Raw genomic sequence first — 1,135,000 nt, 5'->3', positions numbered from 1 at the left:
TTCAAGGAACCAGCAAGGTACTGTAATCATATTAACAAAGCAGCCAGAAACTATAACCAAACACCTCATTTAAGAAGAATTCTGAGTCTTCAGTTAACCTGATTTATGGGATTATGCATGCAGTTATTTGATAAGTATTGAAAATACTACCACTTCACACTGAAGGCTTCCTTGATCTATCTTTTTGTGCTTGTGTCATAGTTTTATCCTGTTTAAAGCTTAAAAAATACTGCTTCTGACCATTCTAAAGACTTAAAGTAAAATTGCAACTTTCCTGAGTTTTTTCTTTTATCCTCTAAAAGTCAGATCTCTTTATTTTAGTAGTTCCCTTATCACTCACATTTTTGTACTATGAATGATTTTCATTTGGATTTCACAGACTCAGATTTTTGATTCAAGGAAGAGTTATCTTTTCTCTCTTTTTTTTTTTTAACCTACAATAAGAAGAAAGGTCTCCTTATTTGCTAAGGTTACAGTGTTAGTTTAATTTTCATAGGAGCAGCAGAATATTTTGAAGTGAGTAACGTTTACCAAGTCATTAGTTTTATGCAAACTAGGAAAGAAGATGAAAGCAAAAAAATTATCAATTATTTATAGATTGTTAAAATGTATCCTCATGCACTGCTACTGTATAGAAATGACAGTTAGCCAAACTTACCTTCTATAATTAATAATGCATATATTATGCTCTTTGGGCAACTAATCACCAATTCTACAAATTTGTTTGACACTGCTAAAAATACCTCAAAAATGCACGGGTTAAAATAGGAAAAGCAGAACAATGTTCTCCCGTTAAGGAATGGCCAGCTTGAACAGGCTTTCAGCTACAGTTAAGACTCATGCTGCCCTTCCAGTTGAGAAAATGGTGGTCTACCAAAGCGCTTGACAACCTGATTGGCACATGTGAAATTTAAATTCAAAGGCTCCTAACGGAAAAGGTCTTCCAAACTGGCGGTTTGACTGATACACTGAAAGCAACCCACCGCATTTATCACCCTCTGCCTCGACTCGAAACTTCAGAAAATGGTAACAGCAGTGCTCCTTATGTCCAAGCTACTGGCCAGGCAGGCGCAGATCAGCAGGCCACACTGCGCAACCTGTTTCTTTGGCGGTACAGATTTGGAAACGGCAGATATAGCTCACGAGGGGCAGCCGCTCCATTCGCACCTATCAAAACAACAGGCAAGGCTGCCACGCTTTCAACTAGAGGAGCAGAGCGGGCGAGAGGCAGCACCACCGTGGGTGTGAAGGGATGCTGTTCTGCATCCCGACAAGATGGGGTGAAGGTAGTCCAGTGTTTGCGGCCAGGTGGCTCCTTCAGTCCAACCTGTTTTTCTCCTCTGTGTCTTAAGAAGGGCCTCTTAAGCATTGTTTTCCCTTTGTTTTTCATTCTTTTTTTTTTTTTTTTAATTTTTTTTTTCCCCTTTATTTTTCCCCTTTGGAAATTTGATCTCACAATATGACTAGTAGTGTTAGGTGTCTCACTAAAATGTCACTTATTGCCATCCCTTTTTTTTGTGGGCTCCTAAAAGCATCTTTGTGGTAGATGTGGTGGAATTCAGTCACTTAGATGCTGACAGCTGACCACATCAAGAGTTACCCTGTTGTATTCATGTTATCCTCCAACTGCTCCAAGACCTGAGGAGCTTCTGGGATGCTTCATGCAGTGTCTCAGGTGCTGTAAAGCATATTAAACGACACTAGATGCATGGTATTTTAGTAAATATATTTACCTGGTGTAGCTGAGCATTTATTATTTTACCTAGAGGCTGTATCTGCACACTTGCAATCTAGCTTACTAGCTTTTGCTGTCAGGGGCGGGTCATGTTCAATCCCCAACACTGTGTTCCACTACCAAAGGGTTGGGTAAGGGTCATGAGGAATTTGGGTGCACATAGGGAATGTTGTCCCAGCACATCTCAACAAAAAATCATTATGGAAATATTTTGACGTATAACTACAGATCTTTTGATGTATAGGGTACAGCTGCTACCATGGCTGATGGCTTATCTTGGATATGAACCAGCTCCATGCTGAAAACACCAGGTAAATAATCATTTCGCGTTGACTTAGCTTTGTTCCACTGATTTTGCTGCGCTATTATTTTCAGTAGAAGATGCCCTTTACAAAACTGAATGGTTCCTACACTATGTTAAGCCCTGGTAAGGGTTTGTTAAAAGCTTTAATCACTGGCTACCTGTTACTACATAGAATACAGAAAAGCCCCCCATAATCACATCGGACAGTACAGAAAAAGAATTATTTTATTTTTGTTATAAGCATGCTATTTGTAATAACTCATGGGCATTCTTGGATGTATAAATATCAAGGCTTTGCCAAATATTTTAACTATCCCTCCATGGCAAATTGTCTTTAAATACTGGCAGGTTTTTTTCTTTTTAACATTTACTTGTGGACCAAAAACACTTGCAGTCTATTGCCCCTGGCCTTCTGTGAGAATGTTAGTTAGCAATGCTCATAAAAACTCAATTCATCAATGTGAACATAATTTGCTATGAACAGAAAGCTCACAAAAGGGTGAATTTGTCAGATAGACAGGTGGCCTGAGATCTCTCCCTGATACTGAACGATATGAATAATAGATTCTGGTAAATGTATGCCAAGACTTGAGCTGTAAACACAGCTGCCTCCATTCCCTTCCAGAATAACAGCTTCGAGAACGAAAGCACAGGAACCACAGTTCCACCTGAGGACTAAGCCTGTGCACGTACACACACACAAACACACACACAAATGCAATTTACTTGCAGGCTCACAAAGAAAATGAGCCCCAGAGAAAGGACATAGCTGTTTCCAGCTCCTTTTGCAGACCCTTGCAATGAACGGATTTTTAACATGTGTAGAGAGCAGAAGGAGAGAATAATAGAAAACATTTAAAATATATTTTAAAATGTATTCAGTCACAGAAATAAATTTTTCTGTGATCCAAAGGGAAAAAAAAACAAACCCTCAGCTGGCTTTTGTAGGTAAAGAACCCAGACATAAGACCCAAAAAGCAAAAAACATCATAGTGTCACAGCTGAACATGAAAATAAAATTACAGAGCTTTTTTGCTTTGATACTACTCCCCAAAATTAGTTAACTGTAATGATCCAAGATAGACTGCACAAAGGTTTTTGGTGTGGGCTTTTTTTTGTTGTTGCAGGCTATTTATATTTATTTATATTGCATTTGGTTGTAGCTGGGTTTTTTTAGGCTTAAATCATTAATTATTGTCCACAGACTACGTTAGAAAGATGGTATATGCGCAAAAATGACCTTTAGGCTTTTCTACTGAGCAGCTTCTGCTGTATGGTTGCACAACTTAACTTTAGAGTAGGCAGAAGTCTGTTCCAGGCAATCCAAATGACCAGCAGTACAAAATGGTCGCTGTAATGTCTGGAGACCAGTGGGAAGGACTTAATCCCCAGTCAGGCCTTCTAGGACAGCGTCAAATGGGTAGGAGAAAAAGGACCATGGTATAGTGCCTTTACATTGCTAAAAAAGAAACCAAACCAAGTCTTAAAATGGAACCCACTGGGGCCAGCCACATTCATTTTGAAAGCACATTAACAGTGTAGTACAAATGCTCTGGTGCAGTTGACTTTAAAAGGCAAATGTGTAATGTATTGAAGGAGAGAATGGCTGTCTGAAGTGCTTGTTTTGGGCTATCAAACATTTTTATTTCTGAAGTTCTAGCTGAGGACTCAGCTCTATTCTTTGCATGGTCAGGATTTAATATATTTCCCCCCTTATAGGTATAAAACAAAGGACTTTTCCCACACTAGAATGCCTTATTTTAGGGATAAGGCAGGCTCCTTATTTGATCCTTCCCTGGCAGTCATAGCGAAGGAAATGAACTTGGAATTATATCATCTGAAGTTCATACATGTTTGTTAATATTTGTTATTTAGGAAGGATGCTTTCTGTAATGAGTTGGCTAAGGTGAGAGACATGTAGCAGTGAATACAGAACCAACACATTCAAAAGCTCCCAAAATGTGACCGCATATGAGATATTAAAGGCAAAATGGAAGTTCTGAACAAATGAAATCACTGTCAGAATAATAAAAGAGAAATGAGCTATGATCTAATCTGTTTTCTAGCAGTGTCACAGAGGAGCTATAATAAAAGCTATTTGCAAAGTTCAGAATCATTTCCCATGCAAAGCCATCCACACACACACTATATGACTTTGGACAAATGGAGGGGGTCTTGGCATTGCCAAAAAGTTGTATGTGGATAGTTTACTATTAGTTTTAAGTTTGTGCACCTAAATTTCCCAGTTGGCTGCAATTTAAGCTCCCTCCCTCTTTGAGATGGCACATGAGCTTGTGCACCTGGCTTTCCCCCTCTATTATTGGTATATCGTCTTCAGCCCTTTCCAATTACAAACTGCAAGTATAAAGGACAAACAGAAAAAGAATAAAGTCACATCATAGGATGCTTATCTAACCTGCTTTTGCACCATGCATGCGATAAATGAGAGCACAGCAAAAGATATATTGTGTCCTCATTGGAAATGCTTGTTCTGTTCTTCTCCTTGGAACAATTCATGAAGTACAATCCCAATTACTGTGCAGCTCTATTTCTGTGGCATTGGCTCTGCAAGCAGTGTGTGAGGAAGAGACATGCAAAAGGGACCCAAGGATGGATGAAGTGAGCATATAAATGCCTGTTTCCTCTCTTCACAAGGAGTATATGGCAAACGATAAAATAATGATGAAGGTATACCTAGAGTTATGCACAGAGGTAATGAAGCAGCTGCCCTGTATACTCCTCGTTTTAAAACACGTAAAAGCACCTTAAGGCTGTTCAAAATACTGATCGTTTCCCTGTGTTATTTGTTGCATTTTAAAATAAATCTATGTTGGACAGCTGGAAATAGGACTGAACCAAAGGGAAGAGAACATGGACCAGAGATGAGCTGACCTTTCTCTAGGTTGTGGAAAAAACGTATGAAAAGGTGGAAAATGGCATCATCCACTGATAACCACACAAGTGGAATAACAGCAACTGAGCTCTATATAGATATTTCTCTTTTTGATTCAGCGTCTTTTACTGTAAGTAGATTGAGGCACAGCAGAGGGAGGAAAATAAAGAGAAATAATGATTTCGTCAGTACGGCATCCACCCATTTAAAACTTGTGGATATCTGTAGTGGAGATTGAAGAGGAGCATGGGCCCCATGTGTACCTATAAAGGGCCCCTGTCCATCAAAGGGACTGGTGACACAGAGATCTCTACTACTGTGGAAAGGAATTAGTTAACATCAATGGGAAAAGCAGCAATGACAATGGGAAGTAGGACCTCCCTGGCTCCCTAGAGCCTGATGGCATTGCTGGGAGGTTTTCCTCTAAATGTTTTGGTATGTGCTTATAAGTTATCACCTGTTCAGGATCATGTCTATTGGAAATGGAGTTTGATATGGTCATTCATCATGAAGATGTGGTGATGAGCAGTAATAAATGAACTCCTGAACTTCATAAGGGTGGGCTCTGTCCTCTATGAGAGAGACTCTTTCAGACCTGCCTGTGTTGCTCAGCAAAGAGCCTTGCAAAAAGACACCTAGGATTCATGTACACAACCATTATGCAAGTCTCAAAATGCAAAAGTAGGCAAACCACTAATCTGCACCCAGATCTCTTGCTTGTCGTTACACAAATCTCTCCCTGAAACTCCCAATTCCAACTGCACCCACCTTTCTTGCCTCACTTTCCTCTTTGCTTGTCAGTCTTTTACTTTCCATCAAATATCTCATGCCCTCAAGTAAAAAAGAAAAAAGAATAAAAAAAAATAATTACAGAGTGAAGGATTTATTCAGTAGCAAAAAAGCCATCATCTGGCATCTGAGTAACGTGAAGAATCTTAATTCTTTTTCATTTTACTGGACATGGGAGTTACTATGCAACTTGATAAAATAATTCTTTTGATGCAAAAGCACAACCATACAGCCAGTGTGAGTAACCAACAAAACCCAAAGAAGTCAGCTAAATATAGATACATTGCCTCTATGTGGGAAGGCCTAATGTGTGGAGAAGACAAATATTGAGCTCTCTGTCTGGTGAAAGACAGTATTGCTGTATTAATAGAGATGACTGGCTATGGTAAAATGAAATGTGAGAGCTCATCCAGTCGTGCTATTGCATGGTGGACTTCAAAGGGTGATTTTGTTAATTTCTGACATACTGAACATGAAAGCTAAATGGACAGCTTGAATATAGGAGTGTAATCCAGCCCCACTACCCACCCTACTATAATGATGGTGTTATTTTGTGTATGCATTTAAAAAAATCAGAGAATGCATGGAAATTGCAAGGCATTTTTCAAATGTTTCAGTTTCTATTTAACTTATGACAGAGTTTAAGGTCAGGCTGTTTTAGAAAATAGCTGTGCACCTAAGAAGGTCTATTCTGAAAAAGAAAGTTGATTTGTGTTATCTAGCTTTGACGTTATTGAAATCCATCCCTATCTATACTTCCAGAACTCTAGTCCCAACAGTACTTGAATACAAAATATGATTTGTATTTATTTTAATTAATTAATCTTCATAATTCTGTCTAGTCTTTCTTTCTGATATAGCTTCTTATTTTCACCTCCATGCATCTGCATGATTCCCTAATTTTTTCTTATTATTGTACCACCATCAAAAATAACATTAGTCAGGTAAGCTTGCCACGTCATTTCTGCATGTGATACAGCTAACCCTTCTGTTTCCATTGGAAGTACATTACCGGTACAGTAAATGTGTTTATGACGGAAAGAGTAGTATATAATGAACATCATTTTATGAGCAAGTAGATGCATGATTATTTATGACAACGAACATACTACATAGATCACAGAGTGCAAACTGATCAAGAAATAGGATGCATACATAGATTTTCTGATCTTTTGCATGTTCCCAGAAGTAACAATAAAACTACATGGCTCTACAAGTAAGAAAGTCACAGGAGAATCCCCATGCATAGAGGAGTCCTTTGGTGACTTAAAACTGCCACACTGATTCTTCTGAAGTTATGACTTGGAGCCAGCTCAGCTAGACCTCAGCTTTTAGTCCACAAACTCACAAGATGTGCCACTGTATCCAAGGTCCAATTAGGAACAAACATCCAGTAGAGTGTCAACAAAAAACATAAAAAAGCAAATATACTGCTTTCTTTTTTTTTCTTTCTTTTTTGTTTTTTTTAATTGGGAGAAGAAAATTCCAGGATATTAAAAATTGTGCAGTATATTGGCATCTATGGCTGAATAACACACACACGCACAAAATCTGGTATGGGGAATGAATTAAAGAATATGAAAGGCCAAGATTCCTCCCAAGGATATTTAACCAACCTCCTGGAAAACACACTTTGATTGCAACTGTAGAAGAAGCAGGCTGGTGCACCAGGGGAACACTGTGTAGCAGCCTCACGCTGGACAGGCTATGCATTCTCCTAACACGCAATATAGCTCTCAGTAAAGCCACTAAGTTTTATTGAGGCAACACAGTCCTACATTATTTCTTCAGCATGTTGTCTTCAAGTGAACACCTCCTTTACCTCCTGATGGAGGAAAATATGTTAGAGGCACACATCTAGGGTAAGAGAGTCTGTGGTCACAAACTAGAAAAGAACTGCCTCTCTCAGGTCACAATCCCTGAAATTACTCCTACACGACTTGGAGGTTTGAGATAGCCTTAGCCTTATCTGAATGTTTTTTGGTCTTGTTTTGTTGTTTTTCTTTTTAAAGGAAAACGTATAACCATTATGTATACACACACGTATATATATTACAGTAGATGACAACAATAAAAGACTACAAAGGAAAAAAACATATTTCTTTAATAAATATGCAGTTTAATTCCTCATATGAAAAATCCCAACCAAGACCTAAACTAAAATACCACTCCTCCTTCCCCCAGCAGTTTGACAAATTTGAAGAAACTTTCCAAAGGACCCCAGGCTGCTTTCTATGTCTAGTAGAGAAATCTGCTAGACATAGAAAGCCACTATGTCTATAACTCCACTTGAACTATTGCACAAAACGTGGAGATGGCCCTTTCTTCCGTGAAACGTTCTGGGCCACAAGCTGGATGTGTCAGGAATATAGCAGATGGGGAAAATGTATACAAGTGTATTAATTTTGTGGCCCAGATTTATGCGGAACACATATTTGCACAGAATTTATATAGGATTTTAAATCTTGTTTTAACCCTTACTAGACAGGTGTGAAGCTTGGAAACAGCGTGAAAGTATAGCAAAAAGTATTGGTGAGGCAGAGGGGGGGAATGGGACTGAGAGGACTGCTGCTGTAACTGCTTGCTTTGGTATCTGATTTACACAAGTTAATCTGCATGCCTCAGTTTACTCTCTGTGAAATAGTTATACTAATACTAATATCTCACACTGCCTTTGCACAGCTCTGTTAATTAGCTCATAATTAATTAGGTTCTTAAAGCTTCCTGGTTGAAAGCAGAACTGGGTAAATAAAGCTAAAAGAGAGCCTGCATCTTCACAAATATTCAGGTGAGCATTTTTATTCACTCAAATTCTCCCAAAGACAAAAGGGCTGTGCATGCCAGTGTGGAGAAGTATTCTGAGAACATTCACACCAGATGTGTGCTCATGACCATCCTGAAAAGCTCTTTTCATTGTTTGCACAATGATTTGTCAATGAGTTATAACTGTTCATGAATTATTTCCCAAAGCAAAAACTAAATTCCCTCATGGCTGTACAGGCTGGTCTGTACAAACTTTTCAAACTGCTTTAGCTATAGCTGTTTAGAAATTACTTCAGCTACTTTGGTGTGACATCCTGCTGCATTTGGAGATGCACCTGATTTACAATAAGGTGACACAATGCATTTTTAGTTGTCGACTGAGAAACTTTAATAAGGATCTCATTTTATTATTCCTTTTTCATGAGGTTTACTGGGTAAACTTAGAGATGGCGTGTGTGCTGGCAGCAGCGTGGCAGCCCCAGCTGGGCTGGCTGCACAGGCGTCACAGGCTGCCGGCGCAGCTGGGCTCTGCCGTGGCATGGCAGGGCCACGGGGAGGTAACACAGCTCCTGCAGGACTCTGGAATGGCACTGACAGGCAGCCGTGGGAAAATTCACTCAGAGAGTAGCTCTGCGACAAGGTTTTCTGTCTGAGGAAGCCTGGGGTAGGAGTAAGCCCCTGAAGGATTGTTTTGTTGTTGTTGAATAGATCAAGCTTTTTAAAAAGGTAAACCACCCAGGTTTTACACTGTTTACTAATGGTGGGTGTTATAGTGCTCATTTTTGTTCTGCTCCTGGCAACCGTGATGGGAATCCCATCCTCAGAGAGGTGCTCAGAGATCTTCAGCATGCACTGAGAGAGATTCGGGATCTTCAGTAGAAGTGCATCCTGCAGCCTGACTTGACCCAAGTCTGTAAATACATACAGAGCCATGAACAGCAGAGGAACCAGGAAGGAAATGCTCTCCCAGATTCTGCTGGAGACATAAGTCTCTCTTTGGGCTTCCTTCCCAGGTTCTGCCTTGCTCCTGGGCTTAGGTGGTTATATCCTTCTCTTCATGACACAGTAGCACCAACATCTCAACCCACCCATTACTTTCCAGCAAGGAAGATGCTCATTCACTCCAGTGTTAATATATAATCTAGTCTTTAAAGGGACTTGAGTATCAATTTAATACTATTATAAAGTAAATACTTATAACAAATATTGTATGCACATACTAACTATTACAAAGCATTCTGATGTGCTCTGACCTCAGGCAGCTTTTGTATTAAAATTGAGGCAATTCTAGAATGAGCTCCTGGCTTATCTTTAGAACTGCAGTTTATCCAAATAAACTGTATATTGATACATGTTGAGGACAGGTAGGATTTGCAGATATAAATAATTTAATGAGCCTGGTCCTAACTGATTATTCTGTGTGCAAATCTACCCTTATGTTGCTATGCATGCTCATATCATGTACCTTTTTGTTCAAGCCATCATAGCCAGAGAAGGATAAAAACTGTAAATCATCCCTTAAATTTAGCTCATCCTCAGAGCATCATGGGATTTAATGACTGATACAGAGTGGAAGTGACAGACAGGAAAGCCCTGTTAACCCAGAGGTCCAGAAGATATGCTGAAACATTTTCAAAGAATTCATCATGCCTGTTATCATAAAAGTGGCTCAGTTCATTAAGTGAATAATTTCCAGTGAATTTTTAGCTCAAATTCCATGTAAATAATGCATAAAAGGAGAACAGTCTAAATTCTCCATTAAAATATTCTCTGCAGTAAATTTGACAAGCTTCAGAAAAAAAACACACCAGCCCTAAAAAAAAACCAAACCAAAACCCAAAATTGTATCAACTGAAAAGCCTGCAGTTATGTAGTACCTTGTTCAATAACTCAGGAGAGCATACAGTGTGCTATCTGCAGGATAGCTTTTTTTTTTTTTCTCCAGATGTCTCTTTTTCCTTCCAGAAGTTGCAGAGCATTGGACAAGCAGTAACAGATGATGAACACATGCATAACTACAAATGGGCAAGCTGATTGTTTTCAGAATTGGTATAAACATTTGCTCTTGGATTGAGATTTAGCCCATAGCAAATCTTTACATTCTCGTTATAAACCTCTGACAAAAAGAGCTTCTAATGAAAATGCTGACAGTGTGAAAACATGGTTATGGTCAGGAAAACAAATGGATAAAAAGTGGTATTTTGTAGTTCCATATGTATACTTCATCAGGGAAGTCTTTGCTAAGTTTACATTTCAAAGCAAAAGCTTGATGATAGCTGCTTCTCCTACCCTTTCTATTTAGGGCCACCAAACCTACTGCTATTACTTCTATCTCCTACACTGCCATTTAAAAAAAAACAAACCCAAACAAACCAACATAACACAGGCTGGGATATGAGCTTCTCTGAGAGCTAAGTGAGAGAGCCAACAGCTGGATTTTTGTAGCATCTCGTTTTGATGATATAGATACTAGCACAGCTCAACAGCCCCAGTCAGGACATGGCCTCACTGCAGTAGGGTGTTATGGACTGGAAAAAAAGGGAGAAAAAGCACATGTGGAGAAGACAATTGCATTGTATCTGTTTGCAGTGGGGGCCTGGCAGGAGGAAGAAAAGGAGGAGAAGAAAAAGCTCAGCAGGGCAGGAGACATGGGACAGGCACTCTGGGAATGATTTCCCAAAGGTTGCTGCTACTTCTTGGGAGGTAGAAAAAGAGGTCCTGCCCCTCTTCTGCCTGAAAGCGGGATATTTGGAAGACTACAGTATTTCTTCTAAACTTAGGCTAGACATTCTTTTGGCCTGTTGTGATGGAATTGCCAATGTGGGGAACAAGGATGATAACAGTTGGGGAGTATTTCAGCCCTGCATTATGAGAAAAAAGGGCAAAAAGAAAAGATAGTTTACTACAACTAAAATGTGTATGGAATTGATGGTTATAATAGAGGACAAGGGAAGGCAACACAACGGCAACCTCCTTTGAGCAGCTAAACCAACCCCCCCAGCACAGTGCCAGCATCCTTGTTGGCCATTCCATGGTCCAAAGGGCAGCCTGTGGGTGGAGACAAGTGTATATAAAGCCTATTGAATTTTTTTATTCATCAAAGCATAATCAAAGTGTAGATCAGTAAGTGATATTGGGCAGAAATGTGGGTTTACAGGCACAGACCATCTGAATGTTTTTTTGGACAAGCCGTTGAATTAGGTGCTATCTGACAGAGCATATATGTTTTTCTTCAATACAATCAGGGCTTACTAGGCTTGCTTTAAGATAGCAACTATGGAATAGAAGAAAAAGATAAGACAACATAAGATATAAAAAGAAAAAAAAACACCCTAACCCAAGTTCTCAAGAACCACGAATGTCAAACAAACATGGGACTGACAACCAGTAGGAAACCAGGCAAAGTGGTGGTGCAATAGGGTATGTAGGGCAGTAAAATCTGGCATTCCTGTTTATGGGCAGGGGGGGAAGCAGGGTCACCTTTCCTTGACTGATGTGTCCTGTACAGTTCTAAAGCTCATTATTGTGAGAAAGACACTGAAAAATTATCAAGATACTCATACAATGCAAAAACCTAAAACTAAGTTAAAAAAGGGACAACTTTTAATAACACGCTAAAAGCAACAATGTTCATAGTGAGATAAAAAGGGGCTTGGTTAAATGATGACCAAGGATGCCAGAGGAATGGCAGTGAACTACTAACACCTGGAGCCAGCAAGAATTTTATTAATGAATGACTTCAGTGTGACCCAAGTTCTACTGCAAGGAGTCAGAGGAAATATCCAGTACAATGAAGAGGATATTGGAAGTAATACTTTTGCATAAAACAAATTAAAAATGTAGCTGAATTTCATGAAGACCTGATAGCAGGGTTGTCTGTGGCACTGGAAAATCCTCATGCTGCCACAGACAGAAAACAAACACACTGTTCAGAAAGACTTCACTAGCTTGTGGTATAATGAGCACAGAATTATATCATTGCAACAATATACACCCGCTGAATTTGACTCCACTTGAAAAGCTGAGAGCTCTTAAGTTGCTACATTGAAAACAATTTAATTGAACCTAGCTAATTAGAATATAACAAGTAGTTAAAAATTATGCAATGCTTTAAAAATCTTTTAATTAATTTGAAATTCTGATGACAAATTAGTAACTGTACATCAGTAACTTCCTGTGCTTGACTCAATACATAATAAAAAACCCCAAAACATATATTTTGTCAATACGGGCATTTTGAGAAAACATACACAAATTGAAAATAATAATGTAGAGTAAGGAATAATTAATTAATTCAAGCTTCAAGATAAGATCACTGTGTCCTTCTGACCCTACATGTTAATCAGTTGATTGATTAATTGCTATAATCATAATAATTATAGGGTGTAAATCTAAATACATTTAGCGGTAGTTTACATTTAGAATAAAAATGTCTTTTATGTCTGTTTATCTTCATAATTTCTTGAAGCCTAGTCATACTTTTTGTTTGCCATAAATAAACCTGAGGCATTTTCAGATGCTATCTTTGTGATGAGGTAGGTTTATACTTCATCCATCTGATCAGCAATATTTTTTTGTGTGGCCTTCACCTCCTGTCTAATGAAAAATATGTTCCTAGATGAGAAACAATTATGAGCAGTAACCAATACAACTTCATCTAAAGCTCATCTTAAATGAAAGACAAGTGGACATACCAATAAGACTATTGTATAGTTATAAACTGCCTTTAACCAGGAGAGTTTTACATATTGAATCCCTTACTACATAAACTCAGTCTGAAGTGAAATGGTGAAGCAAATCAGAATCAGACAAAAATATTAAAGAAAACAGCCCAAGAAAAATCAAAAATGCTTCTGCTGATTTCTAATTCATAGGCAATGCAGAAGACCTTGACATCTACATAATTTTTTAATTTGTTCTTTCTTGTTCAACCTAGTAATGTTTTATGATTGCACCAAAAGAAAGGTATAGGTCCTTTCAGCTCAACTGGAAAAGCTAAAATTCATTTTTCTATTAAAAAGTACATGAAAAGAAGAGACAAGGGTTACACAGTTAAATATGTTAAACATTGTTAAAAGACACTATTAGTCTAGATTTTAGGTAACTAAGGTCTCACTAAATCAGCAATGAGCAGCTTCAGCTTCAGCTGTGACAGGTAGAAGTTGTAGTTGTTTGTAAGCCACGTCCCACAGATAAAAACTCCTGTTTCTAACATTGCCAACTTGGTTAACAATTCCTACATGATTGATCCTGACTCCTACTTAGATTGTAATTCCTTTCTGTTTCTCCTGAAGTGAAAAGTGGCCTGAAATGGGATTTTCATTTCCTTTCATTTAAGCTGAGAAAGCACAGCAAAACACCTTGTTGAACCAAGGATGACATTTCTTTCTTTTTTCAACATTTAAAAAAGAATTGTCTTAATTGTCTTAATTAATTTTGCCATTGCAAAACATTAGGAAATACTAAATACGTGTGTGCCTTAGATTCGTTAAAAGAAAAGAATGACTGTCTGCTAAAATACCAACCTTAACTCCAAATTTCATGACCGTATTCAGTTGCGAAGTGCTAGAAAATTTGGTTTCTTTGTTTACAGAATTTGTATCCATATACTGCTTTGCAACTCTCATTTTGCAGTGATATTTGTTAAATAAATAATGCTAGATTAAGAATTATAGTATAAATATTTTAAGGAGCCACTGAAGCATCCTTACAAAAACCAAACCAAAACAAAACCTCTAACCAGGCAAATTCCAAGTGAATGAACTTTTATGGCCTTCAAAGGGTTACTTGACCTTCTACATTTGCAGCTTGCTTGACTCAAAGTTACAGCATTGGAGGAGATAACAGTGAAACTGTACTATAAAGATAAATTACTATCATGAATATTAAGCAACAAGGATATAATAAACATGACTACTTACATGATTCTGATTTATTGATACTGATTTGCTAGTAAATTATCACACAAAGCACTCGTTGTAGTTGTTCAGAAACATGTGCAAAATAAAGCTTGGTGGACACTTCCTAAGACCTTGACATCTGTCACTGAATTCATACTTGGAGATTCTTGAGGTCTATTTTTCTGGTATGTGATACAGAGGTGCATTTACTTTTCCTTTCCACAGTTTTACATATTTATTTCTAATTTTTGACTGCCTGGCTTCTTTAAACTCCATTTTTTAGCCACGCACAGTTTTTAAAACTACTATCATGGAGGTTCAGCTCTGGCACAGTGGAACCAATCCAGCTGCAAAACCTCCTAGAGGCTGTTCATGCTTGTTTTGTTAAATAGTGCTCACTCTGAGTCAAGAGGTTTCATTACTGTATTTATGAACCTCTTGGCACCAGGAGTTGGTATTTCCTAGTGCTAAGCATTAATGCATTTTGTATCATTCTTTAGCATCGGGAACTCTAGATCACTGGTGCTGAGAGGTTAAAGACGGTAAAATAAACCAGGTATTTATTTCAAGATAGAAATCTTTAGTGTACGTGTGCATGCGTGATCTGTGTGTGTCTGTACAGTCTGAGCAACTAACAGATAGCAGAGGTAGAAAACAGGCTACCACAGTCACTACCTAGTAAGAATGCAGGTTTTAAGGGATCTCAGTCTTAACAACTTCCTGCCTATATGCTGCATCAGATATTTGTTATCCAAATGGATGGAAAGCATCCTATCTGAACAGGATTATTATTCTTCAGATTTAAAACCTGCTTTGTGCTTATGTGGCTTATATCATTTAATGGCATGGTTTGTTATGTCAAATTTAAGATTATTTTTCAAGATTTCTGAGGCAGAATCTACTTCATTTTGTCTGTCATAAGCCTAAAGCATGTTCCAGAAGGACCACTTTTTTGAGGCAGTGATTCACAAATACCATCTGAACTAAAGGATAGCTACTGCTTCAAAGCAAAACCACAGATTTTGGATCAAATTCTATTAACATCCCCTAAAGTGGTTACTCCCATCATGGTTCAATATTTCTCTGTGGAGGATATCCACACAGAAGGCTAAAGTTTCTTTTTTAAAAATGTTAATACACTTTAGCTTGCAAGCAGGAATATAGCCTCATCAGGTGCCCTGATCTGTGGTTTAAATTAAAAAAAAAAACAATGACCTCAGCTGCAGAGAGTGTAAGTTAGTTCTGGCTGCATGTGAACATGCAGATGCAAATCAAACACAGGACAAGGAAAAGGCTATTCTAGAAGTGGCACTTGATAGCCCAAGGCTGGAGCTGCAGAAGCACATATAAGCCTGCCTGCCAGGCAACCCTCCCTGCTTCTCCTGTTTTGTTTTTGTCTGAAAAGGAAAATAAAAACAAAAAAAAGAAAAAAATAGAAGAAAAAAAGGAAAAAGAAAAGAAAAGGAAATGGAATAAGAGAAAAGGTAAACAGGAAAAGGAAAAGGAACTGGAAAAAAAGAACAGGAAAAAGAAAAACAATGGGAAAAAAGGAAAAGAAGAAAATGGAAAAGAAGAAGAAGAAAGAAACAGAAGAAGGAAAAGGAGAAAAGAAAAAGGAAAATGAAAAGGAAAAAAAGAAGTTGCAGCTTGTGCACTCCCTGTATTTGCCCCCTTTATGAGTAAGCACTTTGTGTAGGTACCAGGGCAATTTCCTCCCTCTCCCTTTACTTTCATTGTCACCTGTAGGAGCGTGGGGAGAAGATAATACAGTGCAATTTAGGTTGGGTGTTAGTCCTGGTCATTGCTCACTCCCGCTTCTCTATATGTGCAGCTATTGCCCTTTACATGACACTGGAACAATACTAGCTTGGAAAATATTTCCCTTGATTGCCAGGGCTGTCCTGAAAATGAGGTACAAACACCAAGTATTTCAGATGAACTTTAGCAGATCTCCAGTTCTCAGTCACGTTTTAGGTTTCTAAAACCTTTGAGGGCTGTACCTCTCTGATTGCTTCAGATCTTAAGTTTTGTGTGAGTGATTAATACACCATTTGATTTTCTAACCATTTAAGCAAACCTAGTTGAATAGGGTTTGTGCCTGGCTTGCACTCTTTTTTTTTTTTTTCCCCACTGCAACTCTATCACTCAAAAGTGCTTAACAGCAAATGAGTCAGACCATGAGCTGTCAGTGAATTAGATTGCGCTCCTGATCTTAGCAAGATTATCTGTGTGATATACTACCTTCCCAGGCAATTAAAGCATTAACGTTTTGGCCAAAATGTAACAGTAGTCAAACGGGTTAACAGGCTAATGAATTTTATATAGAAGGGAGTCAAAGGGAGCAGTTTGACTCTGCAGGAAGCCAGTAAATTGCATTTTATTTTAAAACGGTGGGCATTTCAAATTTAATACCTGTGCAACAAGGAGAAGGCAGCAGATAGCAGAAATATTTCAGCATGCAAGGAAACATCCTTAAAAGTAAAATTTTTGTTCGTTGAGCTTCTTGTGCAATAGCTTGTCTTGAGGCTACACACTCCCTCACACCCGTTTAGGAGGAGGATGTATAGCACTACTCATTTCTTCCATTCCCACACTATGTCTTATTTTACTTGACTTCCCTTCTCAGCTGTTATCTGGTTCAGCTGGTGTAGTGCAGCTGCTAAAGATGCTTTTCTGCAGCCACATTACCCAGTTTTCCAGCACTACTTTTTCACAATTTATGTCCATCAAGAGACGTTATGAGTCCTATTAACTTTGAACTCTGCCCAGCCTTGGTAAGAGCACAAACGGAGTAGAGGGGATTCCCCTCCCTCAATGCTCTTTTTGATGCAGCCCAGGGCATGGTTGGCTTTGTGGGCTGCAAGTGCACATGGCCAGCTCACACTGAACTTCTCAACTAACACACCCAAGTCCTCAGCACTGCTTTCAATCCATTCTCTGCCCTGTCTGTATTTGTTCTTGGGATTTCACCAACCCATGTACAGGACCTTGCAGTTGAATGGGAACCTCAGAGTTCCACCCTGACAAGTCTGTGCCTGATTTGAACCTGTGACTTAACTTCTCTTTGAAATTCTGTGAAATTCAGTGAGCGTTCTGTAGATACTGCTATTGTTATTATTCCATTTATATTATTGTATTTTATCATGCCCTTGAGCAGCATAGCATTTTCTTTTTCCAGCCCCGTATGTGTGATATTAAACTGTGAGGGTGTTTTTTTGACCATTCATGACTTTTTTTCTGTGCCTGCCTGCCTTTGTGGAATTTTTAGAACATGTAATTTCTTGTTTCTTTCTCCATGAGAGTTTCAGACCGTTTCTAGAACATTTCCAGAAAAAAGAGAGCTGTTGTAACTCCTTTCACTACCTATTACTGCTCTCAGGTGTTAAAGGTAAGGATAAACTAGGGTCAGTATTACTTAATTTTACTTCTACCTGATTTTTGTTCAAAGGTTTGTCATAGTCCTAAGTATAAATGCTAAAATTGTGGCTTTTTAGCTCAATTAATTCTTTGTTATCAGGAGTCTTTTCTGAAGATGCAAAGAGTACATAGACATAGTAATATGTACTCTTTTCGTCATTATGAAAGCATATTTTATAAAACTGCAAGGTAGTGGCACATATTAAGACATATTTTATGACTGGATTTACCTGATAGAACTTGAGGACCTGCACAGTTGCACAAATTGGCAGAGAAATTTCCAAACGAAGGACCTGATGTTAGGAGCACTCACACAGTATGGTAGCAGCACACTGGTGCTGGAGAGCCCAGTGAGAGGTAATAGTTTCTTGAAGGACTTGTATAAGTGAAACCAGCTTAAATTTAGCAGGGGCCAAAGCTGCTTGAAGTATTTAGGATGCATAAATGTACTCCATAAAGTTAGTGCTTACTCTGAAGTAGTCCAGGTCCTCAAATAGTGTACTAGTCCAGGTCTTCAAATATCTACATGATGAGGACCAGAGAAAACTCAGTTGTCATCTTTTTTTCACCATGATATTGTCATGCTATTCTTTGCTATTTCTGATCATCAATCAGGGATACGTGGTGTTACTTTCATTACTCTTATTTGGGAAGCTAACAAGTTTTAGATAGAAGGTGTATGGAGAGATGAAGACAGCACAGCACTGCATGTGATGACTTCCTGCATTGCCTTCTCTTCTTCTTGAGAGTTCTTTTCCCTCCCTTCCTTGTCTTCTCTTCACCACTCCCCACACCCCTTCCCATCTCTTTCATTTTTGCACCTCTGAAATTATCTAACTGGGGCATTGAACATGAACATGAACTGGCAGTGTGCGGTCGCAGCCCAGAAAGCCAACCGTATCCTGGGCTCCATCAAAAGGAGAGTGACCAGCAGGTCGAAGGAGGTGATCCTGCCCTTCTACTCTGCTCTCGTGAGACCTCACTTGGAGTATTGTGTGCAGTTCTGGTGTCCTCAACATAAAAAGGACATGGAACTGTTGGAACAAGTCCAGAGGAGGGCCACGAGGATGATCAGGGGACTGGAGCACCTCCCGTATGAAGATAGGTTGAGAAAGTTGGGACTGTTCAGCCTGGAGAAGTCTGCATGGAGATCTCATAGCAGCCTTCCAGTATCTCAAGGGGGCCTACAAGGATGCTGGAGAGGGACTCTTCACTGGGGACTGTAGTGATAGGACAAGGGGTAACGAGTTAAAACTTAAACAGGGGAAGTTTAGCTTGGATATAAGAAAGAAGTTCTTTACTGTGAGGGTGGTGAGGCACTGGAATGGGTTGCCCAAGGAGGTTGTGAATGCTCCATCCCTGGCGGTGTTCAAGGCCAGGTTGGACAGAGCCTTGGGTGTCATGGTTTACTGTGAGGTGTCCCTGCCCATGGCAGGGGTGTTGGAACTAGATGATCTTAAGGTCCTTTCCGACCCAAACTATTCTATGATTCTATGATTATAGGCTGCTTCTCCTCCTGTTATTACTTTCCCTGGGTGGAAGCTTCAGTCACAAGCCCAGTAAAATATTTTTCCTCTTGAACCTGGAGTGACAATTCTCACTTTGTCAAGAGCTCAGGATAAACTTCATGGAAAGTTCCTCTACCCCCTGCCTCCCTCAAGCACTCCAGGTTACAGAGATCTTGTCACAGTCACTAAAGAGCTCCTTCTCTCTCTTTTTCCTCCTCTTTTCTGCCCAGTATTGTTGCTTGGATTTCTCAGTTTCCCTTTCACCATTCTCTCCTGCTTGTTTTTCTACAAGTTTCTTTTATTCTAACCCACATATGAACTCTTAAGTTGGTTTCCTTCTTGCTTCTGCCCTTTCTTTCCTGCACAAACTGATTCTCTTAAAAACAGATGAAATTTAAATAACACAAATATACTATTTTCCATGCCCCAAAAGTAAGTGGAAGAGGAGCAAATCCATGCCTTTTAGTATTTGCAAGTTTTTGATTGCACACTCTGTCAACCCACAGCTGGCGTAAAGCTAACAGAGAGTTAACAGATCCTCAGTGATTGATCTGACTATCAGTTACAAATATAAACAGCTTTTTTTCAAATTGAAGTGAACCACACAATGTTTCCCAGACATTTTCACCAAGCATTCAATGACTCCTCCAGCTTTGCATAGACATTAATGCTCTGAGCACCTGTGTCCCATCGCAGGTAAGAGTGCAGAAAAAAAAATATTAGCCTTGCTAGTGATTGTGTAATTGAGGACAAGTCACGGTTTTGACATAATTCTGCCTAATGAGTGCTATTTGCAAGTCCTGGCTTCAAAGTACTATGCTGAACCTATCATGTACAGCTAAGTTCTTGAAAAAGGTTCTCACTGAGCAGATCACTGCAGATTTGTATCCAATAATTTATTGTGCAAGCATTAAACCATTCATATCACAAACACCTGTGCAAGCCAGTTGGCCTAGTCAATTCTTGTTTAACATTTAATTATGAATATAATTAGCATGAGTTAAGAGACAGGCCAGGCATCCGCAATAAAATTCCCACTGTGCTAAAAAAAATTATAACTATAATAACAAAAAAAACTAAGCCAGGGAAGAATACATCTCTCCTGTGCAAACTTTTACATGACAGCAAAATCCAAGTAGAAATTATTTTAAAACTTTTTCATTTTCTTTGATGATAACTGTAAAGCCTCCACCATGTTTATAAACCCAAATTATACATCTTTTTCTGTTCCTTTAATATTAAGGCAATTTTCACACTGGTAGAACCCTTTCACTGAGGTTCCTCAGATTCTTTTCCTTTCCTCAAAAAGGTAAATTAACTGATTCAACTGATTTCACTGGGACGTTGTGTTAAGCAAGGTTCACAAGGCAGAAAAAAAAATGGTTAAAATACTATTTCAGTGCACATCTATGAGTTTTATGAAGTTCCCTTTGTAGCCCAACATTTGTAGCCCGACAGAATTGTGTCCTAGCAGAACCTAGAATCAGGCTCCCTATGGACAGGTAGAACCTGGGCATCCTTCATAGAGCAAAGCCCCACAGAGGAACTAAATCGTCATGTGCAGATTTTCTTTTCATTTCCTTTTCAACAACTTAATTAAAACTTTCTAAAAAGAAAAATAACAAAACAACCCTAGGAAGAGATGTTTTACTCACTAATTTTCTTTCCAATGGCCTTTCTTTCTTAACATGTTGGGCTATTTTTCACCTCAAAAGAAAAAACTCTGTTCATAGACATGTCCTCCAATTTTTTTTTTTTTTTTTTCATAAAACAGTTGCTTCCAAACCTGGAAAGATCTATTTTGAAATGCTGTGGAGCAGAAAGAGTTTGCAACTGTGAAGGGAAGGTCATTGAAAGAGAACTAGGAGGTTACTGGGGCATATTGTTCCTTGACACCTCCTGGGACCAGGAAAACTGGAATGAACCTCTTTAGTTACCAGTTTGCTTCTAGTACAAATATGACAGCCTCCATATACATGTTCAGTGGAGTTCTTCTTTACTAATGGCTCAAATATGAGTGGAGACTGTACTATGTAATAGGGTAGCTTACAGCTGGGAATGTTATGGCTAAAGTATATTTGTAGCCAGGTTGTACTTGTTCTACTTTTCTTGTGGAATATAGTTATTCAGTTTAAACTCTCATCTATTTTATTTTATTTTTTTCTTATTGGTTTCACTAAGGAGGAGCATAGGATCACCCTTTGCCTGTATTTTGTTAACATCCACAGATTAGAAGCCTTCGCTTCTAGCCTCTGGAAGCCATATATCATCTAAACATCTCTTCTAAAAATGTGAGGTTTTTTCTTCCCATTACAATATCAGTTAATAATTCTAGAATCAGAATTTCACACAACTTTTCAGATAAGGTTTCAAAAAGCTGGATTTAACAGTACTCCGTTTCCACTGAAAATACCTAGTACTACTTCTTGAATTTCTATTGTTATTTTTAGTGTTGTTTTTCCTGGAAGAATACATGCATCTACAGATACACCGTAACATATTAATATATTTATATGGATAAATATATCTGAGATTATGCTACCCACAAAATCACTCTTTTTTTTTTTTTTTGAAATATGTTAGAGAGTTGTACCTCTGCTTTTGAATACTACTTGTTTCCACACATTTTTTGTTCTGTTCACATTACTTAATGGATTTCTACTGCTTTCTGATATTTAGATTTGGTCAAAAAGGTACTAATTACAATTTATTATGTGAGATATATTGTAGTGACCTTGGACTTGTTTACAAATCAAAATGTTCACATGAAATCAAGACTTTCTGATGCCATGCCAACCCCCAGAACTTCCTTGGACAAGTAAATGGAGGATAGGAAAGCAATTTCAATAGGAGGCTCGCCAACTGTGAATCTGAAGGCAGTTTGATTAGGACTCGAAGCCTACAGATTGAGATTATGACAGAAATTTGCATAATGCCAGAGACTGATAAGATTTGGTTTCTCAGGAACCTATTACATGATGATGTTAAGAGACTGTCATGGATTTCTTACAGTGCAATATGCTGACTTGTCTTTCCAAGACAAGTTGGCCTTGAGCCTTGTTCTTTGTAAGCCTTGAGTGAGGTTTCTTTAGAAGTCTTTTGAAAATCTCTTTAGACATCTTTTGTAACTTTCCACCAAGATGATACAAGGATGTTATGACTGTCAGAATAAATGAATGTATTTACTTCCTTTCTGTTTCCCAGCTACTATTTTCATAACACTGCATAGTAGTTCAGAGCAGGTCCTCGCTAAGCTATGTTTTCAACCAGTGTGGCTCTGTTCTTCAAGCGTGATTATGTATTGATGACTAGATTTATTTCCTCCTGACACAGTTTTTTGGGGTGGTTTTCTTTTCCCCTGATTTTCGTGCAGACAGCTTCTGTTCAAACCCTTCAAAAGTTGCATTGTTCAGTGCAAAATTTTCTATGGCCTGCTGAAGACCAAAGCCTGATCACTGCCCAGATAGATGTGAATTTCTGCAACATGTTGTCTCAAGCCACACAGGCAGCAAGTTCTTGGGGGACCTCTCTGAAGCAGGACTAGAGGCTAGGCTCCGAGAAAACCTATATTACTGATGCCATACATCCGGGAGATAAAGACAACTGACCAACATGGAAAGGACTGACAACTACTGATGGCACTAAATTTGTGGGTATAAACAAAGTCTGTCATTCTTATGAAAGAAGAGTTTATTGATCTGCTGTGTTATCATCATAGATTTTGTCAGACAAGACCCGTAAAGACCAGTACCTTATACCAGCAAAACTGTAATAATTTTTTTAGTCTAATATCTTTCAATAACCTAAAAAGTTATAAAGCTCTATCATATGTAAGATGCTAAAAAAACATTTTCAGTTCCCATGTAGTAGGGCAGCAAGTAACATTTTAGGATTGATAGAAAAGAGATTATAAATTCTGCTTAGCATGCACCAGGAGATCCTAAATGATATATTGAAAGAATATGTGTGAAATCATTTGAAAAAAGTGTTAACGGTCTATCAGAGCAATAAAAAAAAAAAGTCCAGATCTTGATAAAAAAAACCCAAATGATATGGGAATCTAACGTGGACCTTAGCTAGTGTCTATGTACCACTGTAATTCTGAAAAAGCTTATTCAGCTGTCATCTGTCTCTGAGGGTGTATGTTAATTAGATGATGCTCTTGTGGCCCTCAAAGAACTTTAGATGCCTATGGCTTTACTTCTCCCTATGCAGAGGAATGTTTATTTTTCTGGCAGAGCTGAAAAGCTTGTGCTCTAGAAATGGGGGATTACTTTGCCTAAGTGTCTGGTCAGGCTTGACCATTGGGGGGACTGCCAGGACCTAAGCCATACACGCTAACTAGATCTGGTACTCGACATACACTGCTCCTTCTCTAGGGACTTGGTGGCTGATGTGGATTCCATGTTTTCTGTTTCTTATGCTGAGGCCTGTAGTATCTCATATAAGGCTGTGGATTCCACCTGAATGCCCACAAGACAGATTTTCCAACTTTATGTTTTTATCAATCTCACTTCTGTATTCATCTGCTTTAAGTGGGAAACCCATGGCAGTAACAGATACCTTCATTCAGAAAACTGTCTGCAAAACAATTATAATTCTGGAAAAATTTTCTATTTAGAGTATATATGTGTATATGTGTGCATTTAAAAAAATAAATCATTTATCTACAGTATTTATATGACACATATTACATTCATATTAGAGATAACTGAAACAAAGGCATAATCACTAGACCTCATTGAAAAAATCTTTCCAATGTAGTAATCTTTCCAACCTGCGGCAGAGAAAATCAAAGACCTGAACTCAAGCCTTCCAAACCAGAGACAGATGTTACAGTTTTGGGAACAGGGTGGAATTTTCCTTTGTGGAATATCAGTGGGGATTTTTTGTAGCTGTAGTTAGACAGATGCATTGTCTGTAGAAATTCATAGTCTATACAGCTTTCTGCAGCTGAAAAAATCTGGAAGGACCAGTCTGTATTTGAATATTCCCTATTTTGTGGATATCAGCCATAATTGCACTGAAGACTGTAGTAGATGTCCTGGTTTTAGCTGTAACAGTTATTTTCCTTCCTAGTAGCTGATACAGTGCTGTGTTTTGGCTTTAGTCTGAGAACACTGCTGATAACCATTAAACCATTGGTTTATTTGTAGCTAAGTAGTGCTTACTCTGATTGACTTTTCTGTCTCTTACTCTCTGCCACTGAGGAGGGGCAGGGAAAGCCAGGAGGAAGCAGAGACAGGACACCTGACCCAAACTGGCCAAAGGGGTATTCTATATCACAGTACTTCATGCCCAGGATATAAACTGCGGGGAGTTGCCTGGAAGGAACTGGTCACGGCCTGGGTCAGGCTGGGCATTGGTCATTGGGTGGTGAACAATTGTATTGTGCATCATATTCTTTAGTTTTATATTCCTTTTTAGTTTTATATTCTCTCCCCTTGTTATTTCCCATATCATTATTGTTACTAGTAGTAGTAGCTTTATATTCACGTATTAAACTGTTCTTTTCTCAACTCGTGGGGTTTATATTCTTTCAATTCTCCTCTTCATCCCACCCAGAGGGGGGAATAGAGGAGGGTGGGTGAGAGCAGCTGCATGGTTCTGAGTTACCAGCTGGGCTTAAACCATGACAGTAGAACAATTTCTTTTTTTTTCTATGCCTTCTGTCTGAGGCCTTTCAAGAAATCTAATTCAATTAAAACAAAAATTTATAATCAACTAACAGATTTAACTTCTAATATTTCTTAACAGATTTTGGGTGTAGATTTTTTTGTTTCAGTGGCTGAAGTTTTGGCATAAGTTTGTATGGCCATGGGGGTTGAATGGCAGTTAAATAAATTGATTAAGTGCTTCAGTTATTGGCACTTCTACCACCTTACTCACATGAAGCACAATCTTACTTGCAGACAATCTGTTGAACCACGTCTGTTGATCTTTCAGAAAATCAATAGAACTATTTGCGGTGCTAAGTAATTTAAGTGTGGCTGAACCTGACTTCATAGCAGCATTTGGGCCCAATTTAGAAGTGCATATTTCATCCAAAATACCACAAAATGGCTTGCCAGTAATATAATACACAAAGCCCTTGAAAAATACTGCTTCCCAAATCCTAAAGAAACAAAATAAGTATTAGGTCAGAGGTCTTGTGGCCTATCCATTTATTCCATTATAAATTCTCTGATATAAGCTATATGAGCAGTAATTATCCAGCTTCAGATTGGCAAACAGAATTCTGAGATTCTAGAATGCCCTGAATTATCTTCTAATATTCTAGTCATATCTAAATTGTTCTAATATTATGTCCATATGCAAAGTTATTGAAGGTGGAGAGCAAGCACTTTGCCTAATACACAGTACTGTAAAATTTTGTTTCCATGAACATAATAAAGGTGTGAATTAAAATGGCATTGTCTAGGAAAAGTAATACTAATGTTGCTATAGAATTTTTCTCATAACTTTTAAAATGACATCAACATAAGGAGTCCATGGCACCTCCTGGGTACCCATTCCTCCTGAAACTTGCAGCTAAATGACTAAATCCCAAAGAAATATTATTGGTAACTTGTTACTACCTACTACAGAAAAGTTTTTAGACCACTTTATCTTATTTACCAAATGTATTACTCTGATTAAGGGATGTTCAGTGCTGGACAAAGGATATAATCATCATGGCAGTGTGGGATTGTGTCCTAATTACTTTTTTCCTAGCCATCATCAGGTTGGTTTATTTATGGCATTATTAAACATTCCTAACTGTACTGCCCTCCCATGCCCTGCATGCTAATAATTCCCTTTTTTGAGGACAGACGTACAGCAGCCTATTTTTCTCATCATCCTGAAGAAATTTTCTAGCAGCTCACTGCTGACCAGGCAGAGGAGCTAGCACAAAGTGGCCAACAAATCAGCTGCAATGGAAATGATATTGAAGAAAAGAGAGTTTTTATTTTGCCTCAGGACTATTAAGAGAGCTCCACAAAACCTGAAAACACCCAATTGTTCTTTATAGACTTTTTTTTAAAGTAGAGTTGGCAAGAATACAGATTTGTAGATACTGTGGCAGTAAAGGCCAAATAAAGAGAAGATTGATTGGAAATCGTAGATTAATTTAGACAGTTGGATTAGGTAGAAATCACCCTGATGTGCAGTAAAGCAAGCAACAAGAATTAGGGTTTTGAAATAGTGTGAACCATGTTTTAAGAGTGCTAGCATTCCTTCCTAGGAATAAACTGTCTTAAAATCCCTCTATAAATGACTGTTCATTAGCTTATCAATGTGCATAATGGCTCTCAAAATCATAAGAATTAATAATAATTCAAATAGGAAAAAAGGGACATTAATTTCTCATTCATGAATATTAACATTTTAGTAGACAGTCTCTTCCTGACAATCTTTCAAACTCTTAATTTTCAAGTCTGTTGTTACTGTTTACCTGTTATTTGTACTATCAAAAACCTCTCCACTGGGCCACCAAAGGTTTTTCAAATCACGCTGACTTGGACATTAGTAGAGAAGGTGAGAGCAGAAGACAACACCAAGTATGGGATCATGGTGCCCTGATAACATTCTTCAGAATACAATCATGTTTGCTCAGCCAAAGCATTCACCAAAGAGCAATGGAAATTTATGGAAAGGGCAATGAAAATAAGGGAAGGAGGACTATATTTAGCCCCAGAAGACCAGTATGATGGTAGATTATCCGGAAGAGAAAGTGACAATGGCAGAAGGTAGGTACTAAACATTCAACTGCAGAATAAGGTGCATAAGAAGAGACATGAATGGCATGCTATGCTGTGCCCCATGAACTGTCTGCATCCACTTAAGGCACTGTGTCCTGCTCTTTCCAACAGGACATAGCAGGTGGATGGAGAACCACCCAAAGGGCATGTTCAAGTTCTGGTGCTTCAATAAGCATCTTATTGCAGTGCATCACAGGAACTGAAGGTGAACATTTAAGAAATCCTTTGCAGTTTTTCACCTTTTAGCACTGCTGGGGTTCCACAATCAGAACTAGAGAGTTGATGTTCTCCACCTAGTTTCCTTTGAAAGAAGAAGAAAGTGAGCTACCAAGAGTAAACTTTCATGTAATGCATTTCTTTACCTTGTGCATTTAATAACACTGCATCTTTAAATAACCCAGAAGGGAAAGATCTTGTGAGATGTGTTTAACCTCGTTATATGTGATGCTCGGTCTGGAAAAGCTTTAGTTGAACTAAAGGCTCTTATGAATATAGAATCAAAGTGAGCTGTACATTAAGAGTTTCGTATTCTCTGACAGCTGCGCATGTGCACACACATCTCTCAGTAACAGTAATGGCAAATATGCATGCCCGTCATTCAGAAAACAGATCTCTAAGTACTTTATTTGGTTTGTTTTCTTCCTAGAGATTTTTCTATTTTGGATCTTTAATTAATCTCCTACTAGGCTTTTTCACTTTAAGCTATCCTTCTTCTTCCCCCCCCCCCCCCCCCCCGCCTCCTTTTTCCAAAAGAAGTAAACCCCCAAATCACTCTTTTTTAGTAAAGCTTTTCCAAGCTGATAATTTTACAGAATACACCTACGTATATTAAATACAGAGACAGTTTACAGCACACAAAACTCAGAGACATGTAACAGAATAAATGCCTTGGACTTTGAAAATGCTTCTGATGCTTGCCAACTTAAAAAAAAAAAAAGCAAAGATAGATATGAAAATAAGAACATGAATGTTTTTGCATTCTTTTTGTGATCACTGTAAGGCAAGAGTCTGCAAACTTGTGGAACAAAACACATACATTTCATTCTGATTAGTATAAAGACAGCAACTTCTAACATGATTCACAATTAGTCTCTCTCATGTTTGGGGATATATGGATTATCAGCCTAGCACATTTTGAATGCATACACATTTTAATTCCTTTCCTAAACCATTTTAGATGCTACCATTAAATCGCATATACAAAATTTATAGATCACTAATTTGGTATTTTTTTACTGCTTAAATAACTAAAAGCTGCCTGAGATAAAAGGCAGTTAAAACCAATAAAAAGACAGGATTGTGAATAACGGAAGGTGAGTCAGAACTGAGATGCCTCTGTTCTATTTTTAAGTTTATTATTATTTTTATATAATAGGCTATTTCACTAGCATCTACTGTATCTGATGTACTTACTTATCGCCTCCACAAACTGTTCAAAGAAGCAATATGGGAACAGCGGCTCAGGCAGCTCTCTGAAAAACATCTTGAGTGCTCCGGTGACAACGTGGATGTCCTCCCACTGGCTGTCGTCCAAATTCAGCTTCTCTTCTGGGAAAACACGAGGAGAAATGGAACAACTGGTTTTAATGAAACAATTACAAGACACTAATTATTATGTTAATGTTTGCCTACTATCATCAGCAACCGTTAACAGCCTTCTGCACCTAGAGGTTTGGTGCTGTGCATGTTTTTTTTTTCCCTTTTTTTTTTTTTTTGTAGGAAGAGAACATTTTCAATGGAATACCATCTGTAGGAATGCAGCTAACAAAAAACAAGAGACACAAAGAGACAGTACCATTGACACAGTATGTCAGATACATTTATTCCCATAATGCATCAGTATGAAAATTAGCATCACAGCTCAACATGATTCAAAGCTATTGGTTTTGAGGCCGAGGGGCTAAGAGTTGCCAACGATGGACGGCTCAAGGGACCGGCCTAAAGGCCTTGCTGAGCCAACAGGAGACATATGCTAAACATGGCAATAGAAAATGAGTTATTGCTTTACATGTGTTAGCCTTGCTATGTACAAGGGAATAATGGGTAACGCTTTTCTCCTTTTTTGCCTGAATGTAATGTCAGTAAGGAATAGAGTACTGTGAGAGAAAGGATATTAATTCCTTCTTACTGCTTTAAATATATTTTGTTTGGTTTTCATCTCTGGGAGGAAGATTTGCCCAGCAACAATATTAGACAGACCCCTGTTGGCCTACCTAGGCTATGCAAAGCTGTCAAAAATGATAACGCACTAAAGACAAACCACAAGTGCTTACAAAACTGTTTTGCAAACAAAAAAGCATTTTCTTTTGAAGCTTGACTGAGCTAAAGAATTTAAATATAAAAGAAACTAAATCCTAAAATAGAGTTTCTAATAAAAATAAAACAAGATTGGATGATTATTGTATTTCTTTTCGTTTTGTTTTTTTCTTTTTAATTCTGGTGGTGTGATACTGTTAGAATATAATAAACAGTGAGATCATAATCCATATAAAACTCTAGGAAAGTACAAATCCTTATTAGTCCAAGCCAACATGGCACACACTTTCTCCAAGTTCTGTTGCTCCAGAACTGGAGTTTGCTTTTTTCGCATGTGCTATGAATCTCTTTTTAAGAAAATTTCAGTGTGAATGCAACTTGGGGAGCAATTATAAAAACTACTGAAAAAAAATAATTTGAAGCAACATGATCCTGTAATGTTTCACTAAATGTCACTGAAATTTCACGTTTACCAATTCAGTTTGCTTCAAGAACAGCACCTTTACGGAAATGTTGTTAAACAAAATGGTAAAAGTATTTGAGACACATGGACACCCACAACTCCTGATAGTTGGTACTTTAATGCAATAGTTTTCTCACTATGGAGTTTAATTTTGGACAGAAAATCTTATTCACAATGAAGTCATCTTTAAATTTTTATGTAATAAATATTATGAAATGCTTTTAAATTTCTGGATTCAGGAAATGTATACTAATAAAGGATTGCACCCAATTTCTTAACTTGGAGTAATGTGAGACAAAGCTGCAACAAAGGCAGACTTGTGCATATCAGTTAGCTGTCTTTCTTGCTTCTTTGGTTTCAAGCTTCTTCTTTTTTTTTTTTATTGAATTACCTCAATCATAAAAATAATGATTTGATCTCAAATGAGTTACCAGAGGGGATCTTCTTTAGACTCTAAGATCATATTTGATTGATCGTATTTCAACAATTAGCCTTTTATTTTGCCACACGCTATTGAACTAGATCGACAGCATCTTAGCAGGACAGCTTTAAACAGTCAACTGTTAACAATAGCATCAAAAAGAGAGACCTGATGGGGTTTACTGTCACTTTAAAGAACAGGGTGGGTTTTCACATTGTTGAAATCTGTCAGATATTTTGAAATGTCCCTCTCACTATGGTGCCACACCCCCTGTGTGCCCTTATAATAAAATTGGTTTTACTCCTGATTAAATCATTTTCTCCCTACCCACTACCATACTTCTCATAATGGACCTGTGTGCTCTACAGCTGGTGTTCTTCCCATGGTACCAATTCTTACTTTATCTTTTAAGCACTTCGCTGCTAAGATCTCATGCAGAGTGCTTATGTTTTGTTAAGAGCTTCATTCTTAGAGAAATAGCTTAACACATGTTCTAAAAATGTTGTACAACTTATTGCTTAAAACACATTTAGAAAATGTATAAGTACTGTAGCTTTGGCACAGAACTTTAAGTAGAAACCTTAAAAAAACCCAACTTGTTTTTTCCATGCATTTGTCTTAAATGTCTAAAGTGGAATGCTTGACTTCCAAGGCTTTATAGAGACTTATCTTACCAGATTTTTGCACCATTTCCAGCTCTTCAAGGAAACGTGTTAGGAATGTATCATCGTGAAAGCAAAGGGTGTCAATTTTCCCTCTAGCAATAAGAGAGATTTTAAAAATGTTTGCTAGAAGGAACAAATGCCAAGAAAAAAAAAATTAAAAAGAAAATAGAAGTACATTCAGTTAAGAGTCATGTTTGGTTCCCACTGGTTGGAATTGCTCACATACCATGGCGATAGGGCCATAAACAAACACACACATGCATTTCAGGCTAGGTTTAAGGGGAGGACCTGACTTTTTGGCTTTACACAGACATATTTTTTTATTGGGGTGTTTTGCTTACATAAAGATTAAGTCCCAAATCTGGTATTTAAACTTGACAGTCAAGGACTGCTTTCAGTCACGAGATACTGTATCTGGGAAGATGCTGAAAATCTCACAGTCCTAAAAATTTGCTTTAACTTGTCAGTAGTGTTTGATTAGCTCAACCATCACTGCCAGTTGATATCATATATCTTAGATACAGACACAAAATATGCCCAGAAAATCCCATGAAATTTATGCTAATACTCGAGCTGATAATGTAAAGACCACATTAAGAAAAAAAGAAAAATAAAATAGTGCTGACACTTGTCAAAGTTATTAATTAAAAAAATCAATATACAATACATTTGTGAAGGGAATGTGTGTGCTATTATTCTTAGCAAATCAGTCTTTTCAGCAATATGCATTTTTAGTGGTACTCACAATGTCTGCAATAGAATGAAAGAGGAGTTCAGCTTTGGTTTAAGCATACCATCATAAAGTTTATCCTTGTTCAAAAAGGAATGGAAAGATCAGAGAAAGACAAAAAAAAAAAAAAAAAGCAAAGAAAATATGAAAATTGACTTAGGCAGTACAGAGAACTCAGTTTTGAAGGAAAATGGATGCTGTTCCTCTAAGCACATGCCCTGCCTGTTGTGTAGACTAATCTCTAGGAACAAAATAGAGTCATTTGAGAGCACTCCTTGTTCAATTTTCTTCTAAGATAATTTATACAAGTACTTTCCCAGTTATAAACTGTCTTTTGCCCATGCTACCATTAAATCCCAGAGCACCACGTTCAGAAATCCTACTTCACTTTGGCTATTATATATTTCTGCATCCTCTGAGTGACCCTAAATAACATGGAAAACAATTCTTGCAAACACAACTAAAACTGGGTCTGCTATGGAGATTGTGCCCTCAAAAAGCTGTCTAAAGACCTCGGTGAGATGTGTCTTTGATGCCTTGAAAACTTTCAGGGATGTGGCTGCTTCTCTGGGCAACCTGTGCCAGTGCCTCACCACCCTCACAGAGAATTTCTTTCTACTATGCAATCCAAATGTCCTCTGTTTCAGCTTAAAGCCAAATGTAATTTGTACACTAAAAGGTATGTGTGTTCGATAGAAGTACCTCCATTTCAAAAGCCACACCTTCTCTCATCACTAGAGCAGAGATATCGCAGCCCTCCTGGGGCAAACAGATCCTTTCAAAGTGGTCATACTCAATTGAGAGCAGTAACAGAGCACAGACATGTCTGGAGACATGACAGCAATGGGATGCTGTGAGGTGGTGAAGGCTTTTGCTCATCATATGACACGGAGCTTACCCCTTGGCAATGCGGCACATGATGTTTAGCTTTCTCCACTGCCAGCAAATCCTGTCCTGACGTTGCGTTTTATATACACACTCCAAAAAGCATGCAATACCTTGAACTGTACAGCAGAAGCCTCAACCCGTGTAAATCTATAGTTTACTCATTCAGTCAGATTTTTGTGAGTTCTCTCCTAGCTAAACAATTATTCTTCCTCTCTCCCTTGCTAAGTTTGAAGGTCCACTGTCCTGCCTGCACAGTCCTTCACTTCCAAGAGTGTTTAAACAAAAAAAAGAAGTCAGATTAGCAAGTCATTAAATTTCATCTACAATGTATTTCTAAGTAGCTTCTGCTTAATCCATTCAATGTTACCATTGATGAATTATAAAGGATGTAACAGCAAAAGAAAGGTTGCATGCATTACCCCTTTACTAGAGGAACACATCATGCCATTTTAACAGATATTTTAAAACATGATGTTATAATGCCTGAGCATTTCTTCATTACTCAAATGCCCGTTTCCATGTAGCCTAGGCACAAATTACTTCAGAACTGGTACATCATGAAAGCATACAGAGTAGTTCAAAGGTTTAGAAATGTGGTCAGCTAGTGATGGCATTGCATTGGGAAATTTCTATGCTATTAGTTGTTGTTTGAAATTGGAAGCATAAACGTATATAATGGTACTGAAAGAAGAATACTTTTGGTAGCCTGAAATGGGTATCATCACTAAGATACTCATAATTGTCCACTGCCAATACCTGCGACAGGGTTAAATGACAGCAATATTAGTTTTGACTTGACACATTCTATCTTTTGGATTTGAAGCAATAATTACTGTAATTAGAATTACAAGTGCTTTTAAAATTCATTAAAGTTAGCTGAATCAACTGTTCTGTATGGAAAAAAGAGTGATTTTAAATATAGAATATTTCCCTTCAAAGTGCAGACGAAAGCTCCCTAAGAATAAATAAACTAGCTGTCTACAGATCAACATACTTCTGTAAGACTCACTCAGAGATGACTTGCTAAGAGTAGGAGCAGGTATATGTAGCCTGAGCATCTGAAACCTGCAGCACCAAGTCATTCCTTTGGGCTCAAAGAAATACTCAGATACCCCAAAGGGTTTAAAGAAAGGGGTAAGGGAAGAGGATGCAGGAATTCCTACCCAGCTTGTACCTGCCTGTGGTTTTGGAAGTTTCTCAGCCTCAGTTGAGGGCTTGGGAGATCTGCAACTAATAGAAATCAAATTGCTATGCTGAGTGAAAATTAAATTTGTCATACACTGATAAGATTCAGTCCTCTATCAAATTCTCTCTACTTAATTGTTGAAAAATAACTTCAGTTTCTTCCTAATAGTTAAAAAACATCTTGTTTTGTTTTGTTGTTTTTTTCTTTTTCTTTTTATTCTTCCCTCTTTACTCTGAAATAGACTAATGACCTTCTCATTTCTGTGTGCAAGCTAATGGATTTTATTCCATTTTCTAGGTGGATGTTAGTATTTTTGTTTCATATACCCAAGACTGCAGAACACAAACATCAAATACTTGCCTAGATCAGGAAATTGATTTTCATAATACATCTTAATATTCAAAGGCAAATGTCCATTCTGAATTCTACTTTTAGCTTGATCTTCCTCACGTAGCCATATGTTGTGTATACATACATAAGTCAAGGTAAATATTTCCCTTCCAACCTCAAATCTGTTATTATAATTTTTTATTGTGTAATTGCTCTCCAGTAAGCTTCTCTGCAATCTAATTTTAGAGGATTTTTCTTTTTTTAACTTTTGCCCATTTTTCTGATAAAATCCAGGTCTTTTATCAGAATTTTGTGTATCTGTGTCCACAAATTTATATTTTAAACAAATTGAAAGTTCTCAAGATACAATAGAGAGGATTCAAGCAATGAGTCTCTGTCCCATTTTCATAGTTCAAAAATATGTTCAGATTCATACTGTCTTAATTGTACTACTAACTCAGAATGCTTTAGGATTCTGTCATGTAGCTTTTCTGTTCTTCCCCTTCTAGCTGTTTCTAGCACTGCTTCTATTTCCATTCTTGTCAAAAGCCTTTTCATAGTCCAAAAATCTGTACACAATGTTTTGTAATATTTGGCAGACTTATCTGAAACCTAATTCACCGCCTTCTTGTGATTCATGGGTCATAAATTATTTCATATGTAATGTACTCCAAAGGGTGAAAAACTCTTTGTATTAAATTTCAACCAGACACTTTAAGGAAAATAAAAATGAAAGAAAAAAAATAAATTTTGAGACTCTCTGAATAGATCTGACCTCAATATATGGTCTAGCATGCTGTCTCCCACGAATGGTATCACAGTATCCTTTAGAAAATATGAGATTTCAACATGGTATAAGTGAAAATACTCCTGCCATAACGTGGGCTTGCTGTGGACAGCTTTGAAAGAATGGAGAAATACAAAATGTGTAGCACTGGATCAGACTGCTGATGCATTAAAACAGTCCTGTCTCCAGTGATTGATAAACTGAACGGGTCTCACCAAAACAATTCAAAAACCAAGAATACCACCCAATATTTACTTACTGCACATAGCCAAATTTGTTATTGGGAGTGACCCCAATAACAATAAGCTTGTGCCTCAGTGAGTGAGTTTCAATAATCAAAGGAAATAATTAACAAAACAAAAAAGGTCATTATGACTTCCTCTATGTAAATTACTTCCAAATGTAAATAGATCAAAGCTTAAGCTAAAATTAAGCAATTCCCCTACTCCACTTGCAATACAGAAAAGGAACATGCATATAGGAATTGTTTACAGTTGTAATGTTTATCAATATTAGTTTATAGTTTTATTAGAAAAATAGAAACTTAAACAATTTTCTACATATAATTCATATATTCAGTATATTTTTAACCCTATTTATTTTGATGAGACTGTTTACAAGAATAAAGATTACCCATACATGTAAATCTCTGTTCTCACACACCAGTTTGTAGAATATCCAGAGAACAAATTCTGTATTATTTTTTAATTATTATTATTTAATGAAAGGGCTCTTTGAAATACACCAGCTGAAAGAAGTATTCTTACATGAAATCAGGTATATACAAGCTCTGTCAAGGACAAAATATTTTATTTTATATGGAATTTATCTTTTGGTTCACTAAAGTCAAAATACTTCTGTTCATCAGAACTTTTATAAAGGACTGTTTCATAATATGAATCCATTTGGATTATCTGACCAAAGATAAGACTTCAATGGACTTACTATATCATTCACCACTGTAGCAGTGCCACAAAAGGGAATTACAATTAATTGGATTATGTTGGTCTCCACCCGCTGATTGTAGAAGAGAAAGTCTGAAACTATAACTATTTCAAACGGACCATATCTCTCATCAACCATGGGATTTGGGTTTTAATTTACCAATAAAGCTTAATTTCTTCTCTATATTCTCTTCTGGTTAGGAGGAGGTCATTTAGACACTTTATTCAAGTTTTCAAAAAGAAAGGACAGTTAAATAATTTCAAACTAGCATTTTAATATTTGCACCTTGATTTAGTCATTACTTAATTTTTCTATTAGTAATAAAGTGAGTTGCTTTGGAAAACACAGGCCAGAGAACCTAGGCCTGTGTTTGGGTCATAAGGATAACTCATGTTCCATCTCCCTTGGTTCAGTTCACAAAATTTTGGCTAAAATTGTTACCTAACATGATAATTTGCTATCAGCTATATGATCTGTGACACTATACAGAACAACAAATATCACCTCATGTCATGTAGATTCCTGCACAGGCACAAGGCAGTAAGTTTCAACAGACATGTCCCACATTAAATGTAGGCTCGTCTGTATTGAAAGTTACACTATGAAAGGCAAATGTGCAATTATAGATTTGATACATCCAAATAAATCATCAGCTTGGTAACTCATATTCTACAATGCAGATTAAATAATCCATTTTAATTAATGTGACTAGGATGCTAAACCCAACAATAATACTATTCTTATTCTAATATATATATGTTTTTGCTGATGGTTCTGTCTAAAAACTGTTAGGATTTTTCTTCACTAGCCTTACTGGAAGGTTATTTCAGTTATTTCAATGCCTAATTCATTCTAGTTACCAGACTAAAAAATTAAACTTTATACACTTTTAAAATAATTATTAATATCAGTAATGCTTCTTTGATTTTTTTTTTCAAACTTTCGCATTAACTCTAAGAAATAAAGTCCTCAGTCAACTTACTTCAAAACCATGTTGCTTAATTCTGATTTGCATTACTTTTTGCTAATATCTGAAGCTCTAATTCCATTCCCTAGATATTAGCGGGACTAGCTATGCTGTTAAAGATAGGAATGCTTCTAAGTGCTTACTGAATCAGGGCATATGAGATGATAATTGTGTGTTTAAAACAAAACTTTAAACAGGAGGGGATTATATAAGTCGCTAAACCAAATATATCTTCAAGTGCACTAAAGGACTTCCAAAGGTTAAAGAAATGTCTTTTGCAAATATTAGTGCTAATAATAACATGAATTTTCAAATATTTTTATGCATTTTGAGAATCACATGAACAGGTAAGATTTTTGGTAAGCACTCTTTTTTTCACACAAATTCCTTAACTTCAGATCTGCGTCTGCTATGAAGACATACCGGCTGAGAATCAGATGCTGGTGTATGCCCTGATCCAGGCATGGGTTAGCCTGCATATTTTAGCTTCTGTTGCATAGTGCCTGCCTTGAAATTTTTGTGACAATGAAAATAGCTTTTGTTTCAGAAATATGAGGCTTTTGAAAATATGGAAGCCCTAACTCTATGATTAAACCTGTGTTCATGAAATACGTGTAATTGCCTGACTGGTGGAATTAAGAGCTGAGTACACAGAAACATTTGAGACCTTGCCTAGGTCTTTTTAACCAAAAGACTAACATTTCAAGGTCAGTGTGGGCTTGAAAAAAGCCCAACTCCATCTACCCTGCCATGTGCAATTCCACATGTGCAGATATACCTTCTCTTACCGAGCAACAGAACATGCATAAATACTACAGGGCACATGTAAACACGCTTGGTAAAGTTTATGGCTCCTCCTTGACAAAGAAGGTGTGTAATGAAATACGGGTGACTCAGTGGCATGATGTTTTCCATTTCCCACACACGCCTTGCTGTCTTAAATGGAAGGAGAAGACACAGCCTCTCACGCATCCATCAAATTGTCTCCAACATTACACCTTTTCCTTCACTTCACATGCACACCCATGTTTTGCATTTTCCCTTGCTCTGATATGACCTAATGCAGATTTGCCTCATTAACTAAATATTTGTACCTACCTTTCCTTTTTGTAAGGTTTATCTAGATGTGCGTTCTAGTTGTAATATTTCCAATTCCTCTTATTGCACCTAAACTTACAGACATATATTTCAAGAGAGAAAACATATGCTTTGAAACAAATTTTAAACTTTACAGCATGTGGATTTTTCCTATTCTTCAAATTAGTCCTGTGAATGGACTTGCAATAACAGGAGGATTTCAACATAAAATATGAGATATATTTCTTGTGGGAGGGACCTGAATGTATTAAAATATTGATTAATGTTTCAAGTAAATGGAGATTTATACTTCTTTTTGGATACAGAGTTTTATAAAAAGTTTCAAGGCAATGCACAGCAGAGCAGTTGACAAGAAAGATAGCATCTGCTTTCCTGGCTATTCAAGCTAAAGTTTTTTATTCTAAATGCAAGCAATGTTTCCGAAGTTAACATAATTAACTCATGACAATCCTGAAACATCATAATATAAGATACAGATGGAAGTTCAAAGCTTTAAGAATGTCATGTAACTGCAAGAGGATTATCATATTTTAACTGCACACATCTGAACACCAATTAAAACAGGTGTTTTTATTTCAAACACTTTTGTGCACTGTGACATTACCAGGAGGGTTTTTTACGTATTAGTCTACTTGGAAGCATATATTGCTTGAAAAATGTGATATGCAATAATAATGAACTTATGAGATAAAATAGTAACACTCCGTACTGCTTCCTGAAACAATAAAAGACCAGTAGTTTAATTAGTTAGTAATTTCCGTGTGACTATTTGACAGATTCTTCTAATTGTTAAGCTCCCACTAACTATTGCTTTACATAATTAATTATATTCAAACACGAACAACAAAGACATGTGGGCCAGTTGCCCTTTTGACAATGTTTTTCGCAAACTGATTTGCTTACCAAAAATATTTTTAGAACTAAAAGATACTAGTCTTAAGTGGAAATACACATCAAAATGTTAAAGCAGCTCTGCATTTTACCATGGTTTTGAGAAAAAAATTTGGATTGTTTAACATATCATTTATGCTGCATGCATTATAGCTCAAGTCTTCTAGCAGAGATCTTTCATATTAATTTAGCATTGCATAAAATTCATAGTAACAAGTCCAAGGGTCAAGCATCATTCATCATTAGTTGAAGTGACATTTGCAACCCTTCGTATAGCAGCTGCTTGAAAGGGTAAAAAAGGTATTCTTTGGAAGAATGGGGGTAGTACACAATCCTCTCTCTATCTGCAGAAGGGAAAACAAGGTGCCACTATGTCAGCATGGTAATGGGCTTAAATTTGGTGATGTCATTCTTCCCTAACCCCCATGAGTCACAAGGCACAAGGCAGCTGCATTCCTGAACTTAGTAGTTCGGGTGGAGATAAGTAATAACTAGATGTAAATGAATTACATTACTGTGGTTGTGAACATAGCTCTGTGCATCCAAATTATTATTTATATCAGGATCCTATCTTGGTTTTGAGGGTATTCTACTTGTTAACAAGGCAGCCCTTGTTCTCATGGCATCCTCCAGGCATAATAGTTTCTGGGAAGCCAAATAAGATCACTTTTGAAACTGCAAGACAGCATTCCAAGATTTTGCAGCAGAACACATTGGCCAAATTAGGACTTCTGAAGGCTGTTAACTAACAATTCTTTTTTTCCTTTGTGGCACGTCTTCACTATTATAAAACATTAGATCAGAATGGGAAATGCGAGCAATTAAAATGAAAATGTAATCATCTGCAAGAAAAGATAAATTTGTATTAAATGGCTAATACTTCACAGTCTTTTTGATATTACAAGTACTTTTAAAGAAAATATATATTTTATGTCACAGTAATTTTTATTATGTGAAACATGTGATCTCTTTGGAATTATGCATATTTTTTAAATCACAGTCATTAAAACAGCATGCAACACAAACTAGTTAAATTCTGGAGCTTTGCTAATATTTGCCAATTTTCCTCAACTTTGTTATTGTACCTGAAACATATTTAATTAATTCATGTCATTAATTATCTTCTAATATTTAAAGCACTGTGATGATTACTAGCCTAGACTAGGACTTCTTTTTGAAAAAGTCTGATGATTTTTACAAGGGAAACCAATGCTTTCTAAGAGTAATTTAGAAGAGCATGAAAAATGTTCAAGGACATTGCTTATTTCACACTGCAATTCTATGACCCACTATAAATTAAGCTCCCAGTCAAAACACTTTTCCCAATGAGAAGTTACTTTTCCATATTCTACATATGTGTTATGGAGAAGAGGGGGCACCAGTCTCTTCTTGCACTGAGTCAAAATACAGTGATGCAGGTATTTCATGGTGAAATCTCATAATAGCACTGGGCCCTCACATTCACAGTTTCAGACTGATTCAAAAAAAAATTTGCAGACCATGTCAGCCACATATTACATTATCTGGAGTATAAGATGGTCATTCATCAGCTAGCAATCCATCCCCAAATCAGACAAAAAAGCATTTTTGCAAAAGAACAGTGCTATTGGTCCATCACCCTTATGCTCTCTCAATTTCCCATGGATTTCAATAGCTGTGCAGACATTAAACGCGTATGTAAAGATGTTGTAGATACCAGAAAGGCAGAATGGCTGTAAAAGGAATAGAACAGCAGAGGCAAGATGACTGGCAGATAGGGTTGCCACATCCCCTTTAAAGAGACTGCTCCTTTTCCACACCTTATGTCTCTTGTACCATAAAAATATGCATAGATGTATGTGGGAGCATCATAGCAGATTTCTTGGGATGCGTGCCATGCATCTGAGCTTCGAAGCTGGCTCAACGTTGTCACCATTAAGTCGCAGTGTACACAGCAACACTTCAATCTAATTTCAATTAGGGAAAAGTTGCACAGAAACTTCTTTAAGTACACATGACCCTACACATAAATACAAATCTAATTCAGTATCATCAGTGTCTTTAAAGTGAACATTGATACCACCAACGAGAGGAAAGAATTTAAAGTGAGACAACACTTGATGACATTACTTCCATCTACAAACTCTGTCTGTGTTAACTAGTACATCAGCGGTTAGTAAAACAGTGGGATTCATCTGTGAAGAAATGGAGTGAAAAGAAGTAATGACAGGAAATTTTCATTACAAGCAGTTTTTATGTGTCATAAAATAGAATATTGCATCAGCATGCAACAAAATACTACCTGGTAAATGAATAAAAGCCTAATGTACTTACAAATTACTGATACCAAGAGTGTTAACAGGTTGCAACTGACAGAATTAGCTAAAACCACTTCTTATACCAAGGACACATAATCTAACTATGCCTCTGTCCTAAACTCAGACAAATCTGTATGCAAAGGGAATTCCAGTGTCATTAAGCAGGATCAGCTAAATATACATGTTTTTGTGTGGATACGCAGGATGTACAGTCACTGCATTTGGAGTTCCATTTTCTTTTGTTTGTCAGGTCTTTCATTTAGACACAATGGAACAGTGTGGCAAGTTAGGGCTTTAATTCTTGAAAACCATTTTTTTTTAATTCAAAACTTAGGTTTCCCTAACATGCAGATTAATTGAGGGAGATGTAAATGTGCCCTTTAAGCACAGAACAAAACACCCCACCCCCACCCAACAACCCCCAAATCTGCAGAAGACCAAGAGTAAAAGTAATCCTAAAAGTGTTAAAGACTCCTTGCACACTATCAGTCTCTGGTGACTGGGGAGTTTTTGCAGTCTTTCAAATCTTCTTTCAATCACAAGATGCCTTAAAGGGACAGAAGGTCTTAAAATGTTCTATCTCCACAGTTGAGAAAGCTACACAGAACAGGGAGGGAGCGGGGAGTCAAGCCACAACACAAAAAGCATTAATGTAAAGAACAGTGGGGTCTCTTCCTAATTTGGCTTTCTCTACAGGTGGTCTGCAGCTGCATCCAAACAGGTTACACTACCGCTTTCCCATGGGCATTACAACAAAGTAGGATCTGTATTCACAAGAACACATTTATTAGCATGGGCTGATTCAGGTCTAAAAATAAGAAAAAAGCATTTTTCAGAATAGCCTGAGGTAACTTTCTGCACCAGCAGAAGACAGTAGCACTCTTGTTTCACTGGCTGTGCGTGATGATAAAGGATATCAGAAACCTACTTCATGTGACTCACTGAGGCCCACAGCCAGCATCCAATTGATTCATTTTATTTGTATTAGTTTGTTCTCCATCAACTACACAACAGACTAGGCCAGATCAATAAGCAATATTCTGTTCTCTATTGGCTTGGGGGTAATTCACACTGGGCCCTGCAGCTGCTATATCTGACTTTATAGTTCTGCATATCATCATGGAAACAACAGGGCTCAGAGACCACTCAGTGTGGGAAGAAACAAGAAAAGATTGCAAAGGCAAGGTGAGATAGTGGCTTTTAAGCTCTTACACCTGCAGGAGGATGCATGAGTTGTTCGTGCTGCAGCTGGGTAGCTGCAAAGGCTGCATGCTGTGCTTCTGGTATTCTTCCAAGGGATGCAGAAGTTATTTCATATTGTGCCTGAGCAGTTATAAAGTGAGTAAGACACCAGCACACATGCATAGATGCCTCTTTTTTTTTTCCATTTCATTCACACTACCTTGGGTGGTGAAATCTCCTAACTAGATGCCTCCAAATACCTTTGACTCCCAAGCATCTTTGACTTCCTCTTTTTTTTTTCCTTTTGTTTTAATTTTTAAGTCTTCTTCTTCTTGCAAGTAGTGGACAGTAGAAAATAAAAGAGCTTTAACCCAAAACTATCCCACACCACTTCTTCCATACAAGACATACTGACTTTAAGAGTAAAACAGCTGTCATTACCCCTGCATGAATGAAGACCAACACAGGACGTATTGTAACATCTCTTTTCCCATAAAACTTGTGAATCCTCTCTCTGTCCTGGGTCTTGGGTTTCTTGAGCTGCTGTACTGTGCCTTACCCAAAGTACAGAGCTAGCTTTTTAGTGTCTCTGATAATGTTGCCTTCTCTATACAAGATGATAGAAAAACACCCTGTCTATCAGGGTGGATGTAAGGGGTGGCAGGATTCATCTCAGTGTGTTCTTCCTATCAAATACACTTGACAAACTTTAGTGAAAAGTCTTCTCTACTTCCTACTAACAGATGTTTCCAATTTTTTCTCTCTCAGCACTTTAAACCACCATCTTTAGTTTTCATGTCTAAGAGACATTATTATAGGATACATCATAATGATATACTGTACATTCATATACAGTATCCCATACAATGACTAGTTGATTTATAATTCAGATCCAATAAAGGGAAAAATTGATTTAACTGATGACTAGTGAAATACTAAATGCATTACAATGTTTGAAAAGAACATCCTTTTCTTGCAATGCTAGTGACATAGTAAAATTAAATATGGATATAAGATAATGCCCATTATTATTAGGCAAATGGAATCAAAGGGAGCAGTAAGAAAGGCAATCTCTATGGATCAAGGAATGCCTAAACTTCCTCTTCAAGTGTACAAAGTCATAAACACACATGGAAAAATTTTACAAATAATAAACTCATACTATCTTGAATTACAGTATAAAGTTAGTTTTCCATCAACTGGTCTTAGTGTATTAGGACTTTCAGTAGTGCTGTTACATTTGAGTACTATATTGGGGATATCTGTGAATTTAAGGGGTCATAAGCCTTTAGCTTTTTAAGCTCTGTGTTAAATGTTTATTTTCTCATTATCCATAAACCCCTATAGCAGTGCAAAGGCACACTACAGCCCCGAATCCAGGAAACTCATACTCCCTCAAATGCCCTATGTCTCATCCTTTCTTACTTCTGACTTCCTCCTTCACCCCACAAAATTCCTACCAAGGTCCATCCCCATAGCTCACCCCTTCCCAAACATCCTGCTCTTCCAGAATAGTCACACAACTACGACTGAGGTGTTGCATCCATTAATTTCCATCTATTGCTCAAAGAACTTTACAACTGCTCCACTTTCCTCAAAAACTGCTGTGCAGCTGTGTGGGCAGTGAGCCTGGCAGGGTGGTGGTGGGTGACAGCATCAGCAGGTGGGGAGCACAAAACCAAGGTGCCAGTGAACTTCCTTGTTGTTTCAAAGAGCTCTTCAATGTATTTTATGTTTCCAGACACGAAACAAAGCCAGGTAGAAGTACCTGGGTTTTAAACTTTCTTCCCTTGAGCATTGGCTACCAGTCAGTCGTTTCAACATTTGCAAACATCTTTGTTCTTCCAGATGGGTAAATTGCTTCTAATACAAAATAGCTTCTGTTCAGAAGGTTGCTCATACAGAATTAGATTGATGGTCAAGTTTTTTTAATCTTGGTGCAGTAGTTCTTTCTGTAGGAACATGAGCATTTTGCTTCTGGAGAAGCATCATCAGAAAACAGTTGCTCTGGAGCTGGAGCCAATAGTGTTTATTATAGCAAAAAATCATATAGTCGTTAAAACAATAACAATACCCAAATATTGGTACTAAGCTATACCTCATTTTATTTATGTATCAGTAGTATTTTCAAAGAATTTAGTAATCTCTGACATTTTAGAGAAAAGTTATTATTTTCTCTAAAAATCCTTGGGTATTTTAACCTGTATTATTGAATTCAAGGAAATATTAATTAGCTCATGGAAACGCACCAGCGGAATCTGGGGGGCAGCTAATTTGTGCTTAAACATCTACATTTGCATGTGCAAAACTGGATAATTATGCTCCTAGCTGCCCATTCATTTTTACAGATGGGTGCACCCACACATTTTTGTGGGATAATTTTTGGAAGCTTATAGAAATATAGTCCTTAAAGATTTTAATAAGGTTGGCAAAACATACTTCCTTTGCATAAAATTATGTAGTTCCCAAGTCTAAAATTACTTTGATTTAAAAAATGAAAATTGGCAAGGGATTAATCCATAATATGGTCTAATTACTTTTTTTCTTTAAAATAAATGGTCAAGATCTTAACTCAAAATAGTGGTTACTGTTCATGAACTGAAACTAAGAAATAGAACTGAATACTGAATTTTATTAGGTGTCTTAATATGTGTTTAGCTAATAGAATCCTCTTACCTTTGGCTGAATAACAGGTATAAGCATTATGAAAGCATATTTAGTTTATACGTTTGAAGCATAAAGCTCTACTAATTATAATTTTATGAGACTGAAATGCAAACTAGCCAAAGCCTGGAAATAAAAAGTAGAACTGACTTGCTGTCATTAAGTTGCAAAGACACATACATTCATAAACACACAGACTCAAACAAATAAAGGGAGAGAAATACAGTCAGACACAGAGGATGTTGAAAGTAGATAATTAACACATATTTTGGCCCTTACAGATGGTATTAAACTTTGCATTGTTTAAACTACTGAAAGTTTATTTCTTATTTATCAAAGTGGATTCAGTAATGTTCAAATGATATTTGCTGGGTTGTAATACATAGGGCTTGCTAAACATTACCCAATAAAAAGAACAGGTTTTCAGCTAAGATTGAATTTTCCCTGTCATGTTTGGTAGGAAAAAAGAATATTAAAGCAAGGATACTTCTTTTGGTGCTCTGGTATTTTATTATTTCTTTGTTTGCAGAGGTTACTTACTCTTAGTAAGTAAATATCACTGTGCATTTCTCTTTGTCCTTCATCAATCAAAATCGGTCAATATAAGACTAGTGCAACTAGATCAAAACTCCAGGCTGTGTAGTCATATTACCACTCACATTATTACTAAAAACACATCTATATTCCAAACTGGGATACCATAACCCCTTTGTCATTTTCCAATAAAAAAGACCATACCAAATAGGCAGAGCACACCGTAATTAGCAGCTGGCAGAGAAAGCTGTAAATCTGTATGGGTTCTGAACGATTTGCTTACATTGTTGCTTTGTTGACAAATGATGCTGTACATGTTAATGTTCCTGAAATGTCCCCATTGCACCTGACGTGCCAATAAATGCCAGCCAGCTGTATGAATTATGGAAATAAGATTTTTGTTTATGAAGGTATCCCAGACATTTATTTTACTGCATGCCTCTTGACAGATTTAATGTCTGGAGTTACATTGAGAAGATATTTGCTACCTGACATAATGGATAATGGAAACTTTAAAGGCTTTTTTTTAATGATGAGACTAATATATTTTTTTAATTTTACCTTGTGGCTACACATTTACTCTCCATATAAAACTTTCACATTTTAGATGAAACGATACTAAATTGTTCCTAATGTACAATGAGTTGGATGAAACCCGTGTTGCAGTATATGAGAACACAGAGAAAAAGTATATCAAAGAGCTACTAAAGCAAGAGCACTACATGCAAGTTTATCTATTTTCTTAGGTTATTTTATCTCCTGTGTACAATTGCTAGTATATCATTAGTGTACAAAGGTAGCTGTTAAGACCTAGGCATTTCAAAGTATCATAAAAATCTTTCAACAGATGTATGTAAAGCAGACTCTATAAACCATTCATTTAATATGCTAAGGCAAGACACAGAGAACATAGAAACATGTACATCTACCAACTATATTTAACTATGCTTAACTGGATTCAGAACCGAATAATCTGTCACTGAAGTCTGAATATTTAAAAACAAGGTGTATGTTCTTAAATAGGAGGCACACACACACAAACCCCTTTGAAGTATTAAGGACATAAAAACTCTATTTCAACTCTGCTTTTAGCAAGCATCCTTATTCTGGCTGAGGAAAATGATATCGGGCATCCCATCTCTGAAACATAAACTCTGATAAGGCTCATCTAGAGATAGTTTTGAAGCTCACTCTTGGGTTTCCTCCAAAGTGCACTCCGTGTCTGCTGAACTCACTGCAGCAAGCACCCCAAAGCTCTCCCAACGTTGGAGTGGGCAGCAGGTGCTGGGTCGTGGGAATCCCAGCATTGCATTTCCCCTGCCCAGCAAGCAGGGAACCTGATTCCCTCTCCAAAGTGGAAAAATTTACCCTGGCAGAAAAGCCTGTACCATGCAAGCTCTTCAATTCTTCCTCTATTAGCACATGTTAGTGTATTGTCAAGAGGAACAATAGCAACCCCACAAACTATTTATTCCATCAAGAACAATTTATTGTCTTTTGTAAGCTCTTTTCCAGCTTCAGAAGCTCAAGAGAGAAAAATCTGCTGGCTCTTTAAAACTTCAAATGTTGGGGACTATTTGTAGTCATCATATAAATGGGGGTGGTAACCAAATAACCAAATTCATTTTGTAACCGCAAATCATTCCTATTAAAATACTCCCTTCTGACCCCACCTCAAAAGAAGAATAAGAATAATAAGAAAAAAGGAGTCCAGATGGTTAAAATTATTTTTAAGCAAATATTTAGTGGTTACAGTTGAATTCTTCTGGCGCACATTCTCCACTACAAAAATGACACCCCACAATCACTGTGTTAACCATTTTCCAATTTGCCAGCCAAATGAATGCCTCAGAGAACACACACACACACGTTATGGAAGTATTATCAGAAATACTATATTAAAGCTGTTTTGCAGTGTGGGCATGAAGGAAGTCTGTTTTACACTCTGTGGTAGAATTTTGTCTCCAGGTATAACATGCAACTCTTGCACAGACAATTGGATTTTCTAAAGCATTCCCTTTCTTAAAGCAGAACTATATATCAGCACATTTCTTTACTGTCAGTGACACTGAAAACTCTAATTGGGGAGCGGGGGGAAAGGGGGAAAAGGCTTGTAATCATACATTCACAGTAACTGCCATCTCCACATTTTGCACAGTTTAGAAGTGCTTCACTAAAACACATTCTTTCATTTCCCGTATCCTAATTTAGCCTGTACAAGAAGAAGCTTAGGGAACTCCCTTTGTAGCTCTGACAGTTGCTTTAATTCTCCCATTTTTTTTTTTCACAGGCTCATTCACACATTGACCCACGCTACTTGGATATTACACATTGATATTATATCCTTGCATTTTCAACAGATTTACCAACCACCACCACTGTATGCATGCCCCTATGTGCAGCCAGTCCATGTCACAGAGCAGACTGGTTGGAGGCTGATGAGTAACAAAAGCAAGAGTAGTGGCACTAGTACAGGGCTGACTGTGGTGATGGATGGCCAGGAAAGGTGTCCCCCTGTACAGCTCCTGCAAACTGGTTCCTCCAGTCTGGCATTCCAGGAGGCTTACCAGATGGAGAAACCTTCTCCGCAGCAGAACTGCAAGCTGTGCTTCCTGGGAAACTAGAGGCTGTAACCCTTTCCCTCTTCCTCCACATACCCTGTTGCTTCCAGATTTCTTTCTATGCCTACGTATAAACAACCACGTCAAAATCTTCCTTCTCAGAGACACACACACTTAACTTGATTCTAATACTTTTTCCAGCAAATTAACCCCAGCTACCTTAACACTGCATATGTAGCTTTGGCAATAGAAGTTAACTCATTCTAGATCATGTGATTTACATGGAACGGATGCATGCATCGTGGCTGCTCAGATTTTTAAGCAGAAGAGAAGTCTGTTGTAAGGTTGCAGTTCTTGGATATCATGGTGCTTGCATGGTCAGACTTATGAGTAGTTTTGTACAGACATTACAGTTGGTTATCTAGTGATCTTTTTCTACAGTTAATGAGACAGTGCTAATAAAAACTCTGATAGAAAAAACAATTTAAAGCTAACAAAGGTTTATTTTGGTAGAGGCTAAGTCCTGAATTATATGTTTCTTAAATGAAAGGAAATACATGCCTCTATATGTATGTGCATATGCACACGTGTTTTACATTGGTGTGACTTCTCTGATCTCAGTGTTTTACATCAGAATACCAAAAGGTAAATCTGACCCATACCATAGAGTCTCCAAAGGGCTAACGCTCATTATTTTTGTTACAAATGCCTATATTTTGCTCAGTGGAAGATTAAAGCTAATGTATAGCAGAAGAGCAATGTAAGGAATCCCACAGTAAGCCTCCATCCTCCTTTCGGTACCTACACAGTGGGTAGTGCAAGAACTCAGTCTCCACGATCCATTCTCTCTTTCATGGGCATGGAATTCATTGACAGTAATGGGAAGGAAATTACAGTAGTCTCACATGTCTCTAACAAGGGATCACTGTGTGGAAAAATGTGACTTGTCAAGAGCTACTTTCTTTATATTGTTTCATGAGAAAATGTATTATAAAGAATAGCTGAAACCTAAAAACTTTGCATTCCTTTTTCAGTATTAAATCAAACCAGATATTGGTAAAAGGTGTAATTTTGAGACATACCAAAAGGTGATTATATTCTTACTGACTGAGATCAGTGGTTGGCACAAAATATATGTTCCATTTCAAATATATTGTCCCATAAATATTTGCATTTTCCCTCTCCAGATCACTATTTCAGTCTGCTTACGACCAAGAAACTAAACCCACAAATATCAAATAAAGGAAAGATCTAATTAAAGGCTAAATTTAGTCACTTTGGGCAAAAAACTACTCAAGTATTCCTGCTCTTTCCTTATTCAGGTAGAAATTCACTACATAGAAAGACTGAATACTTAGATCAAGCCTGGGTCATTTGTATTTGTGTATGACAGAATAACATAGGTATTCTGTAAACTTTCATAAGAGTGCACGCCCCTTTGAGGAGCTGAGCAAAGTGCTCTGGACCTTGCTGTGGTGAAATTAAAGCAAAGCAAACCCATGTCACAACAGAGAACTGCTGCTACTGAACACCCTGTTAAAACACCCCGTTAAATGTCAGTGGGGAATGGAAGGAGCACTAGTCACCAGGGACAGGCATTGGTTGCATTGCACTTTAGGACCGAGGAAGATGTCTGTCTCTGTGCAAGGCAGGTCTGCAAGCAACCTCCAGCATGGGCACTGCTCTGCTATTATCTTGTTATAGAAAACATTACCTGCCTAGCTCACTGTTACTTATGTTCTGCATTGAAGAGTGGCACGTTGATTAATTACTACTCTAAAGTGCTTATAAAGCATCAGTCCAAGGCAGGTTTACTAGATTGGGGCCTCCCATGATTTATTACTTAAGGAGAAAAGCAAAGGCCATTTGTAAAGGAGCATTTTCTTCAGGGGGTGAGGGGTTGGGAAAGAGAGAGGGGGAAAAAATAAAGTAAAAAAAAAAATTTAAATTACCTATCTTCTGCTGTCTCAAATTAAAGTGTCTGACCCTGAAGAGTAAAGCTAAAGACTCTATTCCTCTGAAACTTATGCAATAACCCCCCCCCCCAAAAAACCCAAACCAGCAGCGTTTTACTCTACTTTTTACAGGACACCCTGCAAACGTTAAGAAAAGCAACATCCTGAATCAACTGGTAAGAAAGATCTGAAATTATTTCTTTTGCTGATATAGGGAGCTGATCAGAGAACTTTAAAATAATTAGGGCATTTCTGCTTTAATACTTTTTGCTTTTTCAATGTTCTTATTGGAAAGGCAGAAGAAAAAGCAATGCACAAACACACTGACACACAAAACATATTCACAGGAAAAATTCATTTGGTTTTGATTTGTCTCTTGCTATTTTGCCCTTTTATTTTTCTCCAGTAGTAAACTGGCACTTTGGGTTTACTGCACTTCACTTACTAAAGCCTCCTAACGGTACACAGTTCAGGAATGTGCAAGAAAAAGATTCCCATATGACAGAGATCCTTTGATATTGTTACTTCAACTGGAACTTTGAAATACAGTAGCTGGTTTTGTGTGTAATATATGACAATTTTTCCCCAAGTCTTATAAACTTAAATTTACTTAACTGCTGTCACTGATGTGATTCACAGAGAAAGCATGAAGAGACTAAGAGAGAAATAGCTAACATGTTAGTCTTATTTGATGGTACAGGATTATATAGTACAGTAATTAGAGCAGTCTGTATAAGAACCCTACAGAAATATTGGTATCAAAGAAAGAAAAGAAGATAATGTCAAATACTCCCAATAATTTAGCACAATTTCAATACAATATTATGCAGGTTTTCTAACAAAATTTATTTCTGTGTAGTAGCTAAACTTACCAAAAGCATGAGAGAAAAAGGAGGTAGAAGTTTGTTCTGGTAGGTAACAACATGACAACTTCCACTGGATTGTGTGTGACCTTGCACCCAAGGAGCTCACACTCATTACCGTATATTCTGCAATAATCTAACATAATACTACACAAACATTACTTTACATCATCATGCTGAATCACAGCATTATGACTTCAAGAAGCAGTGTTATAGAGGGTGGCTACCTTTCTTCTGGAAAAAAAATTTATTACATGGTCAATAACCTTTAAAAAAAAAAAAAAAAGAGAAACACTTTTTCTACTGGCAAGAAGACCTGGTAGGTAAACCTAAAACCTACATCTCAGCAGAGCTTTAAAGTGTGAGGGCCTCAAAGGTGGTGATAGAAATGGCAAGTGGGATTGTTAATTCTATTAGAAGACATGAAGATTTCACCTGGGGAAAACAAAGGTGGTTTGAGGATTTCTTCCATGCTTTGCCACTGACAGTCTGTGCAGTCCCAGCTGCTTGTTTGTGGTCATCTTCAAAGGAGATTAAGGAAAGCTCTGGAAGCAGACTAGAGAAGGACACCAAACATGCACAGGTGGGATCCAAATCTCCTGTCTGCTAGTGCATTGTCCTGTCCCAGCCAGGACCATATACAGCAACCATTCACCTAAAATCTGAATGTGAGCATAGCATTTGCAGGTCTACCATGTGCATCAGGAGGTATTGATGCCACAGCGCTGAAAGTAAGGATTTCCTCCAGAACATGCTGAAATGCCTTGTCCTTAGCTTATGTGCTTTTCTCAGAAAAAAGGAATTACCTCTTGCCTCTCTATAGTGTAGCTTACCTATATGTAAAATGAAGACAGTGCTTGCCCTCTAGGGCTATAGAGATTTTTCGTTAAACAAAAGGTTCTTACCCTTAATCAGACATCTCTCACTTGATAAGTCCATGGGAAATCCTTCTGTTCAGGAACAAACTTGACACCATGACAAATGAATCAGCTTCCTAATCATTTTGCCTTTGGAAACTATTTTCTTTGGGAATAGGTATTTATGAAGTACTAATATTAAAAAAAAGCAAACAACACCCCCCCCCCCCCCAAAAAAAAAAAAAAACATAAAAACCCACAACAAACAAACAACCAAAACAAACAAACAAAAAACTAAAAAAAACTTTAACCACAAATCTCCATGTTTTTATCACTGCTGATGTTCCTCCTTCACATTAAATATTTCCTGCAATTTTATTCTACTGGGGATTCTGCCTTGGGGGATTAGTTGCATATTTTGTCTATTTTACAGAATATTGCAAACTGCAAAGTGTTCAGTTCTAGTATGGGGGTAAGGATGTGTGACAGAAGATGGGATAGGTGTGTGGAAACTATGGGATGAGTATGGGGCAGGCCTTCATCACATTTCATCTCTGAACCCCAACTCCTTCCTTCTGTAGATGCAGCAGTGTGTGAGAGGAGGAACCCCATCACTGTGGGTTTAGTCTCCTGCCACAAAGAACTAAGCATTGATCTTGCCAGATACTGAACACCTTCTGTACGTACAAGGACTTTAACATGACTTAAGAAGCTCAGAAATATTAAGGTGGCATTGAGAATCACACAGGATCAACATCTGTTTTAAAGCCAGTGGCTTACTTTTAAATGGGAGTTGGTAAAGACAGGCAAGAGATTTTTAAAAAGTAAAATCTCAGTAATTTCACCAAAATATTATCTATTTGTGGAACAAACAGGTGCTGAGCCAGTTAATTCTTAGAGTATCTAAATTCCACCTTCCTTTCCCACTCACAGAATCTGCTTTAAAGAAAAATGCCAAACTAATATAGGAATTATAGTTCTTACAGTATCTTCTGCCAGACTAAGAAGGTACAGAGAATATCCTGAGAAATTTGATTCTTAGGAAAATATTAAGTCCAGTTTTGACAGTTAAGTGTCCACAAAATTAAGAGAAATATCCAAAGATTTGGCATCTGACTTGAACGAATTTTGAATTCTGGCCCTCAGACAGAAAGCAGCGGTATGCATGTGAAATATGCTTTTTTTCCTCCTTAGCAAAATGTACCAGTGGACCAAATAGAGACAGAAGAGATTTCAAATATAGCACACTCTTTTTCACTGATGGGTACTCTTGGATACATTTTCTGTTCTAGCACCAACCTGTGGGAGGTGATCTGAGGCTGGTGTTTGAAGTCAAATGAAATTGGGCCAAGTTTATTCATTTTCCAAATCGTGATCTCTGAAATGTCCTCTCATTCCTATTCCTCCTGTACCATCATTCTTCTTGGGTTTTGGCTCTTCCCCAGCCCTGCTTCCCCCACCTCTCCCAGTGTGCTCCTGAACACAAGGCTTGCACCATGATGGCTTCCCCAGGGAAACCTGGCTGATGGGACTGAAATACAAGCTAAGCACAGGAATATCTTAAGTATTTTACTCTTCAGAAGCACCAGAGACCCTGGAATAATTACAAAACCTCCTGGGTACACCCGTGCCCTGCTCAGCTCCTCCTCCTCCATGACTTTGTGGTGTACACAACTGGGCAGAACTTTCTCACTCCTCAACATGATTTTCCTACATCTAATGATGGCAAGACCCTTCTGATACACCCTTTTCAGCCCCATCCTGTATTGTTTTCTTCCTCTGCTCCATCACATTTGCCATTTGCCTTCCCAGTTCCCATGTAGGCTCTATTGTTCTTTAGTAAGGGGATGGTTAATCATGAGGCAATTACATTTAACAGTCTCAGTCAGTTGTTTGGATGGCTTCAGCACAGTGAACGACAAGATGTTGCCTTCCATGCTCAATGCCTCTTAAAAAATGCTTTGCACTGCCCTACCCTCTCATTTTGACTTGATGGTTGCACTTCACTGTCCCCTGAATGGCATATACACAACTGAAGCTGTGTTATAAACTGGGTCACTGAACTGATCTAGGTTAAAAATATCCCAGATATTCTTTAATGAAGTGTCAACAACTATTCTCAGGCTGAAGAGCGACTCAAATACCTCCAAATAATCTTGCTTACATATGCAAAAAAGTATGCCTTAATCTATAATGTATTTATAATATAGAGTTCAACATTTGACCTGAGCGTATCCCACTCTGTCACACAGACAAAGGAAATAAAAATGTGTTGCTGTAATTTCCTTGACATCAAAAAAACCCAACCAAACAAGAAACCTCGCACATATATGTCTAGGTCAATATATATGATAATGTAAAACAATGAGTTAGAGTTTTCATGGCCATGTTGAAACTCATCTTCTTAGTTCTAAAACTGCAGCACATAAATGTGATTTTTTTAATATAGCTGTCAAAATTTAATAAATTAATACATCCTTAAAACTTAATTGATTAAAAATTCTACTGACTTTCTATAGAGTTTGGAATAAGAAGTCTTCACAGCAAAGCTATGAACACTTCTTAAGAAAAACAACATAATGATGATTATTATTTGTTTTTATTGGTGGTGGTAGTTTTATACTGTATTGTTATTATTAAAAGTGGTAGTATCACCATATGGATTATTATAACCACAGTAGTGACAAGATGCCCTAATAAGATCCATGCCTATTGTGGCATGCATTATAAAAGCACATAGTGAGAGTTAGAAAAAGTTTATAATCTAACCACTTAAGGCATACAAAAGGTGCAGTAATAAACAGAGGTACAGTGATGATCTAACACAAGAGCCCAAAGAGTAAACCAGTGTTAAGCCTCAGATATCCAGAGTTAGCATCTCTTTAAACACAGACTTGTTTGTCTATACAAATATATATGTATTAACATATGTAATAACACATTATCCAGTTTGAAGATTGTATACCTGGGTTAAAAAGAAAAAGGGAAAACCTTTGTTTTGGTTGTTTTCCTTAGATAAAGGATATATTAATCAAAACTGGACAGCTAAAAGTGATACAACACAGAACAAACTACGACTGAGCTTTGCTGGTGACTAACTTCAGTCAAAGCAATGTGCAAACCACAACACATTAAAAAAAAATAAATTCATAGAATAACTGTTTGTAGGATCTGATCACAACTCCAGCAAGCAATGGCAATGTATTTCCTACTGGGATATGGAGAGCAAATAAAAAACTTGGTGGTATTCCAGCTGACAAAGACTCTGGTTAAAAAAAAAGCAGACAATATGCATTTTGTAGCACAGAGACATTACTTTCAGCTCTTATAACTAATCGTTACGTATCACAGTTCTGAAAGCCTCTTATGTTTTTCGTATTTTATAACAGTTAACTATGAAACAAGAAAGAATAGTAACTTATTTTTTATTTTTCTTGTACTTAGATTTTAATTTTTATTATAATATAAATGCTTTCTATAATTGGCATTATGTACTTTTTCTTACATTTACTTTTTAGGTGCCTTACAGACGGTTTAATTGGTGGGGCTGCAATAATTACTGTTTTAAAATGAAAATATTTTTTGATTTGTTCATATTTAAATAGTCCAGATATTTCAGCCTCATTTACAGATGTGAACATGCCCAAAATATTTCAGCAGCTTAAGCCTGTTTTCTGTATTGCATTTAAACAGTCAAATTTTGAGAGCTGCTTTTTGTCTGAAAGTTATTTAAAGTCCCATCTTGTCATTAAGTTGGACTGTGAGAAATCTAAAGTTCAGGTTCGCACATGCCAGTTAATAATTTTAAATTCTAGAACAGAAGAATTAAAAATTAAGACTTACATTGCCTAGAAAAAAAAACAACAGTTATTTTTTAATAAATGGAAAATAACTTAGTCCAAAGTGGAACTGTGAGATTTTTAGCAAATAAGTTATTGCTATAGAATTCAGTCCAAATTTGTAAAAAATACACAAAATGACATATAGCTGCAAGATCACATTGCTGTAAAGATAAACTGTGAGCTCTGCACAGCTATTGCTACCAAACGTTGCTTATCAGAGCTTTAAATTCTCCTCCCAAATTTGAATAGACTACAGAGCTAACAGTGTTACTGAGGAGCAGCATCAAAATATGTGACTCCTGGGTCTAAAAACCACAGTTACTTTAGCTTCTCCTAGGAACTGAGGTATTTTTTAAAAAGTTGAATACAGTAAGTAAATAAATAAATACATTATCTACCTTCATGACCTTTCTTTTCTTGAAAACAAACAGCGTTCATCATTTGTAATTTGACTTTCCATAAAAGTAACAGTTCATAAAAATCTGTGAAATTACTACCGGGACAAACAAATTAAACAATGACAATGTAATAAAATGAAACTGCTGTTGTACTCCTATAGTAGAAGAACTACTTCTTCGCTGGGACTAATACATCTTGCAGAAAACAATTTTAAATAATGTAGAACATATGGATTCGGTTTTTATTATTCTTCTAAAAGAAGACAATTATATTTATGTGATAAACTGTTCAGTGTTAGTAGCATAATGTTTATATTACTGGCCACTTAAATAGTCTTTGGCATAGTTTTATAAGGAACAGAAGCCTCCAGATCTTTTGAAATCCATCTTACAAAGTAAGTCCTGTCTGTTACTGGAATGCAATGGTTGTGCGTAGTATTCTTGCTGGAAAAAATATACTGCAGGTAATCTCATTGTTAAGCTGCATGCTTGAAAAACTTTCTGATGTTTTAGTTACAATTTATGTGGCATTTTAGGGTTTTCCAATGAAAAGTATGACAGCTTTATAGCTGTCAGGAAATAAGAGGGGGAAAAAAAAAAGCAACTTCCAATTTTAAGTTTTTGGAAATTAATGATCATGATGTGCTGTTTTCTATAGTAAACCTTTCCAAGGTGTTTTTTCTTAATCTCCTTACTTTTATAAGCAGCTAGCTTCTGAACTCTCTTATTTTGCTGGGAGATTATATTTAAAGAAAGAGTTTCAGGTAGTTTTCAAGGAGCTATTTTTTGTCTCCATTTTATTCCAGATAATTTTCAAGAGGATTACATAGAAACCATAGAAGTATTTATCTCATTATCTTCCACTCCTTCTGAGGCAAAATTGCATGCATTTGAAATAGGAATGTGTTACCAAACAAGTTTTTTCTGTTGCTGCTGTGTACAAAAGTTTTTATTGTAAACATTGCTAGCAGCAGCCTTTCTGCTTTGCTGAGATTCTGCTATCCTCTTGTGTCATTCAGATAACATGATCATTTGGAAAAATTATGCAGGGTGAGGAAATGCACCTATTCATGTTAATCAAAAATGAAAGAAGGGGAAAAGAAATAGTATCAGTTTGGGGAATGTTACTGTCCTTATTTTTCACCCCTGAAATACAAGTTTAGTGTTTTAAATTCTCCACTTCTCTGTTGCTTTAAAAGTTGGGGTTGCTAACAAAAGATAAAGAGTGTAACCTATTGGAAGTGAAATCTGCATGTTCAGTTAATTTGGGATTTATTAACCCAGTAACTAGACTTGCAACAGTTCTAAAATCATTTTGACTGAAGACTTGAGAACCGTACAAGAGGATGGCTACCCCCACCCCCATCCTTAAAAGAAAACCTGTGCCTGCTGCTTCCAATTTAGTGCAATCATGCCTCTTACTGGCCAATACAAGATGCAGCATTAGCTGTCACATGCAAATGAGTATTCATGGAGACTTTCAGATGTGAAATAAAGAATAAAGACATGCATTCTGTGAATAATTGTTTTCTGTTATAAAACTGGATCCAAAAGGAAGTGCCATATCACCCAGAGTCTATAGCCTTTTTATGGTTACAATCTGCTGTTGAAGCCAGATATTAGAAATGAAGTGTGGATGGAGGACTCCAGTTTCCCGTGCTGTCAATCTTTCACAGTACTACATTTGCTTAACAAGATATAATCCAACCCATATTTGTGTTTCTTGCTATCTCACTTTCTCTTCCAACTGGGACTTTTAAATGCATAGGGATGCATAATAAAGCTGTCCACTTTCTATTAGCTTTTCTTATACAAAGCCTGACCTAAATTCTTTGTTTTCAGCAGCACAGATACACAAAATTACACAGCAGTAAGAGTTTTACTGCAAACATGAAGTCTTTCAAATCTCTCTAATATCACTCACCAAGATGAGAAAGAATACCTTAAACATTTAAGGCCTATTTGGACACAGGGTGAGGAAAACAAACCAAAACCAAACCCCAATAAGAACAAAACAAAAAGAACCCAGCAAGTTGTATGCAGATACGTGCACAGATTTGTGGAACTGTGAATAGCTGAGCTGAATTCAGACACACACACCTATTTGTTGAGACTGCAGCCATAAAGTCTGATAGAAACCAGCCATCAATTTGTATTTATATTAAATCATGGCATTATGTGTCCCTATCTTCTGCTCAAAGAACCGCAAAAGCTTGGTCCAATAGTACGAAGAAAGTAAGCAGATGCATGAATTGCAGCACCTTCGTGGTGAACTGGAATAGACAAACTGTAGGAAGTAATTTGGTAAATTCAAACTTGGCCAAGATGGAACCAGAGGTGGATAAAACTGGTTAGCTGTCAGGAAGAACAAATGCTGAGAATAAATGCTGCCTTCACTGTGAGGTGCAGGCATGTATGGAGGTTCAGCAATGGGGAAATAACTTCTTGTAGGTAACTCAGTGGCTTGGTTTATGTTTAAACTGAAAACTAACGAATTGCAGCTCAGTAAGAGCTTCTCAGCAGGCAGGATGAGGCCCTGCAGGAATCCCAGAGGTAGTCAGAGGGCTGGGAGGCATTACATTCTTCCCTTATTCTAACATAAATAATTCTTTTTTGCTCTGTTTACTACATACCTTTACTCTTCAAGAGCAATCTCTTGAAACACAGGCACACACATGAAAACGCACTGAAGAAACTAATCACTGATATCATTACAACTGATACAATTACAGAGGCTTAAAACTGCAAGGGGGAATTTGAAAATGTTTCACTCCAGTCCTGTAAGGGAGAATGCCTGCCTACAGGGGCTGAGCACAGTGACCATCCCATGACTGTCTGCTTGTTCCTGTAAACCACAGTGACAGGAACACAACTGGTTCTTTGTAGCTTCTAGTTTGTATTGTGTCTCCTAAGGGATCTGAAAAGAGGAGGACCCTAGAGATATGGCGAAGGATTTCAAACAAAAAGATTTGGTTTGTATTCCTGAATCATCACAAACTTCCTTAGGCATGTTACCCAGCTCCTCATTTTCCTACTTACCAAATTTAGTTAGTAATATTTTGATATCTCACAGAGATGTTATCACAAGCCCTCCAACATACATAGCTGCTCATATATTATATCGATTTAGTAATTCTCAAAAGCGACTACAAAATACTCAGTGCAGACATATAGCTCCATGGGGCTTAGTGGGCAAAACACAGTGCATGATGATGCATCCCTACAACCACAGGAATAAAACCCAGGACCTCATTCACATGTAAAACATACTTGTAGCTCCTCAAGGACTAGATCCTTTTACTCTGTAGTCCCAGAACAGAGGAATTCAAAGCAGCTTATTTGTAGATCTGCTGCCCACTGCGCAGGAGCCCCTGCACTGAGATTTATCACAGGGGAAACCCACATTTAAGATCTAATTTGGCTTTGCATTATTCTGAGCCCAAAAATTCACTTTTTGGAGGGTGACAACAACCTTATCTGCAGTCTCTGTAACCAGTAGGGACTTGGCAAATGGAGTTTGGTGAAATAGCACAGCACACTGCATAGGAGATGACTATAAATCAACAGATTTTGGCTCTGTTTCTGACTCTGTCACTGATTTACCATGGAAACTTGGGCAAATCTTTTACTCTCCTTATCCTCCATTTTATGTACCCATAATGTAAAGATAATGATGCTGCTTTGCAAGCTCTTTTGATATCTTGATATGTTAAATGCTAAGTGCATTGCATCAACATTAACATCACCCAACTGAGAGGATGCTGTATAGCACTATCCTGGCTGTCCCTAGAAAACAGATTGGTGTGGAGAAAGTGTGCATTTGTTAAGCAGCTTAGACACTGCTCATTCCCATAATACTTCCAGAGCACACAGGAACAAGGTCTGACCTACTAAAACAAAAATGCCATAAGGAGAAAATTGCTAATGTGACCTATTATCGTATTTCCAGTCCAGGAAAACTTCAGGATTGATAGGGATTATCAGTGTTTGTGTGCGTGGTTATTATACTCAGCCACAACCTCACTGCTCACAACTTGTGGTGGAGACCACTTCCATTAGTATGCATTAATCACCATTTTATACACTTCAATTCAGCTATCACTGAAGAGATATTTAGTAGCTACACTTAGTTATATCCTATCACATGTTCTATGTGACTCAATTTTAGAATCAGTTAATTTAAATTACATTCTAGCTCTTGTATTTACAGGACCGTGGTATGTTACAATGTATGTTTTTCACATGCTGCCTAACATGCTTTGTTATTTCACACTTCAATGTTCAATGTTTCTGCTCAAATATGTATCACAACATACACAGTAAAAAGAGTTATGAAAATTTTATTATTAATGCATGCTTTTTTCTCTGCTGGAGATAGAACTTTGTTGTGCATGCTATAAAATGTTAAATATTAGAATTATTTAAAGTTAATAGGATGCCAAAGAAAATGACTAATAATACATTATACAATTAGATGCCTTTCATATGAGTGAATCCATTAACAAAATAAAATACATTCAAACAGAAGAGTTCTGATTTGCAATTTTTAGCAAGAATTGCCCATGTGTAAAGCTTAATTATTTATTCTTTTTTTTCTTTTTCTTTTTTTAACTGCTGGATACATCAGTTTGCAATTATTTGCATTATGTTTGAATGCTTTGTCATGTGGCTCCGATTCAAAAATACATATCTCTAAGTTTCTTTAGCATCTTCATTTATGCAAAGCATTAAACATGGAAAAAACAAAAGTAAGTTTCTTTCCATGGATTCAGAAGGACAGCTGATGGTGTCGCAGTCCCTTGGTATTGCTTTTTCAGCTGGTTTGGGTGTCTTTGTTATCACTCTTTAGCCCAGATGTTCTCATGTAGTTTCACATCTCTAGTTTGCCTTCCCAAGTTCACCCTTGTTTCTCAGTAGGATCAATTTCATCCTGTCCCAGCCATATAGAACTCAAATCCAGCATCATGAAGCTTTACCTGAAATTATTCAGATGCTGTAGCATATTGGTTTTCTGAGCACTGGCTACTACTTCTTTTGAAACTAGCTATCTTGTCTCCTCAGCTGATGTCAACATTATCCCTGAAAAAAACACTGAGCAAGCAGCTAACTTTTCTTACACCAAAAATAGCTTTTTCCAACAAAGTAATAATATTGCTATTTTTCTCCTGTATTTTCCTTTTCTTTTTACATTGATGATCTGTCTCTAGAAAAGCATCCAACATCAGCTAAAGAAAGTTCTACAGTGAGCAAGTAATCTCCTCACATCCATCTTCTCTTCACTGCTGCTCTACGTAATTAAGTCATTTTCAATCTTCTGTATCATAAGCACATAATGTTGGTTGATGGAAATGTGTTTTGAAATCCCTGTTTGTTTGGGTTTTAATTATCTGATTATATCGGGGGAAGGAAATAATAAAAAAAATCTCTTTATTATACTACAATAGGTAAAAATCCAGCAATAGTGCTCCAACATTTTTATTATTTATTTTTTTTTTAGGGATTTTTTTCCACCTTTTAATAGTCTACAAGGTCCAGTCCTTACAGCTCATGGTATTTAAAAGTGTGATGAAACAATTGTATCCACTTCTGGTAATGTAATTTTTAAACCAATTTCAAGTTAAAGATGCCTCTGCTTATAATCTACACTCAGCTTGCGAGAGATAAGGAATGCTGTGTTTCGCTTCTGCTGAGGTTTATATTAGAATTTTGGCATAACCTAACTCCAGGCCACTGTCACCCCAAAAATACCTCATGCCCATATGTGCCCTAGTGTCAGCCGACGGAGAAACTCCTGAATGAGCCAAGTCTTCTACATTATGTCAGCTGGTAATAAGGGAAAAAGAAAAATTGTGCAATTGGAACATGGAAAAGGATTATAAACTAGCAGATTTTGCTGCATGATGGACATTGCATGTGAAGTAGAAGGACAAAAATGTTTTGAAATATATGTGCTGTAATATTCAATTCTCCACATCCTGATTATGTCAAAATCGTACCATAGTTATGCTGTATAAATAAAAATAGAAGTTAAATGAAGAAGAGACAATGTGTTCAAATTAGAACCACGGATTCATAGGTTGATTTCAAAAGGCATGGTTCTCACAACTCCCCCTGAGCTGTTTGCCTATGAGAAGGGTTTTGATTAGGCTCAGATGATTATAGTAGAGTTTGGAAACAGGACCTTTGATCCCAAGAGATCTGAACAATCCCTGTTTTACTGAGAACAGGCATACCACGGACTGAATAGTGTTAATGTTGAGAGGAGAGCTGAAAACTCAAGTGAGAGCTGTGCTACATTCTCACTTTTAAGATTCTGGTACCATGCATAACCTTGAAATTAAAATACAGTGTGACTACCTCTCTAAGTATTTAAATTAATATGTTTAATAATCCCAACAAAATAAGTATAAAGTATAAATTAAGACTTAGAAAAGAAGGAGAAAGAAATGTCTTTCTATATTTATGTATGTAGCATGTATTTGTTCAGGACAATGGGGTAAAACTATTTTCAACATCAAGATTTCATAAAGCTTATTTTAAATTTTTTTTTTTTCCTCACTAAATGCATATATAATATTTTTAATACACCTATTAAGGGAAAAAAACAATAGTGTAGCCAAGAAAAATTATTAATTCGCCTAATTATAGGCATCTAATGCTTCTTAAATGCTCTAAGACATCTCACTCAGCTTCTGGCACTCAATTTCCAAAGGCACAAATCCACTATATACCCCTCTACTAGACCTGCCAGCATCATGAGGATGATTCGGATACTCAGCATCCACCCAAATGGCACTAAATACTAATTCAGTTAACTGCATCCAGATGAAAATGTCCAAAGAAGAAAATGCTTTTCAGAAAAGTGATAATTTGCTCATACAAAAAAAAAAAATCAAAGATTTTTTTACAATAATATTAAAAAAAAAAGAAAACTAAAATAGTCAGGAATATTCCATTTTAAGTCCATATGGTTCGTTAAAAAAATATGTTATGAGTGACTTAAAATTTTTTTAAGAATGTTAATTTATTTTCAGAAGGAATATATTTCTAAGAAAATTGTATCCACAAATGAGTAAACTCAAAGTTTCCAGCCATCACAGAAGATGATGGGTTTCTCCTTTCTGCTAGATTATCTTACTTTTATGTTTTCGAGTTTGATGCCCAGTAATGTCCCAGTTTGGTCCCCAGCACTCTTTACCTCCCATTAAAATAACCAATCGAGTTCAACAGTTAAATGCATTACCAAAGCCTCCCCCAACCAAAACTGCTCACTACTGACAGCAGTGGTACCTGCCACAGCATTTAGGGTTTTCCCAGTTCTCAGTGTGCAGAAGACCACAAATACCATGATAAAACTTTATTCTACAGTGTGGTAACTTCCTATCCCATGCCACTCTGCGTAATATTATGTAATGTATAATGTCGTATAAGTGGATGTACATCACCCTTTTTGTTGCAGACCCTATTGCAAGTTCATATTTGTCAGCTAATATTACATACAAACCACGGAATTACAGACATTGACCACAGGGGAAAAAACAGTCCAGACATTAGGCTACACCATGATCTTATAAGATATTGAGCACAACCAACTAGCATCAGCTATGCAGCTTAGTTCTCTAGGGTATCCATCTCCTTGCAGTACAAGATCATCCCACATAAAGTATCTGTGACACTTAGTTTATCTATAAATAAGCCTGGCAAGCTCCAGCTCCTGGAGATTATTCCATCATCCTAAAATTCCTAGGTACAAAGTTTCCCTGTTAATACTTTTAACAAACTACTTGATAAATTATTTCCTTTCCTTGTTATTTTGGAGCTCTGTGGAATGGCATTTCCTGTAGCATTACTATTAGAACAACAAACCCAAACAAAGAGTCACCCATGACAACGATAAGCATCCCCCAAAAAAGGCAATCTCTTGCTACAGCATACACAACTACAGTCCTTCTCAGCTCCTAAATAACACTCCTTGAGGGGTTATCAAGAAGCTTTTCAGCTTCTTGAAGTGTTACTAAGGAAAAAACTATTGTAACGCAAATAGTGCTGTGGTTAGAAGAGAAATAAAAGACACGTTTTAAATGCTTGATCATACAATACATGCCATAAAATCAATGCTATGCTTGTGGCTGACCACACGAACCTAGTTTGCTACCTCTTCTGCCCCATTCTACCAAATTATTCATTGCACCATTGAAAAGAAAAACATGGCAATACCATTGGTAAGAGAAATTGTACTGTGTCTAGAGATACAGATTGGACAAATTAGACTTAATTCTGATTATCTTTCTCTTTTTTTTTTTCTTCCCTTCACACTGAAAAAGAGTTATATTAGAAAAACATTAATATTCTAGCTCTAGCACCCCTTTTTTTATATGATTCACATTATTTATAAAACAATTCAAAGCACTGGTTGTAAAAATTAGTATTTTTATCAAGTTTCATCACCTGACTTACATTTATATATTACTCTTTGGGGTACTATGCTTCCCTACCTTTTCCTCTGGAAAGAGAAAGGCAAGATGTGGAAACCACACCTTCTTTTGAATGATTATTTTTATTATTTTAAGATACAGAACAACATTATCATTATTATTATATTATAATATCTTAATATCATTATTAATAATAATAATGGTAATGATGTTCTGTATCTTAGAATACACATTCAGGCAGAGAGGAAAAAGGAAGAACTTATATCAGTAACATGCGCATATTTGATTCACCAGCTACTGTGGCCTCAGTTAAAGTATTCTGTTGTCAGAGTTTTAAAGCTTGGAAAAAATAAAAATAAACAAACAAAACAAAACAAAAAAGAAAAGAAAGCAAAACAAACCAATGAAGCAGAAAAAAAACAAACCCAACAACAAAACATAGGAATTCTTGGCTACAGCTTAGAATACGCAGGTCTTAACCCAGAAACAAGCTGTCTTATAATTATTTCTGGAAATTGCTTCAGTCCATTTTATTTTCTGTGCTTGCCTGAGAAGTGTGAAAAAGAAAGAAAAAACTATTTTTGACTCAAGGCTTTTAAGATATTTTGGTTCTTAGTTAGCAACTAACCCAGTTTTAGCCTGGTATTTCCAACATGAGCTGGTTTCTCAGTGAGACTGGTTACATGAGTAACAGCTGGCAGAAGTGAAGAAGGCTTTGCTGTCTGGGCCATACTTGATCACATGGAGAATGTGACCAAGGCTGGAGGTTGGCTTTAAGGTTAGATCTCAATCAAAATACATTCATGTGTTTCTAAGCATATTTGCCTGAAAAATCTGATCAGTAACCTCCAAAAACCTCCAAAAATGAACAAGGATACAATGGGACATTGCAGTAATGCATATGAACAAGAAATCAAGGACCTGCAAATAAAAAGCAAAGTGAGGTCAAGAGAGAATCAATCCCTCTTCCACAACTCCTTCTTTTCCCAGTGATCCTTACTGCAATTTTAAAATAAAGCCCACAATGATCCTGTTGGACCTTCATGTTTGTAGCTGTTCTTGGAAAGCTGGCAGCTGACAGAGATCTGCTCTCCTCTTTCCACAGAGCCTTCAGAGCCTTTGTTAACAGCAAGACCAGAGTTTCTGGCTTCCTTTGAAATGGACGTATTAGGTCAATGGAAATACTTGGGTATTTTCAAATGGGGAGTTTTGTTTGTTGTTCCACCACGCCACACCCCTCCCTTTTTCTTAGTATAAAGAAATAAAACCATAAAAAGGAGCTGCTTCTCATTCTTTTCCCCCCTTCCAATTCCTCCTCACTTGCCCCCCTTTCCCCCTTTTTTTTTTTTTTTCCTTCTAAATGCTTGCTTCAAAACCACCCAGCCCATTTGTGTTGACCTGGTGACTCTTTTTCAAAGGCAGTTTCAGTCTTGTGTCAGCTTCACAGGCTCTGCCCTCCATGACAGAGCTGGCCGGGAAACCACTCTGGTTCCTGGTAGCTGAGGCTCAGACATATGGTCCCAGTAATATAATCAGGAATACTGAAACAAGGAAGAAAAAAAAAAAAAAAGGCAAACACAACACACACACCACCCCCACCCCCCAGATTTGTTCCTTTTTTTCTTATAGTTCATTGATAAAGAACATGTCAGTATAGTGAAGAATCCTGCTGGTTAAAGGTATCATCCTTAAGTAATCATATGGTCTGGGCTCTTACTTGTCAATTAGATTAATCCAAGCCATTTTAGAACAATAAATATAGGTACAGATGGAATATAAACATATTGAAGATTACTGGTTTTGATGGTTGATGTTTATTTAATCAAAAATAAAGTTGCAATGAGGATTTTGCCGGCATTTGAAAAAGACAGAAAAAGTAAATCAGAATATTTCAAAGGAAAGAAAAAAAAAATAATAAAAAAAACCCAAGCCACCATACCACAACCTCCAAAAAATCCCATGGCTAATAAAAAGGCAGTGGTTTTACTTAAAATGCCACCTATGAACTACCTTTAGAGAGGGGATACGGCACCTATAAACTCAAAACACTAGGTATGTTGAAATCCATAAAATTTCCAATTACTGCTTCAGAATTTATTGTGCACATATGGAAAATAATACTTTTAAGAGAGAAAGGGGTTTGTGCCTGGTGCTGTCAATACTGTGAAGGATGGGGTGATTATAAAGCAAATTAACAATACTTTTAAATGTGCATTCACTTATCTTTCCAATTAAATCCTTGTTAAACAACCGCACAGACCATAATGGTGCTTCTGCAAAGCACTGATCAAGACAGTTTTATTGTAATTTTTACTCTGTAACAATTAATCAAGTAGGCATTTTCTTTATTATTAAATTATTTAGTTAATAAATATTTGAAATCAGTTCACATATTTGCGGTTTAAATTTCAATTTTAATTTTTCTTAACCTGAATTATATTCCAGTATATTGTTATAGGAGAAATAACAGAAATACTTTAATTCTTTTTGCCAAAATATTTTTTATTAACTCCAAGTAACATCAGGGTAAGATTAAATTCACTTTTCGCCCTAATGTAGTCACCAATTCAGATATCTTTTCCATGTTCCACAAGAAATGTACATCTCTGCAGCAACAAAATATTTAGCCTTCTTAAAAAGTCATATTTCTCCCTATCCCCCAGCAACCCTCTCTGCCCTTTTACTACATAAGTATAGTAACCAAGCACATAAAACCACAGTAATTGACCTTTGGACTGTACGTGGTGTTTGTTTAATGCACAAGGTATTTCAAACAAAATAACGGATGCAAAGGTCATCTGTACAGCAAATACCAAGCATTTTGCAAACAAAGCATTGGCTATAAAGACAATTAGGAACTCTTGTATTATGTATGAGACAACACTTACTGAATGAGCCGATAAGTATTAAAATTTGTATTTCTATGGTTAGTTTCCCTGAACATATATGCATTAGGACAGATTACTAGTGTTTCAGCAACGTGTTATGAACCCTTTATAATTAATTTAGTACCCACAAAAACTGCTTGTTTGACAGTCATAAAAATTGAATGCCTTTCCAGATACCCAGCAGATTAACACAGGAGGCACAAAGAAAACCTCTACCTCCTTACCCAGGTATCTCTGGTCTTCAAGCACAGAAAGGAATAGAGGATTGCTGCGACAGATGCATGCAAGCAAGACAAGGAACCTGCCAAGTTTAGTACAATTCCTTACCCCATTATATCACAGTGCACATCAACACAACAGCACACAAATTTACACTCATAAACTAACATCCTTGTGGATGAAGAGACTTCCCTTTTCTTGCTTTTCTTTCTCAAGCACTTTTTGCTTCAGTGTTGGCATATTTTATCAGATCAGAAACTATCTCCTGAAAAGTGTCTTCCACCTGTCTCCATTTTCATACAGTGGTACCTTAGCAGCCCTGAGCAGCCCCCACCTGTGACTCTCCCCACCCCTTCCCATGGGCCTGGGGCTTTAGGCCAAAACAACTGATCATTTCAGTAGCATTCTTAAACCCTAGCTAGCACATTTTACATGGCTTAACAAACCCATTTACAGTACTTTATCCTTTTTCCTACAGGTGTGAATGTCAAGTATATCCTTGTAAATATGTGCAAATAAAATAAAATAATAAATGTATTACTGGACCTTGTTTCAAACCAACAAAATTCCTCCAGATTTTTCATAAAATCCCTAACGAATTTTTTTTGTTTGTTTTTTTTTAAGATTGCAACTATTAGATTTAACCAGTAATACAAAAAGCATAAGAGGAATAGACATTTCTGTCTAATGTCTCAGGCTATAATAGAAGCCTTTACCATAGGTTCGTAGGCTGAAATACTGAATTACTTGGAATTTAGTTTCTAAAACCAAAATTCTTTCAGTGCTTGAAGACTAAGAAAAGTATGAATTTCCTGATATCAGTTTGATCTAAACAGCTCCTACTGCTTTTATTCAGTGATTTGAAAAATGATGACTTAGAGTTTCAAAAGTGCCGAGAGATGTTATAGCCTGGTCCTCTTATGATCAAATGATCTTTTCAGCTCTTAATGGGAAAATAAATCACAGATAAAAGATAATCTTGTTGCACAGAAGCAAAAAGGTGTGATATCAATAGACTTTTACAGAAAAAGAAAACTCCATGAAAGGAATAAAATAAATAAGGTAGTTTGTTCTGCTGATGCTTGTGGTGTCAAGGTCAAAGCCCTCTTCAGGAGATGCCTAGCTCAAGAAATAAGAATGAAACACAAAAGTGTATTCAGAGAATTTAAAAAGATACAAAGAGTGAGTTTTTATTATAAACTTATCCTTATCCCCAAAAATCCAGGATTTCAAGGGTCTTTTTAGATTTTTACTATTCTGATTTCTTCCTTAATGATAAAGCTGTCAAATCTTCATTTGTTTTTCTTTCATATTCACCAGTTCTCTCTTGTTTCATTTTTGATGCTGCAGATGACATTAACAGTATAGGAAAAGGAGCCAAATAAAGCTTTGCTATATTATAATTAATGATTATTCTAATTAAAAATACTTTAATATGGCAAGCAGCCTAGAGTGTTTTCTGTGATCTTTAATTTTCAATGTGATACATATTATTTATAGCCTATAAATGTAGGTGTAACACAATGGCAAAGCAAGCAGGAAGAAAGAGCCCATTAAGTATTTGGCCTGTATAAGAACTGATTGCATTGTCAATCTCTACAGTGCAAATAGGCTTTTTCAGAACATTCTTTTTGCATTTATAATTAAATTAAACTTTAACTAAAATAATAATAAAAAACTCGATGGGAAAATCATATGTAGAAATACTGCTTTCCCACGGTTAACTACAGAAAAATAAAGGTACAGGGATTGAGCCAATAATAATTACCAAAAGTGATGTATCGTGAGTGCATTATTAAGCATAATACCACTACAGAGCTTCAGAGGCCTGCTAAATAAGCAGTTTAGGAGCACATAGTAGTTTTCCTAGTAATATTTGTGACTTCATGAAACAGCCAGAAGCTGCTGCTGTCCACAACATCCAATTGACAGGGGATGTCAGGCTCTTAGGGATATTGTGTGGAAACTATTATTGTCCTTCCAAAGACATGTTATAAACACAATAAATTTTCTTATCCCCACATTCCCAAAAATTTTTAATAAAAGAAATGGTTTTTGCAGGTACACTGTGACTAAGTGGGCTCTTTCCTGCTTGCAGAAACCCAGCAGAAAGAAAGGACGTTATTGAAACATCTGAAACAGTGGCCTGTTATCTTATAAGCATTCTTTGTGTCTGTGTTACTTCTTGAATATTCTGATTAAAAATTACTGGATTATTCTTTGGGGACTGAAATGCTAGACTCTTCCATTTTCCCTCATTTTGTGTTAGTACCATCCTTGAGGACTGCAAAGTGGCATTAGGGTTTACAGGAGTTGAACCTTGGCATTTCTTCATGCATTTGCAAAGGCCTAAGGAAAGTACAGGCTAGATATTTTCACTGCTGGTATATTAAAGGACATATAAGGGGTGCTCAGGTGGATAGTAACACTTCCCATTGAAAATCTATTTCATTATGATAAAAATGCAAAAGTACCTTAGTTGTATCTATAAAGACTAACATAAGAAACAGTAATTATCACAACTGATAAGAAGATAAAATAGTTCTCTAGGGATACTAGTTTTCATTGAATTTTCTTTTGTCCCTCAACAGCAGATTTCTTGCACATGCCACTGTCAGAGTGGCTTTCATGTACCACTGACTTCACTTTTATATATTAATGGTAAAGTGGTATAAACCAGCAGAAAAATATGCCTGGTACCTCTGTGCTGCAAAACGCCAGCTTAGACTTCTGTCTAACTTTACAGCATCAGCCCATCTGTTTTAGGTGAAAACTTAAGTAATGTTAACCTAAAGTATGTTAACCTTTGGATGCCATGAGACATGATAGACAGGGCCATTATTTTTATGGCACATTTTTTTTCCTGAGCAAAGATCCTAGGCAGTAAAGAAGGATAGAAAATCCTGGTATTGCCCCTCTGTCTCCAAACAAAATACAGTGCACGGTCTTTTGAAAAGCAACACAGGCAGCATTATCAGCACACAAATACCCAGCAACTATAAATCTAAGTGAAGCCCAGTAGTGAGTCAAAACCATGAGGCTGATTGATAAACAATGATTTATTCAGTTTCACAGAGTTTGCTGGAATCAATACTGATTTCTCATAAACCACATTTAGTCCTCCAGTTTCAGCTAAAAAGAAGTCTAATCTAGAGCAGCTGAGGCGGTGGCAAACACCTACTGCTCCCCTGAAACTTTCTCTAAAGATGTAAATGGAGGCTTGAAGGTGAGAATATTTTTATGTCCTGCATGTTTCAATTTAATGAGAACTTTTAAGTCAAAAGTCTTTGTTTATGTATAGTACAAAACTAACTGAGGAAATTGTTCTCCAACAGCTATCATCTCCAAGAAACCATGTACAAGACACAATATTTAGCAGTTCTGTAATAGTCTCCAGGTAACTTTAAAAGAGTTAACAAAAAGTAGGAGAAAATATTACTAGAGCTTCATATTTATACTTCATTAATTCAAGAGTCTTTAATGCAGCTTAAGAGTTGGGATTTTTCCTAATTTCTGTGAAGCTTAATTTTATTTTCTCATTAAATAGTACCCGGAGGTTCAATATCATCGATATTTGCTGAATTATTAAATCTGGAGATACTTAGTTTTTGCCAAGAGTAGTAAACTATTCAAATATGTGACTGCATTTGTAATTTATTCTAACTAGCCATATCAGCTTCCACACCTGTAACAGTATCTATTGATCAATGTTAGATTCATTTAGGCCACAAATGTGAAAAATGTTCTTTTGTAAATGTGGAAATACTTTCAGGAAATATGTACAAGTTGGTTCTAATTCTGGTTCTCAGGTCCCCAAACTGTTAGTCTTTCAATTTCTCATTTTCTGGGGTAAAATCTTTGCCCTTTGAAATCAGTGGTAAATTCTCCACTGGCTTTCACAGAGGCAGTACTCTACTTTTAGTATTTCCTTTTCAGTTCTTCTCAGCACCTTTTTCTCTTTTGCTGGTTTCCTTTGGATCCCTGCTCTACTTTTGGTTTTGTTTACTTTTCAACATCCAAACAATCTGTTATTTTTCCTCTTTTAATCTTTTTTCCCCCTTCACTTTTATTCTTTGGTTTCCACATATGGGTTAGTTTGTTTCTCAATTCCTGTTTAACTACTATTTTTCTCTGCTTATTCTGCTCTTTTTCTTCTCTCATAGCTGACATTTCCCTCTGTGCAATATCTTTCTACCTTCCCTTTTCTCTCTTTTTGAAAACATGGCTCATCATTCTATGCCACTAATGTATAGCAGATTCTGAAATACTGTCATCTGAGACAGTTAAGTACTAAACAAAACATTACCAGGGTGGAGGAATCACTTACCCTGATTGACAACAAATCGTAACTTCTGTATTGTTGCCAGATTGCCGCTAACTCTGTATATTCCATCAACATCTAGACCTGAAAGAGAAACACGTATTTCATTTTAGATCATATTAGTATTTTTCTTTATGCGTCTGTCAGGGAGCCAGAAGAGCTCTAACAAGTCTAAAGAAGAGTAAGGTAGTGAATGACTGAAAAATAATCCACCTGACAGCAACTGAAGTGCCTCCTGCCTGATTAAAACAACAATGAAAAATAAAAGTGGTAGATTAAGTTAAGTGAATACAAAACACATAACTATAATTATCTTGTAATTCTGTCAGCAGAATACAGTTCTGCAAGGGATTTTGAGTGTGGCAGGAAAGGAAGAGTGAATTAGCTCTCATGCTCATGGAGGAGGGCTGTTTGGGATACACACGGTGCAATGCTAGCTCTGCATAAATGTGGCATGTTTATATTAATAGTGATGGGGAAATTTCTCAGTCTGTGGCCTGGGTTTTCCAGACATGAATTTCTGAGGCTGTGACCTTTCTGAAAGTAAAGCAGTGAGATGCCTACTCTGAAATCATGATTTGCACAAGACTACACACAACTACCATTTCTCTGCTTTATTCTTCATAGCGGATCAGACAAGTTTGAAGATGAAATTAAATATCCCAAATAGCATATGCCCTGGAGTACATTTCTTCATTAATATAGGCCATTCTTTTCAAGGACAACCTGACAGTCTTGTTTCTCCCTGCATATCTACTCAAGGTTTATCTTCTAGGTGAAACTAGATGTCATACTCCTTTTTGTGACATATTATCTCCTACAGCAAGCTCTGCTGATATGACTGTTTAAAATAGCACTTCTAGCCCTGCTTGCATAGATGTAGCATTTTGAAGCACATGGGAACTGCTCTCCTTTTTCAGCAGAATAAGCTGTTGTGCAACAATAACTGAATCTTCATGCTTAAAAATTGAAAACACTAAACTGTACTTTGTCATTTCACATTTAAGACTTGAAAGTACATAAGAAGCTAAGAGAATCTACTCAAAACAAGTTTTTTTTAAAGCTACTCATCATTTGGACTACAAGTTTTAATTAGTTATTGGCAAGCTATCTTAAAAAAAAACCTTTCTCTTGGAAAATGTTAATTTGTCAAACCCAAAAAATTTTCAGGAAATATTTCATGACAGTGTATCTAGGGAGATTTCTTTTCATGATTTGGGGTGAGGAAAAGGTAAATCTGAAACTATAGGAAAGAATGAAAACAAGTCTAAAAGCCCAGAAGGCCTGTTGTAATAACAAATAGGAAGAAGCTGAGTTTCAAGTCCTTGTTTCAAGGATACTTGCATCATGCTTTGGCAAACAAATGGCATAGCCAGTGGACTTGACTGTTTGGAGGTATGCCTCACTATGTTGAAACATTTTAAAAGATTTACTTTTCTTTTTGATACAGACTGAAATCAAATAAAGTTTTTCTTTTTTTTTTTTTTTGCATGTTTGCTTTCTCTCTACAAAAAATACAGTTCTTATGTCTTTTCTCTAGGAACACCTTGATCTGGTTTATGTTAAATAATCTATTTTAAAGATGAATAATAATCCCATATTATGCACTGGTTATCTATGTCTTTTATTAGACGATTTTCTACTCTACACCTGTGAGTGTCCTGCAACATAATACTGAGAGTGATGATTCATTTCATTAAGATCCCCTTTGGTTACAGAAGGATAAGGAAAAATTTTATATGAGAGAAATCAAAAAGGATTTGGTAATCAGAAAAAATTGGAATTTATCCATCTATGGATATATAACATATGAGCAAATGGAAATTACTAAAATGTTTAAGTAAGTAATGCAATTCTATCTTAAATCTGAAGAGTCTCATTCTGTTTTAGAAATGAGAGACCGAGAGCACAAGAGTAATTCCCAGCCTAGGAATGTGGTACTCTCATGGTAAGGAATTAAGAATTGCATCATGTAAATTGAAGTCTAAACCAGAAAGTAAAGAGGAAAAATCAAACAAAAAAGGCCCCGAACAGAATGTTAGCTTTGTTTGGATCTAACTCAATTCAGTTATTAACCTTTTTGGATATATGGAAGTGAAAGCAATACATGTCACTTTTGGTGAAATAACTATGTCTCACATTACTAATAGATTTGGAACCTGCATAAATTATCCAGATCAGATTAAAAATGACAAATTTGTAGATGCTGCATCTTGCAAAATGATCTGGAGTATACAAGTTCATTATTATTGTTATAAATTTCCTTTGATCCAGAGATGAGGTCTGGTTAGCATTTCTTTTGTGTACTCTGCAATATGGCAGAGAAGAAAAAAAGAAATCATCCAAGAATATCAAGTTAATTATAGTGTTCACGTGCCATCAACTTTCTGCTCCAAGAGCTTTAAAAGTAAAGCCAAACCAAACCAATGCAAACTGGTGGATTTGGACATCCTTTTCATGATCACATAATCTTAGATGGATTGTTAACAACTTGTTTTGGAAATCCAATGTGGTGCAAAAGAGAAAGAGAGAGAAATATGTCGTTATAGTTCTAATATAATGATTCTATGAACAATTTTCAAAGCAAATTCACTTTTAAGGACCTCTATCAAGAATAAAAACTTCACTGAACTACTGTCATTGTTTATTTGTGACAGGCTATAAATACTGAAGGAACAAGATGAAATAAAAGCCTTACAGATTTTCCTATCTGGTGCTGGCATTTAAGTATAATAGCAAAGAACATTTCAGAAAAAATATTCATTGCGATAAAGTCCAACCCCTGTTCAGTAAAGGTGGAGTTTCTTGTATTTCAGAGTGGGTTTTACTAAGAAAGAATTACTGGATTTTGGCCTAGAGGAGAACAAGGATTTTATTTGCTTTATACCCCAGTTTCCAGCTGTGGTCCTGTTTGTTTTAATGAGGAACCGGAGAACCAGGATGGACCCACAATCAGAAATGATAGCTAAAAGCATGATAATCACTTCGGTATTTCCAGCTTAAATTTTGTAATGATATGAAAAAACATAGGATAGGGCCTTACTCAAGAATGCAGAAGATTAGCTGCCAAATTATAGGTAAATTTTAACTATTTTAATTTAAAATATTCTGCAGGTACTCCTAATGAGAAAGTTAAAAGGCAACTGAACTCAGGCTTAATTGAGAATCATGGACAATAACGAACATTATATCCACTCTCTGTAACTGCACAGATGTTAGAAGAATACCTATTTAAGAACATTTCTTGCACTCTTGCTTCTAGACAAAATGGAAATAATTTTGAATGCAGGTCAGTATCAGCTCCAGTAGCAGTTGGAGCTGGAACCAGGTATTGCAGAAAAACATTGAAAACACACACAAAAAAAACCAAAACCAAACAACTAGACTTTGATATTGGTTGAAATAGTCCTGATGCTTTTTGAACTGTTTTGAATTAAATTTTCTCATTAACTGTTTTCTGTTGCGCAGAACAAATCCCTCTTCCAAATCACATTGCATTCTGCCTAAGCTTAATCTATATTTGACTATCATAAAACTGAATATAAAAGAAAATTCTCCATATGGGGGTGGGGGTGGGTGGGGGGGTGGGGGTGGGGGTATGGTGTGAAGGAATTTCTCTCTCTGTTTTTTTAACAAGATTTAGAATTTGAAACATATAATTTTAAATGGTACTAGGTAACTTTCTGTATAGAAACCCATGAAACTTTCACAATTAATGTATCCTGAAATAGGTGTGGTCCCCAGGCCTGGTAGAGTTTTGTAAATGAAACCATTGTGCTGGATTCAACAACAAAGTGAAGTACAAACTTGAAGAAAGGCGTTTTTTAGTTAGCCCTTTCATTTAAAATCAGTTATGTACAGGACAAAACTATTGTGTTTCAAAGGAGCCTATTATGCCTTCCCATAAACAGAAAGATCATACGTTTTAAAACTAAAGTATCATTATGTAATCAAGATGTTGTATTATAAACTATTTTGTGGGCTCAGATGCCCAGGGCTATCTTTACAAATATTTAAGAGGTCATTATCAGGGTATGTTCTCCCTAAAACTATAATTTTTTCCTCGTGTTTTCATATGCATTTTACCATAAATTTCTGATTTATAAACAATTTTGTTTTAAAGTTTACTAAAGGCACAAATGTGAGGCATGAGGCCATTTAAAGAAGCAGAAATGCTTGAATGCAGCAGATACACCAATGTCAAGATAATATATCTGATGAGAAAACCACCAAAACCAATGTGTAACAAAAAGAATGTTTCACTGAAGAATCAATATTTTTATGTCAGTAGAAGGAAAATCATGGAGAGTAACAAAGAATAAACCTGATATATTTAAATTTGGCATTAAAAATACTGTATCTGGATAGGGTTGAAAATGTAACCCAAGTTTCAGGTGAGTGTGGGAGCAGAAAAAAATGTGTTCGTTTGATACCATGGAAATCACAGGTAAAAATGCTGAGAACAATGAAACAAGTTTGAGTTACACCACAGAGAAAAAATAAACATGGGGACGTTAACAGCAAACGAGACATGAATGCAAAGTGTATGATGCAGAGGTGGTGTGAGTTGAAGATACGTGAACCAAGCAAACCTTGATCAGCTCAGGTTGAAATGACCATCAGTTCCATTTGAACATAAAACCGCACTTGGTGTGGTTTTCAGTGTCGCTGGTGTCTCTGTCCTGCTTTCTGGTAGGCATTGTGTGAGATTAGGCATGCCTTTAAGCTCACAGAGGCCAGAATTTGACACTAGGATTTTCTCTACCTTGCTGGAACAAAACTGCCACTTCAGTCATCAGAATTACCCACTTTTTGTACTCCCCCCATGAAAGGCTCACACTTGCAAGGTTCAAACCATCATCCCAGCTAACATCTGATATGAAAACTGGTCCATCTCCAGTCCAGAGAACCTACTCCTCTAGCATGGAAGTGGGTGCTATACAAATGTCACGTTAGAGAGTTCTACCAGAACAAGAAGAATAAACAAACTTAGGAGACCAAAGAGTAGATGATATTGGAAGTCAATCTGAATGACAAAAAAATAATCACTGATGTAAAAATAATGTTTTTTCACTTATTGGTGATGTTTGTCTTTCATTTTCAAACAAAATATAATTACTTGGAAGCCACTAAAGCTGGAAACAGTGTCAGTGGTGTTGGAAAAGCAGTAAGAGAGATGCACTTGGAGACTGGCTAGACTGACCTTAGTCCCAGACAGTTTACTTAAATAATGAATTCAGGACTCTATGAACAAATAACTCATAGCAAAATAAAATTAATCCCAACCAACATGGTTTCATGGAAATTTGGGCCTCGTCTGGAAAACTTGTTGCATTTTTTATAAGACTGGATTTTTGACAGGTCTGGTTGATAAAGGCAGTAGTGTTGAAGTAGTATATTTGGGGTTCCATGAGGCTTTTTGACTTAGTACTGCATGATATTTTGATTAAAACACTTCATTTTATGGAATTAAAAAGGCATATATTACATGGATTAAAAAGTGGCTCAAAGACAGACCTCAAAACGTCATAGTTAATGGGAAATATCAGTTAACAAGGTCATAACTGGCAAAGCTCTGAAAAGTGAAGCTTTCAGTGACTTCTAGTATCATTATCAGATAGGTGGAGAGTAAGGAAAAAAATCTGTGTTGGAAATTAAGCAGACCAAAGATCAGGCAGATATTAAAAAATGATAAGAACAGATAAAGTTATAGAATGTCTGAGTTGCTACCTTAAATGTTTACAATGTGATGAAATAAGTTGCTATATGGAGAAACATAGGGTGGATCCAACATCCCAGAGTGCAGGTTACAAAGGACCTGAAGTTTATTTTATATAATTATCTGAACATGATCTCTCAGTTCAGTGCTATAGCAAATGGGACTAATGTGATCCCTTGAATTATAGAAAGAGGAGTATCAAACAAAAACAGGGAAGAGATTGTATCTTTTCATGTACTACAAATAAGATATCCTGTAGAACATTGTACTTGGTATCCTAGCAAATGAAACATAAAATACATGCTTCATTGCTTCATATTAAAGAGATGATGGAGAGATACCCTCTTCATTGGTACTTTTCTCATAATTTTCAGGTACTGGACTTGTGATCAGCACTGCCCAGCTGCAGGACCTGTGACAGACAAGCCTGAATTCGACGTAACATGAACAAGATTTTCTTCATTCTATTAGTAGTAGAAATCCATCATTCCATCAGAATTTAGTAAAGACAGAGACAGTGGAGGAAAGAATGGAGAAGGGAAATTGTACTAGTTCTTAACAGGCTAAGAAAGAATCCTATAGGAGGTGTTTGACATGAGATTTGTGAATCTCTGGGAAATTAACTAAGAAGAAACAATTCTGTGTTTGACTGCAATAATATCAAGAAGATGAGGACATTCCTACATAAAAAGAGAATCTCATTTTTTCTTATAGTAATAACTTCAAGATGCAATGAAAGGAGAAAAGCTTGACTAAGATCTTATTGTTTTCAAGACCCTATAGTAATTGTTTAATGCAAGCAATTACAGCACTGAATATGAGCATTACGTACTAAGTAACAAGTGAATATGATGGATGTTATACTTTATTATGTTTCATATCACTTGATGGTAGAATTTCCACTTGGATATTTATATAAAAATAAGGGTAGCAACAGTACAAAGCAAGTGCAATTTAAACTTGCACACAGTTCACTGCTATGCAAGGTTTCTTTTTAATCCCTAAATCAAGCCTGCTATGCCTTCATCTTCTCTATTGTGTTGCACTGTCTGACATTCAAGCAGTTTATGGTTTAAAAGCCCCAGGAACAACAAGACTTACTCAGAAGGCTCCCTGTAACATAAAACAAAACTGGGCTTTGAAGCTATTTGTTTTGAATAAAACCATCGAACATGCAGTCTGTTCACTGTAATTTTGCCGTTATCTCCAATATATGCTTTTGCCATTCTGACAGTCCTACTTATTGCAGCTAAACAAAGTGACCTCATTGCTTTCCACTGTATTTTCTTTTAAACATTGGCTGGGATGACTGAGATTCAGGAATGTGGGAAAATGGATTCCCAAGCCACGTCCATCCCCTTTAATTCTGAGCTGTAATTTTTGGCTTGGCTTGAATCACAGTCATCACATTTCAGTCTGAATCTCCCTGTAAAGTGATCTTTCTTAAACATTTCTTTCACTCATCATGGGATCAGAAACAAAGCCATTCTAGTCTTTCAGCGAAACACTTACAAAAATCTTTTTACAGCGACTCACAAGAGCTAAATTTCCTTTATGAAAAAGAGGAGGTTTTCATTGCCTGATTGTCCTCTTTGTGAATCTTGTCATCTGTATGCCATGAGCTACAGCTATTTTAATCTGTTTTTGTTTGCAATCCATTTGGTGTCCGCCCAAGAAAATGCAGGTGATTCTAATTATCTTACTGCTGAAGATGTGGAAAAATCTCAATTGTGCTATGGAGAATTACACACTTAAAACCTTCCCTCTATTATTTATAACAGCTTATTAATGAAAAAGATTACATGAATACATTTACCACCTGATTCATCTTTGTTCACTTTTTAAATCAACAAGGTTTATGTTAAAGGGGAAAAATCCCTACCAAATACAGACCTCAAGTACACTCATCAGATCACTGGTTTCAATAAAATGGCAGTTTACAAAGAAATAAAAATTATCTTGCGTCATGCAACACAGTATAATATCTGAAATTACCAAAGGTTTGGAAATAGCCATTCTCTCTCTGTAATATATCAGTATTTAATTTTGTAATTTTTTTTTTCTATTTTGTTTGCTTTATTTTCTCTTTTGATACCCCTTTCACCACTCCTATTTGCTCTCATTTGCTGCAGTAACTGATTCTCATGTATGCATTAGTAGATTCATTCTGATCAATGTTTAATGTATCTGAAATAAAATAAGATTTCTATGGTTCTTTGCTGCTTTACCAAACATCCTTTTTTTTTTTTTTTTTTTCCTGCTTGACCTAAAAGTCTTTCAGGTGTTTTAGGAATCTCTTTTGGGACATAATCAGCTTCATGTCTCCAGAGATGTGCAGCTTCCAACTTTTACCTGCCTGGCATTGCGGCCATAAGATACTATGGTGACTCACAGAAGGGAATTTCAGGTAAAGAGATTTAAGTCATTTGCAGGAAAATCAATGGATATTAAATACTAGCACTGATTTTTTTTCTGCTAGGTAGAGCTCCCAACAGGCAGTTTACCACCTTCCATCTGTTACCACTTCTATTATTCTGCACCATGCAATAGATACTGGGATAGTCTAGATAATGCAGTTTATTTCTGGGAGGATAAAAGCCTGAATAAAGGTTATCATTTTAGGAGAAGCTGACGATAGAAAAACTCATCCACTGTGTGACATGATCAGAAAAACTGGGGATGTAATGTGGAGGATGGGGGAGAAGAGAGCCAAGGTATTTCGTGTGTTCAAGAAGTATATACTGCATTGCCATTTCTTATATCCCAGCTGTGCCTGTTAACTTCTGGAAACATGTAGAGCTCAGCAATTAAGCATACTTGACTGCTATTTACAGCAATGTGCATTATAAGACATTTTCTGTCACACATTAAGTTCTGAAAGAGTTAAGTAACATGAAAAATACAGGCTCAAGATTATATCTGTCATGGATGGAAATACTACATTTATGCCTCATTGTAATCCATTCATTGGTTTATGGACCCTGAGCCCTCCAGGGAGTGTCACAACTCCACATGATACTGCTGAGAGCTGTATTTTGCTTTGGATTTCTGATTTAGCTGAAAGAAGTTTAAAAACACATGTAGCCTGACAACTCCCTGTTGGCTATACAACTGAGGAGGGTCAAGAGCATAAACTATTCCAGCAAAAGCCAGCTGTAACTTATGTTCACTAAACTGGCTGAAGATCTGCCTGTTACAGACAGTAGCATACAAGAAATTTATGCATTTTGCTAAATCCTCCCACTTTGGTTAAATTGTGCTTCATTTGGGAATCCACCATCAACAACATCATGTCTGTGGTTTTTTGAGCAACATCAGAACGCTATAGGAAATTGCACTTTGGGGGGTCTAACTCTCCTATTAGAACTATATAGGACTTTCAGTCAGGTCCACTGGCATCAGTAGGAACTGATGGTTAAAAGCTAAGGGACAGATGCAATTCTCCAAGCATCCCTTATTCCCAATGATGATTTTAAAGAGAATTTAGTGCACAGTAGGGACAAGTATTTTCGCATCTTTGACAATAGTGAGAGATTAAATTAGATCTCAGTAACGTAACCTCCCCATTCTGACTAGTACTGCTGTTTATCGGACTTTTAACAGTTGGAAGTGTAAGAACCATACATTTGGGCACACATAATCTTCAGTCAAAATGGGTAAAGAATTTGCATTTTCTGGACTGTACTGCCCTTGTTTGGCAAATATATTTATTTACTTTTAATGATAGTGACTGGGATAGGAAATTTGGGGTGGAAAAAAGGATATATAGGGTGAAAATTGAAAGTCACAAGACTGCTTCTTTCATAACTTCTTGGCTTTTTAGTGATAGCTGAGGAGTCCAGACAGGCTCAATACTCTTCCCTTTAACAGATCAATTTTTAACTGGACATCTTGAAGCTATGTTCTGTTCAAGCTTAGCTGTTTCAAGGTTATCTATCTCTCCTGTCTTCAGGAACTGTCTGTCCTAACTGTCTGTGGGCACTTCTTACAGCTGTCGATCATTGCTGGGGAGTGAATCCAAATGCAGAGTTCAGGCTGTCATGGGAAGTTGGTAACAGTCTTCATTTATTCATATTGTAAGCATCTATCTTAGTATTTGCTTTTTATCTTTAAGTGTGAGAAAACATTTAAAAGTTAGATTCTTTAATCTAAGGCACTTTATCAGACACCATGGGTGTTACAGTCCATGCCTGCATGGAAAACTCAGAGGCTCTCTTGGAAGATAAGTATACATATGGCTATCTAACATCAACTTACTGAATTCTTTGCATTTCATATCTGTCTAACATATAAATGTGATATAATACAAAGGTGTGTGCATATGTACATATATGTAGATATTTACTTTAATAATATCTTTCCCAGAATACACTGCACACTTTTAAAGACGAAATAAAGATTAAAATAATGAGATTCTACTGAATACTCTTACCTTATTTTGTTTGATAAACCTGTAGTCTAATAAGTGAGCAAAATTTTGTTGTTTTTGAAAAGTCATATTTAGTGTTATGAAGCACTGACATTAAGTGGCACTAAGTGAAAAACCCCAGAAACATTAATTTTAATATTACACAAACCTATGGTGCTTAGGTATTTTTCTACTTTTCTTTTTTTTCCCCCCACATCTTAACTGTAGGACTCTTCAGCTAAAACCACGATTTTTCCTGTTATTCACACTACATTACCCATCCCCGAACAGGTTCAGGTAATTTGAAACCATTTTTTCTGCTTCTATTTAATTTGGACAAAATTTGAACCATCAGCAAAGCCACATTAGGCAAAAAATGCAGTCAAAATATCTACACAAATCATAAAAATCTTGAACTGTGGCAAATCCCAAATAACCAAGGAGACTAACACATACTTCATTACTTTGACAGAAGCAACTCCATAGTTTTCATTTTATGGTTTGACAGGCATACCATGGTATACTATATTAAAATAGCATATACACATACCATTGTGTATGAATGGCTGAGGAACTCCTAAAAAAAAGATGTTTTAAGTGTATCTTGGAACAGTACAATTTACTCTCTCCTTTGAAATAGCAAAAAAGAACCAAATTAACCCAATCCCCGCAATGAAATACAAATAATATAACTGAAACATAACTAAGACACGCAAGAAATACAGAATAATAAAAAAATACTGACTTATGAGAAGAAAGATGTTGGTAATCAAATACACAAAGCTGTCGGTAATCAAATACACTGGATAGCTGCTGGCTGAATTTTGGTTGAAATAAAGGAATAGATATGAGTATCATTTGATATATTCATGCAAGCTAATTATTTCAAAATTTGAAGCTACAGAAAGAATTTTGATTTGAATCATTTTCTTTGTATCTTAATGCTGACTGTGACATGGAATGATGTAAGAAAGGCAGAAATCCAATCTCATCCCTTTTACTAGGGTTCACACAGACCCTCTGGTATTTTTGAAGTCTTGGAAAGGCAAAGTTGGCATACAGTGTTTTCCATCTATAATCTCCTTCTTTGGTGAAAATTCTAGTAATTATTAATGACATTTACTATAGAGACATCCAAGAGAGCCGCAACTTTCTAAAAGAAACTGCTCCTGTAAGCTGTGTTCTGTATGTTTTTAACGTATGACATATCAGAATACAAAAATGCAGCTGAAATAGGGGTGATAAAAGAAACCATTGTGAACAATTTTTAGTGTGCAAATTCAGATACTTTTCAAACAGCAATCTATCATGACTGTTTGCAAAGCATCAAAAAAGATTGTGCCTTTGTGCAGTGATGGTCGAAATGTTCCTGTGCACAAAGCACTGTTACTGGATCAGTGCTACATATGACCAGAGAGTGACCACTGCTGTGAGGATAGTCTTGCAGGTCATGGGTCAGGGCATTAAATAAAGCATTTTGTGAGCTCCTCTGTTTAAGTGGTACAGTAGGAAAAAAAGAATGACTAAAGAGCACCCTTCCAGCATCTTCCACATTCCTGTTTGGATTCAAGTCTGGCTTCAAGTTTAGCTGGGCTTGAGAATTGGAATGTTTTCATTTTCAGTGGTTCGAGTAGATGCTAGGTTGTTCAAAGTTAAGGTTATAGGCTAAATTACTGCAGTCTTCTTTAGAAGAGGATGTATCTTATCCTTCTATAAAGGTTTGTTAAAAATATGTAGCACCTGATAATTTAACACCAAATGAGTGGCTGCTAAATTTCCCCTCTCTGTCTCTCACACACACACAAATCTACACACAGAGGAATGCTTCTTGACTGCCAAGCTATGCGCCAAGATTTTGTTCACTTTAATCTCAATCTTATGAGTTAGAAAACTATGAAACAAATTTTCTACCAAGTATGCTGACAGATTTTTAGTTCTAGTGGCTCCACAGGGCATCACTAAAGTACACTGAAAAACTTTTTCTTATTAAAGGTATCTGAGCTGATCCATTTTCCATTTCAGTCAATATGAGCAGTATCACCATGAAAAACTCAACACTTGTTAACTGATACCATACACTCATGAAAATTATTTCATTTCAAGGAAACAAAAAGTTGTGACACCTTCAACCCCATTGTGTGGTTACTGCTGGCACAGTAATTGGTGGCAGCTACTTTGGAGTGTTATGTCACATAATACCGTACCAGTTCAGGACGGACAAATTTAAAGGTATGGTTTAAAATATTGGGGGAAATTTTTCCTGGGAAGATGGAGGCAAGGGGCATGGAATATTTGTTTCCCAAGAATTTCGGTTATTTGAAATGCATAATCTCTGATACCAAAAAGAAAATAAAAAAATAAAAAGGTGTATGAAAGAATCATGAAGAGAAAGCTGGATCAGGACAGCTGGAGTTGCTCAGGATCCAAGTGATATGGTTGTGTTCTCTTATGAAATAAAATGACCACATTTTGCTCTCATTTACATTCCTCCCAAACCAGGGAACATTGTTTGTCTGCGTGAAGACAAAAAGAAGTTGGTTTGCTATATAATTACATCCATGATCCGTGAGGATCCTGATTGTAATAAAACAATATGCTAAGTGAATATATAACTGGAGATCTTTAAAAGACTTGTTAATTCCTTGGGGGTTTATCATGCTGTAGTCAATTTAGGGACAATTCAGTTACTAGATTGCTAGCAATATTGGTTTCATAAACTCGGGGGAATAAAATGAGCTAAAAAATCTCTTAAAGAAGCGAAACCCTTAACACAAAGCCTCCTTTTTAAGCTGCCCTCTTACTTTGCACTCTGCCTTGCTCCTGAAGCTTTCTGTTGGTACAATTTCTCTCACTTAGGTATCAATCCCATTAGACTGCTATATTATATGGTTAAAACATTGATGTAACACAAGCTGCTACAGCAAATAATTGAAGTAATAAAATACAACTGCAGTTATTTGTTCTCTTGAATTGCAGGCAAAAAAAAGGAGACAGGGTTTTTTAAACTGACCCTATAGTGTTGCATACAAACAGCAAAACTTTTTATAATGTGTTTTATTGCTGTAAAACTTTTTTGGAAAGAAAATATAGTGTAGTTGTAGTTTGTTTTTTGCTTTTTTTCACAGGAAAAGCAGTTAGTCTGCATTATGGAATTACACCTTCATAATTTTATTTAAAAAACTTTTTTTTTCTTTTGAAGCAACAGGGATGTTGAAAGAATCTGAAAGTATAGCTACCCCTTCCCCCCCCCCCCCCCCCCCCCCCCGAGAAACTTGATGGATTTAATTTATTCTGTGTGCATGTGTGTCTGTGTGTGAACATCTCCTCTAGGCTGAGACTCATTTTGTCAAGTGCTAGCCCAAAGTGTTTTTCTATTAATGGCTAAACTGCAAGGTCTGACTAAATGGGATTTGCAGTGGAAGTACTGCCAGCTCCTTGTCTGCGATGGCATGTGTGCTGTACTAGGGCATAACGCCTCACATACCCGGTTTATTCAGGAGGAAAAGAGAGGACTTCTGTGTCTATCTTTTTATCTTTTTCATAGCTAGGAGCTGGATACCCTCACATGTGAGCTTCCCTGAATCTGACTCTGACCAGGGGGTATGTCAGGACCTTCATTTTCTCTTTGGCACAGAGTAAGCAACAGAGACAGTCAGCTGGCTTTAAATTTCTCTAGACTTTTTGTTTCAGTGTGTACAAATGTCACTGCTTGATTTACAAAGTATATTAACATTATTTTAGTATGTACAAAATGTTGTTCGATTCTTTTTTATTTCATACATTAAGTGGTTTATTTTATTTATTAAGCCTATTGAAAAAGATTTTATTGAAAATTCTGAAGACAAAATGGCTTGTTTCCTTCTACATGTTCACTAATAGATATATTATACAATGCTAGAAAAAAGGCAAAAGGCCAAACTCATCTCTGGTGTAATTCCAGTAAAAACAATAAAATTACACAAGGCATGAATTTGTCCCAGGCATTGTAAATGTTACTCTGGTGCACACTGAGTGTCTGCTTGTTGTTACTGGCAAGGCTTAAAATACAAATTCCCCTTTTTTTCATAGAAATACGTATATTTCTCTGGAACAGATTAATCAATGAAGCAGGTATCAGGTAACTATGACAAACTCATCAACTGGTTAAAATGCCTGCCTTTTTTGTGGCTTTTTCTTCTTTTAACTAGCTTACTGTCCCTGCTTCCAAATTATTTAAATATATATTTATTCTCTCTTTTGTGCATTGTCATTGAAAGACCTTTTTTTTTCCCCCTGCTGTTGTCTCCATTTCTCTAATTTGTCTTGTATGTCCTTCCATGATGCTTCCTGTTGATACCTCTCAATATTTTTTCTAACTCAGAATGTGGCTTTCTAGCAGACATAGAGGCCCCAGACTGAATACCCTTCTGAGCCAATTCTGACTTGGACCTTGCACAATGCTATTAACTGGCTCTTAGTCTAAGAAAGGTGGCTATAGCGGGATTGCCTGAGCCTGAAGACAGAAATGGTTGAGGAAATATTGTCAGTATGTTTGCACTACGTTCAACCACTTTTAATTTTTACTCAAAAAAGTAAAATAAAAAAAAAGGCCCAAACAATTTTAAATCACAAACTTGCAAGGGCAATGCAATATTGCATTCATCTGTACATTTTAGTTTATCCTTGTTAGCCACTTTAAAGTAAACACAGTTCAATGCCCTTGGAAACAGTTTTCTTCAGCCCACTAGACTTCCCTGGAAAAAGGCTTTATCTTCTGAACTGCTGGATATTTGTGTGTGCATGTAATTTTTTTCCTATCAGCCTGTCGTCCCCCCCCCTTTTTTTTTTTTCATATAAAAGTTGGGAGCAGAAGCTTCCTTGGAACAAGACAGAATCATAAAAGACTTCAGGAATCTCATCACAAGCTAAACAGTACAAATTGCACATTCTTCATGGAAGTAGTAGCTTTTAGTGCGTGCCTGGATCCAAGCATAATAGATTAGCCCAAAGTGGGAAAGAATGAACAGTACAAAATTAGCAGAACTGGGAGCTCAGATCATTTCATGGAGCAATATGATCTCTGTACTTTCAGGGTACTGAATTTTAAAGCCGCTGGAAACAGTATGTAAAATTATATCAGAGTAAGCAAGGAAGCATGTGTAGGCCTGGGAGAAGGGAATAAGAAGTTTGAAAAATACCTTTTCAGAGGAAAATAAGTGCTGAAAATCAGTGAATGAGCTTGTAGGAAACAAACTGCTATTCATGAGCAATTTCTTGCTCTGAAGATAGAAATATGCTAAAAGATACAGCAGAGAAAAAAACAAATAAAATACATTTCAGAGGTTGTTCAGAGGCCAAGTGCTGCTGGAGAATAATCCTGCACTCAGACAGAAATATAAAACTGCACAGGATTGGTCGGTCTTCTGAGGTTTCCCTTCTCAAGGAAACCTTGCCAGAATCCTTTATACCACTGGCTGACGGGTTTGGTTTAATCGTGCTGGGAAGTAGCCCAGGAACACTGTACATTTAATGGAAGCTTAAAGATGGTGGTGAGCATACTCTGGCAGATGTACCTTGTACTTTCTGACTGCCTTCTTCAGGTCCTCAGGAATAGGCATTAATTATTTTTGAGAACAAAGACATAAAAAAAAGATGCTGAAGTTAAATACACCCTGGAGGAGCAAGTCACTGAATACAAATCTAATAATATGGAGTCTTACAATACGTATAGGAATATAAGCTGATAGAGGTCGCATATTGTGGTTATTAGTACATACCTTAGCTGCAGAAGCCTCACTTCCTCTGCCATCCTCACTCTGCTCCTATAATCTAACTACACTATATCAGACAGTGATCCTAGCATGGGAGTCATCAGCTTTAGGGAACATTTGGGATTAATTTTTTTCAATTCTTCTGCAGTGTTCTGTTCCATTAGAAAGTGAGATAGCATTAAACTGTTTTAAAAACTCATTTTTTTCCTAGCTATATAAATATATCTACAATACTTTATAATTTTAAAACTCATTTCCTCTTTGCTTAACTCCTTGAGATAAGTGAACTCTCTCTTATGTAAACTTTCTACCAGAATACTGACTACCTTTTAAGCAATATATGATTTAGAAGGCAATGAAATATCACTTTCTTATTTTTCTCCTTTTTTTTTTTTAATAAATATGTTTTAAAGTGCATTTTGCTGCACTTTAGCTTTTAGATTAAGAGATAAAACTGATGAAAGGGACATAATCTCCTGTCACAGAGCAGCATGGCTATTGGGAGGTGAGTTAGTTTAAAATACCATTTTTAACTTAATTTCTCTTCATCAAGATGACTGTAGTTCTTTACTACATCCCATAAGGTACTTTATCCTTGCACATAAAGACATTTTCTTCCTTAAACACTGACTATCGTGTGGTATGAGACAGTATCTGTGCATGTCTGCAATGATATTATATATAACTAAATCACAGCTACGGACGTTAAAGCCAAACTGAGTCTTGATTTTAGGTCCTTTAGGGTGTCAAACTTTGGATACCTATAAGAAATCTGACTTTCAGAGAGCAAGTGTTTAAAACTTCTTTTGAAACCATGTCTTCTTAAAACTGCACAGCCAGCCTTTAAAGTTCCTAATGGTCACTTCTGAAGTCTTGCTGGTGTACCCACTCCTACCCCAGCGGATCAGAGCCCCAAACCAAGAGCCCTAAGCTCAGGGTTTTTTTGTTGTTGCTTTTATTTAACATGATTTGTTCACTGGGGATCAGAGTAATGAAACCCAGTAAATAATACATTGGGCAAACAGAGAAGATAACAAAAGGAAATAGTTAAGGTACTGTAATAATTTTAGCCATTCTTTTTTCAGGTCACTATAATCTGCCCAAAGATAACTAATTGTTCAAAGTAAACATTCCACTCCGACCGCAAAAGGAATCCATTACACAAACATATAATTCACAGTCATTTTTAGTGGGCTGTAAACAGTTTGGAATGAGCATAAAATGGGACAAAAATCAAAGTGAGCATTTAGAAATGAAAAAGTGTTTGCTACAAAAGGTCAGTCCCTTTACTTGGCAAACTATGTAGAAAAGCCTGGGAAAATGTTGAACACACAAGCAGTAAGGGAATTTTAAAGCCAACAACCTCCCTGTTTCTTTAAACAGACATCGGAACCTATAACTGGATCCTGTCAAACAAACGACAGCAAAAAAACATAACAGCTGCTAAGAAGTAAAGTTGAAAGATAAAGTTTTCTAAGTTAAGAACCTTCTCAGAAGTGGACTAGAGGCCTTTCTTAAATCTTTAAGCAAGGTTATGGATCCCAGGGTGGCTTTTAGGCATTGAATCAAGTATGTAATTTTGTGTATCATTCCTGTCAGAGCATCCTGTGCTCCAAGAAAAGCAACAGAAAACAATGTTTGCAATGTCCAGTTTAGAATGGAAATGGTACCTGTAATCATCAGCTTTTCTGCCTGCATTGTCATTTTTCAAGTAATTTCGGCTGATTTGAGATCACTAACTTAGATTTGGGAATGGAGGGAGAAAATGAAGGATGTTTCAAAAGAGAAATGAAAGTTAAATTATATTTCCCTGGAGCATTAGTACTGCATTTCTTTACAAAACCTAAACTATACTGGATACCCTCAGCAGGTTTAGGATACTGACTGCTGAGGGTGTTCATTTACGCTGTCATTAGACACACAGACAAATGATCATCCCTAGAAAACATAAGACTATTTTCACGCGATAAAACATTACTATGAGAAGTACTGGATGGCATTTTGTTTAGACGCAATGCAGACTGATATTTTGGAGTTTGTTTTTTTGTTTGCTTGTTTTGGGTTTGTTTATTTGTTTTGGGTTTTTTTGGTTGGGTTTTGTTTCTGTTTAGGGTTTGGGTTTGGTTTTGGTTTTTTTTCTGGTTTTTTTTTTAATGCATTCTACTCATGCCTTTCACATTTTTAAAACAAAACAAAACAAAACAAAACAAAAAAGGCAAAAAACAGCCAAAACTTTTAAAGGGTCATGTATAACAAAATAAATAAGCGATTTGTGAAATGACTGGAAATAATATCTTGCCTAGAAACATCAAAAATCTTGCAATGGACCCCACCCTTGGCAGGATTGCACAGCATGTGAGTTATAGTATCTGGGAGGATTGTCCCAGGCTTTCCTTGTTGCACTTTTCAGCTTAGGGTTGGCACTACCTATCAGATGCTTTCTGGGGAGAAGAAAAAACATGGAATAGAGATGAAAAAAGTCAGGTCAGCATACAGCCCCAGAAAAGCCTGAAGTACATCCAAGGTAGGTGTTGATAGCAAAGTAAAGCACTACAAAGAAAAAACAGATACACTCTTCCATGAAAAACTTTCCCTCCAACTCCCTAAGAACATAGAAAGTGAAGAAATACTAGAACTCATTGAGCAGACATTGTACTCCTTCAATCTGATCATTGCATGGTACAGAATTATTCTCTTATCCTCACAGGGGCCCATCGTAGGACTTTTTTTTTGCTATTTAGGACATTGCATTAGATACAAAGGGTACAATGTTCTTTGCTTATATACTATTGATTCCAGTGGCACATGTCTGTCTGTATAGCTGTGTAGGACAAGAAGTTGATTAAAACGTATGAATGAATAAATAATACAGGAAGAAAAAAAAAACAACCTTTTTTGTTTCTTTGGTTTTTGGTGTTTTTTTTTTAAAAGTGACAGTTGCCTTGCAACTTTACAAGAATAAACATATTTTTTATTGACTCTATTAAAATCCACTATCAGCTCTGCAAGATGGCTGAGTAAATGTAGAATTTGATTAATAAGAATTCTCCTTCCCAGTCCTATAACTGAAAATACCAAAACAGGCTGAAAAAACGGAATTTGCTCTTTAACAAGTGAATCCTTGTTGGATAGATAAATATGCATTATGGTGTAAGAATTTTTAGACCAAGCCTTATAAAGCACCCCTGTCCTGAAACGGTGAATAAGCAACCAGTAGCCTAGAGGATAAATGAACAAAATCTGATTTAAGTTACAGCAAAACAACTTCAGAATAATTCCTCTGATTTCAATGTAGATATTAATTTAAAAATAGTGTAACTAAACAGGAAATCTTGCCAACAGTTAATAACAACATCTACATTTTTAACCTGTGGGAGAATGTTACTTCAGTTGACTATTATATGCAACCTTATCTACACAGGAAAATGTACTAATTAATATGGTTTATTCAGATTACTGCTAGACTTTTTTATGCACAGTGACAATGCTTTAAAAATCAGAAAAACAAATACAAAATCCATAGGTAAATAATTGAAACCATGAGGTGATAAATAAGAACATAACCATTCAGCAAAAATGGAATGTTCTGTAAGTAACATTTAGGGTTATTTCTCCTAAGGTATTTTTTTTATAATAATCCTATAACTTATATGAAGCACACAAGTAACATTTTTGGTTACAGTATGTAGCTGATATATTTTCTAAATCAGAAAAAAAGCTTTTCTACAACAGCCAATATGCCAGCTGTACTGAGTATCTAGGCCATCTTACTAAGACTATGAAAGTAAACATACAGTTTTCATTAAATGTGCCTTTTCCATAATTGGTACATAAGTATTTCCCATGACTGTGCAGTTGAGTATCTTGGCTGGAGGCATATCTGGCCATTAGGAGGAGGGCTTCAGATCTGTTGAGTCTCAGCCATGCCGGGAGACTTGGCACCTCCACATACTGCTTCCTAATACCAGCCCTGGTATAAAATGTCATCAGAAGCTTGCATAAACATTGGACTTAGCTTCACATAAATTACTGCTGTCCTGAGATACTTTATGCCAGAACTTAGTAAAAACAACACTTTGAGTAAATAAAATGTGAGTAAACGCAAGTATCTTAATCCAAGAAAATGATAATAGAAAAAACTATGCAGCAAATATAAACTCATAAATACAGTGATAAAATGAAATTTTTATCTCTGCCACATGATTAGCTTTTATTTATATATTACACTAACTAAAAAGGGTAGACATCTCTAAGTCACAGCAAGTTTGAAGGAAACACCACAACAATAATGCAATACTCCAAAGGATGAACTCCTTTGAAGAAGCAGTGATAATTTCAGTTTTTTTTCCATGAACATTTTTCTGATAATCACACAGACAATATACATTTAATTAGATGTCTTTGATTTTTCCATTACTGTTCAGCAGTGCAGAGACCTCTGGCCACAATTCTCCTAGAGGATTGGTCAGATATATCTGTGAAATATCTAGTGCATCTTTTGGAGAACCTGTGCTAAGATCAGAACCGAACAGTCAATTAGACATATTCTGCATGGCATGTGTTTTTTATAATCTAATCTCTGCTTTTCCTTTTCATGTTCTGAACTTCTCCTTGCAATTTCTCCTCTATTAATAGTCACTTCACATGTTTCTCCCCTTTGTCTCTCTTTATCCAGACTCCAGCTTTTCTCCAGAAAACCAATGCTACTATCTCCCCCTACTGAAAGAACTCCAGTTTGTTAGTCTTTGACTTCCTGCCAATCGTTCTGGGAATAATAATATCCAAGTGTTCTCTTTGCTGTATAATTAAAGCATGAATTTCCCAGAGTTTGAAACTCCAGGGTAGTTTTATTGCACCTTTCACTATAAAACCAGGTAACAATGATGGAATAAAAATAGCTTTTTCTTTTGTGGTTGACGGTCTAAGCATCTTTTTATTCTTCATTGTTTCCCTTGTTCTGAGACTCCAGTATATGGCAGTGACAATGGGTTCACCCAGCCTTATTCTGAAAATAAATTTTCTATCTTTTGCAAGATATATGTTTCCCCAGATCCCTGGAACAAGTTGTAAACTTGTAACAGATGGTGATGAAGCCACACATTTTTATACAATACATTTTAAGATTCTGCATCTACCGCATGTACCTTCCAAAGAAAATGACCTTCAGTGAGAGAAGATACACTCTGCAGAAAAGAAATCAAGCAACAGTGTTAAGTACATCTTTTCGATACTATGTAAATCCTTCTTATTAATCAAAGCTTTTAATGAGGGTGAATATTCATTCCAATGTTCCTACAATATGATAGATTTTTAAAATAACTGTAAAAATTAGATACCTGCATGTATTAAAAAAATATGGTCATACTAGAATATTTATTTTGGATGAATACAATTCAGGACTTAGGAAAAAGTATTGGCATTATACTAAGCAAAGACTTCAGAGTGAACGTTACTGACATTTTATTGATGTTTAGCATTTTCTTAACCAGAGAATGGCTAAACCAACCACATGTCAAGCAAACTATATGGAAGAGTCAGCATGAATGGATTATGTTGGCTTTTATGAAGAAAATGAACTTACAGAATGTGAGATTGTTCAGTTCGTAACTATATTATAAACTCAAGTGCATGCCTATCATGGCAATTAGAGCAGAGTTAAAACGTTAAAGTTCTGATCACTAGGAGAGAAAAAAGTTAGTGTTAAATATTAAGGTACTTACCTCTTCTTTCAACAGTTTTTATACACAGTCTTACAAACTGGGGGACTGTAGATTTCTCATGTTCACAAACCAAGTGCAAATGGGAGCCAAAAATTTGATCTACATTTGGGAAAAAAAGAGGAAAATACATTAAGGCATATTATTAGTAGTGGGGTTTTTCACCCTTCTGAGCTTGCACATTAATTAAAAGCTCAACTCTCAAAGACGGACAGACAAATTTGGAAACAAGCCCTTTTCAAGTCCTGCTGGTCATTAGCTTCTGCCACAGAACCAAATGTCTCAGGATCTGCTGCTGGTAGCACTTGGATACTGCCTCCTGTGTTCTAATTTCAATTTCTATTTACACATTGGCCTTGATCTTTCTAAAGTCTGAAGGTCTCTGAAGTTTGCTTTGACCCACCATAAAATGTGAAGGCCATACTAGGTGTACAGTTCTGTATCTTGTTGAATCCAAAATCCCACATGATAAGAACTGTTGGTCCAACCTTGAAACTCATATGTCGGGTAGCCTTCTTTTCTATGCATACAGAGATTCTCTCTTCCCATAGAGTACTGTAGGGGTGCAAGTGCCTCAACACTTTGCAACATTAGGACGTAGTACAAATTCATCTCATCTTTGCAGAAGTTTTTTTTAATCACTAAAGTAACCATTTAAAAAAATAGTCTAGGTAACTTTTGATGAGGATTGCATCTTACACCAAGTTTAACTTGTGATTTGTATTGTTTCTTTGATGAATAATCAGTTAATTACATAACGTTACCATTTAGATTTATGATTTCAAAGTTTTGATCAACTTTGAATGTTGATCTTAAAACATATTTATATAAGCAGGTTAAACTTTTCAGATTACTAATTAGCTTCCTTATTTCCACTCTATATGTTTGAAAAATTATGAAACGAGCAATCAGTAACGGGGATGTCGTCAGCTAGAATCAAAATGAATCAAACAGATGAGAGAAACTGCTCAATAGGAGTCAATTAAATGCTGAAACAATAGGAGTGTACTATCATCATTTATCCAAAGAGACAGTCTCCATATAGCATTTCAACAGAGTACCACAGTTTGGAAATTGACCTAGAGGTTTTGAAAATAATTGTATAGATAGCTGAAGGGTTCTAGCACACACCTGGATTCCTCACAGTGAGCCCAACAAGCCTACAACGTCCATGGCACAGGATATTTCCTTCATAGTCAGCCCTACCGTCTTCCACCATAAGCAGCTTGACTGCTGCCTCCTCCAAGAAGCACACCTTTTTCTCACTAACAGGCAGAAAACTATTTGTTTATTTTCTTCTTTACAAAGAGTTTTCTTTTTCCTTTGTTAATCACTACCATTTCTTATTAAGCTTAGATTTCAAGGACAACTTGATTGCGTTTTCTTTCACAGAGTCACATAATAATAGAAGTGGGAAGGAACCACCGGAGGTCATCTAGTCTAACCTCCATCCTCAAGCAGAATCACCTAGATTACATTCCTCAGGATTGTTTCACCAGAGTAGGGAACAATCAGAGAAAGAAGGTAGGGCGCATGGGATGGTTTGAACTTCTTATCAGAAGTTCAAAAAGATGTACCAGGGAATTTATTCCAGCATCTCCCAGTGCATGTGATCTACATTCTGGTAGAGTACATTAAAGCCTCTATTTAAGTTAGTTGGAGTTTCAGCTGCAGAAGGGATGAAGAGCTGGGTTCACAGAACTACACTGAAGAAGGTTGTGTGCATGTGTGGCGTTAAGCATTAGCGAACAGTCTGTTACATGTTTTGGGGTTATGTTTCTGACAAAGCACAGTCTGGTTACATTTTCTTCAGAAAACATTTATAGCTGCCTTCAGTGGTAATTATATATACAGAGATTTATGATTAAAATGTACTAGCTCTTCCTCTTTTGACATCTTAATTGTTTTTTTTTTAAATTTTAGCAAAGACCTGTCAAATTCTTTGCATAATATGGAATGTTTTCCAATGTAAATTACATTAAAAAGAATAAAAATGCATCTTATTTGGTGGACAAAGACACTTGTAAAAGATTTCAGAAGCAAAACAGGCAAAGAGCTACATTGTGTAGATGGCAGTACATGAATAACCAAAACAAAATTAATGTATGCATCTTCAGCAGGTTTTCTTCCCTGTTATAACCAACTTCTTAGGACTATTTTGCAGTTACTTTTTCAATCTCCTGTGTCAATGCAGGTTACTTGGTATTTGTGTGAGGAAATAGTGCAACTGTTTTGCAATTCTCACCTAGTTCATGACTTCTTTTCTGGTGTAGATTCTGCATCTTCAGTAAAATGTTTAACCTCATTTTACATACTTTTTAATACATGGGTGTAGTCACATCCTGTATCCTGCAGTTAAGCTTTAAAATGCGTATTCTTTAGAAGACTGGCACTCAGGATTTTTGTCTTGGGCAGCAAGAGGGAGAGGGAGAGGGCAGCAAATCAGCATTAACAGTTGTTGGCCATCATGTATATTTATAACTACATGAATCCATGAGACACCCAAATATTCTGAATTCTGGATACTCCTAAACCTCAAATTCCATGAGACTATTGTTTTTTTGCTGTACCTGTTGCTGTATGTAAGTATGGGAATGGCAGTAGTTACACTGCCATATTTGCAATCTTAGAGATCAGAGATATAGCTGATGAAAACTCAGCTGAAACTTGTTTATACATTAATTTGAAAATAAGAAATTATAAGAATTGCAAATTATTAACTTTTGTAAACTAGATTATTGTGTAACTAAGATTAAAATGTTTTCTTGTTCTTTTATAGTTGTGTCTATATATATTTAAAAACTAGTTTAAGGAGAACCTATCCAGTTTGTTTTTTTTTTTAATCTAAAAATAAGAACTGCTTCCAAAGGGATAAAAGAAGCAAAAAAGCCTTTGTTTGATTTATTTGTGATAGGACCCTTCAAAACTTCATTTTTTATTACTTGAAAAAAAAAGGATGTACACAACACTCCTAACCTCCTGTTATGACAGTTTATGTTTCTTATCCAGCTTATTTAACTCAAATGCCTGGGAAATAGACACAATTACCACCTTATGGAATGCTACTTAACTTTAAATGCTCCCTTCTGAATAGAAATCCACTTTATCTTCTCAGAGTTATTCCAATTTCTCAGGAATTATTTCCTCTATAGGCTTCTGAAATGCTCTTGTTTCATCATTTAAAAATTTGAACTAACAATTGTTCAGAAATATCTTTTATTAGAACAAAGGCAATTCTCATACAGTGGATTCTGTTCATAAGAGCATGTACAAAAGAGCTGCATACTATGCCCATATACAGCTTTAATCATTCACTCTTTCAGCTGTTATCAATTTAAAACCAATGAAACTCCCACACTGAGTCCATTTGAGCAGTCAATTTTAATATCTTGGGGCATCTGTAGTTATTCTGAATTGGCTGCAAAAGCAGAACTAACAAGTTAAGCTCTAACCATAAGTCTACATCAGGCTGGTAAACCATACATCAAATACAGACAGCTAGTCAATAGTGTAGTATGAAAAACCAACAAGCATTTTTAAGAAGAGCAATATATTCATAATATGTTAGGTGGTATGGTTTACATTAGACATCCCTGATATCTGTGTATTAAACTTTCTGTTTAAGAATGAGGGGTGTGTTACAGCTTTGCACGTGGATATGAGACACCAGAAGAGGAGGGAATGGACATTTGCAACTTGTATAATATAAGATGATGATTACAACTGCAATGTATTGCTCATTCTGGTGAGCTCCAAGTTTTCCCTGAGCCTGACAGAGCTACTTTTTTGAGTAGCTCTCGCAGGCTGCAGCAAAGCCACTAATTCTGAGCTGCAGAAATCTTGTCTGTGGGAGACAATACTTCTGGAAAAGAAACAATTAAAATAAAATCACTAAAGCCACATCCTTACCAAGAATGTCATTGTTAAATTTTTTTTGGTGCACATGGATAAGATGTGGCCACACTTGGAAGGAGCTCATACTTGAGTGTTTTTTCTTAAAAAAAAATGAGAAGGACATGGCTAATATTCCCATTTCTTGTGTAGAAGCTCAGATTCTGATGTGAGAGGAGAAGTTATAATGGCGTAATGTCCAAGTTTTTAGAAATGTGAATGATATCTATGTAATTCAGTGTCTTCCAGGAACAAAATTAACTCTGCTAGATCTGGATTTGAACTGCTGGACTACCAGAGCTTTGTAGCAGTGTGTAAGTTTTTTGATTTCTTTGTATCTGTTTGAATGTTAAGAGGGAAAAGGGGAAAGAGAACAAAAAAACACAAAATAAGAGGAATTAACAGAAGGAGGTATACAACAGTAGTCACCACAGCAGTGAATTTTCTGGAAGGTCAAGAGTTGTAGTTGGAAAGAGTCATATTCTGAAAGGCAACTTCTAGCTGCCCAACCTGTATTCAGACATACTAAGTCAGACATTAAAACAATGCTGGTTCCAGACTGGGGCTCCAAATATTGCCACAATGCTTTTACAATAAATGGGCCAGGTCCTCAGATGACTGAAGATGGCGAGGTTGTCAATGGAGATCCTCTGATTTATGCTATCTGGGAGTCTTGCCAGTCCTTTTAACTTGGAGATTTACTATACATAGTTGATCTGTGGTAGTCATTAATTAAAAAAAAAAAATTACATTTGTGAACAGTTACTATTAAGTGTCATGTGAGCTGCCAGATTTGTTTCACATTCTCAGAAAAAAGGAACATAGAGAATACTTACAGACACCGGTCTCTTTTATGAAATGATGGTGTTTTGCTGTGGACAATAGCTCATTTGAATTCAAAGAGAGTGAGTCTGCTGGTTTTAAACCACGGCAACTCCTCAAAACAGGTCTCCAGAAATGAGATATTTTACGATTATCTGAGTTATTTCTGACCATCATGTCAAAGGAAAAAATCCATTTGTCCTGTTGTTGGTCATCCATAATGTTTGGGAAATGTACTTCCAAATATCCAGGGAGTGGCCAAAGAAAGAAACACCTTTGTAATCCACTGTCTATGCAAGACAAAACAAATATTTCCTAATTTTCCATAAGTTATTACGAGCACTAACTCACTTGCTAAATGCCTTCATAACCCACAAAAATTACAGAATACACTGAAGGTAGGTCTTGATCTACTCTTTTGGACTTCAATGTACTGGAGGAAAGGGATGCCATCCAGAGGGACCTAGACAGGCTGAAGAGATGGGCCTGTGCAAACCTCATGAAGTTCAACAAAGCAAAATGCAAGGCCTACACCTGGGTTGGGGCAATCCCAGACACAAATACAAGTTAGGCAGAGAAGAGATTCAGAGCAGCCGTGTGGAGAAAGACTTGTGGATGTTGGTAAATGAGAAACTGAACATAAGCTGGCAGTGTGTGCTTGCGGCACAGAAAAACAACCACATACTGGGCTGCATCAAAAACAGTGTGACCAGCAGGTCGAGGCAGAGTAGACTCTGCTCTTGTGAGACCCCACCTGGAGTATTGTGTGCATTTCTGGTATTCTCAACATAAGAAGGACATGCACCTTTTGGAGCAAGTCCAGAGGAGGGCCACAAGGATGATAAAGGGACTGGATCACCTCCCACATGAAGGCAGGCTGACACAGTTGGGGCTGTTCAGCCTGGAGAAGCCTGGGTGGAGACCCCGGTATCTGAAGGGGGCCTACAGGGATGCTGGAGAGGGACTCTTTCATTAGGGATTATAGTGATAGGACAAAAGGTAATGGGTTTAAACTTCAACAAAGGAAGTTCATGTTAGATATAAGGAAGAAGTTCTTTAATGTGAGGGTGGTGAGGCACCGGAACAGGCTGCCAAAAAGAAGTGGTAAATGCTTCCTCCCTGGTAGTGTTCAAGGCCAGGTTGGACAGGGCCTTGAGCAAGCTAGTGTACTGGGAGGTGTCCCTGCCCAGCAAAGGGGGGTTGGAGCTGTATGATCTTAAGGTCCTTTCCAACTCTAACCATTCTATGATTCTATGACTCCTTATGGGCATTACACTCATTACACTGAACTACTCCAAGGTCCTCTGAAACTTATGAGACAGTAAAGACATTTTCCCTTGTCTGGAATCAACATGGTTGGTGATCTCTGTGCTGCTGTCTGCACAGGCACCAACATATGCTGAGCCTCATTCTATAGGCTATCAAGCCAAATCACAGCTAGTTCCTTGCACTAGCAATTGAGTGGCTTGTATTTTAACCTTGGAACAGTTGTAACCATTCCAACTTTTATGCTTTTTTGGGGTTTTCCTTAAATTAACTTACAAAATAAACCCAGTGAAGTTCCTTCAGTGTTTAGCTTTTGGGAAAATAAAAAAATAAAAAAATCCACCGCCAAAAAATCTAGATTAATTTCTTGCCAGCTGCATAGTTGCATTTTCCTTTTTTCCCACAGTGTCATTTTTGTTGTTACTCATGGTTTTTTACCATTTACTGAAAGTGTATTTTGTGATAGTCTACTACCGACACAACCACCATAGCTTTATAATCACATTTTCACAAAAGTAATTTTTCTTTTGATTGTGAACTAGGAAGGCTCAGAAATCAGGAAGTTAGCAGGCCAATATCAAGTTGAAGGTTGGCAAGTCATTTTGGGTAATATTATATCATGACAAAGCTTAAACACAAAGATCAAAGTTCAATTATAGACTATAAAGTAGTTTTAAAAGAGAAGATTTATATATTATTTTTCTAGCTTATTAGTGCAGATTCTGTAAATTCTGAGGATGTTTCAATCCCAAGGAACTGAGGAACCCTGCCCTAGCATATAAATTTGAACGCAGTTATTCTCAAAATAATACTATTAAATGGCAGACATGGAACTGCTTCTCATTTAATATTTATGGGTTTGCACGCATGTGTATATATATGAATTTAACTCTTCATATAGACACATAACACAAAAATAGTGTATTATACATCATCTCAGAAATGGTTCAAAATGTTTCTAGACCAAAAATATTTTGTTTAAGCATGAGTGTGATGGAATGAAAAGGACTGATGATCTTCATTAGAGCTCTCACAGGAGCATGAAAAAACCCAGTTACCAGCTCATCACAATGAATGGAGTCAATGTTCTCTTCCCATTCTGGCTTCTTTTATGCAGAGGATGGGACAGCAAATGGGACAGCAATGACAAAAATAACTTTTTGTCATGTAAAGCATCAGCATGTCTTCATTTTTGGATCAGCATGTAACTAACATTTACACGCTGGTCTGCTACATTCTCTTGTTTGATTGCTATCCTCTTACTTCTTATTCTTCTCATTTACCAACTACCTACTTTATTTACTACATTCTACATAAAAAAAGTTTTGTAAAGAGTTAAATAGCAATCATGTAATTTCTAGATTTTATGATAACAGTGTTGGCAGAACAAAGTACCCCAGGAGATCAAACTGCTATTTAATTTTGAAGCCTGTATTCCCAAATTTGGTTAATGTGGAGAAATGTGTTGAGTCTTCTGGCCAAGTGTGTACACATCAGTGACTAACAGACCACAGAACTGTGTTTAAGTGAACTTCCCACCTTAAAATGTATTTACCCATGACTATAATTTATGTGTTAAATTTATTGGAGTTTTGATTCCAATGTGACATACAATGCAAAAAATCAATATAGATTTGAGAGTTTTATAGTGCCCCTGGCAAATATGAATAGCACTTGATGAAAAATGAAGGTTTCACGGCACCTACAGTACCACTACATTGGAGTAATTAACACCTCACGCTTCACCGATATTTATATCAATTCTTCACTGGCACACAGAACAGCTCTTTGTCAAAAATTTGGTACGAAGATATCCTGCAAGGCTTTAGATGCACTTTTATTACAAGCCCATATTTTAAGGGATTTACAATTCTGACAGAAGTATTTCCCTATGGGAATAAAGTTAGGATGCATGTTCTCAGAGTTGGAGGAATTTTTTCTTGTAAAAATGGTTAACATTTTTTCCCTTAAGGAAGGAGCAAATAAATAGTTTCAAGAGGTTTCTGCAACTATTTACATCATCTTTAGGAAAAAAAAAAAATAGATGCATCTTATAATACAGAATTTGACAAGCTTTTCATCTTTAAGGTAGATGGTTGCATCTTGTGATTTAAAAATATTCTAAGGGGAGCCTAAAAATTAACATTTAAAATTGGTCTCTGTATAAGTACTGTAACTGCATTTTCATAACATTTTAATGGATTAAGGGACAAACTCTGGTGAAGACAATGAAGGAACCTTATCACATAGACTTACTGGAGGTTGGAACTGAGCCTTGCTAAAGAATCCTGCCTCATTTGCATGGCCAGAACCTAAACCTAATGAAACTTCATGGTAGATAACTAACATGTTTTCTTCATGGCGACATTAGTTTGGTAATAAAACCGTGCCAGGTACTGATTCTGAATTACTGTGTCACAAATCGTATACCTTCATTATCTATGGAAGAGTATCCCAGGTAGAACCAAGCTATGTTTATTAATCAAGAACTTAATGCAACTGCAGCCAAAACCAAATTCATGTGTCTTTCCTAGACAGATATATTAGAGGCTGGAATTGAGTTATGCTAATTAATATGTGTTTGTTAAAAAGGATCACATGTGATCCCTATGTAGCACTGCAGGAGATTCATCAGCCACACTTTGTTAAACTAAAAATACAATCCTTAAATCCAGAAATTAAAAGACTATAAATTACTCTTCTATTACTGTAATAACTGAAACAAACTAACATGATGCATTCAAATCCTACCCTCAACCCAAGAGTACTTCAAAGAGGCAAAGCCCTCAAACCTGTTGAAATGAGATACTCTGAATGTGTAAAAACAGATCCTGAAAGCTTGTTGTGTGAGTGTGCACACCTCACACACATTATTTATGTATAATAACTTTCTTTTTTTTTTAAGTTTCTGTGGCAGTTAGAAACAGAAGCTCATAATCAAGGCACAAAATGATTTAATATAATGAAGACGCACTTACACTAAGTATCATTGCACTGAACATTTCTGCAGATATCTAAAACATAAGAACTTAATTCCTAAAATCTTCTCCTCTTCAGACATGGGCCCAGCTGGTGTTTAACTCCTGTGACTGCTTTAGATTTTGCTGGCTGGGGTCAATCTCTTGGCTCAGCACAGACAAGTTTAACATACACTAGCAACACCCCTTGCCTTTTTTGACCCACCACTGGAAAACTCACACTCCAGAGACTGACAGGGGCTGCTGGCAAAATGCTTCTTTCTAGTCAATTTGCATGTGCAGTTGTGGGTTTCACACATAATAATTTGGGAGTGTGTAAATTTTTAAGGCATTATTCTGGACAATGTTTGAAAACATGGCTTTGCTTCATTATTAGTGGTCAGAATGCTACTGCCTTCAAGTCAACTACCAGCTTCTTAGCAAAACACTTCTTGGATAAACTAACAAACAAATTTCATCAAAGAAGCAATTTTTTAAGGGTGTGTGAAATTGATGGCTGACTGACTTAGCAAGAAATTGTAGTAGGAAAAGAATAACAGATTCAGGGCATTTATTATTCACTGGCACGTATTTTAAATTGATCAAAATGTATTTTGTAGGAGTGTTAGAAAAATAATGAGAGAAGACAGCAGAAAGTATTTCAGTCTACCTTAGAAAACAAATCAGTCAGCACAGCATCTGAAGTTCCTATTTCAGGTTTTAAAATATAAAACTATATCAACATTCTTTTCTCAAGAAATTAAGTTGTGCAGAATGTGATTTGCAATGTGCATGATGAGTGCCTGTGTTAAATGGAGGGGATTTTACCACGTTGCACATCAAAACAGAAAAATTGAAGCAGCAGTCTGATAGCACAAAGACAGATGTAAACATACACTAATTTACAGTTCAGTAGTGCAAGCTGCATGAGCTACACTAAGAAAACAATATCTAAGATGCATTTGTCCAATGCACCTACTCATTTAACAGAGAATGAAAAATTATTTTGTGATTTTTTTTCTTTTTACTATGAAAAGGTCATAAAACCAACACACCTTTAATAAGTCCCTTTTCTTGCAATGTTTTCAAGGAGGGCCTTCGGGAGATGAACTTCTTTAATCTGCTTTTAACTCGGTTTCTGTCATTTGTGTCAGAGGCACTGTAGCTCAGCCTGAAAACTAAAGGAATCAAAAAGAAGCATTCAGTGAAATTGTATTTTAAAACTAATAGCAGTTTGCTCAAATATCCTTAAAAAGTAGTGGCCATAGCCACCCTAGTAAAATCATGCAGTAGGTCAGCAGTGTAGAAGTTTGGATAGTGCAAAACATCTGGTTAATACTTTTGTGAATAAACATGATGACTTCATTCTGCTGGTTAGTCACAGAGTTATATTATTTGTTGCCTGTAAGTATTTGGATGGCGACCAGTTTACTCATGAAATGATCACTAATCCCACAAGTTTTACATGGATGATTTTTCAACTAAAACTCTGGACTCAGCGTGCTATGCCCTATTAGGTATATACTACTTGTTATGAAAAAGGGTGGATGGTTCACCACTAGTGGAGGACTGAATTCTCTTGCCAAGACAGATTAAGCATTATATATATATTTAATGCAGCTATAGAAAATATGGCTATGTGCCATGAAATGTGTGCGAGGTGCATTAATTTATGGGGAAAAATGTATTCCCGTCTTAAAGATTATATTTTAAATACTTAGGCATTTATGAAACTGAGAAACATTTGGACCTCAATTTATTCCTGCTCTGTGTCAAGAAGACATAGAACCGAGCTGCACAAAATCCCCTGGAGAAAGTTTCAAAGGTATAAATTTAACTTTTTCTCTGCTCAGGTGCTTGCAGGGCACTGTCATAGCTACCAAAATAGGCAGTATTAGTGTGAAAGAGAAATCAACATGCTCCAGAAGCAGCAGCAATGTCATGGGAAGACCTTCTTCAAAGATTTCCTTGGACAGTCAGATTTTTAAAGTCTGATAACAATTCACTTGGGCCTCACCACCCTTGAATAACCCTTGTCCTGTGTGCGCTTGAGCTTTCACGCTTGCCCATTCCCTCAAATGCTGAGTAGGAGAATAGGGAACCAGAGCTCTCCTGCTTTCCCTGGCAAGGGCCTCCAGCTGACAGAGGGGCTTTTGCTTCCTGTGGAAAATAATAGCTTTCCATCTTCTCTTGAAAATCAACAAATCAATCAATCAATCCACCAAAACACAGCATTGTCCACAAGTTAAACTTGCAGGAATTGGTCAGTCCATTGTCTCTTCAACAGAATTTCTAAACAGTACCCTGGATAATTTAGCTGCAGTTACAGAGATGTTTCCTAATCTCCACATCCAGACCGAATCTTGCCTATAATGCAGTGATCTTCATATAGAGGATCCAAGGGTAGAGAGATAGCTAAAATAAAATTATGATCAATGTTATTGGGTCATTTTGTAGCAAGAAGTTATAAACAGAACCAGAATGTTTAAACATGCACAATTATAAAACAATGGCAAGCTAGAACAACTGGTTAAACAACAGTAACAACCCTGGAATATTGTGGTTTGCATTAGAAATCTGATTTTAACAGCCAAACTTCTGAAATAGTTTACGTTTTGCTGTTGTCAAGGGAGAAAAACTTGCCAAATTTTTCAAGTAAATAGAACATAGCCAATTAAGGAAAGCAATATTTAAACACATGCCTATGATGATCAGAGCATAGTTTGCTTCTGATTTCACTACTGATTTTAACAGAAGAGTGCTTCATTTTCCCACAGCACTAAAATGACCCCACACATACTTCCACAAACTAGTAATCACACAGGACAAATAAAATGACACTTTATTGGAAAATACATAGCTTGGTACAGTAATCCATCACTTATGAAAAATAGAATTCACATTTTTTAATGGTAGCATTCTTGGAGTGATGTATCATAATATAAAGATTAGCATTCAATTGATGGTTGGTGCTTTTTTAACATTATAGTGGAGGACTTTTTGTTTGAAATTGAGTAGTCCTTGGCAGGGACAAGCTGAAATTCCAAGTTTACTTGGATGCGCTATAAAAAGAACAACAAATGGATGTTTCTAATTCTGCATCTTAATGGTATTTTGAAACAGTGAATTGTGTTGAGTTTGGGGACTCACTTGTTGCTTATGGTCATTTTGTCCATAGTGATTCGTATTTGCGTTTGCTTTTTCCCAACTTAGAGTGAAGCTTCCTCAGTATAAAGCATAGAATAGCTAGGGTTGGAAAGAACCTTAAGATCATCTAGTTCCAACAAACCTGCCATGGGTAGGGACACCTCACACTAAACCATGTCACCCAAGGCTTCATCCAACCTGGCCTTGAACACCGCCAGGGATGGAGCATTCACAGCCACACTGGGCAACTCATTCCAGTGCCTCACCACCCTCACAGTAAAGAATTTTTTCCTTATATCCAATCTAAACTTCCCCTGTTTAAGTTTGAACCCGTTACCTCTTGTCCTATCACCACAGTCCCTAATGAAGAGTCCCTCCACAGCATCCCTATAGGCCCTCTTCAAAAACTGGAAGGCTGCTATGAGGTCTCCATGCAGCTCTCTCTTCTCCAGGCTGAACAGCCCCAACTTCCTCAGCCTATCTTCATACGGGAGGTGCTCCAGTCCCCTGATCATCCTCGTGGCCCTTCTCTGGACTTGTTCCAATAGTTCCATGTCCTTTTCATGTTGAGGAGACCAGAACTGCACACAATACTCCAAGTGAGGTCTCACAAGAGCAGAGTAGAGGGCAGGAGTGAAAATATCTTTTAAGCCACTTAATGTGCCTGCCACATTTTCCATTTTGCAGGACTCTGACGCATTTTTGCCCACTTGAACTACATGCTTAGCTCTGATTATACACCAGATTTGTGAAGATATTCTAACTGGAGTGAATGTGGTCATACAGTGAATGGTAAGATCCCTCTGTTTAGAATGATGTATTAACCCAGCTGGAAGTTTTATACCTGAAACAGCTATTATGGTGTTAAAACTACATCTAGAGGTAGGAATAATTATTGTTATGGACACTTTTGTATGCTCCATGTTGAGTTGTATAACACATAGTTAAAAACAGCAGCAAAGTTAATTTCAATGAATTTCTTATTTTATTCTATTAAGCATGTGTGAGTCACCAGAGGGAAACTCCAAGGATGCCAGAAATTCAAGGGTTTAGATAGCATGTTCCAAAACCAACCTTCGCCAGAAATATTCTTGTTGGGATCTCACTTAGAAATACTTCTTCTCTTGCCAAACCATTCTTCTCGTGATAACCCCACATTAAAATGATTTTGCTATTATATTTGGAAATACAAAGAGGACCAAATGTTGCTTCCAAATAATAATTAAAAAGTAGTTATAAAACTCAAACCAAATAATTTATATCTTTGTAGTACCTTCCCTTTTAAATTTCAGGTTCTCACTTCAGCCATAAGAATCATCCATGAAAGAGAGCTGGCAAAAGTTAAACAACATAAAAAAGTGGAAAGTGGTTCCATACAGATGTTATACAGGCTACTTAAGGACCTCAGTATAAAATAATAGGAAATAAAATCTACTGCTTTTTCTACTGTATGTTCCCTGGTATACACTGGATAGATGTGCCATGTGATTCCTTGTACTAAATAACCCCATACTCTTGATTTCTAAAGCTACACACACTGACATATTCACATTAATGTTTCAAGATCAACATAGACAAGAAAGATAATTCCCCTCCCTTTGCGCAGACTTCATTTAAGTACTTCTTATGTTGCTTCTGAGACAGAAAAAGGAAACACATGCTTGCTCTGGGTGGGTCCAGGGTTTTTTATAGTACATGTATAGGAGAACCCAACAGAGTCCAATATTATGCTAAATTTCTTCTGCAAGTGCAAGTGGTTGCAAGGACACTTCAATCCAACACCAAAAATGTAACCTGAATACTGGTTGACTTCCATGTTTAGCTGGAAATAAAGTTGGACCCTGATATCCAGAAAAGCATTTATAGTGACTTTGGTCACTTTATGATATATCTATTTTTCCCACAGGTGGGAGAGGTATGAAGGGACAAATGAAAAAAAAGACAAGACCTTTTCCTCAGATAATTTACTCTAGAAATAAGACATATGAAATGACAACAGTTTATCACATTAGAGAAGTGCAATAGAGATTGAGTAAAAAAAAAAAAAAAAAGAATGTATAAACACATCTTTGGCCCTTCATGTTGGATAGCACTGAAACAGCATCAGCTGAATTAGGAAGGATAATTATAAACTAAATTCTCTGGGGGGAAAAAAAAGAGAAACACGAAGTAAAGAAAACTGACCTGTCTTTTTTTTGGACCCTTATACTTAGTTGCATCAATACTTAGTCATTGATGCAACTCTAACCTTAATATTCCTCATAACATATAAATACAAGAGTATCATGTAAAATGACAAAATAGAGTCTGTACAAGAGTTTTTACACAAGAAGACAGGTGGAAAGAAAGAATTATGCATTACCTCCAAATCACAGAGTTCTGCAGAAATAATACCATCAGAGTCAAAGTTTTGAGATGTACACACGAAGAATTACTTGCTGCAATTTAGTGCACTAAATTGTATATATAATGCAATGAGAGTAAACATAATTTAAGCAGAAATAAACAGTAGCTAACATATTTACAAGGTGAAGTTACAAAAGCCTTCCTTTAGAGTTTTGCCCTGGCCACAACCAGAAGAACCAGACAATGCCCTAATCTAATCTTTTCAGGGCAAAGATCAAAATTTTTATGAGATGCCTTTTGGTAAATTTAGTCAAGTATGCAGACAATATATTTCTAGAAGACTGTTTTTCCTGGTTGTGATGTTCTGCACAGAACCTGAGTGATTCAGAAAACAAAATATTTTCATATGTTTGAAACAGCTCCATATTTTATTGGCAAGATTTTGTAACTCCATGTAACACGATCTCACATTTCTTCCAATGACTTTTATTTCACTCTGAATTTACAAAACATTTATACATAATTCAAATGGTTTACCTATGATTGCTTCCTGCCAGGTACACTATACCTGAAGACTTCAAACATGTTGAAAACATCGGTTTTATGAAGAACTACTCATTAATGACTTTCTGAACTGTGACAATGGGTATTGACAGTGCTTGTCAGACTAAAGCACTATTGATTGTTTCACATCATGTGTATTGCAAAACCAATTTCTTCCAAGTACCTCTTCCTAACTGAAATATTATTATTATGATGCTTATCTGTATATTAGAGCATCCCAAATTATCCTATGCAATACATTTGGATAGAAAGGGCTCATACAGAATGAAAAGCAGCCCTGGGAGTGGATAAGGAATTAAGAAATTTGAAGAGCCTTACATTCATACTTCCTCTTTCATCAGCTTTCTTCTGCAGGAAAAAAAAAAACAAACCAAAAAAACAAAAAACAAACAGCAAACCACAACTCATCTGAACCACACAATTTTTTTTCATCTTCTGGAGGACCTTAAAATTTCAGGAAGTTCTGGAGATAACTTTTAGTATAAAAGTAACACCCATAAACTGAGACTTAATAATTCTTTTCCCAAGGAATACTGAAATTGACAAGCTTGACCATTCAAAATACAGAATACACTGATCAAAATCCTAGCTTAACTTTCTTAAAATACACATGAACAGATCCATGGGCTTAACTGTGATCTCTGATTCATTAAGCTAACAATTTTCTGAAGTGCTTTACAGCTTCATATCCAGAGTCTTTAACAGCATCTTGCAGGACTGAAACAAATCTAAGACGGTAATAGGGGAGGTAGAAGTAGGTCCTATGACTTTTTTATAATGAAAGTGCCAGTCTAAAAGCAGTTCTATCACATATGTGTGAAAATATTAATTTAAAGGTATTAATTAGATAATTAATTAGTTTCAAGTAATGGGAATGCTTAATTGCTGAGAGTCTCATCCCTCTGAAGAAATATATCTTAACATGAAGAAGCATATGACTATGCCTATGTTACAGGAAACACTGTAATTTAAGAATATGTAATGACTCATGACTTTAAGTTTTATTGGATTTCATTGGAACTTGAAATTCAGCATTTATTCAGATATTTTTGGCCTGCAGCAGATGTAAGACTACCACTAGTTCTTTAAGGAGCAGCATGCATTGTTGCCTGCATAAATAGTAAGTTTTTCAACATGCACCAAAGTTTTGAGACTGACACCACCAAGTCCCTGCCCCCTTTTTCTTTCATGCTCTGAGATGGAGTCAATAAAGTCTGCTCATGAAGAATAAAGAATTCACTTCATCTGCTTTATTTAGATAATGACTTTTGTCAGTCATCCTATTTTATATCTTAGTGCAATTCTTCGGCAGGTTACATAAGTTATCCCCGCACTATAATTACTATATGCTTTTTGTTAAAGAGTACAATGAGAGGCTGTTTACAAGAACTATAAAAATGACTGGCAGGTGAAGTGGAGAAATCAGGCATTACCCCTAATCCATATGTTTATGATAAACTTTAAAATTACAGATTTTCTAGCTACAGAGCACAGATCCAAGGACTGCAGCATCAGGTAAGAGAATGGGTATCGTTAGCCAGAGATCCCAGGAAGATTTTGTTTGCATAAGCACCAAAGGGCCTGAGGTCATTCAGGTTTATGGTCTTAAACCAGATATTTGTCACAGCAAGTATATCTACATTTACAAATGTTTGGGCAGCAAGCTCAGAAATAAACAACAGGAAAAAGAAAACAGTGATTATATAGCACAAATAACTTGTCTGTAATATGACAGCCTAACAACTTAAGTGCTTGGTAGTGTCATTACACTTCATGAAATTGGTGGGCATTAGCAGTAAAGATTCAATAAAATGACTATATAATTCATATTTTGCATCATGCTGTTATGCATATAAACTTTTTAAAAATTTTGTCCCCCACTCATAAGAAACGGAAATAAATGAATAGTATGTTAAACACCACTACATGCTCACATTGTGAAACAAACTGGCACTCCCCACACAGATTTTGTTAGTGGTATCTACACCATAAATATTTAGAAAAGTAAAGCAATATTTCTAAGTATGTATTGGATTTATAAAGGAAGATCATACTAAACTAATCTGAAATATTTCTTTAATAAAATAAACGGTCTTCTTTAGAAAAAGGAAATGTAAGAGACAAAATCTATTTGGACTTCAGTTGTGCATTTGATATGATGCCAAATGGGAAATTGTTATCCAAACTAGAGTTGATGTAGAGAATTAAAACAATAATTGTGAAGTGACTAAATAAGGTGTTAAAATGACCTTTATTTAAAGGAAAACTACTGCATTGAAGGAAAGTTACCAGTGCAACTGGTGGAACTGACCTTTGTGCTTTCATTAATGTCTTCAACAGAAGAAGTAGGAGCATTCCAAAACTATCTGTTGGTGAATCAAGTCTGGGAAGCATCATCAATTTGACAAGAATAGGGATATGAGACAAAATCTCAGTAACATTGAGATCGGAATCTAGAGAAGCCAGAACTCCTAGTACTCAATGCATGGTTAAGGAAGGATTAATGCAGAATATTTTTTTCTTATGAGTGTGCAGCCTTGGACACTCATGTGTGAGGTGGAAATTCACACCAGGTGCAGGCAGCAGCCGTGAGAAGAACCAGGAGAATGTGGCTGCTGAGCTTTCAAAAGCAGATGGGGAGCTTAGCACATGTGGCCAGTTAGAAAATGGCTGAGAAAGGCTGTGATTGTTCTCTATGAATTTGTTGGTGGGAGTGGGAAAAGGAGCAGGAGAGGAGAAGAGGACAGCAGGGAGGGAGAAGAGCATTTTAAACTGCAGAACAATGTTGGCACAAGAATAAATGAGTATAAACTGGCCATAATATGAAGTTCTAAAGCACCCTTTCAAAGAAGTCGTGGTGGCAAATAAAACTGAAAGAACTTAAGGTGAAGCTTAATAAATTTGTGAAAGAGGATACAAAACAAGTTACCTTGTGACAGGAGGGAAGGGACTAGATCAGCCAGGGCACCCTAAGCCTTTCTTTCCACATTTTTTTTGGCATTGTCACAAGATTAGAAATGTTATTATACACACTTAACTTGACTACAAAAACCACAATGCCAGAAATCAATGAATTCGTTTTATTCACACAGTACGACCAGTTTATGTTCATCTAATGTAAACCATGTGGGACTTGGATGAAATCTGCTGCAGTACACAAAGTCAGACTATTCAGGCTCTAGGAAGAGAGAGTACAGCATGCTTAGGAAGGGGAAACTGGTCTCTCCTAGCTCGTGTCAGGGATTAGGACTCGACAGTCTCTTTGCAAATACTAGCTGCTGTTCTTTATCTACCCTGTACTGAGAGTGATTTTGTATGAACACAGATCACTGAGGACTCACTCATCTCATCTCAAGCCTCCTTCAGCAGCTGCTTTCTATAAATTTTCAGGTAAAGAGTGATCTAATTACAGATGATTATGGACAAAAAAAGGAGCATGATGGAGATGCTTTTTGAATTTGGTGTACTGCTCTTTAGAGAGGCTTGCTAAAATTCCCAGGAGAATTTTACACACAAGAGTGGAAGGGTAGTCCTTGACCTCTGCTATCTGGGTGACTCACTGTTGCCCTATTCCACTGTTTTCAGCCATAGAGTATCATTCGCTCATATAAAACACAGTAGTTATTGAGAAAAAAAAAAACTGCAATATTTGAATTAATGACTTTTGGAGTTGATGTATATACTATAAAAATATTTAAGCAGACTTCCCCAAAAGAAAAAAACATGCAACTAAAGGTTGAGGAAGATAGTGCAAGATTCCTAATAGTGTTGAACAAGTAATGTACAACAAATAATGCATTCGGTATTTTTTAGAATATGGAGTTCTGGTTGGGTTTTTTTTTTCCCCTTCTGTTGTGGAATATATGTAAATAAATTTCAAGTCTTTAAGCTTACCTTCTGAATGAGTTACTCTAAAAAAAACCTTTTCAACCTTTTCCAGATAATATGAATAGTCATCACTTACACTAAATGCTCTGGCAAAAAGACAAGAAAATCATATGGTTCCTTTTTCTACCAGGAGAACCAGGTAGACTGTTATGCCAAAAGGAAACCCTTTGAGTGGCTGGATATTGCCAGCCATGTGTGCACTTTTAACTTGAAAACCAACATGTAATTCTGCCTTATGTTTTGAAAAATGAGCTAGTTATCTGTAGAGAACAAGGGAGACTTGGCATTGCTGTATTTATATCATCCTTCTTTAGAGTCATAAAATTATTCACATATTTAAATTTAGACATGTCTTTGGATACCTGTTGAAACTTTTATTTGGATCCATTCTTATTGTACCTTTCCAGGAAGAATATTATACCAAAAAATTATTTTTAACGAAACTTACTAATTATATTTTTTACTTCTAAATTTAAAAATTAAATTATATTAAAATTAATTTACATTTCTATTGAACTTATTTTCCAGTTCTATTCATAACCTTATATTTTCTGACCCATAATGAACTCCTAAGGCTCCTCATACAATTAATGATAGAATTAATTCATAGTGCTTATGAAAAGCAACGTTAAAATTGTTTCTTTCCAATGAGAAATAATAGTGACATATATTTACTGCTTTGAAATAGAAGTAACAACATATTTTTCTCTTGCATACAGCAAATTTAATACTTTCCAGTGAATGTAGATGAGATAGTTTATGGAGAAAGGCACACCCTTTATCTTTTAAGTGATCAAGAAATATTTAGCCAAAACTCTGAAATCCATTTGCTGTACTCTCTTGATATGTCAACTCTACTTTATCAAATTATCTTTACCTCAATTAAATCATTAGAGTAAGTATAACAGACCAAAAGATTGCCCATGAGCTCGTTTTAAAAAAGAATATGTAGATGTATTTAAGAATTTTTATTTAAAGTGAAGCTCTGATTAGAATCCCCAACATCCCTATTCACATAAACATAAACCTTAGACAAAGTGACTTTGACCTCCATCAACTTCATTTTATGATCTATGGAAATTATTTCTATTTGTTAAAACACAATTGATTTTCAAACTTTTCAAGAGTTGCAGCTTTTTCTTACAAGGTAATATGAGAGTTGCACTGTGAGGACACAAGAAAGACTTCCACTAAAGGTGCTTTTGGATTTGCATAAAATCAACATCAAACCACAAAGCAGATCAAAAGGAGGCTATAGTTTTTGTGTGAGCCTAACCTATAGAGGCTGTTAGTGGAAGAAGGTGCCTTGTGAGATATGCTACAGGCCAGCCTCTTGAGCTGAGACAATGCAATTAACAGGAGGAAAAAGAAAGCCCAGAATGAAGCTCCTGATGTATTTAGTCATGTAAATTTGAATGCTTACCTGAAAGCTCTGATTCCAGCGTGTTTAAGTGAGGTGTGGGCTTTTTTAGCATTGGCTTTATGAGAAGTTGGTCTTCTAATAAAGATCAAGTCATACAGTTTGGTTGTGTAACAGCAGATAGAAACTGTATGTTGCCCTCTCTCTTCCTTGCACTACCAAGTGTAGCTTTGGTCAAGGTGCAAGGTGGTCTAGGAACTGTGCTTCTGGCTTTCTGCAGCACCCACCCATCCTCTCTCTAGTTGGTGGTGGCTCTTTCTCATCACACAGGCAGCATGACGGCAAGATCTGGGTCAGTACATTCAAGACATGAGTATGAAGAGAACACAAAAAGGTGATCAGCTGAATGCATGAGTAACTGGGACCCCACAAATGAGCATGTCCTACACTGCTGGTGCAACAAGTTTGCTGCAGCAGTAGCTGGGACCCCAAGTCCACGTTTGGAGGGGAAAATATCCAGAGACACTGCAGAGCATGTGGTGACATTTAGTACTTCATCCAATCTCCAGAACAGCTGCACTGGGACAAACTGCCTGAGCAGGCAAATAATTACAATATATAATGATCTTTTCATGAGGTAAATTTAGGCCAGTCATCACGAGAACATTGAGACACTTCAGTCAGCTCCATGTGGTGCACTGACTCTGTTTGGCCAGCCATGGTGAAAATTCACACAAAATATTAAAAAGATGCAATAGAAAGCTGGTTTAGCTTTTAAATTAATGTTCCGGCTGACAAACTGCACAGGGGCTTAACCTACTTTAGAACATATTTAATAGTATAATTTAGTCTCTAAAAAGAAAAACAAAATAACTAATGATAGACAAATTCAGAGGTTGAATCTAGTTCAGATAAACATTCAAAAGTTCAGATGTTTAACCAAACCTTATCTTGTCCTTGAAAAGTCTCAACTGAAGTGCTCTATCAAATATAAGCAAAGCCCAGAAGACTGTAGAAACTTTTCCTTACAGAAGGAAAACTATTACCAGGAACCAGCACCTAATTGCAGCATTCATGCGTTAAGCAGTTAAGCATCAAAGCAAAAGCAAAATGTGTGAAGAAAACTGCTTCATGGAATGTTAAGAAAAATGCTTCATGAAATCTAACACAAGGAAAAGAAAATAATATTAAGGGGAAAGATAATACAAATGCAATTAGACTATCAACCAATAAAACTTAATTTATGTTTGATAGTTGAAATCTTCTGAGCTTAGAGAGAATAAGGAAAGCGGAGAGCAGAGAACTCTCCTTTTGAAGTCCTGCTGTCCAGACCCTGGATGACGATTATCATCTGAGTATTATGACTATTCTGTTGCAGAATTAGAAAGCTTTATTTTTATGAATGACCTGGATATTGAACAAAACCAGCTACGGATAAATTCTAAATAAACAATTGTTTCAAAAAGGTGAATTCTGCTAAATTATTTTTTTTCTGGACAAAACCCCATAAAATAAAAGATACATTTTCAAAAAACATTTTCATTGTGGGTTATTAATAACAGAAAGTATAGCTTTAATGGATCCTCTCCATTCTCACATTCACCAATTACAAATAATTTTTAAGTATACCCAATGAAAAGACTGCTGTGTTTGAGTGGTACTGTTTTGCATTCAGTAGGCACTATCTGCTACAGTTCCGCAGATTAAAGCAAAATTCAGACAAATGATTCAGCAAACCAGCAGGATGCTTCAGGATCCTTTCATTTTCTTTCCCTTTCTCCATGGCACCATTTTGACTCCTTTCTGCTTAAGCCTGTTCCTCACCTTTTCTTCTGTCTCCATCCCTCAAGTCACTTGAGCAATTAACAGAAAAGTTTACTTTTCTCATAAGTGAATTCCAAATTCGCTTTTCCAAATTTGGATGCCCCAAATCTGAAACCTAGCAAAAGATTTTATAATCAAGACTTCAGCTTTCAGTTCAGGAATTACTAATGTATAATTTATGCTAAAAGCAAAGTTTCAACAATAAATCAAGTATTTCACTGTTTACAATTGTGCCTTAATATCAGTACTACCCTTGATTCATCATACTGAGTGATCTTCAGATAAGATTGTATAAGAATTCAGATATTACAGTGCTATGATTTCATTATTTCTCTTAATTTTTAGTGCTGTCTTTTGTTTTTCATTCAAACACATCACTGAAATACCACCATATGAAGAAAGGAAGGAGCATCATAGTACCCTAAAATAACTATCTATAATCTTACACAGACGACAGATACCACACATATGTTTTCATATGTAATATGAATGTATTTTTTCCCACAGAAACATATACAAAACTTATTTTTGCAGGAACAAAACTTCTTGTCTTCTTAGAAACTATAGCAATGAGATAAATATTTTGATTTAAGTGAAATATATGTACAGTCTGAAAGACAGTAAAAGTGTAATCTTGAAATCATCACCTGCACTACTTAATTTTTAATCAACTTTCTGGTCCTTCCAGGCATCTTTTCCTAAGAGAAAACCTGGGTGTTGTTCAGAAGCCAGTTTACTCCACAGACTGCTCTCAAAAGGTATTATGGACAAGACAACACCAGGTTTATTTGCCTCTGTTTTACTCTGTCCTTTAATTCTTATCCCAGAAGGCACGTTACCTCCAAGCAAAATATTAGATACATATTAGACATTTTCACCACAATGTTTTAAAAGTGCCAGGCTAGTGGGATGCATATAATTGTCAGTTTATATCAGACATGGTAATTTCAGCTAAGCCTTTTTCTCTCCAAGTTTTGGGCTTTTGGTTGTTTGTTGTTGGTTTGTTTCTCTTTGTTTTTTTTTGGGGGGGGGTGATTTTTTTTTTTAATGTATTGACACTGCAGTATTTTAATTTCTTTTAATTTCATTTCATTAAAATGCGCTGTTTGAAAAGAGTTGCTCAGTTTTATAAGAATATTACTTTTCATTTTAAATTGAACGCCTTAAAAAATTAGTTACAAAGCCATTACCACATGTAGGAACAAACTTTATATGCAATAAAAAAAGCTTAAGTCAGGCTTACTCTTTGGTTTTCACAGAGGATGCATTTGTTGCAAAGGTTTAAAGGACAGCAGGATCTACATGTTCCTGTTGTATACTTTTTACCTTTAAAAAAAAAGGGCCATGAAACAGATGAATACACAGTATCAGGCCAGCCATTTCCATATGGAAGAATGAATTCCACTTCCCATGGCTGTGGGAAGACCTTTCCTTGAATATCCAGGTGCAAGAAATATGGACTGAAACTGGGGCAGATTCAGAAAAGGCTTATTTGGGACAATCAGGAAAAAGAGAAGCAGCTTAACATGGGAAAGACAACTGCAAGTTTTGGCTGGCTTAATCTACCAAATCAAGCAGAAGAAGGAGTAAGACTGCTGTCTGTAACTCTGTTTGGGGTGGTAGACCTGAAACAGAAAAGAACTGCTGAAAATAAAATGCTAGCTAAACGCTGACACAAGCACCCGTATGTACCACAAGCACATTTAGGCTGAAAATCAGAATGCTTTCAGCTTTGAAAACTTTGGAACACTCTTTCAGCCTGAGCTGAGGGGTAAACACATTACTACTGAATTTCATTAATTATGGAAGGAATCAAATGGGGTAGTTGTTTTCAAGAACTGGGGAATTGATTCAATGCTGCGAAAAGTCTGTCTGAGGCAGATAATGCTATGTTACACTTTTCAATAACAGTAAGGCAAATGAATTCCTCTTGGGTGAATCCTGGACATGCTTAAGACAATGGCCAATGGAATTAATTAAATGGAGCCAAATATCCTTGGTGGTGAGGGGTAATGCGCATATGTCATAGTGTTCTCTTCAACATCAATATTTAAAGCCAGCTAGTTGGAAACTTTTACTTAATTGATAAACAATGCAGCATTTAACCCTTCCATGGTTTTCAACCCTGTGACTTTCACAGGCATGACCTTTTTATCTGCACATCAGTAGGCAGCCGGTGGAATAAATAAGTGATCCTACAAAGAACATTCCCTTTTCAAGCACTAATACACTTTGTCCAGGAGACTGTGCCATACTTTCATTCATTAAATTGGTCTTTCAATATTTGGGTTTGAAGGTTGTGATTTAAATTAAATACATTGTCTAACCTGGAAGGTACAAACATTTAAATAATTTTGCCATGGGGAAAAAGTTGAGTCTGGGCAGTAGGTATTCCTATCTAAAGACTGATTTGTGGTCTCTCTAATTGGGCTTAATTTAGAATTTTATAACCTAAAAACCTCCTTATTTCTGTTACAATCCTCCCAAAGTGCCAAAAGGATTGCATCTGGATTAGTTGTAAATAGTATCGAAACCTCAGAATTTAGTGTAGTGTGAGAATCATTTTTCCTGTCTACAAACTTGAAATTGTGATAGTCATTTCAATAAATACAGCAAGAGGCTTCAGACTTAAGCTCACAGGAGTGGCGGAAATCTGGTCTCTCTCTTCATATCCAAAGAACAGATCTCAGAAAATCCTTCTCACTTGCTCTGATTCTGACCTCTTTCCAAAGGCAGTGAAAATGCCTGTGTCTATTTAGGTGTTAGCAGTTGTCAGCCTATATTCTTTCACTGTGGAGAAATACAAAAATGAAGATATACTGACAATGCAAGTGATAGAGCGTCAAGCAGATGTAACTGTCTGCATTATCTATTGCTTTAAACTACAGAAATGAAGACATTCTGTACAACATACAAAAACCTTTAGTTTTACTTTCTAATGCAGACAAAGATCTACTTAGTAAGGAGATTGCACCAAACTATCAGATATGTTGGATATTTGGGCTTAAAAGTGATAAAAGTCAGAATATATTTTCCTCATGACAACAGTCGACCTTACTTTTAGTATGTGGGAAGGGGCATAACATCTTAACTCCAATAATATCCAAAATACTTGATTTCTTTGTAATTGCTTTTTCTGATGCAAGGGTATGTTTGAAAAAACAACTGCATGTTTTCCCCAGAAGCAGTTTTCTTAAACACTATGTCAGTATGTGTAATTCAGTGGGAAAAAACTTAAAGTAATCATAACTATCCAGTCTCTACTTCACTCCATATCAAGTTTATCTGGAATGTGCGTGTAGGAGTTTATTTTAAGAAAAATATATAGCATCTCACTTCTTTGGAACAAAGAAGAAATATGGATTTGTAACTCTTTTTTTCTTTGAACTTAAGTCCTTCAACAGTGTTTTGGACAAACCTAAGGAGATTTTAAGGCAGACATTTTGTGTTATAACACTCCCATGGGTCATATGTATGATCATCTTTACTAAAGCTCCTTTCAGTCCCAGTTGCATAAATATGCATTTTATTTCACTAATCTTGAAACAACAGGAATAAAGTTTACCCAGGTCTTTTATACCTCAGAGAACAAAACAAATATTGCAAATCTTTCAAGAGAAAGGATATACAAAAGGGCTTAAGGTGAATGTTTCAAAGCAAATACTCTAAACGATGTGCAAATTATTTCAGCACTTGAACATGATTTATAAAAAGGGATTAGTCCACTGAAACAAGAACCCAGTTTAAACTGTTGCATTTCAAAGTCAAAGATGAGAAACATTTGCTGGAAAAGGCAGAAGAAACCAGATAGTAATCTGTAGTGGGGATTTCTGATTGATTTTCTTTAACTAATTCGGCCTTACATTAGCTATCATTGTCATTCATACTTAACTGTGGTGGGCAGTGTAATATACCTTCTTTTATGATATAATTATCCATAAAAATGAAGAATGCAGTAGTGATAATTGAGTAATAATGAGGAAATTAATAACTCAGTGACTATCTCCCTATTTACTAGTATGCTCCATAAATGAGCATAAGGAATGTGAAACAATTAAAGATTATCTAAGCTCAAACAGATAGCTTTTCCAGAGAGCTGTGTGTCAGAAAGCAGACCAATAAGTCACAGGTCACATCTATAAAAATACATTATATTATATTGTAATATTCCCACATACTCTTCATATAATGGGTAAAAGCTACTCTTAAGTACTATAAAAATGATCACTTTTATGTAATTGTAAAGATTAATAAGTGAGTTAACTTCTCATGGTTCTATAATGATACTGCTGTTCAAATAGGTAAAGGAAAATTTAATGATCTTGCTCAGATATGATTAATATCTAACTTTTTCCTGACTAAAATTCTGGACTTGGTTCAATAAAAATGAATTAAGTGAACATGCACTGATTTCCCTGCCAAATGTTTATATGGAAGTTGGTTATGCCCAATTTAAAAATATGTTTTTTCAACACAAATAGTAAACTCTGGAAGGATTTTGGAAAGTGAAGTAGAAATAAAACAAAGAATTAAGGAAACATTATATTATAATTGATGGAAACAGGATACTCAAACTCAGGAAAAATGCCTTTTTTTTTTTTTTTTTTTGAGAACTAGTCACAGCCAGTTGGAATTTTGGGTGCAACATAATCTCCTATTATCAGTGGAAGTAAGACAATTTGTGAATCTGGGATGTTTTGTTCCCAAAATACCAATATTATTGTTTCTTTGTTGCTGAATTGGTATTTTCCTAATCTTGAAGAAAACGACCTACCTATAGTAAACGTTCCAGAGAAACATTAAAGTAAAACTATATAAAAAAATAAGTTTAGTCCCTATAATCCAAATGAATGCTGCCATCCTCCATAAGCAGTGTGTTGCATTTTCTTTTTGTGAGCTTTTTTCGGTATCTGAAGCTGACTGCGTTCCTGTTAGTGCAATATAAATAAATGCCGCAAACACACAAGCTGCAGTGACAAAATTAACATTGCAGTAGAAAAATGCATATTTGCATAGAGTTTTAATTTTCTTTCTGTTTTAATTGTTAGAACTGGTAATGCTGCACTAAATTACATTACTGCTTTATATTTCTTGGTTTTATTAAAAGTAATAAAACTGACCTATACATAATGTTAACATTTTAATATAATAATACTCTCTAAACAGCATCCATCTGGCTTTGAACTTCACATCTACACTAGAATAAGTGGGCTGGGAAAGGGAAAGAATTCAGACCTCAACAGAGATAACAAAGAAATGGAGTGCTTTCCCACTTCTGCTGCTCTAATTAGCCTCATATCAATGAAGTAACCCTAGATGGGTGAAGAACTTTGTTAGCTTTCTCAGAATCTGGCCCTCAAAAAGTTTGTCTGAGCCAGTAAATGCTCTTGTCACACCCCAAGATATGGTCTCCCAAACTTCCAGCCTTTTCGCTTGTTAGGAAGAAACAGAGAAAATATAGGCTCCTCTCTCTGCACTGCCTGTAATTAGGGGTCCTTTTTCTAGGATCTCTAAGTGATGCTTTCAACAAATTAAGTTCTGACTTTTTTTTTCTTCCTGCTACTTAAGCAGCTGAAGCTGCACAAATACATGTGTTAGTGCCCTGGTAACCACCCCTTCCCTCTGCAGATAAACAATAGCATCAGCGTTTGCCACAAAAAAAAATACAGTTGTGTGTGGGGACAATCTTTAAACCCTCGAGCAAGCCCTCAGCAGAAGCTTGATCCAAGGAAGGAGCAAGAATCACATGGAGCCAAAAAGAGTTAAAGCTCCACTAAATTCTCCATTTCTTCTATCGCATCCACTGAGAGACCAAATTGGGTTTCTACTGCTGTTCCAGCACTACTACATTGTACAGTCTTAATTATCTAACAAAATGCATTCAGAGATGATTTGGGATGTTTCAGTAATTACTTAGGAATATTTACATGCCATGCTTATTCTAGGTTCAAAATTCAGCCTTCTGGGATAAGGAAAAGTGAGTGAAATGATAAAGGCAACTTTGGGCAATTTTAAAGTACAAACACAGTCCTTGACTAAATAATAGGGATGGGATGCTTGACTTAAACTGTACCTTTTAAGAAGCCACAGCAAATTTCAGAGCCCAGATAACTTTGTTGCAAATACCTCTGAAGGCAACTCAAAATTATGATCCAGAGGTTATTATTTTTTTCCTGATTAAAATGATGCAAGGAGGCATATTCCCAGACACTGCTCTGCAGCCATTTCAGGGGAAGAGTGTGAGGGCTGTGGCATCCTAGAGCAACGCATCGCCTTTTGAGACTTAAAAAAAGAGCATCATTGCCTGTTGGAAGTGCAAGAAGAATTTAGGTAAGAAAAATATCATTATTTGAGTTGGCTTGTGGTGAGGATGCCAGGGCTAAGACCCTGATCCTAGTGAAGAGTGGAAAGGAATCCCAAGCCTGGTGTTTAATATGCATGACATGTCTGCTTTGCTGTCAACTTTTCCTTCCACCCCTGCTTTTGTCTGATTTTTCCACCTGTTGCAACTTGTCCTCATTCAGGCTGAGAGCTGGAATTGTCTTACTTTGTTGTCACATTGTGTCTGGCACAATGGTGCCTGGATGTCCAACTGCTCTTATCAAGACACTAAAGTGATCATGAATTACAATAATACCACAAAGCCCATAAGACTTCCTTTTTCACACACACATACAGATATATATATTTATTCTTTTTCAATCTTGATGCTGTAGTTGTGGCACCTCAAGCCAGAATTCAAATATGGGAGAGATCTTCCAGGATCTGTCACAGGATTTCATGATTAACCACTGGGTTTTAAGTAAAATGTTTTTGAAGATAAGAAAACTATGCAAGTAGAAACAATAAAAATAACGCAATTCAATCTTATCAATGCAGGCAGTTCCAGCTTTTATGTGACAAACAAGGAGATCAAATTGCATTTATCTAATATCACAGATTTTTTAAATGTCTAAAATATTTCATTATTTTGCTTTGGCAACCTAAAGCTGAGGAACAGATTACTGTTCCCACTACATAAGGAAATAACTGACAACAATTAGTATTTATTCTTGTTGCTTTTGTAATAAAAATAGAATTCCATCACTTTCAAGGAAACCTAAAATATTAATAAGAATGTGATAAACTGAGTAAATGTGACGCCATAAGGAAATGATGGAGAACAGGTTGGAAATATAGTGCTTTGGGAATGGATTGCATTATCAAGCTTGTGATTGTGCATTTTGACAAGAGCAGCCCTCAGATTGATACAGTAGCCAAAGGGCACTCTTCCTACTGTGAAGCCGTTTATTTCTATCCAGAAAAGGGGGAGTAGAATGGGAATTGATCCCGTCTGACAATCGATAGTGACTCCAGCCCCAGCTCTTCCACAAGAGGTCACTCCTGAGTGACAGAATTCTCAGATGATGGCCAAAATGCAAAATATGAAGCAACCATGAACAGAAAATGAAATGCTGAGCTTAGTGGAGAGTGTGGAGTTGGTTTGCTTGCCTGCAATTTGCTTGACTGTTCTGACAGATCCTGTTGTCCATAGCCACAGTAAGATCTCTTGGGTTTTGGAAAGCTGAATGATTTCTGGGAACTGTGCAACGCACAGACCCTTTCCCTACCTTCCATGCACCTTGAGAGCATCTCTACTTTCAGTCTAACCCTGGTGTTTGATTTCATGCAGTAAAAAATTAACATGGCAGACCACCTACCAGAAGACCCAATTATAATTTGTATTAATTTGGAGGGGTTTTGGCAATGTTAGAAGAAAAAAGCCCCAAAACCTACAGTCTGAATGACAATTAAATTACTTGGAATTCTGAAGTCTGCCACTAATTTTAAAAATTACCAATTTAGAACAACAGTTCTCTGTATAAGGAGCAGTGCTACAAGACAGTTTCCTTGCACCAATTGTGTATATCTTCTAATGCGGGAGGTTCCTAAGGTGAAAAACATGTTCTTTCTGACCCAGCATTAGCTGCATAAATTAAGTCAGTGAGATAGTTGGCATCATAAAAAAAAAGAAGTAATCTCTTTCCATGTATTTGAGAGCAGGATCAGGTTTTTATTTGTTTTGGTAATGTTCCCCAAGGCTATCCTTGGTTTCCTCTTCACTCAAGAAAACTTGAATTAGAACATGAGTTGCAACCAAACTGGATGAGAAGCCACTGAAAAGCTGCATGACCAAGACCATGAACACTCTGTGAACTTTGGAAATTAGCCTGGCAGTTTAAGCCCAATTTTCAATGAAATCAGTGTCTACAGCTCAAAAAAACATAATAGAGAGTTATCATTTGTCTTTGTAGTGTAAGCAGAAGCAATTAGGATTAAACATAAAACCCAGATTACTGCTACTAAATCTCTAGGGGCAGTCTTCCTAATTTTAAATTAAAGAGCAAATTACTGGAATACTTAGGTTAGAATATACCTGTCCTTTATATACTTATGCTGCTAAAACCTCCTAGTTACATAGCAATAACAATTCTAAAACTGGACATTTTTTGCAGCCCTTAAAATGTAGAAAATTTAAATACAAATGAGTCTGAACTGTCTGAATATGCCACTAAAGATTGTTGGGGGGTTGGCCTGCTAACACATCACTTGCTTGTTTTCTGTGTTAAACTGGAGAGTTTTGAGCCATCTTTAAAAAAATCTCCTTTGTTTGGATTTGGCAGTGGCAGTAGTCAATAATACAAGAGCACTATAAAATTATAAAATTGTTAAACTTTGTAAGAACTTTCTAAACACACTTGCAGATATTTCACGTATCTTCTCTGTGCTCTGCAGTCAAACTGGACAATGAAACGACCACCTGTTAACTGCTAACAATGTGTCATTACCAGTTCTCATGCCTTTTTAAAGCAATTTTGGCTCTAGCTGCGGATAATTCTGGCTACGATACTTGTGTGAACATTAAGGGCACAGAAAGCCAAAGGCAGAAAACTGACAATACAGTTTGTGCTTAGACTACTAATAAGTAAGTGAATAATATGATTTTTCTAATTCCACATAATTGCTTGATCTCAAGGGGCCAAAAAAAGAAGTTCTGAATACATATTTTAGAAGCAATCCAATATACAGTATTTAAATGCAAGCTTCGATTCAGTGAGATTTCACAGCAGATATTTTCACATTTTTTAAGAGTTTAAATAGCCTTTAACAAAACAGAGGTTATTCAGGATTCTCTAAGGTTTGAAAAGAAATGTAGGCTAAGTTTCTTCCCCTGTTCATACCCACTTTTTTCGTTTTGTCTGACAAATTATTATTTAAAGATATGTGTGAAGTATAAATAAATAAATAAAAATTCCCCACATGTGGAGACAGTTTATGGGCATTTTGCTATTAGCTACAATAAGAGGAGAGTCAGACCCTCAAAACTTACCATGCTCTCAGTCTTATTTTCCTTCCTCTGAGAAATGCCATGTAACACACAGTACAAAGATATTGGGACAATTTTTCACAAGCTACATTCAGGCTACTTTATATTTTATAACAGAAGGAAAAATCTTTTAAAAACTCAGATCTCCAAGATAATAAGAAAACAACAGCAACAATAAAAATCTTTGGTCTGCAAAAAGAGACTATTTAATGAATATCTGTATTTGTGTGTACAGGCACATGCATGTGTGTGCATATATTTATGATTGTGTGGATAATTCTAATTAAAAATAATGACGTTGTGTCTTTTTAATGCAATATCAAAGGCTTTGATCCTGCACTGAAGCACATGCAGGCAAATTCTTACACAGCACTTTGGTAACTATAGGTATCTCATACTAGCATGCAAGTCTAAAGCTGTTCACAAAGCAGAATGTGAATCTCCTGCCAAATGAAGAAGAAAAACAAAAGCTTCAAATGAGAGGGCAAAATTAAAAAAATGCTGAATGAGTGATTCCGGGTGACCACTAGCTTCTGTGTCTACTGCCCACAAAATCATGAGCATCTCAGCACACACTGGAAAAGGAAAGTCTCAGTGGAGTAAAGCACATCCCTGCTGGTTTTAGATCACTTTCTTTTCTAATCACACTGATAAAAATCAACCTTGATCCCTGGGATTTACCTTCTATAAAATTATAGATATATCACTGATTGTCAGTTATAGAGGATATAACAGGTCTTTCAGAATTTCCATGTATAAATATACAACAGACAAAATTACTCTGGCAATTTGAGCTATTTTACTAAAATGGAAACAAAGTAACTGCAACAGACCATTAACATAGGACTCATGTTGCCAATTTTTAAAAATAAATCATTTAAATAAATGTTTTTGCTCCTAAACAAATTTATTTTGCTTAGGAGAGAATGTCAACCTTTAAAAGTGTGGAGCTAGTAGCTATCTTTACTTAAATGCAAGTTACGTATATCAGCACAGAACACATTGAGCTTTAAAATTCCCAGTGATCTTCCTTACATTCTTTATGTAATAAAAATTATCTCACCCTGTAATGGCATAGTTATTTAAAAAGGAAAGAAAAAAAGAGAAAAAAATCAGAAAAGAAAAAAGCCTTACTTAAAGATTTTCTGTGTTCAGGCTTTGGTTCTTTGGATTCAGTGTCTAAGCTATTCAGTAATTCGATGCTGGAGGATCTTCTGAGTTTGAACTCCAAATTTCTCGATGTACAACTCCGTTCTTTTGGCTGGGAAAAGAGTATATGTGTATATATGTGTGCATGATTTTAATAAAATTATTATTTGTAAGACTGATGCAAGAAATTACAGAATGCCAGTACAGAATCAGAAACTAACAGACACACACAGAGCAAGTGATGCAGGGAGTATATAATTTAAGGAAAATGTAATGAAAAATTTGTCATATGACAGGGCTTTTATGGCCCTGACAGAATGGTCCTAATTTCTGAGATAAATTCCCATTTAAGCGAGGAAAACAAAAGGCCTAATTCTTTAGGCTTTAGAGACTAAAATTATTTCCACATTGCAAGCTACTTCCAAATGTTTGCAAAGAGAAAGGTTGCTTAAATTGCCTTTCTGGTTTAGATAGTTAACAGTAAATGTTCTAGCAAACCCAACTGTTCCAAATATCTTTACAAATTCAGGGTTGAATTCTGCTGGTCTAAGCTTAGGAAAGAGGGGGACACTTCTCTTGCTCTAATTCACTGCTATACAAAACGACAATTAGGGATTATTAAGGGAGAAAAGATGAAAAAATAAAAGAAAAAAAGGAGATGATACTTGGCTAATATCACATCTTTTCCTACAATGTTTGGTCAGGTGAGATTTAGCTGTCCTAACACCTGGAAATCTGCAAGTCTTTAAACAATCATTCAGAGTTTTAAAACTGAAATAAATGATATGTATGAAATGGTCACCGAGTACTTCATGGTGGCATACTGTCCTGCACACACAGGAAGGGCCAGCTTTCACCAGAGCAAGCCCTGCTTTCTGGTACCTTAACCACTTACAAGTTGTGCCCCACCAGCACACATTCTGTGGTTCACTGCACATTCAGAGCTGCTGAGGACATTGTATTACTTTAATTTCAGTGAAAAAATTAAGTCTATTAGATGTTTAGCTGAAAAGTGGGGCGGTGGGGGGAGAGTATTGTAAGTCTCCATGGCAAACTCCACCCCAGAATCTTCGGTAGGATACCAATATCCTCACGCACCCAATGAAATGCACAATATGAAGACATACATCATCAGATCAAACTTTCCTTGGCTGATTACAGCCTCAGGGTAATATAATGTTTGTAGCTCTTTAAGGAAACAGTAGCTGTGCTCGGATTAACCCTTTCAAAGAGGCTGCCTCTGCCTGCTCTGCCAAATTCATTGCAGCAAAACCTCTGGAAAGAAATGCAAGAAATGGGGATATTTTTCTCTCGCTAGATTCTGCAGTGAACAAGGAAAGTCAGTACCCTCTAAAAACACACGTTCTTGGATCAGGCAGGGATAGGAGGAAGGCATTTGGAATTTGTACTGAGAGTGGCAAAAAAGAAAGAAAAAGCTACAGCTGAATCTGGTTTAGTAATTAAAAACTGTTTTAATAAAATGCAGCCCTGCTTACTTCTAGTAAAAAACCCTCAGCCTTCCTGGGAGAATAACAGCAATCAGTTACAAAAGAATATTATTTGCTAGTGTTATTCTTCTGAATAAGTAATACAAAAATTCATAAAAGGCTCAAATGTATTAATAGTTCTATTGAAGATTATATACTGTAGGCTGCATAAACAGAAAATGCAAAAATTCATTTGTTAAGGGTTTGTGTGCTTTTACAACCCTCAGCAAACCAATGTCCTTGTTATTTCAGAAATAAATGTAGCGTTCCATTTCAAGGCAAGAATCAAGTGACATTTTTTGTTCAACAACCTTGTTTATATGACATTTTTTAGTAGATTTGCATACATATTTTTATATCCTTCAGAAAAAGGAACATCTAGCTAGCTGCTGACTGCCTAAAACCTGTAGAGATGCCTAAGCAAATGAATTTGAAATTGCTACATCTTAATTAATAAAGGTAACAGCCAAAACAAATACATACCAATCTGTCAATTGCATTTTTGATAGCGTGGAACCAATCCAGTATGAGAAAGTCGATATCTGACTGGAGGAGAAACTCATTTCCTGACACTGTCGTGATCTGGAGAGGGCATGGGACACATAGGTAAGAAAAACACATACTGGACAGAATATTTTCTTCTATTTTCTCTCCTACGCAACCAAATGCTGTTCCTTTGTACCCAGAATTATCTGCTGGAGTGCTGAGCTACTGAGGAGTTTCGAACCTCTGTCTGAAAACTGTTCTGAGTATGTCACAACAAATGAGATATTGTCTCAGCAGTGCAACCCCCAAACACAAATAGTGCAAAAGTAACAGTAATGTGACGAAAGTTAAAAAAAGCCAGGAAACTCAGCTTTACAAGGCACAGCTCAAATATAAATCAAAGCACCCTGAAAAAAAAGCAATATGAGAATTAATTCCTGTTATTTTCAGTTTCCCTTTCCATTTTGGTAATATTATTTTTATATCTGGTACCTGCATTTATATTTTTATATCTGGTACCTCAAATTTACACATTTATTATATAACTGTAATTCCAGAGTCCACTTTTAATAAAATTAATGATGTCACTCTTTCTTACATTAAATAATAATAATAAAATACCTTCAAAGATGGCTGTACCAGAGTAATTAGAGGCCCATTTATCACAAAAAAAAAATCCCCAGGTGCCTGAATGTGAGTCGATTTGCATTTTTGACCCACTCACTGGGAATATTTATCAAAAGCATATTCAATCCCATGACAATGCTGTTTCACTGCCTAACAATATTTTGTAGAAATATGCATGCACGTATTTTGTTGATCTGAACTTCTGCAAACCATGTTGATAGTAATATTACATCATTTTTATATATATATATATATATATATATATATATACACACACATATATACACCAGAGCAGATCTCCAGGTATTTTACACAGCAGGTGAAAACAACCATTTTACAGACGTCAAAACTGAGGCACAGAACTATGAAGTGTTTTGCCCCAGGATTGTTCAGCTTGTGCTTGAAGCATGATTCAGGGCACAGCAGTTCTGTGTGTTTGCAGATGAGTGAATGAAGGGTTACATTTTGCAAGGGGCAGAAGCTTGTCCTGCCCACAGTCCAAACCAGCTCAGCTCCTGCCAGCTCTGGAACCAGTTTTGTCTTATTTTTTGTTGTTAAGAATTGCCTGGGCATAACTCAATAGCATCTGCATGTGGGAATTGTATATTGAATTTCAGTGTTTTGAGGATGTAGGTTTAATCTGCTTACCGGAACATGGTATTATTCAGGACCAAAAACTTTTCAGGTATTTTTTTGAGAATGGCTGAACACAGTGAACAACAGATATTATTTTCTGACCAAAGTGAGAGGAAAAGCAGAGCAAAGCCTTTGAGACCTGGCACAGCCTATTTATGTAAATCCATTAACCTGAAGTGCTACTGCTTCACTGCATCTGCCCTATGTCAAGAGTTTTTCTATAGCATAAAAGAAAAAACAGCTCCTCACTAGCCTGGGTACTTCACACTTCTTTCTTAAAACTGAAATACAACCAGGAATTAAAAAAAAAAAAAAAGGACAAAAGAACTTAATGTTTTCTTAATTGTTCTATAACCTTCCATTTACTGAGGAACTGCTTGTAAGGAAGGTTTCTAAAGTCATCAGCATTAAGGAAAACCCCATCAGTGCAGCTCTAGCAGAGACATCCTGTGAGAGTGCTGCAGAGAATGTGGGAATGGTCCCCGGTGCAGGCTCAGAGGCTGCCTGGCTGCAGATGTTCATCCCGTCCCATCCACACCCGCTAAGAGCAGACCTCCAGCCACTTCATTGTTCCCCATGTGCACAGGAGAGTTATTTATTGGGGAAATTTTAATTCCCTTATTAGTCCACAATCATATGTTAATCCCTATTCATACACTCACTGTTCCCTTTATGAAAAGAAAAAATTAGTCAAAATTCAACTGAAGGTGAGCAGTTGAAAGAGCTGACCTCTAGTTCTCACAGCTCACATGGCAAAATTTGGATTCAAAATGTATTACATTATATCACAATTTATTAATGTATACATGCAGATATGAATTAGACTAAACACAGGCAACAATTCAATCTAATGCCTCTCTCCCAGTATAAACAAATCATTATTAAAATTATAAAATAGAATAACATTTTCAAAGTAAAAGCAGCATATATAATTAGATTTACTGTATTTTGAAGGCTTAAAATGGACACAATATAGTTCAGTCTTCCGTTCAGTAAATTCAGGCTTTATTAAAAAACAAGTATTCAGCACTGCATAAACATTTGTAGTGTATGATATGCAAAAGAGATACTCCATTACTAACAAGACCAAAGCAAAATACATGTTGAAAATTTCTTTGTCTGAATGTGTTATTTTGATAATCATATATTATCAGTGTTTTATGAGCAAATCTGTAAAAACAGATCATAGAATGGAAGGAAGAGAATTAATTTAAAATATAGTTTCTGTAAGATATAGTTCAAGTCCTTTTTCTTTCTTTCCTCAGACTAATCTTCAGTGTTACTAGACAGTTTCAAGAAGACTGCTACTGCTCTCTACAGTTTAAATGCATCCACTCCTTAATTACAGTCAGTAATTGACTTTGTTCTGCTCCATTCCAGTCATTCACAGGAATGCAGTTCCAAAGGCTTTGGCTGCTAAATCCCATTTAATGTGCAGGTTTCCTATCCCACTTTTATATATTACCTCCTTAGGATTTCTGATAAATGGTTCTTGGAATGGATTGCTAAACCATATTTGCACTTTGAACAATCGAATTTTCAACACCCTTGGGAAAAGACATCAGTAAAGAATGCTAGCTTTGACTAAACCTTGTGATTGAACAATTTATGATCACAGCCTTAAATGATGTATAACTAACAACAAGCGTAAATTGTTCAATATTAAGGCATGCTAACACACCATCCCTGTATCAGGAACTGCTGAAATAAAGAGGGACTGGAGAAACAAATGGAAGACAAATCTCGGGGAAAAAAAATAGGAAAAGGAAATTATGTGTTCTAGATAGAGCTGCCAGCCTCCACTGTGCCATGTACTTCACTTATTTACTGAATTCCCTGTCTTTGTCATAATTTTTGCAAAGGCTACATTATGGAATTGGCATTACCTTACCAAGCAGTATTATGGTGTTTCTATTGGCAATAAATACCCTCAAAGAATGACAGCTGACAATGACTCTCTTATTTGCAAAGGGTGTGGCCCTCAGGTTGCTTACAGAAGAGCCAGGATGCCTGGTTTCTCTTTTTCTTGTTATAGCACTTTGGAAAAATCACTTCAAAGGCTGAATCCATTCACATGCTAGTTTTACAAAGAACAGTAGTACAGTCCTGCTGTTAAACACTGATCCTCTGAAAATATTGGCTCACTGCAGGTAAATGTGTGTTAAATTCAATACACTGCTGGGCTGCCAACAAAGTGTGGGAAGGGGGGCAGGTGTGAAACACTTTTTATGATATTCTACTTGTGGCTTATTAAGGTTTTCTCTTGTCACCTTATAAAGCTGCAAATGGGGAGTTGAGCTTCTTTTGCATGTTACCATAATGACATACCAAGGTTGTGTTCAACAAAATCCTATGTTATTAAACAAAAAAGATGCCTATATAATTCCAGGAAATACCAGACACTGTATCTAATTAATACCACTGCCATTTTATAATACATGAATATAACTTGGATTCTATCCAGGATCAGCAGTTCTTAAAAATCCTGCAAATCGTATATTTTTCCAGTGCTAGGTTGTGCTCTGGGACATGCTAGTGTGCCATGCTACTGTGCCATACATGCCTGTGTACATCCAGGACTTCCAAACCTTTACACGTCTTCTGGATCACCTCTGTCTCAGCGATTTTTCCCTTTCACAGTATAACTACACCTACAGAAAACATGAGATAAATGCTAGAAAAGTGCCATGGGATAAGCTCAGCATCTTTTGCCCATTGTCTTCCTGCAAACTCTGGTCTAGGGACTACTGCACTTCTGTGAAAAAGAAATACTTCATGGCATCCCTCTAGTTCTTTACCAATATACATAATTTTTTACATTTAATTCCACTGCAGATCAAGGATGGAGGCAATTTTAAGAATGCTAGTGATAGGCACCCACTCTATGGAGTTATGGAAAAGAGCAATAAATTCACACAGCAAAATGAAAATACAGAACCGTGTTATTGATTCACTCCAAAGTGTACTCATGCATCTCTGGTGGCTATAACTGTTATTTGCAGTGATGTACTATTTTCAGACAATGCCAAGAACAAACCTTCATACAGGAAGTAAAGAATCCTATATGGAAGAAGAAATGCAGCAAAAAAACGTTCACAGTCTGTACCCAGCAGCAAGCTAAAGGAAACAGAGTGAAGAGCTCAGGAAGCGTATGGCTCACATATAGTTCACGTATGGCCACCAAGAAACCACTACACAGTTCTTATTTCAATCAAATACTGTCAAAAGATATTGTTCAACTCCCTCTGAATGTGGGACATGCGGAAAAAAATCCAGGACTATAGGGATGAAGCTTCCTATAACCTCCCACGGTGGTTCCACATTGGATTATTGACACTTCTGGACCTTGGAAACCCCACCAGATGCTAATCCGATGCAGAATCCAGTGTAGAAAACCTAAATTTTGATGTCACCTGGGGCTCCCACAGCTTGTGGTGAACACTAAGTGATTTAAACTTGGATTGACAGATACCTGTGCGTGCAGAAATTCAGTCAAATGTGTTCTTCTTGTTACACTGTGCACTGGGATTGCTGACCTTGATATGTGTAGGAAAAAAGAAAATGCGAGTCTCTGAAGCATTTCTAGCTGAAAAACTAACACTCTTCCCTCTTTGCGCTGCTCCCTTTATCTCACCTTGCTTGCTTAAAATTTTTATTTTATTTTTGATCATGGTATTCATCCTGTTTCCCCATAGTAAAGAGGAATCTAGGCTTTCCCTTCTATTTTCTTGCAATAGTTTTGCAGGGTGGGATCAAACCACTCAGCATATTTAACACAGGACAAACCAGTCTCTACTCACATGGCAGCCAACTGGGATGGGACAGGAAAAATGGGAAATGAGTCAAAAATAATGGAGGAAAATAAAGAAAGAAGAGTGGGAATATTCTCTCTTTTTCTAAATATTCTTTTTTAAAAAAAAAGAAAAGTTATCATTAGAATATAATATAGCTTGAGAATAAACACATAAAACAGATACTCATGTGTCCACACCACAGTAGAAGTAGAATTAATTGAAGTTGGGAGACACTATGCTCCTTAGTGGTTTAATTAACTGGATTTGAATTAAACAGAAACAGGGATATGTGCATTTTCAAAAACATGTCAAAAGTCTAACTGCATTTCTGGAACTTGATCTTACATTCTTTCTCACAGATAATCCAGTCTCTTGGCCATGTTTATGCTGAATGAGTGAGCAGCAGAAAGAATAAATAAAATATATCTCTGTGCTGTACTGTAATGAGCTGAGTCTAATATTCAAAAATGCAAATAAAAGGATCAGTATTGAGCTGCATTATGTTCATACTGCATCTCATATCCATTATATGATTCAGCCTATCAAAGAGAGGTAGTCATGGTTATGCTGATAGTTAAATTACTTAAAGAACTAAGATGTTTATAACTACCACAGAAATTTCATTATCAAGCAGATTGTCTGTCTCATATTACAGTCTGGCTTTACCGATCTAGCAGTCCTTTGGATGTCGAGCAAAGTTAACATTGAAGTGATGGGGAAATATCAGCTTGAAAGAAAAGGTCTTCAACCAATCTTTCAAAAAAATGATATTTGCTAAAAAATTTTGTGAGAAAGTATCTGCCTTGTGTTCCCAATGTTGCTAGATATTAAGTAAATATATGCTGATCGCAAAAAAGTTGCTTTGGCAACTCTCTTATTAAAATGCATTTGTAACCCCCATCTGTCATGAAAGTTTTGAAAAGTTTGTTTACTTTGGATAGCCGCCTTATCCAGGGTTACCCCAGCATACAATGATAGCAGTCTTCAGAAGTTGTGTGAGGAACAAGCCACTGGGGATCCATTTTTGTTTTAATTGGCACACACAAACACTTTTCTGGTCTGTCAAAAAGATCAAGCTAATATGCATGGCGGGTGTTACATTCTCAGCTTTTGGGAGTAGTAAAGCTCCCTTTATTTAAGTAATTTAAATGATAGACTGCAAAAACTTTGCAAGTCAGAAAAATGTTTTATACTTTCTTTGGGAATATTTGTTTTAAGCAACAGAAAATGTTCTACATATCTAAAGATGTTGAACCTTATGTTATAATTGCCCTGTTTCTTCTGACTCTGTAAAAATTGCTGTGAAAACCAAGAATTGCAAAGAGGCAACAAACAGATCCTGTGTTTTCACAACTTCTGCAACATTAGCAACTGTAAGACCAATTGCTGCCACATGTTTATAAGATATGTCTTAAATTGTGTTGCTTTGTGGTATGACCCACTTGCACATTATTCTCGGAAACTTTCTGGGGTCATTGTTTCAAAGCAACCTGCTTATATGTAATAAGTTGCTTTTTAATGAAATAAATATAGCATTCAAGGTGCACACATAAATGTCTCTGAAGTAGTTTCAACAGTACAAAGTCTGTGGTCAAACTTCCAAGAAAAAAACAACTTCTTAAATAAAACTAAGGATTAAAGCCAATTAAAGCCAATTAAGCCCCGAGAGACCAAAATTTCTTCTTGGATTTGAAGAGGAGCTCAGGCTGGAGGTCCACAGAGCCTCCCTGGAGGGGAGAAGGTCCAGGACTCCGCCAGGGGTACTAGGACACATTCACTCATTTCAAGGAACAGCTTTTTATTCTCCCTTTTTGACTCATCAGTACAGGTCTTACTTCTTGTTGCCCTTGGAGATGTGTGAAAAGAAAGCACATACTGTTTGAGCAAAGAGGAAGGTAAGAAAAAGCAAGTACTCTCTGCTAAACAACCAAAGAGTGTACTGGGAGGAAGTATTTCCTGCTGATCTGCTGCACGGATGTTATGCCCTATGCAGGACACAGTTGGACTACTTGAAATAGAGGAGTTTCCTTCAGAAGGCAAAGAGCAAAAAGGAAAATGTGAGATAAGCAGCAGGTGACCATCTTGGATGTCAGAAACCTGATGCAGCCTCCCATGTACCTGATGGCTATCCTACTCTGCTCCTGATCCACAAATGCACTTCCCTTGCAATGGGAATGGGATGGATGACTGCCAGCCATCAAGCCAAAGTCAGGGGAGATGCAAGCCACCAGACTTAGAGAGTGAAAAAAAAGTACCTCCAAAATTGGCTCAAAGCAGAAGAGCAAGAGGTAATAATTGCGACACAACTCACTTGTGTCTGTGCATAGTGGGAAGTAGGGGAATAGACAGTTGCACATTTTTTCCACAGATGAGGACTAAAGGCAATGTATGAATACCTACTGCAAGCTATGTTTTTCCTTGGGGTAATATTTTACTGTTATTGCCTTTGCAATCTGAAGCTATATATATTACAGAGCCACACACTGAGAAATTGGCAATGGTTTCTTAAAGAAGTCCCGCCTTTCTTAGTTTTACCAGCTGGACAATACCTAGTGATGAATGGTCCTCCTGTCCAATTTTATATGCATGTTATAACACTTTAAGATAAATGTGAGTAAGACTCAACATGATAAGTCCTTATAACAAACAAAAATACCAAAGGGAGAATGAATGCTTTACTTTCCGTACAAGCAAAGACATACATTTAAAATATATATGTGCTACGTGTAAAGATTTCATTTCATTGACTCTTATTTTAGGCAGAAATTTATTCATCAGTAGCAAAGCATTTTACAGCTACATTATTTGCAGGCAGAAGCCAGTATTGGCTTTTAGTATTCGTGTACTGAAACATATCTCCTATTATTAAGTGCTGAGATTGCACAATAAGAAAAAAGAGATGTTGCTGTAAGTACCTTTATACATATAGTAACGTATTTGGCCATGATTATAAGTGTTTATAAAACATTCTAGAATCGTTCCTTGTCTACTTGCACTAATGACAACACCTGTTAACTTTAGAGCTACACAGACTTATTTGCATTGAATTCAGGTTTTTGCATACTGTACATCACTTTTTGAAACAATTAGATGTTTATAGAGAAATATAGCTAAAAGAAGAACAGCAGCTTGAATGCCTGCCAGCCCAAATCAATACTAATCCTGGTTTGTGTGAAAAGTGGAAATCTGCTGAATTATAATACTGACATAAATTCAACTCGCAGTTGAACAAAGGTATACCTGCAAATCCTCTGACAGCAGTTGTTACTTGTGGGGATTGATACCCGCTGTTGAATAAAGCATCTCTTAGAGATGAAACAGCACTACTGAATGGGATTTCTTGTCGTTGTATTTCCCATTTTCTTTTAATTTGGATATTTTAGTTTTCTTCTGGTGGCTCAGAAGCTGTCTGTGTACTGAGCATGTAGAATGCAAGGTCATTTTCCAGAATAACTGTTTACCTTATCAGCTTACCAAAAGCCAATACAACAACACAAGAATCCTACTGCTAGAGATCAAAAAAAAATATCTCTGCAGTAGAGGGTTTTGTGGCCTGGAGCAAGGAGGCAGGAGTTCCCTTTCTATAAAAAAAAAAAAAAAATCTACTGAACGGTAAGTGTAATATCCTGCTGCTATATGACCATGACAGGTATTGTTTAATAATAATGTACAACTTCAAAGTTGGTCCATGATCTGAACATATACTCTGCCAGCTGTGTCAAGTTCCTAAGTGTTGCAGGCAGGAAAATATAATGGTTCTTATCTCCCATTGCATGCAGGGAGCAAACAATGCCTAACATCTTTGGTTTGCCTCTTTCCATCTTTATTTGTATGTAAATATTAGGAAAGCTAAACAGGATGAAAAATGTTTTGAATAAGACTATTACATCCATTTAAGAAAACAAACATTTCCAAGTACAGCAACATTTCTATTTAAAAAATATTTAATGTTTTAATAAAAAACAATGTTGTTGGGATTTAGGACAAAGATATATTTTTGTCAATAAAACTTTATTTTCTAAGGAGTCACAACCTTGTTAAAAAACTTACATGAGTGATACCATACACACAGAAGAATATGGACATTTCAAATACAGTTCCTAAAAGGGCAATGGACTAAAAACCTTTCTTAAGCAACTGTAGGTACTTTTTCATTTGAGGATGAAGTTATTTGATGTAATAAACAACATCATAGTATAGATAGTCTGGAGGAAGTGTTTTATTCAAATAATAACATCTTTTATTTTTTTAAATTAGAAATACCTATAATCAGTACAAACTTGGAACTTTGTCTCCAGATACTCATGATAGTTTCAAACTAGTTTTCAAGGGTTGAAGGACCCTTGGATTTTACTTTAGACATTCTGGAACTTCATTGATAGCACTGGAAATGCACTGGCCTTCAAATTTATCTGCTGCTCGACATAGCAGTGTAATAATGACAGAAGGCTAATCCAAATATTATTTTAAAAATATCATGTAATGAAAATATCAAATTATCTTTTCACAATAGGTGTCTAAGGGGAGCTTTTCTAGGGAAGGAGAATATAGCTCAGAACTAAATGAATTTCTTACGCTAACTGAACTTAGCTAGCAGATATGGGGTGAAAAACTACTGAAATATTTGACTTTGCAGCTCACAGACCAGACAACCTACTTTGATCAATTTTGCAGTGTACTGTTTTTTAAAAAAATACAGTGAAATCAGAAAAAAAAAACCCAAAAAACAAAAAAACTTGTACATCTTCTCAAGATCTTTGCATTTCTGGTTTGCACTGGGATATACCAAGTACCAAAATTGAAAAGTGAATATGTTATTTTAAGCATAAAGATAGTTTTTACAAGTATATGATTTTATTTTTTTTATAATGTAGGCTTTTCTCATGTATTAGAACATGATGCACACTTTGACATCTGTCAGTCAAGCTTCTGGTTATCACACTGGAGGGATGCGCCACAATGTGATGTGGCATGCAGAAAAATTGAAAAACTCAATTTTTCCAAAATAAAAATCATATCTTCTGGTTTTAAATAGAAAGAATGATTGCAAAATATCTGCCCATCAAGACTGTAAAGATTGAGGTTGGATAATCAATAACGTTTGTGGTTGTATTACCCACTGATAACAAGTAATTTCTTGCTATTCGTGAGGGGAATTGGGAAGTGGGTTCAGGGAATTTGGCAGGCTCTCTCTGCCTTTTCTAATATGTTGTGTCTGAAAGCCTGATATTCTTTTCTATTGCAAGCTTTGGGATGATGCAGTATAGGCAAATGCAGGTTTGGTGTGACAGCTCATTCAGGAACTTAGGGATCTAAATATAAGAGAAGCTAAAAATACGCAAAATTATCAAGCACAGGAATGGCTGAGTCTTCGGATTTTGAGTCCCCCATCCCATAATCATAAGACTGCATTTATCTGGAGCCCTGCAACACCATGATTGTTGCTCCACTTCTTGTCACTAATAAATGTACAGTACACATGACAGGGAAATAAATAGATTATTTTAAAACATATTATGGCCTCCTTGTCCAATAATGTCATCATTGGGCATTAATTCAAGTACTGTGGGTGTTCCAGAAGACTTGCTCTTATACAGCAATGCAAACTACAGAAATAGAAGGGCTGTTACCAGAGCATCTCCATGCAGACTCCTGACCCATATGTTCTTTGCCTTTTCTGCCATGTTGGTAGAGATACCATGTACACTATCAATCTCGTCTAATACAATGGCATATGACAACTTCACAGCAATAACATACACTTTAAAACTATAAGGCAAAATGGAAAGTCTTTAGGAAACTGAATTTTCAGACTCCAGTTTCTAAAAGTGTTAGGTTACCCTGTATTATTATCTCACCCACAACCTTATCCTTGCACTGTTATCCTGCTACTAAAATAATAAGGAATGTTATCAGATTCTTAATTCTGACAAGGGAAACTGAGAAATTACTTCGCAGTGATTTGAGGCACTAGCTCATTACACCAGAGCTGGAAAAGCTGATTCTCTCTCTACTAATCCTATCTATGAGCAAAAGCACGAGAGTTTGAACTATAAACAGAACCAATTACATTAACATTTCCCAACCCTTTCAAGAATAAGAGTAGAAGCTTTGTTTGTTTTGCAAAACCATGATCTGCTATGCTAATAAGTCTAAAATTTGATTAAAAGAAAAACATTCAAAGCAGAACCTGGTGGTACAGCTTCTTATGTGCTTTTCTTTCATCTCCTGGAACATGGTAGACCTGATTCAGCAAGGTACTTCATTAAGCAATATGCAAGTTTCAGAATATGAGTATTTGCACTGTTTTCAGTCACAAGAGGGAAATGAGAAAATCAGTCAAAACAAATATAACAGAAAATTTGTATTTATTCACAGAATAAATATTTCAAGGGACAAAAGATATTTTAGTGATAGTAAGAACTGCATGTAAGTTAACAGCAGAACTAGAAAGAACACACATAATCCTAACAGCAAAAGAAAGCTATACCTTCCAGCCCAACTAAGAGAAGATAATACCTTATCAAGGAATTAGAGGTGAAAGAAATCCCAAACCCAAAATCCCCAAAACCATCACCACCTCTCAGTTCATTCCCTATCAGAAGCAAACCCAAACTAGGGACCTTTTCTATCTACTTAAGACCACAGTATCAGAAAAAAGATAAAGGTTGTCGTTTTAAAAAATCTTTGGCTATACCAGTCAAAACACAGCTAATTCACCTTGAAAAAATGAGAAAAAAATAATAAATATGTGAGAAATTATGCATAGTTTTCAGCTAAACTCTGTCTTCAATTGCCAACAATCCCCATAACTCACTCCTTTCTTTCTAACAGATAAACTGATTCTCTATCACAGCCAAGCTCATAATGTCTAAGATTGACTAGAAGTAACTCAGAAGATGACCTTACAAAGAAGTAAGCCATAAATTTGATACTGCCAGAAATAAAAATTAAAAGAAAAATTGCTAAGAGTTTTAAGTGTTTAGAAATTCAATTATACTATTTAATCTCTTATTGAAATGCAAACACACAGGCTGAAAGCACAAAAATGCACCATATCTGAACAAACTAGTGAGAAATACTAAAATAGGTGAATATTTATCAAACTCTCACTTAACAAAGAAACAGCATTGATATCCATATTATTTGGGAATGCTGCTTTTATCGAAGGAAAGAACAGGATCTCAGTTTCACGCTTAACTCTGAACGATAACTCATTCCCACTTTTCACTGCTTTTGCTTGATGACAGGTCATTCACCTCATTACTGTCATGCGTTACAAAAATTAGCATCCAAGAAAGTGAATCTAGATCAGTTCCTATGTTCAAACTTGCTCATTTGCTAATACACTCTATTTCCTACTAGAAACCCGTCTACTGCATCACAGGACCAACTTCACAGCCGACACGAGCAAGAGAGGAGGAGAACCTTGTGAATTTTCCCAATATATCAGACTTACAGAAACACCTGTGCTAAATAACTTTGTGCTGAGCTACTGTGAAAAGCTGCAGTGTTAAACAGCAATCGCAGTTTCTGATTTGTCAGTGAGCTGGTTACTTTTCTTCTAGTCCTCTGAGCTGTCGCAGAAAGCGTGAATTGTACCCATTTTAATCTTATTGCCTTTCTCTTTATTTACATTGCTAAAGTAATAAATTTCATTATTTATTTTATATTAATACAATATAAATTGAGCAGTGCCTGATAAAGTTGAAAAAAAAATCTCTTTTTTAATAAATAAATGCCTTTCATTTCCAAATTGAAGCTGTTAATTCGATGACTATTATAAGATGATGACAGGGCTTTAGGAAAATCTTCAAAGACATTCAATTTGATACAGGTTTAAAAGTCTTATTTATCTTTTTTTTTAAAGATCCCAAATGCTGTATGTAAGGATAAAAATACAGTAAAATTAAATAAACTTAGAACTTTGCTCCGAGTCCATATCTTATTAATGATTGCATCATTTATGAGAGAAAAAAGCTCTGATTTCCATTTTTCAAGGAAACAGTGCCCTTAAATCTACACAAGCACTTGAAAAAAGATGCATTTGCGTGTATATAGAGCTCATTATAGGCTTTAAGTGGGTTAATGAGTAAATGGAAAACTTGTTCAACAAATTATTGATTCTGGTAGTGAAGATTAGTGAGACAGTAAAGGTATTGCAAGCAGGTAGGGAAAGTTGTAATTAGGTTTATCCAGGGACAATCTTTGCCCTTCCCAGAGTGGAAAATAGCAGTAGCCCTAGGTCAAAACACTTGCACAAACCTTCTGACCTGGGGAGAAGAAACTGGTAAGAACACGTGCTGTCACTAATGGCAACATCACCACTATCAAAAATTACTCACCATTTATATCTTTACCCCTTTACATGTGTTTCCTAGCTACGCAAACCACTCTGCAGTTCTTAAGCAGTGGCATTGCATGAAAAGACCAGGAAAGCGAGAGCTGTTGCTGATGATGATTCATCTGTAGAAATGTCTACATCAGTACAAGTGGAGACTGAAGATATGTTTAGATGCTACACTCAAGCAGGAGTGAACCTAAAGCAGCATGATTAGCCAAACTTTTTGAAACTGGAGGTAAAGAAAGTTGTTGAAAATTTACTGCTCAGGCTTCAGGCAGGAGAGCACAGCTCATGGTATTTAAATGAAGCTCCCACAACATTTCGTGGCAACATGATATTTTATGGCAGCAAGTGCAAAACACAGCAGCAGCACCACTGTAAACTTTAAAATGTTTCAAAGAATATCAAGCACCAACTGCGCTGCCAATATAGCTTAAGTACAATGTAAAGAGCTAAAATTATGCAAGCAACCGTTTCTCATATGAGTAGTCCCAATGATTTCAGACAAGGGTGATATCCGCTATGAAGACTTGCAGAAGAAGATGCTCCAAAATTATAAAAAAAAATTACTTTCCAGTGCAAAGAAAGTAACAACACCCAGACTCATGTTTAGGTAGGTTTGTCTGTGCTCTTGCAATTCCCATTTCCTACCTACATGAACTGTGTTTCAAATCTGTAATTCATATAAAGTTAGAATTTCAGTGTTTTTCTTTCACTAAAAAGCCTATTGTGAATATTGAAGCCCCAGGACAACTCCCCCAGCCAGGTAATTTAAACTGCAGAAAAGATAGGCAGATACATTATTTTCAACAAGGTCCCAAGGTGGCTTTCAATTAAGAAGAACAATTGACTGATGTTTCTCTCTTTGTTGCCAGAAAGCTCTATTTAGTATTTCTAGAGATTTTTCTCCATTCTACCCAACATGTGGGCTCAGTGTCAAGCTGTGAGTTTGTAAATCTTTTTCAGCACTTACCAGAGCTCAACATGAATTACAGTATTGCCAAATCTGCTCCATGCAGGTTTTTTTTTACACTAGAAGAAAATGTATGATTTTATGGTCAAAAAGAAACATCTACATACTTGCAATGAAAATGAAGTCAGTCATGATTGAACCCCAGAAAAAAATTATTTCACCCTAATCCTGCTTCTTTACTGTCTTCAAACTTTGGAAACTTTTGAGCTGTTGAGATTTACATGGTGTGCATTGTTTCTCTCTGTATGATATTCAACTATATCAGCTAAGATTTTACTAATTAAGACTTTATTAACTAAGTTTTTATGAACTTAATGCATTTTTGAAAAATTCCTGCTACTTTTGTGGATGATTCACCTTAATTATGTGTTAAGCTTAAGTAAAATATCTTTCTTTTTGTTGACGAACAATTAGCACAGGAGATAAATCAGCCCTTTTGTTGAGGGCTAATAAACTTTGTGCATGTGTGTGTGTGTGTGTGACTTAATACCATTATAATAATATTATATGGCAGGCAAAAATATAATGAAAATGATAATTTGCCAAAAAGATTTAAAAAACACTGAGGTGTTACCTATCAAAAGTTCTCCTTCTGTCTATGATACAGCACAGATTGCAATCGTGACAGTAAATCTGGTGCTATTGTTAATGCCATGGCACTTTGGTTTTTGGCTTGCTTCAGTCCAATCTGTGACATGCTTGTGAATATCTTTCTTCTGTTCTGTCTGTATGGCATATGGATTTCTGGGATACAACGTCAGACCTATCCACATAACAAGTGTTCAGAGCACCTTATCATTTTAAAAAGCCAATTACTCAAAAAGACAAATGTGAAATGTTTCACATTTAATGATGAGCAAATCTGCAAAACAAATGCAATTTTGCTTCATTTGAAAAAGTTTAGTTTAACTGTAAATATTGCAATGGAGTCCCTAGCAATACACACCATGGGTAGGGACAGGCTCATTTTATGCATATTGTACATCATCACTGTCACTTAAATCTGCAAGATTTTCCATACTAAGTTGTTTTAAATAAATAGGAAAAAAATGAGATACAAAAGACTGAAATATATGCTTCTGAATAGACTGTAAAAATGCCACTGTTAACACTAAGCATTGGACACTTAAAAAAAAAATATTTTGAAAGTCTCACCCAAAAAAACGAAAACTGCATATGTCTACAGAGGTAAAGGTCAGTAATGAAACAATTAACAGCAAAAATACCAATCCATTTTTTAGAAATATTTGTCAATATATAAAGAATGTTTTGTACTGCACATAAGTGCTCAATTAATCCTGGATTACTGGCCGTATGTCATATTCCCAAACTAAAATTATGTCATCTGAAGAATTTAAATACACACAGGTTCAAAGCAAGATTTTGTAAGGACTTCAGGATTTCAGGAATTGCTACTTTCTGGTGCAGTAGTAATAGAGCTTATGCTTGAATAAGATTCTTAAGATTATACAAAATATATGTTGTACTACCAAAGTCAAAATACAGTGCAGTGGAATATTTTTTTTCTAAATATAAGTTATAGGTATATGTTTATGCCTACATGTCTGCAAAATATATAGGCACACATATACTAGCCACTGCTATAGACAATGTAATAATTGTCAGTTATCTAAATTGTAATTGCTGAGCACCAAAGAAGAAATTAAAATGGTTATTGCTGATGTAGGAGAAGGCTAGGAGAATAGTGATATTAGTAGGACTACTTGACAGAGAAAGGCAAATGGATTTATGTACAATATTTAAAATACATGGGAAACATATAAACGGATTTTAATATTGAAGATTTTTGTGACTGATTTGATTTTTAAAATCCTTTCACTAAACTGAGAACACCGGTAACAAAATACTATAGAATACAGGAAACTGAATGCAGCTGGCACTGGCAATTTTAGAAGAAACTAATCTTGATATTTATAACATCATGTAGCAAGCAGAACACTTTTACCAGGCTGGGAATATTGAAATGTAAAAAATGTTTACCTTTCAGTTATTGTGATTTAGCTCTACTGCACAAGAAAAACATATCAGAAATCAGTTGTTGCAAGGCAAATATTAAAAAAGTTTATTATGATACAGAGACATTGAGATACCTTTTCTAAACTGCCTGTGAACATCTTGTATTTTATATTAAATTTTTGTAATCCAGCTCAGTTACCTAATATAAACAGCTGAAAAATCAGTTCATAAATTATATTTAGAAAGACAGAAAATATGCTGAGCTATAATCTTAGATAAGATCCTTGTTTTAAGCACATTCTTTCTATTATTTTTTTTAATGTCCAAACACTTTCAATGTTGGGTTTGATATACTTACCTGTAGAATGCCAGTTATAATGAACTAATAACTAATGCATAAAAAGAGGGTATTTCACCCTAAATCCTGGAAACAGCTGTAATAATAATTGCCTAAATATATTTTTTTTTGCTTTTGCTGCACAATAATAAGCATAAGTGTACATCTAAACCTGTGAGAGAATGCAATTCAACTCACAATTTTATTATGGCATTTAATTTCTACAATTTTGGGTCATAAGGGTAAAATAAACATTCATAAAATGTAATAGACCAAATCATAAATTAAGCCATGCAATGTATTTAACTCCAAGTAATTTGCATCAGAGGATGCTTTTTACCAGTATCTTTAATGTTCAAGAGTAATGAAGACAGAGGAATATATGATTTTAAAATGTAGAACTTTAATGCAGAGATTTTAATTGGCAGAGGCAGTGCAAACGTTTAGCCTGCTTTTATAGTATGTGTTTTGTTTTTTTGCTTCTCCCTTGCACACCCACTCACCAACTTTAGCATTGCGCTGCAGATTTGAATGAAGTGGAAAGCTCAATGGGTAATTGTCAAAATAATTTCGTTTCTCCCACTTTCACACAAGAACCAAATAAAGCCAGGAGAGTCTCCCGCTTTTCACAAACACCCAGAAATCGGCAGCATTCCACCTGGAGCTACAGAACAGCGCAACTGAATCCCCCAGCTCACATCTCCTTTTTTAGTTCCAGAAAAACACCTTGAAAGCAAGCACATTTCTCTTGAGTTTCGGGTTCTGATTTCAAAATTGCCCACCACCTACCTCATGAAAAAATCTGTTTATGCACGTTCTCTCACTCCCAGTATTACAGAAAAGAGATGTCAGTAATAATCAAGTGAGGGTGCTGAATTAAAATCTGAAATTGCTAACAAACCGATCTGTACAAAAGTGGCAGTGTTAGATTTCCAGACTGGGGGTTGTGTGACAGAACAAGGAGCTTAGAAGAAAACAGCTCTCCACTCCAGTACGTTCACCCTGTTAATCTCACATGTGCTTTGCCACAGATTTCTTGCCATTTTATTTTTAACCTCTGCTACCTTGTGGGAAGTAGGCTATTCTGAGGATGCTTGCAGGCAATGCTCTGATTTTACAGATGAATGTAAAGCACTGTTAAATAAGAGCTTTAAGAAGGACTTGTTCTATTTACTTTGAGCTTAATCTGAAGTGGTTTAATCAATCACAGCTAGTACATATCTTCTTAAAAATTTTTCTAAAAGAGGATGGGAAATAATAACCATCAGGTAGGAAATCGTTGCAACAGATGCTGGTTCCCATGATCCCATTTACACTTTTAATATCACTAATGAAAATCTATCTGGGCAATACCTGTGTCAGTGAGGTGTCAGGAGGTCATTTGGCAAGAGAGAATAGTAAGGAGTCAGATCAGCATTTTGAAAATAGCTCACTTCTTTTCCTTTTTGTGTGTGTGTGTGTGTGTGTGTGTGTAAGGCTTGTTTTTTGTTTTTTTTTGTGGAGGGATTTTTTTTTTTTTTTTTTTTTGCACCTGTTATTCTAAAATTTCTTTCAGTTACATTTCAAAACACTACAGTTGGGATCTCCTTGCCAACCTGAGATGGCATAAGCCTGGGTAACAGAACAAAATGTGAGAAGGTCCTTCTGTCTTTAACGCCTGTTCACCAATGAATCAGCCTCCAATTAATCTGTTTCTTCAGTAGGAGTTTAATAAAAGTCAAGCACACACATGTTCAGTCTTGTTTAGTATTAAAGCTGTGTTAACATTATCTGCCTAGCCAGGTCAAAAATCTTATATAATTAAATGCCAGAAACCATTTCAGAATGTTAAGGGCTTTACAATTTTCTGTAAGTAATTGATTATGCAAGGCAAGGTAGTTTAAATTTAAAAAAGGATAGTGTTGAGTGTGATGTCACTTTTGATTACATATTTCAGAAAAGTTTGCTTCATGGCCAAACTACCCATAAAAACTAACTTATTAGATTTGCTATTTTGAATTCTTGTGAACCAGGGAAGAAAAAAAAAAACAGTCAGTCAGCAACCTAGACTTCCTTTCCACATCATGTCACACGAACTGAGTGGATCGTGCACATCCCAAATTTCTACTGTTAGTCAAGCTATCCGCTATACTTGCAGAGTAGGCTTTGCCCTACTCAGCTGTGCCTCTAACTTGGCTAACTTGGTTGTTTTAATACTAGGTGTTGTGTTATATTATATTATTCCCTGGGGGAATTGAGATGGGGAATGAAACCCATCAGGCCATACAAAGAGTTAATAACCACAGGCTTGAGTCAGAACAATACCTATAATTCTGTGTAGGCAACCATCAGGCTTTGTTTGGAAATACGTGAGGAAAGTCTGATCTCCAAATAAATACTAGCTCTCTATATTAATTTAAAGTTCAGCTTTTCACCACTCAAATATGGCTATAATTTCTGATTAACAAAAAAATTTGTGAGAGAAATTAAAACATGAAAAAATATATTAAATCACAAAAACATTGTTATGAAAGGATGGATCACGTCTACAACTGCTTATAAAATCAACTGTTCATATTCCAGATAATTACACTGAAGACACCATTTACAAAGAAGTTTAAGGGCAAATTAGTTCTTGCTGCCACCAAATGTTCAGCAGAAGATGTGGTTTCAAGCACCATGCTGTATCCTCAGTCCCCTCCCAGAAGAGAGAGGTTCTTGTAGCTTTCCCTTTGTCCATCTCCCTTTGAAAGCTCCCTTTTTATTCCCTTCCCAGGGCTAAAAACCAGATGTGCTGCAGACCTCTCCACACACAACTCTTCTCCATCCTCCCCAAGACCAATTAAACAGTGGCATGTTCTAATGACATAACGCAATGCATAACATATAAAACAATGAATAAAACCATGGAGCCCCAGCATCCAGGTTTCTCAGCCTGTGCCAATAACAACATTCAAAGGAGGAATTAGAACAGAATAAAAATTCAAGGAAGGTCTTAGATCAAGATACCATCATTCTCAGGTGTCAGGACAAAGAGGAAGAAGAAAAGTTGAGAATGTATACTTAAGCAGATTAGCTCATAGCATTAAAATAAAGCATCTTCACAAGTTTTAAAGCACAGTAAAAGTACCAAAAAAAAGAAGTAGAAAAAAGAATCTGAAGGACATGAGAGAAGGGGAAACCAAAAAAGAAGGTATTAAAAATAAAGCTACAGGAAACTCGGGATGCTTATAGCAAAGGAGGACAGCCAGCTTTGGATAAACAAAGACAATTTTCAAAGTGGCACAGTAAAAATAGGTCAGGACTACATATAAGTAGAAAATTAGTATGATGGAAATTATTTAACAAGGCCTTATACTGTACTCTATATGATGCCATGATCATTAATCTTGTGAATGGGTACTATTGTTAGTAGAAGCAAAGCAATGTGCAAAAAGTCAAATCAATATGGCAAGAGTAGACCAACATATGAGCAGAAAAAAAGACAATCAAAACCAACAGTGCTTTTAGTATAGTTATCCTATAAAATAAAACGGATCAATATACAGGTAAAGGAACAAGCAATATAGTCATAGCAGATCGAAATAAAGGCAGGTATCAATTTAACAAAAATATATATATGTCTCAGATCATCCTGCCAAGAGGGTTGTACTGGCTGAATAATGTACAGAAAAACAGCACTGCACCAATAAAACAAACAATAACATTAAAAGATCAGACAAGAACAAAAATAAAGGGAAGCAGCTCTACAATCTCTTTTAGTCTGGCAAGCTCGCATTCAGTGACTTTAAAAAATACAAGTTTCTGCTACTTTTTATTAAAAACGTGATTAGACTAATAATTTTCAGTTCCCATGACATGGACATCTGGTAGCTGTGGCTAATAGAAAAAAGGCAGATGTCAGAGAACTTTAATTATGACCTCAAATGACTCTTAATATTCTGTTATTTGGTTTGTACTAACAGAAAATGAAGTATGGCAGTTTTGAGATGTGAGCAAATGAGACTATCAGACATGCGGGTTTTATGCTAAGCTTTATTCATAAGTACACCAAAAACCAGTTTCTCTGTACTTATATTGGCCACTGATAAAACCTTTTCTTTGAAGTTTCCAGATTAAAAGCACATTTTATTTTTTTCTATTCCTACATTTTTCTGTACTCATTTAATTGCATAGACTAAACCATTTTCCAGTTTGTTTTTGAAGTAGTTAAATTTCACATGAAAAGTTTGTAAGTAAACCAGTTGTTTTTCAACAGAAAATCATTAAGATATAAAATAACCAGTATAACAAAAATACATTAATTGGATGTTGTGTCTGGTATCTGCTTGACACAAGGACATCTGGAGATCTGGGCAGTGCATTTGCTGTGGTGGTATGTGAACTTTACTTTAGGATTAGAACAAAAATGGCAGCCTCATAAATGTCTACACCATCCTTCAGAGAATAACAGGCAACCTCCAAAACTAGAGTAATGAAAAGCGTGGTTACAAAGCACATTTTGAGGAGAGGGAAAGAAACTGTCTCTTTTGGACTGTAACTCTGAGAAAGCATATTTTTTTCTTATTCAAGGCTGTGTTAAAAATCTAGCTGATCTTTTGCACAGCAATACGCTTGTGAGTATAACTGTTACCCACATACATGGGGAAAATGGGGGTGGGGGTGTAAGGCTGTGGCATGATGTCACGTGGTGGCATGGCCAAGTCATACGGGAAATCCGGGGCTGTCACCACCTCTTAGGGCCTGCATGTCTCACCCCTTCAGTGCCTCCTCTGATTAAATTGTAACAAATTCCTATCACAGATGCTATCAGTGTGATGTAATTCCTTAATTCTATGGACCCCAGATGCTGGAGGGGTGAGCTGTTCCTCTGCAGAGCCACAGTGCTCAGTTTGGTACCCATCAGCACATGGCGACAGAGGGGTGAGCTCTGAATTAAATGAGTTGACCCATCCGCAGACAGTGGCAGTGCAAGATATAAATAAGGCACGTGATGCCTCGCAGGCCTGAGCTCTGACAGCAGATCTTTGCACAGACTCTTCCAGGGTCTCAGTTAGCAGCCACTGCTGCCTAAATTATTTCCTGACAAGACCCAATCACCAGCATGAAAAAGATATATATGTTAAGGATCGCATCTCCACTGAGGAAAGCTGTGGCATGGCATAACAGCATAAACGTTTCTCTGCAGTTGTACCTCACCCGAGTATCACGCGGGTATGAACCAACAAAGGTAACATATTTCACTATAGTTAATTATCCCATTTTATCCCAAGAAACTAGGATTTAGGCTGTAATCTGTGAGGAAATCTGCTGTTCTAGCCTTCAATCCTCCCCTCAGCCTGGTGATTATCAACTACATTTTTGTACAGGAGGGAATTAGTGCCACATACTGCCTAAGCAGCTTTGAAGTCAAAAAAGGCCCAGACCTGTAATAACTTTTGTGCCATGTTATTGATTGAGGGGGGAAGCAGGGTGACTGCAGTTGCTGGAGTTTCTGCAGGGTTTCCATGCCTTCCTTCCCCCCTGCCCCTCTGCAGCCGGTCCAGCCATGCTGTGAACCCTGCCATTATCTCCATTATCTTTTGGCAGGGGACTCCAGGTACCTTCCAATGCAGGCTGCACCTTGGACTAGAGGTAACAAGCTGGAATTACAATGTAACCTGACTTTCCCATCTAGCGATAATCGATGCAGCTTTAGAATTTGATAATAAGGAGCCTTTTCAGAAAATAATCATGTTTGTAAACACAAAACAGAGGTAATTTTTTTTCCTGAGACTGCATGAACAACTATTCCAGCAGCATTTATACCTAATTTGATTATTAAACATTGTATTTCCAGTTTTAGAGACATATACGCACATGCACGTGCACACACACGTGTTAGCACAATGCATGTCAGAATACCCAGACAAGTTTTTTTGCTGGGAGCGGTAAAGTGAACTGAGAGGAGGGGGAGTTGGGAGGAAGAAAGAAAGAAAGGAGGGGGAAAACAGAAATTAAAAAAAAAAAAGGAAAAAAAAAGGGGGGGGGGGGGGGCTTAGAAAAAGACCTATCTGGAGGAGCCATGCATTTATTCAAAAGCATTTCAATCTGCATGCACATCTTCATCACTTCAGTGATAATTAAATCTGGGAATCACAGGTGATGTCCTCGCACAGTCTCTTTGCTGGGTTCCCACCGGGCCAATGAAGCAGGGCTCCCTGTGAGGCCTGTTAGCACAGATCAGGTGGTAATGTGGAGGGACAGATGAGCTTTAGCTGACAGATGGCAGGATGACCTGGAAAACCTGCCCCCTTTTCTGGGATCAGGCAGCAGCTGACAGGTATTATTTCATAAAATAACGTCTAAAAGGAATCGCCAGGGTCTTCGCATTAATCTGTGGCTGCAACCAGCCATGTAACGTTTATGTCAGAACAAATCTGTCTCTATGCAGGAGAAGGAAAGTGGTTTTTGATGAAGTTGTTCATAAATTTTAATATAATATGCCTGATGGTGTCAGATATAGTCTCATATCTCTTTTATATTTAAAAGCTCTAGTGAAACATAGAAATATTCAATCTCCAACAAGCTACTTTTAAATAACTAAAAAGTTAACCAAGGATACCTTACTGCTTTTCCCCATTTTCAGTAAAGAATTTGCATGTGTAATCTCCATGTTTTTAAATGAAAACATCTCAATTGCATGAAATCCTTTTTGTAATTGGTACTAAACAAAGGCACCACTAAAGCTTCAGCAAAGTTGGTTTATAAAAACAAAGAAAAACTGATGCAGGGAAATAAAGAAGCAACCTTACATGAAGCTGCTTTTAGCAAAGACTCAAAAACACCTTAAAACTCAGTTGTTGGTTTTTTTTTAAAAAAAACTTGAGCTATGCCTGCTTTGAGTGAAGCATTGCATTAAAATCTCCTCTCCAGATGCTTGACATTTGAAAGTTTAGGCACAGATGAATATTTGGGGAATTGAAACACCTGGATTGGGTCTGGGCTTGCCAGCCCTCTGAGTCATTTTGCAAACTGGAGAGAAAGAAAGGTCGTGCTTCCCACCTCTTTCCTTCCTTGATTCAGCACCAGCTAGTTCAGCTACGCTCTGATAAATTCAAGACTCAGTAATCAGCATTAATATGCAAGCAAGTATCAATCCAAAACCTGTTAATGAAAATTATTACACTGTTATATTCATCTGAATCTTATATGAGCTACTGAGGGGCATATACCAACAATATGCATGTCTCACTGTCTTTGCCGTGCCACCTTAAAGACCCCTTGTTCACTTTTTTCTCTTTTGTCATCTTTTAGTTGTAGAGAATCACCTGCTTAAATATCTCTAAGGGTACTAGTAAAAAAGAAAAACAACATACATAACAGATGCACGAGTGAACCTCGGGATGAATGTATTATGGATACAGAGCCATCATCACACACCTCATAATCACTTTTTCACCTGCCCATCTGGTGCAGACCTGTGGCTTGTTAGTAATACACTCAGATACAGTAAAATGTGTTTATCTAAAAAGAACAATTAAACAGAAACTCAAACGGTGCAGTTAGCGTGATTTGCAAAGAAAAATTTGATGGAGGAAAACAGACACAGCATGTTGATTTTTGGAAAGATATGCACCATACTTCCATGTTTGAAAAAGGGAAAAATGACAAGTCTCTAACAGAAGTCAAAACTGCAATGCCTTTTTTTATAAAAAAGGTCCTAAAGTGGGAACTTTAAGTATAACAACTTCAATTTATTCACCAAGCAAGCCTAGAAAAGATAAAGGCAATACAAGCTTCGCCTTCAGAGCATTATAAACAGGTCTACATTCTGATCCAGAGAAATCTTCAGCCTCAAGAGCTTTATTCACCATCTTAAACTCTCTATTAAGAGTGTGGTAATGATTTCACGATATTGACAATTTTCCAATGGAAACCAGGCTGTTGTTTCATTGCAATCAGAAGATTAAGACTTCTAATCATCTGTCAAATCGACTTAAAATCTAATAATTTTAAGAATTTAAGAGAAAGAAAGGTAGGAAATATTATCACAGTATTGCCAATTCCCTTTTGTTTCTCTTGGTAGTTTTCCAATGTGAATTGCCTTCCGGCAGCTAAATCTATTAAGTTTCTTGGATTCCTGGTTACTATGGATGTCTGAACACTCAAATTCTCATTTACCTTTCAGGCACTGGAAGTATGGCAATACATGGTTTATCAGAAGAAACCTGCTTTCCTCAAGATACACAGTGAATTGAAGCCATAATTTTCATTGTTACGGATGACAATTAGTTATCTGGGTCTACTTCAGCTAAAGAAGAGAAGCTTATTTCCCTACACTATTCATCTTGGTGTACCTGACCTAAAACCAGAAACCAAAATGAGTAGTCACAGAATCTGTAATAGTATTTGTGTAACGGTCCTTGAGCTTACTTAACTGCAAGTCGTGGTTTAAGTACAGCTGGTAACTCAGAATCCCACAGCCACATGTATTATCATTGAGGTGTTATCAACATTGTTCTCAGACTAAAGTCGAAAAGACGGCACTGCACCAGCTACTAAGAAGGAGAAAAATAACTGTTACAGCTGATCCCGGGACACTGCATCAGGCACAAATATCGCTCTTGTGCATGAAAATATTCAGAAGATTGTCCTTCCTTTCACTTTATCTATGAAATAAATATCAGCTGCACAGGAAAAAAGTACCCAGAGAGCTGTTTTTTACCACTTTGTTTGTAAGCGTCAGATAGTTTTCCGAGGCTTGAATTAATATGAAACTTTACGGGGAAAAAAATACTTGCATTAAGATACAATTTTTCATATGATAAAGAAAATTAAATTTGAATGCAATTAATTTCACCTTGCTTAGTTTTAAAGATTCCTCACATGTCAATGCACAGATGTTGCACCCCCTACATACTGGTAGCTCATTGTTTCTACAGATATTTTTTAATCGCCTCCTCACTGATAACGTGAATTGCAATACGTGTGTTTTAACGAAACTATTTTTATGCTAAAGTATGAACTGACTTATGAACAAGGTTTTAGTTTAACGTAAAATGAACAAGTAGAAAGAAAATAGAATGCCCATGTTACACTGTCAAGATAGATGCAGGGTCTCTAAATTCCATTAATTAATTTTTTTCTCACAGAAATTTTGTTATTATTAATAGAGATACTCAGTGAAAAACTCTGCATATATGTAAGACATAGATATAGAAATGCAAATCAATATTTGCATAAGGACCTTTATACTCCCTGAGCCAAAACTGGTTTGTTTGATTAGCTGAGCAAGTCTGCTGTATTAATTGGCTCTGGCTGTCATAATTGAAAGAACAATAGGGTGTTTCTCAGGTCTGCTACTGATTTTTGAGCACGCCCCAGATTTGAAGGTATCATAAAAGCACACAGTTGATTTTATATCAAAACAAAAATAATACCAGAGTTCAGGCTCATGATTTCTACAGGGGAAAACTCAACGGAAATCCATTCTTCAGCGGCATGAGAATCATGCCAAATCCTACTTAGATATGGATAATTTGTAGTAATCAGACATTCCAAGCCCTTGCTGGAAAAATGTGTTGCAGAAAGTATATATACCCTTTTTCAAAACTCCAAAGACATTTTGATTACTGATAAGTTCATTAAGAGACTTGATTGCTTTTATATAAAAAAATCCCTAAACTGTTTGATGTCTAATGCTTAAATTCAGAACCTAAATCCCAGTCTATAATCCACTCTAGCTCTTTCCAGTGTATACCTAGATCATACAAAGAATTCACACTCCTCGTATTCAGTGGTGCATATTGCCCCATCTGCACATTTTATTCAGCTAAAAGATGCTATGACTTGATCCACCAAACTTTTCTGAAGTACAGAGGACAACAATTCCCACCATCAGTCTTTTGTTACTTTTCTTAATCCCTTCAGCAGATTTTACTCAGTAAGTATGCAATTTATGCTCTAAGTAGAAAAAAGAGAGATGTGATCCTTTCCAGTGACAGCTGTATTTCTTAAGGAATTTCAAGCAAAACTTGATTTTGTCTAAAATAATACATACAAAGTGTGTTAAATTATTAACAAGCAGTAAAAGATGATTGATGGTTTGCCGAAATTAAACCAGCTGCATCTGGCAGTGGCCAACACATAGTTAACCTGAAAAAATGTTAAATTTGTTTTAATTACAGAGTATTGATCAAAAAATTGAATCCCTATGGTTTAAACTACCATTTAATTGTATAAACTAATAACTGACCTCCTTTCTCTTCCTCTCACATAATATTTTAAGACAAAAAGTGAGGAAAATCCCAGCCAAATAACATTGTGAGGGTGTAGAAGATAACTGATACATTAACCAAAGACATATTTTCCTTTTATATCAGAAAACACCTATCTCAAACCTTGCAGAAATTAACAGAAATTCACCTACATGCTATTCAGAAGTGAACACTGGAAGTGGTCTTGTCCAATCTTCAACTTCAAGCTGAAGTATTGCCAATGCTAGATCAGGTCTCCGGTGGTTTTGCCTAGTCAAGTCATGAAAACCAAGGGCAGATATTCTCCAACCACTTGAGGTCCCTATTCTGGTGTTGTATTCTTACTAAAATAGTTCCTTGATGTCCTCTGAGCCTCTCAAGATGCAATCTCTGGCAACTGCTTAATCTGCCACTACTGAAAAGGACATTGAGCTGTCTTCACAAATGTCCTTGGTCTGCTCTTCATAAGGTTGTTCAAGCACATTATCTTTCACTTTTCTCTTTTGGGGCTTGTGCACTAAGTGTCTGGTTGCTTCTTTTGAACCTTCTCCCATTTCTCTATGCCCCACTTGACTGGGGAGCCTAACCTGGGCAGCACACACTTGGGTTGGCTTCACCATCCTGTGTAGGGGGGATAATAACCTTCCATTCTCTTCCTCATCTAGCTCCATATGTGGTGTGCTGGTTTTCTCAGCATGAGCACACCATGAGCTCATATTTAACCTCCATTATCTGGGATTCCCAGGTCATTCTCAATAAACGTGTTCCTCCTCCAGTTAAATTACAGTGATTGTTTCCTACACCTGTATGCTTACGATCTTCCATTGCTGCAGCATGGTACTGAACCTTATTAGATCACAACAGTGCTACTCTGGCCATTCATGGTCACAGGGTTTCTAGATTTGTAGTGATACAGGGCTACAATATTCTGTTTCTTAGACAGACAAAGGATATTTCTGTCAGAACAAGGTTTGTTTCCTTAAATTTTACTTTCCATATGCTCAGGATAGTTATTTATTTTGCCTCTGGTACTGAGATGGCCAACAATGCAGTGCTATTTCATTTAATGGAAAAAGAGAAGTACAAGGTATGAAAACCTGATTCTAAAAATGAACGAAACAGATGGGGTGTGCAATTGTAACTTAGTCCATTTGCATGTGTTTGTTGGTTTGTTTTTTTTGTTGTTTCCTCTTCTTTTCTCTTTTTTTTTTTTTCAGTTCTAGTAGATTTATCTACGTCAAAAGGTCTGCTTACAGCAGAAAGGAAAACCAATTCTTCCAGCTTTAGCGCAGGAAAGTGCATAGCTGTTAAGGAAAAGGAGAGATTATGCACATAACATCCTCACCTCCTACATTTGGCAGCTCCCTCTGCTTGGAAGCTGTCACCCAAGGCATCCAGCCCAGGGTGTTTTAGTCCTCAATATCCTCCTTGCACAGTCTCCCACTTCCTGGAGATGAACCAACACTTTGTGTTTGACTTCCCCCACCAGATTCAGTGTGTATTATACTATTGATTTCCTCATCAGCCTAGCTGGCAATATCAGAGACAGCTTATTCAAGTTGAAACCTCCCGAGACCTGTATTATCACTGTATTTAAACCATAAAGTGAGTAGTAAGAAGATAAAGAAAAAAGAAAGCATACGAGGGCTCAACAGAACAGGTTAAAGAGACATCTCCTGACTACAGTCTCTGTACACAAGACAGAAAAGGACTGGTTTTCTCAGCATCCCTTAATTGATGCATGATGGCCTGCAGGAAGAAACAACAGGTTATTCCATATTCTGGATAATTTTATACAAGCACCCAGGAAAACTGGAAAAATTGAAGAGGCAAGCCAATGTGTTTTCTCAAATTTCTACATAAACACCTTTTTGTTTAATATTTAACTTAATATTTGACTTTGCATTCACAGGATTATAAATTCAGTACGTAAATAATGAAAACAATGTGCAATAGGGTTTGGGATGTGTTTGGGTCCTTGATCCATATTTCAGGTAGTTAAAAATCTCTTTACCCTACTGAAAACTTCAGAAAAAATCTCCAAGTTTCTTTTATAGATTGTCAGTGCACATCTCACCCTAACCAATGACTCTATGGTCAGTGTACAGAAGGGTTCAAGATGCATATGGTTTGGTCTTTAACCAGTAACTCTTTACAAATCCTGGTGACAGTAGACAACAGAGAAGAAAGTTTCTTGCACCTATCTCACACTGCATTTTCTCTGTTTTTTTGTGTGTAGAGAAATATGGAAAAAGCTGTCCATGCCTATCCATCACTTTTTTGAGTTTTCCCACATGAGTACTCAATATTTTCAAGTGCCAATAGCCTTTTCTATCTCTGCAGTTCCCTCCAAGCATTAGACAGAATCACAAAAAATATTTTTCACTGATTGATCGTAGTAAAATGGCTGTTGAAGAACATGTGTGAGAAGAGTAAAGAGCATCACACCACCCTCTCAAGGCCCTTGGAGGGTGCCTTGAGCACTGTAAATTAAAAAGAAGAGGAAAAATAACCCTGCATGACTATTACTATAGTCATTTCATCCAAACAGTGCTGAATATCTATATCTTCCTTTCTTTTCTTCTAATTTTGACTTTTCAAACTTTTTTTTTTTTTAGGATGATTGACAGTTAATGGGCTTATTGTTGGGAAGATTATTTTAAAGGACAGGTGGGAGGTATGACAACTTTATTTTGGTTAAATCTGGATCTCTTGATTTCCTTTTGCAAGCACAGAACAAACTGACAAAGCAGAAAACTAAATGAAAACAAAAAAGACAGCAGCCAGCGGGCTGTTCTGGGTCCTGTGGGATTTTCCAAGTTGCTGAAAGCTGTCACCACAGCCTGAAGTATCAAGTGTGAGGCACATGTGGTTGTTAGTTGTTAAATTTAGTGCCACTAAGGGCTACTCCTAAAAAAACCCAAACAAAACCAACCTACCACTGTCGAAAGCAGTCAACATCTAAAGCAAATATTAGTGAGTGATTTCCTCTGTGAAGAAAACGTGAAGTACTAAGATGTTTTCTATCCTAAGTATGAAACAAAGGATATGTCATGAAAAACAAGATATTTGAAAGACTCACAAACTAGTATCTATGTCCAGCAGAAATCACAGGGCATTTTTGAAGGGTACTTGAGTGCTAGCTTATTGCATAATACTTGCTCCTGCTGCCTCTTGCTTCATCTGATAATGTGCATTAAAATTTGTCTATAACACGCTGCATGTTTTCTGAATATTAATTTTACATTCAGCAATATCTATCATGACTGAGGATGTGGTTTGGGTTGCTGGTGTCACATCAGTAAAGATGAGAGAGAAAATAATCCACACAATATTATCTCGATTACTACAAGGAGGTTGAAAGTTCCATCTCAGGATCTTTGGCTCACACATTGAAAATATTACACATATTTATTCCCGTGAGTCCAAGAAGCTGGATATTTGAGGAAAAGTTCTGAATATGCAGAGAGAGGTGTTGAGAGTTTTACTGAAACTGAAATCCTCTCTAGGTGCTTGCATGAGAGCAGAAGGAAGAGCAAAAGCAATAAACCTGATAAGGTGGGATGCGCTGAGGACTGTGTGTGAGAAGGGAGAGAATAATCCCTGTCCAGGGTCAGTGTCTGTAAATCAAAGTGTAAGTACACAACACATATGTCCCCACCACCAGGACCTAGCGGTAGTGCCAGCTGCACAATGGAGGCACTCAGGAAGGCTAGGATTCCTCAAGCATCTGCTGGTGCCGTTAAGAATGAGAAGTAAATCCACACTGGCATTACTTGAGATTTATATTTCCCCATTAACCCCAGCAACAACTGACAAGTTATTTTTGCTCATTTGCCACACAAGTAACCACTGAGTGGCATATGAATGGGAGCCAGATGAGAAACTAACTATATGTAGAAAAATCAGGATTAGGACAAATTAATAGAAACCAGTAAGTGACCAAGACAAAAGAATATAGATGGGAGGAAGGCTGAAGAAAATGTATTCAGACTTCTCTTAAACTGCTGCTATAATAAGAGGGCATGTTATTTTTTTCTATAATATCTAAGTTTGTGTCCAAACTTAGCAGAAAACAGCTGCCTATTTTACTAGCATATTTGTCATTATGTTGAAAACTACATTAAAGTTAGGTAGCCAACACCACTTATGACTGATGAACAAGAGCTCCATTCACATAGTGCCAGGTAAATAAAGCATGAGGGCATCATCCTTCTACACAGAGCATTGCAGGTATACCTCTTGTTCTCCTGATCTCCTCATAAGCTCCCTCTGTCCATGAAATGCTCAGAAGGGCATGCTGGGACTGATACCTTTATTTCCTCCATTACAGAAATTAGATTACAAATACCTCTACATGAAATGATAAAGAGAGTGATGAAGAGGGACTCAAGTCACTTGGTTTTGGTGTAATGCTGTCCATAAAAAAAAAAAGAAAAAAAAAAACAAAATTCTTCAAATACAAATAACATTTATTTTAGTACTAATAGTCCTTCTGACATGATCATGCTAAATCCAAAGCATAGGAGGGTTCCTGTGTCTGTCTTGTGCTCATCTACACATGCTACATATGGATCTCCCAGCAATTGTGTCTTACAGTTTAAGCAACACCTAAGTGTCATATCTCTGTGATGCTTATATCTAGGTCACACTGGTTTCTTTATGCATCATGAGCTAGGGTTTCATAATCACTTTTGCAGTTCAAGTCTGTAAACAAAAATCTGTCTTTTGGGTTCCTGGTCTTCACTCCTCCTTTCCCCTGGCATGCCACTGTCTGTTCTTTTGGGTTTTTTGTAATGAAGAATGAAAGGACTTTGAAACTTTTTACCATATTTAAGAGCTTACACCTCTCTGTTTCATGGTACATGAAATCTTTTTCTGGGAATACTGATACAGACACCTATTATTTTTACTAAAAAAAACCCAAACGAACAAAAAAAAAACCCAAAACACACCTCCATTTCAGGTTGCATGAAGGATGCAAGCAGTGTAAGGTAGGAATCATTAATAGAGATGCCTGTCAAGAATAGTCACAAAATATTTTTTGATATAACATTCACTGAACAGATACCGAATTACATTTTTAAATTATAGAAGAATATTCCCTTGATTAAAATCAATACAACATGTTATTTCTAGCTTGTTCTTTATAAAATCTGAGTAAATGGATTAGTTCTGTAAAGAATTCAAGTTATGCAAAGTTTCTTACCACTTTTGCAGCCTGTGTAAGCCAAAGCCTCTGTATGTACTGTACTTTCAAGCTATACATAAGTACAGACATTAATGCTTGTGATACTCATTTTCTTCTTCCATCCGAATAGGAGAAGAGAAGGTTATAAAATCATAGTACTGTCATAGTAAGAATCGGTTGCTTCCACTTTGCTTATAGGGTTTTTTTCTTCTTGTGTGGAGGACATTGGTTAGAGATGCTCATCTACAAGCATCATGAAGTCTGTATGTTTTACTTAAATGTTTTAGAGAAACCCTTGGACAAGAGCACAATCAACAAAGCTGCTGCTCAGACTTTTTTTGATCTGTTATTGTCTGACCTGATCTAGGTCTCCTGGGCAAAGATCAAGCATCAGATACACCATTTGCCATGATATGAACATGACAGAAAGGGTACTGTACTACACCTTGCCATACACCAAAGCAGAACCTGTGACATAATCGGACTACAGTGTCTGAACTTTTGGCAGTAGGAATTATAAGGAGGCACTGGTCACAGTTTTCTGCCTTTCAGCATTATTCAGAACTAATGATTTTGACCCCTGGATGCATATGATTTTTAAGTCAACTTGCCAAAATTAAACTTTTCCCTATTTCTGTTCGTAAGGTACTACATAACTCCTCTATGTTTCAGCACAATGTCACTGTAGCAATTTGGATACAAAATAAAGAACATGCTGTAAAAATACATCATTTTCACTTTATTTTAAGGCTTTTCCCAAAACATCTAGGAGCAGAAATTAGATGAAACACTCAGCTTCAATAGCAACAAGTTGATGCTGGTGAATTAACTAAAGTAGTCTGATGATGCCAGTGATTATATTAATCCACTTGACTGCAAGCAGGGTTCTTCATTTCTTGAATGAGATGAAGATACGACTGGATACTCATCTATTGCAGGTTTAGCAAATAAAAGTAACTGTAGAGAAAAACTGGCCCTTGGAAAGCTCTGTTTAAGACAGATCTTAGATTAATTGCCTCAGACATTCACCTTGCATCAGATTTCTAATAAGGATTGCATCGTCATACTCCAGTTGTACCCTTATCAAACATTTTGTGTGTTTTTAGCCAAGAAGCTAAAAGTTAGAGAAACTTAGATGGAATTTCATGTTTCACTTCTACATGTGAAATTCTTGGTTGGATAAACTAGAGGATTCCATTCCAAATTTCTGAGATCTAGAGAAAAGTACTTTAAACATATATACAAATATAGAAACAAAAATCAATAACCTATGTGAAACCTTGACTCAAGGAACAGACATTTCCACAAAGCTGCTAAAAGAGTAGATATCAAGAAGATGGATCAAGCAAATTAAAATGACATGTTACTGTAATTCAGTATTACCAGGAAACATTACAGAACTTATCTTAGAAATAAATTGTTTAAATGACAATAATAGTACTTTCAATCATAGTTAAATCAGTATTGTTTCTGGATAACCTTATTAATAGAAAAATTTCACACAGATGAAGAGTTTGTTCAATGCTAATAGCAAGACTTTTGATGTTTATGTTCTTCTTGCTACAAAGCTCCAAGTATTTAAAACTTATTTCTTGCTTAATGAAATAGGATTGTCTAATTTAGTTAAAAGACTCAGAGAAGGAAATTAAAAGGTGGGTATTTTAAGGGCCTATCTTATAAGGCTGATGATGTAATTGAGAAAGGAATGGAAAGGATCATATCTGGATATGAAAGAGACTAGTTCTTCATGTATATTCTTCCCCTTAGGGCTCTGATTAAAGAAAAAGTCTACTAACCTTGCAATAAACTTATTATTTGATTGCCATAAAAAGATAATAAAAAAGAAAGTTTTTAAAATTAGTCACAGGCTATAGATCCTAAAGGATCTAAACATATTTAATCACAAATACAATTTTAGCCAATGGTAATACCAAATAAATTAACTAACACATCTTCTATTGAATCGCTGAATAGCTGCTGGATTGAGACAATCACAAAGTGATTGATCATGTGACCAAAATGTAGGATAGAATTTGTTTCTACATGCCTAAAGCAGAAGCATTAAGGCAGATCCTGTAAGGAACAGGTACATAACAAATATGAACCTCCATCTTCAGAATATAGAGCTACCCAACCAACAATGGACTTCTGATCATACTTACTGAAATTATTTTATGTACATATGTTTTTCATTTGAAATGAAAATAATTTAGTAATGAGTAATTTAATAATATAATTATTTACACTCAGAAGTCATGCAGAAAATTTAAAAATATTTTAAAATCTTAGTTTCAGTGAAGAAGAATACTATGGAAAAATAGTCAGTAAATGTGCTAATATACATGTGGTGGTTTTTTTTTATCTTCTGGCTCACCTGGTTGACTTAACTGAAGTATGTACTTTTATATCACACTGTGATAATCAGAATCTAAAGAAATAGGATCATAGCTACTACACACATCAATTAATTAATTATTTTTTCCTCATTATCTCTTCTGTGCATAACCCTGGTTTTGGCTTAAAGTTTTTAAAGAATACTACTTTTCACTGGCCAAGTAAAATTTAGGTTTTAGTACTAAAATCAGTTAAAAACACCTTTCTAACTTAAAAACTGAGATTTTTTTTCTTAATATTGTAACACAGAAAAGTGTCCACAATAAAGGACATTTAAAATGTATAATGCATATTTGTTTATAGAGCTATTTTTCTTATATTTTTTTCTTAGTATCCAGGAAGAAGAAATAACCTAAATGATGAAACAATGGTGTATTCTTTTCCAAAACTGTAAGCATATTATTGCAAGCATTACTTAAATTAAAACTATACTGGATTTAAGTAATCCAGACCTAACATATATACAAAAAATCATCGTTCACTGTCGCTGCATCCATGGGTGCCAGATGCTGAGCAGGTTACCCACAAGAGGACACACTAATTTAGAGATCACTTTGAATCCCACTGGATAGTGTAAACTGCAAGTAGTGTTGCAGTAACAAAGCAGATAGTTATTTGTATGGAGGGTGGGATTAACAAGGAGAACCTGCTAAATTGCTCCAGCATATAACCAGTAACAACAGTCATTTCAGCATGCAAATCAATAAAATAACAGGGGCACCTGTACATTATCATTACTTTCGGGTTTATGTTCTATTACTCTGATTTTACAAACGGAACAACGCATGCACCAAGACATATCCTTACTACGTTTGGGGTTTATTCACCTTTCACTCTTCATTGACCTCTGCTTGCCTATGGTTGAACACACAAACAATTTTACTAACAAATGCCTACAGTATCTTCCAACTAGATTGGTTATACCAATAATTTTGCCAAAAAAAGAAAATAATAAAATCAATAGGTTAGAAACGGAGGCACGTAACAAAAGATGGTCAGATGTTGAGAAGAGATTCATAATATGCCATACAATTTCCGTATCCATGCATGCTTATTGGTTTGTGTAATCCATAGTCTGTGATAAACCTTCAAATAGTTTAAATTATTCTATATGTAGATTAAATTGTATGTATCACATAATTTACTCCTTTTGTATAGATGATAAACTGTAAAACATTTAATAACATATATGGGAAGTAAGCCAAGTCTGACTGGCATAGAAACCCTGGAGACTGGTGAATAATATATAAAACTATTTCTTCTCTGTGAGTAGCATGTGTCCTGGCTTATTGAGTCCTGTGGATATATATCACTTTTAGGAATTCACTTTGTCAATCAAACTTAAAAATCCTTCCTAAAGTTTCCCCTAGCTTTTTAGAAAAAGACCCCAATAAGATAAAACCTTCCAAGTCTGGAATGAAACCTCTTCTTACATCTCCTTGGGGGGAATCAAAGGCTGACAGTCGGAATGTGCAGCATGGAACAATCACAATATGGAAATCCTGCCAAAGTGTTTAAAAACATAAAAATAACAGATAAATAAATAAATGGAGTCTGTGTCTAATGCAGTAACTTGGCACCAAGTCAATTTTAACCTTTCAACTTTTTTAATTTATGCAACAAGGGATTCTGAAAGTATCACAGATAAATTATTTTTATTCAAGGAGAGAAAAAATGGAAGAATTTGGGTTTCAGGTAGATATTTTTTACTAATCACTGCTTATTAAAAGCACTGTGAGATCAGAAACCTTTAATGACTACTGGTGAATACAAGGTTGGAATGAAAAAGAAATGAACAATGTAACTCTGTTTTGAAGCTAAAGTAAAATACAGCCAAACAGAGGTACTGAAAACTTTCATGATAATTCCTGGTTTCCTGAACACAAAAGACTAACAAGGAAGTAAAGGCCATTAAGCCCATGTTCCTAAAAAGATGGAGAAGACCACAAATGATAACAAATATATTAACCTTCCCTGTTTACTTTTTTTTTTTCCTGGCAGCTCTTTAAATAATTGCATTATTTTTCTTTTAAACCAAGAAAAAAGAAAAAAGATATGGAAGAGCAGTGGCCAAACCCAAACTCAGACGGCTTCCAGTGGAACACCCTGCTACTATGCGTTTATGAAAACATTGTGCAGGATAAAGCAACAATGGGAATCTGCAAAACATCACAGCGATACTACAAGAATCTGGGGACTCCAAAGAGCCATTTAGAGGAGCACAGGTAATTTTTAAAAAATTGTATTTTTGACTAGAAAAATCTCTAGCACAGATACTGCCATATTAACGTAACATAAGCAGCCTAACACATCTCTGTTAGGACATTTTTCACCTCAAAGTTATTTTTCCTAATTTACTCATGTTTTTTCAAATAACTGCAGTCTCCTAAGGAACACTGGGGCCCCTGTTATGCAGAAAGTCTCTTGTACCAGGGCCACGCTGCAGAGGAGAGGTCTAACAGGAGCAAGAACAGACTTGATATAGAGTGGGGATGCGGAGCATACCCAGCATCCCCAGCACTGTCCATTGCCAAGTGACAGTGAATATCTGAAAAAGAGAGCTTTGGAAAAAAAAGAAGAAACACATTCCCTATGGTTTTCTGAGTCAAAGAAAACAACAGACATTCTTTTTTTTTTAGCTATCTTACAAGTGAAGGAGGAATTAGTCTTTGAATTTCATTTCTGAGAAAAAAATAGGGCACATTAAGAAAGATACAAAATCTGAAAACACTAAGTAGAGCACCCCATTTGTCTAGAATAAGCAGAATTAGTGACATAAATTCACTCTTGGCATTGGAAATTTTAAAAGAAAAAGACTGAGCCAAAGAAAATGAAAGAAAAGGAAAGGAATGGCAAATTCAAAATCTTCCAAATGTAAATCAACATCTCAACAAGAGCATGCATGCTGTCCATCCAGCAGCAAATAGAGCAGTAGTTAAAAAGGCCAATTAGTCTGAACAAGCATGTGCGGAATGATCAAGGGAGGTGCGTGAGGTATGAAATATCAGATATAGAGGGGAATGGAAAGATTATAAGATGGTTGAGAGTGTAAAAAAATGATAAGAAAAGCAAAGGTGGAGAATAAAACAAGGATTGAACAAGATTATAAAGATAAATAAAATGACATTTTACAAGAATATATAGTCCAAGAGGTCAGCAAGGAAGACAGAAGGTTCTCTAAGAGATGGTATGGGTTATTTACTGACAGCAGAGGTAGAAACTGATTAAAAAAAAAAAAAAATAGAAATTCTTTGCCTCACTGTTCACAAAGCAAGCTGGGGCAACACAGCAGAAACAGGCACACTGCACATTTCCCAGGGGATGAAAAAGACACACTGAAGGAAATTAAATCACTGTAGAATAGGTGATTGCCTATAGTTTAACAATGCTCTGGACAGACAGGGCTCTGAAGGCTGCTGTTTATAGAGAAAATCTTTATTACAATATACTTAAAAGCCTGCTTTGAAAGCAACAATCACATCAAAACACAGGGCCAAATTTTGGCCCCATACTTGTGAGCAGTTCCCTGTGGATGAAGGGGAGCTACCTGAATGCACAAGGGCAGAGATAAATTAATGATAGGAAGCCATTTAAATGTACTAATCCACTGCCTTTGAAATCAAATCAGGTACTAGCAAAATTAGCTATGATAGATATCAGAAAAGTCCCAACAACAGACAAGCAAATTTATCATCAGCAACCTAAGTGAATCTGAAGTCCAAATCACACCCCTCTTACTCTTGCAAATAATCCTATTAATTTAAATTTAATTATTCACAGCAATAAGGCAAGTAAGGAATAAAATTTTCTTTTCTTCATCACATTTAATAACCTAATTTAATTCTTCCCTCATGCATTAAAAAGAAAAAAAAAAAAATCTTAAGAAGGACACAAACACAGAAGGCTTGGTTGTGGGCCCAGAGCTCTGTACTTCCTCACCAGGGCCAGAGCTGCCGGCTCTGGTCGTGGAAAAAGGACAACTTGCAAAATTCTGAAGTCTAAAGTATTTCATTTTATAAATCAGTTAAGGAGCTAAGTGAAATAATGCCATTGTTTATCGCATCACTAACAAACCTAAGTGCTTAAAGGCAAGGAAATTAATATTAAGGACATTCATAAATCTCACAGAAAACATATATTATACCAATTTACAGCAGATGAGAATCTGGCCCTTTACTCTTATTCCATATAAAATATATGCATGTTGTCTTATTGAACAGAGTAGTCTTAATTCTGACCTAAAAATAAACCTTATCCTGTATCAGTGCAATTTCATATGCACAAATCTTTCAGAAGGAATTTCAATTAAGTTAACATTATGTATTCACCCATTACTGGCACACAGTGATTGGTCTCTGACAGAAGGGAATGGACATATACACTTTTAATGTACTGCAAATGAGCAACGCTATATATTTCTCTATTATTCTTCACAAATAAATAATGTTTTTAAATGTAAGTGATTTTAACTGTCACTTGGTTAATCCATTAACTGTTGTTTCCAAATAGCAATATCCTTTAGAATAACACAGTTTTTGGACAAAGAAACAAATATATTGAAAATCCCAAGTGACCAATGGTCAGATTTAAGGGTATGGTGTTTACATAAATTAAGCATGTTTTATGCTTGATCAGAATATAACTTTAACTGTGTTCCAACAAAAATGGATTATGTAATTATCTATTCCTTTTTTTAAAATTACTTCACATCTTTAAATGGTATGATAGATAAGTTTCATAGAACTCATACATGATTTATGAGTTATATTTTATTTTATTAATAAAATGGTTTGCAAGAGCTTAATCTCTCAAAATTTAATACAATGATGCGTATGCTTTAAATTAAGTCCGCGATTTGTTACACCCTGGTGCAAAAACTCATCTAGTAGGACCATGGTCACATTAATGTTTCGGACAAAAATAAATTATATGTTATATACCACATACACACACACACACACACACACACACACACACATATACACAGAGTAAGGTTTGTGTACGCTCACTATATTTCTGTAAATCTTTTGTATATGACATTCCCTTTTCTGCGATTAACAGATGGCATACCCTTTACTGCAATTGACCACAATTTGGTTGTTTACTAAATATTTTTTGAAATTATAGATTTTTGAGGATCACTGTCTTGATTTAGAATAGATTAAATATTTAGAAAGGCAAGTCATGCTGTGATTATTATAAGCAACTGTTATTTTCTCTGTGCATGAACATCATCCTTATCATTACATATTAGATATCTTTTAATATATAGTAATACAGTTAATATTAATTCAGTATGAAGTTAATTAAATAATTAATTAATTTAATCATCATCACACTGTTAGCTAAAATTCCATACAACTGTTTATTTTAAATAAATCCAGTTTAATTCAGGGGCTTGCTCAGAAAAAATATTTTTCTCTCCCCGCCCTGAATATATGCATCCTTTAAAAAAATTCAACAGCATTGTACAATTAAAAATAAAGGCAAATTCAGTTTAAATATGTCTCTTTTTACTAACTAGTATATTAAATGTGGCTTTTAATTATTGGTTTCAGTTATTTTTGAAGATTTTTGTATTTAGATGGCACACACATTTTCAATCATGTCTTAATTACTTTTAAAAATGCTGCACTGGCTTAGGGACAAGACAGATAACTTGTTAAGCATTTGAAATTTCTGAGCTGTTTTCTCAGTTCTGGCAGTCAATACCCAAGTCCAGATTGTAACCTCCTTTCTGCCTCCAAAGCCTGCCTTGGCTGCGTGTCCAGTGAGGGATTATGGATTTAGCAAGGAAGGTAAGTGTGACTACAAGCATTGGCTCACCATCTGCTCCCCAGCAGAGTTTGGGCCAACCTGCATAGCCTGCAGCAAGACCAGGGCACTGTTCTCAAGCCAGCCCTTTCCAACCTGGCTCAAGAAACACATCACATTCAGTCAGATGATTAGGTCTAAGTAGTCCATATGTAACAGAATATTTTTCCTAAATACCAAAATGAAAACAAAATGAATGCCATTTTTTTAATTCTCCTTACTCAATACATCAAGTTTTACACAAATAAATACTCTCTTAAGGTTTATGCAAATTATAGAAAAATAAAACTATGCATTATTTAGCAGTTCTCCTATTTCAAGATCTAACAGACTTTATTCACAGCATGTTTTTCCCTAGTTTATATTGGCCTTCTTTTCTGATTCTAGTTTTTAATTCATCTTTTTAAATTATTCCTTTTTAAATCATTATCTTATGTGACTTCATAGATTTTCATGTATTAATCTATTATTAATTTTTTTTTACTATAGCTAATCTTAAATTGTTTAAATCTCTTTAAAGTGTAAACACTTGAACATGGACAGTTTTTAAAAATGTGATGCTCTTTAACATTTTTGAGCATTTCTATTTGTAGCTTGTAACCTTATTCAAAAAGTTCTTGCTAAATATGTTCTCTTCTATTATAGGTACTTTTGACAGAATTATCAAATACCACATGTGACAGGCAGTAGTACTGGTTAAGGGAAGAGAAAAAAAAAACCCCACAAACAAACAACACATATTGAGAGGGGGATACATTTTGTGCTACTGAAAAATATGTTTGTATTTTGCATTAAAATCTGACATCTGCTTGGTGAATATAAATCTAGATTAATACCCCTCCTTTTACTCATTCAGCTTTCTTTATGCTGATTCAGGTTGAGATTTTTTTATTTTTGTGAACAGCTACAAAGAATGCTGTTAAAACTAACATTTTACTTCCTCTAGTACAATACCGAACATGAAAATAAGCTCAACAAACATTTTGCCCTTTTTACTTAAACTGTTGTCTGCCCGACTGCTGAATGCACATAGAAAACAATCTAAAATTGTATAACCCATAATAGAGTATATTAAATTACAACATTGGTCAGTAATGGAAACTTATTCCCAGATATGAATTATTTACAGCCCATTTAAGTAATCCATATTCAGGTGTGGCAATGAAAAAAAAAAAGTGCAACATAAATCTTTAATGTTGACCGGTTGAGAGAGCAGAGCTGAGGATTACAGACATTTTAAAGGGAAGAAGAACAAAAAGAAAAAAAAAACCTGAACGAATTGATATAGCCTGCTCAGTGGCTTACTGCACCAGTGTGCTAATAAATTGACGGATGGCATGTCAGGGGTATGAGTTGAAATCCCAGCATTTCTAACTATGGTGGGATCTAATATCCAGTGTACCAAAATAAAGAGTTTCTGGACCTTGATGTCACAGGACGTAGCCTGTGCTTCATTTACTATATATGTTGTAGGCTCCTGGCATATGTTATGGCTACAGAAAAATCAACACTTTCTCCGTTACCCCCCTAATTGCATTAACAATTTTTCAAAGCCACTCACAATGTATATTCATTTCCCTACAAACTATCATTTTATTTTCTTATAGTTTGTATTTATTTTATTGCTTAGCCATCACAGTCTAATGTAAACCTATACAGCTATCACACAGCTCACTGTCCCAGTTTCCTTCCATAGATACTGAGCGTTCCTCACAAAAAGCAAGAATTAAAAACACAAATACTGGGAAATGTTGCCAGGTAGTTTTGTTGTTGCTAGTGGTGTTTCCTAAACAAACAGATCAGGTGCTCCTTCAAATAAACGTAGCAAAAGATCATGATGGGGAAAAGCTCTCACAATTGCAATTTCTTTTGTTTCCTGAAGCAGTACCTATATTAATTCATCTTACAAAGATCATTGCTCAAGAACTAAATTTTGCATACATTAGAAAGCAGAATTAGTATCGCACTGTGTACAACGTTCCAGGCTAACTTCTCTCCAAGCAACCATTAAAGGTCATGTTTTGACGACTGAATGGCATGTCGGCACCTTGGTTCCCTAGAGAGGCATTCCCCAGGTACATGCAAAAGGTTATTAAATTACCTTCCAAGCAACACTATCTCCTCGGATGAAAATAATTACAGGCTTTTAGAGGCATCAGAATGCTTTCTATTTTTTTAAATAAGATGAAGATGCAGTACCTAATGACCATTTTTGTGTGTGACTCATAGAGCCTGTCAGTGGTGACAGGACAAATGAGCATAATGGCATAGCTTAAAGGGGAAAGGTTCATTTTAAATAGTGACAAATAATATTTAAATGGCATTGTTGGAGACCCATCATGCTTGTAAAATGTAGTTTGTATCTCTTCTTCATCCTTTAATTTCATCACTGTCAAATGGTATTAGCTGTTAATATGCAACATCAGGTGCAGATATAATTTTTAACTATTAAATGTGCCTATAACTAAACAATGCATCTTGATTGTTCATATATTTTGTGATAGAATAAATAACATATTTTATAATTCACAATTTGCTCTGCCAAATTGTTTTGCTGTACTGTGGGGATCTATACTAAAGGAGAATGGGGGAGAAAGAATGGTTTAAAATATGATACCTCAAAGAAATTTCTTCTTCGCAACACACTGAAATGGAAATTACTTTCTTTTTAGACTAATGTAATTCTCAGGTTTGAAGAGCCATGGGCAAGATCGTGAGATACAGTAAATTGGTCAAAGCAGACCTGGGCAAACCAATACAGGCATACATATACTGTATACACTTCAATAAAAGCAGCTGACAAACTTAGTCACCCTTACAATTTGGCCCTAATAGAAAATGTGAGCCTGAATCCTCCCGGTGCTCTTGAGGTGGCTTAGGGCACAAACAGAAAATGTTTATTTTAAAATCCTGAGCAACAATCATTAAGCAATATACTCCAGACATGAATTTTACAGCACAAATGCAACCACATGACTTGGAAAAGTTATTCAAAAGTCAATCCTGTACTTGCTGAAATGACTCAAGTGAATATAAAGTCACAACACCACAGGTAATAAAATGACACTAGAACACACTTGGCTGTGAAATCACAACTTCTGGAAGTCAAACTTTCAGAAAAAAGCTTTGAATTTTTAAGTATTTTTTCACAGCTTCATCATGTTTATTGCTATATTATTTTCAGATCACTTATGCCAAAAATGTAGACAGTTTAGGTACCTTTGAGTTGTTAAAAGTTATAGCCAATTTTCTGAAAAATTATACCAGCTAAAAACACAACATTAAATATTTACCCTGTTGGATGTTAAAAAACGCTTACAATGAAAAATGTTCACATATTGACTATTCAAAATGGCCTTCACTTTGAAATTGTGAAATGGAAGGGATTGCAGATGTACAAGAATAAATATAAAAACAAATGAGTTGACTTGAAGTGTTGCCGGCTTTCATAAACATGCTACTGCAATAACATGTGACATTAATATTTAATTACAAAAGCACTGCTGCAAAATCTTTGAAATTAATGTTTTGCAAAATTAACATTCAGTGCACAGAAGCAAAGTCGTTCCAGGCGCGACTGTGATTAACAATGCCATTCACTTTACATATTATATTAATATATTATTCAAGCTAAGAATTAACACCTCCTAATTTAAATAAGGTGCTACATATCATGATGAGCTAAAATGCTTTTTCTTAAAATGGCCCATCTGATTTTAAGCAATCTGTGTTTATCATTTAATATTTTGTTATTGAATACTGTTCTCTGTAAAAAAACTCCTTGTACTTTAATTTCAAGATGAAGAGATCTCATTAAACTAGTGCCATAAGATTCATGGATTACTGAGCCAGTGGAGATGTATTTTCTTTGCTGGTCTACCTGGTATTACTCCTTTATTGCCAGGCATCAGTTTTCTTATTCCCCACCTGGAATGCCTCTACTTTCCCTGATGTCTACCAAAACCCGAGCATTTTCCTTCCTAAACTATTGGATGGATCTATAACTGCTCTCAAGGATTATAAATTCTTTTACTGCTACGTTGATTTACGTCAGCTGATGATATATCTCATATTGCCAACATTATCACATTGCTAGTACATTCTGGGGATGGCGATTTCTTGCTACTCTACATTCTGTGCTGTTTCTCATGTGTTGTAGGAGGGTAAAGACGAACCAAGGGCTCAGGGGAGGTGGAGAGTCTAACGTTCTGCCTATCTCACATAGAGCTTTCTCACCCTCCAGATCTACCTTTTCAGCATACAGGAATTCAGACTTATGTTGAATTCTCTGTGTTTCGAACTGCAGAGACATGTAACTTCTGGTGGGATGCAGCTAAGTGATCAGGCCTGGAGGACTCTAAATGGGTTGACTTATTCTCCAGCAGGTCAGACAAACCAGCTATTTTTATTTGAGGGAAATACTGATGAGACAGATGGATACATCACTTTCGTTTAATTTCATTTGTCATCTTTAATCTATTGTAATAATTTGGTTTTCTTATTTTTAAAGCAGTGAAGAAATATATTTTTACGTTATTACTCACATAACCATCTTTTAAAGACTGGCAGCCTTGTAATAAGCAAAAGTTCATGATCTATTGCCTTATATCGATAGTTACTAATTCATTGTCTATAATTTCACTTTCATTAATTACAGAGATCAGTTGCAACACACAAGGATCAAGAACTACTTGCTGAAAATTATGTCTGTACAACTTAAACATCTGCATTTAGCTATCAAACCTCCTTTATTGTTAGATGAAACCCATGAGCCTACATATCTTCTCTTCAAAATTATCCTACAAAACAAACTACTCCTTCTCAAGAAACAAAAAAAACTGACAAAAAACAGTGAAGGAGGTCAAATCTATTATTTATATGTTCTAAGAGTTTAAGTGGTAGATGAAACTGATGTTGATAAGAGTAGAATTGTCGGGAGTTGTCAAAAATCTGTGCAAAATGGTCAAGTATGAGATAGGGAATTCAGACGTACATGAGAAAAAAAAAAAAGTTAATGGAAAACCTAAAACTATACAGGACAGTCCTTTGTTTGCCAGTATCTTTAATAATTTGTGCTACTACTTTGCTAAATAGAGGCAAAAGAGGAGCAAAATTACTTCCTGACTCTACATGAGTCTTCGGCTCTGCAATCTTTTTCTACCTGGACCCAAACAAACTGCCTTCTCCAGAAGGGAGAGACAGAAAAATTGGTCCACTGATTTTGTCCATAGATCCTGGTGCTAAAATGATCCCTCCCTGTTTTGTGACAATGACATGAAACCTATATCCCGCATCGTTTGTTTTACAGAAAATTAGAATGAAAAAAATTACAAGATATTGTCTTTATGACAGTGCAATACATTTAAAAAAAAAAAAAGGATACTCTGGATTTTTCATTATTGTTGAATTATCTAAAATTGAGAAGACACTTAAATATGAAAAACCATAGTCTACCTTGCTAAAAATCACTTTCTTGCTAAGTACCCCATTATCAGACTTGAGCAGCTGTGCACATGAAAGATCTGAGTAAATGCTACATACCATCCGCTGATAGGCCTACATTTTAATATTTTAACTAATGAAATCCACTCTGTTTACAACAGAAAATAATGATTCATCTAGTGTTTTTAAATATTTTTCTGAAGTCATCTTTCTTAAAGGCCTGCTTTAATATTGGACTAAAAACACAAAAAAAAAAAGAAAAAAAAAGGAAACAGAAGTAAGTGGGGGAGTGAAGTTTCTTGGAGAATTTATTTGTGACTACCTCTCTGAAATCCTCTCATCCCATACCTACAATAAATTTATTATAATAAAATACTGTAGGAATCAATTAGAAGCAGAGAGCCTTTAGAAACTGTGCATACAATATCCAAGTTTATGGTAGAATCTCCTTCTATTTGAATAAAACATGACATTTCAAAATAAATTAAGAGAAAACAAAGGAAGTAAGTATAGGATTATCTCACAACTTTCTTGAAAAATACTATTTCTTCTGTGCAGTGAATATTTTCAGTGTCAAAGCTCAGCATTAAAATATGAATATATCATATTCAGTTAACATCTGATAAAGTGCACATGTACATATTCACACAAGCACAGAGAATCCTTGGAACTGTTACATTTTAGTTAGAGAAGCTGAGGAATAGTCATTAACTCGTTAGAATGATCTTTCCGTAGCCAGTCTTCACAGCTTCAGGAAGCAATGGAATAAATGCAAGAGCTGAGAAGAAAGGTGATTACAACTCAGGAATCAAGTCTCCCACACCATTCATGCTCACTGAACTCCAGAGTCTGACTTGTCTTTGCTTTCCTAGAAACTGAGATCTAATTAGACTGTTTTTTTGTATTTTTCTTAAAGACTACACCAGTCTGCTCCCCTTTATTCCAGTTTTATCTTCACAAGCAACTCAGAAACACTTAGGTAATGGGTTGAAATGTTGATCTGCACAATAATCAACACATAAAGAAGAGAGTATTTTACTGTGCATTAGCTGGTTTAGTCAAAAATCAAGTTCCAATTCTTAACTAATAAAGGTTCCAGAAAGTGCACTGAAAAGTTGCAGAATGATCCCTGCAGGTCCTGAAACGCATGGATCTTTAAATACAGACAGTCCATCCTAGAGCTGTGTCTTTCAAGAGCTATGCAGAGCAGCAAGAATGTTTCTATGATTTTCAGCAGACGCAATGCTATGAAAAGACATTTTTTATTTCAGGCCCTGTGCAAGCCTATTTAAACACAGTTTTGTTGCAATTGCTCCCATAGCCCTACCACTGCCAGACAGTAGTTTGCTTGCTCAGCTCTAAAACGCCCAGCACACATTGTAGGAGCACAGACAGGCTTTGCAGAACTAAGTTCTGATCACCTTATAGAGAAATGTATACTTTACCTATATTTTCTCACATTTTGATCTCCCTCCTCCCATTTTTATACTGCCTCTAGCTTAGCTGTACTAAGCTCAATTTCCCTGCAGCAGATATGATAAAGAAAAATATTTGTGCAACCAGTATACAACACACAGAGCTCTCGCTTCTCCTTTCCTAGAAAGCTGCAATAAGAAAATGAACAACAACAACAACAAAAAGTAGTAGGAAACAGCATTTCTTGCCCTCCAGCTTTTTCTCATGAAATCTCCTTCACAGCAGGTCCAACAATGAACTAAAGAAGCTACAGCCTCTTCTGGGCAGTTCCCAGATTTTGTGTCTTCACTAAATATAAAGAAATTTGCACTATGTGGAGATCCAGGCACTTTTAATTCCTGAGATTTCACCTTAGAATTAACTTTATTCCTATTCAGTGGTGTTAAGTCCTTACCTGCTGAATTAAGAACCTTATATTTGATCCTTATAAATGGTATTTATAAGATAAGCCTCTTGAAATTCATGGTTTTTTGAAGTGGAAGAGGAAATAAAAAATTGGGCTTGTTCAGGTAAGAGTCACCATTGTTCCTTCTGTCTTTAACTTAGTACTGTCTTATGAAAATACTGCTTCTGCAGCAGACCACTGTCACTACAGGAACAGTGGAAGTTTAGCTAAGTTCTTGCTAATATATAGCAAAAACATTGTATTGCAAAGTTACATATTTTTTAATGAAAGAAGGCTTACCCCATTAATAATGTGATGATGACTCAGTCTGTCTTTCACTCACTATACTGGTGGATTTCCTGGATGGATTGGCTTAAGTGGACCTGCCCCCTTTTTCATACCAGCATAAAATCATAGAATTTAACCTAAGGTACTGAAAATTTTTTAAACCTATAGGCTTTATTTTAGACATCTAAAGTTACTGAATGCCAACACTGCAGCAAACAAAAATAGAAGAAGCATTTATTGAGAAATAGAACAAGTCATGTTACCTTTCCATTTTGTAGGATTCAGCAATAAAGAAACAAAGAAATCTCATACTGTCCACAGATGTTATAAATATTGAAATGTAATAACTACTATAATACAAAGAAAGAACCAAACAAAAAATAAAACCAGAAATATCCTTATACCTGGGGGGTGGAGGGCGTCTGAAGGCTGCAAAAGTAATATTCAGAGGAGTGTATGTTATTGATAACTAAAATAATGGCCTCTCTGGTTTTGTATGTTTCATGATGTAACCTGTGATTTCTGCCAAGCACTTATAACAGTTCTCATCACAACATGAACTGATAGTGTGATATGTTAACATCACCACTAATGTACGCCAGCATTACACTTTTCTTTCTTCAGCTAGACAGCTTTCCTTCAGGCCATCAGACACTGAAGGTCTGTATAAAAATGTATTTCTTCAAAGCAAGCAAATCCCCATGAATTTTAGCAAAAGTAAACCAATTCTACATAAAAATGGTTTACTGATTCTTAATTTTTTACTTGAAAGTGGGTCGACATGGCAAAGTTCAGACCTGATTCTAGATTTTTAAATTGCTTAAAACCCAGCAATGTCTACATTTGCTGTCTTTTTCAGACATATCTAAAAATAACACTCAGCCAAAAAAAGGAGATAAAAACTAAGAATCTTAATATCCTGTTTTGCCATTTTTCTTTATTCTTTTCTAATATCAAATAACCTAATAATACAACATATAATAAATATTTAAGAGGAAACAGCAATGAATCTGCATTGTGCCTTCTAAAGTCTCTTCTTGAAAGGCTGATTACTCACAAATTGTAATGGGTCTATTATACAAAATTTATTTTTCCTTCATGATGTGATTCTTTAGCCTTAATATTGACTTGTTTCCATCTGATTACAATAGAATATGTACAGGAACAAAAGTAGATGGGACCAGATGGAGCTACAAAAATATTCTCTCCTTTTAGATTCACAAACACACGTCAGGCCCCAGAAGCATAAAATTGTCTTAAGACATGTTCAGTAGTACTCATTACCAACCTAATAAAAATAATTCTAATGAATGGATATATTGCGAAAGCTTTATGCAATGGGGCAAAGCAGCTTTCACCTAAAAAAACCCCAAACCAAACAAACAATAAAAAACAAACAAACAAAAAAAACAAACTACCAAACAGCACAGCACCGCTGTTCCTATCTGACAACCTCTCTCTCCCATGCTCCTTGCAGTGACCCCTTACTTTCCTCAAGTAAAGCCAAGCCCCAACGTGCACAACAAAGTTTCTATCATTTCTCTGCTGCTTCTCTGGGGAACAAAAAACAAAACTCAGAAATTATAGAACTTCCCCCATTCAAATTCCCTTTTTACTAAGGCTTTGAAATTTTTAAGTTACCAGGGTTTACTTTCCACCTGAGACTGAAACATGGATGGTTAAATGCCACCAGAGGCACTTGGCTTCCTACCTGGCATACTACCCAAGAAAGGCTAAGAGTTTCTTCTGCAAGAACGGCTACTAAATCCTTATGCTTTTTCTTGTTTGCCTCCTCAGACATCCTTTTTCCCTTCCCAAGCAGTCAATTCCTTTGATAGAGTGTCTATAAAAGCATTAATACACAAAATGAAGGTAACTGTTTACTGTATTTCCAAAGCATGGTTATAGAGCAACACATCAGTTAAGAATACTTTATACATGTAAAAGCAGAAATGCCATCATCATCCGCTATTGAAACAAGCAAGAAAACCCCATTTGCAACATGCACCTCTACTCCCAAATCATATTCAGAAAGAGTTAAAATATCAAATAAAATTATAAAGGCACCAATGATATTTTTATAACAGAGCTATTGCTAGTAAGCTGTATTTTAGAGAAACATTGCACATTTTGATGACTGTCAAAATTTACATAACTTACTCTACATGAATTAACTATGAGGTATAAAATGCAACTTTGCCTAAATAAACCCTCAGCAACTGTAAAGCAGTATTTCAAGCACCACTAGAATAACACCAGACTGAAAGATTAAGCAAAAAAAAATGAATATTGAAGTGGTCTCCCCAATATTTAGTCATTGTTGTGAAATAAATTAAACAGAGAAGATAATTTTTAGAAATACAGACAGTAATTCTAGTTGCTATAGTACTTTTTATTTATATTTTTAATGGGGTTTTGTCAATTTAGTGTCTACGATCGAAACTCTGACATATTAGGGTAATGAACTGGGTCTGGGAATTACCAGAAAACACATAAATACTAGAATTTCTTGAAAACATGAAGTGTTAAGAGAAACAAATTCCAGTCTTTAACATCTGTCCTACAGATTCTTACCATTTATCTTCTGATCAGAATTTCGAATGGTGCCAAAAAAAATCATGAAGTCAAAAGGACTTGGTGGGGGGAATCTTTGTTTCTCTCTAAAAGCCTAAAAGTTATACTCAACTGCAGCACAAAGAGTAAAGAGGTTGTTATTCATATTAACTACATTTACATTCCTATCGCAACATCCAGAGAGCTAATAGTGGGGTTATTAACATAACAAACGTAAATGTTCTATATAAATAATACTGTTTCAGGCCAGCAACCGCTCATCTGACAGCATTTAGGCACAGGCTCAACATCTGTTTATGAACACTTTGCCTAATGATATCATCAGATATCATTAAGTGCGGCAGAATACAGCACAGAGGCAGGTGCAGCTGCCTTCAGTACCCATCACAGAGGAAGAAAAGAGCTGCATTCCCGATCCGAAAACCCATCATTAGGACAATTTTCTTCGACAAACCAGCCCTGTGATTTCAATCTGTATATCACCTGTAATTGTAGTTTTTAGCAAGAAGCTGATTCTATACATTTAGCAACGAATCACGTTGATGGCCTGAATACTGGAAACACATTTGTGCTACCAGCTGCGGCAGCTTTTTTTAGAGCCTGTGTTAACAAAATACTGCTAACAAGGCAATGCTTGGAGTGCAGCTTTGTTTCTCTTTCTTGTTCATAGTGTTTAGATGTGCATAATTATGGAGATTAGCAATTGATTGCTTCTCAATAATAATTGATTATTGGTCACTGAACCTTCCCCAAAGCACTTCACTAAAGGTGAGGACAGGTGATAAGTTCATTCTTAGCAGATCCAGGAAACAGAAAGGAAAGGTCCAAAAGAACCTTCGATTTGTACATCAGTTTCCATAATAAACAGACCAAAGGAATAATAGAATATCCCAAAGCCTCGTTTGCCCAGAGGCAAATTGTAGAGATCATAGCAAGCCTGCAGAATTCTCCCTGTGGACTATGTAAGAAACATACATCATTTTTATATATGTCAGGTGTTCTTTGATTTGAAAATATTTCTACCCATTTAATTTATCTTTTTCAGTCAGTTTTCTTAAATTGTACAATTTAAGGCTTATATCAAAGAATCAATATCACTTCTGACTACCCCTAAAATGAAACAAACTGACAAAATAATGCAAATCTCTTTAGGAGGAATGTACAAATATTGAAGCATCTACTGTCACTGACTTCAGAATTGCTTTACCCTTTTGATCTGCTTTATATCCATCAAAATTTTGGTCTGTAGTGACTGACTTGATGCAACGTAACATAATGTTGGGAATATAACACGGTGCCACAGCTAAAATTTAAAGGCGAATGCTCTTATTTTTGGCTTAATCACCCACTGTCAATTTGGACAGCAAATATCCAATTTAAATTTATTGGAGTGCATGGAAGCCACTGAGACAATAAAGTATTTGCAGCATTTGTAAAATGGTAAACATAATTTCTTGTTGGCTAGTCAAAAGTATTTTGAATAGTTGAGACCAGTTTTTCCAACCCTTTTATATTTACAGAAAATAATTGTAAACCTGACATATCATACCATCTATCTTTAAATAAGTATATATTTTTAATGCAGAATTTTACAAGGGCATGCCTCCTCTATGGCAGCGAACTTTACAACCTGATTCATGAAAAGTGCAGCTTGTTTAAAGTTAGCCTGCTCCATTTCTAGAAGATTTTTATGCCAAAATGGGAAACAGATTTCACAACTATGTTTCAAAAGGAAAATGCCCAAGATAGAGGGCTGAGGTTTAAGCTAGAGGAAACGCAGGGACCAGGATCAGTTCTCACTTTCTACTCAAAGAAGTATCTCTCACAATGAATGCACTCACTTTTAAGAGTGAGTGCATTCAGCCTTTGTGTTGCTTTCCTCAAAAGCAGCACATGGTCGTGAATACCCAAACTACACATCACATGCATGATCCAATCCAGCACCAAGACAGGAAGGGCTATTTGGTGCTTACACCCAAACACATTTTACCAGCTCCTCATGTGGACCTGAAAGAGCAGAGATGGTGTTCAGACCAAAATATTTTACATGTCAGCAGGTATTTTATGAATGCAGGGATTACTCCATCGGAGACAAAAATCTTTGAATCATGGATGTAGCGCATCTCTGCACTCACTTTACAGAAGGGGCTTTCTTTTTAAAGCAGCTTTAATTCAACCTCTGTTTGTGCACACAATTAGATGAGGAGATAATTTCCAAGCACAATGACTTGCAGGTGCAAATAGTGATATAGATAACAAACTATCTGATCTGTGGGCACAGATAGATAGTTAGACATCTAGAATCCTTATGTGCAGCCATAAATAATTGCACCCTCAATTATTTATACAAATAAAGAGAGAAGGCCAGCTGGGGGAGGGGGTGCGAATGGGGGGAACAAGAAATAAAAAGGCAAAGCAAAACTACTAGAGGCAGAACAGGTTACTTTGGTGCTAAGTCCCAAAATTTTTAAAAAACATAGGCAACATTAAGATTTCACAATACTGCCCCTCTTATGTCGAATACAGATCTTTTATAGTAGTTTAAATGCAAGGCCTTTTTGAATTTAAGATTGCTGTGGGATTTGCGTTGCACCAGATGAACTGATACAGTTGCTCTTGTGCAAAATGAAGGTAGGAACCAGAAAAATAAACAGTGAATTGCTTCAGTGCATTCGATGGCTGTTTGAAAATAGTTCCTCCTACATTTTACATTGGTTTCTAATGTGCCTGTTAAATGAGCTCATGGATGCAACTATAGAGATGCCTGACACTTTTCCTCCTCCAAAAACATCCTGAAAACAGCTCATTAGAAAAATACAAAGGCCAAACAATTTTCTATAAAAATGGAAAGAATCTTCACCACAGAACACTCGTGCTATACATGTGCAAGTAACTTTAAATATTATATAAACTATACTATCATACATGTTATAGATATATATGAAAGCTATTGTAAACATTATGAAGTTTGGAAAGCAAATGATTTTAGTTTGCATAATTAGTGATCATTATCAATTCCCCACATGCATATATATGTTTCAGTGATCTTTCATCACATGAACACATACAGACATTTTCCATAGGCTCCTGCCTCATTCAGAGAACAAATTATTGGTTTGATGCAAAACTATCCAGTGTTTCATTTTATCTTTAATACTCTCTCCTTAATTAGACCAAAGTTTTTAGGTCCTAGTCAGAATGATAAAGGTATTTGCATGTTTTCCTTCAGCATTCACAGAGCAGAACTTGAGTATTTATGTTCTTAATTCATTTTACAAGTCCCACCAGATATAAGAGGGTGTCATTATTTCAATTGAATTCTCCACAATGGGAAACTTCATGAAAAAAAAGATTAAGATCAGAAGTATCTATGAATTTAGTAAACCTACTACTACTAGAAGCTGTTTGGTTTTAGTGTTTATTTTTTCTTCAGAATAGTGTTAGGTGGTACTTTATTGGATCTGACCCTCATTGATTTCAGTTAGAGGGTCCAGCCACCAGAAGTTGTGCTGTGGCTTCCTGGGGTCTCAGGTCAGACATCTAGGCAATGAAGAGCACACTGTTAGTGATAAACAGTAAAGACAAAAGTAGGAATTGTAGATGGAAAGTGTTGATTTGAGTGCTGTGAGAAAGGCCTGCCTCTGCTCTCTTTTCCATATCCCAAATTGCTTTCTGTCATGCAGTCCCCTTACAAATTCCTTGTACAGTCTCAGAATATAGAAGAAACAGTCAAATCCCTGATTTAGCTCAAAGACTCTTTTCTGTTTAAGGAAGGATCTAGGAGTTATCTGAATAAAGCAGAGCATGATCTGATATTTCGTAAATTCAAGTGCCTTATGCAAACAACAATGACATTCTAAAATACTGGGTTTGCGTCTTATTTTCTACCGGTTTTATTATAGTAAAAACCCCAAACCCAGAGATGCTATATTGACACAACACAAAGATTTCTCCTGTTCACATGATCTCCCTCCACAGCCAAAAGAGCCAGGACCATTTCTCCCCTTGCCCTTCCCAAGTTCTCTGCTCATATATGCCAGCAGCTATTCCCAGCTCTTCTCTCTTAATTTGCCTCTGCGTACATGTCAACTGTTAGGTCCAGCATTACTAATCAGGTTAGCGAAGAAAAAAAAACAACAAAACCTTCAATATTTACACACTCAAAACAACATCTTACTGCTGAGGAACAAAAGTATATAACTGTGTATATGAACTTCTTCCATGGGTTACTTAGGGGCTAAGAGGCTGCATGAAACCACTCTTCTGGTTCCCCCTTCTTTTCTTTTTAGCCATATATCCCTTAATCCTTTTTCTTCTCCCTTATCTTCTACATCTTTTCTCTTTTCTTTCTGCTAATCAGCTTCCCTGTGTCCTTTCCCCAAACTTCACATTTATCCCCGTAATAAAGGATTTAAAAAACAAAATAGCAGAAGTACACAGCTAAGAAAACTGATGTATTTAATGTACAAGTTTTTCCTTTGTCTTCCTGTACATGTATAGCTCTCTTCAGATGGCGATTACTCAGGGCAGATAAAGGCCCTGGGCTCTAGATGCATATCTTGGAAGTGCCTGGCATATTTTATCTGTTACTATTGGATAAAAAAACACATAGCAATAATAGTTGCTTGGGTTTATTTCCCATGTTATGCATGCAACTCTTGATTGTGTGATGTGTTGCTATCCACATAGTAATAATAGTTGTTTGGGTTTATTTCCCATGTTATGCATGCAACTCTTGATTGTGTGATGTGTTGCTATCCACATAGTAATAATAGTTGTTTGGGTTTATTTCCCATGTTATGCATGCAACTCTTGATTGTGTGATGTGTTGCTATGACAAAAGGTTCTCCCCTATGCGACAAAATTTGGGTTTGATAGCTACTGCAATGGTTGGAGAAGACCATCGATTTTAATAATTTAAAAAGCTTACCTTTTTTAATTGATAGGTTATTGTACATAATTTTAAGGCAGTCCACTTAAAAATATTACATACCATTTACAACATTTGCCACCTGCTCCTTATGCTTTACAATATTGATGCATCATAGCAAAGAATGTGTGCTACACCCATTTTCAGAGTTACTGGTGAACTTTAATCTTTCATTTTACTTTAAGAACAGATTGGAAAAATATAGCCCAGTTACTAGACATTCTTTTGTTTAACCTCTTTACACAAAATCAAAAGTTTTATTTCTTTGTCTTCTAAGAGAAGGCTGGTCTCAGAGGAAAAATATAGTGTAATATGTCAAAAACACTCAAGAAGAGTATCTGATTTGTATGTAGCTCTTAAATGTTATATTGTTTAAAAGAAAAAAAAAATTACTCAAAAACCTATTACAGACTAACACAATAGTACAGCCTTGAGGAGGGTCTGATAATAACAATTGTAAACAGTGAATCTTCACTCAAGATTACATCCATGGCTCAAATTCAGAGGAACTGCAATCTAGAACTATATCTTGGAGTTTTCTTTTGCAATGAAGAGGATAAACTGCTTTTATTTTTCAAGACAAGCATCTGTGCTTTTGGTAAGAGTTTAGAAAATTTGAAACAACATTAACCCATAAAGCAATATCTGCCCAAATGCACAAAGGAGCTGAAAAAATAGTCTTAAATGATGCCACCAATATACCCCATCCAGTGCCCAGTGATAAGCAATTTAGACAACTATTAAGAAATATTTAATTGCAATGTTATTATCCTTTCACTTTTCACATTGTTCAGAACAACTTCAAAAGAAGTTGAAGAATCTCAGACCTGTAGATCTCCTAGGTCTGCTACACCATTCTTGGCAGATTAGGCATTATTTCTGGAAGAAATCATGTCCTTTTACTGCTACAACCTCGTGTAGCGCTGCAGTCTACCAAAAGTCCAGTCTCTCTCTCTCTCTCTCTTTGCATCCCAAACAGAGCACTAAAATCACACCTGCTCTGGCTGTGCCTCAAGACTGCTTTCTCTGGCTCAAGTGATGGCTCCTTTTTCTTTTCTATGGCTACCTATTAATGGAGGCAGCATGATGTCAGGCACAGGTCATTAGATCTGTTTACATTAGCTTTGCTCTTGGCCACAAACACTGAAATTTCCTTTCCTCAAAGGACAGGATTCTTGCACTGCAGTGTAAACCTGCTGCTATTATAATTCCTGGACATGCCAATGGTGGCTCAGGTGAGTTCCAGGGACAGAAGAGCTGGGCTGCCTATCAGGGATCACCTGTCCACCAGAGGACATTTCCCAGTCCACTACAAGTAAATCCCTTTTTGGTTCTCCAAATACCAAGGTTTTCCTTCTGGAAAACAAGTAATGTTTCCCCCTAATCATCTTGATTTTAGTCCTGATATTGTTAGAGGCAACTTGAAATAGTAAAAGAAATGAGAAAAAACAAGATCTTAACCTTGAATATTTCAAACTTCAAGTGGTTTTAAAACCATAGTTGAGTCAAATATGGATTTCCATAGGAGCTGTTAATTATTTATAGTCATATACACAATACGGGGGTGTCATCACACTTAGGAGTCCTGCTGTAACAGATCTGACAAGATACACCATGGTTTTCCAGAACAGGAATTCATTTTCAGGGCTTCATAGGAATTCAAGCTTTTAATAATCAACATTTCTGGACTTTCTGTTTCCTTAGGTAGACATGGAAACAAAAGAACAAATACAGTTGGATTAAAATGAAGGAAAGTGATGTTAATTAGAATTTGTACATTAACATAATATTTTTCCCATTATTTTTCAAAGTAATATTTCTCACAAGAAGCAATACATTGTCAATACAAATTCTCAATAGGAATAGGGCTTAATACCATGCAATTGGCTTTTTATCAAATTCTGCTGGAGCAACTTCTCTGCCATCTGAGCAGGTTTTTTGCTAAATGCCACTGAAGTGGCGTCACTTCAAAACAACACTAGAGAAGGTTTTGTTTGGTTTTGTCCTTTGTTTTTAGCACGCAAGTAACTTCAGCAAAAAGCACTGCTGCTTGAAAATAATATCAATGGAATGTGGTGCCTAGGAATTACCATGGTCAGATAGTGAGAGGTTCATGAAGTATTCTTTTTTTTTTCTGATTTAAAAATGTCATGTGTTTGAGACCAACATTCATGTAATAATGTGAAGTACTCAATAATAAAAAACTACCATATGTCATGCAACCCTGCCTACACTGTTTGGAAACCAGTTAATACTTTTTTATTTACTTCTTTATACATGAAGGGAGGAGGAGAAGGATGTAACTATCAAGTTCTTTCTCTTAGTTTTTGAGAAACTTTAGGTTGGTGTAATAATCAAACACTACAATATTTATTCATGAGTACATTTGAAAATACCTACAGACTTCAATGGCTATATCATGTACATGAAGGGCCTTCAAATACAGTTTCCTCCCTTGTTTCCTTTGTGTACATTGATGCACTCTTAGTTTGAGATAACCATACTTAATTGTATATAAATTAAATTTCCCATCACTTAGCCATTAAATGTCAAATACTGGACAAATCTGTAAAGTTAAAAGACATTATGACACCTATGCTATGCTACTCAAAATTATCCACCTGGGAGGAGCCTGCTCTGTGGAGAACAGATTAAAGATGGCATTTTCATCTTTTACTGAGAATTTCTCACACTTTATCAATTCAACACTAATATTAGCAGCATACTAAATATGTTTCTTTCATTTAGTAGTAAAATTGAGTCTACAGAAGACAATACAAAACCTTGAAACCAGTGAAAAATAATGTCAAAATGAAGGCTCAGAACAATTAATTGCCAAAAAGAAAGAAATATTAATACATGCATTTTTGGTTTATATTGATCATGTTCTGAAATAAGCTTACTTTAATAGATAAAGCAAATGAAGGATTTTGTAAATTTATAAACAGATACTAAAGCTTTTGCAAAATTTAATGGCAAGATGTGTTAGCTATTGTTTCCACTTCTAATATACATGTGTAAAGCATTTACTACTATACTGCTTTATAAACAGCACAAGATGGAAGTATCTGAACACTTAGGTTGTCACCTTAAAACAAACTGTCACACATTTTTCTTCACACATTTGAAACCCAACTTATCAACCTTAACAAGTGTTGTTATCAAAAGAATTTTTGTGCCTTTGTTCTTTCCCTTTTGCAAGTAAATTACACTTTTAGGATTTATTAAGACAAGAAACAATTTTTGAATAGCAGGTCAAAACTCTCTATGGAAAAATTCTCATTACTTTCTAGCCTGAAGCAGTATTTACCACTGCAACTTATCCATCTTTTTCCTGTTTTTTATATATCTATATTTCCAGAATCTTGTTTCTGTGCCTAATGCTATAACATTGCAGCAGTTTGTTCAAAGCAACACTCTTATTTTTGCTCTTAGCTGGTGCTATACAAACCCTGATCAATTATTGAAGTGTAAGCCCTGAAGTAACACAGCCATTACTGCAGCAGGCAGATAAAAATGGAACACTTTTAGATACAGTATAGAGTTTCAGCAAACAAACCAACAAGTTAAACTACCTTGTCTTTCACTTTGTTTGATGTACTAATATTTCCTGCATGTTCAAAAGTCTTTCTTTTAAAACAAAGTTACTGAAATGTTACGGCTGCTTGTTTGTGAGAGTACCTAGGCTTAAACATTTGCATGAAACAGCCCTGAGATATAGAAAAGGCAGTATTGATGTAGTACAAATCTAATACAGAAGCCGCTATCAGTAGTGCCATAAGAGCCACAGTTTTTTATGAACTGTTTGGTATTTTCAGTTTGCCAAACAGCAGAGTCCGCATATTGCAGTGACATTAAAAATGATGCTGGGAGGTATCTTAAACAACCAACATCACTGTCAAAAGTATTCATTTAAGAAAAAAAAAAAATCAAGTTAGAGGTGTTGGAAATTTCTCATGAAAATTAACTGCTAATCATGCCAATTACTTTGGACTTTTCTCCCTCTGCAGCTCACTCCTCTATCACAAAGGAGTGCCCAAGATGTAATTTTTTGTTAAAATGCTTTCTTATTTAATTATACAGAGTCTATTTGATAGCAACTCCAGTTCAAGACTATAACTATTCATCTTCTGATGGTGCTGCATGTGCATCTGCACACAAGATATAATGTTTTTCAGTTTAAATATCTATTCTGGGTTTTAAGGACTAAACGATAGTGAAGATGGCTGGAAACGTTCCAGGTTTTCCCATATAAACTGCTTAGCAAAACCAAAAATTATTACTCATGCTACAGGACTAATAATGTTTGACATTTGCATTTTATCACTTATGATATCAAAAGCGGGAAGAACTTGTCCCAGGAAGTTTGGGGGAAACTATAAAAGCTCAGTTTCAGAAATGATTTTTTTTTTAAAAGATTGAATATTTTTTCCTCAGTTCTCAGCTGTTCTTTTTTCTAGTTCTGAGAGAAAAGCAGGCCACTCGGCTTGCAAACACCATAAGTGAGCAGCTTATGAAAAATGAGCTCATGAATACATAAGTATGTCATCACATCCCACTTGAAGAGATTTGATAACTGGACATGGTAGCCATGAGTAAGAAAAGCTATATACACACTAAGGTGTTTTCCTAGGTTTGGACAAAAAAACAAAAGAAATATTTTGAAGAGGTGCTCATGTTTGGGTGTTTTGTTTGTTTTATTTGTTTTGATTTGGTTTGGGTTTTGGTTGGGTGTTTGTTTTTTACTGGCAAGAGTGTATCACATTTGTACCTGTGAGAATATTCACAAATATTTTTACCAACCTTGATAGCATTGCTTGCTCACATACGTATATAATATGCATAGTGCCACATAAGCAGAAATCATATCATCTCCTCAAATATATGAACTTCCCAAAATTTACCCTAGCTTTGAAAACATGACAAAGAAGGAACTGTTCTTTCTCAGCTACAAAGAAAATAAAGCTGCTCGTGCTATCTGCAAATCATACAAACCCGATGCTGCTCTGATCCCATTAGAGGCACTCCAGCCATAGGAAATAACTAGGTAGGAAATCCATCATTACCCAGATGTTCAGAGATGAACTTTCCACATAATTTTTTTTCTCATTTCTGGACATGGGATGAACCCGAACCCGTCAAATGTGAGACAGACAGTACAAGTGCATGTACGCATGGGCATGCATCCATATAGATCACATAGAGAGTACAATTTCAAGAGAAACCCTACAGACTTCTTTTTAAGCCACATTTATAGGCAATTACTAACCATGTCAAACTGTCTCTTTTCACCCTTCATTTCAACATATCTTATTTCAAAAAATGGAAATCAAAATGAAAGTAAACAACTTATGTATCTTCCATTTTCTTTTTATAACCTCTAGATTTGAGCCTGGTAATGTATTCAAGGTATGCCTCAAATACTTGGAAGCAAAAACCTTTTCATTTGAACATTCGATTCACTGAAAGCGAGGTAGCCAATTTGTTGTTGCAAGCGTCTGTGTTATTATTTTTAGAGCTTTCTGGCAGACATCTTACGAAAGGTGGTTTGTACAAAGCAGCAACATAATCTGAAAAAGTGAAAAGAAAAAGAACCTATAGTCATGCATGTCTTTGTGAAACTGCTTTTTTATTTAAATATTGCACTGGATAGTAGAAACAGGCTGACTGGATTTATGAGGTGTGAAGACATGTCTCATAATGATTAACATTAGAATCAGAATTTAGATCTAAGATCAGGCTCCAGATACTATATTAACCTACTAATTTTTTAGAAATTCCAGAGCTTTCATTAGTATTATAGCCTTTATTAAAACAAAGATGCTGTTGAGCTCACTCTTTTTTTTCAAATGAATTAGAAAAGTAGAATTGGGTCTTTGAAACTTTAGTTGTCTTTACTACTATGCTCTTCCATGCTCACCTTTTCTCAAAGAAGCTCTGTATGCTTATGTGGGGACTTAAAAGTATGCCTAATTTTCAGAAAACTTATCTAAAATAATCCAAAACATGGGTAGCCCCTCTGGCAGTCACCAATTTTAGATAGACTTGCAGTGAAATAACTATGGTGTAAGTTAAATCTGGGTAATCATCCTTAACAAAACAAAATTTGTATTTACATCTTGTCATTTATAACTGTGTTCCCTATGAACACTGAGCAAAACCGCTAGCATGAAGGCTGTCTTCTGGAGAGGGTCACGATGTCACACCTAAACAAAAGATCCTCAAGCATAGGGTTCAGATGGCTGGAGAGAGCTTGAAGAGGGAGTGGAAATCAGTGCAGGCTCTGTTTCAACATTCATCCCACAGTTCACATGTCATTAGTAAGAATTTCTGGCTGGTTCGTAACCCCTTGAAGCCCCTCTCCTGCAGGCAATTTGAGAATCTTGGAGCCTCAAGAAAGCTTTGAGTCTTAACATAGACTGGTTATTCTGAGCAGGCAACAGACCCTTTCTGCATTTTCCAGGAGCACAAGGTCTATTGCACATATGTACTATAATCTTAGAATCATAGAATAGAATCATAGACTCATCTTCTGCACACATCTGGCTTTCCCTGGAGCTAGCAGACTTATTTGTGTAGGGCAAGCATCACCTACCCTGACCTGCAGGACACCAGCTACTTCACACCCTCAATAGAGTGTGCTGCTCTGTGTACACAGAAAGACTTTTTTAAATTTACCTGCATACACAAACTTCCCTCCCAGCCCCTCAAGGATACAAAAAAGGGAAAATGGAAGTTAAAACAGGCTATGTAAGACTAACTCCATGAATACATGGAAAACAATTATTAAAACAACTGACCTCACCTCCATCCTCATCTATAACTACATTCCTGTTTCTTCTCTTCCACTTCCATTCCTGTTACTTCTATTCATATTTCTTTCCTCTACAGAGAGATGAACTCAAACAACTTGTATCCATTTTTCCATTTAGTGTCAATTTGCATAGTTTGACTTAGGATATTAAGGTATTTGTCTGAAGACAAAAAGTAGCTGAACAGATGAATCATAACCTAGTTCCACATTTCAACAGGTCAGTCTAAAGAAATCACAAACAAATGGTTGAATCAGGAATCTATGACTACATAAAATATTTTTCAGATACTGAAATCACTGCTGGGCAATACTACAAATTCATCTGCTAAATCTCTTTTAAAGAAGCACTACAGAGATGTTAGTAAATCATCCTAAATTCTGAATGTCAGAAGCTTATAAACAACAATCCTAATGATGCCCCATGTAGCATCATTACTTAATAAATGGATGCATGTCTTCAGGTGGTAGCAGTGAATGTTTTATTGATGACTGGACTGTGCAGCACAAAAATAGCGGATGGAAAAACTGTAATACTATAAGAACTAAGTTCAAAGGAAGTTTTCAGGAAAAAAAAGGATGAATGCTTGTTACTACCTAAGCATGCAAAGATTCTGTGGAGACAATTAGAATATCTCCATTTTAAATAGTCATCCATTCAAATCAAAAGTGACACTTCATTTATGTTTCCTATTGACAAGTTCCAAAGCATATATTATGCAAAAAAATCAATTCAGAAACATTTATCAAACCTCTAGATTGCATACTAAGTATTCTCTTGATGTTATGACACTTGACCTACTCTGAGTACAATGGAGAATAATTTTGAATATTCATTATATCTTTTAAAAAAAACTTAACATAACATTTTAATGTCAAACAGCAACAAAAGCTATTCACAGGCCAAAGCCCAGTCACTTAGGTTTACCCTAGACTGATTATTATACATCAACATGTCAGAAGATATGTATTTACCAGGTTTGATGAAGAAAATCTGACAAATACTATTTAAGATAAGTGGCATTTTCTCCTAATTGTTTTCAAATGAATGAATGAGAACCTAATGCCCTGCTACTTTAGTGGAGAGCTAAATGGCTTCAAAACCACGTATTTATCCAATGTCTTGGTACACAATAAAAGGAGAATTGAAGCATATTTAAATGTATCTTAGGTATATGTAGTCAGAATTACAAAACAAAATGGGAAAAAACACCCCAGATTAACCTAACATTATTTATGTTTATTGTCTTTTCTCAGTTTAATATGTCATCTCAATCACCCTCATTTTCTTGGCACTGTTGTGATTTTGAAAACTGTAAATGTTTCAGCTAGCAGCAAATTTGCTTAAATGAATCATTGACTATAGGTGGATCTCATAGAAAAGACAAACCCTTCTAACAGCCTTTCAGGTTACAGTGATATATAAAAATATTTAAAAACAAAAAACAAAAAACAAACAACCAAATATCTGAAGTGACTGTGTGTATGTACTGTGTGTAAAGAGTACTTGCCCGTGCATTTAATCTCAATTCCCTGAGCGCTGTGTTTGTTGTATGAAGCAATAGTCTGTGCAAAGATGCATGAAATAAGACCGCTATGGGAAGAGGTCTTATGCTGAAATTTTGTGTTCTCCATAGTCTCTGAAAGAGGGAGTCCTGTGAAAGCAGGACTTCTGTTATTGTGCCCAATCATGTCATCTACTTTGTGATTGTAGTTATATACACCTAAGTATATACACATATATAAAGCAAAATCTTGAGAAGATTCAGTCATAGCAGCAAGAAATTGCTGCTGCCTCCAGAAAGTCAGCTGAAACACTTAAAACTAGGTTAATTTCTCCACATTATTATGTAGGTCCCCAATTAGTCTTGAGAGCGAATAATCTGTTGTGACCATGTAACACTCTCAATTGACTTTTCCTACACAACAGCTTGGCTGCATGGTTCAAAGCATCATAGCAATAAGGCAAGAGTGTCCCTCTGCACACTCTGCAACTGTCTGAACTCAAGTTTTATTCTGATTCACAGGCTTAAAGCTAAAATATATGGATTCAACAAAAAGCTTAACAGCATCGAGAACAGATTTTTTAATAGGTTTAAGAATTTTCAATTATCTTTGAACAAATCAGTCATTCAATTTTGTACAGCTCTGGATAATGCTTCCTGGAACATTCAGAATAAGAAGCAGAAAAAGAAACCTATTACAAGATGGACATTTATGCCATAGTCTGACTTGAGAAGAAAGTACCAGAGGTCATAACAGGCATTTTCTTATGAGATGTTCAGCTGAATTTTTCATGCCAAAGAAGATTAGGTGAAACCTGATATTTTTTCCTCTGAGTCAGGGGCCTACTCCAGGGGTCTGCACTTTGTATTTTCAGATTTTGGCCCTAGGACACAGCTCATTTGTCCAATGAACTGGAAGACAAAATAGCATAAGACTGCATGAGGTACCATGGGATGCTGAAAGATCAGAACTAAATAGTATCAACAAAGATATATAAGGATGCTTGCCTTCCAGGGAACCTCTTAAGTGCAAATATTCTCAGTCCATTATTATAATTAAAGAGTGATAAAGTTCTTTTTCTTAGGAAACAGGAAAGCCTTTATTACACAGTTCACCATGAAAACTGCTGTTCACCACATCATCTGCTTCAGAGTGAGGAAGAATGAAGGCAGAGAGAAGCATATTGCTACAACATGCACAAAGGCCAATGGGTGAATAAGTATCAATGCTGTGACAAACTCTCATTTACAACTAGATGTGGACAACAGTGGAAATTAGGCATGGACTATCCATTACTGTGAAAAAAATAAAAAGCAAGAAATCATCTCTGATTTTCTATCATCAATTTGTTCTCCATTTTTCACCTACAAAGGTCCACCAGAAGTGCTGAGGACAGTCTCACCGTGATGCATTATAAGTGAGGATAACACTCAGGCTAGTAGCATTGAATAAAATGAGGCCAGATACAGAAGAAAAGTCCCATTAATTCAAATAATACTTTGATGAGTCTCTTGGCAACTGGTGTGTCAGACTGCTGAAAACCCACCGGCAAAGTCAAGCAGGATGGTGGTGGTCCACAGCCCCACTGCCTCAAGTAGGTCTGAAGGACATCAGCTTCTGACCCCCAAGTTCACATGGCACTGGAGGTGCCAGCACACACCTCAATATCAAACGTGAATATTTGCTATCCCAAAGGATGTAGAAAAAAAATCCATTACAGCTCCAGCATTGCAACCTTATCATTGAGATCAACTAAGTATATCCATGTATAAGGGATGACCTTTCTATTTCTTTCCTTCATTCACTGTTAGGAGATGTAGTATATAACCATCTTTCTTAGACTTGGAAGGTCAGATGCGTACCTCTAGTTTGCTTCCAGTGATGAAGGATCTGAGCTGTTGAAAGTAATAGTGCAAAATCACTTAATTAATAGCTGGACCGAGTATAATCTGTGGAAAGTATTTCCGACAGATGGTTTTAATTCTCTTTACAAAGCCCAATGCTTTCAGCTGTCTTTTACAGTTCATACCTTACTAGGCACAAAATTATTGAGATTTTGTCCAATTATTCCTTGCTGGCTTTTTGAAATATTTAATATGACTCTAGACCATATATATGTATCTCCCACACATGCAAATGATTCATAGGCTTTGAAAAAATATCTTGTATAAATACAAACATTTCTGTTCTTCAATATATTTTCTCTCTACACAGTGAAAGAAAAATTTAAAACATAGCAGAGAATGCCATTAGAATGTGCTAGTTGTGTGATCATTTGGCAAAATGGACAAATGTCTCCTAAAGAGTATGTTGAGGTTCCCCAAACAAATTTTACTGGTAACATAAGGCAGGTTGGAGTAAATTCCAGCCATGAAACTCTAGTTCATTAATTTTCTACACCAACTGTCTCTTGCTAATTTCACTCACATAATAAACAGCCTAATAAAAATATATTTTCCTTCTTGGTCTACATCTGAGAGTATTTATAGATGCTGCGTAATACTGACAGGGATTCGGTCATTTTTTGTTTTAACAGAAGTTTGAAAGAAGCGTTACACTTGTATCAAAATAAAGGAGTGATACTGTGCTTTGTGAGTCTAAGGTGATGTAATTTTTCTACTGCTATTTCTGCCAACTGGTGACCAGACACTAGGGCTGACTTAACCAGTAAGCAGAGTCTACCATCTGGTGGCTGGACTTGCTGAATGTACATCCTACACATTCCTGCCTCTAGATTCAAACGGGACCTTTCTTGCTGGTAGACAGAAGTTTTCCCTGGTGACTGGAGTAATGAGGCACCTTCAGTCTGATAATCTTATCTTCCTTGAAGATATTTTTTAATGTAATTTACATCTACCTCTATAGCAGCTTTTCTAAAAATCTAAATGAGCTTCTTGATCCTTATTTGGCCACTCTTCCATGGACTCCAACTGATACATACGTGCATAAATAGTTTTGTTGTAGTATCTGATGTTGAACAATAAATTAAATTTTATGTAATCTTAACATCAGCCTAATCTGACAACTTTTAGATTCTTTTCCTTGTTGATCACTAACTTTGCTATACAAAACTCATTCTCAGAATCTATTACATCATGATAGGAGTTGCCACTAATATCAGAGAATAATTTTGAATGAAGCACTATTTATGCTGAATAGTAAGTACAGCAATATTTTAAACATACACATAGCCAAATGACCAGAGGTACTTATGTATATCATTGACATACTGAGGGGTAATCAAAGTAAAAACCAAAAAAACAGTTCTTAGTGATTAATCAAAGCGTACTTGTATTTCACATTCACCAAATCATATAGTGATTGGCAGTGAGTCAGAGTAAGAAGTCAGATTTCACTTATCATCTGTTCAAATATGATTTAATACAAGAACAACAGAAAGTTGAAACTATCTTCACAATAAGGTAGAGGATCAAAAGGTTTGCAAATAATCTAAACCTTATTAGTGTATGATGATGTTGATTAAGACAGTAACAAGATAAGAATGACTGAAACAATCCAAACACTAAAGTAATAAAATGGCTTTTAAGTACCTAAACAAAAGATCACTGCCAACCAAAAGACATCCAAAGAGCAGAAAAATGTGTGATGTTCAAAAAAAAGATATAAAGGATGATTTCATCACAAGTTTCTATTGTGCCTCTCAAAGCATGGTCTAGCATTTTGCATATTCTCTTTTCTCTGCAATGACTGCACCCGATTAGTCTCTTCAACACACATTCTAACAATAGGAAATGCTATCCACAAAATGGGTTATTTCGTGAAATAAAAGAAAATCTTACTGATCTATCTTCTGAAAATTATGTACAAAAGGCTATTAAAGAACATGCATCTGGCAAGTCAAATGGTTCAGATGGCATACAAATAAATCCACATATTGCTGATTTCCAACTATTAAGACATCTGCTGAAAATCCTCCAGTTAATAGGAGCACAAAATAGCTTCTTCCAGACTTGACTATTTCCCTCAACTATTACATAACAGTCAAAGGAGAGGGAATCAATCACTGTTTATAACAACCAGCTTCTTAGCGATTTCCCAGCCACAGTGGGCAAAGGCATTGTTCATGTGGTGCCATTCATCGGTGTACTTATTTTTCCGTGGTTCATGTCATGTCACTTTCCAGGGTCAGATAAGCAGGAATAGACAAAATGTGCTGACCGTGATTCTTTAAAATTCCATTGTAGACTGAAGAGGCAAATTCTCTTACATGGCTTTAACTAGACAGAGTTCTGCTTAGGTCACGCATAAATAACCAAACAAAAAAGACAGGAACACACAAGTACACAAGTGAAAGAGCAGAAATCCCTCGGTATCAATGCCAGATCCTACTGCCTTAAGATTCATGTCATCATTCCATGGTTAATGCCTTACTATGATATTTTGACAAGAAGAGGATCTAGACACCGAGGTGTAATGAAACTGATTAAAGCAATAACGAAGTCTTACAAAGCAGCATGCAGAAACTACAACTGAAAATTACTGTCATACACTAAGTAAAAGTCATTTAAGGACACAGACATTAGCAATAAAATACTATTGATGCCAATACAGTCAAAAAAAACCAAAAAGCTACCCCAGTGACAGTGCCAGCCCTAACTCACCCATCTTCTGCAGACCCCTAGTTTTGGTGGTAGGAAGGACTATCTCATGCTCCACTTAAAAATTAGCAGGGCATCTTAGTTTACAGAGGGATACAGTATATAGAATAATTTTTGTCCTACAGAAAGCAAAACGGAAATTGCATAATGGATATTCAACCTCCTCTCTCTGACAAGCTGTGGAAGATTACTACAAATAGATAATTTAACATATTTTTTTTTAAAAGTACGCAGCACTGAGTCTGAGACTTTACAGTTTGAAGAGTGATTACACTCCTATAGCTATCACTGAAAGACTTTTAGACGCTATGGCATTTGTACTGAGAGTTGTACCTGTAAAAATATTTCAATATAAAATTACTGTCTCTAGTTAGAGGAGTTATATGATTACAGTTTGTCCTCACACCAGGTATCAGGCAGTTTCGTTTCAGTCAGTTTTCTGAGAACAAGAAACAGTGCAGCAAGAATAAGAGAACTTAGTCTGACTCAGCAGACAAAGACATCACTTACCACTGACATTCCCCCATAATATCATTGCAATAACCGGTAAATCTGTACAATGTTCTTCCAGGATTGTTTAACACTCCCTGACTTACCAATCACTACATATGTTTAAAATCCTGGTAAAAGCTATTAAGCAGACATGGACACAAACATTAAAAATTTTGGGATAGGTTCTACTACTTTTCTTCAGGGAACAGGAAAAGTAAAGACACCTCTGGTCAGCTTGGGCTGGTGGCAAAATACCTTGTCACTTTAAAGCATACGAGTGCTCAGAAATGGCAATGGGTAGCCTATATATTTGAGTCCACCAAGCTAACTCAAAACTTTTGCTGTCTCAAATCCCTGAACGAAGAACACCTAAGCAAATACAACTAACAGTGATCAATTTTGCATTTTCCCTATGAACTGTAGTATTTTCATAAAGCTTATCATAGGAATATTTTTAAGGCAGTGTGATTTGTATAACACCTTGCTATAGATTATTTGACAAGATAGTTGAATGTTATAAAAAGGGAAGGAGGAATGTAAAGGTGGGAAAATGACAGAAAGAAAGAAAGGAAGAATAAAAAGTAGAGAGAACAAAGGAGATTCATTGAGTCATATGCTACAGTTGAGTAATAAAACATCATTATCATCAGTAAACTACTGATAAAACAATTGGAGATCAATTAAAGAAGGCTCAAAGGAAAATGAGCAAAGGACCTTAAGATTAATTCTATGTTTTAAGACTTAAAGATGGTCAGACAGAGTAGGAAGAGATCATGGTAGTTCCAGTGCTGCTGGTAGTTTGCTGTAAAATGTGTTTGTTTCCAGTCCATCTCTCCCCTTTCTGTCACATCTTGAACATTTTTTTCTTGTCCTATTGCACTCAACAACATTGCTTATCCCCTCATTCCCATGTTAGATTTGCTTTTTTTCCACCATTAACATAAAGTTGTTGATGATACAGACTCTACTTGGCCTCCACGCTGGTGCACAGCTGGAACAGAGGATGAGGGCTGTATCATCTCTTTCATGTCAAGAGAAAAAGAACAGAGGAGAAGAGCAGTGAGATGGAAGAGTTTCTTTTCTCCTCCCTTCCCCCCTTTCCCATATGAACATGATGACTCATTATGACAGAAGTGTAATAAACTTCTAAAAAGGCAACCACAAAACATGTATTTTTTTTCTGACAGGCACAGATACATTAAAAAAAAGCTCACACATTCAATGATACAGGATTAAATTATCCACTGCCAGCTTTTGGGGCAATATTTAAACATTACATCCTACAATGAAGCTCAGTTCTAAATTGCTATATCCGATTTATAGAGGTAAACAGCAAAAACAACAAGCGTAACAGCTCCTGTAATGTCTTTATGTTGCAGCAGGGCTATCATTTCAAAAAAAAAGACTTTTTTTCCTTACTCTGACTCTAAACTGCACCAAGCTCGTGAGCTGGAAATTACTCCCAGGTTTCTGCTTAGAAGAAACTTCTTGCCCTCTTCTCTTGGTTTTCAGTGAGAAGCAATGTGCTCCTCACTGTGGTAAAGCTGACTCTGCTACAAGGACCAGAACTTACACTGGAAACTTTAAAGCTCCAATGGGTAATGGATGGAGGCACCAGCTCGCCAGTGTGCTGGGTGAGAGGCAGCCCACCATGCAATCCCACTGCTTCTAGTTCTTTAGGCAAGGTTAAGTACATGTAAATTAAAACTGCAAGCTATTTTTGTATAAAGTTGGTATTACTAATTTGTTAACTATGACAATTTCACACAGAAACCCTTTTGTTGGAAACTGAGTTTCTCATGTAATAATTAGCTGTGGAATATTACCCCAAACAGGTGTCTGTAGCCTGTCAAAGTCAGAACAGGTGATTTAGAATTAGCGTATTAAAAGAACTGTGAATTAGCGAAGCAAAAACGTGTTAATTTCTTGTTCCATCTGTTAATATGAATTCACTGCCAAATATTTTACTTTGTAGAACTGTGCTGGGATTGGCAAGAACATACACTATAAAAAAAAAAAAAAGTTTAAAGGCCTGAATGTTTAAAAATCATGACATACGTTACTGCAAAAATAACTTCTACATTTGAGCAAGGTTTTTTATTTTGTATCTTTTAAAACTTCGTAGTGAAGAATACCATATAATCCATAAAATTAAGCTAAAAGCTTTCACAAATAAAATTTATGGCATTCAAAACCAAGTCTGAATTCAGTGTCAGAAGGAAATGTGAGAAAATATTATGAGTTGGCTTAAGTAAAAACTACAATGAATATCTTTATTTTGAATTGAAATTTGAGACACAAAGTATTCAAATACTAAATATATTTGAGAGGTGATTGTTTAAATGTAAAACTAGTATCTACCTGAAAAGGTCTGTGCTATCTGTACAGTAGCACATTTCCTATGAACATGCCATTCCTGAAGGTCTTTTGTGATAATGCGCATGTTCTGAGCTTTTTCTGGATTCAGTGGCAAACCCCACAGAAACTACCTGCTTACACATCTGATTCTTAAGAGCACTATTTATAGCAGTATGAATTACATTTCTTTTTACAATAATCCCCTACTTTGTATTCCTTCATCTTCCAACTTGAAGCTGGCATACTCCTAAGCTAATGCAGAGTCCAGAATATGGCAGGATTGTCAATATTACAAAACCACTGCCCAAGAAATAGATTTAGAGACTGATTTTAAAGAGGGTATAGTTTACATTTGCTATTAGCAAAACCAATGTTTTTATGCCACTACTGTCTTTCAAAAAAAAAAAAAAAAAGAAAAAAAGGAGAATATGGAGAATATTTTAAAGCTTTTTAAATATAATTATCCAGCAATGTATTATATATACCCATCAACTATTAATGAACATCAGGTATAAATGTCCAACTCCTAATATATATGACTAATGACTGCAATATATTTTCTAGTGTGTCTTTCTCTACTTTTCTGAGCAGGCAGAGAAATGCCGAGTTAGGTATTTGCTCCCTGTTGTGCCTTGCTGATTCTTCTACCCTGTACCCTGAGCCTTTTGGAGCCTAGCTTTGTGCAGCAGAGCCTGCTCCCTGCCATGAACTGTTTCAACCCAAGAAAGACCAAGCACTAAATATATTCACAGCTACTAAGACTGAAAAGAGATTAGAGCATCATCAAAATACAAACTGCATCAGTGGTTTCAGTAGCTAATTTCTTCTATCTTTTACCAGTAGCCTTATCCTGGAGAACATCATGCATGAGTTTGCTGCCAGGTAGAGACAGCAAGGTTATGGCTCAAACCCAATACTTACATGATGTCCAACTGTTTGAACCTGAAAGTTTGCCCTTAGCCCTTTTTTTTGGACCTGGAAGGTGAAAAGGTGAAGCAGCTCAGATGAAGATTACACTTGTGAAGCAGAAGAAGGAGAAAGCCAAAAATGTGGAAATTTATAGAAACCTGTAAATGCCCTACATCTTTGTGTATTTCTCACCAAATATACAGAATTATAAAGCTAATCCTGAGAGCATTTGAGTCTCTTTTGAGACAAGATTTTCTAAGGTAAGAGGCAGCCAGCATCTTCAAGCCTGGCCTTCAGAGACATAAATCAATTTACACTAAATTTTTTTAGGAGACAAATATTTAAGCATTTGCTTGCTTAGTCTATCCCCTCATCATATAACCCTGAAACAACAAATAAAGAGATTTGTAGATATTTTCCTCAAGCTTGCAGGCTGCTGTGATGCAGCATGACACCATCCTGGCCCCAGGCATGTTGTTACTTCAGTATATATCCAGGAATTTTATTTTCTAGCATGAGAAAATCACAGAGAAACCCATATTAGCACTTGGATTACAGGAGAGTGAAGAAATGCACACCCAATTACTGCAAGCATTTCAAGCAAAGCTTAGAGATGTGAAGCAGGTTCTTAACTCCAAATGATGATAGGTAGTTTCTTCTCCCTAGTTTTCTGCCACATCCAAGAGATTAATGCTTACATGAATCATCTGTAATGACTAGCATAATTTAGGGAAGTGAATGAGATTTTCTGCATTATTTATATTATGAACTCACAAGAATATGAATGGTGACTTATGTAAATTCAAACTATGTTTACAGTAGCAAAGTGTAGAGATAGACCTGCAAGGGTTAAGTTGATATTTCCAGAGTTGGAGGTCTTTATATCAACACTTTATTCCTTATTGCTTTAGTGCTGAGTGATGTGAGTTACGGCCTATGAACTACATATTGGAAACTTTTATTGTTTTCCACATTTGAATGGAAAATTAATTATGTTGCTCACATCTTTTACATACTTAAAGTAAATTCATCAAACTCTTTCTCAGGGTGTGGGCTTGAATTCTTATATTTCAAAAACAAAGGCTGACAAAGTTTTAAACTTCAAGTAACATCTTTTTTGTTTCCTTTTTCTTTTTTTTTTTTTTTTTAATGCTTGATAATTCAACCTAAATGTCAGCTTAGGCTTTAAAATAGAACACATCTATTTGCTCATAATATTTAAGAAATACAATGTCATTATGCTGTTATCAGTGGTAAAACATGTCTAATCTTGATATAGCATCACCTTTAACAAATGCTTGTGGGAGAAAACTAGTGAATGCATAAAACATTTTATGTAGTTTTAAAATATACAATACATTAAAGTTTCAGTTGACTTATCTGAAAAGACATATTTTTGGCACATAAATAAAAAAAGGCAAAGGAAGAACTTGTCAGAAGGCAAATAAAGTATGTAAATTAAATCAAAGGTAAGGCAGCTACACTTTTTGTATAAATAACTGTGTTAACAGATTTTTATGCATATTACAATATATTCAGATGTATTATTCTGCAAAACCAAATTCATTGCTTCTCTCAAAAAAATGGGTTAAAACAACTTATTTTATAAAATTTGGATGGATAGGACAAGAAATGCAATAGCTATCTATGGAAAATAAATATAAAAATTATTCAAGCTCCATCTACTTTGTGTTAGTAATGAGATGCACTTCATTCAAATTCCTTTCAATTGAAACAGTGCTGAGAAAGCAAGAACATGATTCTGTAGGAAATGATTTCTAATCTTCATGATAACATACCAATATAATACAATTATTTACAATTTACTAAGAGTTAATTCCAATAGTATAACATCTTTCTTGCAAAAATGTCAGCTTTTATTGATGAAACAAACTAAGAATAAAACATTTTTACTAGTAGTCTAACTGTGCTGTTTTTCATTCTGTTAACCAAAACAACACAGCAATACTGTAAACAAAAAAATAGCATCAAACTGGCTGTGTTTGCATGATTTCATCAAGAATCATAAGCAGTAGAGTGAAGTTCTTTGAGATTTTTAAAACATTAAAAAAGCATGAGAAAAATCAACGACTTTTTTGTTTATTTATTTTGGGGGAATTTTTTTTTAGGGTAATGAGCATAAATTCAGTCAGAGGACATTACCAGTGTCAATAGGCAGGTATTGTTATAAAATCTACACTCATGCTGCCACATTCATATTTTTAAATGCCCAAGTGTTGGGTTTTTTTGTTTGCTTGTTTGTTTGTTTACGGGTTCTTTGGGGTAAATTAATGTAAATGACACTTCAACAAATAGTTAACACTCTTTTTTCTGTATATTGAATTTGTGATGTACATGGCAGGACTATTTTCACAGGAATCTGAATGCTATTTTACTCATGATTTGGTGGTATTTCTGAATATTGCCAAGCATACTTTATGTTATCAATGACAAAATAGTTTCTGTTTGCAGCTACACAAATATTTTTGCAGTGTTTTGAGCTCCTTTGTCACAACCACCAAACCCATCTCTCCCAATAGACACTTGCTGTACTCTTACGATATACCTTATATAAGGATTCACCAAGGCAGCCTGAGGAAAAATATACCAAAACAGAAGAAAAATAATCAGACTGTTTTTGTGTGAAGGACCACACAAGGCACAAGCAATGATAAGGCAAGGTGCTGGTTTGAAGACCCTTGATGAATACTTCTCTATTCTAAAGTGTAGATTTTTTTTTCCCCTTTGGTTCTGCAGCAGTTTAAAAAGATAAAATTAGTTTAACTCTCTTCTCATGTCAGAATCATAGAATAGAATAGTCAAGGCAAGTAAAAAAGACATGGTGGTGTGCCAAGGCACAAACCCACAAGTAACTGAAATTAATACTAAAAGCAGCTGCTTCATCCAATTCACATGGGGTTACCCTGCTGAAGTCCTTCCACTAGTATTTAAAAGCATGAACAAGTATGCCCTTATAAACAAAATACAGCAACTCTGCCTTATCTCTTTACATAGGCTGGCCCAACAAACTCAAGTGCTAACACAATAAAAGGAAACAGGTGGCTGAGAGAAATAGCTTGTATCCTCTAAAACAGCTGCCTTAGAAGAAACTCAATCTAGGTATCCCAGACAGACTGCCTTTTCATAAAAGAACACTTACATGAGAGATGCACAGTATACCTATTTAGAACATACCTTGTATTGTACTTTCTACCACCAGCTGGTTCCCTGTGATTGGCATAATTCTGGCAGATAATAATATTTGTATTTTTAAAAACAGTATTTAATTTGTTTATAACAGGCTCTTACTTTCCATTGCGTATAAGAGCTATTGTTCCCAAATGTCCAGGAGTATGACTGTAAGTCTCATATTACAGGTTTTCTCCTAAAAGCGCAGTGGCCATTAACATGCCCAAAGGAAGCAGCAGGAATGAATGACCTCCTAAGTCTCAGCAATCTGAACTATTTGAAGTGCAGGAAGGAGAAATACTGTAGAAGGTTGGACTGTGTGAGAAAGGATATATACAGGTGATGAGTGATGGGCCATGCCATGTGCACAAGGAGTAAAGTGGCATTTTACTCCTTGTAAATGGACTGAAGTGGCATTGCCACTTTAATAGTGCAGCAAAGTGCACATAATAGTGCACTTTAAAGTGCACAATGCCACTTTAAAGTGGCATTACCACTTTAATAGTGCAGTAAAGTTCACGTAATAGTGCACTATACTGCACTGTTATGATGTCCAAATCCTTTAGGGCAGAATGTGAATTGTTTACACAGGTAGTAAGTAATTCAAACTATTTAAATTAGAAGTTGAAATCTTCATTATGAAGAAAAACAGCCATTCAGCTTAAAAACCACTAAAAAAACATAAAGTTGTGGTCACACTGAGATAGTTACATATACTATTAATCATAAACCAACACAGATTTCAAAATAACCACTCTGCAACACCCCCAGCCTAGCAGTTAAAGTATTAAATGTATCTAGCCTTTTATTTTGGTCTTGATAGATGCATACTAATCTAAATCTGCCCTGGAAATCATGTAGAATTATATTTTAGATATGGATAGATAAGTTTCAGACATGGATCTCTGCATAAAGAACTCTCAACTTTCTTTTGATATTATCAATAAAGTATTTTCAGTTGCTATGAAATAAAATAATAAATGTGAAATATATAACCATAAAACTAAATATGTTTCTTCACAGATCTGCAGTGATCTCAATGTTTAGTATATAAGAGAAAACCTGTTTAAAGTTTCAAATCCTAAAGTCACTATTGAATCCATTAGGACTTAAGAAAAATTGTGGTATGTAATGCTAGGAGATGAGTACTTTTAACAGACATGCTCTCTTGAAACTGTACAGCAGCACATGAAAAGGCAGATGGAGATGTGCTTTATGGCTGCAACTAAGGATGGAAGGTCATCAAGGGTGGACATGTATCAAACCAGTTGCTCAGAGTACTCTAAGTCATTAAATTCATTTCTACTTGCCATTCATATCATCTCCATCCTACCATTACTACGGTTGCTGTGACTGACCAAAAGTCTTTTATGATCTGTCCTCTGGGAATGGGGAAAGTGGAAATAGACTAAATGGCGGTAACATACAAGTTATCAATAGATGGTGCTAAAATCCAGCTATATATCTGTTCACCCAAGGCCTTTTACACACCTGGAAAAAATATTACAAATGGAGCTGGAACGGTGAAATTTTGAGGAATAACACCACCATAGATCTTACATTTTGCTGTGTGGGTTTTCACTGTGCCTTGAAAACCCAGGTTTCTTCATTGCACTGTATACATATGTAAAGAGAAAATATAATTATTATAATAGCAAAATATCTACGTTTTTGAAAATAACTACTGATCACAGACAGCAGCTCTTAGCTGCAGCTGTTACCATCATGACACTAATTCCCCATTCATTTGAATGGGATTTAATGGTGCTGTCATAATAATCTTGTGACACCAATGGATGCTCCTGGAGACAATGCAACAGTGTTAAGATTGAACAAATTGATCTCCCTACTGTGTTATGTTTAGCATCGTGTTCTGAAATTTCTATATTTGGGGAGCTTAATTATACAGAATTTATTAGTCTGACATATTAACCTCATTTTTATGACTTCCTCAAAAGCTTCCAGATTTAATTAAATAATTCTCTATAGCTGCAGAAGCTATTGACTTCTCTGAAATGTATTCATGAGTCTTCTCTGCTCTACAGAAAACATAGTGTCAGGTTGTAATGGCAAAGTATTTTTGTCATGTTATTGTCCTATTAGAAATGCACAAGTCCAGCTCACTCTAGTTCTTGTGCATTTTACATTTGCGAAACCCTGCGTTTTGCAGATGATTAATGAACCACTCTATAGATAGCTGTACAAATATAAAACCTGGTTCAGTGCAGAAAGACCTAAGTATACAGCAATAGGTGGAAAAGAACTTCCTGAAATTTGAGAAACCATGTCAAATAAAAAGAAACACACAGACAGATTTTTGGAACTGACCACGGAACATATTATAAAAAGATACAGATCAACTTCTCAACTTTAGACTACAGAATTAATGAGTATTGTTTCCACTGTCAAAAATTTAATCCCATTCTGGTTTTATTTCACATATCTGCATAAGCCTTGCATTGAAAAAATACTTGATGCTAGCTCAATCTGTGGAAATATCCATTTCATAATCAGAATACCAATATAGGTGAACTGTACACTTAATTTCTAAAATAAATAAGCTTAAAAAAAATATAAAGGGAGCAACAGAGTGCTCCTGAGCCCTGATCCTTGTCTGTAACCACAGGTGCCTGCTTTTCCCAAGACAGAGGTATCTCACAGCATTTGATGAGCGCTGTAATATTCCCTGTCAATTTTACATTCTGCTTGGCAGCAGCAGAAATCTGACAGGCATCAGCATAGTGATTGGCAGTACCATGCCTGATAATGCGAGTCAAAGCAATTGGCAACAGCACCACTATCCCCCTCACAGAGTCCCGAATTTACTTATAATCTCACAGGTGACCTTTGATGATACAAGCTGGAAGGTTATGGAAAGCAGAAGACTTTTAATGCCGCTTAAAATTTAATGCTGGTATATATATATATATATATACATACACACACATATATATATATGTATGTATATATACACACACGCATATAGGGCATACTTCAGCTGAAGACTCCTGCTACTTTGTAGTACCTACATGGCCTTGGATCTAGAAAGAGTAACTCTTTTGGGTGTTTAACACCTTTTGTTTTTCCTGGTAATCACAGAATTTTAGGGTTGGAAGGGACCTCTGGAGATCATCTAGTAAAACCCCCAATATATTTACGTCTTTGATTTCCCCAGCTGTGAACAAATTCAGTGATACCTTTCTATATCAGGAAATGGCTATGAATATTAATCAATTAATGTTCACAGCAAGATCTGAAAAATAAGCCTTGTGTACATTTATTACCACTTGATATCTGTTCAGGCTCAGCCCCGCACCTACCATTAGATTTCTATGTGATCACAAGATATTTTGCTTAGAGCTTAATCACGAGTCTTTCTTTCTCAAATCCCCTAAAAATTCATAATTCGATATCACAAGTTCAAGTTACAGTAAACATTTCAATATTAAAGCAGAAAAGAAGTTGAACTTTTCAAGAGGAGAGAGGAAATTGGAACCAATTTGTTTTGATTTGAACAAAACCAAACTTACAGAAAGGCTTGGGCTGTTCTTCCCTCCTTCACCCTCATCCTCTACTCCTACTGATCTAGCTGACTCTTCCCAGTGACAACAGCTCTTCAACTGCACTTGACATACCTATGACACACCTATGACACACCTTCAAAACCATCCTCATAAAAGCACAGATATGACACTTAGATTTCATAACCTATCGCTTCACGTCTTAGAGTTTTGTGCTCATGACCACTTTAGAAGTGTGTTGTAGAAAAAGTTGCTGCAGTGGAGGAGGATATTTTGATCACTGGAAAGCAGGATTAAAGTAGGAGACATAACAGAGCTTAGTAAAACATGTATTGGTGGCCTCTTATGCTACCTGTCTCTCTTGAGGCACCTAGAAACAGGAGGTTTGGAGGTGAATGTCATCTAATGCTATTTTTCAAGCCCCTAAAGCATTTTGTCCTCACATTGCTTGTCACCAAGTAAGACCCTTGTTTGACATGACAGCAAGTTTGAATAAAGGCATTTATTATACAAAAATATTCTGATCCCTTTTGCCTGTCCTTTCTTCATAAATATTTTGTTGTTTTTTCATAGTACACTAAAATTAAAACAAGATGAAATCTCCCTGCCTTTAATATAGTCAGGGTTAGTTGGCTCCAAGAGGAATTTTTCAAGATTTTTCCCCAACTGCTCCTACTTTGCTCTTTATAAATTCAATTAAGTATGTATTGCAGCACCTAGGAAAATCAGAAAAAGTGAAGAATAGCTTAGTTTGAAGCCTGACCACAGCACATCCTTTACACATTTTTTTCAGCCAAGGTTTATACCCCCTAAACTGCTGTGGTGCATGTTGCAATCCACAAAGATTTAAAATTCATCAAACAGACAAAGTGTACATTTAATACTCACATGAGGGAATACAGAATGCCTTTCAATACATCAAACCCCTAAACCTTTTACATCTTTCATTTTTAAGCTACATGGATTTTGATTTGTACAATTTTTTAAATATTCTGAAGCCTAGTCAATCTAACACTAAAAAGCACTGTTGCACAGTAAGAAATCAAGAAATACAATTCAGAAAACCTGGTATAGTTGATCCCCAGGGAAGTTTCTTTCCAATTCTGTTTGTCATAGCCCAGATCCATCATGTCATGCTAGCCTAACTTACTACTTCTCTCTTTCTTTTTCCTTTTTTTTTTCTTTCTTTTACCCTTTTTTGGCACACTCCAACTATTTTCTGTTAAACTAGTGCTGTCACAAGAAAACATATAAAAATGCTCTTTTGCAAACATACTGTTTGGTCTCTACTGAACTCTCCAGAGCCACAGATTTCTCTCACTGTCTTTATCAGGGGTGAATGTTGACAGATCACTGAACCTTACTGTCAGTGGTGACAGGCTTAAAGTTGTTTTGTGCAAGGTGGATAAAAAACAAAAAAAAGGTTTCTGTGTCTTGTATCTAGAAGGTCCCTGATTTAACAACAAAGGCTTATGTTCAAAGATGATTAGTTTAAAGGCATTTCAGAGAGTTTTGATTGTAGCAGCAGTTGGGTGTCTTGCTACTGGGTGAAATATATATTCCCCTGAGAACAAAGGCAGCAGCAATCTTATTCTGCTGAGATGGCAACTTTAATAATTCCATGTATTTATCAGTATTGTGTCAAGGTCTTAAGGATTTTGCCTTTCAGGTGAAGTTGGAGGTGAATTGAATGGGTATGATGCTGAACAATCCCACTAAGATACACAAGGAAAATATCCCATAATGTCCTGTGGGAGAGATAAGAAAAGATTCCTAAGTATCTGAATGCACATAACATAGATAAATGTCTTCAAGGTTTATGAAAAGAAAGCCTTTTTAAGTTGGACTTCAGCCTATTGATAGCGTGGCGAGACCAGGTGGTATGCTTCCATACAGAGAAGCATTAAAAGTATTAACAGTGTAAATTATCCAGCAATATTTTCACCCTAAGTTAAAACAGGGAGAAAAAAAAAAGGAATGAAGGTTAAACATTGAATGTATTGAAAATAATAACATGTCATATTGACTCTTGGACCTTTTATAAAAGATGCAACTTGAAACATAAATAATGGAATTTGTTAAAAAAAAATAATAGCAGCTGACGGTGGCATGGGTAGGGCTTGACTAAGCAGAGATATTACACAAAAAAAATCATATAGAAACAAAACACTTCTTCTTTGCCTTTGGAAACACAAACGTTTTCCGTAAGCTTACTCTATGTACCCATGTTCAGTGACACCAGGACAGATTTCGCTGTCCCATAATGATAATGACCCACAGGGAGAAACTATTCATTTGGTGAGGAAATATCTATCTCTTCATGCACCATCAGAGAGATATAGAGGACTTTCAGGAGGAAATGCCTCCTAATTAATGATAGTTCAGAGCCTTATGAAGTGTGAAAGACTGTCTGGAAGAATGTGTAGCCTAAGCATGATTCTAAGGAGCCCAGTAGTCCAGTGCTAGAGAGCAATAAAAATGTAGGGCTAACATGCAGGACAGGAAGGGCAGGTAGCTAGGGGAAATTTAAGATCAGATTTTAAAACATTTGGATACCCTAAAGGTGCCCCTTTGAATAATTATAAGGTCACAGTAGGCCTTTCTCTTTCAATGCCTTGAAAACTTCATATTTTAAAAGAAGAAAAACATTCTGTTTGATATGTTTACTCCATTAAATTTGGCAAGTTCTTAGCCATGCTTCATTAATCAAGATCTCATGATGCTTCAGGAATTACCATAGAGTCACTGGTTATAAATGCCTTGACACTGCAGTGGTTGTATTAACTTATCAAGAGGCAGTTCTAAATAGAAATAATTTTCACCAGTATTTAAGATACAAACTTTCATATTACTGAGGATTTTTCATGGAATTTTGTGGCTACCAAAGAGAATATCTTAATTCTGCTAAAATCACAAAACAGGAAAAAGGCAGAGATACCAGAGAGAAACTTTCTAAATGCAGAAGGTTGCTCACAGATTGCTTTTCATATCAATTTTCTTCTGACATGTTTGTCTTATGCTGTGTCAAGTGGTAGGGATCTGCCACTGGCCACCACAGCCAAGCTACTGGTGGTGTGTCCCTTGAATTTGCTGGGCAGTAGCTGTGGTCACAGCCTCTCCAGTTCCTGGTACCAACCAGTGCTGCCAGCAGCATGGCTAAACTGCGTGGTGGAAGATGCTGCACATGCTGGCAGTTTCCCAGTAGGTTGAGCATTTATGCAGATTCTCTGGACCAAAACCCCTGATCTCCAGATCAGGTCTAAAAGAGACCTCTGTTTTCATTTTATACAAGGTTTGGTGATGATTAAACAGAATACAGTGATAAGATCCAGAGCAATATTTTGAAAGCCAAGGGTTTTTTCCCTTTTATTTTTTCCTTTCCTTCTTTTCTTCTTTTACAGCAAGGTGTTCCTGCAAGCATGGGTACCATGTTTGCCAGAATTTAACTACACTTCTTCAAATTACTGACCATTTGTTGTTCAAAAGATACCTGTTTTCTGTAGGCTAATTTTTCTTCCTCAATTGATTTGTTATTGGAGTCAAAGTTTTACACTGAGCCTCTGCTGGAATTACACAGGTGTGAGATTACTGGGGTGGGTACAGCCTGCCCAGAAGCACTGCTTCATGGAATACTTGTGCACACTGAGGCTGTACTTGGGTAGCATTTGTGTAGCAGCACAATCCTCATTTCCCCCCACTATTCACAGCACAGCTGCATCATCCTGGATTACAAAACTGTAGTTTTCATTTTTTATTTCACAGCTACCATAAAGTGACCTGAACTGGCATGGACTCGCATGGTCTAGCCAGTGACAAGCAGGCCTTGCTAAGCAGAAGTTAGCTGGGAGTAAGCAGAGAAACAAGTGTTTCTGGGGGTGAAAAAACCTAAAATGTTGTTCTTCCAGACAATCCCCAGACAGGGAATCCCAAACCATCTAACAGTTTCAGTTTCAAAGCTATTTCCCAGGAACTGAGGACCACTATCAGCTGGAGGCTAATTAGGAGCAGCTCAGCCGGTTCAGACCTAGTATTTTAAGACCAACGTTTGCTAGTGTCACAGAAAAGCTTTACCTGGAGAGGGTGATCTGTGATCAAATCCAAGCCAGTATTTTCTCTCTTAATCTATCCCCAGTCCTCTTGCAGTGGTGGCACAGATGGGGACTCTCTTGTGGGATGGGAATCACTGGTGCTGTGCCATCCTGCAGTGCAATTGCTCTGCTTCTATCCAACGACCAGCAATCTTGTTTTCCTAAAAGTCTTTTCAAATAATATGTGCACATGGCATCTGTTTGCAATGTATATTTGCCATTAGTGTTTTTAAGTAAGAATGGTGAGGGCCGTATGGCACAGAACATAAGGATTGCCATGGTAATTAGTCATTATTTGGACTAGCAGAGTAACCACTATCAAAGACTCTTAACTCACTCATATCCTAACATACTCAATGTATTTTCTTTGTTTCTACACTTTATCTAAAGTATTTTTGCTCTGAAAATACTGCTGATATTTATCATTAGCCTGACACATTAATCTATACAGGAAAATAACATTTTCAGGAAAGTTTGCTTTTAATTTTCTTTTAAGATTAAATATTTTTTTGTTACAACACAACATCTATGTAACATTTCTAAATCATCATGAGTTAAAGGAAAGCAACCAAAACATTAAAGAGTAACACCTCTGTAACAAAGCATATATGTATCTCTAGTTGATGCACAAACAGAAAAAAGACTATTCACCTGCAGCTTCTGTTCTCTGAGACATGTTTACTCTGCATGTATTCAGAGTCTGGGTCTTATTTCTAAAATTCAGGGTTTTTTTAAATTCTTAAGTAGCCAGCAGATGTGTCCAAGCATGCGCAGCCCTGCACAATTTTCATACTATCTGGGAACAAGCTTTGCTACCTGAAGCTCAGAAATACCACGCTGAGGAGGGCTGGCAATGTGAGTAAATACACTTTGAAGAGGAACAGTTATAGTTATGAAACTGTTCTTCTTCCTCTGACCACCAGTATATATCTAGGAGCATTCCCTAATTCCTGTGAAAATACAGTGGAAGCTCAAAGTGACAGCAGCTCCATGCAGCAAAAAAAATGGAGATGGATGATCCTGACTGTGCCAGGTGGCTCTCCAACAAATCTCACAAGCTGAAGATTACAAAACTCCTCTCTCTCAAGCTAGAAGAATGGAGATCCCAGTATCTTACTCCAACAGGAAGAAAGGCTCAGCATCTTTGCTCACACCAAGTCACCTGTATAAGACCGTGGGGTAAGTATATAAAGTGGGACAGACAACAGATAAAGCACTGTGGTCCTCTTAGCTATGAAGAGGGTCTTTTTTTTCTTTCTCTTAAAGGAAAAAACAGGAAAAATTTCCTCTGAGCTCCATACTGGTCTATGTCCACATGGAGGAGAGCTGTTTGGTCTTGGAGCTCACCCTCACCTCACTCATCCTGCACTGCTCAGGAAGTGTGGCAGAAGCACAGGGTTATAGGAGAAAGAAGGCTTGCAAGAAATCTCCAAATCCGACAATGCCAATGATGAACATGGCAGGCTCTTAAAGGAGCACAAGGACTATCTTTTGAGCCCTAGAAGTCTGGAGATGAGTAAATCAAACAGTGTTTGAAGTTTTGTAATTACATGAAGCAAGCAGGTGGGAGCCAGATGCTGAACAAAGACTTCAGACGTGAAGGCACTGGTGCCCCAGTGTTTTGCCTAGACCTGTATGTAGACATCAAATATATTTTAAAAATATGAAAAAAAAAGGAAGATCTGATCCTGAAAGAATGCTAGTGAGCAGCAGGCTATGTTGTACTGGTTGCCATATTGACTTGTCTAGAGCACTTGCATGAAATTTGTACATTTGTATATTTTATGTTGGATTATCATTTCTCACAGTTTCCACATGTTCTTTCATCAGGAAAATAATGCATGATCAAATGGTGAGTACTATTTTTAAAATATTTTTATGCAATTGAACTAAAAATATTAGTTTATCTTTTGCTATTCTGTCAAGCAATATTATAATGATTAAGTTTTTTAAATATTATTGCTGCAGATGGAGTATACGTAACCTGTGTTTATACTCCATTTCATGTGCTTACATCTTGAATCTTGACAAACTTTGAATTGTTGACCATACCCTTATGAAGGATCAGAATGTCATAACCCTTTTAGTCAATATTTTGAAAGGTTAATTTGAGTGAGTAATTACATTCCAGTTCAGAAGAATATTAAAATAACTAGTTTATGTGAATACATCCATCCTAATGGAAATATACATTTATACATTCCAGAAGAGTTGGAAGAATTAGCTTAATATCACTGTTGTATAAAATTCAATGACTTGATCTTTTAGACAGGGCTGCACAGGCAGACTGAAAACATCTTGGCTCGCTTGGTTTTGCATCCACTGTATCTGCTTCCAATCTCAAATTCCAGTAAATGAACAACAAAGAAATCAAAAGGAAACTGCATGGCTCGCCAGCTTGAACCTTGCTTGCAGAGAAACCAGACAAAACCACACAGTGTGAGGAAACAAACATAAAAACACAGTGTAATATGTTTTCTATTGTTTCTGCCAAAAAACATCAATTGGTCCAGATCCACACAAAATCTGCCTTCTTCTGCTTAAATTTACCCCATGCTCACTGAAGGACTGGTGAGATTTAGTGAACTTTAAAGTAAAAGAGGCCAAGTTCTGATATAACCTTCATTTGGTTTCATCATAAAAATCACACACACAGCTATCTCTCAGAATTAAAGGGACAAAATCCTAGACAATTAAGATAAACCCTTATGCTCATGTTCAGCTTATTTTTTCTCTCTATAATGTCTACAACTTCCATGAATAGTTGGGAAATTAGAAGATATTATCCAAACTAGTAGCTTGAACAGTATTAATAGTACAGCAGCACAAGCACACATATAACAATGAAATCCTTAAAGGATTACATTGTAAGACTGTTTCTGAGATGGCAGCATCTATGGTGTGGGAATAAACCTGATGGTGATAAAAGCATTAGGGCTATATGCCAGCTGCAGCTTGCTGCTATGGATTATACCGCTGGTGTTGAGCACTTACTTCACTTTGAACCAGAAAAGCCTTTCTTTGCAAAAGGGTGTAGAAAAATTATATTTCTTCAAAACATACTGGTTGGATGAATTACCAGGCTTAGGCAACATGACTAAAAAATTTGCTAACAATTCCAGGCCTAAATTCATGGACTACTTCTTTGTAAAGACAGATATATATATATATATATATATACATATACATATACCTGTATAGATAGTGCCCTTGTCATTTGAGCTAGCTACTACAGTGAGCAAACCACCAAGAAATGATAAGAAGGTCACCTCTGCCTAGTTAATTCTCTCCTGGCATCAGGATCTGCAACCTGGAAATGTCATTAGAGTGCACTTACATGTGTAAACATGTACAGCTGTATACATACAGACACAGTTGCTTCTTTTTGTTGGCTTGATCTTTAATTAAGAGGAGAGCTGATGACTAACCTAAATATAATGAGGCAGAACTTTTTTTCTGTTTCTTTTTTTTTTTTTTAAGCTTCTTCTGTTCGCTTATAGCTAGTCTAAATGTCTCAAGCTTTCATGCAGACCAAAGAAAGGAGAAATTCTTAGTAACCATCACTGACCTCTTCAAAGTTAAATATTGTTACAGATGGGAGCAGAAGGGCTTATTGCTGCAGGACAGTGATCTTACAATGCACATCTGGACCACATTGTCTACACTCAGACTGGCAGTGGAGACTGCACGCATCAGATGCCATTAGTAAAAAAATGTGTTAGCACAAAGAAATTATGGTAAGTGTACAAGATGGTCAGATGCAAGGAAAAGCACCATTTGGAGATTTGTTGGTAAATTAGGCTTTATTTCAACTGATTCCCCAAGGCTTCTTGAGGTAGGAACATTTGTTTTCCTTCATTTCACCTAGGCTTGCTACTATTCAGTGATTGTAGACTTCTATATAGTCTCAATATTTTTTTATTTTTGGATCTGTCACTCAAAGCATCACCTACGATTTGACCTCTCTCCTGAGCCTTACTAAACAGCCACATATCATCCAAACACAGATAAAACAAAATGAAACAAAGCAAAAGGTAGAAAAACAGTACTGCAAAAAACTATCAACCTTTGTACTGACTATTCTCAATCTCAGACTAATATTATTAATTAAATAAAGACCAGTGTCACAATTTTGGTTCACAAATAGCACTATTCAATAGAGACTGCTCAGAACACCTACATAAGTTCTAACTTTAGAAGGTAACTTGACCTTCTCCATTACCTACCCTGAAATTGACTTCTGGGGTTTCTAATACTTGAAAAAACCCTCTTCAGCAAACAAGTTTTAGTATACATAAGTAAAAGGCACTTGTGCAAAAGCCAATCATTCCTGGTCTATAGTGTTTACCTACCATTAAAAATACTTTGTTCTCCAATCAGAGGTTATGTTGAATGCAACAACGTCACACTGCAACTACCAAATAAATTAGCAACCAGCAGAACAGGTCATCGGCTGAAATTGGTTGGCATCACCTGATTAAACTGTCATAAAATCTGAAATAAATTCATAGATATCTAAGTCAATTTGCTAAGTGAAAGAAGACTGAGGAAGATGAATAGTTTACTTGTAATGAATAATCTGAGTTTCAGTAAGAATACTGCAGATATTTCAAAGTTACATATTTACTAGAAAGATCTTCAAAAATCTCTTTAAAAAAAGTAAAATGTGTGCTGAACTTTTCTGACATTTACAAAAGTAATTAATTAATATGATTAAGCAAATTAGATGGAGCCAAAGTCTGACTGATTGTAAAGCATGCTGCAAGAGCCACCTGTTTGCTAGAAAGATTAGATACTATCATGCTGGCAACTAGAAAAAAAAACAGAGAATTATGAAAGATAAGATAGAGAAATGTCTATATAAATTGATCTTTGAGATGCGTCTTGTCTAACATGCATCACCATATTATCTCAGCTTTACCTGATAAAACAATTGTCCATAAGACATTTTTGCTTGTGAAAAATGCCCTACAGATTAAGCTAAAACAGTCACTGCTAGGTAGGTCAATAAGGGTATTTATGGATCTGATTCCTAGTTAGGTACCACAGCTCCTCTGTGGTCCAAGAAAATCCTCAGCACTACACTCATCTTCTCTCAAGATTTGCTTTCCTTCACCTTGAGGGCAGCAGTGTATGTTCCTGGTACATAGATATAATATCTTTGCCGCAGATAACATTTAGCACTTAAGAATCAAACTTCTGGTGAGGAACAATTGCCCTGAGAAAAATGAAATCACAGGATATTCATTCCTTGTCACCTTTTACAACTGTAAACAAAACTCAAAAACAGGGTAGAGGGATACTTTCTATTAAGTTTTTATAATTTGTATTAACACAGATCTCCAGTCTTGTACTTTATAGAGTCAGGCACGTTGTGCACATGGAGCAAATCCATCACTTCTATCACTAGGAGACTACAGTGAAAGTATAAAGGGAGAGACAACACACAAAGCTTTAAAGGACTTGAGTAGCACTGGAAATATGGAAATTAAGTAAAGCGAGCTTTACTACAAGACCACCATCATATGTCTGAATTCAAGTGCAGAACTCTTCTTCAAGCTCTGCAGTTGGCATGTTGAGTTTGTCTTCATGGTTAAGCAGAAGAAGACTTCAAAGAACCCACTCAGTGTTCAAGGCAAGAAACAGATGAGGACTGGAGCAGAAGCATAGACTTCTGCGTTTACAGTGCAGATACAGTATCTCAACTGTGCTGATAAATGGGATTGTCCTGTACCAGCACAGGATCAAAGGTCTTGGAGTCTGGAGAGGAGGAAGGAGATGGAAGAGAATAATTTTCCAGACAAGCTAAAGTAGCAGATAAAGAAGTGGAAGAAGAGCAAAATTATAGAAGCCCCAAGGAAGAAGATTTTTGGGAACAGTTTCTGGTGTGGGAGCTAGCTATCAAGGTAGGAGAGAAGGGCCATCAGTTCCATGCAGTTGTATCAATCCATTAACTTTTTCATGGAAATAATGCCATAATGCTCACTCTGTGCCCTAGAGGTTTAGCTGAGGTTGCCATGGTGCCTTATACATTAGATTCCCATCACCAAAATAACACGTTGGCACCTGAGTAATATCTAATTTTGCAAATCATAATCCCTGTAAAGAGAAAGTGCTAACAAATGGGCATCTCTGTGAAAAGAAAACGCTGGATATAGAAATTAGCAGAGCTGGCAGCTAGGTATGTTCATTTAGAAGTATATATATGGACTTTTCTAGAAACAGCTTTAGTCACGTTCAGCCCTGCTGCTTGTATCATACTTCTGCCATACCGATTAACTAAACACAATATTAAAGATGCAAAAAACTGTGATTTGAAAGTTCTGACATAAACAGTCCCTGAAAAAGAAGCAAACAGAGCACACATTGTCTATGCCATTTGTGAGCCAGTGGATCTAATGGTTCACTTACTTTACAACCTGCTTTGGAATAATTTGGCACATCTCTAATTTTAACAAGCTTCAGTGGGATTAGATAAAATGCAGACTTTGTTTACATCAATTAACACTCAAAGAAGTACAAAAGAACTTGTTAACTGCATTTATGAGCAAAAAGTAACAGAGTTTGTCCAAACGAAGTTATTGTATGACTTACTCAGATTGGCACAACTGTCTCTAAAAGACTAAAAACAAACAAGCAAAAAAAAACCTGAGCTGCATTTTCAAAAAAGCAGATGTGTATTTTTAATTACACTGCAAATATAAGCTACATTTGCAATAATTGCATTATCAGTTTTGCATACATCAAATTCACAGAAATGACTGCTTTCCTTTACATGCCATGTACACATTCACTGAGTTAAGCGGAAAACCAGAACCATTTCACCCGAGTTAACAAATACATTGGTCATTGCTATAGTATTATTTCTATTTCCAATTATTTTACATCGAGTGATTATAAGCACATTCTTCTCCACATGTTAAAGAACTGGAAAAAAAAAATAGATATTGTAGATGACTTCAAACCCAGCACTAATCATCCTCAGAGATAATACATGGACACATCCCATAGTCCTCAGAAAAGGTTTGCAAATAGTAAGGGAATTAATAAAGATACAGAGTGGGAAGGAAAAAGTGGTAGAAGTAAGACAGTTTAAAAAGTGAGAGAAGGAAGAAAAGTGCACTATGGAACGTAGTATACTTAGGTAGCTTATATCAGCTATACCTTCTCAAAGATTCAGTCTTTTTGGTGATTAACATTTTGCCCCTGTATCACATTTCCATAGATCTACATGTGTTCAAATCTCTAAGTAACATAAGAGATACTTTCAGAAGTTTCTGACTTTTTTAATTCCCCCCAGATCAACCACTTCTAAGGAAGCTTTCTGTTCCCTGCTCATGTGGGGAGCAGCACATGACAAAATTTTCTATCTTTTCCTATTATTAGCTCAACGATTCATAAAATAATGTTACCATCCTATCTTGGTGTTCGTAGCTAAATTTGTGTGTAGTCAAGAGGCCTGGACATTGTATAATAAGCACATTTTTGTTACTCTAATAGCACATCATTTTAATTAGAAGTGACACCCCAAATCAACAAAATTGAGCTGCTCTCACATGCTGTCACCAGCAAGAGCACTGGCTGTTCAATAATACATTCCCCAATCCTGTGATCTTGCAAGTTCTGCTTCCTAATATGACAAAATTTATTCTTACAAACTGATAACAAGGCTATTGCTATACTAATGGTAAAAGGTGACTCTGCTGAAACAGCCTGGTGTACTCAAGCATTGTGGACCAGGGGTCTATTGAACTGCAACAACAAATAGAATCAATTTCCTCAACTGTTTTTGTGTTTCTAAACTTGCAATGGCACATCACAGAGCACAGCTTAATGAAGCTTAGATGAGCGGTGCCATGGGACATCCAGACCTGCTCCAACCATGAGACCTAATGGAGAGCTCTCCCGACTAGGGAACTCAGCCACTGGCTGGAGACATTTCCATGCTTTAACATTTGAAGACAAGCAGGATGGCAATTGCTCATTTAGTCACAGCTAAGAGAAAGAGGCAGGAACAGAGAGAAATGTGCAGTTGACTATACAGGTTGACTAATCCGTACAAATCCCAGTGATCTCTCACCCTGAACTCTGGTTATACCCTCTGCCTGCTTCACTCCATCATGCCACCATTTCAAAAGCTGCGCTGATTAACTGCAATAGTTATACCAATGAAGAAGTCTGGTAACAGTCTTTAATCAATGGGGCCACACATAATTCCTTAAGGAAGGGATATTAAGTTTGAAAACAAAACAAAACAAAACAAACCCACAAACAGAAAATAATTAAGGAAATAGAACAAAGAATTCAACAAGAGAAAATACACAAATGCCAAATATAGCCCAGACATAACTGGTTATAGGGAGGATCTGTTTGGGTTTTTTTCTTAGCTTTGTGTAGGTTTATAAAGAGTAAGGAGTGTAAATTTAGGAAAATATCAGGAAGAGAAATAGTCTATTATAACAATCAAATAAAAATTAAATAGTTTTAAACATAGCTATAGGATTACTGGTATCATATTTTAAAGCAAGTGTCATGAATATCATGCAGACCAACAAGCGTATTGGGATCTGGAGTCCTTTTTCTAGTAATTACCACTTGTTGGTTGGTAGTTTCTGAAACCATGACAGCCCAAGTAAACAGCCATGCACACACTCAATATTTAAGTAATTCAGTTTATAGAGGTGCTTGATATAGCCCCTAAATATTAACATAGACACTTAGATGTATCAGAGAAACCCAATTCCAAAATGCTCTCTAAATCAGACTGACTATAAATGCGGAGTATCACAGCACATATTGATAAAATCCTGATAGGTGTCTAAACCCTGGACAATCTAAGAGCAGCTTATCACTGACTGCATGCTACACAACAGTTTAGATTTTGTTTTCCATTACCAAACACCTCAAATTACACGAAAGGGAGAAAAAGTTCCCTAGATACAAACATTAAATATTTATCAGCCTTATGTCTGCTCAGTCACCACTCCTCTAAAAAGTCCATTAATTAAATACTTCAGAAACAATTAAAACACTTCTTTAGAACTTATTGGCACCTGTTAATTCACTGACCCTACAAGGCTATGGCGGTAAATGTCTCTTTTGATTGCTTCTGTTACCAATAAGTCAGCAGCTTAGATACAAAGGAGACATGATGCAACTTCATGTACTGCAACATTGCCTTAAAACACAAAAGCCAGTATCTACAGGCAGAGAAACAGAACATTTATGTAGACAGGGCAGCACAAATAATCTATTTAACCTAATCTTTTAATTACAGGAAACATCTCGTAGCAAAACATACAAGAGCAATGAAATGACCAAGAGCTAGAAATCAAGATGATATATTTGTGCATGTGAAAGTAACACCAGCAGATTCATAAAAGAAAACCTCCTTGGGCATTATTATCTTTCCATCAGGATATACTGTCATCACATTGAGAACAGGAGAAAAATGACTTACAATATGTTATTAAAATACAAAAATGTAAAATAGAGGGTAAGCGAAAACAAGAACAGAGAAAGGTAAAATTCGGGAGTGGGAGAAATGCAGGTGAAAAGAAATTGCAGCTTGAATTAAAAAGGGAGCATCTTACAAGGGGGGGAGGAAAGAAATAAGGGACAGACCCTAATAGCTTGACATAGCACAGCACCTACTCCACAGAAGTTGTAATGATTTTGGTGTCATTTACTCATTAATGCACTATTAAGCAGAGAGGGGTGTTCAAATCTGGCCCTGCTTGGGCAGTATGCAAATCTTCTCCCACTCCTCTGCAAGCTTTTAAAGATAGCTGGCAGAGAGTCCCCTGAAGAGTCCTGGCAATGCCACACTCTGCGGTGGGAAACGAGCATCTTGCAAAGAACCCCTGAGATCCTCCTACCCCCTCAAATCTGCGCAAGTGGAGAAGTGTTGCCTGGAAGGGGGAGCGAGACAGAGCGTGTGTGCAGGAGAGAGAGAGAGAAAATAATTCTAGTAATTATATGAGAGTCCTGAAATACTAGGAGATGGAGATAATAACTGATGCTTAAAACAAAATAAATACATTGTGCACTCCTCACTATATCTAATGCTTTCTCCTTTCCCATTTGTGATATTCTGACCCTTTGTTCAGATCCTTTACCTTGCTACATCTAACTTACTACTAAATCTTTGGAAAAATTGGCTTCCCTTGCTTTGATCTCCTACTATCGGATTACATTCTTCCTACTCCCTGTACATAGTTCTTCACGCCCACATTTAATTTCCTCATTTCTTTGTTTACATTCAATTTTACCATATTTCTTCACACTTTCCTGCATGGGTAAAGTCTATGTCATATTCCAACACATTACTCGCTTTTGTTCCTTACTTTGCACTTTTTAATTAATCATGTAGTGTATTTGTTCCTAGAATGGCAATTAAAAAAAAAAAAAATGTATGCAATGGTGAAAACATGTTCCTTTTCACTCTATCTACAGCTGAATCATACTGCTATTGTTTTCTAACAGAACTTGTATTACCAAACTTGGGCATCCCCATCAGTGTGTTTGACAGAATTTTCCTGGGTTTATCTCAGAAGGTGTGCATTTTTCTAGTGCCAGTAACATACTACGGAATTTCCCAGGAGTAACAGCTTGGTTTGAGGGACTTATTCAAAACTCTCAGTTCCAAAAAAGTTATTTGAAAGAGAAGAATCCAAACCGATTATTTATATTCTATAAATCAAAACAAAACTATAACCAATGCCTTTCAAAATATTGCTATAATATTTTCTACAGGCTGATGAATTGCTGGACATCCTTTCTTGAATGTTGGTTGGCAATTCTGTGAACACTAAACAAAATGTTTATTTAATTTTAGATTGTGAATATAATTATTAAAATGTGATTCAAAATACAAATCATAAAAAAATACAAGAAATTAAAATAAAAAGGGTGTGTGTGTGCATATTTCATCTGCATTAGAGTGTTTTTACAGACCTGTTTAGGCAAGGGACAAGAGGCACTTGCCCCAGGGTGTAAAGGGCTGACTCTGCCCCTAGGGATTGCAGAGTCCACCCCACTGGCAGAGCATCCTAAGGTAGGTGACAAAGCCTGAGGCCACAGCAATGTCCCCTATGCCAGTTTGGGGCTAAGAAGCTACAAAGCTAAACAAATCTCTCTCAGCAACCCTGATTCCATTCTCTAAAAGACAAAAATGACAGAGGTGTAAAACTGTAATTCCCCCACATTTTGCAGCATGTTTAAGAGAGAATTTGTGTCTTACTCAAAAAGATAAGGATTATTTTCTGAATAAAGTGGATTTTTTCTTTACAATCTGTGCACCATGAGCCTTCTTTCTCCTACAAAAAATGCCAGTGGATGCTATAAGCTGCAAAGAGTCATAACACAGCATCCAAAGTATGGAGAAAGAGGCAGTTCTGATCTCTGACTCCCACATTCACACGCAAGAGTTTCCTTCTGTGCCCTCTCAGACCTGTGGTTTGGACTGTGCTAACCAAGGACCACTTTGCACAGACTCTGCCCTATAAGCACATAAACACAGGAGAGAAACATAAGCACAGTGTTATATGTACCTGCACAAATGTATCAAGATCTACCCCTGGTCTAAATTGGGGGAGTTGTGTGAAGTCAATGCACTGGCATCAGTGGAGATAGGTCTTTGTACAAGTTAGATTTTGACTGAGGGTAACATCTGTAGCAGGTAGTCCTGTACCGTGAGAAAATAAGGATGCACTGTGAATGGACTTTGCTACAATAACTAAAAGAAGTTAAAAAAAACAGCCAAACCATTGTACATTGATTAAAGTACTGCAGAATGGGGCACTGAAATGGTTAGATGTTTGTTATTTCAATCTCTTTCTCCATGACACCTGCTTTGTTTTCTCCTTTGAACTTTACCACACATGAACAATGTTTCTGAATTAATTCAAGGGAATTCTGTACAGCCCATAATTAAAACAGGATATATTTTTTTTTATTTCAGCAGTAGCAGTGTTTGAAGCACAAGTCTGCTTAGTCTTTCTGAGAGTTGGGCATTTGGTTCTAATAGGTTACTTCAACATTTAAGGTTAAAAAGCATATCATTCACTTAACTATTCAGTATCAATGCAATTCATCTCAATCCATAACAGACGACATGCTCAATAGAATGTGTAAAGTATGCCTCCACCTAGTGATGACTATGTACAAATAATAGAAAATAATAATAATTCTATTACTCAGACAATCTCAGTAATTGGCTCACATTTTCATAAATTTAAATGTGCTCCTATAAAAATATTTACTTATACAAATGCACACTTTCTTCCTGGAAAATTATTCTAAAGCTCCATCTGTAAAATTTACCTGCAAATTCTGACCTGTTAGGAGGCAGGACTAAACACATTCTAGTTTTCAAGTATATGAAAATATTAAATAATGTATTTGTACCAATCATTAATATCATTAAAAAACAAAATAAAGGGAGGCCAATTGAAGTGCTGTGGATTTTATGTATTAAATCATCTGACAAATTCAGTTAGTCTATTTCTAAAAGGAATCATAAGCAAACCACATCTCTTCCTTGCAACTTTGCTTGCCAAAGAAAATGTTTAATAAACTTCTCAGATCACCGTTTTATAGATGCAATTGTAGAAGTAATTCCATGAAATTCCTGGGAACTTATTCATCCAAATCATAGAAATGGCAATGAAAGAAAAAATGGGGAAAAAGAAAGCCCCAAATCCCCCCAAACTAAGGTAATAATGAATAAAAACCTCCACAACAGAATTAAAGCAATCCAGCCCCTAAACTCAAACTCACGTTTTTAACAACTCTCATATCCCTATAAAAATACTCTATAAATGGGATCAGTTGGGGGTGTATCCCCAAAATCAATAAACCTAAGGAGCTTTAAAAAGCCAAGTTCCCTTGTCGAAAGGTTTTCCTTTCATTTGTACCATCAGGTAACTACCTTAAACGTCTTTTCACTAACTATGCTTGTATTACCATTTCAAAAAGTCTCCCCATCCCATTTGTGGCCCATGAATCACAGTTTAAGAATGACTGGTCTGCTGCAAACCAGGATTTATATTGTTTAAAAGAGATGGCAGGTCGCTATTTGCATTTCTCCCCTCGCATTCAAATTTCCATTGTCCATTTAACACCCTGAAACATCCAGACACATCCTCTCCCCAAAGAATGACAGCAGTAGAAATCACTCTCACACAGAAAACAAGAATCCCTACCAGATCGTCTGGCATCCCTTCGCACACAAATGCGAGGTGCTGCCTTTCAGAGACAGGACAGCCAAGGCTCTCCGTGCCCAGCCAACTTCAAATATTTGCCTCACTCATTAAAGAGAAACACAAAAATGGAGTAAAGTGACTTCGCCAAGATTTTCAAAAATGTAGTGGCTGAATACAGAAATACCAGCACCAAACATGTAAACAAGTCAGATTTGATTATCTCTGAGTGAGTTCATTTAGTATCCATTTTTCTCTTTGTTTTTTGGGTTTTTTTTGTTGTTTTTTTCCAAGAGTTAGATAAATTAAGGGAACATGTGCAATGTTTGGCCACATATCAAAACAATTTATTTTCTTTTAATATTGAAGTACATTAAGAAGGCTGCAGAAAACATAATGCCTTTAAATTAACTCAGCCATTTTCACTCAGGAGAATCACAAAACCTTAAAGTACTAAAGAATCAGGAAAGCTAGGCTCCTTTCACATTTCTACATTCCCTTTCAGCTGCTGATTGCCAGGACTATGAAAATACCATTTTCCCCATTTTATGAGTACACAAAACACAGCACTAAGGCCTCACATCAGAGAGAGCTTTATCAAGTTCACCAAATTCTATCTGCAGCAATAATTCTCATTACATGCTTTATCTTGAACCAGCCCATCTTTTGAAGCCATTTACTCTTGCCCTATCAGCCCTGCCGATCAGAAGATAATCACCATTTAAAAACATAAAACTACTACCAAGTGCATAATTGAGAGAATACAGGTTTGCAGCAGCGGTGCTGCTGCAAAAAAAAAAAAAAAAAAAAAAAAGGCAGACATAACTTCATTTAGCAACCAGCTAAACCGTTCGGGCAGGCACTGAATTTCGCCAAAACATGCCTAAAAAAAAACCCTTCCCGTAGTGATGGTGAGTGCTAATTGGCCTGCTTGCACCCTGTCCTCCGCGGAGCTGGTCATCCCTGGGGAAACGCACAGCCCCGGGGCACTGGCCACAGCCGAGCAGCCCTGGCCCCGTTCGCTGTCCGCAACGCTGCCCGCGCTGGCTCTTGCGCTGCCCACGAGATGGCAGCAATATGTTTATGAATAATGCAGCAAAAGGCTGCAGCCCGCTGTCATTTCCCATGCAAGCCGCAAGACGCGATTTATTTCTTTAGTTATGAAAGAAAAAAAAAAAGAAAAAAAAACAAACAAACAAAAAAAAAAAAACAAAAACCCCCAAACAAAAACAAAACAAACAAACAAATGAAACAACAACAGAAAAAAAACACCAAAAACTCCCACCAAAAAGCCCCACACAAAAACCACCGCAAAACAAAACACCAACACAGCCCTCCAAGAATTCTGTCAAAAAACAATGGAAAAATAAGCAGCTTCACTGTCAGGCTTTGCTTGTGAGTAGGTAAGCTGCCCAGATTTCTTATGCATAAGGTTTGGCGCTATCCACAGCACAAGGTGTTTCTCATGCATTCACATATTTGTTCAGCCCTTTATTCTCAGCCATGCTTCTGTCCCTGACAAAATTATGTCACATGTACATTTTAGGTATTAACTGCTGTTATGTTTTACTTTTATAATGCAGAAAATGCTTGTGGCTTGAAATAAATATTTTCTTTTCTGATGGACAAATAACATCTGCACTTCTGAAAGCTGGAGTGTAGCTGTCAAAAACTAAGTGATACATATAATTTCTTAAGAAACACATGTGTATGAGCATACACAGACACTCGTACCTATCACAGTCACTCACATATCAGCCCTTACATCCGTCAAAAGATGTGCTCTTTAAAAAGTGCAGTAAGCTATTATAATAGTCATTTTTAGCAGACAGACATCTGTGTACACATAATGTCAGATTTGGAGAATATGAGTTGTGAGTTTTTTAATCAGCCTGATCTTCACAGAAAACTTAGGCTGGCTTTACAATTATATTTCAAATTTGTCTGGCTTTCAGTGACACCCCAAGATCTGGTGTGTTACAGGAGCTGTTTGCCTTGATGTTTCATGGTCTGCAGTGAGTACCAGAGCAGAAGTGACCCACGGGCAGCATCATCATGGCACCTTGCCCATGGCAACTCTTTCTTCATCCAGACTTTCAAGCCTTTCCAAGACCTCCATGGGTTGTTGAAGTTACACTTCTTGAGTTTTGTGGGGTTTTTTCCAACACAGTAGAGTTTTCGTGAATTTTTTCATAAGTCAGGGACAACAATAGGAGAGAAAGGAACTGTCTAGCTAAGATGATACTTAACCACAAATCAACCAAGTTTTGTTGAAAATTCTGTGTCTTCAAGCAACTTCAAGCAACCCAGTAGGACAAAATGTTGCTTGTGAGGCATGGACTTCACTATTTCCGAAAAGTAATAACTTTTTGCAGATTATCAGTAAAATGATAAGTAAGATTTTAATTTTGTTTTAATAAAACAAACATATAATTAAACAACCAACTAAAAAACACCCCAAAAACCAAACAACACTACTGTCCTGATTTTATAGTCATAATATATGCAAGGCCTTTTCTGACATGACTGAGGATTTTGTGATACCCCAAAGGACACAGGAGCCACCGAATGTGAGAAAAATATATTAGCTATAACCTTGTAAGCACTCCACCTTAACTGCTCAGCTTGTCAGTTTTGTAAATAAAGCTGCTGTTCCTTGAAATGCTTGAAACACTATTACAGAGGTTGAATATAGAGAGAGGTTCCTTGAAATTCTATTTGAGACGTTGAAGACTCAGTTTCCCAAACCCTTTAAATCCAGGCATTGTCAAAGTCAAGTGTCTTCCTGCTGATGGCTTGTATATTTTCAAACTCTATGTAGTTTGAAACATTAAGTACAAACGTTTGGGCAGATACCACAAAAATATTTGATTTTCTTTAAGGTGTCACTGGTCTTATATGTCTTCAGTCCAAGGGCTTGTAATTTGCATGCTCCTGTCATTAGGCGCAAAGTTTTGTTGCTGTTGCTTGTGTCACGGGATCAATTAAACATGTCCCTCTCCATCATATTGCACAAAGTGACCTTACTATGTCGCAAGCCTTACATATGAATCGCATCAAGCATTTTTGTGTCCACATTTACAAAGCGACCTGAATTTCATTTCACTCTTTATCTACTCTCTTTGGTAACATCAAATGAGTGAGTAACATCAAATGAGTGAGTAACATCAAATCTAAGTGTGAAACACTGGTGAGAGAAGGCAAACACGCCCATTTGCCCAGGATGGCTAAATCTTGACTATTGCTCACCTAGCACCTCTAAACAAGGGAGTTTTTAAAACTAATCATAAGTTTATTATTTAAAGAACCTGTTGCTGACACCATTGAACTGTGTTGTGGCTAAATCTTTTAATTAGGTAATAATAAATTCAGGTTGCTGGGATAGAAATTAAACTACAGTCATAGCAGTAACCTCCAGAAGTGGACAAAATGCTGTACATATGTTTTAAAATCATAACAGGTTCATCTAATGCATATCTAACTCAAAGCCAGCAAAGGTCAGCACACCTCGTTCTCAGGAAACAGCACTTTCTCCAAGACAGGTTTGGGATGGAGAACATGTTCCAGCTGCTGATGAGGACTACCAGAAGGTTCCCATCTATCTGAGTGCAAGGATGGATTTGACTTTTTTAAATTTGTCTCCTCTCTGCAGCATTTATATTTATAAACATAAAAAGAAATCCAAATACAAATACTAACCCAAGCGCCTCCATGTTACACTCTCAGTTCTTCCCCTAGAGAGATCATGGAAAAGAAAATGGCCCTTCCCATGGCAAAAGCAGTAACCTAGAACATTCCTGGGAGGTATCCAGACACTATACTGATCCTACCGTATGTAGAACAAAATAGCTTATCATTCAGATTATGCTCTTGGGCAAAGCTGGATAGCTTCAAGGACAAGGGAGTTACCTTAGATCAGCACCATAAATGTTATTATATATGAAACAGCTGCAAGATAAATTCTTTCATATTACACATAGGTACAGTTTTACTTTCAGCTGTCTCACTGTTGGAACACTATGTCTTACACAGATTTCGCTATTTGTAAAATACACTTACAACTCTAAGTTGCATGTGAACTAATGACTCCTTATGGCTGCTGTGTGTTGAAACCAAATGGACTCTCACAGATCTGTGGCAAGAACCAGGCCATTGAATTCCAAAAATTCTTCATATGAATCCTTCTTTAAAAATGAACTAAGTAAATGGAAAAAATATTACTGAAGAAACATAACATAACTAACATAAAGAAACATAACATAACTAACATAATGTCTGCTGTTTAAATGAATAGTGCTATTAAGAGAACAAAGCGGCTTCATCAATTCGTAAGGAAGCTGCTTATGATCTTTCTTTTTTTTGCATTCTTCACCTCCCTCTTATTTTTCCTTTTTTAAATCATCTGAGAGAAACCTTCCAAAACCTCTTAAAGGAAACAGTCTACAGCCACAAGATTTTGTGCTAATGAAGTTCCAGAATTAGGAAGCCAGAGATCAAGATCATGTTTTCTACAACATCTGGGCTAAATGAAATTAAAAGAAAGGGCTGCTTGACTTAGACGAGACAATGAGTAAGCGGGAGGAAGAAAAAACTGCAGTTGAAAAGTTTACTAGAAGCAGAAAACATTGACTATTGAGGAAATAGGCAAACTAATCTAGCTACTGCTGCCTCAACAGTCATATTAGTATGGACTGAAAAGCAGTTTATCATGCTACTTCCTTTTTCGATAACCTGCATCAAAATGTACCTACCTAATATCAAACTAAGCCAAATAAAGGAAAGTAGAGAACGACTGAGTGACATAGGCACCATTTCTGTTCTAGTTGCTGACTGACAAAACTGCCATCCCTTAACATGGTTTTATTTAGTTATTACAACCATCTCTCTGTAAATGACACTTAGGATTATTTAAGATTATGTTGTAATCCTTTTAATCCTCAGTGCTTTAAATTTCAGGCTAAACACCAAAGAGCAAACTATCACTTAGCAGAAATATTTAAAGCACGTGACTTGAACATAAATCTTCTTTTATTCAGTACTCTTTTATTCAATGATGAAGACCTAGTGTATCACGTCATTCAACCAGCAAGAGCAAGCAGCACAGTATCTCACTTCAAACTGCTACGTTTCCCCACATCATGTGGAGCTTTTCTAACCGTTTCTTTTCCTTGGTGTTAGCTATATCATCAATAAAATAAATGAAGGAAAACCACAAGTTTATATATTATAGGATGTGCATATTTTAAGTTACTATTGAGGAGAATTTGAAAAAAAAAAACAACCCACATAATATGCTCAACAAGAACAGAAATAGATTGCATGCACAAATTAGATACTGTGAGAGACAGATCAGACTTATCCTGTTAAATAAGGAGTAGCTCAATTAAAATGAGTAACACTGCTGAAAACCTCATGATCAGCACAGGAAACCCAAATCTTCTTGCCTGAATATCATTTACTTGAAGTTACCTCTCTTCTTTTTTCCTGCATTGATCATATTTCCAATTAGTTTTCTTTATGATACTCCTATACTCCATCTTGTTACCATCCATTAACTGTCATATGCTTAGATTTTAAATTCAAGGTTTCCTTCTTCAAACCAAAATCTCAAGTCATTTTCTATTTCTAATCTATAATTCATGAACTCAAATTGAGAACCCAGCCTAAATCAAACTTAAAATTCTGCATCTACTAGTACAACAGGTTAACCAAAAGCAACCATTATTGTATTTGAATCAGAAAATAATATTTTACTATTCAGAAAGTAACGAAACAAAACCCCACCAAACCATGTCCTGTTGCCATGCTTTAAAGATATAATAACATTTACTGCTGATAATTTCAAAGTTAGGTAGCTGAAGTATTTAATCAAATAGCAGTGCAATGCATCTATATTTAGATAGGGGAAAAAAAAATCACCCATGTTCTTTTCATTTGAAGAAATCTATGAATAAGTAAACATATATTATCAATCTTATTCCCACCCACTAGGGATAAATAGATCGTCAGAAGTGTTTCCTGAAATATTCAGTACCCAGGTACAAACTGACCTCTCCGCTTTCAAACTCGCCTTGGATTCCCTCCAGACTATCTCATAAATCTTCACTCTATCTCCAGTCCCCTTCCCACTCTATCTGCTCATGCAGTACTAGTCTCGTTCAGTCCTTTCCTCTCCCAAAATGTCACCACTACTGATGCCAAAGCCTTCTCCTCTTTCACTCTTACCATCTGGCAGAATCTTCTTGTAGCTCTCTGTCTAAACAATGCTCTATCCCTTTTCAAAATGTGTCTTAACATATGTCCTTCCTCCCATGCTTTTACTTCTTAATGTCTCTCCCACTCACTTAGTGGCTTGATGAAGACACGTTTTAATGGGTTCAAACAGTAGTGCATGAGTTTCCTTTCTCACATTATTCTGATTCAGTGAAATTAGACCTCACACTAACAGAAGTGAGAAGAAAATGCATTGCAAAGTCTTCATGCAACCAGTTTGATAAATCAATAACAGAGCTTCATTTGTCTTTACACTGGAAATGTATTAGCTGCAACGAATCACCAATCCAATATGTATTTCCAAAAGAAATAAATGTTGCTTACTGCAAATGAGAAATAAACCTTAGAAGCTCAGAAGACTTCTCAGTGTTCTCAGGGGGTGAAAGAGTGAAAGCTAAGGTTATACTTACTCACATTCCAGGCGAAAAAGCTGAAGATTGACAGGAAAACCAAAATATTTATTCTAAAAATACCTAGGAAATTACAAAGCTCCAAGTGTTGTCTCAAGACAACCTGAAGGATGTGGGGGGTATAGAAGCGTAAGTCTTACTGTCTTGAAGAAGCAGAATACTTCTATATATTTCATGTGCTTTAGAAAGATGTTTAGAAAAATTAACCTTAAAAAATGTCTCTGTAACACCCAGTCAACACAAAGTGGTTTCTTTTCAAGAAGGCGTGTACAGTCCCTGAGGGCAGTTTTTTTGTGTGTTGAGTTGGGTTTTTTAAAAACCCAGACCCAGGCACAGTTGATTCCTCCAGCATGTTTCATTGGTGGTGATGCCAAAGTAGAATCTGGTAACTAACAGTACCTTGACCCTGACATGCTCCCTTCTGCATCTCTCCTCCCTTGATTGTTTGTATTTTTAAATATTCTTAATGTTAGAACTCTGGGAAACAACTCAGTTCATAATAATATTTTGATGCGACTTGATGCAGCTTCTAACAAAAAAAACAGCTTTCTACTAATATTCATGGGAGATGGAGTATGTCCAAAACCTGAAGATGTTGAAATAAAGTATTTTAGCCTGGAATGTTAACCTTGCAGTAATGCTTTTCTTGTCCTTTTATCTTCTTGGGCCTTGATCCTCCCTTTCAATTCAATGAAATTTAGATGAACTAATTAAATAAAACTATTTTCCAAAATGAGGAATAGTCCTATGAGAAATACATGTCCTCCTATGCTGGCCCTGACACAGTCAAGCTTTTAAAATCCTTCCCTTCCAGAAATGAACCTGGGTCATCACTGTCTAAGGACCCTGAACAGCAATAAAAATAAACAGAGTAACCGCACTGAGCTGGAGCAAAGCTTGTATAAGCAGTTTGAAGAAGTTGTGTTTATGGAAGTTCTTTAGGTCAAGATTCTAGGCCTGAACCCAAAGCAATTATCTACTAAGTTTTAAAAACAAATTGAATATAGAGCATTAATCAATAAATCAACAGGTTCTCAAGTGTTTAGAAGACTCAGCTGTCAGAAATCCTTCTCTTAGAAAAATAGTAAACTGATGCTTGCTAGAATGTTATTCTCCTGTACTGGTAAGAAAAAAGCTGTATTAAATCAGTCTCTAGTTATTAAAACCAAGAAAAAGGAAATAAAACCTCTTAATTTACAGAGTTTATACTTAAATGAGCAATGAAAATCATGCTTTGACTCTTACCTGAAAGACATTCTTTCTGCTGGATTTCTCTGAGGTCCACTCAATGCAAGCACCACACAAATCCACGCACTCAGGTTTATATCCTGGTTTCTGGAAAGAAAAGAAAAAAAAACCCAAACCAAAAATCAAAACCCACAACCATGAATATGGCCTGTCTTTTCAGAAATGGGAGCAGTTATCAAATAAAATAATAGATCAACTTCAGATGACATATTATTGTCGCATAGCTGCTGAATTTACTAAAAAGAGTTTATTATTCCTTGGTATTATTGAATAGCTACTCCTGAGGTGTCATAACTCAGAAATAAGGCTCTTATACTAGATACATAATTTTAAAAATAATTAAATGATTTAAAAAGCAGTCTAATGTAACATGCAATAAATCAAAACAAAATGCACATACATTGACCAGGTATGCTGGTCAAATGGCTTTTTTGCAAAACCTCTTGAAAAGGTTTTGAGTTTATTTTGAGTTTAAAGGTAAAATTTTGTCACTTTCCAAATTCAAATTTAAATTGATGCAGCTGGAAAAGACAGAAACTAAGCAAGACACAAGACATACATCGTATCTGTAAGACAAGCTATCTTTAAAAAAAAAATTAAAAAATTATCATTTCTAGCTCTTAAAAAGAAAAAAATAAAAATAAATAAAGGCTTTGAGGGCATGTGTGACACCCAAAAAGAAGCTTAACACTAGGGAAGCTCCACACAGTTTGCTACTTCACAATGTCAGTCTGTGCATCCCAGAGTGACACAGCTCTGCCTCCCCAGCTTCTCCGGATTGATGCAAATAATTCAAAGAGCAGATTTGTTTGCCTGTATCATTTACATTGCTGGGAGTTGGTGTAAAGCACAATAATCCTCATTTGCCATCTAAGCTTCTTCTCCAGGGACTCTGCCTGTGCAGCAGTTCTGGCAAAGCCCATCTAGTTTAGAGTAGTCTTTGTAGATTTTGTTACCATGCATCCCAGACAACAATAAAAATACTCCTGTTAAGAAGATACAGCACTAAGAAGTCTCTTTTGGGTAAGATACAGAGTGATACCCACATAATGTAATTAATCAGCTTGATGCATCTTTTTTTCTCTGTTGTTCTTAAGCCATTTTACCTTTAAAAATGACATTGCTAATAAAGAAAACAGACTTAATAGAAATTAACAGTGGCTAGTCCAGTATCAACCACATAATCAGCTTTCCAAAGATTGCTCATTGAATTACTCTGATGTTGTTATTAAAGGCTAAAAAATGTGTGTTCTACAGAATGCTTTTGAGATGGGTAGAAAAGGACCTATTTAGGTTAAAAGCAACAGAGTAAGATATCCTGGTCAAGCAATTTGCAGCCAGAATCTCTGGCGGTTTTCAGTACTGGAGCTGTAATTATGTTCTCCTTTTGCCAAACCATAAAACCACTGTGGTTCAGTCCCGTGTGTCTTTGCTTCTTTTTAATTATTTTTTTTTTAACAGGAGCAATATGCCGTTCAAAACAGAAGGATGCTCTTGTGCTTAAACCACTGGAAGAGCAGGGGTTGCATTTTGTTCCCCCAGCTGTGCCTCAGACTTCCTGCCTGACCTCCAACAGGAAGTTAATGTTTCTGAATTTTTAATAACATACATACTTGACTTTAAAAAGGTGTTGTGAAATTTCATCAGTTAATATTTGGCTGGCAAAAGAGACAAAGTTGAAAAAAAAATGTCCCAAACAAACACCAGCCTATTAGCACAAACAAATATTCAAAGAGCAGAGGCAGGGAACACATGGATTTTTAGTATTCCAGTACTATACTTTTATATAAAGGGCTATGGTGTCTCCTTTGACTAGATCACTCTCCTTGGGCAGGGTTTACCCCAAGGAAGTTTCATCCCCAGGTCTCCACACAATGGTCAGGGCTGCACTGCGCAAAGCAGGCAGCAGTGTAACTCATCCTGAACACACAACACAGCCTCGTCAAAGAGGGCTGCCTTGCTTCATTTGAAAAAAAATTGCTCAAAAGGACAGTGTGAGTCTGAAAATACTTTGACAAAGAAGGACAGCTTTGTTTCACCAGCAGAAAGAGTTGAGAAATTTTGGAAACACTTAATTAGATGAAGAGATTCAAATGTACACAGAAAAGTCTCCAGGAAATAGTTTCTTGATAGTGAAGGATACTGGGCTACATATTTTCCTTGGGAAAGCTGCCATGGCATTTCACCGGAGTGAGAAAAAACAGTGGAAAGCCCAGGGAAATTCTGCAGAAAGATGGAATAGTGAACTCTACAGTACTTTACTATCTGTAGTTTCTATGACTGTACAAAAACGCAGCAGCAGAACTTGGGCTTCTTCATGCACTCAGTGCACACAGTTTAATTTTGTTGTTGTTGTAATATGGAGTTTGTTTACAGCTTTGATTTTGCAATAAGCAGAAGAAAAGTATGAGTACGTGCATCTCCCTCTCCAGAAAGGGTGGGATGCAGGCTTAATCTTAGAAAGATGGACATGCTTTTGCTATGTACAGTAATCAACAGGAAAACTTCTTTTTTATAGAATTTAGCAATTCTGCCCACAACAGAATATGAAATGTCTATGAACATCATATGAGACTCATGAGTATGGCACAGTATGTGAAACTTCTGATGAAAACTACATGCAAAATCACTCAGATCCATCAAGCCTGAACCTGTCCAGGGTGCACATCAGCCTTTCCTACTGCACCTAGGTAGGTCCATACAATGGAAGACCTGCTTAAATCTGTAGGGATCACAGGAAAGCTGACTAGAAATTAATTCTGGCCTAAACATAGTCCTGTTAGCATGTTTTCCAGTTTATGCATTACCCAGAGACACGGCAAGAAAGTTAAAGCTCCTGGGAAAGCCTGAGCACTCTGTATCCTTGCTTTGGATTTTGCAGTCAGAGCAATTATATTGACATTGTCGGAGAGGGGTTAGGCTCTAAATTGTTACAAGTGTCTGCTACAATGAAACCTTCCTAAACATGGATATGGATTTCAGCAGCATTTTCACTCACTAATTTACTTGGGCTAATAACCAGAGGTTAAAATAACCTCTCTTGAGTAAACTATCTCAGGAATAAACAGACTACTTTCACTTGGTCACAAAGACCAACTGGTAATAGAATATAACATTGGTAAGAAAGACTGATGCTGTGATCTGGTTAGATCACAATGTCCTTAATTTAAAATAAAAAAGTTATATTCATATGAATGCTAAAAATGTATATAAAAAGCATGACCGCAAATGAACAGGCAGCAGCAAAAGATAATCATTAGCTACATGGAAAGCAAACTTGCCTTTTCAGTAATATTTGTAAACAATCATTTTCTGAATCTCTCCTCTGTGTGCTTTAATTTTTGTGCTCTACTATTACTAATATTAATACCAGATATTGTCACTAGCTTCACCAGAAAGCTATGGATCCCAGTCTTCTCTGTGCAAATCAATAGGAAACTTGTTATAGTGAGTCCTACCTCCACAATTGTACAATGGAACAACAGAAACTCCTTTTAGCTATTACTAGGTCTTTGCATTAGAATTTTATTTAAGATTTTGGTAAATATAATTTTAAATCACTTCTAAATGTTATCCTATTGTCAGAAAAATAGGTATATTAGAATGTACTTTCACTTCCTGCTCTCCTTTTGCCTCTATTGTGAAATATCATTCCTCTTATAATGATGACTTATTCTAAATTTTCACTTCATGTACAGTATTTAATATTTAATAATTAATGAATTAGTATCTTTATAATACAAAGGAACATTAATCTTTTTGTTAAGTCACATCATTTTCCTATTTACAATGAAAATGCTTTGTTGTAAGTCACCATCATGAATGAGCATTGCCTGTATTACATGATTTAATTAATGGTTGAGCTCCCCTTTATCCCAAGTAAACTACAGTTGAAAAAAAAAAATAAATCAGTAAACAAATGATTTCTAATGAATCATTTTTGCATTATTTTCTTTCCACTATCAAAATTATATCTAGTTAAATGGCTTACAAAGGAGGTAAGATTTACATTTACTTTTTCAGATGACCAACATGCTCGTTTAGCTTTTTTTGATGCGTGAATTTTGGGGGTTAAAAAATTAGGTTATAAGATTTTGAATACTGACAGCTCTTGTTTTTTTCAAGCTTTACTTAATTTGTTTATTTACCATTGCATGTAAGTTATATGCAACAGACAGAAAACGTATTTTAATGGCTTTTTTCACCTAGTGAACACTGAGTTCACAACCCCAGTGCTCAGATTTAACACAGAATTAAATAAAAATGACCCACTTCCATATTTTTTCCCATAAAGAGCAAAATATGGGATCAATATGTCTGTGTTCTTCCTAACATAGGAGGCAGTAGATATTATCTTACCAACTGTGAGCATTGGTGATGACTGGGACATCAGGGAAAGGGATTGACTTCTCATAATTTTTTGAGTTAAACAGATTGTGAACTGGGCCAGAGTCCCATCCTTCAGGCAGGTCTACTTTAGTATCTAAAACCTCAAAGGCATAATGGGGATTTTAAACATGTGTAGGAGTCTCAGAACAAAATCATGTCTTCTGTGTGCTGAATTTTACTTGTCCATTTATCTCCTGGGATTTGGGTGAGGGCTTACAAACAGAGCGGAGAAGAGGTAGCACACAGAAGTGTAAGACACCTGGTAAATTCTAAGACTAGCTCTAATAAATCCATTTGTGATTTTTTTCAAGTAACATATAATTAAATATTAAGGAAAACAATTCTGAAAAAAATATTAATTCAATATAATGTTTTAAAGGCTGCAGAAAAATTGTATTTTATAACTGTACTAGCACAAACACAATCAGAAAGTTCCAGATTTTGCCCTTTCTTTTGTTTCAACTATTATTTTATTTTTGCTACAACCCTCACCTTCTTTCAAAATACGTGAAAAGGTGTTCTTTAAAGCTGATTTTATAGCAGGTGGAATTGGTAGATCAAGAACATATAGAAGAAAAGATTTATATCACCTGCCACAATAAAAATAGCCTATTGTTTGTGACTCCTGCCAAAGAGAGCACCTTTGTGGCCACCCATCATGCTAATGATATTTGGCAGGTTTGATCAGTCCTTGAGAGCCTTTCACAATAGGGCTTTGTCAAACCTGTCTCTTTGCTGCCCACAGTGTCATGCATTTGCCGAATTTCCCTTTTGTTGCCCATATTCAGGTTCATAGGCTCAAACTCAGCAGTAACTAATACTGAAGGGATACATGCCATTATTGCTTGCACAACGTAGCTGTCACATCTCTGAAGACTAAGATCCGTGGTCATTCCTTGGGGCACAATAAAAAGGTACTGCAAATTTCACTTTGTAGTAACTACAGGCTACAGAAATTGCATTAGCTGCATTAGATGGAGTCATAGAAATATCCAGAAAGGTTAGCAGGATATAGTAGATGTCACATTTATACTACTATAAAAAAATCACTTTGCTAACTTATAATGTTTCTGCTTTGGTAACACCCTATATTAAGGTGCCATTTATAAATAATTTATTATTATTTATTAATGTATAAGCCACTTTATGAGATGGTAGATAACAACTTAAATTCATGTATTAAAGATGCAGATACATGGTTTAATACAATTTACGTCTCACAATATCCTCTGCAACAGATTCTCATCGTATCGTCTGTTAAGCATTTATTACTAATGCATTTTATAACATATTTTATAATACATTATTTGAGGAAGTAGCTGCATTTAGTGATCATTTTCATAAATAAGAATAAAGCATTTATAAATGGCACCTTAATTTAAAGTATTACCTTCACATTACTGAATAGTCACTCACTATTTGTCTCACTTTGCAACTATTCTCAAAATGTACCTCTTAATAAATGACATGCTAAGTCCTATTTCTTATCATATACTACATCTGATTAAGAGTTTATCAAGGAATTTTCCTTCAGCTGCTCTCAAAACTTTGAAGGTTGCCAGCTCAATCTGAATTTGTCTTACGAATATACCAAACTATTTATACTGAAATAATACTTGCAAGGAAGCTGAGTGTATCAGATGGCTGATTGCTTACCAGGTTGGCCAGGGCTGGCTGCTTGGATTCTTTATAGAATTCCATTTTCCGAGCAGTGAGAACAACCCAGGATGTGGACCAGTTTTTCCTTAAAAATAAAATTAAATTGAAAAAAAGTAAAAAATCAGTAAGGCATGCAAGCAGGAGGTAGACACTCCATTTGTAGGCTTAGTTTTTAATTATTTCATGTCAGAAACAAAAATGGTCTAAAGTCAATACCAACAATGCACTTCAACCAATATTGATGGAGTTGCATCATCTTAGATATACTTGAATGTGGCCTAGCAAAGCTTGAAAACATTTCTGTTCATTCATGTTTTGAAGCCTATCTATGTTCCTTTTTCAATATGGTGCCTTAACTACAGGAAAACAGTGAGATTATTCACACATGCTTAAATTTAACATGTACTTGGAGGACTCCAAAATAACTGGCACTCTTCTGGTAGCTAATACTTAAAATAGAACCAGGAAGGAAAATTGTAATTTTGATCTGACTATACAGAGCTGTCCTGGGATCAGCTGTAACAGTTATTTTTTCTCCTTCCTCGTAGCTGGTGCAGTGCTGCGTTTTCGACTTTAGTCTGAGAACAATGCTGATACACCGATGTTTTCAGTTGTTGCTAAGTAATGCTTACCCCGATCAAGGACTTTTTAGTCTCATGCTATGCCAGTGAGAAGGGGCATGGAAAGCCGGGAGGAAACAGAGACAGGACACCTGACCCAAACTAGCTAAAGGGGTATTCCATACCACAGCACATCATGCCCAGTATATAAACTGGGGGGAGTTAGCTGGAAGGCCCACGACAAGAGCTTAGCAAAGGGTTTATTTTGAGAGGTCCCAAACACTTTCCACTTTCCATAAATAAAAAAAAAATGTAGGAAAGCAAGGAAGATAAAAATGCTATCTGAGAGAGGTTTAAGCAACCATTAAACATCAGGACCTCACAGTACGGCCCTAGAGAGCTGTCAAACTGCTGGGGCCAGGAAAAAGTAAAAATGCACATAGAAATGTGAGACACTTTACCTGATGCAGAAGAACATAATAATCTACTCAGAAGAAAATGCTATTATATATATGATATATAAAGTGATGTTTCAAGCCACCACTTAATCATAAACAAATGGATCTGATAGAAAACTATTTTTTGGTCATTATCTCAAGTTTGACTTTCCTATTTGGGGTTCATAACATCCAATGTGTGCAAAAATACTTACAAAGCCACTATTTGTTTGTTTTACATGAATACAAATCACAAATCTGTACATTTTAGAACAAACCTGAAAAACCATGTGACAAGCAGGCTGTTTCATGTGCATGTTTTGGTGCGTTAAAAGTAGGAAGCTGCCTGTAAGGACACAGAGAGCCCAGGGAGCTGCTTTTAACAACCCTTTTTCTCTCTCTCCCTCACCTGTCTCTCCTAGTCACTTTGAGTTTTCTCTATTTAGGTATTCCTAAGTAACTCAAACACACCCATTTTTTTATTCTAGCAAAAGTTGTCTTTATTGAGTTTAAAAGCCTGTTGGTCACCTTTGTGATGTTCACTTCCAGATCCATCTCACAGCTTTGCTGCACTCAGTATTCCATCAAACCACATCAGGTAGATAGATAGTTTTTCCTATTAATGGCTTTCCTGTTCCATGTTTCATTCATCAGCATAAGTAGCATAACCAATATTGCATATGAAGTCATAACACCACTGGCATTACCAGATGAGCTTGCACTTGCTGCACTGTGGACAGAATTTCAGCCAGCATGATACCACGATCACCCCTAAACTATGTCCAACAAGAAGCAACAGTGAAAGAAGCTCTCCATGAAGGAGATTAATACATCTGAAGAAAATAAGACTGCATTTTTTTATGCCATGTTAATGGGGAATAAAGAGAGAAACACTCAGAAAAAGAAAGAAACAGAAGGGTTATAGAAAAGTACCTGACCATCACCGACAAATATTTCCCCACAAAAGAACAGTGTCTGTAAGTCACTTTGAAATTTTTTAAATTCATTACCACTATAAAGCTATACTCTTTGCTAAATGTGAACTATGTTCATAGCTGAGGGTTGTGTATATTGGGAATTCAGCAAAGATCAACCTCAGTTGGTTTTTTTTAAGTATCCTTAGGAAACTTTAGCTTTACATCCTTCAGCTAAAATATCCTTAGGAAACTTCTATTCCTGTAGCTAAGAATCACTATTAAGGTAGTGAATACAAGTTGTCTATTGGTAAACACACCTTCAGTTATTTTTATTTTATTTTTTTTTTAACTCAAAAATGGTCATTCAGTTTCACAGGGGAGTAAGTGGCCAAACATACAATATACAGGTTCAATTTAATTTTACTGTGAGTTGGATAACCTGAATAAATATGGATTACCAAAGGATTAAAACCCTTGGGACACAACCTATATTCAGTACCCAACTTACACCAAATGCTTGACCTTAGCTATGGAGAAAAACGTTTCTGTGTCATGGACACTTCCACTAGGCAGAGTGCTCCTTGCTCCAGCTACTGGTGTGGTAGGTTTATCTAGCTGAGAAATTCAAAACAGTAAATCTATTTTGAGCTCCCATATTCATGTGCAATTTTCTTAAAAGATTCAAATTCATCAAACTAACTGTGAAGTTTGCTAAGATTTGAAAGTGTTTCATTTCAACCTGGACCTCATTAGAAAAAAAAGAAACACAAACCAAATCCAAAACCACAATAAAATGTATTTCTATTTCTTGTTTTAAAATAAGAAGCCAATGATAAAAAAAAAAAATTAATAAGCATTTTTTAAAATTATGTCAGGTGAGATGTTTCACCTAAGTTTCATGCTGAGTTTTAAGGTGAAAATGTTTTAATTGAATCAGGAATAAGAAAATTTAGTGAGTTTGCAAGATACTATAGGAATTATAAAAGCTATGAGAATGCAACTGAATTTCACTATAGTATCTGCAAGAAGACTTTTTTCCCCTAAACATTACTCTCACAGTTCTTTTAGTCTATAGCTTTTTCATACTAAAATTGACATCTTAAAATCAAAACCTCATTACTTTTATCACCTAAAGATATATAGTATATAAACTAGACAACATTTTATCAGATTGTCCATAAAGACATCCTCGGATTAAAAAAAAAACAAAAAAATAAATGGGGGAAAAAAAAAGGCACAAGGGGAAGACAAAAAATAAAAGAAGGGGGGTATAAGGTACTTAAAAATATATTAGTCTCTACACAGATCTCAGAATAGCTTGTCAAAGTCATCTAGTTCCAACCCTACTGCCACCAGCAGGGGCAACTTCCGTTAGACCAGATTGTTCAAAGCCCTGTCCAACACTGCCAGGGATGGAGCAGCCACACCTGAGAAACCTGGGCAGCTTCTGCCAGGGCCTCACCACCTTCACAGGAAAGAACTTCCTTATACCTAATCCAAATCTACCCTTTTTCAGTATATAGCCATTCCCCCTTGTCCTATCTGTACATGCATCTGTAAAACACCCCTCTCCTGCTTTCCTGTTGGCCCCTTTATGTACTGGGAAGCTGCTCTAAGGTCTCCCTGGATCCTTCTCTTCTCCAGCCTGAGCAACCCCAGCTCTCTCAGCCTGTCTCCATAGGAGAGGTGCTCCAGCCTTCTGACCATCTGTATTTCATAAGATATATGCAGTGACCTAAGGTTTTCAAGCTCTTTAGAAAAGCCAGTTCACAATATTCTAAGTTTTGCCGTGTGGCATCAAGATTTTCAGGATATGACTTCCAGATGCTAACGAGCAAGTTTAAGTGGAAGGACATAAAATGCGTGCAGAGTAGATGAACCCCCACTACCCATCCTCTCTCTGTATAAAGAGCTATAAATATTGGTATACAGAAAAGATCCAGATAAAGTTAACAAGGAGATTGTGTGAATTCACTTATAGCTACACCGTTAAGTTTGTTATGGAAAAATCACTGCTGGAGAGTCCCAGCGAGGTGCAACCCGAGTCTTGGGGGCTGCATAAGGAGCCCTGAGAGCTGAGGCTGTATTTGCATTCTGTCAAACGAACACCTGATGGCAGCACGTTATAACTTCAGTGGTGCTCACTATCTCTGAGGCTATTTTAAATATATCAGACTGTTCAGGAGTATTTAAAAGTACGAGATTCCTCAGGGCTATTTAAAAATACAAGTGGTCAAACGCTGCCTGCTTCCTGTGCCCAGCATAAGCCAGTGAGCAACACCAAGCCACGAAGATGCTCTGTGCCAGGGGCAGTGATGCACTGGAAAGGTAAGACTCCCTCATCATCTGGGCACAGATGATGCCCCACTTATACATACTCTGTAGAAGCTTCTGCCGGTGTCCAGAGTTGGGAAAACAGTATTACTGTCTTCAGTGCCTTTTCCAAAAATGCAAGCTACACAACTTTCTGATAGCACCTAGCTGAAGCTGGCTTGGACAAGTGTTTGTAATGTTCTTGCTTCAAGTGAGAGGTTGGAAGAAGGGATGTCCAGGCTCCCTTTTAAATGGACATTCTTAGGATCCTTATGGTTTAGAACTGTAGAGGTAAGACAAATTATTACTTGGCTCATTTCTACATGCAAAAATACAGTATTTCACATTAGTCTCTCATTGATCACACACAGTGCTGGTCACATCAGTACTAATCACTTACTCCTTTAAATACAGCAAACTATAGCAAATCCTTCCACAAAGACAGCAGTAATACATTACTTTCAACACAGTGTTAGTAAGTGATAACCTTTTCTTGGCATCACAACAAGGTGGGTTCCTACACCTCATCCTTGACCTCTCTAGCACACACCTTGCACTTAAAATTTGCCCACTGGAAAATATATTGTTGGTTTATTTGGTGCCTTAAGGCTGTCCTTAATATGCATAATGTATAGAATATGGAGGTTAACACACACATGATCACAGCATCCAGTGAGCCAATTAGCTGCTCTCACTTGGTTTCTGGACTGTTATCAAACATTGGATTAATACTGAAACAGTGGCAATTTGTGTGTTAATGGCAATAGTAGCTATACATATTTAAACATGAATCACCGCTGAATTTTGCAAATGATAAATTCTGTAACATTCATGTATAATACCTTAATTTCTTCCCACCATCTGCTATTTTAGCTTTTAGAAGATATCCTTCTTTCTCCACTACCTGCAAGAAAGAAAAAAATATTATAACCATATAATTTGTTCAGATTAATGAATTCATTTAGTACACACATAAGACTCTACATCTAGCTAATTTAGTTTTGTAGGCATTTTGCCGCTAATTCTGTTTAGTTGCCTTTTTTTTTCCAGTACAGTCAGTTCTTGTGAAAATTCTCAAAAAATATTCAAAGTCAATAAGTACACAGAATAAACAGTAAAAAAAAAGAAACCCACAAAAATATTCTATAAATTAGTTTAGAAGAAATTTATTGTAATGCAAGAAAAGATTCTAGCTATAAGTAAAAATTAGTTGAAAAGATATTTTAAGTAAATTATGTCAGTGTATAATTTCATTTATTGAGTTTCATTAATAGCTATGAGGAACACACTATACTTTTGTAGAAGCCTCTTGCTTATATTCTAGAGATATTCATGTTTAGGGGTGTTTAAGGGTAACCAGTGTCAGAGAAACATCAAATATCTGTACAACAGGAAAGGTTACATTGCCTTCACAGGTGCTGCGTTTTGCTTTGAGTCAGGACAAAATTAGGGCTCATGCTAAAAAGCATCATGCTTTTAAGTCATGCTGTCTTTCAGGTGCGGTCTGGTATTGGGATGCTCACCCCTCAACCCTTAAAAGGTTATACTTCATTGGAGTGTGTGCATCCATGAGCAAGGAGAACTTGTCTTCAAATTCCCAGCTGAACTAAATGGTCTCATAGTATGGTGCAGAAAATCAAACTAAGCAGTTCTGTTAATTCTTGATATACAAGCTGAAAGGGGAATTATTACAAAGGAAAACATAGCTGTGTTGCACATTTTCCAAAATGCACCCAAAAAAGACAAAGACCTTAGCTATTACCTATATAAAGCAGGATGTGGTATTAGCAACCTGATGTCACCTTTGAAGATCCCATATGCTGCAACTGATATTACTGAAACCTGGTCCCTGTTCTATGGTGTCAGAACAGGCTAAGGACTCTGCCAGTATGCACAAGGCTGCGATGTTTGATTGTAGCGTACCAATTTTATGCTTGAGTTTTGGTATATTAGAAGCAAGTCCTAGGCTTGTTTACATTTCCTCCACATTTCTGACTCTTACCCTTGCAGACCAGTTATGAGTAACATTTCTCAGGGTTGGTATTGAGATCAGTGCTGTTTAACATCTTTGTCAGCAACACAGACAGTGGCATTGAATGTAACCTCAGCAAGTCTGCTGATGACAGCAAGCTGTGTGATGCAGTTGACAAATTGGAGGGAAGGGATGCCATCCAGAAGTACTTTGGCATAGTTGAGAAGTGGGCCCATGCAAAGCTTCAAGGAGTTCAAGAAGGCCAAGTACAAGGCCCTGTACCAGGGCTGGGGCAATCCCAAACAAATACAGGCTGGATGGAGAACAGATTGAAAGCAGCCCTGAAGAGAATGACTAGGTGTTTCTTGGTGGATGAGAAACTCAATATAACCCAGCAGTGTACACTGGCAGCCCAGAAAGCCAACTGTTTGCTGGGACACATCAAAGGAACCGGGGTCAGCAGGTCGAGGAAGTGATTTTGCCACTGTACTCTACTCTCACAAGACCCCAACTAGAGTACTGTATTCAGCTCTAGGGCCATCAACATAAGAAGGATGTGGACCTCTTGGAGTCAGTCCAGTGGAGGGTTATAAAGATGCTCAAAAGGCTGGAGCACCTCTCCTATGGAGACAGGCTGAGGGCTGGGTTTGCTCAGCCTGGAGAAGGCTACAGGGAGACCTTAAAGCAGCCTCCCAGTGTATAAAGGGGGTAAAAAGAAAGCTGGAGAGGAGTGTTTTACAAGTGCATGTACTGATAAGACAAGGGGGAATGGCTTTATACTGAAAAAGGGTAGATTTGGATTAGGTATAAGGAAGAATTTCTTTCCTGTGAGGGTGGTGAGGCCCTGGCAGAGGCTGCCCAGAGGAGCTGTGGCTGCCCCATCTCTGACAGTATTCAAGGCCAGGTTGGACAGGGCTTTGAGAAACCTGTTCTAGTGGAATGTGACATAATTTAACATGTTTTAACAGGTAGCATAAGGATTTTAAAATGAAAAATATGCTATTTTGACTATTAAAATATCATATTAACAATATATATGTTTAATTATTTCCTAGATATTTTTCTGGTATACAGCATATAATGAAATATATACAGCATAATTATCTGTTTGTACCTATGAAAAGGTCTGTAGGTCTGTGGACAATGATTTAGGCAATGTTCTCGAATGGCTACACAAGAATTAATGTATGCATTTTCTATAATTTGTATTTATCTCATGCACATTCCTGCCATGAAGATGATTGGCATAGAAAACACAGAGAGAAAGTGTGTAGGGATTATTCTGCAGTCATGTCACTATTTATGTAGTAATGGATGAATGAATTATCAGAGCTAAAGTAAGACTTAATCCCCACTTCCACCTACTTTTTTGTTTTCTTTTTTTTTCAAATTTACTTTACATCTTTCAACATTTTCCTTGCCCTTCTAAACCTTCATCTTTGTAGCATAAAAGTCAGGGCATGGCCAGTGCCAGAGAGGTTAAATAACATAAGAAAGGTTGTTTTTCTTAATATTTCTTTTTATCTGGAAACAAAAACTGGGAGGAGCATTGATTAACCATTCAGAGAAGCTGTTGATTGATTCTCTGAATCAGACCCCAAATCTCACGCTTTCAATGTTTATGAACCACCCTTCCCAAACTGTTATTTTAACCAATCCAAAAATAAAAGCAAATATGATTTTCAACATCCAATCTGAATCACCTCTGTTCTCACCTTTTGGGAAGTTTAAACTTCGATGTGATTGCAGATGAAAAGGTTGCAACTCAGTCATATTCTCCCAGTAATTGAATTGAGCTAAGTTATTTAATTCACTATCAAAAGTTGGACATATAACCTGGTTCAAATTACATAGCTCAAATTCACCATTTGTTATAAATTAAATGGTTCAAAATTGAACAGCAAAAATTACAAGGTCTTCAGTTAATAAGACCTTTCAGTGCTATGCAATTTAACTCTCATATATATATATTGCTTTAACTGAATAACCGCAGGTGCCGTCTTTAAAAAAAATAGCATGGTCTTCATTAATTGATAATGAACACAGTTTTTTTCTGTAATTAGTATAAAAAGCATTTATGGAATTACAAAACAACTTTACCACAAAGACAAATAAAAAGATTTCTAGTATGATCCCACTATTTGTGTAAACTCTGGGGTGCTATATTCTCATCGCTTAACATCTGCTAATATCCCCTTTTCTGTTCTACTTGCTTTCAAGAAGGTACTTCCAAGACAACTAAAATCAGTCTACAAAACTCATGCAAATGGGTGATATTAAATTTAAAAAAATTCCAGATATATCTTAATGTTACTGCTTTGTTGTTTCTGTCTCCATAAATATCATTTGTTGTTAAGCTGCTGCCCTTCCTGCACCTTTTCAGTGTTTGAAAGATTGAGAAAATGACCCAAAATTCCCTTAAGAGTGAAGAAGAAACAAGAAAATCAAATTATTGTGTGGGGTTTTGTGGTGGTGGGTTTTTTGTGAGGTGTTTTTTTTTTTCTCTTTTGGTTTTGTTTGCTTTTTAGAAAAATATTAAAGGTGAGAGTATGCATATGTAAATATTTGAGTTTTTAAATAATATTTAAAAAAAAAAAAAGACTCTCTTAGGCTAACAGTATTAAAAACTATAAGGAAAAGTAATTATCACTATATCACATATAGGTTCTATAATTTCCCTAGTCACAAGAATTCAAACCTTCTGAACCTACCTAATCCTCAAAAGTTTGTGTAGGACAAAGTACCACTGATACCAACATTTCTTTGATGAATCTATATGTGCATATTAATTTTCTTTTAACAGAAAAACCTCCGTGCTTCTCATTTCTTCTAGATTTTTAAAATGTCAAGGAAAATTTTGTTATATTTTTTGATGACTTTTAATTATAAAACCAATATTCATATTAAAAATACCTTAATATGAGCAAAGATGGGACAAATACATGGTTGTATTCCTTTATACCAGGTATTAATACTGATGAAATATCAGTCTGGTACAAGTGACTTAACAGCAAAATCAAGCTATACGAATTGCCTTGTACCTTCTGAAATTATTCTTTTTATTGATTAATCATGTCCCTCAAATCTCTTAATATCTTGAGGCATCCAAAGCCTCATGTATTTATTCTTTAATAAAGCATGTGCAACATTTACATTACAAACATTTAAAATAACAAGAGTGATTTATGAGTTCTATAGAGCAATTGCTTACTGTGTGGTCCTGTGTACTAATGATATTTGCAAGTGTTAAGTTATGCTGGGAATGATTTCTTCTATGACGACTTACCTGAAAAAAAAAAAAAGAAAAAGAAAAGAAAAAGGATGTAAATTCAAAGAGATTCAAACACATACAGGTAAAGATGGAACAACAAATCTAATTACTGGGCATACACAGCATGCATTGGATGGAATTTTGGAAACCTGGTTACTTTCAGTACCATATTTCTGTGAAAACTGGTGTTCCCTGAGCCCTGTGTATTTGAAAAGTATAGCTACTAAGCTCTAAACATCTTTGGCATGAATGTGTTTCATTGTGATGTCACATTGGCAACTTTACCTAAAAGTTAAACAACTGATAACAATAATTTCAAATTATGACTTTTCCATCGTGATTGTCAAAAAATTTTTAGTTAGTTAGGTTCCATTTTACAGAAATTGAAAGAATGCTAATTATAACCTCAAGGCCACAAAGCAAGTCAATGAAGAAACTAGAAAATAATTGGGAACTATCACACAATATATCCAGTACGTTTAAACCGCTTTAAAGGCTATTTCTAAAATCTCCATGACTGGAAAGCTGTAGCCATACTGGACTCTGATTCTACAATTATTCCTCAGTACCAAGTAAGTCCTGATCTCCTCCAGTTCCCTCTTTTGTAGGAGGAAGCCAATATAAAAAAAAAAATTTACTGTTTAAATTCAATGTCAATCAATAATAATATAATTTGGAATTGATATCCTGTAGAATTCAGTGATTATCTCCTCTTTTAAGTGAAGCCGAAAAGCAAACAACAAAATACAGTCTCAACTAGTTTCCACTGTATTCATCATACTGCTTTCTCTTTTTCCCTATTAAAACAGAGTTAACCAAAAGTAATAATGTATTCTGTTTATATTCAAGTGTCTGAATGTAGAAAATGTTCTTAATTAATCCAGAGGGCCACACTCAAAAAACAGTTAAACATATTATGATCCCATATTTTTTCTCCACACATTGCTTTCATGTTTATTTGTAAGCACTAACATTTTTAAGCCTTGAAATCTATATCCTAGATATTGCTGTACTCTCCTAGTCAGAGATAATGAGCTTAATGAATTACCAGTTCTAAATTTAATACAAACATTTCAAAGACGGAGATAAAACATTCTTCACAATTCAAAAGTTTCTCTGACCTATTTATGAAGAATATCACTTAACAATTTCATTAAGGGTGAGTAACAGCTGGTGACATGGCTGTGTCCTAAAGTGTTTTTCTCTCTTAATATTCTGCATCTTAAGCAATCGAGCTTTCATAAGAAATACTTTGGTTAGTGGCAGTACCTCCTTTGGGGAGAAAAAAAATGTCAGACCACATTTTCTGTATTTTGCAATCTTGTTTTCAAGAGTGTCATGTTCCTGTTTTATTAGCATGTAGGGTAAACAAGAATGATTTGCTGATGCTATTGAGAGAACTTCTAAGATTACAGTCTTTCTGTTTAGATTTTGAATGGAACTTAATATTAATGCAGGCAGAGACATGTATATAAATTCAAAAGAAATTAATTCCATTTATCTTTATCTTTACTGTTCAACAACTCTGAAGTTTCTATAGTGTTCAAGACATACAACCAACTATTCAGGTCTAGATTATAGGAAATCTTTCTTACCCAGATCCCTCATTATAATTATTCCTTAACATACAACAGAGCATATTGCCCAGTGATGTTTTCTAAAATACGTTTTCACTCAACCAAATTAAATAAAAGACACCATCACTCCACAGTACGTATTTTAACATTCAGCTGCTCTCCCCAGGAATCATATGTGTCTGTTGGGAGCCCCATATGCAAGTTTGTGAAGTGTACAGCATCGATGAGAGCTTTTGGGCTGGTCTTTGGTTCAGTGATGAGAGTATTAGCAAAGGAAAAGCTCACATTTGATACATGCTAAAAAGAATACTTCAGAAGCACTAAATCCATCCACAACCAAATGACGAAAGGAAATAGTAAAAAGTATTATTTTTATAGTACTAGCAAATTATTAGTGGTAGTGTAATAAAAAGGCAATAGCAAGATTTCCAGGAACTATGAAATGAGAAAAAAAATTCCAGTTACGGATGATATTATGTGGTTTAAAAACCTCTTTGCTGTACACAAAGCAGAAACATTAAGAAAAACTGCATGCATAGAGGGAGAAATTTAATGTGATACTTTTGCTAAAAAGGCAAGAGGGTTTTTTTAGGGCAAAAATAAAAGAAATTATGTTACTTTGTAGCTCAACAATGACCAGTCTCATACAGGAAAGTACTAAAGCTCCAAAGTCTGAATTTAGTTACACAAATACAATCAAAATCCACAGCTATGTAAGCCAAGATCAAGCTTTTCTAGAAAAACACTCTAAATATTTGGCTTACAAATGGAACCAATGGAAACTTTAATAAATTTCTTACCCATTTTTACTAGCCTTTTGGTTTAGTAATAGGACTTAAAAAAAAAACAAAACAAAAAAACCAAAACAAAACACCAAAACCAGAATCAAAAACAGCTTCAAAAAATCCAGCAACAACGGAGGCAATATATTCTTTAAGACTGATTTTATAAAATTCCAGCAGGTATCATAGAAATTTGCTCTTAAATGTATTTTGCAAATATCGCTGAAGGAGCTAGTTATATCATTTCCTTCATGACATATGCAGTTCAAAGTTAAAATGTTCTTAGCAGAACCAGGGTGGCAGTTGTCAACATACTAGTTTTTCAATATACTTACAAGTTTCAATGATGTACCAGAATTTTCAAAGGGAAGTGTAGGCTCAATTATTTTCATTCTTTGAGTTTTTAATAGATAAACCATAAAGGACATGTTTTGAGATTATTTTTTTCCCCTCTATGGCTCCATTCAATTACCTTAATAAACTAAAGAAAAACCTAAATAATATCTGTCACAAGTCCTCTACCTCACCTCCCAGGATATGATGAAAGGCAGAGATTTACAGGAGAAGTTTGAGATCTTTTTTGGGGAAAGGCAGCTTATCAGCAGTTTTCTGATTTGATGAACATTCTTCAGTCAGCAACAATGTCACCTGCAGCATTAAAAATCCACTCTGCAAGCACTTGCAAGTCTGTGGGCAAGTCTTGTTTTGTTAAATTCAGCCTCAGCAGCCCCCCTTTCCTTTAGCTAAAGGGTATCCATCTCCTACCAGAGTTATTTCAGTATCTAAGCACTAATCCATCATCATCCTTTTTACAAAGGCAAAGCCTCCATTACACATGCCTGGTGTCCTGGCAAGATCTGACAACTGCTGTTTTAACATTAAAGAGAAGTACAATAACCCAATGTTTAATTTCATTTATTTCTGTGTTCCCATTTGTTTAAATTCTCCCTCTTTTTGTGGGAATCCATCATGACTAACTCATTGATACTCTCTTCAAATAGCATAGCATTGACTTAAAAAGAGACTTGGAGAACTTATTTGGATTTTATTTCCTATTACAAGCATATTTCTGACCTAATTAATCTAGTCAATTAGAAGCAGCATCCTTCTTTTTGATTTCAACCAAACCTAACAAAACCAACTGGCATTTCTCAAAAGGCTCAGACAGGTTTTCTAGTGGAAAGCACAGATTAAAAATATCATTCTGAAATCACTTGTATCCCTAAATAACTAAGATATCTGTAAGAACTTTCTAGGTGGTTTCTAAGATTACCAAATAAATTGTTCAGCACAGATTATTTCCTTACAAAGGTCACCTACAAGCAGCCTGCAAAAAAAACATGGTTTGCTCAACAAAACAACACCTGGTGCAGCAGAGCTCTGCATTGAATGAGAAACCCTGGGATGACATCTACCTGCTGTGTTCTCCATCAGTCACTGTACTACTTCACCAAGAAGAAGGTTCTCATGGAGGTTTTGTTAGATTTCTACCAAAACCAAAATTGTCATGCTGTTCATGCTTTGATCTTTCTTTTTAGGGGTCTAGCTTTTGTTTTGTTTCATCCTACTGACTGCAATCATGTATGTGGAGATTCCTTTATAAACACCCAAAAAAGAGAGAAAGCCCCTACTGTTGAGTCCCTACATGTTGAGCATGTTGGTCCGCTCTGGACCTGATCCAGCAAAGCACTCTGCAATGGGCTTAAGTGTTTTTCTGGATCAGGGCCAGAGCACTCCATTCTTTATAGGATCGAACTTACTGGTGGCAGCTTGAAAGTTTGCAATGAAAGTACAAACTAGTGACATAAACTTTAGTGAAAACCATTCCCTCAACAGACAAGGAGGGGTGATACCTGATTTAGTGACATCTGTGGTCATTTCATTCCCAGTCACTGCCATACTGCTGTGACAGCTCATAATTGCTTACACAGAGAAACTTAACAAAAATGTATTGTAACATTTCTTAATGGTCCCATTCCTTGAAAGACACCTAGGCAATGGCAAAAGAAAGAAAAATCCTGTAACATTTCACTGACTGCCATGCTCAAAATGATTTGTTTTGCTTTAAAGAGCCAGTCTTGAGCTGTATGGCAAGTCCACCATTATCTACTGAAATTATTTGGAAACAACTCTGCTATGGTTTTTCTTCTGCTGTGAAAAGCACTGAGATAATCTGGAGCTCCCCATTCAGAGATGCTCTTCTGTCATCTCAGCAGATAAGGGTTTTCAATCCATTCTCAAGAAATGGAGTCTGTCAAGGAACAGAAGGAGCAATCCCCTTCCTCCCTAACCCCAACCCACTGCTGCTCATGCTCTCAGTATACTCTAGTTCAGCAGAAGACCCTGCTCACTCCCAGAGAAAGCCCCTGTGTCCTAGTGCGCTCCTTGCCTAAAGCCGTAGCCACTCCTAACACCATCCTCCAAAAGGTTACATCAGAACCATATATTTGAGGTCTTTTTTGTCCTTGCTGTCCCAAAGAGATTTCATCAGAAGAAAAGCTAATAGAAACTACAAGTCATGGAATGTGACATTAGCGCACTCTGTTTTTTTTCTCTAAGGCCTGCAGGGAGAGATGCACAAAATGCAATTTCAGTCCTGCCCACACCAGCCCACATTTGCTCCTTACCCTCCATCCCCAGGCCCCTGAAAACTCGTTGTGGAGGTGACCAAATGCTTTGCTCAGGAATAGGAACTTGCATGGGTGGAGCTTTTGTGTGCTGGCTACAGACCAGATAATCTCTCTATGCATCATTTAATAAGAAAACCACTTCACAGCTCTTACAGGTCTGTTACATATGACATACTCTCAGCAGAATCTGCAGACTGAAATCAGTGGAGGAAGGAAGGGAAAAAAAATAGAAAAAGCAGGATCGTGTCGCATTCTCCCTGCATGCCTCCCTTTGAGCACACTGCCTTCTATACTCAGTTCAGATCTCCAGAGCCTGTGAAAATAATGATAATGGTTTTGCTTCCCTTGACCTCTTGCTCCCTTATAAATCAGAATCCTATAGACCTTTCCCACAGTGCGAGGGTCCTCCTTTGTATTTGAGCCTGTGAAGGTAGGTATTTTTCATCAAGGCAATTTAATCACTTGGGTGTGCTCCCTGGCTTCAGAACTTGCTGTAGGTGTGCGCCATGGCACTGTTACTGTGGGAGTATCCTGATTTGTTCAGCCACTTCATTCATGAAATAAGAGCAAAATAATTATTCAGAGCCTAGTTTAAATTTCAGCCAGTGTTAAGATGAACTGATTCTCTGTGATCAGAGAATGAACAACCATGAGTTTGATTACAAATCATGGTGTGTTTGCAACTGTGTCATCTTCTTTCCCCAGATTGTTAGGGGCATGATCCAAATCTGAGGTATCCAGTTTGGGATATTTTTACTCCAAAGACAAGCCTAGATCATATACTAGGTGCTTTTCTCCATTAACGGCTTTCTGTTTCCCAGGAACGGATTTTCCCTAGAGTGGAGGCCCTGTTGTTCCTCTTTGTAGGTACTCAAATGGACTTTTAAATTTGTCCAATTTATCCTTGCTTTGAGGCGTTCGCAGCTGATGTAGTTGGCTTCATTTTTAGCCTTTTCAGGAATAGGAGATCAGACAAAACTTTATGTAGAAGAGGACACAACTACCACAGGCTATTACCATCCTATCATATGAGTTCAAGAAATCCTAAGACTGCTCTAAATTTGACTGTGGGTCACCCAAATTCATGTACCTGGGGATCAAACTATCACAAAGGGACCAACAGCTGCATTTTCTTTAACCCACAGGATTTCCAACTAGAAATCAAAATGGAACCTTGCCACAAAACTTCAATATGCTGTAATTGTATTAAACACAATACTCATTGATTCAAGCAATGAACATTTAAAGTGAGACCTTTTATGTATTTGTGCTAGCCTTTTCTGTTACAGCCTGTAATGTGTAACAAAATACAGAAACATGCACATTGTGACAAGTATTCATCCAGCCATAAATATGTATATTATAAAATATTATATAAGTTTCCTATTCATATTTTTCTATTCATAGTGCAGTTGTCACTTTTGGTTCACCATGCTATTAAAATATATTAATCATAACTACTGCAGATGCTTTGGTAAAATTACAGATGAATATGAACCAATGATAGAGAAAATATGGAGTAAAAACAGCAGGAACAGATATGCATAGACATCAGTATTTCACTATTCTTTGCCTCCATCTACGTCTGCAAAAAATGTGTTCTTTGATGTTATGTCTGTAAATGTAAAAATATAAGCTCGTACAGGGAATAATGGTAGATTACCTTTTCATGTCCCCTTTGATCTTAGAAATATAAAGACAATAAATGTAAGAATCCAGCTATGACAGCAAATCGTGCCAGCAAATCTGACCTGAGATTGTACCCCAGAATAGTATTCTCAGGGTAAGAGGCAAGCAAAACAATCATTAAAACTTAGTAAGTAAATGTGGGAAAAAAAGGAATTGTCTTTACAAGATCACACCCAGAACATACACTACAATCAAAATGCACTCAAAAGCCTCATTTCTCCTGAAAGGACTGTCTTAACAGAAAGAGTGTAATTAACACTGATGTCACACTCCTGCAAGTCATCAGTTATCGTATACCACATAAATACCCTTGTATAAAATAATATTAATATTCCTAGAAAAATGCTCAGTCCTTTCTAGTGGACTTTATGTTAGTACATCTCTTTATCTTGCCTACCTAATTCTGTCTTTCAGATTTAAACCAGCCAAAAACTCACCTTATGCTACTGCAGAAGCAATTTTTATTTTTGAAGGTTAATCCAACTCAGCAGGATTTAGGGATGGAGCTTTTGCCTGGTCGTAGGCATGTTGGCTCAGGCCAGACAGCTGTTTGGACATTCTCCACTGGGAATCTTGCCCTCAACACCCACAGTTGATGCACATACATGGTCTACTGGCTGCCTGCTTCCATGCCCATCTGTTCAGATGGCATGGTGCCCACTCACAAGTTCGCTGGATCCTTGCCCTTAGTGTGTAGATGCCAGGCAATGATGGGCTTAGATGGGCAGCATGCAAAATACTGAAAGTGATCATTTTTTTCCTGTAGGAAGTCCTTCTTCTGCAATAGCACTGGAGCATGGACACCACATGCTACCCTATACTTAATAACACCTGTGGACATATATGTGCCAGAAATACAAAGAGGGTGGGGAGGAATCTATTTAGGGGGCGAGGGGAGGGAGAATGGAATGATACAAAAAAGTTTCAAGGATTCTTGTGCAAGAATATGCTCTACATTGTCAATAGCAGTGGAGGGACACCCATATTAACTTGAAACAAATTGGCTCATGCATCTGAACCAAATCACAGCCTAGTTTATTTTGCTTTCCAAGATAGCATTCTTCTGACACACAGCTTAGATTAAAACTACCTTGGGCACTGCACAACACTCAGTGGCCATAGTGCATAAAAGTCAAAGGCATAATACTGAAACTAGTGTGAATCAAATCCAGACCTGCCTAAAATTGTTTACCTTCAATGCATATTCCATATATACAGTACTGCAGAAAATATTACGTGGTAAACAAGGGCATCCATAAAGGTAGGTAATGAAAAAAAGTAATTTTAATAGAGATTTATTTTATTTTGTGTCATTCCTCTTTGAAATAATAACTGAGAAAACCTCATTTGGTGACAAGGGATATTTTTAATAAAAATTAGTAGAGAAGAAAATGTTTGGATTTGCAGGGTTTGTTTTTTTTTAGTCCAAAAGCCATCTTTATTGCAGTTATCTTAGGAAAAAGTAAAAATATTAAATTAAAATATCATTCCCTTCCCAAATATAGTTTGATTAGCAGCTAATCACATAATTGTAATATTATTACTTTAAATAATAAGCTACTTTAGAATACGCTTTTTATTAACTATTCCACAATAACGCATTTGAAATTTTAATTGGAATTATTTGAATAATTTTATATGTCCATAAAATTCCCATTGTATTTTTACAGAACATTCATAGTTTTTTAACTGCCCTTCATATACTGAATGGGAGCCATTAAAAAAGTTACATACTCTAGTTTCTGCTCTTTGGGTAGATGACCGAAACTTTTAAAAGAAGGAGGGAGAAGAAAATGAGAGGGATCTCTGCAGCAGAGAATATTTCCAATGGAGTTTTCCAGCAATCTTCCTTTCTGCCAACACTCTGACGAACAAACTTATCACACTTACAAACACTAATGGAAAATTAATAAATTAAGTTGCAAATGTTCATTAAACAAATTAACAAAATTATTCTAACAAGTATTTTTCTCTTGCTTCTTCCCCTTCCCCTTTCTGAGTGCACCCCAGTACTGCTCTGATGATTGTGGCCATTTGCTAGCGGGTTGGAAAGAGACATAAAAGCAACGGCATGGCTGGATCTGCAGCCTGGCTTGGGGCTTTCATCTAGTCAGCAGTGGAAACCTGTGCTCAAAGGCACATTTAAGCTGTGTCTAACTTAGTGTTTACTCTAGGGTGACTAGATTTGAGCAGGCTGTCCCTTCCCTACAGAATTGTTTGCTGCAAGGATACATCAGTCTTGTCTTTGAGCATGCTCTGATGAATCAGTCATGTGTGACTACTTGAACTGTTTTGGTCTGGACATATTGTCAAATTGTTGTGTCCAAATTTCACAGGATCAGTGAAAAGGTCCTGGCTCCAGAATGAAATTAGATTTATAAGGAATAAAAGCAAAAAAAAAAAACGTCATTATGAAAATCCAGTAACAAAAAAAATCAAAGAATTTTATAAAAACTATTTTGCTCTGACTTCCAATCTTAGTTCAGTTTCTTTAATATGAAGGGCAAAAAAAACACCACTAAGACTACCACCTTTCTAACTTTGAGGTTGCTGATTCCAGGTACCACAGAGGTAAAACATTGGCTTTTACAATGGAAAGTCCTTTGTTTTTGTCAGTGCAGGAATTTTCACAAAGTACATTTTTAATGTGACTGGAAGGAATATCTTCTAACACAGGTCATGGCTGACAATCCCACAGCTAAATCTTATTAAAAACTATTCAGACACCAAAATTAGAGACTGTAATACAGAACCACTTGGATACCTGTCAGATTGATAATACCTAGATGGCCATCTAACTTGCCACCTGCACTCCTTCCCTCTGTAAGGAGTAAGCATGTGATTTCTTTTTTCCCCAGCCCTTTTGGCTCATATTAGTCTCTCGTATCATCACAACCTGTAATTTCTTTTTTCAAAAAATGGCTATTGCTTATTAGCAATGTTCAGAGGACCCAAGTACATACACAGCAGAAGAAAGAATGAAGCAAAGTTTTCAAACAGATTTTCCCAGGTGCCATTATAAGCACTGACATGAAAGAAATAATCAAGATAACTGATCTAGTAGCATATTAAGCAAATGGGTGATTTTTGTAAAGGTCAGTTAGCAGGACAACTCCTTCTTATTCTATTGGTATCACAGTATCCAGCTAAGAAAAGAAAGGAAATATTTAAAAGCTTATTTTTTTTTCACTCTTCCTTTGAGATTTCTCAGATTTATATTTAATCACAAATTCACGGTGAACTACGTATAACAGCAGTGATTACTAATATTGTTACACAGCTCTAGGATTCTCCACTTGCAATCTGCCTTCATCTCACACAAAATTAATATCCTAGCACATTTACCAAAACCTGCTGACAAGGGAAAAGTACTATAATGCAAAGGTTAGGGTTTGTTTGGAGTTTTTTATATGACAAATTAGTTCTTCAACTATGTATTGGGATTCAAGGTTCTTGATGTGATTCTTTGTAACGGTTTAAAACGGAAAACAAATTAAAAAAAAAGGTCATCCATTTGTGTCTTGTCAAAGTAAGAACTACAATTGCAAAATGTTATTGTCATATTGCTTAAGTGCCATTTCATTATTTGCCTTTCACAGACAAGGAAACATTTCAAATAATATGACACCCCCTTTTGTGCTCACTTCACAAATTGGTTCATGTACTGAAGAGAATGCGTAGGAGTGGGAAGTACATATTTCTGATCCAAGCACACTGAATCTGCCAGTTTTACTTTTGTGGCATTACACTGACAGGAAACCACATAACGCTAATATAGCAGATAAGAAGAAATGGAATTATACTGTTTGAAACTTCTGAAGTGTCTACACAGACTGGAAATTGCCCTGATTTGATTTTCCTCAGTCTATTCTGATAGTCACCTACCTTACATATAATAGAATACCTTCAACAAAACAAGAGCCATACACTGCCATCCAAACTTCAGGCAGTGTATAAAGACAGTACTTACTCCAGGTAAACTGCAATAGAGATCGCTGACTTTATTAAATATATATATATATAAATAAAATTTAAAAACCTTACAAATAGAACCTCAAAAAAACCCAAGCCAAATGTTATTAGAAGCTTTGGTGGTAAATGAAGACAGAAATTTGCTTGTATATTTGGTGCATATATGCCATGCTGTTAGCAAAGCCAAAAATGCACATTGAAAAATGGAAAAAGGCTTCAGTTTATTCCTTACATTTCAAGTTTCTTCCTCTTTTGACCCCAGTCCAATGAAGTTTTTCAAATAACACCTGTCACTGAATCTTTTTGTTTCTGCACCCCTTGACATGGATGTGGAATCAAGATGGCACTCTTTCTACAACTGTTTATATAAATATTTTATCCAAACCACACTGGACTTAGCCTTGGAAATTTCTGTTTGATATCTCCCTGGAAGGAATCCACTCCTTATTTGAAATCATGAAAAAATGATGAATTTATGAATTCTCTTGGTAGTTACACACCAGTCGTTGCAAAATGTACTGTAACTCTCATTTTATTTTGGGAGGCTTCCAACTTCCAGGAATTTCATCTTGTATTGCCATTTTCTGCTACGTTAAAGAATTGTTTGGTGCCCAGAGTTGTCCCTTAATGTAGGTAAGTAGGAAATCAATTGACTTTCAATTTCTTTTGGATAGCTTAAACATGCTGAGGTCTCTAGGTCCTTCATTAGTAAGACAATTTTCCTAACCTCCTCCTTTTTTGTATTTTTGCCTCTTCCTTACATAATCTTCATTATTTAATATCACTTTTCTAATTTCCTTTTATTCAGTGCCACTAACAGACATGAATATTTGCCATCTCCCTTTTTCATTGTCACTCACAAGGGTCAATGCAAACTTTTTGACACAGACCATCCAGAGAAGCTATGTTTTGCAGTAAAATCTTAGAATACAGTACCTAGTTCTGGGAACAGCATGGCCTGTGTTTTCCATATATACATATGTTTGGATAAATTCAAATATACTTTCAGCATTAAGCAACCCAGATTACTCTCCTCAAGTGCTTTTACCCAGACCTATTTGCCAGCCCATCAATCTTTGCTCCATTTTAAAATGTTATTAGATCTGTTCTATTTACTTCCATATCATGGATAAAAAGAATGATTAGCATCAAGCTTAGTACAAGTCCCTGGAGAAAAACCTTAAAAATTCACCCAGTTGATGCGGATTCCCCAGAGACTACTCTGAAACATGTAAATTAATCAGTTCTTAATCTATTTAATGTGTGCTTCACTGATACAGCACATAGCTAATATTTAGTCAGAATGTCACATACTATTAAGTCAAGTGAGTTACAAACTTTCACTACACTTCACAAATACGGCTGCTTTGGCAATGAGACATCAAAACATAATTCTGTTTTGTTAATTGTTTTTAAATACGTTTTAATTCACTTATGATAATTGACATCAATCATATTTCTAACTTTTTGTTTGTTTGTTTTCTCTAAACCCTGCAACAATTTTTCCATTAGTTGACCCAATAGTCTATTAGGTTAACTGGCCTATAAAATCTTTTCAGTCATGCAATTTTTACTTTCTGAGTATTGGCATAATGATTGCCTTTTTGAAACTTCTGTAATTTTTATGACAACGCAATATTTATGGTTGAAATCAACAGGCATAAACCACCTCAGAACACTCTTTAAGGCCCTAACATGACATTTAAGTTCCCTAATATTTTGCCAAATATTACTATTTTTCCAAAATTAACACCAGTGGTAGGTGCCATTCAACATGGTTTTAGTCATTAATAGTATGGAAAGTTAAGCGTCAGTTTCTTGTAAACAAATCCTGCACAATTAAAACCAAACCAAACCAAAATTAACAAACAAAAAAAGCAACCACCAAATAAACCTTACTACAAACCCCAACCCCCATAAATATTTATTGAATTTTCCTAGTTTTGCTGCATCACTATTAACAGCACAGCTTCATTAATCTCTTAAAATCAGAGATAAAACTAGATTCATTAAAACTATTCCTGTGCACGGGGTTAAGAATTTAAAGAATTTGGAAAACTCCAAAATGCAGTAAAAGTATCCCAAGGAAGGTTGCCCGAGGAAATTATTAATTCTCCATCCCTGGGGCTGTTCAAGGCCAGGTTGGATGGAGTCTTGGGTGACATGGTTTAGTGTGAGGAGTCCCTGCCCATGGCAGGGGGTTGGAACTAGATGATCTGAAGGTCCTTTCCAACCCTAACTGCAGCGCTTGCAGGATTCCTCTCAGTACAATATCTGCAGTGAAGTTCATTACAGGGAAGATTTTATACACTGTTTAGCATTTGGCTGCTTTTTGCTGTGTAAGGGTCCTGTCTATAAGAGATGCCACTACAAAACCTAGTCAATTAGTCAATATATCTCAGTTTGTCACTACCTAGATTCAGTGACTATAGATTATAAAATGGTGAATGCACAGCACATTGTTTAATAGAAAGAACAGAACTACCTGGAATCTACAATTCGCACAAGCTGAAAGAATGAAGTTGATGTTGCAGTACACTGTGTTTTATACAATCATCTCTTTATCTGCAAAGAAAGTTGCCAAATCAAAAATGGGATAATTTGTCTTATTTATACAGGTGCACAAACAATCAGAAAAGCAGAGGCAAGTTGGCATACTGCGTCATGCTAATTTTTAAAATATCTTCTTAGGTCTTCTTTCAGGTTTAAGTATTTGTGTGTTTAAAGTGGAACAAAATGAAAGATAAATCCACCTAAATTATAATTCCTTCAGTAATTTATTACACATTGCCATAGAAATTAATTTGCAAATTGTTGTCTACATAGCTCAAGAAATATCAAAATTTATACTCGACAAGTATAAAAAATTTATATAAAGCTCTGAATAAATACCTCAAAGTGTTCTAATGTCAGTATACCAAGTGCTCTTGACAGTTGAAATGTCTGATATGCTGTAAATGGAGACTGACCTAAAAATATACTACACCAGATTTGAAGATCATCAGATCTATTACACAAGCCCATTCAGGCACAGATATAGCAGTTGCTGTAAATGTTCAGAAAAAATCAGCATAAAGGCACATGTAACTCTAATAGGCGCTTAAGTGTAATCAATGGGAGGTAGAAATGATTGTGTATATACTACTGTGAGAATTCCTCTATATATGGTGCAAATGCACACAGCAGTGTATGATAGTAATTTTTTCCCTAAACTTTATTCTTTTAATAATTTCTGAAAGATTAAGAAGTAATCAAATGGTATAGATGGACTTCTCATTTCTTAAAATTGCTTGCATATGCTTTGTAAGTGATATTTTTCTGAGCCTAACACCCTCTGTTTTGTAGGTCATATGGATATCTACAGACTGTGCGGATACTGAAGGCACTTGTCCTTTAGCCTTCTGCCTCACCACATGATTGAGCATCCATATACCTTACAACCATACACCCTGTCGAGTGTTATTCTCTTACATATCACAATTTACCTCGCTTTCTCCACTCAAACATGCAACCAAGCTGAGCAACAAGCTGCTTCAGCTGCCATGTCATTTCAGTTTTTACACATCTTCTCTTTTTATGTGTGCTCTATATCTCCGTGATGTCTCATCTCCCTGTTCCACTGCCATAGGCTACAAGTCAGGAACAAAGCTCAGTCTCAATGTCAAGCAGAGTGAAAATGGGAAAATATCATAGAAAAGAAAATTAATGGGCACAAACACAGCTCTAAAAATTCCATCCTTGTGGGCTTCACAACTTTCCCTCATTTCTTGGTAAAATCTGAAGTAGAAAAGAGTAACAATATTCCTGTAGAAAATACCTGAAAAGGTATTTAGCTAAAGAAAAAAAAGTTCAAAAATTCAAGGTGGAAGAGTTAGGCTTGCATGTTAAGAAATAAATAATCCCATGAAATGTGAAATCGCCTTTTATCTGAAGAACTAAAATTTTTCCACTCTTCACCATTTTCCTACTTTCTCCTTTTTCTTGCCTTCACATCTCCCAAAATGAATCAGCAATAAATAGACTCAAGTCTAAGACAGAGAAATGGACTACAAGGCTGAAATCACAGCTTCTCTATCTTTGAACTGAGGCCTTTCTCTCATTTCAAAATAGGAAATTTCAAGGTGAAAAAAACAGACGTGAAATCTCTCTTATCAACAGGTTTGTTACTTATGTCTTTAGAACAAAAATGTTACTTTTCATCTTCTCTTACTGATTTTTTTTCTGTATTTTTTTCTAGTTTTGGTATTCCTAAGGAACTTATGTTGTTTAAAACCTACATTTGAAAAAAAAAATAAAAACAAACCAAAAAAAAACCAAAACAACCAAAGAAAATCCCACAAAAAATACAACCAACTACAAAAAAAAAAAAAGCCCAACCATCACACTACCACCATCACCAACTAGAAAAGCAACCACCAAACTGCAGTACTTTAAAAATGATTGATCCCACCCACACTAACGTGGCTGGCAAATAAATAGGTTTCCATCACATGGAAACACGGTCTTAGATGTCATTAGCTACTCAGTTACTATGAAATCTAATTCCTGGCCTAAACTTTTGTTAAAAATTAGGACTTCATATTTCTGTAAAAAAGTAGAAGCTGCAAGGCTCACTAAAGTGTAAGCAAAAGGGGATGCTTTGCTTTTATTCTCAAGTGACAGAATTATCTTGTTCAGAACCCTGTCTCTCTCATCCCCAAATGAGTTTATTTAAAAACAAAAAAAAAAACGAAAAAAATCCCAAAGGTCTCTTTTTGTGGATACCCAAACTCAAGTATGAGTAAATGCTAGTATGAAGAATACATTGTTACTTTTTTTTGATCCAGATACTTGATTTATCAGCTAAAATATTTATTCAGAAGGTAACACCATAATTTATATGCCACCCTGTTTCTTTTTCTGTTTAAGCTTTACCTCAATAACCGAAACCCTTTCACTTTTAAATTTCAGCACTTTATCTTTTCACTATTTGAAGCATATAATTTATAGTTTTGAACCAACATCCTATAACTAAGCTTTATGCAAATTATGGATTTTTTCCTTTTTTTTTTTATTTTTTTTTATTTTTTTTTTGCATCTTTCAGACGAACAAACAAGAGTTGAAAAATAAAATGCCTCTTCTCTGGGGGTGCGTGCATTCATGATGCCTCTTCAGTCTGTTTATTAAGTAATCATATCTGGGTACAAGTGTCAACACAATTTACGCTATGAATAATGTGAAGCAGATAACCTCAATTAACAAGTAATTAGAGTCATTTTCCTATTAAGCAGTTTCCTTAATTGTTTTTGAAACCTGGAACTAAAATTGTAATAAATAATAAGCGGCCAAAACATGTCCCTACATTAGCTTAATCCAGGCTCTTCCACTGGAGCCTGGGAAAAAATGCAGTATTAAAAAGGGCTGTATACTACATGAAATTGAAAGGAAAAGGAAATGTTTTGTAGCTGCGGTCTCCACAGATTCTACTTTTTCTTGTTTTTTCTGGATTTTTGTTGACGCTTCTCTTTTGCCCCCCACCCCCAACATTACTCTCTTTCCTTTCCCTCTCTTTTTCATCCCCATGATTTCTCATATGAACATTGAATATATGAAGTATTTGACTTAATCATTAGTGTGTATTGACTAGAGCTTATCAGGGAGAATCTATCCCACAGTGAACATGTAGAGTACTCTCTCTGTTAAACTACAGTTTATAGTAGTGAAAATTAATTTGATACCTCATATTCTACCTTGCCAGCACACTATATATGTTTATGCAAAAAATAAACAAACAAACAAACAAAACAAACTCATGGTTTTCTCAAATAGAGCAAGTAGTGGGTTTGCTGCTGGTCATCAAAAAAAGTCATTCCATTTGTTATCAATCTTTAAATTGATACATGTCACATACCAAGCACAATAAATGAGTTTAGAGAACATAAAAATGCCACATGTGTTTCTCTACTTATACTACATGATCTCATGAAAACACCTATTTTGCACTCCATCTGCATGGGGGGGGGGGGGGAATCTAGTTAAATACAAAAATAAAACCAGCAGCTGCTCCTCACCCTAAGCCAAAACAAACAAGGAAACTAAAAACTAACAGAAAACCTACCAAAAGTCCTGGGGGGTGGAGTGAAGCTGGGGATCTGGGAAGTATAACAAAGCAAAGTATAAAAGTATAATAAAAAATAAATACAATTAAAAAAAAAAAAAAAAGCAGCAAGTATAATAGTACTCTCTTCTCGTACCAAATCCAGCCTAAGCCAAAACCTCCTGTCTTGCAGGTACATTTATCACAATTGCAGCTGGAGACCTGTACTAATAGGATAGACCTTTTCTACCAGAAGGAAAAAGAAAGAATTATTTTTTTGTTAATATCCCATGAAGGAATCAAAGTACCTCCAACTACTCAAAAAGGCTCTTAGTATGTATCTAACTAGACTTCCCCCTCCACCCCACAAACAGACACTTTGCTGTTGTCTTTATGTCTACAGAAAATTTTGCCAGTCTTGGTAGGATACAGGACTTCTATTTTCTCAGTTTTTTTAGAAAGCTTCAATCAGCTAATGAATCAAAACCAGGCCCCTGAAAATAAAGTGAAAACCCTAGAAAGATACACTGAGAAATTCAGGAAAAACTGGCAGCTGTGAGAGGACATGAGCTGTTCAGAAGGAATGCAAACATTTAAATAATGTCAGTTGCTGGAAATCAGACTTCGTGAGAAATACCATTGATTTCTTTAAAGTCATTTTATTAAAAGGTCTATTAATGCTTGGCTTGCACTTTGTGACTATGAGAGATGTTGGAATGAAGAGCTATCAAAGGTGGCTATCAAAGTTTTTTTCTTTTTTCCATTTAATTTTTTTTTTTACACTGCTCATTTTGTGGAGACAATCATTAGTGCCTTTAATGTGAAACAAAGCTCCTGGATAAGAGCTGCCAGCTGAAGATCAATATGAAAGATATAATTTCAGTTACAGCTTTAATAACTTTAACAATAGGGAGCCTGCCATTGCTGGCTTTTATACATTAATGTAATTTGGAATCTACCAGGTACAAATCTTATCAAACATTAACAGTGGCTGCATTGGGATTTTCTAGGTAAGAAAACTGCATGATAAATAGGAAATATTTTAAAGGTAAACTTTCATGTAATCAAGCTCATTGGTCATAAAACCATGAAAGACTTCACATGAGGGGAAAAGAAAGGTCCTTGGAAAATGATGACAATTTTTAACAAACTGGTGATGCATGGGCACATAACATGCTGAGAGCGTACTGCAATGCCTCTCTTGTTTAAATCATCTTAAAAACCATAACACCCACAAGACTGGAGGATTAGCAATTCCAGCCAAAACCAATTCAATTAAAGATTTTCTGCAAACCACTATACGTAGAAGTACACACAAACCAGGACATGCATTGCAGAGCTTTCAGTTAAACCATAGAATAGATGAGGAGTTTTTACCCAAGCTGCCAGCAAAGCACCAGTACTGCAAACCAGGAACACAACCCTTCCTCCAACCCACAGCTCCACTCAGCTGCTGCAAATTCACTTTTGCGACCTCATTTCTTCCAGCCCACCTGTCTCCAAATCCTTCAGGCTTCCTACTTGCTCCATGTTTTTCATAGTCATCATTCTAACGCCTCAACCTTTTTGAGATGTGTATAGTAGTGTCATTCTTATTCTTCTACAACAGTTTAACAACAGTCATGTTATTTCTTTTCTCAGCTTTTCAACGTCTCAAAAAAAAAAAAATAAAAGGAATATCAGACCTGAAAATGTTAAAATACAAATTTTGGATCTTCTTTGCAAAGTTATTCTTAAAACCTGATACAATTGGCAGGTTTTTAAACAATTTGTTTAACTTGTGTCCAAATGTCTTCAGGTTTTAGTGCTTACAGGTGGCTGCTTTAGATTTATACTTTAATTTTGAAAAAGATCTAAGCTGGGAGTACTGAATCTTCAGTTTATCATTTGCTGATAAAAAATGGAAAGCTCAAAGTTGAAGTAGCCAACTACTGAAAAGAGTTGACACCTGGCACTTTAATTTTTAAACAAATTTTGTGTGTGTGTAATGAGGTTGTAAAGTAGGAGTCTGACTTCAGGACCACAATCAAGAAGAATGAGCTCTAAGGATGACAGAACTGCTAATGTGAAGCTGAGTTGGTCCAAAACCCAGGTTTGATCCAAATAAACACACTAAAGTCTGGATGCTCATCTGGGCTTTCTACCTGCCCTGGGGCTAGAGATGTCATGAGGACAGATTCACTCATCACAGCTGCAGTAATTCCAGTTCTGGCCATGGATGAAATATCCAGGAAAACAACCCTTCTTGCAGAGCTCTGAGGGGGTGTGGGGAAGCAAGGGAAAATGGGAAAGAGTATTTCACAGTCTTTCAAATTTGATTCCAAAACTGGGTGAAGATTCAGAGATTAGAAAGGATAGCACATTTTATTATTTTATCTAGTTTTGGCTATGCTGTTAAATGCAACTTTTTGCTGTAACTGACAGGGTATGTGGCAGCTCAGATAGTCAATAATCATGAAAAGAAAGGCATAACTGTTTCAAAAGTTTAGGCATGTTCAGTAATGTCCTAAAGGAACAAATATAAATGAATGGTATCAGTCTCTGAAATACAAAGGAAAAATTTTGCTGGTTTCAACACCCAACCCCCCATAGGCTGTATACTGAAACCAAATCTCCTTCTTTCTCTCAATATGTAGGGTCTTGGGCTCTTTGAAGTGGAAGGTTTCAATTCCGGTTTTGCCATGGCTGTGTGTGTATGCATGTGCATCCACAAAGACAAAATCACAGGTGATCAAGACCTATTTCCCTTAAGGATATAAACCTCATCAAAAGCAAAATCAGAGAATAACATAATCCATGACTGGATTTGATCCCCCCCCCAAAAAAAAAAACCCAAACCCTGACTTCAAAGGGAATTTGATCTGATTTAGGACAGGAGAATGCTGCTGCCAACTATTTGTCTAAGAATAGTTACATTGCCTAACAAGGACACTCTACTGTCTGGTTTAAAACCTACTGTCAGCGCATTAAACAACATTTAGTAAGCATGTCTGTATATAGTGCAATAGCACGTGTATTTAGGGCATGAACAAAATAATTAATCCCCATTTCATTGTGTTGGTAGTGTAATTATTTCACTGCAGTAATAGAACAAACAAAAAAGGCCTGGTTCTTTACCCCTCCTGTCATGTTGCATTGGGTCACTTTGCGTCACACGGTGTGATATAATGTAGCTCAATGCAAGGAGACACATGTCCCTTCTCATTGGGAATTTAAAGAAATGGAGCTTACTTTTCCCCTGTGGGAAACTATCCAGGTCAGGTGCCCAAGACTAGCTATGGGAAGTTAGATATCATCTCAGTTTCAGTACCTACATATTTCAAATCTTACAACATTTTGAAAGGAAACATGTTAGATGCCACAATTTAGCCATAATACGGTACTTAATAAAGATAACATAAGAGGAATATCATTTCACAGCTTACATTCCTTGTCATGGTGTGCACAAGAAACATATTGCCAAAATGAATTTTAAACAGTACTTTTAAGCATGCTTTTTGAAATATACACTATAAAACATGAAAGCCCTCAAAGAAAACTGATGCTGCTAAAAGCATGTGGATATAGAATCAAGGGAACAGAACTGATTAATGGTGAAGCCAACAGACTTTTTTGTTAAAAAGTAGTGAAACAGTTAAGCACAGAGAATACAGATAAGGAAAACGTGCAGCACCTGGGGCCAAGTTCCCCTCTCAGTTACACTAGCCTAACTGTGGAGTAATTCTATTTCAATTAATGGAGTTAATATGATGAGAATGGAACTAGCTACATAATGAGCATGATTTAAGCATAACAGTTGACGCAGCTCTGATACAGACTCTGTAATGGGTGCACAGGATATATGCATCATCCTCAGTTCCATTTTACAGGTAGAAACAGAAGAAAGGGCTAAAAGTCTCTTGGCATGTCAATGTCCAAGCTGGGATCAGGGAAACATGATGAACTCCAGTCCAGCTCCTTCTCCACTTGGTTGCAATAGATACAAAAGAATGCTATAATGGAAGCCAAGTGAAATATTATAGAATGTTATCTTTCTAACATTTCTAACATGTTGCAATCTCACTCCTGAAGCAAAGATGTGTAACTTAATAGTGCACTGGGACATTGAGCATCAGGGTAGTAACTTCAGTGTCATTAGCATGTCTATATATTTGAGTGCTGCTGTTTACAGGATAAAATAGAAGAAAAATTAGAATCCTGGGAAGCACATTCAGAAGAGATGCAGGAAGTAAGTTTTTCCTACTGGTAAAAAAAAAACAAGGATGTCTGGAATGAACTGTGACATAATGATGATACAAAAGCAGTGGGATCATTGCAATTTGAATCAGATGTTAAATTACAGAAAATAATACTATTCTGGGTCATCTGCTTAGTTAAAACCTCACATTGAGGTTTTTTGCAGCTGCTTAGTTGCCTTACCAGGAGAGCTCAAAGGAAACACTTTGCAGAGTTTTGAAACAAGTTCTGCACTACAGATTCAATCCCATGACTGTCCTTTGGCTTTGAACAAGTTAAGAAAAAGGAAAGAAACATCTGGAGTTCTTACAGTTCACCTAATTTATATCATATTCACTATTTTTGCACATTTTTGATAGAAAAAATGCGAAGGGGATGTCATTTTTAACTTTTCCTTCCAAGCTCTTGTTGGTTACACAGCCCCAGTCAGCAGTTACCACCAAGAAATAACTTCAGTCTGCGCCTGTACTCTGCTCTTAAAAAAACCATCACATCTTATGTGATGCAACTAAAAATTGATATTACAGTAAAATCAATAATTTCAAAAGAAAAATTGTGTTTACCTCTTGCATTTCACTGTTTTCTGAAATAACAGTAACCTAGAAGATATTTTTGGAGTGTTTATCTGTTTTTCTATCAGTTTGGAAAAAACAGGGTTTACTTCTCTAAATGTCCCTAAGAAAAAAAAAAGGAATTCATTGGTGTAAAAATAGGCAATAATATTTTGCTTTTTCAAAGATACATAACATGATAAAAGACCACAGGTATCACTGGATTGAAGAGTGCTCAAACCACCCCACACCACAGAATCTGATATTCCCTTGAGGGAAAGAATCATATTTTGAGGGAACCATCAACTAGTTAGACAGACGAGCAGGGTTAGGCCTGAATTGCCCATCATAGCCTTTCCAGAAGGCACACATGCTTTGGTGTCTCCAGATGACGGTGGTAACTCTGGCCAGACATCTTACAGGGTGAGTACAGAGTTCCTGGCCCTTCCCCAAGCTCTCTCAGTGACACCCCATAGCACCAGATCTTGAGAAAACCCAGCACTGGCATCTCATGTCTCCACAACTACTGCCAGTATAAGAGACAAAAAGGGCTGTTAAAAGGCAAGCACAGATGAAAATGGGAAACCAAAGAAGTGGAACATGGTTTTTAGATGGTAAATTAAATAATATTTTCACAACCAAGTTTTCTTTCTTTCCCCTCAAGATAGACAATACAACAGAGAGAATGCCACATCTGAAGGAAAAAAAAAGTACATGCTTTAATTTTTAACTTTTTTAGTTTGCCCTATCAGCTTAAAAATATTCTTTAAAGTATTTACACCATGCTTTCTATGAAACTCACATGGATTTGCAGGGCTTTGAAGAATGCACTGATCTTGTCAAACACCCCACAAATTGTAGACAGCTGTATTAATGATAACACAGGTTCTTTTACTGGATGCTAGGAAAGCAACAGGGAGATATTCATAGAGAAGATGCTAAACTTCCAAGCAATAAATTCAGCCAGGAAAGTGTTTCAGTGTTAAGCATTGCTTGAAATAATTGTATTTTCAAGGGATGGATGATGGGAACATCAACATTTTGGAGTCAGCAGCTGTTCTAGGTAGAATCTCCCCGGTTTTTCGGGGTTAGGAGGAAGAGATGTAAAAAAAAAATAAAAATAAAAGAAAAAAGAAAAAAAAAAAAGCCAAGCCATTTGTCTTAGATTTGTCTTGTCTAGCATCAGCTGCTCCACCTGTAATCTCTAGTGCTGCTCTGCCCCCTTGTGCTGCTGCAACTGCAGAGCAGCCGCCCGCGCCTTTGTGCAGGAACAGCACGCTGAAACCTCCCCCCGTCACTTCTCACTTTTCTGGCAAGTTCAAGGTCAGTGCCTAGCTATTTTCAGCTCATCTCTTCTTGATCCATGCAGAGAAATGACAAGGTAACGTGATTTGGGGTCAGCTGTATTACAGGAACCGTTACATAAACGGAGAAAGTGGAAATCAATCCTAGCTGACAGTGTCTTCAGGATAATCAGCGCTCACTCCATGCCGCTGTCAGCTCTCCTGCATCAAACACCATGTTACTTCTGTCAGATCCCTTTAACTAAACCATATTCTCACTTTTGGCAAAGTAAATAAATATTTCACTTGGGCTTGCATTTAATTCATTGTCTGGAGAACTTTAGCACTTTGGACTTGCAAAGAGTCCACATTTATATGAGAAAAGACGTCTTAGCCTGTCACATCCATTACTGCCTGCAAAGGGCGTTGGCAAAGATACAGGCGAGTCTTATGAAATATCCCATTCTTCATGTTTTGTTCTTGATTTCTTTATGCAGACGACCATTTTCCAATTCTCTGTTATCGAGTAGACGTCGGCTTCCCAAAGTGCTTACATAACCCATGTTCTCCCTCACCACAACCATGTCACGGCTTTTCCTCTAACGTTTTAGGACACCTTCCTCAATTTGTTTGATTATTATTACTTTATCTGAACCATTTCCTCCCCTAACTAGACATCTTCCCTAACACAGAATTATGAACATATCATTTCACAAGATGTGTCGCGTTAGCCGCATTTCGATGACAGCACATGGTATGTCAGTTTAGGGAAAGAACAGCGATTCTATCCCACCCACCTTGTGCTCCCATGAAACTGCCAAGCCCGCAGTACTCCGCTGAAGAACAATTTACCATAATATTAGTTGTCAGTAAATTCAAAGACGGAACTCCTAAAGCCATAAAATGGATTAGAAGCAATTTAAAAAAGAATTAACAAACTAGAGTAAGAGTATACTGTCAACAAACAAATGCTTCATCATAGCACTGTAATTTGGAATTTTAATTACCCCTCTGCTTCTGTAACAAAACAATGTCTGAACTGGCAGCCATTTGAATCTCTCACAGGTCATTGAGCATTCTAGTTAATTACTCTATGAATAGCCTGTTTTTCTCCCCTCTGGAAACACGTTTCTAATGGCAGTCAAGGTCTGACAAATGTGTCATCTACATAATTAGCTAGGAAGCAACACAAAACATTAAACATGCTTTGTGCCGACAACTATCAAAACATTTCATTTGTTGTCAATTATTCATTACTTTGTAGGTTCTGAAGGGGTTGTTATTATGAAAATAAGTCCAGATGCTAACAAGGTTAGATTTTTTTTTATTCAAATTACTAATCAGAGGACTAACTTTAAAAATGTGTCCGGTGTACATTTATGGCAGCATTCAATCAGTACTAAATTATAAACGAATTTAGTTAAGTTCAAGTTAAAATAGCCGTGGCAGAGCACATACACTAATTTGTAGAGTTGCATCTCTCTTTGAAGTTTTAGGATCTAAGCTGAAGTAGCAAACTTTCAGAACCTTTGGCAGGACTAATTTGTGCTTGGTAAATAGAGTAAAGATTTTCACAGCGTGAGATAATGTAAGATTGAAAAAAAAAATAAAGGAGGTTTTTGAACCTTTTTTCTACCCTTCTGTCACGCTGAGTAAAAGTCAAAATCAGCAATTCCGACTCACATAATATCGAGTCTGAACTTCAGGCTGGTTTAACAAGGAAGCCAAACCAGTTACATTTACCACCCCCTTAAGAGAGCTGAAATGAATTTATCCTCTCTTTTAAGAAGAAATAGGGCCTGGTTGCTGCCTATGAAGCTACACAGCTGAAACGGTACAGTGAAAATGTTTGGAGGAGAAATAAATAGGGAGTTTAACAATAAAATTAACTTCTTTTTAGCCAGGATTATTTTAGTTGAAGTGCTATAATTCAAATATACTATAAAGAATACCTTCTCAAAGTGCATACAAAAGGAAAAAAAATTAAAAAATCAGAAAAAGTCTTGTTCTGAACCTGAAAATACTTCTGGACACAAAATATCAATCCTGAAAGTGGGTTGGAAGGCAACTTGCACTGCTCTATTGAGTAAAATTGCTTATTGAAGGCAAATTAAATCCTGAAATATCCTAATGGATATGTATTTTACATTCAGCTTCTAAGTCAAAGGACTTTAAGGTATGCAGAACATACTTGAGCATATAGGGGCACATCTGGGAATGCTGCCAGTGGAAGATGAGGGCCTCTGCCCCGGAGGAGGAGCAGCTCTTCAGGTGGGGATCAAGGGACTCTTGTGCTGAAATAACTGAAAAACTGGAGTCAGGAGCCAAACGAGTCTGTCTGCAAGCGCAAAACACACCAGAGAGCAGTTCTAGGCTTTGAAAGCACAAAACCAGTTTGAATATAGTAAGAGCTCATATGACACACTTCATTTCTCATTTCCCTGCATTCCCTGCAATGACCAATGGTACTCAACAAATAATTTTTATTTTCCGCCATGTTCGTGTTCAAGAAGTGAAACTGGAGTGTTTTCGTAGACTCTCTGCTTTCATACCTACCCTGAAATATTTAAAGTGGAAAAAGGTGTAAGCTTGCATTTATTAACAATTACTTGTCATGGGAAACTCATGTTTTTCTCTATCTACCCCAGTGCTAACACCTTGTAACATCTTGAAGGGAACATAGCTATTTCCTTAAAGTGATAAATGTAGATGCAGCTATAATGGACAAGTGAATGGTGATAAATTTGCAAAGTATAATGCCAGAGCAGTCACTATCAGAACACAGCAAAGAGAATATTCCATCTCACACGTACACAATTATTCTAGGAAAAGGTCTTCTGCTTTTAGAAGTATTTTGTTAAGGTTTGTTTTATCCTCCAGGAAAAAAAAAAAAGTAAACTGGGTTAAAAAAAAAATGAATCCTCAAAAACTTTCCCTAAATAAACTATACTACAAAAGAAGCTCTGATGATCTCTCAGAGCTGGAAATAATCCATTTTCAACTAAAACTACCCATAGCGATGAAACTGAAAATACTTTAAGAAAGGGCTGGAGACTGTCTTGTAATTAACATTAAACAGATAACATATTTACGAGGAAGTCAAAATATTTTGGAAGCCGATAATCCTGTAAGCCTTAACGTGGTATAAAAACAACAAATAAATGCAAAGTGTTACTGTTACACATGCCTGCCTGATCAATGGTTTTCACATATTGATCTATAAATGGAGTTGACAGTCTGTGTTGGCTGCACATTTTCCAAGCAGCTCTATTTTTGTACAAAACCAATACGGGCAATTACCTTTGTTTGAGATGCCAAGTCTTATCAATTCAATGTGATTTAGTGTCATTTTAATTAAATATCAGGATCTACTTCAGGACAATCTATAAAAACAAAGCCTAAAACTTAACTATAAGCTTCATTTGAAGTAAACATGTACAAGCCCTGCAATTTCAAAATATGGCTCCAAAACTCTGCTAAACAGAAGGCTTATATTTTTAGCCATTTTATTTCTGTCTTTTTGGCTAGCCATAACTTTGGCAAGTGTTCTATGATCACAAGAGTAAAATACAAAAGAAGATTGCTTCCTGTTTCCTTGATAATGTATTAGAGAGATAAATAAACCTACCCGTTTGTTTAACCTAATCAGAAAAAAGCTCTAATACATTAACATTTTGGAATGTCTAAATAGGTTCTAATTCTTAATATAGACACCAATAAAAAAAGACATTTCATTGTTTGAAGTTGTTCTGAATGAAGCAAAATGCACTTTCGTGGGTTTTAACAGATGAACATAACAAATATTAATTTACATTGCTAGTTCAGACACTAATATTAAGCACAGAAAGAGCCCTCGCTTACCAGTCTGTGTCCAGCTTAGTGATTTGTGCTCTTTAAACTCTACATTAGTATCAATTTCAGCCTTTGCACAATGCTGAAGCATTTTCATTGAAATAAATAACATAAACCCCCAAGAATCTACATTTAGCTCTTGCATCAGTTAGCTTATGCATTCCACATTTGCATCTTCACTCTTATAAAATGCGCAAGTGCATGTCGACCTACTGATGCATGATGCATATCCTTCTTTGTCACCCTGTAGAAAATAATCTGTCCACCTTCAAAACTATAGCCCCAGGTGTGCTTACAAGCACCACAGCAAATGCTTGAGAACACAAAAATATCCTTTAGAGAAAATTGTGTATCTTCTTCTCTATAAATCACCAGTCATCCTTCTAGTTTTGCGCCTGGTTTTTGCCCTTTCTTGTCCAGAGTGATTTCTTTTTCCCCAAAAATATATTTTAGAAATTTATTTTTTCTACTGGTATTTCAAAGTGTGCCAGATGCTGATTGCCTTAATCCACTGAAGTCAGTAGGTTTTGCACAAGTTGAGTAAAAAGGATTTGACCCATATATTACTAGAACATAATTCATATGTCAAAACATGGATGGCAAAAGATCAATGTGGAACACCTTTTTCAGCTATATCTTGTTTTTTAAAAGAAAAATCTCTTCAATGACAGGACAAAAATATTTAGTCAATGCAAAATAGAAAACAAACATAATCAGTGGATACCTTGTAGGTTATATCCATCACTGAAACAGAGGCAGACTGTTGCAAACAGTAAATTTACAAATAGAAATATCACAATAAGTCCTTTTTATTTTCTAGCACAAAATAAATTAGCTCTGTTTAACACACCGGTAATAGGGATCTGTGTGCCTTTAAATGCAAAACTGAAGACTGTGTATATGAGTGCCTCAGAAAAGAACAGCATGAGTTTTAAAACAAGATTAATAAATGTACATATATACATATATATGAGCGTGTGTGTGCATATCAGTTGGACCTTGCTTTTTCAAGACACTTGGACGGAGTACCTTTTTCCATTACTTTCCCCAACATCCTTCATGAGTCACATGCACAGATTCAGATATATCAGCATGCAATTGCTACAAGCAACAGATACTTCACTAGTCTTTTAACTTGAATCTCACTGCATTTAAAGCACATATTTGAAAATGTTTGGATCCTTAGGAATTTTGCTTTTAGTTTGGGCATTAGCAAACAACTTTAAGAAGCTTATTTAAGTAAATATGGCAAAACACTTCGTCTGTCAATATCTAGTCAGAAAATTCTACATGGCAAAAAGAGATGAAAAGAATTGAAATAGAAAGGAAATTAGTAGCATGGCAGGCTTTCAATCCATTATGTCAGAGCCAAGTTTGCTTGGTAAAATGACATATACTCAGTAAAATTCCACTTTTATATAATTAGCTACTAAACAAATGCAACACAAAGCAACTTTTCAGCTCTCAGCCAATGAATATATATTGTACCTGCTACGGTTATTGGGATGCAGCAGTGAATATTTATGCCTAATTTAACTTTTTAGAGCCCTTGCTCTGGAACAGTCCAGCATGCTATCCCCACAACTGAAGTTATGTAACAAGGTAATATCAACAATGAGAAACTGCAGGATAAAATCCTGCCCAAAAGTGAAAAATGCTAATTTTGTCTCATTTAGCAGCTGGATACAGAAATGCTCATTAGTTTTAAGAGGGTTAATCCTTTTAACTTTTGCATATTGATATGCCAATTATGCCTAATTGTACAAGAGGCATCAGTCAAGGTAATAGTGCATAAACACATGAAAGTTATTAAGTACATCCCAACATGTAATAAAGTAGGTGTTAATTGGTAGCTGAGTTCTGCAGGCTATTGAGGTGGATAATTCATTGAGAGATGGATCACTTGTAATTTCTCGACATAATTCCTTTTGCAGTCTCATGCTGTGATGTTTTCATGCTTGTCAAAAACGACTGCAGCCTAGTGCCTTTTGTTAAACACAGCCAATAAAATATGTTAGGCATCATTAAATATACTTAACTTTTAAACTTTTTCAAAGATACAGTTCTTCCTGATAATACATTATAGTATTCCCAGTAAATTACTGTAAGCATTGTTTCAGGTTTGTAATGGAGGAACATTTTACATCAGATAAAAAGGAAGAGACGTATACAGTGTGTCTGAGGCAAACAGTATAATTTAAATGGAAGGTATTTGAGTATCTTATCAGCTGCGAAGATCTAAAGAGATTTTTCTTTCCAGAAATACAGAGTGAAATTAGTTAAGCTATATCACTATATCAGAGAAATTAATGACTAAAGTAATGTATTGCTAAATGAATCTGAATTTCGAGTTTGAACTTTGAGTAAAAAGGAAAAAAAATACAGCTGTTATTACAGGTTTCCTCCATTTAATAACTTTTTAGAAGCTGAATATTTCATAGGAATCCATTACATCAAGAAAACAAAAAAATAATGGTTGGCATGGTTGTGAGAAATGACTGAGACCTGGGACTCTGTCCCCAGCTAACAGAGTTTTTTCCCTCATTTGCATTTTCTGAGAACAAAATGGATCCGGAGTCCAAAAAGTGGCTAGCATTGCATAAATAATTTTGTAACATCATATGGCCTCAGCTGCAAGTTGCCACCATTATGGAAGAAAATTAACCAGGGGAGACTCATATCAATCAGTTTGTTTAGTAGCTCCAAAGGAGTACAGGGGCAGGGATGCAACTGGCAATAGAGTTCATCACTAATTTCAGAAAAAAAAAAAAAGAAAGAAAAAGAATGGTAATGGATAAAAAATTAGTCAACTCTGTCAACTATCACAATAATAAAGTAACTTCAGTGTCTGACTTGTTACAATTACTTCATCTCTACAACAAGACTTAATTTTGTTATGGACAAAGCTGGCTTTTATTTACAGAGCTGAAATTTCCATTTTTTTTCTTTCATTATCTTTTAAGTTTTGCCTTTTGAGAAATCATAACATGCATCTGATACTGTAAGTACTATGCTCTACAGCAGCCATATTTAAGTATTGTAACACTTGAGAATTGAAATGCTGAGTAGATGCTATGATCATGGCCACCAAAGCCAAATTCGTTCTTTCACTGAAGGAAAATTGTTATTCCTGTGCCAAGCCATACTCCTTAAAATGTATTAGTGTCAGTAAATCCCTTCTTGCAAGGTATAATCACAAAAGCAGTATCTTAGCCATGAATAAGGTAATTCTGTAGTTTTTAAAATATCAGAAGACTCAAAAACTGTTAGGAGTATTTTACTTACAGGCTCAGGGACTTTCACATTCTCTGACAAAATCATAGATTTGCTTTGGCTCAGTCTATCGTGGTGACTGTTGGCATTTTTGTTCCTCATCTGAACAGTCCCCGTACTGTGGTGGGAAGGATTAGGCTTTTCAGAGGCTGTATCAGAAGCTGTAGACCTTTCCATGGTTACTGGGTTGACCTGAAGAACATAAGAGTATTAATCTAGGAACCCTCCATGCAAAAATGTATCAATGCCAGCTATATGTCACTATAGTCAGGAGAAGTTGAGTTATCTTGCTGGCAAGATCTTGATCTTCTTTGAACACCAGGATAACTATCAGCTGTGTCAGCCTGTAGTTTTATTATTGCCCTTATCACTCAACCATCCAAACTGCCTTGGAAGAGTTAGTTTATGTAAAAGATTATCCTTATCTCAAAAGCCATTCTCGTCTATGGTGTAATCTCCCTGCAAGCCTCTGTCACGTCCAGCTGGCAGCCACTACGTTTTGTCTTTGGCCCTGCTCACACTATACATTTTCAATCTTGCAAAGGAAAACAACATGCTGTGAAGTCAATTAACATAACTTACCTCCACAGTTCAATACATGCATGTTACAAGAGCATTGCAGGACCATGCTGCAGCCCTGCTAGTGTCCTAGATTCCAACCCAGATCTAATAAGAGTTCCCTTATTTTTTACATTCTGCCACGAACAGAGATGGGATTTTTATTTCTCTTGTTCATTTTTAAAAATTTGTAAATTAAGAAATGGCTGAGCACATCAGCTCTCAAGCTGCTGGAGGAATAGGGGGAAACTCGTAGGGAACAAACACCTTCTCTAGCAGAGCTGATGTTCAACCTCCTGTGTCAGCCTTAATGCAACTCGATAAACTGCATTCTATTTAAATTTCCAAAATGCTTTTCATCAGCAAGAGTTGCTTCATAGTTCTTATACAAAACATCAGAACAGTGATATACAGCACTTTCTCTACTTTCCTCGCTCCCTTCCCCAGTTCACCCTGGCACTACTATATGTAGGTTGTTGGGAGAAGTAATATGGTAAGAGTCACAAGAAAACTTGCTATTTGTATTCCTGTGTAACTGTATGAGAAAATGGGTGAGAAAGAGATCCTATATAAACTGGTTTCCCAATTATGGAGCCAGAGAAATGGAAATCCATTTAAATGCAGTTATAATATAAACTGCTGAAAATCAGCATTTTCCAAATGGGTTTGAAGATCACAACTTTTTTCTAGCAACATCTCCCCAACCTCTGAAGACTCTAAAAGATTAAATTCTCTGATTTTAAGAATGTTAATTTCTATGAAGGCATCAGAGCAGAGGAAGATATGGTACCAGTGTGAGAGAAGGAGATCAAGCGCACTACCGCGTATCTCTGGGCAACACCATAGCATTATGATGGTGGAAGGGCACAACCTTCCTGCCTTCACCCTCTCATGGCCCTGATAAACCAATTCCTTACAGAAAACTGCCTCAGATATAGAGAGTGATAATGAGAGGTCATGTAGTCACAAAATGGTTGAAGTTGGAAGAGACATCTGAAAGTCATCTAGTCCAAGTCTCCTGCTCAAGGAGGACCACCTACAGATGGTTGCCCAGGGCTATATCCAGAATGCTTTTGAATATCTCTAGGGGGATTTGAACTCATACAGCTAAATATATGGAAATACAAGGAAACACAGCACTCTTGAATAGAGAAATGAGAAGTGCTTCGATATTAGCCATTACTCACTCAATATTATGAGCTGTGATAGAAACACTGATTTTAATAAAAGCAGCAGTAAAGTTTATGATCGTGGCTGCCTCCCACATTGAATTAGTTACTCAAGGTTCCCTACAGAAATTAAATCACAGAAAAAAGAGGAAAAAAATAGGCTAATTAGGCTATTTACATATATGTCCTGATGCTCAGGATGATGCATGTCTGTTTTTTGCTGGGAGCTGGTATACGACACCAAGGAAGACTCTTTATGTGGACCTTTGGTAGACAACACTGAGTGTTCTCCCTTCCCAAGACACTTTTTACCACCCCCTAGAGCAGTAGCTGCTCAAACCCATGTCGCAGGGACACTTTGCCGTTTTGGCAGTAAAGTCTGCAGCAGCTCCAAATAGGAAATTATTTTTTTCCTCCTTCTAAACTTGGAGAGTCAACCCATTTTGTATTTCATGTTGGTATAAAATCAAAATTGCTTCTCAACAGATTTTCAGTAGGCTCCAGGCTGGAGAGCTGATCAGACTTGAGAGACAAGAGCGACACTAGCTCTGTCACCAATCCAATGTTTGGCTGGAGCATATCTCTCAGATTTTCTTCTGAAATCTCCCACCTATAAGACTCTGACATATCTCTTCTTGGGAGCGTTATGAGTTTTAATTAGGTAGTCTCTGCCTGGTGTTATCAGCACATGAAGTGCTGTAACAAAGTTTAATAGTATGACAAAGTCATGCCGTGGATCTCAAATAGGAACACAGTCAGTAAATGGCAAGTCTGCAAAGACTTCTGAAAACGTTTATTCTAGTCTCGTTGAACCTTGGTTAATTTTCCCCAAACCTGGAACTAATTCACACACATCAGAGTATAACAAGGAGACTGAGGCACCCAAGTTACAGGAACTGTCATGAAAGATAAAACCCCAAATCTTAACATTTTCACCATCAGATTTTATTTGTCTTAGTGTAGAGCATGCTGAGATCCTGCAAAATATTGCAGGACATGAAGGAAAGGTACAAGTTACAGAAATTTCTCCCTCAGGATTTCCAAGTAGGGATCCTTTGCTGCCCCAACTCTATTGACTCCTAACAGCGTTACCGACCCTGCATGCCAGTAGATGGCACCCTGAATATGAGCTCCGCGAATGCAACAGAGTTGCATTCACATTTGCGAGAAGAATTTGGTTCACACTTGCATTGTGCCTTATTTTTTTTTTTTTTTATTTTTTGTCAAGCTTTTAAAAAAATAAGAAGGGAAGACAGTCAGGAAACAGTTAAAATATTAACAGAAAAAGGGTCCTATCTGATGGTTTTATGATTTCATGCTTCCAAACAGCAGCATCAGGACCAAGTTTCAGCTGGTTTTGCAGGGAATTTCATTTCACTTACTTTGGAAAGCAGAGATGCCAAGTCCTGTGCAACTGCTTCTGAGGCACCCTGTGTTCATTATACAACTGGTTAATATGCCTTTTGGCAAATAGTTAGCATCTGGATATAAATTTTAGTTTTGAAACCTTCTACGGTTGATTTGCTGGAGAAAGGCATTAAACCAAGACAAAATTTACCTCCCTTCCCTCTCTGTTGTTTGTAGGGTTCTTTGGGGCAAAGAAGCAGCATAACTTTAAGATACTCACATAAAAAGAGAGGGACAGGGAAACATCCTGAAAAATCCTCTTGGAAGTACCTGTATTGGGTCATTGTGGAACAGAAGTGACAGGTTGTTTACAGCATGGGTACAAGAAAAACCCTTGACATGAAGAGAGATGAATGACACAGTAAAGGAAAACTGATTCATATAGTGGGTAAAAAGATTACATTGGATATGAGAAAGGAAAACTTTAATTTCTGGAGAGTGGATAGATCATCTTACTTATGGGGCAAGAAACACTACTGAGCTCTAGGAACAAGATCATCTTTCTGTCTGGGACACTAAAACTAATTCAGTCCTATGCAGCCAGCTGCTTCTGGAGATACCCTAAGGAGTTCAAAAGCCCTCACTGAAGGCAGAACACCTTGCTCAGAAACTGGTACATGTTTGGGATGCTCACAGAGGAGGACAAGCCTGCTGCGGCAAGTACGACAGCATCCCTATGGTGAATCAGGTTGCACTGAAGCCAGTGTTCAGAGGCCAAATACAGGTGTGAGATGGCTGCTAACTAGTCAAGTGACATTTGACATATATGATTGTTCAGCGGTTAAGATCCTAAAACCCTGACTTCTATACGTACAGTTGACTTTCAAACACACAGTGTGAAAGTAATGAATAGTACAGAGATGAAAAATTGAAAATTTTTAGATGCAAATCTGTACACACAGTAAAGCCATCCCATTTCTGAGAATCAATCCCAGGTTAAAAGAGTAACACAGAAAACTGCAGAGATCAGACCTTGATCTTCCTCACAAAGTGCTGAGTCTTGGTAAAACTATCTTCAAGAGCATTTTCTGTAATATTTCTTTTAAAAACAATTCTTTCACAAAAACTTGATGTTTGATAACAGTGAAAATGTTTCAAGTATTTATTTTCTTTTGATGAGGAAAAATTCTTTTCTGCCTTTTCTCTTCAAAAAGAGAAAGGAAATAATAAAGGAATTAAAGTAACATTGTTAACTTCCCAAAGAAAACTAAAACAGAACAAAACAAAACCTTCCTTTTTCTACTTATATTTTCCCTGAAAAAAAAGGAAAACCATATTTTTTAGCTTTTTGAAAAAATTAAGGAAGTGAATTGTTCACCTCATAGCTATTCTGATGTCTTTGGTAGCTTAATTATGGTTTCTGTCTCGCAATGATAGCCAGATAAGTGTTCCCTCCTACAGTAGCTCATGGAGTTAAATAAAGTTTCATAGTGCAGTTATCAGGATTTTCATCCATTTTGACATGTTGCTTTGTCCAGGTGTTCATCATACAGTGAGTGGACTGACCAGTATTACCCAAGAACTTCATTTCATCACTTTTGGTACATTATCCATAAAGTTAGCATATAGGTTTTCAGCAAAGCAAAGTGCTAGTTCTTCAAGAAACAAAAGGTATCAGTATTTCTAAATTTTGGTTTGAGCTATGCCTACATTTTCTACAACTTCATACAGCAAAAGACAGAATGCAACTTTTAATTTGTTAGCAACTTGTACCAAGTACTTTTATCTAAGAAAGGGAAAAAAAATCTATCCACGATTAATTCAGCTCTGGGGTGCCCAACAAAAGAGGAATGTGGACCAGTTGGAGCAAGTCCAGAGGAGGGCCACAAAGATGCCGAGGACTGGAGCAAGTCTTCTATGAAGACAGGCTGAGAGCACTGGGGGTGTTCAGTCTGGAGTAGAGTGCCCTCACAGTGGGACTCCTCCCAGGGGTCAACAGGAAAGCTGGAGAGGGGTGTTTTACAAGGGCCTGTATGGATAAGACAAGGGGGAATGGATTTAAACTGAAAGAGGGTAGTTTTAGATTAGATTTCAAGAAGAATTTCTTTACTATGAGGGTGGTGAAACACAGACATTAATTGCCTGATAAGCTGTGCCTGCTCCATCACTGGAAGAGTTCATCGCCAGGTTGAACGGGATGGGGCTTTGAGCAACCTAACCAGGTTAGGTGGCTCAACAACCAGGAAGGTGTTGCTGCCTATGGCAGCAGGGCTGGAACTAGATGATCTTTTTGTCCCTTCCAAACCAAAACACTCTATGATTTTATGATATAATTAAAATAAGCTTTTAATTTCTTCCAGCTTTGCTCCTTATGACATAAGCAGCGCTATTAGGTCAGAAGCATAATGAACATGGAAGTGCTCAACATAGTAACATGAAAACACTGCAAAATTAAAGTGCATCTTGTTATATTCACTAATTCTCTTCTGCTGAAGAGTGTATCACACTTGAAGAGCATCCATTAAAATTTAATGCAACTATATTACAAAAGAATAAAAATCAGCACTAGGTTCACTGTTACACTGGACCTGTAAGCCAGAAAAAAACATAAAAATTCAAGAGGAAGTAAGAGTTAAGAAATGAAAAAAAACAAAACAATAAAAACCACAAAAACAAGCTAATGCCGCACATGTGGTAAGACAAAGCATTCTTGTAAAGGAGAAAACATATTTCTGTGTCTGTGAAAGAAGTGTTTAAAATCAACACACCTACATAAATATTTCTGATGCTGGGTTTTGCTCTTTGCCTTTGCTGCACTGTTAACAATCTCTGCTGAAGTACAGCTCAGGGGCAGTAAGTGCTTAAATACAAAACTGCTGGAAATAAAAAGGGGGACAGATGAAAAAGCTGTAGGTAAGGAGAGAGGATAACAAGTAAACTACCACATAGCTTTTCTCAATTATTCTTATCTGCACTCTGCTGTGTCTTTATTTTTTTCTTTCAACCACCCCCACCACTCTGCTCTCACAGCTAATGCGTCACACATCTGCTCCCAGGGCACGGACACAAACAGCAAAAGGCTGCTGAAGGATACCATGTTCTGGGCGGGTGCCCAGAAGTGTCCTGGAGCCAGTTTATCTAAGTACTATAAAACCAAAAAATTCCATTGTAATGGAAATACAAAGCAGATGTAACATCGCTATGCCTTTTCTTTTGCAGAAAGATATCGTCCAGCCTGGAATAATTTGTACTTAGGAAGTAGCATTAATTCCAACCATCATTCACCTCTCTAGTCAAAGTAGAAGATCAGGAACAACACCACTGCCTCAGTCTTTACTCCAGTTCTACCCTTTTATATCAGACAGACAATAAAATAAAATTTCCTGCCAAGTTCATTCTGCTATAAAATGCTAAGTGTCCTAACCTCAACCACAATTTTCCTTATCGACTGAAATCACAATCTCATCAGCAAACATCAGTGAGTTAGTTGATACATCTTAAGTCCAACAAAGGCCAAGTTCATCAGCACTAATTACCACACCTTCTTTTAATTTTTTTTTTACCTATTGCAGCCATATTATACTTTCAGTGGTGTGTCTCAGAACAGAAAACATATGGAGCAATGATCATGGGGGGCATCTTCTCTTATGTATCTAAAGGCTGGTATGTACTCTTCTAGTCCAGTATTTGATGATTTTCTGCAAATAAAAGCAGAAATGGCCCACAGAATTCTTCAGGCAACTCTAATTTACATGCACAGTTACTTGCCTCTCCTGCAGTCAAAGAGTAAAGTATCTTTTCTGTTTTGTTTGTAGCATATCACACAGCCTAGTATTTCCCTGCTGCCCTATGTGGAACACGTTGCTCAGGCCATTATTCACAATTTTATTTATACCCTGAGGTATATAATCCAGTTCTCTGAAGGATGAAACTAAATACAAATTTCTTGACACAGCTTGGCCCACATCATAGCACACTTCTTAGTTAGTTATCTATTAACAAAAAGCAATTTCAAGAACGACTGTTAACTCTTAGGCTAAAGAATCTTTTATTGTAGAGCTTTTTACTTGATCCTTGATATGATGACCCCTTCAACCTTTTTGGTTTACTGTCCCATATTAAGAGAGGGTTATATTTTATAATAGCAGTTAATAACTACATGACTCTCCTGATTGAAATCTCAGATACCAGCTTAATATCCAGTAGGACCAGAGTGTTCTTACTGTTATTTAGAATAATTTCTTCCTACTTTCTGCAATACAGGACATGTGGTCTTAAAGGTCTCAAAGGCCTGACCCTGATCTCAGGTTCACAGCGAACCCCCTGTAGTTGATGGAATTAAAGCAAAACAGAAGTAATATCAAGCACACACAAGGAGGAAAGTCAAACTATTAGAGAGCCGGGTATGGAAATACACTTTGTAATGAGCTGCAAGAAGGACACAGCCTTGCAGCACTGTACAGCAGTAACAACGTTGTTTTCTTTTGGGTCTAAGAACATACTTTAAAGTTGTTTTGATAACTGAGTTCTTGAGAATTAAATTGTTAAAATGCACTACTTAATTTCTTATTTCTGGTAGTTACCACACCTATTGGGAATATCTGATTCTCTACTTACAGAATGTCACAGATCTGCATGGGATTGGAGTCTATACCACACAATAACTTAGAGATTGCTATAGTTTGATGCTTCGGTGATTTCCTGCCCATTGATTACAACACTAAAAATATGACTGAGTGGCTTACTGCTATGAAGATTGACAGCAGGTTTTTTGGTCTACTTTTTCTATTTTACTCAACAAAAAATTAAAATTATAAAATAATAGAGGGCTGATATCAAGCCCCACTTTCTAGCAGATGTCAGCAAAATACTTAACCAAATACACAGTTTACTGGAAATAATATTAATCTTTACAAACTGTTGCTTGATTTGTCTCATGGATTGGATGAATAGAGGCATGAAGACAGAAAATTTAAATAGCTATGTTATACTGGCAATGGTTATCAACGAGGTCTTAGGCAGGGACCTGAAGTTGTCCTTTGTGTCATTCTGAAATTTTGTAGAAGATCATAGCTGAAAGCCTCAGGGTCTGTTTCCTGCTATACACAAATCTGTAAAAATAGCAAAATCAAATGACAAATTAAAATAGGAATCTAGTTAAGTGCCTTGTATCCTATAGGGCAGAGATATGCTATCTCTTAAAATGCCTTCAAATGGCTAAAGAATTAGAAAGAAAAAGAATGGGAGGCAGCTACCATTCTGAAGTTGTACAGATGCAACAATTCTTCACATTCATATATAATGACTACAGATCCAGCTCTAATTCTGCAGTCCTCTATGACCTGCTGTCTACAGGACTTCTTTGCACAAGTAAAAGCTTGCTAGGAAATATCACTAGGATCTTATTGGAAACAACAAAAAGATGCAGTAGGGTAAAAGAGCCTACTACCTTCAAGTCAGCAGGTGACTGTGTATGGTTATGTCTCTTCTTGCATCACATAGTTTCTTAATTATATCACATGTGAAGGTCTCAGGAAAGGTAACAGTTGTTTCAAAGTTTTTCTGTCCTAGTATATCATATGGAATAGCATAATGCTATTCCAAACGATTCACCACTCCTATGTCAATTTAAGATCTCATTTTCATGTGGAACTTGAAGCTAAAAGTATCCTTTGTGTACAGTTTGGCCTGCATATGTTCTGGGAACAGTCGTCCATAGTAGAAATTCAGTTGAATATGTAAAAGAACATGCCTGGGAAAAATTGCTACTTCTAGGTCTTACTGCTGGCAATGCATTTAATTTCTTTCTGGAGTGCATCTGATCTGCGACACCTGCCTCCATTTTCTATGCTGTGGAAACTAGATTACAGTCATTCTAATGCTATTGGTCATATATACACAGTATTAAAAAAAAACTATGACTATCATCCTATACATAACACTTCTAACACATCCTACGACACTGGATAGGAGTATGGATTAGATATTAGACCAATGGCAGCAAGTAGTTTATAGCATCATACAAGTTCATACAATTTAATTGATTCAACACCAGATAAGACCTGAGAAGTGTTAGAGGGGAATGCTTGGTTACTCCTGACCTGGCCTTACCTGTCACATGAGATAATTTCCTTCTACCTCCTTCCTTTCTGCTATACATTTATATACTGCAGATGGGTACAGAGTAGAGTCATGGCTTTCCAACCACCACAAGTAAGACTAACCAGCTCTAAACTCATTTTGCACCTGCATATGATGCTTGTCAAATGGTAACTTTTTAGTTTAAAGCTGTCTAATTCTGAATTAAAAAAAAAAAAAAAAATCCAATGTTTTCTCTAGGAAGATCACATAAGAATCACAAATTTTCTCCGGTACTTGAAAGAAATCTGTTCCTATAGCCTAAATGTTCAGAAAAGTGTTGTTACTTTTAATGTTGCCAGATCTGAAGTGATGAGATACTATGGGAAAGGTTATTCTTGCAGTATTTACAGATACAAGCAGAAGCAGAAGTGACAGAAATTTCAAAGTAAGACTGCTTGAAATACTTCCAGCTCAATTTTGCAGAACTCCTCACAGAGATTCAGATATTCATCCAAACTTTCCATGCTTACCTGAACTAGACATGTGGTGATGATAATTTTGGAACAGCCCAAACTCTCTGGAGAAGTAGAAGAGCTAGTACCACATGACAAACTGATGTATTAGAAAAATATTTTTTAAACGCCTGAAAGACTGCTGCAAATAGCCAAAGAAAGGAACTTCCTATAAGTTCGCAATTTCAGAGCTTTGCCAACAGAAATTTTGGTTTCAGTTTGACAGCAGTTATACAAACAAGCTATCACAAAGCTAGCTTGGGTAGGTTGGTACAGTGTAGTTGTGACCTGCACTGCATTCAGGCACATGTCTGATCCATGGTGGAGGAAGCACATCACATTCATCACTGAGAAAGATTGCACACAATTTTACCATTCTAAATCAGTTGTGCACTGCTGAACACTTGGGGCAGTTGTAAATCATGTCTTAGTTTGCCTCCTGGTCCTTACTCCCTGCAGCAGCAGCATCCACTTCAGTAGAAAAAATGCCCTACTGAGCTCTGTTTAGACTCTGGTGAAAGAGTGGCTGTTGTTTTCACCTCTTCAAGTATCTTAGAGTCCCTCAACTTCATAGTTAAAATGTACATTTGCCTTCCCTTAATCCATTTTGCAGTTCCATATACCCACTGTCCTACATGTCTGTGAAAAGGAGATGCTGAGATTATTAAATAGGAAAGGCTTTAAAACTTCTCAGACTTCAAAAACAAATTAAAAAATAAACTTATAATAAAACTATTTCTTTAATTAGAACATTATAAAGCTATTTCTTCCTGACACTTCCTGCCTCAAGAGTGTCTAAAAGAGGCTTGTCCCTCATTCAGACAATAATACCTCCTCCCTCCCATTCTCCAGGATAATGTTCAAGTTCCTTGTGCTGTGCACATGAAACAGTCTCTCCTACCCTCTCTCAACCTTCTTCCATAGATATCTGCAGCAGTTTTTGTGCTGTGATCCTGCAGCTGTTGCCTTACTTCTTCTCACTGCTCCCACTTCCCATCTGAGGGGGGAAAAAAAAGCTCCAGACACTTTTAATCTGTTCCCACACTCCATCTCCACTTTCCTTTGCAGAGCTCCTGGTGCTGTGCTTGTCAGAGACGCTGCTGTGAAACACAGCAGAGCCAGCACCTACAAATTAAAGAGAAAACTTTTAAGGTACAGCAGGAGCTAGAAGGGGAAATTCTTTGCGGCTTGCATCAAGCAAGTCCCTCTTCTGCATTTTGTTAAGCCCCTGGTTTGTTTTCTTCACTAGCCACCTGTGCAATGGCCCAGAGTGGAACACAACGCTCCTCAGCACCACGTGATAAGTGGGGAGAAGACAAAGGCATTTGGTTAATGTGATAGTATCTGATATCGCATTGTGTAGCTGTTTGCTTTCAGCAAAGATGAAATACCGAGGGTATTGTGGTGTCAAAAATATATATTTTTTCATTATGCAAGAAGTTTAAGCATAGGCTCTGTTAATTATGTCTAATTTTTTTACTGCAAATGTACATTGTTTTGTAAGGGGTCAATGAATTATTTATCTTACTAAGGTGGTTCAAGATGACTCCAGAAACCTTATATGTATACTTTCTATGGGCCAGGAGACCAGAGCCCAGCTGTACCATGAGTCCCACCACAGGTTTGCTGCACTTGAGAGGAGCAGTCACAGTCAGTAGCAATGACAGCAGGAATCTGGCGATAACGTATTTGTGTGTGAAAAAAAACAATCATGGTGAAAAGAGTCATCTGCCCTACGCAAGGTTAATAGCAAACATACTTAACAAGCATTACATTTTCTGTTGGCTGTGGGTTTATTAGGTAGTATGGTAAGATGTAGAGCTTCTAGACTCCTCAGATCCCTTGTTGGATGAAACTGCACTCTGCTCAAGTGAGCCTTTGCAGTCCTACATACCTGAGTTGAAAAGTCATTACAGCACATCAACATTATTCCTTAAACATCTTGTTGCATGACCCAAGTCTGATAAGAAATCTCTGGATTTAACTTTTTTCGTTCTTTCATTTCATACTCTTTTTGTTCCATGTTTTAATATATTTCTTCTCTTTAGTTACAGTCTAGGAAAGTTTTTATAAAAAGACCCCAAATTTAGATGAAATTTAAAAATAGAAAAGTTTTCCCATTAAAATCTGTGTAGCAATTCTGAATGTCTTGGGTCTGTATGACTGCATCCTACTCAATTCAGAGCCAGCGGTACGCTGTCCAAAACAAATTAAAGAAAGGGCTGAATTTCTCTAAGTCTCTTCTCAGACTAGGGGCACTTCTTGTCTTTGCCAGGGCCTAGGATTAATGCACAAGGAAGTAGTGACATGTTTTAACTTGGGCTGTTTCTCCTTCCTTTGCCACTCCAAGAAGCGTGGATGGATTAATGACACCTCTTAGTCCAAAAATCATCATAAGAATTTGATTACTCATTGCTACTGATTACTATAATTTGCTTTTTTTTCTAATAAAGTAGCCAAGCATGCAATGTATTTCTGATAATACAAATATTAATCTTTCTGGATCAAGCCTCAGCACTACTGAGCCCAAAACACAAAAGGCAGCATGTGTCAGAGCATCCTGGCCATTTGGCAAGTCTGATGTAACACCTTCCTAGTGGAAAATGTTGTAGCAAAGCCAATGCCATTCATTAGAAATGCATTTTGTCTGACTGAGCCCATGGAGGGCTCTGTTGGTGTTTCCTGTGGATGTCCATGGTGTTACCACCAGGCTCTCCTGCAGTGTGTGTGGGAATTTGGCTCTGGTCAGCATCATCATGTGGGCTGGGGATCCCCCAACCAGTGACACATGCTTCCAAGTGTTGAGCATTCAGTTCTTCCAACACCACTGTCCTAAGCAGACATCAGGCCAGCTCAGCAGCAGATGCTTCCTCAGCTGCAGTGGTGAGAGCATCCTGAAACCCAGCAAGCTGGTGACAGACCTGCCAGCCATGGAAGTGACTCTCTTGGAGACAGAACTCCAGAGCTTCAATTGTCTTCACAAAATATCTGTGTCATTTCCCTCCTCAACCACAAAGGAAGAGAATTTAGTAACATCCTGAGAAGCAAACAAATTCAGGTGCTAAGCACTATGCCTTGCCTAGGAGGAGCTTTGATATCTGGTTCAGAACCAAATATAGTGGTGGCTTTGCTCAGGGTGTGGCAGGAAAAGCATTAAGAAACAGCGAGCAAGCCCGTAGTTAAAGCACATCTCTTCAGCTCGTAAGTCACATTCACTTCTGTTTTTTTCTTCATCCTTGTCTCCCTTTCCCCTCTTATCATGTTGCAGTTGTGCTGAAAAGTGGTGTATGTTTTGGAAAAGGAATCAGAAGTCATTTTAAGTTCATTTTTTCAAGGTCTTTGCCTGTTTAGTATATCAGGCACAGGCTTTGGAAGAAATATTCATGAAAAACCACAGTACAAACCCACAATACCCATCTTAACTACAAGTGAATGATTTAATACCTGTCAATCTCAAATGGCAGGAAGTGTTGTACTGTGTTTTAAACAACCTTGAACCACTAATCGTAACAATATCAAACTTGTTTAGTTAATTTATTGGATATCCTTCAGTAGGTATCTGTGCACTGTTGAGTTAGCATTTTACTGTGTAACTTATACATAAACCCAGAAATTTAGAAGCTAATCTGAAGAAAACCAATATCTGTTTAACCCTCTCATATTTTTCTTACAGAATTTTCAAAACACTTCTTTCTTATGCTAAGTAAAGTGAATCGAAATACAAATGAAGACAAAAATGCCAAAATTTTCTATCATCTATGAATTCTGGGTTCTTAGTCGCTGGTAAACAGGACTGACTTTACACATGCAGACTGCAATACTTCTAGAGATTTTCAGCATGAGCCAATAAGGCACTGAAAATCTGCTCTAGCATGACTTGGATGCATCCACAGACTGAGCTCTAGCATGAGTTAGATTTGCCCCATGGTCAGTTTGCAATACCTAAACGTCTATGCCCAGAATATTAATGCCTGCTTTTCTCATTCAGATAGTTTTCTTAAAAAAAAGATCCAATAGTATTTCTTTTACTCCTATGTCAGCCAGCCTGCAAGTTTGCACTCCAAGGTATTTCAAGCTAAAATAAAGATGATGGGAGTCTACAGAGGTCTATTTAAGGTCTCACTCTTAAATAGATCTGTATTGAGGAAGTCCCTCTGCAAATAAGGAGCTAGCAGTGTTTGTTTTGTAGAAAGTCTCCAAAGCAACCTTTTTATAGTATTTCTCAAAACAGGGAAGATTGACAGAGGCATGTCAAGTGCATGAAGTACAATCTTAACATCCAGCGCAGCAAACAACCACCTCTGTCCTTCAGATGTCAATAAGTGAGCAGTTGGTGAAATTAAAATTCATTGAGATCACTGGCTGAAGCAGACCAAGCTTGTAAGAACGTTTCAGAAGGCCTCCTGACCTACACCAAGTTCACAGGTTCCCAAATGCACACTCAACAGGGCTGCATGCTGTTGTGAGCCAGCTGAAGGCAGCAGGGACTTCAGCTTACTCTGAGACTAAGAGGACATTAAAACAATTAGTTTGATGGTGACAAAAGTTGTTACAAACACCAATAGGTGGAAAAAAAAGCAACAGTTTTGTGCAAGTTGTGCATCCAGATAAAGAAATCTGCTGTTGTGCTCTAAATGACACTTGAATTATCATGGAAGATGCACACTCAACAGCTGGCTCAAAATTTTATCCCATTTGTTTTCTTCAGGACTAATGTTATCGACAGTGAAACCAGACAAAGGATCAAGGCATCTTCATGGAGATGGTATCCATCAATACCAGGTTCTATCTTTGTAGCGCTGAGAAATAGTTTTGATGTATTCATGTGGAAGTCTTAGGAGAAAAGTGAAGCGTAGAGACTTTAGCTAGAGCTCAAGTGTTGCTGTGTTTTGTCTTTAAGAGATCAGCCCAAACAACACCTAAACACAATTAGGATACATTCTGTACAAAATGCCATGTTTCAGATTTTTAATTAAAACTACACCTAAGCGCTAACAGACTTCCCCAGTACCAAGAGATAGCTTTTATCAGCATGCAGGATTTAAGAACTCATTAAATGGTTAGCAACTCACACTGATTGAGCTGATGCAGCACAAAGACATAAAAAAAAAGTTACGAAAACTAGGCAAGTATCAGAGTTACACATTGTGAGCATAAAAAAAAAATAGAAGATGCTGCTTATAACCCACTAAGCTGCATGTGAAATGGGCCATAATAAAACAGTTCACACTGCTCAAAGTCTGTGGGACTGCTTAGCAGAGAACAAGACCGAAGCCTCTGAGCAACATAGTAAAAGCCATCCTCACTACAGCACTAGAGGTCATGATGGATGCTTCATCTCACTTGTATGGAGTACTACTTTTTAGAGCCTTGCCTGAAGCTCAGCATTGAAAAGAAGCAATAACTTCTGGGACCAGAACTAGATAGAGAAATCCAAACCAGAACAGCGTACAGTTGTTTTAGTTAAGCTAGCACCATGTCTGAGATTGTAGCATTGTGCTACCAAAAAATTGGGACAAGAGTCTAAATGTGTCTCTGTCACCATTTTAGTTTCTGGTTCCTGCCTTGCTTCAGGTAGGGAGGAACATGCACGAGACCATCTGACACAGATGTCGTAATTGCTACCTTGGCAATCCGAACCCTGGTGAAAGGGTCATACAATCATGCTTGGATCAGAAAAAAAGTGAAATATCTCTCCCAGGCTAGGGTATCTCTTGTATCAAAGCAAAAGGAAATTTCTACAACAAATGCTGCCAAAAAGGCTAAGATTTTTATAATTCAACAACAGTGTACAGCAGGAGCTTTAAAATACAGAGAGTGCTTCAGCTGTTTACTCTATTTGGAAAAGAAAATGAACAAATGTACATTACAGATGTAATTTGATTGAGAGGTACAGTGAATGAGAGATGTCGGGTTTTTTTTGGACACAGAGAGGTAAATTGCAGGGAAGGGAGAAATAAAGAAAAATAACTCTAAGAATTCAAACTACTTTACTAAATCTCACAGCTTTGTGGAAAATGCATTTCAAATTACTCTAAGACATTGTAGCAGTAACATAAAAATGACTACAAACACAGCCCAGAAAGAGAACATGTTCTTTTTATAAAATTTCCCTGTCTGTGCTGATTTGTATATGCAGGCAGGACAGACTTTTTTCTCCAAAAATTACAGAAATTTTGAAATGTAATCTTACAACACTACACTAAAATCTGTCTCCAATTAGCATGCATGATTTCAAAATGAGCTTCCAGCCACATGTGATATCTTTCAACTCTGATCCATATTTCCAAAAGAAAAACAAGTTCTTTCTTACGATAAGGCTATCAGTTACAAACATGAGTACATGTCACAAAGTTTGCAGCAAACTACAAATTACCAGGAAAACAAATCTTCACCACAGAACAAATAGTGCTAATTTTGTCTTTCCTTTACGTGGCACGTAATCAAAGCATTGTATTGTGTTATTTGAACATCTTTCTACATTACTATTTCCTTGTAAAGCTCTGAAGGCCAGAAAGCAGTGTTTGCCTACTGACAGCAATGAAAAGTGACCTTTTCTGATAGAAAGCTTTGAGTAAGGTGGGGACTCAGGACACAACCTTTTTCTGCCCAGCTCTGAAGGAGAGGAGGAAATAGTCTGGAAATGAACAGCCTCATGCAGTAACCGTGCTACCATGATACCTCCTTTGAACAGCTCCACGAGGAACAGCACTGAGAGTACCCATAGATAAAACAAGGATGTTTTCTGTACAATATCATTTATGACACTCCATGTCTGATTCCTACTAGCACCACTGATAAAGTGGTACAAAACTTTTTGACATAGAGCAGGGAAGAGATCCCTCTACTGATCTGTCTCGAGTGATATTGAGTACCAGATACCTACCCTTCCCACTCACTAACTCTTACAGTATCCTTTTCTACCAGTCACCTCCCTCACGGTAACAAACAGCAGAGGAACTCAATTAATCAAACAGTGCTGAACTGCAAGTGCCAAAGGCAAATGGTAGGAAAAGTGATCTAATCTAATTTTCCAGCCAGTGCTATCAGCCTTTACTACCTTCTGAGGACAACTAGTTAGTACCATAGGGATATGAGAAGTCATTAGTGGTTTGGGATACTAGAGAGGGTCAGATACAGTTGCCTCTTGCACAGGATGAGGCAGACTTGCTAGATTCTGAATATTAATGTTGACTTTAAAACATCATTCCACATCTATACCCTCTACTTTTATGTTCATTGCTTTCAAATTCAAAAATGTCAATAGAAATAATTGTGTAAGTAACATAATCCATATTGAATGCATACAAAACACCTGCAATTACGATCATTTTAAAAGTCTTTAACAGGCTTTCTGAACTGCATTAAGATAAATTTAAAGCTCCTTACCTACAGCCACATGGACGTCGTCATTTCATCTCAAACTGCCATCAACCAGCAGCAGTTTAAACTATTTCAAAAAACGGAAAACATCTAGGTCACATGTCTATAGACAGCATTTGGGTTAATCTCCCACAGCTTATAAAGACAGAAAGAAAGCAAGAAAAAAAAAAGTAAAAAAAACCCACTTCCTGCAACGGCAGAAGTTAACCATCTCACCAGTGAGTGACTTACACCCAGGTTTAGTGCAAAATTCTTCCAGACTAGATAAAAAGCCAAAGTTTAAAGTAGGAAAGCAACTTCTCTGCTAAAATTGCAATAAACATAGAAGGCTAGTTTTAGCAGAAGGTAAACATGAGTTTTGACAGGAAATGCTGAAAGGAATTATGATTCTAACCCTCAAGGCTAATTCCCCTTTCTTACCTCAATGAAACTCTTTGAGCACTGAAATAAATAGCTTGCAAAAACTCTGCTTTGTTGTTTTGAAATATAGCTTTAGTAAACGTGATACCACACTGTTTCTTTAGATTTATAAAATAGCAAATTCTGGCCAATCATCAAAGAAAGTTACTATTAAAAAAAACCTGAGCTATGCTATTGCCCAGTGAAGGCTGCCCAGATAAATACTTCTGTTTCTTTGGTTTTCTGTTTCAACACTTCTCCATGAAGCAACCTCTGGAGAATCACAGGCAGACACAGCTGCTGCCTCACTTCACTTCCTGCAGCATCTCACACTACAATGGTCCATCTCAGGTATGGGGAACCCAGAGAACCAGCAGACTCAGGCGCACCTCTGCATCTCCGGAGCTCCAGAAAAGCAGCCTCCTTGCATATGTCTTCACCAGTGTCTTCCGTCTTCCCCCATCTTTTTTTTTTTTTTTTCAGGAAGCAGCAATAGTATCTTTCTGATATTTCTAACTTGAATTACAAAACAAGGGCTCATCTTCCCAATGCAGCAGGAGTTCGCTTGCAGGCCAGGGTGGGTGTGTTGTGTGCATGAGAACCACCACAGTGCTGATCAGGCTGCCAAGCCTTCTGTTGGTTTTTGGGCAGAATAGGGGGATCTCTTTTTGGTTGTCTCCCACAATAAAAAAGGCATCCTGAAAAATGGATAAAAATCAAGGCCATCCTGGTGTTTAAGGATTAGTCCCAACAGTGAAGTAAAATGAACCTTATTGACAGGGGGTGCCAACAGTGTTCCTTAAGAAGATATGCCCCATCAGTGCAGATGGCAGCAAGAAAATCTTCGGGTGTCTTAAAGGAGGATCTGCAGAACATCCCATGGAGAAATAGCAGAGGTAGTTAGAAAATAAAAGCTGGGGCTGAGGCTGGATTGGAGCTTAGGAAGGGATTGTGACAAATTTTACAAGGCTGCAAAGGGAAGGCTGATTTGCAGGCAGATCATTTCCTAGTGCATAAAAAAAAAAAAAAAAAAGAAAAAGATGTAAGAAAGTTCCTTTAGAGAACAGCTTTAGTACTGTTCATGCACTTACTGAAGCCCATGGGAAAGAAGACCTTCAGAGGAACATAACACTGCTGAGGCAATGGCAGAGCTATTAAGCTGTAGAGTGACCCTTACATTATTATTATTGATTTTGTAGTAACTTCTACAACCTTCATTTCATGGCCAAAGATCCAATTATGCTAAAAGCCATACAAAGCCAAAACCAAGATCATCCTTGTTCCCAAACGTTTGCCAAGAGACATGTACAGACAGGAGAGCTAAACTAAAATAAATAAATAAACTTAATAACAAACTAAACTAAATATTACTTCTTTGTAGGCACTGAATTTTATCAATGTACGTTGAAGATCGACTTTTGGAACAAAAAGTGAATGTTGCATATGAATGGTGATAAGTTGTTTCTCTCAGGTGTGAGAAAGCTATACTGTGCTTTTCTATAAATTAGCAACTGCTAGGGCTTAAAGAACCTGCAACAGCACTAATTGCTAGCTCTTTTAAAAAGATATATATATTTCAAGAAATTTTGCTATATAGAATTAATTTTAATTGATAAATCTACTGTAGCCATGTGGTCTTCAGATTTTCTTCAAACAAAATAGTCAAAAAGCATTTTACAATTACGGAATATCTGTGAATGGTGTGACCAACACAACTTCAACACTAGAATGTGAAGAAGCTATCAGGAAACCTGTAAAATACTGCACCTGAACTTGCCTACGTTACCTTGTCCAAAACCTAGATTATCAGAGACGTGACATTTTTCACGAAAATGTCTTTCACTGTACACCTAACATTTCATGTCAAATTGCATACTCTGTCTGATTTCCTTTGCATCCATTTGACAGTATGTCAGTAGTGACAAAATTCTATAAAAGGATGATGGCAGCTTTGCATATTGCTTAAACTTATGCAGCACAAGCTTCCTGTGCAATCTCTGTAAGGCTGAAAATACTTTAGATGTGCAAAATAACAATTTTAGTAAAATCTAAGAGCTCATTTAATCTGAGTAAAACTAAACAGGAAGCAGAAGACACATAGACGTTACCTGGAACAGATTGCTGCTCAGCAGGTTGGTCTTTGAATGTTTGCTGTGCAAGTTAAAGATGGAGCATCATTTCTGAAGCTCAGATTTCTCATCCCTATTTCAGTGACTCATGGCGTCATTGCTTATGAGGCATGTCATCAAGTTGGTGAGCATCCAGATTTCCACATCTCACAACTGAGAGCACAGAGCATTAAGGCTAAACCAGCAGTTTTAAAAATCACTGTTGACTGAGGGTGCTGAATGCCCAGCAGCTGTTACCAGCTCTCTTATAAAAAAATTCAAGAAGTATCGTAAGTTTCATCAAGTGCATAAACAGTGATCCCACAACTTGTTCTGGACCACCAGTCCCCAAGGGGGAAAGAAAACTTTACTTTTTTCATTTTGCCTTGTTCAGCTTTTACTCTCTGTTGGCATAACTGACAGGCAGCTCACAGTCTGGCTTATATAGCTGACACCCAGTGGCAAATCTAATTCAGTGGGAAAATCAAGCCATAAAAGACAATACAAACCTGGACAGCATGCAGACACAAGCCTGGAAGAACAATTGTACATCCAATGGCTACTTCCAGAAGAAAATATTTTTTTATTAATGAAAATGGATGAAGTTCCAAAACTTTGCATTTCACTGGGAAAAAAAAAAACAGAGAACCCAGAAGACTGTGTAATAATGAAGAAATAATGTATTATTGCCCACATTCCTCACCATAGAAAATCTATTTTTCATATTTGTAGAGGTTTATATTAAAAAAAAGGAGGACAAAGAATTATGTCTGCATGGACAGTAATTCATTCTCTTGTTCAGAGCAGTTGTTTGCTCAGAGAACTGATGTCCAGTCAGTAGCCATTCTCTTTTGCTATATGGGCTTTGAATATTTAATCCCAGGAAAACATTTCTAGGAGCTCATTCTTGTGTATCAAGAAAGCCATGCACATAGCCAGGTAACATCTCAAATAGCTTATAGCCCAAGTTACAACAGTCTCTAATATCACCTCCTTGGGCAATAACCAGTTTTTATATAGGAGCCTGTATGTAAATGTCAACGTCAGTATACAGTAATGGCTAAATTTACCAACCTCTCTCAACCACAAGATGCATTACAAATATTCTGATATCACCTTCCAAAACCTTTTACTCTCAATTGATTTTCACCCTAAAAAAATCCATTTCACTTACCGCAATTTTAAAAGTGCAAAAGATACAATTTTTAAAATTTTCAGACATGACAGAAAATGGAAATTTAGAGATTCTTCAGCAGTAATGTTGGCTAACATAAGAGGACACTAAAGTTAATAACAAGTAGGTATGAAAGTTCTACGTAAATCCAAACTGGTCCTTTTTTCTCTTTTTCCCAAGTGTTTTAAGAATCCTGACACTTATTTTAAGGGCCAGACTTGTCTAGGGTTACTTTTAATAATTTAGAAAAGCCACTTCAGCTCATTGTATAGCTATGCAGTACTAAGAAAGAGACAAACCCCCAGCATATGTCAATGCATTATGTAAAGACTTTCCTTGACAGGATTTAGTTACATGCAAGCTTTAAATGCAGTGTAAATGCATTTTCTGGAGTGTTAGGCCTCCAAGTGCTAAAAGTACTACAATACCAAACTGCCAAAAAGGTGATTTTACATCACACAGTAACGGACTTTAAAAAGAGAAATGAGTCATGCACTTCGGGGACAATATCTTAATCTATGCACCCGTGATCAAGTCAGTCACAAAGTGGTGCTAGCAAAATCTTCCTTAAAATCCTGTTCCAAAAGCTGTCAATGTTTTCACAGTAAAGGAAGTGGCTGTCCTTAGAATAAAAATGATACTCCAGACAGCGTTGTTTCTACCTCTATTAAAAAAGCTTCAGCTACATGGTGAATAACAGTAGAAAAAGTTCAAAGTCCTGTAAAATCCCACACTGAGGATGAATGCAGAAGAGAGCTGACGTGTTCCGGGACATTCTCTCTTCTTTTACTTCAGTCTTTGAGGAAGAAAAGGCTCATTTCTACAGTATCAAATTCCACATTCACAAAATAGATAACAATAAGCATACAGCAACACAAGGCATTCACAAAAATAGTGTGGCCCCCATCGAATCTAGTGGAAATAAAAATTGCTAGAGTCATTGCTTGTCCCTTCCTAATACAGCTTTTATGCATGTGGTAGGCTCTGGTCTTGCTCTGCTGGTCCCATGCTGCCATTGCAGAATGAGTCAAAGTTGCCCTGGCAGCTGTGCCAGAAGATAAAAAGTCAATAAAAAAACAGTAGAAAGTCAGATGCAGGAAATAAAACTTCTCTGCCTCTCTTGTGTGCAGATGCTTTCAGGGGAGACTATGTTGGCTGAAATGGACCAAGAAAACAAAACAAAACAACAGGTTATCAAAGACATGAAGCAGTTAGTTGAATTAAACAATTCCAATCACTTCCTATTTTTTTATTTTCCCATGATATACAAGAATACTTCTGTTTTGTGCACGGCTATACTCAGTTGCTCTTTTCCTAGCTCCCTCCTCCTGACAGGCAATTGCTGTTGAACATTCTCATATGACCTGGAAGACGTCAGGAAATCTTACTGATTATTGGTGTATGGGAGTATCCAGATTTGTGGAAGGAAAATTAAAAAGAAATAAACGCACCATCAGTGCAACTGATAACCACCAGGCTGGGTTTTAGATATGTTGGTTGGTCGCACTTCTTGGAAGCCTTCTTCACAGCAACCATCTACAGATAATAAAGGAGGTCTTTACTTAGACCACTCCAACATGTAAGAACAAATACATTTAATTTCAGCTTGCTGGAAGCAGGCAAAAATAGAACACTGATTACCCTTATACTACAGCTTTTGAGATTGTTCCAGTTTTTCAGTTCCTTCTAATTTTTATAGTCTGTGGTCTCTGAAGTCATATAGTTCCTTTTCCCTTGTTTCTCAAGACCACTCTTTCCTCCTCTTTCCTCTGGTTCATGCTTGTAGTCTTGCTACTATAAGCTCCCTTTTATTCTGTCAAACTTAATAGGGGCTCTCCTAAAGCAGGTGAACAGCACTGTCATATTCTGATGCTGTAGTAACTTACACAGGTTATCATGGAAGAATCACCTTTACACTATGCTAACAGATGCCTAGTGCCATGTTTTACATCTCTACTCTTGCATGATGATGGGGGATATTTAGCAAAATATTATGACTCTAATTTCTTACCAGGCAGAGTTATACCTTCTGAGATATGAAAAGCATTCATCCAGATCCATTATTTCTATTACTCCAGATAAACTCTGCAGTAGGACAAAGTATATCATTAGCAGTTGAAAAGGCAAGTGTTATTTAGGGTTAGGGAATATTTTTTGGCTTTTAGGAGTATTTTGGATTTAGAAAGCGGGAGAGAGGGAGTCTAAGATGTTAGATGTGGCTCTTTAGGTAGCAGCCTCTGCTCCTTGGTCATGCACATAGGCAGAATGTTAGCAGAACTACATTTCTGCTGCAGCCTCTGTGTTTAATTAGTTAATTAATTATAGTCCCTTTAGTCCACCTCCTCGCCTGTGTTATCAATTTCACCTTTATTTCAAGCTCCAGTTATCATGACCCTTCTAGCTCTTTTGATCAAAAAAGCTTTAAAAATTAGGCCTTTGGGAAAAATCTTCTCAGGAAACTTTTTAATCCTGGTTTATTCTTCACTTGGAACAGGGTCTGCAAAACCAGCTTGCACTTATTACTCTCTTCTTCACAGAGCCACACGTTCTTTTTGATAGCCTTTAACAGTGACAGTGTGATGGAGGCACCACACCAGGCCTTTGCCCCTTGTGCACAAGCTTGCAAACTTAAAACAGGACCTTAACAAAAAAAATTTAAACATTGTAACTCCAAAGTGTATGTCATTATGATATACTGAATGCAAGGCAGCTGTTCCTAACAGATTTGACATATAACAGGGGTAAAGTAATTTTACACAAATCATTATGTTCATTATATTAAATTAATAGATTAAAATTAGTCAGCGATGCTTTGTAAGACCATCTTACCCATAGATCCCTTTATCCTTATAATCTAAGGTTTTGGGATTTTTTTTTCTCCTCAGTATTCTATGCAGAGAAGACATAAATGCCCAGATCACTCAGAGTATAAGCCCTAAATTAATGGATGTTGAACTTCTTCCAATACAAGCATCTGAAGGAAAGGCACTTTTCTTCAGATGCTTATATCAGAAATATAAGCATCTGGAAATGCTTATATTTATAACAGAAATAGAAAATGACAATTTTTTTCCTGATCTTTTGAAGAGTGAATGAATTTTTTTTCCATCCTATAGGAACAGATTCTGGACTAATTTTTCCCGCTAAAGGCTTTAAAGTCCAAAATCCGTCAAACATCTTGTCCTCAGAGACAATGTCATCCAAGTTCAAAGGATCTAGAGCCCTGTAAAATTGATATCTTATTTCAGAGCTAACGCTTTTGTTTTCATTGAATGTTTGATTTCATCAAATTAAACCACTTCTTACACTTTCTATATATGTGCCAAAAAAAAAAGAAGACAGAATCAAACCTCTCAATTCTCTGAAAAAAGGCACACATACACACATATAGATGTACATGTATATAATATACATTCAATTGGTGTGTTTTTCTGTCTAATATTATTCCAGGATAGATTTACCTTAGATTACGTCGGTTTTCATATGTTATTTGAAGTGCCTTTGAATTGAAAATAGTAATCTTTCAAAGCATTTATTTTAATGAACATCATTATAATTAAGAGCATGCTTTTTGTAACTAAATATAAAAAGAATTTTTTTCAAGTGAAGTCTGGATGTGATTACTGATGGAGGAACTTCAAGATCTTTTTTTGCTAAGCATTTCAATATTCATTCAGGAAAATGTCAGAATAACAGACTTCAGCATGTAATTTGGGTGATTCATTATTTTTCTGGGGGTTTTATCACTTCAGTTTTAATATCCAGTTAAAGCAAGAAAGTTTGCATAAAATAAGAATACTAACGAAAATGAATGGGATTTTCTCATCAATTTAAGAGTCAAGTTCCACTGTTTTTTAGTATGTCACTATACATGGTGTATGCCACTACCTTAATAAGCTGTATTTGCACAACTATATGTTAAATGGGATACAGTATAGGAAAGCAGGTAGCATAATCAACAATTAGATTCTAGAAAACAAATGTGAGGTTTCAAAATGCACTTTATCATGACTTCATAATTGATAAAACTGAAATACCTGACACCAGGATGGTGAATTACAGGAATCAAGTTGTATCATGAGGTGGAGAGAAGGTGAGGCACACGAAGTCAGGCTGCACCTGCCTCCCATCAGCAGAGGGAACTAGGCGTCAGCAGGGCTTGGTGTCCACAAACCCTGCACTGAACAGAGTTACCTTAAATTTAGCAACGAAAGCTTTCTCTAAACTTTTAGCCAGCTCCTATTGGGTTCAATGGTCTTGGCATGACTGGCAGCAGATCTCTACAGGCTGAAGCTCACATTACCTGCTGTCCTCCCTCACCACAGCTGTACACACTTGCAGCTGTTAGTTAGCATCTATTTATAAAAATGGGAAAACATGGACAGACGTGTACTATGAAGGGCCCCTCCCAGATTTGTATTCCCACCAGTGAGCTATTCTTAATACAGTTAATGGCTCCACCACACACTCTTTTACTAATATAACTATCATTGCTTTGCTTACGGCTGTTTTTTCTCTAGTCAGGAAATGCTAGGAATGTTTTCTCAATACTTGCTTTGACTTGGTTGCTCAAAACCACAACCACATCCTTGGTCCTGCATCATGAAGGGTCAACTCCTCAATCCCTCACTCCAGTGAGTGAAACCTTTTCCAAGCTGATGTGATGAAGATCATCTCTTGTAAATTAATGTATGTTATTAAGCATTATATTTACCCCTCACCCTTCTAAAACTCAAACTTTTTAAGTGAAGAAACATAGTAAAGATTCCTGGGACAATTAGACCCTAAAGAAGAACAAAACAAAAGGACAGTAAAGGGTAATCAGAGTTGTGCTTTTCAAGTGACACAGTTTAATGTGAGTGGCATCTGTTGTGGGTAGAGGCTGAAAAAATATCACTGCTGTTGCTGCAATTGTACCTGACAACTCCGCTGATAGAGGCTTTTCATTTCTTAAGACAAAGTTTTCCTTTCCCTTTCTTTATATATAACCAAAGAGCCTTGCATTCAAAGATTCTACATTTTATAGCTGTCACATCAAAACCATTTTTACTGTCACAGTGTTACAGAAACTCAGCTGCAGAATCAGGAAAAATAACCCTTTCAGAGGCAAATAAGAGAACTCAGTAACAGGTGAATCTGGATTTTCATTCACAGTTTCTCCAAATATCTACATATTCACGAGTTATGCAGTTGCAAGGTGTTGATTTGTCTAGGGTGGTAAGAATTGGCAGAATCTGTTGCTTCTTGACCAAAATGGTTTAAATTAGATACCGCACATAAGACCATCTGAGCATTTTGCAAAAACTTCCATCTAAGATGATAAAACTGTTTCTATGTCCTATGTGAAGGACGAACATTTCTGAAAATTTCCTTTCACCTCCCAGCTGGAAATTAAAAGAAAACACTAGTTAAAAAGAAACACAGTGTCAGTATGCTTTACATACCTCACTGCTAAAAAAAATACATATATATATTACAGCATTTTTCTACTGAGATTCATTAATGACATTTTAATAGCTCCCAGTTTTTAGCATCTTGTGCTCAAATATCAGTGTAAACTTTGCAGACATCCACTCCCAATTACCTTTGCAGCAACAACTCCACAACATGCTTTCTCCCATAAAGCAAGTTGCAAGTTGGATCCATAAGATTTTATTTGTACTCTATAATCACAAACCTATGGTAACACCTATCCCACTAAGGACAGTTTCTCCAGTTGCAGGGTATTTGCTGTGTTGCAATAGGTAAAACCATGAACGATGCTGCAATCTATATGGGTGTCTATGCAATCTATATGCCACCAGGCCAGTTGGCGTCCCAGAAGGCATAATTCCGTTCAGTGGTATCTTTAGTGCTCAGATGCTTTCTTTAATTCAGAACATGCTTCATTATGAAGACAGAATTGGAAAGTTTTCATATATATCTTCATATTCATACCTGGTACTATGATGATAAGACTGACATTACTTTTATTTCAAATGAAGGGGTTTCAGTGCTGCTTGCCCCCATGTTTATTTCAGAAGCCTCTATAAATCTTTCCCCACATGGGAGTAATTTTGAACATATTAAATAATGATTTTTCTATGTCTCTCCCACTTTGATGTAGCCTCCTAGGAGAAAGACCTATCCTGAATATACGGCCTGATCATATTTTAACAATTTGACTATCTCTTCAAAATCCACCAATAAAATGTAAGTTTTAAAAAAAATAGAACTTTCTCACTGAGCTTGGTTGATAAGAGACCCTGTCCCCCAAAAATTATAATGTAGCAACTTTTTGAACATATACTTCAAATTCACATTTCATGTCTTATTTTTAAAGCTATTTTTTATAATTTGATTCATTGTTCAAAACTCTACACAAAGATATAGGAAACTTTGAAATTTATACCTTGGACTTTTAACATGTACTCAGGACTAGACATAAATGTCAAAGAGAAAAAAGACCTAATGAACTCTTTATTGGTGAAATACATATTGCAGCTTCCTAGAATTTTAAATGGTTTGCAAATAGTTCCGAAGCAAAATAACTACAGAAGTTTACTTACAACATTGACTCTCATTCAGCATCACAGGGTGGCTGGAAGCCATTTGTTATGCTAGAATTTGCAGTTACTTAATTTTGTTGAAGTTTAGTGGATCGTTTTAATGTTAACAAAATGTACAGGGAAAAAAAAAAGAAAAAAAAAAACGAAGGAGGAAGTGCAACCACAGAAGTATTTTTCTGCCTAGAAAATTACATGACCATAAGTTTTCCTTTTCCCTGACTTCTTCTCAGGCACAATAATGGCTTCAGGATTTAAATCCTTTGCTGCTATTGTGACTTCAAAGCCTTAAAACTGCAATTGAATGAGGTAGTTCATCTGTCATTATCCAAATATGAAGCAATTATGATGAAATAAAGATAGAATTCCATTGAGAAATACCCCAATCAATTCTCACTTATATTTAACTAGAAGCATAAAACAGTGCTTAGAAGAGTAAGTTTAGGTAATAAAAACTTGGAATATAAAAAGTGTGAATTACTGATCTATAACTTAGTCATTTCTGAATAAGCTTTCTAAAAATATTTCAAAATATTGACAAAAGTTTAAGCTTACAATGAAAAACTGCCTCTCAGCTGTTTGTAGAATAAATAGCTTTTCCAAAACATAGTTTCATCAGTTTGGGTGCCCAGACATTGAGATGGGAACCTGCTGAGATTTTTAAGGGTCTCTGAGCAGGTCAGCTCCATCTGAAACATGTTAGATCATGACATGTTAATTGCATCTGGAAGAAGTGAGTATATGAAATAACACACCTACCTCAGCCATGTCTTCATTATAGGGCTGTCACTGCTTTGATGTTTACACATCCTGCAAGGCCCCTCTGCAGATTCAACTCCAGATGCTTATTTTTACCTCTGTGAACACAACCAAGGCCCCTGGGGCTAAAATTTCATGGGCAATTCCCACCTCTACCCTGCTGAACATGACCATAACATAATGTAACATAGGTTAAAATGTTAATTATTTTACTGTCTTTTGTTTCTTTCTCCCTTCATCTTTCTTGCTTAAGCTACTTATTTATAATGCTCTGATTATAAAACTGAAGCAGGTGGATTCTGCAGTACCAAGGGTTGTCAATGTTTTGTATTTTAAGCTCTTCAAATGGGGCATGTCCTTCCCATTCTCAATCAAGCAACAAGCTCAGATGAGAAAATAACTGTATGTCATACCTTTTTTCTCACTCATATCACATTGTTCTTTTGGAAAACAAAACCAGCCTTTTCTGCCTATGAAACAGGACTTTGCTTTCCCTTTAGTCTTCCCATGGCAAAACAAGGTAAAAAATGCACAAACGGATGCTATACTATTTTTTCGTCATGTTTTCAACAGTTGCAGTGAGTTTAAGAGATATGTACAGTATTGTTATCTATCAGCTGAGAAGGATCACATATAACTAGAGATCTCTATACTCATGCTTATCTTCCTTCATTTTGGAGACGTTTTATCACCCTATCTGGGTGTCAATTTTCTGTCATCTACAGACTTTCATGTCTTGCAGTTTAATTTGAAAAATGTAATTTCTTCAGACAATCCAAGAACTAAATGTTATCACAATTAGAAAGTAGCAGTACTTAATATTGAATTTTAAATCAGAGATGCAAGTAGCAAGAAGCATTTGGGGTATATGTAATTAATTATTTCACACATAATTATTCCTGATATTACTCTAACTGTGATAACTTAGAGCATTTGAAAAAGCAGACTGCAATTTTTTTTCTTTGCATAGAAGCTCTTTCACTTGATATTCTCTTGCTAAATAATATGTAAAATACTGACACCTAATGTTAGCTTTCAGTATTATTCATTTTGAAAAACTTTTACTACGAGTAGGGAAAGACCATATGAAAATGAGCTTATGCTGCAATTTTGTGCAAGTAAAACACATTTCCCTCACTTTTTGGAAATGATTTTCTGAATTTATATATATGCCTATAAAAGCAAGTAGCTTTCATGCTTATCTTCACAGCTCATAGGTTCAGAAGAGTGAGTAGTTACAAAAAATTGAAATAAGTGAGTTTTGACATGATGAATTTAATCAAATTCATCAAATGGAACACAAATTACAATTTATAAAATTAATATTTGTACCTGCAGCCTCAAATGTTGCTAAAAGACAAAATACTACTAAACATTTATTAATCATAGAGTAGTTTGGATTGGAAGTGACCTTCAAAGGTCATCTGGTCTGACACCGCTGCAATGAGCAGGGACATCTTCAACTAGATCATGTTGCCTAGAACCCTATGCAGCCTTGACCGTCACAACAGGCCCTGCTAAAGAGTCTCTCCCCATCTTTCTTATAGGCCCTTTTCAAACACTGAAAAGCTACAGTAAGGTCTCCCTGGAGTCTTCTCTTCTCCAGACTGAACCCCAACTCTCCCAGCCTTTCCTCATAGGAGAGGTGCTCCATCTCTGATTATTTCTGTGGCCCTCCTCTGACCTTTTCCAGCAGGTCCATGTCTTTGCTGTACTGAGGACTCCAGAGCCGGACACAGCACTCCAGTTGGGGTCTCACCAGAGCAGAGGGGCAGGATCGCTTCCCTCAACCTGCACACACTTCTTTGTGTGCAGCCCAAGATATGATTGTCCTTCTGGGCTGAAAGAGTGCATTGCTGGCTCACATACAATCTTTCATTCACTGGTACTCCCCAAGCCCTTGAGAGGCCTGCTCTCCATCCCTTTATCCTCCAGCCCTTATTGATATCAGGGATTGATCCGACCCAGGTGCAGGACCTTGTACTTGGCCTTGTTGAACCTCAGGAGGTTCGTTTGGGACCATTTCTCGAGCTTGTCCGAGTCCCACTGGATGGCATCCCATCCTTTGGGCATGTCAACTGCACCATTCAGCTTGGTGTCATTGCAAACTCAATGAAGGTGCACTCAATCCCACTTTCTTTATGTTGTTGATGAAGATATTAAACAGTACTGTTCCCAGTACAGACCCCTGAGGGACACCACTTGTCATTCAGACATTGAGCCATTGACCACTACCCTCTCACTGCAACCATCCAGCCAATTCCTCATCCACTGAACAGTCCACCCATCAAATCCATGTCTCTCCAATTTAGAGAGAAGGATGTTGTGAGGGGCTGTGTCAAAGGCTTTACAGAAGTCCAGATAGACAACATCTTTAGCCCTTCCTTTGTCCACTGATGAGTAACTTCATCATAGAAGGCAGAACTGACTAGGTTGGTCAGGCAGGACTAGCCCTTGGTGAAGCTGTACAGGCTGTCGCAGTACTCCATATGCCTTACCCGCTATCTTTCAAAACCTGGACTGTATAGATTAAGTAAGTGCTTTATCTACCCTACTTAGATCACTTTCCTCAATCAGAGACACAAGGAATGGTTTTCACAGCTTGTGAATTTAATGCAGATGCCAAACTGTGACCTCAAAATTCACCATCTATCTCCTTGCAATTTCCAAGACAGGTGGTCCAAACCTGGTGTCTATGTGCTATTTCAAAAGAGATTTTGAGGTCCTTACTCTTCCTGTGTTTGTCACACAACCGAGGTTCAGCTGATCTAAAAATAAATTTATAAAAAAAAATATCAAAAAAAATCAAAATATGACCTAGCGTCATATCTGTATTTACATTAAGCTTGCGTAACTTTATAGGGAAGACATAAGTGACTGTTAGCCAGAGCTGTACAGCTGCACAAGCACTTCAAAGGCACTGGCAGTGAAGTAAAACACTTTTCAACACTGTGGACAGACACAGTTTTATATTCAGCAATTTTTTCATCAGCAGTCACTTTACGGAAAGTGGTCCTTTTCCAAGATCATGTCATATGACAGATAAAAGTAGCTGTGTTGAAGGTGAAAATATAAAAATAAAACTGCAGCCATTGAAGTACAGATACCTGGTCTGCAATACAACGATATAGTCACAGCAGAATTAAAAGGCATGATGTCAATGTAATTAAAATCTCTTGAGTGAGCCAGAGCTTTCCAACTGATTAAGACTCCTGTGCTACTCTTTATAACTATTCCAGTTTAAGAAGCTGTTCTTACTTTCCACAAGTGCTAAAAATACCAACCTATGCTTTATTTACAGTTCGTTCAGCTTTCCCCTACACATTGTAACCAATTAAATAGGTATTACTGTAGCAATAATTTTAAATCTACCTACCTTTGGGGAATTTTAGAGCAGAGGCAGACACAGTGAAGGCCATTGGGTTTCTCTGTTCAGCAGGAGATGCTCAAAGAGTGTGAAAATTTTAACCACCAAAAAATGCCTGTGAGCCAAAATAGAGCTGTCCTCACTTCTTCCCCCAAATCCTTTCTCATACTTGAAGTAGAATAAAAATTAATACCATCAGAAGTAATTTTCTAAGTAAGTGTTTCATTCCATCAACCAGACACATTAAGTATCACCAGAGACAAAATTTTAGTTGATTCTTGAAAAAGAGTACAGATGTAAGCACAGATATAGAAGCTTAGCTGCCAAGTATGCTAAGGTGTTATTTATGACTTAACTTTGGGTAAACTGTTGGTTAAATTCAAACAGGTTTTCTTCATAGCTTTGGGCTGCCTAGTGCAAATCTCTGTAAAAATCTGGGCCACACTGTAAGTTAACAATGAGATATTTTGCTGCTGCTTAAACAATTCAGAGTTCATTTTGCCTAATCCAAAATAAGCCTTGTTAAAAAATGCAGTAAATGCTCATACAGCCCTTCACACTGGCTTACATGAATGTAAAATTATTCTCTGCTTCCCCAGGTATATCATCTCCAAGATGACTCCCTAGAAATGTTTTGTTTTAGCCTACTGTATCACACCAAAGGTATCTGCAATGTATATTCAATTATATCATTAATTAAACTAGAATTTCAAAATGTTGGACCATTTGAAAAATTCAGTATGCAGCAGTTAGCAGTTTTGAAACAACTAATTGTTCAACTTCTACTTTTCAAGTATACCATGTACTTTAAATAGAATTGCTAAATTAAAAATGTAAATTGGACCGTATCTTTTAACAGTTGGTGATTTGTCTATTTTCCACTTTTTATTATGCATAATTTTTATAATAAAGAAGGGATTTTTTTTCATTCCTGTTCTAGTTGATAGCAATTCTTCCATGCTTCTCAAAGCTAATGTAATAAAACAACATATAATGTTTAAGAAAAGCCCCATTAAAATATACAAAGCATACTAATTCATGAAGTCAAAGTCAGAGCAGAGTAGAAATATAAGCTTTAATAAAACTATGTCTGTTGTAAATAACTATTCAAGCACGGTCATTTTTTTGCAAATTGCATGGGCTATAGCTTAGTGTACTCGAAGCAAAGAATTGCTCAGTGGGATAAATGCATCTTAGTCAGAAATAGATTAAAAGATACAGCTGAGCCATCAATAAGAACCAGATAATGCAGTATTATTTGCTGTTTGTTTTGAAGATGTAATTGCAGATCCCAGGATTTCAATAAATCTGTGCACATCATGGAAAGAATTGTAGAGAGGAACTGGGGTAACACGAAGAGCATTTGGTTCTCTCATGTCACACTGCAAAACAGAAAGGGAACACTTAGTAAATTCCTGATATATTTGAAGATGTCCCTGCTCATTGCAGGGAGGTTGGACCAGATGACCTTTGAAGGTCTGTTTCAATCCAAACTGTTATACGATTCTATGATTTGTCTGTCAGACTGCATTTTTAAACGTTATCCTTTGTCTTCAAGGAAGAATGACTGGACTGATGAGCCGCATGTAAAAACTTTGGGGCCCCCAAGAAACTACTGCACAGAGCATTATTGTGAAGAACGTAGCAAGGAGAGTGGTGCTTTGCCTAAAGAAGGATGCAAGGCTCAGGATGGGCAGGAGTCTAGCAGTGCCATTGAGGGGCTCCATACCAGCTATATATCTCCACAATTTACCTTAACACCTATATCAACCCACAGTTGAAGAGGCACACGGGTGATAAAAAAAGCCACCACAAAACAGAAACATGCCAGTAGACAGTGTCCTGTACAACAGGTGCAAGTAATATCACAGGACTTCCAGTATTTTTCCTCCCCCCACAATGAATTTGAACATGCTGCTGAATATTGCCTCATATGTGAAGCATATTACTGCATCATGAAGACAAGCCAACAGTGTAAGGCCCTGTGCCCTTTTAAAAGCAGCAGTTCCTGGAATTCCCTGGCAGCACCAAAACAGCAACGTATTTAGCCTCAGTGAGTTGTCCTTTGGGGACACAAGTCAAAAGCAGAAATAAAACCTGCATATCATTTATATGGCATTAGGCTATCAGCCTCACCTCCCAGCACTTCTAAATCAATGAATGTATAGCCTTAAATTTAGCTTTTATACTTTTTGAGAAGTGCTAACTGGCAACTGGGTCATCACATGGCACCACCATTCAGTAGCCTCTTTTCCTGAGTGTTAAAACATATCTCTAAGGAAATGACAGCTTTTTAAGTCCTTCAACTCAATGCCTCACAAAGAGCAAGGGTTTTGCCATTTGCAGATGAGGAAAGGGACTCGTGGAGGTTCAGAGTTCCTTGCCATGGTCAGTCTGTAAGTATGTGATTTGTGGTGTTGAGGACAGTGAGCACTGCCTGAACCCTCATCCCTGACCGCCTGCACCCCAGGATGGCTCAGACCAACTCTTTGGCTTTCTGGCCTTGTGTCTGGACTCATAGGAGGGGACCTGGACTAGCACTCTTAACAGGAGATGCCTGTGCAGGCAGTGTATTGCAGCTCTGAAATACTCATATTTGTGTTTTTCCAGTGATTTAGGATTTTTCTTTTTTTTAATTTCCTATCTTTCCTGTTCAGACCATTAGCTCCAGATCCATAATTCCTCCCACTGTAACACACCCATAAAGCAGCTTTAACTTCACTAGTGACTCCTGGGTGCCACTCGTAGAACTATTGGAAATAAATCAATAGAGATAGGGCAATATACACATTAACAAATAATAATAACAAATAACAAAGTAACTCATTTGATTATTTGCATAACTAAAGATTGAAGATGCTATGTAAGCAATTTTCATCATTCCCAGGGTTTTTGCCCTTATATGAGACTATATTTGAATAAAAGCAAAATTATTAATTTGTTATGGTTCACAAAACAGTGCATAAGAAGATGAGGTTTGATATACTCACAGCTACTCCTCTCTTTTCCAGCTCTTTAAACACAGATTTGATTGGAAGTGAAAAAGATAGCGTGAGTTGACATCCTCTTTCCTCAATCTGAGATGGTGTGATTATTTTTACAAAGGGCTTCTCTGGATTTGTCTTATCTTCATTGTAGTAATGTTTTATCAGGTATTCCAAGTAACCAGTGAGTAGAATGGATTTCCTTCTCAATGCTTTCATTGTAGTTTGACCAAAAACCTGTAATGAATTTAGATCATTAGAATGATTATATAGTAAATATTGCAATTTCATAACAATGCCAAAAAAAAACTGAAAAACTTAGCCATGTTAAATTTCTATTGCTACAGATAAGAAAAAGGAAATTAATACTAAAAGGGTAGATTTCTCTATCCATTCTCATTGGAATCAAGTGGTAATATCAGATAGACATTATACATAAATATGTCATAATTGGGCTTTTTAAAACAGAGGATAATGTTATAACTCTAGATAATGAAAGACACTTCAATCTACTGCTAAGTACCTGCATGAATGTACTTGCACACAAAAAGTTTTCTGAGACCATTCATTTGCACATCTGAAGAGGCTCCATAAATTCTCATACATGGAACAGGACGTAAAACTCAAAATCACATACAGGTTTTCTCCTGTATGTACTGCAAGTAACAAAATCCAAGGTCAAGACTGAAACATGGCTGATCTACAAATACTTGTTTTGGAAAACACAAAATTTATACTAATAATGACTTTGCTACTTTAAGTCCTGTACAGGCTCTGTCTCTGATAGTGCACGTGAAGAAAAAATATTCACTTGAGTCTGGTTTAATAGCTCTATGCTCTTACACAACTGCAAGGACTGGTGAGCTGCGGAACTCAAAATATCATAAGAAGTGCAAAAGTGACTGCTTAAAAAAGACAATGCTCCTTTACCACAGAAACAAGAACAACCAGTGTGGCAGGAGAGTTTGGGAGAAGGTGAGGCAGCTTCTACTTGTGCTCTGGAAATGTTCAGTTACGGGGAATAAAGGAAAATGTGACCCTGGAAACAATTTACTCCTCTCTTCCTGAAGCCCTCCCTTTTCTTGTTCCCAGGCAAGTAGCTTCAGAGAATAATGACAAGATACAGACATGCAAGCACCCAATAGTCACTTTGAATCACATTCTGGCACATAAATGTAATATCGCTGCTCAGGGACAGTTATAACTCCACTGACTGCAGCTGCAAAAGGTGGAGGTCCTGTATGAAAATCCATGATCTTCACTCTCAAGAAATCAGTTCTCCACACTGAAGGAGCAACACTTTTAAGACTACTTATATCATAACCTGGAAGAGAGTATAAGGAGGTAACTGAGAAATCCTACTCAAAATACAACAAAGTCTGCTTTCCAGCAGCACCTGGAAATCACTTTCTTTTTAGAATATCTCAACTATTATTTCATGATTCTATCACAACCACCAGATGCTGCACAAAAACAAAAGTTCCTACATGTGTTTCTGTGAAACAAAATATGGCTTCTGTAACATAGTCTTTGCATTGAGACAGTGCAGATATGGAAATGAATGTGACAGAGATCAAAGCCATCAGCAGTCATCACTTGCACAGGCCAATAAAAATCTAAAGGTACTTCCCTCACCACACAGGCAGGCAGAACTTACATGCAAGCTTCAGGGTGTTACTAGAGGTAGAATGGAGACCTGCCTCCCATTCCTCTGGGCTTTGCAGCAGTACGAGAGATGGCTCTCAGCTACATGCAAAAATCTGTTTCCTCAGGCTTTGTGCAAGGAATATTTGGCCTCCTGGGTGAAATTTTTGGAAAAGGTCTTTTAAATGTGGCTGTGGAGCACTCCCCTTTTTTCCATAAAAGGGAGAAGCTACTGCCATAACAGTCATTTTAAGCATTACTGAGGAATAACGTCCATTAACACTTGCAGTTTTCATTGTTTCCATTGGAAACACTGCCTTCTGCTTAATGTGTCCCAGTGAAGGTGGCATGCAATTTCACTAGCCATCTCTTGCCAGACATGAAAAGTATTTTGTTTCCCACTGTATTAGAGCAGTTAGCGCTGGGAAATCCTGGCTGTGCCAAAACGTAATGCAGGCATAGAAAGGGGAGGCGATGGAAACTGCTCAGCCCTCATTGTTTGAGGCTCCCTGCAGTGGGCTAAATGACATCAACCCACACAAACTGGAGTAGTGACAATCTGGGTCATAGCAGAATAGCTTGCAGTTTATCTCTAAGGTCACATAAAGTTTAAAAAATTATATTGGATGTTTAAGGGCTAAGAAAATAAATTACCAGGCAGAACAAGCAGCACTGCTGTGTCCTTTGCAGTACTTCAGCATTGCATGTAAGATGAGAGAGCACAACTGGCAATTTTCTGGTTATGTTTGATGACAATATTCTTCTTTTCAGTAAATAAAGAAGAGGAACATACAGAGTATGGACATTGTTCTTTGATCCAGCATCAGCTTTGCCATTACACTAGCATTAATGGAATGCTAGCAGACATAAATTTATTCCATTTATGTTGGTGGCAAAACCTTGCTTTCCAAGACTAGCTTGAAAAGCAGCCTTGGCAAAATTTTAATATAGTAACATATGTAGCATATAGTAGGAAAAGCTTTGTAAAACCATCCTTTTTAGACACAAAGACGTGTCCTGCATTTGATGGGTGAATCATCCATAAGAGAAATGTTGCTACATCTTCATAGGAAATGCAGCACGATACAAGGTGTTTGGAGAACAGCTGCGTGCCTTCAAACAGGGCTGAACTGTCCTCTCTAAGGCTGACCAGATGACTTTCAGCCCATTGGTGACACCTTCCTAGAAAGGAAGGGATTAGCTCTATATGGCAGTACTGCCCTTTCCACAGATTCATCTAGAGATGGGTCAGTGGTGGGGCTCTGCTCCTTTGGCCACCAGAAAACTAATGACAAGATGAAAGAAAAACAGTTTGGAGCTATACCACACATACGAATTACTATTTTAGGAAGTATCCACAGGCAGTTTCTGCCTTTTCTATTTGTAATCAAAAGGACTACAGCAGAGGACAGGCTCCCTGAGCCCCAGTTCAATTTAGGCTCCAGGACACTCAGTGGCCACGTCTGTTTTCTTTCATAAAGGAGCTGTCTGTTTTGCTCAGGGAAATATATGTAAAACCACCTCTGAATGCAACTTTTCAGAGTTGTGATTCTTTCATCAGAAAATCTTGAACAGCATCCTTCACATGAGTTGCATTGAGGCAAGCTCTGAGTATCTATGGGAAAAGCTGCTGTTTGTACTGAACCACTAAAAGCTGGGAGAAACACAGCGCTAGCAGTCAGACTTGGAGGTGAAAACCTCGAGTATACTGGGTTCAACAACACATTTTGCTAGAACAGTGAAGAGATGAGCATATTTATTAAAGGCCTTGATCTCTCAGGTTGCAGGGTTGTTTTGTTTGCTTTTCACACCATCACCCCTTTTTTAACTCTTTTGACAACTTTTTTAAGCAAGACAATAATACACTTAACGTCCATTTAACATTTTAATGCTCTTACATTCAGGCTCAAAGTAAAGCAACCACTTACCTCTAAACCAGCTTGCAGAGCACATACCAGTAAAATTGGAGGATTTGATAACCGAAATCCATTAATTCCTTCACTTACTTTTAATTCTGGAAAATGAATAACTTTTATTAGTGGTTTTGACTACTTCTTTTTAACGGATTGGACCTTATCTTGAAGTCCCTCCTCATGCAATAAAATATTTCACTAATGTGGCCTGTAGGAATCAGTCGTTAAAAGGAAATAGCAATCTATTCACAGCTAATACTTTTAACTTCCAGAGAAGCTCAATTTTATCCAGCAGAAGACCTCATTAGCAGCTTCACGGAAACTAGAGAACTGCAATTAATTTGCTTAAATGGTGTGTGTTAAGACCACCTTTGCACTGAATCTCTTTTAACACTGGCACAAGCCAAAGAAATTCCAAGTCAGCAGAGGCATGCTCATGTGGAGCTTTATTGCATGAGCAGGGAATCATGTTCCTTAATTTTATTAAACTGACGAGACACATGGGAGACTGCATATCAACTAAGTGTAGCTTCAGGCCACAGAGAGAAGTTGCACAGACTTTAAACTGTGAAATTTCACAAAATCTATTTAATAAATTTATAAAGCCTCACTGTAAGTTCTGTGTCACCATTTATATTTTATGCTCCAGCACCAGAACAAGAGGATGCTGTGGAGGAAAGGTTTTTCATGCACAACAGACTGGCTAATTTTATAATGATTACTGCTCAACTTCACCCCTATAAATTGCCCATGGAAATAAAGAAATATTTTTCTTCTTCTAACAGTATTTCAATGCAATTTGTGCCTCCTACTGGCTTTTCAAAGTGCCACTTTTGCATTTGGTCAGAAAACAAAGAGCAGATTGAGGCTATTAGAGTGGTGTTCTCCGGCCAAAATCATATCAGTCTTGTTACACGTCTTTTGCTAGTTCAGGGAATTTGGAGATGTTGAAACTTTAGTAGTATTTCATGACTATATCAGGTTGACTTACCTTTATTTACATAATTTCTCATTAATTCCAGTGGAACTAATCCTAAAGTAAGATCCTCACTCCTCAGAGACTTATGAGTTTAATTCACTGAGATACTTTGAAGGTTTCATCCATATTCTATATCTGCTTTTTGAAGGTATTTCAGCAAAATGTCTAGAAGCAGACAGTCAGACTCAAATTTTTCCCAACATTTATTTTGATAACTTCATTGCATTACATATTTGGAATGAGTTTAGTTTAATACCTTTAACATAAGGTCATGCATAAGGAAATACAAGGTTTTATCCTTTCTACTCAAACGACTGTAAAATGAAACTGGTTGTTTATAAATACATCAAATACAAATCAAATTGAAAGTGTAAAAGTACATACTGTTTTCCATGAGGAACCGTGTTTTGAAGTCATGACCCCACCAGCCAATTAGCCTAAGATTTTGTAAAGAAAGAAAATTAATAGCCATTTTGGTATAATATCTTTTAGTTTAGCTATGAGAGTTAAGAAATATAGAAGAAACATATGCATTCCTAATAATACATTGTATTTCTAAAAATGCAATAAATTCTATAAATAGCTAGCACTAAAAACTTAATATTACTATTTGAGAATTTCTTTTTAACTACTAATGATAAAATACAGTACATCTTTCAATTAACTATTAATTTCTAACAATACCCATTTTGCCTGAATTCATTTCACAAAACAAAAAATAGAACAGAAATATTTCCACTGTTTTGTTCCAAAGCATTAAATTCAAATCCCCTCCTTAAACTTAGTTTCATCATTATTAAAAGCTAAATGGTGTTATAAAATCTAACTTAAGGAGTTAGTGATGGCCAGCAGACAGTCAGCAGGGCTTCAGAAGAAGGATTGTGCAGGCATTGCCTGTTCCTTACTGCAAGACGGCAGTCTGAATTCTGAGTAAACTTGTCTTCTCCTGAACTGAACTTACTATTCAAAAATATCAATTTTTTTAAGATCACCTCCAGAAAAAAATAATTAAAGGTTAATAACGTTGAAAATCTTTTATCCAAACTTGTACATTAAGATGACACTACACTATTAACTCATACTTATGGAAAAATATGGTCAAGGACATAGCTATAGTTTCAGTTCAGTATAGAAACAGTTTTCCAAAGCAGCTGGACGCACTGGATCAGCTAGTGCCCAAGGCACTGCAGATGAAGTCAATATTACAAAAATCAAAGAAACTTTCGTCAATACCCTTGGGTTCTCTACTCCTTAACTCAGTACACGGCAATATCGGTGACTAATAATGTCAGTACCATTTGAAATTTCCAGTGTGTAAATGCTATTATGCTATTAAGAAATCACAACCACAGACTCCTTCCTGACCTTCTAATGTCTTCAGGACTGGACATATTGGACACAATTTCTTCCAAGACTTCACTTTGGTTTCTCTATGCCAGGTAGCAAGAGTTGTTAGGAGTGAAGCCTGGCAAGTGTCCAAAATTTGCAATAGTAAAAAAAAAAAAAAAAAAAAAAAAACCTGTAAGTAAAACTCACAGTAGATTAGCCTTCCTGGAAGTAAATAAAGAGGAAAGTCATTGCCCGTCTAAAGCAGGAGCACTTCTTTGCAGTATGCTCAAAAGCGCTTAGTTGTGCAGAATTAGGACCACATTTGAGTTTAAAACTTGTTATATGAATACTGCATAGTATAAAACAAAGTACTTACTATTCCTGTATAACATCAGTTTTATGTTTACTTCTATGAAAGGCTCTGGGCTGCATCCAAACATAGTGCATACAGAAAAAAACATGCTTTTTTTCTTTGTTGCGGCATGTTTTTATTATTTTAAGATCCATGAAAATTAATAGTGCAATATATATTCATTTCAAATAAGATATTATATTGCCAAAATGAATATACCTCAAGTATAACGCAGTTTCTGACTATGTGAATTAGTTACTGATTCTTTGAATCATAAAAGATATTCCAGGTACTTAATATGAACTGTATATCTACCTAAATATTGTATATGACTACATCATACTGCTAATTTTAATGACACATACAGTCCATGAATTCCAAAATTTTAAAACCAGAAAAATTCCATGGGAAATATAACATTTGGACTATTACACTATAGCAAGGAGGAAACAAAAATTCTATTTGGAATACATCATAAAGACAAAATAAACATCAACCACAATATTACCCAGATAGAGCCTGATGAAAAAAAATGCTGGGTGCATTTTGAATGCTCAAAACTTGCTAACTCTGAAGCTGGCTTACAAACAGATTTCTGCTGTGGCAACACATTTCCAACATGGAAACTGAAATTTCAGAACTTTTCCAAAATGACAGAATGAAGGTTTTTGGTTTGGTTTGTTGTTTTTTTTTTTGTTTTTTAATAAAAAACAGTTTTAGCTGTCTTGTCCTTTCCTATCATAACCTTGACAATTTGCTTTTTCTCCTTCTTCCCTGTCTCCCACATCCCTTTTTGGTTGCTCTAGAACTTCAGAAATGTCACTACAGGTTATCAACTTTGAGACAGCTCTGGTCCTACACTCTTGGTGATCTAATGGTCCATATAAATGTCACATTATTTGACATTGATGTTGACAGGTTTCGAAGTGTAGAAATTAACAAGAAACAGTAATTTGCTCTTTGCAATTTTCTGTGAAAGTTTTGAAATTAAGGTTGTCACTGCTATGCCAAATTTTAACCTGTTGTGATAGGAAATAGCTAAGGTATTAAACTCCAAACATAACACTTTATAAATGCTCACTAAAAACAATAAGCAATAAAATTGCACATTAAGATACTGCAATAAAGTTTCTTATTAAAGAGTTATTACTCTGCATGCAAAATGAGTATTTTGAAATGCAGTCACCATTTTGACTATTCCTGCTCCAAAAATGAAGGCACCAAGATCCAAACTGATTCTGAATTCCAAACCATAATCTTTGCAAAATACATAATGTGGAAGGCTCTGAAAATCCTTATATGATGTGCTTCTGTTTAAAAAAACCCTTAAACTTGTTAGTAACAGGACTCTAAAATTACATCCTTTACACTGCAGATAAAACCCATTTTGTGAAGTGTGCTAAAAATCAGTGTCTGGGAAAAGAAAGGTCTAATTTTGCAAATGTTCCGGTACAAACCTTTAAGAATAATCACAGAATCATAAAACGGATTGGGTTCTCTAAGTAACCTTAGAGATCACCTTAGAGATCACCTAGTTCCACCCCCCCTGCCAGGGGCAGGGACACATTCCACTAGACCATGATGCTCTAAGTTCCATCCACCCTGGCCTTGAACACTTCCAGGGATGGGGCATCCATAGCTTCTCTGGACAACCTGTCCCAGTACCTCACCACCCTTACAGGGAAGAGCTTCTTCCTAATATCTAATCTAAATCTACCCTCTTTCATCTTAAAACCATTCCCCCTTTGTCCTACCACTACATGCCCTTCTTAAAAAGTCCCTCTCTAGATTTCGTTTAGGCCCCCTTTAGGTATTGGAAGACTGTATTAAGATCTACCCAGAGCCTTTTCTTCTCCAAGCTGAACAAGCCCAACTCTTTCAGCCTGTCTTCATAGAAGAGGTTCTTTAGCCCTCTGGTCATCTTTGTGTCCCTTCTCCAGACTCAGTCCAGCAGGTCCACATCCCTCTTTTGCTGGGAGCCCCAGCACTGAATGCAGTACTTCAGGTATGGTCTCATGAGAGTGGACTAGAGAAGAAGAATCACATCCTTTGACCTGCTGGTCACACTCCATGTGATGCAGCCCAGGATACTGTTGGCTTTCTGGGCTGCGAGCACACACTGCCAGCTCATGTTGAGCTTCTCATCAGTCAACACCCCCAAGTCCTTCTCTACCCAGCCTGTAGTGTTTGGGATTGCCTTGATCCAAGTGCAGAACTTTGCACTTGGTCTTGCTGAACTTCATGAGGTTCTCACAAGCCCCCCTCTCAAGACTCTCAAGGTCCCTCTGGACAGCATCCCTTCTCTCCAGTGTGTTGACAACACCACAGAGGTTTGTGTCATCAGCAAACTTGCTGAGGGTGCACTCGATCCCACTGTCCATGTTGCTGACAAAGATGCTGAACAGCAATGGTCCCAGTACTGACCCCTGGGGGACACCACTCATTAAGGGTCTCCACTTGGATATTGAGTCATTGACCACAATTCTGAGTGCAACCATCCAGCCAATTCCTTATCCACTGAGTGGCCCATCTGTCAAATCCACGTCTCTTCAATTTAGAGACAAGGATGCCATTTAGAACAGCGTCAGATGCCTTGCACAATTATGTTAGTTGCTCTTCCCTTATCTTCAAATGCCATGGTCCCAATGTAGAAGGCCACCAAATTTGTTAGGCATGATTTGCCCTTAGTGAAGACACACTGGTTGTCACCAATCACCTCCTTATTGTCCATGTGCTTTAGTATGGTTTCTAGAAGGATCTGCTGCATGATCTTGCTGGTCACGGGGATAAGACCGACTGGCCGGTAGTTCCCCAGGTCTTCCTTTTTTTTTTTCTTTTTAAAAACAGGGGTTATATTTCCCCTTTTCCAGTCAGCAGTTCCCTTTCCTTCAGTTCACTGGACTGTCAAAACTTTTCAAATATGACATATAATGACTTGGCAGCTCCATCCACCAGTTCCCTCAGGACCCACAGATGTATTTCACCTGGTCCCATTGACTTGTGCACCTTAATGTTTTACTGGTCACTGCCTTTTATGTGTAATTGCACCCAAACTGTGCTCTTGTCTTGTTATAACACATAGTTGATCAAAAGGGTTTTCTGAGCAATGGGCAGCTTGTGGTGTGTGTGCGGATGGTATCCTGCTGCCAGTCCCAGGTACCTGCAGCCTCCCAAGGCTGCTCAGCAGAGGTGCTCATGACACATCCCAGTAACCAAACTCATATGAACAGTTGTATCACCCACTCAAAGCCACCTTAGTCTCACCCGCATTTACAAATGGCTCTCCACAAACTCTGAGCACAGACCTGATCCTCAGACTCAACAGCTGGGGCATAGTCTTTGCATTCTACTCTGCATTAATTTTATTGCAGTTTTCTAATTGCAGCTTTTATATGTTTTAATTTTGCTTTTATTGCATTAATTTTATTGTAAGCACAAGCATCTTTGGATTCAATACCAAAATTCAGAATAAACGTAAGAACAACACAGCCCTAAAGAAATGAGGAAAAAAAAAATACTCATCGCTTTACATAGCATATTTTTGGCTCACTGACTAGAGTGTGAGGAGTTTCAATTATTTTCTTTGCTATCACAGACCTGTCTGATCATGGATGAGCCGTTTAGTCTTCCCATGCCTCAAACCCTCATCTCTAGAAACGCTGCTCAGTACTGCCCTCTTCTGTGAGCGGTGAGAATATATTTGTTAAAATGGTTTTATGTACTTACATAAGGACCATGTAAGAATGGAGAAAAAAGATTGACATGGAGTATCTTACACTGGATTTTCTTAAACGCAGATAGGGAAAGGGATTTGGAGGTAATGGATGATGCCACTGTTTTTTTTTCCCTTCCTCTCAGACTTTCCCTGAATTATCCTCTCAGGCTCAAAAGTAGTTTCCAGTGTTACACTTTTGTTGCATTCAGAAATGAGTATTTTTCTTGATCCATGTCACCTAACTGGCACTTAGGTTGAGGAAAAAAAAACTTAAAAAACAAACCCAAACAATATTTCTATCACTTAATTCTACGTGGTATTTTACAGCTGAAGCCCAAGTGGGTGAAAAATGTTATTTCACTGCAACGCCATCCCTTCCATTCTGGCAACAACATCAAGGTCCTACTCTGATGCAGGGTTCCCCTGCCGACAGCATGCTGTAAGGGAGAAAAAGATTTCAAACCATATTTGGTGTGGTGATGAGGGGTCTGCTTCATCAAAACAAAGAATGATTGAAAAGTGACCCCCAGATTCATCACTGAAATGCAGAATTTAAAGATTTTTTAACCCTCCTGTGTAGGAGAAATTCTTCATATACTGTGAAGCTGTCAGTAACAGTATACTTAAGAGCATATGGATATATATATGGGCTAGGATTCACATGGGGGATTAAGGCAGTTAGTAGCTAGCCCCTGTTAGACTAGCAGTATTTGGAAACCTAATTCTCACTGTCTCCTTCAGAAAACCTTGTCAAGATTGCCAGGAGCGATATTTAAAGTCTTCTTTTTTATTTTTTTCCCCTCCCTTATGTCTATTTCGATATTCTTTATCCCAAATTGTAGGATTGGACTTCTTTCATTAAGCTCTTCTGTGCAATGTCTTTTCTTAATTTTAAGTAAGATCTGTTGTTAGAATTTGAAAAGTTTTTGAAGCCCAGGTAATTATTAGCCTCAGACTTCTGTAGTTTTGGACTTGTACATCCTCTGATGCTTTCTTTACCCTTTTAATCTCATTACAGATGTTTCTTAATTATTAAGCATATGTGACTTGTAAGCAATACCATACATTATTAATTGACAAGTCTTTTAGAACTCAGTAGAAAAAAAAATCAAAATTCCTTAATGTGAAAGTAGTAACTTTTCATATTTAATATCAATGAGGCTTTACTTTTTGTCAAAAGACTAAAGTCATAAGATTGTATTAGGGGCTAATAACATGACAGTTTTCTTCTGTGAATTAACTTGCTTTTTCAATACCATCTAAACAGAGATGAGTTTTATTCTCTGAGGCTTGTCTTGGTTAAAAAATAGCTAACTTCACTTTCTGCCTAGCAGCAAGTTTAAAAAGCAAATACCAAAATCCTGAAAAACAGTTTCATAATCTAAACAATGACACTTACTTAACTATGCAACTGTGATGGGTGAAATTAAGGAAACTCTATATTTGAGTAATCATGCTTTTTCCAAAAGTAGCTGGGCAGCTCCTGGAGCTTCACTGTTTTCCAAGGTGAAAAATTTAACACAACTGTTGCCACAATTAAAGGGACTCTTGGGTGAAAAGCTGAGGCTGGTCGGCCAATCAAGTGCAAGGTGATTTACAGCTGATAGGTATTTGAAGATAAAGGGTACACACACTCTTCTTGAATTGATTTTTTCCTTGTTAGTCTTTTAGACTCAACACGAGTGGGAATACACCAATTTCAACATGTCCCTCCATATTACCCCTCCAGGTCAAAACAAAAGGAGATTGAGTTCACTTTTGTAGCAGGAAACAAGTTTCTGTGATGAGGGCATGAGAAAGAGAAATGGCTGCAATGCTGTGAATCCAATCAGGGCCCCTTGGATTTACAGAGCTCTCTGCCAAACCTCCAAGGCTCTTGCAATAAGGGATGATAATTTCATTCGCCATGATCAGGCAAAAGAAAGGTATGATCAAGCAGCAAACAAAATTGGAGCCTAAATTAAATCCCAGGAAAAGATATCACAAAAAAACAACCCCTCTAAGGCTAATGAAGTTGAATTAAAAACTGTTAAATCAGCTTACTAACAACTACTATCATAAAGTGCTCATAGATCACTTTCAGTAGCCAAATATCAGATATATGAAAAGAAGGAATACAGCCAACATATGTTGGAACATTTAGTAAGGGGAAATAAAATATTCTGCCTAACACTAAAAATTAAAAATCAAGCAGGGAGCCAATTTACTCATAGAGATATTAATAAAGTTCTCAGTGATTTTTCTAAAGTACTGAATAGTTTCCAATTATATTATAGTGATAAAAAGGCATATTACATTCTTAAAGAAATCAGTATTTTTTTCTAGGCTGTTTCAAATAGATTAAATTAAACACGAATCAAAAGCAACAATCCCTCCTAGAGCTACTGTTAAATGTGAATTCTGACATAAAGGAGACTTGAATAGTATTGATTCCTGTGATGCATTTACTGAACTATACAGTTTCCTCAATACCTTGAATGAATCTTTGAGGGGATGATATCCAGATAGATTTCTAAATAATATATGTATCCGACTGAACTATAATATAAAATTTTTAGATATGAGACGTTGCTTTTCCTTGGATCTTTGTTGTTTTCTAATATGGTAATCACAGTATTAATGCAAGACTTTGTCATACTAGGATATTTATTAGTTCAAATGTAAGGATTATGACCTCTGCTTTTTCCTGAAACATGAAGCAACCCACCCTAGATTTGGTTTGATTCATAGAAAGTAAGAAAAGTGGGAATCTGAAGTAGGAAAAGTGAAAAATTATCAAATACTAAAAGTGAGTCAACATATAGTAGGAAATCCCAAATGCAAAATTGCATTCGTTCCAGTACATTTCTGCACAGAAGCAGGCAAGCTCTCAGTGGAAACAGCAGAAGATTTACTTGATGGGTTTTGTTGAAAATAATAATTTTCCCCCCCCATAAGAAAGAAAGGTTCTTTTAGGTAGATATAGAAATGTACAGATTAAGACATAAGCATAAGAGGGAAGATAATTACTCTCTTTGTGACCTATTAAAAAGTTAGGCAAAGAATGTCTTCTTTCCATTTTGTTAGAGGTTTGTGACACCAGCTTGAGCACTGCATCTCTGCAAGTTCATTCAGAAGGAAACTAACTCACTGCCTCCTTTTACTGGGAGAAATCAAGACACAGCAAAGTGCTTTCAAAACCGCCTGTCTCAAGGTGAAGAACAGAGACGCAAAGGGAAAGCAGTTAACACCATGTGTCCTTTGATGTGGGGGGGGGGGGAATCACAGAAACCATACAGGCTCTGAGGAGAGCCCCAGGATCTCTTCCTTGCTAGTTAAAGGGGATGCAAGAGTTGCCCCCAGGCTACATTTACCTTTCCATCAGGCTAAGCCTGCTGTGTTCCTTTTACGGGTTCAAACAATTGTGTCTTACACCATATGATGAGAAAAGCTAGAGGTGGCAGATGGAAAACTACATCCTCAAGGAACACAGCCACATCCCTCTCATTTCCAAGGCTGGGATTGGAAAAGGGCCATGGCAGAGCAAACTAAATGGTGTATGTCCCATCAGTGTGTTGCAGAAGGAGACGCATCAGAAATTTGATTCTACTGAGAATTAATATGTAAACTCACTAATCTAGTGAATAATTACTGAAGAATGAATACCATTAAACCTTACTGCAAGAATTTGACCAGCCTCCACCTTATAAGAAGAATTATCTAAAAAAAAAAAAAAAAAAAATTTGTGACAAGCATTATGCCTTCTGTTTGTTTTGGTGTGTGTGATGTCCCCCCTTCCCCTTTTTTTCTCCCTATTTCTCAATTTCTCTGTTTTTAAAAAGAAGGATAACTAAAATCTACCAATCAATTTAGCTATAATGAAATGTCATTAGCTATAATGAATGACATTTCTGCATATTGTTGGTGGGGTTTTGGACAAAAGGAAGAACAAGTCCAGCAAAGATTTAAATATACATAAAATCTGTTCCCCAAATATCTGTAACCCATGCTATAAATGAAAAACAGCAATCAGTCCACCACCATGCTTTTCAAAAACACTACTTTATGTTTGAGAAATTTTACAGGAACCATGTCACTGCTTTTTCTACATGCTTAATTTTAAGGTTTGACTTTTCAAAACTAAGAGTGTCTAGGTAGCATGGGAGTACACACAGGGCACAGGGAATGTGAACAGCACATTACTTTCATACTCACACCACCTATCCTATAGATGATGCAGAGCTGATACATGGCACATTTACTTGAGTGTTGTCCTGTGGGTTTACAAAGAGACATATAGCTCCTCCCTCAAACACCTTAAAATCTTAACAGGGCAAAGATGACAAATCAGGGGAAGACTTTCAGAGATGAAAGAATTAGATTATTTATAACAAGAAAAGAAACAAGATTGCTTGAAGATACAGTTTACTTACAAGGGAGGATTTAAAGGAAGATGGAAAGAAAATGCTTGACAGAACAAGGAGACAAGCATGGGAGTCACATAGAAGGAGGTACAGAGCTGAAGAAATGAGAATGGGAACAGATGATGTGAGTGCACATTAATCTCTCTCTTTTTTTCCTCACAGAGACTCACTCCAAAGCTAAAAAAATGCTCTTGGATATTTGCCATTCAGTTTTCAATCCAGGAACACAGCCCTTCAGGCCCATCATGGGTCTAGATTGGCCTAATAAATCACTTGTCCCAAGACAATGCAATTAAGCCTAATTAGCCAATGCCTTGATTCCTAAACAGTCTCTTCACAAGGGAGATTTTAACTTTTGGTTTCTAAATTAGCTCAAGGAACTAAATTGGTCCCACCTCCTTGGCAAAGAAGCAGTTTGTTTCTACCTCAGTATGGGATACTTTATGTACTCAGGAACACAAGTTGTGTTCCACGAATAGCTTATCCATACATTAATCCACACTTTGAGTCCATTAGGACCAATGACACGCCCTTCTGGAAACAGCAGCATGTACACTTCCACTTGTGATCACTGACTTTCCATCTTGCTACGTTCAGTGCTGCTCCCTGGAAGTCTCCACCTTGCTCCTTCAGATGTCTTTCTTGGCTGGGCCAAGGTGCTCTGTTCTGCTAAAACTTTCAGTAGTGCTGAGATACTGACCCTTGAATCTACCAGTTCTGAGTGAGAATTCGACCATCTTAGCCTGTTATTCCTGGAAGCATTTTAAACAAGATCCAATAGAACAAATATAAAACAACCTACCCAATCTTTTTATGACTGTCCTTTGCTCCCAACTCACATTGCTCCAAAGCTACACTTTCAGCAATTTCATAGAAGATTCACTTATTTAGTCTGGGGATTATGTAGCTCTAATTCAGAAAAGAATAATGTGGTGTCTCATCATAGAACTAAAGAAAAACTCAGCTGGATCTACCAGCCCTGGAAGGGGTTGAGCAACCTCTCACAAATCAGTTACTAGGCAGAGAGGGTCTGCACTGGAGCAGGGTGGGGACCCAAAGCACCTGGCAAAAATGGGAAGGGGAAGATGTATGGAACTGGAATAGCATATTTTTGTTTATCTCATGCCAGAGTAAAAGTTCACATGCCAAAAATCAATCCTGGTCTCTATAAAGAAGTTGCGAGAAACCATTTGTTATCTGGCATTTTCATTGGAATCAAGACACCAAAAAGGAAAGTTATCTAAGAGGATTGATATCTCACCTGTGTCTATGAAGAAAATGTCGGAAGATACCTTGTGTTTCTCAGAGCTAATTTGAATTAGTTACCTTTTTGTTTCTTGTTCTTTGATACTTTTTTTTATCCTATAGTAAAAGCAGACATGCTCTTTGGACATCGGCTGCTTTCTGCACATACAGCATTTCTGCACATCACACAAACATTGAATTTTTAAACTCTACCTGGTTCTAGTGTATGCTAAAGTTAAGTCTTGATAAATCCTTTAATTTTAAACACTAGACTGTGTACAATTTTCATTTAATCCTCTGCCAAGGCTTATCTATTATTCTGCTGACTGCTTTACATACATTTATTTCCCTTTCATCTTTTTAAATTCTGCTTTATTTCTTACAGGGGTTTGACTAGGACTTTTTTTTCTTCTCTTATCTCAGGACTTTGCATGCTTGTCCCCTCCCGTCCCTTATCCCATGTTGACAGCACAGTTGAACTCAACGCACATTTACAACTGCAAATACTCTGTTGTGAACAACTGACTTCTGTAGCTACTACCCTAGGTACTCACAAACATCCACATTTCATTATAGCTAAACTGATTGGTAGATGTTAGTTATCCTTCTTTTTATAAATAGAGAAACTGAGAAATGAGGAGAAAAAAGGGGGAAAGGGGGACACCACTGTCATGGTTTAAACCCAGCAGGCAATTCAGCCATAGAGGCCTTACACACTTCCCTCCCTTCCTCCCCCCACTCCTGGAGGAATGAGGAGGAGAATCGAAAGAATGCAATTCCCACGGGTTGAGATAAGAACAGTCCAGTAACTAAGGTATAACACAAACCACTGCTGCTACCACCAATAATAATAATGATAAGGGAAATAACAAGGGAAGAGAATACAACCGCTCACTACCCACGGACCGATACCCAGCCCAACCCCAGCAGTGATCTAGTCCTTCTGTGTAACTGCCCCCAGTTCTACATCCTGGGTATGACATGCTGTGGTATGGAATACTTCTTTGGTTACTTTGGGTCAGGTGTCCTGCCTCTGCTTCCTCCCGGCTTCCCCTCCTCCCTGGCAGAGCATGAGGATGAGAAAGTCCTTGGTCAGGCTAAACATGACTTAGCAACAACTAAAAACATCAGTGTTATCAGTGCTGTTCCCAGGCCAAAAGTCAAAACCACAGCACTGCACTAACTACTAAGAAGGAAAAAAATGACTGTTACTGCTCAACCCAGGACAACCACACACATCAAAACAAACAAAGAAACAAACAGACAAAACCCCACATAACTGCATTCTGTGGAATCTTGGTGGCACAGGCTTAGACTGCACTGACTGAACAGTTTCAGTAGTGTTTCATAACTCTGCTCTGTCCAGGTCTTTTTTTATCTGAAACCTTCTCATAAAGAAATCACTCTAGCACAATTAGCTAGAAATATATTGCATTGTGATATATAGAGCAGGTATTAGAAAAGGTATTTGAGTATTAAAACAGACTCCAAAGGAGGTGAGATCATGAGAGAATAAGGATATATTGGACGCATATATGCCAGACTGATTCAGTCTTACTGCTCTAGGAAGAAATGGGACTAACAAAGAACTATTCAACATTCTTGGGTGCAGATGTTAATTAGGTTGGTCACACCATATAACTTTTAGACCCATAGCCCTTCCAGTGAATTAGAGAACTATCCCTAGCGTGCTGCTTTTGGCTGGGATAGAGTTAATTTTCTTTATAGTAGCTGGTATGAGATAATTATTATGCGCAATGGAGCCCTGTTTTCTTGGAGATGGCTGATCACCTGCCTGCCCATGGGAAGTGGTGAATGGATTCCTTATTTTGTTTGCTTATGCATGCATGGCTTTTGATTGACCTTATGATGACCTTTATCTCAACCCATGAGTTTTTACACTTTCACCATTCCTATTCTTTCTCACATCCTACTGCAGGGGAGTGAGTGAGCAGCTATGTCGGGCTTAGCTGCTGGCTGGAGTTAAACCATGACATGCAGCTAAGCCAGAGAGTGCATGTTGGTCTTTTCAGTGTCACAAAATGAGTTTGTATTGCCCATAACCTCCCTCTGCAAGCCATTAGACTGAAGGATCAAACCTTGCTTTTAGGCATAAATCATTTCCCAAGTTAGTGAATTACCAACTTTTTTGGCTCTTGTGGGAAGCTTGCACATCCATTAAGAAGAAGAGCAGGACTGGTATTTCCTTTTGTCTCCTGGGACATGGTATAGTATTACTGAATAATACCAGGTTTGAGTTGTTTAAGTTTGCAGTTAGACTGCCACAACCTCTTCAGACTCAAAATACAAAGCAGTTTTGGCATGGCCCTCAGTACCCGGGGGTAAGGCTATTAAATTAATCACTTTTTATCCAGTTACGTTTAAAAAAATAGCAGCTACAAATAAGTGTTTTGTTGTCCAGGGAGCAGGCTCAGGATTGAGGAGCAACTGGAGAGGAATCCAGTTTTTGAAACTAGGCATATCTACAATGTGAATGCCTATTTCCTTACACTGCTCTTACTATGAAGCCCCTGGGCATAAATAAGAGCATTCTCATAAAAATAAGTAATTTAAAATAAAATACATACGCGACTTTGGTGATGGGCTTGGGGGTTGAAATTAGAATTTCGGGTTGAGTTGTTTAGTTTTCAATAAGCACCCAAGTCATTTTTGCCCCAGACTCAGTCAGTAGCAGGTAAAGGCACTTGGCAAATGTCCTGGGTCTGCCACTCTGATTAAGATTAGAACATATGTTTTTTTATTGGCATACAATACATTAGTTTGCTATGAAAATAGCTACCTATAAAAATATGAAGGATGAGATAAATTAAAGAAATCTATATAGGTGGGTAAAGTGATTTGCAGAATATTGCCTATGAGTTAAAAACATTATTTCAGAGAGTTTAAATGACAAAATGGTTTCAGATGGATTGGAATTTAATTAGCCACTTGTGTGGGCTGAGATGCAAAGAAACGTGTTTGATGCTTTTGATTTAGAATGAAGTCATCTGGCCACTGGGTGTCATCCTTGATTCAGATGACAGCCAAAGACTTTTTAGATGCAACATAAAACCTGCAACTTCAGAGCAGTTAAATTTCACTCTATTTGATTGTACAACATACAGCAAATTGCTCTGCATTTAAATCAGCTATAAAATTGAATACTTTGACACAGACAAATTCTCCTTTGTCTCGCTGCCTTATTTGGAGACCTGAAACAGCTAGTTGATGCATAAAGAAAGAAAAGTAATGCATATTTACTACAAACAATTTGATGAATGATTATCAAATCTCAGGAAATATGGAAAAAAAGAAAATAAATAATGCAAAGAGTCTATGCAGGAAGTTTGGAATCATATCCTTAATTGGGCCCCAGGCTAAAAACCCTGTTTCATATGGGCAACTATTTAAGACATTCAGCATCCAGATTCAGTGCACAATTTAATGGCTGTGTATGAAGAAGCTGATACAGGAATAACTAATTTAAGCTCTTACCTACAGTACCCTCACAAAAGTTGCAAAATTTCATCAGGGAGTCAAAAAAACTCAGAGTCCTTGAGATTTTCTTCATACTTCCTATTGCTGTTCTGTGATTTCTAGCTGGCCCACATTGTTTCACTGCTCAGCAATCTTCCCCATCCCCACAACCAGGACCCAGAGGTGTGGACATAGGAGCAATGCCCACACCTGGCAAAAAGGGAAGCAGGAAAAGAAAAAAACCAAATCAAACCCCCAAAAACCAACACAAACAAACAAAATCCACAATGCCTTTCCAGAAGAAGTATCCAGATATTTGAAATATTTTGCCAGTGTTCACATACGAGGATCAAATCAGTTTACAACAGATCATATGTCATCGTAATGAGTTTTCTGGTATGGGTGACTAAGAAGAACTTATCAGCATTATTTCATTATCTCCTGGGAGTCTAGACAGTCTGAAACCAGCACACAGTATAGTGAAGTTTTTCATTGTAATATTATTTCTCTCTGAAACCTGATTTAGTTTGCTTTCTTCAAGGTAAAATAAAAGTAAGGGCCAGCAATTTCTTCAAGCATTATAGCCAGAAAGAAATGTTTATATTTGTCAGTGCATTAGAAGCATTAATCCTACTGTTCTTCATATATATATGTAAAATGTAGTCATATAACATTTTAAATAAGGGGGGGGGGGTGTTAATGCAACTAACCTCAGCTGACAGCACAGCTTTTCACGGATTATGCAGTCTTTGAGAACACATATCTCTATGTAATGCTTCCTAGCTTTACCAGTGGATACAATTTTAATATAAGCATGCCAGTATTAAAGAGCTATTAGACACACAGTTGAAATTGTCTTCGATTTTGTTCACCAGGAAAAGACTTCCATAATTTTTAAAAATCCATTTTTAAAAGAAGATGTTAAATATTCTCTTTACATTAAACAGTCTCATAGGCGTGATTTAGGTTACTTGGGTTTCGTATTATAAGCATTCTCATTTATACTTAGGTTAGAGCTGTTAGCAGACTTCAAGAAGGAAATGCATTTAAGATGTGAACATGTACCTTAACAACTTCAAAATTTACTGAAATTAACATAAAACAACCCATCTGAGGTAACAGTCAGATAAATTATCTAAGCTTGTACTACTCTTTTCATTACTAGAATAAGTCAGTAAAAAATATTACTTCAATGACATTTTTTGAAACAGGAAATTTCTTCTTTGTATGTATACATATCTGCATACCCACATAGATACAATTAAGAACCTTTACACCTTTTCACTTTTAAATCTGAACTCAAAGGGAAGTCATTTTTCCATTTGAACTTCACAACATCTTTTATTTGGGTATAGAAAAGTACTTACACTGGTTTAATACTTCGGGAATGCTTCTCATGAATGTAGGCACCAGCAATGCCACCTGCTCCAGAATTTAAATACTGCAAAGAAAAAACATGTACACTCTTCATGCTCATTATCTGTAAAGTATAGCTTTACTTCCCTCATCCTGCTTTATAAAACAGACCAATTTTAACAATTCTAGTGTTTTTTAACTGGAGATCTTCGCATTTGTCTCAAAGTGCTGATGTACATAAAAGCAGATATATTTTTTCAGATTAGTCCTAAAAATATCTTTCTTGGCTTACGTATGATAGTTGAAGTCTAACAGACAAAAGGTTAGAAAATTGAAGTATGGCTGAAACAGTCCCATGCCAAAACGCATATAGCAGTCATCAAACAATTCATCTGACTGTGTCTGTTGGTTCTTAAACTCAGGAGAAGTCAAAAGAACTAAACATACCTTGTTTTATCATCTGAAATTAAGTTTAGACAAGAGTATTCTCTTATTTAAGGACTATTTAACAAAAGCTTATAGCCACAAGACTTTCTCTGCATGACAAATAAAAGAAATGCCCCTGATACTGTGACTGAAGACCAGAGTGTGCTTCAGAGCAGATGTTTAACCACCACTAGCATCCATCTCACATCCACAAGACCTTTCAGGTCGTTGATACTGTTACCTTTTGGACATCTCATAACAAAGTCAGTTTCCATGTCCCCAGTGGGACTGGTTCAAACATGTATCCAAGTCTTGATTAACAGCTAAGGTGCAGTTCTTATTCATCTGACCTGTTTGCTGACCCATCATAAGTGACATTATGGAAAATAGGCTCAAACAGTGAATCTATTTTACCTTGTAGGAGCACCAGCATGCAAAGTCTACTCCCCAGTCATGCAAATGAAGCTCTACATTCCCAACAGCATGAGCCAGGTCAAATCCAACAAAGCAGCCCTGCAGAAAAGAGATTAGTAATATGCTACTTATCAAGATAATCATCACTATAGAAATATTTTGAAAAAAACATCTTTAGAGCTTTACTTGCTCCCTATAAAGTCCCATCTGTTTTGCATTATTACTAGAAACAAGTTTTCTATACCATAGGTATCTGTAGAAACCATGAACTGTTTAGAGGGCTTATATTCAGGAATGATTGGATGTGGTTTAGAGTCCTAAGTCTTTTCTCATGCAGTAAAGTGAAATCACTTGAAATAAGTATTCAGAACAATTTCAGCCTGTTGTATGGCATGACAAGCTCTAGGCAGAGACAAAATACTAATGATGTCAATATTCATGAACAATTACATTCTACTATGTACTTATACTTAAAGACTCCCTGGTATTTAAACTGTGAGGATCTTGCTCTTTGGGAATCCAAATAGGTAAGATGCAAAACATTGACCTTAAACATTTCTGTACTTTTCCCTAAAAGGTTACATAATATTCTGTCATTTCTCTGAAAACTGTTGTATTTGTCACGACCACAATTTGCATAGGGCACTGGGGAGAAAAAAAAATAAATATATATATATATATATATATATATGTGGTCGCTATATATATATATATACACATAAAAGGACCACAGATGTACCTCAAAAAGTAGCAGTTTTGTACACAAAAAACCACTGGATGGCAGTATTTTTAAACTAAAAAGTTCTGTCAAGCTTTGCTATTTATTTAAGCACAGGAAAATAAAATTGCCTTTTGTGCCAGGACTACAAATTAAATGCTATTTTGCATTTTGCTTTTAAAACACAAACAGCTTGCTTGCAAGCAGCATGGCAGGACTAAGAGTGAGAGCACAGACTGCAGAAAAATTCATGTCCAATAATAAACCAGAGGATTTTAAGAATCTCTTGCTGTTTCTTGCACAAAGGGAGCCTTAGCTAAATTATTTAATCAGTTCTTTTGTATATTTAATCTTCTGTATAAACTAGATAACAATTTGAATGAAACAGCATTTTAAAAAGATATGACACACTAATTCTAATGGAGGTATTGGTGAAGTTATCAGCTTGAGAAGTCACTCCAAAATGATGGGAAGAAAACTCACTGCCATGGCAGTTTCATGATCTAAACATTGGAATCAAAGTTCCAATAAATAGCCCAGCTTTCACATCCTTGGTGGCTTGTCTTCATAGGGACACACACACAAGTGAGTTAAGACAAATCAACTAAATGGTGAAGCTAATGCAGAGAAGCTGAAGCACTGAATGCTCATGGGAATGCTCTTAGAGATAAAATAGCCTTGGTTCTGCTACAGCAAACTAAAGACAATCTGCGAGAGAACAAGAAGATTTTGTAGGCTTTTAAGGAATTAACTTCAAAATTTCAGTTGACTGGATTTAAACATTTACAGGTATTAGTTTTATCTGTAAACTCAACATGCACAAACTTTCTTGGGCACTGACACTGGCTGGAGTAGACCAGCTTGCACCCACACCGTGGGCTTATAGCCCTCAAACAGGAGGGCCAACAACATACCACCATCTTCTTGAACCTCTTTAACTTCTCCCCAGCACTTTGAAATTGGTTGGTAAGTCTTCCTGGACACTATTTAACTTACTAATAAAGCTTAGCCTGAAAATCTGGGTTCATTGCTGCCAGGTTTCCTGCATCATCTCAGAAACACTTGTACCATTTCATTCAAGTCATCATCTGTAAGTTGGGTCGTGCTGGCTTGCTTTCCCTGGTAGGTGTCTGGCACTAAAGTCACACAAACAGCAAATGTTTAGCCACACAGATTGCATGGAAAAAGTAAAACAAACTAAAACAGCTCTCCCTGCACAAGCCACGCAGAACAAGGACTGCGTGGGAGTTTTGCTTCCCCAGACTAAGGGGAAAACAGAGCTTTCCATCTGCTCTGGGCAAAGAGGAGGACATGTGTTCTCCCCTGCATTTTCCGTTTTATTCTAACATCTAAAAGTCATTTCTGCAAAGTGTCTGGGTAGCTGCTGATAACCAGCAGGTAACAACTCAGCATGGACAATGACATTTGGAGAGCAGGAGAGAAATGACAGTTTCAGACCAGCAAAGCTGGGACATTTACAGACAGGAAAAGAAATTAAGATGAAGGATCTTAAAGCTCTTCCTACCAGGACTCAAGAGATTAAAATACTTTACATATGGTACAGAGTCAGTGGAAAGTACAATATAACTTATGAAATGAAAATTGTATTTGAAAGGTAGAGTCTCCTAAAAGTCAGCCATTTCTCCACTTGTAGAAGAATAAAATGACTCAACCCCTTCCATTCTCTAGAGCAAGCTCAGAAGAATGAAACAAGGCAAACTGTTACACCCTCTTCAGCCTGCTGATGAGTCTCTTGCACAATACATAGTAATTTTGATTTATCTGAGAGACCTAAGATAGAAAAATAGCCTGAGGTAATTTTTCAAGCTTAATTTAGTTCATTTAATATTTAATGACTTAATGAAGCTGTCTATGTGCAGAGCTTTCACTCTGGGAGGAATCTTAATGTACGCAGAGAATTTAGGAAATTGGCTTAAAAAATGTAAAAGGAAATCAGTAACTTAATTCATAAATGATTGACCTCAAGCATCCTAGGACATTTTCCAGACCTCTGAGCTTGCAGCTCAAATCTCTAGTCAAGCCGTGATAGGTCACAACACTGAAGGATTTTATTTCAAATGTGCATTAAAAGAATTATTAAGACTATCTGCGTAGGACTTTTCACTCTGCTGTACTGTCTGACAAGTGATTTTTTTTTCCGTCCTCTTCTCAAATGATGTTTCCACCCTGTATTCTCCACTTATGACTTTCTTGCTTGTCAGCTCCCCCCAAGCTATTTCCTGTTCAGGAGCATGGCATCATTCACAAACAGGAAGGAGAGCCTTGCATTTCTGCTATGAACATGACTTCTTGGCCTTTCTTAACACACATTTTAAAGGACTTCCAACCTTTCTGTGATGATATATTATGTATAAGACAATCCAGAAGCTCTTGAAGGAGATATGGTCTTTAAATCTATGCACTTACGGTCCTGAAAGCTCATCAGTCTGGCAACAGGGACTAATTGGATGCCACCAAACAGAAACTGAGCCTATACACATTACATAGATGTTAATGATTCTGGTTTAACAGCTGTTTTGGTTTGGGTTTTCTTCTTTTTTTTTTTTTTTGTTGATTTGGTCTTCCTGTTATTGTATTGGTGTTTTTCTACCCCTTAATCCAATGGTGGCTCTAACATCATCTCTGACCTGGGGAAAGAGGAGAGAAGCTAATTGCTTCTGAAAATCCAGCATTTGGGGACTTTTGGTAACCAGAAGCCCTGAGACTAAGAGAAGTAGCAGGATAGAGGAATACTTCTATCAACATTAAGACAGAAAACTCTTCATGAAACCCTGACTTTGTAGCTGTTCAAGTAAATATTTGCCATATGCAGATGTTCAAGGGTGGTGTGGCAGCACGTTACATCGTGGTTTTGTATAAACACATAAAAATCACTTAACCCAGGGGGCAGAATCTGCAAGGGCATTGAGCTGAGCCTATCTGACAGTATGGAAATAAAAACAGGGGTGGCTCATACTTTTCAAGCCTTATGGGTATTCGAACACTTTTTCAGGCTGAATTATTTTTTTTCTTTTTAAATACACTAATGTCATTATAGGTCATGAACCTGCCCGCATCCCAGTCCTACATATTCTAACCGCAAAGAAGATGGCAAATACTTTCTTTTTCTTTTTTTTTCCCATTTCTTAAAAATCTCTGGAAGAAGAGATTCACTTCTACATTATGGCATTTCTAACAGTCATGCAGGTGGAAATGGACATTTGACGTCTACTTGTGCCTGCTAGAGTACTGAAATGCTGTCAGAAATTGCTCTACTCTTCAGCAACATGACACAGACTATAAATGTGCAGTGGTTTTGTGTATATTCATGTGGAAGCACATATCCCTGAGTTAATAGCATTATTTGTATTGCTTTATAGAAATTTTAAGTTTTCTCCAACAAGTCCTGGTTATATCAGATAATATAAACATCAAACCCACTTTCACTCCAGATAATAAACTGTGAGTGACTACTCTTCTCCCAGAATACAGGTTCTCAACCATTTTAGGATAGTTTATTGCTTTCAGTGAAACTGCAACACTTCAACTTATCCAAGCACGTGTCCCACAGTCCAGAGAGCATCTTTAGTTAAGCAGTAAAGTGATAGGCTTTTCCCAGAATATTCGTATTTACAGTAGAGAAGAAAGATTTTTCTCTCAGACACCTTTCAGACACATCACAGCAGATTTCAGGGAAAAAAAATCACCATAGGCACGTAGGTGTTGGTGGCTGAACGAAAGCTTTGCTGCCACCAGGAGTGAGAGAGAACAGAGCAGTGGGTGGCATCATCCTATTAATAGTCTGTATTTCCTTTCAAACATTTTAGCATAGTCTTTTGATTATTTGTGGTCAGCAAAATACTGAAAGACCCTCAAGGAAAACACCATTAAGGTGCTTTTTGAGTTGCATGGAGCTAATACACAGACCCATTTGCCCCTGCAGCTGATTCCCCCCATTTCTCTTTTTCCCTTGTTTTTCTGCATCCATGTCATAAGTCAGTCTTGTTTTGTTCTGGGTTAAGGAACAATTTTGTTGCAAGGTGCTGCTCTGTGAGAACATTCCCTTTTAATGTCCCACAGGCCCTGCACTAGCCCTCACACCTGCTCTGCTCTCTCAGGGGAGACTTTACCACCAGTTTCCAGCAGCATAAGTTACTCCCTGACCTCCAGAAAAGTTTCCACTGACAAACCTACAGCAACAGAAAATGTATAGCCTGTTGTGAGCCAGGAACTTCCCCAGGGAGTTAAAACATCAACTATAAATAGTTAGCTGGTTTGCCAAAATCCAGTGATACTAAGTCCTTGAATGGTTTAATCTTTTATGAGATAAGGTGCATCCAGTAGAAGACTGCCCCTAAGGAAAGCCTGGTGACCTCCTGTTGATAAAAAGACTTAATTAAAAAATATTTTCTCTTGGATTCCTAAGGCAATAGAGATGGTTAAAGAAGTTTTACAGCTATGTCCATAGAACACACTGCCTCCAAGCTCAGAAGGCTGAGTCATCATTAAAATACAGCTGTCTTAAGACATTGATGTGCCCCATGTTGTGCCTGCCTCCAGAAAACTGATCAGCTGAGTCAAAACACTGCTGGCTCCATTGGGAGTTCACCTCCCCACACGCTGGGGGAAAAAACTGCCACAGCAAAGCCGCAGGACAGGAGGAAAATAATGAAAGTCTGCCAAAAAAAAATGGAAATCTAACACAAACTAACAACGAGAGATTAGAGCTGTGATTACCTCCTCCTCCTTCTCCCCTGAACCGCCTGAAATTCTATCCTTCAATAAAAGTCCAATAGAAGTTAATAGTCATGAATTATGTTTAAGTCATTCCAGCAAGATTGTTCTCACAGGACTATTTCTTCATGCAGCACACAACCCCCAGAGGATCTGGGCACAGACTGCTTTTACTTTTTATCAGTTCCACAGGTTTCTGCATATGCTCTATTTTTTTTCCAGAAAAAGTAGAAATTATAAATATTTCCAGAAAAATTGTTCTAAAATTGGTGTTAAAAGGATGAGTCTGGAACAACCTTACCTTTTCTTGGCCAGCCTTCGTTATTCTATGGATGTCAAAAAACTGTCCTGTGTAGTACTGCACCCCACTGAAGAGAATGACAGCAATAGAGTCCCCTTCCTTCTCAATTACAGCAAGGATATCTTCAGTCCTCAGGGTCTCCTCCCCCTAAAACAAAGTTAAAGCACACATTTTATATCAACTCTGGCATAATAAAACTGTCATTTCTTACTTCATAATCTGTATTTTACCATGAGCTGTGCTGCTTGCATAAGGAGACCAAAAGCAAATCTTTAGTATAGTTATGATACACAAAGGTATTTCTATGAAATATATGAAGTAGCATATAAGCAAGCCACCTCAAAAAAAAAAAAGAAATCATTAGCAAATATATCTTGAAAGTGCCAGTTAAACCCAAAAGTCTATTCACTTCATATTCTAGCATGCTTCGTACTCCTTAATATTTCAGACAGTTTTAACTTACAGTAAAAACAGTCTGGGTAAAAATAGCCTACATAATGATTTTTATGTGGCAGCTGAAATTTGTGACATCCACAAGACTTTAAAGTTTTCTATCACTTTTAGGCTGTACTTTTCTGATAAACTTTGTATCCCACAGGAAGCTATTATAAATCTACCATATTTTTATTTTAAAAACAATAAGTCTCACATCATCAAAAGTATAAAAATCCCCAAACCTGGGGTCATTAAATATAGAGGAATTAAAAAAAAAAAAAAAAGCCACCTCATTCCTGATCTATTTTTAAGAAAATTACCACCTCATCCTCCTCCTATCTTCCTAGCAAGGAATCATGTAAAACATAGCACCACCTAGGGATCAATTAAGCAGTGAAACTCTAGAATTAAATTAGACATGTTACTGAAAAGAGCTTGGACAAGATTGTTGAATTGAAAGTAGCTGTTATTATCTCAACAATCTTTGCAGATCTATCAAGCAGTCAGGAGGGGACTCTTTACTCACAAGTTGGCTCAGATTTCAGAAGCAAAAGGTCACTATCAGTTTATAGTAAGGTGGCAAAGTTCCCAATATTAAAAAGCAAAGGAAGGCAGTCTTTCAAATTAATCTGAATAACACATTACTCAAAGCAGACCTTTCCCTTAGCCTATCCTGGTACAGACACAGTGTTGTTTATGTTATGGCAATCTTTTACCTTTGAGCATTTAAAGGACAAGAGCGTTTCTCAATTAGATACTATATTTTTCAGTTGTCTCAGGATGCCATCAGTTTTTGCAAACAGAAATATAAGGTATAATATTTTTTTTTGTTAAAGCAAAATTAACTAGTTGAATCAGACAATCATAAAACGTGTTCTAAAACCAAAAAAATATACACAGAAAGAGACTACATGATTCATAAATTTTACCTAAATGTATTAGTAGAAACAAATTAATACTTCCACAGGCTGATACTAGAATATTTGAGAATATATGACTACACTCTCATGAAACATGCTTCTGCCCATTGTGACAGCAAGCACAACTGACATATTTCTCACCAACCTCCCGTGGCTGCATCGTGAGCATGCATTTCTCCACATCAAGTCCATGAAGTTGAAGTTGAGACTCAACAGCATACTGAAAGAGATTTCCATGCAAAGCACGTTAGCGCAAGTACGTGATAAAAGAACTAAAAGAAAAATGGACAGACACCTCAGAACTTCAGAAAAGGGATTCAGATGCCTTGCCTTTCACTAAAATTAACACTTGAAAGCCTAACCCAACTCCACTGAAAGCTTCATAGTTTTTGTTTGAAAAAGATCAGAATTCAATTCACATCATCAGACAACAAGGCCAGAGTCAAAAACTAAACCCTACAGCATAAGTTCAGAATGAGGGTGGAAATATGGTGGAGGATGTGATTAACCAGATGCCAGCAAGTAAAGCCTGATGCATAACAACCAAGGAGAAGACTGAACATCTCCTCTCCAGGGGCCCTGGGTAGCTATTTGGCTTGGTAGCACATGCTACATCCCAGCCTGTCACATATACACTGCTCTCAATGCAAATGAGGTTTGGCCAGCACATACATGCTGTGCCACGCTATCCTCATGTCTTCAATTTGCTGCATAGCTAGGAGGAAATGAGAGCTCTAAATTCCCAAGCTATTTTGAAAATACTATCTACTGATTTTATCAATAAATAATTGTTCTGGAGATCACATTAAAATCAACGAATAATGGTATAAAATGGTTCAAAATTACATGACAGGAACTGAAGTGACAGCAGTTGCAACGGTTACTACTGAGGTGCCATAGAAATTTAAGCAAATGGATTCCAAATGTACAAATGTGCCTGGAACAAATGTGGGATTGATATGAACATTACTTAGAATGAAGGTAATTTGAGGTTTATACATCTGTGCCATCATCTTCATTACAAATAAACCTGTTAGTAGCTTGAGCCATTTTTATCACACCTTAGGGATCAAATTTGTTATTAATTTCCATGGGTTTATGGTATTGATGATAAAATAGCAGTGGGCCACAAAACCAAAGATTAAATTGCTCTAAGCTGTTGTGCACAGGCTATTGTCTTCTATTTTATAGCAGAAAAATTATGTTTGAACTAGTAATCTAAAGTGCTACAAACAAACATTTCCATTTCTGTCTGGGGATATCTAAGTGTTAATGTTGTGAGTTTGTATTGATTTGGCTCCATAAAATAAAACAGCAACAAGAATTAATAAAAAATTTACAACTTCAGTTGATTTAGCCCATTAGTTTGTTCAATGTCTTTAAAAAGACTAATAAATCAATGTACCCATTCAGTCTTTTCCTCTTGTAACATATTTTATTTGAACAAAAGGAATAAAGCTATAATCTGTAAAATATGCTGAGCTCAAAAGCTCCTGACAGGTTTTTTTATTGTAATGTTACTTGGACAAGATGAGCTAATAAATATTCAAATCAGGCTACTAATATTCTTTGGAAAAACATGATTAATAATACAAATATGGTGAAATATTAATTTCTTACATGGTCAGAGGGAAATGCTTTGCCTTCTAGAAGAATTTTATAGCGTCTTGGAGTAGGCTTAAAGAAAGATAGCTGTTAAAAATTAAAAAAAAAAAAAAAAATGTTGAAATGTACCTAAGCAGAGATAAGAGAGACTCTCCCAGCATATAGATTAGTAAAGACTGGCTTACTTTCATGCAGACTACAGAAAATTCCCCCGAAGTTACAAATATTTCTTTGTCCATATAACATTCACCAAAGTAGGAAAACACCGTAATACTGCATTTCACATATCCATAATAGCCACAAAAATCCAGCAGTGAAAACTTGCACTTACAGGAATTGATGGCAAAGCATTGACTGCATCCAGGGAAGCTGGGATTTCACCCAGTGCCATCCCACAGACATACCCAGCTGAAGAGTAGAAAACAATGCAAAAGAAATGGATTTCCAGTCCTCCCCTAAAGCATTAGTTATCAAACCATCCCATCCTCTGAAACAAGACTGACCAAAGGACTAAGCCTTCTGCAAAGACCTTATCTCAGCACCTTTAGGTGAATGGTTTTCCATCTCAGTCCTTCACATGAAGGCAAGCTGAGATTGTCACTATGCTGAGAGGACTAGGAGAAGGCTTACAAGCCCTCTCGTTCCTGTTGGCAGTGGTTACACACAGCTCAGCACAGGCTTTGTACTCAAGCAGTTTGGCATGAGTCTGGCTTCATTACACTAATTCAGGGCAGAGTAGCCAGGTAAATTGGCTTGGTACTGCTTAGTACTTGTCCTGCTTCAGGGCTCTTAATTTAACAAAGGTCAGAGACACTACAAAGGAGCATATCCCAGCAATAAATATTTTTGTGTGAGCCACACAAAATGAAACCTCACGTCTTCACAAAGTTGAATCAAATCTTCGGAAATACTAGAGAATGAGACAGGCTGTCTGTAGCCACAGAGACAGTGCATAAGGAAGCTACATTTATGGTCACTATGTTATAAAAATCAAACCCACATTGCAGGCATATATAAACCAGCATAACTCAAAATGCCATCACGTGTGTGTAACTGCATTTTAAGCTTGACTGATACTACAGCTTTGTCTTGCTCACACTTGAGCTATTGTTTCTTAAGCTGAAATTTGGTATGAAAATCAAATTTGATGTTATTTGTAAAATTTCTTTAATATCATCTCCTTCCTGAGGGTGACATGCAGCACATGAAAGAACAACTCAGACTTGCCCTCCAGAGTCCTTGAAAATATTTTTCTGTCCAGCTTTTCTGCTTAACAGTAAGTGGAAACAGGTCTTGCACAAGACAAAACATGATTCAAGATACAACTCCCAAGGCTTAAGAAAAGTTAGGCTATCATCCAGTGCTGTATTTGTGAGGTCCTCAGGAAACATTTTGCTTACGTGCACAAGGAAAGGAAAAAAGAATACTTGCCAACACGACATGAAATATACATCTCAAAGACGTACCATCAGGAGGTGCAAGTTAACAGTTAGCCCATTCATTAAGGCTACTTCCTGTCTTTTGGCCCCTGAAATAATAAAAAGGAAAAGAAAAATGGTTGGGGCATTTTCTTTATAATTTCAGAGAAATCTAGTACAGTGTTGAGAAAGCAAAAGTATGTTTTCAGTCAATGTCTCTCTAAAGACTGGAAAGTAAACAAATGTTTAAGGTGTCCTCACAGTAAAAAAAAATTCTTGTATGACTCACTACACAACACTGGCAGAAAAATATTTCTTTTTTCAGGTCAGCCACAGAAAACAAAAAACAATGACGTGTTTCCATTTCCCAGCAAACCACTGGAGAATTTATTATCATTAATATCTCAGACAAAAATCAGGTCAGAAGACTATATAAAGCAAGACTTACAGACTTATTTATTGTCATAAGTTTGTTTGTAAAAGCAAGTCAGAAAACATATCGAGACAATCATCTATTCTAACTGGTTACTGTAATGTCAAGCTAAATCTCATACCTAATTAAAAAAATAAAGCAAAATTTGCCTATTGAACATAACAGACTATTATTACTGTAGCAACCTAGCAAGAAGCCATACCCCCATACCTTCAAGGAAGCTAATAACAGATGCCTTTTGGCCGCAGCTAATCACAGGCAGAGCTAATGGAGTAACAACTAATTGTTATTACAAAGTATTTAGTAACAAATTCTCAGACCCTTATCAGCCACTGGTGAAAGATTTTAGGTAGAAAAAGGGACTGCATGTTAGGCAGGGCATCACTGACAAATGGGTAAAATCAACTCCTCTTTCCTTCTGTTTTGCCTGGTATCTGTTGTTGAAAAGCAGCAATTCACCTTTGACACAAATCAGTGCTCTGAGAATCTTTTTCAGCTGGAAAATGGGCTCATGCACCTCGCCCTACTTATTGCCCCAGCAGTAGAGTTCAAAGGTGGAAAGAGGTTGGAGACAAGATGATGAAGACAAGTGTAAGCAGGTGGGGAGGGTAGCAGCCACCCTTGAGATCAATAAAGAGGAAAAGAAAACATGATGTCGGGGTAAAAAAGGCAAGGGGAGCCACAAGAAATGGAAAGGCAAACCCTGGGTTTCTCCTGTCCCTGCTTTGGAGGGCACACAAGGTCCCAGCCATCAAGGGGGAAAGGCGGCAAAAGCACCAAGATACTCCCACCATATCGCCGAGCTTAGGTTAATGGAGTTATTACTTGTCAGCTAGAAAAAAAGTCATAATCATGGGCTGAACTCATTACAAGCAAATATAGCCAAAGAAAATGAAAATCTGTAATCAAGAACAGTTTATTCATAAATCCTTCCTAAGCAGGCCTCAGCTTCTGCCACCACAGGAAAAACCAAGAATGATTCTGACTAAGGTATTCATGGGCTTTTTTTGTGTGTGTTGCCGAAATCTCCAAGTATTCGACAAAGATTTCTCAATAGCTGTTAGTGACTCCAGAAGACCTGTCCAGGGGATGAATCAGGAAGAAAAGGAGATGTCGTGAATAAGTTCCCTCCTTCAGATAGCAGGAGCATCATCAGGTTTGTTGGAAGAAGTACAGTTAGAACTAGTTATTCATATGAAAAAAATAAGTTCTTTTCCTCATTTAAACTCCTCTCCTTTGCTTTCTTTTCTTCCTTGTGACAGCACTGCATCTGCAGGCTCCATGCTGCTTGAAGAGGTCACCTTGTGGCTGTTTTATTGCAAATATAGAAGACAGCTAGAGAGAGTGATTGCAACTCAAAACAATACTATTTGCAATCTTAATATTTCTATGGAACTTTTGAGGCTGAAAAAAAGGGATAGCATCAGGAAATGGTTCTTAGTTCTCCCTCTGTTCCTTCCATGAAATCTGTGGCTTTCATAGCAAATTCTGCACAAGCAATCCTCTGCCTGCTGTACTGTTTCTGTATAAAACAAATGGTTAATCTGCAAATCACTTTTAGCTACATGCTAGCATCTCAAATTAAATATGACACTACATTTGTCATGTAAGTCTTGGTCTTCCATAAATTATATATTTATTAAAAGTTTTCCATTATTGAATTTCATGCCCACAAAAGAAACCTCATCTGTGTCATTGGAAAACTGTTATCCTCTATAACCTGCACTGCATTTCAGAAAACAACCTTTCTATGATCCAATTAACCTATTACAATATTCAAAGACCCAGCACACAAGAGACAAAATTATGTTTGCTTTCTTTATTTCCTAACTGTATACAGTATCTCCAAGCCAGGCTAAAACCTGCATGTTCTGCTTGATAAATCTCCTCTTTAATAAAAGGAAGCAGCATTTGCAAAGTACAACTTCAGAGACAATTATGATTGTGTTAGGCAGACACTGCCATCCTTCTTCTCTCTGGCTGTAGTGGGAGCCTGAACCTCATCAGAGTAAGTAAAAAGCATTTTGTCAAATGACTGTAAAAATGCTAAAGGCTCCAATTCTGAAAACATTTTGGTTATTGCAAATAAACCATATCACTCAAAGTCACTACAAATCTGCCTAGCATTCAGTCTTCCCTCAACAGAGACCTGCTCAAGCTCATTGTACAGCAGCAGCCATACAGTAATTTTGTTCCATTGGAAGGAGATCCTGCCAAGGTTGCAATGTTCTCATAAAGTCTGCTAGGAGAAGCTGCGATTACCATCACTGTGTTGTGCCACTCAGTGTGAGCACAGAAAAAAAGCTTTGGCCTCCACAATGCGGAGGCGTTTCACAATGTATTTTCTACTGTAACTTTCATTGAACAACCAAATGTGACTGCACTTAATAAGCAATGTGTTATAGCACTATAAACCATTAAACGAACAAAGATTTTTCACAGTCTTTAGTCCATTCCTGAATAAATCCCACCAAATAATTTTTACTTACTATTACAAGTACTTAGAGTGAGAAATCACAATTTTTACTCCTCCTCCATAACATGTTAAATATTGAATAAAAAACAGGGTAAAATTCTCCTTATGTTCTTACATAAAAATCACTAAAAAAGGAAATTCAGAAGTCACTCAACTTATACATACTCAGTATTACACCTTGGGGGTAAACAGTACTTAATCATAAATACTGCATTGGAAGAAAGCATTTTAATATAATATCTTTCCTGCATTTCTTCTCTTAGCCTTTTCACTATTCCCTACAATTTTAAAATTCAGAATTTATTACAATGTATCCATTATTTGGGAAATATTAATTCATTTGCATACTAAGAATCATTCATCTAACTCCTGAAAAAAAAAAAAAAAAAAAGAGAATATTATGCAAATAGAACCCTGTTGGAATGCAAATCTGAGGGCCAGATTTAAATCCAAACCATATTTTATAGTTCAATTAAACAAAGCTCCCAAAATCCTGGAGAATAAAATTCAAACCAATAATGATGACACACCCTTTACTTTTCAGGAAAGCAATGAGGCTATGAAACATTTCCCAGTAAAAAATTTTAAAAGCAAATTAGGTTAATGGTAGGGTGACCTCAGCCATAATTTTTATAAGAACTTTAAAATATTCATTTAAAATAAACAAAATTATAATAAGGTCAGTGCAGTCTGGCCATTGTGATTTAAAAAAAAAAAAAAAGCACCAGTATCAACAGAATTTGGAAAAGAAAAGAAAAATAAGGAGACTGACAAGCAATTTGATGAAGTTTAAGCAAAGCTCTCATTTCCTTCTCCTTACATCCAGAATATGCCTATATGCCTTTTAGTTAAAGAAATATTATAATACACACTGAGCTGACATCCTCTACAAGACAGGTGGCTAAGGCAAAAGAGGTCCAACCTGACTCTGCTTTCTGCAGTGACTCTTAACCTAAAGCTAAGGCTAAACCGACCCCAGCACCTGCAGAAGGTCAGTGTTTATCCTGCCCCAACATCCTGTGGGGAGTTCATGGGGGCCCACATTTTGCAGAGGCAAACATTCACAGGTGTTGCAGAGAAGGATGATAACTCAGGTACTTCAAGCTGCCCTTCAGGTTATCTTGGCTTTCTCTCCTGGTTATGTAAAAAGCATCGGTGGTTTTACCTTGTTACTTTACTAATTTAGGTGCTTGAATGTATGTAGTGTTAGTGTGACTACTTTTCCATTCTATTAAGACATAAGAGAAATTCTCAGACCTCCATTTAATTAAATTCAAGGTTTCAATTTCAAAAGGCTTTACTATGCACCAGGCTGGTTGCATGACAAGTTACATTTCCCCATCTGCTCACAGCTTACCAGTTACACCCTACCAGAACAAGAACATCCACTTGCCAGGAAAGATTGGTCAAACTAGAGAAATCCTTAAATCACCTGCATTCAGCATTTCAACACCCTCTATCTTTTTAGATTCTCACATTTTTATGTTCTGTGTTAATGGATGAAAGTACTGAGCATGCCCTTGAGTGTAATGAAAGCGAGAAAAGCATCCTGGTTTTGGCTGAGATAATTTTCTTCCTAGTAGCTGGTACAGTCTGTGGTTTGGATTTAGTATGAGGATAATGTTGATAACACACCAATGTTTTAGTTGCTGTTGAGTAGATCTTACCCTAATCAAGGACTTTTCAGTGTCCCATACTGTGACAGTGAGGAGGGGCACAGGAAGCCTGGAGGAAGCTCAGCCAGGACACCTGACCCAAACTAGCCAAAGGGGTATTCCGTACCACAGTATGCCACACTCGGCATAGAAAGTGAAGGGAGTTGGCCGGGAGCTGCCAATTGCTGCTCGGAGATGGGCTAAGCATAGAACAGTGACTGGTGAGCAATTGTTTTGTGCACCACTTGTCTAGTGATGCCTGGTGTAGCCATGCTCATATTTGTGATATCTTAGTGCTGACGTTATGGATAGACCCACTACAACAATATTTTCTTATATTTATTCTGCTCCAACAATAATGTCCCGTATTTTAGCTATTTGGAAATTTCATGAAGAAGTCAGGAAGTGACTTTATTTATAAAGTTGTCATAAAACATTCCTTAACATCTCTGTTTCCAGTTGTACAGATCCCATTTGCTTCTCTTGAAGGAGAAAAACCATAACTTTGTCACTAAACACTTGCCTATAGTTGAAAGAGAAATTATGAGACAATATCCCATGTACAGTAGGTCAACTTAACACTAATATTTTTCCTTAGCGATGGCACAAATGAACACATGATAATTCAGTTCTGACAGTCAGTATAGACAGTTGCCTTCAACAGCTAAATTGAAATACTGGCCAAATCTCACTATAATCTACTAACCTAGCCTTGACAAGAGCTCTAAGTGTTGGGGAGAAAAAGAGTCTGAGAGACACCCTGCCAAGATCATTTCTCTTCCCCATTCTCTCAGCAACAGCTCTGAAGGAAATTACAGTGAAAGATTATTTCAGCAACTACACACAGGTTTGAGTAAGAGGTGACGGAGGAAATTTGCATTCAGACTCACACAACTGCTTCTATGACTGGTGAATTCAACAGAAGTCTCCAGGGCTCCTTCTCAGTCTCTAGAATAACCAGAAGCATTTACTGACAAGGTCCTGCAGCACTGCAGACTCCTCAAGGGGTAGAGCACAGTAATAAGTACTTACAAATAGCAGGTTCTGCCCCAATTATCTGCTTCATTGACATAAGCAGCTCCCATTATGAGGCTGGATTTAGCAGTGGGGAAAGGAGGAAAAGCAGAGATTGTCTAGATATAAATAATTTTTCAAAGGTGAAAGTTCATTGGTTCACTTTTAGAAGAGTGACTGAGAATCTATAGCGCCAAGTGCCCTTGAAGAGGGCTTCATGCGTAGACAAAGTGGTTTATGATGCTCCAAAAACCCCTTTGCTGCATTTAGTTTTATGATATTGCATATGCTCATATATTATCGCAAACTTTCATCTCTTAAATTGCTTGCAGTCTTAAAGTAAAGTGTTACTCCATGCACAAGGCACTTAGGAAAACTACTTTAAAACAACGGAATGCAAGGAACTAATTTCTGGTTACAGAGTTTCAGGACTTTCAGTCTGAAAAGAACCCAAATTGGTTTCCTTGTCCAGAGAGAGTTTCTCCAGCAGTTCACACCTACCAACCAGTTCAGCCATCAGGTCCAGGATGCACTCATCTGCCAAAACCCATGGGCGCTGACCATTGAAATGACCATGAACACCTCTGAAAAGGAAGAGGCAAATGATGAAAACATGCTGTGGATCAGTTCTAAGAAACGCACCTGATTTGGAGACCCTACCTTTGGAGGAGGGAGGAGGAGGAGACTCACCTAAGCTGAGCACAGCACTTTCATCTTGCCACTAAAGATCACAGGAAATGTAATTAATTTGTTGGTTTCTGACAGGTTTTTGGCTGCTTGAAAACTATTTTTGCCCAAAGAATTCCTCTAGAAATCCACCAAAATTAAAGATGATAACTTTTTCACAAGTCCCCTTGAAGTTGCTGTGCGAGTACAAGATTACTTCGAGAATGGTCATACCAGGAGAGGACATGGTGGTGACCAGTGCAGGACGGCACCCTGCTAACTCCAGCTCATATAAACCACAGAGAGCAAAGATCACCCTGCAGTTTCCCCACCTGCATTTCTACCTGAACATTGTATCATACAGAGAATGGTAGGCTGGAATACTGCCTTACTCCAGATGGAGGTATTTCTTGTCAGAAACAATTTCTGTCCTCCTGAATCTCCTGTCTGAACTCACCCTTCTGCATAAACCAGCAGGTACTTAATGCATATGCAGGGGAAGTACCTGCCCAAACAGAGCTGCTTGCTAAGCCTTATTGCTTATCTTCTCCCTGCCAAACTGTTCTAGATCTAAGTGTCCATAAAGCTTTTGAGTTTGACAGAGAGCGTTTAAAAACTTAATTCTGCAAACTGTTCCTGTCTACAGTGAATCACAGAGTCACCTTAAACCTGAATACATCACTACTCCAAAATGACAGATATGTGCATGTGGTTCTGGATTAAGTGCTCTGAACTAATTTTTGCTTCAACTGTGACAGAGAAGTAAACTCCTAAGATAGCCATCATGCATATATAAATCAAAAGTTGTAAAGATGCTTGAACATGCAGGATGAAGCATACAGATTTAAATGCAAATGAAGGCAGACTGAGAAAAGTAATAATGCTGCTAATCCAGGGGAACATTGCTCTGGGCTCCCATCTCACACTGGATGATTTTCGTATTTGCTGAGCACCACAGGGTACTAGTGGAGTCAGAAATACCAGGCTGCATGCGGGTTGAGGCAAACCAAATATGAAGCAGTTTCAAAACAGGGTCAAAACCAGTAGAAAACTGGGTAGAGAGCAAATAAGAAGCTCTAAGAGCTGTGATAAGAGAAAAAAACAAACAAACAAACAAACAAAACTTCTCCTCCTAAAAAAAAAAAAGGGAAAAAAAAAGAAAACCAAACTAATAATAAATCTTCTAAAGAAGAATAGGCCCACAATGTTCACTCAAAATCATTAGAGGACATCTGGCAGATTAAGACATGAGAAAGGAGGGTGTATGAGACACATTTAAAATATTAGTTTTCCCTATCCACCTTGTACTTTCCTCTCCCAGGTAGCATTTCATTCTGTCTCCCTCACAAATTACCTGAATATTTCATAGTCAGACCCTTTCTGACTGACTAGGGTCTAATTCACACCTCCTAGGGATATTTCCAAAAGAACAGCAGTCCTAGTCCTAAAGAACAGAGGAACTGCTCCAAAAAGCACAATTTGTCTTAACCACTTCATACCTCTCATCCTTGCAAAATACCATTAGTTTAGGTCAGCAGCTGAAGAAGGGCACAGGTACAACTGAACAGCTCTTACAGATAAAATAACTTCCCTATGTTCAAAAAGTCCAGCACCATACAGATGACCCTATGTTCAACAAGTCCAGCACCATACAGATGACAAGGAGGATGCCAAACCCTAATATGGATAAGGTCACGGTACACTAGCTGACTGTTTCTCCCTGTTTTAGAATTGCTCTCTGATGAGACTTTGATAGCAGAAAGCGGGCAGTATGAAATAGCACTCATTTACAAGAACATTACACAGATGAGGAATAAAGGCAGTAGGTGGGTAGGAGAGAAAACGTGGTAAGGGGCAGGATTAGTGATAAAAGTTCCTCCCTTTTATAAGCTATAACACAGCTGTGCTCCCTAAAGACAGTCATATATATTTCACAAACAGCAAGACATTTATTGCTAATTTCCCTTCTTATTCTTAACTGTAATATAGTGATCAAGGGACTTGGGATAATACAGACTGTTAAATTAAAAAATAAAAAAAATAAAAAAACCCACAAAGATTTTCTGTGGTTGCCAGCCCAAAGGGATCTGTATTTCTGAAAGAGGATACCAAACATAATAAGATGGGAAAAAGAAGCCCTAACTACCTATGGGATTATCTTTCATTAACATTCTCTGATTTTATAGCCATTAGTGTCCTTCTAATGGGAATTTACTAATGAAAGCTCATTCTACCAGCACACAGAATTAACAAAATTTCATAACGAATTTCCAAGTTATTGTGAAAACAGATATGATACATTGGCTATGAGAATATCTTATTTTAAGAAGAAAACATGCAAATTTAAGTATATTGAAAGAAGGAAGAGCCAGCATTTATTGTCATTCATATTCATATTATTATTATAACACAGCTTACAGCCTGCTTCCCTCTTGATGGCCAATATACATTCCAAGAGACAAAAATTATTGCAGCTAAAATGGTAGTTAAAGGCATATTCTTGGACACTTTTTTTATTTTAATCACATGAAACTCTGTAGACTTTGCTGACGGCACAATACATCATATTACACTTAGGTTGTAAAATTCTATTCTCTGCCTCAGAGAATTTATATCTCTGTATATTATGCCACCCCTCTCTCAGCTCTGGTAGGCAATGGGGGTAATAATCTTTAAGGACACAACTGCAGCACTTCTGGCATTCCCCTCAGACACAGACAGCCTATGTCTCACTTTGTTTCTACTGCACCCTAGGTAGCAAGAGAGATTTGAATCAAGGTACCCAAATTAATGAATACAAAATGTGGCCCATCAAATCATAAAACTTCATACAAACAGAACTGTTTATTAAGCTACTGTCACAGTTTTTCACTTTCCAAATTAATTTATAGTCGGTTACTACTTTTTTTTTTTTTTTCAGTTTGGCAAGGAATCACAATGCCACATTTTACTCACTGTTGATTTAAAGCTCGCTAGGGGAGCTAGAAACACATTTTCTGATATGATCCCAAAGTTTCAAAGGTGGTGAGAAAAGGGATTTAAATTAATTGCCAGCTTCAGAAATCTTCTGTGCTCATCCAAATCTTGTTCAAGTGGAAATTTTATTCTTGCTTCTTTGCCAAAACTGAGGCAAGGTATTTAATAAGCCAACACAGACTTTTAAAGTTTGACCATGGTTTCAAGCAAAGAAACAGAAAAAAGAAAGGAAGATAATATCCAAAGAAAAAAGAACTTTTTGAAGCAGTAGATAGAAGGCAAACCTAAAAATCTCAGGGTATTAAACCAGGCATTTACAGCTCTGACATACAGCCTGATGAAAGGTACAATGCAGAGATGACTTCTGCAGAATGGCAGAAGTGGGCTTGTCAAACAGAACATAACCAAGCCCCACCAGCTGCACTCCTGTTTGCAGGGCTGTTATATCTTGCAGGATTAATTCAGCAGATAGAACCAAAGATGACTTTCAACTCTGTGAAAACAGTCTTTGTTGCCTCAGATGTTATTATAAAGCCTTCCACAGACTTGAAGGTTTTGTCTACCGTGTTCACATCAGAAGCTTGTAGCCAGATTGCTTCAGTGCTTAAAAGCATATATATAAATATTTTGTTCTAGCCTCAATTTATTAATTCCTAGTTTATACTTATTGTGCCAGCATGTTATTTCACATAAGTGGCTCCTTCCCTCCCCCCCAGAAGGTTTACCCCTTAACACATTGACAGAGATCATTTTTCCTTTCAGTCTTATTTTTGCTCAGCTAAACAACTCTAATCCTCAAGGTTTCCACACAGCAGGTTCTCCACTCCACAATCACCCCAATAGCCCCTCACAAGGGCATAACAACCAGCTATGACAGACTCCCTTCTGTTTAATAGTCCACTTTAATGAGTTATTCAATGTAAGATACATTGCCCACTGAAGCAAGTATGTTTGCATGCAATAATGATTCTATAAAATACATTAAACAATTCTGGTGGGGGAAAGGCAAAACAGGACACTGCAAAGCACCTATAGGCCTTTCTCCACCCAAGCAAGTCACTTGAACTTTGGTCTTTTAGATCTAAAAAAAAAAAGAAAAAAAAGAAAAAAAAAAAGAAAAGGATTAAGAATACCAAACCAGAAAATATATGTGAGGACGATGATGTAAGAGAAGAAAGCTATAGTCCACCATTTAAAGCTGGGCCCAGGTAGAAGGGGCAGTAGTGAATTGTAAGAGGGAATAAAAGAAATGCATGAGAAGGCCTTTTTCTCTCCAGGCCTTTCCCTAATTAATTGCCATCACTACACAGAGCTGAATCTACAAGCTTCCCTGCCCTTGACCACAGCTACTGCATATTCTTCTTTTTCACTCTCACCATTAATTAGAAGCAGCAAAAACTGCTTAAATAGACTAGTAGCTATTTCGGATGAGTCCCAAGACACAAAAACCAGAAAATGCAATAAACCAATTTATAAGAAAGCCAGAATCTCTATCATTGCTGACTTGAAGGATGCACCTCATTTGCATGCAATTTCTTAGACTTTCACTACTTATTTATCTAAACCACAGGCAGTAAATTCCACACTGCCAACACATGAGCCATTGAACATGCTTCTGCTGATAACAGCTACTACCTTAGACTAGATTTTGCTAAGCTGTTCTTGGTACCTGGAATAAAAGTACTCATTTCTACATCTCCAAACACCTGTTCCTTTGGAGTCCCCAGCATCCTATCTTGCTCTGCTCAAATTAGGCTTGACTTTACCCTGACTTTCTCAGTTGATTAGATGCACCTGCAACTAGCTGAATATTTGTTCCAGGGGGTTTTTTATTTCAATTTCTGTTTGTCTTGTGTTTTGAGTCTGTTTGGTTAGGGGTTTTGTTTGTTTTTAAACTGCCTGATTTATTCTAGGTAAGGTGTTTGGGGCCAAGCTGTATTTTTTATCAAACAACGTTTCTATATTTGCTTCCTCTTTTCTGATGGCTTGAAGTCATGTTCAGCCATACTTCCCCCTTAGATACAGCTACTGGAGGCACTTTTGATCTTCTGGAGAAATACGATGCCTACCTTTTTCTTTTGTTTTTTTTTTTAATCACTGAGAAAAAAAAAAAAAAAATCCTTTCCTGTAGCAAAGACAAACACAAGAATGGAAGTGAACCAGTGAAAAGGTGGAATGAAGGAGCTGAAATATGTTTGCACTCCAACTGCATCATTAACAGCTAAGAGCACTGACTTTCACCTTTTGAAAGAGCTCACCTGTTTCCTTACTAAAGTAGGTTAACCAGACAGGAATGGGCAGGATTGCAATTTTTTCAAAAGACTGGACAAACTGCAGCACCATGCTGAATGAATAACCAGGAAGAACAATTACTTCCCAAAGTTCATATTCATTCTCAACTGTCTCACTTATAAGAATACAAGTAAAAAACAGGAAACAGTGAACTATTTTTATTAACCCACAGTGTTCATATATTATATGTGAAAGAGCAGCTACAGAGCATTCATATTTACATTGTGAAGCCCTCATCTAGACCATTTCTACTGAAACAAGGCTGCCTAGTTAGCAGAATTAGTTTTTCCCTCTTCTGCCTTCCCATATTTCCTCTGCTCTCTCACCATGAAACCGCATCTGTTTCACACATATAATGTACCCTATGAAAGTGTTTGTCTCTCTCCCAGCTCACTCATTCATCTGGATGTCATTTTCCTTTCCCATCTTCAGCTCCATGGTTTTTATTTATCTTTTTCTTTACTCATCCCTGCACCAGGTGCTCAAGCAGGTACTGGGCACCTCAAAGCACAAACTCTAGGGAAACCAAGTATAATAATAATTTAAAAAAAAAAACCACCAAAAAACACACACTTTTTTTTCCTCCCTGTATATTAAAAGCTTCCCACTTCCTATGATGCCTATGCCCCTTTCCTGCAATGCTGAAAGTTTTCTCTCCTTTGTCCTCCTGTCTCTCTTACATCGTGTCTGTTTGGCAGAGCTTGTTGCAAACCACTCAGTTCCTCTCCAGGATGTTACTGAGAAGACAGGCTTGCTTTCTAAATAAAATGAAGTTGTCAGGTAGAGACCCCGTTTAAGAGGAGCCAAAAACCTGCCAGCACTGGTAGTAACACCACCTGCGTGAGGTGCTATACCAATGGACTGCCCATCGCAAGGCCTGCAGAGTGAATCACATGCAGTTAAAAATACTAATTAGAAAATCATGGGGTCTGAAACTGAATCATATTCATTAGCAAGCAGCAGCAACCAAATGAGTTTGTATCTTGTGTATAAGCACATGTAGCAATTGGATGGGGATGGTTAATCTGTGCAAGTCCCCCAGATGAGCCAAAGCAGAGCATTTATGCGCAGCACAGGTTATAGCAGCTGGAAGTTTCTCTTTGTCTGTTTTATGGCTCATACCTTTACAAGGAGACATAAATAGTGCTAGGGAAACACCGAACATGTTTTACTGCTGGGCTGTAGTGGTTTTAACACACTATTCTTCTATTCACACATTTCCAAGGCAGATCCCAAAATAAAAAGAAGTGCTCATTTGAAGCATGGGTTAGTACCTCTCATATTCCATGGTGTACTCACATTCGAGCCCACTTGTCCAGTTCTTCATCCAAGTAAGTTTTCACTTGTCTTGGCTGGAGCCCAAGAGAATTCCCAGCAAAGTATATGCAGCTTTCCTCTCCATTCACCAGGCCCAGATCGGCTGTGGAGGGAAATCACAGAAATAACACACACAGGGGTGTGAGCACAGGAGGGACAGCACGTGTCCACATGCACACGTGTGCCACCACCCAGAGTTCTACCCACTCCACGTGTCCCTGGGACTTCATGGTCCTCATGTGAACTGAAGTGCCACATCCTGACCTTCCTCCATAGAGACCACTCAGGTGACCCTGCAAAAGGATTTAAGGAGGAGGACAACTGGGCAATTTGCAAGAAATTATTCCCCTCATCCTTCTGCAGTTTTCGGCTGAGTCCACTTGCACCTGTTCTGGAGCTAACCTGAGTTCAGGCAGCATCAAATCCCCAGGTCTCCTGGGGCTGCTTGAGAAGCAGCCTCTGGCACTGATTTTGTCAGGTCTGTAACAAACGGTGAATGAATAAGGAGCATTTTCCTGAACACTTTTCTTCCATCATCATTGCATTCCTACACTGGGTTGTGAAATTACTTGAATTTTGCATTTAATAATATGCATTTTTAAATAAATTGCATTAATTTATGCAATTTAATAATTTGCATAAAAGGTAAATCTGTGTCTTTCACGTAAGTTCTCCCTGCGTGATTAAATCACTATTTAGAAAAATGTAGTCATTGCACAGAATATTTCAAGGCAATATCAGAAGTTCTTGTCTTGTCAGCATATATTGTGGGCTGCACTTCATGTCATCATCATTACCTGAGGAGGAGGAGGAAATCTATGTTGACAAATCCTTTCAATGATTAGGAGAAAAGCAAGGCCTTAGAAATTCATAAATACTAGCCCTAGTGAGATTCTGAACAATCTAATTACCCCATGGCATCATCTATCAATACAAACATTGTCTTTTTCTATTATTTCTCATGTTAGAGATTCTTGGAGGGACAAGTGATGATGACCTACTAGAAGCAGCAATTAATTTGCATTCATCTATACCTATGCTTACAATACCCCAAAAGCTAACAGTAATATTTTCTGTAAATATAATTGATATACCTCAGAAGAAAGAGCAAATTAATGTACATGTTAAGATATATGCTAGAAATGAATATAAGGTTGCATTTATGTCTGAAAATTTTATGTTAGGACTGCAGAAAAATAAAATGGATGCTTGGAAAAGATTTCTTACTATCTTTTGCATTAACAATTGCCAACTTACTGAACTTCACCAGAAACACTTTTTCCAGAAGTATAGACAACTTGGGTAATTTCTTAATTAAAGATTTTGAAGCTTTTAAAAAGCATAAGTCAGAGAGCAATTTCAACCTAATCTGTTTTACAGATGCTATGTCTGTTTTTCATTTCTATTCTAATATGAATGAAAACAGAGAGGCATAAATATTATTCATGTTCCTAGATCGGTTCTATTAGCAGTTCTTCTATGAAAAAACACAATAAAACTATCTCATTGGGAACAGACAGAAGGGTCTTGGCTCAAGTATTTGGAGCTTAATCTCACAAATACTCTTTTTGCTCCAATTAAGCATTAAAACAAGTAAGGAATTATAAAAAAGTTATCTTTTCTTGCACCAGTCCTCTCCACAGGATCACTGTTGGAGAGATACAGTACTGCAACTTTGATAAAGTGTATTTTTCTGCTTATATGCCTGCTACATTGGATATGCTTTTTTCACATTATCAACTCTATATAGGGCTGTACTCTTTTTCATGAAATAAAGTTTAATTTCCTCTTTCTAACATTGTTAAAAGACTCATTTTGGACCACTGCTGCTTTCCAAACTAGGCTTGTTTTTAGCAGCATTTTTGTCATTTCACAGCTTCTCCTGACCAGCACATTTTTGTGCTCCAACATTTCCCTGGTCACTGTGATATTCTTTACAGTAACATATTTGTTGTATAAAGACTAGCACTTGTCTTTCCCCAAATTACTTTACCCTTACTTCTTACAGTATTGACCCTTTTTTTTTTTTGGAGGAGCTGTGATTGAATATTTCAATATAAATTGCAGGTCAAATAGGAAATAAGCACAACTCATGAAATAAAGACTAGTGTAAAACAAACAGGAGATAATTATTGAAATATGTCCTTAGAGTAGCCTGAATTAAAAAAAAAAAAAAAACAAAAAACAAAAAATTAACAATAATTTACATTAAGATTAAATACATTATACATTATTTTCACACCTACTCAGATTTGCGCAAACTGGTCAAATCTAATGGCATACATTGTTGTGCATACTGATTATACCCATTTGTCTACACTAAAGAGGTATTTCTACGATTTCTAGAAAAAGCAAGTTTATTTTCAGAAATATTCAGTCAAAAAAAAAAAAAAGGAAAAAAATCAATGTCTTTACTATCCAGAAAGGAAGAACTAAATCTGCTTATACATATGCATGTCCTATCCTTTGCTGAAGGATAAAAGACCACTTCTGTCACAACTTCCTATACCCCATCTCAAGCCCTCCAAACAAGAAGTCAGATTTATACAGGTAACCACTTCCTTTAACTATCTCTTCAGGGAAATATAGCTCAACACTTCCACACCGGGGTATCTTTTTATTCCCAAGAAATACAAATGATGCTCTATTCATTTACAAGCTGACAAAGCACAAGCCATAGCCTTAATCAGATTGGTGATTTGGTGCCCAACTGCCATCATCCAGTCATTCTTACCTCCGTCCTTCAATGTATGAGAGAATATTAAAAAGACTTTGTTGTCAGCTTGGAGAAGAGAGAGGAGATCCAAACATTTCTCTAAATCTTCTACTGTCATCTTTTCTTATTTTGTCACCTGAGCCTTGTCCCTCATGCTTGCACAGAAAAACCTCAAAGATTTGCCACGGAGTTAGTCTGCTCGTGGTTTCCACTTGATTGATACAATAAATAAACAGCTGTGACAGTTTGTAAGTTAATAACGAAATTAAACTCTTATGATGACTTTCTAAATATTTTTATGTACACCATCTTACAGTTCTTTCCTATGGATATTCTTGTCTGCTGCTTGTAAGGCCACATTTTAAAAACTTATTGTAATGTTTTATGTAAATATATAAAGAATATTTGATGGCTAATATCTGTAATGACATTTATCTTCAGAAGCATGTTGTCTAGCTCCTGTGCTCAGATAAATGTCATAGGAGATCTGTCTCTATGGTATAGACACAATGTAAATACGTATATATTTACCCTCCTGATGTTTTTCAGCAGGGAAGCTGCTCCTGATGAGCCAAAGCACAGAAAAGAAAGACAGGGGAAAATGAGGAGGAATAAACCCCCTCATTTTGGGAACACAGGAATGGTAGGTTCTGCATGCTGTTTGACTGGTACTACTTTGTAGACTGTTTACCTTCACTGAAACTTACATACCCATATTCTCCACACTAACCATTATAGCAACTGTAGGGAAAAACAAACAAACAAGCAAACAAAAAACCCCCTACAAAACATCATCAGTCTTTGGATCTAAATATTATAGAAATTGAAAAACAATAATGGAGGTTGAAAGGAAATAATTAAAAACTGTCACAGAGGTATCACATAGCTTTTGCTCCCCATGTATTTGACACATGACCTGAAAGTAAACCCAGACAAGACTTGGAAAGCAGGAGAATAGCCATGCCGGCTCCGTAGGTGGGTGCTCCCACTGGGTTTCCCTGCATGGTTTTGGCCAGACACAGCAGCACCAGATACAAAAAAAAACCCATGGAAACTTTCTGTACTTTTGCTGGGCTGGGGATGCTAAACCAAAGCAAACGCTTCCCTCCCATAATGCCAGCCATCCCATGCACCCCTCCTGCCCGCATAACACACCCAGGCATGAAACAGGCTCCTTGAAACAACTGACAGATAAGGAATAAAGCAGAAAAAAAATTCAAGAATCACTTTGCATGGCTACATTGAATAAATGTGCAGTTATCTACTTGCAGGCAATCATGAGGAAAGTGGGAAAGATCTTCAAATAAAAGGGTTTATTATGAATTATTTGCTCAGATCAGTTATTCGTTCTGAGGCCCAGTCTTCTATTTGGCCTCAGGACAAAAATCAGCAATAAGGCATAAATGTTAATATATGTATCATCTCTTTCATTAACTTAAAAAATATAAGTAGGTAGATAACACCAAACTATATTATATGAAGGAAGCAACTGCTCTGAACTATTGTAAGCAACATTGCCATTTCAAACCATTAAATAGAAATGCTTCTGCCTATAATTTTCAATCAGCCACCATATTGTTCAAAGCAGCTGACTGACAGCATAAGCACCATGTAAGTACCATATCCTCGCATTTTATTCAGGAAGGAAATGAGAGCATAAAGCTTTTGGTGCTAGAATAAGTTGATGGATTGATTTAGCAACACCAGGGACATACTGTGCTCAGATATGACTGCAATTGCCCAATTATCTCATAAGTGACAATGATTTCCAAAGATTTGTGATAAACACATGCTAAAGATGTGAAACCCCACCCTTTCCCCCCACTTCCTTTCTAATTATAATTCTCACTTGGAGGCAGATCCTTGACTTTTGGGATACAGAAACATTCACGAAGATGCTTTAACTCATCTTCTTCATCTAAGTGAAAAGCAAGTTTCTTGTCTGCAGGACTGCATCCTAGCCGCAAGGCAGTTTGTTCTAAAATGGTTGCTGGTAACACAGGAGAAGATGAATCCATTTTCAGGTCATTCAATTTCACCTTAAAATGAAAAATGCCACAGTTTAGCTTCTGCAGTATGCATATTCACAAGTGGCTGATAAACAGCCACTAAGGCCACATTGTTCAAGACCAAAATTTACTTGATTTAAAGCTTTTAAAAAGGGAAGTATTTGAATAATGGTAAAACTGATCAATTCAAGTATTACCAAAGCAACATATTGCTGTAACCCCCAAACACCTTTTTTTTTTTTTTGTAGACACAATGCTCTTCCCCTTATAAGCTATATCAGCAGCTTCTGAGTTCTCCCACCAGACCGACAGCAGTTACAAGCACTAAAATGTCATTCACAATTTTGAGATCTCAAAGCCAGAGACAGTATTATTGTTTTTGCAGTCTCTGCTCCTGAAAATAGCAGGTGCAAACTACACTGAAGGTGTTTCCAGGCTGTGTAACGTTCAGCCTCTTCCAACTTTTCTGCCTTAAAAAATAGGAGGATGTATTTGTGTACAGCCGTGCTCAGGTACAAGGGCAGGATACACATGACAGACAGAGACATCACTACAAATGTAGATTTCAAGACCAGAACCTTTAATTAATATTTCCTTCTAGCTATACCAAATATCCTGGTGCTTTAGCTGTTTGTCTTGGGGAAGAAGTCAAGCTGCACACATGACAGATCATAGGTTCTAAGAGGATATCCAAAACTAACTGCAAAATTTACAAGCTCATTGATCTTGATATGAAATGGAGTTATGTACCTGTAATGCTCAGAGACATACACCATGATGTTCAAGATAGCACTGGTGCACTTGACTTTACAAATATATTGGCAAAGAAAATTTATGACATGTGCTCTGCACTTCAGGGCAAAACTTTGCCAGTGCTGCCTGCTGCGTCCTGTTGCAGAAGGAAGGGGTTCATTGAGGTGCTCGTTGGTTGGCCCAGTTTAGGAAACTGTATAGTTAGACAACAATCCCTGCCTTTCAAACATCCCCAAGAGTTTTGGTACAATAGAAAAATGTTATCATATAGGCCGAAATAGGGCAGATTAGCACATAATATGCAGCTCAGAGCCACCAGAGAATATGGCTTTTTCCCTCTGCTTGAGAAAGAAAACTTTTAAGTACATAACCTCCGTAAGTACCAGCTATCTTTTCTTAAAGACAGGAGTATACTACAGATAGTTATCCAGGAAGCTATGGATAGAACACGGACAATTATGTGGGTTGTAGCCAACTGAGCATTACATTCATTGTCACTTAACCTAGCTTGTTTTTTTTTTGTAGAAGAGGGATTCTTAGAATGAGTGTGATGGCATATTCCGTTTGCTTTGTTTGTTTGTTTGTTTGTTGTAAAACCTTTATGATACATTTGTCTTAATTATTTCACAATGAATCCATAAATGCAGATTAGAGTTTTTTAATCAAAATTTTTATGCCAACCTCTCAAGACCACCTAGGAGAGCTTCACTGATACATAATGGAAGGACAACAGTTGGCATTGAAATATAAAGCCTTAGCAAGCACATCCTCATTAGTATCAATTGAACCAAACCTGTTTAGCCAAACAGCCAGCATGGTGCTAGTTACCTGGTTCAGTTTTTTATCATTTAGTTTACGATAAGAACGTTTTCTTTTTCCTCTGCAAACTCAGTATCTTACACAGTAGCAGTTTTTCCTTTCCCACTAGCAGAGTTAAAAAAAAAATAAAAACAAACAAACAAAAAAGCCAGTTGAGCTCTTTAAGACCACAGTTTTCATTTAGCTAATGTTCACCTTTCCTGGGAGTTACTGGAGATATTCTATTTTTGTGCTGTCTCCACACAGGTTTTTCACACCTTCTTATTGTCACCAAATTTATCATTCCCACTCATTCATCCTAATCATCCCTTAGCTGGTAAAAAGGAAAATAAAACTGCAAAAAATACTTGAAAAAAGATATCTTAACATCTTGTTTCTCAGAGTGCTTTTCAAGGTTTCTAAGAGGCAGAGGGCTGCACCCAGACAAGCAGTTGGGTGTGATGCTAAAGTGCCTGAGCTGGCTGGAATCAACACATGCTAGGGTCATGGACACTACAGCCATCACTGATACAGGCACATGGTTATAATGTAAAGACACTGTAAGATAACTTCAGTTTCACTTCTTCAAATTACCAATTTTAAGAACCCATGAGCTTAATAAGTAAATCAGGGTTTCTTTTCAAGAAATCTTGAAATAGGAACTTGGAAAGTAAAACTACTTTTTGTTTCCAAGGCCTTATTTCTTTGATTTACAATACTAGCATGGGCATTCTGATTAAAGCTTGTCCACTACATACTCACACAATCAAGATATAGTCCTCTATTTTTAATAATGAAAATTTAACGAAAATTATGGCATCAATCCTTGGAGAAGGGGCTGGAATTCAAGTCTCGCTGTCTTCTTCCAGATAAAAGGACCACACAGTAGTCTGTGCAGTCTTTTCTATATAGGCAGAAAACCCTTCCCACCTGAGCTAATGTCTTTTTTTGCTCCCCAGTGACATAGCTCCTGAAATACAAGGAGTCATCCTGAAGTAAGAGGAGTCATCCTTTAACCTCTCTAAGCATATAGCTCACTTGAGTTAGGAATATTTGTTCAGTGATGCTCACTTCCCCTAGTCCCTAAGAGAGAGACCAGGCAGTGCTGATACTCCTATCACTCATGTTGTCTCCTGTACACAGCCTATGAGGAAGGCTTGGGATCCTCTAATGTTTATCTCCTGGGGTCCACACAGGCAATGCCAGCTAATTCCCCTGTAATTTATGATCAGGAGGTGGGGTATAAGGGTGCTTGAAGGACAGTTTGGTTCTGTACACCAGATCAATCTCATCTGGTCAGTAGATTCTCTGCTTACACCATGTGAACAGAGCACAGCATCCTAATATTTGTCTTACTATTCACAATTTTTCAGTAATGACACAAAGTTATTACAGTGGATTTATGACTGTCATATTCCAGGTCATCCACTGACCTGTCTGGCAAGCATAGATGGGTTCTGTTTCCATTTGAGGCCTGACCCAAACCCCAGTGAAGTCAGTAGGTGTCTCTATTATAGACAAAACCTTCTGGGTCAGGCTTTTGGTTCCCTGTCATTGCTGTAGTTTGCTGCATCTGATCAATGACTTACATTTACTGTGATTCTTATTTATATTAAATTTTGACAGCAAATATAATAACAAATACAAAAATCTAGAAGCCAAAAATGATTAAGTGCTCAGAGGTATCTGATTTAATACAAACATTATGAAATAAGATAAAACTACTAAAATAAAATCAATCAAAATCCTATTGAGGAATGAAATCCCAGAGATCCAATTCTGAGACCAGAATAAGAAAATATTTTTGCCTTCGAATGGGAATTAGGCTTCACAGAGAGGGAATACTGAAATTGCTTGGGTTTTTAGATTTTTTTTTTTTTCTGACTTTGTTGGATTTTTAATTGCTGAAGAAGAGAGTCCCATGAGATAATTTTACAGTAGTTCATGAGACATTTGTTGGTTTCTACATGTAGAGGAAATACATTTGTATAAGAACAGCACACCTTTATTCTATCCAATTATCTTCATTTAGCCAAAAGCTATATTCTGTATCCTCTTCAAATTAAAATTCAGACCCATCAGTCTAAAATGTAATTCCCACCTTGAGAATCATAGAATTATAGAGTGCTTAGGGTTAGGGTTGGAAAGGACCTTAAGAGCATCTAGTTACAACACCCCTGCCAAAGGCAGGGATGCCTCCCACTGGGCCATGTCACCCAAGGCTCTTCCCAACCTGGCCCTGAACACTGCCAGGGATGGAGCATTTACCACTTCTTTGGACAGTCTGTTCCACTGCCTCACCACCCTCACAGTAAAGAACTCCTTCCTTATATCTAACCCGAACTTCCCTTGTTTAAGTTTAAACCCATTTCCCCTTGTCCTATTGCTACAGTCCCTGATAAAGAGAACCTCTGGTATCCTTGTAGGCCCCCTTCAGGTACTGGAAGGCTGCTATGAGGTCTCCATGCAGCCTTCTATTCTCCAGGCTGAGCAGCCCCAATTTTCTCAGCCTGTCTTCATATAGGAGGTGCTTATCATCCTCGCGGCCCTTATCATCCCCCTGATCATCCTCGTGGCCCTCCTCTGGAGTTGTTCCAACAGTTCCATGTCCTTCTTATGCTGAGGACACCAGAAGTGTAGTCTCACAGAGGTAAGGCTGACTGGTCTGTAGTTCCCTGGGTCTTCCATTTTCCCCTTCTTGAAAATGGGGGTTATATTTCCCTTTTTCCAGTTGTCAAGAACTTCATCTGACTGCCACGAGTTTTCAAATATGATGGACAGTGGCTTAGCAGTTTCATTCACCAGCTCCCTCAGGACCTGCAGATGGATTTCATCAGATCCCCTGGACTTGTGCATTCAGGTTCTTAGGTTCTTGCACCTGAACATCTCCTACAGTGAACCTCAGGTCTTAGTCTCATAGTCCCTGCATCTGCCTTCCAAGTCTTGAGGGGCTTGGCTAGAGCACTTACCTCTGAAGACTGAGGCAAAGAATTCATTGAGAACCTCAGCCTTCTCCAAATCCAGGGTAGCCAGTTCTCCCATTTCCTTCCAGAGAGGGCCCATGCTATTTCTAATCTGTTTTTTGTGAGAAACATACCTATAGAAGCCTTTCCTGATAATTGCTGATATCTTTGAAGTCCCTGGCCAGACTCAATTCTAACTGGGCCTTAGCTTTCCTGACCTGATCCCTAGCTTCCTGGACAACATCCCTGTTATTCTTCCCAGGCCACCTGTCCTCACTTCCACTTTCTATAAGCTTCATTTTTCCTTCTGAGATTCCTCAGCTGCTCCTTATCCATCCATGAAGGTCTCCTGGCCTTACCCCATTTCCTTCTTGTTGGGATGAAAAACTCCTGAGCTTGGAGCAGGTAATCCTTGAATATCGGCCATCAGCCCTGCCCTCCAGGGCTATATCCCATGGAACCTTACTGAGAAGGTTCCTGAAGAGGCCAAAGTCTGCTCTCTTTAAGTCCAGGGCAGCGAGTTTGCTGTGTGCTCTTCTCACTGTCCTGAGGATCTCGAACTTGACCATCTCATGATCCCTGCAGCTAAGGCTGCCCTGGGGCATCAAATAAACACTACTCCTTATCAGGATTTTTTTTAGACAACTTAGAGTAGAAATAGTCACAATTTTAAGTGAAATGACTTGCCTTCACCACTCACTCTAAAAAAAAAAAAAAAAGCATTCAGGTGGTTTTTTTCTTCCTTTCCTTGAAACTTTATTACACTTTGTGATATAATATAGATGACGAAGTCAGCTTTTTTCTGTTTTACTTTGCTCTTTTAACTCTTACAGAGAATTTTCCTGTTCGGCATACTGATACAATGTAAAGAATTCACCAATGTCTGTTGGCAATCTTTCGTTTTCAGAAAGACCACATGCAATTTAAATTAAGGAAACAGTCATTGCTGAATATTTTATGGGCAGATACCAGCCTCACTGCTTCATCTCCCATTTTAAAACTATAAAAGACAATAGGTGAGCATTAGTCAGACACAAGTGACAAATATCCTGTTTTGTCCTTTATGCATAATTTACTGACTGAACAGAAAAACAGGTGTGAATATTAGCAAGCCATCTTACCAAAGTTACACAAGAAGGTCCATTAGGCTTAATTATAAGACTGATAATTTGTCCTACTTTTAGATCCACTTACTACATTTCTATAAATCTACCCCTCTGTCTATAACTGTATATTGATGTCTGTTAAAAAAAAAAAAAACAAAACTGAGAAAACTGTGAAGTCCCCTTGCCCCCCCTTTAACATTTTCTTTAAATATTCCAAGATGTTACTTACAGTCTTTCTAGCCAGAATAGTGATGATAATGAATCCCTGACTAAAAAGCTGTATCAATATCCTCAGAGCAAATGTCCAACGTCCTGCACTTTTTGCCCTCCAACAGTTGTTTAACAGGTTGCTAAATGCAGCTCAGCCGACAAACCTTTGATATTTTCAGGTTAGTGTCCAAATGAACTCTTTGGAAGGAAAACTGGTGGTGTGCACATGTGTAAGCATACAAGTTTGCAGTACAGGTCCATGCTGTCAAAATCTACCCACTGAAAGCACTAATAACACTCTGAATTGGAGTTGCTTTAAAAACCAAAGGAAAACCACAGAAATGCACAGCACACGAGGGCTGATTCTCCTTCCCATCTTCACAAAGACAAAATTTCTTTCATGGGCACAATTTTGCAGAAGAAAGTTCCTACAAAGCATAGCCCAAAGCAGTGAACATTCTAGATTACTTCAGGTTAAATACACTTCAGTGAATTTGTTTAAATTACAGAATTGCAGAGAAAGAAAATCTAAACATTCATAGCTTACCCAACAACAGACACACAACTGTATAATTAAATAAGTTACATAGCACAGTGTCACATCTGCAGCAAGGGAATGTGACAGACAGGAATTATAATAAACTCAGTTACTTAGAGTAATTTAGGCACACATTGACCTTCATGTCAATAAGTGCTATGGTGTTAAAAGTAATTTTACATACAAAACTCAGTTTTCCCCTCCACAGTGAAAGCACATTACCCAGCAGTTGGTAGCTGTCCTGAAAGAGGATGATGAAATTCTTGCGCAAATACTTAGCGTTGCATGAAGAAACAGTCATGTGCCCGCTACTCCAGACTTTGACCCACACAGCAACCAAACATACGACCTCGGAGAGTTAACCAAAAACCAGATGTATATATGTATTGCAGGTTTTGTTACTGTTGTTTTTGGATCCCACCCACCCACCCACCCCCACCTTTGACACCAGGGTAAAATTTAAAGCTCTGATTAAATTAAGAAAGCACTCTTCTCCCATACAGGTACAAGAATACACACATATTTATAATGAAAATGGTTTTAAACCAAAATCTTTCACTTTAGTGGAGGAGCAGATCAATAGCGTAACAGATAGAAGTTAGCAATGTTCACAGCTGCATGACAGTGGTAGGAACTTACAAAGAACATGTATTCACCAGGGTGGAAAACAAAAAAATTAGAGGAGAAATTAAAGAACAAAGCTGATATCTCTCTTTACTCTTTCTACACATTATCACAAACCAGTCGTGTTAGCCCAATCCCCTCAATTCAAACTTGAATGACACCCATTCCTACACATAGCTAGAATGCAATCATCTGGAAGCAGCACAAATAGTTTTGTTCTACTCAGCCTCTGAAGTTGGGGGGGGGGGGGTGATGGCCAGGGAAACAGAAAAAAAAAACAACACATGAGGAGAAATAGAGAACTATGGGGGCAAAGTTGTCAGAGTCGTGGACTAAAAATGTAATTTTGAGATACAACTATATCCTGGCGTCCTGCATGCACAGAACCCAGCAGTAATGCTTGTTTATTATCTGCATTTCCATTTTAAGTAAGCACCAATATATTTTACACTCTTGAGCTGTAACTTTTCATCTTTGCTAGAAAACAACACAACAATCACACAGAGCACTTAATATTGACACAAAATAAAGCTAACCTCTATCCATCAGTTCTTGGAGTATTGTTACCCTGTTTTGCACTGTCAGATGATTTTTTGTACTTCCCACTAACTTCTTGTGTTCACTCCACCAGCAAGACAGCAGGACTGCTGCTCAGGAAACTGTATCACAAGGAATTCGGGCTAAGAAAGAGAAGCAGGAGGTTGAGGCACTTCAGCTACTGAGGCAAGAGGGATTCAGTGTCTAACTAATCCCAAAAGAGTATTTATTTCTTGTTTAATTGGCTATTTAGGTCAATCCAAGACAAAATGCACTGCAACTTTTTGTTTTGCCTGTGGAAATAAAATTATACAAACAATAGAGTGAAAATTTTCCCACTGCATTTTCCTGAATTTTACCTCTGATTGTCAATGGTGGCAGGAAAGCAGCTAGCTTGCAAAGGCCACATGTTTATAGACTTTCATGAGAGTAGGAATATTGACCCCCTTCTTCCCACCTATTCTTCCTAACTCTTCAGATGGAATGAAAGAAAAACAAAGAAAAAGACCGTTGCCCTTAAATTCAAGGCTCAAAAATCAGAAAACATTTCTTCTTGGGACTTTTATTTAGCTGCAGAACTAATCTAGAGGTCTGCATTTTTTTTCCCGTGATGCTGTGAAGCAACCAGAGGCCTGGTAAGGGAGGAGGAGGTACTGCAAGCCACAGGGAGACCAGTGTATAAGGAGGTAAGGCCACAAGAGACAGCCCTAGTCCCAGCCCGCACTGGCTGATGAGGCTGAGAGAAGGCATGAAGCTCAGTATAGGGCAGCCCTGCCATCACCCTCTCAAAGGAGCTGTTAGGTGAGTGATGGAGAGGCAGTGATATTTGACAAGACATTTTAGAGGAAAAAAAAAAAAAAAAGAAAGAAAATGAAATGAAAATAAAATTGAAAAAAGATTTGCAGATTTTTGGGAAGATGAACTCCATGTGTCTGGAAGCAAGGGTTGTATGGGGTACATGGAACAAAGAAAGAATTAAGGGTTGGACAAGCAAACACATTTCTCATACCAGCAGTTTCCCTGGCTCATTCAGACAAGGTGCTTAACCATGTTAAGCGACTAACTGCCAGACACATCCACAAGCATGCTGATACTGCTTTATCTCATCCTTCACCCTAAACATTATGATACCCGCCTAGCATTCGTCACTGCCAGCTCCAGGCTCACTGAAGCACGTTTGAGCCCTTGTCATGGAAGCATTGTCCCCTGACTGAAAGAAACTGTGTGAGCTTTTCCACAGGAACACCAATAAAGCTTGTAATAAATAAATTTTATAAAACACATGCCTTCTTCTCAAGATATGTGACAACAACAAAAAACCAACGGTGCCCTAAAGCAAGCTACTCCATGCCAGGGGGGATGCCAGGACACATGGTTCATCAGTCATGAAAGCTTGCCTTGTCCCTGCTAGCCCAGAGCACTTTCAATGGCAAGAGATTAAAGTGATCCAGAGTTAAGTGATTTTCATGTAAAGAAAAACAACCGTAACTCCCCTCAGCTTTGATAACTCCATGGTAGCTGCAATAGCAAAAGAACATATTTTGAATAGATGAAATTTCCTTGTATCTCTCCAAGTTAGCAGCTACTAATAAAAGATGACTGTACTTCTGATGCTCTCACCAGCATTTCCAGGCCACATGCACATACACATATGTTTTAAAAGCCTCTTTCTATAAGGAATGGTTTATCACCGTTAAGGTTTTTAAGGGATAAGAGTTTTTTTTCTTTTTTTTAACTCTTGTCAAATATTTGGTCTTAATGTTTGCTTTGGACACTGAGAAGATTTTAAGCTGTTTTTACCAAACACAGGGACAGGAGGGCCATGTGTCTGTCCCTTCCCAAGGGAGCAGTAGGATGACAGCCAAGGGTAAAAGCAAAATGGGGAACCTGGCACCCACTTTTCTCATGGCATCTACTTGCTATGCTTTGCACAATCTTCTTAAAAATAAACGTGAGTGCTTTGGAGATAGATTTCCAGCAAATGTCCCAGTTACTCTTTCTTCATTGTCCTCTCAAACACAGGTAAAGGTGCTTGTATATCAGATACAGCCTCTTTCTATATAGCCACTGTTTCATCTACAGGCCCTCACCTGCCAAATGACCTCCTGTGTACCCAGACTCTCACAGTACAAGAGAATTTTCAATTTCTTCATCTACTTGTAGCACATTTCCTGCCTGTGGTCAGAGTTTCTGAGAAAGAGGAAATCAGTGACAGGCCAGATGCAATGAGATAACAATAACAAAACTTTATTGAGAAGCTCTCTGTAATACCTGAACTTTCATTTCTCTTAAATATTTGTGTACCATGTCTTTTCTGATGCACTTCATACCACTTCAGGTTGACTGATAGCTGAGGACATTAACTGAACTGAGGTAGATAAACCACCCCAGTGCATTTTCCCTCCTTCCTTTGCCACCTGTTTGCAGCTCCATAAAAGTGAATGCACTTCACACTTTCATTTTTATTTTTAAGCTCCTGCAGCAATTACCATCTGGAGCAAGATTCAGGGAGAGAAGAAAGAAGAAAAGACAGGTCAGAAAATAACAAGCTAAGCTTTTACTAAACATGTATTTACATAAATAAATAAATAAATAAATATTAATGAGAAGCACCATGTGGATCCAGACTCTCTAAAAGCTGAAACTGCAATGACATGCGGTGACTGATTTAAATAGTATGCTACTGTTCTGTATGGCCTTGAAGCAGTAGAGGAAGCAATATTACATAAAGGATCATGACAGGCAGCAAACTGGTGCGTGACACCTGAGGGAGGCCACCATTAAAAGTCAGCAGTTACTTAGGCAGGGGATATATTCACACATGTTCTGCGATAAGAAACTTATTTTGCAGTTTTCTATCAGTGGGTGTTTAACAGCACACATTCAAACAGCAGTAGATCTTTTTGGCAAAGCTGAAATTCCTGGAAAATACTATAACACCAAATAACACAAGAAAACCAACAAGCTCCTGCATTAAGGCCACCGAGGCACAACATTGCTCTTGCAAGGGGACAGAGGTGAGGAGAAAACATTGCCCTTTATTCACAAACCCTGCAGGTTCTGAAGGATCTACAGATAAGTACCAAACTCTTTCTAGAACTAATACAACCCCCTGTGCCACTCAGAGGAGCCTTTTGACATCCATACACTCACTCCCTCCCTGGCCCCAGATTTAAACCTCCCAGCCCTCCCTAGCTGCAGATTTTATCTTTGCTTGATTTGCTAATAAATTGATTATGCAGCATATCAGACACTATCTAGCCAAGCTCTAAATGAAGTTTTGCCAATACCCAACTTCCTATCAATATCTATAATCCCTAAATAACCCTCTGCTTGAATCCCCTTTTGCAGGCAGTGACTCAGCAGTCTCAGGGCTCCTATTAGTATTCTCAGAGAGTTTTCAGAGCATTTTAAATGTACTGTCTCACTTGTGCTGTGATTAGACCTATCAGTTTGTGGTGAATTGCTCTGAGGAAGGTTACAGGTCTCCATAGGGACTGCGCATGATCTTTGAAAAGTGCATTTCCCTCTAGCAAGTCATAAATGCTCAGGAGAGATGCTAAAGATCACTCAAAACATATTATTGAATACTTTGATGCTATACTCTCCTTCTGTGTTATCGTATAATTAAAGTATATTAAAAGGTTCCCTAAATACCAAGTGCATTTGCATGGAATAGATTTGTGTTTTCCAAACCCAGAAGAGAAGAGCTTTGTATCATCACAGGATATGTAACACTTTTTCTGCAGTTCTGCAGAATGGATTATAAGCTTTTGACAGCGCTTTTTTTTTCCCCCCCCCAGCACCAATGACTGTTGTGATAGACACTAGTTAACTTCTTTGGATTGTTTTTTTCCTTGGTAATGGTCCACAGTCAAAATGAAAAATAAGAACCTTCTGGATCATGTCTTGATAAGGTCAGATAGTAGAATTTTTCTTTCTAGCGATTTAGCCAGGCTCTCTCCTTCCAGAATACATTTACTCAGTAATAAACATCTCCAGACAGCCATGCTGTACAGACTGGAAACAATTAAGCCAAGACTGGGGAAAGCAGCACATGAATAAATATTCCACTTCAATGAAATTAGACTTAAAAATTCAGGAGCAAATGAAGTAAAACCATTTTCAAATAGTACTAATTAGACATATTTGTAAAAATCTGTGCTTGTGCACATGCCCTATGCAACTTCTAAAATCAAATTATGCAGAAAATATGCTAGGTAATCACAAGCCTTTGATGCTGTGATGCTGTAATGCTGCTGTAAAGCACCAGGCACACACTAACTTTTGGGGCACATAATTTAATGTCTAGTAGGAAAACCAAAGAAATTTTGCCAATTTTCTTTAAGCTATATAAAAGGAAGCCTGCCAAGCAACAGGTTAAAAGGGTTTGTCTTACCAAATTAGAAAAAGGTCAAAAATCATCATATGTCAGAAATGAGCTAACAACTTACGCTATGGAGAAGCCTCATCTCTCAACTAGGTAAGCAATTAATCAAATATGTTTAGCTGTCCCAGTTTGTTAGAGATCCAAGTAAAATTCCTCTGTAACTACACAGAGTTTTTATATCATCATGAACACTTCACCATAACCTAAATTCTAGAATTTTGTAATTTTTGCATAAATGCATTTACTACTTATCACACAGTTAAATGCAAATCCACTATCTGTTTACTTGCCATAACAAAAAACACTTGTGCTATTATTTTTAATTAGGTTATCCTCCTACACCGCTCCTGTCCAACATCCTTAAATAGTTTATACATAAATTCTAAAATAATTTAGAATTGAATAATTGCACAACATGTTTGAGACATCTCTGGGTGTGATTTTCTCAAGACGCTCAAAACTAATATAAAACTAAACCTTGGTTTCATAAAGCACTATTTCAACTTGGAAAGTTCACAGCATTTTCAAGACGAATTAATGAATGTTGATAATAGCTGGATCCGAGTTATAAGGCATTAGGAGGACACAATCATGAGGAAAGGCAATATATAACCTTTAGATGTGACAATTAGAGATCAATTATTAGAGCCAGAGAAGAGCATTCAAAGGCAGCTTCTTCATTAATCAAAGATCATCTCAAATTAGAATGTTTAATTATTTGCCAAGGTTCTTTGTATTTTCTTCTGCACCAAGAAAAAAAAAAAAAGAAGCCAAGGTATTTTTGAAAACTTAGCTTTTTGAACATTTCATTATAACATGATTTTAAAGCTAAAATACTAAATATTTTAAAGAACAAATCATACAGTGAAAGTATCATAACTCAGAAAAGTACATTGGAGATGCCACAGCTGCTAGTTTTTAATACAAGTCTGATGGGTATCATTAACTATTGTCCAGCTACGTGGAAAAGATGTTTTAACAGAAATGGCAAGAATGGAAAAGATGTGGATATTCTATGACTATAATGATTTGGGGTAGGACGTATCTGAGTTCTAGATTCTTAAACAACTGAGCATATCCAATATGTAGAGTGGGAAGCAGCATCATGAACAGGCACAGAAAGGGTGATTAGACCAGCTGGTAGGTAGAAAATACTGGGCACCAGTTTCTGCTCCCCTGCTGCCATAAGGAGAGCACTATCTCCCAGGTCACAGGGCAGTCCTCCAAGTACAAACTGCAAAACATGCTGCAGGTTTGGTCAGCATTACCTTTCCTGGGCTAGCAGCCATCACTGACCAAATCGCCATGTTTATTTGCATATTCTGACAGTTTATATGATAGCTGGGAGAAGATACGCCTCTACTGCAAGAAAAGTCTTTTGCAAACAGGAATTTTTGACAAACATAGGGAGAGGAGAGCTTTGCTGAGACCCCTTTGCAGTTTAGGCAAAGTACATGACTCAGGAGGAATGATAACTCCTACTCATCATTGTAAAAGATAAAGCAGGTCCCCTCTAAGCCAGCTCTAAAAGCTACTAAGCTTAAGGAGTGCATTTTCGGCCATGACAGCACAAACAGGAGCAGGAGTGGTCAACTTGTCCTGCAAAGGAATTATGGTCACACAGTTCTCATGCTCTTAGGGAAATGCCATCTGTTGGTTCTTCATGATGTAAAGTCTATTCAACTTGTGCTTGGCACACCCACCATTTGTCTCCTAAGACGGAGATAAACTCTTGGCAGGCACAACACAAGCTGCCCACAGGGCTGTGGACACCTGAGTACCTGCTCATGTATCTTTTCATGAAGCGTGTCCCAGAATGACACTTTGGCAGTTACTCTTCAGTCACAGCCAGACACACATGTAGACACAGTGTCAGGAACCAAGCTGTTCCCATTATGAGATACCTTTCTTACTTTTTTTTTTTTTTCTCATGTCTAACCTTATATTAAAGTCACAATGAAAATTTTATGTTCCTATTTGCTCAGTAAGGTATATCCTGAAATGTTATACAGATTTTCTTCTCACAGATGACCTCCTTGCAAGGCTCTATCCTTTGTCAGCTAGGTCAGGATGACCCCAGGCATGTCCAGAGTAATTGCAACTAGACTTTTAGAAGGATAGACTTACAGAATCTTTTATGTCGGAAAAGATCTTTATTGTTAACTTAGAACTGCCAAGTCCACCAGTAAATGCCCTAGATGTCCCAGTGCCACATCTACATGCCTTTTAAATATTTCCACGGACAATGACTTCAATGCTTCCCTGGGCAGCCTGTTCCAATGCTTGACAAGACTTCTGATGAAGTACTTTTTCCCTAATATCCAGTCTGAACCTCCCCAGGCACAACTTGAGGCCATTTTTTCTTGTCCCAGAGCTTGCTACTTGGATGAAGAGACTGACCCTCACCTCACCACAACCTCCTTTCAAGTAGCTGTAAAGAGCAATAAAGTCTCCCCTAACTCTCTTTTTCCCCAGGATAAACAACCCCAGTTCCCTCAACCAATCTAGCTATGGTGAAGACACTGCCCCTCATGCAGTTAAAACCTCTTTTGTACAAAAGGTAGCAAAGAGGGTTTGGAGGTTCCTCATTGCAAAAATATGAGAATACACAAAACCCCTTAATTGTCCCCCTAGCTTTGGCCTCAGAAAGGTTATTCTATAATCTTATTTTAATGAAGTAAAGGTATAATGTGCTTCCTACTGGCATAAACTGAAGTTTACACCAGCCAGAGATTTTGAGAGACACAGTCCATAAAAGTTATGCTACTTGACATATGTGCACAGGCTGCGTTTTTCTGGCAGATAGCAAGAAACTTGACCTTGAAGGAAAAAGTTCTCAACAATTTAGAACCAAGGGCTCATCCATGTATATGTTTCCGTCCGCTTTATCTGTCTGTGAGCTCTCCACCATCCTTCTCCCATATAGTGTTGAAAAACTGAGGCCATGACTTCCAGTCAGTTGCAAAATTAAGTTTAAGATAAACTTTCTGCAGCAGGGTGTGTCTATCCATTATGGAAGTTCAGAGACTGCTATAGAAGGAGTCCAGTATCTCCCCATGACCACTGTGAGCTTTGGTTTTGGTTTTTTTTTTTTAAAAAAAAGATAATGATTGCACTAATACAGGTGCTGGAGCCTTGGTCAGCATTTCAAATTGCCCCAGTCTGTTAAACACATTAACCCACCTTGGAAAATAAAATACCTGCCTGGAGCAGTTCTCAATACACTTCCCATGGAAAAAAGGGGAAAAAAAAAAAAAAAAAATCCCAGTTCAGCTACTTCAAAATTGGTTGCATACAGGATGAGGTATTTCAACAGTATACCAGGTTTAACCCCAAAATATCCCCAGATATTCCTCTGCACTCCATTAGAAATGCCTGAAAACAGAGTTTGTTACTGAAGTGCTTTATCCCAGCTTTACAAAAGACACCACCATAATTTTGTTGTCTCAGGAGCTGACTGGAAAAACGCCTCACTGCAGGTGAGATGTTATCATAAATTCTTATTAGTCAATGTCTAATTTTGTTCTGTATCAAACATAAAGTATTACTATTTTCAAGCCTCTCAAAGCACTGTTAAGATGCAGTAGCAGCCAGGTAAGGGCCAGTCCAAGTTCTCACATTCACTGCAGGCTTTTTCTTCAGCTCCTGTAGTGCAAAAGGTCTATAAATACCACCAATAAAACCTCTTAGATGTCTCCCCATTACAAGTCTTAGGGATTTCGCTGCTGAAGTAGTACCCTTCTTCACCCAGAAGGTTATCTTTATGGAAATATATACATAAAATATATATATACATATGTGCAGCTAAAAAATCTCAGTGTCACAGCAAGCACTACTTATTGAAGTCAGTCAGAAAGTACCAAGAGCTACAGCAATACCATTTGTGTTTGTGCTGGGGATGAAGTGGCAGCTCAGCACACAGCATAGCAGAGGTATGAAGCCAAGTTTCCTCCTCCTGCAGAAGATACTGTCCTTCAGAAGAGCAGGTTCCCATCAGGAATCACCAGTGACCCCATGCACACAGCAATTGCATTGTGGGGTCCATAAGAAAATTAGTTTGGAATAAAAATGCTAGTTATTACTAGCATTAAGGAAACAGAAGAATTCTAGGAGAATATGCAAGGTGGTAACTGCCACATGTATGTACAGAACAAAGGTTTTTATTTAAAAATTAATGTTTTAACACCATCTCAGTAATAAGGGGTGTTCAGTCTTAAGTCTGAACTCAGATGCTGGACTAATTAACAGTGTGTTGTTCACTTTCTCTACTCCATTTTTTCCTCTGACTTCAGGACAAATGTGATTAGCAGAGAATACATCCACCCACATAAGAATATTTTCTAATTATTCATGTGGCTATAAATGACCTTTGGCAGCTCATAACGTGATGAAAACTGAAGATGAACAGTACATGCCATTGGGAAAATAGTGCAAATCCTTCCCCCTTTTCCTTGAAATGAATTTTTTTGCCTTCCTATGTCAAAGAAATAAAATTTAACACACAGTTTTATTAAGGTTTAAGATCTTCTCTTGTCCTGGGCACATACTTCCAGCATCTCTCCTGTGTCAGCACTGATAATCATATTGCTGAGAAATTTCCTTTCTTATCCTTTTTCTTTCCTTTCTCAAATCTATCTTAATTTTCAGCCATGTCAGCTCCTGGTCCAGCTCACTTTAAGGTCACTCAAAAGCAGGACTGCTGACTAATGTGGGTAATGACTAGATATTTTACACAGACATAAGAGGGGATGAAGGGATGATGTTAACACTTATTTGGACCTCATCAAACTAATTGCAAACTTGCAGCCTGGTTAATCCTCATCTGAGGTACCATAGATGTCCATATTACATGATCTGTGCAATCTTTCATGTTCTGTTTGTAAATATTAACTGCAGTGCAAACATCACACAATATAATAACACAAATTGGTTCTGTCTGAAAATGTGAGGGGCAAACTTGTTAGATAAGATGAAAGTCTCTGCATTTCACTCAGAACATGCTCTACAGCTTAGACATAACTACCTAAAAATCTTGTTTTCTAATAGAAATGTGATAGAAGTTAATAGATGTCATTTTTGGATGGCACATGTAGCACTAGAAAATCCAATGTGTCTTCATGGCAAACCTATGACTCAAAGATACAATGTTAGATTTTTAATACAGCTTACCTATGGGAACCAAGCTCATTCTAGCTCCAGCTGAGAGTTAACTCAGTGTTTATTACAGCAGGCCACATTATATCAAACTAGTATTGTCACTAAATTATGGTATATAGTTTTGAAGCCACAGTTCTAAAACCCCCCAAAAATTATTTCTATAGTAATTTTGAACAGTTGCTATTTCATAGAATCATAGAATCATAAAACAATTAGGTTTGGAAAGAACCTTCAGATCATCTAGTTACAACTCCCCTGCCACGGGCAGGGACACCTCCCACTAGACCACGTCACCCAAGACTCTGTCCAACCTGTCCTTGAACACTGCCAGGGATGGAGCATTCACAACTTCCTTGGGCAACCTGTTTCAGTGCCTCACCACCCTCACAGTAAAGAACTTCTTCCTTATATCTAACCTGAACATCCCCTGTTTATACCCATTTCCCCTTGTCCTGTCGCTACAGTCCCTGATGAAGAGTCCCTCTCTGGCATCCTTGTAGGCCCCCTTCAGATACTGGAAGGCTCCTATGAGGTCTCCACACAGCCCCAGCTTTCTCAGCCTATCTTCATATGGGAGGTGCTCCAGTCCCCTGATCATCCTCGTGGCCCTGCTCTGGACTTGCTCTAAGAGCTCCATGTCTTTCTTATGTCGATGACACCAAAACTGATAACAGTACTCCAAGTGGGGTCTCATAAGAGCAGAGTAGAGGGGCAGGATCAGCTCCTTCGACCTGCTGGTCACGCTCCTTTTGATGTAGCCCAGTATAAAGCTGGTTTTCTGGGCTGCAAGTACACACTACTGCCTCATGTTAAGTTTCTCATCGATCAACATACCCAAATCCTTCTCTGCAGGGCTGCTCTGAATCTCTTCTTTGCCCAACCTGTAGCTGTGACTGGGGTTGCCCTGACCCAGGTATAGGACCTTACACTTGGCTTGGCTGAACTTCATGAGGCTGGCATTGGCCCACTTCTCAAGTGTGTCAAGGTCCTTCTAGATCCCATCCCTTCCTCCAGCTTGTCAACCAGATCACATCACTGACAAAGATGTTGAATGGATCAGTCCCAACACTGACCCCTGAGGGACACCACTTGTTACTGGTCTCCAGCTGGACATCAAGCTGTTGACTACAACTCTTTGCATGTGGACATCCAGCCAGTTCTTTATCCGCTGAGTGGTCTATCCATCAAATTGATGTCTCTCCAGTTTAGAGACAAGAATGTCGTGTAAGACAGCATCAAACTCTTCCCACAAGTCCAGGTAGATGACATCAACTGCTTTGCCCTATCCATCTACAGTTCTGTACCCCCATCACAGAAGGCTGCCAAATTGGTCAGGCACGATTTGCCCTTAATGAAGCCATGCTGGCTGTCACAAACCACCTTGTTGTTTTTCATGTGCCTTAGCATGCTTTCCAGGAGAATCTGCTCCATGATCCTTCCAGGCACAGAGCTGAGACTGACTGGTCTGTATTTCCCCAGGTCTCCCATTTTCCCTTTCTTGAAAACGGGGGTTATGTTTCTCTTTTTCCAGTTATCAGGAACTTCACCTGACTGCCATGATTTTCAAATATGACAGAAAACTTGCTTTTCCAATTAGCATATTAATTTGCAGATGAAAATAATATTTTTTTCTGATTACTTCTGTTTTCATAGAATATGCTTACTGTCCTTTTCTATTTCAAGTAATTATACTATACAGAGATAGCTAACAATTCAGTAGTCATATAAAAAAAAGTGCCAAAAATATATGCAGTTACTAAATCAACATTAATTGCTTTAATGATTTTTGGTCAGGGCATATATAAGTAAAACCAAATGGTATATTAAGCTTAAATTAAAAAATATAAAAAATGCAGACAGCAAGAATATTAGATGTCCTACCAAACTTTGTATCACAACTTTTAAATTCCCTGAGAAGATTTTACTGGAAGTGATACTTAACCTTTATATGTCATGATCTTGGAATGTCAAGGTCTAAACTTCTATGGCCAGGCCAATTATCTTCCATTAAGCAATAAATGTGCAAAGGCTTGTTCAGTGCCAGTATAAATTTCCTAGCTTTATGCTGTACCTTCAGAAATACACTAAGAGTTAAAAAAGCAGAATCACCTTCCAGTAACATTTTAATGAAACACACCTTAATGTAACATCACCTTTTCATTTAGTTAGGTTTTACAGTAGCCTTAAAGAATAAAACTGCTTGGTTACCCTAAACTGAAACAGAAAGCATACTGCTCTAGTGCCTTACAAGGGTGTCTTAACTATCCACCATGTATATTTCTTATGGACAATGATCATATAAAGGATTAACATATTGAGTGTGTTCATTGTAAAACATGAAATTTATTGGAGCAGTTAATTTTTCTAAAGTTTACTATAAAATATTATAATCACCCACCCTGCAGGCACAACAGTAATATAAGCGCAACATAGCTTGCTCACACGGTTGTTTTGCTTTTGTTATCAAAGAGGGATATGAGACAGATCTGAGACAGAGTTTTTTCAAGATGCATCAAAAATGTTATTTCTTTTTTTCTCAAAAGTAACATATTCTACTGAAGTGACCTTAATGAGACAAAAGACATGAATTACAAAGGTATGAAATAGGGACTATACAGGCTATTCTAGCATTATCAGGGCACAACAGAAATTAACCAAATGTTAAGAGAACAGTGAGATACGGTGTTCTCCCTAATTTTCACTGTGTATGTGAGCAACTTACATCACATTTTGCTCACTCCCAGCATGCACAGAACTTTTCAGATTCACAAAATTCCTTTTATGCTTTCCCTGACTCCCCAAAAGAAAAATTTTAGAGTGTAGAAAGTAATACTGGAAAAATAAACCACAAATGATTTTATAAAATGCAGCATGCCATTTACTACCATCTGATGTGCCTTTTAAGCATACTTATTCACTCAACATGTGTTTCCCAAAGGGAGTCTTGAAAATAGTGAAATAAAAGACCACAGTAACCATGTACTTTCCTCACTAACTAGTGCGACCAATCACTTTTTATGCCTAATCACTTGTTTTTACCAATGTAGTTCCTTACAAAATTGCAGGACTAGATAAGTCCTGCTATATTAGTATCACATTCACCAGGGTTCAGCTGGGTGATGCTCTCCAGCCCAAAGACACCAAGTTAAATTACCAAAGGCTTTGAGAGGAGAAGGCTCTGAGGCACAACAAGGTCACAGCAGCACAGAGAAAGACACCAAGGACCCTTAGAGAAGCCCAAAGAAGCTATTTGCTAATAAATGGCAAATATCTCCAATAAGGAGGCAGAAGCTACCCTTCTTGATACAAAGAGAGAAAAGGAGAAGTAAAGCCATGGGTAGGTGCAGCCTCCAAGGAATTTCCTCAGTTGTTGACAGAGGCAGAGAAGAAACACAAAACTATGATGCAGAGGACAACCCATGACTGCTGCTCATCACTGGGATTCACCTGGTTACACTAGAAGCAGACTTCAACGTTCTAAATTCACGGGACCAGTGCAGTGCGTGAGTCTCACCAGAATCATGCTGAGAACTCTAGTCTGCCAAACTTGCAAGATCCAAGGTTAAAATATCCAAAATATATAAAGCTGCTTCTGCATATAAATCCTCTTGTTGCTTCATGCATTGTTTTAATTTGCTATCTGTGCATGACGTTAAGTGCATGTTGACTGGCACTGAGAAATCTGGGTTTAATCACTCAAAACAGGCAGAAAGGAAGCCAAAGCACCAGACAGCTGAGCAATGGATAACACATACTGCTGGCTGAAGTCACTAGCTATGTTTCCCTGCCTCCATCTTACTGGCACAAGGGAATTCATTTGGTTTAACATTAACCAAAAAGAAAACAATAGTTTTCAGCCAGACAGACTCAGAGAAAGCACCTCATTATTTACTGCAGTGAAAATAATATTTTGTCCTTAAATTTTTTCAAATGTTTTAAGATTCATTCCTTAAAACTTGTTAAATAAAGCTGCTAGGTAGTAAATCTTTGCTGTTCTGTATTAAAGTAAAAAACTTTGCTGACATTATTCTGCTGCAAAGTTTCAAAGTATATATGGATATTTTACATGTAGCATATTCATATAGGTATAACCATGCCACAGAATCAGGCTTTAACGTGACATTGAAAGAGCCTGTGTTTGTTAACTGGGTTCTACAGAACCCACTCCCGCTTTTTATCTCAGTCAGAATCCCATAGGTAAAGTAACACTAAAAAAGATGCTGTTGTCAGATCCCTCATTTCCAGTTGTTTCCTTGGTTTCTGTAAAGAGAAGTGCTGTAATTCATACTCAAAAATATGCAGGTCATTTGCCAAGGTGAGCGGCTCCAGAAAGGACACCTTCAACCCCGGAGCGGGGGGAAAACCCCGCGTCCAGAAGCCTCAGTTCTAAGCTGCGAGAGCCACCGAAGGAGCCTCAAGTCCTCGCCAGGCCTTGCCCAGGAGCCGGCAGCTGCGCCGAGGGGAGCAGGGACTCACAGGGGGCGGCGCCAGGAGGCCCCGCACAGCCGTGAGCGGGTAAAATACGGCCAGGGGGCCTAGCGTTCGCCTGAGGGCCAGGGCCCTGGCTGGGAACTCTGCTTCGGCTGCTCCGGCGGCGGCGCCGTCGGCACCAGACAGAGCCGATGAGAGAAGCGGCTGCAGCCTAGTGCTCGGAGTGCCGAAAGTGCCTGCACTGGTCTGGTGAGGAGAGGGTGCACAATGGGCAGGGCTGCACTCGGTGTGCCCTGGTGGAGGTCCTCCTGCAGCAGGGACTCAGCTGCAGGACGCTGTCAATAGGCTGAAAGATGTCAGGGAAGCTGAGAGGGAGCTGAAGCTTGCTCCAGGCCCAAGCAGGGGCCACAGGTGTCCACCATAGAGCATACAGGAAAGACAGACATTAATCCAGGAAGCTGGGAGATGATAGTAACAACCAACACACACACAAAAAAAAACAAACAAACAAACAAAAAAAAAAAAACCACAAGAAAAAGACGACAAATGAAAACAAGGGGCTTTGCAGTTCTGCAGGGGGCTAATGAGGAAACTGCACCAAATGAACATCCTGCTGAGCCACCGGTAAAGAAAATCACTACTGGTGCTGCCAGGAAAAAGCGGTGGGTCATAGCAGTAGGGGACTCTACTTTGAAGGGCACAGAGACACCCATCTGTCGGCCTGACCCCATCTCAAGGGAGGTGTGTTGCCTACCAGGGACACAGATCAGGGGGGCTGCCTGCTCTAGTAAGTCCCACTATTACCCGCATCCTGTGGTCCTTGTGGGTGTTAGTGATATAGACAGCAGTAGCCTGGAGAACGCTAAGAAGGACTACAGGGCCTTGAGGGAGGTGGTTAGTGGCTCTGGAGCTCAGGTAGTTTTTTCATCAATCCTCCAAGTCAAAGGGGGGGACCTTGAAAGGCTAGGCAGATTTGGCAGGTTAATAAATGATTATAATAGTGGTGCCATAGTCAGGGTTTTTTTTTTTTTAGAACATGGGGCTGGATTTGGGAGGCCAGGTCTGATGGGGGGCTGGTGGAGCTGGTCTGAGAAGGGGAAAAACTGCTGTAGTAGGAGATTTGCCAGGCTGGTCAAGGATGCTTTAAACTAGATTTGTTGGGGGAGGAGGCATCATTCCATCCCAACACTCCCAGCCGGTTACCAGCACCTATAACAAATGCTTGGAACAATGAAGAGCTATTTCAGCTGCTCCAGCTAATGAGTCTCCTTTATTTGGAGCTAGGCTCAGGTGCCTCTATATAAACGCCCATAGTATGAGGAGTAAACAAGAGGAATTAAAGATGTATGCATGTTTATGGGGATATGATATCATTGGCATCATAGAAACATGGTGGGACGGTTCCTATGACTGGAGTGTTGGAATGGAAGGTTACAAGCTCTTTAGGAAAGACAGGCCAGGCAGAAGGGGAGGGGGAATATCTATTTATGTCAGTCGTAGCCTGGAGAGTATGGAACTCTGTCTGGGGACAGGTGATGAGTCAACAGAGAACTTGTGGGTCAGGGTCAAAGGGAGAGCAGTGATGGGGGACATTACTGTGAGGATCTGTTACAGGCCGCCTGACCAGGAGGTCTCTGTGGATGAAGCGCTCTATAGACAGATAGGAACAGGCTCATGCTGCAGGCCATTGGCCTCATGTGGGACTTCAACCATCCTGGTATCTGTTGGAGGGACAGTATGGCCCAGCACAAGCAATCCAGGAGGTTTCTCATTTGTGTGGAAGACAACTTCTTCCTGCAAGTAATAGAGGAACCAACAAGGAGAAGGTGCCATGCTTGACCTAATGCTCACCAACAAGGAGGGGCTGGTTAGGAATGTGTTGCTCGAGAGCAGCCTTGGCTGTAGCAATCACGAGATGGTCAAGTTTGAGATCCTCAGGACAGTGAGAAGGGTACACAACAAGCTCACTGCCCTGGACCTTAAGAGCAGATTTGGCCTCTTCAGGAAACTCCTTAGTGAAGCTGCATGGGATAAAGTCCTGGAGGTCAGGGGGGACCAAGACTGTTGGTTGATATTCAAGGATCACTTGCTCCAACCTTAGGAGCTTTGCTCCTAGGAAGCTCCTAAGAGAGAAATACAGCAGGAGAGCCAGGAGATCTCCATGGATGGATAAGGAGCTGCTGAGAAAATGTAGAAGGGGAAAGAAGAAGCTTGTAAACCATGTAAGCAAGGACAGGTGGCCTGAGAAGAATACAGGGATGTTGTCCAGGAAGCTAGGGATCAGGTCAGGAAAGCTAAGGGCCAGTTAGAATTAAACTTGGCTAGGGATGTGAAAGATAACAAGGAGGTTGGTGACAGCCAGCATGGCTTCATTAAGGGCAAATCATGCCTGACCAATTTGGTGGCCTTCTATGGTGGGGCTACAGAACTGTAGATGGATAGGGCAAAGCAGTTGATGTCATCTACCTGGACTTGTGGGAAGAGTTTGACACTGTCTTACACAACATCCTTGTCTCTAAACTGGAGAGACATCAATTTGATGGATAGACCACTCAGCGGATAAAGAACTGGCTGGATGTCCACATGCAAAGAGTTGCAGTCAACAGCTCGATGTCCAGCTGGAGACCAGTAACAAGTGGTGTCCCTCGGGGGTCAGTTTTGGGACTAATCCTATTCAACATCTTTGTCGGTGACACGGACAGTGGGATGGAGTGCACCCTCAGCAAGTTTGCCAATGACACTAAGTTATGTGATCTGGTTGACAAGCTGGAGGAAGGGATGGGATCTAGAAGGACCTTGACACACTTGAGAAGTGGGCCAATGCCAGCCTCATGAAGTTCAGCCAAGCCAAGTGTAAGGTCCTATACCTGGGTCAGGGCAACCCCAGTCACAGCTACAGGTTGGGCAGAGAAGTGATTCAGAGCAGCTCTGCAGAGAAGGATTTGGGTGTGTTGGTTGATGAGAAACTGAACATGAGGCAGCAGTGTGTGCTTGCAGCCCAGAAAACCAGGTATATACTGGCTGCCCTGCGGAGAAGGACTTAGGGGTGTTGGCTGATGAGAAAATGAACATGAGCTGGCAGTGTGCGCTTGCAGCCCAGAAAGCCAACTGTATCCTGGGCTGCATCAAAAGGAGCGTGACCAGCAGGTTGAAGGAGGTGATCCAGCCCCTCTACTCTGCTCTTGTGAGACCTAACCTGGAGTATTATGTGCAGTTCTGGTGTCCTCAACATAAAAAGGACATGGAACTGTTGGAACAAGTCCAGAGAAGGGCCACGAGGATTGTCAGGGGACTGGAGCACCTCCCGTATGAAGACAGGCTGAGGAAGTTGGGGCTGTTCAGCCTGGAGAAGAGAAGGCTGCGTGGAGACCTCATAGCATCCTTCCAGTATCTGAAGGGGGCCTATAGGGATGCTGGGGAGGGACTCTTCATTAGGGACTGTAATGACAGGACAAGGGGTAACAGGTTAAAAATTAAACAGGGGAAGTTTAGGTTGGACATAAGAAGGAAATTCTTTCCTGTTAGGGCAGTGAGGCACTGGAATAGGTTGCCCAAGGAGGTTGTGAATGCTCCATCCCTGGCAGCGTTCAAGACCAGGTTGGACGAGGCCTTGGGTGATACGATTTAGCGTAAGGTGTCCCTGCCCAAGGCAGCGGGGTTGGAACTAGATGATCTTAAGGTCCTTTCCAACCCTAACCATTCTATGATTCTGTGATTCTAAAAGGAGCGTGACCAGCAGGTCGAAGGAGGTGATCCTGCCCCTCTACTCTGCTCTCATGAGATCCCACTTGGAGTCCTGTGTGCAGTTTTGGTGTCCTCAACATAAAAAGGACATGGAGCCCTTGGAGCAAGTCCAGAGGAGGACCACAAGGATGGTAAGGGGGCTAACATCTGTGAAACAACTTTAATATACATACTATAAACTCTGCTCCCTCCTCCGCTTTTCACTGGTTCAGATAGTGAACCTGCAAGGCTGCTCTCCTTTTGTTGACTTTCATAAGTAGCTATTGAACACATCTAATAAACATACTTCTCTCACAGTCTTTGAATCCCTTCAACAAATTGCTTTGCCTGGCTCTCAATAGGGGTTCCAGTAAAGGACTCAATTAAAAATCTCACGCCTCCCCTTCCCTGTTACCTTCTCTGTCTGATGACTATAAAAATGAAGTTAATGCTGTAGTACAGGGGTGATTCTGTGATGGAAATGTCCTTTAATTCCAAATAAAGGAAATGGAGGCACTTCCTCTAGCATAGTTTAAGATCAGTCACAGTAGATAAAAAAAGTATAAGTTTCTCGGGATTGCCCTTGTTTGGCTCTAGCCAAATGACCTTGACAGTAGTATTTCTTTAACTTTATAGTGAGACTAAGGAAACAAACATACAATAATGATACATTTAAATCTGAGCCTTATATGTCCTCTAACTGATATACCACTTGAACATAGGGAAGGAACTTTACAGTTAATGCAGTCTTCATCTCATAGATGTCCTGATGAGTTATTTTACAACACAGTGCTTTTTGTACTGTGGCGCTGGTAATTATGATACTACTTCTTATTAATGAAATAAAATATCAGAAATACATCTTTCTGAAATATTTGTGGAAACCCAATCACAGTGTCAGGGAATCCATCAGGAAATGGTTGGAGGCTTCCGTACTTTCTTTCTCTACAAAATTATAATCTGTAATGTGGCCATTTCTATACAGTACATGTTACGTACAGCATATTTTCCTTTTACCTGGCCACGACAGATCACATAACCTACAGCTTATTCACATCTGCAAGTCACAGCAGCACCACTGCTTCATCAGTGTGTTATGAGAATTTAAAGCATTATGAGCTGATGTCTCACATGCTTCTGCTTGGTTTCTTGAACCAGCATTAACACTCACCTATTTCCAAGATGAGCTGATGTGAGGAATTATAAAACAGCTCACCAAGCAAGAAAAGCAGCTGGCTGAACTTGCAGAAGTGCATCAGCTGCAGGCCTGGAGCAAACATAATGCTTTGAGTCTGCACTCTCTTATGTACCTGTAGCGCAGACAGTAGCTTTGCTGGGTCTACAACTCTTCAAGGAAACAGGGGTAAAAATATAAAAACCCTGAAAATTGTGTCTAATTTAATATTCTTGCCAGAGCAGAACCTGAGCATCCGCAGAAGAGCTATAGATCTCAGGATCACATTGCTACCTCCTTCCAAAGACTGAGCATGCCCTGAGCAGGAGGAATACAAAAGTATAAAGCTGAAACATGAGACTTAAGAGTTCTTCTAAGGAAATATTGTCACCACTGCATGGGATATTGAAATTAATAAAAATTCTTAGGTTAGAAACTTGATATCAGGTATGCCTCTCTTTCTTAATCTGAATAAACTCTGAAACATTAACTGGTTTTCTAATGTAGGTTTCACTTCAAATCAGAAAATAAAATTGTGGCTGTGCTTGGAAGAGTCTTTATAATAGTGTAAAACTTGTTTCTGTGAAGAGCAACAATAAGGGCTGTCGAGAGACTGAGCAGAAGCAAGACCAGCTTTTTGCTGTGCCTGTAACCACACGGAGACTGTCACGACCCATGTAAGCGCTCTGGCCACTGCCACTACCCCTGCAGCAACACCTAGGTGAGTCGTTGCAGGGTAGATATGCAAAAGAACAAAGATAAAATTGCACAGGCAATTACATACTTGGCATTTCTTACTTCTGAAGCATTTAACTTCACAATTAGTACACTGCTTAACCAGTAGTTTATTTTGTATGCAATATATGCTTTATGAATACGTATGGAGCTATGATACAAAAAATCAATGCAAACATCTCAAAAATACTTTTTTTTTTATTAAATAAAGCCAGTGGATCTTCTAATCACTATGTCTATATCTGTTCATTTCAATTTAATGTCCCCTCTTAGTTATTTTTTCTTTTTTGTCCTGCTTTGATCAGGCTCATGACCGATTCCAAATTCGCACTCCTTGCAAAGTGTCAGTGATGTGATGTACCAAGTCTCTGTGTTTGAGAGCATTAACAGTAATAAGGAGTTGAAGTTTTTGAACATATCCAAGACATTCAGATTAGGATTATTTTCAGTAATTCAAAAGCTAATTTTTATTTCTGTGATGAGTATCTATTTTGCTTTCAATATGAAATATATAATGCCTCCAAGTATAGCAGTTTTATAGAAATTTGCCATTGATAATATTTGTAAATTTCAAGGACACTTTAAAATTGTCAGCATGAGGCCACCAATATTACGCCACACAAACTGAAGTCCTTTTTGGCAGCACAGCATTTTCCCCCAATATTACTGACAGATGTTTTAAGAGACCTGTTACATTTGGTGGTCTGGAGCTAACACTTATTTTATATGCTAGAACATTACTCCACAAAAATTTAAAATTATTTTTCTCTTCAATGGAATTGAAACAGATAAAACCATTTGTAACACAAGCCAGACAATTTTTACACTGTGGCGGCACATTACACATCCCACATTTTTCTCTTCTGCAAGGGTTTCACTCACAGTGGGAACAAGACACCTATTTCATATCATCCAGGGTAAAACTCACAAATTTTTCTGTTCAATTTAACAAGGAATGAGATGAGATTCTGAACATTTAAAGTAAGTGCAACCCACATGGCTCTGTATCGTGCTGAACAGTTTGCCAGTTCAAAGGGATATCAGGAAGAAGTAACATTTAACTAGCTGTGATATGCATTGATTTTATGTAAGATTAAGTTTTGCCAAATTGCAAGAAGAAAAATACAGGCTTCAGAAATCTGCTTGACATAAGGGAATGAGTGGTGGAGACTCATTGATCAAAGTCTGTTAGGACTTTATTAATAGCCTTTCCTGTTAGAAAGGAAAACAATGATATTTAAAAACAGAGTATCTGCAGGAATTCCCTTTGTTAGAAATTATGTTCATACTTAAATTTTGCTAATGAGGTGAAAATTACTGATATCAATTTGAGGAAAATATGAGAGCAATTTTAGCAAAGATGTGCTTTCAAGAATGCATAGTTAATAAAAGCATCCGAGAGTATTTATTTGGAGCTTTCACCAGCCTGTGTCTATTGACACAACAGCATCTCAACATACCAGGCCAGATAAAAAAAAGTTATAAAAGTAGAAAGCTAAAAGATTTGATGTTCATCTTGTGTGTTGCTTCAGTGACATGACATAGACAACTATCTGGGGTTTAGGACATGGAGTGCAAAACATTTGGTTAGGTTTTGCATAGCAAACCGATTCATTTTTGCAATTAGTCAATGAAATTCATTAAGTTAAGGCTATTTATCTCACCTGAACCAATCTTGACAGTGAACCAGATATTTATGGGAGAATGTCATGTTTTTATGGTTATGGATTATTTCTAGTCTAATTCTTGACATACCAGAATGTTACTTGGAAAGCATTGGGAAAAGTCATTCCCAACTGTTGAGTTGCTGTGGAAACTTAGAGGGAAAAAAGAGTCTTATAAAAGGTGGAAGCAAGGACAGGCAGCCTGGGAAGAATACAGGGATGTGGCCTGGGAAGCTAGGGACCAGGTTAGGAAAGCTATGGCCCAGTTAGAATTAAACTTGACTAGGGATGTGAAAGATAACAGGAAGGGATTCTATAGTTACATTGCAAATAAAAGACAGACTAGAGACAGCATGGGCCCTCTCTGGAAGCTATCAGGAGAACTGGCTACACGGGATTTGGAGAAGGCTGAGGTTCTGAATGACTTCTTTGCCTCAGTCTTCGCTGGCAAAGGCTCTGACCAAACCACCCAAGTCTTGGAAGGCAAACGCAAGGACTGTGAGAATGAAGACCCTAGGCCCACTATAGGAGAGGATCTGGTTCAAGACCATCTTAAGAACCTGAATGTGCACAAGTCTACGGGACCTAATGAAATCCATCCACGGGTCCTGAAGGAGCAGGCGAATGAAGTTGCTAAGCCACTGGCCATCATATTTGAAAAATCATGGCAGTCAGGGGAAGTTCCTGATGACTGGAAAAAGGGAAATATAACCCCCATTTTCAAGAAGAGAAAAATGGATGACCCAGGGAATTACAGAGCAGTCAGTCTCACCTCTGTGCCTGGCAAAATCTTGGAGCAGATTCTCCTGGGAAGCATGCTAAGGCACATGAAAAACAACAAGGTGCTTCGTGACAGCAAACATGGTTTCACTGAGGGGAAATCCTGCCTGACCAATTTGGTGGCCTTCTATGATGGGACTACAGAATTGATGGACAGGGGTAGAGTAGTTCAAATCACCTACCTGGACTTGTGCAAAGCATTCAACACTGCCCCACATGACATCTTTGTCTCTAAATTGGACAGACATCAATTTCATAGATGGACCACTCAGTGGATGAAGAACTGGTTGGATGGCTGCACTCAGAGTTGTGATCAATAGCTCAATGTCCAGTTCAAGACCAGTAACGAGTGGTGTCCCTCAGGGATCAGTGTTGGGACTGGTCTTGTTCAACATCTTTGTCGGTGACATGGACGGTGAGATTGAGTGCGCCCTCAGCAAGTTTGCTGATGACCCCAGCTGTGTGGTTCAGTTTGATACTGATGCAGAGGGTTGACCAATGTACAGGGGGGTAGTACAGGGGGGTTGTACTAGGGGGTTGTACAGGGGGGTTGTACAAGGGAGTTAGAGGAATTTGCTTGCTTAAACAAAAGTACTGTCTGTTGTAAATGCCTGCTAAGCAGAACAAAGACACCTGGTCCTATTGATAAGGAAAAGCAGACACTTGGTTCTATTGATAAGCAGCTATTGATAAGGAAAAGCAGACACTGAATCTACTGATAAGGGGAAGAAGCAGACAGTTTATGGCTGGGACACCGACCAAACCCCAAGGCCATATGTGAAGGCTAAAAGGTGAAAAGTGCAAGAAGAGGAAGACTTATTCATCATGAAGACCCCTACCCACAGGAGGAAGACTCATTTACTTCATCTTGAAGACCCCTGCCCATGACCAGAGGGGGCACTGCGCAGGCGCAGAGGACCTTCTGGCTCATTATAATACGAAGCAGGGATAGTACATGCATATGTATAGGCATGTTGTGCAACCTTATAAATATATATAACTTTAGAGAATAAATGTAGAGGGAAACAACACTGAGGCACGCATGACTTTGAGGAATTATCCCTGTGCGTCTCAGCGCTGAATAAAAAGCATACCTACTTTACAACTTTAACGAGTTGTGGAGTCAATCCACGCATCAATACTCTGGAGGGAAGGAATGCCATCCAGAGAGACCTTGACACACTTGTGAGGTGGGCTGATGCCAGCCTTAGAAGTTTAACCATGCCAAGTGCACCTGGGTCGGAGCAATCCCAGGCACAGCTACAGGTTGGGCAAAGAGGAGATTCAGAGAAGCCCTAAGGAGAAGGACTTGGGGGTGTTGGTCTATGAGAAAATGAACATGGGCCAGCTTCAGTGTGCGCTCGCAGGCCAGAAAGCCAACTATGTCCTGGGCTGCATCAAAAGGAGTGTGACCAGCAGGTCGAAGGAGGTGATCCTGCTCTCATGAGACCTCACCTGGAGTATTGTGTGCAGTTCTGGTGTCCTCAACATAAAAAGGACATGGAACTGTTGGAACAAGTCCAGAGAAGGGCCACGAGGATTGTCAGGGGACTGGAGCACCTCCCGTATGAAGACAGGCTGAGGAAGTTGGGGCTGTTCAGCCTGGAGAAGAGAAGGCTGCGTGAAGACCTTATAGCAGCCTTCCGGTATCTGAAGGGGGCCTAAAAGGATGAGAGGGAGGGACTCTTCATTAGGGACTGTAATGATAGGACAAGGGGTAACGGGTTAAAACTTAAACAGGAAGTTTAGATTGGATATAAGGAAGAAGTTCTTTTCTGTGAGGGTGGTGAAGCACTTGAAGGGGTTGGCCCAGGAAGTTGTGAATGCTCCATCCCTGGTGGTGTTCAGGGCCAAATTTGACAGAGCCTTGGGTGACATGGTTTAGTGTGAGGTTTCCCTGCCCATGGCAGGGGGGTTGGAACTAGATGATCTTAAGGTCCTTTCCAACCCCAGCTATTCTATGATTCTATGATTCTATAAAAGGATTCAGATAGAAAAATAATCCAGAAGCACATATGCAGCATTGATAATTTGGTTAATTCAGTTCTCCCATGACCTAAGTTTCTGCAGTGGAAGTCTTATTCTGAACTTTGATGTATAGTGTCTAAAATTATTTTCATATTAAATGAATAAATAGAGAAATTAACATGGACTTTTATGACTGTTCAACCAAAGAGAATATATATTATTTTCCAGTTTACATAACCCTTATTTTTCATCTGCCCAGTTCTATTCATTTTAAATTTTACTTTAAGTATTCCGCTTTCTCTGCAGAATTATTCTGCACAGCATTTGGTGAGGATCTACACAAAGCTTATTATTTAAAAAATAAAAATATCCTCTATTTCAGTGCTAATATAAATTTATGTAGATACCATTAACAACGTTATTACTTTTTTTTTTTAAGGACCTTCATGTAGAACCACTAAATTATTTTTACTGTAACCCCTCTACAACAGTATTCAATAAAAGCAATCAGGCCGTATTTTCCACTCATGCTTAAGTAAATCAAAAATAAATCTTTTGAAGCCAGCAGGCATGACCCAGTGAGAACAGGTTCCCAGCTGTTAAATATGGGCTGAGTCAGGAAAGATTTGTTGGATTCTATGGTTTACACTAAATCCAGGTAAACAGGAGATTTATCTTTGCTTCTGGTTTATAGAACATGTCTGGAATTTGGGCTTTTGTAACATGGGTTATCACTTTATTTTTCTCTGAATATATGCCGTCTGTTAATTACTGTGAGTAGAAGGAATTGTGTTCCCATTCAAACTCTGATTCAGACCCCAATACTCACTGACATCCTACTGACACCTGAACATCCTCTTTTTCACACTTATCACACACAATAGAGGCAATTTACTGACAAACTGCAAAGCCAGGGAGAAAAATTATGTATCTGTATCTTACCATTCTTTTGGATTAATTTCTTCAGGTTTTAAGCTAAATTTATGATCCTGAGCAGCTTCAACTACCTGATCCTTTTTTCCACTGCATTTATCCTACACCATCTGTCTCATAGCTGCCCTTCGCAGGCTGTCTCATGGATCAGCAGGGCTCAGAGAAAAGCCTTAAGACATCATGCCACAGGGTTGAAGGGAAGTATGAAAAAACATTTTACATTTCTTGATATCTTATTTCTTTGTTTTTAAAATATGCTAATCACAGTCTATCTGATGTAACCTGGTTCATCTTGTGGCTATTCTGAACATAATTATTTTATATATCTGAGAAAAGAGAAATAAGACTGTCTTGGCTGGATAAGGGTGGAATTTATAGAGTTTCCACACACAGTGACAGATGAATATACATTCATCCTCGTACAGACTCAGTGCAGGCAAACATCAAAATCAAATTTAATTTCTTCTGTATCAAATAAGATAGAGCATACTGTATTCTTTAAGCAATCAGTATTATCTACTCAGGCACTGATACTTCTATCTCCTAAACTCTGTTAGCTTGGGCTTTGAAAGATATTTCTCTGTGATTAGATAGTGGGTATAATGTCATCAAATGAATGCTTGTATCAGTTCACATGCACAACTTTTGATGTCTAGGCATTGATACTGGGAAAAACAGATCCCTTCTGGTCTGTATCCCAAAATCTGGGGAGAAGGCAGTGGTCTGTTAAATAAAGTAACATCCAATTGGGGAACATGCCTACTTTTCCAAATCTAAATTTACTAAAATTTATCTAAAATTACTCAGTACAAAAATACATGCAATATCAAAACCCAAATGTAAGAGAAAAAAATTCTCCCCAGAACCTGCTGAATCAGTGTTTAATAAAGCTACAGATTGGATTGAATTAAACTAAGGCATGATTTTTTTCCTTAGTATGTAACTTTCTGGAGAATAAAATACAAAAGTTCTTTCAAAAACATACCCTCCAATACTAGTATTTCCATTTAATAAAGCAGATGCATTAAGGGACCACAGCCTTATTCAATTTAAGCATTTAAATTACTTAATGGAATGTAAACCACAAGCAAAAGTTAAACTGATGGCTATCAACAGTCCTGAGCTGACATGGACTCAATAGAGTATATTCTTGACAATATTAATCAGTGAAACACAACTTTCAGGGTTCACCTGAATACCTTATGGTAAAGTCAGTGGCTGGTAGAGTGCTGAGGTTCAGATCTAATGGTCTCACACAAGCTTCAGAGCTCAGTTCCTGTATGTTAAAGGACTTCTTATAATCTGCCCAGTGTAATTACATCAGATACAACTAACTCTTGTTTTTGTGCTCCCTGTGCTTGATCCTGGTCTCCACAGATCACCCTTGAGCATACAGGACCATTTCACCTGCCCTCATGCAGAGCCAGGGCTTTAGTCTTGCTTCCACCACCACCAGTCTTTTCTTTTACAAGTCTGGCTTTATGAACAGATATTATTATATGTTTGGGTTTATTATTAAAGAGTTATATTTTCCAGTAAAACAGAATAATTTTTACAGTTTTACTTTATATTTTTAATTCTATATTTAAAAAGACATAAAAGTAGCAAGCAATAGTGAGAGTTCAGCTCTTCTTGAGTCCTGGAATCAGGAATCATTCAAGCAAGTAAACTCAACACAGCTGCAGTAATTGGCTGAAATTGCCGCTTTTAATAACACAAATTATACCAGACTGATGTTTAATGAAAGCTACAATTCCCAGCTTCTATACTCAAAACTTAAAACATTCTCCTAAATTGTGTTGACCTCTCTTGTTTAATACCCTGCTAATCTTTGAAAATTGGAAACAAATGCTTCAATTAAGAGACAATTAATTGTCAATTAATTCAACAATAAGCAGATGGCCAGAAAGAGCATCCTGCTATTAAATGAATAAAATGTGAGATGGAGCATTTGACCTTTCTTATGTAAAGCCCCCTCCTCCCCTGAAAACAAAACAACCAAACAACACTTTCCTTCAAAAAAAAAGGAAAGTGTGTGGATTTTTTTGTGTCAGACTGTGTAGAGTTATAACTTTGAAAAATTAAAATAAAAAAGCTTATTTACATAGGTATTTTGGTCTAGGGGATAGGAATTGTAAATTAGGATAGGAATAAAGAGAAATAGCATGCACAAGTGCAAGAGGATTTACAATAGCTCTTGCACCCTGAGGCCCAATAGGAGAAAATAAAGCCTCCATTATCGTCAGAACTGCAGATGATCTCATAAAGAGCTTGTCTACACAGGGAGGTCAGCACAGAACAAGCTGTGTTATGAATATAAAGTGCAGTTGCAATTTTTTCTAGTTCCCCACGCAGGCACAACGGCTGCTTTTCCATGGTTACAATAGATGAAGGCCGTTCAGAGGCTCGGGTAGAAGCACCCGCTCTGATCCCTGTGCATTAACCAAGACTGGAGTAAGGCACTGAAAGCACAAAGGAAAGGTCAAGCATGGCTGTAGATTACTGATTTCCATAGCGTCGCCCACTTCTCAGCTACTCTGCAGGTGGTAAAGGGGCAATTTGGCACCCAGGGAGGTAGAAGACTCTCTAATCTTTCCCATTCCTTCCCCATAAACATCTTCATGCAGACTGGCCTAAGGGTTATTGTTCTTGCTATATCTTAGTACATATCTAACCATTTTGCAGGGGTGTTGAAGAGAAGCCTTGAGTTCCACAGTAAAACTCCCTCAGCCAAGCCAGGACTTCACTCTACATATCTCAAAATCTCAAAACTGGATTCTCAATGACATTGAAGATATTTTCAGATAGGTTCAGAAAATGTTCCTTCTTTGGCTCTTCGCTTCTGTGAGAAGATAGGTAAAATTCTAATTTTTCTCATAGAACCATCATCTGTGTAAATATAAATATATGCTGAATTTTTAATGCAGTGCATTAAAAGACACTAATCCCATGCCAGAATGTTTATGGAACACTAATAATTTTATTAGTAAAAAACACAAATTATTTTGTCTCAAATTAATTACAAAAGATAAATCAACGAAAAAAAGACAGACTTGACCAAGGTGAGACTTCCTGGTGAAGAACTTGACCTGTAGATAAACCAGTGTCACTGTTCTCAAAATTTTTATTTAACCTATATGAAAATATAACATGGTTAATGATTGAGACATATGAATAAAACATTTCAGTCATCCTACACATAGCACTGCAGGAGCTCTGATTATGTTTCGTCAGTGTATTTTAGACAGTCTGGCTATGACTTCATTAGTAATTTATGCTGCATAAACCTTGACTTGCTGCTTGTGTGGCAGAAGCAGTAAGCCTGATTTTCTAGGGCTTTGGCATAGGCAAAGCAAGCAGGGTAGTCATTGCTTATACCTGGAGCTGTCTGAGGTTTGTTAATATCCATCAGATACTCCTGCCCTTTATTTCAATGTATGTCTCTTAATCCCACCATGAGAACAACTTCATCCAAAAACTGGAGCAGCAAGACTGTTAAGCACATTAATTAATACTTTCCTCATAATACTTGTCTTTCCTGCGTTAATATAATAGCAGTTTTTTCCTTTAATATTAATAATATGTTTGTACTTGAAAAAGGTTTTCTTAAGTATTCCAGAACTTCAACACCCAATAAAAGTTGCTTTATAAAATCAGGTGTATTCTGTGACTTGTTCTTGGACACAGTAACATCTCCTGGAAAGTACTTCCTGCACTTGTGGGACTCTAAATAAAAAGTTTGCACGGTTTAGGAAAGAAATGTGTAGTGAGACAAGGGGAGCACAAAATCACAAAATGAAATATATAAACCTTTAAAAATCAGTTAAGTAATGTTAAGTTTGAAGGCTTTGTAACGGTAGTAATGGAAAATTACTGAGGTGGCTGATTCACAGGAAAAAAAAAGACTAGAGTACAGCTAGAGAACATATTGAGAATTCTTGTACAAGATAAACTGTTGTAGTTGACATAGTTTTAGGCCCTTATGACCTTAGTACAAAATGAGTGTAAGAAAAATAGGCTAGAAGAACAGGATGTAAGGATAAGGAGTATATGGGAAAGGCAGGTGTCCGTGATGGGCTGCAGTTAAACTAACTGGTAAGTAGAAGGACAGGATGATTGTTATGTCTGTGGTGTTAACAAACCAAGTAAGCTGGTATAAACATCTGCTGAATGCTTCAAAGACTGCTGGAAGTTATGAAGATTGTTGGAAGAAGTAAACGACCCTCAGAGACCACCACCACCACATTTTTGTACACATGCGGGGAACTTTCTGGAAAATGATGTAATCCATACGTAGCCTCATGAATATGTATATACGCCCAGTGGCTATATAAGGACAGCTTGTGTAGCAATATGGGGACACACGTTAGGAGGAGCTATCCCCCATGCCTCCGGGCCCCACAATAAAGAATAACTGCTTGTCAACTTGAAAACTTTGGTGGCAGGTTTGTCCCTGGAGTTTTCTCCAAATCAGTAGACAGAAATAATTAAGCTTGTTTCTCCAGGTAGTTCCTGGAAAATGGAAGACATCAATGGAACTGGAAATACACTTTAGCAACACCAGGACAAATATGTTGGTGTATGTTGGAGATCTGTGAACTCCAAGTACATAATAACACAAGTACAATATAGGACAGGTAGGACAGAAGCTTTATTAACTATGATCATAGTGAGAGAACATTCAGGCAGCATCTCCCCCTCTGCTGCCCTGATCACATAGAATCATATAATAGTTAGGGTTAGAAAGGACCTTAAGATCATGTAGTTCCAACCCCCTGCCATGGGCAGGGACACCTCACACTAAACCATGTCTACCAAGCCTTTGTCCAACCTGGCCTTGAACACCACCAGGGATGGAGCATTCACAGCCTCCCTGGGCAACCCATTCCAGTGCCTCACCACCCTAACAGGAAAGAGTTTCTTCCTTATATCCAATCTGAACTTCCCCTTTTTGAGTTTTAACCCGTTACCCCTTGTCCTGTCCCTACAGTCCCTAATGAGTAGTCCATCCCCAGCATCCTTATAGGGCTCCTTCAGATACTGGAAGGCTGCTATGAGGTTTCCATGTAGCCTTCTCTTCTCCAGGCTGAACAGCCCCAACTTCCTCAGCCTGTCTTCACACAGGAGGTGCTCCAGTCATCCTCGTGGCCCTTCTCTGGACTTGTTCCAACAGTGTCATGTCCTTTTTATGTTGAGGACACCAGAACTGCACACAATACTCCAGGTGAGGTCTCACAGGAGCAGTGTAGAGGGGCAGAATCAGCTCCTTTGACCTGCTGGTCACGCTCCTTTTGATGCAGCCCAGGATACGGCTGGCTTTCTGGCCTGCGAGCGCACACTGAAGCCGGCTCATGTTCATTTTCTCATCAGCCAACACCCCCAAGTCCTCCACAGGACTGCTCTGAATCTCCTCTTTGCCCAACCTGTAGCTGTGCCTGGGATTGCTCTGACCCCGGTGTAGGACCTTGCACTTGGCATGGTTAAGATGTCTTTTTACTGATTGGTAAATTACCTTGTCTTTTGCCAAATCTAACCATGAGTGTTTAGACAAACTTACTGTGTTAGTGAACTCTACAAACTGCTTTAAAATTGTAGCATTGATTCCAGTTTCATTCTTTAATTAAACTATAAGACTACCCCAGCAGTTTTGTGCCTGTCTCTTCACTTAAAGTATCTCAATCAGTTCCCAGTTGATGTGCTGCACAGTGCTGAGTCTGCACTCTCATTAGCAGATGCCATGTAGATGGAGAAAAAAAAAAAGGGGGGGGGGGGTAAGAAAAAAGAAGGTACAAAATATGACTCAGAAAAGCTCACACAGAAAAATGTGCTGAGTTTGTCTTCACAGCTTACTGGAATTTGCAAATATTTTTAATTGTTAACTGTAAAAGGAAAAACTCCTTTTAAATAGTCACATTTTTTATCAATATAAATTATTTATTTTTAAACTTGAAATAAGGGGAAGGGTATATTTTTACTCTTTTCCTTTTTAGTTTTCTGTTCCAAAATGCCCTTTCAAATTTTATGTTGTGACAAAAGAGTCTAACAAGTAGAAAATCAACAAGAAAAACAAAACAAATGCAAATATATCAAGGTGGTTGGACTAGATGGTCTTTGAAGGTCTTTTCCAACCCAAACCATTCTGATTCTATGAAAGTAAAAAGTTTAGTTTAATATGAAGTTAATTTCTTGGGAAATCTGGTTGATTTTTTTCTTTCACCCTGGTAAGATATTGGGAAAAAACATAGATTACAAAGAAAGGACAGCTTCTGCTCATAGTGAGGCTGTATAATGTGAACTTTGGGTAAATGGTTTTTGGGGGAAAAAAAAAAGAAAAAGTAAAAATCTTATTTTCTGAAGTTCATAGAAAGAACTTTTGCTCTATAAATGCTATTATTTTGTCTAATATTGCTGAGATTAAGATGTCCTTTGATTTTCTGAAAATTATACAGCACTGGTTTCATTCCTGTAGTAATCAAGATAATTAGAAAAAAAAAAAGGGGGGGGGGGTGGTATTAGTTCCATTCCAGGGTTTTAAATGTCTGGCAAAGCAGATATCATAACCGTTAATATAACTTACATTTGTAAGTATTTGTTATTATATTAGTATAATATAGTGTTAGAATAAACCAGGTATATTCCAAATGACCAGAAGAAATCTGGACAAAAACATCTTGTCAATATCTTAACAGAGAGTTTAGGAGCGCCTGTGTAATTCCTGAGCCTTTGATTCTAGGCTCAATCTACTTGTCTAATGGCACCAAAATGGGAGTTTAACTACTACACTACACCATCAATCTATAAAAACATTATTGTGAACAAATTTATGAATGCTCCTCAACTATGCTGAGATCAGATAGTTAAACACATTCGATATTTAAACTGGAAAATTCAAGTACTATTGATTTGCTTTATCAGTGAAGGTATCTGAAATGATAAAATACATGAATAAGGGTGTGTTTACTATCCCATCATTAACAGTATCTAAAGGTGACTTATTTCACTACAGCTATTTGAAGAATCTGTATGAAGCTGGTACAGTCCAGGGATCAGACATGGAATCAGAGATCTAAAGGGAACCATGTTCAGTGATGGGTTGTGTTCAGTTTTGTAAATTAAAAAATAAAAAAAATTAAAAAAAATTAACAGTTTTTCTAGGCTTTTTCCTTCATTTTCCTTTGTTGCTACTGGAATTCAGGCTTAATTTTTTTTTGTAGCCCTTCATCAAGTCTTGGCAGCTTATCATCAGCTCCAAGGCAGGATATGGGTTAGCAGAGTATTAGCTCTGTGTCATCTTCACTTGAGAGCAAAAATACCCATTCAATCAGGTAATGAAAGATATAGTAGACCTGGTGGTTTATTATAAACCCTATTCTCTCATAAATGGTCCCAACAAGCAGGTACACTCCTACAGCTCTCTGATCTGCAGTCAGGCATTTCAGGGACATGTGGAGGATAATGTTCCCTTTAGATCCAGCTCTGTTCTTTGCTAATCCTGTCAGTCAAATTCTCCTTGCTTTCTCCATTTTGAACTGTTTTTCATTTAGAAATCCCTAATTAGACACCAAGGCAGGTTACAGAAGTGTAACATCACTGATGAGTCAGCATTTCCCCTAACAATTGCCGAAGGTTTGTGCTGGGTTTTCTTTAAACCCCAGCCTCTAGGAGTGTCAGCTCTGCAGCTCACCTTATAGGTCTTTGAAATGCAAATAAGTAAGTCCAGTAGACTGAAACTCAGTCTGAATTACTCAGAAATGTCAGAATAAAAAAGGCTTTGCAAGTGCAGTGACCTATTTAACAAACCTTTTTCAAAAGATTATAGTGGAATTAGTAATTTGAAAGTCTTCAAAAAGTGGTCTGCCTAACCAAAGTCTACCAGACCTTTCTGAGCAAGACTTTGAACATGCAGGTGTAAAAGTATCCTTGGCTAAAATACAGAGTTTTCATCCAGTTGACCAAACAGGCTCTTGGGTTTATATATAGTGTGGTATAAAGGGCAATGAGCTTGAAAAGTGTCAAATTCCCCAAAACAGCTTTATTCAGGCATGATTTCTGCAAGTCACATTATGCTTCAGTGGTGCACATGAAAAGGGACCTTAGTCCTGTGTAAGTTCCGTTTCTACAAGGGCAGACGAGAAAATGTGTGAGAATCCCCTTGACTGAATGCTTCTCTGGCAGACCATTTCCTCCCATGCAATAATTAGTAGGAGTTAATTCAACATAAGAATTCACTCCTGTAAGATTTTTTAGAAGCATGGGCCTTCAAAGCCCACACCAACCAGAAATATCCTACATAGTCATTAACTGTATGATTCACCAAATTTAGATGCTATGCGAAATGCAAAAATATCGATGTGGACACTAACTCCCACACATGAGACATCTGATCTCCTTTTCCAGAGTGTTTAAATATGTATGGAATAACGTTATTTACCATGTTGTTGCCCTGTTCCCTGTCAGGTAAGGGGACACCTCCTTTGTTCCCAGCTGCTCCTGCTCATTCTCCCTCTCTGACTCTCAATGCCATTAGCCTCCATGCAAGCTGTCATCTACATCAGTCTTCAGATGAAACACATCATAAGATGGACATCTTTCCCTAAGTGAACAGAATAAAGGGGAAGAAAAAAATGCACTGGCAACTACTTATAATGTATTTGCTTTTTACAAGCAAATAGTCCAGACTGCAATGAAGGCTTTTCAGAACAGACATTAAGGTTAATCTCAAGGTAAAGACTTTGTAATATGACTTTAAAAGTCTGCTAGTTTCCTAGCCATGAATGCTTCTGGAGAGTCAGGGTGTACAATGTGGTGGGGGTGCTGCCATCAGGGCTTGGAAGGTGCTTAGCAGAGCTCTGAATGATGAGTGTCTATTTGCCCTCCTGTTCTCCCTGGGTAATGCTACCAGGGAAAGAGTGGTTTGCTTTTCAGTCAGAGTCCTTGTGTATTTCCATGCGGATTCACTCAAGAGCCCTCAATAAGAACTGCCTGAAAGAAAATAGATGCAATCGTAAACCCTACAGCAGCTCCTTGCAAAGCTGAGTTGTTGCCCATCAAGCTTTTCTACCTTGCATCCCATGGATCAGTAAAGGCTGCTGGGTACAAGCCAGTTTTCCATCTAATTATGCCCACTTGGGATCTCTAAACACAGGAGTTTTCCTACTCAAATAGCCAGAAACCCATGACAATAGCAACTCACTGCTTTATGCTGAGGTGAAGTCTTAGATCACTGTTTTGCTGCTACAAAACACAGATGAGCTCATCAAAGGTCTTTAAGAAAACAGACCTTCTTAAACCTAATTTCAGCCACCAGTGAGCAGTTTGTGTCATCATTCTTTCTTACCAGTGAACTCAGCCATTTTGCCTCACCCAGTAAGTTACATCAGATCAGTGCTGTCAAGAATATAAATAAGAGGTTTATTTTAACACATTCCTCCAGTGGATTCAGAAATCAAACATCCTACTGGAACAGCAAAAAGAAATACCTCCCCTTGTTAGGGTTCAAACACCTGTGCACCTCACTTGCATGATGCTTGCTGCACTAAAGTTGCAACCACTGCATCTTCCACATTATTGAGCAATTTATGAACATAGCTGAGAAACGAATGCGTATGTGATCTATGGCTGTCTGTTTACCCTCAGCTTCTGTTTACAATCTCCCATACATCTGAAGAATAAAAAACCCAAACAACAAACCAAAACAAATTATAGGAATAATGAAAGCCTATACCATGAGATACCTACCTAGAATAGAGTGATTAATTCAAATTAGCATAAGGGCATTAGTGGACCACAGAGACACAATGATTAATGAGAAAGATACTTCATGGTAGAATAACAAAGTAGACTTCGTTCCATATGTTACAGCAATTAGAGAAAAAAAAAACAAAACAACAAACCAGTCTGTGCAATATTTCCATGGAGCCTAAACTAAAGGTACATCTCTATCAACCCTTAGTGTGCATGTCTTTCTTTACCCCAAAACAGAGGCTCTGGTGCCCATCCCTGTGCCTGCCTCATTGCTGCTGACATAAGCCAGTCTCCCCTCTCTTCAGCAGGTTTCACTGGGCTCTGCCACATATTCCTAGAGGAATGTAAAACAATTGTGGAGAAAGTGTGAGCAAACAGAAACTGACACATTTGTGTTCTAGAGGAATTTGTTCCTGTGTGGGAAGTGCTACTGTGTGCTAAAGAACTTTTATATCTGTGTGTGTTAACACCTTGGGATTGTGCCAGCAGTGCCAAAGCAAAATTTTACACCCTTGGTTAATCTATGAAAAGTTTGTGCAGGCCAAAATTTGATTTTATTAACATCGTTCATTGCTCACAGAGTGTGCCAGCGCATAACACTGGAATGGGATGAAGAATGTCATGCTTCCACTGTTTGAACTGATAAACAACTGAAATAGTAGTTTGCATGTGTGCATGTTCAGTTATATGTACTCAGAAGGAAACTTTTGTGTTGCACAGAGATACCATGACCTGAGGTCTGGGGCGCCTTGGTATCCACAAAATGAACAAATATCCCATAGAAACATCTATCTGCCCTATATCTGGAAACACTCTTATCTGAAGTACCATGTGCAACTGGGATTTTTTACCATGCATTTTTAATGAATAAGGAAATACCCTGACTAAACCTAGAAATTTTTATTAATGAGGATAAATCAGTAAACAAAAGCATTCAAACACAATGTTGTCCCTTATGGCCAAAGACAACACCCTTTATTTGCCTTAGCATAGTGGTATCACTGAACTGATAAATAATAACAGCTAGCAGAGAGAGCTGCTGATGTTATGTGCAGAAAGAAACAGCATACTGCATTTGCCAGGAACAAAGACAAAACCAATACCTTGCGTAATATGACTTGCAAAGTAAAATTTAACTATCTTATGAAGTAATTAGCAAGTACATAAAACATGTAAACCAGGAAAAAAGGACATCTTCTGTTTCTGCATCTCAGGCTGACAGCCACAGATCAGGAGTATAAACCTGTTTGATAGTGATCAGGCAGCATCAGCAAGCATGGCACCTCTCTTTTAGCAGAATTTTGTAAACCCACAGCTCTTTCAGAAGGGCAAACTAGCTATTCTTGTTCTTTCTGCCCCTCCTAAAATATGCTTTCTATGTTCAAATAGAGACATAGGGACACAAGGACACAGCTGGGCTGTCAGGGATTCTGCTAACCTAGATCTGTCAAGGTGAACATTTGAAAGACTTCAATTTTCCATAGGCTGGTTGGAGGAGGAAAATTATGTGCTATCCATGCTAAGCTGCTGCCATCAGGGAGTCAGTAAGCTTTCAGCTGCACTCAGTGGTGTTTGAGTACGTAACATTTTCAACTTCATATGTATAGCTTGAGGATTCAGCTGCCAGGTGCCACGTGGAGGGACTGCTGCTAAGACAAGACATGGGGAAAAAAAAGCATGGTTTTCTTTGCTGTGTGAAGGGAAGAACCAAGGTTGTTTCTTTACCTGTGGCCCAGGCACCCACTCTGATAAAATCACACTCCCTGTACTGAAAAGTTAACAATCCCAGCAGCACTGACTCAGTTTTTAATCTTTTTGCATTTGTAATTTGTCTACTAAAGGTTGCTGATGTTCTTTTGAGTGATATTAAAATGGTGAATCATGTCTGTTCCATCTGGGTATTTAAGAGCTGGTTGTATTTTGGTTACAGCTGTAGTTGACAATGGTCTTCCTGGCTTCTCCCAGAGATACTACTTCAAATTCTGACAATATTTTCTAAGGCATATCACTGAAGTTGAAGCTTTGCACGTTTTTCTAAGATTCATGCACAGACAGGGTCACAGAGGTACATGCACTACTGTACTAAAAAATAAGAATTTATTAAAATAAGAATTTATTAAAATAAGAATTAGAGAACATCAAATGACAAAAGAGATACACTGGTAAGTGGTATCCTGACAGCATGCTCAGCAGATACCTTCTCCAGATAAACCTAGTCAATACTAGGATGCGTTTAAGAGCATACTTAGAGAAAGCAATAGGTGTTTTCTAAATGGATGGGCCATTAACAGCAGATAATTGAATCCTTGTTAAGGAGTGACACTGAATTCAACAGGAGCTGCACATACATCTAAAGCCAGCACATGCTTTCAACAGACATCAGATAAGGTGATGGGAGAGCAACACAATTTTGAGAAACAAAAATATAATATTAGTTTACAATAAAAACTGAAAATACAAATTGAGGCCCTAATATTTTTAATATGGCAAAATTCTTCCAAAAGTAACAAAAAGCTTGGGTGGAAATATATGATTCACACTGTTGCTTCATAAATAAACAAAGTCTCCCTTCCTTCAGGGCTGGTGTGGGAAGCAGTGGCCTACTTCACCAGACGTGAAATGGGGAGTTTTAGTTATGTGGGTTATTTTCCTTTGCTCTCTACCACTCAGATTGAGGAATGAGTGAATATTCATATATATAAGAGTTATAGAGAGTTTGAATTCAAATTCAGTATCCTGTGGGTCACTTCTCTCCATTATCCATCTGACTTTAATGAGCCAGTACTGTGACAGATCACAGTCAGCGCAGAGCTTATACCAATTTCTCATTGACTTACAGGAAAATACTCAATCTGGTGGGTGCATTTTTTATGCTTGAAAGATCATATCAGTAGATAAAGTCTAAAACCAAGGTTTCATGGACTTCCTTCATGTTGTAAGCCTAGACATCCCTAATACAGATGTCCCACATTTGACTTGAACTCTTTGACTACTTCTCCTTGGCCTTATCCCATCTACTAGCTTTTTTCTACATTTGCTAAATGCACATGCGAATCTTCTTATATTTTTCTTCTTGGCTCCAGCTGCCATATATTTGGTTATCTCCGTACTTAACTAAAAACGGCACTTCACATATTCCTGTTGCCTCTGCTTTCACTTTGGAATCAATTATGCCTTATTTTCATCTTTAATTTGAATTATGGCTGTACATTTGCAAAAATGCTTTGCTGGGAATGCATGCATATATTGCCAGCAACTGTTCTCAAAATATACCTACTGAAGAAGGCTCTTATGCCAGAAAAAAAAAAAAAAGCAAAATTTGAAAGAGTTGCTCAGAATTTACAGGACTATCAATTAAAACTTTATTATTTGTATTAAGAATTTGAAATATGAGGTGAATTTATGCAGCCTTGGAATATTTTTTTGTACATTTGTCAATCTGAAAAGGTATTTCTTTACTATTTCCCAATATTTATCTAGTATTTCTACATATCTTTGTAGGTCTCTGTTGATTATAATTGTGAAATGCAAAATAGCTCACAATTCTTTTGAAGACAGCATTAGGACTAAATCTGTAATGCTCTTCCCCATGCATTTGAAAAAGAAGTGAGAATTTCAGAGAATTTCTGTGATACTTCACAGACATTTTGCCCCAGATTAAAAAATTATTAATTTGGTCAAACCTTGGATTTTGAATCTGTAATCACTGGTAAACAAATGTTCTCCTGATATAAAATGACACTGTTCCACACACATTGATATAGAAGAAACAAAAGGCTTTCTATCTCTTATCTTTGGTTGTGCTTGAACCATTTTGGTCTAAATAACTGCTTTTAAGAGCTAAAATCATCATATATTGAAGCTGATTTTCAGTACATTTTTTTGATTAATCAGAAACCTGACATTTTTTGCCAGTTCCACTCATTATGATCCAGAAGGGGAGTCTCCGTTGTACAGAATGTCCCAGTAAGCTTACAACTAAATATTTTGAGGTAATGCTAGAATGATGTAGTAGTGTCCCAAAGGTGACTTAGTTATACTTTTCTTTACAGATTATTCCTCTGTAATCTCTAGATCATACTTTATTATCAGTGCCTTTATCTAAAACTGAAGATGTTATATTTTATCACTTGAGAGATGTTAAATATAAAATTGCCACATGCATGATTCTGCTTTGTGAATAGTCTACCAACACACCAAAACCTCTCTTTAGCATGAGAAATATTTGGGGAAGGCTCCTTTTGTTTTGGGGATCAAGCAGACAATGAGGAACATGACCACTTGAAAATAATTTGTATCTCTCCTCCCCTCCGCCCCCCCTTCCACTTAGTCTTAGTCTTTTCCCAAGAAATATTTAGCTATTGTAAAAAATGCTCACAGAAATTCTGCACATTTAAAAGGTAAATATATATAAATAAATAAATAAATCAGCCATTATGTTTTGGAGAACTGGGAATACCTTGTGCAAGGGTGGCAGTGATGCTGCTGATCCTTTTGGGGACAGTGATCTTTATGGGAAGCAGCAGCATAGAGCACCTTCCTTCCTCACCCAGAAACACTAATCTACAAAGACAGAGGATAGATGCACAGAGTCCACAAGCATCTGGGACTAGCTGCTAAGAAGATAGCCCATGAATATGAAAATCCAACGCACAGAACCTCTCTGGCAGGCAGTGTTACCAAGAGCTGTGCCCTTCCAGTATGGACCATATGTATTTTTCTTTTTGTTTTCTTTTTTTATTTTTTCACTCCATCAAAATTTGTGCTTCTGCTCTGAGAATTCATCCACCAACTATAAAGGCATAACAACAGCTGGTGAAGGACAGAGCATACAATGCTCACAAGGAGCAAAGGCAGTCAAGAGATTTCACACATTTGTGCTGCCTGAAAAATATCCTCAATGTGTGGGAACACAGACAAGGGTAAGACCAAGAAAGATAAATTGTCTTGCTCCTAGCTACAGTCAGCCTGTGGATAGAAGCAGATTGACACAGCTGAGTACAAGCACCACGAGCCAGAGACTGTAAATACCTGTTAGAGTGCAAGCTGAGCTAAGCAAGGAAAAATGCCTCTCTCTTTCTCCCTAACCCTTCTGCTCATCTTTTTCTGTCTCTCCTGGTAATTTTATCATCCTTCTCAGAGAGCAGAGAGGGGATGGAAAGGGTAAGTGGCATTTCTAACCGTGACCTTGGATATTAAGGTTGAGGTATTTAAATCTGTAAAATAGATTTAAGAGTCATCATCCTCTGGAGACAAGTTCTTAGATTAGCAGTTCTAAAAACTCTTCGGGAATTACAGCTAAAGCAACTCATACAAAGCCTCCCTGTAATCCCATTTTTGCACATTTTCAGAAATGGATTGAGGAGGCTAAAAAATATTCAGTCCTTCTGAAACCTGGTAGCTTAACTGGCTACTGCTGCAGGCTTTGGCTAATTACACTAGCAAGTGCAGATCCTGCAGAAAGATTTATACCTGAGAAAAAATATATACAACAATGTTGAAAATGCCTTTGAAATATTCCTACATAAATAGAGAAATTCCTTTTCTTGATAAATTCTCTGTATTCCACATATGTTGTAAAACTGCTTTACCGGGACAACATTCTTTTGCTGGATTCAGGTCTGCCACCACACCCATCATTTCTGAGATGATTATGATAATGGCTAACTGTCGTGATTTAAGCCCAGAGGGCACTCAGAGCCATGCAGCCGCTGCTCGCTCACTCCCCACCTTCTTCCTTCCCCTGCTCCTGGAGGGATGGGAAGGAGAATCAAAAGAATGTAACCCCACACATTGAGGTAAGAACAGTCCAGTAACTAAGGTATAACGCAAATCACTACTGCTGCCACCAATAATAATAATGATAAGGGAAGAGAATACAACCGCTCACCACCCACTGACCAATACCCAGCCCGACCTGAGCAGTGATCTAACCCTTCAAGGTAACTGCCCCCAGTTTATATAGTGGGCATGGTGTGCTGTGGTATGGAATACCTCTTTGGCTAGTTTGGGTCAGGTGTCCTGTCTTTGTTTCCTTCTGGCTTCCTCTCCTCCCTGACAGAGCATGAGACTCAGTCCTTGGTCAGAGGAAACATTACTGAGCAGCAACTAAAAACACCAGTGTTATCAGCATTGTTCCCAGGCTGAAAGTCAAAAACACAGCACTGCACCAGCTACTAAGAAGGAAAAAAACAACTGCTACTGCTGAACCCAGGATACCAACCTTCAGGTTTTGTTGTATCCTTAGCATACTGGTGTAACATAGGCCTTTATTTTGGATCTGATCTAGGACGTAGCCCACTATGCTTCTTTCAGAGGATGGTCCCTGCGGATGTCATCCCTTTACAGAGGACGGATAGCTTTAGAATTGCACTGTGTGACACCAGAACTCATGAAAGGTTGCTACCAAGCTTATAGTGCTGCTGTACCCTGTCATTCCCAAGGATCTCGCTTTTCTCATAATTTAAACTACAGAAGGGTATACTCCATTCCAAACTGTGTGCGGGTTTTCCTTCACAGAAACTAGATTGGGAGAGGAAAGCTCTGAGTGTCTAAACCTTGTCCTGTCATTTTCAGGACACAGCTAGGACATGGTGTTAGTAATAGGTGAAATTGTGTGTTGAAACAATAAGACAAAGAGAAAAGATGATTATATTTGAAAATCTGTTAATCAGTAGAGGGTTTCTTTTGTATTAAGAAATTCTGCTATTGTGTATCTTAGTTACTTTATAACTAAATATTACAATGGTAGCTATAATGATAAGCAATTAACATAGCCATATATGGGGCAGGGTACATGGGTAGATCCAGGGGAATATTGTGAAACTCTACCGAAGCAGAACTCACGAAGGTACCAGGAGTAGTCAAGTGAAAATAAGAGAATGCTGGCGTCCACGTAATGACTGGGACATGTCCAAGAAGCAGAAAAGTGAACAGGATGACCTGAGAAAGACTTCTTACTTCATCCGAGGAAGACTCCTTACTTCATCAGGATGACCACCAGAGGGGGGCTGCGCAAGCGCAGAAGAGGCTGATGTCGTAATAGACTGATGTGGCAATCCTTGATGCATATGTATTAGTCAATGATGTAATCTGTGTTGAATATGTATTAGTGACGACATTTTTAGTGTATAAATTGCCAGCGCAATGTAACGGGGTTGAAGCCAGATTTGGGCGCGTGCCCCTGGTTTCCCAGCGCTGCAATAAAGCACCTCATATAACCATTCCGGTGGTTATGTGTCAGTTCTTACGCTAACAATGGAAGCCTGGAAACCAATTCCACCAATTTGTATGTAACTAGAAGTAGGTACAGCTATACCTATACTTCATCTAATTAGGGACTGTGCCTGGAAACATCCCAGAGAATCGTTTAAGAGGGAGCCTCAGCTCATCAAGCAGATACAGACCTTAATATAAATGTGTGTAATGGACAAGAAAGGTGGGAGACTTACCGGAAGAGTTGTGAGTCACTTTGTCATCTTACATTCCTGCACTGGAAAAGACATGAGAGAACATTTTGTACTGGGGAACTCATACCCTGAAATCTGACTGTGTCCAAGAACAGCACAGTGACCATCTGGACATATGACCATATGGCAGGTCATATGTGCCAGGTGAAGGAGAGGAGTTTCCACCTTCAGAATATTACTGCTAAACACTCTCCTCCAGATTGCAACAGGCGAAATGCAGATGACAACATCAGACTCATATAGAGATCTATATAGAGATCTATAAATATATAAAAGAATTAACATGTTGTCTACTTAGCAAATTTTGTACAAAACTGAAATATGAATAAAAATAGAATGCACTGGAATAATATTAATGTATTTTGAAACACAACAGTATTACAGGTCTCCAATTGAATATTCTTGTTTTGTTTTATTTCAACTTTTGCGTTTTGTTTTCTCACTTTGATTTGGAATTTATTTCAAGTACAAATAAATTAACACACACAAAAAAGAAAAGGAAAAAGAATGTTGCTCATCAGTCAAAAGCAAACTCTTTGCATTTGACATGAAAACATAGCTCCTTAGAACAGCATGAATCCCTGGTCAAAAGAGAAACTTCATTGCTTTTCAAAATCAAATATTAATGGTTACTGTAAGAACCACTGTAAATACCACATACATGACTGCTCAAGGAGCTCACTGAACTCAGGATCTGTTCACAAAAGCAGCTACGTTGATAACCATAAATTAGACTGGAGTTTACTGAACATTAAGATTGCTGAACATTAAACAAGAAACTTGTAAATTCCAACACAGATGATCATCCTCTAGGTGAGCCAGTGAATAGAATAGTCCCTGAAGTGTTCAAATTCATGTACCGTTGAATCACATTTTTCATCTGTGATTGAAAAGCAGAATGACTCTGTGTTATCTTCATTTTATCTCCATGGAGAGGTAAAACCAGCTACTGTCATCTTGTCTGCCAAGTCAGTTGCACTTGCAACATCTTGCATTGGAACCTATGAGTATTGCAATTTTTAAGTACAATCTTCTCAAAAGCAAGGTACGAGATCTGAAAAAATCTTACCAGAAGGGGAAATCAGAAAGTCGTTCCTTAAGTCGCAAGTCAGATGGAAAGGCATGCTGCTTTGCTGCTTCATTTAGAGAGAGAAGAAAAACGAAAATAATAACAAATGCAACAGATTATGATAAAAAAAACAATTAAACCAAAACATGACAAATAATGTCTGCTTGTTGTAATTAAAACTTAAGACATAGAACTGAGTGGCTTTGAAGCAGTCCTCATTGTCTGCTAGAATCCATATGCTAGCTTAGAGACCATATTGATAACTGCATAAGAAATGGTGATAAATGTATACAGTTAAAATATTGGTGGGATAACTGTAAAGTAGGAACAAAAATATTTTACTTATGAAAACAAATAAGTTAATGACAATTTATGTGTGTGTGCATGTGTGTATACGTATACACACAATTTTCATCATTACAGTGAAGTGTGGCCTGGAGTCAAGGTCCATAAATCAGATAAAAGGGAAACTGTGTTATCTCAGAACAGATCACCCCACCCCTCCTCTTCTTTTATTGTTCTTGTGAAAAGCCCCAGCATTCATGTTAAGGCCTTGAGTGAACAACTGCATTAACTTGGGTGTAATTTCCCAGGAACAGGAACCTTCAGGTTCCCCAGCCAGAGTTCAGAGGAACAATTCAAAAAGAGCCCTAGAGTGACTTTTGTTTGCATGATGTCCCTAAACAGCTGTGCATTACCCAGCAAGCAGCCTAACATAGAGGAGGCTTGGTGGTGCTGAATGAGTCCAAGCAAAAGGATTGGACCAGTGAGATCTTAATTTTAATGCTGGAGGAAGTGTGTCAAAAACAATGCCTTTGCTATTAAAAATTAATTGTCTTAAGCAGTTTATAGCATTAAAACATAAATTTGCAGCTCTTTTAAGGTGCTGAACCATATGGATTTAATCCACAGAGGCATTAATGCATGTACTTAAACTCTGTATGTGTAGTCTTATTGATGTAAGCAGTTCACTAAAAGGGTCCAGATTACAAAGCCTCTTTGAAGATCTAGCCCTCAACAATGAAAAGAAGTAGTTTAGGCCAAAGACATCAGTGGGTTAGAGCCCACATGTGTTATTTGCATTTTGAATGAAAGCATTTTAATAGTTTAATCACTTTTGAAAACCATTGTACAGAGATGCTCCCTAGTCATTTTGAGGAACTAAGTCCTCTTAAATCCTAATTCTTACCCTTCATCTTATTCACAAAATAGCTTTAAGAAGTATCTTGCCATGCCTCAGCTTTTCCTTCTCTACAATACTTACCTCAAAGGGCTATTGTGCATGTCATTAAATAATGCTGGTAAAGCAGTCTGAAGATCTGCACTGTTATATATGTTCTAAGAGAAGTCATTATTGTCGTGCTAGTACCATATGAAGTTTGATACAAATCCAGGAACTATACCATTGGTTGCAATCCTTTAACCACAATCTCCAGCATAAAGGTATTAAGTTTAAGAAATAGTGACTACTTCAGAACAGAGTTCTCTAAACCCTTTATTCTTATAGCTATATTAGAGTCAAGTGTCAGAATATATATCCAAACCTCTATTTTTATTTTAAGCTTGGCTGATTTATTGATGGCTGTGCTTAATTTTTAAAACATTTTCTCCTTCAGAAATTAGTCTTCTGTCAACCTTTCTAATGTACACAGTCTGGAGTCACAGCATTCATCTTAAGCAGCTTAGCATTAATGTTTAATTCTGCAGTCCTTACCCTGGCTGTGCAGAACAGTTTGATAGTTTCTGTCTTTTGCAATTAGCAGCTAACACATATTCCTGTATTCTAGACTTCGTCTACAGTAACTTGCCAATCTCTCTGCTCTATTTTCCCTGTTTCTTCCTCCTGTAATTTCTGCTTGATTTAATACCCACATAATTTTTCAATAATAAGTGATTTTGAAAGCCAGTAATGTAAATGCTGAAGTACACAGGCTCTCCGTCCACCCTTTGGATGCTGGGGTTCACGAGATGCTTTTGAATCAGATTGTCCAAGCATCCATGGAATGGTCTGCCTATTTGTTTCTGTGGTTATCCCTTAGCCACCAGGAGCTTTAATCACATCAGTCCTTTGTGTTATGAATAGGTTTGTTTTTTTTTTTTTCCACAGAGCAGTGTGACACAAGAATTATTCTTGTTTTAACAAGCACAAACAATATCTTAACCCTCTCTCACACTTCATATCAGACAAAATAAAACATGGGGTGCCTTATGCATTGATGCATGCTCCCCAGGGGAATTTAAGTTAGCTTAAATGCACTGCTTTTCTTCTTTTTTTCATATCCTCTGTCTACATTTATACATCTTATGCACATACTGAAGCAAATCCCTTTTTACTCTAGAAGAGTTTTAAGGCTGCTACTCTGAAGCACATGGAGCTCAGTAGGTCCTGATTCAACAAAATATATCATAGAATCACAGAATGGTTTGGGTTGGAAGGGACCTTAAAGGTCATCTGGTTCCAACCCCCTTGCCACGGGACACCTTCCACTAGACCAGGTTGCTCAAAGACCCATCCAGCCTGGCCTTGGACAACTCCAGGGATGGGGCAACCACAACTTCTCTGGGCAACTTGTTACATTAGTCCATTCTTACCTTCCATTAAACTAATAGGACTAGGCACTTGTTTAATGTTAATTATACCCTTATGTGTTTTATGGATTGAGGCTTGGATTACTTATTTGATTACAATTAGGCCTGTGATTCCATATTCACTGAGCTGAGACAATTTGGCAATGAGCCTGACTGCTTGCTTACTCCCAACCTACATCTGCAATGCTGAGGGGTTTCTATTAGCATTGCCATAATCATAGAATCATAGAATGCTTTGGGTTGAAAAGAACCTTAAAAATATTCTGGTTCCAGCCCCCCTGCCATGGGCCAGGACACCTTCCACTAGATCAGGTTGCTCAAAGCCCTGTCCAACCTGACCTTGAGCACTTCCAGGGATGGGGCATCCACAGCTTCTCTGGGCAACCTGTGCCAGTGTCTCACTACCCTCATAGTAAAGAACTTTTTCCTAATATATAATCTAAATCTCCCCTCTTTCATCTTAAAGCCATTCCCCCTTGTCCTGTCACTACATGCCCTTGTAAGAAGTAATGATGGATTCCTTTCTTTTTACATAGACAACTACAAAAACAAAACCATCATTATTCCTTTTCTTAGTGCCTTGTGATCATGTACAGAGACAAAGCTTTCTCAATGAGAAAACTAGCAAACTATCCACAAAACATAAACCTTTTACATCTTTAGTATGTGAATATACACATACATTACCTTTTTCCAGAGAAGTTGTGAAAAAGATGGACTCTTCTAACCTCACTCAAAACTGTCAAACTAAAACAAAGAGAATAAATGCTCTAGAGAAAAGGAAGAGCTAGAGCAACCTTTAGTAGAGCAACAAGGAGATCTCACCCCTTCCACTGTAAACACAGAAACTTCATGGAAATAACTCCTGTCCTGTGTAACACTAACAGGCTTAGATCTTAGTGTGACTGCAGCAATTTAACAGTTGACCTTGCAGAGTCAAAAATGAGCGTCAGCTGGAAAAAATATCTATTTTAGTGGTGCAAGAATGATGACTTAAAAAACATTTTATAGAGGATAACAATTACAAGGTTTTTTAAATGGTTCATTTTTTTATGCAGGGTGTCTTCTATAGACAAACACATTAAGACAAGGTGATATCCTCATCAGAATGGCCTTATGGTTAAGGTGATAGATTGGGAGTAATTTCCAAGGTCTATGTCCCTTTCACATCTTATCTTTGAGAGACAGATCGTGAACCACTTACTCTTGCTGATGCACCAGTTGTCCCATACAAAATAATGATACAGCTCATACCAGCAGTCATCCATCACTGCAAAAAAAAAGACATTCTCAATGTAACCTTTAGATTGCATGAGATATTTACAGAAGTTAGTATCCCCTCCCACATTTAGAACAAAGGTCTCCCTGCAGCTGCTGTATAAAAGTATCTGCAACATACGTAGAGAACTTCAATTGTAGCCAGACAATATCTTTCTAGAATATTTAAGTAAAGGTTATTACAGGCAAAATATTAAATTCTCAGTATTTTCCACTGTAAAATCATTATAGTCCACATCCCCACATCTTTTTGAGGGCTCAAGAACAAATTTGAGGCTGAAGTGTAGAAAAAAAGGAATAAATACTGATCCATATTTAGAAACCTCGGGGGGGGAGGTTTTGGGTTGTTTTGTTTTTTTTTCATAAATGGCAATCATTCAAACTATCAATCATCTGGAGAGGAAGAATCAGCAGGCAATCTAATTCAAGGAATTAGATTGTAATGTCTGATGTAAATACACCAGTTAATTTGAATAATGAGTCACCTGGTAGGCAATCAAATCTAGGTCAGGACATTTAGCAGGCTGAGAATAATGAGTCTAACAGCGACAGAGCTAACAAAACAATCCAGATAATAATGACAGCACAAAATGACAGTCCTAACATAATCAGGCAGCATGCACTAACTGTAAATAAAGAGAATGAACTTTCATAGGGAGGCAAAACATATTCTCCAATGAAAATATTATAGAAGAATTATGTTTGGTTAAAAGGAAGCATAGTGACAATCACAGTGAGGACATACAATATTTATGTGCTCTTACTTAATCTACAGTATCTGTGAGCATTCTTTTCCAGCTTTTTTGCTTCATGTGGAAAGCTAAAGTCTGGAAATACAGTAAAATTTGATTGTTGGGCTTAGGAAGTGAGGCAGAAACTTTTCGTAGTGTCTTCTTATGACTTTTGCTTGTGTTGATTGGTGATCTTGGTTTTAGAAATTGCTCTTTGGTTCAAGGAAAGAAGACTAGCTGAGAAAAAGAAAGTATATGCTCAAATGCAGCTCCCCCTGCAGTCCTCTTTGCCTCGGTGTATAAATGGATAGGTATATTAGAAACACGGCTAATGTGGACCGGACATGAAGAACTTTCAAGTCTGCATCTTCTGCAATTCCCTCACTAAATTAATGTTATGGAGCCTTGCACCCTGTGCTCTCTGAGCAACCCAGGGGCTGTAACCCAACACTTTTGCTCCTTAAGATCTCAAGCACACCATTTCTTTAAGTAGTAAACACTAGATGTCAGCAGTCCTCTTCTCTCTCCGAAGCGTGCCTCCCGCCAGAGACCACAGCACTAGTTTTAAACTAATCCAGCAGTTGCTGGCTGGGGTCACAGTTAGAATCATAGAATCATAGAATCACTAGGGTTGGAAAGGACCTTAAGATCATCTAGTTCCAACCCCGCTTCCGTGAGCAGGGACACCTTACGCTAAAACCCAAGGCCTCGTCCAACCTGGTCTTGAACACCAACAGGGATGGAGCATTCACAACCTCCCTGGGCAACCCATTCCAGTGCCTCACCATCCTAACAGGAAAGAATTTCCTTCTTATATCCAACCTAAACTTCCCCTGTTTAAGTTTTAACCCGTTACCCCTTGTCCTGTCACTACAGTCCCTAATGAAGAGTCCCTCCCCAGCATCCCTATAGGCCCCCTTCAGATACTGGAAGGATGCTATGAGGTCTCCACACAGCCTTCTCTTCTCCAGGCTGAACAGCCCCAACTTCCTCAGCCTATCTTCATACGGGAGGTGCTCCAGTCCCCTGATCATCCTCATGGCCCTTCTCTGGACTTGTTCCAACAGTTCCATGTCCTTTTTATGTTGAGGACCCCAGAACTGCACACAATACTCCAGGTGAGGTCTCACAAGAGCAGAGTAGAGGGGAGTTACCGTTTTACGGTTGATTTTTTAAATCTCCACATACTTCAGCATCTGTCTGGCTGTTACAAGGTGTTTTCTTCTTGTGTTTGATTTCAGCCTTGTTCATCTGCACAAGCAGAGTGCAAACTTGTTTTGCTGGTGTGTTAGGGAGCTGGGGACTGAAAGTGCTCTTACATACAGTTCACTGTAAGTAGACACCCATACTGAGGGGATGCCAGGTATATCTTCCTTCTTCCCCAGTGGTCTGATCTAGCATTTTAAAAAGCCTTTTTATTTCTTTGTATGATGAACAGTTTGGGCTTACCAACAGCATTACTAAGTTACTTGGTTGAAATGTGGAATGGCAACATATGTGCCTATTGAGACTAATTTGGTCACCCATTACCAATATAATGCTCCAGGCCACTGACACTGTTGGCTTGTTACTAATGCTAGTCTGTTGAGTTTATTCAGCTTAAACTAATAAGAAATCATATAGGAAATGACTACCAAATAAATATTCCTTAAATTCGGCATCCCATTATGTCTTAAAATGAATGATTGGGACTCTTCATAACTCCAGGTAGATAGCTGATGTTGAACAGCCCATTTTTTCCCCTTTGTGAGCTGTTTCAATTTATAATTACAATTTCAGTTTTAAAAGTATTCTTGAGTTACATCCACAAATTTAGAAAAGGATAGGGCTTTGTAGCTTATCTTCACGTTTCCAAACTTGTCACTTGTCAGATTCAAGAGAATCTGTGGGAGCTCTGATGATTCCTTACATCATGTTTTTTTTTTTTTCTTTGAAAAGTCAAAAGGAAGTGATCAGACTTTATTCTTACGTACTATAGACTGAATCTACTATGATGATAAAGTAGCATGTGGTAGCTAGTTGCAAAAACTTCATCAGGTTTCAGTAATGTAAAATGAGTGACATGGAGTCTAAACTGGATTTTATAAAGATGTAAAAATTTAATCTCCTAAGACAACTTTAATCATTGACTTAAGAGTTAGCCAAAATATTTCAGGTTTGTTTACCTTTTCACTTCATTTTCACATACACAAATATGAGTGAAAGAAATTTCTGAACCATTCAGTATCAAAAGAGCCAAAAGCTCTTCATTCCTGCAGCAGCACAAGTTCAATTATCACAATATCTATGACCAAGGGGCCTGGCACAGTGCTCAGGGCATGCTGAATCAAGAGATGCCAGCTATTCCTTTACTTCTACTAATGATCTTCTGTCTTTCCTTGCTGAAACAATTGTAAATTTTTGTGCTAGCTCCTCTCTCACCCTCTGCTGGACTTCAGAGCTCTACTTACACAAGTGGTAAGGGGAACAAGAGGTTGCAGAGACATTACTTCATCTTCCCTACGCTGTGCTAAAGTAGTCTACTCACAGTATTACAGACTCAGATGCTTTTGTTGCTATTTAATCTATTTTATGTTACGTCTTATGTGTTTTCAAAGTTAACAAGAACTTCCTAATACATCAGAGAAGTAGAGTTCGTCACACAAAGTCGGTTGTAGAGTGTTTTGAGGTCCACTTAAATGAAGGGAGCCTTGTAAATAAGAAATGGTAACCAAAGGGTAGAATGGACATTTTAGAACAAACAAAGAAGCACCAGTCTGTAGAGGCAAGATGGAAATTACAATCATATACCTTGTCTTGTATTTAATTTGTATGAATCTTTTTTTAAATAATGGAGCTTCATCACACCTAGAATGTTTTTCATAATTTTAGAGTAGCACATTTAAGTTGTAAGTAGTAAAAAAAGTTTGGCTAGCTGGCCTGCTAAAATGACAATCCTTGAAATAATAATTTTCCTCTTTTTACTTATATTTTATTTTTTCCTGAAACAGTAATGCCATATGTAATTCTCTTTCTAACCAAGCCTACTTAAAATGTTCATTCAGTAATAACTAATAAGAGAAATATTTTTTCTAATCAAGTCCCCTTGGAATGAAATCATGGAAAAAATGTTCTTGCCAGTTCATGCTGATTACCTGTGTGTCTCATTATTCTAAACCCTGTCTGACAACCGCACAGTCATAACTGCCTTTCAACAAGAACTACCACTGAATCTTTTAAAAATAATTTTATTTCAGTTTCTAGGTAGTTCTGGCTTAAACAGCACATACAATTGCCTAATAAGCAGTTCATAAGACGAACATAATTTCAAAGCAAAATGTTGGCACTACCCAGATTTTGACAGTAACAGAAATTAGAGATGCCTTTCAAGTTTTTCAGCGCAAGTTATTCCGCAACAGAGGAATCAGCAAACTGGCAACTCATTAGAATACTGCCTAAACTTTCAAAGTATGCACAGAATTAAAATTAAAAAAAAAAATAAATTAATATTAAGCAACTACTGAACTTAAAAAGTAAAACCTATTAATTGTTTCAGAAATAGTAGTAGGGCCTAAAATAATAAAAATCCCAAAAGGTTTGGTACGTGGACAGTGAAAATTTTCCATGCCACTATAAATTGCTGTTAATTTGTTACCACATACAATATCTACACAAACGGACAGTAAATATGCAATGTAATATGCAGGGTCTAATTTTGTCTGATCTCTTGTGTAACAAAGTCAGCAGCATTTAATGAATGTATTTTTTTTCTTTTAGCTCAATTACATGTGTCTGACAAAAATCACAGTTTTAAGAAAGCTGCAGTGTCTTGGTGATTCCCAAGAGATTCCAGTATCTGAAGAGGGCCTATAAGGATGCTGTGGAGGGACATTTCATTAGGGACTGTAGTGATAGCACAAGGGGTAATGGGTTAAAACTTAAACAGGAGAAGTTTTGGATATAAGGAGGAAGTTGTTTACTGTAAGGGTGGTGAGACAGTGGAGTGGGTTGCCCAGGAAAGTTGTGAATGCTCCATCCATGGCAGTGTTCAAGGCCAGGTTGGAAAGAGCCTTGGGTGAGATGGTTTAGTGTGAGGTGTCCCTGCCCATGTCAGGGGGGTTGGAACTAGATGATCTTAAGGTCCTTTCCAACCCTAACTATTCTATTATTCTATGATTCTATGATTCTATGGCTGGACAAAGTTGTGTTCTTGATGTTCTTTTGAAAATTTCCTAAGGACTTATTGTAGATTGATTTCAGTCACCAATATCAGAATCTCTCAACTCCATTGTTTTGTCCTCATGGGTGTCTGAGTCTGTGCACCTATAATGGATCCTTTTGGTCACCTGCAATCCCAGGTCTAGCAGAGGAAAGCCAGGCTGCAAAGGAAAACAGGCAGGGAAGAGAATAGGAAGACCAAAGTCTTATCTCAGACAACTCCATGTCCTTTGAAGATAGGCTGAGAAAGTTGGGGCTGTTCAGCCTGGAGAAGAGAAGGCTGTGTGCAGACCTAATAGCAGCCTTCCAATATCTGAAGGGGGCCTATAGGGATGCTGGGGACGAACTCTTCATTAGGGACTGTAGTGATAGGACAAGGGGTAACGGGTTAAAACTTAAGCAGGGGAAGTTTAGATTGGATATAAGGAGGAAATTCTTTCCTGTTAGGGTGGTGAGGCACTGGAATGGGTTGCCCAGGGAGGTTGTGAATGCTCCATCCCTGTTGGTGTTCAAGACCAGGTTGGACGAAGCCTTGGGTGATATGGTTTAGTGTGAGGTGTCCCTCCCCATGGCAGGGGGGTTGGAACTAGATGATCTTAAGGTCCTTTCCAACCCTAACTATTCTATGATTCTATGATTCTATGAACTGCACACAATACTCCAAGTGAGGTCTCACGAGAGCAGAGCAGAGGTGCAGGATCACCTCCTTCAACCTGCTGGTCACGCTTCTTTTGATGCAGCCCAGAATACAGTTGGTTTTCTGGGCTGCGAGTGCACAGTGAAGCTGGCTCATGTTCCATTTTATCTATGAGCATAAAAACCTAATAAAATAAAATTGTAAACTATAAAGTCATAAATCAAACATAAGACAAATTTCAGAAACTATTAAATAACCCATTTTCTGCTATAGATATGTCTGTAGCTGTTGTTGTCCGAGAAGCTAGGGACCAGGTTAGGAAAGCTAAGGCTCAGTTAGAATTAAACTTAGCTAGAGGTATTAAAGATAACAGGAAGGGATTCTACAGGTACATAGCAAATAAAAAACAGACTAGGGAGAACATAGGCCCCCTCAGGAAGCTCTCAGGAGAACTGGCTACACAGGATTTGGAGAAGGCTGAGGTTCTGAATGACTTCTTTGCCTCGGTCTTCACTGGCAAATGCTCTGACCAAACCACCCAAGTCTTGGAAGGCAGATGCAGGGACTGTGAGAATGAAGACCTTGTGCCCACTGTAGGGGAGGATCTGGTTCAAGACCATCTTAAAAATCTGAACGTGCACAAGTCCATGGGTCCTGATGAGATCCATCCGCGGGTCCTGAAGGAGCTGGCAAATGAAGTTGCGAATCCGCTGGCCATCATATTTGAGAAATCATGTCAGTCAGGTGAAGTTCCCGATGACTGGAAAAAGGGAAATATAACCCCCATTTTCAAGAAGGGGAAAATGGACGACCTGGGGAATTACAGAGCAGTCAGTCTCACCTCTGTGCCTGGCAAAATCTTGGAGCAGATTCTCCTGGAAGGCATGCTAAGGCACATGAAAATCAACAAGGTGCTTGGTGACAGCCAGCATGGCTTCACTAAGGGGAAATCCTGCCTGACCAATTTGGTGGCCTTCTGTGATGGGGCTACAGAACTGATGGACAGGAGTAGAGCAGTTGACATCATCTACCTGGACTTGCGCAAAGCGTTTGGCACTGTCCCACATGACATCCTTGTCTCTAAATTGGAGAGACATCAATTTGATGGATGGACCACTCAGTGGATAAAGAACTGGCTGGATGGCCGCACGCAAAGAGTTGTGATCAATGGCTCAATGTCTGTCTGAAGACCAGTAACGAGTGGTGTCCCACAGGGATCGGTGTTGGGGCCGGTCTTGTTCAAAATCTTTGTTGCTGACATGGACAGTGGGATTGAGTGTGCCCTCAGCAAGTTTGCCGATGACACCAAGCTGTGTGGTTCAGTTGATACGCTGGAGGGAAGGAATGCCATCCAGAGCAACCTCAACATGCTTGTGAGGTGGGCCGATGCCAACCTCATGAAGTTTAACCATGACAAGTGCAAGGTCCTACAACTGTGTCAGAGCAATGCCAGGCACAGCTACAGGTTGGGCAGAGAAGAGATTCAGAGCAGCCCTGCAGAGAAGGACTTGGGGGCATTGGTTGATGAGAAACTTAACATGAGCTGGCTTCAGTGTGCACTCGCAGCCCAGAAAGCCAACCGCATCCTGGGCTGCATCAAAAGAAGCGTAACCAGCAGGTTGAAGGAGGTGATCCTTGCCCCTCTACTCTGCTCTCGTGAGACCTCACCTGGAGTATTGTGTGCAGTTCTGGTGTCCTCAACATAAAAAGGACATGGAACTGTTGGAACAAGTCCAGAGAAGGGCCACAAGGATGATCAGGGGACTGGAGCACCTCCCATATGAAGACAGGCTGAGGAAGTTGGGGCTGTTCAGCCTGGAGAAGAGAAGGCTGCGTGGAGACCTCATAGCATCCTTCCAGTATCTGAAGGGGGACTATAGGGATGCTGGAGAGGGTCTCTTCATTAGGGACTGTAGTGATAGGACAAGAGGTAACGGGTTAAAAATTAAACAGGGGAAGTTTAGGTTGGACATAAGGAGGAAATTCTTTCCTGTTAGGGTGGTGAGGCACTGGAATGGGTTGCCCAGGGAGTTTGTGAATGCTCCATCCCTGGCAGTGTTCAAGACCAGGCTGGACAAGGCCTTGGGTGATATGATTTAGCGTAAGGTGTCCCTGCCCACGGCAGGGGGGTTGGAACTAGATGGTCTTAATGTCCTTTCCAACACTAACGATTCTATAATTCTATGATTCTATGATTCTATACCTATGAAATACCCCTTTAACCTACTTTTCTCCATTTTTTGAGAGTATGGTATATTCAGTTCCTCAACAAAATTCTTATTAATTAAAGTATTAATCACTGGTTAATTGTGGAAAATCTGGGAATGGAAGTAGACTGTGAGTACAAGTCAAATAAAGTTTTCTTTTGCTATTGATTTAAACATTTTTGAGACAGATGTTCAGTGCAGTTTCCTTGGTTTTGTGTTTTGTTTTGTTTTTTAATGATTTGTCAATGTGCTGAATAATAATTGAGCTTACCTGTGATACAAAAATTTGTATAAAGCCTAAGGTGGTTTATAATCATCAGTTTCTTAATAATAAGGGATAGCACATACTTTTTTTCCAATATAATTTCAAAAAATTATAAACCAAGATATTTTTGAGCTTCTATGAATTTTGTTGTTCAATTGTATGTACCTAGAATGGAAAAAATATTTAAAACCTGCAGTATACACTTTGGCACCTTCTTTAAACACTTTTAAACTTTTTTGGTGTCACAGTTTAATGCCCTTTTCCTTAGTGTTGAATAATTTTAGGACAGATCCTCAACAGGCTTTCAGTGTTGAGATGGGACTCTGCATCTAGCATCTAATGGCAATTTGAATCAAGACCATGGAAATTAAGATCAAAGGCTTATTTTTTCCAAGATTGAGTTGGGGGGAAGGGGGGGGGGGTTCTTCTTTGTTTGTTTTTTTTTTAATTACCTTTAGCATTGATGACTTCAGCTATGTTAGAAAAATATTGATTTTTTTTCACTGAATTCTTTGGAAACTGATAAAGTTACTTTCAGAGCTAGTCAACCCCTTCTCCTCTGTCCTTCCATCCATACCACAGAGCCCTTTTACAACATGAGGCTCCTAAAGTTTCCTTTGCCTCTGGTAGATCATCTGTAAGACAAGTTCATGAACACCTGAATAAACTGATTTGTGTGTTGCAAGGCATTGGCTTTTTAACTGAATTACATCAGTGGTTCACCTCTTTCTGTGCCTGAGTCTGCAATGGGAGAAACATCAGGCTGCCTTACTCACAGACACAAATCAGTGCAAGTCAGCAGGGGATGCATGTGGGAAGAAACTGTAACTGAATGGTGGACATGGGTGTCTCATAAGGTGTTTTACTATGTCTTTCATTCTTACCCACCTGCTTATTTCACAAAACCTGTGGGAAGTATTTATTGCCCTTGAGGCTCAACACCTCCACTGAAACTGGATTAAATTAGCCCAGTGGTTTAAAAATCCATGGTTTTGGAAAAACAAAGCAGCAAATAAGAACTTCAGAATAACTGTTCACATAAATGGTATCTCCCCAGTTTGAACGCTTGAGATTGGTGATGCAGATTTATATTTACTAGATGTATCATGATTTGAGCTGGGAAAATTATACACTTCCCAGGGGAAATCGGAATTCCAAAAAGGTTGACTGACCTTAAAATATTTAAATTTAACAGAAAACTAAAATAAACTACTTTTTTAACAGTGAGAAGTTTGAGATATTGGTTCTTCCATTTTCTCTTTTGTGGTAGCAGGTCTTTTTTTTTTTTTTTTTAATAGATGTATAAAAGGAAGAGAGAGAGAAAGGGAAGAAGTGAAACTGAAAAAGGAAAATTAAATTACTGATCAAAAGACTTCAGTCATTATGGTACAATTATACAAAAAAATAATATTGCTTTTGCAAAATTTTAAAAGGGCAGCAAAAAAAGCCTTGCCTATCATACCATAATGTAATGATATAAAAATACTTATTTTTACAGCAAATAAGTAATTCATTCGTATTTAATGTTTTCATGGGTTTTTGAAACAAACACACATTACCACATCCAGTGGTAGATTATTTCATTTTTTTTTAATTCTCTTTTTCTAAACTTAAGTCTGAATAATAACAGCGCTATTTTCTCTTTTCCATTCAGATGTCAAGTATAAAGTTAATGATATGTTATTATGACATATTACTTATTCATGCAGTTTGAATCCCTTGTAAAACACTTACCTTTAAAAGAATATCTGAAAATACTCCAAAATGGGGAAAACATATATTTATTTAGAATAATTGAAGCATTTTATTTTAAATTCAATACTGAATCAATGCAGCTTGTTCAGCATTCAGTTCCCACCATAACTGACCATAACATGACTTATTTAAGATAGCTGTGTCTACTATTATGCAGCAAGAAAGTAGGAAGTATTATTTTTCTCAAACCCCTTAGCTAACTTTTTCCACATTTCCAATGAAGGCTAAGGTAATAATTTATTGTTTAGCAGAAAATTTCAAGACTTCCACAGTGACTCATATATATTGGCTGGGTTGTATGTGAAAGCAGCCTTTTTTTCCCCATTCTGCTTTTAACCTTTTTTATTCTTAGGTTTAAATAGATTTGGATACTTTTTGAATATCAAGGTAGGTAACAGAATGAAAAGATTTTAACACACTGAAGTTTTTAAACTTCTCAGCTCTAAGTTGGTATGGCAAGAGCCAGCAGACATACTGACTTCACACTTAACCCCACCCTCAACCCCACCCTCTCCACTGTGCTGGCCATCAAGCTCAAGCCATATTTGTATTCCTTATGCCCAAGAACTAACATTTACAGCAACACTACAAAACTGCAAGCTTATACTTCTCTTTGTATTTCTTTTTTAACTGAGTCAATACAATAAAACCCATTATCAAGGATGTAAAGTCCTTCTGATACAGAATTCCCTATGTTATCCTAGTCCACAGAAAGGGGCTCAGATGCAAGGTGTGGGCCAAATTTCTTTAAAACACACAGGTCTTTATATGGGAAAAAGCACTCATTCATGTCATGAATAGTACATCAATAAATAAAAAAGTGTTACCTTTTTCAGGCAACTCTTTTCTACAAAGAGCATAGCAATCACGAGTCTGTTCTTACTTAGTGACATTTTTACATACACAAACTAAGACAAAGATTTAAAGTAAAATTTGAAGACAGGAAGAATACAGAGCAGCAAAAGTAAAAAGTTACAACATAACTATAAAGAACAGTATCAGCCAAACAATGCATTGGCCTCTTTACTTTTGGTCATGGTATAATTAATCCAGTCCAAATCGTTTTGTAAAAGAAATAACTAGTTAAGACAATCATAATGAGTTTTAAATTGCATGTTATACTTCATATTGTCTCTGAATTTAAATATTGGCAATAATTCTTTCACTGAAATATTTTCTTCTATTGTAATTTCAGTAACTACAGAGTATGAAAGCCAAGATATGTCTTCGTGGAAGAAGAGAAACTTTGGATAATGTATCATTAACTTTAGGCCATATTTTTAATCTTCTTTTCTAAAGGTTTCCATTTCTGTGCAGTTGATTCATTACACATTGCCCACTTACAACAAGCAAATTCAGCAAATATTATTTATCAGAATTCCTTTGTAGGGTAATAGCTGCCTGGGTTTCCTGTTGTGTTGTGGAGGACAAACCAAGGAGGCAGATTCAACCTAAAATAAATGGTGGATGCCCAGGTTTACACTCTATTTCTGTAAACATAGTGGAAATGTCATTAAAAGCTGCAAGGACACATGGTAAAATGTCCCAAGAGGAGACTAATTCATGCTCTGACCTTTTATACTAGTTTGGTTATAGCACATATTCAATTACCCAATTAAATAAAAAAGAGACAGAGATGCAGAAAAGTATAATAGCAATATTGTCTTGTTGCTTATGATTTTTGTGCTGAGTTATGCCTTACATATAAGCTACAATGATGACCTGAAAAACTAATAATACAACAGTCTTTTTTGAGAAAATATTCTAAACTGAATTAAACTTTTAATTTCTTTTTCTGTGTGTGTGTATGTGTGTGTTACCAAATCTCTGGGCAGTTCTGCCTGTTCCTTACTTCTCTGTCTTCACAAACCTGGAAATAAAAAAAAATATGCCCTCATTTGAAAGGAGGAGGAGATTCTTTTAATCAAAAGGTAAACTGTGCGTTTCTATCTCAACAATGAGGTCATTTTGTTATTACTCCACTCTGATCTTTTTCTTTGTTTTCCTGGATACTGAAGTTTGAAACTAAATTATCTGTACTTCCTTTCCTGAGAAACTGAAAAGGCAACTTTCATGTTGTTAATAACCAAAGGGGTTTTAGTTTTGTAGTTTGTGAGTAAACGTAGCACTTATTGTTAAAAGAATATGTTGTGCTTATCCTAGCATTTCATTTTGGCATTTAGTTGCATTGTACATTTAATGTCTTAGCTGTATAAATTTGCAAAGCCATGTGGTTCACAATAATATTTAATGTTTTTTTTCATACGATACCAAAGGGAATAGTCATAATTTTGGCTATATACTAAAAATAATATTTTCAAAAATGTCTACATATTTTGGTTTATTTGGTCATTGTATGATAACTACAGATGCTGGATCTGTAAAGGACAACCACTGGTCTTATTTAAAATTGCAGATGTTCATCAATTTTCAGAACCCAGACTCCTGTAAGACTTCTTTCTTGGCATCACTGATGTCAGCCTGAGTTCTACTGATGAATCAGTGGTACCACATTCAAGTCTGTAAATTCTCATGACGTTGGAGTCAAGTTTCATAAGTACCATCAGTCACAATGCCATATAACAACAGAAAGAGTTTTCAAGAAGTTCTTTTCCAACAGATTTTGTTGCAGAAGAAACACAAACCAATCTTCATTACAACGACTGATGCAAATACACATTCAGTGAGGTACCTCACTTGAGTAAGAATTAGTCATGTGACTAAAAATAGTTTAAAGGAGCAGCAGTAATATTTGTTACAATAGTACAGTTACTGTCATAAGTAAGAAAACATCCATCAGTTTTATTTTTAAAATAAATTATTGCATTTAATCCAAAATTCCATTGTTAGTCTTTTTAAAGAATGGCTGAAGACAGAATAGAATTACAATGCTCTTCTATGAGGAAGAGAAGGATTAGACTACACTTCATATTTTATGTGAAGAAAAATGTGGCTATTTTGCCCATAAATACAGCTTTGAAGGAAAAAAATTCTGAATTTGGATTGCAAGTGCAATGCTAATATGCCAGAGTAATACAATATCCACACAGATATGATAGGTGCTTTCAAAAAAGTATAGATATGTAACATGATGCAGTACACTCTGTAAATGAAACTTTCTCTCTTAATATATATCCCGCATAACAATTTTAATATAATAAATGGTGGGTAGATTTCTTATTACTGATTTTACCATCTCAGACGCTTGGAGGTCAGCATATGTTTGTTTACATGGGACAAACTAAAAATCCCAGTAGTCATAAGTACACTGCCTCAGCCTTTTCTCTTTTTTTCTTTTATACAGTTGGTGCAATAGTAAACACAGAAAATAATAATCCTTAGTGCTTAGCAATTTATTTTATTGTCCTTTTTATTATATACAATCTTTTCATGTGAAAGCCCTTAACAGAAACAAAATCAATAGGACGCTATGAAATTGTAAGAGGAACCTACAGAAATCTCTGCAAGAACCATCAGATATAATAGAAAGTGATAATATCTCCATAGGGCTTTTCTTTCAAGGGCGAAGAATCTAATAATTATAAAAAAAGGTAAAAAACTTGTTTGCTTTTTCCTTGTAGATTGTCGTATAACCTACAAGGGCTGAAGGCAAGGTGTCACTTTAGCTCTGAATGTATCCTTGAAGTGTAAATGCAGAGGAAAAACTCAGCTGTCAGAGGAGTTCCTTCCTGAAGGATTCATAGAAGAACACTCTTCCAGAGCGTGCATCATGCTTCAAAAGGGGATATAAAAATGATGTGAGATACTAGAATCTTGAGGGGTTTATTTCTCCAGATAGCTTGAGATCTCTGAGTTTCAATTTTCCAAAGCAATTTCTGAGATACCATGCTGTATCAAGCCCTTTCAGAGAATAAGCAGATGCTACAGCTCTTTCATGGAGTCACCATTGTTTCTGTATTTATCTCTTGGAAGGAATTCCCAGAACAAAGCAGGTTAGGTTTTTCTGTAAGGTTTCCTCCTGTAATGGCATATTCCGATGAGCTGATGACTCACAAAATATGCAACAGTAACAACTCTAAGAGCACCACAAAGTTATTCTTATTTCGGTTCTGTTTAGTGGTGTTCTTAAAACCTTTCAAGAAGTTTGAGTGATGACAGGAGTGTAGGATCTGATCCAAATTTACCTACAGTCGGTAAGAATTTAGACTTTGATTCATTTAATCCTGGTTTTGCTAAATAATAAAGCCAGTGCTGAATTTTAAGTGTACAAATAATTCTATTAAATCTGATGTGCTTAACATTATGTATACAAATCCCATCCCAGATTAAGGTATATGTTAATCTATAAAACACAGATATAACTTCTCCAATAAGCTTCCTTTGCACAATGGGAAGACTCGGAATGAGTACCTCAAAATTATATTCAAAGATAAGTAAAAGCTTTGACGATCTGACAGGAATATTCCATGTCAATTATCATACTTCAGAAATCTGTAACCACAGGCTCTTCTTCAAATGGTTTAACTTCTGGTATCTCGTAGGCTTTTCTTCATACAATTGAACTTCTCTTAACTCATGGATGTATTTTGAATGAATACTGCAGATACCAGTCTTGCCTGTATAGCCTACTCAGGCTCCTAGATACAGATAGCAAAAATATAGAATCATAGAATGGTTGGGGTTGGAAAGGACCTTAAGATTATCCAGTTCCAACCCCCCTTCCATGGGCAGGGACGCCTCACACTAAACCATGTCACCCAAGGCTCTGTCCAGTCTGGCCTTGAATACCGCCAGGGATGGAGCATTTGCCACTTCTCTGGGGAACCTGTTCCAGTGCCTCACCACCCTTACAGTAAAGAATTTCTTCCGTATATCGTATCTAATTCTCCCCTGTTCAAGTTTGAGCCCCTTACTCCTTGTCTTACCACTAGAGTACCTGATGAAGAGTCTCTCTCGAGCACCGTTGTAGGTTAATATCTAAGTTATATGTGTAAAGAATCAGAAATATGTGGTGAACCCATCCTCAGTCAACAACAGAAGTTCATGTCAAACCCTACACTATTCCACATTAGTACAGATTTATTGCACTGAATGGAGTTAATACCCATTTACACTATGGATGTATTTGGTTCTGTACTAATCCTGAAATCATTTGTCTAGCCATATAATAACAGTGGAAACAACTTTTTTAGCAAGGTAATTTTTTTTTTTTGTTAAGTACCTAAACCTGTCTAGACCAAGGGCTGAACTGATTCATAGCAATGGTAATACCACGCACATTAATGTTGTATTTTCCCTCAATATCCCAGCCACAGAAATGCTGCTCATCCCATATATTCACTCGAGTGTGTTAGTAACTTTTAAATGTTCATCACTCTCTTTGCTCCATTAATAGAACTATTTGCATGAAAGAAAGAACAAATTTTCTTCTAACTGGTCTATTACAAGGGACATTAATGAATACAGGGGAACTTTATTAGTACTTTTATAGTGTACCTGTTCACTTCAGATGTCATTGGTATTATTGTTACAACTAGTTTGACAGACATTTTAAAGTGCTGCTAGGTACAACAAACAGTGTATGAGAGAACTTTTTACACATGTATTATTCTTTTCCCTTGTAAAACAAGCGTTTTCAAAGCAACATTATCTACCAGTCACTTGATGGCCCCTGGTGCTTGAGCATCTTAAATGTATTTGCCAAGCTAGGCACTTTGTTTCATATGACTCTGTCCCTGCAAATTTACCTTTTTTTTTAAAGAAAAAAACACAAAAAAAATCTGTAAAATTGCTCATACGATTGTTCTGTATAGTTCTATGCTATAAATGCCATGTATATCTAAATTATATATATAGGTATATGCTACATACTAGATAAGGTTGAAGTCCTTTCATAAGCAGCTCAAAATAATGGGAACTGGAGTAAAAATCTTAAGCTGATACGAAGAGCAGATAGTTTAAGGAGACTCTTATACATACAATATATATGTAAGAAAGTTGATTATTCATATTTCACATTTGTGAAATTTCTTACATTGAAAACAGCACTGTATCACATTTGAATGACTGAACTTACATTTTTCAGAGACAAGGATATTTTTTTTTTTCCCTCGGAAGTCAGCACCTAAAACTCTTAATTTACCTCCTCTTCAGTTCTGAAGAAATACAGAAAGACTCTTCTACTGAAAAGTAAGGTTAAAGTCTTTGCAAGATTATGTCTTGCTGTTTTATCTAGTTTAAAACACAGAATTGCGCAGGAAGATATGGAGCCACTTTGTTCAGTGGGTCCTATCAGTGACAATGATGGGATTGCGATAAATATTTACAAATGTGCACAGTACAGATATCTTTGACATGACCTAATTTCACTCCATATTCATAATCTGCTCATTTATAATAATTTATCAACTTGTGTGTTTTTTTTATTGAAGGGCTATTTGTCAAAAAGGTTTGAAGAAAATCTAATCTGGTAGAGGGTTTAAACATTTCAGAAGTACAATGACATTGAAGTTAGCGTTAATGTTTATATTCATGAAAATCATTTTTTTCTGAGCATTTTTATACTGTTTTTTTTTCCAAGTGGATAACATAGGCTGGTGCACCATGATGCATTTTGTATTAAGTGTTTGATTATTCTGTGTATTAAGTGTTTGATTTCCTGAAAGCTTTAGTGTCTAATTTACTGAGGAGGGAGGGGATCAGCCTAAACTTTGTGCAGAAAAATGAGAGTGAAACATCTTATGCAGACCTGTTACCACTTGGCATGACTATATGAGGCCAATCTTTGTGAGGCTACAGAAATAATCTCAGTTCATGATAAGCACCAGTGTGGCAGAGCATATGAGTTTACTAAGAATATCTAAAAAGAAACGTAAACTTTTTGTAAAATCCTCAGCATTTAAGAAGTAGGAAAGAAGATACACTGCCACCAGATTTAACTCCCATTTTGGCCTGGATTTTGCAATGTCTACATTGCAAAGACTAAAATATCTCACAGCTGTACTTATGTAACTTTTCATTCCAGAATTCAGCACTGTTCTGACATTTCCCAATTTATACAGATTGCTATTAACTAGTCCAATTTTACAACAGGTGAAAATTACCCCAGCTAACCCTTCTCTGATGCTATATTTAAAATAATTTAAAAAACGTTCTCCTTCTCAAGGTTTATAAAGATATAATCTAGTTGAAGTGCTGTGTCTAATATTTTGCACTCTATTGCAATATATAGCGTGGTTGCTTGAATATAATTTACACGTTGTTTAGCATCATATTAATCATCATATATACAAAAAGTATTTAGATGGAGTGCATAACTACCATTGAAAGATTTCACCAGAAGTTAAGAGAAAAATTGTATGTAAGAAAACAGCAGTATCAAACCTTTGGTTCTTTGACTAAATCTTGACTAACATATCTTGACTGATATCTTGGCAATATTCACAATCAGAAATGCAGAGATATCTTCCACTCAATTTTTGTATTTTATATCATTCTTGGCTTGGGTAAGATCCAGCTTATCCAATTTTGTGTTTGAGACTGGTAGCAGATATACTGGAGGAGATGCAGCTAACTGCAGTGTCGTTTCTCCTTTACATTATTTTTTCATAGATATACTTCTGCTGTTAGAAGTGCATAGAGTATGAGAGAAATGTACGTTTCAAGAGGTATTGTGTAAAATTGAATGCAATACAAAAGAAAACATATGTATACTAGTAGGAAGATTTTATGAGGTTTTGAGATGGATGTGGGGAAAGTAACCAGAAATGGAGGTAGATTACATCAATTTAGATTTATCTCTATATTTAAATACATTATAATACTGATACAAACACTCACAAAGATTATTTTCAAACACAAATCGCAGCAAAGATGAACAGCATGGCTCAGTTTTTTTCGGTTATTAAGCCTTTGACATTTATAAATCACAAGGAAGGCTGACCAGATATTCTGAAGCCTGTCCAATTTATCATTGCACTGATAGGTTACACTCTCTAAACTTGCGTGTTCATTCTGATCATTATACTAATCTGAAATGGCAAGATAAATTATGGAATCAGAATACCACTCTGGAAGGAATCTCAAGGATTATCTGGTACAACCTTCCTTGGCAAAAGCACAGTCTAGACAAAATGGCCCAGTACTCTCTCCAGCTGAATCTTAAAAGTGTCCAATGTTGAAGAATCCACCACTTCCCTGGGGAAATTATTCCAATGTTTATATTGATTTCAGTGAGACAGTATTTTTTGCCATTAGAAGCATTATTTTGTTGGGTTTTTTTTTACCCCCTTAGAGTTAGGCACCAGCTCAGGAAAGGATCTCTGCCTAGTGTTAAACATGTATTTACTTTGATTTTAAGCATCTACTGAAAGCATGAAAGCATTTAAATGATGCACTTAAATGCCTTCTGCATAGAAAACTCAATATCAGCACTTCTTATAGAAGCCTGTTGATTGAAGCTGGCCTTGCTGTCACCTGCAGCTCCTGACTCCCTGGTACTGCTGGAGTAGCCTGCTCCCTGACACAGCCTGCCCTCACCAGGGCTGTGTTCCCCTTGAACTATGAAAACATTCATAACTTGACAAAAATGTATTTCATTAGCTTCAATGTCTTTCTATTAAGGGCTGAGTCTAAGATGCACCTGTAAAACTGAAGCTGTATTTTGCAAAACAGAAAAGTAATTGGACAAATCTTAAACATTATGTCAATCAAATGAGCAGAATTTTTTGCTTTTGTGAAGTCCACTAGTTTGTTTCATTTCACAAACCAAACCAAACAAAAAACAGAGACCCTTCTCTTGGCAGGCCAGCACACTCAGGTGACGTGTCAATCTGTCAATCTACAGCATACACCCATCTAAACACTGCCATAAATAGCAGACGGAAAGGGGAAGACTTTGCTATTTACCAAGGATTAAAGTTCATTTGAACAATATTCTTGATTTTCACTGCTGCCTGTTCTCCTTTCAGAGCTTTAGAATTTTTTATTTTTTTTACACTGTTCCTCTGGGATTCACAGAGCTAAATGCTCTTAATAAAATTCCTCAGAGTATTTTCTCATATAAAGTGCTAAGGAAAAGCTCCAAGGGTTCTCCACTGAATTGGTGATAGTGCTCATTTTGATGCACATCTCTGCTTCCCCTGACTGAGCTCTTGAGTCAACAAAGTCATTACCATATCTTTGCATTAAAGTCTTTTCACTAGGGTTTGTTTTTTTTTTTTTCATAGTTGACTACCATTCCTGTCATTAAAATATTAAGGATGAACACTCAGCATGCATCCAGTAGTGTTTCTAAGAGCCCCATTGCCTTCCATTAGTAATGAGCAAATTGGAGCAAGCTGGACTCTGAGGCTTTGAAAATAGGAATATAGGAAATCATGTCATAAAAGGGTTTCAAATTGTTTATTTATAATACAAGTAGCACCCAGGTCTACAAAGCCAAGAACCTGATTTCCATTGTGCTAGGCATTATACTGACACAAAATTGGTTGAAATAAATGATTAGGATGTCTTTAAATGCTATCTAAAGCTTCTTCATTTTTCTGCCAGCTGAAGAATTATTAGTTCTGCTTTCTTAAGAAACTTCTTAAGCAAAAACCTTGATTTTTATATATTTTACTTGATTGGACTTAATGTTTGTACTTATTCCTTGAATCAGGTCCTATTTAGTAGGTCCACAAATATCGATAAACTGTGTAATGTTTTTATGCAAGAAGTGCAATCATGGAAAACACACCAACAAAGGAGAGTCAACATTACAGTGAAAGAAATACATTGGCTGTTCAGGTATCAGCTACTCTCTAAACAGTAGTCCACCTAATTTTGAAAGACATCCATCCATTTGAAAGGTGCTGTCACTTATTAAGTAAAGAGATAGCCCAAATATGTTAATCTCAAAGGATTACAACCAGTACAAATGCAAACAAACTTTCTAGCTCTTTTCTAAATTAAACAATTAACTCTAATATTCACATCCTCAGAGACATTTCAGTTGAGCTAGCATGCCTAATTTATAATCAATGATTAACAGAAGATGCAACTAATTTGTCTTTGTTATTTGATTTTGCCACAGTCAAATTTACTCAGTAAAATGGATTGAAACAATGTTCTAAAGACTGGTAAGTGTTGAATTAGAAATCTGGTATGTGGCTTCTTTGTAGATTAGCATTAAATAGTTGTAATACAGGACAGTATCTCCTGCATTAAGTAGTTTTGACAAATTAATTTTGACCCATGAGCTTAATAAAGTCTGTTAAGTAGTCCCAACATCCCTTAAGTTAAACAGAGACTGAATATTTAATTATTTTAATTGTCTGATAAATTTGAAATTGAGAAAATAACAGCCCAGCAAATCTTAAAATATATTTTCAGCCCTGTGTGTCATTAAGTAATATTCTAGTGATTTTACTGCATTCAGGAGGTTACAAAGTCAAGCCCAGCCACCCCTGATTGAATGAGAATAGCACATTAGTTTAAGAAAAATAGTTTTCCAGAGGTTAAAGTACCAGTCCAGAGAAGCCAAGGCACATTTGCAGGAATACTTAGGACAGTGATTAGGCAGTAGAAGAACTAACAGAAATGGGGAGTCTTAATAATGATAAAAAAAAAACCTGCACTGAAGTCAGTTGCAGTCATTCTCATAGTAAAGAACACAAAATTGTAGTAGTTTATGTATGAAGAACCATCACTTTCATAGTCATCTTCTATGCTAAATATAGAGATGTAAATATTAAAAGATGAGATAGCTGTAGCAGAACTACAAGGCTAGGCATAGCATAGCTTCACATACCCTCTCAGCTCTCCCAGTTCCCCCTGACACACAGACTGCACCTCTTTTGGGGGTTTAAGAACTTTTTTATGCAAACTTACCTCATGCATATCAGTGAGTCACGCTTTCACAGGAACAAATACCTGCAATACCATAGCTTTACACAGCTGTTAGGCTTGTGCTGCCATTGAAAAGACTATGCCATGCACCCCCTGCACCTTTGGCATCCAGTTTGTGACACCCACCTCCAAAGGGTCTACTGAACTGAGGCAACAAAATACCTGTACTGTCCCAAATCAAGAATGTACAGGGAATGAAGAATATATATGAGTATCAAGGGGCTGAGGTAAAGATGTAACTAAACCTTCAGATAGCAGTATCTAATTATCAGCTACAGCTCAACTATAAAATGTTTGAGCAATCTAATTTCTAAGTAGCACCACTGAAGTCAGTAATAATTGAGACTGACATTGCCTGGAAAGAGCTTCAAAATAAAAAGAAAATTAAAGAAAAAAATAAATATTAACAAGGGTCATGAATGAACAGAAAAGTGACTTTGCTATTGCTATTGAGAGGAAGAAAAGTATTCCTTTCATGGGAAACAGCCTGTGCAAAGATATACTTGTATAGGAGCAGTTTAACAGGACATCAAATAGAAGAAATGTTGTGACGTGCTGGGAAATACTAATGTTCATGCTGTACATGTACATTTGCATATTTACATGTGATAGGAAGACAAGGATATCAGTGTTGCTAATACAGGATTTAATTCACTGCACATAAATAAAAATTAGATGTCCAGTACAATAGAATAACTCAACTATTCTTACTGTGGAGCATGCTAATCACAAAGAATTTTTTTATTCAGTTCATTGGCTCCAGGTATTTGTTCTTCTTCAGACTACTTGGTACCTTCTTTTTCTTGTTCATCTTACTCCTTTTTGTGGAGTACCTATGCCATAACCTGATATTTTACTGTAAGAATTTTTTCAAAATGTTTTGAACTGAAATAATCTACAGTTTATGAGCATGCCTCTTAGCAAATTCAGTGTATATATATCTTTAGATTTTCCATAATGATCCAATAATAACACCAGATGACTCAACTGCAATTATTAGGTCTAATCTGTTCAAGTAATTATTTTACTAAGGAAAAAAAAAAAAAATGTATCTCTTAAAGCACTCTCTCCAGAGAATGGTTCTGCACTGGACAGGGAAGGACAGATACTAATCAGCTGCAGTAAAATAAAAAGGACAAAAAGCAGCTGCAGTCACTACTCTGACAAGTCATCCCTGCTAAAATCAATACAGTGATTAATGCTGAAACACAGGAGATCAGAATCCATCATGCAATATTTTTCCTGTCTGTGCTGTTATTTTTATTACTTTAACTTTGCTATGCTGATCTGCTTTATTTCTGAATAATTGCTGGAAACCAGCTCCAACATTTTCTTGAGAAACAAAGGGAGGCTGAGGTTCATGCTTAGCTGAGTTAAAAAAAGCATGAGAAGGTAAAACGAGATGAAAGTCAATCTGTGCTGTTTATATGAACTTCATAACATAAAATAAACCATACAACCTGAGACATAATTCCTGCTGAAATGATTGCAAAGTCTTTTAAGATTTTCTGAGATTAAGTTAGTCACTCTGCTGCAGATGCCATCTCTCTGGTGACCCTGGACCTCCCTGGTGGTTGTAGTATTTCTGCTCCTGTTCTTTTCTGGATTCTTTTCCCACCGCAAGAAGAAACACATCCTCAATGTCTACCCATTTAAAAGCAAAAACTGCAAAGCAAGCATGAGACATAGCTATATAATTTTAAAAGACAGGACCAGGTTCATATAATTAAAGAGTATCTGTTCAGAATATTTCAGTCTCACAATTTTTTTTTGTTTGTTTTTATTTAGTCTTTTGAGTACTGCAATAAGGAATGACCTTGATACATAATAAACTGTCTGGTAGTTTAGCAGGTAAGTTGCAGTGTGCTTTATAGAAAGGGATAAAGTTATATTTGCTTGGATTCTTGAAATAAAATAATAGCCATGTATTTGTAAAATTTGGCTGGTGACATACCAACATTTACTGTGCAGAAACATGTGACTGAGCCCATTGCAAATTAACACATGTAACTTTTTCTACCAATAGAGCTACAGTTTAGAAATTAGTCAGTAATTCCATCTACCTACAGTGCCTTAGCATGCTCTGGTACACCTTGACAACAGTGCATTGGGGAGCACATTGGTGAGTATCAGCAACTTCATAAAGAAGAAAAATGAAAGATGCAGCACAGAATAAATGAGATAACATATTAAATTAAAAAAAAAAATAAAAAAGGAGAAAAAATAAAAAAAGAAAAGGAAAGGAAAGGAAAGGAAAGGAAAGGAAAGGAAAGGAAAGGAAAGGAAAGGAAAGGAAAGGAAAGGAAAGGAAAGGAAAGGAAAGGAAAGGAAAGGAAAGGAAAGGAAAGGAAAGGAAAGGAAAGGAAAGGAAAGGAAAGGAAAGGAAAGGAAAGGAAAGGAAAGGAAAGGAAAGGAAAGGAAAGGAAAGGAAAGGAAAGGAAAGGAGGTGGAGGAGGAAGAGGAGAAGGAGAAGAAGGAGAAGGAGGGGGGAGGAGGGGAAGCACGTAAAATTATTGGTTTATAAGCAGTTACATTAATTTGCATTTGCCTTACAACTGATATGGGCTGAACGTTTTTTTTTAAAACCCTTACTGACCTTTTGGTCCATAACACTAATATATAAAAACTGCAAAAGTGTTGCAAGTGTATATTTCACAATTTTGCTAAAGATAATTATTTAACCATTACTAACTATAAGAACAAATGATTTAGCTTTAGATATAAAATCATATGGTAGAGAAAAGTTATATTTTATACACCCAGCAGATTTTATTAGACATTTTTATTAGATATTGGGCTTTGCTTTTAATCATCTTGCACAAGTTTTTACATCAAAGATTTAGTTAGATACTTGCTTTATTCCTTTCCATTTTATAATGTTATTGATGTATAATTTAATGATATAAGATTTTGAATGCATTTGTTGATAAATAGACAAGAAGCTTTGTTCTCCATAGGAACATTGCTTTTTATCTTCATCGAATTGTCAAGACTGAATATTTAATCACAGCTGGATGTTGGGCCTCATCTTGAACATCATAAAGTCCACGAGAATTTTGCAACTGATTTTTATTGGAATGGGACTGAGCACACTATTGGTAACGTGAAACTTATAAATGCCATTTGCACACATATCAATTTTATTAACTCCCTTAGTATAGAATTTTCAGAATGTAATAATTTGGCAGGCATTACTTCAGATTTATTGTGCTCCAAGATGACACTATTAAGCCACATTCACACCTCTGAAAATTGCTATAGCAACCGACCAGGACCAGATCTTCCTCTACACTGGTAGGTGACAATTGTCTTAACAAGTGAAGCTTCTGCTGCCATGCTTCAGGGGATGTCACTTACGGAAAAGGTGGTTATGTGAGATACATTCACCAGTATGTTTGCACACAAATAAATATAGACAAATAGTATGAGCAGATGGTCATGAACCCTACGGTAAACCAGAGATAATATGGGATGGCATGGAATGTGTGGAGCTATCTGTTTTCTAACCAAACTGCTACAGTGGATTTTCTCTCATTGGGAAGATGCCTTCTGAATCTTTTGTCCTTTACAGACCTGGGAACCCAGGATAAAAACTGGAAAGATGGTTTGAGCATTTCTTCAAACATCAGTAATTCCTACAAAAAGAGAGAAGGTAACTGATTGGTCTGGCTCTTGGGGCTGTCTCCAAAACTCTGCATAAATGACAGCTCACCTTGCCAGTGCCCCCTTTTCTGGCATTGCAGGGGAAATACCCACCTGCTTCTTTGAGGTTCCAGAAAGCAAAAGCAGTGAAAGCATCAGTTTTCTGGGTACCCTGTGAGTCACTAACCATCTCAAAGAGTATGCAGAAGGGCTGAACAGCCAAGGAAAGATGTAGTCAAGCTTTACTGAGGATGCTGCTGGACAGAAACTTCATGTTTGAAACTCCCACTCACCTTCATGAAAGAACAGGGATAATCCAGGAAGAGAAAGAGCCAGGTCTCCAGACTGATTACCTTTCATTTGAGAGAACAGCTAACCAAAGAAAATCAAGGAGGAAAAGCAATCTCCTGCTGCTATTTTCTACACTTTGAGGTTAACCTTCAGCCTGTCTGTGAAACTAGTGTCTAAAAATGTGAACTATTAAGGGATCACTATTTGTTTATAAGGATACTTCTAACTATCTCTTCAGCCTTTGACTAAATCCTTACATTTCTACTTTTCTTGGGTACAAAATGTGGCTCTGGCCCCCAAGTACATGTTGGGTTATTGTACTTTTAAATGGTACTGCAGGATTAGTATATAGGTCCATCTCCTCTAACGGTAATGCATGGTAGCACCCAACTCACATTTTTTTAGCAATGGTGATGCTCCTGGCTAATGCTGAATCATGCTGGCAATGATATTTAATAATTTTCTAGTGGAAGAGCTACAAACACGGCTTTCAGATAGCTACAAACTAAGATTAATTTTCTACAAAAAACCCACCTCATTATATACTTGTGAGCTTGATACCTTCTCTAAAGAGTTATCTCATTCTAAATTATTGCCTTCTAAAGCATTTCTGAACAATTGCTTTTTGATAAGATTATAGAGATAAAAGTTGTTAGCAGATAATTGTTTGAAATAAAGAGATTTAAAAGCCGGAGAAGTAATCTTCTCTGTGCCTAGAGATGGACTGCAACCATCACAAAAATCTCTTCAACAGTTTTCTGTGAAAGATGGTAAAAAGAACAAAACTGAGGATCAAATTGATACAATGAAGAGGTGCTGGCAGAAAGTAGAATAAGGAGACTGTGGCTACTTCACAGGTGTAGCACTGGTGGGCAGCAAAGCAGTAGGAGCTTCCCTCTTCCACAATAGCTGGTTGGAGAGCAAATACTTGATTGTTTCAAAGCAGATGCTTGAACATGGGTGGCCTGCATACCCTCTGTTTTCTAAATGCTGAGTAACAGATTCTCTCTCTTTCTGTGGTAATTTTAATTAGACAATACTTCAGCAGAAGATTCTTGTCCTCCAAGACATACTGAGACAAGAGCTGGAAGGGGCATAAATCATATCATCTTAAATCAGCTGTGCTGAATCTATCCCAAAGCTTTATGATTCACTGTGCTTAAAGGTTATCACCAAAACGTCAGTCCACTGCCACGGCCACTGCCATCAGCTATATTACCATTCTGGCTTCAGTGTATTTTCTGGTTAGTCACTGTGTCATGAGCACATGATGACACCAGCAGACACTTCTAGAGGAGGACTTGAAGAAGAAAGAAAAGCCATAAAAAATTGACAGTTAACAAGTGAAATGGTATTGTCTTTGCAAAATACCTACTACACTAAAACTGAGATGCCGCTGTCTCATCCCTACTTCAAAAGGGAGTGAATGCTTATGCCTACACATACTTTTGAGTTCTTCTTTATGCGCTCATTTGCTGACATGTGCCTATGCTTTCAGTGGATGGATTTTAAAAAGGTGGTTTAGCTCACCAGCTATGGAACTGTTTTTTTGTTAAGCCGGCACTGTATTACAGAAAATGCAGTTAACACATAACATATATACTTACACCTTCCTGAAAAATACATAATATTTTGATAATATGATATAATTAGTTCTTATTTGTTGACAGGTCACTAGCTCTCCTGGAGAAGTAAAAAGCCCCATATTAGAAAAAGAAGAAAAAAACAAGAAGAATTTTAAATACAGAGAAACTACTTCTGAGGAGTGTTTAAAAGAACTGAGAGAGATAATGGGCAAAACCCAAAGCATACCAACATTTCTGTTAAGATAATTTTAAAATGCTTGCCATCTGGGACAATACTCTCCATACCAGTAGTAAATAGTACACACTCTTTCTGAAGACCTTCAGCTTCAGACAGCTCAGTTCTGCCTACCCATCTTCAACTTGCTTTGAGCTTCCTACGGATCAAGGTCCGTACAATTATGTGCCAGCTGCATAAACTACATATTATAACCTGAGAAAATTCTGTCAGTACTTTTTCTCATTTACCATTCTTTTGTTCTCAGATAGGTTGCTCAGATAGGTTTTCCTGAATTTCCCCGCTATTTTAGCTAGTTTCTTAAATCTCCTTTCTTTTTCCTGCAGACTGATCTCTGACAAATATCTTTCCTTGGAGAAAGCCATTCCAAGGATTACTAAACTGCAAATCACTATTGAAGAGAAATTAAAGTGTTTCTCACATAAAACTTGGAGTAAGCAAAACGTGATTTATCTTTAAAAAATGAAAAAAAACCCACAGTTTTAAGGTATACAAAGAAAACATTCAGCAAAAAGTGCAACCATTCTTTTAGAGCAAAAGTAAATCTTGGTGCAGGTTACAAACACCAGATATCTCCACTTGTGTTTTCCCAGGCTGTACTTTTGGTGTTATATTTTTCTTGTCTAAACTTAAATCCCAGCTCTTTAATGTGTAGACAGACTTGTAAAAATAGGTGTTAAATTCTACTGTCTTTATAAAGACCTCTACAAAACCACAAAATAAGTACTAATATAAGTGCAACATTTATTTTCTATTTTCTTCTAATGTATATCAGCTGATTTTCTCTCAACAAACCAAACCGCAAAAAAAAAAACAAACCAAAACAAACAAAAAACCCAAACAAACGAAAAGCCAAATTAAAAAAGACCAAACAAATAAAACAAACATAAACCACGCTGTAATCAATTCTCTTCAATATTTGGGGTATAAGCTTTGTTAGTGGCAAAAGAAATTGCCTGCTGGGTGAGACCCTTGATCCATCTAGTCCAGCTGCATGACATTCCATGGTCCACAGTTTTCTCCAACACTCCAACATCCATATATCTTGGATTAGGGATTTTCATGCAGACATGTGTGCATGACCCCTTCCAACAGTATAGTTTTGTGTGGACTTACTATCCATGAATTTGTCTAATCACGTTTTGAGTGGATTGATGCTGCCTGTCTTCACAACCTCCTGAAACAGTCAATTCCAGAACTTCACTTCCACAGTGGGGAAAAAAAAAGTACTTTTCTCTGGTATGTTTCTAATTGATTTTCTTTTAGTTCTACTATGTTTCAAAACCAAGAAGGGTTTGTTATTAAGATATTCCTTTGGTCTGTCCAAAGCCCAGACTTCAGAGAGTACAGGAGAACACACTTCGGTCTTTTCACATGTTTTTCTGGCACACAACCATACCTGCAAAATTCACTGTCCTGTGTTAGCAAGCATACGGGCTCTTCTATTTTTTTCAGCACTACCACATCACAGCTGACTGAATCCATAGATCTTCTCTTTGAGTCAGTCACTCCACTCCTTCAGCTGTAGGGCAAAAAGTCTCCACATTGCATAGTCTACCCTTCCTCCTTGTGCAGACATCAATGGCAGCAGTGAGGCCAGAACACATGTCAGAGACCCACAAAGCCAAGCATGGTGCAGATTGTTGTCACTTTGAGGTCACAACGAAGAGGTTGTCACTTTGCCCTTGCTTTGATGCCAAATGGGGATCCCTTAGTGGGGAAGCACCACAAAAGCAAAGGAAGACACAATTTCTGTAAAGCAATAGTTCCCAGGAAACAGTGATATAGTGACATGCAGTGTCAATAAGATTATCTTAACCATTAATGTAAGAATGACCATTGCAAACATAGGAAGCAAAGGCATTTCTCTTAAGAGCACTGACTTAGATTACATACCCTTCTCTAGTGGTTTCTTGGCATATATCAAGTCCCATTAGCTAGCACAAAATAATGTCTATAATTGTGTAAGGAATGAAATGGACTAAGGGAAAAAAAAAGCAGGATTTGTTTAGTTTGGTTTTGCAAGCTAGTTCCTTAAACGTGTTTCAACTTTTGTTTTGAAGTGGAATTTAGACAGGTGCCACTTGGAGGCAGTCTTATACTATTCTCATTTGAAGTTTCTTTTAAGCATTTCATGCAGGCAAACAGTATTTTATTATTGTTTCATTTTTTCCCCCTAACAATCATCTAGAAATGGGTAATTGACAATGGTTTGGGTAGTTAAACTTTGACATTACTCATAGTTATTACCTTGTAATTTTGTCAGAGGTAAACAGTCACCTGTTCTTTCAATAGGAGTGACTTAATTCCCTTATGCAATGGATGATAAAGCATTCTCTGTGACACAATGCTGTTACAGAGAAGTAGTTAGAAAGAATTACAAACTGCAAACTTGCACCAATTATTCATTTCAAACTGTGTGGGGTTCTATCACTCCAGATTTCAAATTAAACACGTCCAGTTTATAATTATATTCTACATATGTTAAATTACGTAAAATTATCTTAAAGGAGCAAAGAAAAGTATTTCTATGTTATAGGCACATATAATCTCTTCATTTTGATTGCATGATAAATATGGAACTTCGGAATACTTTTCATTGTATTTGGGGCACTGTATTTCCTACACAGATTCAAAAGTCAAATAACTGTTCTCAGACTAAGCAGAGATGACATTTTGCAAACCATTTGTGCACCATAACAGTACTTTTAAATTTTAAGCGTGATGTGTTCATTAATTTTCCATAGTTCACCACAGAAAAAAATAGCTTAAAAGAAAGCCTGCCCATCACTCGCAAGGCTACACATTGCATACCAGAGAAAATCAAAAATGAGAGAGAGAAAAAAAAAAATTAAAAAACTTTGGAGCACAATGCTGTCGTCTGTAAAGGGTACATGGAGGGAACTGGTCTACTAACAAGGAAGAAAAAGTCGTGATTCAAAAAGTCACAGACTGGGTCCTTTTCAGTCTAACCCAGGGCTGTACCATCCATGCTCCTGTTTCACCTCACACCCCTGCATTGTGTCAACTGACCAAGATTTGACAGGGAATTAAGCAGGATCCAGTTTCCTGCTCATCCTGCTGAGGATGTGTTATTAACAGTGGCATAGGACCTGTACTGAGGTGCTGGTAGGAAGTCCCACCAGCACAGCCTTAAGGCATCTCAGCATCAAGCAAACTGCAATTTTACAAGGTACTCTCATTTCAAATGTTTGTTGCACACAGCTAAATTGTACAGAAACACCTTTGAACAACTCATCTAATTCAAAGAAATGTACTCATGTTCATCTTTCCAAAGAAAGCCTTGCATATGCTCTAGATAAATATTAGGAATTCCTCAGAGTGAAGGAGATTAGCACAAATTATACTTGAGCACAGCATAAGTCTAAATACTGAGTGGTGAGAGATACCTGCCTGGGGAGCCATAAGGACAATAGTGTACTTAAGGAGAATGATGGATTTCAGCAATGTCATAAAAACAATGGCAAGTGGAAGCCACCTTACTAGGAGTAAGGAAAGTGGATGAGAGCCAGGGAAGAGGAGTGCCATAACAGCAAAAAGAATTAGATATTAACCCTTTGGAAGTTTTCTGGCTCTGTTTGCACCCTTCTTTTTAGAGCTTACAAACTTTCCTTCGCAGCATGCACTGATCACAGTTTTCTGCCAGCACTGTTGTCTTTCCTGACATAGGAACAGCCCCAGAGGGCCAGAGCAGCAGTGCCAGATCCCATGTCCCATCAGTGGGCAAAAGTCAAAACCTTCCACTGTCCATCCCACCACCTATCAGATGTGCTTTCCAAAAACTTAAGGGACTTTTCTTCTACAATATGTCTAGATTTTACCTGAAATTAAAGTCTCTTTACTATGCATTTTTTATTATCTCCTTTCTGCTAAAGGCATCTAAGATAAACATATACAGCATATGGAAGTAATATTGTCTGCTAGAGTACATATTCTCCCAACATCCTGTGGCAGGAGTTTCGGAGCTTACCCCGCGCTTTATAGCTTGTTTATTTTGAACCTGCCACCTCCTACTCATCCCTCTCTTTAATCACTTGAAATACCCTTTTTTCCCCTTTTCCCCTTCCCTTGTTATTTAGTGTTTCTTTTTCACTTTATTCCTACTCTTTCCTCCTTCTCCCCTGCCTTTATTTTTCTCTCCAGCTCCCTTTCTTATGTCATGCATGTATTATTGGCATAGGAATATTTTCTGCAAAATTAAGCAGGAATTGGAAAACCACATCTCCTAAGAGGCAGGATTTCTTATAGGTCTTATTCTTTTCAAAAGAGTCTTGTGCCACTACTCAGAATGCAGAATTGTATTGAATAAATAACTACTTTTTGGTTGTTTTTTTTCAGTGAACTGAAATAGTTGGTTTGCCACATCTTCCCCTACCTCCCTCCCTACTAAAGAGTTTCTATACAACAAAAAGACCTAAACAGAACATCACCTAAGCCAAACTTTTCTAATGCATGGAAGTCAAATTTCCCAAGTACAAAGTAATAAAATCAGTACAAAGGATCTGATGTTAGACTTAATGAACTTGATTACAAAATGTTATTCCACCACTCAGTTCAGTTAAACATGGCTTTCTGAACAGCCTTCTATTAAGGACGGTCTGGAGACAGAATCTTAACTGTAGTTAGATCATGGGGGCATCAGACCCTGGCATTAAAGACTCAGAAATAGCTTTTCTTAGCCCTATCCTTATTTCATGGTAGAGCAGTAGTACTTCCATGAATTCATTGTAGAAAGACACATACCCCACACAAAAGAGGTCAAGTCCAACCAGTCAGCACCTCTGCTTGATGTTTGTCAGAGCACAGAAAATGCTTTTCTTCAAAAGTTTCCTTTTAGCTAATATTTCACCTACCCTCAGGTCACCAAAAGTTTTATACTTGTAATTTTACACCCAAACTGGTCCTTGATGTTAATTTGACAAGCCAACTGTTGAATCCTCAAAACACTTTCTTGTTAAAATGACTAAACAGAGTTGAAACTGTGCATTAGGGCATCAATCACAGAAACCATCTGTTCTAAAAGGGTTTTTTGTGCTTTCCAAATTCAAGCTTTATGAATGAGATGCTATTTTCTAAAATACTGACAAGAATCAGTATACAAGATATTACCTATTCAGCATCTTAGATGTGATAATTGACAGTGGTCAGTTATCAAGTAAAGATGTTTTGAATTATTAACACTAGGGAGGATGAGACTCTTTGTTAAAGCTGTATTAAATTAACCTTCCCAATGCTTACAGTTTGAGAATTCCCTTGCAAAACATTGCAGACAAACCTCAAGTGCAAGTTGTTTCCTACGTCTAGTTACAGCTGCTATAAAATAAAGCTGGGATGTGGATGAGTTTTATTGTCTTTCTTTTAGACAATATCCTAAGATGATTCTATTTTTGATAACAAATTACTCACCATTATCTTTGCATTTATTACACTAATCTTTCAAAACTAAAGAAGAGTGAGTGACAGAGTAGTTATGAGGAATCCTTTTTCCTCCATGAGAGCAATAAAGCATGAGAACAGCTTGCCCAGATGTGTCGCACCACCTCCAACCACATAGGTTTGCAAGACCCAAACAGATGAAGCCCTAAGCAAGCAGGTCAGACCCCAGAGATGACCCTGCTGGGACAGGAGGTCTGACAGGGGACCTCCTGGGGCCCCTTCCCACCTAAATTACTCTGCAACACCTGAATCCCAAAATAGTCAACTTACACTCAATATTCATTGGTTACAATTTATAGACATGCCATGGTTTAAGCGCTGCACCAGCTACTAAGAAGAATAAAAATGACTGCTACAGCTAAATCCAGGACAAGACATTAGGCTGACCCTGCCTTATCTCAGATACCCCAACTGTCCTTGACAAGTTTAAGGCAGAATCATTATATTGTTTCAGTTCCCACCAAACTAACTACAACCCTGATCTCTGCTCCTTCCTCTTCAGCAGAGCTGACAGTAACCGACCACACCAGGCTTTTCTAAAGAGAGAAAATATTGCTTTCCTAGAAATTCCTCCTTCCAGACACTTTACAGATATTTTGATTGATAGTAGAGTGTCACAAGGAAAAATACAAATAGTTTGGATACAATTATTCCCAAATTTTGTGTCTTTCAATAACTATGCAGCATTGCCACCCTGAACCTTTTCAGCAAACTGTAACCAGCCTCTTTTTGAACAGCTATAAATGACTAGGGAGACACTTTCCTAGTCTGAGGACACAATTTACAGAGAGAACCAGGCAATGCTGAAAATTCAAAGGGAAAGAACATTATAACATCAGGCCCCTGTTAATCTACAATAAAATTATTCTTCAGTTTATTTTGAAAGTAACAGACACCAGTCCTCTTCATGCTGTATTTCCTACAGATCTTTATTAAGACACTTAATACATGTGTATGCTCTCCAATATATGTCTTTTATCCTCCATGATACGAGAATGCTCTACAGACAATAGTGTTCACCTATTGACATGCAGCTGCAGGAGGCACAATTCCTTCCCAACATACTGCACAAACAAACAAAGAAACAAAAAAAAAAAAAAAGGAAAAAAATACACAAGGGCCAAAGCAATTCTAAGAGAAAGCAGTATGTAAACTTTAGGGAAGAAATGGCCACATGGGGTGGAAAGAGCCTCTCTGTTAAGGTCTTCCTTTTATGTGTCACTGTGCAAAACAAGAAAACTGAACACAACATATCTGCCTGACAAATATGATGGGACCACAGCATTGGTGGACAAGGGAAGAGCAACTGATAATCTACCTGGACTTGTGCAAAGCATGACACTGCCCCACAAGACATTCCTGTCCTAAACTGAAGAGATATGGATTTCTTGGATGCACCGCTTGGTGAATAAGGAACACACAACTCAGTTGTGGTCAACAGTTCAATGTTCAAGTGGAGACCTGTGACAAGTGGCATTCTTCAGGGATCAGTATTGGGATGAGTGCTGTTTAATACCTTTTTCGGCAATGTGGATAGTGGGACTGAGTACACCTTCAGCAAGCTTTCTGACAAAACCAAGCTGCGTGGTGCAGCTGACACACTGGAGGGGGTCTGATAGGCTGGAGAGGTGGACCAGTGCAAACCTCATGAAGTTCAACAAGACCAAGTGCAAGGTCCTGCACCTTGGTTTAGGCAGTCCTAAACACAATGACAGGCTGGGAGAGAAGGACTTGAGGGTACTGGTTGACAAGAAGCTCAACATGAGCTAGCAGTGTGTGCTCACAGTCCAGAAATCCAACTGAACGCTGGGATGCATCAAAAGGAGTGTGGCTAACAGGTCGGGGGAGGTGATTCTCCCCCTGTGCTCAGCTCTCATGAGACCACAACTGAAGTATTGTGTCCAGCTCTGGGGCCCCAAATACAAAAGGGACATGGACCTGCTCAAGTGAGTCCAGAGGAGGGCCACCAAGATGATGAGAGGGCTGGATCACTTCTCCCATGAAGACAGTCTGAGAGAGTTGGGATTGTTCAGCTTGGAGAAGAGAAGGTTCTTGTGAGACCTTAGAGTAGTCTTCCAGTGCATAAAGGGGCCTCCAAGAAAGCTAGAGAGGGGCTTTTTACAAAGGCATATAGGGATAGGACAACAGAAAATGTCTTTAAGGTGGAAGAGGGAAGATATTTAGATTAGAGATTAGGAAAAAAAAAATCTTCACTATGAAGGAACAGGTTGCCCAGAGAAGCTTTGGCTGCCCCATCCCTGGAAGTGTTCGAGGACAGGTTGGAGGGGCCTTTGAGCAACCTAATGGAAGATGTCCCTGCCCATAGCAGGGGGTTGGAACTAGATGATCTTTAATGTCTCTCCCAATCCAACCATTCTATGATTTTATGACACTACAATTTATTTTTTTTAAATTAAAAAAGAAGTCTGATATATATGTTACATTACAGCTCAGCATTCCTTTCTGTCAGCAGCCTGCAAATCTCACAATGCTCTAGGTGTTCTCAGAAGGGCTGCTGAACAGACTGTGATGATAGAACAGACCTTCGCTCTGTGAAATCCTGCTGACAGCTAGGAGCTGAATAGTGCAGTTTCTTGTACCCTTAAGATAACACAATTGCTTGGATGCAGCAGCATCTTATGCAGTTTATGAGTCAGTGATCAGTCTCTGATTGACAATTCTAATTAGCAGCTCTCTTATGTGCAACATCATGGCATTTTATAGCAACTTTCTGCTGCCTATTAAACTCTGCAGCCATCGTGTATGAAATAGATTGCTTTATAGATCATTTGATACCAAACACTGTCAGTTGTTTGTTTATACTGAAAGGCTTCATTGGTATCACAACATACTGGTTTTGATATAAAAAATCATATCTATAATGCCTATTAATATCTTTCAAGACCAGAGCATTTCTTGTTTGAAGAGTGAATGGCATTTGAGGCTGGCACAGGAGGACTACTGGGTCCTATTATCACAGTATGCTAGAGATTGGAAGGGACCTCGAAAGATCATCTAGTCCAATCCCCCTGCCGGAGCAGGAACACCTAGGTAAGGTTACACAGGAATGTGTCCAGGTGAGTTTTGAATGTCTCCAGGGAAGGAGACTCCACAACCTCCCTGGGCAGCCTGTTCCAGTGTTCCGTCACCCTCACTGAGAAGAAGTTTCTTCTCAAGTTTAAGTGGAACCTCTTGTGTTCCAGTTTGTACCCATTACCCCTTGTCCTATCATTGTTTGCCACTGAGTAGAGCCTGGCTCCATCCTCGTGACACTCCCCCTTTATATATTTATAGACACTAATAAGGTCACCCCTCAGTCTCCTCCAAACTATAGAGACCCAGCTCCCTCAGTCTTTCCTCATAAGGGAGATGTTCCGCTCCTTTAATCATCTTCGTTGCCCTGCGCTGGACTCTCTCCAGCAGCTCCCTGTCCTTCTTGAACTGAGGGGCCCAGAACTGGACACAATATTCCAGATGCGGTCTCACCAGGGCAGAGTAGAGGGGAAGGAGGACCTCTCTCGACCTACTAACCACCGCCCTTCTAATACACCCCAGGATGCCATTGGCCTTCTTGGCCACAAGGGCACAGTGTTGGCTCATGGTCATCCTGTCGTCCACTAGGACCCCCAGGTCCCTCTCCCCTACACTGCTCTCTAACAGGTCGTTTCCCAACCTATACTGGAACCTGGGGTTGTTCCTGCCCAGATGCAGGACTCTACACTTCCCCTTGTTATATTTCATCCAGTTATTCCCTGCCCAACTCTCCAGCCTGTCCAGGTCTCGCTGGATGGCAGCACAGCCTTCTGGCGTGTCAGCCACTCCTCCCAGCGTAGTGTCATCAGCAAACTTGCTGATAGTACACTCAATTCCCTCATCTAAATCATTGATGCATATATTAAATAATACTGGTCCCAGTACTGACCCTTGAGGCACTCCACTAGATACAGGCCTCCAACTAGACTCAGCCCCATAATCTACAACTCTCTGGCTTCTCTCCTTCAGCCAGTTCACAGTCCACCTCACTACCTGATCATCCAGACCACACTTCCTATTATTACAGTTTCGAGAACACAGTGTATTTCGGGTATAAGGCTATGTACATTTAGGGATTAATTTTTCCCCACCAACAGAGGTGATTCATAATCGAATACAGTAATCATAAGAAAAATGACATTTGTTTAAAAATATGGTTCTCTGTTACAGTCACGATGACATGTCACATTTTGCTTGGTTGAAAACACACTAGAAAATGGTGTTCATTTCAGATGTGTTATGAATTGTCTAAATAGATTTTTCATGGAATAACATCTTTCCCCAAAATCTACCACAAACTAGAAAATTATTACGCAGCAGGGTCATATCTTAGGATCCCCATTAGAATTTGTAAATAGTAGACCAAAGTCCATCAGAAATACAGAAAATAAGCTTGTCTTTCAGTCACCAAGTTTATCACCTGTATTGGAATACAAATTTCAGGGTTGGTTTTTTCCTTACCTTATATTTCTTTTGGAAAATTAGGCTTTACATCATGAAGAAGATGATAAATTACTAAGAAAAACCAGTATCTTTTCCTGTCATATGTGTGGATTGTACCAGAGATCTGTTTTCCCTGATGCTCTTGAAGCAAAAGACAGTATATAAAATAAAGTTTTCCTCCTCCCATCCTAGAAATCCCAGAACAGCAATTTGAGTTTAAATGCTGCCTTAAACATACTTCAAATTAACCACTGAATGCTTCCAAAAGTAAATTTAAAGATGAATGATCAGCAAAACTTTTGTAGCAACACACACACGCAAAAAAAAACAAACAACCAGAAAGGATTGTAAAGTATAAATAAGGAGCTTGATGATATATGCATTTGAAATACTAGATATCAGCAGACAGAATGCAAAGCATAGCAAGGCAGTTACAACTCAGTGTGATTCATCTTTTAAATTATAAGGCTTTTCTAATTTTATGAAGTGTTTGTCATATAAAATGCTACCTAGTTCCATGAATTTTTTTTTATTTCCATCCCTTAGGATTTTGATGTCCAATACAATGGTGTCTTCATGTAAGGATTAATGCTGGAATTATAAATAAACCGCTCAATATTTAGAACTATAGATGGCAAGTGACACCCTGAAAGTTGAATTTCTCCACTGCACAGTAATTTTGCTCTAGGAGCAAAATAGCAGCTGTACAGGAAGGATGTGCTCTATTTTATTCAGAAGGGAGAGGGCCTGAAGACACATTGATTTCACACTTATTTTTCAAGTTACCTTTTAAAGAACTATTATAAATTCCTCCTGTAAATTGAGAAAACACCTTTTTCATTAAGAAATAAGATATATATGCATATGTCTAATACACAGGCACACATGAAGGTTGTATTACAATAATAAAGGTAAAAATTCAAATAAGACCTTCAGCATAACCAGTTCCTCCCAGTCACTGGACTGAGCTGGAGTTAAACCATTCAAGATACCCCATGCCTTTTCCTGTCTTCCTGCCAGGTCACTCTCCTCCTGCACCTCAGGCATATCCTGCTTTCTGGCTCAAGGATTTTTCCTTTGCCTGCCAGCCCTGATCACTATTTCCACTGCCAGGTATTCTGCATATCCTCTGCTAACAAGGCATTTCTTCTGCTCTGCTGAAAAACATTGTCTTTTGCTATTTTGGCAGTCTTCATTCCTTTCCAGTTCTTCATTTTTACCCTCATCCCCCTCCTTGCCTGCCAAAACGCACCTTGCTTGAGTAACTTTTTCTTCAATTCACCTCCATAATGCTCATAGAGAGCAATTCCTGTGCAAGCCACCTGAATAACCATGGTGCCCAAACAGTACAGAGGACCTGTCCCTGCTCCACACTCAGGGCTGGTACGTTTTAGCTTGAAATTGAGTCCTTCCATGACATGTGTTCAACTTTATACAAACTATTAAAAATGAGAAACCTTGTTCAAGTTTAAATAGGACCATCTTTCCTACACATCAAAAAAACCACCTAGCTGAATTTGCTTAGTGTGTTAAAAAAAAATATAACTAGAAGTAGCAAAGAAAGCTAATACCAAATATTTGTACTTGGAGAGAGGGAGGAATCAGCATTGCCCATCCTGAAATCATTGTTAAATTTGGTGTTACTAACAGCGCTATAGATGAGGATAAATCTTCTCTCTCATCTGCATTCAAGCATGGTTTAGATCTCTGCTGTACATTCTGCACTTCTGCTATTCTCTACTGATTTGTGGTAGAAAGATGCATAAAATATGCAACATAGACCTGTGGTGCAAACTGGAGGATATAAGTTTATTCCTGCTTTGATGAAGGGAAAATATATTTCTCTCATCTATTCCCCTGGGACCACATAAGCAGGAAAACAGAGTTCATGGTATGCCTCCGGAAAGGAAAGTGCTGTTATCCCAAAAAAATTAAATCCAATAATAAAGTAAAATAATTTAAAAAAATCAAAAATCAGTTCCAGTAGATGACTAGAACTGTGGGACATTGCCTATGAGAAATACTTCTACAATTTTTAAGTTGTTGAATTCATTAAGTTAGAGTTTACTTTTTGACAGTGTAATATAGCTCAGATCTCATCCAAGAATCAAATTTAATAAAAATCTATTGGAAAGCCTTAGGTGTATTTTAAACAACATCTATTTTTTTTTTTAATCCAGTATCTCAAAATCTGCATCCAAAATGAAACTTAAATAATGTATCACGTAAGCTTTTACTTCTAAATTTTGTACATGTATACACACACAGTGAATCAACTTCTGTGGTATATCTTAATCTTTTTCAACTTCTGCTCTTCATTTTCTTTTTATTTTGTTTAGGTGGTTACCCAAAATAGAAGCATTTACATATAATAAACAGTTAAATATAAAACATTAATTTTGAATTTTAACATTAATTTTCTCATATACTTTGTGCCAACTTTATAAAAGTTAAAGTTATGGAATTTTAATTTAAAGGTTTAGTTTACATTGAGTTTTAGAGCTAGTCTTATTTAAAATAGACTTTCAGTATAGTGGACCTTTTCATTTAAAATAACCTATAAAACATACAGATGAAGCACCTACTGATATGTGGCCCCCAGAGCAGGTTGCTCTACTGACATAGCCTCAAAAATCAGCTCACCATTGACAAGGAAATGATTTCAAAATGCTCTTTTTTCTTCATCATTGTATAGATAGGAAGGAGGTTAACAGAAAATTAATTTGCCTGAGATTGTCTAGATGAGTATCTAGGAACTCATAGGTAAAGACAGGGACTGAATATGCATTTTACAGCTTTCTAACACCAATTCCTTCCCAACAGATCGTGTTATCTCCTATCCCATACCACTTAGAAAAAAATACCCACAAGATGAATAGTAGACATGTCAGACAGCAGCCCTGCCTGCTACTTCCCCTAGTTAGAAATGCAAACAAGAATTGACCCGTACCACTTCTCCTGATCTCAAACCAGTTAGAGTGCATCTCCGCCATAAGCCAGGCCAAGGGAGCTCAAGTCAATGACCGTGGATAAAAGCTTTTCCGATAAACTCTCAATTCATTAAATCAAATGGAGACTTTAAATTGATGAAGATTATAATAAATTATTTCTTAATCCTGCTGCATCAATCTATCATACACGGTACCACAACACAACGAGGAGTAACACTAAAAGCTTTATGAAAGTCATCTTGTGTTCATTCAGAGTTCAGTGGCTTGGACTGAGAGAGAAGTTATAGAGGAGAATGTAGAGGAATTATGGGCCACAACTTCTGCACAAGTGGGGTGTGGGAACTCATGCTGGCATTGCATTGTGAAAAGTGACACAAACAGATGTCAGCATTTGTAGCAGCTTGCACACCTTCAGTGTTTGACAAAAGCTTCTCCCATACTCTTCCCCACTCCCTGGCGAGGCTTCTAAGCCCTGTGCTTGCAAAGGGCAGTCCAGTAGAAATACCTAAATACACAGCAGTAGACTGGGTGGTCCAGTCAGTCTAGAAGGAGTATAACAAAGCCAAATGAAGAATGTCAAATTCATATTATGGTACAGAGGCTGACAGTGCCAAAGATAGCATCAACCCATTCCAGTTGCTTTGAGGAGTGTAAGGAACAGGATGTTTCCTCAAATTTAGGGAACATTTAGTTGTTAGTTATCCCCATACTGTTATTATTATCAAGATTGTGAAGCACAGAGCTCTATTGGTTTGCTGCCGACATACTAGTTATTTTGAACTCTATCTTATTATCATCATATAAATTTGGGAAAATGCAATTCTGTTAACTTTTTTGAGCATGTTAATGGACACTTTTTAAGCAATGAAAAAATCAAAGCAAAAGCTGTTTTCAAAACTGTTGGTATTAGATGGAAAAAGTGAATCTAAGGAACTTTTTAATCTATTTTTAAACAAAACCAGCCTGTTCAAAGAAATATACATGTTGAATGTATACAGACATGGTCTGTATTCACTGATTAGTCCAGAACCTGGCTATTTCATTACTAGCGTACATTTCTGCCTGATGTATTTCTTACTGGTACTTCTGGATTCAGGAGCTTACCTCAACATCAACTGGTAAAATGCATCATTGGTTTTGATCCATTAAACTGGATCCACATCTTCTGGGGCTGTTTCTGTACTTCACTACCACAAAGGAAAGTGATAATTCTTCTAAGGCAATGTCTGGAGTGGAACAGAGTGAGGGGCTACATGGATGGCCCTGTCCAAGTGTTTTGGGCTGTGTATCCTTCCCCTAACTGCCTTCGGCTGAAATTCTAATGTGTTCATCAGGATGGTTGTTGCTCAGGGCTCATATACCTACTGACTTTCAGTAACTCATGACACCTTCCTAATGGTTTGTATTTATCTACACACATACAGTTTTGCATTAGGACAACGATGTCTTTACAACACCTTCCTTTCATGCCATATGTTAGGTGTTCAGAAAGACCAAGTGAGTTTTCCTATGATTTTACAATTCCTGGGATGTTTGCTCCAATGCAAACTGATATGATTTTTGTTTTATAGTCTATGCTTCACAGGTCAGCTGAGCTCCCCATCTACCCATCCTATCTGCTCTGAGCTGCAACACCTGAGAGATCTAAAACCAAAAATGAACCAAGATATGTTTGGCTAAGTTGTATCTCACTGCAGACATTTTCTATGCACCACAGCATGCTCACAAAAGACAACTCTAATGGGAGTACTGCCTGAAAGGGCACTGTCCTAAGTCTGAGTCCAGTATCGAAAACTTAAGAGTTCAGATAAAAATTTGAAGCTTTGAAGTTCTCCTTGAAATAGTATTTTACACTTACACAGCCATACAAGAAACTCAAAATGTTTTATATTTTCCTATAAAAATAAATCTTGTGACAACCCTGTGAGATAGAAATGTAGCAGCATCATTTTACAGACGAGGAAACTTAAGTACAGAGCAAAGTACATGACTATCAATTGACTTTCAAGATCTAAAATAGACTTTCAGGAATCTAAATAATGGCTTAAATATTCACAATGATAAATGAGCATCTTTTCCAGCTAAAACACAGGAGTTGTCAAATATAAAAATATATAAAATATTAAAAATAACCTAGTCAACATCTTAGATTAATTAAGTCATAAATAGAAAACAACTACCTGGTAAATTTTCAAACAGCAACCCTAGGTGGAAAGCAGAAGTCTAAATATTAACTGCAGTTCTTTTGCCACTGGACCTAGTATTACCGTAAAGAGAAGCAATTATTTTTGGCTTAGGAGTGTGTGTCTGGGATGTTTACTTATCACCGTGGTGAATGAAAAGAATTCAATTCACAAATAGAAGCACAGTAGGACAGTCAGGAACTACTATTGCCAAAAATTGGTCCACCTCAATAGATGAAAGCAAACATGTCTCTCCTTATTAAACGCAGCTTTTGTAGTTTTCTGTAGCAGGGAATTCTTCAAGACTTCTTTTTCTATGGGAAAAAAAAGCTTTGTTTTCCCTACACTGTGAGCCCAGGGCATGCATTTCATTTTGATTTTTTGTGCCTTCAGAATTTGGTCATGCCACCTTCACCCACCTGCCACTTCACAAACCTCTTTTCTTCTCTGTGTGTGCAGAAGATAGCCCAGACAGTACAGAAATCATTCAAACCACTATGTCTCCAGCACCTGCTCTTCTGCACACGCTGGATCTGCTATGGCTTGTGCTGCTTCTGTCCCCTGCAATAAATTTTAATCAGATACTTTGTACCCAGTTGTACTCTTCTCTGAAACCATCCAAAGTGCTGTTGTTGCTAAGGAAACCACTTTTCTGTTATCCTCATGCATGGCTCTGCCGCCTCCTTCCCTTCATCTCCCCCTCCTTTTCCCTCTCCCCATTTTAACTTGGCTCCACAGGAAAATTTTGGCACCATGAGTGCTGAGTTACTTCCCCTCTCCTCCCTTGGGGTGCAAACTCACTCAAAACATGCAAAAAGTCACTGCAACCAGATTTTGTGGAATTTCAAGTATGACAACCCTCATAGAGGCCCATTATGTTTAATGCAGCAAGAGAAAAGCTGATCCCAATGGGCTGCAAGAGTGAGGAGGAGCTCTTAAACACTACAAAAAAAGGTAAAACCTCGGCTCTAGACTCTTCTTGCAGGACCTGAAAGAAGAATTATATAGAAGAGAGCAAAGATTGGCTGGATTTACGAGTGCTTGACTATTTTTTTCTCCTAAGGAATAACGCTCCAGGCCCCTTCACTCTCCTCTGCTGAGTCGCTCTTCTCTGCTGAGTATTCCCCTCCATGCCAGCCCTACTACATGAAGAGCTGCTTCTCTTTTTCAGAGAAATAAAGTCCCTTGAGCCATTTGACTGAAGAATTGATTTCTGAACCTTTGCTTCCTACCAGTCTTGTAATATTTAAATTATGCAGCCAACACGCAGACCACAGAAGCAGCTTTCATTTAGAGTTATGTTCTCAAAGCTGAGAGCAGTCCATGCAGAGTACAGCTCCATGACCACATGTGCACAGAAAAAAAGAGAGGGAAATTTGGCTTTTGCCATGTTCTTCCAGTATGTCCAGACCCAGAAGGCAAAAATGTAAACCAAGCTGCTACCTGCAAAAAGGTCAGGGGAAACAGTAAGGAAAGAAAGTCAACAAAAGTAGAGTGCTTTCTTCAGTAGGAGTTTGCAAAACAGCACTTTGAATAACCCTCAAGTTTTATTTTGTAGATTTTATTAGGGAAAAAGCATTACATTCTACATACTGAACTCTCTAGTGAAAGGGCCTCTTTAACTATTCACGGTACTTGTCAGCAGCAGTAATTTTCACACTTTCCCACTTTTTCTACACTCATTACTCTTCCACACCCCTTGGTTTTGCCTTTTATCACATTCAGTGCAGTGGAATGTAGAAGAGACAAAGGGAAAATTCAGAAATAAAATGTAACCTCTAATATTAGAGGCTACTCTGTGCTTTTGCTTTTCCAAACTAAGCCTCATTGCCAGCAGTAGAGTGTAAGAATCCTGCTGGGTCTGTTGCAGTTGTCCTATTGAATTTCTCTAGATGAGTAAGTCCCTATCAAGAGCAGCACTAAATATCCACTTTAGAAAAGCACTTTTAGCCATAAAGAGCACATTTTCCCTTCCTTTCTAGAGTCAGAGCCAGCACCATGAAGCAAAAAGAAAATGCAGTCTTTGGAGGCAGATATGAGTAAATACTTCATAGGCATTAATTAGCAACATTTTTTCACCAGTGTTTTGCATAGGGAGACAAACATCCCTCAGCAGAATTTGCTACTGCTCCTATACTTGCTACTATACAAGTAATAATTACACCAAACACTTGTACTGCGCCAAGGTTCAGATGCTTGAACAATATGACTCTCAATTCTTTAGTTGTGGACTTTTTTTTCCAGTCAAAAAAAGCTAAGATGCCAGCTCAGAATCAACTGCATAGCATCTTCTTTATGTTTCTCTGTGGTCAGGAACTGAAGCAAGAGTAGACCATCACACAAAACATCCATGGTTATTTGGTACTTTAGTTAATTATCTAAAAAATAAAAATAAAAATAAAAAATCAAGAACAAAGCAATGACTTACCTGCATTCAACATCAGTGCCATAAAATGAAGATAAAAAACCTACAGAAACAGGATAGAAGAGAAAAAATAAAGGTCATTTTATTGGTCCTCAAACTTGTAGAAAAGCAGAGCAAATGCTCAGTGAGGAACATAAGCCATAGGTCTGCATTTACCATAGAGACCAGACAATGTCTTTGGCTTTGCAGTTTTTAATCAAAGGCTACTGCTCTCACTGACATAGATGATACATTACTGACACTGTACAAGTAAAGAGCCTTAAAGATTTTCTTAAATTATTTTTCATACAGTCAAGAATTTGACCCACTTGCAGAGTTCAACCATTTTCTTTAGGCAGAAATCATGAAATGTCTGTTCCCTTGCTCTGCTGGGATGACATTCAGAGTTAGGGCTCCTATACCAAATGCAGAACAGAAACTCATGCACATATTGCTATGCATTTACAAAGGTTTTATTCCAGTTAATATTATCATCAATAAACCTACATGTTATAGAAAGCTCAGAGGCAGGTGGAAGAGAAACATCAATGTATCCATCTGAAAACTAAAATAAATGCTAGAAAAACAGGAACTGTTTTGCAGAAGTTTTGAAATGCATGCCACAAGTGTGTCTCTACAGGTGTTATTGGAAGTACCGGCTGTGAAGGCAGACCAGTGGTCTCTCTTCATGTCTGTGACTCAGCATCATGACTGTCTTCTGACATGCAGTCTACTGGCGTCACATACTCAAAGACGTCCTTAACATCAAGTGGCAGAACCTGTATTTTCATTTCTAAATGCTTTCAGGTTTGCTTAAGCTAGGTGTTGTGAACACTTAGGTCACCTCAACCCTTAGCTGGGCAGAGGGGAACATCCTTATAACTGTCTTAAAATTTTCATCCGAGATGAAGGAGGCTTGCCAGACTTGTCAAGGAGGCTTTAAACTAGATGTGTTGGGGGAGGGGGACATCATTCCATTCCAACACACCCAGTCAGTTGCCAGCACCTATAATAAAAGCTCGGAGCAATGTAGAGATATCCCAGCTGCTCCAGCCAATGAGCCGGCTTCATTTGGAGCTCGGCTCAGATGCCTCTATACAAATGCCCGTAGCATGGGGAACAAACAAGAGGAATTAGAGATGTGTGCATGTCTACGGGGGTATGATATAATAGGCATCACAGAAACATGGTGGGATGGCTCCTATGACTGGAGTGTTGGAATGGAAGATTACAGGCTTTTTAGAAAAGACAGGCCTGGCAGGCGGGGAGGGGGAGTTGCTCCTGATGTTAGGGATAGGCTGGAGAGTATGGAACTCTGTCTGGGGAGAGGTGAGCAGTCCACAGAGAGTTTGTGGGTCAGGGTTAAAGGGAATATAGCTATGGGAGACATTACTGTGGGGATCTGTTACAGACGGCCTGATCAAGGAGAACCTGCGGATGAAGCACTCCATAGACAGGTAGGAAAAAACTCAGGCTCACAGGGCCTTGTTCTCATGGGTTACTTCAACCACCCTGACATCTGTTGGAAGGACGGTACAGCCCGGCAGAAGCAATCCAGGAGGTTCCTCGATTGTGTGGAAGACAACTTCCTTCTGCAAGTAATAGAGGAGCCGACAAGGAGAGGTGCCATGCTTGACCTTGTGCTCACCAACAGGGAAGGGCTCGTTGGAAATGTGATGCTCCAGGGCAGCCTTGGATGCAGAGATCACAAGATGCTCGAATTTGAGATGCTCAGGACAGTGAGAAGAGCGTGCAGCAAGCTCACTGCCCTGGACTTCAAAAGAGCAGACTTTGGCCTCTTCAGGAACCTGCTGTGGAAGGTTCCATGGGATATAGCCCTAGAGGGCAGGGGGGCCCAAGACTGTTGGTTGATATTCAAGGATCACCTGCTACAAGTTCAGGAGTGTTGCATCCCAACCAGAAGGAAGTGCAGCAGGAGGGCCAGGAGACCTCCTTGGATGAATAAGGAGCTCCTGAGGAAAATTCAAAAGAAAAAAGAGGCTTATAATAAGTGGAAGCAAGGACAGGCGGCCTGGGAAGAGTACAGGGATGTTGTCCGGGAAGCTAGGGACCAGGTTAGGAAAGCTAAGGCCCAGTTAGAATTAAACTTAGCTAGGGGTATTAAAGATAACAGGAAGGGATTCTACAGGTACATACCAAATAAAAAACAGACTAGGGAGAATGTAGGCCCCCTCAGGAAGCTCTCGGGAGAACTGGCTACCCTGGATTTGGAGAAGGCTGAGGTTCTGAATGACTTCTTTGCCTCAGTCTTCACTGGCAAAGGCTCTGACCACACCACCCAAGTCTTGGAAGGCAGATGCAGGGACTGTGAGAATGAAGACCTTGTGCCTACTGTAGGAGAGGAACTGGTTTGAGACCATCTTAAAAATCTGAATGTGCACAAGTCCATGGGTCCTGATGAGATCCATCTGTGGGTCCTGAAGGAGCTGGTAAAAGAAGTTGCTAATTTCTCATATTTGAGAAATCATGGCAGTTGGGTGAAGTTCCCGATGACTGGAAAAAGGGAAATATAACCCCCATTTTCAAGAAGGGGAAAATGGATGACCCGGGGAACTACAGAGCAGTCAGTCTCACCTCTGTTCCTGGCAAAATCTTGGAGCAGATTCTCCTGGATGGCATGCTAAAGCACATAAAAACAACAAGGTTCTTGGTGACAGCCAGCATGGCTTCACTAAGGGGAAATCCTGCTTGACCAATTTGGTGGCCTTCTATGATGGGGCTACGGAACTGATGGACAGGGGTAGAGCAGTTGATGTCATCTACCTGGACTTGTGCAAAATGTTCGACACTGTCCCACACAACATCCTTGTCTCTAAATTGGAGAGACATCAATTTGATGGATGGACCACTTGGTGGAAAAAGAACTGGCTGGATGGCCGCACACAAAGAGTTATAGTCAATGGCTCAATGTCCGGCTGGAGACCAGTAACGAGTGGCGTCCCTCAGGGATCGGTGTTGGGACCAGTCTTGTTTAACATCTTTGTTGCTGACATGGACAGTGGGATTGAGTGCGCCCTCAGCAAGTTTGCCGATGACACCAAGCTGTGTGGTTCGGTTGATACGCTGGAGGGAAGGAATGCCATCCAGAGCAACCTCAACATGCTTGTGAGGTGGGCCGATGCCAACCTCATGAAGTTTAACCATGCCAAGTGCAAGGTCCTACACCTGGGTCTGAGCAATCCCAGCCACAGCTACAGGTTGGGCAGAGAAGAGATTCAGAGCAGCCCTGCGGAGAAGGACTTGGGAGTGCTCGTCGATGAGAAAATGAACATGGGCCGGCAGTGTGTGCTTGCAGCCCAGAAAGCCAACCATGTCCTGGTCTGCATCAAGAGGAGCGTGACCAGCAGGTCGAAGGAGGTGATCCTGCCCCTCTACTCTGCTCTCGTGAGACCTCACCTGGAGTATTGCGTGCAGTTCTGGTGTCCTCAACATAAAAAGGACATGGAACTGTTGGAACAAGTCCGGAGAAGGGCCACAAGGATGATCAGGGACTGGAGCACCTCCCGTATGAAGACAGGCTGAGGAAGTTGGGGCTGTTCAGCCTGGAGAAGAGAAGGCTGCATGGAGACCTCATAGCAGCCTTCCAATATCTGAAGGGGGCCTATAGGGATGCTGGGGAGGGACTCTTCATTAGGGACTGTAGTGATAGGACAAGGGGTAATGGGTTAAAACTTAAACAGGGGAAGTTCAGATTGGATATAAGGAGGAAATTCTTTCCTGTTTGGGTGGTGAGGCACTGGAATGGGTTGCCCAAGGAGGTTGTGAATGCTCCATCCCTGTTGGTGTTCAAGACCAGGTTGGACGAAGCCTTGGGTGATATGGTTTAGTGTGAGGTGTCCCTGCCCATGTCAGGGGTGTTTTAACTAGATGATCTTAAGGTCCTTTCCAACCCTGACTATTCTATGATTCTATGTAGAGCTCAGTGTTTGAACATATGAATATGCAGTTAGTTAGGAGTCAGAAGTTGTCAGGAAATCATGCAGCTATTCACTGGAACAAACAACGGAGGAGAAATGTCTTAATATCAAGCTGTCTTGACATTTCCCAGCATATCCAGATCTGGCTGTGGTCTGTAAGAAATCTATTCACAGAGGAGCCACAAATATCAGCTAATGCCTTGATTCATGAATTTTTATCCATGCTGGTATAAAAGTCCTATTAAAGTAAATAGGACTGTAGTCTCATATACTCAAGTTGCAGGACCAGACTGGCTAAGAATTCAAGCAGGCTGTGTGAAAGCTCCCTGGGGGCAAGGGCAGGGGTGTTGTTAGGAAACCAGGCCTAAATGTTTTCCTTCATACAGATTCACTTTGTCCTTTTGGACAATCTGAACTAATGAGATTGCTTTGTGCCTCAGTTTTGGTAAGGAATACATAAATATTGATCACTACTGGAAAAATTCAAAAAACCTTTTAAAATGACACTTTTGCACTAATTATTATTCACAAATTTTGGGAAGAAGGAACGCAGTTTCACCTGCTTAACAAATGCTTTTGAGTACTGTGAATAAGAAGCTTTCATAGGCCTAGGTAAACTGCTGGAAGATTGTTTTAAGGAGTACAGTTCACTCTTTTATATCTGTTATTTTTGACATGAGGAAAGAAAAGTTGGTGTACAGCATAAATAATTTTCAACTACTGACCTAAATCATCAGGGTCAAGACTTTTATAGGTTTATTTTTCATCTTTTGACTTCAACTGACTTACTGTTCAACTCAGGGAATTGAGTTTTTTTTTCCTTTTTGAAAAAAAATCATTAGTTTTAACTGTTTTCTCAGGTTTTCATTGATGAGCGTCTTGACTATGATTTTCCTGAATGTGTTGTATGCTTCCGATGAAGCATGGGACTTCAGAGCTATTTAGCTGGTGATGGGATATTAACACTAATTGGGGCTTCACTGGCAATTATTCTTACAGGTACTATTATAATGGAAATAGGAATAGCCAAGAAGACATATACTTATTTAGTGGACAGATACATTAAATTTAACTGCACTTGCCAAAACTGGTATTTCAGAAACTTGCGAAAGTATATTAGTAATAAAGCACCAGGGCTGCAGCAGAATCTTTGCTCCAAAACAAAGAAAGGTCAGGGATGGGATTAATTTCTTCCATGCAGATTGCAGTCTCAGTGGTTGTTTAGAAGTTGTATGACCATAAAAAAAAAATATGGCTAGTGCATGAGAAGAAAATGAAAGAGATTTTTTTTTTTAATCCCCGACTGATAAAAATCGAGACCCATTGGAAATCCCTCCAAGGTTATTGAATGAAGTACAGGGTACTGCGTTTCCAGATACTAAGAACTGTTTAAGTGATGGCCCCATAGACCAGCAATGAGGCACAAAAATATATAGGTTACCTGTTATACACAAGTCATCACTCAATTTAAAATACAGTACCAAGTGAAATCCTGACACAGGATAGGGGTAATACGAAATCTAGGAGTAGAAAACAACTTATTTGTATCCAGTTCCTTCTCTACAGTTCTGCATAGGGCAGTTCAACTTCAGCTCTAAGCATTTTTTGTTTCTGAATAGTCCTTTATCATCAGTCATGCAAACATAGACTGCAGAACATGCAATTCTGTAGTTTACGTGGTGTTAAACATGCAACATCTAATCATAAAGACTGTATTTCAATGCACTAACCAAAATATTACACTCAAAGATAAAGCCTGTTGACAAGATACTTTGTCAGGAAGAGGTCTGATTTTCTATCAATCATATGCCCTTTACTTGTAACGCTGTTTAGTAAGGAGCAGCGGTGGCTGAGTACAACAGCAAAGCTCAGGTTTACAGGCTGAGACAAATCCCCCAGCCCTTGCAAGACCTGGAGCCCATCTGAGAGAAAGAGACTGACTGTGCCAAAGCAAAAGCTGCTGCTTTACCAGGAGTAACTCAGAAGAGGAAAAAGCAACTTCTCCCTTTCTGCTAGGAAGCTAGGGCTGAAAAGTTGTATAGACAGAGTTCCAGCTCTTCTAATACTCTAACGTCTCTTCTTATGCTACCAAATTCATGAGCTAGTATAAGTAATTCCCATTTAGATGAGAAGCATTAGTAACCGCTTTAAGTACATAATGGAGAATTTTTCATCTTTTATGTACACAGAGAATTTAAGACATTTATGTTTTGAAATTATCCTCTACAAATTTGGGGAAACACTTCTGTGACTGCTTGGCTGAACTGGACTGGATGTCTCCACACCACTTGTTTCTTGCAAAATGTAAGGAGCCAGCTGAACAAAAATCCCACAGGCTGTGGGCAGACTTCACAGATGATTAGTCAGCCACACGCTGAGGACTATTAATATATAGCTGTATTGCCATGGCAGCAGGTTAATGTTAGGAGTAACAAGATTTTAATAATTTAAATATACTAAAAATATCAACTTCTAGGCTTAAGTGGTTCTATTTGTCATTTTTTCATCCATAATGACAATTGCCACCTATGTTAGAAAGCCTCCTTAGAAAAATCAGTTACTGGATATGCATGTAGTTCTCCTATGTATTCATACTCCAAAAATTCATGTCATAGCTCCATTTGCAGACACTAAATCCAATGATTTTGTTTCTCAGATATAGTGAGCACATGCAGTTTGATTTCTACCATAAACCAATAACCAGATATCAGAAGATTTCGGTTTGATTTAAATAGATTTATTTTGATTCATTTGATATGACCAAGCTAAATCAGCCTCCAGACAAATCTGCATACAATTTCATGAGATTTTCTCCTACATGATCACAACCACACAAAGACTGCAGAAAAATTAATCTATTTAGATTTTAAAAGTTATTTTTGCTATGCAAACGTATGATAAAAACCCTGCAAAAGATACAGACAGTACCGAGCCATCCTCTCTGTTCTTGTGTGACTGTGCTTGAAAAAAATGCAATGAGCCACAAAAGTTAACACTAGGCTTCGGAAAGGTCACGCCAAAGAACAAACCCAGTGTAAGCAAAAAATCCTAATTTCCTAAGAGCTCCTGAGTGCCCCACAGCCTCAAAATTAATCTAACACCAATCCCAACCAATATAATCCATTCACCTAAGTAAAATCATTCAGTTACATTAGTGTTTCCAGCAGTTCCTGGTTGATAACAATGGGAAAGAGACAAGGATGACAGGTAAAAGAACTCAAAAATAATTTCTACCCATATCTGTACTTAGCACAGATGCAGTATCCAAGATCTTTTTTGGCTTGTCGTTAATTTCCTAATTAAAAAACTAACAGGGAGCATTAAACATCTTCCCATTTCATCTTCCAATATGAAAATTATAAATACAAACCTACTTGTAACATCCTACTGAAAGATGTGGCTCTATGCCATGCAGGTGCAAGAAAAAAAGATAACTAACATCAGCTGATTACAACTAAAAATTTACCTATCACTAACCCAGTTGGGAAGCTGATCTAAAGGGCACTGGATTGAAGAATTTGAAAGAGAAGAGAAAGGTACATACAGCAAAATACAGAATATATGGTTATCTCTATAATTTAATATACTTTGGGAATGGACAATCTTTTTCAACTTCTACAGGATGAAAAATATTGCTTATTTTCTTGTTTCTGTGCCAGTTTATGGAAATGAAAACATTTTCCCTTGTAATTTATAAATTACACCCTCTCCCCATCCATCTGGTCAAACTATTTCCTTCTGGTCAGTCTATAAAGCTATAGATAGACACAACTACATTTATTTCATCTGTAAGAATAAATCCAACTCTTGCACAGTGATTTCCTCCCTGTGTGCCAGTAGAACTGACTATGTGTTATCTGAACCACATTGGCTCTCAGTCCACCCATGTGAAGGTGGCCTTGCACAAGAAGGGGGAAAACTTTTGTGCACAAAAAAGTGGGGAAATCACTTCCCTCTGTAGCACTTTCTCTTCCATAAAACCCCAAAGATGGTAATGAGAATCTTTATCATCTTTGGTGTCATGGAAGAGAGACATATCTCTTCTATGAGACCAACAGGAAAGGTGTGACTCGGTTCCCACTTCCAGCTCCATAGTTTTTCCTAAGACAAACAACAGCCATGCAGCCTGTGGCACTACCTCAGAGTAGGCTCTACTCCTCCCTACATCTTCTGTAGCTCAGTGCAAATGGGAAAGTAAATGGTCTTTTTTGTTTTCCTGAAGGCAGAAAAAGGAATGAGGCAGCATTATTGTTTTGGACCACAGTCACCTTCATCAAAAGGCCAGTATGGATGAAGACATGTCTACACATCTCTCCCAGATCTCCAGGGGTAGAGCAATCCTCTTTTGGTAGGGTAACAGAATAGACTGAATGGCCCATGATGAAATGGCTGCTTTGCCTCTGCTGGACTGCTTGCAATGCAGTTGTGGATAGGAGACAGGAGAACTGTAGTCCTGGGATGCCAAAGACCCTGCTTAGGCATGACAAAAGTAGGGTAGCTCATTCCCAGAGATGGAACAAAAAAGTACTGAATTTTCCTAAAATGTCACTGCACACAATAGGAACAGGAGGTTAATTGGCAAATAGGGCTGCAGCAAGGAGCTTCTGGCAGGAATTTTAAAGAGAAAGATAAGAGCTAGCTAAACTTACAAAAAAAAAAAAAGCTGATACTGATAGCTGCGTGAAATGCATGTACAGGGAACAAGAAATGTTTTAAATTTGAGCTGTTGTTGCGACCATGGATTTCCAGCACTGCTTCATTTGCTGCCCCCACTAGATTGCCACTCTAAATTTGTTAGATTTTGCTGTGCTGGGAGATCCTCCTCCTGGGATCATTAGGCATATCTCAATTTACTTTTGCAATAAAAATCTCAAAGTTACAATTAAGTGGGAAGCTGCAGTTATTGAAGTAACTATTGCTCGGCTAGCTGTGGGCTCCAAGGTGGCGAAGGACAGGAAGAGGAAGAGCTGCATCACAGAGGAGCTGGTGGGAACAGACATAGGAAAGGCATGGGAAGGACAAGGATTCTTCAGATCAGCAGAAGCCTCCAGGAAAAAGGGAGGTGATGTGCGTCATCAGACTATTTCATTGTATTCCTGTTTCATACTTTAATGAATTAAGAAGTCTTGTTCAGACCAGGGCCAAGACTGACACAAGTTCATCTCCCTGTTCAGCCCTGCTCTTTGACCCATTCACAGTCTTCTCCACATCAGCTGGCTATTACCTGCATATAACATCTTGCAAACAAGAAGCAAACCGAAGACATCTACTCACTTCATGGAACAATTATATACCATAACACGATACTGAACAGGATGTCATGCTTGCTGAACTCATAGGACAGCTTTTCATGCTTTGTATATGCTGATCCATGAGAACTGTACTTCTTATGCAGCCAGTTTAAACATCTAAAACAATGCTTCTTTGCTTATATCAATGGACAGGTATGACCAAACTGTAGACAGACTTGCCCATCAAAAGAGACCTTAAAGAACACCTTTAGTACTCTCAGCTTCTGCACTTTGAAATGCTGCCCCTAGGTCTTTTTGCTTTAACTATCCTGAAAAGCAAGAAAATGAAGGAATGAGAATAAGTATTGTTGGCTGTAAATCTGAAGGTAGAAGACATAAACATTCATAGAACAATTATGTTCATAACTCCACAGAAAAAGGAAAATGTACATTAAAAGGAAGTATCAGCAAGTTTGGACGAATAGTCAAGATAATCCCTGGGGTTAAAACAAAACACTATAAAGTACAGGACAGCTGCTGTTAAAGGACAGCCTATTAAGGGCACAATATAAGGTAATCCCAATGCAGGGAAAATAAAAGAAATAAAGAGACTCAGGACCACTTTAACAGTCCAGATAAAAGCAAACTGTATTTAAAGTGAAATTGTGCTGAAAGTAAAGGTAGAATTAAGGACAAGTATATAGGCATAGAATTTAAAGAGTGGAGGCACAAAGCAAGTTATAACCAGCTATTAATGTAAATGAAAACAAGAAGAAAATTCTAGAAATTAATCATATTTAATCAAAGATAAAGAACCATCCTGTTCCCTTATTTTAGTCAAACAAACAATGGCAAATGCAGAAAGCTCAAGTGTCTAAATTCTGCCTTTCTTCATTTTCACTGATTAATTACAGCCAGATACTTGAACAATTAATTTTAACTGGGAGATAAAAGTGTAGGACAGGAATATGAAAAGGACAGGTTGAAGAATATTTAATACACAGTGAAGTTCTAGGGACAAATGAAATGCACTTTCAAGTACTCAAGGAATTAACTTGAACCATGTAAAAACCATTAGCAATTATCTTTGAGAACTCAGAGGACAGGGAAATCCTGGGGGACCAGAGAAGGGTAAAGAGAACATCAACTCTTAGAAGAGAAGACAGAAGGAAGGTCCAAAGATTTAAAGATCACTCAACCTTGATTTTATACTTAGAAGTGTATTAGAACAGTGCTTAAAATGATGAGACAAAAATATGAACATAATCTGTATGAATGTCTTTAGAACAAATTAACCCAGTCACCAAAAATAGGTACTCCTGACACTGATGAGTACATGGAAAGTTGCAGACATAACTCCAGTAAGGCTTTTGATAGCTAGATTAGCTCTCATAAGTAAACTTAAGAAATACGGCTTAAATTAAGTTATTACAAAGTATATAGACAGTTTAAAAAATAGCACTTAACGCTATTAGCTTTGATCATCCAACAGAATGGGAAGATGCTTCCAGGGACATATCAGAGGAGGTCTTCCCTGGACTTTGTTCTGTTTTGTATTTTCATCCTGGGACATGGAATTGACTGTGCTTCACAGGTCTGAGAAATCATGTGTCCTTGTGCTGATTTCAACTGGAATAGAGTTAATTTTCTTCATAGTAGCTGGTATGGGGTGATATTTTGGATCTGTGCTGCAGTGTTGACACACTGATATTTTAGCTGTTGCTGAGCAGTGCTTCGAATCAAGGCCTTTTCTACTCCTCACACCCCACCACTAGTGAGTAACCTGGGGGTGCACAAGGAGGTTGAGGGGGAGAGGACACACAGAAGAAACAGCTGATCCTGACTGACCCAAAGGATAATGTACACCATAGGATGTCATGATCAGCACATAAAGCTGGGCGGGGAGCGGAAGGAGAGAGGGGAAAAAGAAGGTGGGGACATTTGGCATTATGGCATTTTGTCTTCTCAAGTAACCATTACACATGATAAAGCCTTTCTTTCCTGGATATGGCTGAACAACTGTTGGATGGTGGGAATGAATTCCTTAATTTGCTTTGCTTTGTGTGCATTTTTTGCTTTATCTATTAAATTGTCTTTACCTCAAACTAGGAGTTCTCAATTTTTACCCTTCCAGTTCTCTCCCTATCTCACTGAGTGAGCAGCTGTGTGAAACCTAGTTGCTGTCTGGGATTAACCACAACAGTTCTTTAGCAAAAGATGCATGTTTTCACAAATACAACTGTGTCCCAACACAGGAAATATAGGTAACACAGTAGAATTTTCCTGGGGGACTGGGAACAGTTATTTTAAGTTGAAGATATTCCTGTAAAGGTTGTCTTGCTGACCACAGTAGCTACATACAGCATTTCATGCAAGTCTAAGCTTACCTACTGCTTCTGAAAGTCCTGTAATGGAGCCAAGCACCCAAGTGACAGTTCTGAAGACAAATATAAGGAGATGAGGATTTATCAGCTGAGATAAGTGGCTTTGGCTTCCTCATCAGTTATAATCACTGTGGTTGAGCAACTGCATAGCCTCCTCCTCTAGACCAGGGGATAAAAGCTAGCTACAAATTGCTGGGAATGCTGCATTTATCAGCTTCGGTTCACTTCCAATTTAAGCACTAGAAGTGTGGTTGTATTCATACCTCATTCAGGGAAAAAAGTTAATAGTCATAAAGAAACAGCAGCAGTTTGATCCAAACCTTACTTCAGACTTCAGGAATTCAAGAAGCTCATAGTCCCCACCATAATTGAACCAGCAATGCAATGCTACCTATACAGTAATGTCTTTTCTTTCAGCCAGCCATGTTATCTAGGTGGTATGCTCATCTATTACAGCAATATTTCTCTTGGTGCTTCAAAGCATATCTTACTCAAGACTACGGAAATCAGAAAATATTTTATCCATTTTGGTAAATTTCCTTCACTATTTCCTTAGAAACATGTAAGGAACATGCTCTCCCTCATGAAATCAAGGTGCCTCTTTAAATTCTTAAACAAGTTTGGAAGAAAGTCACAAGTAATTGAAGACCACCTAGTCACAGTAACAGGAAAAACATACTGCAGACAAGATGTACTGTCTTGGGCAAACCACCTCTATGGGACTGTCCCTTTTTTAAAAGGGGAATAAAAACACTGAGGAACTTGAATGGCTCAATATTAGATATGATCTACAGAAAGTTTTCCCTGTGCCTCTAGCATTAAAAGCAGACTGTACACCTCTTTCTCCTTCCAAGGGACTCAGATATTTTTATGTATAATGTAGCTTGACCCAGAAGCATATTAATTCAAGGAATACATGCCTTCACAGCACACCTGAAGATACAGCTAAGCATGATAAAGTAAATTTAAATTGTTGATGTGATAGTTGCATAATAATAAGAAAAAAATCACTGAGGTCTTGCATGTTGAGTTAAATTAGTTTCACATAGAGTGACATTAAGAAATGTGTTAAGAGCTCTTCCTCGCCTGTGCTCTTCCACATGCACTCTCTAAGGCCCGATGACCAGAACAGAATCAACAGTACAGACAATCAAAAGAAAGAATGGATAAGATTAAGGCTATTACTTATCTACTTGCAGACATCTCAGCAAGCCAATGAGGGTATAAACACATGATATTTTGGAAAGAGAACAGCAAGGGAAAAGTGAGGCTTGGCTTTTCTTCTCTGAAACTATTTTCTGCAAGCTTTTTTCTCCATGTGGAATTAAGGTTAGTCAATCAGCCAGGTTTGGGGACAGAAGAGTATTTGCATGAATGCTCTTAAAAGATTGGTGGGTTGAGAGGTTAAACTTTAATAAACTAAATTTTCAAAAAACTCACTGGACCTCTGACTCCACGGGAAAACAACTAAGTTATTTCCCTAAAATGCTCTACTTTTATGTGATCAGCATTACTCCCTGCACCAATGATTTGGTCACTACAGGATCATCCATCCCTAATGAGACCAGACTTCTATCATAAAACAAGCAGACTTCTCCCCCACTTCTAGCACAAATATTGCAATTCTAATACAAAGCAGCAAGACAGGTCACCATCCTTTTTTTGTCCAAGTAATACAGTGTTTCAAAGCTATATCCCCAAGGCATTGTATATAGAGACACATGCACAGATCCTGCTGTGCACTGAGACTTGAAACTACAATACAGCACTAAAAGGTATATTTTCCTTCAAAGTCTGTTTATAATTCCCACCAACACTTATGGGAGCTGTGCAAACCCATTAAGAAAGAGATGAATACACTTCCCTTCTGAGCATAGCCTTGAATTACAAACCAAGAAGAGCTACAGAGGTCTGACACCTAAAAGAAAACCTTGAAAACCTAATGGAGATGCATCTGCTTCTCTCACTCCAGCAGTGCTACAGCAATGTGCTATGCTCACCTCTACTGCTGTCATTAAGCAGATACTCTCTATGTTAAAAGTTAAGAAGTGCTCATGATATTTAAAATCCAATTCCAAATCAGCCCTTTCTGCATCTCCCTCCCCCTCTGTATATGTTTACTTGGCTGAAAATCTGTCTGCAGTACTCATCTTTCTGTAGAGGACTCATCTAAACATTTATTCAAGGACTAGAGATTTTCAGCAGGCTTCCAAGCTATTTTGGTATTTCTTTTTCCTCAAAGTGTTTTCTTGCTTTCATTAGAATCAATAGTCATAATTAAACATACCTTAGAAAACAAGAAAATGAAAATCGGCTAACAGCTACTTATTTCCCCCATCCACCAAGCCAGGAAACAGACCAGGAACTCTCACTAGTAGCTTTTCATAGATTCAAAGCTGTTCTTAAAAACACTTTTTAAAGCGTCCTTTCTTGCCTCCAAAACTACAGATCTCATCAAGGCCAGGTTTTGATCCTCCTTTAACAGACCTTTAAGGTCCAGTGATGGCAAACACTGCTGAGTCACCAGCCTGAGCATTTAATCAGAATGGCAATTTGTCCTTCACGGTAATATGGGAAAAACCACACTGGAGTTACTTTATAGAGAAGAAGCATATGATTACATTGGAGCTCCTGTGTTATCAAAACTAGATCCCCATTAATTCATTACATTTATGTAATAAACTAATTCTTACCAACACAATTCTTACCTGCACAATTTCTTTGCATAGACGGGAACAAGTGCAATTTGAAGAAAATTCAAAGTTTATTGTATTTTGTCCTACTTAAGGAAAAAATAATTTCCTGGACTAGCTCTGGAGAAACCCGTGTTCTTTTCCAGCTGTGTTACTTACCCACTGACCTGTTTGTGTTATTTTGTCTCTGTACCTGATTTCTTTACCTAGAGGGTAATTTCCAATTTGAGTATTGCCAGATTTAGTTGCCTTAAAAAAGCTGCATATGCATAATTGCCTAAGAATTTCCAAAATGCTAAGGACAGTCTTGTGCTAATCACCTATTGCCCATCAGTGAACCTTCCCACTGTATCACTAGGAACCTTACCTTCCCCTCTAATCTAGACTAACAAGTAACCCCCAAGAAACTCCTAACACATGGTAACTCCTGATTTTCAACACCACTGCCATTTAAAGATAACTTCTAAAATTAACCCAATGCACATTTATAAGTAGAAGACCATCTAAAACACACCAGGTGGTGATGATGCTCATGCAGTAACCAGAGAGGTTTGTCTCAGTACAGGGAATTATTCAAATGACCACAGAGAGCTATTCATTATACAGCTGCCATAAGGAAGGCTGGTGGTGGTTTCTGCCCTTTTGAAGTAGATTCTTCAGGTTCATCTGAGGTGTCTGGACATGGATGCCCAGAAACTCTTTGCTTGTTCTCCACCACACACAAATCAAGCCCTCAGCACATGCTCACTGCCACTGAGAAGTGTCCAAGCTACTGTTTGCCTGTTTTAAAATTTATTTTAATATCTCAGCAAATATAAAAGCCCCGACAGCAGAGGATTTATTACACATTTACACCACAGATGTATTGGACATACTGCACATGACTCACCACACATCTGAGCACATGCTTCTTTCCAGAAATAGAGAACAATAAATGCAACAGCTTCACCTTGCTACAAATACGTCCTAAGTACACTCATGCCTGAACTGATGTGCCTGAATTTCTGCAGCCCCTACCAGTCCAATGAGTCTGCCTTGCTCTTGCCACCCACAGGTAGAGCAGCTGAAGTGCTAGTTCACTGTAGTTTCAAATTTCATCCTAAACTAGTCCGTTGTACTCAGCTGCTAAAGGAAGAAATGTGACCACAGGTGACTAGACCCAGCAAGTCAAAAATGGACAGGTGTTTTCCACTGAAAAACATCTTCCAAAACCAGCAATGCGACACCTGGGGTTTCAGCCTTTCTCATCAGGATTCAGTATATCACCTAAACCACTAGGTAGAACAAAACACTGCACAGGAAAGCAAATAGTAAAGAAACAAGTGAAATAAGGTGTTTTAAATACTGTACTTAATTCACCCTCCTTTTTCACTCAGATGTACTGGCCTTTATCACCATCCCCATTCACTCAAAAGGAACATCTGTCCTATGGCTCTGGCAGAGAAGGTTAAACCATACCTGTGTGTCAGGGCATACAAGTCTCATCTATTTGCAGGCTCCCAACACCACAAATGGCTTTTTAGGGGACAGTGGGCAGGGGGAAAGGGTTCTGGAGCCTCAGAATCAATTACTGCAAAAAAATGAAGAATTTACTGAAACAAATCGTAGTAGAAACAGCAGACTGTTTCTACTAGGACTGAAAACTAGGTTGTTTGCAATTCTGCTTGGGTTGATGTACGAGAGAGCAAGACTCAGACTTCCAGTCACCTTTCTTCTGCAATGCAGTTCAACCTTTTGATTATCGCTGGTGGTTTAAGGATGAACTTTGTTCTAAACTATTAATCCATGGCAACAGGTTAAGCAGATCATCTTTCTAATGGAAAATTGATTACACAGCAAATTTGGTGAAGAACTGAAACAGTATGGACAGTAAATGGTTCTTAAGCAAGGAAACAAGATTAGTCCCTGAAAGTTCTAGCTAAGTTCTAATTTGAAATAAAAGGTTAATGTTTTTAAAAATAATTTCAGCTTCATTGAAATACTCTTTTGACAAACATATTGGAGGGCTTGGTTTTTTTTTGAGATTTAAAACCAAAGAAAATTATAAGTCAAAAGCTTTTACATTTTAATTGAAAACTGAAAATATTATTTTCCTATTTTAATTGAAGTTTGATTCATAAGAATTATGAAATAAGTATATTAAAACATGCAGAATGTCAAATTTACACTTTGTCAAAGATTCAATGTAGAAACCTCTGCACTACTGCTTTTAATAACTTCATTGACTTTTGCTGCATTTGAAGGACTTTAATTGAGCCCTACTCTCCAGCAGCATTCAAGGCCAATGCTGAGGTCTATGTGCCTGTACTTAGGTGAACCACATCTGCTTTGACTTCTCTGATAATTCCACTTTTCCAGACTGACTCAGACTCTCCTGTTATGCCTCAAGTAGTTACCTTAATTAAAACTGGTATTGCTGCCTGTCAGACTCCCCTGACAACCACCTTTAGCACAATTCAATGAAACTGCACTGAGTATATGGAGTTTCCACCCCAATCAGAGGTGCACAAGAAAACTTCATTTTGTGTCAGGTGCAACATCTGCTGCACTTGGTGGCTAAACAAAGAGCTCAGTTTTCATCTGTTTTAGGTCTCATCTGGGTACTTCCAACAGCAAAATATGAAAATGCTGCTAAGAGAAACAGGGTATACCTACTGCAAACTTGCTTTACCTGCACGTAATCATCCAGCAGAGCCAGCTTTGCATGCTCAATGTTGCTCAATTTCTAGGGCTCTCCAGTGGAGCTAAGAGGCAAAGGAAAACTAATAGAGAAGGTAGGGAGAAAGTGGAAAACAAAAGAAAAAAAATGCTGCTGGAAAATGGCCAAGACTGAAAAAGCACTTCCCTCAGATATTCATTCAATATACTTGTGTGTAACAACTATCCCAACATTCAAGTGACATAAAGGTCAGTAGCAAACATTTAGTAGTTATGTTGTCCAATGCAGAAGGAACAACAACCAACCAAGCTCATGATGAACAGATTTCAATGCTTTTGCTAAAAGAAGCCGCAAAACAATAAAACAATATGTACAAGCCCATTCACACCCTGGAAGACAGGAGATTGTTAACACCACAGTAAGACAACTTCTTGCCCTAAGAGCCAGAAGTTCATTGTGTTTCATTTACTATAGGTAGCAAAAACCAGTAATGTCATCCAAAATCCCTCACATCTGGTAGCAGTTTAACTCAATGAAAGTATTTAATTTGTCACTGAATAAATTATCTCAGTGGAAGCCAGCTAAGCAAAAGTAACTATTAGTAACTTCTGAAAATTACTGCATACCACAGAAAGAGTGTATTTTTTTGACTAGGGAACACAAAGAGAAAAACAAGCTATCAGCAGTTAAAAGGAAAACAGGCTCCAAACCTCTCTCATTAGAGGACGGAAAGAACTAAGAGTGGGATACACCCAATAGTCATTGCAGGAAAGTGGGCAAAATATGTTCATTTGTGTACAGGCACTGAAGATTGAGCAATAGCATCATCCTTCGAAGGAGACAAACAGAGCCCAATTGGGGGGGGGGGGGATTTATTTATTTATTTATTTATTTAGGTGGTTTGCTATGGCCAACAACTGTAACAGGCTAAATGGCTGCATCTAAGGACACTTTCCATCTCAATAAAAGAAGCTGGTCCTCTGAGTAGCTGACAAGTTCAAGTGGTATTGAAACACATCAAATGAATCGAGCTAATGGTTTGGTAAGTGCTTGAATTGTGTCCATTGTTGTTAGGTTTGGATGCAAACAAGAGTAAACTACTTTACCTGGGGGAATTTGGGAGCAAGGGACTTTTTGAATGCTGGTAAAACATCTCTCACAAATATCTCTGAAGATCCACATGTATGCCAGGAATCTATTTGAGGCTTTTTGCCTTGTAAATGAAGCCTAAATGTTAAGGCTTCATGAACCCAACTATTTGTTTTGAAATAGCCTGAAACAGGGTCTAGGAGAATAAGGACAACATGTCCTTCCACATCACAGCTTCCAGACGTGGTGCTGAGGCCCTCAGAGAAGCAGAGACCACACACCTTTCTATAGACAAATAGGACGGCTGAGAAGATTACTTGTTTCTGCAGCTTCAGAGACACTGCATAATAGCTGTCAGTGTAGGTGAAAATGCCTTCGGGGGATACGAAATCACTTCTGTTGAAGTGCTTTTCCTCCTACCACCCTCACCTCTCCCTCCCCCCAGTGCAAGACACGCGTGGCCTCCTGAGTGCTGGTTTTGGGAAATACAACCTGAAGTGAACACTTTCCACTTTTTCACCCGAGATCACTAAATTGTGACTAATGACTCCAATATAACACTGCAGATCTTAAGCCATGAACAAAATGAGAAAACTCCTGCTTTACTTGTCTAGCCAATATATTTCAGACTCCTGCATAATCAGTGCTATACCTGGCTGTTGCCCAGGAGCCCTCTCAAAAGCTGTGCATTTCTGAAATCTCCTCTGCAACCACCAGTTAAAATTGGACGTTTCAAACTGAGAAATAGTCAGTGTAGCTTTTATGATTTTTTTTAAGCATATTTACCTCCTACCATTAAACAGACAGCATGTTGGTAAAAAAAGACTCAAATTATGGCCAATACTGTTCTTAAGCTTTCAGGAAACTTGCAAAAGTCAAGGGGAAGAAACACTTAGTTAAAGGAGAAAAGGTAAGAAGGCACTTTCACATTCTCCCTCACACATGAGGAAAAAACATTATATACCTTAATCTTTGGTGCATACACCTATATACTTACATTTATTATTCAGTGGTCTCAGAGCCACACTGGAGCAGGGAGACCTGAGACCCACATTCTAAAAGATGATAGATTCTCCTACATAGCTTGGAAGGAGAAATTGTCACATTATCTTGTGTGGTTAGTACCATACACAGAACATTATCCACAGCTTGTTTATTGAGATAATGCCTGCCAGATTTTGTTACTAGCTATCCATTGAAGCTTCAAAGACGATGAAGGTGATGAAGAACTGCTTATGTTTTGTACCATAGAAGTTAAAGGGTTATGATCTATCACACTATTGGGACAAAAAATATGCTTAAAGTAGTGAGAGAAATAATTAATAAACAATTAATTCTCCATCATTAATATAATTGTTGCCTTGCAATAAGTAGGAATCTTAAAGTTAGCCTACTATTTCTTATGATTTCGTAAAAAATAATTTGAGACAAATGTATGCTGAAATTCAGCCATATATGGAGCTTGGGCACCTTGCATAAGAAGTTCTTCAGTCATGTTTCTTCAGGTCTTTCTTCATGATGTATGACATTAACACAGCTCTCTATGTGAGAAAACTTTTAGCCTTCCATGCCTTTTCACACATGTAAATGAATGTGTCATGTTATAGCTTGTGCATTCTCTCTTTCCAAGGTTACAAGATGCATATATTCCCTGTGGCTAAGTGCTTGTAATTAAATACACTGTTGAAGCTAATTAAAAAAAATCTTTTGATGGCTGCATAATACTTAGTAATCTTCATAGTGGAACAGCTGTGCAGAAAACAGTAAATTTGTTATTTTTTGCGGTGTTACATTAATACCATGTTTACATGACTGCAGGCACTGAGGACCAGTGGAGACAGACATTATCTTAGGTGGCGTTGGGGCTAATCACAGAGGCTGGACGTCACCTAATCTGTCCCCAGGACCTGGCCACAGGCAAACGCTCCTCTACACCACTGCCTTCTCTAACTGTTGATACCACTGATGAAGCATTATTTTAAACGCACAATTGCAGAATCAGTTGGATTGGAAGTGACTTTAAAGAGTATCTAGCTCTAACCCCCTACCATGAGCAGGGACACCTTCCACTAGACAAGGTTTCTCAAAGCCCAGTTCAACCTGGCCTTAAACACTTCCACGGATGGGGCAATCGCAGCTTCTCTGGGCAATCTGTGCCAGCACTTCATCACCCTCATAGTGAACTTCTTCTTAATGTCTAATCTAAATCTGCCCTGTGTCAGTTTAAAGCCATTCCCCCTTGTCCTGTCACTGCATGCCCTTGTAAAAAGTCCTTCTCCAGGTCTCTTGTAGGCTCACTTTAGGTACTGATAGAGTATTATAAGGTCTCCCCAGAGCCTTCTCTTCTCCAGGCTGAATATTTACATAACAATATAACAATGTACATATGGTTACTTTATGGTAAACTTAGACTTGGACATCTTGGGTGCAAAAGTTATAAGGGACATCAGTGCAACACTTATGATCTCTAGATTCCATTTTAGGGCCAGGAACTAAGAGGTAGAGGATACAACATATATAATGACCATTTTCTTATCCAAACTAGCTCATTACCCCAGATTTAGCCATTTTCTGATGTACCAACTCATCACTCCCCCAGCAGTTAATGGCACTCTGCAGTTCACTGAAGTCATGAATGGACACCACCCACTTTTCATGCCTCAACAGCACAATCAGTTTTCACAAACCACAGAAGTCAAACAGATGACTGTAAGGCACAGATTGCACACAAATATTTAAAATTCATATGCACATGGAAAAAGAGACAAAAAAATCAATAGCAATATGCTTACTAATGTGCCTTAACCACAGGCTGCAGCATGGACTGCAATATACATAATGTAAACATTTTCAATACAACACAGTTCAATAAGATAGATATTCTAAAAACACTGTCCTCAAAGAAGCAGAACAGTATCTGCCCTAAAACAAAAAGAAAATCCTTGAAGCCTCAGTGATTGGTATACAATGATATGCCTTCAAAGTTAACTTTGTAATGAAAAAGCCTTTTTGAAAAAAAGTGAAGTTTCTTATGTATTACAGTCCTACAGATAGGCACCCCAGAGCTGCTCACTAGAAGGTGATGATCAGTAATGTTTGCATGGAGATGTATGGGGGCTGTATAAGCCAGAAAGCTTTGTAACCTCCCACAGTCAAAAGCCACAGGGAGGAGAGGATAGATCTGAACAGAGTCCTGCGGGCTTGTGCATTGTGGCCTTGAGCTTTCAGAGCGGAACAATGCCTTCGTCATAGCACAATATCTTCCAAGAGTAAACAGTGCAAGTGTAAAGCAAAAATTAACACTTTAAAAAGTAGAATTTCCATTTCCAAAAAGTGAAAGCTCCTTGTTTCTCCCACGCTTCTCACCTCTCTTCACTGTCACCATGGGATTAATTTCATGCAGCACTGCTAACATTTCACCTGATTGCTGTATAGAAAGAAAACAAAAATGGATCCTCCCTGTCTATTTGGCAATCATCTGATTTTTAAAGCAATCTCCCAGTGCAAGTTGTAGGGATAATCTGAATTTGACAGCCATGTCTCAATATTGCACATAAAAATGTATCATGGACTCCTCAAAAATTTTGAATAGACTGGATTTGTTGCATCAGACCAACTCCTTATCAAGTATCTTCCTATCCAAACCCAATCTTCATTATTCTAACCAATTGGCAAAAGCCAGAAACTGAAAGGGTGACAAAAGTACAGAAGCACTGCCTTTTTTTTTAGTCGTTATTGTTTATACTGAGGAGCCTTAAAGTACAGAATTGTTAAATGCAGGTCCTAAGGGTTTGGTTTAATTGCTCTGTTTTCATCTTGCCAGGTTATTTGCTTTAATCCTGTCGCCATAGTGATGTCCACTACCTAATTGTACATTGTAGAACCAAGTAAAAAAACCTAAAAGAGCATGGCCAAGGTTTCTTGAACACTGTCTTAAGTCATCAATAAAAATGAAATAATTTTCTAAAACAATAGTTTCAAAAAAAATAGGGAGAGACAATTCTTCATATTATTATTTTGCAATAATTTTTTTGTGGCTGCACCACTTTTACTGCAATAGAACATATTTTTTGATGACAAAAGTTTCTTGAACCTTGAATGACTAAGTACCATTTTTCATTATGCTAATTTAAGTGGTAAAAGGGTTTCCTGACTGGCACTAATTGATGGTCCCTCCTGGGGCTTAATTGACACGAGTTTGTCTCTATAAACCTGTACTGTTAATCAGCTCCTTACCTGCTTTGAAAAGTGTTTACAACTGAAGTGTCAGTGGGGGTTACAGATAGAAAACATTGATTCTAAGTAAGGGTACTTTTGAGCACTCTAGTTGTAGTATTCCATTAAACTGATTTTCTTACTGTTGCTCTAAATAGAAAAATATCATATTTGATTCATTTACTGCTGGAATTATTTTTTGTTGTTGATTTGTAAGCATTTCATTTGGATGTTAAATGTTTCTTTTTATGTATTCTGAATCAGTAGACTTCGATAACTAGCTGTTAAATGCTGTTTGAAAATATCTAAAATTAGCCAAGATATCAAGCCATCCTATTCCTCAAGGAGCAATAGGAGTCATTCTTTGATTTCTACACCCACAGTATTCCTGTAGTGATACCACATTTAGGAATTACAGGGAAAAAAAATGTTATAGTTACTGGACAAACATACTTTCCTCCCCTACAGAAGCAGCATTGGGTATTTTCTGAAGTTTGTCAACTATTAAAAACACCAGAATTGAATTACCCTGAGAACTCTGCCCTTGGTCTAAGATCTTTGTATTTTAATTCAGAAAGTCCTTTAAAAAAAACAAAACCAAAAAGCCACACACACACAAAAATATAATCCCAAACCCAAACCATACACAAAATAAAACCCCTACTATTCAAGTTGGGCTGTAGCCATAGTCCTTTTTCCTATACCAGTTACCAGTGCTGTTTCCAACTTCTCATTTTTAGCTCATTTTACTTGCATCAGTTTTCTGATTTCTTAAGAAATCCTGTGTAAACACAGTATAAAACATTACCTATTAATAATAATGGTACATTTATTATAAACACTCAAGGTAGGTCATAAATCTGAATACCTGAATTCTTATTTAGCATGCATATAAAGCGGTGACTTCATAGCATTGTTTCTCAGTAGAACGTAGGGTAAGTGCAAAGGTACCATTTTGTATAATTTACTTTGCTGATTATAGTTTCATTCACTAGCAGTATCAGAAAAAAATTGTTGAAAACAGTTTTAAAGAGGAAAAAAAAGGTGATTTAAGAAGCATAACCAATTATTTACTGTCTATTACAGATGGCAGGGCTGCTTGGCAGAAACACTAACTGGTGAGCAATGACATTGTACATAAACCACAATACCTACACAGAGGCAGAGAGCCCACTCTACATTTTAGGACTCTTTTTAGACTTTCATTCTCAAAAGATGGTTGGGAAAATAAAGAAAAGCAGCTATAAATAACCTTGAATTTAAAGTTATGCAGAACTTACCCACAAGATATTTCAGCAATACTGCTCTTTGTCTTGCCTTAAGGCCATACTCAAAACCGTGAGGCCTCAGTTACAGGCCTCTCTCATTAAGCCCCAACAGAAGCAATTCTGCTTTAGTGATCTGCATTCATAGCCCTGATGATGTAAAGAGCATTTTATTAACCCATGGTACTGACTACACTGCTCCTCTTTATGCACCTCTCCCTAAAACGGTCAAACAAGTTGTTTATCTGCTTTTACAGCCTTTAGCAAAATAACATCTGCTCTAACACCCTTCTTGCCATACAAACAGCTCAGCCTTTCCCCATTCACAATATCAGCTTTCATCACTCAGGTTTTTCAAACAAGCACCTTCTTGCTGTACCTGTAAAGATACTTCATTATTCCCCTTCAAAACTCTTTATATTTCAACTGCTGTGAAGCACTTTGGAACAGTAGCCAGATTTTGGAGGGCATCTTGCCCTGTGTTTGTAAAATGTCTTCTATAAGGTCATAGAAACTATAGACAAGTTTATAACAATGGTAATATTTAGTAGGTTCACAAAAATGCTGAACTAACTCCAATTTTATAATGGCTACCTGAGTGGAAAACACACAGCAGTAAACATAGCTAAATCCATTTTTATAGACATGTATATAAATTATTGGGATAAACTCATCAAAAGCACAGCAGGTTAACTGGTATACCCAGTGAAAAAATATGATGATGATGCCCTAAAAACGGCATCACAAGCACGGCCTTTATATTGTTATTTGGACAGGGAAAATTATGTACATAAAGGTAAACATAGGATACACACTGAATAATTTGTTTCAGTTCAAGTTTTTGTTTCCTAACAAATCAAAGCTTGCGGGTTGCTTTGAATTTACTAGTCATAATGGGCTGACCCAATTTAAATGAGAACATTGCAAGTCTACAGAACCATTTTTCACATGATTCATTTAGTATCTTTTTCTTTGACTGTTTATCTGATCATACTTCAAAAGGTACCATATGCTGTCAGGATATTTTCTTAAAGTTATACCAAGGAAAAGAAAGGTCAAAAAGATTTAAAATGGACACATGAAAACTTTCAATCATAAGCCTTTCCACAATACCTAAGTCATACAATTGTTCAGACACCAGCGCTCAGTGCATGGTGGCATACATCTGTTCAGCAAGCAGCTGTCAAGGATATTTTATTTTTCTTCAGTCCTGCTATAGTCACCTGCTTAATACTACATCCAGTGTTTCTCCTTCTGCATGAAAGTTATATATAAATTACATATATGGTTCACTGTTACATCAACTCAATTCTGTGAGTTTTGAGCAATAAACCATGGAGAAATAATTAATTGCCTTAAGTAGGACAATGGTTATAAAGCAAATTCCAGACTGAATAGTGAGTCATGCTTATTCTAAAAGATTAGTCATACAATGAAAGCTGCCGCTGTAAGGTTCAAGCCCAAGTTACTTATGCTCATTACTTGCAACCCCCCAACACCTTGTACCACTAAAGTAAACAAGAATTTTCCATTCCAGGCATACTGGTATCCTCTGCTCCTACCTCCAAGATGCTGAATACCAAGGTAACACCAGCCAAGGCATACTGTATTACAATGATAGGCTCTCTTGGGTAACTCCATAAATGACTTAAAGTCCAGCCTTAAAGTTGCACCACAGTTATGTTACCTAAGCTGAAAGAGACATATAAAAATTTCATCTAAAAAATTCTGTTGCAAGCAGAAATGCCTGCAGCAACTCTGAACACGTTATAGATGAAAACAAAACTCTACAGTCAACCCTGACAAAATCCTCAAAATGCTTTTTCTAAGTAGATTATATAAATTATTAATGAGTGGCTGTGTGGCATGTTTGCCAGCAATTAGCTCAGGAACTGAAGAAGGTTTTCTGAGGCCCCTAGGGAAACTCAGAGCTCAAACATTTTCACTACTACCCTGATGCTGTTGATTGTAAATGGCTTTACACCAGTCACTGAGAAGTGCTTCTTCCACTCCTATGTTTGATACCTGCTCCTAAAGCACTGTCACATTGAAGAGTATCTCTGACAAGCCCTATATCTACATACAGGCTATGGCCTCATATTTTGTTCCTTTTTTTCAAAATACTTGAAAATTCCAAAATTCGTTTCTACCTTAACAAGACTTGGATAAAGAAAGACACTTCTTCAAAGTCCAAACAAGAACAAAGCCTTAGAAGGATGCAAGCAGGGAATAACAAGTCTCATTTAATCCTCTTACTCCAAGGTTAAGCATAAAAGACCTTCCTGTTCTGAATCTAGCAACCAAGTTTTAGACTCCTATTTAACCTAAGTAGTCAGACTTGGGTTACATTAAATATTTATAAAATAAACTTAAAAGTTTTAAATCACATCCCTATCCCCACAGTTGTTTTCACAGGCACAAATTCTAGATGTGGGTACCCCAGAAACCCTCAGCTAGATTTGCTGATTTGCTCATACTTCATTTGTTCAAAGAAGTATTTTTAACTTCGAAACGTCACCTATTTAGAAATACAAATTTCACTTTGGCAGTTCATTTTTTCTTTTTTTTTTTTTTTTGTATTTGAGTGACTGTAAGCTCATTGACCCATAAAAGGCCTTCTAACCTGTTCACACCATGCACAAACCTAAGCGCTGAATTTTTCCAGTCAGCCAGGTGCATAGAACGTTTATATGTAAACAGACAATTATACTTTATAAATTTATAAATTTTAAAGCAATTTATTTAATAATTCTTGATTACTCATTTAGGGGAAAATGGCTAGTGCATAACCCTTGTCTTTGAATGTTGCCAAACCAAAGAATTTAATTGTTTGAAGAAACATAATATGTGTAATAATGTTCACAATGATAAGATATTAAGAGTTCTGTCAAAACTCTTTTGGCAAATACTTAATGTTTGCTAATTTACATACCATAAGCCACACTAATGGGCTCTGTGGATCTTTTAATGCTAATAGCACTTTGGGTAGAACAAAACATAATTCCAGATAAAAGTACATATGCAGGTCATGATCTAGTAACACTCTAAACACATCAGGAATAAAACCACAGAGGAGAAAAGGAAGAAAACCTTAAGCAAACTATGGAGTGTTATTCGGGTATTTTATACAAACCAAGAATTCCTGACTTTATAAATTTGTATATTCATATAGATGTATCATGAAGTAACACAGACTTCAAGTATGTGCACAAGATAGCCATCCTTGATACAAAATTGATTTATGTAGGAAGTTGAGCTCATTTCTAAAGACTCCAGAGATCATGAATGTATAAACAGGGGTCTCAGATTTTAAGAAAACCATTTCACCGTCTAGCTCTAAGGCTAAATGTGCACTTTATGAAGTCAAGGAAAGTGTGTGCATTTTCATTGGCTAAAGGCAAGGTATCATGAAACAAGCAGATCTACACTGCTTTTCTAGACATGAATTTCTACTAGAAGAGTTAATTCATCAACTGGCTGGTCTAATTTATTTCATTTTTTATGCTCATGTACTGTAGATGTCACAACTAAGTAATTAAGCATATGCAAATAGATTTGTTCTAAGTCAGCATTTTCTGAATCACAGAGTTAGTTTGACTATCCAAACTTTCTCAAGACAAACACTTAATGCTTGTATTCAAGTTACTAGTCAAATATTCAGGCTTAGTCCACTGAGCATACTAGTGGCATACAATTGTTGCCTTATGGGGGCATTTCAAGCCTGTCTTGACGTAATCAATAAACTCTTCTCCACAGAGAACAAGTATTGAAAATACACAGCTGTGTCACCAAGTGAGGTCAATGCTTTCTTTTCCATTTGCCATGCTGCATAAATTTTTACAAGGACCTACATTTTAAAAAGTTATGCTAATAAGAAGCTAATCATAGAATCACAGAATCATAAAATAGTCAGGGGTGGAAAGGACCTTAAGATCATCTAGTTCCAACCCCCCTGCCGTGGGCAGGGACACCTCACACTAAACCACATCATCCAAGGCTTCGTCCAACCTGGTCTTGAGCACTGCCAGGGATGGAGCATTCACAACTTCCTGGGCAGCCCATTCCAGTGCCTCACCACCCTAACAGGAAAGAATTTCCTCCTTATATCCAACCTAAACTTCCCCTGTTTATGTTTTAACCCATTACCCCTTGTCCTATCACTACAGTCCCTAATGAAGAGTTCCTCCCCAGCATCCCTATAGGCCCCTTTCAGATACTGGAAGGATGCTATGAGGTCTCCATGCAGCCTTCTCTTCTCCAGGCTCAACAGCCCCAACTTTCTCAGCCTATCTTCATATGGGAGGTGCTCCAGTCCCCTGATCATCTTCGTGGCCCTTCTCTGGACTTGTTCCAACAGTTCCATGTCCTTTTTATGTTGAGGGCCCCAGAACTGCATGCAATACTCCAGGTGAGGTCTCACGAGAACAGAGTAGAGGGGCAGGATCACCTCCTTCGACCTGCTGGTCACGCTCCTCTTGATGCAGACCAGGACATGGTTGGCTTTCTGGGCTGCAAGCACACACTGAAGCCGGCTCTTGTTCATTTTCTCATCAATCAACACCCCCAAGTCCTTCTCCACAGGGCTGCTCTGAATCTCTTCTCTGCCCAACCTGTAGCTGTGACTGGGATTGCTCCGACCCAGGTGCAGGACCTTGCACTGGGCATGGTTAAACTTCATGAGGTTGCCACCAGCCCACCTCACAAGCGTGTCAAGGTCCCTCTGGATGGCATTCCTTCCCTCCAGCGTATCAACCGAACCACACAGCTTGGTGTCATTGGCAGACTTGCTGAGGGTGCACTCAATCCCACTGTCCATGTCAGTGACAAAGATGTTGAACAAGACCGGTCCCAACACCGATCCCTGAGGGACACCACTCATTAATGGTCTCCAGCTGGACATTGAGACATTGACCACAACTCTTTGCTTGTGGCCATCCAGCCAGTTCTTTATCCACCGAGTGGTCCATCCATCAAATTGATGTATCTCCAATTTAGAGACAAGGATGTTATGCGGGACAGTTTCGAACGCTTTGCACAAGTCCAGGTAGATGACATCAACTGCTCTACCCCTGTCCATCAGTTCTGTAGCCCCATCATAGACGGCCACCAAATTGGTCAAGCAGGATTTCTCCTTAGTGAAGCCATGCTGGCTGTCACCACGCACCTTGTTGTTTTTCATGTGCCTTAGCATGCCTTCCAGGAGAATCTGCTCCAAGATTTTGCCAAGCACAGAGGTGAGACTGATTGCTCTGTAGTTCCCTGGGTCATCCATTTTCCCCTTCTTGAAAATGGGGATTATATTTCCCTTTTTCCAGTCCTTGGGAACTTCACAGAATCACAGAATCCTAAGGGTTGGAAGGGATCTCAAAAGATCATCTAGTCCAACCCCCCTGCAAGAGCAAGGTAACCTCGAGTACATCACACAGGAACTTGTCCAGGCGGGCCTTGAATATCTCCAACATAGGAGACTCCACAACCCCCCTGGGCAACCTGTTCCAGTGATCTGTCACTGTCACAGTAAAGAAATTTTTCCTGATGTTCACATGGAACCTCCTATGCTCCAGTTTACACCCATTGCCCCTTGCCCTATCACTGGACATCAGTGAAAAAAACCTAGCTCCATCATCCTGACACTCACCCTTTACATATTTGTAAACATTGATGAAGTCACCCTTCCGTCTCCTCTTCTCCAAGCTAAAGAGACCCAGCTCCCTCAGCCTCTCCTCATAAGGGAGATGTTCCACTCCCTTAATCATCTTCGTAGCTCTGCGCTGGACTCTTTCAAGCAATTCCCTGTCCTTCTTGAACTGTGGGGCCCAGAACTGCACACAATAATCCAGATGCGGCCTCACCAAGGCAGAGTAGAGGGGGAGGAGAACCTCTCTTGACCTATGAACCACACCCTTTCTAATGCACCCTAGGATGCCATTGGCCTTCTTGGCCACAAGGGCACATTGTTGGCTCATGGTCATCCTCCTTTCCACCAGGACCCCCAGGTCCCTTTCCCCTTCACTACTGTCCAGCAGGTCAGCCCCCAATCTGTACTGGTACATGGGGCTGTTCTTCCCCAGATGCAAGACTCTAGACTTGCCCTTGTTGAATTTCACCAAGTTCCTCTCCACCCAACTCTCCAGCCTGTCCAGGTCTCGCTGAATGGCAACGCAGCCTTCTGGTGTGTCAGCCACTCCTCCCAGTTTAGTATCATCAGCAAACTTGCTGAGGGTACACTCAGCTCCCTCATCCAGGTCGTTGATGAAAATATTAAACAGCAGTGGACCCAGCACCGACTCCTGAGGGACTCCACTAGTCACAGACCTCCAGCTAGATTCTGCTCCATTAACCACAATTCTCTGCCTTCTTCCTTCCAACCAGTTCTCGATCCACCTCACTACCTGATCATCAAGCCCACACTTCCTTAGCTTATCTATGAGGATGCTGTGGGAGACAGTATCAAATGCCTTACTGAAATCAAGAAAAACCACACCTACCGCTCTACCATCATCCAGCCACCTAGTTACTTGCTCATAGAAGGCTATAAGGTTTGTCAAACATGACTTCCCCTTGGTAAAGCCATGTTGGCTGCTCTTAAAGACCCCGTCATCCTTGATATGGCTAGAGATGGTGTCAAGAATAAGTTGTTCCACCACTTCACCTGACTGCCATGATTTTTCAAATATGATGGCCAGCGGCTTAGCAACCTCATTTGCCAGTTCCTTCAGGACCCACCGATGGATCTCATCAGGACCCATGGACTTGTGCACATTCAGATTTTTAAGATGGTCTCAAACCAGTTCCTCTCCTACAGTGCGCCTAGGGTCTTCATTCTCACAGTCCCTGCATCTGCCTTCCAAGACTTGGGTGGTGCAGTCAGAGCCTTTGCCAGTGAAGACTGAGGCAAAGAAGTCATTCAGAACCTCAGCCTTCTCCAAATCCTGTGTATCCGGTTCTTCCGAGAGCTTCCTGAGGGGGCCTACATTCTCCCTAGTCTGTTTTTTATTTGCTATGTACCTGTAGAATCCCTTCCTGTAATCCTTAACATCCCTAGCTAAGTTTAATTCTAACTGGGCCTTAGCTTTCCTAACCTGGTCCCTAGCTTCCCAGACAACATCCATGTATTCTTCCCAGGCCGCCTGTCCTTGCTTTCACCTTTTATAAGCTTCTTTTTTCATTTGAATTTTCCTCAGGATCTCCTTATCCATCCAAGGAGGTCTCCTGGCCCTCCTGCTGCACTTCCTTCTGGTTGGGATGCAACACTCCTGAGCTTGTTGCAGGTGATCTTTGAATATCAACCAACAGTCTTGGGCCCCCCTGCCCTCTAGGGCTGTATCCCGTGGAACCTTCCACAGCAGGTTCCTGAAGAGGCCAAAGTCTGCTCTTTTGAAGTCCAGGGCAGTGAGCTTGCTGCACCCTCTTCTCACTGTCCTGAGGATCTCAAATTCGATAGGCCCTTATCAATTAGTTCTGTTACTCAGCATGTTCTTCTGAAAAAGTGATGTCTTTATTAGAGTCTGCTTAAGAGTGAATGGTTTTCCCTGTGCTATTTCACAGGTACTCTCTCAGCTTGTCCCTATATCTCTCCTGCAAATTTACTGTATTTTCTTAGAGTCAAACTAGATAGTACTACTCCTGATAAGCTGTTTGACCCTTCAGAGGTAACACTTATTTTTTAATGGACCTTTCCAGGAAACTAATCTTTTAGCGGGTTCCAGTGATACTGAATAGGAATTATTATCTCTTGTCCAGCATCCTCTCTCCATGGTTGTATTTGCATTTACAAACAGGTAATATGTTATACTTCAGTGGATATTGCATAGTTTCTGCTTCAAAAGGAATCCCTTAAATTTAAAAGCCTACATGGAAAAGAAACTGAGAGCTAGCATTAAGGGATCTGAAGTAAGCTCCCAATACGCAATTACTGTGAAGTGTTGTGGGACCAAAGAGCATCCTTGTCAACACTGCTTTCAAACTGTCTCACCATATTATTATACTGCAGCTTTTCAAATATAAGGAGTAACTCATAACCCCATATATTTTTACCTTTTTTTTACACTTTCGGAAATGACATGCAATCAGTTGTCTTTTCTGATAACATTAGGAGTGGTACATATAAAATGCTGCCAAGGAAGGTTCATACTTCATTGATTTTTTTTTATTTCTTTAGGAATCCCTTTGTTAAGTTTAAGAGAAACAAGAAATAGAACTACTCCAAATGCACTGATAAAAGAATTCAACTCCTTGATCCATTTTGTTTATATCTCTTAAAAGAGTGTTTTCAGCAAGTGCAGCCTATGAATCTTTCAAGTTGAGACTTGTGTGGACAGTAATCAAGGCAGGAAAAAAAAACAACACACAGAAAAATGCATTTCTGACCATACCCTTTCACAGCTGTGCAGGCTAGTCCAGATCTTCTCACCAGATAGATTCAATGTTTTGATTAATCCAAGTCAGCAAGACTGAAAAGATAGATCAGTCAAAACAAATCACCCCAAAATAATCAGATGGCATTTTTTTGTTTCACTAACCTAGGCTAGCCTAGAGGAGGTACAATAGAAGAAAACGTGATCATGAGATGGTGGGGTTCGAGATCCTCAGGACAGTGAGAAGAGCCACTCTTGGTTGATATTCAAGGATCACCTGCTACAAGTTCAGGAGTGTTGCATCCCAACCAGAAGGAAGTGCAGCAGGAGGGCCAGGAGACCTCCTTGGATGGATAAGGAGCTCCTGAGGAAAATTCAAATGAAAAAAGAGGCTTATAAAAGGTGAAAGCAAGGACAGGCAGCCTGGGAAGAATACAGGGATGTTGTCTGGGAAGCTAGGGACCAGGTTAGGAAAGCTAAGGTCCAGTTAGAATTAAACTTGGCTAGGGATGTTAAGGATAACAGGAAGGGATTCTACAGGTACATAGCAAATAAAAAACAGACTAGGGCGCTTGCAGCCCAGAAAGCCAACCGTATCCTGTGCTGCAACAAAGGAGCGTGACCAGCAGGTCAAAGGAGGTGGTCCTGCCCCTCTACTCTGCTCTTGTGAGACCTCACCTGGAGTATTGTGTGCAGTTCCGGTGCCCTCAATGTAAGAAATACATGGAAGTGTTGGAACAAGTCCAGAAGAGGGCCACGAAGATGATCAGGGGACTGGAGCACCTCCCATATGAAGACAGGCTGAGGAAGTTGGGGCTGTTCAGCCTGGAGAAGAGAAGGCTGCGTGGAGACCTCACAGCAGCCTTCCAGTATCTGAAGGGGGCCTATAGGGATGCTGGGGAGGAACTCTTCATTAGGGCCTGTATTGATAGGACAAGGGGTAACGGGTTAAAACTTAAACAGGGGAAGTTTAGATTGGATATAAGGAAGAAGTTCTTTACTGTGAGGGTGGTGAGGCACTGGAATGGGTTGCCCAAGGAAGTTGTGAATGCTCCATCCCTGGCAGTGTTCAAGACCAGGTTGGACAAAGCCTTGGGTGACATGGTTTAGTGTGAAGTGTCCCTGCCCATGTCAAGGGGGTTGGAACTAGGTGATCTTAAGGTCCTTTCTAACCCTAACTCTTCTATGACTCTATGATTGTATGAAAATAGTGGTGTAGGTTGTGTTGTGAATCACTGAGCCTTTCTATGGACTCACCAACTGAAGTTAAGTCCAGCTCCTGAAGAAACCATATTCTGATAAAAAACAGGTACAATGATTTTGCAAAGTGAACGTGAAAGGCATTTTTTTTCTCATCCAGTTGAATGCAAAGACAGGAAGTATCACCTCTTGCAACGTACAAGTTCACGTGCCAATATATTGAAACCAGCACTGACTAATACATATTTAGATACTCAGCAAAAGTATACTTTTCATCACTGCAATCCTTCCTACTACTTCACTGTCTGGAATCACACTCATTAAAACACCACATTTTTTTTTTTTTTACTCCTGGAAAACAGGTTAACATCTTGGTTATTTTCTTGTTTTTACTATCCCTCTATCTAAAAATGATCCTGCACATCCTTTTTAATAGGTGGATTAAAAACAAACCCAAAAAAATAGAGGACCTATTTCCCCTGACACGGTGGGGGAGGGGTGGAACTAAACAATCATTAAGGTCCCTTCCAACCCAAACAATTCTATGAAGACACGCTAGACTCAACATCGCCATGGGAGAAGACCTTGGGTACTCTGCTTAAGCCTAGAGTTGATGACTTCTCACATAAAAGTTGTTCACACTGAGGATAACTACTTTGGCTTTAATATCAAGTTACTCTTTGGCAACTCTATAATACTATGCTATGTTGACAGTGATTCAAATGTAATAAAAAGTAGTAATTCATTGCCATAGAATCCTGGAATTGTTTGGGTTGGAAGTGACTTTAAAGATCATCCAGTTCCAACTCCCCTGCTATAGGCAGGGACACCTTTCCCTGGATGAGGTTGCTCAAAGCCCTGTTCAGCCTGGCCTTGAGCTCTGCCAGGGATGGGGCAGCCACAGCTTCCCTGGGGAACCTGTGCCATTGTCTCACCACCCTCACAGTGAAGAGCTTCTTTCTAATGTCTAATCTCTATCTACCCTCTTTCAGTTTAAAGCCTATGGCCCCTTGTAAGACCCTTGTCCTATCACTACATGGTCTGGTAAAACACACCTCTCCAGCTTTCCTATAGGCTCACTTTAGGTACTGGAAGACTGCTCTGAAGTGTCACTGGAGCCTTCTCTTCTCCAGGCTGAACAAGCTCAAGTCTCTCAGACCAACTTCATAGAAGAGGTGCTCCAAGCCTCTGAGCATCTTTGTGGACCTCCTCCAGACTTACTCCAGCAGCTCTATGTCCTTCTTATATTGGGGTCCAAAGACCTAGATGCAATACACCAAGTGGGATCTTGCTTGGAGTGGAGAGGCAGAATTGCCTTCTTCAACCTGCTCATCACATTTATTTTAATGCAGCCTGGCATCCTGTTGGCTTTCTGGGCTACAAGCGCACATTGCTTGGTCATGTTGAGCTTCTTGTCAATCAGCATCCCCAAGTCTTTCTCCTCAGGGCTGCTCTCAATCCATTCTCTGCTCTTCTTTTATTTGTGCTTGGGATTGCCGCAGCCCAGGTGGGTTGGGGGCACTTGCCCCAGGTACTTGTACTTGGGCTTGCTGATCTTCATGAGATCTGCACGGGCCCATGTTTCAGCATCCCTCTGGGTGGCATCCCTTCCCTCCAGCATGTTAACAGCATGGCACACAACTTGATGTCATCAGCAAAAACACTAGAATCTTAGAAATGGGGAAAGCAATGCAGGAAGAGGGGGGGATGGGGGGGGGGAGTAGAGGAGGGGAGCAACTGTACTTTAAACAGGACAAACAATGAAAGGAAATTGCAGAGGAAAAAAAAAATAACTTGCATTTAAAAAAAAAATGCAAGGAAGTACTATCTGGGACACCTAGGCTGAATGAAGGAAAGTAGAATTTAAGTGGCTGGTTTTAGCACCCCTAAGGTACTCTATATCTGGAAAGATATTGAGTAACCAGAGGAGCTGAAATTAATCAATTAACTTTTAGTCACAAGCACCAATTACGATGATGTTGCAAGAGAGACATACAACATAACTCTCTTAAAGCTGCAGAAGTTACTCCTCATGTAACCAGCCTGTTTTTCCACTTACTTAGTTTATGCTATATTCATGTGTATATTTAGAGTGAGATTTTCACTGTGCTAAGCCACAAATGTTGAGAAAAGAGTTTCTGCCTGTTCATAATCATACCATAACTAAATATGTGTCAATAGCTGACACTGAATTGTGATAATAAAGGCAAAATTACATAAAGAAAGTTCTCACTCTTAAATTAAATTATTGTACCTTATTCAAGGTTTTCTTTATAGAAAGAAAAAGAAAGACTCAGAGATCTGACTCATCTGACAAGTGATGAGGAAAATATGAACACATTGGTCTGAGGGAAAGGTGGTTTGCAACTCTGTCCCGAAAATCTTTACTATTTGGAGCAGCCTCTGCTTCCCCTTGTGCTTTAGGGAGCTGACTCCTCTCACACATGTCCCAAACTAAGAAGTCTTTCCATGCCTATAAATAAAGTATTATTATTTATAGGCATAGAATTACTATAAAGCAACAAAACTTCAAGCTTTAAATCTGTAAATACAATGTTTGGTAATGCAAGTTATCCAACAATTTTTAAGCAAAAAAAGAACATCAAGAATAACATCCCATGGAGAGTATGAAAAACTGGCACATATCCTAAAAAGGTACCGAGCCTCTCAGGATACCATCCTTACTAATATTTTTAATACTTCACAACGTAAGACTTCCGTATTTCATTTTTAATGTGACCAGACATTGGTTCTGCTAGTAACATTCGTAGTAAAATATAACTTTCTGAAAAACAGGGAAAGCTTATAATATTTCTTTTTATAGTGTGCCCTTGGAAAACATTACTCAGTAATTATGCTTGTGCTGTTTCATATTTTCTACGGTGCTCTGGCTGCCCTCCTGAGCCAGGTGTCTACAAGAAGGGAACATATCTTTGAAAGTTAATACCTCATAGCTTCATTTGATGCAGGTGATAGAACTCCAGAAATCTGGTCTCTTCAGTCTCGTGGTTTAACTATTACAGCATTTAAAAAGAAACCAGTACAAATAACGTGTGCAGCCACAAGCCACTAACACCCACAGAAGACACGCCAGTGTGACCAAGGACATCCTGGAAGACTCTTCACAGAGACAGACTGCACTTCTTCTTCAACCTTACCTTAGGTAAAGTGTCATGGTTTACAAGAATTTAGAATAAATTCTACAGCAAATGCTCTTAAAATTCAGCAGGTCTTTCTAGGTGATGGACCTGTAACTAAATGGACCAGCAAGACAGACAGCTAGAAATAATCATGTTACAGTCAGCAAGTTCTTGCCTATACAAGGGCAAGAAAACTGGAATTAGGATTAATCAGGGGTTTGGTTTTTTTTTGGGTTTTTGTTTGTTTGTTTTGTTTTGTTTAGGGGTCAGTCAGGAATTTTGTAGTGCTTTTAAAGGGCTTAAGCATTCTTCCAGCACCACAGGAAATTAGGAATTAGCTCTTCTCTGTACGTTTGATCACCGGAAAATAGTGAAATATATTACAGATACCTACCTCCACAGAGGAGGCAAAGCTTACCCTTATCACTGTGAACCAAGCTCAAGTTCAGCCAGACAGACTGCAAGTGGCTGTAGAGTTCAACTAATGTTAAGCATTCATTCTGGGGGAATTAACTTTAAGATATACAGATCAACTAAGCAATTCTTAAGCCTGGATACTTAGTGGAACAATTCATTCATTCAAACTACCTTTATTACATTGATTTAGCTAAAGCAAATTTTATAACATATAAGCCACCACCATTTCCATCCTAAATAAAAATATGACAGAATATGTAGGTGAACTGTTTGAAAGCTGTTTTCCTTTTTTTTATTAAAGCATCTTTAAACATAACATCAGGATCAGTGGGAGGCAACACAAAGCATCAGTAAGGCAGTACCTGCAGAGGCTTGCTTGGGTGAATTCATTATCACTTGGCAAACTGAGCACTTTGTTCAGAAAAATTTTTATCCTTTAGAATTTTTTATTTAAGCATACTTAGTTGATGCAGCTTCTTTGTAAGACTCTTTCTTAAAAACACTGCTGGCAAAAAATAGAGTAAAAAGACTACTGCTTGCAAACTGAATACAGGCTGGAAAGATGAGACAGACCCAGTGAAAGTCCTAAATATTTTCAACCGTAAGTATCAAATACTGGCTAGAGTCTTGGACCTCTTCTAAGAATAAAATTTACACAGAAAAGAAAAATACTAGAAATTTCTGTGTTACATTAATTTTGTAAATCCACCCAGGTGAAGAAGACAAGCTTTCTGGCCTGGGACATTTATGGATCCAGGATAGGTATACAGACTCCAGCCCCTCATTAGTAGAGGAGAGCTAGTTCCATGGAGCAGTAACTATATTTACCCCAGCAGACACATTATAGTGTCCATTCAACGGACTGAGAATTCAGCCAAATCACATAGTTCCTTGCTGTTTGTCATGCAACATCTGAGTCTGGTGATTTTGAAAACAGCATCCACACACTAGGGGAAACCCCAGTGCTGCAAGTGGTGTGTCAGAGGCACTTGGGCTCCTAATGATAAATGTCCTCAGGGCCATCTTCACTGCCATCTGTCACAGCAGTATCTCATAGGGATCTGGAGGAGCAGCCTGTCACCTCTGTGCTCACCAGGGGAAATTTTGAAGTCAGCTGCAAGTCGTCAATGTTATTTACATTGTCAAATTCTGGCAAGAGTCTGGAGTGACTGTTGGATGTCCAATGTGCTCTTGGAGATGAAGTAAGACTTTGCTTTCTGACAGTGGTCACCTGGGAGAGCATCTTGCAGGTCATAGTCATGGGAAGTCCCCACTCCTGCTTCCAGTGACATAGAGCCTAAGAGTCTTCAGAAGCTGGGTACACCACTGACCAATTTCTGGACGCCTGACTCTGCAGAGCAGAACTATATACACTAGGTCTGACAAAAAGCAGGAACAAGACCAGAAAAAGAAAGAGTTGCTGAGTGTGAACACCAGAGAAGTTGAACCTAAATATCAATATAATCTATTTCCTACCAAGATCAGTATTTCTTGGCCACTGACTGATCAGTTAATCCCCTTTTTTATTCTTCCTTCAGTGAAACTCCCAAGTTATTGTATGTGATATCCAGGGAAACAATATTCACAGTTCCACTGTATTATGTTTTACTGCTCCACGTAAAATTTGTACAAAGTTTTCAGACCGAACTTAAATTGTGCTCTTACTGGAAGCAGCTTGGATGCTTTGACTCTGCATTTTCATCTCACAAAATGAAGATTATCCTCAGAACTACCTGAATGATAAATTAACCCCTTCACAGTATCACAGTATGCTAGAGATTGGAAGGGACCTCGAAAGATCATCTAGTCCAATCCCCCTGCCAGAGCAGGAACACCTAGATAATGTTACACAGGAATGTGTCCAGGCGGGTTTTGAATGTCTCCAGGGAAGGAGACTCCACAACCTCCCTGGGCAGCCTGTTCCAATGATCCGTTCAGCATATGCATATACCTCAGTATGAGCCTATCTTAAATTGCTAATATCATATGCTATACGTGCCTCCCATCTTGATGGAGTGAATGCGATAAAAGAACAGATGCATTTTACTGAGTTGTCATGTAACATAAGATGTGCAAATTGCCTCTGATTGGGAAGAATAGATTATTTTTCTTGTCAAATACATATGCTTTATGTACACTGCTTGCTAGAACAATGTACAACAAACATTCGATTTTTAAAGGCTGGAATATTCCAAGAATGAGCTTTGCATGTGAAATTTCTATCTATAACAAGAAAATTGAAAGTACTACGTAGTGTATTCTGTTATCAGGACTAAACAGGGGCAACAAGACGTGTCTGAAGGAAAGTGAGCAGTGAAGACTGCCAAGTTGGTCTCTACAATGTTGGTTTTGTTCTTTTTTTTTATTGACTTGCATGGTGGGGTAGAGCAGGAAAGTAAAATGTACAGCAGTGGTGCCAGCCTTGGTGCCAGCACTAAGAGGAGGGAGGACCCGCTGTCAGGACATGGTGGCTCTGTGCAAGCTCTGTGATATCTGTAGGATTTAGCCAATCTGTTCCTGCAGATGTCAGTTTTATGCATGATTTACCTGGCTTGATGCAGCTCCTGCTCTTGAGCCAGTGCTGCCAACTCACAGGTTGGAAAGCCCCAGTGCCCTGCAGCTGCACCCTTGCCAGGGCTTCATGGAGCATATATGCAGTTCTCTGCTGCCCCAGAGAAGGGGGGGTAAGGCCTCTGTGTTTTGGTCTGCTTTGTTTTAAGCTTTTTCCTGAGCTCTTCTGTATAGATCTAAATATTCGCAGCAGAACTTTTTATTTTTTTTCTCCAGATGGGCTTCTACTAAAGATTAAAACAAAACAAAGGAAAACAGACACAAAAAAAAAAAATAAATTTTGAGGCAGACACTGGGACAGCACATACATTTGTCATCCCCCCATAAAGTATTGGCTATTAAAGATGTAAAATTTCCACTATATCTCATGTGGTATAACAAGACTGATTCTGATTGAGTATATGCAGCTGATCTTCTCTAAGCATTTTCAATACACTTCAGAATACCATATTATTTAGCAGTTGTATTCTTTAGTAAGTAGTACAAAGAAATCACAGTGGCTTTGGAGTTTTTAAGGATTTCCTAAGGAGCCACTACTGTTTGTAAGATGCCCTTAGGGCTTCTGTTTTGCACTGTGATTGTGCAGTGTTTTATTTCTGCCATAAAATGCAAACAAAGGAAAAAGGAAAGAAGTAATCTTCTGCAGCTGGAAACCAAATTACAAGACTCTCTTATAATAAGGAGAGATTTTCCCTGAAGTGACACAGTGGGACATTAAAGCTTTGAATTTGATCTTACCTAAATGAAAATAAAGGAAAAAATTCCATTGAATTTAGTGGTAAAGGATCAAATTCTGATTTATGAGTGTGGTTTTATATATGTTCATTAATGGTCTTCTTATCACCTCCTCGCCTCTGGAAACACTATAGAAATATTAAGTTCTGTGATTACAGATGTGTTGGTGATATGGCAATGGTATTTCTATGAACAAACAGCATTTCTGTTGAGGTACTTACTGATATGGGCTTTATATTAACATGGATTCACAACTAAGGAATTGTTATCTGTACTGTTAGCAATTGTCAGGACACACTAAGGCATTCATAACATTCATGCAATCAGCAAATAAAATACTATACCTCAGTTCTGACAATGTGTTGATATATCCAGGTTCCAAGCATTATCAGTCATTTCGGTTCCAAACATTTTCCTAGCTAATCTACCTTTTAGCAATACTTCCAGAAAAGAAAGAACAAAAATAGTGAGAAAGCAGAGTTTCTGAGAAGGACTCTGTAGAATTGGAGGAGAAAGCGTATGCCTCTGTAAATTTAATGCTACATGCACTCTACTATGTTGGTGTCACTCACGCATAGGATATTCGGCTTCTTTGGCCAGTCTTAACAGCAGTCAGTATTTCCTATTTTGCCATAGATACTATTTGGAGTACCTGTAACTGAGCTCAACTTGAGATGAAATTGGAATTTTACGGTTATTATTATTTTCAATATGAAAATTAGTATAGTTTAATACAATGCAGTGACTAAGTGATTGTAACCCACCTAACTTTATCTTTTTTATTTGCACTAAACTGTGAAGTTGCTTGCAAACCATCTGTCTCTAGGTTATACTTAGAATTATACTGGAGGGAAGAAATTACAGCTTATGAGGTTCAGTATCTCAGTCTCATTCCAGTCAGCCTGATGTCCTGAATGGCCTTAGTTTTGCCTTGATGCTTCTTTAGCAATAAGATAGTTAATGTATCACTAAGCTGGAGTTCAGTGCCTTGGATTATTTTGTGAAGCCACAACTGTTTCATTGCAATGACTGATCCAGCAACTGCTTGTGTCCATCTTCCCATTCACTACAACAGACTTCAGAAAAAGTTTAATAGTCAGAAAGTGATATGAGAGCAATCACACATTTGGTTGCTAATTGTTGAATGAAGAAATGAGCTAAAACTGAGCCAATGACTTGCCTCGAGATAGTCTTATAGAATATAGTCTTATAGAATAAGATCATCTCTAAATAAAACCTATCAAGAATAGGTCCTCTAATTTGGTGATAGTCATTCAACTCAGCAGAATATCTTTGCTTTTCCCACAGAAAGAACTTTTTGTTTCAAAGTATAGGGTATAAAATTTCAGTATGGTATAAACCAGGCAGCTTCAGGACAACAATGGATGAAGCTAACTAATTGTTGAAAGAAAGGTAAAAAATGAAAAGCCTTTTAAAACCAGTATCTTGAACATCCAGATGATTGCATAATTCACTTTCTTAACAAAATCCTTGCTGATACTTTCATTCCTGTGAGCTCAGAGTGCCACTTTGATTTAGGCAAACAAGTCCAGACTGCCCAAACCTCAGCTGAGCCCTCCCAGACCATAAGCGTTCTAGTAAAATCCAGTAAGATCCCTAATAGAAGTAGATACAGTGGCTGTTTGACTCCTGGCAGTTGTTTTGTCACTCACCTTTGCTTTCTGTTTCTGTCTTTATACAGCTGTGTGTACATCAAGGCCATCTGGTGCTGGCCTGCCAGGTTTTTCTCTTCCTTTCTTACCAGTATTTTAGCTCAGTGTTTTGAATGACTGTTTATGAGATCCTGTGTTATTTAAAAAAGAAACTAAGGGCTGTGGCTACACACAAGCTAATGTGCTGTGATGCTTTTTTGCTCCTAGGTTGGAGGTCTTGTCTATGCTTTGGTCACCCCTGTAGTCCCTGTTGTCTCCTGCCAGCTCTGCTCTTGCTGGGCTTGCCTGTGAACCCAGTTGTCTGTATCACCTATCAGGAACATAGTTTTTTGCTGGGTACATTTTCCACCAGCTTACGTAGTTGAATTAGCTCATGGAGGGCCTGATGGGCAGCAAAACTGGTGCCAAATATGCAGCTGGAGGATGTAACAGGGAACAGAGGATGGGAAGAGTGAGGTCTCCCCTTTCCAGCAGCAATAAGTTCTTATGTCAGCTCACCTCCTTGTGGAAATGCACCCACAGGCATTTAATTGCTGTAATATCTTTCAGTCTACTCCTCTCTAAAGCAGTGTTTTGTTAGGGTCTAAAACAGCCAGCACAAGAGAGTAAGCTAAAATTGATACTCTTAGACTGAAGCTGCCAAGAGGGAGAACCAGCATAACCTGAGCGCAGCCACTCAGGGCTGTGTTCAGCAAGAGTCACCAGTTTGGTATTATTAACGTCACATACCCTTCTGCAGACACCTCAGCTGGATTCCTAGGGGAATGTAGCAAAAGCTCACATTATTATTTTCACTAAAACCACAGACTGAGGCTGGAATGACACATCTTCCTAAAGAAAGTTGTAGCTACAGCACTTCCCCAAAATGTGCAAGAAGCATCCTAGTCCTGATACCATTCAATCATTTTGATCACCTGCTTGGCAGCATACAGCCTGGCTCCCACTTAGTTGTTACAGATCCATGTCCTAGTTGAGTCCTGAACATGAATCTCTGCTTCAGGGGAATGATTAAACAGTTTACATGAAACTCCACTGCATAAGTAGCTGGCCTTTGAGACAAGGACTACACTCCAAGGTCCACTGCTCCTTAGCAAACCACAAGCCTAGATAAGCTTATTTTGTGGTTTTTATCTTTATCCTAGTGTACTTTAAAGTACTTGATGCAGAGTGAGGCAGCCTGAGAGAGAGATGATGGATGCCTTCAGACTGCATAGTCTGTAGGCTGGTGTCTGGTATGCACTGTACAAAGAGGCAGATTCAGGTCTTGACAGGCAAGTTTGGGAATTCAGCACACTGCTTTCACCTCAGGCAAGTGCTTTCTGTGATAACGAATGAATAAGAGGGGATATAGTACCACCTATTCCAAAAGACAACAGAGAATATAGTTGTATTTTGTATGAAGCTCAGTTTTCCACAGAGCATTGCTGATGATAGAAGGGCAAAATGGGCACAAGGGAAGTTATATCTCAGCTCAGCTCTGCTGCAGCCAGTCCTGGTGTAAAAGGAGAAAGGGAAGACTGTAAAGGTTGTACATTTCCACAGGGTGTTCTGGGGCAAATATCTTGCTGAAATGGCTGCAGCAGTTTTTGTAAAGCTGTTTCATTCAGGTACTTTATTAACAACTCTATATTTGATTGCCTGATATGTTTTCTGTTCCATAATTTGAAGTGGTAAATCACTGTTTAAACCCCAAAAATGAAGTTATTATTAAATAATTAGGAGTTTAGTACCCTCAGTGATATCTGATCCTCTGAGACACTGGAAGAATAGCTTTGTTACAGAGCACAATATCTCTTCAAATGTCTCTGTGCAGATTGTGGAGAAGGAGTTGAACTTTTTAACTTTTTTCTTCTAATCAGACCTTAGATTCAGAATTCCAGCAGTGCAAGCTGGAAATACTGTGTTCAGAAGAAACATGATGTCCTGGGTTCCGCAGTAGCAGTCATGTTTTTCCTTTGTGTTAACTGGTACAGTGCTGTGTTTTGACTTCCAGTTTGAGAACAGTGTTGGTGAAGCCGATGTTCTCGGTTGTTGCTAAGTGATGTTTACCCTGACCAAGGACTTTGTGAGGCTCATGCTCTGCCAGGGAGGAGGGGAGGCTGTGAGGAAGCAGAGACGGGGCGCCTGACCCGGGCTAGCCGGGGAGGTATTCCATACCACAGCACGTCATGCCCGGGGTGAGGGGTAACTGGGAGTTACCCGGAAGGACAGGGGCTTCCGGGTGGAGCTCGTTTCTCTTGGCCGGTGGTATCGTATTCTCTTCCCTTGTTATTTTCCCTTATCATTGTTGTAGCTGATAGTAGCGGTGGTGATTTGTTGCTGGACTGTTTTTGTCTCAACCCGTAGGAGTTGCACTCTCTCAATCCTCCTCCCCGTTCCTCCGGGAGCGGGGAAGGGGAGAGCCCCGGTGTGGGGAGGCGGGGGGGGGAGACGGACACGGACCTCGATTGTTGTCAGCTCGGCACCACTCACTGGGAGTGAGTGAACAAGCTACCTGACTGGGTTTAAACCACGACAGTTCATTTTGGCGCCCAACGTGGGGCTCGAACCCACGACCCTGAGATTAAGAGTCTCATGCTCTACCGACTGAGCTAGCCGGGCTGGAAACACAGCCCTACCATTTGCCATGGACTGATCCAGAATGCGCTGGAACAGGGGCAAGCTCCAGAACACCTGCAATACATTGATGACATTATTGTATGGGGCGATACAGCGGAAGAAGTCTTTGAGAAAGGGAGGAAAATAATCCAAATCCTGCTGAAAGCCGGTTTTGCCATAAAACGGAGTAAGGTCAAGGGACCTGCACAGGAGATTCAATTTTGGGGAATAAAATGGCAAGATGGACGTAGGCAGATCCCCACAGATGTGATCAACAAGATAACAGCAATGTCTCCACCAACTAATAAGAAAGAAACGCAAGCTTTCTTGGGTGCAGTGGGGTTCTGGAGAATGCACATCCCAAATTACAGTTCGATTGTAAGCCCTCTCTATCATGTGACCCGGAAGAAGAATGATTTTAAATGGGGCCCTGAGCAGCAACAAGCCTTTGAGCAAATTAAACGCGAGATAGTTCATGCAGTAGCCCTTGGACCAGTCCGGACTGGACCAGATGTAAAAAATGTACTGTACACTGCAGCTGGGGAGAACGGTCCTACCTGGAGCCTCTGGCAGAAAGCTCCAGGGGAGACTCGAGGTCGACCCCTCGGCTGTTGGAGTCGGGGATATAAAGGATCTGAGGCCAGCTATACCCCAACTGAGAAAGAGATACTGGCAGCCTATGAAGGGGTTCGAGCTGCTTCGGAAGTGATTGGCACTGAAGCACAGCTCCTTCTGGCACCCCGGCTGCCCGTGCTGGGCTGGATGTTCAAAGGCAGGGTCTCCTCTACACATCATGCAACCGATGCTACATGGAGTAAATGGGCTGCACTAATTACACAACGAACTCGAATAGGAAATCCCAGTCGTCCAGGCATTCTAGAAGTCATCATGGACTGGCCAGAGGGCAAAGATTTTGGAATGTCACCTAAAGGAGGAGGTGGTGCGCGCTGAAGAGGCCCCACCATATAATAAACTGTCAGAAAGTGAAAAGCAGTATGCCTTGTTTACTGATGGCTCTTGCTGTATTGTGGGAAAGCATCGGAGATGGAAGGCAGCTGTATGGAGTCCTGGACGACAAGTTGCAGAAACTGCTGACGGAGAGGGTGAATCGAGTCAGTTTGCCGAGGTGAAAGCCATCCAGCTGGCCCTGGACATTGCTGAACGAGAAAAGTGGCCAGTACTTTATCTCTATACTGACTCATGGATGGTGGCAAATGCCCTGTGGGGGTGGTTGAAGCAGTGGAAGCAGAGCAACTGGCAACGCAGAGGTAAACCCATCTGGGCTGCTGCACTGTGGAAAGATATTGCTGCCAGGGTGCAGAACCTGGTGGTGAAGGTACGTCATGTAGATGCCCATGTACCCAAGAGTCGGGCCACTGAGGAACACCAGAACAACCAACAAGTGGATAAAGCGGCTAAGATTGAAGTGGCTCAGATGGACTTAGATTGGCAACATAAAGGTGAATTATTTTTGGCCCGGTGGGCCCATGACACTTCAGGCCATCAGGGCAGAGATGCAACATATAGATGGGCCCGTGACCGAGGGGTGGACTTAACAATGGACACTATTGCCCAGGTTATTCATGAGTGTGAAACATGTGCTGCAATTAAACAAGCCAAGCGGTTAAAGCCTCTTTGGTATGGAGGACGATGGTTGAAGTATAAATATGGGGAGGCCTGGCAGATTGACTATATCACACTGCCACCAACCCGCCAAGGCAAGCGCCATGTGCTTACCATGGTGGAAGCAACTACCGGGTGGCTGGAAACATACGCCGTGCCCCATGCCACTGCCCGGAACACCATCCTGGGCCTTGAGAAACAGATTTTGTGGCGACACGGCACCCCAGAGAGAATTGAGTCAGACAATGGGACTCATTTCCGGAATAACCTTATAGATATTTGCGCCAAAGAGCATGGCATTGAGTGGGTATATCACATCCCCTACCATGCACCAGCCTCTGGGAAAATCGAACGGTACAATGGGCTGTTAAAAACTACACTGAGAGCAATGGGTGGGGGAACTTTTCAAGCATTGGGATACACACTTACCAAAGGCCACCTGGTTGGTCAACACCAGAGGATCTGCCAACAGGGCTGGCCCAGCCCAGTCAGAACTGTTACATATTGTAGAGGGGGACAAAGTTCCCGTGGTGCATATGAAGAATTTGCTGGGGAAGACAGTCTGGGTAATTCCTGCTTCAGGTAAAGGCAAACCCACTCGTGGGATTGCTTTTGCTCAGGGACCTGGATATACTTGGTGGGTAATGCGGGAAGATGGGGAAGTCCGATGTATACCTCAAGGGGATTTGATTTTAGGGGAAAACAGCCAGTGAACTCAATTGTATGCTGTTGCCTGCTGTGTAATGCTTTTATAGCCCATCAACTAGATGTCTCCAGGTCACCAGCGACTGGCCCTGACTTCCCTCCAGCCATCATCCCAACAGAGAATGAACTTTGAACATCATGGACCGAATGGACTCGGCAGCATTATAGGGATTGGTCCATGCACTAAGAAAATGATTTTTCCTCTTGGTCTGTATGTATATGGATGTATATATGTGGGAGAGCGATGGTGTATTGAAAATGTGGGATCTGAGCACGACGTGAATGGTATGGAATAAGGGGTGGATAATGTCCTGGGTTCCGCAGTAGCAGTCATGTTTTTCCTTTGTGTTAACTGGTACAGTGCTGTGTTTTGACTTCCAGTTTGAGAACAGTGTTGGTGAAGCCGATGTTCTCGGTTGTTGCTAAGTGATGTTTACCCTGACCAAGGACTCTGTGAGGCTCATGCTCTGCCAGGGAGGAGGGGAGGCTGTGAGGAAGCAGAGACGGGGCGCCTGACCCGGGCTAGCCGGGGAGGTATTCCATACCACAGCACGTCATGCCCGGGGTGAGGGGTAACTGGGAGTTACCCGGAAGGACAGGGGCTTCCGGGTGGAGCTCGTTTCTCTTGGCCGGTGGTATCGTATTCTCTTCCCTTGTTATTTTCCCTTATCATTGTTGTAGCTGATAGTAGCGGTGGTGATTTGTTGCTGGACTGTTTTTGTCTCAACCCGTAGGAGTTGCACTCTCTCAATCCTCCTCCCCGTTCCTCCGGGAGCGGGGAAGGGGAGAGCCCCGGTGTGGGGAGGCGGGGGGGGGAGACGGACACGGACCTCGATTGTTGTCAGCTCGGCACCACTCACTGGGAGTGAGTGAACAAGCTACCTGACTGGGTTTAAACCACGACACATGACAACCTGAAATCCAAATACCTTTTACCCAGATATTTCTTTTTAAGAGCACAAGCAGTATCAGTGGAAGGTAACTGAGCTGGACCACTGGTTTTACCCAAAAATGTTCAAAAATTCTTTCTTCGAATACATATAGAATAGAAGTTGGAAGAGTAATCAGTCAAGATTGAGCTGGGCTAAGCAAAAGGTTAACCTTTCTGAAAAAACATTATTTCAGTTTGAGATATGACTTCGCACCAGACCAGACCAGGGTCTGTTTCCAAACAAGCATTTGGATATGTTAGATACCATAAGACCTATGCAAAAAAAAAAACAACAAAACAAAAACAACACTAATTGACAGCAGAATTTAAAACTCAAAACAGAATCAAAACTCAGAGTTTAGATATCTAAAGCAATCTAGAAAACTTTGCATTGTGTGGGACATTACTAGGAGATAGCTATTAGGAAATGCTAAACACATAACTGCATTGGAAGTCTCAGTCCTCTCTGGAGGTTAAATGCGAGGCTGAATCAGGTTGGGAAAAAAGCACACCCATTCCCTCCAGGCTGCACAGTCTGCACTGTATTCCCGAGTGTTTAAATCAAAAGTTTAAAAAGTTTAACTTTGCAAAAGTCTCAACTTCAGTGAAAAAGCCTGGCATAAGTACCATGACTTAATTCCCTCCTCTGGGTAAGCAGATAAAACATTCATTTTTCACCCCAAATGAAACATGCATTTTTCGCTACACATAGGCAGTACTTACACGGCTGTGGGCTCACTGTATGGCACATGATGCAGGAGTTCAGAACTTAGAATCAGCAAGGTGGGATGCAAAACTCGAGCTGTAGTGGATAGTCTACCTGTCAAGGAGAAGGAAACCTGAGTTGAAGTCCATGTTTAGACAGTAGTAGCTAAGGAAGAGGTTGTACCTAGGTGAGCTGTGCCCTGGCCATGCTGGGGCCAGAAGACTACTGGTGCTCAGCAGGTCCCATAGGGCCAGACTCAATGGGCTCTTGGTTGGCAGCTCACCAGAGGTCACAGTGCTACAGCTCCTTTCTAAATAAACCAAATTTGTTCCTTGGCACATGCAAACCTTTTATACTGCACTTCATTCTACAAGGAAGAAAAAAAGGGAGAGTGTGTGTGTGAGGGATTTTAATCTGGAAATGATACATAAAAGTATGGTGGGTTTTTTGGATTTTGTTGGCTTGGCTCAATTTGGCTTTTTACTTTAGAATGTCTTATTTAACTATATGACGCTATTTTTTTTGAAAGGGAAGAGTCTCAGAACTCAGCTGTGCAGCTTTGGGGATTTATCAGAAGACTGAAGATTTAGCAAGAAGCTTGTTTTCAGTGGTCCCTCAATATTTTTAGTATCGTTCAATTTCAATGTACTCATGACAATTTTATTTGTTTCCCATTCAGTGGCAGGCTAGAGATAAAAACACCTTTGAAGAACTGGGTTTTTATGGATATTAATGTAGGTTGCTTTTTTCTTTGTGTTCCTTAAGTACAGCCTAAAATTCAGACCATCTAAAGGCAAATTTCTAGTGGTAGCATGATAAGATTGCAAGACTTGCAAGACAACAACTATTTTTCAAGTAATTTCTGTTACCAATGACACAGATTTTTCAAACAGAAAACGTACCTCTACTGTACTGTACTATCCTGCGTGCTGCAATTCCTGTGACAGATCTTGGAGCTGCACAAGTCAAAGGCAATGTTTTCAATAAATTTGAAATGGATGGTACAGTGCCAGACCAGCATTAGAAAGAACATTTTAAGAGTAATTTCCTAAGGCTGCAAAAAGCAAAAATTAATGGAAATGTAGCTACATTTTCCATATCTCCCAGCGAATCAATCTCTGATCTTGTTAGACATCACCTGTCTGATAAAATGAAATACTTCACCAGGAACAATTCTCTGGTCTTTTTGGAATTGGCATAGAAGTTTTTTATGAAATGTGTTGCTTGATTTAATTTCTGGCATGATGATCTCTCTCCCTTGGTAGATTTTACAGTTACTTGAAAAGAAGAAAGATGACAGATTTCATCTATGTGACAAAATCTTCCTCAATGAAGCAAACTGGAAATTTTATCTAATTCCAACTAGCATGAATGAACACCACAAAGATAATAAGTAAAAAGAAATTTTTAATGGTATTTAGGTATTACGTCAACTTTCATTGGGAAATAAATTAATCTACAGAAATAATATTAGCATCACCAGACAACTTCATGCCCAGACTAGGAAGGAAATACTTAGAAAATGTTCAATTAGACAGAATCTTTAAGCTTATCCTTGCATATAATTGAACAGTGGACATACAGACATATAAGTGCTCCTCATTTATGGCTGAAACAAATAATTTTTATTTGAGCACAGCTCCACTAATACCATGGGGGAAATTTAAAATCTCCCTGTGAGACTCTTTTATATTTCTCTTAGTTTCTGCTTGAATTGCCTGCTCCTTCTTTTTTCTACTACAGATTTTAGCCATGATTTTCTCTACACCTCATGTCTTCAGGTCTAGGGTAGAAAATTCGATTCTTATTTATTATTTCTCACAACTGGCAAGACTTAGTAAATTTGCAGCCATTAATATGAGTATAAATGTTTTGTAACTTTTAAGATACTTGTTTTCCATCTTTGTCATTGGCGCAGAAGCTCTTTGGATAAATGGACAAGCTCAAAAGATGCCCAGTTATCTAGTAAAATATTTAATCAAGCTTTGGGCTTACATGGCTATAGTGGCTTTACAGGATGAAATGTTTGCTTTTTGTGCATATGGAGATTGAAAATTCTGTACAAAATTTAAAAAAATAATTAAAAATATAGTTACTTAAATGTTGGGTTTGTCTGTTAGGATGTACAATGTAGAACAACACGCTTTAATTCTGTATCCTATTCCATCCTGCAAGATTACTGCAGATTATTGTGCCTCATTATGTATTTAGCAAAACCAACAAACAAGTGCAGCAACTGAATAACTAAAGAGAATCACACACATGTGAAACTGTACAGGAAGAGCCAGAAGTACTGAATTACAAGCTAAAAATCTTTATAGGAAGAAGCAGCTCTCTGAAGTTCATCTGTGATCCTGTGTTTGTCTGTGAGGGTAATTGTTTAAGTAATTATGCTAAGAGTTGCCTACATTTAATGCATAATCTGCTAAATAAATTTGTGTTTCAACAGATGTGTCTCTTTGTGAAGCTGAAAGGGCTGCTTCAGCACAGGGATGGGAAAGTGGCACTTCAGTAGCCTCATTTGTTCCTTTCTGCTTCAATAAATTTCTTGAAGATGCTACAAAATCTACTGAAAACAAGGAATGAATGAATGAATAAAAAGAGAACTTCTAAGAGAAGCCATCTCTCCTCCCTTCAGTGGAAGTCATCCGAGATCTCTGTTCTGTCTTCCAGTAGTGATACAAGTTCTGCCCATCCACCCATACACATCTCCTGTGAGTGCCTGTAAAGTATTTTGCTTTCATTCAATTCATCCCTTATGTAAAGAACAATTTCTCCCTTTTGACCTTTTCAGCTCTTTCACAGATAATTTAAAACTTTAGTGTTTCACTCTTGCGAAGACTATATTTAGACATATTGTCTAGGGAAAACATTTTCCAGATAAATACCAACAAGAACAGTCAAGAAATAATGAAAATCAGTAGGTTGAATTTTGTTCTAAACTGATCTTCATTTTATGCTGCATAAAATTTTAGCCAAAATAAAATGCCAAATTAATTTCTTTCTTCCTCAGCTCCATTATTTGTAAAACTAGAATATCAGTCTGCAACTCATGGTTGCAGTCTCTTTTCTAGAGCTTCAGGAAGTCATCCAGTGCAAATATTAAAAATGTTTGAAGAGTACAAGTCTTTAAGAGTTGATGGAAAGTCTTACTGGGTAAGGTGACTCCCCCAGGGCACCCCCCATGCTATCCAGCATTCAGCAGGATAGGATGCAATATCAAACATTCCTACACATCATAGGTTAAGGTCACTTCTGGAGCATACCATTCCCTTCTGCACTGCATGGAGACTGTAATGCTGCAAGTATCAATCAACAGTTTGGTACGTGCTCCTTTAGATCTTTCTAGCCTTTCTGCTGCACAGGATCTTCTTGATCCATGAAGATCTTGCAAGCTGCATCACCACCTTTCCTGAAAAGACATGACATTCGCATCCTCTCTGTTATGAGCCTCAGCATTAAATGAAATCTCAGTGCACAGAACCAGCATATCTCTATAGCACTGTAGAAGGAAACCACACAGGAACCCATGTGTCTTCTTCATGAGGCAAGTAAATGCATCTGAAATTCAGTGACTGCTGGGGCAGCCACACCACAGCTGGGCAGGATTGTCCCTAGCCTACTGGACCTTGATTTATCCATTTTGTCAGGTATTTTTCATTCACATACACAGCATGATTTTTGATAGGTCCTGCTAGTGCATACATGTCCTGTGCATTCAGCATCCAGATCTAGCAGAGTCATTCAGGCGTTTGCTGAGACCTTTTCGGAAGATTTCCTGGGACGTTGTGTGGCTGACAAAGATGGGTCTAGTAGGACATAGATCTCCCACTGAATTTTCTGGCAGGCTTGAGGCACTTCATATTGACTATTTTAGGAGAACTCAACGGGTACATCTACTGGCATGCCTTCATGTCTGTTCCAGAGGTGCTCCCCTTGCTAAAAAAGTAAATAATTTTTATCAGCACCATGGACACTCGCACAAGTCAGGAAAAAGTACTTCATCTTAAGGGTGTTAAAAAAGAATGTGATTGTTTAAGAACTGCAGGGATTACTTATTTATATTAGGAAAGCCAGTGTATTAGTGAGCTTTAAAAATAAAACATACTGTTTCCACTAAGAAACCACAATGAATATGTAGAGAACCTGATAAAATTTATTTCTTTATTGTATGATTATTGTACTGAAAAAGTGCAGCTGTTCCCCTCCAATTTCTGTGCATTAAAAGCTTCTCATGTTTTCAGAAAATGGACAGGAATTTCCCTTACTGTATCTTCATTTTCAATGTATCGTGATTCTACAGTGTTACGTTGAGTAGAAGGTGGAAGGTGTTTTTTCTTTTCTCTGTAATACTTTCTAAATTCTCCAGGACTGCTGTATCTCATCTTGCATAACACAGCAGATGGGAGAGAGAACAGAGTGGGGCAGAATCCAGTAACATCCTTTGGATGGTTGGACTGGCAGATTGCAAGAAACTGTGTTGATGGTACCTGCCAAGTCACCAATCGGTCTGAATCAGTTAATTGTCAAACTGGCACGCAACTCCTAGCAGGAAGCTTTGTGTCTCATTCCGGTTGGTCTTTTTTTTTTTTTATCAATACAATGTCACATTTATTTAAAAGGTAGCTTTATTCTTTTTGTATGAAGGTTCATCTTTTTGTTTACTGAGTATCCGTACTTCTGTAACTAGATAATCCATCAAAGTCAGTACAGCTTGATTTTGCTAGTGTTTAATGTTTTCTGGATAACAAATTGTTTTCAGGAAGTGAAAATATTATTCAGGGGAAGATATGTTTAAGGTATCAGAAATTAAAGCATCAGTGACAATACTGGAAAAGAAAATATGTTTTATTTCTTCATTAGCAACATCCTCTAGCCACTACACTTAGAAGTTCTATTTTCTGGTTTTGCATGTGCCTTTATCCAGCAGTAATATTGCTCTTGGCTTCATGTAAATGATGCTGTTTATGTCTTCATATTTATACATAGCATCAAGTTATGATATAGTATATATATGTAATACACTAACACAAATTAAATATAGTCTATAGCAGAGGCAACTCTTTCCTTGGGGATAATGATGTCCATCCCCACCAACCTTACTCCTATTAATAAAATCTTTCCAAGACTCATATCTCCCAGGGCAGAGGACATAATCCCACAATGGTACTGGAGCAGTAGGCACACACAGAGCCTACTGGAGCCTACAGCCTACAGGAGTTGCTCTGTTCAGCCCTCGTGGGGATCCCCACCACCTAGGAAGCATTACAATTGTTCTTTGTCCATACATTATTGTCTTCGGTCTTGTTTTTTGCATTGGATCTATCTCTAGCTCATCTCCCTGCCTACCCAAATGCCTGTAAAGGTACAAGCCCACAGCCCCAGCAGGAGCAGTATTTCACAGCACAGTGGGAGCATCCCATGTCCTCACACCCACTGACAAAATCTGGAGTAACACTGATTAAAGCTGCTTTGGAATGGACAGAAGCTACCTGCCTGGCTGCACCAGCACTCTCAAATCCACCATGTCCACACCAGTTTTTCAGCAACAGGTAGCACGCTTCAAAAGTGGGTTGGCAGCTGCAATGTGAGCTCTATGAAAAGAACTGCTCTTCAATAGGCTCACTTGGCAAAAAAGTTTATTTTTCACAAGTGTAACTTTCTTTAAGATTTTCTTTGTCACTATGTGGAAGACACGATATGATTTTAGCAGTGGGGCCTGGCCTGTAGGAAGCAGGTGTTCCCTTCCAGTCCCGCGTTCCCATCAACCATCTCAAGACATATGTCATTGTGCACAGAAAGGTAGTCTGAGCTGGAGCGAAAACGCATGTGTAACTAGCTAAGTTTGTATCGAGTGAAAAAGAGTTACAAATCTTTCAGAAAAAAAAAATAAAATTAAATAGTGCAGCCTGTGCAGCATCTAGGAGAATCTTCTAACCTAAGATGGCCCCAAAGATTTAACACTGGATGTCATGGGTCACATACATCCTTTAAGTGATGAAAGACGCTAGGTCCTATCAAGCATAGATCATATATTATTAATACCAGATCTTTATAAGAGATCTGATGTGGTGTCTCCATTTCTTGCAAAGTGACTAGTACAAAAAACATGGATTTTGTGTCAGGGTTATGACACTTAAGGAAGAAAATATTGGAAGTCTCAGCATCCAATGATAATGATGATAATGATGTGCATAGCGTCTTCTCATACAAAGTCAACCCGTGAAAAAATTTCTGATCACATTTAAATCAGCTGAGCAGGTTCAGGCCAGGCTAGTACTCTGTATCATCTGGCCACAGTGGCTCTAAGCTGGTAGCAGAAGCCCTGCCAGATGATGACTGAGTGGAGATCCTGAGTACTCTGTGGTCTGTCATATTCATGGTCTGTCATATTCATGGTCTGTCATATTCACGGTCTTAGCCTTTCTTAGTCTGCAGATATTATTCCCATCCACATCAGAATGGAAGGTGTTGAGGCAGTGTTAGATCTGGATCTAGCAAGCCCAAGCACTAGGGAGATCAAATGGCCACAACCCAAGAATAAGAGCTGCTGACATGATTTTCAGAACTACAGATCCTCTGAAGACCAAAGCATAAATGCACAAATGCAGATCTATCATGGAGGTGAAATCATTGTCAGCACGCAAAACTAGAGAATTGGATTGCACAACTTTTCTCAAAGCCAAACAGTCACATACCGAAATATAGAATTCCATATGAAATCTCAGTAATTTTTAATGTGTTTTAATCCAGCCCTTAAAGTTTATTTGGATACTTGCCATTCTGTCCCCACATCTGTGCATTACTGAATAGTATGTTAAACCTATTAAGAAGTTGCTTTGTGTTGGCTGAAGGATAGAGATTGAATTGCTGCACAAAAATTTTTCCACTGGTGAATTTATGGTGAGTGTATGGTGACTCTCTCTCTGCATTTGTCCAATTAATTTTGTTTCTAAACTTGAAAAAATCCAACTTGTATCAGGATAGTTCCTATTATACTTCAATGTGAATTTGATTACATTATACTACAGAAGTAGCACTGGCCTTCCTTCAAGTCTAGGTGAGAAGCTAATTGGTTTCAAACTGTTTTGAATATGCTGAAGTTATAGCTGTCAATTATTTTTGTGGAACAATAATAATTTCTCAGATTGAACTCTGCTTTATTAAAGAGCTTTAAAAGCTAAAATAATTAAATAGCTGACACTTTTTTCTTTGTTTTCCTCTGCTTTCACATTTAAAATCCTTTGGTTCCTGACCTCCAGAGCCTGCTAATTTTGGTCAGCTTTCATTCTGGATTTAATGTGCTGTCTTTTCTTCTTTTAAATTAGTATTGTGTTAATATATTTTACATTGCTTAAAGTTACTTCAGGAGCTGTTGCTGAAGGAGACGTGGCAATATTATTTAATAAGCTTGCTATTCATGCTTACTTTTAATATGTTTCTATTGATCTAATCAATAATTTAAAGCAGCATTGCACCACCTTTGTAGCCATCTCTTATCAAACTGATTATGAATTCCTTTAATGGATATTAAAGGCTAATCTACCATTATAAAATTTAACTGCAGAAAAGTAATAGTGCTGAATGCACACAGAATTGCCTTCAAAATTTCAGTTGAATGTTACACAAAATTATTATCCAGTTTGCCAAAACCGAAATGTTTCTACAAGCATTGCATTAGATGTGTGCTTGTCAAAACACCACATGCAAAATACATGCATAGATACTTTATTTTTATACACATTTATATTATTTTTATACACAAGTATTTTAGTATTCTCTGGGTAATATATTGTTGTCACAGAACATTTATCACTTCTGATACATAATTATCTTTAAAAGAGGCATTAGGATTTTGTTGGGTAAGGCCCAGCCATACGTGAAATCAGAACAAGGGTCGTTACTTTTAATGCCTTTTATCTCTTCTGATGCTGGAACAATTACTGTTTGGAAAGAAGGACTGGGAGTGAGAATGGGCATATTTCGAGGTGTTCAGACATCTGTTTGCCTGGATCAGCATGCACGAGGAAAAGGAAAATCAAGAGCTTCAACCAAAAATTACTAGCTAATCTTCCTCAAAGGCACATAGCAAAACCCATTGCAGGGAATGGAGCATGTCTTAGAGAGGGATGGGATACTGTTGGAGCACTGACTGGGTTTCCTGATGGAAGAAAGAGTATTTCCTTGGCTATGTATGACCAGAGACATTTTTCCAGTTTTAACACTGTTTTCAGAAACGATGTAGGGTTTAACCAATGGAAATGAATAGATTTGTTACTGAAACCTGGTGGAGTTAGCTTTAGTTTTGTAGGTCTTGTACATGAAAAGCCAATATATATTTTATACATATTAGGAATCTTAGATTCACCCTGACGGATCAGATTAATCTAATGAAATATCCATCTATCAACAGTGTCTAATATCAAAACCTGTTGCTGCTCAAATAGTTCTTGGACATGTCTATAACAACTGCTCAACCTGACCCTAAGCAGCCAGATAACTTCTCTCGTGGTGTGCAAAGACTTATGACCCTCATATATTTCTATTCTCTCAATGTAACTGCAGACATATTAATGGGATATTTTTGTGTTATTTCAAATATATTTTTCTGATTTTTTTAAATTTTATTAAGCTTCCCCACTGTTATCTGTAAGGCTGAACTGGTGTCACTGCAGCTCAGTATGTTATTTTAACGGATACATTGACAAAGATGCTGTAAAGCCAGGCATACTGCTCTGAAAACCTGGAGCACAGACATCTTATCCTGCTCTCATTGACATCAGGGAGACTGCTGCTGGTGTCGTGTGTGGGAAGAAGAGGTGTTTCTGCAGGTGTGGATTTTTACGGATTTATGCTAGGTGCAATGAAGTTGTGATCAAAGCCATGTAGTCTGAGGTGTGCACAACGCTTGCAAGCAAGAACTGAGTGCCTGCTGGAGCCTCTCTGAGACAGTGGGCTGATGAACAGTGGGCACAGATGAGGAAAGGGTTTGCTGTAGCTCCAAATATCCTTTAAAGAGCTGCTTGCTTCTCATACCCATTTGTGTTTGGTGTGGCATGCTTGTCTTCCCACTTACCTACTAGTTAAAATGGTTAAAGAACTGACGAAGCAAGGGGACCCCCTGCACTGCCTGGAGGGGAAGGCTTTCTCTAGCACGTAGAAGCAAAAATGGAACTTCATTTTCTTGTCCTCTGGTAACTTCACCAGAATAAGAATACATGTTGTGTAGGTCCCTTCTAACTGAAAATATAATATTTGGTTCTGTCCAGTTTGGTTTGGTTCAATTCTATACAGCTCAGATGCCTCTATACAAAGGCCCATAGCATGAGGAGTAAACAAGAGGAATTAGAGATGTGTACATGTCTACAGGGATATGATATCATTGCCATCACAGAAACATGGTGGGATGGCTCCTATGACTGGAGTTTTGAAATGGAAGGTTATAAGCTCTTTAGGAAAGACACGGCTGGCAGACATGGAGGGGGTGTAGCTATTATGGCAGTGTTAGGCTGGAGAGTATGGAACTCTACCTGGGGGTGAGTGATGGGCCAATTCAGAGTTTGTGGGTTAGAGTCAAAGGAAGAACAAAAAATGGGGGACATTACTGTGGGGGTCTGCTACAGGCCACCCAATCAGGAGGACTCTGGATGAAGCGCTCTACAGACAGCCTCACGCTCACAGGCCCTTGTACTCATGGGGACTTTGACCATCCTGTTATCTGTTGGAGGGACGGTACAGCCCGGCACAAGCAATCCAGGAGATTCCTTGATTGTGTGGAAGACAACTTCCTCTTACAAGTAATAGAGGAACCAACAAGGAGGGGTCTCATGCTTGACCTAATGCTCACCAACAGAGAGAGGCTGGTTGGAAATGTGATGCTCCAGGGCCGCCTTGACTGTAGTGATCGTGAGATGGTCGAGTTCAAGATTCTCAGGACAGTGAGAAGAGCGTACAGTGAGCTCACTGCCCTGGAATTCAAGAGAGCAGACTGGCCTCTTCAGGAACCTGCTCAGTAAGGTTCCACGGGATAAACCCCTAGAGGGTAAGAGAGCCCAAGAATACTGGCTGATATTCAAGGAAGATCTACAAACTCAGGAGATTTGCTTCCCTACAAGAAGGAAATGGGGCAAGGCCAGGAGGCCTCCATGGATAGATAATGAGCATCTGAGAAAACTTAGCAGGAAAATAGCATATTGAAAATGGAAGTGAGGATAGGTGGCCTGGGAGGAATACAGGGACGGTGTCCGGGAAGCTAGGGATCAAGTCAGGAAAGCTAAGGCCCAGTCAGAATTGAGTCTGGCCAGAGATGTCAAAGATAACAGGAAGGGCTTCTTTAGGTACGTCACCGACATCTGTCCCACACAACATCCTTGTCTCTATAGAGGTGGGACATAAATTTGATGGATGAACCACCCAGTGGATAAAGAATTGGCTGGATGGCTGCATGCAGAGAGTTGAGGTCAACAGCTCAATGTCCAGCTGGAGATGGGTAATGAGTGATGTCCCTCAGGGGTCAGTGTTGAGACCAATCCTGTTCAACATCTTGGTCAGCGACATGGAAAGTAGCATTGATGCACGCTCAGCAAGTCTGCTGAAGACACCAAGCTGTGTGGTTAGGTTCATACGCTGGAGGGAAAGAATGCCTTCCACAGGGATCTTGACACGCTTGTGAGGTGGGCCAATGCTAACTCCATGAAGTTCAACAAAGCCAAGTGCAAGGTCCTACACCTGTGTCATGGCAATCCCTGGCACAGCTACAGGTTGGGCAGAGGAAAGATTCAGAGCAGCCCTGTAGAAAAGTACTTGGGGATGTTGGTCGATGAGAAAATGAACATGAGCCAGCTTCAGTGTGTGCTTGTAGCCCAGAAAGCCAGCCGTATCCTGGGCTGGCTCAAAAGAAGCATGACTTTCATGACTTGCATGAAAGCAAGCCTTTCAAGGCCAGGTTGGACGAGGTCTTGGGTGATACGATTTAGCGTAAGGTGTCCCTGCCCACGGCAGGGGGGTTGGAACTAGATGATCTGAAGGTCCTTTCCAACCCTAACAATTCTATGATTCTATGATTCTATGACCAGCAGGTTAAAGGAGGTGATCCTGCCCCTCTACCCTGCTCTTGCGAGACCCCAGTTGGAGTACTGCATGCAGTTCTGGTGTCCTCAACATCAGAAGGACATGGAGCTCTTGGAGGACGTCCAGAGGAGGGCCACAAGAATGGTCAGGGACCTGGAGCACCTCCCGTGTGAAGACAGGCTGAGAAAGATAGGGTTGTTCAGCCTGGAGAAGAAAAGGCTGCATGGAGACCTCATATCAGCCTTCCAAGTATCTGAAAGGGGCCTACAAGGATGCTGGAGGGGGACCAGGGGTAGTGGGTTAAAACTTAAACAGGTAAAGTTCAGGTTAGATATAAGGAAGAAGTTTTTTACTGTGACTGTGGTGAGGTGCTGGGATGGGTTGCCCAAAGTAGTGGTAAATGCTCCATCCCTGGAGCATTCCTGTCAGTATTCAAGGCTAGGTTGGACAGAGCCTTGGGTGACATGGTCTAGTGGAAGGGTTGGAACTAGATGATCTTAAGGACCTTTCCAACCTTAACCATTCTCTGATTCTACAATTATGCTATTCCATGATTCTATGATTCTGTTCTATACTACTCTGCTCTACTCTGTTCTCTTCTAATTATTAAATGCCTCCCCAAAAAACACTTTGACAGAAGGGCGGTAACATAATGTGTTTCTATTGATCTAATCATAGATCCCCCCCCACTTGGGGGCTGGGAAGAAGATTGGTTTGGAATAGCTTTTTGTTTTTGTTCAGTTGAAAATGTACTCAGTGACTTCAGAGGTCAGGCTTCAAGACCCAGAAAACAAGTTTTTTTTTTTCCAGATTGAGAGTATGAGCTGCAGCAGCAGATCTGCTTGCTCATTCTGCCAACATGTCCCTATCCTGAAGGGGGGAGGCCACATACTGAGAAGTGCAAGTAACTTGCTTTCCACACCACTTCATTTTTTGGCTCCTTCACTGATTCTTCTCCTTTGTATTTAATGGCACCTTTAACTAAACCAGCTTTATGAATATCAGTAATCTACAATTAGGTTACCAGCTACAGTAGCGGGTTTGCAAGAGAGACATCTGCCCAATGGCAACTTGGCCAAGACCATGAGCAGAGCAGCAGTTGCAGTCCCACATGCTGACTTCAAGCCAATAACCTCCAAGGACTAAATGAAAAGTTGAGATTTTCTCAGTTCCGTTACCAGTGCTCTGAAATTTCCTGTCTGTTTCTAAAAAATGTTCTTTAACTTTCATTTGGCATAAGAAATGCCCCAGAATGCAGAGCAACCCTTTAAAAGCAAAATAGCCTGCTCTTCTTTGCATGGAGTTTATGCTCAAGCATTATTCCAAGGCCTCATTTTTGTTATCCAAAAGATACTGGAAAAATTTCAGCCCCTGTCATAGTTCCAGCCTGGATAAAATTTAAATTTTTCTGAATAAAATGAAATCCCAGCTAAGTAGATCCTAAAACTGGAACCTAAAGCTGAAGTGTAAATCCCTTGGATCAGAACACAAACCTGCTGCTAGGTCCAAACCACAATGGACCTACTCCTCAGTTAAGACATGTTTACATTCCCACAAGAAAAGCTGTTTTTGTAAAACTTTGCTTTTCGATGGCAGGAATCTTAGATCTGATTTCTACAATTTGAGGCTGTGCAGTTATGAAACATATGCTGTAAAATGCAGCACAGAGTATCTGACCCTCCACTCCATCATTTTTGATCCTTCTGATCCCTGGCATCCTTTTCTGAGCCCTCAGGTCCCAGTTTGTGCACAAAGTGCCAGCTTTCACCTCCTTTCTGTGCCAACCCCAATCTCATGTCTATTCTAAGTATGGTTTTGGCAATGGTTTAAGTGTCTAGTTGAAGGGTGTGCGTACACTTTTCTGCACAATTCCTTTACAGGAACATGCCAGACTGATTTGAAAGTGCCTGATACATGAGCGGCTTATTTGCCTTTCCACCCAGGAACTGGAATGGTCTGAAAAAGCATGGTTACACTGGAATAATTGGACCTATGCCAACAGAGGTAAAGTGGTACAAGCTCCTGGAGCTCCCACTGCTTTTCTCCAAGTTTGTAGCATCACCCCTTGTCATGACAACTCAATCTCTGCTTTTGTCACATTTAGCATCTTTCAGTCCCCATGCCAGGGTCTCAAGGCAGGGTAGACAGAGACTACCAATCCTCTGTTATACTCTCCAGGTCTTTTTTAGAATACATGTAATCAATAATCCAACTTTGAACTTCTAGCATGCCCTGAAGCTGGCTGAACATATTCTTCCATCTTCAGTTTCGAATATGCCTATGTTTGTCCTTGTTGTACAAGTAGTTCTTGGCTAGACATAACTGTTAACTTTGCTGGAGAAACAGTGTAAATATTTTGCACTTGTACAGCAGTGTACTTACTGAAGAAAATTGTGCTGCATACCAGTCTGTGCCAGGTTAACAGAAAAAGCAAGTTTTCTCATCTCTTTGGAGCAGCTCAGTCTGTAGTGTGGTGCATGATTTAGCAGCATTTGTGATTTTTGCCTGACTAATTCTTAATAGGTTTCCTAGCAACAGGCAAAGGGAGACCACAAGTACTTTGACATAGGAGAAACATCTTTGCATTTCTGCACGGTGTCAAGTATTAGGATTCTTACTTTCTCATTAATGAATGTGCACAGAGGTCTATAGCCTACAGACACTTCTCACGTATATGTTCCTGAGATTAGGCACTGGATAAGGAAAGCTTCTGTAGACATGATGAAAATAAGAAAAGTAAGATATTTCTTAAAATTCTAGCAGTTGGATTTAAAATTTGCAGTAATTACTTGGTTAAAATATTTCTTAAAGGATGCCAGGTTAAATTATAGAGATTTTTGGTATACATTCTGTGCCCTTCTAGGTATTGCACAAATTAGAAGAGTGCACATAGACCAACTGTATTTGCAATTAATGTCCACTGTTCCAGAAATTACTCAAATATATATTTGAGTTCCTGTCTGATATGATCAGAAAATTTGATAGCAGAATGTCCTCCTTATACATTTTTTATATGTGAAACTGAAATGAGACCACAAGCAAATAAATGTACCATTTCCATCATTTCTTCTACCTTCCAGCTTATTCCTTTAACAATTAGGCACAGTGCCTAGAAAATGAAGTGTCATTAGCAAAAAAGCAGCATGTTTCCACTGAAAAGCAAAGTATCAGTAGAAATCATCTATGATTTGAATTAAAATTGTACCAAAAGACTGCAGCACTTGTTCATCCTTCCAGAAAAATAAAAATGGAGCCTCAATGACAGATTTGGTTTTGCACTCAAGCAAACCTCCCACTTGTTGTGCTAGGAAGAAAAACCTGATATTTTGCTAAGAGCAGTAAGAAAACTAGTTAACTCAGGGAAAAGACAGTTGGATAATTGTAAGATGCTACATTCTTAATTAAAGGACAGTGCAAAGTGATCTCAGCAGACACACATGCAAGGTATTTGTCCTCTCTCCAGTTTTAGTAAAATTGCTGTTGGGATGGAGGGGGCCTACAAGGATAGTGGAGAGGGACTCTTTGTCAGGGACTGCAGTAATAGGACAAGGGGCAATGGGTTTAAACTTCAACAGGGGAAGTTCAGGTTAGATATAAGGAAGAAGTTCTTTACTGTGAGGGTGGTGAGGCCCTGGAACATGTTGCCAAAAGAAGTGAAAAATACTATATCCGTGACAGTGTTCAAGGCCAGGTTGGACAGAGCCTTGGGCAACATGGTCTAATGTGAGGCATCCCTCCCCATGGGAGGGTGGTTGGAACTAGGTGATCTTAAGGTCCTTTCCAACACAAACCATTCTATGATTCTACGATTAATTAACTTCAGGATTAGATGCATTCCTCAGATGTGTCTTCACGATCTGGCAATAAAATTAACGTAATACCAGAATGCAAACTCCAAAGTGAGAAAGGAGCTCAGGTGCTAAAGATTTGAGAAGCAAAGGTAAGTGATTAGGTGGGGGGCTTGATCTCTTTAGGAAGTAAAATCTAACAAAACTGATTAGTTTTACTATAAATTATATCTGGGGAAGCAAGACTTGCCTTAATGTGAAATTAATCCCAGTTTTAGAGGGAATAATCTGTGTGTATGGATTTTTGCTTGTGTAAAGATTTGCAAGGCTGACCTCCAGGCATACATCCCTGGGTCATTACCTTTGAATCAAGTCTTGGAAGCTAAATATTGAGTTGCTGTCATTTCGGAAGACCCCTCAGTGAGCATTTATGTAACTAGGAAGGTGGAATGGGCAGATGGACTGAGAGGAAGGTTTGGATTGCCCTTTCTGGGGGAACGAGGAAAGGATAGCAAGGACTGCAAACCCTCAGAACAGATGCTACGCTGCTGTTCCATCATAGAACAGTAGAACACTTTGGGTTGGAAGGGACATTAAAGATCATCTAGTTCCAACCACCCTGCCATGGGCATGGACATCCTGCACCCAGAGCTCAGCACTGCTTCCAGTTCAGCCTGTCCTCCACTTAACTGCGTCCTAAGCAGATGTATGTGTTCAAGAGCAGGAAGGCTAAGCACTAATACCAATTCTCAGCTCTCTGCTCTCTCCACTGCAAGCAGGCAATTCTCTATGCTAAGAAACAGCTTGACAATTGAAATAAGCATATGAGACAATCCATCATTAATATGAAGCCTTGAAAGCATGTTTAATTTTGTTGTCTTCAGGAAACCAGCAGACCAAAATTCCAGCTGCTCAAAATATGTTAGCATTAACTGCAACTGCAGGGCTATAAGAGTAAACTGTAGAAGCCACATTAATTTATACATCAGCCTGCTTCTGTGAGTTTGCTCTTGGTCTTTTACCTTTGGTTCATGATTGGTGCATGCCACCATAATTTTTTGATTTTTATTATCAAACTTTGTGTATTTCAAAATACAGGACCAGTTCCTGAAGAAGCCGCTGTCTTCAGAGAGGTTGAACTGCACTGACACAATCCATATACAATTTTCCTGTCTCTCGTTAGTAGAATACCCCTCCAAAGAAACACCGCACGCAGCTTTTACAGTCAAGTCCACCTTATAACTTTAACACCCCACTTCTTTCACAGAAAGATATTCCAGAAGATAAAGTATAGCATGGATTCCATATCTTTTCAGCAGATGGCATCAATTAATCCATCTTCTAACTCAAAATGTTAATGTTTTATAAGAATGAGAGACTATTCACTTATTTTATTCCTCTTACCACAGGCATATACTTAAATAATCTTTCCTAATTTATCTTAATTCATATCTCCTATTTCAAAATTACCATTTTACTATACTTTCTGCCCCTGTCATAGCTTAGTTGTGTTTTGTGAAATATAATCAAATAATAATTGAATTCTGGGGGTAACACCTCTGGTTATCTCATCATAATTAAACTACCTTTTTTCTTCAGAAATATTTGAAAGGAAAAGGCAATAGCTTGTAAGAATGCATGCATATCATTTCTGTGTGAGTTTGATAACTGAAGTGACTTTGGCAGGGAATTCAGAGGATATATACTTAAAGCATTCAGATACTGTTTTTTTGGAATTCTTCTTTTTTTCATTTGGGATTGCTTAGCTAATCTCAAGAAGTCCCAAATGCATGCCAAACACAAAACCTGAATGGTTTATTAGCCTTGTATCTTAAACACTCTTTTTGCTGAGCAAGGTAGGCAATACAAATTGTTCTCTTTTTTACCTTCCCTCCCAGGAAGACTAAATTATACTACTGTTTAAAGTATTTCAAAATTCTTTCCTAGATGTGTTCAAGGAGGATCTATCAATATTTGCTTAATGGGGCATTGGAATTTTCCTGAAAACCTAAGGCAAAAATCAGATCTCACTTTGCTGAGATAGAGTGCTATTAATATGGTAAAAGCCATGCCCAGGCTACTTTCTTTGCTCAAGGCAAGGGTTACTTGGCATCTGAGATTCACCAAGGAAAAAAAAAAAAACAACAACCAAACCACATCATAACCCTTTCCATATTTCATAGTTTACATTGACAAAATTGTTCTTAATATTTTATCTCCTCACTAGATGGCTTAAGGGTATTGTCCTCAAAACAAATAATGGTCAAGAAGATCTAAAATAATAGCTTTTTACTCCACAGTTATTTACAGACCCATGATTAAGTCATGAAACTACAGAATATGCAAAGTGGTGATTATAACATCGTCAGTGTCAAGCAAGGTGTCTGATGAGAGTTAGCTGAGCAAGTACATCACCAGCTGTGACAGATGTGGTACCTACTAGAAAGGACATAGTTTCAGTCTGTCAGCAGCAGAAAGCAGAAACAGAAAAATCCTGTCAAACATGAAGAGGGAGAATGACTATGATGATAGAGAAAGTAATGCAAGTTTCCCAAAGCTGAACTTGCAGCAGGGCAAAGAGAAGAAACAGTAAATAATAATCAGTGCATATGTTACAGGCAGAATTATGTATTTATTCTTGGCCACATGCAGTATTTCTGCAAGTAAAATGGGCTGTTAAGTATTGCACATCAATGTTTCTTACTTTATTAGATCATGAGGTTTTGCAGCACTTTCTCAGAACCTGATAATATTTTGAAGTCCACCTCCTTACATAAATCTTGACAACTATACAACATTTTAAATTTAATTACTTTAGCTGAAACTGTTCCTTGTACAAAGGTTGCTTTCAAATTAATTAATCTGCTTCCTCCATATGTCACAATTCTCTTTTGTATCCTTCATGATCTTTCAGACATGAACAAAACTCATCCAAGATCCATATGTCTATATGTTTGCTGCTGTTCTGCATTTGTACCTGATTTTTTTTAAATTTAGACTTTCACTGAAAAGCTATTTTTAAAAAATAACAAAAAGCTTTTCCGAATGTCATCTAATCATAATATACTTTTTTTAATTATGTGAGAACTGTTATCCCTGATATGAAAACTAATCTCATTAATAAAACTACTTAAGGAAGGTACTGAGCATGTGGCCTTTTAATGCAATTCAAGAGCTGAAATAACTTAAGCCCATAGATAACCAGCAGGACCTCTGCAGATCACTGTCTAGTTGTATACAACAATATTCTAGAGCAGTTAGAGCTTAATTGAATTACTTTCCCTGGGGGAAAAAAATCAACCAAACAAAAAACAGAAAGTGAGAGAGAGAACTATCTCTCTGGGTTTATAATGTCTAGGTTTTAACCCTATAATTAGCATTGCAATAGTTTATTCTGGCAGCATGAGATAGTCAAAGTTATCAGCCTTGCTACTCAATATAATTATAATTATTAATTTTTAAAGGACAGGAAACTCATGTCTGCCTTGTGTCCTCATGCAGCACATCCTTATGATGCAGGGAAAAAAAGAAAAGGCATCTACTACTGAAATATTGACCTTTGATCTAGAGCCTTATGGGAATTTTTCATAGTTTAAATTTTGAAAACAAACAAAAAAAGGCTGGTGACATCAACTGTTAGCTGTGAAGACTATCATTTGTCTGCCACAAGAAAGGCAAGAAATCTTAAATGTTCTGCTGATCTTGTGCCTTCTGTGACATCAATTTTCTTTTATTTAAATCAACTGCTCTTGAATCCAAAGCTGCATTTTGCTTCACCTAGATTTGTTAATAGAATGGTGAAAGTCTGGAAGTTAGCTGAAGTTTGAAGTTGGTGAGGTAGATAGAAGAGAGCTCTTGTTATGACAACTTTGCTGGGGATCAATACATGAGGTTTGGATTTTTCTTGATCCTGCTTAATCTTTTTCAGACCTTGGCAATACAGTGTAGCTCCTTCTTCAGAGGATGCACTAGAGTATGGAAGGAGGAGAGTATATATTAGCAGTAAAATACCAGATGTTGAGTTCAGTTAAATTGTCAGGAATTCACAGTAAAAAAAAAAAATATATAGATGATGATGACAGTAATTGATGTATAAAAAGGAACAAAATAGAGCCAACTTCTACTCCAGGGGGTTTTTTATTCTTTTCCTTCTTTTTTTTTTTAATTTTTATTTTTTTCTTTCCATATTGAAGACAGCCAGTGAAAAGTACACGGCTTTCACTTCAGATTTTATGGTGTAATTCTGAGTACACCTTAAACCATGAAGGATGAGGTATGGAATCCCAAGAATTATCCATGCTGCAGAACACAATGAGACAGTACCAGTGCAGTTTTTTTCACATCTCTTCTTTACAAACAACAGCAAACACAGAAGAAGGTGGTGAAACGGTAAGACAGTGGTTTCTCACTGGCAAGAGCTCAAAATCTGGGGAGTCTGGTGCAAGACTCAAGATATGAAAATTTAAATATATGAAATTTCAGAAGATTAAGAACACTGTTCTGAATGCCTTATTGAAACACGATTCAAAATCATCTGCCACAAAAGTGGAGCCATTTAATTTCAAGGCAATTTTAAAATCAGAATGAACACGTCTTTCCTTCAAAGTGAGCGAGACTTGGCATGTCCTGTACAGACAAGATATGTTAAGCCCTCTTGCAGACTGTAAAATTCTGGTTCATAGAGACAGAAACTACATAAGGGAAAAAAAGATTTATCAATATCTAAGATCAAGGGGAGAAATGTGCCCCTGAAAATCATAAGGGAAATCAGATGAATTGTTGTTGTGGGAGTTTTTACCTCCATATCAAAGGATTCAAAGCAATACAGGCTGTTTATGTAAGAAAAATATGTTTAGAGCAGGGAGAAGAAAAAAAAAGATAACAAGCACATAGGAGTATTTGCTCTAAGAAGTCAATGAAGGCTAAGTATTCATTACTAGAGAAGAACCATTTGCATAGTTCAGCAAACAGCCAATGAACAACAGAGGGAAAAGCAGAAAACACAAGAAATTTTGAGTGTGATCCCAAGTGTGATTTAATAATCTTAAACTCACATATGATCAAATGGATTTGTAACTCAGCTTGGACCATCAATGTGAATGAGAGAAATAATTTAATTTACAGAAAAAAACCAAGCTAAATTCTGTAAAAGTGCCTAGTGATCAAATCTATTAAATTATTCAACTGACTAGACATATACAGAAGAATCCAAGTGGATTTTTAAAAGCACCTAGATATTTCCACATAATCTTGGCTCCAGCTCAAGCTTTTTAAATGACCTGTGGTCAGATTGTGGAGTTATTCAACAGCCTAAAATATATAGACAAATACTAATGGAACTTACATAATCATTTAACTAACTCAATTGCTTGACTTGTGTTAAAAATTTCAATTAATATATTCCACTGGGCTTTGAAAAGAAATCGTAAATGCTAAGAATTTATTCATTAAGTGTTCATCTTCTTAATCTGGCATGTAATAGTAACAATGTTGAATGTTCTTTTTGGCCCCAGGTTTGAGCACCCAAATCAAGCAGTCTGAAATTAGCATCTGTACTATAGATTGCTCACTCTGACTTTGTCAAACATGGCAAGGCAATCTCACTATTATTTGACATAGAATAAAATATAAGTTTTATCTTGTGATGTATCAATCTGATCTTAGCCCCATCTGCACTTGCTAAGTAAAATTAAGCAGAATCATGTTTACCATGCTCAAACTAAAATTAAGTAAGATCATTATTAAACAAAATCTCTTTTTTTCTGTTTTGTGTAGAGTTAAAACAGATTTTTCCTGTTATTTCCTGCCTGGCTGTGGTATTTTTTCCCATTCAGTCTTAAACCTAAAGAAATAGGAGTTCAGTATAATACTCTGCTTTTTCTTTTCTCTATTATCAGTTAAAAACACTATCCGTGTTGTCCTCTTAATTTTAAAACCCCTGTAGGAGAATTATAGACTCTTTTATTTCTTAAAAAGGGTATAATTTTGAAAATATACAGGGAAAATTATTAATAAGAAAAGGAGTACCAGCACTGATTAAACATTAGTGTGTATGCTCAATGACTAATCTGGTCTGTGTAAGATGTGCTTTATACTTAGAACATTGTGAGCATTCAGAATGAGAAAATTAGTTTAAAACTATCTGAGAACATCTGAACTGCAGATTAAGATGGGTGACTTCTCGTGGGTGACTTCAACCACGCTGACATCTGTTGGAAGGACGGTACGGCCCAGCAGAAGCAATCCAGGAGGTTCCTCGACTGTGTAGAAGACAACTCCATTATGCAAGTAATAGAGGAGCCGACAAAGAGAGGTGCCATGCTTGACCTTGTGCTCACCAACAGGGAAGGGCTCGTTGGAAATGTGACACTCCAACGCTCCAGGGCAGCCTTGGATGCAGCGATCATGAGGTGCTCGAATTTGAGATCCTCAGGACAGTGAGAAGAGTGTGCAGCAAGCTCACTGCCCTGGACTTCAAAAGAGCATACTTTGGCCTCTTCAGGAACCTGCTGTGGAAGGTTCCATGGGATATAGCCCTAGAGGGCAGGGGAGCCCAAGACTGCTGGTTGCTATTCAAGGATCACCTGCCACAAGCTCAGGAGTGTTGCATCCCAACCAGAAGGAAGAGCAGCAGGAGGCCAGGAGACCTCCTTGGATGGATAAAGAGCTCCTGAGGAAAATACAAATGAAAAAAAGAGGCTTATAATAAGTGGAAGCAAGGACAGGTGGCATGGGAAGAGTACACGGATGTTGCCTGGGAAGCTAGAGACCAGGTTAGGAAAGCTAAGGCCCAGTCAGAATTAAACTTGGCTAGGGGTATTAAGGATAACAGGAAGGGATTCTACAAGTACATAGCAAATGTAAAACAGACTAGGGAGAATGTAGCCTCCCTCAGGAAGCTCTCAGGAGAACTGGCTACACAGGATTTGGAGAAAGGTCTGACTGACTTCTTTGCCTCAGTCTTCACTGGCAAAGGCTCTGACTGCACCACCCAAGTCTTGGAAGGCAGATGCAGGGACTGTGAGAATGAAGACCTTGTGCCCACTTGTCCTGGGTTCAGCAGTAGCAGTCATTTTTCCCCTTCTTGGTAGCTGGTGCAGTGCAGTGTTTTCATTTTCGACCTGGGAACAGAGCTGATAGTGGTGTTTTGGTTTGGCCAAGGGCTTTGTGAGCCTCATGCTCTGCCAGGGAGGAGGGGCAGGCAGGAGGAAGCAGAGACAGGACACCTGACCCAAGTTAGCCAAAGAGGTATTCCATACCACAGCACGTCATGTGCCCACTGTAGGAGAGGATCTGGTTGGTCGAGACCATCTTAAAAATCTGAATGTGCACAAGTCCATGGGTCCTGATGAGTTCCACTGGGTTTAAACCACGACACCACTGTAGGAGAGGATCTGGTTCAAGACCATCTTAAAAATCTGAAGGAGCTGGTAAATGAGGTTGCTAAGCTGCTGGCCATCATATTTGAGAAATCATGGCAGTCAGGTGAAGTTCCCAATGACTGGAAAAAGGGAAATAGGACCCCCATTTTCAAGAAGGGGAAAATGGATGACCCAGGGAATTACAGAACAGTCAGTCTCACCTCTGGGCCTGGCAAAATCTTGGAGCAGATTCTCCTGGAAGGCATGCTAAGGCACATGAAAATCAACAAGGTACTTGGTGACAGCCAGCATGGCTTCACTAAGGGGAAATCCTGCCTGACCAATTTGGTGGCCTTCTGTGATGGGGCTACAGAACTGATGGACAGGGGTACAGCGGTTGATGTCATCTACCTGGACTTGTGCAAAATGTTCTACACTGTCCCACATGACATCCTTGTCTCTAAATTGGAGAGACATCAATTTGATGGATGGACCACTCGGTGGATAAAGAACTGGATGGCCGCACGCAAAGAGTTGTGGTCAATGGCTCAATGTCCGGCTGGAGACCAGTAACGAGTGGCGTCCCTCAGGGATCAGTGTTGGGGCCAGCCTTGTTCAACATCTTTGTTGCTGATATGGACAGTGGGATTGAGTGCGCCCTCAGCAAGTTTGCCGATGACACCAAACTGTGTGGTTCGGTTGATACGCTGGAGGGAAGGAATGCCATCCAGAGGGACCTTGACACGCTTGTGGGGTGGGCCGATGCCAACCTCATGAAGTTTAACCATGAGAAGTGCAAGGTCCTACACCTGGGTTAGAGCAATGCCAGGCACAGCTACAGGTTGGGCAGAGAAGAGATTCAGAGCAGCCCTGTGGAGAAGGACTTGGGGGTGTTGGTTGATGAGAAAATGAACATGAGCTGGCAGAGTGTGCTTGCAGCCCAGAAAGCCAACCATGTCCTGGTCTGCATCAAGAGGAGCATGACCAGCAGGTCGAAAGAGGTGATCCTGCCCCTCTACTCTGTTCTTGTGAGACCTCACCTGGAGTATTGTGTGCAATACATCCACGAGGATGATCGGGGGACTGGAGCACCTCCCATATGAAGACAGGCTGAGGAAGTTGGGGCTGTTCAGCATGGAGAAGAGCAGGCTGCGTGGAGACCTCATAGCAGCCTTCCGGTATCTGAAAGGGGCCTATAGGGATGCTGGGGAGGGACTCTTCATTAGGGACTGTTGTGATAGGACAAGGGGTGATGGGTTAAAACTTAAAGAGGGGAAGTTTAGATTGGATATAAGGAGGAACTTCTTTCCTGTTAGGGTGGTGAGGCACTGGAATGGGTTGCCCAGGGAGATTGTGCATGCTCCATCCCTGACAGTGTTCAAGACCAGGTTGGATGAAGCCTTGGGTGATATGATTTAGTGTAAGGTGTCCCTGCCCACGGCAGGGGGCTTGGAACTAGATGATCTTAAGGTCCTTTCCAACCCTAATTATTCTATGATTCGATGATTCTAAGATCCATCATCCTGTACAGAAAAGCAGAGCAATTGCGATCAACTTGCTGCCATTACAATCCAGGAAAGGAATTATTTGCCCTCTCTTCTTTATGGACATAGAAATGCCATGCAATTTTAATTTTTTTGTTGGTGAAGATCCTGAGGCTGTTCTCCTGTATTACTCTAGCTGTTTATTTTGTGTCCACTGACAAGACAGGAAGAGGAATAAAAATTGAGGTAGGAAAACCTTAAAAATATGTCAACATTTAATCTGTAGATCATCTCTCTCCAGAGTGTTGTTACGTAACCCTTGATACCCTACATTAAATTACATTTCTGATGGGTCTTTCCTCCTCCTTTTAAACAATTTTTTTTTTCAGGTTTAACTCTTAAGATAGAAAATAACAATATTATTTTCCACTTTTATTTTTAGGAGGCATTCAATATTTTCAATTAGTAGAGCACAGCAAATGCATCTTTTATTTCTGAAAAGAACACAAGCTTTCATCACTAACTTGTCAATGCAATTAGCTCTGGTTTTGATCTGATGCATTTCTCCAAAGCATTACCTTTCTGTTTATTGTCAAGGACAACATATCTATGATAAACTTTTCAAAATGAATGAAAAGGTTAAAAACATCTCCTTCAAGTGCGTGTTCAAGCATTCTGCACTTTCTCAAACATCCCCCTCCCCAGCCAGTTTTCTGAGGTCATGTTTTTCATTCTTCCTCTGGCGCTGTGGTTGCTATGCCTTTAGACATTGTGATTCCATATGAGAAAACCCTAAATAACAATGTATTGTGAGTGCTGTACTAATAGTTAACAAAATGAGAGCTTTACTGATCCACACAAAAGATTCATGTTTCCTTATGTTTAACTAACTGCTGAAAGACCTTTAATGTAGATAGCAGAAACTAAGAAGTTCTGTGATCCACATAAGGAAGAGATAAAAGGCTATAAGGCAGAAGAGGGGAAAAGATAAAGAGCATTGCTGCAGGATCCGTATTTGATACTGATGTCAATCCCTTTTAGCCATCCCTTTTAGCTAAAAGGTCTGTTTACACCATCCTGGGCTTGTATTGCAAATGCCAAAGTGACAGGAATGATATGAAAAACATAGGTTAGAAAGCAATTGCGCAATGTCATCTGAGGTAGAGAGTTGCATTATGAAGCTTTGGATGGAGGGAACATAACAGTCCTTTCATACTCCAGATTGCAAGCCAGCTTACTACAGCAATATTGTTAAAACCCAGGATCTCCCTAATTTTCTACTAGCATTAATCAGCAATTGCTGCCTATACTATGCCAACTGCACTAGTTCCTGGAGTTCCTTTCAATGGAGGAAAGTGAAAATCGCTTCTGTCTTGGCAGACCATGCCAAGGACCTTCAAGGCCAATGGAGGTATGTAGCATCACTCCCTTAGTGTGTGCTCCTTGGAACAGACTGGCCAGGTCTAAACTGCAGAACACGGTTTACATTCCCATGGTTTGCATATATCTCATGGCTAAGCAGGGATCAGGGGAAGAAACTAGGACTGTCCGGAGAGCAGAGCTTTGGAGCAAAGTGTGAAATAAGACAGTGCAGGCTTCAATCCTCTTTGAAGGAGGGCAAATGACTATTTGCATAAACCTTCCTTTACACCATGGCTCTGTGTAAAACTTGACCTGGTGTCTGGGATTGTTATTTATGCAAGGAAATGGGCATTGATGTGCAATGTTTTATACTACTTTGAAATAAAAAAAAACACCAAAAACCCCAACAAAAAAAAAAAAAAAGACCTTTTACAAATTGGTGGAACTTTTTTGGAGAAAGCATTAAAAACTATGTTTTGCATAGCTATATGATGAATTTTAAATGCATTTAAAAACACCAACCAGTTCTTTACAGCATTTTCTCAGTATAAGATTTTGCAGCAATCCTACCCTCAAGAGCCCCAGTAATTTGGGAACACCAAACAATACTGATTCCTTCTCTTTTAGAGGTGCTGCTTGGCAACATTTTGTTACAAATGGCTTTTGCTGAACTTCAAAAGGAGTTCATGTGTTACAGGAGGACATAGTGTCTATAACTTGTTCACTGAAGGGAATGATTAAAGTAACTGAAGAGTTTGCATTCATTGGGTAACTTTAGCCAAAGCATGTCCATACAAGTGCAACTACTAGGTTGTATTGTGTTCAAGTCACTACTTGAGCTCACTGTGTGCATGTCCTCACAGCTCAACAACCTAAACTTGGAATAAGATCACAGGAGAAAAGCAGCATATATGCAGGGAGGGCAATAAAGAGCCCAAGGCTTTGCAGTGAATTAGGAAGCAAACAATTCCTATAATATGGCTTGTGTGAAAACAAAGACATTGGGCTACATTATCAGGAGGTAGGAATTTAGCTGCTCTGTATGTTCTTGCATGGAGGGGGACTATGGCAGCTCTAGAGCTGTCACAGTTTGGGCTGGGTCCTGAACTCCCAATGTTTCTAGCTGCAACTCAGTGATTGACTGTGTGATATTAGTCCAGCTGAGTTCAAAGGTGAGCAGAGCAGTTTAAACCATTCATCAGCAGTCATTTAAACCAAGCAGGATTGAATCAGGAACAGCCTTTTACCATCATACCATCTACAGCCGAGGGAGATTTAAAAAGCTGTCCTTGACACCTCTTAGCTTTTAGTTGTTCTTATCTTCTTGTTTCTTTATGACTCTGTCATTCAATCCACCATCCAAGCTGTATCTTCCTCAGGAACAGCTCAGGCCAATTCCCTGGTGTTCAAGAAAAAAATATGATTGTTAAAAAATAGAGTGTCAGAGAGCAGGACCAGGGGACTTGACAGCAAGGGAGGAGCAGGACCTTGAAAAAGTGGTAGTACAGCTGGACATAAGTGCAGCTGCTCTTCATCCTCCTGCCCCTCTATATGGGCAGGTGACATCTGAGCCTGATTCAGTGTCGAAAAATGCCACCTGTTTGGTCGAAGACAGAGAGAGTAGCTCCTGGAGAAGGATAGCAGCTGCAAACAGTCTGGTGTTACGGTGAAAATTATTAACAGCTGTCTTGGTAACAATTGTAAGGGTTAGATTGACATTTTCCTTTCTAACTTCTGGCTCATTTTTCTATTAATTCAGTCTCAATCATATTTTCTTTAGGAAACATCTACAACATTGTGGGTCTATCTGAAATAGGCTTAATATTTCACATATATTCATCCTGAAATTCAGATTGAGTTCCATCTTAAATCTGACTATAACCCCACATACCCTTAATCAGTTTTCCATGAATCATAAATTCTTTCAAAACATTACACTGCAAATCACACAGAATTCCTTGTTATAACTGTGGTGGGTTATAGAAGGGCTTAATCTGCTGGTCCGCATAACCCTGTGCCCAGGAGCTGTGCAGGTTAGACTGGGTCTTCTCTGTTTCACTGTTCACATCCCAAGCATGTACACACTTCAGCACCTTGGAGACCTACTAATTAATTCTGCAGCAATATTATGCAACAATAATAATAATAATACTAATAAAGCCATATAATTTTCCCCCCACAAAATATCATGAATGTATCAAGCTTGATTTAATCTCGCCTCATCTTGGGCTGACTTAGGTTGAAGAGTGCTCTGTTTGCCACAGATGAAACAGGGGAGCAGGGCTACAGTGGTGCTCATGTTCTGGCTGTTCTTGCTCAATCAAAACTAAAGCGCCAGTGCAGCACAAACTAGAGCAAGATGTGATGCTCTTGGTGGACCCTCACACCGAAATGTTCAAGAAACCAGAGTAGGATCAGTGAAGGCAATACTCAGATATTGTTTTCTACCAGGTGTTCCTCTCTAGCTTTCAAATCCTGAATGGGGAAATATGTAGAAGATGCACAAGAAACACAACTCAATGTGTGCATATAATTAAAAAACAGTAGCAGCATAATTAAAATGATAACAGAGGCAGAAATTTAACCAGTCTTCAAAAGTGATTTGTGAAAACACCAAGGTGAAATGGAATTTTTGCCATTAACTTAACTAGGTCTAGGCTTCCCCCACAAATTTAACACCTTCCTGGGTGTCCGACCTAATTTTTGTAGTTATTAGCAGCTACACAGGTGAAAATCAAGGAGATTATTTTCACTGTGTTATATTTTTAAAAAAATGAAACTGAAAGTTGTCCCCAAGAGAAATAATATTTTCATTTTAGAGCTTAATATGCATTTGATAGCTCACTGCACTATTTCAGAATTACATGTTACATGAAATAATATGTATGCCACCTGGTGATACAGAAAAGTATTATAAAAAATATTTCACAAAGTTCAGTTGCACATAATGGCTTATATTGCCTATGCATATGTGCATATACAGTGTAAGTTTTATTTCAGGAAAAAAAAAAGTGTAAATTTGCAGAATTTGTTATACTTACAAGACTAAAACACTTTTAAAAGGTTTCTTTTGAAATGTGTTTCCATGTGACCAAAAGCGGTTAATACCAGTTTCTTGCTGAAGACCTCAAGCTATCTTTTTATAAAAGGCTGGTACTGTAAAGTCCTGTATACCTCTTCTGCCATGGTCTATGAAAATCCAGTTGCACAGCTGCAGAAGGAGTTGCACTTTTGCGGTTTTGTTTAGAAGCGCTGTGCTATGCATCTTGTCTGTGTTTTTAAAACAATCCACTATTACTGCTTGATAACAATCCATAATGTTCTAAAAATAATAAGCTTAGGTGGTCTGGAAAAGCAGAAAATGGAAATCCTGTCACATTTTATCCAGAAGGAATTGATACATTTTGTTTTGCTCTATTCCTTAAAGGGTACAGCAGATGTACAGGTGCTAGGCTAGAAATTGTTATAATTACAAAACCTGTATTCAGTACCTCAGAGAGCTTTGAAATTTTCAACATGCAGTAGAAACTCAAGCTTTGAAGAAAAAAAAAATCCATATGCCTGAAGAACAATGGACTATAGTATGGTTTCCTGAATTATTTACTGCAGCAAGTCGATCATTAAGAAATACAGCGCACAAAAAAAACTCAGAAGAAGCCCTGTAAATCTAAACAACATCAAAGACAAAATTGCTGGCCCACAAAGGTTTTTTTCCTTATATATACATACAAATTTTGTTTTACACTTTCTGCACCTCTTGAGAGGTTATAAGAATCTATACAGACTGACATCACTCTTCTCCTCACCCTATCTCTGTTGCCTGTGAATTGCAGCCATTTGTTATCTTTGAGGGGAAAAGTCCTTATTACTACTGACACAGGAACATGAATTGAATTCTGAACGTCTCTGTGAAGCTGAAAAAAAAACAAACCAAAACAAAAAGACAAAACACCCCCCCAAAAAAAAAAAAAAAACAAAAACAAAACAAAACAAAAACCACCAAAAATTAGCCAAAACCAGCAACGAAAGATACTTATTCTGTGTTTGGAAACAATTTATCATTGGTGATGGCAGTAAAAGAGAGAAAGTTTTCAGGTCCTTGCTTACAGTTGTGTTGTGCTTCTGGTTACCACACTGCTCTCTGAAGTCCAAGAAGCCATGAGTGAATCCTTTGGTTTCTTGGGCAGTTCCAAAATTTACTGATGTTAATATGAGGTTCATAGCATTTCATCAGTACTGCTGGGACACTCACATGTTCCTTCTAAATCAATATATATCATTTATGGATATATCATTTGTGGAGACTAGAACAATTATGTAGATCTGTCCCAATCATTTGACAATCTGAATTGTTAGAATTTCATCCCTTCCTCATATCATTTGAAATTCATATGGAAATTGAATTGCTCTGTAAGATAGTTTCTTACAATGGGGGTTTGGCAGAAGTTAAATTTTTATCATTTTATTTATCATTTTAACCCCCTGTTGTATTTACCTGTAACCTGTATGGGGGAATGCAGCAGCCATCTCAGGGATGAACAGGAAGAAGCTTAATGACTTTGGTGCCTTGAGCATTTGGTGACTGGCATAGCACCAAATTGTTAATACTGTGATAAGTTTTAAATCAGGCCCTGTGATGTACATCCTTTTCCTTTTAATTGCTGAGTGTTTTTCTGCTAGTCACTGTCACAGCTCTTATTTAACCTCTTACGTTTAGGAGATTGTGTTTAGGTAGCAAGAATGATACAGGAAAGGAGAGGTAAGCAATGTTGAGGGAGGAGAATGAAGACAGAAGGCTCCAGGAAATGACTCAGAAAAATTAACTGAGCTCAGGGTACCCATCATGATGCCCTGTGAGAATATGTGAACTCATGCACTGGTACCTCCAAACCGAATGAAGCAGAAACTGTGATTTTCCTATATCTTCATTTTGAAATTTACCTTGTTTTCAGGTCATGCATTACAGGCTACTCTTAGCATGGTTTACAAATAACAGCATAATCCCAATCCTTATTAAGATTATTTGATAAGTAATCTGTTATACTAGCAAAACTGCAGTCTTGCTGAAAACCTAAAAGATATTACACAATGGACTTTTGACAGGCTTACTGGAACCCACTCTAATAAAATCTATAGGGAAATCACTCCCTCCATTGCTGTTCTCATTACATGACTTTTTAGACAATAGGCTCACTGTTGCTAAGTAGAAGAGCTTTTCTGCTTTTCCTGTCTACAATAGCAACTTTGTCCTATGCTGGTTTTCACATGAAACAAATCCAAACACCAACAAGTAACTGAATTATCACTTAGATATTGCTGTCACTTCTGAGAGACCTTACAGAGTAGGAACTTTCTATTCAGTCTCTGCAAGTCAGAAAGAAAAAGTGTTTGTTCTGTTCACCCTAAAGACAGCATCGTGTTCAAATGGACTTCACAAGCATTTCCATCAGCAGACACAGAAGGAATGGAAGGTCACTGCTATTTTGTGTGTTTTGAGTTGGTATTACTATTTCTTTTCTGGAAATGTACCTTTCAAATCTTCAAGATTTGTATTCTCCAATACAAAACCCGATGAATTTAATAGTATTGTCTGCTTCCTGAGATGTCCTGACTCAAGAAACAAAGCAGGAACCTATCTTATAGGCTTTTACATACAAAATGAGTGAAATGGGAAACTGAAAATCCATGTAAGTATAATAATTCTGTGAGCTTTATAGCATTATTAAGTATGTAGTATATTATGTTAGTATGGCTTTTAAACAGATGTATTTAAAAGAAGAGTATTTCAAGTTTTTTTTTAAATAAAAAAAACAAGCAACTGAAAAAAAACTCTTGGAGAATATGCTCGAATTTATATTTCTCACAATTAAGCTCCAAGCAAAGGATTTTTTTCTACTTTAGAGGAAACTTCTGTAGTAACCTTTCCAATTTTGGGGAAAGAAAAAGAAAAGAGTGAAAAGGACATACTAGAATCGCATTGTGCTTCACCTGGCTAAGATCTTCAATCTCTTCAATAATTTATGGAGCCACAAAATGTCTTTATGTAACATAGCAACAGTTTCAGCAATAGTGCAGATTTAGAGTTGTCGAAAACATTGTAGTTTGGTCTAAATCACATGGATTCCTTCCCTATCTTACACATTGTAAATGGGTAGGGATGATATTTACATTTGGATGGATGCTACACCTCATACTTGAAAAACCTAGTAAGTGTCTGAGATATCTTGGAAAGGAAAAAGCTCCTGACTTAAAGGGAAGATCACCTGTTTCTTTCTGATAGCAATAAATAAAGTAGAAATAATAAACTGAAGGAAGATCTATTGCTTATGGAATGTGTGCCTACTTTTGAAATGCTCTGAGCTTCAAAATAGCTTTCAAATAGATCCTCAGTGTACAGTGTTGTGTTACCAACAGCATATAGACAAACTGATCAAGAGAACATTGTGAAAAGTGCCAGAACCCAGGATATGCTGATTCATGAGTAGTAGCTTACTTATAAAGTGCAGCTTAATCACATTATAAAATAAATAAAATAAACACTACAATAAGACTTTTAAGTACACTTGCAAGGTTGCATATTTATTTATTTTTCCAAAAGGCAATACTGAAAATTTAATAAAAGATTTTTTTTTTTTAATAGATTGAATAAAACCCTAGAAACTTACAGCTTCCCAGGAAACCTAAAAAGCACAGTTCTTCCACTAGTCAACATGAAATGGCCTCCACAATCTGGTAGGTTTTTTCCAGCATATACATGTATTCTCTTTATACTGAGTTTGATAAAGGACACCATCACTGCTGTCATGAGCTATCTTTAATCTATAGAACAGTGGTAGATGATGATTGGTGAAGGGTACTAAGTGCTGTAGTTATGTATTTGTATATAAACGTGTGTATGTCGGTGTGTATGTAAAATATAGGTGGGTACATAATAGCTTGAACGTGGAAACTACTCTGAAAGGAAAATTCTTTCTCACCACCTCTCTTTATTGCATTCAAGTAGGCTCAAAAATTATGACTGCAGGGCATCTTATTACATAGAATCATAGAATATTTAGGGTTGGAAAGGACCTTAAGATCATCCAGTTCCAACCCCCCTGCCATGGGCAGGGACATCTCACACTAAACCATGTCACCCAAGGCTTCGTCAAACCTGGCCATGAACACCGCCAGGGATGGAGCATTCACAACCTCCCCAGGCAACCCATTCCAGTGCCTCACCACCCTCACAGTAAAGAACTTCCTCCTTATATCCAACCTAAACTTCCCCTGTTTAACCCATTACCCGTTGTTGTGTCGCTACAGTCCCTAATGAAGAGTCCCTCCCCAGCATCCCTATAGGCCCCCTTGAGATACTGGAAGGCTGCTATGAGGTCTCCACACAGCCTTCTCTTCTCCAGGCTGAACAGCCCCAACTTCCTCAGCCTGTCTTCATACGGGAGGTGCTCCAGTCCCCTGATCATCTTCGTGGCCCTCCTCTGGACTTGTTCCAACAGTTCCAGGTCCCTTTTATGTTGAGGACACCAGAACTGCACACAGTACTCCAGGTGAGGTCTCACAAGAGCAGAGTAAAGGGGCAGGATCACCTCCTTTGACCTGCTGGTCACACTCCTTTTGATGCAGCCCAGGATACGGTTGGCTTTCTGGGCTGTAAGACCGGTCCCAGCACCGATCCCTGAGGGACACCACTCGTTACTGGTCTCCAGCCAGACATTGAGCCTTTGACCACAACTCTTTGAGTGCGGCCATCCAGCCAGTTCTTTATCCACCGAGTGGTCCATCCATCAAATTGATGTCTCTCCAATTTAGAGACAAGGATGTCATGTGGGACAATGTCAAATGCTTTGCACAAGTCCAAGTAGATGACCTCAACTGCTCTACCCCTGTCCATCAGTTCTGTAGCCCCATCATAGAAGGCCACCAAATTGGTCAGGCAGGATTTCCCCTTAGTGAAGCCATGCTGGCTGTTCACCAAGCACCTTGTTGATTTTTATGTGCCTTAGCATGCCTTTCAGGAGAATCTGCTCCAAGATTTTGCCAGGCACAGAGGTGAAACTGACTGCTCTGTAATTCCCTGGGTCATCCTTTTTTCCCTTTCTTGAAAATGAGGGTTATATTTCCCTTTTTCCAGTCATTGGGAACTTCACTCCACTGCCATGATTTTTCAAATATGATGGCCAGCGGCTTCGCAACTTCGTTTGCCAGCTCCTTCAGGACCCGTGGATGGATTTCATCAGGACCCATGGACTTTTGTACATTCAGGTTCTTAAGACGGTCTCAAACCAGTTCCTCTCCTACAGCGGGCCTAGGGTCATCATTCTCAAAGTCCCTGTGTCTTCTTTCCAAAGTCTTTGCGTCTGCTTTCCAGAAACTCCATAATCAGACCAGGGAAAAGGAGGAGCTGCATAGTGGACTGGGCTCCTCAGTGGAATGATGTGTTAAATGTCACTTGATTAAACTTAAAGAAAATCAAGATTTCTAGAACACAAAATGAAGTCCATGGTTGTCTGAAAACACTGAAAAATCTTATTAAAACACAAAAAATCCCTCCTGCAGTTGAGTTTACTGACCTGAAGTTTAGAAAGAGTATCCTTGCATTCAGGTACTTTCTACATGCAACCAGCCATGCATGCCTAGGCAGGACTGCACAGAGATGCCACCAGGATCTTCTCCCACCTCAGAGAGAGAAGCACTGCCTTTGACTATGTGCTGAGCCAAGATGCACCATGTAACCCTGTGCTATGGATTGAGTTGATGAACACCTAGCCAACATGAAGCAAAAGCAGAGGGAGCTTCTGGACTGCACAATCCAGCGTCGGACAATATCCATGGAGCGTGATGCTGCTGTTTTCACACAGCTTTTCTTTCTGTCTGCAGCAGAGCTGGAGCCAGCATGGAAAGAATAGGCTTCACATTTCAGTAGCCAGGACATGAGCTGTTGGTAATCAGGTGAGTAGTGAGCTCATTCTGAATATGCAGTTTCCGGAAAGATTTTAATTTCCCCCTCAGACAGCACATCCCACCAAATGAAGGTGAACTCAAAGATGGATATGATATACCCATGATATACTTAAAGATGAATATTACAAGTGTACTAAAAATTAACCAGTGGTGTCTGATTTCATGTTTAGCAAACAGCACATTATAAGAGTAAGTGTAATCTAAATCTCATTTAAAAACAAATATATCAGGGGAAATCTTGTCCTTAATGAAGTCCATAAGGCATTGCAATTAATCCCATTATAACCAGGATTTCATACAAGTAGTTGCTAGCAATATTAACACTAATAGTAACTCTTGCCACACCTGGATGTCAGGCAAATTTAAGGGCTTTTTCCAGCCCTCTTCCCTGAGCACCACTTTCACAAGGAATAATTATGCAGAGTGAAAGCTGATGGATTGTTCTTATAGCAATGAAGCCTTCAAGTCTTTTCACCAGATGTAAAGTGTAATCAGAATTTTACAGAAGTACTTCTGAACGTCATTTTTACAGTTTTCTTGGCAGCTTTTTAGAATCCATTTCCTGTCAGAACGCAGTGGTACAAGAAGGCAGAACTGTAAAAATGATGCATTTCTTTCTCTTCTTTTTCTTAAGCAGGGGAAAACTAATGACAAGAAGTAGAGGATCGAATTGGTATCAGATGTGTAACACTGTGGGAACTTTGGTAGTCCTATAAACTGATTGTTTTTTTTTCCATAGTCTGACAGAGCCAGGTTGCCTATTAAACAACTTTTCAATTGTAATTAAAATGTCTTTAGTCAGAAGTATCACTGTATTGCTATGCTTACTGACTGAAAATTTCAGATCATAAGCATCCCTTGCCAAATGCCTTATGTGCATTGAGCTTAGCACCTGGAACAAGTGGTTTACAGCAGTTTTCTATACTGCAAAGAGGAAATATTTGGATTGCAATTCAGGACTTGCAATGATAAAGCAGAGCTGATGATACCAGAGTGTGGTAGTGTGCTGGTGTGCCAATCTCAACAGAAGATTTGAGCAGAGGAATCACTCAGCAGAAGATTGCTCAATTAATTTTATGGACAATCTACCTACCTGGCCAAAACACGGAGAAGCCTGTGGCCAGTCACCAACTTGCTATCATTAGTGGACCTTTAATTAAAGTCTATCACTTCCAATGGCTGATACTGCACAGTTAATTTAGTGTTGGTGGATCAACTGCTATGGACGTTTGTGAGCCTACAGTGCCAGATTATAAAAAGAGTGGCAGCGTGCAGCAACATTGAGAATCTTACACCTGTAAAGGTGTCAAACCGTAGATAATGCATGTATTCCTTGTATTACAAAGCAGATAAAGAGAAAGGTTTATCAATAGGAAAGGGCTGTCTCTGACTACTTTAGATCGAAAAAGAAGATCCATATTGGCAAGGTCTTTATCAACTGAAGGCTGTTTCCTGCAATGAGCAAGGGTATTTTTCCTTCTCAGACTTCCTTCTGGCTGCTACTCTGAGACATTCAGCTTGGTCTTTGATTCTTCTCTCTGCTTTGCTTCTGTCATAGTGTAACCGCAGGTGGCAACTAAGTCCACTTGGCAACTAAGTCCACTTGGCAACTAAGTCCACTCCCCAAAGTGGGATGGGGAGAGAGAATTGGAAGTGTAAAAGTGAGAAAAAGTAGGAAAAAAGTGTAAAAAAAAGTTTACTAAAAAGTGTAGAGGTGAGACAAAGACAGTTTAATAGGTAAAGCAAAAGCTGTGCACACAAGCAAAGCAAAACAGAACAAGGAATTCATTCACCACTTCCAACCTGCAGGCAGATATTCAGCCAAGTCCAGGAAAGCAGGGCTCTATCATGCATAGCAGTTACTTGGGAAGATAAGCACCATCATTCTAAATACACCCCCTTCTTCTTGCCCTAGCTTTTCAGTGCTGAGCATGATGTCCCATGTCATGAAATATCCCTTTGGTCAGTTGGGGTCAGCTGTCCTGGCTATGTCCCCCCCCAACTTCTTGTGCACCTCAATCTACTCACTGGTGGGGTTAGTTGAGGAGCAGAAAAAGCCTTGACTGTTTGTAAGCACTGCTCAGCAGTAACTAAAACATCAGTGTGTCATCAATACTATTTTCATCACAAATCTAAAACATTGCCCCATACGATGTACCGTGAACAAAATTAATTCTATCCCAACCAAAACCAGTACTTTTTAGTGAGCATTTGTACATTGTGAAATAGGCCTTTTCCCCTTAGACTCAACACATGCAACAACTGAGGGTTGCTTCAGATCTGAATGCATAGTGAAGGGAAAAACTCAAAAGCTCTTGTCATTCTCAGTGTTGTACAATAAGTTATATTATAGCCCACATTTCTTAAAGATCAAGGGAGATAGTCATGCCCAGACAGCAAGAAGGGCAGCCAGATGATGTGGCACATCATGGCCAGCTAGCAAAGCTGCCTCTGGAAAATATCTTGGTGAAATAAGGGCAGAAATGTTTTATTGTTTTTCACTTTGATGACATGACTTCAGTAGCAAGGACATATTTGAAACTATGTTTGGTTTTGACCTTGTTAGGAGTTAAATCAATGGTACGGTGACCGATTGCAGGAGCTGCTCTCCTACGAGGTATTTTATACAAGAACAAAAGAATTGTTATGTTGCACATCACTTTAACAAAACCAAGAGCAATGCAACTCAACATATCAACATATTTCTTGGGCAGGAACAATCCAAACAGTTTGCCTTTGGTGTGGTTAATTAGCTCAGTAAGGGCTTGCAAAGTTAGAGACTAAATGATTCTCTGCAGTTTTTGCTCAATCATCTGCATGATGTGGTATTGCTGGTATATTGTGCTTGAGCTTGGATACAAATGCATCCTAAAACAGTTGCCTGCCTCTGCAATCTATACACAATGCAAGTTTCATGACCTTTTGCATGACTACTTACTTCTATCTGAGTCTGTTAAATAGTCCTTCCTGTTCCTTCTGCCATTGTTATGGACCTGTTTTAAGATGGATTTGCCCTTCCCTGAACCTCCTTATTTGCTTTGTTTGGATTTTCTTTCAAAGGCTTGGCAGCTTTGCACAGATAAGGTTGCTATTGAAGACACAGTATTTGAATGCCAATGTAGACAGAAAGAATTTTAACTAATTATTATCCAAACATTACTATCCATGCCAACAGTGTTAATGTTGCTTTTCTGACAAATTAGAATGTGTTTTCTAAATCTGCTTTCATATTTTCTTCAGGGTGATGAGATGTTTTCCAGTACACTCTACCTTTGCACCAGACTGCTGTGCTGGTGGCACATGGCTGATTGATAGGTAAACAGAGAATGAGAGTATGAACAAGAAGTTTAATAATTGAGCATACATTACCACAAGTTATATTTAAGGGAGATGTTATAAACTCTGAGGCAGAGGACATAATACGCATGGGTCTTGTGCCAGCTGACAATTGAGATATGCAATGCTGTTAGCAGCACTTTAAGGTTTATTTCTATTCCTGTAATTTCAAGTAGGTCCTAAGTTGAACATAAGTAACTCTTACGTTTGTTATCTGCACAGCTGTGAATTTCATCTAGATCCAATGTAGTTCATATGCATTTAAAGAAAGAGATTCCAAAACAGCAAAGAGCTGGCTTCTGTCCAGAAATGCAGCAAAACCAACTTCTTTAGGTATCATGTGTCTCCAACTCTGCTTCTTACATCTCTGTGTGACACAGAGAATCATAGTCTTTTCCCACACACCCAAAAAGGAATGGATGCTTTATTTTAAAGGAACCTTTTAACTTTTCTTTGCCATCCCCAAGGTGCCTAAAAAACGTAGTCAAATCATCCAACCTTGAAGTCAACTTATCCAGCCTTTATTTTCCAGATGCACACACCAACATGAAAAGAAATACTGTCTCAAAGTCAGTAAGTTTAGGTATGCATTCAGGAATATTTAAGTCTGTGTCAAACACAAGTACTTGCTTTCAGGTTTATCTGAGTGCAATCAAAATTCTTTCCAGATAGGAGTCTTTAATTAGATTTTTTTTTTTTCCATGCTATTTCTACAATAACGTTTATATGACCTATGAGAACTGGTAGTACCATTCTCCTTGAAGCATATTTACACTCCAACAATCTCCCATGTCCATAAATGCACCCAGAGACAGAGTGCATCTGTTGCCATCACCCCACTGCCAAGAGCCAAAACAGAAGGAAGAAAGGGCAAAGCTGTTACTGTATTTTTTCATCTACTTCCTCTAAGATTCAAGCTGATGTGAATTTGTGGTAGGCTTTTTTGCAGGTTGGGTTCTTGCTTTCCTACAAGAAATGTGATATCTGTTGACAGCTGGGTGGTAATTCTTTGACAGGAAAAGGGTTTTGGGGGGGGGAGAAGAATGAAATTTAGTGACTATGAAGCATTTAACAAATTTGCTTTGGTCTCTCTGAGGAGCTTGTGCTGAACAAATTTCATAGAAAAATAACTAGATTTGTGTTGTACTTTGCAATGTGAAAATATCATGACATCTTTATGAGCACTACTATTGTGCAATGGAAGTGCATGTGACCAAAAGATATGGAATGAAAAGACACTTTAAAGACACTAAACCTAGATTTAAAAAAAGCTTTTGTTTCCTACAGCAGTCATCTGCTTGAATAAGAATGCTTTTTTAACAATATTTTAGTGTTAAAATATTTGCCATCCTTAAGGGATAGAGTGAGCTGCAGTTTGGACTGAAGACAATTGTTTTCCTTTAAAAATTAGTGTGAGAGGAGATGTCAGCAGCATCATTTCTCCCTACTTCATGAGCACACTCCAGCCTTTCTAGAGCCTCCACCCTACAGGGCAGCAGTGATTTCTTCACTGTCTGTGCTTCCTGCCCACTGCTGGAAATGGCACCCTGTGCTTGAAGGTAGATATAACCATTGATAGTATTCGTCCTGGGGATTTTATAAACATCCTTCTTATTGATGGATACTGGCTCTGCCTTCATTCTCTGGTGTAAATCATAGCTCCAGCAGGATACAAAGAGATGCTTGGGTGTAAAACCCACCTAAGGAAGGGAGGAATTAGACCCCTGTCTCTGAGGAGTTCCTAATAACATGCTTTTGCCTGTGGCAATGGTTTACTTTTGAGGTCACCTTTCTACAAAATGTACTTTCAACAACTTCATGCTGTTTTCAAAGTATTTGAAACATATTTGTAGCAGTTCAGGGGAGTCAGGACTCTGAAAAAAAGTGAGATACCCATAATACTTTTGAACATCGCAGATTAAATATTCTTTTTTCTGCCCAATTGAATATGTACATGCACTTTAAATGGGATATATTTATCACTAAACTTCTACAGTTTTCAAATTAGACATTAAACCCAGTTTCACAATGTACAGTATGAGCAATACGAGTGGTACTGGCGTAGGGGTAATTCACACCAGCCTGCTTTCCCCTTCCAGAGGGTCCCAGCTCTGTGCTGAGGCCCAGCTGCAGACCCCCTGTGCAATGGCTGCCCTCCCACCGACCACCACTCCTGCCAGCATTTCCTAATTGCTGTTACCAGTGCCTCTTCGCTGCAGGGTTCTTCCTCCTAATAAATGTGAGCGCCTCAGTGAATGTCAGACTAACCCTGTTGGGATAAAAATCCTCAACAAAAAGATGATGATTGCAGACTCATTAGGCAGACCTATAGTGAAAGTGCTGTGACCAACTGTTCAGTCCTTACAGTGTCATAAATTTTCCTAAATGGTAAAGCAGAGTTTTAAGTAGGCTCACAGCTATTCTGGGTCATTAAGAAAGGATTCTCTCTTTCTCTAGCTCATGTGACAGAAGCAGAGGTTGTATATTTAGAGGTTGCTTGATTTTTCCTGTTAAGAGTTGGTCTCAAGCTAAAAGCCTGGACCTAAACTCAGGCTTTCAATCCAGGCTTGTGCTGTCAAAGCATCCCTCTAACAAGCAAGAATATTGAAATATGGGAAAAGTTTTTTTGGATTTGAATTTCAAAATTCCAGCTGAAAGATTTAGATCCTTGATTTTTGGTCCACTAAAGACATGCAGGATCTGTACACAGAGCAGAACAACTTTGGATTGCATCTTTTTTGTATTTAGGGAGTATAGATTATTTTATAAAGAAAGACAAGCCTAATATTTTCACAGCAGCAATTAATATTAAACATGCTGTATATATAATTGATGATGATGATGATGACTGAGTAAATTAACTTTAGGTTTTGTTTTTCTTGGATGGGTTTGTGTGTTTCATCCAAAATTGATTAGTCGCTTTGCCTTGACTTTATCGCACCGCATTAAGCTCATTGGCACTGAACCCACTGCACCTGTGTCTTTGTTGGAATGAGTAATACAACCTACACAAAGTGTCATAAGAAGGAAATAGCAATCTGGACACAGAAAAAAAGTTATTGATGTCTGTCCTGTAATAAGCTAGAACAATTATTGCTGCACCTTCCACGGGGTCCTCCAATACTGGAGCATGTTGGACATCACTCTTGAAGAAGCATCCAAATGGAAATCCTGGCTTTCTACAAGAAACTGGAGGTAATAAAAGAAAAAAAAAAAAAAAAAAAGATTAGTCTTTAGGCACAATTCTACCTTAATTAATAGTAGAAATTGTGAAAATATTTTTTATAAAAATCCCTGAGGTTGCTAAGGTTGACACAAGTGTACCTGTATGCTAGGTCTGGTCAGTTTTTTCCTGTGTACTGCAGGTCTTTGCCAGCTGCATCAGGAGTTATTGCTTAGCTCTGGTCACCAGAGGTATAAGTAAAACAAGTTGAGCCATAATAGAGACATTTGTGCAATTTCAGCCACTCTTGCATTTGTTTTTTGAGTGACAAGTGGCAGGAAGCCAACTTTGAAGGTAGTGTTTGGAGAGAAGGGATGAGTTCAGTGTACTCCTGTTCAAAGCATGCCCACAGATAACTGAATGGAGCAGTTTTGCACTGCTGAAAAGCTGTGAAGGGACATGATCTCCTTTCTGAACACAGCATGGAGATCCACACTGAGAAGGAGGAAGAACTGCTTAGCTTAAAGGCAATATTGGCAGAAGAGTAAAACAAAAAGAATAAAACATACATTAATAAATAGAACTGGATATTGGAAGGTTTTTAACCATTACAGGAGTCAAGTTATGGCAACATCTTTAGATATAGGTCCACATATCAGCAGAATCTTATTCCCAGAGAAGACCCTGCAGTATTTATCCAAGTTGTTTCATTCCTTTCTTGAAACAGAAAATGAAAAAAATGACTCACAGATATGCTGTATTGACATGGTGTCAGTCCCATGTGCCTGCTGTTTTCTGCAGAGAACTAAGTGTAGCCCCACTTACCCACCTGGATTTTATTGTTAGATTTGCACATTTGTTGTCTTTTTTTTTTTCTTTTCTTATATTTCTGTATGCAATATCTTTCAAAGAATAAATAAATTGTTTTCCAAAAGGCAAAATTACAATTCTATTTATGCTCCCGGGTTCTTCACTGAAACTCAGTACTACAGTGTAGTTTCTAAAAGTGAACGAATTTGCTTTTTTGTAAAATATGTCAATATAGAAAGGATTTTGAAGGAGAGAGAACTTGAAAGAATCTGCAGTGCTCTATCGTTATCTAGTATATAAAAAGGTCACCACAATATTTACCTTGCTAACAGTGCATATGACTACGTAATTTTTTGGACTTTAGGACATATAGGAGGGAATTAATTAAACTATCACTTATTTCATATAGTGGCTTCTAGGAAAGATTAAGCTTCACCTGTGAATGTCCCTGAAGTACAGTCATTTGTGTACATACATGAAGAAAACACACATTTATGATATTGGGTCAATCTATAAAACTGTTTCCCCCTAAATAAATAACGAATGGGCATTTTTGCACCTTTGCCGTTTTTTGGCTTGAAGTATTATCTAGGTTACTTTTCTTCATAGTCTGCGAATTACTACTTGAATGAAGGACATGGGAGCTTGTGCAGGCTAAAGATGTTAAAAAGGATTTCAGTGTCTTGCCACTGCATTACCATTGCTATGCAGATTTCTGGATCTGCTTCAGTAAGCACACAAGCCCAGAGCAGGATCTGCCTCCCCAGTGCATGCCTCTGGGTTCATTAGAGCTGTATGCCTCTGGCTGCTGGGCATCGCTGGGGCTAGAGAAATACAAGGGAGATGGGCCACAGAGAGGGTTAGCAGTCTTAGCCCTCCCGTATATTGCTGCTATAGTCTCCTCTAACTCTGTCAACAAACATGCATATTATCTCTTGCATACTTTAATCTCTGGGGACTTTTTTTTTAATGAACCATCTCTTTAAAAAAAATTAGACTCACACACATGCACATATATATATATATATATATATACACTGATATTAACTAAGCAAGATATTGTATATGCTCCAAGCAATGGAATCTTCTTAGTCTCCAGAGTTACAGAAGTTGTAATCATTATTAAAAAAAAACAACAAAAAACCAAAAGCAAAATAACAAAAAAACCCACCAGAAGTTGTAATCATTATTAAAGGGAAAAAAAAACAAAAACCAACGAAAAACCCAAAACAAGAACCTCAAACTGTCACAACTTCAGAAAGAAATTTACGAAGATTTCTGGAAGTCTCTGAAAGGCAACAGGGAGCACTGCTTCCTCAGCGTGCTCATCAAAGGAAACCCACAACACACTAGGTCTCACTGGGGAGGTTACTGTGTGTCACACTCACATGGCAGTGAATGGCACTGAGGCGCAATAGCCGGCTGCGTAACCATTATTCCCCTGGATTTCAACTACTCTTTTGCTTTGAAACAAACACTGTAAGCATATGTTTCAAGTTTTTCCACTGTCATTCTCAGAAGGTTACAGCACAATGCAGCTCTGGATGGATCCTCTCCAGTATGTGTTTAGTATACAAGACTGAAAGACGGCAGAGCTTTGTACTGCAGACAGGTGTCCATAGTGCTTCATCCTGGGGCTCAGTGGGGAACAGGAGAAGCATAGAACAAATTGGGAAAAAAAATCACCCGTTTTCTGTTTTCTTATCATGCCCTAATTTTAAGAAAACTGCACACTGCTGGAAATCAAGTCATGAGAAACTTCTCTGTTTCCTCATTTTTGCAGAACAGTTATCCTATGAGTATTGTGCTTATGCAAATCCTACACATATTTTGTTGATATATTTTGTACTTTTAAAATTAGAAATATTTCTTCTACCATTTACTTTTAGAGTGCTGATTATTTTTAGTGCCATTTTAAAGTTATTGAAATTTAGAGGAGGAAAAGCAGTAACCGTGAGTTCTTGAGGTGAGTGGGTGAAGTGAGCCATGGAAAGAGCCTGTAACAAGGTATCACAACAGGGATGTGCATCAGACAGGTGTTTCATCCCTGAGAAGTCAGGGAAAACAGAGGAATGACAGGACAAATTAAGTTTTATAAATTAAAATGTAGAGAAACTCTGACTAAGCATCTTGAATGTCTCATGAAATAAGAGGTCGTTAAAAGGTTGCTCTAGCTTGTGTCAACAGAATCCCTTCAAAAACAAACACCTATCTTGTGCTATGGTGATGTTATGGTGATGTATCTATTCCTCCATTACTAACTTCTACATTTTTGCATTGCATCTCTGTCAAACACTGAACACAGCATCTTTACTCATTACTGTGTAAATCTACTGTAGCAACCTAGAAGTCACAAAACTGTCAGTGTATTTATGGAGTAGGTGTATTTTATCAGGGCTTTTTCTACTGTATCTTTTAGTGGTAGTAGACTGATACCTATTGAAATTCAGAAACATTTTGTATAAACAGATGTTTATTTTGTTGTTATTTAAATATATGAGACTGTACTATATGTGCGGCTCCTGATACTTATATGCAAATTTCTTTTGAAAAGATGACTAAGCCAATTCAAGCTGCATATAAAGAAAGCATTTCTTTACTGAGACGTGCATGACAAATTTCAGTCAGAGAGAATTTTAATATGGAGCTCTTAGACTTACAAACTCCTCAAAAACAGTTTTTATAATGGGAATTTTGACAGTACCGTCAGTACAGCAGTGAAAATAACACCACCATAATGAAAAACAAATTATGATAAACAGAATATATTATAAAGTAGGATCTAACAAATTCATAGCCTTTATTTTTGTCAGCAAGCTGGCGACAGGCAGTGAGATACAAAACAAGCCTTAGCTTTTAAATAAGAACAACCTAAACAACAAAATAACTTCTATAAAATAAATTAAGAAAATATAATACCATGGCTACTGCAGAAAGTACTACTTTCATTAGAAACCATAATTCACAAATTAGCACTAAAAGCACTTGGAACTGAAGAGGTGAAAAGTGTGGCTATCTGTCATTTTGGTAGCATATTTTATTCGAAAAGACATTCTTATTGCATTTCCCAGGCAGGTTTGTTAACGCCTTCTGTTTAAATATTCATATGTGAGTTTTTGAGCCTGACTCTTGAAAAGAGACAGAACCTGGGAGCTCAATCTGCTCAGAGATGCAATCCATGGCTCAACGAGGTGACAGCCACAGGTGAATATGCTGCCCTCCTTCCGACAAGGCGCTGGTGGCTGCCCCACATCAGAACATACATACATGTATACCAGTAGGCTAATTGGGAGGCTGTCCCATGGCATATGAGTATGAAAATTACATGATAAAAACTACAATAATGAAATTACTTTATCCTGTGCATTACACGATTTGTCACAGATTAAAGTAAATGGCAGATTATTTTCTTCTGTACTTGTCAAAAAGAATCAGAATCACTGACTGATTTGGGTTGGGGGGGGACCTTAAAGGCCATCTAATGCAATCCCCTTGCCATAGACAGGGACACCTTTCACTAGACCGGGTTGCTCAAAGCCTCATCCAACCTGGTCTTGAACACTTCCAGGGATGGCGCAGCCACAGCTTCTCTGGACAACATGTTTCAGTGCCAAAACTGGGCTTTAAGTCTTGACTAAGGTCTTGGAACACTTTGCATCCATAAAAAAGTGCTAAATACAAATAGTTAATTAAATCTTGAGTTTCCACTAAGGAAGGATCCTATTTCATGTTCTTTACTTGGAAAATCTTTCAGACAGGTATCCTGTGCACACTAGTGTATTAGAAAATGGGATGTATAGCATAAAGTTAGACATTTTATCACCCATTTTTACTTTGAAGAATATTATTTGCTCTTCGCTTGAGGGCAAACTATCTTGTATCTCAATTTCTATAATGTCTCTCTCTAGTATATTGGCAATATATAGAGTAACCAGAGAAGCCATCTTTAACCTCTCTATTAATTTGCTCCTGATGAGTATCCTCTTTGCACTCGCAACTCCATCCTTCAGGTTATCTGAATTTCATGTGTGCTCCATATTTTGTGGCATATCTATGCACCTTCCCCAAGCCTCTAAGTCCTTGCAACCTTGGCCAGGTCCTTCTAGCTCTTCAAAGTGTTGCGTCATCTGTCCTATCCATGGATTTAAATAAAATCACCTGCATTGCTACTTTTAGCCAAAATATAACAGTGCAGAGGATGAGACATGGAGTGATTTTGCTGGGCCACAGTCACATCCTGACTCTTGGGGACCACAGCAAGGCAGGAGAGAGATAAGCACCTGCCCCCCAGGTTCAGCCCCTCTGGCTGTTTGCATGGAGAAGGTGCCTCCTCCTCTGACCACATCACTAGGACCAGGTTTAACCAAGTAGCAACCTCTGCAGTGATCTTATGAAAAATCATATGATAAGCAGCAAAACCTGAGCCTCTAAATGTCACTTTACATGCTAACCCACTCAGCAGCTGACAAATGCATCATCCATTTGTTAAGGTTCACCTCAGAAAAAACATGCTCTTCTCATGTTGGTTGCTGACAATTCCTTTTGGCATAAACACATTAGCCACACAGAATGTCCCATCACTTCCGTTAACACATAACATTTTCTGGCCTCAGATGATGCTTCATTTGAATAAAAAGCTTTCTACTTTGTGAGTACTGTGAACAAAACCATCACACAGTCGTTTCATCAGTTTCTAGCTTTTCGTCTGGTGAAATCTTGCAGATATTTTCTACTCAACACATCTAGTATGCATAAATTTTATAAATATCAAAACAGCTAGAAATCAACCCAGAACCCTTTCATCATGAATTTCAGCTTCTGCATACTCTTCGTCATTATCAATAAATAGGAACATAGAATCATAGAATAGTTAGGGTTGGAAAGGACCTTAAGATCATCTAGTTCCAACGCCCCTGACATGGGCAGGGACACCTCACACTAAACCATGTCACCCAAGGCTTCGTCCAACCTGGTCTTGAACACCAACAGCGATGGAGCATTCATAGCATCCCTGGGCAACCTATTCCAGTGCCTCACCACCCAAACAGGAAAGGATTTCCTCCTTATATCCAATCTAAACTTCCCCTCTTTAAGTTTTAACCCGTTACCCCTTGTCCTATCACTACAGCCCCTAATGAAGAGTCCCTCTTCAGCATCCCTATAGGCCCCCTTCAGATACTGGAAGGCTGCTATGAGGTCTTCACGCAGCCTTCTCTTCTCCAGGCTGAACAGCCCCATCTTCCTCAGCCTGTCTTCATACAGGTGCTCCAGTCCCCTGATCATCCTCGTGGCCCTTCTCTGGACTTGTTTCAACAGTTCCATGTCCTTTTGGAGGACACCAGAACTGCACACAATACTCCAGGTGAGGTCTCACGAGAGCAGAGTAAAGGGGCAGGATCACCTCTTTCGACCTGCTGGTCACGCTCCTCTTGATGCAGCCCAGGACATGGTTGGCTTTCTGGGCTGCAGGCGCATACTGAGTGCTCATGTTCATTTTCTCATTGACCAGCACCCCCAAGTCCTTCTCCGCGGGGCTGCTCTGAATCTCTTCTTTGCCCAACCTGTAGCTGTGCCTGGGAATGCTCTGACCCAGGTGCAGGACCTTGCATTTGGCATGGTTAAACTTCATGAGGTTGGCACCAGCCCACCTCACAAGTGTGTCAAGGTCCCTCTGGATGGCATTCCTTCCCTCCAGTGTATCAATCGAACCACACAGCTTGGTGTCATCGGCAAACTTGCTGAGGGCGCACTCAATCCCACTGTCCGTGTCACCAACAAAGATGTTAAACAAGGCTGGTCCCAACACCGATCCCTGAGGGACGCCACTCATTACTGGTCTCCAGCTGGACATTTAGCCATTGGCTGGGGTCAACTGTTTGTGTGTGGCCATCCAGCTAGTTCTTTATCCATCGAGTGGTCCATCCATCAAATTGATGTCTCTCCAATTTAGAGACAAAGATGTGGTGTGGGATAGTGTCGAACACTTTACACAAGTCCAGGTAGATGACATCAACTGCTCTACCCCTGTCCATCAATTCTGTAGCCCCATAACAGAAGGCCGCCAAATTGGTCAGGCAGGATTTCCCCTTAGTGAAGCCATGATGGCTGTCACCAAGCGCCTTGTTGATTTTTATGTGCCTTAGCATGCCATCCAGGAGAATCTGCTCCAAGATTTTGCCAGGAACAGAGGTGAGACTGACTGTTCTGTAATTCCCCAGGTCATCTATTTTCCCCTTCTTGCCTGCTGCAAGCAGAATACTGTTCTTAATCCTCTATCTTGTTCCTATTACTCCTCCTGTTTCCTCTGCTCTGTCAAACAAACTTCTAGTTCACTCCTCCAAAGCCATGTTGGATACATCCCCATCTCCAACCAGATCATACCACTAAACTCCATTTTTAAAAAGTTAATTTTTCAAGTTGGCACCTTAATGCTTTCTTCCATATGATCACTCCCTCTTTGCAGGAGCTCCCTATAAACATAAGAAAAAATAACTATTACTCCTCCAGAATGTCCCTCAAACCTCTCTTTTCTTGAAATTCCTGTTTTTCATCTGCTATGGGCACACTGAGATGTACTACATACCATGTTGACCAATATTACCTCATTGCTTTCTCGTATTCACCCATTCTCTTTTATTTATTTCTGCATTCTTGCCTGTTTTGCTCTGAGATTAGAAAATCATCTTTTATTCCTGCATGTTCACCTTATTTAGATAGCTGCCCACCCCTACAATGAGACCTGGTAGGTAATATACTGACACTAAAAATAAAGAGTTATAGGCATATAAAGATGTCTGTGAATTGGAAGCATTCTCCTAAAGGGAGCAGAGTGGAAATTTACTGGTGAACATTAAATCTCAACTGTTCTTCGATTTTAAAAAGATGACGCACCTAGACTTGGATGAAGACCTACTGGTGAGCAGCATGTGGTTTTTCATTAAGTATACTTTGAGTTATAGCCATGTCTTAGCTCTGTTTTACAGGAGAAAAGTATTGATCCTTGCTAGGTTTTACCTCTAGGTAAATATATCTACCAGTCTTCATGAGACCAGGGTTTCACATCCCACCCCCAAAAAGGGGTCATACTTTAGCACTTATTTCTGGAAACAGATGAGGAAACAAATTCTGGCAATGTTTTTTTTCCTCTTCCTCAGGACAGATGTTTCCTGGTTCATTACCGCATACAATGTAGCACATGTACTTGAATATGCAGAAACAAGCAATAGAAGACTCCCCACCTTTTATCAGTCACTGTCTGCAACCATTATAATGAAAAATTGTAGCTGTTTTTCCCATTTTACACTGTTTTTCATAATAATTAACATAGGAGAAGTATGATAAGAGACACAGGATGCATCATTGTAATACTTTTTAGAGACAAAACTTTATAATATATTATTGACTAAAATACACTTGTTGAGATGGTGATGATGAAGCCTCTTTTTTTCTCTTAACAACAAAAAAGCAGCAAGTTCCAATATTTTTTAATATTTCTTTCCATGTACAAATGATGGAATGCCAAAGAAAATCATGCAAACAAAACCTTCATCAGCCTGTCCTGGAGGCCAGCCAGAGACTAGATAATTTGGACAAGGCCATGATGGGTGGACGAATGTGTGGGAATGGGGTACTGCTTCCAGGCTTTGCAAAACTGTGGTAGACAGACTGTCCTTTTTAAAATGTGCTTAGTTTTTTGGCTTTTTTTCCAGAGTGAAAACAAAGCCCAGCATTTTTACCTAGTTCATTTGAAAATAAGGTCTTGAGCATAAGAAGGAGAGAAACCATGTTTTGCTGTAATGGTGTTATCATGTTCAGTCATACTGTTATTGCACAAAATGTACACCACTTAAGAATCTGCTTTATAAGAGCTGCCAGGATTTCTAACCTCTTCTTAAAATATATGAAAGACCTCTTAAATGTATTGCCTTAGCACATTGAAAATCTATTAATTTAGCAGTTGTATCAGATATATTTCTTTGTCAGCTACCCATTTAAGAACGGATCATCTTAAAAAGGACTGACATAAATTGTTGTGCAGAAGATCGATTAGTTTAAAAGGTTTTTCCTTTTAACAGATCAGATAGCTATTATATCTCACCATTTGGTATATGGAATTTTCATTGAACAATTTCGGTATTTAATCACTTCTTGAAACACATATTCATTTTCAATGATTTTACCCAGATTCCACGATCATGTGTTACTTAAATGAGTTTTTCACTTGTGTTTTGTATTGAATGGATGAGACCAAATGAGCAGGAAATTTTTCTGAAGAAACTAGTATAATTAGCTGGGAGAAGCTTTTGGTGCAGAGGTAGGCATTATTCAGCCAGACAAGTAAAGGCAGCTTTTACAAGGTAGCTCTTAAATTATAAAAATTTTGCTAAGTATTAGGGAGCACACAGGTGAGCATTACACATCTCTAGCAGTCATGGCAGGGGCATATGTAAAGGTGTGTAAAGGAGACCACATGAACTGTTGCTATTTACTGTTCTGAAAATCACACTTTTTGACAGATACGTAATTGCTATTGTTTCTTGAAATTAGTTCATAAGAAAGATGCTGAAAACATCCATCTGGTAAATAAGTCTAATTGAATTCTAAAGGTAAATTTCTGCCAATCATTATTGCCACTGGGTAACATTTTTCTCTGCAATTAGTCTGTTGATTTTATTGAGATTACTGTTGAGGTATGCATCAGGTACCACACAAGTAAATGACAGAGCAGAACTCCACTTTAGCATTGGTAAGTGGCAAAGATGGTGCCTTTCTTAAGGTCTTTCTAGCTTCTTAGGCTGATGGACTCCATTCCCTACCCTGGGCCATCAGTGTTTATTCTACAGCAGAAATTAGACAGATCAGAATGAACAGTAGCATCTGCACCAGTCATTTTGTTTCCTTCCTACCTGGAGAGAGCCTGGCAGCTAGAGCATGAGTTCTTCACACATCCAGTGGCCATGATCCATTTCTTCTCTGGAAGATGAACCCACAATGCCCATAGTGTCATAGAATCATAGAACGGTTAGGGTTAGAAAGGACCTTAAGATCATTTAGTTCCAACTCCCCCTGCCACAGGCAGGGACACCTCACACTAGACCATGTCACCCAAGGCTCTGTCCAGCCTGGCCTTGAACACTGCCAGGGATGGAGCATTTACCACTTCTTTGATCAGCATGTTCCAGTGCCTCACCACCCTTACAGTAAAGAACTTGTTCCTTATATCTAAGATGAACTTCCCCTGTTTTGGTTTAAACCCATTACCCATTGTCCTATCACTTTAGTATCAGTTTGGATGTTATAAACAGTGTATAGCAGAAACAGATAAACTTCAATTACACAGTTTCTTCTGTATGAATCCCAGCAATTTATTTTTTCTCCTTGACCTGATAAAAAAAAATGTTTGACAGCTCCACAGACTTCAGATTCACTGAGAATTCAATAAACCAGCTGCATTAGAACTATGACCTCATCAGCCTCCCACACATTTACTTTTGTGTTGTACTCATTTATATTGCATGCCTAATTAGTTGGGGGACTTGTCAATTACAAAACTAAACTACCAATGGATTTTCTTATGTTTTTAAAGATTTGTGAAAAGAAAAATAATCAAAAAGAAAGGATTATGGATCAGAAACTTGCTGGAAGTGGTATAACCACAATCCTTTATATTTAGAAATCATTCAGCTATCTTATTAAGTCCGTCTATGACTTTTCAGGCTAAGTTTCACAGCAAACTCAGAGTTATGCTGCTGCTGAGGGATTTTTTTTATTATTTATAATTTGTCTTCTTGTGAAAGCCATATATAAAAAAAAAAAAGCATTTCCATCTTTATTCCTTTTTTTTAGCATGCTTCCATAATCTCAACAAGAAGATGTCACATTTCAGATGAGTTTATACAGATTCACTGTATTTTGGAGGTAAGAATATACCCCTATGAATCGGATTTCAAAACCAAATTCAAATATTATGCTATAATTTGCTCTGAAGATTCTCTTTCACATACTACACATTGAATAATAACCTGAAAGGACTCTGTTTTTAAAACTAAACTGTTGTGGAGATTTTTTAATTATGATGACTACTTACAGAAAAGCTGCACCCTCTACATACTATACACTGACTTTCTGATTACCCCTGAACCTCTTTTCCCTGCTAACCTGTACTCTTGCTTAAGCTCCTTGTTGTCTGATACAAATTCCTTTGTAAGATTTGTTATTTCTATTTCACACAAATGTCTGCTGGGAACAGAGCTTTCATAACTCAATGAAGATTTATTTTTTAAAGCCACTGACCTCCCAAGTGACAGAAGGGACACTTGTGTCTAAAATTATTAGTTTCTTCACTCTTGAAAATTTATTTTTGTATCTCTGACTTTTTTTAGGTTGCATCATTATGTGCATACGATTGTGTTTGCACCACATCCATCTGGAGAGTAGGAAGGAACTGGAACAGGACTCCTTTCATCTTTTTGTCTCTGTTTTCTGGACTGTCAGCACAGCCCTTCAGAACTCAGCAAATGTCCTGCATAGGAGACCTTAAAGGAATTTGTTATTATATTCCTGCATTGCACTCTGTTCTCCTTGCAGTCAAAATGACACTAACTATAGCTTGAACTACAAGGGAAATAGAAGTCTTCCAAGCACAGAGCTTCTGCAAGAGCTCCCTGACCCCATAAGCACATATTCCAAAAGAGGCATCTTGGAAGATGGCGTCAAGTGGTTCTATGACACCAGAAGATCAATAGGTCAGAAGTTACAAAGAACAAATATGTTTGTTCTGCATAGGTCAGACAGTCTGAACACCAAAACTGACGATTAATAATTAGCTCCGTTTGCTCTTTGTTCAGTGATAATGGATGAATTCAAAACCAGCCTACCGAGAAAACAATCTAGTTTACAATACCTTCAGTAGACATATTTTGACTTTTCTTAAATTTTTCCAACTTTACTTCTGTTGGATTTTTCTAGAATTGGTTAAAATCCATATCTCAGTTGTCTTTCAAGTCACTCTTGGGAAGGCAACTGTGGAGGGAAGTTTGTTGTTTCTAAGTAAGTCCTGCTTGTTCTCCAGGAGTCCCTGAAATCAGTGTGTACTTTCAGTAGGCTCAGAAAAGGGGTGACTTTTCTCTCACGCTGAGCACTGCATGGTATATTCAGTAAACCCACAGATTACATTGATCTATTGCCATACTGTTGAGCAGACTCTAGTCTCGTGCCTCTACTTCAGGCAAACATGAGTTCAGATAAGCAGTGTATATAACACTTGATGGATTTTTCCAGGTACTCTCCACTTTCTCACTAGTCTCAGAATATTTTACTACACATCAGTACTACTTGGCCGCATTTCTTCGTGTTGCCTCTGGGATTATATAGATTCTTGCTGTCCAGTATACCTGGAATTAAATGATTTGAGAATAATTGCAAATACTGCATTCAAATGTCTAACCACCTTTTTTCCTACATTGTACTTGTTACAAATATCACTTGTTACATTGTTTTGGTCAGTCATTGCACATTTTTTGGCCTTTCATGTAACTTTATGCGTTTATATGTATATATATGTTTATATATTTAACGTGTATACTTGTCATAAGTATCTGCCTGTGAGTTTACCTCTTCACCAAATATTCTATCCATGAGCACAGAAACCAACTTGCTGAAATATTTTCCAAACATTCCCTTTCTTATTTTCTCTTGAAGTACCACTTACAAAAAGTTAGAAAGAACTGGAAGCAATCTATCAGGAAAATAGACCAAATGCATTTGGACAAAAAAAAAAAAATAAAAATCCTGTGATTGGGGGCATTTGTATCAGACTGTTGGGGCTTTAGTTAGGTATCCAGGCAGAATACATGCCCTAATAAAGCAGATAAAGCAGTGAGATTTTGAAGTAGTTCATTCAGGTAACAATTTTTATTGACATCTGCAGTGAGCTATGTGGTATATCTCCTGAGCTAATGATGAACAGCACTCTCACGTACATAAACAAGGTGCTTTGGCAAAACAGACTCATGACACATATTAGGATTTCAGACTATAGCATTAAAGTTTCATCTCTAACCACAATAAACTTACATTGCAGGATACTTTTCCAAAATACACATTGGTGTTATGTCCTATATCCTCTGTGTGCAAGCTAAAAGTAAGTAATAGTTCCCAATCACACAGAATGAAGAATCTTTTGAATAATCAAAGGAGATTTGTGGGTAGTTAGTATTTCAGAGTTATTTGTGATCGCGGGAGAGTACTAAGAGTCTTTCAAGAAAAGCTGGCTTACTGTAATACCCAGTCAAGGTAAAGATTCATACGTGGTTTTAAATATATATAAGAATAACTGCAGATAAAATAGGAATTGAAACATTTCATGTATTATATTTTAGGACATTCAAGCTCCTAGCCATTAGGTATAACAAGAAACTTCCCATTTAGCTGTTACATTGTTGCACTGTATAGAGTTTTCTACCTTTCTCTGAAGCATCTGGTATGGGTTATTGTCAAAACCCTACTTTAAGCATTGCTTTGGCTTATAATAATTCCTATCCTCCTGAAACTGGGACATTCTAATTACCTTTCAACATTACAGTACTGTGCTAAGACCACTTTAATCTATAATAATAACAGAAAAGAATCATAAACCAAAAGACTGTTTACAAGTTGACACAAATGACCTAATCTTTGCGAAGTGCCATAGTGGAAAAAGCGTGAAAAATGTACTTCACAGAAGCATCCTTGGCAGAATAAGTGAGTTCACTGAAAAGGTTTAATGCATTTTAATGAAAGCCTGAACTGGATGACAGAATTCTAAGAAGTGTATCTTGTATCAAAAGAGTGAACAGAAAAGATTTCAAAAAATATAGTACGTATCTGGTATGTCACTGAACTCAGTTTAAAGCAGCAAACATAATAAACAGAAATGTTGCAAGAAAATTCCTAAGCACAGGAAGCTAACCTCTGTAAGATTTTAATGACTTTATTACCTTATATATGACCTGTGGTTTGAATGTATATCAATATTCTTCTAGCAGTTGTATGGGTCCATTAGCCAAATTCTATTCTTCATAACAAAACCATTATAAATATATGGCCTCAAAGTGCTTTTGGCCAGAGTCCAGCTGATCACATATTTCAGCAAGCCATTTCAATGTAGGGAAAAGAGAAAGAAAAAAGAAAATCTTTTTCTGAGCATGTCATATCTCCAAATCTAATAATATGTAGTGTGACAGATTGGGCAAGTTTCTGTATTGTCCAAAAATTATAAGCTAAATGCAGGAGAGACTTTTTAATGAAGCATGAGTGCTACTTGGCTTCAGCACTATAAGAAACCTCTGACATTAACCTCAATACTGCTATCTCAACAGCATTTAGTTTTCTCTGTGGAAAGAGAAGTGAGATTTGAAATTCGCCACTCAAAGAAGAAATGGCTTGAAACATTGTAAACTAGAGGAAGACAAATACAAATAATTATTTTATAAAGTCTCATCAAGAATATATTTTTTTTATTTATTTAAGGGAAATGAGAAAAATTATTGTCACATCACCCTTAAGTTAAATGTGGTTACGACAGTGCTTAAAGCAAAGCCAACACAGTTCACCAATACTTTGAGAACTGATCTTACAAAAATAAAGGGGAAAGCTGTCTCAAGCAGCATTTGCCATGGCACAAGCATAATTCAAGTGCTGGGAAGAGAAAAGTTAATGTCGGTAAAACAAAAGTCCAAGGCCAGATTTTCTTGACTATCATTTCCCAGATTTATTGTTGTGCACTGATGCAGATTTTTTAATTTTTACTTTGTCTCAAATTCCACATCTATAAACTAGGAATAATTGGCCTTAGCTGCCTTGTGTATCTATCTATTCAGTCTAATTAATTTTCACTGAGTACTCAGAGTACACAGAGATGGGTACTGTCAGCAGAAACCTTCTCTGTCTAGCGGATACTGTTTTGTCACTCACTATTGATTTTTTTTCATTTCCATAGGAATTACATACAGTCAAACTGTTCAGCAAGCCTGCTTAGAAGTTAATCTGAGAGACCCGGAAATGTGAGCTTCTGCACAAAGTGAGCAGCAGCTGACCACTTCTAGTGGCTTAATGGCAGCAAGGCTGCTGGGTGTGAAAACCCTCTGCTGCTCCAGAAGAATCTGGCAATCAGATCCAGGACAGGGGAATATACTTGGTTTTACATATTAGCTAACACATGTTATTCTAAGGTATAATGTGAAATCAAATAATTCCAGAAATATTAAAGAGATCATGAACAATCAGCTGATCAACAGTTAGTATCACCATCAGGATGGTGGATGTAGTTTGGATTAAGACAGGAAAGTGTTAACAAGATGCAAGGCTCTTGACAGCACATAGTCATCATGTAATATAATAATAAACAGATGTAAACAATTAAAAATATGAGATTAAAAATCAGGCATCCCTACAATTATTGCCACAAAAATAAGACTTCTAAAAATTGAGAACTTCTTGGAAAGATCTTGTTTTGCAGATTCCTTGAAAACTCCCTAAATCCTTTTCTTTTTCCCCATGTTTGTTTTCTTTCTCACCAAGAAAGCTGACAAAAGACCAATACATGTGCAGCCCTCTCACCTTCGTGATCTCCCAAAACCAAATAGCACAGATGAAAGAAATAACTCAAGGGACTGAAATTTATCTTATATATTTGAAGGAAAGCACAAATTCCGTGACTCAGTTCTACGACAAAAAGCAGGTGCCTGTGAGGGCTTAGCTAGCTCCATCCCAGACAAAGACATGTTAGCCAGAGGTCTCAAAGTAATGAGAGATTTCACAAAAGCAGTCACTGGAAGGAAACAAATATTTGAGCCTATAGTAAAAGGGGCTTAGCATACATGCGTGACAAGAAATCCAATGAATAAACAAATTACATCTATAGACTGAAAAAGCCCTCAGCTCTGCAAAAGTTGTTCTGAAGCAATTTGCTGTAGCAAAAACATTTAGAGAAAAGGAGAGATTCAAGGCTAAGTCACCTTTCCCTGTCCCAGTTTGAAAGGCATACTGGCACTGGAAAATAAACCTCATAAGGGTTTAAACACCTCCAGAGCCTACTGTTCAACTCCTTGGCAAAACAAAGTCACGTAAGGCCTAGCTGGAATGTCAATGCATCAAGAAATTCCCTCACAGAGGCCCTCTTTCTGGACCAAGCATTATGGTACTGAGTTTATGCAGTGTAGATCTATCCTATTCAAAGGTGCCTCCAGCAAACCAAACACTGCAGCAAATATAAAAATCAGGAGTGCTGGCACAGGGGCTCCAGACTGCCTAGCACCAAATCCCCACCATGTGCTGAGAAAAAGTATCAGAGTTTCAGGTAAAAGCTTGTTTTGACTGCCTGAACCATTGGATTTGGGTTATCTTAGCTAGGCACTGACATAAATGGAGCTAGGAAAGGAGTATACATTCATTTCAGTTCACAATTTTGCAATTTTTAATTTACTGTTGAAGATTTCTCCTCAATAGCATATTTCCTAATTTTTCCACTGTCTGAGCCTGTCAGACATCTCTGAAACAAAGCCAGACCACATCTACTGTCTCAAATTAATGAAAAGGTGAAATAACAAAGTTCTATTTCAAGTAAAATAAATAAGAAAGCTCTATTGCAAGTAAACCAAATACACAAACAAAACCCAAGCAGACCAATTCATTCTTCATAGTTCTGAGAATCACATATTTTGAAGGAAAGCATACCATTTCAAAAAACATTTCAATCCAAAAAATAAAAACAACAACCAACCCCAAAATATAACGCTTTGGGGCCTGTGTTCTGTGCTCAGTAGTGATATTAGATACATTGGGAATTTGTATTTGCAACTATAAGTTCAGCTGCAGTGACTCAGCCATGTTGCACAGAGTGGGTGGGTCTTTACAGCAGCTGAAGATAAGGCTCAGTTCAAGAAACATTTATTTTTTCCTTTAGAAACTCATGGAAACATGAAACTTGGATTGAGACACTCATCTCTAAACCAGCTCTTTCTTTTCAAGTCTATAGAAGTTATTTGGGTAGCACATACTTTCTAGTCCTTCATATTTAAGGAGCACAATACTTACATTGTACATCTGTCATTAAACATAACACAGTCTTCCAACCTTTGGATCACCATTAGAAGCCACCACAAAAAAATTATATGACAGTCTAGATTCCCAGAGAAGGCTCAGGCACAATTATTTTGTAGCGTATCATTTTAAAATGTCCAGACATGTTTTGTATCAATATAGAAAGCAATACATTTGTGAAGTACTTAAAACTGATAGCAACTATCTGTTGTGAAATTAAGTTGGTGGGAGGTTGTTTTATTCCCAGAAACTTTACAGGATTTCCAAAAGCCGAAATGTCAGATATTTTAAAAGGGTTTATAACAGAATACTGTATCTTTGGCTTTAGCATATCATCAGAATAAAGCTAAACTGACAGAATTAAAGCTATTTATACTGGAAAAACCCACAGTGTAGTTATCTACTCCAGGGTTAATATGCATAATAAAAGAAGTCTTATGATCAGAAGGGAATTAGAGAAAAAAGTTTGAGGAAAAACTCATTAAAAGACCAATCCTCGATGTTGATATGTTATTAGCAAACACGGGTGCTATGCACCTTGCAAGACCACAACCTAAAAGCATTAGATGCTTCAAATGACTTTTGTATTCAGATAAGGGTATTCTGCATTTCACTACTGTTCATGAACCATTTGCTTTATGCAGGATTTTGATAGTGGGAAGTGTTATGAATTATTTTAAATAATTAGTTTTATTTTTAAGCCTTTAAAACTGCTTTTGTATCATTTGCAAAGGGTTTTGTCTTTTTTGTAATTTCTCTTCCTACCAAACTACTTCTAATTCATTTATTCTAAAGAACAATGTATTAAGAACTCCTGTTTATATGAACAAACATAGCTATCTTGAGCATCTTGAACTCTTGTGCAGACTCCACATCTTATTCACTGAGTACCAAGAGAAGTGAGATGGGCATGGATGCATGTGCATTAGGTAGTGAGCAGTGCTCACATTCCTTTCAAATCAGGGGACTGTGAGATGGTCCCCCTGGGCCCATCCTTTGAGACAGCACTGAATATGAGTGTAAGAAAAAGTAGTTAGAAGAGCCAAAATGCCATTGTGCTCTGCATATATAACGTGGCTTAATTGTATTATATTGATTTGAGTCCATTATAGCCTGGTCTGTTACTCTGATCAATTACATTGTTTGAAACAATGATGGCTTAAGATTGAAATATTACATTAGATCTTAAATCTGACTGGCATGCTTCAAATTTTATATTTACCACTGGCTATGGAGAAAGTAATCTTTGAAATGTTTTCACTCTTTGAATAAAATCTGTCCATAAGAACCTAGAAGCTTAAAAATGGTCCTCAAACATTGGTTAGTGTGGAAGGAGAACAGCAGAGAGAACAGCCATTTTTTAGTCTGAGATTTGCAGACAGGACATGCAAGCAAAAGAAAAGGACTAATTCTTCATTTAAATCTGAAGAACAGAAAAGTTTTAGTTTTCAAACCCCAAATAAAGCTTTATTATGTATCTTTATTTATCTCCAATACTAATGCCTTTTTTTAATACATTTTCAGCTGGAGCTTTGGAATAGTTAATTAGTGAAAGAAAACCAACTTTCCAAAAAACATATCTGTATTAAATATGTCATTTATCACTGGTTGTATGCTTTATGTGGCAATTCATATGAAATCTGAAACTAGAAGAATTTGCATAAGACAGCATAAGAAGAAGAGTTTTTATGACCGGGCTTGATTATTATTATAAAAATAACTGAAAGTGAACATTTACAAAGTAAATACCAAGATAAGTCTGAGAAATTATTATTTTATTTAAAACCTGCTAGGCTCCTTACATTCCACATATTCTTTGTGTTTTTCTGGAAGTAAGCAAAGTTTTTTTAGGTGAACTAAAAACGAAATGGGGTATTACTAGAATGGAAACCTACAAACAGAAGCTCAGAATAGATTAAACAAAGGAATTTTGTGACACCATAGACACTGAAATGATAAAGATGAGTCATCAACATAAGATGAATACCATATCTTTTAAACCTTATGGGACTCCTCTTTGATGAGCAGCAGCATAGTCAATCAGTCCAGATAGATGCATATTGAGAGGCAAAGTGCTGCACTGCACTAGTTCGCTCCACCAGGAATTCCCTTTGTAGCACTGAGGTGATATTCTTGCAAGATTTAGCTCCTGGGATGTAGCAAGTCTGGTGATGGGACCCTGCAGAAGATGGTGTTCAGCGGCAGAAATGGAAACCGTTACTGTTTCAGGAAAGTGTCTTTACAGCCCAGACAAATTACTGAATGACACCCCCAGGCACAAAGAATTTTTAACTTTGTGCAAACTTATTCATGAAAGTGAATTTAGTGTAAAATACTCATATACTTCTCTTAAAAATACCATAAAAAACTATAACTAACAGAAATGGAAATTTTGTGATTGTGTTAAGGCCTGTTTGTATTTTGGTGGTTGGTTTGAAAATATATATATATAATCTACTTCGTTAATTACTTATTTTGGATTACTTGCTCCAAGTGCCTCTGCTTTGAACTGAAGCAGGACAGAAACCGAGGAAATCGACGTCCTGTGTTACGCAGACAAGAGCTGATGCCCATAGTCCTTCTCAGCCCCTCTCCCCAGCTAGATTTGGAGACAACCCTGGGCTGGGTAGGTTGTGCCATTGTTGGAATTACCACTGGGACTGACATTACGGAATTGGTCATTCATCATGTTTGACACTGGGGCTATTTCAGAAAGTACTGCTTTGGCACATTCAGGAATAATTATATCAAAGTTGGTGCTCGCATTGCTTCAGAGGGAGGTCATGCAAACAACAGTAATGCATCAGATTTTTTTCCCTATTGTAATGCTACCTATGTCTTGTATATGTCTCTTGCTATTCATCTGTAACATTCCAGTGCAGTGCACCAGGGCTGTTTATTTGCTTTCAGAGAGAGCCTGCAGATATCAATCAAATAGCAAAGAGAAGTAGAGAGCAATACAGTTGAAAACAAGAAGAAAAAAACAAACAAACAAAATTGGGAAAATTAGGATTCTTATACAAAATAATATATGCTAAATATATTCAAAGAATTCATAAGAAAAGTCAGTGTGACTTACATAAATCTAAAACTTATGGAACAATGTTCAAGCTTCCATTATGCGCTCAAAATAACATATTATGTTTATACATAATATTATTTATACATATTTATATTTATATATAACATCATTTATACAGGCGTATTCACAGTCATAGGAATAGACACTACACAATTATCTGATTTACACAGAGTAGAATATACATAAACCAAATTACAAATATAAACCAGAATATTTTAAATGCAATCAAAAGGCCTATCTGTATACCTTTCTGGCTAATAGCAAAATTGTGTTTCCAGTAGGCATGAGATTGGCTCATAATGGCCTAATCCCACCAATGTTACTTACATTGGAATAGCCTGACATCAGCCTTATGAATAATTCTATGGGTGTAAGGAAAGATGCAGTTGTTAAAATGGTAATCCAGGCCTGATCATTAGATTAGCCTCCTGAAAAAATGAGAGTTCTCACAAATGACTTCTGCTGCTAAACCTTTAGGATCACAGAGATATCAAGTCTTGATACCAAGTCTTAAAATTAGATTTTTTTCTTTTTCCTTTCTTATTCTCTTCCCATTTGAAAAAAATCAATTTCCAGGAGTAACCATAGCTCATAAAGGAGATTAAAGGGGAATAGCAACTGAGATAAGATTTACAATAAACAGGCAAGAAATCAGCAACATGGAGTTTGCAAGACATCTCTTCATTTATCAAGAATGGTCTTCAGGAGACACACAAATAGCAATATTATATCTTTGCGTATTAGTACAAAGTGAACTTCATACTGAAGAAACTATATCTATCTAGTCATATTATGTCCTGTTCACAAAGATTATTTACTTGACAACCAAAACAGCAGAAGCAAGACAATTTCAGGCTTTGCATGTATGCAGTACCTCACCTTTAACAAGTCAGCGTGCATCACAAACAGAACACCTTAATACACAATTAATTATATTTACTACCGCATGCTTCAAATGATATAAAAATATAAATCTGTTTATTAGGAAAGGCAGTAAGACTTTGACTTACTGGAAATTAATACTGAAATTAAAGGATCAAGTAGCTCTGTAAACACTTAAGGACCAGTTTTCCTCATGTCAGGTAACAGCGGCATTAAAAGTGCTGGTTCTTATTTCTATTTTTACCTTCTTTATAATGATGATGAAAACAGAACACAAAAGTAGCTCCAGAAACAAACCCTAAGAAATATCACTATGCATTCTGTTCTTATGGCTGTAGATTACATATTAAACATTTCATCACTACTGCCCTTGATTTCTTATAAGCAAAGCACTCCTGTGAGTTAACCTGCACACAAAAACCTAATGATTGTACTTGCTTTCACTGCACTGGCAGGAATGCTTTAAGCTTTTGTAAAGGATTTTGTTACCCTCCAGAGTTATGGCTGAACATACCACATTGCAACATAAAGTTATGTTTTATCATTTTAACCTCAACCAAAAAACTCCTGTTTGGAGTGGCAGCTACAAAAAACTTCCCTGGAAAACACAGAGCAGAAGCTGATAATGAGGAAAACAGGCACTAGCTGCTCCAAAAGAGGAATCTCAAAGGTACTGGCATAAATAACAGTGGATGGCAGAACCCAGAGTAGGAGGAAAGTTAATGTCTGAGGATGAGAAAGGGGGAGGCAACGCAGGAGTGCAGACAAGAACTGACCCTCCTCCAATACGCATGCTCCTCCAGAACCCTATCGACAAAAGGATAATAATTTTGTTTTAATGTGAAAAGTTGCAAAAAAATTCCATGTAGCACCCATCTGTTCCTGACACTTTTAAGGCCCTACGTTGCTTTGAGAAAATGAAAGGACTTTTTTTTTTTTGTTTTCTTTTTACTTTTTACCATTTCAGTGCAAATTTGAGGTTAATTATCCTCAGACAAAAGAGAGGTGAAATTCAAAGCTGTTATGTTTTCAGACTTATCATATACTCCTAGGCATCAATTGTGGGATCATATCTGCTGGGTAACCATCCTAAAGCACATTACACAGTAAAAGTTCAGCATAGCAGTGATAATACTTGGCAGGGATCAGATTTCCAGCTAAAGTTACGCATTCCAGAGCATGTTAGAACCTTATAAAACTAAATCAAATAAACTTTATTCAGGTGCTATGTAAAAAACCCTCCCTAATACTGAAAACCCTTGTAATATATTAAAAAATCTTTTAGTATGTAAAATTTTCCTCTAAAACAAGGGTGACAGTATTTGTAATATTTTTGTCTGTCCTTACCTATAAGGATAACCCAAAGCAAGCTCCAGATTTTAATTTTCCAAAATAAGCCCATATCTTGGATAGATAGTCTGAGGAAAAAGTTGAGTAGTACTTTAGGGAGTCAAAGAAGTCCCGTTTAGGTAAATTCTCTTACTTCCCAACAGCTATTAAGAAAGACAAGGGAAAGATTTTTGGAACATAAAGGATGCAAAACACCATCACCTGCACTACAAGTTTCCTTGAAACAAAATGAAAGCTTTTTGTTTGATGGGTACTTCACTTTCTATGTGAAATTTTCAACTCTCATGTCAAAGAAGGAAAAAAGAGGAATTCCGGCATGAAACTGTAATACTTTTAACTTATTCAAGAGGTACCAGATAGGGAACCAGTGAGTTTGCTGAAGTTGCAAGAAATGAGTACATATGCTGAACATTAATGCAAGAACTTCATTTGGATGAAATGCTAATAATTTGATTAAGCATCTCCATACACAAGAATTTTTGCTGCTCACACATTTGACCAGTGACATGAAAGCACCAGCAAAAATTGCATCTGTAACCTGTAATTAGCCTGTTTTATCCATGATATTACATTCACAAAATTAGAATATAATTTAAGATCTCTTGCCCTTACACTAACTGAATTGACACAGCTCCATTAAAATGCATACAATCTAATAACAGCATTTAAATGGATGTGAAATATATTTGCTTGTTTTTCTTAAAAGACAAGAAGGGGGAAAAGTTATTTTTTGATTGGCTGATTATCCTCAACATATAATAAGGTTGTTATCAACTAGAAAAGCCTATTAAGCTATAAAATGAATACTGAAAGCTTTCTAATTAAACACTTCCCACTTACATGATACTGAAAGAATAGAGTGAGAGATGGTGGTACTGATACTGTGTTATTCATTGTACCACTCATATCATGATGTTGTAATCGGCTTCTGGGATACTGTACATGAATGGCCCAGGTGCTCAAGCTGTGCTGCAATTTGTAATTGGAAATATCTTTGGATAATAGGTGTTTCATGAGTTGTTTTCTCTTCCTGTCATATTTTTTATTGTTATGTGAGTTCTAACTGAGTTTTTTATCATCTGTCATGGAACTGTTTTTGAAAACTTTAAGTCTGATCCTGCCAAGCTGCTCTGAGCAGATTTGTCCTCAGATAGAGTGGAGTATCTCCATGAAAATGGTACAGTACCAATCCTGTTCCTCTGAAGCAGTCAGCAGGATTACAGCTACTAGCTTTTCATTTCTTTTGAGGGGAGATCATTTTCATTGTATCCACAGCAGGGTGTTGTTGGTTGTTCATGTTGGTATTAAATTATCCTAATAGCCACAAAGCTAAACCAACAGCAGCATTCCTCTTCTTCAGATGGCTATCTCATATCACTTCAATATCACAAAATTTTATGCAGCAGACAATGCAGAGTTACAAAGACTTCATTACATTGAAAGAATAATGCTGTATTCCAAAATATTACTAACGAAGAGCATAACTTTTGCCACTACTGATTCAACATATCTAGTTTGTTTAAAATGTAGTACTGACATTTTTCACTAGGAGACTTCCAAGAAAAGGGAGTGATTTGGTGGCCAGCCTGACAAGAAGCTTGACAAATAAGGAAATTAAATTTGGTCTGAGTGGAAAGTTAAAAATCATACCATGTCAGCTACATGAAAACTGTTGGTATGTTGTAGATTCAAAACAGTCATGGTGAAACCCTTAAAATTTCAATTTGCATAATTTATTTCCTTCTATTTTTAATTAGGTATTTTCTCAGATCTGCCACCTACTGTTCATGTGTTTTACAAAGAGACAGCAAAAACACAAAAAATAATCTTCAACAAAACACAAAATGACAATCATCCTTAACGTTCTTAAGTGTAAACTGTTTCTAATATATAATCTTCTATGTAGTCTAGTCAAAAGCTTTTAAATTATGTGACAACAGGGTACTACAGGTATACCCGTAACAATATGGGTGTGAGAGCACTTGATACAGTAGTTTCACAGAGGTGAAGCAGATTAAAATGTTGGACATAAATATATAGTCAATTTATTAAGTATATTAAATACAGTTCATTTTAAAGGACTTACTGCATTGCCAGAGAGCATCCCTACCACAGGAGCGCATGGCAGCCTGTGACCAGGAGACCAGCCCTTTTTCAGCACAGTGGCCTGTGAGGAGATGACTTAGAGAAGTTCTCTTTTGTTGAAGTTTTTTTCCAAATCCATTCCTGGGATGATTGTTCTTCAGTTTTATGAATGTGACTGTACTCTGTGGCTGTGTATTCTCTTGGCTTTCCTCCATGGCCTGTGGCTGTTCTTCAAGAGCACGCAGCCGGGCTGAACAATACTAGGGGCTCCTTTCTGGACACATAAGAAGAGGAAGTGGAATTGGCTGTTGTAATTCTGGATTATGGTGATCACTGTTTTTTTTTGTTTTTTTTTATTATTTTAGGCAGTGGTTTCGTTTTGACCCAGAAGGAACAGTGTCTCTCTGGCAGTGCTGCCCTGCAGAGAAAGCTGTTTGTGCTACCAGCTTTCCTTGGCTGATTAACTACAGGGTAATATGTAAAAATGCAGTCCAGGTTTTAATTGCACTCTCCTTTGGAGGAGATGACTGTGGAGTGTTGAATCCAAGCCTCATGGCTTCCTCACCCGGTTTTGTTGGCCTGGCTCATTTGCTTCACTCCCCTCTGGTTACACACAGAGTCACATCTAATATTGCCTTATGCTGTACAGTGGCGGAGGCTGCCCAAAAAATTATTCTCTCTAGCCAAACAATTTCTGTGAGGTCATGTAGCTAATTCTTGTTCTAAATTCTACCATCATGACACCCAAGGTCACTCTCTCCATTCTTGTGAATCACTCTACATGGTGGGAACTAAAGTATGTTGCAGTGGTCCAAAATTTTAGATTTAAATTGCAAATGTGCAAGGAAAGCACCAGCTTAATTCTTTTATTGTTGATAAAATATAGAAACCTAAAATGTTTCCCTTAGATGCAAATTCTGCAATGCTTGACAGTGCAAGTTCTTTCTTCTCTGGGAGTTTGGGAACTTAGCTAACCATTCAACTATGTGGTCACTTATTTGAATTAATGGGAATACATTTGCATGCAATATATGCTTTTGCAAGCCCAGAAAGAGCCCACAATGGCTTTACACGTGTACACACAGATGCGCCAGTGAAGCACAGTACACACTGGTCAATGCACAACATCGTTAGGTACCTCATACTGGAGTCCCCAGACCTCCTTACACTGATTGCAGATCAGTTCCATGTCTTAGGTACTATAACGACTGGCGTTATTGAGATGTATTGTACTTCTGTCATCTGGAGGTGTCAAACACATGAGCAGCCTTCTAGTACCTTATGGGGCCTACAGGAAACCTGGGGAGGGACTTTTTTACTGAGGCAGAAGAGATAGGGCAAGGAGGAAATGGCTTTAAACTGAAAGAGGGGAGATTCAGATTAAATGTTAGGAAGAAGTTGTTCCCTGTAAGGCTGCCCGATTGTCCTGAGTTCAGCTGTAGCAGTCATTTTTCTCTTTCTTAGTAGCTGGTACAGTGCTGTTCACCATATTCATGATGAGGCCCCACAACACCCATCCCTGGTAGTGTTCAAGGCCAGGATGCACAGGGCTTTGAGCAACCTGGTTTAGTGGTTTTTGGTAGGTGGGTTAGAACTAGATGATCTTTAAGGTCCCTTCCAATCCAAACCATTTTATGTTTCTATGAGTCTATGATTAGCGGATAGAAGTTGTAGTCTTGGAAGGTGAAGAAGGGGATTTGTACAATGAAGAAGGCTGAAATACCCTGTGCAGGCAGCACACAAGAACAGCTCTGTGAACAGTTACAGAAGCTGTTCATCCTTAAAAATCATGAATGAGAACAAGATGGTAGAGAAGTGGTATGAATTTGATATTAAAATTACATATACTGTTATAATAGGTTTTCCTATACACTTGTTATGTACTTCCCAAGCACTATGTTCTCAGTGGGTGTTTCCCAACATCTCTGAACTCACTGTGTAACTGTAGTGAAAACATTTTGTTCTGACAGAGACACATTCCAGAATCTTGACCTAATGCCTTACATTTTTAAAAAAGAAGAAAAATCAAGCCTGTAGACAAGCCTTCTTGAACGTGAATAAATTAGATGAGTCCTATTCCTCTGTGCTTTTTTCCCAATTGATGTTACTTTCTTCTACAGACAAGATTTTTTTTGGAAATCACAAGTTCTTAGTTAAAACAAGTTAACTATTTAGCATCAGATTCACTCACCTACATAGAACTCTCCAACTGTTGAAGTTGTTAAAGGGACGCTGTCAATTTTAAAACTGCAAGTCTGTTCAAAAATCTTTTACCTTCTGTTGTTAGGAGTAAGCCCTAAAGTTGTATACTTGAAAGGCATGCGAGAGAAAATATCTCCTTTGACAGTATTTTGGGTATCATCCATTTTACTGGTTTTCTTCCTAACTCACCTAGGCCAGATCCTGCAATGAGACGCACTGATGTCTCCAACTGGGACTCAGGCTGCAGTGTAACTGCTCTAGCTTTAAATAGATTTTATTTTCCCTAAGTGAATACCTGTCGAGGTGACAATCTGCTGTTAGTTCAAATACAGGATAAACTATAGCACAAACTTTCAGTAGTGTCTGTTGAAAAAATCTGCAAGAGGCAGAGTTAAATTCATTATTGCACTCCTTGCCTGACTTTGCATCCTCTCTGAGTCCCTATGGGTTTAAGCCCGCCCTTCATCACATACTCCATATTGCCTGATACTTAACAAGAATTAATTCTTCTGAGGACTGATCAGAAAGGAGATTTCAATGGTTTCAGAGATGTAGAAAAAATCAAGAGAAAAGTAAGGGTGAATGAAGAAGTAAGATTAAAGTATAGGTGAGATAAATGGAGACTAATACTTTGAAGGCGTGAGGGAGAAGTTTTGTGGGAAAAGACATGAAAAACATTATTATTATTATTATGAAAAGCTAATTATTATTAAAGACAGTATTATATTTCATATGCAGAAGAAGTCTTAGTTAGATGTGGCATGAAGTAGCAATGTTTTTTATGGCGTTTCCAAGCTTCTAAGTGTTTGATTTTGCTAACTTAACATTACTATTATCTGTTTTAATGCAATATAGAGTTATGAATTTTATTATACATTTTGTGAATGAAATGTATAATTCTGACTGACTCATCTTTTAATTAAATTTCCTTTTCATAGTTCAGGTTGGAGGAGTTAAAATGGGCTGTATGATATGAGTGAACTTCCTATCCTTTAACTAGAAAGGAATGGCAGATTTTTGGTAAATACAGCTTTCATACAGGTTTGTCTCCTGCAGAATAACTGTAAGCAAGTAGTGAGAAACAACATGGAGAGGCTGGCAGGTGGTCAAGGAGCACCCCAAACCACCAATGCCTTAGGCTTCCCAGGCAGCACAGAGACAAGCAGCCGCTAGAGAAGCCAAAAGAAATTCCCAGGATAAACTCACACAATGGCTAAACTCCATATTTTTGCATATTGATATGTGCTAAAGGGCAGAGAAAATTTTGTTGCTGCCTCGATAAGCAGAACTGGCTCCCAAAGAATTTTAGATATGTAAATTACCTACATGAACCCCTGTTGTCCTTGTGATCCTCTGCAAGTTTCTAAATAAGCAAAACAATGTGTCTTAGCAGTTGCATTTCAAGAATGAAGTCTAAGTGGGTGCACATCATTGTGCTCTAAATCTGTAAGAAAAGGTAGGACGTGTATTCAGAAAAAGAGGATGTTCTGTTTTTCTACATTTTATATTTTTAAGTAAGTGTTGTAAATTACAATAATGAAGACTAACATTCTCTTCCACTTCCTAATTTTAACTAAGGAAGATATGAGTAAACTAATATTGACTTTGATAGACAGATGGATATAATGGATACTTAGAGAGATAAGAGAGAGAAATAGACATAAACACGTATATTTATTAAGGCCCCATTCATAATCAGTTAATTCTTTAGTAAATTCTTTGGTAAAACTGCCTGAATAAATGCAAGCATTTTATGAGACTTCTGAGTAGAATTACTTTCTCTGTAAATACCTGCAGAAGACAGATATCAGCCATCTGATATTTCTTCAGGACCATAGCAAGGGACACTCGTTCTGATTTCACTATCCCAGTGTACAAGGTAGTAGAATTTTCATCGATATAATGATGTTTTTCTAAACAGCCTGATTTTAAAGGTGAATTATGCACACTTAAAATGGAGGTAAAAGGAATGCTGGGTGCCTTTGTGACACTGTTTAGCTTGTATTTCAGCATAAGCAACTATATTAACTAATTTTCTGAGTAAAAGAAAGAAATTTTGTATAGATGACATTAATTTTTCCAAAAGGTATAACTGCTTTACTTAATGCCTGATCTAAAGCCTTCTGAAATTTTACTCACTTCATTGTACTCCCATCTTCTCTGTGGAAGACATACTTGGTCAAACAGTTAGTAATTAATTAAGTAAATTAAATACTTTGGCCCCAACTTCTTTCCAGTAAGAATTGAGTAATAATAATGATATCAGTGCATGACATATATGCAATGAAGTCAGCATTTGACATAATGCTTCTAAAGAAAATTCCAGTGAAGTATGCACCATTAATGATATAAAGCTAAGAGAATAGGCTTAAAATCGCATTCTCTTAGCAGATCTGATCCTGATGATGACCAGGAATCTGTCAGATATATACTTGACTCGAAAACATATGTGCTTCGGAGTTGCTGAAAGGCAACAAAGAAAAATGCTTAATGTCATTTTTTTCATAGTATATTTTCTTAGGGACTTCAATGAGAATGAGGCAAGTTTATGGGGATGGAGAAATAAGGGAGTTATTATCACTTAAATACGTTATAGTTGTAGTGCAAAGGGAAAACAGAATCAAACAGAAAAAAATCCATAGAAGTCTCCAAGTGCAACTGGAGTGACAGACATTTCAGATGAAAAGAAAAAAAGAGATGGAGAGAAGGATTTTCTGCTCTATAACATAAATGAGAACTATTTTAAATGGTCTAGAGAGATTTGGAAAGAATTGAGCTGCTTTTGTTGCTGTTTTCACTCAAAGTAAGATTTGTGTATTTTTAAATTAAAATGGATTAAGTTAATTTGAACATTTTTCCCAGTTGTAGCTTTATGGTTTTAGCTCCTTTACTAGTGAAAAAACTGAACCTGCTCTGGAGGTTTGCTTAAGACCTGTTAGCGTATATAGTAATACAGCTATACTCAAAATTATGCATTGAGTTACTAATTGATTGTTAATGTTGATGCACTCGATTGGATGTTAAGTTATGTGTAAAATCCATTGAAAATAATTTTGTCTCTTTCCTCTCTTCAACTACAGTCATTAAATTGAGATAGATATGCAGGGTAGTTATAGCTATCTCCTCAGCGTGAGTTTTTATACAACCTCTCCCCAGTTAAGATCTTTTCAAACTATACAATCAGGATACCCTAAAACATACTAGTAAAAATAAGCAAAATACAATATCATTGTGCTCTCTTTCCTGTAGTACTTTGCACAAAGACATGAGAAATGTTGTTAGGACCCAGTGCCAGAGGAACTATTCTGGTATTTCATATTACATTCAATTTACTAAATGCATAAAAAAAAAATCAACAAAACTATGAATTGTAGCATGACCATTTCATATTAATTTGTCTTCTGTTTTTCTTCTTGTATTTTAAGTGAAAATAGAGCACATGTGCTGAGCATTTAATTAGAAAACCCACTGTGTCAGCAGGGATAAATGAAGGGTGTCTAAGGTCTCTGTGGTAAGAGTTTCCGTAGTAAAAAACCCAGCAAACAGTACAGCTCTCAATTTCTAAACTTCCATTAACCTGTCTTTAAGCTGCTTCATTACCCATATGAGAGGGTTTAACCTACTGTGCTTTGAAATCAGCTGGAACATTAACTGTGATACTTCTTCCTCTGTGAGCTGTCCAAATTCCCCACGGTCTTTTAACCTGGAAGTTACAGGTGCTGAATTACCTATGGAAGATGAAGGAGTGATGGGTCTTAATTCTGCCATCCTCTCGGGAGGCAGAGAGTACAGTACCCTGGGGAAAAAAGCAAACCTGAGAAGCAACTTCATGACAGATGTCACTGTGTGCTGCCAGCAGCACTAGTAGCAATAGGATGTTGTATTATTTTTTCCTGGGTTTTTGTGAGCTTTAGGACATGCTCAAAATGATCAGTTGAGAAAAAAATGTTTCTAACCCCAAAGGAAATTGCAGCTATTGCATATATATATGTGTATATATATATATATATATATATATATATATATATGCACTGACTCAACAGTTGGAAAGCTAGCTCAGGATCAAAGCATGCAAATGTTTACTTGTTCTGCATCTGGTAGGGGATAAAGTTTCTTTTCAAACATTTTAGAACAATATTTGTTTATGTTATATTGTGCGTTGAAATAGCAGTACTGACCATCTAATAAAAGGAACAGTTTTAAAAATGCTGCATTTCACGCTACCTGACATGCATGTCCAAAGCAGGGCAATGAAGGGTGAAGGGTCTGGAGCACAAGTTCTGTGAGGAGCAGCTAAGGGTACTGGGGTTGTTCAGCCAGGAGAAAAGGAGGCTGAGGGGAGACATTATCGATCTCTACAACTATATGAAAGGAGGCTGTAGTGAGGTTGGGTTGAGACCGAACTCTTCTCTCAGATAACAAGCAATAGGACAAGGGGAAACAGCCTTTTATATTAGAAAAAAAATCTTCACCAAAAGGGTTGTCAAGCATTGGAACAGGCTGCCCCTAGAAGTGGTGGAGTCACCATCTCTGGAGAGATTTAAAAGACATGTAGGTGTGGTGCTTTGCTTAGGGACATGGTTTTGTGGTGGACTTGGCAGTGCAGGGTTTGTGGTTGGACTCTATGATCTTAAAAGTCTTTTCCAACCTAAATGATTCTATGATTTTATTCCATGAAAGGCAGGCAAGATTGGAGAGGAGATGGGAGGGACACAAAGTTGATGCAGAAGCATCTACAGTACTGTTTACATTCAAGACCAGAGAAATACTTCTGTGTTTGTATGTTCATGGAACTGGGTACTTTTTAATCTAGAATGCAAAAGTACAAGAAAAATCTGACAGTGTTTAGAATACCTTTTTTCCTTTCCTCTCCAAATATAAGCTAGACAGAAGGGAATGACTCAGATGAAAAGCAAGTTATGATGGACAAGGAGAGACTTTATCAAAGTGCATTAAAAAGTGCCTTATTTTGGAGGAAATATGGGATTATCTAACCAATATTTTTGTTTTAAAGATTAACTGAAAAAAATACTTTTCAAAAACATTACTATTAATTACCGCACAATGACAAAATTTTTCTTAGTCACATGAAGATATTAATTCTTTCAAGAACTTTTCTTAATGCCTCTCCCAAGACAGCATCAAGATTGAAGCACATATTCCCTGTTATCACAGTAACTTTACACTTTTTAAATGCCACATATGCCATGCAGATCATTCCGCAGCAGTGCAATGCGACAGAAACTCCACTGAAGGGATATTGCAACACCAACCTGCTTCCTGGGAGATCTCCCAAAGGAAAAGCCAAATTGTCCTGTGGATTTCTATTCAAGACATTCCATAAGTTTAAAATGCATTCTATTTAAAGGACAAAGTAATGCACAATTGTATCATAAAAGAGAGAAATGTCATGGAAGTAGAAGCCATGCCTGAAATTAATTATTTTAAAACAAACTGCAATATTTTATATGGGTATTTTGAATGAGCCGCCTTATCAGTTATTGTTGCAGTATTTTGCTGTGTAAACATCCTGTTCTGTTCTGTCATCATATTAATTTTTCAGGTTTCAGTGCGAAAGACATGCAAATAGCAAAATAGTGGAACATCCAAATTAGCTTGTATGATAACGAGTAGAGCAGAGTAAATAATCTAATAGGAACCATGTATCTGGAAAACCTATATTTATTTTTTTCTATTAAAAGTACATTTGAAAAGGTTTCAGAATTTACATGAATTAATTCATATTCTGTTTTTGTAGGGAGAATTTTTAGCCTTCATTTTTACCTTGAATGACTCTTTGTTATGTTTTAACAATCTATGTCTCAAAACAAAGCTGTGCCCATGCTCAGTGCTGCTGCATGGGAACTGGAAGAACAGGATTATATCTGTGAGAGATTTGGCTTTAATTTCTCTGTGTCTCTAATATCCACCTGAAAGGTGATGGGAATATCACAGTCTTTTTCAGAAACACAATGGAAACCTCTTCCCTTGCAAAATATGAGGAATACTTTGAAAGTGGCTGCCTATGCATCATACTCTTGGGTACCACCTAGTGGCACCAACTTGTTTAACTTTTTAACTACAGAGCACTCCAGAGTTTGGTTACCATGACTATGAGATGAAGTTTATGTCTTTAATGACTGGTCTTTTCAGTGTATATAGACAGTAACCAAAAATGACTGCAGTCACCTTCTGAAAAGAAATAGAACAGATATTCACAGCCATTATATAGCAATATTTATTCCAATGTAACCACAATAACCCAAGTCTATCACTTGTTAATTTCTTTTCCTTAAATTGCAACCGTTTTACTAGTAGCTGAATAACTTTCAGATAATTCGTATCAGTTTGTTAATAGGGGATATTATTCACATGGAGAACATCTTCTAACTAAACAGGAGAAAGCTAGTCTCGTTCTGGGGTTTGATGGTACACCCACCAGCAATACCAATGATTTGCAGACAATGTAAAATGCCTTTATTTTATAGATTCTTTCCCCAGCAACCAGAATAAAATGCATATCACTAACCTATTAAGTACAAATCACTTAAAGATGTAAATTTTTTATGACTTGCTAAATGTTAATGTATGACTTGTAAAATGTTAAAGTAGTAAATAGCTACTTTGAGCTCATACACACTAAATTTCATTTTTTAGCCCTAAGCATTTAAGATAACAGTCACAGGGTATTAGTCAGAGAGATTTCCATAATCTTCATTGACTTCAATCTATTATTGTTTAAAAATAAATAAATAAATAAATAAGAGTTAACGTCAGTAGAATAAAAAAAGTAGGCCATTGTTAAAGGATAATGGTCTTCCACTAATAGCAGACTGTTGAGACACTCACTAAGAATAAATGTTATGAGATATGAAACACATAATACAATACCACAATGTGTAATTATAGCTATTTTATGTCAGCTGTTCCAAATGACTCTAAAAGATGTTATCAAAATCTGATTAATGTTAACAGATTTGATACTTTTTGATTTATTGATGTAATAACCATCTGAGAAGGACTTCTCACAAAACCAATTTATAGAAACTCATATACACCCTGCTTTCCATCTGCTAGAATATTTCCTGTATTAAGAATAATATACATATAGAAATGGAGGCTACCAAGTCGAATTTGTTCTAGCTGAAAATATCAGAGGCTGGTAGGGTTATTTGTTAAGAAGGGAGCAAGCCAGCTTTCAGAAAATATTGATTAATGGTCTCCAGATACACAGCAAAGAGCTAAATTCAGAGGTGTGAAATCAGTGTGACTGTACCTATAAAAAGTAGCCATTAATTTGATCCAAAATGATATATTATGAATATGTGGAGATTGCAAAGCTATCCAGGGCCTTGGAACAAATGCTGTAGTAAATCATGAAGATCTTAGCATTAAAAAAAAAAAAAAAAAAAGTTGTTCTTTATCCCTCCTTTGCTTAGGTATTTCAAATTTATCTAGATATTTAGTACCAAATTTTGATTCTGTCAGTCATGGAACATTTTAATGTTCGGGGACTGTTTAGGAATCAGTTCTAGCTATCAGTACTACAGGTTCTCTCTTAGGTCCTAAGCAAATAGCTATGCTAAATACTTTCATCTTCTAGAATAAAGATAATTCAGTTTCAATTTTTAATAATATTTTGAGATCTAATGCAAAAAATTAATTTAAATAAAAATCAACAAATTTAACTGCTTGTTTTGAATCATTTAAAGCAACATCTTTTCATTGGCTCTTTGTCAGGGACCAAATTCTGACCTGATTTATGGTCTGATTTACAATGCAGCCCATTGAATTTAGAGGATTTGTATTGTGCAAATTAGCACAGATTTGACCCCAGGGATCTTTGATAAGCGGCATAAATTAAGAACAGGGAAAACCTGCTCTCTTTTAAAACCCCATAAAAGTTACTACAAAATTGAGAACAAGATACAGACTGAAGTCTCTTATTTAAAACATATTAAAATGTTTCATGAAGCCCTTTTATCCTCCCTGCCACAATTTGCCCTTGTTTTCTAGTCCCACAGAGTCTTTCACAACCATCACACTGGTATGCAAAGAATAATATGAGGCAGATTTTGTCCCTCAGAGAAGCATATTTTGTATACTGTGTTGACTTCTAACTTACATGATAGCACCTGGCATCAGCTTAAGTAAAGGTGACTGTGGCTGAAACAATCCTTTTAATAGGCTGTGGCCCCACAGACTGAAACTTCCATCTGAGGAAAGAATATATGCAATAGCTAACCTGAGCATTTCTTTACAGGTATTAATATTTGAGGACAACTGAGACTTTTTCTGGAAGACAACTGTGTAAAAAATTTGTCAGTACCAAGGAGCCTTATTTCTTTAGAGTTTTTACAGAGAAGCTCCCTTCTCTCAAGAGCACCCTCTCTCTCCTTGACCATGCAATATATAGGGAAACATATTTGTGGCCAGTGCTTAATGTTGTTCTCTCTCTGGATGATCAGTCGCTTCCCCTTGGTCACCAGGATAGTCATATCTGTTTATGCTGACAATACTGCTGTTTATGCTGACAGGGGAATTTTGGCAGAAGTAGGGAAGATACTAAAGAAGGTGACATGTCCTTTTGAACTGCACAACACATAAGCAGAATGAAAATTGTGGAGAGCTGTGCTAGAATTATCTAGTTTTTTCTTAGCAAGCATCAGTGCTGTTTCCTTATAAGCCATTGAGTCTCCTATACAAAGATCACCAACTGTCAAAGCATGCTCAGCAGTAGTCTACCCACTATTTTCATGAGAAAGACTGTATAAAGGAATCATTCTGTAGCTGTGATACATGGTAATCTCACATGGCCTGACTCACAATCTTGTGCTAAATTATGTGCCTTGGGACAATGAGTTCTACTAGAAAATTTGACATAAAGCTGCAGGTTGTGGGTTAGCTTTTTGTAAGATAAGCAATATCTTTCATCTTTTCTTTGTGAGCATGGACGGAGTGACTGCAATGTATATCATAAGATACCATCAATGGAATTAATGGTATGAAGAAAATATTTTGGCCAATATAATCTATGGTTCTTATAAACAAGAACTAGGGGACCAGACATGAAATCTGAAATTAAAATTCAATTTATTCTCAAGGCTGTATAGAACTAGATTTCTGAGGTGTGAACAAGCACAGTAAATAGTCCTGATGGACAGCACTTTTTAATGTATTGTGAACAGATTTAATCAGTATGAGGTGAGGATTTTTGTGCATTTGGTGAATCAAGAGAGAGAGGTTTGATAAGGAGAACTTTTTTTGCAGTGTTAGGAGAACACAGGGCTTATTACTCACATGATAAGTGATGCAAATTTATGTAATTTTTTTTTTTGTGGGGGCCATAATAAAGAGAATTTTACCTTTAAAGAATAAGACAAATTTCCTTTTAATCCCAGACATTCATCTATGTACAACCATCCAAAGCAGTCAGTATATTGACAAGTTCACAAACACAAGATTCCACAACAATCCATATACTTCTCAAAAGCCATCTCCAGTCCTCCAAAGAATGAAGTTCAGTTTTCAAATGATATTGAGAATTTTTGTCCCTTCCTCAGTCATGCTTAACACTTTACATTGACCGGCTTTGAAGGAATTAGCCTTCAAAAACTTTTTCAGTCAGTGCAGAGATGCATTGTAGCTATGATTTTGAGCAGACTCATTAAGTACCTGGTTCTTCTGCAAACAGCAGTCAACAGAAAGAATTGTAAATGTCTTGCTGTAATATTTGAGTAGTGGATCTATGAAAATTGCATATTACATCTACATACATACCAAATGCATTTATAATGAGGATCGTCATTGCAGTGAATAGCAAAACAATGAATTGTGATTAACCTCTTCTTGTGAAGTGCTGCATTAGTTTTGGCATTTACTGTGGAAAGTCTTTTGAAATTTTACAGGAAATTTGAATTGATATATTCATGGGCTTTTTGATTACCAAGAAATGAATTATCTGAACATTTAAAAGTCAGCTAATACTAATACAAAAAGATGAGGAAATGTGACAGTATCTTCTTCATTCAAATCAGCTTTAAAGCAAAGGACATAGGGAATTAAAAAGCTGGTCTAGCTAAACTATTTATAATTATCTGATACTCTTTCAATCACTTTAGCTAAACATTATTTTATTTTGACATAAATAAAATCCTCAACACATATAATTCACTGACTTCAAAGATTTCAACTATATTCCTACAAATTCTAGGAATTAAAACTGAGTCAAAGACAAATTAATTCAAATTCAGCTATTCAATTACACAAATACACTTTCAGTTTCAGTTTCCCAAGCTTTACATCTGTGTTCACTTTCTGAGGCAAGGCCAGGCCCCATCAGAGTGAATTTTAGAGGTTTAATTTACTTAAGTGAAGTAGATACTCATAAAAATTGGCCAGTAGATGAATGGGATAAGGGTGGCTGCTCACATATTTACAGAAGTCTGACATTTCTTACATGCACTTAGGGATGGAATTAGGGCAAGAATTAAACTGTTTGCTTCTACTTTGGATCAGCATGAATTTCTAGAATTTATTCCTTATAGATGTAATTCAGGAACAAACAAACAAACAAACAAAAAAACAAAACCAAACCCAGCAAAGTAAAAAAATCTAATTCACATATGATTGGAGATTCTAGTTTCAAAGAAGTATTTTTGACAATAGATACCATTTTATTCAATTAAGGAAAATGTGAGTTTGTTACAAGCACTCTGAATTTATTCATACAAAGTCAAGGTCCTTTTGAACTTATGAGTTCAAATGTATCTCAGATGTTTCAGATGGAGGGATGGCTCTCTATCCTTCTGAGACAAAACATATACCACAATGTTGTATCACTGCCCAGATCCATGATACCTGCACAACCTGAATGAATAGACAAAGGCAGAGAAGGATGGAAGAGTCCTAATAAATGAGGATCAGCAAAATGGGATACCACCTGTGGTCTGGCCAAAATTTCCTTTCATTCCGTTCTTCTAGTCATGGCAAAGGATGACAGCATGTGTCAAGTCTCCTTTGAAGTGTTTGCAATACGCAGGAATTTTGAATAGTTTATAGCATAGCTTGAGAAGAATTTAAATAATGTGTCTGATTCATGATTTAAATTGCCCTTACATTATCAGATGGTGTCTGTGGTCTGAATTTGTTTTTTTCACATATGCATCTCACTAGCAGTACAATTTAGGTTTCCAACATCTCTGCCTCAGTTGTTTCGAGATTAGATTCTTGCAAAGTGTTCCTAATGCAAATGCGCCTTCAGTCTAATTGGTAAGTAGATACCAGGGTTGTACAAGTTTTTCTAATGTCTTCTGGTTTGGATCTGGGGTAGAAATTTGTCATCTATTAATTCCTGAATGCCCTCTGATCTGCCTCTTGGAAGGAATGCATCACTTCCTGAGCAGTATCTTCTTGAGCACAGTAAACCCTTCAAAAGCCATTATAAGTACTCCATTCAAATAAGAACTTTCTAATGACTTCCATGTTTATGAACATTATGAACCATATTATTCTTCACAGGTAAGAGAAAGCATGGTGTAACACTGATCCCCTTAATCGGTTTATATTTGCCAAAGTAAGTAATGTTAACACCAGAAAGATATTTTAGTTTTGTTTCATTCTATCCTTACTTTGTAAACCAGGGTAGTTGTGCCTAATGGAAATTAAATTGCAGGTTACCCTGAAAAGAAGGTAAACAACTAATAGATTGAACATTTTACTTAACACCATCTGTTCTCTAAAAGAATAAAGTTTTTAAAGCTAACCTCTAACCTTTCCTTTGATTACACATCCCTAGGTTCCTGCCACACATTAGTGAAAGCTACATTTTGACCATATTTGACCCTTATACACGATCTTGATGCATGATGATTTGTCTTTTCAAACACATTAGAGAGAAAGCTGAATTTTAATCTACCAGATATTTAATTCGAACCAGCAAAAAATTACTAAGCCCATCACTTTCTGAATAATATTAGGTAATCAAATGAGAAACAGAATGATATAATTTAGTCAGAGGGGGCAACAAGTGCTCTCTTTTAATAGCTTTTATAAGCCTTCACTTTAATTTTGTTTTCATAAAGCGATAAAGTAGTTGTTTTCACAAGCAGACAGAAAATCGATTCACTAAATGTTGATAACTTTCCAAGAGTAGTTCAGAATTTATAAACTCTTGCATATTTAATAGTAGCTTTTTTTTTCATTTTAAATAAAAATCTCAATAAACAGAATAATGATTCACCTGTTTATGCTTTATGTTTTGATATGCATTATTGCTTCTGGTACAATAATCCATTATGTTCTTCTGTTTGTTCATATTTAGAATTCAGATTTGGAGGACTTTGGCCTTTTTTCATTAGTTGCTCTTTTTTTTCACCTAAAGTAAACTACTGTATGGCTGAAAGTAAGAATTTGAATATAATAGCATATTGCAAGCAATTTACTGCTTGTACTGTTCATTTCAACATTTTTTCATTTTTTTTTGATGGGAATCTAATTTGCATTTTCTTATTAATACCGATAAGAACCTGGACATTACAGTAGTTGGCAACACAAGTCAATATGGTCTGCCCTTCAAACAAAATATTCCTTTGTTATGAGATTTGGCAGCTCTGCTTTGAAAGATTGATAGGTCTGAATGTTGAGTTCTTTGTTACTGAAAGGTTACCAGCAAAGACTATTTATACTAAAGCTGAGACAGAACCTGATGCTACCTGAACGAAAGAAAAAATAATTTTAAAAAATTATAAATGTGTGCATGTATTTTAATTCTAAGTATTTCTGAAACAAATGTGAATTTTAACCAGCGCACTCAGCGTACAAGAGACTGTCATCTCAAAGGAGTTATTAGATGTTGAAATAGAAAGGACAAATGTACGGGCTACAGGAAAAACACACAAAACCTGTTTAAGGGAAGGGGATTTTTTTATGTAGTCCATATTACAGGGGTTTTCAAAGCTAAGGTCACAGAATTTTATAGATAATGAAACTGGTGCTGAGAAAATAAAAGGCTCAGAATGTTTGTTTTTCAGAAAAATTTAAATTATTGTGGTTTCACTTCTTTTGCCAGGAAACTGGATATTTTATCTGATACATTTTGACAGAAAAAGACATATTTATTTTTCCATAGGAAGGCTTTCTTCTCAATCTATATCTAAAGATATAACTTGAATCAGAAGTAGTAGTCACTCTGATTTCTTAATGCTTTTTTTTAATTGCAACCTAAAAATAATATTTTTATGTCTAAAAACAAGGTTTAGAGAGAAGGAGGACGAATGAAAGAGAGCAGGAGAGGGTGATAGGAAAATGAGGCTTACCAAAAAATATTTTTTTTTTGTCTTATTCTTTTATTTTTACTTCTATTAATTCTTCCACCCTAACCTTAAGTTCCTAAAATATTGGAAGAAATATTCACCTCGGAATAGATGTCTCTTTGCCCTTTCAAAACAACCTTTTGTTGCTTCGTTCTCACTGTGAGCTTTTTCCCTGGATAAAAAAAGGTACCCATTTTAGGTTGTTTGTTTGTGGGGATTTTTCTGCATACAAAGCAGAAGCAATACAAGCATCCAAGCCCATTTCCCATAATGATATTACGAGTTTCAGTGCTGAGGTTTTAGGATTCATATTTTGGCAGACTGTACGCATTGGTTGTTTTTCTCTGGGTTGGAAGTATCACTCAGTGTAAGAGTCAGGTGTGACAACTGAATGACTCAGGCTTTGCTCTTGCTTACGACTTATGAGCAGGTCGTTTATTGGAGTTTAGCTTGGGCTGTACATCACCATAGGGACAGTGCCTTTATTGATAAAGATATTTTTTTATTTAGATGTATGCCCTGGCAAATGCGAAAACAAAAAGAAGAGATGGCACAGAGTCCTCTGGTACTTAAAATAGAGTTTGCTTCTAACTTTATAGAAACACATCAGGATTTGGGGATCATATGACACCAATTTGATTTATATAAACTAGCTCCACCGTTTGCCTTTGTAGGTTGTACTGGACTTCAAGGACAGTTTTCATGTTGGAATGACAGAATGGCAGGATTCAAGTAAACAGAACAGTCAGGTTTTTATTTTATTCTGCTATTTAATATAATTGCTAGTTTTTTTTTTCTCACAGTGACCCTGAAAGTCACCTCAGTGGTAATGAAATTGAGCTGCATAAGCAAAGCTGTCTGATTTGAAAAAAAAATTGAGGTCCTAGTGTTACACAGCAAAGGAGCCCTTCACAGGCTGTTGATTTGTTAAATTTAAAAATTTGTTAAATTTGACCATCTCCAACTGAATATATGCCATAGAATACATGTCACAGAAAGCACTACTGTTTTCTTGATTTGTGGTTATAGAAAAAAAAAAAAGTCTTGATCTACCATGTTTAGTGAACCTAATGTATGCTGTCTCTTCCAAGCCAGGCAAGTCAGGGCTAGTCCTATACATTGACTATTGCGGTGAAGTTCTTGCTTCCTCTGTCCATGAGACTTAGAGGAGGAGTTAAGAAGATTTGAATCTACTATGTATATTCACGACACAATTCAGTTTATCTAGTTTGCCTGCTCCCTGAAATGTGCTCCATTGATCTAACAGTGCTGGACTTAAGATTTATGCAGAATGATGGTAATAGGAAGATGGCTATATTCTTGCAAGGGTATTGTCAGTGCTCTTTTTTACTTCTACCTTTTATGAAAGAACATGGAAGTATCACCTAGGTCATTCCAATCTGTTATCACAAGGCATGGGAGTGATAAAATATGCAGCTCAGCTCAGCCACTTAGGGAGCCTACATGGCATAATCCTTTCCTAATTGGAGAGAGCTCAGAGTTAGAATCATAGAATCATAGAATAGTTAGGATTGGAAAGGACCTTAAGATCATCTAGTTCCAACGCCCCTGACATGGGCAGGGACACCTCACACTAAACCATATCACCCAAGGTTTCGTCCAACCTGGTCTTGAACACCAACAGGGATGGAGCATTCACAACCTCCCTGGGAAAGCTATTCCAGTGCCTCACCACCCTAACAGGAAAGAATTTCCTCCTTATATCCAATCATCTAAACATCCCCTGTTTAAGTTTTAACCCATTACCCCTTCTCCTATCACTACAGTCCCTAATGAAGAGTCCTTCCCCAGCATCCCTATAGCCCCCCTTCAGATACTGGAAGGCTGCTATGAGGTCTCCACGCAGCCTTCTCTTCTCCAGGCTGAACAACCTCAACTTTCTCAGCCTGTCTTCATACGGGAGGTGCTCCAGTCCCCTGATCATCCAACAGTTCCAGATCCTTTTTATGTTGAGGACACCAGAACTGCACACAATACTCCAGGTGAGGTCTCACAAGAGCAGAGTAAAGGGGCAGGATCACCTCCTTCGACCTGCTGGTCACTCTCCTTTTGATGCAGCCCAGGACACAGTTGGCTTTCTGGGCTGCAAGCGCACACTGAAGCCAGCTCATGTTCATTTTTTCATTGACCAGCACCCCCAAGTCCTTCTTCACAGGACTGCTCTGAATCTCTTCTTTGCCCAACCTCTAGCTGTGGCTGGGATTGTGCCGACCCAGCTGTAGGACCTTGCACTTGGCATGGTTAAACTTCATGAGGTTGGCGTCAGCCCACCTCACAAGTGTGTCAAGGTCCCTCTGGATGGCATCCCTTCCCTCCAGGGTATCAACTGAACCACACAGCTTGGTGTCATAGGCAAACTTGCTGAGGGCGCACTCAATCCCACTGTCCATGTCACCGACAAAGATGTTGAACAAGACCGGTCCCAACACCGATCCCTGAGGGACGCCACTCGTTACTGGTCTCCAGCCGGACATTGAGCCTTTGACCACACCTCTTTGAGTGCGGCCATCCAGCCAGTTCTTTATCTACCGAGTGGTCCATCCACCAAATTGAATGTCTCTCCAATTTAGAGACAAGGATGTTGTGTGGGACAGTGTCGAACGCTTTACACAAGTCCAGGTCGATGAACTCAACTGCTCTACCCCTGTTCATCAGTTCCATAGCCCCATCATAGAAGGTCAAAGTTCCCAAAGAAGAAACCCTTGAGTTCATCCCAGAGAAAAACTTGTATAGGAACCAACTTGCATGCTAAGTACAGGAGTATGGGACTAAGATAACCTGAAAAGAAGAACTCACTAGGGAAATGATTTTGGTTCAATATCTAATCAGCCAAGTGAAGATTAAGATCACCTCATTGCAAAGCCCGAGACCACATCTAGCACAGGAGTTACAGTGAAGACTGTCCATCACAGACATCATCTTCTAAGGTCCCTGTTTCTGTCCAGTGAAGCTGAAGAAAACAGTAATTTAACTGGTTATCCTAAGTGCCTAAACGGAGAGGAATGGGGTGCTGTGATGGTGACTCCTGTTTCCCTAGAGTCATGGGCACTTTCAGCTCTCTATTCATGTTGGCAACACTATCATTTTAAAGCTGCTTTCCTCAGTGTGTTCCTAGACCGCATTAAAACATGAAAACATTTTCATATAGATAAATCTAACATCTCTGAGGAACTGACCATGTTGTCAGCAATGTGAGCATTCATATGATATACCCTGTTAGATCTGTAGGATGTTAATGGTATAGGCTGTTCATTACACCCATTTTCTCTAACTTTGGAAGGGACGGTGCCTTTCCCCCACTTTGTAACTGTTGTCCCTTTGCAACACTTCTGAACTATTTCTTACCTACTCTGTCATTCTCATACCTGAAATGTTAACAAACAAAAAGATTGATGCTATTCATACTGAAATGAAAGGGTGCTTCGCTGAAACCATAGAAGTCTCATCATGAGTAGGTGAATTTGTCCAATTACTTGTGCTGGTTGGTTGGTTGGTTGGGTTTTGTTTTTGTTTTTTGGTTGTTTGTTTTTTTTTTTGCTTGAGTCTCTCCTAGCATTAAGTTTTCATTAAATCTTCTTAATTGAAAGCAGAAAAGTTTAAGTAACACAGCCAGTTTGCTTTTAGGTGACTTTTCTAAATACTGACAGTAGGTGGGTGTACAGATGCTGCTTCTTCAACACAGTGACATATCCACTAGCTACTTCCGTGTTAAGTTTCCTCCAGGAATGATATTTTTCCAGTATCAATCAAAACCATAAAGTAGAATGGATAGCTAGAAGTAGGAGTCAAGATTTTGATCGACAGTGAATAGCAAACAGTATTTCCAGCTCAATAAATGTCAGTGAGCTTTTGATAAGCAAGATAAACTGCTATAATCTCCAGAGTAGAACATACTGCAAGAATAGGAAATAAATAAATAAATAAATAAATAAATAAATCTAAAAAATTTAATTTAGCTGAATAAAGCAACCCAGTTATTTGAAATGTTGTGATAATTTCTGCAAAATGTGGTTCATGATTCTGTATGGACAGATGTATTTGGGAAAAGGGAAGCTAAAGAGCTTGTTTTCACCAATTCTGTAGATATAATTATATGACCTGAAAGAAAGGCAGCAGTACAAAGAATAAAAAGGTTGGTTTTGTTTTGCTGAAATTCATGTTTACTTCTTATACCCAAACTATTAAAAGAGTAAGTTTAATTACCACATATAATGCACCTAATTTTACATCTGGTCTAAATAGAGTTTAATAAGGTATGTAACAGGAATCTTTAAGAATCATTGTCAAATACTATACAGACAAAAAAAGAAAAACAAAAGAAACAATAGAAAACATTTCCAAACTGTGCATGAAAACCACTTTCTGTTTTTTTTTGGTGAAGTTGACTAAGTTTACAGGTGTTTATATTTGGGATCTCTGGGCCTTCGTTTCCATTGTGTGCATATCATATGTCTGCAAAACTCATTAGAGCTGAGTACTATCATGTATATAATTTTTCTTTCCTTTTGGGACAAGGGAGAGGGAAAATATAGAGCATTGATTTCTTGTGCTTAGAAGTCATTGTGTTGTCTTCTCATTAATCAGGGACACAACCAACCCCAGATTATTATGAATTTTGTAGTCCATTCTTATATTTTCAGCCTCTAGTGATCTTTTCAGGGAACATGGCAAATCAGCAGTCAATACTTGGACTTAGATAGACCTAGATTAATAAAAAGGATATCTCTTTGCTTTCTGAAACCTGTCATGCTGCACTATAACTTTCTACAATAGCCCATCAGAAGTCATAGAACCATTTCAAAATTTTAAAGCAATTCTAAATCTTGAACTTCTACAGGATTTCCTAAATTTATTTTGTAAACCTTTGATTTAAGTAGTGGATACACATCTTATTCGCACCTGAAAAACTGTTCATATTTTTCAGCAAAATGCCATAACAGATTGCTGACAGGAAGTTTTCGGGGAATTTTCTGTGCCTATGAGGAGATAGGAGGTAAGGTCTGCTTGACTGACAACCAGGTTGTGATGTATAGTAACTTGCATTAATGTTTCCAGGGTATGAATATGTTATTTATCTCCCTACAGAATACAGTGTAAATGATACTATGATTTATCTTTCTGGTCAAGGTCTGTTGGACATAAAAGTCAATAATGAAACAATGTCAGTTATTTTTCTAATGTCATATTATTTCAGTAAATTTAGTATTGTGATGGAACAGGATCAATGCTTAAGATGGTGTTCTATTGTGTTTTAGTGTTTTTTTTTTTCTTGTCAACTATTTCTTTTTCTATAAAAAAAATCTATACTTAGGAAGGACATTTTTCTGGGAGATACAGATTGCAGCTATTTAAGGAGGTGAAGACCTTCTGAATCATGAATATAGAATCATACAATCATAGAATAGTTAGGGGTGGAAAGGACCTTAAGATCATCTAGTTCCAGCCCCCTTGCCATGGGCAGGGACACCTCACACTAAACCATATCACCCAAGGCTTTGTCCAACCTGGTCTTGAACACCAACAGGGATGGAGCATTCACAACCTCCCTGGGAAAGCTATTCCAGTGCCTCACCACCCTAACAGGAAAGAATTTCCTCCTTATATCCAATCTAAAGACCCCCTGTTTAAGTTTTAACCCATTACCCCTTGTCCTATCACTACAGTCCCTAATGAAGAGTCCCTCTTCAGCATCCCCAAAGGCCCCCTTCAGATACTGGAAGGATGCTATGAGGTCTCCACACAGCCTTCTCTTCTCCAGGCTGAACAACCCCAACTTTCTCAGCCTGTCTTCATACGGGAGGTGCTCCAGCCCCCTGATCACCCTCGTGGCCCTTCTCTGGACTTGTTCCAACAGTTCCAGTCCTTTTTATGTTGAGGACACCAGAACTGCACACAATACTCCAGGTGAGGTCTCACAAGAGCAGAGTAAAGGGGCAGGATCACCTCCTTCGACCTGCTGGTCACGCTCCTCTTGATGCAGCCCAGGACACAGTTGGCTTTCTGGGCTGCAAGCGCACACTGCCGGCCCATGTTCATTTTCTCATCAACCAACACCCCCAAGTTTTTCTCCACAGGGCTGCTCTGAATCTCTTCTCTGCCCAACCTGTAGCTGTGGCTGGGACTGCTCCGACCCAGCTGTAGGACCTTGCACTTGACATGGTTAAACTTCATGAGGTTGGCATCAGCCCACCCCACAAGCATGTTAAGGTTCCTCTGGATGGCATTCCTTCCCTCCAGCGTATCAACAGAACCACACAGCTTGGTGTCATAGGCAAACTTGCTGAGGGCGCACTCAATCCCACTGTCCATGTCACCAACAAAGATGTTAAGCAAGACCGGTCCCAACACCGATTCCTGAGGGACACCACTCATTACTGGTCTCCAGCTGGACATTGAGCCATTGGCCACAACTCTTTGAGTGCGGCCATCCAGCCAGTTCTTTATCCACCGAGTGCTCCATCCATCAAATCGATGTCTCTCCAATTTAGAGACAAGGATGTGGTATGGGACAGTGTCGAACGCTTTACACAAGTCCAGGTCGATGACCTCATCTGCTCTACCCCTGTCCATCAGTTCTGTAGCCCCATCACAGAAGGCCACCAAATTGGTCAGGCAGGATTTGCCCTTAGTGAAGCCATGCTGGCTGTCACCAAGCACCTTGTTTTTTTTCATGTGCCTTAGCATGCCTTCCAGGAGAATCTGCTCCAAGATTTTGCCAGGCACAGAGGTGAGACTGACTGCTCTGTAGTTCCCCGGGTCATCCATTTCCCCCTTCTTGAAAATGGGGGTTATATTTCCCTTTTTCCAGTCATCGGGAACTTCACCTGACTGACATGATTTCTCAAATATGATGGCCAGCGGCTTAGCAACTTCATTCACCAGCTCCTTCAGGACCCGCGGATGGATCTCATCAGGACCCATGGACTTGTGCACGTTCAGATTTTTAAGATGGTCTCGAACCAGCTCCTCTTCTACAGTGGGCCCAAGGTCTTCATTCTCACAGTCCCTGCATCTGCTTTCCAAGACTTGGGTGGTTTGGTCAGAGCCTTTGCAGTGAAGACCGAGGCAAAGAAGTCATTCAGAACCTCAGCCCTCCAAATCCTGTGTAGCCAGTTCTTCCGAGAGCTTCCTGAGGGGGCCTACATTCTCCCTAGTCTTTTTTTTATTTGCTACATACCTGTAGAATCCCTTCCTGTTATCCTTAAAATCTCTTAATATCCTCTTAAAATCTCAGTGGCTTTACATGATGTTGCTCAACCATCTACCCCAAGTTGATAATGTGCTATAGAATCACATCAAAGGTGTCTTTGCAACCACATTTGGTGTGTTGCATCAGTCCTGGCCTTGTTTGTTCTTAATCCTTTCAACATCTGTGTGAAACAAAAGTGCATTAAAGCCTTTGTTTAAAAAAAATCACTACAGAAGATATTTTCAATATTGTTAAGTGTTCACTGATTTCTAGTGCCTCTATTTTGCATGGGAAGGGATATGCACTCATCGGAGACATCTAAAACTTGTTCAGAGATGTAGAAATTACTATAATCAGCCTCTACTCACAATCAGTTTCATTGAGCAAGTATTCAGCTAATTTAAAGTTTGATCTCAAGAGTGTCTCTAGCTGCACGTTCAAAACCCAAAATGAATGAGCACATTGGGGACTCAGGGTGTGCTTCCTGGCCAGGGCTGACTGCAGAGCCTTCAACAGGCACTAAGAATCAACCACCTTTAGTCTGGTCTGGCTTCATTCTGCACTAAACCCTCCACTTTAATTGAGATTGACTTCTGCACCAACTGCTCTACTATGGAGATCTGCTCATGGTCATCACAGCAGGCTAACGGAGGTACATCCACTATAGCCACCAATACAGCACACAGTTTATATTTACCATGTATTCTGTGTTAACAGCAGGTAGTAGCCTGTTTCTTTTCATTTGGAGAGAATAGGAGGAACTAAATGGTTTTTTCCTATAGCCAGATCATAAAAATTATCATGATAGTCTGATAAATTCATGATGTATTTTTTTCCCCACTTGTGGAAATGTTACAGTTTTAACATACATTCTTTACTAGCCAAATTCAATTTACCATATTTTGTCTCTTTTCTATTCACTGTCAACTTACCTCAAAATAAAATAAAGAAATCTAACAATTAGGATTCAGTGACTGTGAACAATGTTGCCTTGACTGAGAGCTCTGGAAATGGCGTTGTCATTTTACCTCAAAGAATAGCAACAATTTGTTCAGTGACACTGAAAAGCCACTCAAACTCTTTTACCTCTCACAACACTGATTTGATGGGATCCATCTCAAAGAGAGACAAAGTAATTTTAGCTATGAAATTCTTGCCTTTTTCCTTTCTGCAAGGATGGCCACCAGTGATTATTCAGTGCGAACATTGTTCCATCATAACACAGGCTGTGAGCATCAGCAGAGAGCATGGTGGATCAATGGAGGTAGGGTAATAACAGTCTCCTTTCAGCAGCAGAGGTGACTGGATTTAAAGAAAACCTCAAGTGAATTGTACCTATATAGGATTGAATGTGGATATCCATTCTGGGCTGATATTAATTTACATTAAGGAAAGAAATTTTTTTTTTTTTTTTTTAAAAGAAGACAGGTAGTGGAGGAACCAGATTTTTGCCTTTCTTCTTGTAAGTAACTCAAGTTGAAATTACCTGAAGTTTTTCTCTTAGCTATTAATTTAGCAGATTTCTTACATTTTAGGATATAGGCCATTGTAAATAAAAATATGAGAACATATGTTACAAGGTCAAATAATTCTTTAACCTGTTACCTATCTCCTCAGCTATTAACTGCCTGCCTAGTTCCCTCACAAGTGTTTCATACTTGCACTTTTCCCCTTACGTACTGAATGGCAGCCCTGTATTGATCTGGTAAAAAAAAACAACTAATTTATATCCCCTTTAAAAGCCTTTTCTCTGCCATGACAACCTGAGGAAATAATCTAAAACCCAGAAAATTATTTGGAGGAGGAGAGACATAAAAAAGTGCATCTTTAAACACAAAAAGTGTATGTAAGCTCCATCTTCCCCCTCTTTTTTAACCTTCTGCTGGTAAGCCAGAAACACAACTGCCTCATTTTCAGAAGACAATTAGCTCTTTGGCCCCATCCATTGGGAAAACTGAAGAAATAGAGCTAAATGAAGGCTATCACTTGTGTAGTCTTTCTGCTCAGAGCCAGCAGTTCCCACACTTCAGAATTGTGGCTGTGCTGCCACACACACCCACTCCTGGGACAGATGTTGCAACATCTGCATCTTACTGCTGAGCGATGAGCCACAGTGGGCATGGGGAGCTGAGTTCAGTTCATTTTCTTTTCCCAGTAGCCCTTCCCTGACTTCTGTCAGTCAAAAAGGGCAAGCCAAGTGGGGCGCACAGACTGAGAGCCCTGAACAAGGCCAGAACTGCTACTGACAGCACATCACTGAATGTCGGGAGCTGAACGCAATATAGTGCATTGATTGAACTGTATTAATCATTTCACAGATGCCTTTAATGTTATCATTCAATCAATTTGGAGTTTTCTTACATTTTTAAGGACACCTAAATAATTGCCAGAATTATCTGGAGACAAAAGTTAATGTAGATAACATGGTTCACACAGCCTACTGATGGGCCTGGAAAGCTTCTCCTTTTCTGGAATCTCACCATCTGGATCTGTGAGAAAATAAAGCTTTTTTGTTGTGACACCGTGCTGTAAAAGTTATTTGGAACCCACTGAAACAAAATCAAATAAACCAGGAAGGGCTTTCTCTTTGTTTGCCACCTTCATTTTTCATTCCAGAAGACGCTAGAGGGATAGTCTACTTAATGGAAATGTTCCAGTTCTCTTGATGATAACATGCTTCTTTTGCTTTGCATGTTGTTACTCTTAACTGGACCACTAAGTTGTTGGTTTTTTTCTAAAATGCTTTTTACCACAGTAACTTGAGGAAGAGTCAGATTCTAGAGGAATTGTTTTAAATCTGACTTTAGAGGACCTTGGAAAGGATCCTGAATTTGAAATACATGCTTCTGCCATCTTGGAAGTGCATTGTGGCACTCCCTGTTTGAAGATATAACCAGCATATACAATCTTTTATTCACAATCTATTGTTGCAGCTGATACAGTTAGATCTATCTTCATAAATGAACACATTCTTTAAATGGGTTTAAACCTTTTAATGGTATGAAAGTAACATACAATATGTTGTGACAACTGGTTAATTAGACTTGATTTCTTTTTTTCTTTTGTAAGTTTTCCTTTCATGTGAGCACTAACCTGAGAATTATGTTTATTTTCCTGTGTCAGTGATACCAAATATGGTAAAGCTATTTACAAATCAGCTACTGAAAGTTGATGGTTTTGGTTGGTTTTGTGGTTTTGGTTGGTTGGGGTATTTTTTTGCATTGGCTTGGCTACTATTTCTTATGTATTAAAGAGAGAAATTTGTAATCATGCATGTCAAAGAAATTCAGCAAAAGAGCTAGACTCATGTTATTGCATGTATTTGATCTTCCATGTTTATTTGATCTTTGGTCCACGTTATGCAGGAAATCACATTTTACAGACTGGCAAAGTTGAAATCAACATGACACAGGACTGAGCCAACCAGCTCAGTGGCTGGCAGTGCGTGGCCACAGTAGCTGCGAATAAGTGTTTGTTGCTCCCTGAATTCACTGTTTTTCATGTACTTCTCCATCCCCATGTGTGCATTTCTGCACTTCCTCAGATGATAACTTTTGGTGCTCACTGGAAGCCATAATAAGGTCTGAGCTAAACTGCTGACTCTAGTACAGCCATAATAATGTAGACTGACATTAATTTATTATGATAACTGTCATCCTTAAAATTTTATGAATCTTTAAGAAAATTATGAGTTGTGAAAGCAGTTACATACATCAATAAGAAAATTCATTTGACAATCCCAATTTTAATGCTATTGACTGTATATTCCTTTAGAACAAGAAAATCCATATATCGATATCATCTCCAAAATCCAACAAATGGAATTACTGTTAATTCACATTTCATTATAATATTTTTATCTATCATCTAGAGGCTGTTATATAACAAAGCCTATAGTGCACAGAGAAACAGTGCCAAGAAATTAAATCAGGAAAACTTACAAAATACATTATCTATATTAAACCTATGATTCTGCAGATATTTAAATTCAGCATAAAATTGATCCACAATATTCCAGAAGGAAGAGGATTGCATTTTGGCCATAAAAATATGCAGACTAGTTTCGTGATTTAAGCCCATACAGTAATTCAGAACCACACAGCCGTTCGCTTATTCCTCAATTCTCCCTTCTCCCTCACCTCCAGGCAGGATGGGGAGGAGAATTGAAGATATGTAAACCCCACAATTTGAACTAAGAACAGTCCAATTACTAAAGAATAATATTAAATTAGAATAATATTAAACTACTATTAATAATGATAAAGAAAATAACACGGGGAGAGAACTAAAAAGGGAAATGGAAAAGCACAAAAAACAATACACACAAGTGATGCACAATACAGCTGCTCACCACCCGCCAACTGATACCCAACCCGATCCAAGCAGCGATCAGTCCCTTTCCCCCAATTTACATACTGGGCATGATGTGCTGTGATATGGAATACCACTTTGGCTTCTTTGGGACAGATGCCCTGTCTCTGCTCCTTCCCAGCTTCTTGTGCCCTATCTCACTGGCAGAGCATGAGAGACGGAAAAGTCCTTGCTCAGGGTAAGCATTACTTAGCAACAACTAAAATGTTGGTGTGTTATCAGCATTGCTCTCATACTAATGCCGAATCACAGCACTGCACCAACTACTAGGAAGGAGAAAAATAACTGTTAGTCTCTTCTGCATTATCATGCCAGCTCCTACCTTCCTCTCCTTGCAGGTGGGAGGCATGAGCTATGACAGTAGATGTATATTCCCCATATCTTTGAAGTGCATTACCCAGAATAAAAAGGACTCTCATACATTCTCAGTACTTAGGGTTTTTTTAGAATAATAATTTTATATCATGAAATTTTGAAGGTCTGTATGGGTTTTCCAGGTTTGTAGCCAGACAGGCTGCCATTCACCCAGCCTATGAACTATTTGCAATTTTTTGCCTTTGACATATGCATCCTAGAAAGGTCAATTATGAGTCTAGTTTTTAAAAATTTTCCATCTTCTTCTATGTACAGTGATTGTTATACCTCAAAGTTACCAATTGCACATAAAATTAGCTCTCAAAAGTTTCTGAAATTTTTTAAATCTGACCTTACCTTCATTTCCCTCAAGTATATAAGTTGGGTCATTTCACTCCTGGTAAAACTGGGGCAGACTGAAGCAGTCTACTATCTCCTGCTGTCTTCCTTGCTTCATGAAAAAACATAGCTTGATAGGATTTCTGAGAGCATGAGTTAGAGAGGGGGGTGTTGAATTCAGGTGCTGTGCAGCAGCCTGAGCTCTCTCGGGGGGAGAGAGAGAGAAGTCTTCCCTTCCATATCCTGCATTTATTTGTGGGGTCAGATGTACAAATTAATTGTGTAATTGTGCTCTTTAACTCTCTTTTTAATGCTGAAGTTTTGTGTTGGAAAAGTTTGGTGAATGTATTAGTGGATTCTGGTGAAACCAAGCACCAGCTCTCAGAAGTGATTTCTGCCCCAGCCTTGCAAAGGTGCATGTGGCAACTCCAGCTACCTACAAAAAGTGCTGCAGAGAAAGAGACTGCAATGACATTTACAAAGAAATGTATCCTGTTCTCCCAAAAAGAGCTAAATATTCTTGGTCTGCTCAAATTATCTTGAAAATTAATCCTGGTTTTGTTTTGTACAATAGCAGTCTTTCAAATCTCTGCTGCATGCACACACATGCACAGGCACATGTCAGCTGCAAGGTTTGCTGAGAACTCCACCAGCTGACAAGCATTAGAGCCACTGCTGCTGTGCACATAATCAAATACGTCTGAATTATAACAGTTTAACAGATTACACTTATTAGCTGAGTGACTGCTGTTGACTTTGTACGTAGTTTGGGCTTCTTTTTACAATGACAACAGTAACACTTTAGCTTAAACCTCTGTGGAGGTGATTTAAGTAAGGTCTACTGCTTTATAATTTCACCTTTGAAAGTGCCTTTCTGTGGTCTTGGTCAAATAATTTATTTTTACCCCATGATGTGTCAAACACTTTCCTCTGAAACAGGGTGAACACTTGCTTGACATGAAATCATTAAAGCTGTTTTGTTAACTGTTTATTTAAGATGCTAAAAAGGAGATCAATATGATGATTTCAGTGAGCAGATATTGATTAGCATGAGCAGATATTTGAGAGTGTGAATAAAGTGTTAATGTTCTTTCCTAACTAATTAATACCAGCAGAAGGCTAAAAAAAGTTCTACAATTCACTGAATATAAGAGCATTCAAGGCCTGAAATTCCCTTCAGTTTATTCAAGCAATTACTGCCAATTCTATTTTTTTTTTTAAAGGTATAAAAGCTTTATCACGATGGAGTCAGTGAAGTTACCAGCCAGAACAACTTAAAAACTATTCAATAATGGTACTTTGGGTCCTATTCGAAAAGTATCCCAAGACAGGAAGCAATTTCTTCATCCCATAAAACATTTTCAGATTACAAAAGTCCTGTTCTGAGGGGAGGTATAACCAAGAGGTTTCAAAAGTTTTCAGCACAAAACAAAATTACAGAAATTCATTGTTGGAAACATTCACCTAAGGTGTGCTGAGCCAAGTTGAGCTCTCCCCCTGTCTCATTCAGGGACTCAAGTCTGGGGCTCCTCCTGGAGACTGGTACCTGCCAGCCTTTTACGTATTCCTGTGCTTCTCTTGGCTGAGTCTACTTTTCACAGATAAATAAATAGTTTTGAGCAAGCAGAGGTGTAATGATGAGGAAAGGAAGCTGACTACTTGACTCAAAACAATAACATGATCCTTTTCTCAGGTGGGGACCATAACAAACTATTCAAAAGACTTTATCGCAGCAGTTTCTCTTTGTATAAATGCTATTGAGTAGGAAAAAGAATGAGACTATACCCCAGTGCGGATACACGCTCATATGATATTTGGGGAAGGTTGGGATTCTTTGCACCAGTTAAAAACCATCACTTATTTTTAGAGACAAGTTTTTCTCTATATTATTATAATCAGGATTTTCACCCTCAATTTGTAAACCATTTGAGGCAAAAGTTTTCTCAAAACTGATATTTTCCCATGAAGCACTTCACTCTACTACAGTGAATCACAGTTTTCTGATTAAATATTCTGCTTAAAAAACTTATTATTTTTATCTTCCATCAGTAATGCTGTTAGTGGAATCTGGTGCATGCTGGAGTCAAGGTTAGAAGACCATTGCCTATATGTAAAATAACCTGTTTAAGTACAAAGTCTGCTATATACGCAGGTCATGGTGGACTGACTTGACTTATCTTCGCTACAGAGAAGCAACAAACTTTTTTCCCCACTTTCTGCTCAATCAGCCAACTCAGCTCCTATTGATTTCAACGGAGACTCATTTGCTTTAAGGTTTGGTCTGTAAGTTATAGATTTTGCATTTGGCCTGTTACCAAGATATATTTTTACCAATTTTCTCCATTTCTATCCATGCATTTTAATACAAACAATTTCTTACAAAGGAATAGAGCATCCAATTATAAAAAAAATAATAAAAAATCCTTCTTTTTAAAAGCCAAATTAGAGAATATACAACTTTTAAATGTTCCTAAAACCCTGTCATTTTTTTTGTTGCATTCATCCTTTCTGTATCATGATCAGAAAAAGAATTAAAATAATTATCCTTGCTTTCATAATGGAGGAGCATCTTTACAGAATGGGACAGGTTTCTAATTTTCTTCTTCCACCTATGGCCTGACAAATTATTCAGTGTTAATGTGGACAAGATCTAAAAATGATGCAAGTGCCTTATGTGTGATTTAGGTGAAACTGAAGCATCTAATAAGTCAAAGATGTTGCTCAAATGTCCTGGCTGCTAGGTACCTCCCTGGGCATCTAGGGTTTATCTTCCTCTGCTGTCCACAGCTTCACCCCTCTCAGTAAGGCAGTGCCTACTCCACCCCTCAGGCTAATCAAGACTCTTGGAAATCAGCATTCTTTTCCTTATATCTCTTGAGGAATTCCATCTAATAGTCATTCAGAGATCACAGCCAACAAACACGTGAAGAATACAGACGAAGTCACTTTATTTTTAAAACTTGGCCCTCAAGAGTATGATTGGTAGTAGTGCTTGCATGTTATATATGCTAGCTATTTCTTACAGTGTTCATTCAAGAAATGGAGAACACATATTTAATTTCACCTTCTGCCAGGAAAGTTCAAGCCCACATTTCCAGTTCCACAGTATAGTTCCTAAACCATTGCACTACAAGCTACTGGTGGTTTTCTGATTTCAGGATCAGAGGTATTTTCTAAAGACAGTTTAATCTTGCAGCAGAGATTTTAATTGCTTCTGACCAGGAAGGGAGCTGCACTCCAGGCTTCTGTGCCTGTACAAATGATCAAACCAGTTGTCTGTTTCACAGGAACTAGATGTGACTGCTGACCCTTCCTAAAACAAACCATGAACCTCATTTGGTCTGTGAAGGGATGGTCAGAGGTACCTCTCCCAGACTGAGGTTATCAGATGGACAATTCACCCTCCATGGCTGTCACCTCACCAACAGACAGCTAAGCCTGGATGTGGATGGAATGGGAAAGCATTCTACATACTCAGTGTTTACTACCACTGAACACCTCACCACCCTTGCCAGGCTCCTTTGCAGAATAGCCACTTGGAGACTTTCCACATGGTGTATTCACTACCCAAAAGATGTTTCGTGAAAAAACAAGTAGCCCTCAATAAACGGCGTTTGTTGAAATACTTCTCTGGTTGGAGTTTTTTCCCCTTAGTTATTTAAATAGTACATTACTATAGCAACTAGTGCCTCACTGTCTTTAATGTATTAAACTTCATTATACCATATGAGGCAAAGGAATGTTATTATTTTACTTTACAAGGTGGGAGTGAGGTATAGATACTAAATGGGTGTTTACACAATGAAAAATGATTTAGGATTTCAGCAAAGAAGACGTACCCAGGTTAACTCTAATTTAGCAGTCACTGGGAACACTGGGAACAAAGACAAACAGTCTAGTGTGGATTAGTAACTGGGAGCCTGAAACTCCCAGATCACACCAAAACACATGCTGTCATTTCCCCCAGCTCCCCTGTTCCAGGTTCATGTGTCAGACCAAGGGAATTTGGCATTCATGCACATTTTGTAGCCTCGTATTATCTTGTCTGTGTGATAGGAGGCTGAGTATGATCGGAATGAGATTCCCTTTCATGAGTCATAATAAAATATTTTTATCCTTACATTTCTGCGTGTAGGAACCCAAAGCTGAAGCACTACTCAGCTAAGAGCCATAGTCCCAGCACCATGTTCTATCCCACTCCTTGGTCAATACTGTGTTAAGCAGGCAAGCACTATATCACACATGCTTTTGTGTGTGTGCATTGTGTATCAAACAGTACTACAGAATTTAAGATGTGTCACTTCTTGAAGTCAAAAGTATTTAACTGAGAAAGCACATGAATTGATAGCATTGCTGGCACATTGGTCCTGTAAAGCAGAGTGGCAAATGAGGTCACTCCCTCATGTGAAGAAATGTGTTGCATTATTCCGATACTTGTTTTGATCTTTATTTGTTTCATTAAAAAACAAAACCAACAAAACCAGACAGCTATGTTGATTCAGAATGTCTGTTAACAGTAGTGCTCTAAGGCTTGTCAGAGAAAGATATGTCTGAAAAGTCATCTATATTTTGAAAAAGAAAGAAAAATCAGAAGTCATCACACAAGGGTATATTTTTTTTAAAACCCTGTCTGAAAGTTAACTTCAAGGTAATAATAGCAGCTGTTGCTTCAAGCAGCTTTTTACTTTTTCAATTAAGATGTTAGAAAAACTAAGTTTAAACTCAGATTTAACTAAATCAATGAGTCAATAATTATAAAATACTGCATATGATCAGGGGATCTAGGACTAACATGAGTAACAAGTTGGACTCTCATACAGATAGCTAATATATATGGGCTTGATACACTGTTGTGGTTTAAGCCCAGTCAGCCACACAGCCGCTCGCCCACTTCCCCACCTTCCTCCTGCCCACCCGCGCTCCTGGAGGAATGAGGAGGAGCATCAAAAGAATGTAACTTCCATGGATTGAGATAAGAACAGTCCAGTAACTAAGGTATAACACAAACCACTGCTGCTACCACCAATAATAATAATGGTAAGGGAAATAACAAAGAAACAGAATACAACCACTCACCACCTGCCAACTGATACCCAGCCCAACCGAGCAGTGACCTAGCCCTTCGGGTAACTGCCCCCAGTTCTATATCCTGGGCATGACGTGCTGTGGTATGGAATACCTCTTTGGTCAGTTTGGGTCAGGTGTCCTGTCTCTGCTTCCTCCTGGCTTCTCCTCCTCCCTGGCAGAGCATGAGGCTCACAAAGTCCTCGGTGAGAGTAAACATTACTGAGAAACAACTGAAAACATCAGTGTTATCAGCATTGTTCTCAGGCTGAGAGTCAAAACCACAGCACTGCACCAGCTACTAAGAAGGAGAAAAATCACTGCTACTGCTGAACCCAGGACAGACACAGTCTGCAGAAGTCACCTGAAGTCACCTTATTGACTTTAGCAAGCTGCAAATAAAAACATGGCATAGAATATTGCAAAGCCTGACTGTGCTGTACACCAGAATTTGCATGGAAACCTGTTCTTTACTATGAAATCATCTTCTGGAGTCTCAGGTTATGGTTTTTAAATGTTTTGCTGCTAGTCATTCCGGTTACAAAGAAGAGCTTGCAAAAGGCATCTGACGGTAAAACAATAACATTATATCCCTGAGTTTTCCAAGTCTGAAATAATATTTGTGTCCTGGGTTCAGCAGTAGCAGTCATTTTTCTCCTTGTTAGCTGGTGCGGTGCAGTGTTTTGACTTTCGGCTTGGGAACAGAGCTGATAACAAGGATGTTTTGGTTTGGCCAAGGACTTTGTGAGCCTCATGCTCTGCCAGGGAGGAGGGGAAGGTGGGAGGAAGCTAAGACAGGACACCTGACCCAAACTGACCAAAGAGGTATTCCATACCACAGCACATCATGCCCAGGATGTAACTGGGAGTTAGCTGGAAGGGCTGGGAGACTGCAGGGTTGGAGGAGGTATCGGTCAGAGCTTGGTCAGGCTTGGAGGGTGAGTTATCGGTTGGCTGGTGGTGAGGTGTTGTATTCTCTTCCCTTGTTATTTCCTTTATCATCATTGGTGGTAGCAGTAGTGATTTGTGTTATACCTTAGTTACAACATTCTGAAGCTGTGAGATCAACAAGAACAACTCTGAGAGCCAATAAATCAGCATTGTGACGAGTGACTATTAATCCAGTCAGATCTGTCGTTATCTCAACCCCTCGTGCCCCACGTTGGGCGCCAAAAAGAACTGTCGTGGTTTAAACCCAGTCAGGCAATTCATTCACTCACTTCCCCCCCTTCTTGCCCTCCCCCTGCTCCCGGAGGGACTGAGAGGAGAGTCAAAAAGAATGCAACTCCCACGGGTTGAGGTAAGAACAGTTTAGTAACTAAGGTATAACACAAATCACTACTGCTACCACCAATAATAATAATGATAAAGGAAATAACAAGGGAAGAGAATACATCACCTCACCACCAGCCAACCGATAACTCGCCCCCAACCCAACCAAGCACCGACCGATACCTCCTCCAACCCTGCAGTCTTCCAGCCCTTCGGGCTAACTCCCAGTTACATCCTGGGCATGACGTGCTTTGGTATGGAATACCTCTTTGGCTAGCTTGGGTCAGGTGTCCTGTCTCAGCTTCATCCCGGCTTCCCCTCCTCCCTGGCAGAGCATGAGGCTCACAAAGTCCTTGGCCAAACCAAAACATTGTTATCAACTCTATTCCCAGGCTGCAGGTCAAAACACTGCACTGCACCAGCTACCAAGGAGGAGAAACATGACTGCTACTGCTGAACCCAGGACAGTGAAAAGCAGGAATGCAGAATTCATCTGAAAGTCTTGTTAAATGCCAGTCCCTGGGGTAACAGCAGGCAGAGAACTGAATGAGTGGGGAGCTAAGAAACAGCAAATTTCAAATCAATGCAAAAATATATAACACAATTGTTTCTGTAACTGAATGTTGTTCTTTTTTTTCCATTCAAACTTCACTACCCCTTGGGCCATATTCCTATTATTATCAGTCTAAGCAGCAAAGATTTCATTAATTTCACTACCCCAGTAACTAATCTAAAACCTGAACTACTGCCACACACAAGATCAAAAGCAGCGATTCTATAAAAAAAGGAAGGAAGGAAGGAAGGGAGGGAGGGAGGGAGGGAGGGAGGGAGGGAGGGAGGGAGGGAGGCAGGAAGGAAGGAAGGAAGGAAGGAAGGAAGGAAGGAAGGAAGGAAGGAAGGAAGGAAGGAAGGAAGGGAAAGAAAGAAAGAAAATTGCAATTTGTGCAAATATTTCTTTCAGTGTTGTGAAGGAAAAAAAAACAAGTAATGAGGGAGAGTCAACACTGATATTAGGAAAAGCCTCAGGATTTTACAGTGTGCCTTGCATTGCAGCACATTGTAACACATCACAGGGATATGCTCTAAGGATTCCTGCATGTGCTTCCCAGGGACAAAAAAACTCCTTTCACAGGCAGCAAGTCTTCTGCTGATAGTAAGGACATAGGATGGAGGGGATTGCTGTGAGTTGGAGAAACACAGAATGTTCCCACAGTTCATCTGGGAGGTGAAAGAGATAAATGGCTTGTACTGTTTCTCCTAAAGGAAGAACTCAACACTGGTGCACAATTATGTGAAAAAAGCTTAATCCTCTTCCAAAGCCAGGGAAGAATCTTGTGAGATGTCTGAGGGCACCAGAAAGGATCCCTGCCTGGAAAACAGGCTCCTGTGGTTGCAAAATATGTTTTCAGCTTCCTTTTTTGTCATTTTAAAGAGTATGAGATGAGAAGATCTTACTGGTACGTTTTGGGGGTTTATTTGAGTTCTTAGCAGGACATATTTTTATTTTTTAACACATTTATAAGATGTCTTGAAAATGTAAATGGGATAAAAACCAACAGAATAATGGTCTGATTGTTTGGCAGCATGGTATGGCACAAGAAGAACCTAAGGAGACACTGTTTTTCTCACTTCTTTATTCACCATATAACATGGCCAACTGCTCAACTCCTGCCCTTTGAAATAGTTTGTTTGCCTCTGTGCACTACCTGGGTACTCCTTGTTCACTATATACATCTTTTCTTGCTTGATATGGAGTGATGTGAACTCTAAAGTTGCTGACTAAAAAGCCCCATTTTCAGGAATCATGTGGAAAGCATTCCTTTTAAAATGAAAAAAGAGAGCAAAACATATTTTTTCAACCATCAAGGCTATAGATAAGAGCATAGAAATATATTAAAGTAACCAGCTTATTGGTCCTGAAAGTGTCTACTTTGAATGCATTATAAAATCCATCTTCAAATATTTCAAGGCACATTTTATAACACACATTTGATTATTGAAATAATAATAAAAGTAAAAATAATGGAATATTTTTTTAATCAGGTTCTCTCTTCAATCTATAACAATATTCCAGTTAATGACTTGACCTGTTATATGGTTCTGTTATATGATAATAAACTTAATATAGTCACATTCCAAAAGTGCTTTCCAAGATTACTGTATCAATTATTCTTATTAAAGTCTTCTGATGGTCCTGTGGGGTGGATAGTTGAAATTCAAGGTATATTGTTATTACACCTCCCTAACCCTTTAAAATATGGCTAGGGTAGATGATATGGTTTGAGCATTATTACCCCGACATGGTGGTTTTGTGTATTAGCAAACCCTTTCACAATAACACTGTCAAAGGAAAGGAATGCCATGGTTATCTGTACATTTAGCAAACTGAATTTCTGAAAGAAATTGAAATGTGGTAAATAATCTTCTGACTACTATAATTAAGGATGTTGTTGAGAAGAGGAAAACTACTTATCTGCTAGCATGAAGCAAAAATACTGTAAATGAAAATAAATTATATGCAGCCCTCTCCAGCAAAGAGGACTGCCCCTTGGCACTCACTCCAGGAAATCTATGCATTTCTGCAGACGTTCCTGCATCTGCCCTCTCCCTGGTGCAGAGCAGGCAGCTGCTTCAGCAGCCACTCCTGCCAAGCATGAGTCCCTCAGGACTAGCAGAAGGATGAAGGGGAAACCTGCAACCTGACAGCTGCCACTGCTCCTCTTCCCTAAACGCAGGAAAAGGTAAAGTAAACGTCATCGTGGCGCAGGCCTCCTTCTGCTGCACCAGTGACCTAACACCTTATTATATGACATTAGCAAATGATCCTCCATTCAGATATTGCCAAGTACTGACACGACATTTCTTTGGCTGATGTGACCTGGTGTACAACTATGTACATATCATGTCATATTGAACCACAGTAACTAAAAGCTTCTGAAAACTGGGAAATCTTTACATGATTCAATAGCAAGTACTGTTTAACTACAACAGGAACTATCCTCCTCCTCCCTGCCATGCCTTTTGGAAGTGTTTATAGGATGTTCATTCCCCAGGCCCCTGCTTGCAGCACAAATTAAATTTGACAGCAAAACCAGCAGGCATAAGGAGAATAATTTCACCTGATCATGATTTCATATGAGATTATTTGCGGGGAATATAGCATGATGTATTTTGGAGAGTAATGAAGGACCCATCTACTTAGGTTCAAGCCAAAGAGACTGTATTAATACAGTGGCAAGACTAAACTCAAACAAGCATTGCCTCTCGACTCTTCATTTATGGGTTTCCTGCCATCTGCAAATATAACCTCCAGTGAAAGGTAGTGCTAGAGTGCAAAATGCTGGGAAAAATTCATTTTTTAACAGAAGACCTGAATTCCATGAAATAAGAAATTATTCATATTCCTAGGGGTGCAGGGATCCTGTGCAATGTTGCCAATTACTTTGAATGCAGAAAAAAATCAAACTTAGTTTTATTATGTTTCAGATGTTGTAACCTCACTACAGATCTTGGCATGGTCAAAAAAACAGGAGTTTTCTTGTCTCTAGCACTTCCAAGAAAGACACAAAGACATCTCAGAAGAGACAGTGTGGCACAGAGTTTTTTCTAAGTCCCGTATGTGGATGGCTAATTCCATGAAATGTGAGCATCATGTGAAGTTGTCACTATACATTTGACAGTAGCTGCTCTTACTATCTATACAAACCTTTATTCTTTAGAGTCCCAACAGTGACTAACATTGAGTTCCAGAGGTTAATAGTGTGAGAAGGATGTGGGAGGTAAGACGAATAATTTTATGTTTTCTTATGTGTTTGAAAGGAGAGAGCTTTCAGTTTTTTTTTTTTCCTTACATTAGGAAAGTTTGTATGATCTCAGAGTTTACCTCCTGGTAAGTAATAATCAGCACTTAGGATTTTATTTACTGCTTTCTTTTCTTGCTGCACAAGTTAAACCATCTTATTCTTTCCTATCTATCCACATATAAGACCAAAATTATCTAAAGTTTTATATTTTTACAGTCTGCCTCTTTGCTCAGTATATCCCTTTATTAGTGTCTCACATTTGAAGAAATAATCAAAATTGAAGACCTAATTACAGGTGAGACCATGCCATTTGAGATAGTTTATTACTACTCTAACCTCTGAAGTAGTAAAAAATGCAGCAGAAAAATATCCTAGTATTTTGTTTGCTTTTCATTCTACCATTATGGCCAGATGCAGTATTATACGTTCCACTACATAACTCAAAAAATCTGAGAGAATAGATTAAAATAGACATATTTATTTTTACCAGGCACTGCAATGCTTTTAAAAGGTACTTTAAAACTTAGTGGGATTTTTGTTCTTTTGCAATCATAGAATCACCTAAGCTGATAAGTATCCTGACTCTCACAGACCTTAGAAGTAGAAATACTGGCTCATAATCATTCTGAAAGCTCCTGGAGCAATCCAGAGGCCAAACTATATTACTCTGCATTGGTACAATATTGCTCCACAGAAGAACCTGAAGAAATGTAGTGATTTGAATGGATAGGAGTTCAGATGAAGGCTTTCAGTGAATCTATTTTCTCCAGAAAATCCAGGCACGTAAACTGGAAGTTGTAGCTCTATGAGCCAGTCTGAGGGACAAACACCCTCTCTAATTGCAAAGGATGAATTACAGCTTGGTTTTCTAAACACTGTCTTTTCCTTTTCTCCTTACAGGTTTCCAGGTGTCCTACAAAAGCACCCCTTCATCACTGCTTTCTGGAAAAGCAGTGCAACACTAAGAAAACTGAGGTACTGATCCTTTTTCTGCCTCCAACTTCTTACATTAGTTTGGCCAAGTTGGTCAAAATTTCTAGCTTGTTTCTTATTTCTAGCTTGTTTCTTATTTAAGGCTGTGCCAATATGCTTTTTTCTGCAAAGCGTTGGCTGTATGAGGAGTTGCACATACATATATATTATGTGTCAGGTTCTGTGGTCATGTAGAAGCTATACAAATAGACCAGAAAGTTTCTCAGGAAGGGGAGCTTTTACTTTACTAGAAGTAGCAAACTGAAGTTTTTTGCTGTTATTTTTATTCTCAGTGTGATTTCTAATTTTGTTTGCTTTCTTGATATGACCACTGACATCTGAGGAGAATAGATTGCTGACTGCAAATATATCTCTCCTCAGCAGAGTCATCCCAGTAATTTGTGCTGATTGTATGAATATCTAGGTAGTTAACACAGAAAGGGAAGTTTTCACTTTTTTCAAAAGGGGGGGAAAAAGCTCCCTCTACATGGTGTTGGGTGAAAATATGGCCTCTCCTTAAACACTTCAGTTATGAAGAAACTTTGAGTTCAAGTGCAAAATGCTTATTTACAGTTACTCCAGTGTAGATTTGTAAACACTTTATTGAAGTAAGTGAATTTATTTTTGTGTAACCTTGGGCTAAAGGCTCAGAATTTAGCCACACTGCACTAGTATTCATTTCTCACTACTAAAAAGGAAGAATATTGTAACTTACAATTTAATGGTGAAGAATGAAGCATTAGCCCTATACTTGAACTGGAAGTTTAAGCTCTTGTGTCATAAAGTTTCTAGGGAAATGTCACATATGAGCACAGGACTGCATCCTGCAGTAATTACTTTCCTCGCTTGCAGTGGTTTGCTTGTGGTGTAATTCATTTAAAGGAAATACTTTTCCATACAAATCTGGAAATACACATATACACACATATCACATACATACACACACATATATGCATGTGTATATAGTAAAGCAATAAGAAAAAAGCAGTGTAGGAAATATGCATAAGTGGCACCTCTCTAGTAAGGCCAAGAACAAGACTGAAGACAAGTCTAAGCACACTAAAGAAAACCCCGAACCCCTCAGATCATGAGACTTTCAGTGTGTGAATTAGTTAGCCTAAAGTCAACCCAATTACTGTCTCTTCAGTGCTGATTCTAATTCCTTCTGGATATTTTTATTCATTTCCTTAAGCTTCCCTCGGGCTGATTTCTGAGTTTGAGTAATTTTTAGGTTTGGGTTTGTTGGTTTTGGAAACCAGAATATTTGTATTTTTCATGTAGCAAATATTATGGCTTAATGGACTAAGCCCAAAGCTGTCTAATTCACACTAAACGAAAGGAAAATGAAAAGCTATGTTGTGCTTTAAACCCAGTCAGCAACACAGTTTCTACCCCCCCACCCCCCCCCCCCCCCCCCCGCTCCCAGAGGAATCAGCAGGAGAACTGAAAGAATGTAACTCCCATGAGTTGAGATAAGAACATCCAGTAACTAAGGTATAACACAAATCACTACTGCTGCCACCAATAATAATAATGATAAGAGAAATAACAAGGGAAGAGAATATGATGCCACTCCCAGAAATGATAAGTCACCCTCTCCCACCCGACCGAGCACCAACCGATACCTAGTCCAACCCTGCAGTCTCCCAGCCCTTCCGGGTAACTCTCAGTTACATCCTGGGCATGACGTGCTGTGGTATGGAATACCTCTTTGGCTAGTTTGGGTCAGGTGTCCTGTCCCTGCTTCCTCCCAGCTTTCCCTCCTCCCTGGCAAAGCATGAGGCTCAGAAAGTCCTTGGCCAGACCAAACATTTAAGCAGTAACTAAAAACATCGGCGTTATCAGCACTGTTCCCAGGCTGAGTCAAAAAAACAGCGCTGCACCAGCTACCAAGAAGGAGAAAAAATGACTGCTACTGCTGAACCTAGGACAGCTATTAACCATTTATTTTATAATAACTCCTAAACTATGTGAATTATATTTTGAGTTAAAAAAAGAAAGGCTTTTAAAATAAAAACTAAGGAATCAATCTCTGCATATTCATAATGGCTCTAAAATCAAATGATTTTTTTGCATTTGGGTTTTTAGGGTATTATCTCTCAAATCTGGTGAGTTTTACAGGAGATCACTGATAATTGCAAACAAATTTGATGCCCATTGCAGTGTGAACACAAAGTTATTAGCCTAGCTGGTAAGATTATTCAGATTTGGAGTTTCTTCTAAAATCAGAACAGTAAAAGAAAATATCCTAAAATCGCTGCTTAATAGACAGGAGAAAAAAAAAAAAAAAGATTGGAAGGGGGAGAGAGAGAAGGATGGAGCTGATGGTAGACTAAAACCTCTATTGCCCTAACAGTCAACTTTGAAAAAGTTCAAAGAAACATAAAACTTTTATAGAGAGCTTTAAAGAGAAAGAGAATAAACCCAATAATTCTAAAATTGCTAGCATATTCATTTGTGGCACTATTATTCCAGAAAGACACCCACAGCTTCCCTCGAATGCCAAATGGAGTAGTGTTCACGCATCAGCAGACGGACAAGACAAACCAGCCTTTTATATAGGGAGCTATATGAGACATCATCACTCAGTACAGTTTTATAATTCTATAAAACTACAGTTGTGTTTTTAAAAAATCACTGTTCCTAAACCTACTTTCTTCACTCGTGCATACTCATCCTGTCCAGGAAATCACTAAAAATATGTGCAACTACCTTGGGTCCCTTTTTCCTACTTCTAAATTTAACATTGTTTTGCCAATAGAATCCTATAGTTCTAGTCTGAGATTCAGACTTAGATAAATTTAATGCTACTATTAATGGATGACATCTATAAGGTCCATAGTAGCAAGACCTTGCATAAATTAAGAAATGTCAATAAAATTGAACCCATGCTAATGAAGTAATAATTTTCTAACATTTTCAGGTTCTCATTATGAGCAGAATATAAAGGTGTAACTTGAATCATGACTGCATTTCGCTATTGTAATATAATTTCATCTTATTCCTTTAAACAAATTTGAGCTACATGAGTCAAGATGAGATTGCACCAGAAATAGGATGGAAGGAGCAGCAGCAGCTATTTTTCTGCAGCATAATCTCTTACAGTATCTTCTTGCTGATAACTTTGTGGTGGGTTCTTTTTGTGCCGATGCACACAGTTTCAGTTTAAGCTCTCACCTTGGAGTTAATTTTATACTGCAGTAGGCAGAGCAGCCATTATGTAGGAGCAGAATGAAATTCAGAGAAACTGGTTTCATATGGAAACACATGGGATCTGTGAGTGCTCAAGTGCTGCTACAATGCAAAGGCCCCTTCTTCCTGACATGGTGCGGGAGGATGGCTCAGCAGGAGGACACTTCTCCTGCAGAAATGCAAATACATCTTGCTAAACAGGCACAAGTCACTGAAGTCTAGAATTAAAAATGGTGAGAAATAGCAGGACTCAAAGCTCTAGTTATTAGGAACTTGGACTAAAAGTTGAATGCTTCAGAAGTATGAACTAAAACCACAAAGGCACTCTGGTGGTTTGATGCCAGGTACCCGCTAAAGCTGCTCTATCACTTCACTCCTCAACTGGAAAGGGAAGAGAGAATGTAACAAAAGGCTTGTGGGTTAAAATAAGGACAGGGAGAGATCACTCACCAGTTATCAGCATGGGCAAAACAGACTTAACTTGGGGAAATCAGTTAAATTTATTAACAATCAAATCAGAGTAGGATAATGAAAAATAAATCAAAATCTTAAGAACACTTCGCCCCCACGTCAGTTCATCATGGCTTGTCTCTGCCACTCCTCCCTCCTCAGGGTAGTACTCCTCACAGTCTTCCCTTGCTCCAGTGTGAAGTCCCTCCCACAGGAGACAGTCCTCCACAGACTTCCCAGAAGCTGCAGTTTTTCATTAACTGCTCCAGTGTGGGTCCCTTGTGGGGTTACAACTACTGTAGCGAACCTGCTCCAGAGGGGGCTCCTCTCTTCATGGGGCCACAGGTCCTGCCAGGAGCCTGCTCCAGTGCAGGCTTGCCACAGGGTCACAGCTTGATTCAGGCATCCCCCTGCTCCAGCAGAGGGTCATCCCTAGGCTGCAGGTGAAGATCTGCTCCACTGTAAAACTCCATGGCACAGCCTGCCTCACCATGGGCTGCATCACAGGGTGGAGCGCCTCATCACCTCCTTCCTCACTGATTTTGGTGTCTGCTGCAATGCTGTTTCTCACTTATTCTCACTTATCACTCTGGCTGCAGTTGCACCTCTGCAGTAACTTTTTCCCCTTCTTAAATGTGCTATCCCAGAGGCACTACCACTGTTGGTGTTGGTTCAGCCTTGGACAGCGGCGGGTCTATTTTAGAGCTGGCTGGCACTGGCTCCATTTGACACAGGGGAAGCTTCCAGCAGCTTCTCACAGAAGCCACACCTGTAGCAGCCCTGCTACCAAAATCTTGCCACACAGACCCAATACATGCTCTAAGCGGGGATACACTCTGATTTTCAAACAAGAAATACCAATGACAGAAGTAAGCCTAAAACTCAGTTGCTGTCCTGACCTCAGCTCCCTGAGCTGACAGCACAGTACCTATGTCGCCTGGAAGGAACCCCAGAGGCATTTTGTAAAGGCCCATCACTGCCCTTCCAGGTAAGGCTGTTTCCTTTTAAAACCCAGATGGATAATGAGCTACTACTGACCATACACAGTGTAAAAGCTCCTGAAGACCCATTTCTAGACCCACCCCCAGGAGATGTGAACTCCTCTTCTTTTGTGCCAGGGAGTTTCTGGCCAGAGAGACACTCTCCAGGTTTCCTATCTTAACTTGCCAGAGGACCAGAAGTCGGGTGGAACATAACTTTCTGAGTTTAACATTTAGGGCTTTCAGCTGGTAGAAGGGAGCTCTCTGGTTCCATGTCTTGCTCCTGTATGCCTAATTCTTCATACTATAAATAGTTATCAGATATACATGGAAATAACTGATTAACAGAGTGTTATCAGACATAACAAGAAAGAGCACAACCATGAAACAAGGAAAAAAAGAAAAAAGAAAACAGAAAGAAAGATGGTGTTTTGAGACATGTAAGTCTGTTTTTCTTCATGAATACTTGGGTACTGCAAGGTATTACTTCTGGACAAATGGGATAACTGATACCTGAGCACACTCTGCAGCACAGAATAAACTGGATAAAAATGTAAGGAATTCAGATTTGAACTAAGAGATTTTTTTTTTTTTTTTCCTTTTTCTCTCTCAATAACTTCTTTGTGAGGACAGGGAGTGTCTAGGGGAGGAGAGAGACAGGGATGTGGTGACTCTAGTTTCTGGCATTTCTCAGGTGAGAGACAGGTGCAGTTTTGACATATATACAGATGCACCCCAATACTGGGGTGTGGATTAAAGCCTTATTCACAGGATCAAAGCTCTGACTGTAGAAGCTGTGAATGGGATGTTCTTGGCATTTCTGATGGGCAGAGCAGAAATCAGTATTTATGTATGAGTGCTTCCTGACTGTGTTCTCCATCCATAGCCTTTACATAGTTTATTGCTTTTACTGGTATGGGAGTGGAGCAATACTACGCTGGATTGCTGCCAAGCTGAGCAGACAATTAAAATTGCATTTTAAGGTTTACATTTTGAGTGCTCTTTTACACAACTTTAGATTTTGGCTGAAATGTTGTAATGCTGGAGAAAAGTCTAAAATAATACTTTATAATTGCAACATATAAATCTTACATAACGCTACCCTTCAGCTGAGACAGGTACATTTGCAATGGGAAACTGAAGCTGTTGGTGCTTCTGGCTAAAGCAGAGATTCAAATGGCTAGGAAAACAAGAAAAACTCTTGTTCTTTCCTGTAGAGTGTTGTTTTTTATTACTGTCAGTATTCATATCTATCATTAGTGGCATCTCAAGACCTGAACAAGATACGAACCATGGCACAAATAGGGAGAGCAAGAATTTACATAAGGTCGTGGCAGACAGGACTGAGGATGATAGCAGCAAATCTGCTAGGAGTGCGATCTATTTTCTCCAGGCTTGAGTAAAGGTTGAACTAAGTGAGTAATGGGGACAGGCTAAGGAAGTGATGAGAAGGTATGAAAATAGGTGCTACGGTGAAGAGGATGAAAGAAGCTGGCAGGATCTTTCCATTGTAGGACAGGATCAACAGAAATTTTGTCACTCTGACCTATAAGCAACTAGGTCAAAGAATTTAGCAAATGGCAGGTTCAAGTTTGGGACTAAGGATTTCCTTTTCCTCATTTTTCTGTTCATCCCTTATATAAATTTCACTGAAATTTAAAATACGGTTGAAGCGAGGGAACTGTAAGTTAACTAATAATTATTAGAACCAAACTAAATAAGTTTTGTCTGTAAGAAGCACAAAAATAAACCAAGTGTATCTCTGAATATAAAAGATATTTCAAAACAGACCTAGTGTTTAAGTGTCTTTAGATTTAGGCATTAAAAAAACACTTTCTTGTTTAATCTGGGTGAGGAGTGAGATCAGGTTTTACTCTTCTGTATCCACTTTTTTTGCATCCTTCATTTTTTAGTTTGGAAAGAAGTATATAGTTGCCATAGCTATGGTTATGTCTTTGCAACTTAAGGATAGGAACATGCAAATTCTATCTTGAAATTGTTGCACAGTTTAATCCTCCCATCTAAGAACTTCAGTATCTGATTGTACAAGTGTGTACTGGCTTCTTAACATGGTCCAAAATGCAAATCCCTCTCAGTAAGCCATTTTTCATTCAGCAAAGAAGTAAAACTAATAATTAAACCAATTTTTTTCTCACCATCATTAGGTGGGAAAGAATACTGGGCAAGAATGCACCTGCTTATTACATTGTAAGATATTTTCATATTCCCCTGTTGAGCATATTATGAATAATGGCTTTTGACAGATTTCTCCAGCCTTATTCAAGGAAAAAATGTTGTCTTCATCAGCAGAGGCAAAAGAATATTTTTTGCTACATTTCCTTTTGTCCAGATCTCATATTTCTGTGGTTGCTATAGAAAGCTATTACTGGAATTCTAGTAAGTTTTCCTCTCCATCACCAAATAACTCTAATACCCAGTATTCCTAGGTGTTTGTATTGGATATTGTTCTCCATGTTCTCTTTTTTTTTTTCATTTTTTAACCTGTAAAAGGTTCAAGGTTTTCTTTTCTCTTCAGACACTTTTTAACTTCAAAATTTCTGAATTTAACGTAATTCTTCCATTGTCAAGCAACAGCCACTAATATATACAGCAAACTCCTCTTGTTTTGTTGTTGCTCTGTTGTGAAGACTGCATTTTAGGTGACTGCTAGGTAGTTCAAGGTTCCTGGTGTAGCTGACAAGGACCAGCTTTGGTTGCCTGACATTTTCAGGTGAGCTGATTAATGCCAGATGGCAAGTCTTTGCATCTTTCTCCCATAGCAGCAGGGATGCTGTTAGCCTCTGCTGAGCCAGTGGGAGCCAGGATGAGACTAGAAATGGGAAGTGAAGGGAGGCAGGAAAAGCTTAAAATACATAAATAAATGAAAAAAAAATGTGGCAAAGCAAAGAACCAATGTTATTTTCCATTTTCAAACAAAATAGCCATGGCGGCAGCCTTGTTTCTGAAAAGTGGGCGTAACATGGGTCACAGGAAAAGGGTGAACTTAAAAGTCTTGAGAGTTGCTCTCATAAAACATGCAGTACCTGTTTGGAAGGGTGACTGGTAGTTTTGCCTAGGACGGCAGAGCTCTTTCAATCTGAGCATGTGAAAGTACTACTTAGGAAAGCTGCTTTTCCGTCTGACCAAACCACCCAAGTCTTGGAAAGCAGATGCAGGGACTGTGAGAATGAAGACCTTGTGCCCACTGTAGGAGAGGAAATGGTTCGAGACCATCTTAAAAATCTGAACGTGCACAAGTCCATGGGTCCTGATGAGATCCATCCGCGGGTCCTGAAGGAGCTGGCAAATGAAGTTGCAAAGCCGCTGGCCATCATATTTGAGAAATCATGTCAGTCAGGTGAAGTTCCCGATGACTGGAAAAAGGGAAATATAGCCCCCATTTTCAAGAAGGGGGAAATGGATGACCTAGGGAACTACAGAGCAGTCAGTCTCACCTCTGTGCCTGGCAAAATCTTGGAGCAGATTCTCCTGGAAGGCATGCTAAGGCACATGAAAAAAAACAAGGTGCTTGGTGACAGTCAGCATGGCTTCACTAAGGGCAAATCCTGCCTAACCAATTTGGTGGCCTTCTGTGATGGGGCTACAGAACTGATGGACAGGGGTAGAGCAGATGAGGTCATCTACCTGGACTTGCGCAAAGCATTCAACACTGTCCCATACCACATCCTTGTCTCTAAATTGGAGAGACATCGATTTGATGGATGGAGCACTCGGTGGATAAAGAACTGGCTGGATGGCCGCACACAAAGAGTTGTGGCCAATGGCTCAATGTCCAGCTGGAGACCAGTAATGAGTGGTGTCCCTCAGGAATCGATGTTGGGACAGGTCTTGCTTAACATCTTTGTTGGTGACATGGACAGTGGGATTGAGTGCGCCCTCAGCAAGTTTGCCTATGACACCAAGCTGTGTGGTTCTGTTGATACGCTGGAGGGAAGGAATGCCATCCAGAGGAACCTTGACATGCTTGTGGGGTGGGCTGATGCCAACCTCATGAAGTTTAACCATGCTAAGTGCAAGGTCCTACAAGTGGGTCAGAGCAATCCCAGTCACAGCTACAGGTTGGGCAGAGAAGAGATTCAGAGCGCTCCTGTGGGGAAGGACTTGGAGGTGCTGCTCAATGAAAAACTTAACAGGAGCCGGCTTCAGTGTGCGCTTGCAGCCCAGAAAGCCCACCGTATCCTGGGCTGCATCAAAAGGAGAGTGACCAGCAGGTCGAAGGAGGTGATCCTGTCCCTTTTCTCTGCTCTTGTGAGACCTCACCTGAAGTATTGTGTGCAGTTCTGGTGTCCTCAACATAAAAAGGACATGGAACTGTTGGAACAAGTCCAGAGAAGGGCCACGAGGATGATCAGGGGGCTGGAGCACCTCCCGTATGAAGACAGGCTGAGAAAGTTGGGGTTGTTCAGCCTGGAGAAGAGAAGGCTGCGTGGAGACCTCATAACAGCCTTCCGGTATCTGAAGGGGGCCTATAAGGATGCTGGGGAAGGACTCTTCATTAGGGACTGTAGTGACAGGACAAGGGATAATGGGTTAAAAGTTAAATAGGAGAAGTTTAGATTGAATATAAGGAGGAAGTTCTTTACTGTTAGGGTGGTGAGGCACTGGAATGAGTTGCCCAGGGAAGCTGTGAATGCTCCATCCCTGGTGGTGTTCAAGGCTAGGTTAGACAGAGCCTTGGGTGATATGGTTTAGTGTGAGGTGTCCCTGCCCATGGCAGGGGGGTTAGAACTAGATGATCTTAAGGTCCTTTCTAACCCTAACTATTCTATGATTTTATGATTTTATGAATTACTCCCATCACAGGAGTTTTATGTATCAAACAAAAAAGATTCATACTTTCAATTATGCAGAGTAAAATGCGATAGTAAACTCAAAGACTTTTTTACATTATTGCTTAAATGTTAAGTTAGGTATAAAAAGGATGCATAAGTAAATGATGAATTGTTTGTCCTGGGTTCAGCAGTAGCAGTCATGTTTTTTTTTTCCTTTGTGGTAGCTGGTGCAGTGCTGTGTTTTGACTTCCAGCCTGAGAACAGTGTTGGTGAAGTCGATGTTTTCAGTTGTTGCTAAGTGATGTTTACCCTGACCAAGGACTTTGTGAGGCTCATGCTCTGCCAGGGAGGAGGGGAAGCCGGGAGGAAGCAGAGACGGGGCGCCTGATCCGGGCTAGCCAGGGAGGTATTCCATACCACAGCACGTCATGCCCGGGGTGGGGGGTGACTGGGAGTTACCCGGAAGGCCACGGGCTTCCGGGTGGAACTCGTTTTCTTGGCCGGTGGTATCGTATTCTCTTCCCTTGTTATTTTCCCTTATCATTGTTGTAGTTGATAGTAGCGGTGGTGATTTGTGTACATTGGTTGCTGGACTGTTCTTGTCTCAACCCGTGGGAGTTGCACTTTTTTCGATCCTCCTCCCCGTTCCTCCGGGAGTGGGGAAGGGGAGAGCCCCGGTGGGGGGGGGGGACACGGACCTCGATTGTTGTCAGCTCGGCACCACTCACTGGGAGTGAGTGAACAAGTTACCTGACCGGGTTTAAACCACGACAATTGTTGATTACTTAGAAAGCTTATTTGAAATTTGTACTGTGTTGCTGACATTGAGTGTCCTGAATTGGCCTAATTAATGTACAAAATAACACGACAGCATGTAAAGTGATACATGCTGTATCAACCCCCCTGACAGTGAGACACTGGTTTGGAGCGGTGTTCAAAGTACTGAGGTGATTCCGCCTACATGAAAATAAAGCCATTACATAATCTGTTACAAGAAGTCTGTGAGGTTTCTAACCCAGAACCATGAGGGAGGAAATAAGTCAAAATTCAGCTCTTAAATGTCGCCTGGACTTGAAGAATGCACACAAAAAAATGTGACCTCAATTTCCCTGCTTTGACTATTTCAGTGTAGCATAAAAATATGTTTAACTAGTTCCCCATACCCTGCCTTCATTTCTACCAAACATTGCATTTGTACAGACGCATGCTCACACTCCATCATATGTACACTTATTCCACAACATTTTTTTAGGTGCCTGGAATTGGTATAGCGTGTGGCAGAGCATGGGGTGAATGGTCCAACTTCAAAATCTTACCCATTCTTCATGCACTCTGTATTAACTCACTTCGAAAAGGGAGCTACTATCCTTATTCAGCCATTTTCTTCAGGTTGTCATCAGATCTTCTTCACTCTGTTCTGGTGTTCTTGCTCAGGTACTGGCATTTACACACTCCTGGCAAGCTCACAAATCATCTTTCTACCACCCAGCAGGATGAGCATTGTCTTCAATAGCGGAGGGCAAGGCAGGTGGGCAGGCAGCAAGCAAGCAACAAGTAGGAAAACAAGCAAGAAAGAGCATGGGTCTTCTTGCCCTTCTTTCTGCGGCACATGGATGGGTGAGGTGCTAGTAAGAGTTAACACACCAGGGAGTGGGATGTGAAGCTGACATGTGAATCTCTGTTTGCTTTACAACTCTGATGTTTGATTAGAAAACCATGGCTAGTCACTTCCCTTAGGAAAACCCAGTCCCCTCTGAGGAAACTGCCGTGCACTGGAAGACCATATGAATATTGGCTTCTGATACCTTTCTGGGGATATTTGCTGAAGTGGAAAAGGTGTTTCTGCATTGCATGGAAATGCCAGAGGAACACACTATCACAATCCTTTCCTTCCACAGCTATTTTACAGACCCATGCAGACACTGACATCAGCTGCTCTTTAAAAAAAGACAAATGGAGAATATTTGATCTTGTGATGCATGATGTTCACTAATTCCTCTCCTGGAAAACTGGTAAACAAGTGGGGCAACCAAAAGCAATGCCTGAGAAATTTAGCACAAAGCCAGCAACAGGTGGAAGAGCAGGACCCTGCCCCATAGGTCTACATTCTCCCTTGAATGACCTTATCACTGGCAGTCTGGCTCCACCTGTGCTACAGCCTCACTGAGTTGTGTATTTCTTATCAGTGCTCCACAAAACTAGGAAAGCAGTTATACTTCTGTGTTGAATTGTCATAATTAAGATGCTTTTTGCATCTGATGCCTTTCTGCGTACTGAACACAGATCACAATTCCTGGATCGTACCCCTGCTTCTTCCCGTGCCATCCCCCACCCACCTCTGCTTGTGCTGGCTGCCTTCTGCACCTGTGCAGGGAAGGGCAACATATGCTCCATAATCAGGAGCATCTCCCATCCAAAATCTGGGATGGATGGATGGCAAGCAGCAGTATGACAGGCAACAGACAGAACGCATCTCATGTGTAGGACCTAAGGGTAGGAAAGACAATGGATGCCAAAACCTCTGAGGTCTGGGCATGCTCCTAGCAGGTCTTGATGCTGGGCCAGACTTGCTGACCCAGCTTCTTTGCTGCTCCATGCTCTCACTCCCACAGCAAAAAATGCGATGAGGCTGCATCTTTAGGAAACTCAGACAAGCATGAAGCTGGGGGTTTCACCTTGTGCTGCCACCTCCTTGTAGAGGAGCATACGTTTCTTCCTGAGGCAGTAATAAGGAATGCAAGTCCCAGGAAGTGGGATCACACTGTTGAATGCCAGGACTGACATCCCACAGCCCTGGGAAGGAAGCCAGTGTGTCTCTTGAATCTGAATTTAAGGCTTTAGGCTGCCAGTATTTTGCTAAATCTCATTCTGTATGCACCAGACCAGATCTTGCACTTTGAACGTATCACTCAAGATGCTGACAACAAGGTTCAGCAAGCTGAATCTACAGGATAAAACCCTGCCTGGTATGCAAAGTCTGAGCTCAGGCAGCAGGCTGGGCTTTAAAGGAAGGAAATCTCATATTTATTCATGAACTCGGGCTTTTCAGCCTGTTTTGAACATACATAAACCAAATATATAGACAAGGTTATCATTCCTCATATCTGCCCTGTGCTTCTGAACAAAACATAGCAGTTCCAAATATTCTAGGTAGTGTGATTTAATCCACTGCTGGGGTCAGACCCTTCTTTTCCCATATAGGGATTTATGGTGCGGTACTACAGGTTTGAATCCTGAACACCAAACATAAGAAAACCTAAAATGTTGTGAACAACTGAATGTTGTTTGAGTTTTGTTTGAACACAAACTTTCCCATGCTTTGGGTTTTATTCATTAAAATAAAGCACACAAAATAACTCTTACCTACTATGATTATTCATGAAGATTTGCTCAGTAAAACAAATATACTTGGGTGTCCAAAACAAATCAGTTCAAAGAAAGGCAATATTTTGGAAGCCACGGCAGCCCAGAAGAGGGTAAAACCAAATATTTTTGCTGCTGGTAGTTTGCAGTTACTCCTATATGGACTGCTGGTGATGTGTGATGCTACTTTTAAACAGCAGTTGTTTAATCACTTCTGTTCCCCTGGGCTGAGACTAAAAATGACATCTCCAGACCACTTTGTCTACAAGCAGGTAGCAAAAGTTTGATCACATCCTTTATGGCTGCAGAGGAGATGGAGCTGTATGAAGTATCAGCAACACATTTCATGGAGGAACTAAATACTGAGTAGAAGCAAGAGCGTGTTGATCATGATATCTAAGTGGTGTAATATCACCAAGTGATCTGCTACGAAACATATCATCTCCAACAGAACAGTGATTTGCTTGATTAACACTGTATATTCTTTTCTGGCTTACTTTTTTTTTTTGCTGCAGTTAACTTCTGCGACTCATGTAACCATTTTACATAAAAGGCATAGATTATTCTAAAGGACATACGTACTTGTATGTAAGCATTTCAAGAGAGGGTATTTCTGAAATTGTTTAAATTGTATTGACCTTGCTGTTGGTTTGTGATGGCTGACAGCTCTATTGTGAACTTCTATCAAGGGAAGCAGAATTAAATAGAGATGGACTTGCCAGGCAGACAGTGTGACAGTGTCTCATCAAGATCTGAACCATAGCCTCCTTGCAACTCTTTACAAAGAACAACCATAACTCTACATGTAGCCTCTTCTAGCATACCTGAATCTTACTTTAATACAGAAAAAAAACCTATTATTGTTAGAAGTATCGACTCTTGCAGAAGAGCATTTATTTCAGTATACTGAAGGTATTTCCCCAGACAAACTGTGATGTAACTCTTTGTAGATCAGCAACATTGTGCAAGTGAGAAAATTGACCTAATAGATAGAGCAAATACTTAGACCTCCAGCACACAGGGTAATATCCTGGCTTCGCAGATGTCAATGGGAATTTTACTATTGACTTCCATAGGGCCACGATCTCACCCATATCTGCATAGATGATTAATAGCTCCCCTGACTTTCAATATCCTCTCTGGCTAACAATAAATTATCTCTGCCAGTGATTACTTTTAAGATGTAGCTCATAAAAATTCTTGTGAAAAGCAAATAGTTTTGCCTTTGGGACATGCTATATTAAAGTAAGTGTTGGATATTTCTGAAATCTTCCCCAGACGGATTGCCATAGGGCACTACAAGACCTTCCTGCCTTCATTTTAAATAATCCCAGCCACTTCTCCTGCTATAGTGTTATCCTTGTAGATTTTTTTCAGAAAAAAATTAAGCTTTCTATCAAAATGCACTTACTATGAGCATTTATTAAATGGTTTTGCCTTCTTCCTTGTTTATGAGTTTGCAGAGATACTTCTGTTCACTTTGAGAAAAGACAAATACAGTCCCCAGAATCTGGGGGTTTTGGGTGGTTTTTGTTTTGTGTGGGATATTTTTGTTTGTTTGTGGATTTTTTTGTTTGTTTTCTTTTGGGGGGGGGGGGGGTGTTGGTTTGTTTTTGTTGTTTTGATTTTGTTTTTTTTTTTGCACATACATGTACACTGAAAAAATGGTGCTCAGTACAAGTTGATGGGGGGAATCTGTTATTGTAATTTTATTTTCATTACCTGAAAGTATTGGCCAAATGCCAGCTTCAGGATGTACATCACTAGAAAGAAAAAGCCTTACTGATAAGGAAATACGTCAGTTCTGATTTTAAAAGTTGCTGGACCCCTCCATTCAATAATCATCCTGTGGGCCACTGGCTATCTAACACCTCTTTTGGTCAGACAAGTCATTCCCATTACTGCCTCTCCTTCCTGTTTTATTATTTCAAGAAGCTTTTAAGATCAGATGGAAAAGGCTTCCACCAGGACCAGTACTGCCAACTGGTCAAGCTGCCAGCAAGTTAATTTCTTGGGTTACCCTTTCTATATTTTCTCACTCCCTGTACCATTTCCTCAGTTTTCTTCAATATATCTCCTGCATTCTGGGCACTGGGTTACTGGCTTACACAAGGCTTTTGCATGCATTAAGATAGACAAAGTGTAAACCACAAAGTGGATATCTTCTTGGCTTGCATGTGGTATTGCAGAAATATTCAGACTCCTTGGGGACTCCAGCAGTGACTTCCACTTTCTCCTCTGAGAAAATAATAATAATTTACTGCTACTCTTTGTTTCTTTTCTGTTAGTTATCTATCCATGAAAGAATTTCCTCTCTTATCCTGCTGCAATTTTCTTTTAAGACTTTTTTGACAGGAATCTTTGAAAGCCCTTTGTACACACAGATGTTGAACTGTGTTCCTCTTGCATGGAGAAGAGCAGCTGAGCTCTATTTTTCTATGTGTGGGGAGAGCAGCTGTCATGCTGTCATCAAGGAAAAAGGACTGGAGAGCCACAGGTCCATATTCATATCCTTGTGATCAGACCCCAAAGTGAAGTCTCAGTATCTCAGGCCAGGTCCCTCACAGCCATAGACATCACATGTGTTTTGATATCATTTGCTCTCTTTTGCTGCAGTTCCAGTATTGAACAGAAATTTTAAGGCCCTTAAAGTTATTTTCACATGTAACTGGTATTGGATATCACCTAATATTGAGTATCCTTTTATTTCAGTATGAGTGCACAGCCTGCTGCTGCTTTCTCTTTAGATGGGCATGTAGCACACAGCCATGAAAGAGTTTCTTAGGCTATTGAAGTGAGTACCCATATGAACCAGGATCACTGGAACAAGGGATTGGTTTGTCATAAAGGTCTTTAATCTCTCTACTCTTGTTCTTTTCCTCCACTTCTTATATGCTCATCCCAGGTAAAGAACAAGGCAGAATTTGTACTGCCCAGAGGAGGAGAGGAGAGAGGGAGAGGGGAAAAGGAACAATTCAGCATTTTGAATTAGAATCACATTTTTCAAGAGGTATCTATCTAAAACCCAGGCAGTGATTGTAAAGCTATTATCAGTGAAGACCTATCTAGCAAATTGCTTAAGGAAACATCTTCCACCTCTACTCAGTGTACACTGCAGAGCTTGGAAAGAGAAACAGGTTTCTCAGTGTCCCACTAGATCAGCTATACCCAAGTTAGCAAAAGTCCTCCCTGAGTGGGAAGTCCAACAGCAGATGAACTGGACTTCAGACTGAGGAGAGGCAAAGTGATTCTATGGGAAGAGTCATTCTGCAGTGTTAAGACAGGGATTAAATTTAATGTACCCATGCTATTTTCATTTGTGCACTTGCACTGATCTACCCACTCCAGCTATAAGGAGTAAGAGTTATATAAAGATGAATGTGATCTTTGTTTAGAAGTAGATTTATTTTTTTCAATACCTTGTTTTACACAGCATCATGCGCTGTGTTTTCTCATTTCTAGCTCTTCTCCTGCATGTAGTGACTTCAGACTTTCATTGCTATTCCATCTACTGACATGAAAGCACAGCATGAAATGCTGTGATTCCCTAACAGCATTAGCGGAATCAGCCTGGGGGAATTAACCCCTTGGAAGTTTTCTGTTCCATTGTGAAGCACACAGTAACATGTTTCACACTGACTGCACCTCTTGAACTATTTTCTCATATCATAGTTGATTTTTTTTTCCCAGTACTTTCCTTTGACCCTTCTACCACCTTCCTTCTTCATGATCCATAAGGGTATTTACACAGACATAAGATGCTCCACAGATATGCAGGAATTCGACAAGGAGGTATTTGATACCCCCAAGGTCATACCCATGAAGTCTCATTAGCTTCAAAGCACAATGTTTGACATCAACCAGCAGATAAAAGGACAATATATTTTAATGTCCTGCCAAAGGTAAGTGGAAGGCGGTTATAAAAAGAGACATTCATCTAACTTTAAAATTCCTACTTTTAAAGTATGCACCATAATTAACTCAGAGTTGTTTGTTTTTTTTTGTCTAATAAAATTCATGAATTTGTGTCAATTCTTTTATTTTGGGAACCACGTAATTTCAAGTTATATTATCCTTTTGCAGTTTCTATTTCTATAAACCTTGAATTCTTCGTTCTCTTGGAAAAGCAGTTATTCCGCTTTTTTAAATACTTGTATCTATGAGGGAAGACAATGTATCAATTTAACCTTACTAAACACACATAGCTTTCAAAAAATAAAATATAATGTCAATAGTGATTGGCACCAGAATTATGTCAACGACTGTAGTTTTCCTTTGTGAGCTGCATCTTGACTGGGGGAAGCTGTTTGTTTCTAAGGTTTTAGCCTCCTTTTCCCCGAGATTGAAAGTTTTTTTTTTTAGTTTATGCCTAGTTTAAAACAATTATTTGAGCAGTAGCCTATGGGGGGCACTCAAGTACTGCAAACAGAACCTTCTCCTCTCGATCTAGTCGGATTTTGCTGCGACGGAATGGGGCAGACCCTGGGGCACATTTTCACATTACCTTTTATATAGAGAACAAAGTGGGTAAAATAAACTAAAACATTTTTTGTCGCAGCCTTACTATTCCCCGATGAAAGACAAAATGATATTAAAAGGTGAATTTAAATGACATTCAGAGCCTGATTATGCTAAAAGCGTGAAAGCATTGCATAGACTGTGGAGCTTGTCTGCATTTTTTAAATCCTAAATGAGGTTCCTTGTCCATTATGTTTCAATGCTAGAAAAAAATTATTATTTGTCTGCTGAGTTTTTGGGATTATTTTAAACTTAATGACATTCACATGTTCTGATTTTATAGAGCAAAACAATTATTTATTCAAATTATTTCAATCCCCCCCCCAAGCAAATGTTGCCTACTGTTGTAGTCATGGCTGTTTGCCACAGCAGTCATTGGGACTGCTACCGTAAAGCCTTTATCTGATGGCAAAAGCCTTATACCAGGTGTTCCCTTATTTGATCTGTTTTTTATGATTAATCAGATTTAACTGAAAACCAGAATGAAAATCCTGCTATAGCACCTGGCTGCCATAACACAATAATTTGCTTTGAAGTGGGGGGGGGAGGCTCATTTAATCTTTGAAGTGCTGTTGTGCAGAGCCATAAGTTTTCATTCCAACAGATTCTGGAGGAAAAGACTGTAAAATTGAATATAATAGCTGTTGGCAGGATAATTTTGCAAACATCTCAAACTGGTAAATACTACTAATTTCTCCTAAAGGAAATGTTAAAAGAAGTTTGAATAGTAAACAGGAGCTCTCATGCCTGGCCAGCAGCACTGATGCCGCTGCAATGCAATAGGGCTGGGACAGAGGTTGCTATGATGCACTGGTAGCTGTAGGGCTAAACAGCATCTAAGCTTCTCTGAAGAAGAAAAGGTTGTTCCAGAAGAAAAGCATTCATATAGACTTCTATAATGCATGTTTCCAACATTTATCAAGAATGGTAAATTTTGTCTGTTTATAACACTGATGGATCAAGCAATGTGGAGGCATCTTTGGGATGGAAAGGAAGCACTTCCCTTGGGAAAAGCATCTATAATGTTGAGACAGATCTCACTAGGTTTATCCTGGTGCCATATTTAGAAGGAAAAAAAAAACAACAAAAAAAAAAGAGATAGATGAATCTGTATGCTTTACTTCACAATACTGGCATAATGAAATTGAAAATTTCATAAATTAGTTGCATTGGGATCTAAAATGCGTGAATGTTATAATCTACGGAATTAACAAAAAGTTATTACTGGTAGGATGGGTTACTTCTGCTAGCCCTTGGTAGTACTGTAGAGGTACTCAGGTGTCCAAATCCCAATCATTTCAGTAATTGGACCTTCAGGACTAATGATGTAGAACAAATTTGTATTTACCTTTAAGGATGCGCTCACAGGTATCTGTACGATGAACTCAAGGTGTCCACTGTCTTGGAAAATCACTTTTTATTAAACAAAGGTAATTTTTTTTATGGTACCTGCAGCTACAGATCATATTTATGGATGAACAAGTACTTCAAACTGGTTAATATGTTACATGGTTTGGAGACAAACTTTACCATGGGAGGTTGAAATAGATTTAAACAGATATTTTTCTCTCTTTTTTCTACTTTTTCTTAGCATCGGCCATAAACATTATTTTTTTTGGACAAAGAATTTCCACTTCACTTACTGGAAATAAATTTAATCTGTTGCTGAACACTGGTGCAACACCTCTGAGTACACAAGGATGCCAGGTAAGGAAGTTGGCCTGTTTTATATAAGCAACTTAATTTATTGGGTAATAAAATGATTTGAAAGTTTCTTTTGAAAGGAATTTTTTTTTTAACTTTTTCCTCAAAATTGTCCTTTAAACAGACTTCAAAAGGTGATGGGATCTTTTCTGTTCTAATAACTTTTATGAACCTATTTTTATGAGAAACAAACCTTGCAATCAGCATTAAGATCTCTCATTTATGTCTTTGCTAAAGCATATCCAGTTAACTGTGAAATGTCACTTCTCCCAGGCAGATGTCTGGGTACCAGAAGCCGGTGTTCGGCTGCCTTGTCTTTAACAGACTCGCATCAGTTCGCTGCATTTCACTTGATCTGGCATATGGCCCACTACCATCTCTCAAGCATTTGAAAGCAAAATGATATAATGGAATTTCTTTACAATAGTCGGAAGATGGAGATTAGGAACAAATCAAGATGACGCTTTCCAGGTTTAAGACTTTGGGTTTTTCTTATTCCATTTATTGCTGCACTTGTGTGGCAGGTCTTCCCATAGATTCATTTTCATGTGTTTTCTAATTCCTTCCAATTTATATATTAAAACCATGCCAGAACATCTCAAATGCCAGGCAACAATTTCCACCCATGGCACTTGGTATGCAAATATACACGTTACAGCTCACACATGAAGAATTTTTCCAGCAGCTGTTGAAGATGTACATTCAGAAAGTCTTTAATAATGAAGCCACTGTTGCACTGCAGTAATGAAAAATTCCTTTAGGGATGTTTTCTCCAGTAGGGACAGCTTGTAATGCAAAACTCTGAATTCTGGTAGGATGGGTTCTTTTTTTTTTAATCTTTGGTCTTTCTTCCCTTCTCGCTCCTCTCGAATACTTTATTCTTTCTGCTCCTGTGTCAGCTGCTGCCTGGCAACTTTTCTATGTCTGATTGGACAGGGCAGGGCACCCTGACTGCCTTCAGACAGGCTGCCAGCACCATCCCCTAGCAACTCGGCTAGGCGCCTGCGATGTTCTCCAAACGACTGCCCACATCGCCAACAACATCCATACCTACCACACCACATCTGCAGCATCAGAATCGTTGATGCCATCGTCCCTACCTGCCCATTCACCTTCTCAAAGGGCATGGCTGATATACAGTAAATAAGTAATGGCATAACTCAGTTTTCAGTGAGGCAATGGAAGTAGTTTCATAGTGACTAAAGTCAGAATTATCTTTGGCTGATAATTAACATTCCTGTGTTGTGCTACATCAGCAAGTACAAATGATTGGTTCTACTTTGTTTAATTTATCTCAATAAGAGATTTCATAATATTCTATAGCTTGATGAATTCATTTATTTAACCTGTCAGTGTTAATAACTCTGATTAGGAGGAAGAAGTTATAAAGCACTGTAGGAGCAACAGATCTCTAACATCAGTTTTAACTTTGATTTTTCTGTCCAGCATGTTCTTCACTCTAGTCTCCTATATAATTAACTTTTTTGGCTGTAGCAAGGAAAAGACATTTCTACATGCTCAATTCCCCTCTGTCTCTCTCCTCTGTATTTGTTCTCAGTTCAACTCCCCGGTGTTTCTGGTTAATTTTTTTTTCAAATGGAAGTGGCTGGAGACTTCAATAAATATTTGAAAACTGGTCTGGTTCCCAATCTGTGTATCAGCCACTAGTCCTGCATTAGTCTCTGTGTTCACCTATCATGCAGAAATCTAAATGAAGTTGTGTGCAGACAAACAACAGCAGGGAGGCTGGAATCACAGAAACTGTATACAGCTAAAATCTCCATTTTTTGTATGTTTTCTCAGGTCTGAGGTACAGGAAAAGCATGTTATACAGCAGGTGATTTCTTTAAGTGTTTGAATTATACGCATACATAGTGGCTTAAATTTTCTCTCTGGTCCCTTTAGCGAATGTTTTTAGGTTTATTCATAGAAGATACATGTTAAATCTTTCATACAGATCTCCGTGCTGCTTTATTTTATTTTGAGGTGTAAGGGTAATATGAGAATGCCAGTTACTCTTATGTATTTTTATTGTACTGCTGAAGTCATTCCATCCCATCATATAGAGATGTCCTACCATCCCACCACTTGATAGTGAGTGATGTTTAACGGAAATGCAGCCGAGAGTGATTTATCAAAGGTCAACTTTTATTTGTTCAACAGCTTGTATTTTAAAACCAGGCTTCTAGGATAATTATTGCCTCATAGCACTATCTTAAAGCAAGCTACATTTTTAGGCAGCAATTTGACAAATGAATACTTACAGGTAATTGCATTTTTATTCATAATTCTGGCTGTATACTCTGTATTGACACTTTCTGTCCCGTAAACAAGGAGGCCATTGACTTTTATTATGAATATTATTTCAATATTTTAATAAGTGTATGTGCGTATGTGATATGCAGTATTGAAAGAAAGATCAATTAATTCTTCAAAGACTCTCATAAATGTTAATGTTTAAAATGGGCAGTAAATTGCATTGTATCATTAAAGGCAATTATTCAAGAAGAATAGAAAAACTGTTGTTAAATAAGTATGGAATGAGAAAAGGGAGCAAATTAGAAATAAAGCATCAGATGGTTGAAAAGAAGTTGAGGTGCTTTTGTGAAAAGGTGGAAAAGGGCAGCATGCCAATTAAGTGATAATGTTTGGGGGAAAAGCATAACCACCCGTAACCTTGCAGACCTTGCAGCTTCTGTAGGAGATGCAAGAAGTCAAGATGAAAGAAGGCTATTCTGTAAAGACAGTTCCATATCCCAGGAATACAAGGACAGCACGTTCACTTGCAAATATGTGTTTCTTTATACCATGTGACAGTACTGGCATGTGGGAAATATCACTGATTTGAGCTGGAGTTCCTCACAACTTGGTATTCCCCATTTTTCCTTCCCACATGATCTCATTTGGCTCTAATATCTACATACTTTCATACCTGAAATGTAAAAGGTTGCTAAAATAAAATTGTAATTAATACATAAGAGCCATATAGGTGGCTCTGGTGGTTTACAGAAGGAAGCAAAGCGATCTCATCGGTATATGCACGTGCATGACCTCATTTTGGTTATGAAAGGAACCGATTTCCAAGACCATGGTCACTGCCAGATTTTTTCATCTGAGTTCAGACCTGCTCATTTCTGTATCAGCAAAAGTTTTCTACACTGGGATCTGTAATTCTGCTCAGTTACAGCTGCGTAAATACTTATTTAGTGTAGGGGAATTACATAGCCTTTAAAGAAAGTAGATAAATGTAGAATTGGATCCAACTGGATTTTAATCCTCAGCTGTAAACTGTATACAGTAATAAAGTTAACAGCAACCCCCTGAGTTCTGCCAGGCCCTGGGACCAGGAATGGACAATTGCGTTCTTGGGAAAGTGTATCCTGGGGTCCTTCCCCTTTTCAGCAGAAATAGTTAAATATTTCATATTTCTCCTAGGTTGTGTGTTACTCTGCCCTTCAGCACTGCCTGGTCTTTCTGCCCCTGAAGCCTCTTGGCTGTACTGCTTCATATAAAAGGTATTTAGGTTTTGTGTTGGGGAATATAAACATGAAGTTAGAAGGACTGAGGCTTTACCCTTGAAAAGTAAAGGTCTCAGCAGCTGATTTTAGCACCTTGCTGTCTTTGGAGGAAACTCGTATCTGAGGATGATGTAAAAGCTTTATTACCTTTCATCTGTTAAAAGGCCTAGTTTTAAAAAAGCCCATGTACGTGAAAATGTGATAAGCAAACCCTTCCTGTGTTCTGTGGCACATACAAGGTAATACTCCTACATAAAATTAAACTTACACACGAAGCAGGTACCAAGCATGAGGTGTGAGCTCGTGGCCTGCGGAGAAGTACCTCAGGAAGCACCGTTAACTGAAGCCAAGCGTTCCTGAGCTGCTTTGGATGCCAACTTTGTGTTTACAGACATCTGTAGCAGTCTCACGGCACTTTAATCCCAGCAGTTTAATGAAGCACGAGGGTTTGTGGTGGTGCTTTTTAAAGCTATTCCAATTTCTGCTGACTCACCGCCGTGCCACCCGCGCCTCGCGGCCGTTTGTCTTTGGGAATTTAGAAAAATTACCTCAAAAACTGCTAAAAAAGAACCCCAGCGACTCGGGACAAAAGGGACCAGCACGCGGCCCCCGCTCCCGCGCGCGCACACCGGCTTCGCGCCTGGCGCTCCGCGGCCGCGGTACGGGGGGCGGGCCGGCGGCGGGAGGGGTGGGGCTCGGGGCGGTGCGGGGCGGAGAGCGGCGATGCGGGCCGCCGGCGCCCCGCGCTGCCCGCTCGCTGCGAGAGGCGAGCCCAGCCGCACTCCGTGTTGAAAAGTGACGGCGCAGCGGCGGCTCCCGCAGAGGCTCCGCGCTCGCGGCCGGTCGGAGGGTGGGCAGGTTTGCTCTTGCCCCCCCCGCGGTCGCCGCGATGTCCGCTCTCCTCTTGGCCCTGGCGATGCTCTGGGGATTACCGCCCGTCGCCGAGGCGCTTGCAGCGGGAGCCCGCGGAGGTAAGGCGCGTCCGTGGTGAGGCGCGCAGCAGGGCGCCGGGGCTCACCATTGCGCGATGCCCGCTGAACTTTCCGCCGCTGTCGGCTTCTCCCCGGGAAGTTTTTACCCCACGGCTCTTTGCGCGCCTCCCTGCCCCTCCGCGCTGCGCGGCCGCTGCAAACTTCGGTGCCGGCAGCACCGCGCTAGGCTGGAACAGGGATGGGGCGAGCCCCAGGGCGGCGACAAGTGAACGGGGACAGGTTTTTTGGTGGAGGGGTGTGCCCCGCGGTGATCGGCTTGAAGGCACAGGCTCCTACATAGCGCTTCGCTGCGAGGAGTTAATTAGTTGCGGGGTCTGGCCCGTCCGTGGGGTCCCCGTTACGAGCGGGAGCGGTGCCAGCTCCCGGGGCTGGGTACCGCGGGCACGGCCGGCGCCCGCAGCCCTCCCGAGCGCTGGGAAAGTTCCTTCTTCTAATCCAGCGAAGTTGCCGCGAGCTTGATACCTGGGCTTGTATTTCGGCAGCGGGTCCCTGCCGGGCTCGGGGGCAGCGGTGGGGAAGAAAGAGCTCAAGAGCCCTTAGCCCAGGTGCGGGAAATTTCCGAAGTTGCAACTCTTTTTTTTTTTTTTTTCCTTGCCTTTTTTTTTTTTTTTTTTTTTTAAATTCTTTCCTTGGAAGTCGTCTGTGATCAGAGGGTAGCTGGTGGTCCTCCTGCCGGACTTGATCTCAAGGTTTCTTGTCGCATTTTGTACGCTTCCCAGTCCTTTCTCATTTTCCTTGGAAGTGTTTAAATCGAAGATTTTCTAAGTACAGACTAAGCTCTGCTTCTGCCCAGCTCAGGTGCAGGCACGGCAGCGTGCTGCTCTGACTCAGGCTTTCCTACCGCTGTAGAAAACGCTGCTAACCAGAAAATAGTCTGTCGACTTGTTTGCAGCCCTTCAGCTTTAAAACTGCCTGGTCTCATGAATGAGACTGCTCTGAATACTTATACCCAGTCTGCGAGGATTTAGCTAATTTTAAGTAGAAATAAAACTCTAAAGCATTGATTTCTCACCTTTACACATCCAGCTCCTCTCCATCACGTACACACTACCTACTAAATTGTTTACTAACTGCCTACAACTCGTTTGGGCGAGTGTGGATTCCTCTAGGTAGTCAGTCAGTCTTGGATATAGATCTTTGCTTCATTCGAACTACCAAACCTCTCTGGTCCCTTTCCCACCTATCTGTCAAAATTACATAAGAGATCCATGCTTTAAAAATGAGAAGTAACTGCTTAGCAAAGAGAGGTATAGCTGCAGCATCACAAACTTGCGCGTTTAAAACGCTGCATCGTAAGGTACAAGGATATTGCAAAGAAATGAGGGTAGTATTCCATATAATAGCAACTGAACAACCAGATAGGAAAGGGTCTTAGGATATCTTTCAGTTTTATGAAGGGTACATATGCTTTTACTTTGGTACATGAAGATTCGTGTTTGTGCTAGTGCTTGTTTGATGGAAAATATTTCAAGAACTTTCCATGGTGTTCACAAAATAGATTACATTACAGCAGCTGTAGCATGCATCTGATCTTATGAATAAAAATCAAACTTTCAAACGATTAGTGGAAATGTTCTGGAAACTGATTTGTCACTCAGTCTTTCTTGATGGAGATAGGAAGGTGCCAATTATTCACAAATATTAATTTCTGGTATTTAAATTTTGCTTCATTTTCCCTTTGTTTTGTCTTCATAGTTACCTTGTTCTGATGTAGTGTTTCACAAAAAAAAAAAAAAGCTGTCAGCTTACATTAAAATCAATCCCATCTTAAAAGGTGACATCCTTGTAAATCATACCAGACCAAAAAGTGGGATAAATCAAATTTACTTACAATCAACTAACTCATCATACCATAATGTCATGCCTTATCAAAACCCAGTGGAGTACAAATTAGGACTTAAAAGGCATTTTGTTTAAAAAATGTCAAGTAGTTTCAACCTGAAAGGGATTTAGGATGAGGCAGCCAGCAAGAGAATTACATTTGGACATCAGATAAACTTTATGATACACTTCAAAAATTATTGACCATACCAAGCTGATTTTCCTGTACAGGAGGAAATTCGGAGTCACTGGAGCATGTTCAGCTTAATGTATGTGAAAGGCACTGAAATTTGGAATGCACTGAGGCTCACCATTGGTAATATGAGAATTGGGAAAATGTCATGGGTTGCGTTAATAGCAGTGTTGTGGTAGCCATGGTAATATAAAATATTAGTGAGGTGCTGTAGGGAAAGGTAACACCTTCTATTAGAACAGTGGACAACATCGGGGGGGGGGGGGGGAAGAAAGTTGGGGGGCACCTCTTACCTAAACCTTTTTTCTATGTTTGAAATACAGAGAGAATCTTCCAGTCTCTCAGGTCTGTCCTGAGCCAGGTTACAAGTCTTAATTATGTTGTGTGTGTATATATATATATATATATATAATTGGGAGGAGAAAATGATATGGAGCTAGGGTGTTGGAAATGAATGGAAAAAAGAAGTGAGGAGAAGGGAATCCAGACAGGAGGTTGACAGGTAAGGGAGAAGTTCTGCAGTTGAGGTTGTACAATTTAAGCCGTAGAGAGGTATGATCTCCTTATGCTTCACTCAGTCTCTTCCTGAAGTATCTCATGGACCCAGATTCTCTAGCAGTTATCCTGTGAAGGTGTTGCAACTCTTGGAATAAATGAATTTTAGAAGCCTGAAAAAGACCTTGCTGACATCTTACGGAACTGAGAAGACTGCACTTGTTACCTGCTCTTCCTAAAGGCATGCAGGGAACTTCGCAGGTCCCATCTCTGCCTCCTGGGTGCTCTTGAGCTGAAGGTGCTCTGTAGCTCTGGTGGGTGAATTTCCTTCCCACAGCTCTCTCCACCCTTGCAGCTTCACCTTGGCTTCATGCCTAGGCTCCTCCACCACCTTTTTTTTTCTCTCTTTTTTTTTTTTTTTTGGTTGTTTTTTTTTTTTTTGTTATACTTGTTTGGCTTTTGTGTTTCTGCTGCTGCAGAACAGAATTACATGAGTTCAGTGTGCTGACTGGCATGATTGCCTAGAGATTGTCCAAATTGCATAGGTGCCCCAGATAACAGAGCTTGATTTAGATAATCTTTACAAATGTGTGGTGGTGTCAGTGAAATGTGTACCACAGTGCTCTTGAGTGCATTGCTCATTATTAATTGACTTACGGTCTGTGGTGAAGCTGTGGGTTTGTTTGCGTTTGGTGGCAGATCAGTGGTGTTGGCAGCACTGAAGTGCTAACTTGCTAATGTGTGGTTTTAGTGTTCTGGACCTGTTGTTTAGGTGCTGGTGTGGTGAAGCAGCTAGCCAGCAAAGTCTTGCAAGGCATCCTCCTATAAAGTAGACTTTATACTGAATGGGAAAATGTCAGGTAAAGCAAAACTCCAGTTCCCTAACAATGGAATTGCATATTAATTTTTTTTTTTTTTTTTTTACTTTTAAGCTGTTGTAAAGGAGGAAATCTATTTTTTATTTTTTTTAAGGAACATTACTCCCTCTAGAGTCACAAATGCTTCCAAAACTTCTTTTTTTCTACTTAGCAGGGAATTTATAGTTTTCACCGTGTCCCTTGACCATATTTAAGTGAAGGCTGGAAACAAATTATGTTTAAATGGAATTTTCAGGTTTAAGGTTCAGCTAATGTGACTTTGGATTACTCACCCTGGTAGCAGGAACACAAACCAGGTGAAATAAATGTCTCTTTGTGATGACTGCTGATGGCCTTCAGTCCCTGGTAAGATGTCACAGCAGGCAACAGTGCCTCCACTATAAGGCTTTACAACTATCTTGTTATTGTAGTTTAGTGCTTGAAACTGGGTGTACCAAGCACTGCTCTACTTCACCAGGCTGAGCTCCAGCTTGGCCATCTGTTGGAAAGTAATCTCAAAAAAAAAAAAGCAAGCTGTTTCAGTGCTATACTTACGGAAGTATATGTTCTTGTACTTAAGTTATGTCTTGAACCTACATAATAAGTATTAGTATCTTGCATGCAAAGTCGCTTCCAAGGTCATAGTGACATTGCCATTTATTTATTCAAAATAATAATATTGCTTAAGCTATCACTGGAGAGGTAAGACTATGGATTAGGGTAAAAATATACTGAGGAATTTAGGACAATACTTAGAAGGATGTCTGATAGGAAGTAATTAAAGACAGAAATTGTGGGGAGATGTCCACAGATGCAGTTTCAGTGACTGGTTTTACAGGCAATTGATGATGCATAGATGTCCTCTGAGTATGTGATTACATGCACAAAATCCTGATGCTTCTGGAATCTGAGCAAAATGTATTTGTGGTTTTCTGTGAACTGACTTGCACATTCCTTCTTACCCAGATTGTTACTTTAAGTTCAGTGGTTTTGGAGAGCTTTAGAGTATAATGAAAAGTGGTGTAGAAACATACAAACTCGTTAAAAGGGTAAAATGCATTTTCAAAACTGGGTGTTTGATGTAAAAGGTTTGTAGACTTGTTTTGTCTCAAACCTTTTTACTAAGTTCTAGAGTTTCTGCCGATATTCCTGCAGGTTGCAGTAGCTGTCCTCCAAAGACTTAGAGAAAAGCTCTTGCTTCACACAGTGTTTCTGTTGAAGTGTTACATGACTGCCGTACCTAAATTCGAACATATGTCATACCTTTGAGGTTCATATGGACCCAAATCGTTCCTCATTTAAAGAAAGTGGCAAAACTCACACTGACTTCAGTCTGCAGCTTGGAAGTGCTGTTCCTCTAGTGCCTCATTACAAGTCCTTTTATCTGGTGTTTGCAGTGAAAGAAAATAGGTTTCTCTTTATTGTATTGACTCTAAAGGATGTATGTAATTTTAATTTGTGAATTTAGAATTCTGGCTATCTGTAGAAATGCTAGTAATTTAGATAGTAGGACATTGTTTTTGTTGAAATAGCATACTTTGAATCCCAGGATGTTGTTGCTTTTGCCTGGTTCATATGCATAAATCTTTTCTTTAATTGCATTTGAAGGAACAAGACTATTAAAGAAAAAAATATTTTGAGAATTCTTTTTAATTGCACTTAGCCGAAACATTCTTAATGATGAAGAAGAAAATATCAGAGCTTGGCTATTTTTATGCAAGCCATAGAGACTATCGAGTCTGTATTTAGTGTGAGTTTGGGCTAAGTGTACATATTGTAGAACTAGGTTCTAAATTTGTAAGTCAATTAAGGTCTAATTGGTTTTAAAAAATTAGTCAAATGACTGTGCACCTTCTGTCCAACCCACTAGTTTGGTTTTCAATTAAATTAGTTAGAATTTAAGGGAAAAGACACGTCTATTGAAAAGAGATTTGTAAAATATTTGTAAATTTAGCTGTATTCTAGCTAGCGAGTCTGTTGACCATAATGCACAAAATTTCCAGAAGCATCAGAACTTCCTAGTGCTGTGAAGCAGAATCTTAATTTTTAGGTAGTTGGTAAAATGAAATAACCAGGACTTATTACTGTAAAATCAGCCATCCAATGCAGCTGTGATCCTGCTGAAAAGGGTGCCTTTCCTTTGAGCATGTGAGGATACTCCAGAGCCTCTGTGGGCTGGGCAAGAGCCTTTTCCTGTAGGTTACAGGCTGTGCGCAAGCAGGATTGGACCTCGGTAATGGAATTCCAATAAAACTCATTCAGTGCCTTTTAACTAGATTTAATGGGAACTGGGAAGGATCATTAGAGAGGCAAACACATGCTTTTGCCAGTAATATGTTCACTATATTATTAATCTGATTGAATTTGTGAGATCCTCATAGCAGGAGTAGGATCTTTATATGTACCTGGAAAGTGTTATGTGGGTGTATTATGTTTTGTTATTATATATATCTTTGCATCCCAAGCAGTATGTAAATACAGGATTAGAATTAGGCTTTATGTGGTGTTTATGAGCCCTACCAATCCAAGGATAGAATTGGATGCTCAAAAGAAGGTTGTATGTCATTAGCAACCATGTTCTTATTGACTGTTTTGCAATAAATCACATTGGTGTATTAAAAACAGAACATTGCAGTACATAGAATCTACTAATAAGTAATAGGTCTTTTTAATGATGATGTAATGCCAGTCTGGAAGTAAGGTAAAGTTTGAGATTTTTATTTCTGTTCAGCTAGAAATACAGTCTAATTCTATGATGTGGAAAACCAGATGACAGTATTACAAGTTCTAGATATGGTATGTTGAATTCAAAATGTGTTTTCAACACCTGCTGGATATTCCTGAACACCTCATGTGCTGCATCCCACGAAATGATGTTGCCTTCCAGAGGAGCCAAACTGTTGAAACTCGGCATTACTGAAGAAATAAGAGGAAGTGTCCTGTCAAGGAGGCACTTCCATTAACGTACATACTCTCACAAAAATACCCATGTGACTTTCATATAATGCTTTATGATTTTAATTTGCTTTATGATTTTAATTTGCCTACGTGCAAACTAGCAAAAATACTCATCAGCAGTTTAAAAAATACGATTCCGATATTGTCAAATAGTTTGGCCTGCTAATGAGTCTATTAGCACTAATTATTTTATTAGCTAGTTATTCTAATAGCACACTATTCTCGGAGGCTCTGACATGGTGAAGAAGGTTTCCACCTCCCTTAACATGCAAGGAAGTGTTTTTCCTCATAGTTTTTCTGAATAATTCTAAGGTACTGGAAGTACTACCGTGCTACAAGTTCTGATATATCCTTGTTCCAATGAGCCTTTTCAGAGAAACACCGTAGTATTTTTTAGTTATAAAAATACAAGTAGAAAGAAGTTACACTAATACAAAAAGATAATGAAAAGTCACAGTAATTTTCTAGATGAAAGATAGGTTTCCCCAAAACGCCTGCCTCTTTTTGCTTGCAAATACTGTGAAGATGAGAGAGCAAAGCAAGATCATAGCTAGTTGGATGCTCTTTTGCATATGCAAACACACACTGATTTACCCAAAGTATATTGGTATTTGTGTAAAACTGTGTGCTTATGGAATGAAAGTATGTCATTTGCCAGTGAGACTCTTTTCTTCTCTGGAGAAGAACAGTTTTTATTTGTGTTTTACTGTGCTAACAAACTGATTACAAACCTGAATCAACAGCACTGAAGTCAGTAGATTCTTTGTGTCCTTGGTGGTAGTATGATCAGGCTACATGTAAGTGTGTGGGAACTTTGGAAAAATTTATTAAAATGGTCTAAAAATATTAAAGTCTTAGAGGACCTTTAATTAAATTATAGTCTGCATTGTCATATGGTTTTCCTGCAGGAAGTACATATTTCTTGCAATCTTTTTGTTTCAGTTTTATCTGGGTTCCTTAAACAGAGCCCTCTCTTATTTTTCCCACATCTAATTTTAACATGTATGAATCAAAGTTGTTATTACTTTTCATTTCTCAGTTTGTAATAATCCTCTAGAATATGTAACTGCATAATCTATTTATTTTTAATAAGAAATTATTAATTTTATAATTTATGTAAAAACACTTTTTGCAAGAGACCATGAGGTTGGAAAACCAGATCAATATGCAAAGGTGTGTATAGTCTACTCCTTGGAAGTCATTAGGCTAGTTAAACCTAGTTCTGTGTAATACAGGCAGAGCTACTAGGTGAAGTGCTACGCTTTGCATCATGAAAAATTTGTCTTGGTTATGGTGATGTGGAAAGAATGACAAGGTGATACTTTTTCATGCAGCATGTCAGTTCCCTATGAACCTTTGTGGACTTACCCAGGGATGAGAACACTTGACTTCCGTTTGAGTCCTATCTCAAAGTAGCTTTTTCTTCCAGCAGTATTTCATAAGGCATAACTAGGGATGGGTCAAACCTGTATGCTCTCAAGTAGTGATAATCATGTATTGCCTGGAGGGGAACTGGCCTGTCTTCCAGGTTCATCAGAAACGTTTTCTTTAAAATGCACTTATGTAACTATATCAGAGTTGTTTTTATAGGGATGTTTGTGGACAGTGGAGTTAGGGACTGGAAGCAAGGGAAAGAGGCTGCAAAACTGAATTAATTCCTTTTAGGTCCCATGTTATAAGCAAGTCGTTTATTCTTACATTCAGATTATAGAAAGAACAGTGAACAGTGAATATTTCCTTCATGGTAGTGTCTTAATATTAATATAGTAGTCTTAGGTAAAACACTCAAAGCTGCAATATTAAACCATATACAGGGAGACAGAGCAAGTTGAGACTACAGAAGTGTGAAAACTAAAGCACTGTCCCCAGCTCCCATCTTGGTGGGTTGAATTACCTTTATGCCTTAGATAGAATCAGAGCATGACTGTGTTGGAGCAAGAAGGTATTTTGCAGGCAGTGTCTTGGGGTCTAACCTGAGCTCCAGCAGTTAATGGTATGGGGCTGCTGTTAGCCACTTCTATGAGAATGTGCTGCAGGTATATATATATGCATGTATATAAAACTTTGGATATGTAGGGAGAGCTGTGACAGGTACTATTGCTAAGTACAGCAAATAAGTACAAAATCTTATGCCCTGACTCAAGTGGCCCATTATCACATTTCTTCAAATTGGAGCAAGCTATTCATGTCAGCGTGTATGTCCAGATCCGTCTGAAAGAATTCCTCAGCTTGCACTCGCTACATTAGATTTCTTTCTCTGGGTTTCGCATGGCTGTGACTTGAACAGAGTTGACAGTATACAATATTACCTATTTACTCTGTAGATTATACTTCTCTGGAGAATTGGTGTCAGCTAATCTGCCACTTATATGTTTTCAGAGACCTGCAAACTGCATCTCCAGTAATATTGCAGGAGAGTGTCAGGTCTAGGTTTCTGTGATTTTCTTATTTCCCCCAGATTTGTAGGCATGTACGCCCACGTTTCCAGCCTTTGTTATTTTCTTTGTCTTGTGAATAGTTTCCTTTCTGCGTAGAAGTGCTGCCTGTCAGTGCCCAATTTTGGACACTCTTAGGGTGGTAAGAAGTTTAAAGCAGATGGTTGTCAACAAATTATGACAAAATTCTGAAATATTGCTCGAGTACAAACTGTGAGGCTTAGTATTTAAGCACATTTGAGCATATAAAACCTGCTTAAATTTCTAATGCCATTGCTACCTTTGCTGTGGGATATTCTTGGTACAATTCATACTTTATGTGATAACATTTGTTTCTTTTACTGAAAACAGCAGAACTCTAACCAGCTAGCAGTATTCAGTAATGAGTAAAACACTATGAACCATGTTTATGATTTTGTCAGAACCGTTAAATGCTCCTCAGTGAAGCTGCACTGATTTACAGTGGCCTGTCTTCTCACAGTAATATAATGCTGTGTCAAAAATGCCTTGCAAGAAGTTGTAATACAGCTAAACTTGATGATTGCCATTCTGCCGTTGACTGGTGCTCCAAAGACAACCAGTAAAAGACTGGAATTCAGGAGAACTTTAAGTGGCTGTGAATCTCAGGAATATAACTACAAGCATTTGCATAAAATAACTACTAAAGAGCTAGTGGGTATGGCAAAACTCGGATTCTGCATTGCATTTGCAAATTCAGCCACTCAAAGTGATTTAAGTGCATTATAAAAGGCTGTTTGTGTCTATGAAAAGCGTGATACAAATATGCAGATTTGAGAGTATCTTCTACAAGTTTATATATCTTAATGAAAAATGTCAGAACTTAATGGATCATCAGTCTGTTTAGCCCCACAGTAGCCAGTTTTACTTCTTTTTTGTTTTCTAACACACATATTTCTAGCACAGCATATCCTTGGTAGCCCTAGGAATAAATTAACACTGCAGAGCGCTTGCTCTTGTAGCCAGCCAATGACTCTTTTTCTGTTTGTTTTTTTTTTGTTTGTTTGTTTGTTTGTTTTTGGGGGGCAGAAGTACCTCTCTGCTAAGGATGGTCATCCTAGAGTGGTAACCACAGCCTGATTGTGTATACATTTTTATTAAAAAGAAAAATAATCCCTTTATGTATCATTCTGTTTGCTATTCTGTTTTGTGTTGAGTGGGGAAGTTTCCTCACGTAAGTGAAAGTCTTTGGATGTTTGTCTTTCATGTGACACCTGAGAAGCATGGCTTCTGGCCATGGGCTTAGTGCTCCTGCTGTGGGCAAGCAGAGTTGGAATTTTACTTGTTTGCTTCTGATTTCACATTGGCACTTTGAATAGGAATATTTTTTTTTCTTCTATCAAATTTACAAAAGCTCATGCCTGGGAAAGATTCTTCAAAATAGCTTCAGGTGACCAGGTGCTGCAGAGTTTATCAGACAGTAACAACATTTGAGGATGCAGGTGCTTCATGAATGCTGCTTTCATTTGGGATTGCAGTCTCAGGGAAACAAACAGACCAGAAGTGAATGACAGGAAGGATTACTGGTTAGATTACAAAGTTGTTTTATTTAGCAGTGACCAAGAAAAACCATGTCCAGTACAAAGAAACCCTAGCAGTTTCCACAGTGCTTCTGAACCAGAAAGAGCTTGTATTGATAAATAGATGAAGAGATAAACAGTAACATTTGGCTTGTGCAAGTACTGTCTTTTATAAGCCATGGGGAAATCAACCTCCTTTTCTCTTTCCTGAAGATACAGGAGCTTCCTTGAAGCACTTGCTTTTAGGGGTGAATGTATTAGTGAAGAAGTCATGGGTGAGAAAGATCTAATTTTTATAGAAATGAATAGTAACACACTTTGGGACTAAAGATCTGCATGGGTGTATTTTAGATTCACTTGCCTTATTCTTGGCTTCAACTTTAATTCTTGCCTTTTTTTTTTTCCTTTTCCCCACTGATAAATAACTGAAGGTTTAAAGCAGCTCATCCCACTAGGAATTGCTGCCACTGTAAGGAAAAAGAAAATCAGTAGTAGTGCAGTGATGTTTTAATAACACAAAGTAATCCCCTTGTACTTCAGTAATAAAGTTGCATGAGCTGCAGTTAGCTTTCTTGTTGCCATCTTACTATTGACACTTTTCTGTCAAGAAGATGAAGAATGAAACCTAAGTCTGTTTTCTCTTACGTTAAATATACTCTGCACAGCTTTTGTGAAATACAAAGCATATGGACTTTGAAGATAATGTTTGCATTTAGGACTTGTGGGTAAATCTGTGAACTTTATGCTGTGGAAATCGTTGCCCTTTAAAGCAATTGGTTATATTTAATATAAGCACATCCCTCAAAACTATATCTTGTAGAGTACTCTAATCTTTATAGCTCTTGTTTTTTGGGGGCAGGTGTGTGTAACTGCTGGTACAAATTGAGTTTTCACAATAGGTCAGTTTGAATGCGTAGTTAGACATAGAATTTTTAAAGAGAAATCGGTTAGCGTTTAAAACCAACAGACAAAACCAAAACCCTGGCAAACTAAGCTGGAGAACTTTACAGCTGTGGGCTGAGATTGTATAATAACATAGTCCAAAAGCTCATTGATATTGATCTTAATTATCTTGATAATGTGAACATTGGTTCTAATTAGAAGAGGGAATTAAAAGCAGGCTAATATGTTCTTGGATGTCAAAGTCTGATGGAGCACAAGTCAACCCAAATGGTATCCCTCAAAAGCAAAGTAGGAGGTATGTGTATGAATTTCATTACCTGGTAACAATATGCATACCCATACCTGGAGGAAAAAACACCACTTAAAACATGTACATGAGCCCACTAGATCAGTAGGGCTCATATACTTTCCAAGTTCAGGCCTTCTGCCTTCCTGTTGCAGGCTTTTCTGAGGGAGTGGCTGGGGCAATATACTTTTTAAAGGAAAATGCATGAACAGCTGGGATTAAGTAAAGCATGGCAGGAAACATTAGAGTTGGGCTTCTGCCCGTGCTGGTGGTAGAACAGGACTGCTCATGGGCACGATCTTCAAGTTTATTGCACGAGTGAGGTAGGCATACGGAACAGGCTTAGTTCTTAGAACAAAGATAAGTGTGTTTAAATGCATTCTTAGGAAAAAAAAAAAAGAAGCGTGTTTAGGTCAATTTTAAGGGTTAGAGAGGGGGGAAGAAAGTATCTCCCCTTTTTTTCCTTCTTTCTTGGTCCTTAGAAGCCCTACGATTGACAAATAATCTGATCTGAGACACAGGAATGCATTCTGTGCCAAAGTGGTATGCTGGTAATGCTGTTCCTGCAGTCAGGGTGCACCTCTGTGATATGCCCAGCTGTGCCATATTCTGGCTCTTGCCTGGGGCAGGTGCCTACTTTTCAGACCTCTTTCCTTGTCACCTGCCAGGTGACCATCTTTGTGTTGACTTTGAACCAAATGAAGAGTAAAACAGGGAGGGGAAAGGTGATTAGACCTTGAGCATGGTAATACAGCCCTTTGAGCTGAGGTTACTCTTTTTTCCATGCTCCCATCAGGTGGGTAATGCTAAATCTTAACCCTAACCCTTAAGTTTTTATAGCAGAGATTTGAAAAAGACTGGCCAGTAATAGCCCAGGCAAGAGAAAGCGTGTCTCAGGAAAAGCAAAAATATTGCTGAAAAAGGAAACCCCAAGTGATTTCCTTCCCTGAGTGTGCTCACAGCTGGGCTCTGCCCCGTATGAAGGAACAAAAGGAAAAGCTCCATCAATATCCCTCTTATTAAATTGGCACAGCTAATATATTGTGCTAAAATATGTTCATCATGCTGTTTAAAACAACCAGGTTAAAAATCTACTGGCAATAAATGAAGACTTACTGTTTTTGGTGTCGTTGGGGCACCTAATACAGCTTTGGAATACTAACTGGAATTTGTGAAAGGGGAAAAACAAATGTCCCTTTGCCATTTAATTAACTAACTGGCCAATATTTCTCCCTTTTAATTGAAAAATCTGTGAGTTGCAACTGGCTTCAAACACACTCTTGTGCAATTCTGCCAACAGCAAATAAGCACATTAAAATACAGAAAGCCTGTACAGCTTCACATGTACCTGATAAAATCATACCTTGTGGAGGTGGTTTCTTGTAACAAACCAGAATATAATAACTGCATTTTGTAATTAAAAGGAAGTAATTAGAAAAAGAAATAGTATTTATTTTATAAACATAGCAGGAATATATTCTGGTAAGTATGTCTGTGTGGGACAGCTACGAGATTAGTGAAAATATGAGCAGTTTTCTTCTTTTAAAATTAAGAATTTAATTTAAGAATACTGCCAGCCCAATGTAAGTAACTTATTTTATGCAAGTCGCACTGCACAGACACTTTTATTACTTATTCCCTCTATTGTTATTCGAAGTGACACTGTAAGCTGTGATCAAAATACAGGAGCTGCAGGTCTTAAAAATTTTACAGGAGTTCGAATCAAGTTTGTGGGTTAAAGCCTCACAAGATTTAATGAAGAAAAGAAAATAGTGTCTTTTTGAAGAACTAATTTAAATTTAGACTTTCATATAATATGTTAAGCAATCTTGAGTTAGAACAGTGTAAACTGTGAGCCCTGACTCTTTCTGGGATGCCTAGAAGTTTAAACTAGAAATTTGTGTGCTTTATTGGTGGTGGTGGTCATTCTCCCCGATTCCCTTGGGAGTGCTGATCCATGGGCTCCCAGGCTGCTGCAGCTGTTTGGGAGCTGTTAGCATAAAAGAGAAATTCAGTATTTTTCACTCAAGGTCACATCGCTGACATCAAATGAATAGCTTAGGTTTTAGATTATTGTGCTGCCAACAGCATTTTATGGGCACAGGTTATGTAAAGTCCACGTTTTTGGTAATATCTACCAAAAAAATCTAAGCCTGCCTGGTGACACATCAGTAACAGGTCACATGCATCATCATCACATGCACATCAAAACATCCTGTGTTTTTGGAAGATTGAGACCAGGCTTAGAAGAGTTTAAAAGGCAACTAAAAGAAACCTAAACCTGAATTAACTTCAATATCTCTCACAACTGCTGGAGCTTTTGCAGTCCCTCTGTTCAGGCTTCCAGCAGTAGCGCTCAGGTTGAAAGGTTAATGACTCATTTACTAAGCAATGCAGTTTTCTTTCATTTTTCATTTACTGTTTTCTGTACTCCTTTAAAAACTGAAAGGGCCTTCCAAAATGTATTGTACTTAGGCATTATTGCTGTCAATTAAAGTTATTAAATCATAGAGCTTTAAAAAGTGCAATCCAAATATGCAGTAATATATTTGGTTGCTGCTTAGCCACTCTGTTGTAGAAGTGGCAAGTACTGTATCAAGGCAGCTCTGAACACTAGCAGATGTTTCTTTCTAAAGATCAAAACGTTTGCATGAATAACCATTTTGTGGGGGTTCTAGAGGAAAGATGGACACCAAATGAAGAGCCTTAAGAATGGTGGAGTAGAGGAATGGAGCAGATCCAGCTGCCGTATTGGCTGTGGGTTGTGAATTGCTGCAGTAGGAGCTCAGTGCAAGAGCTGGAGAAAATCAGGGTGAGCAGGTGACATGGTGACCCCTTGTTTGTAGGGGTAATAGAAGATAAAAAGAGCCACATCCTGAGCACTAGCTGGGGGGGGGGGGTATGAGGAGAAAAGGAACCACCAATAACTTGCAAGCCGTAGGCCTAAAAGACTGAAATTCTGGTGGAGGTTTCAGGGAGTGAAAGATTACAAGGGTAAAAGCCAAATTTTTCACAGGCATTTGGTACAGTGTTCATGCTCCTTTGTGATTTCCATAACAGTTTTGCTTTTCTGCAAGTCTACTGTACTTTGACTCTTAACTGAATTAAGTTCTATTATAAATGACATCTTTCCAACAGTCAGAATACAGGTTAACACTCCCAAGAGGGGTGCTTTAATGAGGCTGTTGCTATGACAGATCAGCTTCAGGCAGCACACATGCCACTTCGAAATGCCCTCTGTCATCTCACATATTACAACAGCTTCTGTAAGTGCATTTTTAAAACTTTCCTTTTAGTAGAGTTTGTGTCCAGCCCTTTGTGTTTCTATTCTCCCAGTAATGCAGCTGAGGTTTTGTCAGTCTACACTGTTTATTTCTGCTTTTATTTCTGAAATGTTAACAGCAATTCATGGTTTGACAAGTTAAAGAAACAACAAGGTGTCAACTCAGTGGCGATTTTTGAATGATGCTCTAAGATTTACAGAAAGAACAGGCACATACACTGCAGTTTGGGTTTTTTTGTTGTTTGTTTTTTTTTTTTTTCTCCTTAAATTCATGTTGAAGAACTTCTCAATAGGTGGAAATTGTTTACTATGTACTAAGGAAACTCGTATTACAATGCAGCCATGTAGGTGGGCACAGTGATTTGCCTTTTCAGAGCAGCTGGCTGTTGTCTGTGGCCATGCTGCATATAATGTGTATTGGTATCTCAAAGATGTTAAATTGTGCAATTATATCTTTCAGAAAAGTTTTCATTGAGTCTGAGAGGTTAATAGGGAAGCAAATCACAGTATAGAAGCCAGCAGTCAGGCTGCTTCTGCTGCCTGCAGTGCAAAAGGTGTCAGCTGTTGGGATGCCTGGACAGGTACTGAGGTTGTATTTGCTTTACTGCTGCTCCCTGCCCATGTCATGTAGGTACCCTGGCTAGGAAAGAAAGGAGCCTGTCCTCAGAAACCAATTCATCCCATCCCTACTTTTCTCCACTGACTCTGTTCTTGTGTAATACCAATGTCTGCGTGGTTAAATGTGTCTAAGGTAGATACAAGCCGAAGGCTTTGAACCTCAATATAGTCCAGAATAATGATACCAATACCTTAAAAAAAAAAATATATATATATAAAAAATAGCTGTCAAGGTTTAAGCCCAGTCAGCAACTTGGCCATGCAGCCCATTTGCTCACTCCCTGCCCCCTCCTCCCTCAGCTCCTGGAGGGATGGGGAGGAGAATTGAAAGAATGTAACTCACACGGGTTAAGATAAGAACAGTCCAGTAACTAAAGTATAACACAAATCACTACTGATACCACCAATAATAATAATGATAAAGGAAATAACAAGGGAAGAGAATACAACCGCTCACCACGTGCCGACTGATACCCAGCCCAACCAAGCAGTGATCTAGTCCTTCCGTGTAACTGCCCCCAGTTCTACATCCTGGGCATGACATGCTGTGGTATGGAATACCTCTTTGGTTAGTTTGGATCAGGTGTCCTGTCTCTGCTTCCTCCCAGCTTCCCCTCCTCCCTGGCAGAGCATGAGACTCAGAAAGTCCTTGGTGAAACTAAACATTTGAGCAGTAACTAAAAACATCGGTGTTATCAGCACTGTTCTCAGGCTGAAAGTCAAAACTACAGCACTGCACCAGCTATACTAAGAAAGAGAAAAATGACTGCTACTGCTGAACCCAGGACAGTAGCAAATACCTGAATTTAACAACATGCCTCACCACCTTCACAGTAAGGAACTTCTTCCCAATATCTAAATCTACCCCCTGTCAGTTTAAAGCCATGCCCCCTTGTTCTTTCCCTACACACCGTTGTACAAGTTCCTCTCCAGCTTTCTTATTGGCCCCTTTAGGTACTGAAAGCTGCTCTACAGTCTCCCGAGAGCCTTCTTTTCTCCAGCCTGAACAACCCCAGTTATCTCAGCCTGTCTCCATAGGAGAGGTGCTCCAGCCCTCTGAGCATCTTTGTAGTCCTCCTCTGGATTCAGTCCAACAGCTCTGCCCTTCTTATGTTGAGGGCCTCAAAATTGAACACAGTACTTAAGGTGGGGTCTTGAGAGAGCAGGATAGAGGGGCAGGATCACCTTCTTTTGATGCACCCCACCATATGGTTGGCATTCTGGGATGTGAGCACACATTTCTCAGTCATGTTGAGCTTCTTGTTAACCAATACCCCCAAATCCTTCTCAGGACTGCTTTCAGTGCAGTCTCTACCCAGCCTGTAGTTGTGCTTGGGGCCCTGACCCAGATGCAGGGCCTTGCACTTGGCCTTGTTGAACTTCATGAGGTTGGCACCGGCCCATCTCTCCAGCCTGTCCAGGTCCCTCTGGATTGCATCCCTTCCTTCCAGTGTGTCCACTGCACCAAACAGCTTGGTGTTGTCAGCAAACTTTCTGAGGGTGCACTCAACACCACTGTCCATGTCACTGACAAGAATGTTGAAAAGTGCTGGTCCCAATACCAACCCCTGAGGAGCACCCCTCCTTAACATCCTGTTTAAACTTAAATAAGCAGCCCTAAAATGTATTTCTGCTGTCTCAGTGCTTTCCAGTTGCTCTGTAGACATGGGTAACTTTATTTTTCAGTCTCCTTTTCCTTCTAAGCTTTAAAAGTGAGTTTTATATATGGTGACTTTGACGTACAGAAAGGAATTGTACTCAAATGTGACATGACCTATATAAATACTGCCTTAAATGTAGGGTTGGATGAAAAGGCTTATTCCCTTTCCATAAGGTGTTCAGTTTTCTTGTCTGCTTAGCTGTAAATTGCTGCAGTCGCTTCTCATCTGACATGTGCCTCACCCACCAGTGGGTGCTCTGCCACCTCACTACATTTTGGAAACAAACTCTTTTATCACTGCTCATGTCAGTGAAATTAAACCTAGGGAGATAGATGTTCAGGAGCTATGTATTCAGCCCCAGAAGGCTTTGCCTCTTTGAAATTAATTGGCTTATAAGAACTATTTTTTTTTTTCCCCCTTCCCTGTTGCTTTAGAAACAGCTCACTATAAAAATCTGGTTTTATTTTTTAAGTATTTTATTGTAAGCAAAAATACCTTGGTACTGAAAAGTAGAAAGGCTGGCTATATAAATCAATGCTTCATTGTATTTATTGTGCTATTTACTAGACCTCCAAGTATACTGAATTTTTATAACTGCAGAATCATTCAGCTATATCCAGATTGGTTCAGAAGATGCTGATGAGAACATTTAAGGTCTTTGCAGGTTCTGGTAATACTGTTTGCTGTGAGTGTGCTTATCCCAGTTTCTTTCTATGACTGAACTGAAAGTGCAATTGTATAATTTTAATGAGCAGTAAACAGGTTCAAATATTCCACACATTATATTCTTTTTCCTGCTGTTTGACTTGCTTGGCCATTAGTGTCACTTATTCCCTGATCATAATTTTGTCATGTTTGGAAAGAAGGTGAAATGGGATTAGCATCTGTGTCCCTTCCCCTTCGCCCCCACCCCAAAAAAGGAAAAAAAAAAAAAAAACAAACCCCAAAACCCCCAAAACAAAACAGGAAAAGTAAACCCGGCACCGAGGATGCATTGACAAAAGGAGACCAGAAGTCGAGTGAAAGGCACATGGTATGGATTCTGGCTTCTTCCTGCAAAGATTGCTACAAGAACAGAAAACACGCTGTGATTTATTCTTGTGGCAAAAAGCTGCAAATGGAACAAGAAGTACGAAAATCTCCATACGTTGTTGCTAATACAGGTTACATTTAGAACAGTGTGTCCTCCTTTGCCATTACGCTCTGCTTAGACCGAGCATAATAGAACTAGTCTATAGGAAGAGCTTACTGCAGTCAGAACTTTCACTAAATGAACATCTAACAATTTAATGGTAATTATACAGCTTCTAAAAAAAATTTCCTTATGTATTATATTTGTACAGTAGCTATCTCCATGTATAATAATTATTATGCTGTCTCTGTTATAAATTGTGTCATTTTTACACAGACCAGAAAATGACTTGCACTTAGATATGTTTATCTGAGTATGTATGGTGGATTTTAAATTGAACAGTTCCGGACATAATTTTCCTAATACTGGTTAATCCATCTTTAATTAAAATGTTAATTGCTAATCCAGATATTAAACATAAAATCAGCCTTCAGGAAACTGTGCCTTATTTGCACAAGGAGAAAAAAAGGTGCAATTAGATGGCAGTCTGTTCTTCTGAATTACAGCGTAGTCATCTTTAATCAGTGATAACCAACTAAATGCCTACTGTTGTTATTGTACAAATTGTTTATACACCCCCCTCTCCCCCAAGTAGGAGAGAAGGTGTGTGTGTGTGAGTTAATTTAGTGCTAGTTAAAAAATTCCACTTGGGTCAAAGTAAGGCCTGATTATTTTTTTATTTTTTAATTTTTTTTTGCTTTTGAGGGGTGGAGGTTGTCAGCCAGAAGGGGTTGCACAGAACGGTTGCTAGTGCAGTGGTGGCTGAAGCTGCCTCTCTTAGTCCCTTAGCTAGGAAACACTGCTGAAATCATGTCTTCTGTGTAGTACAGAACAAAAATCCCTCTGTATCTGAGCAGTATATTTCAGAAGTCAGACCCTGTCAATCTTGTTTTCCAGCCAAGGGTTGTGGAAGGTAAAGTTAGCTAGATGAAGGTTGTCCTTGTGTAAGAAGTGCATTAGGAGTGTGGTGAGGAAAAATCCCTCTTGCATTTTTGTCGTTGAGATGCAGTCTGTGCGGTTTAGTTAGTTTACTGGTTTCCTTTTTAATACACCATACAGAGAATTAAGCAAGTAGAGTTACAGCATTTCACACCTGTGAAGCAATAATCCTATGATTCTCTCTGCAAAGTTATACATGTAACTGCAACCAGTAAGTCTCTGGGGGGTAGTGGATTTGAATTCAGTGATCAGTTGAAGTCAAAGAAGATAATACAATCCTAGTGGCTGAAAATTTGTTACATAAGATATTAGGGAATTCTTAATTGCTGAATGGAATAACATACAGTGCTTTGTACCTCTGAAATCAGTTCATTCAGATCTTTTGGCTTGTACACATCTTAACGTCAGATGAGAAATTGTTAGTATAATTTAAACATGTTTCACATAACTTTTTTTGGGTAGTCATGTTCAATCACAAACTCTTTGGACATGATGCTTTAGTCAAATCTCATATTAAATGGGGAAAACGGAGACTTACCTATAGAGTGCCATCTGTTATTTTTTTTTCATTAGAAAATAATCATTAATGCGTCACTTTGTACAAAGTGTATACTAATAAGTAGGCTTTTAAAAATAACCTTTAAAAATTTCCTTTCCTGAAATCTGAAAGGAAAAAAAAAAACTTTGCTTCAAATATATGTGAACTATTAACTATTACCACACGCTATTTAACAAAAATTATAGAATCATAGAATAGTTAGGGTTGGAAAGGACCTTAAGATCATGTCTCTTGATTTCAGAAATCTTAACAATCTGCTTCTGTTTGGGGTTTGTGTGGATACCATTGGAAAAGCTTGAGCTTTTGCATTTTGGATGTGCTTTTTTTTCATATATTTTTTTTTTTTTAACCTGTTCATTGTTTCATCAAAGAAGGTCACCTCTTGACCTTTCTTTTAATCTTTCCTCCCTTTCATTCCTCTTATTCCAATGCTCTTTCTAGCTTGTGAGAGTCACTTAATCTCTGTTTGAAACTGTACCTGATTTGCTCCAGCAGCACAGCTTCTCTTAGCAAGTTCGTCCAAATGGATAAAGAGGAAGATGCCTTTGACATTTTTGCTGTACCGGGAGGATGCAGCTGCTCCTTGGCCAAGAACTACAAAAAAGAGGTTATTTTGGGAATGGTATGGATTTGTATGTATTGCTTTGGCTTGGTTTACAGTCACTCTGTCTTTGAGATGTGTTTGAGTATCTGCTATCGATGCATGAATAATACTGCTATTTATAACTTGTTTTCAGGCAAGAAAACCGGTCACTGCCACCAGGAGAGGCAGTCTGCCTGCCTGCATAAAGCTGTATTCAGTTTAATTCCTTGCAAGACAAGAATAAATCTAAAAAATGTCCAAGCTCCACCACTTTTTCAAGGTGAGGTGGTGTTTCTGAGCTGTTACTTGGCCAGGCAGAGCCCTCTCAAGAATAACCTGTGCCAGCTGATCCATCCAGGCTCCTGGGGGAGCTCTTGTCTTTCCCTTATGAGTCTTTAAACTGTCTCTAGTAATAAATGTGAAGTTCTGCTATCTGGTGAAAACATGCCATTTTACCACCTAGAATGCTTTTCTTCTTCAACCTGCTTGAAAACTGATCTTTTCCATGGTCTCCTGATGTCTGGTCTACTTAACACAGGTGGGTAGCTGGGGCTCTACAGCAAGTTCACTTGTGCTGCAAGTGTATTATTTCCTTCTGTTCTTAGCTAGATAGAGCAGATTAAGAACTGTTTCCTTTTTCTCGTGTGTTGTAGGCTTGGACTAACAAAACCAAAAGACAAACCTGATATTAGGGTACTCATCTTTGAGAGAACAGGCTAAGTGATAAGGTTCAGAACTGGCAACTAATAGATACATAAAACTGATCTTCCCAAGATATTCCCAAAGTCATTATTCAGTGAATAATCTTATAATTGAGGGGGTTATACAACAATTGCATTTTCAAGAATAATATGGTTTGCAAAGCTGAGTTCCTTCTTAAGTTAAGGGTGAGTTACCAAAACATTATGAATTTCATATTGGATGTATAGTGAGTAGAGTTGTTTTGTGTAGGGAAAAGGACACATTTAGGAAGAGAGAAGGTCGGGAAAAGAGGTCGGTCGGGACACCCCCTCTGTTAACATGAGTAACTTCCAGGCTTCAAATGTCAGCAATTAAGTGGTCATGTAGTGGGAAGGGTGATGCAAGGGTGAACCCATTGGAAAACAGCTTGAGTAGGTGTTTAAAAAAAAAAAGGGCTCTGTAAGCATGAGAAAGGGAAGGTTTGGAGGTCTGACTTGGGTGCTTTGCGGGGGGTAAAGTGGCCAGAAGAGTTCTTAAATTTTGATGTAATAAAAGATTTCTTTGGGGAGGAAAAGGACAAGTGAAAAATGGGATGACCTTAATTTTTTGAGAATCTTTTCTTTTTCTTCCCTTGTTCTACATAAGCAGGCTTATTCTGGGTTTGTAAAACTGTCATGCTTATCTTAGAATAACCGTCCCCAGAACTTCAACCTTTTTACTAAACTACCTTTAAAAAAAGCTCTAAATGAAAGTTTAACAACCCCATTCCTCCAATAAAGATTGTTCAATAAAAACATAACTGTATGTTTCTTGGCCCAAGTCCATGTGTCTGATTCTGCATAGATTCAGGGCAAAATCTGAAAATCTAGAAGGGCATCCACCAGTTTTACTCTATTTTTTTTAATTTGCTTATTTTGTGTCTGCCTGCCCTCCCTCCCTCTCTCTTTTTCCCCTAAATTGTGTTTTACGTGGTTTGGGTGCACCAGAACTTTCCGAGACGGTATTGGTGTCTCTTGTGAGCCCCATCTTTACATCTTAAACCGGCTTAAAAAAATGTTTCCCTGTCCAATGCAGCACCCATAGTTTTATGATTGGAAAACTCTGAACACAACCTCATTCCTTTCTTACTGCTGTGCAGTTGCATCTGGACTGGTCTGCCATCACACTGGGCTGATGCACCTCTTCTACCCCATGTGGTTCTCTGTGTTTAGCCATTTATTTCCTGTTAGTCTTTAAAGCACTATTGGTATGTACTGAATATGCTATACTTGTTGACATCAATTAGAATTTCCATGCAAAGTTAGCACAACCCTTGTTTTGCTCAGGCAACAACTTAAGAGCTATAACTGTGAGTGTACTTGTAGAAAATCATATAGGAAAAAAATTCTCCCTTTAAAAATACATTTAATAACTGTATTTGTATTTCTTCAGTGGTATAGCAATAACTTCTAAATGTCTTCCTACTGTGTTTATTTCTAGTATACTTTCAAAAATCCAATTTATTGAGAATGTCACTATTAATAGGTGTCACTATTAATAGCCTTCTGGTGGTACAATAAAAGGTAATTCAATAGGATATCCCAGGTAAGTAGGGTATGTTGTTTACATGGGGGTTCTGCCCAGCAGCTGCTTCTGCTAAATTTCTGCAAATAATGCAGGAATTGATCCAGGTGTAACTATGGAGACAATGCAAGTGTAATCACCATAATGGACCTGTAAAGACAAGGTACACAAGTCATCTGCAGTTTGGTATCATCATGGGTAATAAGCTAGCAATTTCTTGACTGCCTTGGTGATATGGTAATACTGCTGTTGATGATGCTTCCCAGAACAGTTGAAGAAAATGTAAAAAAATATTGAATTAGGGTTCCATTTTCCTTAAAGTTCTCTCCATAAGGTGTGAAGTTAGGTTCCAGATATATTTATACAGCAGTGCAAGCATGTTTCTGGGTGCAAATACATACTAACTTGTGTATGTTTTCAGAGGAAAAGTTTCAGGAAAAAAACAACTGGTCAGTATTAATGAGAATAAAGTAATTTAATTGGATTTTTTATATTTAGTCTTAGCTTGCAAGATAATTGCTTCATTATGGGTGGTAGATTCTGATTTTATTACATCAGTGTTTATCAGAACTACATGCTGTTCCCAGAAAAAATTTAACCAGTCACAAAAGCCCTTTGGATGCTCAGAAATAGCTTTTAAGAAAGGAATAGTTCAAATATGAAGATGGGATATCTAGGAAAACAGCCATTTTGGGGCAGGGGGGACACAAGATCATTATGTTGTTGTTATTACATTAATAGTCCTATTTAAGTTAACTTAGTCCTACAGTTAGAGCTCATCAAGACACCCATGGGAATACATAAATTAGTTTGCTATTTAGTTTGAGTGTTTTAATTGCCTTTCTGTTTATATATGCAACCATTTTTTAGCTGAAAACATTTTCTGATTTGGATTCATGTGTGTGCTTGTTGTGTATGCTCACTATGTTGGTTCTCCTCCAAAGATCTTTTCTTCTTTCATCAGAAAAATAGTGAGAATTAATGTGTTGGCAAAGTCCAGCTGTGACTTCAGAGAGAGTTGTGAATAATAAATATGGGGTCTTTCTCTTGCATGGCAATGGCAGTAAAATATTAGCCAGCTTTTTATTAAAAATGCTGTACTTGTGATATGCCCCAGAAAAGAACAATTCAAATGCAAAGACTCTTAGACCCTGATTTGCTAACATACCATGTGTGAGTGGACAGGTGTTGCCTGTTTTTATGTAAACAGAGTTTTGCACTGGTTCAGGCAGCTCTATGTACATGCTGCTGGATCCAGGTTTTAATGCTTCTGGAGAAGAAATAAAGTTAGCCTTTAACCAGGGCCAGTATAAGATAAACGTGGGGTACAACATGGGGAACGCTTTCTGACTGTTCATTTCCGTAGTCTTACAGCATGAGGTTGTGTAGTTCTTGATGCTTTCCTGTGTTAGTCTATAGAACAGATTTATCAAATGTGGCTAGTAATTGCTTAAATGTGATTCTGGCAAAACCAGGTGAGAGCTTGGTTTGCATAGCCTTAGGGAATCCTCCTAAACCATCCTCTTTGATGTCAGTGGTAGTTTTGTCATTGACTTAAAGATTACAGGGTTCAATGAGGTGAATTGACTTAAATCAAAGTGATTTAGCTCTGATTTAAACCAGCAAGCAGAAAACTCAAATTTAAATAATTGATTTTAATCTTATTGTGAATTTATAGTGTTAGTTATTTTCTTGGAGACAAATTGCTTGACTAGTGTATTAGTTTAAATGTACTGATTTGTGACCAAATAGAAATTTAGCAGATATTTTTAGCCAAACAATGAAACTCCTCTCTCCACAATGACATGGGTCTTTTCCTGACCGGGTTGGTATTCAGTCTTAATTTTCTTCATAAAATTTTAACCCCCATTTGAAATGTGAGCTGGTGAGATTTAATTTGGTGTCTGCTAATTCTCAAGCCATGTATTACTTTTTATATGCCTTTATTTTAAGATTGAATATGACTTAGCTCTGATTCTGTGCATTTGCCATTTGGAGTGGATTTTTGTAGACGCTAGAGGGAGTACATATTGTTTCAAGAACTTGGAAATTTTAGTCTTGTCAAGCTAGGATAATCTAATCGGGCAACAATATGTAGCTATACATATATAGGATATTACTACTAAAGTTTGTATACTTGGGTCACTTTTCAAGAGGAAGACATGCAAAGACAACATTTTTTGAAAAATCTTCCCTAAAAAGTAATAAAATTTCTCACTTTTTCTAGGATTCAAAAGTGGCACCGTGTGTTCTCCAGCATAGTTTAAAATACAAATGAGGCACAAAATGACAAGGCAGTATAGGCAGATTTCAGGCATATACTGTTTTTCAGTCAACAGTGCTGCATGGTTAGATGTGAAAGGGAGGTACTATCAACTTTTGCCTTCTCTTCTGCTGAGCCATTGTTTCCCACAGATCTTAGGGTTTTCTTTGTCCCATCACAGGAAACCCCCCAAAAACCATAATATCCATGCAATGCACATATGAATTGAGATATTTTTAAAGGAAATTTCTAAAACACATAGGTAAATAAAAAGGCCCTGGGAGGGGGGGAAAGTACTATGATGTTCTATACATTTACTGTATTATTAAGGAAAGCTATTGCCAAACTAAAGTGAGATTGCAGCAACCTAAAATATATGTTTTTCCAGTAGCTGTTGACACTGCATTAAATTATGCAAGATGGATTAGGTTAGAGTGGTGATGAAGAAATAGAAATGTTCCATGTTTTCTGATACTTAGCAAGGTTTGGAGCACTGGTAACAATTTTGGTTTGGTTTTATTCATTTTTTTTTGTCTTTTTTTTTTGTCTTTTTTTTTTTCTCTCTTTAGCTTTTTAACCAGTTTAACTTAAGAGTTCCAGTGACGCCAGGATGGTTTCTGTAATGATACATACATTTCAGGGGAAATTTATTGGTTTTAATAAGAGTGTTTCATCTCAAATATAATTTTATTGGCTGTGTTAAAATGCATTGATTTTTGTGGCTGAAATATTTGGCCTTCTGGGTGGATGCATTTGTTCTGGTTAGGAGGGCACTGGAGTCAGTAGAGCTTTTGTGTTTCAGCAAATACATTTCCATTTAAAAGCAAATGTAACATTTGAGAAGATTAAGTAGACATTAATCAGTCAGGCATCATATTTTCAAACATGCTATTCTGTCTAACATGTAAAACATAGATGCTTGAAAGAATGCTTTCTGGTCTTACTCTATTAATCCTGTTTTGATGTATGCAATTGTAAATGTTTTGTGTAATGTGGTGTTTGCCTTAGTAAAATGTGTTTATATTAGTGATTTTTGTCTCTGTCTTCACTTGAGATAAGGTTGGCTGACTAATGCCTATTTAATTTCTCTTACCTCTGCAATGTAATTGAAGTGAGATGTGAATGCAATGTCTTTAACCTATCATCAAACAAGAGCCTTCAAGTTTCTGGTCTGAAGCAGTGCTATCAACATTATCTGTGATAGCAGGTAATCAGTTGTACCTATTGATTTGACACTGATTTCCACCACTTGTGCCAAGTGTGCTGTAACCCCTCTTTGGAGTCTCTGCTAGTCTAAAGTTATTGTTTTCTCTGTGTCTTCTTTTCTGCATTTAAAATGGAAATACTTTCCCATCTCGCATGGCAAAGAATAAAGTATAATGTTTGAAAAGTATTATAAATTTACAGAGCCTTATGGTGCTATCAAGTTCTGAAGCTTTGTCACTTTGTATAGAGTGAAGTTCACTGGAATCAAGTACCCTTGCGTAAGAAACGACCACATTTGAACCAGGATCAAGACCCAGTATTGAAGCTCAAACCAGTGACTATAGTTTTTTTTCATCAAATTGCTGTTCCTTGTATACAGCTTACTATGCAAACCCTTTGCTGTGGTCCTTAGCATATATATATACACATATATATTTTAATATATGTATAATATACATATATATATAAATGAACCCACATACATAGACCTTTACTTTCAGTTCCCACATTGAAGTCCATGGAAAAGGTTTTGGCAGAGGAAGTCTGCGTTTGTTTTGTGAGGAGTGTCTTCCCCACCTTGTTTTGGATTTCCCCCCCCCACCCCGTTGTAATTCTCCCCAAGTTATGGCCAACAGGGAAGAGTCCCTTCTCCATGATTTAGTCACTAGCTCAAATTTTTGACAGGTTTCTGCCAGAGAAGAAAGATCTGTGGAAATTATGGATGTGGTAATTCCAATGAGCTCTCTCTGAGTTTGTTGTCTGCGTCAGCAGGTGGAGCTCCAATGGACCTCTGCTCCATTGCCAAAGCTGAAACTGCCTCACTGACTGGGCAGCACAGTTGTTGCTTGACACCTGGCAGTCTGGTCCTGGGTTCAGAAGTAAAATGCATGATTTGTATTTTTTGTGGTGGTCTTTTCCGCAATGGATGTGACGAGCTATAACACGGATGGAGCAAGCAGGCTACGGTAGAAATGGCTTTGTAAGCCATTACTTCTGTAAAGGAAAAATCCGTGACGTGGCTGTAAACTGCTGCAGTCTCTGCTGTTTGGCCGCGTTGAGGAGGGCAGAGAAGCCCTCCTTTTGTTCCTTTCTTCCTGCCAAATGCCCCTCTCGCAGTAAATCTGTGTCCAGAGTATAAGGAAAATTACATGAGGTTCAAAGATTGCTTTAAGCCAACCACAACATTTTTATGAAAGCAGAGGTCTCTCTCTCCCCCTCTCTCTCTGTGTATATATATAAACGTCTAATACCTGTGAATAAGATGTGCAACACATCTGTTACATAAATGTTGTTTTACTTATGTATAACTTGCGAACAGAACTATTTTTTTCCATATTTGGCTGCTCAGCTATCGCAAATCTCATATAAGTAGCAGGTTGATAATCCAATTCTGGTACAGCTGCCTTTAATTCATGTAAGCTTAAGAATATTTTTTTTAAAGTATTGAGAGTTTAGCTACATAAGTCCTATCAACTCCAGTGGTTGTTACTCAAAGTTAAACAAAGGCAAATACTTATGTGTTTAATTCCAGCTTGTATGGCTGTCAACAAATTAATGCCTTAAAAACCAGAAGCCATTCTGCTATATTTAATATTCTGCAACTGCAAGCCAGTGTATACATTAATCAGTTTGTTATAAATGGGCCACTATTTTGTATACAAGTAAAATAGACATGCTACAACATATATTCATAAACCAATCTGTAACAACAGCATAGATTTAGTGTCTCATTTTTAAAATAACTATTCTTACATCAATCTGCTTGTTATAAAAAATTATAAATCATATATGAATCAATGTGATATATGTAACTTACTTTTATCTATGATGCATTTGGTACTTCATAGTTACCTCAATTTAATGAAAAGTTCCTAGTTTTAACACAGTCATAGAAGCAACCCAGATTTAACTAAGTTTTCCCTTGGTTTTAATAAGGTCATTTTAGCCAAGGGGAGATAATGTCCTTTTATACTAGCACATCTTGCTTCTATTCCTATTCTTTTTTTTAAATAACATTTTTCAGTATGAGAATGTTCATGCTTTTTCTTTGTCCCACTAGATAAATGCCGTATAAAAAAGAAATACATACCAATGCAATGGAAAATTGTAGTATTTTACTGATGAAGTAAAAGTGACTGCCAGGTTGTGTTTATTGATGAGACAGCAGACTGTGCTGCAGCCCACTGGAAATTTGTATGTTGAAGCATGTACCTGTTATTTAGTTTCTGCCCCAGTCCTGGCATTTCTTACCTCATTTAATTTTGTTTGGAAGGCATACAGTCTGTGATGTTCACTGTGGAGTACTTGCTGCAGCATTGTGAATCTATGATTATAGGAAAAGACTGTTAGGTAACTTCTAAAAAAACCTGCGAGTTATTAAAACTAAAAAAAGATCACCCCTGACACCCTCTTTTCTCCCCTCCTCCCCCAACCAAAAAATCAAACCCCAAACATCCCCTACAAACTCCAGAAATTGATGTAACTTTTCAAAGAGAATATGTGAAGTTGAGCTGAGCATTATTCAAAAGTAAAAATAGCCAAAATGTGATGCCCATGAGGACTATTTCATTATAATTCAAGAAACTTTGTAACCCTTGTGTTAAAGCCATTTTTTGATGGTAAAATGCTAAAAATATTTTTAGTATTTAAAGAAATTGAGTGACAACCTAGTCTTTAAATCCAACTATTAATTGTGCAAAGGGCTTTCTGAGTCTTCTCAAAGATACCAGCAAAGTGGAGATGGTTCATCCCAGAGCTGGTATCACCAGTGTGGTTGGGTATTTTAATGAGACCAGCCAACCAAGAAACCCCAACAACAGACAGTAAGCATCCCCCTGTAAGTAGTGTGCACGTGTGTCTGAAAGATGAAGTACAGTGGTTTGAACACTGCCCCTGAGCAGTTAGGGGTTGGGTAGAGTGGAGTAGTGGTTTGAGCCCAGTGGTTCTACCTGGTAGGGGGGGAAAGGCTCTCTTTTTTGGCAGTGTGCAGTGAAACAACATTAGGAAATGGTCATGAATTGCAGCAAGGGAAACTCCAACCAAAGAAAACAAATTTTCACTGTGAGAGGCTGCTTAGTGGTGGCACTCATGCCCAGAGGGACTGTGATATCTCCATCCTTAGAAATATTCAACAGTATTGTTGGGGTTTAACCCCAGCTGGCAACTAAATACCATGCAGCTGCTCACTCACTCCTGCCATCCCACAGTGGGATGGGGAGGAGAATGAGAAAGGCTAACTTCATTGGTTGAGATAATTGAAATAAAATACAGTAATAACTATATAATGATAATTGTAATGAAAAGATAGATAACAAAAAGTAAGAGAGAAATAAACCCTAAGAAACCCAAGTAATGTAGGTCTGTCCCTGAGCAGTGATTGGTGGCTCCTGGCCAAGTCCCCCTGATTTATATACTGAGCATAATGTTCTCTGGTATGGAATACCGCTTTGGCTAGTTTGGGTCAGGTGTCCTGTCTCTGCTCCCTCCCTGCTTCTTTTGCCCTTCCTCACTGGCAGAGCGTGAGAGGCTGAAAAGTTCTTCCTCAGGGTAAATGCTACTTAGCAACAAATAAAACATTGCTGTGTTACCAGCATTGCTCTCATACTAAATCCAAACCACAGCACTGTACCAGTTACTAGGAAGAAAATTAACTCTGTCCCAGCTGACACCCTGGACAAGCTGATTTAATTCTGTATCTAATTTCTCTCTGAGCAGCGGAGTTGAACAGGGACCTTTGGAGGTCTATTCTGGCTTACAGTAGTGTATGATTTCCAAAACAGGAAGGTTCAAACAGTATTATAGTCTTAAAAGAATTTGAACTGCTTTCCCAGTGAAGTACTTAAAAAAGAAAAGGTACATCTGTCAGCCACTGAGAAAGAAACTTTGAAACTTACCTGAAAATTGCACCAAAATAGCAACCTCCTTGAAGAGGCAGTCCCATAATTGAGGGTGGATATACACGTATTTCCAGTCAGCTTAAATCATGGCTTATTTAAAAAAAAAAAAAGTGAAAGTGATGGTATTTGAGCAAACCATTATTGTTAGATAAGACAAAATATCAAAAGTTCAGGAAGGAGCCACTATGTAAATCTACAAAGGAAAATTTCAGGATATAAAAGGCTTTTCTTTAGAAAAGCTTTTTAGTTTGCGAAAGTGTTTCTAACCAGTGCAGTAACTGCCGCAGGACATATGGAGGAGGGTAGCTGATAATACAGTGATGACACTGTAATGTAATGTCAACCTCAGAAGTGGTTTTTCACTGAAAACCAACTTTTGGGTTGAAAAACAGGTTAAGGTACACACAGTGAGCAGCTTGATAAAGCGGAGAAATAGAAGGTTTGCTTTGCACAGTGACATTGATCAGACTTGGGAATCTTACAAAGAACTCTGAGCTTTGCTGATGCAAAACAGCTGGGAAAATCAAAGCTGCTAAACAGTAAGGTTCAGTCTGGGCTAGTCAAAAGTGGTGATGATCATCAGGTAAAGGTAGCCCTGACATTGACTTGTCAAGTCTTCTGCAAGTAATAGAGGAGCCGGCAAGGAGAAGTGCCGTGCTTGACCTTGTGCTCACCAATGGGGAAGAGCTGGTTGGAAACGTGATGCTCCAGGACAGCTTTGGTTGCAGCGATCATGAGATGCTCGAATTCGAGATCCTCAGGACAGTGAGAAGAGTGTGCAGCAAGCTCACTGCCCTGGACTTCAAAAGAGCAGACTTTGGCCTCTTCAGGAACCTGCTTAGTCAGGTTCCATGGGATACAGACCTAGAGAGCAGAGGGGCCCAAGACTGTTGGTTGATATTCAAGGATCACCTGCTACAAGCTCAGGAGTGTTGCATCCCAACCAGAAGGAAGTGCAGCAGGAAGCCAGGAGACCTCCTTGGATGGATAAGGAGCTGCTGAGGAAAATTCAAATGAAAAAAGAGGCTTATAAAAGGTGAAAGCAAGGACAGGCGGCCTGGGAAGAATACAGGGATCGGTCCGGGAAGCTAGGGACCAGGTTAGGAAAGCTATGGCCCAGTTAGAATTAGACTTGGCTAGGGATGTGAAAGATAACAGGAAGGGATTCTATAGTTACATTGCAAATAAAAGACAGATTAGGGACAACGTGAGCCCTTTCCGGAAGCTCTCGGGAGACCTGGCTACCCTGGATTTGGAAAAAGCTGAGGTTCATAATGACTTCTTTGCCTCAGTCTTTATTGGCAATTGCTCTGACCACACCACCCAAGTCTTGGAAGGCAGACGCAGTGACTGTGAGAATGAAGACCTTAGGCCCACTGTAGGAGAGGAACTGGTTCGAGACCATCTTAAGAAACTGAATGTGCATGAGTCCATGGGACCTGATGAAATCCGTCTGTGGGTCCTGAAGGAGCTGGTAAATGAAGTTGCGAAGCCTTTGTCCATCATATTTGAAAAATCGTGGAGTGAGGTGAGGTTCCCAAAAACTGGAAAAAGGGAAATATAAGCCCCATTTTCAAGAAGGGGAAAATGGTTGACCTGGGGAACTACAGAGCAGTCAGTCTCACCTCTGTGCCTGGCAAAATCTTGGAGCAGATTCTCCTGGAAGGCATGCTAAGGCACATGAAAATCAACAAGGTGCTTGGTGACAGCCAGCATGGCTTCACTAAGGGGAAATCCTGCCGGACCAATTTGGTGTCCTTCTATGATGGGGCTACAGAACTGGTGGACAGGGGTAGAGCAGTTGATGTCATCTACCTGGACTTGTGTAAAGCGTTCGACACTGTCCCACATGACATCCTTGTCTCTAAATTGGAGAGACATCAATTTGATGGATGGACCACTTGGTGGATAAAGAACTGGCTGGATGGCTGCACACAAAGAGTTGACCCCAGTCAATGGCTCAATGTCCAGCTGGAGATCTGTAATGAGTGGTGTCCCTCAGGGATCGGTGTTGGGACAGGTCTTGTTCAACATCTTTGTCGGTGACATGGGCAGTGGGATTGAGTGTGCCCTCAGCAAGTTTGCCGATGACACCAAGCTGTGTGGTTCGGTTGATATCCTGGAGGGAAGGAATGCCATCCAGAGGGACCTTGACATGCTTGTGGGGTGGGCTGATGCCAACCTCATGAAGTTTAACCATGACAAGTGCGAGGTCCTGCACCTGGGTCGGAGCAATCCCAGCCACAGCTACAGGTTGGGCAGAGAAGAGATTCAGAGCAGCCCTGTGGAGAAGGACTTGGGGGTGTTGGTCAATGAGAAAATGAACATGAGCCGGCTTCAGTGTGCTTGCAGTCCAGAAAGCCAACCGTATCCTGGGCTGCATCAAAAGGAGCGTGACCAGCAGGTCAAAGGAGGTGATCCTGCCCCTTTACTCTGCTCTTGTGAGACCTCAGGTGGAGTATTGTGTGCAGTTCTGGTGTCCTCAACATAAAAAGGACATGGAACTGTTGGAACAAGTCCAGAGAAGGGCCACGAGGATGATCGGGGACTGGAGCACCTCCGGTATGAAGATAGGCTGAGGAAGTTGGGGCTGTTCAGCCTGCAGAAGAGAAGGCTGCGTGGAGACCTCATAACAGCCTTCCAGTATCTGAAGGGAGCCTATAGGGATGCTGAAGAGGGACTCTTCATTAGGGACTGTAGTGACAGGACAAGGGGTAACAGGTTAAAACGTAAACAGGGGAAATTTAGATTGGATATAAGGAGGAAATTCTTTCCTGTTAGGGTGGTGAGGCACTGGAATAGCTTTCCGAGGGAGGTTGTGAATGCTCCATCCCTGTTGGTGTTCAAGGCCAGGTTGGACGAAGCCTTGGGTGAGATGGTTTAGTGTGAGGTGTCCATGTCAGGGGGGTTGGAACTAGAAGATCTTGAGGTCCTTTCCAACCCTAACTGTTCTATGATTCTGTAATTCTTTAACACCATGAATGTAAAGAAAGTTGGGGCTGTTCAGCTTGGAGAAGAGAAGGCTGTGTGGAGACTTCATAACAGCTTTCTACTATCTGAAGGGGGCCTACAAGGATGCCGAAGAGGGACTCTTCATCAGGGACTGTGGTGGTAGGACAAGGACGAATGGGTTTAAACTTAAATAGGGGAAGTTTAGATTGGATATAAGGAAGAAGTTCTTTACTGTGAGGGTGGTGAGGTGCTGGAACATGTTGCCCAAGGAAACTGTGAATGCTCCATCCCTGGCAGTGTTCAGGGCCAGGTTGGACAGCGTCTTGGGTGACATTGGGTGCTCGGTGTCGCTCCCTGCCCATGGCAAGTCCTGCCTGTTCAGGAGGAAATACAGTTTGTGCTTGAAGGACAAAGCTGTTTTCCTAACTATAGCAATAATCAGAAATTGGTAAAAAAAAAAAAAAAAAAGAAAAGAAAGTGTCTTAGGGCTGCAGAAGTACACTGAGCCTGTATTCTAGGAGATACAGGAGTAACTTCAGAAAATGTAGGAGAAGTGAATTGTATATTGAGAAGGCAGGAGTATAAGGAAAAAATAAAGGTGTTCTCTCCGGGTTTCTAGTTGGAGCAGTGATATTAATTCACTTGACCTGCAATGGGTGGTGGCATGTGTGGAAATAAAAAGAGGAATTTGAGAAAAACCCCAGAATCTTCTGACATAGTGCTTGGTAGGTTCAAGAAATGGCTGTAACATGCTCAAAAGCTGATACATGACAGTTCTGCACAGTTGAAGGGGTTGTGTTAGGGACCACAGGGTGCACGAGCAGGAAATGCTTCTCTAGGTATGGATAGTAATGTGAAAAAAAATCTGTAAATACTGGCACTCCACCCCAGGGCAAGAGAGCTGATGAGAGGGGCAAATTTTAATAAATGTTTCTCTGAAAGTCTGTAGAGGGTAAGAAATATCAGCTTTTATGTTCTTCTGGAATAGTCTGGCTTTAGCAGTGGCCTTGTTTTGGTTTCTTGTTTTCTTCTTATGTTAAAAAGAAGTTGGAAATTAACTTATCTCGTTATGAATGTCTAATTACATGGTTTGTCTGTTTGAAAGTGTTTGGTCTCTCATTTAGAACTCCCTATCATAGTTTTCTTTTTTTATTTTCTTTTTTTTCATGGCTATTATAATAATAAATACCAAGATATATTTTTGCTGGCTGTAATGTCTCCAATTAACCAAAATTGTTGTATAAGATCTTGCTGTTTAATGAGTGATGGCCTTACCCCACCTGTTTCTCTGGTTTCCTCACTTTGGGTCTGTAATCTCCTATGAATAAGTTTTTACTTGCTTTTTAAGGAAGTTCAGAAGAATGCCACTTTTTTTTAAATTGGTATGTTTATCTAAAAAATAAAAGAAACTCGGGTTTTAAGGTTTTGACAGGATTTTGGGTCAATTTCTGTTCTTAGCTAAACTGGTTCAGTCTTCCCAAGCTATGCTAATACAGACTTCTGCACATATAAAAAAGTTTTGTGAAGCAGAACATGTCTGTGCACTTTTTATAAATGCAGCAAGGAAAATCAGATAAGATAGGTACATCCAGGGGAAAAATCTTGGCTAAGCAGTCAACTGGCAATAAAGGTAAAAAAAAGTGAAGTCTGTGTAAATTCGTTGCAGAAATACGATAGTATCCTTTTTGAAGGTTTGGAGAGGAAGTCTGAAGGACAAGAGGGGCTCAGATGATATTTTTATAATTGCAAACTTCAGGCATTCGGTTTCTTTTCAGATTGTATGACATACATGCTAATCCCAACCAAACCACCGTTCATTCAATATTCATGAATGCAGAGCCATTTTATTCTGAAGTTTGCATCAAAGAAAGTGTTCCCAGTACTGAGATCAGCCTTCAGAAGTTGAAGTTTTTGGATAAACAGGTGGGTTTTGAGAGATGGTAAAATAATAGAAAGATTAATAAATGTCAACCCCAAACATAATTGAAGCGGTTTCCATAGGAACACAGATGTTTGGCTCCTGTGCATGACGGATTTAGCAATTTGATTGCATGTTTGTTCTGACCTTACGATTGAAAGAAGTCATTTGAGAATTCTCGCATTTGAGGATCCTTAACGAAGGATCTTTATGCAAATAGTTCCTGAATGTATCCCTATACTCCTGTGTTAAAGTTCATAGCTGTAAATGGCTCACAAATAATCTGAAGCGTAAATCATTAAATGACTGAGTTCTACTGAATTATACTTTACCCTTGGCAAAGTACTCTACTGACGGTTAGCACAAAGAAAATGTGCATGGAAATGTTCTTCAGTGTATGTTATGGTGATCTTGAAAGCTGAAGAAGTAGCATTGAACAGTAACCTTCATCCAGTCAGTACTGTGTTTTCATAGGTTGGTATTAGGGTAAATGTACCCTGACTCTTGTGGTAGCCCACCTGCAGTCACACGAAGTTCTTCCTGGGGTCTGCAGCCTCTCCTGCCTCTGATGTTCCTCTGCTTACCAAACTAGACATTAAAAGAAAAAAAAAAGTCTCTTCTGGCAGAAGCTACATTTGTATAGGTGTGTAACTCCATAGAGACCTATGGAAAGGTAACTGATTACTGATTGATTAATGTGAAACATTTCTATGTCCAATAACTTAGGTATTCAGGCTGAGCTTTGTAGACCTTGCAGTTAAGATGAATATCAAGCTTTCTAAACTGCATGAAGGTTGACTAGTCAGTTTTTAGCCTCTGCTGATTTGAACACACTGAAATGCTCTCACTGATGGAAAAGCTTTCCGTGCTAAATCACATGGCTTTGCATTTTATTTTATTTTATTTTAATTATATTATTTTATATTATATTATTTTATTTTATTCTATGCACAGATTCCAAGTCACAACCTGAGCAGTGGCCCTTCCATTGTGGCACTGTGCCTCAGCAGGTGCTGGTGGCATTTAATTGCCTTGAAGGCACCGTGCCATGACTTACTTGCTGTGAAATTCTCTTATTATTCTGTAGTTATAGGGGTGTATCTAAATTGGAACATAAATTGTCTCTAGTTAATTATTTCATTAAATGAGCAATGTGGACTGTTAAGCATTATTATTCCCATTTTACAATTCAAGAAATCAAGTTAGCGATGTCTTAGTGATATGGATGTGAATATTTAGATGCATATCTGGACTCTCACGAGTATCATAAATAAGACCAAACTGGCGTGTTTCAACTGTTCTTGTCATTGAAAACAGACTGATAATGAAGATAAATTTGTGCATATGTTATACTTGTTCTGAATGTACAGTTCCAGCTCATTTCTGCAAGAATCAAAAACAAGGGTTGAACCCTGACTACTGAATGCTTCAGGATAATTAACAAGACCAAAAATGAGTCCCAGTATGGAATATAGCAATACCTCTGATCTCTTTCCTGTAGCAAACTCAGGTGCTCTAACAGAGATCTCCATGTTTAGATCCTCCCTTTCATCTGGCACATGATTTTTCTGGAGATAAGGATACACATTACAATTTGGTAGTATTTTTCAAAGATTTTCCTATGACACTTTCTTTAACCTGGAAAAATGGTCTGTTTTGTTGCTAATCACTTATTTTAGCAAGATGTATGTAACTTTTCAAAACAACAGTGTGACCTGTCTGGGTGCTTGTAAGGATTTCCCTAGTTCCCTGACATTTTCTTATTAAGTCTTGACAGTATATGGTGTTAGCACTTCTTTCAATTAATCAGAGGTGTCTGAATGGAGCATCAGGGACACTTAGCTCTCAGATGGGTCTGTGACTGCGGAGTATGTGGGTTGTGAAAGAAAAAAATGGATTTCACTGGTTTTAACTTCCATTAGAAGACTTACTAAAGTACTTAATTTTGGCTCATCAAATCACCTTGCAGTGCAGAACCAGAATGTAAATTACTGGTGCAAAATGAGACTCATCTCAGCATTTCTTTTTTTGCTTTGTGGTATGCAGTGTTTTCCCAGATCCAAATTTTCTTTTAGGTATGTCAGGCTTGGATGGAGTGGTATTGCTGAAATACCTACATGGGGTGTGCTTATTGTTTCCCTTAGTATGGATGGAGGGAATACAAGGTGTCATAGAAATTCAAAGGACTATTATCTCTTAAACATCATTGTCCACATAACATGATATTACTATTAATTGCATCAGATGATTGTTACTAAAATACAAGGTGTAGAGTATTTGCATAGAGCTCTTAGGCAAATATACGCTTCGGCATAGTAATTAGATAGTTGAAGGTTTCTTCTTTATGTGACCTACCACTGGTGTTTGGGCACTTGAAGGACCTTGTAGGAAAATGTAAACCTTGTCTATTTGTGGAGAGCCAAGTTCCTCGGGGAGATATATTTGTGAGATCCTGCAAGGAGCTGAGGAATCTGTGTTTCAAATCCACTGTGCCCTGCAGAGCTATCTTTCAAGTAGGCACTCGTTTCAGATCTTGGAGAAGATGCTGAACTTTTAAGTGCTCATCAGTGTGTGTCTTATCCAGGCTGAGGGAAATAATTGGGAAGTGTTTATAAAATACAGCCTTGCCATCAGCATTCAGGAGGTGTTGGGAGAAAATGGGATGCTGTGTCATTGCAACCATACTCAGTATTGTAATAAAACAACTAACGGACGAGGATTTGTGTGATGTGTTGTAACTAGAATAATCAGAAGCTGCCATGCCTGCAGGCTTGTTGTGGAATGAATGAGGAGTACTTTTATTTCTTAATTTATTATCGTTATGCCAGTCCTTTAAAAACATTCATGAGGAAGAGTGGCTCAGTGTTAGGAAGTCTTACAACTTTCCTGTGGTCAATTTAGTATGAATGTAGAATGTCTATTGCATGTTATTGAAATGTTTGTTCATTTTACCTTCAAATCAGACACATCATATATGTGATTTGTGACAAAAATCTGTCAGTACTTTGTGACCAGCGTTGAGATGTTTTTGCTTTAGGGCAGTTGCTTTGTTTGGGGCTGATGTAAATGAAAGCTCTCATTTAACTGTTATTTCCAGGCATTGAATAAAAGTCAAACTTTCAGTCTGGAAAATGGAAGCAGGTAGCTTGAGGGTGCAAGGTTTGACCTGTGCAGCTGGGGACGTTAGGACCGGGGGTAGCATGAATCTTGTACGTTTTTCTGCTTCAGATCCGAGAGCCAAGACTGTTTCTGCAGAGTGAATCCTGCTTCTTCCTTCAGTTCCCTATGTGTAAATTAGGAAGGAAGCTGCAGGGTTTCACTGATGCAAAATGAGTGCTTCTTTTCCTGAAGTCTTCCAAGTTCACAGTTTTAGTAAAAATTTCGTGTAGCAATATTCACTCCTTCAGAGTCCTGAAATAGAAATGATCACAGTCTGGTGCCCTTAGACCAGCTCTGCTGACCGTGCTTGGAGTAGTTGTGTTAATCACCACAGAAAGGATGCATTTCATGAGAGAACAGAAAACATCTTTTCTTACCATTTTTAGAAAGCCTTTCATGAAAGGCTTCTTCCTTTCAAGTGCCTGTATTGTGTAATCTTGATTATTGTTCAATATCAGATGGATTCAAGAAGGGGTGCTGGGTGATACCAAGAGTAGCTGCACCCTCTGAACATCTGGGAGGCTTCTGTGTCTGAAATGTACAGATCTCCACCCTGCCGGTCAGAATCTGTGCTGCAGAAGCATGATTTCTAATGCAAAGTAAACTCAGTACACAGCTTTCTACTTTTGTACTTGCATCATCTTTTTTTCCTAAATAAGGTAGCTGGGGTTAAGTGTATGTAGATGAATGGTGGGATTTTGTTCTTTGGTATTGGTTTCACCTATAGCATCTATGGCCCAAGCAAAAAATCCTTGACAATAAAAACATCTAAACGTACTAGTACTGCCTCCCATATATTGAGTTTAGAGGCCAGTGTGGTTAAACCCCATTACAACAGTGCCTTAAGGCAAAGCAAATTAGGTGGGAAAAGGCAATTTCTAAATACATGTTTTTCATACCCTTACGCATTTGTTACATTGATTAAAATGGTCTTTCCAAGTAAACTGAATCTCTTCTCACCCACGGGATAGTAGGTAGAGAAGGGGGTCATGGTTTGGATGACATGAAGCATCTTTGAATTTGCTAGGGCCACAGAGCTCCTCTTACTTCTTCCTCAGAGCTGTGCTTTAATGTCAAGCTTTGTGTGAATAATGTTTGAAAGCATTGACATCTAAACAATAAGGACTGTGATGTATGAAAGGCAGCATTTTACATACTCCAGAAGGTACGTCTTAACTATTTAATCATAGCTTCAAAATCACAGACCCAAAAGTGTGGTTTTTTTTTTTTTCCTTTTTTTTTCCTCTTTGCATAAAATTATGGTAAATGCAATATTTCTTCACAAGGTATTGTAGGAAATTCTGGAAGAGGAGGCAAAGGGACTTGTTTTGTGACTTCATCAAACAGTTTAAAGAACATAAATTTGGCTTTCAGGATATTATCAATCAAGTTCTTATTTTGGTGGTGTTGCTATCATCCAAATCTAGGTTTGAAGATGAAATCAGAAGATGAAGATTTCATAGACATGTCTCTCCATAGACCTCTTCTGTGCATTATGAGGTTTTGTTTGTTCTTTTTTTTTCATAGATAGATGGGTGGATTTTGAAAACTGTTCAGTATATAGCAACTGTGAATAGTCTCAAGGGGAAGATTTTTTTAAAGACCCAAACAGGCATGGGGCAGGTGTACCCTTTATCAACTTCAGGAAAGTTCATGAAGCGAATGGAGAAGACTGCTCAGGTAACCTGCTACCCTGAGTAGGAGCCTGGCTTGTCAGCTAATGTGTTTTTAATGTTGTGGCCAGAATAATACTTTTGAAGTTGGTGAGCATATTTGAAATTACAAACATATAATAATTGTAAACCTTTACCTGTGTCATAGACACATAAATCCACCTTCTTCAAAGAGTGAGCAGGCACAGATTAAAATAAAAAAAAAAACCTTCTTTTCTCTAACATCCCATACATGTGCACTGTCATGATGCTGTTCTTTCTCCAACTCCACATCCAGTTAAAAGGAATCTATTTTAACTGTTTCTTTTTCTTTTCATTTTTTTTTTTTAATGAATGGCTTTTAAACCCTGCTTTTGTTACTTTTCTCAGTCTCTTGGTGAATGCAGTCACACTATTTTTAATATTAATAGCATGGCGTTAAGTTGGCCTAGCATAAACCAGTGCCAAATTATTTACTGCCCTCTTATGCCAAGTACTGCATGTTCCCAGAGGTTTGGCTTGTACATGTCTAAAAAAACTGGATGTTATGCTACAGTATCAACTGTTATTTGACTTTAGCATGAACTCTTTTTGTCTCAAATGAAATACTGTTCCTTTTGCAGTACAAAAAGAAGATGATCTTTTCCTACATTCCCTTCCCATAACACTGGAATGTAAAACTCACTACCAGCTAACATACAAAGCAGCTGGCACTGAACAGAAAAGACACAAAAGATTGACCAGAATTCAAACTACCACTAAATGAGATGAAAATAATCTTCTATCAGAAGCATCTCAGAAGTATAGTTTCTTTTGAACAATAAGAACTACCATTTAAATTACATAATGGACCTGAACAGAGCCACGGAGCATAAGAGGGAAATATATAACACTTAGGTCAGCCGAGCTCCTCTGAGCTTTTCTTTTCTAAAAGGAAAGGCATTGGCAGATGAATGCACTCAAATGCTGTAAAAATAATAATGCTTTCTGGTATTTAATGCCTTTCACTGAAAGATCTCTGGGTGTTTTTCTTTAACAAGTACGCATTGCAACTAATTTTAATATCCCATTAAGGGAGGCTTGATTATGTCCCTTTATAAGTGCTAGAAACAGAGTTGTGGGCTCATTTATCCCAGGTTAGAAATACAGTGAATGGTAAATCTAGGAATAAAATCACGGTGTCATAAGTAGAGCAATTGAGCATTTTAACTCTCGTATGTGAAAACGGGAGAAATTCATTTTCTTTCCCTTCCAAGTTCAAACACTACAAATATCACAGGCTGTCTGATCTCAGATTCATCTCATAATTTCCTAACATGGATGTTTCCCTTCATGGTAGGTGAGTGCTTGCAGTGGGCTGCTCTTCTGCCCTTTCCTGACGGGGGGTGGTCTGCGTTTTTCAGGAGCCTAAAGGTCTCAGAGAAAAGTTGCATGTAAATCCACCTGAATATATAAATCAATGAGTTTGAAAAATGGCCATATGAGTGCTTGTACCTGTTAATATCGTTAAGCCATATAATAGGCAGAAGAAAATAATAGCAGCATGAATTAGAAGTGAGGAAACTAGTTGTTTTTTTACATCTGATTTTTTAACAGGTGGATTGAATGAAGGATCAATAGTGCTGGGTAGGGTCAGCTTTAGGAAAGTAATATGTGCAGTTCTCAACAGGGTTTTCTACAGCATCTCAACCATGACTATCAATATCATTGCAGTAGTGCATCAGTTTGAAGCAAAAAATGCCAATCATGCTGTCTTGTCTACTTATGTATGAGAAAATCAATAATAATGGAATTTAGCCATCAAAGCATGTAACAAGGTAGTATACAAACATTAATCAACCTTTAAAAATAAGTATGAAAAAGGTAATACTGTTCCTGTTTCAGAGCTTGTGATAACTAGAATATAGAAGGGTAAGCATGGCTGGGGTTTTAAGAAATTGCAAGGATCCAGTTAAAGGAAGGGCAAGTCCTCAAATCCTAGGGTGCAAGGAAACCTCGAATCATCAATAAAGGCAGCTGGCGCTCCCACCCACACCTAGCACAACAGAGGCGTGAGTTGTAAATGGGTGATGAAGCAGTGCCTAGACTTTCCCATGTTTGATGCATGACCAGCTTTTAGATAGTGGGCTGCACTTAAGGCAGTGCATTTTAATGGAGGTTTTGCTGGTCACGAGATGGAGTTTTAGGTTATTTTGTATACATGTTAACAGCATGGATTTATGCTGGTGTTCAGTGTGAATACACGGTAATATAAATTCTGAAAGAGAAGCTTCGCATGCCCCTTTATAGTATAATTTATAAATTGTGGGTGTGGGTTCAACTCCACATGCTGGTGGCAGCATGTCCTCTGGAGCTGTGAGAACTCTCCTTTTTCCCTAGTATATAAACTCATATGTCCTTGTGACATATTATAGGATCTTTCATTAGATTTAATTTCTTCTCTTGTTTATTTTATTGCACTGACTACCATTCTTGTCATTGCCTTAGGGTTCTTTTCTCTATATAAATACTATCTTTTTGATGAATCTGAGAATTCTGAGGGAAAAAATATTGATTTCTCCATGTCAAAAGACTCTTCTGTATCTCATAAGTATTTTTTTTGTCAAGAATTAATAATTTAATTTCCAAGCCAATGCTTAAGTGGAATAGCTTTATGTTAATATAAACTTTCTTTGGTATTAAGATGACCAGTTTTTCAAGTGAGAAAAAAACGGATGGTGTCAGGAGCAACAAATGATCATATGTACTGTGGTTTACTTGTAACCTCAGGTTCAAGCCAGATGATTTGAAAGGAGTTCATTGAGTAGATGTTAAAATGCATACAGGGAAGGTACTTGTTGAATACCTACCTGTAGGGGAAATACTCATACTCATCAAAGTCTACAAGTGTTAAAATGTTTGAAAGACAGTTTTCCACACTGTTCTTGGATGGCATCCAGAAACATGAAAATTGTGGTCAATATTCATGTATCAATTGAGCAGGAAGAACCCACTCCAGTGCACTTTAAAAAGCAATGGGACAGTTTTCCATGTTGTTTGCTGGGCTCTTCGCCAAGCTGCAGGCACGTGCCTGTGAAGGTTTCCATAGGCTTGAAGAGCATTCCCTGTGATGAGGCAAAGGCATCCCTGCTCCTTGATAGAGGTAAGAGGAATTAGGTTTTCAAGTACTTCATGTGTCAGTGAAACTACAGTGATTCCAGTTAGAGCAGATGAAAATGAGACAAGGTATTCAATTCCACTAAGCCTGCCAGTTTGGGGACAAGGACATAAAGACAGTGGGTAAAATATCATATTTTGGGGCTGTTTCTCTCTGTTAAAGAAAAGCAGTTGATAAACTGTGACTACATACATATTATAGCTAAGATAAACCCTACAGCTTCTATAGAAAAAGTTAAAATAAGGACGTTGCCTGCCTTCTCTAGCCTGCATTTTCTCCAGGGCTTTTTAATGGGTGTGTTTTCTTATGGGCATTCCCTCTAAATGTAGGCTGAGTTTTGTTGCTCGCTTCCTAACCATAAGGAATACAACTTTTTTTAATTATATGCTTCTACTAATCAAATAAAAAAATTATGTAAAATTGAGAATGGACAGATATATTTGCAGGGTGTTTTTGTTTGTGGTGGGTCAATATGTTACAAAATCGTACTTTATCCACAAACTGAGTTGGGAAGGCAAACTAGTATGTAGATACTTTGCTACGTGTGCATTGATGTCTTGTATTTTAACCTGACTCAAAGTTTGACTTGCTGCCTGCAAAACCAAGGTTATATTTCTTTCTGCAGCAAAGTTTCAGAACAATGAGCCTTCTGGCAGGGTGATCAAAGTTGAGTTTCAACACTGGCTGTGCAGATTGCCAGATTATATCGTATATAATTAGCATATGCTGTTCAAAATTCTTCTTGGTTATACCAGTGAGAAGCCAGAAGCAGTCTCCTGATATCAGTGCATTTTCTCTGCTATTTACACTGCTGAAATCACAGTTTAGCTCATTGTGTGTTTTTATAATATGTTGTACACAACTGTGAATACATATTTGATTATAATAGAAATGTGATTAAATTTCAGCTTTGTTCACTTCACCTGCTTTTCCTCACTATATCTCCACTGAGATTTAGGCAGTCATTCAAAACTCTTCAGCTGCTTCAGATAGCTGCCAGAAAAAATTAAAACAGCAAACAACAAACAAACAAACAAAACCCCATCTGCCAAGACCTTGATTCCTTTAATTCTTACAAACTTGAGTTGCATCTCTGCTACTGTGGCAAATTTATATAGCTAATGTTCCCTTTCACTGTAACTACGGAAATAGAGGATTTCAGCCAATCAATGAGAAACGGGTAGGTCTTCAAATACTAACTTTAAAATAGTGGTCTTCTAAGGTAACAGATAAGTATAATTTCCTGTATTTTATGTGCAGTTGTTTGCTTTCCAAGAGGGAAACTTTAAATTATTCTGATAATTTAAATAATATTGCAGTCTCTCAAAGGAGAGGCTTTCTGTGGTGTATGTGATGGTGCTGGAATGGCTAATTGATGTGCGCATGGGCTGCCTGTTGTGAATCTCAGCTTTGTCATTTATGAGTGCCTCTGCAATCCCAAATGCCAAGTAGCTCTAAAATGATAAATAAAACTTTGCCAGCATTACTGTCCTGCCTCTATATGCAAGAGGCAAGCTCTTAAGGGGTAAATCAGCACTGTTACTTTAATGCCTGTCAACATAAGCCAAAGTTCTGTTGCTATTATCTTTCCTTTTAATAGTACATCCAGTTTTATGAAGTAAGCCTGTGTTTATCACCATTTTCTCTCCCTGTCTGAAGCAGAAAAGCTGCAAGGGCCTTTTCTGAAAAAGAAGGGGGGATACCATTGTGGACCTTGCTCCTCTGTAGTGTCTTGAATTTGCACGACATAGTTTTCCTTTTTGTTGGAAACAATGTGCAAGCCACTGTCTGGATCAATAAAAATTGATTTTTAAATACTGAGTAGAAGCAAACAATTGCATAAAAGAGGAAATAATCTTATGCTAAAAGCAATTTGATAATACAAACTTGACCCAGTATTTGATGGGTGTATAGAGATAAAAAATAAAGCAGGGCATTTATGACCGAGGGGGAAGGTGGACAAAAAAAGTTAAATGAGGTTTTAATTCAGATTTGTAATATTTTTATGACTGATATAGAACAAAGTAACAAAGTAGATAATTTTATTCTAGGCAGGGTGGTTCTGCATTTTTTTTTTTTCTTTTATCCATCTTTGCTGGCTTATTTCTGTTTAGTTGTTAGAGAATGTGCTAAGTAGACCCAGAAGGGCTTTCGAAGGATAGATTGCTATTGCTGTCGGTTGTACAAAAAGGTTAATTACGGAGGTTGGGAAAATGTTGCTGCTTTAATGATAAGGGACTACTGTGCAGAAATGACTAACTGAGCTAGTTTTCAGGGTCATCTTAATTTTAAAATAAATGACAAAACATCAGGCTTCTTGATCATTCTGAGCATTAAAAATGAAAGGCCCGACATGCATGAGAAATACCTAATGACCAGAAAATCTGGGATAGGTAACAGAGGAGGACATCAACCAAGAAATATTTCATTAGAATTTCTATGTAATGTAATCTTTCTAAAAACTAATTAAAAAACTGAATAAAACCAAAGTTGTAGAATTCTTGCCAGAGTTTATAGACTGTTAAATAAAACAGAATTTCTAATAAATTAAACTGTAATTTAAACCCCTATTTTTAATACTTCTCTTCATGGATCTTAATCTGCCGTTCAAGTCAGTTAGGCACTGCAGGACTTTGAAGGAGAACGGAATTTGGATTTTATTGTTGACATACTATAGTTGATGTATTATCACCATTCTTGCTTTAGTGCTGGTCCTGTAATAAAAGTTTTCAAGTAGAAAATATGTATTTGCCCCATTTTTTGCACTAAGTGACTAAAAAAAGGAAAAGGTCTATTCAGGGTTTGTGCAACATTTTTTTTGCTAGGAATATGAAGACCTTTAAATTACAGCATTTAGTTACAAATGTCAAATTAAAGAATGATTGCTTAAGAGTATCATCCTTTAAAAGTGTTGAGATCAGTGGTGGGTTAACCGCTATAGGTATCACAAATTCATATTCTGCTTAAATAAGTGTTCTTATATGAATTTATTTATTTTATTGAAAATGGCTCCAGGCTAGCAAGCCTCTAAGAAATCTTGCAATAAGCAGCTGTCTTCTGAAATTCTCAGCCAGGTGCCCTTGAGTATCACCTCTGAAGTGGGTTGTTGGGATCTGGGACTGTTCTGTGCTGGGAACAGTTGGTACTCTGCTGCCAGGCCAGTCCTGGCAGATTTTCACAGCAGAATGAAATCTTCTAGGGCTAAGATGCAATTTAGTTCTTAACACCTTCTGTATCTATTGCCTTATGGCTTTTCACTACTGACAATGGTTTGTCATGTCTTAGACTGAGTTATGTTTGAGGACCAAACTAATCCATGCCAAGCTGGAAGGAGTTTGAGTTTTCATGTTCCACTTTGTCTTTGGAGTTGCAAGAATTTGCATTGAATTTTGAAAAAAGACATGTTTTAGTCTATTTGACCCTACATTTTAGTGACTCAAATAAATAGGAAAACATTCTCTGTCTGCCTGCTGTGAAAACAGGGTATCTTTGTGAAGTGCCAAAGTCTTATCAGTATTCCTAAGATACCTCATTTAGTTTTAATTTTTCAAACCCCAATACCCCAGTACTTAAAAAATTTATAATCCTAGCCTGTTGCTGTTGCAGTCAATGAAAAAAAAAATTATTCAAGTAGTGCAGAATTGCTAATACAGTAGAAATTAGCAGAGGTAGTTGTTTGGAAGTTACTGCATTAATGTATAATTCATAAAATTAATGAGTTTTGTTAAAAAGTTAATATTTCAAGATACTTAGAATGAAAACAGTTATTAGAAATATTATTAACATTGAAATGAAGAAGCATTTTACTTTTCATATTTTTTATGCATGTCTCTTGCAGTTTTGAAATATGTTCGTCTTCCAAATTGTGATGATGTGGGAACAAATTGTGGAATTTTAGTGGTACTGGGGAGGTGGTGGAATATGGCATCTCAGCAAAGAATTACTTATGTGAATTATTAATATTTGCATATTTGACTTCTGTTTGTTCCTTTGTTTTTTTAATGTAAGTGAAAAAAGCAGTATTTTTCCAGTGTTTGAGCAGGGCTGGGATGTGTCTGTGGTAGGTGTTAGTTCAGGTCCACTGTGGCACTTGCCCTATGGCATCATCCCAGTTCCCAGTATGGGCACAGACCGACCTTTAAACTATAACATATATGAGAAGTTTGTAGCTATTCCATAAAATTTCATATGTATTAAGTAAATAGATATGTTTGTGAGCTTTTATACTCTGTGGTTTTGTTTTGTTTTTTTTTTTGTTGGTAAGAGTTACAAGACTTAATTCCAAAACTACATATAACATTGGCTACCATAAGCTACAACTAAAGATCAAAACTGTTGCTCATTTGAAAGAGTCTGAGATCTTTGTAGAAACAAAATGTTGGGATGATGTGGACTTAAAGAAAATACTGCTGGTGAAATTAATACAGTAAAGCTGGTCTAGAAGAGGATGCTTATAGTGGTAAGAGCAGGAGCTGTTGCTCTAGGGAGGGACTGGTTGGTGGATAGAAAGGGCTGTTGCGAACTAAAATAGATGGCACTACAAACTGAAATAGGCAACTGAAAGCAAGCCAAAGACTTGGAGAAGAAAAGCATTTAACAGGAAAACACTGTGCTGAGCAATAGATTTAATAGCTTGTGAGTTGGTAGTTGATCCAAGAGAAACTTGGATGCTGAGAATGTAGAAAATTAGAATTGTGGATATTGAGAGTCTAGAAAATTATTGGGATGAAAAAGACTGAAAGGAGGGATTCGGAGGAAAAGTGGTTTGATGTTACTGTGTTTGCAGTGAATAGATTAAGCTAGTGCATTGGTGAAGGCTCCCCAGTCCTTGAGGTTTTCCTGAGAGTAAAATCAGAATACCTGTGCACTCCAGAAATCTCTTGGGTGTTATTGATCCTTGGCTCAGGCAGGCACTTAGCTCCTTTCTGGTAGACTACATTTCACTTAATTTGTGAATTTCTGCACATGTAAAAATGTAGTGTATAAAACAGCAGTGTGTCTTTTATTGAAATGCCTCCCCCAATAACTCTAAAATATAAGCAGTTGACTTTGTTTATTCTAAAACATCTAGTTTTGTTATGACAAATAGCTCCATTTGTTTTTGTTTCACATAAATACAGGAAATATTTTTATTTGCTGTAGTTATTCCCGACTTGCATATGTTAGTTTGCAGCATATATAGATTTAAGAATTAACCAGATCTTTGGTGTGCTTCCTTTTGAGCCTGTAGCTGTTAGCTTCATGCAAGTAAAACCACTGAGTTGCTTATTTAGTAACTTATTTATTTATATGGAAAATCAATTGGTGAGGCTTCTGGGGTTTCCTTGCCTGTTTTCTTCAAGGATCCTCATCAGGAGAGGTGCTGACACAGTGTGATTTTGGCACTCATGAGCTCCTGTGGTTTGCATGGTACGGGCAGGTGCCAGGTCTGTGTCAGAGCAGGGTAAGGGCTGGGGAGTAAGACTTAAGGGACTTTAAGCTTACTCTTAAGACTAGCATTAATAACTACCTGCCTCAGGTACTGAGGGAGAAGATAATGGAAAGGGAAACATTGTTTTATTTGGGTAGCTCAAAAAAGGCTTGGTTCCAGCCTGTGCTATATGAGCAGTTGTAACTGTTTTTTTATGTGGTGTGGGTTCCCTGACACCATCCCTGCCCTCCTCCCCTTCTCCTTAAGAGGTGAATGTCCTTTATATACTGACAACGTTTGTGCTGGAGTAGCACAGCATACATGCAGAGATGGAGGCTCTGGGTACATCTCTCATTTGCTGCCAATTCAGCATGCTCAGGGCCATCTGGGGTGGTTCCAGGTCTGGTTCTCCTTGGAGTAGAAGCAGCCAAGTGCCAGAGCTTCTACGCCATTTGCTGGTCCTCTCTGGGCCTGTTTTGAAGCAGGCATATATATCCTTTCGGGAGTTTCTCTTGAAGCCTGAAACATTTTTTGTGCGGGTGACTATGCCTAAACTGGCCCAGATTTACAAAGCAGTCCATATATGCTTGTTACACTGAGATAAAGAAGTTTGTGTTTTTTTTTTTGTTTTTTTTTTTTTTTAAATTGTATTCTCATTTATCTGCCTGCATATGGTTATGGGTAGGAATCCTTCTAGTCCAGGAGAGCACAAAGCAGAAAGGCACGTAATGGGCAGTGAACCCCATGCTTTTCTTCTAGCATTAAGAAGATACTGAACTGGCACCAGAATGTACTGAGGTAGCATGTGCTGGTAGCTGCCCAATCCCAAATTAAAAACAAATGCAGCAGCAGCACAAGTGAGACATTATTAATATCATTGTTCTGCTAAAGAGTGGGAAGGAGTGACATAGGTCATGGGTGAATAAAACACAGCCAAAGCTCCCACAAGGGCAGCCTTCACTTGGTGCAACAAGTCCTCTTGGCCGTGTCACTGTATTTTCAGTAGACTTTCAAGTATACTTATTTTTAATTTCAGATTTCCCTAGCAGATCACTTCAGATAATAAAGAAAACTTTGTAAATAAACCAGCAATACCTGATCTTCTAAATTTTTTATTTTTAATCATTGATATCATGAAACTTCCTAAAGGCAAGAAGATATTTTGACAGTTCTAGTTAGCTTATTTGTAGTCTAATTCTTTTTTTATTTATTTATTGTAGAAGTGGAGAAATAATATTTATTTTTAAGGCAGCGGCTATTGAAACGTTCTACTTCAGATAGTTTCTAATAAGCTTGATGACTTAGAAGGGAACTGAAAAATAAGGAATAATTAAACCTGGCTGGAAATACTGTGCCTCCAAGTGAATGTTGATCTATTTAAATAATTGTGCTCAATTTTGAAACAAAATTTTAAAAGTCGGAGAGTTTATTATTCATAGAAAGGATGTCGTTAATCATTTCAGAGTTTATTAACCCATGCTGCTCAGCAGAGAAAAAGCAGAGGAAATATCAGGTCCCCATTGAATAGAGTTTGATCATTGTGTTGGGTATTGATGAACTGAAACAGTGACATTCAGCAAACAGGTTTTAAGGCTTTGTGGCAGATAAGAAATGGAGAGTAAATATTCCTAGTGGGCTGTATAAGTTTATGCCATCAGCATCTCGGATTGCTGCAGTCTGTCATAACCCCTCCGAGACACCACTAGAATTGGCCTTGTGTTGCGCAGGCTCATTGACTTTTATTGTCTAATGTATTTCACCCTCTGCAGGACGAAGACAGTGGGCAAACACAGTCTTTGCATTCAACTTGTTCTTAATTGTGGGGAAGGGAGTTTGTTGGAAAGGAAATCAGGACAGCCACTTCCTCTTGATAGAGGAGGAGATTATCTGACTATTTTAGGACACATGATCAGCCTGCAATCCAATTAATCAATTATTTTTACAATCCTCCACTCATACTCTCAGAGGTTTAACTGTGCCCAGGGTGTCAACAACGTCATTTTTTTTCTAGTTCTCTCAGTTTTCACCTCTATGGCTCCGTGAGAGCCTGACACTTACAAAAGGCAGCCAGACTGAGACTTTATTTTGCAGTCTGTGCCTGACAGGAATATGTGCATTAAAGTGAAGGGATTTCAGCATAGGAGCAGTGGTCTATTGGACACAGCTGGGAGAAACTGAAGCTTAAAAATACTATTTCAGACCAGCAACTGTGAAGTTGGTGACTCACTGCAAAAAGTGCTGACAGTATCTTATTATGCATGTATTTTAAAATGCACAGTAATACATGTATAAAATAAAACTAAAAATACAGAATATTGGATTACTATTAAAAGAAAGTGCCCTAATTGTGCAGCACAGAATTTCTCTAGGAAAAATTCAGGTTCTTTTAAGTCCTAGAAGACAAATTAAGTAGGTTGCACCACTAATTCTTGTTTAAGCTGTGGAGATTGTAGAGTTGGAAATGGCTGCAAAAATGGGGGGGGGGTGGGGGGGGAATTTTGGATGTACTACACCAGTCATTTTGAGTACAAGACTGAGGGAAGCTGCTGGGCTGGGGAAGAGGAAGATAATTTTGGGGGAAGCCCTTTTTTAAGTGCTCTATAAGGAGATACTTTCTTTGTAGTGTTTATTACAGAAAAGAAGGTTATGCTCATAAATCTTCATATTTCACAATGAAAATACTTAATTCTGTGTTATGAGGTTCTATGTGAAACAAGAGATAGATCTGTAAGGCTTGCTGGTGAAAGGATAACACGTTTCCATTTAATCAAAATTAAATGGTGTCATATGTAAGAACCTGGGTGCAATTGGCCAAGAAGGGTAGAAGTGAAAGATTATTTGTCATTAAATGCCATAAATTACTGTGATCAGCTCACTTTAGAGGGGAATAGTGCCTCAGCTGGTTGGATGTCATCCCCGGTGAGCAATAACTGAGTAATGGCATTCCGGTTAGGGCAGATTGAACCCAAGGAGAATTTTGTAAATGTTCGCAGTTAATGAAGATATTACCAGTTCAGCAAAAATAATAAAAACATTAAAAAATGGAACGAATGTAGATACAATTAGTATGTTTTAATGGATTCATTCTTTGATTGATCATTTGTCTCCTGGTCAGCATTACTTTCAGATAAATTAAAAATGGCAGAGATGTGAAGTTTAACTGGAATAAATGTGGTTGTGCACTTCCCTAGGAGAGGTGCAGTGCTAATGCCCTTGATCACCATTCACGCCTACACACTGACACTTTAACTGAAAACACCTGTAATTAAATAATGAATCCAGGTATGCGTTAGTGTCAAGGAAAAGAGAGATATTTTCCAAATACCTATAAACTTTAATATGACACATGGTGTCGTGTGGAAGGTCTTGCTATTGAATTGCAGGAAGAAAATCATATTTATATTGGCTCTCCTACCTTTCAGATGCTTTTACAAAGTCTGAAATGTATAGCTCAAAGGAAAAATACTCTGCCTGAAGCTAGGAAAAAAAGAAGTCAGGTCTGTTCCTCTTTCATCTTGCTACGATTAGAATACAACTGTAAACCATGTATTTCAAAAATTGTTTATGAACTCAGGTCTGAATTGAATAACCATCTGTAAAATTTTAAAAATTAAAATCCCTTTAGGAAATAGTGACCTTGTAGAACTTAAATTGCTTATGAAATTCTGAAGGCTGAATTAGTTAGGAATAGCGATGAACTAGATAAAAACCAAGTAAAAACAACGTATGGGCTGTTCTTTGTCTGTCCAAAGGGCTCGAAGAAATGCCTTGCTTCTCGCTGAACTATCTGTGGATGCTGTTTATTCCAGTTTGCTTCTTATCCTATTTATGATCAGACCCCAGCAGCTTTAGCAAATAGCTCACACGGTAGCTCAGCTTGGAGTGATGAACTAAGTATCTCCTATGACTGCAATTGATGCCAGTCCATTCTGCTGACAGCAATGTGCCAGTGGGGAAGGACAGATGTAAACTGGCACTTACACAACAGAAGCATTTCTTGCAAACCATAGGTTGAAACCGGGTTGCAGAAGTGAATCCATCCTGTTGAGCATAGGAGAGATTTGGGTGCTTGGCTTGGTGGTGTTTTTAGCTATTTTCTATATAGAATTTGAGTCTAGATAAACAGGGGGATGCTGGATGCTGTCTTGCAAACTCTGCTCTCCCAGCAGAGCTAAGGTAATGTTAAACCTACTTGTCTGTATGTTGCAGCTGCTATGCTGTTAGTAGTAATAGGGCTATTGTGTTATCTCAGCTGGTGGTGGTCTGCTGTGGTGAGAAAAGTCTTGTTCTCCCCTTTCCTCTCTACCTTTGTGCCAAAGGTGATTCTCCCAAGGGAATTTGTAGTGGTAGTAGAAAAGATCTCAGTGGCCTCTTATATCATCAAACATTATAGACCCTTGATAATGGTAAATGGCAAATGAAATAATTAAATGGTAAATAAGACAAGCTATGGAAGGAAAGCCATAAAGAGAGAGATCTTGGCCAAAATACCATGCTGCAAAATGGTCTATAAATTAACATGCTAGTTAACTCAAACACCAGCAGAAGCAAAGAAGCTTATATTGGCCATTATGAGGCACTTAGGGGTTTTTACAGCAGGTTGAACTTTCTGCCAGTTAATTTTTATGTTGTTTTTAAACTTGATCATCTTTACTACTGCTGTCCAAATGCCATTAATTTAAAGAACTGTCAATCAAAGCTGATGATTAGTATGCAGTGGTTGTGGTATGCTGCATGTAGAGCAGAATTCACTCAAGGCTGAAATGCTTTACTCCATTTTGCTTGTGTGCAGGGTGGAGATCAAATATGACACTAGTTGTTAAGAAAACGATGAAGAATACCTCAAAGCACACAGTGCATTTTAAATAGTATTTTGTAGTCATAGTTCTAAAATTCCATTATTTAATGTTTAACTATAACCCCTTGCCTGCGTTCTAAAGACTAGGTAGTCTAAAATCTAGGTAGTGACATGATGTAGTCAACTTTTAAGAGAAGGGTGTTTTTTGGTTTTTGGGTTGTTTTTTTTTGGGGGGGGGAAGGAAGGGTTTATTTATTTATTTATTCTTTGAGATACAAACCAGAAGCTTCCAAATTAAGAGTATCAATCTGAAATGGGCAGAATTGTTGTTCCGTTGGTGAGAAAATAGCAGTTAAATACCTGTAAGAATGAACATTGCTATAAATAGGGAAGAAAATGCTCTGTAATAGAACCTCAAGATTATTCTACTATTTGAAAACTTTTACTCCCTTTGTCAAAGGTCTGATAAATGACTGAGCCATGTTGGTTACACGTTAGGTCTGTAGACTTTATGCTCTTTGTTCCAGGTAGTGTCAGATTTATACCTAACCCAGAGCAAGAAACAGTAGTAAAATTCTGATATAATCAGTACAAAATTGTAATAGTGTACAAAATGTCACTTAGGAAACTCTTTGATGTTTGTGGAAGCAGGGTGTTAGCTTTATTTGTCAGTTCTTTCCATTTGCATTTCTGTGCTCTTTGTTTCCTGAGGAAAAACTTTTCCCATTTAATTAGAAAGAAGAGCTAAGATACATACTTGTTAACAGACTTAATTTGCAGTGGTATGCCAAAGGTTCTTCACAAGCCTTTGTAGGGAGTGTGGGAAGACAAGAGAGTTTCATATTGTTCCTACAAACCCTGTAAAAGTAACGGTTATTGCTGCTTTTGTACCATTGTGTCTCCATTGTATTTGCTGTTGACTTCCACACTTTTTGCTCTTAATTGAATTTAAAAATGACCTTATCTCAGCTGCCTCACTACCTCAGGCAGCCACAGTTGTGTATGTAATAACACCAATTCCGAATGCTGTTAAACCTGTGACTTTCTAAATCTGAAAATTTCAGTCTGGTGTGTACCAGACTTTCATATATCACATAATATTATCAAAATTTGGGATATAATTTTATGAAACCCAAGTTTTAAAAAATTTTCTAAAATTTTAAGTACACTGAAAATCCTGGTCATCTGTTGCATTTGTTAATTTTTAGAACCACATAGAAAAAAAAAGGTGAAATACAAGACATTAATTTCTGTTGCACACGAACATGCGCACACTAAGAATGTTGATTTGCTGTTTTAAAAACTTTCCCTTGTGTGTGAACTTTGTGCACCAAATCGTACCATGTTTGCAGCATGATTTTTCATGCAAAATAACTTTTTTTTTGACAGTTCACATGTCCTGTTTAAAGGTAATTTATCTTTTTTCTGTACAGTTAGATTGTTTACCAATGGTTTGGAAATAATGGTGGAAAAAAAAATCATTTCATCCACCAAGAATGATTAGGAAAACTAGAAAGTAACAATGATGGAGACAAAATTGCATTCTCCTTTAAAAAAGGGATTTATGAACTCAACTGAGTCTTGGACTTGAATTAGCTTGTTAATTGGTATTTGAAAAAATACCAAATCATTTGACTGAGGTAGTATGGACAAATTCCATATTGTAATATACGTGCAGAGGGTCTCAGCCTGAGAGTGCTGTCCTGTGTCTTTCACAGTATTCTACCTAATGAATCTCTGCTATCACAAGCCGGATGGCCAGCAGTAGTTATTCTTAATACCTAACACCTGTTGTTGAACATGTTCGTTACTTTAAAGTAATTATCATGCTAAAACAGCAGCAGTGTAATCCAAAAAGGTGGCTGCCAAATCATACAGGTTTCTAAGTGGTGGCAAATTGCAGCTGGAAATTTACTTGCTCCGGGTGTTTTGTAAAAGCAAAAGATGACTGAATTGTCAGAATGGAAACATTTAGCAGCAGTCATTTGATTTCAACAAAATGGAGATGCAATTGAGACAGAATTGATTGTTTTCTGCCAGTTTGCTCAGCTGCAGAATTCCTTGTTGAATCAGCAGAAGAGCTGCTGGCTACCAGGAGCCTGGGCAGTCCCCCAGCATCTACTTCTTTCTCTGACTTCAGTTTCCTCCGCGCAGGAGATACGTAGGGAAGGGAATAATTCTTAGATTTAGACAACAGGGTGATTAAATATCACAGTTTGTCTTCCAGCAAAAATTAATAACTTGCCAACCTGTCTGTCAGTTTTCCTCAAACTCCTTTCTAATTGCCACACTAGGGGTTTGCAAAACAGCCCCTTACAAGTTGAGGAACTTGAGCAGCCTGCGGTACTGTGCTGTAGTAGCATCCAGACTAGCTCCTCCATGCAGCACTTCTAGGTAGAATTAGTGTGCAGATGTAAGTTAACACATTTCTATTTTGTGTAATCCCTGGTATTTTCAACACAGTGGATACATTGCTTCCAAGCTTATATATAAATAGCCTATGTAAGTCTTTAATTACACATTTTATGTATATAGCAAGTTACTAAAGTACACATAAGTAATTTACACATTGAGCAGTATATTGCCCACATCCTCTGTTTTTAATTCCCTTTTTAAAAACAACATCTGCAAGTAACTTCTTTATAGGCAAAATCCTTATGTTTTCCAGGATTTGTTACAAAATAAAATTTTATTTCATCCCTTTAGTTGGCTACCGCTTTTTCATGCTTTCAAAGCAGTGATGAGGTGTCCCTGCCCATGGCAGGGGGGTTGGAACTAGATGATTTTAAGGTACTTTCCAGCGGTAACTATTCTATGTGCACTGCAGTGCATAGTGCATCATAGTGATCCACCCATGTTCCCATGGAAATTCCTTGCTTTTGGTGCAGGTAAGGGGTCTCAGCCCCTGGAAGCAGCTGCAAGACACAGGGCCTGGATTTTCAGATCTTTAAAGCATCAGGTAGTGCTTCTTCTGATTTTAAAGCACAATGTACATTTATAGGACTGTTTGTTTGGTAAAGAACTTGCCATCCACACTTAATACCCTGAAATATGTTAAATGAGAAAAAAATTAGTATGTATAAGAACTGCAAAAAATGTTAACTGGTTGTATCCCAACTAATTGGTAGAATTAATTCTATTTAATGTCACTCCAGTGCTGAAAGCTACTCCAAAAGCAGTTTTTATGGATCCAAAATCAGTTTTAATAGATAGTAGGAATGAAGCAATTGCATTAATTTCTACAATTCTCCTTATACTATGCACTGAAGCAGCTCAGACTCACATTTGGGGACCTGTGATTTGGGCTGGTCCCGAGTCCTCCACCTGCACAGCAGTTTGGGTTCAGTCTCTCTTCATCTAACCTTGAACATCTGCAAATTTTCACAGTTTCACAAGCAGAGACTGGGAGTTCAGTTTTACAGCAGCAGTAATTTAACTAGGTCAGTTTTGAAAAAAACCCTGTTACTTATAGGTGCATTTGGCACACAGCTGTGCAAGGTGTTATTAGTTTTGTGGAGACTTGCAGTGCTCAGTTCAGTCCTCTTGGGTTGCCTCAGCAAGACTTTAGGAAGGATGCTTGCACATCGTTAACATGCTGGAAACTACAGAGGGAGGTTTAGGAGGCTCTTCCACAGCCTAGAGGAGTTGTCATGTGTTCCACATAAAGAGCTAGTGTAGCCTTCTTTCAGAAATAGCAGCTGGAAATCACACTGCTGCAGCAAGTAGGACAAGTTAAACTTGAACTAGTTTTGCAGTGCCCAAGAAAATATAAACAGAGTGTCTGTGTGGAACCTGGGGCTGCAGCTCCAGGAGAGAGGATTACAGGGCTTGAGTTCCTGGGATGCCAGAACTGCAGAGGGAGAAACAGAAATGCCAAGGGGACATCCACGTCCGATTCCACTGGGCACCACACAGAGAAGCCACCAAAATGACTTTCATTGCTCCCAGGCGTTGCTGTCTCTGCTGGCTTAGGCTGTGTGAATTTATCCTGTGTTGGGAGACTGTTTCAAAGGGAAGTCCTGAGAAGTTTTTCCTAAGAGACAATGCTGAAACATCGCATTTGATTTTGGTTTTTTAAGTATTTCAGATTTTCAGTTTGAAGTTTTACTTACTAAGTGGTTTATTTTGCATTTGCAAGGTGATAGAAGTTCATGAAGGACAGGCCTGATTTAAAAAAAATTATTTGGACCCACTTACTATATTTTTTTTTTTTCTCCCCAGAATGTTCATTCATGCACATTTTGAAGATTAGGCCTTGTCCAGAATTAGAACAAAAATAAGACTTGACATACCTATGTTGTGTAGGATACTAGTTCTGAGCTTCGTATCTGATTTGACTAAAATGATACTATGCTGAATGCATATGATACCAGGCCCCCTCAACCAAGTTAATAAACTGCTTTCACCATTATATATTTGTAACATTTTACTAAATAAGCTATGTAAATTGAGTTTTCTTAATCAAGAAGAAGAAAAAACATTGGTCATGTCTGACTTGCATCTACGCTCATTGTAACATTTAAACTGAATTGATAACTTAATTGAAAAAGCAAAAGTGATTCTACAACTAGCATTTCATAATCTTCCCGTATTTGAAGAGTGAATCAATTTCCTTACGAGGCAATAGAGAGTTTTAATTTCTACTATCCTTCCAACTCCTACTGTCCCAAATTAATCATGACTTATATATGGAACTACATATGGTGAGTCACTAACAGTAACATTATATATTCTATTATGTGTAGTGTGTATACACTATAGATGTAAAGCACAAACCAAAATGCATATGTGTGTATACAAATGCACAGCTATAATCATGTATTCATAAGGACAAAGTGAATCCACTCCATCTGGAGAAGGATGACCTTCTGTCGTACCAAATTAATTACAAATTCTTTTCTAGCTACTGCAACTGTATAGATCATATTCTGAGAGCACCCATAAAAGTCATAGTTACTATCAATTTGAGAAATTTTAGCTCAGTACTCCTGTTTCTCTTTCACTGTCACAGGAGAAAAGAGATCCTTCTTATTAGAATGATAAGATTTATTATTGGATTGTGCCTTGACAAATGACCTTTTCCTGGCTTTAATAGCTCCCAGGAAGGGTGTCCTTGAAAACAAGTAGGTGTTTATCGTTTGCCATTTGGATGTGGGAGCATTGCATGTTTCTCTTGGCCTCTTTGGGTAGCACAGGTAAAAATTGACATTTGCCATATTTATCCTGTATGTTTCTCTTGTGGTAAGTAGCAGCCTGAAGTTTGCTGCTTCTGTTTTACTAAACTCTACAGTTTCATAAAAATAGATAATGAATATCTCAAGGAAACAGATTTGTGCAATATTACTTGTTGTAATATTGCATAGCTGCATTAATTTGAAAAAAGACACTGTTGCAACTTTTCACAAAGGAAGGACAAAATACATTCTGCCTTATTCATTAAGCACTTTCAGGCTGTGACTGTTCTGTCACAGCTGAGATGACAGGAGGCCATCCGTCAGTGATGAGCATGTCATCCTATCCTCTTTTCAGCTGTCACTGTTTCATTATGCATATGGCAGAGAAACAAAAAAAAAACCCAAACAGAAAAGATATGATTTGACTCAAACATGGATTTGTGCAGACATAAGGATCATGACTCAACAGATGTGATCCTTATGTTTGAGATAGGAATGAAAATACGAATCAGCCTTTAATAAAGTTTGTATGGCTGCCTCTTATTACTGATGTGTGAGAGGGATTCTGTTTCTTCAGCTTTCTTACATGAAACACTTTCTGATGCCATTTGCTATTCAGTCACCTGCTAAATAAGCTGCTTTATTTTCAAGCTTTCTAAATTGTTCACTGTGAGGGTGATAAGACACTGGTACAGGTTGCCCAGAGAAGTTGTGTCTGCCCCATCCCTGAAGTGTTCAAGGCCGTGTTGGAGCAACCTGGTCTAGTGAAAGGTGTCCCTGCTCATGGCAGAGGGGTTGGAGCTGGATGATCTCTAAAGTCTCTTCCAATCCAAACCATTGTGCGATTCTATCATTCTGTGATTTTTAATAAGACCACATCTGTGTCTCACAGTTAGACAGCTCCTAGTCCTAACCTTCACAAATTAAATAGGCATGCCTAGAGAGAACTTTACTGAGCATCTTGTTGCCTGTCTCAACCTTTGGAAAGCAAAGCTTTAAGTTGGTGGTGGTCTTAGGAAAAGTTGGTCTCTAAAGGGGAAACTGTGCTGGAGCTTACAGCGGGACCTTGAGTAAACATCTAAAACTTAGGAATCTTTTCATAAGCACAGCTCAGATAAAGCAAATTTTATTTTTTTTTTATAAATAATACAAAGCAGCTATACAAATGCCTTAAATTAAAATCACTGTTTAGAAATCTATTATTCTTACAGTTTCACTACATACTACTTTGACCCAAACTGTTTATGTAGCTTCTTAGCTTATTAGCTGTAGAAGTGTCTAGAGAGAATAAAAACATCTCATGCAGATTTCACAACTGTCTGGTGTCAGAAGAAGTGACATTGAAAGCCATTATATTTGAAATTTCTTTTAGAAGGGGTTTTTGTTGGAGCAAAATCATACATTGACTATACTGTCATTAAGTTATTTGAAAGCATGATGATAATATGACAGAAAAAATAAATGTGAAAATGTTGACCTGTGTAGCAAATAAACTGTTGAAGGGAAGTAAATCAGATGTAATGCCTTGTGATGACCGGATGAGAGCATTTGATAATCTCATGTAGGAAGAGGAAACAAAATTTAGAGAAAGGGCAGAAGATAGGAAAAACTGGAAAGATTTCAGAAAATAGGTACAATTCTGACATTTTGCTTTTAGGTTAGACTGCTTAAGGAAAAGCAAAAACCAAATCCAAACTCAGGACTCCAGTAATTCATGTAGTACATTTACTGTGTTTTGAGATTCACTAGTAATACAAAAGCTTGATAGAGGATCCAAGGGCTACGTGAGAAGAAGGAGGAAAAAAGATACCCAAACCAAAAAGTGATACAGTGCCCTGGCCTAAACTTCATCTCATTTACTCTAGTAATTGCAAATTAATGGAAATTAATTTTATCCTTACTTACTGCAGAGATGCTACTCTATCTACAGAGTGAGGAGGGAGACGTGGAACTCTAGTATTGGCTGTCTGTGCAGTGCTGTTTTTTGAGGCCCTGAAAAAATCCCATACTCGGTACATTTTAAACTTACATAATGTGTTTAAGTCCCAATTTCTCTATTAACCTATATATGTCAATACTTGGAAAAGGAGTGGAAATCTAAGATGCCATTTGCTATTTCAGTCTGTCCTTGAAACTTCTAATAAATCAGACAGAATAAGACCACTCTGATTTCTAACAGCACCACACAGAGCAAGGTTTCACAGGGAGTATCAAAGCACTCAGTGCAGTAATTGCAATGTATTATAGAGGTGTTTCTTGTTATTTTCAGATTAAAATGTAGCATTAGTGATAATGCACTTCCTTGTACCTATGCTCTAGGTTATAAAATGTCTTTTGAGGTACGATGAGTGCTGTATGCAAAGCTCCTTCTGTTTTTGGAAATAGACATACTGAATATTTTGAATTGTGACATGCTTTTACAATACTACCCTCGACTGTCACTGGCTTTAGTAAGAGCAAACATTGCACAATAAAATATAAAGGTCATTTATGACAAGAATGTAAACATATGGTAAATCCTTAGCAAAGATGTGCCCAGAAGTTTTTTGAGGGAGTTTGTTCCAGCCTACCTTTCATAAGGGTAGAGTATCTTTAACTATTTGTTTATCAACAAGTACTATGCTTCATAAATTTCATGGAAAAAAATACACTGTGGCTTCTTTAAGAAGATGATCCTATTTAATCCCTAGCATAAGGGGAGCTGGTCCAGCTACATGTTTTTCCTGGGGGTAGGCTGAGGTTTTTTAATTTTAATTTTTTTGTTGTTTTTTTTTTCAGGAGCACTAATTTTACTCAGCCAATATAAGCTACATCTGGAGGGGAAAAAAATTTAAAATGAACAGAAAAGCTAGAGTACTTAAAGTGATGGTTAGAGGCTTTGCTAGCAGGACTGTGCTGCTGTAATTGCTGGTACCAAGAGTCCTCAGTGTGAAGCTGGCCTAGCATGGGAGCAAGGGCATGGGCGCTTGCTTTGTAAAACCATGGAAACTTGCCCACAGGTCCCTCCCACCCGCTGCTGTCAGATACTCAGTGGTACCCCAGGGATTAAGTACATGGATTGAAAATTACTGGGACAAAACTAGATTCAGCTTTACTGTTCCAGATTTAAGAATTCATGCCATTACCTTAAAATTATGTATTTCCTCAAGGGCTTGGAAATGCCTTTGAATCTGAGCAAAACAAGGGATGGGACTAACAAAAGCACACACCAAAAGTAAGAACATGCTTGTTCTAAATCTGACCCTTCAAAGATTTGTTTTGTGCTTGGTTTCATTCACTTCCTATTGCCTGACAGAAGACTTCATTTTCTCTGTGCTTATTAATAATATCACACAGGGAGACTAATAATATGCAGTCAGTGTTTGAGGGAGCAGGTGGTCTCACTCTTTTAATTAATTTATACGGAAGTTATTGTTTTCCTGCATTTTTGGTTCCATTCTAAACTTTTTTTTTTAGAAGCACTTGTATCTAGGTTTAATTTTTTACTTTTCTGCTGTTCTTTTTAAATAATAGAGGTGTTTAAGAGGAAATAAGAGGTGCTGGGAGGGGCAGGCATCATGATTGAGCTGTAGGCTGCAAATTGAAAAGACTTTTGAAGTTTGATGTTATTAAGAGCACACTTAATCAGGGGAAGCAACAAACTATTTGTTGAAAGACACATAAATACTACTGGTAGACTAATTTCAGTGGCATAAAATCCAATCAACTCTTGCATATAAAGTAAATGGAAAAAGGGTACTTATGCATGATACAGCTCTGCTATGTACTGCATTCATTTACAGCAGTTACTTTCTTCTCTTGACCAAAACAGGCTTTTTTTTAATCAACAGAGTAAAGCAGGGGCAGAAAAATATTCAGAAAGCACAGTAATATGCAAAAGCAGCTATGGGATTTTCCCTTTTTTTTTTGCTTCTTAGTTGGTCATATTTAATAATCATAAACTGCCTTGTTGCTTAAGAACCTGACCTTCTCTGTTAGCAAAGCTCGCACCTAAGAATCCTGCAAAGTTTCAATTTCTAAATGTCACAAAATATCAAATGGGTGCAGAAGGTAAGAAGCAAGTCAATAAATGTTTGTATTCTTCTCTTGATGCTCTTTTGTATTTCATTTTATATGGAAAAAAAAATTAACCCAAAGTTTAATCTCTCCTCCAAATAAAAGAGAGCAGAGCCTGGGGTAACAGTCAGTTAAAATATTGATTACAGTGCATAGCAGTTTACTGAAAAATAAATAAATAAATGCCAAATCCCTTCAAACTATTTAGGAGAAACCATACTGTTTCCTATGGTGGGAGAAGTATAATTAAAAAGCTATCAAAAGTCTGGGATTGTCAAAAGTACTTTGTCACCTGAAGCACATTCCTTGTAATTATCTTTCAGGCTTTAAGCTAGGTCACCATTAACCTCCAAAGAAGAAGGGTTACTATGCTTTCTGGTGTGAGAAATTGTATCATCATGTAAATTAAACTCTGTTAGATAGTCAAATTGGATTTGGGAAACGATTGAGTATTAAACCTAGTCATGTATATTATCAAATGACACAAAGCATGAAATGCTAAGAGGAAAAGAAACAGTTTTTTTTCTTTTTTTTCTTCCTTAAAACTATCAACATTTTTGTACAATTTTTTAATTTTTTCGTGAAGGTAAAAACGAGAAGAAAGTGAAATGTGGAACTATATATGTTTGGAGTACTTTTTTTTTTTTTTCTTTTTTCAAATCTCCAGAGAACAGAAAATGAGACAACCCAGTGCTAGCTGCTAATAATATAACAGTACTCGAAATCACACTTACCTGTTACTCAGGATCTCATACCCTGACACATAATTACCAAGAGTGATGGGCAATGGCTCCTTCTACCCATATGAATCCAGTTTCCAAAATTTCCTGCTGATGCATCTGCAGCAGTCACAGCTGGGTGGAAGGCAACTTCTTCATCTCTGCAACTTAGTCTACCTGGTACTATGGAACACATGAAGAAGTATGCTGATAAACTGATAACATTATTCAGAACAGGCAAGGTATTATTTAGGAAAAAGGGAAAGAAAAAAAAAAAGACTTAAGTTTCTTTTTACTGTAGTCAGTATATGCCTGAAGAATTTGCATTTTGAATCCAAAGAAAATAAATGCCTTTTAAGCATAGTTTTTTTTTTTTTTTAATTTGCTTTTCTAGCTGTGTTTACAGCGGTGCAGTGTTTCAGTGACCAGCATAAATTAGAGTGTTTTCACTTTGCTTGGTAAAAGCTTAGTACTAGGCAGTGCTGGAGGTGAGTTTGCAGAGACTCCAACTCTGGCGATATGTTTAAGGATTGCATGTTTCTGGAGGTGTTTAAATGGGCCATGTTGAGGTGTATTATCAATTTGCAGAGTTTCAGAACTGCTTGTGGTGGCAAACTTTTTCATTGTCCTATTTCATGCTATCCCATTTGCTGTGTACTCATTGAAATACCATAAGCTCTTCCATAAATCTCAAGCTCATAACAAATTTCTCTGTATACCAAGCCCAAACACAGCAATATGAACTCAACAAGTCCATGAAATCTCTCAGCTGAACATTGTGAGTGGCCGTGCTTGTCTGTGCCACCAATGTGATGTTTATACCCACTGCAGTGTGTTCAACAAGTGCTGTTCTGCTGTGCTTAACAGGGCACCAGTTTGACATAGGCTTTTTAATGTGTAAAATAAAATCTTTTCCCTTTTGCAAAAAATGCTGTGCAGAAAGGAAAACACTGAACTTCAGTTAATGGTGAGAGAAGAGCAGATGATATATATTTCTGAGAAACAGGGCTGAAATTTGTGGCTTTGCAAATTGCTTACATGCAATTCCATCATTCAGGAGCATACATGTCTTTGTAGTTGCTAAATATAAAAATAATTTGCCAACAATCTCCAAAGCTTTCTAAGAGTTTAATTTTTTTTCCTTTATTTTGAAGAGAAATTTTTTGGTAAATTTTGCTGCCACTTTACCACATGTTGACATTGGGCTGTGTCCAGCATTCATTGTCTTTCTGCTTTCAACTTGTGGAAAGTGGGTAATTGAAGTGGTGTGCACAATAAATGAGAACATCCATTGGTTCCATATAAGCCTTTTAAAAGCCACAAAATTGAAAGTAAGGCAGGCTAATATGAATTGCAAAAGGACACAATTAATTTGTACATGAAAGAAGATTTTAGTATGCCATTAGCCTAACAGCCAAAAATAAAAAGGCAGTCATGTATAACCTTGCCAAAAGTATGACAAACTACTTGTCATGAAAAAGTTTTGTATTTTAAGCAAATGCATAATGTTTTTATGGAAGTCGTTCTGTTAACTCTTACTTGCTGCCAATGGAATTAGGATTAAAAACAATATCAAAAGGTTTGATCATTTCAGAGTAATCAACAAAAAAATAAATCACGAGCATCTGTTAAAGCAAATGGAAGTGCTGTTGCTGTTGGGAAGACTTGGGTTTTCAGCAAACCAGTTTTGTTTCATTTCCTCTGTATCCCTACTCCTTTCCATATGCCTTTTAAATGGAAGCATCAATTTAAAAAGTCACAAGGAAGTTGTGAATTGCTGTTCTGTATCCCAGGTCTTTAAGAAGTTAAATGTTCTTTTTTTTTTAATTATTTAAATGGAAGTCTCTTCTCTTTTATTCCCCTTTCTTCTCTGAAAGTTACTTAATCTTGTTCAGCATATATTATCTGCATATTATGTAGCACATTCTATTTTTAGAAAAAGTATGTAAATTCTAACAAAATATTAAGTGATTTTATTTCTAGATGTAACTAGCCAAGGTCATAAACTACTCTTGAAGATTCTTCCTAGCAATGAAAGTTAAATTACGCTAGAGATATAAAAAGACAAGATTGTGCGACTGATAGATTACTTTCTGCATACTGTGAAAAAAATTAATCATGGGATTTTCGTAACCTTATTTAATCAATAACAGTGTAATTCCTAGTAAATCATAGATTACTTTTATCCATCATTACAAGCATGCAATAATTATTAGTCCTTTATGAAAGTATTTGACAGCATTAAATAGTACAGGTAGAATAGGAGCATACTTAAGAAACAAGGAGCTGGTGTCTTGTCACTGACGGTGAGTGACCATCATTTATGTTAATAACACTTAAATGAATGTCATGTTGGCTGAAAGAGAGACCCCTGACTCTTACAGTAATAATAGAGATTCCGAATTGTATCTACTGGAAATACGGTGGGGAATATTTGCTGGAAAAACGTGTTTCTCAAATATTGCATGGTTTGCAATGTTTAGTATGTATTTACTTGAAAAAGAAAAATCATTATCGTAATTTATGGTACAATAAACTTCAGTATGAGTGAATGTTATAAGCCTTTCTCATATGCCCAGTAAGAAGGTCTTATTGATTATCAGTCTGATTTTCTCATCAGTGCAGCTCATTTCTAGCTCCATTCAAAATCGGATGGTGAAAGGAGAAGGGACAGTTTTTCAGTGCCTATGGCAATTGAGACAATTTATTTGCAGACAGAAATCTCCTCTCTTGAGTCGCAGCGCTCTGGTGGCAGCTTCGTGGTTTCTGTGCAAAATCATGACCAATCTGAATCCGCTTCCTTCCATCCTGTTTACTCACCTTCATACTTTTCCTCTGCAAAGGTTTTTATATTTCTTTTGACATCTTTGCTTGCACATGTCTCTGGTGACTTCTTAAAAAGATCCAGTTGGGTCTCTTTTGTATTGGGTGGATTTATGATTGTGATATCACTTTAGTCTGGCATGCTTTGCCATATACATATATATATATTTAGATGAATCCTATGAATTATGTTCTAAATTTGTATCTTTCTCTTTTCTTCTTTGATGTTGTAAACCTAGAAGACAGGTCTGATGAGAAACTTGGAGTCAGTGCATGCTGTGTGGCAGAGAATCTCTATCTCACCTCTTTTCTGCTTCCTCTGTGGTGCTTCTTTACCATTTCTAACAAATTTCTCCACTCTGCTATGTTTTATTTCTCTCATTTTTCCTTCCTCTTCTGGATAAACGATGCCTTCTTCAGCCTCTCATATTTTCTCTGGTCACGTACAACTCACGGCTGTGCTTGGCCCTGGGCATTATTCGTTTTATTCTGCTCCTCAACACGATCCGTTCTCATTGCAGCCATGGCACAGATTTTACATGTCAGCTTTCAGTAACTCACATTTTTGTCACTTTCCAGGTGTGGAAAATACCCCTCCTGATGAGCCAGCCATTGCAATTAATGACTGTTACAACACCATTGAGGATTCCTTCTTTACTTTGGCTGTCTGTAGTGCTAACCCCGGGATGGGATTGAATGGTGGGACAAAGATTTACCACCTGATCTAACGTTAAAGTCAATCATTGTTTGGGCAGGGGGTTGAACCTCCTGAGGTCCTTCCAACCTAAATTATTGTATGGTTCCAACTACAGCCTTTTCTTTCCTCCTCTCTCTCCTGCCCCCCGCCCTAAATCTTTAAAGAGACATGTAAGATTCCCTAAACATGCAAGAAGTATTTTGTCTTCTTTCCCATCTGGATTTCTGTGATTCATTTTGTCTCCCAAAGAATCCACATTTGAAAGCACAGCTGGGGTATTAGGCTTCTTTCCAAAGAGTTAAAAGAAACATCAAGTTCAAATTAGTCTTAAACTTCATGGGATTTTTTTTTTTTTTCCAGCTTCATGTTCTGAGATAGGGAGAATTCATAATGACCTCTGCCATATGTAAAACTTGAAATTATATAAAAAGGATAATAATAGCCATATTGTTATTTTTCTTGATTTTTACCTGTATTATTCTTTCCAGGCCACTTAATTTTTCTTGGCTTATTTGTTTAGGAAAAAAAGTTTAGGTGATGGATTGTACCATTTTGACTATAAATGTGAAGAGCGAAATGTGGAAAAGACAAAGAATCAGACTCACCCTAGTATAATTTGATCAGTTTTGGTGAAGCTACACCAGGGATTAATTTGGCCCGAGAAGTCGGCAATCATGTACCACAGATGTTGCGGTATTTGAGGGCAATGGTCCATGATAGCAGAAGGAACAATATTGTGCCCCAAAGGACCTATCGAATGAGATGTTAGAGAGGTTTTTTACTCAGTGAATCAATACTGGTTGCAAGATCCAAGTGTGCCTAGGAAAATGAAAGGCTTTACTGGATCTTAGCATTTTTGATTAAACCTCCTTATGTCTGTTTTAGAGCAACCTAAGGGCATTTTTAATACCATGCCATTTAATACCATGCCCTTTAATACCATGCCCTAACTGCCTATATAGAAATGGACAATTCAGTATGCAAATAGTATTTTTATTTCTTAAACAATAGTCTTAAAAATTTTGAGATAATGTCTTAATGTGTAGCTCAAATCTTGCAGAATTTTTGTCTTAATAGAAGTGCTTAATGTAAGATCTTAAAATATTTTCACGGATTTGTTGCAAGTAAATGGATGTGAAAATCTACAGACATTTATGTATTTTGAAAACCAGATAGTTTATCATCTGGAGGATAGAGGTCAGAGATGTATTAGACGTAGCACAATTATGGTTTGTACTCTGTGATTAAGTATCAGAAGCATTAACCACAAAATTACAGTCATAATATTAGAATAAAAATGACAGTTAGTCTTGTAAAAGGCTAATGAGGTTGTATGTATATATAACTCTTCTGTAATTTAAAATCAGATACAGACCTGCACATACTGATTCATTCCTCCCACTCAAAAAAATAGGAGGCTTGCAAAATCTTTCATATGCCCAAGGTAAACATTGAGTCCTTTGTTATATAATGCAGCCAAACTCTGAATCAGTGGTAGCTCATTCCCAGCAAACCAGCTAGTTTAAGTAGGCAGCTCAAGAGCTCTATCCTTCTGGGTTTCCTTCATTGGGTAAGCTGTAAGGGGCAATTATGAAGAACCTCAAAAGCAGCTTTTGTTTCCTTACTGCTTATTTAACTGGAAAAGTTAACAGTGGAAAGAACTTCCCAGGCAGTGTGAAGTATCCAGTACAGTCCAGTTACTTCTCCTGGTGACCAAATAACAAGATGCTCTATATTCTAAGAAAGTGTCTTATGCATTTTTTTTGTTTCGTAGCACTTTGGGTTTAGTTTGGTGGTTTGGTTGTATTTTTTTTTGTTTGTTTGTTTGTTCCCCACCCCACACCCCTGGTTTGTTTGGGGTTTTTCAGCACTGTTTGTGAAAGGGCAGTTGAGTCTCAAATTCTCCTCATCTTGACACCAGCTGTGGACTTCTTCATAGTTGCTGTTTTGCTATGTGTGTGTTTTATTTAGATTAAAAAGCAAAGTGCGTTCATTGAAGGCTTAGGCAGCTTAGCATAATTAATTGTACAATACAAATAACTTAATTAAGTTTAAACATTGGTAAATTAAAGTCCTCAGAAAGCAGTTTTACCATTTTTACACTGCCAGACAAGGTCTTCACTAGAGATTATATTTTCAGTGTAGTCAGCACAGGGAAGTGCAGGGAACAGGAACAGTCAAAAAAAAAAAAACAAAACCCAAGACCTCATGAGGACCCATTGCACTGGTAAGAAGGAGGTCAAATGCTCTTATTGTAAGACATACGATGCCCCTAGATGGCCATTGCATTGAAAGGCTGAAATGATTCATGTCTCTGTGCCTGTTCAATCCACCTCCTGGAAAGACTGCTGTTGCCCTGTATAACAGTGTATATTGTAATACTGTATTGTGTTTCACATGGCTGTCCTACAGAAAATGATTGGTTGAGCGTCTTTTAGCCCTATGTGGTCTCCAGACAACTGTGATTTTTTCATTACTCTCCCCATGATTGGATGTCAATTAATGACTTAAAAATAAAGTCTTCATCAAGTTAGCAGTCCCTTGGGCTCATGAGTCCCCCAACACCTCAACTATTTTACCTAATCTATTACACAAATAGAAATGAAGTACTGCAGTCAGATTGCGCTGGGGAATTGAAGCAAATGTGCTCCTGTGTGCTGTGAGGTCTTGGAGACCCAACCTCCATCCAGAGGGACCACAGCACATCCTCCGAGAGGTTTATCCTTAAACCAGCTCGCTCCTTTCGGCTCGGTGACTGTTTTCACCTACATAAAATGAACGCTTCTAGGTATGCCTGACAGCGCATATTTCTGCCTTTTTGCTACTCAAGAAAAAGGTTAAGAAAATATATGCCAACTAAGGTCTTTTCTACTGATTTTCCAAGGTAGAGTCCAGATGACAGATTTTGTATTGGCAGCTGGAGAAACGTTCATAGAAATGACATCTGCCCGTTAAAAATCTCTCTCTTACTTTTCCTTGTCCTTGGGGATTTCAAGACTGCAAATCATTTTCATGAGAGATGTAACCTTAGATTAAGTTATGTAAAGATATATCACTTCCATCAAGTGAAATAATCACAGTATGACACAGGAATATTAAAACAACTGTCTTTCTGCATGGTATGCACATGAATTTTCAGAGTTTTCCTCCAAGTGTCTTCTTTGGTTATTTTGTTTTGTCACACTTGTATATAGCAATCTAGATTTCAAAATCCTGACAGGGCTGCTGTGGGTTCCACAGCATACATAAATCCATCACACTGTATGAGATAGATTTTAAATTGATGGTACCACACCAAGCACTGAAATAAAAGCCCTAGCAGCACTTATCCTTGTAGACTAATAGCTGCAAATGATTTTATGAATCATTAGTTCAGATCCTATAGTCCTACCCATTCGAAAGCATTTCTAGATTAATGCTTTTTTGCCTGTGATATGATATTAATAGTCTACTGAAAAGCATGAAGTTTTTAGTGGTGTGTCACAGCAGTATTTAGTGATGGAAGGGAGTTTGTAGTACTGCAATAACTGATTAATTGCTCTGATTCTGGTAGCCAGTGCTTTTTCAAGAGGCAGTCTCCCAAGAGCTAGTATCCTGGTAACAGAGCCAACTACTGAGCACATGTTACCTGCTACTGAGTAGTTACATGTGGGTGATAACATGGGACAGAAACATTTTGCCTGTACTTGGTGAGTGGATGCTGGCCAGAGCAGGACACAGATGGGTGTTGCAGCAGCAGGTCCCTGTGTTTTTTGCTTCTGAACCCTCTTCAAAACAGTTATTCTGTTCTGACCACATTCAGGACTTCCTGTACATGCCACAACCAAAGAAGTTTTCTTCTTTAGTGAGTAAATGTGGCCATGAATTCTCAGTTTTGTGGAAGAAGCCTCATCTCTGGCCTCTCAAGTCTTCAGAAGAGATCCTGTTATACAAAGGTAGATATTTTTTTTTTGTATGGCAACTATGCATTTAACCAGTCATTTTCTTGTTCAATTCAATTAGTTTATTTCAGTATTTCTTTAAGCACCATGTGGTAAATGTCATCAGCGGTTTGCAGCAGTTAGCTGTGTAGCTTTCACTAACATCATCTGTGTCGCATTGGCAAATCCTGATCCTGCTTTAAGTATTTAGCTGCTATTTTAACCTATTTATTTCTCAAAATGTGATGAAATATGCTCGGTCTGAGTAGATTTTTTTCACAACTAGTGATTTCTACTGGTGACATAGAGACGCTCCATGTGTGGTGCGCTTTAAGGATAAAATCAGCACAAGGAGGAAGGCTTTGCATTCTGATGCTGGAGGCTCATTGCCCAGTGCATTTCCTTCCAGGGTGTTAGTTGCAAAATAAAGGGTGACAATTTAGAAAGTCAATGTTTATCACACCTGTACTTTCCTTTTTCCTGCAGCTGAGGGAGACATCTGGGTATTTTCCAGTACTCCCTGCATCCTCCATGTGAATGTCCTTGCCTTGATGAGTGCCTATGCCCTGGCAGCGATTGTCCTGGCAAGAGCCTCCTGTTATCAGGGACAGTGACCACAGGCCTTAAATTCACAGACTACATGAAGGCCATGCATCCTATTGCAGATCTATGGCTTTGTGTAAGCTTTATAATCACAACAGTTTCAAATACAGCTCTACGATACAGAGAATGAGCAAAACTGTTTACGTGCTTATTTTAAAGTAAATGAGTGTCACCTCCTACCTTTTGGCTTAATAGGTATTTAATATTAATGGTAGTAAAAAGGTGAAATGGAATTGGGTAGAAAAATAAAAGCTGGTATGTCTGCTCCTACTTAGGCAGGCAGAACAATGCTTCTATTTTCTGCTTCCCCCTTGTTCTCTCTAGAGAAGGCCTGGTGATGGGCCTTTGGAGGAGCCTCTTTTACTCTCCGTTTAGCAAAGTGCGCAAAGGAGATCAGGCTCTTCATCTTACATATTTAAACAATGATGGCATGGTCACATCTTTAACATGATGGCAGAAAAAGATGTATGGATCCTTTGTTACTTAATTGGCTTTCTTTATTGTGCAGCTGAATCCAGGATAATAATAGAAGTTAGCAATAACACTGTGATATAAGGACCTGGAGTGCTGGAGGGCTGACACTTGAAAGGCATGCATTTTCTGTAATAAGTCCTTAAAACTGTTGCAGTGTTAATGTTGTTAGTGCTGCATTTAGTTTGCTTCTCTTTCTGCAGAGATAGTGTAGTAAATTATGTTGAATGTATTTTCTTCTGCATCCCAGATGAGAGACTGACATCCATCTGTACCTGGTTTGAAGTGAAAGTTAGAGGTGTAACTTTTTTTTTTTCCTTTTCTTCTGCTCTATTCTAAATTCATAGGCTACACTATCTTATTTATAGTACTAAAAATAATATGTCTGTGCATTTTCCAGATGTCTGTAAATAAAGCATGCAGGCATGCCTACATTTTAAGTTGCAATGTGTAACGTTACCATATATTAACAGGTGCAAAAGTCAGATTCTGCTATCACTGTGTTAACACTTAACTTTTTAGGTAGATTGACAGATAATTTCATATTTAGATCCTGTTATCAGACATATTATTCAATTGCTGCACTGCAGACCTTGAACACAGGCTGACATTGATAGCTACCAAATGTGCTGTAGAGGTTACAGAAGAATTATTTCTATCATTATGTGCCTCCGCATTTTTAAAATAAACTGAAGGAAGACAAGAGGGAAGAAATGCCAAGAACAAGTTTCTAGAAGATGACTGTGTAAACTTGGGAAGACAGATGGGTGTTACATCCCATACCCTCATGTGGGAGGCTCCTTCAGACCAACATGACCCACATTGTTGCTGGAGGAAAGGAGAACAGCACAAAGTCAATGCTGCTCCCCCTCTTCCTAAGGTCTTTTACATTTTTTTCCCCCTTTCAGGGTTAGTCATGGAAGGATCTTGTGTTGCATAAATTAGAATAATTCATCAACTTCAGTAGCACTACGAGGATTTGTACCAGCTGAGGCTCATTCCTCAAGCCCTTCCAGAGGTTAGGGTAGGGTATTGCAAACCTGAGTCAGCCTTCGCAGTCTAGTTGCCTTAACCAATTCCTGAATGTAGGGCTCAAACATATCATGATATTCATCGGATCCTCTCCGTAAATAAGCATGAAAAACTCCAGGAAGGTTTTTCTGTCATTACTGATGTTCATAATGTAGTGAAATTGATGGATTACGCTAAAATTCTCACTGTGACAGTGGCTCATTTGGAAATGCATTGGAAAAGGAAACGGCTTTTAGTGCAGAGGCATGCAAGAATATTTAAAGGTGTTTTGGTGAAATGTGCTGGATTTAGAAGTGATGTGGAAGAAGCGTAATTTGAACAAATGTGTAAATTGTGAAATTAAAAGTTGTTTACCGAGCTTGAAAAAAGTGGCATTTTTGCATGTGCACCTCTCTTATAGTTTTATTTTTTGTAATTTATAATAAAAAATGTAGTGTGTTGTGGACAGTCTTTGGGAAAACTTCAGTACTCTCTAACAAACAAAAGCCTTTACAGGACGTAGTCAAAGGGCTTGTCAGTAAATTTAAAATATGGAGTTTCTTAGTAGTACTTATAGTGAACATTGTATATGCAGATGGTTTTGTAGAAGGAAAATTTGTATGTAAAACTGAGAAAGGAACAAAGCACAGGATCAAAGTAAATGAACTTTTAGTTCATGCAGTATGTTGGTGGCAAATGTAAGATTCGCCAATATTTGGCTTCATATATTAATTAACACATTTGTGGAAAATGCATACATAACCATAAAAAAATAATCTTTGCATTTGATCCATGAATGACCAACTGTCTAGTTTGCCTTGATCACTAAAAGCAGGAGAATTTCATATACAGTAGAGAAAATCATGTCTTTACAAAGATACCAAAGGCCAGCAAACATCACTCCCCAAACTAACCTGCTGCTTTCATCCAAGAAACAGCATTTCATTTTGTGTGAAAATGAAACCCCCCCCCGTGGCAGGGGGTTGAAACTAGATGATCTTAAAGTCCTTTCCAACCCTAACTATTCTATGATTCTAAACTGATTTTTTGATCTTAAGCATTTGACACTCAGTCCAGCTGTCTTACATGGTCAACAAGATCAAACTATCAGACACTTTCACTGAAAAGGTCACACAAGGCTACCAAGTCTGCTTTAGTCAAATCTGAACAATCACAGCAAATCAAACTCCTGAATCCTGTATCGAAAACTTTAATTTCTGCCTCCAAGATCATATCTGCTCTTATTTTTTTCCAAAAACATATCAAGCTTCTTTTCAAATCAATTTGCGTATACCCATTTCTTTGGAAGGTCTGCAAATTGTCAGGAATCTCCTAAATTCCAGTCTAAATTTATTCATGAACAATTTATAGCCACTTGGTCTTGTATGACTATCAGCCTTTAAAATTAAATAATTCTTCTCCCTCCCTTCTGTTTACTTCCAAATGTACCTATAAAGAATAATTGTATCCCCTCTCAGACTTCATTTTGCTAAGCTAAACGGACCAAGCTCCTTTTAATTTCCTCCTCTTTAATCATCCTACTAGGACTTAGTTGTACTTTTTCAAACCAAGGTATGTAGAATAGTTCGCAGTATTCTACATCACATCCTGCTAATGCTTCATGTGGCAGTCTTGTCTCTGCTTAAAGCTTACCTTCGTGAGTTATCTGTTACTAAATTCTGCAAATAAGGAAATGTATTCACAAGTTAGTTTCAAAAAAACTTACATGTTATCAGGGTCAGGAATTGTCTGTTTGATGGCAATGCCTGTTAGTGCCTAGTTGCTTGGGTTGGACTCAAGTCTTTGCAGTGAAACATGCAAAAATTTCTGAGGACCCTGATTTCTCTAACTAGTTTTATTGTGGTCTGCTCAAGAAAAAGGCACCTCTACCGTAGCAATGCCATTTTTACGTTGAATTCCAACTACCCTAAAGACATCCTAAGCAGGCTTCACTTGCTATAAACAAAATAAACCTCATGTGCTGTCCTTCCCAGTTTCATCAGCCATGGTGTAAGACAAGTTCTTCAGCACATGCTAAGATCCATAAGCTTCCTGTTTTCCCTACATGTTGCTCATTTTGCAGTTTATGCTCCTTTTGACACCTCGCCTGGTTTATCAAATTAATTTAAATACAATTTTTTGGCATTTGGATGGCTGACCACAATTCACTGTAGTCCTTCTTTTGTCCTCTGGGATTATAAGGATACTGGGGAGGGACTCCTCATTAGGGACTGTAGTGGTAGAACAAGGGGTAACAGGTTAAAATTTAAATGGGGAAGTTAAGGTTAGATATAAGGAAGAAGTTCTTTACTGTGAGGGTGGTGAGGCATTGGAATGGGTTACCCAAGGAAGTTGTGAATGATTCATCCCTGGCAGTGTTCAAGGCTGGGCTGGACAGAGCCTTGGGTGAGATGGTTTAGTGTGAGGTGTCCCTTCCCAGTGCAGGGGGGATGGAACTTGATAATTTTAAGGTCCTTTCCAACCCTAACTATTCTGTGGTTCTATGATTATCATCCAGTGCAGTGAAACTCATCATTTATGGTGTTCCAAATTATACAAATATTTGTGAATAAGTATTAAAATCTTGGGTGTCAAGTACAGTGCATAATATTAGAAATGCAAAAAACCAAACTCATAAACTGATCTCATTTTGTGATCCTTAGGTGACTTGTCAGCCAGCTAGATGTCCATTCAGTGATCTTATAATTTTCTCTCTGCTTCTGAAAGACCGAAAGTGTAAGAGGTGAGTCTGGCTAGCAGCAGTGTAGGCTCTGTTCCCAGGTCTGCTTGCCGTGACCTGCTCAGTCTCTGTCACCGTAGCTATACATTTGGTAAATAACAGTTATCTGTCCTTTGGCAGGGACTATGGACCTTGGTTATTAGGAATTATAAAGATCAGGGAAATATTACAAGCAGTCGGAGGAAGAGCTGGGATGGTAACTCGCAGTCCCTTTGCCTGGACCTTGGTGGTCTTTGTGCTGAAGGTGAGGGTATTGTGGTAAGTGGCTTGGAGAAAACACGTGGAATTTTATCAGTTTCTGCAGAAGCATATTGCAGAGCTACAGAATTTGTGACACTTATTCAGGACACATGGCCGGTCTATAGGTAAGTGTCTTCAAGCTTCTAGCCTTGTGCTTTAATCTCTGGCCATGCATCTTCCTGGGTCTCTATTCTGGTTAAGATGAGGGTTCAAATGACTGACCTCTAAGGTAAAAAGAGTGAATTGGTACCTCATCTGTGGCAGGTTGGGTTTAGCTGTGGCGAGGCATGATTGCTTGCCTGTGTGTGCTAGGCTGGGAGACACACACGTCAGAACACAGGGATGGAGGAAGCCTGACTGTGGACAGCCACAAGGTCACCCATGGACTGGTGACAGTAGGTGACTGAGTAAAAACATAGTATTATTCTGCTGGCAGAATAATGCCAAAATGTGGCATTATTCTGCTGAACGAATAACATTATTCTTTTCATTAGAGACTGGCACTAGGTGAAATGCTCCTTTGCATTCCCTCCCTTGCAGATAGAAAAGACTTGTGAAATTTTATTTATGTTATCAAAAGTTATATGTTTTGTCAGAAATGAAATCTAAGCCTTTAGCATTCTATATTGGACCAATACTTCTCAATAGATTGTGCTCCTGATCTGTCCGCTGTTGGGAGCAGAGACATTTTCAACATCAAACCAGGCTTTTCTCTCTGCCTGGGTGGACACCATAGTTACAGTGAGCTGTGTCTTCCCCATCCTCTCCACTGTGCCCAGTATCAGTTGAAGGACGCTCACTAATTTCAGGCTTTAACTCTTGTCTTAAATGATCTGAAACCAGCCACTTCACTGTAATTCTTTTGTAGTAGATGTTATAAGGAAATTGAATCCACTCTTTATCATGAAATCACAGTTCACTAGCTGACCAGAAGATACAAGTCAGGGTGCTTTCTGAACCAGTGGATTTCTATTTTTATAAAGTTAATCATGGAGTACATGCCTCAAAAATGCACAGGCCAGACATTTAAGAAGTGTGAATTTCATATAGGATAATCAAGCCAGTTTTGGGAATGCATGCCTTGGTAGAATCACACCTGAAAAGAGCTGGATTTTTCAGGCTGGAAATAGCACTTTCTCTGCCACCTCTCAGGTTATTGGCAGAAAAGTTCTGTTCTTTGGATGTTCCTTGTGCTCTTAATGATGGGCTGCTGGAGAGGCTGGAGATGTCTGTGGATGTCAGTATGGTTTTCCCACCTATCATTAAATGGCATGTTGGACTTCTTCCCCAGGGTTTGTGAGAAGTTACCTATGCAGGGGTACCTGCTTTTTCATAATTCACAGAAAATGTGACATTTGAAGACATTAGATGTCATACCATTTGCTATAACTGGATTTTAGAAGAGTGTTAGAGAAGCATGCAGGGGATTAGGTGTTGGTTGAGCAAAGGCAGTTTGAACGTTTCCTGTAAGAGCACATGCATGAAGGTGCGGTATGTAAGAGATGGAAATCACCTTCTTCCAAACTAGCCCCAGAGGCTACCCAACTTGATTCACTTGCTAAGTGGTTCAGTTTTTCTGCAGTGTATGTGACATTTTTATGTGTGCGGGGTAACAGAATGACTATTAAAGATTATATAATTTATTTCAAAATAGTAAAATGTAGATTTTTTTCCCCCAGCATCATAACTGCAATCCTTCGCAAAAGGCGAGCTGGAATCAACTCCCCACAGATGTGTGTAGCTGATTATGTGATTTATGTATGTGAAGGCTTCATTCTGAAATTACAATTGGAAAAAATCTACAGAAGAGCGTATATGCATTAAGTGCCAAAGCCCTCAGTCTGAAAGCAGCCTTCAGAGATACTTGTTTTTTGAAAGACCATATCGACAGGCTGTGTTCTAAGCAGAGTTGCACTGATTAAATGGAAGTACATTCTCCTTTGGACTAAGATGCACCGCTCTCAGATGTTTTTCTTTAGTCAGGTGTTATGTGAGTCTCAAAGAATGACAACCAATATACTAGAGCAGTTAGTTTGTTTTTTTTTTCCTGTAATTAGTTGCAACTTTATCCTGAATATTTAAAGAAGTGTGAGTTTTCCATTGAAAACTTCATGGATAAAAGACATCAGATATCAGGAGCTGATGTGTCTGGAAGAAGACATCCCACTAGTCGAGGAAAATGGGGTCACCAAATACCAACTATTAATCTTTAAGAGGTTCTCCTACTACCTGTATGCTGTCATTCTCTTTTTTTTTTGCTGCCACCTATGTCTTTAGTTATATATCATTGTCCACAAGGTTCACTCAATTTTTCTTAAAGCAGTTCTCCACTGTTGGCTGCTCTGTAGAGATCCTGCCGCAATTCGACATGCACACTCGGCTCCTTTCCTTACACTTGCTCCTGGTGTGGTATTTACAGCATCCTGAATAACAGCTGTGCGTTTGTGTGCTGTCGAAGCTAACTGTGGTACTGATGATCACCATTTCACTGTCGTGGTGTGTGGCTTTAACCTCTTGTTGTACCCATCTGTTGTTTCTATCTCACCTTATGCTTTGTCGTGAAATTGTTGTTGTGGGGATTGTCTGTCTGGGATTGCTATTATATAGCATTTAGAACGCTCCAGTCCTGATCACAATCCAAAGCTTTTAATTGTTGCTGTAACACAAATACATTGACAGGGTCAGGCCTGCTGTAATGAAAACTAATGCTACCTTTTGACTGAATTTCTCTATGTGAGTGTCCTTCAGTTACAGAGAGAAACACTATTTATGTGCCCTTACTTGCCCTCTATGTATCTCCAGGGCTTCAGTTCTGTGGGCTTTTACTCACTTCTCTCTCCTATTTAAGTTACTCTTTTAGTTTATTTCTGGTGCCATATATTGTTCAATGATGTCTCTAAGCCAGGGAGCATAGCTGAGATGTGGGTTGGTTCCCACATGGCTTGGGAGACTTCTTGGGCACTGCTTTGGGGTCCTTGTCCTACCTATTCCACACATTTGGCAAACCCCATGGAGATGTCATCTACAGGCACAGTTGTGATGATGGATGGTCTTCATGCCAGCAGTCATGGGTAAAGGACTCCTTTTCCTTTGTCCATCTGTGAGTGCCTAGCAACTGTTTTCCCCAGGGTTTTGAAGCATACTTTGCAGGCTACCATAATTGAAAAGGTTAAGTGAAATGGCTGGTGAATTTAAAACTGATAGCATTGTCTCATGTAATTTCTTTATGCTTGCTAATGAGCCTTTGTCTCCTTCTGTTCATATTAGGGAGGTAAAACAGTAGTGGAAGTTGAGATACAAAGAAAGGCTTTGACAAAAGTCAGTCTTCCGTGAAATAAAATCTTAGGTTTTAGGAAAAAATGACCCACTAATAAATTACACTCCAAAATGTGTCTTCAAATAATGCGTGAAGTCTGATTTACATAAAAACATGTCTGGGAGCCCTTAAGCTCTCATTGTTCTGCAACAAGCCAGGGTCTCTTTCAGAAAGACAAATGAGAAGTGTCCCTGCTTGCAATTTTAACGTAGAAAACTGGCCATTTTCCTGTGTCCCCTATTTTAATTAAATTATTTTCCTAAGCTTAGTCTGTTGACAGACCATTGCAGAGGGTGCTTGTGTTTATTTGAGTCCAGATATACTGTATGTATCCCATTGGTACCATATAAAATCCTGGTCACCCTGTGATGTGTGTGGTCACTTGTGGGCACCATACATCCAGGCTTGAGCCCTTAGGGAAAAGCATTGGAGACTTTTTCCCCAGAGGAATATTGTAGCTAGCAGAAGTAAGTAATGATGTCAGCTAATGCCAATTGTGATTAGGATTTGTAGAAGAACACCCATTATGGGATTAATCACGCTTCTCTGTGCTGTGAAGGACTCTGCCTACCTTAAACTCGATGTGTTTTCACTCAGCATGTGCCTGTGTGGGAGCAGTGCACTGAGGCTGTGCACACAGGTTAGCTCTGGGGAGCTCATCAGGCAGCTCCTATGGGCAGAATGGACATTTTTTAGACAGGTATTGGTTTTGAGGATCTGCAGGCAATTCTGCTGAAGAGGAGCCTAGTACACAGCATTACAGATATGCGATGAAAGGTCATCGTGTCCCACTTTCAGAGGGTTCTGTGTTGAGCAGGATTTCTCCCCATGGGCTCTGTAATGTGTAAATGGCACCAATTTCCTCAAATCTCTGCTCCTAGCCAGGTTTCCATTAAGTATTTCTTTGCTGATTAGGCTCTTTCTCTAGAAAAGAGTAGTTACAGCATATGTTAGTTAACAGAAAGATAAAGTGAAGAAATCAACGAAAAGAAATTATTTCCTTTATTTTTCTTCATGATTGTGCTTTCTGAGTTTTTAGAAAGAGGAAGGACAGCAGCTTAAGGTGGGAAATTCAGATGAAATCTCAAGTGAATTAGTATTCAGTCTTGGTATCAGGGATTTTTTAATCCTTCCTTAGCCTAACATCTCCCCAGAACAGTCTCGTGAGAAAAGCAGACCAGGAAAAAAGGAGCTTGTAACAGCAACTTACAGGTTTTCTCAAAGGTTAATTAATTGCAATTAATTGTGAAGTACTGTAGCAATGAACAGTAGCTTTGAATTTGGTAATGAAAACAAACAAAAAAAATGACAAAAATAGGAAGAAACAAGGAAAAACCCTTATGGAACAATCCTGAGCTTGCAGATGTGCTTTTTCCTTTCCTCTTGGTAGGTTCACTTTGCAAACATAACTCAGACAATTTACAAATATAATTACAGCAGAGAATTAATTAAGGAGCTGTGCAGTGTCTTGGAAAGAATAAAATGTTTTCATTAGCAAAGTTAAGACTGGCGATTCTGTGAAGGACTCAACAAGCAAGACTTGCGCTTCACAAAAAAAGGGTGACTTTAAATGAGTATGTCCCCTGATTTTGTAAAATTATATTTAGATTAAAATAGATACTGAATCAGTAGTAAAAAGAATAAAAGGCTCTTTTTTCTGCTTTCAGTTGCTCTAGAAGAAGAATCTTCTTGGAAAGTCACCTGATTGGTTTTGGTGGTTCCTCAGGAGAGTGTGTTGTGGAGTACAGAAACAGGACTGGAATAGTCACTGCAGGAGATTGGGATCACTTTTTCCATCTTCTCTTTCCAGTTTAGTGCTCTGAAGAGACTATTGTTTTATTAGCTTTAGGTGGTACTAAGAAGCTCCAGTCAAAACTTGTTTGCAACTGTTAGGAGACAGTTTCTAACGCAGGCAGTTCACCAGTATGCATAGTTAGGGGATGGAGTTGGTAGAAGATTAAGTGATTTCTTCAAGGCCAAAGTCAGTGGCAGAATTAAAAACAAACCCAGAACCCACTCCCTTCATATTAGTGTGTTGTTCCCTCTTTCATCATTCTCTCTGCCTCTTGTCTACCATGATCACAGCGTTTGAGCCACTGAGCCACTTGAACCACTGTTCAGTGGAAAGCCCTTACCTGATGGCCTGAAAACTAGGACTGCTGCATCACTGTCATACCTCTGGGTATGCTGCAGACCCTGTGGTGAGTGAGCCATCTCTGGTACTGATGAGCTGGAGCAATTCATGGCACAGCCTCCCTACTTACCTTGTCCCTAAACAAGAGTCTCACCGTGCAGGGGAATTCATTTTGTTTGCTTTCTCATCTGCTGAAGTAATAGGGTCAGATCAGTGGGGAAAGCAAAAATTACTTTCAAGTTTCCCGACTGCCTAAGAAGGTTGCTCTCTGTATATCATGTGGTTACAGTTCCCCAGCTGATGTATTTATTTCACAGCTATAGGTCTGAGTGCACGGAGCAGGGTTACACAACAAAAAGTAGTTTACAAAGAGAGATACTTGCCTAGAAAACCTAAAACTGAAATAACAGGGTGCAGGTACACTCAGAGATACATAACGTATCACTGGCAATGTTTGTTCACAGCAGACTCATCCTGTCATAATAAAGGATCCCTTGAGCCATCTCAAAGTCTTTATTTCAAAATTTATTATACTATTTAGCATATACAAGGTTAAGAAAACCAGCACCATAGCCAGATGGCTGGGGAATTCTATCATCCTGTTGCTCTCTTTCCTACTGCCAGTAAATTTGGTGGCCAAGGCAGGGCACCAGATGCAAGATGCTGCAAACAGGGCCAACCATGGGAGCTGTCTCAAGCTCCTCTGGGCTGTTGCCATTCTCTGGGGGCTGCCTGTGTGAGTGGGCTGGATAGTCCCAGTTGCATACAAGTTACTGCTGTAAGAAGAAAGCACAGCAGGGACCAAATCAGAGGAATTGGCAATTTTTCCACCCCTTAAAAGAGGAGAAATATTACAAGTGCCATGAGGTCGTTAAGAAATGAATTAGGTAAAGATGAAAAGTCATATTCAATTAAATCTTGCCCTTTTTCTCGTGTAGACAATGTGACACTGAGGCTATGCTTCACAGTTTATAGATTTGAATAAAAATTGGTGCTAATAGTTCAATTTTGTGTAATTATCATGCTAGTAACATTGAAAATGAAGAATCTGGGTAGAGGGAGGAGGAGACATTACTTCTATAAATAGTTAATACCCAGAGGAGGCAGATGGGGTAAAATGATATTTAGAGATTAAACTGGCAGCAAAGAACCTCCGTGATCTAATTCCAGCTGTGACCCAGAGTTTCTGTCCATCCTGAGCTGTCACTGAAGCTCACTAGGTCTATTTATTTATTTATAAAATCTTTTACATGATGATAATACCTTGCTATCTCGCTGCAGCTTTTTGGCAATTCATGTCTGTATAATGCTTTGAAGCAGAGCTTGTAAAGTGCTAAGTATTATTAAGATGAGATGAGGAGAATCTCTTATCTCAAACATCAAGTTCTGTGGGATGGAGAAAGAGGCAGTGATCTGTTATCCATAATACTTCTCTTCAGACTAAGTTTGATCAGCCTTAGTGTAATTCAACAAAACCCTGTTCAACTGTGGACAAATGGACATCTCTGTTATAAGTGATGAAACGGAAAGCTTCATCTCTTCAAAGGGAGAAATCGCTCGACACTATCTTTGATCATGATCTATCATGTGCCTCAAAGGAAAACATAATAATACAAACATATTTGCAGGAGTAAGCCAAAAATAACTCCTACTGTTTGTTCTGCCTGCATAAAGCCATCAAGAGTGTGCACAGGCAGTTGTTGTTGCTGTTGTCAGCGTTGCACGGTGTTGCCATGCCAGTGAAGAGGCTACCGAGGAGCTCACCACGGGGCTGTATTCTAGCAATGTGACCCCTGTTTGTGAAATTTGTGAAGCACTTAAGCACCTTTCAAAAATGAAATGAAGAATTCTGATAAGATGTCACTCAGTAATGATCAGCCCCTGTTATACCATCTCTGGGTTAATTTGAACAGATAAATAAAGATATGTTTTCAGGAAAAAGCTTATTGAAAATAAAAAGCCTGGACAAGCAGCTATGGGGGCAGTTGGTAGCAGGATGGATGCAGATAAGTTTTAAGCAGTAGCACCAATTCTCATCAAGCTTTTGAGGAAGAACAGGAGAGAGTAAGTTTGTATGTAAAAATGCTTTTACATGTCAATAACTGTGTATGAAGTAGTGCAGAGACTCAATGTTCTGAGGCTGTGCTTTACTCTTCCAACAGTTTGAGCTTTCTGGACATTATTTCAAGGTCAAGACAACACTGTTACCCCTGCTGTCAATCAAAGAATCATCACTTTTCTCATTCCTCCTCACTATGCCTGATACTCCATTTTGGATCCCTGCGCACAGGGTCAGCCTTTGCAGCCTTAGTGCCTTTTGCTTAAAAGATTTAGTGGTTCAAAACATAAATAGGCCTTTGAGTTCTTCTGATTTACTGATCTTTGAGTGTTATGCTTTTGTTTTTAGAAAGAGCTTCCTTTAAGTAAAACACTGGGGAATAAATGCAGATTCCTAAACTAGCTGTTATTAATTTGTTTTCCTGGTGGAGCTGCAGCACCTTTCTGTGAAACATGGCACTTGATAAATATCAACATGGAAATAATGACTGCCCATTGCTACAATGCTACTTGTGTTATCTGCTGAAACCAGTGACTTCATTGCTTAATAAAAACAAACTAATAAAATCTATTATATCCATTTGCAAGAGGCCTGTAAATTGTTCCAGAAATTCTCAACTTAAATAATTGTGTACTTCAAAGAATGGGGGTGTTGATTAGAATAGAGGTTTTTGAGTATTTGTAGTCCCTGAAGGACATTTTTCAGCCAATTTTCATTAATAAATAATTACGACATACTGGTTCTAGAAGATTAACAAGAATGTTGCAGGTATAATATTCCCAGAATTACCAGCTTTGGATGAAAATGGCATGATAATATTTGCATCTTTTTCCTCTTTTATCTGCTGTGGCCAATACTTGGGATGGGGTAGAATAATGGACAAGTGTTTACTCTCTGTCCTTTCCTGCTGTGTGTTTCTTTCTCCCCAAAGACATTTTTCATGTCACTAATGGTGGACTTGTGTATGTGTTCACTTATGAAACTTGGCTTTATATATAGGACTATATATATAGGAAATATGTATGGGAAATGCTGGTAGGAGCATCTTGAGTTTTTACCTTTAAAGGTTTCATCTACTCTCTTAAGAAACATCCATCTCTCTGAGAGTTAGCATTTCTGTATTTCCTATCAGCATAGTATTCCAGGACTGTCCTAATTGCGTGTGTCAGGTTTTGCTATGCAGCCTGTGAGCCCCTCCATGCTCAGTAATCCTTTCAGGATAGACAGGGTGCTCCTTGTTATTGATGTATTGCTTTTTCAATATGCACTCTGGAAATTTCAACATACTAGAAGGTAAAACTGTACTGTAGAAGCTCTTAAAAGTCAGATTTTGCCAACCACAGAGTTGTCAAAGGCAAGTATATAAGGCTAATGAGGGAAGAGTAATGGTATCCTGAATCTCACAGTGCTTTATATTAATTGCTTGCAAATGCTGACTGCTGGCAACTCTTACACAGTCAAAGCATAATGGACTTGAGAGGCCAAACTTGCATTCCTGCAATGTAGCATTTTTTTGTAATGCTGTCAGAATTATTGCAGAGGCCATCTAAATGTCTCTGCTCACCTGTTGTGGTTTGGGAGATCTGCAGGAAGAGCAGCCTTCATCCAAGGGCAAAGAGAAGACTGGGAGAGGTGTAGCAGTTATTTCTGTGGTGGTCTTGAAAATCAGAAGCAGAAGACTTGCAGCTGGAGCAATGTCTGGTTCTGCACAAGGTCAAAGGCTTTGTTTTCTTCTAGTCCTCACCTTGCAGTGAGTATTTTTCAGACCTGTGCAAGGGCATAATACCACCACAACAGGCGTCACTCATGCTTGGTACCTGGCAGTCATTAACACCTACACGTGCAGGTTTTGAAAGTGTGAATTCCCATGTTGGCACATGGTGGTGTGAAAAAAGTGTCAAATTCTTGTGAAGGTTTTAGTATTTGAAATCCTGACCTGCCAGAGTTCAAGTGAAGGAGAAGAAGATAGACTGACATTTTTTGACAGATGGATACACTAAGGAAAACTGGCTCCAGCTGTTACAGTACTGGCTTGCTATTTTGGGACATACAACTGAGCTTTCATGCATATTCTCATACAATGACTTAAAATAGTTCCAGTATAGCCCGTGTTTTACATTTTTTTGGGAGGGTAAGAGGATTCATGTTAAGAATATTTTTGTTTCATTAAAATTAAAGCCTGTGTAACATCTGAGACCTCACTTGGAGTATGGTTTACAGTTCTGGTGTCCTCAACATAAAAAGGACATGGAACTGTTGGAACAAGTCCAGGGGAGGGCCACGAAGATGATCAGGGATCTGGAGCACCTCCCATATAAAGACAGGCTGAGAAAGTTCGGGCTGTTCAGCCTGGAGAAGAGAAGGATGCGTGGAGACCTCATAGCAGCCTTCCAGTGTCTGAAGGGGGCCTGTAAAGATGCTGAGGATGGGCTATTCATTAGGGACTGTAGTGATAGGACAAAGGGTAATGGGTTAAAACTTAAACAGGGGAAGTTTAGACTGGATATAAGGAAGAAGTTTTTTACTGTGAGGGTGGTGAGGCCCTGGAATGAGTAGCCTGAGGAAGCTGTGAATGTTCCATCCCTGGTGGTGTTCAAGGCCAGGCTGGACAGAGCCTTGGGTGACATGGTTTAGTGTGAGTGCCCATGGCAGGGGAGTTGTAACTAGATGATCTTAAAGTTCTTTCCAACCCTAACTATTCTATGTGTCGTGGTTTAAACCCAGTCAGGCAGCTTGTTCACTCACTCGGCCCCCTTCTTTCCCTCCCCCTACTCCCGGAGGGACGGAGAGGAGAATCGAAAAGAATGCAACTCCCACAGATTAAGAATTGAGTTTAGTAACTAAGGTATAACAAAAATCACTACTGCTACCACCATTAATAATAATGATAAAAGAAATAACAAGGGAAGAAAATACGACATCTCACCACCAGCCAACCGGTAACTTGCCCCCCCAGCCCAACCAAGCTCTGACCGATACCTCCTCCAACCCTGCAGTCTCCCAGCCCTTCCGGGTAACTCTCCGTTACATCCTGGGCATGAAGTGCTGTGGTATGGAATATCTCTTTGGTCAGTTTGGGTCAGGTGTCCTGTCTTAGCTTCCTCCCGCCTTCCCCTCCTCCCTGGCAGAGCATGAGGCTCACAAAGTCCTTGGCCAAACCAAAACATCCTTGTTATCAGCTCTGTTCCCAGGCCGAAAGTCAAAACACTGCACTGCACCAGCTACCAAGAAGGAGAAAAACGACTGCTACTGCTGAACCCAGGACACTATGATTGTATGATTTATACAAACACAAGGTAATACAAATTATACATTATCAAATCTAAACCCCCAAAGCAACAAATGCTTTTGATTCAATAGTAATAATGAAATAATTGTAAAAAATGTAAATACAACTTACCTAGAGTTGTATACACTTAAATTAGCTCGTGCCACATCTTCAGAGGAGCTCTGCAGAGATGCAGGGTATAGACAAAGAAGGTCCAATATCCCAGCCCTTTTGCTAGCTGTTGAAGTAATTTGTCTCAATTTACCAGTGTAGTCATAGACAATACTCACACAAAATACATTAGTTCGAAAACCAGAGCAGACAAATAGAGTTAATATTTTAGATTTCACCTACTCAAAATACATTGTCTGTCTTTTTCAGAAGAAAAAGTAAAAGATATATTAAAGACAGGGAAGCATTGCTTATCTAGTCCAATAGGTTGAAAAATGTTGGGAGACAAAGTGGGGAAAGCCTAGCACAGAGAGTGTGCGAGAGCAAAGTCTGGCTTCCTTTGCCTCCTTTTTGTCAGATAGTTTTCAAGTTTTTTTGACAGTCTTCATTAAACTGAGGTGGTTTATCTTGCTTTGTGCATCACGGCCTACCTTTATCCTTTCTTGCTCTTTCCTTTACCCTGAAACATGTTCTCTTACCTATGTAAGCAAAGTGAATATGCAGAAATGGAAAGGATGGGATGGCACATTTATAATGTCTCTTTTGCCTTCCTGACTTTTTACCAGCTCAAAATGTTTCAACTTTTTGTCTTTAGAGGATTGTTTGCAAGTTGTTTTTTTGTTGGTTTTTTCTTGGGGGGGGGGGGGGGTAGTTTTTTTTTTTGTTTTTTTTTTTTTTTTTGTGGCATATGAAGCCTCAGTAGTGTTTAACTGTTCAAGAGCTGCTAAAACTAAATCAGTAGCTATTAAGACTTTGGGAAGTATTCTGTTTATGAAATCCATTTCCATCATTTCCTTTTATTCGCAGGGAAGTGTTAGGGCATTGTACACGTGTGTGTTCCAAAAAGCTTATATTTACTTGTAGCCCTGTGCTGTGGAAATTATAAGATTAAGCAATCATAGCTTCTAATTAAAGGACATGGTGGAAAGTATCAGGAACTTTGGGGTTTTAAGAAACAAAATTCCATTTTCCTGCATATGTCATTAGCAATGGAAAATAAAGGAAAAATTAATAATTAAAGTGCATTACATTAAAACCTTACTTTTCCCTTAGGTTTCAGTTCACCATAACTCTGTAGGTTGGTTACTAAAATGACTTGCTGTGGTTTTGAGGTGCCAGCAGTGGGAGGCTGAGGTGGACCCTGTGGACACGCTCCAAGTTGTTGAGGGGTTGGCTGTAGTGTCCCCAGCACAGCTCAGTAAAAGTTTTCCAGTTTGAATGGTGTCTTGTTTGGCTGTAGCTGGTCCCTCACTGAGAAATGTCCTCTGCTGCCAGATTGCTCTTGTGCAATGGGAGCGTTTAATAACACTGCACCAAATCTTTGGGAAGATGTACAGGCTTGGAGGGTGCTTGTGTTGCATTGCTCATGGCAAGCTTTCACCCATCAATTGGTTGACATCAGAAGAGGTGTCCGTGTTAATCAGCTCATGCTCATCTTTATGAGAAGCTTGACAATAGCTGCAAGCTCAAGATTCAAGGCAAGGTTTCAGTCAAAATGTAGAACACAGTCATTTTTGTGGCCAGATCTGTACCTTGTGCTGTGACAGAGGAGGTGTTCCTAACTGTGGCATGGAGCATTCATAAAAGACCTTAAAAGCATCCTGCAGACCAAGGCATACTAAATTGTGGCTCCTGCAGAACTAGCCGAAAGATGGATCAAGATAGCTTTGTGGTTCTCATTGTGCCCTGTGTACCCAGACCACCTTCCTTAAATAAGCTGGGTGGGCCCCAGGCTTACCTGAAATTTAAGTGTCCCCATAAATAGCAAAGCCTATTAGAATAATTATTTTTTTAAACATTGGATTTTTTTTTTCTCCAAGGTTTTCTTAAAAGTTTTTTCTATCTTAAAAGTTTTTCTTAAAAGTTGCTAGATGATGCATGTAAAGTTATTTTTGCTTATACTTTTTTTTTGTTATACAGTAAATAAGCTCAAATGCAAGTTAGCTTTGAAAAGATCTGGCTGCTCCTAGAATGCTTTATGTTGTTTTACCTAAAATATATGTGCAAAAATAAAAGTAAATGTGCCTTCCTTTTGACAAAAAGCAAGTAGGTTTCTGTATTAGGAAGCAAAAATTATAACTCTAGCCGAGTGATGGAGATATGCTCATTCAACCCAATTAAAAGTTGTCATTTTCAATAACTTTTTCTGCATGAAGAAAATTATGTTGAAGTCTCAAAAAATTAATCAAAATAACAGTTGCATAATGAAGCTAAGACCTTTATGGCTGGTAATAGAGGAGCAAGAATTTAAAGTTTAGTAAATTCATAGCGGTTTGGAAATGTTACCACAGAAAGAGGGCAATGCAGATACAATAACAAGAATTTTCCATGCTATGACTTCATGCTTCCTACAAACAGATTGCAAGTTCTGGCACAATCTGTAGCAGAAAACATGTCTATTTTTCATTTTGCAATTATGAGAAATATCAGCAGTTCCTATTTTTGTAGATTTTGCTGGGGAAATTTGGCCGAGTTGTTCAGAAGCTAATCCCTAAGTGTTTTTATAAATCACGAGCATTTACATGCTTCTCGTTGTGGCAGCCCTGTGCTCAGTGAGCAGCCTCATCCAGATTCACAGCGACAGTAGGACCTTCCCTACCAAGAAGGACCAGGAGTGTGTAGCCCAGAGTATTTCTGTGTCTCACCCTAAGTTCTTTCGCAAGTCCTGAATACTTCTCTGCCTCTGAGATTTAACTCACCTGCCTCCTGCACATACTGCAGCCTGATCCAGCTGCAGACTGAAATACTGTGCAGCAAGGCTGATGCTGTCTTTTAATCCCTTCTAGTTCAAAATTGTTCTGGAAAACAGAAATAAAGAGAATAATATTAGTGAAGCTTTTCGGAACAACAGGGTATATGTAAGTTTGATTCTGACAGAGTCATGGGCTGTGAGGTACAATTTGCCACATTCATTTATTTGCTTTGATTTGCTTATGCTTAGTTTTCTCAAAGCGAGTTTTATCGTCAGTGACACTGTTGTATGAATGGGAGCTTTAAAGTCAACAGTACAGAAAGTCAGACATGACTTGGTGTATGCCATCTACAAGCAGTAGCTCTTTCACACACGAAGGAGGAAATGAAAGCATCCTTCAAAGACGGTGTTTCTTCTGCAACAGGATCACTGACTGTGTGATGCAAGGAATGATTTCTGGAATATATTCACAGAGAAGCACAAGAGCTTTGATGCCAAACTTACACGGGCTATGATGATTTTAACTCTGTGAAAGAAGCCATGTACTTAGATTGTTCTGTGTTGTTTTTTTTTAATTAAGGATTGATTATAGTAATAAGCAAAACAAATACACGGGGAAGGGTATCCTGTAATGAATTTAGAAGGCTCTGTTATACATAGCAGAGCATTTGCAATGCTATTTGGCTTTCCCTTTGTGGGTACTCAGCTGCTTAATGTCAGGTGTTTTTATACTCACAAAACAAAAGGATCTGTTCTGTAGTAGCTGTTGCTTTGTTGTGTAAGAGACATGCAGCGTGACAGAAAGTTTCATATTTCTTACTTTTGTCTTAGCCCATTCCTAGGTGAACCATGGTTATCACAACTTGGGGACTGCTCTGATTTGCATCAAGTTCTGTAAGTCCCCTTTGCATCTGCTGAGCGGGCAGCAGCCACTCCATCCATCTCAATGCTTTTTTCCACTAGCTCTACAGAGAACAGACAGCAGCTCCTGCATCTTCTCTGGGAGTGGAGAGAACAATGGGTTGCCATAAGCATGAAGAGCACAGATGGTTTAGTTCTTAACATCTCAAGAACTTTAATTTATTTTGGACTAATGATAGAAAAGGCAGTTAACCTTCCATCATGAAAAGAGTTTCCCTAAAGAGCTGCCCTACACATAAAGTTCAGGATAAAGAGGAAAAAGAAATCTGCTTCACCTCTTTTAGGCCAAAACTTGTGCATATCTATGCTGAATGCAATTGCCATATTTTGTTATGTGCCCAGGTCTCTAGATGGGTGTAAGTTGTGGGAGTGGTGGGATTTTTATTAGCGCGAGGCATAGAGAATCTTCATGCAGCTTCTAGTAAGAAGGCAGTATCTTCAGTTATGTGTAGCCCATCCCCAGACTGAAATACTGAGGTGCAGCATTGTTGATAATGGTTTCTCTTTTACTTCTTTCTGTGTGCAGGTTCAAACAGTCTTTACTGCTTCTCTAAAACAAGGTGCTTGTAGGAAATCTAGACTTCTGCTACGTTTTCTGCAGAGCATAAAGCAATACCTGCAACAAACTTCTTCAGCACTACCTGCCTGAAAGCCTGGAAACAAGTTGGCCCTGGGGCTAACAATACAATCTCTCTCCATTCCTCTCACCTGAAAATTTCTCTGTATCTCTTCCTTCTGACTGTTTTGTGGCAGAGCGGCTCCTGAGGATTGCTTTTTCAGGTTAATTTTCATCTCATGTCAGCTGGCGGCTTCATAAAAAACAGCACAGGCATTCAGGGAGCAAAGACTTAACCTCAAATAGGCACGTAATCAGAGAGAAATAGGAGATGATGGCACAAGATGATATTCCTCACCCAAAGTGTTCAATCATGCTATGTCTGACAGTCCTTTTCTTAAACCACCCTGTCCCATAGCCAGTGCCTTGTGTCCTGGCACACTGGACCTGCGGATCCCTCCACTCCTGCCACTGTTGCAGGGTCGCTGTGGGACCAACCTCTCTGTTGTCCATCCAAACTAAGTGATATTTAAGTGCATGAGAGAGAAAAGTGAGAAGTTTGTTATAAATATGAATGCTGAATATGATGAGTTATTTAAGAAATACATTACTTGTGAGTGGAAGGTGGTGCAGCCCTGCATGATGCAGGTAAGAATTAGCAGTGGCACCAAACCCAGCTCTGAGCTTGTGACTTGTGAAAAAGTTTTGTCTGATGGGGAAAAAAGCTGAAGCAATCAGTGCTGCAAAGTGCTGACTGGAAGAATAAACATTAAAGAGATAAAGCAAACCAGAAGGCAAAAGCAATCAGATTTGTAAAAGAGAGCAGATTCTGATGTTATCTTATGGAAATAAATGCAATAAAAGCTTTCTAACTGGAGTTGTATAGAGTTGCAATTTTTTTTATGCAATGGGAGGAAAATTGATGTTCGTGTTTGCTTTAATATTTTATGGAAATGCTTCAGCAAATAAATTGAAGTGTTTTTTATTTGCAAACAGAAGGTAAATGGGAGAACTGAAGATTTTTGCTAAATATATTTTTTCTATTAGGTGACTTCACCCTATGATTCGGCAGCTTTTGTAAATAGTTTTCAGATACCATTTAAACGTCATGACCCAGCTCTGAATGTCCAGGAGTGAAAGTGTTAGGGGCTAGAAATGCTTGCCTGTGTTTTACCACAGCACTGGCCTTCAAAGCCACAAAACCTCATACCAGTGGCTCACAAGAGAAGCAGTGCTGGATGGATCAGATATTTTGCATGTTGACGTTCTCCATCCTGAAGTCACACTGGCACTTTGGTGATTTCAGAGCTGCTTTGAGCATGCTGATCATGGACCATCAATCTGACCTAATGGCCAGCATTCAGATCCTGTCTTGATGTTGCTGATGTAAAGCCTGTAGTATAATAAAGCTGACGGTGAAACTGCAGCACATAGAGACATATATGGCTTTTCCTTTGAAAAGTAAGGGAGCCAGCACAATGCGTTAAAGCAGTCATTTCCTTTTATCTGATAGGGGAGGAAAACAATTAATACAACTAAAAATAGTCAGGGCATTTTGCCCTATGATCTCTCTCCATCCTATGGATCAATATGTCCTGAGCTTGCATCCCATACATAAATAGCTTTCATGGGTGAGTTGACCTTGCTGGGGAATAGATGGATCTTTAATCAACAGAACTGTGGTACAGTAGTATGAGAAGGGTTGAGGCTAACAGAGTTTATAAATAACTGAATTCAATTAAATTTAAACCAAGATAAATCAGAAAATATTTCCCGAAAACCTCAAAACTTATGGTCGTGAAGACATCTTAGTGCCACGGGAAAATAATAGCAGAATGTTCGCAAAACCTGGCAGTTCTTCTATTCAGTGACTGTTTGGAAGGGGGAGTCCAAATACTGCCACCTTTCTTAATTTACCTTTGACAGGTAAAAACCAGAGCTGCAGGAGGCTCTTTGCACACAGGGGTCATGATGGAATAAGAAACAGGGCTGGCTATGAAACAAGTCGTCACGCTGAATAGTTCTGTTATTTCAATGTGTGAGGAAGGTTTGCACTTTTTTCATCCCTAAAATTGTTAATAATTGAGGACGTCTCTTTCTTTTTGGAAAGTTATGGTTCTTTCATTGCTATTGTGCTGGGCACGCTTTCCCAGATGAGTCATCAGAAGGTCACTGAGATGACCTGCATGACTTTGTACTTCAGACATTTGGTTGTATGGTAGGAGAACTGTATTTACTTTTAAAGTTAGGAAAGAATTATTTTATTTATTTTGAGATTTTGTTACCAAATGCAGGCTAGGCCCTACATTAACTGAAAGAATAACCATTAATTTCATTTATTTGTATTTTTGCCATGTCAATTTTCGTTCTACATAATTAGGAAATAATTGTCTTCAGTAATGTAATTTAAAAAGTTCATAAGAACTGTAAAGTTCTTTGTTTAAGAATCACAAAGGGCAGACAGGATTGGCATGCTTGTGCATGTGTGCAGTGCATAAGGGTACATATGGGGTACCTGCAGGAAAAAAACCCTTCATGTGTTTTTCCTTCCTCTCTGCAAGACTGCACCAAGTTAATGCAGTGAGCAGTGAAGCAAGTAAAAAGCATTTGAAATGAGGAAAACCTGAGCGTAATAAATATAAAAACTCTTCAGCAAATAATATAAGACATGTTCAGTTCTAAATTACATCTGAAGAATGCCGGGGCTGCTTTGTGAGAAAATATAACCAGTTGAAAGTGGATAATATACTTCACATATTGAGGCTGCGCCAAGGTATGCTACAGAAAGGGTCCAGGAGTCTGCAATTATGCTGATACTCCAGCATTCATCACTGTGTTGAATTTTTGTGATTTCCATGCTGTTGGTGAGGCACAAACTCTTTGCAATTCTCAGTGCATGAGGCAGACTGCCTGGGGAGAAGGGACTAATAATTAACCCAGGCCATTAGGACAGCCAAGTTCAGTCCAGTGTGATGGATATTCTGTCACACTTGATTTATTAATTTCTGCCTTACTTAATATAAACTTTTATTAAAACTTCAATTTACAACTTTCATGTCAGTTTTAAGCAATGTTCAAGTAGAAGATGTAAATAATTAGCATTAGGTGAAATCCTTCATGTCCTGATTTGATTTCTGCCAACAGGAAAGTTGCAAAGGAGAAAAAAAACATCCATGGAAGTACAGAATGCAAATTGCTCAGCATGCAGCGAGTCCCAACACAAGCTGGGTGTTAATTTATTTAAAGCTCATGGTATTATAATGAATTCAGGGTTTGCTTGGCTTTGAGGGAGAAGTTGTGCATATATCAGGTAGCAGTAGGATATAACATTCAACCAGTTAGTCTAGCCTCTAGTATTGTGGATAAAGCCCATGCTGCTTCCCCCTTCATCTTTTGAAAGCAGAGGCATACCTCCTTGGGAGTAGGATAAAATTCTTGTGAAACTGTGCCCTGGAAGGAAGGAGAGAAAAAAAGAAGTCTATTATGTCTATAGAAGTCTATAACATCTTTTCAATGTTGGGCATGCCATGTCTTCATTGAGGTATTGCAAACTCAGAGGAAGAAAGGCTGAGCCATTTAAATTTTATAGCTATATAAATTAGAGATAGAAATCACTTCTGGCATAGGGTGGCTTGCAATTGCCATATTCAAATGGCAGCTGATGGTTAAGTTTTGCGAGATGCTGATCATTAGTAATAGTCACTAGTAATAATTTTATTTAAATTTCAGCAGTGTCCAGAGATTTCAATTTTGCTCAGAACCGCCATGGAAGTCTTTGTACAAACACCTGACAAGAGATCTTCACAGCATTTTAAAGTAGGAGATAAGACTTGTTATTCTCATTTTAGAGATTTAGAGAGATCGAGCAATTTGGGAAATGGCTTCTGAGAGGTCTAAGGCAGAGCATTGCTCTGCTGTTAGTAATCAAAGCAAAATCCAGTCAATACTTTGTTGGCTACAGTTTAACTATTGTGCTTTTTTAAGGTGTACCTTTTCTGCCTTTGCTTTTTGGAAATATTCAGTGTTACAGTTGAAGTAATGAAAAACTTCTGCTTAAGTCTTTGACAATTTTTTTTCATGGGCGCAAATTCCCTTATATATTACCCCATAACCACTATTCACAGACAACCTTCTCTTACTTAATATGTTGGATTTTGTTTTTCGGTTGTTTTTTTTTTTTTTTTGGGGGGGGTATTGTTTGTGGCTTCTGTTCTAGTGTTATCTTTGAGTTCAGTATATAAATATTGGAAGTTTTCCACCCCAAGTCTGTATAAGCAGAACAGGAGAATAATAAATATCCCATTAAATTCTGCATGGCACAATAGCATGTTAACTACTTTCATGTTCACTGAGTAAAATGGAGAAAAGCAATTTGTGTCTAAACAAGGGCAACATTTTTACATTGTGAAGGTCACTGGAACACGTTGTACTCATTAGATACACAGCAACCTTGGTAAGAAGTTGAATCCTAGATAGGCACAAGCAAACCTCTAACGGATAGTCTGCGAATATATCAGCTGATTTGTAAAATGTAAATGTTTTATGAGTAATAGTGTTTTAAAGCTGATTTTGATTAATGAAATACAATCTACATATTCCTTCAGCGGTAAGCCTACAAGCATCTAACCAACTAATTAGTCTGTTTAGGTAAAGTATTAAATCTGCCTTTTGCTTAAAAATAGGAAAAGGGGAAAAAGGCTTGCTCTGAAAGGTAGGTGCACTGAGGAAAAAACTTCACTGCTGTGAATGACCTAATTAGAAGAGTATAATAATTATATAAAACTTTGCCAGGCTTTTTAGTTCTAAACATAATGGCCGTTTCAATCTCAGAAGTAAAATTATTAAGTGGAAAAAATGGGGGGAAACAAAAATTACACGTTTGTATTTTGCAGAAATTTGCAAACTGAGATAGAGGTTGTTTTGTAAAATCAGGTGAGGTCACAAATCTTAAGTTAGTTTAGTGGTCATTAAGGTGGACAAGTCCAGAAAGTCCAAGGAGTCTTTTCTTGTTTATTGTTCTAACTTGCATCTGTGTGCCAGAGGCCTTAGTGCGATCAGTTATGAGTATTGGACACTACAGCATTTGTGAACTGGCTTCCTTAGATGGGTCTGCTGGAGAAGACACTTCCAGCTAGAACTTGCCGAAAGCCGTTGACGCACATAGCCATGTGGTATCAGTGGTTTTGATGTTCATATTATCAATGGAAAGCATTAAAATGGATTTTGCAGATTTTGGTTTTTTTTTTGTTCCAGTTTTACCATTTGCCTAATTTGTTTTGTCTTGGCTCTCCTGTTAAAGCAAGTAATTCCAAATGTGTTCAGTTCCAGCATTTTCCTCTCACAGGGATAGAGCCACAAGACTGAAAACTGCAGCCGGTTAACACCAGTGCCTGAATGAACCACCTACCCTTGAGGTATACTGCTTACATATCTTGATTAAGAAATACTTCTGAGGAAGAAAGATAACACCACACCTTCAGCCTGTACATATTTCCATCAGATATGGCAACTGGAGAGCAAAGACACTTTAAAAGGCAGTGAGATGATGCCTTCACAGGGTTAAGGGAAGGGAGAACGGTGGAGTCTGGAGGAGACAAATGAAAGTTCATCTCATTCTCCAGAATTCTTGAGTTTTCTGGGAAAATATACTGGTTGGGCTATTCCATTGCAATTCATGACAGTGTCCTCCCAAATGGAGCTTGTAATGGAGCCTGAGATTAGATGAGGCCAGATACATGCCTGTTGGCATTAAGGTTATTCCCCAACACTCAAGCAACACTGGAGCTGTTAAAACACTTCAGAAAGTTTGTTTCATCTCATGCCTGTTTGGCCACTGATGATGATAAGTAATCATTCTCCTGCTTCACTGAACTGTTGGTCTTTGCATAATTCTTTTATGTTTATGTTTACTTATTATACTGCCTGCTGCTAGGGAGAGATGGTAGTTTTCACAAGACACATCTGGCATGATAAATCTCAATTAAATTATGCCTTAATGGCTGACTAAAGTCTTGTTTGGGTATAGCTTGAACAAATGTGAAAGCTCCAGTCTGTCTGTAGTATGGTAAGTTTCTCTGTCTGTAGTATGGTATGTTTCTCTGTCTCAGTGACAGCTCCACTGCTGCAGAAGGAAGGTTCAGTCCTTCTTCATCAGTCAGTGGCAGAGACTTTGTTGAGAAATTTCTTGCATTCCATTTCATAGAATCATAGGATGGCTGAACCCAGGACAACCAATTCCTCCTTGTCCTATTGCTACAGTCCCTGATGAAGAGTCCCTCTCCAGCATCCTTGTAGGCCCCTTCAGATACTGGAAAGCTGCTATGAGGTCTCCATGCAGCCTTCTCTTCTCCAGGCTGAACAGCCCCAACTTTCTCAGGCTGTCTTCATACAGGAGGTGCTCCAGCCCCCTGACCATCCTTGTGGCCCTCCTGGACTTGCCCTACAGCTCCATGTCCTTATGTTGAGATACCAGAACTGCACACTGTACTCTAAGAGGGGTCTCACAAGAGCAGAGTAGAGGGGCAGGAAGTCACATTATTCATATCCTTTTTTTTTTTTTGGTAACAGAATATCTATTTTCTTTGTTAGTATTTCCTTTCATTCAGGTAAGTTTCAGAGACATCTCTTTTTCTCCACCCTCCCATTTCCCATTACCTCTCACAATAACACGTGTTGATTTTTCTTTACTGGTAGTGCCAACATCATCCTGGCAGTACATCAACTATTTCCCTTAGGGAATGCATTACTTCTTCCAGGAAGAGAAGAGAATGGGAAAAACACATTGTATTTTTATTATATTTCTAAACCAATCTAAATTATCTGCTTCAGTACCTGTGTAGACAGTACAGCAGAACAGTCAAGCCTGTTTTCTCGTTTCAAAAATTTTCTTTTATTGTGCATCTAGATAATTTCTTTTAGTGAAGAAACTTCTGCAAAAAATTTACACAAAATCCCTCTATTTCTTCATTTTGTGCGATCAGAAAGATTTGATACATAAACACCATTTTATCCTGAAACGGTACTAATCCACATATTATTAATTTAAGTGTTTCCTCAGTCCTACTTAGGATGACTTTGGTAAGGATCCTCTGGCTGTTATTCAGCATGCTTATTCTGCTAATATTTTCATGATTATCCCAATTTCTCTCTTTTGGGTAAGAATTAGGATTTATTCTTCCATTACTCTGGAACCTTCTCACCTTTCAAATATCCCAGGAGGATCTTTCATAATTCAGTCACTGTTCCTCTGCAGCTCTAGCTGTGAAAGCTCAAGCAAAGCTGCTTAGCAAAGAAGTGAGCTCACTTTCGAAAAAAATTGCTGGATTCACCAGGCTTTTATGTTTGACATATCAGTACCACATATCTTTTTACTGGGGTCTCCACTTCCTTCACTTCCTCATAGCGTCTGCATCAGCATCAGCAGAAATGGGTTGTCAAACAAAAAGTGACATAAACTATGTATCTTGCTCTCTGCTTTCTATCAATATATCTGTAGTCTTTTAGCACATTTCTGTTTTAGTTCCCATGAGATGCTTTTAGCACTTACCCTGTTTAATACCCTCTGATCTTTTTAGAGCACAACAACTTTACATCAGAAAAGGTGTATAGAACTAAGTCCAAGAAGTGAAACGTTGCCGTCTTTCCACAGTGGAGTGGAAAATCCTCACACCGGGATATTGCCTGGAAGTCATTAGTGGCCATGTTAGTGGGAAAACTGCTGCTTTTATTCTGAGCTTACTGGCACAATGATATTCTAAAGCCTCTGACCATTGCCTCAACGACCTACAGCTTTCTGGCACCCTTTTTATGTTCAAACAGTGCAACTGATGCTGCCCATAAAAGCAGTGTCTTCATCTGCAGATGCAACAGTAAAGGAATCCCAGGAATATTCTTTATTGTGAGGGTGGTGAAGCACTGGTACAGGTTGGCCAGAGAAGCTGTGCCTGCCCCATTCCTGGAAGTATTCAAGGCCAGGTTGGATGGGGCTTTGAGTAACCTGGTCTAGTGGAAGGTATCCCTGCCCAGGGTTTGGGGGCAGGAACTAGAGGGTCTTTAAGGCCCCTTCCAACCCAAACTGTTCTGTGAGTCTATGAATATCCATGAAAACACAGAATAATTAATATCCATAAGAAAATTGAATCCTAGCCAGTGCACCTAAGTTGGTGGAAAGCCCGTCTGAAACATACGGATGAAAAAGCACTAAAAGGTTATAGTTAGTTCATGTTGCTGGATCATCACTAAAATTGCTAAACACATTCTTCATCAGGATACATTTATTTTAAAAAATGGTCAAATGCTTTTTGCTGCGATGCCGTTAGACCATTTACAAAAGTTAAAATGGTTTTACATTCTGTTAATGTGTTACTGGAATAAAATCATGCTGCACATTTAGCACTGGATTATGTGGAGAGCAGCCAATAGTTGTAGCATTGATTGCAAGGTCTATGCCTAAGTAGTTCTCTCCCTGATTTATGAGCAATGCATTATCATTTATTGAGTGACAGAGTAAGCTACTAGATTTGTTAATTGGACAGTAAGCCACACTTTCATTCTCATGTTACAGCATTTTTCATTAAGAAGAGACATATCTAACATTTAATGAAATGCTTAAATAAATGGATACAGAAGTGTTGACTGTAGACCCTTTGCAAGTTTCAGCAGAAAGGAGTAGTGTGCAGTGTATGCATTAATTAGTCTGGCAAAATGTAATTAAAGGGCTGTAAACTCTTTGAGGAAGTTAACCAACCTTGTAATAAATACCAATTTATAGATACAGTTGGTCAGCTAGTATTAAGTAAAGAGGTAACCCGCACAGAAACTCATTTTTAGCATGGACACAAAATAAATAAGTTATCCTTATGAAAAATACAGCTGACCTTGCAGATTCAAAGCAGCAGATTGCAATATTTTCACAATTTCACAGTTTTTTATCTCCTAGCAACTGTATGTTGTTTACATATTTTACCACATCAAACATCTTAAAGAGATTCTCTGATGACTGTTGTCAGAAAAGAGTCATTGTAATGCAGTTCCTGGAAACTGTTGTTTTTCTTAACTCTGCTTAATGTCTTTATGGGAAGCTCTGAAGCTACATAAAAGATTTTGGTGTAAAAATTTGATATAACAAGCGCTTTCAGGTTTTTTTTGTGGTGTTTACAAAAACACTGAAGTCTGAGTTCAAGAACCGACATGGCTCCTGCTGATGTCAGTCTGAGATGCAGCAGTATAAAGTATACACATATATATGGAAGAAGCGTAGTGTGTGTGTATATATATTTTATCATATATGTGCACTTTATATATATATATCTTAAGTGTAAGAATTTTCTTCATTTTTTTTTTCACTAGTTTATCAGCAGAGTTCTGCTTATTAATTGTCTCACTGCTTCCGCAATAACAAGGTTTCAATTAACACTTAGGGCTCCCAGCAGCGGGTGAGGAAAGGTGTCTGGGACTGTGGTATGACATACGTAGTAGTGTGTCTGTCTGAAACACTGAAAGGCTAAACATGAATTAGCTGTACATTTTCATTTGTGTAAGAAATTTTCTGTACCTGTACCACTAATGGTAATAGGATAAAATTTCAGAAGATCGTGTAACAAGCTTGTTATTTTCTGTGCCAATGCCAGGAAAATAGTGGATATAGATGCAGACTTCATCCAAAATGCATGAGAAGGACAGAAAGTTTGCTGCTATATCGTCCGTCTAGTCTTCTCTTTCCAATAGCTGAGAAGCAGAAAGACTCCTTACAGGACCTGAGCTGCTGTGGTGAAATAAGGGCAGTATGGACCCTCTTTCACTGTAACATACAGAAAATCATTTGAGCTTATTTGAGCCTCGTCACCTGAGTCTATGAAATCACAAACTCTCTGCTCAGTTAGAGATAAATCTGTCAAGAGCTGAACCTGATGGCTAAAAATCTCATTCACTCACAGAGAGAAATGTTAGGGAATTCAAAAGCAGATACGGTGTTTGCAGAGGTTTGCCCTATGACTGAGGGCTGAGCCTCCTGAGTGAGGTGAACAGGAGAGTAAAGATGCCAATAACAAAGCTGGTATCAGGCTGGCATCACTTAATGGAGATCCAGGGAAACAGCTCAGGATTCAGCTTCGTGGAATGAAGCGCCAGCATTTAAATGCTGAGCTCTGGCTTTTCTCTGCGATAGGCACTAGAAAGCTGTGCTGTCCCATTGGAAATTGCCCCAGGCTGATCCACTGGCACACAGGATATATCCAGGATCACTTCTTACGTGATCTGTAACTTAACAGTGAGCCTAAGACGTGAGTATTATACCTCTCCCTGCCATTAGAAGTTCAGTTGTGGTTGCTATAAATCGCTCTTCGGTCCCACCAATTTTCTATCAATGTAATTGATAGTGTGCTCGTTTCTCTACCCTGGCAATTTTGTGTAATCAATTATAGCACCCTCATCAGAGCAGTTGCTTTATGAAACTTGTGAGATGATACAGACCTTATGCAAGCTGTACAAAATTACCAATTATAGAACTACACAATCTTCTCCAGGATGTCATAAAGTGTCGTTATTTACCCTAGAAAGAGAATGTCTAAACAGATTGGTTTCTTATCAGATGCCATTGCTCAGGGATCTGAAGAATATGGAAATGCCTGAGTTTAAATCATCTGTATGCCTGAAACAGCATAAGAAATTAGTTTCTTGAGCTATTTTTATGTTTTTCTAGCTTACAGCTAAATCATGCATTATGGTGAATCATTAACTACTGACTTTTATAGCTAATCCTTATATAGCCCATCTTTAGCTTGGATGATATTTTTGAAATACAAGTTTTTATAGACTGCAAATGTGCATCAGACAATGCAATTATCTGTTTTCAACATGTCTCCAAGTTTATCTTTTCTCTGGAGAAAATTATATAGAGAGGGTGACCTTTATTTATAGTGTTCTTTGTACTGTACTTTGATTCCTTCTACAGCCTTACCTTCATGGGGAGTGATTTTCCTGTCATTTGGGAGAGATGCACAGTTCAATTCCTGCTACACATAAAATCCCCACTGATTTGCCGCACAGAACGGAATAGCCTACATCTGCAATTGCAGGTGCTGGGCATTCACTCCCTGTCACCAGGGAGGGGACAAATCAGTTCAAACTGATTCCTATCAGGATAAGATTGGAGGGACATATCTGTTTGCTTGCTACATTTCAACTGAGAACAAGTCAGGCCTTTAAACTCAAATGCAAGTTCTCCTCTAATTTCTTTGTATGGAAATGAAGATAATCAAATCTTTTTTCTTGCCAGAGACAATGTAATTTTGTGCTTTGATTTATTCTGAAGCACATGATTTGTTGTTCTCCCCAGTCCCAAAGAGTGGATATCATCCCAGTGAGAGTTTTCTACAGGAAAATAAATAAAAGAAACTCTAGAAGGAAGAGATCTGTGATGAAACCTGGGGCTTGTCCATGTTTTAGCACATATACCTCTTGGTGACAGTGACAAAACACAGATAAAATTGAGGATGTAAATAGACAACTATATGGGTTTAACTCTGTATGTGTATGCACTCAAACTATGGAGAGATGCAAGGAGTCTCAGTTGGGTCAACATGAGGCCCACAGAGTGTGGGATCTCCTTATGCTAGCTACCAGCAGAAAATGCCTGGCATGGCCAAAGCTTGAAGACTGGGTCTCCTGCTGAGAGCTGTTCTTTTGCATAGCATACTGGAATGGTTAATGCAATAAAATAGGAAAAAGGTGGGAGAATGTGAGTGAGACTGAGGAAACAGGTAGCATCTTCAGACCTGGATGATGGGGAGCAGGAACAGCTGCGCCGCAGCCTGGTCTAGTGCTGTCAGACCTCAGATAGCTCTGGGACTTGTCTGTGCTGAAGGAGACACTTCATATAATAAGAAAAATAGTAATAAGGTGCTTTGGGAAGGAGGTTTGTGCTGAAAATGGACAAGGTACTGGCCCCTGCAGCAGGACAGGGCAGCAGTAAGGAAGGGAGCAAAAGCTGACCAGGCCACTGCTACTTTGTGAGATATAGACACAGATATCAGTGGGTCCAAAGAGTTTTTTGAGAGTTAATTTTGGTCCTACCTTCCAGATAGAAAAGTAAAAGACCAATAAAAGTGTCCTGAAATATATAGCTGTGGTTCTGATTGCTGCTTTCTCAAGAACCTCTCAGCATTACTCACAACTCAGCTCATTCTTTGTTATAGTTAGAAATGCTTCACAATAAGTTTTTTAAATAAAAATGAAAAGACCCCGTGGCGGTTCAGAGAGGTGTTCATTACTATTGAATGATTTGATTCAGGTTGACAATTGAGAACTTTAGTTAAATTTCTGCTATCAGAAACAAAATTATTTGTTTCAATTTTTCAAGGAAATTATGGCAAAATCAAATTCTATGTAAACTTTATTTACCTGGAGATGTTACAAGTACCTCTGCTTTCAGCTGAATTTCTGGGGTTTGTGTCTAGGATTTGGTCAGGATAAATTTAAGCCTGTACGTAGATGATACCTTTGTACTTCCTTCTTTATGCCAGCACCACTATGGGCTCCCACTTGGTAATCAGGGAACCAAGGAATCAATCTGAATCCATTAAACAAAAAGGAAAAAAAGTATATACAAAGTAGGAGAAGATTTCAAGTTCACCTGGGATAGGTGCTGGATGCGCCTGGTTGCAGAGGACGGGAGCCTGGCGGCAGGGTCAGGGCAGGATCACTGCAGCAGCTGCAGGGATCTAGGCTGGCATGTGATGAGGGTTAAAGCATGTTATTACACTGGGAATGGGATAGAGGGCACAGAAATTTGGGAGAGGGGCTCGTTCATATCACTTGTGGTATGTGATGGTAAGGAGATGCCAGCACACCTGGCTGTTGGTACCCAGGTCTTGCTGGGCCAGTTCTCAAAAAGGTAATAATTGGATGCAATAATGAAAGTTTGAATCATGCTGAAGCTGAATTTTTAATACTTTTAAGGTGGTGCATGTAAAACTAATAAAAAAGAGAGTTTTGAGCTTAATATAAAGATAAGCCTCTTAAAGGTAAGGCAGGCAATTCATTCTCATATGCAGATGCACCAGCAAGGCTGGGAATATTATGCAGTAGATGTTGGATAATGATGCTTTAAGGGAGAGAATATAGAATTGTTGATCTTTTCACAGCTCTCCTTTTTACTTTTTGTGGATAGGAAGACAATTAGACCTGTAAAGCTCTGTGGTGAGGCACTAAGATGGGCAGCAACATATCAAATGCCTTTTCTCATGGGGAGGTTAAAGCACTGTGGGTAAACTTTTAAATAAACAGAAGGTTTATTCACAGCAGTTGGGTGCCTTTCTTCCAAACTGAAGGCATCCTTTTAATAAAAATTATCCAGCTCCCCCTTCCCTTGCAGCCCCTGAGGGTGTGCGTCCACAGGGGCGAGCACAGGGAGCGCGTTCCCTCTGGCTTTGGATGCCTCACAAGTCTTTCTGTGTGTGTCTTAATAGCCTTCTGAGGGAACTGAAGTCTCATTTTGTGACTCTGAATTTAAATCCAGGTCACAGAGATGTTAAATAGCAAATGACACATTTACTGTGCCACCCAGCTGCCTTCTGTAATGCAGCAGGAATGCTTTCTGAGCAGAGACAGTATGCCAATATTAACTTACATACAGGTTGTTTTGTTGTGAATGCTAACGTTAAAAATAAGGGAAAAAAAAGGCATGCTGCTGACATTTAAATAGCTGCTTATTCGCTTTGTACCTTCTCTCTTGAAGTGCTGATGGTCTTTCCTGACTGAAGAATTCCCAACAGTTCTTTTTGGTCCAGATTCTTACATTTATGTTTCTTATACAAAAGACCCCAATGATTCCAATTTCCAGGTCACCAGAAATCAAGATCATCCTGTGGTATGCTATTCTGACTCCTGTGCTTAGTTAACAACCCAAATTACCTCTTCAGTTTATGATGCTATCCGTAATATTCTCCTTTTGTAACGGCACATACTTTATTTTTCAGGGAGCAACACATTTTGTTAGCGACTGCTGCATTATTGCAGCCCTACAAGCAAATAATGAAGTTGGACACCTGCATTCTGTACAAAAAGGCTTTTATCAGGCAGATGGAGAATGTGCTCTAGGGCATCAGAAAGGCTCATCACAAGATAGAAAAGATGGGGATATTAGGGTATTCAGTATGCAGATGTCCTTTCTGGAATAGTAGTGCAAAATATATGCCCAAACAGCAGCTAAATTGACTTTTGACCAATAGATGGAGACAAAAAGTGTTTTTCTTCATTAACTTCTCTGATTTATTCCTGCTGAGCAGGTCAATTTACCTGCAGTTCTCTCTTGGTAGCAAGTTTGTTCCAAGTGGGTCTCACTCTCTCTTTCTCCCTCTCTCTCCCCACCCAGTAAATATTATAATATTATATTATAATATATAATATTATATATTATTATTTAGGTCTTCCGAGTGCTTTCCCAAGTGCCGTGGTTTGTTTTCCATGGGTTCACGATGCTGTTCTGAACTGGGAAAGCTGAAGATTATTTTCTTTCTGGCCAGGTTTTTGAAACCTGTATCTTGCTTTTGTAAAAGTCGTACTTAGTATAGTGCCTAAAGATTATGGAAACTAACCATGTCCTGTCAGCTAAATGGCTAGGAAACACCTCAGTCTTTGAAATCCAAACTACTTTGCTCTAACTTTCATTCTTGCTTGGGTAGCTGGCTGTCACTCGATTGACTTTAGTAATACCACATTTGGGAAGGAAAGAAGGTTGGCTTCATCCTAATGTTGCTGCACAACTCACATGTTCTGTGGACTGAAACTTGGTATAAAAAGTTCACAAAGTTTCTGAGAACATTAGTACATATATGTTATCAAGTCAGTGCATCTGTGATGGGAAGAATTATGCTTACTTTGCTGAAGTATGGCAATTGCCATCTTCTAAACACCCGAAAATTATCTGTGCAAGGTCCAGAACCCTCAGCATGTGTCTCCTCAAGACAGGGGAGCTCTATAGCCCCTGGGCCCTGCAGCAGACCTCCAGAAAGCTTGGGATTACACCAGTGTCACGTGAAGGGAAGGAGATTTTCTCAAGCCCTAGTGTTTGATCTGTCTACCAGCACCCCAGAAAAGCTGAGACCCTTGTGTGTGACCAGTCTGTCAGCATCCTGTTACAGGGACCCTTCACTGAATAGTCTGGAGGGCGATTCAACTGACTTGTTGAGGGAAACACTCCAACAGCATAAGGGGGACCCCTCATGGGGTCTTCCCCTTTATGTTATCCACTGCTGGCAGCTGCTAGTGCCCACGAAGGACCAACACTAACAGTTTACAGACTAACACTCTTTATTAATATAAAATCGTGACAAAATAATGTTCGTGATTGCCAGTGATGGGGGCTGTCTGCAAAATCAAGCTTGAAGTGATACACGGCCACCCTGTAATCACTAACAGCTAGCGTGAATTAGTTAGCACACATAAAATTCTTACCCAACAGGCATCCCTATGGGGGAGAAGACAGGTTCAGCCCATCAACTGACCCCAGAAGTTAAGATACAGTCTTCCCTGCTTTCCCTTTCCTAATTTAATTAACAGAGAATTTGTGGGTCAGGGTTAAAGGGAAAATAGCTATGGGAGACATTACTGTGGGGATCTGTTACAGACTGCCTGATCAAGGAGAACCTGCGGATGAAGCACTCTACAGAGAGATAGGAAAAGCCTCACACTCGCAGGCCCTTGTTCTCATGGGTGACTTCAAGCACCCTGACATCTGTTGGAAGGATGGTACAGCCCGGCACAAGCAATCCAGGAGGTTCCTCGATTGTGTGGAAGACAACTTCCTTCTGCAAGTAATAGAGGAGCCGACAAGGAGAGGTGCCATGCTTGACCTCGTGCTCACCAACAGGGAAGGGCTCGTTGGAAATGTGATGCTCCAGGACAGCCTTGGATGCAGCGATCATGAGATGGTCGAATTTGAGATCCTCAGGACAGTGAGAAGAGCGTGCAGCAAGCTCACTGCCCTGGACTTCAAAAGAGCAGACTTTGGCCTCTTCAGGAGCCTACTTAGTAAGGTTCCATGGGATACAGCCCTGGAGGGCAGGGGGGCCCAAGACTGTTGGTTGATATTCAAGGATCACCTGCTACAAGCTCAGGAGTGTTGCATCCCAATTAGAAGGGAGTGCAGCAGGAGGGCCAGGAGACCTCCTTGGATGGATAAGGAGCTGCTGAGGAAAATTCAAATGAAAAAAGAGGCTTATAAAAGTGGAAGCAAGGACAGGCGGCCTGGGAAGAGTACAGGGATATTGTCCAGGAAGATAGGGACCAGGTTAGGAATGCTAAGACCCAGTTAGAATTAGACTTGGCTAGGGGTATAAAGGATAACAGGAAGGGATTCTACAGGTACATAGCAAATAAAAAACAGACAAGGGAGAACGTAGGCCCCCTCAGGAAGCTCTCAGGAGAACTGGCTACCCTGGATTTGGAGAAGGTTGAGGTTCTGAATGACTTCTTTGCCTCAGTCTTCACTGGCAAAGGCTCTGACCACACCACCCAAGTCTTGGAAGTCAGATGCAGGGACTGTGAGAATGAAGACCTGGTGCCCACTGTAGGAGAGGATCTGGTTCAAGACCATCTTAAAAATCTGAAAGTGCACAAGTCCATGGGTCCTGATGAGATCCATCTGTGGGTCCTGAAGGAGCTGGCAAATGAGGTTGCTAAGCCACTGTCCATCATATTTGAGAAATCATGGCAGTCAGGGGAAGTTCCCAACAACTGGAAAAAGGGAAATATAACCCCCATTTTCAAGAGGAGGAAAATGGATGACCCGGGGAACTACAGAGCAGTCAGTCTCACCTCTGTGCCTGGCAAAATCTTGGAGCAGATTCTCCTGGAATGGAGCACTTGGTGGATAAAGAACTGGCTGGATGGCCGCACACAAAGAGTTGTGGTCAATGGCTCAATGTCCAGCTGGAGGCCAGTAACGAGTGGTGTCCCTCAGGGATCGGTGTTGGGACCAGTATTTTTTAACATCTTTGTCAGTGACGTGGACAGTGGGATTGAGTGCGCCCTCAGCAAGTTTGCCGATGACACCAAGCTGTGTGGTTCGGTTGATATGCTGGAGGGAAGGAATGCCATCCAGAGGGACCTTGACACACTTGTGAGGTGGGCTGATGCCAACCTCATGAAGTTTAACCATGACAAGGGCAAGGTCCTGCACCTGGGTCAGAGCAATCCCAGGCACAGCTACAGGTTGGGCAGAGAAGAGATTCAGAGCAGCCCTGTGGAGAAGGACTCGGGGATGTTGGTTGATGAGAAAATGAATATGAGCCAGCAGTGTGCGCTTGCAGCCCAGAAAGCCAACTCTGTTCTGGGCTGTATCAAGAGGAGTGTGACCAGCAGGTCGAAGGAGGTGATCCTGCCCCTCTGCTCTGCTCTTGTGAGACCTCACTTGGAGTATTGTGTGCAATACATCCACGAGGATGATCAGGGGACTGGAGCACCTCCCATATGAAGACAGGCTGAGGAAGTTGGGGCTGTTCAGCCTGCAGAAGAGAAGGCTGAGTGGACACCTCATAGCAGCCTTCCAGTATCTGAAGGGGGCCTATAGGGATGCTGGAGGGGGACTCTTCATTAGGGACTGTAGTGATAGGACAAGGGGTAATGGGTTAAAACTTAAACAGGGGAAGTTTAGATTGGATATAAGGAGGAAGTTCTTTCCTGTTAGGGTGGTGAGGCACTGGAATGGGTTGCCCAAGGAGGCTGTGAATGCTCCATCCCTGGCAGTGTTCAAGACCAGGTTGGACGAGGCCTTGGGTGATTGTGTCCCTGCCCATGGCAGGGGGGTTGGAACTTGATGATCTTAAGGTCCTTTCCAACCCTAACTATTCTATGATTCTATGATTCTAATTTCACATATGTATACAGTTTGATTTAGGTTAGTAACTCCCTGTGACCCTCCCACCATGTACGGAGTGGTCAATTAATTTGCATAAGGTTGCCTCATTTTCATTGAAAGGAAATGCTACAAGTTTTGCTGACGCTTGAAGCCATGTGTTGACAATATCCATGCGCTTCCAAGATGTGCCAGGCTTCAAGGATAGTCTTTCCTGATTAAAGACTTTTTAGCTCTGTTTCTTAATCCGCCTACACAAGGACAAAGCCTACTCTCCCACTGCCAGTTTTTTGTTAGTGATGGTCATCCTGACTTCATAGGAGGCCCTTGGATCTGTCCAGGCTTCTCCATATTAACAGAGGTTTCAGTTTTTTAACTCTGTAGCTGTGGAGCTTGAGTGACTCTGCTCATACAGACTTTGTTACTGATGGATGTAAAATCCTCTTGCTTTGCTTTTAAAAATACAATTAGTTTGCTTTTTTGGCAGCTGCTGTATGGTTTATCAGTACACGGTGCCTTGCAAGTTCCCGATCCTGCAAGGAGTATGACAGAGCCTGTCTGTGGGGCCTTTGCTCCACTCCACCCTCCGTTCAGCTTCTCTTAGCATGGGCAAAAGTTGCAGGGTTGCCTGGGGAATGAGCACTGGGTAGATTCCCTGCATGTGAACCACATCCCATCCTGGAAGTAACAGCTCTGTTTTACCCTAAGTTTTCCTTAGTGTTATAATATAACTCTGTGGGGAGGTGGTCCCTAATTTCCCTTATTTTCCCACAACCAGGGCCACTATTACCCATCCCAGTGGCATGCCCAAACGTCTCAGTTTAGGGCTTAGGACATGAGTAAAGAGCCACAATGACCTGGTATGAGCTGCTGCAGCAAACAGCACTCAACTTCAGTTTTCATCATATTAAGCATTTCTGTTTTATAATGCCAGGTATTTGCTATGAATCTCAAAGGTGTTTATTCCTAAATATGGAATAATTCAGCCACTGAATCCAAGAACATGCTTTACCTTATGTCTTAAGATATTTCTGGTGATGGCAGTTGTGTATTTCATATGGCCAGTTGAGAGCACAGATGTGTATATCATAAAATCATAGTATCATAAAACAGTTTTGAGTTGGAAGGGTCCTTAAATATCATCCATTTCCAACCCACCCGCATGGGCGGGGATGCCTTCCACTAGACCAGGTTGCTCAAAGCCTTGTCCAACCTAGTCTTGAACACTTTCAGGGATGGGGCAGCCACAGCTTCTCTGGGCAACCTGTGCCAGTGTCTCACCACCCTCCAGGTAAGGAACTTCTTCCTAATACCTGATCTAAATCGCCTTCTTTCATTTTAAAGCCATTCCCCCTTGTTCTGTCACTATTTATAAAAATATGGGTTTGTGCATGTGCGTGTGTATTTACTTGTGAGATTTTAGCTAGCTTACTAACATGACAGTGTTGATGGCAGAAAATCTGCTGGATGCTAATTGAGCAGTGTCATGTGAGAAATGTACCTTCACAGACCAGCATGGAGAAGTGCTCCCAGCTGCTCCTAGGAGAATTACAAGCTTAAGCACCAGTGTAGAGTTTTCTTCTTGTTGTACACTTCTGCTATATTCCCTGAATGGGGAAATAGGGAAAATAATTGGCATCAGGTTTTTCCCTGCTCATGTGCCAGTTTTTTAATTTAAAAGTCAGTCTGATATTGCAGTTTGCCCTCTTCTGAATCTTTCTGCCTTCTAGGACTGAATTACCCCAGTATCCAAATAAGGAGTTTTCCTTTTCCACTCAGCAGGTGCATGGGTTAAACTCTTTCTTCTGTGTTCTAATTGCCACGTTTCAAAACCACACATTTATTCCCAAAGCCTTGTTAAGCTCTAACAGTGTTGTCTTATAAATCTAATGTAGATAAATGTGTGCTGAGAAAAAAAAACACACACACAAAAAAACCAACAGAAAAAAAAATCCAAACCCCAGTAGCGCTCTGCTACCTGTTGATTATGTTTTGATATACTGTAGTGAATCCATACCTATTTCTGATCCGTGAATGTAAACATAATTTTAGTTTAGCTCTGATTTCAGCAAAGCACAAACTACTGTGTTTAGTTTATAAATTGCTTCTTATATATTCTGCTCATGGCTGGTGAATATAATTAACATTTTCTTGGGAAAAACCTGTACCTATAAATATCAAGGCTTCGGCACACATTATTAATTGAAAGCAAGAGAAAAAGATGGGAGTTGCTGGTTTGCAAATATATAAACAGCTTTCCAAACATGTGTAATATATTTTCACATCCCCTTCTAACGAGTATAAATGTATATTTTTTATGTTTATTAGGAAGGATATATGAGAATACTGTGGTAGTATTTAAGTATTGCAGCAGGATTAAATTAATGAGACCTGGAATCACTTTTCAGTACTAAACACTCTTTCCCATGCATAGAGCTGAAGTCCTGAAGAAGGTGTGTAAGAAGTTTGCATTAATACATAATTTGAACCTAGGAGCAAGGCAACTTGACATCTATATCCTTTCACTATTATTTACTTCTTTGTTGAAATAAAACCCAACAAAACCTCCACTGACCTTGAAATTATGTTTGTGTTTGGTGCCATTAGAAATATTCTTTAAATGAAAGTTAATGAGTTAAAATTTTGTTAAATGACAGTGAAGTGTAAATACTAAGAATATGTCTGCATCAAACAAACCATCAGAAGATGGACTTTGAGTAAAACCGTACAAGACAGAGTCTGAATTTCAGTGCAATCTTCCATCTGTTCACAGGTTGGAAAATAAACCAACTCAATTTAATAAACTGAAGAAAGTAAAGCCAGAAATAACATGTTCAAAATGGGTTATAAACTGGACCCTCTTGAGTGGGTTTGTCAAAAGCTCTCTGTGACTGTGTTGCAAGTCAGCTGTTAGGGCTGCTCCTTTTTCTAGCTGCTCCTGTCTTTGGTTTTTTTAGGATCATCTTCTTGCCCTGGTTTCCAAGAGTTTGATCACGGTATTTATAGAAACTCCCTGGACAGCTGATATGGGGAGTTTACCTCTTAATGCTTATCTTTGCATAAATAAACAAACCACAAGATTTAAATACAGGGACCTGATTTGGAAAAGTTCCGTGCAAACAATCAATGAAAGTCCCTTAAACACAACTTTGTTATTAATTACATATTAAGTATTGATCTCCTCAGGCTTTGATACAGGTGATACAGCAGCGGCAACATGCTCTTCTGCTGGGTGAGGATATAAATTTGGGAGGATGAAGCAGTTTAAAGGGCTTGACTCTTGCTTCTGGGGCTGCATTTTCCTCTTTTCTCCCTAGTGAGGAGTTCTGATAGATTTACTTCTTTTCTTGGCTAGATGTCAGATCCTTGAGATCTTTATTTTCTGGTAGACACAAATAAGGCTTTTCTTCAGTATGAAATATTCATAGAATAAAACACAAAAATGTTAAAGGACATAAAACTTTTAGTCGTGGTCCCAATCCTTCCACCAGTTCATTTAACTCCGTAAAGGTGAAATTGTGCTTGGAGTTAACTTAGAGCTATGACCTAGAAATAAGCTAATGAGCTTCAAAATGGGTTGGAGCATGCCGAGTATGAAGTTGCTTGTAATTTAGCCCTAAGTGCATAAGGGGTTTATTTAAGAATGCATTTTACTGCAGGTAAACATGATGAGTTGGGCTTGAGTAATGCGAATTTTTAGCTCATTTTCTAATGTACCCTGCATCCAGTTTTCTGCATATTGTTGTGCCAAAGTCAGTTTGGCACGATAACACAAGCCCAGATTGTTCATGGCCAACTGGGGATTCCATTAGGACAAGAAAATTAATTTTTCCTGGGATTTAGGGTTTACTTGAACCCACTAAAGAGAGGGTAGGCCTATATTTCACCTTGATTAAAGGAAAAAAACACTTCTGGTATTATACAATTACACCAAGTGTCACATTATGATTTATTGTGTCAAACCTTTCTTTCTTGATGCAGCACCACAAAGGTCAGTGACAAAGCACATCTGCTGCATAAGATCAAGAAAGAAACTGGCAGTGTGTATAAAAGCCAGGAATGCAATTTTTGATTTTCAATGTCCCCGTTTTTGTGGTGGGGAGCCAGGCCATAGCATTTCACTTGCTTTTAAAAATATTATATGTAATGCTTTTTTCAAAGGAGTCCAGCTGAACTGTCTTGAGAATTGGGGTCAGGGTTGGAGGTATACTTAGAGAGATGCTGGGAAAAATATCTGCAGACTTTCATGACATAAACCCCTCTGATGGGATTCCTAGTGATTAATTTTTGTATGCAGTTCCATGGCAAAAGGGGGAAAGAGGTTGCTTAGAAAAACTTCAGTGGCACGTGTTGTCGTTGCTCTCTTATGTCATGGAAACTGTTTCTAATTCTTCCAACTCATTAAGCAATTAGAAAGCAGAAAGAACACTTGCCACCTGAGCTGATTAATTTTGTAAATCAATATTATTTATAAATTATGAGTATAAATAGCAGAGGAAATAAACGGCAAACAACCAGAATTTTGATATGTTTGTGCAAGCAGTGTATGTTGTTGAGTTTCTTCTGAACTGAATTGCTCAGTTCTTAAGACTATTAAATGTATTTTATATTAAACTTATGTGTATTGTATTATTTTAATCACTTAGTGATTTTAGTGACACTTCACAAAGAATTTCAGAAGACGTGATCATTAAATATGTGACTCACTGATTACTTTTGTCCACCTCTAATGGTAAATATTTCTTGAATTTGAAGATGCTGACTTGAATGGAGAGCAGCTCAGCTCTCACACCGCTTTTCAATAACCTCCCACATCATAAAGTGTCATCTTTGCATGTCAGACATTGGAGCGCAGAAAGTGCATATGCAAAAGATCACTGAGGTTAATAGTGATTTTTTGGCCGACTGCAGTGATCTTTGGTGTGGTTTGCAATAATTTAGCTAAGTTTTTAAACACTGCTGTTCCTGCAGGTTAAGTTCACAAGATGCTATGCAGAAAGATGAACTAGTCAAATAAACTGGTAGTTCTATAAAAACAAGCAATCTGCAAAGTGCTAGAAAATCCCATTTTGGCAAGAAAACACTCTAACTTTGCTCTTCTGGTGTTCTGACGTTATGAAGAGCCCTCAGCAGAGCTATAAATTTGCGTTACATGACTGTCACCAGACCTCTATGCATGTAGTGTATAATTGGAAACACTATTCATCCTCTTTTCTTGAACATTTGTCGCTTCACCTTTCCTGGTCTTTTTGTGCAGGAGGTCTTCATTTCATACAAGCTTAGGTGATTCAGATAAATTAAAACAAGTGTCTGTACAGACAGTGTTATTTCAGTTTATATGACATGTTCCACTTTACCGCAGATTGCCTGTGGTGCAGAAATCTGTTACTCATGGTAACAAGTTCCTGTGTCCAAGACTTTAATCTGTTTTTTATATGGATTTAAACTATGGTAAAAGTGGTTTATGTTGTTTACAAAGCCTTTTCACTAGATTTGGCTAGATTAATTTAAAAACATGTGAAGTCAAAGAACAACTTGGGGTAGATAAGCCCTTACTCTTTGCCTGTTTTTCTCTTTCACATGTTCCTTGTTCTTATAATCTCTTATGACTGTGTATATTACATGACACGGTTTGATATAATTTAACAACAAGAACTTTTGAGCTCTTTTCCCGGCAGCTGTGGGTGATGGCCAGGTTTTTGAAAGAAGATAATTTCAGCTTGCTGTTGTAAAAATAGTACTTACTATACTTCCTAAAGATCATGGAAATCAACCACATTCCCAGTCAGCTGAATGGCTAGGAAACACCTCAGTCTTTGAAATCCAAACCACATTGCTCTAACTTCCATTCTTGCTTGGGTAACTGGGTGTAACTCGATTGACTTTAGTAATACCACATTTGGGAAGGAAAGGTTGGCTCCATCCTGATGTTGCTGCACAACTCACATGTTCTGTGGATGGAAACTTGGTATAAAAAGTTCACAAAGTTTCTGAGAATATTAGCACATGTATGTTATCAAGCATGTGTGATGGGAAGAATGTGACTATGGGGCAGATAATTACTGAATAACTGCTCATATAGTGAAAATAAATAGAGGGCTACAAAATCATTGTCAGTTGAACCTAGTGAATTTCTAGTTGAGCATATCAAAAAAAAAGGTAATTTTGGAAGAAGTCTTAACTCCAGGTAGTTGTGTATAGTGGTATCAGTTCTGAAGAGAGCTGATCATTCTCTTCTTTGCTTTCATTTAGCAGAGCCAGAAGTGCCAAGGATGGGGTCTATCTATCACAGCACAGCAGTCCAGCCTGCAGCATGCTGTGATGTCAGCCAGCTAGGCTCATGTTGCAGGGGGGTTGGGATAGGTACTGTACTGTGTCTGGGAGCAGTGGAATAAAAGCAGGCAGAAGAAAAAGCAGGGGGTGGGAGCACCCCTCCTATGAAGACAGGCTGAGAGAGTTGTTGTTCAGCCTGGAGAATAGAAAGCTCCAGGGAGACCTTAAAGCAGCTTCCAGTACCTAAAGGGGCTGACAAGAAAGCTGGAGATGAGCTTTTGACAAGAGCATGGAGTGATAAGACAAGGGGGAATGGCTTCAAACTGACAGAGGGGAGATTTAGACTAACTATTAGGAAGAAGTTCTTTACTGTGAGGGTGGTGAGGCACTGGCACAGGTTGCCCAGAGAACCACTGGTTGTGGTTGCTCCATCCCTGGCAGTGTTCAAGGCCAGGTTGGACAGGGCTTTGAGCAACTTGGTCTAGTGGAAGCTGTCCATGTCTGTGGCAGGAGTTTGGAACTAGATCTCTAAGATTGTTCCAACCCAAACCATTCTATTATTCTGTGAAAAACATAGATTATGTAGGTAAAGTGTTGGAAAACCATCATAGAAGGCTGAATGGGTAAGATTGCTAATCCTGTGTTACATTAATTGTGTAGTATAGGTGAGTGGGATGGATAGCCTCCCTGGTGTACCATCCCTATCTTGGTTTTGAGCCTCTAAAACAAAGCCATGATGCCTCTAGCAAAAAATGAATACAGTGGTATTACTCAAACACTCCTCCTGCATTCAAACACTATTCAATTTAATGTTAAGGAAAAAGAAGTTCGGATTCAGTGAAAAGAGTAAACTCTTTTCCAGAAAAAAAAACACGACTTTTTAAAGCTTCTTATGTAGTGACACAGCTCCAAGCTGTTTGTGTGAGATTCAGTATGAGACTAACTTACATGTCCGTATCTACGTGCAACCCATGTGTCACATCTGTTGTGCCAGTGGAGACTTGGATCAATAAAGCCAATGAACCCTGGGGAGTGGCTGGACTTCGGCTCTCCATCGTGTTGCTCTGCAAATTCCTCTGCCTGCATATGCTAGATCTCCAGTGGCAATGGGATTTTAGGCATCCGGCTCATAATAAAGGCATATGCATACTGGCATGGAAATTTAATTTTCTACTGCAGCTTTCTTACCATGATCTCAGACATTCCTGCTATTTTTGAGCTTATAAACTTTTAACTCCGTCTTAATGAAGTTGAGCTAGTAGAAGGTCCCATATAAATAATTTAATAATATACCTGACTGAAATGACTGCTGTCTAACTAGTAGAAATAACAGAAGTGATTAAATTAAATTCAGTATACACATTAGCTACTGAACTACATAACCATAAAAGAAAGAAGAGTGTGGTCTAAAGAGTTGTCTCTTTTCCTCCCAGTGCTTCATAATTACATCTTCAGGGAAATGCCACAGCTCAGCATTTAACGATCTGCCAACAGAGACGTTTATGAGGAGATTTTCAAGAAAGGAGAGAGTTGATGGTCTCTTTTGTATGAAAAAAGCAGTCATTGTATAGACTGGCAATCCTCTGCTGAGAGGAGCATTGATATATGCATTTATGTACCATGTGAAGTTAATAATTCTAAGTTTTCCCCCCAAGAAATCCACAACAAGGTCACGATCTCCCATGAAATGTTTGGAAAATAGAGCATAAATCTTGGACAATGTCAGTCTGTCACTGGCCTCCAGCAGATTTGTATGGTTTGAAAGAGCAGAGCTGGTCAATTCAGTGACTTTGAATGTGTTCCATGAGGGAAGGCTTGGGCAAAACCCCACCCCTTTGGAATGCCTATGTGTGGGTATACTGGAAAAGGGGGAGATATTTGCAGTGTAGGAAACAGTGGAATGAAATATTCATACAGAATTAACAGACAGCACGGAGTAAACAAATGGAAAAATTAACAAAATACTTTTACTAGTGCCAGACTGTAAATCAAATTAAAATATCCTTTGGAGCTGTAATACGTATGCAGATATTACTGTTACTTTGGGGGTGAAACCAAAATGTCTGGATGAATACTAATTTGTTAAGTTCTCATCATAAGTAACTTCCAACTTAAATACCTATGTGATTTACCAAATGGACAAGAAAAAATCCAGGTTGTGTCTGTCAGGTGTTTCTTAGACTTTTCAAAACATGGCTTGTGTAACTGCTCTTCTCTAGGCAGATTAGATTGTCCAAACAGATTCTGGGATGCAGGAAAAGATCAAATACCCTCAAGAAGGATAAGACAAACTTAAGCACGTCTATAAGTGCATTTATTTGGCTCACTGAAACACTTAATAAGGGTTGAAGAAGTCTCTTTAATTAAGTTACACATGCTTCTAATCTGGTGAGACATGGATTTTTCCGTGATGATATTGTCAGATTCCAACTGAGGTGGTAACAAGGTCTCCTGCTTTGCCATTTGTAGTGACTGATCAGCACTTGCATAAGTGTTTGTCCCAGCATAAGTGGTCAAAATCACGATCATTTCTACTTACAGCAAGAATACTTTATACTATTACATTTTATCCATTTTTAAAGTCGTAGATCCTGCTGACCTCATGCATGGTTTTGAACCTCACAGGCTGGTTTATCCATATGTATGAGAGCAACAGTAATATGCTTTTTTCTTTTGGGCATCCTTTGCTGCAGCCTGTGAACAGGAGAGCCCATCATCTTTCCTGGGATTTTGCAAAGCAGGAAGTAACCAAAAAAGCTGGTTTAATTTCAAGCTCCATTAGACACAGTGTTTGCCAAATGGAAGAAGACCAAATTGGTTTGAAACTTTGTCCTGAGACCTCTATGTTGATATTAAAAATCAGAAAAAGTAGGGAGTAATAAGCAGAAATCACATAATATCTGAATCACTTACTTTGAAATCACCTTGAGTCTTTCAGTGTGGGTTTCCCTCCAGTCTCTCCCCGTTTTTTTTCCTCATAGAAATGTGAATTACTCTGGAACTGTTGGTTACAGAATTGTAGTATAAACCTCAGTTTTCTAGTACTAGGTTGTTGAGATCAATATTTGAATGACTTAAAGATAATTACAGCATGTATATATATACACACACACACAAACCTTATTTTCTTCATACTTTTTAAAAGTTGCAAATCTATGCATAGTATTATATGATGTAAACACTGTAATTAGAGGAAGTAAATAGTAATGTTAATAAAGTAAAGCTGATTTTAATCCAATCTACTTTGTTTACCATGAGTTTTGAGTGGCAAAATTGATTCCTCACTCTGCATACTGTATTGCTTGTTTTCATGTAGAACTTTTCCCCCAGGAAGCTGTACGTTCAAGTCTAATCAGATGCTGATGTGTTATTCTTCTTGCAAATGTTGCGTTATCACATTTGCTGAGGATGGTGGGTTGTTGCTCATCACTTGAGAGCTGGGTCCTGCTGAATAAGTTGAATGATATGTTTTACAATTTCACATTTACATTTAAATGCTGAAGTTATACGCAAGATTTTGAGGTTGGAAGAAGTCACCAGTGTACCCTAAAAGGATGTCCAGGAAAATGTGGGCCACAGTAAGTCATCTGCTTTCTTTATTTCCAGCTCAAGTATTTTTAGGGGAAGTTTAGTCATTAATTTAAGAAATATCTCACTGACTCTAATAAGAAGGAGGTTGGGCCTCTGCTTTGATGTATTGGTTCAGTTGATTCAGCAGCCAGAAAGATTGATATGAAGGTATTCAAACCCTGTCCTGCAGTTCTGGCTGATGGTCATTAGCTGCGTGCACAGGCCCCAGTGTGCCATTTGTAGGCTTGGCAATCCTGGGAGTATCTGTCGGGCATATGAACTGTATGGCTTTATTCTCCATTTTTAAAATTTTCCCCTTGAGAACTGTTGCCAGAGTTGCCAGCAGAAGGTAGTGTGAAATATTAAAACTATCCCCAGTTTGGAAAACAGGGACCCTCAAAAGGAAATAGCGATGCAGGATCTGAAGTCATGTCCCCATGAGGGAGAGGGGGCTCAGGCTTGAGGTGTTGCCACAGGTAAGGCAGAAGAGATGAGCAGGAGAATTAAATTGATTCAGTGGAACTGATTTAAGTTGTATCAAATGTAAAATTGATATATATTTTTGTGCTTGTTTGTTAAGAAAGATGGGATCGGTTCTCAAAGCCATCGTTAGGGGCTGCGCCTGCTGCCCACATGTCGTGTTGATATGCAGTGACAGCAGTAGGCTTCTGCATCCCAGAGCGCTAGAGAGTGAATGTCAGCTCATTTAATCTTTGTCAGCGTGATCCTCCCTCACTTTATCCTCTGAAAAGAAAGTTTAAAAGGATGCATTTAGAGAAGTATTTCCAAGACTCGCGCAAGGAAGTGTGCTTCTTGGTATCTTCTGGGTTTAGTTTAACCTGTTACTCTCCAGACAAATGATTTCAGAGTCACTCCTAGTGCCATAGATGGAATATTTAGTTCTTATTGAAGCTTGTAATACAGTGATTGCTCTGTAACTCATGATGGAAATAGCTGTATGTGTTGAGCGCTGTTTAAAAAGTCAGTGTTTACCAGGAGGTGGGAAATCTTAGGGCTTTCTGTAGTTGAAGCTAGACCCATCCTTGTCTTTCACTCAAATTTTGTATATATGTTTGTGTGCATATATACACATATATATATGTACGTATATCTATGTCTGCCTGTGTTGTCAATCTTATTTATCTACCTACCTAGCTATCTGCCTACCTACTTATCTGCCTGCCTGCCTGTCGTATATGGTGTCATATAAAGAACTTTAAAATAAATATTTTCACATCCATGCTTAGTATGGCACAAGTGATTCCCAGCACTTTAGTGCTTAAATATTCTAAGATCTGACTGGTCATTTTGAGAATATGCTGAATATATTGGCTCATTGTTAATCGTCAGATCCTTTGGATGCTCTTTTATTGTTGTGGGAGGGCAGGAGACTTTTACAGCCAGGAAAGAGCAGCTTGTGTAGTATTTCCTACAGAAGCCTTCTCTCCTATACCAGAGATTTCTACTTCCCAGGGAACGGAAGACAGCACACACTGTTTGGCTTTATTGCAAGGCCCTGCAACAGCTGAAGAAATGGATCCACTCATTCAGGACAAGTAAGCAAATTCAGCTGGCTGATGAAAGGAATCCTAGACAATGGTGTTCAAACACTTGTTCCCGTTTCCTCCCCCCAACCCCCCAGATGTCTGGTTTCAGTTTTAAAACGTAATAACATTTCATTAAGGATCCATAGCAACCCTTGACTAATTTGTGAAGAGTACATTGTGAGCTACATTCTGTACTTATCAACATTTGAGCACTTTAGATCTTGTTTCATCTCATTAGTGGATGTTTATGGGACCTGAGGGTTTCAGCACTCTCTGACTCATTAGTCAGCCTGCGGTAGTGCAGGTTATATACTACAGGAAACTATTTCACAAGCCTTTAAATGCTTGTGCAACCTTCAACAGAAGTTCAGTGGGAAATGTTTTCTCGCATTAAACAGTCAGTCAGAAAGGAATGTGCAAAGGTGTGTTGTTTTTCTTTAAAAACTACCACTTATTATAACACTGAGTATATGAAAGTCATATTGTGCTTAGTTGCAGACAGCTGCACAACTGAAGAGATGTTATTTCAAAGGGCTGGATATTTAAATTGCTGGCTCTGGAAAATTTAGCATGGGATGGCATTTACAGGAAACAGCAAATCAGAAGAATGTGTCATGCTGGAAGTTGCTTGGTGTTAACATCAGAAAGAGTAGGAATCCTGTTTTCATACTCATTTAGTGGACCAAAGCCTTAAACATGGCAGTTAATATAGGTTCATGCATGATCTAATTCACATGAAAACAAATGTTCTTTTTCCTCTAATACATTATTAAGCAGTGCACCATTTAGTAAACTGTCAGTAGCATCTGTTGAAGAAAGGCAAATGGAATACTGATGTGAAAGGAGGCAGTTCGTCCAGAATACCAGCATGTAGTTTCATGTACTGGGAGTAAAATTCTGGGGTGCATAATTTAATAGGAAATAATCACCAGTCTACTTTTTGTGGCTTTGTTTCTAATGCTTTTCTCCCCCATCATGATGTACAGTTTTCTCTGAAATGCACTAACAGATAGGAAAAACAAATACGAGTGTGAATTAACAGTGTGATATAAATGACAGAACAGGATGTGGCATCTTAAATTTGTTTACAATATGCTGCAAGTCAAAGCATAGGAAACTGCTTTATTAATGAGCGGTTGATAGTCACGTTAATTAGGAAATCACAGAAAAAAAATGCGCGGCTTGCCTGATAATTGCCTTTTAGCACTGCATAGGCTGTATCCATATTTTCAAGGATTCATGTGGAAGTGGGATTCATATGTTGTGCTTTTGCAAAGATAGTATGGATTTGCTTCCTTACAGATGGAGGTCTGATAGTGTAATTGGGAGAAGATAATGGGAAAGGTCCTTAAAAATCCCTGCCAAAATGGAAATGAGATGAAGATCAGTATCAGATCTTATCTGAATAAATATTTCTGAATTTTACAGTTGCTGCATGGCAAACTGCACTAACGGAATAATAACTTTACACATTGGAAATCTCTAGCCTCATTCATCAAGTATACCTGCACAAGCATTGCATCAGTTTGCTACCAACATTTTATACATCAGTCACTGTGCACGTTGTGGTTTTGATGGGAAATGAAAACCTGAGGGCTCATTGATGGGATTTGGCTTTGAAAGAAAAAAGCTGATGTTTTATTTCAAAGGCTGAAGTACAGATAGAAGCAGCACCAATGTTTTTCTTTTAGGCCAATGACATGGCTATTTGTTTGTAGAACAGCAAGCTGTTAAATTCCAGGATGTCATCCTCTGAGAGCCTTGTGCTGCTGAAGTTGTCAGAGGACACAGCAACTTGGCCACAAAACCTGCTCATGTGAGGCAGAGGCTGTCAGGGATGCTGCAGGAAGACGTGCTGCAGCCCCAGCACTGGGACAGGGCACCAGGGGAGCACCAGCACTCGCTGCCTCTGCAGCTTTCCCCTTGCCTTTTCCTCTTTCCCTTTTGAATATGAAGCAATGTGCAGATGCCAGAAGGTTTACAGAGGGTGAAACAGCTACACTTGGGCCACATTAAGCCGTTTTCAGCAATTAGTTTGAGATGATGCTGGTAGTTATGATGTGAGGGCCCTGCTAATTGAAAACAGCTCAACTCAGTACCTGTGTGCTTGCTGGAGTGGCTGAACGTAAGAACCAAATGACACTTGAGAACATCCTCAAGCGCGATTGCTTGTTCCGTTTAATCTATTTTTCTTGATTCATTTCTTCAGCAGCAGAAGTTTCTGTACTTACATGAAGCATGAAAGCTGTGCTCATAAGGCTGTCTGGCAGCCCAGCTTTCCAAGTTTGGTTTTGATTTTAATGTTTCTTGAAGCACACATCCAGGCTTTTGCCATCACTGTATCATCCTTATAGAGGTATGCAGGTGGTGGTCTTCAGAACAGTTTGAGAGATTCATGAGGAACCTTCTCAAATGGAAGCTGCAGGCTGGAGTCCTCTGGCAGGATTTGGGGTTATTGTGATTTTTTTTCATGGTCAACATATAAGCTTGATAGGAACAATTGGAGCTCTGCCTGGAAGTAAAGTGTCTTTTGCCATGGGGGAAATGAGTTGAGGAAGTAATGAGGGAAAAGGCTGGCAGGTTAGGGAAGGTTTTGCTGGGCATTGCTTTGTCTTTAGACTTTTTTGACCTAGGCTGCCGTGGATTAATGTGTAGCATTTGCTACCGGAACAGGACAGCTCTGTCACTCTGACTTCATGGCCTGACATAAATCTTTAGGTGATCAGCCTTGAAGAATCAAGGGAATGTGCTATTCTCTAAAGTGTTCACATGCAAGAGCGTTTGCTGCAAGAGCATGGAGGGTTTAAAGGGACTAAACCTTAAATGCTGTCTTAAGCTTTTGCATCTCTTTTTAAGCTTCTTTCTCTGGGTGCTGGTGACAGTCCTCGCTATTTGTCAGGTATTTCCAGCAGTCCAGGACAAGTAATAGAGTTACTTCAGCTCTTTGCTTTCTTTAAATTCTGAAGGACAAGAGGGCATTGAGGCCCTGGAATTACTGCCTTTAAAGGCTGTTTTGAGGACTTTTCTTTGGCCAATACTCCTGTGTAAGTGGAGTGTCTAGATCCGGGAAGCAGCTGCTGATGTTTGCTCTTCATATTGGTAAGTTGTGTCACCCGATGACTCAACAGGGATCTTCTCTCTTCATCTGTGCTAGCTTCCTTCTCTTCTCAAAATCATATTTTTTCCCCACTGTCCTTTTCCTGTCTTGCTCTTCTTGCTCTGTCCCTGGTGTGTACAAGGGTGTGAACCCACTGGAGTTCAAGGTAAGTCTGCAGTGCTTTCCAGGGTCCAAGGAGATGTTGCAAACGGATGCCTGGAGGACCATAGGAAGAATGTGCAGGATGTGCTCCAGATCTGTTATGCTGGTGGCTACTGGTAGGACAGGGAGCTATCTTTTTACCTTGAGGTGTCCAGGTGGGAGAAGCCAATGGGCCATGCTAGTAGCACTATCTCCCCTCTACAAAGAATCACACTGCTGGGCTTCTGCTAGGAAAGATTCATAACTCCTTTAAAAATGCTAATAAAAAATATCTTTGTAGTTAAATTTGTGAAAGATTTCCATGCCGAAAGCATGATTTCTTATCTAAAATAAAATTTAAATGTGCTTTTGCAAAATGAACTTTCTTATGAAGCATTTCCCCTGTACATCAAATGTAGCATCTTGTTTGTGGCCTTGGAGTTGATTAAGTAGATCACTTACATCTTCTTTACTATATAGTGATGCGTCTGGTCCACAGCTCAGCAGCCACCGAAGCATTTTATTAAAGTCAGAGACATGTAAAAGCGTATTGCTGAACTGCCATAGACAAAGTTCTTTGGTGAACTGGAAAATGAAGGAGTTGCCGCAGGGGTCTGATTCACCACTGAACTATGATTCAGTTGGAATTATTGGAGTCACAGAGATGTCACACTGGGGTGGCATGGCACTAAAACTGGTCCCTTGCCTTGCATTTAAAAACACAGTCTCTGCATTTTCCCGTTGCTTTATGGTTTTACCATGTCAGTGCTGAGCAAGGGGAATGGGTGCAGATCTCATTTCCTGTTGTTATCAATAACAGTGACAGTTCATAACTCTCTGGTGAGAGTTTTTGTTCATTTTTTACTTTATATAAGTGGACAAAAAAAAACCCTAGCAATAAGCACACAGTAGTCAAGAGAATCCTGATGCTCACCACGTGAAAAATTTATACAGTGATTGCAGTAGTACAAACAAGTGAATATTCCAGTTTAAACCCCACTCTTTACTTCGGTCCAGCTCACCTACATGGCAAAAATATACATCTTCTAGCTATAAGATAGATGGCACTTTTTATAAAGGTATGAGGAAAACCAGTAATTGTTCCAGTCAACAATGACATTGGTCATACCTTGTTTAGTGAACTCAATTTCTGTACTGGTTCGAAGTGTTGTGTGTGAAGTCCTTGATGCCTGACACATTGATTTGTCTGTGTAAAAAGCAGAAATGCCTAACATTTACCAAAGAACAAGTTTTCCCAGCAGGTTTCCAAGGTGGAGATCTTTTGGGCCACACTGAGTGTTTCTTTAGCTGCAACTCAGAGGATGCATGGAGGGAGGAATAGGGGAGGCTGCCTTTGGCCACATCCATCACAGAAACTGGGAACCATTACCAGGTTCCTGCGTTTAAGCAAAGCCGTTGAGATTCCACCTGCTTCTTTCACAATCAGCTCGTATAGCCCCTTACTTATGGAGAATGTTGTTTATATAAGGCGCTGTCTTTCAGGTTAATAAAAAAAAAAAAGGCAGCTAATATATAAAGGCTGTGACTTTGAGTCAATAACTGATACATTTGCTGTTTATTCCATGCTGAACAAAGACTCATCATGTGCTGTTTATCTAAAGTAATAGCAAAATACAATATTTTCTGTTTTAAAGGTCTATAAAGGAGACATTAGTTGATTTTAAAATACATGTGCTTCATCGTCTTACGTAAACAAGTCACAGTCTGCTCAGTTCTGTTTGATTGCAATTCCACAGAACAATGTTTCTTTTGCTAAGTTAGCGTTCTTTTTCCTGTGCATGTTTACTCTGGGGATGTGATTTGACTTCTTTCCCCGTTCAGGGCACTAGTACAAGTCACGCTGTGCAATGTACATTTTGCATGGTATTCTGCTTTCACAAAAAACTAATGAACATGAGCATTTGGGATTCATTGGAAATGGTCTACTTAATGTGACTCTTCTGTATAGCATATATAGTACTTTCCAAAAGCTACTGCTTCTCCAGTCCTTGCAGCTATTCCTATCGGATACATGGGGGAGCACTATCAAGGACATGTAGTACACTAGCTTTTTTAGTGCCAAAATGACTCTAATTGATCTTAATTCTTATTTATTCTCTGCACTGTAATTCAACAGGAAGACAAGCTCCAAATTCTGACGTGTGGCAGTGTCTTCATTAAGACATGAGTGAGTAATGCAGAGAGCTTTAGTGCTTGGGACACTTCTTGATAGACTTTTCTGAGTATTTCTGTTTCAACAGGAGTCTAACCTTGATCTTATTCTTTTTGAAGCCTATGATGATTTTTCTATTAAATGAACTGGCTTAGCGTTAACTGGTAATAAAGGAAGAGGGCAATTGTCCTTAGTACTAAACCTTTCAGCCCAGATCATTGTAAAAGTGGTGTTAGCGTGATTAAGAAGATCCAGGCCAAGACTATTTAACTGCTTATTTTGGAAATGAGATAGCACAGATTACAGTGCAAATGCCCCAGATGCAAGATCAGCATGAGATGTACTTTAAAAAAATACATATGTGAAATTGTCTTGACTGCCCATGAAAAACACTTAATGAATATATTTGTCCCACCTCTGTTGCAAAGAAAGCGAGACTGAGGGAAGCCCTGCCATCATTCCATGCAAAGAGAGAGACCCAGCTGTAATCTGCTGGGAAGTTTTCTGGGCCACTCTCAAAGGGGATTTGGGTGACAGAGGTATAACTCCGCAATTATATAACTGCTGTGCTTTACGAAGGGAGCAGTCCACAGCCATTCCTCTGCCCTCTTAAACCAATCATTTGTGGAACTGGTTCAATTTTAGGTTGGAAGCTTTGTTCACCCAGTCTCAATTTCCATCCACTTTAGAGAGCAAAGCTGTGTGCTGCCAGCTCCTTAATGAACCTCTCATTCTTTAATCTATCAATCTTGATAATACCTCTATGAAGTTAAGAAAAGCACAGAAATTTTAATTGTGCCATTAAAAGCCACCTAGATCCTTGTACTGAAATCCAAAGGTACCTGTGAGATTTCTAAAAAATCTTACATCTGACAGGGAGCTGAACCTGGATCCTTTTCATTACAGACTATTGCTGTAATGATTTGAGCATCTTTTCCTCATCAGGAACAGCATATTTACTGTGCTATCCATTAGGGAGACAATTGCTCCTGGAAGATATGCCAAAATACCACTTTTTTGATGTGCGAATATTCACAGCCACTTATATAAATAGCAGTAGGATGCTAGAGAAAACTGTATTGATGCTTTTACCTTAGCTTCTGGGATTTACTTTATTTGCCTTTCATGATCAGTGAGAATTTTGTAGAACTGCTTCCCCAGAACAATGTCTGTTGTCTTGAGCAGGGAGGCAGTGGGCGAGTGCTGAGGTCCTGGGGGACCCAGCTGTCAGTCAGAGCTGATATCTGTCTGAAATGGTGAGTTTAATTTAAAAAATATTTGGCGTCTGCAATGGGTTCTATTTCTAGACCCATATTTTGAGGTGGAAGAGGTGCAGGGATCTGAGAATACTTACCTGTTATTGTTGCTCATGCACTGCTGCACCAAAGCAGTAATAGATGTGAATAGATTTCAGGTAGATAATTCGATGGTAACTTTCTTCTGAGCACTGCAGAGTGGGAGCCTTTGAAAGAAAGAGGTTAAGAGAGAGAAGTAAGTAGGACTGGAGTGCTGTTATTACAGCTATTTTTCTTTACTTCTAATACATGTCATCCTCTTTTATTAGGAGCTGACTGTGGAACCAGGAAAACCGATGCCACAGTATAAAAATGATACATAGGCAAGGAAATATTGTTGATAAGTGATCTGAATGGTACTGACCTTTCAGAAAAAAATGAATAAAAATATACGTGTCTTGAGACTTTTAACAGTAAAAGATCACCTGCGTCCTCACAGGTGTATCCTCTGTGTATTGTGCACAGAGAGCACGAGTACTTCTAGCAGTGACAAGGAAGAGAAAGCTACTGCAATCCCCACCTCAACCTCCCAGCCACGGGAACCAGTACATCAGGCATTGTGTATTGGCAAATCCCAGCTCTCAGTGCACCAGGGAGCTGAAAAGAGAACTGAGAATAGCAGAGATGTCAAATTTGAGTGAATGCTCCCCAAATCCCACTTGTACAACTGTTACACTCTCACTACACTATTCAAATATCAAGTAATTAAAGTTTGCTATTGTGTGTGATTTAACCATATATTCAGGGCTTCTTTGTTCACTTAGCAGCTGTAAGATGTCACTGCAAGATCTACTGAGAAACTGAGGGAGGAAAGTCAATTTTTACTTGCAGCCTTGTGAGCTTTCAGTGATTTCCTATAAATTTGTACTGGCACTCTCCCAGATTCAAACTCATCATTCCTGGTTCTCAATGGCCATAGGCACCCAGCCTTCCTGTTTCACATATTAGGCCACAGTGTTTTTCTTAAATGTTTTTTCGTAGGTTAGATTTTGTAAACACATTGTTTGATCTAACAGTCTGTTTATACTCATTTCATGTGAAACTTGCCCTTTCACCTCTATAAGCAAAGTTTGTGCATCCTGCTCTGCAGAGCATGCTCTATTACTTGCAGCCCTCCAGGACTCTGAAGAGGGTGGTTTTGGCTGACATGTCTTTTTGTGAGCTTCTGCTTGGCTGCAACAAAGAAGTCTGGGGAAAAGACCCCAGCCAGCTAATAGCAGCTTGCTACATCACAGCTTTCTGGTACCTTATGAAAGACTTCTGTTTAGACTAGAATTTACAGCACTGGAGTCATCCTAGACCATATGAATATAGCTTGAACAGAGGAGGTTTTAGTTGCATGCATCCCATTCTCTAATGTACCCTAAACATGTATCTAAAGAAAGAAAATGTAGGCAATGAGGCTGGGGATGAGTATAAGAAAGTTTCTTAAACTTCTCTGTGTGGATGTTATAATAAGTAGAGTATACACTCACACATGTATGCATCTATATACATTTAGATAAGCTTTCCATTAAGGAATATAGCTAGGGAGATTGGTCAAATATGGCCCTTTAACTGGTCCATTTGAACATGACTGATTGCTTTCTGCCTGAGTGTTGGCAAAGGGTTACCTGTGTGTGTGGTTGCAGGAGGCTTAGAGGAGCCTGTAGCTGGCTGAAGGCTGATGTGAGGCTCCCTAGGTCATGGGAGGTGGCTGCAGGTGGAGAAAAATAATTTACACAGGAAATGGCGTTCCTCAAGTGACATACAGAAATAGGAATTAAATAATTAAAGAGCTCTAAATCATCCAGACTTGGGTTTTCCTCTTCTAATGCTCGGCACCATTGGAGAACTTGAGAAGAGCCGATTTCCAGAGCATGTGCAATGTAGTGTACTGCCAGGTAACTTAAAGCCGCCTAATTTCCCCTTGCTGTTTTCTTCATTTCTTTTATATACACATTAGCCAAAAAAATGTAGAGAAACTGGGAATGAGAGGAGAGAAAGAAACAGCCGAAGTTTCACTTCTGAATTTAGCTATGCTATGGGCATTGTGTAGCACTGATAAAAAAAATCAACCAACTGAAGCATTAGAAAATGGATTTTCTTCTAAATGAATTTAGCTTGATGTTCCACATCACAGAATTCTTCTGTGAATCTGGAATCTTTCAGTCATATAGAAGTGAAGGCTGTATGTATGTAAAGGCAGTGGAAATTTTTCCTTTTGACCTTCAGCAGTTCTCCTCTTGGTATCACAGAACAAAACTGCTGAGGTCTTGGGGATGGACAAGGTCTTTCTCTCTGCTAAGATGTCTGAAAGTGAACCATGACAGGTGCAAGGTCCTGCACCTGGGTCAGAGCAATCCCAGGCACAGCTACAGGTTGGGCAGAGAAGAGATTCTCCTGCGGAGAAGGACTTGGGAGTCTTGGTCAATGAGAAAATGAACATGATCTGGCTTCAGTGTGCGCTTGCAGCCCAGAAAGCCAACCGTATCCTGGGCTGCATCAAAAGGAGTGTGACCAGCAGGTCGAAGGAGGTGATCCTGCCCCTTTACTCTGCTGTCATGAGGCCTTACTTGGAGTATTGTGTGCAGTTCTGGGGTCCTCAACATAAAAAGGACATGGAAGTGTTGGAACAAGTCCAGAGGAGGGCCACGAGGATGATCAGGGGACTGGAGCACCTCCTGTATAAAGACAGGCTGAGAAAGTTGGGGCTGCTCAGCCTGGAGAAGAGAAGGCTGCATGGAGACCTCATAGCAACCTTCTAGTATCTGAAGGGGGGCTATAAGGATGCTGGGGATGGACTATTCATTAGAGACTGTAGTGACAGGACAAGGGGTAACAGGTTAAAACTTAAGCAGGGGAAGTTTAGATTGGATATAAGGAAGAAGTTCTTTACTGTAAGGGTGGTGAGGCACTGGAATGTATTCCCCAGTGAGGCTGTGAATGCTCCATCCCTGGCAGTGTTCAAGGCCAGGTTGGACAAAGCTTTGGGTGGCATGGTTTAGTGTGAAGTGTCCCTGCCCATGGCAGGGGGGTTCGAACTAGATGATCTTAAGATCCTTTCTAACCCTAACTATTCTATGATTCTAAAGAGAGATAAGAACCCTATTTTAGGGACCTGTCTCTCTCTAAGTAGGGGAAAAAAGCTAGCAAAGAGACTGTGAGGTAGGAGGGAAGGGAGCAGGTAAGAGGGAATGAAAAGAGAGCCAAGAGAACTGCCAACAACTGAAGGCTTGACTGTTGGGTTGACTTGGCTCATTGGAGATGGTTATGTCAGTTTTGGCTGAGGAAAAGCTGGAGATCACGTAAGAAATCTGACTTTGCACTTTGGCCTGCTGTTTACAGGCCATTTGATCATTCTCTTGGGGGAAAAGAATTTCTTCACTTCCAGACTGCTAGGGAAAAAAAAATAATTTTGCTACCCAAATTCTCCCTATCAGGATGTTGGGGTGATGAAAATTACCTGGCAGCAGAGATCTGCTGTAATGACATTTCTTAAGGCATTGGCTCTTTAATAAAGGGGAATTAAAAATTGATTTAGGGAATCATCACTTAAAGAAGCTGCAGCAGATGGTATTGACACCTACAAGTGTGATCCCTTCCCAAGCGCCTTGTACAGCAGAGGTCTTAGAGCACCCTAGCAAGTGCCTTATTCCAGGTGTGAATGCAGGTGTTTCAACAGCCTGCTAAAAAGTAGAGAGAGAGAAATGGGGAAAAAAAAAAATAAAAAATGTGTTTCTGGACACATTCTTGGGAATACAAAAGTTAGTAAAAATATATGAATTCTGCTAGCATAGAGGAGACTGTATGGCAGTTGTGACTGTTGCTCCAAGGCAGTGCAGGGTCAGACCACTGGGGTTCTCACCTCTCCTCTTGAGCAAGCCACACAAAAATGGAGCCTGCTAATTTACTTTAGAGATTGTAGTGTAAAATCTCAAAAAAAAAAAAAAGAGGGATCCAAACCTTTACATCAAGTTTTTTCATGTTTAGGTTGAGTTCAATTTGTTGGTTGAGATAAATAGTGTTATGTGAAATTTGGAAAATTAATAGATCGCTATGTTGATGTTGTGGTTTAAGCCCAGTCAGCAACTCAGCCACGCAGCCGCTCACTCACTTCTCCCCCTTCCTCCCTCCCGCTCCCGGAGGGAGGAGGAGGAGAATTGAAAGAATGTAACTCCCACGGGTTGAGATAAGAGCAGTCCAGTAACTAAGGTATATCACAAATCACTGCTGCTACCACCAATAATAATAATGGTAAGGGAAGAGAATACAACCGCTCACCACCCACCGACCGATAACCAGCCTGATCGAGCAGTGAACCAGCCCTTCTGGGTAACTGCCTCCAGTTCTATATCCTGGGCATGATGTGCTGTGGTATGGAATACTTCTTTGGCTAGTTTGGGTCAGGTGTCCTGTCTCTGCTTCCTCCTGGTTTCCCCTCCTGGCAGAGCATGAGACTCAGAAAGTCTTTGGTGAGAGTAAACATTACTGAGCAGCAGCGAAAACCGTCGGTGTTATCAGCGCTGTTCCCAGGCTGAAAGTCAAACACACAGCGCTGCAGCAGCTACTAAGATGGAGGAGAATGACTGATACTGCTGAACCCAGGACAGTTGTACAGAAATGTCAGCCCCTAGAAATGTCATTGCTATTTTTTTACTAGCTTAACTTCTCATTTTTAGACCAGTGATTTTTGTGTCCAGTGAAAATGTTCTGTCTTCATAGAATCTCAGAGTCACAGAATGGTTTGAATTGGAAGGGACATTAAAGGTCACCTAAGTTGCAACCCCCTGCCATGGGCAGGGACATCTTCCACTAGACCAGGTTGCTCAAAGTCCCGTCCAGCCTGGCCTTGAACACTTCCAGGAATGGGGCATCCACAGCTTCTCTGGACAAGCTGTGCCAGTGCCTCACCACCCTCACAGGCAAGAATTTCTTCCTAATATCTAATTTAATGTCTTGCTGCTAAATAATGGAACTAAATTTCTAAGAAGGATAAAATTTCAGCATTTTGAAGACAGTCTTGTTGATGTTAATTGACACTTAAACAGTCCCTGAGTATAAACAGGGTTTTTTTTGTGAAGAGGATGTTCTTCAGCCTGCTGGCGGTAGGGGAGAGGTTTGCATACCATCTCCTACTGCCACGGCTCCCACATGAAACAGAAGATGCTGTAGGCTTTGGTGCTTCATCTGTCCTTATAGATGTGACTGGCACCTTGTTGATAGGCCTTTAGCCATCAGCTATCAGCCACTTCTGGGGCTGCCTCAAGTGTAAGGCAGCTTGCAGCCATGGCCTTTTTTCAGAGAGCTCACACATGGCATATTCCCTGAGGTGACAAGGGTTCACCCTTTTGTTAGACACAGGCAATATTCTTTTTCTTTTAGCTGTTCTCAGACAGTCCCTTTAAAAATAATGATCAGGGTGGGAGAGCACAGATCTGGTGGCATCCATGAGTAATGCAGCACTTAGTGCTCTTAAGTGCCCCAGTGCTGCCAGTCAGGCTGCACTTCTGTGGCCCCGTGGATGCACATGTGATGTATGTGTCACCGTTCTTGTGGAAGTAATTAGGTGACCCAAGACATTTTACTCTCCTTTAAGCCATAGTAATGCGTGTTATAGTTTGCACTCTTCTTACGTACTGCACTCTGTGATGAAACGAGAGCTGCGGTTTGCTGTAGGAACCCAGTACAGAGCTGGGACAGGCTGGTCAGAGATGAAAGTGTTAATCATGTCTTCATTTTCTTCAGAAATCTGCTTTACCTCCATTGCAAAAGACATACTCGAATCTGGTAACTCAGCAAGGAATTCAACTCAGCATTACAAAAGCCATGAATGGATAACGAAAGTACTGTATTGCATTGCATTATTATACCTACCAGAAACAATGCAAAACGAGGCATGATTTTCCATCCTGGTTCCTGCCTTTTAAAATTAGTTACCCCCCAGTTAGCATTCATTTTTTGTTTGGCTGGATAATTAGATGGCTATTCCAAGCAAGTGCAACAAACTGATCACATTATTTTCAAAATGCTTTGCTTTCTTAAAAGTAATTGAAACACTGGGACCAGAATCCCACCATCAGTACCCACATTTATCTAATTTTAAGTTTTAAATAAAGTTTTCAGGAGGGGAGATATATATTAAGATGACATTTTATGCTGATGGAAGTAAAAGTTGAGTTTTCTTGTGTGTTTTTTTAAACTAAACCTCTTTGTTATATATTGTCTTGTAAGAAGTATTTGAAGGTTACTATGAGAAAAACACAAATGGTTGGTAACTCCTTTTTCTGCTGTTTTATCCTAATTAAAATCCAGAATGTTGTTTACTGCATAGTATTTAATTGAGGTTTGCCAACCCCAAGTAACAATTTGCTTTTATTGTTTCAGCAGTTCAGCTTTGTTTCATTTTGATCACAGAAGAGCTACCAAGCAGAGTTCATCTGCGTACCATAGCTTTTTTTTTTTTTTTCCCAGTGGGAATTTTTCCTAGTGGATTAACTCTTTCAACAGCAACTTTGTTATTGTTATTGTAATTACACCTCATATATAACCTATCACATCAGTAGGAGGAAAAGTTTAAGAGAAATGGCCATTCATTTTGTTCATTCAAATTGTGTTTGCTTGCAAGAAGACAGGCTATTAGTTCTTCTTACAAAAGCCATAATGAGAAATTTTCTGATCTGATTGTTCAGATTAAACAAAAAGCAATGTGGCTTTGATTAAAGTCCACTTGAAGTCTTGAGCCCAGTCATAGAACCACAGAATCATAGAATCAAAGAATTGTTTGGGTTTGAAAGGACCTTAAGATCATTAACTTCCAACCCCCCTGCCATGGGCAGGGATGCCTCACACTAGACCATGTCACCCAAGGCTCTGTCCAACCTGGCCTTGAACACTGCCAGGGATGGAATATTTACCACTTTGTTGGGCAACCTGTTCCAGTGCCTCACCACCGTCACAGTAAAGAACTTCTTGTTGAATGGGAAAACAAACTTGGTTTCTAAATCCTAGAATGGTTAGGTAGACCCCAGGCCTGTGTTGGCTGGGATTTTTTAGGAGAAAAAAAAATTGCAGGGCTAGATTGACTGAAAAGGTTGAATACATTAGGAAAAAAACCCAAACAAACAAACCCCAAAAATTCTATTGTGAAGAATTCATACTTTGAAAGGCACTGTTGCTAAGGCATATAAAATCCTTTCGTGCCTAGGGTAAACACCACTTAGTTTCTGTAAATTCATTTTATATTCACTTCTTAGAGATGATTTCCCTCCTGTATTGTTAGTACCTCTGTTTCCCCACACACAGAACCAGGAAAATAACAAGCAATATGAAATTTGTAAAGGTATCAGTCTGGTATCTTTAGAAAGTTGGTCTGATGCTGCTTTCTTGTTTATATCCATAATGTCCCTTGGTAGACATGCCATTTCACAGGATCTGATCAATAAGGTAGCAGCAGCAGTCAGGGAGCTTCAGCAGTGTGTTCATAAATCCCACTTTTCCAGTGAGCTGTATATGAACTGGCGTTGAAGTCACTCGGAGATTGGTGAGCTAATCAATGTCAGGATTGCGCTCAAAAGCCTAATGAAGAGGGACAAAAAAAACCCTCTGCTACTCCAAATATTGTTGTCATGAGGAATATGAGAAACTTTACATTTGTGTCCTATGATTTACTGCACGAAGGAAAGTATTTAAGTATCAACATCTGAGTTTTGCTGATGCTAGAAACTATATGAAGGTTTCATGGAATAAGTTAAAGTGGCACAATTTAATCCCAAATATTTACTGCCATTTACATTTGCAGAGAAAAGGGGGAAAATATTTCATGTCACAGTGCACTTGGGGGAATTGCTCATCCCTGTTGGTAACTGTCCATCGGCATCCATTCAAGGCCAGGTTGGACTAGGCCTTGGGTGGCATGGTTTAGTGTGAGGTGTCCCTGCCCATGGCAGGGGGGTTGGACCTAGATGATCTAAAGGTCCTTTCCAACTCTAACTATTCTATGATTCTGTGATACTATGATTCTGTGACTCTATCCCCGTAAGAAATTTCAGCTGCACAGTCAGTTAAAAGGAACAGGTAACAATTTTAGGTGTTCTCAGCTGGATTTTTCAATGACAAAGATATGCACTGGTGTTGAGGGGAAAGGTGGAAAAAAAAAGGATGGCTCTTCCATTTTAATGTAGCCAGCACTCATGCGGTTTTGTGGTGCTGCAGTTGTGTTCTTGTCTGGTGTTACTCTCCCTGTTCATTAAATACGGATGTTGGATAAGACCTGGAACAAAACCTTAAGTGGTAAATTGGTACAACTTGAACAGTGGGATAATGAGCATCATTAGCCATACCTTTCTATTTCATTTACTTTTCTATCTTTACCCCAATTAAGTCTACAAAGATTAACCAATGTTGTGGTAAAATAACAGTGCTGGAACTCACAGTAAATGTGTTGTATGTGTTTTCTAAGGGGAAAAAAAAGCAACAAATCAAGAAAAAAGACCACCAAAAGCTTTGCAATCAAGCTGAAGCATCAGATGGAGAACAGATAAGATTGCTTTCGCTTCAGTTAGAAACTTTCTTATCTATGAAAAGGCCCAGAGGGTGGTGCACAATTTGGGCTTTTTGGTTTCAAAGGACTTGACATTGTCATTCCATACAGAAAAAAAACAGTTCAGTAGAAAAAGCAGCTACTGTAGCACATATACTTCACCAGAGATTGCTTTTGGTATTTTTTGCTCTGGTTCAAGTGCGTGCAGCCTGTGCAGTGGGTCTGCATTGGAGCCCTGATGGCGGGGCACAGTTTTGCAAGGATGCACATGAGCCCTATTAGAGTGAAATCTGAAACCTCAACATATGTTCTCTAATCCTAAGCAGTGTCTCAAATAGTTCACAGTTACACAGTCTCCATTTAAAAGCTGATGCCTATTATTAGATCATGCAGTGATGGAACAGCTCAAGATTGAGCTATTGTGTTTAAAAAGGAGCAATAGAAATGCTTCTTCTGAGGGACTCTGGTTGCAAAATGAGATTCAAGTAGAGAAGGGCTTAGCTGAGAGGTCTTGTTTCATGTTAATACTGGCTAGTCTTTATCCTGGTGGAAAAGCATTTTCTTTTCAACTTCACTTTTGTGACCTTGATATTTTGCTTGTGGCTAAATGAAGGATATTTTTTTGCTGATATTCTGGTGAAAACCACAGTTTTATATTTGTGAAGCAAGCTGGATTTTTCTGTTACTGTCGTGGTTTAAGTGCAGTTAGTAACTCAGACCCACGCAGCCTGCTTGCTCACTCCCCCCCTGCCTCCCCTGCTCCCAGAGGGATGGGGAGGAGAATCGAAAGAATAACTCCCCTGGGCTGAGATAAGAACAGTCCAGGAACTAAGGTATAATACAAACCACTACTGCTACCACCAATAATAATAATGGAAAGGGAAATAACAAGGGAAGAGAATACAACCGCCCAGCACCTGATACCCAGCCTGACCAAGTAGTGAACCAGCCCTTCCAGGTAACTGCCTCCAGTTCTATATCCTGGGCATGACATGCTGTGGTATGGAATACCTCTTTGGCTAGTTTAGGTCAGGTGTCCTGTCTCTGCTTCCTCCTGACTTCCCCTCCTCCCTGGCAGAGCATGAGATTCAGAAAGTCCTTGGTGAGACTAAACATTTGAGCAGTAACTAAAACCATCAGTGTTATCAGCACTGTTCCCAGGCTGAAGGTCAAAAACACAGCGCTGCACCAACTACTAAGAAAGAGTAAACAATGTCCTGCTGAACCCAGGACAGTTACTAACTTGGATATTTCCTTGTACACTAACAGAAAATATGAGAATCTATATGCGTAAATGTGTTATCTTTAATTTCTGCTGTACAGGTTTTCTCATTAGTATTCATTACTCTATAGTCTTTTTCCAGGGAATTTTTGCAAAGGACAGAATAGAAGAGTGTTTTTGTAGACTGATGCTTGAAACACGAGCAGCTTTACTTGGACACATGGGATCATGTAGTATGTTGTATTCTTTGATTAAGTGCCTGCTCCCGTGCCCAGTGAAGTCAAAGAACTTCTATTGATCTAACAGAGTTTATTATTAGGATGAGCTTATTTTCAAAAGGTAGATGAATGAAAAAATAGTTGTTTTTGCATAAACATGATTATAAATTTGAAATTCATGTCCTAATGATATTCTATTAATATTCTGGGGTATTCATCCTAAATTCACTTCTTCAGTGATTAATCCTGCCTTAAACAAATTTCCTAGACTGTTGAAACCCATGCAACACAAAGGGACAAGAATGCAGTCAAATCCTTTTATCAATCTGGTTATTTATAAACCAGTTACTGTTCTGGTACTTATCTAGCACTAGGTTTTTTTCTTTCTAGTTTTAGTTTTGCCTTGTCTTCAAACTTGCTGATTGATCCATAAGTGAAGACAGTGTGAGTTTTTCCATTGATTTCATTGAACTATGAAACAGACAGCTCATGCTATTGCATACATTAACCCATCAGTTTTGCCTTAATGTCTTATTTTTTTTGAATGAAAATAATAACTCTGCAGGGCAACTGATCACCTTATTATTTGCCATAAATCTGCATTACTCTCTGTCCCGATTTTGTCTCGGATACAGTTAATTTTCTTCCTATTATCTGGTACAGTGCCATGTTTTGGATTTAGGATGAGAATAATGTTGATGACACACTGATGTTTTATTTATTGCTGAGCAGTGCTTACACTAAGTGAGGCTTTCCAGCTTCTCACCCCACCACACCAGCTGACCCCAGCTGACCAAAGGGATATTCCAGATCATAGCCTCATGCTTGGTATAGAAACCAGGGGCAAAGCTGGCCAGGGGCCACTGCTTGGGAGCTGTTTGGGCATTGGTCAGCAACTGGTGAGCAATTGCATTGTGCATCCCTTGTTTTCTGTATTTTACTGTATTTTCCCCAGTTCTCTCCCCCATCCCACTGCAGAGGGGAGTGAGTGAGCAGCTGTGTGGTGTTTAGCTGCCTGCTGGGTTAAACCGCAGCATTGTCACACACAAGAACTGCCTCTTTGCCAGAGAAGAGATTTCGATTAAAAGGCTGCCAGAACAAATGTACCTGCCCTGCATCCCAAAGTCACATTTAGTTCAAGCAAAATAGAAAAGCAGCTTCATCAAGTGAAGTCCCTCTGTTTGAAATGCCTTGCTGCCATTTTTTAGAGTTTGCTTGAGGAGCAAGAGCTGCATGTCCTGATAGATCATGGTTTACTTTATCTAGACAGAGATCATATCATCACAGGATAGAGCTTTTCACTACAGATGCTAACAAAGCTTTTGCATTGCCAGCTTGTAACAAAAAGGTATCCAAATGTGTTGCCTCTTGTTTAGTGAAGCTTCCTTTCATTATAGGATATCTCAGTGCTAGATGAAATCATGGTAGACATTCACAATAATCTGTTCATGTGCCCTGTGCTTCCAACCAGGTCCATTTCTCATGTGTTTCTGTGCTCATACTTGGAAATCAAACAAGCAGAGCATCTAAATCAGAAATTCTCTTTAATCATTCCCCATGTTGTGATGGTGGGATTATGTTTAGAGAGTCTTGTACATTGTCATTAGCTACTGGCAGTATAATAAATAAAAACTAAAACTGTATTGAAGCCACAACTTTAAAGGCTTGTATTTAAAAAAAAAAAATTAACTTTCTATTTAATGATGCATATGAGAGTTAATTTTTTTGCACTTTACGTCAAAACTCAGAAGACTGATCCAGGATCTGATATTTTTTTTTTTTTTTTAATATTACTTATTATTTCTACTTGTTAATAAGTTCTTTTTTTCCAAGGTTACAGGCATCAGTCACATCTTTCAGTAGCCTTTTGTTTCTAATGTGCAATATCTATGGGCAGCATAAATGCTTCTTGGAATCTCACATTTAGTTTATCACTTTGGTGTTTTTAGTAGGCTTTTCAATACTTGGCTCTATTTAGTGGTCTTAAAACAACAAAAAAATCCTCCATCATCTACTTATCCACACTAAGAGGTCTCATACTTTCTGTAGCTATGCATGCATATTTTCTGCTAACATAGTGGACGACAGGATGACCATGAGCCAACACTGTGCCCTTGTGGCTAAGAAGGCCAATGGCATCCTGGGGTGTATTAGAAGGGCGGTGGTTAGTAGGTCGAGAGAGGTCCTCCTTCCCCTCTACTCTGCCCTGGTGAGACCCCATCTGGAATATTGTGTCCAGTTCTGGGCCCCTCAGTTCAAGAAGGACAGGGAGCTGCTGGAGAGAGTCCAGCGCAGGGCAACAAAGATGATTAAGGGAGTGGAGCATCTCCCTTATGAGGAAAGACTGAGGGAGCTGGGTCTCTATAGTTTGGAGAAGAGGAGACTGAGGGGTGACCTTATTAGTGTCTATAAATATATAAAGGGGGAATGTCACGAGGATGGAGCCAGGCTCTACTCAGTGGCAAACAATGATAGGACAAGGGGTAATGGGTACAAACTGGAACACAAGAGGTTCCACTTAAACTTGAGAAGAAACTTCTTCTCAGTGAGGGTGATGGAACACTGGAACAGGCTGCCCAGGGAGGTTGTGGAGTCTCCTTCCCTGGAGACATTCAAAACCTGCCTGGACACATTCCTGTGTAACATTATCTAGGTGTTCCTGCTCCGGCAGGGGGATTGGACTAGATGATCTTTCGAGGTCCCTTCCAATCTCTAGCATACTGTGATACTGTGATACTGTGATTTCTGTTAGTGACCAGCTTCACTCAGGTGTAGCATCGTTATTCTCTTACTAATTCATCTGGTGTTAGTTTATTATTATTTCAAGTTTTCTCATTTTTAAATGAGATGTTGGTGACATTGTATAAGTAATTTAGTTTCCTACTGGTACAGTTACTTGTACTTCTCATGCTTTCCTGACCATTGGTGAATTTTCTGTGAGGAGAACCATTGCCTTTATCCTGTGTGCTAGTAGGTGTGTTTGATAGGGAAATTATTTGCGTGCTGTTATACCCTCCAAGTCATCAAAGCTGCTGTTTAATAAGAAAATCTTCCTTTGCAGATTTATTGCAGACTGTATCAGTACAGAGCTCATTTTTCACCTAGTATTGGTGCAAGTGTCTCAGTGCAAAAAATGAGAGGGCTTGGGAGTGGTTGTGTAACTGAAATGTAAAGAGGAAGTGGAGGTAGTTTAAAAAACCAGCCAACCAACCAAACTTTTATGAGCTGCATCTCGAATCAGGGTATTTAAAAGGAAAGTGTAATATTTTCCTTGAAGAAAAACTAAAGGGGAAGTTAAGGAAATCCTTCTGCAGCAATGAGCATCAGCATATGAAAGTTTCATGTAAAGAGATGCCAGTAATTATAACAGTACGTGTGAAGTGTGACAGGCACTTTAAGGCTAAGGCCACATATTGGTGGCTTCCCTTCCCTGGGTACCTTGGGGAATGATGAAGGTGTGACAAATATCACAGAATTGTAGAATGGTTTAGGTTGGAAGGGACCTTAAAGATCATCTAATTCCAGCCCCACTGCTACAGACAGGGACCCCTTCCAGTAGACTAGGTTGATCCAAGCCCCGTCTAACCTGGCCTTGAACACTGCCAGGGATGGGGAGCCACAATTTTCCAATTATCCCAGCATCCTCCCTGAAAGGCTCCCCCTCTTAATAGTAGTTGGGCAGAGGGAAGCACAGGGAGGTGTGCACACCTTTCTGTGCCCCTGACTACCCTTATGTGCCTCCTGCACCAGCGATTTCGTACACAGAGCATGTATGCACAGCGTGGGAATGATTTTTCAATAATCAACATATGATACCTAAGGAAGCCCTTGGGAGGTGGGGTTTCTAGCAGTGAAGTCAGCTTCAAGCCTTCCAGAAAGCCTGTGGACACAGCAGGCATTTTATAATGTTTGCCAGGTATCTCATCTCCAAAGTCACAACAGAACTGGAAGCACAATTTGGGGAAAATCAGTTTGCCCCCAGCAAGCCAGCTTAAAACAATTTTAGGGGTAAAGAGCAATGAAGAGCCTGTGCTGATCCTGTTGTAAAAGGTGTGTGTATCATACCTTCCACAAGCTCTCCTAAGTTTTCATTTCTCTGAACTTTTGGAAGTAATTGCTATTACAGATATGGTAAAAGAGCAGAAAAGCTCCCCTCAAGATATATATAGATATGAAAGATTTATTTAAAACTGCTTTGTCCTTTGGTAGCCCATCAAAACAAAATGCTACTGGTAACATTACATGGTTTTTGAAATTGAGGGGGTTTGCCTCTCACATGCCATTGCACAGGGTGTGCATGGAGCTGTAGTGTTGTGACGTGATGTATGTGCTGCACTTCAGCTACATGTAAAGCAGAGGAGATAATAGCAACTGGGGTGTAGTCCAGATACTCTGGGTTCTTGACTAATTTTTACACCTTCCTAACATAATACAGAAAACAAGACAGTATTATTTCAGAGTAAACAGTACAGGGCAGAACTGCAGGAGTGGGTATGCTAGGGTCTCTTTGGAGGATGATTCCCTTTACCCCTCTTTCTTTTGTAGAAAACAAGAGTTCTGTGTGAGCTTTGCCTCCATCTGAAATCTCATCTCCTGCTCTGGGGTTTCTCTGCCAGCAAGCTGTGACTCTGCCAACTGTTAGAGAAACAAAAGCTCTTTCCAGTTCACTTCACCCAGAAATAGCCTGCTGTTTAAATTTCTTCCTAGCCCATCTCTTAGCTCTCTAGTTTAACATTCCAGCCCCAATTCTGTGGGGAGGGTCCTAAACCTGCAAGGTATTTTTCCCTGCAGGTCTGGCCTTGAGCACCCTGCAGGCTGATCTGCAGGATGCCATACCACGGCCTCCTTTCAAGGCATTGGGCAGAGATGCTGGTGAAGAGAAAGGTCAGAGCACTTCATGGAGAGAGATCCAAGGGAAATGCAGCTTTGTACACTCTCAAAGCAAATTTTTGCAAAGGTTATCAAGAAAACAGATACGTAATATCTCAATTGTGTTTTAAAGCTGGCGGACAATAAAATAACACTGAATCCCTGGTCTGATACTGACATTCTAACCAGAAGGAGACAAGAAAAAATACTTTTGTTTCTCAGGAAAAAATCTGATTATACTGATTGTATGCTGATATCCAGAAATCTTCCAAGAGCAGCCAATAGACACAGAGGAAAAAATGCTAGATCACCCATTTATTTTACAGATAACTGTTTTAAAACAGTTATATGAAATTTTACATGCTGAGGTATGCACAGTGCAATGTACTGATGGGCTTCCCAAAGTGTATTCTGCAACAATCCATATGTATTATCTTTGTCTTGCGAGCAGAATGGGCTGGCCAGATCACATGTCACTCTCGTATCTGGCTCACCCAAATAGGTGCAAGAATTTGTTTGATTGGGCCCCTCTAAATTACTGGTGTAATCAGTATTACTTGCTTAAATTAGCATTTCTGTTGCAGCTATCATAATACTATTAAGTGAAAGAAAAATAGGTGAATCATTGAAAACTACTTGACAGTTTGAAATATTATTTTATTTCAACCTCCTCTGATCAGAAATGGCTTTTTAGGGGAGTTTTTAATGTATTTTCAAATACATGTTTAAATCTTTCCCATTTAGTTTTAGCAGATAAGTACATTGATTCCACCAGAATAGATTATATCTACCAGATATGCTGAACACCAAAGCTCCACTCCTTCATACATTGCTGAGAAACTTTTTGTTGGAGACTTGGACATCATGTATGATACTATTGCAGCTACCTACATCAAAATTTCTTGATTGCTTTACAGACTTGGCTTACTTTGCAAATCCTTTGAGTACATTTCCTTCAAGCTCAAATTTGACATAAAAATATTTAATCCAAGAAATTGGGTTTTTCAATTTACTGTAACTTAAAATAAGATTCAAGCTAGTGTGGACTACCCAGTATAGTGACTATGATGTTTTAAAAGTCATCAAAGCAATTCTTTCTTATCATGTGAATTTGCTTGCAAGTTTGACCTTGCTTGCTACCTTTTTTGCATGTACTGCAGTGCTTTAACCACATGATTTCCAGTAATCTTTCATGGCTATAGCTTTGCTTAGAAAGTCAGGTGGCTAGATGTCACGTTTCTTTGCATAAACTCAATCTGTAAATTAAATACATTGAAACTACAGGAAATAAAGTGTGAAGCAGAAGCACTTTTTTCTTATGGAAGTATTTAATTTTTTTCTAAACATCTCACAGGACTGTTAAGAGCTGCAGTAGACAGATGATGTTCCTGTCTTCATTCACAGATGTCTTCATCTGTGAAATTCAGGACACTGTAAATAGTAGCTCTTAATTGTGTAAGCTTAGTGATGTTGTATGGAAATGATTACTGTATATGCTGTACATGTTGCTCTCTGGCATTTCCTGGAGTAAACAAACTAAGACTTTTCTCCACATTCAAGTGAGACTTGGAAGAACAGATGACTGAACTTATTAAGACTGAGTCAAGTTAGAAAGGACTGTGATTCCACTAGCACAGAGAAGTGGTTTCTGAGGTTTGTAGGAAAGATTACTGCTTATTGGTCAAAGCTCCAAAAAACAAAGTAGAAAAAATAATTATGCTTTTTACGCTCCAGTCATTGTGTAGAACCCCACAAATTCCTCCGCTAATCAAGGATCTTGCTTTTCAGAGCTGTAATAAAGAATAGTAAGAAGTGTGGCATCAGAAATTTAGAGTAATATAGCCTTGATAATCTCAGATACTCTTCCTGTGTGTTGCTGGCACCAGGATACATAAAAGAACCAGTCTTCGTGTAAAAGTTGGGTGCAAAGTATAAGAGATGTATGTTATGAATTAGGAAGCTTAAAACAATGAGCTCTGGCAGACAGTCTTCTGTCTGTATAGTGTTTTATACTTGCAAGTTTTCCTTAATGAATGGTTTTGGTCATCTTAATAGTTTTAAGCGTTATAATTACAACTCTGTTGAGTGCACTGTGCTAAAGGGCACAGCCCTTGGGGCATGGTACCTGTGAACCTGGTGTTCGCAGAGGTTTTGACCCCATTAGCTGGGAAATACTGAGTGCATTTGAGTCACAGCCATGCTTTGGGGAAATCTTCATCTTATTTCAGTATAATTAAGGAAATCTAGGCCACAGTGATTCAGCGTAGAGTGTTTTGTGGCCACTCAAGTAGCATTACAGGGAAATGTTGAAGAGGTGTATTAAAATCTCCAGGATTGTAATCTGTGACTTTGATTACCAAGCAGAACAGAGACAGTTAATGTCTTGAATGTTCCATTCTGCAAAACCAGTTGTCTAAAGTTTGTACATGATATCTATTTAATGTATCAAATCTTCCTATACTGCAGTTTCTGGGCTGTACAGCTGGTGCTGCAGGGACACTCTGCAGCAGTGAATGGGCAGCCTGGGCATTGTGACCAGGAGCACACATTGTGCCCAGTGGGACAGTTCACATCATGAGCTGGAGTTTTAGTCTTTGGATCTTTGTGCAGCAAGAGAAGAGTGAAATTTTGCATCATTTGCATGTCTCAAAGGACAGAATTGAAATTCCCACTACAACAAGGTCAGAATGATAAAAGCGACATGAAAGAGGGTCTTTTTAGAAGGATGTCATTGAAAAACATGGGCTTTAGAAGGAAAAAATGTGTCTTGGAGTTGGTAATGGGATACAGATTGTATTTCCTATATGTCACTGTCTCTATTCCTATATAGATTAGTAGTAGTGGCTGAACATCATAACTAGCTAATAGCTGAGTTAGGCAGGCGATGTGAATGTACTGACTGTTTCAGGCTGTTTTCTTGCGTGATTATTCACATCTCAAAAATGCCGTCTTGACTCTTGAGTAACTGCTGTCCCCATTAGTGCTGTAAACAGGGAGGTCAAGGACTGGACTAGAACAAAGGCTGAGCTATTGCTTCTTTTCAGACTAGATTGAGCCTGGAAACTCACAGTGAGGATACAGTCACTCGGTAGGGAGATTTCCATCTGCAAGACACTCTTCCTAAAGGGCTAAAATGTCCAGCCATACGTATGCCCTGATATAGGGAATGATTAGAAATTAAAATCATGTGAGGAATGGTTTAAAAAAGAGTAGTTCAAGCTCACACAGCAAGAGCAAGCAAGGTAACGTTATACCTAAGACGCAAAAATTGCAGCAGTATTTTGAGGATGGTTTTCTGCCTCAGTCTTGTAAGTAGCCTTTAAGAAATTGTAATTTTATTTACATTTCTAATTTTATACATTTTTAATCCTATGCATTTGTAATCCCATGCATTTCAATGGACATTATGCACTGAAATGCATTTAATTCCATTCTCTCCTCCCTAGATAGGGGGCTTCAGGGCCCAGTGATTCTGAGGGGGAATTGATCAATGCTTCGAGAACCATGAATCTTGCAATCTGTAAAGCAGAGTTTTATTAGAACACAACATTAATGATTTAGAAAAAGGTAAACTCTGTTTTTCTGGATGAGACAAGTTGCATGTTAAAATAAAAAATAAATAAATAAAAAATATATACATATAAAAGAAAGGAGGGAGAGCACCATCCCTTCATTTCCAGCCTGGTGACCCTTATTAACCCTCCAGGTTGCTACAACAGGCTGTAGTAAGCAACAAGTAACGAGTAAGAAGTAACAAGCACCTCTTTTTTACAGTTGCACCCTGCTACTGAAACACAGCACAAATGCTACTTATCCACTCAACTTTAAGAAAGCAAAGTAAGTGCTTTTACCACCTGTCCTCGATGGTAATATTGTTTATCTCGCAGGGATGCCGATGAAGACATGGAACACTGCGAAGCGTTCACTATTAGGCCTTTGGAAAGGACCTGAGTGCTGTCCAACTCAGCACGGTGTTAACAAAGCACCCCACCATCTTTTAGCATCCACAGTCCCATGGAAATGCTTGCTGTCCTTATTGATCGCCCAAGGACAGTTAAGTGCTGGAAATGGAGTCGGTGGCACTGCTGCCTGCAGTGAGGGGCCGCGCTGCTCTCTTGTCCACGTAGTAAATTGTCATGTAAAGGCAAAGGTGTCAGCAGGACTCTGCCACTTTGCAGATGTTTTACAGCTAAATGGGGCTCAGTAAAAGAGTGCAGGGATCCTCACCTTGCTCAGTAATAAACTGTGATCACAATTGGCATTTTTGTCTTCTTTATTGAGATAGCTGTATGCTCAGCTGCCTTCTCTATAGGTTCCAGAGGCATTCTGGAGACAAGAATATAATTTTTGTGATATATATCAATACTTACATGCAAGTTACATACATATCAATGTATGTAGCTATTTCTGGTAATTTCTATACCTGCACAGTTGTATTTGGGGCCATTTCATATGATAAATAAAACATGGGTTTAGGGTTTGTTCGGACCAATTTTCATTCACAGCTGGTGTGGAATAGATGAAGCCAAGAGGGATATGGGAGAGGGTAGGTCTTCCTGGATTGGGGCATGGCCACATAATCTCTTATACTAGTTAATAAAACTCCATTTTAAGATGATTTGGTTCATGGTGTACTTTTGTCTTTGGTGTCCTTCCTGGGAGGCTGTCCAAGAAGATGGCGTTTTATGAGCTGTCAGCTTCTTAAGCTTTGCTATTCCTAGACCAAATATATAGTAACTTACTCCTTGGTAATGTCATCTTTAAACTTGAATCCTTTCCTCCTGATGTCAACTCCTTTTTCTCAGTATTCCATCCAGCCTTACCTTGGTGTTTAAAGATATATGACATAAACCTGATTGTTTGGTTTTGAGGTAATTAGTAATATATTTGACCTATTGTTTTTTAAAAGGAAACCTCAGGTAAGAACTGTAATATCAACATATAGTCTAATTGTTATGTCATTGTTATTTTGGAGTGATTCAGTATATGTGTCTGCAATGTGACTAGAAGGTTGATAAAGTAATTACCGTTTTTATGAATCTTGGAGTTATTATTCCCGCAGTACAAGCCCTTGTAACTTGTCAGCTTCAGGGGGAACATTCATCACAGTTTTTTTTTATAGTGACATGATATGAAAATGGCTTATGCAAGAAAATTCAGCTTACATGTTCTAATAACTGCTTTCAATTTGTTCTTCCCATCAGTGCCATTAATATGCAAATACAATACAAAATTATGATGTTGCATTATAGATGTATTCACTATATTCTACTTTGTGTATGATATTAGCTGTTCTTATGGAAAAATACCAAGTATATGGAAAAAAAAAACATGATGACCCACATCATTGTTCACCATAACCATGACAAAAGAAAGGAGCAAAAGGAAAAATGAATATTGGAAAAAAGAATTAAATCTCTGGGTCAGCCATGGGCAGGTGCCCTTTGTAGAGAACTGAAATGTATCGATATCACGAGAAAGGCTTAGTTTGTCATCATATTGACACTCAAATTTGTGCTTTTGTTTGGTTTACTCTGTTGTACTACTTTGCAATATAGTTACATAGAATCATTTTTTAAAGTAACAGTCTATTTTGCTGCAGCAGTAACACGTACATGAGCTGTTATGATATTTGTATTCATTTGTAAACTTTAACTTCTCAATAAGTATGAAACTCAAAATACTCAGATAAACGCTAATTTAGTATCAGGTAAAGGAAATTTTAAGAAACTGTGCAGGATATGGTCAGAATAAGTTCAGCTGGCACAGAAATAGTGTGTGTAAAAAATCCCAGAAAAAATACAAAAATGAGAAAACAGCATTGCCAGCTGTTATTTTGAGATGTCCATCCCTGGTCTCTATGCATCTCACAGACTGTGGTGTAAAAGTAATTTGCTGGAAATAGCAATAGGCAGTAAGAAAAACTGATGTCAAAAGCAGTACTGGAAGACGAGTCTTTAACCCAGGGTTCCAGCAACCTCCTGCTTTTCAAATTTTCAGAACCACGATACCCCATCCTGATGACGTGTAACTTTGTGAGATTGTTTAAAAATGTTCTTCTTGGGTAAGAAAAACAAGGCCAGAAAGCCAGTGAGAAAAAAACTGCAGAAAGCAGCAATTTCTTCTAACAGTCCCATAATCTAGAAATACATACCACTGCAGTAGGGCAAGCTAGTTCAATTTTTTTTTATTTCATGTGTATTTATTTGCTATCCTACAGTTTTTACAAGACCATAGATAAAGCCACATAGTATCCTGCAGGATTTCTTTTTTTTTTTTTTTTATTTTTTTTATTTTAAAGATGGTAAAAGTTCAGGTCAGGTGTGATTAAAGAGGAGTTCAGGTCACCTGTGATTAATCAGTTGCCTCCTCGTTTCGACTTGGTGGAAAACACCTGGACCTTGTAAGAATTCAGAAGGTAGGGATGGGAAAAAAAAGCAGCAGCTTTTATGGTGCCGCAAGAAAAAAGCAGCTTCTGGGATTTAATGTGGGAAGAATGGATTATCAGAAATATTGCATGATCAGGATGAGTGGTAGGAGCTTAAGGGTATTTAGATAAAACATACAGTTTTGGGGGTGATAGGAGAGGAATATTTGAACTAAGGGTGGCTTAGGGTCTGGAAATAGTGTTGTTTATTTATGTCTGGAGGGGGTGAGGCTACCTAAGGGTCTGGGAAATGAAATAGAAAAGGACACTTATTTACAGAAGCCTTGGGGCAGTGATTACACTGGAAGAATAGCAAATTTTGTGAAGGTAAGAAAGGTAAGGCAGGAGATACTGTCTCTGAGGTATCTCTGCAGTATTCATGCCCTAGGACCAAAAACCAAGGGGGTTGCAGTGCTCTGAGGTGTGAGAGTTGTTCTGAGAATTTAATGTGCTGGTACTGCCTGGGTTATGAATTATTCTTGAAAATGGGTCTCAGATTGAATTTTGGGGAAGAGCAAAGGTTTAACAGGAGAAATTTGCCATTTGCTTATTTTGCTGTTTGTGTGGGGGAGAGAAGATGCATGTGGGGGGGTGAGATGGGGTGAGGGTATAAGGGGATTTTTATAGAAGACCTGTACAAGTTTAAATGCAAAACATTCAAATTGTGTACTGTTAGCTATAGTTGACCTGTGATTTCTTGAGTGCTGTATAGAAGCAGTGACACTGTAATAACAGGAGACACCTCAGTATGCAAGAGGAAAAAGACTGCCCAGGTGTCACTGGGGGAATTTGGAATAGAGCTGGTGTTGACCGTGGCTTATGGAAGTGGTTTACAAAGCCATGCAGGACTGATGAGGTTTGTAACCTCAGAAATGTGGCTTGATGGTTTCTTTGAAGTTAGCTGTGGTGGATTCTGTATGACATGGAACTGGTTCTGAAGTCTAATTGTGTTGATAATGCTCTTCATGACAAAAATACTGTCTTTCTATCCTTTGGAACAAATCATATCAAACATACATAACACTTAGAACAACTTGGATTGAAAAATACCCATGTATGTTGTTCTGCTATGTCAGAGAGCTTTTGCCAAGCCAGGACTGTATCCTTGGTCAAAGAAGAGGAGAATCATTTAGATTCTTGGAAATAAACAGATAAATAGGATTGACTGTCTACTTGAAAGTGATTTGTGTGTCTGGGTTGTGTCAGTTCTGTTTCTTGAGGCTTGATGCAGCCACTTTGAAAAGCAGAGACAGTGTATTTCTTAGTTTCAGGGACAGCATGCTGTACCATACACCTGGAAAAAAAATATGTAAATTTCCAGCAAAGATCTCAGTCATGTTTTATTTTGGAGAAGAGGAAAAGGTAGAAGGCAAAATTGATGCTGAAATAGCATAATTTAGTCAATCTGGAACATTCATGGGGCCCAATCCTGAATTTGGTTAGATAAGGGTGAATTATGTTGATTCACATAGGTGAATATTTTGGTTAACAGGTGAACTGCTTTCATTTCACTGCATGTCTGTATGCATCCTTGCATAGTGAGCCTATCTGTTGCGTAATAGTTTTTTTTCAAGGTCAAATTTAAATTTGCCTCAGCTACTTATTCCATTATATTGGAAATAAATGTTTCTGGCAATGTCATCAAAACACATCAGTCTAATCATCATCACACAGTGGAGCCCTTCTTACTGTGAATTGAGAAATATCTGTCTGGTGTTTAAGGCTGACTGGCAGCTGCAATGCTACTATGCAATTCAAAATCCCAGGGTTACGTATCAGGGTGTTGTGTTCTCTTGAGTCCCAGAACAACGTGGATTGCTCTTCTCTTTTTCTACCTATTCAGCACTGAGTTTTGTAGGCTGGGGCTAATCAAAAATATGTGTGTGTAAGGGAGAAGGTGAGTTTTGTATTAAGTACTTTCTTCCTTTTAAGGAAATTCAACTGACTGAAATATATAGAGAGATATATATTAAGATTCATATATGTACATATATGCTTATATATATGATATTCAGGTATATATCATGTTCATATATACATGTATGAATTTAAACAGAAGTACTGGGGGAATTCCTTCACTAAAATATCTGAAAACTTGTAAGAAGTTCCTATTTTGTGCAGTTGACAAAGGAACGTCCGTCAAATGTAGTTGTATAATTATGTACTTGAAAAAGTGGAAGTTTATCAAATTTTGAAACCCAGTTTTCAATAAATGGAATCAAAAATGCTATTTAAATTTATGGGGAAAAAACCCAGAACAAACAACAACAAAAAAAACCACCAAACCAATTTTTTCAGTATACTTTAATTTAAAGAAACTTGTTTTTTTCATTATTTGTTTTCCTACTTCTGACCATACTTATGTGTTGCAGTTAATGTGAGTGTTATAAAAGCCAAGATGGAGCGTTAAAAGTGAAGAAGGATCACTCCAATTTGTGCAAAACAGTTGTTGTAAAGGATGTGATAACCACCTTGGAGATATCTAGAGATTATTGGGAGTCTCCAGGAGAAGGCTCCTGTCTCTAATTAGCCATTAATTAAAATCCTGATTATCTGGCCTGTATCCAGTGGCATTTCCAAACAAGATAACATGAAGCCTGTGTAATTCTGTTGTGTTAAAAAACTGTAACTAGATTTCCTGTCAGCTGTTGCCACATAGCTACACTGGCAAAAGCATTTTTTTAAAATAACTTTCTCAAAGATATGTATGAAAAGAACAGATGAAATATGTTTTTAAAAAGCAACCTGAATGGATGAAATGGTCGCAGATCATATGTAATGTTTTCTTCTTTGTCTTTGCTTTTCTTGGAGTTGTGTTTCTTCCTTTCATGTAGCTGATGTTTGAGTTTGGCAAGAACCTATTAGCAAGTGGGAAATGCCAACATTTCAAATGCTGAGTTTTCAGCTGCACAGTTAATGTAGCAAGAGGCTGGTGATGGGGAATAGTCCTGACCTCCCTGTATATTAGACTTTGTGATAATACTGAGTTTTAAGATTCTGTTTCCCACATCAAAACCTTTGTCCCTTGGTTGCGGAGCTAATATGAGAGCTGCTTTAATGCAGCTTGTATAATTCATTGAGCTTTTCTCCTTTCAGCAGCTGCCAGCATCTTTCATCGTCTGCTCCTTGGGGAATGTAACATAGTGCAAGGGACTGTGTTTCTGTTTGCTGATTACAGCAGTTGTGATGTTATTGCATAATCTGGACATTGTTCTGAAGTGTTAAGTGTTGCGTGTGGTTTGTGGTGATCATAAGCTGTAGGAGACAGGCCAGCAGTGTGCTGCTGTAATATGTGGGAGATAATTTCCTGAACGTCTGAAAGGACTAATTTTTTGCAAAAAGTCCATAAATGCCATGCCCAAGTGGTTTGTTCCTTTGGACATGGCATTGTTTCTTTAACAGAAGATTGTTTTATTTAGCAATTAATTCCTGTTGATTTCTCAAGATAGATTTCACAGGTTTATTAAACTTCTTCTCAGGGAAGTTTGAGCATCCTCTTGGAAAGATGATGAAGAGATATAATTGGAAAACAGACCTGACAAGGTAATTGTTGTATTTTTTTTTTTTAATGTTGTTCAGTAATTGTTCAATGAACAGTGGTCTGAGCCACCCTAGAATTGGAGGCCAGATCCCAGTTCTAACACATGGTCTGATAGACTCCTTGGTACAAAGGGTCTTTTGCATCCTAGGAAGCTTATATGGTGACATGCTTTCAGAGGAAGAGTGTGGAGTCCTTAGCCAAAAGCCCTAGTTTGGTTGGTCCTATTGGAGATTTTGGGTGAATTGTCTTTCTTCCTTAGCTGAGGAATTTGAGATGTGTCAACTGTTTTGACATACACACTCTAACCACTTGACTGCTATAGAAATAGCCCTCCAGCATGGAGTGAAAGGAAATCAGAGAGACATTTCTTGTTTATCTAATGGACATTGATACCAGCTTCAAAAAGAAGGCTCCACTCTGTGATACTTGTGTGGATTAAGGCACACACCAGTGTATTAAATCAGAAGTACCGGCTCCTGAAGAAGCAAGGCTTCAAGCCCATATGGGTAACATTTTTCATTAGCTTAATTGTAGGCCAGTCTCTCCACAGTGCCATCCTTTGGAGCACCAGTGTTGGAATTGTTCAGGTGTCTCTGAACAGAGACCTGCTGTGCAGAGACCTATTTCCATACTTTCTCTAGTGCTCTGGACCCGTTTTGTGGTATCCCTGATCACTAGCAGAGACCGAGTCTGTGTAATGACACATCTTCTGGCTTGGGCACAGCATTGTTATTGGTTCAGCATATTTTTGTTTCTCTACAAGAGTGTGGGCAGTGCTGGCAGCATGAACCAGAAGCTGTGACACTTCACTGAGTGTGTGTGCCCTGCTCACATCTGTAGTTTTATGAAACTTGTAGCAATTAGTCTGAGTGGCCATAACTACTTTTTTTTTTTTTTTATTTATCTCTTCTGGTGACTGATTTCTCTAAAATTCAGATGTTGCTAATACTGTATCTTAGTTTGGAAAGCATAAGGCATTTATTTTTCATCTCCCTTTTTAAAACCTATTTCTGAAAACCTACTAAAATGAAATAAGAAAGTCAGTTTGCAGTTTCACCTAACTGTAATGATAAAGTGCCATTCTATTAGTGAAGGGGGGAATGATGTAGGCAGCTCAGTAACTGTACACAGTAAGAGATAGATCCATTTGCTCTGTTCACCATGTTTTTTTCAGGTGCATTCTATTCTTTACAAATAAGCCCACAAGAAACAGGATACTCTTGCTCTTGCATTGAAAGCTGGCAAGTGTTAGTGTCCTATTGAGCAAAGCTCTTTCCTTATTTTATGCTAATCTTATGAAAGTACTGTAGAAGTAACAACTCTGGTTCTTTTTTATGTAATTTTGCTGTGGGGAAGATCCCAAATCTTTTGAAGTTGGTGGCAAAATGCCATTGACTGGTTCAGCCTGTAAATCTTTTATGTATCAAGACAGTAAAAGTAAATAAACTTTCCCCTTGACTTTAATTAAACCGCACTACACACACACGTTTTACAGAACATTTAAAGCAGGCAAATGCAGCACTTGTACTATTTACGTATTGAAGAATTCCAGTTTTCTTCAAAGCCAAGTCTTCTGCAGTATCATACAATTACTTTCACCTGTGTATATGTTTTTGCTGCAGGACTTGCCTTAAATGTGTTTAAAAGGTAGGAAGGAATTTCTACCAGGAGATAGCATGGAAGATCAAATGTTTTCCCTGTCTTCATTTCCTTTATCTCTTTAGAGGGCTTAGAGACAGCAGCAGGTAATTTGGGGTCTATATTTATGAAGAACTTCAGCCCCTTGCTGTTGCCATTACCAAACCAAGCCTTGGGAGAAATGTGGTCACTTCACAGGGATGTCTAACGAGCTGGCTTCTTTGGGGGGACAGGCAGGAAGAGAGGAGGAAAGAAGTGCTTCTATTTAAATAAAAGTTGAAATAACATAAGAATAGGAAAAACAAAAGGGAATAATATTTATTCAGCAGAAATGGAATATATGTGACAAAAGATGTAGCCCCTCCAGTAGGATTATAGAAGAGAGAGGAAAATATGTTTTTGCTTGACTAATTAAAAAGGGGCAATAGGCTTGCATTTGCTGAACAGGAAGAATGTGTGCTAACTGCAGTGAGAGTGCTTAATCCTGTTCTGAAGAGTTTGGAAGTCTTCTTTCCTAAGCCTAGTTTGATAAAATATTATGTAATCCCTTTGGTGGCTCATGACAAACAGCTGCAATCACAAACAGGTCATCAGTTGTTTAGAAACAAGATGTGAAGTTTGTGTGGGGCAAAAATAGCGAGTATCTGCTGCATTGTGACATTTGAATTCAGAAGAAAGTGAGGTTTTTCACTCTGAATGTGTTCTCACGCTGAATTTATCACGTACCACATTCTTCTTCTTCATCCTCCCTGCCATCTTTTCTCCCAATGACATTACACAAAACACCATGAACATTTCTTAGAACTAAAAATGTTTCCTACCATTCTAACATTTTACTGAAACAAGAAATGTGGTTTAGTTTCATGGAGGACCAGTTTCCTTTCCTTATAGTTCCTTAAGTTTCCCTGTATTATCAAAACCTTAGGCAATCTAGCTTTTCCTAGCTCTCTTCCCCAAACGCATCCTCTTTGCTCAGCAGTTCCAAGATCTGTGTTGATGGCATCTATTGCTGCTCCTTGCTGCTAACCCTGGCTGCCTTAACAGCCAAGGGACTGATCAAATGGCTCTGCGAATTCCAGGCTGTGTAACTCTGCGTACATTTGGAAAAGCAGGGTAATAAACAGACTCAGTTCTGTTTCTGTTTGTTTAAACTTCATTTGTGACCTTGTTATTTTGCCACATTGCATAGTATCTGCCCTGTAAAATGTAGTCCAATAAAGCCATTAACTTATATTCACTGGGAAGAAGAGCGAGTGAGGTTGAGCTTTTCTCCCCTTCTTTCTGAAATGGCACTCCTCAGAATTTCTAGAAGGCTTAAGGAAGGAGCTAATATTTTAATTGCCTTGTACTTCTCCAGCTGAGTTTAATAGTGCTGTCAGCGCATGAGGTGTCATGGAGCGGAAATACATGCAGGAAAACACATGACAAGAAATGCAAAGCCTCACTGATTCACTCTGAAGGGCCAAATCCCGTTCCTTTGAGTCTATTGCTGGTTGTGTGTGATGGCAATTTAAGGTCAGCTGATCATGGTTATGTTTTACTGCAGCTGGAGTAGATGATCATTGTAGGTCCTTTCCAAATGAAGTATTCCAGGTCACCTACCCTCAGCTGTAATGTAAATGTGTGTCAATCTGTGAATATAAGAACTTGCTCAGGAATTCCTAGTGGAAAATCTATAACTTCTGTGGAAAGGAAACAGATTTTTAACTGGGCCCTTCAGGAAGGGCACTAAAGAAGGGTGGAACCACTGTTGCAGCTGGATAGCAGATACTTCACTGGGGGGTTTCAGGCAGCTTTGAAGCGGTCTGCTGGATTTGCTTGTAAATCTGCTTCTAAACCTGGTGCATCAGTTGCTTATATCTTGCGGCTCTCCCTTCTAATTAATGTTCTGCTAACATTGAGTATGCATCACTGCTTGCGTTGTAAACCTGAAGGATATCACTACTACGTGGGAAGATGTGTTGCTCTTAGATTTTCTTCCCTTTTTTTCCCCCTTGTACTATGTGGGTGTAAATTCTTCATGTTCATTCTTCACTGTGCACTGGGAATAATAATGAGAAAAAAACACAAACACCTTATTGTAAGTGAAAAAGTATTAATAATGGAGAAAGAAAACATCAAAATTTGCTATTTGGTGTTTGCTCCTCTGAGTGTTTTTAAGGCTGTCAGCTGGCAGGGGGTGTTCAGCCCAAACAGATGTCCCTTTTCTCAGCTGGAGACCAAAAACAGAGGGACAAACTGGATATTTCATTGCTTATATTTCTCATGAGAGAGCAAGTGATGTGAAACTTAGTTTCCACATTACCAGAGAGACAACAGCTGTTTCCACAAGCTTCAACTACAGATTTCCTTGCTGCCAGCAAATGCCGGCAGCTCATACAGTGTGTGGTACATGCAGAAGGACACGGCAGAAGGTGGGGAGAGCTGGCATTTGTGGGTGCCTTATAGCCTCAATACAGGGCATAAGATTTATTTGTGTAAGTAATGGATTTTGTAAATAGAACTTAACACTTGAGTCTCTTGCAAATATGCGTAAGAGTTGAAATGTAGAATCATAGAATAGCTAGGGTTGGAAAGGATCTTAAGATCATAGAATCATCGAATAGTTAGGGTTAGAAAGGACCTTAAGATCATCTAGTTTCAACCCCCCTGCTATAGGCAGGGACACCTCGCACTAAGCCATGTCATGCAAGGCTCTGCCCAGTCTGGCCTTGAACACTGTCAGGGATGGAGCATTCACAGCCTCACTGGGCAACCTATTCCGGTGCCTCACCACCCTTACAGTAAAGAATTTCTTCCTTATATCCAACCTAAACTTCCCCTGTTTAAGTTTTAACCCGTTACCCCTTGTCCTATCACTACAGTCCCTAATGAAGAGTCCCTCCCCAGCATCCCTATAGTCCCCCTTCAGATACTGGAAGGATGCTATGAGGTCTCCACACAGCCTTCTCTTCTCCAGGCTCAACAGCCCCAACTTTCTCTGCCTATCTTCATACGGGAGGTGCTCCAGTCCCCTGATCATCCTCGTGGCCCTTCTCTGGACTTGTTCCAACAGTTCCATGTCCTTTTTATGTTGAGGACCCCAGAACTGCACACAATACTCCAGGTGAGGTCTCACAAGAGTAGAGTAAAGGGGCAGGATCACCTCCTTTGACCTGCTGGTCATGCTCCTTTTGATGCAGCCCAGGATACGGTTGGCTTTCTGGGTTGGAAGCACACACAATATCTAGCAAATACCTTTAAGAGGCTTGGGGGTTTTAATGTTAAGTGCAACCAATTTCCATCTCTGATTCAGAGGACTCTGCAGGCGTAAGGTATGGTACAAATATTTCCTATCCATGCTCTTGGAAATCAGTTGTTAAAGATCTCTTGGAATGAAGGAAGAGTGTAAAAGCTGCTTAGAAATAATAAAATATAGCTATATTTTTGTTCTCATTTTGAGATGAAAGGCTCAATCTACAGAATAATGTATGTTATTGTGAAGAAGTCATCTCCTACTGCAGAAAAACAGCAGAGAGATGGATGTGAGCTTAGTCTCCGTGTTTTATTTATGCTGGTGGATTCTAGTTGTGATTCATTCCCACTAACGAGATCAAAGCAAAGTTGTTCTTGCACTAACACACTACGTCAAAGACATTAATTGCTTCTCCAAATGCATCTATGTTGGCAAACCCACAGAAATTAATTTTGGTTTTGCAGGTGCTTATCCAAACTTTGAATTTAAAGAAAATAAATTATTTCATTACCCTTTGTGCCAAATGGATCGCTAAGACATCACTCTCCAGCTTAGCTGATGTGAAAGAAACCCTGGCAAGCAGTATCTCTGTAAGTGTAGCCAGTGGTCAGTCATGGGCTTGGTGTGGGAGCTGGTGTAGGATATACTGGTAGAGATAAGGGTGATGAACTTTTATTCCCCACCTTGAGGTGTTAATAGGGAAGTAGAACTAATAGGATAGTAGAGTAATGCCTTTGTAAATGGGCTTCAGTAGGATCGACACTGAAAAGATATTGGTGAATTATGGCATATTCACTTCTACCTGTGTGCAGTACATTCCAGCTCAACTAAATTGGTTCTTACTGTTACAATGAATCGGGAAGTTTGACCTCTTGGGCAATTATTTTCTTTAGCTCAAGAAGTCCAGATTGTGGAATTGTTGTGCTTAAAATACATATATATTAAAAATAATAATAAAAAAAAAGGCTGGTCCAGTTGTTTCATGATGTCAGTTAATTCCAGCAGATGTGCATCGCAGGTGTACATGATCAACACCACTTTATGACAATCCTGTTTCTAATTTTCTTCTAATTTTCTGGATTCCTTATGAGTTAATTGTGTGTGCAGTGATAGAAGGACTTCAGAATGCTGCTTCGTCAAGTTAATTAAGAATAAATCAACGCATTTGAAAATGTGGTAAAATAGTTTTAGGCTTGTATTTATGTTTTGTTGAGTGGTAAGTGCTTTTTTTAAATTTCTTTTTCTTATGAACTCAGTGTTCTGCAAACCTGATGTGCAATTGGCTACTAAATTGGAAGTTAACTGATTAAACAACTGTTAGTATGCTAATTAAGAGATACTTATATCTTTCTATCTCTCAAACACCTTTGCACTGCTTGTACAAAGAACTCGGGAACTGAGTGCTGCTTTGGCTTTAGTTCACTAAGGAGCTTATACAAGTACAAATATAATTGCACCTCTTTTTGCAAATTTATTAGTGTTTAATGGTTTGTTTAATAGTTTACAGGATAATGAATGTCATTTCCTTGTATTATACGATAAATGTGGCAAATTTTTAATTAGGATAATCATGGTAGCTTTCTCTACTCCTGTAATCAAGCTTTGCTTTTTCTGTCCAAGAACTAATGTACATCTATGTCATGTTAGACCAGTTATGTTTTTCTAGAGAGTACAAGACTGTGTTGATTGTATGTCTGGTTTTTGTTGGGTGTTTTCTGTTTTGTTTGTTTGTTTGTTTTTTAATAGAACTTCCCTTCTTGACTCTTGGCTGTGCCTCTGTTGAAAAGATAACTAGCTCCATTGGATGAGTTTTAATTACTTTTAATATTCTGATAGAAGAATGCAGAGGTCTGAAGTTTTGTTCCCTGTGAGATTTGAAAGTTTGGCTTTCTGTAGCATTTGAAGAAAATCGGGCATTTCCTAGTTTAAATGCTAATGATAATAGCTCTGGGTAAACACATTAAAGTATAAATATGCTTATAAAGAAATTTTTAAAAACACTTGTAAAGCTAAATGCTTACCATTGGTTTTAGTTGTAATCTTAAAGCTTATTTACAGTTTTAAAAATTAAAAATCCAGAAAAAGAGAACCAATTTGAGCAAAAGGTTGCGAGTGCTCCAAGTACCACATGGAGTGATCCCGCCTATGGGGCACACCAGTGGGCAAACCTGTATTGCTAGCACAGCTCTGGGATGACTGAGGGTACTTGGCTTCCCAAGGGCTGGCAAACTGGTATGCTGTGTCCGCAGACCCATCCAGTGCCACTATTCTTACTCTGGAGAACATTTCCTTGGTCACAGCACTGTATATTGTGAAGAAATATGCTCCACTTATTTCTCTGGCCACCTCTGCTTTGTTTATTGCCCATGTGATGTTTACTTCTTATGTGACTTCCAAACACGTATGACTTGTCATTATAGAAAGGGTTTGGTACCAAGGTAGTGATATGGATCTTACGCTGACAAAAGACGGGAGTTATGTCCAAGTAAGTACTGCAGATTTACAGAGGTGCTTCATTTTAGTGTGGAATGGTTCTGTTCAGTGGGATTCTTCTTCAGGTAAGGATCGCACTTGTGCAACACAGGATAGGTATGAACAGTGCTGCTGTACAAGTGAGTGAATGAAACCTTGAAGTTGGTAAGAGGCAATGTGAAACTGCAGAAGAGGGTTTCGGTTAATGTCTCAATTTCAGTTAATCCCTTCTGCTTTCATAGTCTGGAGTTGAACCTGAAGAGGGCAAAAGTGCTCAGGGCTTCCTCAATGCCTTGAAAAGACATATTACATCCTCAGCATAGATTCTCAGGAACAGAAAGACTTCAGCTGTGTTGTAATTCAAGAGTGAAATACTGTCCTGTGTCTGATGACTTGTTATCTTCTGGAGATTTCTGAAGGGATGATCTAATGAATTATACATGAGACAGCAAGACAGATACTTGGGATTATTGTTACATCCCTTCTCCCCATGCCCATCTTATGCTGCTCTACTTTGAGCATGTTCCCCTCTGAGTGTTTCAGAAGTTGCTGTTGGAATTTTTTTTAGTGAAGTAGACTTAATCAGAAAAAAAGCCTGTTTGTCAACATCTTGCACATGTGTGGAAAGCATCCCACTTCTCATGAAACTTGTTAAGAAGAGGGTTCTTGGGTTTGTGAAAGAACTCTTGGCGAGAAAAAGATCGTAACTCTAATTTTGCTCTTTTGAGCAAGAAGCAGTTTTCTACCACCTACAACTTCATAAAAGATTCATGAAGTTTTTGTCGCAGCATATTGCTGTATTGTAAATGATGATAGATCAGCGGAAGGGCCAACTCCTCTTTTCCACAGAAACCAGAGACTTAGGTTCAAATTTACCATTTCCTCTATTTTCTCTGTAAAAGTAACAGAGGGTCCTAGTTTATATTACAGGGTGCATGGTTTCATGCTTCTGCTATAGGTGACAATGTAAATACCCATTTGACTGCTAAGAATTGGAAGTTAGTTATTCATGCGGCTTTCACTGCATTGCAGGTGGTTTCTTCAGCTCTGTGGTCACAACACATAACATGCAGAGCTCTAGCTACTTGCTCTCCACAGTTTTGCAATTATGTCATCAAATACAAATCTAAACATATGGTCATTTCTATAAAATACAGAGTCTGAGAAAACTGGGGAAAGTAGCAATGAGCTGGGAAAAAGATCCAGTGGAAATACAGAGTTAAATGTCAATGTCTGCATTATGCCTAGTTAATATTTCACATGAATGCCATCAACTTGTTATAGAGCCCAAAGGATTTATATGTTTTTGTGACAGATGATCATGATTCCCATCAGTACCCTTAATGCCAACATCTGTAGGATTCCACCTAATCTGGGAAATAAATATATTCTGTCCTTGTCAAAAGAAAAACACCTTTGTATGTTCCAGAAAATTCTTCTAACTCTAGGGTCATTGCAGTTAAGTGGAGGACAGAGATTTTAAAAGGGATATGGCACAGTTACATTATGCGATCCTTTTGCCTGCTGTTTTTAAATGCGAGTTGGCTGATGCCAGCTTCTGGTTTTTGTAACACACTGAAAAAATGCTACTGATAATAGCTCTGAGTAAACACATTAAAGCATAAGCATACTTATAAGAACAGACTGTGGAAAGATCTGTCGTACTGCCTGTCCTTTATAGATCAAGAATGGGTGGAATATATTTTATATAACAGATGTATATTCCATTCATAACTTTAAGCTCCATTGAAATTTTTTAATTTTAGCTTATGCCTTTATTGGTCATTAGGGAAAGTCTCTCAAAACCTAGCTTTTCAAGCCACCTTTACATTTAATCATGGTCAATCCAGGTACTCATGCACAAAGACACCTGTATAAACATTCCTTTTTCCTGGGTCTCTTCCAATGTCATCTTATGTGGTGAAGATATTCCATTCAGCCTTTTTTCATTCTGCTAAATGAATAAATTTCACTTAATGTCTTCTCTTGGTGATCTTTATTCCCCAGATCATATTTCAGCAAGCTGGAATCCTTCATTGTTTACATGGGTGTACTAATACTGAAGGAAGAAATTATACTCCATGTTGTACATGGATTGGTTTTCCATATACAAATACAGTTGTGTGATACCAGTGTAGCATTACTGTAAGGAGAACTAGAGCTTTGTGCTCTTAAGTCCTTCTGTGGAAAGTACACAAGAAAACTCGGGAAAGGCATGTCTCTCTGGGTTAATGACATAACTGCATGACTAGAGGAGGAAAAGCCTGACCAAAATTGATGAAAAATGGTAATGGGATTTCTCATGAACTATCTGAAGAAGGCTAGCAAATGCAGAGTGGGAAATGCTAGCTTGTATCTGGTAATGCAAAAAAGAACACAATTTGAGTTTATTCAAAGAAATAGTTACTTTTAGAGCACTCAAATGACTTTCCTAAAATCTATGTAGTTCTGCAGATTTCTGTTATTTGTCACTTCTATGTTATGTAAAGTAACTATCTGTGTTAAGTTCAGCTTTGGCTGAATTTTAATTCATGCAGTGCTTAAAGCAGTTACCTTCAGGGTTTGGGAAAAAATAGTAATTCTTCATTATGTGGTCTCTTATATTGGTGGCGTTGGACCAAATAGTTATTGAAAGAACTTAGAAAGTTTTTACCTGGTACAGGGTGCTAGTTGGGATATTTTTTAAATAAAATGCTTGCTTTTGAATGATAAATGAACTATTATGTACTGAAATATCAGCCTTGAAACTGTCTTGGTCCTGTGTTCTTATGACAAGATGAGGAAGCACAGCGGTGTCTTATCAGTGAATCTGGCCAGAATAAAAATGAATTTGTAAGCTAATAAAGTGAGTCTAAACCACTTTATTAGAAGCAGCATTGAGTTAAACAGGAGCAATACTGCATTTGGTTTTGAATGATGAATAGACTTCAGTTTCAAAGGTTATTTTCTCTGTCTACTTGATGCAGAGTTATTGTGGCACTGACAAGTTCCTTTGGACTCACCTGCTTTCTCTACAGATTTTGAATGTGCAGAGGTTCAGTTTCTAAGTTTATAAAGCATGTTTCACACAAACTAGTAAGTCCTTAGGCTGCTCTTTCTTTTGCCTTCCTCTTGATAATTTTTTAGTTGTCTCTATTTTCATCTCTTTCTTGTCTTATCTCCAGCATGATTTCATCAACAGCAGTCCCATGGTGCTGTTGGCCTTTTCCCTCTTCAAATGAGACACCTTTCCTTCTTCTTGGCAGCTTTTTGGGGGCATCATTAAATAATGTCACTTGGGAGAAATCAGAAGGGAAATGGTGCCCCTTGATGTTTTGTGGCCAGCGTAGAAAACCGTGAGGACCAAACAACATATTTGTTGTCCTTGCTGAGGTCAGGCACAGTAGGAGAGTGAAACGATGCAAAGGGGTTCTCTTGCCAGTGTCCAGTAAAAGCCTTAAAGACCTGATTTTTCTGGGGTGAAATCAATGGCATTAGAAGGAGTTCTGTGGAAACATGGATTTCTAGGTCATCCATCTCTGTAAAGCATGAGAGGTTGTACTTTTCCTCCCTAGTGCTCACATATATGCACATTTTTCTTCTGCAGAAGGTGAAATTCATTTGGAATGGCAGATAAATCTCCATGAGAGGTTAAACCAGTCACACGTCTGCCAAAAGAAAGGAACTATGGACCTGGTTCTACATCCTGTCTCTTCAGACTGCATTGTGTTGTGCCCATTTTAGCTAAAATTGATTCACAGTGCGATATTTTTGATTGAACAAAGGCCAGGCAAAGTGCTGCCCAAGGTCCAGGCTGGGGTAGAATGCTGTTCTGATGTGGATTTCATCAACACAGCAGGAAAGAGAAAAATGGATCCGATGGGCTAATGTAAGCCAAGATGGTTAAAAAATTATTTCTTTTGTGAAGCCTAACATAAATAATTTGCATGTTTCTGCCTCAGTCCCTGGGGATGATGGGAATGGTGTGCAGGGGTTTCAGCAGAGGCTTGCATCTTCAGCTGCTTGGGCTAACACAGTACAGCTGACCTGACGTCCTTTCTTGGCCACCTCCAGTGACTGCTTAAAGCACATTAGGGTTCCCAGCTGGAGGTTTGGAAAAGTCATGACCACGTGTATTTGGCTTACTGTCTTCTCTGTTAAATTCTAATAATACTGATTTAAAAAAGTCCTTGGTTCATTTAGCAAAGCACTGAACAAAATATTGGTTGACTAGAGCTTCTTGTCCTATTTTTATTCCAATTTCTACCTTGGCCTTCAAATATATGGAAGTTTGGATCAACTGTTCGATGTGTTACAATGTTATCTTCTTTCCAGTTCCTCAAAAAGTGGATTTTCAGAATACTTTCAAATATTCAGTGATTTTAAAGCATGTCTCAAGAGACCATAAAAATATCTTTATACAGGTGGTATTAGTTTAAAAAAAGTATTCCCCTGTGTATTCAGTACATTCATCACCTTAGGTCTTCTTTAATATTCATGCCTTCAGTCTGCAATACTTTTTTTTTGTCCCCAGTGATAATATGGTTCTCTTGTAAATGAAACACATGTTTTATTTTTCTTGTCAAATTGTCCTTACAATCTCTTGGATTTTTCTTGGTATTTATATCTTCCATGATTTGAACACTTGCTGTTACTTAAACTTTCTTTATATTTATGATAGCGATCATTACTAGGCAGCAAATAACAGAAGAAAATATTTTCTTTGTGCAGAAAGCAGCTTTCAAAACATCCTGTATATGTTGCTGGATTTTACTATTCTTACTGTTTCCTCTGAATCCATCATAAATTACATTAGTCTGACAATGCGATCTCTAGAACTATCTTTGAAACCATTGGGTTTTTTGTTTTGGTTTGGTTTGGTTTTTTTAATATAATTGCATAAAATGAATCTAAGAAAAAGTTGTTTAAAAATGTGTCCTTGATCTATGGGGGAGGATTGGATGGGGAAAAATGTGTCCTGTATTGTTATCAGTCAAGTAGAAGTGAAATGATGAAAAATTATTAATTTGTTCATTCCTAAGCCTCAGTTTGGTTAGGCTTGGTTCAGTCGGTATCACTCTTCTGGTATCTGTACTTGTTTGCTTGTAGTTTAAAGAAACTTGTTGGAAGATGATAATTGTTTTTTATAAGCCCCCAATGGCTCAATGAGAAATATGTTTGAATAACTTGAAATAGTCATCAGAAAGAAAGTCAAAAGCTATGTGAGGAAAGGCATAGACTTCTCTTAGGGTGAGAAGATTAATTTCTCTGCTGATCTACCTAGCTTAGGTAGATGAAAGGCAAGGGAGGAGTTTCTTCTAGTCTTGATAGTCTCTAAGTTCAGTGAAGTCACACGATGTGCTTGATACCACTTTGACACAACTTCACAGGCTGATTTAATTGCAGTCCATAAGTGATGGTGTATCATCTGTTATTCGATTAAGGAACAAGGTTTTTACTGCATTTCTTAACTGGAAGTTACATACAGGTCTTCGGCGCTATCTTAGGAATTAGTGTGCCTTAATTACTGGTGCTTGAACGTGTTTCAGTGACCCATATCTATAGTTTTTAGTCTTTTTAGATAGAGAAGAATAGGTGCCACCATTTTGCTACAGGTGTGCTTTCTGTGAAATGGCACTTTAAATCTACTTGAGCATCATTATTGAAGAAACTCAAACAGTTTGGATCTTAATTGATATTAATAGGAATAACCTTCAGTGACGTGAACTTGGCAAGCCAGGAATTGCAGCTGTTCTCAGCAGTAGTGGCAGTAACAAAGATAATTAATTGTTTTTTCCCTGGGAAATATATTTAGATTATACAAACTGAATATGCCATTCCCTGAACCCTTATTCAAGCTTGATCTGTAAATACAGTATCTGAAACTAAAGTTGCTGGGTTTTGATTATAACACAATAACACTGCAATTATTTTTAAGAAATACGTATTTTTTTAAGAAATGAAACATTTCAAATATTTATGACACAAGCTTTCAAATTATGATTTAAACAGTTAATACCATGCATGATTTTGTTAGCATAAAATAAATACTAATTTGATATTTTGTAAGAGTTGGTTTAGAACAGCTGGTACTTGAACTGGTCCCAGCAGTAATGTGCAAAGGGTATCATACTGAATATAGTGGAACATGTGCCCGGCAGAGTTTTAGACAAAAAGTGTTCTTGAGTGAGCCAACTTCATTTGCTAAGGATTTACAGGCAGCATTATAATCCTCCTGGATTATTGAAGAATATATCAAGGTTCAGTCTTGAAGTGTTGAAGTATGCAAAGATGTGTTAATGGTGCCCTAAAATGTTAAGTCCCATTGTGTAAGAGACTTCTGCCTAGGTTATCGATTCTCAGGCTTTAAATTCACAGATTCATAGAATGGTTTGGGTTAGAAGGGACCTTTCGAGATCATCTAGTCCGAACACACTTCCTACTAGACAAGGTTGCTCAAAGCCCTGTCCAACCTGGCCTTGAACACTTCCAGGTTGGGGCAGCCACAGGTTTTTTGGGCAATCTGTGCCAGTGCCTCACTACCTTCACAGTGAAGAACTTTTCCTTCTATCTAACATAAATCTCCCCTCTTTCAGTTTAAAGCCATTCTCCCTTGTTCTATCACTCCATACCCTAGTAAAAAGCTCCTCTTCAGCTTTCTTGTCTGGCCCTTTAGGTACTGTGGAAGGCTGATCTAAGGTCTCCCTGGAGCCTTCTCTTCTCCAGGCTGAGCAACCCCATTACATTTCACTTAATCCATTACATTTCACTTAAAACATTTTTCTGAGTGGTAAGAAATCTCTGTGGATACTTCCTCTGAAGAGAACCCCAAATTGCAATGGCCACATCGTGGCACCTGGGAGGGGGTGAGACAGCAAAGATGTGCTGCAGCAAGCATCCCCTTCTTTGGGGGTGTTATGCGGTAAGTGGGCTGTGCGCTTGGGGAATATTTACTTCTGGTCCTGGTTAAAACTGTAATAGATACAACCACAGGAGTGTATATTCATATGCTTTAAGTGTGTGGGTTTTATTAACACTTATTTTAATAGAGGTTGTAAATCTCATGCTTTGAAATGCTGTTCTAAAAAGTGCTGATATCCTGAGCAAGGGTTTCTCTCATCAGTTATTTATTTCTACAATACGAAATCTCTAGTGCAGGTATGATTTTGTCTATGCCGATAACACCTTCCCTGAAAAGAGAACATGCACTGGATGCTCTATTGCTTGGTACAGTACTAATTTCCTATGACAGGTTTAAAATCTGTGATATCTTAAAAAACAGATAGCACTCTCTGGGCAGGAGCCACTGATGGCAGAGAATGGGCTCTGTCCGAATGACAGCATTGTGGGCTTGTACAGAGCAAAGCAGGGGCTCTCATTTATTCCACAAATGCCTCCCTTCACTGTCAACAGATAAGGCTTTATTTTCCCCTAAGCTAATAAGGCACTAAAACACCAAGCTAAACATACAGCTTTATGATGTATTTCCTAAGCTGAGCTTCTATCAAATCATGAAGGTCTTTGTGCTGCTTGGTGAGAGGTACAGACTTTACAGCAGGAATATCTGATCTTTATGAATGGGGTGAAGCTCTTTTTTCCACTTGCATCTTAACTGAAATCCAAATTTATATATCATACCTTGCATACAGCAAAAGTAATGAGAATAGTGAAAAAAATATTACATGCAGTCAATAGTAGTAATGATTTAAATATTTTGTCCTGTATCTTTCCTTCAGGTAACTGCCCAGAAAAACCACTTTGTTAGTGTACTGAAAGAAGTTTCTTGAGTTCATCAACTGAGTTAGTTATTTCAAAACTCAGTTTACCTGGATATCCTTGTGTTATTTTGACCATTGTATGTCTGGAATATCAGTTGTTTAGGATGAATAATCTAGGTTGGCATTCAGGTCTGCATCTTTTCAATCACAATAGATTTTTAGAAGCAAAGCTGCTTTTGCCTATGTCCTAAAATGGAGTGGACTGCTTTTAGTGAAAAAGGGGAAACTTAAAAATGTGGCGTCATAGAAAGAAAAACAAACAAAACCAAAACACAACAAAAGCAAAACCAAAACAAAACCCCAAAAACCTAAACAAACAAACACACCCAAAACCAATCCCAAACACCACACGTATGCCCCATACCCCCTCAAACCCTAAAAGTATTACTTTTATGCTTTTACATCAAATTACTCTTATATTAATACTTTTTATATCACCATGTTAGTGTAATCATAGATCAGGCCAAAAACCTCTTTCTGGAGCGTGTGCGCATGGAATTGTTTCTGAGGAATCGTAAGGATTGTGTCTGTTTCAGTGATTTAGCCTAGTCACTGAGATTCTGTAGAGCAGCTGCAAAGAGTAACCAGCACAGCGCCAAAGAAACGGCATTCTCGGTAATACCCTGACTTGAAAGCATTCACAAGTGAAATCGTTCTGCTGCAGAGCTCCAAAGCTGCGTCTGTCTTCTGGGGAGAATTGCTTGGTTGTGCAGTTCTGTATCTTTCTTTCCTGCTGCTAGAATATAATTAAAGTTGCTAAAAATACATGCTTCCTAATATTGTTTTGTTTTTTTTTTTTTCCTGTGTAGGCATCTGCTATTACTCTACTCTCAAGGGAGGAGGTAGTATAAGGATGAATGCCACTTAACTCTATTAGTGGTCCATACTACACAGAGATATGAGAGAACCTTATTTATGGCCTGATCCAAAGTCCCATGAAGCATTTAAATTAAAAATAAATATATATATATTTAGAATAGCCTGCTGGTTTTGTTAGTTTTACAGAAGACTTTTTACCCATCAGAAGAGAGAAGACTTCTGAACTGCAAACTCTAAGTTTTATGCAAGCCATGTGAGAATTTACATTTTTAGTGCTAAGGAAATTAGTAGAACAAGTGAGGGCATAATTACTGTGGTTTTTACTATAGTGACATCATACCTAATTATTGTTTAACCTACAGAACATAGTGTTTGTTTAATAAGTCCCAGCAGATATCTTTCAAGTATATGTTTTCATATCACCTGGAGGTAGCTGGGAATGACTGTGGCAACACTGTCAAAAAGTGACAGTTTAAAAGATTTTAAGTCTTTTAACATTATATGGCATGGCTCACCTTTGATATGCATGAAATCACTTAAGGGCAAGCAGTAAGAAGTATTTAGAGCCACAATAGCTCAATGCAAAGAGAGTCTCTTTATCCTCTTTATGTGTAGTAAAAACTAAGGCTTGATTTTCTTAGCCTACTCTCAACATCTAGCAAAGCTGGCAGAATAATCCTCAACACCCTTCTTCCTGAAGTGAGGTCTGGTTATTGCTAACAAAAGTTAAATATTGATCATCAGTTTGACCTGCTAAAGTGATGGTATCTCTAGGTTTTATCCTGAGCTTATTACCTGATGATTTCTTTTGTTTTTTATTTAAAGCTGGCCAATTTTTCCTGAATAGGAAGCTCTCAGTTTCCTCTCTTGCCTCCTCAGCCATCATTTGCATTTTAATTATTGTTCCCCACATGTGGATAGTCTCAAAAGTAACTTAAGGATTTTTGGAAAGAAGGGAGTTAGGACAGAGAAGAGCCTGAGTTTGTATTTCTGGTGGTTTGTTTGGGGGTTTGTTCTTTTTTATAACATTAAATAATTTAGAGTGTTAGTACTTGGTTTTCCTTGTGTGATGAACTAACAATGATCCTAGAATGGAACCTAAGACAAGAGTTCCTTCCTGCAAGAATGTTGTCATCAGAAGTGGGTGATTCTTCGCTTCCTTTAAAATTGAAAGCTTTTATTCTCTATCCATACTTGAGGCCTCCCTAGTGTCAAAGTATTGACTGTTTCCTTCTTGTTTCTATGGAGGAAATAGACATGTGTGCTCATTAATCCTTCTTGTCATTACTCAAGGATCACATAACTCACCCTGTGCTATTCGTGCTGTCCTGTGTGGGATAAAAAAATCCAAGCAGGGACAGTTCAGAACTTGTTTGTAGGTATCCGAGTGTCACCATGCTTTCCTAGATGATGCCATATGCATATATTTTGCTTATGTTTTTCCCAAAGGAAAAAAAACATACTTCAGATGTGAAATACATCCATTATTTTGATGTGATCCTTCCTTGTAACAGTGCTGGTTTAGAATACAAGCTGCCCATGTAAATATCATTTAAAATTTTCCAGTAGTGATTTACTAAAAATTACATCTTTTTACCTTTAAATAATATATTTGCCTCCTCAGTCACATTCAGGGCATACTGACAGCAGCAGCTAAAATTACAATGCATTGTTGTCTAGTGAAAATTATTAATTAGTGAATACATTCCTAAATTAATCCTTAAATTATCACTCTTGGATCATCCTATCAAAAAAAATCAGACCTGAACTACAGAAGATCATAATTTTAACTAATTTTCTGACTGTTAAATTGCAATTAAGCCTATATTAGGTGCCCCTTTCATGTGCCATTGACTTAATTCTTACAATTTAACTTAGAACTGTTGATTTAAGTTATTTAAAATAACAGCTGTGACTTCAGTAGGGCAAAGCCTGAATCATAGAATCGTTAGGGTTGGAAAGGACCTTAAGATCATCTAGTTCCAACCCCCCTGCCGTGGGCAGGGACACCTCACACTAAACCATATCACCCAAGGCCTCGTCCAACCTGGCCTTGAACGCTGCCAGGGATGGAGCATTCACAACCTCCCTGGGCAACCTATTCCAGTGCCTCACCACCCTAACAGGAAAGAATTTCCTTCTTATATCCAATTTAAACTTCCCCTGTTTAAGTTTTAACCCGTTACCCCTTGTCCTGTCACTACAGTCTCTAATGAAGAGTCCCTCTCCAGCATCCCTATAGGCCCTCTTCAGATACTGGAAGGCTGCTATGAGGTCTCCACACAGCCTTCTCTTCTTCAGACTGAACAGATACGGAGTCATTTGTAGGATTGGAGTAAATTTTAAAAATATTTATATGAAAAATAGATTAAATTTTTTTTTGTTATGAGTTCCTAAAGTTACTAACACATCTTTAATACTTTTTTCTGAGCTTTTTTTTGATATTAAAGTTATGCAGGATCCAATTTGAATTGAATATTTAATCTTGCTAAGAAGACTCTCCTTTCAATTGTTTATGTATTTAGAAAGGAGTTTTGGCTTGGTTGTCTACTAATTTTTTTATCCTTCTAATCCTTGGCTTTAGTATTAGGATATCTGTCCTGGATTCAGTCGGGATAGTTACCTTTCTTCCTAGTAGCTGGTGCAGTGCTGTGTTTTTGATTTAGTCTGGGAATAAAAGAAATGGCGATGTTTCAGTTGTTAAGTAGTGGTTACCCTCATCAAGGACTTCTTAGTTTCCCATGTTGTGCCAGTGAGGAGGGGCACAAGAAACTGGGAAGGGAGCACAGCCAGGACAGCTGACCTGAACTAGCCAAAGGGATATTCCACACTGCAGCATGTCATGCCTGGTATATAAACTGGGGGGAGCTGGCTGGCTGCTGCCAGGGATGGGTTGGTGTTGATCAGTGGGTGTTGAGCAATTGTACTGTGCATCGCTTGAGTTTCTCGGGTTTTGTTCTAATTTATCATTCTTACTATGTTATACTTTATTTCAAGTTATTAATCTGTTCTTATCTCAATCTGCAGGTTTTACCTTTTTCTGATTTTTCTCCTTCCCATCCCACCGGGGTGGGGGGCAGTGAACGAGCTACATGGTACTTAGTTGCTGGCTGGGGTTAAAACATGACAATATCTTACAGTTTTAAACCCATTTCCCTGTAGATTAATTATTCCAGTATAAAATGAACATGTGTTAAGCATATGTAGTTGCTTACGGTAGCAGTTCTGGCCTTTCATTTCATATAAATTGCTTGTTATACAAACCAAAACCTTCATATATAAGACTTCTCTGATCATTAAAATTTAATTATATAGTAGGTTTCCATCTGCTATCAAAACCTGTTCATCATTATTTTATGTTATTTTCAGTGGAATCATTCTGAGATATGCTTGGTGACACCAGGCTTGCCACTCCTGACTATGAGATTATGGTAGGACAGGGCTTCCTTTCTAGGTGCAAAAATACCTTAATGTTTATTGCCTTCTGATAAGGTTTTCTCCAAGAGTTTGGTTCTCTTCTTCTGCTTTGCCATCTTCCATGTCATTATGCACTCAGTTTGTGTACTCTGATTGTGTGCAAGTTGGAAGTTCTTCCACACATCTCCCCCAGCCCATTACATTAATCGCTGTGGGATATCTTGCTATCCATCAAGCTCAGCCACTATCTCCCTGACACTGATCATGGTTAGCAGAGCAGTTAGTATTAAATGACTGGCAATGGAACGACAAAGAGTGGGCAGAAAAGATGGATAGCCCCGTGATACTGCGCTGAAGTGTGAGCTGTAAGCAGCAATTCAGAGCTGGGTAAATACTATCTGATTGCTGTAATGACAGCTAAGCTGCTCGTTATAGCAAATGTTCTCCCCATAAGAGTAGCTGAGAACTGGAATAGATGAGCTACGAAGGACAGAAATTTCACTGCAGGATTTAAGAACTTTGTCAATAACAGTGCAATGTAGAACTTAGGAAACAAAGCTGTGATTTACTCTGAAGGAGCTAGACTGTGTAACCTCGTGAAGTCACTGCTAGTTCTGTGCACTTTGAAGTTCTCCAAAATTCTCTAAAGGCTGATGACTTCTGGTTGTTCCTGACTCAGAGAGGTGGGAGGGAAAGGAGGAAGGCCCACTGAATTCCTAACAAGTGATACATAATATGAGCTCTTTTACTTGAACAAACCATTTAGCTTCAGGAAGACTGTACAGTTTCAGGGTTAAACTCTCTGGTACAGTATTGAAAACATAATTTTTGGTAAAAGGAACGTATTAGTCACCAATGATAACACAGCCTCCGTGTCCTTCTCCAGGGAAATAAAAAAGAAAGTGAAGAAGATGGCTCAGTTTAGTTCAGGGGCTTCATAGTTCCTTCCATAGTGCTTTGGGTTTTCTGATCCTCTTGTCTAAACAGAGCAGATTTTTTTTATCCCCACAATGCTCACAGTATCTTAAAATGCTGCAGTGGTTTATTATGTGCTTTTCCTTCCTTGCTTGGGCAGTTTTCTATGAGTTTGAAAAATTCAAAGGAAATGGGCTTATGTTTTACTTGTGATAACACTACTGAATTAAAACAATGACATAGTTGATTACCCTTTGATAGATGGAATTTATCTAAACTAATTATCTTTCAGTATTTGCTAAAATGTTAGTATGTGAATATTCACAATGGTACAACAGCTGCTCAACAGAAGACTTATCAAAGGTATTGTTATAAGCTATGTAATGTTTTGTAGCTTTCAAAAGAGAAAATACTGTATATGGCATTTATTTAAATAATTTGTCTCAAGTCTGGATTTCCATCCTGCTTTAAGAAAAAGAAGCAGTTTTGCCATGAAAACATTACAGTTTTATTTGGAAGCTTTACAGCTAGCAGAGTTACAGTTTTAACTTGGAAATATCTGCTAACACAGATAGATAAACCAGGTCCATTTGAAGTCCTACTTGGAAGCACAGCAGGTGGCACACTGCATTGAATTGGGTTTGAAATCGGCTTGGTGACTTGTTCTCAGTCCCAATCCTTCTGCTCATTTCCTCTGCTTTTCAGGAGTTTGCCTTTTAGACCTTTTTGAGATTTGATCCTGGGAGTAGCTGAAAGCCTTTGTCTTTTCTCCATTGAGCTTCCTGAAGAAGCAGCAAGCATGTATGTGTACAAAATATGTAGTATGCAAGTCATCTCTTCTAGATTTTTTTTTTGCATGTGAAAGTTTGTGTTGCTTATCAAGGAACTGTGCAGTGGACTTCCTTAGACTAGGAAGTATGTAGTGTCCTCATATTTGAGCTCTTGGGTGTCCTTTGAAGGTTTCTGCCAAGATCCTCACAATTCTTTATAAAGACAAACAACATATATAAAAAAAACCAACATATTTCCACCTGCCGAGGAGCTTTCCTCAGAGCAAATTAAATGATTATATTATAAACACATATGATAATACAGTCCAAGGTAGAGAGGTCTAGAGATTTACACATTCCATACAAATAGTTTCTTCAAAGACATATTGTTCTGTGACATGGCAGAGAAGGATGACTTATGTCAGTGGAAACCTTTGAGAGCTTTCCTCAAATGAGAGTATTTTCACTCATGTTCAGCCTGGCACTGTCTAGCTGTCAGCAGCTGAAAGGGCACATTGTTGGCTCTGTTACGGGTCTTGTCATTCTTCCAACATAGAGGGATAAGTGGTGGCCACTTTGACCCTCCATCCTGACATTAACATTCAGTCTAAGTTTGTCTGTTCAGAAAGGACATCTTTGCCCTGGGGAACATGTTTGCATGTTTCCTCAAATTTTCAAGGAGGCAAAAGGTAATTGTGAGGAACTGGTTCGTAATGAGCTTGTTGGGAATTCAAGTTCCTTTCTGTGTAGGGCTACTTGGAGTAGGGATTGGCAAATGACAAGTTACAGGTAATGTTGTTTATTAGTATATCTCTATTGTATTAAAGAAGCACCTGGCTATCCTGCAGTATTTTTTGTGTCATTAGAGAACATCACTATCATGTCATTTTGTAGTTTGCTGAGATATGTGTTATTGTGTGACCCATTGCTGAGGTAAAAATTCTCTTGGGAATATTTGGGTCTTATTATCTTTCTTAGAATTCTTTGTCCATAAAGTATGTTAAACTAAGGCTGAATAATAACATTCTCTGGTTCAAGTCCATCAGAGGGGGAACTCGGGATCAGCCCCCTTAATGGAAACAGGTTTTTGTTCAAAGAAGAACAAAAATGAGGGGAACAAGACAACCCCTAGACTTATCACCTACAAAAAGGACTCGGGATTTGTATGAAACAGTGTTAAGACTGACCTCATGCTCACCAACAGGGAAGGGCTCATTGGAAATGTGACGCTCCAGGGCAGCCTTGGTTGCAGCGATCATGAGATGCTTGAGTTTGAGATCCTCAGAACAGTGAGAAGAGGGTGCAGCAAGCTCACTGCCCTGGACTTCAAAAGAGCAGACTTTGGCCTCTTCAGGAACCTCCTTAGTAAGGTTTCATGGGATATAGCCCTAGAGGGCAGGGGGGCCCAAGACTGTTGGTTGATATTCAAGGATCACCTGCTACAAGCTCAGGAATGTTGCATCCCAACTAGAAGGGAGTGCAGCAGGAGGGCCGAGAGAAATCCTTGGATGGATAAGGAGCTGCTGAGGAAACTTAGAGGGGAAAAAAGAGGCTTATAAAAGGTGGAAGCAAGGACAGGTGGCCTGGGAAGAATAAAGGGTTGTGGTCCGGGAAGCTAGGGACCAGGTTAGGAAAGCTATGGCCCAGTTAGAATAAAACTTGGCTAGGGATGTGAAAGATAACAGGAAGGGATTCTATAGTTACATTGCAAATAAAACACAGACTAGGAACAGTGTGGGCCCTCTAAGGAAGCTCTCAGGAGAACTGGCTACCCTGGATTTGGAGCAGGCTGAGGTTCTTAATGACTTCTTTGCCTCAGTCTGACCACACCACCCAAGTCTTGGAAGGCAGATGCAGGGACTGTGGGAATGAGGACCTTAGGCCCACTGTAGGAGAGGAACTGGTTCGAGATCATCTTAAAAACCTGAATGTGCACAAGTGCATGGTACCTGATGAAATCCGTCTGTGGGTCCCGAAGTAGCTGGCAAATGAAGTTGCGAAGCCACTGGCCATCATATCTGAAAAATCATGGCAGTCAAGTGAAGTTCCCGATGACTGGAAAAAGGGAAATATAACCCCCATTTTCAAGATGGGGAAAATGGATGATCCAGTGAATTACAGAGCAATCAGTCTCACCTCTGTGCCTGGCAAAATCTTGGAGCAGATTCTTCTGGAAGGCATGCTAAGGCACATGAAAAACAACAAGGTGCTTGGTGACAGCCAGCATGACTTCACTAAGGGGAAATCCTGCCTGACCAATTTGGTGGCCTTCTATGATGGGGCTACAGAACTGATGGACAGGGGTAGAGCAGTTGATGTCATCTACCTGGACTTGTGTAAAGCGTTCGACACTGTCCCGCACCACATCCTTGTCTCTAAATTGGAGAGACGTCAATTTCATAGATGGAGCACTCGGTGGATAAAGAACTGGCTGAATGGCCGCACACAAAGAGTTGTGGTCAATGGCACAGTGTCCAGCTGGAGACCAGTAATGAGTGGCATCCCTCAGGGATCGGTGTTGGGACCAGTCTTGTTCAACATCTTCGTCGCTGACATGGACAGTGGGATTGAGTGTGCCCTCAGCAAGTTTGCCGATGACACCAAGCTGTGTGGTTCGGTTGATATGCTGGAGGGAAGGAATGCCATCCAGAGGGACCTTGACACGCTTGTGGGGTGGGCTGATGCCAACCTCATGAAGTTTAACCATGCCAAGGGCAAGGTCCTGCACCTGGGTCTGAGCAATCCCAGCCACAGCTACAGGTTGGGCAGAGAAGAGATTCAGAGCAGCCCTGCAGAGATGGACTTGGGCGTGTTGCTTGATGAGAAATTTAACATGAGCCGGCTTTTGTGTGCGCTTGCAGCCCAGAAAACTGAGCGTATCCTGGGCTGCATCAAGAGGAGCGTGACCAGCAGGTTGAAGGAGGTGATCCTGCCCCTTTACTCTACTCTTGTGAGACCTCACCTGGAGTATTGTGTGCAGTTCTGGTGTCCTCAACATAAAAAGGACATGGAACTGTTGGAACAAGTCCAGAGAAGGGCCACGAGGATGATCAGGGGACTGGAGCACCTTTCGTATGAAGATAGGCTGAGAAAGTTGGGGGCTGTTCAGCCTGGAGAAGAGAAGGCTGAGTAGAGACCTCATAGCAGCCTTCCGGTATCTGAAGGGTGGCTTATAAGGATGCTGGGGAGGGGCTCTTCATTAGGGACTGTAGTGATAGGACAAGGGGTAATGGGTTAAAACTTAAACAGGGAATGCTTAGATTGGATATAAGGAAGAAGTTCTTTCCTGTTATGGTGATGAGGCACTGGAATAGGTTGCCCAAGGAAGCTGTGAATGCTCCATCCCTGTCAGTGTTCAAGTCCAGGTCGGACAAAGTCTTGGGGGACACGGTTTAGTGTGAGGTGTCCCTGCCTATGGCAGGGTGGTTGGGACTAGATGATGTAAAGGTCCTTTCCAGCCCTATCTATGGTTCTGTGATTCTGTCTCTTAACAATATTTGCTCAGCCTGGTCCATAACTTATAGTAGAACTGAGCAAGTCTCAAATATGAAGAATTATTGCAGCTGTGTGATGTAATTAAGAAATTTGAGCATTTATATGTATGGACTAGTTTATGGGCTGAGAACTGGGATGTCTGATGTCAACCAAAAGACTGACCGCACCTTATATAAGACATCTGTGACCTTGCTGTGTGGAAGATGGGCAGACTGAGAAAAGCTTGCATGAGACATTGGAAAGTACATGGCATAGACTGACATGTGGTGCATTTAATGACTGGTACCTGTGCATGTTCTTTGCATATGGATGAAGCAGTTAGTTGGTTAGTAAATAGTAAGTGATAACTAATATGTTAGGAACTGAAAAAATCCACATAAAACATATATATTCCTATTTAGGAATGCTTTGTATGTATGAACTTACCCAGAGCTGGTTAAAGCCCCTTTGCGCTACGAAAACACAAATCAGAGTCTGGTAGATCATAAGGGAGATTTTTGGATCCTGTGAATAAAACTTTACTTTCTGACTTTGAACACAACATTTTACTGACCTGAGCAACCAGAAACCATAAATATATGATAACTTTCTTAATTCTCTGAATGTAAAACTGTGTTTACTGTTTCACATGACTCATTCCAAGTTTTTTGTCTGAAGTTTAGTGCAGCCAAAACTTAACTGCTTTACTGACTGCTGAGCTCTGAAAATGGACATTTAACTCCAAAGGTATAAGAGGTTGGAAAAGTATTACATCAAAGTCTGAAAGATCATAAATGTAAGGTGCTATGCATGCTCTTTCTTACCATCTCCCTTTCAGTTACAGTAATTTAGGTTTTAGCATATGATGAATTCTAGCATAAATTACTACCTGAATATACTGTTCAACTTTTGAGTAAATTTTCCAGAAATTAATCTACAAACTCTTCCATGTTTTAGTGAGAGATCAAAGAATATCCCAAATGGAAAACATACTTTTGAGAGGGGGGAGAAAACATTGTGAATTCTTACACACTTGTAATGAAGATAGCTTAATTAGAATCAAAGCAAAACTAATTAAGAACTTAAAAGTGCAAGGTAATATCCCTGAAATATGGAAGAATGGGTTTGTTATCAGTGGTAGAAGTTCCTGGTCATGCGGACATGTGATACAGTCACTGATACAGTGGATCTGAATGAAAATGTACAGCAGGTTTACAGTTTTCTGACCACTCTTCTTGACCTTTCCAATTGCTCTTAGTTTTTCTGCTCTTTTGATTCTGAAAAAAAAAAAAAAAAAAGTATTTTGGCAGGCAATAGCCCTTGCTTTTTGGTAGCTTTGTCTGGTTATGCAGCTGGGGACAAACCAGCTGAGCACTTGTATGAGTTTACCTTTTTTATTGATGGTTTTCATGGTTCTTTCCTTGATCTCACTATTCCTAAATGGAAATGGAAAGCATATATACATGCATATCCCCCTATTCTATGTGTGCCAAAGTTTTGTTTGAACGATGGTTAAAGTGTCTTTCATTTTTTGAGTGAAATTAAGTCCATGAAATGTTCTTTCATCAAGTTAAGCTATTTTTTTAAAAGCTTTTAAAAATGGTTAGGGTGATCTGTTATCCCTAAACATTCATTCATATAGTGCTATATCATACCATTTTAAACCTTTTGTGTGAATGTAGGTTTTGGATTAGTTTGTTCACGTGGTTTTTAAAAATATTTAGTGAAAGCTTAATAAGCAGGCTCCCTGCTATAATGGATCAAGACTTTATTAGGCTGTGTTTTCTTCATTTTGAAGAGTGTTGCCATATGGGAGGTTGTTTTTTTTGGTTCTCAGGTGCTCTTAGCAGATGGAGATTGAAGTGCTCAGAAGGCAACACACCAAGCAACTACCATCCAAGCAGAGTGGTGGGGTCACCTAGACCATAGCAGAAGCCTGGGAGATCTGCAGAGTGCACAAGCAATGGAATTCTGGAAGTGGGGACAGTGCTAATGTCTGCAGAAACAATTCTAGAAATAAAGCATTTATGTACTCATCAGATACTTTGACAAAGGCAGATATTAATTAGAGAATCATTTAAATTCTCATGATAGAAAAAGCACTCGATGAAGAAGCACTCAATTATATAAAATTATATAAATGTTATCTCCTATATAGTTCTTTCCAGGAGCCCTGTTGACCTGCTTTTCATAATTGCATTCCCTCAAATAAGAAGTATCCAGGTAATTTTGACCTCTACCAGTCGATATGATCATGGAGTGAAGTTTATCCCTCATCATTTAGCAGATGGATGCATATTTACAAAGGCAGCTTCCTTATAAAAATAGAAGCATTCCTGTGGTAGAGAGCCACTGGTCAATGTATGTGTGGAGGTTGTTTGTTTGCCTTTTCCCTCCCTTGCTCCCCCCTTGTCTGTTGACAGTATAATGGATTTTTTTTTTCCAACTTCAGTGTAGTTACGCAAATTATGATTGTAGTTACTTTGCTAATGGAAACTTTTAGCTTTGTCCTCTTAAAAATATGTCCATCTTCAAAGTAATTAATAACACACACCCCCCAGCCTCCACATACCACCCACACCCCTATGCCCCCCCCCCCCCCCCAATTTTGGGCTCTAGAAACATTTTATTTAAAGCAAAGGGACTGGCTTTTTATAAAAAAAAACAACCTTTCCTTCTAAGAAGCATTGCCAGGTGTTTGCAGCATAGGATAGGGGTACTGTCCTTAGGGAAGCAGATCTTTCATTTACCCAAAGAGAGATGGTTTCGTACCATCTGCTCTGTACCTCCAAGAATTTGTATGTTAAAAATGTGAATTTTCTCATCCACTGGGAGCCTGCCTGTGCAGCTCATATAATACACAAGGAAACAATGTGTGGGGAGGTGTCACCAAATAATTGTTTTCTTCACTAATAACGGGATCTTAGATAGCCATTTTTTAGGAAGTGCTGTTAAAAAAAAAAAAAGCTCTCACTAAATAGTGCATATTTATGATTAACAGGCCTAGTTCATGTTGTAAAAATGGCAGCTGAAAATAAAGGTAATTCTATAGATATGCAAAAGAAAACAGTTTGAAAAAGCACTTTGAAAGCTCATAAACCCCCTAACTAATATTAAGCTGCTTTACTCTAAACAAGTTAAGTTTTTCAAGATGTTTTATAAGTTAATGGCTTAGTTCTTTTCTTCCCCCATTCTGCTAGAGTTTTCTCAAGACAGAATATAAAAAAATTAGATCTTCATAATTCCTGAATTGTTGCGTAAAAAACAAACCAAGAATTTTATTTTATGGAAATAGCTAAATTATTACTGAGAAAAAAAAGAAGTGGAAAACAAGCCTTTTTTCCCCAAGCACATAGACTCAGAACTGAGCTATATATAAAATAGATGTTTAGAACTTATGTCTAGTTAGTTAGGCTATTTTTGTAATCTTCGCACAAAATAAGAGAAAATGCGAGATTTATTTGTGTAGACATATGTGACCATATGCAGATTTAGAAGAACCTGCTGCAGTAATAGGCAGGAGATAACCACCTACAGTAGTGCTTACTGACTCCTCTATCTGTGTTCCTCCCCCCAGAAAAAGGGAAAGAAAAAGCTGGATATTTTATTTCCCATCAGAAACCCACCAATTTTTGTGTCAGACTGTCATTACCCTTGAGCATGGTGACAGGATGCTCCCCTGTTCCAGATAGCTTCATTGTTTGAATGCCGTTTACTCAGACATTTATGGTATTTTTCAGAGGTTCCCGCTGGATTCCTGTTCATTATGGCTAGCAGTAGCACTGTTCGTATGTGTTTTGACTGGCAGTTGACACTAATTAGTGAAAAGGGATTTTATTAGGGACAGAAGTATAAAAACATATGGGAATGTTGCAGAGGAGAAAGATCTTTAAATTAATAGTAGTGTGGCTGTACTGGTTGTCTTACGCTGTGCTCTAAATTTGGCATTTCCAAGGGAACGATGTTAAGGAATCTGTGGAACAGGGATCTTTTCATTTCATATTCTCTTCCTTACTGCTGGGGTTTCTTTGGTGACAGCCACAGGGCTAGCAGGTAGGGTTTATTATAGACATCGAACTGAGAAGCTGCAGAAAAGCAGTTCACAGTGACTTCATTGGCATCACTGCATGGTTTGTTTACAGACTTGAATAACTAGACTGAAATTTTTCATCAGCTTCAAATGTGATTTTTCTTAACACTGGGCTCTGCTTGCTGTGGTATATAATTAGACTTGGAATCTAATTTTGGCATAAATGGCAGCATTGATTTCTTCTTTTACCCAATTATTGTCAGTTAGGAGTTAGGAAAAACAAGTCTGTAGGTGTTGTGCATGTAGGAAATTGAGGAGGTTCATGTAGAACCAGATACTTGTGTAAACTTTACGATGTTAGTGTTTTCACAATTTTGCGGTTCATTTGTTATCATTTTTCTCACTTAGTTGTCAGTTCAGAAATCTATAAAAAATAACATTTAGAAAAATCTAATTTGAAATAATTTGATCTTGTGAATCTTAGTTCATGAAGTTAGCCATTTCAGTTACTTTTTGCTCTGAGAAGTAATTGTTCTTGAGTGGTATAAGTAAGCGGACATGATAAATAACTGGTTTTGTGCTAGTTTTAATGTTCCCAGGTCTGTCACAAACAGATGTGTAATACACAGAAAATGTCAGGTCACACTGTACAAGACTTGCATAGAGAAACAGAAGTCTGTTGTGGATTTCAAGAATATTATAAAAACAAATATTAAACAGTGTCATACAGATTTTGCTCATGCTACTGCATACCTTTGAAATGCTGAAACTTGCCAAACTCCCTCTCACTTCCTGACTTCCAAGATGGTTTTTCAGGAAGCGCTATTAAAGCAGGACCTTTAATCATCACCCTGAATGATTTAAGCAAAACCACTTTCATGTACATACTTACCCTTTTATTTATAGTCATTCATTCTTAGAACATAATTTAAATGACTGAGAGATGTTTTCTATTCAGTAAATGCAAGGAATGAAAGTATAACAAAAATGCTTTGATTCCTATGGAGTTATCAGAAGTCCTGATATAGCTAGTTAAGCAATATGAAACATATCTACATAGCAGTTGCGACTTTGACTCATTTGGAACTGTAGAGACTGATCTTCAAAATGAGGTCTGCACATATGAAATGATATGTTAATTCTAGCAAAGTCCTTCCTTCGTTATTTCATAGAGTGATGATATTTAAATGTATCATTAAAACTGTGCCATAAGGGTTTTCCTTTGAAGTTGCATCAGGTTTACACGTGTGTTTAGAAACATGTCATACAGTGATTAGGTGACAGATTGTATGTGTAGTGTCTGCAAAATAGGTATTTTGTTCAGAAGGCCAGTTAAGTCATGAGGTTTTTTATTACCGTGCTGGTTGCTGGTTGATGTATCAGACTAAGAAATGAGTATTGTAACACTTCTTGAAAAGTCAAAGCACTTAAGCACAAGTTGCAGAAAGGAAGGGCTTTCCAGAGCACAGCTCTGTTCAGCAGCACTGACTTACATGGTGCTAAGTAACAGCATTCATGGCCTTTTGGAGTGACCTAAACCGAGGGACAGATCTACAAGTGGAGTTTGGGTTAATTTTCTCCTTACTTACACCCAGTTGTATATCTTTGTAACAACATTGGCTCCAGTGAAGTAATTTCTCCCTTTTCCTGGTGTAAGAATAATAAAGGAACCTTTTCTCAGTGATCTGCAATATAACCTTGTGGAAAGCACTGCTGTAATTTATATATTGGTAAAATGAATGTAATATATTGCACAGAGGCTCTGTGAGGTTTAGTTAATGTTAGAATCATTTTACATTAATTAATGATGGAATAGTCTTGAGTTAATTAATTCTAGATCTCAAGGACATCGGACTTTGGTGGTTGAATCCAGCAGATAGTTTGGGTGTGCCAGGCTTCCAAAATTCTCGTCTTTTTCAGGCCTTTGTTTTCAAGGTGCCTTAGTGTTGACCTTAAATAACTAAATCCTTTGTTTGCACATTTGTGACATGAAATATAAAATAGTTTTTGTATAAAAATGTGGTAGGATTTGGTCATTAAAATATATACCCAAAGAAACAGTAAAAAATTTGTTTGTTTTAACATACTCCTGACTGCTTATAAAAACACGTCCTTAAAGATCTGATCACTGGAAACAACAATTTGAAATTATTTTCTGAGGCAGGAGAGGAGAATGGGTAACTCCCTGCTGATAATATGAAATTAAAGCTTTTTGATTTCTATCTAGTGAACAAATTTACTTCATAGTGAAATAGTTAGAAAGAAATAGAATTGTTTAAAGATCTGTTTCATAAGGTAGTTTATGCTAATTCAGTTCGTGTCTGGTTGGAGCAGTTATGGGATGCTCCCACTGATGCACTGCAGCTCTGCAGCCTCACAGCATTAGATACCATTAAATTATTACTTCACATAGTTTCAATTTTTTGCTTTCTTCTATGATTTCAGAATAATTTTATTTCCACTTTTCATTGTGCCACTTTTATTTTCCTTCATTCTTAATCACTTAATCTAGACAATTCTGATTTTCAGCAGAAAATCAGTTATGTGACATAGGAGGGTTTCTGTGTTGTGATTGCATGAGTTGTGTCTCCCAGCACTGGCTGTGTAATGGAGAGCCTGATTGTCCTGATGATTCAGATGAGTCTTTAGACATACGTAAGTAAGAAGGAGCCACTCTCATTTTATCTTCCTTTCAACAGTAACCTTTACAGTTGCACTAACTACACAAATGAAAGGACAGATTCAAATTATTATTTTTTTTTAATAAATCCTGAATAAATCCACATATCAAGATGAACAGGTTACATTCACTGTGTAGGTGAGAGACAATAGAAATGGGAGGCATGGAAGGTGTTTTGTTCGTCTGCTGCAGGCAATAGAAATGGGAGGCATGGAAGGTGTTTTGTTCGTCTGCTGCTGTGTAATGAGCACTCTCGCCAGAGCATATGTTCCCTATGCTCTTACTGAGCTGTAGAGGGCAGAGGCAAAGTCAGACATGGGAAAATGTGTTCCTCTAAATATATTTAGGCAGAGGTGGGGTGGAAATGATCAGTGCAAGATGCTTTCAATGAAAGTATGAAAAGCATGCAAACATCAAAGGGAGGAATGAATGAAGATGGAAAAAAAACTATGAGGGGGAAAAGAAGCAGAGAAAGGAAAATGAGAGAAAGCTTTAATCAAACATACTTAATTATGGTAAAAGACCTTGTTTTTTTTTGATGTGGATAAGAGCTTCTGAAGACTGTAGTAGCAACCTTACAGACTTTTTTTATCAGCCTTGTAGACTACTGATGAGGTGATATTAAATCTTGATGTTCCCTTGTTTCCTGCATTCTGAGAAAAATGAAGGAATTTCCTGATTTTTATCACCCAGGATAATCACTTAATGTAAGAGAAGAACCATGCATTTTGTATCAAAGCAACACTGAATCTCAGGAAGGCTAGAAATGTGGTTTACTACGAAAAGAAAAGAAAAGAAAATATCAAACATCAGGCAGTATTTTGGAGTATAATCTTTAAAATGAGGGAAAGAAATTTGAGGTATCTGGAAACCATTGTTGCCTGGACAGACATTGGACTGATGATTGCAAGCTTCCTTCTCCACTGTTTGTTCTCTGAAACAGACAGGAAAATTGCCTCCAGGGCTGTGGTGAGGGTGCTGTGATTATACACCTTTGAATCTTTGAATTCTAAAAAAAATGCATACTTGTGCTGGAAGCAGTAGGTTCAGTTAAGGTTTTATTACTGCACTGATGATTGATTACTGTCTTCTCTAATACAGTATTCAAACATGGTACCTGCAGTGAAGAGTTTTTCTGCTAACTAACGAATATTGTGATAGGGACACAAAACCAGTCACACATGCAGTTTTTAATTTGCCTCCTGATATTTAGCATGTAGTTCCAAATCCAGTGGGTGGCTAGATACTTTCCTCTCAAGAACTTTCCATGTTTATTGGACTGGACCATATGATCTGTGTTCAATAATGCCATTGAAAGCCAGAGCTTATTGAAATACAACCTTTGAAGTTTACTGATGGCTTGAAGAAAGGGAGATGGAGTGGGAAAGTAAGCCTGTTCTCTTCCTGACATCAGCCAGCCTGGTCCTCTTGGAAACACCTTTGCTTCTGTAAATGCTAACAGTTTCTGTAGGGTGTGTTACTTAGGCTGTCCTAAGTCAAAGGTAGGAGTTAGCATCATTGCCTTTCTGGTTGTAGAGCAGGAAGATGCATGTACAGCTTACATAGCCCTTTGCTGAGAAACTGCAGGTTAATGAGGTGCCTGGGCAACACTCGACTGTATGGGCTGAGATGATAATCATGTCGGGTCTGGTGCCCTGTGTCACCCTTCGAGTTCAACTCAGCCCAGGACTCTGCATGAGAACCAAGCAACAGCACTAGAATGCTGGGCAAAGCTTTCTTACATATTTGTTTACACTTTTATTACAATTATGTTTTTGTCTTGATGGTTCTTCTTCATTTGTTAAGACAGCATAATTTGCTGACAAATGTAGTATTTCTAAAATGTGTGTATGTACTCTAGCTTCATCAGGTAAGTTGTTTCTCATTAAGAGATGAATATGTTCCTGAATTTTCCTGCTCATATTTTGTATCATATTTTCAGTAAGGATTTATAAATTACATTAAAAATATGAAATATTTGAAGGCTCTGGTGTTAATGTCAGGGGTGCTGTACCTTCCAGTTTTAGTGCACTGAGTCATGTCTGTTTATAAATGAATGCAGCCTCTATTTGTCAGCTCTTTGCTGACTTACGTACAGTGAATTATTTGGTGTAGCCTGACAGATATTGCTAGTTGTTTCTATAGCCATAAACAAATGGAATTTGATTGATTTTCTGTGGATTTGTGCCTAGTAATGGGACTTTCTGGGTTCTAATAATGTGCAAGCATTGATCAAAGGTTTTTCTTCAAGTGGAAGTTCTTTACTTCTATCCTGTGGGGATTTCAAGGTGCATAAAAGGAGAGAAAATTTCATGCTGCAGCTTTTCTCATGGTAAGAATATGAGAAGTTTTTTAGTCTCATTATTCAACCACCTATTTGCAGAAACCTTCTAGGCACTAAATATCTTTATGACCTGCCTCCATGTGGCATTTTAACCAGGTTTTGCAATAGAGCCTCAAAGTTGTTAGGCTGGCCAAAAACATTTGGTACAGCTGTATTGGCTCCATTTCCTCAGGAATCCACTTGAAATCGTACAATCTAGTCTGTTCAGCAGCATTAGTAAAGAGCTCTAGGACTGGACAGAAAGGGGAAAAAGGTAGTGTTCCTTATTATTATTTAATTCAGGCTCTGCCTTGGGGCAGGGCTTTATGCAGACCCAGCTTCCATGGGCTTTCAGCAAGTGTGAAGGTGTCCTGTCAATTCCTGTGTTTGTTCCTCTTCTACTTCTGTTTCTCTAAATGGTCTTAAAAATAACTGTAAAACCAGAAGTTAATTCCTGCAGCACCTGTACTTGTGTTCTCCTCTGTTTTTTAGCAGCTGTAATTCTTTGTGCTCTCAGTGAAGCTGCTGCTTTTTATCGAGACCTGGTTCTGTAACTTGTAATTCATAATTTAGGGAACAAATTTGGTTGCTGTTCTGTTTGTAATTTGTTACTGAGAAAATTGATTTGGAAAAAAAAAAATTAATAAAGCTTTTGACCAAGTAATTTCTACCTTTCTTGGGTGGTAGGTCTCTAGGTTGTTCGTAAGTTTATTTGCAAATAGTCAGGATTTGAAAATCAATTTACTAAACCTAATTGGATGATGCTAGGGTCTTTAGTAGGCTAAATCAGCAAGCACACTGGAAATCAATAGAACTCTGTCAGATGCCCGAGAATCTCGTCAGACATGTTTGACTTCTACAGATAGCTTTCGGTCTGGAGGTTGATGCAAATGCTTAGAGGACTTCCTTAATGTGTTAAAAAAATAAAATTGTGGAATGTAGACTCATGTGCCAGACTATTTTAATAGGACAATTACAAAAGCAAAATATATAGTTAAAATACATAGAGTTTAAAAAAACAAAACCAACCAAACAAAAAAAACCACAAAAAATCCCCAAAACAAACAAACAAAAAAACCCCACAAAAAGCAAACAACAAAACTCAAAACAAACCCATGAAAGTAGTGACAGCCTTTTGTATCACCATTTCCTGCTTTAGGCAGTTGGTAGTTCGAATCACTTGTTTAATACTGTTTTTCTTATTATTTTGTATCTGTGTGGGTTTTTTTTTTTTCTTTTTTTTCCATTCTTGCCATTTTATAGGTCTGAATTTGTAAGCATTTGCCTATCTCAGCAACTTTTATAGGTTCACTAACTGTATCTCAAAGATCCAGTTTACAGCACTGTCATTTTTGGGATACCGGTATGTGTTACATTCAACAGTTGTACCTCTGAGTAATGCAGTAATCTCTGCATAAGTCATGTGATTGGAGAGGAAGGTGCTAATAACACCCTCTGATGCTTGTGTCATGAACAGAGACTTGAAGTCTGACACGAGTATACCCTGGGCACTTTTCATATTGTTATGTGGCATGCTGCAGGCAGCAGTGCTTTGCTCCAGCCCAGTTGTATATTAAAACCATCTATGACTCTAACTATTGTTTGAATATCATGAATATCTTATAAGATGAAAAAAAAAAAAAAACAAAACAAAACACAGTAGAAAATGATATCTACTACCAAGTTGTGAAAGTACCAGACACATTTGTTAGAATAGAAATTCTGAAAACTATTCCCTGTGTACTGCTAGGCTGCAACTTTGTCTCACACATTGTCTGCAACTGCATTTTCTCTGTAATCCTGACACTGTTGCTCTTGTATATGCTCATTCTTAAATGGTATCCAAATGACTGTCTGCATACATGCCACACACACAATTTATTTGTAGCTAACTGGTCCTGAATTGAAAGAACCCCAGTTTCTGTTAACAAATCATCAAATTAGAAATGTCCCTGTCTCTAGAAGTTTGAGTAGAGTTAGCCTTATCATAACATGTTGAAATTATCTCTGATATTAATCCTTCTCTGGGATTTTGGGGGAATATCATCTTCTATAATCATGATTAAACTGAAGTTGGAGGAGCAAAAGAAAGGCAGCAGCCAGAAATACCTTTTTAAAAGCTTGAGTCTTTGTTTGCTAAAATAGCTTCTTTCATTCTCTGGATGCTAATAATGTGAGACTAGTTTCACAAGTTTAAAAATTGTTAACTGAGTACCTCAATAGTACCTCTTCAGCCAGCAAAGTATAAGATAATTGGATGCCGTGTTGCTCCTTGGTATGAACGATGAAGATAAAATTTCCTAGAGCTCCTAATTCTTTTATAAGTAGATTCATTGAAATTCAACAGAGACCAGGTTCACAAACCACTCTTGAGTAGCTTTGGAAAATCCCAGATCAATATATAACTTCCATGCATTGAAGCTGAACTGCCATGAGACTACTGAAAGTAAATGAAGAAAATACTGGACATGAGGGAAAAATACGGTTTTGTGTTTTCTCTCTTTATAATTTTACTGTCTGTATTGAACAAGGAGTCTGATCATAAAATTGCTGTTACCGGTCATATGAATTTAAGCTGCTTTGAAGTGGTGAATGTATACTTGCTTTTTTCTCTCTGAATCAGAATGTTTCATACAAGTAGCATAAAACTTGACTCTAAAGCTCTTGCAGGAAATGAATTGCAACAAAATGACAAATGTCAACAAATTTTATGAAACTGCTGCTAGTTTACATAAAATTAAATGATTAATGTAGCAATACAATATTCCTATGCTTTTATGTTAGCTGGTGAAAACAAGTGCTTCTGACAGAATAAGATAAGTGTTTTGAAATAGGATTAGCTTTCCTGATACTGTTTTTACAGACTAGAAGAAAACACACTTCCCAGTGAGGGTCTCCTGGCAGTTCACCCTGGCAAAGTTACTGTACTTGACACTCGTCAAGAAGAGATGTATAAAGATGTATTTGTTATGGGTGGTGTTTTTGCCATCCCACTTTCTGGCACATAGCCTCTCAGGTTTGTTGTGCTTGATGCTATTAGATAGTTTGACATTGTCTGCTCCCTTTCCCAGTGGTAAACGTCTGCATGGCTGCTACCTGGGCTCCAACTTCTGACCTCTGCTTTCTCTTGTCGTTTAAGAAATCTGCCATCCTCAGCCCCTCTAGGAAGTGTCATTTTGCTGGTGAGATGGGATTGCTGATGTTCTGGTAGTTAACAGAATATTAGAGCAAACAGTCTGGAAAGGATGAATGTCAATGGTGCTCATACCGTCTAAGGTTGTAGAGAAGTACCCTGTTGAGACAAATCCTGCATTGCGGACAGTCTGGACGAGTTCAGATTGTTCCACTGTGGTGTTTGGGACTGGTGGTGATGAGGCCCAGTTGTCTTCCTGAAGAGGTTTGTACTTTGAGATGTTCCTGCATTTCTCACCACTAATTCTGCTCCTTGTCCCTCTAGACTGCCCTGTTGTTGAGTGCAAGGGGTAGTACTCGTCTTGAGCCAGGGAATAACCTTTATGTTTTTGCACTGACTTTCTGTCACAGCCAACTTATAAGCAATGGTATTGTGGCCCTAGAGAACATTTAGAGACAATTCCTTTTTATAATTTCCCAATGGGCTCTAATACTACTTCTGAGACATGAGCACATTGTCAAATTACTGGAATACGTGCATTAGCCTTCTCTAAATAAAACTAGTTCATTTTGCGTGAGTGACTTTGAATACTTTGTGTGATTAAATATATGTGTGTGGCTCTACTGTGGAGCTTACTATGGTCTGGATTTCTACCAGGTGTGTGTGACTGGGTGTTGGCTGCCAGAGCTGTGGGGGTCTCTGCAGAGCTGCCCTGTGCCGGATGCAGCCAGTTCCACAATGGCTGGGTCTGTCAGCAACACTGGCGGCAGCTCTGGGACAATGTGTTAAAGAAAGGGCAAAAGGAGTGAGGAAACAAAAAGCCTTGTGAGCACCCAGGCCCAAGGAGGTGCAGTGGGTGGCGAAGCAGATTGCCCTGCAGCCTGTGGGGAGACCATGGAGGAGCAAGTGGATATTTCATGAAGAAACTAGGGCCTTTGGAGAGGAATACTGGAGCAGTCCTGAAAGGACTATAGTATAGGTGTGAACTAAATCAGTCTTCCCAAACTCAAGTGTGTTTTGCCTGTGACAGTAACTGGTGAGTGCTCCTTGGCTTTACCTTAAACTAAGAGAGTTGCCATCTTACTTTCCTCCAGATCCTGTTAAAGGGGGAAGTGAGTGGGCAGCTGGGTGGGTGTCTGGCAGCTGGCCACAGTCGACCTGCCCCAGGACTGTCTCTGTTCCCAGTATTATATGGTCTGTGTCTATACAGCCCATGTATAGACATAAACCTGAAATGAATGGAAGCCAAGCAAATGTGCTGTCATAACACTCAGTACTGGTGTAGTGCTCAACGTGAGCTGATGAGTCCCACCAGAAGGAGGTTACATGGCTTTTGCTTAGCGCTACATTACATTCTGCTGTCTGAAGTATGGAATGACTACGCTCATACCTGCTTTTAATTTTTTTTAATAGTTGTTTTGTTTTTTTTTTTTTACCATAAAGAGTGGCTCTATGTGTCCATGATAACTATGAAAACTTGATTAGGACAGGAAGATCAGATCTACAAGGGGGAATGTTTGAAAGGTTAAATAACAAAGTGCTTGAGGAATGCCGTGCTATATGGAACAGGTATCTATGTTATACCTGTCAGCCAGGTAACGCTGCAGGAACTGATGCACTGTAGTGAACATGAGGATTTTGCAAGAGCAAGGTGGCAAGGTGTAAGTCATAGAATCATAGAATAGCTAGGGTTGGAAAGGACCTTTAGATCATCTAGTTCCAACCCCCCTGCCATGGGCAGGGACACTTCACACTAAACCATGTCACCCAAGGCTTCGTCCAACCTGGTCTTGAACACTTCCAGGGATGGAGCATTCACAACCTCCCTGGGCAACCCATTCCAGTGCCTCACCACCATAACAGGAAAGAATTTCCTTCTTATATCCAATCTAAACTTCCCCTGTTTAAGTTTTAACCCATTACCCCTTGTCCTATCACTACAGTGCCTAATGAAGAGTCCCTCTCCAGCACCCCTATAGGCCCTCTTCAGATACTGGAAGACTGCTATGAAGTCTGTCCAGCTGGTAGCATAGCAAGTCTCCTTCCTGCTGACTTGTCAGGCACTGCTATGGTATCCATTTAGGGTTAGAAACAGTGGGCTTGGCTTTTGTTTTGGAGGAGGCTGCAGTTTAATAACTTTAAAGACTAGAAGCATTCAGTAACTCTTTATATATGTGTGTGTATATATATATATATATATATATATATATATAAAATCTATTCATTTTCACTCTAGTTTCCAGTCTGTTTGACATTGACCTTGACATAGTGTGTACACCCAGTCCTGTTTCATCCAAACATGGTTGTCTTGAAAGGTAGTTGGAGATTTTGCAATAGATTTTGTAGTGTGTTGTATGTGCAGAAATTTGAACAATTATTTACAATTTGCCAATATAGTTACATTAACTTTTATCATAGGCCAGTAAGTGTTTGTAAGGGTAGGTCATTTATGGTTTACTAGCAGTGACACATCCCTTGCAAATGTACAGTTTAAGGAAGAAAGATTCCTTTGTATTTTAAATGTTTGAGCACATAATATGGAAAGATCTTTCCTGAGTACAAGGGGAAGTGTCTGAAGTGCTAGAGTTTGTGACCATCTGAGTGCATAAAATGCAGCATAAGATTTCATTTTGCTTTCCACATGGGGCAAAGTTTTCAAAGTGTTTGTTTACAGATTTGGAGGAGGGTGTGTGGTATCAAAATCATGCAATCTCCAGTCTGTCTGAAAGATGAGAACTATACAGGGAGTCATGTTGTTGCACAGAAACTTAGCATCCCTGGCAAGAGGTCCATGTTCAAATAAGTATCATTTCTGTAGTTCTCTGCTGCATATTTTCTTTTGGAATAAATTCTGCAACAAGAAGGTCAGTACTGAAGGATTTAAAGGTCATTGTGTGTCTCAGTGACATCGTCATTAGAAATGTGACTTTTTTTTTTTTCTGTGGCTGATTATCTTGTGCATGATTTTCCACAAGTGATTCATGGGGAATTCAGTTCAATGATTGCTGCCAAAAAGAGCCTCTTTTAAGGTCTTTGGAAACATGTAGGTGTAATACAAGGCCAGGATAGAGCCTTTGAAGGATGATGCCCAATACTTAACACTCAGAAACAGCTCATTTGTGGATTAATTGCTTGCTAAAATCGCATGTCTTACAGAGAAGTAGATCTAATGGGATATATACTCACAAGACAAGAAAACAAAAAGATTGGTCTTTTGAAAAACCTATAAAAGTAATTCATACTTTGACCAAGACTTTGTTTTCAAGTTTTTAACCAAGAGCAATTTTATTTTCACAGCTGAGCTATGAATTATACCAAAAAAAGGTCCATGTGTGCGAGAAGAGATGGAAAGACTTGGCAGAGTTTCTCTTTCATGGGATTGTGCTTTCTGCCAAGCTGTCCTGGGTTCAGCAGTAGCAGTCATTTTTCTCCTTCTTGGTAGCTGGTGCGGTGCAGTGGTTTGACTTTCAGCTCGGGAACAGAGCTGATAACAAGCGATGTTTTGGTTTGGCCAAGGACTTTGTGAGCCTCATGCTCTGCCAGGGAGGAGGGGAAGCCAGGAGGAGGCAGAGACAGGACACCTGACCCAAACTGACCAAAGAGATATTCCATACCACAGCACGTCATGCCCAGGATGTAACTGGGAGTTACCCGGAAGGGCTGGGGGACTGCAGGGTTGGAGGAGGTATGGGTCAGAGCTTGGTCGGGCTGGGGGGGGGCGAGTTATCAGTCGGCTGGTGGTGAGATGATGTATTCTCTTCCCTTGTTATTTCCTTTATCATTATTATCATTGGTGGTAGCAGCAGTGATTTGTGTTATACCTTAGTTACTAAACTGTTCTTATCTCAGCCCGTGGGAGTTGCATTCTTTTCGATTCTCCTCTTCGTCCCTCCGGGAGTAGGGGGAGGGAAAGAAGGGGGGAAGTGAGTGAACGAGTTACCTGACTGGGTTTAAACCGCGACACAAGCCTAGTGTAGTTTTTTGTTGTTTTTTTCATTTTCCTTAAAGCTCTTTATTTAGTTTGATGTGTACTGATTTGAACTTATTTCCATTATGTTTTTGTTCCTATTTCCATATGCATTTGCCCATTCAATTTGCATTCTCTTTCACAACTTAATTTTATTACTTGTTTCATATCTATGTCACTGAAACTCTTTCAGGGCATTCTGTACTTCAGGTATCTCTTTCATTCCAGCTCTGTGCTTTCGCACAAGTTTTCTGTTTAGCCCTAATCCTCCCTAATCCTCATTACTGCTTCATTCATTATTTTCCCACTTTTCTTGTTTTTTTTTTTTTTTTTAATTCTGCTGACAGAATTACTAAAACTACTGTGAAAACTGTGTTCTTTCATTTCTCCTCTGTCATCATTCTAAACAGAAATCCTAACCCTTACCTCTGTCATAGGTCTCATCCTTTTCACTGATGTCCTAATTCTTATCCCTTCATTTCTCAGTTTTTATCTTCCCATTAACAGTCATTTGTCTCTTGCTGTCTTGTCATGCTACTGCTGCTCAATAGTCAGCAAAAGACTGGAAAAGATCAGGAAAATATAGTATTTTGGGAAATGGGAAATCCACCTTACACAGGATAATTCAGGCCAATGTCAAGATGATTGTGAGTGTGTTGATTGTTAGGCTGTCATTACACTCTCTGTCAGGAATAGCTTTGATGAAAGGGAGGCAGAAAAATTACTGTCTCACAGCATTGTCTATTGATTAGGCTTTGATAAAATTTAAAAACACATTTAGAAAAAAAAATCCGTAACTACATAGCGTCATCAAAATCCTTTTTGGATTTGCTGGTGTTAAAAGGTAGTTTTTGATAATGCAGGGATTTATAAGTTGCAACAATCTTATGTATGAAATTTCTTGTTGAAAGTTTTTTTATCTGAGGTGGTGCCACTTCACTCTGGGCCCCAACTGCACCGAGACTCGTTACGTTTGTAATTACAATGATGCATCTGGCCTGTAGATCCTGCGCTGGGAGAAGTGTAGTATATTTAAATAGTGGGCCGAATGGTATTCTTTATTTGTCACTTAAAAAGTGCTAAAGTGTAATAACCATTTTCCTTCTCAAAATTACTGATGAAAATAACTCTCATTAGCAAGCAGATGGCTTTCTGGAAGAAAAGTAAAATTGCTCTTTCTGAAAATAGGGCTGTGATTTAAAATAAGAATTTAGATGTGTTATTAGCAATAAAATGCACAGTAGTTTTAGTCAGCAAAGAGGGCATTTTGCTATGGACAAAGAAATAATGCAAGACAAAAACTTCTGGTCACAAAGAGTAATGCGTAACTATGACAAAGGAGTGTAACTCACAGTTGCCAGCAGTCTAGATTCAGCTGTGCTACGTTTCAGCTTTTTAATAAAGCAGAAAAGGAAATGGTGGAGAAGATTTCATCCTTCAGGATTTCATTCCTTATGCTTATGGATATACAGGTCTAAACAGAAAGGCCATGTTTTAGCCCCAGTGCTTCTGGGTGAAAACTGTGCCAAATGAAACACCTTAAAGTCTGCGTTGCTTAATGCCTTCATCTTGCATAATTCAAAGTTGCATCAACTTCTGTGTGCATCTACTTTGTAGCACTGTGAACTATGCCCTCAGAAATAGGTCTTAAATTGTATGTAAAACTTGGATTGCCCAATATGAAACAGTTCTGTGTTACTTCTGTTCTGAGAATAGGCATTTAGAGGATTAGACCCAAGGCTGTGTGTCTGTTTTCTCACAGAGAATGCTAAATTAATTTTCACCATCTGACCTTTAGTATTAAAGGTACAGTTTCTTAAAAAATATAGCTGTTAGTAGTGTATTTGCCAATAACATGAGTTACTTCAATGTAAAGACGTGGCAAACTTAGTTTTCATTATTTCAGTGTTGAAACAAAATGTAGGTGGAAACAAAAGTTGTTTCTGACCTTTTCTGCTCTATATCTGTACCAGGCTACTTGATATTTTAGATAATTTTAAAAATTATTTAATCTGAAGCTGTCTAATGTAGATCTCTAACGTGCTGCTGACTTTGGTTTTCTGCCTTCTTGTTACAAGAGGTAATTTAGTGCTCCATAACCTAAAGCCAATGCCAAGCTCAAGTACAAAACCCAGGTACAAATAATGGATAGTATAACTAATAGATATCTGCTCTACTATTAAGACAGACGTTATAGTATAGTACCTGCTCAGTACAATAATAAAGATACATTATTCTTACTGAAATCTATCTTTTCCCTTCCCCCCCCCCCGCCTTTTTTTTTTTAAGTAAAATATATAGCACCTGTTGTTTTGCCTTTCAATGAATTTGCCTTCACCCTCTTTCACCCTCTTCCTCCCAGGAAGTTGCTGGCATCCATAGCTCTGCTTTGCAACCCTGGGAAGCCACATACAGGAGAATCTACATCGAGCTGGGGCTGCAGGAGCAGCATTTTTTTCCCAGCATGTAAGTCAATAAGGGAACCTCGTCAGACATCTTGTTTTCCATAATACTAAGTGCTTTGTTTCACTGATGGGTAATTTCCTGTTCAAAATGAGACAATTCTGTTTAATAGCAGACTTATTTTCATAGTTGGGCTTTTATTCAGTAGCACAGTACTAAGTTCTCCACCCAAGACAGAGAATAGTCTTCTATGTTTCCACCTTACCCAGAGCTGGGGGTTTGGGAATCTTTTAGGCTTTTTTATTTATTTGGGTGACCTGCATGCAGATGTAAACGTACTGAAGGCTGGCGGTTTTACTCATTAGGTTCCTGTAATGTCAAATTTCTTTTCACTTGGGCTGCACTGGAGATTTGTCCGAGGTCAACACGGTCAAAGCTGAAGTTGCTGTGAGTAACTGCATAACTTCTTTCCTGATAAAAATCCTGGGGATTTGAATGTGTCTGATGAATAAGGTTGGTTGAAATTAACTATTTTTGTATTTACAAAATTAGTTAATTTGCCTTGTTCTTATCTTACTTTGCAGTGGCTTTGGCCTGGCCTTCCACCCTAGTCACTTCTTGATATGTAGTAGATTTCATGCATATCCTGACTATGTGGCTTCATAGCAGGAGGAGGAAATTACAAGAAGATCATTAAAGTGTGAAATTAAATTCTTAAAGATAAAACATATAAAATAACTAAAACATTACCCCCCCCAAAACCAGTGCAATTGATACTACTTAATTACATGCTTAATAATTTTATACCAATGTAAAGTACATTGATGTACTAATCCATTTCATATTCACTGCCAGTACAGTTTTCCTTCTTATTTGCTTTGAATCTTACCATTATTGTGCACATAAAACTAGTATTCTTAGAATTTTTATAGTATTATTTCTGTATAAAATGTGGAAAAGTCTAATATATGAATACTAAACAGCTCATTAACATGGTTTGTAATATATCTATTAATGATAAAAGTAGCTAAGAAATGCTGGTATAAAATAGTACTTCAGTCCCAGAGTATGTCTAAGATTAGAAGAATCACGCCTAGGATAATAAATGCTTCAGGGAAAACAAGAAATCTTAAATACAAATAGCATCAAATAAAAAGTTTTGAATGCTTAATTAAACACATTAACAGATTCATTTATTTCAGTCAAATAATTAATATATTACTAGTACTGGTAACAATAATTTTTTTGTGATAAAAACAAATAACCTGAAAAGATTTAAAATTCTTTAAAGGCAGCATTTTCTCTCCTGACATTAAGGACAGTTTATCTAGAACTGTCACAAAGATTCTTAATAATCGATTTACACAGCAAGCAAAACACATGAAAGAGCCTAATCTACTACATCAGAAACTCTGATCTTTAGATTTGCTCTCTATGGGCAAGCCACTGTGTAGGAGTGCCTTTGAAACTGTTTAGCTGAGGAATCGTTCCTTCTCTGTCCATGTACAGTAAGGTTTGGTTCTTGAAGGGTCTCTGGCCCTTTAGCTGCGCGTCCTCTGTCAGGCCGCAGGAGCAGGCTGTTGTGAATTGCCTGTCCAAAACTCTCCATAGGTTATGTGACAGAGAAAAATTCTGCATTCACAGCAAGCAGAACTGGAGCTGAACTTTAGGATGGTATTCTTCAGGATTAAATGATATATTTGGGGTTTAAGTATCGTCAATTTGTATGCTTTTTTCCCTCTATGCAAGCTTTTTTCTACTGACCTAACCCAGAGTCTTGTGCTACTGTTTAGATGCAGTTGTGCCATAACAATTCAGCTTAGGTTTCGTGTTCCATGTCAGGATTCTAATCTGTGAAGAAACACTGCCGACAGCTTTAATAAAGGGGGCAGGTGCAGTCCTTAACCTTTGCTTAGATACCAAATTGTACAAAAAGTAATAAAGATCAAGATGTAAAATTGCTTGCCTATCTGAAATGTCAATGAATAAATATCCCACAAGTTATTTCTATTAGAAATGCATCTGGTACTGTTGAAAGAAAGTATTATGGAGTACACTTTCTACACTTCTGAATATTGAGCCCCAAACTGGAAAATTCCCACTGATATGATTGTTTGGTTTTTTTTTTTTTTTTTTTGGTTGTGGGCTTTTTGGTTTTTGGTGGGTTGTGTTTTGCTTTTGTTTTTGTTTTGCTTTTTTTTATTTTTCCTTTCTTTTTAAAATGAACAGGAATTTCTCCTGTAATCTTCAGCTTGGTTAATCAGGGGTAGGCCACCAAAGCAGGAAAGAAGGGAAATGGCTCAGAGATAGCATGAATTCATATATAAGCAAGGTAGAATGCGTATTTGTGCAGAAGATCAGTCCAAGGATCATCCAGAGTCTGGAGAGGGACTTTTCACAAGAACATGTAATGACAGAAGAAGGGGTAATGGCTTGAAGCTGAAAGAGGTAGATTTAGATTAGATACAAGGGAGAAGTTCTTTACTTCTGAGGGTGAAGGTGGTAAGGCACTGATACAGGTTGCCTAGAGAAGATGTGGCTGTCCTGTCCCTGGAAGTGTTCAGGGCCAGGTTGGATAGGATGTAGATGTCCCTGCCCATGGCAGGGGCTGGGAACCAGGTGATCTTTAAGATCCCTTCCAACCCAAACCATTCTGTGAAATCCATGAAATAATGTCCCTTTCTGCTTGTGAAGGAGAAAGCACAGTCCTTGGGCTGGGCTTGGTCATAGGGCTGACCTCCAAGTGTCCCTTCTGTTGTTCATGAGCACTGTTCACAGAAATGGTACAGATAAATAAGAGTATTAAAAGAAGCCATTTCATAGCACTATTCCTTAGTCCACCACAGAAAAGGATGTTGGAGGAAAGGACATGGCTGATTTACTGTTTCTATGAAGTATGTGCTATTAATTTGAATATTTTATTTAACATTCTTCTGTTTTTCCCTAGAAGTACTGGAAAAATGTGAGATAGTTCTTAATAAGCTAGAACAAGGTTAAATTTGACTAAGCTAAACCTAAAGAAAGAGTTTTGGTGGCTGGCACTTTTTTGAGCTGATGATAGGCTGAAATGATGCAAATAATATTCCTTGACCTTTAAGACATGGTCTCTCTGGGTTTTTTTTTGGCTCGCCACTGTCAGAAATAGTACCCAGAAAGATGCACACAGTAGTTACACACCCAGCATCTCTGATGCAGCCACGGTTCAGTAACATAGGAAGCACAGCTAATGCCAGTGTGATAATCTACTGCAGCTGCCCATTGAAAAAAAACTCACAAGGCTATGTGGGAGAAATGGCTGAGGAAAAGTGCTTGGCCTTGCAAGGGGAAGCTGTAGGTGGAGAAGCAACAGGATCTAGTCAGTTCTCAAGTCTTGCAAACCATGCAACCATTGCACCTTTACCCAAATTATGAACCGCTGCTGCCAAATAGTGACATATAGAGTCTTGCACTCATGATTCACCTGCCCCTACGAGGTATGCCAGACACTTAAAGTACTATCAAGCGCTTGTCAGCTCACTTTCTTAAAAACAGCATTACCTTGTGGTCCAGTCTGCAGTGTACATTTTTTTTAAAGGGAATTGAGATTCACAGTAACTGGAATAAATGAAATACTTTGCTCTAATTGGGAGTGATCCAAGCCTAGGAAAGAAAATTGCAGTGGTGCAGACAGCTCAGTTGCTTTTCTGTGGTAAATCTTAAAACCATAAATCATGGTGTGTTTTTATTCTGTTTTTCCATGAGTCAGCTGTATTTGTGGCCACATTTTAGTTGCCAGCAGGATTACAATTTTCAGTGCATAAAAATGACTCAGATTCTTTAAGAGAATTTTACTTCTCTTAGTCTGATTTTTTTTTTTTTTTTTTTTTTTGTGTGTGTGTGTGACAGTAAATAGCTGAAAAACTTCATGCACAGTCAAGGGAAGTGTTCCTTTTCCATTGTGGAGGAGAATGTATAAAGAGAGATGTATAAAGTTGCAACTGGAGAGTCAATTGTGTAGAAAAAGCAGTGATGCAGCACCTGTAATTACCTCAGACTTTTTTTTTTTTTTTTTTTTTACATCCAGATTTGGACTCCTCGTGTGTATGACCCTGCTTGGAAGCAGTTGGTAACTTACTAAAAAAATCTCCTAATGCTTGGAAAATCAGTGTAAAAAGATACTTAAAGCTGAAGGAGGTGTCGAATTTAAGATGCTTCTATATAGCTGTCTCTGCTCTGGAGCTCTGCTTACATTTTTCTGTCTGTGTAGGGGAGCATTGTGTCAGATGTACTTTTATTTACCTTTGAATTTAAAGATTTCTTTTTATTCTCTGAGCACTGCAAAAGAACATTCTCGTAAGTGTGTATTTCTGTGTTTCCACAACAGTGCTACTTTTACTTGTGTATAGCAGGTAAGGAGCCCTGTACTTCTAAATGCACAGGTACATCCTCAGATTCAGCTTAAGCCTGAAAGCAGATCTTGTGGTACTCTGGTGCAATGCTGAGACTGAATCCCATCTCTCAGGAAATGCATCTGACTGTCTTGATTTAAACTGCGTATGTACATGATCCATTAGTAAAAAAGCAGGTCAGCAGAGTAGTACTAAGCTGGTATTACTCTAGTAAGGGACTGCATATGCTTTTAAAGATTGAGAGCTGGGGGTTTGCCCAGAATAATGCTGTTTTGGTGCACAGGGGTAGGCAGGATTCCTTCTCAGCCACAGGCTTATTAATGGTACAATTTAATAATACTGGGATGTTGAAGGGTTTTGTCTTATACCAAATATATGCATCAAGTTGACAGTTACATACTTTTTAGCAAATGAAATTGCTAGAATAAAAATTATATGCAAAGCTCCCAACCATTATCAGTACAGAAACATGCCAATTACCAAAGCTAATTCCTACCACCATGTGATGGCCCTGGTAAACATATTACAACGTGTGCCCAATTTACTGTCACTTATTTATAATGACAGATTTCCTTCAGCAAGATGTTTTTGGCATGTTAAAACTGCATTAGGTAGTCTGCATCTAGCAGTAATATTTGTATAGTGATCCATACCCACCCCAGTAAACTGCCCATGAAGCAGTGATCTTTAGTGTAGCTTCTGTGCATGGTAGTGCTGAGCTCATTAAGATGTCTTACCCTCTTAGAAGGTATCGGCTGTATTAAGTATGGAGTTCTGACAATAAAAACAAATGCAGCGTGGCATAGAAATGTATTAACATTCCATAGTTCACTGTAGCATCATTTTTTAGGGAAGCAAACAAAAGTGATATAATGAACTTATCTGGCATCAGCCCAATTACTCTCAGTGAATGGCAATGGCTTTCACAGGGTTCAGGGTTGTATCTTCTGCATCATTAATATTCCTCCAAAGCCAGGCAGGATTGTGAGAGTGGTGAGGCACTGGAACAGGTTGCCCAAGAAGTTGTTAATGCTCCCTACCTGGCAGTGTTCAAGGCCAGACTGAACAGAACCTTGAGCAACCTGGTCTCCCTTGCCCATGGCAGGGGGGCTGGAACCAGGTGATCTTGATGTCCTTTCCAACCCTAACCATTTTATGATGCTATTGAAATAAGGAATGAATAAATTAAAAATTAGAAGTCCTTGAAGGCTGTACAGGACCAGACACTGGTGTATTACTGAGAGAAGATTATTAAGATAAAAATTCAGAACCAGTGTAGATGGTTTTCCTAGTTGCTGTTAGGGCCTCCTCCAGCCACCCACAGCACAGCCAGTCACTGATGCTACTGCAGTGCATACTGTGTTGCCATTGCTTGTTATTACTGACTACTCAGACCTAAATTCAGACCAGTCTCTTTTGTATCTCTGCTTTGCTCAGTGCCTGAGCTTTGAGCGCTCAGTGTGGCTCACTAATAAACTGTGTAACAGCATCTGTACATGGCCAGAACATCTCAAAATAATAATCCTCTCAAATTTCACCAGACATACGTAATGATGTATGACAAAACAGATGGAATGTGGCTTGTGTGCACTAATGGTTTCTCAGTGATCTACATGGCACCCTCCATTGCCACCTAGACAGCAGATCTCATCCTCTGCAGCAGCTCTGGCTGTCAGTAAGAGGGGAGAGCTTTTTAGCTGGTCCTTGAGAAGATTTTACAGATATATAGTCTCCTTCCAGTCTGGACTTTGTGAATCCTTTGTCTACAGAGCTCAAGTGCTCAATTCAGTGTTTCTGAATCAGAAAACCCTAGAATGGGTTGGGTTGGGTTGTAAGGGACCTTAAAGATCATCTAGTTCTAACCCCTTTGCTGCAGGCAGGGACACCTTCCACTAGACCAGGTTGCTCAAAGCTCTGTCCAACCTGGTCTTGAACACTGCCAGGGATGGGGCAGACACAGCTTCTTTGGGCAACCTGTGCCACTGTCTCACCATCCTACTAGAGATTTAAATTTCAGTTTGTAAACTGTTTAGTAGAAGTTTAGTAACTGTGTTTTATTTTGTTTTCAGTTTTCTGCCCCCCCCCCATTCCTCCAGAGGGCATTTGCAAGGCTGTTTTAGCGAGGCTAGTATGAGGCCCATTGTGATGTGCAGCTAATTCTGGCACCTTGTAAATATCAAAACAACACATTTTGTTTCTACACTAATAGACCAAGGTCAAAAAAGCCCTTCTGTTTGAAATAGAAGAACATAGAACATTTAATCTTCATTAGTATCTATGACTTAAAAGCTGCAGGAGGAAACAGGACTTTTTAATACTGATGTGTTGATGTTTCAGCTTACTCTCTGAGGAAAACTTTTAGAGACAGAAACATAAAATAATGATATAGCATTCTGGTGTATGCCAGCTTGTTTTGGCTGCTGTGTACATATGCTGCTTTCTGGCCATGGTGCTGTGACAGGATTGGTCAGGAGATTGGACAGGAGATACTCTTAGCTTGGTGCTTACTCTTGTTTCAGGATTATTCTCACTTATCATTAAACCCCTTCAGTTTCCAAACTGTGTTTTGAAATGGGAATCTGATACCCATTGGACATTTCTAATCAATAGCTTTTTTATGTTGCTGACTCAGTTGGCATTATTCCCCCAGTATCATTTTATCTTATTTACTTTATGTGTGCATCTGCTTAGTTCTCATACTCCCTCAGGGCATACAAGATGACTAATCCAAGTCCTCAGTTTTAGCTCACTGCTGTCTTATTCTCACAGTTTAATGTGCAGTATAAATATCGTTGTTGTTTGAGCACTAATGTACAATTTAAAAACAATAAATACCCCATTTGCTGGAGGCTAATAGTTCATTCTGTGCTATGTTATCACCTGTTACTTCTGTGAAGAATTTATCTTCTGAGGAGGTGATTCAGTGATCATTGCTATGCCATATAAACTCTTACAAAATTATTTGAGTTTTTTCATCTCTTTTTTTTTTTTTTTTTTTTGGCAAATGCCAGACATTGCCTCAGCTGTGCCTTGTCATGGATTTATCCTGGTTGCCAGAGTGCTTCTTCATGCTGGGGCAACTGCTCGCCCCTGGGCATTGCTTTGAATGGTGGAAACATGGTAAAACCCAAACTGTCTCTGGAGGAATTGTTGCTGATGCTGCTGCCTGGAGCCCCACTCAAATGGAGGTTGTTTTGAGATGAAAGATGATTGTATCCCTGGGTTATATTCTCAGGTATAAGCTTGGGGGTGCACAGGCTTTACCTTATACACAGCATAGCTTGATTAATAGTATGCTGCCTCCAACATGTTAATCAGTGCTGCCTGTCCATGTAAAAATTGTAGTCCTTAAGTTTGGCATCTTTTTTCTGTTCATTTTTGCTTGGGTTTTATATATATGTATGTATATATAGATATATACACACATATCTATATAGTCACAGAATGGTTTGGGTTGGAAGAGACCTTAAGTTTATCTGTTTCTAACCCTCCTGCAATGGAAGGGACGCCTTCCACTAGATCGGGTTGCTCAAAGCCCCATCCAACCTGGCCTTGAACACTTCCAGGGATTAGGCAGCTACAGCTTCTCTGAGCAACCTGTTCTGGTGCCTCACAGTAAAAAGCTACTTCCTAATATCTAAGCTAAATCTATCCTTTTTCAAATGAAAGCCATTCCCCCTTGTTCTATCACAACTTGCTCTTAAAAGAAGTCTCTCTCCAGCTTTCTTGCAGGCATATATATCATTTTGCATCTGTAGCTTGTGCAGAATGTCATAACATATATTTATTTAAGGTTCATTTCACTCATGAGGAGTGTGGCTTTTCATTTCAGTCTTATATTACCTTGAATATCTTTTATGTTTCTACTTTCTTTTCAAAACGTGTAACACAGGAGAAATATACCTCACTGTTTTTCTATATTGACACGGAATGCAATGGTCCTTCAGTTTTGTAGATTGTTTTACTAATGTGAATCAACTGAAAAATTTTTGCTGTTTTAACAGAATTTTCACCCCTTGTTTTGAAAGACGGTATAGCCTATAATGGGCTTTATTTCATTCACGTTACAAATGTTATTCTTTAATAAGTCAGGAAGGGTCTGAAGAAAGGTTGGTTGGGTGCGGCCAGTCTACTGCAGCATTAGCTCTGGCATTAAATAACAACCGCTCTTCCTAGAGATTTTTTTAAATACAGAGACTGCTCTGAGAAGTGCCAGGAATTGTGAGATAATAAAAATGTTTTAGCCCCATCTTTAATAAGGATTTCCAGCTTCAGTCAGTGAAGCGTGTTGTAACATGAGTAGAAGTGAGAAATGTAAATAGGTGCAATAAAATAACCTTTGCTTAATTTTAAAATGCAAAGTGGCACATAAAGAATATAGGTTTATCTAGAAGAGAAAATTTTAAGAGAAAAAAATACTTGTGGTGTTTCATTATTTCTAGGATTGTGTCTTTTGAACAGTGAGGGGGAAAAAGTGGGTGTTTTTCCTTTCACTTTTCCTTTTTTTTTTTTTTAACAGTAAGGTAAAATAAAGAATATCATCAGCTTTTGTGGTGAGTAGTGGTATAATTAGTTTATCAGCCTATTGGCATGTGATAAATATCTGTTGGAAGAGATCTATCTACCTATATGAAAAGAATCTTGTTAAATAAAAAAATAGCTATATAACTTATGTAGAGTTCTGTCAATAGATGTCACAGATATCACATGATCGATTTAGGTAAAAGATAAAGCATTTTAACTTCTTTCTAAAGGTGATAATTCAGATAAAGATTAAATATATATACACATGAGGACAGAGTCATACATACAAAAAAATCTCTTGTAGGGGTAGGTTATTTTGAAGGTTTATAATGGTATCATGAGTGAAGATCATAGTCAGTGTTGTGGGCAGAGAAACAAATGCTTTGGAGCATTAACACAGTTCTCATGGAACACCAACAAGTGCATGGTGTGGAACCTGGGATATTGCTGTATGGGGAATTTAGAGAAGCTGAGCTGCTACTGAAGTTAAATCAGTTTCTGGGCTTGAATTGTCAAACTAATAGCTTTGGGAATGGCTGTATCTCTTGGTGACTGATTTATTTTGCAAGTATCTCACAATTCTGTAATTGTTTGAAGAAATTAAATATTTGAGGATTTAAAACAAGGCAGTATTTGACTGTTGGTGCCCATAGCCTGAGTCAGCAGTGTAACTATCAAGAGCACTGAAGTCTATGAAACAAGACAGGGAAAAGCAGCAGTGAAAATGCACACTTGGCTATACAAACGGAGGCTGTTTCCATCCCTTGCACAGGATCCTAGTACAGACGTACCTTGCTCCTATATTGTTGCCGTAAGCGGTACTGCTCTTTAAGGCAAATTTTGTTGTGGTCCCTCCTCAGTGAATTGGTGAAATGATTGGCCAATGTTTTTTCCCATAAGTAATTTTATTTCACACTTCAGATGAAAAAGTTAGTGATATTTACTTTATAAAATGGCCGATAAAACAATATTCAAAATGTACCAAACACACACAGGACAAGAACAAAGAATATTGAATGTCAGAAACAGGAGGCAGAAGTAGTGCGTATAGTGACTTTATATTTGGCAGGTACCTATCCCATCTATATGTGTTTGTAGGTTTAAAAAAGAATTGTAAACCTTCAGTTTCATGTCTGTGTTGATTCTGGAACAGCAATTTGTTAGATGATGGCTGTAACAACTGCCAGGCTTCTGTCATATTCATTGCAAAATGATATGATAATTAAACTATTGATCATTCTTTCTGTCTTGTACTCATGTATTTCAAGAGTCATCATTTTGGGATGTGGGGTTAAAGCTCTGAGATGGGAACCACTGCTTTAATGAGATGGTTAGGAAAGAGTTGCAGTTTGTAGCACATAAATAGTAAATTAATCTGCCCACTAACTTGGACAACTCCTTACTCTTAGTATCAGGTGAAAGGTTTCTCACAACATGAGGTGACCTATGTGATATGTTGTGCAAAATATATCAAAAAAGTTGAAAAAAGTAAGTTATGATACATGATTGGTTAATGTGGTATGGAGGATGGGGACAAGGATCATTTAATGATAATGATTAATGATAATGATTTGATGATAACGGTTAGTAGCAGAGAACATAAATTACTGGTGAACTCTTAAGCTTTCCTAAGCCTTTTATTTACAAGGTAGCAAATATAGATGCATGTGATCAGAGCAGCATAAAATTATTAATCTGTTGAAATATTTGTGGTTGCCTACAGGCAGCCTCATTCAAAAAGGTACAAGAGTGATTTTAGGAAAGAAAGATTTTAAGATGAGTTCTCATTTTGAAATGTTCACAAGAAAAGTGTGTAATGGAGTTGAGCATAGGGGCAGAAAGAGGAGAGCAAAGCTTTGATGGTGTCCCTTTAACTGCGGGAATCTCTGAGCATTAGGAGTGTTAGAGCAGGGTGGTGCAGAGCATATTGAATTGGCTTATTAGTACAGTTGTACTTTATCTTAATTTCCTCTTACATATGACAGAAAAGGACTTCTTTCCTCAGTGTACCAGATTGAGACAGTAGGCTATTTACACATGTGTTTTTCAAGTAGACAGAAACCATAAAAACATACTTCAGAAAGAAAGCAAGAAGATTGTAATTATTTATGGTGTTTGTCAGTGATCATAGCACTGAGCTTTCTTCAAAGATTTTTTCTAAAACCTTAGATAATCCTAGGATCTTAAGATGTCTTGGATAATATAAAATAGAGTTTTGCTGTTTGTTTACCCTTTTAATCTTATTTTTCCCACTAAACCTACTAAGTGCCCTTTTCAGCTTCCTACTGTAAATTATTACAAATAAACTTGTCCTATAATAAAAAGAGGAGCAGAAGATAGTTAAAACTGTTTATCACAACACACTTGGCAAGTCTGGCATTTGTTAAATTAGATAAATTGGCAACTACTCATACATCATTCTTTATCTTACAAAGCAGAACTAAACCCAAATGAGGCATAGAACCTTATTGCTTTAGGAAGATGCTGGAGGTTATTTCTGTCCTTTTTTGTTTATTAAACTCAGAAACTGTTAAAGAAAACTTTTAATAGAGGCAAAGACATAGTGTCATAAGTTTTTTTCTCTATACTGTCCTAAATTATCTTCTCTGTGGTACCTTTAACAAGAATAATTTGCCTTTCAAAGTGATTTTGAATTTTTTTTTTAACCATGTCAGGAAATTATACCTATACTTGGTCATTTCAGCTACTTAAAGTGCATGCTAAATACACCCAATAAGCATTTAATTTAGCATTAATGGAATAATTATTGTATGTGAAATACTGATTTATTATAAAAGACACAGTTACAAGGATCTGACATTTGTTCAATTCATTATTCATGTTAGATAGCAATTAAATTTACAAGGTTATTTTAAATTGATCAGTACAGAATTTTTGTTATAGTAGTTACTATAAGACATGAAGTGATATATCATCTACAGCTACAATGCCATGTTAACCAAACATTAATTTTAACTTATGTCTAGGCATTCAGCTGCTAATTATAGTTGCTCATTGTTTACAGTATGTTGTAGCATAGAAGGCAGAATATTTTTAGGAGGTATAATGGGTATTTTGTCCAAGAACTAAATTGGAATTTGACCAAAGTTCTATTGAAACCAGTGATGTGGTGGTTTTGGATCTCTTAATTATGTAGTAAATTGGACACAAAAGCTATGTAATAGAATGGAAAATATATTAAAAAAAAATGTTTCTCTAAAAAACTTGCAGACAGACATAAAACCTGCTGGTTTTCATAAAAGGCACTTTTAGCACCTCTAGCTTTAGTCTTCTGTTTCCTTAATCTCCATTACTTTTTTGTAAGAGCCTTGGGGAGTTACTATTTCTCATTCTGAAATTCCTATTAAATAATGTACTGTCAGTCCCATGAAAAGTCAGCGAAAGTGAACACTGAGTTTCATTGTAAGAATAAGGGTGTGTTAGGCAAGAAACTGACCTTATTGATCACTGCCCTTGAACAGTGGAATTTCTCAGCACTCCCGTAGACAAGAATAATACAGCACTGGGACAGGGATATTGAGCTCAGACAAGGGAGGCAGATGAGCAGTTGTGTAGCTTGAGCTGGACTCCTGAGCTTCTGCCAAGATTTCATGTTGGTGAGCTCCCTGCAGCTGTTGATCATCTCGAAGGCAGTGGGCAGCTTTGGGCTCCCTATTGCAGCTCTCTATCCTGGCAAATTCTTGCTCTCCCAACCAGTGGTGACAGTAGTTGGTCCTGAGTAGCTGGGGAGCTAAATACTAAAATTCTTCCAATTTTGGCTTGTTGCTTTATATTGCTTTTCTTTGAAGTGCTTAGTAGCTGTTGAAATTCTGCTGCTGCATAGGATTTTTTTTTTTTCCTCCAAAAAATAAAAATATAAAACGAAGAGGATGCTGAAATGAGAGGATACTCCAGAGACTTGAAAAGAGAAAAAAGGAACCTGGCTGTGGGAGGCAGTTGAAAGAAAAAATCTTCAGCATTAAGTTAGGGCAGTGAATTCAGAAAACTGATGTTTCCAAGCCTTTTAAATCCCTTTCCTACCAAAGATGCCTTTCTTCTACCAAGATAATTACTATTTATTAGAAAGAAAAAGCACAAGCTGGATTTGCAATATTTAGTTGAGGAACAAAAATATATTTTTTGTGGGAAATGCTGCGGGTAACTTCTAGTTAGCTGGCAGTTCTCGTATCTAAAGGAAATTGCTTTTATATACAGTTTTTTTAACTTGGTATTATGACTGATCAATAACAGTGGTATGAGGGTACAAATTTTCCACTGTGCGGTTGATGAGGCACTGGCACAGGTTGTCCTGAGAAACTGTGGCTGCCCATACATTCGTGGAAGTGTTCAAGGCCAGGTTTGACAGTGTGGAAGGTGTCCCTGCTCGTGTAAGGTATCCCTGCCAATGGCAGGGGAATTGGAACTATATCTTTGAAGGTCCTTTCCAACACAGACAATTCTGTGAAATTGTTGAAGACTTGTGGAAAATAGTTAGAAAAATAATAGCATGTGCTTAATCATAATTACAGGGTTTATTTTAAATATATATTTTTTTTTTGGTATAAAAAGGGGGAAAACCAGACTTTTTTTTGGGCAGTGAGTTGGAGGAACATTCCTGATGATTCTCATGCATCAGCCCTGAGTATACAGAGAAGAACAGCAAAGTGCAACATGTTTGTAAGAAGCAAGACTTGTAAAGTAGCTTTATATAAAGTACCCAAATCTGTATGTAAAAAGGGAGGACTGGGAAGGAGAGTGGTTGTCATCAGAAAAATTTGGATTTTAAGGTCAATGAATAGATTAAGACACAAAAAAAACAGACCACAAAAAGGTCAGTGTGCACTTAATTCTATGCACTATGCTTGCAACAATACATAAGGTGCAACTATTTACAAAAAGCTATGAAAGGCTGTATGCCTACAGTTTAGTGTGCTGTGGTATGCTAACTTTCTTATATTATTATACGTTATTTGTCTTCTAGATTTCCCAGGATTAAAAAAAAAAAGTAATTGTTGACAAAGTCAGATGGTTTCTCACAACTTTTATGTATTAGAAAACTCCATCTTTTCAGTCCCTTGGAAACTGGGGAAAAAAAAATATTGTTGAGAAGAGCTCTAATCTTTTTCCCTGATTTATCTGACATATAAAATGTATCTGTTCTTTTTAAACTTCCAAATAAATAGTCTCACTCATTGTTACGCTGTTCCAAGGAGGAAAAAATTGAAATCATACAGAAAAAATTGAAATCATACAGAGAAGTCTGTCTTTTTTAAAAGAGAGACTTCTTACTGCTCTTAGAATTAGGAACTTGGATTTTATGTACAGCCAGTGACTGAAACATCAGTTCAGAAATTAAAACTCCTCTGTAGATTTGAAATGTGTCATCAACTTTCCCATCACTTCTGGTTTAATGTTCTTATGATTCCTTAAAGAAATTAAAATAACAAATTATCATAAGAGTAGCACTGTAAATATTTATTTTTCTTTTTTTTTACGGAAAACCTAAATCATTTGTGTTGATTAACTGCCTCCCTCCCATTCTCAGCTTTTTAATTTTTGTCATTTTTTTAATGTTTAATGCAGAAAAATGCTTGATGTTACTTGAAAGTAGAAAAAGTGGAACACTTTGGATACACCAAGATCAAACATCTCATTTTTTTTTGAGTTTTGGGGACCCTTCACCCCTGGAATTTGTACATCAGATTCTCTCTGGTGTAATTGTTCTTTATTCAAAATACATTTTTTCTTTTCTTTTTTTTTTTTATTTAAGCTCAGTTATCCAAATAGAACTTGTTCTCATTATTTCTATCCCAGCATTATATTTGTCAGAAGACCAAGTATTTGCAGGATTTGTGCTGCTGCTTATGAGTGGAAATAAGCGTCTGCCTTATGCCACAAAACCTAAAAATGAGTGTATATGGTCAGTATCCTGAGCCCATGTGCTATTATGGGAGTAGATATTCTTAATACAAAGTCAAAACTAATTATGAGCAGGTTTGATAAACTAAAATGAAAAATCAGAGCTAAGAAACTGAGAGTAGAAAAGGACAGGTACATTCTTTTGGATTTTTTTCAGGTTTTCAGTACCTTGAGTAACTCTACACATATAGCATGTTGCAGTGGAATTAAAAGCAGCATTTCCTCCCTTTTTTCCATATTTTTATTGTTCAAATTTTAGCTCGTATGTCTGCAGACCTCTGTAGAGTACTAGGCTGAGTTTTTGTAGCTACAGCAGATTTGATTGTATAGGTACTTTTGGAATAATTAGACTCTTTAAGCAATTAAAGAAATGAAGCATTAGTTAAATTAAAAAAAGGCCATAATTATGATTTTCTATTAGTCAATTAATTTGTTTAACTAAGTGGAGAGAATAAAATGCCCCAAAGCATGTTTTCTTTTTACAGAGGATTACTCCCACAGCGTTATTTAATTTTGTTTGTATGTATGTATCCTGTAGAAATTGCCTCTATTCTTTTTTTTCTTTCTTCCTGTTATACATAACACATCTTGTTAGCACATCTGTAATTTGCAATCTAAATTCACTTGAGGGACTGTGGTTTTCCTTCACTTTTTATCCAGATCTCCCAGGTGTCAGCGTTCATAGTACAATGAAGAAACCTCAGGTTCACAAGAGAAATTCTCCTGAATCATCAAGGCACTTATTCTTTTTGTATTGAAAAAATGTAAAGGCTAATGTAATTAAAAAGAAAGTTATTGCAAAAATTGCTTTTTCTCACAAACTGGTGTACTAGCTCCAGAACTAATGGTAGGTGGAAATACGAAAAGTGAAGTTTTGCTTCCAGCACTAGGCCATAGCAGGTCATAGGATCGAAGTGTTTTTACAGGTTTGCATTCCGTAACTTTACCTTCAGATTTTTAATACATCTCTCATGCTGTGTTAAGAGGTTCCTTATCTTTCTAGCTATAAAAGGGTAGCAGTAGGCAGAGCATTCAGAGAACAGCTGTTTGCTTTTTTCTCATACCAGAATTAAACTTGAGTTGTTCTTCTAGTAGAGACTGTCTTACCTCCTGTAGCAGGTGGAGTGACACACTTCACTCAGAGAAGTAGCAATATGTTTATTGAGATAAGGGTTTAACAAAGTTTGATAGTAAATGTGGTAGTGGTTTAACTAGATTCAGTAGCAAGGTATACTTGAGTATTTACTGCCTAGAGTACAGGGTTAGACAAAACTATCAGGGAGCCCCTCCTATTGACTCATGAGGTTCAGAAGGGACCCTCTTGCTTTCTAAACTCCATCTAAGAGAGGAGTCTTGGTGTGGCTAGATCCAGACTTAGTCTCAGACTTGGTCAGTGGTTTATTTCTAAAGGACTGTATGGGCACAATTAATCCTTTATGTCATTTAGCTAAGATTTCAAAGTTTAGCAAACTATTAATCACTTACCAAGAGTCTGTTGCATCAAGGAATCTCTCAGCCTCAAGAAGTAACCGAGAGGTGTCCCTGCTCAAGGAGTGACCTGGCATGCAGCCCACAGCTGTGTAGGAGATCTCTGGGCCCTGGGCTTGTCCAGTATTTAAGAAGTAACATAATTGAGTCATAGTCATGTTTGCATACTAACTACAGAAGTTAGGGTTTTTTACCAAGCTTGGCTTGAGTTGGATCTTGACCAGGACTTTTGTGGGGTGGTGTTCATGTGTCTGAGATTAGCTACTGACTATTATGCTGTTACCTCTCTCCCTTGAATCCACTTTGAGCCAGATGTAGGCCTATCATAACCCAGATGCATCCATTGCAACCACCACTGGTGTTATCACCTGAGTAGAGCTGGGAATTGAAGGTCAGGTTGGGAAGGGTAGAGGTGAGCACACCGCCACACCTCCCGAGGAAAGGCCCAAGTATCTAGGATTCACTTTTTGTACTGTGTATAGGTTAACAATTCAAACTGGCAGTGAAATTCCCTATTTCATGCTTGGCATGCTGTGCTTCACAATGTCATCCACAGCACAGACTCCTCATGTGCGGCGTGAGTTTGGTGGGAATACACTGTAGTTGAGCAGGACATTTACACAGCCATTATCTTGTCCACTTAGGCACAGGAACAATTAAAGGCTACATCCACAGAGTTAAGACAGATGCCTGTCACTTAAGAAATGTAAGTCCAGGCTTTAGATCTTCAACAAACAGCTCAGCTGCCACTCAAACTGGCAGCTTCCACCAGCAGCTTATGCTTTCCAAGAAATCATGCTCCACTATGCAGACTGTGGCTAATGGATTGTGTTATGTTGGAAACACTGTGGAAGCTTTAGATTAAGTATTTGGCATTCATAGGAGTAGGACTGCAAGTGAGGCAGTTGTCATTAGCTGAATGTCCTCATTGACTGGTTCTTGAATGTTATTTTGACTCAAAATGCTTTTTTGATGCTGACCCAATGAATGTTCTATATGTAAAATGGAGCAGTGCTATCAAGCAGAGTAAGGTTGCCTGCTGCATCTTGCTGAAAGATGCTGAACAGGGCAGTGTGTGGAGTAGACGAAACAGGAGATGTGCACTTAGACCTTTCTGATGTGGTCTGGGACAGTTTATGAAAGGCAAATTATTGCAGATGTGTGCTAGGCACTGAATTGTGAATGAGAGTAGTAATGCGCTTTCATCTTAATCCCACAAAGTAAAAGTCTGTATTCCATATGTTTTTGTGTTTTAATTAAAGTTATGGAAAGATGAAAAATGCAAGATCTTATTACTCATAAATGGCCTTTCACCTACTTCAGCATTTCAGTTCGTTTGATGCTATTCTTTTAGGCTATGACAGACTTAGTGTCTTTTAAGCTAAACTAAGGCCTCTCTTGACCCTGTCTTCCCCTTCATGCTGCTCTGCCAGGGGAAGGGGTTGGGAATGGACCAAAGAGAGATTTGAAATTCAGTTTCCTAAGAGTAGCTTGGACAGCCGAGCGGCTTCTTGGGCTGGCAAGGTAAAGCCCATGGAGGCAGCTGTGCTGCAGTTCAGTAGAAACAGCTTTTCTCAATGTAATGTGGGAACAAAAAAAGTTAGTCTGTAAACTGTGAGAATAAATGCAGTATTTTCAACTTCTGGCTTTTCCCTTCCTGTATCTTTTTAGTGTATTTGTTTCCTGTAATATAGTATCTGTGTCACAGAGGTTAAATCTTTGAAAAGGAATTGAATCTACTGAATGAAAAGATATTAAGAATCATACTACACTTAATATTATAGGGTCTCTGTAGTAAAATATCTTTGTAAAAATTAATCATTGTGTTACAATTTTTTGTGACAATATGAGGATTATTTGAGCAGGAATGTGGTTTATGGAGGGATTCCTTTTGCAAAATTGCTTTCAAAGATTTTCAAGTAGAGCAGTGCTCAACTATGCAATTTTCAGTTCAGGAAATCTGTTTCAGTTCAGGAAATCTGTTTTAGTGGGAACTGTACTAGAATCAGAGAAAACTTACTATTCCAATGCAGCTAATGTCGTTCATTTTTAAGGTCATAGTTTGAATGCTTTATCTGTGGGAGAACTATACGCTTAGTGGCTTTGCCATACTCCTATCACTTAAGCTGTCATTTAGTAAAATGGAAAGGACATTGATTTTAAAAAAGAAAATCCTGCCTGGGAATAGATCCTATAGTTTGTTACAAAACAATGAAGTCTAGTGACTTTATTCAAGGCAGTAGCTTTTCAAAAGGAAAGGTCTTACTTTGTGTATTATTGTTGCTTGAAGCTTGTGAAGAAGAAAACAAAAGTAGTTTTAAAATACCCCACCAAAGTGGATAAGGTACACAATAATTCCTTCAACCTGTGGGACATGAACGTAGACACTGCTGTGTAAAATAAATAATAAACTTTTGCAGAAAGCAGTTTTAACAGTCCATCTAGTGTATAAAATTGAAAAAGCTTACCCTCAAATAAAGAACAGGATAGAGATAAAGCATAGCAGGTTCCACTCCCTGATCTTAGCTGCTCTCCACAGAGGCCAGGGAAAGCTTTAATGCTGCTTGAAAATACTGGCTGTGAAAAGGCAAAGTAAACCAGGGAAAGCTATGGAATAGCAGTTGGAAGGCTGAGGCTGCTTTCAAATACAGAGATTTGGTACACTGCACATTAGGAACAGCTATCCTCATGTTCTGTAGCGTATTCAGGATTTGTGATTCACTAGAGAGTGTGCTGCATTTTAGTGAGGGGTAGCAATGTGCTGGTTTGCTCAAGAGCTTCCCAACGTGCTGCTGGTTGCAAATTGGGCTTGCATTCAAGCATCAGTGAAGAGATTTTGGAATGAAATTGTTTTGCAAACAGAGCCTCTCTATGTGATTTTAATGATAAGTCTACAACATCTGGCTATGGTTTTGGAATCAACGCTCATACATTTGCATGCCCTGGTCCCTCCAGAAATGATTATACTCTTGGAGGGTGAGCAGTGGACTCTCTATAAATGCTATCTCCATGGTTTGTGATATCATAGATTTGTAGAATGATTTGGGTTGGAAGCAGCCTTAAGGATCATCTACTTCCAACCATCCTGCCACTTTTGATTGCTTCTTAGCAGCCCAGAACAGATACTTTGCAGTCGTGTTAATTTTAAGAGAGTTTGCTGAAAGTTTATGTAATTGTGCCTGAGGTTGGTTATTTTATTCTTGTTTTCCAACTCCTTCATAAGTTTCTTACTGTTGTTTCAACCAGTTCTGTTCCACCAGAACCATGGGGCACTGCAGCCTTTTCCATGCAAACCTAAGGTGCCAAGAACTGTGGTATATATCTTGAAAACACGGACACAAAACTTTGCATCTTGTGCATGCTAAACCTCAAAACTACCAATTCTGATGGAACTGAGATGTTCCTGTCAAAAAGACTTCAAATATACGTTTTGTTTTCACACTGAATTAGTAGTAAATCACTTTTTTTTTTTTTTTTTTCTTCTGATCGTTACATTTTGGAGGTGGTTTCATTATCTCAGTGTCTCAATGTAAGGATAATAACTGTAAGAAGGGAATAGAAGTAGTTGTAATTGTCCAAGGATCAATAGAGACAGAAAAAAAGGAAGCAAATACAGAAATAAAATGCCCTAGTGTTTTAGAACCTAAGTAGACAGTAGTGTTACTGAATGCACTGAAATTTATCTGCAGCATTGGTGCATATGTAGTGTTTTATTTAGAGGATATTAAAAAACTGTATGCCAAAACGTTAAACTTTTAATATGATGTAGTGGCTAACTGAATAAGATATGCAGGATCTACCTTAGACAATTGATTGGATATGTGTTTATACTCACCAACATGATGCTTTTGCATGGATTCCCTTTAACTTCCAGTTATGGTCCTGAGATGTGGATTCCATGTTTCCATGGAATAACTGAATGCTATTGCCAATACCTTATGAAACACAGGGAAATGTTCTTTGTGCTGTAGTGTTGTCAACAGCACATCAGTTTGTGGGGGAATGTAGCATGGGATATTGGGGCCTGCAGCCTCTACTGCTCTCCCATCCTAGCCCTCTCCTTCCCGGAACAGTGGCCATACTCAACATACTCAACAATTTCTCAATGAAAAAAGTTAACTTGCTGAAATGGGAGATTTTGTTTTGTTTGGTGTATTTTTTTGTTGTTGTTTTTTTTTTTTTTTTTTTTAATTTGTGGGGGGGTTTTTGTGTTTTTTTTGTGGGTTTGTTTTTTGTTTTTTGTTTTTTTTAATGGATATTTACTTATGGGGCTTACAAGTTAATTCGTTCAGTTCCACACTGAATCACTTTGTGGGAACACTGAATCACACTGTGGGAACAGAGACCACTAACTGGTTTTGTTTCCAGTTCCACACTGAATCACTTTGTGGGAACACTGAATCACACTGTGGGAACAGAGACCACTAACTGGTTTTGTTTCCTTTATCCTGGGGGTAACAGAAATGGGAGTCTGAATGGAGAAAGATTTGTGATTTCCACAAGGGAGTCAGCTCCCACTGGTATGCAGAGACTGTTGTGGTAGGCACAGCGCCCTGACCACAGCTATTCTACTCCATGCTTGATCTGAGTTGGCAGGTCTCTGCATGGTGATCCTCTTCATGTGGCTTTACCAGTGAAGTGTCTAGTAGTTCAAAATTCCTTGCAGTGGACTGCACTTTTGGGATGAGGCTGAAGGCTATCTATGGGTGGGAGTGGTTTCACTTGGGATGGCTGTTGTGCAGTGCTGGGTTTTTGTTGTTTGTTTTTTCTTTTCCCTCTTCTGAGTTTGGATCTGAAATAGTCTTTATTGAACTTGTTTTTACAGGCTTAGAAAACCAGAAATGAATAAAACACAGTGATAGCGTAAAAATATTCCCCACCAATACAGGGAGCACTAATAGACGCAGAACACTCCAGTACTAGAATCATAGAATCATAGAATAGTTAGGGTGGAAAGGACCTTAAGATCATCTAGTTTCAATCCCCCTGCTGTGAGCAAGGACCCCTCACACTAAACCATGTCTCCCAAGGCTTCATCCAACCTGGCAGAGATGGAGCATTCACAGCTCCCTTGGACAACCAATTCTAGTGCCTCACCACCCTTACAGTAAAGAACTTCTTCCTTATATCCAATCTAAACTTCCCCTGTTTAAGTTTGATTCTGTTACCTCTTGTCCTACCACTACAGTCCCTAATGAAGAGTCCCTCCCCAGCACCCCTCTAGGCCCCCTTCAGATACTGGAAGGCTGCTATGCGGTCTCCACTCAGCCTTCTCTTTTCCAGGCTGAACAGCCCCAACTTCCTCAGCCTATCTTCATACGGGAGGTGCTCCAGTCCCCTGATCATCCTCATGGCCCTTCTCTGGACTTGTTCCAACAGTTCCATGTCCTTTTTATGTTGAGGACACCAGAACTGCACACAATACTCCAAGTGAGGTCTCAAGTGAGCAGAGTAGAGGGGCAGGATCACCTCCTTGGACCTGCTGGTCACACTTCTTTTGAGGCAGCCCAGGATATGCTTGGCTTTCTGGGCTGCGAATGCACACTGAAGCTGGCTCATGTTCATTTTCTCATTGACCAATACTCCCAAGTCCTCCTCCGCAGGGCTGCTCTGAATCTCTTCTCTGCCCAACCTGTAGCTGTGCCTGGGGTTGCTCTGACCCAGGTGTAGGACCTTGCCCTTGGCATGGTTAAACTTTCATAAGGTTGGCATCAGCCCACCTCAGAGGAGTGTCAAGGTCCCTCTGGATGGCTGAACCACACAGCTTGGTGTCATTGGCAAACTTGCTGAGGGTACACTCAGTCCCACTGTCCATGTATTGACAAAATTGCTTCCAGTGTCACTGTATGGAATGTGAAATACATTTCTTGCCCAGGGCATTTTTAACTTTATTGTCTGTGGGCAGTTCCTAAATGTCTGTGCTCCATTTGTTGCCCTTTGGAGTTTGAAATCTGGAGGTGGTGTTCTTTAGAAGTCCATTGGGTGCCAGTTTGCACCACGGACTGTCACTAGGAATGAGGAAAATAAAGAGGACTCACAGAGGCAATTAAAGCAGCAAACTCATCTGTACAGTGTGACTTCATTTCAGTGGCAACCATGTGTTCAGAAAATAACTGACTTCAAGTCCCAGTCAAATAAACACTTGTAAAAGGAGAGGCAAGAGGTGCATCATATAGTGACTATTCTGGAGAAAAATGGGTAGTAGGACTACAAGTGACTGAGGGTTTCTTTATGAGCAGTCCTAAACTAAGTCTTTCAAGAGCATGCTGATATATGGGTGATCCAAAGTAAAAATCTATTATTTAAAAGGCACTTACTCTAATGGCCTGTCTGACATCAAAGAACTTCCAAATTTGTGTGTGTGTCAGACCAATGAATTGTTCCTTATGTACTGTATCTCCTTGTTTGTTGTTTATGGTAATGTATATAAATTTTTTTTTAAGATATTTTGTAGATTTTTCATTTATAACTCCAACATGAATGCCATATCCCAGATTTGACAGGAAGTTTGCACCTCACGTTTCTGTGATTTTTGCTAAGTCAAGTTATCAAGCCTAAAGGAATACATATTGGATACACAATGAGTGTGTTATTTAGGGTTGGCTGTCTACGACTGTCATCGCTTGTTGCTTCGGCTGTAAGGAGCAACCATTGCAGGCCTGGAGGTTTGGTATGTGACCTGAGAGCAGAAGCTACACCAGATGCATTTTGCAGTTTGCTGTCACTGAAGTCCATAGTAAAACGTTCATTGATTCCAGTGGACTGAGATCAATTAGTCTTCAATTAGAACACGACCTTCATAGATTTTCTCTGATCAGCATTTCCCTGAGTGCTGCTTGGCACTGTCCTAGCGCCAGTCTGAGTAATTTTTGTTTCTATGAATCTGTACTCCTCCTTTTAGATTGAAGTAAATTGGAAGTAATTTTTTTCCTTTGATTTATGCCTGTACCAATGTGAATCTTTTACTTAATGGAACCAATTAGTTGCCTTTCATCTATTATCCTCTTTTTTTTTTTTTTTTTTTAATTTAGAATCTCTAGTTTTTCTATAGATTCTATAGTGATTCTTAAAAAAAAAAAAAGAGGAACGAAAAGTTACTATAAAATGTACACAGCAAATACACCAGTTGTTAATCATATGGAATTTATTGCCTTTTAAGAAACAGAACTGCACATTTCCATAAACTCTTTAAATGTGCTGGTTAATTGGTATGTGATCTTTCCTAAATGTGCCAGATCACTTCAGCCTGAGTGCCATTCACTGCTGTAAATTTTGTTTTCTGACTTCTAACCGTTACTGGTTGTTCTCCTCGTGATCCTATTAGCCTTGAGCACAAATACTTCATATATCCCACTGAATAACTACGTCTTTGAAACACCTTAAATAAGCACGGATATCCAAAGATATTTTTAGTCTTTTTTCTTTTTTTTCCTTTGCAGGAAGTAAAATGAAGTGACATTGTCACTATATAACATAATCTGCACTAATTTTACTGTTGTAAGGCTGAAGGCTATCATATTTTATAGGGATGGGAAATATGTACTGTTTGCTGTAGATGGGAAACACCTGCAAGTGTTGTACATACACACTGTCTGAAAAAGTTTGTTTGTTGTCTTTTTCTTCCCAAAATTGTATTTAGTCCCGTGAAAGATGCTGTATTTCTGTACAAATTGTATCTCTTTCTAGTCTTTAGACTGTAAGACTCAAGTATTTTTGCAGTGCTGTTTTAGTAAGGGCCAAATGTGGTCCCAGGACACTTTTTCTTTGTTGATCTATGATGGCAGATAATAAGATATAACTATGTATCATATAAAAATGATAAATTTGAAAGTGCATTGTTTTGATGATCATAGAATCGTAGAATCATGGAATAGTTAGGGTTGGAAAGGACCTTAAGATCATCTAGTTCCACCCCCCCTGCCATGGGCAGGGACACCTCACACTAAACCCTGTCACCCAAGGCTTCGTCCAACCTGGCCTTGAACACTGCCAGGGATGGAGCATTCACAATCTCCCTGGGCAACCCATTCCAGTGCCTCACCACCCTAACAGGAAAGAATTTCTTCCTTATATCCAATCTAAACTTCCCCTGTTTACGTTTTAACCCATTACCCCTTGTCCTATCACTACAGTCCCTAATGAATAGTCCGTCCCCAGCATCCAGGTACTTCTATATGGAGACTATCATTTGAAAACTGAGGTGATTGGAAGTTTTGTTAACACTTTTCTATATTTTTCTGATTACTCTCAAATGTTCGTCACTTCTGTCTTTTTGTGTAGTCTGTATGTGAAAATGGTTTTGTTCTCTCCAGTGCAGGTGTTTAATCCTGGTATCCTACACTGTATTTACAGGGACTCTCTGAATTGCAGGTAGCATGATGGTAGTTACAAATGTTACCTCTCCTCAGTGCTCGAGAGGAAAGCTGAAATTTCCTTGTCATTTATAGCTTTTTCTTTTCTGGAGTTGTATACAACAAGGTACTTCAAACTCCAGAACAGCTGCTGACTAACTGCTTGCCTCGGCCTGTACAGATTGATTGTTTTTCTGGCTTTGGTTTTGCATTATTGATGGTGGGAGGGTTGGTTTTAATTCATGGGGTTGGATTTTTTTTGTCCTTTTATTTTTTGTGTGTGTGTTTGTGTGTATGTAGTGGTGGTTTTTTGGTTGGTTGGTTTTTCTTTTTTTTACTGGGTTCCTCCCAGTAAAAAACTCTTTTCCCCCAGTTAGAGACCATGCTGTTCTAGTTCGCAAGTAGGGGTAAGGCAAGTATGCTGGTCACAGGCAGGATTATTCCAAATTTTCATTATCAGTGTTTTTTATTGGTCTGTAGCAGGGCAGAAAAATCACTAAATCTATGACCAGCATGAGCCAGTCTGCTTCTAATGGGACATGGGACAGAACAGAGGAGCTGGGACCTGAGACAAGAAAATAGCAGTTGGGGTTTTACTAAAAGATTGAAGTGCAAAGTCACATCAGGGAACATACAGTTTGTTGAGCTGTTGGTCCTAACTGACCAACCAGTTGATTTTACTCTGGGTTTCTGAGGATTTCGAGACACTGAAATCTCCCAGCATTCCTCAAAGCTTTATAAGCACTTTTATCCTTGCTTTTTCAGTACATACACTGAGGCACAAAGGAGTTATATGGTTTCTCCGGTGAAAACGAGAATAATAGAACATCTGGAATCCTGGGGCTTAGCACTAAGTATATGTATAGTATATATATATGTCAAAATATAGTGCTTACATACATATACATAGTGTTAAAAATATTTTTATATATATTAACTTTCCCCAACTGTCTCATTTTGTTGGTGTTGGGTTTCAGTTGAATTTATTTCATTTTTTTTAAACTAGTTAAAACTTAGCCTTTCCTCAAATATTGCCAAATACTATGAGATATTCGTAGCTGTCCTAATTCTGGCTCATAAGCCACGCTAAAAATTCCCCATTCAATTGACAGCTTTCTTTGACAGATTATAGTATTCCCAGCTGATTAGTTATCATAACTGGAGTTGTTTTTTTTTTTCTGAAAAGTACAATTAGCAGCATTTGTTTCAAGTTCCTGCTCGCAGTCTGCTCTAGAATGTAATTTCTTTAATGTGTTCTGAGCAATGAATGTTACGTATTTTTGAAAAATCTCTTGCTAAGAGTATATTTTCATCACTTTCCTTTTTTTCCTTCTTTCCCAATGACAAGAAATAAAAATTAAGTCGTGAATAAATCTGGAACTAAGAACAACCTTGGCATTTAACTGTTTTGGATTCTGGATATGCAGCCGTGGTTATTGTTGAGATGTAACTATTTATGAAAATAATGCCACCTAAGAGGTAGCTGAGAGGAGAAGGGGAAAGCAGGAGGATTAGGAGCTTTCAGGAGTGCAGAGTTGGGGAACTGTGTACCTCTGAGCAGGGTGTGCACTGCTGGGCTGATATGGAAGAGGGTTCACCTCATCATTGAAACTAGGGGGAAACGGAAATAAAGCTTGTGCCCTTTGCCAGCAGGGCCATTTCATTTTCATTCATTAGGAAATTCAGAAGCTGTAAGCTGGAAAGCAGACAGCAGTTGTTTTATACCTCTTTATTTATCAGCATTGATGGAAAAGGCAGACAGGAATCTTGCATGTGGCTTTTACAGAACTTTATAAAGATAAAACCCCTATAATATATCCTTCACTTCTGATGTGGCAGCTGACGTTTGCTGAATGTCTGCTGAAGTGTGATTAAATTCTTGGAGAAAATTTACAGCAAGGAGCTGTTAAAAAACATTAGAAGTAAATGCTGAAGACTAGATGTGCCTGGTTTCCGTTGTGGGCAAAATAGTGTGGTGGGAGTTAACATAGTAGATCCAAGTGGAAGAGGGAGGACGCAAGCAGAGAATAGAGCTAGTCCCGAATTTCACACGTGCACGGTCTGACTGTTTTGCAAAGTTGTGGTGTTTTTTTGTGGGGTGTGTTTTTTTGTTTGTTTTTTTTTGGTTGGTTGGTGGTTTCTTTTTTTGTTTTTTTTTTGGTTTTTTTTTTTGGGGGGGGGAGGAGTGGGTTTGAAATCGAACAAAACTTTGAAGAAGTAGATTTAGGTTAGATATTAGGAAGAAGTTCTTTCCTGTGAGGATGGTGAGGCTGCCCAGAGAAGCTTTGGATACCCCATCCCTGGAAGTGTTCAAGGCCAGGCTGGATGGGGCTTTGAGCAACCTGGTCTAGTGGAAGGTGTCCCTGCTGGTGGCAGAGGGGTTGGTACTAGATGATCTATTTAAGTTTTCTTCCAACCCAAACCATTCCATGATTCTGTGATATGAAAAATACCCCTCTTCTAATATGCATTAAATACAAATTGGAGCCATGGACTACTGTGGTAAGAAAGACCATGGAATCATAGAATAGTTAGGGTTTGGAAAGGACCTTAAAATTATCTAGTTTCAACCCCCCTGCCATGGGCAAAAGATGCGGATAAGTTTTCTTTTGCTCAAAAAGAGAAGTCATATGCTCTGTCTACTTCTGTTTATACTTGACTGTTCTGACTTCATATTGCCTTCAGATTATGAGAAGTCTGAAATGCTACACAGATAGTGTATAAATGCCACATATTGCTCTTCTAGCTGCATGGAAAATCTAGATTTTTATTTGTTTTAGTAACTGTTAATAGAATTAAAGGATCTGGAATTGTCTTTATTGTAAAATGTAAGTTTCACTAATCTCTTCCACGGATTTTTTTAATTCAGATATCTTGCAAAAACATTAAACTGGAAGCTAGATTGAGTATTTCCAAAACATAGGTAGAATTTTCAGTCATGCACATCAGACCATTAGCAGTCATTTTCACATTTACAAATTAGTTGAAGGCAATATAACTGTTTAAACTCAGGATAATACTTATTTTAAATTGCCTGGTTATTTTCCAGCTGAAGGCTTTTCTCTTTGTTTCTTTCTTTTTTTTTTTTTCTTTTAGAAAGATATAAAAGACTAAAAAGATTTACATTGTCCAGAGTTTAATTTGTATTGACATTTATATCTTACCTCTAAGGTTTAGGAAAAAAATGGAATCAAATTAGGTCAGACACATACAAATGAGAAGATATTGCTTAGAGCTGTGTGAGCACTGAAACACAGAAATCCAACTTAAACAAAAGTGAGCTGGAAACTCAACCCAGCATGTGAGACATGGACTGGGGGGCTGCAGAAATCTGTTTATATTTTACTGAGTATTTCTTGAAGGCATGAAACTCTGGGTTGGAAGGAAAGAATTAAGAATTCCAAATTTATTTTAATAATCATCTCATCAGCAATATTTGTATGGGAGAAAAGTATCTATTTACCTGCCATCCTGTAGATGATAAAGAGCATACAAACTGAACTACTTTGCAGTAGTAATGCTGCAGGTCTTAATCATCCTGTACAATTTAGCACGGCATGCGATCACTGGCATTTTATATTACAAAATATACTTGGCTTTAGGGGATTGTCACTCAGATACAGGAAAAATGTACCATATAAAGAAGTCATAATACCATAAACTGAATAATTTTCCTATTCTATGTTTTTAAAAGTAGACGTATAAATATCCCAAGATTTCTTTCACTATCACCCTACTATATACCCATTTGTGGTGTATGTTCAGTGTTCTCAGAATCTTTTGTATGAACTTGCTTTGTGATTGCATATTGAGTACAGAAACACTTTTTTCCCACATTTGCTTAATGTGGATCAAACAGATTATCAGTTAAATTTTCAGTTATAAAGAGAAATTTCAAAACTCACATTCCTGTGAACTATAAATTTCTACCTAGTGTTTTATTCCTAAGAACTTTATGTTCATATCAAGTGAGATAAATGCTTCGCTATTTACATGTTAATACTTCCATGATACTTGGTGTTAAATAACAAAATCTGCATACATATTCTACACATACATATTCATACATATTCTATCACAACAAAAGGAGACATTGTTGAAATCTCCCTGTGCCTCCTATCAATGAAATGAATACTCTGAACATTATCTGGTGACCTTGATGGCTGATGATATTTTAAAATCACTAATAAAAAGCTGGTTGTGATGGTAGGAGTTCTTCTCCAGTGGGGAATTACCTGACCCTTTCAAGGCAAGCTGCACTGCCTCAATATATCAGCTATCTGTAAAATGCACTGCTGGAACATTACGAAGTTTAGTATGTTGTTGGGGAGATTTTTCTGAGATGAAAGCAGTTTATAAACAAATCTATTTAAATAATTTTTGTTTCTTTAATAGGATATAGCTTGAATCAAATTCCTTACATTTCAGTTTTAATGACCCTAAAAGTAAAATTACTTTTTCTTTATGAGCATTTATATCGATATAATTGAGAGCTTATCCAAAACCACATAGCTCTGCAATTTCCTGAACAACCAGGGAAACAACCTTGATATAAAACTTCATAATGTGCAAGCATTCATCCTCTCCCTTCTCTCATGGATGTTTGAGCATAATCAAGCATGGCAGTATGACAGATACCTTTTGGGAGCACTTAGCACTTAAAATGGACTCTATGTATTACAATACTAGAGTTACTAGCATAAAACACCCTAAACAGATTTACATGAAAATTGTAGCAGAACGAGGGACACAATATCACGAGGCAACAAAACAGGAAAGCAAACCCCAGTATTCATCAGCTTCTTATTTCAGTCTCCAGTTAGTCAGGAAGTTAGGAACTTCATTTTGAGTCACACTTTGCTAAGAAATAAATATATTGCATAAACTGTCTGGAGCATGGACCAGGGTGAGGGGTGAGGGCAGATCCTGGTGGCTTACTGCTGTGACAGGGTGGGCTGATGCCAACCTCATGAAGTTTAACCATGCCAAGTGCAAGGTCCTACACCTGGGTCGGAGCAATCCCAGGCACAGCTACAGGTTGGGCAGGGAAGAGATTCAAAGCAGCCCTGCAGAGAAGGACTTGGGGGAGTTGTTTGATGAGAAAATGAACATGAGCTGGCAGTGTCCGCTTGCAGCCTAGAAAGCCAACCGCATCCTGGGCTGCATTAAAAGGAGCGTGACCAGCAGGTTGAAGGAGGTGATCCTGCCCCTCTACTCTGCTCCTGTGAGACCTCACCTGGAGTATTGTGTGCAGTTCTGGTGTCCTCAACATAAAAAGGACCTGGAACTGTTGGAACAAGTCCAGAGAAGGGCCACAAGGATGGTCAGGGGACTGGAGCTCCTCCAGTATGAAGACAGGCTGAGGAAGTTGGGGCTGTTCAGCCTGGAGAAGAGAAGGCTGCGTGGAGACCTCATAGCAGCCTTCCAGTATCTGAAGGGGGCCTATAGGGATGCTGGGGAGGGACACTTCATTAGGGACTGTAGTGATAGGACAAGGGGTAATGGGTTAAAACTTAAACAGGGGAAGTTTAGGTTGGATATAAGAAGGAAATTCTTTCCTGTTAAGGTGGTGAGGCACTGGAATGGGTTGCCCAGGGAGGTTGTGAATGCTCCATCCCTGGCGGTGTTCAAGACCAGGTTGGACGAGGTCTTGGGTGATATGATTTAGTGTGAGGTGTCCCTGCCCATGGCAGGGGGGTTGGAACTAGATGATCTTAAGGTCCTTTCCACCCTAACCATTCTATGATTCTATGATTCTATGACAGTCCCTGTCTCCTAAGCTCTTCCCTTTGCTTGTTGTAATTTTCTATTTTTCATTTATTTTATTTTATTTATTTTATTTTATTTTATTTTATTTTATTTTATTTATTTTATTTTATTTAAATTTCCCTCTCTTTCACTTTCCCATCTATGACCGTCACACAATATGTCTCATTCTGTTCCCCAGAATCTTATTTCTTCAGATTCTATGAATCACCGAAGTGCAGCCTGTTTTCCTTGAGACTGTGGCTATATTGGTGTAAAAGTGGCATGTAAATATAGGGTAGAATATATCTAATTTTTCCTCTGGTCCACAGAACCACAGTAGATTAAGTCACTTCGAATAGTTAATTTAGTGATAGTGATATTTCTGCAGCCATGTCCATGTGACATGGAAGAAATATTCAGAAATAGATATGGCGCCGTTTTTGTAGTTAACTTTGCTTAGGCAGTTGATGAGTGCGGTGGGGGTTTGACTGAGAAATGTGCTTTGTGGGGATGGATCATCTCTTGGTTCTTAAACAACTTGTGTATTAGTAAAACTTGCATAGTTAAATGCTGCTTTAGCAAAAAAATCATGGCATTTGTACACTTGAAAAGTTGACTTTCCATTGCCTGATTCTGCAGGTTTTCTCAAAGTGTAGTTAGTTCACTTATAAAACTTTCTCGATAGCTTCTGATTTATGAATGGACTGAATTGTGCTCTCAATAGAAGGGTTTTTATAATACTGAGAAAGTAAACCACATATTTTAAAGGGGACTTCCTTGTACTAGTATTTTGTGACTTACAGAAAATGTATTTGTCTTAATAATAACATTGATTTCTTTTCTTAATGACTTTTATAACTACAAAAATAGTTAAGAGCGTGTCACTGAGGGATGTTTTTATGTCACTTGAGAGTCAATTTAAATTACAAATGAAATAAGGAAGAAGTGCCCTAAAAACTGATGCGTACATATTTGTACCACTATGAACAGATAGCAATTAGTGATAAGTGAATTATCTCAAAGCTGCTTTGAATAGCACATGAAGCAAAGCTCAGTACATAGTAAATAAGCTTAGACTTGCTGGAGAGAAGACAGAGAAGTTAATCTTCCCTGCAGGGCAATAATGTTCCATGTGATATATTTAAAATGGGTTTTGTTACATTGTGTTTTAATGCTTCCAAACAATGGGTTTCACTTCTTTTTTCTTAGATTCTTACACAAATAATTTGTTTGCAAGGCTTAGACTTCCCTTGGAAGCTTGTGTCTTTTCTTTCCAAATGAATCAATAGCATCAGTTAGAAATGATTAGTAAGGTCAAACTTGGTATTGCACTAGAACATTACATACCCAGAGGTAGTCATGGCATGAGCATACAGTATTGACTGATTACACTGTCACAGTGGAGCATGGATTGTATCAGAAATAAGTGGGGCCAGCAGGACTAGAGAAGTGATTGTTCTCCTCTACTTGGCTCTGGTGAGGTCGCACTTCAAATACTGTGTTCAGCGTTGGGCCCCTCACTACAAGAAAGACATTGAGATGCTGGAGTGGGTCCAGAGAAGGGCAGAGAAAGAAGGCTCAGGGGAGACCTTAATGCTCTCTACAGCTCCCAGAAAGGAGGTTGTAGCAAGGTGGGGGTTGGTCTCCCAAGTGACATGTAATAGGACAAGAAGAAATGGCCTCAAGTTGCAGCTGGGAATGTTTAGACTGGATATTGGAAAAAAAAATGGGTTGTCAAGCATTGGAAGAGGCTCCCCAAGGAAGTGATGGAGTCATCCCATCCCTGGAGGGATTTAAAAGATTTGTACTTAGGGACATGATTTTGTAATAGACTTGACAGTGCTAGGTTAATGGTTGGACTTGATGAGCTTAAAGGTCTTTTCCAACCTTTTAGATGACTCCATAAGAATTAAAGGCAAATGATGCATCTAGAGACAACAAAAACACACACAGAAATTGTGTGAAAAATTGACCCATAATTCAATCCATCTGAATTGGAGGGTCATAAAGCAGGAGTGCTCTCTTGACAACTGTTTATTGACGAAATAAATAATTTTCTAATTGATAGTTGAAGAACATTATGATAGCTATAAAGAAGTCTCAGCTGTTTTGCTGCGACCAGTGTGTACAAAGAAGTACTGAGTATGGATATTTTTATATTGTTCTCTCAAATTTGCCACTCAATGATAACTTCTAGGCATTCATATAGATATCTAAACTGATTCTGTATTTTACTGAGCATCCTGTCTTAGTTGTATCTTCTGGGAGAGATTTATCTAACGTATGCATTTTTTTCATTAACCAGGTTTGAATCGATTGTGGTTTATACTCTTCAGCTATTTCTAATTTTCAATTTTGGTTTTGATTATTTGGTTTGCTTCCTGAAAATTATGTAGTGCAATCTGACATTACCCAACATAAGTACATTTGAAGGCAGATTTTTTTCTGCGTTCTAATTTGGCAGAAGTAGGACTACTGTATGTCTGTATTTCCCTGAATGTGTTTCCTTTTCATAAATCTTTTTTGGCTGAACTGGAAAACTTCAGACCAGACATCCTGTAGTGTCATCGTAGTCTGTGCCTTAGTTAGACTGGAAAAATCCAGGTCTGCTCTTGAACCACAGCGGGTCAACAGATCAGCACCTGTGCTCCACAGTAAGCTCAAACAAGTAAGGTACACTGAATGTGATGTATGCAGGTGGTATGTGTTTCTGTCTAGGTAATCCAGGATAGGAATATATGAGTCTTAATGACATGGTAAAAATAAAAATAACTGGTGGAAGTAAAGGGTTGTTTTCTGCCAAGTCTCTCCTTAGAAGCTTTTATTCACCACAAACTTTATATGACTGATTTCCTTGATGTATTTCTTCCACAGAGAGGAAGATGGGGTGGTGGAAGCTCTCAGCAAGTCAATTAAAATGTTGTGGGAACTATGGGGGACTTTGGGTGTCCCCTTAAATTACTGGCTGCTTCTCAGGTGCTCCTCTCCACTGGTGTGGCACTGGCTTGGCAGTCAGCCCTGTGTTTTCCAATTGTCAGCCTGCTTTATTGATCCACCTGAAATCAGTAGGGAAGTGCTGTGCAAAAAAATAATGGTGAGGTTAGGTCTTCGTGCTGAATGGCAAACGTGAAAGAAACTTCAGGTGGAAAACCAGGGTATGGCTTTCTTCCAATATACTTCTTATTAAAGAAGGTCTTACAGGAAGCTGAAGTAGACACTTAAGCAACTGGTGCCAGCTCATTTGCAAATCAGTGTGTCAAGCTTGAGCAACTTCATAAGCCCCTCCATCCCCTTCAAGGGTCTAGCAAGGGTAATTGCTGAATGTCAGATATGAACTGCCTCACTGAAACAGAAATCACTTGTGTTGATTTTCAGCTTCATTTCAAAAGAGATGTTGCTCTTGTGTGGAAGTTGAATAAAAAGACTTCAGAATGAAAAAAAAATAAGATCCCTGTAGAATTCCAGGCATAAGCTGGCAATCAGGAAAGAACATGATTTATAGACTTTTTGGAATAAATGCAAATTATTTTGGGACTGAAAGTTGCAAAAGATAGGTTAAAAGCACATTATTGCATAAACAGCTTGTATCTTACATTAGTAATTTGTTGCATAAAATTCAAACCAGAAATAACAGCAGTATGTGAGACTGTTTATTGATGAGGTTTGTATGCAGGTGTTTCTTACAGCAATAGGAGGTCAGATAGATGCAAGCAGCATAAAAGCTGAAAGATGTAGTTGTCCCAAAGTGCCCATAATTCAAAAGGCATATGTGAAAAATTGTGTTGCTGAGTTTTACACCCTCTTGGGGCTTCCTGTTGTTCACAGGGGATGTGCAGTCTTTCAAGCAAGTCGATATCAAGTGTGTTGAGATGCTGTGGCAAAACAGGGATCATACACCCATCTTCCTTCTTTTTGTTACCTTTCTTCCAAAGAAAAGGCAAGTAAACACAAATCATTCTTGCGCACATTACAGCGAGCACAGATTGTCCCTCTTTACATGTTCACCTAAAAGGCAAGGAGTAGTATGCTTTTAGCATGCATTGCAGTATCACAGCCATCCCCTTTTTCCCTAAAGGTTAGTGTCCTAAGTTTAGCAGTAGCAGTCATTTTTCTCCTTCTTAGTAGCTGGTGCAGTGCTGTGGTTTTGACTTTCGGCCTGGGAACAGTGCTGATACCACCGATGTTTTAGTTACAACTCAGATGTTTTAGTCTGGCCAAGGACTTTTTGAGCCTCATACTCTGCCAGGGAGGAGGGGAGGTCAGGAGGAAGGAGAGACAGGACACCTGACCCAGACTAGCCAAAGAGGTATTCCATACCACAGCACGTCATGCCCAGGATGTAAGGGAGAGTTACCTGGAAGGGCAGGGACTGCAGAGCTGGACAAGGTATCGGTCAGTGCTTGGTCGGGCTGGGGGGGCGAGTCATCGGTCGGCGGGTGGTGAGTTGTTGTATTCTCTTCCCTTGTTATTTCTCTTATCGTTATTATTATTGGTGGTAGTAGTAGTGATTTGTGTTATGCCTTAGTTACTAAACTGTTCTTATCTCAACCCATGGGAGTTGCATTCTTTTCGATTCTCCTCTCCGTCCCTCTGGGAGTAGGGGGAAGGCAAGAAGGGGGAGAGTGAGTGAACAAGCTGCCTGACTGGTTTTAAACCACGACAGTTAGTTCACATGTTGATTTTAATTTACATTTCCTCCTTCCTTTAACAGCGGATGGTCCAGACTTGATCCATACTCTGCCTGGAGCTGCCTACTGGGAGCAATGCGATCCTGGTGCTTAAAATGATGTGTTTGTTGTCCTGTGTATAATCAGGTTAACCTTGTTTTTTGAGCTATTAGTGTTTCACAGAAGGGTGGAATTTTGCAAGGAACAGTGACTTTATTCTAATGAGCATACTTGTGTAAATATTCTCATTCTCTTTATTCTCATTCTTGTAGTTTAAGAAACAAGACAAAGAGCAGCCTTAGTCACTCCTACAGCTGAAATTACAGCAAATATACATCATGCTTCTTTGAAAAGCCCAAAATTCAAATATTCTATGTTTTCAAACTGTGGAAACATTTCCAATGGATGTCCTAAAAATACCTTCTTGTTATCTGCCCCTTTACATCTCTATTTCTAGAAATTATGGTTGATAATTACCATAACAGTAATCCCTTGAAAGTTACTTAGTGAACACAGATGTGCTTGGAGTTTGTCATATGCCAAAATCTTGTTGTGAGGAGGTGGTGCAAGCAAACTTAAACAGTGTGATGATTATAGCACTTCATCAAGGATGTGAGTGCCCACCATTAAGGGGACAGTGTTCCAAAAGCACCTCAGCACTGAAAATATAATTGCATGCATCATGCTTTAAACTGAAAGAGCAGTTCAGTTTAAAGAGGACTGTTTTAGTTAAGATAACTAGCAAGAAATTCTTCCCTGTGAGGGTGGTGAGGCACTGGCCCAGTTGCCCAGTGAAGCTGTGGATGTCCCATTCCTGGAATTGTTCAAGGCCAGGTTGGATGGGGCTTTGAGCAACTTGGTCTAATGGCAGGTGTCCCTGCTCATGGCAGGGCTTTGGAACTAGATGATCTCTTTAAGGTCCCTTCCAACCCAAATAATTCTATGATTCTGTGATAAAGAGCAAAGGTGTAGGTTCTTAAATCATTCTGGTGCTCCTATAGGCTTTGCTGTATAAACTGCTGTAGCCTTAGATAGCCTCCAATAATTTTCCTAAACTTTGTGTTGCTGTGAAACTTTGATCTTTGTACGAAGCTGACAAGTGATGAGAAGTTTTATGGAGTCATGGTCTATTACCATGTGGTTTATCTAGTCAAGTTAGTAGCAAAAGAACAAATAGTCGGATGGATTTTGCAGGTAGGATTCAGTTAAGGTCACAAATACTATTCTGTGTTTTTGCCTTGGCTGCCTCTCAAGTCCTTCGATGTTTCTTATTGTAGTGTTTTCAAAAGAAAAGCAGAAACACATTTTTAATCTGATACTGTGCAGGAATGTTTCATAAATTGTGTGTGAATGTCAGTGATATATGAATGTGCATGCTAAATGGATAGAAGATCTTGAAACATGCTACATGCTGGCATTTCAGATTAGGTAATGACTAAAAGTAGTAACTCAAAACTGATTTAAAAATATTGTTATTAAGATAACTTATGTTTTTGCTCACTATCAGTATATGGGAGCTGCCACATACTATACCCTAATATATATGGGATTTCAGAGGCTGGCCTACTGCTCTGTCATCTGAAGTCTAATAAATTTTCTTGTCAAGCTCAGTTTTGTCAGTGCTGAGAGTTTATAAAAAATCTTTTGATTTTACTATGTAACTAAAGGTAGACTACTGAAAAATTGATTGATGACAACTTTTTGGGAAGTGTCTTATCATTACTATGTACTACTGAATTAGGGAGGAGCAACATATACTAATTCACATCCAAGCAAACATAGAGCACATTTATCAAAAAAGACTGGTAGTGGAAAGCTTCCTGTCAGCTCAGTAACATGCTCAGATTTATTCTCTTGCACAGCTTTGTGTTCTCTTTTCTGTCCATCAAGATGAAATATTTTGTGGCTTGAGGATTTTAATTGCTTGAAAAGCTCTTGCAAGACACATGAATCCATGTGATCTCACTGGTTTTAATCAGGAAGAGTGAATCTAGATGAAAATAAAACCTGCAACTCCTAAGTCTTTCTAATCCTTCTCTTAAAGATCAGAACAGAAACCTCAACCTCAGTTTCTGTCTGTAGTCACTGAAAGATGTGAAGCAAAACAGAGAACATGCTTCACCATCAAAGGAGCAGAAGATTTTTTGTTATTTGTTTATTTACCTTTTGCTTTCACCCTTCCAGGTGTAATTTTTTTTCCCCTAGCTTAGCTTATTTCTCCTTATAAAAATACACTTGCTTAAAACATGTACCACAGCATGGCCAAGGAAAGTTCAAAGGGACATAATTAATTGGAATGCTTGGAAACAGCATATCCCCCAAACACAGTAGAACTCAAGACAATAATTTTATCCTAATTTGTTTCAACTGTTCTGAAAGATAAAGTTGATTGTGAGAGCAGCTGGACCTTGAACTTTTGTCCTTAAGACATTTTTAAGGATTTATTGTGGAAAACAAAGGAATGAAAATATAAATCAGTTATGTAATTTAGTTCCAGGGAAATGTATACGTCAACACTGAAAGCATTCATGCCTATTGTGCTTCATGTTCTGACTGCTTTATGGCAAGCATTGACTTGTGTTGCTTATGTAGCTGACCATTCTAAACAAACCCACAGATCAAAACGACTTCAAACTTCAGAATTATTTATTGTGCCACATGGATGTTTCATTTAAGATTTATGTTTTAATTAGGCTTTATATTTAGATGGAGGCTCTCCTCCATGTTCCCACAGTGAAACTTTGCTGCATGTTTTAGCATGGATTAGTGTGGTGGTGTCCATTTTATGCTAGCATTAAATGTTCAGGAGTATCAGTGCTGTGTATCAATTTGACTGCTTTTGAGGCATTTTCATTTTCATTGCATAATGCAATTAACAATAAACTACTTATTACTTTCTGCTGGACTCTGAGGAAAATGTCCATGTGAATTAGTGAATCGGTTCTTCCATTTTTAATGCTGTTACTAGACAGTAAATGAACAAACAAAAGAAAAAACAACCAAAAAACAAACGAGCTAAAAATAACCTTCATATTTTTAAGAGCAGTCTTCCAAGAAAGAAGTCCAGTCAACTCCCTGTTTTCAGAATGCCTGGAATAATTTCTTAAATATCAGTCTAAATGGAGTGTATCATAGTAGGGTAAATTTCTCCTTCACTCGTTTACTGTTTCTTCTGTCTTTTACTGTTCCATAATTACCTGGTTTAAGGTATGGCCATATGAGTGATTTACTTCCTTTTCACCATTTTTTTGATTTTGTTCTTTATTGTTGATGCTGATAAAATTGTATCATTTTAACCATGTTGGAAGAGATTCTCTTTTCAGAGCTCTGCACCTATACATTTAGTTTATTGAAAGCCATTTTTAGATGTAAACTGTAAAACTTAACAATTCCTTTGTTAGATTTTTATATGAAATACCATTACAAAGAAGAGAAAAACAACAACGAAGAGTAAGAAAAGGAACACAGGAAGAGTTTTTTTTGTAGGCTGTATCCTGCTCTGAAAGACTGACCTGTATTAAAAGTAGGAAGACATTACATTTTAGATCTTGTAGTCTGCTTGTCACAACTATTTTGTTCACAACATTTGATAGCTTGCAGCAAATGGAAAGAAAATCTTTCAAAGGGGAGGGTATTTTAAGTATCAAGAGTGCGTTCCTTGATCAGATAGGAATGTCTTCAGTATGGAAATGTTTCCGTGTGATACAAATCAAATTCCAATACCATTCTCACCAAACCTAATGGGAATACAGTTGAATTTCATGTGAGATTATGGTGATTTACACCGATTCTTCACTAGAGTGAGTCTTCAGCCTTCAATAGCATCTATACTGAGTAAATAAAGGGCTACAAGTAAGCTTATATCGCTCCTTGTTGGGCTGTTTTTTTGATTTTGGTTGTGCCCTCCAACAGTCCCCTCCACCTCCCAAGTTTTAAGCAATGTCAGAAATTTTAAGTGATATCATGTCTTTGAGCCATGAACTGTTTCTACCATGCTTGTGGTAACGCTGTGAGTTCTTGAAGGTGAGCTGTTAAACCTGATCTTTAAATCAGGAACCAGCTAGTATGAGAAAATGTGGCCTTATGGTGATCTGCTACCAAGACTATAGAACGTCAGCTGTCATAACTATATTTCTAGTTATTGGTAACTTAATATGAAAAATGATTCACCTATTAAATCTATTAAGTCATCTCCTTGTGAACTAGTGGCTAGCAAGGTTGTTAGCATTAAAAACTGTGTTCCCTGTCCTTAGTAATGTTAAGTAAAAAGGAGTTTGCCAAAACCCAATTTCTTTCTCTGACCTTTTCAACATCTTTCCTTTTGCCTCCCCCCCCCCCTTTTTTTTTTCTCCTTCCCAAATTAGAACTTTTAGTAGAAATCTGACCCCTTCAAGGAAAAGATCTGTGTCCTTCTCTGATCCTTAGAGGTGTAGCTACTTCATGATTTGTGTGTGGTGCAGCAAATGCGCCAAAGCATCTTCAGGATTTTCAAAGTTTTGTAAACCCTTTTTTCGTATGACTGTTTTCTTGACTTTGGACATGACTCTGCCAAGTACCTTCAGAAATGGTGTATATTCTGTCAGCAAGTTTCCTACCTCAGTTCACACAAATGTTGTCTTTATTGCCTGGGAGAGATCCATGCTATTAATGAATACCCACCCGCCTACCTTCCAGAGCCAAGCAGGACACAGCCTTTACTCAGCAGTTCCATGAGCTTGCACATAAATCCACCAGACAGAAGCTTTTATTCAGAGCAGGACCTCACTCTGATTCCTCTGATTAAAATCCTCTTCTCCAAGCAAATATCATAGAATCATAGAATAATTAGGGTTGGAAATGACCTTAAGATCACCTAGTTCCAACCCCCCTGCCATGGGCAGGGACACCTTATGCTAAATCATATCACCCAAGGCCTTGTCCAACCTGGTCTTGAACCACCCTAACAGGAAAGAATTTCCTTCTTATATCCAATCTAAACTTCCCCTGTTTATGTTTTAACCCGCTACCCCTTGTCCTGTCACTACAGTCCCTAATGAAGAGTGCCTCCCCAGCATCCCTATAGGCCCCGTTCAGATACTGGAAGGCTGCTATGAGGTCTCCACGCAGCCTTCTTTTCTCCAGGCTGAACAGCCCCAACTTTCTCAGCCTGTCTTCATATGGGAGGTGCTCCAGTCCCCTGATCATCCTCGTGGCCCTTCTCTGGACTTGTTCCAACAGTTCCATGTCCTTTTTATGTTGAGGACACCAGAACTGCACACAATACTCCAGGTGAGGTCTCACAAGAACAGAGGATCAGGATCACCTCCTTGGACCTGCTGGTCACTCTCCTTTTGATGCAGCCCAGGATACGGTTGGCTTTCTGGGCTGCAAGCGCACACTGAAGCCAGCCCATGTTCATTTTCTCATCAACCAACACCCCCAAGTCCTTCTCCACAGGGCTGCTCTGAATCTCTTCTCTGCCCAACCTGTAGCTGTGCCTGGGATTGCTCAGACCCAGGTGTAGGACCTTGCACTTGGCATGGTTAAACTTCATGAGGTTGGCATCAGCCCACCTCACAAGTGTGTCAAGGTCCCTCTGGATAGCATTCCTTCCCTCCAGCGTATCAACTGAGCCACACGGCTTGGTGTCATCAGCAAACTTGCTGAGCGCGCACTCAATCCCACTGTCCATGTCAGTGACAAAGATGTTGAACAAGACCGGTCCCAACACCAATCCCTGAGGGACACCACTTGTTACTGGTCTCCAGCCTGACATTGAGTTATTGACTTGGGTCAACTCTTTGTGTGTGGCCTTCTAGCCAGTTCTTTATCCACTGAGTGGATCATCTGTCAAATTGATGTCTCTCCAATTTAGAGACAGGGATGTCATGTGGGACAGTGTCAAACGCTTCACACAAGTCCAGGTAGATGACATCAACTGCTCTACCCCTGTCCATCAGTTCTGTAGCGCCATCATAGAAAGCCACCAGATTGGTCAGGCAGGATTTCCCCTTAGTGAAGCCATGCTGGCTGTCACCAAGCACCTTGTTGATTTTCATGTGCCTTAGCATGCCTTCCAGGAGAATCTGCTCCAAGATTTTGCCAGGCACAGAGGTGAGACTGACTGCTCTGTAATTCCCTGGGTCATCCATTTTCCCCTTCTTGAAAATGGGGGTTATATTTCCCTTTTTCCAGTTGTTGGGAACTTCACCTGACTGCCATGATTTTTCAAATATGATGGCCAGCGGCTTAGCAACTTCATTCACCAGCTCCTTCAGGACTTCATCAGGACCCATGGACTTGTGCACGTTCAGATTTTTAAGATGGTCTCGAACCAGTTCCTCTTCTACAGTGGGCCCAAGGTCTTCATTCTCACAGTCCCTGCATCTGCCTTCCAAGACTTGGGTGGTGCAGTCAGAGCCTTTGCCAGTGAAGACTGAGGCAAAGAAGTCATTCAGAACCTCAGCCTTCTCCAAATCCTGTGTAGCCAGTTCTCCTGAGAGCTTCCTGAGGGGGCCTCCATTCTCCCTTGTCTGTTTTTTATTTGCTACATACCTGTAGAATCCCTTCCTGTTATCTTTAATACCTCTAGCTAAGTTTAATTTAGTATTAGTCTACTGTATTTCTACCTTATCTGTTTTTCCCAATGCTGAGTTTGTTCCTATCTTTTCAGTAAGGCCCTGGGATGCAGTTACTCAAAATGTAGCTGCACAGGAAGCTGACTGCATCCTTTCATGGAAAAATGGAACAATAGCTCTCATCTCTATTCATTAAAGGAAAAGGTTTGCTGAAAAGAAGGATCATAAAATCAAATGGTTATGCCTGGTGCTCTTTGCCAATCCTCTCCCTGAGATAGCTAAGCATCATCAAAGGAAAGCTTGAAGGAAAAAGTATTGCTGGGTATCTCAGTTGTTTTTATCTGCACTTTGTCTTCTGGCTATAGGCAGAATGTTGCTGGTGTGATGGGTGTTTTGTGGCCTACCTTTCTATTTATGCCTGTGAAGCAGGTTCTTGTAAACTTGAACTCTGGGTATTATTGGTGATTAATAAAAAGTCATAGGTGTGTGCATGTTTGAAGTGTCTTTCTTACAATGGCTGACAGTAGTAGAGGGCTGTGGGGTGAAGGAGGGATCTACACAATTAACTTTATGCCAGGATGGATAATCATTGGGTTAAGGGCTTACAGTTCAGGCCAGGCCCCTTGTAAGGCTGATCTCACTTGGCTGCAGCTTTTTCTGCTGCAACTCTTCTGCAAGCACAGGATGTATGGAAGGTCTGATTTGCTGTTTTATGCATGGAGACCTGCTGGCGAAGGGGGTCAGGGGAGCTCAGAGCTGACAGCAAGCTAACGCTTGCTTGCTGCTCCTCTCCACATCTTATTCTTGATTAGTGGGTGTACAGAACTCCATAAAATAGTTTATATATACAAATGAACAAACAAGTGAATTATCAAGAACTATCAGTTAGGAAGGAAAAAAAGTCAAGTGTCTTATCTTTCCTGGAGACATCTGCTATGACTAGATAAGCAGTTCATCTTCCCAGGTATGTTCCATTAAGTATATTATCCAATCAGCTAGGATATATAAGACATATTGCAACTCTAATCTCCTCAGGCAAGTAGTATTCAATTATATTCAATTATACTTACCATTTTAAAAAGAGAAATATCCTGAGCATTTAGAGTGCTTGCATTTTTGGCACTCAGTCTTGCTATGTGAAGGCTAATAAAGAACATTCCATCTAAGAAGACATAGGACAGCAGATGAAATATTGAAAAAATAATATTATGTAAGTCTTGAAGTGGAAGTGTTCACTATCCTTCAAAATGGTTTCCTGACATTTTATCTAATGTTTTGAAAGAGGTCAAGGATGGAGAATGAGAGAGAATTGCCATCCATTTCTATCCTACAGTGTATGTTTTGTGTATATAATTATAATTAAAATAGACAAGCTGCTGAATGCTTTGTTTGCAAGTGCCCTTTCTGTTTTAAAAGTGTATTCAATGATGTACTTTGTTTTGTTATGTAAATTGCTTTTTGGATTGAATACTGTTCAGGCAGACCAATTTTCCTGTTACTCCTCTAAGCAAATATTAGAGATGTCAGAAGTCTCTTGTGCGCAGCTCCTGCAAGCTCTCTGGAAGAGATGTTTGCTCTACCACGTAAGATGTAGCAAATCAGCAGATCAATCACAGACAGGTTCGTAATTTGGTTGGAGACTACTACTTCTGTTGATGTGACCTGGAAAGAATCTAACATCTTTGGAGGCTTATGGGAAAAACTGCTTCATATCTGTTACTGGAAGTATTTGCAACAGGGGTTATGGGTGAGGTTGTTTACTGCCTTTCCATATCAGTTGTATATCTTCTGCTGAGCTTTAAATATAGTGGCAGAAATTTCGATGTCAGTTATATGAGTTAAACTAAATACTAGGATATTTCAGTCTACAAAATATCATAGATTCATAGAATCATACAACAGTTAGGGTTGGATGTCCAGTATTTAACAGAAAGAGAAATTAAAGGAAAACACATTGTTTAGCTGACTATTACATATAAATCCGAAAATTCATGCATATTTACTAGATATTTTCTTAACATTTTAGCATCTACTTTCTTTAAAGGTCCTTTGTTTTTGCACAGAACGTGTTCCATACACCCATGCAGTGTTATTCCTCCCCTCTTTCCTTTTTGTTTGCCATTGCCTCAAAAGCACCAAATAGATGTAATCTCTGCACTGAAAAGAAGCCAAGCATGAGCTCCTTCTTTCTTCTCTTGCATGTAGGTGCAGCATAAAAAGTGAAGCTGCTTGTGGCCAAACAGATTCTCCCATATGGTCCCTCCTCTGAAGCCTTCCTTTTGCTTTTTTCAGTGATCTGAGCTAAGGAAAGTAGTTGTTTCCTGGTTCAGTAGCAGAGATGAGAGATCCAATGTAGGCAAGAGAATAGTGAGGAATAGAAGCCCTTGTGGTTTAAACCCAGCTGGCAGCTAAGTACCATGTAGCTGCTTGCTCACCCACCCCTCCCTTTCCCCTCTCCCTGGGCAGGATGGGGAGGAGAATTGAAAAAATGTAAAACCGCAAGTTAAGAACAGTTTAATAAGTAAGGTACATACAGTGATAATAGAATACCAACAATGACAATAATTACAGTAATAGGAAACAACACGAGAAGAAACAAAAGTTCAGAAAACACAAGTGATGCACAATACAATACCATCAGTCACCCACTGACAGATACACAGCCCAACCTGAGCAGCTATCAGTCCCTTCCAGGTGACTCCCTCCAGTTTATTTACTGGGTATGACATGATGTGGTGTGGAAATATCCTTTTGGCTAGTTTGGGTCACGTGTTCTGTCTCTGCTCCCTCCTGGCTTCTTGTGCCTCTCCTCACTGGCACAGCATGAGAGACTGAAAAGTCCTTGATCAGGGTAAGCATTACTTAACACACTTATGTTTTAGTTGTTGCTGTCAGCATTTTTCCCGGACTAAATCCAAAACACAGCACTGCACCATCTACTAGAGAGACGATTAACCCTACCCCAACCAAAACCAGGACACAAGCATAGTCTTACGTGTTGTACCAGGGAAGGTCACATGGTAAAACAGGATTCTTCATCCAAATTGGTATGCGTCAATTTGCTTATTAGATAGGCAGATTCTACATATAGATATTTAGTCTTCACATATGCCTTCGAGTGTAACTAATCACAGCTGAAACCTTGGAAAAGTAACACATCTTCAGTTAGCCGTATGTGATCCGGAAGTGAGCAATTCTAAATAGAGAAGTTCCAACCTAATCAAGTAGAATACTTTTTTTTTTTTTTCAATTCTCTCTGGCTAGAGCACAGGGCTATTTGAAAATGAAAGTTTTTGGAGACTGGCTTTTTCCTTCTTTCACAGTTTTTCAACACAACGCCAAACTGAAAACAAAACCCCAATGTGGTAAATAGGGGTTATTAAATACTTAGTGATGTTGCCTTCTGTTTCCAACGTCAGGTTCCCCGTGGGTCCATGCACTTACCTAGCTAGATAACTTTGCAATAAACTGTTCATCTCTTTGAAAGTGAAATGGCTTTTCAGAAATAAGCAATTGAGACAACATTAATAAAAACCTCGGTTGCAACACTTACCTTGTGGTAGCCACTTGGGAAATGCTGCCTTCTTTTACATTAATTCTTTTTTTTGTATTATACTGGACAGAAGAGTATTTGTCTAGTTGTCCCAACAGCTCTTGCAGTCTCAATCAGCCCAGTTACAGATAGTTAGGTCACACTATGTGTTTCATTCTGAATTCCAATTTTTAGAAAAGTCCAAGTCTCCCAGTGGATCAAATTAATTGGGGAGTGAACCAACTGTATTATATTGTTTGCCCTGTGGCTTTACAGACCAGAAAACATTATTCTGATGACCTACATAGAATGTCTCCTATGTAAGCAGCAACTCTTACCTTTGGTAAGCAATTCCTGGTATTGAACCAGAAGTCCAACTATTAATTTGACAGAGTTACCAATTAGTAGTAAAATCCACTTTTTCAATAGTCGAGTACATTGTACTGTGTAAGGAAGAGTAAGCCAGAAGTAGTTAATAATGGGAGTCCAATATCAAGAGTATGTGCCTGTCACTACCTCAGCTGATTACCATGATTGCAACTGAAGAAATGGATATTTTGCAAATATTAATAATATCCCTTGATCACCTGCAGCACAGGTCTGTGGTTTTATTTTACTGCCTGTGTAAAAACTCAGTATTGTCGGTTGGGAATAAATCTCTCGTGACAAAATTTTGAAATGATTTTTCATCTTGGCATTTCAGATGCATACCGTACGTGCCAGATTTTCAATCATTAACTCAATAATTGTCCAAGGATAGCTTATAGGGTCACTGATGTATCTGAATGACATTAATAGAAATTTCATGGAAGATAAAAAATATCTGGGCCTAATAAATATTTAACCCAAAATACATTAATGCTTTATATTCTTCATCAAAGTTTATTGTTCATCATCGAAGTAGCTTGTAAGATTAAATTTTACATAGAATGTAGTATGTTAAACTACAGATTTTTTTTTGTTGATCATAGAATTTAAGAGGTATTCACAGGTTCATGAAACATATGGTGTTTTAAGAAATAATGAAGAATGCTGAGAAACAAAATTTGTTCTTTTCTCCCTTTTTCAACAGCAGTTTTAATGATACATAGAATCAGCAAGGCTTTAGAAAATCTATTTTTCTTTTTAGAGAAATAGAAAATCTTGACTTAAAGAATTCTGGGGAAATATTGCCTGGGGATATCAAAGTTATCCTGCATTTTAATGAAATCACAAATGAGGCAATTTAAAGCTAGTATAGCATAAACTATGCTTCCTTCCTACGTCTGTTCGTAAACATAAAGATGTATACCTAGGGGAAACTTGGTTGCTCTTACATACAAGGAGGAAAAAGTCCAACTAGGAGTACGTATTTTTCCTTATTCCCTGTGGGTAAACATCACAGAAGAAAACCTGGTTAAGTTTCATTTCTAAGACCCAGAGCTGCTTGTCAATTGTTGTTAATCAGGTTTGGTGGAGGCAGAAGTGTGTCAGTATGTGTATTAGTGTAGTGTTGCGATTTACATCAAGTCAGTCGAGCATAGCTCTTGTCTAACAAACCATACAAACCATAATATCAGGATGTAAGACTATGAAAAGTCTTATTTATTAAAGCTTGTTTTGCAGAAAGTTCCCTGGATTGTGTAGCAAACAGCAACTGTCTTTAGAGAAACCTTAAAAAGACCAAAACAAAACAAACTTTGAATTTAGTAATTACATACAATTACATACATAAATATAGTAATTACATACAGTTGAAATAGGGATGTGTAATCTATAGGTCTTCTAAATGGGCATGATTGGAAGTTAGAACTGACACGTGCACGCAGCCGATTGTGTAACCATTGTCTGGTTTTGTCAAAACTGGATCCCCAAACTCTGCTGAATTGCATTGTGTATGTAAGTTTTTCTAAAATAGCATTTGTGCTAATTGGCAGAATCAGGCATCAGTGGTTACAGCTGACATCTTGGCTGTCATCCATCAAGTCACACAGTGACATACTGCTTAGGCTGACTGATCATTTTGTTTAGAATGAGTGGGTAGTGAATAGAGTAAACCTTGCTTGACAAAACTTGGGTCCTACATCCATGTCTCTTGATAATAATAACTGATCACAGCGGTATTTGGTGAATGGAAAGAATGTGTTGACCATTGTTCACTTTGTTTTGGTGACTCCTTGAGTACTATTATTTTTACCAACCATCCATATGACTTCAGAGAAGTAGAATGTATGGCAAGAAGTGCAAGCTTTTCGTTCAGGTTAAGCAGTTTTACCAGTAACTGTCAATTCAAATGGAACTGGAGGTGTACTTAATAGGCACGCATGGTATTACCTATTACCTGTGCTTGAAATAGGAATATGCCTTGAAAAATGTCACATTTATTATTATTGATTCAAAAGTGTTGTTTTACTGTATTATTATGGGATTCCCTGGGTTTTTTTTTTGCAGTGTAGGTCAGCATAGCATGTAGTATATGGACGTTATATGCTCAAATTGCGTAAAAACAGTGCTTCATGAACCCAGCTATAAATAAAATACACGATGGGATTTACGTTGCAGTAGAAATCCTGAGTAATTCTTCAACTGGGTAATCATTCTTGAGCAATCCTGATTAATTCTTGAACTAGTTTTTGTTCCTGAAATTCTCGGAATACAGCTGTCTGAATGAAGTGTAGAAGGAAAGCTCAGACTTCCAAGTGCAAAGGTGGACCTTATTTATTACTGCATCAGTTGTGGAAATTTATTGTCCCTAAAAGTATACATGGACTTAATTAGCCCATGAAGATACTGGTGCAGTTCTTATTACCACAAGTAGCAGTAGAGAAAGTGAGATCTCTCCATCTGATGTGCTGATCCACCATCATCACAATATGATCTCCAGAAGTTGTTTTGCAAACATTGCCATGTAGTAGGAATGCTACCATGATACATACTCTTATTACTTCCTGTAAATTCATATTTTCGTAGCATCTCTTAATTTCTGTAATGACTCAGTTACAAATGGTCACAATATTTTAACAGCTTTTCTTCTAATATGACATTTCTGTTTGAGGTGAAAGTCATGCTATCCTCCATCTCTAATTAATTGTGCCAGCAGCCATAACATTTTATTGTGTGATTCATACAGCTTTTATTTGGCATGAAATAGAAGCAAGCTAGCTTGAGCTGTTCCAAGATCTGAGTTGTGTATTTAATTCTTTTTAACATCGCTTTAGAAGATATTTAACGATTCCTTTTGTCTTGCTCAGGTATTTTTAGGGACCTTGGTGATTGTTCTCTTAAGAAGTTGTTAGCTGACAGCTCAAAGATCAGCCATCCTGGCTGATCCTTCTCCTCTCTGTATGCTCTGTGTCTCCATCCCTGCAGTATGGTTTTGCCAGTTGGTATCTGATCTCTGCTAACTGCAGCATGGTGACAGGATCTGCCAAAAGAGTTTGGATAAAACTAACCTTAATCCATAAACCAGCCAGTTGTCTTTCACCATTTCACTTTTCTATGCTATATGAATGTGCTGCACTGACACTGATTGTGATCAAAATGCTTATCAAACAAAATAAACAGTAAAGAGATAATAGCAGAGCAGGCTTGATAGATCAGCCCCTTTCTCTCCAGCTGTTGTACAGGGTGAGGACTCAAACCACTGTGTCATAGTGGATATACCTCTGCCAGGTCGTTAAAAGGGAGGATATGTTCCAATTACAGAGAAATAAAGAACTTAAAGTCTGCTTTCTCTCTAGTGTTAGTAGATTCATCATTAGTCATACATTATTTCACAGCACCTTAATTATTGGTTTTAATTACAATTTCAATAATTGTGTATTGCAATAATCTCATATCCAAGATATTTCTATCCAAGACTAGCATACATCTAGTATATTTTCCATGGTAGCAGCCTTTAGCTCATCAAGACAGCTATATTAGGTAAGCAGGGTGAAGACTTTTTGATTCTAGTGGTTGATTAGCAAAGTCTGGATCTGTTTGGTTTAAACATATGTTTAAATGGGAGGTAAAGCAAGATGAAGGGGAGGAAAAAAAATAGAAATGATGGAATCATTTGCCATAGCTTCCTTAAATCACTGTCTTCTACCTAATGTCATGTTAGTTCAATATTAAAAAGTCTACAAGTTTCAAAAAGTAGATGGTGTTGGGTCACTGTAGTTGAGGAAAAAAATGGACAAAAATGGAACAGCAGTGCAGCTTTTAAGCATCCAGTAAAGCTGAGATTGATTTCTGCTTCATGATAGGTCAATAAGAACAATTGGGCAAAACCTGGGAATCTGGGTTGGCAGTGTTAAGAACACATCTATCCTGTCCATGCATTTCTCTACCAACCAAAAGGAAAGAGTAATCGTTGGCTCCTGTGACATTGACACCTATATACAAAAAATAATTTCATTGGAGAATAGTTGCTACTCAGCCCTGTGGCCATTGCATGAATATTTAGCATAAGATCAGAATGCTATAACCATGTTCTTGCTTCTGATGAAAAACACACTATCAGAAATGATTTGCTGTTAATATCAGAGAGCCTCTAGGTGACAACTGCCTTTCAGAAGCCAGCCTTCATAAAATGGCATGCAAATGCTGTCTGATTTGCAAATGCGTATTTCTCCAGGGCTTTTTATACAATAACCTGAGATATGAAGTACAGTTTTTTTCTTCCCAGAAGTGGCTTTGGAAGGTTCTGTGCTTCAAGTTAGTTTTATTTGTGTTTTGTACCTTACTGATATAATTCTTCAAAGCAAATTCCTTAAAACTTTTTCATTTTTGAGATCTATTGATTTACCAAAAAAACAACTTCAGAAAAAAAAACAACAAGCAAATGAAAGTATTAAAAAATGAGTAGGAATGGAACAAAATCTGGTAAATGTGCTTTGAATTGCAGTAGCATTTGTAGGCTTAGGAGCTTTGAGCCAAGCGTAATCTAATTTAGGTGTATACAATCAGTTTCTGATTCTTTTCCTTATAGAAAATTATGTAAAAAAAGCCAAACCAAAGTACAGACTTTGCAGAAGTCTCTGTCTTTCAGCAGATTCCAAAACATCAAAACTGTCATTCTGATATTTACAGGGTACATTTCCAAACTGTAAGCCAGATCTTGTGCCTGTTTCTGTGTATTTTGTTGTAAAGGTTGTACTTACTGAGAGAATTAAGATTAATAGGATATCATCACATCAATGTCAGTGTCTTTAGTGGCAGGCAGCAGATCTTTTTTTCTAGTCCAAACTAATTCTCTAACACACACACAAACACGTGAAGTAGAGTTATCTTATCTGAGTTGCCAATCTATTTCGCTTGAGTTTTTGCAGAGCCAAGAGTGTGAGTGACAAACACATTTAACTGTTAAATGTTTAACTGTATTCCAGTGAGAACTGCATTGTTGGGTAGGCTGCAGGAATAGAGAAAGATTGTAACATTCATTGTCAGTATAGAATATCTCATACTTCTGTGCACTTCTCTAGCTTTGAATATAGCAAAACTATTAACTCCTGAGAGAAGAGTTTATAACATTGAACAGGAAGAAGAGTATTTTACAAGCATGGCAATGATTTAAGTATTTTGCAGGCAATTTCCTTGCTTTTAAGCGAAACTGATGGTAATGCACATTGCAGTTTCTCAAATGTATGTGTGCTTTCATGCAAGTGCTTTGCTGAATGTGGGTCAGTGGCCTGTGCTGAGTAGAGGACTTGGGCACATCGTTAAGTATAAGCACACTGTTACGTGTTTTGCTGTTTTGCTCTACACTACATTGGTAAATATTACTTGGTAATAAGGAAAGTTTGCTATGATAATGAACCATAAATGCTGCCCTTCACAGCATATAATGCCCTTTATAAGTCTTTTAATGCATCTGTATAGATATATATATATATCTTTTTGTTTATTATAGTACACTTATCTTTGCCTCTGACTTGAGTGGAACATGTGCCTAAAGATGCGGTGTATTTACACAGAGGTAAAATGAGGGAGAAAGTCTGCGTTGTTAAATGAATCAGAAATGATTCCTGAAGTTTGTGGTCTGTCTAGAGGAATGTGTAAACTCAAAAAATCAAGTTGTACTATGTAACAAAGTATGATTTCCTTTCCCAGATTAAAAAATCCCACACTAGCCATCAGTTTTTGAGCTTTAATGAGAGACATTAGCATTTGTTAACTATATCCCCAAAAGCAGAAAATTAATATGGTTGGATATTCCTGTTAGAAGGAGGGTTGACTTTCTTTGTAAGCATTGCTGTATATTTGTTGAGGGTTTGTCCCATGCCTGACAGGTCTTAAGAGGCATTTAGACTATGCCCTTAATAATATGCTTTAACTTCTAATCATCCCTGAAGTGCTCAGACAGTTGGATTCAGTGATCATTGTAGACCCCTTCCAACTGAACTATTCGGCTGGTCTTGACTCTATTCTATTCTTTCTATTTTGACACTTAAAAATAACCTCAGAATGAAACAAGATGACGAAAGATACGTGAAATAGCTATAATAAAACGTTGGAGAACATTTACAAAACCTTCAGTTCAGGTTGCGAATTGGTTTTGGTCAAAGACTCACATTGGATCCTCTTTTCATACAATTATTTTCTTATTTCAAGCAAATAAGCAAAATAAGGTTTCTAACCACCTTAAAAGTTAGGTTCTTCAGCTGCCTTTGATAGAAATACAGGTAGAAAAACCTCAGCTAATTTTAAGGTAGAGCCACCTTCATCAGCTTATTATATAACTTATATGATTATAAAACTTGGCCTCAATAGCAGAGACTGCCCATGAGACAGAGTATTCCCTTGAACTGTTAAGTACCTGTATGAGAGCTATTTGGAGATAAATCACTGTAGCAAGTATTCTAGAACTTTTCCATGTCCAGCTGTGAAGTGCAGTTAGCATTATCAGGCAGATGTTTTACCTGTAATATGAACAAAGCTTGTCCACTGTTATTGGCACCATGAGCAGCAAAGATTGTCTCCTTTCTCATCCTGTAGCTGCTTTATGATCTATCTGAAATTCAGAAACACCTTGCTCTTAAAGGTGTCTGTATTACGTGCACTTGTCCATCCTGTCTGTTCTTTCAGAGTGAATCTATTTGGTTAGTCCTTTTCTGTCCATTGTGGAAAATATGCTAACTGTGGTTTTCTTCAGAAACAAATTTCCAAGGAGTTTAAATCAGCTGAGGCCAGTCTATTAAACCACGCTGCCAAATCATCTCCTGATCTTTACCTTCCTCACTTGCTACTACTTGACCCTTTTAAGAGCACTTGCGGAGGAAAGGTTGCTTTCTGATGAATCCTACCCTAACAACCTACAGCTAAGAGGAATGTAGACGCTGGCAGCATTGGTGTTGGTCTTGCACTTGAATACCAGGGCAGCCAAGCTGTGTATCCTGACCTTAATCACGCCTCACTTCACATTCTTGTTTCTTAATAAATGATGTTAATAACTGAAGTTAGTACTTCTCCTCAGAGTGTGATCTCACATTGTTCTCTCAGAGTAGCTAATAAAATGGAAAAAGATAGGTTTGTTTTGCAGTTACCTTGGAATGCCATTATTTTTGTTCTTACATGACTTTGCAGTTTAAAGTATTACTATTTTAGCTCAACATTGACCTCCTTTTGTATTGAAAGGAAAAAGAGAAGATGGGAGTTAAATAACCCTTTTACTTCTAAACCCCCCTCCATTATCTCTATTCCTGCTTAGCTCTCTTGCTATTATGATATATACATACATACACAGGAATACAGATAACAAATAGGAGCTAACCCCTGCATGTCAAAGAAAAATTAACCCAAATTCCTGTACTGTTTTCTGACAGTTTGTTTTGAAGTAGAACGAAAATTCCAGCTATAGGAATGCTAAGGCAGAATCTAGTGTCTCTTACCTAGCGAGAAAGAGGTATGGTAGGCTGCTACCCATAGTAGCTTGCTTAGTTTGTTTAACAACTTTTTTGTTTACAAATGCTTGCACATGTTTAAGGTTAGCCTGTTCTCATCAAAGCAAACATTCTTAAATGCTCTTACTGTAAGATTGAAAGATGTGGGTGTTAGTTTTTGCCTCCTTTCTTTTCCTTGCTAAGAAATATTTCACCTTTTGTGATTATAGACATGGGCAGATGACCTGCAGTCTTTTGTCATTAAATAATGTAACTTAATGGTTTCTCAAGAGGAATGTTGTTGTTTTATTGGCTTTGTTTCTTTCTTTCCTTTGGCACAGTTTGCGAAGGATGACTGAGAGATTCCTATGCTCATATTAAGTATGATCAGCTCTAGACACATTCTCAGCAGCACTTGGATCATAACTGAAGACAGCATAGTGCTATAACTAGTTTGGTGGGATGCTTAGGGTTATGCAAGTCAAAATTACATGATATATTTTACTAGTGAAAAAATACAGAGCTAGAATTTCTGTGAAAGATGGTCTTAAAAGACTGATAATAAATATGCATATCAATGTATATAATCTTTATTTATATACTAGATCTGGAAATTATTTCAAACAGAAAAATAACCTTTTTTTCTAGCTAGATTTGAAAGGACAAATGAGAGGATGCTGTCTTGCAATAGAGCACATTCCAAGGCTGGACCCTTGTCACTTCTGTGCTATGCCTACAGTTGCACTTACCTATTACAGCTTCTTCTCAAATTTTTCAGCAATACCTGACTAAAGAGCAATTACCTTCTGTGTGGGACAGCAAGGGATATACAGGCAATGAAAGAACATTTTATACTTCTTGTATATTGTGTGTATTTTCACTTTTATTTCATTTGACAGGAAGAAGCACAGGAGATAAAACCGGCAGCATTAGGTTCTCATTTTCTTTTTTTTTTTTTTCTTTTTAAATGTCCTGAGACACTAATTTTGCTCAGCCTGTGAGATTCAGATTTTTATTTCAAGTGTCATTCCTTATCATTATGATAAAAAGACATTACAGCTGAGAGAAAGAAGATAGTTGTCTGTGTATGTTTTCAGACCGTCTTTCCAGTGGATATTTTCAAAAACAAGATCCTGTTGAATTTGAAGTACATGGAGGTTGATTGATGCTGTAATTGATTTAAAGCTGATTTCTCTTAGAATTGTCATTGCAAGACGGGAGGTGATAACACAGCTTTCATCATGAGCACTGCATATGGTTTACTGATAAGAAAGTTGGAGAGGAAATAATATATTTTAAAAATTTCAGGATGGAAGCAAGAAATGAAAAATCTTTGACAATGTTAACATTTCTGCTGGATCCAAACCAGCAGAGTCCTGCATCAGGGCCGAAAAAATGCATGCAAATCAAAGAAAAACAGGTCAAAGAAAAACAAAAGAATGCTTGAAACCCTTCAAAAGGCTTCAGAAAAGAAAAAATGCATATTAAAACCAAAATAAAACAAAAAAAAACAACAAACAATGTAGTGGTAAATAATTACAAGGCTTGGATATTTCTCAAAATACTGTGACAAATTCCTTTAATGTTACTAATTTACCTTCTGCAGCCAGTTTAGCCCAAGTGGGTTCAAAATCTGATACACAAATCTATATGTAATTATATGTGATTTTGCATTTTAAAAGGGTGATTGGCTTTTTTCTTTCTTTTTAAAATCATATTATTTTAGACTTTTCTCTCTGGTTTTGATAGTTTTTGAGGTGCCTAAAAATGGCACTTTTCTCTAATTTTTTAATTCTCCTGGTTTTACCCTTACTCAAGTTCATTCACATCTTGAGATCAGAAAAATTCTTACCACTACGTTCCTGAAATACCCAAGATGGGTAAAGGCAGTAAACCAGGCATATATTATTAGAACTCTTAAGCTGATAGATCATGCTATGATTAAAGTGCAAGCACCATAATATTAAGCACTTCATATACTGTAATTTGGTTATTTAATTATAGGATCTTTATGTGGAAGATGAATAACCCTCCCCAGATTTGTTCCTTGATTCACATATCTGCATTAAAAACTGGGATTTTAGTCATGGCGTCTCTCTCCAAAGTGCAGTTGGACATATGTAGTACCAGCAGGGGCTATTCTGCCTCCAAGTTTTTGATTCTTTATAGGTCTGCTAACACTTTGGAACCCATATATAGAAATACATGAGGTAAGCAAATGCTATTTATAGTATTTAATATGTGTGAGGTTTTTTATTGCTTTTTTTTTTTCTTTAGTGGTGATATTTCTTTGGTTTTCTTTGGCTATCAAATGCAAGACCAGTGGAGATTAATTTTATTATCTATTTTATGCAAATATAGGTAATGATCCATTAACCCATGGTATCACAGCTATTTTCGCGTTCATCATTCAGTGACCTTCTAAAAAATATGGGGAAAATAAACACAACTCCAGCCTGTTCTGCTGAACCAGCTTATTTGCTATCAGTATAATAAGCTTGTAATAAAATAGCAAAATTTGAATCATAGGTGAGGAATGAGGAGCTTACTGTTGGGCACCCAACAACCCCAACCCCCACCCACAAATAAAAAAAAATCCCACAACTTTTACTGTGAAAAGTTTGACTTTTGGTTTGGCACTTGAGTGAGAGAGTGTAAAGAGCGACAGTGAATAACAATTAACCATAACAGGGATAAGAGAAAAGCTGTTGTAAGCATAACACATAGTATTAACAGACAATGACATCAAGGTCTCTTTTTTAGCATTATCCTACCCATATGTGTATCTTTAGAATGCTTGTGACTGGAAAAGGTACCTGCATCTTCTGTTTTATCCATATGGTCCCATAGTAACAGATGCCTGAAATGGCTTAGCAAAGGTGTGACTCATACTATCTGCTGGATTTTTCCTGGCATTTTTTCCCTTGATTTGTCAAAATATTGCACAAAAGAATGTTCATTTATAGGATTACAGACTAAAACCTACATTTAGAAATGCTGTCATAAATGCCTGCATGCAGTCTGGCTGTCTTTCCTGCCAAGGACTGTTAATGCTTAAATTAGCCACCTGATGGTCTGGTGCCTTGTTCACAAATGTCAAGTGCTCATGAAAGAAATAACAGGTTTTTTTTTTCTACGAATTCACAGAATAACATTCTGAGTGAGCTCATAAACTCCACTAATTGTGGGCTTAAATTTGCATGTACTTCCTTTTACATTGTTTACTGCTCCATTTTAAGTTAAATTGTGGCACATAGAGCTGCTACCAAGGCTGCAAGTAGAGCTCTTCAGACTTTCTCACTTTGAAAGAAAAAGTGGCCAAGACAAGAAAGCAGAAAACTTGATCTCAGTCTTGTTTCTTTTTTCTCTTTAAAATTGTATATAATTATTAGGTAAATAATTCAAATTACAGGCTTTTCCTCTATACAGGGCTTATTCAGGTAAAAGGCATATTAGTTTTCTCTGATTTTCTTCCACTGAAGTATACTTAGTTTTTAAGATGATTGTTTTTTTTTTTTCTTCCCCATCTCCTATTTGCTCTTTCTAGCAGTGGGATTATGTTTCCCAGAGCATCCTTTCACAAGGGAGATAAAGTGGTTATTTTTCTTAAATATCTGCATATCTACCCTCTTGAACTTTTTTGTTTCTAGAATATGCAGCAAATGAGACAAAACCTCTCTCTTCCTCTCAGCACCATCCCTATCTTTGGTTTTGTCCTGTTCTGTTTACAAGGATAGGTCACCAGAAAAGGGGAAATATGATTATTCCCAAGGTGCATAACATACCTGAGATAGCTCATGAGGTTAAATTATTGTGATAAAATATGTTATTTGAAAGTAGATTTTTTTTTTTTTCCTAACTGACAGCAAAGGAGCATTTAAAGCAATTATATTAGTTACCCAAACTGAGTTTGATCAAAAGAGGCCACACTTTTTTAAAAATGGTAGGGGACTGGTTAGTCAAAGATGGCAAATATCTATTCCATTTTATTTCCTGCATGTTAACTGCATTGACAGTGGTAATGTCTCTTGCTTTCAGAATGTGAATGTATGTGAGCCAGCATTTGAAAATGAAGAACGAGGGCACAAAGAGATCTGGTATTCACAGCAGGAACTTCAAACCTTGTGTGTCTGGCACACACTACTTACTTTTAAAAGCTCGTGCTCTGAAAATCTGTTCCAAACTCATTATGCTAGTTAAAGCCAGGCAATAATGAGTCCACAAGTAACTGTTTGCTTTGGAACATAATGGAATATGGCAGCTTCCTGACTAGACTCAACCTGATGAAAATTCAAATATAAACGTTATGAACACAGTAGGGTAACAGCTAAGGCTTGGCAATATAAACTGTTCATCTGAAAACTGTAAAAAATGGCTGTATCAAAGTAAAATGGATTTAAGAGTTTTGCAGCATATTTATTATGTATTTCAGCTTTTTTTCTTAAACCGTATCGATTCTCTAAGCTTGTTAAAGTCGTAACTGATCATAATTAGTAGTAAGCTTCCAGGCAGTTGTCGTAATAATACATTCTTTTTAAAAGGTTATGGGACTTTGTATATAATTTATGTATAGAATTAGGATAACTAGGTTTGGCTAACTTAAGCTACACAAGCTTTGTGAGAAATGTTTTATACCTTTTTTGTTTTTATATGGGTTCAATAAGAGGTTCCCAAATATTTCTGGAATAAATGGTTTTCTTAATTTTTCTTCCTCTCTTGTTACCTGGATTTCTTTGTGGCTAAAAATCAGTTAACTAGAAGACTTCTTTTTTTCATTTTTTTTGGTGAAGTTTTTTGTATGTCTTCCCTGCCCCCCAACCCTACTTTCTAATCTTAAATTATATACCTTTTTTTTTTCTTTTTTTTTTTCTTTTTTTTCTTTTTTAATTGTATGAGAATGGTGTGGCCTAGGCATGGCTTCCACTGGTATTTTAATTTGGAGGAAGGGTGGAGTTTCTTGAAAATTTAGTAAGTATTTGTATGAGGTTTGATATCACTCAAAACCAGGTATTCATCTCCACGTTGTCGTGTGGAAATTCATCTGCACTATGAGAGTGGTGAGGCGTTGGCACAGGTTGCTCAGAGAAACTGTATCTGCCCCATCCCTGGCAGTGTTCAAGGCCAGGTTGGATGGGGCTTTGAGCAACCTGGTTTATTGGAAGTTTTCCCTGCCCATGGCAGGGAGTTGGAACTAGGTGATCTTTAAAGTCCCTTCTAACCCAAACCATTCTGTGATTCTATTCAGGATATCACTTCCATTTTATTTAGATCAGCTGCTGTGGTCCAACAGAGTACTCAGTGAGAAACTAGCCATTCCCTTATTCATTAAGAATAGATAAAATTAGCTAACACAGGGCTTCTTTGGAGAATCTTGATATTGTGCTTTTGCTATGCATTATTTATGTATATTTGTTATAGTGGTGAGTGAAATGGATAAGCATTTGGCATTTTAACACTTCATAGAGCACACTCAGGTAGAAAAGGGTTCACACGTGGAGTGCTTCTGTGCTGCACATTCACTTGAATGCAAACAGCTCGTCATTCTTACATAGGGTGAATGAAAGGTTTGGAGACAAAAACTTTCCTCTTTGATAGATTACAGAGCATTTCTTAGAAAATGAGTTTTGTTATTTGAGAGACATGTCAGAGATACTTACAAATCACCTGACCTTTCTTTGAGGTATTCTGACGCAGAGTGAGAAAACAAGTACAAGTTTCAAAGATGCTGTAATTTTTGTGTCAGTGCAGAATATTATTTCATGTGATTTAGAGCTGTTATACACTTTGGCTGCTGTTTTCACTGAAGTGCTAATAAAAGAAATAATAAAAAGGAATTAGGCACACATTAGCAGTTACTAAGAATATGGGTACTTCTAGCAGTAAAGTTAGAAAGGAAGTGAACAGAAACTTCTCCTGGTGGGAGCAGTACTTTTGTTTATTAGTATTGCTGTTTCAAAAGCTTTGTAAAGAGAAAAAGGAAATCTGCTGAGCACTGTGTAATTGAGTGTCATAACCAAGTGATATTCCATAATTTGAAAAATTATCTAAATAATGAACAATTATAATTATGTCACTGATACTGCAATTTCAGGGGAAAACAGTTAAATACTTTTAATTGATTTGAAATACTGTATTGTTTGAGGAAGACAGCTTAATTCCCAAAAAGTAGTTTTTGGTTTTTTGTAAAAAAACAAAAAAAAACAAAAAAAAAAGAATTCTAAAAGAGGTATGAATTGTAAAGCAGTTTCACTGGTTTTCTAAGTCAAGTTTTTGACCAGAATGTGAACTTTGCTCAAGATCTAAGACTCTTACTGACTCCTATCTGTATCACTGCTGTCTTCAGTAACAGCAGGTTTACAGAATACATTTTGTGTTCATAGTGTCAAAACTTTTCATCTTGACATCTGCAAAATTTCTTTTTTCTTAATAATTTTGTTTCATTGATCTAGATATATAAACTATGTTAAATCTGTATTGTAACAGTATCAGTTTTTTTCGGTAAGATACATGGGTGCTTATTCTATGTAACACAGTGCAGTATAATATCCAGAAGTAGAAGGAAAATAAAAAGACATTTCATTTGTTTTAGAACTTCCAATGCAATTCATGGCCTGTAGGGATACCAATTTTAATTTCATTGTATTTTTTTAAATTTATAAATATATGTGTGTATGTATACGTAGAAGAATACATTCATATATATCTATATATTAATATGGCTGTGTAAACATAATTTAAGAAATTGTAGGAGCAGTTTCTTTCTGGATGTTTTTAATCACTAACTTTCTGTGACTAACTGCTCTGCGATAATTTTTGGCCATATCCCATGCTGTGTTCTTCAGTCAGTTACCTACATTGCTCTTTAAAAATCTCTTAGCCACTTACTCACTGCCTAGAGCATGCCACTAAAATACTGAAAAGTTGTAGAAGCAAGGTCTGGAGGTGTAGCTCTTCTATCCACCTACACTGTAGAGTCATGTTTACTTTTTCCCTCTTTTTAGCTCAGTGACTACATATGTAGTACATATAAAACATGATAGTAGAAACAGATGGAGTTGCATAATACCTGACAGGATAACACTTTGGAACCCTCCATGGAGATATGTAATAGGGATTAAAGTCTTCTCAGCCAGAGGAGGATATGGACCAGGATCTCCCCTGTGGAGTGTTTTGTCAGCAGGGTAGGCAGAAGGGCACCATTTTTTTCTCTTTTTTATCTTATATAATCAGAGTTCATCTGCATGATGAGCCCGGCAAGTGAAAGAGCTGAATTTAGTCTTGCCCTGATGGGTATTGACCATAAATCTGAATATTTTCAAACATCATTTGTATGCCTGCTCTGTAAGAGGAGCTCTGGGTACCCATAAGCACTAGAAAGTTGGATATATGCTCTTAATATGTATAGGTTTAGGTGCCTAAGGTTTCTTGAACATATATTCTGGAGTTTTATACCAAAAATGCCAAAGTAAAGCTACTTCAGCAATGGCATTTTTGCTGTTTGTATAGAACTGGTCTTCAACTAAAATAACTCATCCGGGAAAGGTACAGATGCCAGATAGAAGGATAATGTTGTGCCAGTATTTAAAAAGAATAAATGCTGGCCTGTTAGCCTGATATTGATCTGGAGCAAAATAATGCAGTGGTTAATACAAGGAAGGTAATGTAATTAATGCCTAACAGCATTGGCTGAGGGTAAATGGATCCTACCAAGCTATCTTGATATTGGTTTTGATGAGATTACAAGCTCGACTGATAAAACAGAGATGTTGAGATTAGTCATATGCCTTGGAAAAAATGTCTGTAGCATGTGATACCTTAAGAACAGCAGTTAAAACAACACAGTGCAGTAGACGAAAAATAAGCAACTGGTATATTTAAACATAATTATATTTAAAATAATTTTGCCATCACTGACTAGATATGTTTTGAATTTCTTTTCTCTGTACTATTTAAGACATTTTATCATGTGTAATAAATAGAAGATGAGTATTCATGAAATGTTCAGAATATACAGGTGTTAGGTATGTGATTAATGCTGATAGTGACTGATCAGATTGGCCAGAATTTCTCCTATGCAAACAAGCAGCATGAAGAAAAGCCCATGCCTTTATTAAATTCAAACTTTCAGAAAGGAAGATCCTACCTAGGAAGTCATTACTCTTGCAGGCTGTTATTTCTTATGGAAATTAATTAAATATGAGTTCTTATTGCTATCCCCTCCTATGTGTACACAAGATCTATCAAATAGAATGGAAAAACAGTTTTGTCATTTACAAACACTGTCAGAAAGTTACCTAGTTCTGTCCACGGGTCAAAGCATGTGATAGCAATTTAATTTTTTTTTTTTTCCTAGGAACTGTAATTTGATAGCAAATGGGAGGGGAAGGGTTTTTTCCCTTCCAAATAATTAAAAATAGGTAAAGGCTGAAACCATAGGTTTTAATAGGACATGGTTTGGTCTGAATTTCTAAATAATAGAAAATTTAAAGTGCTTTTTATCCTTAGTTATAGAGCTGCCTGAACCATCTCACTGCAGTGATTCCTTCCATTTTAAACTGAAGGATTATCATCATTATGGGGATAGGGTGTGTGTGTGAGGCCAGCTGAGCCACTGTCTAATAAAACATTCAAAAGTTGTGGAGCCTGGAGGGGGGGTGTCAAAACTTGTTCCAGCAAAAAGTTCCAAACACTGTAGTATAGGTAAAGGTGAAACTCGTAACATTTCTGTCTTAATAGTAATGAAGTGGAAATTTCTGATAGCCAAAATTCCATTCACAAACTAAATGATTACAAAATTCCATGCACAAACTGAAGAGCAGGTGGCTGTGCTAGTGCTGTCTTTAAGATCAGGAAAAATTTCTATCAAAATAAGGCATTGGCAGTTGTCAAGGAAGAACAATATAACCCCTACTGGTGTATTTTATTTTGAGAAGCTTTAAGACAAAAATGACAGTAAGTAGGTTTTTAGAAGGTGAGAAAAAATAGGAGATAGATGGAACCAGCCCTATATCCAAGTTGTGCAAGACAAATTCCCAATTTTATTTTTAACGAGATGAAACAGTTGTAGAGAATAGAGCAATATGCTATAAAAGAAGAGTGCTGACAAAGCATATATTGTTAAAAACTGTGGAAGGATAATGAAATAGGACAGGGAAGGCTAACGTTTCATCAGCATTCCATAATGCAAATGAAAAGAAGCCAACAGAGTTGATCTTCCTTAAGGAAGTGGTCGACATCTTTTCATTTCTTAAAAGAGAGACTAAATGATTCAATACAAAAAATCCTCTATTTCCTACTTCTGACTATTGTAAACATCCTGATAGGGACTAGATTTAGAATTTTACAACTAGAAGAGATGAAAGGGAGAATGATTTTCAAAGAAAGGTTTTTTAAAAATCATTATTATTATGTTAAGTTTCGGTGTAGGATTAAAAGAGGTCATTTTAGAGAAAGGGAGGAATTAGCAGTTGGTCATGTTGGGAGAAGAGGAGAAACTGCTGTTAGGAAAGTAAGTACAAATTTTGAATATAGAATTGGCTTAGTATTTCTATGCCAAATTAATTTTTTTTTTAAGGGATTTACTAAAATATGTCCCTGAAAGTATCCTACACATTGTTCCAAGTCTAGTTCTTCAGCACACTTAAAATTGCTTTTCATCTCTGCTGCTACCTTTGTAACCACATATAAATGGAGTTCACTCACTGTTCATGTACTATGCTTAAATAGTAACTGTTACAAATCTGTGTTCAGGTATGTGCCCCTGTGTGCAGTGCACATCCTCAGGACAGTCATGCTTTTGATACATATTTTTTTCATTATCTTATTGTTTAGTGTGCATTACTCTATCAAGCTAGATAAATTCTGATTGTCTGGAGAGTAGACAGGAAAATAAAACAAGAACATTAGTAAATCCCAGACTGCAATTTCAGGTAAGCCTGAAGCAAGTGTAGTTAAATGGTCCTAAAGACCAATGTGCTAAACACAGCAATGATAGATTTTTGTTTTTACAGACCTGCATCCTTTTGATGCATGACCTGATTTTGGAGTGATGGGGAAATTTCTGCGAATAATCTAAGGCAAGCTTTTCCTTTTGAAATGCTTGGAAGTGTAAGGAATGCTGTAAGTCTTTGCAGGCAGGCTTCTGAGTTTCAAAATCTTCTGTATTAATAGGAAATTCTGTCAAACATCTGAAACACCAAGGACCTCCTCATAACTGAGCCTCAGGCTCAATTAACTTTGTCTCTTACTGGTATGGAAGAAACATTTTGTTGACAACAGAAGTATTTTTTAATTTTTCACCATTCTTAATGAAAGAGGTTCAAGAAAGTACAGAAAGTTCCTGGTGATTTTATATGGTCCTGAGATAATTTTTCTTTTCCCCTATCCTTGTGGTGTAATTCATCACCAGTACAGCTTAAATATGAATGCATACTCATCCTGCCTGGGCCTGGGATCCCTCTAATTCCCTGATGAGGCTGGCTAGCTGCACAAAAGGAAGCCTTAATTAAATTATTTCATAAATTCCCTTTGGAGAAGCTGAGTAAAATTCACTAGATGTAAGATATCCAGCTCTGAGCAGATGTGAGAGGAAACCTTGGACATCTCGTGAACTGGCAAAGAAATCCCAAATATGAACTACTGAAGTACAATGCTTAACAAAATCAGTCATCTTGAAAGAATTGCACCCCTTTTGAAGCATTCTTGCCTTTTCTCAGCCTAGCTAGTGTCTGGGATGTTTGTTTGGATTTGATTAAATGCATTGTACTTATGACTGACAGTCTAATAGGTGCAAAACGGGAGGATATAGGTTTGCCGCTTCATTTCTCTGCAATATACAAACATGTCAGAAGAGAAGCAAAAAACCCCATATCTGTTTCCTTGGTAATGATAGGGTGCCAGAGAAACCAAAATATTTTGCAGGGATCTCTCAGTTTGATATATTGGGCAAGAAGGGGAAGGGAAAGAGGATGTCCCAAAATAGTATGTTGGTAAGAACTATGCTGAAAGCCTCTAAAATGTTTGTGTTTGGGTTCCCTGAATCAGGTGCTGGGAAAGATGGAAAGCAGATCCTTGAGTGTGGCCTATGATGGTCTTTATAGTCCCAAAAATCATCTTCCATTTACAGTTCCTGAAACCAAAGAGTGCAAGTAGGTGTTTGAAACATTTCAGCATGCCATAACTGGGTAACCATTCAGGGCACTTTCTTTTTCTCAATTTAAAACAACTACAGGTTTTGAAATACTGAAACTGCTGTGATAGGGTATTGTCACAGCTGTGCAAGAGTGTAATCCCCTGCCTGTTTGTGGCTTTCTGTCTAACAGTAACTGTTAAGTTAATCAATTTAGGATGTTATTGTTAACTGTGGTATCCCATGGCTTGTCATGAGTTTTGGTGGAAGAGTCATCTCTTCCATTTCAGGATGGAGCTCTATAACTCAAACTCAGATTGCTGGCTGAGTCTGAATCTCACCCCACAAAAACATACCGAAGATGATATGCATAATGACCAACAGTGCTACACTGTATTTAGCTGTTGCATTATATTTAGCTGCCTGACAGCTGTGACATTCTTTAACAAAACATAAACCTGACATGAGACCTTAACAGTAGCATACTCTTCCAGGTCTCCTATGCCCTTGTAATGCACTGCACAAGTAGCAGAGACAATTCCTCATTGACCAGTTCAGTTATTTTTATGTATTTGCTAATGCTAGTCAATTAGAATCTCTTTGTACTACAAGGAGGTCTTTAGTTATCTGTGGGACCAAAATAATTTTAAATATCTTTAGAATAATATCTGTTTCGAGAGAAGTGAATAGTGTTCTGAAAAGATGAGGAAAACTCCCACTTTTTCCTCTTCAGTATGGACTTTTTTTTCAGGGAAATAAGATGTTATGGAAGTATAAGCTCTTGTTTTACACTGAATAATAATAATGACGATGATAAAAAATAGAGTGAATCAGACTATTTGCATATGGTTCCTCTAGCAGCAGTGTTTCTGTTGTTTCCTTCTTTGCTGTCACTTAAAGCTGGTTCCTTGGTGTAGGGAGCTGTGTTGGGAGGTAATATGTGCGCAAACTGTTCAGTTTTTTTTGCCCGGTAGGGTTAGTCTGTGCATGTTGAAGCTCTATAAACAGGCTTGCAAGTGGTGGTGTTGGCACACAAGAGGAGGGCAGCCAAGCCTGGGCTGTAGTGGAAGATAAGGGGCAGATGTTTTAAAGTGCCATGGAACTGCAGTCCTGGTGTTTTGTGTGACTGATGCGTGACTTGAATGGGAGGAATTTAGCAGTCGGGTGGGTAAGTAGTTGTTTTAGAGGAAAATACAGGATAATAATGTCCAGTGCCTCAGGCAGAATATCTTTCCGTTGATTTCAGTCCTTGACCTTTGCCATTATGCTGTCTTTCATGTTTTGCAGTACAGCAGATTTTCAACAGATTTTCAGCTCTGAGTTGTCTGACAGTTCTGCATGAGAAAGTTCATGCTGGTTTAAATGCTGTCCTATTGCTGACCTTGCACAGGGTGCTCTTAACCTCCCCTTTGCAAAGATGCAGATTTTTTGAGAGTGAGGTAAGGAACACCTTCCTTCTGTCCCATCATGTAAAACTGAGTTTAAATAACTTCTTTGGGAAGCTGTGATTCTATTCTATGATTCTATGAGAATGCAAAATCAAAGAATAAATGGGGGGGGGGGGGGGAAGAGAAAAAAAGAAGGAAGGAGAGAAATGTCCTAACTTTTTCAACTAGGTAACTCTTATCCAATAATAAATAAATTAGTAGCCATATCAAAGTTCACTTGTATCAGGTATGCACCAATAAAAATAAGAGAAATAAGCTTAAGGTTTCAGAAGCATAGTTCAGAAGCATAAAAACATCTAAGCTAGTGATATTGAGTCCAACCAATTGAATAAAGTCTTTTGGAAAGTGGCCAAAGGGGAAACATAAAAGGTGCAGTACAAATGGAGACTTCCCAAACCTTGGGATACCTCACAGGTTTTAACTGTGGCTTAAGAAGAGAAGAAAAGAAGAGAAGAAAGATGCTACTTAGCTGGAATTTGTATCTGTGCCATCATAACTGATAGGCAATGACAGACTCTGTCCCGTCCTGTTTTTGAACCCACTGACTTCCATTGCAACAGTGTGTTGCAAACATGTGGGTTTAAACTGTGGGTTTAAAAGTTTGAGTCTTCCTAAATTTATTCTCCTATCTGTATGAAAGAACATGGAATAATAATGTTTTTTTTAACTTCATCATATGATTCATTATTTTATGTTCTCTGGTCTTGTTCCTCTTTATCAGATTGTTCTCTGCTTGTGGAGTTTATTTCCTTTTTGTTATATTTTATTTTTTCTTTCCTATTTAGAAACTTCTGTACAGTGTATCATATTTTTTTTGTACTTTTTAATAGTTCTGCTCTAAGTCTTGAGGTAAGATGCTTAGGATTGCATGGAGATTTCCAGACATCGTACATCAGGAATTTATACAATGGCATAATGATGTTTTTGAGTTACTCTTAATAGTTTTCTGTTTGCCTTTTTGAATGTTATTGAGCGTTAAGCTGACACTTTTAGAGAATTGTCCGTTATGACACCAGACGTCTTCTATGTGTGGCAATGTATTATCTATTATTGTAGAGCCTATTACTGCACTAGGTAGGGTTATTTTTACTTGCATGCAGCTCATTGCCATTGAGCTGTATCTGGTGTTTCATCACCAGGCATTCTGTATTGTCTGGGTCTTTTCAATCAAACTCATGTACTTATGTTCAGACTTGCCATATGATTTACTTAAATGTCGAATATCATGGATCTGAGTGCTGATCCTTCAAATAACCTGCATCTCCTTTCATACTATGAAGAATAATAATAAAAAAGTAATTGTACCATATCCTTTTTATCTTTTAGGGACTTTTTAATTCCCAAGATGACACTCTCTCTTATTTCATAATGATGCAACTAGTTTAAGATGCTTATGTAAGGGACACTAGCAAAAACGGTTATCATATAGACTTAGCTTATTTGTTTCCAGAAATTTCTTGTTTTTTCAATGCTCTCATGTAGACTTAAGAGGCACTTAAACAGCATTTCTTTACATTAGGATACATTTTTTATGTATCCTAATAATTCTCTTGTATGTCTGCTCTTTTTTTTTTTTTTTCTGTGGACAATTTCTGTTTTCTAAGATTAGAAGTCTTTTTCTTTTGTATCTATACCAATTCTCTTATGTAGATACTAATAAGATACTAACTGCTGTAATACTTCACCAACTAGTAATACTTCAGGGGACATGGGTATGATCTCTCACATGTAGGTGTGAAAATAAATCAAGTGAGATACTTTATTTTCTTGTAGTGAGTTGATTTTGCTTTGGTGGTGTCATTTCTTAAGAGGGGTTAGCACAGTTTATATTTGGGTTTACATAAGCACAGAACTCACGTTTCTGCTGGGGAGGGCCAAGTTCAACCAGCCAAATAAACCTCAATTGTTAACAACACTTCATTATGCTCAAAGGGATGTGGGGACTCCTCTTAACCTTGAAGAGCCACCCCACATTCTCTGATTCGGGTTAGACTCCTGTTGTTGATGGCACAAAATGCTGAAAATGGAGGTTACCAGAAACGCTGGAATGCAGGCACAGAGGCATATTAAAAACACAGTTAAGGACAGATTAATAGTAGCACAAAATGGGAATATCTGAACAGGGAATATCTCTTTACCACCCCCTCCCCCCTTTTTTTTTTAACCCATAATGATCAAGGAGATAATTCCTTTTAAGCAGAAAACTTAAGACAATTTTCTATGCCTGAGCTGGTACTGTAAGAATATGTGTACAAACCTGGATTTTTTGATGATTGTGGGGTTTTATTTACATGAGGGGGAGAAAAAAAAATTTCCCTTAGCAATTTTTTTAATCAGGATTTTTTTCGAAACTCACATTATGAAAATGACTTGCCTCTGAAGGATTGTTCTGTATAAATTTAGCCTTCATGATTAGATTTAGCAATAGAGTGAAACTGTGTTTTAACTTACTTAGAAAATCTCAATCCATCTCTTAATGAACTTTCCATAATCAACTTATATGGGGGGAAAGAAAATTAAGAAAATTCAATATTAAACAGTTACAATATGACACTATACAGACCCCAAGACACTAGAAAGTCATGCTAAACTTTCCTTTAAAGAATGTTTTCCGTTGTCTAGAAGCTAATGTTCAAAGTTAATTTCCACAAGTGGAGTACTACTGTGTTTTGAAGAGCAGAATCTGATGTTTTCTTTTATTACTGCTAGAAAGCTTACTCACTATAAGGTAAAAAAGATGTTTTGATGCACTGTCTTTCTCAAATGAGTTCCCAGCAGTGAGAGATTAGAGATTAGTGTCAAATGGTGATTCTCTGTCACTGAAATATGTACTAAAACAGCAGCTCTCAAGACACAAAGCTGTCTGGAATTCTACTGTGTAGTGCCATAAAGACAGTGTGTATTTTTGAGTTGTTCCTGGGCAGATGTGAGGTGGAGGAATTAGTAACCTATGCTGCTCTTGAAAAGATGCAATATGTCTGTTTCTGCCCTCTCCCCCCTCCATGTTTTCCCATGTAAATTCTGCAGTAAAGCCAAAAAATTACATTTGGTATTAATGTTTCTAACCTTCTTAATGATTGATATTTAGATGATGACTTAGTAAGAATAAAATTATTCAGTAGTTCTGATTATAAGACTTGTGATAATAAATAGTGATAATAAACTCAAGGTTAAATAACATTTAATGTAGCACCTTTCAGTGGGAGAATTCAGATGTTATATACACATAATTAATTGTGCTTTAGAAGATTACTATTATAAGCATGTAAGTAGTATTAAGGAAAAACAGAAGTTAGCAAAAACAGTATTTTGTCCCTAGTTCACATCACGAACCAGAAGACTGAGGTGGGGGTAGAACCAAGCAATCCTGAGTTTCAGGCCCTCTCTTAATCACTGGACACAAATACTTTATTAAAACCAAACCACATTAAACCAACTAAAACTTCACTCAGATTGCTATTCAGTTAACTTCAATTAGCTAAACATAGGGGAAGAGTGAGTAAATGTGAGTAAAACTTTGATGGAGGTAGGGGTTTTCTTTGTACCAGAATGTTACTTCAGTGGCACTGAGATTAAGTATGTGTGATGGACACAAAGAGGCAAAACACAATGAAGTACCAACAGAGGTGAAGTTATCAGACTAATAGAAAAGGGGACTGTTGAGGAGATTGAAACTTGCTGAAGCTTTGTTGTTCCAGTACATAAACAGGTCTCTTTATTTCCCAGCTGCCCTTGCAGTCAGCCAGACGTTGAATGTGAACAAAGAGGTAGGGTTTGGGGTCTTCTAATTTTATTTTATTTACTTTAGCTGTACTTTAAAAAAAAAAAAAATATTCTTTTATTTCTCCAGAGCTTTATTAGTGAATAGGATTTTGATTAGTCAAAATAAAAAAAAAAAAAAAAAAGATGTGTAGATCACAGCATGGATGGTTCTTCCTAAAAGCAAAAATAAATCTGAATTATAAAATATTTTGAATTATTATTTTATTTTATTTGAATGTGCACATATATTTTGTTCTTGTGGCAAAGAGAAGGGGCAGGCATGGAAGACATTTGTCACTTGGAAGGAGAGATGACACTGCCTAAAATAATGGAGAATCAAGTCCCAATAAGGTGTTTTTATGGGAGTCACCACCACAAAATGTGGCCTTTTACCATTTTCTGCCAGAACAAGCTGTGAGGTGAGAAATCAGCCAGGGCTGACTTAGTCTTGTGACGGGATCTAGGAACCCATCAGGCTGAGTGCTTTACAGCCCTGTTCTGTGGAAACCCCTTGCTCACATCCTCAGGAATACTTGATCTCCTCTGTACCCCTGGCAGCAGGAAACTGCAGACCAGGCTGCACACATGGGTACAGTCACAGCAGGGTGTATTTACCACTGATGGCTGGGAGCTTGTGTTCTGCCCCTCAGCTCCCCTGGGTTTCCAGGGTGAGAAAAGGTTTTCTACACTCCTTCCTTAGCTGAGAAGCAGAACACATTCAGCTCTGGCAATTCAAAATGAATGCAAATTAAGGTAAATTAGAAAATCATGAACTATCTAATCCTCCTATTTCACAGTATTTATTCAAATGAAATTTCTATTAACAGTGTGTTGGACTCACAAAGCAATTAACCCCACCCCTGTCACAGATTCCTCTACAGGTACACTGACATTCTTTAGAGGACAAAGGATTTGATCTTTTGAGTCTAAGATGCTGACTTTTTTTGTTTGTTTGTTGTTTTGGTTGGGCTTGTTCTTTGTCTGATTGGTTTTCGTGTTTGTTTTTCCATTTACTTATCACTGTGTTACCCTGTGAGGGAGTGTGATTAGTTACATTGCTGCATTCTTTGAAGATACAGGTCAGAAGGTATACAGCAACTTGAGAAATATTTTCCATTGCTAATATTCAGAGTATTCAAAGTGATTGTCTATTCTTCCTTCAAGTCTGCTTTGCCCCCATCTCCCTAACAAATAACGACTGAGTACACAGCTTCTGGTTTCTACATTTATTTTGGTACCTGATGGAGGGACAAACCACAGATAATGATTCCTCTCAAAGAGGACAAGTGTTAGATAAACCATCATGTACTTTGTTGACAGAAAGATATACTCTGTCTCAGTTCCATTGAGGTTCAGGAGTCAGTTCTGGGATGGTAGGTGCCTTTTGAGCCAGATAGTTTGTTTTTTATATAGCTCTAATACTGTAATGCTGAAGTAAATTCATGCTTTGATTATTCTAAAACATAATTAATACATTATTTTCCATAGTAACTTGTCATTGCTGTGGCATGGTTGGAGCTAGTGACATTTGTGAGTATAGAAAGTCAATTTATGCAATGATTTACAATGTAGTGTTTGATTTCTCAAGTAAATATTTTATTGCTGGTTATGGCCAGTTGCAGTTATGTTGAAGTTGTTATATTGTTATATATTCCATAGGTATAAACTAGATGGGAAAATTAGTCATTGAGGTCACTGTATTTTAAGCATTAAGAACTGTAATTGAAATCTGTTTCTGCAGAAGGCTGTATTTTCAAAAATATACTACTTTGACACATGGAAATATTGTTTCTTCAGGGCTTGCTCCTCTATTAAATAAAGATTTAAGTGTTTAGCTCTTAAGGAATCATTACTTTCAACCAGGGACAATTCACTGAGCTAGTAAAAAGACTGTGTACAATTCAGAAAACAAAAAAAAAAGTGTTCTTGGCTCTAACTAGTTTTCTTGATATATAAGGTAATATATTTCTCAGAAAGATATAAATGATACCAGCAGTTTTATTTTGATGTCATAAGCCTTCTAAAGAATTACTGAGTTTAAATGAAATATACATACGGTAGTTGCAACTCTGGTTTCCAGTGTTAGGCTTGCAACTACTGTTCCATGTATCTGTACGTGGAAGAAACTGTCATGGCTTAAACCATGAGCTATTACTGCTGCAAACATTTTTGTTTGTTTGTTTTTGTTTTTGTTTTTTTTTAATAAGCGTCTTTAATAAGTTATGGAAATCTGCAGCAGTAGGACATCTTGGAGAAGTGCTAGTTCATCCCAGAATAGATGTCCTGCTGTGGAAGGGAAGTGACTCACAAAGCATGTCTTCATTAGAGAATCCGGTACCTGCAAAACCACAGTTTACCCCAGAACAGTTTGACAAAGACACCACAGTCGATGCTGATCAGGTTAGAATGCCAAATACCCACGACCTTGATGCAGATTTATCTACGGTTAGTAGATAGTATTGTGAACATAAATTGAGCGTATACTGATCTCAAAGTCAGGGCACTATTGGTGTTAGCTTGATTTTTGAAACCTTTGAAGGTTTCTTTTGCTTATAGGTTCACTAGATTGTCACAGTCTCATAGAATTATAGAATGATTTGGGTTGGAAGTGACCTTAAAGCTCACCTAGTTCCACGCCCCCTGCCATGAGCAGGTCACCTTCCACTAGACCAGGTTGCTCAAAGCCCCATCCAACCTGGCCTTGAACACTGCCAGGAATGGGGCAGCCACAGCTTCTCTGGACAGCCTGTTCTAGTGCCTCACCACCCTCACAGTTAAGAACTTCTTCCTTCCTAATATGTAATCAAAATCTTCCCTCTGTCAGTTTAAATCCCCCTTGTCCTATCACTCCATGCCCATGTAAAAAGTCCGTTCCCAGCTTTCTTGTGGGCCCCTTTAGGTAGTGGAAACCTGCTTTAAGGTCTCCCCAGAGACTTCTCTAGGCTGAACCACTCCAGCCCTCTCAGCCTGTCTTTGTAGGAGAGGTGTTCCGGCCCTCGCAGCATCTTTGTGGCCTCCTCTGGATTCACTCCAACAGGTCCACATACTTGTCTTTGGGCTCCAGAGCTGGATGCAGTACTCCAGGTGAGGTCTCACCAGACCAGAGCAGAGTAGAGGGGCATAATCACCTCCTTCAGCCTTTTGGTCACTTTTCTTTTGACGCAGTTCATGACACGGTTGGCTTTCTGGGCTGTAAGCACACAGTGCTGGCTCATGTTGAGCTTCTTGGCAGTGAGCGCCCCCACATCCTTCTCCTCAGGGCTGCTCTCAACCCATTCCCTGCCAAGCCCGTATTTGTGCTGCGGATTGCCCCAACCCAGGTGCAGCACCTTGCACTTGGCCTTGTTAAACTTCAAGAGATTTGCCTAGGCAAACTTCTGAAGCCTGTCAAGGTCTCTCTAGATGGCTGGTTAGATCCTAGTGCATGGGATAAAATTGGATATATTGGAACAGTAGCTTCATATACGTTTTTTTGTTTTGTTTGTTTTAATAATGTCAGTTTTTAGAATGCAGGTGACTAGTTATTCATTTTGAGGACAAAGTACAGAATGAAGAATAAGCACAATGTGACTCAAAAGGCTTCAAGAAGGGGGCCTATAGGGATGCTGGAGAGGGACTGTTCATTAGGGACTGTAGTGATAGGACAAGGGGTAATGGGTTAAAACTTAAACAGGGGAAGCTTAGATTGGATATAAGGAGGAAATTCTTTCCTGTTAGGCTGGTGAGGCACTGGAATGGGTTGCCCAGAGAGGTTGTGGATGCTCCATCCCTGGAAGTGTTCAAGACCAGGTTGGACGAGGCCTTGGATGATATGATTTAGCGTAAGGTGTCCCTGCCCACGGCAGGTTGGTTGGAACTAGATGATCTTAAGGTCCTTTCCAACCCTAACTATTCTATGATTCTGTGATTCTATGATAATACAAACTAAGGAGGGAGGGGAGTATTTCTGCTGTGGGCGTTGAAAAGGTCTCTATGGACTTAACAGTGTTCTGGCAGCAATACATTGACTCCAGCATGCGCAGTTAAAGGGGTATGTGTGGTCCCATAGGTGCCTTCCCTGTTGTGTAGCTATGAGCCTTTGCAGCTCTCCAGACTGCCTTTTCCTTTTAGCTGGGTAACCTCTTGGGTAGCTGCTGCAGCTATGTTTTCTAGGGTCCCATGGCAGTAATGTACCTTGCTGTGGTTTCATGCTGACATTCCTGTGGTATTCCACATGCAAACCTGTGGTGGGTTCTCATGGGAAGGAACTGCTGCTGGGGTGAGAATAGTTTTGCTTCCTTTCATAACTGTTTCCTAGCCCTTACTTTCTGCTCTCTGGTTTTTATTAGTGGAAAACAAAACTTTGCACATAATGAAGCAGGTAGCAGTCATTTAAATGTCTGATAAGTAATGCATGTGTACAGAGATGTAGTCATTAATCAGTACACCACAGTTGCCCCTGAACAAGCACTCCCCAGTAGGCAGTAACAGCAGCATAAGTGGTAACTACTGTTTGAGCCAGGTACAGGAAAAAGTGTATCAAACTGGGAAAAAATGTAGTGAAAACTCACTGCTGGCATCACTACCTACTTCATTGCAGGAGCCTCTCTTAGTATCCTCTCTGCAACTTAACACCAGCTCATCAGTAAATTGCTACCTGAATTACAGAACATGAGTATTGCAATTGTAACTGTGTCCAGTTCACAAACAGCTTTTGCATTGTAAAGGGAGAGGGTGGGTAGCGGGGATGGAGCAGAGCAGATTATCAGAAGACATCTGTCCTCCTTTCCCTGTCTGAGAAATGTTCGTTCTCAGTCGTGTGTGTTGTTTTCATTCTCCTTTTCATGCTTGTTTGATGATGGAGGAATAAGAAGTAAGTTTGTTCCTGGGAGGTCAATTGGAGTGATGATGGAGAAATAGAGTGAGATTGAGTTTTTGAGGAAATTTTCTAAGGCTTTTGAAAAGGCTTTCCTTTTTCATTCTTCCCTTCCCTACAATCTGCAGTTGCCAGAAATAACTGGCCAATGGAAAGTATAGAAAGACTGCTGGAGTTCCACTAGCTACAAATTCATTTGTACTTCTGTATTTATCCATTCTGAGTCTTTCCAGCTCCTGATGAAGATAGTGAAAGGTTGAGCATAGTGTTACAAAAATGCGCCCTGAAAAAGAATAGGGGTTGGGAGATGCAAAATGTGTGAATAAAATTGGAAAACAGTCATCTCATCAGTGAAGCTTCTGTAGTACCTGACATGCTTCCTTTAAGTAAAGTTTCTTAAATACTTTAGGGAAGTTTAAGTTTCTTAATAGTTTTGTTACCTACAAAAGATCTACATATACATATATAGCAACTGTTGCAGTAAGAAAAAGATGATAAAGAAATAAAAGGCAAAATATGGAAGACTACTGGCTGTATCTTGAAGACAGTGTGGAAACAGAAAGGGCAGATTAGGAATGAAGGCTCAGAAGTTTGACTGTCACCATTTTCCTGTTTCAATGTAATGTCACAGCAATCTTATCTGTAAAATGACAATAATAGGGTGCCTGGTGGATTTATCATAATATCATCACGTAGACAAATTGAAATGGTTCAGAAAGTTACAGCTTATAAAAATACCAGAAAAACATGGATGAATATTCCATCTTGTTTCAAAGTAAAATGTGATAGCTTAACCCATGTGCAGTATACTTAGGAGATGGAGCGTATTTTGCATACACACTGAGATTCACACACACACACACACACACAGAGTTAATGACTGTTGCTTGACAGATAACTATAATTTAACTGTCATAATGTGAATGTGACCAATGGTTCGTATGCAGAACTGTAGCACTCCTCACCAGCTTTGTAATTTATGTTTTCTAAATACACAGACACACACCACATGCGGATGTTCTTATGCCAGGGGAGAGCATTTAAGCTAGAGTACACATACACTGTTGTTAGTTAGCAGGTTTTATGCACATAGGTTTTAGGCAGTGTTAGTGATGCTAAAATTTTAGCCATTTGTTTAAGTGACTAAAATGTTTTCATTGTGGCCAGTTGATGGAGGTATTTTACTCCTTCAGTTTGCTTTTTTAAAGGTGAACCTAAAGGAATAAAAATATTTTGCTAGTGTTCTGTCAGTAGTGCAAAAAAAATTTGGTAAACTGGTAAACTGTTTCAATGCACTTTCCCATACTTTTGGCAATAAATTCCTATACGTGTTCTAGAAGTTTGGGTGGTGTATATTTTAAGCACTAGGAGAAAAGTTGCCTTTTTCCTAACTAAAGCAAAGTTCATTGTTCTCTCAGTGACTTACCTCTGTGTGTGGTCCCATTAGCTCTCATTCAGTGAGTAACTGAATGGGGAAGCTCTTGAAACTTTAACAGTTCTTTTTTTTAACAGGAAGGTGTACCAGGAAAAGCTTTGCATTTCTGTGCATCCAAAATCCATCTTAGCTAGAGAAATTAGGGACAAAGTCTCATCTAAGCTCAGCAGATCTAGTCCACAAGTAAGGCATAGTGATAATTAAAACTTCAGGGACACTTTTATTAACTTCATGCTTGAGGTAAAAGAACTCATGTTATTCCTGCCATCCCACTTGCTATAAGAGCTTAGAGGTCAGAGCACCCTTTTCTTTCTGAAGGATTCGTATGTATGCCTACCCAACACGCTGTGGACTAAAGTATTCAGTTTTGTTTCATTCTTAGTTTCCAATTAAAAGATGTCTGATATGTAGCCAATATTTCCCTGTGCCTCTTTACTCCATGTGCATGTGTTCAGAAGATCCTTTGGGAGTGTCACATTTTCTGTATGATGGAGAGACTGCAGTGCTTAATTCTTGATTGTGGATGCTACACCTCTGTTAGTTCTAAGATCTGTTAGAAGGAAAAGGAAACTAAGGGTTAAAAATGAAGCAGTGATTAAGCATAGCTTTTGTGAGAGAGAAAGGACCAGCATGAGCTGACTCTCAGGGTATCCTCTCCATCTCAGGACCAGTGGTGAGGACAATGAGAATTTCCTCTCTACTTTCTCATAATTTCTCATCCATGGTTGCAACATTCTTACTCAGTTCAGGGCTGGATTCCAAATTGTTTAGATTCTTAAACTCTGGATTAAAATTTAATTTCAGTGAACTGCATTGATATCTGTTTCTGTTACTGTACAATTCTGCTGTATACCTTGTCCCCATTTTTCTATAAACAATTTGTTCTTCAGTTAATGTCTGAAGGGATTATCAAAAGCATCCATTTGGTGACTGAAAGGCTTCTGTATTTTAGACCTATTTTTAGAGATGAATGGAATACAGCATGTGAAATGCTGCACTCTATAACACTCATGGATCACTAGACACCATACAGACATTTGTGAAATACCACTATTTCAAGTAATTATAGTGCTGTGAGTCTACATAGTTATCTCAAAAAAAAGATTTGAAACAACAGAAGGATTTTCATTTAGCAAAGTATTTATTGCATGCTGGTCAATAAGATGAACAGAATTTTAATGTATGTTTAGATTTCCATTGAAAAATTGGTGCGGCTTTGAAATGCATGCACAACAGAAATTAGTAGGTCTTCAGTCTTTTACGTGATACCTATACACATTTAAAACATATGTAGTAATGAAAACCTGTCAATTTTCACCACAGATATCTTTCTACTGCCATGCTTTGGCGGTTGCCGCATCATTTTTTCACTATGAAAAGTGGCATATGTAATTATAGGGGAAGGCACAATTACAAATTGCATGCAATTACATCCAAACAAGTAAATAAAATAAAACTACATTCAGCAACCTAAGAAATAGCTGAAAGCCTTTTAATGGAGATACCAAAGATGAGCTCTTGCAGCTCTACAATTTGCGAAATTGTTGTTGTTTAGAACTTCCCCACAGAGGCTCAGACTAGAACAAATGACTGGCAACTTGTCTTTAAAAATTAATATATACTGTTGTGATTGATTTTCTGCTATTATTCTTTGACAAGATCTTAATATTTTTGGAGTTGAGGACATGCATATTTTTCTTTAAAACTGAACTTTCCTATTCTGCATGTCTCATGAAGTGAGACACATCCACTGCAAGGGGCACATCTCAGGAAATCAGTAATATTTTGAAGGTGTGATTGTAATAAAAAAGCTTTATGAGTTTTTAAGAAGATCTCACAAAAGAAGATAAATACTGCATCTATAGTGTTCAGAACTTTATCACTGAAATAAGTTCTATCTTCTGGATTTAAATCAGTGGGAGAAGTAAACAAAGCTGCAGCAATAAGGTCATGTTCTCAGGTGTAGAAGGATCCTATTCTAAAGAAATTAAATTTTGGTTGTAACCGACTGCTGAGAATTTCTTTGTTGTCCTGTATACGGTTACTACAGCTCCAGTATAATTTATGCTGGTTAGCACTGCAGGACACACATGTTAAATGGATATTTTCTCTTACCTTTTCTATGGTGATATGCAAGTGCCTTTCACATGGAACTACAGCTGATCTGATTGAATTTCCAATGCTTTCTTGTGAAAGGGGACAGAATCCCCATACAGCACTTTCTGGTTTATTTGGTTTTGAAAGATTAAAAGTTATTGAGCGGTTTGGATTAAAAGGAGATCTGGCATAGGGATTCTTCCACATCCCTTTAGTGAAAAGGAATAATAAATGTTCTTTGGCCTTGTCATGGTTTAAACCCAGTCAGGTAATTCGTTCGCTCACTTCCCCCCCTTTCTTGCCCTCCCCCTGCTCCCGGAGGGACGGAGAGGAGAATCGAAAAGAATGCAACTCCCACGGGTTGAGATAAGAACAGTTTAGTAACTAAGGTATAACACAAATCACTACTGCTACCACCAATGATAATAATGATAAAGGAAATAACAAGGGAAGAGAATACATCATCTCACCACCAGCCGACCGATAACTCACCCCCCCCAGCCCGACCAAGCTCTGACCGATACCTCCTCCAACCCTGCAGTCTCCCAGCCCTTCCGGCTAACTCCCAGTTACATCCTGGGCATGACGTGCTGTGGTATGGAATACCTCTTTGGTCAGTTTGGGTCAGGTGTCCTGTCTCTGCTTCCTCCTGGCTCCCCCTCCTCCCTGGCAGAGCATGAGGCTCACAAAGTCCTTGGCCAAACCAAAACATCGCTTGTTATCAGCTCTGTTCCCGAGCTGAAAGTCAAAACACTGCACTACACCAGCTACCAAGAAGGGGAAAAATGACTGCTACTGCTGAACCCAGGACAGGCCTATGCAGACACAGTCAGGTTATCTTAATGAGAACATGGAATGCTTTCCCATTCTGCAGCTGCATCCTCCTGATGGATGACCCTCCCTCTCCACCAACAGCATACTTCAAAATAATTGGCTGAAATTTTCTTACCAAATAATTATTTGACCAATTAAAGCTGTTAGTCTGCAGAGTAATGAGCTGTGAATAGTTTTTTAATTCCTGTGAAATTCTGCATTTTTACAAATGGAGGGAGATAACATCTTTAAGTTGTTGAACACATAAAGAATTTGCTAGGGAAAACACTCTGGGTTATTCCTGCTTCAGGTAAAGTCAAACCCACTCATGGGATTGCTTTTGCTCAAGGATCAAGATATACTTCGTGGGAAGATGGGGAAGTCTGGTGTGTACCTCAAAGGGATATTCCATACCACAGCACGTCATGCCCAGTATATAAACTGGGGGCAGTTACCCGAAAGGGCTAGATCTCAGCTCAGGTCGGGATGGGTATCAATCGGCAGGTGGTGAGCGGTTGTATTCTCTTCCCTTGTTATTTCCCTTATCATTATTATTATTGGTGGTAGCAGCAGTGGTTTGTGTTATACCTTAGTTACTGGACTGTTCTTATCTCAGCCCGTGGGAGCTACATTCTTTTGATTCTCCTCCCCACCCCTCGGGGGGTGGTGGGGAGGAAGAAAGTAGGGAGAGTGAGCAAGCAGCTGTGTGGTTCTGAGTTGCCAGCTAGGCTTAAACCTCCACAGTTCTTTGTTTTCTTTGTTTCAGTGTTTTCAAAAGTTTTTCTGCAAACACCTGTGCAAACCGTATGCTTAATGGAAAAAGAAACCAAAACAGTAAACTGAGAGGTAAATACTGACATACCAAACACGTAGAGTTTCTTTTAGACAAGATTTTTGAATAGTTCTTTAGTTTATTCATCTAGAATCATAAAGTAAAAGATTATCTGTAGAAGTCAAGACCTACATATAAGGGCCTACCCTGTTCTGTGAGGAATTTTTCATTTAACTCTATGTTCAGGCTACTTTAAAATATTAATTGATACATCAGATAGAATCTACATATTGCATATTTTTCCTGTACCTGTGTAACAAATAATCTAAACCATTTATATCAGTATTAGATTAAATGTTTGTGTTCAAGCCATGGAGTGTGTCACCAACTCACTTCTTTATCAACTCAGAAGAAACCAGAAATGAAGGTTCTCTGAGATGGGACATCATCTGTAAAAGGACCTTGGGCAGTAATAGACTCATACCTTGATGACATTTCAGCTGAGTGGGCAAGCTACCACCAATGACTTGTATTAAAGATGCTATTGGAAGCTAAGAGAACAAATTAAGAAGCTACTAGGAACTATGGGAGATAACCTGTTTGCTTATTTATATATTAAAGAAAAAAAAGAGGATAACTAATAATGGAGGTAGAAAAAAACACCATAAAATCTAAGAGTAGGTGACCATAACAGGAATATCTAAATAATTAGTAAGGTAGCGTTCAGTGGAGTATTAGCAAAAGCAGCAGGAGCTAAAGAGTAAAGCCAGTGTATTTTAAGTGCAGGAGTTGAAAAATTAGCTGAAAGCAGAATGTTTCTCAGACTGCAACAATGGCACATTTACACCATCATGTTCTGAAGTAATTTGCCTGTAGACCAGAAAAATATCCTGTTTTGATTATCAGTTGGAAATTAATATGCAGCACAGTCTCCCAAGTTTTAGGTAGGTTCTTTGACAGATACCAATGTCAGAAAAAATCTTCCTTAGTGTCTATAATTCGAATTAAAAAAATAAGCAACATGAATCTTCTCTCAGTGTATATATGGATATAGATTCGAGTTATCTATTACTTTCTGGATAGTCCACAAAAAAGTTACTTAGATTTCAGTAGCATGAACTTAATTTAAACTAAAGGAGGTTAAAAATTGAAATGTGTGAAAGTACAGATTTAAAATTAACATGGACTTTAAAATATCATTTAAAAACCTCCCCTCTATTTTTATTTGGAATCACATTGCAAAATTGAGCTTAAAATTTTAAAAAAGGAAAAAATAAAATAGGTTTATTTTTTTTTTTCTGCCTAATTCACTGATGCCTCAGGCTAACAATGTTCACCAAATTGTCCCCAAAGACCATCTGGTTGAATCCCAGCATTGGTTCTCCTAGGCTTGAATTTGCACACTTTGAAGTATTCTGCCGCATTTGCTCTGACTGCAAAGTGTCTTGCCACTGAAATTGTGAAGAACAGTGTGACAAGTCATATGCCACAAGTTCAGTTAAGATTCTATCTTGCCCAATGCGGTACTGAAGTGATTCCCCTTAAATGCCCCACCATCCCTATGCTGGTGTTCACTCTCGACCTCTCGGGGAGCTGACATTCTTACTGTGGCTAGGGTAAGAATGCATCTTCACATGTTTTGTGTACCCTGTTGGTTTTCTGCACTTTACTCAATAGAGACAGCAATGATTCTGCCTCACTACCACGCTGCATCTGCCCTAATCGTTTAGTTCAGCTCAGGGATATGCACTGCTGAAGTGAACAAATGAGATCTTCCAGTGCTCTGAACAAACTTCATTAATTAAATATTAGACATTTTTCAAAACCAGTTTTTTCTATTCTGGCAAATTTGTATCTTTGTTGCATGCATTTGTTTAAATAGGGGGAGACCATGTTGAAGTGGTGCAAATTCTCTTAGTTCCTTAAGTTAATTCTGGTTTTGATTATCATCTGTAACAGGTTTCAGAAAATTTGGGAGGAAGGAATGGAAGCAAGGAGGACAGAGATACTATGGTTAGAAAATAGTAATACAGACCTAATAGAAGAAAAAATCAATTATAGTCTAATAAATTGCCCCAAAATGCGTTGTGCATGCAGATGGTATGTAGTCAATTATGCATGATCTTCCATGCATTTTCTGCTTTTTTTGCATATTCCCTTACTTGAATTTGATAATTTGCTTAATGTCTCTCCATCAACATACCCTTGAGACCCTGATCTGATGTTTATGTTAAATGAAGCTAAATATATATTTCAGAAAAATGAGAAAGACATATATATTGACATGTCTTCCTGAAACTCAGCGACAGGAATGAAAATAATCTTGAAATTTTCATCTGCACCTTGTTTAAAGATTTTATTTAAGTTAAACTTTCACAATTTTCCATTAATATTTATTGATGACTTTATAAATATATACATTTCTAGGGAAATACAGGGTGCCATAGTACAGTAAAGTTTTTTTTTATTTGAAGCAAATGGTGACTGTGAAGATCATAATTGTATTAAACCACATTGTTTTTATTTCATGTGTGAGGTTAGTGTAGATGTTATGTTACAGATATTATGACAGGATATCTGTCAGCTGCACTTACGTGCTCTACAACTAGTAGCAATGTTTAATTGAAAGGCACATGAGCTGTGGTTCTGCTAATATTCAGTTCTAGTCTGTGTGTTCCATATATGCATGTGAATGATTTGTCTGGTAATTGTGTATGTTGTTTCAAATTGGGATTTTGCCATTTCTCGCTTCTTTTAAGTAATTCTAAATAAACAGAATAACAAAGCAGGCCATCGTGCGGGTGATATGTTCAGGATTCCCAGATAGAACTTTACTTTCTAATGGCTTTCCAGTCTGTCTCCCTATATTGAGCCTTAGCTACTATGTTAAAGTGTTTCTTTGGCAGGAATAATCAGTGTCACACCTAATACATAATGTGTGCTCTTCTTAATGTAGTGGCATTGCTGAGAACTGTGTGTGAACCTTCATGCTTTTGCATTTACTGAAATAATTACCTATCTTGGAAAGAGTGTTACTGACAAGCACATTGTCATCTAGTTTGTGAAACCCTAGATCCTTGCATCAGACCTGCATCAGATTCTCGTGCAGGTATTTTCTATATTTTGTTGCTGTGTTGTCTCCTCCCTCTCACTGTGGCTTTTTTGGACGTTTCATCTGATCGTTATCATTGTTTTTCCCAGCTAGTGACTTTTGGTATTTGATTACATTATCTGCTTGCTCAGAGGAAAGATTTTGCTGACTAATGAATACCCAGATCAGGTGTGTCTATACAAAAGATGGAAGAAAACAAAAAATAAAAGAAAATGAATTACAAATACAGGAGGAGTGGTTTCTGCTTGGCAACTTTGTAACAGTGTCTTTGCCTAAAAGTTGGTAACACTTCCTTAACAGGTCAGCAACATAAAATTAGCTGTTGCTCTTGAAGATGTATCCGCTGAAAGACATATCAAGCCCCCTGCTCTCAAAGCTTTTTTTCTGTTTTAAATGTAATGACTGTTCTTCATCCTTCCTATTCTTAATGTTCATCATCTTCTTAAAATGATTTCACATACATTATTTTGTATCTTTTTACTGACATTTGCCTTTCTCTTTCTGAAATCTCTCTGTGTCATTTTCAAATGGTGTTTTTGCATGCTTTCTGGATGCCTCATCCAAAGCAGAAAGAGAAAAATCAGTGCTGGGTATACTTCTCTCTTCACTCTTCCTTCTATAATGTCAGTTTTTCTGACAAATTCAGATAATGTAACAAATAAGTGAAATAGCCCATCTACCTACCTATCTGCCTACCAGTTTATCTTCCTCCATACCAGAATGGACAAGATTTGTTCCATGTTCCGAAGACCAGTGTTGATATCCTGGCCTTAGCTTGCATTTTATAGTTTGCAAGGTTTAACATTTTGCTCATTTCTTAGAGGACAGAGAGGGGGGTTGATAAATTTAGGCCAATGAGCTCAATGAGAATCCCATCTCATAGTTCTGGGAGAATCTGGGATAATTTTGACTTACTAAAAAGTTTGGTAAATTTCAGCTTACCTAGAGAGTTCATTTGTGGGTTTTTAGTTTGCTGTTATTTATCTTTGTTGTTGGTTTGTTGGTGAGCATGTAGGTTGTTTTTTTGGTGAGGGTGTTGGTGAGAGTGGGAAGTATTTTTCCCCTTTTCTTTTAAAGTTGTTTTTGTATTAAGCACCAAAACATGGTCAAAGCCTGATTGTTATGCCTAAGAATAAACATCAGTGAGGTCATGTGCACTGAGGGATTTAAACTTCTGAGATTATATTCATATTCTGAGATTATATTCTGAGATTCTATTCAGCAGCTCACTGGAGCTTTACAAGAGATCAATTACAGTCAGATCTGACGATCATTTGAATCTCTGTGCATGTCAACAACTGTCCTCAGATCAAGGGTGACAGGGAGATTTCTTGCTGTATGGAAGCGGTTGTCAAGTCACTCAAGCAGTCTTCCCAGTCGTTGAAAATAGGTAAGTTGTAAATCACTTTAGGTCTCATCACTTATGAGAAGGCACAGGGAGAGTTATGTAAAAAAGTGAGGTAACAGCTGGAAAAACGGCTTGTAAAAGATTAATTTCTTCAAAACATCAATACCTATAAAGGCATTTGGATTTTCTACTTTAATTAATGCAGCTGCTTGTGACAGTGTGGCCTTCAAACAGTAGTATGGCTTTAGAAATTTTCATCTGAGGGACTGAACTAGTGGTTACAGCATTGCAGCCAGAAAAAAGGTGTGGGTTTGAAGGATGACATGCTTGGCTGAATAGAAGGAAGACTCTTAGAAGAATCAAAAGTGATAATCCATTTCTGTAACATGCAATGCGCTGTTGTGTTCTAGGTTGAACATGATCAAACATTTCTATGCTCAAGGGATGTCTGAGATTGTACTGAATTCCCAGCATCACTGCAGTACTGGACTTTGGTCCTACCAAGTTCCTGTAGGATAAAGCAGAACAGCATAGTGCTTGCAAAATTGTATACTGGAGGGAGAAGGGGTTTAATTACCTGCAACTTTCTACTGGAAAGCTCTTAGAAGATGTAATGAGAATTAAAGTAGCTGATTGCCAGCTCTGTGAGTGTAGACATGTGACTGTGCCTCTAAATTTCAAACAGTTTTTGATAGGGAGATCCATCCTTTCATAAAATCCAGAGGAAGGTGGCAGAAAAAATCTTTTTTTGTTTTAACTCATTTTCCAAACTAGGAAGAAAAATCATAAATACTCCTCTCTTTATGAGGCAGTTTTGCTAAGTTTGTTGCAGGTATAAAATCAATTTCTCCCCACTGAAAACTGTTTTCATTTCAATGACTTGTAAAATGTGCATGACTGCCTGGGGGGTGGAGTTGTCTGTCACGGCTGAAATAACTCATGCTGCATCATTGTTCTTGGTCTAAAAGTTGCCTACCTGATGATACTACCAACAGTTTATATGAGAAGTGATGGGGGGTAGCAGAAGGTTGTGAGCCCTTTTGAAAATTGATGATTTGTTTTCTTCAGTTCACAAGCATGTTGTATTAGAACAAACAAAAAGGTAAAATAGTCAGTTAAAAAAGGGTGATTTTCTGCAAATGAAAGCAAATATGGTTATGAACCAGAAAAAAATTGCAGTATAAAAAAAAAAAACAACAAACCAGAGCCAAAGGATGAATGTGGCAACAACAATCCAGTCTCTTTCTGTGTTTTTCTGTCTATGGCATGTGTCCAGCATAAACCAGATGGTATCTGAAATGCTGAACAATTTCAGCTACAGCCTGAAGAAGTCTCAGTTTGCACATTAAACCCAAAGCAAAACAAAACTATTTTGCTTACTGAGGTTACTGATACTGTCTAAGAGCTACAGTAATGGCGAGGCACTTAAGTTATAGTCTCAAAAATATGAACTGGTGTAAGACAGAGTCACTGTTATGCTAAGAGTTATGTGGTTCCGGTGGAATATATGGACTTTGTTGGTGAGCTGGAGAGGCTGAATGTTGAAGCAAATGCCCTGCATGGACAGTCTCAGTTTTAATTAAATGATAGTGACAGATATCTGAGTTTCAGTGGGTGGAGTATTCATCAAATACGTGGAAAATTCAAGTTGGTGTCTTTCTTCTGCTCCAGTTGAGAAATCGCAACCATATTATAACATTTGGGGGACCATTTTCACAAAACCAAAGCGTATTTCTTCTTCCCATTTCATTTCTATTTGGAAACAAAAAAATAATCTGTAGCAAATTATCAGCAGAAAACCTAGGAAAATTCTCAATTATAAAAAAGCACAAATTAAAAAAGGGCCTAAAGCTCTATAAATGACAAAAAGGGTCATTCTAAAGTCTGCCTGCATTTGTTAAAAAAAAAAAAAAATCTTTGCTTTTATTGAGGTCTGTTAGGAAATCTGCTTCTCTAGAAGATGAAAGATGGTAAAACATACAGTCTCCCTGGAATTGCTATGGCACAGGGGTTAACTGAAGCTGATGAAATCAAAGATGCGAAAGTGTTCAGAAAACTGAAATCTTGGTGGTAGTGTTTTAAAAGTGAGATGAAACAGGAAGTCTGAAGGAAAAGAAAAATATCTATTAGCAGTGTGTGGTTGGTGGACTAAGAAGATTGAGATGACATTGTAAATGCACATCATGAGGAAAAAATGTATTTAGTTAACATTTAGATTTCTTTCTTCAGATATAAAAGGACACTAATTGTATAATGTGCACTCCCTGTTCAGAAAGGAAAGAGATCTGATGTGAACTAAAAGTCATGCTATGAAATAGCCATGCACTAGCAAAATTAGTAGTTCTGCATAATAGGACAAGTGTGAATTCCATTAACACTATGCTCTGGAAGCAAAGCTTGCTGTACACTACTCAGAAACTGAGAAAAAGTCAAACTGTGTAACAGGAAAGAGGATGTTCAGTACAGCAGTTAGTCATCAAATAATGTAAGCTGGATGATGAACAAAGTGCCTTGAACTTGTCTTGAAATCCAGTTGTTACACCAATTAAAATCCTGGTAGCAAATGTAGAGCATTTCACTAGTTTGATAAACTGATTTTGTGGATGGGAAATTTTAATAATTCATGGAAAACATGGAAAATTGAGCTTTTGAAAACTCAGAATCTTTCAGATTTGAAGTACCTAAAAAATAAGGTTTTGCTTTTAGACACGTAAGTCTATGTGCTTGTTTGCTCAAAAGCCATAGCAGTTTCTCTAAGAGCTTAACTGGGAACTAAAGAATTTAAATTACACCTCTGATTGAAAAATCTTTCAAGTAACACTTGCTTGTGTCTGCACACCAGTAAATATATCAGGGAAACAATGTGATTATTGATGAGGGTTTGGAATTTTTATGGAGCTCTACAAATCTTTCTTTTGTTTATCTTTCTGCATATAAAGGTGCCTTCATGGCAGTGAATAAAATATCTATTTGTAGACATACAAATAAATTTCTTGAATATATATATGACTTTTTTTTTCCAACTAATTTAAATTAAGGATGAAGCTATTTTCTTACTTATCAAGCAAAGCTTTCAGCAAACATTTTAGGTCTTTTAAGAAATGCACAAAAATCTTACAGCAAATGTAGCTCTCGAGGGATTTTTATTCTTTTTTCCTTCTCCCATTTGCTGCTAATTTATTGTCTCTGGTCCTAGGTTATACTTCCAATGTCACTTTGACTGTGCAGATAGGTTTGTACTAATACCATTTTTTTTTCTCTTTATACTTTTATTTTATGCTTGATATCTATACTTACTGATATCTTCTGTGGCTACTATGTAGGCAATGCGAGGGGGAGAAACTTTTTTAAACTAATATTAACATAACCCACTGCCTGGGGCAAGGAGCCTTACAACTGTTGTTTTATGAAAGTAAATAGGAAAAGCACTTCTGCTTAGCTATAAAATAAAGTCCTTGAAATTATTTGGATTCTAGTTCATAGGCTGAGAGGTTAACTTGTTACTATTCTGATAAAAGAGAATTACCTTGAAGCAAACCTGATACAAGCGAGGTTTAGAAGTACATTTCCAAAGAACAGATCTGAAAATTAGGTGGTAACATTTGCAAGGAAAAATGGGGCCAATATTTTTATTGTGATTGCAGCTTCAATACCTTTCCTTTAATGTGTAAAGTACATGCACCAGGGTGAAACCAGTGACTGTCAGAGAAAGGAATGTGAACAGCAGAAAATGAGGGCTAAAGAAGCACTTAAAAGTGGTATTTAATAAAAAAAATAAAAACTTAAAAAGCAAAGATCACCAGGAGGCATAGATAACAAAAGACAGGAGGAAGGTCTCCCAAACAGCATATTGATTTTTTTTTTAATTATTTTTTTCCATAGAGGTGTCTACAGGACAACAGCACAGAGAAAGGGAAACTTCACTCTTGAAGTATGCATGATAGTTAAGAGGTCAAGAGGCTGAGACTGTTCTTCATGTTGTGTTTTTTAATTTTTTTAATCATTTCTCACATGGATAAGGCAAAAAGCTTCTGTGAGAAAAGAGCAAGAATGAAACTTACATTTAAAATACTTCCCTCCAACACTATTATTGACTTGTACTCTTTTATAATTGAGACACAGAAATCAAAGATCAGGAAAGAAAAAAATTCCTTCATTCTGTTAAAATGGAAACAAATTTCAATAGCCTGAGAATGAACCACCGTTTTTGAAACAGCAAAATGGGGATAAAATGTCATCCCAGCTATGGAGCTTCTTAACTGATTTTGGATTTAGAAGGGTATAAAAAAATTCTCACACCAAATGGGCAAATGATCTGCCACAAATTCTAGTAAAACAAACACTATCAATTTTGGTCCAAATGCAGGCTTCTCTAGGGAGAGGTTTCAATATTTTTTTTTTCTTTTTTCTTTTTTAAGCAAGACTAGCAAGGCAAAATTGGGTAGTTTGCCACAATACTGGATCCCTACAGTCTTTGTACTAAAATATTGTGCACATTCAAACAGCATACTATTTGTGCAGCAATCAAACAGCTCTCAAAAAGATAACTGGGGAACTCTACTTGCCCCTGTCTTTTTCCAGCAAAACACAAAAAAGGCAATACAAATTCTTCAGTCTATTAGCAACTTCCAACCTTTTAACCTTCAGTCCAGTTCTTTGGCTGAGAATTAAGAAACAATATTCACTTTCCTCTTTGCCTCAGGGCTATAAGAACCAGCATTCATATACTTGCAGCACTGAAAGCCCAGGTCGATCCCAGCTGGAGTTAATGATCAAGGTAAATTAATATAATTTAAAGTTTGTTTGTGGCAGCTGAGCTAGCATCCCTACCACGATGCTTCAGTGTACTGTGCAAACAGCTGTGTTTTGAGCTCTCTCAGGTGTTTCTGCGTAGTGCTACTTGGAAGTGGAAATGGTAAGCTTAGAAAACATTTCCAGTCTCAGTATTTCATTTAATTGACCTAATTTCAGTTGATTTTACTCCACATGCGTTACATGCTCTGGATCTAGACCCAGAACTTCTGAAGTTGTGGGAGGTAGTGGCCAGACACAAAATTAAATGTTTGCAAATGTTTTTAAAGCAAAATATCTGTGGACCCCATTGATTGCTTTACTCAGGAAAGAAATATGAGACATAGAGGTGTAAGAAACTGAACATTAAAAAAATACGAATGCATGATAACTGCATCCTGCTCTTGTGGACGTTGCTTAAGGTTAATAGGAGCTGAGCGTGGATGAAAGCCAAGCAGTGCTAAGAAAATGAACTCAATTATGTTACTTTTTAAGTCCTAACCCAGAAATATACAGCACAAAGGCAAACTGTTGAGATTAATCGGATAAAATTGTCAATGCAGCAGTCTGTAAATGGAATCCTTTAAATATATATGTCCTAAAAGTCCTTAGAAATGTATTCAGGTAAAATACGGGTATTACAATCTTTTCTTTCTGAGCTGCTTTCAGCAGAATAAAGTGACTTTTGTGCTTCACCAAATGCCAGAGCAAAGCAGATAGGTGCAGTAACCACAAAAAGATTTTCTTGAAATTAAAGTGAATGAGCTACTTCTCCTATAATCTGATGGTAAGGAGTGTAATGAATTCTGACAGCATTCAAACTTACCCATTCTGCAGTTATCAGATATATACTTTCTGTCATGATTTAGCCAACCATTGTAGACTTTAAAAAAAACAAAACACCACCAGTATCCCAACAGTATCTGTTACATGCTGTCACTTTCCTGGAAAATTTCCACTTTTTTATTTAAAATGAACAGTAAATGTCCTTACTCAAAAGATATTTAAATTGCAGCACTTATTCTGAGCTGCAGTAAGCCTATCCATTTTATAAATACTGCTCATATTCAGGAATAATTACTGAACACTGATTCACTAGTAGTATTTAGGAATCACGTCTTAAAGGGCTTGTTGTTTGTTTGCTTTTTAATGTATAATAATAATCAGTTTGATGTTATTAGTGTCACCACTGTTCTTGAAGGGCAGGATTCTGTGCCTGTAAAGGTAAAACTGAGTATAGAATTGGAATTGAAAATATCAAGAATTTTACATGACACACACCCTTCTGATAGACCTTGATGAGTACCAGTAAAGGTTGGATTATTTAGGAAGCACTGTTTAAGGCTCCCCTTAATGGAAGTGATTTCCCTAGTCACAGATGATGAATCCTATAGCTTAATAATGCTACCTTATTGAGGAAAGGAAAGGAGAAGAGACTGAGAACATTACAGAATCATAGCATAGTTTTGTCTTGGAAGGAACCTTTGAAGGTCATCTGGTCCAACTCCCTGCAATAAGCGGGGACATCTTCAACTAGATCATGTTGCTCACAGCCCCATCCAACCTGAACTTGAAATGTTTCCAGGGATGGGGCATCTGTCATTGTGAAGTACAAGATGAAGTACAAAACTCAACTACTTCTCTTTCCTCATTTAAGTTCCTTCTTGGGAGCAGGTACCTTTCTTTTCTCACTACATTACCTTCTCACAGCATGCCTTGTCAGGTAGGAAAGCTTTCAAAAAGTCATACCTGAGACTTGCATGAGTTGTTCTTACTCACATTGTAGTTATCATTCGCATTTAGGTGTAGCAGGTTTTGGTCAGACCATAACAATGTTAACTGTGTTGCTTCCTCAGTTTTATGGCATTCTTGCTTTTAGAAGTAATGGTGCCAGATGTGATAAAAGGTGAATGTGGTTTGGGTTATTGTAGTTATTAACATTCAGGTATTACAATTCACTTCCCTTTGCCTCTGCTGAAGTACCTGCGCTTCTGGACTACCTATCCTCTGAGTCCTCTGAAGTATTCAGCTCTTCTAGGACATGGTGGAAAGCTTAAAATACATTATAAGAAATGAAAAGCCTGAATGTTCCACTCTGAAAAACTGTATTATTGGCTGATGAGGAAGAAAGTGTCTGTAGCTCTTCTCAGGGACTGGAACTCAGCAGGCAAATTATATTTTTTCCCCACTGTTTTTCCTCTATATTTCACATGAAATTGTTCTTGCTTGCTCAGAGTGACCAGACTATAATGCCTCTGTCCCTGCTCTTGGTGGGGATTCTGTTAAGAGCCAGGCATAGGCTGCTGAAAATTCTAGTATGCTGAACTATTATTTTAATGGTGAACTACCAATTTTTGCTTCAGAAAACATTATTATATAGAATTACACTGAAACTGACATTTTAAAGCATTACTTCAGATATATCATGAGCACTTCAGCTCTTTGCAATCTTGTGTATATGCCAGCAGAAGCCTCTGGTGGATAAGGCTCATGTCTCTAGGTGTTTGTATTCAATCGCAGTTGAGGGGGCCTGGCCTTGAGTTCAGCAAAATCTTTCAGAGGAAATGGAGGTGAATGAGCTGGAACTTTCCCATGAATTTCATTAGTACATGTCCAATAATGGGGACAGATCTGTCTTGAAAGGGATAGAGAGTGTTGGCTTGCTTTCTAAGATATACTGTGTTTGTGTCTTACATGGGTTCTTTGTCTGCTTCCACTGTGCTGTTATCTAAAGGCACTTCGGGTTTTGTATTGTGAAAAAGATTCAAACAAGGGTGAATCATGTTAAATAATGTTGCTTTAGAATTATTCTGTAAGTACAGAAATGGGGAGAAAATGTTATTTTATTTTGTAGCTGGGAAACATATGAAACTAATTTTCTCTCTGAATTGTAGTACCTATCACACCGCAAAGCCTGTTAGAAGTCTCTGGAAATTACTCATTTAACATTTCCTACAAGCAATATAGGATTCTATACCAGCTGTTCTAATTTTTTGTTCATATCAGTTTTGGTTCCCATGTATTTGTTTCTAAGGAAGTTAGGATGTGGATATGTTGGGAGAGACGGAAAGTTTTACTTTGATGTACACTACATGTTACGTTTTGTTGGAAATTAAAGGTATTCCAGGTCAGTTTATAGTCATAGGATAATAGTGAATCAAATAAGATCTTCAGTGTCTACACAATATAAAGCCCTGTAATGTTAACCTTTATGAAACAGAATATACTTCAACAAACCTGATTAAATTGTTTATCATGTTAAATTTTCTACTTAGAACAATTAAAATTGATTCTTGTCATTTCAGTGTTTGACTGTATAAGAAAGAAATCTCACAGTTTATTTTAATTAGATGTAATTTTCTTTTATGTGTGTACAAAATAAAAATTAATAAATTTATGATTGCAAAGTACCTAGCTCAGTTTAAAAATGCAGGATATGTATTTCTAAGTTACTGTAGTAAGGCTGAATTAAACATATAAAATTTTTAAAATAAGTAATGCAGATTTAATAACTTTTTTTTTTTTAAAGAAAAAAGAAGAAATATTTAGAAAATGTCAGCCCTCTAAGCTGAATTTTCCTGTGGTTATAGAACATTAATCACACATTTTAATGGCAAATTGCTACCCCACAATCATAAAATAAAATGTGTGTTGATACTAATATCATCTGCTAAAAAACCTTAATGTATTGCAAATGAGATGGAAACTTCATTTTATTTTGCTTTTTAAAATAAGTTCAGGTATCAGTGCATGCTGTTCTCCTTTCTGTTTTTTTAAAACAGTGTCTTAGGTTAGAAATCTCATCAAATCTATGAAAATTCATGTTATTTTGGACTTGAGAACTGTTTCTGGATTTGAATTCCAGTTCTGCTGATGTGAACATGAGCTTAGTAAATTTGCTCTGAACCCACAGGCATTTCTGAGGTTCTGTGTGGGTACATAAATGTTCCTAAGATGTGGGCCATGGAAGGATTTCCATCAAAATTTCCAGAGCTTGTTACAGATAGGATCCAGTAAATAACTCCTGTTCTTTTATTTTGGTAGAATTCTGTACTTTAACGAAGAGCCGAGCTGTAACACAGTAGAATGGAATATACAGAGAGGGATGATGTGTGTAAATATAGTCAAACACATGTTTATACTGTTTAACAGTATACTGCACAGATTCAGTAGCACTTGTGTGCCGTATCCAGCCATTCAATTACGCCACTATATTGTTCTATAAAGAACACCTACATGCATTTATCCACTGACATTTATACATTTTGGATGTGTAAATATCTATAACATAAATGTTGTGTTGATATTGCTGGTATTAGGTACTTTAATTGTGGGAGTAATTGACACTTCTTTTGTTTGCCTCATTATCTTTTTTCTCAAACTGAAACTCTTTTAGCAGCCCAATCTGTATTGTGCAGAGACAGCAAGTCATTGCAACAGTTGACACAAGACAGCCTTGAGATGTGTGACAGTAATTAAGTAAAAATCTCCAAATTCAAAATAGCTTCCTTACAACTAATGAGGAATGACCATCTACATGAGACAATATTCATTTTTTACTTCATTGATCATAAAGTATTGCATTAGCGTGTTCTAGTAAATCACACACACAAAAAAAAATCCATTAACAAAGCTTGTTTGTCTCTGCAAGTACAAAGAATATTAATTATTGTGGCTTCCTGAAAACAGTGGCTTTTTTTCCCTCCTCTTTCTACGGTTTTCATTGGCAATGTTTGCAAATCCATTCTCAAAAAATAACCAGGGCTTCTTCAGAAATAAGCATGGAATGTAAATTTGCAAGTGTTTTTGTTTATGTATAGATGCATAGAAGGATCTTCTTTTACATTCTGATACATCCTACCCGCAAAAGCTTAGTAAAAGCATAGTTCAGGGTTTCTTTTAATTTTCAGGGACTGCAACAAAGAAGAGAAATTTTCTCTCTCTTGTTGTCTATATGGTAACTTTTACTGCACAAGTTGAAGCTGCTGTCATTGAGCAAGTATATAAAAATACTAAAACTCATTGATGCATAACTGTATTATGCTGGGCAGTTTTGAAGGAAGATAATAGTGGTGAGAATTGTTTTATTGTTGTTTTTAACCAGACGCCACAGGCACACTCAGTTTTGCGAGACAACATAGAGCCTTGATTTTTACGAAGTGTTCATGCTATGTCTCCTTTAATGAGTTCTTCATTCTTCTTACTACCAAACATCAACCCATTTTCTCTACAGCTAGATATTTTTATTGGCATTTTCTGACCTCAAAGAGTTGGGTTTTTTGGTGGGTTTTTTGATACATTGTGTGGCATAATGCATTTTCTTCTGCGCAAAGTAATATTGCAAGGTTACATTTTTATATTTATGCCAAATCCAAATAAAAATTTTAAGGGTGAAATTTACAAATATTTAAGAAATACCTGATATTTAAACACTGTGCAAGACCAATTCCTAGTGTATTTATATTCACAACTCTAGGGTATTCAAGTATAGGGAATGACAAAGTGTGATTTACTGTTTTAACATGATAGTAAGTTATAGATTCCTTTTTTTAGGCACTCTATATATGTTGATAGGCCGGTATTTATAGAGTTCATAAAACAAAGGTAGTTGTTAAGTCTTGGACCATGAAAGTCAGATAATGTGTACAGAAAAGATGAGTTTGCCAGCATCTAATGAAACAATAGAGAGAACAGAAGGTTTTGATTTAAGCAATAGGTAAAAATTAATCTATTTATCTTAACTTCACTAAAGGCCAGAATTTTATAATCTGGTCTGTAGGGATGGAAATGTCTTTGAAATGCGCGATATGCAAAGTGTACTCTGTTGCCTTATTGCATAAAGATGAAGCCCTGCTGGTGGTATCAATAAAGATATTTTCACTGGCATCCCAAAATATGAAACCTTAAAAAAAACAAAAACCAAAACACATTAAGACATATTCCTCTTTTGGTCTTTAGGTTCTTGTCAGTTCTACAAAGTTATGTGTCTGCATTGCCCTCTTCCCCAAACTAATTTTTATTCTCATGCAGTCTGGCAGTCTTTAAGTACTATATATTTATTAACTGATTAATTACATTAATCTTCTGAGACAGTGGGAAAAATATTGGAACACTCCAGGCAAATCCAGTATCGTTTACTCTCCACTTCTTTTTGCCTCTCTCATAATTTGTCCGTTGGGTTTTTTTAATAATTAGAAAGGCTGCAGAAAACTTGAGGGGCAAGTAAGGTTTGCTGTTCCTTTGTGGCCACCACCGATTTATCTGACCACCTTTAACCTTGTTTAAAAAAAAATAAAATAATAAAAAAATACACATTTTCATGCTGTTCAATCCAGAAATGGTTAAGTTTAGAGCCATTCGGTGAAAAATAACCCCAGTCTTGTAGAACTGTTATATTAGATGGGTTTTGGCTGAGGATGTGGTCTTCTCTCCCTTCAGCCTGGGGAGCTTTCTATTTGAGATAATTTTTGGATGCAAAATATCCAACTGCATTTAAGAATCTAGGTGGATTTTGCTCTTATGATCTAATTTCAGTATTATCAGTCCTATTGCCCCTACGTCTTTTATAGCTTTAGGAGGGAGATTCATGTTAGGCAAAACCTAATTTTAATTCAAGTCCCAGTTCTGGTGGGTGCTCTTGGCCTGACGACCTAAAGAGCTGCATTCTGACTCCAGACCCATCCTAGCCTATGTCTGCCCAGAGGGATGTTTGGAGAATGATACAAACCTGAGCTGTTTCAAAAAAATTTCTTCTACCTCATTTTTACTCTTCAACAGCCTTAGTGCAACCTTCAGCATAGCTTTTCTACTTCTCTCCAGTGGCTATCAGCTACATTATGATAGAAAAGATGAGTCCTGTGGCTTTGTTAATTATTTACAGCTGTGCAGTGAAGATGAGGAAGTGTCTGACACATGGAAAGCAGCGATCAGGAAAAAGCCAAAAGGAAAGCGTTTGCTGGAGAGCCATCTCAAATAGAGATCCTGACAGTCATTATAGTGGCAGTATGCAAACAGTGTTCATGTTTTTTTTTAAAAAAAAAGAAGCATTTAAACAATTAAAGTTGTTATATAAGATTTAAACTCTCTGCTGATTGCTTTTGTGTAGTACTTACAAAAACAAAGAGAAAAAGGCAAGCAACTGTAGAGCATCCTAAATCCAGTATCTGTATGCTGTGTTTTGCACCTGTGAATTCATTTGTATATAGTATCAGTGCCAGTGCTAAAAGCCTTTCACAGGACTGTGGAAACTGGAGTGTATACCCCTAGGAGGCTTGTTAAGTTTTTAGAAGCAGATAACCTTTTGAACTATTTTGTCTATTTTGTCCACAGTAGCACACAAAATTGAAAACCATCCTTTGAAGTGATTTTCAGGGGTTTTGTGTTTGTTGTTATTGTTTCATAGAATCATAGAACGGTTAGGGTTGGAAAGGACCTTTAGATCATCTAGTTCCAAGCCCACTGCCGTGGGCAGGGACACCTCACACTAAACCATGCCACCCAAGGCTTCGTCCAACCTGGTCTTGAAAACTGCCAGGGATGGAGCATTCACAACCTCCCTTGGCAACCCATTCCAGTGCCTTACCACACTAACAGGAAAGAATTTCCTCCTTATGTCCAATCTTATCTTCCCCTGTTTAAGTTTTAACCCACTACCCCTTGTCCTGTCACTACAGTCCCTAATGAAGAGTCCATCCCCAGCATTCCTATAGCCCTCCTTCAGATGCTGGAAGGCTGCTATGAGGTCTTCACACAGCCTTCTCTTCTCCAGGCTGAACAGCCCCAAATTGCTCAGCCTATCTTCATACAAGAGGAACTCCAGTCCCCTGATCATCCTTGTGGCCCTTCTCTGGACTCGTTCCAACAGTTCCATGTCCTTTTTATGTTGAGGAAACCAGAACTGTACACAATACTCCAGGTAAGTTCTCACAAGAGCAGAGAAAAGGGGCAGGATCACCTCCTTCGCCCCGCTGGTCACGCTCCTTTTGATGCAGCCCAGGATACGGTTGGCTTTCTGGTCTGTGAGCGCAACTGAAGCCAGCTCATGTTCATTTTCTCATCAACCAACATCCCCAAGTCCTTCTCCGCAGGGCTGCTCTGAATCTCTTCTCTGCCCAGCCTGTAGCTGTGCCTGGGATTGCTCTGACCCAGGTGTAGGACCTTGCACTTGGCATGGTTAAACTTCATAAGGTTGGCATCAGCCCACCCCACAAGCATGTCAAGGTCCCTCTGGATGGCATTCCTTCCCTCCAGTGTATCAAATGAACCACACAGCTTGGGGTCGTCAGCAAACTTGCTGAGGGCGCACTCAATCCCACTGTCCATGTCAGCGACGAAGATGTTGAACAAGACTGGTCCCAACACCTATCCCTGAGGGATACCATTCATTACTGGTCTCCAGCTGGACATTGAGCCATTGACCACAACTCTTTGCTTGCGGCCATCCAGCCAGTTCTTTATCCACCGAGTGGTCCATCCATCATGTTTGTTTGTTTGTTTGTTTTTTAATTATGAGTTTTTTACTGGCTGAATTATATATCATAGAATCGTTTAGGTTGACAAAAGGCCTTTAAGATCATCAAGTCTAACTGTTAACTAAGCACTGCCAAGACCACCACTAAACCATGTGTCTGAGTGCCACATCTACACATCTCTTAAATCCCTCCAGGGATGGTAAGTCTACCGGTTCCTGGGCAGCCTGTTCCAGTGCTTGACAAACCTTTCTGTGAAGAAATATCCAGTCTAAACCTCCTCTGGGTCATCTTGAGGCCCTTTCCCTTTTGTCCTATCACTTGTTACTTGGGAGAAGAGCCCAACCCCCACCTCACTGCACCTTTCAGGTAGTTGTTGAGAGAGATAAAGTCTCTTCCCCTCAGCCTCTTTTTCTTTAGGCCTAACAACCCGTTACCTCAGCCACTCCTTTTAAGTCATGTTTCAGACCCTTCACCAGCTTCATTGCCCTTTTCTGGGTGTCTTCCAGCACCTCAGTGTCTGTCTTGTAGTGAGCGGCCCAAAAGTGAACACTATTCAAGGCACAGCCTCACCAGTGCTGAGTACAGGGGATAATCACTTCCCTAGTCCTGCTTGCTATGCTATTTCTAACGCAAGCAAGGATGCTCTTGGCCTTCTTGGCTGCCTGGGCACAAGCTGGCTCATGTTCAGCCACTGTTGACCAACACCTCCAGGTCCTTTTCCACCAGGCAGCTTTCCAGCCACTCTTCCCTAAGCCTGTAGCATTGCACAGCAGGGAGTGACCCAGGTGCAGGACCCAGCACTGAGCCTTGTTGAACCTCATATAGCTGGCCTCGACCTGTCAGTCCAGCCTGTCCAGATCCCTCTGTTGAGCCTTCCAAGCAGGTCAACTGTCCCACCCAACTTAGTGTTGTTTAACAGGCATTCTGAGGGTGCAGCACTCTAAGCCCAGACTGAGATCAGTACAAATCCTTGATTGGACTTGGGAAACTCTGGATTGAAGAGCTGTGTTTCTTCTTCCTATATAAAACACAATGAACCAAAGCCTGTTCTTGAAAAGGGAAGTAGATACCAGAGGGCTGTTTATGTCGACACTCCTGTTTATAGAGGGAGAGGAGAGATGAGACACTTGGTGCTAGACGTGTGAGGATGTGAATCAGCACTGATGACTGATTTTCAGACTGTGATGTCTCAAAGCCATCTTTTGATTTCTCAAGTTCTTAATTTTCTCTGTTGTTTCTGTTTGTTTCAGTGTTGCTTCCTATACTCTTTAGCTCATCTCTTACATTTGGCCAGAAGTTATGAGGGTGCACGATAACTATAGTTATATAACTATATTCATTCTTCTGCACCCTCACAAACCTGCTGGCTGCTACAGGTTTTATTCTTTATTGTGAAATATTATTTTGGTGACAATAAGCATGTTGTCATAGTGCCTGTGAGGTCAGAGGTTACAGTTACTGTTCTGTTGCAGACAGTACAATATTTCGCCTGCTTTCCTTCTTTTTTTCAGTTGTCCACATCCTACCATATGTGTTTATTATTCTCCTTCTTTCATGGACCAGTGAATACCTGACTTAATTGAAGGTGACTTCAAATTTATATCCATTAGTAGTCTATGTGGTTGAATAATGCATATGAATAAAAGTAGCAATGAATAAGAGGTTACTTATGATACATCAATCCTTATTAAATATGAAATAATTTCTTTGCATATATATAAATATCAAAGAGTAAAGATTTTTAGGTAATTTCCATAAATTTATCCCCATCATTCAAAGTCCTGATATTAAAAGTGTGCATCTATCTATTCTGTGTGAAAAATTACTCTTTAAAGCAATTCTGATACCATGGGATACCATGTGTATTTAGTTTACATTTTACACATTAACCTCTAAGTACAGAAATTAATATGTAGCATCCAGCCTCTTTGAAAGTTTTCATACATTTAACATAATAAATGTAAAAAACATTTGTGAGGATGATTTCTCACCTTTTAAAACTGTATCAGATATTTTATGTTAGTCTTGCCTGGATGTGGCATGTTGCTTCTTATGCCAAGAGCTTCATTAGAGAATAAATACTAAGTTTTTTAATTAGTTCTGCAAGATTAAATATCCTATACTGCAGTCTGAGTCCACAGCAGAAATGGGGTATGGCAGTGCATAGGAGGCAAGCTAACAGGGAGAAACAGGTCTCACAATCTGTATTGCACATGTACTGTATTGTACCAGAGTGGAGTATTTTCACTTAAGCCAACATTTATCCAGAGAGTTCCTACAAGTTCCGTGGATTATTCTTTCTGAACTTTGGGCTTTTTTGTATTTACAGTCATTAATCAGCTTCATTTGATAATACCACAGAGAAGACCATGATAGTTGCTATACCAAAACTTCCCTAGAGAAACATGTGCTGCAATCAGAACAGTAAAAGACATTTCTTGATAACTCTGATATTTTCATCAAAATTACCATTTTGTCTTTTGGCCAGATTCCATCCACTGCGTGTTGGTGCTTTAGTACCTGGAAAGGTACAAAATACCTTTCAAGGGTTCCCACCTATGCATGCAAACAGAGTTGAATTTAAAGGCCACTGAATCAGCGGAATAAGGTTTTGTTCAGGGTAACTGCTCACTGTGGAGAAGGTTCATTCCCTAAGGACACTTAAGAGAGCAAAATGGATCTGTAAGTCACTGATGTACAACACAAATGAGAATTTTTGAAGGCATCCCATACTTTGCTTTAATTGTTTCTTGTGGCTGAGGACAGTGCAGGATAAGAGCTGCTGGAAAATTGCCGGTCTTAAAGTAAATTGGGTGCAGTAATTTAAAAGGGATCTACTACATTTGGCTGCCTAATCTCTTATTTAAAAGTCTGACTAATTACCTGAGATGTTGCAAGATAAAGCACTTTTTAAAAACTTAGTTGAGAAAGACAATGGTGAAAAAATATATTCAGAAGTAGCAGCTTTGATGCTTTTTATAAGCAGTTGTCAAATATGAGCAGCTCTAGATAAATTTGCAAGAAGTGTGTGGGGGGTGTTTTACTGTAATTTAGTAACTTTTTGTGGACCTTGAATTTGTGCTGAGCATTCCAATATGTCTTCTTTTGTCTGGCTATCTCTGCAGCCTTTGCGAATATCTTTTATTCATACTTTGTAACTTCTCAGTAATCTTAGCACACAAATTTATACCTTAATTTACATTAAATTTGGGGCAATGTTTCTAGAAGAAGGAAATGTACATAATGAAATAATGTTCATCCATAATTTTTTGCTAATAAGCACTTGTATATTTCTTGTGATAACAAAACCCAGTTGAAATAATCAGCTTGTAGATTCTACTTGCACTCTCTTCTTTGAAATTAAGTGTAGCATGATCCTGAAGTGGGACGGGTAGATTTTTGATTAAGCACAAACTCAAGACAGATACCATGACCAAAGTGCATGGTAAAATCTCTCTGCTAATTTTGATAGAGGCCTTTAATACTTTCTCATGATGCTTCTTCAGTGGGAAACCACAGGTTGTGCTGGATAGATCCCATTGTCTCCTGCTGAAGGGTGTCATAAAAAGTCTCTTAACTTTTCTCAAACCCCATTGAAGTAAGGGCACTTTCATTGAAGGGACTGCAGATAGATTTACTGTAGACTGCACAGGTATTGTGAAAACATGGTGCAGTTTTCTTCCATGTTTTCTCACATGCTGGGAAGGTGCAGTGAGCCTTGACACAGGTTGACCGCATCAGAAATGGCCATCCTGATCCTGACCCCCCCTTCTGTGGGCAGACCTGGTGGCTCATCCCTATGGAGGTGCCCAATGACGCAGGCTGAGGCTGCCCCAGCCACCCACCAGCTGGGGTGGGATGCCCCTAGCTGCCAAGCCCAGGGAGATCCCTCTGGCCCTGGCTCATCTTTCTGCAGTTAGGCTTTTTTACCATTTCTTGTTTAGCCATCAGACAGTTACACCAAGGGGAGAGTTAGATATTCTGCTTCCTGAGCCAGAATCTCTTGAGCTGCACAGCACTGCATAAGCAATGTTGCTTCTATCCTCTCCACCCTCCAAGTGGTGTCCTGGTATGAGTGTTTGAAACATCGAGATGTTGTATTACCATAATTACAGCCAGTAGTTTTGACAATTTTTCCACCAACCAGCAAGGCTGGGAATTACTTTGTCTTTCTAAGGGAAGAAAAGACACCATCTGTCTTTTATATTCTTAGCATTCTTGCACTGATGTAAAATACACTGAGATTATTTTGAAGAAGAACACTTTTAAATTCCTTTTCCCAAAGTTCACTTGATAACGCTGCTAGAAGTGACTGTCTGCTAAAGGAAGAGGGAAGAGGGGTAAACAAGATAAAAAGCCACTCATCTTTATTTGCATTAGGCGTTTCAGAAAATGCAGTTGCTGGGTAGGAGTCAGTGGGAAAAGCTGCTTCAAGGGTATCCAAACATGAAGCTTTGTTTAGCTTAATTTTTTTGTCCAATGAAAGGGGTAGGAAGTGTCGGCAGGGAGGGCTTGGGACATGCTGCCTGGTTCCACTGCCTGTGGATGATTGAGACCTTTTAGAGTAATTTTGCAGACAAAATAGGTCACAAGTCTTCTATAAGATAAGGCTTTTTTTGACTGACGTTCATCTTCATTGATAAATCAAGTTGACTTCCAAAGTATCATGCTAGTAAGGAAACAGAAAGTATGTATGAATTTATCTTAATCACATGAATCAGTTAATCTCTTTTCATCTTAACCTTTCTGTTTTCACAAGTAATGCATAACATTTCTCTTGAAAACAAAACAATGTGAATAATACTTCTTGGAGCATATTTCAGTTTTCTCCCATGCGCAGTTTGCAATCAAAGAAATCTAATTTAGGAAGCTCCCTACTAGTATTTTAATTTAGAGAGTATGTTTAAAATTGCAGGATGTTTGTGTCCTGAAGGAATCTTGTATTTTTAAAGCAGGAAGCATAAAATCAAAATTAAATCCCAAAATCTGTAGACAGGAGAATATCAGACTCAGTAGTCCTACTGAGAGTTTAGAAGTTAGTTAAGAGATTCATTCTTTTCACTCATTAAGTTTAGAGGATAAATATTTATGCTTATATATTTATGCTTTATGTATTTTTTGGTCACAAATCTCAGCTTTCTCTTTGATAAGGAATGAATGCTGAAAGCCCTCTAGCAGTCTTGGGTTTATATATAAGTAATACAGGTTAACATGCTTCACAGACCTAAGTTTTTCTAATGAATGTTCTCTTCTGTAGAAGAAAATTATTTTTTTTTCATTCCACATGCTCTGTTCACAGTTGCTCTAATGCAGTGAACAAGCCAAGCTATAAATGGCAAATCAGAAAATTAGTTTGGTTTAGTAAAGTGTTAGGTGTATTTGAGTCCTGATGCAACTGAAATGGAAACCAAATTAAACCTACCTGCCATTGGCTCTCCAAAGCTGCTTTATTTATGTTCTTTGAAAGCTCAGCAGAGTTAAACCAGTTCTGGAGGAACGCTAGGCACTGCCAGAGGTTGTTGATATCGTAGGGAGCTTTATGTGCACATGTGCACAGAATGGTTCATGGGATGAAGTGTTCTACATCCAGGTAACAGAAAAGGGAGTAGAATACCTGAAGCCCGAGCCAAAAAAAAAAACCAAACCCTCAACACCCAGCCTGGGAAGGGCATGGAGCCACGCTGCCCCCATGATGCAGCAGTCTCTGCCAGCACCAGAAGGTCACAGCTGTCTCCTTTCTTACTGTGGTCTTCATATCAAACATGTAGGATAGGTTTTAATAATCTCTCTGATTTCTGTTGTTAATATTCTCCTACATTTTACTGGAAAACAAGAAAAATGTATTATTTATGAAGTGTTTTAATACCTCTACATTCACTTAGCAATTATTTAACCTAGAGCACATTCAGAACAGGTGTTGGTTTTGTGTTCAAAAGATATTTAGACCCTTACCCTTGGTTTAGGAATGCAGTTTTCTTGAAAAACAGTATGTAGCACAAAGCCACAATAAAAAATGTTTGTTTGTTTGTTTTTCCCACCTGGAAGTACACAAATTGTTGAGGCAGAGTGCATTCATTCCCATATACACTGCCTTTTTTATCCCTAGTATCAGTGTGCCCTGTTTCTGTTAATCAGTGGTACATCACGGATGTATCTGGTGTCACTCCATTGATGCAAAGTGTGAAGCTGGAAAGGTCAGAGATGAAAGGAAGAAGCTACATTTTGTTCATGTCTTCCTTCATAGTAGATGCATGCTTTTTAGGGCACATGCTCTGCTTGGGGAAGGGAAACACCCTGTGCCAATGGGAGTTGCCTAAAAGAATACAGGCAAATACATTGTAAACCATGAAAACCATGAAAAACCACTGTAAGCCATGAAAAATTGGTATTTTGTTGTGCACACTCTAAATGGTGGACAACTTCCTGACAGCAGGGGGAATTTTTAATTTAAGTTTTTTAATTAGGACAAGTTTTGTAAGTTAGGATTTTTATTTAATGGGCTGTGCTAGAAGCTGTCTGTATTCATTATAGAAATCATAAACTCCCCCCAGAGTTCTCCTTTGCTTTGTCCTGCTGACATCAGGATGCAAGATTTGCCAAAACTGAGTTTTCCCCAGTTATCAGGGAACTTCTAGCTGCTGCTTATGATTTCTGTCCTTTGCCTTAGAGTTAGTACCTCTAAGAAGGTACAAGCATACTGCACTTTAGCACAGTGAATCCTAAGATATATTTCCCTTGGGAACTGTTACAATCTGTTAGAGCTAAGCACAGATCCAAGGCTCCAACAAGAGCAATCAAGGAGCTCCAAGTTGTTTCCTGAAAAATTTCAACTCCTTCAGTCTCTGTTTAGCTAATCGTATAGTGTGTATAAATTATGATTCATCCTCTAAATGACCTAAACCCTTCAGACTTCTATATGATCTTTGCAGTGTGCTAAAAATCTCAGTCTTTATCATGTGAAATTATGTTGTGGGGTTTTTATCAGTCAGAGCCCTTTCTAAAGATAAAAGAGTATCTAAAATACTCCTTTACAGAGATAAGGGGACACAGATGATTGCAGCCAGAGTGGTATCCCAAAGGGAGCAATCTCAGCATCCTTATCTTCTCCCTACCACTCTGTACTGCAGAGTTTCAGAGGCAGATTCCTGGCCTGGAGGAACAGTTTCTCTGACCTAATGCAGCTGTAAATATGTAACATTTATGTGTAATTTCATAAATAGCTACAATCATGTCTACAGAACAATGCCTGAAAATAGTGGTACCTATTACTCTTGATGTGACTCTTGATATAATATGAAATTCACAAGGCAATTGAAAAATCTCATGATATTTTTTAATGTTAAAAAAAAAAAAAAGCTTAAGTTTAGTCTCTGCAAAACACTTGTAGTTTGGGAAATTATCTTCTGGCCCATTGATTTCCTTTTAATTGAACTAATCATTTCTGATTATTTTAATTCTCCTAAATAAAGTAATGATAATGCACTAAAATCTGCAAAATGGACTAATACATAGAGTGTTGCCCTTAGCTTTTAAGTGGAAATGCAATATTGAACTTTCTTTGCCTTGTTGTGGATATAAAAATATGTATAAGAAATTTTCTGTCTCTTTTTTAGGTCCTGAGGAAGCAGATTTTAAGTGTGCCCTGAATTACATTAGCTGCATTGGTACCAACAAATGTATTCACTTGTCCCAGCTCTGCAATGGTGTTTATGACTGTTCTGATGGGTATGATGAAGGAGTACATTGCCGGGGTAAGTAAATTTGCTGAGAAAAAAACACTTTTACCCAAAATCTTCTACTCTGTTTTCTTTTCAAGTTCAAAGAGAACCAGCACTTTCTTCTTTTTGGGAATGCATATACAGATGTATATTAAAAAAAAACAACACAACACAAAAGTGAATTGATGAGGCGTATTTTAATATATATTTCAAGTTTATTTTACAACTACTCTGTGTGAAGAAAATGCAAAAAAAACCCAACACATAAGTGTTTTCAGACTTTTTCTTTAAGTTACTAAGCATGTATGATGGAAATGGTTATACCGAAAGAAGGATGAGGAAGCTCTTTTTCTCAGGAGCAAAGGCTGATCAGCACACTGTTTGCCAGAAAATTTTTGTTTTCTCTTTGTTTAAACAAAAAAGCCAAAGAAACCCACTAAAAAATGCATCAGATTTGCTGTGAGCATTATTTTTTTGTTGAGGACTTACTTTGGGGGGATTTTATTCTAATAATCTACTATTTAAGAGTGCTGTTACCTAATTCTGGCAATCAGAAATCTTGAATAGAAATTCATGCGGGCCAACTTTTTTTTAATAACTAAGCTCTGCTACTCAGAAGACTTACTAAGGTTTGCCTTGGGGATAGTTATAAAGCTGCCACATTAAGTCCAAATTTGGCATACCATGAGTTACTAACATTAGTTACTTTCAAGCTGGAATTAATCAGTGTAATACTGCTGACTTCTCAAAACCACAAATAGGTTTTTTTTTTATATAACCGGGTGAGGATACAGGCAGTCATAAAATATATGACAATACTTATTCATAGAGATAGGAATCATATCTTTTCTTGAAGGCTCTACTTTTTAGTCCTTGTTCAATAAGCATTACACAAAATCAGAATTTGTGTCAGGACATTGATTTTGGCACAGGACCCAGCATGCAAAACCCCAAAAAAGTTAAATTGGCCAAAGTAGAAGTTGGCCCATACTGAAGTTTTCTGAAGTTGCAGGTGAGTGTATTTTAGAGAGCAACATTGATTAAGTGCTATTTATATGTGTATTCCTCAACACTCACATATTTGTATGAATTGCTCTAGATTAAATAGCAGAGGATCAAGAACTTCCAGTACTGAATAATTATTGCATTATAACTCTCTTGTATGTTTAATGCATTTTAATCCTTTGAATTAGATTAATTGAATCAGAAAAAATACACTAAAAATCCTATATTAATGTAAAATAGTTATGTTTGTTTTTCATATGTAGCATTTTGTATATGTAGCCTGTACTCTGGAACATGATAGCATAGTATAATTCCTAATCATTATTCACACCGTTTCGATTTATGCTCAAATTTAAAGTTCATGTTGATTCTCAGTCCTTTACTATCATACATAAATATGAAAACTTCCCAATGGTAAAATTAATGTCTACTCTAATAAATTACCATAGAATTTAGTAGAATATACTAAACAAATGTTTGGTCTAAACCCCACAGGACACATAGATAATGAAATTCTTTTATTATATTTTATTAAGAATTTAAGGTTGTCTCCAAGCAACTCATCTAGTAAGCAGTTAACAACTTGGTAATATTAGGTTTTGTAGCAGTGATGTATTTTGACTTGCTTATAAGAGGCAGTTCTTGAAATCACTAATGGAAACATTTCTATCAACAAAGCCAAAGAATATAGGAAACATTTGTTCATTATGTTCATGTAGTTTGATATTAACACTTGCCACTGATGTTCTATTATGATAGATTCCTATGTATTAGACATTTGGTATGAATGCAGTACAGTTGTAATTATTCTCTCTCTGTATATGTCCATACATCAGAACAATGCATGGGGAACTGTTGAGTCATTCTGTTGTACTTTCTATGTCCTGAATACACGAATCATGTTTAGGTATCTGCATGGTCAAAAGCTGCAAAGTTGCTTTAGAAACCCAGCCAAATAGTTAACTTTTTCTTGATATTAGTAACAAAGCTAGTATTTTAAGTACGTTCCTCTTTAATTAACATTGTTCATATGAAATTTTTGATCGACAATGAGAGTTTTAAATATTTAACAGCAAACATGTCAGTTGATTACAGAGCTGATTATATTAAAACAAGCTATCACTAGCATCACTGATGGTGCTGTGTAAATAAGTCACGGTCTGTACACCAGGAAAATACGTTATAATATGAAGGGAAGTGGGGGGAAGGGGGTCGCCATGGCAAAGACTGTTTCAGTGTACAGGTCACGACTCCACAGGGGTGAAAGCTTCTAATAACACTGAAGAACTAATGGACTGTGTGCATTCAGTAACTGGAAGTAGACTAATTTCTTTCTCTAAATCCAACACTTATGTTAGTTCATTACATTCTGATATTTTAGAGATATATTCAGGCTTGCACCTTTCCCTGACAAGTAAAAGTGCAATCATATCTTCAGTGTGAAATGGTAATCTATGTGAAATTTCAAGGAAATAGTAGTAAATACAATGACATTCCTGTCTCGTCATCTTTTATTTCAGGCACATAAGCATTTTTGCTGGTGAATGTAATGTATAAATTCAGGAGGGGTTGTGGCAATATGAAATAAAAAATGTTTTATTATATAGAGATATCTCACATTATGTGTTACAATGCCCTTCAGAAGAGAAGGGGTGTGTAGTTCACGGAAACTGAAACTCACAGCATATAATAGTGGTAAGACATCTGTATTCGGTCATTTTGGATTCTTTACTATCTTTTTGACTACTTAAAGAACACTCTAAAAAGGCTGAATAAGCAAGGTATCAATGTATATGCTAACCCCTCCTAAAAAGCATTGGCTGGGGCTGGTCAGCTTTCCAAGAATCATCAGATTATTTCACTAGGATCCAATACTGCGGAATGGAGGAGTTAGTACCCACTGGTATTCGGAGTATTAATAAGGCTCAGGTAAATTTTACCAATGCAAAATCAGACTAAAGCTTGAGTAGAATAGAATCATAGAATGGTTAGGGTTGGAAAGGACCTTTAGATCATCTAGTTCCAACCAACCTGCCATGGGCAGGGACACCTCACACTAAATCATATCACCCAAGGCCTTGTCCAACCTGGTCTTGAACACCGCCAGGGATGGAGCATTCACAACCTCCCTGGGCAACCTATTCCACTGCCTCACCACCCTAACAGGAAAGAATTTCCTCCTTATATCCAATCTAAACGTCCTCTGTTTAAGTTTCAACCCATTACCCCTTGTCCTTTCGCTACAGTCCCTAATGAAGAGTCCCTCCCCAGCATCCCTATAGGTCCCCTTCAGATACTGGAAGGCTGCTATGAGGTCTCCACGCAGCCTTCTCTTCTCCAGGCTGAACAACCCCAACTTTCTCAGCCTGTCTTCATATGGGAGGTGCTCCAGTCCCCTGATCATCCTTGTGGCCCTTCTCTGGACCTGTTCCATGTCCTTTTTATGTTGAGGACACCAGAACTGCACACAATACTCCAGGTGAGGTCTCACAAGAGCAGAGTAGAGGGGCAGGATCACCTCCTTTGACCTGCTGGTCACGCTCCTTTTGATGCAACCCAGGATATGGTTGGCTTTCTGGGCTGCAAGCGCACACTGAAGCCGGCTCATGTTCATTTTCTCATCAACCAACATCCCCAAGTCATTCTCCGCAGGGCTGCTCTGAATCTCTTCTCTGCCCAACCTGTAGCTGTGCCTGGGATTGCTCAGACCCAGGTGTAGAACCTTGCACTTGTCATGGTTAAACTTCATAAGGTTGGCATCAGCCCACCCCACAAGCATGTCAAGGTCCCTCTGGATGGCATTCCTTCCCTCCAGTGTATCAACCGAACCACACACCTTGGTGCCATCGGCAAACTTGCTGAGGGCGCACTCAATCCCACTGTCCATGTCAGCGACGAAGATGTTGAACAAGACTGGTCCCAACAGCGATCCCTGAGGGATACCATTCATTACTGGTCTCCAGCCAGACATTGAGCCATTGACCACAACTCTTTGCGTGTGGCCATCCAGCCAGTTCTTTATCCACCGAGTGGTCCATCCATCAAATTGATGTCTCTCCAATTTAGAGACAAGGATGTCATGTGGGACAGTGTCGAACGCTTTACACAAGTCCAGGTAGATGATGTCAACAGCTGTACCCCTGTCCATCAGTTCTGTAGCCCCATCATAGAAGGCCACCAAATTGGTCAGGCAGGATTTCCCCTTAGTGAAGCCATGCTGGCTGTCACCAAGCACCTTGTTGTTTTTCATGTGCCTTAGCATGCCTTCCAGGAGAATCTGCTCCACGATTTTGCCAGGCACAGAGGTGAGACTGACTGCTCTGTAATTCCCCCGGTCATCCATTTTCCCCTTCTTGAAAATGGGGGTTATATTTCCCTTTTTCCAGTCGTTGGAAACTTCACCCGACTGCCATGATTTTTCAAATATGATGGCCAGCGGCTTAGCAACCTCATTCGCCAGCTCCTTCAGAACCCACGGAAGGATCTCATCAGGACCCATGGACTTGTGCACTTTCAGATTTTTAAGATGGTCTCGAACCAGATCCTCTCCTACAGTGGGCACAAGGTCTTCATTCTCACAGTCCCTGCATCTGCTTTCCAAGACTTGGGTGGTGTGGTCAGAGACTTTGCCAGTGAAGACTGAGGCAAAGAAGTCATTCAGAACCTCAGCCTTCTCCAAATCCAGGGTAGCCAGTTCTCCCAAGAGCTTCCTGAGGGGGCCTACGTTCTCCCTAGTCTGTTTTTTATTTGCTATGTACCTGTAGAATCCCTTCCTGTTATCCTTAATACCCCTAGCCAAGTTTAATTCTGACTGGGCCTTAGCTTTCTTAAGCTGGTCCCTATCTTCCTGGACAACATCCCTTTACTCTTCCCAGGAGGCCTGTCCTTGCTTCCACTTATTATAAGCCTCTTTTTTTTTTTTGAATTTTCGTCAGGAGCTCCTTATCCATCCAAGGAGGTCTCCTGGCCCTCCTGCTGCACTTCCTTCTAGTTGGGATGCAACACTCCTGAGCTTGTAGCAGGTGATCCTTGAATATCAACCAACAGTCTTGGGCCCCCCTGCCCTCTAGGGCTGTATCCCATGGAACCTTCCACAGCAGGTTCCTGAAGAGGCCAAAGTCTGCTCTCCTGAAGTCCAGGGCAGTGAGCTTGCTGCACCCTCTTCTCATTGTCCTGAGGATCGCAAATTTGACCATCTCGTGATCTCTGCATCCAAGGCTGTCCTGGAGCATCACATTTCCAACGAGCCCTTCCCTGTTGGTGAGCATGAGGTCAAGCATGGCACCTCTCTTTGTCGGCTCCTCTATCACTTGCAGAAGGAAGTTGTCTTGCACACAATCGAGGAACCTTCTGGATTGCTTCTGCTGGGCCGTGCCGTCCTTCCAACAGATGTCAGGGTGGTTGAAGTCACCCATAAGAACAAGGGCCTGCGAGCGTGAGGCTTTTCCTATCTGTCTATGGAGTGCTTCATCCGTAGGCTCTCCTTGATCAGGCGGTCTGTAACAGATCCCCACAGTAATGTCTCCCATAGCTATATTCCCTTTAACCCTGACCCACAAACTCTCTGTTGACAGCTCACCTCTCCCCAGATAGAGTTCCATACTCTCCAGCCTATCCCTAACATAAAGAGCAACTCCCCCTCCCCGCCTGCCAGGCCTGTCTTTTCTAAAAAGCCTGTAACCTTCCATTCCAACACTCCAGTCATAGGAGCCATCCCACCATGTTTCTGTGATGCCTATTATATCATACCCCTGTAGACGTGCACACATCTCTAATTCCTCTTGTTTGTTCCCCATGCTACGGGCATTTGTATAGAGGTATCTGAGCCGAGCTCCAAATGAAGCCGGCTCATTGGCTGGAGCGGCTGGGATATCTCTACATTGCTCCGGGAATTTATTATAGGTTCTGGCAACTGACTGGGAGTGTGGGGATGGAATGATGCCCCCTCCCCCAACACATCTAGTTTAAAGCCTCCTTGACCAGTCTGGCAAGCCTCCTACCAAAACTGCTCTTTCCCTTCTTTATCAGACCAGCTCCACCAGTCCCCACTAGACTTGGCCTACAGACTTGGGTCCCATGTTCAAGACACCCAAAACCCTGACTATGACACCACCCTTTTAACCACTTATTAACCTGGCCAATCCTCCTAGCTTTTTTTAGGTCCTCCCCTGTACCCTGGAGAATTGACGAAAAGACTATCTGAGCTCCAGAGCCCCTAACCACCTCCCCCAAGGGCTCTGTAGTCCTTCTTTATGTTTCCCAGGCTACTACTATCTATGTCCCTAGCACCCACATGTATCACCAGGAGTGGGTAACAGTCCGTGGGACTTACTAGAGCAGGCAGCCTCTCTGCCACACCCCTGATCCCTGCCCCTGGTAGGCAACACACCTTCCTTGAGACCAGGTCTGGCCGGCAGACGAGTGCTTCTGTCCCTTTCAGTGTAGAGTCCCCTACTACTATGACCCGTTGCGTTTTCTTGGCAGCACCAGTAGAGATCTTTAGCAGTGCATCAGCCGGCTGTTTCTGGTGCGAGTGCGCTTCCTCATTAGCCCCCTGCAGGACAGCAAAGTGGTTCTGCGTGGGGACAACAGATTTAGGAGGAAGCCCCTTGCTTTTGGTTGTCCTTTTCCTCTTTTTTTTTTTTTTTTTTTTTTGTCACTAATTCCCAGCCTCGTAGGTTAACGGCTTCCTTCTTTCCTTCATGAGCTAGAGCGGAAGCTCGAGGCCCCTGCACAGTTTGGGCCATTCCTGCTTCCTCTCAGCTCCCCTGACATCTCGCAGTCTATTGACAGCATCCCGCAGCTCAGCCCCTGCTGCAGGACCTCCACCAGGGAGCACCGAGCGCAGCCCTGCCCATTGCGCACCCTCCCCTCACCAGACCAGTGCAGGCACTCTCCTCTTTACACTCCCAGCTCTGCACTGCAGCCTCCCCTCTCGTCCCCTCTGTCTGGGTGCCTACGCTGGCCACCACCGGGGCAGCCAGAGCGGAGCTCCTGGACCGGGCCCTGCTCATACGGCGAGTGCTCACCATCCCGCTCGAACTGCCGCGCAAACTGCCTCAACCCGCACTATTCTCCGCGCTCCCTGGCGCAGGTTTTTACCCACTCAGGGCTGGTGCCGCTGCCCCTGGCTCCGCCCCCTGTGAGTCAGCTGCTCGCTCTCGTCAGCTGAGCTGCCGGCTCCTGGGCAGGTCCTGTCGAGGACTTGAGGCTCCCTCGGTGGCTCTTGTCGCTATGAGTTGAGGTTCTTGGACGCTGATCTCCCCCCCCGATCCGGTGTTGAAGGCGTCCTCTCTCGAGCTGCTCACCTCAGCAATTCGTTCTAGTTCTAATAGAAGACAATAGATTTGGAGTTGCTCTTGATAGTTAAGCTTCTTTCTTTAACACTGTTCTTCAGGTTTCTGTTGAGAGTCAGGTCTTTATTTCAGTTACATTTTCAGACACTTTTAAAGCTCTGCCGTGCCATAAGCTGAGAAGTCTTCTTTCACAGGGAATCATCAAATTATTGCAAGCGAAACTACCTAGCTCCAAGATTTTTCTTCCCACAGTTCATCCCAGGCCTGTATTGATGAGACCTCCATGAGCTCACCAGGGGCATCATCAGTATGGGACTGAGACTAGGTCAGGTAAAGCATGTGTCATGTGCTACAGCTTGCTCCAGCCTCTGGTTTTGTGGTCTTTTGAAGGTTAAAATACCTATTTTTATTTATTCTAAATGTTTTAGGAAGAACTTAGACAAATATCCATCACAGGTTAGATGGAGTAACCTGACCTTGTGTTATGTGAAGGATTAGCTACATACTTACGATCACTTCATGAGAATGACAGTCACATTCCCATGAATCTTAGAAAAGATTTTTTATAAGACTGCAGAGGTGATTTGTACAATTTTATAAATAAGTATTTTATATACCTATATAAATATATATGGCAAAAAAGAAAAAAAAAAAAAGAAGGTAACATGCCAAAATTTGGTTTTGGTCTTGTCTCTGAGTTAGAGCTATTGAAAACTAAAGCTTTCACAGAATATAGAGATTTCCTTCTTCTAAACAACTTGAGGGATAAGTAATTATTAATAGCTGAAGGAATGGTTATACTAATTCTAGATATTCCAGCCATAAAAATACTAAATAGTGAAAAAACCAAAAAACGCTACAGCAAATACTCTGCGTATCTTTGGCTTATGCCAATTTATCAATGGAACCATTACAGAGAAGCAAAATTGACAAAGAATTAAGAGGCCAAAGTAAGAGCCCAGTGAAGGCATGAATCACACACTGTTGCCCTGACTTTAAATTGAAGCATATTTTGCATTATAATGCAGTACCCATTGCATTTCTATGGACAGTGGGAATACTGTGGCAAATTTATCCATCCTATTTGAAAAAAAATAATAGTATCATTAGTAGTCTGCATGTGCACATCTCTGGTGCACACATTCACCATAAAGTACTTTGGGATCTTGTAAGTTTACTGTCACAGCCTTGATAGGGACTATGCTCTGTACTTCTTTGGTTTGAGGATAGACAAGCCAAGGCTTTGGGAAGGGGAAAGCAGGAGTGTTGTAGGGATTCCCTAGAAGTCTATTTGCACTAAAACCCTGATGTGCAAAGTTGAGCAGGTTCTTGAGCATGCTTTCTGTCATTCTAGTCACTGTTACTGATTAGCTACCAATAGTATCTGACTAGTATCCTGGCTCTGTGACATGCAGGAGTCACTGGACCAGGGCTTGGCAGAGCTCAGGATATTGCTCTTCCTGGCTCAGCATCACAGCAGCTCCCCACTGAAGATGGGGTTGTATGAAAATGTGGCTGTATCTATTCCCATCTAAATACTGATTATTCAGATAGCTTTTACCATCTCATATTAAAAGTCATTGCAATAGCAACACTGCAACACCTGATAAAGCCCCTTGCTATTTGGAGAGTCCCCAGACGTAAAGTAATTGCCTGAATGTCTCTCTGTCTGCCTAGCTAGTCCCATGGGCAAGATGAACCTGAGCATACAGGAGAAATTTGCATTACCTCAAGACCAAGTGTCCTATGAAAATAAGTTAAAATTTTTGTTTGACATATTAACTGAATGTAACCCAACATAACTTACTAGGTTAATTAAGAAAATCTAGGAGAGATCACAGAGGTTATACTTTCTTTTTTTAATTAAAGCTTAATTTTTGACTGAACGTAACATAGAATCCTTCCATGTCTTCATATTATTTGGATATTTTTATACTGTGATCTGAACCATAATCTCTAGTCAATAAAATATACAGAGGCGAACTCTGGATCAGTTAGTATTAGGAAACTGCAGAACAGACATGCAGAAGATCTGACTGAAAATAATGTATGTAGCAGCTTACAATCAGAGTATTATTTTTCTGGTTATGCTTTTTGAATGAATTGTTACCATAAGACAACAATAAATGCTGCTATTACTGAATCATGTTTTTGTTCTGGCATTTCTACAGCTGGAAATTTCTACACTGGGAAATTTTAAGTAGTGTTTACTAGAGGGGAAAATACAAATTTCAGAATTTTATGGAAAATTCAGACCTGTCAAGAATGAAGCAAAATTATAAAACAAAGTTATGGAGCTTCATATAGATTTTTTTTTTTCTTTCTTATGGAGTTGTGCAAGAAGGTAACAAAGAAAAGCTAAATTAGTCTAGAATTATCAATGTTCCCACCATTTTCTCATGAAATTATTTCCAGCTAGTAGTGCAAAAGATTTCCCTGTAAACTCATTTGGTTTATTCTGACAAGCTTTAAATTCAGTCATCCTTTAAGACTGTGATATACAAAGTGTCATATCAGGTTACTGAATCCTTGAATCTCCAGGAAATCTTACCATGCTCCTGATGTACCAGTGGGGCTGCTAAAACCATCAGGTGACATTCAAAATTATTCCCTTTGCAACTGCTCTGGGTTCTGCATCAACTCTTCTACTCGTTGTTATAAGACAGAATAGAGAAAAAAAAAAGTGTAGGCACTAAAATAAGATGATTGCGAGTATTTTTGCTTTGGAATAGAAGTGCTAGTAAGTAACTACATTTGTCTGAGCAAAGGCTTATTTTACATTTTTCCATTTCATTGCATCTGCTTTTTATTCCACCATCCAAATAGCCAATTTCTTGTGTAATACTTTTCCATCTTTTTGCCTTATAGAACATGATGTGGATCATTGAAATTAGCCAAGGTCATTTAGTGTATTCCGCTGTCAAAACAAAGAAGTCATGGGCATGGTGATTTAATAACTTTCTGTCAGAAAATCTTACTGCAGCAAAACAAATTAAGGGTGGCTAGCTCAGTGATAGAACTGTAGAAGACATTAGAGTGATTTGATTTTATCCCACCTTTTATGGGCTGTTGCTGAAGACATTTTTTAGGGCAGAATATACAAATGAACGCCATTGATAAGCTATTAGCATTGCCTACATGGCAAAGCAAGTGTAGGATTTAAATATTTGACTATATTGATAATAATATACAATAACACATCATTATGTAGTACGTAGCATGTATATTGTTGTGCTTTTGTCCTCTGAAGGTGTGATGCATGTCTTGTCTCCTTCCAATAAGTATTTCCATTTCAAGTTGCAGTATTCATTTTCTTGAAAGAAAATGTTGGGTACTGTTCCTTACTGGCAGAATTAAGTGTTGGTCAGGTATGGCCTCCCTGAATACAAGTACTGATAAGTCTTCCTATTTAGCATACATGTTTTAAATATATATACTTTCTTCAATGTCATGGAAACCGTATTTACAATAGGAATAGCATATTTACATGCAGGGTTGAATGGTGGCACTGCGTAGTTCTTTTTTAACTTCCTTATGAGGGAGAGGAGTAAATATTGTCAGATATTTCAGTTTTTCTATGACCCTCTTGCCTCATAAAATGGACAAAATGTAGTAGAATGTTAACATGTCATATTTTAAACACGATCATGGTAGTTAAGAGGGCCAGTTAGTGATGACAGTAGGTAACTGGCTCAGGTTTAGGGCTAATAAACCTGATGAAAACAGCTACAGTCAGTGTTGAAGGGTATGCGATGGAATGATCTGAGAAAGCTTTGTTCTGCTTTCCAGGGAGTTCGGTTAAATGTTATTTATTGTTTCCTGCTGCTGTTGTTGCCTGCTCTTACTGTTTTGAGGCTGCCCTCTATTGAGAGAAGAAAACAAACATTTATATTCTTTCTATGAGCATCCCCTTTTCTGTTTTATTCAATATTTTTTGTTATCTTTATGTTGTGTATAGTTATATTATTATTTTACCCTGTTGGAGCTAATCAAACTCTTTAGCAAATTATCTTACATGAGAAATGTAAGACACTTTTTGTACAAATAAATTTCAAAGTATTTGAAGATAAATACTCTGGGCATAATCTCTTATCAGGAGTTCCAGTCACATGGCGAAAAAGCCAACACTTGTAAACTCACCCCGCAAGCATGAGTTGTAGCTGCTGCCTGGCTCCCATTAGTTCACATCACAGAGTATACCTTACCTGCATTTTCAGTGTATATGTGTCAGAGACAGCTTTTCAGAGAGGAGAAACCAGGGGCTGACACCAAATGCTTATAAAACATTAGTAACCTTGAGGCATAGAGAGAATAATAGCACACAGTTTATATATATATTTTTTTTATCTAGCTATTGTCACCAATATTTGGGGTGCAGGGGATACATCAGACATACTGAAATCTTATTTAGAAGAAGTAATGTGTTTTTTTTTTTTTGTTTCCTTTTAAGTATTTTTTCTTTTTCAGAATATACAGGAACTTTATACTTTACATCTATAGAGTAACAATTAATACTTATTACATTAACTAATAGTAAATTTACATCTGATGAGGAAGAAATGTATCTGAGACACCTGTCCATCAGTAAAATACTTGATTATTAAATTTCCATGGTCTCTTACTCCAGTGATGTCTTTTACCTATTCATTGCTCATATCAACAATTTTAAAATAACTGGGCAACCTGATGTTTGAAGTGAGGAAGAAAATTAAGTGAAACTCACATGCTGAAAAATGTGGTGTTGGTCCTTCTAAAGCTGTTTATAAAGTCGACCTAAATTTACAAAACGGGATCAAATTGAAGACAGAAAAGAGCAAATTCTGGGGCTAGCATCACATAATTTGTCGGAAATGCAGTTGTCAGTTTTCTGCCTCAGGAGTCCTCAGCCACGTTAAATTATGAAACTCAGTTTCAAGTTCATTCGCTCTCTGCCTGAGGGGACTTGACTTCCCAGCTCCTTATCTTCCCAAGGTGAATAAGCAAATGAGCAAACTACAAGATGTTCTATGTGGGGGGTGCTTTTGTTCCTCGTGGCACTCTTTGTGAAATGAACAGTTAAACATTTATTGTAGCAAATACTTGAAGTTCCAGTGTGTTCATTTGAATTCTCATGGCAGAGTCATTTCTGGTCTCCCACTTGTTTCCATCTCAGCAATTAGTTGTCATTAACCAAAGAGGGTTAATTCTGGGAGTCCCACTTGGAACACATATGCCTTTATACAGCATCAACTTGCCTGGCCGTTTACATACACTGTATTTTGCCTTTTCACACAGTACAGATTATAGCTGAAAAGAACTCACAATTTTTCCTTTAGACAAGAACTTTGATTTCTTACTGCATCCCACTTCTTGCATTTTGCAATTTTGAGCTCATGAAACTGTATAATCAAAAGTCTTAGTACTTTTCAAATTGTGTAATACAGTTTAAAAATTAAAGTTGCCATAATTTCTTAGACTATGATAAAGAAGATGTCACCAGTTTTAAGGGAGATTGATAATATTCAGTGGTGTGAAGAAGTTCACTTTGACAGTGTGAGAAATAACTCTTGGTCTTCCACTAGGAAGGAAGAGTATGCGCAGAGCATACAAAAACTGGTTTTCAGAATTCATTATATACTCTCTGGAAGATTTCAGTAATCTTTTCTCCACAAAAATCTGTGTCAAGAAAATGTAACTTATTCTATAAAACACTGGAGTAATGCCTAAAATTTGAGGTATCTGTGAAATGTACACATTAAAATACTGTGATGTGAGATGGAAAGAGTTAAAAGTTGTGGGAGAAAGAAAATAAAAAGTTACCATGGGAAAGTACAGGAAGTAAAAGGCAAGTAAAAAGAATCACTGGAAGTAATCAAGAACAGGTTGCCCAAAGTGGTAGATTCTTCATCCCTGACAGTGTTTGAGGCCAGGTTGGATAGGACCTTGGGTGACATGGTCTAGTGTGAGGCATCCCTCCCCTTGGCAGGGGGGTTGGAACTAGATGATCTCAAGGTCCTTTCCAGCCTTAACTATTCTATGAAAAAAAACAACTGGGGACAATACTGGGACCAGTCAATAACAAGGTTCAATAAAATCATTTATATGAGTACTAGTAAAACAGACCTATTTTTAAGTCAATATTCTCTGTTTGGAAATACATGCATGAAAGAGTAGGAACATGTTCCCACTGCACTGACTCATATAAGAAAATAAGAATTTGCCAGGAGACTCTCTAACCTAAGAATATTTTGTCTTCCTGTGCATATGCAGCGATAGGAATCTATGGCTCAGCAGCATTTCTTTGTGGTTGTTACACCGTCTGCCTGTGTCTTTCTGATTATTGGTACTTGTCCTTTAGAACATCATAGATCTTACCACAGTTGCTCCACACACAACTTGTCTAGCAGATAGTGCACAACATATGTTTTAACTAGTCAAAAGTTACAATTTGTCATCATGTTCTTACAGGTATCGAATGGAAGAAACTGCTTACTTCCATACTATATTCTACCAACTTCTATTCCTTGAATTTTGGAGAGAGAAAAATTCACCTGAATTCCAAACTGTAAAGTTCAGAAAATTTTCAGATGACATAATATGATACTGCTTCAGTCCTGTTACTAAATAAATATAATAGAATTGTAATAAATGTGAATCGCATATAATCTATACTGTTTGCATAGACAATAGACAGATTAATAATTTCTAGTAATACTATTTTTTAAACCCAACACATTATGCCAAGAAAATATAGACCTAATTTACTGCTCTCTGTGTAGGTAATGTTCTCTCTAGTTAAGTTCATTAACAACCTCTTCAAGCATGAAAATTCTTGTTAAAAAAAAAAATTGAAAAAGCAGTGTGCAATAATCAAAAAATAAATTAGGATGAGACCTGAATCCTACTGGAATTAATGACAACAGTTCCATAATCTTAGGCTTCTATACTGGGCATATCCAAACCAAAAAATGAGCTTAATTTTTTTTTTTTTAATCACTTATATTCAGGAGCTGTTTAAGCATTTACATATGCAAAAGGATTTTTTTTTTTTTTTTTAAATGCTACATCTGGAGAAGGATGAAGCATATTTAAAGATGAGGATGTGAATGTGACCCATTCTGTGCAAAGCAATAGTGTTTTCTGGCATAGAACTGTTGAATAAGACTGCTGTTGTTGTATTGGCTGCTCTCTGAGTGTCCTTTTTTAACTGTGAAATATTGTGGCAGAACATATCTATGAAGTCAAATTATCTGAGACTATGTTTAGCATATTTCTAAAATATTTTATGTCTATCTAGTCATTCTAAAAATCCATTTAAAGGTACCAAAATATTAAAAATGCTGTCTGGAAGATTATGGGAAAATGGACCATTGTCAGCCTTCAAATTTTTCAAAGGAAGTGATGACCACAGGGATTAGAGGAATTAACAGCAGAACAGGCTATGATTCCAAACATAGGTTTATCCAGTGCGCAGTAGCACTTTTCTGCCTTCATCATGATGCAGCTTATTTTTCACACTTATGTGAGATGATGTGTTGTTCCCAGAACAAGATCAAACAAAGAGAAAGCATCTCTATTTTAAAATAAAAGACTCAATTGCAGTAGTTGAAGCCTCAAACACATCTCTTTGCCTTGTATATAGAAGCTCGATATACTCGCTTGTTAAGAACTATATATGGTCTTTTAAACAAATGCACTTTTTAATTATCAGCAGGCAATTCAATTTGTTGCTGTCTGAGGTACTTTTTATTTTCTAATGGTCTTTGATATTTGATAGCCTCTTTCAAAATTATGCATCAGATATAGGACCTACAACTTGTTTAATTGACTTATTTCCCTCTTAACGATGTGCATCTCCTAGAATTTTGGCAGAAGTGAATCCAGCTACATGTTGAAAAGGCAGCTTTTTGTGTCAGATGATGTATAAAGGTGATGGGATCCCAGCCAAAGCCTGCTGACCCCCAGAGGATCTTTTCAGAGTAGGGACACGGGAGCTGTGACCTATGTACTTTTGTCAAAGCAGATGTGTATGAGAGGAAATGACCTCTGCTGAAGGACAGGAGCTGTTAGTGGCTCTGCCCCCTTTTTGTGAGATCTCTGCTTAGTCAGAAACTATTCCTTTCAGATTTTATTTCCTGCTCTTAAGGTAAAACTCTGGTATTGAAGGAATAATCTCAATCTTTTTATTAAATTTGAACATGCTAATAAGATGCTGCCGTGGCATGCTGCCTCAGTGTTACTCTAAGACAGTTTCAGCAACTGCCCCAAAAGAATAGCTTGTTCCCTGAGCTGGTTGTGTCTTAATTTCTGTAAACATTTGTTTAGTTGTATTCTTTGATATTGACTCTTATGGTTTATTTATTAAAACCAAACTTGTTCATTTAATGAGCATTCAAATTTTATTTACTTGCCAAACTAAATTCTTGAACAAAAATAAAACCAAGTGAAGTCACATTTATTTTGTATTTTGAAATATTTATGGTAAAACAGTTCTATCTAGGATCAAGGCATTGTAAAAAGCGACACAGACTGACATTAAAAAAAGAATTCACAATTCAGAAGTAGGAAAACAGTTGTCTTTTAGGAAATTTGAGCTGGTTTACTTCATTGAAAGACAACAAAGTGGTAGAGGAATAGCAGAAAATGTGCAGGTATTTCTTAGGTTTCTACAGGAAACGCATCAATATAATTTTAAATTTTTAAACCAACTGCACATTGGGGCATCAAGAGGATAAAATAGGATGGGAATAAGTTCTGTTCTACAAGTTGTTCTGTGAAATGTGCAGTTACATAAAACCAAAACTGTTCAGACATCCTGAGTACTGGCATTTAAAGTACATTGTAATTAAAAATACTTCTGTGAAGTGCAGCTGTTCTGCTTTCTGCCATGAATTGATGTTCATAATTTACATTAAAAATAATCAGAGAATTACTCACAAATTTAAATGGACATAGTGTGGAGCCCATACTCCTGCTTTCTGGTAACTTGAATGTCTTATGATGTATAAAAATGTAATGTGCTCTACTAGTCCTCCAGGAAAACCAAGGTTTGCTTCCTGCCCTTAACTTGGGAGCTGGATGTTTTGATTTTTAGAGAGATAAGAAAACAAACCCAAACTGAATTCATGTTGCTCATAATGTCTGATATTAGAGGGACGGATAAAACACAGTGATCTTCAAACTGTAATTTCCCCCTCTTGAGTTTAATGGAAAAATGCTTTAGATAGCAACATACCTTTTAGTGACACAATGTGTATTATTTTTTAGACGAAGTAAAATGGGGATCATGGATGCTTCCTCTACTACTGAAAAGGTTACTGGTTTCTATGTGTGTGTCCTATTTGGAGTGTTACAAAGGACAACCGACAAGATGAAAGATAAAAAGATACCCTTACGTGATCCTCACAGAAAATCAGGCTTTGTATTAACTGAAAACTTTTTGTTTTGTCGTCCACCGTTATGTGCCAGGTTAGTTGATGCTACCTTGAAACTGTTGTAAAAACATGAATCATTCTAGTACTAATGCTATTAAATTTGTGGGATGTAAAAGCTAGTGAATATTTCCTTTTAAATGCAGAGATTCACAATCTCATGATTTACATCCCTTAAAAAATTCATACATTACATTTAACATTCTGCCAATCCAGGATTTTTTTCCCTCCTGATGACAAAACAGTCTGCATCTGGGAAGAGCCATTTGCAAAATGCCTCATATTTTCATAGAATCCTAGAAGGGTGTGGGTTGGAAGGGACCTTCAAGATCATCTAGCTCCAAAGCCCCTGACATGGGCAAAGACAGCTTCCAGTAGACAAGGTTGCTCAAAGACCCGTCCGACCTGGCCAAGGATGGGGCAGCCACAGATTCTCTGGGCAACCTGTGCCAGTGTCTCACCACTCTCACAGTAAAGAACTTCTTCCTTATATGTAATCTAAATCTACTCTTTTTCAGTTTAAAGGTATTTCCCCTTGTACTATCCCTACCTGCCCTTGTAAAAGGTCCCTCTCCAGTGTTCTTGTAGGCCTCTTCAGGTACTGGGAGGCTGACTCATAGCAAAGTCAGAAAGAACCCATGCTGCATACCTAAGGATATGCATAATATATATGATACAACCTTAAGGATGTACATAAATCATATGCAAGATCCCAGTATGCAGCAGGAGAGAGAAGCTGTGTGTAATGAGAATTCACATAGAGCTGCCCAGCAACTGGGCTATGTTGGACCCTAGCTCTATAGAGGTTTGTGTCTACCCTGATACACATATAAAAGGAACCACAGTGCTTTCAAAGTATTTAGCCCTCCAGTAATTGTGTAAGGAAAGTCTCTTGGTTTTAATAAAGCTGCTATTAGTGTTCACTACAGGATCCAGGAAGCCCTTTTCAATATGTGAAGTATAAACAAAGGTAGAAATTGCTGTTGGCTCGTGTTAGCACTAGTTAAAATCATCTTCCAAGTAAAAAAGTAATGTGAATGAAATACAATTCTTGTTAACGGATACATCTGCAGGCCTTTACTTCTGACTTCAGCTGTGAAAGTGCTTCTCATATCTTTCTTTTTCCCCTGATGAAGGCACAGCTGTGCATTTAGGGACTTGACAAAGAGTGTGATTAAGAATTCTAGACTTCCAAAATAATTTATCTGCCTTCAAAAAGGGTTGTTGTTAGCGACTAATTCTTGGTGAGATTTTTTATTGTCTTGGTTTTGTGGGCATTTTTGGTAGTAGAAGCACGAAAAACATGTAGCAGCTTAGTAAAACTTTGTGTCTTCCAGCATTTATATGGTGTTTCAATTTGATTTTGAGGTCTGGAAGAGCAAGTCACAGACTCCCATAAAATCTGAAAACATCTAGTTCAAATAGAGATTACTGGAGTTTCTTGGGTTTTGGTTGTTTTGTTTTTGTTTTGTTTTGGTTGATTTTTTTTTTTTTTTTGCCATTTCTTATTCATTGCTACAAGTTGTACTGGTTTGGAATTATCACTGCTGCCTCCTGTGGGGCACATTTTTGGGGCTAGCTGAATGACAGCTGTGAGTGATCTAAACAAGAGAAAAAGCACAGCCTTTAACTATGCTTGTTCTTTCCTAGTTTGAACACATACCTGCTAGATTTTTCTCATAGTCATACCCTACTCCCAAACAAGGGAAAAGGTGAGTATGCAGCCAGAGGCTCACTATGTTTCCCTTATGTTCTCATCCTTGGTACTCTTGTTTGACCTGAGGGAGAGGTGGACTCTACTCAGCCATCCCATGCTGCTTAGGTGCACAGATGTTACTGTGCTGCAATCTTTTTTAGGTGTAATACATGCTCTATTTTGAATTTCTGTTCAAGGCCTTGCCTTCCTGTGTGGAAGGATTATTAATGTAGATGGGAAGTCAATTTGGGCTATGCAAAATATGTCAGAGATGTCCAAGGAGCTGACAATGCTGATGTTGAGCTACTGATCATTGCCTCTCACTCTGGGAAGTCCTGTCATACCTCAAAGTTTGACCATAAATCAAGCTTGCATATTTGTAATTCCACACTTTTGGAAACTGTAATCAGAACAAACTTTAGCATTAGTAGTAACGTAACAATTAGGATATTATAGATCCTATTGCAGTTATACTATATGTATTTCTAAAGACCGAGTAATTTATGGACTTAGTGCAAGTAGGTGCTGGAATTCAGCAGTTGTTCTGAGGCACAGCCTGAGCACTTGCTCAGCTTTTACTTAATTTTTTCTCAGGTGAGCTACCAGTGAGCAAGACTCTTACATAGATTGGCACAATAAGTGTTTTTTCTGAACATAACAAATGGAAATTTTTATTGGTGACATTTTATTGCCAGCTTTGTGGAGGAAGGCATTTGCACCTGAACGTTAAAAATTACATTTTTGGAGTGCAAAAATGTGTGTGTGAAAGCAATAATACGGTAATTGATTTTTTTTCTTCTTAATCGACGTTAACAAACAACTTGCAGAGTTTTCAAGAAAAAGCTGATTAAAATGTTTTAAATTTTGCTACATGCAAAAGACAAATATTTGTAAATTAAAAATAAAAGATGAATTTTAAAATCAATTTTGCATTAATTTTTAAATAAAATGTCACAGAAGCCCTGCTTTATTAAATACGAAGAATATAGGCTTTCTTGGTTTCTTCTCATGCTGATGCATTTTAAAGAGAGGGTTGCAGAAATCTCCAATAATTTTGTGCTGTACATAGAGATCTTTAATTTTGAGAAAATTCAGACAATATATTATACAATTAGAATCTAGAATTTTGGAAAAATAGAAATTTTTAATTGTCATAAAGATTTGAAATTATCATTGGAAATTAATATCGCTTTTTAAAAATTGATTTATGATTCCCTGTACTGGGATCAGAGGTGCCTTGTCTCTATCGTATTTTCATGGTAACTCTTCTCTTCAAGGCTACTTGCAAAGCACAATTAGTTGATGAACCTGGGAGAATGTAACAGTTGATCAAGTACATTCTGGCTATGGGTGTGTGAAGGGGGTGCTGAGATGTATGAGACCAGGCAGGAAAACCGCCAAGGGTGAAGAAGAGCACTGTGCTTCTTGAAATAAGAGTCCCAGTGGGGAATCCTCTTCCTGGTGCATCGTTATTCTTTCTGGGGTGTCCTCCCCTTGTTTACTCTGGACAGACCATTCAGCCAATGATGCTGAGATATGGGTATGACTGGTAGGAACCTTCTAAAGCACGTGTAATGTTACCTGAAATAAAGAGCCATGCCATTGTAAAGAAGCTTACTAATTCTTTTTACTTCAATCCATATATATTCTTTTTAAAGAGATGTGTGTCACAGCTGCAATGTATTTTACTTTTAGAATATAGGAATAAAATTTCTCTAGTCTCCTCAGAGTCATATAAAGATGGATGTTTTCAGGGAAAATTGAGATACATGATCCAAACCACTGCAGGATAAAGCTTTTATTACTCTTTTGAAGTTAATTAGAATTCATAATATTCAAATCTGTTGTCAAAAAGGTGTTTTTTAAAAAAAGAAATTTGTATTAAAAATTGTGGCTATTTGAAATCTTTGAGAAAATCAAGAGATGTGTTGATGCTCTGGAAGGTCACAAAAAGATCTAATTAGTCTGTATGACATGGAGTCCATGGCACATTGGGCTGTTGCCTGTCCTACTGGTCATCGTATTTGCTGTCATGCAGTATTTCCCTTTCAGTTTCCCCATGTAGCTGGTTTGCCAAGGACTGGAAATTTTCTGTCACAGAGAAAACTGACTGAATAGAGGGAATCTGATCTGTGGCTTGAACTCCTAGGTACTAAGGTAATAATTATTGCCTTATAATAATTATAGCTAGTCACTCCAGAGGCAATTATCACATACGTTAACTATGCATATAGGGGAAACCCAGTTGGGTATTACATGGAGTCAGGATCAATGAGCCTGTAGGGTACTATAGTATAAACCACAAACAACATGATTGCTATATTCAGAACACTCAACAGGCCCTCTCTAACAAAAGTAGAGAAAATGTTGCCAGTTCTGCTTCAGTGAAAAAACAAAAGCATTTTTATGAAATGTGATTGATTTACAAACTAAAAGAAAGTTTTAGGGGGAAAACATAAGATAGACTCCACAAAATTGCTAGCAGTGTTTAGCATTTAATAAGAAGGGTCACAAGTTAAAGAAGAGGTTTTAAAGGAATCGAATCATAGAATCATAGAATAGTTAGGGTTGGAAAGGACCTTAAGATCATCTAGTTCCAACCCCCCTGCCATGGGCAGGGACACCTCACACTAAACCGTATCACCCAAGGCCTCGTCTGGTCTTGAGCACCGCCAGAGATGGAGCATTCACAACCTCCCTGGGCAACCTATTCCAGTGCCTCACCACCCTAACAGGAAAGAATTTCCTCCTTATAGCCAATCTAAACTTCCCCTGTTTAAGTTTTAACCCATTACCCCTTGTCCTATCACTACAGTCACAGTATCACAGTATCACAGTATGCTAGAGATTGGAAGGGACCTCAAAAGATCATCTAGTCCAATCCCCCTGCCGGAGCAGGAACACCCAGATAAGGTTACACAGGAATGTGTCCAGGCAAGTTTTGAATGTCTCCAGGGAAGGAGACTCCACAACCTCCCTGGGCAGCCTGTTCCAGTGTTCCGTCACCCTCACTTGAGAAGAAGTTTCTTCGCAAGTTTAAGTGGAACCTCTTGTGTTCCAGTTTGTACCCGTTAGCCCTTGTCCTGTCATTGTTTGCCACTGAGTAGAGCCTGGCTCCATCCTCGTGACACTCCCCCTTTATATATTTATATACACTAATAAGGTCACCCCTCAGTCTCCTCTTCTCCAAACTATAGAGACCCAGCTCCCTCAGTCTTTCCTCATAAGCGAGATGGTCCACTCCCTTAATCATCTTTGTTGCCCTGCAGTGGACTCTCTCCAGCAGCTCCCTGTCCTTCTTGAACTGAGGGGCCCAGAACTGGACACAATATTCCAGATGCGGTCTCACCAGGGCAGAGTAGAGGGGAAGGAGGACCTCTCTCGACCTACTAACCACCGCCCTTCTAATACACCCCAGGATGCCATTGGCCTTCTTGGCCACAAGGGCACAGTGTTGGCTTGTGGTCCTCCTGTCGTCCACTAGGACCCCCAGGTCCCTCTCCCCTACACTGCTCTCTAACATATCATTCCCCAACCTATACTGGAACCTGGGCTTGTTCCTGCCCAGATGCAGGACTCTACACTTTCCCTTGTTATATTTCATCAAGTTATTCCCTGCCCAACTCTCCAGCCTGTCCAGGTCTCGCTGGATGGCAGCACAGCCTTCTGGCGTGTCAGCCACTCCTCCCAGCTTAGTGTCATCAGCAAACTTGCTGATAGTACACTCAATTCCCTCATCTAAATCATTGATGAATGTATTAAATAATACTGGTCCCAGTACTGACCCTTGAGGCACTCCACTAGATACAGGCCTCCAACTAGACTCAGCCCCATAGACTACAACTCTCTGGCTTCTCTCCTTCAGCCAGTTCACAGTCCACCTCACTACCTGATCATCCAGACCACACTTTCTCAATTTAGCTGTGAGGATGCTGTGGGAGACTGTGTCAAATGCTTTGCTGAAGTCAAGGTAGACCACATCCACCGCTCTGCCATCATCCATCCACTGTGTTATTTCCTCATAAAAGGCTAAGAGATTGGTCAAGCATGACTTCCCCTTGGTGAAGCCATGTTGACTGCCCCTCATAACCCTCTTATCCTTGATATGCCTTAAGATGGCACCAAGGATAAGGTGTTCCATCACTTTCCCAGGGATGGAGGTGAGGCTGACCGGTCTATAGTTACCCGGGTCCTCCTTCTTGCCCTTTTTGAAGACTGGAGTGACATTTGCTTTCCTCCAGTCCTCAGGCACCTCTCCCGTTTCACAAGACTTGGTAAAGATGATGGAGAGCGGTCTAGCAATGACTTCCGCCAGTTCCCTCAGCACCTGCAGGTGCATCCCATCTGGACCCATGGATTTATGGATGTCCAGATTGCTCAACTGGTCTCTAACCCATTCCTCATCGACTAAGGCAAACTGCTTCGTTGACCTGACTTCATCTAAGGTCTCAGGGGTACAGGGCTCTTCAGGACTGCCTGCAGCAGAGTAGACAGAGACAAAGAAGGCATTCAGTAACTCTGCCATCTCTGTATCTTCTGTCACCAGGGCACCCATCCCATTCATCAGTGGGCCTGCATTGCCTCTGGTGTTAGTTTTATCTGCCATGTATTTGAAAAAGCTGTTTCTGCTGTCATTGACCCCTCTCGCCAGATTTAATTCTAAGGAGGCCTTAGTCATTCTAGCTGCCTTCCTACATCCTCTAGCAGCAGCCTTATATTCCTCCCAAGTGGCCAGCCCCTCCTTCCATGACCTGTAAACTTTCCCCTTCCACTTGAGCATACCCAGCAATTCCCTATTTAGCCACGCAGGTCTCCTGGCCCTCTTCCTTGACTTCCTACGTGTTGGGATGCTCTGATCTTGAGCTCGGAAAAACCAATCCTTGAAGGCCAACCAACTATCTTGGGCCCCTTTACTTTCAAGCAGCCTTGCCCATGGGATTTCCCCTAGCAATTGCTTGAAAAGGCCAAAGTTTGCCCTGCTAAAGTCCAGGGTTGCAATTCTACTTGCTATTCTACTGGTCCTACCACACAAGATCCTGAATTCCACCATCTCGTGGTCGCTGCAACCAAGGCAGCCCTCAACCCTTACTGCTTCAACCAGACCCTCCTTGTTAGTGAGGATGAGATCCAGCAGCGCTCCTCTCCTGGTTGGCTCATCCACCATTTGCATGAGGAAGTTATCATCCATACACTGGAGGAACCTCCTGGACTGTGTCTGGGTTGCTGAGTGGTCCTTCCAGCAAACATCAGGGAAGTTAAAATCCCCCACGACGACCACGGCCTGTCCCTAATGAATAGTTCTTCCCCAGCATCCCTATAAGCCCCCTTCAGATACTGGAAGGCTGCTATGAGGTCTAGTTTAAATGCTTTTTCTCCTTCTTTTAACAGTTTATATAATAAGAATCAATGGCTATTTGCCTTTAAAGTTCCCATAATCTCTTATTGCAATGAAAATCTCAGAATATGTGTCCCTGGTACAGACAAATGCTTTGTGGATTTATATTGATGAAGTTGCGTAGCCCATTTGCAGTGGTGATATGTGCTCCTTTTAATCCATCTGTCTTTCAACAGTGACAAACAGTGGCTGTTGTCTTTTTAGTCATAAAGTTAACTTCAAAAAGGAGATGTCAGTAAGTAAAAGAAAGTGATCTTCATTTTTTAATATCACCACAAAGCCATTTTTTATTGGTAGCTGCCAAAAAAGGTGGCAATCATTTTACATGACTTAAAGCAGTGATAGCTTTACTTTGAGCACATTAAATCTGCACTGGTGACTTAAAGAAGGCAGTAATTACCACATGGCTGGTAATTGCTGGTGTTATTCAGGGGAGAAAATGATGAAGTTCCTAAGTACAAGAGTTAAGTATTTAATCATTGACAGGAATACATAAATCTATTAATCACTTTGTTGTTGTTCGACTAATGTTCCATTGTTGGGCTTGATTTGCTAATGCATTCATTTGTTGCTTATTATTTTGTCACTGAATTATAATTTCATTATTCTCTGACCTTGTTTGTCCTTTGCTCACACAGTTGCAATGTAAGGTTGGCTGAAACCATCTGGATGAAATAAGAAACAATCCAAACTTTTGATTTGCAGTGGAACTGCATGAAGCATAAATCTTTGTTAGGTACAGCTGCTTTTCTGCTGCGGTTGCAGCCATGACTGCTGGCAAAGGACCAAACACAAATGGTCCAGCCTGGAGCCTACCTGGTTAGTCAAGGAGCATGGTGAACTAGACATCTCTAGAATCATAGAATTATAGAATTGTCTTTGTTGCAAGCAACCTTAAAGATAATCTAGTTCCAACTGCCCTGCCATGAATAGGGACACCTTCCACAAGACCAGATCTGTTGTCTACTGTTCCATCAGAAATTCCCATAAACTGCAGTTTGGGACTGTTAAAATCATATTTTGAATGGTTTTAAAACTAATAATCCGGGTATGTTGTATATATGTATATATATATATTATATTTCACTAGTAACTTTGGAAGTTATTTACAGCAAAATGAATTGGCTTTTGTTTAACTGCAAAATTTCTGCAACACCCTTTCATTTCTAGTTTGGTGCTATAGATTGAAAATAGATTACTTTTATTTTACAGTATTCCATGCATTAAAAACCTTAACATAATAGAGTAGTTATTCATGAGGGAGTGGGACATTTTGATGCCCTTGTTTCCAGTATGTAAGGAAAGGCTGATGTAACATTTTGAAAACAAGAATTTGGTGTACTCCAAAATGTTTGAATTCTAATCTTCCCTGGAGTTCAATGTTACTCTGGTGCATTGATATAATTTTCACCCACAGTTCATATTTTACACCAGTGTTGAGGCAGAAGTACTTCAAAGCCTGCCTCAGAGGACTTCATCTTAGGTTGTGAATTAAATTTACTAAGCATTCATATATTAGCATGTGTATCTAAACCCAGGACAAATTAATCAATCTTTCTTCCCGTAAGTAATATTATGATAATGATAACTAATAAGATAATGGATCTAACATTTGTGTAATGAATGTTTCATAGGGATAATGGGATTGTGTAAAATAACGGGGGAAAAAAAAAAACAAAAAACAAACCCTTAACTTCTGAAGGATTTTATATTGTTTAAATTGGAATCTGATGACAGACTAGGAGATGAGAGACACTGTCCATCCCTGCCCCAAACGCTTCCAAGATAACATATTTTTATGATTACAGAATCCACCTGCTCACCAAGGTTAATAGCTGTTTGAAACAGTGGCTTCTCTTTGGTTTGCATCCTCTACTGCAGCAGGTGTGTTAATAAATGGTTCTAATAGCTCTATCTAGGTTTAAAGGCTTAAACAGAAGAGTCCATCCCCAACTGAAACAGAGAGCTGTGCCTTTCTTACATTGTGTGCTAGAGTTCTCAGTAATGATCAGGGCATGGACTCCATGCCTTAAAATCTCCTGCAGCTCCCCACCATCTCTTGGAGGATGATTATTATTGTTGCTAGTTAACTGCCTTGTCCATCTGTGCGTCAATTGAGGGGATATCCTCCCAGGGAAAAGCAAATCTGATGGCTGCCTGGAGATTTCAAGCAGCTGTGTCTAATATAGGTATAGTTTTATATATGCTACTGTTGAGAGATCTGCAAAATACATCACCACTGACACTATTGCCTGGCTCAGGGTGGATTGGGAATGTGATCTGCTAAAGAGAAAATTAACAGCACAATGGATGAAGAATGTTTGCTTTTAATAGCTCTTCTTTCATCTTTTTTTTTTTTTCAGAGCTTGCTTGTGCTTTATTTCCTTCATGTTATGACAGAAGTATGAATGTTGATAAGCCAGTGCAGATCCTTAAGTACTTGGTCTAGGAACCATTTACCAATTCATACAGTGGAAGCTCAAGTCAGATTCAGTCCATTTTAAACATTTTTTCTAAAATAAATTAATAAATAGAGTGTTTTGTGTAGCATGGAGCACAATTTGGCTTGAATCCAGTTTTAACCTATGTGTAACTTGCATCAATATCCTTGGTTGTAGGAAGGGCACCAAAAATGCGTGTATTCCTAAATGGCTGTGAGCTAATGGTGAAAATGCAGTTCACTGGGTTGGTGAGTAAAACCGGAGAAGAATGGTCATGCCAGAGTCTTAGGAATAAACAAGTGATGGGCCTGTCACCTCTCCTCCTCCTTTGCGCATACTCTGGATATGTCAGAAAGAGAATCAGACTTTCAGGTATCCAGTTAGGAAAGCCGTTGCTTCCTCTAGTATTTTATTCCAAAGTCCAGGTGTCCTGCATTCATTATTTTGACCGTATTTGTTCTGTGAGTTTAATACAGACTTAACTTTCAATAAATGCTGCATTTTCTTTTATCTTGAGTTACTGTTATTTGGACTAAGGCTGCTGTAATAAATTCCCTGCCTTCCATCCCAGACAGGGATGCCTTTCAGTTTGAGGATGACTGTTAGGTAGCTTACAATTACTTCATGATTCTTTTGCATGGAGGATTATTACTATTCAGCATGGGACTGAATATTTGCTTTTATGTTAATAGAAATGCTTGACACTTTGAAACAAAATTGAGGAATAAAAGCATAACCTTCCACAACAAGGAGGTATGGTATGAAATGATTGTAAGAAACAGTTATGAAATCCTAGTGTCCTACTTATACTTTTTATTTCGGGAGGGCATATTGCACTTGCACCCAGCCTTAGGATTTGTGTGGCTTGGAAGCTGCTGTTCTCCCGGCAGCCCTTGGCATGTATAGGAGTGGAAAGGCTCAGCATGCAGGTCTCTGAGGTTGCTGCATCTTTTCCTTCAACAGTTTCTTCACAACGGCATCTGTTCAGTCCTCATGCTTTTTCCCCCAGACACATTTCAATCTTCCGCATGGAAATCAAATAGAAAATAAATTACTTTTATTATGTTGGCTTTATTTGTTCTCTGACTTAGCCTAATGCACAGGATTATTCTCGCCAAAATATATTACACATTAGAAGCAGTACAACAAAGGTATGTACTGTTTCAGTGGAAATAAGTTGATATTGGCAAAAGTGCACGAATATGAGAGAAGTCCAACTGTGCATGTTAAGAAGACAATAAATGAAAGTAGACTGGTTTTACACAGTTTTTAAACAAAATTGTTATTCATTACTGCACTGTCCCTGTTTTTGTCCCTTCTTCTGTGTTCTCTACCTCTTCCTTGGTATTGACTTCTGGAAGAATAATGCTATTATGTGGAAAAGGGGGTTGTAATTTATTATTATAATTCATATGTTTCCCTAAGAGCACTGCACCCTGCTAGAGTTATGACGCCCTGGCCTAGAGGTGGAAGCAGACTTTCTTGATCTTGCACCCCATTGAGCTGAGTAATGAAGGTAGTGGAGAGCAGCCAAGGCATGAAAAGCAGCCACTATCCACTCTGCTGTCAGGTTTCCTGATTTTTTTTATTCCTTTTTTAACACAATACTCAGAAATAATCAAATGTATTGTTGTAAGTATCAGCATGTTATTGCTGTGGATAAGTTGTACTGAAAAAATCTGTATTTCATGGAGTCTAAATTGTGCTGAATATCCAGAGGTACTTCTATGTCCCTGCTGTTTTTTTATGTACTTCAGGGAAGTCATTTATGATGCTTGAGTCACCAAAATTTAAGGTGACATGACAACCCGTAAGCACATTTCATTTTTCCAAAGGCATGTGCCATAGGAAAAGCAGTTAAACAACTGAGAATCGTGATGTTGATTTTGTCAGTCTTCCTTACTGTCTGCTTTCAAGAAAAGGATTCACAATTCAGTATTTCACACTCCTTGCCCCTGAATGAGCAAAATAATTGTGCAGTCTGCACACGGCACGGTGAAATGGGAAGTAGGCCATTGTCTGTCCTGTGCAGGAGTGTTAACCTTGAGAGTGATCCCTCTAACACGAAGGTAAGAACAAATGGATAATGTGCTGCTCTAATATTCCATACTGCACAAAATTAGAAACTATTTTAATGATATTCCATTTTTCTTGTGTCCACCCCAACACTTAGATCAGATGTACTTTCTTAAAGGACAAGCTGCAGGGTCTTTTCTGCTACAAAGAACTGTTAAGAATTCTAACAGATTTTTTTCTATAATGCTGGAACTCCAGAAGGAAAACAGAAGTGGTTTTACTGCTGATATTCCTCCTACATGTGAAGAATTCCAACTTGCTCCTCATGCTAAAGGAAACTCATGGAAGCAAGGGCACGGGATAAAGTATACTGTCAAGAGCACTCACTGGGTATACCTGTCTTCTTGAAGAGAGAGCAGTTCTGTTACTAGGATATATATTCTGGGTTCATTGTTTTGTTTTGTGTTTTGTGTTTTGTTCTGTTTTGTTTTGCTTTTTTGTTTTTTTTTTCCAGTCCATGATCTTTAATCTCAAACTGGACATGATTCCGGGTGTATAGAATCATAGAATCATAGAATACTTAGGGTTGGAAAGGACCTTAAGATAATCAAGTTCCAACCCCCCTGCCATTGGCAGAGACACCTCACACTAGACAATGTCACCCAAGGCTTTGTCCAACCTGGCCTTGAACACCACCAGGCATGTAGTATTCACAAGTTCCTTGGGTAACCCATTCCAGTGCCTCACCATCGTCACAGTGAAGAACTTCTTCCTTATTTCCAATCTAAACTTCCTCTGTTTAAGTTTGAACCTGTTGCCCCTTGTCCTATCACTACAGTCCCTAACGACCCTAACGAATGGTTCCTCCCCAGCATCCTTATAGGCCCTCTTCAAATACTGGAAGCCTTCTCTTCTCCAGGTTAAACAGCCCCAGCTTTCTCAGCCTGTCTTCATACAGGAGGTGCTCCAGCCCCCTGATCATCTTTGTGGCCCATAGCAAATAATGTTTCTTCAAGGGGAAAAATAACTTGTAATATGTTATGGCTTAAGTTTTCCATTTGTTTACAAAGTAGATTTGTGTACTGAAATCACAAGCAAATGTCCATTGTATGTCCCTTGCACTGTGTTCAGGCTAGCACTGCAATTGCATGAATTGTCATGTTTTCTAGAGATTGTCCCAACCAAAATATCTGCAAACCTGTTTTGTTTCCTTTCTCCTCTTTTTTGAGTGGATCATCCTTTCCTCTTACCACATTTCAAGTTGTCTTGTCTCTCTCTTACTGAGCTCTAATTTTTCACAGCTCAGAATATTCCATGCTGTAATGCACTGAAGGTTAATTTATATACCTCGCTCTCAATTTAATCATCTTTATTGTTCTTCTTAGTTCATTCCCAGTAGTCTCTCGATAGCTACCACTAAAACCAGCATAATTCTACCTATAAACTGCCCTTTCACTTCAAGGCAATTTCTAAGTCTTTTACCTTTGTCTGCTCTGCTTCATTCAGTTGTACATGAGACTTACTGAATGAAGATGTAAAGGTGGCATTGAGAATTGTATTTGCTGTCTTTCCTCCAGGTGCTATTCAGTGGTCTGTTTGCAAATGGCTTTTCTGAGTTGAGTGAGTTATGGGGATGTAGACAGATAAATATCAAACTAGTTCCTGGCAACATTGTGTTTCTTCTGTTCTTGTCATACATGTGACATACATGTCATACACATCTCATGTCATACACTACAAGAGGACACTTCCTGTTAGTTTGTTGTAATTAATATAACCAAAAGCACATAGATGCATACAGCTAAATTTCTTCTCAGTAGTCAAGCCTCAAGACTATCACAATCAGTGGGGTATCTGCTAGCTTATGTGAACACCCATTTTCTGTAGTTTCTTGAATCCTAGGTTTGCTCAAATAACTGTCAGTCATTCTGTTGGGTAGATCCAATGGACTTGAAGAAAAGGCTGTGACTGTCTACCGGGGATGTGTTATGTCCTACTAAAATATTCAGTCAAAAAAAAGCTGCTAAATTATTGCTAAACTGCACTTTCTTGAGTTGAGGGTAAGGGGGCAGATATGGTGCTTACTTTTCCACTGGATTGAGTTACACTTTCAAATTTGGCACAGAATTTTAAAAGTAGAAGATATTTTTTTAGTGATCTTATATGTGTGTATGTGTGTGTGTACAGGTGTGTGTGTGTAAAGGTATGTGTGATGATGAATTGTTAATAACCACCACTTGGGAGACTCTTTTTACTGATACTCCAAATCAGATTAATTATGTGAGAAAGCATTTAAAACTTTTTTTTTTCTCTAGATTTACCTTTTTCCTTGCATTCCAGTACCAGTTTGTCCTCTCTTTCCCTATTAATGTATTTAGAGTTTTGTTTTGATCTGCTTGCTTTCATGTTCCAGAATTTCTCGTCCATAATAATCAGTTTCTGAGACTGAGAACTGATAAGAGCCATCAATAGCAGTAAATACTTTTACAGGAGGCAGCAAATATGTATTTTATGCAGATGTTAATGTTAAAAAATCAGATTGAGTTTATACACGTTGGTTGTAGAACAAAGGCTGAGGTGCCTACTCCAAATGGAGATGAAATCTCCATTTAAATTCTATTTTCAGTCCTGTTTGTGTGTAATAAATAAATGCCACACATGACAGGAAGGAAATTGACTGAAGAAGAGCAAAACAAAAGAAAAAATCCTGTATCATTTTTATTTTAGATTCTCGGTGTTTAGACTGGGGGGAGGGTTGTCTTTCCCCCGCTTCCATGAATGCTATTTACCAGTATATAAACTAAACTTAGTTAATTTCCACAGCTTTAACAGGTGTTGCACTTATTATGAGTATTCCCCAGCCAAAAGTCTGTGCATTGTAGTTATTTTAATGTCATTTTACTGATTAAAGATGCATAGGAAAATAATACAGACATCTCCCCTGAATCAGTAGATTAAAATAGCATTCTGTCTTCCTTCTTTTATTTCCTTAGGTTTTATAGTTATTCATGTATTAATTAAGAAAAACTATACACAGGAAGAATCAGTGGGATAAAAACTTTATCTGTAACAGTCTCAATAATCCTGAAATTTTATCAGAATTTAAATTCATATTCTTGGAACTTTGAATCAGTGTAATTCAATTGATTTCAGTTAAATTATTTGAATTTTAGTTGTTAGAGCTGGCTTCTGAACATAACCAAACAAGTCTTGCTTAGATAAGTTCTAATAAAATGCAACCAAACATACGTATTTCTGTCCTGGTTCATGCAAAGGGAGATACAGAGCTTTTTCCATCTGTTCTACTGCATGAACAGTAGCTTTACGTACTTGGAAAATAAATGTCTAAATATTGGGAAAAAAAAAAAAAGTATAAAAGACCTGGAATTTTAGTTGAAAGAACAGGACTTATATGTTCTCCTTTTGAATTGATTTCTGGAGTTTTATTGTATGGTCAAATGTACTGTAATATTCAGTTGATTGAATTTGTCATTTTTCTTTAAATTCTTGATAGGCTTCCAGTTATCATAGCAAATTTAAGTTTATGATGAAGGAAAAATACATTTTTTCATAAAGCACATCTGCATTTAATATAAAAGGAGACAGCAAGTTCCAGAATAGAGAAGTGATTAGGATAATGTTATTTATTTACTAATTGTGCAGTCTAGATACATTGACAGTGCAAAAGGTCATGTTGGTATTCTGATGGCACTTAGATTTCCAAAAGGTTTTGCTTTATATTAGAATGGTTTCAAGACTCTCAGGTTTTCCTCCCCACAAACGAGGAAAATAGCAATACCCTAACATGGCCAAATGCCAGAATTAATCATGTTTCAAAAGAAAACTAAAACAACAACAAAAAAAAAATGACCAAAACAAGAAAAAAGACAAAAAACCACAAACAGACAGAATTGTTATTTCCATTTTATAGATAAGGAGGAAAACCAAAAGAGTTTAAATAAATGACTTATTGGGAAGTCTCTTCACTGTGAAATAAAATGAAATTTCAGAGCACCTAAAACATGTGCTTATAGGTCCGTTCTATTATCATGGCACTAAAAGTAGTGTATTTGCTGACTTTCTTTTCAATTGGTGCCAATGAAATTAATCACTGGGTTAATTCTAAATACAGTTTTGCTGACTTGCCCAAACTATGCTGTCATACATTATTACAACAATTTATACATGCCGATGTTTTTATACTCTTGAGGATGAAGTTTTAAAAACACAGTATTATTTATACTAACATGTTAAGTGACAAGGAAATTCACTAAGTATAAAAGCATGGTCCAAAATTCCTCAGAGCTTTCCCTGCCTGAGTGACCAGCTAGTGAGATTTTATGTATCGTTTCAGGTCCAGTTAGACAACTTGTCTTCATAAATCTCTTCAGCATCAAACCAGGTGATAAAATTCATGTCAAACATGACTATGCTGTTTATCATTTTATGAGCCAGTTTGTGCACATTCCCACTCCTTCCACTACTATTAGATCTAAGTAGACAAATAAGATATATAAAAATCATGTGAAAAAGCGATGATCCATATATCTTCCAGTGCTTGAAAATAAAGATTTCAAGTTAGCAAATTTATGGAACTCCACAGATCTTTGGGAAGAAGAAATCTTCATTGTTTGGTATATTGCGTGTTTCCCTTGAGAACAGACTAATACTGAGAGATTATCAGTATGTTGTTTTTTTTTTTTTCCTTGACTAAAAAGTATCAATTAATATAAAGCATTGCTGAGAAGTTTCTGTCAAAGTATGTTCTCCTGTTATTACAGAAGATTTCCTGAACATTCTAGGAAAAAGTATGGGATCTGTGGAGAGAAATAGAAGGAATTCTTTATTAAGGGATGGGAGGACCCTCCCCACCTCTCCTTTCCAATGTAAATAATAATTTTCTCCTTGACAAGTGGTACTGAATATCAAAATTTTGTGGATTGCTTCCAAATGAACAAAAATAGTGCTACATAATCAGAACTTTATGCTCTTTATGTAATGAGTTTAGTTTCCACTACCTATGTTGGTCTTCAAAACAAAGAAACCAGAAGCAGCTCACATGGGCAATTGCCTCCCATTGGAGAACTTAAACCAGAGATCTCAGGAGAACTCCCCTTCTCCATTACTGATTCTAGTTAGGGAAATCAAAATGGACAGCAAACTTCCGAATTAATTTTCAGAGACCTTCCTCAAAGATTCGCTATACAAAAATCAACACAAGAGGATTTTCTGTTAAGACTAAAACCTCGCTCATCTAAAAAAATCTTTATCAGTTAAATCTTTAAATGTTTAACAGTGCCATCTGGTGACCTTTGCCATAACAACAGCAGTATATTTCAAAGCTTCTTTCGAGGATCTGAAAGAACTGCACAAACAACTGGGTGTTACCAGTTGAAAACTTGGCTTAGGGAAAACCTGAGACTTCTGTGATTTGTATTTGGCTTCCCTTAAAGCTTCCAAAACGAATAGAAGATGATTCATAAGCCTCATATTTTCTTCTTAATGATAACATAATACAAATAATTTCTATTTAATACTCTATAGTTATAAAGCTGCCTGTAGAAAGTAACGTGAAATTATTTCTGGGTAACCAGACATCAACACAATTAATAGTACCTGATTATAGTACTTCTATAAGTATAGATTCCCATGAACTCTGGTAGGGTTGCAGGCAGTGCACCCATGCTCAGAGGTGAACCTGAACTGTGGCAGTTTTCCTGCTTTTCTCATCCAAATTGCTATTTTTTTTGAATATTATGGTTTATTATAAAACTTAAATTTTCAATGCCATTCACCACCACACCCCCCCCCCCCCCCCCCCACCGCCCCCCGACAAGATACATAATGCATGTTTTTAATCCTTGCCTGTTTGAAATTTGAAACATTTCAGGACAGGGACTCTCTAAATGTGAGCTGTGGGAATTTCCCTGTAGATCCCTGGAAACTACTAGCGGTAAAACGAGCCATTAGAAACATATTTGATTTAATGTAAAATTTTAATTTGCATGTAAATTTAAATTTTGAAAATGGTTTTGGAAGAGCAGAAATTAAAAGATGGCCATTGACTGTTGTTCTTCCTTCATGCTTACAAAATTAGTGCAAGGATGCTCCTCCCTTCAGAAGAGTAAAGAAGGAAATTAAATAGTTAGGGAGTTGTCCTCAAGCATTTACCAATCATGACATAAGGAAGCTGCTCATTGATTGCAGAGATGGTGGAATACCTTTCTCAGATAAACATGGAACACCTGCTAAGCTCTGAGACTTTCAGAATTCATTTGCAGGCAGGAAACTTTGACATGTAGGGTAGATACAGGTAAATAACCGGAAACAGAAAACCTACAGTTTAAAAGTGATATGCGTGTCTTCCACCTTATAAAGATGCACTTGTCAGTTTGCTGTTAATTAGAGGAAAAGCGAAAAATTGAAAACCAGGCCCGTACAATGGGAGACCTCACACTGTATTTTTGCCTTGATGCAAACCCATCTTTTCACATCTCTACCAGTGATACTTCTTAATTTTCTTACTTCACTTGACTCATCACTAAGTAATTATTGCATTTCCCTCTCACTTCATCCATCAATTCTTTGTCACACATTATTCAAAACTCAACTTTGACATTTTACTCCTTCTGTTCTGAATTTCAGATTTAATGCATTGTTCAGGTCTAGAGATTGTGGGAGTGTGTTTGTTTGCATACTACACTTGGCTGCTGCCTTGCAAAATACGTTGTGTGAAAACATTGTATTCCAGTGTGAGAAGAGAAATCCTTCATGTTACTGAGTTTTGTAAAGTTCTAAAGCATTGTGGGGACTAAAGCTACTGGAATTATTGGAATTTAAGAAAACTACTTTTTTTCCTGGAAAACAACAGTGTTCTAACAGAGCAGAACTCTGTGAATGGTTTGGTGACTTTTTAATTGAAATTTTAATGCTTTATGAACAATATGAAAGTGATGGTGAATTCTAATCAAAACTTCATGCTGTATTATCCTGAAATGCACAAGATTTTTGAGGAGGGACTCTTGCTTTAACTAAAATGTCTGTGCTTGAATCATTTCATCAGAAAACAAAGTTATTGTTTCAAACTCTGGCTGCTTGGGTCAATGTGAACCTCCTCACTTCACACAGTTTGATAGATCATTGTGCTACAAGATGCTTTGGGTCGGCAGTTCTCAGCCTCTTTTGACACTGATTTCTCATTAAATTACTGAGATAGCCTTTAGTGAATAAATGGAGTCTAGGTGTACATTTCTGGGGGATGACACTGAGTTCTAGAGTAATTATATTTTTATATTTTTATTGAATTGTGTAATGCTTTGTTAAAATATATATTTAATTTCTTGAAGTGGAACATCCTAACCAAGATTTTTCCCGGGAAGACATAATTTCATGTCAGGCAAGTGGGATTTCTGTTTCCATCACCCACAAACTGGATATCAATGAGACTAGATAGGGAATGAAAGATGGATTCTTCCTGTCTGTTTTGATAATAAATGTCTAAGTTTATCCTTAAAATTTATTGGCTAACTTTATTAAAAATGCCCATGATATAAGTAAAATACTTTGTAGAACTGGAGAAAAATTAGTGAAGGGCCACAAGTTTGGAATATTTGGAGGGTTTAATAAAAGCATAAATAATATGGATAGGGACAATCGCTCAGTATCTCCTCTGTAACAAAAGTCGAGGTCATCAGACAAAACTGCTGGGTTGCAGATTTCAGAACAACCAGTGGAAGAAGGTATTTCTTCAACATGTTGGATAAGAAGCCTATGAAATTCTTCACCAAAGAATGTAAATGCGTTGAGTTTGCATGGGTATGAGGGCAAACGGGATAAGTAGGGGTGAAAAATCCATTTAGAGTTATTAAATATATAACAAATACAGTTCCCTTAGAAAAATCACCGACATGAATATATTTAGAGTCTGAAAGACTGCTAAGGGGGAAGTGTCACATACACATCTTATTCTTACTCTTCTGTGGGCATCAGATATGGTCACTGTTAGCCACCAAGCTGGATCCGCCATTGGCCAAATGCCTTACCAATTCTGAATTTGAAAATAGCTGGGGAAAGGTGGTTCTGCCAAAAGTAAATGAATCAGTTCTAGAGAATTTACATTTTTGTCTGACTCAGGCATTTTTTAGTTTCTTTTTTTTAGTATGCTCAAGAGATTTGGTGACGGAGGTATAATTAACATGATACAGTCACAGTTGCCTCATTTAAACTTACATATAGTGTTATTGGTTCAACATGCAGATGTTATTTCATGAATAAATAAGACATATTGATCAATTTGACAATTTGATGTGTATTTCCTTTTAAGTGTTGTCAGATCTATGCCTTATTCCAACTACTAGATTTCTGTTTGGGTTTGTTTCTTTTTCTTTTTGGTGTCATCCTTATTTTATCTTTGACTTAGCAGTAAGTCTCGTTGCTGGAAAGAAAATAGAGTATACTTTACCATATATCATTCCTAAACCTCAAAGTGAAAAGATGTCTCATCTTTGAAACGTATAAACCCATGAAGCAAAGACAGCATTTGATACCATACCAGTAGGAGCAATTATCTGTGTCCCAGAGGATCCTTCAGTTTGTGCTAACACTGATACCTTATTTTGTACACAGATCATGAATGCTCTAATGACCACGATTCATGTTGCCATTTAGAGACCAGGAGAGCACGCTGTGCCCATCCTTGTTTTTACAAGACTAACTGACATGAACAATCAAGGCAAATTCACAGGATATATGAAGCTACTTTTATCTTATCAGCACAACTAGCAATGCAACAATTTAATGTGTATAAGCATTTTCATTATAAACATAGTGTTTGGCACTTAAAATCTCTGCTGTTAGAAATCCTACTAAAGAAAATACAGTGGTTTCTAGCTTATTAAAATATAACATCATAGGAAAAAACACCTGTTAAAACACTTCATGTTGGCCAAACTTTCTTTTAAATAGATTAATGAAAAATTTTAAATGTGTGAAGCCATCTGATCAATGATTTTAAATGGTGACACTGCTTTATATTATGGAGTAAGTTACATTCAAACATAAAAACAAACCTAGGGAATCGTTTAGTTCAGCTTACATGAGGAAGGAGTAGCAATGATCATTTCGCATTGTTTTGCCTGCAGAGTTGCTCTGCAAGTGTGTGAAGGAAAGGGGAGTGAAAAGAGCAGGATCCTCCCAGTGTACCTTCAAGGGTCTCTCTGCTCTCATGTTGAGGGCAGACTCATTTGCACACAGACATGTAATCTCCTTAACAGGAGACCTTGGGAAATGTGGTTAGAAGAACCTTGGGAAAATGGTTTAGAAGCAGCTGAGGTGGTCTCATGCTGTGTGGGTACGTCCAGTTCCACCTGGCCAGCTGCACAGCTGTCACTGGTTGTTTTGTCCTCCTGACTGCCATTAGGGAAGCTCTTAGACACGTGTCAGATGTCAGACATATGCCTTGCTCACTTTTCTGTATTTCCTGCAATTGCGGTGTTATTTACAGAATTAGTGCTGAACTCAATAGTTAATTTAAATTTTCTCATTATAATGTTGTTGTGTATTTTATCCCAAACTAGAGCACTGGGACCATAATTTCAGCAATTACACATTCTTCCTTCTTTTTCAGTCAAGCAGAAGCCTATCTTTTTTAAGCATGTAACTACTGAGTGGATTCCATGGGACTCTTATTAAGAAGATAGAAAACAGCACATAACATGCAATCATAGAATCATAGAATAGCTTAGGTTGAAAGGGCCCTTAAAGATCATGAAAAAGGTATATGAGCTGGACAATAGAGAGTGCGCTTTCCAGGCAGTAACATTTATGTAAATGTACTTGCCTGATGGAAAGCTCTGATAAAGTATCCTACAAAACACTAATTGGTGAATGTATCAAGAGTAGAACTGGGAGGGACTTCAGTGAATAAAGATATTGATGGCAGATGGGTCTTCTGAGGCAAGATAATGACTAAAGGAGCGTCTTCAGACAAGGTAGTTTTCTCTTCTGCATTTTGTTTCTGAGGAGAACAATGCAATGAGATGATCAAGTTTGCTAATGACATTAAACAGTTGGGAGAAGTCAGTTCAAAGGAAATTATAATGTTCCAAATTACACAGTGAGGTTAAGGGAATACAGAGAGATGTAATCAAGATACAGAAGAAAATTAATTCTGAAAATGAAACAATAGTCAAACTATAGCAACAAGTGTAAAGTCATCCTGTAAATATCTGCTTTCTGTAGCATCAAATTTGTGAGCTTCAATGACTAGTTAACTTCTTTCTTCTTCCACACACTGCTTTAGAAGCCTATCAATCTCAGATATTTTAAATACTGGGACAGAGAGGCCAAAGACTGAGACCTTGAAGTGCTTCTCCAATTCTGAGAGGTTTGATGTTCCTTTGTGCCAGGAGTGTGTGCTCCTTTGCTCTTTTGAGCTACTGCTGGAGTGTATCAGCCTCAGCTTGAGTAGCAGCCCCAGCCTGAGTACCAACCCCAGTTTATGTGTCAACCGCACTGATGGTAATGATAGTGTAGGAACTGAGTCATCAGTGCTAAGGAAACTAGATAAAAATAAAAGCTCTGTGTCAAAGCATGAGCTAGGAAGGAACTGAGGTCACAGACAATTTCTTACCTTTTAGCTATTTGTGTATTCCTATGGATAAGTGTAGGAAGTCTAGAACAGGATTTTTAAAGCATTACGAAAAATGGAAAGATAAGAGAGAAGACATCGTCTGATGTAATTTTGTCCCCTTTTATTTATTTTGCCTTTGATCATGAAAGATCTCTATGAGATCTTACATAATATCCAAAGTCAGAGTTTGTTTTGGTTTTTTTATTTTATGGAAATTTATATATCAGATTGAAACAAATTCCACTCAAATAATCATGGAATCATAGCTATAAGTTTTTAGGTTGGAAAAGACCTTGAAGATCATCGAGTCCAACCATTGCTCCTTGACTACCAAGTCCACCACTAAACCATGTCACTAACTGCCTCATCTACATGATTTTTGAACACTTCCAGGGATGATGACTCCACCACTTCCCTGGGAAGCGTGTTCCAATGCCTGACCACTCTTTTGGTGAATAATTTTTCCTACTATCCAGCATAATCCTTCCCTGGCGCAGATGGAGGTCGTTACCTCTTGTCCTAACACTTGTTACTTGGGAAAAGAGACCAGCCACCTTCTCGCTTCATTCTCATTTTAGGTAGTTGTAGAGAGAAAGTACCTGTTGCCTTGTATAAATTGCAATAAATAAATAATTATTGGTTTTGCAGTGTAGATTTGTATATACAAGGGAGGTTGCCCCTTTGTTAAAGTTATGCAAGAGTGGAGTTTTGGAGCACTTCATTAAATGCAACAATCTGTATCATTATATGTGCATACACTGTATACATTCTGTAGGCTGCCAGAGAATCCATACACCATGAAGAGAGAGGTTCAAAGAATAAATGTAAATATTGAATAGTTTTTATATGCTGTAGGATACCCACTCTTGCACTGTTACTCCACACAGGCATAAGTCTCCCACAGATCCTTTGTCAGGTGTTCCTGCCTAATGCAAGGACAGTAATTTGTTATGGAGATATGTTTTTATTACAGGAATCATTTACGGTAAGGAGCTGATAGTGCTTTATCTCTGTTGATCTGTAGCTAGTCTCTGTGGAATACCGATGTCCATTAACCCACAGATTAGTGTGTAGCTAATTTATTTGAGAAAATGCTTTTATATTTATGTTATTTGATGATTTATGTAAGATTAAACATCCCCATTTAAATATATACGTACTATTTCATTTCCTAAGAAGGCATGAACCTAAAGAAATTGAATACCAGATTCTGGTACTAGCTATTTGAATGACTTAGAATCATAGAATAGTTAGGGTTGGAAAGTACCTTAAGGTCATCTAGCTGAATGTATGTACCTTGTCTGGCTTCAGATTTTGATAGATAAAGAATGCCAGTTTCTTGCAGTGGTAGTCCTTCTTGCTCCATCCTGAAAAATGCAAAGCATGTAAAATGAAGGAAGTCACACCTAAATATGTCACAACATCAAGAGAGTTAAGTGAGAGCAAGTTTTCCTGTACATCTTTTTCCCACATGTTCACTTTTTTTTTCAATTTAGTAAATTTTAAAATACATGAAATATTTTGATCTGTGGTATTCCTTAAAACACTTATCAAAAATATTGGTCTGTTGTTACTGCACCTATGGCATTTTATTGTTCCACCAATTTTTTTGTCACAATACATGATGCACATGCATCCTAGATTACACAATTGATATACGCTCCCGTTCATCTGATGTGCCACATAAATCACTTCTGAGAGTGATATGATATTTTAAAGAGCTGACAGAACCCGTTCAGCCAGATTGTTTTTCTCTTCTCTTGCTGAAGTGATTCAGTGGAAATAAGAGTGGAAAGTTTGTTGGTAGGTCAAAATTGTATGGTTCTTAACAGAAGAAAAAGGTGCAAGTAATCAGTGACCCTGCACATAATTGACGTTGGCATTAAAATCATTGTACATAGATAATATATCTATAGAAGCAATACAGAAAGACATGTTCATAGTGCTAGAACAGAGAAACTATGCTTAACCTGAAACTTCTCACAGCAAACAAAATGAGAATCAAATATATTGCATTCTAGAAAGCACTGTATGAATAAAGTTGAACAGTGCATATTACCAGTCTGAAGATATCTGAGATATCCTATGAAGTATGCAGCCAAACCTTTGAACAGACATTGAATTAGAAAGCTTCAGACAGCTCTTCTCTCTGACTCTGAATGAAGAAATTTTCCATGCTAATAATCTGACCTTCATATTTTGTAAGAGACATGCATAATTTGTCAGGAGCACACAGTATAAATGAAACGTGATCTCCTTTACAAAGTAGTATTTAGTCACCAGAACTCTCTTGAGATCATTGCTATATTAACCACACATTATAGGCCAAATACAGCTAAAGTTTGGGAGTATATGTGTATGGAGTATATGTGTATGGTTTTAAGCATTCTGTTTCATTTATGCCAACAGAGCATGCAACATCTGAGCTTAATGCTTCCAACAGGACCTTACCTGCTGAATTAAATATGAATTGCAAATGCTCACTGGCTTCCAATTCTAACAGGGTCCACTCCAAGGTAAAAGTAAGAAATTTCCATCAGCCCTGGTTTTGATTATTTTTTCATCTCTCCTTTTATTTGATTTCAAATATTCTGCACCTTTCTCTATTTTATTTTAAGATCCCAGCATTTCTTAATTCACCTTTTCATTGTGTTTTGTATTTGGTAGGTGAGATACTGCTTATTGTCCTGATAGCACTGGGAATTTCAGTGCCTTGTATTTCTTAAAAGTATCCAATATAGACTTTTTTGGAAGACAGAAGTTGGGAATTTACAACATTGCTGAATAACTCATGAAACAGTCGTAATGAACACTGTGTATTACTAAGCACATGTAAAACGTGAAGATGAACTCTCGTAGCGTTAGAAATCTCTACAACTCTTACAGCTTCTCTACCTACATTTTCCACTGGTCCCACGCGAAGGACTTTGATGTAGCCCAGGGTCTCAGCAGCATTTCCTAACTTGCGCAGGAGCTGTACTACCCTGCCTGTACACTGCACAGGAGGGAATTGGCTCATGGCCAGCTCAAAGAATAGCATTGGTCCCTATGCAAGTTTATATTTAATATGTTAATGTGAGATTTATGAGATGATAATTAGGTCTTAGCTAAAAGATATAGTTCAGTTGACTTCATCTTTCGCCATGGAGGTCTACAGAATCTGTCTTAACTGTGCAGTTTTAAAAATTTGCACTTACTGTTGTGCTTTAGTCCACTGGAAATTAAGATTCTGACAGTGGCTTTTTACAGTTTTACGGCAGATTTTTTCAGAATGCCAAAACTTTGTAAACTTTAAATTACAGTTATTTTCAGTATGTAATATATACATGTATTCTTTTTCCTTAACCAAGAAATCAATAAATTAATAAAGTTTTGTTGTCAAAGAGCAAAGTCAATACTGCAGCAGCATCTGGCCAAAGACAGTTCTACAGTGTCAGTGTTTTCATTTATTGAGGAGACTCTCACTTGTGTCTTATGTTCGCAGTCTAGGCTAGGTTTATGCAAAATTATTCATCTTTCATACATTTCAGAGACTTTATAGATGACCAAATGGCCTGAAAAGTTTCTTCCTTCTTTGCTAAATGCTCGAGTAGATCCTTATAGAAATATTTCTTTCTTTATTTTTCCAATTTCAGTTTTTGGCTGGACCAGTTAAGTTTGTCTTTATTGCATAGTGCCAGTGCTGTCTCAAACTGGAAAGTGTCTTAAAAATGGGCTTGGCCATTTGATGGGATATGCCACCTTCTTGTAATTTCTTGTATCTCATTACTTAGTAAGATTTCTACTTCAGGTTTGCTCCAGTGTTTCTTTCTTTACCATTTTCTGACAGTTAAAATGTTCAGCAGGCAATGATAGGTACAACATTTCTCCTTTTGCAGCAGATATTCCCCCAGGCTGTCTCAGCATGTCTGATCTTATAACTGTTAAGTTTCAGCAAACACTTACTATTCCCATACGTAATTGTAGTATTAACATTATTATTACTTGGTAGTAAGCAAAAACAAACAGAGGTCCAGAGGTAAACAACACTCACAGATTGCTGCCTCTGAGTTGTGTTGCCTTTTTTTCTTGCAACAGGAAAGTGACTTTCAACTATTGTTTGGTTTATGTTTGGTGCTTGGTCTGCAGTATAACCAGACTTCTGGATGTCTACATTGTTTTTTGTGGGCATTTTCTTCAAAAATCTTTTACTCAGGATATTGTTAAATTATCCCTATGAGTCAAAAAAATGTAGGTGCAGAAAAGGGATTAGTCACATTCCTGTAATAATATTGATCAGTACTTAGTGTATCTGTTAGCACTGTCAACTTGAGACATTCGGTGGCCGCTGGTTGTCAGTAGCTGGGAAGATAAACCAGAGAAAATGTGATTCTGCACGTGGCTTGTTGATAGTATATTTCCTCAAGCATTTGCTTCTGGCAGTTTTCAGAAACAGGACACTGAGCTGATGGATTTTGTAACTGAGCCAGTGTGGTATTACATATATTCCCTTGAGCTACTTTCCTCCTTTTTTTCACTAATTTTTGTTTTTCTTGTTTGACAAACTGATCATATTTGTTCAGGAATGTCATGGAGCAGATGAGAACTGTCCTGGGTTCAGCAGTAGCAGTCATTTTTCTTCTTCTTAGTAGATGGGGCAGTGCTGTGTTTTCAACTTTAGCCTGAGAACAGCACTGATAACACACTGATGTTTTTAGTTGTTGCTAAGTAATGTTTACTCTGATAAAGGACTTTTCAGTCTCATGCTCTGCCAGGGAGGAGGGGAAGCTGGAAGGAAGCAGAGTCAGGACACCTGACCCAAACTAGGCAAAGGGGTATTCCATGCCACAGCACATCATGCCCAGTATATAAACCGGGGGAAGCTACCCGGAAGTGCTAGATTGCTGCTCAGGTCAGGCTGGGTATCGGTTGGCAGGTGGTGAGCAGTTGTATTCTCTTCCCTTGTTATTTCCCTTATCATTATTATTATTGGTGGCAGCAGCAGTGGTTTGTGTTATACCTTAGTTACTGGACTGTTCTTATCTCAGCCTGTGGGAGCTACATTCTTTTGATTCCCCTCCTCATCCCTCTGGGAGTTGGGGGGGGGGAAGAGCAGAGGGGAGTTGAGCAAGCAGCTGCATGGTTCTAAGTTACTGGCTGTGCTTAAACTGCAAGAACCCTCTGTCCCATGGACATCTTAGACATCAGGATGTATTGGGGACTATTGCAAACAGCTTTCTTTCCCTGCTTCCTCTCCTGGTTATCACTGCGTGTTCCATGACAGATTTCACAGGAGCTATAAACCAAGTCATTTCTGGTTTATTCTAGAAGCCATTAATCTATTTTGCCGATGAGACAAATCTCCCAAGGTCCTCTATCTGTTTCACTAGAGTTTCTTCTTTATATTCCCTTTTAGGTTTCACCTATGCCTTACCCATCTCTGACAGATGGCTGGAAGGAAGCCTTGTGAAAAGACTAGACATTAACCTGGAATAACTGAGTCATAGTAGTGATAGAAGTTCTAAGTTCTTTAGCACCATTTGTTGGTTGCTGGAAATGGGGTTGGACTTTTTTTCTATCAATAGTCCAAATGCTACCAGATAAGCGCTCTGCAGTCTTTCCAGTCCTGTCTTGGGTGCTTGAGTTCTTGATGTGGTTCTTTTCTATTAAGAATTTCTTAATATGAGGTTCTTTTCTGTTATGTAATTGCAAGTTTCCTTTAACTTTTCTATGATTTTGCCATTAAAAATATTTTTGTCAGTAATAACTGCATTGCTAGTCACTTCAGCCCAATTTGTCTTACCACTGCGAGACAAATGGACTTCATAATCTGTCTAGATGGTCTGGTTGTTACTTTAACAGATGATTGATCTCCAAAAGCAAGATGTCCCTCAGCTGTTTTCTAGAAACCTTTCAGACACCACTTTAATTCATTTTTATGTGTTCAGCCTTGTTTTAAATAAGATTTTTCATTTTCTGAGACATCAATGAGCTATGAAAGTACCTAGACTGTTTGGTCCATCGTGGATCATTGAGAGGACCAGTTCCCACCTTCTTCCCTGGTAAACTGAATTCCATGTGCAACATTTACATTGCACCTTTTTCTTCAAAGGAGTTAACCAACTTCATGCTCTTGGAGTCTGTTTGAGGTAGGAAGAAAAAAAAAAAAACTTTAAGTAATTTTGTTTTTTTTTTTTACACAATCCTATTTAGTCACAAAGAACATCCAGAGCTCTTTTCCCTCAGCCAGAAACTGCAACAAAGATGATGTCTCCAGCTCTGCAGCGTTCAGCCCAGAAGCTTTTCTTCTTAGCTTGTTTTAAGGACAGAGCTTCCAGAGTCTCTTTGGCTGTGCCCCAGGCTTATTTGTAGTTTTTTTCTTCTGCTTCTCTAGTTCTTATACTACTTTCTCATTAATAGAAAAATGGTCATATAATAATACTCAGTGAAAATCCTATTCCCAGATGTCCTGTGCATATGCCATCAGGCTGAATAGTAACTGTTGCCAGAGTTTTAAGGAAGTCTCAAACTGTTTCAGCTACCTTGTTCTACAAAGGAGCTTACTGGCTTCTTACCAGTATCTTAATGAATTCACACAAACAGCTAATTCTAAGACCTATCATGAACTCGAGAAGCAGAACATAGCAAGGTTATAATTAAAGCAGCTCACTTTTGGATTATTGAGTATTTAACACCTTTATAAATAGGCTGCAGACAAAGAATTGTTTAAAGAAATTAGAGTGATTTATAACACGAGATAGTTATTTTTGAATACAGATATAATTGTTATTGAATATAGATACAATGAATACTGATATAATTGCCAAAATAATTGTTGAGCTTCATTCTTAATGTATATTTACCACAGATATTTCTGCCTCAAATTTTAGCTATAGAAATGGGGGAAAAACAACTTTTCTTAAGAAAAGGACTGTTTAGCTGAGGCTTCCTTTCTTAACACTGTTTATTCTCCTGAAGGATTTCACTGTTTTTTCTTTGATGTGTTAGTATATCTTTTTATTTCTTGATATTTTTCGCCTATGAAAAAAAAAATGTATGCCTTCACATTTGTTTAACAGGAAATGTGTATTGACTATTTTTGTAATGCTTTTGATTAGTAAATAATTTTGCACAATTTCAGTCATCTAGCAATATCCATAACATGCTCTGTTAGTAGGTAAATATATATGTTTTGTAGCATTAGGATGAACTCAATACTGTGGAATTTGTAATTATACATGACTTTATTCAGGCCATGATAGCCTACTGTTAGTCTCCATTCTCCATTAGACTTTTGCACTGGCCATATGGGGCTATTGAAGGGTGAGCGGGTCCTGCTGATCACCCCCTGACTCTCCAGTCTACGGATCAGCTGATGGATGGGAATCAGGGAGTCTCGGTTGGTGTGATATTGCCGCCGGTGCACTGTTGTGGTCGCAATTGGCACTTGTTGTTCTTCAACTTTCAGCAACCCCACAGCAGAGGGATCTTCTGAGAGACCAGGCAAGGTGGACAGCTGCTCAATTTCCTCAGTCTCCAAAGCAGCAATACCAAAAGCCCATCGGTACCCTTTTGGGTCTTTGAAGTACCCTCTCTTGAGGTAGTCTATGCCGAGGATGCATGGAGCCTCTGGACCAGTCACAATAGGGTGCTTTTGCCATTCCCTCCCAGTCAGGCTGATTTCAGCCTCCAGGACAGCCAACTCTTGGGATCCTCCTGTCACTCCAGGAATATAGATGGGTTCCACCCCTTGACAGCTTGATGGCATCAGGGTACACTGTGCACCGGTATCTACTAGAGCCTTATACTTCTGTGGGACTGATGTGCCAGGCCATCTGATCCACACAGTCCAGTAAATCCGATTGTCCCCTACCTCCACCTGGCTGGAGGCAGGGCCCCTCAAATGGTCATCACAGCGTTGGACACTTAAGTCGTGGTAAAACGGATTATTCTTAGTTATCACAGGAGCTGGAGTAAAATCAGCTCTTCCATTCCATCTGGGAAACTGCTTACCAGAGACTGAAGCCGTAGATCTCATGGGACAATCAGTCTTGGCCCTTGCTCCCCTCTTCAGTTCACTCACCCGTTCCTCCAAAGCTGAAGTAGGTTTTCCATCCCACTTTGTCATGTCTTCTCCGTGGTCCCACAGGTAAAAACATAGGGTACCCGGTGGCATATACCTCCTGTATCTCCTCTCTCGAACAATAGGACGCCTTTTGTTAATAGCTGAGACGTGTGTTGGTACACGTGAGGAGCTGGATAGTGTTGAACAAGGCCCTGTAAGCATAGGCCAAGCCCCAGCACGTTGCCATGGTTTGTCCGTCTCTGGTATGGCCAGAATGACCACACACCTCATTTAAGTTTTTTACTAATTCGTCTGGATTTTGCAGTTGTTCGGTAGTAAAATTCCGAAGTACTGGAGGGGCCCACTGACCTAGATACTTGCCCATACTATCCCACACACCCTGCCACTCATGGCTGTCCAGCCTCAGGGAAAATCTCTTGGTCCTCCCACATTGTCGTTTGACCCCAGACAAGACCCAAACCTGACTCTGCTTAACTCTTGAAATCAGTCGTGGGCAAAACACACTCTGTATGCGTGTTAGCATGATGATTCCCATCACCATCAGCAAACAAGTCTCAACAGCATTAAAAGGCCATTCAAAAAATTCAAAACTCTCAAATGTAAATGGTCTGGGGGGACAACTAGGAGGGTAAAAGGATGTCTCCTTCCCAGGTTGAGCACCTGAGAAGGAGAAAAAAGATGTGTAATTGCTAAGCACCTCCATCATATACCTCCCAAAGTATAAAGGTGGTGACCACACTGGGAACATAAGCCAGATCAGTTTCATGATCAATGATTCTATTGTATTACAAGTCATTACCATAAAGTACAATGGGACAAAAACCTTAGCACAAGCCCCACACTTGAAAAACACTAATACAGCAAATACTGGATGGAAGTAAGATACGATATACTGAAACTGTGAGATCAAGAGGAACAACCTTGAGAGCCAATAAATCAGCATTGTGACAAGTGACTATTAATCCGGTCAGATCTGTCGTTATCTCAACCCCTTGTGCCTCACGTTGGGTGCCAAAAAAGAACTGTCGTGGTTTAAACCCAGTCAGGCAACTTGTTCACTCACTCCCAGTGAGTGGTGCTGGGCTGACAACAATCGAGGGCCCCCCCCTGCACGGGGGCTCTCCCCTTCCCCGCTCCCGGAGGAATGGGGAAGAAGATCAAAAGGGTGCAACTCCTACGGGTTGAGACAAGAACAGTCCAGCAACCAATGTACAACACAAATCACCACCGCTACCACCAATGACAACAGTGATAAAATAACAAGGGAAGAGAATACAATACCACCGGCCAAGAAACGAGTCCCACCCGGAAGCCCGTGTCCTTCCAGGTAACTCCCAGTTACCCCCCCACCCCAGGCATGACGTGCTGTGGTATGGAATACCTCTTTGGCTAGCCTGGGTCAGGCGCCCCGTCTCTGCTTCCTCACGGTTTCCCCTCCTCCCTGGCAGAGCATGAGGCTCACAAAGTCCTTGGTCAGGGTAAACATCACTTAGCAACAACCGAAAACATCGGTTTCACCAGCACTGTTCCCAGGCTGGAAGTCAAAACACAGCACTGCACCAGTTAACACAAAGGAAAAAACATGACTGCTACTGCTGAACCCAGGACAATACAGTTTGGAAAGAAGGCTAGTCTCCAGGCAGCTATTTTTGAAACTGCTATATTAATTTTAATATATTAATTATTAATAGTTTTAATAATTAAATATAGAGTCAATTAAGTATGGGTTAAATTCATTCAGTGATAGTTTTTACCTTCCAAGTTGAAACCTCTCTAAATTTATGTATGTGCATATTTTCTAAACTTTACATGCCTGCATATCCATATCTTTATTTCCTTCTTATTTTCCTTGGTTTCTGGACAGACTAAAGATGTGATAAATATTAAAAGCAGGAAGAATAATGTCTGAAACAGAGAGGCGCATGTTTTATTCATGTAGAGAGCTGTTTAGGTTTTTGGAACTAAACCATTAAATATTCTATACATTGTTATCAGAGGATGCTTGCTTTCATTACTTTTTGGTTCCATATCTTTTTCTGTTCTTAACATAGTTACTTGTTCCTCCCTACTGATGCTAGTTCTTGGTTACATGCCTATTGAGATTTATCCCCATTTACTTCGTTTAGACTCTAGATCTGAGACTGGTATTTGACTCTCTTGCCCCTGAGGCTGGAAGAGTACCAGGATAGAATAAAGCCTCAGCAAATGCAATCATGTAACTATTTCATACCTTACTTTTCAATGACACTGCAGAAAGATTGCAAACCATGCTTACACACATAATTTTAATATTTCAAATGAACATGCTTTTTGGTGAGTACCAAATGCCCCAGAGAAACCATAGCAGAACTAGAAACTAGAGACCCAGAATTATTTGCAGAAGTAGTTCACAGGGCATTTTCAAAGGCAATAATAAAAAAAAATAAAATTAAAAAATTGCAATCTTTTTATGATTAAAAATTGTATCTTAAATCATCTAGTAAATTGTTAATTGTTTATCCATCTCTGCTTGGGAGTTCAAGTGAGTGTAATTGGTTGGTCCCAGATGAGATACAGTGAGGATTCACATTTTTCCTGCTGAGCTGATAAAAATCAAACTAGAAGAATCTCTGAATGTGTCTGTCAGTGTTGTATATGCAGATGAGCTAATTTCAGCTGCACTCAGGAAAGGTCTGTAAGGGCAGTGGGACAGGAAAAAAAAAAGGTCGGAGCAGGAGGAGGTGCTAAATCAGTGGCAGTGTTCTTGTCTTCTTCTATTTTGATAGAAATGCAAATTGGATACTTTATATTAGCGGCTGGTGTCCAAACAGACAGGTTGCCATTGGTGTGTGCTATCCAGTTTTCCAAATTAACAGTAAGTAAAAAAAAAAAAAAAACAACCAAAACAACAGAAGTAGATTTAATAATTTGTGCAGTTCTGAACACGAGTGCATTTCTACAGAAAAGAAAAAAAAAAGTAAAGAAAAAAAAAAGGTTGCAGTGCTTTGAGCCAGTACAAATTACCTGAATGCTGTGCCAGAGGGGAAAAAACCCACAACAACCAGCAATGAGGATTTGAAGTGCCTCAGATGAATTTGCTCTTTTATAGCGTTTGTATGAATTTCACTGCAATAAAATAGTGTTACTTTAATGAATTTAAAAACCAATCAACACAACAACTTTAAGGGCTCATGTCGTTAATATTTTGCACTGTATGTCTCACAAGTGATAGTTGATAGGTGAATGTTTCCTGTGTGTTTTCTTTACCTTCTTCCATTGCTTTCCTTGTCTTCAGCCCTTATAGCTCCGTGTTTCAATGACCGTTACAACCACAGTGACTACACAGTCTTCAACAGTTCTTTTCTATTTCAAGTTTGTACTATCAGCACATATTTATGTCAGATGGGCATTAAACTAAGATACTCATGTAACCCAACAAAAGTAAGAACACATTTCTAAAACTATGTGGGAAAATGGGGGAAATTAGAGACCGCCTCCTCCCAGTCCCCCAAAGTTACAGTAAGCACTAAGGAAAACTTAGAATCATAGAATAGTTAGGGTTGGAAACCACCTCAAGATCATCTAGTTCCAACCCCCCTGCCATGGGCAGGGACAACTCACACTAAACCATGCCACCCAAGGCTCTGTCCATCCTGGCCTTGAATACCGCCAGGGATGGAGCATTCACAACTTCCCTGGGCAACCCATTCCAGTTCCTCACCACCCTTACAGTAAAGAATTTCTTCCTTATATCCAAACTAAACTTCCCCTGTTTAAATCTGAACCCATTGCCCCTTGTGCTATCACTACAGTCCCTAATGAATAGTTGATCCCCACCTTTCCTGTAGGCCCCCTTCAGATACTGGAAAGCTGCTATGAGGTCTCCACGCGTCCTTCTCTTCTCCAGGCTGAACAGCCCAAACTTTCTCAGCCTATCTTCATACAGGAGGTGCTCCAGTCCCGTGATCATCCTCTGGCCCTCCTCTGGACTTGTTGCAGCAGTTCCATGTCCTTTTTATGTTGAGGACACCAGAACTGCACACAATATTCCAGGTGAGGTCTCACAAGAGCAGAGTAGAGGGGCAGGATCACCTCCTTCGACCTGCTGGTCACGCTCCTTTTGATTCACCCCACAATACGGTTGGCTTTCTGGGCTGCAAGTGCACACTAAAGCTGGCTCATGTTAAGTTTCTCATCGACGAGCACCCCCAAGTCCTTCTCTGCAGGGCTGCTCTGAATCTCTTCTCTGCCCAACCTGTAGCTGTGCCTGGGATTGCTCCAACCCAGGTGTAGGACCTTGCACTTGTTATGGTTAAACTTCATGAGGTTGGCATCAGCCCACCTCACAAGTGTGTCAAGGTCCCTCTGGATGGCATTCCTTCCCTCCTGCGTATCAACCGAACCACACAGCTTGGTGTCATCAGCAAACTTGCTGAGGGCGCGCTCAATCCCACTCTCCATGTCACCGACAAAGATGTTGAACAAGACCGGTCCCAACACTGATACCTGAGGGACCTGACTTGTCACTGGTCTCCAGCTGGACATTGAGCCATTGACCACAGCTCTTTGCTTGCAGCCATCCAGCCAGTTCTTTATCCACCAAGCAGTTCATCCATCAAATCAATGTCTCTCCAATTTAGAGACAAGGATGTGGTATGGGACAGTGTTGAATGCTTTGCGCAAGTCCAGGTAGATGACATCAACTGTTCTAACCCTGTCCATCAGTTCTGTAGCCCCATCATAGAAGGCCACCAAATTGGTCAGGCAGGATATACCCTTAGTGAAGCCATGCTGACTGTTCACCAAGCACCTTGTTGTTTTTCATGTGTCTTAGCATGCCTTCCAGGAGAATCTGCTCCAAGATTTTGCCAGGCACAGAGGTGAGACTGACTGCTCTGTAGTTCCCTGGGTCATCTATTTTCCCCTTCTTGAAAACGGGGGTTATATTACCCTTTTTCCTGTAAAAGGAGTAGGGTAAAAGGCAGCTGTTACTTCCAGAACGGGATGCGGTTGGCATGTAGGGAATCTACCCAGTGATCTTTCCCCAGGCAACCCTGCAACCTTGGCATAAGCTAAGAGAAGCTGAATGGAGAGTGGAGTGCAGCAGCAAAAGCCCTGCAGACAGGCTCTGTTACACCTTGAAGGATCCGGAACTTGAAGGCTCCATGTACTGATAAACGATATAGCAGCTGCCAAACAAGCAAACTAGATTTGTATTTTTAAAAGCAAAGCGAGAAGATTTTACGTCCATCCGTGACAAAGTCTGTATGAGCAGAGTCACTCAAGCTCCATAGGTGCAGAGTTAAAAAATTGAAACCTCTGTTAATATGGAGAAGCCTGGACAGGGCTCCTAGAAGGTCAGGATGAACAGCACTGACAAAGAAAGAACTGGCAGTCAGAGAGGAGCCTTTGTCCTTGTGTAGGCAGATTAAGAAACAGAGCTAACAAGTCTTTAATCAGGAAAGACTATCCTTGAAGCCTGGTACATCTTGGAAGCACACAGATATTGTCAACACATGGCTTCACACATCAGCAAAACTTTAGGATTTCCTTTTGATGAAAATGATGCAACCTTATGCGAATTAATTGACCACTCCGTACATGGTGGGAGGGTTACAGGGAGTTACTAACCTGAATGAAACTATATACATATGTGAAATTAGGAAAGGGAAAGCAGGGAAGACTGTATCTTAACTTCTGGGGTCAGTTGATGGGCTGAACCTGTCTTCTCCCCCATAGGGATGCCTGTTGGGTAAGAATTTTATGTGTGCTAACTAACTCACGCTAGCTGTTATTAGTGATTATAGTGTGGTCGTGTATCACTTCAAGCTTGATTTTGCAGACAGCTCCCATCACTGGCAATCACGAACATTATTTTGTTGCAATTTTATATTAATAAAGAGTTTTAGTCCGTAAACTGTTAGTGTTGGTCCTTTGTGGGCACTAGCAGCTTCCAGCAGCAGGTAACATAAAGTGGTAAGACCTGATGAGGGGTCCCCCTTACGCTGTTGGAGTGTTTCCCTCAACAAGTCATTTGAATCGCCTTCTGATCCAGCAGGATTGTTCAGTGAAGGGTCCCTATAAAAGGACACTGACAGACTGGTTAGGCACAAAGGTCTCAGCTTTCCTGAAGTGCTGATAGACAGATCAAACACTAAGGGTCAGTAAAATCCCCCCCCCTTTCAAACAACAAATGGCATTGCTGAAATATGCAGTATTCAAGTTGTGACATGACAGTTTAATCCTGCAAACTAAAGTGAGGAGGAAGGGCTGGCCATGCCTCTAAATGCATCTTAAAAAACACTTTCACAGAACCCAATGGGTGTGATTAATGACTTGTTGTGCACCGAGAGGTGAAGTTTTTCTGCTGTTTGATCCACTTGCTTATTTCACAGGGCTGCCCTCCATGTCCTGGCCATCTACCGATAGCCTGGGCTTACCTTCCCACTGACCTGCCCATCTGCTGCCTGCTCACTGCTGCCTGCCTGCTATCAGCTATCCTGTGTACCTGCCTAAAATTCACCTTGAAGATGGATCAAATTACTACCTTTATAAAAAGTACTAGTTTTGGAGCAGAGAGTGGTTTCCTGCACAATGAGCTGCATTGAAATTAGAATCAATGAGAGCAGCATGTCTCCTCTTTCTCCCAGCTATAGCTGTCCAGCAAATTTTCAACATACTGATAGCAATAATAATAAAACCATCTTTGCATTTGTAACATGATGATTTAAATTATAGTGCAAACAGCACATCCTGGTGCAAAATCTCTGGTTTAAACACCCAGACACAGCATTTCAAGGATCCATGCAAATCTCACTCCAGAGGTTTAGATTTCATTTGTGATGGGAGCTGACAGATGTAAGAAATTAAAAGACCTCTTATTACACAGTCAAGTAGCAGACTATTTGCTATGGAAGGCATCTGCCCCAAATGCTGTCTGCCTGTGTATCTCATACACCTGTGAACATCTGATGAGAAGAGCTCTGGCAGAGGATTGAGCAAGACCAGATTGTTATGAGCACATTCAGCTAAAAATCTGAGTGCTGCATACAATTGCATAAGCTATTTTTGTTACAGATCTATAAGCTGTACTTAACAGTTCCATTTCAAAAGACATTTTGAAGCACTGAGCAACAAACAATGAGGACCTTGATTTCCTTATTATTTCATGGAAGTGTTTTGTGTTGGAGGTATATATGGAAAGACTTTGACATACAATAGAGTCTAAATTAACTTCATTCAAGAAGGACAAAATCAAAATATAAAGCATAAATTTTTTTTTTCTTTTTTTCCTGTATTATGGTATAAATCCAAAGAATTAATCTTGTTTTATATCAATGTAAATTAAGAGAATTTGACCCAGAGTCCCTGTCTTATTACAGAATTTGTTATTTTGTCCTTGATAAATGTATTAGAAGATATTTATCACTATGAAATCTCTACTATAATTAGTGTCAAATCCAAGTAAATAAAAGATTATAGTTAACTGACAATAGAGATTTATTTAGTTTGCTCTGGCCATAAATTGAAGCTGTATTAGCTACATGGCCTTGCAGAAACAATGCAATAAGATCTGCTGCATCTGAGAAAAGATCACAGTGTACCTCACACATTTCTTTTAGCAAATACATACAGAAAATGCTGGATATGTATCTGTGGAGCACTTGTCACTAAATGTTATTCTTTAACATCAGTAGTTGTCAGCTGAAGGTAAGAATAGAGAGAGTTGTTTCCTACTATAGCTTCTCCTAAAACAAGCTTTTTTAACATTTTTGTTGACTGCAAAAACTGCTATAATTTCCTTCTCCTTTCTGCTATTTGGTTAAGTCCACTTTTGGCTAGGAAAATAGTTTATATGTAGGAGTTAGTTAACACTTTCAATTAAAATCATTATAGTTATTCAATGGATCAAAATTCCAATGCAAGTAAAGTCATTGGGTTGGTTTTTCTTTGCACTTCACATTTCATAGCATCTTTTCCTAAAGTTTTCTGCTACTGCATTATTTATTATAGCATCAAAACTGAAGAAAATTGAGGCTTCAAAAGCTTTTACGGAGGAATGTTGGTAATTTCCCCAAGTAGTGGAAGTCATAGTGGGTCAAATCCTGCACAGCACTAGTTGTTACTTCCACTGAAAGCAACTGGAAAGGCAAAAGGGAACTTTGGTGAATTCTAAGGATGTGCTGCCTTTCAAAGGAACTATGATAGAGTACAGCTGTCTGGATGAGGTGCTCTTTAATAAAAAAGGGAAACAGTTAGAACATAGGTCTTTCTTTTCTGGTAAATTCAGCAAAGGTCCACTATTTTTCCCTACGTTCAAGAGGAATCCCCTCATTCTACCAACCAGTGCACAGAAAAATATCCCTCCAGTCTTTCCAACTTTAACTGCTAGCAGTCTAATAGAAATCATATGGGGGATCCCTCTTATTCAGAATTTCCTTTCATTTTACTAAAAATTTACCTGTAATCATGATTTTTTGTGTGTTTTTTTCAAGATGACTGTGCAGTTTCAATAGTCGGTATGTAACATACCAGGTTTTAAATTAGTAGTGAAAGTATTTAGCTGTGTGTGATTTCCCCTGTGACTGCAAGATCAACTGACTGCAAACTTTTCTTCTTTGGTAGAACCAATCATATATTGATATCTTTATTCCCTACTTTACTTTGGCTGTAAGGCATTTTCATCAGATACTTTAAAGCATACTAATAGTAGAGTCAAACTCATTTTCATCAAATCATGGGATTTTGGAAATATTGCTAAATAGTTCATCCAATAATAGCTCATCCACATGAAAAATTAATCTTGACCCTGCTCTGTATCAGAGATACTAGATACTTAATGCTTGCGTTGTGCAATGAGAGCTACAAATGTTAACATTATTTCCTCACTCCTATAACCCCCGATTAGATATTCAGATACAACACTTTCAGCTTCAAGATATACCAGACTACTAGCCATCTGTCAAGGCAGAGATTTAAATAAAACTGTACAAGACCTCAACAACCAAATCATAATTACCCAAATGACTTCCCTATCAATTAGCCATTCCTTTGATCAGGTGGCCACTGCAAACTTAGGTGATCAGTGCTGTAAGCGGCGAGGAGAAGCAGACAGGCCAACCCAATATGGGTGATAAGCAACTTCTGCCTTATTTGTGACGCAGTTCACACATATATAGGAGTGGTAGTACTCAGCCACTCCTTCTTGGCATAACAGTATTGGTTAGCCCCCACAGCTTCCTCCACATTCTCCTCCCAGGTCCGGTCTCTGTCCACCTGTGGGGGCCACCCCCTGCCTTGCTTGCACAGTCCTCCAGAACTCTATGGTTCTGCTCTTAAAGTCATTCTGCAACACAGTGCTTCTTTCCCTGCAGCAGCCTTTTTACTACAATGCGGACGAACCCAAAGATCCTGTCTCGAACATCTTCATGTATAAACCTTCATGCCTCATTGGATGCATGGGGTGATCTCTTTCAGCTACTTGATTGCTAACTTTGTTTGATAATTTTGCTATATATATGCTCACACATAAGATGTAGCAGTCTGATTGCTAAATTCATACAAAACAAAAAGCTTATTATCCCACTCCTTGATTAACACACTAATGGACGTAAGCAGTACCTTGACTGCTTCCCTATTTCTCTCTTTATAAGCTTTTTCAGACAGTTTCCATGGCTAAGATATAAGCCTGTACATCAGCTAGACAAAGATCTGGGCCTATGCTCAGCCTCTAGACAACATCTCTCTTGGGAATAAAATTCACTCTTTCTTGATTCAGTTAGGCAAGTTTTTGCTGATCTGCATTCTGATATCTGCTATGCAATGAGGCTGAAATCTGTAATTGTCCTGTGTGCATCAGAGGGAGATTTATGTTAGGTTTTATTTGTTTATGAAATACCAGAGATGCATGTAATTGAAGAAGGGAAATTTGGTTGGATGGTGCCATCAGAATGGGTGTAGTATTTTACTATAGAGAGTTTATTATTCTGCTGTTACATGTTCTTACTATATGGTGTTTAAGCCATCATGAAAATATAGTTCAGAGACAGATTAACCAAAATGCTATGATGTGTAGTTTTAGCTGCCACGGGAGCAATTTTCTACAGTTAAGGCTCTGTGAGTGAATAAAAAATTAATTAGCAAATGGGAAACCATTGCAGAGTCACAACACTAAAATTGCATATTCTTCATTGCCTAAGTCCCTGGAATGCCACCAACTGTAAAACCAGAACTATTTAAACAAGGATAAACACACTGTTTTACCTGGTAGGGCAAGAGGATCATTCTGTTTAATGATGAAAGCATGAGATGTCTTTCCTTAATGCGATTTTGGCTGCTCGGGATTGATTAGAAATTGTCAGCTGTGAGGAAAGGCGCTGTGTGATGAAAAGCTCCTTGGAGATGAAAGTACTGTTTCTTATGGATGCCAGTGCTGAAGCTAGATGGCCACCAAGACAGGTTTTGTATATTATCACAGCTAAGTTTAGGAGGTGATGGTACTTCCTCTTAATACAACAGCATTCTAACAAGACCTCACCATGTGAAACACTATAAATCACTCTTAGCAGTACAATAAGTTTTCACAGGGCATCCTGGTGGGTGTCAGATCTCAGCAGAATACTTCATACATCTGAGAAAGACTTAATGACCAGATTTCTTCTTGTCTGTTTATATGAAGTGATAAACAGTATGTAATACTGGTTTTGACCAGCTTATGTCACACAGAATTTACATACCAAGTTTCAGCTTAAAGGCCAAGAATTTATATTTTGATTGTAAAAAATATTTGTGCTTTGTAGTCATTTCTATGTTATGTTTTTTTTTTTCCTTGAAAAACATTGATAATACTCTTTCAACACAATTACTGTTTTTCTTTTAATTGGGATTTGGATTTGTGCAATACAGCATAAGAGAGAGATAAGAATTTACAGTTTTAAATAGGGAAATCAGAAGCCTTTACTGGGAAGTTTTTATTAAACAGGAGCTGGAAAATCACAGACAAGCAATTGTAACTTTTATAAAAGAGAATCTATGTGAGGAATTATGAGTAGCTGAAAAACAGGATTTTGGCATAATTCTCACTGATTTTCATGATAGCAAGGTTAATTCTTAGCATTTCATTTTCAAACATTTTACATATATTAATGGAGCACTGCGCAACATCCTGCTGGAGTATCTGCAAGTTGATAGATTGCATGAGCAGATATCCCATAACTGCAGTAAAATCTCTGACACTGCTGATCTCATCTTGGACTTGGAAAACAGACTTTCCCCTTCGCAGCTTGCATGTTGCTCAGAAGCACGGAGCCATTACCCTTTTATAAACTTTTCCTCACCTGTGTAGTTCATTCGGTTTGATTTGCAGTTAATCTTTCCGCTCTGCTTCTCATGCTCATCGTAGGCATGGCATGCTACTAGAGGCAATCATGTAAAGGTCTGTACAATTCTGAAACTTGACAGTTGCAATGCAAACACAACAAACTGTCACTCTTTAATAGCACCAGGTCTATTAACTGCAGTTGCAGCAGATCCTGTTCATAAAACAAGCTGATTCTCTTTATATGCTCGTAGTTAATACTAAGATATATGTGCTGTCAGTTGAATACAAGTAATATTTTTAATGCTTCTTAGGTTTTTATCATGCCACAACAGTCTACAAGCAGACACGTATAAATCCCTGAACAAAGACAGCAGTCAGAGACACCACGTACACATTTGACTCTTGATATAGGAGAGAAATAACTGATTCCATGCCATTAAAACTGCAGGAAATTGTATTCACTTTAACACCTCAAGACATTTGTAAAAGCAGTTGAAAAACAGCTGCAGGCCATTCAAGAAGTTTGATGATCATCAAAGTCCTAGAGGTGGCTGTAAACAGCTGTTAGACAAAGAGACCAGGGACACCATGTTGGTCCTGTCTTTCCTTTCCTGCTATGGAGTGAAAAGATAGAAATAAGTTGGAGGGAAGAGGCAGAAGAACTGTATGTCTGTATTTTGCAGTAGATAGGAAAACACCTGTTTTGTGGGAAGATGTGGGGCTAGTACTCAGCAAAACAGAGAAAGGAATGACTATAAGATGTTAATAAAAACACTGTTGGAGGGTTGGAGGGATTAAGGGCAGTAATCAATGGGAAGCACTGCTGCTGTTGAATTCTCAAAGTAAGGCAAGAATGCAGCACCCTCCTGGAAATGGAGAAACACAGGGTTCAAATATGGGAAACAGTGCAAACAAGAAGTAGCAAGTCAGGAAGTTAAAAGATCCTTATTCACGGAGGACCAAGAGAAAAAGAGCTGTTTCATAAGCATAAATTATATTAAAGAATGGAGTATCTTTCGTCTTCATCCATCCTACAAAAAAATGCCGGGTTGTTATCATCTTCCCTGAAACCCTTTACCCTTCTTGTGCTACGCCACGCTTTCCTTCCAGACCTGCCTCTGCTGCTGTCCTTCCTGCCTCAGTCTGCTTTTCCCCATATGTGCTTTCCAGATCCCTGCCTGCCTCCCTGAATGCTCCCAAACCCCGGCTTGTCCCCTCACTGTTCACCCCAATAGGCAGGAAGCCTGTAGTTTTGGGCGCTGTACCTCCTCTGTACCTCTTCTATGCCATTCCTCTGCTCATTGCAAGGCAGAATATGCAAGGTGATCACCAAACTCTCTGGGACAAGCCAGGAAGGGAGTTTTTTCACAGATTCCCTATTAGTGGAGGCAAGAAATAAGTTTCTCACTTCTCAAGTGACTGATTTTCACAAATCTTGTCAGAATTTAGTACCTTCAGTTTGGTTGAACTAGGCCAACAGCTTAAAAAATTATGAACTGACTGTTCAAGTGGAAAAAACACTTTAGAAATGTAGCTGTGTTTTAAAGATGAATGCTCTCCTTTTTTTAAGCATTATTCCTAAATTCTTCATTACTGTGAGTGTGTAACTGCACATACGATATGTTCCTTTCAGGTTGAATTCCCGCTCTGAATTATACATGAACAAAAATGAATGCCTGATGACTTTGCCATGAAAAGATGTCATGTCAAGTCCCAGCATTTCTCTTGAATACTTTTATATAGGACTTCTGATTTTGAAGATCATGAGATTATAATATGAAATATAACATTTGCTTTGATAGATATGTTTTTAGAGAAGACAAGAGCATCTCTGTGGGACTTCAGAACAGGAGGAGGATGACCTGCACCACAAATTATGCTAACTTTACATCCAATAGAGATCAGTGCAAGATATATATCACACTCATATATACACCTGGGTATATGTATAGGTGTATATGAATACATGTATATGAATATAGGTGTATACGAATATGAATATATTAATTCAGTACCACACAAAAGCTTGCCCAGCTGAACAGCACAACTGGAGGAGATAAGTGTATTGAAGTCTGCAGACTTTATGTCTATTGGCAGATTATTTTTAGACCACCCCTTGTATTCCCACAGCACAGTTTAGCTTCATGGATACTTGCTGCTCCTGCTGACAGACACAGAGGAGTTGGCTGCCAATTGTTTTACTGCTCCTCCTCTTAAGCACTGCACTTAATTATCTGTGTGGCTCCTGCATCCTTTATCAGTACTGCTGCTGCTTTCTTCTACACGTCAGTGCCACCTGGTCCCATGGGGAGGTGATAGACATAACGGCCTGCCTGAGAGGAAAGGCAGAAGAGAGAAGGTGAATGTGAAAAAATAATAATAATAATAATAAAAAAAAAGCATAAAGATAGTCATGCATGTATTTACAGTCTTACAGAGCTTCTTCGCATTACAGCCTGAAAGGATAATGCAACCACTTCCTCTCCTCTGTTGATAATTACATTTCATGCAGTTTCTTCCTTGTCTTTCAAACCACCTAAGAAGGAGAGGGAATAAGGTCACTTTTAACTTGGCCGAGAGAAAAGCTGATGCACAGAGCTTCTGGCTGGCTCCTGCCTGCAGACAGAATATTCTGAATCTGCAGTGCATGCACTTTCCCAAGGGATGGGAAACTTAACAACTGGTTTGCATTTGCAATCTTTAATACAAGGCTTTAGCGAGATGCACTGAATGTGACAATTCCAGAGCCCTGAATTATACAAAGGAGTCTCAAGTCTACATTCAGAGTTATGTGTAAATGGAATTACATACTGAATTATTGCTGCCTACCTGTTCTCTAACAGAATCACAGTGGAAAAAAAAAAATAAAAAAATGTGCTGGAGTACTGCTGTTTTATCTCAGAAAACATTTCAAAACCTATTAGTTTAAATAGTCATTCCCATTCAGCTGTTACAGAAAATGGATGGGCCTGGTGTTCCCTGCTGAAGGTATTATTCCTTTGGGTGTAGATGTTGATATGTTGATATTGTATTCTTTATTTTGTTTGTACTAGAAGAAGATAACCTCCAGCACCTAGATAAATTCTTAATTGCAAATATGCAGAAGAAAAATACTAAAATCTGAGTAACTGTTTTACACACAAACGTAAACCTTGTGCTAACAGTATCCTTGGGACCCTTCTGTGCAAAGAGGCTCAAAGTGGTCATGGCTTCAGCCAAGATCTTGGTTGTTTCTTTACTTTTGAAGGTCATTATCATTAGTACTCACACAGGACCAAAGCTGAACAGGAAGCTGGAGACTTATAGTGATATTACTACTCTGTGAAATTTCACAAAAAAGAAAACCCAAACCCCTTTAAAATCCCACCCCTTCCAGCCAGTACAGTTGAAAGGCATATTGGTTTTAAATGGAGGCAAATGGATTTTTAGTTTTACTGAGAACAGCATAGGTAATGCTGCACTTGAACATCCTAGAATAAGCAATGGAAGAGGCTTTTTTCTCAACTCTCTAGTCCTGCATTTCATATTACCACCTTCTGTTGCTGCACAACATGTTTCTATCTATAAGAAACAAGTAACATAGCTGTTAATGTTCCTACTAATTGCAACCCACAGCTGTTTATGTATTTATGTCTATGTCCTTTTTGGCTTTTAATCAGTCTTTCTAAGAAAAAGCTTAATTATTCCTATAAGGAGATAACTTTAACAAACAATTTGCAAATACAAACCACATACCTGGTGGTAAATGGTAATCATTGCCATTCTGTTTTAATCCTTAGCACTGTGAATTTCCACCAGCACAGTGTGGTGATATTGCCATGAGTTAGATTTGTATTACTCACTGGATTATTAGCAAGAATAGTGTTAGATTAGTCCTATTGAGCTCTACATAAAATGAATCTGTGGTAGAATTTAAGAAACCAAAGTTACGATAATGTTGGCTGGGTGATAAGACATTTTTAAAAGTTGGTGACAGCATGGTTCAGGACAGCATATTTGTTAGAATGCAAATTGCAGAATGCTGAAAACTTTTAAAAATCATCAATAAAATCCTGCACTTTGTTTCCCTGTCACACAAATATAAGTTATCTTATTGTGTATAAGCCACCCAGGAGAATTTCTTTTAGATGCAAGAATTAAAATATACCTAATTTGTTGAGGTTTATAAGCCACAGTGCTCTTGTAAGAAAGTGTACTACCATACAATGGTAGTTGTATAGTCTTGTGCAGATATAACTGCCTTTCTGGATCAGGCTGTACATTCACACAGAGAGCAGGAGTGGCAACTGTTTTTTATTCATGTGTCATTCTGTTGTCTTTCCAATAATTTCAATTCAGCCTAAATTCTTCTTGTATATACATTGTAAGAGGTAAGAGCACATTAGGGAATTGCGTGCATTATCTTGACCTACTAGAGCAAATTATTTAGAATCATAGAATTGTAGACTAGTCAAGGCTAGAAAGGACCTTAAGATCATCTAGGAATAACCATTTTCAAATTCCCAATATGACATCTGAAGTTCATTTAATGAATATAAAAATTAAAAGACTAAAAATACCCCATATTTGATCATCATAGAATTGCAGAATGGTTTGGGTTGGAAGGGTCCTTAAAGATCATCTGGTTCCAACCCCCCTGCCATCGGCTGGGATGCCTTCCACTAGACCAGTTTGCTCCAAGCCCTGTCCAACCTGGCCTTGAACATTGACAGAGATGGGGCAGCCACAGCTTCTCTGGGCAACCTGTTCCAATGTCTCACCAACCTCACAGTAAAGAACTTCTTCCTTATATCTAATCTAAATCTACTCTTTTTCAGTTTAAAGCCATTTCTGCTTGTTCTATCCCTACATGCTCTTATAAAAAATATTTTTATTACTAAAACTAGAGAAGCTTTCCATGTTCACGATTATCTGAAAAATTGTAATTTTAAGATTTTTTTTTCCCAAATAACTCATTTTACTTAGCAATAAATGCATTTCTTAATATGAAAATTTCAGAAGTATTCTAATGCCATGTTCACATATTGCAAGTATCAGTTTTTGCTGAATGAAGTATTCTTCTCCTTAAGCTGGCATGGTTGGCTTCTTTTCATCTAGCTACATCCGATACTCTTTATAAATAAGCCTTTTCTCCCCCTAGGGATCAAGCCAAACTTCTCCCAAGCCTTCTGTTCTCAAGCGTAACTTCAGAAGTGTAGAAGTAATAGCTTTAACACTTAGAATCATAGAATCATGGAACAGTTAGGGTTGGAAAGAACCTTAAGATCATCTAGTTCCAACCCCCTTGCCATGGGCAGGGACACCTTGTGATCTGCAATGGTGTCATCCCTGAGGGCGGGGAGAATTTGTGGAAGGCCCCAGAGGAGCTGGCAGCAGTTTTGTCTGAGTTAGGGTGAAAGTCCTCCTCCTATATTTGCCTAGTCTTTACTTGTCACTTTTTCATGGACACCCCCTTGTCGTGGAGAAAGAGCTTGTGTGCCCTTGTGAGGTTGGGAGCTATGCTAGTGGTGGCATATGCCTCTGCTAGGGTCTTCCATGCCAGACAGGTTTCAACTGAGGGGTCAGACAAAGTGTGTCCATGGGCAGAATGGGCTCACTAGCCTTCGGGCAACCATCCTAGGAGAAGGACAACTCTTAACTTCAAAAGTGAGCAGATGGAGCTCATTTAGCTCTGTAAGGCCATCCATCTAAGAGAGGATACTCTAATCAAACCTACAACCTGAGGACTTTACTGTCACTGTCCAAGCTCGCTAGGCCCTGGCAGATAAACCTCACGTGTAAAGGGTGGGGCCAGTTCCGCACATGCTGAGCCTCCCCTAAAAAATCCACTGCACAGACCCAAAGGGTTTACCCACACTTGCAAAGCCCTGTAGCAACAGGCGAGGGACGAAACGGCAGGTGATAAGGTGCACTGGAAGTTGCAGACCCAACCCTGCATGAAAGCGGTTCAGGACATTGGTCGCTCCATAATGCCGTTGTCTCCTTTGAGAACTCGTGCAGAAGTAGTCTTGAGGAGAAAAGACAACATAGAAAAGAATCGCACCCCACCTATACCACCCAAGGAGATGTTTCGCTGTTCCTTTTGCAACTGGATTTGCCTATCCCACATTGGCCTTTTAAGTCTTCAGCGCGCTTGTAGTAGGCCTGGGTAAAGCCCTTCCCAAATCTTCGTTCGTGAAGTCAAGCCATGACTTGTCACTTGTGAAGGAGTGGATTTTAGCAACCCTCAGAAGGATTGCTAGCATTACTGTTAATTCAGCTGTTCTGACAGTCATATATTTTGCTATATTCCTTGAGATTCTTAGCAATAATGAAAATTCTCCTACAAATCATTTATCATATGGAAAAAAAAAAAACATAGTTTATTAATTTTAATTTTCTACTTACTAATTTCTCCTGAAGGCTGTAAATTCCATCTTATTTAGTGGCACACATCTGGAGTGTGCTACAGATAGCAGTACAAATTCACTGGGGTGACGCTGTAAAAAATCCTTCAGGAGTGAATGGTGGTTATTATCAATGACCTGAATTCTATGACAATTTCAAAAATAAAAGTGTAATCTAAGCAAAGAACAATGTACTAATAAATGCCAATGGATCCAAATTGGTTCCAACAAGCACATTTACTCTTACTGAGTGCCGTTCATGAGATTGCGTAATGTACAAGGTTTATGGTGAGGCCAGAGAAATTCATCCAGCAAATTCAAGTCTTATTAACACAACAGTCTGAAACATCCAAGTTTTATTATTGGCTATCAAAACCATTTTTCTCTGATTTCAGATAAAGTAGTTTATTGAATTAAATAGTCTTAAGTTAGTTTTGAAAATATCCCTTTGCTTTATGGTGGTGTAATACTTATTTTTTTTTTTTTAATTTATGGTCACACAGAAAATAACTTTCTGTTGAAACAGAAAGATGAATCAAAGAACAAAATATTCTGAGGAAAATTTAATCTCCCACTCACCCTAAAACTCAGATTTTTTTTTCCTCATCTGCTGTCAAATGTGTCAGCCGCTCATGTAAGTAATGTAATCGTGGATTTGGAATATGCTGGGGATTGGACAGATGTACAATCCCAGTGGGAGTCCTGCTCCTGCTATGAACCCAGGAGGTTGTTGTCTCTTTCTGGTCTTTGTTGTTTTACTTTCCTTTAAGGTGGTGTGAGGTGATGCTGGTATGGAATAAGCATGAGCTTTTGAAAGAGTAAATGTTTTATATTTTTATCCAAGAGAAACAGTCAGAGCTGTGAAAATGGTGGCAAAATGGGACTGATTGTAACAATTACAGCATTACAGATATGGCCCTCTTCACTGAATTCCTGTGTGCATAAAAAGCCTCATGTTTGTTAGTATGGAAAAATACTATTCTAACTGCGCATCCTTTCTAAAAACCAAATCCACAGATTAGGAGGATTTTCCAAATCACATGATATACAGAGTTAGAGTAAAAGTCACATAGGGACAGGCTTTGGAGGACCAATTCACAAAATGTTTTGATTTTGGTTAGATTAGTCTAAAGAGCATCCATCATTAACTGATAGTGAAAACTGGGCATTATACTTTCTTATGAATTATGTAGGGGAAGGAAACTGTAAGTTAATATTGTGCATTAAAACAGATCTGTAAGGCTTTTAATTTATGATGATATGTATACTGATCTAAGAAATTTCAAATAGCTATCTTTTCTGAGTAAACCACAACTTTGATCTTCATAGGTTCAGAAGAGCTTTTTATGTTCCAAGTGAGTTCAAAAGGTGTCTTTTTATACTAGAAGTAGTAGGTCCTATGTGTTGAAACTCCTAATGTAATACTAAGCAACAGAACTGGCTACATATTAATGTTTGCATTCTTTATTAGCTGGAGCTTGATGGAATTTCAGAGTGCCAAAATAAAAGTGGAGAATTAATATGCATAGAAGTTGTAAATTTAATTAGCCAGTATTATCAATTAGGCACACTCAGTAGAACTCCAGTATCAATTTCAATTTAGTGTATCTGTCAAAAAGTCAGACAAAATGCAATATGAATGTTCAATTTAAAAATGAAATTGATCAAATACTCATTTTTTTCATCCAGTAATCTACTGGAACCAGTACAGAAGTAAGTATTTATTCACTGGAACACTTAAAGTGGTAATGATCAGTTTTGAACAAGTAGGGTGTGATCCTGCAGCTCTCCCTATCAATTGCTGTTAAGCAAAAACCAATTTCTAGGTTTTGAACTAAGGGTAGAGAATTTTCTACTATTATATTATGGGCACAGTTCTACTGAGCAGTCTATTTCTCATTTATAAAACACTCTTGACAATTACTTTGATCCACTCACAGAGTTATTTACCAGTGAGCCTAAGAAATTTGAGATGAAATATTTATGTTATATCTTCTGGCCATCCCTATTTTAGTTTGAGATTGCTCCCTGTAGTATAATTTTGATGAGCATTCCACCATTTCCCTTTGAAAATGAAGTAACCATTAACCATATATTAAAACAAAACACTTTTTCTTTGGATTGTAGTATACAGGCAGGAATTTTAGCAGTTGGAAAAGTGAACTTGGTGAAGTGATTTCACTTTCCACTTCTTATTCTGAGCCAAAGCAAAAAAATAAGAAGATACACACATTGCTATAAACTTTAGCAACGGTTTGCTTTGTTTTAATACAAGACCTTCCTAAAGAGTGTCATTAAGCAGTCCTCTTCCAGTACAGTGAAATGAAATTGAAATGCAGTACAGCTGCTTACTTGTGCCAGCTTTAGGTAGTGTCATTACTCAAAAGTAATGAGTAAGTAGCCTTTTCTTTGTTATGATTTCTATGTCACAATGCTTCATCATGTGAATGGGAAGAAAGAAGAAAAGAGAAAAAAATATGCATGTTGACTCCTTTCCTACAAGGTTTTCTTCTGTTTTCTCATTCATCTTTAGTCCTAACCATCTGGGGATTTGGCCAAAATTCTCAGTTTCCAGTGTCCAAACATCAAATTAGAAAGGAACTTGAAATGTAAGCTATGTTTTAAAAAATCTAATAAAAGTATAAGAAATGAAAGTTTCTTACTGGATGTAAGCTACTAATAAAGCTAGTATCATACATCTAGGCAAGTGGAAAAAAAGGTAGCTCCATTCTATGTAGTACTGTCAAGAATAATCCAAAAGTGATCTGAAAGTAATTTTCTTTATCACTAAGTCACAAGAATATTTATATTTCATTAACAGCACCTTTGTTAATTAGCAATTTATACTTAAATTTTTGGTAAATCCAATATGCATCATCAGCTAGTACCAACTTAGAAAGAGGGTTTATTCTGAAATCCAGGTCTGTAAAGGTGGAATCTGATTACATGTTAAATTTGCCCCCTACCAGTATTCAATACAGTCAAGGAAAAATACCTGCTGCTTTTTTTTAATAGAGACACATCTCTACTATTTTTTTCAGTATGAGCCAGTAAGAGAAATTGAGCTAGTCATGCATCACCAAGAAAATGGATAAATTACAGTTATAGGGAATTCTGCCCTCAGTAACTGGCAAAAAATACTCATTTGTATAATAAGGTTGTATTTATGTGGAGTAGTCACACGGTAGCACACATTAAATTATGCACTTTAAAATATTTGCTGTACAGAATTATGTTTTGAAAGTGTTCATTGGAGTCAAAATGCAAACTAAAATTTAGAGAAATGTAGATAATGAGTTATAATACTTTTTTGTAGGAAACGATATTTTGTGCTGGTATGGTTCCTACACTTCACCACCACTGTATCTAAAACCTTAATGCAAGGACCTTAAATTATGTGACCAGCCTATCTCACATTTTATTAATTGTTGAATCTCAAATGAGAATACCATCTCATAACAAAACCCAGCATTCTTAATAGAAGATAATTATTCTAGTGACCCTAGCAAAATATTTTATAGTAGAAAGAGTTCTTACATATGTAAAAGTGTTTTAAAGAATGTTTTTGTTTTGTTTTTTCAGTTTTTTTTGTTTTTAAGCTCAAATACCAATTAAACAGGGCTGTAAAATAAAGCTATTATAAGCATATTTCAAATAAAAGAATAAAATTAATAGTGTTTAGGGATTTATCCTTCTTGGTTTGGAATCAACTGACAAGGAGCAAACTTTACCCAGTAAAAGCCAGGTTTCAGGACCCATCTGAGCTTTCCTGCACTTGAGCTGGTTGTACTTCATTGCAGCAATTGCACAGTGAGCAAGTCAGTATTGCCTGACCTGTCTCAGCTTTGATGTACCCTATTATTATTGAGGCTTTTCTGCATTAGTTGTATAATTTGGGATAGTGGACTTTTATTCTATAAGCAAGAATTGGGCTAACAAGAAATTATTTGTTCCATTTGTATGGCATTGTCCCTTTTACTCAGAAAAAGAGTTTGAGTGTGACTGCAGACACATCTCATTCTTGTGGAGAAATCTACTACACATTCTGAGTTGCTCTCGAGAACTCATGTATGGGCCCAGTGTTAGCAGCTGTGCAGTAGACATTTTGATTTACTGCTCTTAAATACTAAACTAATTTCAAAATCCCTCTAATTGTAGAAATGGAATAAAATAATCTGGGATATATTTCCTAGTTTTATTTACCTCTAATTTTCTATTGTATTTCAAAATCAGACTTGAAAGGAACCATTTCCTCTCTTCCCTGGATCAAAATATATATTTTGAACAACTTAAAAATAATAGATGTGGTCAACACAGGGCTACCTGGTGCTTCTCAAGTAAAGTAGGTATTTTTATTTGTTCCAAGATTTCAAGTATCAAATGTGAAATACAAATGTCCATTTAAAAAAATTTCTTGCTCTGCATAAAAGGGAGCAAATCAAAACTAAGAAAGCTGTTAGAAAAACAGGGCATGATCTAGGCTAGCGCCAACTGCATCATGAACCAAATGAAGAAACACTGAAATGTGCAGAAAAACATAAAGTTAGGATAAGATCCTTAGAACAGTAGCTCGGCAGTAAAAGACTTGGCATTCCACATGCCTGAAATACATAGGGAAAAAACAGTAACAGCTTGCAATGAGGAGCATAGCAGTTCACATCAAGATGAGTGACAATCATCACCAAAATACAGAAGAAAGCCACTCTGCAGGAATTATAGGGTTTAGTTTAATTTGCATTATGCAACCTCTGTGGCTTTGCAGGTGGGCTAAGCACCAGCTCCTGTCCTTGTCAATTTGCTGCTCTATCAAGGTTTTCCTTTTGCATAGCTCCCAGAGGAACAAAACTTTCATACAAGGCATTTCTGCTGTCCCAAACCTGAAAATTCTAAGAATGGAGATTGCTGTGAGGATTCCTTAACAATATGCTAGTGTCAGCAAGAGACACTGGGGCAAGTATCAGTACACCATCAGGTACACAGCCAGTAGGTGTGTATATAAAATGCATCCTTTACCAGCTGATTTTTATTCTGACTATTCAAGTTGTCCCTTCTGTTCTTCCTGTCCTAATCTACCTAATCCAGGTTCTTGTTGTTGTATGGTTGTCACAATATTCCTGCTGCTAGATGGTGAATGCCATTTTTTCTTCCAGCCACAAAAGACAAGGTATTCTGATGATAGAGAACAAACCCCATATTGCAACCTTAATCTCATAGCTCTTCATTGTGAGGATGGTGAGACTTTGGAACAGGTTGCCCAGAGAAGCTGTGGCTGCCCCATCCCTGGCAGTGTTCAAGTCCAGGTTGATGGGGCTTGAAGCAAACTGGTCTAGTGGAAGGTGTCCCTGCCCATTGCAGGGGGGTTGGAACTAGGTGATCTTTAAGGACCCTTCCAACCTAAATCATTCTGTGGTTCTGTGTAACATTGAAATTACAGCTGTTTTGGAAAATGCATGAGCTGTCTGCCTTGCGTCATGAGACAGTTTGCAATGCAGAACTTTCAAGATATCTGGGGTTACAGAAGAAACTTAGGAGCCTGCAAGCTTCCTAAAAGGGGAAGATCCTGGGTGTGAAATCATACTTTTTATGCTTCTGATTTAAAAGCTTAATTGTACACAGTTGTAGAGAAGTAGATTTATACCAATAATAAACACAGATTTAACAATAAATTTGCATAGTAAATGGCTGAAGAATCACTGAAACAGGAGTTTTCATATTAGAACTCAAATTGTGTACTAGATCTCCACTAGTCTCTTTCTTCCTTCATGTCTACTCCTGTGCCACAACTACTGTTGTCTCAATAATTACTACTCTGCGGTATTAGATAGCTCTTATCAATGTGATCTTGGTTAGGTTTCAATAAGTGATGTTTAAGCAAGAAAAGGATAATCTAAAGGAAAATCTGGAAGATCAAAGACGGTGAGCACATGATCCAGCACACGTACACAAATTGCTTTATATGCGGGGAGTGATTTTAATTTTAACAGATACACAGAGGTGAATAGCTCTTTTGGGTTAAAAAGCATTTCTACCAGCCTGGCTTTGCTCTGAATCAGTTGAGCAGTGCTTGCACATTTGATTGACTCCACAGAGAGCAATAACAGGTAAGTGAAACAACAGCCACCTGTTATTTTCTGTATTAGCTATTTACTGTGAATGTGCCTCCACATTCCAAAGAGTTTGGAGTTACCCTTCTGCAGAGTCTTAAAGGTTTAACGGGAGGGCGATTGGTTGTTACTAGTCCTACTTTGACTTTAATACGTGAGCTGGACAAATATATTCAATTTACTTAGAAGTTTTCTTTGATTTAGAAGCTGTTTTACCAAATGCAGACCCATGCTTCATCTTTAAAAAGTAAATTCAAACATAGCTATCAGAACTTCTATTATTTCTGCAGTGTTCTTTGTTTTTTTACAGAAAGCATTGATTTTCTTTATATTCTTTTCCTGATTGCTACTCACAGAAAATTGTGTGTGTATTGTTTGCAGCATGATTCAATGTAAGAGAACATAAATTCTTAAAGAGCTAAAATATGTATGAAGATAGTTCCTTAGGGATATCCAGTGAACTGAAAGATTTTTACCTGAAATTAGATCTAATTTTTAAAAATAATTTTAATCTTACAACCCAATAGTATGTGTTTCATTTCATTCATTTATTTATTATTTTCCCTTTTACCTTTCCTTTGTGGTTAAAGGAATAAATTGTTGCAAATAATTACGAGTAGGCAATTAAATATTGAAGCATAGCATGGAAGAGGTGCAGGGGCTTGTTTTTTGGTTTGGTGTTTTTTTTTTTCTTTAAGGATGAAATATGGATCATGGTAGTTCTGCTGTCAAAGTGCTGGGTATAAGTAACAAGTGTCAACACCTCACCCATGCCCAGGTAATATATCCCCTCTAAAACATTTAACACCAAAGATCAAGGATTAAATTTAATCATGTCATTTTAATATAAAACATTGCTTTTAAGAAGTATTTTACAGTTAGAGTTTGTGTAGCCAAGTAGAAATATCCATAAAGTAACATCCTACACCGAGTAGATGAAACTGACTGTCACTAAACCATAGGACTCCATCAGTCAGCTCAGTAGTTAAATGATCTGAGGGCTGCTGTTCTTTTAGATGCCCCGGGAACTGAAGAGTACATTTTAGAAGTATCACCATTTACATAGAAGCAAAGATTTTGAAATAGATGAAAACTGGGTTGGGGGGGGGGGGGGGGAAGAAAAAAAAAAAAGAAAAAGTATAGATTATTTGCCACAAAAATACATCATGAAAAAGCAGAGGATGTTAAAGGAAAGGGCATGCACAGCAGACAGCAGAAAATAATTCACAATACTGAAAAGAACAGTAGAGCATAAAACTTCTTTTTTCTACGTTTTCCTATTCTGAGTCCATCGTTCAGAGCCTCTAGGCCTTTCCAGCTTTTTGTGTGCTTTCTGTCTAAGACCTTACTAAATCTGGTATTCATTCCTGTTTGTTGTCTCTACTTGCTTTTCTTCTTATAGATGTTCAGCAGTGTTCTCCGCTGAGTCTCCCATTCTGTTTCAATGTCTCTTTTTGTTAATTTTTGGTCTTGCTTAAGTGGATTGTGTTCATGTAACATTTCTGTGGAATTCTTTACCACATTAATTCTTCTTTAGTTTAGTTCATCAAAACTACAAATAGATTAGTTCTTTAATACAGTTCTTACATGCTTGACCTGTTGAGGTTTGTTTTTGGTTTTTTTTTGGGGGGGGGGTGGTTGCTACTTATTGCTTTGGGATACACAAAACACTGAGTTGTAGATTTGTCATATAAAGTTTAAAAAATATTTATGAAAAAAATAAAAGAAATTCTTTAAAACCTCAGAAGATATAGCAGTCAGAAAGACCCAAAAATAAAATACTCATAGAAAGTCAAAATAACAAGTGAATGTAGAAGTTATGTTAGTAGCTACTAAGCGCTGAAGGTTAAAAGAAAAATAAAATAAAGAAAAATAAAATTATTTACTGGAAGATGACATTATGAAAGTGAATTACTGAATTATAAAGCTGGAGAGAGAGAAGATAGAAACTAGCCACAGATATTTATTTTTTCTTTATTAAATTGGAGGTGGAAAAGAAAATTAAAAAAGTTAGGTAACTAATAAGAAACAGAAAGTCTTTTGGGCAAATTTTTCCTCTCTTTTTAAGGTGGAGGAACCTAAGAATGAAGTATCTGCTGTTTCCCCTAGTGTTCCATGTGGGTGAGAATGGCAAGGATGCAACAGAGCAGATGAAACTTGAAAAAGTTGTATAGCTGAGGAAGAGCAGGATGTCAAAGACAAGGCAGAAGATGTTCAGAGCTAGAAAAAATGTCACAGAGGGAAGTGAGTGGGAAATATATTGGCAAGAGATAAAGACTTCGAGATTTGAGACAGAACTTTTCTTGGTGACATTGAAAACACTCTGTTAGGCATTTGGAAGTAATCCGTTGTATTGATTCTGCACTCAGTGTGGAAATGATTATTGTGTTTGTGCACCAGCTACTAAACATGCTAAGCTGTTTTATCAGCATCTTTTAGTTTTAATATTCTGAAGGATAGCCTTTGGACACTGCAGTCCTATGCCAAGAAGAGAATTCTAATGCCCCCTGGTACCTGACTTGGTTATATTAACACATTTCGTCTGTGACTGACAGGCTCCATTCATTAAATTATGAAACCCAAATTAACCCCAAGCACTCCGTTCTGTGCCATTCCTTGTCAGGGCCGAGGGAAAGCAGCCCAAATTATGCCATTGGCTTTCCACCCAGTCCCCACCCTTTTTATTTTATTTTTTTTTTATTTTCTTTTTTGCTTTGCAGATCTTGTAATTTAAAATAAGGATTGAACTGTTATCTCTAATCTGTTCTGAAATGCTTCGATGAGTCTTTTATAGACGGCTTCAAACAGGTCAGAATACAGACTTACTAATACTGTAGAATTAGGAATACTGGCCAGTTTGAGAAGAGTCTGGGGCTGTCTACAAGTGTTTGTTTCTCACAGAAAAGGTATCAAGATCTCCTTCCTTTGCAAAATAAAACCATGTTCATGGCTATGAAGAGCTTCTGCAGCATTAGTCAGCCAATTTTGCAGCCTTTTCTATTCACGAGGTAAAGAAGAAAAGCATCCAACGAACCGGGTTGGGCAAAGCCTTGGGTGGCATGGTTTAGTGTGAGGTGTCCCTGCCCATGGGAGAGGGGTTGGAACTAGATGATCTTAAGGTCCTTTCCACCCCTAACTATTCTATGATTCTATTCAATGATTCTATTCTAAATTATCTAAATGGGGTCTACTTCCCTTTGAAAAAAAATGAAAGCTTGCTGCCTGAGAGATCTCAGCTGGCACCTGTTACCTGAGAGTGATTAGGTGAACATGCTTCCTACCCACTCTTCTCAGTAAGGGAGCACTTCTCCTCTTTGGAAAAAAAAAAAGATGTGACAAAGCTGTTGCTGCTGAACAGCATATTGCAGTGAGGTCATCTTCTCTCTAAAAATCTAAAGACGAATACTGCAGCTGCTGCCAGTTGTTCTTCTTGAAGGGCTTTCTGAATATCATTTAATTTAAATTTTATCTGGGGATATAGTCATTCTTGTAAGAGATAGAAGATCAGGAAAATACATTAGCTTTTAGTTGTAATTGTCATCTTTCCAGGCCTCTTAACTCGGGATTTGTGGTGTTCTACTTTTTTTTTTTTCCCCAGTTTTCAGTTGTTTTTTCAACAGATTTGTGCCAATATCTATCTTTTATATATGCTATCTCCATCTTTGAAGAATGAAATTCAATAATTTCATCTGAACTTAAATCAGTTAAATATGGAATTACATGGTAAATGCAGCACATGTCCATGTAGTTGTGGAAATTACAACCAAATGTCAAGTGATTGCTGAAAGTCTGGGCAACATCAGTATCTGAAGTGTGGATTTAATACATTTCTGCCTGTTTTTGGTTTTGTGTTTTTTTTGTTTGTTTTTTTTTTCTTGTGGTTGTTGTTTATTTTTATGGGTTTTTGGTGGTTTGTTTTGTTTTTTTTTTTAGTTTTGAATCATGTTTTGGGTATAAATAGCCGTATTTGTATTGTCCATATGGTCTGATAGTCTATTATATTAGTCTATTGACCTACCCCAACACAGCAGTATTTGGAATGTTGTGCCCCCTGTCTTACTCTTTCAGTGAGAACAGTGATACTGAGTTTAGTAAAACCTTTCCCATTTGATTATGCTGCTTCTGGGAGTCCTGCTTTCTGACATAGCACTGATGTGTTAGTGTCACTAGAAAGAAATATTTCGTGTGAGCTGTTTTATAGAGAAAGTTGGTTGTGAGTTCCTTGAATTTTTCAGAAATTTTCAAGAATGACTATAAATTTTTCATATGTAGAAGATAAAATACACAGCAGACAACCATCCTGTAACAAATGGTACCATCTGAAAATGTGAAGTTATGATTGTCATATTTTAAACTGCATGATTTTATGCTGAGTTGGAAGCTGTACACATCATATGGATGGGATGCATGCATGTACCATATCTCAGGTTGCTGACGGAAAGCAGTGACACTTTGCTCTGAAAACTTTAAGTCATCTTCCTGTTAACATTGCAGTAGCTGTGGGAAGTTGTGATATATTGGAGCTGCAATTACCTGGGTGGACCACAGGAGCATTCCTTTTTTATTTTTTTTTTAAATAGCAGAAGTTTTCTATGATAGAAATATATTCTGCTAATAAAAAAGGCCATCTGCATACTCACTGTTTTCTAAACAATCTCTGTTCCTATGTCTTTTCCAATGTACCCAGTGCTACATAGACTTTGTGACCTTCTTGCGCTGCCTTCTTGATGTTTGACAATGCAGATCCAAGTTCATCAGACTGCCTGAATTGTGGAGCAGCAGTAGCAAAAGAGCAACTCAACACAGCGGTATCAGCCTCATTAGCAGTGATAATGGGCTCTTAGTGCAGTCTTGATTCTCTTATGATTTTAATGGCACAGCTTTCTCTTTTTTTTTTTTTTATAGGGAGAAAGCATAAAGTCGGAGAACTTTGTAGCCAATAAAATATGGAGGGTTACAGATATACATTCCTTATTCTCAAGGTGTCGTTCACTTTGTTCTGAAGAGCAGACCATTGTCAATAAAAAAGTGTTTGATGGGAGATTTTTGTTAGGAAACTCTGAATTTGAAATATTCAGGTCAGGAAGAGCACACTGTGATAGTCAGCATTTGGTTTGAACTTCTGAATGTTGGAAGGGGTTTTGGAGGTGCTGCTTGAAAGAAAGTAAATCTCTGATCCTGGATGGTCTCTCAATTTATTAAAACTCTGAATGAACTGTTAAAGGCACTTCACAGAGCATTATACATTGAAAAAGTCAGTAAAAATAATAGTGTTCCCTTAAAAGTCCTCTATACAAATTTTTTGAAATCGTTTTGGATATAGTTGTATTTTTCTGATAGTTCAGCCTGGTAGGCAGCCCAGGTCTGCAGAACAGTTGGATTCCTTACTAGTTGATATGTTGCTGCATTTTGCTGGTATAATTGTAATTGGGAGACTTGTTAGTAGTCCTTACGTCTGAGTATAATCCCTGTTTTATTCTCTTTGGATTGAAATAAAAATCTGGTGTTGCCTTTAAAAGATGAACTCTGAATTTTGGCACAGCTCTGCTTGATGCTGTGCCTCATTCTCATGAGGAAATTGACTTTCCTTTCCAATTTGTCACTACTTCAAGAAGCCAATATTATTGTAATGATTAGCAGTTTGTTTAAATATATTAGGGTGAATCCTAGACGCCAGCCAAGCTTTTTTCCCATATCAATTTAGCGGGTCAAAACACAGAACGAATGGTGGTACAGATGTCTTTCCTATCCCAATTTTCAGGCCTGTGTAGCTATCATGCAACTTCTGATGCTTATTAGAGACAAGAAGAGCTCTACCAAGAGAAAAGAACTGCCTTTTCTCTGAAAATGGTAGGAGCCGACACCTTACATGTCCTTTACCCATGCTTTAGAAAACTGATGAAGAGGAAGCGGTAATCTGCTCCTATATATATTTTGGGACAGAGAATAACCAACAGCACCACATCCCCAGGTATATAAAGCGCATAAACCTTTGCAATCTAACCTCAGATTAAACAGACGTAATTTTAATAGCATATCAGCAGAGTATAAGGATGCATTTGTTTGCTTAATCAGTGGGATGTTCCTCCCTTCATCACTGTGGTGCTTGTGTCCCCTCAGAATAATCTATACATTTTGTTTTTATACCAACCATGCAAAAACAAAGAACTCGGTCATCTCTAATTTTAATCAACTTTAACATTAGAGTCAAGAGGATATGTTTGTCTTAAGTTGCAATTAATTTTTATTTTATTTTTTTCCAAAAAGGTAGCTGCTTAAATCACTGTAGAACAAAAAAAAGCTGCTAGGTTTGACATTTTTAATAAATGTTCCCGTTATCTCAAATGGAAAGAACTTTGCATTTGGGGGGGGAGGGAAACGACAACTCCAAGGAACATAACAGTTGTGTTTTACTAAAACAGCAAATTGTTTTTGAAGGAAAACTAGATTTTCTGTTTCTTTGTATTTTCTTCAATCTTCTTTTAAAAATGTGAATTTTCCTTGGTTGTACTAAAACTATTAAAAAATTACATTTTTCTCCCCACAAAAAAGAGTAGGGGGTAGGATATGCTGATACTATTTAATTTACACCACTCCTTTGTTATTAATTTAACAATTCAGGATTTGCCCGTGTTTCATAATAATAGCTGTGAAATGGGTCCGAAGCATCATAGTAAATCCATGGAAATATTTCTTATACCTACTGTCCTGCAGCTCATCTACATACTGTAGCTGAATCACCTACTGCAGTGACAAGGAGAGCAAACGGAAGTGATAAAAAATAGAAAATAAAGAAGCTATTCACTACAGTTCACAATATGACCTAAAATTAGCATCACTTCCAGGTCCCACCTGGAACAGAACAATATAACCTCTATGTTACCTGAATAATCATTATTCAGTATGTAAATATTCTGTAGGAGTTTACTTTTTTACTGGTAGCCAGAAACAGTACCCCCAAATCTGAATCTGGATCCTCAGCCGTGCAGTGTACAAGACAGTGCAGCAACAAATGGTGTCTGTAACGAAAAGCCTGTTTTCAGGAGATATTGCAGTAAGTCTCGTGGTGGGGTTTTGACTTTTAAAATGTAAAGTGGCTTCAGATTAGCTCACTAATATGCTGATATCTGTGTGCCTGGACCAGAAGAAGATCTCAGAAGCAGGGAGTTATCACTCCCAGGATTTTCTTGGCAGGCTTTGGTGCTGTCAAGAGCTGCCATGCTCCACACAGCTGTAAAAGCTAGGTTAGAGATGGGTATTGCCTGAAATAACCAGCCCAGGCTGAGCACAGGCAGCCTTGAGGGTATTTCCAAAGGAATTTGTTCTAGTCTGCTCTCACTGTCCCCTCTGTTTCTGTTGGTGCATGAATGGTTTGGGGGCAGGCAGGCAGCTGGTGAGAAATCATTTCCACACTGATGATCCAAGATGTATGCGCATAAGGATATATGTAAATAGTTCTACATATCGTTGACCTGTAAAAAAGTGCATATAAAGCCTATGCCTAAGTACATGTGCTACTATCTGTTTATTACCTGATTCATGTCAAGCTATGTATGAAGTAGTTATATTTTCCTCTCTTTTATTAAATAATATTTTTGGTTGGAAAATTTGCTTTCTTTGCCTTGCAGAATGTTTTCTTATGGGATAACAGTGTAGTGTACAGCAGGGGTTTCTTGCTCTTTGGTTTCCAAACTCCGTTTTTGGATCAAACCCACTGTTTTGTAGATACATTTCACATTCTCGTCTAATGAGATTTTTCAAGATCTCATTTCAAAATTAAAAAAAAAATAAATCAAATCTCCAAACCAAAATACTTCACGTAAAGTAGGGAAAGGTATATCAAATAGGAAAAGGAGTACATGAAATAAATGTGCAACTTGTAATAAGTAGCACTGTAGGTATTGCTTATATACCCATGCGGCTTTTGCTGCAACTTGTGACATCTTTCATAGAAGTGTCACCTTTAGGAGGCTATTTTTGGCAATGATGTTTCTGCATGGGATTTAAAAGGTAACAGTGAGTACTGGTCATACTCTCAAGAGATCACCTTCACATTCCCTCAAATATTTCCAGGCACGTTAAAAAAGTGAGTAGTAGATATTGCTGAATAGCTATGTACCCTTGTTTTATTCTTTCTTATAAAGACAGATTCAGTAAAAACTTTGCCAATATTATGCTATACTTTTCAGCAGTATTCAAAGCTATTACTTTCTTTGGATAAGCAGCAGTTAGTACAAATCTTAAATATACATGTAGAAAAATACTCAGGCTTTATAACACTTGTCACTTGCAGAACAACTAAAGCAGCAAAGATTCACCATCTGTGCTAGAAAAATGTTAATGTAAACCTTTTATACCTAGAGAGTCTGGTGTTACCTTCTTTCACTTATTTAGCCACAAATAAGCAGAAGAGGAGACATTTATGAAACTTAACTGACTCTTAGTTTTTCTTCTTTCTGCAAAGAGTATGAAACTGTCTTATGTTTTTGTAACCTACAAGGTTGCTGTGTGTGAGTTGTTTAACAGACCTCTGCAAACTCTGCTAGCAGACGCTTTGACATTTTCATGGCTTGTAGGGAAGTCAGTCATTACAGAGAGGCTGCTAAATTATGGAAGCAATTTTGATCTTGTGGTTCTTTGCCACTATTGCTTCCTATAAACTTTGAGGACATTTGTGGAAAAAGTATTGTTGTACTTGGCTGGTGAAGTGGCTCCTGAGTTACTTAACAGCATTCATTTCTAGGCTGTTCACGGATTTCTTATGTTGGCCTGCACTCTTTTTGGCCAGGCCAGCAGGTAGGCTGATCTCCAGCTCATTTTACAGCCAGTTCTAGGAGACTGAAGAGAAAAGAATCTTTTTGCCTTTCCTCATGCTGAATCCAGTGTAAGGATTCCTTACAGAGATCTGTTTCTGTCATTGCAGTGCTGTCTGTGCACAGCCTCCAGTCATGCAGCAGATGAAAAAAGACAGAAAGAATTTTTTAAAAGAGGAGGCAGATACTGTGACATTCAGCTTTGCTGCTTCCTTGGTATGCTTCCTGTCAGAATTTGACTTAATAAATAACTCTTAAAATCTATATTTAGAATGGGAAGTATTTTAGCAAGAAATAAGACTCAGCACAACCAAATCTATTTAAGTGCAGCATAACTGAAATGTCAACATAGTCACGAAATGCCTCAAGGTGTTTCTTTGGTGAAGGCTGGATGTGACACAAAATAGGTGTCTGAATATCATGGTACAGAAAAAGCCTTTGTGTACTCCTCAAATCTAATCTTGCACTCATGTTACTGAATGTTTGAAAGTGCTTGGCTGAAGCCTGGCTTCTGCTGAGGTCCCTGCTCTTCCTTCCTTCCATGGAATCTGACAGTTCAGAGAAGAGTTTGATCTTGGGGGAGAGAGAAGTTCAACAGCTCTCCATTCTTTCAAGTGCGGAACCTTTCCTGCAGGGACCCCCAGCATTAGCTTGGACCTCCTGCCTTGCTTGGCAGTACAGATCTTATCTTTTCTCAGTGAGTGATAGTGGGCACACTTCGCTTGGGAAATTTATTGGAAATCTTGGTTTGCTCAAAATGATGGTTGATTCTTCACTCTGCTGCTGGAGTGGCTTGAAATAAGACGTCACCATTTTACACAAGCTGCTATCCTCCCTTTTTGGCAAAGGCCAATACTTCACTAAATATGGAAAGTACCATTAAAGTGTCTTTTCACCTTTCGTATTTTTGAAAATGAGTTAGTTACTGCCTATTACTCTTTTCCTAGGAAAGTCCTCTACTTGGTGACCCATAACATGCTCCTTGAAGTATGCTGCCCTGCTGGCCTTCCACTGGAAATAAAACCACTGTGATAAATGGTAGTCACAAGGAATAGTGTGTCCTCTCTGCTCCCCCCATCCCCCAGCTTCCTGGCTGGTGCTGCTATAGGAGGATGGGCCATGGCCATGGAACCTGTTGTGGTTATAATTATACGAGGTTTATTTATTCATACATCCTATCCTATCCTAGCCAGCACTCTGGCTCTAGATTTCAGTCTGCCTGCGTGACACATCTTTTTTTAGCAATTGATAGGCAGAGAAGACTAATCCAACTGACTTCTGCTTTATGAGGCAATACAGGTTGTTGTGTGTTTTTTTTTTTAAGAGGTTAAGTTCAGCTAGATCTTTATCAGCAAACTGTGATTTTAGAAGGAAAGTGAACTTGACAATTGTTTTAACAACCTGAATGTTTATGTATGCCTTTGGTTAACGCATTAAGTCAATATTTGTTAAGTCTGATTGATAAAAATATGTGCCTTTCATCAAGGTCAAATTAATTTGTGGAAATTTGCTTTTGCTTGCCATGCTGCTTTTGCACAGAATCCCTGTCAGACTTCACAAAAACCATGCAGGCGTTTTCTCATTTAAGTTATTATCTTCACTGTGAACTTCCCTGTGAACGTTACCTCATTTGAATGTGTCTTTTTTTTAAAGGATGCCTCAGATTGGATTCCAATTTAGGCAGGTGATAAATTACCTGACTTGACCTGATTCATTAATTTAAATGGTATTTGAAGTTTTTATTTTATTCAGGGCTCCTCTGATAGACCTGTCTTACAGACATAAATGTCCATTCATCAGCTATTTGAAGGACATAACTTGAAACTGGTTGTGACTGCTAGGGTGTACACTGTCCACTTGTTTAGATTGTTTTCTGGCTTAGGTTTTCAATGGATGTTGCAGGTTACGTCAGGCAAATGTGAGGCTGATTTTGCATTAGATAGTAAGGCTTGGAAAGGAGTGCTGAAACTGTGTTAAATATGTATGCACATATTTATGTATATTCAAATGTTCACATAATTAAACTGTGTTTAAACTGCTGTTTTCACACAGTACAACCATACCATATGTTGGAACATAGTTCTGAAGTTACTCTATGTAGTATATCATAGGACTAAGTAAAAAGCATAATTTTGTAACTGAGGACATTAGAGTATAGCTTTACGGTATACAGAGATGGAAGATTTTTTCTTAAGTATTATTGCAAATACGAAAGCCATGCAATGCAATAATGAAGTTAATTCTAGAAAGAAAAACAAAACAACCAAGCAACCCTCTGTTGCTATCCTACTGCAGATTCATCTTGTGAGGTACCATATTCACTTAAAATTTGTGTCTGTTATCAGTTGATTCTTATCATATGGTTCTGAAAATGATATGTGCCTGCATTATAGGATTAGCTTATATGTGTTTTTCTATAACTGTGGGGAAAAAACAGGAAGGAAAGATTGGTTTAGGGAAGGGAAACATGACAAAGAACTAGTTTAGCACCAGAATTGGAGTAAGAATCCAGCAATTTTTTTGTTGCCATCCATAGAACAAATGTTCTTAAATGAAAGACACATACAACAAGTAGCAATGCTACACCAAAGAAATCATCAAAATTGCTTGTGAACTGAAGTTTAACCACTGAAGGCTGCTAAATTTCCTTCTTTGCCTGGGTTTGGTAAGAGTTACAGAGAGGGACATGGAAGGACTATGAAAGAGCTGTTGCAGGAGATGACAATTACTGCTTCCTGAAAGCTCTGAAATGTTGCTGTCACACACAAAAAAAATCTGATTAGGTTCATTTGCATTTGCAATGCTTCAGATGATAGCAGGATGGAAGAGTTTGGTGGTAAACTGCCTTGAGGGGAGGTAGTGGCCATAGGTGCTAGAAAGAGGCAAGCAGAGTAGCTATGGTTAGAGGTAAGGAAGTTCATTCATAGTAGCCATAAAAGCATGGTAAAAGAAGAAAAGAATATATTATAGGCTTAATGTATATTACAGTGCTTTAAGTAATAATACAGTTGTAGTTTGGTTAACAGTGAGGAGGTTGCAATAATGAATTTTCTGACTTGCCGTCAAACCTCATTAACAAACAAGAAAGGGAAAATGCTGCAAAATAATATATTTTTGTCTTCTGAAACCCCTCTTTTTTAAAATGTGATATTAGAATTATTTTTCACAGTTCCCTAAGTATTGCATGGGGTTTTTTTGTTGTTTTGTTTTTTTTTTTTTGTTGGAGAGACTGTCTTTTAGAAGCAGGTAGAAAGAAAAGCTTTTTGTTTCTACAGTTCTTTGTTCTGTATGCTGGGCTCAGGACAATAGAACAGTTTGGAATGGTTCTTTTGGGGGAATAACTGAGTGTGTTCAGAATGGAGAACTTTTGGTAGTGTGCTGGAGGGAGAGAAAATGAGGAACACGTAGCAAAATTAAAAACTTGAGAGAGAGACAAAAAGATGTCAAGATTTCCTTACTGCAAGCACAAGACCCAGAAACTTGTAAGGAAAAGAAAAAAACCTCCCTAGACAGGAATGTCAGAATTTCTTCAACCCAAACGTCATTGAAAGTCAATCTGGCTGTGAAAGAGCTCTGAATCAACAGGCACTTTCCTTGTTTCAGCAGCACTTACTATTTGTTTGTAGAGATGGTAGCTAAATTAATCATTTACATTCAGATTTAGATGCCCAAATTAAATATTTTCCTGAGATATGGTGTACAGCTATAGTTCCCATTGAGACAATTCCTTCTAGCAGCTGGAATTAAAAAATGCCCAGTGCTTCTGAAATTCAACCACTTAATTTAGGATCTAGACCAAATGAAAGATTTAGTAAAAAAAAAAATTATTTATTTTTTTTTAATCGAAACCCCTCAGGCCTGTAAGTGTTGCTTTGAATCTTGTTTGGCAACTCACAGATTGTTGTTGAAAACAATATGTAGCTGATTCTGTATTAGAAGTTATACCTACAAGTTTTCAGACTCCATCTCCAACCCTGGGCTGAAAGCAAGACCTATCTATTGAAACACATGCAGAAAAACAGAGGTCCAGGTAATGTTCTTGAAGATCAAGATAGAAATATAATATGTCATATGTAATATTTTACATAGAATATTATATATATGTTGCATATAATATTATAATTGACATGTTATCGTGTTATATACTGTAAATATGGGAATATAATGAAGCCATAATAAATCAATTACCAGTATGTCTTCAGCAGCTGTTGTGGGGAGATGAAGGAAAATTTGATCCTCAGCCAAAAGAAACTGTGAGCAAGACTGAAGGAGATACAAAATGTGCAGCAGAAGTAATGAATTGAAGGAGCAGGGTTAAAACCCAAACTGCTTAAGGGTCAATCTTCTAGTCAGAAGTAGTATTACAGAATTAAGTTGCTAGAAATAATTTATCGGAAGAAATGTGTGGATGTTGGTCTCCTTTAGTAAGAAGGCAAGCCCAGAAATACATCTTTGCTTTTGATGCAGACCATCCCTTCAGTTACCTGGCAGCAGTGACTGATCAATTCTAATACTTTCTGTATAGTCTCAAGGTAGCCTTGCACTTGGCAGGGGTGAGAAGGGGGAAATCAGTTTGTGCTGATAGGCTTTACAAAATAAAGCAAGGCCTTTTCTAAATTTAAATAGAATTATATCCTGGTTGTTAGGAAAAGTGAAGGTGAACTGTACACACTTAAATTTAGCTGCTGAAGAAAATGCTTTCCCAATTTAATTTTCAATTTTTATTTTCTTCATGAAAAATCTAATTACACTGCAAGTGTTTTAAATTATTGCCTCTTTAATTGCCTTTTTATTTTCACAGTAATCATCTATTCAGATTTTCTACTATACAGACTGTACTGAAATTCATGCACTTAATGGCTTTTATTAAAAGTCATTAAATAAATAAAGGATTTTTTTTTTTCTCAGCTGTTCCAATCTTATCTTTAACTTTGGACATACAAAGCTTTTCTACTAGGCTTGGGAACAGGGAATGGCAAGAAGATAACTAACAGTCATATATCAATTTGTTTCACTGATGTTTTATAAATATATTTGTACATGTCTCTTCTCATGAGTGCATAAGGACTTAGCTATCATCAATATGTAAACAGCATAATTTTTCAGGCACAAGCCCATTAGTAATACAAATATTTTGCAGGAAAGATGCTTGTATCCTGGTTTTATTCTATTATTAATTTTCAAGAAAAAAAAAAGGTGATACTATAACTGTGAATTTCTTGTAATTGCTGTTCAAACTCCTAGCACGACTGAATGTTATAGAAATGGTGGGAATATTTATCTCTGTGGAGCAAATTCTCTTTGAAGTCTAAGCATCCTTTAAATAGTTCTGTTACTAAGTCAAGGAAAAAGGACATCTAATCCCAACTAAAGATGTTCCACATTTGTAAAAGGCTTCCTGCCTTCAGAGGGCTCTTCCACTGAATGATTTTGTTACTCTTGACGGTGATAAAAGCTGCTATAGATTTCTTTGACTGCATAGCTAGTAAACTACCAACAAACGTGGTTCAGGAGAAAGGTTTGCTTCATGTTCTTTGAACTGTTGAAGATTACATGATGACTACATAATTTTGCCAAATTTCATAACCATATTTTATGAGGGCAAAATACACAGCTGTTTATGAAAGTCTTCAAATGACATGCAAAATTTATACCATGCTGAAAAGAGTCTCCTGTAAGAACGGTTTACAGACAGGTAAATACAGTCTTGATTTTTCCAAGCTATAAGACCTATAACCAAGTTTATCTTCTGATGTGTAGCTTCTGATGATCATAGAATGCTAGAATGGTTTTGGCTGGAAGGGACTTTCAAGATCATCTAGGCCTACTCACCTGCCATGGGCAGGGACACCTTCCACTAGACCAGTCTTGCAAAAAAAAAGAACAACAAACAATTCTTATGATGCTGAGTTGCAAGAAATAGTTACAAATGTAAACTAAGGTGATGCATTTCTTTGTTACCTTCCTATTCTGGATGTTGAGGGCTCTGCTCACTGAATCCTACATAGTCGAAGCATGATAGTTCTCTAAGGAGAGGATGACCAGGCTCTCTGCCAAGCTTGAAATGAGCTGAGAGCAACTAGAGTTACGTCCATGTCCTATGTTTCTACTTGAAGAAGTAGTGAAAAGCTAGACTGAGAGATACTGTTATTTTTCTATACTTTGTGGAGAGGATACATCAAAATAGTTTGAGAGAAGCAGCAGCCCCTGAGAAACCTGCACAGTCTTCATTGTCTTAAGCCAAGCACTTGGCATGGTTGGACTGTTCTCAAAAATATCAAAAACTTTAAAAATGGAAACTGGAGAAAAAAACAGGTAGTTTTCTCCCCCATCTTTTTCTCCCTCTGGAAGCCAGGGAAGAGCCAGGTTAACTTTTAATGTGCCAGAATATAGTAGCCAAATGTTTAAGTAGTACATGAAGCCTTTGTGTAAATACCATAGTGATTCCTTATGTATTGTCAGTAGCTAGAAACAGGGCTGATCTTTGTAGTACAGTTTAACCTCTAAAGCATATCACCTGAGTTGCTAATTTTTGGTGTTATCCTTTGCAGCTGTGCCTCTAATAATCTCAGACTCTGGGATGCTGAGAATTTTTACATCATGTTTTATTAACTTATTTATCAGCCTTTTCAGCTTACACCTTAGAGAATAAAGCTAAAGGGGCAGGATACACGAATGACATTTATTTACACTATTCCCACTAATATAATGTGTCAATGACATCTGCTGTGAAATACTGCATTTTTTCTTTTCCTGTAGATGAAATGGGACAGCTATACAAAAATATAATTGTTAACTAACAATAAAAGCTACATGTGGCAGAAAAAATAATCATTATTGGAGCATGCCACTTATTAGTTGTCTGATTTATCAGATGGATTAAAGGAAGGGTTTTATTTTGGGCTCTAGATGTTTGAAATGCTTTGAAAAAGGTGCTGAAACACAATGAGAAAATAACAAATGTTATCCTAGGGAAAATATTCAGTAAAAAGTAAAATAATTCCTAGGAATTATTTGTGCCTATCTCAAGAGAATGTATGGGCAATTATGATGCAGTTTTGAGCAGTGCAGCTGCTGCACTGGGTGGATCACTGACTTACACCTAAATGAAGCAATGAATGAAAAGCAATACTTTTGCTTTTGTTGCAACTCAAATTCAGCAATACTGAATCTGTTGCACGCTGCCAAAGGCTAAAGTCTCGTTAGCTGGGTAAAATAGAAGAAAAGCAATGAAGAAAGAGGAGTCATGGTAAAATGGCAGCAAATGTTACCATACTTCATGGTTTATTGCTGATCATGTTTTCAACTGGTGCTCTATGTGTATTTAGTTCTTCCAGAAAAATTACCACTAAGCAATCCTAGCTGGATGCATGGTGAGATGATGACAAATCACCAAGCATATATGGTGCATTTCCTCCCAGACATCAGGACAGTATCTTTCATTCACAGTGATTTTCTAAGCTTTGGGATTCGAAGGTTCATATTTTCTAGCTTCTCTGAACGTCTCTATTTATGCACAGTAACATGCACATTTGAGACAAGACTCAGATTCGTAACACTCCGATAACTGAGCCATTAAGAAAACCACTTGCAACAGTATTTTGAGAATTGGCAATTGTGAGTCTTTTCAGACACAAGCAGCAATATACAACTCTAAGTGGAATTTGTCATGAATTGTGCACCTCCAATGGGGCAAATACGCTCCAGAAGCCAACTTTCAAGCCAACCCTACTTACTGCAAAGAAAAAATTTAAACGTTCAGCCTCTTTAGCTGGCAGACACCGTAAATGCTGCTTCTGAAAAACGTATCACTTTTTCCAGCCCCTGCCACAGTTCAGAAGTGCCTGTCTGTCTCCCAGGAAGAATAAATGAAAAAATTGACAATTGAATAAGAATTTTATTTCTCCAGTATAATATTTCCTTGCTAAGAATTTTAAATTCTCTTCTAGCTTGAAGGCCTTTCTCTTATCCTTGGCTGGGTTTAGTTGTGCACGTAAAAAAAGAAGCTGGGTTACTGAATCACGTGTTCCATTCTCTGGGATCTGTTGTTATTCAGTCCTTTTATGAATTGATTCCAAGTTCTTGGCTGAGTTTCCAGGAAAGGACTGCCTTGTGAGTCTCTGCTTGGTAATTTTTTGAGGATTTTATCTGTCAAGTGAAGTTGTATTCATGAAGAGAAGCAATTTCTGAGGTACTACTTCCATGAAGAGGCATGAAATTGGACTTTGGAAAAAGCTATTATAGATGCCTTTTATGACTTCAAAATGATTTAATTATGTTTTTCACATAACTGAGAACTGAGCCAAGTAAATAAGAATGCTAGCTTTATTTTTTTGCCCCCCCCTTTTTGTTTTTGTTTTCCCCTCCCCTACTGCGGTATCAGGATTAAAAAAGTAATATTCTCTTGGCCTCTCTGGAATGTTTTAAAACTCCGATGCCCTTCCCAGGTCTATTGCACCATTATATCTGCAGCACTAGTTGAGACAACAGAACAAATTTATTTCTGCAAACTGTCATTCCAGAAAGGGACCTTGGTGTGCCACGTAAGTGGAACATGGCATTGCAACTGCCAGGTTGTATCTGCTTGAGGCACAATAGAAATCATAAATTGAACTTACCAGGCCATTTGGCTGGACACTTGGCGTGTATCAATATATGAAACCACACAAACTCCTTGCTTTACATTGTCAGATTGCCTAGGGAATTCTACATGTGACAGCTTCTACACTCCATAGTGCACTTGTGACCGTGCACAATACTCCCCAGCATTATTAAAGTTTGTGTGAAATGCCCTTTGGATCTTACTTTGCTCATGTAAAAGTCAGTCCGGCAACATTGCCATCCTGTTTACTCGGAGTAGCAAATTAAAGTGCCAAATAATAGCGCTCTGCTCCTTACATGCACCTTCTCACTTATCTGGGACTCTTGGTGAGAGGGAACGCTTGTAAATGCTACAGTTTCACAGCAGTCTGTGTTCTGTGACAGTCTTACTGATTTTATTTTTAATAGAGGCTTGATTTTAAAAATATGTTGATTCTGATTCATGATATAATGAAAAATTAAGCAGCAATTTACTATGAGGACAGAACTGAGATGTAGGAGCTAGGGCAGAATATCTGCTCATGTCTTGATGGATTTAGTGCATGATAAAATGTGAAATGCCTAGAACTCTTGGGCTCCACTATTCAAAGCTGCATGTATGCAGAATAACCTGTGATATTATCAATCCTAAACAGTGGCATTTTTTCCATTTCTGAATTATCTTTCAAAAACAGCTGTGCTGAGTTTTTTCTAACTTATGCTACTGACTTTCAGGACATCTCATTTCCACAAGGTTGAGGCAGGGATAAGGTGTACAGCAGTTAGAATGACTGGAGCCCAACTAGAACTAGAACCTGGCTATTGCTGTAAAGGGAAAAGAATGTTTCTACAAATATATTAACAATAAAAGGAGAGCTAAGGGCTATCCCCATCCTTCATTGGATGCAGGGGAAACACAGTAACAAAGGATGAGGAAAAGGTTGAGGTACTTAATACCTTGGGCCAAGCCCAAAAGATGATGGTGAATGGAGTTAAATCCTATTGGTGGCCAATCACAGGTGCTGTTCCCCAGGGCTCTGTATTGAGGACAGTTGTTTAGTACCTTTATCAGTGATCTGGATGAGGGGATTGAGTGTACCCTCAGTACGTTCAGAGACGACAGCAAGCTGGATGGGAGTGTTGGTCTGCTGGAGGGTAGGAGGTCTCGACAGAAGGATCTGGACAGGCTGTATCAATGAGGCAAGACCAACTATATGAGGTTCAGCAAGGCTAAGTGCTGGGTCCTGCACTTGGGCCACAACAGCCGCATGCAATGCTACAGGCTTAGGGAAGAGTGTCTGCGAACCTGCCTGGTGGAAAAGGAACTGGGGTATGTATGTTGGTTGACAGACAGCTGGATATGAGCTAGCAGTGTGCCCAGATGCCCAAGAAGGCCAGTAGCATCCTAGCTGGTATCAGAAATAGTGTGGCCAGCAGGACTAGGCCAGTGATTGTTCCCCTGCACTCGGCACTGGTGAGGCTGCCCCTCGAATACTATGTTCAGTTTTAGGCCCCTCACTGCAAGAAAGACACTGAGGTGCCGGAGCATGTCCAGAGAAGGGCAACAAAGCTGGTGAAGGATCTAGAGCACAAGTCTTATAAGGAGCAGCTGAGGGAACTAGGGTTGTTAGTCTAGAGAATAGGAGGCTCAGGGGAGACCTTATCATTCTCTACAGCTACCTGAAAGGAGGTTGTAGTGAGGTGGAGGTCAGTTTCTTTTCCCAAGTAACAAGAGATAAGACAAGAGGAAACAGCTGCAAGGGGAGGTTTAGACTAGATATTAGGAAAAATTCCAAAGGAGCACTACAAGAGTGCTAGAGAGACACGCCCCATTAGAGCTCTTTTATTAGGAACTGTAGTGATGGGACAAGGGGTAACGGGTTCAAACTTCAACAGGGAAAGTTTAGACTGGATGTAAGGAAGAAGTTCTTTATTGTGAGGGTGATGAGGCACTGGAATAGGTTGCCCAAGGAAGCTGAGAATGCTCCATCCCTCGCAGTATGAAGGCCAGGTTGGATGGACTCTTGGGTGACATGGTTTAGTGTGTGATGTTACTGCCATGGCAGGGGGATTGCAACTAGATGATCGTAAGGTCCTTTCCAACCCTAAGTATTCTATGATTCTATGAAGGGCCTGTCAAGCACTGAAACAGCTGCCCAGGGAAGTGGTTGAGTCACCATCCATGGAATTATTTGAAAGACGAGTAGATGTGGCTTTTAGGCGCATGGTTTAGTGGTGGACTTGGCAGTTCTAGGTTAACATTTAGACTTGATGATCTTGAAGGTCTTTTCTAACCCAAACAATTCAATGGCTCTATGATTCTTCTTTTTATTGATTTCATTAGGTATAGATAACAGTGATTAAAATTTCAGTATTAACTTCAGCAGGAGCTTTCTGTACAAGAAAATTGGCTGAGATTGGTTAACTGAAAACTTGTGATGATCTGGGCCTGCGGTGTAGCACATAGTATCAGTTGCTGTTATTTAAGTATAGGAGAGAGCTTCCTACTTTCTAGTGTCTTCCCTTGGTCACTGGATCTAAACTGGTCTTAGACTGGTGCAAGTGCTGCTCTTTACACCAAGTTGTTCAGAGCTACTGCAGAGATCACTTCTTTCTGAGACATGTGGAAGTGTTGGTTGTGTAGCTGCTGCTTTGGGTTCACAAAGCAGGGAGAAAGGTTACTGGTGTGGAGGGCTTTCTGTAATTTCATTGTAAATAAAACATCAATTAAACCTTCAGAGTCATACCCTGATCTATTTTAGTGTCAAACTCTAATCAGTGTAAAATTGCAACAGACATTAATTTGGCAACGATGGTGTCAGTCCTGAGTCTTCATGGTTCAGATGTTAGAAAGTTTGTTTTAGAGCCTCAATAAAAAGATTTTCATTCTATACTGTGGCTTCTCAATCAATAATGCTTCAAAACATAAATATTTGCTTTAAGTTTATGGGAAACTCATCAGGATTGCTGTCTGGAGTATGTAGTATTGCTTTGGTACTAAAGTATATTTTAACAAAGGAATTTTTTCTTAATTCATATGTTACACGATGCTATACAACAAGTTCACATGAACTTTATGTTGCTTAATGTAGATGACCTTTAATTGAATCATTTTTGAATGAGAAGGTATGTATGAGGAAGTCAGGTATTTCAGCCATCCACAAGAGGCTGTTTTAAGAGAGACATTGAGCAACGATGATGATATACTGTGAGCATTAAATAGAGCTGGAAAACGTGTATAAAACAGTAACAGACACACTTCTTCCACTTAGAAGCCCTTGTTTTCCAGTGGCTAGATGAGCTAAATGGAATCATATACAGGAGTATGCGTGTATTACAACACAAGACTGTATGCCTTCAGTTACTGATTAATGATGTTTCCAGAGGACTCTGAGACTCAGTAGTCTTTAGTTGGAGGTTGTTGTATTCAAAAAATTCTTAAAACTATTACTTCTGACATAACTTCTTAAAAAGCATTCAGTGAATGTTTGAATTTACTAACTTCAGGTGTGTTTGCACATGTGTACGTATTTTAACAAACAAAGAAGCCAAAAGTCTAAAGCATTATTAAATAATGAATGTTGTGAGAATTGAATAGCAGTATGTTTAAGCATGTTTAAAATTATCAGCAGAATGTGAAATAAGGCTGAGTATTTAACCATGCGAATTAACACGATCATTGAAATACCTGATGGCCAAAGTAAGTTATGTTTAAGAAGCAGTAGAAGATCTTGCTTCATCACAGAGAAAACTTATGCAACACATCTTCTAAAATATATAACATTACCTTTTCAGGCATCAAGTCTCTCTAACTTAATTTGGTTGATCTCACAGCAAAGCACAGTGAGCACTTGTACATTATAGGGTCCAGACCTTCCAGTTGCTTTCGGTTTTAAAAAATAACCAATGCAAGGGCTGTATGAGTGTGCCACATTGGTCCTGTCATTTCTCCTCCACAGCTGCTTGCTACTTTTCACATCCAAAGGCAATAACAGCACATGTACAACAGCTTAGAACAGCAACATATAGGAGGTTACATTTGTGTGCCTGATGATTATGAAATTTTACCCCCTTTTTTGGTGAACATGGCATTTCCTATTCCCTAGTGTGTGACTTTGCTCTTTGTTGAATTAAGATACAAGAGCTTGCTCTATTTATTGCTGTCGATAGCTGAGTAGTGCAAAAGTCTCGAAGGTGACATGCTGTATTCTTTGCCTGAATAAAGTGATTTACTGAGCAAGGATGAACAGCCTGCTGTGTTCTGCCAGCTCTGTGTAGCTGTCACTGCTGGAGGGAAATTAGGGGTTAGAAAAGATGTGGGAGGGAGAGGCGATAGCAGCTTCTACAGGGAGGAGTCACTGCCCAATGTTCCTTCCCAATGCCATCTTGTCTGCAGAAGGCTGAAGAGAGAGAGCTCTTCCCCAGCTGTCCATCTTGGCCTCTTCCCATTGCTGCCTACCCTCTGCAGGTGGTAGTTAATTGTTCCCCTTCCCTGTTGTATGGTTCAGAGTGCTGCAGGTTGAAGTGGTAGTAGCAGACCTTTGCAAGGAGGGGACAGCCTGTAGGGTCCACATGTGCCCTGAGTCTGGCAGGGACCTTTGGAGGTTGTCTAGCTGATGAACCCTGTGTGGAAAGCAGGGTCACCTTAACCAAATTTCTCAGCACCATTTCCAGTCAGGTTTTGATTATCTCTATGGATGAAGGTTCTACAACCTCTCTGGCTAAGCTGTTCCAGTGTTCACCCTCGTAGTGAAAAAGTGTTTTCTTGTGCTCACATGGAAATATTTTTTTTCATAGGAGGGCAATAGGATTCATACTTCTGGAATGTGAATAATAAAGGATAAGTCTTAGTGTAGGGACAGCCCAGGAGAGGAGATCTGCCTCATCAAGAGCAGACTCCTCTAACATATTTAGATTTCCAGAGCTCCCATTGAGAGGCTTCCTTCCTAACATCCTTTACCTCCCCAAAACATTACTGAACTTTTTTCACATCAGATCCTGTTCTGCTCCTGCCACCAAGTTACACTTTTTCTCTCCAAGCATTCTTCAGGCACTGAAATGCAATTTACTTATAAGGCAGAGAAATCATGAGCTAACTCTGCAAATGCATTTTATAAGACTAGGTCTAGACTACTAAGAAGACCACATGATCTGCTCCTGTTGACTATAGGGTCCTTTTTGTAGTTTATCTGCCAGTCTTGAAGGCCATTCACAAATTTTACTATTCATTAATTTCTGAATTATTAATGAACACATGCAGTATTGTCAGGCTTTATATCTCATTACACATACTCAATTCAATCATGATTCTCTGTAACTCAGTGAACCTGCTTCAGTATGCATTCAATACTGTGCAAATCCCTGTGCTCCATCCCTGGTGGTGTTGGAGGCCATGTTGGACAAAGCCTTGGGTGGCATGGTTTAGTGTGAGGTGTCCCTGCCCATGGCAGGGGCGTTGGAACTGGATGATCTTAAGGTCCTTTCCAACCCTAACTATTCTATGATTCTATAAAATATCTAAAACTGTAAACTTGTTTATATAAACTTAAGCAAAGATGTATTCTTCTCATATAAAGGATATCTGTTATTTTAAATATATATCTTGTATCCAGGTTAATAATCAGATAAATTATTCTCTTCTCTTTAGTCATGAAGTCACTTACCCAGTTTAAATTTTCCCATGTGAACTTCTTTTTAGATTATGTTTATGCTTGTGTATGGCAGCCAAGGTATAACTAAAACAATAAAAGGTCAAAATAATGAGGCATTTCCACTGGTGAAGCAAATATTTTACTACATGCCTACTACCTGCTGATCTCATCTTCTAAAGTGTTTTGTGATGCTATGGTTGAAAAACACCACATAAAACAAATTGTTTTGAACCTCATCCAAATACTGTAGGTCAAGATTTAGGCAGGAAGAAATTTCAGTAGTACATCCTTGGAAAATAAATTTATCCAGGAACATATTAGGGAGATACCATTAGGTAAAATTTTGGAGATGAATATACTCACATCTGAAAAGGGAATACTGACTGGGATATGGATTTGGAAGATTTGATTTGGTTAAACTGGAAAAGGGGAGATTTAGATTAGATATAAGGAAGAAGTTCTTCACTGTGAGGCTGTTGAGGCACTGGCACAGGTTGCCTGGAGAAGCTGTGGCTGCCCCATTCATGGAAATATTCAAGGCCAGGTTGGACAGGGCTTTGAGCAGCCTGATCTAGTGGAAGGTATCCTTGCCTATTGCAGGGGGATTGGAACTAGATGAGCTTTAAGATTCCTTCCAACCCAACCCATTTGTGGTTCTAGAATCATAGAATAGTTAGGGTTGGAAAGGATTTTTATTTAAAATAATTAGCTGTTCAGCAACTGATTGCCAACATATAGACAGTTATGTGTAGAAAGATCAAACAGAGAATTGAGGTGCGTCAGATAGAATTTATGAAGTACAATCCGTATGCCATCATGCTCAGAAATGCTTATCCTGAATAGACACCTACCTTAGTTCAAGCAAAGTGCTGCATCACTTGGTGTTATGGACCAAGATTTCCCAATGTGGCAGTACTGATGGGAATGAGCTCTGATACAGTGTAGCTAAGACAAATTTCATTATAAATCGTAACTAATGTGACAAAAGCTGTTGCTCAGCTTCTGCGTGACAGTGTTGTCCATTTAGCACTTGCTTAGGAGATGGGAGTCTGCATAACTCAGGTGTACCTTCAGCCTCAGGGGTATTCACATCTCATGCATTTCCCTGTAGGATGCACTAGTCACTACATCTTATACAATATAGGTTGTTCTCATGTTGAATTAATACTGTGAGGAAAAAGGGAGTTTTGTGAGCTCAGAGAATGCACATTTGAGTATGACTCTGTTGTCTGGTGGTTATAGTATTTGCAAAGGCTGTCAGTGTGTTTTATCCATTAGCTATTTTGGGAAAATTCAGGAACAGCTGCCTAACGGATCTCTGAGGCTAGACAGCTGGAGGCTGGCTTGCAGACCCTAACCGTAAATGTCTCAGTCTTTACCATATCTGAATTTTAGACAGTTTTTCTGAATGGATGATTTATTTTAGGAACTAGTAAATACCATTTTTTTCATGTATTTTTCCAAGCCTCTTTACCATGAGTTGGGAAGCAGCTGTGACTTGGATAATTCTTGGACACAAGCTTGACCTGGGCCAGCCAGGGGGAAACTCAAAATGGGCGGAGGACATGTTCATCTAAGCACTTGTCTAAGGGCAAACAGGAATCTTTTTTGCTAGCCTAAGGTGTTCCCTTTCTTTCCCCCCAGTTTGAGTATAATGGAGCACATTAGCCACATACTGCAAGTTTTCCAAAATCTGACTCCTGCTTCTCTGCTGAACTTTGACTGAGGTCACACATCACAGGACTGTAAGGTTATGAATCTGATTTCTGATTTCCACATCTCTTTTTCAGTCGTATATCTACCATAACAGAGTTATGGGCTGAGATGTATGACAAAGTTCATTACATTTTTGTCCTTTTTTTTTTTTAATAGTACAGTACTCAAAACTAATGAAATAACCAAAAAATGTAAGATAAAAACATGTTGTATTATTTCAGCACAGCAACTGAATTCTATCAATCAAGCTACCTTTTTCTCCTGGGGAAGCCAACTGTATATTGCATATATAACATCAACAATAACAAACAAAAAAAAAACTTCAGGTAGATTACATTAAAGAACCTAATCTGTAAAAGAATCGTACTTCAAAACTCGGAAAATGAAGTAGAAAAGAAAAATAAGGCTTACAGCTTATGTGTGATAAGAATAGTCTAGACATCAGTGTATGAATATTGAATCACAGAAACTGAATGAATAACACAGTGATAAGATCAAGTATATTCATGAAACACAAAGCTGCCACAAAGAATGTGAATATTTAAGAGAAAAAAGAATATGAGTGGAGTACAATCAGGAGACTACTTCAGTAACAAGCTCCCCTAAGTTTTCCTTTGGGTGTGTTCCAGAGACAAGGAAAAAAAGGATTAATCTTAGTTCCATAATGAACAATGATGTTTCAGCATAAGATACGGTGTTGCTTGAGGAATATAGTATTAGAAGGAACCTTGTGGGTCACAAACATAGCTTCTATTTTTTCAGGGGCCTTTCCATACGCTGTCTTTCATGAATCTATCATGATCCATGTCGAAAGCATTTATTTATTTTCTGGCCCTGCTGTTCCAGTTTAAAGAGGAGTTCAAGAACCTGATTACGGTAATCGCTAAGAACCTTCTCATATTGAGCCAGAATTTATTAATGGGCAATTTATACCCATTTGTACTTCTGCCAATAGCCCTTTAGTTTAAATTGTCTCTTTCCCTGCTGTTGATCCTCTGATACATTCATAGACAGCAGTCATAAATCCTCTCCCTTTTTGTCTCCTAGCACTAATCAACACAAAACCTTTCAGTCTCCCCTCAGATTGTAGCTCTCTGTTCTCCTGCTAATCTCCGAGGCCGTTCTCCTGCTAATCTCCGAGGCCATTCTCTGATCCTGCTAAAATCTGAGTTTATCCTCCAGGTATCCATTGGGATAGGTGCAGCCAGAAACAGCTGCCTCTTGGAAGAAGAAGACTCATGAGCATCCTGGGCCTTGATATTAACAGTTTCTCTATGGAAAAGACTTATCCTAGTACTCTCAGTGATCCATTTACATTTTTCCCAGGCAATATTGCACCGGTAGCCAATAGTCATTCTCTGATGACCTGTTTGACAAGCTTAAGAACGTGGTATGAGCCCCATGCCAGGTCAGTAGGAACTGACAGAAAGGATAGTCAGATCAATTGGTTAATCTTTCATTAAAAAGCCATTCAAGAGAAGATAGTTCTTTATGTCATTCATCTTGGATGAACTATCATAAACGGTGTATTTCCTTGAATACAGGAGGAGTAAATGAAGCCAAGATTTTATTAGGATGAAGTGCTGCAGGAGCAGTGTGAACAAGAAACTTGCAGCTCCTCTGAGTCATGGTCAAAGGTATATAATTTTTGGGAAATGAGATCAGCAGCGTCTTTGCCGGATTGACTACTCTTCTTTGGGACTAGATACCTGGGAGTTAGAGGAATATGAAAGTCAGGAAGCATAAGATCGACGTGGATGTCTTTGAGAAAGGAGGGGTGCTTTTGTGGTTGGACCTGGATCACATTAGAGAGGCCCATTCATGGGAATGTAGGGAAGAAAAAAAACACCTTAATATCTCCTGTGGAAAAAGAATACACTGAACAAAATGATCTAAAACCGAGGCGGATGAATTAAAGTATGCCCTAGTCTTGGAGAAAATAGATCATCCTAAAGCTACTCAGAACTACTTCTGCTAGGCTGTATCTGTGCAAATCCCATGGCTTGCTGTGCAGCTCCAAGTCTTGAACTGTTGGTCTTCTTGTGAGCTGTAAAGCTCTCTCCTGTTGCTTTCCAAAAGTGCAGCTTCTTATTTTAAATCTTGCAGCAGAAATACCATGCTTTGACAAATTTGGAGGTTTCTGTAGCTGTGATAAAATGGAAAGCTCAGTGATGCTTGTTCTCCACTGTATACGTGCTTTGTAAGCCATTTCATGTTGAGAAAAGGAAACCAAATTAGGTGCAGAATTAAGGACAAGAAATGAGTTTCCTTGCTTATATCTGCGTAATTCCTACCTGTAGCATTAAAAATCATGAAGTTCTGCTTCATGATTTTTCTTTGCCTCCTCACCTCTTCCTAAAACCTGTTACAAATCTGACCAAACCATGGATGTATATGCTGTGTTCCATGTCCTTCAATATTTCAGATATTCCCAGAGGGTAGCAAACTCTGTCTTTCTCTGCAAGTTTTCAGGATCAGTTACTTAAAATAAAGAAGACAAAATAGCTAGTATAAACTAAAACTCAAACTATTTATTTTTACATTTTTCTATGTATTAAGGGCATCTGACAATGCCCTGAATAACATGTCTTAACTTTGGTCAGTCCTGAAGTGATCAGGAAGTTGTACTAAATGATCACTATAGGTCCAGATTCCATTCCATTCCATTCAATGACATTCCATTTGCTTACCCTTGATGTCATTGTATTTTGTGCTTTTCACCTTGTGGAATCACCTAGCAGGTTTAGCAGATCAGTAAAAGAGCCAAAATCTGGAGCACAAAGGTGTCTCTCACACAGGCAATAAGAAAGCTCTTCACTGGAGCTGTGAATAGTGGCAAATTACGGTTTTAATAATCTCATGGATAATTTAGGGGGGAAGGTGGGAATGTTAGTTTGAAGTCAGAAGCATAGTGGTCCACAATGCTTCGTAAGTGGATTTGTGGGGAAGTCTGGTTTCTTTGAAAACTTCCCTTGGCTGCTCTTATCCTCCAGGTAAATGTAGTTGTAGTGTGAAACTTGAGGTAAGTGAGAGTTTGCTTCTTTTCCTAGCTGGTTAAAAGGAGAGAAAATATTTTAGTTTTCTCACTGGGCCAGTTTTAATGGTCTGAAACCATTATTGACAATGGATCTTGAAGCATGTATTTCGAGAAACAAATTTTAAATTAATTCATTAATTGATCAGTAGGATCAGACAGTATTCACAGTAAAGTGAATGGACAGACATATATAAGGGAAAGAAATGTAAGTAGAATACCTCTTCAAATGAAGCCCTTTCTAAAAATATAGGAGAATGGATGAGGGCATCAATGAAGTTGTGAGAGACAGTGTGAAGAATAAAAAATTTCAGAAAGAATGAAGGTTTAGATGTGTGACAAGAAATGTTTTTTGGCAGAACTGGTGTATTCACAGCACTTCAGTTATATTTACTGTAAGGAAAATGCAACTGTTTTGTTGTTAAAAACCATCCTGCAAAGATTTAAAATCAATGTAATGCATCAGTTTTTGTGAAAAAATATGAGCAGATTGACTGGTTTTCCTATATTCCTATATCCTCTAATTTTCCTATAATGGCTATCACTTGCTAATTTGTTGTTGCTGTTCTCCAGCAGCCTTCACGGGCTGTGTACAGGTCCCGCTATTCTGCTTTAGGCTGCTGGCTGTCTGCATCCATTATGGAAAGAGCGCAAAGAAGCCAAGTCTGTTTGTGAGTCAGATAGTTATCATCCAGTAAAAGCTCCTGTCCGTATAGCATCAGACAAATATTTAAGAAAGACAATTATAGGTTGTGAAGGGTGACTGATCCATGTTTGCTTAGAAAATTAAATGTAGATGTTGATTTTATACAGATAGAAATATTAAATAAACAGATATCACCTTATCAGCTTTGGTTACGGCTCCCCACCTCAGCATGCAGTCCCACGTGAGGTTACCTTTAGGTAACCTGGTGTGCATTCTGCTTGGGACTTGTTCTTGGAAAGGTAAAACCGGAGGACCGGACTAGGGACAAGAAACAAATAAAGCTAGATATGGCCAAAAAACATATCTTCCTATTCACCATGGCACAAAAGGCAGAGAAATAACTCAGAAAACACTTGGAATTGGGCAGATTTAGACAGTGGATGGCGTTTCAGCCTCTAGTCAGTCTGTAGGTTACAGAATTCCAGGGAATGCCCTGAAAAAATAGCATGAAACCTCTCTTTTTTAGAATAGTTGCATTATAGTAATTAATAGCTTTGGGTGCCAGCCACATCCAGGCCCTCTTTCTCCCAGAATTTCAGCTTTATTTTGACACCGGCAGGCTTCCAGAATTGAAGCCCCACAGCTTAAATGTTGATGTTGACTCTTCTTCATATTCATTTGCATTCTACTCCTAAGTAGAACTCAATGAATAATTATCAGGTGAATTGAAACTGCCCACATATTAAAACACAGATTTGTCTTTTTCATTATGACATACCCAGTTATACTCCTGTAACAGAAACTTTCTTGTACATTCACAGGTTATTTTCTGCATGAAGGATTGAAAAATATCTTGAGATGAACTCCTTATGCTATATTCCTCAATCCTTTTATTGTTTTCCTTGAGTAAAAAAATTTTTTTTTTTTTTTAATGTATCTGTAAAATTATTGATACACGTCATACAGCTTGGCCCTGAGAAGAGTTTGAGATTTGGGGGGGTAGTGTGTTTATGCTTGGTGGGTTTCATGACTGAAAACATGACTGTATATTTCTACAATATTTCGTCTGCTTTTTAGTGTCATGCTGATGGTACATATTTAAGCAATAGGTTCTAGGAGGGACTTCAGTAGCAATGACATATATAATGGCCACTGTTTATCCAGCTTTACGTGTCTGGTATTAAAATATTAAGACAGAATGTATTCCCATTGATTGCTGTGAAGGTTATATGTGTATCAGTAAATCAAAACAAGCTTTAAAAAGATAGAAAATCAATTGATATGAGGAATAGGAAAAACATAGATGTTGAAACCTTTCTCATAACCTTGGCTGGTTTTTATAGGTATAATCACACTGTTTTATCTTTGCTGGGGTTTTTGCTTGGTTGCTTTATTGTTTTTTTTTTCAAAATCATTGCTTTAACTGAAAATGACTGATTGGCAAAAAATGGATGTCTAAGCAGAGTAACAGTAGACCTCAATAATAAACCTCTGAGCAACTTTTGATAGCAATAAAATACTGATTTCTATTTATTAACTTGCTGAAATGCAATTTTCAAAGCAAGCTTTTTGTAATGTATGTGTCATTTTTCCAAAGACAGCTAATACAAATGGTGGTGGTGCTTCCTTCCCAAGGCATGCACTTACATATAACACAAATTTTGTAAAATTTACAATTTAGCATTAATAAAAATGTTTAGTAACCTTTTGCTGTAACTGATATTATTTACAGAATTGCTACCCAAATGCCAACAGATGAATTGCCAATACAAATGTGCCATCACCAGGAGTGGCACCAGGTGTTACTGTGCCGATGGATATGAAACAAGCAGTGATGGAAGAAGCTGCACAGGTAAACAAGAAATGCACTGTGACATTAACAGCCAGGTATCCTGTCAAGCACAGTGAGCTGGCTCTGGGCTCTGCCAAAGGGCAGGCTGTACAGCACAGCACACCTGTCTTCAAAGGTGTTTGTCAGGAATGACCAGGGGTGCCTCTCCAGAATGAGAGTCAGCCCCACTCCTGACTCTTTGGTGCTCCTGTGCCCCAGCAGCAGGTATTCTTAAGTTACTGGAAGGAAAGCATCCTCAGCCAGGCTGGAGGAGGTGGGGAGCATTTCCCCCTGCTCAGACAAGCTTACAGCTCATTCACATGAGCTGCTTTCCAGACCAGGCTACCAGGAGATGCTGTAAAACTTGTAGTGTTTCACCTCATGCCCATAAAGTCACACCTAGATTAGAATCTGATAAATGAACACTCTGAGATCATACAATTTATCTGGGAATGTTACTTTGTATAATTAATTGCAAACTGAAATTGGTGTTCTTTTCCATTTTTTAAATATATGACTTCTTAATTCTGTATCCAGGTATTTGTTTCTTGTTTTATTTTTTCTCTTTTTATAATCATGTTAGAGTTCTGTTGCCTTATGTATGTGCTCACTACCAATCACTCCTTTCTCTAAGTAATGGTGCTAAGCCAGATTCTTCATAAATGTAATTTATTATAAGTTCTTTTGACCATGGGTGTCATGTTTTGTGATTAAAAATATATCTGAGGAAATAATTTCAACAGCAGTTTTTTTAAATGTCAGTTTAAGCCCTCAACCACTGTTAAATAGCATATCTTGATTTTATGGTATGCCCATGTACCCTAGTTGAGAAAATTGTTCTTTATATTTATTAGAGAAATATATAGGTTTTGATGTAGTGGATGATGGTTTAATGTAGAAGCTGTGACAGTTCATTTAAGGAAATATAAGACATTGCCAGCATTAATAGGTTGAGAAAGATAAAATTCCCATTCTTGAAATGTTGCTTCATTCATCAGTCCTGATAACCAGTGGTCTCTAATACTAACAAGAACCCTAACATGATGTAGATACTGGATACTAATTGAAAAAAATGAAGGTTTTATCTTTGAAAATTAATGCCTATTAAACTGGAAAACTCTTAGCCTTCTGTTTGGTTACTGGAGTGATTTCAACAGCCAACATCTGTGATAAAGTCACGGTCTGAGAAGGGGAAAACATAGAGCGTCATACCGTAGTGACTTAATGACTTAAACTTTTATCTTAGGATTCTGATATATTGTTGAATTATTTTTTTTTTCAATCATAAATGACATCTCATTAATGTCCCTTCAGATGTGAATGAATGTAACACATATGGAAGCTGTAGCCAGATGTGTGCAAACACAGAAGGATCATACTCTTGCAGCTGTGTGGAGGGTTATGTGCTTCAGCCTGATAACAAATCCTGCAAGGCCAAAAATAGTAAGTTTTAACACCTTTTTACATTAATTAAAATATTTTGTGGTTTTGTCCTGTCTAGAGGATACATATGGAAAGATAAACAAACATGTGAGAGGTGGGCTTTCCTTCACTCTACTACAAAGAGCCACACAACAACCTTTGGAAAACTTTTCATATATTACAACAGTACTCCAAGGGAAATGTTAGAAGTTATTATATGATTATTATTAATTAAAGTGAAAGACTCAATTCAGCCAAGATTAGAAGAGTTCCCAGTTTCCCTGTTCATAAATAAATGAAAGCTTTTTTTCCTCACACAAACAAAATAGGCTGTTTATGCTGGGAAGACAACAGAGATAGTGAGAAGACAGAGGAAATGATTGGGAGGTAATTGTACTCTTAGGATAAAAAAGACAGGAGATTGCTTTGTCCTTCGATATCCCAAGAGGTGAATTTCATGATATACATATTCATACTAGGCTTTTTATTGCTTACTGCATATTTTCATTAGTAATAGTGAATTAGGTATTTGAGGAAATCAGTGAATTATGTTTAAGGAAGTGATATTGTACACAATATCTTGTTATTCAGCATACTAAATTTACAATACTTTTATATTAAAAAGCCCCCAAAATCCTTAAAAATTAGTCAACATTCACAACGATTCAACACCCAAGTGTAAACCTGTGTTTGCTATATATTTTTAAAGTTTTCCTTTTTGTAGATATTTTGCCATCAGAAAATAGGAAGGTCTCCTGGGTTTTTTTGAGGCTTCCTCACATAAAGAGCATTGCTAAATAAATTGTTCTGACTTGAGCAACAGTATAAGATACAGATTTTTTACTTCTTGTACCAGTTTTTATATTGATCCACACAATAGCTGAGATTTTTTTTTTCTTTAAATCCACAGAGAAGCATTGTGAGATAAGAAAGTCCACACAAAGTAAAAATATTTTAATATTCTTCCTCCTCCACTACATGAAAATCAGTAATGCAATTCTAGATCAGGAAATCCTCATGGTACCAGTACTGGGCTTGAGATGAGCCTTTGAGTTTCCCTTCTTAGATCCAGCAGTATATGTGACAACTAAGTGTTGCAGTGAGCCGTCAGTGGCTGGGTGGTCTTCATGAAATGAATCAGATTAACAAAGAAGAATGCCTCTTCTGTATTTCCTAATACTTCATCATGTATTTCTTAATACTTCATCATGTTTATTTTACAGTAGTTTTCACCTTTTCTTGCAATTTCAGGTAAGAGTCACTCCTCGTTAATCAGAGAAATCACTGCAGGACAGTACAAATCAAGATGATGGTGCTGCAAAGAAATGAATGTTGATCATTGCTTTTTTGTGTGTGTGTGTGTGTGTGTAAACATAACTTTTCCTTGAATTACTGCTGGATTAAATTATCAATATGATGAATATTTGGATCCAATACTTCCTAGAGCACAGAGATCAAAAAGACTCCTGGTACAGTAATTCAGGTACTTCTATCACAGCGCTCTGAAAGAGCTGCAGTGAGCAGCTTGTGTTGCTTTGCTGGTCCTGACTTACAGAATTGTTGAATAGTTTGGGTTAGAAGGCACCTTAAGATCATCTACTTCCAACGCCCTTCAGCAGCTTTAGCACAGCCTCAGAGCCCATGCCCGCATAACCTTCTTTCTGCACGTGGTATGGAACAATTAGCAAAGAACTTCAGAGAAGCTACTTTTTTCATACCCTTCAGGCAGGCAAATGCTTGGCTGGGAAGGTGGTAAGGTCTTTCCCTCATTAAATTTTGCATTTTCTTCCTCAGCACATTTAAATAACTTTGGAGCTGAAAACTTTAGCTGCACGGTACCTTTGCGAAGCATGCTAAAACAATTGTCAAAACAGCTGGGGGCACACTATGTTTTTTTCCCAGACTTTTTAACCACACATTCTTTTATGAATAAAGAAACAGTTAATTACTTCTTCTGGGGTGAAAACTGAACAAAATAAAGCTCTGCTGAACAGAGTTTTAGAACCTCTTTGTTTACCAAGTTTGTATGCCTAGTTTGCAAGGCCTGCATTTGATGAAAACAATGTTTAAGGAAGCAAAAAGACACAACTAGAAATTTTTTGCTGAGAAAAATTTCACTGAGAAATCTTCTTTCTTCCAGAAGTTCCTGGTATGTTTTATATCTGTATAGCCTATTTAGAGAGAAATTCCATGTGGTAAGAAACATTTGTCATGTAGATAAAGCTGGATAAACTGATAATGGCTTAAGCAAAAGGCTCTTTCTGATATTTAGAAAATATTCCATCACTTTGAAACTTATTTTACAACAGAGTTTTCTAAAATCTCATGGAACTAAGTTTTGATTCTTTAAAGATAAATCAGCCCAAATGTTTGGTACACTGTGGATAAACATCAAATACTAATTTCAAAATTAAACTGGACTGCATTTTTATAGAATCACAGAATGGTTTTAGTTGGAAGGGACCTTAAAGATCATCCATTTCCAATCCCCCTGCAATGGGCAGGGACACCTTCCACTAGACCAGGCTGCTGAAAACCCCATCCAACTGGGCCATGAATATTTCCACAGCTTCTCTGGGCAGCCCGTGCCAGTGCCTCACCACCCTCATAGTGAAGAGTTTTAATATCTAATCTAAATCTGCCTTCTTCCACTTTAAAGCCATTCCCCCTTTTCTATCCCTACCTGCCCTTGTAAAAATTCCCTCTCCAGCTTTCTCATAGGCTTGTTTAGGTACTGGAAGCTGCTCTGCGGTCTTCCTGGAGCCTTCTCCAGGCTGAACGAGCCCAGCTCTCAGCCTGTCTTCATAGGAGAGGTGCTCCAGTACTCTGCCCATCTTTGTACCCTCCTCTGGATTCACTCCAACAGGTCCACATCATTTTATTTAACACTATAAAAACATTTTTCATATTTTTATACAATGCTTGCATTGGTAAGAGCAAAGTACTTATCATTTACAGTGCATACCTCAGGATGAAGGGGTTTTAAGCTGCTTGTAAGCACTGAATTCTGAGTTTTATCTATTTCATATCATTACACTGGAAAAAAAAAAAGAAAAAAGAAGAAAAAAAAAAAGGAGGTATTTCTGAATCTTTTCTTCCTGAACAGAAGTAGGGCTGCTGGCAGAGGAAAACACCTTATTTTCTGATTTATTGTGACATCACTTATTGATCTGTATTTTAGACAAGATCAGGTAGGAGGGAAATGTGAGTCATTCATCCTTTCCACTACTCTATCTTAGACATAATTCAAAGGAAGATGTTTTCATTTTAGTCAAGAGGGATGAATCATAAAACTTCCCTGGATTACAGAGCTATTCAATGCTTATCTTTCCTATGGAAAAAAAAAAAAAGCAAACAAACAAAAAACAACCCACCTCCAAAAAAACCCCACAAGAAAACCACCACAAAAAAAAAAAAAAACCTTCTGAAAAAATAACCTATGAAGTCCAGTTATTTGAAAAGCTGTTGTCAGCTAACGGTAACTCATCCTAGATCTGCCCACTAAACTTTAAGCTTTGCAGATTCTGTTCTTGAGAAATAGACAAGCAGGTTTTGTGAGGGAGAAGACATGATTTTGATTTTGTTATTCATCTTCTTTTTTGTTTTTCATATGCATTTTCCAATACAGTAAGATGCTTTTAATATTTATTTTCTTTTTCGTAGGAACCTTTAATACTTTTTTGTATATTTTTGTCTTTGAAATAATTTTACTCTTTTTTAAAAAATAATTATGAAATCAGTTTTTATCTGAGCAACACTGAAATAAGCAGGTTACCTACCCTACTGTGAAAATACAATAACTGATTCAATCCAATGTACAGTCTGCTTGAAAAGTATAGTTTCAAGCTCAGTAATCTAGTGTCTGGATAAATTCTGCCAGAATGCAGAAGTATTTTTAACATGTCATATTGCCTGCTGAGCAGAACCTCTTAGCAGTGCCACGAGTCCTCACAATTCCTTTGTCTGCAGCCAGTTTTGATTACAACTGTTGCTCAGGAAGCTTGTCAGTAATTCTTTTTCAAAATTCCCGTATGTCTTAGACATTAATACTAAAATGCATCCTTTCTCTGGAGTTTAATGAGGTATTAAATCCTTGTTACAGTTTTCAATGCATCAGTTTAAAACAGTGCAGGAAGGGATATGTTCCTCTATTGCAACCTCAAACAACTGAACAACCATGCTGGCTTGGTAACTGCAAACAGCTCCCATATAGCTACCTTCTCTTGCAGTTTTTATAGATTGCAAAGGGTGGAACTATCTTACCTGACATAAAGTATAAAAGAATAATAATAAAGGATTTTTCACAAAGCTGCTGGTTGGGAAAGGAGTGTTTGAACCCAGAATTAGGCAGTGGGAAGGGAGAAGATGAGCACAGAGCTGTTAGATGTAAGAAAAAATCCCCAAACATAGCAGAATGCAGATGGCAACACCCCTTTGTACCCCTCAGTGTGGAAAGTCTCTGGAGGGAGTTGGTGACAGACAGAAGCTCTTAAGTCTGGCTTTCTTCTTCTGCTGGGTAGCAGAAGTTGATAGGAAAGGAAGGAAAAGAGATTTACATATCCCAGCCACTTGTTGACTGCAAATGGACTTACCTGGCCAATTTCAAATAAAATGGCTTAATAAGAACCTCCACTGCTTTCTCTTTTGGAGAAGGCAAGACTGAGGAGCTTTGTTCATGGCTTACAACACAAGGAGTTGTTTTAGAAATCAGTTCATTCTTTTCAGTTGTTAGGTACCTTCCATGAGTAAAAAAAAAAAAAATAATGATAATAAAAGAAGAAAACCAAAAAAGATGCGTATGAGAAGAGAAGGCTGGTAGTGGAGACCTCACAGCAGCCTTCCAATATCTGAAGGAGGCCTACAAGGATGCTGGAAAAGGACTCTTCATCAGGGACTGTAATGATAGGATAAGGGGTGATGGGTGTAAACTAAAACAGGGGATGTTAAGGTTAGATATAAGGAAGAAGTTCTTTACAGTGAGGGCGCTGAGGCACTGGAACAGGCTGCCCAAGCAGGTGGTAAATGCTCCATCCCTGGCAGTGTTCAAGGCCAGGTTGAACATGGCAGTGTTCAAGGCCAGGTTGAACATGGCCTTGGGTGACATGGTCTAGTGTGAGGCTTCCCTGCCCATGACAGGGAGGTTGCAACTGGATGATCTTAAGGTCCTTTCCATCCCTAACTATCCTATCCTATCCTATCCTATCCTATCCTATCCTATCCTATCCTATCCTATCCTATCCTATCCTATCCATCTTATCCCATCCCACCCCATCCCATCCTATCCCATCCCATCCTATCCCATCTTATCCCATCCCATCCCATCCCGTCCCGTCCCGTCCCGTCCCGTCCTATCCTATCCTATCCTATCCTATCCTGTCCATCTTATCCATATCCTATCCTGTCCTGTTCTCGTGGTTTAAACCCAGTCAGGTAATTCGTTCGCTCACTTCCCCCCCTTTCTTGCCCTCCCCCTGCTCCCGGAGGGACGGAGAGGAGAATCGAAAAGAATGCAACTCCCACGGGTTGAGATAAGAACAGTTTAGTAACTAAGGTATAACACAAATCACTGCTGCTACCACCAACGATAATAATGATAAAGGAAATAACAAGGGAAGAGAATACATCATCTCACCACCAGCCGACCGATAACTCGCCCCCCCCAGCCCGACCAAGCTCTGACCGATACCTCCTCCAACCCTGCAGTCTCCCAGCCCTTCCGGCTAACTCCCAGTTACCTCCTGGGCATGACGTGCTGTGGTATGGAATACCTCTTTGGTCAGTTTGGGTCAGGTGTCCTGTCTCTGCTTCCTCCTGGCTTCCCTTCCTCCCTGGCAGAGCATGAGGCTCACAAAGTCCTTGGCCAAACCAAAACATCGCTTGTTATCAGCTCTGTTCCCGAGCTGAAAGTCAAAACATTGCACTGCACCAGCTACCAAGAAGGGGAAAAATGTCTGCTACTGATGAACCCAGGACACCTGTCCTGTCCATGAATTGGGGGAAGTGAATGTGAGGCTGATGGGGACAGTCAGTGAGTTCAAAAAGCAGTGCTACGGAAGTGTAGGTTTTCAGATGTCAGTGTGAGATCTACCAGGGAGGGAGAAAGGTAGAGGGTTCCAAGGTAGAATATGCATGTGGAATGAGGAACAATAGGAAAAGATTAAATGAAATTCCCTTTAGAAGGAATACATGCTGATCCCTTATAGAAAAAAAAAAAAAAAAAAAGAAAAGAAGTTATTTACATGACAAAATTAAAAAAATCAGCAAACGGGCTGTTTCAATAAAAGCAGAGAGCACCAAAGAACAGAGTTTAACGCCTGCTTCTATGGATTTGAGACCACTGAGCACTTTATTCACTGAAGCATTTTCTTCTTTTTAATCAGACTTGCTGATGAAGCATTATTTGTCAAATCCTTGTATTTATGCATTTTTTTTCTCCATTTAGACAGCTGTAATTGCTTAGTAAAATTCTGAAAACTTCATTAGGTAGAATGTTCATTGAAAGTACCACATGTCAATGCAGCATTTAAACACTGATTTATTCCTTTGAATACAAGCAGATTCCACTGAGGTGAGAACTCTTGACTTGGCAACAGAAATATTTTTCACATATGCTTGCAATGGCAGTGTGAGTTTCTATGGTTTAGGGTAATTTTCTACAATACAACATCCAAAAGTTTGCCCACTTGACAACTTTATTTCATTTAACAATTGAATGGGACAAATAGACATGTTGTAGTGATGTTGACCCTGTTGCAAAGGCCAGCTTTCCATTAAGTGATTCACATGAACATACCTCATTGCAATATTAGACAGCCTGTTCTTCCAGTTAAACCTGAAACGGTTTTTAGGGTCACAATATCTTTCTCTCACAGGGAATCTTTTCATAAGTTTCTGCATCAGCTCAGTCTTGGTTGGAGCAGAACTCTGAATGCTGAATGGCATCTAATGTGAAGGAGATTTTTCAAAAAGCAGTTTCTCTATCCTGTGTCTTAAACACAATTAAAGATACACCTAAAACAAGAACAGCAGCTTTTGTGCCAAATAGCACTTGTCATAGTGCTAAAAATATTTTGTAGCAATGAGAATTGTTTGTTCCTGTGTGTGGATAATGTAACTCTTTCAAGTTTTAACTTAAACTGGAACATTCTGTATTTTAGGATGCATATTCCTCACTATAGGGGTATTATTGTTTGTTTCATTATTCACACATTGCTCAAATATTTTTATAAATTACTAGCAGGATTTCTAGGCAAAGTGATTCAGGTGAATGTGACACTTATATTGTATGTAATCTCTTAATATGAGTTGCTTCCTCATATTTTTGTTTGTTTGTTTATTGTAACATTAATAGTAACCTAGTGGAAAGACACATTCTCTGTTCCCTTTCTGCTCTTGGGAAACTCCACTGCATGGTGCTTTCTCCTTGATAATGCATGGTAGCAGGCCCATCATCTCTATGATGTAGTCAGGTTTCATTGCATTGGGATTTTGTAAGACTGGGTTTGATTTTTTCAGCAGCATACAGTCCTCAGTTTTTGTCTTATATAGATTCTAATATGGAAAGTACATTGCCATTTCATGTGTCCTGATATGTTCTGCAGCTTTTCCTGTTCTTCATTCTTTAAAAATGCTAGCAGTCTGGATAGAAGTAATTTGCATGAGTTGTATTTCATTTTATGACATAGGCATGAAAAATGTTGCAATGATGGTACTTGGAATTAAACAGAAGCTGTGGGGCTAGGGTAATTAATTTTCTTTAATGATGTGAGCCATTAGAACAACAGGATAAAATACACTAGTAATTTGGAATATATGATAGTTATGAAAATAAAAACAAAACCAATTTATTATATCTCTTAAAACATGCAGGTAAGAACATTAAAAATTACATTGAAAAAGTATAGTAAACACAGTCCATTAACCCTTTAAATTCTCTTTACTTTGTTTTTAGAGCCTGCTGATAGACCATCTCTTCTTCTGATTGCAAGCTCAGAAACAATTGAGGTATTACACCTTAATGGAAGCAAAATGTCTGCCAGAACGCCTGTAAAAGGGTCTGCAATTTTGACACTAGACTATAGCTACAAAGAGGACACCATTTGTTGGATTGAATCAAGAGATCTTTCAAGTCAGCTGAAGTGTACAAAGATAGCAAAAGCTGGGAAGTTAACAGATGAATGGATAATAAACATTGCTCAGTATCTTCACAGTAAGTATTTGACAGTTTTAGTAAAATAGTGTCTGTCTTGGTGAACTGTCGCAGGAGCCTTCAGAAATATTCCGAAGTACTTTTATGTTTTCACTCCTATATATGTGTACATATATACATCATCCAGTATATATCAACTAGACTAGAGAAATCTGGCAGGTTAACAGATGCTTAGAGGGGTGGTGCCATAGTCAGGGGTTTGGTTACTTAGACCATGGAATTTGCTTTGGAAAGCTAGATCTACTGCAGGCTGATGAGGCCAGACTGACAAAGGAGAAGAACTGCTTTGGTAGGAGACTTGCCAAGCTGGTCAAGGTAGCTTTAAACTAGATGTGTTGGGGGAGGGGAACACCAATCCATCCCAAAACTACCAGTCAGTTGCCAGCACCTATAACGAATGCTCAGAGCGATGCAGAGCTTCTCCAGACGCTCCAGCCAATGAGTTGGCTTTCTTCGGAGCTCGGCTCAGATGTCTCTATACAAATGCCCATAGATGTGCACACATCTAGAGGGATATAATATCCCTGGCATCATGGAAACGTGGCAGGGTGGCTTCTATGACTGGAGTGTTGGAATGGAAACTTATAGAATCTTCAGGAAAGACAGGCCAGGCAGACAGGGAGGGGGTGTAACTATGTCAATGATAGTCTGGGGAGTCTGGAAGTCTCCCTGGGAATCGGTGATGGGCCCCTAACTGTGGGTTATGGCCAAAGGGGGAAACGTGGTGGTAAATGCTCCAATCCCTGGCAGTGTTCAAGGCCAGGTTGGACAGAGCCTTGGGTGACATGGTCTAGGGTGAGATGTCCCTGCCCATGGCAGGGGGTTGGAACTAGCTGATCTTAGGGTCCTTTCCAACCTGAACTATTCTGTGATTCTATGATCAATATTTATATCTATGCAAAGTTTTTAATGATGTACAGCTTTATAGACTAAATATAATGTGTGGAAGTTACTGTCATGGTTTAAGCCCAGTCAGTAACTCAGAAACCATGCAGCTGCTCGCTCACTCCTCCTTCTTCCTCCCCCTGCTCCCAGAGGGACAAGGAGGAGAACTGAAAGAATGTAACTTCCACGGGTTGAGATAAGAACAGTCCAGTAACTAAGGTATAACACAAATCACTACTGCTGCCACCAATAATAATAATGATAAGAGAAGAGAATACAACCGCTCACCACCCTCTGACTGATACCCAGCCCGACCGAGCAGTGATCTAACACCTCTGGGTAACTGCATCCAATTTATATAGTGGGCATGAAATGCTGTGGTATGGAATGCCTCTTTGGTTAGTTTGGGTCAGGTGTCCTGTCTCTGCTTTCTACCGGCTTCCCCTCCTCCCTGGCAGAGCATGAGACTCAGAAAGTCTTTGGTCAGATTAAACATTACTGAGCAGCAACTAAACACATCGGTGTTATCAGCGCTGTTCCCAGGCTGAAAGTCAAAACCACAGCACTGCACCAGCTACTAAGAAGGAGAAAAAAATGACTGCTACTGCTGAACCCAGAACAGTTACAAAACCAGCAGTGAAACAAAAAAAGTAATGAAAAATGCTTCCTTTCCTCTGGCAAAGTAGTGCTACATGAAGCTTTAAAATGATTCTTTTCTACTGGGACAATATTAACAATGTGTTAAAGAGACACATGCTTATTACATTTGCTGTCAATATCGTAGGTATGTTAGTTCTTGAAAAATAACAAAATGTTTCATGACTTACTGGAAATAAATTGCTGGCTTTTTTTGCAATTACGGAAAAATAAATTAAAAAGACCTAAACTCATCATACTAAATTAGTCTTCGGCATTACAGCATTATTTCTCAATCAGCTTTTCAATTTGTGGAGTGTTCTTATCTTGTAAAGGAGGTGTTCATCCACTTAAGCATGTGAACAGACTGTACAAAAGCACGCACTCAAAAAATTACAATTTGCTTCATCTTCCACAGAAGAGATGTCCATAGATTGGCTTATAAACCACAGCACTGAGGAACACAACGGCGGTGTCAATAACAGGCTTCTAAAAGACTTGAACCTGAGATTGGACCTATGATTTTGAAAAAGTCTTTTTAAGCAGAGATGAGCATCAAAGAACAGATCCTGCACTCTGACCATCCAGATCAGGAATATGGAAATAACAAATCTGATTATAGCTCTTAGGGGTGCATACCAATGTGATAAATTCTTCATAGATACTGAGTTTTAGATTTACAAGATAACTGTTGTGAGGTTTAGCCCTTTCTGCAGATAAAGTTTCTGCTACACCTATTTTCCTTATTATATATATTAAATATTTTCTAGATTAGAAAATTAAATTAAAAAAAAAAAAGAAAAAAAACAACAAAAAGCAATTCAGACTTTGGGTTTTGTTGTGTTTGGTTTTATTTTGCATGTATAGTTTTTTGGTTTGTTGGTTGGTGGGGTTTTTTTGCCTTCTTCCTATTTTATTCAAATGAGGGGGTTTTACTATTGTATTTTAGAGGGCTTTTCACACTTCAGATACCTAAAAGACCTAAAATTCTTGGTGGTAGTAATTGATTGTGCCTTTTATTTCACTCTGTTATTGGTATCTTATTTTATTTTCCTTTTGTTAAGGACAATCAAATTAACTACAGTCCTTAGCAAAATTGGTTTTGCTGAACTGTATGTGTGTTTGTTTTGTCACTTACCTTCATCATCAGAGTGGACCTTAGCACTATGTTTTGTAATTCTTTCCTGGGCTCTCCCTCTGTTCTCTGCATGTAAAGAGAATTGCTAATCTCTGTGGTGTTCAGATCTGCAATAGTGCATCTGTTTGCAAAATTAAGTCTGTATGATGGGTTTGAAATGAATACAGTGCCTGGAATTAATGAGCTAATCATTTTTCATAGTGGTAACACACATCAGCCTGTGGTCTCTAATATTCTTCTGAAACTTCACTGCAATTGTTCAGTCTTGTTTAAATGAAGAACAGAAATTTCTATGTATATGAATCGACTGCAGAGACTTGTTCCAACTTCTTATTTAATTTTGATTTGGGAAATAGTGCTTGGAGACTTAGAGGAATATTGCTCGGAATGACATCTAGAGTTCTAACTGACAAAAACTAGCGGATTTAGCTGTGATGGTGTTTTTCTCAGGCATGTGCATCCACAGATGTGCTTCTTAGGTTGCTGCAGTGGAGCAGCATCAAATCCCACGGTCTCAGCATGACTTCTGAGAGGGGGAATTAGTCTGAAAGCTTCTTTTGTCCTTCTCCTGCTCACAGCTCTGAAGTGAATGGTCTCAACAGACTGGTCCACTGTGGCATCTGAGGCATGATACAGCATGGGCTCAGATGAACATGCTGCTCCATATGGGAATAACAACTTCCAAAGGTTCTATCAGAACTCATCTGCTGAAGATTTGTTGATTTTTTTTCCCCTAGTACTCAATGTAGAAATTATCCAATCGATTTGTATGTTCTCTTCCAGACATAGATCTTGAGTTATGCATGCAAGGACATGGCAGGAGTCTCATGTTACGGTACCTATTGTATTTGCCTGCACACATGTATAGGTCATTTTGTAGCTACTGCAAAACTGAGTTTTAGTTTTTAAATTCTTCGTTCTCTTCCCTGCACCTCCTGTTACTCATCAGGTGATTTCTGTTATTTCTCTTCATCATAAACACATTTACATATATATAATTTTAACTTTGTCAAGAATTTCATCTTGAGCATTTTCAAGTGTAATTATGTTCTCTGACAGCTCAAGCCAAATAAATGGTCATGCCCATAGAGTTGCACATAAAAAAGGAAGGTCTGTTCTTCATAGGAGACTTTTTTCTCTGTGTTTGTGTATAACCAGAAAGAGGATATTCCTAAGAGTATTAGGAAAAATACTTTTTTTTTTTTTTGGGGGGGGGCGGGGGAGAAGAAAAAGTAGAAATCAAAAGGTGTTCTTAGCAGTGTTTGTGGATTTTTGTTTTTTTTTAATATTTTTTTTTTGTAATCTTGGGCTTCTAATCCATTCTTTCTCTTAGTAGAAGAAAACGTTATCTGCATATGACGCAAAGAGTGGGACATATGACACTACAAGAGTTACTAGTCTCCACTGAAAAAAATTACTTTGAATAAGACCAACTCAAGCAGTCCCAGTCAATTTGTATAAATCACTATACAAAGTGATTGGGACTGATTTAGTTGGTCTTATTCAAAGTGCTTTTTTTAGTGAAGGCAAGTAAGTCTTGCACTTATGAACAGACTATGTAGATCATATTTTAAGATGGGAGATTAGATTGAGGAAAGCAGGGACTATGAAAATTACTTTGTTTTCATTATAGGTCAGATAGTACCTGTTCCAGGTAGTGATCATAAGCTTTGGATTCACAGAAGAAAAGAAATTACAGTACTTTAGCATTCTCCCTCAAAAGATGGTGCAATACAACTTCATTTCAGTGTGCATGTGTTATAGATGGACACAAACAGGTTGCTTTGAAGAGCAGTGTTACCTTGGCCGATATCTGTACCTTATTCTGCATGAGGGTAAAGAAGGTGGAGATTGTGATCCCGCACTCAGGTGTTGCTTGGTGCAGGAGAGCAGGGTGCAGTGATGTTATTCCATACGCTGAATTATTAAGGTGGTTTCAGTCTTGTAAGATTTATTGTATCATGAATAGGTTTTATTTGACAGGTTTATAATTTTAAATAAGGATACATTTCTGTAGGCATGGTACTGTCAGCTCAGCCATTCTTGTCTTAGCCAAGGCCAGGCACTGGCATTTTGTTTCATCTTTTTAAAGCCTAGAAGTTTTTGGAGGCAAAGCTGGAAAATTTCCTTTTGGAAAGATTTATGCAGGCAGTGTCAGAGCCAAATAGGATTTCAGGGAAGATTCTCCCATGAGGGAGGCTTATGCAACCACTGCTCATAATACTGGTTATGCTTCTTGACACTTTACACTAGCTCATATAGTCCACTTCCAGTTAATACAGCAAGACTCTCAGGAGCAATCATTTATGTAAAGTGCTACTTCTAGGACCAAACTAGCAAAAATTCTTTTTAATGGCAAGAATGTAGAAAATCTCTTACAATTTTCTTCCCTTCCAAAGCTGTGATGTGTATCTTATAGTAATGCTTTTGTGTGTTGGAGTGGGGGGTTGCAAGACAGAAGGGATGACAGAATCTCCTTCTTCCTCATTTTAATAGGTATTTTGCATCTTCATTACAAGTGCCAAGCACCTTACATGCTCTCCAAACAAGCACCAGGCAGCCACTATTCTTCTGCAGAATATAACAAAATCTCTTCTGGGACAATGCTTCAGAGGATATTTTCTGCTTGGCTGATACTTGATTCAGGTTTTCTTTGGCATTTAGTTATCACAGTACACCAGTACAAATCCTGCAATGCCTGTGTTTAACTTTCCTACCTTGTGGTGATTTATACCTCCAGACAGTTGATCATACATTGCCTTGGAAGGCACACAGGCTTTTCTGTTGGCAGATGTGCTTGTGCAGGACTTACCTGGATGAAAAGAAACATCTTGTTTCTTCTGTGCTAATTCAGTTTTAGTCTAGCTGCCTTCCCTAGCCTGCCATACCAGAACACAAGGGAAATGGTTTCCAAGACTTGAAACACGTGATGGGCATTGAGGATCACCAGTCTCCTCTGGGTAGTATTTGCCTCTCTGCTTGTGAAACTAAGCACCTTTGTCTTGCCCTCATCATCACAAGCCAAAGCTGACTTACTGGCTCTCCCACTTTGTGGATATAATTGCTGTGAGGACCATCTAACAGGAAGCCCAGATGTTTTGACCAGGATCCAACAGTTTCTTTTATTTACATTCCTGTTTTCTTCCCTGGTTTTGGTTCTCCTAGTTACCCCACTACCCCCTCACCTAACCCCCTTCCTAGCAGTGATTATCCATAACTACTAGTGCTCTGTTCAGAAGAGCTACAGTTATTTAGCTTGGCATTGATGAGGCTCAGTCATTGAAGGGAACTCTAGGACCTAGAGATGATGCTTCTGTCAGCAACTTTCCTGTGAAGTTTCTGTGAATATTTGTGAGAAATCAAAGTTTGGCTTACTCAAGAGGAGAACAACTGTGAAGATCTGTGGGAGGTGTCTGTTCTTACACAGAGTCTGCCCCAAACTTGTCCCCACACAAACATTATAAGCCATCATATAGTTGTAGAATGTGGTTTTCTTTTCCTTCTGTGATAGGCAGCCCAGGCTTACAAACCTCTTAGAAGATGAGCAGAAATTAGAAGGCTTCATGTCAAAGATCAGTTATACCTCACATGGCACTTCAGTAGTGCTTAGATCATCTGATACAGTAATGGGAGGCAGAATAGGGTGTGATAAGAGTATACTAGAGAAATACCACAGCACACTTCTCTGATATATGGCACTCACTCAGCACTCCTAGAACCCTGGCTGATACAGTATTGCTGTTCTTGCATTTCTGGGAAGACTCAACAAATGATTTTTCTGGGATTAGTAACCTTTCTTATTTTGTCCAAAGCTGGTTTTGGGTTGTTTTGGGGTTGGTTTTTTGGTTGTTTTTTGTTTGTTTGTTTTCTTTGTCTTTTTAATTTATAGTGCCAATATCTCATTCTTAAGTGCTCTGGACAGAGCCACCATTAAATGAACAAAACTAGGATATTTTTCTCATCAATTTCATGTTTATTCAGCTTGAATTTCCCACATGCTTTTATTGCTTAGTCACTCAGTAGCTCGAGGTCCTGCAGTTCCTCTTTACTATTTCAAGTGTTGTTACTTACCCAACTTCCACAGTTAATCTTTCATTGACATCAGCTCAAAATTCTATGCTTAGCAAAGCTGTCTTACTGTCTGTTTTCTTTTTTATATAGTTTTCAGTATATAAATATGTGTATATTCAGTAGTAATACCTGTACTCAGACTGAGTTCAGAAAGTAAATTGTCTTTTTTCAATGGCATTTCTCAGTGCAAATTTTTGATTGCTGTGTTGTTCTCTGCTCCACCCCTCCCCTCCTTTAAACTCCTAGGCCGTGCCTGGGACAGTCTCCTGAATGTTGTCTCTGCAAAGAGTACATCTCTTCATGTCCTTATTCTCAGTGCCGCATTGTCACACGCCGTTTTTTTACCAGTTTTCCAGCTTCCTAGCTGACCACTTTTGGACTTCTGTCTTAATTAGCTTAATTTTTGTCCTAACAGTGGGGTATGACTGTATCATTTGTGCCTTCTTTACATCCCAACCCCTCATTGATAGAAAGGCTCTTCACCACAGAGGTAATCCAAGAGCAAACAAGCCATCTCCCTCAGTAGCAGAAGGATTTTGTAAATAAAATATGAACACTTTTTCATAGTGTCAGTAACCATGTAAATTTATCTTTATCAGGCATTATTCTGGGGGACTGTTCCTCTCTGTCAAACTGAAGTATTATTCTGCTTGTAAAACAGTAACATTTGTATTTTTAACAAGGTTTTGAAGATAGAATACAATAACTGAGGGGACTATAAAGATCTAATTTATAGATACTTAGGTTGCCGCAAATATAAAATGCACAATTTTGTAGTGAATATTTTAAAAATGCATTTGTATCCCCAGATATAAGAATAACGAAATATCAGTAAAACCAAACCAAAACAAAACCAAAAAAACCCCAAAATTAAAAATCAAACCAAACCAAACCAAACCACAACAAAAAAAAAAACTCAAAAACCCCCAAAGCAAAACAAAACAAGAAACCCCAAACAAACAAAAGACAACTAATAATGGATATTTCATTGGACTAGACATCCATATGCACCGGTTTGGATTCATTTTTGTTTTTACTTACTATCCACTGGAACTATTCTTTGTGATACAATTTTCACAAAGACTGAACTTGCTGTGCTTCTTTAAATCCACTGTGGATTTCAATAATGGGCAGATGTTCAGGGACACACAGACACAGTGCCACCTTCTCGGAGATCAGCGAAGATGTTCCCTTATTCCTCTGACTGCAGTAGTGTTTAAGTAGTTTTTTTTGCTGTCTGCTGAAACCAGGAAGTCCTTTTTCTTTTTTTTGTAGCATGCTGCAAATGAAACAAGAACAGAATCGTGTTCCCTTTTACAACCCAAATGTCGACCCTTTTCTGATCCAATGCAGGACCTAAGTAGCTGTCTAACTATAGTAGTTGTTAAAAGTCCTCTGCTGTTTATGCTTTCAGACTCTTGAGATGTTCTCAGCATTCTCACATAACTTCGTTTTCTGCCTTTGTTTTAAGAAAGATGTGTATGGGATATATATGAGACATATAGTTATGACCTGCCCATTTCAATAAAACTGGTTATTGAACTTGGGGCTTCAGATACACACTTTCAGAAACTGTCTTCAGTGGCAATAGAACATCTGATTATATTGTGGTATTAGATATCTTCAACTAATTATATATGCGTCAGCTACTTTAATTTTCTACTGGTACTTTATTACTTCATTTATAAATTTCACATTTTTCATGATATTGCTGTGTTTTTCTTCTTAAGTGGAGATATTTGTTTTTAAATTCATGTCACATAGAATGATAATCATGTTTGCATCAAATAGACTGAGAGGAAATTTGCCATATACGTTAAGATACTAACTTATTAATGCAAATATTTTATTCAGACTTCATAAAAATAACAACCTTGAAGTCACCAAAAGTCAACTGAAAAAGAAAAACAACCTGCTACAATTTTGGGGGGAAACAGTAGGAAGAAAAAATATCTTCTTACATGTCTTGTGCAGTGAAAAGAGTATGAGAATAAAAACACAGGCATTGTGAGTTGTGGGCTACCTGGCAGCCCCTACTAGTTGCTGTGGTTTGTAACTCATATTTAGATATAATGCTGTGTAGTGCTAAGTGGAAAAGGGTAAATAAAGATCACATTTCATAAATGACTGAGAAATTGCATTAATCCATGTAAATCTGAAATCAGAAGCTACATATCTGATAAAATGGAAAACAGTTACAGCATTCTTATCACTGCTTTTTAAGAAATTATAGGCTAGTCTGCTTTCTGTACTCACTGTAGCCTGGGTATTTTTGTGCTGTGCTATAGTCTGACAGACATGCCAAAGAGTCTGAACACATCAGGATAAGATAAAGGGCTCGTTCCTTACTCAGTGCTTTATCAGCAGCTCTTGCAGAAAGAGGAATTGCATGTTTGCGAAAGTTGATAAAACTGTGATTATTATTTACACTGCGATGGGCATGACGAATAAAAACAGACATCTGATGTGGGGGTTTAATATATGATTGCATTTTTCAGTTTTTAACTACTTTGAATGACAGAAGCAATGACTTGCTCAAAAAAGTACTATCTCCAGTTCACAGAAATATTTTTGTCTTCTCAATCCACAAAATTTACATTGTGTATTTCTACTTTGAATCAAGTGAATTTGATTTAAAACTTTCTTTTGACTTCAGCTTCAGAGTAGAACTTGAAATGCTGAGAACCTTATGGATCATGTCAGCATCAGGGAATAATGAGAATAATTAGAAAGAACAAATCCTATCCTTTTCACTATTTGTCATTTAGGCTGAATAAAATAAAAGTTTGGCTTTGGTTTAAAATTTTAATAGTGGTTTTAGTGAAGCACTTATTCGGAAATTGAAAAAAATACATGTAACAAATCTTTTAAGTGGAGTACATCACCTTTGCTAAAGTCAGGCTTAAGCTATATAAATTTCCTATTTTTATGGAAAAAAAATGCATTTTTAGGGCAAGTAGTTAAATGAGAAGGACAAAATATGCAGAAGGGTTGGTCTGTTTTCGCAAAGCTGAAGCTCGGCATTTTATCAACATGTCAAAGCAGCTGCAGTTTGATGAGTTGGGTTGGGCATTCACCATGACAGGTCTCAAGCTGATGCTAAAGTTTGGGTAGTCTTTACACGTGTAATTGCATAAAATCTCTGTCACACTGTAAGCAAAAATAATGAGCTGATTGAGGAGTGTGTGGGGATACCTGCCACAATTTGCAATTTCAGAGACTCTCGCTCTATTTGGTATTTTTGGACTTGCTTTATGTCATTTGTTGCTATTTTACTTAAGTATATCATTCCACTTTTTAATATCATAGAATCATAATTCACAGAATGATTCAGGTTGGAAGGGACCTTAGAGATCATCTAGTTCAAACCCCCTGCCACAGCTGGGGACACCTTCCACTAGACCCAGTTGCTCAAAGCCTTGTCATCCAGCCTGGCCTCTAACACTTCCAGAGATGGGGCATCCACAATTTCTTGGGGCAACCTGTTTCAGTGCCTCACCACCCTCACTGTATAATATGGGGGAATATTTTTATATTCATATATAAGCAGATAAGCATAATGTGTTTTAAAAGACCAGTGCTGTTTCTCTTCCAGTTATGAATGCACTGAAATTAAGTATTTTTGGTTTAAGACTTTTTGGAGGATTCATTGAGTCTGTTCAGCTAGTTGCAAGATTCAGGTTTGTTTTGAATAGTCATAACCATTGCATTAGCTTCAGAAATGAACCCATTGGAAAAAGGCAACTCAAGTAAGATGTAGTGGGAAAACTTATACCAGTCTGTGAAAGCACTGTGGTCATCCTCTGTCTTCCAAAATAATTGGTTACATTTTCAGCTTTTCATTGTTTTTCCTTTTGCAAACATACTTGGATGGACAATTATTCTTTCATAAAGTAGACTGAGCAAAAACTGTATTTGAGGATAGTTGCTCTGACAAGAATTTAACCATCACGAACTGTCAAATTGTTTGGAGAGCCTTGTGAAAGGCAAAGCCAGCTGCTGGATGGATGGATGTGGGTATAGTGAAGGCAGAGCAAGGGCAGCACCTGGCGCTGTGCTCCTGCTCTGCTCTTGAACACAGAGAACATTAACACCATGTATTTTGCTGTGGGATTACCCATTGCAGAAGTAATTTAACATTAGGATAGGCAAAAAAAAAATATTACTACAAGGAAGACAAGAGCATACCTTGCAGAGGGGACGTGGAGGAGAGATGCAATGCATATTCATGTCTTCCCTCTGTATTTCTTTGCAGATGTTGGGAGAAACTCTTTTTACTGTTTGCATGAAAGGAGGAGTGATTTAGGAAGAAAGGCAATATGCTGGTAGTCAGGAGACCACTGTTTTTCCCTGAGACTTACAGGGTGACATTTAACAAGTAATCTTGTCTTTTTGCCTCTAAATGTAAAATGAGAATAACAGTATTTCCAGATGGCATAGGGATGCTGTGAGGTTTAACAACTGAAACACTAAAATGATAGGGGATGCAAAAGGTGGGAGTGGTTAGCACAAAGTACACAAAACTTTTGTGGCTGAGGAGAGGTGGAATTATGGTTTTATATCTGTCTAAAGTGGCTAGTTTTGGAAAGGGCTGGAAGCTTTCTGAAAGAAAAGTTCAAGTTCTGCAAATATAAGAGCACTGAGTTTGAGCCATACTGCTGGAAGCAATAGCTATGTGAGTGTTTCATGAGATTTTTAATGGGATCCATGGTGGTGTATCATTTTAAGTTAATGCTCAGGTAGACCAACACTTGGATCCCACCACTATAGTGATAGAATCAAACAAACAAAAAACCCAGTGTCCTGATGTCTGGTTGAAAATGGATAGAAAAATAATGAATACATAACTAAACCCATGAGTTATTCTTATTTCTTGCATTACTGAAATAAGTTAGGAAGAAAATAATTTTTCTTTCTTTTTTTTTTTTTTTTTTTTTTTTTTTTAGTGCATCAACAATGCCTGTATTTTAAGTCTGGGCAGTTATCTGCATGTTGTTCAGGACATGTATAATTAATAACAGTCTTCTCAAAGATTACTATTTTGATACTGTAAAGATGCAACAAATGGATGAAAAAAAAAGGACAGATTGGAAGAAAAGGAAGATGAGGCAATGATTAAATATGCATGCATTTGTTACAGTCAGTTGCCATGAAGGGTTTTGTTTGTTTTGCTCAAACTAAAATCTGAGGCAGGCAACACTACTGGGTACTCTACAGTGGATTGGAGTGTTTTGAAGAAGTACAAGCATACTGATGGCATCAGGTGATACCTCTGTTAGAGGGAGGGAAACAATCAGGAAAACAGCATAATATTCTTTAATATATAAAGCAATTATTCTTTTTCTGTCTTTAGCAACCCTAAAAAAAGATGCTGTCTCATCTAGGAAGGTACATGACATGTTGTTTCAGAGACATTATGAGGTATATATTTGCTAACCGTGCAGGGTATATGTTTTATAATTGAAGATTTTTATTTTATTTTCTAGTATTCTATAAGTCATAATTCTGAATCTGGATTTAAATTGGACTCTATGCAGATTTTAATATTATTTTAAACAAATTATGTAATAAAATTATTTTTGGTTTTTTTTTTTGAAGTGTAATGTCTTCTTGTCCTCTCCTAGTATGTTTGAGATGAAGAGAAAAACTTTTGTGCCCAATATGAATATATCTATGTATCTGAATCAAATACTCTATGGTCAGTATTACCATCTGATTAAAATTGAATATAATAGTGCCCTTTGGGGAAAAGAAACAGATTGATTTATAGCACTAAGTCATGTCATGTAGTGCATATTCATATTGTCTAGACCATATATTGTTAATAGCAACTGTATTGACCTGAAAATTAAATTGCCCTACCAATTTATAATCTACCATTTACCTGCAAGAAACTGCAGCATGCTGCAGATCCTGTGAACCTGTGTTGTCTGACAAATGTTACCTTCTATCAGAGATGTGCAACATTTTCCTTTGTTCCTTAACCCTTTCTTTAAGAGCTGGCAAAGATAACTACTTCTACATTATTCCGTCAGAAGCATTCCTTAAAGCACCATTGCCTATCTGTGGTATTAAAATGTTCTGGAAATTATCTTCACAGAATCATAGAATGGTTTGGATTGGAAGAGACCTTAAAGATCATTCAGTTCCAGCCCTTTTGTCACTGGAGAGGTTCTCCAGCCCTCTAATCATCTTCATGGCCTCCTCTGGACTCACTCAAGCAGGTCCACGTCCCTCTTGTGTTGGGGCCCCCAGCGCTGGACTCAGTAGTGCAGGTGGGGGTCTCACCAGAGCAGAGGGGCAGAATCATCTCCCTTGGTCTGCTGAACACGTTCCTTTTATTGCAGCCCAGGATGCAGTTGCTTTCTGGGCTGTGAACGCACCCTCCTGGCTCATGTTCAGTTTCTCACCAATCAACACCCCCAAATCCTTCTCCACAGGGCTGCTCTCAATCCAATCTATGTCCTGCCTGTAGCTGTGCTTGGGATTGCCCCAACCCAGGTGCAGGACCTTGTACTTGGCCTTGTCGAACTTCATGGGGTTGGCACTGGCCCACCTCTCAAGCATGTAAAGATCCCTCTGGATGGCATGCCTTCCCACGTGCTGACCACACCACACAGCTTAGTGGTGTTGGCAAACTTGCTGAGGGTGCACTGGATCCCACTGTCTGTGTCACTGACAAAGATGTTGAACAGGATCGGTCCCAATAGCGGCCGCTTATTTTCCTTAAATGCTTTCTATTGCAAAAGTAACTCCATATTTTATTGACATATCTATAAAATTGCAATAATCTACTGCTTGGCATCTCTATGGGAAAATGTTTAAGTGACCATACTTTTGTGTGACAATGGTTTATGAAGTTCATAATATGTGCATCAGGCAGTCCTAGGAAGGTGGAAGGCCATATGCTTTTGCCTTTGGAAGGTGGTTAAATGAGGCAAGTAGTACAGCCTAATTCAGCCACATCATTTTCCCCACAGCAGTTCTTTTAGTCCACATGCTTGCTGGGATGCCTATTGTTGCTGAATTATGCTTTAATTTTAACAGTGGATTACTTAGCTGCTTTGAAGTAAATAACTGGGTTTGATTTACAGTCTCAGCAGATTTATAAGAAGCTTTTGACTGTGTAGTTAAAGAAGAAAAAAAAAGAGACTTACAGCTATGTACCTCTATAAATCTGTCTTTATTGTTCAGCATGTATGCAGGCTACTGGGACCCCATTACAAGTTTACAGTTGCTGGGCAATGTGTTTGAAACTCAGTAATGCAGAAATTAGAAATGATATGGTTTTCAACTCTTCTTGCTTGTTTCTGACATGAGATTGATGTCAGAAATTTCACTTCTTGTAAAAATCTTGATACTCAGAATTAAAAGATAGGGCCATTCATAAGGCCCTTATTTCATTGTTTCCTTACTTGTTTAATCTGTTGGCATCACAGCCAAATACGTGACTGAAGACCCAGCAATAGAAAATTTCACGTGTTTTAGTCATTCCAGAGCTCGATGAATTGTGTGGTAACATGAGTAGAATTACAAATATGCTAGAGAATTCAGAACCAGGTTTTGCTACCCTGGTTTGAAATTCCTGGCAAGGGCATAGGCCCAAGCATAGCTGGGGTCCACCATCATCACATTTCTTCAGAATACTCTGTAAACCAAGGGATTTGTTAGAAGAGGAAGATGCCCTTTCTTGTTCTTACTGTTCTGTAGATCCCAGGGCTCCCAATGTGAGGAAGAAGTTTTATCATTAAACCTACATTTCTCTCAGAACCTGCTCAGTGTTCAACCTCAGTCAATATACCAGAGCTTGTCTATCTTAATAAAACTTTGTTGCCTGACTTACATCTGTAGTAGCATGCCTCATAGCATCCCAAGGAACTAAGCTATAAAAACTTGAAAATGTCTAGCTTTTGTAGAAATAGAAGTATGCAACAGGACTGTTGCAAGGGCAGGTGTAGGTAGAACAGGGCCACCAGGTGGGCTAAAATGGCATTTTGAGCTAAGCAGCAGGCATACACAGCGATCTGCTGAACTGCTTAATATGCTCCAGAACTGACTTCTATTGGCCATATCTTATCATCAGTGCCCAGATAATAATTCATAGATGTGAGGATTGACAGGGATTTTGTATGCTGAAGTGTCATAGTCTTCATGGACTCCTTTGAGTTGTATGGAAATGCTAACTTTAACTCCTAAATTGTGGGAAGTTTCAGATGTTAGATCTCTTCTTCACAAATGGCTGCGTCCATTAGGATAAAAGTCTAATTCTAAACAGAGAAATTCCCGTATAGAATAAATGCCTAAATGTGTTGTTCTCTTCTGTGCCTAGTTGGAGGCTGAATGTTTCAATCTCTGAGTGACTGGATAGACTGCATCTCTGAGGGACTAGGTGTCTTTGTGAGCTATCAGGATACTTTAATTAAGTACTCATAATATTTAGATTAATCACATATTTTTGAAAACTCTTCAGCTTGAGGAAACTGCTATTGTCTAAATGTTCATTCACATTTATAGATTTTTAAAGTGGGATATTCTAATATCCTGTAGAGTTGGAAGAATAAAAATTGTATTTTCAAAACTAACTCAATGTATTGAAATTTAAATTATGTTACTCAGCAACTAAGAGTAAAGGCTTTTTTTTTTTTTGAGGAACTTGAAGTCTGGGTGCTTTAAAGTGCTTATTTAAATTTAGTATGATTTAGGTTTTATATTATAAGCTTTACAAGCAGTGTCTAAGAAGGCTGATTTAATTCAAAGGAATTAGGTATTTGAGGATGAGTCATTTGAAAAAGGTAGATGGATATTTTTCATTTGATTTTTCACTTTTAAACATATGCAATAATCAGTCAGAACATGGCTGTTAAAAGTTTGGACATTAGTGTGCCTAACTTATTGAATGGTGACATTTTAAATAAAAATCATGTTTTGTAAATGGCATTGCAGATGCTGTCAGTAGAAGGGGCACAGAAAAATCCATGCAAGCTTAACTTCCCTAAGTCATGGTGTCAGTGTAAGGTTGTCTGGGATACTAATTAGTAATATTACTCTCAGAATAGAGGCACAGCAAGGGCAGTGCTTCTGCAAGATGTCACAGCCTGTCATTTACCCATGTTTTAACTACTGTTTACCTGATCTCACCATTACTGGCTATTTTAGAAAAAGAAAGGTTTGCTCCTGTTTGTCTTATTATTCAAAACTTGCCTTTTTACTCAGGTGGAGGCAAAATGCGTATCTCCAACTTGCTTGCTATTGTTCTTTGGAATAAAATTTGTTCCTGTATAAATATATAATTTTAGATAGATTTTTAAAAAAATAGATAGTAAATTAAACTAAGCAACTCTGGCCATGCCTGGCACTTTTGTCATTTGTCTACCTTATACAGTTTACAAAGCCTCTCCTGCTAAAATCTCAGCTTTCAATCAAAAAATTAAAGCAGCTTTCTAGCTGTGGAGAAATAAAACGAACATACGTGGGGAAAAAAACCCACCCTGAAGACAGAAAACAGGGAAAGTTAAAATATGTGTCAAATATGTTGTCCATTTTTACTTATTTTTCATGTGATCACATTTTTCATGGGTTTGGCTTCCAGATTAGGCTTGTTGTGTTGGGTTTTTTTTTTACCTTTGTTTCTTTCTGGTTTGACTTGGCAGGAAGCAGGAGACACTTCCTTAGTCAAACTACAGTGAAGCAAACTCTTACTTACTCCACACTGGTTTATGAAAGCAAGTCCCAGAGGCAAACAGTTACTGATGTAGCGGGTTGTAGAGTAAGTGGGTGTGGACATGCCTAGGAGATCTGCAGATCTGTTGTCCTGGCCTTTGGGGGACAGGGGACCAGAAGGTGACTCTTCCTGGCACAAGGCACTTAAGCACTTCCACCCTTCCACTCCCACATTGCACTTCCATTGGGGACTATACTGACATCTTCCATGTGCTGGGATGCTCATTACAGAAACGTTAAGCTCCTGAAAGTTTTATTACAATGATTCTCTCATGTTTCTCCGAAACATTTATTCCCCTAGCAGATGGCAAGCCATCCATACAACTGTTGCGCAATCCTCAAAACCACTGTGCTTGTATAACAGAATCAATTAAACAAGTGGCTCATAGCAGACCTGACTACCTGTGACAAAACTGAGCTGCTCTTTGTAAGGTGGAAAGTTTTCTGTAAATAAACACTTGATGTTTTGGTGCAGCCAGAGAGACACATTCTTCCTTCCCACTACTGTGGTTTCAAGGCTGTGTTCATGGGGAGTCAGTGTATCTGCCCACATGTGCTCTTTTATTGAAGATACAAGCAATGTTTTTTAAAGCCACTTCCTCTTCTCTCATCTTCCTCAAGCAAGCCCAGAATACAGCATGAAATTCCTATGTGGAAGTTTGGATGTTACATTAATTCATAAGGTATGAATATGGGTTAGTACCTTTTTTTCTTTTTTTTTTAGCTTTTTAGGTAAATCAAAATAGTTCTTCCTTTTTTTTTTTTTAAACATTTTCAAATATATACATTTGGGAAAAGCAGTAGATGCTGAATTGTTCTCTCTCTTTATGTATATATATATACACAGAAAGAGAGTGTATATTGACATATATATATATATGTGTATATATATACACACACACACATATAGTGGCCCAAAACCATGCTCAAAGTGAAAGGATGAATCATGATTCTAATTTCCTGTAGTAAATGTCAATGAAATTGTCCCACCTTGAGTCTTGAGTAGATTTCCAGGTTCCTTTAGGCAGTCCTCATTGCAGTCATGTTCAGAGCAAGGAAAATTTTGAGTATGTAAGGCAGTAGAAGCTAAGTTCCTTTCCTTAAAATGGAGAGAAGTTGTCTGTGTTTTTCATTATTAACCAGAAGCATATGGAGAGTGCAATAAAGATTTTTAATTTTAATTATATTTCATCCAAAACCTTTACCCACTTTATGCAGAAGTTTCTGAAAAAAGACTCTAACTCCTATGAAGTTCCACTGAATAGTTTGCTTAGGTCATTTCTCGCACTAAAAACAAAGATTGCTTTTACTGAAGTGTATAAATGGAGAAAGCTTACTAATTTTTCTATACCTAGCCTTTCTTCAACATCTTTAAAATGAAATCTGTTAACATAATATTAATTTTAGGAGGCACTATGTGTGATAAATCCTCGGTTACAACAGTAGTATAAATGCAAGAATATGGCACAGCTTTTCCCTCTCTTCTGTTAACTGAAGTCTTCTGGTGCAAATCTTGATTTGAAGTTGAAATAAATGCAGTAATGCATATCACACAAGATATATGTTTGGAAATTAAGTGAAAGAAGACAGACATTCAATGTGTCTGTTATTTTCATAAAGTATAGTTTGGCCATAAGACATATTTCCAATACCCTTTGAAGATTTAGGCAGTATCATATAAAATTGCTATTTTCTCTAAAGGTATAATAATATTTGTGTGTTTTAAAGATAGGAAAAGTATATTAGTCACGCTTTTGCTAGTAGCCAGGGTCTACATAATGTCATTAACTAGACTAGAATTTAGACTATATGATGTCTTAGCTATTCTTTATGAAGTCCTTCAGAAGAAATCCTAGTTTTTAGAAAGTAATAAAGGAAGGATGATCACATTTAGCAGAAATGCTCCAAGGAAACTGTTATTTATACAGGAAAAAACCCTCAAAAATATATACAAGATTGCTCAGAATAAATATGTGTGTTTTCCATGGGGGATACTTCTTTTAGTAGATCAAAACTGTATAAATGAATGAAAAAAATATAATTACTTTAAAGATGTGATTGGACTAGACATCTGTACATATCAGGGTTTAATATATGAATCCAGAAATAGGCATGAAACTAATTCAGTAACTTCTTGAGTATAAGAAGTTATATATATTTTGAAAGTCCCCAGTGCAGCCCAAATTTTATCTCTATAGTATACAGCCCATTCAACTTGTGTGATAACTGAAGAGCCATTCAAACATCTTAATGTATAGCTGCTAGCAAAACCATAGAGATTAAAAGTCTGATTCATAAAAACTCTTATCTGTTGGCTAAGTGGATTTTTCATGTAGAATATAATTTTATGGGGGAGTGGACTTGAGCAATTCTTTATAAACATCTCTTGTGAGAAACTGGATGTGCCCAATTCATTGCAGAGTGCATGATACAAAGAAGTCAAAACCCAAGCCAGTTCAATGGTATCTGCAGTACACAACATGTTTATAACTGTTAAATGCACGTGCATTGAATGTGTAGGTTAATGACTAGATTACAGTGATGTGTTGCCCCAGAAGGTCTATTTTTACTCTTCATGTAGTGGGAGATCTCCGTTTCAGGCAGTAGACTTGTGAAGAAAATGTGAATTAATGCGTCACTTTTTCTGAAAACTCTAAGAGTATGTCTTTAAGCATAGCATGCTTTATAAGGAAACAGCTTTATAAGGAATGGAGTTGCAATGAGCCTAAGTCTCTGTAACAGCCTGCACAGTTGGTCCCTCCATACCTTTTCCAAAGTCAATCTCCTGCGGAGGGGAAATTGGGTAGATAGGTGTTAAAAGCCACCGATGACTCCTGAAGCCTTAGACACAAATATGGTGTGAAATTCCTTCTGGATGTCTCTCTTTCCTGGGCTTAATAAGCAACCTCAATTTTAACTTATTGATGCAAATAGTTATCCCTACGATGACCTTCAATTAATAACCTTTGTTTTCCATATAAAAAACCTGCTTAGTGCCATTTCCTGTGTTATGCTAACAAATAAATAAAGGAAGAATAAAGCCAGCATTTTATAAATGCGAGTATTTTTATGTTAACAGATCTAATAATCTGTGTGTGACATGCCTTTCATGTATATATCACATTTATTTATAAATAGGTACTTTTCCCTCATATTAAGAAGACAACAGTACCCTCTTCCAGCTGCCTACTGCTGCAGCTTTCTCCTTCTCATCCATTTCCCGATGTACAGCAGTCTCCCAGAGCTCTTATTGCAGGAATTTATTTGCAACTAGTAAATATCCCTACAAATATTTATCCCTACAAATATTTAAAATTTAATCCCTGTCATCCCAATTTATAAATTATATTTTCAGAAATGCTTCTATTACATGAAAGCCTATCTTCAATTTTCAAAAGTCTCATTGAATCAGTGAGTCATAAACCTTTAATTCCATGAATCCAACTCCCCAAAATGGACAACCAGACACATTGAAAATGCTTAAACTATTACTGATTTCTAGTGGGACAGAGTTTTTTTCTTGTGTTTTTTAAAGCATATCCTATATTTTATTTGAACAAGGAAAAAAAACCCACACTTTTCCTCCCTATTGTCTAAAACGTATTAGGGTTCACATTATGTTTCATAGTGCACCTGACATTGGCCTCCTCTGGAGGTTGGATACTGGACTAAATGGAGCATTTCTTTATTCTGGCTCAGCATATCTTTGTAATAGGACTATCAGAATGGAAGAGTCATAATATTCGCTTTGAATTAAAAAGAAAATGGATAGCACAAGGGGAGAAATCTGATCTAGAAAAGACAGCAGTGAACTGTGTAATGGGACAGCTGAGATGGAATACAGCCACTATTCCTGTTATTTTATTGAGTAAATCTTGTTTATGTTACCTGCACTTTGAAGGACAATGTATGGGTCTCCATGGCTGTGTTAAATATTTAGCAAATGCATGACTCATAAGTACTCAGTTATTGTCAAAAAATTAATGACTACAATATTTTTCTGATTCAAGTTTACTTTACATTCTCCAATGCAGTATGTATGTGATCATAGCAACAGTTGGAGTGCAGAAAAACAGCCTAAAAATTAGACTATAAAACTTAAACACGGGAAGTTTAGATTGGATATAAGGAAAAAATTCTTTACTGTAAGGGTGGTGAGGCACTGGAATAGGTTGCCCAGGGAGGTTGTGAATGTTCCATCCCTGGCAGTGTTCAAGGCCAGGTTGGACAGAGCCTTGGGTGACATGGTTTAATGTGAGGTGTCCCTGCCCATGACAGGGGGGTTGGAACTAGATGATCTTAAGGTCCTTTCCAACCCTAACTATTCTATGATTCTGTGATTCCATGGTAGAAATGAAAAAAATTGAAATTAACAAAAAAAAAAAAGAAAAAAAAAACACCACAAAAGCAACACACACACACAAAAAAAAACCCAGACAAAAGACAAAACCTACTATGTGAAATTATATTTTATCACATATGGCTTCTCTCATCATGAAAGAATTGCAACTTATGTTGGCAGTATTTTGAACCTATTGTAATATAATATATATATTTTAAAATCTTAAAAAATGCACTAATATTTAACATTGAAAACATTTAACAGAAATATAGTTTGTTATATTGCTATGTTATGGTATTTGAGTTTTTCTTCATTTAAAATTAACTAATACTGTCTAAAATGCTAACTATACAGTGCTGTCAACAAGAATAGAAAGTAAAGAAATCTTATTTATGTTGATAATGTTATGTTCTTTGAGCTTCTTTATATGTTTCTTACTGTAAAGGTAAGGCTATCTTTGGGCAGTTAGCTTGACTTACAAGGAAAAATGCATTATTTAGAAGACATTTATGAAAAGTGGTTCAAGCATCCCACAAGAAAAATGACTGGTTTATAACATCTGTGTTAGGTAGTTGTGAAGCTGCCAAAGCATTTCAAGAAGGGAAGAAGATCATTAAGAGGCGTCTTTATACAAGTATCACACAGATAGTTACTTTAATGTTACTCACTATGGCAGTTGAATCAGAAACCTGGCAGCATTGAGATTTCTCAGAACCACAAAAAAAAAAAAAAGGTCATTTAAATGAGAATAAACACTTGCACATGCATGTAGCTATTGCATGCAACGGTCTTAGACATGCCTATCTACCCACAGCTTTTTTAGATTTTCTCTGAAGTATTAGCTATCTGTGTTTAGTCCCCTTTAATCACAACAAATAAATTTTTATAAGCTTTATCGGCGTAGCATCCCCATGGTTAACAGACATCCCTAAACACTAGCTTCAAAACCTGAGTGGCTTCAGAGGATACCTTCCCACCACAGTCTGCTACCAGCAGCGTTGCATACCCCTGTTTCCCAGATCCACCATCATTCAGGGATGTTGCTTCTGAATATGCCATAAGAAAAATTCACCATGACAACCTTTAAAGTATTTAAGAGAACTACAGACAAATCTGGATCTTTCATGCCCCTTAAGTTGCAATCAGACTTTTGTACTTTCAAAGGAAAAATTCTCTCCAGCCAATATTTGTGCATTGAAAATTGGATTCCTTGTTATATACCACATAATACATGTGAAAACAGCATCAACTCTCTAACTGGAAGAGCATCTGCTTGGTGAAGTGGCTAGTCGTTCAGTTATTTGTATTACAATTGCACTACTGAGCTTTTTTTTTTCCTTCCTTTTTTTCTGGCAGATGTACAGCAAATAGCAATAGACTGGATCACTGGAAATTTTTACTTTTTGGATCACATCAGTGACAGGATCTTCGTTTGCAACCAGAATGGATCAGTGTGTATTACCCTCATTGAGCTTGACCTTAATAACCCTAAGGCCATAGCTGTTGATCCAGCATCAGGGTAAGATTATTTATCTGCATTAGGATTTATTTTATATGATGTGTGCATATAGTGTATTTGTTTCATTTAGGTGTTTTATAAACTACTTTTTCATTGCTTTACTGAGTTACTTGCAAAGTCGCTCTAACCAAACAGTGATGTGTAATGAATCATAGCAAGAACTTAGCTGTATTAATTCCAATGTGTTCCTTGCATCTTGTTGAAATAGACTCAAAAATGAAGAAACAGATTTATCCCTGCTTGTCATAAGAATTTCTTTTACCTCTGCTTTTCTGTAAATTGTATTTCTAGCTAGAGTATGTGGAAAAGTACTTTTGAGGGTTTTTTGCGCTGTATTCCCTCAGTTGCAGGAATATCGGAAATGTTTTTAACAACTTTAATTGCATAAAAAAAAACCAACAGAAGAATTTTCACTCTGCTTTAGAGGGTCATCTAGAATGGTAAAATTAAACTGTATTTGCTTTTCCTTTCCTATAGATACATTCAGTGTCGTCTGGGAGTAAATCCTTGCTTAAAATACAGGGTACTAAAAGTCTTCCATTCTATAACAGCTGCCAGCTGAGAAAAGTTTTCAAGTGAATGATGAAGCAAAAACATAACTAGATCAGAACAGTATCAAGTTAATTTAGAAACTAAATTAGGTGAGGATTTTAGAACAAGGATTTTTATCTTGGGTTTATTAGTCTGTAAGTGGTTTAGATTGAAATAGCTGGTGGAATATGTCCTAAACTGCAATAAGTCCCTTCTCAGCAAATACAAAAATATTTACTGTAGAACAGCTTGTCATCCATATGCGGACTTTTGTCACTCTTTATTTAAAGCTTTATTGAATATTAAGATGCATTATCACATGGCTTTAATTCTGACAAGAACAGCTTGCATGTAAAGTTTACAAAGAAGTTTTATAATGTAGTTCCTGAATATAGCTGTATTTCTGTCTGCAGCAGATGGTGATCTTGACTTGATCTGACTCCAGAGTTGTTCTAACAGAAAAATAAAAATTCATGTATAAATTGATTTTCTGCAAGTTCTGATCTGAAAGAACTTGAAGCTTTCAAATTTGCCATCAGCAGTCCTTTTCTATATGTTTGCTTCTGTATACCTTGCTGGATTTACTAGATGAATCCCAAGTTTGGTCTTAACTCATCTTACCTGTCAGGGATGTCAGAATTTTTACCCAACCCTATGGGTTCTGTGAGGAAGGGTGGAACAGAAGAGAGACTTTTTCCTTCATTTGTTATCTGCCAGCTATGAACCATTCTTATCCAGATAGCTGCCTTTTTCAGTGCCACATGTGAGAGTAATAGTGTCTGTTGTAGCATATATCTAAGCTCTGGCCTGTAGGAAAGACCAAAAGTGATTATCATGTTTCACAGTGTGATTCTTCATGTAGCAATACCAATTTATTTCACAATAAAAACACTGGGTAGAAATTTTTCTCAGAATACATGTTTTGCATTTCGGCAGCTATTTCTTTACTGGTTTTATTGGCAGCTTCCTTAATTATCTGACATATGTTGTTCTGTTAATTGGCTATCTGACATACATTTTAACTGATAAGCCCCAACTTATATATTCATTTGTGACTGGGTTTTGGTACAGAATGCAAAAAGATAATTGAAAAGGACTCTGACTATTTAAAAATGTTTTGTTACTTTTTTTCTTGTTGTTTTTTTTGTTCATTTTACTCTTTCATGCTGATAGTAGGGACACATTTCTGTGTCAAAATATTAGCATGATATTGCTGTCTAGGTAACTCACTGGTTTGAATTCTTCAAAAGTATCACAAAAGCATCTAAATGTTTTCTAGATACTAAAAAAATGGTCCAAGTTGAGCAGTAAACGAGTGAGTTGCATACATCTGTGTGTTCAATAGATTCTTAAGGCAGTCATGTTTATACAATGTAAGCATATGATTATAAATCACATTTTGGGTTTTATTTTGGTTTTTGAATATGAAGCTCAGGCTGTTCTGGGAGGTTTGCTCTCCTGTAAGAATAATATATTAATGTGTTAAATGTGATTACATTGCGTTTGCTCCTGTAACATGTAGTGCTATCATGGTATGCTCATTGGCCCCATCATTCTACAAGCCAAAGCTACACTCACACAAAGACTATTTACTATGCTAAGGAATACAAAGCTTATCCGCAACCCTTTAGGCCTATGATAAACTTCGCAAAGCAGCAAAAGGTGAAGCCCTCCTATTCTTGCATGTTCACGTCTGTGCTGTTACACATTTAGTTGTTTCATGATCCAGAAATTTTGCATTTATTAATAAAACAACTAAAGCACTAGTGGAAAACTTCTTAATTCTGAATGGGTCCCCTCTCTGCACTCATGAATATGTTTTGGGTGTGATTAATTTTATATCTCTGTGCCTGCAAGCTTTGTTAGATGTTTAGGAGTGAAGCTTTTATATATTCTTCTATGAGCTTACAATGGAACCTAAGCTACTAAGCTTATTCCTCATCATACAATGAATGAAAGAACTTCTTTTGTTATTCCTCTATAACTTAACTTTAAATTCAGAGAAGGAAAATTCTGCTATTCAAAAAGCTCTTGAATAAGCAAGATTGTTATGTTTCTAAGGTAAGTATGTTACTTTGCCTTCAGATTTCAGCATTTTTGTCAGCCTGAACTGTGTTTCATTTTTTGGTTATTCCAGACTATGTCTAATGGATGCCTAATCTCCCCCACCCCAAACGAGGAACTAATAATTTGCCCAGTTAGAGATTTTGCAGTCTTAATACTAATCTGTTATACCAACTAATTTTCTGTTAAGAGTAGCACAGTACAAGTATCAGACCTATGTTAGGGAGGCTGTCATCAGAGGGAATGGCTGTGTCTGCCAATATCACTGTGAGTTTTCCAGACTCCAGACTCATTGGTGAAAAATGTATTGAAGAAAAAGCTAGAACAAGGCTAGTAGGAAAGAAAGTGGTGATCAGAAACAGAGATGGAGAATAAAATGTTTTGCAATAATATATCATCGATCAAATGCCTTTGAAGTAAGATGTTTGCAGTTCATAGTTTTGATAACTATCAATATAGGGCTTCTTTTCTTCAGTGGTCAAGAAACAGAAGCTATTACTTTTACTGGTCCCTGAAACTGGTATAAAATTGATGATGATGCTGATGACTGTCAACAAATACAATGACTGTGAAACAAATATGAGCTGAGTTAGAACAATTTTATCTCTAGCTGAGGGCTTCAGTCTAGGTCTTCTGTCCTCATGAGGAATTACTTTTTATAGGACTCCAGCTAGTCTGGCAATCAGCATGCACATTCATGAGACTTTGATCACCATGTGTATATGATAGGGAAGGTAATATGTTTAAAACTCACAAGAGCACAGATAAGATTTAGGTTCTCTCCCAGCTCTGCCACAAACCAGCTAAATGTCTTTAGACATTTTATTTTCTTTATGTCTCTGCATCCGTTGCATTCACTAGAGAGCATAAAATGCATATTGTTTCAATTATCTGATATTTGAATGCATTCAGGAACATTAGGAATTAATTTTGTAGAATGCACTGCTAACAGTGTACATCAGCATATTTATACTCTAAATATACATTCTTAATTATCTCCAGTGCTCAAGGTAAAGTGTTGCCTTCCACTGCATCACAGTGGCAGTGGGGAACGTGTAGCAGCATTTTATACAGAAAAATGCATTGGAGGAGGGAGATACTGCAGTTTCCTCCCAACAGGAGCACTTGAAATGTTCAATCCTGATCATACTGCTTAGACATCAGTGTGGAGTAATATAAATATCAGAGTGTCTTAATTTCACCTTGGACCCATTTTCTGTTTTCTGGAAATGCCAGGAAACAGCGAAAGGCAGGAACCGCAGAGAGGGCTGTTGATTCAGGTGTACTACTGGTTCCAGAAACATGCAGCTTGTAACAGTGGCTCAGATACTATTTAGGATGCCGATCATAATTTTCTACTATATTTCATAGGCTTCTGGGAAAAGATGAATTTTAATGAGAGCATTTGATATGTGGAGGGTATTGATCTAGCACCCACTTAAAAAAACTGTTTCAAACATAAAGAGATGTGTAGAGAAAGGGTGCACAGGGTGAGATTACAGAGGATGTGCAGAGCAAAGCTGGCATGTGGGAGGATGCATGGAGCAGTGTAGAGAAGTAATGGGAGCGAGGAAATGGTTTAGGTGCCTCCCACATGAATTACTATAAAGACAAGGAGTAATGGAGGAGGAGAAGAGGAGGAGGGAAAGAAGAACCGGAGAGACCAATTAGAGACTGAAGTCATTGAAATTTGTAACTACTATTTAAAAGGTAGTAGTAACAATGAGCAGAAAAGAAGCACTGCTAAAAAGATTTGCAAAAGGAGCAAGCTCACACTTCAATACTGCAACAGTGTGTGTGTCATGTAAATATTTGAATAAATCTTTTAATCGGCTTTTCCTTCTGCTATGTTACAGAAATGAAAAAAAAACACAAGCTCTGGTTATTTCTTTCACACAACATTTGTAAATGCATACAGGAAGAGATCGTGATATGGTGATTTAGAAGAACAGCATCTATTAATGTCTTAGGGTGTTATGTGCCATTTCCAACAGAATAAAAATTAAAAAAAAAAAAATAAAATAAAAAAGTAGCATTTCAAGTTTCTCATAGCAATCAGTTGATACCTTCCTGACAAGGAAGAAGTTTTTTACTGTGACAGTGGTGAGGCACTGGAACAGGCTGCCCAAAGAAGTGGTAAATGCTCCATCTCTGATAGTGTTTAAGGCCAGACTGGACAGAGCCTTGGGTAACACGGTCTAAGGTGAGATGTCCCTGCCCATGGCAGGGAGGTTGGAACTAGATGATCTTAAGGTACTTTCCAACCCAAAGCATTCTATGATTCTATGGTTTTCAACCCTAACGATTGTAAGTATTCTAAGCAAAGATTTTTTTGTGGCTAAAGTCAAAGCTGCAGTATGAAAATAATAACAATTAAAAATACATCATGATATTTTTGAAACACAGTAGGGAAATTTGCCTCAGTCTAAAATTTCAGAAAATAGGAGAAAGGCAGGAGTAAGATGACATTTTGAATTGCAGCCTTCTGTATAAGGACAGAGTTGAGCAGCATCTTTAAAATATCATATTTGTGAGAAGATATAGAAAACTCATACAAAGAGGTTTTCCTGCCTTTTAATATTTTGCTTTTCACTTGTAAATTTATTTTGACGTAATTCCTCTAGGTGTAAGAGGAAGAAGTAGGAGGTTGGTCATATGAACTCTGTTATGCAGAGCAGTTAGTTGCGTATATTCTTACCCAAGCTGTGTATAACTGTACTTCTGGGATGTTTGCCTTTATTGGACAGATCAAAATGTAATGTAAGGTCCACTGAGCAGTTTACACTAAAAAGCTAAGGGAATGGGAAACTTTTTACACATCATTGAATTATAACTTTTCCTTGCCAGAGAGGTATTACACAGGAGGTAGTGCCTGGGTACGGAAAGGCCATCCCAGAGGATGGAAGACAATCCTTAAGAGATCAAAGAGATTTTCTTTTCTTTTTTTTTTCCCTTGTGAAGGAAATAGAGTGAGTTTTGGGCTGATGAGGAGGTAGAGACAGACCCTTCCAAATCAACTTTTCTGAAAGTAATTATATTTTTTCTTATTTTCTGTATCTGTGTCTTTAAAAGAAAAGAAATCATGAGTACAGACATGATGGATAGAGTTTAATTTACCTTTTATTTTCCTTGAGTTAAGCACAATGTAAGGTAAATGGATTTGTAACAAAACACATTTGCAGAGTAAAAAGTGTTCCTGGCCTGCACCAGGAGGAATTTTGGCTTTCCCACAGATCCCCCTCTGCATTCAGAGGGTGAGACAGTGGGTGCCATGCTGGGACCCAATGAGGAGGAGAGCTGGCACCCAGGTACTGGGTGGCACTGCTGGCAGTCTAGGCAAGTAGCCACAGACTGGGCTGTGCATGCATTTCAACAGTTTGGACCTCAGTGAGAGGATTAAAAGTATCTCTATTTTAAACCCCTACTTTTGGGGTTGTTTTTTTTTTTTCTTTTTTTCTTTCTTCTTAAATTAGAAATGTTTAAATAATTTCTCCTATTTAGTTTGATGAGTGTCCCCATGTCTGGACTGCAGACAGGCACAGCCTCCTGCTTCGTGCCTGTTCTCAGACAGTAGCTGGAGACAACATGATGCCCACAGGCTTGCTTGGGTAGGCAGAGAGAAAGTCTTTGGCCTGACTTGGCAGAATGCCCTGACAGTGCAATAAATTGCAGTTGGATTTTGAGTGATTTCCCAAACAAGGAAAAGGGAAAGTCAAGGAATTCATTATCAGTGAAGAGATCGGGTTGTAGCAGGGGAGGAAGAAAGCAGAAATTAAAAAAACAAAGGAGGTCAGACCAGTATATATTTTTCTTTATTTGCTTCATTGTTATTTAGACGGGAGTCTTTCAGGGTAAAAATAAAACATCTACACTTACTGTCTGCTGCCTTTTTTAGTTTCTTTTTACTCTGTTGTCTCTGAGCTTTTACAGCAGCTGCAAGGCTTGGGGGAGATCTCTGAGTCATAATTTTATTTTTTTTTTGGACTATCTCAGATTAGTCACCATTTTCTGCTGATCAAAGAGGAGTGTTAGGCTCACTTTTAAGCAGCAAAATCATTACTATTTTAATAACATGCCATTATTAAAAAAGCTGTTTCTTCTCTTGTCTCAAAGCAGTTTCAAATAGCTGTAAGATACGTATAAGGCACACTTAAGTTCTAGAAGGTTCTAAAGGTGACCTGAAAAAGCATCTCCTTCATCTAAAAAACAAAGCAAACCAACCAAACAAATAAAAAAACACCAAAATTTTGTCACAGCTAATCATAATAGGAAAATTTTCATTAAGAATTCAGGTTTTGCTGCTCCTCCTCCCCCTCCACAACCTCTTTCAGGCTATGAACAGTTAGAAATGGTGTAACAGTGGAGCCAAAACAACTGAGAGGAGGAAAAATATTTAATCAGACAAAAAAAAATCTTTTCAAATTGTGTTTACCCGTGTTGTCATCTATTGCCTCAAATACTGCCTAAACATTTAGGAAAAAAAAAAATTAATTTTTTTTTTTGACTGAGCCCAGGTTTTCAGGAAACTGCTTCCAGTTCTGCGCTATTCCCTCTTTTTGGTTTTAATTGTCACTAGCTAAACTGAGGCATAAAACCCTGCTACCTTTACATTTCCCCTGGACCTCATCTTCTTTGAAACTTAGTTTCTTGTACAGCATTACATTTCTGCTCACTGAGAAATCTGGCTGGTATGAAAATGTTGGCAAATGAAGGTAAAAAGTATTCACAGTCACTGACAAAACTGAAGGAATTAAAATTTCCAGCACATTAGGTAACTGCATTAAAAGGGAACTCGTTAACAACATCAGGTTATAGTTTGGGTCAAAGAGAATACTATAATTAAGATAATAAAAATAGTATAGGCATGCATGTTTTCAAGTAACTATGTGAGTGTATTTGCTGCTGGGCATACCTTTTTATCAATCAAATATTAAAGTAATTATTGATGACTAGCATTAGTATACAGTCTTCTGTATATACTTGAAGGTGCACTGTACTTGGAACTCAGGACACGTTTCATTCAAAGAAAAAACAGGTAGTAATAGCAGTGCTAGTCTCTGAATGATTATAAAACGTTGTGAAAAAGTTGGCAAGGTGGACACTGGCAGGGTTAATAAGAATACCTTACTGATGTAATTATCTAATTGTCTAATTATTATCTAATAATCAGTACTACTGTCTGGAGAATAAAGCTAGTGTGATACTGGTGAATCACCCACTGCAACAGGAACTTAAGCTTTTTTTTCGTATGCGGTATGTGCCTTATAATGGATTTCATAGCTGTGTTGCTACTATCAGGAACAATATTTGAGTAATGCCAATAATAATGGGAAGAAAAACAACACATTTTTTTACCAAAAAAAAAAGTGAAAAAAAAAAAAGATTGAAAGTCAGTAAAGCTCTTCTCATTTATTAAAAGTTACCTTTTAGCTAGTGGGTCCGGAGGACAGCATCACACCTCTCATTTGCTCAGGTTCTCCTGAACCCACCTCAAGGATTCAGCTGTCATCTCACTACAGCATCTTCATTTCCCCAACGTGCTCTTTTATGGGGTGTCCCAGTGCTTTTGGTTACTAACCATTTGAACCATCCCAACAAACCAGGCTGAACACACAAACAGCAACAACACTGATAAAAATCTGTGAGTTTGATGGCTTGAGGCAATTTGATAACAACACTCTCACTTCTATTTTAAACTATCTCTGTGTCATTAGTGTAGTTATTCTTATGCCTCTCTGATCCCTGTCCTTCAGTCCTCAGCTAATTAAGCTTCTGGTCAAAATGCTTATCTCTCACTGAAATTACCATGAGTTAGAATGTGTTATTTGTGAAGGAGATGGAAAATGGCTTGTTATTCTGCCTAGTAGGGAAGTCTCAAAGTATTTTTTTTTCTTTATTTAATAACTGAAATGTCCAAGCAAAAGCTACATGACTTAAATCACCCTATCAGTGATTTTCTTCAAGTTGAAAGCAATTAAGCTAGAGAGAATTGAGGCCACTTTGTTTCTGAAAGAGAATATAAATGGGAATTTAAGGCTTTATAATGCACATACATTATGTTCATATCCATTTGAATTCTCCTTTTATTTTTTTTATTACCCGATTGGCTTATTATCTAACCAGCTTCTGTAAGGTCATTCATGTTGAGGACAGGTTCTGATATGAATTAGAGCACTGTATGCATGGAAGCAAAGAAAAATATCTTCAAAAATATCTGTTTAGGACCCATAGGTTTTAAGATGTACTTGCATTATCAGGGAGTGTATGTGTGGTGAGTGAGACTTTTAAGGAGGGGTTATTTTTCCTTATAAAATGAACAAAATGAAAACAGTAGCTAAAAGTTCATGTTCAACACAAATACTGCGTTATGATGTTTTGAAGTTTCCCAAATCTGTTTTCCTAGTGATGACCACACATTTCTTGTGTTGTTTTTACATCAGTCTTTGTATTGTAGCAGTACAAATTTGTGCAAACCACAGGTTTCTAATAAGCTATTGTCATGCTGTTCATTTCCTTCTATGCTGATGATAAATCACTGCCTGTGTAGAGGCAGTGTTTGAAGCATAAAAACACTGGAATTGCTCTTGTTCTGGATTAACAAGAAACACCCACACTCACAAAAAATGATAAAACCCATTCAGTTAATTCATCGGCAGTACAATGATATCATCCTAAGAGAAACTGCTGTTCTCTCAGGGCTGGTTATATGGATAATTAGTTTTTCACATTGTTTTTCCAGTTTTTGTTGTCCTGAGGCTTCTTGCATGTTGGTACCCTCATTGCTATGCTCAGCAGCATGAACATGCCTTGCTAAAGCTCAGCTGCAATGTGACCACTAGCTGTAGGAAAGCTGGAGGTAATAATAAGAAATAAAAGATGTAAGAAATCCATGTCATGTGTAAAACTTGCAGGAACCATTGCAATCTAATCTAGAAAAGAGAAGGTTGAGAAAATAACTATTTTCTATAAAAGTCTGGTTAAATAGAAAGGTAGTTTATTATTCTTCTTGTTAAAGAAAGGATAGGGAAAAAGTAATTTTAATTAGCAGAGACTTTGATAGATATGGAAAAAAATTACAAGGCTGAGGAGACATTAGTATATGACTTATATAAAAACTGTAATCTCTGTCATTAGGGACGGTTAGGGCTATGTCTGTCTGGCAGGGACATTCTAGGCTTGTGTTACATTTCCTCTGTGAGAGGCTGTATATGTGTATGTACCTGTAAGCTTACAATGGCAAAGAATGGGATACTAGGAAAATAAATATGAATAATTTTACTAACATTTCAGTGTTGCTATTGAAAAGGTATGGCTGAAACATTACCAAAGTAATGATATGCTTTGTTTTACCACTTGAAGTGATTGGAGAGATTGTAAGGAAAAGGGGTCAAAAAAATACATTTTAGGGTTGTTTTGGTGTTTTTTTTTCTTTTCTTTTCTTTTAGATGTGGTAGCATTTGCTGCAAATGAAATTGAAAACTAGGTTTTAAAAAGATTTTGATAGCAAAGAAAAAATACAGTGGCACATCTGTAAAAGTTCCTATGTACAGGCTGCATCATTTCCTTTTAAGAATTGCCTTGATTTTAACAGAGTGTGTGACTGAATTGTAAGCTTAAAAGTCATATTTAGTTTGGCACCCGGAACACACTATGAGCAGCTTTCTCCTGTTGTGGTTGAGAAGGCTAATATGTTGGATAGCAGGTTATGTACTTTGTGAGTGATGAGTTGCTTTTCTTTAGAGATGACTGTTTCCAACTTACTGACAAAATTTCTTATGTTTGATGAGTTACAGAACTCTTAAGTAAGTTGTCTAAAGTTATCTATCGAAATACAGAACTATGTCAACCCACAGTAGGAAGAGAATCAATTGCTGCTTTACCATATTGAAAACTACAGCAAAATAACTGAACATGTGGCAGCCCTTGCTCTCTTTAATCTTTGAAATGAGTATGATGAGCTGCTAGAAACTTCTTTTTTTTTTTAGTCTAAGTTTGCTCATCACCAGTTACTTTGAGCTAGTTAACTCATTTCCGGGCATAACACACACAAACACATGCACAGAGACACAAAATTTGCTCCAGGTTTGCAGTGGCCTCAGCCTTAGTGTTTCTAAGCTACACAATTTATGAGTTTGGATATTATCCAGACTGGCACTTGAAAACATGTTTACCTTGAATCAATGGATAATTAGCTAATTGAAGAGACAAACTTTTAGCATAGTAGAAGGCCATAAAGGAAATGTGGTCTCATTGACTCTGATTCACTGTGATTTAGATTGGTTTTATTCATTAGGATTTGACAGCAAATCTACAAAACCTAAACTAAAAAAATCCTCAGGGATTTCTATTTAACAGATTTTAAATGAGAAAATTTTATTAATAATAGGATATTTGAACCTCACTGCCTTTTCACCTGCTGAAAAATAACCACTTACAAGGTTACAGTTAGGCAAGTTTTGCAAACGTACAATTTAGCTTACAGACTTCTTCAGACAAAAAAATCTTAAGGCACCAACTCTTGGCTGATCTTATCCAGTAGAATGATAATACATGATACCTTCTGCTGGCACAGCTCATTTGTCTGAGCATAAGGAAAGGAGAATAAGCAAACTGCTTTCCAACAGGGATTACACTGACTTCAGCAGAAAGTCAGGCCTCTAACCAAAATATTTAAATTGGAACAAAAATTGGTTGAGTAGACCAAGCCAAGCTCTTGCTAGTATTCCTGAGTGTGTGATACAGTTTACTGATGTGCATGTTATATCTTCTGAAATTACAAGGAATTTTTGTTTGTTTTTTTTTATGTTTTAGTCTCCCTGTTAAATTATTGTTTTGTATTTTGCCATATGAGCAGTTTTCTGAACATAGTGAGATTTTAGTGTATCTAAATATTCTTGTGCTTGCAGCTCACATTTAAAAAAAAAATGATCTATTTCTAACATTTTCAAAAGCAAAAACCTTAATATCGGCACTTAAATGCATGTCTAAACATTCACTACACTGGAAGCTTTATTTTGAAAGATTTGAATGCCCACAGGTCATACCCAATTCAGCTAACAGCTGAGACTGCTCAGAGTTGTTTGACAGCTTATATATTATGTGTGTGCATGTATATGATGTACCCATAAAATACACATGCACAGAGGTTCAAGTCTGTAACCACAGCTAGCTTGCACAGTGTAGGCCATTAGTGACTCTCAGGCTTGATGAAGCTTTCCTCATCTGTTGTCTTCATTTCATAGCAAGGACTGAGGTAGGGATAGTGTAAAGGATAAATACTTTCTTGGGGAAAAAAAAAAACCTGATTCTACTTAGGATTTTATCCAAGATTTTAAGAGAGGATTCCTGTCTGTTGCCAGTTAATTATTTTAGCAAAATGCTCTACCAGACACTACTGTGTATGCATTTTATACTATTTGAATAGCCAGCATGAGCCATGTGTCCTTGGTATGCAGGAGTTTTGACTGTGTTCAACTGCCTATGATTTAAAATAAGCTTTTGAAAATCTAATGTCTCGGTGTCAAAGGCAAAATCAGGCTGTGCAGTATCAGGCTTAACATATTTTAAGTTGAGCAGTCATAAGTACTGGGTAGGTTTCAAATTCTGCGTTTAAGTTCTATGGGAGATTACTTCATTTAAGCTTGAGAGGATTTTGCGAAGAAGAATTCATTAATACATGAGAAGCAGTAGGAGAAAATGGTGCCAACACTCGTAAATGGCCGGTTTGGAAATGAACAGCTTTCTATTCAGAGCAGGATTTGAACAAAATGCATTTCTGTTGAAGGTCATGAGGATTCACATAATGCAATAACACAACAGTCACTCTTCAAGGCATGAGACAGTGTGTTTTGAAATAATAACAAGCATGGATGTAATCAAAGAATTTTGATTGGTCATATCATGGGATAATTTATGACAACACAGGAATTGCAATACTTGGTAACATTTGAATGCATGAATTTGCACCTGTAACACTTTTGATGCAAGCTTTTATTTCTTTCCACTTATCTCACAGTGTGGAGATAAGTTACATAAATCCACATCTGCTGTACGTTTTCCTGTTTATATGGAAAAAGAGCAGAGATTAGAGTTAGTTTAGGGGTCACGCATTTAATTTATCATCTTGTCTGAAGGCAGAACAAACTAGCCTGCAGCATTGCTCAAGAAGGTTTTGGCTAACAGTTTTGGAATAGTCAAAGAAGAGATTCCGTGAACCTATATATTCCGTACCTCTTACAGCTTAAGGTTATTGTCTTTATGCTGCAACATGGCACGAATAATAGCTTATTTCCCTCCTCTTGTAGCAACTTTTTAGATACTTCAGGGCAAACAGCAGACTTTCTTTTAATCTAGACTAAGAAAACTAACTTCTTGGAGCATTTTCCCATATATTTCCCACCACCAGCACCTCCTTCATGCAAATGTCTGATGATTTAGTGGCTGTGCTTTGTATAGTCTCTGGTCTTCATTTTCCTAGGAAGCTATGGGAAGCAGGAAAGGTTGCTTGGTTTTGTCCTGTTGTAAATATTTCAGTGTGTTACTTGCTAACTTTCTGGAGTTCTTCCTAAGCACTGACTTGGGGCTAGATTCTGGGGTAGGTGTTACCCTGCTAAAAGTGATATAGTGATTCTGATTTCCTCTTCCAGTTACTTTTTTCTGCCCTTACCTGTTTTTTCTGTGCCATTCCAGCTGTCACACCCTCAACTGAGGGAAGTTAACAGAAAGTGGTTTGTGCTGCCACACACTAAACCAGACCCATAAAAGAATGCAAGATAAACAAAACCCAGTTTTAAACCAGTGCTCTAACAGCAGGCAGTGACTTGGCAAAACAGAGTGGGTAAGCATCTGCTAGGGGAGATGCAATGGACTCAGTGTGAGAATAAAACCAACTTCAATCTACATCTGCTGCAATCAAGAGAAGACTAACAGGACTGGGACCTTTATGTTTGCTTTTGAGATCCTCCCACCCTTTAGATCCTTTCCAGAGGACCTCCTGCTGAGCCAGGTTCTCCCTGTCTTGTAGCTGTGTTGATGAGTAAATAATAACTGAAAACAGGGTCAGAGGGAATTTTACACAGGTGTGAGCCTATGGGTTCATTCAGCTTCTAGTGAAATCAGAAGTGGACATACAGCTTTTCCTATGCATCCTTACTCAACTGTACCTTATTTCAGTTGGAACAGTATGATGTCTAAGTCTCTTCTCAATATTGATTGTCATCCCTTACTTTTTGGTGCTGTGTTTCAAAGTGAGATGTCGTCTCTTACCCATTGCTCATTATTCTTATATTTTTTTTCTGCCCATCAGAACTTATTTCTACAGTCTTTCCACTTCCATTTTTTTAAGTGACATTGGAAGGTACAGAGAGGCACAGCTGCCAGAGTGTGGGGAGTGCGAACTCCTGCTTGTCATCACCTTAATGTTACACTACTTACAGGAGACTGAAGCTGGCAGCAGTTGCCTATGAGCACAAAAGCGTGTGAGCTAGGTTTTGACCCTTTATAAAAGGCAAAAAAATAAACATATATAGAATAATACTGGTTTTAGGTGCAGTACAGATGCTAAAAGATAGAATGCAAAAGCTTTTTGACAGGAGATTTATTACTGTGAATATCCACACACAGACCACATGACTGGATAAGGATATTACTATCCTTCATCTAATGTACTCCTTAGAGACATGGCCATATGATCTGTTTCCCTGTTGCCAGTTAGCAACAGGAAATACTACTTGACTAAATTCTGTTCCTAGTTTTCAGAAACATTAGCCTCAGAAATATTTCCATTTATTTTTTTAGTCTATAGCTAGTTAATCAAGTCTATGTTCATCTGCCCATACAAGCTATAAAGTTCTGCAATGCACATCTAATTGTAATTAACATCATCGACCAGTTACAAGGCGTAAGCGGTAACGTATCCAGGAGTGCTTGCTGACACTACAAGTTATACCAGATGCGGCTCTTGGTGCCTCCCGTGGCCCCTGGCGCTTCCTCTGCTGCCTGTCAGATGGTGCTTTTGTTTTCTATGAGATCATTATTACAAAATGTTTTGGATTTTTTTATTGTGCAAAGACCCAGCTAGCTAAATAACATTGAAGGCTCTAACAGATAAGGGAGGCAGGTGACACTGTATATGAAATGTTAATATTTTACTGTAAAGTTTTGCTTCCATTCTGGGATAGCAAGACAATTAAAACATCATTAACTGTTCTCACTGCTCTTAAGATGGTCTTTTCTTCATTTCATTGTAAAACTACATACAATCGTTATCATCACTTTAAATATGGAGTGAATACGTGTTGTGGCATTCAGTTTAAGACACGGCTTTTCCCCAGCAAACTCATTAGGCAATAGGGCTGCAGGAGGGTATAAGACCTGAAGTCAGTAACTGAAGTACTGCAGCTGTATTCAAGTCACTGATGTTAAGGCAGTGGTCTTGTGTGGCTGACATTGTCATGGAGACCACAAATATGTCTTCTGGACGGAAGTGTTGTGTTTTGGCTGCCTGAATTTATACATATATCATAATAAGCAATACGCGTTCTGCTCCATTTTTTCAGCTATAGATCTGACCTTCAGGCTCCAGCAAAGTCAGGATCTGAATTCCACAAAGTCTAGGTACCCTGCATGAGCAAGGTCAAACTGGGATTCCAATAAGCTGACAGTTTTCTTTCTTGCTTGTTAGAGAAATGTAATACTAGGTGTATATTGACACTTCTTTTCCTTTTGCCTCAGCTGGCTACATCAGCTAGTTAAAAAATTGCACACAAAAAAGTTTGGGCATTTTCATTCAAGTAAACGTATGGGTAACGGGGCTGTAGCACTGACTGTAATGCATGATAAGCTACATAAAGCAAAACATAGAAACAGTTGCAGTTAAAATCTCCAGAAAATTCTATCAGCATCTGCAACCAATTGAGAACATTGCAGAATAAACGTTCCTGGATTTTAATGTTCCGAGTAGCATAACTAAACAAATACAACATGGATTATCCTCTAATATATTAAATGGCAAATGTTATCTTGCTGAAAGATAAGTAAGTTTGGGTATCCTACAGAGAAGGATTGGAATCCCAGGAAAAAATACAAACTTAAGTGCTTACACATACAAAAGATTATACACCTCTGCAGCTGTTCAACATCTGTCCCCTGAAGATAATGATATAAACATGTGACAAACAATGTATAAATATCTGGCAATTAATATACCTAGAATCACAGATGGGGGTGAAACAAATCTGAAATAGAGCTACTGGAGCTAGACCACAGATATATGACAGTATAAAACTCAAAATATTACTCCCAAAAATATACATGTGGTACAATCATGAGAGTTTATTCTGAGTCAGTGCCTGGTCTAGGGGTTTGTGTTTGTTCCACTGGCTTTTAACCAGCAATCTGCAGAAACTTTTGGATTGCATCTGAGGGTTTATAAAAAAGGCAAATGAGGAAAGCAAGCTCATACACAGACTTTTGTACCATACACAGATGAGATTGTGCAAGACAGCTGCCTTAGAGGTCTGGATTTCCACAGGGAGAAAAAAAAATTGCACCTATAAGTAAATCCCTAGAGGTATTATGATTAGTATCCTTCATAATAACACCTGTCACACAGCTCACTCTGTATTCAATCCTATTTTAATAATTCCTAGGCCTAGAATATGAAACAGTTTGATTGCAGTTTGTATAGCTCCTTTCTGTTTATCATTTGCACATTTAAATGCACCTTAAATGCTCAACTGAATAAATACAGTGCAGATTACCACTTCATATATTAAATGCATAATACTGTCTTGCCAATAGCCAAATAAACTATCTATTTCTGTTTTGGCTTACCTCCGTATCCACACATACTGGGGTTTAATGATGGGTACTTTATTCTATCATGTTATTTCTTTGCAGAGAAGTTTCAGAGGGAAACATGGGCCATAATAAAGATGTGATCTTCACAGTTACGGAGTCTTCTCTTATGCTGAAGTTTAAATGGTTATTTTTTTAGTGTCTCTAGGCCATTGCTTCTTCAGTTTTGAATCATCACTTTGGAAAGCTTCAATTCCTTTCTTTTATCCTGCATTGTAGAAAAGCATGTACACTTTAGTGCTTAAAATCATTACGGACAGATGTGGAAAAGACAACGTGGAATGCCAGGTTGTAGACAGTGCAGTCTGAGTTTACACAAGCAGATACAGGTGAAAATGCAGAAGGAGCAAATTGGGTGAGGTGGGACAAAGAAAATAAGGTGAACAGTCAATGGAAAGAAGGCAGAAACTGAAGAAAGCTTCAGGTTGAAGACTACTACTAGGATGTTGCAGATGGAAATGATGTGGATAGCTATTAGGAAAAAGAAAAACGTGATCCCACACATTCATAAAAATTTGTGCAATTTGTAGATTGTTCCTAGGGCACAGGTTGTGTTTTGATTTACAGTTCTTAAGATGAGTTTGCCACGTTTCTGTGGCAGACTGTCTGTTGTGGAAAATCCTGCTCTCAGGATGGCCAAATGACCACCTCGCAGCACATACAATTTCATTTCTCTGTGCTTTCTTTTCTTGGATTTTACTCATTATCAGTAAAGTACCACTGTAAAATCAGATAATGAAGTTTTACAGGCCTCTTAGAATAAAAAAAATAAATAAATAAATGACAGCTAGTAATAACCAGGGGTGCCTGGGCTGTATTTTCTTCTCAGCATGGTGTGGGTTTGAGAGCTCATATTAACAGTTTGCCATGGATGAGAAAGGTAATTTAGCCATTTTCTGTCTGCTGAAAGAGAATATGGTAGATAGAAAAGCTGTAACAGTACCTTTCATATGTTTATGAAGCTTTAGTTTATTTCTTACTGTCATGTAAGTAATTACATGCAGTTAAAAAATGTGCATGTACTAAATAGTCCTTGGTAGCATTTTTAGTCTTCCAAGCAGTTATAAAGCAACTATGGTCCTATGTAAATGGCATGTTTAGTCAACGTCTTCCAAGGAACTGTCACACAATCTGTATGTTCCCAGATGTGTGTCTATCCAAAGACTGAAAGGGAAATGAAGGGAATTTTTTTTTATTTCGGGGGGGTTGAAGGGAAGGAATATCTCCTCTAGGGCTGTGACACAAATCTCCATTTGTTAACTATCTTTGATTGAACTACATATAAATTTAAGTAACTGACTTTTGTTTAGGTAAAGAGAAAATAAGAGCAATGCATGGGCCATTTCATGTAAAACAGTGGAAAAAATTACAGAAGCTTCAATTTTCCCTTACCTTTGGATAGGACCCAAATCCTTCTTGATGACCCAGATCCTTGCTTTTTCACATCTGGTGCCCTGCTGTATTTTATTTTGCTGCTGTAGTACTTCAGAGAAATACAGCCCCTAATTTGCAATTTGAAATCCACAGGTGTTGATAGGAAGCTTTTGCCACAGCAGTGTGGTATAGATTTCTACAAATGGTAATAAAACCTCAAGATGAAGATTGTAGAGACTTCCTTTTCTAAGTAATCTTATCGGTATTGGAGATGACACTGTATTTCAGTATTAAAGGTAATGACTGTCACTGTTGGTGTCAAGTATCTGGGGAACGATGTTTCTATTTGGGCTGGGGAAGACTGGGGAGAAAAGAAATGTACATAACACTTCTCAGCACTACTTGTTTGCAACCAAAATAAATAAAATGAGCGCTGCTCAAGCACTTTTTATAACAATAAAATTCTTTACCTGACTCCTGGAAGTGGTACCATCATGGAATTGATTTTTTTCTGGGAAGCTGCAAGCATGGTAATGCCAGCCACTGTGAATTATGGAAGAGGAGGAAAGGTAAATTAGCTCTTCTGGTGTTCAACAGCCCCTTTAGCCTGGGTAGTACTGGCACGTAGGCTCACTCTAATGGCATTATGTATACATTTCTGTACTCAGTCTGATAGTTTCCATATTTTGTTTACCTCTCTGTGAATGTAAATAGTATCATTTTAAACCCAGTACCATCAAGTCCAGCCTATTGAAGTGCTAAACAGACTGGTGCTGTGCATGTTAGAGCTAACTCTCGAGCTTCAAGGGATATTGATGGACCATATTTTCTGCTTCCTCCATTTCCCTAATCTAATTGTCAGGCAAACTGTTCTTTAAATTTCAGATTCTCTGTATGATTAGGTGTTCTTGGAAACTACTTTGACAGGAATTATGCTATAAAACCAGGGGTAAAAGGTAAGATGCTAAAGTTTTATCTTGGAGGTGGCTCTCACTAACTGTTCTGATTTCCTGCAGACAAATATTTTATCTAGTCTATGGCTATGAATTATTTTCCTAACTAGGAAATCTCATGAAACTTTAAACATCTGTGCATAGCCCTATTACTTCATTTGTTCATAGTAAAAAATAGACTTAAAGAAACCTGGAAAAATCACTGTGGAGAGCCCTTGCTGTGTTACTGTTGAGCCTAGATAAGGCTTAGAAGGTTGCTCCAATTCTGGTTTATGTGTTTTTTTTACTCCTGTTTTCTGTTTCTACCACCATTTTCCCAAATAATATATCTAAGGCAAAGGTCAGACTGCAGTGCTATTAGTAGTAGGAATTTTGCAGTGTACTTGTCAGAGGTCATTTACTGATCATGCCCTGGCTTCTGTAGGTGAAATTGTCTATGCAGCATGCCTATTTGCATATATGTTACAGTTTAAAGTAAAAATTCATACACAGAATTTGTCATAAGATTGAAATCATCCCTAATTGTATTTTAAATCATAAGATTGGTGACATTTACCTTTTCTTGTGTCATTTCATTTTTCATTCTGTGCTTCGAGCCAGTGTTCCCAAATTCAGTGCTGCTTAAAAATGCTTAATCAAATAAAAATACTTATTTTCCATCAGTGGATTTATAACTCTGGTCATGATAGATTAAAAAAAAATTAAATTAAGCAGCTTTGTGACAGAAATTAAGAAATATTCCTAATTATCTTATGCAGTTAAAATGCTATGTGTGTTTAAAATACAGTGCAACACGAGTTCTTTTCAAGAATACGCAATTTCCCTATTGAATGCCAAACTCAAAATCTCAAAAGCAAGCTGAAAGAGTTGAACCTTTTATCTCCCAAGTGGAGACAGCTGACACTGCTTAACCGTTGTGGCTTTCAGTCAAGGGGCAGTGCTTTAAAACAGTGAGGTGAGTGACTTGGGTAAAACTAAATATCCAGTTAAGGAACTAAGTAACTCAGTGTGAAAAAATAGATGGCTAGAGAGAGGTGGGAATCTAGGCCAAAACCAAAATGGAGTGAGTCTCATTTTACGCTGGAGTAGATATAAAGAAAAAATGTAAAGAAACTCCAAGGTTTCAAAAAGAAACCTTGGGTAGGTGATACAATCTCAGTCTGTAACTTAATCCCACAAGTGTTCAGCGCTCATGGGGAAACTGCAGTACACCTAAATACTTAGACCAGAATATTTATTGTAATTGCAAATTACAATTGCTAAATCCCTTGAAGTGAATCCTCTGCACAGAAATATGCCTGGGAAATTTGTCAGAGAAGCAGGCGAAGGCAAAGAACGTATGTGCACTGTGTTGATAAAATTAAACGTCTTAATTCCAGCATTTGCCATTATTTGGCTATGCAGTATTGCCTGTGGCAAAGTCCTGAAACCTTTACCAGAAAGGTAAAGAATGTCTTAATGAAACCTTACCAAAACTGATTTGTTACGAAGTTCTGTAGCTGTGTGTTCAGGAGAAGGCAGAACTGATCAATTAGTTTCTTTATATTTTTGTGTGTGTCACAGCCCTGTATAGTCCTCCTTCTGTAACACATGAAATTAATTTTGCATGAGCCAAATTATACAATTCTGAGGTTTTATCCTCAATAGATTTATGAATTATTTTACATCAATGCAGGGATTGGGAAATGAAAGCAAATACTTGCTACACCTAGCAAACAGATGTGAATACATCTGTCACTTGATAATGTATTTAAGCTCTAGGCATGCTGCCTGACTGGTGTTCAGTAAAGGCCCAACTATAAACAGACAGATAAAACCAAAATCCTGTCTTTTTCCGATTTTAATACTTGCTAATTTTATGAGCGCACGGCTCCACACCTCCACCTTGCCACCTCTACAAATACCTTACTTTTCCAGATGCTTTGAGAAGGATGAAAATTAATGAGTATTTGTTATGAATGACTGATTAGTGACAGTATTTTTATTAGGAAAACTTGAAAAGAGGCTTAATAAATACCATCCTTTTCAGTCCTTTTACCCTGTCATTTTCATAGCTTTCTTGGATCACTGATTTCATTATGTGACATTAGAGAATGCATTCTAAAAACAACTGCTAATAAAACACATGCTTCCATTTCTGTACTTCAAACAGAATGCATTCTCGTTTGAATCAAAGCAAAGATTAATGAATAACTCACTAATGTCCAGTGATCTGTTATGAGCATTGAACAGCTTTATGTCCAATTATTTTTTTCTATAAATAGCTAGTGTTTTCATAAATATGTGATGGCAGTGTGCTGTTTAGAATAATACTGAGCATTGATTTGAAACAGCTATTCTGTTCCTCAATATGAGAATAGCTGGATATCCTTAACGGATTAAGGAAACACAAAACATGACAAACGGCACAACAGCTGCACTTCTGGGCTGTTTCTTTAGTTTCTTCAGTTTAGGCTACACCTAAGTACTATCCAAGGAAAGCATTTAAGAATAAAGAATAACTTGATATCTAGGATTTCTAATATCAAAATGGATTGGGCATTTTTGTTTGTTTATAAAGAAAGTCTAATGATTTTTATGTTTAAGTGTTTCAAAAGTAGAGCTGCTGAGGAAAACTTTTTGGGTCTTGCAAAAGATTTTGTGTTCTAGATGAGGTGAACCTGGGAACTTTCAGACTTACTGAGAAACAGGAAACATCCTGGGAAAGCCATGGCCACAGGAGGTCCTCATATCATGTATGGAACTTCTAGTTTCAGGTGTTTTCACTTCTCCAATACACCAGAGAAGAGTTTAGCCACCAGATATTTTCTCAGTGAAATTTTCTGTACATGTATAAATAAATAATTTTTATCATAGTAGATATGAGTTTGTTGGGTTTTTTTTTCTGTCTGTCATGCATGCTCCTATTATCATAGAATAATAGAATAGTTAGGGTTGGAAAGGACCTTAAGATTATCTAGTTCCAAACCCCCTGCCATGGGAAGGGACACTTCTGTTTTGCACGTTCAATTAGTAATAGAAAGCACAAAGGCTTCACCTCTGTGCCTGGCAAAATTTTGGAGCAGATTCTCCTGGAAGGCATGCTAAGGCACATGAAAAACAGCAAGGTGCTTGGTGACAGCCAGCATGGCTTCACTAAGGGGAAATCCTGCCTGACCAATTTGGTGGCCTTCTATGATGGGGCTACAGAACTGATGGACAGGGGTACAGCTGTTGATGTCATCGACCTGGACTTGTGTAAAGCGTTCGACACTGTCCCACACCACATCCTTGTCTTTAAATTGGAGAGACATCAATTTGACGGATGGAGCACTCAGTGGATACAGAACTGGCTGGATGGCCTCATGCAAAGAGTTGTGGTCAATGGCTCAATGTCCAGCTGGAGACCAGTAACGAGTGGTGTCCCTCAGGGATCGGTGTTGGGACAGGTCTTGTTCAACATCTTTGTTGCTGACATGGACAGTGGGATTGAGTGCGCCCTCAGCAAGTTTGCCGATGACACCAAGCTGTGTGGTTCGGTTGATACCCTGGAGGGAAGGAATGCCATCCAGAGGGACCTTGACACGCTTGTGAGGTGGGCTTACAAGGTGGGCTTGCGAGATGATGCCAACCTCGTGAAGTTTAACAATGCCAAGTGCAAGGTCCTACAGCTGGGTCAGAGCAATCCCAGGCACAACTATAGGTTGGGCAAAGATGAGATTCAGAGCAGCCCTGCAGAGAATGACTTGGGGGTGTTGGTTGATGAGAAAATGAACATGAGCTGGCTTCAGTGTGCGCTCGCAGCCCAAAAAAACAACTGTATCCTGGGCTGCATCAAAAGGAGCGTGACCAGCAGGTCCAAGGAGGTGATCCTGCCCCTCTACTCTGCTCTTGTGAGACCTCACCTGGAATATTGTGTGCAGTTCTGGTGTCCTCAACATAAAAAGGACATGGAACTGTTGGAACAAGTCCAGAGAAGGGCCACAAGGATGATCAGGGGACTGGAGCACCTCCTGTATGAAGACAGGCTGAGAAAGTTTGGGCTGTTCAGCCTGGAGAAGAGAAGGCTGAATGGAGACCTCATAGCAGCCTTCTGGTATCTGAAGGGGGGCTATAGGGATGCTGGAGAGGGACTCTTCACTAGGGACTGTAGTGATAGGACAAGGGGTAACGGGTTGAAACTTAAACAGGGAAAGTTTAGATTGGATATAAGGAAGAAATTCTTTACTGTAAGGGTGGTGAGGCAGTGGAATGGGTTGCCCAGGGAGGTTGTGAATGCTCCATCCCTGGCAGTGTTCAAGGCCAGGTTGGAGAGAGCCTTCGGTGACACGGTTTAGTGTGAGGTGTCCCTGCAGGGTGGTTGGAACTAGATGATCTTAAGGTCCTTTCTAACCCTAACTATTCTATAATTCTATGTTGAAATAGGTGCATGCAGATTTGAAAAATTCATCTAGTCAGGAACAGATTTAACCCAGTTAGGGGTACCTCTTATACTATACTGCCCTTTTAACAGAAAAATTTGTGCAATGCCAAGCTCACTGCTTGACAAAACCTTCAATCAAATTTCCTAATGAGGAACAATGTAACCACTGAACAGAAGAAATGCCCTGCCCTCCCCATTGTGCACTTCCTTCACTTTGAATTTTTTCTCCCATTGAAATTCACCTTAAATTTTCAGCTGTTATGTAGATGCTGAGATAAGTGCTGCCTTTTCCAAGCCATATTTAATAGCATGATGCTGTGGTGGTAGTTTATTTCCTGTTTACAGCTGTCAGATACTTGAAGATTAGATGTTCCACCCTGAACTTTGAGTGGCAGGGTTTTGAGAGCATGTTTTGAACATACCTTGACATATTTAATTGAGTTCAGCACATGGGACAGCCTCAATTACCAGTTTAATCAAAATATAAAAAAAACTTAAAAAATGAGAAAAACAGAGAAAGCCAACAATAACAGAAAGGATGTAGTTTTGCATAATAATTGAGTTGTGCTACCATGAATCCTAGTTCAAAGTGCTTTGCTCCCTCTGGTTGCTGTGCAGGGACTGAGGGTTCATAATTTGTGCTATGAATTCTTGTTTGAATCTAACAGGAATGAAGACTAGATTTCAGGGATGTTTAGACACAGGAAGAAAGTAATCAGGATTTTCAAAAGCATCTGTGAAACTAATTCCCAGGGGTTTATCCTTAAATTGCCATAGGTTTCACTGGGATTTGGGCAGCATATGATCTGCCATGCTGATTGTCACCACTGAACTCTCTCGGTTTGACAAGTAAGCACATCCCTTGCTAGGTACCGTCAAGAAGCAGGCTATGTCAAGCAATTACTGGTTGCTGAAAACAAGGACACCTTTAAAGAATATAAAGCAGTATCTTTACTGCTTTTCTCTTTCCTGTCTCCTGGAATATCAAGTGAAAAGACCAGGGCCACATCTTTTAATAAGGTAAGAAAGGAAATAACTCTTCTGCAGCAGGTGGTGTCATGTACATCCCAACCCAAGTTATCTTCCACCTTGTCACAGAAAGCAGCAAGGAATTTGAATGATTAAAAGAGTGCTGGAGATTGCAAGTCAGAGTAGGACAATTATGTTGAAACAAATTGGGGGAAAAAAGCCTCAAGTTAATCTGTGCTCCCTTCACCTCAGGCTGATTAGAGTAAATTAACTGCTATTGCAAGTAATATGCAAAGTAGATGTTTGTTATTTTTCTGATGGCAAATAAAATAATGTATAAATGTAACAAAAATAATCTTGAGATATATTTTGTTAATTATGCCTGTAGACTATTGAGTCATTTTTTAAAGCAAGTAAGGAATCAGTCCCCTGTCCCCTCTTCCAAAACCCATAAGGCTGTTTTCTGATCCAGTCTCAACTCACATCAGGGTGTATCAACTTTGTTCTAAAATAAAGAAATTAAACCTTCTTGACATGTAGGCACACCATGATATGATTTTAGACATGAAGGGCTGTCTACCAGAAAGGGAATCTTCTCTTCAAACTGTATCAGTTGTTTTCATAAAAGATATCTCCACTGATAAATCGTGGTCTGCTATGTGTTACTTTCTCCCTGCACAGTGTTAGAGTAGGTGTGCACCTCCATTTCTGCTGTCCCTACAGCACATTATACATTCATATTATGCAGTGATATTATGCATTGCTATTGGGGTTTATGCTGTTTATTATTTTCCTAAAATTAAATTGATAATTGATTAATAAATTTAATTAGTTAGTTAGCTGTAAAATTGAACTGTATACATTGCTGTGTGCCTGGTGGCCTGAGAACCTAGGGGAGCAGTACTACTTGGGCCAGAGGAACTGTGATTCAGTGACAGATTACGTATATTTGGCTTAAAAATGCCTGTGAGATGGGGTGGTTGCAAATACATTGGAATCCCATTTTTCATATAGCTTTAATGATAGGAGCCATAACTGTCACTACTTTGAGTGTGAAAATTGTCTTAGATTTGGTAGTAAAATTTGTGAGGTAGCTCAGAGAGCTCAGCTATCAATGTGTCAGCTCATGCTGGCATAACTGAATTACTTTCCACATTAGTATAATCCTATACTTGGCCAGGAAAGTATTTTTATTTTATTTTTCTGCAATTCCATCTTCATTTTTTCCAGTTAAGGCATTTTCAGAAATTTGTCTTCTTACCTAATTCTACATAGGGTAGGTTGGTATTTGAAAAATTATTACAGAAATGGTATGTGCAGGTATTCACCAGGGTATACTGATTTCCCCCTCCCCTCCAAATCTGCTGTCTCTTTCTCCTCATGGTGCTCAGGAGTCTGTGCAGCTAATACATCTCTACATTTTCAGTGGTTCAAAAGAATAAGCAGGAAGTAGATTTGTGCACTTGCTTTGAGATTGCATGTGAAATTTCTTACTTGACTTGGTAATCCAGGAACTGGATCATTGCAGGTGGTGAAGTGAAATGGGGGCCGAGATGGTACAACATGGTCTTCTTCCTCAGTAATGTGCAAAACCCAGTGCAGGACCACGCAGGTGGATGATTTTAACCATGGCCTCATGTCAGAGCTGCTTTGCAGATGGAGGTTTCCTTCCCTGTGGCAGGTCCTCTCTTCTCCATGAGGCCTTCTGGGTGTGGACAGGTGCCAGGCCCATGCATGGGATAGTGCAGGAGTGGAAGTAATAAGTGGCCTTTAGTTTTCTGTTTTATTAATTCAGTAATTGTTTGTGATTTTATGAAGCTCTTCCCATGCTGAATGTGCTGTCACACTGTGCTTTTCCCCCAGAGATAAGTCAGTGTGGAGCAGAAATCACAATCCAATAGCTGAGTGTGTCATAGAATCATAGAATGGTTCAGGTTGGAAAGGACCTTAAGATCATCTAGTTGAAACCGCCCTGCCATGGGCAGGGACACCTGACACTAAACCATGTCACCCAAGGCTCTGTCCAACCTGGCCTCGAACACTGCCAGGGATGGAGCATTTGCCACTTCTTTGGGAAACCCATTCCAGTGCCTCACCACCCTGACAGTAAAGAGCTTCTTCCTTATATCTAAGCTGAGCTTCCCCTGTTTAAGTTTGAATCCATTACCCCTTGTCCGATTGTCTGAGTCTCTAGTGAAGAGTCCCTCTCCAGCATCCTTAGATGTCTCTCAGTCTATCTATCTATCTATCTATCTATCTATCTATCTAAGGTGCCCAGTATTCCCCTGAAATAGTCCTTTATTTTGTAATCACATAACTTGGTTAAATTTTCCCATGCCTGGTTGTTTCGTGGGTTGTTTGGAGGACAGTGTGATGCTATTTAGTTTTTTCTAATTATTATTATTTCAGCTACTCTCTTCAATAATTTCCGTAAATGAAGATAATGCCTAACTCTGTGTTAATACATTTTACCAACATCTTAAAAAAAAAAAAAAAAAAAAAAAGGTGTGTTTGGAGGAGAAATGGATGCTGTGCCTCTGGATCAGCTGGCAGCCTCCTTAAACCCATGATTCTCAGGTTGCTTCCAGCAATCTTTTGTTTCATTCATTCTTTATGTTGAAAATTCTGTAACAAGTATGGCAAGTGTATTACTGATATGGCTTTTCTATAAAGAACTTTGTCATGCCGGCACAGATTTTCACTGTTCTTGAAATGAGACAGTTTCATGTGGAAAATAGTGACAGATGATTCAGTAGATAAGGATTAGAATGATCCACTCAAATGAAATGGGAAATTTCAAGCCATTAACTCAAATAAATAAATAAATGTATTTATAACTTTGAGAATCAAAATACACAACTTCCATTAATCAACTCTTACACTTCTGTCAGTATCTGCTTATTATTAGATAGTGCCACATATAGGAACTTTTTTGTCTTCATATTCTTCACAGCATTCAGTGAAAATTTGAGGAAAAGTTTATGAAAATATTTGCTAACTAGAGGAGCATGCATGAGCAGTCTATGAAAATTACTACTTGTGTAACTTAGTGGAAATCTAACAAGTAATGCCACAGTTCATCAGTGGGCAGCTGTAGCAGCCTTTGGAAGTCAAAATTGAAACCCTTTCGTTGTTTGTATATTTGCGATTCAAATTGGCATTCATTGGCTTTAAATCCTGTATATATAGACAGTTTTCTAGCAGTTTCATATTTGTTCTAGTGTTTAGGCACTAATTAGTAGTAGTAGTATGAATAATTCTGCATCCCACTAGGACTAGCTGCTGAAAATTAAAGGTTAAGAGATCAAGACTGGAGTAACAACAGCAAAAACACTAGAGCCTTCTCCATGGTGGAATACAAGCGATTTTGTGTCACAACTAAAACTGAGTCCTGTTTTGTAAAGCCTTAAGAAAGAAATGTTATGAAGATTTAAAGAGTCTTTGATCTCAGAAGACAGAAAATAATGCAAATACAGTGCTTCTAATCTAATTTCAAATATTATGAGTCTGTATAAATTATGCTTTGCTTTTACTTTCTATTAACTTGATAATTTGTTATCTGGGATCTTTGTTTCAGACCAGACTTCTTTTCATTTTTAAAAAAAAATTTCTACTTTTTTTTAGCTTGCAAATGCAATTTTGGGGAGAAAATTACTTGTTTAGTTGGCAGTTAATGAAGAATCAGAACTGCCTCTTTTTCTTTACCTGCTGTCAAATGCTAATGTGGGTTATGCATTGAAATAATCTGGTGGTTGCTGACATTAAATACTGCTCCAGCTAGGAATCTCTCACAGGGAGACAACAGGCTCTGCAGACCTGCAGAAAGATGTGCCATAAACAAGCCTTGCCTTGTTTATGGCAGTGTCAAAAGCAATCTCTACAGCAGAAGACACTTGATCAGAAACTCAAGATGTAGGGCAAGTTCTAACATTCACTTCAGAATTTATTACCTTAGAAAAAACATTAAAGAAAGAGGATTTCTAAACGTGAACATGGAAGTGGTAGATGAGGATTTTATTTAATATCACACAGTTTTTATAGTTTGGGTAAATTCATTTCTTTCTTGGTGAGTCCTGAGTACCTCCTCATTGCTGTTCACACCTGGAATCATCAATTAGATTGAAATAGTTCCCTGACTTGCAAAGTTTACTGCTTCATCCCAAAGGAAAGCTGCATGTTGAGATAAAAATCAGCTCTGTCTGTTGCAGTCAAATACAGGCTCTGTATTTTCTATTCTACACTGTGCTAAATAGCCATATGCACAATTTAAAGTAACTTAAGGATTCAATGTGTAAGAAGTGTTTGCTTGCATAGATCAAATATGAAATATATTTGCTCCCCTTTACCATAAGGTGAAATTATTAGCATATGTAAAGATTGCTTTACAGTACATGTTTCATAAATAATTAGAATTTTGCATATATATTTAAAATATGAAATGTATTTTTTGTCAAATTAGCTATTCTACAGCATAGCCTACATCTTCATCCAAGATCACCTTCAGCTTTGTTGTCATTAAGTATATTTTACTGACTTAAATCAAAGCCAAGAGCTTTGTGAACAGTGGCAGTGAAGAACATACTAGCACAGCTCCTTAGCATAGCATCCTAACTGTGACTTTTCTTAACCATAGCGGAATTAAATGCTTAGCTGAGAAAGTAAGTATAAAACAAGCATACAGGAGTAGTGCCCACAGCAAACTTGTCATCTTCCAGCCATGTACACTACTGTGATTTTCAGAGTTAGAAACATCATTGCATTTAATAGCGACTGATATATTCTCCTTCCATGAATCTGTTGGAGAACTCCCAGTCTTTGCTGTTGACTGCTAATTCATCATGACCTTAAATAATCAGTTTTCAAAACTGGGGTCTGAAGCATTTGAGATTTAAAAAGTACACCTCTAAATACAATCCTAGCCTTTCTTCAGGTCTGTTGGTGAATGAGGAGCCCTGAGAGTCTTAAAGCATGCAAACTGTGGATTTTTTATTAAATTTAATATAATCCAATGTAATGATAATTATTGTAGCATTTTCTGAATAAGATGGATGGGATAGGTTCTCAAATGCCAGCTATTACTGACATTTAATCTGGTATAGGTCATAAAATACCAAGGTGGAAGAACAGTTTCAATATATTTTCACATTAATAATAAATTTTAAATAAATTAATATTGTAAAAATGCTGTCTTTTTCATTCTCTGTAACTAAATAGAAAAAGTTGGTTGACAGAAAACACACATCTGAAGACAAAGCATTCTTATTTTAAAAAAGACATTGTGATAGATGAAGAAGATGCAGAAAACATGATTTCAAATCTCTGACAAACTGAATGGGTCCATTTTTTTTGCATTTCATAGTGCAGAACGGTCCATATAGCTATCATTTCTCAAACTGGGCTGAAAGAACTGTGTCTGAAATTCTGGGAAAGAAAAGCCACCGGGGAAGTGACATTCTGTTTGGGAAAGCATAGCCTTCTGTGTCTAGACAGTAATTTTTAGAAAGGGAGTTACTGCTAATGCTGTGCTGATTTGCTCCATAGCTGAGCTTAGCTCTAGGAGAAAACTTAAACCTACCAAGTTCCAGACAGCTTTCCCGTTAGCCAGTTTCATCAGGCTGCAACTTCTCCCCAGATTCAGAGATATAGATTTAAGTATATCTTATAGTAGTGTGTGCATGATTTAGATGTAAGAACACATTTTATAACTATATATTAGTTTGTGAAATAGACTTTTGCTTATATATACTGTATTTATTATGAAGAAGTTTTAGTACTATTTGTCTGTCATTAAAAGCCTACTTAAGTGATGATATAAACCCATGTTACATGACAGTTTGAGTGTCTTTAAAAAAAAAATTTCTCAGTGGATCAACACAGCAATTTGGCACAGCTGGTTTGTGATAAACTGAGACTAATCAATGTTTCTTCATTCTTATTCTAATTGATGAGTTTGGAGTAACACATGGAGAAGTACACAGCCTGAAAGGTTGCTACTTCCAGATTTCTGGATCTAATTTAAATCGAAATCCATGATGAATAGCAGTAACTTGACAATATTAATGTTGAGGGCCCTTAATGAATCCATAATTACATCTGCAATGTGTCTTTCAGTTAAAAATGACAGTTACTAAAACTTTGCATCTATTTATGAAAGAAGTGACATAAAAGGTAAAATTTGATTGTCTCAGAAAAAATCCTTTTGTTCAGAAGAAAGAGGAATACACTGAAAATGCACCACTGCTGCACAAAGTTACAGTAATCACATAGCTCTAATGAAAGGATATTGAATTGTATTTAGACAGAAAGCAGATTAAGCAAGTATAAATTTGATATAGTCTAAAGATGCAGTTTTTCAAGAGCATGTCTTTTAGCAAGGAAAGGAAAAAAATATTTGCAAGATTTTTCTCTTTTCCTCCATCTTGCACTGCTGTATTCAGTATGAACTCCACAGATGATGGCAATGGGTAGCTACTTTGGCAAGTGAACCATACTCCCTCTTTTTTTAACCTGTTCCCAAATTCACAGCTACTCACCATTTGCTGCTCAGACTGCTATCCCTGTTACTGCATTTACAAAGCCTTTGTCTGAACTGGTGATTTCCAGGAAAGAGAAAGGTATTTAATTACAAATACCACCCACCCCACCCCACCCCCCACCCCCTCCCTCCCCCACACCCCTGCTAGGGCAGCTGGTTGAGATTTTGCTGATTTTGCCTATATTCCATTGTACAATAAATAGTGACTGGAACTTGTGTTTTTTGCAGTGAGAATGAGTTGTCTAACTGGGTTTTACTTTTATCTGCAGCTCAGTGCTGTGCTACATGGCACTAAATCTACAGCTGTCTCTGAGAAGAAACCATTATTATTTTACTCTTAGGCACTCAATGATAGGATTCCAAAATAATAGGAACATTTGGAACATACATCCTCCCTTATGTTGCAGAAATCACAGAGGAGCTTTAATAGAATTTCACTTCTATGTAGCACAGAAAACATCCACCCAATGTTTCCTTCTAAAATCAGTTATGAAAACTAAGGCATGTTGCTGGAGAGCCTGCTTGTTTCTAACTCCCCTAAACACAGTGTAGATATGCAAGAGGAAATTCTCCTCAAGATGCCCTGGGGTAAAATTTGCCTTTGTCCTAAACCTGGCAATTGCTTTAAATATGGGTGTTTTATCAAGTAGTACTTTTGACTACCTTGAGTACCTGGATTACTCTTGAGTACCTAAGATTTGTTTGGTACAATGGGCAATGGCTCATTTATTACCAAATACCAGCTAAATCTGAGTGTGGCTGTTTTGCTTTAGAGGATAAAGAAAACTACTGAACCCAGAAATCAACCCTAAGAAAGGGGAAAATATTCCTGGGCCATGTAGGTATATATGGCCCAGGAACATACATCTGTATAAAGCATACTATTAATTAAACGTAATGTAAATTAAATCACATTCATTTTGGTTAAGTGCAGTAGAAATCAGATACAGGACTGCATGGCAGTCCCCTTCTGAGAATCCATAAAGTAGATCACCTGATACCATAAACTGTAATTTACAAGTGGAGAATCCTACAAATGTTTTCACACAGTCCTTTTGATTAGGTGTTTTGATCACATGCTCTGAAGAAGGTTCCCTATTCACCACAGTCCCCATAATTTTAGTTATCCTACAGTATATCTTTCTGTGTTTATAATTTGTTTTACAGTATCTGTGGCTTGAGCCACTCAATGCCAACAGTCTTCTCAATAGGTTTTAAACAGATTAAGTTGCATCCAATTAAAAAGCAAGCCTCAAACATGTTGACATTCATTTTCCCAAGATCAACAGAATGTCTTTAGTATCTTCCTTAGTGTAATTTCAGTGTAATTTTTGAAAATTAAATACTTCTTTTTCTACTCTTAGCTCCTTTTGAGGTACACCATCAACTATTTTACTTTTGATAAGTCTGGTCCACGGCAGTAACGTTTTCTAAGAGAGTAGCCTTCTTTCTATAGGAGGCTATATTATTATTTCTATTTATATTATATTTATAATAATAGTGCATTGCTGTTGACTCTGCCCTGTGAATTGCCAAGCTCCGTCATTCTTCCCTTCAAAATCCACCCCACCAATTCTCACCTTCTTCAGATTAAGTTAGTGGACCTGTAATTCAGAAGAACACCATTTCTAGTTCTTCAGCTTAAGCAGGTGCTACCCATTAAATATGTGTGTATCTGTAATCTTTATCCTTTTCCTACCAAGTAGTGCTGGAAAGATAAAAATGGTATTTTCCTTGGCACTGCCATTCAACTGCTATGTGACAGATGGCACAGGTTGGGTCACCTTGACAGCAGTGCTAACGTATTAGCTTAGCTAACTCTATAGGCTACCACATCTTCCCTCCTGCAGACTGGGGAGGGTGTGTAATTTGATTAAGTCTGTGATTAAAGTGTTTTGGTACCTAAGTCCATTTAGCTTCCACTCTTGTATTTGCTCTCAATCCACACCATACTACCAGGTGTATGATGGCTTATTTTTTGTACCCGTCCTGCCTTAAATTATGTTTTGCTCCTCATAAGGGGTTGAGGATAGCGTGCAGTAACATACTGCTCTTTCATAGGTCCACTGAAGCAGCACTTGAGGTTTAAAAGCCAGCCTGGAATTAAAGGAGCAATAGGAACCAGCAATAGGTTGGCTTGTGAGTTATGCAGGGAACAGTTTAGAGAATGAGGCCTGGCAGCTGAACAGGTGGGCTTCTGAACATGGTGACAAGTGTACTACTTCCCTATTACAGAGACTACTGATAGATGGAGGAGGGAAATAAAGAATAAAAAATAATAATATGAATGCAGTCAACTGTGAAGCACAGTTGTATGTGTCAGGGAAAAAATCAAAACCTACTTAATGATAACATAGTAATATTGTTCCATACATGGGTGGTGGGGTTTTTTGTCAAAGAGTTGCAGAATGGTGAAATTTTGCCCCAGATGTCTGATTATGGTATATACAGTATTTGGCATCTTAGATGCATCAGAAACTAAGAGCTTTCAGTCATCCAAATGCCTAAAGGTAGCTTTACAAGGAAAACATATTTGTTTCTTGACAAATTAAATAGGTGGATTAGGAATGAGATGACTGAAATCTTGGAAAAAAAAAGGAAGTGACAAGAGAGAAGTTGCTGGACAAAAGTAATGGTGATAAGGGAGGCATGCGACTAGACAGTAGCTATTCAGGTCTGAAAGAAAGTTGCTATTGAGGACAGATGCTTGTCAGAAGAGCAGCAGGACTTTTGGGGTTCTACTTACATGTTTTCAGTGCCTGATAGTGAAGGAAAGATGAATCTGTGACCACTAGTATGAGAATAGGGACTGGCAAGTTCACTTTTATCTTGTGATGGCATTCTTCTCCTCTGGAATTAGTTTCATTTGCTAGTATGACTTGATGGCTATTTGTAGTCAGTGGGTTTGTCAGTGAGGGTATTTAAAATGTTATATAGAGATTTCATTGGTCATATGTGGAGGGAATATTCCCTGTGTTTTCTTAGTTGAAACCAAACTCTTGTTGGAAATATTCCAACCGTAATTTCTTAAGACTAAGTTGTTAAATTGTGAAACAAGTTGTATTTCATGGACTGGAGAACATCAGCTAAACCCTGGGAAATCAGCAGAAGGAGGAGGATATACGTAGTAGCTGGTGAGAGGATGACTGTAAATCAGCAATGTAATAGAGGCGTGAAAATAGTCAATTTCACCCAGTAATGGCTGAATCGCCACGTGATGCAGGGAAGTTACAGTGCCATTGCACAGATACTGGTGAACTCTCTGGAACAGCGCACCAGTGCTGACCACGCTTGTTTGATTACATGACCTGAAATTGGAATAACTGCACAGAAGACCAGCATGAAGAGCCTGTCTTAGGAGATGAGAAAGACTGACTTTCTCTGGTTATCTCTAGCTGCTGTGTAGAGAGTAAAAGGATTTGATTGCTATCTAGAAATACATTTGGAGGGCAAGACAGGTGAAAGGAACTGTTTCAGCCACATAAGTGGACTGCAGAAATCAGTAGAAACCAGTTTAGCCTTGAAGATATCATCATTGGTTATTAGATTTAGATTTAGATTCCTAACTGTTGGAACAACAATGAAAACTTCTTGGAAGAAAATCTGGATAGAACATTGTGTCAAAACAACTAAGCACTTTTATGAGTTTAAGAAGGTTGAAAAAGACTGGTACAGAATGTCTGCAAAGCACCCAGACTTGTTGAAGAAGATAGCCCTTTTCGTTCTTGATTCACAATGGGCAGAACATCGGGTTTGTACAGTTTCACAGAGTTAGGGATATTCAGAATTTCTATGTGTGAAGAAGTGTTATAGCTTTCTGTCATATTTTAACCCCATACAGCAGCTAAGTACCATGCAGCTGCTTGCTCACCTCCCTCCTCAGAGAATGTGAGGGAATCAGCAAAAAGGTAAAACTTGTAGGTTAAGAACAGTTTAATAATTCAAATAAAAATATAATATAATAATACTTGTGATGAAAAGGGCGACAACAAAAAGACGGAGAGGAATCAAAACCAAGAAACCCAAGTGATGCACAGTACAATTGCTCACCACCCACTGATCAATGCTCAGCCTGACCCAAACAACTATCAGTCTCCTCTGGGTAACTCCTCCCCGTTTACATACTGGGCATGACGTGCTGTGGTATGGAATACCCCTTTGGTTAGTTTGTATCAGCTGTCCTGTCTCTGCTTCTTCCCGGCTTCCCATGCCCCTCCTCAGGGGCAGAACATGAGAGACTTAAAAGTCCTTGATCAGGATAAGTGCTACTTAGCAACAATTGAAACACTGGTGTCTTATGAGCATTGTTCTCAGATTAAAGCCAAAACACAGCACTTCACCAGCCACTAGGAAGAAAATTACCAATTTTCAATTAATTGAAAATTAACATTTCAATTTAGTGCCAAAATCTGTACTGTTTCATAGCTATCTCAATTAGCATCCTCATTGGCGGTCTCAGGAAAAAAAGGCTGTAACAAACTCAGCTCTCCCCCTGTCCCTGTCAGAGCTGGTTCCTCAAGGTCAGTACTAATGTACAGTGCTTGGGCTGTACAAAGACATAAATGCATGCGGTCAGTATTCCTGCTTGAAATTGCTCTGTGAATTGATAAAAGATTTCACCACCCTCTGCTCAAAATGGATAGGTAAATCCAGCACTGTTTGTGAGCAGAAAAATTAGTCTTGAGCTGATATAAATAATGCTACAGTGTGTCCTTGAGAACACCCAAGGCAAAAGAAGTGCAGTGTAATTGCAGGTCAGCTTCATAGGTACAAATGCAATTCCACATTTTAAAAATTCTGCACTAGTCTTTAAATAGAGAACTGCATTTCAAGATTACATGGTCAAGCATTTCATTTTCTTAATTTAATTTTCAGAACGCTTTGATCACACAGCATCAGTTAGGCAACTACTTTCTTGCTCAGTCTTTTTCCTTTACATTAAAAGATAAATATTGCTGGTCTCCAGAAAAGTAATGATTTTTAAAATGAAAATAATGTCATCTACATGTGGAATCACGCTACCTTCCTTAGCACAGATGATGTTAATATAAAGCAGATAGTTAGAAAGCAGAAATGAGGCCCCGTCCCTGAAAGCTGGAGAAGTATCCTAAATTAGATACTCTTACTTTATCTGTTATTGTCAAATATTTTATTTCTTATCTGATCTGAAAAGAGAATATACTTGTAAAAAGCAAATAATTCTTATCTCTGTCTTGTATTTTAGCCTGTTTTATGATACCACATAGAAATGTTAAATCTTGTATAAGAATGCTGTGCACTAAGCAATCAAGTAAAGACTCAGTCTGAAGTCAAGCTCCAGGCCTTTGTAGTTGCTATACATATGTATAGGTATTTATATGCACACATGCATGTGTGTGCACATTTGCCTGATCACAGCCAACCCATTTGGTTCTATGATTGCAAAATGAGCTTTGCTTGAATTATTGAATCTTGAGACACAAAGTTCCATTAAGTAACCTAAATCAAATCCCCAGGACAGAGTATAGACTAGAGTACACGTAATGTTTTAACAACTTACTTTAAATGTAATAAGTGTTGGCCTTGTTATTACTGATGAACTACCTACATATATATACGTATATGTGTATATACACCTGTATACACAGTATCACACAGTATCACAGTATGTTAGAGATTGGAAGGGACCTCGAAAGATCATCTAGTCCAATCCCCCTGCCGAACACCTAGATAATGTTACACAGGAATGTGTCCAGGCGGGTTTTGAATGTCTCCAGGGAAGGAGACTCCACAACCTGCCTGGGCAGCCTGTTCCAGTGTTCCGTCACCCTCACTGAGAAGAAGTTTCTTCTCAAGTTTAAGTGGAACCTCTTGTGTTCCACTTTGTACCCATTACCCCTTGTCCTATCATTGTTTGCCACTGAGTAGAGCCTGGCTCCATCCTCGTGACACTCCCCCTTTATATATTTATAGACACTAATAAGGTCACCCCTCAGTCTCCTCTTCTCCAAACTATAGAGACCCAGCTCCCTCAGTCTTTCCTCATAAGGGAGATGCTCCACTCCCTTAATCATCTTAGTTGCCCTGTGCTGGACTCTCTCCAGCAGGTCCCTGTCCTTCTTGAACTGAGGGGCCCAGAACTGGACACAATATTCCAGATGGGGTCTCACCAGGGCAGAGTAGAGGGGAAGGAGGACCTCTCTCTACCTACTAACCACCGCCCTTCTAATACACCCCAGGATGCCATTGGCCTTCTTAGCCACAAGGGCACAGTGTTGGCTCATGGTCATCCTGTCGTCCACTAGGACCCCCAGGTCCCTCTCCCCTACACTGCTCTCTAACAGGTCGTTTCCCAGCCTATACTGGAACCTGGGGTTGTTCCTGACCAGATGCAGGACTCTACACTTTCCCTTGTTATATTTCAACACAGTACTTAGTTTTTGTTCCAAGTTAAATATATGCTTTGCAGGCATAATTTTTACTTTGCACCTATTCTGTAGTATGCACATTTTGATTTATATGGACCTGAATATTAAGTATGTGTTTTCTAAAATGTTCTTAAAGTACAGCTGGTATACAGAATTACAATGAAGAACGAGATAGGAATTCAAAATTATTCTGATAAATAAAAAACACTGTCAGGAATGGAGTTACCCCTCAGGAATGTTATAGGTAATGTTTATTCTGCCTTATGGCCTAGTGATGGACTACATGACCTTTCAAATTCTCCTCAAGCCCTGTTTTATGATTCTGTGATCAATTAATTTTGGCATTTGACAGGTGCTGTAAATATACTATAGGTAATTCTACTACCTTTAATACTTTTAATGCTTTTTTTTTTAAATTCCCATATTTTGCATATGAAACACTTTAACTACTTTTAAAATGTAATCTTGTCTATCAGAAGATGGTCATAATAAAAGATATGGGTCTCATTTGGCTATTTAGCAAGCACGTCTTCTTTCCAGCCTAAAACAACCTGTAATGCTGAATTTCTGTGACAGATTACAAGGCTGTAAGTTGCTACTTTTTAACATAAGGGTAACTCAGGGTTTATTAGCTGTTGATCCAGTGTTATTCCCATTAGTGGCAATATCTTCCAGATAGCTAACTTCATCTGGAAAATGAAATCCTGATTCTCAAAGTCGTTTTAGTAACATTCATTCTGATAGTAACATTCAAATTAGATTACTCTTTGTTGCATGTTAAAGTCATGACAAAGTGGTTGTCATCTTTCAAGTGTAATTTAGTCTTGCAAATAAGTGATCTTGTTAAAATATTGTCAGGTTAATCAAAATTGATTTGTGTGTACTAAACCCAGTGACTGCTAATCAAGTATTGGGTTAGGAAGCTTTTGTAGCAATTTTAAGTCTTTGATAGTTTCCCATTATTCATGATGGAATGACTCATTGGATTTGCAGAAACATATTAAAACCTGAACATCCTTCCAAGGCAGGTTACAAACGCACCGCAGACTAAAGCATCATCTTTAGAAATGTATTTTCAAAACCTGACAGTTTGGATCACTGTATTTGTTATACCTTATATACAATGAATTGTTCTCCAGACCATGTAAGTCCCTTGTGGTCTTCCCAAACTTTGTACTTATAACTATCTTGCTGGTTTTATAGGCAATGGTTAAAGAGATATTTACAATTGTAATGTAGTCTCTGCATAAGAATACCATCCATTTAAAATGCAACTAGTATATGGCGCACCTGTAGTGTAAGCAAATGGATTTAGAACTTCTGTACGTGTCATTTGAAAGAAAATTCTGTGTAACTGTGAATTTGTTAGACAATATGCAGATTTTTTTCTGTAAATATATGATGATCTATATGGGCTATATGGGTTATTGGTGGATAAACCCTCTGACATGATGAAGAACAGAAATTTACTTTGTACAGAGCCACAAGGAGCTTTGCACTCTGCTCACACCCTTTAAAACTTACAATGTCTTATTTTCTTTCAACAGAAAGCTTTTCTTTACAGACTACGGGAATACTGCCAAGGTTGAGAGATGTGACATGGATGGAATGAACAGGACATGGATAGTAGACTCTAAAATTGAACAGCCAACTGCTCTTGCACTAGACCTCATCAATAAATATGTTTATTGGGTTGACATATATCTGGATAGTGTGGAAGTTGTTGACTATCAAGGGAGAAAGAGACATACGATAATAAAAGGCAGACAAGTAGGTATTTCTTTGACCATTAAAGTAATGCCATAAATATATGAACATATATAATGCTAACAGTTAACGGTGATTTCAGATTTTTTTCTCTTTTTAGTTCAAATGTGTTAGAAAAAAGATCTGTCTGCACGTTCTATTTGCCATTTAGCCCATTCTGCAACCTATGGACAAGCTTCAATTCAGTGTCTTATTAACTATACACCATGTAAGTTACACTCCCTATTGTAAAAGACTTCAGGAGGGAAAATATATATATATATATAGAAAGATACTAGAGGATAAATTATTAATGACAAGAACATGTCCTTGCCAGTTCAGGAAGGAGAGACTAACAAGCACAAGAATGTGAAAGAAACAGAATAGCCAGAGCTACTCACCTGTTCAAACTCATCTAGATTCCTTTAAATCATATTTTGTTGATGCCAATGATGCTTTTCCCCGTTGATCCAGATGTCTGGAGTCATAAAGACAAATGCAGAGACTGAGTCTTTGAGCTGGAGAATATCAAGCTGTTATTGTTGCTTCAGCTTTGGAGAGTGAGGTAAAATGGAGGGAAAGGAAGGGCTCCTTGGCAGTTGTGAAGATTATGTAAAAAGAGGGAAAATTAGCAAAGACCAAACTATTTCTTGTTGCTACTTGAACTGCCAGATCTTTTGTGGGTACCGTGTTTACATCTACTTCTGCTTGACATTAAACAGAGCGTATAAAAATGTGCAGACAGAATAAACACTTTACCTGTTCTGCTGTCATTCTTTGCTTCGCTTCCAGGTAATCACTGTTTAGTAAGAGACAACTGATTAGCATAACTGCCATTTTAAAATAGGCAGAAGATATGACAAAAAACAATCTAGGTCACCTGGCTAAAGAGCAAACACCTTCCTACTTTTTGCCAAATTACTGCCAGTCTTTAGCCACTTGTTCTGAAATAACAGGTCTTGTAAACAACTTCAGGTAACATTTTTTCATAGATACCTAAAAAAAGAAAGCCATTTTCAGAAGCAACTAACAAATGCTTTTACAGGCTTGTAACTAGGTTGTATTGGTGTCATAGGAGAGATGCTTGTTCTTTCTTTCTTAAACTTCGATGCAAAAGAGTTTATTATTTATGATGTTCTTCTCTAGCTAAGAAATGAGAACAACGCCTGTTTTTTCAATATGAATGAACGGTGTTAAAAGGTCTGGCCTCTCAGTTAGTCATTGTTACTGCAAAAGGAGAAGCATATTGGTTGTCTTTGCACTCAGATGAAAAATTGCTAATTTCACTAGGTTCTGTGTCTGCGTTTGTCAGGATTTAGAATGACTGCAACTCCAAGTTACTTCTCATTAGTCTAAGGGAACAGCAAACCAGAAAACTATTCTCAAGAAATCTTAGGGATTAAAGTCTATTTCGTTAAGTACAAGCATATCAAAGGACATCCTTTTCAAATAATACGGGCTTTTTAGTTTGATAGGCTTTCAAACAACTATTCTTTGTAGCAAGCAACATTTCTGTTCATGCATAAGATAGCTGGCAAGCTTCATGAAATATAAAAACAAACAAATGCATAAATTAAATACAAATAATTAAGTCATTATAAAATTCATTGTAGAAAGAGTCACATGTAGTTTTCATAGTGTAAATATAGAAAAGCTCTCTTGGGAGTTAAATAATAAAGATTTAAACTGAGTGCAAATGGAAAAGGGCAGAAAGGATTAATGCAACAATTTGGTATAGATACCGAATTGCAGATACATCAGACCATCATGTACATGATACCATGTACAGATACATCATTATTTTCAAGGCTGTTTTCCATCTTACTGTAATTGAATCGAATTTCTATTGGGTCTTAACCAAACACTTCAATTGATTTTTTTTTTTTTTTTTAATTATTATTTTTCTGGGAAAAGGCTGAATAAAATGGCAAGATTTGGCCAACTGGGGGGTAATTTCCAGAAAGGACTGAAATATTTGATGGAGAACAGGGGAGGGGTTGTTTGGTTGTTTGGTTGGTTTTGGTGACGCATGTCTGAATTTGTGATAAATGAGATAAGTAAATGCTTTGTAGTAAGCAATTTATTGATTAAACTAATCAGATATTCAGTCCATGAATATCTGAACATCTGCCAACAAATTTGTTCATCTTTCAAAACTGCCAATGAAATATTTTACAGTTCCTAAATCCATAAATCAAGCACAAGCACTAGACTATTGAACACCTCATGTTTGAGCTGTGATTGGCTGGCTAACTAACTGACATTAAGTAATTTCTAATGTACCCAGACACATCATGGCCTATTACAACTTTAGAATTCACTTTTTGAGAAACAAGCAGTACTGTGTGGACACAGGCAAATTCAGAGACACTGACACAAAAGGAACACAAGCATAGTTAAGGGAAGTTGTTTATTTATTCATTTATTTACTTAAGAAAATATCTGGTGGGTGTATATTGTCCTATTTTACTTGCTATGATTATAACATTATAAAAAATACATCAATTCATCCCATGAACACGTTAAAATATCTATATTCACTTTATTCATTAGTTAATGCTACTTAGTAAAAGTTAACAATCTTTATAATAATTGTTAAATTAATAGTATTTAAGACTAAAAGAAGCTGTACATAACATATGCAGAACATCTGAATTTAAATGAGAGGGAAACTGGGAAATTTAGAGGATAAATTAATTTGGATTGTTAAATATTTTGAATTTTCTGCCTTTCTTGTACAAAGCTTTTCTAATTATAAGCTTCAGACTACAAGAATGTGAACTAACAGCATAGCTTGTGTTTATTATTTACAAATATTTGTTGACATATTCAGAAATCCTTTTCTGAATTCACTGTAATGTTTAATGTTTTCAAATCATAGATAAACCTAAATCAGTCATCTAAAATAATGATTATTTTTTTTTTTCTTTTCCAGATTAGGCACCTCTGTGGTTTGGCAGTATTTGAAAACTATTTATATACAGTTGATTCAGATAACCTCAGCATTTTACGAATAAACAGATATAACGGTACCGATATTCAGTCTCTTGCCAGGCTTGACAATGCTAAAGAGATCCATGTGTACCAGAAAAGATCTCAAACAGCAGGTAAGATCAACATTCATTCTTAGAAAACATTAACACAGGTGGTAGGTGGATGTGTTAAAAAGGTTCTTCCAGAAAAATGTATCAGAAGATGCAGTGAAAATTTGTCACTGTGACAAAACTGTTGCTTCTTCATCTGCCCAGTTTGCTTTGTGCTTACTGCTAGTTTTCTTGCATGTCTAAGCTTGGCTCCCTGAGCATTCATCTTGGAGAATTGCCAGAGAGCTCTGGTCTGCAAGTTTTCTGGCTCCACACACCGCTTTCAGAATTTAACACCTTCAAAACTGTTAGATGTCCAATACTGTCCATACACTTGGGTCTCAGACCTCAGAGATTCCTGGTTTCTCTGAGCCTGCTTTTCAGACAGACTACAAACCTCGAGTGAGGCCCCGTCTTCAGGGCTGCCAAGAAAGCAGAGACATAGGCAGCTTTCCTGCCTAACTGCCAGCACAGCAACTGGTAAAATAGGAAATTGCTGATAAGTTTTCCTTGGATTGTCTAAATATCATCTTTGCTTTCTGTAGAAAAAAATTCTTCATTTTCTTCTAGAATGAAAAACTTCCTGTAATCTCAGCATTTTTGATAAAATAGCAATTTCTGAGGTCCATAGTCCTGTACATAGTCCTATGGCTCTAATCATGGCTCTGATGCAAACTCTCTACATTTGCAACAGTAGTGTGATTTGTGGGAACTTTGTGCAAAGATAACAAGATCCAAAACATTTACAGAGATATTTTATGCGATTCTTTTTTGTATGGCTGATAACAATAAATCATTGTCATGACTGCTTAGCCAGAAAATCTAATGCATCAATTCTGTTGTTATTAAACAGACTGACTGCTGTTAGAGCCATTTCTGAAGTGGGAACAAACTCTAAATTTACATAGAGTGAACAAAGTAAATTTCATTCTCTAGCTGAGGGCATTGATTTGCAGATGTCAGTGTGTCTGGAGGAGGCTGCAAAGACTCTTCCCTTGCTATAGGCCCCTGTCTTACATCCCTGAAGGAGTCAGAGAGGTTGAGCAGAGGACAGGCATGAGCACAATGTAATCTTTTATTACACCCTGTGATTACTTGGTTCCTCTTGCCCTTTGTTCACTCTGCTACTTCTTTTGTTTTGAACGGGCATGTTTGCTGCTTGTCAGGATTTGCTGTAAAGGCTGTCTCAGCTTAGCTGAGCTTCTGTACGCCTTGAACAATATCGATCTTAAACCACTTGATATTTTTTTTAAAAACAATTAAGAAGCTTGAGGTAAAGGAGAAAGAAGATACAAACATTTTTTTGAGCTAAAATACTGTTGGTACTGTTGGCCTATTGTAAGCCAGTTTGGTAAATATAACATAGCAAGGTAGATTTGTTTTTTTCATCTGATTTACCTTAAAGTGTTTAAAAAATGGATTTGATATATTAGTCTCACAATTTAGAACCTTTAATTTGAAAATATGAAATCAAGATAAAGGAATTATTTGGCTTCTTCTGCTGGATTTACATCCTAGCTGTACACATATGGAAAAACACTACAAGGTTTGTTCTGTTCTTTAGCTTTTGCCCAGGTATCTGCCCCAGAAAGTTGCTATGTAATGGAGTTGAATAAATAGCAAACTGCATTGGCATGGGATTCATTCTATTCTCAAAAAAAAACACCAACCAACCAATTAAATGAACCAAAGCAATATATAAATAAGGGGGAAAGTGTCAGCTACCCCAGGGGAGTGCTTACTGATAAATGCTGTGCAGAAACTTATTCAAAAAGGATGATCACACACAATGACAGGTATAGCCTGAGAGCCACAATACAGCCCTTTGGATCACTCGTCTGGTTTGGGTATCATCTTTAAAAAACATATAGCTGCAAGAAAGTTTATAGCTGCATTCTAAGGAAAGATTTATTGTGACACAAATTCCCTTCTTTTGCTGTCTAAACTTTCTACATGCTGATGCATATAATTATCTTGCTTTAAATGGATATGAATCGTGCTGTTTCTCACTCGCCATAGTCAGAAGCCATGCATGCGAAGTGGACCCATATGGAATGCCGGGAGGATGTTCACACATCTGTCTGCTCAGCAGCAACTACAAGGCACGAACTTGTCGCTGCAGGACTGGCTTCATCTTGGGGAGTGATGGCAGGTCATGCAAAAGTATGTTATTTAACTCAAATAGTCTGCCAGCCACGAATATTCCCGGGTATAGTTCTGGGTTTTATTTAACATGTTTATCAGTAACAGTAGAAATCACACAGGCTGCTTTTAAGTAAAATGTGTACCTGACACCTTGTTTATATATCCCTTCATTCCCTCAAAATTATTTGATTTGGCTTAGTTCATAGAAGTGACAAATTAAACCTGGAATGCTGTTTAAAGTATTCTAAAAATTATATGTTTTATGTTAGTCAGTTTTTCTTTATATGTATTATGCATTCTCGCAGCATATAGGTACTGAAAAGCTTATAAATAGTTTGTCACATCCAATATTTACCCATACAATCAACTTGTAACTCAGAGGCTGACCATTCATGTGAACAAGTCAAGCAAGGCTTTTCTAATAAGGCTTTGTGATAGCAAGTTTGAGTTGAGTAACTATAGTTATACCTAATGTTAAGTATACACAATCACCTACAGCCAAAAGGACAGTCCTGAAAGTCATGGGGAGGACCTACTTCTGTTTGGTTTCTTGATCAAATTGCATTGATCTAGTTCAGATGAAAGGCATGGAATTAGATAACTTTGATGGATAGATGGTAGATAGATAATTGATCTCAGTCAAACCTCATATGGTTTTCACTAACAATTCCAACAAAAAAAAACCAAACAATTAAAAAAGGAGTATATCTTTTGGAGATTTTTAATAGGTATATTGATAGTATTAAGCATCTCAGGATATTCCTAAGTACCTCTAAGGAAAAAAATTTACTAAGCTTCAATTATTCGTAATTAACCTACGTAACTAAACAGTAAAAATCTCCTGAGAAATAGGAAATATTGGTATCCATGTTTCGTATCTCAGTATGAAAGAACATGAAAGAACAGCATGTATTGATTTGTAATATTCTCTCCCATTTGAAAGCCATTTACTGTAATCTTTTGTCTTGTTTGTTTCTGAGAAACTTTAGGTGAAAAAAACAACAGTATTTTGTGTTTGCTGGAGTTTATGATCTTCTAAGATATAATGATTACTTCAGTCACTGTGTATATTACCTGGATAGATCTTAATGAATTGTAAAATTAAAAATCTACAAAGCTGTATATGTCCATTTCACGTAGATGCAAAGTTATTCTATAACCTAGAATTGTTTTTCTCTTGTACTTTTACAGAAAAAAATAATTAGATATAAGCAGCTCACTGAAGTAATCTACATTTTAATTAAGGTAATAGATTTTTTTTTAGTTTAGATATCTTCAGAATAAATCATAGAATCATAGAATAGCTAGGGTTGGAAAGGACCTTAAGATCATCAAGTTCCAACCCCCCTGCCATGGACAGGGACACCTCACACTAAACCATATCACCCAAGGCTCTGTCCAACCCGGCCTTGAAAACTGCCAGGAATGGAGCATTCACAACTTCCTTGGGCAACCCATTCCAGTGCCTCACCACCCTAGCAGTAAAGAACTTCCTCCTTATAAGCAATCTAAACTTCCCCTGCTTAAGTCTTAACCCATTACCCCTTGTCCTATCACTACAGTCTCTAATGAAGTGTCCCTCCCCAGCATCCATATAGGACCCCTTCAGATACTGGAAGGCTGCTGGGGAGGCATTCCAGTCCCCTGATCATCCTTGTGGCCCTTCTCTGGACTTGTTCCAACACTTCCATGTCCTTTTTATGTTGAGGACACCAGAACTGCACACAATACTCCACGTGAGGTCTCACGAGAGCAAAGTAGAGGGGCAGGATCACCTCCTTCGCCCCGCTGGTCACGCTCCTTTTGATGCAGCCCAGGATACGGTTGGCTTTCTGGGCTGCAAGAGCACACTGAAGCTGGCTCATGTCCATTTTCTCATCGACCAGCACCCCCACGTCCTTCTCCACAGGGCTGCTCTGAATCTCTTCTCTGCCCAACCTGTAGCTGTGCCTGGGATTGCTCTGACCCAGGTGTAGGACCTTGCACTTGGCATGGTTAAACTTCATGAGGTTGGCACCAGCCCACCTCACAAGTGTGTCAAGGTCCCTCTGGATGGCATTCCTTCCCTCCAGCGTATCAACCAAACCACACACCTTGGTGTCATCGGCAAACTTGCTGAGGGCGCGCTCAATCCCATTGTCCCTGTCAGCGACGAAGATGTTAAACAAGATGAGTCCCAACACCGATCCCTAAGGGACACCACTCATTAGTGGTCTCCAGCTGGACATTGAGCCATTGACCACAACTCTGCATATGGCCATCCAGCCAGTTCTTTATCCACCGAGTGGTCCATCCATCAAATTGATGTCTCTCCAATTTAAAGACAAAGATGTGTGGGACAGTGTCGGACACTCTGCACAAGTCCAGGTAGATGACATCAACTGCTCTACCCCTGTCCATCAGTTCTGTAGCCCCATTGTAGAAGGCTACCAAATTGGTCAGGCAGGATTTCCCCTTAGTGAAGCCATGCTGGCTGTCACCAAGTACCTTGTTGATTTTCATGTGCCTTAGCATGCCTTCCAGGAGAATCTGCTCCAAGATTTTGCCAGGCACAGAGGTGAAACTGACTGCTCTGTAATTCCCCCGGTCATCCATTTTCCTTTTCTTGAAAATGGGGGCTATATTTCCCTTTATCCAGTCGTCGGGAACTTCACCTGACTGCCATGATTTCTCAAATATGATGGCCAGCGGCTTAGCAACTTCATTTGCCAACTCCTTCAGGACCCGCGGATGGATTTCATCAGGTCCCATGGACTCATGCATATTCAGCTTCCTAAGATGGTCTTGAACCAGATCCTCTCCTACAGTGGGCACAAGGTCTTCATTCTCACAGTCCCTGTGTCTGCCTTCCAAGACTTGGGTGGTGTGATCAGAGCATTTGCCAGTGAAGGCTGAGTCACAGAAATCATTAAGAACCTCGGTGTTCTCCAAATCCAGAGCAGAAATGAAATAAAATAAATGAAAGTTAAAATTTTTGGTATTGAATAATACTCCTGCTCCCCCACTAATTGTGCTGGTTAATTAAACAGTGACATTATGCACTGCAAAAAGATTAGGCAGCATCAGTTGTTTACGTTTGTAATCTTTCTTTTGCAGGACCAAAGAATGAATTGTTTCTTTTTTATGGGAAGGGACGTCCAGGAATAATACGGGGAATGGACCTGAACACCAAAGTGTCTGATGAATACATGATCCCTATAGAAGACTTGGTCAGTCCTCGTGCTCTGGACTTCCATGCTGAAACCAGTTACATTTACTTTGCTGATACTACCAGTTTCCTAATTGGACGACAGAAAATTGATGGCACAGAGCGAGAGACAATCCTCAAAGATGGTAAGCAATGCTGATAGTGCCATTCACAGAATCTCACTAAGGAGAAGCTGAACTGACATTTACAGGTAATTTAAGCTTTATTTAAATCTCCCAAGGAAAACAGACCTAAACTAGGCCTTGAACAGAGCTGGAGATATTTCTGTTCCTTTATAACTTCCTGTTTATTCTTCCTGAGTGCAGAAATTAAAGTTTAGTTAAGTTGCTCTGCTGTGAATTCTTACTTTGTCCATTTAAGCTTATACCCACCAGTGAGTAACTCCTGCATTTTCACTGCATTCTTTCAGTAGTAAGATACAGTGGATCCACAATGCAATTCTTTGATCCATCCCATATCCTTCTGGACGTTATGACTTCATTGTGTCACAGTGTTGATTCTGGAGCTTATGCCAGAGTGAGACTTCCTGTAGTTCTTGCAAACTCGTTTGAAAAAGGAGCTTTGTCTTTCCTGATGTGTTTTCCATTGTATATGTGGAAGAAACAGGAAGACAGAAACATTTTTCAGAAGCTTAATTAAGATATTTGTACTATTTATTAGAGCAATGAGAGAAAATAGCAGCAGTTCCCTAGTTTGCACCTCTCCCACCACACTTCCCAGAATCTCCCTGGTTTACAATCATATCTCATACAAAATTCTGTTTCTGTGATAAAACCTCCAGTTTGTCAACATGTATTTCTTTTTCTTTTATGGACTCTTTATTCAACACTGATTCAGCAGGAAGTAACAAGTGCCAGAGTTGAAATCCATTCTACAGTAATTATTTTCTAGTACCCAAGAAAATAAGCAGGATGAATATTAATCTTGGCTTTTAACTAAAATACTATTGCTGTATCACAGGGATTTTCATTCCCTGGCATTCATAACCTATGTTTTAATCCACATGTCTTAGTGAAATTATCTCCAGTTTGCAGTGATATGGTGCTGTTTTTGGAATAAGGTTTCTCAGAGTCTGCACAAAAATCACTTCAGCAGTAGTTGCAAGGAATAGATGGCTCTTTACCCTCTGTTCGTGGTTGCTTAATAGAAGGCAGCTGTCTGAGCAAATAATACTCAGCTGTTAATCTCATAGATCTTCATTTCACTGCAAACATGGAAATGGATAATATACATTACAGAACTTCCATTCTTGACTTCCTCCTACTAAACAAAACACATTGCATTTTGCAACAAAGTAATTAGAGGAAGGAGCAGACAAGGATGTCAGTTTAAATATTGGAGTATCCCTGCTGAAAGGTGTCAGGTTTGGGTTAGTGTAATCAAACATGCAGACATGAATGAAGTTTGTATACCAAACCAGCAAATTGAAGAGCCTCTTTTAAACAATGTTTAACCGGAATTTCTGCTCTTTGTAAGTGCAACATAGCAAAAATACCACTGCCATACCAAAAGAATTATGGACTACCTGATGATGTATTATTGGTGGTCCTAATATTTACAAAGATCAAAAAAAGTCACTGTCATTCCTTCCCCACCCTCTCCTTTCCCAGGAGCTTATACTGTTTGTTAGAACTTGGTGTAGTTTCATAACTTTGAAGTATGTTCAGAGAACACTTGTTAATGTATTTTTCATGATTTAAAAAAATTAGTATGTCCTCCAGTCATACCACCTCAGCTTTTATTCTTGTCAGCTCTCAAGAACTCATCAGGGATAGATTAAATCATTCCTTGGTGGAAGGCTACTAGAGAAAATCAGGTGTGTCAGGAGGTGGCTTATTATTCTCTCTGAACAGCATGCTGCTAAGGAACTCGTATCTGTGGTAGGTGTCACTTCTTAGTTTAGAAGTTGTCAGTTTTTGTGACTATCAGGTTTTGCAAGAGCAGATATGCTAGCTCAAACGACACTGTAACTGATAATTACAGTTTGCCTGCATGAGAGCATTGTCCTACAAGCTGTTGACTGGGAATTGAGAACGCCGAGCACCTAACACTGCTGGAGTTTGATTTCCCATATAGTTTATCTGTGATTTCTTATTCTTCACTTCAGGAAACAAACTGCTGTGTAATATTGATAACTATTTGACAGCCCACAGCACTGCCTATCCTAGAGTTGTGGCACAACTGCGATTGTAGTGTACTTTTGCCAGCAACAGAAATTGTCATAATTAATCTTTCAAACTTGCATGTAATATTCTTTTCCTTTTTAAACCAAACAGTGGAACAAACCAGACATTTTTAAAGGAATTTAAATATTGTTCAGTTGAAGTAACATAAACACAAACTCTGCTGGGATTTTTTTTTTTTTTTTTTTTTTGTCTTTGTCCCCTGTACATTATTTGGGGTTGCTGTGAGACTTAAGGTATTATATTATTAATTTGCAAATATTAGCAAAGATGGTCAAGGGCTAACTTTTTTGCTTTAACAAGGTCAAAGTAAGTCTGTAAAGATCTTTGGAAGCTGTTTAGCTGGTTGATGTATAGAAGAAATATTTTTTTCGCTGTTTTTCATGTTAATGTATTATTTTAGGCACTATTAGTCTACAATGATCTAACTGACACTGATGAGCTAGGCCACTCTGTACCAAATTACACATTCTTGAATATTTAAAAGCAACGTGGCCATTTGTTGCCTCTAGAAATATGAAGGTTTGGAGCCCACACCCTACTGTTGATTATAAAATTTCAGCAGTATTTCCAGAATTGCTGAGGTAAGCAGCTCGAGAGAGGACGCCTTCAACACCGGAGGTGGGGGGCGGGGGAAATCAGCTTCCAGGAGCCTCAACTCATAGCGACAAGAGCCACCGAGGGAGCCTCAAGTCCTCGACAGGACCTGCCCAGGAGCCGGCAGCTCAGCTGACGAGAGCGAGCAGCTGACTCACAGGGGGCGGAGCCAGGAGAGGCGGCACCAGCCCTGAGTGGGTAAAAACCTGCGCCAGGGAGCGCGAGCCATGAGGAGTGTGGTGAGGCAGTTTGTGCGGGCAGGCGGGCGGGATGGTGAGCACTCGCCGTATGATCAGGGCCCGGTCCGGGAGCTCCGCTCTGGCCGCCCCGGAGGTGGCCAGTGTAGGCACCCAGACAGAGGGGACGAGAGGGGAGGCTGCAGTGCAGAGCTGGGAGTGTAAAGAGTGCCTGCACTGGGCTTGTGAGGGAAAGGTGCACAATGGGCAGGGCTGCACGCCGTGCTCCCTGGTGGAGGGCCTCCTGCAGCAGGTGGCTGAGCTGCGGGATGCTGTCAATAGACTGCGAGATGTCAGGGGAGCTGAGAGGAAACAGAAATGCTTGCTCCCGGCCCAAACTGTGCAGGGGCCTTGAGCTTCACCTCTAGCTCATGAAGGAAAGAAGGAGGCTGTTAACCTGGGAAGCTGGGAATTAGTGACAAAAAAAAAAAACAAAACAAACAAACAAAAAGAAAACAACAAAAAACAAACAAACAAAAAAAAAAAAAAGGAGGAAAAGGACAATTAAAAGCAAGGGGCTTCCTCCTAAATCTGTTGTCCCCACGCAGAACCACTTTGCTGTCCTGCAGGGGGCTAATGAGGAAATGCACTCGCACCAGAAACAGCCGGCTGATGCACTGCTAAAGATCTCTACTGGTGCTGCCAGGAAAAATCGGCGGGTCGTAGTAGTAGGGGACTCCACTGTGAAAGGGACAGAAGCACTCATCTGCCGGCCAGACCTGGTCTCAAGGGAGGTGTGTTGCCTAGCAGGGGCACGGATCAGGGATGTTGCAGAGAGGCTGCCTGCTCTAGTAAGTCCCACGGACTATCACCCACTTCTGGTGATACATGCGGATGCTAGGGATATAGATAGTAGCAACCTGGGGAACATAAAGAAGGACTACAGAGCCCTGGGGGAGGTGGTTAGGGGCTCTGGAGCTCAGATAGTCTTTTCGTCAATTCTCCAGGATACAGGGGAGGACCTAAAACAATCTAGGAGGATTGGCCAGGTTAATAAATGGTTAAAAGGGTGGTGTCATAGTCAGGGATTTGGGTGTCTTGAACATGGGACCCAACTTTGTAGGCCAGGTCTAGCAGGGGCTGGTGGAACTGATAAAGCAGGGAAAGAGCAGTTTTGGTAGGAGTCTTGCCAGGGAGGAGACTGGTCAAGGAGGCTTTAAACTAGTTGTGCTGGGGGAGGGGGGCATAATTCCATCCCAACACACCCAGTCAGTTGCCAGCACCTATAATAAATGCTCGGAGCAATGTAGAGATATCCCAGCCACTCCAGCCAATGAGCCGGTTTCATTTGGAGCTCGGCTCAGATGCCTCTATACAAATGCCCATAGCATGGGGAACAAACAAGAGGAATTAGAGATGTGTGCACGTCTACGGGGGTATGATATAACAGGCATCACAGAAACATGGTGGGATGGCTCCTATGACTGGAGTGTTGGAATAGAAGGTTACAGGCTTTTTAGAAAAGACAGGCCTGGCAGGCGGGGAGGGGGAGTTGCCCTTTATGTTAGGGATAGGCTGGAGAGTATGGAACTCTGTCTGGGGACAGGTGAGCAGTCCACAGAGAGTTTGTGGGTCAGGGTTAAAGGGAATATACCTACAGGAGACACTACTGTGGGGATCTGTTACAGACCGCCTGATCAAGAAGAACCTATGGATGAGGCACTCCACAGAGAGATAGGAAAAGCCTCATGCTCACAGGCCCTTGTTCTCATGGGTGACTTCAACCACCCTGACATCTGTTGGAAGGACGGTACAGCCCGGCAGAAGCAATCCAGGAGGTTCCTCGATTGTGTGGAAGACAACTTCCTTCTGCAAGTAATAGAGGAGCCGACAAGGAGAGGTGCCATGCTTGACCTCGTGCTCACCAACAGGGAAGGGCTCGTTGGAAATGTGATGCTCCAGGGCAGCCTTGAATGCAGAGATCATGAGATGGTCGAATTTGAGATCCTCAGGACAGTGAGAAGAGGGTGCAGCAAGCTCACTGCCCTGGACTTCAGAAGAGCAGACTTTGGCCTCTTCAGGAACCTGCTTAGTAAGGTTCCATGGGATATAGCCCTAGAGGGCAGGGGGGCCTAAGGCTGCTGGTTGATATTCAAGGATCACCTGCTACAAGCTCAGGAGTGTTGCATCCCAACTAGAAGGAAGTGCAGCAGGAGGGCCAGAAGACCTCCTTGGATAGATAAGGAGCTGCTGAGGAAAATTCAAATGAAAAAAGAGGCTTATAATAAGTGGAAGCAAGGACAGGCGGCCTGGGAAGAGTACAGGGATGTTGTCCAGGAAGCTAGGGACCAGGTTAGGAAAGCTAAGGCCCAGTTAGAATTAAACTTGGCTAGGGAAATTAAGGATAACAGGAAGGGATTCTACAGGTACATAGCAAATAAAAAACAGACTAGGGAGAACATAGGTCCCCTCAGGAAGATCTCGGGAGAACTGGCTACCCTGGATTTGGAGAAGGCTGAGGTTCTTAATGACTTCTTTGCCTCAGTCTTCACTGGCAAAGGCTCTGACCACACCACCCAAGTCTTGGAAGGCAGACACAGGGACTGTGAGAATGAAGACCTTGTGCCCACTGTAGGAGAGGATCTGGTTCAAGACCATCTTAGGAAGCTGAATATGCATGAGTCCATGGGACCTGATGAAATCCATCCGCGGGTCCTGAAGGAGTTGGCAAATGAAGTTGCTAAGCCGCTGGCCATCATATTTGAGAAATCATGGCAGTCAGGTGAAGTTCCCGACGACTGGATAAAGGGAAATATAGCCCCCATTTTCAAGAAAAGGAAAATGGATGACCGGGGGAATTACAGAGCAGTCAGTTTCACCTCTGTGCCTGGCAAAATCTTGGAGCAGATTCTCCTGGAAGGCATGCTAAGGCACATGAAAATCAACAAGGTACTTGGTGACAGCCAGCATGGCTTCACTAAGGGGATATCCTGCCTGACCAATTTGGTGGCCTTCTGCGATGGGGCTACAGAACTGATGGACAGGGTTAGAACAGTTGATGTCATCTACCTGGACTTGCGCAAAGCATTCAACACTGTCCCATACCACATCCTTGTCTTTAAATTGGAGAGACTTCAATTTGATGGATGGACCACTCGGTGGCTAAAAAACTGGCTGGATGGCCATATGCAAAGAGTTGTGGTCAATGGCTCAATGTCCAGCTGGAGACCACTAATGAGTGGTGTCCCTTAGGGATCGGTGTTGGGACTCATCTTGTTCAACATCTTTGTCACAACGTGGGACAGTGGGATTGAGTGCGCCCTCCACAATTTTGCCGATGACACCAAGCTGTGTGGTTTGGTTGATACGCTGGAGGGAAGGAATGCCATCCAGAGGGACCTTGACACACTTGTGAGGTGGGCTGGTGCCAACCTCATGAAGTTTAACCATGCCAAGTGCAAGGTCCTACACCTGGGTCAGAGCAATCCCAGGGACAGCTACAGGTTGGGCAGAGAAGAGATTCAGAGCAGCCCTGCGGAGAAGGACGTGGGGGTGCTGGTCAATGAGAAAATGGACATGAGCCAGCTTCAGTGTGCTCTTGCAGCCCAGAAAGCCAACCGTATCCTGGGCTGCATCAAAAGGAGCGTGACCAGCGGGGCGAAGGAAGTGATCCTGCCCCTCTACTTTGCTCTCGTGAGACCTCACGTGGAGTATTGTGTGCAGTTCTGGTGTCCTCAACATAAAAAGGACATGGAAGTGTTGGAACAAGTCCAGAGAAGGGCCACGAGGATGATCAGGGGACTGGAGCACCTCCCGTATGAATACAGGCTGAGGAAGTTGGGGCTGTTCAGCCTGGAGAAGAGAAGGCTGCGTGGAGACCTCATAGCAGCCTTCCAGTATCTGAAGGGGGCCTATAGGGATGCTGGGGAGGGACTCTTCATTAGAGACTGTAGTGATAGGACAAGGGGTAATGGGTTAAGACTTAAGCAGGGGAAGTTTAGATTGGCTATAAGGAGGAAATTCTTTACTGTACGGGTGGTGAGGCAGTGGAATGGGTTGCCCAGGGAAGTTGTGAATGCTCCATCGCTGGCAGCGTTTAAGGCCAGGTTGGACGAAGCCTTGGGTGACACGGTTTAGTGTGAGGTGTCCCTTCCCATGGCAGGTTGGTTGGAACTAGATGATCTTAAGGTCCTTTCCAACTCTAACTATTCTATGATCTATGATTCTAATTGCAAATCTTACTTTTTCAATCATCAAGTGAAAAATGATAAAAATGATATTTTATTCACCTCATACTTTTCATGTTGAAAGGGCTTAACTGCAGAAAGTCTGGCTGTAGTCAAATCAATTCTGTTTAATCAGAATGGCCATTACTTTGTTTCTTTTACTTGATATGAAACCCACCTAAAAAGAATGTATTTAAAGTTTTTAGATAGTTAAATTGAACTTTAAACCATAACTTTACAAAAAGGATGTAAACTGTATCTATAGGATTGTGCTATAGAATTTTCCTTTATTTTAAAACTTTATGATATATTCTCTATCTAATCACTATGAAGTTTTTTGATTTAGATTGTATTTGGTTTAGAAATATAGATCCTCCAAAATTCCCACAGAAGGCATAGTAGGTGACAGAGAGTAGCTATTTCATGAAACTGGATAGACTTGGAGCAATACTGAGGGAAATTTGCAGAAAGTTGGGGCTGTTCAGCCTGGAGAAGGCTGCATGGAGACCTTATAGCAGCCTTCCAGTATCTGAAGGGGGCCTAAAGGGATGCTGGGGAGGGTATCTTTATTAGGGATTGTAGTGATAGGACAAGGGGTAACGGGTTAAAACTCAAACAGGGGAAGTTTAGATTGGATATAAGGAAGAAATTCTTTACTATAAGGGTGGTGAGGCAGTGGAATGGGTTGCCCAGGGAGGTTGTGAATGCTCCATCCCTGGCAGTGTTCAAGGCCAGGTTGGACAGAGCCTTGGGTGACATGGTTTAGTGTGAGCTGTCCCTTCCCATGGCAGGGTGGTTGGAACTAGATGATCTTAAGGTCCTTTTCAACCCTAACTATTCTATGATTCTATGATAATATGCTTGTAAATTTTAGGCTGTATCTAGCATTCTAATCTAATACTTAGCTTTGCTGTTGATACATACTTGGACTGGTTTGTGTCCCAAAGAAGAAAAAGAAAACCAACAAAACATTTTCATTAAAAAGCTGAACTTATTAGTATAAAACTTAGTTTAACCCAGAATGTCTAGGTCAGGCAAAGTAAAAATAAAATGGGTTTTGAAAAAATCACTCCTTGTCCTAAAGCTTGATTTCAGTCATGTCAGTGTTTTCTTCAGTTGAACAGAATCTGCTGAGACCCCTCTGAGCCCTAAAGGACTTTTCTTTCCTCCAGAAGCTTATCTTGGTTGCCTGTTCAGCAGACTTTCTCCGCGATCCTTTGGCTCCTGGGTCTTTTGTGAGATGCCCTCTTCTACTATACTTCGAACTTCTCTCTTCTAACATACTTGATCACTCCAAGACCTACTTTCAGCAAGTTCCAGCTGAACCTGGCACTGCCATTTTAAAAGAATGTAGCAAAGGCACTCAGATTGAGAGACATCAAATAAAACTGACAGTCCATCAGCCTGGGAAACCTGGATGTACTGCTGGCACCAATCTCACCCACTCTGGCTGATCCGCAGTTGTTTTCTACTTGAATGGCTGAATCTTGTCAGATTGGGTGGTTGCTGGGTTAGGTATATCTCATATCGTTGTTTCATATCCTCCACTGGAAAGTGAATTTTGACACCATTGTTTCCTTCAAGCTTCTTAGATCACAAGGAAAAATAGTTCCCCAAAATATAGTGATGCTTAGCTGTATCAGAAATACGAATGAAAATGTTAACCACATTTTGGAAAACCCATCAGCAGATGCCACTTTTTTCCCCCATAACTTTCTCATATTGTGTCTCACAGTACGTAGTGTCATCTTCACACCCATGACTGATTTATTAAATTTAGGTCTAGTTTCTTACGTGAACAGAGTTTAGTTGATACTTCAGTGGGTACCTTTGTCTGTAGTATCTTTGAGACCTGCAGAATGATTTCAAGTTAATTTGATATATAGGGCAGAGGTACAACTATAATTAAAATCATGTAATTTTGTAAAAATAGGGAGAGGAGATATCAAGGACTGATGATTTGCAAGTTCACTCTTATTTTATTGATTTCTGTAGCTGGGCATGGCAGTGGAAACACAGAAATTGTGAAATGGAATTACAACGGAAGGAAAGAAAAACACATCACTGTTCTTCAGCTAAGTAGTCGAAAACCAAAGGAGCACGTGAATACATAAGTAGTCAGACTTCAATTCCTCCGATGTTCAAAGAACTACACATTTAAAAATGGCAGCTGGATATGTTATGTACCTTTAATTCCTGTTACTGTTCACTGCAAGTGGTAGATTATACTTTGCAGTTAAAGTGTTAAAAAAAAACAACAAAAAACAACCTAAAAAAAACCTAGCAAGTGTAAAATTCATCACAGTTTCATATCCATATATATATACATATATCTCCATGAGTGTTTAATTTAACATAAGCAATATGCATGCAATAGGATGATTACACACTTGGAATTGTAGACAGCATTACACTTAGAAAGAATCCTGAGCTGCTCTAGACCTTGTTGATTTCTCCAAGACAAGTAAACTCATTTCTTGATTACTGTCTGTGTTATTGTCAAGAATTTCCTTCCTGATATGTTTAAAACATTTATCTCATTTGCATTATTCATCTTTGCTGATTTTTCATTGCCCTTGTGCACAGACAGAGGATACTGAGGGAAAAAGCAGTTTAAAAAAAAATTGCATGGGTGTCATGTATGAATTTCAGTAGCTACCACATTCTTTTAATATTCTATTTTTAAACATTGAAAGCACACTGGCTGAAGTATCCTTGTTATTTTTAAATTTTAGTATACAGTGCAAATTATATCATCATACACTTAAACATTGAAATGCATTTTGCTTTTTTAAAAGGAAATAATTATAAAGTTAAAACATGAAACATTTTGCAATGACAAGGTACTTGAAAACAGTAAAGCTCTGCCAACTTGATAGGGAGTATGATGGCATTACAATCACTAAAAAACATTGTTCAAGAAATACACTGAAGTAATTTATCATCTTCCAATGCTACTGAGATTGTAACAGTGCCTTTTATAGATGCTATTACTGCATCAAAGTGTATAAAGAGCCCAATATTTCTTTTTTTTTGGTAAAACTCCCTCTTTTTTTTTCTTAGTGTATTGTTGATGACATACCATATGTTATCTATGGGTTACAGTAAGCAGAAACTTCTGTACTGCACTAAATAAGTTATGTGGACTGTGACTCAGAGCTTTGCATTCCCCTCCACCACTAAGAATTTTATTGACTTCTTGTAGGGAATGAGATAGTTTATTAGAGGGATAGTCAGTAAAGGTGTCTGGGGTCTATAAAATATTACTGGTGAAGAGTTTGTCCCAAGGAAAATATGTCTGATGTTGCAAAAGAAAATTTGTAGGTTTGTTGAAGTTAGGAATGTAAGTAAGACCTTTCCATTAGTACTTACTGATTGTATTATGGGGAGGCATTTTGGTGGAGAAAAAAGGTTTTCCCTTTTTGAGGGAAAAAAGGGTTTAAACGATGGCAACACGGCGCCACTGAACAAATCTGCTGCCGTTAAAATGACTGATAACGGTATGTCCCAAACCAGCACTTCAGGAGTTCACACGGAGTTGCTGTCTGGGAAGCTGGCAATTAAGTTACAGAGGTCTGGAAGCACAGTTCAAATGCTACAAAGTTGTGTTCAGTTTAGCACATTTTCACAAGCCTATCTGGTACAAGGAGGATTTAAGTAGGAGCAGCGACTTTTGCCACATCAGCATTTCCTAAAAAATTATAAGACTTTTTTTTTCTTTTTGTATATTACAGTGAAAATCTCTCTGCATCATACTTGTTCTGAGAAAGTCTTTAAAAAAAAAATTAAACTCCAGTGTTGATCAGCAAGTGACATCAACGCTGGTGAAGAAGAATGAAACTGATGAAAGCTTGTGTCTAGGTGGTATTGCTGGCATAAATGTGAACAGAAAAAGCAATTTACATTCCTTTTTTTCACATCTTGATGATTCCTATCATGGAAATTGTACTGTAGGATTGTATATCTGAGTATGACAAATAAGTAATAACATCCATATTGTCAAGAAGCATCCTAGTAAAGGTTTTTTGATTTTTTTTTTTCCCCTAATGCAGTTTTGTTTGTTTTTTTTTGTTTTTTTTTTGGGTTTTTTTTTCCTTTTCACCTTTCCAGCCATACCAACCTTCATTTTTGCACCCATTCGGTGCTGTGAGCTCTCAGGCTCGGTGGAAGCACTGCAGTCACAGCTGTTACCCGTTATCGGTTTTTAATCCCAGTGACAAGGTACCAGACAAGGTAACAGTGAAACGAGTGGTTCCATGCCCAGTTTGCTCTCAAGAAGGATACCAAAGCGAACCGGTGGGGCTCCCTCAACCTCCGGAAGGCGGCGAGGGGCAGCACTCTCTTGGGTGCTGTGCACTAGCTGCTGTCCGCTTCTGAGGAAGCGAATGGTAAAGGGGCCAGTGCTTCTGACAGGGCTTTTAATGGGCGCCGAGAGGCAGCAGCTGGTAGCCCGTCCTTCAGGTCTCTCTCGAGTGCCGTGCACTGGCTCCCAGCCGCCTCGGAGGAAGCGAGTGGGGGAGGGGTCTGTGTTTCTGACAGGGCTTTTTAGTAGGCGCCAAAAGGACAAGGGGTCAAGGGAAGCGAAGTGGGGTGTTGCCAAGCTGTGTGCGCCGAATCGGGCTGTTAGGGAGGGGCTGGAGCAGCCGAGCAGAGCCGAGCTGGGCTGGCCTGCGAATAGGGCTGTTAGTGCTCCAACCCCTCCCTTTGAAGTTGGAACGGGGCCTGTAACACGGTGCGAGCCGAGCTGCTGCCGGTGGGAGCTTGGGTTGTGCTGGTGGTTGTGAGTACAACCCAGCTGAGCTCAGGAGGGGTTTGGTTCCGGCTGGTGGAGGGGCGCATGGAGCCGCGGCGGCGTCCAGCCCATCGAAATATACCATGGAGGGGCTGAGGAAAAGGGTGGAGGAAGTGCCTGGTGTTTGTGCTTCTAGAGCCTGTTTAAAGGTGAGAGAGTAGGAGTAAAGAAGGTTGTGGCCACTCATGCTACACTTCAAGCTCCATTGCACCCCTTGGTGTTACAGCACCTCTGGTAATCCTACCATTTTGTGTCAGCTGGCAAAAGGTAGGATTCTCCTGTAGATGAGAAGGCCATGGCATAAGATGAGGGCTGGCATAAGATCAACTGCATGACAAGGGGTGATACCTGAACTTGTGTTGCCTCAGTGACCACACCACAACAAAAGCCAAGAGAAAATGACTGGAAATTCTCCATATTTCAACCCACATGCTTGGAATTTGAGCTCTTACTGAAAGGAGGAAAAAAAAAAGAAAGGGTTTGGTGGAAGAGACATGTTTAAAGAGGAACTGTTTAAAGATCTTACATTGTCAGTTAAGGAACTGGGATTGTGTGGGAGGAGGCAGAGCTCAGTTATTGTTACAGGGTGTTGAGGAAGCTTGAGGCAGAACTTGCTGCTTGGAGAATTGTTTTGCTGCTTCTCAGATGGCAAAACCTCCATGCTCTGTGCAGCAAACATTGTTGACTCAGTTCTGGATAGAGCTCTGCTCCTGCCAAACTCCTGAGCCTATTGGTACCTCCAGTGGTACCATTGCAGGGGGGTTGAAACTAGATGATCTTTAGGTCCTTTGCAACAGTAACTGGTCTATGATTCTGTGATTGCGCTACAGTGTCAGTAGTTTCATAGAATCATAGGATGATTTGGATTGTAAGGGCCCTTAAAGACCATCTAGTTCCAGCCACCTGCTATGAGCAGGGACATCTTCCACTAGACCAGGTTGCTCAGAGCCCCATCCAACCTGTCCTTGAGCACTGCCAGGGATGGGGCAGCCACAGGTTCTATGGGTAACCTGTGCCAGTGCTTCACCACCCTTATAGTGAGTAGTTTGCTCGTATATTTGCTTAGACATGGAGGGTAACTTGGACTGTTGTGATGTTTTTGCTTACATGTTTTGCAAGGCCAAAGGACAATGGAACAGAGGTCCATTTTGTTTATTTATTAATAAGAGTGGATCTTGTGATTTGGGTAAAAGCAAGATGATTTGGGGTACTAGAACTGATTCTAGAAGCTTTTGTTGACTTGAGTAGTATTTCCATTTTGGTTTTAAATTAAGTAGGGTTTTGTTAAATAGTGATTTGCCCAGGGCCAGCTATGGTTAACATATGAAAGCTTATGTTTAATAGCCAAGTTTTATGACCAGCCTTTGTCTTTTATAGGGTGCTTTCAGCAGAACTAATTCTGACTGGCACAAGTAGATGTTACTCAGATTCAAGGAAATAGTATAATTTAGCTATATCGACCATATATTCTTCATTGTTTATACTAATGGATGATGTTAGAACATAAACATACAATATTAATTTCTTACTACCTTTTTCTCTCCACAGACCTTGATAATGTAGAAGGCATAGCAGTGGACTGGATTGGAAATAATCTTTATTGGACAAATGATGGCCACAGGAAAACCATTGCTGTAGCCAGGCTGGAAAAAGCTTCTCAGAGCAGAAAAACTTTGTTGGAGGGAGACATGTCGCACCCGAGAGGAATTGTGGTTGATCCTGTCAATGGGTATGAAGTAGACTAATTTATGTGGTTTAATGCTTGTCTTTTAGTATAAATATGGGACTGAATTTTGCTTAGGATGGGGTTCACAGAGTTATATAGTAGTCTGTAATTCTACAGTGGTCTATAATATCTGTAAAACCTTTCCAGCATTCTTGCCTGAAGCCTTCGGAAGAATGCCCAGGTGCTGCTGAGCCTATGTCCAGTTAATCTGGATATGGTTCACCTTTTTCTCAAATTGAATGTATTGGACTGTGTGTATTTTTAATACTAAGTGAACTTTATAATGCTCTCCTTTATTTTTCTCTTTGTAAGTTTCAATTTCTGAAGGTAATTATAACCATATGCTTGTAGAGATTCGTTTACAAAAGTAAATGGGACAGGTTATTTTTCATTACTTAATAGTGTAATTAATTGTGATAGGCTGCATAATAAAAAGGACATTATATTACTGTGGTGTAGTTGTGGTTTACGTAAAAATTCACTGTTAAATTTATTCAGGGAATTGTCACTGGAGAATGATGTAGTGGGTAATTCTAGGGAGGCTGGATTGATTGCTGTTTTCCTAGTGCTAGAATGTATTTACACTACCAGTTTCTCACTTCTGAGCTTGTTCTTTGAGGAATGGAAGTAACTGTGGAGAGGCTATGATTAATTGAGGTCACATAGTAAGGATGTAAAATCAGACCGCAAACCATAACCATACCTACAATTACTTTGTTAAATTTTCCAGCTCAGTAAATGCATGCCACAGGAAATAGCATATGAAGATGTATTGTCTGAAAAGGGCTATTATATAAAACAATTTTCTAATAAAAGTGTGCCCTTCATGATTATACTTCTCATGGGAGCTTTTCATGAGGGATAACATTTATTATGGCATTTTAATTATGTTTAGAAAATATTAGTCTTGATTTAACCAGTGTTGGAAGCATTAGCTGTGTTTTGAGATACAATTAAAGTACATTAATGTAAATGCCTGTTACTGTAAGCATGTTTTAGCTTATGACATGATAACTATAATAAGTACAGACAAAAAGTTAATGGAGAAAAGCTCAGTTATTGCTGTTGAGCAGTCATGTAAATATTTGTGAAACATTTTTATCTTTCAGTAAAATAAATACCATACGGACCTGTTTGTCTGCCTGAGCTGTAGGCCATACGCAGGTTTTATAATTCCGTGATTAAACCTAGTGTTTTAGTCAAACATGCACTGAAGTGTATGAGCCTCCCGGATCAAAAATTGGTTGATGTTCTTAACATACAGTTACAAAAATAATAACCCCAAACTGCTTTCTGGTGGGTGACTTGGAGAAGAGAGAAAAGAAACAAAGATGATACATATACATATGTGTAAACCTGTGTAATAATGATGCATTTTTTCTGTATCTTTTCCATTTTCTTACATAAAACCAAAATGGATCAAATTATGCTTATACATGTAAGTGTATTTGATTTATTTATTTTTTTTTTTAACCAGTAGATTTGGCATGATTTACACAGATCTGATAACAAAACTATTTTTCACTTCAATGTTTCATTCCTTTGTAAATTAAGAATTTAAATCCCAGGACTTTATTCTTTAAAGTACAGACAGGTGGAGTAGGTTAGGGTCATACAAGTTATTTCAGAAACATAAACCTGGTAAAATCAAAGGCCAGGGCACATAAATACCAATTAAATCATGACAACTTCAAGAAGTAGGATCTATTTAAGATTGGTATGAGATTTTTTTTTTCCCTCTACTTAATGCTTAATAATTGAAATCCTAAAAGTAAGCATTTACTTGCTAGTAAATGGTTTCAGTATATTGGTATCGCTGTGTATCATATAAGCAGAAATGCTTTTTAATTGCTTTGTAGCTTAAATACAGGACTCTGTGTTTCTTATCATCAATCTGTTTTTGCTTTGTGGGGGGAAAAAGTAAGAAAAATGTGGTGTTTCTTAGCATATTTTCTACCCTCTGCTTTTGCTTAAATTCAAGGTGTGTTTTAAATAGTTGAACTGAAAGTTGTCACAAGTAAATTCTGTAATAAAATATGATAACAAGATTAATTCAAGAAGGTAAAAAAGGCAACTGAAGAAAACCCTGTAGCATGTGTTCTGTAGTGTCCAGTAGAGAAAAACTCTTGGGAACTCATCTGAGCTAATACTTTTAGATGACTTACTACAGTGTTTGCTTAACCTTTCCGAATAGCATTTTTCAGAGGTGTTTGTTATCTGCATTGCTGCACTATAAACCATAAAGCCATGCTAAAATTGCCTTCTGGCTATTTTTCAAATAATCTTTATAGCCAATCTTTCTAAACATTTGTTGTGAGGGACAGAGTACTCGTAATATGTTTTTTGACTAATTTGGCTGCTTTCAGGTGGGATCTGAAGTTCACAGAATGTCAAGGTTATCCTTAGCTATTAAGTCAGAGTACAATTAATTCATGTGTTGCAGCTTTTGTGATAGTATTAACCATAATAAGAATCAGATTTGCATCATAAAGGCAAATTGGACTTGGATTGAAAAAAAAAAAACACAGTAAAAGTTTGAACCTTGATAAAGTCAATAAAATTGCTGGTTAAAAAAAAAAATCATCATTATTGTGTGATTAAATAAAGTCTTAAACAATTCTTTCACTTTTCTTGTCAGCCCATTTGGTATTCATGTAATTCATTACAGTAAGGGCAAAACAGTGTGTCATTTCAGGAGCATCCAGTACACAGGGAAAGTAAATACAGTTGTGGAAAGAAACATGCGAAAGTTAAAATGGCTTTGTCTTGTGGATCTGCTGTTGCAAACTGCTGCTGAAAGTCTGCTAATTCATGTGACTAAGTGGTATCTGAATGCTCATTTTTATAATTTCATAGCTGGATGTATTGGACAGACTGGGAAGAAGATGAAATGGATGACAACGTGGGAAGAATTGAGAAGGCATGGATGGATGGCTACAGTCGGCAGATTTTTGTAACATCAAAGATGCTATGGCCAAATGGTTTAACTCTGGACTATCATGCCAATGTGTTATACTGGTGTGATGCCTATTATGATCACATTGAAAGGATATTTTTGAATGGAACTGACAGAAAGGTAAAAGAAAAATACTGCTGTTTTGCCACAGGCATTCTATTTCTCTGGATTTTATTATGTTATGTTAAAAATACTTTTCAAGCTTTTTAAAGTCTGCATAACCCTGTGGCATGTCCAGTGTAGTCTCTGAAACAAGCAATGTTGGCAGACTCCTGTAGAAGACTATCATGCAGCTTACAATTTTCATCTTTAGAAAGTGACACAAAAGTTTATTTATTTTTAATCTATTTTTCTCATATGCCAATGAGCTACATTTTGTTTGAGCCACAAAGCTACAAAGAGCTTTTCAGTAGAAATAAACCTTCACTCTCGTACAGAACCAAAAGTCTTTTATTTAACTTTACTGGATAAGCTGTTTTCAATGAATCTCAATGTCCCAGTTGAGCATTTCTGGTAATATAAGGAGCAGAAGCACTCAACAGTTCAGTCAGAGATGGAGAGATATTGTTTTAGTTGTTACTGATGGCTGTGCTAGCTAGATATAAGTCTCTGTAGAAGTTCTGTCTTGTTTTGTAGAAGTAACAAGCACAGAATAGACATCTGGAAAACAGTTAATGCTGAGACTGGAGTCTGATAATTTGGGAGGGTTTACCATCTGCTCCAGAAAAATAGTACCCTGACAACTGAGAAGTCACTGTTAATTGAGAATGGCAGGCAATAAATTCTCCTGTGAGGGGATTTTGTCACAAAATGTATGTCTAGTGACTTTTCATTTATCCTCAACTCATGATTCTCTTGGCGTGATGGCCTTAATAGGACAATATGCAGATTTCTAGTATTCAAAGTAGTAACTGTAGACAGAGTCCCTGGAACTCGTTCATGTACAAGCTTATAGTGTTTTAATGTTACTTTTAAAATCCTTTATATTGAGTGATCTGTTGTTAAGCCTGTACTAATGCTGTAGTGTTTCATTTGTCATAATGGCTGGGTTAGGATTTACATTTGGTGTTTCTACTTTTGCTCCACATCCATTATGCTCCTATAACGAAGCAGGGATGTGGCTAAGCACATTGGCAGAAAGACAGTTTTTAATTAGAGATCCTTGTCCACTAACAATGCTAGGCTTCGTGGAGAGTTCCTGGACAGAACAGGTCAAGGAAGGTTAAATGCAGCTGATACAGATTACATGTGGGGTAATGCTGGGTTTGCTTGTTTTGTCTCTTACTAGAAGTAGTAAATAGTAAGCACCTATCTTAACAGGTTTTATTTTGAAGTGTGACTGTGACACAGAATAGTTCTGGTGTTTTTTTTTAAAGTATTTTTCCATAATCCTGTGATTTTAATAAAATGCAGAACTACTTTAATAAAAGGTGTCTAACCAAAAATAAGTAGAAGATACTTTTGATCCTGAATCATTTGTTGCTAATTATAGGATATTTTGGCCAAAATATAACTGGGTCAGTAGGATCTTTAATTCTTTGTCAGTGCAGGGAAGGTTTTGGGGAGTGGGAAAGTCCTACAGGACTTCCACCAGTAGTCGGGTGGATAATTGAATGATAGACAAATTTTGATCAAAAGCAGCTTATTGAGAATGAGGAGTTTTGACCAAAAGAATTCCAAACCCAAAGAAAAAATCTGAAGCGCAAAAGGGGATGATGTTTGTCACCTCAAAGTAGTTGTATTTTAGGTGGCTTTATCTCCTTGGTTTTTTGGGTTCATGTCTCTAAATAGGCACAAGGTTGGGCATCTGATGAACTGCTTCCTTTTTTCTAGAGACAAGGTAGAAATGCAGTGTTGGGTGTTAGCATAAGCAAGGGCCCCAGGCAGCAGAAGACGAGTGGAATTCAGTCATTCCAAACTGCAGCTGCTGGGATGCAGGGATCCCAACAGTAGACGTTTTAGAGTTCTGCAGTCTTCTGTGTCTTTGTGAAATAAATAATTCTAATTCTTGTAATTTACTTGCTGATGACTTTAGACTTTTTTTTTTAATGTTTTCATTCTACAGGGATTTAACATTTTTTAAATGTTTATCTGACAGCTCTTGTGTACAGGTAGTTGCAGTTCTTGTGAAGGAGTCTGAGACTGGAGCTGTCACAAGTGACATGGTTTTTAGAACATTTTACAGCTAATGAAACAAAGACAAGATTTGGGGTGTAATTTAGCTTTATGTATGAATTAAGAAACGAGAAGTAGAAGGTACATTCAAAAAAGTTTGTCTTATTTTGGGAAGAAACCGTGGTGTGCTTTTCTTAAGTTCTCACAACCCAAACTGGGGAGGAAGTTCACAGAAACAAATAAGCAATCTGCAATTTACACTGAAACAAAATTAGCAACTCATACACGCTATTCTTTGCTTTAAAAGAAGCAGATATTTGCCAGATTTGTCAGATATTGACAGATACTCAAAGCTGTAAGAACTGTGCTTCCTTGCTAGGGAAGGAGGTGCATATTTAGAATCATAGAATAGTTTGGGTTGGAAAGGACCTTAAGATCATCTAGTTCCAGCCACCCTGCCATGGGCAGGGACACCTCACACTAAACTATCTCACCCAAGGCTTCGTCCATCCTGGCCTTGAAAGCTGCCAGCGATGGAGTATTCACAGCCTCCCTGGGCAACCCATTCCAGTGCCTCACCACCCTAACAGGAAAGAATTTCCTCCTTATATCCAATCTAAACTTCCCCTGTTTAAGTTTTAACCCGTTACCCCTTCTCCTGTCACTACAGTCCCTAATGAAGTGTCCCTCCCCAGCATCCCTATAGGCCCCCTTCAGATACTGGAAGGCTGCTATGAGGTCTCCACACAGCCTTCTCTTCTCCAGGCTGAATAGCCCCAACTTTCTCTGCCTATCTTCATACGGGAGGTGCTCCAGTCCCCTGATCATCCTCGTGGCCCTTCTCTGGACTTGTTCCAACAGTTCCATGTCCTTTTTATGTTGAGGACACCAGAACTGCACACAATACTCCATATGAGGTCTCACAAGAGCAGAGTAAAGGGGCAGGATCACCTCTTTACTGCATATAATGATTACATGTTCACCTACAATACCTGACAGGGGACACTTAAAATAAGTTTATACAAAGTTTTGAAGTTAGATAATGAATGCTGAATGCATAGAATGGCTTTACACTCTTTATTTGGTTTTACTGGCTGAAGCGTTCGCTTTTGGGCACACTACTTGTCTCAGTTATACTGTTTCCTATGTTCTTTCCAGTGTTTGCTGAAAAAAATTATTTTAACCTTGCCAGTACTCACTTTCCATTAATTAATTGCAGGTAGTCTATAATGGAAAAGATTTGAATCATCCTTTTGGATTGTCACATCATGGAAATTATATTTACTGGACAGATTATATGAATGGGTCAATTTTCCAGTTGGATTTGGTTACAAGGAATGTGACGCTGTTAAGAAGTGAGAGACCACCTTTGTTTGGACTCCAGATTTATGAGCCACGTAAACAGCAAGGTATGTATTACATACCATTTCTCCAAAGGTCTGTTATAAAAGGATATCTTCCCTTACAGTCTTTTTAGGATTTTGAGGTGACTAGATAAACAACAATATAAAAAAAGAATATGACTTCTGGTATAAGATACTTTACAATGTTTCAGTCCACTAATGTTGAAATTGATCATCTCATACTTACTACAAAGCAAATTATGGTACTATTCCTGTGTGAATTTTGATCTGTGTACTTATTACCATTTATTGCCATTTTTTCATGTGTGTCAAAGAGATACTGTGAAAGTACAAAATAGAATAGGAAACTGTAAGCGGCGAGGAGAAGCAGACAGGCCAACCCAATATGGGTGATAAGCAACTTCTAGTTTATTTGTGACGCAGTTCACACATATATAGGAGTGGTATTCAGCCACTCCTTCGTGGCATAACAGTATTGGTTAGCCCCCACAGCTTCCTCCACATTCTCCTCCCAGGTCCGGTCTCTGTCCACCTGTGAGGGCCACCCCCTGCCTTGCTTGCACAGTCCTCCAGAACTCTATGGTTCTGCTCTTAAAGTCATTCTGCAACAATTCCCCCCTTTTTCTTTGTGCAAGCAAGGCATTATGGGTTATTCTGTTCACCTGTTTTATCACACAACTATAAACAAGTCTTAATAGCTACGATGATTAACCTAACAATGATACATAAGTGCAATGCTTCAAGCAACAGTGTTTGACTCAACCTGTAATGCCCGGTGACAACCATCTAGTTATTCTTAGGATATTGCTCATTTACTATTGCTGGGTAAGCTGAGCCAGGGTTCTCAGCTGTGCATGCATCGAATTAGCATAATCAGAGAGACTCATACAACACATTCCATCAAACTCTTCACATCCATGTCCCTGTTCCAACAACAAAAGGTTCTGCAGTGTTGCATGTCTCAGAGAGTCAACCTTAAAACAAATCAGAAATTGCCTTCGATGTAGAATTGTCTGCTTAGCAACTCAGCAACCCAGTCTGCTTAGTTGAGCCAAGGCCCCGGCTGAAGCACTTACAGTGATTTGGCATATTATGATTGGATACATGTTTAGAAGACCC

The 1,135,000-nt window shown here is 38.2% G+C and overlaps 3 protein-coding genes, 1 long non-coding RNA gene and 1 other non-coding gene across 12 annotated transcripts in view; 2 read left to right on the top strand and 3 right to left on the bottom strand.

The window, feature by feature from the left end:
- Positions 1-308,912, bottom strand: part of ARHGAP15 (Rho GTPase activating protein 15) — a 344,865-nt gene extending 35,953 nt beyond the window's left edge. The window contains exons 1-12 of one of the 6 annotated variants that reach the window (XM_062637715.1): positions 308,719-308,912; positions 277,320-277,499; positions 247,326-247,400; positions 242,985-243,046; positions 237,913-238,000; positions 231,865-231,954; positions 127,840-127,938; positions 125,855-125,981; positions 103,280-103,402; positions 93,292-93,390; positions 71,701-71,778; positions 28,465-28,599 (exon numbers count right to left, since the gene is read on the bottom strand). In XM_062637715.1, the coding sequence (XP_062493699.1) occupies positions 28,465-28,599; positions 71,701-71,778; positions 93,292-93,390; positions 103,280-103,402; positions 125,855-125,981; positions 127,840-127,938; positions 231,865-231,954; positions 237,913-238,000; positions 242,985-243,046; positions 247,326-247,400; positions 277,320-277,484 (1,141 nt within the window). In that variant the 5' untranslated portion in view covers positions 277,485-277,499; positions 308,719-308,912. Of the gene's footprint in view, positions 1-28,464; positions 28,600-71,700; positions 71,779-93,291; positions 93,391-103,279; positions 103,403-125,854; positions 125,982-127,839; positions 127,939-231,864; positions 231,955-237,912; positions 238,001-242,984; positions 243,047-247,325; positions 247,401-265,432; positions 265,559-277,319; positions 277,500-294,363; positions 294,533-308,718 lie in introns of those variants that run through there. The other 5 variants (XM_062637718.1, XM_062637714.1, XM_062637713.1 and 2 more) reach the window with 5 other exon arrangements.
- Positions 26,999-29,452, top strand: LOC134173596 (uncharacterized). Its single transcript, XR_009968312.1, has 2 exons — positions 26,999-27,396; positions 28,427-29,452. It is a non-coding gene; the product is annotated as an uncharacterized LOC134173596 (long non-coding RNA).
- Positions 308,913-308,923: 11 nt separating the features above from the next.
- On the bottom strand, positions 308,924-366,643 carry KYNU (kynureninase). 3 transcript variants are annotated; one of them, XM_062637719.1, is made up of 14 exons: positions 366,481-366,635; positions 360,472-360,661; positions 355,889-356,009; positions 349,157-349,239; positions 343,126-343,187; positions 341,675-341,746; positions 340,200-340,274; positions 338,700-338,846; positions 332,947-333,045; positions 332,118-332,191; positions 316,614-316,666; positions 315,266-315,351; positions 311,700-311,930; positions 308,924-310,091 (listed from the first exon to the last, which is right to left on the bottom strand). In XM_062637719.1, exons 2-14 carry the CDS (start codon positions 360,638-360,640, stop codon positions 309,939-309,941), a joined length of 1,425 nt encoding a protein of 474 aa, XP_062493703.1. In that variant the 5' UTR covers positions 360,641-360,661; positions 366,481-366,635; the 3' UTR covers positions 308,924-309,938. The 3 variants fall into 3 exon arrangements, with proteins under 3 accessions (XP_062493703.1, XP_062493704.1, XP_062493705.1); XM_062637720.1 differs by lacking the exon at positions 366,481-366,635 and adding an exon at positions 366,340-366,362; XM_062637721.1 differs by lacking the exons at positions 308,924-310,091; positions 315,266-315,351 and having other exon boundaries at positions 311,706-311,930; positions 366,481-366,643.
- A 136,581-nt stretch (positions 366,644-503,224) lies between these two features.
- Positions 503,225-503,297, bottom strand: TRNAK-CUU (transfer RNA lysine (anticodon CUU)). The gene has a single exon. It is a non-coding gene; the product is annotated as a tRNA-Lys (tRNA).
- Positions 503,298-634,195: 130,898 nt separating this feature from the next.
- Positions 634,196-1,133,994, top strand: LOC134173667 (low-density lipoprotein receptor-related protein 1B-like). The gene is made up of 13 exons (XM_062637935.1): positions 634,196-634,462; positions 933,412-933,549; positions 1,034,432-1,034,551; positions 1,035,845-1,035,973; positions 1,043,904-1,044,161; positions 1,066,310-1,066,472; positions 1,105,112-1,105,334; positions 1,108,246-1,108,417; positions 1,110,413-1,110,556; positions 1,113,635-1,113,871; positions 1,127,269-1,127,449; positions 1,130,303-1,130,522; positions 1,133,737-1,133,994. The coding sequence occupies exons 1-13, from the start codon at positions 634,381-634,383 to the stop codon at positions 1,133,992-1,133,994; spliced, it is 2,325 nt and encodes a 774-aa protein (XP_062493919.1). The 5' UTR covers positions 634,196-634,380.
- The last annotated feature ends 1,006 nt before the right edge of the window (positions 1,133,995-1,135,000 follow it).

Source organism: Pezoporus occidentalis, unplaced genomic scaffold (assembly GCF_034315485.1).
Source record: "Pezoporus occidentalis ecotype Australia unplaced genomic scaffold, CSIRO_AGI_Poc_V1 ctg54, whole genome shotgun sequence".
NCBI classification, from domain to species: Eukaryota; Metazoa; Chordata; class Aves; order Psittaciformes; family Psittacidae; genus Pezoporus; species Pezoporus occidentalis.
Note: the sequence above shows the minus strand (reverse complement) of the source record. Positions and strands in the feature narration are given on the sequence as shown.

Bases quoted from the DNA above. Each gene is read 5' to 3' on its own strand.
- KYNU (XM_062637719.1), bottom strand. From the start codon at position 360,640: ATGGATTCATCTTCTCCTGTGTTACCAGCAACCATTTTAGAACAAACT. The intron at 349,240-355,888 runs GTGAGTACACCA...CTTCCTTTTCAG, and splicing joins CTGGACAAGTGGGCTCGAAT to AGGTGTTCATGGTCATTTCA. The intron at 310,092-311,699 runs GTGAGTATATCA...TCTGTTTTGCAG, and splicing joins TGGAAAAGAGAGGAGTAGCT to TGTGACATGAGAGAACCAAA.
- LOC134173667 (XM_062637935.1), top strand. From the start codon at position 634,381: ATGTCCGCTCTCCTCTTGGCCCTGGCGATGCTCTGGGGATTACCGCCC. The intron at 1,066,473-1,105,111 runs GTAAGATTATTT...TTCTTTCAACAG, and splicing joins GCTGTTGATCCAGCATCAGG to AAAGCTTTTCTTTACAGACT. The intron at 1,130,523-1,133,736 runs GTAAAAGAAAAA...AATTAATTGCAG, and splicing joins TGAATGGAACTGACAGAAAG to GTAGTCTATAATGGAAAAGA.